At 49.2% G+C, this 986,669-nt stretch overlaps 364 protein-coding genes across 364 annotated transcripts; 189 read left to right on the forward strand and 175 right to left on the reverse strand.

Annotated features, from left to right (window-relative positions):
- Positions 1 to 2,023: 2,023 nt before the first annotated feature.
- Positions 2,024 to 3,250, forward strand: N7511_004671 (uncharacterized protein; the record flags this gene model as incomplete). Its single annotated transcript, XM_057127096.1, has 6 exons — positions 2,024 to 2,102; positions 2,148 to 2,599; positions 2,650 to 2,776; positions 2,833 to 2,904; positions 2,955 to 3,053; positions 3,120 to 3,250. The coding sequence occupies 6 exons, from the start codon at positions 2,024 to 2,026 to the stop codon at positions 3,248 to 3,250; spliced, it is 960 nt and encodes a 319-aa protein (XP_056985986.1).
- Positions 3,251 to 4,018: 768 nt separating this feature from the next.
- On the forward strand, positions 4,019 to 6,049 carry N7511_004672 (FAD-dependent oxidoreductase; the record flags this gene model as incomplete). Its single annotated transcript, XM_057127097.1, has 6 exons — positions 4,019 to 4,261; positions 4,331 to 4,869; positions 4,933 to 5,234; positions 5,311 to 5,549; positions 5,615 to 5,698; positions 5,759 to 6,049. The coding sequence occupies 6 exons, from the start codon at positions 4,019 to 4,021 to the stop codon at positions 6,047 to 6,049; spliced, it is 1,698 nt and encodes a 565-aa protein (XP_056985987.1).
- A 1,284-nt stretch (positions 6,050 to 7,333) lies between these two features.
- Positions 7,334 to 11,730, forward strand: N7511_004673 (uncharacterized protein; the record flags this gene model as incomplete). Its single annotated transcript, XM_057127098.1, has 3 exons — positions 7,334 to 7,591; positions 7,648 to 10,026; positions 10,093 to 11,730. The coding sequence occupies 3 exons, from the start codon at positions 7,334 to 7,336 to the stop codon at positions 11,728 to 11,730; spliced, it is 4,275 nt and encodes a 1,424-aa protein (XP_056985988.1).
- Positions 11,731 to 11,873: 143 nt separating this feature from the next.
- On the reverse strand, positions 11,874 to 20,343 carry N7511_004674 (type I polyketide synthase; the record flags this gene model as incomplete). The annotated part of the gene is made up of 15 exons (XM_057127099.1): positions 11,874 to 12,719; positions 12,779 to 13,099; positions 13,161 to 14,911; positions 14,963 to 15,045; positions 15,101 to 15,162; positions 15,217 to 15,549; positions 15,603 to 16,922; positions 16,978 to 17,992; positions 18,048 to 18,207; positions 18,263 to 18,383; positions 18,432 to 18,926; positions 18,983 to 19,139; positions 19,200 to 19,284; positions 19,354 to 19,705; positions 19,876 to 20,343. 15 exons carry the CDS (start codon positions 20,341 to 20,343, stop codon positions 11,874 to 11,876), a joined length of 7,569 nt encoding a protein of 2,522 aa, XP_056985989.1.
- Positions 20,344 to 23,631: 3,288 nt separating this feature from the next.
- N7511_004675 (uncharacterized protein) lies at positions 23,632 to 24,303 on the forward strand (the record flags this gene model as incomplete). The annotated part of the gene is made up of 1 exon (XM_057127100.1): positions 23,632 to 24,303. The coding sequence occupies one exon, from the start codon at positions 23,632 to 23,634 to the stop codon at positions 24,301 to 24,303; it is 672 nt and encodes a 223-aa protein (XP_056985990.1).
- Positions 24,304 to 25,977: 1,674 nt separating this feature from the next.
- Positions 25,978 to 27,275, forward strand: N7511_004676 (intradiol ring-cleavage dioxygenase; the record flags this gene model as incomplete). Its single annotated transcript, XM_057127101.1, has 3 exons — positions 25,978 to 26,227; positions 26,282 to 26,746; positions 26,812 to 27,275. 3 exons carry the CDS (start codon positions 25,978 to 25,980, stop codon positions 27,273 to 27,275), a joined length of 1,179 nt encoding a protein of 392 aa, XP_056985991.1.
- A 602-nt stretch (positions 27,276 to 27,877) lies between these two features.
- On the forward strand, positions 27,878 to 29,085 carry N7511_004677 (isopenicillin N synthase family dioxygenase; the record flags this gene model as incomplete). Its single annotated transcript, XM_057127102.1, has 4 exons — positions 27,878 to 27,917; positions 27,980 to 28,165; positions 28,242 to 28,616; positions 28,664 to 29,085. 4 exons carry the CDS (start codon positions 27,878 to 27,880, stop codon positions 29,083 to 29,085), a joined length of 1,023 nt encoding a protein of 340 aa, XP_056985992.1.
- Positions 29,086 to 29,373: 288 nt separating this feature from the next.
- On the reverse strand, positions 29,374 to 31,041 carry N7511_004678 (histidine phosphatase family protein; the record flags this gene model as incomplete). The annotated part of the gene is made up of 3 exons (XM_057127103.1): positions 29,374 to 30,256; positions 30,282 to 30,411; positions 30,462 to 31,041. 3 exons carry the CDS (start codon positions 31,039 to 31,041, stop codon positions 29,374 to 29,376), a joined length of 1,593 nt encoding a protein of 530 aa, XP_056985993.1.
- Positions 31,042 to 31,754: 713 nt separating this feature from the next.
- Positions 31,755 to 37,497, reverse strand: N7511_004679 (uncharacterized protein; the record flags this gene model as incomplete). Its single annotated transcript, XM_057127104.1, has 2 exons — positions 31,755 to 37,103; positions 37,153 to 37,497. The coding sequence occupies 2 exons, from the start codon at positions 37,495 to 37,497 to the stop codon at positions 31,755 to 31,757; spliced, it is 5,694 nt and encodes a 1,897-aa protein (XP_056985994.1).
- An 850-nt stretch (positions 37,498 to 38,347) lies between these two features.
- On the forward strand, positions 38,348 to 39,730 carry N7511_004680 (GNAT family N-acetyltransferase; the record flags this gene model as incomplete). Its single annotated transcript, XM_057127105.1, has 2 exons — positions 38,348 to 39,313; positions 39,368 to 39,730. 2 exons carry the CDS (start codon positions 38,348 to 38,350, stop codon positions 39,728 to 39,730), a joined length of 1,329 nt encoding a protein of 442 aa, XP_056985995.1.
- An 815-nt stretch (positions 39,731 to 40,545) lies between these two features.
- Positions 40,546 to 44,627, forward strand: N7511_004681 (ABC transporter ATP-binding protein; the record flags this gene model as incomplete). The annotated part of the gene is made up of 3 exons (XM_057127106.1): positions 40,546 to 40,578; positions 40,635 to 41,550; positions 41,611 to 44,627. The coding sequence occupies 3 exons, from the start codon at positions 40,546 to 40,548 to the stop codon at positions 44,625 to 44,627; spliced, it is 3,966 nt and encodes a 1,321-aa protein (XP_056985996.1).
- Positions 44,628 to 44,841: 214 nt separating this feature from the next.
- On the reverse strand, positions 44,842 to 46,246 carry N7511_004682 (uncharacterized protein; the record flags this gene model as incomplete). The annotated part of the gene is made up of 4 exons (XM_057127107.1): positions 44,842 to 44,882; positions 44,933 to 45,595; positions 45,650 to 46,000; positions 46,054 to 46,246. 4 exons carry the CDS (start codon positions 46,244 to 46,246, stop codon positions 44,842 to 44,844), a joined length of 1,248 nt encoding a protein of 415 aa, XP_056985997.1.
- A 307-nt stretch (positions 46,247 to 46,553) lies between these two features.
- Positions 46,554 to 47,296, forward strand: N7511_004683 (GNAT family N-acetyltransferase; the record flags this gene model as incomplete). Its single annotated transcript, XM_057127108.1, has 2 exons — positions 46,554 to 46,944; positions 46,995 to 47,296. 2 exons carry the CDS (start codon positions 46,554 to 46,556, stop codon positions 47,294 to 47,296), a joined length of 693 nt encoding a protein of 230 aa, XP_056985998.1.
- A 1,260-nt stretch (positions 47,297 to 48,556) lies between these two features.
- On the forward strand, positions 48,557 to 50,136 carry N7511_004684 (arylsulfotransferase family protein; the record flags this gene model as incomplete). The annotated part of the gene is made up of 2 exons (XM_057127109.1): positions 48,557 to 49,390; positions 49,453 to 50,136. The coding sequence occupies 2 exons, from the start codon at positions 48,557 to 48,559 to the stop codon at positions 50,134 to 50,136; spliced, it is 1,518 nt and encodes a 505-aa protein (XP_056985999.1).
- A 320-nt stretch (positions 50,137 to 50,456) lies between these two features.
- On the reverse strand, positions 50,457 to 52,316 carry N7511_004685 (uncharacterized protein; the record flags this gene model as incomplete). Its single annotated transcript, XM_057127110.1, has 3 exons — positions 50,457 to 51,708; positions 51,767 to 52,054; positions 52,114 to 52,316. 3 exons carry the CDS (start codon positions 52,314 to 52,316, stop codon positions 50,457 to 50,459), a joined length of 1,743 nt encoding a protein of 580 aa, XP_056986000.1.
- A 3,416-nt stretch (positions 52,317 to 55,732) lies between these two features.
- Positions 55,733 to 57,723, reverse strand: N7511_004686 (uncharacterized protein; the record flags this gene model as incomplete). The annotated part of the gene is made up of 4 exons (XM_057127111.1): positions 55,733 to 56,658; positions 56,721 to 57,066; positions 57,118 to 57,388; positions 57,446 to 57,723. The coding sequence occupies 4 exons, from the start codon at positions 57,721 to 57,723 to the stop codon at positions 55,733 to 55,735; spliced, it is 1,821 nt and encodes a 606-aa protein (XP_056986001.1).
- Positions 57,724 to 58,925: 1,202 nt separating this feature from the next.
- On the reverse strand, positions 58,926 to 59,753 carry N7511_004687 (uncharacterized protein; the record flags this gene model as incomplete). Its single annotated transcript, XM_057127112.1, has 1 exon — positions 58,926 to 59,753. The coding sequence occupies one exon, from the start codon at positions 59,751 to 59,753 to the stop codon at positions 58,926 to 58,928; it is 828 nt and encodes a 275-aa protein (XP_056986002.1).
- A 564-nt stretch (positions 59,754 to 60,317) lies between these two features.
- Positions 60,318 to 60,737, reverse strand: N7511_004688 (uncharacterized protein; the record flags this gene model as incomplete). The annotated part of the gene is made up of 1 exon (XM_057127113.1): positions 60,318 to 60,737. The coding sequence occupies one exon, from the start codon at positions 60,735 to 60,737 to the stop codon at positions 60,318 to 60,320; it is 420 nt and encodes a 139-aa protein (XP_056986003.1).
- Positions 60,738 to 60,905: 168 nt separating this feature from the next.
- Positions 60,906 to 62,663, forward strand: N7511_004689 (uncharacterized protein; the record flags this gene model as incomplete). The annotated part of the gene is made up of 1 exon (XM_057127114.1): positions 60,906 to 62,663. The coding sequence occupies one exon, from the start codon at positions 60,906 to 60,908 to the stop codon at positions 62,661 to 62,663; it is 1,758 nt and encodes a 585-aa protein (XP_056986004.1).
- Positions 62,664 to 63,331: 668 nt separating this feature from the next.
- N7511_004690 (uncharacterized protein) lies at positions 63,332 to 63,887 on the forward strand (the record flags this gene model as incomplete). The annotated part of the gene is made up of 2 exons (XM_057127115.1): positions 63,332 to 63,650; positions 63,742 to 63,887. 2 exons carry the CDS (start codon positions 63,332 to 63,334, stop codon positions 63,885 to 63,887), a joined length of 465 nt encoding a protein of 154 aa, XP_056986005.1.
- A 768-nt stretch (positions 63,888 to 64,655) lies between these two features.
- N7511_004691 (uncharacterized protein) lies at positions 64,656 to 65,477 on the reverse strand (the record flags this gene model as incomplete). The annotated part of the gene is made up of 2 exons (XM_057127116.1): positions 64,656 to 65,053; positions 65,105 to 65,477. The coding sequence occupies 2 exons, from the start codon at positions 65,475 to 65,477 to the stop codon at positions 64,656 to 64,658; spliced, it is 771 nt and encodes a 256-aa protein (XP_056986006.1).
- Positions 65,478 to 66,966: 1,489 nt separating this feature from the next.
- Positions 66,967 to 68,286, forward strand: N7511_004692 (NAD(P)/FAD-dependent oxidoreductase; the record flags this gene model as incomplete). The annotated part of the gene is made up of 2 exons (XM_057127117.1): positions 66,967 to 67,228; positions 67,298 to 68,286. 2 exons carry the CDS (start codon positions 66,967 to 66,969, stop codon positions 68,284 to 68,286), a joined length of 1,251 nt encoding a protein of 416 aa, XP_056986007.1.
- Positions 68,287 to 68,666: 380 nt separating this feature from the next.
- Positions 68,667 to 69,861, reverse strand: N7511_004693 (uncharacterized protein; the record flags this gene model as incomplete). Its single annotated transcript, XM_057127118.1, is given in 2 exon segments — positions 68,667 to 68,972; positions 68,992 to 69,861. 2 exon segments carry the CDS (start codon positions 69,859 to 69,861, stop codon positions 68,667 to 68,669), a joined length of 1,176 nt encoding a protein of 391 aa, XP_056986008.1.
- A 705-nt stretch (positions 69,862 to 70,566) lies between these two features.
- Positions 70,567 to 71,423, forward strand: N7511_004694 (uncharacterized protein; the record flags this gene model as incomplete). Its single annotated transcript, XM_057127119.1, has 4 exons — positions 70,567 to 70,714; positions 70,790 to 70,818; positions 70,868 to 71,005; positions 71,055 to 71,423. 4 exons carry the CDS (start codon positions 70,567 to 70,569, stop codon positions 71,421 to 71,423), a joined length of 684 nt encoding a protein of 227 aa, XP_056986009.1.
- Positions 71,424 to 71,962: 539 nt separating this feature from the next.
- N7511_004695 (uncharacterized protein) lies at positions 71,963 to 74,122 on the forward strand (the record flags this gene model as incomplete). The annotated part of the gene is made up of 2 exons (XM_057127120.1): positions 71,963 to 72,350; positions 72,411 to 74,122. The coding sequence occupies 2 exons, from the start codon at positions 71,963 to 71,965 to the stop codon at positions 74,120 to 74,122; spliced, it is 2,100 nt and encodes a 699-aa protein (XP_056986010.1).
- Positions 74,123 to 74,439: 317 nt separating this feature from the next.
- N7511_004696 (MFS transporter) lies at positions 74,440 to 75,661 on the reverse strand (the record flags this gene model as incomplete). Its single annotated transcript, XM_057127121.1, has 4 exons — positions 74,440 to 74,543; positions 74,603 to 75,166; positions 75,257 to 75,392; positions 75,470 to 75,661. The coding sequence occupies 4 exons, from the start codon at positions 75,659 to 75,661 to the stop codon at positions 74,440 to 74,442; spliced, it is 996 nt and encodes a 331-aa protein (XP_056986011.1).
- Positions 75,662 to 76,326: 665 nt separating this feature from the next.
- Positions 76,327 to 78,094, forward strand: N7511_004697 (uncharacterized protein; the record flags this gene model as incomplete). The annotated part of the gene is made up of 5 exons (XM_057127122.1): positions 76,327 to 76,494; positions 76,551 to 76,720; positions 76,776 to 77,259; positions 77,300 to 77,339; positions 77,364 to 78,094. The coding sequence occupies 5 exons, from the start codon at positions 76,327 to 76,329 to the stop codon at positions 78,092 to 78,094; spliced, it is 1,593 nt and encodes a 530-aa protein (XP_056986012.1).
- Positions 78,095 to 78,525: 431 nt separating this feature from the next.
- On the reverse strand, positions 78,526 to 79,315 carry N7511_004698 (cytochrome P450 oxidoreductase; the record flags this gene model as incomplete). Its single annotated transcript, XM_057127123.1, has 3 exons — positions 78,526 to 78,576; positions 78,635 to 79,117; positions 79,184 to 79,315. 3 exons carry the CDS (start codon positions 79,313 to 79,315, stop codon positions 78,526 to 78,528), a joined length of 666 nt encoding a protein of 221 aa, XP_056986013.1.
- A 2,003-nt stretch (positions 79,316 to 81,318) lies between these two features.
- Positions 81,319 to 83,832, forward strand: N7511_004699 (uncharacterized protein; the record flags this gene model as incomplete). Its single annotated transcript, XM_057127124.1, has 2 exons — positions 81,319 to 81,888; positions 81,982 to 83,832. The coding sequence occupies 2 exons, from the start codon at positions 81,319 to 81,321 to the stop codon at positions 83,830 to 83,832; spliced, it is 2,421 nt and encodes an 806-aa protein (XP_056986014.1).
- Positions 83,833 to 84,596: 764 nt separating this feature from the next.
- On the forward strand, positions 84,597 to 85,086 carry N7511_004700 (uncharacterized protein; the record flags this gene model as incomplete). The annotated part of the gene is made up of 2 exons (XM_057127125.1): positions 84,597 to 84,814; positions 84,954 to 85,086. 2 exons carry the CDS (start codon positions 84,597 to 84,599, stop codon positions 85,084 to 85,086), a joined length of 351 nt encoding a protein of 116 aa, XP_056986015.1.
- Positions 85,087 to 86,538: 1,452 nt separating this feature from the next.
- Positions 86,539 to 89,030, reverse strand: N7511_004701 (uncharacterized protein; the record flags this gene model as incomplete). The annotated part of the gene is made up of 7 exons (XM_057127126.1): positions 86,539 to 86,645; positions 86,703 to 86,892; positions 86,945 to 87,334; positions 87,386 to 87,750; positions 87,806 to 87,917; positions 87,965 to 88,479; positions 88,532 to 89,030. 7 exons carry the CDS (start codon positions 89,028 to 89,030, stop codon positions 86,539 to 86,541), a joined length of 2,178 nt encoding a protein of 725 aa, XP_056986016.1.
- An 899-nt stretch (positions 89,031 to 89,929) lies between these two features.
- Positions 89,930 to 92,190, reverse strand: N7511_004702 (DNA-directed DNA polymerase IV; the record flags this gene model as incomplete). The annotated part of the gene is made up of 4 exons (XM_057127127.1): positions 89,930 to 91,096; positions 91,152 to 91,523; positions 91,573 to 91,745; positions 91,800 to 92,190. 4 exons carry the CDS (start codon positions 92,188 to 92,190, stop codon positions 89,930 to 89,932), a joined length of 2,103 nt encoding a protein of 700 aa, XP_056986017.1.
- Positions 92,191 to 92,795: 605 nt separating this feature from the next.
- Positions 92,796 to 93,952, forward strand: N7511_004703 (mitochondrial ATPase complex subunit ATP10; the record flags this gene model as incomplete). Its single annotated transcript, XM_057127128.1, has 2 exons — positions 92,796 to 93,226; positions 93,316 to 93,952. The coding sequence occupies 2 exons, from the start codon at positions 92,796 to 92,798 to the stop codon at positions 93,950 to 93,952; spliced, it is 1,068 nt and encodes a 355-aa protein (XP_056986018.1).
- A 287-nt stretch (positions 93,953 to 94,239) lies between these two features.
- N7511_004704 (putative vesicle transport v-SNARE protein Gos1) lies at positions 94,240 to 95,045 on the reverse strand (the record flags this gene model as incomplete). Its single annotated transcript, XM_057127129.1, has 3 exons — positions 94,240 to 94,743; positions 94,813 to 94,926; positions 94,980 to 95,045. 3 exons carry the CDS (start codon positions 95,043 to 95,045, stop codon positions 94,240 to 94,242), a joined length of 684 nt encoding a protein of 227 aa, XP_056986019.1.
- A 340-nt stretch (positions 95,046 to 95,385) lies between these two features.
- Positions 95,386 to 96,178, forward strand: N7511_004705 (60S ribosomal protein uL29; the record flags this gene model as incomplete). Its single annotated transcript, XM_057127130.1, has 4 exons — positions 95,386 to 95,388; positions 95,448 to 95,587; positions 95,811 to 96,036; positions 96,173 to 96,178. 4 exons carry the CDS (start codon positions 95,386 to 95,388, stop codon positions 96,176 to 96,178), a joined length of 375 nt encoding a protein of 124 aa, XP_056986020.1.
- Positions 96,179 to 96,710: 532 nt separating this feature from the next.
- Positions 96,711 to 99,973, reverse strand: N7511_004706 (mediator of RNA polymerase II transcription subunit 16; the record flags this gene model as incomplete). The annotated part of the gene is made up of 10 exons (XM_057127131.1): positions 96,711 to 97,459; positions 97,516 to 97,647; positions 97,699 to 97,965; positions 98,023 to 98,133; positions 98,184 to 98,303; positions 98,355 to 98,574; positions 98,625 to 99,085; positions 99,135 to 99,378; positions 99,436 to 99,781; positions 99,831 to 99,973. 10 exons carry the CDS (start codon positions 99,971 to 99,973, stop codon positions 96,711 to 96,713), a joined length of 2,793 nt encoding a protein of 930 aa, XP_056986021.1.
- A 907-nt stretch (positions 99,974 to 100,880) lies between these two features.
- Positions 100,881 to 102,648, forward strand: N7511_004707 (putative SIR2 family histone deacetylase (Hst4); the record flags this gene model as incomplete). The annotated part of the gene is made up of 2 exons (XM_057127132.1): positions 100,881 to 101,202; positions 101,255 to 102,648. The coding sequence occupies 2 exons, from the start codon at positions 100,881 to 100,883 to the stop codon at positions 102,646 to 102,648; spliced, it is 1,716 nt and encodes a 571-aa protein (XP_056986022.1).
- Positions 102,649 to 103,489: 841 nt separating this feature from the next.
- cbfA (uncharacterized protein) lies at positions 103,490 to 104,653 on the reverse strand (the record flags this gene model as incomplete). The annotated part of the gene is made up of 3 exons (XM_057127133.1): positions 103,490 to 104,063; positions 104,259 to 104,392; positions 104,504 to 104,653. The coding sequence occupies 3 exons, from the start codon at positions 104,651 to 104,653 to the stop codon at positions 103,490 to 103,492; spliced, it is 858 nt and encodes a 285-aa protein (XP_056986023.1).
- A 451-nt stretch (positions 104,654 to 105,104) lies between these two features.
- Positions 105,105 to 106,835, reverse strand: N7511_004709 (GNL3/Grn1 family GTP-binding protein; the record flags this gene model as incomplete). The annotated part of the gene is made up of 3 exons (XM_057127134.1): positions 105,105 to 106,607; positions 106,668 to 106,762; positions 106,823 to 106,835. 3 exons carry the CDS (start codon positions 106,833 to 106,835, stop codon positions 105,105 to 105,107), a joined length of 1,611 nt encoding a protein of 536 aa, XP_056986024.1.
- A 393-nt stretch (positions 106,836 to 107,228) lies between these two features.
- Positions 107,229 to 108,139, forward strand: N7511_004710 (HAD family hydrolase; the record flags this gene model as incomplete). The annotated part of the gene is made up of 4 exons (XM_057127135.1): positions 107,229 to 107,328; positions 107,397 to 107,418; positions 107,482 to 107,591; positions 107,658 to 108,139. The coding sequence occupies 4 exons, from the start codon at positions 107,229 to 107,231 to the stop codon at positions 108,137 to 108,139; spliced, it is 714 nt and encodes a 237-aa protein (XP_056986025.1).
- A 5,072-nt stretch (positions 108,140 to 113,211) lies between these two features.
- Positions 113,212 to 115,366, forward strand: N7511_004711 (uncharacterized protein; the record flags this gene model as incomplete). Its single annotated transcript, XM_057127136.1, has 2 exons — positions 113,212 to 113,541; positions 113,594 to 115,366. The coding sequence occupies 2 exons, from the start codon at positions 113,212 to 113,214 to the stop codon at positions 115,364 to 115,366; spliced, it is 2,103 nt and encodes a 700-aa protein (XP_056986026.1).
- Positions 115,367 to 116,376: 1,010 nt separating this feature from the next.
- On the forward strand, positions 116,377 to 117,707 carry N7511_004712 (phosphoglycerate mutase family protein; the record flags this gene model as incomplete). Its single annotated transcript, XM_057127137.1, has 3 exons — positions 116,377 to 116,532; positions 116,665 to 116,883; positions 116,967 to 117,707. 3 exons carry the CDS (start codon positions 116,377 to 116,379, stop codon positions 117,705 to 117,707), a joined length of 1,116 nt encoding a protein of 371 aa, XP_056986027.1.
- A 4,975-nt stretch (positions 117,708 to 122,682) lies between these two features.
- On the reverse strand, positions 122,683 to 125,135 carry N7511_004713 (putative nuclear localization protein; the record flags this gene model as incomplete). Its single annotated transcript, XM_057127138.1, has 3 exons — positions 122,683 to 124,613; positions 124,749 to 124,862; positions 125,039 to 125,135. 3 exons carry the CDS (start codon positions 125,133 to 125,135, stop codon positions 122,683 to 122,685), a joined length of 2,142 nt encoding a protein of 713 aa, XP_056986028.1.
- Positions 125,136 to 132,665: 7,530 nt separating this feature from the next.
- N7511_004714 (uncharacterized protein) lies at positions 132,666 to 133,214 on the forward strand (the record flags this gene model as incomplete). The annotated part of the gene is made up of 1 exon (XM_057127139.1): positions 132,666 to 133,214. The coding sequence occupies one exon, from the start codon at positions 132,666 to 132,668 to the stop codon at positions 133,212 to 133,214; it is 549 nt and encodes a 182-aa protein (XP_056986029.1).
- A 955-nt stretch (positions 133,215 to 134,169) lies between these two features.
- N7511_004715 (D-alanine--D-alanine ligase family protein) lies at positions 134,170 to 135,342 on the reverse strand (the record flags this gene model as incomplete). Its single annotated transcript, XM_057127140.1, has 2 exons — positions 134,170 to 134,817; positions 134,977 to 135,342. 2 exons carry the CDS (start codon positions 135,340 to 135,342, stop codon positions 134,170 to 134,172), a joined length of 1,014 nt encoding a protein of 337 aa, XP_056986030.1.
- A 742-nt stretch (positions 135,343 to 136,084) lies between these two features.
- N7511_004716 (fungal specific transcription factor domain-containing protein) lies at positions 136,085 to 139,901 on the reverse strand (the record flags this gene model as incomplete). Its single annotated transcript, XM_057127141.1, has 7 exons — positions 136,085 to 136,786; positions 136,858 to 137,364; positions 137,412 to 138,078; positions 138,663 to 138,928; positions 138,989 to 139,183; positions 139,252 to 139,687; positions 139,759 to 139,901. The coding sequence occupies 7 exons, from the start codon at positions 139,899 to 139,901 to the stop codon at positions 136,085 to 136,087; spliced, it is 2,916 nt and encodes a 971-aa protein (XP_056986031.1).
- An 842-nt stretch (positions 139,902 to 140,743) lies between these two features.
- N7511_004717 (uncharacterized protein) lies at positions 140,744 to 143,924 on the reverse strand (the record flags this gene model as incomplete). The annotated part of the gene is made up of 3 exons (XM_057127142.1): positions 140,744 to 142,786; positions 142,843 to 143,622; positions 143,763 to 143,924. The coding sequence occupies 3 exons, from the start codon at positions 143,922 to 143,924 to the stop codon at positions 140,744 to 140,746; spliced, it is 2,985 nt and encodes a 994-aa protein (XP_056986032.1).
- Positions 143,925 to 144,678: 754 nt separating this feature from the next.
- Positions 144,679 to 145,971, reverse strand: N7511_004718 (S-adenosylmethionine synthetase; the record flags this gene model as incomplete). The annotated part of the gene is made up of 3 exons (XM_057127143.1): positions 144,679 to 145,679; positions 145,734 to 145,819; positions 145,886 to 145,971. The coding sequence occupies 3 exons, from the start codon at positions 145,969 to 145,971 to the stop codon at positions 144,679 to 144,681; spliced, it is 1,173 nt and encodes a 390-aa protein (XP_056986033.1).
- A 375-nt stretch (positions 145,972 to 146,346) lies between these two features.
- Positions 146,347 to 147,222, forward strand: N7511_004719 (putative signal sequence-binding GTPase GPN3; the record flags this gene model as incomplete). The annotated part of the gene is made up of 1 exon (XM_057127144.1): positions 146,347 to 147,222. The coding sequence occupies one exon, from the start codon at positions 146,347 to 146,349 to the stop codon at positions 147,220 to 147,222; it is 876 nt and encodes a 291-aa protein (XP_056986034.1).
- Positions 147,223 to 147,635: 413 nt separating this feature from the next.
- Positions 147,636 to 148,358, reverse strand: N7511_004720 (Apq12 family protein; the record flags this gene model as incomplete). Its single annotated transcript, XM_057127145.1, has 3 exons — positions 147,636 to 147,649; positions 147,824 to 148,255; positions 148,343 to 148,358. The coding sequence occupies 3 exons, from the start codon at positions 148,356 to 148,358 to the stop codon at positions 147,636 to 147,638; spliced, it is 462 nt and encodes a 153-aa protein (XP_056986035.1).
- Positions 148,359 to 149,268: 910 nt separating this feature from the next.
- On the reverse strand, positions 149,269 to 152,282 carry N7511_004721 (uncharacterized protein; the record flags this gene model as incomplete). The annotated part of the gene is made up of 4 exons (XM_057127146.1): positions 149,269 to 149,356; positions 149,428 to 150,872; positions 150,923 to 151,862; positions 152,038 to 152,282. 4 exons carry the CDS (start codon positions 152,280 to 152,282, stop codon positions 149,269 to 149,271), a joined length of 2,718 nt encoding a protein of 905 aa, XP_056986036.1.
- A 2,264-nt stretch (positions 152,283 to 154,546) lies between these two features.
- Positions 154,547 to 155,630, reverse strand: N7511_004722 (uncharacterized protein; the record flags this gene model as incomplete). Its single annotated transcript, XM_057127147.1, has 5 exons — positions 154,547 to 154,746; positions 154,835 to 154,936; positions 155,013 to 155,087; positions 155,148 to 155,435; positions 155,594 to 155,630. The coding sequence occupies 5 exons, from the start codon at positions 155,628 to 155,630 to the stop codon at positions 154,547 to 154,549; spliced, it is 702 nt and encodes a 233-aa protein (XP_056986037.1).
- An 874-nt stretch (positions 155,631 to 156,504) lies between these two features.
- N7511_004723 (uncharacterized protein) lies at positions 156,505 to 157,579 on the forward strand (the record flags this gene model as incomplete). Its single annotated transcript, XM_057127148.1, has 2 exons — positions 156,505 to 156,558; positions 156,623 to 157,579. The coding sequence occupies 2 exons, from the start codon at positions 156,505 to 156,507 to the stop codon at positions 157,577 to 157,579; spliced, it is 1,011 nt and encodes a 336-aa protein (XP_056986038.1).
- A 422-nt stretch (positions 157,580 to 158,001) lies between these two features.
- Positions 158,002 to 159,662, reverse strand: N7511_004724 (Zn(II)2Cys6 transcription factor; the record flags this gene model as incomplete). The annotated part of the gene is made up of 3 exons (XM_057127149.1): positions 158,002 to 158,033; positions 158,087 to 159,412; positions 159,467 to 159,662. 3 exons carry the CDS (start codon positions 159,660 to 159,662, stop codon positions 158,002 to 158,004), a joined length of 1,554 nt encoding a protein of 517 aa, XP_056986039.1.
- Positions 159,663 to 160,097: 435 nt separating this feature from the next.
- Positions 160,098 to 161,625, reverse strand: N7511_004725 (H(+)-transporting V1 sector ATPase subunit H; the record flags this gene model as incomplete). The annotated part of the gene is made up of 3 exons (XM_057127150.1): positions 160,098 to 160,710; positions 160,760 to 161,273; positions 161,331 to 161,625. The coding sequence occupies 3 exons, from the start codon at positions 161,623 to 161,625 to the stop codon at positions 160,098 to 160,100; spliced, it is 1,422 nt and encodes a 473-aa protein (XP_056986040.1).
- Positions 161,626 to 162,158: 533 nt separating this feature from the next.
- On the forward strand, positions 162,159 to 164,885 carry N7511_004726 (M protein repeat protein; the record flags this gene model as incomplete). The annotated part of the gene is made up of 3 exons (XM_057127151.1): positions 162,159 to 162,348; positions 162,404 to 163,887; positions 163,944 to 164,885. The coding sequence occupies 3 exons, from the start codon at positions 162,159 to 162,161 to the stop codon at positions 164,883 to 164,885; spliced, it is 2,616 nt and encodes an 871-aa protein (XP_056986041.1).
- Positions 164,886 to 165,715: 830 nt separating this feature from the next.
- On the forward strand, positions 165,716 to 167,535 carry N7511_004727 (MFS transporter; the record flags this gene model as incomplete). Its single annotated transcript, XM_057127152.1, has 2 exons — positions 165,716 to 166,544; positions 166,610 to 167,535. 2 exons carry the CDS (start codon positions 165,716 to 165,718, stop codon positions 167,533 to 167,535), a joined length of 1,755 nt encoding a protein of 584 aa, XP_056986042.1.
- A 1,006-nt stretch (positions 167,536 to 168,541) lies between these two features.
- On the forward strand, positions 168,542 to 170,295 carry N7511_004728 (uncharacterized protein; the record flags this gene model as incomplete). The annotated part of the gene is made up of 2 exons (XM_057127153.1): positions 168,542 to 168,967; positions 169,024 to 170,295. The coding sequence occupies 2 exons, from the start codon at positions 168,542 to 168,544 to the stop codon at positions 170,293 to 170,295; spliced, it is 1,698 nt and encodes a 565-aa protein (XP_056986043.1).
- A 408-nt stretch (positions 170,296 to 170,703) lies between these two features.
- On the reverse strand, positions 170,704 to 171,090 carry N7511_004729 (uncharacterized protein; the record flags this gene model as incomplete). Its single annotated transcript, XM_057127154.1, has 1 exon — positions 170,704 to 171,090. One exon carries the CDS (start codon positions 171,088 to 171,090, stop codon positions 170,704 to 170,706), a length of 387 nt encoding a protein of 128 aa, XP_056986044.1.
- Positions 171,091 to 172,136: 1,046 nt separating this feature from the next.
- On the forward strand, positions 172,137 to 172,865 carry N7511_004730 (uncharacterized protein; the record flags this gene model as incomplete). Its single annotated transcript, XM_057127155.1, has 3 exons — positions 172,137 to 172,274; positions 172,338 to 172,787; positions 172,851 to 172,865. The coding sequence occupies 3 exons, from the start codon at positions 172,137 to 172,139 to the stop codon at positions 172,863 to 172,865; spliced, it is 603 nt and encodes a 200-aa protein (XP_056986045.1).
- Positions 172,866 to 173,069: 204 nt separating this feature from the next.
- N7511_004731 (uncharacterized protein) lies at positions 173,070 to 175,477 on the reverse strand (the record flags this gene model as incomplete). The annotated part of the gene is made up of 5 exons (XM_057127156.1): positions 173,070 to 173,462; positions 173,520 to 173,808; positions 173,862 to 174,270; positions 174,327 to 175,057; positions 175,113 to 175,477. The coding sequence occupies 5 exons, from the start codon at positions 175,475 to 175,477 to the stop codon at positions 173,070 to 173,072; spliced, it is 2,187 nt and encodes a 728-aa protein (XP_056986046.1).
- Positions 175,478 to 176,070: 593 nt separating this feature from the next.
- On the forward strand, positions 176,071 to 176,801 carry N7511_004732 (prefoldin subunit 5; the record flags this gene model as incomplete). The annotated part of the gene is made up of 4 exons (XM_057127157.1): positions 176,071 to 176,119; positions 176,208 to 176,494; positions 176,559 to 176,676; positions 176,746 to 176,801. 4 exons carry the CDS (start codon positions 176,071 to 176,073, stop codon positions 176,799 to 176,801), a joined length of 510 nt encoding a protein of 169 aa, XP_056986047.1.
- A 352-nt stretch (positions 176,802 to 177,153) lies between these two features.
- N7511_004733 (uncharacterized protein) lies at positions 177,154 to 179,892 on the reverse strand (the record flags this gene model as incomplete). Its single annotated transcript, XM_057127158.1, has 9 exons — positions 177,154 to 177,697; positions 177,762 to 178,055; positions 178,110 to 178,699; positions 178,772 to 178,993; positions 179,108 to 179,213; positions 179,267 to 179,309; positions 179,358 to 179,741; positions 179,789 to 179,811; positions 179,864 to 179,892. 9 exons carry the CDS (start codon positions 179,890 to 179,892, stop codon positions 177,154 to 177,156), a joined length of 2,235 nt encoding a protein of 744 aa, XP_056986048.1.
- A 1,700-nt stretch (positions 179,893 to 181,592) lies between these two features.
- Positions 181,593 to 183,669, forward strand: N7511_004734 (fungal specific transcription factor domain-containing protein; the record flags this gene model as incomplete). Its single annotated transcript, XM_057127159.1, has 5 exons — positions 181,593 to 181,596; positions 181,698 to 182,286; positions 182,358 to 182,546; positions 182,604 to 182,869; positions 182,924 to 183,669. The coding sequence occupies 5 exons, from the start codon at positions 181,593 to 181,595 to the stop codon at positions 183,667 to 183,669; spliced, it is 1,794 nt and encodes a 597-aa protein (XP_056986049.1).
- A 345-nt stretch (positions 183,670 to 184,014) lies between these two features.
- Positions 184,015 to 184,731, reverse strand: N7511_004735 (DJ-1/PfpI family protein; the record flags this gene model as incomplete). Its single annotated transcript, XM_057127160.1, has 1 exon — positions 184,015 to 184,731. One exon carries the CDS (start codon positions 184,729 to 184,731, stop codon positions 184,015 to 184,017), a length of 717 nt encoding a protein of 238 aa, XP_056986050.1.
- A 3,426-nt stretch (positions 184,732 to 188,157) lies between these two features.
- N7511_004736 (4-hydroxybenzoate octaprenyltransferase) lies at positions 188,158 to 189,282 on the reverse strand (the record flags this gene model as incomplete). The annotated part of the gene is made up of 1 exon (XM_057127161.1): positions 188,158 to 189,282. The coding sequence occupies one exon, from the start codon at positions 189,280 to 189,282 to the stop codon at positions 188,158 to 188,160; it is 1,125 nt and encodes a 374-aa protein (XP_056986051.1).
- A 4,001-nt stretch (positions 189,283 to 193,283) lies between these two features.
- N7511_004737 (origin recognition complex subunit 1) lies at positions 193,284 to 195,754 on the forward strand (the record flags this gene model as incomplete). The annotated part of the gene is made up of 3 exons (XM_057127162.1): positions 193,284 to 194,054; positions 194,112 to 194,233; positions 194,284 to 195,754. The coding sequence occupies 3 exons, from the start codon at positions 193,284 to 193,286 to the stop codon at positions 195,752 to 195,754; spliced, it is 2,364 nt and encodes a 787-aa protein (XP_056986052.1).
- A 413-nt stretch (positions 195,755 to 196,167) lies between these two features.
- On the reverse strand, positions 196,168 to 197,520 carry N7511_004738 (WD40 repeat domain-containing protein; the record flags this gene model as incomplete). The annotated part of the gene is made up of 1 exon (XM_057127163.1): positions 196,168 to 197,520. The coding sequence occupies one exon, from the start codon at positions 197,518 to 197,520 to the stop codon at positions 196,168 to 196,170; it is 1,353 nt and encodes a 450-aa protein (XP_056986053.1).
- Positions 197,521 to 198,010: 490 nt separating this feature from the next.
- On the forward strand, positions 198,011 to 199,084 carry N7511_004739 (ankyrin repeat domain-containing protein; the record flags this gene model as incomplete). Its single annotated transcript, XM_057127164.1, has 5 exons — positions 198,011 to 198,059; positions 198,111 to 198,136; positions 198,234 to 198,362; positions 198,625 to 198,954; positions 199,031 to 199,084. The coding sequence occupies 5 exons, from the start codon at positions 198,011 to 198,013 to the stop codon at positions 199,082 to 199,084; spliced, it is 588 nt and encodes a 195-aa protein (XP_056986054.1).
- A 256-nt stretch (positions 199,085 to 199,340) lies between these two features.
- On the forward strand, positions 199,341 to 201,478 carry N7511_004740 (flavin-containing monooxygenase; the record flags this gene model as incomplete). The annotated part of the gene is made up of 3 exons (XM_057127165.1): positions 199,341 to 199,389; positions 200,311 to 200,949; positions 201,015 to 201,478. The coding sequence occupies 3 exons, from the start codon at positions 199,341 to 199,343 to the stop codon at positions 201,476 to 201,478; spliced, it is 1,152 nt and encodes a 383-aa protein (XP_056986055.1).
- A 169-nt stretch (positions 201,479 to 201,647) lies between these two features.
- Positions 201,648 to 203,368, reverse strand: N7511_004741 (histidine phosphatase family protein; the record flags this gene model as incomplete). Its single annotated transcript, XM_057127166.1, has 2 exons — positions 201,648 to 202,700; positions 202,751 to 203,368. 2 exons carry the CDS (start codon positions 203,366 to 203,368, stop codon positions 201,648 to 201,650), a joined length of 1,671 nt encoding a protein of 556 aa, XP_056986056.1.
- Positions 203,369 to 203,457: 89 nt separating this feature from the next.
- On the forward strand, positions 203,458 to 204,606 carry N7511_004742 (phosphatidylinositol-specific phospholipase C; the record flags this gene model as incomplete). Its single annotated transcript, XM_057127167.1, has 1 exon — positions 203,458 to 204,606. One exon carries the CDS (start codon positions 203,458 to 203,460, stop codon positions 204,604 to 204,606), a length of 1,149 nt encoding a protein of 382 aa, XP_056986057.1.
- Positions 204,607 to 205,239: 633 nt separating this feature from the next.
- On the forward strand, positions 205,240 to 206,648 carry N7511_004743 (uncharacterized protein; the record flags this gene model as incomplete). The annotated part of the gene is made up of 4 exons (XM_057127168.1): positions 205,240 to 205,597; positions 205,644 to 205,767; positions 205,818 to 206,254; positions 206,311 to 206,648. The coding sequence occupies 4 exons, from the start codon at positions 205,240 to 205,242 to the stop codon at positions 206,646 to 206,648; spliced, it is 1,257 nt and encodes a 418-aa protein (XP_056986058.1).
- A 1,046-nt stretch (positions 206,649 to 207,694) lies between these two features.
- N7511_004744 (putative proline--tRNA ligase AIM10) lies at positions 207,695 to 209,911 on the reverse strand (the record flags this gene model as incomplete). The annotated part of the gene is made up of 7 exons (XM_057127169.1): positions 207,695 to 209,073; positions 209,135 to 209,264; positions 209,316 to 209,395; positions 209,445 to 209,535; positions 209,587 to 209,630; positions 209,690 to 209,768; positions 209,825 to 209,911. The coding sequence occupies 7 exons, from the start codon at positions 209,909 to 209,911 to the stop codon at positions 207,695 to 207,697; spliced, it is 1,890 nt and encodes a 629-aa protein (XP_056986059.1).
- A 185-nt stretch (positions 209,912 to 210,096) lies between these two features.
- Positions 210,097 to 213,531, forward strand: N7511_004745 (RNA-binding ribosome biosynthesis protein MAK21; the record flags this gene model as incomplete). The annotated part of the gene is made up of 3 exons (XM_057127170.1): positions 210,097 to 210,825; positions 210,878 to 212,010; positions 212,061 to 213,531. The coding sequence occupies 3 exons, from the start codon at positions 210,097 to 210,099 to the stop codon at positions 213,529 to 213,531; spliced, it is 3,333 nt and encodes a 1,110-aa protein (XP_056986060.1).
- A 2,036-nt stretch (positions 213,532 to 215,567) lies between these two features.
- On the forward strand, positions 215,568 to 217,294 carry N7511_004746 (putative neutral amino acid permease; the record flags this gene model as incomplete). Its single annotated transcript, XM_057127171.1, has 4 exons — positions 215,568 to 215,825; positions 215,903 to 216,045; positions 216,105 to 217,155; positions 217,214 to 217,294. 4 exons carry the CDS (start codon positions 215,568 to 215,570, stop codon positions 217,292 to 217,294), a joined length of 1,533 nt encoding a protein of 510 aa, XP_056986061.1.
- An 808-nt stretch (positions 217,295 to 218,102) lies between these two features.
- On the forward strand, positions 218,103 to 219,617 carry N7511_004747 (glycine decarboxylase subunit T; the record flags this gene model as incomplete). The annotated part of the gene is made up of 2 exons (XM_057127172.1): positions 218,103 to 218,494; positions 218,558 to 219,617. The coding sequence occupies 2 exons, from the start codon at positions 218,103 to 218,105 to the stop codon at positions 219,615 to 219,617; spliced, it is 1,452 nt and encodes a 483-aa protein (XP_056986062.1).
- Positions 219,618 to 219,991: 374 nt separating this feature from the next.
- On the reverse strand, positions 219,992 to 222,849 carry N7511_004748 (glycoside hydrolase family 92 protein; the record flags this gene model as incomplete). Its single annotated transcript, XM_057127173.1, has 5 exons — positions 219,992 to 220,772; positions 220,845 to 221,588; positions 221,677 to 221,963; positions 222,017 to 222,654; positions 222,714 to 222,849. 5 exons carry the CDS (start codon positions 222,847 to 222,849, stop codon positions 219,992 to 219,994), a joined length of 2,586 nt encoding a protein of 861 aa, XP_056986063.1.
- A 1,551-nt stretch (positions 222,850 to 224,400) lies between these two features.
- Positions 224,401 to 226,364, forward strand: N7511_004749 (adenylyl-sulfate kinase; the record flags this gene model as incomplete). The annotated part of the gene is made up of 3 exons (XM_057127174.1): positions 224,401 to 224,533; positions 224,580 to 225,288; positions 225,740 to 226,364. The coding sequence occupies 3 exons, from the start codon at positions 224,401 to 224,403 to the stop codon at positions 226,362 to 226,364; spliced, it is 1,467 nt and encodes a 488-aa protein (XP_056986064.1).
- A 307-nt stretch (positions 226,365 to 226,671) lies between these two features.
- On the reverse strand, positions 226,672 to 228,175 carry N7511_004750 (H(+)-transporting V1 sector ATPase subunit C; the record flags this gene model as incomplete). The annotated part of the gene is made up of 5 exons (XM_057127175.1): positions 226,672 to 226,863; positions 226,963 to 227,455; positions 227,526 to 227,617; positions 227,686 to 227,780; positions 227,875 to 228,175. The coding sequence occupies 5 exons, from the start codon at positions 228,173 to 228,175 to the stop codon at positions 226,672 to 226,674; spliced, it is 1,173 nt and encodes a 390-aa protein (XP_056986065.1).
- Positions 228,176 to 228,908: 733 nt separating this feature from the next.
- On the reverse strand, positions 228,909 to 232,451 carry N7511_004751 (uncharacterized protein; the record flags this gene model as incomplete). Its single annotated transcript, XM_057127176.1, has 6 exons — positions 228,909 to 229,408; positions 229,461 to 229,556; positions 229,610 to 231,568; positions 231,723 to 232,247; positions 232,298 to 232,328; positions 232,380 to 232,451. 6 exons carry the CDS (start codon positions 232,449 to 232,451, stop codon positions 228,909 to 228,911), a joined length of 3,183 nt encoding a protein of 1,060 aa, XP_056986066.1.
- Positions 232,452 to 235,696: 3,245 nt separating this feature from the next.
- Positions 235,697 to 236,191, forward strand: N7511_004752 (uncharacterized protein; the record flags this gene model as incomplete). The annotated part of the gene is made up of 1 exon (XM_057127177.1): positions 235,697 to 236,191. The coding sequence occupies one exon, from the start codon at positions 235,697 to 235,699 to the stop codon at positions 236,189 to 236,191; it is 495 nt and encodes a 164-aa protein (XP_056986067.1).
- Positions 236,192 to 236,387: 196 nt separating this feature from the next.
- On the reverse strand, positions 236,388 to 237,323 carry N7511_004753 (uncharacterized protein; the record flags this gene model as incomplete). Its single annotated transcript, XM_057127178.1, has 2 exons — positions 236,388 to 236,841; positions 236,896 to 237,323. 2 exons carry the CDS (start codon positions 237,321 to 237,323, stop codon positions 236,388 to 236,390), a joined length of 882 nt encoding a protein of 293 aa, XP_056986068.1.
- Positions 237,324 to 238,834: 1,511 nt separating this feature from the next.
- On the reverse strand, positions 238,835 to 239,920 carry N7511_004754 (sugar phosphate isomerase/epimerase family protein; the record flags this gene model as incomplete). The annotated part of the gene is made up of 1 exon (XM_057127179.1): positions 238,835 to 239,920. The coding sequence occupies one exon, from the start codon at positions 239,918 to 239,920 to the stop codon at positions 238,835 to 238,837; it is 1,086 nt and encodes a 361-aa protein (XP_056986069.1).
- A 566-nt stretch (positions 239,921 to 240,486) lies between these two features.
- N7511_004755 (Gfo/Idh/MocA family protein) lies at positions 240,487 to 241,590 on the forward strand (the record flags this gene model as incomplete). The annotated part of the gene is made up of 1 exon (XM_057127180.1): positions 240,487 to 241,590. The coding sequence occupies one exon, from the start codon at positions 240,487 to 240,489 to the stop codon at positions 241,588 to 241,590; it is 1,104 nt and encodes a 367-aa protein (XP_056986070.1).
- A 335-nt stretch (positions 241,591 to 241,925) lies between these two features.
- On the reverse strand, positions 241,926 to 243,746 carry N7511_004756 (sugar porter family MFS transporter; the record flags this gene model as incomplete). The annotated part of the gene is made up of 4 exons (XM_057127181.1): positions 241,926 to 242,318; positions 242,380 to 242,688; positions 242,750 to 243,154; positions 243,210 to 243,746. 4 exons carry the CDS (start codon positions 243,744 to 243,746, stop codon positions 241,926 to 241,928), a joined length of 1,644 nt encoding a protein of 547 aa, XP_056986071.1.
- A 1,375-nt stretch (positions 243,747 to 245,121) lies between these two features.
- On the forward strand, positions 245,122 to 246,171 carry N7511_004757 (shikimate dehydrogenase family protein; the record flags this gene model as incomplete). Its single annotated transcript, XM_057127182.1, has 1 exon — positions 245,122 to 246,171. The coding sequence occupies one exon, from the start codon at positions 245,122 to 245,124 to the stop codon at positions 246,169 to 246,171; it is 1,050 nt and encodes a 349-aa protein (XP_056986072.1).
- Positions 246,172 to 246,367: 196 nt separating this feature from the next.
- N7511_004758 (inositol monophosphatase family protein) lies at positions 246,368 to 247,657 on the reverse strand (the record flags this gene model as incomplete). Its single annotated transcript, XM_057127183.1, has 6 exons — positions 246,368 to 246,476; positions 246,536 to 246,667; positions 246,727 to 247,162; positions 247,220 to 247,308; positions 247,364 to 247,415; positions 247,474 to 247,657. 6 exons carry the CDS (start codon positions 247,655 to 247,657, stop codon positions 246,368 to 246,370), a joined length of 1,002 nt encoding a protein of 333 aa, XP_056986073.1.
- An 842-nt stretch (positions 247,658 to 248,499) lies between these two features.
- Positions 248,500 to 248,970, forward strand: N7511_004759 (type II 3-dehydroquinate dehydratase; the record flags this gene model as incomplete). Its single annotated transcript, XM_057127184.1, has 1 exon — positions 248,500 to 248,970. The coding sequence occupies one exon, from the start codon at positions 248,500 to 248,502 to the stop codon at positions 248,968 to 248,970; it is 471 nt and encodes a 156-aa protein (XP_056986074.1).
- A 330-nt stretch (positions 248,971 to 249,300) lies between these two features.
- Positions 249,301 to 252,117, reverse strand: N7511_004760 (putative C6 transcription factor QutA; the record flags this gene model as incomplete). Its single annotated transcript, XM_057127185.1, has 2 exons — positions 249,301 to 249,496; positions 249,554 to 252,117. 2 exons carry the CDS (start codon positions 252,115 to 252,117, stop codon positions 249,301 to 249,303), a joined length of 2,760 nt encoding a protein of 919 aa, XP_056986075.1.
- A 699-nt stretch (positions 252,118 to 252,816) lies between these two features.
- Positions 252,817 to 255,591, forward strand: N7511_004761 (putative quinate pathway repressor protein QutR; the record flags this gene model as incomplete). Its single annotated transcript, XM_057127186.1, has 2 exons — positions 252,817 to 255,273; positions 255,337 to 255,591. 2 exons carry the CDS (start codon positions 252,817 to 252,819, stop codon positions 255,589 to 255,591), a joined length of 2,712 nt encoding a protein of 903 aa, XP_056986076.1.
- Positions 255,592 to 256,878: 1,287 nt separating this feature from the next.
- N7511_004762 (uncharacterized protein) lies at positions 256,879 to 258,917 on the forward strand (the record flags this gene model as incomplete). Its single annotated transcript, XM_057127187.1, has 4 exons — positions 256,879 to 257,144; positions 257,217 to 257,487; positions 257,569 to 257,911; positions 257,986 to 258,917. The coding sequence occupies 4 exons, from the start codon at positions 256,879 to 256,881 to the stop codon at positions 258,915 to 258,917; spliced, it is 1,812 nt and encodes a 603-aa protein (XP_056986077.1).
- A 534-nt stretch (positions 258,918 to 259,451) lies between these two features.
- N7511_004763 (Ras-GEF domain-containing protein) lies at positions 259,452 to 260,968 on the forward strand (the record flags this gene model as incomplete). The annotated part of the gene is made up of 3 exons (XM_057127188.1): positions 259,452 to 260,297; positions 260,356 to 260,572; positions 260,634 to 260,968. 3 exons carry the CDS (start codon positions 259,452 to 259,454, stop codon positions 260,966 to 260,968), a joined length of 1,398 nt encoding a protein of 465 aa, XP_056986078.1.
- Positions 260,969 to 261,864: 896 nt separating this feature from the next.
- N7511_004764 (uncharacterized protein) lies at positions 261,865 to 263,346 on the reverse strand (the record flags this gene model as incomplete). The annotated part of the gene is made up of 1 exon (XM_057127189.1): positions 261,865 to 263,346. One exon carries the CDS (start codon positions 263,344 to 263,346, stop codon positions 261,865 to 261,867), a length of 1,482 nt encoding a protein of 493 aa, XP_056986079.1.
- A 2,228-nt stretch (positions 263,347 to 265,574) lies between these two features.
- On the reverse strand, positions 265,575 to 266,249 carry N7511_004765 (uncharacterized protein; the record flags this gene model as incomplete). The annotated part of the gene is made up of 1 exon (XM_057127190.1): positions 265,575 to 266,249. The coding sequence occupies one exon, from the start codon at positions 266,247 to 266,249 to the stop codon at positions 265,575 to 265,577; it is 675 nt and encodes a 224-aa protein (XP_056986080.1).
- Positions 266,250 to 268,226: 1,977 nt separating this feature from the next.
- Positions 268,227 to 269,882, forward strand: N7511_004766 (uncharacterized protein; the record flags this gene model as incomplete). Its single annotated transcript, XM_057127191.1, has 1 exon — positions 268,227 to 269,882. One exon carries the CDS (start codon positions 268,227 to 268,229, stop codon positions 269,880 to 269,882), a length of 1,656 nt encoding a protein of 551 aa, XP_056986081.1.
- Positions 269,883 to 271,107: 1,225 nt separating this feature from the next.
- N7511_004767 (glycosyltransferase family 32 protein) lies at positions 271,108 to 272,330 on the forward strand (the record flags this gene model as incomplete). The annotated part of the gene is made up of 2 exons (XM_057127192.1): positions 271,108 to 271,536; positions 271,638 to 272,330. The coding sequence occupies 2 exons, from the start codon at positions 271,108 to 271,110 to the stop codon at positions 272,328 to 272,330; spliced, it is 1,122 nt and encodes a 373-aa protein (XP_056986082.1).
- A 1,414-nt stretch (positions 272,331 to 273,744) lies between these two features.
- Positions 273,745 to 275,228, reverse strand: N7511_004768 (acid phosphatase PHOa; the record flags this gene model as incomplete). Its single annotated transcript, XM_057127193.1, has 3 exons — positions 273,745 to 274,802; positions 274,861 to 275,005; positions 275,058 to 275,228. The coding sequence occupies 3 exons, from the start codon at positions 275,226 to 275,228 to the stop codon at positions 273,745 to 273,747; spliced, it is 1,374 nt and encodes a 457-aa protein (XP_056986083.1).
- A 761-nt stretch (positions 275,229 to 275,989) lies between these two features.
- N7511_004769 (purple acid phosphatase family protein) lies at positions 275,990 to 277,529 on the forward strand (the record flags this gene model as incomplete). Its single annotated transcript, XM_057127194.1, has 2 exons — positions 275,990 to 276,125; positions 276,193 to 277,529. 2 exons carry the CDS (start codon positions 275,990 to 275,992, stop codon positions 277,527 to 277,529), a joined length of 1,473 nt encoding a protein of 490 aa, XP_056986084.1.
- Positions 277,530 to 278,667: 1,138 nt separating this feature from the next.
- On the forward strand, positions 278,668 to 279,226 carry N7511_004770 (uncharacterized protein; the record flags this gene model as incomplete). The annotated part of the gene is made up of 3 exons (XM_057127195.1): positions 278,668 to 278,714; positions 278,778 to 278,825; positions 278,875 to 279,226. 3 exons carry the CDS (start codon positions 278,668 to 278,670, stop codon positions 279,224 to 279,226), a joined length of 447 nt encoding a protein of 148 aa, XP_056986085.1.
- A 356-nt stretch (positions 279,227 to 279,582) lies between these two features.
- Positions 279,583 to 281,258, reverse strand: N7511_004771 (UbiD family decarboxylase; the record flags this gene model as incomplete). The annotated part of the gene is given in 4 exon segments (XM_057127196.1): positions 279,583 to 280,122; positions 280,187 to 280,301; positions 280,367 to 280,848; positions 280,860 to 281,258. 4 exon segments carry the CDS (start codon positions 281,256 to 281,258, stop codon positions 279,583 to 279,585), a joined length of 1,536 nt encoding a protein of 511 aa, XP_056986086.1.
- A 2,537-nt stretch (positions 281,259 to 283,795) lies between these two features.
- Positions 283,796 to 284,218, reverse strand: N7511_004772 (uncharacterized protein; the record flags this gene model as incomplete). The annotated part of the gene is made up of 1 exon (XM_057127197.1): positions 283,796 to 284,218. The coding sequence occupies one exon, from the start codon at positions 284,216 to 284,218 to the stop codon at positions 283,796 to 283,798; it is 423 nt and encodes a 140-aa protein (XP_056986087.1).
- Positions 284,219 to 286,435: 2,217 nt separating this feature from the next.
- On the forward strand, positions 286,436 to 287,509 carry N7511_004773 (uncharacterized protein; the record flags this gene model as incomplete). The annotated part of the gene is made up of 1 exon (XM_057127198.1): positions 286,436 to 287,509. One exon carries the CDS (start codon positions 286,436 to 286,438, stop codon positions 287,507 to 287,509), a length of 1,074 nt encoding a protein of 357 aa, XP_056986088.1.
- A 1,057-nt stretch (positions 287,510 to 288,566) lies between these two features.
- On the reverse strand, positions 288,567 to 290,177 carry N7511_004774 (putative ethanolamine kinase; the record flags this gene model as incomplete). The annotated part of the gene is made up of 5 exons (XM_057127199.1): positions 288,567 to 288,741; positions 288,805 to 289,151; positions 289,252 to 289,673; positions 289,802 to 289,913; positions 289,998 to 290,177. 5 exons carry the CDS (start codon positions 290,175 to 290,177, stop codon positions 288,567 to 288,569), a joined length of 1,236 nt encoding a protein of 411 aa, XP_056986089.1.
- Positions 290,178 to 291,503: 1,326 nt separating this feature from the next.
- Positions 291,504 to 292,669, reverse strand: N7511_004775 (cysteine and histidine-rich domain-containing protein; the record flags this gene model as incomplete). Its single annotated transcript, XM_057127200.1, has 3 exons — positions 291,504 to 291,816; positions 291,912 to 292,428; positions 292,564 to 292,669. 3 exons carry the CDS (start codon positions 292,667 to 292,669, stop codon positions 291,504 to 291,506), a joined length of 936 nt encoding a protein of 311 aa, XP_056986090.1.
- Positions 292,670 to 292,875: 206 nt separating this feature from the next.
- Positions 292,876 to 293,202, forward strand: N7511_004776 (glutaredoxin family protein; the record flags this gene model as incomplete). The annotated part of the gene is made up of 1 exon (XM_057127201.1): positions 292,876 to 293,202. One exon carries the CDS (start codon positions 292,876 to 292,878, stop codon positions 293,200 to 293,202), a length of 327 nt encoding a protein of 108 aa, XP_056986091.1.
- Positions 293,203 to 294,530: 1,328 nt separating this feature from the next.
- Positions 294,531 to 297,443, forward strand: N7511_004777 (transcription factor domain-containing protein; the record flags this gene model as incomplete). Its single annotated transcript, XM_057127202.1, has 3 exons — positions 294,531 to 294,596; positions 294,714 to 294,846; positions 294,895 to 297,443. The coding sequence occupies 3 exons, from the start codon at positions 294,531 to 294,533 to the stop codon at positions 297,441 to 297,443; spliced, it is 2,748 nt and encodes a 915-aa protein (XP_056986092.1).
- Positions 297,444 to 297,662: 219 nt separating this feature from the next.
- N7511_004778 (arsenic resistance protein) lies at positions 297,663 to 299,012 on the reverse strand (the record flags this gene model as incomplete). Its single annotated transcript, XM_057127203.1, has 4 exons — positions 297,663 to 298,310; positions 298,389 to 298,475; positions 298,546 to 298,688; positions 298,748 to 299,012. The coding sequence occupies 4 exons, from the start codon at positions 299,010 to 299,012 to the stop codon at positions 297,663 to 297,665; spliced, it is 1,143 nt and encodes a 380-aa protein (XP_056986093.1).
- A 271-nt stretch (positions 299,013 to 299,283) lies between these two features.
- N7511_004779 (putative arsenate reductase (Arc2)) lies at positions 299,284 to 299,857 on the forward strand (the record flags this gene model as incomplete). Its single annotated transcript, XM_057127204.1, has 3 exons — positions 299,284 to 299,436; positions 299,493 to 299,577; positions 299,637 to 299,857. The coding sequence occupies 3 exons, from the start codon at positions 299,284 to 299,286 to the stop codon at positions 299,855 to 299,857; spliced, it is 459 nt and encodes a 152-aa protein (XP_056986094.1).
- Positions 299,858 to 300,880: 1,023 nt separating this feature from the next.
- Positions 300,881 to 301,797, forward strand: N7511_004780 (bZIP transcription factor; the record flags this gene model as incomplete). The annotated part of the gene is made up of 2 exons (XM_057127205.1): positions 300,881 to 300,989; positions 301,052 to 301,797. The coding sequence occupies 2 exons, from the start codon at positions 300,881 to 300,883 to the stop codon at positions 301,795 to 301,797; spliced, it is 855 nt and encodes a 284-aa protein (XP_056986095.1).
- Positions 301,798 to 302,538: 741 nt separating this feature from the next.
- Positions 302,539 to 303,512, reverse strand: N7511_004781 (uncharacterized protein; the record flags this gene model as incomplete). Its single annotated transcript, XM_057127206.1, has 2 exons — positions 302,539 to 303,311; positions 303,371 to 303,512. The coding sequence occupies 2 exons, from the start codon at positions 303,510 to 303,512 to the stop codon at positions 302,539 to 302,541; spliced, it is 915 nt and encodes a 304-aa protein (XP_056986096.1).
- Positions 303,513 to 305,779: 2,267 nt separating this feature from the next.
- N7511_004782 (endopolyphosphatase) lies at positions 305,780 to 307,727 on the forward strand (the record flags this gene model as incomplete). The annotated part of the gene is made up of 2 exons (XM_057127207.1): positions 305,780 to 305,927; positions 305,986 to 307,727. 2 exons carry the CDS (start codon positions 305,780 to 305,782, stop codon positions 307,725 to 307,727), a joined length of 1,890 nt encoding a protein of 629 aa, XP_056986097.1.
- Positions 307,728 to 309,928: 2,201 nt separating this feature from the next.
- On the forward strand, positions 309,929 to 310,999 carry erg27 (the record flags this gene model as incomplete). Its single annotated transcript, XM_057127208.1, has 1 exon — positions 309,929 to 310,999. The coding sequence occupies one exon, from the start codon at positions 309,929 to 309,931 to the stop codon at positions 310,997 to 310,999; it is 1,071 nt and encodes a 356-aa protein (XP_056986098.1).
- A 1,503-nt stretch (positions 311,000 to 312,502) lies between these two features.
- N7511_004784 (Gfo/Idh/MocA family protein) lies at positions 312,503 to 313,908 on the forward strand (the record flags this gene model as incomplete). The annotated part of the gene is made up of 3 exons (XM_057127209.1): positions 312,503 to 312,612; positions 312,667 to 312,800; positions 312,851 to 313,908. 3 exons carry the CDS (start codon positions 312,503 to 312,505, stop codon positions 313,906 to 313,908), a joined length of 1,302 nt encoding a protein of 433 aa, XP_056986099.1.
- Positions 313,909 to 314,128: 220 nt separating this feature from the next.
- N7511_004785 (uncharacterized protein) lies at positions 314,129 to 315,091 on the reverse strand (the record flags this gene model as incomplete). The annotated part of the gene is made up of 1 exon (XM_057127210.1): positions 314,129 to 315,091. The coding sequence occupies one exon, from the start codon at positions 315,089 to 315,091 to the stop codon at positions 314,129 to 314,131; it is 963 nt and encodes a 320-aa protein (XP_056986100.1).
- Positions 315,092 to 316,585: 1,494 nt separating this feature from the next.
- fpaI (putative methionine aminopeptidase, type I) lies at positions 316,586 to 318,000 on the reverse strand (the record flags this gene model as incomplete). Its single annotated transcript, XM_057127211.1, has 5 exons — positions 316,586 to 316,704; positions 316,769 to 317,315; positions 317,370 to 317,683; positions 317,731 to 317,764; positions 317,815 to 318,000. Coding segments are annotated over 5 exons (1,200 nt in total), but the record flags the coding sequence as incomplete, so codon positions are not given.
- Positions 318,001 to 321,260: 3,260 nt separating this feature from the next.
- Positions 321,261 to 323,411, forward strand: N7511_004787 (uncharacterized protein; the record flags this gene model as incomplete). Its single annotated transcript, XM_057127212.1, has 9 exons — positions 321,261 to 321,386; positions 321,444 to 321,513; positions 321,591 to 321,638; positions 321,692 to 321,794; positions 321,858 to 322,099; positions 322,168 to 322,488; positions 322,549 to 322,806; positions 322,866 to 323,205; positions 323,270 to 323,411. 9 exons carry the CDS (start codon positions 321,261 to 321,263, stop codon positions 323,409 to 323,411), a joined length of 1,650 nt encoding a protein of 549 aa, XP_056986102.1.
- A 502-nt stretch (positions 323,412 to 323,913) lies between these two features.
- Positions 323,914 to 325,974, forward strand: N7511_004788 (flavin-containing monooxygenase; the record flags this gene model as incomplete). The annotated part of the gene is made up of 7 exons (XM_057127213.1): positions 323,914 to 324,203; positions 324,257 to 324,270; positions 324,321 to 324,570; positions 324,625 to 324,693; positions 324,744 to 325,001; positions 325,059 to 325,598; positions 325,659 to 325,974. 7 exons carry the CDS (start codon positions 323,914 to 323,916, stop codon positions 325,972 to 325,974), a joined length of 1,737 nt encoding a protein of 578 aa, XP_056986103.1.
- Positions 325,975 to 326,052: 78 nt separating this feature from the next.
- Positions 326,053 to 327,438, reverse strand: N7511_004789 (uncharacterized protein; the record flags this gene model as incomplete). Its single annotated transcript, XM_057127214.1, has 4 exons — positions 326,053 to 326,452; positions 326,519 to 326,636; positions 326,706 to 327,081; positions 327,187 to 327,438. 4 exons carry the CDS (start codon positions 327,436 to 327,438, stop codon positions 326,053 to 326,055), a joined length of 1,146 nt encoding a protein of 381 aa, XP_056986104.1.
- Positions 327,439 to 328,387: 949 nt separating this feature from the next.
- On the reverse strand, positions 328,388 to 330,162 carry N7511_004790 (uncharacterized protein; the record flags this gene model as incomplete). Its single annotated transcript, XM_057127215.1, has 5 exons — positions 328,388 to 329,055; positions 329,120 to 329,418; positions 329,472 to 329,695; positions 329,758 to 329,811; positions 329,863 to 330,162. 5 exons carry the CDS (start codon positions 330,160 to 330,162, stop codon positions 328,388 to 328,390), a joined length of 1,545 nt encoding a protein of 514 aa, XP_056986105.1.
- Positions 330,163 to 330,725: 563 nt separating this feature from the next.
- On the forward strand, positions 330,726 to 333,802 carry N7511_004791 (glycoside hydrolase family 115 protein; the record flags this gene model as incomplete). Its single annotated transcript, XM_057127216.1, has 4 exons — positions 330,726 to 331,168; positions 331,224 to 331,986; positions 332,038 to 332,103; positions 332,162 to 333,802. 4 exons carry the CDS (start codon positions 330,726 to 330,728, stop codon positions 333,800 to 333,802), a joined length of 2,913 nt encoding a protein of 970 aa, XP_056986106.1.
- Positions 333,803 to 334,323: 521 nt separating this feature from the next.
- Positions 334,324 to 335,250, forward strand: N7511_004792 (pirin family protein; the record flags this gene model as incomplete). Its single annotated transcript, XM_057127217.1, has 2 exons — positions 334,324 to 334,672; positions 334,736 to 335,250. 2 exons carry the CDS (start codon positions 334,324 to 334,326, stop codon positions 335,248 to 335,250), a joined length of 864 nt encoding a protein of 287 aa, XP_056986107.1.
- Positions 335,251 to 336,689: 1,439 nt separating this feature from the next.
- Positions 336,690 to 337,464, forward strand: N7511_004793 (TNT domain-containing protein; the record flags this gene model as incomplete). The annotated part of the gene is made up of 2 exons (XM_057127218.1): positions 336,690 to 336,776; positions 336,844 to 337,464. 2 exons carry the CDS (start codon positions 336,690 to 336,692, stop codon positions 337,462 to 337,464), a joined length of 708 nt encoding a protein of 235 aa, XP_056986108.1.
- Positions 337,465 to 339,964: 2,500 nt separating this feature from the next.
- On the forward strand, positions 339,965 to 340,520 carry N7511_004794 (uncharacterized protein; the record flags this gene model as incomplete). Its single annotated transcript, XM_057127219.1, has 2 exons — positions 339,965 to 340,178; positions 340,237 to 340,520. 2 exons carry the CDS (start codon positions 339,965 to 339,967, stop codon positions 340,518 to 340,520), a joined length of 498 nt encoding a protein of 165 aa, XP_056986109.1.
- A 252-nt stretch (positions 340,521 to 340,772) lies between these two features.
- On the reverse strand, positions 340,773 to 341,760 carry N7511_004795 (phytanoyl-CoA dioxygenase family protein; the record flags this gene model as incomplete). Its single annotated transcript, XM_057127220.1, has 2 exons — positions 340,773 to 341,540; positions 341,590 to 341,760. 2 exons carry the CDS (start codon positions 341,758 to 341,760, stop codon positions 340,773 to 340,775), a joined length of 939 nt encoding a protein of 312 aa, XP_056986110.1.
- A 420-nt stretch (positions 341,761 to 342,180) lies between these two features.
- On the forward strand, positions 342,181 to 344,063 carry N7511_004796 (fungal specific transcription factor domain-containing protein; the record flags this gene model as incomplete). The annotated part of the gene is made up of 2 exons (XM_057127221.1): positions 342,181 to 342,837; positions 343,098 to 344,063. The coding sequence occupies 2 exons, from the start codon at positions 342,181 to 342,183 to the stop codon at positions 344,061 to 344,063; spliced, it is 1,623 nt and encodes a 540-aa protein (XP_056986111.1).
- A 73-nt stretch (positions 344,064 to 344,136) lies between these two features.
- N7511_004797 (uncharacterized protein) lies at positions 344,137 to 345,137 on the reverse strand (the record flags this gene model as incomplete). The annotated part of the gene is made up of 3 exons (XM_057127222.1): positions 344,137 to 344,214; positions 344,282 to 344,810; positions 344,899 to 345,137. 3 exons carry the CDS (start codon positions 345,135 to 345,137, stop codon positions 344,137 to 344,139), a joined length of 846 nt encoding a protein of 281 aa, XP_056986112.1.
- A 247-nt stretch (positions 345,138 to 345,384) lies between these two features.
- Positions 345,385 to 347,401, forward strand: N7511_004798 (uncharacterized protein; the record flags this gene model as incomplete). The annotated part of the gene is made up of 7 exons (XM_057127223.1): positions 345,385 to 345,549; positions 345,622 to 345,865; positions 345,925 to 346,014; positions 346,073 to 346,284; positions 346,335 to 346,809; positions 346,871 to 347,112; positions 347,168 to 347,401. 7 exons carry the CDS (start codon positions 345,385 to 345,387, stop codon positions 347,399 to 347,401), a joined length of 1,662 nt encoding a protein of 553 aa, XP_056986113.1.
- Positions 347,402 to 347,456: 55 nt separating this feature from the next.
- Positions 347,457 to 348,481, reverse strand: N7511_004799 (short-chain dehydrogenase/reductase-like protein SDR; the record flags this gene model as incomplete). Its single annotated transcript, XM_057127224.1, has 3 exons — positions 347,457 to 347,788; positions 347,859 to 348,371; positions 348,427 to 348,481. 3 exons carry the CDS (start codon positions 348,479 to 348,481, stop codon positions 347,457 to 347,459), a joined length of 900 nt encoding a protein of 299 aa, XP_056986114.1.
- Positions 348,482 to 349,278: 797 nt separating this feature from the next.
- On the forward strand, positions 349,279 to 349,782 carry N7511_004800 (uncharacterized protein; the record flags this gene model as incomplete). Its single annotated transcript, XM_057127225.1, has 1 exon — positions 349,279 to 349,782. One exon carries the CDS (start codon positions 349,279 to 349,281, stop codon positions 349,780 to 349,782), a length of 504 nt encoding a protein of 167 aa, XP_056986115.1.
- A 397-nt stretch (positions 349,783 to 350,179) lies between these two features.
- Positions 350,180 to 358,125, reverse strand: N7511_004801 (type I polyketide synthase; the record flags this gene model as incomplete). Its single annotated transcript, XM_057127226.1, has 6 exons — positions 350,180 to 351,076; positions 351,129 to 351,449; positions 351,504 to 356,161; positions 356,222 to 356,756; positions 356,811 to 357,336; positions 357,392 to 358,125. The coding sequence occupies 6 exons, from the start codon at positions 358,123 to 358,125 to the stop codon at positions 350,180 to 350,182; spliced, it is 7,671 nt and encodes a 2,556-aa protein (XP_056986116.1).
- A 628-nt stretch (positions 358,126 to 358,753) lies between these two features.
- On the forward strand, positions 358,754 to 359,614 carry N7511_004802 (uncharacterized protein; the record flags this gene model as incomplete). Its single annotated transcript, XM_057127227.1, has 3 exons — positions 358,754 to 358,795; positions 358,847 to 358,865; positions 358,935 to 359,614. The coding sequence occupies 3 exons, from the start codon at positions 358,754 to 358,756 to the stop codon at positions 359,612 to 359,614; spliced, it is 741 nt and encodes a 246-aa protein (XP_056986117.1).
- Positions 359,615 to 359,780: 166 nt separating this feature from the next.
- N7511_004803 (uncharacterized protein) lies at positions 359,781 to 360,767 on the reverse strand (the record flags this gene model as incomplete). Its single annotated transcript, XM_057127228.1, has 2 exons — positions 359,781 to 360,176; positions 360,633 to 360,767. The coding sequence occupies 2 exons, from the start codon at positions 360,765 to 360,767 to the stop codon at positions 359,781 to 359,783; spliced, it is 531 nt and encodes a 176-aa protein (XP_056986118.1).
- A 382-nt stretch (positions 360,768 to 361,149) lies between these two features.
- N7511_004804 (p24 family protein) lies at positions 361,150 to 362,128 on the reverse strand (the record flags this gene model as incomplete). The annotated part of the gene is made up of 4 exons (XM_057127229.1): positions 361,150 to 361,167; positions 361,237 to 361,424; positions 361,499 to 361,706; positions 361,931 to 362,128. The coding sequence occupies 4 exons, from the start codon at positions 362,126 to 362,128 to the stop codon at positions 361,150 to 361,152; spliced, it is 612 nt and encodes a 203-aa protein (XP_056986119.1).
- A 1,152-nt stretch (positions 362,129 to 363,280) lies between these two features.
- On the reverse strand, positions 363,281 to 369,940 carry N7511_004805 (putative myosin class II heavy chain (MHC); the record flags this gene model as incomplete). Its single annotated transcript, XM_057127230.1, has 1 exon — positions 363,281 to 369,940. The coding sequence occupies one exon, from the start codon at positions 369,938 to 369,940 to the stop codon at positions 363,281 to 363,283; it is 6,660 nt and encodes a 2,219-aa protein (XP_056986120.1).
- Positions 369,941 to 370,819: 879 nt separating this feature from the next.
- bgt1 (1,3-beta-glucanosyltransferase Bgt1) lies at positions 370,820 to 371,894 on the reverse strand (the record flags this gene model as incomplete). The annotated part of the gene is made up of 3 exons (XM_057127231.1): positions 370,820 to 371,213; positions 371,275 to 371,568; positions 371,638 to 371,894. 3 exons carry the CDS (start codon positions 371,892 to 371,894, stop codon positions 370,820 to 370,822), a joined length of 945 nt encoding a protein of 314 aa, XP_056986121.1.
- A 1,125-nt stretch (positions 371,895 to 373,019) lies between these two features.
- N7511_004807 (uncharacterized protein) lies at positions 373,020 to 373,569 on the reverse strand (the record flags this gene model as incomplete). Its single annotated transcript, XM_057127232.1, has 2 exons — positions 373,020 to 373,425; positions 373,478 to 373,569. The coding sequence occupies 2 exons, from the start codon at positions 373,567 to 373,569 to the stop codon at positions 373,020 to 373,022; spliced, it is 498 nt and encodes a 165-aa protein (XP_056986122.1).
- A 2,022-nt stretch (positions 373,570 to 375,591) lies between these two features.
- N7511_004808 (F-box protein) lies at positions 375,592 to 376,130 on the reverse strand (the record flags this gene model as incomplete). The annotated part of the gene is made up of 2 exons (XM_057127233.1): positions 375,592 to 375,635; positions 375,716 to 376,130. The coding sequence occupies 2 exons, from the start codon at positions 376,128 to 376,130 to the stop codon at positions 375,592 to 375,594; spliced, it is 459 nt and encodes a 152-aa protein (XP_056986123.1).
- Positions 376,131 to 377,136: 1,006 nt separating this feature from the next.
- Positions 377,137 to 378,777, reverse strand: N7511_004809 (putative RNA export mediator Gle1; the record flags this gene model as incomplete). Its single annotated transcript, XM_057127234.1, has 2 exons — positions 377,137 to 377,904; positions 377,962 to 378,777. The coding sequence occupies 2 exons, from the start codon at positions 378,775 to 378,777 to the stop codon at positions 377,137 to 377,139; spliced, it is 1,584 nt and encodes a 527-aa protein (XP_056986124.1).
- A 2,047-nt stretch (positions 378,778 to 380,824) lies between these two features.
- ssdA (mRNA-binding translational repressor SSD1) lies at positions 380,825 to 385,141 on the forward strand (the record flags this gene model as incomplete). The annotated part of the gene is made up of 5 exons (XM_057127235.1): positions 380,825 to 380,924; positions 380,977 to 383,582; positions 383,636 to 383,995; positions 384,048 to 385,045; positions 385,102 to 385,141. The coding sequence occupies 5 exons, from the start codon at positions 380,825 to 380,827 to the stop codon at positions 385,139 to 385,141; spliced, it is 4,104 nt and encodes a 1,367-aa protein (XP_056986125.1).
- A 1,134-nt stretch (positions 385,142 to 386,275) lies between these two features.
- N7511_004811 (glycerophosphodiester phosphodiesterase) lies at positions 386,276 to 387,428 on the reverse strand (the record flags this gene model as incomplete). Its single annotated transcript, XM_057127236.1, has 4 exons — positions 386,276 to 386,863; positions 386,915 to 387,094; positions 387,151 to 387,332; positions 387,389 to 387,428. The coding sequence occupies 4 exons, from the start codon at positions 387,426 to 387,428 to the stop codon at positions 386,276 to 386,278; spliced, it is 990 nt and encodes a 329-aa protein (XP_056986126.1).
- Positions 387,429 to 387,957: 529 nt separating this feature from the next.
- N7511_004812 (putative ubiquitin conjugating enzyme E2) lies at positions 387,958 to 389,981 on the reverse strand (the record flags this gene model as incomplete). The annotated part of the gene is made up of 4 exons (XM_057127237.1): positions 387,958 to 388,944; positions 389,013 to 389,330; positions 389,431 to 389,573; positions 389,873 to 389,981. 4 exons carry the CDS (start codon positions 389,979 to 389,981, stop codon positions 387,958 to 387,960), a joined length of 1,557 nt encoding a protein of 518 aa, XP_056986127.1.
- A 194-nt stretch (positions 389,982 to 390,175) lies between these two features.
- On the reverse strand, positions 390,176 to 390,757 carry N7511_004813 (uncharacterized protein; the record flags this gene model as incomplete). Its single annotated transcript, XM_057127238.1, has 2 exons — positions 390,176 to 390,604; positions 390,668 to 390,757. The coding sequence occupies 2 exons, from the start codon at positions 390,755 to 390,757 to the stop codon at positions 390,176 to 390,178; spliced, it is 519 nt and encodes a 172-aa protein (XP_056986128.1).
- A 2,370-nt stretch (positions 390,758 to 393,127) lies between these two features.
- On the forward strand, positions 393,128 to 394,273 carry N7511_004814 (cation diffusion facilitator family transporter; the record flags this gene model as incomplete). Its single annotated transcript, XM_057127239.1, has 2 exons — positions 393,128 to 394,181; positions 394,236 to 394,273. 2 exons carry the CDS (start codon positions 393,128 to 393,130, stop codon positions 394,271 to 394,273), a joined length of 1,092 nt encoding a protein of 363 aa, XP_056986129.1.
- Positions 394,274 to 394,727: 454 nt separating this feature from the next.
- Positions 394,728 to 395,306, reverse strand: N7511_004815 (membrane magnesium transporter family protein; the record flags this gene model as incomplete). Its single annotated transcript, XM_057127240.1, has 3 exons — positions 394,728 to 394,787; positions 394,937 to 395,177; positions 395,251 to 395,306. The coding sequence occupies 3 exons, from the start codon at positions 395,304 to 395,306 to the stop codon at positions 394,728 to 394,730; spliced, it is 357 nt and encodes a 118-aa protein (XP_056986130.1).
- Positions 395,307 to 396,187: 881 nt separating this feature from the next.
- Positions 396,188 to 398,500, forward strand: N7511_004816 (asparagine synthetase B family protein; the record flags this gene model as incomplete). The annotated part of the gene is made up of 6 exons (XM_057127241.1): positions 396,188 to 396,347; positions 396,407 to 396,864; positions 396,913 to 396,996; positions 397,056 to 397,320; positions 397,378 to 397,569; positions 397,626 to 398,500. 6 exons carry the CDS (start codon positions 396,188 to 396,190, stop codon positions 398,498 to 398,500), a joined length of 2,034 nt encoding a protein of 677 aa, XP_056986131.1.
- Positions 398,501 to 399,385: 885 nt separating this feature from the next.
- N7511_004817 (translation elongation factor 1 subunit beta) lies at positions 399,386 to 400,387 on the reverse strand (the record flags this gene model as incomplete). The annotated part of the gene is made up of 4 exons (XM_057127242.1): positions 399,386 to 399,615; positions 399,672 to 400,045; positions 400,248 to 400,287; positions 400,348 to 400,387. The coding sequence occupies 4 exons, from the start codon at positions 400,385 to 400,387 to the stop codon at positions 399,386 to 399,388; spliced, it is 684 nt and encodes a 227-aa protein (XP_056986132.1).
- Positions 400,388 to 400,671: 284 nt separating this feature from the next.
- Positions 400,672 to 403,041, forward strand: hsp78 (chaperone ATPase HSP78; the record flags this gene model as incomplete). Its single annotated transcript, XM_057127243.1, has 1 exon — positions 400,672 to 403,041. One exon carries the CDS (start codon positions 400,672 to 400,674, stop codon positions 403,039 to 403,041), a length of 2,370 nt encoding a protein of 789 aa, XP_056986133.1.
- Positions 403,042 to 403,427: 386 nt separating this feature from the next.
- N7511_004819 (MutS family protein MSH5) lies at positions 403,428 to 407,031 on the forward strand (the record flags this gene model as incomplete). The annotated part of the gene is made up of 15 exons (XM_057127244.1): positions 403,428 to 403,767; positions 403,824 to 404,755; positions 404,813 to 404,890; positions 404,942 to 405,001; positions 405,049 to 405,403; positions 405,468 to 405,564; positions 405,620 to 405,709; positions 405,759 to 405,930; positions 405,980 to 406,014; positions 406,064 to 406,145; positions 406,199 to 406,310; positions 406,359 to 406,560; positions 406,628 to 406,666; positions 406,736 to 406,874; positions 406,927 to 407,031. The coding sequence occupies 15 exons, from the start codon at positions 403,428 to 403,430 to the stop codon at positions 407,029 to 407,031; spliced, it is 2,838 nt and encodes a 945-aa protein (XP_056986134.1).
- Positions 407,032 to 407,825: 794 nt separating this feature from the next.
- N7511_004820 (something about silencing 10 family protein) lies at positions 407,826 to 409,782 on the reverse strand (the record flags this gene model as incomplete). Its single annotated transcript, XM_057127245.1, has 2 exons — positions 407,826 to 409,546; positions 409,602 to 409,782. 2 exons carry the CDS (start codon positions 409,780 to 409,782, stop codon positions 407,826 to 407,828), a joined length of 1,902 nt encoding a protein of 633 aa, XP_056986135.1.
- Positions 409,783 to 410,169: 387 nt separating this feature from the next.
- ksrA (3-dehydrosphinganine reductase) lies at positions 410,170 to 411,285 on the forward strand (the record flags this gene model as incomplete). Its single annotated transcript, XM_057127246.1, has 3 exons — positions 410,170 to 410,217; positions 410,268 to 410,399; positions 410,452 to 411,285. 3 exons carry the CDS (start codon positions 410,170 to 410,172, stop codon positions 411,283 to 411,285), a joined length of 1,014 nt encoding a protein of 337 aa, XP_056986136.1.
- Positions 411,286 to 411,883: 598 nt separating this feature from the next.
- On the forward strand, positions 411,884 to 412,945 carry N7511_004822 (sterol desaturase family protein; the record flags this gene model as incomplete). Its single annotated transcript, XM_057127247.1, has 1 exon — positions 411,884 to 412,945. The coding sequence occupies one exon, from the start codon at positions 411,884 to 411,886 to the stop codon at positions 412,943 to 412,945; it is 1,062 nt and encodes a 353-aa protein (XP_056986137.1).
- Positions 412,946 to 414,757: 1,812 nt separating this feature from the next.
- On the reverse strand, positions 414,758 to 415,699 carry N7511_004823 (60S ribosomal protein eL6; the record flags this gene model as incomplete). Its single annotated transcript, XM_057127248.1, has 3 exons — positions 414,758 to 414,910; positions 414,988 to 415,323; positions 415,595 to 415,699. The coding sequence occupies 3 exons, from the start codon at positions 415,697 to 415,699 to the stop codon at positions 414,758 to 414,760; spliced, it is 594 nt and encodes a 197-aa protein (XP_056986138.1).
- Positions 415,700 to 416,110: 411 nt separating this feature from the next.
- On the forward strand, positions 416,111 to 417,403 carry N7511_004824 (uncharacterized protein; the record flags this gene model as incomplete). Its single annotated transcript, XM_057127249.1, has 3 exons — positions 416,111 to 416,161; positions 416,248 to 416,789; positions 416,860 to 417,403. The coding sequence occupies 3 exons, from the start codon at positions 416,111 to 416,113 to the stop codon at positions 417,401 to 417,403; spliced, it is 1,137 nt and encodes a 378-aa protein (XP_056986139.1).
- Positions 417,404 to 417,860: 457 nt separating this feature from the next.
- On the forward strand, positions 417,861 to 424,276 carry cch1 (calcium channel protein CCH1; the record flags this gene model as incomplete). Its single annotated transcript, XM_057127250.1, has 2 exons — positions 417,861 to 419,456; positions 419,513 to 424,276. The coding sequence occupies 2 exons, from the start codon at positions 417,861 to 417,863 to the stop codon at positions 424,274 to 424,276; spliced, it is 6,360 nt and encodes a 2,119-aa protein (XP_056986140.1).
- Positions 424,277 to 425,098: 822 nt separating this feature from the next.
- On the forward strand, positions 425,099 to 425,635 carry N7511_004826 (uncharacterized protein; the record flags this gene model as incomplete). The annotated part of the gene is made up of 1 exon (XM_057127251.1): positions 425,099 to 425,635. The coding sequence occupies one exon, from the start codon at positions 425,099 to 425,101 to the stop codon at positions 425,633 to 425,635; it is 537 nt and encodes a 178-aa protein (XP_056986141.1).
- Positions 425,636 to 426,457: 822 nt separating this feature from the next.
- On the reverse strand, positions 426,458 to 428,270 carry clrD (uncharacterized protein; the record flags this gene model as incomplete). The annotated part of the gene is made up of 3 exons (XM_057127252.1): positions 426,458 to 426,981; positions 427,041 to 427,968; positions 428,178 to 428,270. 3 exons carry the CDS (start codon positions 428,268 to 428,270, stop codon positions 426,458 to 426,460), a joined length of 1,545 nt encoding a protein of 514 aa, XP_056986142.1.
- A 3,172-nt stretch (positions 428,271 to 431,442) lies between these two features.
- On the reverse strand, positions 431,443 to 434,698 carry kin1 (putative serine/threonine protein kinase Kin1; the record flags this gene model as incomplete). Its single annotated transcript, XM_057127253.1, has 3 exons — positions 431,443 to 433,388; positions 433,442 to 434,069; positions 434,129 to 434,698. The coding sequence occupies 3 exons, from the start codon at positions 434,696 to 434,698 to the stop codon at positions 431,443 to 431,445; spliced, it is 3,144 nt and encodes a 1,047-aa protein (XP_056986143.1).
- A 713-nt stretch (positions 434,699 to 435,411) lies between these two features.
- Positions 435,412 to 438,792, reverse strand: N7511_004829 (uncharacterized protein; the record flags this gene model as incomplete). Its single annotated transcript, XM_057127254.1, has 19 exons — positions 435,412 to 435,480; positions 435,534 to 435,756; positions 435,817 to 435,846; positions 435,896 to 436,046; positions 436,096 to 436,160; positions 436,214 to 436,344; positions 436,399 to 436,423; positions 436,475 to 436,577; positions 436,628 to 436,670; positions 436,725 to 436,768; positions 436,824 to 437,209; positions 437,256 to 437,378; positions 437,439 to 437,523; positions 437,577 to 437,626; positions 437,684 to 437,842; positions 437,895 to 438,068; positions 438,160 to 438,170; positions 438,226 to 438,388; positions 438,449 to 438,792. 19 exons carry the CDS (start codon positions 438,790 to 438,792, stop codon positions 435,412 to 435,414), a joined length of 2,379 nt encoding a protein of 792 aa, XP_056986144.1.
- Positions 438,793 to 439,187: 395 nt separating this feature from the next.
- On the forward strand, positions 439,188 to 440,876 carry N7511_004830 (uncharacterized protein; the record flags this gene model as incomplete). Its single annotated transcript, XM_057127255.1, has 1 exon — positions 439,188 to 440,876. The coding sequence occupies one exon, from the start codon at positions 439,188 to 439,190 to the stop codon at positions 440,874 to 440,876; it is 1,689 nt and encodes a 562-aa protein (XP_056986145.1).
- Positions 440,877 to 442,526: 1,650 nt separating this feature from the next.
- On the forward strand, positions 442,527 to 442,850 carry N7511_004831 (Glucose-repressible protein Grg1; the record flags this gene model as incomplete). Its single annotated transcript, XM_057127256.1, has 3 exons — positions 442,527 to 442,541; positions 442,592 to 442,775; positions 442,834 to 442,850. The coding sequence occupies 3 exons, from the start codon at positions 442,527 to 442,529 to the stop codon at positions 442,848 to 442,850; spliced, it is 216 nt and encodes a 71-aa protein (XP_056986146.1).
- A 653-nt stretch (positions 442,851 to 443,503) lies between these two features.
- On the reverse strand, positions 443,504 to 447,485 carry N7511_004832 (hybrid sensor histidine kinase/response regulator; the record flags this gene model as incomplete). Its single annotated transcript, XM_057127257.1, is given in 4 exon segments — positions 443,504 to 443,793; positions 443,810 to 445,411; positions 445,435 to 447,314; positions 447,412 to 447,485. 4 exon segments carry the CDS (start codon positions 447,483 to 447,485, stop codon positions 443,504 to 443,506), a joined length of 3,846 nt encoding a protein of 1,281 aa, XP_056986147.1.
- An 875-nt stretch (positions 447,486 to 448,360) lies between these two features.
- N7511_004833 (fungal specific transcription factor domain-containing protein) lies at positions 448,361 to 449,760 on the forward strand (the record flags this gene model as incomplete). Its single annotated transcript, XM_057127258.1, has 3 exons — positions 448,361 to 448,659; positions 448,711 to 448,842; positions 448,905 to 449,760. 3 exons carry the CDS (start codon positions 448,361 to 448,363, stop codon positions 449,758 to 449,760), a joined length of 1,287 nt encoding a protein of 428 aa, XP_056986148.1.
- Positions 449,761 to 449,893: 133 nt separating this feature from the next.
- Positions 449,894 to 452,641, reverse strand: N7511_004834 (beta-glucosidase; the record flags this gene model as incomplete). The annotated part of the gene is made up of 4 exons (XM_057127259.1): positions 449,894 to 450,460; positions 450,524 to 451,790; positions 451,856 to 452,462; positions 452,524 to 452,641. 4 exons carry the CDS (start codon positions 452,639 to 452,641, stop codon positions 449,894 to 449,896), a joined length of 2,559 nt encoding a protein of 852 aa, XP_056986149.1.
- Positions 452,642 to 453,292: 651 nt separating this feature from the next.
- Positions 453,293 to 454,927, forward strand: N7511_004835 (uncharacterized protein; the record flags this gene model as incomplete). The annotated part of the gene is made up of 2 exons (XM_057127260.1): positions 453,293 to 454,509; positions 454,567 to 454,927. 2 exons carry the CDS (start codon positions 453,293 to 453,295, stop codon positions 454,925 to 454,927), a joined length of 1,578 nt encoding a protein of 525 aa, XP_056986150.1.
- Positions 454,928 to 456,144: 1,217 nt separating this feature from the next.
- On the reverse strand, positions 456,145 to 456,997 carry N7511_004836 (LapA family protein; the record flags this gene model as incomplete). The annotated part of the gene is made up of 2 exons (XM_057127261.1): positions 456,145 to 456,668; positions 456,745 to 456,997. The coding sequence occupies 2 exons, from the start codon at positions 456,995 to 456,997 to the stop codon at positions 456,145 to 456,147; spliced, it is 777 nt and encodes a 258-aa protein (XP_056986151.1).
- Positions 456,998 to 458,776: 1,779 nt separating this feature from the next.
- Positions 458,777 to 459,475, reverse strand: N7511_004837 (uncharacterized protein; the record flags this gene model as incomplete). The annotated part of the gene is made up of 1 exon (XM_057127262.1): positions 458,777 to 459,475. The coding sequence occupies one exon, from the start codon at positions 459,473 to 459,475 to the stop codon at positions 458,777 to 458,779; it is 699 nt and encodes a 232-aa protein (XP_056986152.1).
- Positions 459,476 to 460,233: 758 nt separating this feature from the next.
- Positions 460,234 to 462,559, reverse strand: N7511_004838 (uncharacterized protein; the record flags this gene model as incomplete). The annotated part of the gene is made up of 2 exons (XM_057127263.1): positions 460,234 to 461,403; positions 461,456 to 462,559. The coding sequence occupies 2 exons, from the start codon at positions 462,557 to 462,559 to the stop codon at positions 460,234 to 460,236; spliced, it is 2,274 nt and encodes a 757-aa protein (XP_056986153.1).
- Positions 462,560 to 463,244: 685 nt separating this feature from the next.
- Positions 463,245 to 464,198, forward strand: N7511_004839 (uncharacterized protein; the record flags this gene model as incomplete). The annotated part of the gene is made up of 3 exons (XM_057127264.1): positions 463,245 to 463,346; positions 463,412 to 463,992; positions 464,081 to 464,198. The coding sequence occupies 3 exons, from the start codon at positions 463,245 to 463,247 to the stop codon at positions 464,196 to 464,198; spliced, it is 801 nt and encodes a 266-aa protein (XP_056986154.1).
- A 125-nt stretch (positions 464,199 to 464,323) lies between these two features.
- Positions 464,324 to 466,199, reverse strand: N7511_004840 (FAD-dependent oxidoreductase; the record flags this gene model as incomplete). Its single annotated transcript, XM_057127265.1, has 4 exons — positions 464,324 to 464,509; positions 464,566 to 465,628; positions 465,679 to 465,885; positions 465,934 to 466,199. The coding sequence occupies 4 exons, from the start codon at positions 466,197 to 466,199 to the stop codon at positions 464,324 to 464,326; spliced, it is 1,722 nt and encodes a 573-aa protein (XP_056986155.1).
- Positions 466,200 to 467,666: 1,467 nt separating this feature from the next.
- N7511_004841 (uncharacterized protein) lies at positions 467,667 to 467,993 on the reverse strand (the record flags this gene model as incomplete). Its single annotated transcript, XM_057127266.1, has 1 exon — positions 467,667 to 467,993. The coding sequence occupies one exon, from the start codon at positions 467,991 to 467,993 to the stop codon at positions 467,667 to 467,669; it is 327 nt and encodes a 108-aa protein (XP_056986156.1).
- An 887-nt stretch (positions 467,994 to 468,880) lies between these two features.
- On the forward strand, positions 468,881 to 469,702 carry N7511_004842 (fungal specific transcription factor domain-containing protein; the record flags this gene model as incomplete). Its single annotated transcript, XM_057127267.1, has 1 exon — positions 468,881 to 469,702. One exon carries the CDS (start codon positions 468,881 to 468,883, stop codon positions 469,700 to 469,702), a length of 822 nt encoding a protein of 273 aa, XP_056986157.1.
- Positions 469,703 to 471,494: 1,792 nt separating this feature from the next.
- On the forward strand, positions 471,495 to 472,576 carry N7511_004843 (carbon-nitrogen hydrolase family protein; the record flags this gene model as incomplete). Its single annotated transcript, XM_057127268.1, has 3 exons — positions 471,495 to 471,655; positions 471,714 to 471,891; positions 471,947 to 472,576. The coding sequence occupies 3 exons, from the start codon at positions 471,495 to 471,497 to the stop codon at positions 472,574 to 472,576; spliced, it is 969 nt and encodes a 322-aa protein (XP_056986158.1).
- Positions 472,577 to 473,518: 942 nt separating this feature from the next.
- N7511_004844 (phenylacetaldoxime dehydratase family protein) lies at positions 473,519 to 474,577 on the forward strand (the record flags this gene model as incomplete). The annotated part of the gene is made up of 1 exon (XM_057127269.1): positions 473,519 to 474,577. One exon carries the CDS (start codon positions 473,519 to 473,521, stop codon positions 474,575 to 474,577), a length of 1,059 nt encoding a protein of 352 aa, XP_056986159.1.
- Positions 474,578 to 476,489: 1,912 nt separating this feature from the next.
- N7511_004845 (uncharacterized protein) lies at positions 476,490 to 478,516 on the forward strand (the record flags this gene model as incomplete). Its single annotated transcript, XM_057127270.1, has 9 exons — positions 476,490 to 476,828; positions 476,892 to 476,922; positions 476,977 to 477,127; positions 477,184 to 477,230; positions 477,293 to 477,487; positions 477,537 to 477,604; positions 477,658 to 477,751; positions 477,811 to 478,362; positions 478,416 to 478,516. 9 exons carry the CDS (start codon positions 476,490 to 476,492, stop codon positions 478,514 to 478,516), a joined length of 1,578 nt encoding a protein of 525 aa, XP_056986160.1.
- A 1,759-nt stretch (positions 478,517 to 480,275) lies between these two features.
- On the reverse strand, positions 480,276 to 486,522 carry N7511_004846 (uncharacterized protein; the record flags this gene model as incomplete). Its single annotated transcript, XM_057127271.1, has 4 exons — positions 480,276 to 485,308; positions 485,364 to 485,636; positions 485,695 to 486,028; positions 486,085 to 486,522. The coding sequence occupies 4 exons, from the start codon at positions 486,520 to 486,522 to the stop codon at positions 480,276 to 480,278; spliced, it is 6,078 nt and encodes a 2,025-aa protein (XP_056986161.1).
- Positions 486,523 to 488,173: 1,651 nt separating this feature from the next.
- On the reverse strand, positions 488,174 to 488,788 carry N7511_004847 (uncharacterized protein; the record flags this gene model as incomplete). Its single annotated transcript, XM_057127272.1, is given in 3 exon segments — positions 488,174 to 488,367; positions 488,385 to 488,563; positions 488,592 to 488,788. 3 exon segments carry the CDS (start codon positions 488,786 to 488,788, stop codon positions 488,174 to 488,176), a joined length of 570 nt encoding a protein of 189 aa, XP_056986162.1.
- Positions 488,789 to 489,639: 851 nt separating this feature from the next.
- N7511_004848 (NmrA/HSCARG family protein) lies at positions 489,640 to 490,685 on the forward strand (the record flags this gene model as incomplete). The annotated part of the gene is made up of 3 exons (XM_057127273.1): positions 489,640 to 489,813; positions 489,880 to 490,291; positions 490,345 to 490,685. The coding sequence occupies 3 exons, from the start codon at positions 489,640 to 489,642 to the stop codon at positions 490,683 to 490,685; spliced, it is 927 nt and encodes a 308-aa protein (XP_056986163.1).
- Positions 490,686 to 490,881: 196 nt separating this feature from the next.
- On the reverse strand, positions 490,882 to 491,989 carry N7511_004849 (zinc-binding alcohol dehydrogenase family protein; the record flags this gene model as incomplete). The annotated part of the gene is made up of 2 exons (XM_057127274.1): positions 490,882 to 491,813; positions 491,878 to 491,989. 2 exons carry the CDS (start codon positions 491,987 to 491,989, stop codon positions 490,882 to 490,884), a joined length of 1,044 nt encoding a protein of 347 aa, XP_056986164.1.
- Positions 491,990 to 493,439: 1,450 nt separating this feature from the next.
- On the forward strand, positions 493,440 to 500,936 carry N7511_004850 (type I polyketide synthase; the record flags this gene model as incomplete). Its single annotated transcript, XM_057127275.1, has 8 exons — positions 493,440 to 493,649; positions 493,709 to 493,862; positions 493,921 to 494,189; positions 494,242 to 494,604; positions 494,665 to 495,592; positions 495,660 to 499,996; positions 500,057 to 500,729; positions 500,785 to 500,936. 8 exons carry the CDS (start codon positions 493,440 to 493,442, stop codon positions 500,934 to 500,936), a joined length of 7,086 nt encoding a protein of 2,361 aa, XP_056986165.1.
- Positions 500,937 to 502,350: 1,414 nt separating this feature from the next.
- Positions 502,351 to 503,946, forward strand: N7511_004851 (uncharacterized protein; the record flags this gene model as incomplete). Its single annotated transcript, XM_057127276.1, has 1 exon — positions 502,351 to 503,946. One exon carries the CDS (start codon positions 502,351 to 502,353, stop codon positions 503,944 to 503,946), a length of 1,596 nt encoding a protein of 531 aa, XP_056986166.1.
- Positions 503,947 to 505,708: 1,762 nt separating this feature from the next.
- Positions 505,709 to 506,383, forward strand: N7511_004852 (DUF3431 domain-containing protein; the record flags this gene model as incomplete). Its single annotated transcript, XM_057127277.1, has 1 exon — positions 505,709 to 506,383. One exon carries the CDS (start codon positions 505,709 to 505,711, stop codon positions 506,381 to 506,383), a length of 675 nt encoding a protein of 224 aa, XP_056986167.1.
- A 2,098-nt stretch (positions 506,384 to 508,481) lies between these two features.
- On the forward strand, positions 508,482 to 510,419 carry N7511_004853 (GMC family oxidoreductase; the record flags this gene model as incomplete). The annotated part of the gene is made up of 1 exon (XM_057127278.1): positions 508,482 to 510,419. One exon carries the CDS (start codon positions 508,482 to 508,484, stop codon positions 510,417 to 510,419), a length of 1,938 nt encoding a protein of 645 aa, XP_056986168.1.
- Positions 510,420 to 510,641: 222 nt separating this feature from the next.
- N7511_004854 (GNAT family N-acetyltransferase) lies at positions 510,642 to 511,320 on the reverse strand (the record flags this gene model as incomplete). Its single annotated transcript, XM_057127279.1, has 2 exons — positions 510,642 to 511,107; positions 511,169 to 511,320. 2 exons carry the CDS (start codon positions 511,318 to 511,320, stop codon positions 510,642 to 510,644), a joined length of 618 nt encoding a protein of 205 aa, XP_056986169.1.
- A 1,083-nt stretch (positions 511,321 to 512,403) lies between these two features.
- Positions 512,404 to 514,973, forward strand: N7511_004855 (transcription factor domain-containing protein; the record flags this gene model as incomplete). Its single annotated transcript, XM_057127280.1, has 6 exons — positions 512,404 to 512,438; positions 512,560 to 512,619; positions 512,665 to 512,909; positions 512,961 to 513,717; positions 513,778 to 513,948; positions 514,001 to 514,973. The coding sequence occupies 6 exons, from the start codon at positions 512,404 to 512,406 to the stop codon at positions 514,971 to 514,973; spliced, it is 2,241 nt and encodes a 746-aa protein (XP_056986170.1).
- Positions 514,974 to 515,082: 109 nt separating this feature from the next.
- Positions 515,083 to 515,805, reverse strand: N7511_004856 (putative 2-haloalkanoic acid dehalogenase; the record flags this gene model as incomplete). Its single annotated transcript, XM_057127281.1, has 1 exon — positions 515,083 to 515,805. One exon carries the CDS (start codon positions 515,803 to 515,805, stop codon positions 515,083 to 515,085), a length of 723 nt encoding a protein of 240 aa, XP_056986171.1.
- Positions 515,806 to 516,336: 531 nt separating this feature from the next.
- N7511_004857 (aromatic amino acid and leucine permease) lies at positions 516,337 to 518,007 on the reverse strand (the record flags this gene model as incomplete). The annotated part of the gene is made up of 1 exon (XM_057127282.1): positions 516,337 to 518,007. One exon carries the CDS (start codon positions 518,005 to 518,007, stop codon positions 516,337 to 516,339), a length of 1,671 nt encoding a protein of 556 aa, XP_056986172.1.
- Positions 518,008 to 518,433: 426 nt separating this feature from the next.
- On the forward strand, positions 518,434 to 519,905 carry N7511_004858 (NAD(P)/FAD-dependent oxidoreductase; the record flags this gene model as incomplete). The annotated part of the gene is made up of 2 exons (XM_057127283.1): positions 518,434 to 519,000; positions 519,057 to 519,905. The coding sequence occupies 2 exons, from the start codon at positions 518,434 to 518,436 to the stop codon at positions 519,903 to 519,905; spliced, it is 1,416 nt and encodes a 471-aa protein (XP_056986173.1).
- A 428-nt stretch (positions 519,906 to 520,333) lies between these two features.
- N7511_004859 (glycoside hydrolase family 28 protein) lies at positions 520,334 to 521,707 on the reverse strand (the record flags this gene model as incomplete). The annotated part of the gene is made up of 5 exons (XM_057127284.1): positions 520,334 to 520,586; positions 520,643 to 520,727; positions 520,783 to 520,912; positions 520,974 to 521,396; positions 521,456 to 521,707. 5 exons carry the CDS (start codon positions 521,705 to 521,707, stop codon positions 520,334 to 520,336), a joined length of 1,143 nt encoding a protein of 380 aa, XP_056986174.1.
- Positions 521,708 to 523,729: 2,022 nt separating this feature from the next.
- N7511_004860 (uncharacterized protein) lies at positions 523,730 to 524,958 on the forward strand (the record flags this gene model as incomplete). Its single annotated transcript, XM_057127285.1, has 2 exons — positions 523,730 to 524,604; positions 524,658 to 524,958. The coding sequence occupies 2 exons, from the start codon at positions 523,730 to 523,732 to the stop codon at positions 524,956 to 524,958; spliced, it is 1,176 nt and encodes a 391-aa protein (XP_056986175.1).
- Positions 524,959 to 526,337: 1,379 nt separating this feature from the next.
- Positions 526,338 to 527,291, forward strand: N7511_004861 (alpha/beta fold hydrolase; the record flags this gene model as incomplete). Its single annotated transcript, XM_057127286.1, has 1 exon — positions 526,338 to 527,291. One exon carries the CDS (start codon positions 526,338 to 526,340, stop codon positions 527,289 to 527,291), a length of 954 nt encoding a protein of 317 aa, XP_056986176.1.
- A 512-nt stretch (positions 527,292 to 527,803) lies between these two features.
- N7511_004862 (GMC family oxidoreductase) lies at positions 527,804 to 529,712 on the forward strand (the record flags this gene model as incomplete). Its single annotated transcript, XM_057127287.1, has 3 exons — positions 527,804 to 528,149; positions 528,217 to 529,431; positions 529,498 to 529,712. 3 exons carry the CDS (start codon positions 527,804 to 527,806, stop codon positions 529,710 to 529,712), a joined length of 1,776 nt encoding a protein of 591 aa, XP_056986177.1.
- Positions 529,713 to 530,708: 996 nt separating this feature from the next.
- On the forward strand, positions 530,709 to 531,896 carry N7511_004863 (Gfo/Idh/MocA family protein; the record flags this gene model as incomplete). Its single annotated transcript, XM_057127288.1, has 2 exons — positions 530,709 to 530,745; positions 530,839 to 531,896. The coding sequence occupies 2 exons, from the start codon at positions 530,709 to 530,711 to the stop codon at positions 531,894 to 531,896; spliced, it is 1,095 nt and encodes a 364-aa protein (XP_056986178.1).
- Positions 531,897 to 532,220: 324 nt separating this feature from the next.
- N7511_004864 (Zn(II)2Cys6 transcription factor domain-containing protein) lies at positions 532,221 to 533,708 on the forward strand (the record flags this gene model as incomplete). Its single annotated transcript, XM_057127289.1, has 1 exon — positions 532,221 to 533,708. The coding sequence occupies one exon, from the start codon at positions 532,221 to 532,223 to the stop codon at positions 533,706 to 533,708; it is 1,488 nt and encodes a 495-aa protein (XP_056986179.1).
- Positions 533,709 to 534,017: 309 nt separating this feature from the next.
- N7511_004865 (glycosyltransferase) lies at positions 534,018 to 535,244 on the forward strand (the record flags this gene model as incomplete). The annotated part of the gene is made up of 1 exon (XM_057127290.1): positions 534,018 to 535,244. One exon carries the CDS (start codon positions 534,018 to 534,020, stop codon positions 535,242 to 535,244), a length of 1,227 nt encoding a protein of 408 aa, XP_056986180.1.
- Positions 535,245 to 535,837: 593 nt separating this feature from the next.
- Positions 535,838 to 536,797, forward strand: N7511_004866 (uncharacterized protein; the record flags this gene model as incomplete). The annotated part of the gene is made up of 3 exons (XM_057127291.1): positions 535,838 to 535,869; positions 535,923 to 536,177; positions 536,236 to 536,797. The coding sequence occupies 3 exons, from the start codon at positions 535,838 to 535,840 to the stop codon at positions 536,795 to 536,797; spliced, it is 849 nt and encodes a 282-aa protein (XP_056986181.1).
- Positions 536,798 to 536,886: 89 nt separating this feature from the next.
- N7511_004867 (uncharacterized protein) lies at positions 536,887 to 538,225 on the reverse strand (the record flags this gene model as incomplete). The annotated part of the gene is made up of 3 exons (XM_057127292.1): positions 536,887 to 537,454; positions 537,518 to 538,099; positions 538,176 to 538,225. 3 exons carry the CDS (start codon positions 538,223 to 538,225, stop codon positions 536,887 to 536,889), a joined length of 1,200 nt encoding a protein of 399 aa, XP_056986182.1.
- A 1,050-nt stretch (positions 538,226 to 539,275) lies between these two features.
- Positions 539,276 to 539,836, reverse strand: N7511_004868 (uncharacterized protein; the record flags this gene model as incomplete). The annotated part of the gene is made up of 2 exons (XM_057127293.1): positions 539,276 to 539,335; positions 539,456 to 539,836. The coding sequence occupies 2 exons, from the start codon at positions 539,834 to 539,836 to the stop codon at positions 539,276 to 539,278; spliced, it is 441 nt and encodes a 146-aa protein (XP_056986183.1).
- A 636-nt stretch (positions 539,837 to 540,472) lies between these two features.
- Positions 540,473 to 541,333, forward strand: N7511_004869 (uncharacterized protein; the record flags this gene model as incomplete). Its single annotated transcript, XM_057127294.1, has 1 exon — positions 540,473 to 541,333. The coding sequence occupies one exon, from the start codon at positions 540,473 to 540,475 to the stop codon at positions 541,331 to 541,333; it is 861 nt and encodes a 286-aa protein (XP_056986184.1).
- Positions 541,334 to 542,052: 719 nt separating this feature from the next.
- N7511_004870 (DUF4246 domain-containing protein) lies at positions 542,053 to 544,164 on the forward strand (the record flags this gene model as incomplete). Its single annotated transcript, XM_057127295.1, has 1 exon — positions 542,053 to 544,164. The coding sequence occupies one exon, from the start codon at positions 542,053 to 542,055 to the stop codon at positions 544,162 to 544,164; it is 2,112 nt and encodes a 703-aa protein (XP_056986185.1).
- A 741-nt stretch (positions 544,165 to 544,905) lies between these two features.
- On the forward strand, positions 544,906 to 548,023 carry N7511_004871 (glycoside hydrolase family 71 protein; the record flags this gene model as incomplete). Its single annotated transcript, XM_057127296.1, has 2 exons — positions 544,906 to 544,944; positions 544,997 to 548,023. The coding sequence occupies 2 exons, from the start codon at positions 544,906 to 544,908 to the stop codon at positions 548,021 to 548,023; spliced, it is 3,066 nt and encodes a 1,021-aa protein (XP_056986186.1).
- A 12,808-nt stretch (positions 548,024 to 560,831) lies between these two features.
- On the forward strand, positions 560,832 to 565,362 carry N7511_004872 (uncharacterized protein; the record flags this gene model as incomplete). The annotated part of the gene is made up of 4 exons (XM_057127297.1): positions 560,832 to 560,888; positions 560,989 to 561,429; positions 561,488 to 564,641; positions 564,701 to 565,362. The coding sequence occupies 4 exons, from the start codon at positions 560,832 to 560,834 to the stop codon at positions 565,360 to 565,362; spliced, it is 4,314 nt and encodes a 1,437-aa protein (XP_056986187.1).
- A 1,817-nt stretch (positions 565,363 to 567,179) lies between these two features.
- N7511_004873 (uncharacterized protein) lies at positions 567,180 to 567,522 on the forward strand (the record flags this gene model as incomplete). The annotated part of the gene is made up of 2 exons (XM_057127298.1): positions 567,180 to 567,305; positions 567,355 to 567,522. The coding sequence occupies 2 exons, from the start codon at positions 567,180 to 567,182 to the stop codon at positions 567,520 to 567,522; spliced, it is 294 nt and encodes a 97-aa protein (XP_056986188.1).
- A 1,004-nt stretch (positions 567,523 to 568,526) lies between these two features.
- N7511_004874 (uncharacterized protein) lies at positions 568,527 to 571,957 on the reverse strand (the record flags this gene model as incomplete). Its single annotated transcript, XM_057127299.1, has 4 exons — positions 568,527 to 569,989; positions 570,063 to 570,447; positions 570,898 to 571,264; positions 571,335 to 571,957. 4 exons carry the CDS (start codon positions 571,955 to 571,957, stop codon positions 568,527 to 568,529), a joined length of 2,838 nt encoding a protein of 945 aa, XP_056986189.1.
- A 535-nt stretch (positions 571,958 to 572,492) lies between these two features.
- N7511_004875 (MFS transporter) lies at positions 572,493 to 574,366 on the reverse strand (the record flags this gene model as incomplete). The annotated part of the gene is made up of 2 exons (XM_057127300.1): positions 572,493 to 573,944; positions 574,001 to 574,366. 2 exons carry the CDS (start codon positions 574,364 to 574,366, stop codon positions 572,493 to 572,495), a joined length of 1,818 nt encoding a protein of 605 aa, XP_056986190.1.
- Positions 574,367 to 578,011: 3,645 nt separating this feature from the next.
- On the reverse strand, positions 578,012 to 578,702 carry hhtA (histone H3). Its single transcript, XM_057127301.1, has 3 exons — positions 578,640 to 578,702; positions 578,374 to 578,481; positions 578,012 to 578,321 (listed from the first exon to the last, which is right to left on the reverse strand). Exons 1-3 carry the CDS (start codon positions 578,662 to 578,664, stop codon positions 578,044 to 578,046), a joined length of 411 nt encoding a protein of 136 aa, XP_056986191.1. The 5' UTR covers positions 578,665 to 578,702; the 3' UTR covers positions 578,012 to 578,043.
- A 639-nt stretch (positions 578,703 to 579,341) lies between these two features.
- N7511_004877 (histone H4) lies at positions 579,342 to 579,985 on the forward strand (the record flags this gene model as incomplete). Its single annotated transcript, XM_057127302.1, has 3 exons — positions 579,342 to 579,351; positions 579,410 to 579,685; positions 579,741 to 579,985. 3 exons carry the CDS (start codon positions 579,342 to 579,344, stop codon positions 579,764 to 579,766), a joined length of 312 nt encoding a protein of 103 aa, XP_056986192.1. The 3' UTR covers positions 579,767 to 579,985.
- Positions 579,986 to 581,294: 1,309 nt separating this feature from the next.
- Positions 581,295 to 582,330, reverse strand: N7511_004878 (heme-dependent oxidative N-demethylase family protein; the record flags this gene model as incomplete). The annotated part of the gene is made up of 3 exons (XM_057127303.1): positions 581,295 to 582,060; positions 582,118 to 582,241; positions 582,294 to 582,330. The coding sequence occupies 3 exons, from the start codon at positions 582,328 to 582,330 to the stop codon at positions 581,295 to 581,297; spliced, it is 927 nt and encodes a 308-aa protein (XP_056986193.1).
- A 1,000-nt stretch (positions 582,331 to 583,330) lies between these two features.
- Positions 583,331 to 585,238, reverse strand: N7511_004879 (dolichyl-P-Man:Man(6)GlcNAc(2)-PP-dolichol alpha-1,2-mannosyltransferase; the record flags this gene model as incomplete). The annotated part of the gene is made up of 4 exons (XM_057127304.1): positions 583,331 to 583,582; positions 583,629 to 584,423; positions 584,474 to 585,146; positions 585,198 to 585,238. The coding sequence occupies 4 exons, from the start codon at positions 585,236 to 585,238 to the stop codon at positions 583,331 to 583,333; spliced, it is 1,761 nt and encodes a 586-aa protein (XP_056986194.1).
- A 178-nt stretch (positions 585,239 to 585,416) lies between these two features.
- N7511_004880 (RNA-binding snoRNP assembly protein NAF1) lies at positions 585,417 to 587,288 on the forward strand (the record flags this gene model as incomplete). The annotated part of the gene is made up of 1 exon (XM_057127305.1): positions 585,417 to 587,288. The coding sequence occupies one exon, from the start codon at positions 585,417 to 585,419 to the stop codon at positions 587,286 to 587,288; it is 1,872 nt and encodes a 623-aa protein (XP_056986195.1).
- A 289-nt stretch (positions 587,289 to 587,577) lies between these two features.
- N7511_004881 (U4/U6-U5 snRNP complex subunit PRP3) lies at positions 587,578 to 589,320 on the reverse strand (the record flags this gene model as incomplete). Its single annotated transcript, XM_057127306.1, has 1 exon — positions 587,578 to 589,320. The coding sequence occupies one exon, from the start codon at positions 589,318 to 589,320 to the stop codon at positions 587,578 to 587,580; it is 1,743 nt and encodes a 580-aa protein (XP_056986196.1).
- Positions 589,321 to 589,580: 260 nt separating this feature from the next.
- On the forward strand, positions 589,581 to 594,794 carry N7511_004882 (DNA-directed RNA polymerase I core subunit RPA190; the record flags this gene model as incomplete). The annotated part of the gene is made up of 4 exons (XM_057127307.1): positions 589,581 to 589,765; positions 589,834 to 590,322; positions 590,379 to 593,112; positions 593,175 to 594,794. 4 exons carry the CDS (start codon positions 589,581 to 589,583, stop codon positions 594,792 to 594,794), a joined length of 5,028 nt encoding a protein of 1,675 aa, XP_056986197.1.
- A 701-nt stretch (positions 594,795 to 595,495) lies between these two features.
- On the reverse strand, positions 595,496 to 598,036 carry N7511_004883 (TFIIH/NER complex ATP-dependent 5'-3' DNA helicase subunit RAD3; the record flags this gene model as incomplete). The annotated part of the gene is made up of 4 exons (XM_057127308.1): positions 595,496 to 597,289; positions 597,348 to 597,458; positions 597,507 to 597,963; positions 598,020 to 598,036. The coding sequence occupies 4 exons, from the start codon at positions 598,034 to 598,036 to the stop codon at positions 595,496 to 595,498; spliced, it is 2,379 nt and encodes a 792-aa protein (XP_056986198.1).
- Positions 598,037 to 598,357: 321 nt separating this feature from the next.
- Positions 598,358 to 603,604, forward strand: N7511_004884 (ubiquitin-protein ligase RKR1; the record flags this gene model as incomplete). Its single annotated transcript, XM_057127309.1, has 8 exons — positions 598,358 to 598,657; positions 598,714 to 599,107; positions 599,155 to 600,880; positions 600,935 to 601,773; positions 601,833 to 602,246; positions 602,302 to 602,675; positions 602,726 to 603,025; positions 603,083 to 603,604. The coding sequence occupies 8 exons, from the start codon at positions 598,358 to 598,360 to the stop codon at positions 603,602 to 603,604; spliced, it is 4,869 nt and encodes a 1,622-aa protein (XP_056986199.1).
- Positions 603,605 to 605,083: 1,479 nt separating this feature from the next.
- Positions 605,084 to 607,585, reverse strand: N7511_004885 (serine hydrolase domain-containing protein; the record flags this gene model as incomplete). Its single annotated transcript, XM_057127310.1, has 5 exons — positions 605,084 to 605,533; positions 605,702 to 606,467; positions 606,546 to 606,810; positions 606,862 to 606,972; positions 607,027 to 607,585. 5 exons carry the CDS (start codon positions 607,583 to 607,585, stop codon positions 605,084 to 605,086), a joined length of 2,151 nt encoding a protein of 716 aa, XP_056986200.1.
- Positions 607,586 to 607,912: 327 nt separating this feature from the next.
- On the reverse strand, positions 607,913 to 609,907 carry N7511_004886 (Zn(II)2Cys6 transcription factor; the record flags this gene model as incomplete). Its single annotated transcript, XM_057127311.1, has 6 exons — positions 607,913 to 608,535; positions 608,592 to 608,869; positions 608,918 to 609,139; positions 609,204 to 609,629; positions 609,693 to 609,764; positions 609,819 to 609,907. 6 exons carry the CDS (start codon positions 609,905 to 609,907, stop codon positions 607,913 to 607,915), a joined length of 1,710 nt encoding a protein of 569 aa, XP_056986201.1.
- A 2,331-nt stretch (positions 609,908 to 612,238) lies between these two features.
- N7511_004887 (SUN domain-containing protein) lies at positions 612,239 to 613,714 on the forward strand (the record flags this gene model as incomplete). Its single annotated transcript, XM_057127312.1, has 2 exons — positions 612,239 to 612,556; positions 612,608 to 613,714. 2 exons carry the CDS (start codon positions 612,239 to 612,241, stop codon positions 613,712 to 613,714), a joined length of 1,425 nt encoding a protein of 474 aa, XP_056986202.1.
- A 1,261-nt stretch (positions 613,715 to 614,975) lies between these two features.
- On the reverse strand, positions 614,976 to 615,302 carry N7511_004888 (uncharacterized protein; the record flags this gene model as incomplete). The annotated part of the gene is made up of 1 exon (XM_057127313.1): positions 614,976 to 615,302. One exon carries the CDS (start codon positions 615,300 to 615,302, stop codon positions 614,976 to 614,978), a length of 327 nt encoding a protein of 108 aa, XP_056986203.1.
- Positions 615,303 to 617,763: 2,461 nt separating this feature from the next.
- On the forward strand, positions 617,764 to 619,003 carry N7511_004889 (putative transsulfuration enzyme family protein; the record flags this gene model as incomplete). Its single annotated transcript, XM_057127314.1, has 2 exons — positions 617,764 to 617,919; positions 617,978 to 619,003. 2 exons carry the CDS (start codon positions 617,764 to 617,766, stop codon positions 619,001 to 619,003), a joined length of 1,182 nt encoding a protein of 393 aa, XP_056986204.1.
- A 25-nt stretch (positions 619,004 to 619,028) lies between these two features.
- N7511_004890 (Zn(II)2Cys6 transcription factor) lies at positions 619,029 to 620,645 on the reverse strand (the record flags this gene model as incomplete). The annotated part of the gene is made up of 2 exons (XM_057127315.1): positions 619,029 to 619,728; positions 619,789 to 620,645. 2 exons carry the CDS (start codon positions 620,643 to 620,645, stop codon positions 619,029 to 619,031), a joined length of 1,557 nt encoding a protein of 518 aa, XP_056986205.1.
- Positions 620,646 to 621,059: 414 nt separating this feature from the next.
- Positions 621,060 to 622,410, forward strand: N7511_004891 (IST1 family protein; the record flags this gene model as incomplete). The annotated part of the gene is made up of 2 exons (XM_057127316.1): positions 621,060 to 621,080; positions 621,271 to 622,410. 2 exons carry the CDS (start codon positions 621,060 to 621,062, stop codon positions 622,408 to 622,410), a joined length of 1,161 nt encoding a protein of 386 aa, XP_056986206.1.
- A 678-nt stretch (positions 622,411 to 623,088) lies between these two features.
- Positions 623,089 to 624,956, forward strand: N7511_004892 (AP-2 complex subunit sigma; the record flags this gene model as incomplete). Its single annotated transcript, XM_057127317.1, has 6 exons — positions 623,089 to 623,685; positions 624,095 to 624,267; positions 624,326 to 624,365; positions 624,431 to 624,460; positions 624,562 to 624,792; positions 624,855 to 624,956. The coding sequence occupies 6 exons, from the start codon at positions 623,089 to 623,091 to the stop codon at positions 624,954 to 624,956; spliced, it is 1,173 nt and encodes a 390-aa protein (XP_056986207.1).
- Positions 624,957 to 626,974: 2,018 nt separating this feature from the next.
- On the forward strand, positions 626,975 to 627,964 carry N7511_004893 (sulfotransferase family protein; the record flags this gene model as incomplete). Its single annotated transcript, XM_057127318.1, has 3 exons — positions 626,975 to 627,119; positions 627,200 to 627,476; positions 627,529 to 627,964. 3 exons carry the CDS (start codon positions 626,975 to 626,977, stop codon positions 627,962 to 627,964), a joined length of 858 nt encoding a protein of 285 aa, XP_056986208.1.
- A 2,441-nt stretch (positions 627,965 to 630,405) lies between these two features.
- Positions 630,406 to 632,673, forward strand: N7511_004894 (arylsulfotransferase family protein; the record flags this gene model as incomplete). The annotated part of the gene is made up of 4 exons (XM_057127319.1): positions 630,406 to 630,504; positions 630,559 to 630,687; positions 630,745 to 632,484; positions 632,662 to 632,673. 4 exons carry the CDS (start codon positions 630,406 to 630,408, stop codon positions 632,671 to 632,673), a joined length of 1,980 nt encoding a protein of 659 aa, XP_056986209.1.
- Positions 632,674 to 634,045: 1,372 nt separating this feature from the next.
- Positions 634,046 to 636,047, forward strand: N7511_004895 (putative MFS transporter; the record flags this gene model as incomplete). Its single annotated transcript, XM_057127320.1, has 2 exons — positions 634,046 to 634,847; positions 634,897 to 636,047. 2 exons carry the CDS (start codon positions 634,046 to 634,048, stop codon positions 636,045 to 636,047), a joined length of 1,953 nt encoding a protein of 650 aa, XP_056986210.1.
- A 426-nt stretch (positions 636,048 to 636,473) lies between these two features.
- On the reverse strand, positions 636,474 to 637,487 carry dph5 (diphthine synthase; the record flags this gene model as incomplete). The annotated part of the gene is made up of 3 exons (XM_057127321.1): positions 636,474 to 637,071; positions 637,150 to 637,274; positions 637,353 to 637,487. 3 exons carry the CDS (start codon positions 637,485 to 637,487, stop codon positions 636,474 to 636,476), a joined length of 858 nt encoding a protein of 285 aa, XP_056986211.1.
- Positions 637,488 to 637,851: 364 nt separating this feature from the next.
- On the forward strand, positions 637,852 to 639,947 carry N7511_004897 (transcriptional regulator SPT3; the record flags this gene model as incomplete). Its single annotated transcript, XM_057127322.1, has 3 exons — positions 637,852 to 637,893; positions 638,973 to 639,062; positions 639,114 to 639,947. The coding sequence occupies 3 exons, from the start codon at positions 637,852 to 637,854 to the stop codon at positions 639,945 to 639,947; spliced, it is 966 nt and encodes a 321-aa protein (XP_056986212.1).
- A 769-nt stretch (positions 639,948 to 640,716) lies between these two features.
- Positions 640,717 to 641,486, reverse strand: N7511_004898 (blue light-inducible protein Bli-3; the record flags this gene model as incomplete). The annotated part of the gene is made up of 3 exons (XM_057127323.1): positions 640,717 to 640,739; positions 640,799 to 641,207; positions 641,283 to 641,486. 3 exons carry the CDS (start codon positions 641,484 to 641,486, stop codon positions 640,717 to 640,719), a joined length of 636 nt encoding a protein of 211 aa, XP_056986213.1.
- Positions 641,487 to 643,590: 2,104 nt separating this feature from the next.
- N7511_004899 (uncharacterized protein) lies at positions 643,591 to 644,376 on the reverse strand (the record flags this gene model as incomplete). Its single annotated transcript, XM_057127324.1, has 1 exon — positions 643,591 to 644,376. The coding sequence occupies one exon, from the start codon at positions 644,374 to 644,376 to the stop codon at positions 643,591 to 643,593; it is 786 nt and encodes a 261-aa protein (XP_056986214.1).
- A 940-nt stretch (positions 644,377 to 645,316) lies between these two features.
- Positions 645,317 to 646,288, reverse strand: N7511_004900 (lytic polysaccharide monooxygenase; the record flags this gene model as incomplete). The annotated part of the gene is made up of 1 exon (XM_057127325.1): positions 645,317 to 646,288. One exon carries the CDS (start codon positions 646,286 to 646,288, stop codon positions 645,317 to 645,319), a length of 972 nt encoding a protein of 323 aa, XP_056986215.1.
- A 981-nt stretch (positions 646,289 to 647,269) lies between these two features.
- On the reverse strand, positions 647,270 to 648,304 carry N7511_004901 (NADP-dependent oxidoreductase; the record flags this gene model as incomplete). Its single annotated transcript, XM_057127326.1, has 1 exon — positions 647,270 to 648,304. The coding sequence occupies one exon, from the start codon at positions 648,302 to 648,304 to the stop codon at positions 647,270 to 647,272; it is 1,035 nt and encodes a 344-aa protein (XP_056986216.1).
- A 589-nt stretch (positions 648,305 to 648,893) lies between these two features.
- N7511_004902 (uncharacterized protein) lies at positions 648,894 to 650,458 on the reverse strand (the record flags this gene model as incomplete). Its single annotated transcript, XM_057127327.1, has 6 exons — positions 648,894 to 649,044; positions 649,114 to 649,676; positions 649,770 to 650,150; positions 650,214 to 650,252; positions 650,311 to 650,372; positions 650,422 to 650,458. The coding sequence occupies 6 exons, from the start codon at positions 650,456 to 650,458 to the stop codon at positions 648,894 to 648,896; spliced, it is 1,233 nt and encodes a 410-aa protein (XP_056986217.1).
- A 385-nt stretch (positions 650,459 to 650,843) lies between these two features.
- On the reverse strand, positions 650,844 to 651,551 carry N7511_004903 (putative haloalkanoic acid dehalogenase; the record flags this gene model as incomplete). Its single annotated transcript, XM_057127328.1, has 1 exon — positions 650,844 to 651,551. One exon carries the CDS (start codon positions 651,549 to 651,551, stop codon positions 650,844 to 650,846), a length of 708 nt encoding a protein of 235 aa, XP_056986218.1.
- A 617-nt stretch (positions 651,552 to 652,168) lies between these two features.
- On the reverse strand, positions 652,169 to 654,827 carry N7511_004904 (60S ribosomal uL22 domain-containing protein; the record flags this gene model as incomplete). The annotated part of the gene is made up of 10 exons (XM_057127329.1): positions 652,169 to 652,318; positions 652,375 to 652,562; positions 652,783 to 652,996; positions 653,175 to 653,304; positions 653,575 to 653,726; positions 653,784 to 654,065; positions 654,127 to 654,236; positions 654,306 to 654,537; positions 654,588 to 654,686; positions 654,744 to 654,827. The coding sequence occupies 10 exons, from the start codon at positions 654,825 to 654,827 to the stop codon at positions 652,169 to 652,171; spliced, it is 1,641 nt and encodes a 546-aa protein (XP_056986219.1).
- Positions 654,828 to 655,384: 557 nt separating this feature from the next.
- Positions 655,385 to 656,674, forward strand: N7511_004905 (NAD(P)-dependent alcohol dehydrogenase; the record flags this gene model as incomplete). Its single annotated transcript, XM_057127330.1, has 2 exons — positions 655,385 to 655,441; positions 655,499 to 656,674. The coding sequence occupies 2 exons, from the start codon at positions 655,385 to 655,387 to the stop codon at positions 656,672 to 656,674; spliced, it is 1,233 nt and encodes a 410-aa protein (XP_056986220.1).
- A 211-nt stretch (positions 656,675 to 656,885) lies between these two features.
- Positions 656,886 to 657,769, reverse strand: N7511_004906 (SDR family NAD(P)-dependent oxidoreductase; the record flags this gene model as incomplete). The annotated part of the gene is made up of 3 exons (XM_057127331.1): positions 656,886 to 657,151; positions 657,211 to 657,638; positions 657,714 to 657,769. 3 exons carry the CDS (start codon positions 657,767 to 657,769, stop codon positions 656,886 to 656,888), a joined length of 750 nt encoding a protein of 249 aa, XP_056986221.1.
- A 166-nt stretch (positions 657,770 to 657,935) lies between these two features.
- On the reverse strand, positions 657,936 to 660,285 carry N7511_004907 (uncharacterized protein; the record flags this gene model as incomplete). Its single annotated transcript, XM_057127332.1, has 3 exons — positions 657,936 to 658,750; positions 658,801 to 660,111; positions 660,192 to 660,285. 3 exons carry the CDS (start codon positions 660,283 to 660,285, stop codon positions 657,936 to 657,938), a joined length of 2,220 nt encoding a protein of 739 aa, XP_056986222.1.
- A 395-nt stretch (positions 660,286 to 660,680) lies between these two features.
- On the forward strand, positions 660,681 to 661,633 carry N7511_004908 (putative 2-deoxy-D-gluconate 3-dehydrogenase; the record flags this gene model as incomplete). The annotated part of the gene is made up of 3 exons (XM_057127333.1): positions 660,681 to 660,809; positions 660,872 to 661,084; positions 661,184 to 661,633. 3 exons carry the CDS (start codon positions 660,681 to 660,683, stop codon positions 661,631 to 661,633), a joined length of 792 nt encoding a protein of 263 aa, XP_056986223.1.
- A 950-nt stretch (positions 661,634 to 662,583) lies between these two features.
- Positions 662,584 to 664,522, forward strand: N7511_004909 (ferric reductase family protein; the record flags this gene model as incomplete). The annotated part of the gene is made up of 2 exons (XM_057127334.1): positions 662,584 to 663,675; positions 663,728 to 664,522. The coding sequence occupies 2 exons, from the start codon at positions 662,584 to 662,586 to the stop codon at positions 664,520 to 664,522; spliced, it is 1,887 nt and encodes a 628-aa protein (XP_056986224.1).
- A 768-nt stretch (positions 664,523 to 665,290) lies between these two features.
- N7511_004910 (pleiotropic drug resistance family ABC transporter) lies at positions 665,291 to 669,895 on the reverse strand (the record flags this gene model as incomplete). The annotated part of the gene is given in 3 exon segments (XM_057127335.1): positions 665,291 to 665,520; positions 665,532 to 668,046; positions 668,093 to 669,895. The coding sequence occupies 3 exon segments, from the start codon at positions 669,893 to 669,895 to the stop codon at positions 665,291 to 665,293; spliced, it is 4,548 nt and encodes a 1,515-aa protein (XP_056986225.1).
- A 1,043-nt stretch (positions 669,896 to 670,938) lies between these two features.
- On the reverse strand, positions 670,939 to 672,538 carry N7511_004911 (clathrin-mediated endocytosis regulator UBX3; the record flags this gene model as incomplete). Its single annotated transcript, XM_057127336.1, has 2 exons — positions 670,939 to 672,351; positions 672,407 to 672,538. The coding sequence occupies 2 exons, from the start codon at positions 672,536 to 672,538 to the stop codon at positions 670,939 to 670,941; spliced, it is 1,545 nt and encodes a 514-aa protein (XP_056986226.1).
- A 457-nt stretch (positions 672,539 to 672,995) lies between these two features.
- N7511_004912 (PAN-complex poly(A)-binding subunit PAN3) lies at positions 672,996 to 675,706 on the forward strand (the record flags this gene model as incomplete). The annotated part of the gene is made up of 9 exons (XM_057127337.1): positions 672,996 to 673,068; positions 673,189 to 673,254; positions 673,322 to 673,373; positions 673,441 to 673,580; positions 673,639 to 673,733; positions 674,050 to 674,232; positions 674,289 to 674,427; positions 674,473 to 674,628; positions 674,676 to 675,706. 9 exons carry the CDS (start codon positions 672,996 to 672,998, stop codon positions 675,704 to 675,706), a joined length of 1,935 nt encoding a protein of 644 aa, XP_056986227.1.
- Positions 675,707 to 676,251: 545 nt separating this feature from the next.
- On the reverse strand, positions 676,252 to 677,320 carry N7511_004913 (intradiol ring-cleavage dioxygenase; the record flags this gene model as incomplete). Its single annotated transcript, XM_057127338.1, has 2 exons — positions 676,252 to 676,522; positions 676,602 to 677,320. 2 exons carry the CDS (start codon positions 677,318 to 677,320, stop codon positions 676,252 to 676,254), a joined length of 990 nt encoding a protein of 329 aa, XP_056986228.1.
- A 646-nt stretch (positions 677,321 to 677,966) lies between these two features.
- N7511_004914 (Zn(II)2Cys6 transcription factor domain-containing protein) lies at positions 677,967 to 680,099 on the reverse strand (the record flags this gene model as incomplete). Its single annotated transcript, XM_057127339.1, has 3 exons — positions 677,967 to 679,132; positions 679,195 to 679,440; positions 679,493 to 680,099. 3 exons carry the CDS (start codon positions 680,097 to 680,099, stop codon positions 677,967 to 677,969), a joined length of 2,019 nt encoding a protein of 672 aa, XP_056986229.1.
- A 1,065-nt stretch (positions 680,100 to 681,164) lies between these two features.
- Positions 681,165 to 681,708, forward strand: N7511_004915 (U6 snRNA-associated Sm-like protein LSm7; the record flags this gene model as incomplete). Its single annotated transcript, XM_057127340.1, has 3 exons — positions 681,165 to 681,336; positions 681,446 to 681,517; positions 681,581 to 681,708. The coding sequence occupies 3 exons, from the start codon at positions 681,165 to 681,167 to the stop codon at positions 681,706 to 681,708; spliced, it is 372 nt and encodes a 123-aa protein (XP_056986230.1).
- A 434-nt stretch (positions 681,709 to 682,142) lies between these two features.
- Positions 682,143 to 685,977, reverse strand: N7511_004916 (uncharacterized protein; the record flags this gene model as incomplete). The annotated part of the gene is made up of 4 exons (XM_057127341.1): positions 682,143 to 683,072; positions 683,119 to 684,923; positions 684,965 to 685,759; positions 685,827 to 685,977. 4 exons carry the CDS (start codon positions 685,975 to 685,977, stop codon positions 682,143 to 682,145), a joined length of 3,681 nt encoding a protein of 1,226 aa, XP_056986231.1.
- Positions 685,978 to 686,556: 579 nt separating this feature from the next.
- Positions 686,557 to 688,877, forward strand: N7511_004917 (CCAAT displacement transcription factor COY1; the record flags this gene model as incomplete). The annotated part of the gene is made up of 2 exons (XM_057127342.1): positions 686,557 to 686,671; positions 686,737 to 688,877. 2 exons carry the CDS (start codon positions 686,557 to 686,559, stop codon positions 688,875 to 688,877), a joined length of 2,256 nt encoding a protein of 751 aa, XP_056986232.1.
- A 1,997-nt stretch (positions 688,878 to 690,874) lies between these two features.
- N7511_004918 (uncharacterized protein) lies at positions 690,875 to 691,686 on the forward strand (the record flags this gene model as incomplete). The annotated part of the gene is made up of 2 exons (XM_057127343.1): positions 690,875 to 691,138; positions 691,192 to 691,686. The coding sequence occupies 2 exons, from the start codon at positions 690,875 to 690,877 to the stop codon at positions 691,684 to 691,686; spliced, it is 759 nt and encodes a 252-aa protein (XP_056986233.1).
- A 559-nt stretch (positions 691,687 to 692,245) lies between these two features.
- On the forward strand, positions 692,246 to 693,416 carry N7511_004919 (rRNA 2'-O-methyltransferase fibrillarin family protein; the record flags this gene model as incomplete). The annotated part of the gene is made up of 3 exons (XM_057127344.1): positions 692,246 to 692,333; positions 692,470 to 692,633; positions 692,706 to 693,416. The coding sequence occupies 3 exons, from the start codon at positions 692,246 to 692,248 to the stop codon at positions 693,414 to 693,416; spliced, it is 963 nt and encodes a 320-aa protein (XP_056986234.1).
- Positions 693,417 to 694,691: 1,275 nt separating this feature from the next.
- On the forward strand, positions 694,692 to 695,660 carry N7511_004920 (SDR family oxidoreductase; the record flags this gene model as incomplete). The annotated part of the gene is made up of 1 exon (XM_057127345.1): positions 694,692 to 695,660. The coding sequence occupies one exon, from the start codon at positions 694,692 to 694,694 to the stop codon at positions 695,658 to 695,660; it is 969 nt and encodes a 322-aa protein (XP_056986235.1).
- A 361-nt stretch (positions 695,661 to 696,021) lies between these two features.
- Positions 696,022 to 697,670, forward strand: N7511_004921 (mitochondrial processing peptidase; the record flags this gene model as incomplete). The annotated part of the gene is made up of 5 exons (XM_057127346.1): positions 696,022 to 696,171; positions 696,222 to 696,347; positions 696,402 to 696,479; positions 696,535 to 697,229; positions 697,280 to 697,670. 5 exons carry the CDS (start codon positions 696,022 to 696,024, stop codon positions 697,668 to 697,670), a joined length of 1,440 nt encoding a protein of 479 aa, XP_056986236.1.
- A 640-nt stretch (positions 697,671 to 698,310) lies between these two features.
- On the forward strand, positions 698,311 to 701,079 carry N7511_004922 (tRNA (cytosine-C5-)-methyltransferase; the record flags this gene model as incomplete). The annotated part of the gene is made up of 4 exons (XM_057127347.1): positions 698,311 to 698,334; positions 698,387 to 698,583; positions 698,652 to 700,739; positions 700,794 to 701,079. 4 exons carry the CDS (start codon positions 698,311 to 698,313, stop codon positions 701,077 to 701,079), a joined length of 2,595 nt encoding a protein of 864 aa, XP_056986237.1.
- Positions 701,080 to 701,807: 728 nt separating this feature from the next.
- N7511_004923 (glycoside hydrolase family 35 protein) lies at positions 701,808 to 705,116 on the forward strand (the record flags this gene model as incomplete). The annotated part of the gene is made up of 6 exons (XM_057127348.1): positions 701,808 to 701,942; positions 702,001 to 702,077; positions 702,143 to 702,445; positions 702,496 to 703,012; positions 703,061 to 703,733; positions 703,786 to 705,116. 6 exons carry the CDS (start codon positions 701,808 to 701,810, stop codon positions 705,114 to 705,116), a joined length of 3,036 nt encoding a protein of 1,011 aa, XP_056986238.1.
- Positions 705,117 to 705,457: 341 nt separating this feature from the next.
- On the forward strand, positions 705,458 to 706,057 carry N7511_004924 (uncharacterized protein; the record flags this gene model as incomplete). Its single annotated transcript, XM_057127349.1, has 1 exon — positions 705,458 to 706,057. The coding sequence occupies one exon, from the start codon at positions 705,458 to 705,460 to the stop codon at positions 706,055 to 706,057; it is 600 nt and encodes a 199-aa protein (XP_056986239.1).
- Positions 706,058 to 706,605: 548 nt separating this feature from the next.
- N7511_004925 (uncharacterized protein) lies at positions 706,606 to 707,065 on the reverse strand (the record flags this gene model as incomplete). The annotated part of the gene is made up of 2 exons (XM_057127350.1): positions 706,606 to 706,977; positions 707,048 to 707,065. 2 exons carry the CDS (start codon positions 707,063 to 707,065, stop codon positions 706,606 to 706,608), a joined length of 390 nt encoding a protein of 129 aa, XP_056986240.1.
- Positions 707,066 to 707,532: 467 nt separating this feature from the next.
- bfr1 (putative nuclear segregation protein (Bfr1)) lies at positions 707,533 to 709,205 on the reverse strand (the record flags this gene model as incomplete). Its single annotated transcript, XM_057127351.1, has 3 exons — positions 707,533 to 707,742; positions 707,793 to 708,959; positions 709,098 to 709,205. 3 exons carry the CDS (start codon positions 709,203 to 709,205, stop codon positions 707,533 to 707,535), a joined length of 1,485 nt encoding a protein of 494 aa, XP_056986241.1.
- A 202-nt stretch (positions 709,206 to 709,407) lies between these two features.
- Positions 709,408 to 710,252, forward strand: N7511_004927 (DNA-directed RNA polymerase core subunit RPB5; the record flags this gene model as incomplete). The annotated part of the gene is made up of 3 exons (XM_057127352.1): positions 709,408 to 709,500; positions 709,555 to 709,637; positions 709,727 to 710,252. 3 exons carry the CDS (start codon positions 709,408 to 709,410, stop codon positions 710,250 to 710,252), a joined length of 702 nt encoding a protein of 233 aa, XP_056986242.1.
- Positions 710,253 to 711,406: 1,154 nt separating this feature from the next.
- On the reverse strand, positions 711,407 to 713,167 carry N7511_004928 (putative integral membrane protein Pth11-like; the record flags this gene model as incomplete). The annotated part of the gene is made up of 2 exons (XM_057127353.1): positions 711,407 to 712,754; positions 712,818 to 713,167. The coding sequence occupies 2 exons, from the start codon at positions 713,165 to 713,167 to the stop codon at positions 711,407 to 711,409; spliced, it is 1,698 nt and encodes a 565-aa protein (XP_056986243.1).
- A 758-nt stretch (positions 713,168 to 713,925) lies between these two features.
- N7511_004929 (histidinol-phosphate transaminase) lies at positions 713,926 to 715,278 on the reverse strand (the record flags this gene model as incomplete). Its single annotated transcript, XM_057127354.1, has 3 exons — positions 713,926 to 714,931; positions 714,982 to 715,152; positions 715,196 to 715,278. 3 exons carry the CDS (start codon positions 715,276 to 715,278, stop codon positions 713,926 to 713,928), a joined length of 1,260 nt encoding a protein of 419 aa, XP_056986244.1.
- A 367-nt stretch (positions 715,279 to 715,645) lies between these two features.
- On the reverse strand, positions 715,646 to 716,416 carry N7511_004930 (ThiJ/PfpI; the record flags this gene model as incomplete). Its single annotated transcript, XM_057127355.1, has 2 exons — positions 715,646 to 715,770; positions 715,828 to 716,416. 2 exons carry the CDS (start codon positions 716,414 to 716,416, stop codon positions 715,646 to 715,648), a joined length of 714 nt encoding a protein of 237 aa, XP_056986245.1.
- A 429-nt stretch (positions 716,417 to 716,845) lies between these two features.
- On the reverse strand, positions 716,846 to 718,480 carry N7511_004931 (fungal specific transcription factor domain-containing protein; the record flags this gene model as incomplete). Its single annotated transcript, XM_057127356.1, has 1 exon — positions 716,846 to 718,480. One exon carries the CDS (start codon positions 718,478 to 718,480, stop codon positions 716,846 to 716,848), a length of 1,635 nt encoding a protein of 544 aa, XP_056986246.1.
- A 1,170-nt stretch (positions 718,481 to 719,650) lies between these two features.
- Positions 719,651 to 720,133, reverse strand: N7511_004932 (uncharacterized protein; the record flags this gene model as incomplete). The annotated part of the gene is made up of 1 exon (XM_057127357.1): positions 719,651 to 720,133. The coding sequence occupies one exon, from the start codon at positions 720,131 to 720,133 to the stop codon at positions 719,651 to 719,653; it is 483 nt and encodes a 160-aa protein (XP_056986247.1).
- A 519-nt stretch (positions 720,134 to 720,652) lies between these two features.
- Positions 720,653 to 721,288, forward strand: N7511_004933 (U4/U6-U5 snRNP complex subunit SNU23; the record flags this gene model as incomplete). The annotated part of the gene is made up of 1 exon (XM_057127358.1): positions 720,653 to 721,288. One exon carries the CDS (start codon positions 720,653 to 720,655, stop codon positions 721,286 to 721,288), a length of 636 nt encoding a protein of 211 aa, XP_056986248.1.
- Positions 721,289 to 721,492: 204 nt separating this feature from the next.
- On the reverse strand, positions 721,493 to 724,183 carry N7511_004934 (baculoviral IAP repeat-containing protein; the record flags this gene model as incomplete). The annotated part of the gene is made up of 4 exons (XM_057127359.1): positions 721,493 to 723,482; positions 723,528 to 723,637; positions 723,686 to 723,982; positions 724,046 to 724,183. The coding sequence occupies 4 exons, from the start codon at positions 724,181 to 724,183 to the stop codon at positions 721,493 to 721,495; spliced, it is 2,535 nt and encodes an 844-aa protein (XP_056986249.1).
- Positions 724,184 to 724,501: 318 nt separating this feature from the next.
- N7511_004935 (phosphatidate cytidylyltransferase) lies at positions 724,502 to 726,071 on the forward strand (the record flags this gene model as incomplete). Its single annotated transcript, XM_057127360.1, has 2 exons — positions 724,502 to 724,516; positions 724,566 to 726,071. 2 exons carry the CDS (start codon positions 724,502 to 724,504, stop codon positions 726,069 to 726,071), a joined length of 1,521 nt encoding a protein of 506 aa, XP_056986250.1.
- Positions 726,072 to 728,747: 2,676 nt separating this feature from the next.
- N7511_004936 (uncharacterized protein) lies at positions 728,748 to 730,476 on the forward strand (the record flags this gene model as incomplete). The annotated part of the gene is made up of 4 exons (XM_057127361.1): positions 728,748 to 729,308; positions 729,356 to 729,555; positions 729,606 to 730,186; positions 730,244 to 730,476. The coding sequence occupies 4 exons, from the start codon at positions 728,748 to 728,750 to the stop codon at positions 730,474 to 730,476; spliced, it is 1,575 nt and encodes a 524-aa protein (XP_056986251.1).
- Positions 730,477 to 731,195: 719 nt separating this feature from the next.
- N7511_004937 (cation diffusion facilitator family transporter) lies at positions 731,196 to 732,635 on the forward strand (the record flags this gene model as incomplete). The annotated part of the gene is made up of 2 exons (XM_057127362.1): positions 731,196 to 732,333; positions 732,394 to 732,635. The coding sequence occupies 2 exons, from the start codon at positions 731,196 to 731,198 to the stop codon at positions 732,633 to 732,635; spliced, it is 1,380 nt and encodes a 459-aa protein (XP_056986252.1).
- A 1,233-nt stretch (positions 732,636 to 733,868) lies between these two features.
- Positions 733,869 to 736,886, reverse strand: N7511_004938 (uncharacterized protein; the record flags this gene model as incomplete). Its single annotated transcript, XM_057127363.1, has 2 exons — positions 733,869 to 736,576; positions 736,625 to 736,886. The coding sequence occupies 2 exons, from the start codon at positions 736,884 to 736,886 to the stop codon at positions 733,869 to 733,871; spliced, it is 2,970 nt and encodes a 989-aa protein (XP_056986253.1).
- A 1,693-nt stretch (positions 736,887 to 738,579) lies between these two features.
- On the reverse strand, positions 738,580 to 740,061 carry N7511_004939 (aminotransferase-like domain-containing protein; the record flags this gene model as incomplete). The annotated part of the gene is made up of 3 exons (XM_057127364.1): positions 738,580 to 739,021; positions 739,083 to 739,498; positions 739,591 to 740,061. 3 exons carry the CDS (start codon positions 740,059 to 740,061, stop codon positions 738,580 to 738,582), a joined length of 1,329 nt encoding a protein of 442 aa, XP_056986254.1.
- Positions 740,062 to 740,899: 838 nt separating this feature from the next.
- N7511_004940 (uncharacterized protein) lies at positions 740,900 to 743,588 on the forward strand (the record flags this gene model as incomplete). The annotated part of the gene is made up of 2 exons (XM_057127365.1): positions 740,900 to 741,433; positions 741,492 to 743,588. 2 exons carry the CDS (start codon positions 740,900 to 740,902, stop codon positions 743,586 to 743,588), a joined length of 2,631 nt encoding a protein of 876 aa, XP_056986255.1.
- Positions 743,589 to 744,839: 1,251 nt separating this feature from the next.
- Positions 744,840 to 748,187, forward strand: N7511_004941 (ankyrin repeat protein; the record flags this gene model as incomplete). Its single annotated transcript, XM_057127366.1, has 1 exon — positions 744,840 to 748,187. One exon carries the CDS (start codon positions 744,840 to 744,842, stop codon positions 748,185 to 748,187), a length of 3,348 nt encoding a protein of 1,115 aa, XP_056986256.1.
- A 271-nt stretch (positions 748,188 to 748,458) lies between these two features.
- Positions 748,459 to 749,787, reverse strand: N7511_004942 (Hsp20/alpha crystallin family protein; the record flags this gene model as incomplete). The annotated part of the gene is made up of 1 exon (XM_057127367.1): positions 748,459 to 749,787. The coding sequence occupies one exon, from the start codon at positions 749,785 to 749,787 to the stop codon at positions 748,459 to 748,461; it is 1,329 nt and encodes a 442-aa protein (XP_056986257.1).
- A 1,138-nt stretch (positions 749,788 to 750,925) lies between these two features.
- N7511_004943 (uncharacterized protein) lies at positions 750,926 to 752,338 on the forward strand (the record flags this gene model as incomplete). The annotated part of the gene is made up of 3 exons (XM_057127368.1): positions 750,926 to 751,078; positions 751,131 to 751,375; positions 751,429 to 752,338. The coding sequence occupies 3 exons, from the start codon at positions 750,926 to 750,928 to the stop codon at positions 752,336 to 752,338; spliced, it is 1,308 nt and encodes a 435-aa protein (XP_056986258.1).
- A 405-nt stretch (positions 752,339 to 752,743) lies between these two features.
- Positions 752,744 to 754,084, forward strand: N7511_004944 (uncharacterized protein; the record flags this gene model as incomplete). Its single annotated transcript, XM_057127369.1, has 1 exon — positions 752,744 to 754,084. The coding sequence occupies one exon, from the start codon at positions 752,744 to 752,746 to the stop codon at positions 754,082 to 754,084; it is 1,341 nt and encodes a 446-aa protein (XP_056986259.1).
- Positions 754,085 to 754,562: 478 nt separating this feature from the next.
- Positions 754,563 to 756,935, forward strand: N7511_004945 (uncharacterized protein; the record flags this gene model as incomplete). Its single annotated transcript, XM_057127370.1, has 2 exons — positions 754,563 to 755,778; positions 755,836 to 756,935. The coding sequence occupies 2 exons, from the start codon at positions 754,563 to 754,565 to the stop codon at positions 756,933 to 756,935; spliced, it is 2,316 nt and encodes a 771-aa protein (XP_056986260.1).
- A 1,482-nt stretch (positions 756,936 to 758,417) lies between these two features.
- Positions 758,418 to 761,169, forward strand: N7511_004946 (uncharacterized protein; the record flags this gene model as incomplete). Its single annotated transcript, XM_057127371.1, has 4 exons — positions 758,418 to 758,761; positions 758,845 to 758,956; positions 759,011 to 759,738; positions 759,795 to 761,169. The coding sequence occupies 4 exons, from the start codon at positions 758,418 to 758,420 to the stop codon at positions 761,167 to 761,169; spliced, it is 2,559 nt and encodes an 852-aa protein (XP_056986261.1).
- Positions 761,170 to 762,350: 1,181 nt separating this feature from the next.
- On the reverse strand, positions 762,351 to 764,000 carry N7511_004947 (TPR domain protein; the record flags this gene model as incomplete). The annotated part of the gene is made up of 1 exon (XM_057127372.1): positions 762,351 to 764,000. The coding sequence occupies one exon, from the start codon at positions 763,998 to 764,000 to the stop codon at positions 762,351 to 762,353; it is 1,650 nt and encodes a 549-aa protein (XP_056986262.1).
- Positions 764,001 to 764,804: 804 nt separating this feature from the next.
- On the forward strand, positions 764,805 to 765,384 carry N7511_004948 (uncharacterized protein; the record flags this gene model as incomplete). The annotated part of the gene is made up of 2 exons (XM_057127373.1): positions 764,805 to 765,082; positions 765,153 to 765,384. 2 exons carry the CDS (start codon positions 764,805 to 764,807, stop codon positions 765,382 to 765,384), a joined length of 510 nt encoding a protein of 169 aa, XP_056986263.1.
- A 181-nt stretch (positions 765,385 to 765,565) lies between these two features.
- On the reverse strand, positions 765,566 to 766,305 carry N7511_004949 (superoxide dismutase; the record flags this gene model as incomplete). Its single annotated transcript, XM_057127374.1, has 3 exons — positions 765,566 to 765,673; positions 765,728 to 766,204; positions 766,258 to 766,305. 3 exons carry the CDS (start codon positions 766,303 to 766,305, stop codon positions 765,566 to 765,568), a joined length of 633 nt encoding a protein of 210 aa, XP_056986264.1.
- A 784-nt stretch (positions 766,306 to 767,089) lies between these two features.
- On the forward strand, positions 767,090 to 768,058 carry N7511_004950 (oxidoreductase, short-chain dehydrogenase/reductase family; the record flags this gene model as incomplete). The annotated part of the gene is made up of 3 exons (XM_057127375.1): positions 767,090 to 767,205; positions 767,262 to 767,576; positions 767,644 to 768,058. 3 exons carry the CDS (start codon positions 767,090 to 767,092, stop codon positions 768,056 to 768,058), a joined length of 846 nt encoding a protein of 281 aa, XP_056986265.1.
- Positions 768,059 to 768,212: 154 nt separating this feature from the next.
- N7511_004951 (putative general amidase) lies at positions 768,213 to 770,088 on the reverse strand (the record flags this gene model as incomplete). Its single annotated transcript, XM_057127376.1, has 3 exons — positions 768,213 to 768,370; positions 768,429 to 769,719; positions 769,786 to 770,088. The coding sequence occupies 3 exons, from the start codon at positions 770,086 to 770,088 to the stop codon at positions 768,213 to 768,215; spliced, it is 1,752 nt and encodes a 583-aa protein (XP_056986266.1).
- A 2,047-nt stretch (positions 770,089 to 772,135) lies between these two features.
- N7511_004952 (uncharacterized protein) lies at positions 772,136 to 773,744 on the forward strand (the record flags this gene model as incomplete). Its single annotated transcript, XM_057127377.1, has 5 exons — positions 772,136 to 772,229; positions 772,280 to 772,388; positions 772,445 to 772,560; positions 772,617 to 772,859; positions 772,906 to 773,744. The coding sequence occupies 5 exons, from the start codon at positions 772,136 to 772,138 to the stop codon at positions 773,742 to 773,744; spliced, it is 1,401 nt and encodes a 466-aa protein (XP_056986267.1).
- Positions 773,745 to 774,236: 492 nt separating this feature from the next.
- N7511_004953 (uncharacterized protein) lies at positions 774,237 to 775,663 on the reverse strand (the record flags this gene model as incomplete). Its single annotated transcript, XM_057127378.1, has 6 exons — positions 774,237 to 774,594; positions 774,646 to 774,679; positions 774,734 to 775,153; positions 775,223 to 775,234; positions 775,289 to 775,424; positions 775,493 to 775,663. The coding sequence occupies 6 exons, from the start codon at positions 775,661 to 775,663 to the stop codon at positions 774,237 to 774,239; spliced, it is 1,131 nt and encodes a 376-aa protein (XP_056986268.1).
- A 372-nt stretch (positions 775,664 to 776,035) lies between these two features.
- N7511_004954 (uncharacterized protein) lies at positions 776,036 to 777,335 on the reverse strand (the record flags this gene model as incomplete). The annotated part of the gene is made up of 2 exons (XM_057127379.1): positions 776,036 to 777,073; positions 777,168 to 777,335. 2 exons carry the CDS (start codon positions 777,333 to 777,335, stop codon positions 776,036 to 776,038), a joined length of 1,206 nt encoding a protein of 401 aa, XP_056986269.1.
- A 1,344-nt stretch (positions 777,336 to 778,679) lies between these two features.
- Positions 778,680 to 781,205, reverse strand: N7511_004955 (transcription factor domain-containing protein; the record flags this gene model as incomplete). Its single annotated transcript, XM_057127380.1, has 4 exons — positions 778,680 to 779,461; positions 779,515 to 780,437; positions 780,485 to 780,763; positions 780,814 to 781,205. The coding sequence occupies 4 exons, from the start codon at positions 781,203 to 781,205 to the stop codon at positions 778,680 to 778,682; spliced, it is 2,376 nt and encodes a 791-aa protein (XP_056986270.1).
- Positions 781,206 to 781,583: 378 nt separating this feature from the next.
- N7511_004956 (uncharacterized protein) lies at positions 781,584 to 783,265 on the reverse strand (the record flags this gene model as incomplete). The annotated part of the gene is made up of 5 exons (XM_057127381.1): positions 781,584 to 782,422; positions 782,472 to 782,740; positions 782,799 to 782,970; positions 783,031 to 783,091; positions 783,143 to 783,265. The coding sequence occupies 5 exons, from the start codon at positions 783,263 to 783,265 to the stop codon at positions 781,584 to 781,586; spliced, it is 1,464 nt and encodes a 487-aa protein (XP_056986271.1).
- A 511-nt stretch (positions 783,266 to 783,776) lies between these two features.
- N7511_004957 (isocitrate lyase/PEP mutase family protein) lies at positions 783,777 to 784,888 on the forward strand (the record flags this gene model as incomplete). The annotated part of the gene is made up of 3 exons (XM_057127382.1): positions 783,777 to 784,260; positions 784,326 to 784,807; positions 784,859 to 784,888. 3 exons carry the CDS (start codon positions 783,777 to 783,779, stop codon positions 784,886 to 784,888), a joined length of 996 nt encoding a protein of 331 aa, XP_056986272.1.
- A 420-nt stretch (positions 784,889 to 785,308) lies between these two features.
- Positions 785,309 to 786,923, reverse strand: N7511_004958 (uncharacterized protein; the record flags this gene model as incomplete). Its single annotated transcript, XM_057127383.1, has 3 exons — positions 785,309 to 786,074; positions 786,130 to 786,625; positions 786,680 to 786,923. 3 exons carry the CDS (start codon positions 786,921 to 786,923, stop codon positions 785,309 to 785,311), a joined length of 1,506 nt encoding a protein of 501 aa, XP_056986273.1.
- A 1,469-nt stretch (positions 786,924 to 788,392) lies between these two features.
- Positions 788,393 to 790,071, reverse strand: N7511_004959 (uncharacterized protein; the record flags this gene model as incomplete). The annotated part of the gene is made up of 2 exons (XM_057127384.1): positions 788,393 to 789,252; positions 789,309 to 790,071. 2 exons carry the CDS (start codon positions 790,069 to 790,071, stop codon positions 788,393 to 788,395), a joined length of 1,623 nt encoding a protein of 540 aa, XP_056986274.1.
- A 901-nt stretch (positions 790,072 to 790,972) lies between these two features.
- On the reverse strand, positions 790,973 to 792,697 carry N7511_004960 (putative pyridine nucleotide-disulfide oxidoreductase; the record flags this gene model as incomplete). Its single annotated transcript, XM_057127385.1, has 1 exon — positions 790,973 to 792,697. One exon carries the CDS (start codon positions 792,695 to 792,697, stop codon positions 790,973 to 790,975), a length of 1,725 nt encoding a protein of 574 aa, XP_056986275.1.
- Positions 792,698 to 793,700: 1,003 nt separating this feature from the next.
- On the reverse strand, positions 793,701 to 794,840 carry N7511_004961 (uncharacterized protein; the record flags this gene model as incomplete). The annotated part of the gene is made up of 1 exon (XM_057127386.1): positions 793,701 to 794,840. The coding sequence occupies one exon, from the start codon at positions 794,838 to 794,840 to the stop codon at positions 793,701 to 793,703; it is 1,140 nt and encodes a 379-aa protein (XP_056986276.1).
- Positions 794,841 to 795,516: 676 nt separating this feature from the next.
- Positions 795,517 to 797,190, reverse strand: N7511_004962 (glycoside hydrolase family 47 protein; the record flags this gene model as incomplete). The annotated part of the gene is made up of 4 exons (XM_057127387.1): positions 795,517 to 795,602; positions 795,653 to 795,827; positions 795,876 to 796,923; positions 796,970 to 797,190. 4 exons carry the CDS (start codon positions 797,188 to 797,190, stop codon positions 795,517 to 795,519), a joined length of 1,530 nt encoding a protein of 509 aa, XP_056986277.1.
- Positions 797,191 to 799,724: 2,534 nt separating this feature from the next.
- On the forward strand, positions 799,725 to 802,432 carry N7511_004963 (histidine biosynthesis protein HIS4; the record flags this gene model as incomplete). Its single annotated transcript, XM_057127388.1, has 3 exons — positions 799,725 to 800,565; positions 800,619 to 802,181; positions 802,233 to 802,432. 3 exons carry the CDS (start codon positions 799,725 to 799,727, stop codon positions 802,430 to 802,432), a joined length of 2,604 nt encoding a protein of 867 aa, XP_056986278.1.
- Positions 802,433 to 803,004: 572 nt separating this feature from the next.
- Positions 803,005 to 804,035, reverse strand: N7511_004964 (uncharacterized protein; the record flags this gene model as incomplete). The annotated part of the gene is made up of 2 exons (XM_057127389.1): positions 803,005 to 803,312; positions 803,369 to 804,035. 2 exons carry the CDS (start codon positions 804,033 to 804,035, stop codon positions 803,005 to 803,007), a joined length of 975 nt encoding a protein of 324 aa, XP_056986279.1.
- Positions 804,036 to 805,922: 1,887 nt separating this feature from the next.
- On the reverse strand, positions 805,923 to 806,874 carry N7511_004965 (rRNA-processing protein UTP11; the record flags this gene model as incomplete). Its single annotated transcript, XM_057127390.1, has 2 exons — positions 805,923 to 806,690; positions 806,779 to 806,874. The coding sequence occupies 2 exons, from the start codon at positions 806,872 to 806,874 to the stop codon at positions 805,923 to 805,925; spliced, it is 864 nt and encodes a 287-aa protein (XP_056986280.1).
- A 434-nt stretch (positions 806,875 to 807,308) lies between these two features.
- N7511_004966 (uncharacterized protein) lies at positions 807,309 to 807,913 on the forward strand (the record flags this gene model as incomplete). Its single annotated transcript, XM_057127391.1, has 2 exons — positions 807,309 to 807,465; positions 807,654 to 807,913. 2 exons carry the CDS (start codon positions 807,309 to 807,311, stop codon positions 807,911 to 807,913), a joined length of 417 nt encoding a protein of 138 aa, XP_056986281.1.
- Positions 807,914 to 808,638: 725 nt separating this feature from the next.
- On the reverse strand, positions 808,639 to 809,517 carry N7511_004967 (putative transcription initiation factor TFIID, 31kD subunit; the record flags this gene model as incomplete). Its single annotated transcript, XM_057127392.1, has 1 exon — positions 808,639 to 809,517. One exon carries the CDS (start codon positions 809,515 to 809,517, stop codon positions 808,639 to 808,641), a length of 879 nt encoding a protein of 292 aa, XP_056986282.1.
- Positions 809,518 to 810,187: 670 nt separating this feature from the next.
- On the reverse strand, positions 810,188 to 812,584 carry N7511_004968 (putative lipin Smp2; the record flags this gene model as incomplete). The annotated part of the gene is made up of 3 exons (XM_057127393.1): positions 810,188 to 812,004; positions 812,057 to 812,422; positions 812,476 to 812,584. The coding sequence occupies 3 exons, from the start codon at positions 812,582 to 812,584 to the stop codon at positions 810,188 to 810,190; spliced, it is 2,292 nt and encodes a 763-aa protein (XP_056986283.1).
- A 489-nt stretch (positions 812,585 to 813,073) lies between these two features.
- On the forward strand, positions 813,074 to 816,417 carry N7511_004969 (Fibronectin type III domain protein; the record flags this gene model as incomplete). The annotated part of the gene is made up of 3 exons (XM_057127394.1): positions 813,074 to 813,189; positions 813,242 to 813,435; positions 813,491 to 816,417. 3 exons carry the CDS (start codon positions 813,074 to 813,076, stop codon positions 816,415 to 816,417), a joined length of 3,237 nt encoding a protein of 1,078 aa, XP_056986284.1.
- Positions 816,418 to 816,700: 283 nt separating this feature from the next.
- N7511_004970 (tRNA guanylyltransferase) lies at positions 816,701 to 818,106 on the forward strand (the record flags this gene model as incomplete). Its single annotated transcript, XM_057127395.1, has 8 exons — positions 816,701 to 816,714; positions 816,764 to 816,853; positions 817,006 to 817,137; positions 817,195 to 817,239; positions 817,318 to 817,493; positions 817,572 to 817,660; positions 817,732 to 817,836; positions 817,894 to 818,106. 8 exons carry the CDS (start codon positions 816,701 to 816,703, stop codon positions 818,104 to 818,106), a joined length of 864 nt encoding a protein of 287 aa, XP_056986285.1.
- A 254-nt stretch (positions 818,107 to 818,360) lies between these two features.
- N7511_004971 (uncharacterized protein) lies at positions 818,361 to 819,137 on the reverse strand (the record flags this gene model as incomplete). The annotated part of the gene is made up of 1 exon (XM_057127396.1): positions 818,361 to 819,137. One exon carries the CDS (start codon positions 819,135 to 819,137, stop codon positions 818,361 to 818,363), a length of 777 nt encoding a protein of 258 aa, XP_056986286.1.
- A 557-nt stretch (positions 819,138 to 819,694) lies between these two features.
- N7511_004972 (uncharacterized protein) lies at positions 819,695 to 821,384 on the reverse strand (the record flags this gene model as incomplete). The annotated part of the gene is made up of 6 exons (XM_057127397.1): positions 819,695 to 819,832; positions 820,004 to 820,130; positions 820,263 to 820,600; positions 820,684 to 820,750; positions 820,795 to 820,894; positions 821,084 to 821,384. 6 exons carry the CDS (start codon positions 821,382 to 821,384, stop codon positions 819,695 to 819,697), a joined length of 1,071 nt encoding a protein of 356 aa, XP_056986287.1.
- A 1,215-nt stretch (positions 821,385 to 822,599) lies between these two features.
- Positions 822,600 to 823,886, forward strand: N7511_004973 (uncharacterized protein; the record flags this gene model as incomplete). Its single annotated transcript, XM_057127398.1, has 2 exons — positions 822,600 to 822,925; positions 822,995 to 823,886. The coding sequence occupies 2 exons, from the start codon at positions 822,600 to 822,602 to the stop codon at positions 823,884 to 823,886; spliced, it is 1,218 nt and encodes a 405-aa protein (XP_056986288.1).
- A 1,151-nt stretch (positions 823,887 to 825,037) lies between these two features.
- Positions 825,038 to 826,686, reverse strand: N7511_004974 (Set1-mediated histone H3-K4 methylation subunit Swd1; the record flags this gene model as incomplete). Its single annotated transcript, XM_057127399.1, has 5 exons — positions 825,038 to 826,115; positions 826,171 to 826,311; positions 826,361 to 826,449; positions 826,504 to 826,565; positions 826,617 to 826,686. The coding sequence occupies 5 exons, from the start codon at positions 826,684 to 826,686 to the stop codon at positions 825,038 to 825,040; spliced, it is 1,440 nt and encodes a 479-aa protein (XP_056986289.1).
- Positions 826,687 to 827,484: 798 nt separating this feature from the next.
- On the forward strand, positions 827,485 to 832,882 carry N7511_004975 (DNA-directed RNA polymerase II subunit RPB1; the record flags this gene model as incomplete). The annotated part of the gene is made up of 4 exons (XM_057127400.1): positions 827,485 to 827,613; positions 827,701 to 827,857; positions 827,907 to 827,977; positions 828,041 to 832,882. The coding sequence occupies 4 exons, from the start codon at positions 827,485 to 827,487 to the stop codon at positions 832,880 to 832,882; spliced, it is 5,199 nt and encodes a 1,732-aa protein (XP_056986290.1).
- Positions 832,883 to 833,582: 700 nt separating this feature from the next.
- N7511_004976 (ubiquitin ligase complex subunit HRD3) lies at positions 833,583 to 836,277 on the forward strand (the record flags this gene model as incomplete). The annotated part of the gene is made up of 4 exons (XM_057127401.1): positions 833,583 to 833,613; positions 833,664 to 833,795; positions 833,881 to 835,809; positions 835,871 to 836,277. 4 exons carry the CDS (start codon positions 833,583 to 833,585, stop codon positions 836,275 to 836,277), a joined length of 2,499 nt encoding a protein of 832 aa, XP_056986291.1.
- A 106-nt stretch (positions 836,278 to 836,383) lies between these two features.
- N7511_004977 (putative DNA repair protein Dds20/Mei5) lies at positions 836,384 to 837,195 on the forward strand (the record flags this gene model as incomplete). The annotated part of the gene is made up of 2 exons (XM_057127402.1): positions 836,384 to 837,037; positions 837,103 to 837,195. 2 exons carry the CDS (start codon positions 836,384 to 836,386, stop codon positions 837,193 to 837,195), a joined length of 747 nt encoding a protein of 248 aa, XP_056986292.1.
- A 260-nt stretch (positions 837,196 to 837,455) lies between these two features.
- On the forward strand, positions 837,456 to 838,544 carry N7511_004978 (uncharacterized protein; the record flags this gene model as incomplete). Its single annotated transcript, XM_057127403.1, has 1 exon — positions 837,456 to 838,544. One exon carries the CDS (start codon positions 837,456 to 837,458, stop codon positions 838,542 to 838,544), a length of 1,089 nt encoding a protein of 362 aa, XP_056986293.1.
- Positions 838,545 to 838,700: 156 nt separating this feature from the next.
- Positions 838,701 to 839,383, forward strand: N7511_004979 (uncharacterized protein; the record flags this gene model as incomplete). Its single annotated transcript, XM_057127404.1, has 2 exons — positions 838,701 to 838,982; positions 839,036 to 839,383. 2 exons carry the CDS (start codon positions 838,701 to 838,703, stop codon positions 839,381 to 839,383), a joined length of 630 nt encoding a protein of 209 aa, XP_056986294.1.
- Positions 839,384 to 839,714: 331 nt separating this feature from the next.
- N7511_004980 (putative MFS allantoate transporter) lies at positions 839,715 to 841,423 on the forward strand (the record flags this gene model as incomplete). Its single annotated transcript, XM_057127405.1, has 4 exons — positions 839,715 to 839,888; positions 839,947 to 839,977; positions 840,037 to 840,321; positions 840,393 to 841,423. The coding sequence occupies 4 exons, from the start codon at positions 839,715 to 839,717 to the stop codon at positions 841,421 to 841,423; spliced, it is 1,521 nt and encodes a 506-aa protein (XP_056986295.1).
- Positions 841,424 to 841,614: 191 nt separating this feature from the next.
- N7511_004981 (uncharacterized protein) lies at positions 841,615 to 842,139 on the reverse strand (the record flags this gene model as incomplete). The annotated part of the gene is made up of 1 exon (XM_057127406.1): positions 841,615 to 842,139. One exon carries the CDS (start codon positions 842,137 to 842,139, stop codon positions 841,615 to 841,617), a length of 525 nt encoding a protein of 174 aa, XP_056986296.1.
- A 752-nt stretch (positions 842,140 to 842,891) lies between these two features.
- Positions 842,892 to 844,681, forward strand: N7511_004982 (Zn(II)2Cys6 transcription factor domain-containing protein; the record flags this gene model as incomplete). Its single annotated transcript, XM_057127407.1, has 2 exons — positions 842,892 to 842,968; positions 843,019 to 844,681. The coding sequence occupies 2 exons, from the start codon at positions 842,892 to 842,894 to the stop codon at positions 844,679 to 844,681; spliced, it is 1,740 nt and encodes a 579-aa protein (XP_056986297.1).
- Positions 844,682 to 844,918: 237 nt separating this feature from the next.
- N7511_004983 (uncharacterized protein) lies at positions 844,919 to 846,553 on the reverse strand (the record flags this gene model as incomplete). Its single annotated transcript, XM_057127408.1, has 4 exons — positions 844,919 to 845,057; positions 845,123 to 845,708; positions 845,762 to 846,234; positions 846,300 to 846,553. 4 exons carry the CDS (start codon positions 846,551 to 846,553, stop codon positions 844,919 to 844,921), a joined length of 1,452 nt encoding a protein of 483 aa, XP_056986298.1.
- Positions 846,554 to 846,822: 269 nt separating this feature from the next.
- N7511_004984 (Kelch motif domain protein) lies at positions 846,823 to 849,013 on the reverse strand (the record flags this gene model as incomplete). Its single annotated transcript, XM_057127409.1, has 3 exons — positions 846,823 to 848,633; positions 848,699 to 848,785; positions 848,839 to 849,013. The coding sequence occupies 3 exons, from the start codon at positions 849,011 to 849,013 to the stop codon at positions 846,823 to 846,825; spliced, it is 2,073 nt and encodes a 690-aa protein (XP_056986299.1).
- A 491-nt stretch (positions 849,014 to 849,504) lies between these two features.
- Positions 849,505 to 851,373, forward strand: N7511_004985 (WD40 repeat domain-containing protein; the record flags this gene model as incomplete). Its single annotated transcript, XM_057127410.1, has 1 exon — positions 849,505 to 851,373. The coding sequence occupies one exon, from the start codon at positions 849,505 to 849,507 to the stop codon at positions 851,371 to 851,373; it is 1,869 nt and encodes a 622-aa protein (XP_056986300.1).
- Positions 851,374 to 852,023: 650 nt separating this feature from the next.
- On the forward strand, positions 852,024 to 853,532 carry N7511_004986 (transcription initiation factor IIA large subunit; the record flags this gene model as incomplete). The annotated part of the gene is made up of 5 exons (XM_057127411.1): positions 852,024 to 852,041; positions 852,165 to 852,266; positions 852,480 to 852,779; positions 852,814 to 853,436; positions 853,486 to 853,532. The coding sequence occupies 5 exons, from the start codon at positions 852,024 to 852,026 to the stop codon at positions 853,523 to 853,525; spliced, it is 1,083 nt and encodes a 360-aa protein (XP_056986301.1). The 3' UTR covers positions 853,526 to 853,532.
- Positions 853,533 to 854,921: 1,389 nt separating this feature from the next.
- On the reverse strand, positions 854,922 to 856,796 carry N7511_004987 (zinc-coordinating transcription factor SFP1; the record flags this gene model as incomplete). The annotated part of the gene is made up of 3 exons (XM_057127412.1): positions 854,922 to 855,233; positions 855,288 to 856,350; positions 856,453 to 856,796. 3 exons carry the CDS (start codon positions 856,794 to 856,796, stop codon positions 854,922 to 854,924), a joined length of 1,719 nt encoding a protein of 572 aa, XP_056986302.1.
- A 176-nt stretch (positions 856,797 to 856,972) lies between these two features.
- On the forward strand, positions 856,973 to 857,158 carry N7511_004988 (uncharacterized protein; the record flags this gene model as incomplete). The annotated part of the gene is made up of 1 exon (XM_057127413.1): positions 856,973 to 857,158. The coding sequence occupies one exon, from the start codon at positions 856,973 to 856,975 to the stop codon at positions 857,156 to 857,158; it is 186 nt and encodes a 61-aa protein (XP_056986303.1).
- A 6,088-nt stretch (positions 857,159 to 863,246) lies between these two features.
- Positions 863,247 to 863,543, reverse strand: N7511_004989 (uncharacterized protein; the record flags this gene model as incomplete). The annotated part of the gene is made up of 1 exon (XM_057127414.1): positions 863,247 to 863,543. The coding sequence occupies one exon, from the start codon at positions 863,541 to 863,543 to the stop codon at positions 863,247 to 863,249; it is 297 nt and encodes a 98-aa protein (XP_056986304.1).
- Positions 863,544 to 868,399: 4,856 nt separating this feature from the next.
- mdm12 (ERMES complex subunit MDM12) lies at positions 868,400 to 869,725 on the forward strand (the record flags this gene model as incomplete). The annotated part of the gene is made up of 1 exon (XM_057127415.1): positions 868,400 to 869,725. The coding sequence occupies one exon, from the start codon at positions 868,400 to 868,402 to the stop codon at positions 869,723 to 869,725; it is 1,326 nt and encodes a 441-aa protein (XP_056986305.1).
- Positions 869,726 to 870,221: 496 nt separating this feature from the next.
- On the reverse strand, positions 870,222 to 871,139 carry N7511_004991 (putative BAP31 domain protein; the record flags this gene model as incomplete). The annotated part of the gene is made up of 4 exons (XM_057127416.1): positions 870,222 to 870,612; positions 870,660 to 870,763; positions 870,817 to 870,951; positions 871,119 to 871,139. The coding sequence occupies 4 exons, from the start codon at positions 871,137 to 871,139 to the stop codon at positions 870,222 to 870,224; spliced, it is 651 nt and encodes a 216-aa protein (XP_056986306.1).
- A 708-nt stretch (positions 871,140 to 871,847) lies between these two features.
- N7511_004992 (M24 family metallopeptidase) lies at positions 871,848 to 872,549 on the forward strand (the record flags this gene model as incomplete). Its single annotated transcript, XM_057127417.1, has 1 exon — positions 871,848 to 872,549. One exon carries the CDS (start codon positions 871,848 to 871,850, stop codon positions 872,547 to 872,549), a length of 702 nt encoding a protein of 233 aa, XP_056986307.1.
- Positions 872,550 to 872,798: 249 nt separating this feature from the next.
- dus3 (tRNA dihydrouridine synthase DUS3) lies at positions 872,799 to 875,178 on the reverse strand (the record flags this gene model as incomplete). Its single annotated transcript, XM_057127418.1, has 3 exons — positions 872,799 to 872,880; positions 872,933 to 874,948; positions 875,000 to 875,178. The coding sequence occupies 3 exons, from the start codon at positions 875,176 to 875,178 to the stop codon at positions 872,799 to 872,801; spliced, it is 2,277 nt and encodes a 758-aa protein (XP_056986308.1).
- A 1,800-nt stretch (positions 875,179 to 876,978) lies between these two features.
- N7511_004994 (senescence-associated domain-containing protein) lies at positions 876,979 to 878,510 on the forward strand (the record flags this gene model as incomplete). The annotated part of the gene is made up of 2 exons (XM_057127419.1): positions 876,979 to 877,594; positions 877,654 to 878,510. The coding sequence occupies 2 exons, from the start codon at positions 876,979 to 876,981 to the stop codon at positions 878,508 to 878,510; spliced, it is 1,473 nt and encodes a 490-aa protein (XP_056986309.1).
- Positions 878,511 to 879,598: 1,088 nt separating this feature from the next.
- N7511_004995 (uncharacterized protein) lies at positions 879,599 to 879,799 on the reverse strand (the record flags this gene model as incomplete). Its single annotated transcript, XM_057127420.1, has 1 exon — positions 879,599 to 879,799. One exon carries the CDS (start codon positions 879,797 to 879,799, stop codon positions 879,599 to 879,601), a length of 201 nt encoding a protein of 66 aa, XP_056986310.1.
- A 525-nt stretch (positions 879,800 to 880,324) lies between these two features.
- N7511_004996 (putative serine/threonine protein kinase (Kin4)) lies at positions 880,325 to 883,540 on the forward strand (the record flags this gene model as incomplete). Its single annotated transcript, XM_057127421.1, has 3 exons — positions 880,325 to 881,575; positions 881,623 to 881,917; positions 881,976 to 883,540. 3 exons carry the CDS (start codon positions 880,325 to 880,327, stop codon positions 883,538 to 883,540), a joined length of 3,111 nt encoding a protein of 1,036 aa, XP_056986311.1.
- A 791-nt stretch (positions 883,541 to 884,331) lies between these two features.
- Positions 884,332 to 885,399, reverse strand: N7511_004997 (Ldh family oxidoreductase; the record flags this gene model as incomplete). The annotated part of the gene is made up of 1 exon (XM_057127422.1): positions 884,332 to 885,399. One exon carries the CDS (start codon positions 885,397 to 885,399, stop codon positions 884,332 to 884,334), a length of 1,068 nt encoding a protein of 355 aa, XP_056986312.1.
- A 233-nt stretch (positions 885,400 to 885,632) lies between these two features.
- Positions 885,633 to 887,486, reverse strand: N7511_004998 (fungal specific transcription factor domain-containing protein; the record flags this gene model as incomplete). The annotated part of the gene is made up of 2 exons (XM_057127423.1): positions 885,633 to 887,304; positions 887,476 to 887,486. The coding sequence occupies 2 exons, from the start codon at positions 887,484 to 887,486 to the stop codon at positions 885,633 to 885,635; spliced, it is 1,683 nt and encodes a 560-aa protein (XP_056986313.1).
- A 600-nt stretch (positions 887,487 to 888,086) lies between these two features.
- N7511_004999 (N-acyl homoserine lactonase family protein) lies at positions 888,087 to 888,920 on the forward strand (the record flags this gene model as incomplete). The annotated part of the gene is made up of 1 exon (XM_057127424.1): positions 888,087 to 888,920. The coding sequence occupies one exon, from the start codon at positions 888,087 to 888,089 to the stop codon at positions 888,918 to 888,920; it is 834 nt and encodes a 277-aa protein (XP_056986314.1).
- Positions 888,921 to 889,149: 229 nt separating this feature from the next.
- On the forward strand, positions 889,150 to 890,209 carry N7511_005000 (uncharacterized protein; the record flags this gene model as incomplete). Its single annotated transcript, XM_057127425.1, has 2 exons — positions 889,150 to 889,794; positions 889,847 to 890,209. 2 exons carry the CDS (start codon positions 889,150 to 889,152, stop codon positions 890,207 to 890,209), a joined length of 1,008 nt encoding a protein of 335 aa, XP_056986315.1.
- Positions 890,210 to 890,442: 233 nt separating this feature from the next.
- N7511_005001 (SIMPL domain-containing protein) lies at positions 890,443 to 891,144 on the forward strand (the record flags this gene model as incomplete). The annotated part of the gene is made up of 1 exon (XM_057127426.1): positions 890,443 to 891,144. The coding sequence occupies one exon, from the start codon at positions 890,443 to 890,445 to the stop codon at positions 891,142 to 891,144; it is 702 nt and encodes a 233-aa protein (XP_056986316.1).
- Positions 891,145 to 891,303: 159 nt separating this feature from the next.
- Positions 891,304 to 891,760, reverse strand: N7511_005002 (Dabb family protein; the record flags this gene model as incomplete). Its single annotated transcript, XM_057127427.1, has 3 exons — positions 891,304 to 891,397; positions 891,451 to 891,679; positions 891,742 to 891,760. The coding sequence occupies 3 exons, from the start codon at positions 891,758 to 891,760 to the stop codon at positions 891,304 to 891,306; spliced, it is 342 nt and encodes a 113-aa protein (XP_056986317.1).
- Positions 891,761 to 891,998: 238 nt separating this feature from the next.
- On the forward strand, positions 891,999 to 894,202 carry N7511_005003 (Zn(II)2Cys6 transcription factor; the record flags this gene model as incomplete). The annotated part of the gene is made up of 3 exons (XM_057127428.1): positions 891,999 to 892,150; positions 892,201 to 893,203; positions 893,258 to 894,202. 3 exons carry the CDS (start codon positions 891,999 to 892,001, stop codon positions 894,200 to 894,202), a joined length of 2,100 nt encoding a protein of 699 aa, XP_056986318.1.
- A 353-nt stretch (positions 894,203 to 894,555) lies between these two features.
- On the reverse strand, positions 894,556 to 896,630 carry N7511_005004 (uncharacterized protein; the record flags this gene model as incomplete). Its single annotated transcript, XM_057127429.1, has 6 exons — positions 894,556 to 895,053; positions 895,114 to 895,462; positions 895,516 to 895,976; positions 896,043 to 896,153; positions 896,205 to 896,446; positions 896,498 to 896,630. The coding sequence occupies 6 exons, from the start codon at positions 896,628 to 896,630 to the stop codon at positions 894,556 to 894,558; spliced, it is 1,794 nt and encodes a 597-aa protein (XP_056986319.1).
- Positions 896,631 to 897,523: 893 nt separating this feature from the next.
- Positions 897,524 to 898,974, forward strand: N7511_005005 (acyl-CoA dehydrogenase; the record flags this gene model as incomplete). The annotated part of the gene is made up of 3 exons (XM_057127430.1): positions 897,524 to 897,621; positions 897,705 to 898,553; positions 898,608 to 898,974. The coding sequence occupies 3 exons, from the start codon at positions 897,524 to 897,526 to the stop codon at positions 898,972 to 898,974; spliced, it is 1,314 nt and encodes a 437-aa protein (XP_056986320.1).
- Positions 898,975 to 899,995: 1,021 nt separating this feature from the next.
- N7511_005006 (bZIP transcription factor) lies at positions 899,996 to 900,490 on the reverse strand (the record flags this gene model as incomplete). The annotated part of the gene is made up of 1 exon (XM_057127431.1): positions 899,996 to 900,490. One exon carries the CDS (start codon positions 900,488 to 900,490, stop codon positions 899,996 to 899,998), a length of 495 nt encoding a protein of 164 aa, XP_056986321.1.
- Positions 900,491 to 902,487: 1,997 nt separating this feature from the next.
- Positions 902,488 to 904,038, forward strand: gwt1 (putative GPI anchor biosynthesis protein Gwt1; the record flags this gene model as incomplete). The annotated part of the gene is made up of 2 exons (XM_057127432.1): positions 902,488 to 902,583; positions 902,644 to 904,038. 2 exons carry the CDS (start codon positions 902,488 to 902,490, stop codon positions 904,036 to 904,038), a joined length of 1,491 nt encoding a protein of 496 aa, XP_056986322.1.
- A 150-nt stretch (positions 904,039 to 904,188) lies between these two features.
- N7511_005008 (amidase) lies at positions 904,189 to 906,121 on the forward strand (the record flags this gene model as incomplete). Its single annotated transcript, XM_057127433.1, has 3 exons — positions 904,189 to 904,310; positions 904,373 to 904,947; positions 905,004 to 906,121. 3 exons carry the CDS (start codon positions 904,189 to 904,191, stop codon positions 906,119 to 906,121), a joined length of 1,815 nt encoding a protein of 604 aa, XP_056986323.1.
- Positions 906,122 to 906,915: 794 nt separating this feature from the next.
- On the reverse strand, positions 906,916 to 908,653 carry pdeA (3',5'-cyclic-nucleotide phosphodiesterase PDE1; the record flags this gene model as incomplete). Its single annotated transcript, XM_057127434.1, has 3 exons — positions 906,916 to 907,705; positions 907,763 to 908,448; positions 908,618 to 908,653. The coding sequence occupies 3 exons, from the start codon at positions 908,651 to 908,653 to the stop codon at positions 906,916 to 906,918; spliced, it is 1,512 nt and encodes a 503-aa protein (XP_056986324.1).
- A 776-nt stretch (positions 908,654 to 909,429) lies between these two features.
- Positions 909,430 to 911,079, reverse strand: N7511_005010 (SSH4 family protein; the record flags this gene model as incomplete). Its single annotated transcript, XM_057127435.1, has 3 exons — positions 909,430 to 910,232; positions 910,288 to 910,593; positions 910,647 to 911,079. 3 exons carry the CDS (start codon positions 911,077 to 911,079, stop codon positions 909,430 to 909,432), a joined length of 1,542 nt encoding a protein of 513 aa, XP_056986325.1.
- Positions 911,080 to 911,439: 360 nt separating this feature from the next.
- On the forward strand, positions 911,440 to 912,980 carry N7511_005011 (aminopeptidase P family protein; the record flags this gene model as incomplete). The annotated part of the gene is made up of 2 exons (XM_057127436.1): positions 911,440 to 911,560; positions 911,620 to 912,980. 2 exons carry the CDS (start codon positions 911,440 to 911,442, stop codon positions 912,978 to 912,980), a joined length of 1,482 nt encoding a protein of 493 aa, XP_056986326.1.
- Positions 912,981 to 913,980: 1,000 nt separating this feature from the next.
- N7511_005012 (uncharacterized protein) lies at positions 913,981 to 914,877 on the forward strand (the record flags this gene model as incomplete). Its single annotated transcript, XM_057127437.1, has 2 exons — positions 913,981 to 914,291; positions 914,355 to 914,877. The coding sequence occupies 2 exons, from the start codon at positions 913,981 to 913,983 to the stop codon at positions 914,875 to 914,877; spliced, it is 834 nt and encodes a 277-aa protein (XP_056986327.1).
- Positions 914,878 to 915,124: 247 nt separating this feature from the next.
- N7511_005013 (uncharacterized protein) lies at positions 915,125 to 916,419 on the reverse strand (the record flags this gene model as incomplete). Its single annotated transcript, XM_057127438.1, has 2 exons — positions 915,125 to 915,740; positions 915,797 to 916,419. The coding sequence occupies 2 exons, from the start codon at positions 916,417 to 916,419 to the stop codon at positions 915,125 to 915,127; spliced, it is 1,239 nt and encodes a 412-aa protein (XP_056986328.1).
- A 1,752-nt stretch (positions 916,420 to 918,171) lies between these two features.
- Positions 918,172 to 918,591, forward strand: N7511_005014 (uncharacterized protein; the record flags this gene model as incomplete). Its single annotated transcript, XM_057127439.1, has 2 exons — positions 918,172 to 918,503; positions 918,564 to 918,591. The coding sequence occupies 2 exons, from the start codon at positions 918,172 to 918,174 to the stop codon at positions 918,589 to 918,591; spliced, it is 360 nt and encodes a 119-aa protein (XP_056986329.1).
- A 979-nt stretch (positions 918,592 to 919,570) lies between these two features.
- Positions 919,571 to 921,956, forward strand: N7511_005015 (J domain-containing protein; the record flags this gene model as incomplete). The annotated part of the gene is made up of 6 exons (XM_057127440.1): positions 919,571 to 919,600; positions 919,667 to 919,751; positions 919,811 to 920,037; positions 920,102 to 920,759; positions 920,813 to 921,751; positions 921,805 to 921,956. The coding sequence occupies 6 exons, from the start codon at positions 919,571 to 919,573 to the stop codon at positions 921,954 to 921,956; spliced, it is 2,091 nt and encodes a 696-aa protein (XP_056986330.1).
- Positions 921,957 to 923,331: 1,375 nt separating this feature from the next.
- N7511_005016 (Zn(II)2Cys6 transcription factor domain-containing protein) lies at positions 923,332 to 924,554 on the reverse strand (the record flags this gene model as incomplete). The annotated part of the gene is made up of 3 exons (XM_057127441.1): positions 923,332 to 924,139; positions 924,203 to 924,300; positions 924,348 to 924,554. The coding sequence occupies 3 exons, from the start codon at positions 924,552 to 924,554 to the stop codon at positions 923,332 to 923,334; spliced, it is 1,113 nt and encodes a 370-aa protein (XP_056986331.1).
- A 1,657-nt stretch (positions 924,555 to 926,211) lies between these two features.
- N7511_005017 (D-arabinono-1,4-lactone oxidase) lies at positions 926,212 to 927,903 on the reverse strand (the record flags this gene model as incomplete). The annotated part of the gene is made up of 1 exon (XM_057127442.1): positions 926,212 to 927,903. The coding sequence occupies one exon, from the start codon at positions 927,901 to 927,903 to the stop codon at positions 926,212 to 926,214; it is 1,692 nt and encodes a 563-aa protein (XP_056986332.1).
- Positions 927,904 to 928,275: 372 nt separating this feature from the next.
- N7511_005018 (putative gelsolin repeat protein) lies at positions 928,276 to 934,444 on the reverse strand (the record flags this gene model as incomplete). The annotated part of the gene is made up of 3 exons (XM_057127443.1): positions 928,276 to 928,525; positions 928,579 to 934,189; positions 934,252 to 934,444. Coding segments are annotated over 3 exons (6,054 nt in total), but the record flags the coding sequence as incomplete, so codon positions are not given.
- A 548-nt stretch (positions 934,445 to 934,992) lies between these two features.
- Positions 934,993 to 935,779, reverse strand: N7511_005019 (uncharacterized protein; the record flags this gene model as incomplete). The annotated part of the gene is made up of 6 exons (XM_057127444.1): positions 934,993 to 935,124; positions 935,180 to 935,260; positions 935,308 to 935,453; positions 935,501 to 935,517; positions 935,564 to 935,674; positions 935,721 to 935,779. The coding sequence occupies 6 exons, from the start codon at positions 935,777 to 935,779 to the stop codon at positions 934,993 to 934,995; spliced, it is 546 nt and encodes a 181-aa protein (XP_056986334.1).
- An 878-nt stretch (positions 935,780 to 936,657) lies between these two features.
- N7511_005020 (uncharacterized protein) lies at positions 936,658 to 937,482 on the forward strand (the record flags this gene model as incomplete). The annotated part of the gene is made up of 1 exon (XM_057127445.1): positions 936,658 to 937,482. One exon carries the CDS (start codon positions 936,658 to 936,660, stop codon positions 937,480 to 937,482), a length of 825 nt encoding a protein of 274 aa, XP_056986335.1.
- A 584-nt stretch (positions 937,483 to 938,066) lies between these two features.
- Positions 938,067 to 943,399, forward strand: drs1 (putative ATP-dependent RNA helicase DRS1; the record flags this gene model as incomplete). Its single annotated transcript, XM_057127446.1, has 7 exons — positions 938,067 to 939,818; positions 939,870 to 940,500; positions 940,947 to 940,986; positions 941,157 to 941,541; positions 941,592 to 941,673; positions 941,727 to 942,513; positions 942,565 to 943,399. The coding sequence occupies 7 exons, from the start codon at positions 938,067 to 938,069 to the stop codon at positions 943,397 to 943,399; spliced, it is 4,512 nt and encodes a 1,503-aa protein (XP_056986336.1).
- A 198-nt stretch (positions 943,400 to 943,597) lies between these two features.
- N7511_005022 (uncharacterized protein) lies at positions 943,598 to 945,348 on the reverse strand (the record flags this gene model as incomplete). The annotated part of the gene is made up of 3 exons (XM_057127447.1): positions 943,598 to 944,254; positions 944,327 to 945,207; positions 945,279 to 945,348. 3 exons carry the CDS (start codon positions 945,346 to 945,348, stop codon positions 943,598 to 943,600), a joined length of 1,608 nt encoding a protein of 535 aa, XP_056986337.1.
- An 823-nt stretch (positions 945,349 to 946,171) lies between these two features.
- On the forward strand, positions 946,172 to 946,999 carry N7511_005023 (putative TIM barrel metal-dependent hydrolase; the record flags this gene model as incomplete). Its single annotated transcript, XM_057127448.1, has 1 exon — positions 946,172 to 946,999. One exon carries the CDS (start codon positions 946,172 to 946,174, stop codon positions 946,997 to 946,999), a length of 828 nt encoding a protein of 275 aa, XP_056986338.1.
- A 328-nt stretch (positions 947,000 to 947,327) lies between these two features.
- N7511_005024 (uncharacterized protein) lies at positions 947,328 to 947,738 on the reverse strand (the record flags this gene model as incomplete). The annotated part of the gene is made up of 3 exons (XM_057127449.1): positions 947,328 to 947,384; positions 947,451 to 947,515; positions 947,567 to 947,738. The coding sequence occupies 3 exons, from the start codon at positions 947,736 to 947,738 to the stop codon at positions 947,328 to 947,330; spliced, it is 294 nt and encodes a 97-aa protein (XP_056986339.1).
- A 2,167-nt stretch (positions 947,739 to 949,905) lies between these two features.
- glr1 (glutathione-disulfide reductase GLR1) lies at positions 949,906 to 951,665 on the forward strand (the record flags this gene model as incomplete). The annotated part of the gene is made up of 4 exons (XM_057127450.1): positions 949,906 to 950,279; positions 950,344 to 950,743; positions 950,800 to 951,178; positions 951,232 to 951,665. The coding sequence occupies 4 exons, from the start codon at positions 949,906 to 949,908 to the stop codon at positions 951,663 to 951,665; spliced, it is 1,587 nt and encodes a 528-aa protein (XP_056986340.1).
- Positions 951,666 to 951,986: 321 nt separating this feature from the next.
- N7511_005026 (cobalamin-independent methionine synthase II family protein) lies at positions 951,987 to 953,395 on the forward strand (the record flags this gene model as incomplete). Its single annotated transcript, XM_057127451.1, has 2 exons — positions 951,987 to 952,362; positions 952,428 to 953,395. 2 exons carry the CDS (start codon positions 951,987 to 951,989, stop codon positions 953,393 to 953,395), a joined length of 1,344 nt encoding a protein of 447 aa, XP_056986341.1.
- Positions 953,396 to 953,971: 576 nt separating this feature from the next.
- pbs2 (mitogen-activated protein kinase kinase PBS2) lies at positions 953,972 to 955,858 on the reverse strand (the record flags this gene model as incomplete). Its single annotated transcript, XM_057127452.1, has 2 exons — positions 953,972 to 954,361; positions 954,413 to 955,858. 2 exons carry the CDS (start codon positions 955,856 to 955,858, stop codon positions 953,972 to 953,974), a joined length of 1,836 nt encoding a protein of 611 aa, XP_056986342.1.
- A 2,124-nt stretch (positions 955,859 to 957,982) lies between these two features.
- On the forward strand, positions 957,983 to 959,788 carry N7511_005028 (putative MFS transporter; the record flags this gene model as incomplete). The annotated part of the gene is made up of 5 exons (XM_057127453.1): positions 957,983 to 958,522; positions 958,586 to 958,682; positions 958,752 to 959,087; positions 959,136 to 959,190; positions 959,266 to 959,788. The coding sequence occupies 5 exons, from the start codon at positions 957,983 to 957,985 to the stop codon at positions 959,786 to 959,788; spliced, it is 1,551 nt and encodes a 516-aa protein (XP_056986343.1).
- Positions 959,789 to 966,495: 6,707 nt separating this feature from the next.
- N7511_005029 (uncharacterized protein) lies at positions 966,496 to 967,252 on the forward strand (the record flags this gene model as incomplete). Its single annotated transcript, XM_057127454.1, has 2 exons — positions 966,496 to 966,728; positions 967,141 to 967,252. 2 exons carry the CDS (start codon positions 966,496 to 966,498, stop codon positions 967,250 to 967,252), a joined length of 345 nt encoding a protein of 114 aa, XP_056986344.1.
- A 1,080-nt stretch (positions 967,253 to 968,332) lies between these two features.
- Positions 968,333 to 969,325, forward strand: N7511_005030 (sugar phosphate isomerase/epimerase family protein; the record flags this gene model as incomplete). The annotated part of the gene is made up of 1 exon (XM_057127455.1): positions 968,333 to 969,325. The coding sequence occupies one exon, from the start codon at positions 968,333 to 968,335 to the stop codon at positions 969,323 to 969,325; it is 993 nt and encodes a 330-aa protein (XP_056986345.1).
- Positions 969,326 to 969,762: 437 nt separating this feature from the next.
- On the forward strand, positions 969,763 to 970,527 carry N7511_005031 (pathogenesis associated protein Pep2; the record flags this gene model as incomplete). The annotated part of the gene is made up of 2 exons (XM_057127456.1): positions 969,763 to 969,890; positions 969,948 to 970,527. 2 exons carry the CDS (start codon positions 969,763 to 969,765, stop codon positions 970,525 to 970,527), a joined length of 708 nt encoding a protein of 235 aa, XP_056986346.1.
- A 225-nt stretch (positions 970,528 to 970,752) lies between these two features.
- Positions 970,753 to 972,633, reverse strand: N7511_005032 (fungal specific transcription factor domain-containing protein; the record flags this gene model as incomplete). The annotated part of the gene is made up of 1 exon (XM_057127457.1): positions 970,753 to 972,633. The coding sequence occupies one exon, from the start codon at positions 972,631 to 972,633 to the stop codon at positions 970,753 to 970,755; it is 1,881 nt and encodes a 626-aa protein (XP_056986347.1).
- Positions 972,634 to 973,178: 545 nt separating this feature from the next.
- N7511_005033 (type I 3-dehydroquinase-domain-containing protein) lies at positions 973,179 to 975,363 on the forward strand (the record flags this gene model as incomplete). The annotated part of the gene is given in 2 exon segments (XM_057127458.1): positions 973,179 to 975,299; positions 975,316 to 975,363. 2 exon segments carry the CDS (start codon positions 973,179 to 973,181, stop codon positions 975,361 to 975,363), a joined length of 2,169 nt encoding a protein of 722 aa, XP_056986348.1.
- A 347-nt stretch (positions 975,364 to 975,710) lies between these two features.
- Positions 975,711 to 976,682, reverse strand: N7511_005034 (shikimate dehydrogenase family protein; the record flags this gene model as incomplete). Its single annotated transcript, XM_057127459.1, has 1 exon — positions 975,711 to 976,682. The coding sequence occupies one exon, from the start codon at positions 976,680 to 976,682 to the stop codon at positions 975,711 to 975,713; it is 972 nt and encodes a 323-aa protein (XP_056986349.1).
- Positions 976,683 to 986,669: the final 9,987 nt, after the last annotated feature.

Consider the following 986,669-nt stretch of genomic DNA (forward strand, 5'->3'; position numbering starts at 1 on the left):
TTAACTGGGCAACTTGTCGCGTGCCCCCTAATGGAGGCATCGAATCTGCCAAGATTAGTCGACTGCTCCTATTGGCCGCGTATCGCCAACTCTCCACAGTTCTATTCGGAGCCCCAAGCGGAATCGCTGCAAATTGTTCAAAGCAACCTTGTTATGCAACCAGATTTCATACAGTCTGTATCCTACTTGCAAATGGTACCTGGATAGTACTATGAATTATTGCGACGTGGTCTGTCCGTTGCGATTAGGGTCAATGCGGTCGCGTGACTCGGCTCTTATCCGACTTTTAAGTTAGGCACCCTCCAGACTGACCAATACCTTACAAACTTGCGATATAAGTTCTTCCGATGATGTGCGAATTACATTTGACTACAGGGTGTAATAAAATACGGGGCTTCGTCCACTCAGCCGTAGCCACATATTCCGTTCTCAATGTGTCCTTCGCAACTAAGCGACGCTTGAGGGTGAACGTAGTTGAGACCCAGTTTCCAGCTGCCTGATGCTCAAATCAAGTTTTCAACCCCCTAACGCCTAGCACCCGCCCCCGTCACTTCTCCTTCACCGCCTTACATTCTCGTTATCATCTCCCGGGGGCCAAGATTCAGATATTTTCTAATTTAAGCACGCTATAATTTAGCTCGTTGGAAGATGATATTAAATTATTCTCAATAATATGTAAAAAGGAGAAAAGTAAAGCAAAAATGTCCTGTTAAAGGCTACGCGCTCAGTATCTTATTCTTATCCTTAGGGGATTCGATAGTTTTACGTGACCCATCCGGCGAAAGAGACGTCACATTACCGATTTACCTCATCTAACTAAGAATAGATGGCTAAAAAGCCCAGTCTCCGATTCTCGATCTTCGGGACAGCCCAAATGCTTCACAAGGCCGACCAAAAAAAGCGAACAAGCTCCTCAGTGTCATCTTTGCTATCGGAATTCGACTTGAAGAGAAATTGAGCGTGGTAGGGGCCTTTCGTTTCGGATTACACGCAGAAAGCCATTTTGTTGTTATACTGTTTGAGAAAGTCTTCGTTGAGCATCAATTTGAGTACCCTCAAAGCCACTGCTATTGGGTAGGTAAGTGGTGCCTTATAGTGTAACTCTGGCCTTTACGGGCCAATTCGTTTCTCCGGAAAGTAACAATCGAGGGGAGCTGAATAAACGACCTAGCTCCCCACCAAGGTTGCATAAGGTGATAGCGCGTAATATAAAGTGAAGCCGAGCCCTATGAAGTGGTTGCCTCCCGGACGCGTGAAAGATGGGATCCGTTATTCTTATTAGATCTAATGAAACAGAGTTTGGGGCCTGAGGATACTAAGTTAGCTACGTTGTCCCAGCAATAACTCTATTGACCCGGCATGAAGGTGCAACCTACATCTAAGTCCGATGGGATGGGGTCTTGCGTCAGTGTGTTTTGAGAAAAGGCCCAAAGAAAGTGCATGCGCTGACTAGTATCATGAAGGGTATGAAACATTCTGTGCATGCCTTTGTCATCAATTTTGTTTTAAGGTAGAACGTTACGATCTACGGTGGTTTGCAGGGTATGTATCAAGTTTGATGCCTCAACTGTCACATGACACAATGATGGTCTGATAAGTACGATTTTTGGAGGTCGGCTACGCTGAATTTGAGAATAAAAAGCACAATTCATGGTAGAGCACACTTACTAGTCTATCAGGAGACATAATGCGATCCTCATAACTTCAAACATGAGAATCTCAGTGACTATGTCATCTGGTCACGTGGAACGGGTTTTCTGTGTATAGTTCTTTTTAGTCCAGACTCTGCTTCTTCATGCATTTCAAGTTCTTTCTTAAGGCCTTGGTCTATTCTTAGAATACGACCTCAATTATCGCGTTATCTTGATCTTGTATTTGTATACTTCTGGGTTTCTGATATATGTTTGGCGGAAGCGGTAAATCGTAGACGACATCACGATGACGACAGCATTAAAATCATCCTAAATAACACTTCGCCGGTCGACAGCAGCATGTTGAGCTCTTCTCATCTCAATAAGACACTATGAGCTATACATTCAATGATGACACTCACGGTTCCGACATCACTCATCTATTCCCCGAGCGGGTACAGGGAAAGACATGTATAAGCCCTCACTCACCAATCAGCCACTAACTAACAGACCAAGTCATCCTATCAGGTTTTAAAAAAAGAGACCTAGTCGCCGCAACAGCAGATGCCCTTGCGGCTGCAGGTGCAGGGATAATAATCTGCACTGGTCACTGCCAAACCGAAGCCCGACCTATCATCGACCACATCAACCGCAAATACAAGAAAGTAAACATGGTGTTCGTAACGGCAGACACAGGCAGTCTGGCCTCGGTACAGGAAGCGGGCCACGCGATTAAGAGGATGGGGTTACCGATCAATGGATTCGTAGGATTTCCTTCTGTGATGGCCGTCGAATGGGAAAAGACGAGGGATGGATTCGAGACGCATTTTCAACGGAATTATCTTTGTCTTTTCCTGCTTCTTAAGTTGGTCTCTGATTGTATGGCGCCTGGTTCGAGGGTTGTTCTTGTGACGTCCACTGTGCGTACTGACGTACGGGCGCCGACTTGGTTTGACGTTGGATTTTCGGTGAGTTACTTGTTTTCTCACCGAGCGTATTGTATCGCTGACTTGGACAGAATGGAAAGGACTATCATTGTCTGGATGGATACGCGCAATCTTCGACGGCGAACATCCTGTTCGCCAAAACTCTATCGAATATGTACCGGAATCGACCTATTGTGGCGTTCTCGGCAAATCCTGGAAGTGAGTCTAATTTCGCATCCGACTAAGATTTGATTGACTCTCCTCATTCTGCGCAGATACCAAAACCAATATCCAGACCTATGTCACAATGGATCAAGTAAATACATGGCTGGAGCGGAAGAAAATAGGTTCGTCGATCTAGATCTAGATCCAAAGACTCATCTGATCTTGATCATAGCGGGGGAGGAGATACCGAAATTTCGACAGCAAGCGCCGAAGTCGCTGTCTCAAGGTAGTGCGACGGTTTTACGGGGGTTACTTGACCCAGGCTTGGAAGGTGGGTGAAATATGTGTCAAAAACACATCTAATGGCGTCTTCATGCACTGAGATATGATATTGCAGACCAGCCTGGAGCGTTCCTGGATGCTTGTCAGCCGCACAATTTACCGCATCTTGATTTCCCCGCCGGCGAAGAAAGTGCCACGGCGCTGTGGAGGCGAAGCGAAGAATTCCTCGAGGCGTTTTTTGGTTAACAGTCTGTTTGAGCCGCAATAGGGAATGCATCTATTCGATATCTAGTGTGGCTTTAGGGTCACTTCACTACAGTACCTACAGTATTTCAACCCGATGCAAGACTTACCCTCCTGCATGTCTATTGAGTAACGTTCGCCGCGTCCCAAAAAGTTATCATTTGATTCAATGGAGGCCAAGGCTATGGAGACGGCGGTTAAGGGAAAGCGCAAGCCGCTGTGTACTGTATTGATTGCAGGATTGTTACCAGTAAGTTAAGTGAGGAACGACATGTTTGGAAATCTTTTGCTACGGTCAATATTTGCGACCAATTGCGCGGTACCCGCAACAGCACTGCACTACAGCTCTAACTTGAATGAGTTTCCTTGGGATTTGGGGTGTTCCCTTCCGTAATGGAAAGAAATCCACTTGGTTATCACTGGGATTTCATGTTGATCCGGCTTCCATATTACGCTTAAAAGGGGAACACCATATCGTTCCCTATTGGATTTCGCTTAGTTAGACGTCAATAAATAATTGCAGTTTGTGACTAGCGCTTAATTGCTTTTTTTCTTTTGCAAAACGCACCCTATGGAATTGTTCAAGACTCAAGACCCACAGAGAGGAAATTCGAAGACCCTAGGGATTGTTCCCCCAGGCAACGGCGCAGATCAACATGAGTTTGTCTTAGTATAATCTTTAAACTTTACTCCTTCAGAGATCCAAATGAAGCACCAGAAAGACTGAAAGGTCAGTTTAGTGCCAAAGTGCACTCGAGAATGAGATTCAATATGTATTTGTGCAAGGAAAAAATTCTCTACTCTTTAGCATATTCACTACCATTTTCTGCGCCAACCGTTTTAGCCCACCAACATCGTGATTATGATATCGTGGTGGTCGGAGGCACATCAGCAGGATACTCCGCCGCGATCCAGGCGGCACGGCTGAATCGGTCGGTCGCCCTGCTTGAGACCTCGAAGCATGTTGGAGGAATTGCAATCGAGGGTGCAGGCGGGACGGACATTGATTCTCAGGTAAAACCCGACAATCCAAGCACAGTACATTGCCCAAATTTTTTTCATATAGCTCATTTTACTGGACAGAGCTCTTTCCAAAATTCAGTGACTGTTGGTCCTCTCGCACATGAGTTTTACCGACGCGTCGCCGCCCGGTACAACAACACAGATGCCTTTGACGAGGCGTGGAAGAACCACACCAAGGATAAAGACTTATGGCGATTTGAATGTCATGTCGGACAGTCCGTAATTGAAGATTGGCTTGCCGAAGAAGAGAAACTAGATGTCTACCTAGAGACAGCTCTCAGGGGCGCTGGGAATGGAGATGGAGTAACAATGTCCGGCACAGCAATCAGTAAGATTGAGACAGAGGCGGGTGACACTTTCTCTGCCCGATATTTCATCGATGCGACGTATGAAGGAGATCTGCTTGCTGCATCAGGGGTGCCTTACACCATTGGCCGTGAATCCACTGTCCCCTACAATGAAAGTCTCGCAGGCATTCAGTACAACACAAGTTTCTCGCAACTTACCGTCAATGTCGATCCATATTTAATTTCTGGGAATGTGTCAAGTGGAATGATTCCGACCGTTCAAAACCAAGCTCTTGGAAAGGCCGGCGCTGGGTCTGTATCTTTTTCCCAAACAACGAGATGCTTTTGAAACTGATCTTTCATGCGCCATTGCAGAGATAGGAACATACAAGCCTACTCGTGGCGACTGTGTCTCACAAATCAGACTTCCAATATTGTGCCTTTCTCTCGGCCTAGCAACTATGATCCCAAGCAGTACGAAATATACAAACGATATGTTGCCGCTGGTGGGCAAATTTTCAAGCCAAGCGTCGTACTACCCAATGGTAAAACGGATATGATTGGCACTGCGACAGATGGACTTGGGTTTGATATGCCAGGACGCACTCTGAAATACCCGGAGGCAAGCCATTCAGAGAGAGCGAAGCTCTTTGATGACTTGGCACAGTGGCAAAAAGGTACATATATCTCCAGAGTTGAAGTCAGTTGTGGGTCAAAGGATATGGCATTAACTTGGAACGCTATCGAATGCAGGACTGTTATACTTCCTCGCCAACGATGAGTCAATGCCGAGTGCGACTCGAAGTGAATGGTCCACGTGGGGTTATGCAAAGGATGAGTTTTTAGACAATGATCATTTCCCACGGGCAATGTATGTTCGCGATGCCAGGCGAATGATCCGAGATGACATAGCTATCACGATGCATAATTCAGAATACGGTTATCCCGAAGCTACCGTTGAGGATCCAATTCTGACAAATCTGTGGCCTATTGTAAGGCAACAAATTTCTGCGAAGATAAAATCACTGGAGTCTTGCTGATCAATGGTTTAAATCAGGATATGCATTCTACTCGACGGATCGTGCGGAACGGGAGTATCTACGACGAAGGCTTTATCTGGAAGCAAGGGCCGGACTGGAAGGTCAGTTACAGCTTTCCTCGGTTGGAAACCTTCCACATCTAACCAGTGACCTTCAAATAGCCATGGGTGCTGTCTTATCAAGCCATTGTTCCCAAATCTCATCAATGCAGCAACCTATTTGTTCCTACTTCCCCCTCTAGCAGTCATCTGGGCTTCAGCTTACTGCGTATCGAACATACCTTCATGAGCATGGGACAAGTCAGTGCCTTTGCAGCAGATATTGCTATACTTACAGCGGCAACGAGCTCACAGGAAGTTGATTACATGCTACTGCGTAAGAAACTTGATGCTGCTGGTTTTTTGCTAGATCCCAATGCTGATGACCTTCCGGTTCGTGTTCGCAACTCTTGAGCAATTCACTTTCACTGAAACTTTCTATTGGGAAAGCCGTGTAATATCAGCCATGAGAAAATGGATATAATTTGCTCACATAAAAAGAAAGACAGATCTCCATCTCATGAGTTCCAAGCGAAAGCTATCACAGATATACGAGATTGATTCATGCGACATTACAAGGGCCTAAATCTTGAGATAATCATATAGAGAGCGATATTTAAAGTTGGTGTGAGCACATCTACTATGAAAAGACCTTTGGTAGCCCAAACTAAAGATTTTCGGACTACTTGTTATTGGTAAGTATGCGTAAAGCTATACCAGACATAACTTACAGCATTGCGTAGAATTGAAGAGGAAATGTATCTACACGACAGATGTGACCATCAAAAGGTGTGCTGAATCGCTCAACTATGAAAAATACGTGTGTTTAGACCATCCTAATGCGTTCAGCTGAGTCATAAAATTCACCAGTTGACTACCTGAAGGGCCTCACAAGGGGCTCGGCTACCGGCTCCGCTTAGCTATCAGTCGCTTTGCGACTCATGGAAGTCCTTGTTTCCGTTCATGATATAGCGAGAACTTCAAAATCTACAAGAGAACAGCCCTGCAGAGATCTATAAAGCTTGAAAGCTGGCAGCTTTGATAGGCGCCGTAATTTCTAGCGCCCGCCCGCATTCGAAATCCAACTGATGTGTGCCCATGTGGATACCTCGTAAAGCCTGCGGAATGAAGGGTCTAGCGAGTCAGCACTAGTTTGAAAATGAAGGGGACACAACTTACAGGGTAAAAGGTTAATCGCTGACAAAAGAGGCCCTTGATGCCCAATGGATACCTCTCATAACTTTTGTGGATGGCAAAATAGAGCCCTCAATTCTGCTTTTTAGAACGGAGTAGGGCCGAATCTGTCGCCGAATTACTCTCAACCGCCTACTAAATGTGATACTATTGAAAAAAAGACTTCTGTTCTGAAGAAAAAAGATGTGGCAGAAACAAGGGCCTTACCCACCAAAAATCAACTAGCGACACGGGATGAACGTGGCGCCCTATCACCAACAAAGCCGCCGCATGCCCCTCATATGGAGAGAAAATCTCAGCCGCAACTACGCCAAAAGAGGGTTTTCTGACATGATGGGTTTCGCGTTGCATTGTCAGCTGCGGAGTACAAGTCAGCTATGGAGTATAAGATTCCCATGAGCCCCCAACTGTATTTCGACAGAGGAAAATTAGCGAGTAACTCGCAAAGACAAATCTTCAGATCCTGGCTTATAATAATCCCCGGTACGACTGACAAGGTGCACCATGTCAGATCCAGTCGAGAACGACTACAACCTGCAGGAGGCGTGGGACAGGGCATGCACATCATTCGCACAGACAGCGAAGGTTGACCTCACCACTGCGCCGAAGTTTACTGTCGATCAAGTACTCGACCAGATCCGAACAAAGCAGGATGAAGATGACGAGAAAAACAACAAGTATAAGACGGCAAAGGATGTGATCGGCAAAACGTTGAACTTCGTTATGGTCTTAGGTGGCATAGCCGCCCAAGGTGCTAGTATGGTGGGTGATTATAAATCAGTTCGAAAACAATACAGTAGTTGATAATATTGTGATAGGTATTTGCACCGAGCAGTTTGTGCTTCAATGCGATTTCGTATCTCATTAGCACGGGAGCAAAGTACAAGCGCATTTTCAGCAGTCTCTCCGAGTTGTTTCGGCGCATTTCCGACGTGCTAGAACGCTGCAAGATCTACATGCGGCTTCCTGCTGACGCAGTTGACATTTCACTGCGTAAGATCATCAATGAGGAACTGGTGTGCTTTGTCGATATTTGTGCTTTGTCCATCAAAGTGTTGAAGGGTCACAAAGTCTTTACAGCACTGAAGGTCTTTGCATTTGACAGTGATGAGGGAGTGAGTGGCCAGCTAGGTCGCCTGCAAACACTGGTGGAGCGCGAGTCTCAGATGCGTGCAACTCTAGGATTTGAGTCCCAGAAGACGAGCGAGAGAAATATCATTGAAAACAAAGAAGGAACCAAAAAGATCAATACCACTGTGGACAAACTGCTCACTTTCGAGAAGAAGAAAGACGCAGACAATGTTGTTAAAAGGCTATTGAACAATATTGATTCAAGCCTTGATACCCCGAGTGAGACTTACAAGGCCTCACAAACAGTCTACAAGCGGCTCTTGAATGACCAGGTTCAGGGAAGTGGAGCGTGGCTTCAGACGGATCCTCAGTACACATCATGGGCGGGTCTTGAGGACGAATCCTTTTCAATACTTGGTATTTCTGGCGGCGAAGGATACGGCAAGTCGTTCCTTTTTGCGGCAATAGTCCAACATCTACAAGAGACTCCTTCACATGTCACCAATGATCTCAAGTGTATCTCTACTGCCTACCACATTTTCGAGCAGGAGAAGGGCGATGCCTCCTTAATCAAGGCCCTCAAGGTTCTCGCATGGCAGATCGCTAATACAGATGTTGTTTATCGCAAAGATTTAAGCTCTTCGAAATTCGGCAGCGTCAACCAGATAGATGACGTTTGGGAAGCGCTTTATGCGAAATCTTACAAATGCGACTCAACTTTCTTCCTTCTGCTTGATGGCGTTGACCAGATGAGCAAGAACCATCTCAAGGACTTCACACAGCTTTTATCAGGATTGAAAACTATATCTCAGACTTGGCCACGTTTTAAGCTTCGCATCCTTCTCTCTGGACGTGACAAAACGATGAGCAAAATCAAAACTCAGATTGGAGAAGGAATATCTATCATCGATGTGGCTTCGAAAAACAGCGACGACATGCAGAAGTTTGTCATTGATCGCATGAACAAGATGGAGATTTTGGGCGGTTCATCAGACCAAGTCCTTTCATTGCGACGCGAGATCTTGCAAGCCCTCACAACGCAGACACATGGTGATTTCGTCAACGTCGGCCTTATGCTACATGAGATCAGTGGCAAACAACGTCCAGGTGAAATCCGAGATATTCTGTCACGTTCAGGAGGCAACCGATCCGACACAATTGTGAGAAAGATGGAACTATTGAATGAGACACTCAGCGATGAAGATATCTCTGATCTCAACGATCTTCTTACCTGGGTAGTGTTTGCTTCGCGGCCACTCACTCTGGAAGAATTGGAAGCAGTTCTCTTCCTCAAGACCCGCGAGGCCTCTCTTCGTCCATTGGCAGAGAAGATCAGCGATCAATATTCGTCACTGTTCAAGGTCTTGGGTGATCCGAACCCCACAACTAAGATAATCCCGCCCACATCGAGAGTTTTGCTAGTCTCTGACTCCATAGAAGAGTTCTTGCGGACTACGCCTGAAAACGAAGCTGCTGAAAACGAGAAGGACGCGATAAATAGAGGTGATGTCAACGAGGTTGAAGTCAGAATCGTGAAGAGATTTCTTGAGTCAGTGTGTGACCCGAAACTGTTCAACAAATTCGGATTCGAAGATTTCTTCCAAAGGAAGCTGAAGGGAAAGACTGCTAGGGTAGGAGTCGATGTTGAAAGCGCACACCTCAAGATCGTCACATCTTGCCTGGATGTCCTTTGTTCTGAGCAATCGCCCGGTCTCACTCCCTTGCTTGATTATGCAATGAACTTTCTCCCTGTGCATCTACAGAGCGCAGATCCATCATTGACACAGCCTCAACAGAAGAGTGCTCTTGGGCCTCAACTTGTGAGCCTGTTTTACGATGAAGAAATTATCCAACGATGGTGGATAGCAGAGAATCCATGGTCAAGGCACGATTGGATCTACAGCGACGATTATGCTGACGTTGCGCTGAAATGGCTGCGGGACTCGGCTGTTACTAGAAACATCTCTGTGGAACAGACCAAGTGGGTGAAGAGTCTGAGTTCGAAGTCGGAACCCGATGCAGATATCATCGAGCACATCGGTCGGTTTTTGGCACGCAATTGGCTTCAAACCAGTGTGTTGGGCATCACAGAGGCTTTCGCAGCATTCAATGGATATGCCACAAAGGTCCGTCTAAAGGAATGAGGGCGAGGCAAAGGATAATTGATGACTCGGTAACTAATGGTGTTCTAGATTGAGAATCGCAAGAATCCGACGCTTTTGAGATCTACCAGTGACCCAAGCCTAGGTGATATCAGTGCCTCCCAGATCTTGGACACAGCAGAGTACGCTCGAAAGCATATTGGACTCGAAAATTTGGGTTACGAGGAGACGCGAAATCTAGCGCGTACCCTTCGAGAGTATCACCAGTACCCCGAGGCGATCGAAAAGTTCAAGCTAGCTTCCTCACTCGACGCATACAACTGGTTCTCGGAATGGGGCTTGGCAACCTGTTATGCATACAAGAAGGATTATACACTCGCAATTGAGATAGTGGAAGAAGCTAAGAAGGTCATCAGGGCTGGAAACAACGAAGAAGACCATGCAACCATCCCGGACTTGGATTGTGACCTCGCTGAATGGAATGGAAATGCCGGGAATATTGATCAAGCTGTTGCGATATACGAATCCCTCCTTCACGCTAATCCCGATGACTACAATACAGCACTTGCCCTGATGCTCCTGTTCCACAATGAAAAGAATCGTGAGGGTCTACTTCGTTTCTTAGACTCTCTCAAGGAGTCTATCGATGAAACAACCGGCCTAGATCGGCGGACGCAAGCATTCCACGCCCACTACGGTAGTGCAGAATACCACGCAACAATTTTTGCCGTTGGCTCAGAAGCCGACGCCTTTAATTTCATCTTCGAGAGCTACGAGACTGCCATAAACGCGGCTAAGGCACGACTCGTGGAGGCAAGGAAGACAGGTGACACCGGAGAAGAAGAGTTCAGCCGTGCATGCCAAGCAATGCTCATGCATCATCTTGCAAACCTTTGTTATGAGAATAGTACCGAAAAGCCCGAGCGCAAGGAGCTCGCAATCGATCAGTGGGTGCAGATCTTACAGATGGACGATTCGGCTGGTGACTACACGCTCACCAGCATCAAGCCATATGTCCGCTCCAAGCTTGCCAGTGTGTGTTTCATTGAAGCGCGCCGTGACATAGAAACATCGGGAAAGTACGTCGAGCAACTGGAGCAGCTTGTTGCGTTGAAAAGTGCTAGTGTGGCCGCTGACTGGTGTTATTCGACGTATCCGACGCGTTTGTTGGCGCGGCACTACGCGATACAAGGAGAGAAGGAAAAATTCAAAGATGCTCTACGCACATATGTCAAAGATCATCTTGAAATTCTCGTCGATGAGGATCCCCTCAATGACTGGCAAGGATACGCGGGGCTCTCAACTTATTTGATGTACGTGGGCGAGGATGACGACTGTCTTGCGGCCTGGTCACTGATTGTCCCGACGCCCGACACCGATTTGAATAGAGAGTCCCCAGAAGATAAGTCATCGGAAGAACTCAGGGGACCCTTGTATATTGTGTGTGATGGAAAATGCGGAACCAAGTGGTCATTTTCCAACGATATTTACGCTTGCAGACAATGCGATGACATCCAACTTGACCTGGCTTGCTTGAATAAGCTGAGAGACGGAACTTTGGAAGTCAATGGCTGTGGAAAAGACCATGAGATGATCCACGTCCCAGCCTATGATGCGGCTGAGTTAGAGGAAATCGGCGATGGGAATGTCAAGGTCGGAGAGCAAATAATGTCAGTTGAGGATTGGATCCAGAGGCTTAAAGAAAACTGGGGAATCAAATTGAGCTAGACAATTTTTATGAGATTCAATAACAATCCATTGAAGCTGCATGTTTAGTTGCTTCAGTACCTTGATACAACGCAGTTGATCATTGAAACCGACTCGTTTAACGGAATTTCAAAGACGGGCCACACAATCAAGTGGTCAACAGGTCACATCGATGCAATCCATCCCTTGGTTAATTTGCTCCGAATAGCCACCAAGGGCGCAATGGAAGTCACGGAAGCGCGTCCCATGATATCAAAAACAGCGATGTCTGCCTGCATTTCTTTCAGAAACCAAGCCCGCAATTCAACCGCCACTAGAGAGTCAACTCCATACTGATGCAGTGGCAGATTGATGTCAAGCTCATTCGCTCCGAGCAGAATGGCCTTGCAGAGTTTCTGTTTCAGCGCATCCGTGACCACTTCGATGACCTGTTCTAGGGATTTCGATGTTCGAAATGCAGTTGCAATGTCAAGCCCACCTATTTGATCAAGATGGGGGCCAGTAGAAATGTCATCCAAGTTCAGATGGTTGAACAATGGTCTGTCTAGCCAGTAGGCTGTCCCAGCGCCCCTCTCAGTGACCTCTGGATGAATACCGATAGAAGGCTGATGGTCTAGATCCATATCCCTGCATACCTGTGGATTGCAGTAGATGTCCAGCGCAGCGCAGAACTGCCCTTCAGTAACTGGACGAAGCGTGGAATTTTCCTCCGTTCTGTGCAGCAGCACTTCATTCTTCGCAACGACTCCAGCAAAGGTCATGACTCCCAGATCCAGCGAAGTTGCTTTTTCGCCGAGGCCCAGACGGTAATGGCACAATGCGTCTTGGAAAGTGTTTCCTGCAGCATAGTTTGACTGACCCTTTGTAGCTATAAGTCCACTGACGGAAGATAGCATGATGAAGAAATCCAATCCTGTGGGAAGGACTTCATGGAGATTCCAGGACCCTCGTGCCTTGGGATTGACTGCAGTTTGCCAACCCGAGAATTCCATGTCCTCAAAGGCAATATCCTTCAATCCGTCAGTGAAAATTCCATGTACTAGTTGTTCGACTAGACGTGTGAACTTACATGCCAGCCCGTCGCCGCTTGTATACACCCCTTGATAGGAGGCATCATTGAATGGCATTCATTGATTACCTCGCACAAAGAGTTTTTATCACAAAGGTCGCATGGTGGGGCCATAAGATTTACTCCTTGAATATGCAACTCAGCCATCATTGTTTCCGCATCGTTTCCCTTTGGTCCACTCCGAGACAGCACGAGGATATTGCGTACACCCCGACTGACCAGCCACCGGATGATAATCTGACCAAGTCCTCCGAAGCCACCTGCAACAACGTATGTTCCAGAATAATCAAAGGAGCTATGTCCTCTCGCTTGCAAAACCATCTGCAGAAATAGTTAACAAGCTATACAGGGTTATTGAATTATATTTTCAACTTGCAGTAACTTGATCATTTTCTCGCATCTCAATCACCATTTTCCCATGGTGATTCCCACCCTGCATGGCACGGAAGGCCTTTTCTATCTCACCCACTCCATAAACTCGAACCGGACTCGGGGGTTGTAGCCGTTGCTCTGTCATCAAGGACAAGATCAAGCTCAATGCCGAGGTGCAAATCTCCGGACGAGTTCGTGTTAATTCAGCTAAGTCGACTGCGCTGAAGGTACAATTCTTTGAAAACTGGGCCATGGGAAGATTGTTGTTAGACATGATGTCTCTTTTACCAATCTCAACAAAAGTCCCGAAAGCAGCCAGACATTCCCAAGACTTTACCAAGAGCTCTCCTGAAAGGGAGTTGAACACAACGTCCACTCCTTTTCCAAAAGTTCGATCCATGATAGCCTTGGCGAAAATTGATGACCTACTGGAAAATATATTTTCTTGCTTGACTCCATAAGCCTCAACGAGAAATGCCTTCTTGGCTTCAGATCCAACAGTCGCAAATATCTCAGCCCCAATATATTTCGCAATCTGGACTGCTGCTTGTCCCGTTCCTCCTGCCGCACAATGGATAAGCACTGTCTGACTCTCATGCAGGCCGGAAACATCCTTAAGTCCGATGTACGCTGTGAGAAAGTTGACTGGTATGGAAGCTGCTGAAGAAAGCGATAATTGTTTTGGGATCAGAACAGCAGGTTCTCCCTCTCGCACGCGAAGATGGCTCACACAGCAGTTAGGCGCAAGTCCGACGATGTGATCTCCAGGTTTGAACCTTTTGCAGGTAGCACCGACTCTTGTTACTATGCCACTGTACTCATGTCCAATACTGTCTTCATTGAGCTGCCCCAACGCAATAAGGACGTCTCGAAAGTTGACTCCAACACAAGCGATCTGAACTTCCATTTCGTTTCCAGCAAGAGGGCTCGGTTGAAATTCAACAAATTGGAATCCCTGAAGTAGGCTCGACCTCTGATTGTCCAATCTCACCGGGATACCACAGCCAAATTTGTGCTTGGTCGCGTTACCGGGTTCAGCCTGGGCAGAAATAGCAGTCTCGAGTTTTGAATGAGGTACCACACGTCCCACTTGCAACATCCCGTTCTCTTCCATGAATGATAAATCGTTGTACTGGTTTTTCGCAGATGAGAGAATGTGGCTGATGAGGCTCATCGCCAACCTGCTGTGGTGAGACACATTTGAGTCTAGTGTCTCAAGTGAAAGAATGTATCGGTTTTGCCGGTTATCTTCTTCGGCAAGTACTCTGAACAATCCATCGATGAGGTGATATTTCGGATGAGTAGAAACTCCACATCCCCCTTGGGTAATCCACAGAGTGGTGGTGGTTGACAAAAATAGAGATTGAAGAGTGTGGAATTGTTCACCATCCATGTCATACATCAAGGGGTCGCTGTATTCGAGCAGGAAAACTCTCAGAAATGAATGTGAGCTTTGAGCTGAAGAAAGCGAGCGATATTCCACTGAGTAGCCTGCTACCTCGCAACTTCTTCGCAGTTGGCTACCAAAATCCGTCTGGGCAGTATTATGTGGATCAAGGATAATTTCGATAGTTGCCTCGGAATGCGGTTTCTGCCGAATTTCTGCTGTGGCCGATGTGATTATGAAAGAACTTTCATGGCAAATTGCATCTTCGAAATCACGAAAAACAATATCACACCCCGAAAAGCCTGTTTGAAGTAAAAGTTCGTGCCACCGAGACTCATCAACACATGGCCCATCTTGACGATATGGCTCCGAGCCTATGGTTGTCAGCATGGAGTGCATGTATAAGAATAAAATTGATTGCTCACTCAGCCACCAACCCTCGAGTAGTCCAAATATCACAGAGGAACGAGCCGGGGCTGTCATTTCGCATATGATGAGCTTTCCACCACTGATAAATCTTAGCAATATTATCAAAGAAGCTAGGCACTGGTCTTTATTCTCACGGTCTTAACAGTTTGCGACAGTGGGTCAAAGATTTGGACAGATCTGGGGTTGCATGAAGCACCTGTAAGACCCGGGTTAGTATCATGCCAGGTTCGCATAGTCATAAATGTCTCACCAGAGATGCAACAACCATGTCATATCTTCCACACTCGAAGCCTTGCTGCTCAGGGTCTATTTCGATATTCAAGACCTTGAAGTTCATCCGGTTACCTTCCTCTTTGAATCGTTCCGCCGCGCCACCAAAGAAACCTGGTGAGATATCCGTATAATCCCACCGCCCATATCGTGAAGATACAGAGCCATCAGAACTGCGGCCTAAGGCATCAAGAAATATCTCAGTGGAAGATCCTGTGCCCGATCCAAGTTCCAAGATATTCATTTGGGGATTGAGATGCGCTTCAAGGTCCAAATACTTTTTCAACTGCATTGCACCAGGAGATCGATGTAGCTGAGCGAATAAGATTAACCATTCTGGCTCCAATATAGCAACGGAAAGCTTACCGCATTGTAGTAATTGCCAATGAGATCGTCTGTGTAGAGAAATTCGAGAGGGGCGAGTTCATTGGTCAGAAGCTGTGGTAGATTCTTGGCGACGGTGACCAGAAAACGGGCTTCATCATTCGCAGCCTCAAGTTGACTCTCCAACCGTTCAATGTATGCATGGTCAGTGAGGCGAATCTTCCAGGGGTTGGAAGAGAACATCGAATGGCCCTCATCCAATTGCCGTTTCTTTTGGAGCGACCATTCGAGATATTTGATTTGATGATATTTTGCTGCTTTGTAGCCCTTCCGTGATACCGCATCAAGACCGCGAAGCAGATTAACAAGCAAAACAAAATCAGCCTGGATATAAAGTTCCTCCGGGCTCACAAAATCATCTTCCAATTCACACAGCTTTTTGGCGACTTCATTATCAAGTAGCCTGAGATCAGGCTTCCACTCGATTCTATGGCAAAGTTTGCCCTTGCTAGACGCTTTTGTCTCACTGGATGAAACAACACTTACCGATGTACACTCGAGGCCGTCTAAAACCACTACAGGATTTCCCGATGTTTCATTCCAAGCCGTAATTCTGGACAAATATTTGCCATTGCGCGATGGTCCAGTTTCGGTGTGGACTTCAAGAACATCACTGCGGGCTTGAGGGGTTTCAGCTGAGATCCAGATGCTTTTCAAAAATGTAGGAACCGATGTGGGTACAACTTTGTCACCGAACTGCGTTGCAGGCCATAGGGCAGTTTGAATAATTGCATCAAGCGAGGTTGGGTGAATGGTCTCATTCCGAGAAAAATGAGGGTTTCGCACATCACAAACCACAACATTCTGATTTTTTGGAATCATACCAACACTGGTGACGTTTTGGAAAGCCTGACCGTAGCCATAGCCACACTTTCTCAAGTGAGAATAAAATGATTCAGCGTTGGCTGTCATAACACACTTTTTCCTTGTCTGCAAATAAGAGTCCTGTTGTCTCTTTTGTAGTTCTAGCTCAACTTGAGAACCGAATGCAGGCTTGAATTCTTTATCATGGTACAAGACTTGAATAGATCCTGAGCAGTTGAGTGCCCATGATTTGTTCGAAAGGCTGTAAATTCGGAATTGAAACCAGTCAGCATCTTTGGAAGTCATTTGCTCGACGCGGTGCATGTGAAGACTCGTTTCGCATTCTTCCACTACATCTGATATTTGAATTGCAGCGTGCAAGACTAAATCATTGAGGTTGAACCCAGATGTTTTGCGTCCTTCTTTCGATATCTGTTTTGCACCCTCGATGACCATCACAATCATTCCTGCGCCAGGGTAGATTATAGACCCATTGATCTGAGACAAGTCAGCATCAGTGAACGTTTTTCGAGACATTAAAAATTCGTCCTACCCGATGATCTTTTACCCAGGGTAGATGAGAAGCTCTGATTATGTTCCGCCATTGAGGTTCCAGTGGATTCCAATTGGGATGTTGCGCTCCCAACAATTCGTTCGGCGCAAACTGAGGTAGCCTTGTGTTGCGGCTCATCTGACTTTCGTGCCAGTAAGATCTGCTATGATTGAATGGATACTCCGGCAAATCTGACAATGCTTTTAGAGTTCTATCGCTTCCCCGGAGAGAATGAAACGCATTGACCAGTGAGAGGTCAATAGCATAGCCTGCAACGAAAAGTCGACCAGCGACATTCAAGACCGTGTCAATGGCAGATACGCCTCTGACCAACATGGTTTCATATTGGACGGATTGCTTGCCACAGTTGTTAAGCACGTCTTTACATGGCCCCTGGAGTGCTGAATGGGGCCCGACCTCCAGAATATGATCAATCTTAAAGGCCCGTCGATGGCTTCCATCGATTTTCCTCTTTCGGGTCTCGGTTTCTCCAGAGAGAAGAGTTGTTAAAGCGTCCGAGAAATTGACTGGAGATATCATATTTCCAACCCAGTAGCTTGCCTGCACAAGAAAATCATGCGCGATCCATGTTCCCGTCACTGAGGATATCATCTGAGGGCGACCTCTTTGTTCCACGCCTTTCTCCAGGGCACCCATAGCCACCTCGTATTGAGTGGCTATCTCTTTCATTTGAAAGGAGTGGTATGCAACTTTTACCTGGAGTTTCCTGCAGAATATATGATCTCGGTCAAAATGGGCTTTCAAAGTTTCAATCTGATTTGCTTCGCCGGACAATGTGATACTCTTGGGGCTGTTGATACAAGCAACAATCACCTTCAAAGTTTCGAACTCGTTGTCCAGCCGCTTGATGAATGGTTTTACTTCTTGTGAAGAGAGTCCAACCGCCAGCATTGACCCTTGGAACAGACTGTTTCTTTCCACCATCGCGCTCCAAGTGCCTCTGTAATATGCAATTTTCCAGGCCGACTGTCGACTTATTGCACCGGCGCAGTAGCTTTTAGATGTGAGAAAGGTAATCGACGAGAATCATGAGTTTGGAAGAGTCTTACGCAGCCGCAATCTCCCCAGAAGAATGCCCAACAACGAACTTGGGCATGACGTTGAAGTGATGGAGAAGATCTACCAAAGCGACTTGAAGGGCCGTGCAAAGCGTTTGGCTGTACTCCGTTTGGTTCACATTGCTGTCATTCTCTGACCTTCCGAGCTCCTCTATGTTTTTTTCAGTTCGTATTCCCGAAGTTGATTGGATAGAAAGGTTACTCACCAAAAAGGTCCCATTCACAATTTAATGACTTCAAGAAAGTGTTTGCATCCCTGATTCCATCCCTAAAGACGGAATATGCGTCGATGAGCTCTCGTCCCATAGCATACCATTGTGCCCCTTGCTACAAGATGTCAGAATTTGCGATGCGAAAAATATCCCAGTCACTTACGCCAGAGAAAAGAAAAGCAACATTTGCTGACGGATTGGAGTTGGTTGGTTTAGAGATTCGATTAATGACTTCAGTACAGCTTCCCGAGGATGGAATGACTGCAAACGTTCTCCAAGCCAAATGGCTTCTCCTGGCTGCAAGTGTGTATGCAAGATTTTCAAGGTATATTTCCTTGTCTTTTCCAAACAGCTGAAGTGAGGCCAAGTGGGATTTCCATGTCGCTTGGATACGTGAAATCCCATTCTCATCTGACGTGGACCAGACAAGCAATCGTGGTGTCTCACGGTCTTTATTGATTTCAGTCGTTTCAAGAAAAGTGTCGCGAGACTCTCTCGGACGATGAACGACATTATGGTTCCCATTTTGGTAATGGCATCGAAGATAACCGAGTGCATCGTCCAATACGATATGGTTATTTGATCCTCCAAACCCGAAAGAGCTGACTGATGCTCGTCGCAAGCCATCTGCTGACCATGGAACTGCTTCGTTCGGGATCTGTGGAAGACAAGTCAGAAGATATTTATCCCGCCCATACGTTGTTTGCAGCAAACCTTGATATTCAGAAAATCACCATCAATTCTGGGATTGAGTTGGTTCAAGTCCGCAGTGGCTGGGATCACTCCCTTTTCCAACATGAGGATGGTTTTAATCACTCCAGCAAGGCCACTGGCGCCTTCCAAATGACCAACGGAGGATTTCACAGACCCTCTTCATGATGTTAGAAACCAATTGTACAACTAGTATTCAAGGTACAGAGACTAGACTCACATGTATAAGGGGTCCTCAAGTGTGCGATACTTGCGGAATATACTTCCGATGGCACGCGCCTCGGTTGGGTCTCCGACAGCAGTTCCTGCATTGCATAGTAAATATTCCGGGAAATTCAAAATTTATCAGAGGATAACTTGTGACCTAGACATACCGGTTCCATGCGCCTCGACATATCGGGTCATCCCTAAATCCAGACCAGCCTTTTGATAGGTTTCCCGAATCAACTGAGCTTGCATTTCCATACTAGGCTCCATAATTCCAGGAGTCTTCCCGTCTTGATTTGCTCCGGAGGATCGGATCACTGCTCTTATGGTATCTCCATGACGCAAAGCATCCTCTAATGGTCGAATGAAAAGAGCTGCGACCCCTTCGCCGCGACCATATCCATTTGCCCGTTCATCAAAACTATGCGATTGACCATCCTTTGACAATAACCCGAGATTGTCAAGACAAAGCATAGAATCAAGAGCTAACAATATATTGCTGCCGACTGCAAGTCCCTGCTGGAAATATTAGCTGTTGGTCTTGTGCCAAGTTGGGACAAGCCTATACATGCCATTGATGACTCTCCACTCCAAATAGATTGACAGGTCAGATGTACAGCCATCAAGCTACTAGAACAAGCGGTGTCAACAGTGGAACTTGGCCCCTGCAGGTTAAAAAACCAGCTGACTTTGTTGGAAAGCATGTTCATTGACGTTCCCGTCGCACAAGTCTTAGGCAACTGCATTGGATCTTTCGTCAACATGACATGGTAGTCATGACTAAATGACCCTGCAAAGACGCATGTCTTTGTCCCGGTAATCTGATCGATGGGATACCCAGCATTCTCCAACGCCCGATACACAGTCTCGAGGATGATACGCTGTTGCGGATCCATTGCTTCTGCCTCGGCGGCATTCATATTGAAAAATGCAGCGTCAAATAAACTAAGGTCTTCTTTCATAAAATATCCACCCTTCAAGGATAAACGATCAAGTCTTGTTCGATCCTCATGGTAATGTGCACCGGCATTCAGACGATCCTCAGGAAACTCACTTGCAGCAGACCTTCCTTGAGCCAGCATATTCCAGAACTCGTCTGGAGTGTCCGCATTCCCGGGGAATTTTAGCGAAAGGCCTACAACTGCCAAAGGTGGCATTTCAGGCTTCATACCACAAGACGTAACCATAATTCTGTTGACTCAACACTTGCAAAGAAGTCTTTGCACTACTGTTATTGAAGAGCCACTCCGATTTATATCAATGAAAATGTGTCCATCGTATGCGCACCACATGCGATCGCCATTGTGGTCAGTGAACTTACTAGTGAGATTTAGTTAGATCGGGCTGCGCGTATTCCCCTCTACCCAGTGCCGTCGGCCTCTTTCACACCGATCTACTCCACTTTCCGGGGCTTTCTTGGAGATGCCCGGCTTAGATCCAAGCAGAATGATCCAATCGCCTATGAGATCTAAGCATCGTGTGGGGCGATGGATTGCCCTTTCAGCCGCTTCTTCCCTGCCCAGCCAGTAGCCATCGAGGCTCTCTGTTGGTCTACATAAGTTGAACTCTAATACGGGCTCTATGCCATGCTTGCATTAAATAGTAGCAGCTCGGGTGATCAAATTTGCACACGGGGCATAATCTGTTTGGTCGGTGCGTATGAGCAAGAGGTATCGAAAAAATGGAGGACTATGTCTGTCGTTAGCGAGGGGCCTTAAGATGCATTATGTATGGATGGAGCATGGGGCCAGATCAAATAGTAACCCTTGTCCACGTAATTCTATTCCTAGTGGATGGGTACAAATGCATTCCTGTTCCTGATGCCGCAAGAGCCTCTCAGTCTAAAAATACCCCGCCTTCTATAATTGCTGGTTACGAGGCTTTCCCCAAGTCCCAGACTTATTACAGGCAAAAGACTTTGAGTAGACTTATGCCCTACTCAAAATGCGCTTTCTATGGTAAAGTACCATGCGTTGTACGATTAAATTTGTCGCGGACTAACCGAGCTCGCATAGTCTACACGGGGTAGGAAGTAACTCCAATGTAAGGACCCATGTTGAGTTTTAAAACCGAAACAAATTCTAAGGCCTCGATTCTTTCCAGATTTTTGAAACTCAAACCGGTACCGCTTACAATGCAATGAGTTCAATCAAGCCCAGACAACTAACAAAGCTTTCAGCCGCGGTGCGATATGAATTGGGTAGCCATCACACTTATGATTTTGTCGAAGGAACAGTTCCTGCAGAAGCCTGTGAGTGCTCTCTAGCTTGAATGGAGCAATATCACTGATGAACATAAAGCCACCCATGAGTTTATCAATCCAACTGACGAAACGTTTGCTTGGTGTGATCCCCTGGTACCCGAATCATGTCTGCGACTTGACACATACATTGACCGGTATATCGAAGAAGAAGGCCCTTACGATGGAATTATAGGATTTAGTTCCGGATCACTGGTCATATTGTCCTGGCTCATTGAGAAGTATCGCCGCGGCAAAGCAAACCGGTTGCCGATAAAACTAGCAATCTTTTTTTCCACTTCCTATGAGCCTTGGGATATTGATGCACTACGGCACGGTCGCATTTCTCATTTGGACTGTAGTTCAGTTAGTGAGATCTTGGACTTGCCCACAGTACATATCTGGGGTTCGATGGATGACTTGCAGGAGCATGCATGCAAAGCCCTTGGATTTTGTAACAAGAAGAAGATGTCGAGCTTCGTACATGACAAAGGCCATGAGGTACCAGTTTCAACAAAGGATGTTGTATACATGGCTCGAGCGATAAATCGTGCTATTGAGCAGGTCTAACACTGCAAATGAATTTTGCCTTGTCGGTGTTACTTCTTTGTCGCCATGCCTACAGCCCTACAGCAATGTTTCAATTTTATAACCACCTATGCAATGAGCTAATCAATATCTCACTGCATTAACACACAAGTAAGTCCCCGAGCATTGGATATAGATTTCAATGTGAATGCAACTAGGGAAAAACTTTAGAGAATGAAAAAGCATCCACACCTATTCTGCTCTGCTTGGGTCCTCCAGTGTCGTGGGCAAGGCTCCTGACAAAGGTTAATCAGCAATATTCATGCCCGAGGTATCAGTTAATCACGTTAGCTCACTATACCAACTTTGGAACCTTCCGAATATGCGCTTTTTTAGATTTATATTCCTGTCAACTTTGCTCATTGTTATTATAAACCTTGAAATGCATTTCAATCGGTCTAAAAGATCGAGTTGTCATTGAAGGTGTGGGCGTGCATTGAAATTGAGACTATGTGATATGAAATTGATAGCCTGAAATTACCACGGAGCAAGTTCACTCCTACAAAGTATCAAACTTAGCAAAGAAGATTACTCTTTGTTGAACCAAGGCAGATCCAATTGGCGAAAATTTATAAAGTGCAACCAAGGGGATCACCTCTAGCTCGGCGTGCTGAATGTCTTCTGAAAGCCTTTTGAATCTCTAATTTCGCTGAAGTTCAAATAACTACCCAGTAGTGTCCTCACTGCTATCAGGATTGGCTGAACTCGACATTATCCCATTTCTGAATCTTCGATCACTTTAATCTCAGGGTCAAAACACCTCATTCGAGATTGACGTAGTGAGATTCGATCAAGGCTGAAAATGTGAAGTCAGTCATCAAATGTAATGGTCACACTGAAGGTCCCGAGGGCGTGCCAGTGAAAGTCCGAGACAATCATTGCCGGACGCTATTGATAGTCTACTTCTCTCGACTTGCACAATAGCAAAGAATGACATTTTTGTTTATGCTCAGTTACTGAGAACAATGAGGTTGCCCTATTGATATGATTCACCGCTTTGGTTGTTTGGGTAAACATGAACGCGGCAGCTGGCAGGCACCTGACTCTTCAGATTAGTTATTACTTGAATCTCGTTTCTCCCTTCCCATCATAACCATCGCTATTGCTGTATCTTGAATCCCTCACGTCTGCCGTATTGAGCATCACTGGCTATCAGACGAACGCGTCGAAAATGGCGTCAGCCATATGTCGAAGCATGCTCGCGAATTTCCTTTCGCGGGTACTCAACATCCTTTTGAGTCCCAGTGGATCAGGCAATATGCTGAGCCAAACAGATGGTGCTTTGCTTACGAAGAAGGCCCCAGAGGACTTTGGCTACCTTTGGCTTTTAGTCTTCACCATTCATCTAGCTTTTTCTACCATGGTATTGTTTCGGTCTTTTCTTGGCTTTGAATGGTTTGGATCAAGCAAGCAATCCCTGACTGATATTCATTAGACGCGTTATTACTTAGGCAATGTGGCAGGCAGGCTTTTGATTCTCGAGATTTCCCACGCAGATGCAGCTCAGAAAGAAGAAGAGTGTCACAGGAACAAACGAACTCCAATCTTCCGAAATGGCAGACAAGCGATTCCGCTCATTTATCGTGCGCAGACGTGGAGGAACTCATCCAACGCCCTCATGCTGTCAATACTCTACAACATCATCCACTTGTTAGTCCGAACTTGCATCCAGACGTTCATATTCACACACAGTGCTCTACAACCCTTGGCGTACGCCATCTCATCTGTGCTTCTGTGTGACATGCACTTCTTGAAGACAGGTGCCGCAATCGCAGCTAGCTTCCCACTTTCATCATTGATGACGACCGATGACCCAAACAGATTACAATACCTCGCTGGCCCAGCTTTTGCTTTGGGCATGGCGAAAGCATTGACAAATGCAGCGGAGAAAATAGTCCAACACCTACTGATCTCTCCTCCCGAGCAGAGTGAGACAGAAACAAATACGCGGGTTGGAATGCATATTTTGGTAGTGATCCTCGCGATTACCTTTTGTGTGGTAGCTATGATACCAGGAACCATAGTTTTGACAGTAACTGAAGCAAGTCTCTTGCCTCCTGGATTGGAGACATTGATTCCGTCTGCGACCAAAGGCCGTGGGATGTTGGTGAGCGAGCTGCTTGGTGGATGCGAAATACCTTCTGGCTTTGCCGGATGGGTTACTATCATGAAGCCGTACCGTGTGGCTCAAATCATATGGCTTATTGGACTCCACCTCCAAAAGTGCCATTTGCATGTCCTGGTTGAGCTGGTCACCTCCTTCATTCTTCTAGCCGTGATTGCAGGGTAGATGGATGACTATGAATGAGACAAAGGTTTATCTTCTGCGTGATTGAAGTTCCGTGAAGCACTTCGGTTCCGTCTAAGGTACCTAGGTGTATGATCAGCCGTGACCTCTGACCCTAAGCATAACATACTCTTCGAGCTGCTTTCATCAACAGTCAAACTTGTTTAGGAATCCGCGACAGGAAACTTGTAGAAAAGATGCAATGTAGGCCTCTCTGCGCGAACTTAAACCTCAGAGTGTAGGCGGCACAGTAAAAAAGTCTCTACGTTACCGTTGTACGTCACCGGAGGTTCTTGATATTGAGGCCGCTGAATAATGGTTTTAGGTTCGGCATGGCGTCGGAGCCCTGGATGTGGTGTTGCCCCGATTGGGTTATCGTCCTTGTCGATCACTTCAACTTTGCTCCGGCCACTGTCTTGGCCAAAAAGAACTTGAGTGATTCATAGTGTGGCGGAGAAAGACACGCATATTCAAACATTGCCCCGTAGTTCCCCTGTCTCAGGAAAAGTGCACAGGATATATCCTGCAGCTTTCTAGAATGTTCGCAGAAACAAAGAGCTTCCTCTCCTCCGCAATTCCGCAATACGAAGCAATGCCAAGACATCCAGGTGCTTATGTAAATACCCTGTGTTTCCAGCCCTGGAGGTTTGGTGGTCTCTAGATAATTTCGGAGGACTCCGATATTCTGCACCTTACAGGGTCTATTGCACCGTCTTTTTTCCCCTATGTGATCTAGTTCAACTATAACGTCGCTTAATCCCTTTTGTAGGGTCTTGCCGGGGTCTTCCGCAGGGCCCTACGGGGCCGCCAAGAAAGAGTACGTACGCTGACTACGTTAGAACCTTGAATTTCCTCAGCTTGGTCACCGTGTGGCTGAGATACATTGAGCGCAGCAAAGTAGCAAAGAGTGCATTTAATTGCAATTTATATGCCGTGTTTGCCTACCATGACCAAACTGACACGGAGGCAATTGTGGACTGTTTGATAGTTCACTTGCCCGAGCGAGACACCTCGACTCTATATCCCACCAATACGAGGGACCGAATTAACAATGGGGCATCTCCAATGCAGCATTTGTGCCTGGTTAAGAAGCCTCGGAATGCAGGACGCCTCATCATCTCTGCAGATCAGTCGGATCATCCTCCACCTACCGAACTTCTTATGCTAAAATTGAAGTTCTTGGCATACTAGCCCCAGGCTCATGGAGAACCTGCAACAGACTACTTGCTTAGCCTAACTTGGCAACAATATAGTGTCTGTTTCGCCGGCGGACCCACCGGATTTCCTTACTGCCAAGATTGCTCTGGAACGGTAGCTACTCCTTCGATCACTACCCACTTCCAATCGGAGGCCGTTCAATCAATGACCCTGTATCTTAGCCTGTCTGCACCATGCCTAGTAGGCTGTGGACCTCTGTAGCGGGTCTGATGGGCCATTGCGCGCCCTTTGGTCGCTGAGAAACGATGTGATTCTTATTCGTGGAGTTTTGATGGAGCATATCACGCTTTTCGTCAGCTGTGTCTTGGAAGGAGTATACGCATTGATCCTTGGAATGGCCCTGGAATGAATATAAAAGCTGGGAGATCAACTGTTGAAGGTCCTCTTTTCTTCATCCACGTCAGTTCAACTCAATCTTGTCTTTCTCTTCGTCTAATACCTTGAAGATATATCAATACAATGGTTCAACTTGCTTCTGCCCTCGCCGTCGGCCTTCTTGGTCTGACTGCTGCTGTGTCCGCTCATCCCGGCCATGATGTTCGTGCTGAAGCCGCCGAGCGTGCTTCCTTCCTGAAGAATGCCAAGGTTCACCAGCGCAGTCTCGCGCAGTGTGCCTCCAAGCTCAAGGCTCGTGGCCACGAGAACGCCAACGTTGCTCGCCGTGCCAACCGTGTCAAGGCCATCCGCCAGAAGCGTGGCCTCCAGCACAGTGAGTTTCAATTCGTCTAATTACCATCACGCAGAAACTGATCGTATTACATAGGTGCCCATTTCCACAAAGCCCGCTCTCTTACCAGCATCCTTAACACCGATCACAACTCTACTCTAGTTGGTGTCAGCCCTTCTACCGACCCCAGCGTTCTATTTGGATCCGAGTCTACTTGCATCCTCGGCCCCGATGTCACCCAGGGACCTTACTACGTCACTGGCGAGCTCATCCGTGAGAACATCGTTGAGGACCAGGAGGGTGTCCCTCTCTATATGGACATCCAATTGATCAACACCAACACCTGCGAGCCCATCCCCGATATCTACACCGATCTGTGGCACTGCAACTCCACCGGAGTCTATTCCGGTATCGTTGCCAGCGGTAACGGTGAATCCTCCGATGAGGCCAACATTGACACCACCTGGCTCCGCGGTATCCAGCCTAGTGACAAGAATGGTGTTGTCTATATGGAGTCCATCTTCCCCGGCCACTACACCAGCCGCGCCACCCACATCCACGGTAAGGAGAAACTCCATTACGCGTAATCCTGAACTTGAAGCCTCAAATAACTGACACCGGACCAGTTCTCACCCACCCTGTCAACGAGACCACCGTTAATGCCAATGGTACCATCTCGGGTCTGTATAGCTCGTCGTCTTCGCACGTTGGCCAGATCTTCTTCGACCAGGACCTGATCACTGAAGTCGAGAAGACCGCCCCTTACAACACCAACACTCAAGATGTGACCACCAACGCCAATGACTCCATCCTCTCCGAAGAAGCTGACACCATTGACCCTTTCATGGAGTATGTCTACCTCGGTGACTCCGTTTCTGACGGTATTTTCGCTTGGATCTCCATGGGAATGGACCCCACTGTGGACACTACCGTTACCCCCGCTGCTTATTACACCGAGGATGGCGGTGTTGAGAACGAGAGCTCGGGCTCCGGTATGGGTGGCGGTGGTGGTATGGGTGGAGGCTCTCCTCCTGGCCAATCTGGTTCTTCTACCACTACCGCTGCCGCTGGTCGTCGCACCACTGTTTAGATGAAGCATATCGTTTTCATTTAGAGGAGACTACATCGCAGCAACGGTAATCCATTTGATGGCTTTATTGTCGCCTTTTATGTACTTCCTTGTATACTTGTCTTTGTTCAAGTTCAGTTCTGCGACCGCTGAATGCTAGCCAGGAGGCTTGGTCGCTCTATTTTTTATATTGAGACACTCCTTCCCGTGGATTCATATGCGACTTAGCTTATCCGCCATCTTTGGAAGTGAGTCATTCAGTATATACTTGTGATAATTATCATTTCCTGTCTTTCCCGACTTGTTCAAGCGATAAATTTACCCCCTGAAACATATACGGCATCACGTAGCTTGTCTGCCATTTCTCCATTAGCAGATTCGGATACTATGGCGAGTATGGTAACTCATTAGTGCAATGCAATAACGTTATAGTGATGCACAACAATCATCACTGGCCCCAATCTGTCTATCTGCGGGGAACTCGCATGATAAGAACGTGCCATGAACTTCGTAAGTTACCCCGCGTATTCGGGACATATCCCAATCCTATAAATCTACTCAGTTACGCTATTTTGCACTTCAGTTTCATCAAACGCAGGCATTCTCCAGTATAAATTGTAATTATGACCACAGAAGTGACCCCCCCAACCATTGACATTTCGGGTAGGAGACCATCACATCTAGATGGCGTAATATTCTTGCTAATGAAAACACGTTTTTTCCAGCATTTTATGGCAACGACAATGCCGCAAATCAGATTCTCATAGAACAAGTCCGCTTAGCTTGTAAAACATTTGGCTTCTTTCAGATTGTCAACCATAACGTTCCGAACTCCCTGCAAGAGGATATCCTGAAGGAATCAGAAGACTTCTTCAATCTGCCTGTGGAAATCAAAGAGAGATACGACAAAGGTGTGATGGCTTCCTTGAATCGTTACGATACCCAAAGTCATTGCGCGTTACAACATCTAATATGCTGATTGCACAGATATTGGCGGCCGCCACCTTGGATATGAGCGTCTTCGCGCCCAGAATTTCGAAAAAAAGACCGAAGGCGACTTGAAAGAGGGATATTACTTTGGCACGGATCTACCACTTGATCACCCCTATGTCGTCGCTGGTAAGCTCAATTTTGGACCGAACAAGTATCCCGAAGAAGTATCTAGCCCGAAACAATTCAAGTCGACAGTAAAGTTATATTTTGCACACTTGGAGGGTTTGGCCCATGATATCCTGCGCATATTGGCTGCCACGCTGTACTTGGACGAGAATCTTTTCGACGATTTGAACGATACGCCTATTGCCACATTGCGTCTGCTACATTATCCCCCACAGCCACCTACTGCATCTCCCGACGAGCGAGGTAAGATATTAATCTATGCGCGCCCCGTAATCTGATCTTTATGCAAGTTAAACAAAAACGAACGCATCCTAACTCAGAACAACCTCCAGGAATCGGTGCACACACAGACTTTGGCGGAATAACAATCCTCCTCCAAGATATGATCGGTGGTCTGCAAGTCATGAATCAAGCTACCGACCAATGGGTGGATGTACAACCAAGAAAAGGCGCCCTCGTCGTCAATTTAGGAAATTTGTTCATGCGCTGGACTAATGACACGTATATGTCCAACTTGCATCGCGTTATCAATAAGACTGGCAAGGAGCGCTACTCTGTTCCGTTCTTCTTTTCTGGGAATCCGGACTATCTTGTTAAATGCTTGCCCAGCTGTGAGGGCGCAGAGGGCGCGAAGTATTTGCCTATTTCGGTTGAGGAATGGATTGCTGGGAGATATGCTGACACATACGGCTCGACTGATGTTTTGACATAGACTGGGACTTGCAGAAGTGGATAATACGGATAGGGTGCACTTAAGCACGTGTTTCTACCAGTAAAAACAAAGATGCAGTCAAGTAACAACCATAATTAGTGTGCTATCCTTGATAACATATCCTCAAAAGGCCCCAGCTCATAATTATGCCTATGTTTACGAAGAGAGATAAGGAGCGAATCTAGTGCAGGTTTGCCATCTATATGCTTCTATGAACTGGCCTATACCGTATAGTCATAAATACAAAACGAAAGCGAAAGGCAATCCGCGAGAGTTCGTTCCCTTGATTTATGAAGAGGGAGCCCCATCTCCAACTTGGCTGCCCTTGGGATAATCACCGAAGCATGCCTTCTGATAGTTGGCGGCATGCTCCAGAGTGGGAATGCCATGCAAGAATCGATCAACAGAGCAGAAGCCATTGGTGGCTCCCTCACAGCCGACAACACCCTCAACAGGCAATGGGGCATTGTTGAGGACGAAACGGATATACTGTGTGGTTTCGTCTGTAGAGTTCAGAGCAAGGTTCTCGTAAAGCACCGGGTCCAAGTCATTGAACGAGTGGTTACGAGGGCAAGTCCAAATCTCAGACATGAAGCGAGCACCAAAGGGAGTCATCTCACTTAGAGAGAAATTGCGCTTCGGGGCATGGTCAAGGTCGCCTGGCAAGCCATGAGGACCGTACTTGAAGTAGTTAACACCAAGGGCGTTGATAACCGACAGAATGATATCGTCATGGGACATATCCATGTAGAAAAGCTGACCGAAGGGGAATTGAGCTTCGTTATTGTCATATGTATAATTAACGCTTGTGTCACTGGAGGTGATTAGCTTCTGTTGAAGCCGAGCTGCGAGTTCGAGGACGTAGCCAATTCCCTGAGCACGGCCTGTTGGAGATCCCCAGGCATAGTCTCCGTAGTACTGCACGTCGACATTGTACTCAAAGTCCTTCCACTCCTGTTCGGTGAACAACGAACAAAAGGAGGACCCCGCGAGACTGGTGTACTCGTAAACGCACAGATTCTGCATGGCAAGAACGTCATATGCGGTTAGATTGAAGTCGCTTGGAAAAAATTTCGAAAGACGAGAACGAGCGGCCTTCGTGTACCGAGGGATGAACTTTTCCGCAGAATTATCACTGAAGTATCCAGTCAATATGTTTTCCACCGAAAGGCTAACATGGAGGTATGTCGACTTACCCTTCAACATAATCACCATCGCACGTTTCGTATGAAGCAAGAGTGTTGTTGAAGCCAGATTTCTCGGGAATTATAACAAGGTCATATTCACTGTAGGAGCTGTTGGCACCATTATTACCAAAGAATCCACCTGTTCCGCAAAGTCAGTACTTTGTCATAGCGAAAAGAAGTTCAACTCACTGAGCCACCAACGGGCACTCTCTAGGATGCGACCTTGAGATGTGGTGCGGAAAACAGGCTTAGGTCGATCAGTGCCGTTTGGATAGACATTCAGAGAAGAATTCCAAGCCGCCATAGTGTCGCGATCAGCACGATACAGTAGTCTACCGTATTTGGTCCAGAAGTTGGCTCCTGATGTCGCCTCGGTGGCTGCACCAGTTTCCATCAGGGCGTCCGAGCCAAGGACATATTTCCAAGTATTCAGGAAAGTCAGCGGACCTGAGCCCACCTTTTTCTTTGGGTGGGACTTGGTATAGTTGGCTAACTTGGTGGCGAAATCTTGCATGCCTTCACCGTCCAGAGGATAATCCGTCGGGTACCGCTCTGCGTGACGATGCAGGACATGGACCTGAGACAATTCGCAGCCCTGCGGCACGCCCTTGGGAACGCCAAAGCTTTCGGCGTCCTTGTAGGGGCTTAGATTGGCCCAGCTCTTCTTCATGTCGAAGCCAGACACATAACTGGCCCCAGTTGGCTCTGGAGCTGAACATGACGCTGTAGCCGCAAAAGCGACCAATGTGATTGCAGCGACGTTCTTCATGGTCGACCCTCGGAGAGCGGAGAGCGGAGGTTGGACGCCAAGACGATGTTCACTCTTGTTCCTGGAGGGCTTCTGGCACCCAATTAACTCAGTCCCTGCCCAAAATCTCGATCTGCAACCAGAATACAGCTAAATTGGCGAAAAACGGTCTTTGGCAGTGAATTTCCACTCGGAAACCTTGAAGTTACCTTGGGGAAGTCTGTTGTCGGCGCTTTGTTTCTCCGATCTGGTTTCAGTACGTGATCGTCGTTCATCTCCCCGGAGTATCTCCGGCTCCTTCACAACTCTTCGAAGGATTCCGCCGTTCTCGCGATAAGACCCCTAAAACAGGAAATGAAACCCGAATCTTCCTGGTCTTTATCAGATGAAGCTGTTCCGATCTTTATCTAGCATGTCTCAGGGGTGCAGGCGTGCCGTTCAGGGGTTGAATCGAGGCACGTGACCTCTAAATATTGACGATTGCTAAAAGATGGCATGGGTTCTTATTGATAATATAAGAGTTCTGAAAGCAATTGAATTCATCCGAGGGGAAAATGGGGGGTCGGGGGGTGGACTTCTTGAAACTCCCGACGACATTGAGAAATCCTTGCTCTAGTAGGCTGATATTGGTTATGAAGAGGACTAAGTTAACTAGCAGTAGGAAGGGAGCTGCTGTGAAGGTCATTATAAGCACAGAAGAAGCTAAACTAGAGAGTTTGAAGTAGGTACAAGTCTCACAGAATCTTGTCATTAACCCGGTTGACTAATTCATCAACAGTAGCAACAACGTCATCCAGCAACTTGACAGCGAAGTCAGACCACGACTGTACAGTGACAATCTCAATGCAAAGAGTATCACCCTTGGGGAACGCCTGCACCTTAATCTCCCGCAAGGGCTCAAAATGTGGGTAGACAGTCTGCATGCGACTACTGGCAGTCATGAAAGACAGATCTTCAACGTGCTCAACGTCCTGGTGGACAACAGAATCGAACCAGTCAACTGTCTCCGGCCAGTCGGTACATTGCTGGGCAATCTCCTTCAATCCCATACCCTCGTATTGCGCGCTTTCAAGATGTTGCCGCTGGATAAATCGCAGGAGATCCATTGCAGTCCATCCCTTTGCAAAATTTACGCGCACAGGTGCATATTGCCATGATGGTCCAACAACTGCATCGGCATTGGGAAGGCCAATGTTCCGGCCACTGACTACCTCACCGAAAGTCACGTCATCAAGGGAGAGACGGCGCGCAAGACATAGTGCCCAAGCTGCAGTAGGCAGAGTAGCGACTGTGATGTCTCTCGGTCGTGCGGCGATGCTGACATCCTTGGAGATGGCGAAGTGGGCGCCAGAAACAATAGGGATGTCTGGTTGGATCTTTGTCATGCATGAGCCTTGCAGGAGATTTTGCCAGTACGGAATGCTGACCGCCATGTTGGCGCGAAGGACGTGGTCAACATATGAGGAAAATGGCAGGGCTTTAGGCACTGGTCTTCCCTCGTAAAGAGCTGAGAGCTGTTGCAACAAAATAGGCAGACAGATCTCATCATACTGAGCATGCGAAATGCGCATAAGCAGGCTGCTCTGTCCGTCCACATGTTGAACGAAAATGAACTTCACGAAGGGAGATCCACGCTGTATGCGCGATTGAACGTCTACCTCGCAGACCTTTTGGCTGAAGGCCTCGATGTCAGTGTCGATCTCGTATTCGACGATTGGACATTCGATTTCTTCCACCACCACGCCCAGGGATGTTCCATCATGCTCGACGAACATCGTTCGAAGAATCTCATTACGAGAAACAAGCTCCTGACAGCTTTTGAAAAGCTGGTCACGGTCCACCGCGATGTCCATATAGAAAATTTCGTATCGCACGGAATAGCGAGGAAGTTGAACGGTACCCTGGACAGCAATCTCCTGGAGTGGTCGGCTTGGATACGCGTCGATGACCTTCCACTCGGGCTTGGCCAGCTTAGGATGAATATTGGCGATGAATGATTTGATGTCGGTGCATGCTAGAGTACTGAATGGTACGTATTCATGGGCAACCATCTCCGCCGGCTGAGCCTCAACAGCATGTTCAGCCATGTCAGACAGAGTCCGGTGGTCAAAGATGGTAGTCACAGTCAGCTGCAGACTTTCAGCTCGTGCCTCGGAGACTAACTTCATGGCACGGATGGAGTCACCTCCCAGGTCAAAGAAGTCATCATCCAAAAGAATATTCTCGAAGGGGACCTCCAGAATTTGCCCCCAGAGTCGTTGGAGCTTTTGCTGAGGGACGGTCGCCACAGCGGTGCCACTGTCGTGTCTCTTGACGCGAGGTCTGCTTAGTCCGATTTGGGCATCTTTGGCACGAACAATGATGACTGAACCTTCACTGGTGTACTTCGCCAGTTGGTTGGTAGAGCAGAGCTTCGCAGAATGGCCAAGCCAAGTTGGCGTGGTAACAAGGTCGCCCACATCTGACTTGCCCTCCCGCTCAACGACAAGTTCTCCAACTCCGCCAACAGGAACCAGGCATTCATGGTCGTTGGGATCTACAATCCAAGTTGCCTTTGCATCAGGATAGATATCCTTGGCGGAAAGACTTTTTGGACCTATTTCGGATAGACGACGTTGTTCCGTCATATCAACCTGTCCGGTGGAATCATAGATGCTTTGAATGCGCTGGCTTGGGTTGTCGATGAGCTTCTGGATCAGTTCGTCAAATTGCTCCAACACTCGCTTCATCTGAGGGATATCAATTGTCTTGGAATCAAAGCTGGCCATGATAAGAAATCCCTTATGATCGACTGTGAAGACCAGCATGTTGGAATACGAGTTGAATTTGAGTGCTTCACGGGCGGCCTCGGCTTCGCTTGTGGGAACGAATGCGGTTGCAGGGTTTTTCTCCAAATTAACAGCAGTCTCCTCAGCGGTTGGATGGATGACAATGCCAGTGCGCAACTCGCACGCCTCCCGTGCATCGGCGTTCAGGCGTCGGATGTGCTGCAGACCCATGTGCTCGTGCGGAATGCGGTGCAAGGCTTGATCATGAATGCTTTGAAGATAATCCGATACCCGAGCGTTGCGGTCGACACAGACGCGAACAGGGACAGTGGTAATCATTGGACCCTCAATCTCTTCTACAGCTGCGACAGGCGCCGTTCGGCCGGTCATCGTCTCTCCAAAGACAATGTCATCTGATGATGTGTACTGCGAGGCAAGAAGAGCCCAGGCGCCTCGAATAGCGGTGGCGATGCTAGTTGTTGAGCTTGATGATGGACGAGGCAGCTTGACATAGTGCTCCAGTAAAGAGTCGGCGCGAGGTTGGTATCCCACGCATGGGATGACAGGGAACTGAATGGACGTAGCACCTTGCAGTTGCTGAGTCCAATAAGACTTGGATGACCTTCTATCAGTATCCAGAAGCCACTTGATGAAGCTCTTGAAGGGGGCTGGACTGCCCACACTCTCACCGCGATATGAGCGGTTCACCCGATCCACGATCAACGGCATGGACCAGCCATCATATAGTGCGTGGTGAATGCTGAGAACAATACTACTCTTGTTCGTTGTATCATCTTTGACTATGGCAAAACGCGCAAGCTCTGTGCCCAGACCCATTCCTTTCAATGTGTCTTGGTTCAGGTATTCGGCAAGATTAGAGCTCTCGGTCCAGGGAGAGCTTGTCCGCACGACTGTTTGCATTAAACCGCGACGGGGTACCTGCACAATCCTGGTGCGTAAGATTCCAGAGTCTGCAGATACACCCTCGAAGGCAGATCTCAGCTGCTCGGCTGCACTGGCATCAGGAAGTTCTATCACTCGCTGTGCGACATATGCATCTGAATATTTGGCCGAAAGAGCCATGAGTGCTTCTTGGAGAGGAGTGCAGGGATAAACATCCTCTACTTCAGCGGGATCCAAATTGCAAAGATGTGCAACCTCCATCTGGGCTTCCTGAGGCTCCCAGCCCTCTGGGATGAGCGAGTAGGGAGGAATATCTGGCGTTTCCGTGCTCTTGATTTCCACCACATGTAGGGCTAGCTTCTCGATGGTTGGATGTTGAAAGATGTCGGTGACTTGAACGGCGAGAAGTTGCTCGCGTGCAGCAGCTACCATTCTCATGGCTTTTAGTGAGTCACCTCCAAGACTGAAGAAATGATCGTGGACGCCAATTTCAGTATCATCTCCAAATAGCTTCATCCATAGAACTTGAAGTCTGTGCTCCATCTCTGTGCGAGGTTCTACCTTCGCTGCTGTGGAGATCTTCAACTCGGCAATGTGTCGTCTTGTTAGCTCGCTCGCCAAAGCACGGAGCTGTTTCCGGTCTGTCTTTAGAGAAACCAAGAGTGGCATCTGGTCAAGTGGAATATATGCGGCAGGGATCATGTATCGTGGGAGATTAGTCGCAAGAGCCTCGTCAATATCGGACAGAAGCCTTTGGAATGCAGTCGAGAACGAAGTGATCTCTCCAGGAACACCCGTCTTCTCGCTCTTTTCCTCTGCCACGAAGACTACCAGTGTGGCATCCGATTTCTTTCCACCCGGAAAGACCACTTCCGCAGCGACGCTTGCTCCGACAGGAAGGTAGTTTCGGACGTGGTATTCAACTTCACCGAGCTCCACTCGTTGACCTCGAAGCTTCACCTGCGAGTCTGCACGTCCGATGAACACAATACTACCAGATGCATCGGGGTCATACCGGACCAGATCACCTGTTTTGTAGAGACGACCCTTGCGACCTGGGTAATTTCCGCCACCTGCAATCAACCAGGCAGGGTCCTCGATGAAGACCTCTGCCGTCTTCTCTGGGTTGTTGAGGTAGCCATCACCAACAACTGGGCCTTCGATGAGCAGCTCTCCGACAGCACCGATCGGAACCAACTGGTCCTCGTTGGATGGGTTCACTACCCACGTCGTTCCTCCAACGCCCTGTCCTATACTGGTGTACGACCTATCGAGAGGAATGGAGTTGTTGATCGTACAGCCAACCGTACATTCAGATGGCCCGTAAGCAATGACAATGTGCGTCTTTCGGCCCCAGTCCGCAGCGTCACTAGCAGTGATCGCTTCACCACCGAGACCCAGAATCTCCAACGAGGGCATGATATCGGGAGCTAGAACACGCGCAACTGATGGTGTCATATGTGCCATGTTCACGCTCATGCTACGAATAGCACCGCTGAGATCGTTGACTCTTTGATCCTCTGATGGCACACAGATACACCCACCATTAGCTAGAGTGCACAGCATACAGTCTACACTGACATCGAAAGCATATGATGGGAAATCCAGCACGCGCGAGTGCTCTCCATATCCAACAGCTGCGGCACGAGGCACCGCTCCACTGGTGTAGTTCGAATGAGAGATGACCACTCCCTTTGGCTTGCCCGTACTCCCGGAAGTGAATTGGATGTATAGGGCCGATGATGCGGGTACGATCGGTAAGATGACAGACGGAAGCTCAGGTTGAGTTTTAAATAGAGTTGGCCCAACAACAATCTGCGTTCCATCAGGGACGATACGAGAGCCAAGACCTGTCTGCAACTCCGACGTCAGAATAAATTCCGCATTCACCTCGGTGGCAATTGTGCTAAGTCGTCCCTCTGGCTGACTAGGATCCATAAGGACCAATGCGCCACCTGCTTTCATAACTGCCAATACACCAACAATGGTCCACATTGACTTCTCGAAGCACAAAGGCACAGCTCGACCGATTCGCAGGCCCAATTGGACCAGATGTTTGGCTAGCCATGTTGACCGCTCCTCGAGTTGTGCATAGGTCATTTCCCCGTCCCACGAGACAACAGAGGGACGTTCAAGCTGGCTTTGTGCCTTCTCGCTGATCATATCCTGGATACAGCGGTCGATTGTTTGTGGCATTGGACCATTCCATTTCCATATTTGTGCGAGTTCCTGATTTTTGATCTGGATAGCCTCGCAAACAGGCTGTTCCAGACCTGCAACAATGAAGGAAATAACATCCGCGAAAACATGGGGTAGAATGGCGTTGACGGGTTGGGTTGCGGTGGGAGCTTTCGAAATTCCACGAATATAGAGTTTTCCCTGCGAGTATTTTGCTTCCAAATCAAATGCGGACTGACTTAGTTAGCAGTTGAAGAGTTTCAGGAAATACGGAAGTACTTACATCTGTGGTTTTGCCAGAATCCTTCAAAGCCATTATGTCTTCGGCTTCGGAAAAGTCACCCAAGGTTCGGATGACTTGCAAGGCCGACCCTAACGTGGTGGCATCCCCCTCAATTACATCCTTGATGAGGGCTCCTTGAACCTTTCCGCTTTTCTCCCAGGAAAACCCTGCATCTTGACTTTGTACAGTCCCGCGATGAAGCAGAAGCACCCAAGCCAGAACGAGGATCGGCTCTTTATCAGTCTCAGGAAGAACTGCCGCACAATTCAACCAAATTGAGTCATCATGCTCGGGAGAAACATCGGGAGCCAAAGAGGCAGCACCGGGCTCAATGTACTCGCCCATGTTTACTGACAGTAACTCTGAAGGAAAAGACTTGCCAAGAAAATCACCCGCATTGCAGAAACAGACAGGTTAAGTATCGTTGATCACCAGGAACAAAATGCCGCAAGCCGCGCTACACTCATGGAACCATAACGGACAAGGTCTAACCGATTTACGCCGAGCCTTGCAAGACATGAAGCCAAGGCGTATACTCCAAATATACCAAAGTGGAGCACTGTATTGTTATTTTACACAATACGTAACATTCGGTAAATTACAGATACAGACCCTGCCAAGAATGCCGAGATGCACTGCCTCGTAAGCTTGGAAGCTCCGCAGTAATCAATCAGCAGGGTCCAGTGGAGATCGTTGATGATCAAGGCCTTGACAGGCATCCTGGTGCGGTCGGTTCCGTAATCGACCTCAGTATACACTGTATACAGCTATACGTGCCCGCACGCTTGCTCAGTTCTGTTTGTTCGCTGGGTCTAGTGCGAGCACATTTCTGCGACATCGGATCCTTGAGAGATGGATCACGATGATCATTTTCCAAAACAATCATGAATTGTTTTCAACGTCGTATCATGGTCTGCTTCGGGCAATTTGGTTGAAATAGCCATCTGCAAGTATGGGAAACCATGTATCGTACATGTTGCCTGTGATGATAGCCAAGGACTCGGCTTTCGGAATAGCTGGCAACTACACACCAAAAAAAGCTAGACAAGGATTATCAATTTTCTATGCACATGGAAATCTCCGATCCGAGCATCCTCGGACGACGCTGCCCCCAAATCTCGCGTGCTGATCGACCTGTTATTTAGTCCCTGTGGTTCCTCTTCATAGCTTGTCGGCGTTGGTATCATCCTCTATCATGACCATGAACAGTCTCCCCTTAGTGCGTCTTCCAGAGCCCTGGAAGACTACCTATGAGCTGGACGTCACTTCTACTGAGCACTCTGTACGCCGATTCCAGCTGCGCAGAGCTCCCCGTGCCGACGATGGTGTGCCACCCCCGAAGCCACTTCACCATGCCTCGTTGAGTTTTACAGACCTGGCCCAGCCTGATCCTTCTTCCACGCCTGGTGATGGAAATAACTCTCTCTGGGCTCGCGCCCAACGAAGTCCCGTCACGCATATCACATGGTCCGGCTCAGAAACACCCACTGTGGGCCAGATTTGGAATATAATCTATGCAATTGAGACATTGCACAGCGAGTTTGAGATATTTCGTGCTGTGCTTTCCGGCGAAGGCAGTGAGCTACTCTCATGTGAGCTGCGAAGCGTTGGTCTGGCCATCGCACACCCTGGGCCTTCTGCGCCACCGGGGAAGCCCATCCCGGTTTCCACAAACCACATTGGCCAGCTAGTCTTTTCCCGCAGCAACTTCTGGCAAGGAGCTGGGTCGCCCTTTGGCACCCGTCCTGCATGGGTATCGGACCCGGGAGTTTACAGCTTCATGCGCAAACCCTTGAACGAGTACCCTACCCGTCCTCGCCAATACACTGTTACCACCGGATTTCCTGAGCGCCGCGTTCATGCCCACCACCCTGTGCGTTCACCAAAGCCGGCCCCGGGATCCCGTATATACAGTCGTTATATCCCACACCTGAACGAATTCTTTTCGGTCTTTGCACTGGACTACAGAAATGATGAGCATCTCCGGCTCTTCAACACTTGGCAAAATGACCCCCGGGTAGCGCAAGGTTGGAATGAAACTGGAACTTTGGACCAGCATCGCCAATATCTGAAGACCATTCAGGAGGACCCGCATCAAATTGCCGTGCTTGCCAAATTCAATGATACCTTCTTCTCCTACCACGAGCTTTACTGGACAAAGGTATCTTTCCACCGCCATTATCATTCGCAAGAACGTCTGCTCACCATATTCTAGGAGGACCACCTGGGCGCATACTACCAGGCAGGTGATTGGGACCGAGGCCGCCACTCTCTTGTCGGTAACGAAAGGTTCCGTGGCGCACACCGCACAATGGTGTGGTGGTCTAGTTTGATGCACTACATTTTTCTAGACGAGCCCCGAACCGACTTTGTCACCGGGGAGCCGAAATACTCCAACCTAGCCCCCCTGACGTACGACCACGCCACAGGAATGAACCTGGACAAATTGGTGGATCTCCCTCACAAGCGCTCTGCGCTAATTCTTGGAAGTCGGGAAAAGTTCTTCCATGTAGCACCCCTGCGGTTTGATGGGTCCGACATGTTGGACCGTAACCCGTTCCGTTCTTTGAAGCTATGATGTACATAGAACTTACAAATATAAAAATGTAACATGTTTGAAATCATGAACACGGCACGAACGAACTATCCATAACGAATGAATCAGCCGAAGGATGAGATATATCCGCTTAACCCCGACGACGTTTGTCAGCGTATTGCCGTAAACGTTACTTTTTACTTTTAATGTCTCAATTTTGCCAAGCAAAGCCAAGTGAAGTCAATTCTAGGCGAAAACGCGTCAGCACCATCTAATCTGATTCGGGATGAAATCCAGATACTACATGGCCGGGTCATCCCGGCATTCCTTCGTAGCCAAGTTGCCCCATTTTGCAATAGTGAGATTTGGAGAACATGCGCCATATTTAAAACGCCAAGACATTTTGGAGAAAGAGTTCATGTGTCAGTTGCTCCTTAGAAAGTATTGATCATCAGTGTCCCACGCATTGTATAAGCGACGTATACTGTGGCAGCAATCGCTCCAGCAGTGTTAGTGCCGCATGGAACGATCAACAGTGCTCGGGATCGGATTCGACTTCCCCTTACTGCTCTTGAGGAGACGATCCCCCAGTCCGATACTTAGTGGAGATCCTCAGTTCTCGGCAAACAATTTCGGTGTTACTAGCGTGGATGTCGATCTGATAAGGGTCCAAACTTACGATACATTGAAACATACGAAATTTGCAAAGTTACGCAAAATTACATGGTTACACGGTATATTACAATACGCCGTTCTCTTGGTATTCCAGCGGGGCGTGCATTTTTGTCAAGGTTTCTTAAAAAGTTGAACACGGTGATGTTTCTTCTTCATCCCTCCTTAGAGAGAAATCATTCAACATGGGTGAACCAAATGCAGCACCCAAGCGCACCGTAAGTAGCACAGTATCGTTATCATTGACTGCAGAAGCTGATCGAATCTGCACCAGTGGAGAGACAGGGCTGTCTTCTTCAGATTGTTTGTCTATGGCGAGCCTAGCAAGTCAGACATCGCTCTACTGGTTCTGGCAGTTGTCTCAGCAATCGCCTCGGGAGTCCCATTCCCAATCATGTCAATCGTCTTCGGTCAATTGGTGGATGAGATGAACTCGACAACCTGCAACGCGAACAGCTCGAATGGTGCATCCTATCAAGCGGCAATCAACTCCAGAGTCCTGATGATTGTCTATATTGGAATCGCCTACCTTTTCCTGGTCTACATCTATGTTTTCACGTGGAACATTACGGGCGAAAGACTTGCTCAGCGTCTCCGTGAAAAGTATTTCAAGGCTTTGCTCCGGCAGGATGCGGCTTTCTTCGACAACCTTCCTGCTGGAGAGGCCTCCTCCAGAATTTCGGGCGATATCACCACCGTGCAGCAGGGTACATCTGAGAAGGTAGGCATCATGATGAACTCTATTGCCTTTTTTGTGACCGCCTATATTGTTGCCTTCATCAAGGATGCAAAGCTGGCTGGTATGCTGGTCTCATTGACTCCAGCATATCTGATTATGTCCCTGCTGGGAGGATACTTCGTTCAAAAATACTTTGGACGCGCACTGGATAGTATGACCAAGGCATCTTCAGTGGCGTTGGAGGCATTCTCGAATACCATGGTTGTTCATGCTTTCTCGGCGAATGTCAGACTGGAGGAGAAGTTTATTGAACTTTTGAATCCCGGCCGAGTTGCCGGCATTCGGAAATCTATTGCAGCTGCTAGTCAGGCTGGTTTGCTTTATTTTATTGCATTCTCGGCCAATGCTTTGGCATTCTGGCAGGGTTCGAGGCAGATCGCCGATTCGGTCGAGAATGGTGGAAGTATGACCGTTGGAGCCACATATACTGTCATTTTCATTCTGGTGGATGGTAAGTTTCTGCTAAGTTGTTCTCAAGTTAAAAATAATATTCTGACCTTGTTGAAATTAGCCTCCTTGATTCTCAGTCAAGTTGCACCGTTCATCCAAAGCTTCGACGCCGCTTCGGTCGCATTCACCAAGCTACGTGCCGATATCGATCACTCCTCCCTCATCGACGGAACCGACGAGAATTTTGGTGAAGTCTTGTCGGAAGTCAAGGGTGACATTGAATTGCGCAATGTCTCGTTCGCGTTTCCCTCTCGCAAGGATAAGCCAGTGCTCCAGGATCTATCTTTCTCTTGCCCTGCTGGCCAGCAAACTGCTATCGTTGGCTTGTCTGGGAGTGGAAAATCTACTGTCGCTGGAATGGTGACTCGGTTCTATGATGCAATCGAGGGATCTGTATTGTTGGACGGAGTTGATGTGAAAACTTTGAATGTTCGTGCTTTGAGAAGCAATATCAGCCTGGTGCAGCAGGAACCATGCCTGCTTGACCGATCCATTTTTGAAAACATTGCCTTAGGATTGATCAACTCCCCTACCCATAGCCATCTCAAACCAATCCTGACAAGCACAACGTTAGCTGAGATCGCACAGGCTGTAAGGGATGGTCAAGGGATTGTGCCCGCATCTCTGGAACATGGTGACCTTGCTCGCAAGATCGTGGACTTGGTTGAAAATGCCGCTTTGCTGGCTGATGCCAATGGATTTATCGAAAAGCTACAGGAAGGATATGGTACAATGGTCGGTTCCAGTGGCAACTTGATCAGCGGTGGGCAGAAGCAGCGTATTTCTCTGGCGCGTGCTTTAGTCAAGGATCCCCGAATTCTCATTCTCGATGAAGCCACTGCTTCCTTGGATTCTGCAACCGAAATGCGCATCCAACGAGCCATTGAGACTGTTGCTGTCGGTCGCACTGTTATCACTATCGCCCACCGTTTATCAACAATCAAGAATGCCGATAATATTATCGTCATGAGGCAGGGAAAGCTCGTTGAGCAAGGTAGTCACTCTGACCTTTTGGCTCGCAATGGTGCCTATGCAGAGCTTGTCCGTCTACAGAATCTCAATGTTCACGGCGCGGGAGAAGGGTCTTCGACTCGGTCTGTTTCGCCAGTTGATCAAATCAACGAAAAGACTCAAGAAACAGATATCTCGGCTGTTGATGATCTTCCTGACAATAACGAGAAGGCCGTTGTGGCCGAAGGCAAAGACTCCAAGCCTAAGGAGAAGGCCGGCGCCGTTTCAACTACTCGATCGTTCTCTGCCACAGTCGGATCTTTGGGCTCGATGTTCCGTCCATACACTTTTGTTCTGATTCTCGCCGTAACAGGTGCTGTGGTCATCGGAGGTACATACTGTGGATCGGCTGTGATCTTTGGTAATGTTGTCGGAAAGCTCAGTGGATGTGAAGACCCGCAGAACATCCGTGATGCAGGTGAATTCTTTGGTCTCATGTTCTTTGTCCTGGCTATTATCGAATTCTTTGCAAACTTCCTCAGTTGGTCTCTGTTCGGATGGATGGCAGAGAACATCATCTACAAAGTCCGAGTTCTCTCACTACGCTCCATCCTTGAGCAAAATCTTGCATGGCACGAGTCTAATGACCGCAACCCATCACTTCTGCTTTCTTTGATCACGACTGATAGTAATGCCCTCGGAGGTTTGACTGGCTCAGTTGTCTGCACAATCCTCTCAATTTGTGTCAACCTGGTCGCTGCGATCATCATGACACACATCATTGCATGGCGTATCGCTTTGGTTTGTCTCGCTGTCATTCCTTTAGTACTTGGAGCTGGATGGATGCGAGTCACCTCTCTCGCTTCATTCCAAGAAAAGCATCTGGAGGCCTTCGCCCGTTCCGTCGGTATCACTGTCGAAGCGGTGAATTCTATTAAAACTGTCATGTCTCTTTCACTTGAGCACGAAATCATGGGTACATACCGTCGTTCACTAGCAGCTCCCATGAAAGAGATGACCCGTCAGAGTGCCTGGGTTAACCTCTGGCTCGCTATTGGGTACGGCATGAGCAACTTCCTTTATGGTCTTGCATACTGGTGGGGAGCGAAAAACATCATTGAGGGTCGCTATACACAGACCCAATTTTTCATCGTCCAACTGGCTCTCCTCGTCAGCTCCCAGCTATGGGGTCAAGTATTTGCTCTTGCACCAGATGTTGCGCGCGCCTTCCAGGCCACTCGCCGGCTACTGAATCTACTGGATCTGGGATCCACAAAGAACCTATCAAACCCTATTGAAGGTCTCCAAAGGCTGCTTGGGAGTTCAACAGCTGATATTGAGGCTGCAGCCACTATGCGCGAGAAGATCGATGACACCCGCAGCGGAACTAGCGTCTCATTTAAGCACGTTCGCTTCACTTACCCTGCCAGACCCGATACTCGTGTCCTCCATGGACTAGACTTGAACATCAAACCTGGTCAATTTGCTGCATTGGTTGGACCCAGTGGTGCCGGCAAGTCTACTATCATTTCCCTCGTTGAACGACTCTACACCCCCGAGTCAGGTATCATTGAAGTCGACGGAAAGGATATCGCCCACGGAGACATCTCATTCCGTGATTCGATTGCCTATGTTCCACAACAGAGTGTGATGTTCGAAGGAAGCATTCGTTTCAATCTCGCACTTGGCGCCCGGCCAGGTCACGACATCTCACAAAGCGACATGGAAGAAGCATGCCGATTGGCCAACATCCATGAGACAATCATGGAACTACCAGAAAGATACGATACGCCTTGCGGTCCCAACGGTGATCGTCTCTCAGGTGGTCAGAAACAACGACTTGCGATTGCCCGCGCATTGATTCGCAAGCCTAAATTGCTCTTGCTTGATGAATCGACGAGTGCCCTAGATGCAGAGTCTGAGCGTCTTTTGCAGGATGGCTTGGAAAAAGCTACCAAGAATATGACGGTCATTGCGATCGCGCATCGCCTGTACACGATTCGCAAAGCTGACGTGATTTTCTTGATTGAAGATGGGCGCTGTGTTGAGCAGGGTACACATGCTCAGCTGGTTGAGCGCAGTGAGTCTTACCGGGTCAATGCCTTGAACCAGGCTGTTGATGGATAGAGTTTGGGGTGTTTATAAAAGTAAAGATACCGCTTCTTTGATATCTAGATTTATATATTTTAATTGTATAGAGTTGATCGTTTGAACCCAACCACTTTCCAGTTATCAAAAATTGTTACTTGCAAGATGCCCAGGGGAAAAAAAAATGATTCATTCTATTTCTATATTCAGACTGTTCCGCTTTTGTTCCGTGGCTACGCCCAACATTCATCGTCTAGGCTGTTGCTTCTCCGAGGCGCATCCATTTCCAGCAAACTAACCCAATTAGTCAAACCCAATCACTGTATCAAGGGGTAGATACTTACTTTGATATCCAAGATCCTCATTGAAGAACATGTTCCGTACCTCATCTCCTGAAGAAATGCCGGTCATAGGGAAGTATCCAACAGCAGTAGCTCCAAGAGCCAAAGCCATCATAGGCTTGACCTCAGCCAGCTCGACAAATGTAGGCTCGGACTTATATTTCTCTGCCATCATTTTCTGATGAATATTGACAACAGCAAAGTGACCCTGGTGCATAGCAGCTCCACCACGCTTGACACCAGACCAGCAAGCAATATCCCCTGCAGCATAGTGGTACTCCCTGTTAGAGACGTCACCAGCAAACTCAAGACCGGGTGTGATGCGAATATAACCTTCGGAGTTACAGGCTTCCTTTGGTAGGTAAGATGATGTGGGTGTGAACTTGGAGACAGCATTGATGACATGATCCGCGTGTATTTCCTCGCCATTGGAGAGCCTGAGTTTGTACTTGGGCGGCGTAGGTCCGTTGGCTGGAATTGTTTCCTGGACTCGTGTGCCCAAAATCAACTCCACATTGGATTCTTTGAGGAGCTCCAGTGCCTTTGCACTGAATTCTTCGGGGAGTGGTTCGGAGGAGAGTAGGGCTTGGCGGGAGTGAATCAGAGTTACCGTGCTCTGTGGGCGAAGCATCTTGAGTTCTGCTGCGATTTCAATACCAACAGCACCTAGTAGAGATTAATATTGGTAATAATGAGAGCAAAGTATGGGATAGTACTCACCACCACCAACGACTACAACACCTTGCGCGGCATTTTCAATAGTCTCAACTGAGTCTGCCATTTCGGCAAGATACGCTTCACGACTCAACGACTTGGGTGCGCTTGGCCATTCTCTCCTTAGACCAGTTGTAGCGATCATGTAATCGTAATTCTCCTCCAGAATCCTGTGGCCATCGCTTGCTGTGGTCTGGTTAATCCGTGCGACGCGCGATTTACAGTCCACGGATTCTACACTTCCCTGGATGATCTTGATATCCGGGGACTGGAGGGCAGGGATGTCTTCATATTTCTTCCAGAAATTACTAGCATCTTGGTTGGAACCAAGTGCAAGAGGGACACCGATCAAGTGGTCTAAGGTATGCGCCATTAGCAGTGTGTCACGGTTGGTGGGAACTACAACATACAATACCCATCGCGCTCATCCACAATGGTGACTTGAACAGGAATCTTTCTCTGGGGCGCAACTGCGCTGGGATCCAAGTTGAAGCGACATTTCCGGCCATGACACAGATCGATCAGGTTCAAAGTCGCGGCCAAACCAGCGTAGGAACCTCCGACAACCAGGACCTTGTATACTTGCTCTTCAATTTCAGGCATTTTGTGCGTGTATTTAGAAGATTTGTTGATGAATTTTCACTTGTTGTTCAAAGAAAGAAAGAAGAATAAGACGAGGAAAAAAAAAACATTCCGACAACGGCTCTACATCGGACATCGGATCTTGTCAATTTAATGTCACATCATACCAATACCATACCGTACCACACTTTTTATCAGATCCGGTCTCGGGGTAACTTGGCGCCAAGACTTCAACTATACAAACTGTTAAAATATTTGGATTTCTGAAGATTTTCCCTTCAAATTGCTTACCCCTCCATCTGATAATTCTGAAGCCCCCTACTCCAAAATGGGATTTGTCGTTGTTCCTGCCACCCTTCCTGACATCCGGGCCATCTACGATGCCTGGTTCGCCGCCTTCAAAGGCCAAGTGATTCTCGATCTCATCTACCCTGGCAGTGATGTCGATGATGAATCTTTCCGTAAAGTACATGCCGAGGGTACTTTGGGATATTGGCAAGGCTTGAGCATGGAGCATACCTTCCAATGCATTGATACCGACACTGGTCGCGTCGCTGGCATGGCGACCTGGCAGGTCTACTGGCGCGAGCGGACTGATGCTGAACGAATCAAGCCTTGGATTGGGTGGCTTGAGGGAGACCAGCGCAAGCGTGCTGAAGGGTTTCTGGAGCAGCTTTGGGAGAAGAGAGAAAAATATGTGGGACCAAAGAAGCATGTTTGTAAGTGAAAAGGTCAGCCTTACAAGCATCGGTAAGCTAACCGGTTATAGATTGCCATACAGTTGCAGTACATCCAGACTATCAGGGTCGTGGAGTTGGAAAGCAGCTTATGCAATGGGGTCTCGAAGCATCAGACAAGTTGAATGTTCCAATCTATCTGGAATCTACCGTGGAAGGTGTTCCTTTGTATAACAAGCTTGGCTTCCAGACGTTGGCGGAACCCATTATCTTCAAGCCGGAAATTACTGGACGTGAAAAAGAAATTCAAGCGCCATTGATGGTGAAGATGCCCAAGGGTGCGGGCAACGCAACATTTGAGCAATGGGCCGAGGGCGAATCCTCCACGGCGTGAATGTGCTCCACGCAAGGATCACACAAAACTTAGATAAATATCGATTTCAGAATGGACTGTGTATTAGATCTGTATTCAATATGTGTACATGTTGAATTTCTGCAATAGCCAAGAAATGAACTATACTATTTCTTAGCGTCTTGATACAAGCCACTTTGCATCGGTGACCCTTGTTGGCTGTTTCAGGGGTAAAAGACACCCGACAAACGAATACGGCTTTGCATGATATTCCTCATTTCGGAGTCATACCATAATCTCCGACAACGCATCCTTCAGGTGAAGAACTATTCCCGGTAGAATGCCAAATCCCATAGATGATACCTACCAGTAAGATAAAATGCCCCATAGCTGTCGGCAGTTTCTGTCGGACTCGAAGACCCAGCATTACTTGAGGGTCCAAGCGAACAGAGACTTCATGCCAACTCTTGGCATATTCTAGGCAAGACGATCTTACCATAAATGACTATCAATCAGGCAGATGCCTTTGATCAATCTGTTAATATGAGCCAAACTTGAAGATGACTCAGGTATCACGGATCCAAGGCCCGCAAAAACAAAGTGCTCACCTTGACGGCAGTGGCTTGGCCACACCCGGCGGAACCATTGACTGGTCAACGCTTACAAGTATTGACTTCCCCTAGCGACGCCATTGACTGCGTGACCCATGGTATGTACTGTATGCTCGGGTATACAAATTACTGTGGAGAAAGGGAAAACGATGAACAGCTCTCTGTCTTTTCGAGTTTTAGACGGTCGGCCACGAGGTCGGTTGTAGTTCCGGCCCACCATCAGCTCATCAGCGCACCAGCTTGGCAGTGCCGATCAGTGACTGGAGTCGACCGAAGGCAGCTAACCGAGTGTGCCGCTTGCAACGGGGGGATGTAAGCTGCTGTATTTCATGTGAAATACAAATACAAGATTGTATACAATGTCAATACGATTGGTGTACCTGGTATCGTGCGTGAAATACAAGTGGGGCCGCAGATCTTATCTGATCCTGTGTTATCAGATTGTCGGCTTGCGCCGCCTACGCAAGCTGGTATACTGACTGTACAGTAGGATGAGTCTTCAACCCTAGCCGAGGACGATCACAATAGGTCTTGGCGATAATCATTCACAGGGGCATGTAAGTATGATCCGACATCGGCCAGAGTCAGGCATTTTCTCAAGCCCCCTGTCGAGTATATTTGTTTTGTAGCCAGTCGGTGAAACACAAGCTGTCTGTTATTGTGCCTGATTCCCACGCAAGTTCGACCCAAAATGCGTGCTACCTCCATTGTCTCCATTATATCCGGGCTACACGCTACTTTGTGCCTGGCAACAGACGACAGCTGGCCATGGCAAACCTATAAGTCCAGCTCTTTTGAGCCTCCCAACCTCAACATCAAAAAGTCCGGACCAACCGCCCCTGGCTACCTGTTCTTTGATCAATCATGGGATGCCCATCAGTACAGTGTGTTCATGATGTCGGATGAGAATGACCTAATTTGGCAGAGCCCGGCTGGCGATGTGAAGGACTTCCGCGTACAGGTGCTAGACGGAGAGCCGGTCTTGACCTACTTCAATGGAATTGGTATCCCTGAGCCCTTTGGTTGGGGGTACGGTATCATTCAGATTTTGGACCAATCTTACCAGAGCATCTACAATGTTTCGCTTCTTCACGATAACTTCACTGCCGTTGGTACTGTTGACAGCTCGAGTTTCGTTTCTTGGCTTGATATCCACGAAAGCACTATGACCTCGGACAACACTATGCTATTGACCGGTTATAATGTCACCAGGGCTGACTTGAGCTCCGTTGGTGGGCCCAAGGATGGCTGGATTGCTGACTCGCTCTTTTATGAGATCGATGTTAAGACCAACGACATCTTGTTCCGCTGGAGTGCTAAAGACCACCTTGATCAAATCACCTTGGAGGCTGTCCAGCCTTTCTACCCTATCCGTGACTGGGGACATAACAGCAGTGCTCCGTACGGCTACTTCCACATCAACTCGGTTGAGAAGTTCAAGGACGGTACTTTCCTCATTTCGTCTCGCTACTATTGCTCCTTGTTCAAGATTTCCAAAGATGGAACCGTCGATTGGTCTATCGAGGTGAGACACCAATGCTTTCTGCTCTGTGCTATTTCGACCTTGAGCTAATTTATCTATCAAAGGGCCAAACTGGCGGCGACTTCCTCCTGGACGGAGTCAATTTCGCTTACCAACACGACGCACGCATCCAAAAAGAGACCACAAACGAATTGATCGTCAGCATCTTTGACAACGCCAATTCTGACGTTGAGAATGGTACTGACCATACCGAGGGTATCTTCATGAATGTCAACCTGGATACGAAGAAGGTCACTCCACTTCGTCTCCTGGATGACCCGAACGATGAGATATTCTCTGTATCCATGGGAGCCGTGCAAGCCTTGCCAGGAGACCACGTTCTGATGGGATATGGGTCCAACCCGACTTTCAAGGAGTACAATGCGGATGGGTCCCCTGTTATGACCGTTCAGTTCGGGGAAGATGGTGTGGTGTCTAGCTACCGGGCCTATCGTCACCCCTGGGTTGGCATTCCAAACACTTCTCCTGATACATTCGCCTGTCACGACGCCTCCCATAACACGACAAATGTTTACATGAGCTGGAATGGCGCTACCGAGGTTAAGCAGTGGAAGGTTTTTGGGGGCGTTACTCAAAGTGGCCTTTTCCCGGTCGGTGTGGTGCCAAAGACAGGGTTCGAAACAAGGGCGTCTGTCAAGGGTGGTCTCAAGCATGTCCGTGTTGAAGCTCATGGTCGTGGCATTAAAACGGGAGTCTCGAAAACTGTCCATGTTCAGCCTCGGTGCTAAGCAGGTCTGGGCTTCAAATATTGTGTACTTTTACCTCACTAGGTTCATATGGATAGACGTATGATAATACTGAGCTAGATAAATAGAATTCAATATCGTGTTGTACGACGGTCCAGTTTGATTGCAGGGTACGGATTACAATCATAGCTCATTTGAATATTTTTTACCTGAACGCCACAGACCTGGATATATAGTCGAGACTTACTTTCATAATTGATCTGGAAATTTCATTGACAATATTCTCATTTCTGGCCCTTTTTAAATCAAAACTAAATTATTAACATACTGGTATATAGGTGCGTAGCACCCAGGTTCTTCATTCAAAACACAGTTCCCTTCACCTGCTTGAAGTCCTTGACCTTGATATCGCGCCATAACGCAGTACAGCCCCAGGCGAGAGCCAGCATGCACACACTAGTTATAAGCATGTAACGCTGCGCATCTCCGTATGCATGAGCGATCGCATTTCTTTCCAGGCTTCCGAAGGGATACGATAGCTGAACGTTGATGTTTGAGTAGACGGACGCCACGTTGACTTCTGATGGCAAATACTTTGCCAAAGCTTTAGGGAACTGGCTCGTCCAGATAGCTGCGGAAACGGTACCTCCGATCGCACTTCCAATACTACTGAAAAGATTCAGAATAGCAAGCACAACAGCAATGTGCTGGTGGTCAGAAGGTGCCATCATGGCAAGTTCACCACAGATAACGGTAGTACCACCCGCAAATGCGACGAAAATTTGAGTCATGCAAATATAACCAATACCTGCATCAGGTTGGCGGAACTTGATCATCAGCCCCACTCCGAGAATCATCAGGGGGAAAGAGAAATAAACTGCTAGCCACTTGAAGCGGCCTGTCCAACGGATCAGATATCCGACAAACAGGCACCACAGGCACGATCCAACTCGGTAAATGGCTGAGACATAACTGGCTTCCGTGACATCCAGACCCCAGACGACCTGGAGCATGGAGCCAAAGTAACTACCCCAAACCATGGAGTTAAAGAACTCGAACACAAACATCAATCCGCCAAAGAAGACAGTTCGGTCCATCAGGAGTTTGAAGGGGATGAAGGTCACCGGAGCCCAGAATCTCTCATAGACAGCAAACAAAATGATCAGAGCTCCTCCGAAGATGATCATGCATATAATCATAGCAGAGCGCCACTGGTCCTTTTGATAAGACCACAGACTAAACGGCAAAAGGAACAGTGCCATACCGCCAGCAAGAAGAATAATTCCGAGCATGTCGACCTCGATTAGATACTTCTTGACTGATTGTAAGGTCAGAGGACTGCGGTTATATTGGATCAGTCCCATCTTCTTGGCCTTTTGGTGGTTCCAGAAGAATAGAATGCATAGCGGCGAGACCACGACCGGGACGATGATGGTAAATATTCCGAATCCCCATCGCCAGCCAGGGCCTTCCAGCACACTCTGCGAGATGGGACCTCCAATCCATGTTGTGATGATATAAGGGGAAGTTGCAAATGACAACATCAGGGCTCGATTCTTCAGGGTTGAGGTGTCGGCAATGAAGACAGTCAGGCAATAACTGACTCCTTGGGATCTATATAAGGTAAAGTTAGTTGAAGGCATTAGAATGGTGTTTTTGTTTCATCACTGACCCCACGGAAGAGAAAACTTGTGCAGCAGCGTAAGTTTGCACGTTGTTGCAAGCAGCCATCATGATAAAGCCCACGACCCATATTATCAATGTCAAACTGATACCCTGAGGCCGACCCCATGTGTCCAGAATTTTTGCCAACGGAATTTTACTCAACCCGCCAATTATGTTGGCCATAATACTTGTGGCCGCAGTGAGAGAGTGCAGTGAGAAAGCACTAGTCACATAAGGGTTCAAGGATCGTATAACAACCTCCTGAATGGATGTGACGAAGTAAATGAACCAAATGCTTTATGGAAACAATGAATTAGCCAAATTTATAGCAACGTTAGTAAAATTTGAACTCACATCGCATATGCCAAGATAAGATGCCCCTTGGTCCACACCTTTGTAGCCGCCTGGATTCCCCTGACACCAGCCTGAGCCTCCTGGTCAAGGGAATCCTGATCTGATGCATCACTGTCGGAGACATGAGTAACTCCTTCAGTTTTCTGTGTGGTATGAATCTGTTCATCTCGCTTCTCGGATACTTGAACAGGGTCGGCTGCCATCTTGCTGTCCATCCACTGGTCCTTAAGTTGAGTGCAGAGGTATTCAGATGTCCGAACACTAATGTAGCCAAAGTGCGACGATCAGACTTATATAGTCTAAGTGTTGAATCAGCCGATATCGGGTGAACAGAGTCTTCAAGAAAAACTAAGCGAAAAGTATACTAATGAAGCCAAGACAGGGCTGGGCTGAAGGTGAAAATTCTCCCGTTTGGCAAGGGTGGCACGAGGTACGACTTGGCGCATCTGGCGCAACTCGCCGAGCTCTTTTTCGTGTGCCTAGACACTCGTAGAAGCAAGGTTTTCTCTTTCTTTTGATGTAACTTAGCTCCCACCCTCGGGCTTGTCCGGTGGGTTCCTTGGACAGAGCGGAGCTTTGATTCCGTTCCGAGTGGCATATCTGATCGGGCTATACTCAAGGTCACATTATTTGTCTTCTTATTGAGACAAGCTCCTTGGCATAACGAGTCTAGCCTTCTTCCCAAATTAAGTCAGTGTTGCGCGACTTTCTTTGTTCAAGCGCCGCTCAACGCATATTCGAGTATTGCAAAAACGCCGGTACCGTACTGTGACAGCCGGGGCTCCGATGTTTTTGGCGGAACTGCCAAAAATACGCCTACAACGTTACTTGGGCTGGTCGAAGGAAACATAGCCCAATACGATTCAAAAATTTTCTTCATACTAGCCCATGCAGCTTGTCTAATGTATATGTATATCCGGGTTTGGCCAAGACAGATATCCGTGGATCACATGTCAATATTTGTGCAAATGGCAGACAACTTCTAGCGACCTTCTGTACACAATGTTTTACTGCTGTGGCCAGTAACATTAAAAGTTTGCCTCTGTGCTGGAACGGTAGTCCAGTCTGGCTATTATTATCTGCTCTATCAACAAGAAACAATGATAACAATACAGTCCATGGAGGCCCTTGTTTTCTATGTTCTCTTAGTCAAGGATTGTCTTCTTTATCTTTGCCAAAACTATTGTTAACACCGCAGTGATAAATAAGTGGTCAGATTCTTTCGAAATATGAAAGAGTAGTTATCTTTCAGAAATTATCTGATCGTGGCAATCTTGCATTTACAGTTCACTGGTAATTCACCATCAAGAGCAACATGTATGAAACCGCGAGATATATTAAGGAGTGTGCTAACTTTAAGAATCAATTGCAGACCCAGCTTGTCAACATTGAAAGATTTCCACATACAGGAGCTGAAGGGCTGGTTGCATTCACGCGAATTCAGAATGAGCTTATCACAAAAGCGGAAGTTCTTAGCCGATATAGTGATCCATTAGACCTGCGTGTTCGAGTAGACGCACGTGTCCAAGAAAAATACGGAGAGATGCAATTCAAGCAGATTTGCCGTGTGATCAGACTTGAGCTGGTTGAACTGAGAGACGTAAACGTGTTAGACAATGTCCACACTGCACAACGACGGAAACTCGCTAGGGCTATGGAGGACATTTTGGCTACCTTACCTTTTTAAATTTGCTTTCCTGATATTTGCCGTTTCCATGCCAGACTTACTGAAACGAAGTCCATTAGATAGTTTTTAGAATAATACAACAGTTTCCTTATACTTTAAAATCCACAGAATCTCGCAATAAGATCGCGATATTCTGTAATAGTCGGTCTACTATATCTGTAAAAAAACAAGAATTTTGTAAAGATCCTGTAGAATACAGCCAAAGTGACTATTTCCCTGAAATAGCACCATCTCGAGGACTCATAGTAATATTCATTCAGTAGTAGACACAAGTGGTTGTTCTTCTCACTTGTGCACATGTCATCCTCTACGTATGCTGGTCGATTGCAGCTAAGTGCGGTATGCATCTTGATTCCTCACTGAAGCAAGTTCAGACTTAGACATCCTAGGTATATTCCTATCTTCAATTGCAGTGTTTGGCGAACTTGTTGATACCAGTAGCGAAACATGCTCCGTTACAGCATTGAGTACCCAGAGTGCAAGCGTTGCCAGCTGAAACAACAACCAGGTCAGTACATGTATCTCTTTATTTGTGACCAGATTCATAAAGTTTGTTGAATCCCAGGGTACCCTACTGGCTTTGCATCGCTTTTCAATGATGTTGTCTGCCAAAGCAGCTTCTGAGTTGGCAACGGCGGCAGCGTTAGCGAAAGCTGCGAAAGCTGCGATGAAAATGATGTTGAAAATCTTCATTATGATTGAAAATAAGACAGTAGAATGAAATTGAGTTTGGAAGTAGTGATGATGATTTCATATTCGTGCAGAGAATCGTGGTCCTATTTATACATCCCAGGGCAGTCCTTTGGCCTTCAAAATCGGAAAGTTCACCCGAGGTTGGCTGGCCATTGCTTGTCAGCATGCTTATGAGATTTATCTGATCGTACTATCCACTCGTTTAGATGAATTGTGGCCCGGAGACATTAGTATCAAGGGCCTGGCTGCCATAAGCTGCATCAAGCTTGGCAAGCCACTAATCGTAAGGTCTGAGGACCAACGAAGTGAGACATCGTTGGGGGCCAAAGTCAATCAATCGTAGTCTCCGGCTTGTGTTCCTTCCGATGGCCGAGCAAATTCAGCAGTAATTAGCGAGAACAATCGACTGATCGAGCTATTATAGAGGTAGAGACCTTAGAAAAGGTGGCCGCCAGCGGGACTGTTGATTTTTGTATAGAAAGTAGTGGATTTCATCAATTTGCCACGCAAAGTGCGCGTCGGAATATGAAAGCATTGGAAATGGCCTTCATCAAACCGAAGACGAAGTCAAACAATCATGAAGCTTAGCGGTATTTCTTCTATCGTTAGAAAAGAGGAAAAGTAAGAAGCAAGAGATGCAATGCAGTCGCATTATTCGGAACGGCATTGTGATCTATAAATCTCTTACAGTGGAGATCAATCCTGTTGCGCATGGCCCGCACCTAGGCGCACTATTGCATTGATTTACATGCATTGCTATAATCAAGTGAAATCCGAAAGGATAAACACAAACAGACAATTAACAAGGGAAAGTGTGTAGCCAGTCAACTTACTGAGTACGTATGTATAATTAATGATATGTAGATGGAATGAAGCTTTTGGACAGAAAGACCAAATAAGGAGATTCTGTGTATTTAGAAAAAGCCAAATAAGAGATCAATTATTCATCTTGACAGGCCGTTCTTCTACCCAAAAAGCTAGATCAAGGGAGTAGAGCGATCCACGAAGGAACAAAATGGTTAATTTAAAAGGCACAGAACCCATTCAAAACTCAATACAAGCAAAGCAGAAAAGCAAATGAGCATTCTTGCAATTGATATCAAACGTCTTCAGAAATTCAAGCAATGGCATGACGCGTGACACTAGTCTTCAATATGTAGTCAACAGACGATGCAAAGTATAACTTGAAGTGAAGATGAAGATGGTCTTCAGTTCGGTTCCGCGAAGAAAATTGATATTCTAGAACACGACACCCTTAACCTGGGCAACCTTCTTCAGGTCGATGTTCTTGATCATGATGGTCCACGCAAAGGCGAGAACCATAACGCCCAGGCCAGCTGAAAGCATTCTCACTTGAGAGTAACCATAGGATTGTTGAATAGCATCTCTCATGGCAGTGCCGGGCGCATAGCTTAGCTGCGTGTCAACATCTTCGTAAATTGCCTCCAGATTACTCAAGTCAGGAAGGTTTCTGATGAGTGCCTTCTTGAAGGTGTTGTTCCAAATCGTAGTCGAAATAGTAAGACCAGCGGAGTCACCAATGGTACCAACAACGTTGAGCAAAGCAAGTGCTGTGGCAACGTGCTGGTGGTCCACAGCGGCGAGAATAGCCAGCTGCTCGACAATGATGAAGATGGATCCACCAATCGAGATGAAAATCTGGCACATAACTTGGTATCCAACACTCTGACCGGGGTGACGGAAGTAGATCATCAATCCCTGGGCAAAGATGTAGAGAGGAACAGAGATATAGAGAAGCCACTTGAAGCGACCAGTCTTACGAATAGCTGCTCCAACACCAAACAACAGTACACCGGAGACGACGTCGAATGTGTTAACAACGTATCCAGATTCGGCAATGCTCAAGTCATTGACTACTTGGAGGTAGTTCTGGAAATAGTTGTTCCAGCAGTAGTTCGAAAGCTGGTAAGTTGCATCCAATAGACATGCGCCGATAACAGTACGGTTGGTAAGGAAGCCCCAGTTAAGAAGAGGAACTGGGGCGATCCACTTCTCGTAAAATCCGAAGAAGAACAACATGGAGAAACCAACCACAATCATGGCGATGATATAGTCGGTTCCCCAACCGTTAGGGGCCTCGCTTGCAATATCGAATGGAAGCTCAAACAGGATCAGACCGGCAGTGAAAATAAACACTCCGAACACTAAGTAAGGTTAGTATTTCTCTTCTCCGCGGGAATCAAATTTCAGTTGCGATAATACTCACAGTCGAATTCGATTATCCAGTACCAAACACTTTGGAAGAAGCTGCGGCCACTACTCTCCTTCTCGGTCACAAGGCCTGCTTTATGAGCTTTGTGAAGGTTAAACTTCAAAACAAAGTATAGAGGCGCAGCGATAATGGGGAAAATGATAGCCCAAGTGCCGTATGCCCAGCGCCAGCTGACGTGGTCGTAGAACTGCTCTGCAACCTTGGGTCCCGCAAATGCCGTGATAATGTACGGCGAGGAAGTGAAAGCGTAAGCTAGGGCTCGATTCTTCAGCTGGGTAACATCGGCGGTCACAACGTCTACGGCGAATTCCATGCCACTAAAGCCGAGGTAATAAAAGACCTAATTCTTGATTTAGCACGTCCTTTTCCTTTCAGCTGCGTTGCGGCTTACATTGGCGGCACAATAAATAGGGAAACTGTCACAAGAAGCCATGAGGACCAGCCCGACGGTAGCACAAGTAACCATAAGCGCAAAGCCTTCCGCACGACCCCAGGTATCCATCATTTTGGCGACGGGAAGGAAGACGGCAGCGGAAAATGCATCGGCCATCGCAGTAGGGAGACCAGAAAGGGAGTGTTGTTGGAATGAACTGGCGACATAAGTACTCAAACTGCCATTCACTGATGAGACGAATGCATAGACGAAGTAAAGGAACCAAATACTATAGGATTGACACGTCAGCTTAGATGAGACAGATCAAGTGAGTTGATTGACATACTTGATCAAAACAGCGATCAGTGCAGGCTTGGACCAGGTTTGAGCAATGGCCTCGGCGTCTTTAACACCATGCTGAAGCTCTTCAAACGGAACACCGGGCACTTCCGCGCCATTGTTTGGAAGGGCTTCGTCTGCCACGGGGTATGTTTGATCAGCCTTTGGCTGATTGACGTTGCTAGTATCAACATCGATCGAACTACTCGCCGCAGCCTCCTCGCGGTCGAGTTTCGTCCGATGAAAGACCGCCCGGGCCCTTTTGATCAAAGGGCGAAGTGTCATAATGAACAGTTCGCCTCAAAGGGAGGTCTGTCCAGCGATTCGAGGTAAAATGTTCTGGAAACCTTCTTCTGTTCCTCCAGGGAAGGGATGATCGGAGTCAAAATAAGTAAGAAAGGAATGCGGGAAAAGATCAGATAAAACAACCGAACTCGGGCGCCTTCGAAAACTCAACAAGAGACAGCACCACCATGGTTGTGGAGCACTGGAGCCAAACAAGAATTCTGTTCTTTCTGTTGCTTGTTATTAGTCCATTGCCGTGGGCCCTAACTCCACCAGGGGTCAGCGACAACCGGCGTCGGCCGGTGGCGAGATCTAATCAGATCACCGCATGAGCTTGTCCAACGAGATCTTTACCTCATAGAGGGCAAATGCCCGTGGCGTCGCCTTTAGCCGCTCGAAGCTTCGCTTGGCGTCTTGGTAGGAAATTAACAGTGGGACCCTTGGGCATTCAAAGCCAACAAGATTCCACTGCGCCAAGAGCCGAAAAACGCGCAAAGTTCCGATAGTTATCAGATCTGCCAAGAGGTGGTGGTGAACGCAGCTGTTTCATCTCTACACGGACATGCAAGTCCCTCTATATGATCAAATTGGTGACGGAGGGGAACTTTTAGCGGGGCTTTGGTGTCGAGATATCTCTTCTGCTGTTCCAATTCACCACTAGGTCGCATTCTTCCATTAAATGAAATGGAGCCCCTTCAAGGGCGCCTAACTACCAAACTCTCCCAGCAGATGCCCCGGGGTTTTCTCGGGTGACGCGCATTTTCACCTGTCTCTCCTTCGTTATTGGGTTAATTTAGTGCTGGACATGGGCCTCTCGGGTTTATGAGGCCGGTCTCGGCGGTCTATCATAATTGGCAAGTTGAATGACGATCGGCGACAATTGCGGCAAGGAGAAAAGTATGTCGCAGAGGATCAATGCCATTTGCACACGAAGGTAAATTTTGCTTATAATAAGCATTCACCAAGCTTTGCTCTTTGAAGCACTTTCGGCCTTGGTATGCCTTGGTATGCCTTGGTGCTTTCTGGTCCTTCCGTTGTTTTCCGTATGTTCCACCTCAGCCCTCGACCAATTATATTACATTTAGACAGAAAGTACGAGGATTCGGGTTCGGGATTGATGGAGCTAGAATCAATTGTTCAGATTCAAACTCGAACACATCAGATGATCCATATTTCCTTGGGGGCTGAACTATATCTATTCCCTAGTATGCCCTAGCGGAGATGCCGTCGAAATAGTCAAAGTCTTTCAGGAGAGGTGAGACAATATTATCGAATACGGACTCATCAAAGTGGGGGTTCTCAAAGCCATCGCCTTGACTTTGGGACCAGTACAAACAGTCCTTGACGACGTCACCGTAGCTCGAGCCGCTCTCACAGTACACATCGCGCAGCAATCTTGCTGCTGTGTTGAACTGAGAGCTCTCCTCGGAGGCATCTGCATCTCCAGGCCGAACCAAGGTACAGATAGCTCTTCCCAGCGATAGTTCAATTAGCGCAAGTGCCAACGGGAAGAGAATGTGATTACTGATCTGGCGCCGTCTCGAGTCCGAGTCTACATCGGGCGACAACCCGTTGAGGCCCGTCTCAGATGATCCCCGAACTCTTTGTACTAGATATGGACGTTCAAATTGAGGAAAGCCGGATTGCGTGGGGCGGACAAAAAGAACATCAGATGTTCCCCATTTCTGCTGGAGCCATGTTCCGTGGAGTTGGAAGACACTGAACGCGAGAAGGGTGGCAAGATGGAGCCTGTCGCGACGACTCAGTTCATTGGTTCTTTGAATCGGAGAACCCGGCGAAGAAGGTGATCCAATCAGTGTCTCTTGTAAAGAATGAACATGCATCTCATGCTGAATGCTACGCACTAGGCTTATGCCGTACTGGCATCCGAGTTTGGCCTGCTCGCTGCTGATGTATCCAATAGAATCCAAGTTCGTCGGACTCGTTGCGTCGACCTGATCAAGGGTAGAGCATAGATCAGCAATTGGTGAACCCAGATCGAGCATGGGCACTGTGTGAACATTCTCCATGCAAACTGTTGCTGGTGAAATGGAAGTAAATTGCACTTTTCGTGCGGGTGCCTTGAGCAATTGAGGTTCTTGTGGAAGGGAACAGGGCTGAGTCTCCTGCCTCGCTACCACTCTGACCTCGTGCCAGCGTCCTTGGTATGAAGTACTACTTCTCTTGGGTGGTGGAAGGATTAAGTGAAAGTTTGGGGTCCCGATTGCATCAGTTGATCCCTTCGCCGCATTTAAGACATTCTGATCAAGCTGGAACCCAACGGAATGTTCATCATGACATGATGAGCTCCAGCATTGACCACTTTGAACCAAAATTATATAGAGTGCCTTTGCATGCCGTCTGTTTTCTCGATAACGATTCAGGTATCGTCTCCTTCGAGCCGGACCACCACGAGATTTGTCCCGTTGCTGAGACTGTTCGCTCAGAGTCTTCAGTATTTGATTGGTCTTTTCAATTTTGTCCAGAATATCCTGATAAATTGCAGCAGAAAATATCTTGCGAAATTTTAGAGCGTTCAGGGACTTGATCGATATAGACTGCGCGAGTAAAATGTATCAGCTTCGCTCTCATTTTTACCAAGTAGTACGACTTGCTGTTGTATAGTCCCCAGTCTCCAATCCAAGTTTTCGAGACAGGTCTTCTAGAAGGTCGCACAGCCCTTTCACGGTCCGAGTAAAAGGGACATAGTTGCGATCCAGCTTTTTGATCAATCTTTGTTGAAATTCGATCTCACTCCAGCCAGGACCCTTCGGATTGCTGATCAATTCTGATCTTTTGTCATGATCGTCGACAACATCTTCGAGAGATAATTCCAACGTATTTAGTAAAATGGCATACTGCGCACTCAGGCCGGTAGAGTAGTCCTCCAACTGCCATTTATACCGTCGAAATGCCTTGATCTTTTCTAAGCCGCGCGCGTAGTTGTCCAGTTGGTTCACCAGCAAGGGGAGAACTGCCAATATGACACCGGTAGTTTCTATTCCTGTCACCATTGTCGAAGCAACTAAGATAAGTGTCAAAGCCAGAAAAGAGAACGAAGATAGTGAAAGGGTGAGATTCGTTGAGCCCTTTACCCCGCAGCCCCAGCCTCACTTCTATCTTCGCCTTTCTCACTTCCTAGAGGGATCATATCCTCATCGACAGCCATTCTAGGTGCAGAAATGGCTACGATTGCCGTCATTCTCAATGACTGCTTGAGAGAGTTCACGGATCTAACGGCCTCTGGGGTACTCGCGGGATTTGACGATGAAGTCACCGAACGCCGGTGGTTGGACGAGTTAGGAAGACTTCGAGTCTGGGCTGCCAATATTGGTGCGCATCAAACAGGACAGTCGTCGCTAGATTATCGGCTCCGAGATGCGTCTCATTTGAAGAGTGAAACGACAAAAATCTTACAGCGAACGCTGCAAGTCTTACGAAACTTGCAAGAGGTTACTAAGGAAGACCAACACGAGTCATCCGAAGAGACTTTCAGTGATGACAATGAATTCGAAGTTGAAGTCGAGGAAAATGAATTGACCGACATTCAAGTACTCTATCAAAGCCTGCGCAACAATATAAATCTTCTATTCCAAATCTCTATGGCTATTCGCAAACCCGCTGATCACGATCGACTTGTTGGAATGAACCTCAAACACGCTTCATTCTTCAAGCCCTGGGCGCAGCAACATATTTCACACAAATTCCCCGACGCTGAGGCGAGCACAATTCTCCGTTTGAGCGCTGCCATGGCGAGACAAAAAGCGGTTCTCAAATATTTCGAGCGGCACAGTGCCAAACTAGGCAAAGGTTTATTGGACCACGATGATGCAGAATCACATCTCCTCTCTGATACAGTTGCTACCGAGATGACACTGGCCACCGAAATGGATCATCTTCACTTTCTTGAAACAAACTCGGTGGCTGGTTTGTCGCAAACCTCGTACGCTTCTAGCATATTCACCGGAAATGATTCTCTTTCAATCCCAAGTGCTCCAAAAGAGTCAGCAGATAGAACACCATTCGAATGTCCGTATTGCCGCCTCGTGATAGTCGTTAAAAACACCAAGGATTGGGCCCGCCATGTTTTCAGGGACTTGATGCCATATGTTTGTTTGTCTCACGACTGCATCACGCCATCAAAACTATATGAAAGTCGTCGACAGTGGTATCGTCACATGTGCGAAGCACATTCACTGTCAGATGGGCATCAGAATCTATCGAGCTGTCCTCTATGTCAAGTCAATATTGAACCACCTTTGAGCTTTGAAAAGCATGTTGGCCATCACTTGGAACAGCTGGCTCTCTTTATACTACCTCGAACGGATACGGAAGACGAACAGTCATTGAATGACTCGCCCAAAACGGCATCTGTGAGGGGTTCTCGGGATCCCAGTGTTGCTGGTATATCGGAGACAGGAGTGGAACGAGAGTCTTCTGGCGAGATACAACGCAAATGGGAGTCTCCTGAAGAATTTCTGATGCGGTTAGGTAAGCTTGATGAAGATGAGTTTCAAAAGACCGCTAGGCAAGCTCGCTTTGAAGTTGATATTATTGGTTCAGCTCGAGAGGCTGCGTATTTGCCGCCATCGAGTGACCCAGGATTTCAGGATTCCAGTGCTTCTAGTGCGCCGGAGGCAGAACGAAAATTGAAAGTGAATGAGCAGTTTCTCATGCGGTCAAATAATCTTAGTGAGGATGACTCTGACAAAGCTGTCAGCCAATCTTCGCCGCAGATGATGGCTCATGAGCAGAGTTATGTACTTGATCCTGATGATCACGAGACAAAAAGAAAATCGGGAAATCTCTCTGAGTCTGCTACGGCCTTTCTGCGCACTTGGTTCCATGATCACCTAGATGATCCATTCCCTAGTGAGATGGACAAGCAGGCTTTTGTGACGATAACTGGGTTGTCGATTGGTCAAGTCAGATCCACTTGAACTATGCAAACGTTTTGTTAGAGACTAATGTTTGAGAATAGATTAATAATTGGTTTATCAATGTTCGGCGGCGACGGCTGCCTATTCGACGAGATCAGATGCGCAGTGATGATTTTGACTCCTCTCGAATACCGTTAAGTCACGCCGAGGGCTCTGCATACCGTGAGCAGATCAAAGAAACACTCGCTCCGCAAGCAGTTATTCGGGACCAAGAAGACCAGCCAACCAAGGCACCCTTGGTCCGGCCTACTCAATCCACAACGGTAGATCGTTTGAGAAGAAAATCGCCAAGCCTAGAACAAATTATACACCCGTCTCCTAGGCTCACTCGGCGAAGCCAGTATGATCGCACATTGAGAGACAATTACTCACATACCAAAGCCACATGTAGATCGGGATCTCCCGTATTTACGGCCGACATTGATCAAAACGCCCAATCTTCAAGTTTGGTAGATGATGCATTCTCCTATACAACGCCCCGAGAAATTTTTGATCTAGACTATCCGATTATACATCGTTCTGCTGGAAAAGTCTCAGGCGTGGAATCCCGAAGAGATCGAGCTGAAAAAGATGGCATCCGCAATGATCCTACAGCAGACTATTTATTTTCAGACACAGTGTTCTTTAGTTCAGAGCCCCAAAGACCTCCAAAGAGCAAAGATGACCCCATGGAACCAACTTCTCCGCCTCCTCATCCTACCACAGTGCCTGAAAATCCGCGAAAGGGGATTCTCAGGCGTCCAAAACCCTCTTTCCCAGAAGATCTGAACTTCATTCAAGAAGGCGTTGCGCCAATCAAAGATGCAACAAAACCCGGTATTCCTCCAGGGGCACGGTGGACAAAGATTGATAGAAGACTTGTTAATCCGGAAGCTCTAGAAGCTGGAAGAGAGCGTTTTGAAGAACGCTCAGATTATGTCATTGTTTTGCGTGTTCTCTCAAAAGAGGAGATTCAAAATTACGCGGTCAAGACGCAAGAAATTCGAGGTGAGCAACAGTGAATTCCCCATTTTTATCAATCCCTCGCAGACTCATATTTGGTGGATATTCTTCCGACAAACTGACACGAGCTCCTTAGACGGGCGCCAGAGACAGGTCCAAGAAAAAGGGAAGGAACGGCATAAACTCAATAAAAAACAGGTGCAGGACACATCCGACGCAGGTGCGCAATCTGACACCGTTGAAACTAAAAACAGCGGTTCACTCCTGACGCTCATCACGTGACATATAGAAATAAAGGGAGAAAGAGATATCCGGGAAACAGGATCCTGATATAACATATAAACTAAGATAAACAAGACAAAATACATGAACTCTTCTCCTCAAAAGTCCAACATTTCAACAATATTTCAATAGACACTTCATAGCAAGCAGGCTAATTTCATTCCTCATTGCAAAATATATAGGCTGTCGCATTACTTGCCTTTAGATTTGCCGACTCTATGTTCTTGTCTGTCAGCCCTTACATATTCCAGTTGCTATCTCCGGTTTTCTTCAATATAGGTGATGGGTAAGGCAGACACTACAAGAGGGGCTGTAGGGTCTCATGCAGCAGTATTCGCAATACATGAATAAATCTTCTTCAGCATACGTCTACTTTGCTTTATATCATGAAAGAATGGGAGACCTATGAATGACTCGCCCTCACCCCGCGTATATTACCACGTTGAAAGGTGGACTGGCCTTCAGGTCTCCAGAGTGGAAGAAAGACACGCCAAAGTGTCGACTACCGAAATAGGCACTATACTTGGATCTAATACCCACTAGGCAGTCAGACCTTCCCATTATCTGGTGATGAAAGTAGCAGCAATGTACATGGGCCGTACATTTGGTGATCTTTTTATATTAATATTTTGTACCAGAGTTTGTTTCGATCGCATCGGAAAGTTTGGAGACGCTCGTTGAGCATCATCACATGAACACTCAATATTATGAGAAAATTCAACTCCCTTCCATAGGCACACACAAAAAGAGTAAAAGAAAATGATTAGTTCAATTATAGGAAGGTAATTCGTGACGCTCGTGGAATGCATCATCCCCAGCAGCCAGCTCGGACTTTGATGCCTGGCCGTCTAACTCTCTGGCGTGCATACCCTTTCCAGGCTGAGTGCCATTTGAAAACACAGACTGTGTATCATGATACTGTGTCTGTTGCTGTGGCTGCTTTCGGTTTCGAGATCGAAGTAGGAAGAAGAGCAGAGCAGAAATTGCGGCAACCCCAACGACACCGCCCACCACGCCACCAGCTATGGCTCCTGTGTTCGTGTGTGACGATTCAGTAGATTTATTGGAACCGGTCGTGGATGATGGAGTTGATGCTGTAGTCGATGCTAATGAGGAGGCTGAGGATGTTGAAGATGAGGTGGCAGTTGAGGATGCAACAGGAGTTCCTATCGAGCATGGTTAGTAGTCTACCATATTGGCTGCCATTGTCAACTAACCAACTGAACTAGGGTCCAGGGCTATATATTTACTCCCGCCGGAAAAGCCAGGATCCGCACACCCAACCCAAACAGTACCATCCACGTTGAATGCACTTTGATCTTCTTCGCAGCAGAAATACCCGGTCGAGTTAAACAAATTCCAGCTTTTGTCTGCACATGTGGGCTCAGTGGCAATAGATGCCGTGCAGTTCAAGGTATCTTCACAGCATATAAAGTTGGCCTGGGAAGCCTGTGAGTCGAAACAGAATGAATTTCCGGGGCAGCAGGCCTGCCAATCATCCCATGTTGCATTGGGGGTACATTTCTTTTCGGTATCACCGCACGTGTTGTTTCGACGAAGCGCATATCCCTCGACCATGTCTGTAGTCATTTTGCGGGGTCACTTGTCAAAGAATTTCGTGATACCAAGCTTTCCTGAGCAAAGAAGGGGGAATATGAGGAGAAAGTCTCGTGCAAAGGTTTTCCGGGAGGCTGCGCTGATCGCTGGGGCGCAATGACATTTGCCAATCATGAAGCACACTAAATGAGATGAGTGCGGGCCACAATGGGGGCCAAACCGGGGCACAATTGGGGCAGGTTTGGAGGTTAAGCCTCTTGAAACCCGTGTTTTGTGGGGCGGGTTTCCAATTTTATACTAGTTCTCATACTAGCAAGTCGATGGATGCAGATGCGAAACTTGACCCTGAAGATATTTTGATCCTGGCTTCATCCAACGGGATGTCGTGTGTTGCATCACAATGAGGGATGGCATCTCCATTGCGACCAGGCCTTGGGAAAACGACTGTGTCTCCAAGCAGGGCCATGTTTCAATTAGGCTGGTTTGCCCATTTGAGAAACGTGAGGATTTTGCGTGGCAATAAGTGATTGATTTTTTGTCAATAACTAGCATCTCATGGATATGGCTTCACAGAATTCACATCAAGTGGTTAGGCTTTAATATCAGAAGCGACCGGACTACGATGCGCAATAGTCTCGCAACTGCTCTGGTGGAGAGTCCCACACGTGACTCCCTCTTTCCGCCTGGGCAGAATATGGGGCACGGGCCTTTAGGGCTGATGGCAACAGTCAACTACTGTAAGTTTGCTCATGGCCAAATTGCAACCTGAAGCCATACCAGGTTCATATACAAAATTGGGATTGTCTTCCTAGAAATTGTTGTGTGTTCGTCACTTACCTGCAATATGGCATAATGGTGCTCGATCTTACTCATTCTCTCGTACTCAAATCGTGTCACCAGCGCTTTATCCCTCAGAAAACAATATAGGCCTCATTCGTGGTCCTTCGAATCAAATGATCAATCCTTTTCCACCTGTCGAAATCTTTCAATGCTTATACATGAGTAATTGCACAGACGTCAGAAATAGTCAAATTTTTAGCATTCGTTGCATCAAGCATGGTCAATCTTCAATTGAGAAAATATACGAGGAACGTCTCGGGTTTTTCCTTCTTTTTGCTACTTGGCATCCCAAGTACCCGGAGAATAATCACGAGTCTAGTCTGTTAATCACGCAAAATGGTGATTTTTCCTGCACGTCGACTTACACTACACCAAATCAACCCCTCAAAGTGGAGAGGCGGCGTAGCCCGCCCCAATCAGCTTGAAATTTGTATCGCCAGCTCGGTATGTAGTCCGAAGCTTTCGGCACGAGAAGCTTCCAAGCTGAGTCTTATCTTTGAATCTTCGAGTGACTACATGTTCAGTCGCGTACTTAGTTTACTGACATCATTTGGCGTACTTTCCGTCCGACAGTACCACACTGTCAACAAGTTCTTCTCAAAACCATCGCACCTACTTATTAAACCGCGCAACAACTGTTAAGACTTCAATTCAAGCTCTCAATCTCATTTTAGCACTTACAATGGAGCCGTCACTTCCATTTCCCTCAGCCTGTCTCTCACTCTGGCACCGGGGAACGCGTTCATTTCCCCACCTGAATGCCAATCATGAAGAAGCCGTTCCGGCTTCTAGCAAATACGTGATAATCGGCTCTGGAATCTCCGGCGCCTTGACAGCCTGGAAACTGATCGAGGACGGCGTCAATGGCCAAGATATTCTGATCCTCGAAGCTCGAGAAGCCGTATCTGGCGCTAGTGGAAGGAACGCTGGACATATTCGACCAGGTAGATACCTCGCATAGCGTTTCGCAAATCCCATTGATCGGACCTGAGAGACATACTTACACCGCACAGATGCATTTCGAGGCTTTCTGCATTATTCTTCTCTCCATGGCCCAGAACAAGCCCAAAAAATTCTTGAAAACGAGCAGGCCGTGCTGAGAAATATCCGCCAATTTGTCAAGGAGCATGACATCAACAACGACTTCACTGATCTGACCACGTTCGAGACCTGTCTTACACAAGACGCTGCAGATTACACAGCTAAAGCCTTCATCGCATACAAAGCTGCCGGCGGCGATGTCTCACAAGTTCAAGTACACGAAGGGGACGAAGCAAGAGCTAAGACTCGTGTTCCGACTGCCATCAGCGCATACGAATGGCCTGCAGCATCCAACAACCCGGCCAAGCTAGTACAATGGATCTTGGCTGATTTCATTTCGAAGGGTGGTCAGCTGTGGACGCATTGTCCAGCTACGAAGATAACAAAGTATGCGGGTTCAACCCCAAGTGCAAGATGGAATATTCATACGCCACGCGGCACAGTCGCAGCTGAAACAGTCATTCACTGCACGAATGCATATGCTGCTTTCCTTTTACCCAACCTGTCGGATTTCATCACGCCCCGTCGCTCACAAGTCAACTCGTTCATCCCGTGCCAGTCATTATCAGGGGCCGAGACCCTGAAGAAAACAATGGCACTTCGATATAGTTCGAGCCATTTCTTCTCGGTTAACCCTCTGCGCGATGGGACGATCAATTTCGGGGGTTCGGGGACGAGAGATGGGTCTGATACCGAGGTAGAGAATTGGAAGGCGCTGCTTACATTCGATGATAGGTGCTTTCACAGCACGCTCGTGAAGAACAGCCAGGTTGAATTTGAGAATCTCGCTTCTGCGTCTATTAATGACCCGTTGAGGCTTGGAGAGGGCTTTGATTATGCTTGGACTGGGATTCAGGGGATCACACCTGATAATGTGCCTTTGGTTGGGCCCGTTGGGGGCTTAGAGGGGCAGTGGATTTGTGCTGGATTTAATGGACATGGTGAGTTGGCCATTTTTTAATTTTCTGCTTAAGAAGGGGACTGATTTGGTTAGGAATGGCGACCATCTTTACTTGTGCTCCTGGGTTGGTAAAATTGATGTCTGGGCGGGTGTGAGAGGAGACGGGGTTGCCGGAATGTTTCCAGGCTGGAAGAGTCAACATGAAGCAGAGAAGTGTGTTGTAGAACTCTTCTTAATGTATCCCTCTACGTAGGACCAAGGCGAATAGTCCAAAAAAATGGTGTTTTTTTTTGCAGTAAGAATACTCCAATAATGATATTCAACGATCCACGCGGGCAATGGTCAACAGACAACTTTCTGCAATTGTATGCAACCGAAAGATCACACCTTTGATCATGAGCAAAAGAATTCATATAAGCAAATTTAGACATGAAATCTCCCTACAGAGCAAGATCACAAATAATACTACTTTTCGACCCCATCAGCATGGCCATCCACACCCCCGGGCATCGGCGTACACAGGAAGTCACCCCCTTTGGCCCTTTTGCCACAGTACCCAGTACAGCATTCCAAATGCCGACAACAGAAATGGCCATGTTCCAAACATTCTCGGTGTCGACCCATCTTCTCAAAGCACCGATATCCGTACCGGCCATATTTGCAATGATATCCATCCGGGCAGTCATCGGTACTGTCGCAGCCCCGAACGCATGTGGCATCGAGACATCTATAGCCAAAGGGACATTCTGTGTTTGTTTCACAAACTCTTGCGTATGGTGGAGGAAGACCCTCTTCTTTCTTGTCTCGGGGCGCCATGTCCCCGAATAGTTCGGGGTAAAGGTCGCTCCCAGTCGGGCTTTCATCTTCGAGACTGATTTCCTTGGTGGTTTCTCGTGGAATAGGCTCTCTATATTCCTGCATTTGAACGCTGCGTTTTTCTGGATTGTTTTCTTCCAAAATGGCATCCGTCACCGGTAGATCTGGGAAATTGACTACTGTTAAGCCCCCGATGAAGTCATGGCGTGCAATAGTGGAAGGTACGGGATACTTGTGGGCATTTTCGGTGCCAGTAAAAATGCCTTTATACCATGCAAGAGCAGGATCCGTATCCTTGTACATCGCTGGGTCGGAAGAAGACGGCTTGAAGAATTTTGAGATCATAGGAAACAGAGTTATAATGAGCAAGGCAGTCAAAAGCAAAGAAACGCAGGCGATCAGAAGCTGTAAATATAGAAGACGCGGTGCTCGCACTGGCTCCTCGGTGGCTGGGAAAGGTTGCGATACTGGCAGGTCTTCACGTACTGGCAGCGCGTCGGAAACTGGGAGCTCTTGCGACCATGACTGTATCTGAGATGATAGCACATCTATGTCGATGGAGGATTCATCGGCTTCTGAGGATTCTTCGACTTCTGGCGACTCTTCGACTTCTGATGGTTCTTCAACATCTGATGATTCTTCGACTTCTGGCGACTCTTCGACTTCTGACGACTCTTCGACTTCTGATGGTTCTTCAAAATCTGATGGTTCTTCCACTTCGAACAATTCTTCGTAGAGTGGTGGATGCTCATATGCTGGAGGCGGATAATATGCTGACATTTCGTGTCCAAATTCCAACTCCTGTAGCTGGTGGGACATGACGAAGTTGATGTTGAGTTGTGATGTAGATTTGTTTACGGAGGTTCAGGCTAGGAAACCGCCTCGATGGATAAAAAGTAGTTGGTGCAATCTTCTTAACTTTACGCGCCAGTGTCTCAGGCTTCGATGAAAATATTAGCTTGGTTAGTTTGAGTTTTTGTTTTCCCCTATGATGAAGGTGTTACTTCTTGATGTGATGAAAATTGAGACTTTGGCTTCTGATGGGGGGGGGGGGGGGGGGGGGGATGAAAGGAGAGAGATAGATTCATTAGAAGGGATGTTAAATTTTGACTCATTTCATCTATGAGGGCTATGTTTTCTATAGCCCATGGAATCGTTCGATGTCGAACTTAAGTTATAACGTTAACTCGGAAGTAACAGGAAGCGTTAGTTAGGGCAAAGGTGAAGTATATCGATCTGTGCCCGGGATCCCCCGGAAAGTAGCCCTGGCTGCGAATAGAGTCATTGCCGTAGGATATAAAATACCACCAATCAGACTAGAATTCCAGGAACGGGATCAGGGCATTGTAAAGTATGCTGAGACTCGGAAAGTGAAGTAATTGGCTGTTGCAGCCTCAACCTGCCAAGACATCGCCCCATTCCATGGATGACGTCGCACGATTCTGGGGTTTCGTTGGAACTTCTTCTCCACTGACTTTGATTCCTTACCTTTCCCTTCCTTTTCCACACCCCCCAACTCTCAATATGCCTCCTTTTCGCAATTTTCTCGGTCGGAAGACACAGCCCAGTGAACCCGCGGGCTTTGACGACAACTATCTCTCTCCAAATCCCCCCGCGCCGATACCAAGCCGCAACAGCCAGGATGGGGAGCCCACCGAATATCAATTGAGTGGTATGGCCCCGTAGCTTGTGTCGCAGAGAGATCAAACCCTGATGTATAGATTTATACTTACGTCGATATCTGCAGTGGTCAATGACGGTGGTGTATATCTACCAGTATGGGCCGATCCCCTCATGCGCCGGACGATCTCTAACTGGAACACAGCCTTCTCCTCCCGAGAGATCAAGCTTCTGGCGCCGATACCCTGGCTCCAACAAGTCGTCCAATCACCGCGACCTAGTGGATGAGAATGAGCCATTCTCTATATCTCGGGAGTCCTTCGACTCCTACCGCCGATCATTTGTATGTCCCCGCAAATTGAAATATCGTATCGCCAATACTGAGCTTTTAGGACATCTCCGCCCGTTCCCCTATCATCCACCCCGATGCCGGTCCCTCTCGGACATCACTCGATTCCCGCTTCTCCCGGTTAAACTCGTCGTCGGGGGCCCAATCAAACTGCTTCGCCAAGTCCGACACCATGGAGGAGGAAGCCTTTGAGGATGTGGGCTTGACTGACGAGACAAAGCCCAAGAAGAAAGGATTTCTTGCCAGATTTGGTGATTCGGGTGATGCCCAACAATCCACGGGAAACAAGTCTGGCACATCGACCTTCGGGTTTCACATTTCAGGCAGGAAGCGCGGCCAAAGTGGTGTCGGCTCTGAGTTAGGCTCTATGAAAGCTCCTGCTGCTATTACTGTAAATGAAGAGACCAAATGATTGGTCATGATTGACGACTTCTGTTTAGTGCGGTGATTTATCTAGGGATATCCCCTATGGCGTTCTGGGTGGTGGATTGATGCAGCCACACTCGTTTGGAGGGTTTATATCCGACTTTGTCGGTTTCGATATTGGCGGGATTCCTGGACAAAGCCTGGGCGCCTTTTGTTACTTATTAGCATTCTGTACATCTGTTTTATCTGCCTGTCAAGGTGTGACTGGTATGGTCGCAACTGGCATGGTCGCACGTTTTGGACAGTATTTTTTTGGGAATATTGAATCAGCACATAGAGCTGAGATTAATAGAGCTACTTTACATGACATTTAACTTAACCTCGTTGGCTGAGAACTTCCACTGAACTTGCTTGAAGTTATTCACTGCGCTATCAACCTTATCAATGCAAACATTACAAACACCGGCAAAAAAACTTCCTCCGCCTCCAAAAAAAATTATCCACCAGCACGATCAGTCTCCGCTCGAACTACTCCATTACTTTTTGTTTCAGTCATTACACAGCCTACTGAAATTATCTTTCATAATGGCTGGATTAAAGCGTGCTGTCGACGGCAGCGAGGAGCGCAATGGCAAACGGAGCAAGACCAAGGAAGTCTCCGCCTCCAAGTCCAAGTCTGCGCCCGTGAAGAAGTCCAGCTCCGGATCCAAGAAGGACTCGAAGAAGGAGTCCAAGTCCAGCAAGGGCGACAAGAAGAAGCCCTCGAAGAAGGTCCAGAAGGAAGAAAGCGAGTCCGAGGACGACTTCGACATTGACGACGTTTCCGACGAGGACCTCGATGCCCTTGATGCTATCTCCGAGGAGGATGTTGAGATGGATGATGTGAGCGAGGAGGAGGAAGAGAAGCCTTCCAAGCCTTCCAAGTCCGAGAAGGAGGGAGAGCAGGAGGATGCGCCACACAAGAACCCAAACAGTAAGTCGTCTTCCGGCCTTTTTTCACCATCATGTAGTTAATCGCTCTTGACTTTTTCAGGCAATGCCTCTCGCGAATCCCATGCCAAGCAAAAGGTGCTCCAGCAAGAACGCAAGGCCGCTAAGCCCAACGCCGATACCATCGCCCGCTCCATGAAGTTGTGGGAGCAGCTGCGTCGCAAGTCACACGTGCCGCTTGAGCAGCGGAAGAAGCTTATCAAGGAGCTTTTCGAGATCATCACCAACCGCGTCCGCGACTTTGTGTTCAAGCACGATTCCGTTCGTGTCATTCAGACCGCTCTCAAGTACGGAAACCTCGAGCAGCGCAAGCAGATTGCGCATGAGTTGAAGGGCAGCTACAAGGAATTGGCTCAGAGCAGATATGCTAAGTTCCTGGTCGGAAAGTTGATTGTTCATGGCGATACCGAGACCCGCGACTTGATCATTCCAGAGTTCTACGGCCACGTCAAGCGTCTCATCCGTCACCCCGAGGGTTCATGGATTCTCGACGATATCTACCGCACAGTTGCTTCCAAGGCGCAAAAGAACAGACTCCTCCGTGAGTGGTACGGACCCGAGTTCGTAATCTTCCAGGATGAGAACGACACCACCGCCGATCTGCCCAAGATTCTCGAAGCCCACCCCGAGAAGCGTGGACCCATCATGAACTACTTGCGCGAGCTCATCAACCACTTGGTGCAGAAGAAGAGCACCGGTTTCACCATGCTTCACGATGCCATGTTGCAATACTTCCTCAGCACAAAGCCCGGCAGTAACGAAGCCAACGAATTCATCGAAATGCTGAAGAGCGACGAAGAGGGTGACCTGGTCAAGAACTTGGCTTTCACCACTTCCGGCTCGCGCGTCATGTGCCTCACCTTCGCATACGCCAACGCCAAGGACCGCAAGCTCCTTCTCCGATTCTACCGTGACACCGTCAAGACCATGGCTGGCGACTTGAACGGCCACCAAGTCATCCTCGCCGCTTACGAGGTTATCGACGACACAAAGCTCAGCTCCAAGTCCTTCTTCCCCGAGCTACTGAACCAGAACGACGGAGCCGAGGCCCGCAACGAGGAACTTTGCTTCCAGGTCAACGACCTGACCGCCCGTATCCCCATCCTCTACCCCTTCGCTGGTGAGCGCGTCAAGTGGCTCCTACCAGAAGTCACCCAGAAGGTTCTCGAGGAAGTTCGCGAAGTTCGGAAGGAAACCTCCAAGAAAGACCCGGCCGTCCGCCGCGAGGAGCTCGTCAAGGCCGCCTCGCCCACCCTCCTCGAGTTCATCGCCGCCCGCGCAGAAACTCTCCTAGAGACAACCTTCGGCTGCCAATTCCTCTCGGAAGTCCTTTTCGAAGCCGACGGCGACAAGACCGCCGCTCTTGAAGCCGTCGCCTCCGCCGCCAAGTCACACACCGAAGCTCGGGATACAGCCCACGCCGGCCGTCTCCTCAAGTCGCTCGTTCAGGGTGGCCGCTTCAACCCCGTCACCAAGTCTGTGGAGAAGGTTGAGCCCGCACTGAACTTCCACGGCCTGTTGTACGCTCAGATCAAGGATGAAGTGATGGACTGGGCCACGGGTGCTAATCCCTTCGTCGTTGTCGCTTTGACTGAGTCAGACGACTTCGAGAAGAAGGCTGAGCTCCTGAAGACTTTGAAGAAGAACAAGAAGGCGCTGGAGCAGGCCTCGGCGTCTGGAAAGGAGGATAAGGATGGAAAGAAGAAGCCCAGTCCTACTAGCAGTGGTGCTAAGCTGCTACTTGAGAAGATTTGATTGTGATTCCATATTATAGCCTGTGTAATTTACGTCTCCAAAAAAGCATATTTTGATGATACTATTTACCATTTCAGTTAACTTATATCCTGTTCCAAAAAGTACCTGCTTGATTATTCGTAATCGTGCTTGGATTGTATCTATGTTCCTCTCGCTAGTCTTTCCCCTGGCCAACGTGGTGACTGCGTTCTTAACACGAGTAGCATCAGTCCAATACCAACCAGGTTCAAGATCCCCAGCCCTAAGAAGCAATACCCCCACCCCATCTTGTGCACCAGAGGCACAATGATAGCGGCTGCAACGGCTGCACCAGGATTTCATAACATATTTCCCAGAGCAAAAGCACCAGCAGCCTGCTGAGCAACACAAGACGTCAAAAAGACATTAGAAGCAACGAACATCCAAGACATCCCAAACCCAACTGGAACATATCAGCATACTTCAAAATCCATAATCAAGAATTCAGAGTTGGTAACATACCAAAAAAGGTAGCGAGCAACACCACCCCAGGATGAATCCCATACTGAACTAGAAACCCAAAGTCCCCTAACCCAACACACGCAACAACCAAGCCCCAGCCCAAATCATCCAATCTCTCCTCCGAAGAAACATTCTCCACCCCATAAGCCTTCATAGCCATCTTCCTTTTCCAGTCCGAGAAACGCCCCGAAATAATAGACCCAATAACCATGGTAAACCCAGCAACAAGGTACCCAGCCCCAACAGCAGTACTCGACCAATGATATACACGACCGAGGGCAGTAGGAAGTTGAACAGCCATACAGAAGTAGGATGAGTAAAGGACCGCCGTATTGATACACGAAATCCCAATTGGAGGGCAACGGAAGAGACGCCAGTATCCTCCCAAAGTCGGTTTGGGCGGCGGAGGGCCCCTTTCTGATTCAGGGACTGGCTTTGCAGTCAATGCTATTGGAAAAAGGAGGTACGGTTTATCGCTGTACAAGTTTCCGTTTCCGACGCGCGCACGTAGGGTTTCGGGGAGGGTAAGGAGTAGGATGAGATAGAGGATTGTGCTTGATATCGCTGGAGTACACCCATTAGTATGAATATCGATATCGAGGCTGCCATTGTATACTGGGTTTGATCGTTCCGGGGTATGGAATTGGTACTAACCGAGGAATCCAAAAATCCATCGCCAGGATGTCCTGTCGACGATTGCACCGCCGATTAATGGGCCTAGGATTGGGCCGCATTGGGGTCCGAACATGAAGTAGGACATTGCGCGTGCTCGTTTGCTTGGCTCTATGAGCTGTTTTGAATTAGTTAGTCCTTTTGTTTTATCTCTTACCTTTGGGAGAGATGGGTTGAAGGGTTTTCTTTTCTCACATCTGCTACCGTTCCAGCTCCCAATGAGACAACAGCGGAAGATCCGAATGCCTGCACTATGCGCAGGACAGTAAGAGCCCCATAGTTGGCTGGTACAACTGCAAGGAGGATATTTGCCACGATGTAGACTGATAGTGAGATGATGTATAATGGTCTGCGACCTTTCCAGTCTGCGAAACTGGACCAGAACATTGGCTGTGAGGGATTTTGGTTAGATTGAGCATTCTCCAATTCAGGATCGTCGATGAACTCCTACTCCAAAGGCAAATACTAGCATAAAGACATTGACTGTTACGTTTATCTCAGCTTCTGTTCTGTGGAATTGTCGCGCCAGGATTGGTAGGGCAGGCAGGTAGATATTTGCTGAGAGAGGACCAAAGATTCCTGCAATTGTTATTATTGTAAGGATTAGTATGCAATTTGCGCGAGTGAATGCTGTGTATGGCTGGGGTAGTTCGGCATAGGGTTGCGAGCAATCCTGGGGTCCCTCTGCTGCTTTGGCGATGGTGAGGGCGTGGGATGTTCGTATCACATGTGGCTCGGCTTCCTGGTTGGACTTTTGTGGATTGGACATCATTCCGGTTGCTATTGAAGAGATATGGTATGTGGTTGAGTACTGAACATTCAATCGTGAGAGGTGAGAGAGGGGAGAGGAGAGTTAGGGTTTGTTGACGCACGGGAGCGATCTTTGACGGAAAGCGCTCAAATCAACTCAGATTCTTTGCTTAAGCTCCGGTGAAGTGGTAATCCGGCGTCAATTCTGGCAATTTGCATCACTTCCCACCCTTCAACGACTCAAGTTTCTTTCTGCTTTACTTCGTTTATCCAACAGTCGTGACATGCAGAACAATAACAACATGCAGGTTAATCACCACAAGAAGACACCGGAGCAGTCTGTCGAAGAGACAGACGTCCAAGCAGTACAGACCACTGACCATAATTATGATGACCTAGAGCAGGCTGGGTCCAAGGCAGCTTTCAATTCGAAGAGAGCCTTGTGGGCATTTCTAGTTCTATGCTACTCGGTAAGTTGTTTCAATACACTCTTGCTCTAGCATCGGATTCATTGCCCGCATTGCAGACAGGTCCAACGTTCTCCATGGTCTCGAACTATGTCACTGTCGCAATCCTATCAGCAACCAATTACTTGGGACACCAGAGAGGATCTACTAAGCCATGCCCTCGACACGGCACAAATATCAACTGTCTGGTGGCATTCGGCGGAGGGGAAATTGACTACAACAGCTATCCGTGAGCTTGACGCGTTTAATTTATTCCCTGGTAACTGATGACTGACAAATCAAAGGTTGTATCTCCGAGCAATCAGTCGCGCAACAGAAGGCGTGGTCGCTATCCTTACGGCTGGATTGGCAGACTTTTCTTGTGCGTATACCCCATCAAGTTGTTTGGTCGCCAGGGCTAATTCGTATGAAGACTACCGCAAGACGATGATGATTTCCTCCATATTGTTGCTTGGTGCCCTGGCCTTGCCTTTCGCTGGTTTAAAAGGCCGATCATACAGTCATCTCACTGCCTTGTCGGTACTGTATTGCCTTTTGACAACTGTCGGAGGCGTCTACACAGTCATTGAAGGATCATACATTCCGATCTTCATGCGATCGACTGGCTACCTCCGGGACTCGTCCGCCTCAACAACCGGAAATGAGAGAACAACGTGGAACAAGGGTGTCTCAGTCAGTGTTCTTGCCTTGGTCTCCAGCAATCTCGGAGGCTTGACGGCCTTGATTATTGGAGTGATTCTTGTCTATGGACGCGGATCATTTGTGAAGGTTGGCTACTTCAACTATCTCCTTGCAATAACCATCGCAGGCTGCATCACGAGCAAGTCGAATGAATATCCGCAAACTAGGTGCACATTCACTAACTATAATAGTAATTTTCGCTCTCCTTGGTCAATATCTCCTGCCATCGGTGCGCGGCAAAGAAATCGACAGCGCGAAAGACAACACCCCTTTACTGCTGGCGTTCAGGAATTGGTTGATATTGCTCAAAAATGCACCGCGCTACTCAGAAGCCTTCAAATTCTGCATTGGCTGGGTTCTTTGGAACACAGGGTACGCCAACCACCTTCAGCTCATGGGAGCACTCTTCCTTCAAGTCACCGGCTTCAACCGAGGCTCGGGTGTGTACTCAGTATGGTCCTTTACCAGCGTGATATTCGCTTGTCTGGGCTGTCTATCCTTCATGTATCTCTACTCCCGACTCCGAGTCTCATGTTCGGTGAAATCATATGCATACGCATTTCTCACGGTGAACATCCTCTGTGTTCTGTGGGGCTGTATCGGAATCAGTAATGTTTCCATCGGCTACAAACATCAAACAGAGTTCTGGGTTGAGCAAGTGCTGTTTATGTCCACTGGCAGTGCGCTCCGGGCGTATAACCGTGCTATCTTTGCTTCTATGATTCCGGAGAATTCGGAGGCACTGTTCTTTGGTCTGGAGATTACGCTCGATCTTGCTACCGGATGGATCAATCCTCTTGTCACGGGTATTATTCAGAATCGGACGCATAATCTTCGCTTTCCTATGATTCCTAACTTATTGCTTATGGCTGTGGGATTGGGGTTCTATTTGACGGTCGATGTTTCTAAGGGGATTGAATAAGCTAAAGTGGCGTTGACATATTAGTGCGGTTTTGGTTTTCAAAGAGGATAAAAAGATGGAGTAGCCAATGGTGTATTATTATTTGGCTATAGCTTTTGTTATGATAGGAATGTCATGCTTACAATATCATTAATCGGAAATGAATTTCTAGTGTATACTGAACTATTAGTTGATGTTAGACCTTCCGCTCGATTCTAGCCAAAAAAAACCCCTAAATAAAGTATGTATGGTTGCCCAGATATATCGCGCAAATTTGCTCAGATTGACTTGGTGCTCTCAAGAACGAGGTAGGGAGCGACAAAGCCTTTCATATTAAATTAACTCCAGCAATCGGATATGTATGGAAACAGAACTTCAATACGAGCAGGCCTCAAGGAAACAAGACAAAACCACAGCAACGCGAAATTTAGCACCTAAATATCAAATACAGGTCATACTCTCCTGAAATGAAGCCGAACATCTCGTGGATGCAGGCGCCCAGCCTGTGAAACAATCGAATATTCAGGAGTGCATCAAGGCAGCCAAGATTCAGAAACATACCGAAGTCATCCGATCCTCCCATGCTGAATCCAACTTCCACCGAAGAGTGTTGGTCAGAACGAGAAGTGTAACTCGCACTTCCAACAGAGCAAACTTCTCGCCCAAACATGCCCGAGAGCCACCATGAAAAGAAACAAATTCAGCACGAGCCTTGGCTCGGCGATAATTTCGAGAAATCTGCTCACTGTTGATACCCCACCGCTCTGGTCGAAATTCATCGGCATCTGATCCCCAGGCTTCTGGATCCCTGTTTGTGGAGTATGCATTGTACCCAACGTATGTGCCTTGCGGCAGGTAAATGCGGTCTGCAAGCCAAGCAGGCTCGGATACGCGTCGGTTAACGAGTTGTGATATGGGTGGTAATAGTCTTAAACACTCCAATATTGTTGCGGTTAGATATGGCAGGTTTTGTAGATCGTATGGAGGGCGCAGGATATTCTTGAGGGTAGAGGTATTGATTTCATTGCGAAGCTTTTCTTGTATCTTCTATCATTTTTTCGATATCAGAGGGGCATCGTTTAAACAACGAATTAAAAAGAATAAACTAACCGGATACTTCGCAAGCAGGTATAAAGATGAAATAATCAGCAATTGGGAGTTCTCTTGACCGGCGACGAAAAGCACATTGAGATTATCGCGAAGTTGCTTCGTGGTGAGGGCTCCATCATACCATGAAGCCATCATTCGATCTCTAAGACATGTTGATTGCTCATCTTTTTGTTGACCTGGCAAGTAACTCTTCGATATTTCCCATTGCAATGCGGTGGAAATGTCGTGTACCAGCTTGCGATGATCCAAGACCGGAAAATTCAGAAATATAGGATGAAACAGGTGTTTTTTGAGGTTTCGTTGTGAGGAATGCAGTGGGACTTCGTTTTTCATGTTCATCATTTGAGACTCATGACTAAATCCGCTTAGCGATTCCCAAAAAGATGAAGTTAATATACTGACGCTCAATCACTTTCTCAATACAAGAATCCAACCCCAGACTGAATTTTGTCGGCAAGCAATGATCTTATCTTGCCAGCCCAATAGACAATTCTTACGGACATTGATTCAAGAGCAAGATCCATCCACAATATCTCTTTACCGTGGATTTTCACGCTTTATGCTAGAGGATCTAGCCTCCCATGCTAGCTCAAGATCCACTTCACGGTCTCAAAGAAAGAAAACGACGGAGAGCATTTCCTTTCAGATGTTATTGCGCAACCAGGCATACTCCAATTTGGTTGAACTTTTTTTTCCCGATCATATCAGGCTGTCAATTCACGCGCATGCCAACTCGGGTCCCAAATTCGGCATTTCCTTATTTGACCGGAGTCAGACTCGCGTGGTCGATGATTTGGACGATCTCTCAAGTGTTGCTAGAACATCTCATGACTTCTTGCATATTCCCACTCCATGGCATAATTGTGTTTTTCAAATCGGGGGAAGGGATTTTACGTATGTCACCAAGTCTCGGGTCATTCAAGATGCTCTGAGGTCGAATCGAGTCACTGGATGCTGGGTGCCAGGAGATTTTGACCGTGGTTTTGGTGGGTATTTTCACATCGATGATTATGGGACCATGCGATGGCCAATGGAATCGACGCAGTGAACAATCTGTCGAGCCCAGATCGGGGGATATCAAGCACCATAGATGCTCTCAATATTGTGACTCCTAAATGACATTGTCATTTTTGAGACTGCTTCACTATGAGATCGCGAATTATGCTTGCGATATTGTCAAATTCACATGTCGTATTCCAAGTTTTGGGAAGAGAGCATGGTTGGTATTCAAGAGGATAGCGACGCTAATTTGGATGTTTCATGGCTCTTCATGGTGTCTGGTATAGTGTGCCAATGCTCTCAGCCAGTACTGGTCTACAGTATGCAGCTAGAATCATTGACGCTAAAAACCTTAAACCCCAATTTTATATGCTTGTTGTGACGTTGCGTCGTAGGGGTCGTGGTGGGCGAGATCTATATCATTCAGACCATAAAGGCACGAGGATGACCATGCCTACATCGGCGACACCTTGACCCCGAGATAGAATTGTCTAGAGCCTGCATAATTACATTTGCCCAAAAATAAGTCTGAAACCGAAATTAAATTCTCCACAGTGGACATTTCCAGGGATCGTCGATCTCAGGGGTTCGTCCAGTGGTTTGTTTACGAGATTCCTCAAGGGGAAGTGTATGAGTCTGTAGGCGTCACCCAGTCCAAGTAGATATCTGCTTGGTCCTTACATGGTGCAAGGTCCAGTACAAGTTGAATACTGTAGTTTATCCCTATACGAAGCCGAGCTAATTAAACGGCTGGGCTTGGCGGGCTATACTCGAAGGGTCATTGGCGTCGGCAGACATGATACGTTAACTGATAGCTATGAAACATGAAACCAGAAACCGGAGGATCCAAGTATAAGGTCAGATCTGTAGGGTCAAGCATAGACGATGTGTCACATACTGACACAGCACTATTGGCAACTGTAAATCATAGTGTGAGCCTAAATCCCATGCGAATATCTTCAAAAACTTCAGCCTCCAAAAAAGGAAATGATCAGGGCGCTAGACTCAGCCCGTTAGGGGCCCAGGGTGACTTGACTTTGTTGGCTTGGGATTTCTTCTCTTTCTTCCATTTCCACCCCCTCTAATTTGTGAATACCTCCAGGCCCCAGGGCCTGAGAGAAAGAAAGAGAGAAGCAATGCCCTCACTCACGCTGCATGACCCGGACATGATCCTCCCATACGAAGGCGAACGCGAGTCCCAAACCCCGTCTCCACCGCAAATCGCCTACTTGTCGCATCTCAACTCCCGCAACTACGACCCCAATGCCCCCATGGCCGTGGGCTCACGACAGAAGAAAAATTTTTCCCGCTCGGCCTGGACACACGAGGATGTAAATGTCAGTCGTCGCTTGTCGGACATCGGCGAAGAGCTGTCCCCAGCCAGGTCGGATAATTTCGAGACGGGGGACTCTCACGAGTCGAGCTCCCCTGATGAGCACGAGGCCGAGTCGAGTTCCAGCTCGACCGTGAGCGCGGGAAGTCGACGCGCTTCGGAAACGAGGCCAGTGGATCGTGATCTAGCGGCTGCTCAGGCGGAGGTCGTGAAAGCGCAGGCGAGTGTGGTGGGAGCCAGTCCGACCCTGGCGGCCAGCAACTCCGTCGCGTCGGCTGCGGCCGAGGGCAAAGGGCCCGGGGAGGAGTTTTCGTCGGCGATACTGAGCAGTGAGGCGGAGAGGATTCTGGAGAATGCGAAGAAACGCTTGAATGTACGTGATCCTGGCCTTGTGCGCCTTCCATTAGTCTCACCCCCGGGGGGAATGAGAATCGGAATGAGAATGGGAATGCTAACATCTCGTTAGCTTATGGAAGGGAATCTGACTCGCGCTCGCTCGACTACGCGTATGACGCCCTCGCCCTCGCCCTCTACGCCGGGGAATATCCCAATGGGCATGCACCACCCCGTCGGGGGACTGTATCGATCAATATCCCGCACCGATCCCAAGAACTCGTCGCTACGTCGGCAGTCGCTCATTTCCAATCAGGATTCATCGAATAATCGACACTCGAGGGTTCATTCGGAGACGAACATCCCGTCCGAGTCGAGCATGTCGAATGATAAGAAGGGCATGTCTCGCTCAGTCAGCGCCATGGGCGCGAGTACTTCGTCCAGTCTTCATACGGATGATCGGTCGTTCCAGTACGAGCCGACGAGGGCCTATCTGACGCATCGGGCGTCCATATCTTCTATAAGACCTCCGGTGCAAATCCAAGAGCAACCAGCCGAGCCCGAGACTACGCCGTCGCCTATCTCGGATGGAAACAGCTTGGCAGATTCACCGCAGAGCTTGGGCATCTCTGATGAAGAGTCAAAGTCTAGCCCCGACAGTTTCAGTCCTGTGTACAGTTCATTTGGACCGCCTAGTCGTGCGCAGTCGCAGTTACAAGTGCGCGATCTGCAGTATCAGATGAAGGGTCTGCATATCAAGATCTCTTCGCTCAAGGTGAAGACTCAGGAGGATAATCTTCGCAGGCGCAGTCTGCAAAGTTTGCGTACGCCCAGTCCCCTGACGGCTGCTGATCACTGGTATGCCAATGCGCTGGAGCTCAAAGATGGCCGCAGCAGCCGTGGATCCAACCCCAGACGTGATACAAGCTCTGAGTATGCCCGGCGTGTCTCAAATGCTGGTTTGCAAAACGACCGGCGTGCCTCGGGGGATAGTCCTGTGGAGCACCAAGCTGAGAATGCATCGACGAATGCTGGCAATTGGCAAGATAATGGGCCCGAATACGATGACAACCAATCTGTCGCGGAGACCATGTATGAAGACGCTGAAGAGGGCGACTATGACGAGATCGACCGGGAAGCTCTGGATGAGATTCTCCGTGAACCGCTTGACGATGACCTGGAGGGACCAATTCATATCGATACTACGCCTCACGAGATGCGCGAGGATGCCTTTGACTACGAGCATTTCATCTTGCACAGCGCGCTGGGCAATTTCGCGCGACCACTCCGCCGTGCGAGCACCAGCTCCAATGGCTCCATTGAAACCACGCGTCCAACCTACACCGCAAAGCACTCGCGCACCAACAGCGCCATGTCCGACTCGACGGTGGCAACCTTTGCAACCGCAACCGAAGGCCGCCGAGATGATGAAGATGACATTGACAGCGTGATGTACTGGGACCGACGGTTCAATCACGGTCCGTTTCCACTTCCACAGCCCCCTACTGAGGTCCGAACTAATCCCCCGACAGAACTCCGACATGGCCACGGACATGGACATGCCCACACTCACTCTCATTCCCACCACGGCCCCAGTCCCATTCAAGAAGCCCAAGAACCCGACCGATCAGAAACCCCCCGTGGATCCCGTGCCAATGGGGATAATACTCTCACCCCTGTCGACGAGGTCCTCACCCCACAGAAACAAACCGGCCGCTCCTCAACTGCCGGCACCGCAACACCAAACTCCCTCGTCTCATCCCTCGTCTCGACTGTGCGCGCTGCATCCAGCACCCCCGTCGCCGGCGGCATCAACGACGATGACACGCAGATGCTGGAAACTCTCTTTGCCAGCCTGGGTAATGTCTGCATGGATCTGCAGGCCATCACGACCTCTCCAGAGCCCGATCACAACGCCGCACGTGTATTACGGCGCCGGCTGGATGCGGCGCGGAGAGTGTTGGAGGGCGAACTCGACGCTTAATGCTTAATCTCTTTGTCTTTTCCTATATCTATTCCATCTCTGCATTGCGATGATACCACGATTTATCGCGAGAGCGAGATTTACTCTCTTTTCGACTCTTTTTTCTTCTATTTGGCTGTTTCATATTTCTTTGTTTGGATTATTGTGATACCCAGTGTTTTTGAGGTTTACTTTCTCTTTTCTTTCTGTTTCTTGTCTTGTCTTGCGCATTAACGGTCGAACTGGTCTCTATATCTACCGGAGACGTCAGAGATCGAATCGTATTATTTGTTAATACGTACTAAGCGCATTGTATATGCTTTGCATTGTAGAACCTATCTTTGTTCACATCCAACCCTATATATGTAGACTTTTGTTTCCCTGTCATAGTCTCGTCAGATTCTCCTCTTCATCTTCAGCTCACATTCCCCGGATCTCTTAAATCTGGTCTTTGACATCTGTGTTCTGCCTCTCTCCCCCCCTTTCTGCCCCGCGCAGATCCCACTTCACAACATCCCACCACGCGAATCATACATAGTCAGTCCAGGCAATCCCATTCCAAGCTGATCTTAGACCTGAAAACTAACTAAATCCTCAGAACCTCCCGAGAAAGTTGTCTCCACCCAACACAAATCACAAACCCTCAAGAAAAAAAAAACAGAAAAAAAACAGCCAAACTGAACTCATCTCCAAGAAAAAGAAGGCCAACCCCTGACCTTCGCAAAACCCTCTTAAAATCTCTCTTCATTCAAAAAGCTCCAGAGCCAAAGCCCTCAGAGCCCAACATGCCCCCAACCCAACATCCCCCCACCTCACGCCGCCTGCTCATCTTCCAGGAGACGCGCAACCCGCAAAACACAGCCGAGATAGTCTATCTGCCCGTCAACAAACTGGGGCTGCCCATTTGCGGCGATGGACCCGAACTGCCCTCGATTCTGGAACTGCCGTTGCGCATTTTGAGGGTTTTCACGGACATTTTTAATCAGCCGAAGTATAAGGGGTGGTAAGTTCGTGTTTTTTTCTTTGCTTTTTCTGCTTATTTTGCTCTTTTTCCCTTTTTTTTCCTGTCTCTTTTTCCCCCAACTTCCACCTGGACGTGACTATTCAATGTGCTTGAAACTGACTGGAGTGTTCTGCAACAGGGCTGTTCTTTCTGCTGGGCCGTATCATGATACCTCGGAAGAAGGGAAGTTTTATGCAGTTGTCTTGGAGCAGATGCAGCTGGTTCCTGGGCAGAGCGGGCAGGTTGATAATATGATTCAGAGTACGCCTTGATCTTGGTTTGGGCATGGGGTTGGGGTTGCGGTTTTCTTATTTCCATATTGTTTTCTGTTTGTCTTCGTGTGTATATTGTAAGTTATAACTGAAGTGAAGGGACTCGTTGCTAGTGTTAACGTGATATTACGACCAGCTTCCGACCGCACTTCATCGCGTGCAATTAATCATGTATCTCGTGTCATTACATCGATTCTGACAGGGCAGCTCCCCTGAGACTTCTATCAAACATGGTCATCGAGAGGGGCTGTCCCCGATGCACTCAGATGGTCTTCAGAGATGTTGGCCTGGAATGAAGGTTGCCCTTGGCTATCTGCCAGCTGCAAGGAATCTTCCTGCGGGTTGTACATCACTATAGTCGAATTTCCGGAGTTCGATACTGCATATGTCAAAGAGACGTCTGGGTGCTTATAGTCATCAGAGATGCAGACCTGCCTCTATAGGAAGCGAGAGATATCGAGGGTCGATCTCGGTATCTTGTATTGATACGCTCTCCTCAGTAACAGAAAAGTTCTTTTTAAAGATGAATACTGTCCAAAATAAGCGACAAATGTTTTGGGCGCTCTTGTCAGTAAGCTTCTCATACGTGAATTCGCGGTGGTACCCTAGAGTTTGATAGTAATTTGTTGCAGCGGTAGATATAAGATTGTAGTATAAGAACGGCTTAGCCTCTCCTTGAGCTTTAATTGCCTGTATCATAGCAAATTGGTTCGTTTTTCGCGTTTTGACTGAACCAAGGAGCCACTTACACCCATTGTCAGGGCGAATCATGCCTTGCGTATCTTGCATCTTTCACGCTACACAGATCGTCAGCCCTAAGTTACTATCTATCAACGTCTCTGAAGACCATCACCGTATCATGGTTGCCCAAGATGTTTAGTAGCAGTTCCATTATTGCACAGAATCATTCTACCTAGGCTGACTGGGTCTTGTTTGACCTAGACTAGTTGGCAAGGGAGATGGGGGCTGAGGATATAGTTTACAATGAATGAGTACACCAAGAGCATCGATTAAATAAAGGATAGCATTTCCGCTCGATACAAAATTGACGTGATAAAAGCCTCGGCTACAAATAACCAAATCAGACACCGCAACCAATCCGTTGGCAACACCTACTAACACCCCCGAGAAAGAAAAGAAAAGGGAAAAAAAGGCTGGGAAACTGTGACAACAGAAGATATCCTCCGTGGTCATTTCTTCGCTTGAAAAAGATAAAATGGTTCTACCCCTACAAGATAATTCAACTCCGTTAAGCAAATCAGACAAGATGCCCGCGTCCGCTGGGAATGGGAAACGGGGGATGTACTCGAAAAGATTCGTTGCATGCGTGTTTTGCTGTCGCTATCATATCGTAATGGATGACTGATGATCGCCAGTATGTGGTCCTCTTAGCAAATAGTGCGACTTGAATATTTGTTTTGCTTTGTTTTGTATTTTGGTTGTTCTGAGGGATCAAGTGGCATTGTTGGGCTCGAGGAGGTTGGCACTGTGGTGACAATCCAGGGAACGTGAGTCGGACGGGTCGAAGACGGCGTTCTTGCGCTCTTCGATGTAGTAGGCTGTGGAAAAAGAGTCAGGGAGAACTTTTGCGTGGACGGGGTCATTTAGTAACTTACGTGTAAGTTGAATCATGTCGAACCAGCGGACGGCCCACTCATCGCTGCCGTCCACGGCCTTGAGAATGCCGTTCTCGGGACGGAAAGTGGCCTTGGGAGGGATGTGGCGCATGCGCAGAAGCATCTCCAGGATGTCGGAGAAACGGTCAGACTGGTTGAAGTAATAGGGAGGGCGCTTGTCCAGGGGCCACTATAACACCTGTCAGTAAGGGTGCAATGAGATGTCGATGGTAACAACTTACGCGGCCAGAGAAGTTTTCGTTGTCCCATGAGCGGAAGAGCCAGCAGGTGCGTTCCACGCAGTTCAGAAGAATAATAGCAGTAATGAAGGTATCGAACCAGCCACACTTCTGGCGCTGAAGAAGGCGACGCTCGAGGTCGTTGATGACAAACTTGCTCAAGGCCATGGCACGCTTTTCCATGGCGGAACGCAGCTGGCTGCAGAGAAGACCGTAGGACTCGGGGTCGGACACTTCCTCAATAGGCAGACGACCCTCGTCCGAGGGCTGAGAAAGAGAATGCAGTGAGTTAGGAGGGAGAGTCGGGTTGTAGTAGGTCTTCCAGGTAAGTTCGGTGTCAACAAGGATGTGAGTAGCAACCCAGAGCTCCAGCACACGCTCAAGAAGAATATCCTGTTTATTATCAGTAGAGTTCCTATACATCGACAGATCAAGTAAATATACCTTCTTCTGCTGGTTAATCTCGGCAGCGAGCATCAGGGTGGGCTTCATAAAAGGCGAGGTCTCTCGCTCATAGAAAAGATGTGCGTTCTTCTTGATGTACAACTCAAGCTTGCTGGGAATGTCATCGGCATCGGCATCCAAGAGGTAAACCTCTTGGGTGGGGCTAGAGAACTGGTCATCTCCAAGGCCCTGAAGCTGGGGGTCGAGAGCAGACACCGAAGCACGATGGCCCTGCAATCCACTGAATGTCATGTAGGAGTTACTCTCTTCAAAGTGGGTGACCTCGATGCGGCCTGAATAGTGCTCGAACTTGACCTGGTTTTTGATGCTATTGGTGTCATGGTAGGCAAGTGTTGAGTTCAAGTCTTGAGTGTTGTCAGTTTACTGCAAAACAATAACAATAACAGGTGAGCAACTTACTGGCATTGTAAAGTTCGAACTCGTCGGAAAGACGAGTGCGCAGGCACGGATGCTTCCACAGGCGAGCGCTCTCCACACTAGCGCAAGTGGTGCAAGGGGTATCGCCAGAACACTATCAACGTCAGTCAGTTTTCAACCAATTCAGAATGTCATTCTTACGGGTTTCTTCAGCATTCGGCAACGAAGACAGGCGCCCTTCTTCCGTACATCCTGGACCTCACGGCGTCGCTCAGCAGTGAATCGGCCGCGAACCTTCGGCTTCATGGGCTTCGTCGAGTTGCCAAATTCATTCACAAATCCCTTTGCCTGGGTATTCGGGTTCATAGCAATGGGCCGGGGATAGGAAGCAGCACGCTGGGTTGCAGCGGTCAAAGATGGGTCATGCTCATGCAAGCTGTCGAAAAGCAATTGCTCGTGTGTTGACAACTGTCCACCCCACTGACCAAGCTTCAATCCATCAGAGCTAATGTTATCGCCATCAATTGACAGTCCCTGTGGGACCATTTCGTTGGCAGAAGCCGCGATCATCGACAGTTGCGATTGGCGCGCATTGGAGGTCGACTCCGGCGACATGGAGGCATCACCCAGGGGTGGAGACATGGAAGCCGGGTGTTCACCCGGGGTGTGGCTTGGAAGGGCAGGAATACTAGGAGCGTTGGACGATTGAGGAGTTCCTGAGACACGTTAGCGAGCTGTAGGACTGCGACGTCGGAGGTGGAAACAAACCTTCATTTCCGGTACCTTCGATCTTGCCCTCAGATCCTTGCGATTGTCCCTGGAAGCCCTCGGCCTCCAGTGCAGGGTCGACAATGACTGTCTTTCCTCCCGCAGTCACAGACTGAGTGTATCCGGGGCCACGCTTATTGACATCCGAGGCACCAACTTGTCGCGACGCTTCGGCAAGCACATTGAGACCATCGAAGTTGGGTCGGTTGGGGAATCCGCCTTCACCCGACTTTCCTTGTTTCCCAGATGGTGAATCCTTGTTCGAGTCGCCGTCGGTGAGGTCGGGGAGTTCGTGGAGTCGCAACAAGACGCGTTGACGGTCGCGGAGGGGGATGGCCTGGCATTTCTTGACCAGGTGGTTGGTGAGGCTGTCAATGCGACCTTTGGGAAATATCTCCCCGCAGGCTTTGCATGTGTGTTGGTAGCGATTGCTCGCGTCTTCCAGCTTAGGACCTCGGTGGAAGAACTCGAGGATGAGTTGGTTGGGCTTGCGACCCATTTTGCAAGGTGCTGTGGGCGTGTTTTAGGATAGATTCACGTGTAAATCAAATAATCAGCAAACGTGAACAAAAGAGTATCAATGTCTTTTCCAAGCAAAGCACTGGATCCCACCAAGTTGGGGTTGGTGTATTGAGCAGGAAAGACGGAGGGGTGGAGGAGGATCGTGCAAAAAAACACGTGCACAGTCACTGGGGACTGGGAGGCCCAGTCCGTGAACCTCGAAATACAAGCCTCAAAGAAGAGACTCGAGACTGAACAATAGCAATATCTCGACGATTCAAACGAAGATGTGCGGGCAAAACCTGGGCAGTAGAGGGCGGTCTGGCAATCGCAAGGGGAGGAACACGCGATGGAGGCTTCACCGCACGAAAGGCGGTGATGCTGCAGGGCGGTCACGGAAAGGCGGTGATCAAGATCAAGGAATATCAACTCTGGAACTATGAGGAGTTTCAGGTCGAACGTTGGTGATGTTGTTGATGGGAAGAGTAGTTGGGGAAGAAGGAAGTCTTGGTCACTTGTGCCACTGTGACTGCTACACTTGTCTCTCCAGAATGTATGCGAAAAACTCTATGTACAGCTGTATGCAGCTCGTTTATTTCTTTTTCTGGTTTTTATTCGTATCGGTAATGTCAAGGCAGCTTCCAGTGTAGCTTGCTTTGTATTTGATTCTCTATGGAAGTTGATCCTGAGTGGTTTCTTTGGTGTTGCTGTCGCCGGTGCGATTATATATCTCATCATCGCTTACCGTGAGGTGGCGATTTACGAATGTACCAACCCATTCACGAATGAAGCCAATTTGAGCCACTAGGATATAGTGGCCGTGTTTATATAATCCCAAAGCTACTGTATAGATAATAATAAATAATATCCTGTCTCAGTTGCCAGCTGTTGGCACGCTCAACAGATCCGGTGCTCGGGAGGCCGCCAGGGTACACCAAGCACTTCAAATATTCGACGCTCATTGCGACTCTCAATCAATCTACCTGCATTTAGTTTGGCTTGCTGCGTGCGAAGGACATCGGCAAATAGTCCCTTTTGATTCAAGCACATGCCCTTTTTCCGTGCCAATAACCTCATACTTCGGTTGAAGATATCATTGCCAGTGAAGTACAGCAACGCCGCCCCGATCTCAGAATCAGGAACGAACAACAGATCTATTCGACGCCACAAGTTGCTGCCAGGTATTTTCGACGCACCATGCCATTTAGACCCATCATTTTGCGACGACAGGGCAAGGCTGGCCTGCAGGAATCCACAGCGGAACAACTTGGGAACGACGAGTCCAAGCATGACTGAGCGGATCTGGTCCAGCGTGGTCCCAGGCTTGGTTATCAGACAGTCAATGTCCCCGCAGGTTGCTGCCCCGCGGCGGTAAGAGCCCGAGATGATCACCTGCATATCCCTGTCCTCGGTTTGCACCGCCTTTCGCACAATTGCGCCATGAGCTTCCACCTCCTTGCGAGGGATGCGTTGAGAAAAGTCATGATATCGCTCTACCCCGATGCGTTGCTGTTTGCTCAAAGGGGCCCTCTCGAGCAGATCAGCTAAAGACATATAGCCCTGCGCCACCCATTTGGACGCCTGGGTGAGACCAGCACCATAGACGCCGAGGAATTTCTGGATGAGCCGGTCTTCCGGAGTTTCGTTTGTGTTTTCCAAGCGACGAAGACGGTTGGTCAAGACAATTTCTTCAATCTTGTCCGCTAGTCGCTCGCCAATTCCAGGGAGGGCTCGCGCTTGTGTTCGCGTGGAAATCTTCTTTGGTTGCTTTCTCAAAGCAATGATTGCTTTACGGTAGCCGAGACTTCGCCAATGATCTGCTGTTTGGGTATAGTAGTCCAGCATCTGCTGAAGTACTTCAATGGTCCGGTGATTTGGATTGTCGAGCTTCCCACCGGGGTCATACTTCTGCATACATGAGAAGTTCTTTGTCCAGTCTGATTTGTCCTTTCCCTGAGACTCTTTTGGTGACTGTAGTTCGTGGTCTGAATCTGTACCACTTGAGGTTTCATCACTCGATGTGGTAGTATGATTATCGTCCAGAAATTCTAGCGGGTCCAAGGGCTAGACATGAAGATTAGTTGCTTGAAATCTCAAAAAAACGGATGATACGATTTACCAGATGACTAGTTGCTTTTGCCTCGTCGATAATGTCATCCAAGGCGTCACGCTCCCGGAGATTCCTGATATGCATCTCTTCGCCAGCAGGTTCTTCAACAGAACTGGCTGTCACTGCTTGTATACTTTCCTCGAATCGAGGCTGAGACGATTCCGGATATAGGGCTTGTTCCCGGCGCGAGGGCTTCAACGGTAGATCAATCGCTGAAACTGACTCCCTCACAACATGTGACTGCTTCTGTCCCTGTCTTTTCTCCTCTATGGTAAGCTTCGGGACTCCATTGACCCTGAAACGCAGCTGCAACGGATTCAATACTGAGCGAAACTGGATGCAGTCTGAAGGATAGGATTCATTCACAAGGACCACCGTTGTCTGCGACCTAGTTAGCACTGAGATCGGAATTTTTAGTGGGTGTACTAACTGGTAAAGCATCGAGCTTAATAGAGCCTAAAAGGTCAGTAAGAAGCAGTTCTTTGTCGACAATCACATGTGTCACGGCTTTCCCCCATGCTCGACTCCATGTGGCTCCGTATTCTTGGGCTCGTTGAATACGGAGTCTTCGCACTGGGGAGACATCATTGTTTGGGAAAAAGTCTGATCTCGAAAGGTAAGTGAGAAATAATAGAGAAAAGATCATGAAAAACCCACAAAAGACCAAGTCTTTGAAGATCTGCTGATCTTCCGGTATAAACTTTGCGTTGTTATTCCTCCTCTTCTTCAGGGGAGGACCCCCAGACTTAGTGGCAGGCATGCAGCCAGTAGTTTGATGTCTGATCAGAGCAGCAGGTTTCGAGTCATTTGGCAACGTGCTGTCTTTATATTGATGAGTGCTGGGGGAAGGTTGAGGATCCGACTTTGCTCGAGGAAGTGAGATTCTTTTTGCAACCGGAGCAGGCACAACCGAAGCTGATTCCTTGTATTTTGGATGGAAAAGAAGCTCGTAATTTTCGTCTTGCTGGTCTTGATCGTCTGATTTATCCTGTTCATCCAGCTGCTCCAGAGACTCGAAGAAGCTCTCCTTGCTGTGAGTGCCCGCCATTTTAGTCCGGTGCCCAACCGAGAATCGCAAGACTAGACCAAACAAAAATCATGATAAAATCATGACACAAGTCTCTAGGCACACAAGGTTGCGAATGGTTACCAGTGGACGCGGTTGACTTGCGCGAAAGCGGCGCCAGGTCACGGGATCGGTCACTACCTCAATCTTTCATCATTCACAGCGAGGCGCCTCTGCTGCCTAATTTTGAGGTTCTTGGCGTTGAGAAGAGTTTGGGTCTCGGATGTTGCTGTGGTCACGGTAGCGATGTCGTCGGGTTTGCGCCAATGTCTCTAGAAGTATAGAACAAGCCACTCTGGGCAATATATCTGGGCGTATACTGAAGAAAAGGCTAGCACTTGAAAGTCTCATCCGATATTGTATATCCCATACCTAAAGGATTTTATTCTTTTCGAGTTCATCCAGTCCAAATGCAAACACACGGGAAAATGCACATTCGATGACTTCCATTCCCAAAAGGGTAATATTGCTTCACGTGATCGTGGATTTTCGGAGACGGAGATATTATTGCATGAAAGCTAGACAACCCAATATCTCTACACTCTTACAGTCCACTTTTCTCAGCCCATTGACTGGGAACAATCATTATGTGGAAATCTTCTCTTCCAAACTTTCTGGTCACTGACCTCCCGCTCCTCCAAAGCAGCCGCTGTATAAGCTGCCAATTCCGCAACCCAGCTAGACTCGCCCAGCTCCGACCGAAGCCCTTCTCCGCGCGCCATTATGCTACAGCCAAGGAGGCTACCAAGAAAGTTGCTCCAGTGAAGCGCGATTTAAAGAGCGAGACTCAATCTCTCGCAAGGCAACGCCTGACCAGCTCCATCGAATTTCAACAGAACCAAAAGGATGGCCCTCAGCCAGGCGACTCAGACTTTGCTCCCCCGAGACTGGATCGACCCATCGGAAGCCCAGTGCTACCATTAGAGGGACAGAATACAGGAATTGACACCCGTTCCATGTCCCAGCGGCGCGACGACTTCACCAACTATGACCGACACATCAAGCGGCGCCAGGAATTGTACGAACGCGCATTCTTTCTGCCTCTGGCAATCAACCAGTGGGCAACAAAAATTAAACACCATGCTAATCTGTAATTGCAACTCACAGGACAAAACAAGTCGCCAAACCCTACTTCCGCGAATGGTCTAACCTCCGCCACCACGAAGGCAAGACCTTTGTCTCAAACCCACGACTCTTCAAAGCCGACAGATCCCTTTACTTCCCCAACATGCGTGGCATAACCCTCGCAACACCCAAGGATGCCCAGAACACAACAACCCAGCTGCGTGGTAGCATTTCCGTCGTGAATCTGTTTTCGAGCGTCTGGGCCGAGGGCCAAGTCGCGACATTCACAGGCCCGAAACAGAACCCAGGGCTTGCGGAAGCGCTAGCTAGCGGCGGAAAACATGTGCAGCGGATTGATATCAACCTTGAAGAGAATCGCATGAAGGCGTGGTTGATCAAGACGTTTATGTGGCGTATGCGGCAGAAGTTGCCGAAGGAGCAGCATTCACGGTATTTCTTGGTGCAGAAGGGCTTTGACCAGGCCCTCAAGGAGACTGTTGGTATGATGAACTCTAAGGTTGGGTATGTATATCTTGTTGATGAGGAGTGTCGGATTCGCTGGGCCGGAAGTGGGCCGGCGGATGCGGAAGAGTTGGAGGGACTCAATGCTGGTTTGAGGAAGTTGATTGAGGAGAAGAAGGCTCTTTCTGAACTGTCGGGCTCGACTCGGAAGAATTAGAGAGTTTGTGGCGAGTGTACCAATACCGGACCGAGATTTGTATATGATGTGATTTCCCTCTCATTTAAAATTTGTACATACAATAGAGAATGTGTATAATATAAAGTATCAAGAATACCCGCCGGTTGACGTGCAAGAATTATCATCGTATCCCTCGTCAAGTGGGACACATAGCAATGCCCAAACCTGAACGCCTTGGTAACAAAAGTCCACTCGCTGGATAGCAGCAATCGACGCAAGAACAATAAGACGAGACAGCGTAACCCCCGCAATAACAGTTGAATATATCACCGGAAGAACAGTAACATCAAGAAGCAGAATCCGATAAAGCATCCAAGGATAATAGCATCTCGCCTCTTCTTGTTTCCAATCTTGCCAATGAGATAGTTCATGCCGGGTACATTACTAGCAGCACCGACAATCCGTCGGTTTATATTGGCAATTGTCTCACGCTGGACACCGAAGTTCTCATTAATGGCATATGCCTGGCTCAACACCCCGTCCATCATATTGTGGCTGTTGTCGACTCGCCCCCGCTCCTCGAGCATGTACTCAGCCTCGGCGGCGGCGGGGTTGGATGCGCGGTAGGAGTCAATGTCAGATCGGACATTGGAGAGAAGGTTTGCGCGGTCGCGCGATTCAGCGATGGCGGAGGTTAGTCGTGTAAGCTCGCGGCGATGGTCTTGGAGTACTTCACGATGGCGGGAGACATTGTTCTGTTTCAAAGCGGAGGATGTGAGGGTTGCTTCTGAGTCGAGGAGTCGGGATAGTTGAGCAATGAGAGATTCACGCTGTGCGGTACATAGTTAGCTGTCGCAATTCTTTCTTGGTAGACTTGTTACTCGCGGCTGCTAGCTTACTCTTTCGAGGAGGTCTTTCAATTGTGACTCGAGGCGCAGCTCTTCCTCGGTAGGTGTCTGTGGAGGTTTGGTGAGGGAGGCGAATTGTGAGTAGGTGTGGAAGAGATTCTCGGTCTATTGGTGGCGTCAGTAACATTCTATAGGGAGGTTCCTGAATATATTGGTACCTGAGTCTCGAGTGACCGGGCTTGTTGCCGGAGTTGTGTCCACCCAGAACCAGTAGATGAGGCCATGGCTGGTAAAGTAGAAGTAGAATGGAGGAGAGAAATTCACAGGGGGGTAACAACTGTTCAGAATTAATCTCCAGACCGTGCAAGGGCCGAGGTGCGACACTACGTAAGTTGGCCATGACGGGGTAGAACAGTCTAACCGGATGTGACATAGTGACACCCGATATCTCAGGCATTAACATCAGGCACCAGTCTCAGGCACCAAGGCACAAAATGCCACACACATCACGTGCCCGCTTAGTGTCGCAGAGTTCGCTTAGCCCTAGTCCCACAACCAGTCGCAATTTGACCCTCGGACATCTTCAATTCTCAACGTCGACAACCCACACAAATCGCCGCCATCATGGTACGTGCTGCCAGACAGAACCTCTGAATGCATGCTGATGAACCTCTCTTTTTTTACAGTCGTCCAAGGTCAAGGCCGGTCAGCTCTGGGGCAAGAACAAGGATGAGCTCGCCAAGCAGCTCGAGGAGTTGAAGCTCGAGCTTAACCAGCTCCGCGTTCAGAAGATCTCCAGCGGCGCTTCCACGAAGACTCAGAAGATGTGCGTATCCGACACCCCCGACTTTCCTTTTTTTGTGCGAATGGATTCGAGATTTGCGGGATGGAAACAATCGAACCCCCGATCGGGACAACGAAACAAAAGGATTACACCAGCAAATCACCCATGGGATCGATGAGGAAGAGACGGATATCACGATGGCATTGAGCCGAGACGGAGTTTCTCAAAAGTCATCAAAAATTGATGCTGACTTTTTTTTTTTTAGCGGCGAGGTTCGCAAGTCGATCGCTCGTGTCCTCACCGTCATCAACGCCAACCAGCGCGCCCAGCTGCGTCTGTTCTACAAGAACAAGAAGTACCTTCCCCTCGACCTCCGCCCCAAGCTCACTCGTGAGATCCGTCGCCGTCTCACCAAGCACGAGGCTACCCGCACCACCGAGCGTCAGCAGAAGCGCGCCGTCCACTTCCCCCAGCGGAAGTACGCTGTTAAGGTATGATCATCTCGATCAGTCCTTGGTTATGAATTGGTGGAATAGTGATCGGATGTTACATCTTGTTATCTGCCACTTTTTTCCAAGGACTTCGCCACCATTCGAACCGAACCCAATACTGATTGATTTCCTGCAGGCTTAAACGCAGAACTTGTTCGGATAAGGAGTTTTGTGGGAAGACGTTGCTGGCCTTGGACACAAGCAGGACGTGAACAGTGTCGACCCGAGCGCTTGTGGAGGGGTCGGTTTTTTCTCTTTTTTACATCCAAAAAATGGAATTTGATTATGTATCTAAATAGGATGCAAATCGACTCTTGACATGACATGACTTAGACATTTCTTGCTTTTTCAGGGTTGGGTGAGGAACTCGTCAATTAACACGACTCCGTACTCAGAGATGTGTTCCCACATCAGTCGTCCAGATTTCTATATCGACAAGGCCGATTGAATCGAGAACATGTCTGGATCTATGTATTCTGTCTAAATAAACCCGCCTAGTGGGCAATCTACCCACATAACCCTATTGATCCCCAGTATCTACTTGGACCTTTTACATCCCAACCGTATTTGCTCCCCAGAACATATCGCACAAATTTTCTCTTCTCTTGTCAACTGTTGAGATGGATTTCACCACAACGAATCTTAATACAAATCACTCAAGCAAACTACAAACCCTAACTTCTGTGCCCATGTCCATGCCCACTTCCATTCCCATTCCCACTCCCCCCGTCCCCAGAATCAACCTCAAGAATCCACATCCCCCCACAAAGACAAGACCTCAGCACTCCCAACTTCGCAGTCATCTTAAAGGAAAGCATAGACCTAGGCAAACTCGTATCCCCAGAAACCTCACAACACCTTGCACACCGTCTCTTCTTAAGGGGCGCAACCCTTCCCTCACCACCCAACAAAAGTGGCGGCCTCAGCGCACACTTCTTAAGAATATCAACATCCCGCTGTTTTCGATAAACCGCAGTCCGAGTATCATTCCCAAAGCCCAACCAGGAATAATCACCCAGATAGATCGCCATGCGATTAATCTCCAGTTTCAGCGTCGGCACAGTCTGCCGCAGCAGCGTCGCCACGGCTGATATTAGAACTGGTGGAATGCGTGCGTTGACGAGTAGTTCTTTCTCTGGACCTGGACGTTCAGCATCGCCGAAGCCTGCGCCTTGATAGGCGTGTTTCACGGCTGAGTCGACTCCTGCGAGGAATTTCTCGTAGACGTCTATCCGCACCGGTGAGGTTTCGAGCGTTTGGCAGATTTCTGTGTAGTAGATTCTGCTGTCTCCGAAGAGAGAGGCCGGGTTTGCACTTGCAAATCCTGCGTGTACGCCTCGGAGACCGCGGCAGATGAAGCGGAGGAAGGCTCTTGACATGCTTGAGAGGAGGATCAGGAGGGGGAGGGAAGAAGTCGTTTTCACTAGGTTTGTTAGCCTTCAGCTAGGGAGTGAATGGGAAAATAGTGGCTGGGCGTACGCTTTTGGGTGAATGCCTCCTGGTCGTTGAAGACACTTTCAAATTCGTCGGCCATGTCGAAGACTTCGTTTAGGAGCCAGTGGGAGAAGTCCAGCGTCCATTTTGTGTTGCCCAATACCAAGCGTAGAACATCTTCGGTCTTTAGTAATTGATTATGGGGATGAAGACGTGGGTGTGGCTTACCTGGATCGTGTGTTTCCGGCTGTACACCTTTATTATACTGGAAGAAGTATGCAAACAGAACCGAGGAATGGCGTAGTTGCAGAATCGCCCATGGTACAGAGGAAGCAAGGTTTCGGCGCTTAAGCCTTCCTCTGTAGCCCAATGCAGCTTGCAAACTAAGACAGCGAGGGATGTACGGGTGGCTCATGAGCTTCTCTTGATCGGCAGTAAAGTTGCAGTTGACCGGTAGTGCACGATAAACCTCACTAGTAAATGTTGTTTGGGCCTCTTTGTGATTGTCAGCGGGATTCGTCGATCTAAATGCCGGCAAGATCATGCACTTACCTGGTGACAACTGCCGAAGAGCAGCCATAAGAACATCGTCTGTGTTACATTCGCTTCCACAGCCTCGGCAGAATGCCACTGTCAGTGCAGCAACGGCAGCGGAGAATTTTGCTATGCATTGATCAGCTTTGTCGTTTTGACGGGCTCAAGGCGACACATACTCTCGTCATATAGTCCCTCGCTTGATCCAAATGAATGCTCTATCACTCTGAGTTGCATCTGTCCATCACTATCTAGCGTAGCAACAACACAAGAATTAGGCGAAAAAGCGAGGTAGAGACCTAAATATGTCAGTTCGCGCAATCTGAAGCAGAATATACCAAATCACATACCAGATGGTTCTATTGGATACTGGAATCCCGCCTGGGCCAGACAAGTGACAGTGTTCGAGTCATCCATCCCATTAAACATCGCCATTGTCCTTGTATCATAACATGCGATGGAACTGTCGTCGTGTGTGACGGCTAATACTGTCCCATGCTCGATCAGATCGACAGAGACAACGTATTTATCACAATAAATATCATCCAGTCGGCGCAACTCTAATTTTGGCTATATAAAAGTCAGCATCTGTACAACAAATAGTAATCTATCCTACGTACCTTTGTTTGGGTATTGCTCTTCTTTGATGCCACCTCATCAAACTTGGGATGAAGTGTCTGCGGTGCAGATTCCAAATGCCACCTGAGCATCACAGTCGGTGGACCTTGTTGCTCTTGGTAGTCTGGCATGGCATGGAGAGGCTTTGAGAAAACAGCGAGGATCCACGGATTGGCTGTGGATCCTTGGGGGCTGTCAGACTGCGCTGGCATGATTTCCAGCCGTGTCAATGAGTAAACAGAGTTCATAAATGGGACAGACTGATCTGAATGGTCTGGGCCGCGGTTCACATTGAGTATGTTGCCTGGCATATCCACCTTGCAGTGGATCAATCGGAAACTGGGGACCGGTGGAGGCTGCTGTTTTCCCTGAGTGGGCTCCCACTGCGGTGGATTCCAAGTAATATGAACTCTGTACAGGCACATCTTCTGGCATGCAGAGTAAGTGGCAAGGAGTATCCCGGCTGCATCGATGTCAGTACTGCAAAATAAGTCTCCGCTAGGATGCGCTACCTTGTGTGGCGACCATCGAGGCATGTGTTAATAACCTGTCCGAGTACCCTGTATTTTTCAATTCGGCGGGAAGCTCCGCCCATGTGCTATTAGGGTTTTGGTATATGAGTTTGATCTGGCCGGCTCTGGTCACGCAGAGTAAGGCACCTTTGTTGGCTGGGTGGAAAGGCCCAATTGGGCGTCTGCGGAAAGGAGTATAAGCCCATCTCCCATTCACCTTGGCCGCTTGATGGAATGCGTGTATCTTGAGTGTAGTGTCAGAATTTGTTGGCTGGAATTTTCAGATGGAAATGGGACATACAAAACGTTGGGAGTTCAACCACATCAAACCAACGACCTGGCTGTTATCATCGCCGGATTCAAAAGACGCTTGGCGCAGAATTGAGAGGCTGTTCAGAGCAATAGAGATAGAATAGATGGATATGCGACCAGAGCAGTCCACAACGGCCAATTCCGACCCGGTTTCATTCCACGATAAATGGGCTAGTTGGTTCCCGTGATAGGCCTCTATTGATGTCGTAAGAGGTGTTTCTTTGCCTAGGTTCCATTTTCCATCCAAAGTACTGCACTGGAGATGGCGGATATTGACACTGAGTCCATCTTGAGAGATCGACGCAATGCAACCCATCCGGGACCAGGCTATCTTGCTTTCCGGTTGTTAGTTACCCTCGCATACCTCTAGAATGTTCAACTCACTGGCAGCATCCCAATAGGCGCATTTCGTCCAGACATTGTGCGAGTCCTTTGGTAGGAGAGGCGGCTGGCAAGCCCAATTCCAGGGAGTTGGACTCGCCAAAGAGATCGTCCACATTGATACCCGTATCCATCATCAAGGGCATAGCTTCTGACAGACTATATTCAATACTTTTCAAACGGGGAATCGATGTAGTAGACCCAGCATAGCTCTATAGAGTTCCCCAGCGTATTGAATATCAAACGGGCTTTATTATTTGGCCGGGAGGCGGTCAGGGTCCTTGAACACAGCGTTTCTTCCCTTTGCAAGACACTTCACTCTTGATCATGAAAACACAAGCCCCGAATAGATCAGCCAGAGTGGCAATGTTCCTATAGATCTGAACTAAAGATGCCGTTTCGTCCTGGCAGGAGTCAACCCGAGGTGCTGAGTCAGCACGTAGCCCTGCCAACGCGATCGGGCCAATCAGCTGACATCAGGTGACCCGCTATCAAATCCAGCGAATCACTTCCACCTCAACGGTTCAATATCGAAAGGCAGCAAAACACTGTGATGCTGCAAGTGTGAAAAAAAGGCCTGGGTCCACAGGTTCGTACGTGAGCAATTGTCTATATCTGCTTGATTTCATCCCTCGAGTCCGCAGATCGCAATTCCTAGTTCCCCCTCCGTCTCTACCACACAACCACATTCCTTCACAGGGAATCTAAGCTCGCTTCGGGCCAAAACAAACGTGTGAGGAGCGGGCCAGGTCTTTTTTTCCTCTATTCGTTTCATTAAACGCTCCCCCTCCAACCCTGACCTCATCGTCCCCTTCTGCACACCTCTACTCCCACACATATCCCTCTCCTCTTCTTTTCTCCCTTGACACATATTTATGGTCGACTGTTCTATCCATGATTCATCCATTCTCCTTTTTCTTTGGTCTTTAACATACCTCTGAGCTTTCTATTCGGTTTTTCTGCCCGAATATCTCTCCTTGGGGGAGTGACATCCTTCTGACGCTCCCTGTTACGTGACCATATTTCTCCTTGCCAGCTTCCTCAGCTTCCATCATGGGCTACGATTTCGATGAGGTCTCCGAATGCTCGGACTTAAGTTCTCTCCCCTCTTCTCGGGCATGCTCACCAGAACCTGCGGAACGCTACCCGACCCCGTCATCCCAAGCTGAATCTGGCGCTGAGGGTTCTGCGCGCCAAGCCGGTCCCGCGAAGAGGAGACGCAACCCCCTACCGAAGGAACGGACCACCCAATACCTCGACCTGTCCAAATGTCTCTATGAACAGAATGACCAGCACAATTTGCTCGTCCAGACCCTTCGCCACCAAAAGGATATCGTCGTCATCGCTGGTGCAGGCATTTCCACCGCCGCCGGTAGTAAGTTTCTGCTGATATTCTGCCGCATGAGCCGCGCCTAATATATGTATAGTCCCGGACTTCCGTTCCACAGATGGTCTGTTCAAATCTTTACAAAAGAAGCACAACCTAAAGGCTTCTGGCAAGCTTCTCTTTGATGCCGCTGTCTACCAAGATGACGCATTGACCCTGCCCTTCCACGAAATGGTCCGGTCGCTGTCCGAGGAAGCTGCCAAGACCAAACCCACCGCCTTCCACGAGATGCTCGCCCGTCTAGGAACTGAGTCTCGCCTTAAACGACTGTACACCCAGAATATCGATGGCATTGAAACCTCTATGGGACCCTTGGCCACCGAGGTCCCGCTCAACGTCAAGGGCCAATGGCCCGTGACTATTCAATTGCACGGCAGTATCGAGAAGATGGTTTGCCAGAAGTGTTGCTTCCTCTGTGACTTCAACGGCGACATGTTCACAGAAGCTGATCCGCCCCCTTGCGCAAAATGCGAAGAGAACGACACGGTTCGTCTCATTGGAGGCTACCGGAGCCATGGGATTGGACGTATGCGCCCTCGCATCGTTCTCTACAACGAACACAACCCCGACGAAGAAGCTATTACATCTGTCATGAACTCGGACATCAAATCTCGCCCTCGTGTTCTCATTGTTGCTGGTACGAGCTTAAAGATTCCCGGGGTTCGTCGCCTTGTCAAGAGCATGTGCGCGATGATCCGTAGTCGGAAGGACGGCGTTACAATGTTTATCAATAACGAACCGCCAAGTGGAAAGGAGTTTGATGACTGCTTTGACTTGGTCGTTCAGGGATCCTGCGATGAAGTGGCACGCCAGGCAAACCTGAAATCGTGGACCTCTGAGGATATCAGCGAGTGTGTCTACGAATCCTCCCCAGAGCCGATAGCCGTACTCCCCAGTTCACTGCGTGCGCCAACTGTTGGATCTTTCGCAGTTGTTGTCACGCCCAAAAAGCGACCACGTACCGACTCTGGTCTTATTACACCTTCATCCGACCAGGACGAGAAACCTGCCAAGAGGGCGGCCACCAAGGCTTCTAAGGTCACAAACCCCGCCAGCAAGGGTCGCAGCATCACAGAGCTTCTCAAGTCGCAAAGGGCGGTTCCAGCGAAGAGTGCAGCGAAGAATGCACTCAAGCCTGCGCCAAAGGCTGCCCCGAAAGCTGCTCCCAAACCCAAACCGAAGGCCGGAACCGCTGCTCCAAAGAAAGGAGCCAAGGCACCTGCCAAACCCAACGCTGCCATCACTTCGTTCACCCGTGTCACGAAGACTTCAATCAAGGCCGGAGCAACCGATGTCAAGACTGGCAAAGCGATGCTCCCCGTCCCTGCTGGTGCGCCAAAGAACAACGGTCCTATCACCAAAGTTACAAGACAATCTGGCAAAGCAGGCCAACTCGATACCGAATCTCGTCCTCCGCCTGTGGCGTCCTCCTAAAGTTCTTAACACTCTCATGACCTCTTTGCTTTTCTACCGACCGCATGTCATGACTTGATGCATGGTTATGGAGTACTGGTTTCATTCTTATTCTCTTCTGATTTTCTATTTTCTATTTTCTGGGACTCATTGGTCAGATTCCCTTCTTTGCTGTCGGCACGTGGTATATCATTCTACCACTTCTTCCGTCTTTTTTTTCTTCTCCTTCTGGACTGTATTCTTATTTGCATCCCCTGCGTTTTCCCTCTGGGATAATGTTTGCTGTCCTTTTTCGAAAGATACCATTGATAGATAAGGGCTTTTCTGCATGGTTTCGGCGTTTTTTGGAGCCTGGTTTTTCCCGGCATATGATGGGGTTCATCATTTCGTTCCTAATTGATTTTTCTTCGTCTTCTTCTTATACCTTTGCTTTCTTTCCCATGTTGATTATACCCTGCTTGGGTATTCTTGTGGATTTTTTGGTCAGGATCCGTGGCTTGAGATGTCTTTTATACCTCTGGTGTTGTATCATTAATATATTTCCTCGATTTCCCTGGATATGTTTTACTCATGAACATTGTCACAATACCCGTAGATTACTATTTGGTTTCATTTCGTAGTCTACTTGGTTGCCCAGTCTGAGCATTCCTGATATACATCAAGATACGCCAGTTAACGTTCAAGTCAGCAACATCTTCGTCAACAGTAAAACACATAACTCGCAACATGAAACCCATTGATCATTCATTATATATATAGTACAGCACTAATATTTCTGTTTCTTTTCCCAACCCCTCTAGCCCATTTTGTCGCATCAAAAACGAAGCCCCATCCAGAATAATATTGAAACCCGAAATACAATTTAGCCAAGCCCAAGATTATCCCGCAACTGACTACCAGGTCCATCCTCGTCCTCATCCGTATCCTCGGCGTCAGGGTCAAAAGGCCCCTTCCTAGCTCCAGGCTCACGATCAAGATCCTCAACAACCTCAAGATCATCCTCGGGCCTAGGACGCGCCTCGCCCTCCCCTTCCTCCTCTTCCTCCTCCTCATCTTCCTCGTCCTCTTCATCTTCCTCTTCAAGCTCCTCCTCCTGCGTCTCGTCCCCTGCATCTGCGCCAGTACCAGCACCCGCGTCAACTCCAGGTGCAGCACCCCCTTCCTCATCACGCTTCATCCTCTTAGCGGGGTTATCAGTCATCTCCACATCGCCATCACCATCACCATCGCCAACGGCAATCCCAGAGACATCAGCTTCGCTACCCGGTACAGCGCCATTCTCAGTCTTCTTAGGCTTGCGTTTGCCAGCTTTGATATCAGTGTAGGCTTCTAATTCCTGCTCGAGACGGCCGCGGAAGGAATCGAGTTCTAGCTCCGAGAGGGCGTTGAAGACATCTGACGGGGCGATCGTTCGCTTGAGGGTTGCGTCGTTGGCGCTGGTATCGTGTCAGTTTTTGTTTCTTGTAGGGCATGTACTGGGGATGTGTAGTAGTTTTATCCTGGGCTTCTCGGGGTAGCAGTATAGCATGGAATATCGGGATGTGAAGTGGATTGGTGCTCGACAAAGTAAAGACATGAAATCGGATGGGATATATCGAAAGGGCAAGAAAGCAACGAAATGGAAACCATACTGTGAGGACAGATACGAAACAAAGACCGTTGCCGCCTTTTGCATTGCTAGTACGGCATCTTTCTGGATGGTCGTGTTGGGCGGGAGGACGGCCTTTGCGAGACGGATTGTCAATGATCGTGGGAGGAGGTAATCCTATAGGACGCAGATGAAGGACTGTGTTAGCTATGCCATGCCAGAAGTTATATCCAGAGCCATGTCCACAGGCAATGCATGTGTATACTTCATTTGGGCGACTAGGCTTACCTCAACGCTGACACCAGCCTCCGCCCGCGCCTTCAACTGCTGCTCCGTCGCGAAGATGGGTTTATCTGTTTGCTGTGCTGGCGGTGACTGGAGAAGGGAGTCATCTGGGTCGGCTGGCGTCACTGAGGAGGTCGATTTCCGTGGTGGCATTTTTGGTGGTTGGGTGTTGCGGATGAGGTGTGGTGAGTTTTGGAGATCGCAAAGGATCAAGGATGGAGTAGTCGTGCCCCTCTCGTATATTGGATCACTTCTCGAGGAGTTATGTGGTAGGCTCTTTGTTCTGTTTGGGGTTGGGCTTGGGTAATCGTGGATTTCCAAGGGGGCGCGCGAACGCGTTGGGTTTCTCGGGATGCGCGAGTGTGGAGGCTTGGCGGTTTTATACTTCCGACTTCACCTTCTTCACGCCTTTACGTTTGATTCGAGCAGGGATTACGCTGAGAGTTCTCTGGAATTCATTTTTATTGGTGGTTTTGCACCTCATATTTCAAGTCAAATCTAGGAAACGATGGAATGCCGACATAAAACGCCCACTTTTTGGTATCCAGAAAGTATAATCAAATGAGATAACGACTTCGTAACACGAGAAAGAAGATGATGGCCTTTACTCGGCCATCTCCTCATCCTCACCCTCGCCGTTGCCCCACAGGCCCTCGATCTTGAACTCCTTGGCCCACTCCGTGACGACCTGGGCAGTGTCAGCACCAGGCTCGGCAGCAGCAGCGGCCGGAGCATCCGTCGAGGCAACGACGGACAGAGCGGGTGCGTTGGCCCAGCCCTGAATGCGACCGTCTCTCCAGTCATTGATGACTGTCATGGCGGCACTCTCGATGTTGGGGACACCGCCCTTTCCAAGACGGCCGCGCTTGCGGGCAACCTGGACAAGGAAGTCGGTGGTCTTGTCACCGTTGCTGGGGAAGAGAGCCTGGATACCGTAGAGGTCGAGCATCTTTTGGATGAGGTTCTCTGAGCTGGATAGACGCTTCATCAGGAGGTTGACTGCGGGAATGGGGTCCTCGATCTGCTTGGGAGGAATGGCGTTGAGAAGGATAAGGCGAGCCTGCTCTTCAACCTTCTTGCTCTTCTTGTTGGTCTTGTCGCTGGCGGTGGGGAAGACGATTCCGGGGGAGTCAATCAGCTTGAGCTTGTTGTCCAGCTTGACCTCACGGAGGTTGGTGGTGACACCGGCCTCGGCGCCGGTAGGGCAAGCATTGCTTGAGCCCTTGTTCAGGCGTGCGGTGAGGGCGTTGATCACAGAAGACTTGCCGACGTTGGGGTATCCAATGACACCGACGGAGATGGAGCGCTTCAGCTGCTTGCTGCCAGCATACGACTTGAGAGCGCGGAAGAGCGTATCGGAGGTGCCCTTGACGGTCAACTGCTTATGGTCAAAGCTGTGTGCGGTCCCTGAGCCACTGGTGGCCTTGAGAGGGAGAGTGGGGAAGTAACGGCGCAAGTGGATCAACCAAGCCTTGAGAACTGGGGGAGGAACCAGGTCAATCTTGTTCAAGATGAGGATCAAACGCTTGGAGCCACCATCGGCAGCCATGATCTCGCGCTCGATGTCCTTGGACCGAGTTCCCTCGGGGTCACGGGCATCAAGCACGTACAACACGACATCAGCGTTGTCAGTGACCTGCTTGAAGACCTTATCGAATTGGCGCCGTGAACTCTCCTTGGAGAATGACTTTGCTGTGATCAGAGGAGGGGCATCGTCGATCACGGCACCGCCCTCATCATCCTCATCCATCTCATCGTCGTCGTCCTCATCCTCATCCTCCTCCATATCCTCATCGTCGCTCTCGTTCTCGTCGTATTCCGCAGCACGAGCCCGTGCTGAGGCGAGGAGGGCAGCCATGGGGTTTGAGTCATCGCCATTGCCTTCCATATCGTCATCCAGCATATCGTCCTCGTTGATTTCAACACCGTGGTTGTCCTTAACGGGGAGGCCTTCAGCCTTGCGGGCGCGAGCCTCATCACGGATGCGCTGTTGTTCCTCTGCCTTCATGCGCTTCCGCTCTTCCATGTCATGGAGGAGCTTGTCCTTGTGAGGGAAGAGGTTAGGAATGCCGGGGTCCTTCTTGATCTTAGACCGCCATTCTGGGTTCTGCAAAAGAAGAGTCAGAAACTGTCAATGAATCTGTATAAGAGTCCATGTAAAAAGTACCTTCTTTGCGAGCTTTCTCTGCTTCTTCGCCTTGGCAACTGAAGCCTTTTCAATCTTGTGCCTGAGGCGGACGGGCGTCCGCTTGGAATGCTTGCCTGTAGACCATTAGTTTTGGATCAAAACTTCATAGCCATATCCCAGCAAGTGGAACTCACCGAGCTTGACCATTTTGAATGCACGTCTTTGTATATCGCAAAAAAGTGCACAGCAAACCTTCAAAGTCCGTCTGCTACGGGGAATAGAAAAAGTTGAGCGCCAAGATTTCCACAGCCGATAAGCGGATTATGTGTTGGGCCGATCTCCGAGTATGGGCTGACTCAGCAGTAGGATGACTCGGCTGCGGGTCGATTGCCAAATTGGGTAAGAAGCCGGAGTCAGCGAACGAACATACGACACTTCCAAGGTTGCCAATGACCTGTTCTTGACATATCAGTGGCGAGATCATTGACGGGTTTAAAACACTCTTGAGTCGACTTCAGGGCAAAGACAATTCTATCTCCTCATTCCGTCTCATCCACCTTTCGCGCATATCAACACTCCCCGCATCACCCCTCTCTCACCATGTCATACCCATGTGGATCTTTCTCTGCGCCTGCGCAGATTCATGAGTTCGATGGCATCCTCTCCGACTTTGATGGCACGATTATCGATTCCACAGATGGTATGTAGTCTTTACCCCAAGCTCGTGCGAAGCAGTTGAACCGAATGCTAACCATCCGTTCATAACAGCAATTGTAAAGCATTGGCACGAGTCAGTGACAATCAAACCCTATACATACTCGAAAGACACCTGCTAAGACTTGTTCCTCTTCAGAATCGGCGCCGAGCTGGGCGTGGACCCCAAGACTATCCTGGCGACCTCCCATGGCCGCCGCAGCATTGACACAATGGCACTTTACGACCAGACCAAGGCCAACTGGGATTGTAAGTTAACCTCACACACATATCTACCTCTACAATTCCACTCCGTAAACAGCTAACAACCCCCAGATGTAAACTACATCGAAGGCCAAATCCCCAAGAAGTACGGTTCCGACGCCGTCGAAATCCCCGGCGGCCGCGCCCTCCTCTCAGCCCTAGAAGATAACAAGGCACGCTGGGGCGTCGTCACCTCTGGCACCCGCGCCCTGGTCGACGGCTGGCTCGAAGTCCTCGGTCTCACACACCCCGAGATGCTCGTAGTGGCCGAGGATGTGCCACTCGGCAAGCCAGACCCGCGCTGCTACCTCCTCGGTGCGAAGAAGCTCGGTCTCGAAGAGTCCAAGTCGATTGTCGTGCTTGAGGACGCGCCATCGGGTATCAAGGCCGGCAAGGCTGCTGGGTATAAGGTTATTGCGCTCAGCACCACGCATTCGCTGGAGAAGCTACACGAGGCTGGTGCGGATTGGATCATTCAGGATCTGACGAGTTTGCGCGTTGTTTCTGTTGAGGGAGGCAAGATCAAGCTTGAGATTCGGGGTGCATTGCAATAGGCATGGGCGTTGCTTTGGCCTCGACTTTCGTCATATTTCTTTCTTTTTCGAGTTTTCGAGGTTGAGGACTGCAGTTGGTGTCGGCTGCATAGTGACAGGGGTTGTGCAGGCTGCGTCTCAACGGGTTCTTTGGGTCGGAGTTGGATTACACGGCATAGATAGAACAGGTTTAATCTAGATAAACGTGCACCACATACTGGGCTGTCACTGGCTACATTTCCGTTTCTCAGATGTGACTCTTGTGCACAACGTCACATGTCCCATCGCAGGTTCTCTACGCCTGCTTTGTCTGGATATCCAGGCCGGCGCATGAACACCTGGACAAGAACATGAACCCCCTCTCGTTCGTGTGGCGCACCCAGAACCAGGATGCCTCGGCTCTATTTCCAACCTCCATTTGCATATCCACCTAGACGTACTTTGTGGTGGCGAGGGAACCACCAAGAAACCTAGATAAGCCCGGCTATAGAGCCCAAGCTCTGTCTTGTCTCGGGGAATGATTGACACCACCACGACGCCGATTGGGTCGGGACTCTTCTAGACAGGGCTAGATGGTTCCCGGCCGGAGCTCTCAGGCGTTCCTGAAACAGGACACGGCGTTGACAAAGTGCAGTACGTCCGTTCAGTAAACAAAGTTTGCTGGTGGCTTATCTGTGTGGTATATGACTGGTGGTTGGTGATGGGATCAAGGTAAGGTGCAACCAGGTACAGGACAGCACAGGACAGGGCAGAGCACATGTACATTTACAGGACGGGACAATACGGGCCGGGTCTTCTACGGCATAGGGTATTGTACATACCATGTGCAGACTTGCTTCCTCGGATCCTAGAACCTTGTAGAGCAGACAGGAATTCGGCCGTAACCATCAAGCAGGAAACAGCCTGCACGATGAGCATGGACGGGCAACAAGCTAGAGCACAGCGGCGTCACCGTGCAACGCCGGGTACAGAGACGCTTATTCTCTTCCGTGGTCTACATAACAGCCTACTGTATACGATGACAAAATGAGGCAAGAAATGATGTCTTCCAGTCCAGATAGAAAGATGGGGAGCTGAATAGCTGTGCTTGAGTAGGTTACATGCATGCACAAAGCTCATCGTCCAAGTTCCAGCTCCTAGCCCACAGCTCCCAGCTATAAAACAAGAGCTGATCGGCAGTGAAGCTTGAACGGGTGCATGAGGATGGCGTGGGTGGCGGGTCGGGACTCGCTGTACTTTTATAGAATACCATCAGTCTCGCCACGACATCGATGCTTAGTGTGCAGTACTGTACGGTATATCCAGCAGTACGGAACGTAAACCGGAGACGGTAAATGGTAAAGTACAAAGACCCAACCATCTGCGGCAAAAGCATCCTTGCAGGGGACGGGCGGGACGTCCCAAAGCCGGGTCTGATCGGGCAGTCTGGTTTACAGTGGACACACGGCTGGACTGCATGTAGGGTGTAGTCCTGCAATGCGCTGCACTGCACGGCGAGTGCATTGTACAGCACGGGAGGTGCTCCAGAACCAATCAGTCTAACAAGGCTGCGAACGACGGTTCATGCACGCTTGAGCCTTAGATGGGTCTTGAATTGGACTGTGCAAGTCGGAAACTGTCGCCGTGGGTTGAGATGGTTTGGGTAGGAGGTTGAGCGTGGGTTGGTTGGGTTTGAGATGGTACATACTGTACTGTATCTCGATATGTAGGGTACAGGGAAGCTGAGACAAGACGAAGCCAAACGCTCGAGCTCACGAGGATGGGTATCTGTGTCGGTGTACATGTACAGTACCTTGTTCCCGATGTGCATGACGAGAGTCTCACTGTCATTGGTGAACCTGGAGTGGGTTTAGTATTGATCGTTGTGTTTCGCGGAGCGAACTCATCATTCCGGCAGGGGAAGGGCAAGGGAAGCTCGGGACGGGATCATTTTTTGCTTTGTACGCCCAATGAACGGGCAGCGGTGAGAGATGCTGTAGAGAGTGAGAGGTTCCAGTATGCAAGGGAGTGCAGGCGGCGCACGGGTCCAAGAGTGCAGTCAAATCAAGCCCAGTTACATTGCACAATGAGCTCAGGGTTCACCAAAATGCCACTGTGAGTACGGAGTACTTCGTACAGTAGTCCAACTGTGAGCAGACAATCTCATCACATGTGTAACAGGTTCTCTTCCGATCTGGGCTGCAGGAGAATCGAAATGCACCCGGGGGGAGACTTGACGACAGACAAGGGACTCGGACACCGCCACTCAGGTGCGCCACAAGGGGGGGCAAGTTGATCTGTCACAGAGCTCTATAGTACCAGTCTTCATCCTCACCGAAATACTCCGAAACAGCAGGCTAGGCAACAGGGGGGCATAGTTAATTGGAGATCAGATTGGTAAGTCGATCATTCTGAGACAATCTTCGGGGATGTGTCGTCGATCAAAACTAGTCCAAATGAAGCAGTGGTAACTGTCGGGAATTTCTTTTCTTTTTCTCCTTTTTCACACTCACAGGATTTGAGATTTCCAGCGCAACGGTTCACCTCAGATCCAATAGTCCAATGGAGTCAAGGGGTCAGTGCGAACTGCATGATCTACCCAGGGGGTAGATCCTCTGAGATCTCCATTGTTACGGTGCTGGACATGTACATGGCTCGGGACTTCTCGGTCGAGCTCGATATCAAACTGGTCCACATCCCCTTGGTTGCTTGGACCTGGTGCCCAATGAAGTATGCGACTATACTACAAACACGACATTACAGTACTGACACAATGGGACAAAGTACAGCTGATGGGACAGAACCGGGATATCAACTTTGGAACGCCACAGCATTGACGCTTTCTTCCGCACGCTCGTTCTCGGAAATAGAAAGTGACGATCAATCCTGAGAGGCGCCGTGCAGCACCTTGAATCCGAGCTGTGATGGTCGCCGTCACACGGCATTTGACGCTGCGGAGACTTGCCCAGCACGCTATTAGGGCGAACAAAGTTTGTGATGAGCTCAAGGCCACGTTTTGTGCTCTGATCGACGTGGACCCCCCCCCCCCTCCTCGTCTCCAAGGTCTCCACGACGGACTTGAGTGTTTCTCCGGGGAGGAGAGAGGGTGTTTTGGGTGTTCATTCTGGTCCTAGACCTGGCCCTAGCACCTCCACTGTCACTCCCGATTTGTATTGGCTGATCAGCCTTGGAACGTTGGCAGTTCGGGCCCGATCATTGTCCGTAGAAAAAAGGAGGTCGATCACTAGGGAGGGGTAACTCCGTTGGACCGGGTCATTGTTGGATATCTTGAAAGTGGTTCTACCCAATGTGCCGAAGCAGGGATGAGGCATTAGGCTCTACAGTACAATCTCGCCTCCCGTATCATCGTGGTGAGCTCATTCACCTGCTGACTCCATCGATTTGACTTTGGTGCCTATCTTGAACGTTTTGCTGTCAATAGTTCTCAGGGGATTGGATATGTTCCATGGTAGTCTGTCAGCCGAGCCGCGTTTGTCCCCCGCCCCGTGTAGTCTAATCAGCGGCAACATCGTATAATAGTTATAACCGTATGCTGTGACGGAACTTCAGCTGTCCACCGTACGTTACCCCAGTGGTCACTGCACACGGAGTACAGGCTCCTGTACGTCCGGGTTCCCGGAACGAGTGCAGCGATCTCCTTTTAGTGCATGTTAAGGGGGCAAAGTTCAGACCCCTCGTGACTTGCTTGCATGGAGCCTCTAATTCCAGGACGTTTAGCGCTGGACAGGGGCCAACCGGGGAGTCGGGAATCACCAAGCCTGTCGATGCCTGAATCTGGGCTGAAATTAAAAAATAATAATAAAAAAAGGTGAAAAGCTCGGCAGATCCTTGAAGTGATCGACGGGGATCTGTCGACTATTGATGTTTAGTGAGTCTTGGCTGACTGCCATGCGCCCTCACTAGGTTCAATTCGTGCTAGCGGAAAGGGGAATGTTCAGACACGGGGAAATCAGGACATCGGGACTTGGTCATCTGGAGATAGCTTCACATCCGTGTGTTTCCACAATCAATAGTGGGCAAGTGTGTCGGTTCCGTTCGATCCCAGTCGTGGAAGGAGAATCTGGGAGTGTCTCCTGTATGGGTTTGTGTGGCATCGCCACTTAGCCGAGCCCTCACATGGTCACTTCACAGATAATAATATACCTGAGACGACTACCGGGTACCATACACTGCCCCCGATACACTAATGCAGGAACTCGGAATACGGCCCTGCAGATATGACGCCAGAGTCTGATAGGTGAATCTGTGAATGTGTGAATTGTGTGAATCTTGGGAACTCTGGAAATCGTCGGTTCCGCGGGTTTGTTCCCGAGTCTCCGCAGTCAACCTTGGATCGTTTGTTTACTCGACTTTGATATCAGATCGTAGAAGAAGGTGCTGTTGTCACGTCTGTACGGTATACACTGTATAGAACGAGCATGGACTTTGTCAATGTGACCTACCGCCCCCTACTCCGCTTCGACTGGGTCGATTGCCCCATTGGGGCATTTCAGATCTGAGAATTCGGATCTCTCTGGCTTTTCGTTTGTGGATTTAATTTGATTTTCACAAGATCCTATTAAATCATTGGCATCCCAGAATTCGCCAATATTCGGATTCTTATTATAACCCTACTGTACAGTACACATCGGTTCACAGACCTTGGACCTTTCTTACCACCCGTTACCGGACAATACCCGTTCCTCGCCCAATTAAACATCGGGATCAGACGTCACTGTACCGCCCCTTACCAGATCCCCCCCCCCAGGCTCTCTCCATCTTCTTTTCCTCTCTCTCATCTCTACTCTACTCTACTCTACTCTCTCTCTCTTTCTTTGCTTTTTTGTTCTCTTTTTGTCACCGACCCCAAGTCTCTCCTTAAACACCGGGTATCATCACAGTCTTTCTTTTCTTTTTCGTGTGATTCCCCTACTGTCACTCCTTTACCTGCAGAGGGTTCTTTTCTTCCCTCCCCTCCCCCCAATATCGCATTCCCGCATTCCGATCTTCCACTTCATGATATAGACCTCTATCCCAAATCACCTGCCACTTTCTCGTGCGCGACCTTTAGTACACTTTCTCTCTCCCAATCTCTCTTACCGTTCTACCTCACCATGAGTTACATTCATCCCTCATGGAACTATCAGGGCCATCAGGCTATCCCGATGGACCAACACATGGCATATGATCCGTCCATGGTACCTCCCCCGATGATGCACCCGATGGATGGGTACATGTACCCTCACCCACCAATGGAGATGATGGACTACTACCACCAACCGATCATGGACTACGACGAATACACAGAAAACCTGTCGCGACCACGGTTGACCAAGGAACAAGTCGAGACGCTCGAGGCACAATTTCAGGCTCACCCCAAGCCGAGCAGCAATGTGAAGCGTCAACTGGCAGCTCAGACAAATTTGAGCCTGCCGCGTGTGGCAGTATGTAGTGGAATCCCCCGTGGAGTCGCAGTGAAATCTAACGTCGTCGCAGAACTGGTTTCAAAATCGTCGCGCCAAAGCCAAGCAACAGAAACGTCAGGAAGAATTCGAAAAAATGACCAAGGCTAAGGCTGAGGCCGAGGAGGCGGCCCGTCGGAAGTCAGAAACCTTGGAACAGCTATCAGAGTCTCGTAAAGGATCGATCGTCCAGGAGGAAGACAAGGCTGCTACTCCCAAACCGACATCTGCATCAAGCCACGCCAAGACAGATTCCACTTCCAGCCGCTCTAAGCACCACAAGACAAAGAGCGAGTCAGCGCGAGAGGCAACCTTTGCGTCCCTGCAGCGGGCGCTGAATGCCGCCTGTGCCGCCCGGGATCGATTTGGTCGCCGGATCAACCCCCGGGGGAAGAACGAGCCTGGTGTCGAGGAAGAACCGGTGTCGCCTGGTTCCATGCCACCACCAAAGTCGGCTTCCCCTCACAGTGGTCTTGCCAGCGTCAACTCTTCGTTTAATGGCTGGTCTGATATCAAGGAAGAGCCAGTATGGGAATCCAGAGAGCATGATCAAAACATCGGATACACGTCGGCAGAGCAGAGCTCGTATTCCGCCCCCCAACCAATGGCCGAGATTCCAGGGTCGTCCCATGCAGTGCAACATAATGTGGACACCTACTCAAGTCACCTGCCGCCTCATACGGAAGAATGGTCTGAGGACAGGGATGGATCTGACCCTAACCTGATCTACAGTAACATGCAGTACCCAATGTCCATGCAAACCCCAGATATCTCCGTGACCCGCCGCGAGTCTTCTGATGCGCTGAGCACGTCGTTGGAGGGTATCGGGATCTGCACTGGTCAAGCCGGAATGCCTGAGTCTGTCAATCGGGTTGAGGGATGGAAGGAGCCGGGCAAGGAGTTGGATATCGCTGCTCGACGCAAGCGTCCCCGTCCTGCTGCCATTGGCACTTCGGGCACTCGTGGTCTTGCCAACTCAACTTCCATGTCTGCGCTTTCACCTGGTGCCCGCATCCCTAGCTCCGGTGCCGGCAACTCAATGAGACACTCCAAGTCCACTCAGAGCCTCAACTCACGATACGCCGGTGTTAGAAAGGTCTCTGCTGCCCAGCGATCCCCTCTGAACTTTACATTTGCCGAGTCTGGGTCTCTCAAGAAGGCCGAGCAGATGCTGCGTCCCTCGGTCTCGACGACCACCTTGGCTCCTCCGACTCCCTTGACTCCTCAAGATCTCCAGCACTTCATGCCCGCCTCTCCCACCGACAGCAATTATTGCATGTCAGCCCACTCCACCACTCAGTTCTTCCCTACCTCTCAACCCATGCAAGTGAACATCGCCTCCCCGCCCACCACCCCGCTGGACATCTACTCTCCCTTTCCCTACCAAAACGTGGCTCCCCCGATGTCGGCCCCCGCCCACGTCTCCTCCTTTCCCGAGTATGTTACCTGCGGTGAGCCGGTTCCCATGACAGCCCGCAGCTGGGCCGACACCGCCTCCATTTCCTCGCCCGAGTACCCAGCCGGTCTCCAAGTTCCCCATTCGAGCACCGTCTCCCCGATGGGCTACGACGCGACCACCGACCACACCGGGCATTTCGGCATGGAGCCCGTTTCCGGCTCCCCACCCTTGATCTACTCGATTGATGCCGACATGCCCACCTCGGGCGAGCTCGCTCAGAAGCGGGCTGATTTTATGATGCACGAATACCCGGAGCATGATGGCCACTTCAATGGTCATTTGCCGATGCAAAAGCCCAAGGCCTTCACCTTTGCCAACAACACGACGCCAAGTAACTACCCATCCTAGTCTCTTGACCTCTGATGGATGTATGAGAAATGTGCGAACTGGTGTTTGGCCCGGGACGAGTTCACTACGCATAAAATCCCCTCCCCCTTCTGTTTATTCCACCTTCATTTTTCCACACTCTACGGAGTAGCACTGTCACTTTACGTCCCTTATATACTTATTCTCTTTTCGTGTTTCTTTTTTTGAGGGTGGTCCCACCGGAATTTGTTTACATATTTGAAGCTTTCCTTGCATGTTGTTTATTGGCCTGGGATTATACTTACTGTTATGGTTTGGTGTCTGATACTGTACGACCTTTTAATTTCGCCGAGTTTTCCAGTGATCCATTGGAACTCGAGACTTCATTTCGTTTATTTTTTTTACCTGATTATCTGGGTTTTGTTGCCCGGAATTGGTGGGCTTTGGGCTTTTTGGAATTGGAATTGGATTTGCATATGGCAGCACTTGGTTATTTATTTCGTCTTTGATACATACACATACCACTGTCCCGTCTCTATACTATCACCTTGGTCTCCAATTCTTCATGTAACGTTGAAAAATTCAAATGATGTTAAAAAGGGGCCGAGTTAACCATTTACCCGCCAAATCCCCGAGATCCCAGGAAATAACGATCTTCCAGCACACGGCTGGGGCTTTACCGCGATTGGTGGAGTCTGGTGGTTTTCATACAACACTAAGACATGAGACAGTTAGCAGATGTTAACCAAATCACACTAAACAATAGCCTCACTACCGAAGAACACTGACGCAGCACTAACGGAGACGCACGTGTTGGCGACCATAGGATATCCGCGCCGGGGAATGCGCCACAGCAACGTCTGCCATTCCCCATTTTCTTCCATCGCAACGTCCACCCGGAACACGTGGGAAGGAAGCTTGAAAAGTATAAAGAATCAACATTCCGCCGATCTAATCCTGTTTATGAATGCCTTCTGGACTATTCTCGACCATTGAATTGCATATCCCCGCGTACTCCGTGATCCTCGGCTTTTGGTCCTCCCAACTCTAGTATGAAACTCTCCACTCTCGGCTCAGCCCTTGTGGGCCTGACTGCTGGTGTGGTTCACGCGTCGGCCGTTTCGACTGCTGCGACTGTGGAATATACGACTGTCACTGGGTATTTCCTTCAGGATGAGGATGCGACGGATGCGAGTACTTTTGATTATGTGAGTTGATGTTACTGTCCTAGCTTCCTCGATAATTATCTGAGAGCAGATCGAGGCACAATGGGGTTGATCTATGTGATGTGCTTTAATGTATAACTTATATGTTATATACATTGACTAACACTGTCACAGACAGCAGTAAACTTCGGTCTGATCAATCAGACCTATCCCGCCGATTCAAAGCTCAAGAACGCGGCCTCCTTGTCTCAATGGGAGCGTTTCTACCATCAGGTCCTCAAGCTCAACCAGGAAGCCGGTGATAAGGTCGAGTACAAGGTCCTCTTCCTCGGCAGACATGGCGAGGGATGGCACAATGCCGCTCAAACATACTATGGAACCCCAGCATGGAACGTAAGTCTCACAATCCACCCAGAACATCCCGCCCCCCGACGTCCAACCCAACATCCAAACTAACAAAACACCACCAACAACAGTGCTACTGGGCCGAACTAGACGGCAACAGCACAGCCAGCTGGGCCGATGCAACCCTAACAGAAAACGGCATCGACCAAGCCCTCGTAGCCCACAACTTCTGGGCCTCCCAAATCAAAACCCAGAACATCCACACCCCAGACGTATACTACGTCTCCCCGCTCACACGCACCCTCCAAACAGCAAACTACACCTTCAATAACCTCGCCCTGCCAAAAGGAGCAACTCCCTTCAAGCCCACCATCAAAGAACTCTTCCGCGAAGGAATCAGCATCCACACCTGCGACCACCGCCGCAGCGCCACCTACATCAAGTCGCTCTTCCCCTCGTGGCCCCTCGAGTCCGGCTTCGTCGAGGAAGACCCGTACTGGAACGGCGTGGAGGGCGAGACGAGCGGTGCGCAGGATGTGCGCAGCACCATTGCCCTCAACGAGGTGTTCTTCGGCACCAAGGGCAAGGTGCAGCACGAGCAGCCGTTTGTGTCGGTCACATCGCACTCTGGTGAGATTTCCTCCATCCTTCGTGTTGTGGGCCATCGCACGTTCAGCTTGAATACCGGTGCTGTTATTCCGGTTCTGGTTAAGGCGGAGAAGATTGGGAAGGGCGCTATTGCTGCTCCTACCACTACTGTTGCCTGGGAGGTTAGTCCCCATTGTACCGAGCCGCCGGTTACTTCGGTTTCTGCTTGTGTTTGTCCTTCCAGTGCGGCTCCTGTAACTACCGCCCTTGCTACTGGGTTTTAGATAGTCCTGGTGGCTTTGTTTGAGTATGGTGGTGGTGTCTTATTGGGGTTGTTGCTATGTACTAAGATTTATTTTGCTCGTTTTGTTTGTTTAATATGATATTGTTAGACATGTATGTCAATACTCTTATCATCTTTTTGCTTGTCGTTTGCCGGTATCTAATTAGTCTGCCTTCTCGGATCCATTATTCTCATCAATCGTTTCTTTTCTTCTTCTTCTTCTTCTTCTTCTTCTTCTCCCTATCGAAGAACTATGTTTCTAAAAAGTGACTATATTAAAGAACACGGACTGGTGTACGAAGTAGAACTCATACCCAGTCTCACTAAGACAATCACACTTCATCCAAATTAACAACTCTCTCCTTATATAACGTTATATTACAATCTTTGAGAATAAAATATCTCATTCATCACAACTCCTTTCTTTTCTGTATATATATCGAATAAATTCAACTAAATCCACGAAGAGGTTCTACCCTCCACACCACGCACAACCAACGTACAAAAATCAACTCAACCGCGCAAATGATCCACAAGAGATCACAGTCAGTAAATAATCTCCAAAAACAAAAAAGAAGCGTCCCCGGGAAGGCTCGAACTTCCAACCTCCTGATTAACAGTCAGACGCGCTAACCAATTGCGCCACGGAGACTTGCTTGTGGCAAAATCAGCGGCTGTGTGTGCTATGAGTGGAGACACGTTGGCGCTGGAAGCATCGATTTGCTGTGGGTCCATTGTGTGTGGGCGATTATTTGGGACATTGGGAGAGTAAAGATGTTGAATCCTTTGTGTTTGGTTTTCTTTCGGTGGGTTGGTATCAATCTGAAAGTCATGTTGAATATCTTTCTAGTTGGTGGACTAGATATCCCAGTGGTGATATTGACCAGGCGTGGCTTTTTCTTTTGTTTGCCATACCTTTTGTTGTATAAGAGCTTTTCTGAGGCTGTTACAATGGGCAGATTTGATCTCTGTTGAGCCGTACAAGGAGTCTAGTCTAGTCTAGCGGTGGGTATAGATCGCGAGAGAGGGGAGAGGGAATGGAGAAAACATACTTGGTGGTTCAATTTTGGTTTGAAGAAAAAAATCCGAAACTAGTCATGTTTCGGCTCTTGGGGCAATGAGGTTCGACAGACTTAGGGCAAAACTTCAATGAACACTTTATGTTATTCAAGCCTTGGTCTTCAGTACTCTTCCAGGAAACCCCAGCTTTCTCATATATCACACTTAGCCTGAATTCAGGACTCCCTCCATCTCCTAGACATCCATGGATCTTGCACTATATCCCTATACTACATAAGATATTTACAATACCTTTCTCTGAGACAGGAGGCAGTCATTATCTTTAGAAGATAGACCGCTCAATTGAGCTCAATTGGCCTACTGTCGCTTAACTCATTATTGACTGTACCGGCTACCAATTTTTATGTATAACCGACGAACAGCTATGTGACGTAAAGCTTGAGATTAGACGAGTGAAACTTATACAACATTATCAATTATTCGATTCTATTTTTCTCCAACACAATAACCTTATAAAGGTAATTGCTCGAAGGAAAATGCTCCTACGGGCTCGTTCTATTTGCAACCCAACTGCTAAACAACACAGACGAATCAGTGCAAGGATATACGTACCAGTGGTAATAGATTGGATTTATGCGCCTGGAACTACTACGCAGATATCTGCGAATAAAGGTCAATAAAGACCTGGACATGTACAATTTCCAAGTTGGAGCAAGGCCTGACCCCAGCAAACCAGTATATTTTCTCTTGTCTTATATATCACCAAAATCCGCAGATCTTCAACAAGCACGTCTCCGTGGCGCAATTGGTTAGCGCGTCTGACTGTTAATCAGGAGGTTGGAAGTTCGAGCCTTCCCGGGGACGTTCATTTTTTGTTTTTGTCTTATTATTCAATGGATGATTTAATTTTTTTGGGGGGAATGCCATGAGCATTATTTGTTTCTGGATTTTTTTTTTTTCTTTTCTTAAATTTGAGAAAGTCAGATTTGTTTGGTAAACTCAATCTGTAACCTCCCGGCATTTTCCAGTGTCGTGGGTTGCCGACAGAAAAGCAGGTTAGTCATGAACATCAGCTAGGGTTTTGAGTAATGCACTGATACTATTATTGTATTAACTATAGTGATACTCTGGGTTTATGTGGAAGATTGTTTCTACTTTGGATGAGGCTGCATGTTGAAGCTGCTCCCAGATAGCTCTTATGGAAAAGCTTTTGCATGTGCTTTTCGTGCTTTCTGTTTAGACTTCATGTCGTCTGTTTCCGGTGGAAATATTGGAATCCCATTGAAGGACTACTGCATCGATTACTTTACTGATCTACTCGGTTTTGACTTGCTCGGGCTAAATATACCTTGCCTATAAGCGAGGAGGAAGAGATACCCGCATGGCGCTGCTACTTAGTGACTTCGCGTGCTATAGTCTTGGGCTCATGTGACCCTCCTCGATGGAACAACATTAAGTCTCTGTGTTGTTTGATTATACGTACCCTTCAGTGCAGTGCTATGTATGCTTTGTCGTCTATGATGCTCCCGCTGTGAAGGACCACCGGGAAGTAACCGGGTACTCTCTATATGCACCTAGTAAAAAAAGAAAATAGCCTATATCTTGACTAAAACCCATCGCAAATGCAGTCTTATGCTGGATTCATCCAATCTTGTTAGTGTACCATTCATTTATTCGCCATTTGTGGATTGCTGGGTGATCAACTCAAGTTGTGGCTGGATCATGGCTAGGCAGGTTATACTGTAAGGTTCGTGGTATCTAGGCAGTCGGAGCCTATACATGGGACTTTAGGCTCGTCTTGCCTTGTTTGCAGGGGATTTGATTGTGTGTGGTGTTCTGTCGGTCTTGATTTTTTCTTTGTCGACCTCGTATTGTGGTCTACTTTGGTTGGTCGAAGTATAAGGGCTGGTTGTGATTACCCTTTCGCGTATTAGTATTAAAATTGGCTTTTGGGCCATCTCAGTAATTCAGCCTATGTGAATAGACTCTGTTATATGTACTGGTCTGTTGTTTGGTCCACGTCGTGGGCTAGTTCATCGGCCTATGTCATTCTGCGGTTTGTCGCATGGTAATGTCTACTGGGCGTATAGAAACCACAGCTAGCCGATATTCTATTCCTATTTATAATGGGGCTTGGTTTGATATGAATTATGCTGACGGTGGTGAGTATCTGCTTGATTTTCAGGGGAATTTGCGTGTAGTCGTGACAGTATATTGGTGCTATACATATTGAAATGGGATAGCGCGATGGCAGTCTGGTCAAAGCAGACGGGTCGACAATAGCAGTAGGAGCATAGGCAAGCCCAACAAGAGGTAGGGCTATAGGAAAGGAGAGCACATAGGGATGGTCTGAAGAGAAGAATGTGTCTGTCTTGTTCTACGTAGAGTAGAGAGGTCTTAAATACATCATGAGTGCTGAATCATCCATAGACCGCTACTTCATGCAGTAAGCAATTCCCCCACTACAATATATATATTCTGTTATGAGCCCTTGATGTCACATTCGATAAGTTATGCCTTTTTATGTCAATTTTTTTGGACCCTTCTTTTGGTATAAGAAGAACTTCTCAATATAAAGCTCAATATTAGTTACTAAGAAGATGGACTAGATATCCCAGGAAACTAGGGTAAGTGTTTGCAGCTTTTTTGGTACATTGATTTGAAATTCTTTTATATTACAAACACACCTCGAGTTTTTCATCAAGCAAGTCTCCGTGGCGCAATTGGTTAGCGCGTCTGACTGTTAATCAGGAGGTTGGAAGTTCGAGCCTTCCCGGGGACGCTTCTTTTTTGTTTTATTTTTTGTGGTACCCGTTCGCACTTGTCTATGACTGGGACACACGCCACACAATAACAATGGAAGTGCTGTATTCCTCTCAAATATTTCTTAGGTGCCCCAAAGCCCCAATATAAAAGAGAACTGCCCCCATCTATCAAAACCTAGGAAACCAACTGGGCTAGTATGCAGAGTATCATAATAGTCAAAAGTCCTGGGGTTTAAAGAGCGTCTTTTAAGCAAAGATCAAATCAAACAAATATCGGTCTTTTGCAGAGTAACCTGACCCCAACCGTTGCAATACTAGGAGACCAGACAATGAGCCATAGAGTAGATAGGTCATATATCTACTACCAGTTACCATCAACCTGGAACTAGACCACCTAGGCCAAGGAAAAAAGACAGAATATAAGACGAGAAAGCATCTCGGATGCCAATTTGATGCGAGAAGTAAGAGTAGACTGCAGAAGTGGACTCCAGAGAGGTAGGAACAAACACACCATGCAGAGGTAATGCAAGATAGAAAGAGCAGCCGAAGATGAAATGAAGAAGGCGAAACCACGAGTCTCGATCGAGACGGTAATACACAGATAATAAGATAGCACACAGAAAAACAGAACGAGTTAGAAACCAATACACAGTGGAGATGCAAGTGAACACTGAACACAGACTTCTCCGAACAGTCAAGAGATAATCAGACGTCTCGGTCAAGGTACAAGGACAAAGAAACTAGACCAAATTTTCAACGACCATACACACACTTCTATCGACCATGTATAGGGCTGAAATAGAAACGCACAAACTCATAATCTTGTAACACTCTGTCCAGATAGTAGCATCAACGCCAAATTGATCAAAAATCAAAAGAGAGAGCAAAAATAAAAACGCCACTCAAGACACTCCAGGTAAAATAACAACCAGGTAGGTACCTTGATCACGTACAACTCAACAAAGGGTATAGGAAGATTGGCCCAGATAAACATTAACCGAAGATCCTTCACACCATAGGATGCAGTGAAGAATGCAGAGGAACACTGGAACATCAGAAAAAAGGGGAGTAAGTCAGATACGGAAGAGAAACGCAGAGGACGAAAGCATGGCAAGAAAATGGTGTCATAGACGATGCTGTAAAAGCCAAGGGGGGAAGAAAAACACCAATCTAAACAACGCTGATTGCAACCTAGTAACCCCATCCGCTGCCACCAAGTGGGCTACCAGACTGGCCTGGCTGAGGCTGTCCGGCTTGTTGTTGCATCGGCCCACCAGGTCCAACCCATCCAGGCATACCGGCGCCTCCCATGCCCATTGCAAGACCCGCCTGTTGGGGGTTTCCAGTCATGTAGGGCTGACCACCAGGAGCCTGATTCGAAGGGTACATAGGTCGCTGTTGCATGCCTGCATAACCGGCTGGTGTGCCTCCAGGATAGCCGCCCATGCCTTGCATACCCTGAGGCTGGGCCTGCTGTGCGTGTTGCATCTGAGGGAATGACTGTGGCATTTGCGGTATTGACTGACGCTGCTGGTTCCGAGGAGACTGGTGGTGCTGTTGCTGCTGTTGTTGCTGCTGTTGCTGTGCATGGAGAGGAGAGGGTGATTGCTGGGGAACCCCGGCCATTTGTTGACCATACTGAGGCATACCGACGCCCTGATGACCAGAAGAGGGCAACGGAGAGGGCTGTGGTTGGGGCGGTGGCTGTCCCCACATTTGCTGCTGCTGAGATGGATACCCGTAAGGTGGAGGCTGAGCCATACCGGTAGACATAGACGGGTTCGATCGTTGATGCATCATACCGGGTTGCATACCCGGAGGCATCCTGAGAGGAGATTGTCCAACGGCTTGGTGAGGCTGCGAGTAGCCTGGTTGGCCGCCCATCATAGCATTTTGGTGCATCGAGGCTTGCATCGAAGGCTGTTGAGCCATTACATGCTGAACATGCGAAGGGTTTTGCATGCCACCAGGGGGCATATGGGATACCTGGACTGGCTGGGATACAGACAAGCCCGAATCAAGAGCGGTACTCGATTGAGGCTCAGTTTCAGGGGCCTCTCGGGGCCTCGAGTAAAATTCATCAAGACCCTTCTGGCGGAAGCTGCGCTGCGAGCTCAAAATCTTGTTGAAATCAGCAGTATGCGAGGCTTGGTTTAGAAGCTCTGCTGCCGAGCTAGTTTGCGTCCGGTCATGGTACGGTTGTCCGGTCATTTCTTGACGGGAGCGAGGCATGACATTGTAATCACGCAATCTAGGGTCATCCGTTGTTGCCATCTGAATCATCGGGAGAGACGATAAGGAAACAGAAGCGTCACTGGCACCAAGCGAAAGACCAGGAGGCAACGGCTCGATAGTACTGCTGTAAACAACATCGTTATGGGGAAGCGCCGGTAACAGGTTAGTAGTAGGTTCCGTAGTTGTGCCATCCCTAGTCTTGGCCGCGCCAGGGCGCTTCTCGCCTGCCAGGTCATCCTCCGTGAAACCCTGCTTTCTTGCCTTGCTCTCCCAGTAATCATCCCGAACCCGACGGCCATTCACGATCACCCGGCTTCCGAATTGTCGGAACATGGATCTGGCGGAAACGATGGCAATTTGACGGGACCGGTAAGAATAAGGGAGAATATCTTGCTGGATGAGGTCGTCCTTCTCGATCTGAGATGCTATGATCTTATGTAAGGACCGATTTTTGTTGAACAAAAGATATGAATCGCGATAGTTCAGCACCCTCGCGCATTCGGTCGCAAGCATGAACAACTTGTCACCACGGAGGGGAACACGGAATGTCCGGCATTTGTATTCGCGACCACCCTGTGGGTATCCCATAGGGTCTGCCTTTGTCTCTCCTGCTTCATCGAATTCCTTTGGAATATACTCATCGCCCTCTGGATTCAGTTGGTCGGACGTATGATCCCTCACGGTAGGTAACGCTTTGATCTGCGACTTTGACGGGGTAGTCTTATTTTCCGGGGGTGAAGCAAGAGAAGGTGACCCGGCGGTTGCTTGCGGAAGTGGACGAGCTTGCATTTGGGGTGTTTGTGTGGGTGTGTTGGCGACAGGTTGTTCGCTGGAACCTGCGCGAGGAGTCTTTGGGGGACGACCGCGCTTTCGGCGACTTTGCTCATCTAGAGATATATAAGTTAGTACAAATCACGAGAGACCCCAGAAGCTGTGTGATAGAACAAATAGGCAGGGATTGCCAAGCTAAAGAAAAGTATGAATGGAGCGTATTGATAACGTCTCCCCCGCCGCGCACATACCATCATCCAGATCTCCTTCGACATGTCCATTTCCACTGTGTTCTGGAGTGCGACTACGCTTGACACCACGGGGACTTGTAATGGGATGGGATTTTGCTGGTAAGACAACAGATACTAGTAGGGTATCAGTTTGAAAGCAGCGACGGGGGAGTGATACAAAATAAATGGGCCGACAGCGAATGCGATTCACAGAGGTCAGGAACAGGGCGCGGATGTGAGATACGATCGCGAGGTGAATGGAGAAAACAACCAAGGCGCGCAAAGGGCAGGGTAGCATAGACAACACATACCAGAGTTGCTCAAGTTCGCGGGATCGATAGTCCCCGAGCCATCAATGGAATCCTCCAAACCATTCATTGTAGATAGGGAGTGAGCTGTGCCATACATGGTTCAAATCGCCCGTCGCAAATGGCGCGTCGGGATGAACGCGCAACGAGGCCCTGAAGAGGGAGTGGCGCAAGAGAGGACTTTTGGCCTGAGATCAGCGGATAGGTCGAGTGCAAGGAGCTTTGGGGCTGGGTTCGTTCGGATGAACTTGGGAGGGGAAGGACTTGAGGCGGTGAGCGTGGGTGGCCTGAGAACTCAGGGGTCAACGGCAAGATATACACTAGAAGTCAAGGCTTCTACTGCACTTTGCACTTTCTTGTCTTTATCGGGGAGGAATCCAGTCGCAAGGGGAAACAAAGGGTGTGACTATCTTGTGATTGGTCTCGAGAAGCAGAAGAATGAGACTTAATGTCTTCTGCGAGAAGCCAAAGTGGCGCCGAATCAGAAAAAAGACCTATTTCTGCACGCAGATGCCCCGTGCTCTTGGGAAGCACCGAAAGCAAGTATTTGGATATCAAATCCAGCAAAATATACACAGCCCAGATTGGGGTTCTGGGTTGTTGACGAAGATTGGTACTTTCGGGCCCCCGGGGCAATAGGATCGCAATAGAAGCGGATATGGATCACCCCTTCCAGATCTGGAGAGGAAACAAGAATCTTTTTGTGATTCTCTAGGCGCGGATACGGCGCCAGGGTTTGAACAGGGCCAGGACAAGTGAGATCATCCACGGTGGAACCCGACTGCAGCCTAAGCCTCAGAATGCCTTTCTTTTGCTCTTTTGACTCCGACTTTTGACTTCGGGATTCAAGACGGACGATGTTCCGAGGTGGCACAGTGATCGAATCCTCAATATGGGTTGAGCAGCACGGAGGACCCTGCGTCTGGGCAACAAAGAGAGGGGTCTACAGCAGGAGGCAACCGAGAGAAACAGAATAGAATAACTAAAAAAGAGGTGCAACGGTAGCACAAGAACACAAGGCTTTTTCAAATCTCCAAGTCACTTTAGGGCCAATCACGAGATCGATCACACCTGAGGTATTGGTATTGTCCGTGTATTTGTATATTCGGAATTTGATATTTCCATGCTGATCGTTGGAGAAGGGCGGCTTAGGTACGGATATAAAGCTAAAGAACCCCCTCGATCAGGGTTTAATTATCTCGCCTTTCTAGTTCAATCCTGAGACTCCCTCATCATAGCAAGGGCCAAAGCCTAGTCACTGTGATAGGCCTCTGATAAGGCCATGATCGTGTCTATTTAATCTGGATTCCAGCACAGTGTAACTCCAGGCGTCCCCCAAAATGCCAGCCCGATGAGGTTATGAAAAAAGTAGGAAATGCGAGTGAAGAGAATGGCAAATCGAGCTCAAAAATGCAGATGACCTTATAGAAGCGAACAGAGACGAATCTCATGCCAGGAAATATGCATGTCTGCGTCGGCTAATGCAACATGCAGGTGCGGAAGGTCCAATCCGGAGTAGAGCAACAGAGATATGCGCGGTCGGATTATATCGGGTTGGATACTAGGGGTTCCTAAACCATAAGAACAAAGGACGCTATCATATTGTCTGAGTCGTTCTGGCAGTTCAAGCTCTCCAAGTCTTTCCTGCCTTTGTGTCGATTTTTGATAGTTCGGGCAACGATTCCCCGGACAAGACAACGAGGGGCCATAAATTAAAATAAGAAAAGGGACCGAGGGGACTGAGCTCCGGCTGCACCTTGTCAGATTAGCAGGACCTCGGAGCCAACGACCATTTAGAACTAGTGCTTTATGGGTGAAGATAGGCGGGGATATGTTCGTAGAAGACTTGATTTGGCCCGAAACTTTCAGTTTCATTTAGATATCATGCAGTGCATAAGTTATCTCGTAGTTTCAGGAAAATGAGAAGCAAGCCGTGGTTAAATTGAAAGAAGATAGCCCTATACGTCCCATAGTATAGATACCATGTCTCTCGTTCATGTCGTAAAACTAGTGCCTTTTCAGACCAGACCAGGAGTTATGCAAGCCAGGGGATCAACCTGTGATTTGTTCAAAACCTAGCAGATGACCAAAAGAGAGGCTATTGACGGGAAGAAAAGGTCACTTGAGCGGGAACTAGGGAGTCGATCAACGGTCCATGCGCGAAATAGAATACCCTATACTGGGCCAATCAGCATTAATCGAACTTCCATACGACGGTATTGACTATGTCGACGCTGTCGCCGAGCTCGGAATTAAGTATTGTTATACTCGGGGACCGCAACATCCGCAACGGCTGTACGAGGTAGAGCAAGATGTAGGTGGCACAATAACGCCCGTCTTGACATAGGCAGACTGCACCGCAAATATGTGACTGTACAAGGTCCAAACTGGAAATCAGTCAAAACAATATAGAAATATACACCCTGGTCCGGGTTTCACAACAGCCGGCCTTGCATCGCTGCCCTTTCCATGCTCGGCGCCGGCTTTTCTCCCAGTTACACAGATGACAACAAACGCTGCTGCTCTAATAGAGTACAATGGGACTCTACAGTTCAGAATTAGAGACTAGATCTCTTATTGATCACGGAGACTCAATTTAGACCTTGCAGGAATCGATATATGCATTTTAATTGAATATCCAATGTAGTCCACAGTGCCGGATGCAACATGCAGTCATGATTACGACCTCAAATAACGAATCGATGTTTAGTTCATGAGTTATTGACACTGCTATCCAGGCGTTTGTATTGTTTACGCTACGTAAGGCTACATTTTCGCTAATTTGGGCTCTGGCAGAGCACTCAATAATTTCCATTAACCAAGGCCACGCCCTACAAATAGGTACCACATAGACTCAAATTACAAAAACGGAGTAATTAAAATCCCAACGCTACATATGACTACTACATTACCGCCACTTAGCTAAATACAAGTCTGGTTCACAATGCGTAGAAGATCATCGCTTCTTTTGTATCCCTTCATTCTCGGGGAACTATGTTTCGACACACGCGGAGCCATTTTCTTGAGACAGACTTTAGATGCTAACAATGATAGCCGGCCGTAACCACGAGTCATTGTAAATGTCAAAGATCAAATGTCCAGCAGCGTTTTTTGCCTTTTACCTACTGCAATATCCGGGTCAAAGTTCAAGAAGTTTCTTTCTGGATGCAACAGCGACACCAAATCTTTAGCAGCACATTTATGCGCATATTCCAGCCGTAAAATCTAGTTCTGACCGGGAGTTTGTACCAGGATGTCTACCCCGGAGATCAACAAACCCCACTGGTTGACAGGCCTTGGAACGGCGGCAGCCTGCGATGGAACGGGCGGCACAGATCCTGACCTATCCTGGAGAATCTTATATCCGTTCATGGGAGTCTCTGGGACAGCCAGTCAGCCATGATTTGCGGGGAAATGTCAAGCAAGCGCTGAAATATAAAGTAAAGTACGCAGGCAATGTCATCACGCGTCACAAACAAGACAGAACGCCAGGGGCCATGGTCAACCTTTTTCCTTATTCGGTATTCCTGAGATGACCCGAAGCGTTGTGCGTCAGGGCCTATGTGTTGTACAGACTCACATATGAACTGTTATCTCCTAGCTTTTGATCTGTCACAGTACACAGACCTTTAGCATGGCTTGGAAGAGGTTCAATGACCGACAGTCCGCTTAAGATTTGATTTTGATTTGATTTTACAAATATACAGGGATGAAGAGTGTCTGTAATTCATTCTGTATATAGCTGGAGGCATAAATTTAGTCAAGGTGTCCTAAGTATGTGTCATTTTAGACGCACAACCCCAAATCAAGTACACCGACTATGATATAATTGGCGCCAGGATTTTGCCTCGGAATCCGAGTGACTCAGGCTGAATTCATAGATCATACGTATATACTAGGCGCGTGGAAAGGCTTATGACCCCTGTTTCAATATTGCATACAGATCTGAGCGGTTGATGAACCCGGGTAACCAAGTTGCCCACCGAGTGGCAAACGAAATACTCATTGGATCCAATAGAGGTGATTAGAGAATGAAGCCAGGGGTTTTGTTGTAAAAGTTGCCTGATGTCAAGTCATAATTCCACAGATACGAGATCTCGGAACGACGGCAGTGGCGCCCACCGACTCCATGTCCTCTGACATCTACTGTATGGCGCAACGGTTCTAGTAAGCCCAGCAATTACATTAGCTGCAGCTGTACGTCTGAATCTGGGAAAATCAACCCTGACACGGCAATGATTGTCACGTTCAAACCCCGGCTTCGTTTAGGCAGTAGCGTGAACGAGGAATGTTTCAGACCGCACCAGGAGCCGGTAGGCGAGGTGCAGTGTGCATGGGGTAAAAATCCCATGACCCAAAGTTTGAGCAGGATCGGCAAAGTGTAAAGTTCTTGAATCTGTAGATGCTCTGGAGCTGGGGAAGTCGTCTGATACGGTGCAGTAGTTGTCGCTGGGGCTTGACGAATCAAAGAAGATTGAAAGGGACTAGCGGGACTAAGAAAGATCTTGAGTCTCTTTCTATTGGGCTAAATGGCCTTTGGCTTTGGTTATACGAGATAGAATAATGGACAACAATCTGGTGAAGGATAGGCACTTATCACATGGTGCAGACGCTAACATACTACAATGTTGGATTGCGCGGTCATCTGACCAAGAACCAAATCATGAATGACAACGCATTCTAGGAGGTCATGGCCAAGACGCTTGAATGTAGGTCTGTGCCTTGAGACGAATGGAAGACAAAGTAGAGATTCTAGAGACCTGAATGATTATGGTGATATTCATCAGAGTGCGCTAAGCAAGATCACTTCTAACGATACATTTGAGTTATCTACTTTATTGAATCTCAGGCTTACATGATCTGAGTTGATTCTACATGTAGGGTCACTAGAATAAAGACAAAATTACTCTATAGAGACCAGAATACCCCCCGAAAAGCTACACAATTATTTCACGGGCTGAGTAACTCGAATCTTATATGATTCATCACGAGCAACATGGATCATTCATGGATTCTTCAAGCCCTACCAAATCTGATTTTTGTTTGTATCAAATGCGACCGCAAGATGTCCAACTCAGTATAAAGATCTCGGCGGGACGGCCGGGCCGAGTCCGAACCACGGTAGGGCGAATTTATGTCAATATAGAATGCTACATCGACAATGGGATTGTGAGACTGTATCAAAATTGGAGACATTGTTTTAACAAAAAAAAACTAGTTATTGTAAAACTGGATTGAGCGTTTGCCCCTTTTCCAATAAAGGAAAGTAGCGTGGAATTTTTGCTGACACGATCCCAAGCAAAAAAAAAACAAAATAAGTTAACGTCAAAAAAAAATAAACCTTCACTAATCAATTGAAATTAGTGCAGTCTGGATATAAGTTACATCGCGAGAGTGACCCAATTCAAGTATTATTGAAAAATATTATAATGGGCTTCAAGCCATTTTTCATGTGATCCCTTAATGACCCTAAAGCCCAGTGAAACAAGAAGCCCAAATTGAGACATCGGGTAAATAACGTCATAAATCTTTCTGTTTCAATGTCAGATAAGGCCCTCAACTTTATTGACGGTCGCTCGTGGTTCTCATAGAAACCGCGGTACGGCACGGACAACATCCGTTGAACTTTCAAGCCTCGAAATGTCGGGCGCCCGCCGCTAGAGTGTATCCATCCCAAAGTAAGATGGCGGTTGCATGGAACCGACCAGACAAAGCAGATATAAATCTGCAGCAGGACGCGAGCAAATCACAATCTGAAACCCAACGCCTCGTTCATAAACGTTTATTAGCTCAACACATGTGAGAGAACTAGTTCGAGCTAGAAGCTGTGGTGGGCCCAGCTACGACGGCTAGCGTGAGAGAGGAACCTGCTTTCCACTGTCCAGCCCTTGGGAGGACATTCTAGACTGGGTTCTTCGGCTTAGTGGCTGCAATAGCCTTGACCAGCACATTGGAAACAGTGGGGTTCATTACTGCAGCGGATCTGGCCATATCTTGATTCTGGCCTCTGGCCGCAGTCGGCTTCGTCAACGGTGTTGCGTCTTGCGCTGCAATTTATGACTGCCTGACTTGTTCTGGATTTCTCTTTGGGTCTGGGCTTTGGGGTTTGAGGTACATGTACTTGTAATCCGTCCCCGGGTTGCTGTGCCGCCCAGCTTACTACAAAGTGTATATCTAGTCAGCCTTTAATAATTGGGGGATAATGGCTGACAAATTTTTCCAGTCGGAGCCATCGGAAAACACCATATTTGCCATTGCCATATTGCCGTCTTTTGAGCGCCAAATCATGGACTAGTGGACTCCATATTAAAGCGCCACCATTTGATTTGTTTGGTTGGTCTCGGCGGAAGGGCTGGGTACAGTCGATTTACAGTAAAGAGGGGTCTGGAGCTTAGCCACAGTCGCACGGGCGGCGGATATTATAACCAGGCGACTCTGGGACTACTGGCCGTCTTCGGCGGATGGACACCTGGCGCTCGAAAGATCGTCAGGAGGGGGAATATGAGTGGGACACCAGTGTGTGGAATGCTAGGAGGGGTCGGTGTACCTGTACACATGTACACACAAGACCATTCACCACATTAGCCGGGGGAAGAGGGTGGTCGGGGAATGTCCAGCAGTGGACCTCTAGGGTTGTCAAAGGATTGAATGCGCGAAGTTAGGGTTTGCTGAGTCACCCTCGCCTTCTGGGCATCCACAACAGAAGCGATGGTTAGAGAAGACGGTGGGAGATCAGGGTAGTTTTAGAGAGAAAGTTGAATTCTATTTCTGTTTGCAGTTGATTCAAGGAAAATAACAACATAGACACGCCTGGTCATTGTCAGTATTATCGTTCGCATCGTGAGACTGAAAACGTTGCCACGGGGGGGGGATGAGGGGGTTCGGATTTCCAGGGAAGGTAATCCGTGGGGATCGTGAGTTTCCCCATGCAACGTTTCTATTTTTCCCTCCCATTTTTTTTGTCTTTTCTCTCTTTTCGCTACAGTGCAGTACTATACAGTAGGGATCCTCACGGATAACGCAAGATAAGCTCCGCAGAAGGGTCCCCACCGAAAAATTTTCGAAGCATCAACTGATCAGAAAACTGGGTCTCTCCACCTGGAGGGTCCGAATATGCCCACCGAGTACAGAGAATTTTCACACCCCCTTTCCACTGTCCCAACTTCCCTCAGAATCTTTCAATTTTTTTTCACGGAAGAATTACAATGGGAACTAAATAGAACACTGATGGTCAATACGGGGTAAAGTTCACGTAACCACAGTTCAACCACGATGTTAGGGTTTCTAATGAATCATATACAACAAGCCACCAAAAGCCAAGGGTTGGCGGAAAAAAAAGGGATCTGGGCCTGACACATCACAGGCCTAGAACCGGTTTCGTGATCTGGTGACACGGCAGAGCGCTTGGACCAGGTTCCCCATTGCACGATCTGCACGTATAAGAATTGCTCCTCTCTTAAAGCCTTTCTCCCGCCTTCTCCTGGGCTCTCTAATAGTTCTCTGTTCCTAAAACTGTGACCTACTCATTCTTCCTCTCTACACTCGACACTCATACACTCAACACCCTTAAACCCCAACCTTTCCATACATACATGGTTGCAATTTTAAAATCGACTCCCCAGCCTCAATCATGAACGCTGGTACCACACAAAGAACACCCAAGACACCAAAGCCCACTGCCTCTGTGCCAATTCCACAAAAGAAACGCTGGCCCCCCATGGCAAACCGCAATGCCCTCCCATACAAGCTCACACATCTCTCCAAGGAGAAGCTTGCCCGTGAAGCCACGGCTCCCGATCCCGACCTGCGCCGCTGCGTGGCTCACTTTCGCCTACACTGTGGCTCCGTGATGTGGACCGAGAACGATATGAAGTCTCGCATCAGCTCATTCGACTTTGAGGACACCGATGAGGAAGATGATCTGGAGGAGATGAAGAACGCCGACCTGCCTATGCCGAAGATCCGCGCCCCGGCCAATGAGCCTCAGATTGAAATCACCAACCAACAAGTCTCCATCAGCACCGAACCGGTCGCTGTTCCTCCTCCCACCGCCTCCCCACCTTCTCCCGAACACTCCAGCGAAAATGGTTTTTTGGAAAAGGGCCGTAACTGTCTGGAGGCAACATCAAAACACCTCTGGACAGGAGGATCATGCATGGTTTCGCCCATCTCGGGTTAAACTGGCGCGATTCTGACGATGCCCTTACTCTACTATTCTCCCCACCTTCACACCTTCATCCTTTGACCTCCGAGCATTTCCTGAACCATTTTTTGCGACCTACGATACCATGACTTGACGACTTTGATGAACAACCAAAACGAGCACTGTACATACTACTCAATTATCATTCAGACACTATGTCTTGATTAATCTACAAGAAACCTTTTTTTTTGCTGGGCAAATATCTTTCTCCCCAAACATCTTAAAATAAAACCTTCCATAGTAACATCCGTTTCCTACCATTTCGCCTCCACCTCCACAATCCACCGATCTATTCTTGACTTCCCAAAGTGGCAGGTTTGGCGGATGGCGAACATGACTCATCCAAGCCGCGTACCCGGTCACCTGATATCCTCCCAAAACGGCGACGTCCCATCGTGACGATCTGTTGCCCCGGAGTCATGGTCTGGAGAACTAACGCAGGCCCCAAAAGTATGACTGGGGGCTGTGGACCCGGTGGAATAGGAAAAGAAGTCGATCATGGATTATGTATGGGCCTGAGTCAGGACCAGTGGCGAGGTACCCGCCGATCGGGTCAGCTTTCATCATAGAGATGTCACATCCTCCATTGTGCTGGAGCCCGCTTCAATGCGCTCCGAAGTATATGCTCAAACAAGGTTTGAAAAGACATGCCGTTGTGGGCAGCGATTACAGGCAACTGAGACCACTCAGGCTTCAAACCCGCCAATGAGTTGATCTATATCACAGACAACCGTTAGTATACAGTACACGATACACAGGACACGATCAGAGTTGACGTCAATATGACAATCCATCATGCCAGCCCTGAAGGAACAAGGAAGATAAGCAAACAAGAGTACACGACACAGCATCAGGATATCCGCTCAATCAAGCAATTGAGGTCATCGACATCTCGGCCCGATGGCCCGATGGCATGACCCTCTCTACAGAATCAGTCGTCACATACCTCGAGAACATTAGCCACCCCGGCCGAACTATCGAAGCGGATATCAACCCTCCCCCCATCACGACAGCCGATGGTTCTCCAGGCCCGCAGCGCGACCGTGCATGCGCGCTCGACCAACGGATCTGCCCGATTGGCTGGGATCTCATCCGCGATGCCATCCCAGTTCTCACTCGTCTTGGATTTCTCAGTTGCAAACTGCACAGCATCCACGTCAACATCAACGTCGGAAGTCCTGTTCCCGTTGAGCTGATCCTTCCACACGATCTCGTCGACCCCTAAGACCCATGCGTCATCGCCTGTGCCTAGGATCCCCACTGTGAACTCGCGACCCGCCAGGAACTTCTCGACTAGGATTGCTTGGATGGCACGTGTGCTGGAGCGCAGCTCTTCGGCAGCTTGGCAGAGCTGATTGACGTTATGGATGACGCTGGACTGCCTGATTCCCTTCAAGGTGTTATCTGCAAGAGGCTTTGCGAAGAGCGGGTATGACGCCGGGTCCAGGAGTGACGATGCATGTCTGGACCCTTTGGTCAGGGAGTTAATGACGTTTGGTGTTATGGGTTTGTCGGGGTATCGGTCTAGATTGATGATCGCGAAGGGGGAAGTCGGGATGCCGTAGTGCTCAAGAACCATCTGCCATTGCCTGGTTAGTCACCATTGCATAGGGCTGGCTCTTTTCTAACATCTAGACAGCGGACCAAGTTCGGATACAGTTCGGTCTGTCGTCTCCTCTCCCCCTTCCGCCTGGAATCATCACGGTATGCATAAACCAAATAAATCAGTGCACCCCACCTTCGTCTTCCCCTTGTCCAAACATAGCGCCATAGTCGCTGTATCCGAAAACGTAAACGGAACCCCAAAGGCCTCTAGCATCGCAGGCACCTGCGCTTCCCTTGCAGCTCCATACACCCCCGCTGCGAGATTCACCGCTAGATCCCACTGCCCCCCTTCCCCGGCACCAAGCTTTCGAGCCAGCGTTTGCACGTCCGGGATAGGAACGACCCTGTGACCTAGCCGGTGGAGAGTGACAATCACATCCTCGGCCGGGGTGCAGATATCTAAATGGGAGATGTGGGAAGCCGGATATCCAAGGTCGCGGTATATCTGCGGGTCCTCGTAGATGAGCGCAATGAGAAGGTTAGATTTAGACCGGGTCATTCTGGAACGGCGGTGTAGAATGGAGATCTTCCGTAGATGATTGTTTTAGGGATGGGGGCTATCATTTATCTACTTTTCGAGGTGACTGCATGGCTGCCCAGATGCTCGAAAATGGTCGTCTTGTTCATCGCCCCTCTTTTGGGCTGGTTGTTGAATATGCACGACGTGGTAAGTCCTCGTCGGTCAAGTTTAGCGCAGTCTCAGGCTCTTTATGCAGTGTGAAGTGGCCGGGTTGTTTTGGCCAGATCGAGTTTCGTTTGGTCTCATTTATGTTAAGCACGCTAAGATCTTGTTTTTCTGAACGCTGGTTTGACGCCTTGAATCCTAAGTTATATTTTGCAATTATTAGGTAAAATTGACAGAATGTCCGAGGGAAACGTGTCCAATTTTTAAATGATATACTGTGTGATATACGCGACCCATCTTCTAAACAATGACCAACACAGAACGATTAACCATGCTCAAGATAAGCAGAAGTAATATAGCCTGAGTGCATGTATGATTTGATCTTGCCAGATAAAGCTATTCAAAATTGTCCGGCCTGAAGATGCAAAATAATAATAAATAAGGCTTTGCTGATGCCATACAATGAACGAGGTGTCTGCCTATTCTGGATATGGTATACGGCTAACTTCAAATTCGCCGACGCCACCTACATGCCATATGGCCCACTTTCAACGGTTAAAATCGACGTAGCTTGTCTGGCTATCAAATAAAAGCATGCTTTATATGTAAATGTACATTAATCAGAGGACCTTGAAAAGGCAAGATCGAAGTCGTTGAAGGTCTCCACTGGATCAAGGAGGCCAAAGTCCAAATGAGATTGCGTCAAGAAATCCAGCATAGTAGGTTGGTGAAGAGCCATTTCTGTAGTTAGAAAGGGCACGTTGGATTCGGAGAGCTGGGTGTTCAGATCATCCAAGTACGGGGAGGTATGGGGATGATCGGAGAATCGGCGGGGTCGTGAAGACGTAGGGAGTAGTTCATCGTCCATTGGTGATGGGTTAATGGGCTCATTCTCATAATGATCAAGCACTAAACTAGGATAAACAGGATGCTTATTAGCACACATTTGTACCCGTATCAGGTGGTCATAAAGATCTCTAGACGCAAGATTGCCGGATAAGCTGAGGTTCTTGAGTATCTCCAAGGCAGTCTCCGGAGCTGTGAGATCGGCTGGAATCCCGAGAGGCAGAAGACGTGCCACGATTAGGACGAGTGCAGCTGAGAATAGGTATGCAGGGAAGGCATAACCGTATATTGCGAAGGATCCTTCGGTCCATTCGTCCAAACATAAGGCGAATGAATGCCTTGCTGAATGAATGCATGCTTCACTCAAAGTGACCAGAACTGGTGAGATTGTATCGTTGAACTGGTGGGAACGGCCTTTTTTGGTCAACTTCAAGACATGTAAGAGGACTGGTCTGATGGCCAGGATAACACACTAAAGAGGTCAGTGAAAATTGTCCCCCACAAAAAGCAAAAGCAAAAGCAAAAGCCAAGCTGAAAACTTACAAAATTGAATTGAAGATGCATCTGAATCACATCTTTGGGGTTGGATGTATTTGGATGAAGCTTCATTTGTTCAGGGAGAGATTGAACCAATTGTTTCAATTGAGTCAAAAGTTTCTGTTCGGAATGCAAGAAGCTTTCAACGGATTGCTTCTGGCAATAGATATAACCAGTCGTGTTGCCGGTAATTTTGGCAAGTTCGATAGCTGTTATTGGGAATGCACTGTCTGCAAACTGATCCGGGTATGTTTCAGAGGCCAAACTTGAGGGAAGATCGACGTGAATCCACTCATCGTGAATTTGAACAGGAAAGCCGGATTTCGAGCCCCAGAAGCGATCAAGTGTATAGATACACCACCAAATTCGAATTCGATGTTCTCGCGCTACTAGATGTAGATTTTGACTCTGCGGGACGTTATAGTTCAAGCCCATGCTCAGCGCCAGCCGCAATGCATTTCCAATGAAGAGATAGGCTGAATGGAAGCGATTCAGAAACTGGCAGAAGAATGCCTGAAAAGATGTTAGCAGAGGAAAAAACCCGTTAAGAAACCACATACAAGCAAGAGTAGACTCTCTATATGAATCATGGTTGGTCTTTCGGGAATGACCTGCACAAGACTCAATGCCTTTGCAAAATAATCCAGCCCGGGTACATGCGGTTCATCAAAAGACCCGTTCACAGTCGAATAAACTTGCCCAATTGCAAAGAGAGCAAAGAACTTGCACTTGATACTTTCGTTCTCGAAGTTCTGTGTCTGATAAACGTTCTGGAGCATATCCATAGTATCTTTTTTCAAAACAAAATGAAAACTAGACATGATATGACCAAGGGCAGTTTTGACCAATAACTGCGCACACACAAGGCTAGGCCATCCTGTCCATTCATTGAGGAGAGATGTAATTGTAGACTCGTCAGTGTAATGCGATCTTGGAAAATGCGGCATTGGCGTCTTCGTATTCTGAAAAAACTGGCATAGACGAGTGGCAAAGGCAGTACAAGTTGCTTCACTGATGTAGAGAGGAAGCATTGAGGCATCGTGGGATTGAAACCACGGCTTGTTCCTTATGAGATGACTTTGTGCTATCGAGCCAGCATTCTCCTCGGCAGTATCGGGACTTGACCTAGAGTCAGAGGTTTGCTCTGATCTATCTAATCGCATTTCTTTCAGATTACGATTTCGGTCATGTAGCTCTTCGCTATCCCTCAAGAGTTGCTCGAGGTAGCTGCAGTGTGTTAGCAATGGTGTTGATCCACTCAACTGTATTCGAAAAAGCCTACCTTTCATCCACTCGTATTTTACGATCCCGAGTCGCATACCTGCATTGAGCCTCGTAGCCCGCAGATCGACATTTTGAGCATGGCTTCTCTCCGGAGCATTTAATCTTCTGCGCGTGGCACCGGTGACAACTTGGAGACTATCAGCGGAACGTCTTTGTTGCACTAACAGACACTTACGCGACAGCCCTTTTCTTGGGCCTTGCAGGGGTTCTAGGAAGATTTTGCTGACTATGACGTGAAGACATGTAAGAATCCGCGCTCATACCGAGTGGAATGCGCTAAAGATGAGAGAAGGGAGAAAACGTGGCGGGGAGATGTCGGCAACTTTTAATTTCGCCGCTTCCGTCACGCTTCAACGTTAAATCTTCTTCGTCTTCTCTTGACTGTGCAAATGTACATCTTCAGATAGTTTCGTTCCAATTAGATATTGGGAATAGTTGGTGTCAATATATACATCACAAGATAAGAAAAGAAATAATGCAAAAGAACGTAGTAGGGGCCATTCCCGTCTCTCTAATGCAACAAAAACCGCGAAGGAATGTCTTGAGCCTGAAGCTCCAATGAGACTGAACCTTTTCGTCGCTTTGGAGGAGTCATAACGTGAACTTTCAAGCCTTTGTTGAAATTCAAAATACACAAAACAGAGATGACGAGCGTGACTCCCATTAAAAACAATGATATGGAGGAAAATAGTGTCAGGGAGACCCGGACTGAGGCGAATTGCTGGCTTTGGCTGCGCAGGTGCATTCGATAAAGCGTCAGGCCGAAAATTCCCATGATAACGAGCATGAAAAACTAGAGCAATTGTGAGTTTGCGGTTCGCTTCTCATATAGGAGCCTTGGATTGACGCTTACCATCATAGTAATGAGAGACTTTTTCTTCTCACGCTTGCAGAATTGAGCAGCCCCAACCAATGTCGCTATCGTAATCGGAATCAATGAAGCGTTAAGAATGAAATCAGAGTCCGTATATTTGAGGACGACAAGAATAATTTGAAGTTGACTTCCGAACACGAAGAAGAAGTCAAATTTCAACAGCGCGATATAAACCTATTGAATGTCAGCTTCCCAAATATTCTCTCCCAAAAAGAAACAACCAAACAATCAAAGTAACGAACCTGATAAGTGAGATACCTCCTCTTCATCTGTAGATCGGCACTTATATTCTTATAAATTGACCACGAGAACTCCGCGCGCAATTTCCACGTAAAGAAGGTCATAGCAATAGTGCACACGCCCAAGATAATAGGAACAAGCACAATCTCAATGCGAAAAGTATGCAGCAACTGATCGCTGACAGCTTGATCGTTCAGCGCAGTCCTAACCGTACTCTTAATCTCCTGCATCTGTAAAAAGCCATAGGTCAACAGGCCCAAATTACAAATACAGAGCCCGACCAGTTGGATTGTATTCTTTCGGCGCAGGGCATCGTACGAGAGAGCGAGTTCGTATAGTAAAGCGAAGATGTACAGGCCAAGGAAGGACTGAAGGCGCATATTTGCATTATCTTTGCCGTCGTCATCGAGGTGGTGGCGGAGGCTTATGAGGATCCAGCTGGTATATGGCACTGAGTTGAGTTTCGGGTTGGAGCTTGGATTTAGATTTCAGGGAGATCGAGCGCATACCTTTCAATTGCGCATGTGGCGACTGTTTCAGCGATCACTGTTATCGAAAATGCGCGTGTCCATAGTGTGTTTGGGACGTATAGTCGTGGTTGTCCCTTGTGTGGTACCGTGTGCTTCAGGTGGTGAAGCTCACGTTCACTCATGATAAGACTCAATGGCACGCCCGGGCAAAGGACGCGACAGTCAATTGATTTGGTCTTTAAGGCAGACTTTTTGGCCGCGCATTGAGGTTTGAGGGGGATTGTTTCAGGTATATGATAGGCCTGGATGTGTGCGATTCTTTGCCCGAGGTCGGGGTTGCATGGGCCAATTGATGGAGTAGACTTCCATATCCTCAGAGAGAGAAGAGAAGAGGAGGGAGAAAGCTCTCTCCAGGAGGAAAGATTATTGAAAACGAATACGGCCTTGACTTGAAGGTGGGGCCACGCGTAAGGCTTCTGAATGGCGATCTAGTCGTATCACTAACGGGGCACTAATAGGGGTATCGGGGGCTGCTAGTGGACTTAGTGCGTGGATAGATTTGGTGATAGCTGTGAAGATCAACACTTAATTTAGTTGCTTGGGTTGCAATTCAACTGCCTGTTCGCCCTGTGGCTTGACTCTGATCGCTCAGAGCTTCTCGAAATAGTTCTATAGCCAAGACCTACTGCGATATTAAAGCGTAGTCTAGATCTTACTAAATCGACTAATGAATGTCTCGCAATAAAATGAATGTCTTGCATGTAAACGCTGAAGTAACGTGGGAAAAATATAAAGCCCTAATGCCAGAGCTGAGCCTCAATCCACGCATTGCTAAGCCAGTGCTTTAACCATGCTTTAACCTGAAGCTTGAACTCCACAGCCCAGGGGTAATAACCCGAACACCAATAAAATCAGAGTGAAAAAAAATAAAACACATAACAAAATCATGAGTATCAGCAAACTCCGCGTATAATGCATGATAAATGACCACGCTATGGATTCAGACATGCTTATGTAGTGAACGTTAAAAGTCCATTTCATCATCCCAGCCAAGTTGCTCGTATATCGACTTCGACTGCGATTTGTCGGGTGTCACTGGTACAGCCGCAGGTCCTTTGACTGGCGTGCCCATGACAGCGGGCGGAGAGTGAGCCCGAGGAGGATCGACAACCATGGCGTCGGGAGATTTTGGGAATAGTATAGAGGGGGTAGTGGGTGTCTCTTGCAGTGCACGCTTTTTGGGGGGCGTTTCCATGATCGCCGAAGATCGCGCATTGGTCAGAGACCAACTGAGCTGTTGAGATGAGGACATTGTCTCCGTCGATGTGGAAATAGTCTTGTGGCGCGAATGGACAGGTGTACCTGGCACCATTGATTCGTTGATAGAGCGGGGAGCAGGGAGGTGAGGTACCCGGAAGAGACCTTTTCCAGAAGAGGAAGACGGTCGACAGGCAGTTATGGAGTCCCCGAGTCCACTTTTACTCTGGAAGATTGTGGAAGAGGGCCTTGTGGGAGTTTCATGCACAGCCCCGTCGGGCTGACTGGATCGCGGACCTCGTCCATTGAGACCGTCATGCGGGTTGAAAGGATCGGAATCCGCGCCAGAGAAGGATATCGCCCGTCGACTTGAAGAGGGAACCATGAGCGGAGACTCACCGAGAGGAGAGTTCTCCACACCGGCGAATGATCGCGACGGGGCCAGACTGCGAGGCAGCGGCGGTAGACCTACCATCTCTTTCCTTCGATTGCCTCGTGGAGTTGCCATGACCTGTACACCTTCACCGAACGGATTGCGAACAGGGTTCCTTGACTTCCTTGAACTGCCTCCACTGGTTGTGACGCGCTTGACTGCATCGTCTGCGATATCCTTGGAAACGAGCTCTCGGTTTGGTTTCCGCAGCGCGTGAATAGCAGCATCTAGCTCCTTCTTCTGGTCGACCAGCATCTGGACCTTTCTCAACTTGGTCTCATGCTGTCGCGCCACAGCATTCAGGTCAACCTCTCGGTTTTCCGTACGCTTCGCTTTGTGAATGCCACCTCGGACACTGCCGCTCAGAACAGTAGGCAGCAAAGGTTCCGCTATATCGCGCTTCATATTATGCTGTGACGGGGCGGTATTAGAACGACTTAGTCCCGGATGCCGGACATGGGACGCTGCCGCTTTCTCATCCGTAAGCACACGCTGTAATGTCCGCCGAGGCTTCTGTGCTGGCTGCTGTCGCTTGACTTCGGCACCAGGTTCCACTCGATGCGCTTTGCTTGATTGCGTTTTCTTCGAGACAGGGGAGATGCCGCCAGATACACCGAATTTGCGTGTGATCAGTTTGCACTTGTCAGGGACACGCGCAGCATAGAATGGAATGATAACTTCCGTGCAAAAGTCGCGCACTGCATCACTTTCGACTTTCTTGCCTGACATATGGCTGGTACTGAAAGAGGAAGCCTTTGCCGTGTCGGCGGCAGATGTATCTTCCATGCTCACAGCATGCCAAATGCACATTCGATCGAGGTGAAGTTCGAGAAGCACGTTCAAATCCTGAGATTTCTTGGCCTTGGATTTCTTCGGTGTTTGCTTCTCGCCTTCTGGTTCTTTTTCCTTGTCGGCGTTGTTCTTCTCTGCTGAGGCGATGCCCATTTCCAATACCATGACTTCCAGAATCAACAGAATCTGAAGCTGGGTCTCACGAAGCCTGAGATCAGAAATCTGCTTCTTGGACTCTGCTTCGCGTGACTCCAGGGCTGAAGACTCGTTCGTGAGTCTTTCCTTCCACCACCGATGGATGAACCCTTCCTCCTCAGGATATAGACCATTCTTACCGAGCTTCTTCTTCTTCTTGCTCTTCCGCTTCTTGGATTTCGCACCATCATCAGAGTCCGCTAGCACAGCGTCACGAACTGCTGATGGCACTGCCTCTCTGTATTTGAGATCCATTTTCTTGGCTGCAAGGATAGCCTCACGATAGAATTCAACAAGCTCCGCAGATCCATGTGATTGCTCCGTAACCCGCGCCTGGAAAGCATTTCGACAGCGCGTCAAAGGGCCCTTAGCAAAGTATGCCACAGAAGTCTAAGAACAATTAGCCATACACCCCCCAAAGTCTCAATACTCGCGAATGAAAGCACCTTTGAAACATAAAGAGCCTGCAAATAATGATCCCGCATCCCATCCAAAAGCTCCTCAGGCGATTGCTGCATATCAACGACATGAGACTCAACCCCATCAACGTCCATAGCCTCCCCGCCATCCGCAACGCCATTGGATTCAGTAACGAACGGATCACCATCAGCAGCATCAAAGCTCCTTGACGGCGCAAGCGAATGACTTCGATGTTCAAAAACCCCAACAAACGAACCCCCAGAAACACCGACATTAGCCTCAGTCGAACCAAAGACAAGCGCAATGTCCAGCGCAGGCTTGTACCCAGGTCCCACATTCATATCAATGCTACAAATTGGATCGTCAATCTGAGCTGCTTGCCACCAGTCAAACCCATCCGGCAGGACAGTAGATTCGTCAACGATTCCATGCCTAACAACTTCCTTCTTGACATCCATATCTGTATCCATGCCCTCAATCTCAGCCCAACCCTTCCCCGCAACGACAATATCACCCTCATGAACCCATCGCGCGAGTTTCGAGAGCGAGTACATACCCCTCTTTACACGCTCGACAATGTAAAGAGTGCCATTGGCAAGTAAACGGACTGCAAGAACAGTGGGTATAGCTTTGGCACCTAGGTCAACTTCCAGCGTCGGGATATCCGCTGTGAAGAGGCCGCCTGGTTCATCGTCTGAGCGGGAGGATGGTGTATCGTCTAACCAGGAGAGGGGGAGGCGGAAGCGGGGGAGGGTAGTTATTGGCTCAAGGATTAAAGGTTGATCTGATAGAGAGGCTGCGTGGGCCTGGTTGATTTGTTTGTTAGTTACCAAGTTCAAGTCAGGTCAGGTTAGGTCAGGTCGAGGAAGGGAATGGGTGTTGGTAAGAGGTTGAGGGTGGTTTGGAGGAGGTTGGGTAGGCTTGGTATGCTCTGGAGTAAACTCACTCTGATGACAATTGAAGGGGTCGCAAGCTGGCCAGCAAAATTGTTGATCTCATCATCGTCGCTTCTCTTGCGCTTCAGTGTTGGAGGGGTTGGTTCGTGCAGTTTGTTCAGCGCGGATGAGGTGAGGGGATCCAGGATGTTCGGTACTATACGCGAGGACATGGTCGCGTTTAGAGTGGCATCGTGTAACAACGCGACGAATGCAAACAAACTCTTGCAATTAAAGACGTTGAAGATGTTGAATATGTTGTCAAATCGCGTTCAAGGCGTAGTGGGTCGGGCGTCACGCGTCGGGACGTGCACTCCGCCTCGACTTTAATTGACAAAATCGGAGTATGAAACCGCAGAGAATGAGGAAAATGGAATCAGAATTATTACAGCTACCAAGTAAAAGTGAATCGGATAAAGTACGATGGGAACAATATTAGGTGTGATAGATGTGATAGATGTGAAGTTATGATTATTCTATCGCTAATGTTTAGATTAGCTTGTCCAGGACCTACGAAGAGCCTTGAACACTCTCACAGAGTGCTACGTAGACTGCATCGCATCGAGAGAGTATAGCCATGTGTGGAAGCAGGACCAACCAATTCTCGAAAGAGTACCGTGGACGGTGTTGAGGTATTGTGAGGTTGTTGAAGACTGTCGCTCCTGAAAAACGCCAAAAAACTTCCTTCCCAGCCGATGAAAAGTGGTATCATGTTGAATTTTGTCTTCGCCGAAAGGCCCGTCTTTTGCGCGACCATGCAGATAATGAAACAAGGAAGTTGACCTCAAGTGGAAGCCAACTTCTGGATTTTGTAGGGGTTTTTTTTTAAATTCTAATGCTCATCGTGCTTCGAGTTGTTGAAAACAAAGCAAACTCATCACGGTCGTCAAATTATGTCCAGCATTACTGGATCATAGTCAAGTCCGCTTAGAACTTGAGGGCCCGGGGGGACTCCCAGGAGAACTCCTGGTTGGTGAAGTGACCGTTCTTGGCAGTCTGGATGTAGATGGGCTTGGCCAAGTCAAGGTCCTTCACGATGACACCGGGACGGAGATCAAAGTTGTTACGGATGATCTCGACCAGCTCGTCGGAGGTCTTGGAAGAGGTGCCGTAGCTCTCAACGAAGATGGAGAGGGGTTCGGCGACACCAATGGCGTAGGAGAGCTGGACGAGGGCACGGCGGGCAAGCTTGGCATGGACCAGAGACTTGGCGATCCAGCGGGCAACGTAGGCGGCCGAGCGGTCGACCTTGGAGTAGTCCTTTCCGGAGAAAGCACCACCACCGTGGGCACCCCAGCCACCGTAGGTGTCAACGATGATCTTACGGCCAGTGAGACCGGCATCACCCTGAGGACCACCGATGACGAAGCGGCCAGAGGGCTGGATGTGGTAGACAGTGCGGTCGTCAAGGAGCTCAGCGGGGATGACCTTCTTGACAATCTTCTCCTTGATAACGGCACGGAGCTCCTCAGTGGAGACGTCGTCAGAGTGCTGAGCAGAGACGACGACGGTGTCAACGCGCAGAGGCTTGACGGCACCGTTGTCATGAGCGTACTCAATGGTGACCTGGGTCTTGGTATCGGGGAGCAACCAGGGGATGGAGCCGTCGTTACGAGCAGCCTTCATGGCAGCGTTGAGCTTGTGAGAGAGAAGGATGGTCAAGGGCAGGAGCTCAGGGGTCTCGTCGGTGGCATAGCCGAACATGATACCCTGGTCACCGGCACCGAGCTTCTCAAGAGCCTCCTCGTAGTGAAGACCCTGAGCGATATCGGGGGACTGCTGCTCAATGGCGACAAGAACGTTGCAGGTCTTGTAGTCGAAGCCCTTCTCGGAAGCATCGTAACCGATGTCCTTGATAGCGCCACGAATGATAGCCTGGTAGTCCAGACGAGCCTTGGTGGTAATCTCACCGAAGACCATGATCATACCTGAGAGAAATGTTAGATTCGAGGTCATATCTGGCCTGAAAGATCAGAACCTACCAGTCTTGGTGGCGGTCTCGCAAGCGACCTTGGAAAGGGGGTCCTCAGCCAGACAGGCATCGAGAATAGCATCGGAGACCTGATCGCTGTTTAACGTGTTAGTTTCGAAAGAATTGGGAGCGAATGTCAGACTCAAGAGGGGGCAAACTCACGCAATCTTATCAGGGTGACCCTCACCAACCGACTCGGAGGTGAAGAGGAAAGTGCCGGGCTGGGAGCCGTTTGCGAGAGAACCCATTGTGAATATGTGTAAAGGGGGGAATTGGAGGAAGAAGAAAAAGAGAGAAAGAAAGAGGGCGGTTGGGGAGGAGAAAAGGGAAGAGAAGGGGAGGGGAAAAATTGGTGGGGTTTTTTTTTTGCGAGTTACACCACGGGTACCAATAAATATGCAGTCCAAGTGGGGACCAACCAGGTACTGCCAATGTACCGATGTACGCCGTACTTTCTGTCCCCCGTGATGGCGCGATCACCAGGGCGGTGAGGCCTCGGAGAGCGGTGAGGCCGGGCAGATCCCGGCAGTGCAATTTTCTCCTTACCCGACGCGATAAGAGATAGACTGCTTTTCTTTTTTATATAGCAATCGCAAGCACTAGCACCAGCTTTACCCTACATCATGTCCAAGTTTGGTGTCCTGGTTATGGGCCCTGCAGGGGCAGGCAAGACCACCTTCAGCAATGCTATGATCCAACACCTGCAGTCGACTCGTCGCAGCTGTTTCTATGTCAACCTCGACCCCGCCGCCGAAACCTTTAGCTACGAACCAGACCTCGACATTCGCGATCTGATCACCTTAGAGGATGTGATGGAGGAGATGGGTCTGGGCCCCAATGGAGGCCTGATCTATTGCTTCGAGTTCTTGTTGCAGAATCTGGAATTCCTATCAGAGGCGCTGGAGCCACTGAGCGAGGAGTATCTGATTATCTTCGATATGCCGGGTCAGATCGAACTCTACACGCATATTCCACTCCTCCCATCCCTCACCACATTCCTCTCTCGTCAAGGTCCCCTGAACATCAACATGTGCGCCGCCTATCTCCTCGAGAGTACCTTCGTGATCGACAAGGCCAAATTCTTCGCCGGAACTCTCAGTGCCATGTCTGCCATGTTGATGTTGGAGATTCCCCACGTCAACATTCTCAGTAAGATGGATCAGGTCCGCGATATGGTCTCACGCAGGGAGTTGAGACGTTTTACCAATGTGGACGTGCAACTGCTGCAGGATAAGGAGGAGGACGATCTTACCGCTAGTGCCAACCCCATGGCAACGGATGCATTGATGAGCGGTGGATCCTTCAAGCAGTTGAATCGTGCCGTGGCTCAGCTGATCGACGACTTCAGCATGGTTTCATTCTTGCAGCTGGATGTCTCGGATGAGGACAGTGTGGGTGCGATCTTGAGCCATATCGATGATGCCATTCAGTACCACGAGGCCCAGGAACCAAGAGAACCCAAGGATGAGGTCGAGGTCGAGGCCAACTACGAGGACTGAATCCAATAATTGATACGCTGCATACGGAATGCAGCGAGCCCCGGCTCGTTCACGACCGATCACATCCGGAAATGCAGACATGTCACCTGCAGCTGCAATCCTGCTGCAGCCTACACCGATTTCTTTTAAAGCGAGAACATTCCACCCCCCCCGATACTCCTTGCACTGTGCATTGCTGAGCTGGCAGATTCGGATGATCTACGAAGCGGGTGTCCTTCCCGCCCCATGATACAAGGTGTATGACTTTTGAATCTTGAATCCGGTCGGAAATAAAAGTTGCCTGAGACAACGATGACAGGAGCCACCAGCCTGAAGGAAAATTCTCACATGGATATAACCAGATACCCCACATGATAGAACCGATAATGAAACCAAAAAGAATTTCATGCAATATACCATATCTAACCTCCAAGTCAACCAACACCCGCTAGACCAACCCAGCAAGCCGAAAAGAAAGTGCCCATACACAAAACGCTCTCAATTTTCCACTCACGCCGCATATCGCATTGCCATTGCCATTGCATTCATCGTTTACCCCAACGGCATATGAAAAAAGTCCCCAAAAAAGAATAGCCTGCAATAACTTGAATTAAAGACCTACTTCCCCCAACATAAGCAGCGGCTTTCCCCTGACTCTTCTCAACATAATCCCCCACAAACCCAGCAACAACACCAAACAGCCACCCGGCATCCCTCGCCGCATCCTCAACACCGACACGATACACATAATACCCAGCGCCGAACAACGAGCCCCAAAAGACAAGTCGGAACGCCAGCACCACCCAGAACATAATCATGCGGAATGCATAGTCGAGGATCTTCAGCGAGACCAGAATTATAATGGCTAGCAGGCAGATTGAGAGCAAATCCGGCATGGCGCCGGAGTAGCTTGTCAGGAGGGTTGATAGTGGTTCGATCAGGTATGGTTGTAGGATTGTTGTTCGGAGCTCCGTGAGGCGCGAGGTGAGATGGGCTTGGGTTGTTGATTGGAGGTAGGATACTGTTGGGTTTTGGAGGATTGTTTGTAGGTTCTCTGGTTGTGGTTATGGGTTATTAGTTTATGGTTGTTATGGGGGTGAGTGGTTTGGTTTGGGTGGGGGTGTGATGCGACAGTATGTACCTGGTAGGAAATCCATGGTCGCTGCTTGTTGGAGGTTGAGCTTGAGGTTCAGGTTGAGATTCAGATCTTGGATATTGGGTTGATGAGTTGGCGATAGGTGTTGTCGAGGCGAGAGGTGGAATATGATATGATAGAAATGCAAGGGTTCTTTATGTTATCGCCAGGCGCAGGTCTCTTTGACGGGGTAGCCGCTTGGAGTCTTTGTGATCGGCGACAATTGGTGTTCTCGAGAAAGCGAGTTTGAGACAGGGGTGAGAGTATCGCTTTCTTTTGTTGCGTTCCGGTTCGACGGTGTTTAAGGATTCGAGAGTCCTTTGTTCGTTGCGGACGGTGCTTCTGTGGTTTTAGATCGGTCGCGAGAAGGTATCGCAAGAGGAGGTTGCAAAGTGCGATCAGCTGGAGAGAACGCTGAGATACGACAGGGTATAATGTTATATGCCGATGCGATCAACAGTTGAGTATACTGAAGAAGTTGATATCCAAGTGACACCCGACAGGTGCAAAACAATCAAACATGGCATGTGAAAGGTCACGGCCCCGGGGATCAACAACTTATTGTCTCCCCCAAGTCAATCTCAACTAATTGGATACTTTCAAATGCTTAGGTTTCAACTTTATAACAGGTTATACTGTACATTCAATTAAATATTTACCACAATAAAGGCGGTTTTTATATACAAGCATGGTCGCAGTCCCCACCAATCCGGTCTGTAAAAAAGACCAACGCCAAAGCCAAAGTTTGGACACAGTCAGCGCGGTGCCACGCGCGTAAACTTCACATATAAAAGAAAGAGTCCAAAACAGGACTGCAGAAATACTCCAGGTAGAACTCCAGGACATCAGGGACTCGCGATCGCGGTGGATGGGAGTGTAGATGTGGATGCAGGTGTGGTATAATAAGAACAGGAAAAGACAATGCGCGAGATCTATAAGGCGTTCATGAGTGACCTCAGAGCGTCGCGCTCAGTCTGAATCTCGCTTTGGAGTTGACGGGTCAGGCGAAGAGCATCCTCTCTGTGTATTATGTTAGTGAAATGTCAAATGAAAACCCGGACACGGATAGTCAAGGAAAAGGGATTTCTTACCTGTCAGTTTGAAGCTGGGCGACATGGATCTGCGTGCGGTTCATGCGTCCAACCACTTGCTCCATCTCCATATCCGCATCGCGGAGGAGCTTCTCAAGATCCTTGACTCGTCGTTCGAGAACCTCGGCCTGGACAACATCGGTCAAGGGAACGCCGTCACCACTCGAGGTCTGATCCAGACGCGGCGAGCGGGCGTCGAAGGGCGTGCTCGGTGGCCGGGGTGAAAGACCAACGAGGCCGCGGCCTCCGTTCTTCATACGCGTAAGCTGGGCATTTTGGCTCTCTCTCAAGAGGCGAACCTCCTCCTCGTGCTTGCTCATCTCCTCTTCGGAAGTTTGCTGGGCCACCAAGAGGACATCCTCTAATTCCTTCAGGCGGTTCTGCAGAACATTGATTCGGTTGACTGAGATCTTCTGATCATTTTCACCCTTGTCAATAGCCTCTGCTAGCCGGGCGTGTAGAGAGGCATTGTTTCGAAGCTGGTACTGAATCTTGTTGGCCAGGGACTCTGTACGGTCAAGGGAAGAGGTAAGCTCTTCTGAATTAGCGACATTCGCCTCGGCCGCTGCCCTATCGGCCTGCAGATGTTGGTAGGCAGATTCCAAAGAGGAGGAAGTCGCCATGACTTCCGCAAAGTCCTCTGGGTTGGATTTCCATTCATCAGAAGCAGCAGTATCCTCCTGGAGAAGAGCGCGCAAGGAGCTGGTCTCTTGTTCAGCACGGTCCAAGTCCATCTTGAGACCAGCAAGGTTTTTCTCGGACTGCCATTTCCCGTCCATAGCATCTTCAGCGCGCATGCGCAGATGGTTGACTTCATCACGAAGACTATATACCTCCCGCTGGTAGCCCAGCCGCCGGGGCTGGCCCGATTGCTGGGCCCGAGCAAGCTCCATCTCAAGCATACGGGTCCGCTTCTCATATTCACGGGCCTGGTATGCTTGACGATCGAGCAGACTGCGCAGCGTTCTGTGAAGGACATCGCGTTGAACCTCGATGTCGTTGACCTTGTCATTCAACGACTCACGTGTTTCGGGTGATTTGCCCCCGTTGTTGGAAAGGGAGTTGGATCGAGATAGTGAACCCGAACGGGCGAGGCCGCTGGGCTTGCGAGCGAGGGAGTTCGATCGTGATAATCCAAATGCTGAATTCCTGGGTGAACTACCTTCCTCGGCGATCGAAGCGAATCGACCGCCTTGTAATTGGGCCAGTGAGGCATTTTCGATTTTAAGAGCTTCAATTTCTTCTGCAAGCTTATTATTATCCCGAAGCTCGTCTCGGTCGTTGCGCAACTGTTCAAGCTCGACTCGCATGGCGGTAAGCAAGTCTTCAAAATTGTCCTTGGACTGTCTCTCTTCAAGTAACTTGCGCTTGGTGTTTTCCAGAGCAGTCTCAAGTTCTTTGGTTTTAGACGACATATCAGACAAGTCGACTCTATCCCGTCGAAGCTATGACAATGTTAGGGGGTTCTGTTTGTCTAGGGCTGAAAGGACCTTACCTGTTGAACCTGACTCTCCAGAATTTGAACATGCGACTCAGACGCTGTTCGTTTGGAGCGTTCTTCTTGCAGCTTTTGGGATAATTCGACCTTGAGTTGAGCTCTTTCCTGTTCTGCAGCACGACGGATCTTCTCAATATCTTCTGACCGGCCAGCGTCTGAAGCATATCGAACAGAACTAGTCCCTGAATCCGAGAAATAGTCACTAGTCCGGCGGTTGGAATCCGGACCTTCTAATTGTAAACGTTCCACTAGATCCTCCAGATCCATCTCTCGGCGTATAGACCCTGCCAATTCAGAGCTTATCTCTCTTAATTCATTCTCCAGGTCCGAAATTTTAGACACAAATACATTCTCCTTCAAACTCCCAGATCCAACTGACGGAGTCCGTGCCGGGAGATTGTAGCCATTGCTCTTGGTATCATAGGGAGAAGGAGGTTTCATAGGAACGTTTGCTAACGGTGGCATCGGGGAAGGCATTGTAGAGCGACCCGAGTCGGATATCTCAGTGCTGGACGATTCAGCTCCAGGAGATGTTGTTATATTATTGTTGTTATTCGCCGCCTTCCAGCCAAAGAAGGAACTGATCTTATTGCCTGGTGTCTTGGGGAGTCTGGGGTCCGTCGAACTCATTGACATTGATCGCGAATCCACGTCGATATGTAGAGGGGGTCGGTTCATAGGGAGGTGCAATGCCATACTCGTTGCCCGTCGTGTTGGAGGAGGGGACTTGAGGACCGGGATGAATGGTTCGCTATCTAGTCGACTGTGTAAGGGGGTTGCGGTTCCATATGTGAACTGGTGTTCGTATTCTTCGTCAAAGTAGTCTGGCCCGTCGTCGTCGTCTTCGTCGAGTACCGATCTCAGGAATGCGGCAGAACCAGGCCGGGACGCCGCAGTATCCAGTTGGAGCGGCTTGGGGGGTGCTCGTCGGGAATATCTGATAGACAGGGGCACGGGATTAGTCTTCCAGTAGTTGGAGAAGCGGAGCGGCATGTATATGCCACATCCTTGTCAATCGACCAATAGTCAGAAGGAAAAGGAGGGTCTATCGAGGTCCGGGGGGAGGCGGAGGGGAGAAGAAGCCAAGATCTGGGGTCAGCGAGGTCGCATACCTGTTCGGGTTCTTTTGGACCGATATAAAAGAGTCTCCATCCGCCGTTGAAGGGGAGGGTGGTCTATCCACAGGAGCAGAGGGAATGAGAGTGGGTTTATCTCCCTCAATCGAAAGGGGAGAGGAGGGGTGAGTAGGTTCCGAGATCAGATCGACATTCTGTGGGACAGGTTTCCTTCGAAACTGAGTAGGGGCAGGATTAAGACTAAAGCTCTCTGACGGAGCGCCGAGAACAAGAGACGCCATGAAACACCCTGGACCGTATCAAAAAATAGCCATCGATCGACAATGCCGATTAACACGGAAAGTAGAAAAGCGCCGAAAAGGGAAAATATTATTCTCAGGAGATATCAAAGGTCAAGGAAGAAAAAGGAGAAAGGTAGGAAGAGGCTTAGGGCGATTGGCGCAAACCGCCCGTGGGTTCCAGACGCCATTCAGTAGCTCCGAGTCAGCGTGGAGCGCAGGGGGGGAGGTGGGTCTATCCTTTGCATTGATTCCATTGGCAATACAATGGAGATAGGCCTGGGGATCGACGAGGGGAGAAGCACATGGATCTTTGCTGTTGGAGGTTCAGGACTGCTCCGAGCATGCCTGAGTAGCCAGCCATGGAATCAAGACACTCCAGACCCAACTACCGCATTGAACAACGAAAGGCTTCAATAGTGAGCCGACCACCCCTTGAGTCGAGGAGGTTTGGAGAGGCTTGGCGATTCAGGGGTAGGACGCGGGTACTGCCCAGCTGGTTTGACCGCCTACGTTCTACTGTTCTACAGATTCCCAGGTTGAATGCCTCTCTTCGTCTTCATCTTATTCATCGACTCGGAGGTTGTTCGAAAGTTAATATTCAATAGATTAAGGGGTTCTCGACTGTACAACTTAACTCTATACTCTCTCCTCGGATCGTCGGTGGAGCTGCCCCCTTTTCCCCTTACGGAGTATATCTCCCTCAATTTTGTGATAGTCAGAGACGCCAACGAACGTGCGCAATCCTGGGATGCACGCTACACGAACCCTGCCGTGTACGCCACCAATCAGATCAATCTCTCCTCTGATCGACTCGGCGTCTCGCCAGCTCGGACCAGCGCGTGGCATGGATTTCTTCAGCTAAAGCGCTAAGGCTCTCACGGTCACATTGGATACAACTGGAGCCAATCTGATTGCACCAGGGCAGATTGTGATGCGCTGGCCTGAAGCTTCAGTATGTCACACAGGAAACTGCTCGGTTCTGATGACCCCCCCACTGGTCAAGCTGACACTGCAATTCTCATCCTTCGGGGCTGATTGGGCCCTCGGATAGGATGCTAAATCCGTAGACTTCATGGTCAATGGGTCTCAGACTCCCATGCATCAGTGAACCTGGACTCGGAAAATTCTGGTTGAGCGCTAAACTTCATTCATAAAGAACCGGCGTCTGGAAATAGGCATTGCTTGCGTCTCACCCTTTCACAGGGAGGTTTTGTCGGTCTTGGGTGGTGACCACCAGACTTAGCTCAAACCCTCGGTCGCGCTGAATGACGCATAAAAGCAGCTCTGCCCTGGTCCCAGGAATGTTTTTCAACCCTTTCATAGCGAAGTAAAAGAGCTAAATTTAGGTAGTGGCTTGATCTATTGTCACACCATTGAGTGATTGATGCCGGCGCCAGTGTATAGGGCTGCCCCGTCAGGGTCCACCTTGGCTGCCAGAGACAGATTGATCGCAAGCATCCGTTCGTTCTGGAATAATAGCTGTTTGTGGGATTAATTGTGAAATGTTTGATTGAACTCATTTAATACTATACTCCTATCATCGATAGTACTTTCGGAGTAATTCTGAAGTCCCCTTAATTTACTTCCAATTATATAGTCCCGCTGATTCCGACTCCAACAAAGGGATCAATAGCCCAGCCCGCCTACTTTGCCCACACAGACTAAAAGCCATACACAACACTCACCAGCTATCCCAGTTCATTCAGCTGTACGTCAAAAGAAAAGTGGCTTCTGCAACCCCGTTGACTCCACCCCCTTGGCGGTCTAGACCATAGACTGTCTCACCCCGAACATGTCACGCATTTAAGAATTGGATAGCTCGACTCCATAAAGGGTCGATCAATCAAGGATTCTGGATCCATAGTAAATTACCAGGAATAGCCGCCGGTTGGTTTCACCATGGGAAGCGTTTGCGGAACCCTGGACCCATCTGCGCGTCTACTCTGTCTCGCCAGTGTATCTAGACGTTTCAACCGAGGCTGTATTGTCTGATATTGGAGTTCTCGGACAAACCGACTGGATAAAAGAGAGCCGAGACATGAGTCCACTGCTGGAATACGCACTTCACACCAAGGGGCCCATACAATGGTGGACAGGTTATTGTTTGATCCTGTTCGAGATCTAATTTTGGCTTGAAGTGTATGGATGATAAACAAGAAGACGAATGCGCAGTCACAGAGTTCGCTCAAAATAATAAATTCAACATAATTACAGTAGTCGTATATAGTGTTCCATTAGCCCATGCCTCATGCCATATATTCATATCACGCGTGTATATCTCGGTGCCAATTAGGGTTATACCCCTCTGCAGTTCCAAACACATTTCGGACTGTGTAATTACCATTGTGACTTTCATAGTAGGTTGCTCCGGCAATGCAACCAAGGATTGTATGGAAGAAACCAGTGATCACGCCATATACAGCGCCAGCGGCAGCAGCGACATGGTAAGGACATATATCGTAGCCTGTTGTGAGTAGCCAGGGTGAGTAAATGCAAGTATAAGGTAGACGTGGACTCCAAGGGCATCGCGAAGACGAAGGCTTCTGACTGACCTAGATTATGGCACATCCGTGCAAACACATATCCTCCCAAGGCATCAAGCCCTATAACCATGATTTGGGACTGAGGTTTACCACCGTATAATCCTCCAGCCGCTGGAAAGATGAAGCAAGTATCAGCAAAACCTATCTTTTGGGGACCTGGATACATGACCAAGGATAAAGTACTTACACTGATATATACCAATACATTCACCAGCAAGTGGAATGGCAGCGACAACAGCAGCAATGAGCAACGCACTCGGTGCTGTTTACAGTCAAACCTAATCTCTGCCACTCGCACCAGACAGAGAGAACATGTACTCACCTTCTCCAAGCACCAAGTTGCTGACCTCCGCAGTGATCAACACACATATACCAAAACTACTAGCCATCAAAACGAGTAAAATCCATGCTGGCGTTGGCAAGCCAGCATATCCAACGAATTCAACAAAAGCCAACACTCCAGATTTAGTCACACCGGCGATCGCACCGATCTGCATAGCTCTAGCCGTCAACGGACTGCCATTGACGTGCGCGGCGGTCGCAACAGCTGCAGGTCCAGCTGCAGCATTGGCTGCAATGTCGAGAGCTGCAAGGGCGAAGAACGTCCATACTACAGTAGAGAGGCGGGTATGATCAGAAAAGAGACACGAAACGCGAAAGGATTGGTTCATCACTATGCATGTGGTTTTGCAAGGAGGATTAAGCAATTTGCTGCATGCGCCCTGCCTTTTTCAAAAACAAAGCAAAAGAGCCTAAGACATGACTTACTGTTGATAGCTGGAGATGCAACATTGTCCATATCCATGATGGGCGAATTATCACCAACAGGCAGTTGGATACAATACTGTAGTCAAAGCTGAAGATTGCAAAGAGAAGTAAAACAAAGGAAAAAGAGCAGAAACAATTTGACTTATCCTATCACAAGAATACGAGCAACATGGTGTCTTATAAGAAAGCCTCAAGCCCCAAAAGAAATCCCACGATACAGCAGCAAAAAGCCTCGCTCCGCCAGACCTGGGGCAAAAGTGGTAAACTACGCGGGAGGCTGAAAAAGACCCCTTCCCACATTGAGTGTTAATTCACGATGAAGGATACGAATGACTGCATCGCAAGATACAGTTGTACACCCTTCACCCAATCATGCGCCTCGATTGGCGAGACTAAATTTCTGGCGTCGACCGGAAGACCCTGTGAGCCCTCAGTTAGGCCTAGCGGTTCCTGCAGTAAGCACAATCCGTAAGCCACACGGGGAGGAATCCCCAGGCGACCCAATTGCAGCCCGACGAAGCCTGCAACCGCAACAACTATCACTTGCTTGGCAGGCTCAGCCTCTGCTTGTTGTGGTGTTTATGACGATCTCGGGGTCCCGAATGCGAGAATGCGAGCTGCAATTTGTGGCGCAATGAGCTTGCTGTGGCACTTTCGTGCCCGGGTGCCTCTTTTTTCATGACTCTTTCCTTGGCTGTCTTTTTTCTCTGTCGTGCAGATTGATCGGAACTTCGGACTTCGGGGCTTTTACGAGGCTTTCAGACAGGCTCGCACAAACGATGATATGGGAGGCTGACCCCGAGCTTGAGATATAACGTTAGGGCTATCCCCTTTCCCCCTCCATTTATGTCCTTGCTCGTATACTGCTCTAAAGGCTGCGACGCTATTACAGCGAACATATTTCACCCAAGATGAACTCAACAAGCTGTGTCATAGTGGCCAACTCCGATGTATCAGGAGTCGGAGTAAGTCCCATGCCAAACTATATCCTACCTGCGACTGTCCAACACCACACTGACATATCGGCAGATCCGCATATCTATCTACGCCCTCTGCCTCGGCGGCTCGATAGTCAGCTATCTCCTCCGCGTCTTCGCCGCAGGCAAAGACCAAGAAGAATTCTCGCGTGGTGTCTCCTCCGCTCTGGGAATGCAAGGCCTGGCAATCCTCTGCACGGCAATCTACCAAACCTTCCGGGGAGACCTGTCCCTGTTCCACGCGATCTGCGTAATCCATCTCCTAGCCGTACTAGGCATGGACCTAATTAGCAAAGGCCGGTACGCAGGCCTCGGTCCCTGGCGACTCTATTTCTTCGCTGCGATCCAAGTACTGGCGCTGGCTGCCTTCCTCGCGTTCAATGTCTATGTTTGGATTACAGCCCCGCACTTTGGCAGCCAGCCGGAATGTAATCAGGATACGGTTTATGTGATCTTTGGTATTAGTATCAAAGCTACCTCGCCTGTCTTCCGGTACATCATCCTCGGAACTTTGGGGGCCATTGTGGCTAGCTATGCCATTGTTTTTACTTGTATGCTGCCGTGTCTTTGTGGGTTTATTGCTCATCGGAGACGGAACCCTGGGAGTGAAAATCGGCTTGAGGGCCAAACGAAGAGGGGCTTTAATTGGTTTGTGGAGGTGAATCGTCCTGATTATCGGGTGACTGATCCCGATGAGACCCCGGAGAGCTTGCACGGGCAGGCGTTGCTTCGGTTTACGCTTAATAAAGCGGCTTACTGTGGGTTCTGCATTTACTTGATTGTTTCGTTGGAACAGACTATCCAGCGGAACGATCTTGATCCGGAGGAAAAGGGATGGACTTTCGGTCAGGTTATTGCTATCTTCTTATTGTTGGGTGTTGCCAATGAGCTGCTCAATGTGCTATTGGCCAGTTGGGATAGGAAGCTACAAAGCGCAAGCGCAAATTCTCAGCAGCTGGTGCAATATGCACCTGGTGCTGGGCAGTCTGTACATTCCGCCTCGTCGTGATATGGCTTGATCGTTTTGTTTATTTATGTTGAACGATAGTACAAAGATTTCTCATGCATATCACCTTGGCACAGACCCCGTTAGGATATAACATAGCTAAGCTAGCTTGTAGATAGTCTCTAAATATAATCACATGTTGTGCACTACTACCTCTGTACATCTCTTGCAGCAATACGAAAGAATAGAATGCAATTTATACAATAGCGTGAAGAGTATCTATCGCTAGCGACAGCTTCCAAACGCCAGGCTTGATATGTACTCCAAATGTTCAGTCACCAGAACTCACAAACAATACTATAATGACAAAACCGAGACAAGAACCAGGCCAAAGAAACGAAGCAAAGCCAAATATATCCAACCCAAAATCAAAAAGTGTGTATCATCGCACGTGAAAACATAAGTAAGCTCTTACCAACTTGACCCTAATAAGGGATGAAATCAAATTGCATTCGGTCTATGTGGAAAGTTAGCATATCATCACAAACATGAGAAACTTGAGGATCATACCAAGGAAATGACTCCAATCTTCTTCATCACCAAGCTTGTTAGCCCAGTATTGCTCTAAGAATTTCAAAGATTGGAGAACATTGGGAACACGAATAGTATCATGCAAGGAAGAGAGTAGTTGCCTGACAGTGTCTCGATCTTCCCCGCAAGCCTCACAGCCCGCAATGAATATCGGTGTGGTCAACATGACCCAAGGTGAGAGACCCGCCGACGGCCCGATCTGCGCTGTACATTCTAGGATGCGCCGGACCGACCGCTGCACTTCTGGCGATGCAGTGGGCGTCTTCCGAAGCCGCCGATGAATCTGGATGAGCGCACTGTGCTGGAAAGCCTCGTTACAGAGAAGAAGCTGTTGCGCATTTTCAGATGATAACCCTTGCGCAGCTCCGGGATAGAACGAGGGCTGTGAGCTCGACTCGCGATCCATGAGCTGCCAGATTGCGAATTCTAGAGATGCAGCATCATCTTCGACATTGCTGTCAATCTCTCCTGCGACAAAACCCGGAGTAACCTTCTCAGTCTCATTGACCCGCCAAGCAGCAGCGCCAATCTGCCGGAAAATAGCCGCAAGATCGACGGTGAACCCCCAATAGTCATCTAGGTAATCCGGAGATTGTCCATAGCCCATCAAATCCGAAGACGCAAAGTCCGAAATCTCTCCAATCGGCGGCCCGTTCCCAGTCAGAGCTGTCAGCGATACAATCGACCAATACCAGCGATCTAGATAGCGACGGAATCCGCTCGCAGACTGAAGCGAGTCCTCACCAGCGGCATCAGAAGCTCTCATCAAAGCCCTCGCCCCATCAATATGTGCCCTCCATGAATTCGGGTTGATCGCCCCGGAATGAATCTCAGCCAGACATAATGTCCGGGCCGTCGCCACCAGCGCCTCGGAGTCCTTCGACGACGGGTTCTGTAGCTCAGTACGGAAATGCTCCAGGCTGAGCGCCATCAACCGGGCAATATCCGGTGCAGTCTTCACAGTCTCCGATTGATTATGTAGGGCCTGAATATGGATCGCCGAGAGCGCAGTGGTGGCATAGAGCAACGAGGGAGTCTGGAGGGCCATAGGCACCAGCATTCGACAAATATCCTGCTGCATGCCGGAGTGGCACGCAGTTATCTGGGAAGCGTCATTGATGAAATGGTGCAGCAAAGCCTTTTGATCGGAGGAAAGGGACGAAAAAGGGTCGACGGGTTGCGACAGCGTGAGATCTGACCCGGTGCTGGCCGATGTTGATGCTGAGATCGATGTCGATCTCGTTGCTTGCGCCTGCGCTGCCTTCGCCGCTTTAGTCGTGTAGATGAACTCTCCTGGCGAATATTCTGATCCGGTTAGTGACGATCTGGGTCAAGGACTTCCTGGTAAAGTCCACATACCAAGTCTTTCCATTCCACCTGTGCCGACGCAGGCTCCGAAGCGCGATCGCGAGAATGCCCGTCCTCCCCACTGCAGCTGCATCGCATATTGGCATTGCTCGCCTGCTGTTTGGCAGCGACCGCAGTTTGGCCTCTGCTCGTCGCATTTTTGTCGCCGCGCCTTACATCTCTTGCAGCCTGTGAACGATCTCGACATGGGTGCTGTGGTCTGGTGGGATGTGCGGCGAAGAATTTCTGCGGGGAATGTAGAGATTCCCCAGTCCCGCGTGGCAAATGTTGCTTCTGGGGATTGGCCTTGAACAAACTAAGTAAATTGGTCTATTGAATTTGGGAATAAGAGAAGAACCAGGAGATTTAGAAGAAATCCAAGGGGCAATCAATCTTTGCCTGGAATTTGGACTATTGCGGTGCATCTTGGGGTTCTTTAGCGGTCGATCGAAGATCCACCGATTTACAGTCTGATATTCCCCCAATGAAACAAGATAGGACATATTGAGTCTTATTCTAGCAAATATTCCATGAGAAACGAGAAATCGAGGATGCGCTATGGCAGAAATACACAGTATAGACCAACCGGAGTATATGTTCATCATCGGGACAGCCATCAACACAACAAAACAGAACGAGGTGATCACCCTTCGAAGGTGTATCGAAGCCATTCGCCCACAGCATGCAAACTCTCCCATCGTACTGATTCGTCTTTATCAGCCATCAGTTCCATTACCCGAGTCTTCAATCCGAGTCGCTCCAACTGCGTGCGACGCTCCGGAACTTCCTTCACAAGGCTACCCACGTCGTTGCAAGCGATAGCCAGAACCTGCTTATCATTTTCCCAACTCTTAGACAGAATCTCAGCCAGCTTCTTAGGCAAAGCACCGTTTGACTCTTCAACAATCCGACGGGCGTTGTCTTTCCAGAAAGTGGGGTTCTTGTGGGGAGGCGACCAGCGCAGATGGCCCGACTGAACTTCGGCGGCGTATTGATCAAAGGTGGTTTGGGTCTTGGTGTATTCATCCAGCATGGAAGACAGAGCTGTGAGATCCTCGAGAAGGTCCGGGTCGGTCAAATGACGGCCGGCCAGGTTGGTGAGGAGGGCCGGAAGGCGAACGAACACAGCGACAGGTAGCAGGGTGGTCCGGTTGCTGGAGCAAAGATTGAGCAGGGTGGCAAGAAGAAGGCGGGTAGTCTTCTCCTTCGGCGAAAGGCGCAGGAGCTGGGTGTAGAGTTGAATAATTTCATAGTTCCTAAGCGGGGTTAGCAGGGGTAACTATCCGTCTAAGCAGATTCACTCACTCTTGGAGTTCTTCGCCGACAAGAGAGCCCTCGAAAGCAAGCTGCCAAACAACTAGAAGCACACGGTAAAGGAGTTGAAGGCCAACACCACCGGCGAGACCAGGCTCAATGCGGCTGGTACCTCCCAGTGAGCTAGCATTATCTTTGCCCCCAGCCGCAGACCGGAGAGTATCGATCAAGGGGTCTAGCGTTTCCTGCCTTTGTTTCCAGAATATCTCCCGTGCCTGAGTTGTTCTGAGCAAGTTTGAAAATCCTTGGACACCAATGTCCTGGAGTCCACTATCTTGGTTCTTGGTTAAAGTCGAAAGATAAGTGTATAGCTGCGGGAGGGCTTCATTGTCCCGAGGAGCGGGCTTCGAAGTAGCCACAAGACTATGCGAAACAAGAGCAGTGAGGAAAGTAGACGTGAGCAGAGGGATTGGGTCTTCGGCGTTTGTCGAGTGTTGCAGGAACGGGAGGAATGGCTTGTAGGGTTCAGGGTGAGAGATGAGGGAGTCGGCCAGAGAAGGAACGTCTAGAAGACCGTTGTCAATATGCTAACTTTCAAATGCATCCTCAACTTTGCGCTTACCTTGAATGAGGTCCGAGGCAAGCACCAGGATGTACTGCACGATATCGGTCCTCCTGGAGGCCGAGTCCAAAACACTTTTACCCTGCGCACCTCCGGCCAGCAGACCTGTGTATCCAGCAATATCCTGCTCTATTGTCTGGCGGCGCTGCTCCTTGCGCACCTTGTCCACCGCCTTGATCTTCTTCAGGTGGTCATCGGTGATGTTGCCCGCTCGGACAGCGCCCTCCCATGGAATTGGCCGAGCTCGAATATTGTTCTGCAAGGAGCTGAGGTAGGTGGGTGGCTCCAACGACATCATGAAAGTGTTGGAGAACTCGAGCCGGGAAAAAGAGCGTCGTGTCTGATAACTGGAGGTGTGTCCAGATGGACGGGGGAGCTTGGGATGACGGAAGCCTGCGCCAAGACATCCCAACTGGTCTGGTCCGAACTCGTCTTGACTTTCTACGTCTCTACATCTCTCCCTCTTTCTTGCTCATTCTGCGTTTGAGGAGTCGTTTTTGTGTATTCATAACGACACTTGCGCTCTTCACTCTATTGGCCAGCTTAATCTGCGCCCAGACTGCTGCCTACTCTAATTCGGGGTCCATCCCGCCAGTCTCTCGTTTCAGCCTCTCACCAGATCGTTGGCATTGCCGAGTACGGTTTCAATAATCTCGCCATTCGCATTGGTGACTGCAAATCGCATTACAAGTCATCCCCCCACGGTGATCGCGATCTCAAAGAGCCCACGTCCGAGCGCAGCCCCCACCGAATTCATGCGAGCGAAACACGAGGCCTTTGCTGCATACCAGTCGTTTGTTCGCATTGCCAACACTAAAGCCTATTAAAATGTCACAGAACTCACAGCCATCGAATAAAAAATGGGGAGTGGGATCCTTTTTCCAACAAGCAGTGGCGGGTGTTGAGTCTCGGCTTGACCACATCTTGATGGAAGAGGAGGCGTCGCAGAATAATTCAACAGCTAAGCCTTCTGATGCGCAGAGTGCGGAAGCGCCTATCAGCAAGATACCTGCTGCTCGTACGCCCTCATTGATGTGGATTACAATTAGGTGAAGTTGCTAACGTCTTTGTAGCTGTTTCCCGCAGTGCATCAACTGCGCGCAGGAATGACCGGCTTCAGGAGCGTCTAGCCCGCGCCATGGTGAAATCAAACGCTTCCAACCTTGCCTCGCAGTCTCCCCAAAGCCGAGTTTCATCGCCGCCTGCTAGTCCGGTACCTAGTAACGGGGCCCGTTCAAGTATGGATATCGATTCTAGCATTGCATCGAATGTGAACGTAGGGGATGACTCTAAGATTACCCCGCCCAATGAGCAGAACACTATCAGTGGACTGGATTCCCCGAGAATGAGCTACGACTCAGGGGTCTCGTCACACGTTTCTGCGGATGTCAGCGTACCGGACTCTGCACCCAGAGACTCTGTAGATGTGGTCCAGCCAGTAGTGGATTCGGAAAAGACCAGCCAAGACCTACATGAGTCCCAACGCAATGAGACACTCAGTGTTGGCGGTTTGAGTGACAGTCCTCGCGTTAGCCTTGACGTGCCCGCAGAGACACCAGATGAAGCCCAGAATCCGGATGTTGCTCGCCTGCAGGCTGATCATAAAGCTGCCGAGTCTCAATGGCAAGAAGAAATCCACGGCTATATTGAAAGGATCGACGCATTACAGTCAAAGCTTAAATATCTGGCCAAAGATGCTGCAGAATCTGCTAAGATTGCTGCAGCAAGCGCTACCCCTGGCAGTACCCAAAAGCAATTGTTGGAAAAGGACGAGAAGATTGCATTGCTTCTTGAAGAAGGGCAAAAACTTTCCAAGTCGGAGATGGATCATCGGACTGTGATCAAAAAGCTCCGTCAGCAACTCACCGACAACAACAAGTCTCAAGCAGAAATGAAGAAGAAGACAGAGAAGCTCGAGCGTGACCTAGTCAACTCTGAAGTCAGAGCTAAGCGGGCAGAGGCTGCAGAAAAAAAGGCAACTGAATCTTTGTCCTCTCAATCAAAATCAGCAAAGGACCTGGAAGCTCTCACGAATGAGCGCAATGCGCTTGTTCAGACTGTTCAAGATATCAAGTCACAACTAAACCGAGCCAACTCTCGCGCTGAAGCTGCTGAAACAAAAGCTAACTCTGACGCCTTGGAGCAAGAGAAGCATAGAGTTACCGAACTGGAAGAGGAATTATCTAGTTTGAGTATAGAGCGCGATATTGGCGAGGAAAAGTCCAAGAGAGAGATTGCCGAACTCAAAGAGAAGATGGAGCAGGAAAAAGAAAGAGCTCGCATGCTCGAAGCAGAGTTGAAGGGCGAGCAATCTGTTTTGGAGAGCAAGATGGAAAGTCTTCGTTCTCGCGCAGAAGAGGCTTCATCGGGTGCAACTGGGGAAACCCAGGCCAAACTTCTGCGCCAGATTGAGACTCTGCAAACCCAATACGCGGTCGCTAGTGAAAATTGGCATACCCTCGAGGGCTCTCTGCTTTCCCGGTTGGCAAACGTAGAGAAGGAGCGTGATGATACTGCCAGACGTGAGAGCGACCTGCGGAAGAAGATTCGGGAAATGGTAAGATCTCAAACACCTTCATTTGGTTACGCCAGCGCTATTAACACCGATACTAGAACCAAAAACTCAAGAAGTTCGAAGAAGAGTTGGATAGTGCTAAAGAAGTCGAGCATGACCTGGAGAGCAAACTCGATGAGCGCATGCAAGAGCTGCAGAAAATGCAACAGAAGCTCGAGAAATCGGCAGATGAGCTCACGTCAGCGCAAAAGGATTTGGTCGAACAAAAGAAGACATCAGAAGCCACCTTGACGCAGAAGCTTGACGACGAGCGAGCTAAGTGGAGGGACCAAATTCACTCGCCCTCACACCCCCGCGGAATATCCCCAGTTCCTTCTACACGGCGTTCAAGCACCCTCGACGCCATGAACACGGTTCTTCCCGACCTCCGACCTCCAAGTCGACGTTCGTCCAATTTCCCCTTCGCGTCCCCGGAGATTGGCACACCACCCCGTCAGAACTCCTATCCCGCCTCTATAACCCAGACGACTCTCTCGCCGCCGCACATCAATACCGGTTTGTCAATCTTGGAAGCACCTTCTATTAACTTCGAGCCGGATGAGTACTTTGCAGAGTCTGGTACTCCTGCCACTCCGTCAGCATATGGTGGGACTCAGATACCGCCGCGTGGAATCAACGACATCATCTCCGAGTCCACGACTGGTGCCGGTCCCTCCGTTCAGCTGGTTGAGCGCATGAGTGCCACCGTGCGCCGGCTGGAGAGTGAGCGTGCTGGCTCCAAAGATGAGTTGGCGCGCGTCACCACTCAGCGCGACGAAGCACGCCAACAAGTCGTGGATCTTATGCGTGAGCTTGAAGAAAAACAGATTTCCACTTCTCGCGTGGAAGAACTCGAAGCTCAACTTGACGACCTCGACCAACGATACCAGACAACACTCGAGATGCTAGGGGAAAAGAGCGAACAGGTCGAAGAGCTGAACGCTGATATCGCTGATCTGAAGAAGATCTACCGCGAGCTAGTCGACAGCACCATGAAATGATGGCAGACTAGTGTCATGCATGTCTGCTTATGAGAGATTGGGCTTGCTCGGTGTTGACCTGTTAGATTAGAGCGATTGCGCATGTAAATAGAATACGGAGTAATATATCCTGAATTGTACATCGACCTGCAGCCGTTTCAGCCCTGATCACATGTTTATTCATCTCTTGACCGCTATCGAGCTCGTGTTTGGCCCTTGGCCGACTTCACCACAATCAGACCCCGATCTATGAGTCAGATAGACTCTCGGGCATTAGGGTATGTTAGGCCCGCCACGGGGATAAGACGCTAATCGCCGGACTTGGCACTTGCGCAATCCATGGATCTGAAGATCTGAACCGTGGGAGGCCCGACTTGCTCGGTCAGCAGCTTAATCTGACGCGTTGACCCTAATGAGAGAATCTCACCTCATCCTTTCTGACCCGTAATTGCGGAGCCTCCCGAGTGCTTTTTTGTTGCGGGCATCTAGTCTTTGTTGGGCTCGGGGTCGGGTCAATTCATGTGTCTGTGTGGGAGCAGGCGCATATGCGCGAAGCTGATTGGCCGTTTGCAGCCAATACCCTGATTTCAAATAATAGGAATTATGATAGATAATCATATTTTGTAAGCATAAGATGGTAGCGACGGTGAAAGAAAACTGATTTCTAATGTTCGGATTTTAGTCGCGAGTCATGGACTCACCGCGAAGGCTCGGTGATAGCGGTATCATGCAAGGCTGAAAGTATATAGTCGGTCTGTGGTACCTCCCATAGTTGAGCGTCTGGATCTAGTCAATATTTCTCCCTTCACCTAGCTTTATAGCCATAGCCCTTTAGGCTATTTATTCATACCATGGAGGCTGTTATCCGAGAGGCCCCATTCGGGCAGCTTGTTCGTTACTTGACAAAGAACAAATACTTCCAATATCCCGAAGAGAAGGCCGACTTTAAGCTTCCCGACACATGGCTTCAATTGTTGAATGAATCCAATCCTTCCAACAACACCTTTGACGACAAGAGAACAGAAGCAGAAGCAGAAAACGGCCATTTTAGCCCGGGGAGCAGTGAGCTTATCAGCCGCACCTCTTCCACCACCATCCCATTCACAGAAGCTCGCCTCGAAGCCGATGAACAACATGAAATCGAAAAGATCAAGTCAATTCCCATTGCCCCCAAAAAGACAAAGGATGGTGCCATCCTCGTCGACTGGTACTATACCGATGATGCAGAGAATCCTCATAATTGGTCGAACAAGAAACGGGCTCTTATCACTACCCTAATTTGTCTCTATACTTTTGTTGTATACACCACTTCCGCCATCTATACATCTTCGACGCAGGGTATCATGAAGGATTTTGGTGTCGATACTGTGCTCGCTACGCTGGGCTTGTCATTGTATGTTCTCGGCTATGGCATTGGACCATTGGTCTTCTCTCCTCTCAGTGAGATTCCTGTCATTGGACGCAACCCGGTCTACATCATCACCATGTTCCTGTTCGTCATAATCTCGATCCCGACTGCCTTTGTTGGTAACTTCCCCGGTTTGATGGTTCTCCGATTCCTGCAAGGATTCTTCGGTTCGCCTTGTCTTGCATCTGGCGGTGCTTCCATTGGAGATTTGTACAGTCTGATGGCACTTCCATATGCCATGATGGCCTGGGTCTCTGCCGCATACTGTGGACGTAAGTGTCGATCCTCATCTTTCTCCCCCATCCTATCTAATTATGAAACTAACACAAATGTATAGCTGCCCTGGGTCCCCTTCTATCCGGCTTCGCCGTCCCAGTCAAAGGCTGGCGCTGGTCCCTCTTCGAATCAATCTGGGCCTCAGCCCCAGTATTCGTCCTCATGTTCATGTTCCTCCCAGAAACCAGCAGCGCAACCATTCTCCTCCGCCGCGCCAGACGCCTCCGCAAAATCCACAACAGCGAGCGGTTCTTATCACAGTCCGAAATCGACCAGCGCAACATGCGCGTCTCCGACGTCGCAGTCGACGCCTTGATCAAGCCTCTGGAAATCACAATCAAGGACCCAGCCGTCCTCTTCGTTCAGATCTACACAGCAATCATCTACGGTATCTACTATTCCTTCTTCGAGGTCTTCCCCCTTGTCTACCCAGTCGACTACGGCATGAATCTGGGCCAGATCGGCCTGGTCTTCCTGTGTATCATGGTTTCATGCATCCTCGGAATTCTACTTTATGTCGGCTACATCCACTACTGGATGAATCCTCGCATTAGGCGATTGGGCTTCCCGGCACAGGAGGAACGCCTCATTCCTGCGCTGCTGGCTTCCTTCGGACCGACGATCGGGTTGTTCGTCTTTGCTTGGACTGCTCGGGCGTCTATTCATTGGATTGTGCCGACAATCGGTATCACCATCTATGGTGCTACTGTGTTTATTGTCATGCAGTGTATCTTCGTGTACATCCCGCTGAGCTACCCCAAGTACGCGGCGAGCTTGTTTGCTGCCAATGATTTCTTCCGCAGTGCGCTTGCTTGTGGCAGTGTCTTGTTTGCTCATCCGCTCTTTGGCAACTTGGGCGTTGCGAGAGGTACCAGCTTACTTGGTGGATTGAGTGTTATTGGTATTATTGGCATTTGGTTGCTTTACTTCTATGGTGCCAGACTTCGTGCTCTGAGCAAATTCGCTCTCTCGGAAGAGGATGCCTAGTGATTGGATTGATATCTGCACATGTTGTGGATTACTTTCAGGGGAGTTGTTGAAAAGCAATATCGACTGCATCGGACAAAGGAAAGTTGAAGAAGGAAGAGGGACGCTTTATGAATAACTGTAAATTTCTAATTTATAATACAAATGTTTCGATATATCCATCTGTCCTGTAATGTAATTCAGCTATCAATCAATTCTTCGTTGTAATGAGGACAAAGTATTACACCGAGGAAGGGAGATTTGGACTCCGAGCGTGGGAAATATGTCGTACTGTAGCCCATCTCATATCCTACCTACAAATCTCTAAAAAGGCACAGGCTACAGCGTGATGCATATTACGAGTAAGCTTTTATCCCAACTAACCACGCTCCCGGGCATCCGCCACTCATCTCAACTACATTATCTTTCTGAGTAGCATGCTCATTGGACAAATTTTCAAAACATTTGTTTGACTTCTTTGGCTTAGAACCTTCGATATGGTACAAATAGTTCGTTATATAAAGATTTATCCGACTCAAGACTTCACGACGTTGAACCATTCTATGTCGACCTATTGGGTGATTAAGAATCGTACTATCTTACTGATGTACTTATACTATTCGCTATAACTTATAGAGTACACATAGAAAGAATGTAGCCTCTTCAGTATCGAGAGTATGTATCTGTCATCCTGGCTCAGCACTAACTGAAGACGGAGAATTCACCCCTGTTAAAACCCGAGCCATCGAGTCATGATATTGGGGGCTGTTTCAGTAACGCAAAGCCCGAACCTCAGAGCAGAAACAAACCAGAAATCTGAACAACATACATTCATAACTCTGCCTTTGACTACCATTCTAACCCAATCTGTCCTGCAAGTCTACTCAATTTTCTTTCCGTGAATTATATTACCAGTCCGTACTTTTGTTCTTTGATTGCTTACCGTAACGACTCCCAAGGCTCCCCCTATTGGACTTGTGTCGCTTCTTACCCTCACCCAAATTTGTGGCTTCGAAGCCAGTCTACCATGGTGACCGCAGTATTGACAAGGGTGGAAAGTATTGTGGTACAAGAGTCGATTCCTATGGAGGCTTTTTCAGCGCCAATACAGCAGAAACCCGAGAAACAAGACAAAAACTCAACACCTCTGAACTCAGCACAAGAAACCCAACACGGCGAAGCACCAGTAGCACACACAGAGGGTCTTGTTACCCCTGCCAAAAAGCCATGGCAGTTCTGGGCTGTGTTCCCAGCGCTGTGCATGACCACGTTTCTCTCGGCTCTCGACACGTCCATACTATCGACTGCCCTTCCGACTATCGCACTGGACATCAACGCCGGTGAATCGTATATGTGGATCACAAACTCCTACATTCTGTCGTCAACCGTAGTGCTCCCATTATTCGGCCAGACGGCCAATATATTCGGCCGTCGATGGCCCCTGATCCTTTCGGTCATAATCTTTGCAGTGGGAAGCGGTCTTGCCGGGGAGCAGACAATACGGTCCAGATCATTGCCGGACGAACCATTCAGGGCATCGGCGGGGGTGGTATCAACACACTCGTTGATACTGTCATCTGTGATCTCGTACCTCTTCGCCAGCGAGGGAAATATGTAGCTCTCATGGCAGCCGTATGGGCAGTAGGGACGGTAATTGGTCCTGTATTAGGCGGCGCCTTTGCTGAGTATACGTCGTGGCGCTGGGTTTTCTACATCAATCTTCCTCTTTGTGCTGTGTCATTGGTCTTATTGGTGCTGTTCCTTCGAGTTTCACATCCAAGTTCTGGTGGTACCTTATGGCAACAGCTACGCCGTGTCGACTATATTGGCAACGCCATTCTCACAGCCACGGTTGTCTCAGTCTTGCTGGCGCTCAGTTGGGCAGGGGTTGATTATCCGTGGTCTTCATGGCGGATCCTTGTGCCTCTGGTACTTGGGCTAGCGGGTTTGTTTCTCTTCTACGCTCATCAACGATCGCGGTTTTGCCAGGAGCCATCTATCCCAACTAAGCTATTCTCGAGTGGAACAGCCATCTGTGCGCTGTGGATTGCATTCATCCAATCAGTCTTGCTCTACTGGGTTGGTTATTTCCTGCCCATCTACTTCCAGGCGATTCGCAGCTCGACTGCTACCGAGTCCGGGCTGTTTGTACTCCCCATCACGGCGGCCATTGCTCCCCTCGGCATCATAACTGGTGTCTTGATTGCGTCCACCGGCAAGTATCGCCCGTACCACTTCCTGGGATACATATGCCTCACCACTGCCACCGGACTGTTTTCATTACTGAACGATCACTCGCCCGCTCGCGATTGGGCCGGCTTCCAGATTCTTTTCGGTGCGGGCTCGGGAATGATCTTTTCCAGTACCCTGCCTCCTATTCAGGCCTCCCTCCCTGAATCCGACATAGCTACTGCTACCGCTACCTGGGCATTTATGCGCAGCTTTGGTTGTATCTGGGGGATCGCGATTCCGACTACTGTCTTCAACGCGCGGGTTCAGGAATTACTCTATCGCATTAGCGATGTTTCTTTGCGTGAAAAACTTGCCAATGGGGGCGCGTATGCAATGGCTAGTGATGGGCTTGTGCGCACTTTAAAAGACACTCCACAGTTGATGGCGGAAGTACTAAGTGTGTATCAAGATAGCTTGCAATGGGTGTGGTGGATCGCTATTCCATTCGGTGGTGTCGGACTTCTTCTTTGCATACCTATCAGGCAACTGGTGCTAAGTGAGGAGTTGAACACCGAGTTTGGATTGCAGGCGGGAGAAAGAAGGGAATAAATCAACAGGTATGGAATATGTTGGTTTGCCATTGTTTGCAATGATCATATTGAATGCCGACTGATAGAAGTGATATTCGTTATTCGTGCGGACCTCAAAAGCCACTTAACTGGGTAGTTGAAAGCAAATAAGTTCACAGGCCGAAGAAGAACTACAAATGCAAACAGGCAAGATTCCTTTCGTCCACATCCCTAATTGGCTTGCCGATGAAGATTTGAGAAATTTCTTTCGTGGAAGAGACATAACGATATAGCAAAATCTGTGCATCGCATTTGCATAGGTATCCATCAGAGCACGTAACCAGCTCTACTGGATCATTTCTCACTTAAAAAACACAGGTTAAAATTACAAAACAAATTACCGCGGCCTTTCTTTCCATACAGGAAGGCCCGTTCCAGCAGCGACATTTTACATGCCCTCGCACTTGCACACCACATAGGCGGCGCAGAGGTCCTTAACGCCTCCACCGAAAGAGGCGTAAGTCTTCTCAGCATCGATGCTCACATCCAAACGTGGGCCTTCAGTAAATTCGCAGACTGTTGTCTGCTGGAACGAAGTAAGCATGGCACTTGAGGCGAAGACAAGACCTTCGCGTGCAACCGCGGTGTGGCCCCAGAGCTCCTGAACGGGGCGCTTGACGCCATCAACGGGAACAGCGACGTTGGCATTGGCACCTGACATTTCGTTGGCGAGCTGAATCGTGGCAGGCTTGACCCAAGGAGGAGGAGCAGCAGCAGCAAGGCCGGAGGAAGTGAGGAGGCCAAGGACCACAGCAGTGATGTTGGTGATTTGCATGGTCGGATATGTTGTTTTTGTTCTTTCAGAAGAGTTATAGTGGTCTTGTTTTGGAATTTTCAGATTCTTGGATTGATCTGACAAGGAGATATAGTTCTTGTAGTGATTTAGATTTCATGCTTGGTTAGATCGTGTTAATATATCCTTTGATGGTTGCTGGTTGCAAACCAATCCATTTCATCATTACATATCATCGTGTTGGAAACATCACAAATTTCCGTCTTCGTCGAGTCTTTATTGTTGGAATGTCCTGGATTGCCGTATTCGGTAGGGCCCGAGCATGTCTTGGCTGTCCGCCCTCGGCTCCAGTCATGTGCTTATTCTGCCGCAGGCTGATGACTAATTCGACCGTCACTTCCAAGGTTTCTATTTCTATTCTGGAATGGGAACGGAATAGAGCATGAAAACAACCGACCAAAAGATCAGGTAACGGGTATGGAATGACACTAAGGCTTACTGCTGGCGATTTGATCTGATATCATAAAATTCAGTGGAAGTTCAACATTTGCGAGACTGTTGTGGATGATACAGCTCCTTTATGATGATTTCTCTTATACCGCATCGATTGCCTTTGTCGGAATTATCCAACCGGAATCCGAGCTGTTTAATTTATTGACTGTAAGGTTTGGCGTTCCAAAGTTGAAATGAAATGCAATTGATTATCGGCGTTCCACGGCCACAACGCCAAGTTATTTCTTATAAAGTAACCACCAATCTCATGAAGTAGATACCTTGCCTTAGAAGGGCCTAATTTCCTGAAATAAGAAAGAGAATAGTGAAGCATACCAGTGCCAAAATGCAAAACCATCAATTACTGTACAGTAGACGCCCTTCAGTGACAGATCCACTTGGAGATGCCCCCACGCCGAATACTCCGAACACTCCGATATGACACAGCCATATATAGAGACGCATTGACTCACAGGATTTGGTTATAAGCCGCTTCTTTCGTTCTTCTCTTTTTTAATCTAACACTGTTCTAGTCCTCATTCCCGAGCCAATTACCTCAAACCACGCTTCAGTGCAGACCTCATCCTCACCCAACCATGACCCAAACCAATATCCACATTCCAAGCCTTGGAAACACCAATGTATTCACCCGGACATTGAGCATAGATGACCTGAAGAGCTGCGTAATCGTCGAAAGCGCATTTTCCGAGCAAGAGCGCTGCTCCGAGGAAAAGGTAAGCTCGCCAATCAAGCACCCCCGAAACAAAAGGATCCATAAGTTAATTGAACAATGCTAGTTCCGCTATCGCCTGAGCTCTTGTCCAGATCTCTGCCTGGGTCTATTTGTCAACAACGAAGATGAAAAGCCCCCCACACTGATTGGCCATGTCATTGCAATCCGCTCGCCATACGAGCTCGTGACAGATGGCTCGATGTCCATGCCGGAGAATTGGGAATCGTTGCCGAATGACGAGCCTGTCTTTGTAGATGGGGAGCTAATTGGGAATCACAAGTATGGTGATTCAATTGCTATTCATTCTGTTGCTATTTCACCTGATTATCAGGGAAAGAGGGTGGGTAGGGCGCTTGTTAGTGCCTATGCTCGGCATCTTGAAAATGGGTCATTTGGAGCGAGTAGAGCTGTGCTAATTGCTCATGATTATTTGGTGAACTTTTATGAGAGTGTTGGGTTTAAGAATTTGGGGTTGAGCAAGTCTAGCTTTGCCGGGGGTGTTTGGTATGACATGGTATGTTCTTCTTCTCAATTTTAGCTAGACGCGGTTGGATTTAGATACTGATATACTGTTTAGACATATGAGCTTTGAATGAACAGTGAGAAAGACGAGGATGCGAGTTCTGCTCTAAAATAGATGGGATTGGGTATGATAATGAAAATGTCTACGACCTTCTTATTTCCTTAAACGCGTTAAATGCAAAAGCTGAAGACAGAAGAACCAGTTTGCTTAGGTGTTGGTTTTTGAATTTGGTCACTAGTCAAAGACTGATATTTGAAGCACCAAAAAACAGCTCTAGATAGAGGGCAAAGTTGGATCTAGGGCTAACAAAGATGGATGATCCGCAAGATTTTCCCAAAAGTCAGTCTCAAAGTCACACAGATCCTGGCTGAAAAATGCAGCCCAGTCACCATTTTGTTCCGTCTGGGTAATTGGCTGGGTGGAGCTTTGTATTCCTTCTCGCTGCATTGAATCAAGGAAGCGCTCTATGGTTTGCGTTGCCTTGGATATTAATGCATAATTTGGATCACTAGGTCGAACAATGCTGCCAACTTGAACTTGTGCAACAAAAATACCGAGATTGAGCAAGGTTTTAGACCATGTTGAGCGGATCTCATTGATTGTAGAAGTTTGTTTCAGCATCGAAAGCAGGATTATGCCTGCTGCTGGGAGTCCGAAGTGGGCGATCTGTTTCAATTAGCACAATGATCAAAGAGCTAAAGTAGGTATTGGTATTATGAATACCTTCCAAATAAGCCCTGTTCCAGAATTGACAAGTTGGTCTCGTAAAAGGATTACTTCAACGACGAGGGCAAGCATTTGGTCTGACACATCGAGGATGGCAGGATCTGGCCTTGCTAGGGTATCATGGAACAGCAATCTCAGCAAAAAAAGGGTGTGAAGGTAGTCGAGTCGTAGGCCAGCTAGGAAATCACGCTCGAATGCATATCGCGAGCACTCTTTCAAGCTGGACTTGAGTCGAAAATTGGCAGGAAGATTATCCCACTCCGCTTCTGCCTTCGTCTGAATAAGACTGATTTGCTTAGTGAGAAGAAAATAGCCAAATGGGAGAAAACAGGAAGATACCTTGTTTTTGAGTTGAAATCTTCACGCTGCTTATCGCGGAGTAATTCCATAATATCTTCTTTCAAGGCGGCACATATAGTTGCCCATCGAATTCCTGCCCTATAACTGACTGGAGTGCCTAGTTCCGATGTAGGACTTTCACCCTGAATGTGCCGAGGATTTCCAATTCGCTCCGAGCCTTTCGGCGTCGAGGGCAACTGGAAATGACAGAAGCGTTTGCTCATTCGAGGCGGCCGACCAAGGAATAAAGCGATGTTTTTGTCTGCTGAGTACATTGTGGCCCAAGCCGTCTTTCGAAGTTCTGCTAGGAAGATTGGAATGGGTGGTTTGGTCTTTTCGACATCCTCGTGGTAGCCAATGGCAAACATGGAGGATATTACATCTCCAAGTCGACTCCATGAATGGTAACCTAAAAGTTTCGGTTAAAAATTAGTTGTGGAATAGCATAATGCAGCCAATACATACTTTGATCACCATCAACATGAGTGTGCATAATGAAGTTTTCATACTGTAAAACGATCTGTAGATCATTCAAGCAATCCAACGAAAGGGCAATATCCAAGGCCAGATCGCTAAGTCTTGTAGCCAGCTTTCTAAGCGCGAATTGGTCATTCTCCGTTTTGAATAATGGCGGAAAGAAAGATATGTCAATCGTAGCCCGACTGACAGCAGTAAGAAAGATGCCGAGACTCTCCCATCTGAATTTCTGATCAAGAAACTGAGCAGAGAACTCTGAAATATCGGATATGCCATAAAAGCTCAATGGCTTGCGGGAGTTTTCTGTCAGACGTTGTGCATACGCCAAGTGCCAATTATCTTCCTGCGAGAAAGTCGTGAACAACCGGGTCATATTTTCAGTGCACTTCTCGGTGAAAGGCTCTGCAAGTGCTAGATTTGTTCCTGTTGCAAGCCAGAACAAGACAAATTCCTTCATTGCAGCCAAAGGGAAGGTGTTAAGAAGTTGCCTGAGCACATCTGCGCCTTGGATCAGTAGCAGGTTCTCACCAGCAGACTGCGATTGCATCAACATTGCCACATCTGGCCCAGACGCACGGTACGTCTCAGAGGGATGATTATCTTGTGGGAAGATTTGATTGAAAATTGCGACATGGCTAGAAGATCCCATAAATCCAGGATTTGGATATGGATTGGCCCTCGGTGTGTAGGATGAAGAAGACTGGGCCGGTGATAGCCGACTGTAAAGTAGAATAAGCACATGAAATCAATGTAAGTAGGAGTTCTATAGCAGACCTCGGCGACTGCTGGGCCGACAAAGGTGACTCTTCGACTCTTTTTCTTTTGAACGGCGTGGTTCGATAGATGCAAATCCCCGCTCTTTCATTACTCTCACAACGAGAACATGCTGGTCTCTTATGATCGCAGGCAACCTTTGCCTTTCTGCAGGCTTCACATGCAGCTAATCTCGAGGCCATGATCAAGCTCGGGGTTGTGTACAAGAGAGAAGTGTGAACTGCGGAGAGTCCGGAGCGGAGAAATCGATCCGGAGTAATCGGGAACTTCTCCGCGATACCCCAATGACCCCGGACCTTGATGCATGTTTGGTGGACAACGTTCAATTCTGATAGTATTCGGTTATTGGCCAAAAGGACAGGCATTGATTATCTTTCATGATTGTCTTCCATGATCACCAGGCCAATCACGGGCCACAAGTAGGCCACAAAGAGAACATCCAGGCCGGATCTAGAAGTACTCCAACTTGGGTCTAGTATACTTCCGCTAGAGAATTTTGAATATCCAGATTGAGAGCATTATGCAGAAGCTGCATATAGTTTTTGTGAATTCTTGAGAGCAAGCATATGAACATCGGGACAGCAAGTAGGAGAGAAAGTAAAGGTATTATGAATCACAGCGGATAACCTAGCGTAATACCTGATTCAAGAAGACTTGTGAAAAATGACAATACCCCGTAGTGGAATTTGAGCTCAACTTCAAGCCAAAATAAGAAGCCAAAATAAGAAAGATAAACCCCAAACAAGGACAAAGAGGCTTTATAGTTGAAGCGTCTAGTGTTTATACAGCCCCGCCGTGGCGGTGAGCAAGTATTGCCAACCGTCACATTTCTGAAGCTCATCCCCCACTCTGAACTGCCCGCATAACTGAATACGACGCAATCAATAAACAGCAGAACACCAATTCTACTCCACAATTCACCCCTATTGATACACCTTCAGGGTTCTACAAGTCCACAATGGCCCCCAACGAGGCCCCCTCATCAGACGGAGCTCCCCCAGGCTCAAGTACGATCTCAACTCCCGATACATGCGACTCTGTTTTTCTAGCCGCCCTCACAACGAGCAATTCAAGCTAACCAGTCTCTGGAATCAGTCAACCTCGCCTCCCTCTCCGTCCCTCAGCTCCGTGCTCTCCAGACCCGCCTCACCTCCGAATTGGAACATCTGACCACCTCGCACTCGAAGCTGCGCGCTGCACAGGCCAAGTTCCGCGACTGTGTGCGCTCGATAAACGAAGGTGTCACCGGATCCGAGAAGAAGGGTACCGATGGCCGTGATGAGATCCTTGTTCCCCTGACCAGCTCGCTCTATGTCAAGGGCCGGTTGACGGATCGGGAGAAGGTGCTTGTTGATGTTGGAACTGGATTCTACGTTGAAAAGGTATGTGATAGGGTGATCTCTGGGGAGGTCAGATTTCGAGTTGGGCTCACATTTTGAGTTTTAGACTTCCGCCAAGGCAATTGAATTCTACGATGATAAGGTCAAGGGATTGGAGTCAAATCTGCAGGATTTGGAGAAGGTTGTACAGACTAAGAGCACGCAGTTGCGGGTTGTTGAAGAAAGTAAGTCTTGATCTTGATCTGCCGATCGGAATTAGAGGTGTTGGAAAGTCTTGCTAACACCCATCACAGCATTGAGACAGAAGATGCTTGCTGGAGAAGCTAACCCCACAGCTGGCGGTGGCTAAATTTAAGTCATGTGTTATGAGTAGGTTGAATACGACATATTCCAAAGGAATAAAATACATAAGTTGATGAACTACACTATTTCAACCTGAATCTTTTGCGATGCTATGAATGGCAATCACTTGATGATTGTTATATCTTGTGGCATAGGATAGATCTCCTTTTGGAAATACCAAGCACGAAACTCTAGCTCGACATTCTATTCTACAAGGCTAGGCATATAGAGGAGAGGAGAAATGCTTGAATAATATGTTAATGAAGCTAACCACTGACCAGTCGTCATGTCCCCTTCTGATTGTTCACGCAATGAAATACAATAGCAAATAGTTGACTGCCAGCAATGAGTTGCAACTCTCAAAACAAAGTCCCCACGTTCACATTGAGAACCTTGGTCACAGTAGATTCTGGAGACCCCAGCATATGTGCAATCTGATGCAGGGCACCCATGAACACACAAAGCTGAGCCTCCTCATCAATGTCTTCTCCCTGGGATGGTGGGAAAAACGTCGAGAGGCACGCCTCTTGTGCGAACCGACTGGGATCGAATTCGACATTTTCACCGAGCATCTCATCCCAATCCGGATCGAAAAGTGAACCTCCCCAAGTCACATCGGGGAACTTTAAAACCCGGCCATTGGCCACATTGTATCTCACAAAGCGAGCAAGCTCAAACACAAGGTTTGTACCCTTGACGCTGAATTCGATGGCAGACTTCTCGACAAAACAGGTCAGAGGCGAGCCAGGTGGGAACTTGGCCATTCTTTCCGGAACTGAGATGATGCTAAGCGCGCTCTCGTTCCATACGAAGCTTAACTTGCGCATGACATCCTCGACGTCGGGAGGTATGTCTTCCTCCTCGAGCATGTCCAGAGCTTTGATCTCCAATTGCCAGTCGGACCTATTTATGCAAAAGAAAAAGCCATTAACATATGCCATTGAAAACTGCGCAGGGATTAACTTACCGGTCGAAGTCAACCATGCTGATTTGCATGGGCAGTTCTGATTCTCCAGTTCCATCAGTCTTCCGTGGCTTGAAGCATCGTATTTGGTTGATTTCGAATTCTTCGCTGCCCCGTGGAAGCGTAAAGTTAGCTTCGATGCGTACGACTTCGTCACTGTTGATCTTGTACTCAAACGATGCAGAGAATCGTGGCTGAATATTCGGAAAGGAGCGAAGTGGGATATTGCCAGCAGGAATGAGTAGATTCCCCGCACTCATGACACGTTTAATTAGCTGATTCTGGGTAAGCCGGAGTCTAAAGTCCAGGTCAGTTTCTCGCACGTCATTTTCCGGTTAATATAATGCTAACCCAGGAAATAGTTGGCCTTTGGCAGGAGTGCTGATGAGCATGTCAAGGAATTCCAGATAGAGAAGTGGATCAGCTGTACCATTGGGCTTCTCATACTCTCTCAGAACGAGTGAACCGAATTTGACACGCATCTGTCTGTATCCGTGGAAACGAGGAACGAAGTGCAGTGCGCGCTCCAAGTGATCAACGATGGCGAGCTTGTTCTCCTGCTTGGCCTTCTCTCTTTTCCTCTCCCAAGGGGCAGCTTGATTGGCGGGCAGTTTCAATTCAGAGAGATATGGCTTGACCAAGTCTGAATAACTCTGCATGATAACGTCCTTACGCATGATTTCCGGGGGAGGTGGCTCGACGAGGAATACTCTGATCTCGGTCTCGTGTTGCAAAGACAGTGTCTTCCACAGCTCCTTGTAACTATTAACCACTTTCAAGAAATTGTGTTCGTCAGATCCAGACAAGTACAGCTTGTCCCATACTCCGGGCTTGGTATAAATATTGACACCATATTGAAGACGGATGGAATCAATAAGCTGACGACGTGATGCCAGGCACTGACCCAATGCTGGTCCATTTGGAGGCCACGAAAGACACATCTGTAGTACCGATACGCATTAGCCACAAGGTCCTCACTTTACAAGTGTGTGAGCTATAATCTTATCTCATACCGTGGTTTCAGGGACACTGTTTGAAGCGTTTCGCAATTTCTGCGAATGCACAGTCTGAATTTCTTTTGTCTCCGCGACACCGATTTTGAAAGTTGAGTGAGAGTTGATACGGGTCCAGTCCGGAGCTGTGCCATTTCTCTGCTGTGCGACCTGAATAATCAAGGTGTTAAGGAGAGTATAGGCTGCCAGAACCTGGCTTCCATCTCCCCAAATGAGAACAACCTGTTGATGGTGTTAGCTCAGAAGCAAAACAATGGGATCTAACAAAAATAAATCAAAAACTAAAGTTGCGACGAAAGGAGATACTGATATGTCACAAAAGAATACAAAACTCACCCGTTCACCACGATATCCTACGGTGAGATATGCACCTGTAGCGTCAACAATAAACGTACGAAAGTTCGTGATGGGTTGGCCAGTTTTCTTTGTGAATTGCGTGACACTGATAGCAAAGTCAGTGAGAGTAAATCGCATATTTAAGGTAGGTATACAGACATGTCTTGGAACTGGTTAATGGCCAACGGCAGGCGGACGTATCCTGCGCAATGGTTAGTAGTTGTAATTGAAGTCTGCCTAGTGATATTACCATCGGGACCTGCGCCAGATCGCCACTTTGCTTTGCCGATGGAGTCCTGTGGTGCAGATTCAACAGGTGCCTGAGTCATCCGAGGGGTGGAATTTGTGCCTACGTGTTGGGAAGGTTGACCAGTTGCACGCACCGGTGTCCTAGCAGCTCGTGGTTGAGCTTGCCGGAGTGGCGAGGATGCCGATATTCCAGGAGCTTGGTTGTTCACACCAGGTGAGAAAGACGCAGGGGCGACGGTGGAGTGTAGATTTGCGATATTAGACCCATCTTGAAGTGAACCCGAGCCTTCCTTGGCTCTTGCAGGGGATCTCAGAGCGAGAGAGGATTGATTGCAGTCATCTACACTAGTGACCACTCCGGTAATGCTGAAAGGGAGGGACCAAGCTGAGGTGGTTAGAATGTATATACAACTCAAAGCAAAAGACTCTTACCCGCTGCCTGCAGCTTCTCCCAACTGTCATAATCATTGGTATGAAATATAAGTCCACGGGGACAGATGTACTTACTCCTCGGCAGACTGATCTTCGTCGGCCATTCTGTTGGACTCAGCTTAGGTTGATGTTGGGTTTGTGTAAGGGAAAAGTTACAAAGATTGTCAAGAAAGCCTGGCTCTGTTGGGTGTTGTTAGAGCCGAGGATGTTGAGGTATAGGAGCTGAGAGTGAAACTAAAGAAAGAAGGTGGCAAAAGTTCAAGAACGAAGAAAATGGTGTAAGTGAGAATAATATGATGACCACTTTAGGGGGAAAGTGAGCCTTGGAGAGGGGCGACGTAGGCTTAAGATAGAAAGCGAAGTTCTAATGAGAAACAATAAAAGGGTCAGGGTTGCGTTGATAATGAACGATAAGAAGTAAATGCAGAGGAAAATATATCAAATATAGAACTCTCGGTGCATAGTGCTGTGCACTGAGTGAGATCGGATCAGGGTTGAATCGATAACGAAGAGACATGATGTAAACCCCGAAGAGAGTATATCAAATATAGCACTCTATCTGCAAAGTGTTCTTCACGGAATGGGATCGGATGCATTTTGAATGTGAGATTGACCATGAATAGCGAACATGAGTAGTTGCTATGCATCAGAAGTGTGGATATGACTGCGCGCCACTAACAACCTTGGAACAGACTGAAAAAGAAAGACCTCGGGGACTCCAGTTAAATTAAAAAACAATCTTCTCCTCAAGGCATGTGTGCATATCAAGGTGCGGATAAATCGATTTGAGGTCTGATGAAGTAACACCGTTACAGAAGTCAGAGAGGAAGTAATATAGAGTAGGTGACGGTAAATTGAGCGCCGAAAACGGCTACCTTCGATGCCAGTTTAAGCGTGCTGTTTACCAAAATCTTAGTCATTAAAGCATCATGTGCGTAACTTAATCACTATCTGCCCGCCATTGTTATCTGGTCACTGAGTGCCCAGAGAGCGCTCCCTAAGCACTTATAGTTGCTTAGGGATCAGCTCGGTCAACGCCATGCGACTTACAAGCTCCTACATCATGACAAAGAACCTCGGCTGGCCGCCATCTGGGAGAATGTGCAGTGAATTCTTGAAAATGCGATGGGAGTTCTTCATGATTGGCCACCAAAGCCCGCCGCCAGGCTCAGCGTCAGTCTCGATTTCATGGCACAAAAGATGGACTATGGGTTTTTCGATACAGTCTTTTTGAAACTCTTGGGCATGTGCTGAGTAGTGCTACCGCTGTGGATGCGGCCTTGACAAGTTGTGCTAATAACAGCTCTGTCTCTTCGCAAGCAAGATTTCATATCAAGTCTGCCAGCATACATTGGCAGGCTTTCAAGCGTGGATATGTCACATTTCATTTTGACCCGGAGCGATATCCCGAGTTCTTCCTGTAGATGAGTAGAAAGTAGAACAGTAGAACTGTTCTACTCGACGACTTGTCGACTGTTCTACTACTTGCATGATCACGTGGTTAGGCTGACGTAAATCTGATATTCTCATGGGGTAGAATATGTATTTGTGCTGAGGGGGCCGTAAGTGGAAACAACAGTGAGACCGCGAGAGTCATGGATGACTGAAAATGGATAACGCAATCCAAAGGGAGTCCTCTCGTCAGCGTAAAAATTCGACACTCGCGTGCGAAAAATGCCGGGTCCTCAAGGTGAAATGTATTCGGACTACGGAGGGAGAGCCTTGCACCAAGTACGCACCGCGGGCCTGACCGTATAATTTCAACTTGAGCTAATTTGAGTAGATGTACCAGATCAAACTCTCAATGCGTAATTCCTGAACCGAAACATAGTCCTCGAGGTTCACAACGAGCGAAACCGTACGTGACCCTGGAAGGCTCTATCTCTAACCGGATATTCTTTGCTGACAGGTAGGGGATGTAGGCGGCTGCTCGATCTTGAGTCCAAGCTCACCGATATCATCGGTCTTCTTTCGCGCTCGAATGCACCCCTTTCTGGGGTGGAAACGCCCGTCCACGCGGACTTCGGGCTGTCTGCGATTCTCGAATATCCTGGTGATAGTCCACACCGAGTGACTGAGTATCTGAGCGGGGAGTGCTTGGCTAATTCTGAGTCGAGTGACGGCCCAGCGTCGAGCGGAGAACAAAATACTACTGAATCTGTCCTGGAAAATTTGTCGAACTCATCTAGGGACACGAGTGCCGCATGGATCGCTGATTTGGGACTCGGTCCTGTCGTCCTCGAGCACCTTCTGGACAAATTCCGCGGAATGGCATCCTTTTTTCCTTTCGTGCGGCTCTCAAATGACTCTACTGCTGAATCAATGGTTAACGATCGACCATTTCTCTTGCTTGCAGCCGTTGCTGCTGCGTCCTCGAAGTATTGTCACCTTCAGGATGCTCTGATCGGAAAATTTAAGAAGTCCTTGAGCGAGCGGGTAATTATGGCTGGCGAGAAGGACCTAGATCTGCTACAGGGATTACTTGTTCATCTTGCCTGGTAAGATCTCGGATTAGGGACTACCTCCTAATTTACCGGCATCAGAACACCCGCAAGCTGACCAATGTAAGGTTCCAATACCACTTTGTTCCAGGAAGTCAACAAGCCTACCAGTACATACAAATCGCAATTAGCATGGTCATTGATCTCCGCCTTGAGCAGGAAGTTGCAGACCTGCTCGAGCAGGGAATCGAGCTTGGTGATTCGTATAACCTGGAAGCGTGTCGTGCGTATCTAGGTTGCTATTACCTGTCTGGCATGTACGATGCTCATTTCCGTCCAAATGAGCGATCTTAAGCCTGAACTGACCTCAACAGAATAGCAATGGCTTCCCAGAAGCCCAACAATCTTCCGTTCCACAGGGATATGCTCAAATGCGCAATGATGCTGCAACAAACCCCAGAATTTGACACAGACCTCTTGTTATGCCCAGCCACAAAGGTTTTGCAGTTCACCGAGGAAGCTTGTGAAACCTACCGGTTGGAAGGGATTCATGGTGCCCGGTTACACATTCATGCTGAACGATTAGAAACGTGGCTAGAGGATTGGTGGTCGTCCCTTTCGATGGATCTTCGCGACACAGGTAGGAAGCTCTCAGGTTTCGGGGGTCACTGTCAGCCAACTGACTATTTCATAGTGTTGCTAATCAACGGCTATTATGCTGCCAAAATACGCATTGAAGAAATGGGCTTGGTATACTGCTACGGACAGAGAAGACCGCCGTCCCCGAAGACGCAGGACGATTCCACCATACTATCTGCGCATCCGATGGTCATCAATAACTTGATAAAATGTGTCAGTTCGGCAAAGGAGTATCTTGATCTCTTCTGTGCTCTTCCCGCTGCAGAGCACAGGACCTTGCCGTTCTCTGCTTGGTATCAAGTTATTTTTACGGTATTTGTGCTCTACAGATTGTCTGTCGAGCTGCCAGAGGTACCTCAGTGGGATGTAGAGATTGCACAAAAGACTGTGGATCTACGAGATTACATTGATACATTGCTGTCTCACTTACAGGCAATTGAGCCATTGCAAGATACCCAGGTACCCACCCGGAGTCTCTTCACGAGGTTGCCCGAGATCATAGGAAGTGTACGGACTTCTTATGCATCGGCCAAAGAAAATCCCGCAGAGATTCGTGATAGCCGTCGTGCTCATTGCGAACTGATGGGTTCGAACAACACATCTTCATCTGTTCGACGGTTACACCGCTGCCCTGGAATGCGGTATTTGAGCGGTCACAGCGCTCGGGCTCAGCCTCAACCCGCGCTACAAAGTGCTATTGCTACGGAAGTACAGAACATAGAAGAGGAGACAGTTTGGGGTGATATTCTGTTTATGGACACATTCACTAGCATCACAGATCCATCATCTATACAGGTTTGACGTGTTATCTAGGTTTCCAGACCTCAACCCCACCGTTAAGGCCTTAGCGCAGATCATTAATTGAAAGATCCCCATTATCCGTGTCTCTGTCCACCCAAATCGCTACATAGCCGCTTTAGATGCGTCCACAATTTCCGTCACGTTTTCCCAGTTCTTCTCGTGGTTTAGGAACGCTAATGTATAACTATCTACAACGCCTGCGGAAACGGGAATTAGGGATTCAGTATTGTTAGGAGAGCCGCAATAGTAATAAGTGGACTAGAGAGGTCATAGGTCAGAGGATGGTGGTCTCCTCGCAATTTGGAATTTGTAGCTCATTATTGAGATTTGGTTGTAGTGAATACCTCAGAACTCGTCGGGGAAGATATGGGTGGAGATCTTGTTTCCAGTCGAATCATATCGCTGGGGCAGGACATTAAAAAGTCCATCGACATCCCGTGGCTCATAATCAAGCGACAATGCCGCCTGAATGAGAATGTCCAGGCCAAAGGTCTCTTTGATCCAGTGTGCAACCATATCCATCCCCGCCACAGCTCCACTACCAGTCCAAATGTTGCCATCAATAATCCACTTCTTCTCTTTCGTCCACTTGACAGTTGGGTATTTCTGCTTGACCCAGTTGTACTCCAGGTTGTTGACTGTCGCCCTCCTGCCGTCTAAAGCGCCAGTAGCTGCAACCACAGCGGACCCGGTACAAGTCGTGAAGAGTAGCTTTCCAGAAACAACATGGCGGCGGATGAGGTCCTGCAATTTTGGAGGAAGATTGGTACTCGCAGGGCTATCTCCACCAACAAGGAGGATATCCAATTCGGGGACGTCATCCACAGCGACCGTAGGCACCATTGTCACAGAACTTGTAAGCTGGTGCACTGGCTCCAGGGTCTCTCCAATATGGTGAAACACGAATTCGGGGGCCTTTCCCAGAATGGCCGGATCCACGGGAGTATAGCGGTTGATACCCTCCATCAGCATTCTGCTCGCGGAATTGAGCAGATCAAATGGTCCAATGACATCGATTGTCTGGTAATCGAAGACCAGAGCACCAACATGGATAGGGGCCATTTTGAAAGGAGAATTGAGAGAGAGAGATCTCAGATGCGATTTGTAAGTGTGTAAGTTGTTCTGGTATTTGCTGTAATTCTCAGCGTTTAAATACTTCCATTATCTGGATGCCATAATCGCGGAGCGGGCTGTATCTAAGCATCCGTCCTCCGTGGTCGACAGTCTTGGCAACGGGCAGTGAGATCAACTCATAATCCGTGTCCGCGGTTTCTAGATTTAGCCTCGGTGATGAATTTGAAGTAAGCCAAAATATGACACTAAGGACACTTTCTAGAAGCTGCAAACTCTCCGATAAGTTGCAAATTCATGTGCGATAAAGGAATATTCCTTCCAATGTATCTAGATTTCCAAATTTTAACATCATACCTTGAATGCCGCTTTTAGCCTCATTTTCTAGTTCGCAGCGTCGCCTGAAATGAGAGAAGATTGTGGTCCATTCTACGACGGGCTTAACGGATGTAACCTTGCATGTGGTAGCTTAAAGGAGGGGAAAGCGTGGCCGGTCCTACGATCTGGCTTGACAGCAGCCCTATCTGATATAGATCATGTCTCCCTCCTTCCAAGCTATCCCAGGCAGCGTTGGTGCTCTGGATACAATGTGTCCTGAGACGGGGAGTGGAAGGAAGGGAAGAAGGAAAAGAGCGGTCGAGAGGGCGAGGTCTAGTCTTTTATGTCAAGGCTACGGAGGGAGAGGTTACAAAACAGCGTATCGGGGCGCATGGCCGGGAACAGCAAAACTAGCCCGATGCAGTAAATCACAGTTCCCATTATTACTTAGGACATGCTTAGAGATTGACTACTATACAGTATTTCATCATTAGGATCAATTATATCTCAAAAAGGCCCAGCCTGTATAGGCCAGCTCGGCAACAGTACGGGTTGAATAACAAATCAAGAACTGAATCTACAGTATCTGAGAGGCAAAATCAATTTTTTGAGGTTATAGAAGTCGTGGTATATCTTGAGATAACGATTGTCCCCTGATCTTTTGATTTGTGAGATTACCAAGATAGACGAAAATTGTAGTGTTTCTCATGACGCCAATAGTCCGGCGGGGGCTTTGTTCATGGGAAGAGCACTGAATTGCGGAAGGATCGTGATATTTCTCACGATATTAATAGTCGTATGTCCTTGCGGTTCGCGAGAGGGTTAGAGCTCGCAGAAACCGTGGTTTTTCCCATGATATAGATAATCGGATGATCGTTTGGTTCGTAAGATACTAAAGCGTACGCAAACCGTGGTATTCCCTAGGATATACTTTGGTCAAGGATGTGTAGGCTCTCCCGAAGTTCCTAGATTATCAGGAAAATCCGTGGTTACTCCTATGATGGCAATAATCAGTCCTCACACTCCGATGTGTCATGGTGTCCCTCTTGCCTGCGGGCTTGAATCTCTATGGCCACGGCTTTCGCTGCCACGAGCCCAGCGATGTAAGACTTGTGCTCCCTCACAGCCAATGAGCCCTGTGATTGTATAAATGTGCTCCCTCGCTGCCCTGAGCCCCGCGAGTGTTAAAGGGTGCTTCCTCGCTGCCCTGAGCCCCGCGAGTGTAAAAAGGTGCTTCCTCGCTGCCCTGAGCCCCGCGGGCGTAATAGTGTGCTTCACAGGATACAGTACGTGTGCGTCAACAACAATCCTCGCAGGGGGGCGCTGCATTACCAAGTGAACTCCGCAGGGGAACGCTGTGATGACAAGTGAGGCCCGCAGGAGACCGCTGCGTTAACAAGTTCTCTGCAGGGACATCTGCGACACCAAGAGTCTCCGCAGGGACATCTGCGACAACAAGAGCCTCCGCAGGAGACCGCTGCGATACCAAGTTTTCCCTTACAGCCTTGAGCCCTGTGATTGTATAATCTTGAGCTTCCATGCAGCCTTAAGCCCTGCGTTATCAAATTTGTGCTTGTTTAGGTGGTCCGTGGCGCCGCGGTGCCAGTCCTGATCCTCTGACCATGTGTAGGCACCTCTTCGTGGTGTCAGAGACTAGTATTCGAATTTGTAACAGCATTCGATGAAGCCAAGACCTGCCTAACATCTTCATAATCTGTACCGTGTTGCAAAGCACCTTAGCATAGACAATCAATCACCAACTCAATCTAAGTTGGGATTCCTCTTTAGCGACCCGTATTCCCACTCTGTATATCTTTACTGTAGTGGATGATCCTTTTGCTGTAACGTAAAATCGCATGATTTGAGTGTAGCACACATAGCGATGTTGTGTTGTGATGCTGTTTCGGTAGGATGTTTATTATGCCAGTGAAGTGAAAGTAGACATTTCGAGCTTGTGTGTTGACGTGTTAACGTGTTGATGTTGATGTTGATGTCGGTGTGGTGAAGGGACTCGTGATCAACGCATATATAGGTTCCGCTTGTTCGAGAAAGCCACACTGGTGCGTAGGGCAACTTCGCAAGACGGACAACTCGGGCGATGAATCTATCCGTGTTAAGATTGTACAATCATATTGGAAGACTCCGTCGTTCAGTGTGCGAAGGCGGTGAGGTTTCTCATGAATGAACAGTTTATTAGTCACATCTTAATTGAGGCCTATTGGAACCTATCTCTACTATGTACTGTAAGTATTCGAAGCGAAATTGTAACACTGTGCATTCGCTTAAAATATACTATTTTGAGCTCTTATATATATCTTCTGGGCGTCCTTCTATGATGTATAGGCTACTAGTAAGGAGCTAAGGGCAGACGCGGATATATATCATGATGTCTTGCTAAGACTACGCATATATGACATGAACGTAGTTAACCAGCCTCGTCAATATTCATAGACATTGCCTTTGTTAAAAGGTTACGATGCAAGTAGGGATGATGACGGGTATGACCCTACAATATAGATAATCTAACAATAGATTACCGAGGTGTTTAAGTCTGGAGATTCTCATTTGTGCGAGAATCTCCTTATATACCAGAAAACTCTGCCTTCAGCTAGTCCTAATTAGATTTCCCAATCACTACGTTGCCGTCATGGCTCATTCATGGCATAAACCATGGCCGGCCACCATAAATCTCAACAGCCTTCGTGAGTATGTCAATGTCAAGTGTGTTGAGATTTATGGTAGCCGGCCATGGTTTATGCCATGAATGAGCCATGACGGCAACGTAGTGATTGGGAAATCTAATTAGGACTAGCTGAAGGCAGAGTTTTCTGGTATATAAGGAGATTCTCACACAAATGAGAATCTCCAGACTTAAACACCTCGGTAATCTATTGTTAGATTATCTATATTGTAGGGTCGTACCCGTCATCATTTCTACTTGCATCGTAACCTTTTAACAGATATAAATTCGAAGTGATCAACAGAATATGTTTTACTGATATACTGGCTTCGCAAACCTCTTTTCCCGCATGCATCGCAAGTGATGAAAAAAACACACGAAGAGCTGCAACTGTGCAAGGGTTTAAGAAGGGCTTAAGCTTAAGCAGATACCTTGACGCAGTATTCGGCCCCGAGTCCGGCCACAAACCCAGCGCCAACGGTCCAGAATTGATTGCAGAACCAGTAACCACAGCTCTCGGGGCTGCTAAGGTCTACGCTATAGATGAAGTATGCCATTGCTATGGTCACGCCGCCGACAGTTCCAATATAGTAGACGCCATCAAAGCCAGCCCACCATCCACACAGCGTAAGAAGCGCTACCTGACAGCTGACCAGCACCGACGTTAATAGCTTGGTGGTGGACTTGAACTTAACGGCCATGCCCTTGACGCCGGCTTTTTCGTCATCGCCGATATCTTGATGGGCATAGATGGTGTCATATGTGACGGTCCACAGACAATTGGCGGCAAAGAGGGCAAACGTGGACGGCAGGCGATACTGACCAAAGGGTTCCATGCCTAAGGCAGCAATGCAGAAGAAGATGGCCCATGCAAAGGGGAAGCCGAGGACGACCTGCGGGTAGTAGGTGACGCGCTTCATGATGGCGTATATTGAGAAAAGTACAATGATGATGAGCATTTGTGGCATGCAGGGCGCTGGAAGGCAGGCGATGATCGGGTATCCGGCGAGGATCAGGGCGACGGTAAAGACGTGCGTCTGGACGGTGGTAACGGCACCTCGAGCAACAGGACGATGGCGACAGCGCACAACCTGGCGATCAAACTCCTGATCAACGTTGTCATTCCAGGCACAGGCAGCGCCGCGGAGGAGCAGATTGTACGGAATCATGATGGCGGCCAGGGAGAGCAGCTTGGGTGGACTCGGGGTCTGGGGCGAAATACAGGCAGCGTAAAGGATGCCGATCACATAGGGCAAGTAAAAGGCGTAGAAGCCAGCGGGGCGGTCGAGGCGCATGAGCTGAGCGTAAGGAACCCATGAGGGAGGTAGCTTGGAGAGGACGCCCATGTTGGGATCTGTGTAGGGCGGAAGATGAGGAAAGTAGTTGACGTTGTCGACTGGCAGTCTGTGAACTAGAGGGATTTCGTGACCGGTCGTGGAATCAGCATCACGGCCAAAGTCGTTCTCTGCGCTATATCTTCTCTTAAATTTGATATTCTCTGCAGGGTCGCGCTGCGACAACCGTGCTTGGGGATATGTGGCCATGACCAAGATAAATTGCCAATTGGATAGAATCTTTGCTGGAAGATGCCTATCGTGAGTTGAAGATACTTAAATTTTTTAATCCCTTTGTACGTACTACCAAGAAGGCTGCAGAGCTTGGTGGGATGGAACTTTCGGTATGAGAATGGAGGTGGATCGACCGAGTTGAGATAGAGTCTATATTCTCGCAGCAAGAACAAAGATTTGATTTATATCTTTACTTACTACTTAGAAATTTCCATAAAAGAATGTCTATCATGCAATTACTATTGCTAAATCTGGTTTTACGCTATCGTTCCTCTTCGCTGCAGCCGGTCCAATCATCATCGAGGCGACTATGCTGACGACTGGATGTCTGATCGATATTGAGCTTTGCAGATTCATTTATCATTTATCATTTGCTTATGTGCATCGTTCGGCCAAGAAATAGAGGGGCATCTTGTTGTGCGCTTGCGATGCCTGTTTTTCTTCCGTAGTTGAGACCGGGTCTTTGTTATAGGCTGATGTTGTATGCCTAGAGTACAAAGCAGGACTTGTGATCCAGGCGTCGTTGGTGAGATAGTGACAGTCTCATATAGCAATTGGCTCCTTACATCGTGCCGATCGTCCCAATCCGAAGACACCCCAAGATTCAGCTTTCCAAAGCCGCCTCCACCATGAAATGGATGAGATCGGTTTTACCCACAAGCATTTATTCTGCGGTGTCCGAATACCACAGAGCATGAATTGCTATTCGCTCTGGCTCAGCCGTACCTATATGTACTAGCAAATTGATTAAAAAGATTAAAAAAACAGGTTGAATCATCAGATCATCCGGCCCAAAAAGGGAAAGTGTGGCAGATGCATGCAAATGCGTAGGACCATGGGGGACGGTGGTGCTGTCTAATCTGCTATTGAAGAAGAACAAAACCTCATAGTCCAGTCGCAATCTTCAGAACTGGGACCAGCACCGGACTATTCCCAAGCCTAGTGCTGCCCTTCTTCTTCTGCGTCTTCTCCTACAAACAAAGACAATCTTCTTCAAATAGAGACAATGATAGGCGATACGCAGACCCATAATAAAAACGTAAGCAAGCATTTCTTCTTTGCCTGTCAACAGCGGTCGGAGAGTAAGCGATTGAAATAGAGCAAAATGCTCAATAAATAGCATTAATTTAAAAAGTAAGGTAATTGTATAGAAGGAACATAGAGTTCAAAAGCAAGTAAAAGCTTCTGCATCCTACGATAAAGCAAAGTTACTTTCCTGGGGTTGTCGGTGGCAAGCTAGGGATATTCCAAAGGCCCAGACTTCGACATACATATCATGCAAAGTATGAAGCAGCAAAATATTCGTATATGCCCGCGACGCAATCACTGCCATTCAATAAACCCCGACTTTGAAAATTTGCCTGCTGTAATGAAGTCGTCAAGTAAACGCATTCAGGCGACTAACGTGAGTCAGGACTGCAATTGGCCCAAGGCCGTGAAAAGCCCCAAGGAATAAAATCCCAGAAGCATGATCCAAAACCATCCCGCATTGCCCCGATTGAGTTCTCCTGCATTTCAAATGATGAACGGCACAAACCTAGGTGTCTGCCGATGGTAATCCTCCCACTCTCTGCCGAAGCTCTCGTGGAGTATCTTCTCCTCCTTTGCAATCCGAGATGGAAGGGGAACTATCACTGCAAGAACCAGAAATACCCGATTTCCATAGACAATGCCGTTCAGAGGAGAACCACTAATGATACAGCCCAACACACCGTCCGTACGTAATATCAACCCTGAAAAGCAATAAATGAGCAAAACCACGCCAGTATATGAGGGATGCTGCATCCACGCATAGACCCCTGTCCGTATGAATTGCGACGGACGAGCTAGTCGGAATGTGAAATTTTCACGGAGCTGCGAGTATGCGACTAGTCGAAGATATCCTCCGAATAAAGACAATATGATGAGTACCGCTGTAAAAAGATTCCATGAAAAAAGCTCGCTGTTCAGGGAGGACGATACGCAAATATTGTTTGCGGTAAAAGGAAAAAGGGCAGCTAAGCCGTGGATAACACCAAGCCCAGCAGTCGTATAGCTATATACTGTGAGAAAATTAAGGTACTTTTTGTTGTGTTAGTGCAGTGTACACAAAACTCGAAAAGTCTTTCTTACCTTTGGATATGCCATAAGGTCTGCTTCAATTGCGTGGCTTGGATTAGCGTTCGGAGGATTAAGAGCACGTTTCATTAAATAGGAAGCTTGAAAAATAGACGTCGCGAAAAGCAAAGACATAATGGTCAAGCTTTTGGGAGGTTTGAAGGAACATAGGTCAAGACCGTTTTATGCTTAGGATTTTGGAGATTAGTTACACCCGCACCGCTATATAGTTCCCTGAGACCAAGATAGCTTATATAGATTGCTAATAAATTTCAACCGAAAGTCATGAAAATTTTTGAGTCAAGATATTATGCACAAAGAACTTGGTTTCGGATCAGTCCAGTGGCTTGTCGCATCGTAACATCCATTTAGCGGTGTGATGCTGGTAGATGTAACTTAAGTATTATTCTAATGTGATAAGTTTGAATCGTAAGCCGCGCGGGCTACTCGTCAAACTTATCAACCCCTTGCTTGGCTAGCTCCACTGCTCTACTTCCTTCTCCAACCTTGCTCATCACACTGAATTGAAACCTCACCGTACATTGAAGCCTTTACCCTCACTGTGATCAATCTCAAGGGATCTGCGAGGGGTACAGACTTAAATCAAGCGCTCGTCGGTCTCTGCTAACACCTGGGCGAGACCGCCATCTGGCTGTCGTAAATTAACAGCGATAGAATCGATTATAGTTATAGTTTCTAATGAGCATCCACGCGCCTTGATTATGGCTCCAGAACCGCACGGCAGTATACGACACAAAGATAGAATTAAATTTGCGGTGTCTCATAGAGTTTTGGATAATAGCCAGGCTAAACTCGAGAATAGCCGGTTCGAGGAGGTCATGGATAGTCTCGGTGTCCACCTCGTCGCCATCGGGATCTGTTTGACTGGTGAGCTCGCTCGCGGCCTCCGTCACCTCGCACCACGATTTGAGCTGTCGGCTTCTTGGCTGGAAGAGTGTTAACCGAAGATGGCCCTGCTCAAGGACTCGGTCCCAGTAGTAGACCGCTGCCAAATGTCGATATTTTTCCGGCGAGACTGCCGGTTTTTTAGTCCAGTAACGGGGTCCTGGGAGGTTCCTCTCCGCGTGAAAGTACTAAGTAGTTGGGCCTCTACTTTCTGGTCATGCACGAGTACAGTCATGGTTTTCTCTAGGACCCGTCCAATACTCTCACAGATCAGGAATAAAGACAGCTCGTCCTGTACCCCAGGGAAGTCATTGTTAGGGCCGAGTTCCTTACGCTCCAGCCCTAGGAGATGGATGTAAATGCCAGTACGCGTCATCTGTTAAATTCACGATGCAAGTAGGGGAGTGTTGACGACGTCGAAGGTACAATATAGATAATCTTTGAATTGACTACCGAGTTGTTTAAGTCTGAGGATTCTAAAGGTTACAACTGATACAATGACCAGAATTAGGGCACCAAATGCAACAAAGCGCTACTCTAGAGAGCCTGCAGCCAACATACTTAGTATATAGCTATTGACATATGCAACATGTTCTATTGTCAACAAGGAAGGTGTGTGGTCGGTCATTATTAGTAGGTGGACAGCTATACTTCGGACCGGAGTATTTCTATTCCCGAAGTCAGCCACAGTCGGAGATGCCTTACCATCGAGGCACCATAGCTTCTAAATGGCCTTGAATAGCACATTCATATTCAAGCGACCTCATTGATAGCACAATAGACAAAGGCAAGCATATTGAGCTAAGAAACTACGTCAACATGAAGAGAAAGTTATGTTTCACACCTCAAAGAACTCCAAGCACCTGATTGGGCCGAGCTTCCTGCTGAGCTAAACCCAATACGGAGTAAAGTGGACAACGCGTCCAGCGCGTTTTCTCCCTCTTCATACCTTCGGTCCGGCCACACCTGCAGCAATGAGCGACAGCGAAGCAAGCAATTCTCCCAAACAGAGCACTTCCGCCCGTGAGAGGGCTCAATGGATGACCAAGGGAGCCCTGGTCCGCGACGATTCCGACGACGAGCTGGGGGTCGAGGATCTCCCGTGGGAATGGATCTACGATGAAAATGAACCAAAGGAGGAAGAAGTAAAAGATGGCAGTCCACAAAAGCGAGGTCGGAGACGTTCATCACGACCTGGTCCCCAGCGCCGGAAGATTCTTGCGGCGCGGATGGGTCGATTCGAATGCAAAGTCGGCGAAGTGATCCTCTTGAAGTCTCCGGAGGCCGGAAAAGACTGGGTGGGCGTCATCACGGAGTTTGTGGAAGAGGAGGATGACGAGGAAGAGGATGAGACGGTCAAGTCCGCCAATATTATGTGGTTCGCTTCACCCGACGAATTCATGGGAACCCGAAACAAGCGCCGCACCGATGCGTTGCCCAACGAGCAGTACATCACTCTCGATTTCAATACCAACCCCTTGACATCCATCAGCGGGAAAGGTACCGTTATGTCACAGAATGCCTTCTACAGAAGATACCCGAACGGCCCTCCAAAGGATAAAAGCGAATTGGCGGAATACAACAAGTGCATTGTCTGTCGGCGAGGCGTGAACCAAGTTCAGGGACGGTACACAGATGAGTTCTTGTGGGAAGAGGTATACAAACAAGATAGCATCCATGGCCTGATCGATCTGGTCAAGGAGGGCTTGAAGGGTTCAAGGAAACGCAGGGCTGCAGACGATGAGGTGAGTTGCAATGGATGGCCTCCAAAAGAAACTGCTGTAATAACACTCGCTCAATAGTATGTCGACAACAAGGAGCCTGCTGCTCCCAGCACCCCAAGAAAGAGGCAACGACTGGCAACAGGGAATGCGACGCCGCAGTCACAGCGCAAAAAGGCCCTCACTACCCCAACCCACAAACGGTACGCCAAAATGTACGATAGGTGACCATGCAGCGCTGACAAGCTACTAGAATCGTGGTGAAGAAACCACTCGAGTTTACACCATTGGGTACACGAGTCCTCTCGCCTACACACTTTGCATCCCCATATCGTCAAGCCCGCAACCTGCTTCATGTCTCAACCGTTCCAGACTCGTTGCCGTGCCGAAAAACCGAGTTCAACACTGTATACAACCATCTCAGCGCTGCTATTATGGAGGGCACCGGTGCTTGTATCTATATCTCGGGTACTCCAGGCACAGGAAAGACAGCAACAGTGCGCGAAGTAGTTGCGCAGCTGAATGGCGCCGTCATGGAAGAAGAGATGGACGATTTCATCTTTGTTGAGATCAACGGCATGAAAGTCACAGATCCGCACCAGTCATACTCGCTACTGTGGGAAGCCCTGAAGGGTGATCGAGTATCTCCTTCACATGCACTTGATCTGCTTGAACGAGAATTCTCGGCCCCTTCTCCCCGTCGGGTATCTTGTGTGGTGCTTATGGACGAGTTGGATCAACTTGTTACAAAGAACCAGTCCGTCATGTACAACTTCTTCAATTGGCCTGCTCTCCGCCACTCCCGTTTAATTGTGTTGGCTGTCGCAAACACCATGGATCTCCCCGAGAGAACTCTCAGCAACAAGATCTCCAGTCGTCTCGGTCTAACCCGTATCACTTTCCCTGGGTACAGACACACAGATCTTATGGAGATCATCAGCACCCGTCTCGCGAACGTCCCCGGCAACATCGTCGACCCAGACGCCGTCCAATTCGCAAGTCGAAAAGTAGCAGCCGTCAGCGGTGACGCTCGCAGAGCTCTAGACATCTGCCGTCGCGCCGTCGAAATCGCCGAACAAGCAGCTGAAGCAGCCGCGGCAGAGGACGCACAAAAAGACGAGACAGAATCATTGCCTCCGACACCAAGCAAAACTCCCGCCCGACGCAACAAGGCATTAGCAGCAGTAGCCGCCAACGATCTACCAACCCCCAAAGCCGGACCAGCAAAAGGTCAACCTGGTCGAGTAACAATCGCCACAATCAAGCAAGCCATCCACGAAGCGACATCCACCCCCCTCCAACAATCCCTCCGCTGTCTCCCTCTATCAGGCAAGCTTTTCCTCGCTGCCCTCTTAGCGCGGGTGTCCCGAACAGGAGTCTCGGAATCGACCTTTGGCGACATTCTAGACGAAGCGCGCCGTATCGCCGACGCAGCTGTTGCCGTTGCTGGTGCCGCCGGTGCTGGCGTCAAGGATTTCCTGTTAGGTGGTGGTCCCAGCGCTCGAGTGCGTTCTATGGGATATGCGGCTATGGAGCTAATGAACTCTGGCATCCTTGCGCTGGAGCAAGGCACTGGGTCCAGGAGTGTGCTCGGTGGAACTACTATTCCAACTCGGGGTGACCGTAGCAGCAAAGTTCGGCTTAGAGTCGCAGCGGAGGATGTTAGGTCTGCATTCCGCGAGGATGTCGAGGCTAAAGGCTTTGGGTTGGGGACTGAGCTGTGATTGTCAGACGGAGTTTTAATGTTGGTCTCTTGAAATGTTACAGGACGCATCGGTTGGAGTCAGTGTGTTAACTTATCGCACTTTAGCTTGCATATGATACCCTTTCGGTCAATTGGACTTTTCAAATGTAGACTAACGTTCATGCTATGATGGGTAGGCTAGCGATTCGACATGTGTGCCTGGTAGAGCCTGGTTTGACTCGATTGAATTCCGTATAGTACAAAACATTTGGTTCTCTCTGAATACATGAACTTTCCAGGAAAAAAGCTCCTCAAACATATATCTGAGGGACGCAAACCCCAGTATTGACCACAGACCACGCTGAACTCCACATAGTGCCGATACAAGAACTTGATGGCGAAACAAAAAGAAGGGTATTAAGAAATCGGAACAGAGACCACAAGGTGATGTTTCTAGTACCGTTGTCTACCGAGAGTAGGAGCCCATTGAACGGGATGAGTCTCAGGCGTCGCATCCTCATCTTGCTTCCAGACCTTGATGGTCTTGTCAGCTTCACCGGTAATGAGACGCAGACCAGTGCGATCGAAAGTAGAAGCCATGATTCCAGCTTCGGCTTCGAGGGAACCGGGTTGGGCAGTGGTTTCAACAGACTGGAAACGGTGGCCGGTCTTCCAGTCCCAGAAGGACATAGAGCCGTTGTCGCCACCGGAGAAGAGGACATTCTCGTCGTTCACAGCGAGGGAGTTGATGACTGAGTTCTGGCCTTCGAAGTTCTGCATGAAGTCGCCCTTGGGACACATCCATTGCTTAATGCTTCCGGTACTGGCACTGGCGAATGTGAATTCAGATGGGTGAATGGCGATGTTGCGGACACCCTTCTTGTGGTGTGTAAGGACGCCCATGCTCTTTCCCGCAGCCAGATCCCACAGACGGACTGTGGAGTCCAGCGATCCAGAGATGATCTGAGGATCGGCTTCTTGACACTTGATGTCGGCGACAGTACCCTTGTGTCCGCCGAGGACGTGGACGTTGCTTCGTGTCCGCATATCCCAAACTCGACACACACCATCACGACCACCTGTAACAAGCAAATCAAGACGAGGGTGTAGAGCAAGGGTATAAACACCACTCAAATGACCATGATAGTGACGAATCACCTTGTTGGTCTCCAGATCCCAACACTTCACCATCTTATCCTCACCACACGAGAACAGGTACGGATGCCGAGGCGACACGGCCAATCCACGAACCGTGGAGATGTGACCAGTAAGCGTAAGACGCAAAGAGCCCGTTGCCAAATTCCAAATCTTAATCGTGCGATCTCCCGCTCCACTAGCAAACCACTGGTTATTCGGCTCGACAGCCAAAGCCCGCACCCAACCCAAGTGTCCTGAGATAACGCGCATCAGCTTCCATGGCGCGTGCCAGTCGGGCTTCTGCTGCTTTGTGGCCGAAGGCCTTGTGATCAGGCTCTTGGGCTGCTCTCCGGCCTCGGCTGCGCCTGCGCCAGCAGCTGGCCGCTTCACAAGTGACATCGAGGCACCGCTGCCATCTGCAGGTGTCTGTGACTGGATCTTTGGCCGTTTTGTTCGCCCGGCTGTGGCCTTGGCTTGCTTTTCTGCGAGTGCGCGTGGTAGTTCGGTGATGTCTTCGTATTCGACCTTTCGTCGGTAGGAAACGCCAATTGATCCGTCTGTCAGGGTTGAGGGTGTGACCATCAGGTATTCGGGGCCGAAGAGCTCTGCTGTGCGCTTTGCTGATGCGCGCACCGCATCTTCGGCGGACTGCGAAGGGGTGTAGTCCATTTTTCTGTGATTGAGAGGATGGGAAGGAGGTAGAGGCGTGTCTCAAGGGTAGAAGCTCCACAGAGCCGCGGGTTGATCGTGCGCGCGATGAAAACCCTGCGATGGCTCGGGTTTGAGAATCGGGGTTCCAAACAAAACCAGTGTATCAGGAGGTTGATGGCGATTTATCCCGAGGCGACACCGGGTAGGATTGCGAGGCAAGACAATGGTTGTGGGAGAGAAGAGGATGTGCATGAATCTTTGCCGGAGTTCGAGTGGGTCTGATGCCTGAGGCGGTCAACTGTATATCTTCGACGTGAACAACTGAATCACACGTCACAGCAAGTCCTTGCCCCAACAACCAGTCATACCTTCTCTGGTAGGTCTCTTTCAATCGTCAGCATCCAATTCAACCTTCCATTCTGTGAATCGCGAGCGTAAGTCCAGCTGACTCAGCCGGTGTCCTTATCGCAGCTCTTATCGTTTTCCTTCTACAAAGTCACCCAAAGTCATGGATTCCCAGAAGTTCGCCCTACATGAAGCTGCGAGAGAAGGCAGAGGTGAGTCTGTGATTCCCATTGACATACAACTTTGTTGACACCTTAATCCAGACCAGGTGGTCGAGTCGTTGCTCAACGTGAGTATCCCGATCTAAGTCGCCCCGCAACTAATGACATCTTACACTGCCACTTGCTTCACCCGCTTTCATGGAACACGACTAACAGTGGAATAAGGCCAATCCCAAGGCTGCCCTAGTCAAGGATGATGATGACCGCCTTCCGATTCATTGGGCTACAGCCTACAATCACGTCAGGGTTGTGGAGTTGTTGATGGGCGCCAAAGGATTCGACCCTGATGTGGAAGTGAGTCGTGATTATGCCATAGATCCCCCTGAAAGATCAAGATTGAAAGCCATCCAAGGATCTATACTAATGTTAGATAGGATGGTACAGGCTGGACCCCTCTCATGATTGCAGCCAGCCTGAAAGATGCTGCCGGCGATGCAATTATTGAAATACTGCTGCGGAAAGGAGCTGATGTTTCAATTAAAAGCAACTCAGGCCAGGTCAGCAATTCAAGAACCATATCATCATCAAACTTATATCGGAGCTAACAAGCCTGCAGAATGCTCTTCATTTTGCTAGCTCCAAGTCTAACACCTCAACTGTCCGCACATTGCTTGCCAATAAGTGCAGTGCCAGAGTCAAGGACAAGCGCGGTCAACTCCCTCTCCACAGAGCGGCAGCAGTGGGATCTGTTCCTATCTTGAAGGCCCTTTTGGAAGAAGGCAAAAGTCCCGTCAACGCAACGGATGGCGACGGATTTACGGCTCTTCACCATGCCATCTCGGAGGGACACGGAGATGCAGCAATTCTGTTATTGAAATCTGGAGCTGAGCCTGAGAAGCGAGACAGTGATGGGAAACTGGCAATCGAGCTGGTCCCCGATGAAAAAGTCAGTCCCCCAGGCTTCCGGTCTACAGCACCGCGTAATTGTGATGTGGCTATCTAACATTCAAGCGACTATTTAGGTGAGGCAGTACATTCTGCAGACCGCAGAGCGCGAAGGAATCGACCTCCCTTGATTGGATTCAGCGCACGCTAAAAACAACCCTGCAACTTTTCCACCTCGGGCTGTGCTTCCCCGCATCCCCCAATAGTTATGCAACCCAATTTGCCTGCTCTAGTCCCCTGGACATATTTTCATATTATTGAGTCCCATTGATCATTTCAGAACCAGTAGCTCAGGAGTCATATGTCTGGAAGTGAGTGGTGTAGATCATCGGGAGGTTGCTGCATACCCTGTGTGATATGGGCTGCATGTAGACAGCTGTCAACCAAATGAGGGGCCTCGGCAAATATTGTGAGCAAGTAGCAGCAATAACCGAAGGTCTGAATCAGCGGAGAAATAGTTATATGCAGTGTTATGCCCCGATTCTACAGTCTGGAACCCCTCCGAGCTGCATCCTGTCTATAATCACTATGCCTTCCCCAGTCAATACTCGTCTCCCGGTGGGAAACAAAGACTTTACTAATGCAACTGTTGTCATAATCGGTGCCGGCATATCTGGTATGCCCGACTGCGTAATAGTAAAGGATCAGAACTGACTCTATAGGTTTGTGCATGGCAATCGATTTGATCAAACGCAACAAATGTCACAATTTCGTTATACTTGAGAGAAGTAGCAGTGTTGGTGGAACATGGAACGATAATAAATATCCTGGATGCTGCTGTGATGGTGAGTTTGTCCCTGGAGCCATTCATGTCTTGCCAACTGACATATCTTGTCAACGTCTAGTTTGGAGCTCGCTCTACAGCTACTCATTTGAGCAGAATCCCGATTGGTCCCGGGAATATCCTGGGCAAGAGGAAATTCATGTGAGCTGTACTAGCCCTGGATATATTATAGACGATCGCTGACTCTCGTGAACAGGCCTACTTGATGAGCGTTGCGGAGAAATACGGCCTTTATAAGTATATTCGATTTAATTCCACGGTCGAAGAATCTCGATGGGATGACACTGAATTCAAATGGAAAACCAGTGTGATGGTCTCGGGGGCCAAAGACAGCGAATTCTCCAAATCCTACACTCTGAACTCCGACTTTCTGATTTCGGCCGTTGGCCAACTGAATCTACCTCGTGAACCAGACATTCCAGGACTGGAAGACTACCAAGGAAGAATGATGCACTCTGCCAGATGGGATTGGAGCTATGACATGACAAACAAACGAGTGGCAATCATTGGAAATGGCGAGTCTCACACTCAGCCCTTGTATATCGTCTAGCTGCCACTAACATATCGCTATAGGAGCTACCGCCGCCCAGATCACCCCAGAAGTAGCAAAAGTTGCCTCCCATCTAACAGTATATCAGCGAACCCCAAACTGGGTGATCCCCCGAATGGACGGCCCAGTATCACCCTTCCAAAGAGCGCTATTCAAATATGTCCCACCTCTCCATTGGCGCAAACGCGCCCTGCAAATGGACTTCCGCGAAGCCTTCCACGCAATCATCCGAGACGACAACTCAGATGTTGCCCACATGATTCGGAACATGTGTACCGGGAGTATGAAAGCCCAACTCGCAAGCAAACCTGAGCTATGGGAGAAGTTGACTCCGGACTATGCACCGGGCTGCAAGCGGATCATCATCACCGATGATTACTATCCCACTCTGGCGCGGGACAATGTCGAGTTGGAAACAAGGCAGATTACACATATCACTGAGACAGGGATTGAAGTTGAGGGCTTTGATGAGCAGGAATACGATGTTATCATTCTCGCTACGGGCTTTAGGACGGTGGAATTCATGCATCCGATTCAGATCCATGGTGCTAATGGGCGTTCATTGCAAGATATCTGGAAGGATGGGGCTGAGGCGTATAACGGGGTTACAGTTGAGGATTTGCCGAACTTTGGGATGTTTTATGGTCCTAATACCAATCTTGGTGAGTGTTGACGATCTCTTTCCTGGGAGGAGAGTTTTCGATTCGGATTTCTGACGGGACTTTAGGACATAACTCAATCATTCTAATGATAGAGGCGCAGTCTCGATATTTGAATGGGATGGTTGGGGAAGTGATTCGTGCTCGACACCAGGGTCAAACATTATCTTTGAAGCCAAAGCTAGCAGTACTGAAGAGTTTTAATGAAGAGCTTCAAACTGCTCTGCGAAGTACCAGCTTCGCAGATCCCAATTGCAGCAGTTGGTACAAGAGAGATGACGGTGTCATCACGAACAACTGGTCTGGAACTGTTGTCGACTATCAGGTTAATCTGTCAAAGGTGCAGTGGCAAGATTACGATGTCGACGGTACCGGAAAAAGTGGTGTTGAGCACAAGACTGCTACGAAACTTGGCCGTGTTCGAGAAGAAACTTTACTTGGTAATACTACATTGTTGATGGTAGGTACCGTGAGTGTTCTGTCCGCAGTTGGCTATTTACTCGCTCGATCAAAGCTGGTCAAAGCCCGCTGAAGATGACAACATCATGGAGACCCATTAGCTTTTTTCAAATGTTACTTGCATAGTGGCATAGGGGCTTGAAATTGAGCTAATAGTATGATTTAACATTGGTGTCTGCATGTTTTAACTCGCTGAGATAGCTTGTATTGTTTGCTAGGCTCTATCAACTTTGCCCTTTTTTTCATCCACAGAGAGAAACAATGTCCTCCGGAACATATGGTGTCAGAATACCAATGAGATCCGAAAGAGGAACCCAGTCAAGAATACCATGAATGCTTCTAACAGGTTGTCCACTGTACAAGACTCGGGCATAGAGAGTCTTTCTATCAGTTTCCCAAACCTCGAAAGCAATGTTAGATGCCATCGCAGGCCAGCGTAGAGCCTCGATTCCAAGGGAGCCCAGAATAGGACCAATGTCACCATCATGGATGAAGATATGACTGTAGTCAAGAGAAGACTTTCCGTCCTGAACAGCCTGCAGACGAGAAACAATTTCACCAATGAACAGACCCTCAACAACCTGGATGTACTTGACCACATCCGGATTCGTGCGCCAGTAGTAATTCCACTCCCAGTCACCGGCACGGAAAACCTCCTCGACCATCTCCTCTGTCACACAAGCAGACGAGTTCGAAACACTGCATGGAAGCTCATAGCCATTACAAAGCCGAGCCTGGAAGTTATCCGAGAAATGATCAAAAGTATTCTGCCACGAACTACTTGTCGCGCCGAGCATAGACCCAAGCGTGGAACGCAACTCTGCAGTGACAGTCAGATGCTCTTTCCACTGCGAAGTAGATTGCAGGGAAGAAAGCGTGGAGCTAATACCCGAGCAGGAATAACCCTCATTGACAGTGTCAACGGAAGTAACCATCTGATGCAGTGGCAGGGCACCTGTGTACTCGGGCCACACACCCCGCAAGACCGCACCAGCCGAAGCCTGCGTGAGAGCCGAGTCACTTGATCGGAACCAGACTCGGTTGTTAGGTTTCTTGGGAATCAGACCGAGCTTCTTGCCATAGACGGCCCACAGATCCTTGCCATGCTGGTATCCGTCTTGAATACCACCGATAGTGATCTGGGGGTACTGGCATGTTCCGTTCACGCCAGGCGTGAAGGGGTTGGAGGGGTCTTCGTATGTCTGCGCATACATTGGTACGGGTTGGATGCCGCTTGCGCTGTTAGGACCACCGTAGAGATACGGGCGTACATTATCGCATTCATAGGCTTGATTCTGGGTGTCATTAGCGCTGGAATTTTTTTTTCATGATCATTTTGACTCACTTCTCCCCCGGGCAGAATGTTGTATGGAGAGCGTCTCTGGTGACGCTGCAGATACTCCAAATAAACAAGCTTTCCTTTGGTGGACCCCTTGCTTAAAGCTGCAGGCAGAGCATATTCCTCCGAACGAGGATGCGGCATGGAGCAATAATCATAAGTGCCGTAGGGATCTGCAGTAGCCGGACCATTGGTCGAAGCTGTGTAGATACCGCCATACGTCCCAATAGTACTGTTGCTGATGTATGCAGTATCATTGAGGGTTGGAGGGTAAAAGGTGTCCGCAGGTGTCAGAGCCAGCACCGGGCTGGCTGCAGCAAGCAAAGTGAGACCGCGCATGTTGGACAGAGACTCAGGTAGCAAAGACCAAGTGTCGAGCAGACTCGTGAATATAAAGGCATTGTGCCATGCCACTACTGCCCAGCCGAGCAGAAACACGCTCCACACTCCGAATGCCAGTCGCGACCTGCCAAACAAAGCACGTGGGACTGACAGCTCCATCTGGCAATTTCCAACAGCCGAGTGGCGTCCACTATTGACAGTAGTCAACCATTCAGACACATTGTTGTGAGGGTTGACGTTGAGTTGAGTGATCTCATTCCCCTTGCCGAAATCGCTTGGCATTGCCGGGCCATGTCCAGGGGTTAATAGTTGAGGCATTCCCGCGCTACATCCAACATTTTCGGTTCCAATTCGGTTCCAACAATTAAGCTATGTGGAAAACCTCAGTTGTCATAGCCACGGTGGCCTTGTGCCCGTTAGTCTCTTCTTCATTGGCTGATTTCGCCCTTCAGAAGACGCTCAGCGATGCAACCCCGATATTTGGATCCTATGTCAAAGAGTCGGGCAAAAAGGCCGAATGGATGAAGGCATACCCGGATAACACTTTACTTGTTCACATGAACATCCCCGGTACTCACGATGCCGCAACGTGGAATTATACCCAAGCAACGCAAGATGCTCTGCGAGGGATCACAGACTTGAATCAAGTCACTGTTCCAGTGCCAGAGTCATTCCGCTGTCAAGAGTTGCCATTGATTGATATGCTCAATGAGGGTATTCGAGCCTTTGATCTGCGCTATGCTCTGGACCCAACCAACTCCAGTCTCATCTTCTACCACTCTCAAGCACTGCTCTCGGAGACAGCTACGATGGACGATGTGCTGTTTGGATTTTATAAGTGGCTGGATGATCACCCATCTGAGACAATATTTCTCTCGTTCCAGCATGAGGGCTCGACAGCTCGCTATGCATCCGACGATGCGGCATCGCAGCTGAAGATGTACAACGCTCTGACTTCTTCCGCCGCGCGTCATTATTTTGTTCAGACCAAAGACCAGTTGGGCACATTGGGTGATGCGCGAGGAAAAATTACCTTGATGCGCCGGTTCGATCTGGGCAACCTGCCGGATTCCTACACAGCCGCCCTTCCCGGTCTGCACTTCTCGCCTAGCGCGTGGACCGACAACGGACCGGATATCAGTCTGGTGTACAACTCGAAAAAGAATCTGACCGCGTATATTGAGGACTACTACCAGCCTCTTACGCCGATGGGATCGGATGCGATCGAGAATATCAAGTGGAAGTACAATGCTACCGTGGCAAACATTGACAAGGCCACCACCCAGCATCCAGATAGTCTCTTCTGGAGCTGGGCATCAAGCACAAACCTCGACAATAACCCGCCTGACTGGCCCCGCATCATGGCGCTCGGAAATGGCACCAAGTACACTCCAGATGGTGGGGTTAACCAGCTCCTTCTGTCATATCTGAAAGAACAAAAAGGCAAACGCGTGGGGATTGTGATGTTTGACTTCTTTGACCAACCCTCCACATTGATTGATACATTCTTGGACATTTGAGCGAAAGCTCCCTGTATTGAAACCGCACTGCTGACGACTATACACAATGTTGACACTGTCAATGTCAACACCAACCATCTAGACCATCATATAGAACCAATAAATATGCAAATATCTCACATAAGTTATACAAACCCATCATTAACCCCATCACTGTTCTTCAACCCGCATCAGCCGCGTCTGACGTGGAGATATCTGATTTCCCGCGATTGGCATTACATTACTCCATACAGGCACAGTGGAGACCAACAAAGTTCGGTCACCAAAGACTAGTCGCTTCTTGTTTTTCTTTTTTTTCCCGCGCATTTGCAGAAGGTTAAAGGATCGACATGGGGCTTCATGCGGTGGACCCTCCAACGTGCATGGAGTGGTTGAAGTAGGTACGCCGATGCCATATGCAGGTGTGCTTTTCACCTTATTCGCCCTTTGCAGCTGCTCCGTGTTTCGGGACAGCGAGATCGGAGAGGGACTGAGGCGACATGATGTGCGTCTCGTCATGGCACTCAGTCCACTTGATCCATAGTCGGATTGTTGTAGGGTGGCTATGGAGTATAAATGGGTGCTGGAGTCCCCTGGGTTTTTCGATCCTTTCAAGCTTGTTTCACTTCTTCTTCGGCAATCCTATACTTCAACATGGCTGCCGCTGATATCATCTCATTGACTGATCAGATTAAGCAGGAGGTCTCTTTTGAGTCTTCTACCTCTGGTCATAGTCATGCTCGTCTTCTTCGACTTGTGGACGAACTGAAGCTGGCTATTGAGACTCCCACTGAGACTGTTCTTCGGTTGATCTACCAGGTAATTGCTCTTGTTTTTCCAATCATAATTGGATCTATACTGACCAGCATGTCTATCAAGCCACCAGAGAATGCTGCCTTGCGTACTGTGGTGGACTTGGGTATCTTTCCAATTCTTGTAAAGGACGGACAGAAAAACGGTCTCTCCGCAGCAGATCTCGCTGTGTGCACTGGTGCCGACAAAGGATTAATTGGTATTTTGCTCATTCCCAACGCTGAAAATCTACTCACATAGGACAGTCCGTCTAATGCGAGTCATGACGGCTCTTGGCCTCTGTGCAAGCACCGAGGCAGAAGTATACCGGCCCACCGATAAATCTCTCTCGATGACCCAACCAATCGGCCAGGATGGCATTCCCTGCATGTAAGTATGAAACACGCATTCAACTATCATGACCCACTGACAACATGTAGCTATGATCTGACTGTCCCGACCCTAACGAAACTCCCCGAGTACCTCCGTGAACACAATTACAGTAATCCCGAAGAATACAGTTCATCGCCTATGAAATGGGCTGTGGGCCAAAGTCAATTTGAATGGCTCGCAAAAAACAAGAGACATCAAGCTCTTTTCAATTCATACATGTCCAGTCGACGCGAAGGCAAACCCAATTGGCTCGACGTCTATCCCCTAGAAAGACTAGTCGACGGCACAGCCTCACATCCCGACTCCGTATTCCTCGTGGATATTGGCGGTAACCAAGGCCATGACCTTGGTAGGCTCATGGCTCAACATAGGACCACACCGGGCCGAGTTATTCTACAGGATCTGCCCAAGATTGTCTCAACCGTCAACCGGCCAGGGATTGAGGCAATGGGGTATAGCTTCTTGGACCCACAGCCGATCAAGGGTAAGTCACCCTTTAGCTTGAGTTGATTAAATTGTTTCATACTGACAACCTTGAAGGGGCGCGAGCCTACTACTTCCGAGCCATCTTCCACGACTGGCCCGACCGTATTTGCCACAAGATTCTGTTGAACACTGCTTCTGCAATGGATCCTACCTATTCGCGCATCATTATTGTCGATTTCGTACTGCCTGACACGAATGCACCTCGCATGCAATCTGCCATGGACATCCAAATGATGAGCATTGGTGCCGGCGTCGAAAGATCCAAGCGCCAATGGACGGAGCTTCTAGCCAGTGCTGGTTTGAAGATTAACGGGATTTGGAATACAAGTCCAGGAATGGAATCGATCATCGAAGCTGTTCTAGACGTCGGTGGCCTGGAAGACTCGGAATGATGATGTAGGGGATATACTGTAGTACCGACTAGGGCGTTTTCAGAGGATTACTTTGATTTGGGCTTTTGAATATGAAATTCGATTTCTTGTTATATGTGAAGAAGCTTCCCATTCCGTAACAAAGTATGAATATAAATTCAATACCGAAAATACCATTCTAAATCATGCCATGCGCAATTCAAGTCTCCGAGCCGTGCAGGGACACCGTCAGAGGCGCCGATCCAAGCCCTTCACAGCCCTCGCACACTCCTGAGGGCCCACCACAGTCCACTGCAAAGCTTGTCTGAGCCGGTGCTGATCATCGATCAGATAAGATCGACTGCTGTCACCAATTGGCACTTTTCGCCCGTGTGGAACTGGCCTGTTACCTGTGCGTCTGGGACTGTCACTCGAATTGACCTGCAATGACCCGCGATCGAGGTGGCTGATTCCTTCTGAATGCCAAAATGATCGTCCCGAGTTCCTTTGTCGAGATTCCTTGCTGTGTTTATTGATCGCACAGGACTCGAGCTTTAAGAGAGAAACATGGAGCGTACAAAATGTCCTATGCCAAGATTTCCTGGTGGGTGAATTCGGTATAATCTCATGCGCTGAAACAGGCCCACGTTTCATATGGTAATCATTGATGTTTGTGTCAGATATACGTTATGTAGTTTCTACGCACGTCGGAGCACTAGACGAATTAGGTAGCGCTGTGGGCGATTTTGTGGCTCTTTTCATATCATAAGACCGTCCAAATACAGAATGCCATCTCTCTGTATGACAGCTGAAGATGGAGAGAATTTAGTCTCCGCAGAATCATTCATAGCTTTTAGATCGATCGATTTTCGACCTCAACTATGAGAGACACACTTGCCCGCTGAAGAAACGACCTATTTAGTTGTGATACATGACAAAGCGTGGAAAGTTTCGCCAGATTAGGAAATAAAATAGTAAGGGCCCAAACGCGTCCATCAACATGGATGAGATGAGATAATGTACAATTCAGAGATAAGGCTTGCTAATGTTACATGTTGCAGAGACCAATCGCCCCCATGCAACTGAATTCACAGCTGCATCAACAAAGATTCGACGAAAGTGCGTAGATTGTCCAGCGACACGTCTTCCTTAACGTTCAACCGGCGGCACTGCACCTCGAGGGTCTGCTGTTTCTTCCACCCATTACCAACAACCACGATGACAGGGTATCCAATCAGATCCGCGTCGCCAAGTTTCCATCCCATGCCTTTATCACGATCATCAAGGATGACATCGACAGGTGCCGCGGGGTCAGCGGTGAGGTGATCATATACCTGATCAGCAACACTTTCCATGCCCTTTCCTGGGACCACGACTACCTCGTAGGGAGCAATGACACGCGGCCAGTTGAGTCCCTTGGAGTCTGCGAGTCTGTTCGCAACGGCGGAGATCATGCGCGAGACGCCGATACCATGACATCCCATTTGCATGGGAACGATCTGCTCCTTGGCAGAAGGCTTCGCACCAGATTCGGCTGGTCCCTCGAGAAGAGATGAGTTAACCGACACGTTTGCATTGAGCACTTCGCTGTAGCGTGTTCCGAGGTGGAAGGTGTGTCCTAGCTCGACAGCAGAGTGACTAGTCAACGATCCATGCGCGCATTGTGAGCATTGATCTCCGTCATGGACTCGGACAAGACTGAGCTTGTTCGAGGTGTCTGGGAAACGGTCTAGCTTCGAATACTCAATTTCATCGGCCGTGCAGCTTGCTTGCTCAAGAAGGTCGCTCAGCGGTGGCCGTTGGTATACCCGAACCTGCGAATCATACAGATCCAACACACGTGGTTTGTTTGTGGAAGATTTGTTCTTTTTGACATGGGCTGTCCATTTCTGCAGTGGGTTCTCTACACTGAGGTCGAGGTTAATACCGGCGGCAGTGGCAATGGCCTTTACCGCATGGGAGTTGACATGACGTTCAACAGGCTCCGTGGCGCTATTTTGCATCGAGAACTTAGGGTACCAGCCCCGAACAATAGTGTTGCTGTCGTGAGAAATGGCCATCCACATGCCAGTTGAGACTGTCGATCCACCTTCAACTTCGTTGCCGGTCTGGAAGCCAGGTAACGTGCTCGGTTCCGTCTCTTCGAAGCTATGTGTCTTGCCATCGGCAAGCTCTTCATTGTACACATGGGCACAGTGCGAGCAACTGACCACATCGTCTTCGCCCTTGGGGCTGATGAAATGATATTCATGGCTTAATGAGCCGCCCATATTTCCGGAATCTGCAGCCGCAACCAGATAGGGGATTTTAAGCTCATCAAAAAGTCCCACATAGGCCTGTTTTACGGCGCTGTATGTCTTCAATGCTTCACTCACACTATAATCAAATGTGTAGAGATCTTTCATGATGAACTCCCGCCCGCGGAGTAGGCCTTGTCTCGGCCGAGCTTCATCTCTGTATTTTCGAGCTTGACAGATTAAGAAAGTCAGCATATCCGAAGATCTCAGTCCGGCAAAAATAAGTCTCACAAATCTGATAAACTCGCAATGGCAGGCTCTTGTATGATGTTGTCAGATGCCCAACAAGAGAGGTGATTTCCTCCTCGTGAGTAGGAGCCAGAAGGAACGGGGTATCTTTCCGATCCTTCAGACGAAATAGCTATATGTTTTGTCAGTAGAAGTTCTTTACTCCTATGGAAAGTGGACCTACTTCGGAGCCCTCGCTCAATCTGCCAGACCGTTCCCAAAGTTCCTCGGAGGACAATGAAGAAAGCGAGACCTTAGAGGCGCCTAATGTATATGAGTGACAATTACTGGATGTTATGGTGAAAGACCCTACCAAGGGTGCGCATATGCTTGTCAATTAGGCTTTCCAGCTTGTCCTGGACACGTAACCCCAGAGGAAGCATGTGAAATACCCCAGAGTATGCCTGTTTACAGTCAGCGATGGAGTTCAAAACAGAAAGCACAAAATTACACACCTGTCGAAGAAAACCGCCTCTAACAAGAAGCTCATTTGCATCCTCTTAAGAGATAATTAGCATGTGTTCATCGCAATTGACATCGTAGCTGCAGAAAGCGCACCGTTTTCACCGTCAACAGATTTCTTAGACATTCCACCTGTAGGAATCCAACAATTTGACACACGGCTCCGGCCATCAAACTAAGTCGAGTCAGTATACCAATTTTGTGCTATCCGGACAACATGGAAGGGCGTACGTGAAGATGACATTGCTGAACACGCAGGCTCAACGCCAGTCGGCGCGATGAGACGCGCGCAAGACTGGGTCGCAGCCCAGAAATCATCATGAACCCCTACACGAACAATCCCGAATTGCATAGGAAGCTGAAATGGAAATAGTCGAGCAACTCGAAGTCTCCCTGATGTTTCTTATCGGCCTGGTCCGAGCGCCCGATAAACCCGCCGCAAAAGATTTCTCCGTCCAATTTTCTTTTCTCCAACATCAGTCAATCCCACACCACCACACATCATGGTCAAAGGGAAAGGAAAGCCCTCTTCGGGCGCAAGCGATACTGTGCCCGATGCCAGTGTTTCGGCTCCCGATGCCCAACCTACGATCGTCATGCCAGACGAGAGCGCCTTCGCTGGCCTCCGACAGAAAATCGAACAACGTTTGCAAAAGCAGAACCAGAACTCCGGCAAAGGAAAAGGAAAGGGAAAAGATAACAAGCCCCAAGCGCCCACTGAAGATGCTTCTACAAAGAAAGGAAAGCAATCACCTGCCAAGCCCATCAAAAGCCAAGACGCGCATGGCAAGAAGCGGGATCGCAATGGCGAAGTAATTGCTCGGGAAGAGAAGAAAGGTGGAAAGAATCAACAAGAGAAGCCCAAGGGCTCCAAGAAGAGCAATGATGATGAGACCCTGCGCCAGGAGATCCTCGCTATGGGAGGTACCGAGGAGGACCTCGATCTTCTTGCTGGTGTCGACTCTGAATCCGAGGTCGAAGGCGATGATTTCAAGGGCAAGGGCGGTGACGAAGATCTCCGCAAGCAACTTTCCAGTATGCTGGAGGCTGCTGGCCACGTTGTGCCGGAAGACCTAGAGGATGATGAAGTTGAGGAAGAGAGCGACGAGGACGTTGAAGCTGAGGAAAGCGAGAATGACGCAGAGATCAGTGACCCAGAATCAGATATTGAGGAGACACCTGCCCCGAAAGACAAGGCCGAAATTCCTATCCCCAAAGAATTCGCCAAGCTGGTATGTCATAAACAACCCATCGGCACGAAATTGTGGCTAACTTTTATTATAGAACGTCGTTCCTCGGGCCGATTGGTACAACGCACCTCTTCCTCCCCTTCCCCCGACCACCAAGCAGATGAACGCCCTGCCCCGTCACATGATAGACCGTATCCACGAACTTGGAAACACCCTGCTCCAAGAAGAAAATGAGCAATATGCAGCTGCTCAGAGATCCAATGCTTCTTCGTCCCACAAGTTCTACTCGACCATCATGGCATCTGGTACCCTGAGTGATAAGATTTCTGCCTTGACTCTTAACGTTCAAGAATCGCCCCTTCATAACACTAAGGCATTGGAGAGCCTCATTGCCCTCGGAAAGAAGCGTAGTCGTGCGCAAGCAGTTGAGGTTTTGCGATCCCTGAAGGATATGTTCGCCCAGGGTACTTTACTTCCCGGCGATCGTCGTCTTCGTTCTTTTGCCAACCAGCCTGGTCTCGTTGCTGCTTTCCAGGGTGCTGGTGGTCGCTGGAACGACAAAGACCCTCTTCCCGGTGGCATTCAAAAGAGCCATCTTATTGTCTGGGCCTTTGAGAACATTGTCAAGGATCAGTTCTTCGAGGTTCTCAAGATTCTCGAGATTTGGTGTAACGATGAGATTGAGTTCTCGCGAACCCGCGCTGTCAGTTATGTCTACGAACTTCTCAAGGAGAAGCCCGAACAAGAGTCAAACCTGCTGCGTCTTTTGGTCAACAAACTAGGAGACCCGGGTAAGAAGATTGCTTCTCGTGCATCATACCTTTTGCTGCAGCTGGAGCAGGCACATCCTCTGATGAAGCCGACTATTATCAAGTCCGTCGAAGAAGTGCTGTTCCGTCCCGGCCAGAGTCAACACGCCAAGTACTATGCCATCATTACGCTCAACCAGACCATCCTGAGACAGAAAGAAGAGCAGGTTGCTACTCAACTACTTCACATCTACTTCGGACTTTTCCTCGTCCTTCTGAAGCGTGAGCCTAAGCACGAGGCTAAGGAGGCACCCAAGCCCAAGGGCAAGCACGGAAAGCCTCACCACAAGGGACCTAAGGGCAAGGAAGACCCTACTAAGGGAGCGGCTCAGGACGATGAGATGCGCGAGAAGCTCATCTCTGGTGTCTTGACCGGTGTCAACCGTGCCTATCCTTTCACGGACTCGAACAACGAGCGGTATGTACTTTTTTCCTATTGCCTTGAGCAAGATACTAATATTTTACTAGCATGTCGAAGCACCTTGACACCTTGTTCCGCATCACCCACTCTTCCAACTTCAACACCAGTATCCAGGCTCTGATGCTGATCCAACAGCTCACGGCATCTAACCAGGTCGCTGGCGATCGTTTCTACCGCACTCTGTACGAGTCCTTGCTCGACCCTCGTGTTGCTACATCTTCCAAGCAATCTCTCTACCTCAATCTCCTGTACAAAGCTCTTAAGAATGATCTCAACGTTCGACGAGTCAAGGCATTTGTCAAGCGTATTGTTCAAGTGCTTGGTCTGCATCAACCGGCTTTCATCTGTGGTATCTTCTTCCTGATCCGCGAGCTTGAGAAGACCTTCCCCGGCCTTTCAGCTTTGGTCGACCAGCCTGAGGACAATGAGGACGACGACGAAGAGATCTTCCGTGACGTTCTCGACGAAGATGACGAGCAGCCAGAGCCCACTGCCGTGGAGACCAAGCCCAAGGAATCCACCGTGTACGATCCTCGCAAACGTGACCCCGAGCACAGCAATGCCGACCGAAGCTGTCTCTGGGAATTACTGCCCTACACCACTCACTTCCACCCCTCCGTTTCTCTCAATGCTGCAAACCTCTTGGAGCACAACCCCATGAGCGGCAAGCCCGATCTCACCCTGCACACCCTCACTCACTTCCTCGACCGCTTTGTTTACCGCACACCCAAGGCCTCCGCCGCCTCTCGCGGTGCTTCCATCATGCAGCCCCTTGCTGGTGGTGAAGCCGCCGACCGCTTGGTCGAAGCCGGCAAGCAGGCACAGAACGAAATGCCTCTCAACACCGATGCATTCTGGAAGAAGAAGGCTGCCGACGTTGCCGCCGAAGATGTCTTCTTCCACGAATACTTCACCCGTGTCAACAAAGACAAGGAGAAGGTTCGCGCGAAGAAGGGCAAGGACGTCAACGCCGCCGCCCGCGACGGAGAGGACGATGTCGACGGCGCCAGCGACGACGAAGACGAGATCTGGAAGGCTCTCGTCGACTCCCGGCCCGACCTGGAGGCCGACGGAGACAGCGACGACGACCTGGACATGGACGACCTCGAGTCTGCCTACGGCTCCGACGACGAAGGCGAAGGCGAAGGCGAGGACTCGGACGGCGGTGTCATCTTCAACGACGAGTCCGACGTGCCCTCCGACGAGGAAATGGCCGAGTTCAGCGAACCCGAAGAAGCCGCTCCCGCCCCCAAGACCAAGAAGGGCAAGAAGGCCCAAGAAGAGGACGACGACTCAGACGACTTCGACATGGACGTCTCCGACGACGAAGCCTTTGTTGACAGCGACGAGGATCTTCCCTCGGACATCGAAATCGGCGGAATGGACACGGCTCCCGCAGATGTTCCTGCGCCTGCCGAGTCGGATCGCAAGAAGCGTCGCAAGCTCAAGCAGCTGCCTACTTTCGCTTCTGCGGACGACTATGCTGCCTTGTTGGCCGACGACGACGATGGCATGTAAAAAGCTCGTTCTGTATTTATTTTCCCCCCACCAAAAATTATGTTTTGCATCTGGAGTTGGGCTGTGCGTGCCTTTTCCAATTTCTTTGCTATATATTTTATTTGTTATTCGTTATCTATACATCGCGTATCTACCTCGACACATCTAGTATATTCACTCTGTTGTTGCTCTTATGACGATGCCAGAGTGAGAAATTTCCAGTCCTACAGTATACAATATCATTGCTTCCATCCTACGACAGCTCTTACGTATACTCCCAGTCGGACCTCAAGACTATAATATAGAGCTAGACCTCAGGCCAATGTCAATATCTTCGTAGCCACAGCATTAGCCCACTCCTTCCAAGCACTAGACAGCAGATGAGACAAAAGAAACCCATGCAGCAAGACCATTGCACGGCTCTGGGCGCCAACACATTCAAGCTTTCCAAGACTGCTTCACCCCTGTATATCTACATCTACTAGAGCGAACTCGGCGTAACACCTGCAAGTGATTTCAGAACCCTTAAGCGACTGCACCTTAGTGGATTTGAGAGAGCCAACGGAATACCCAAAGTAGCAGGAGGCATTGAAATAAACTATTTCGCTCCGGTGGCTCAACGCCCTTGCCGAGTGGACCATTTGCCATCGCTGCGGATTAGCACGCAAGAGGGCTAGAACGAGTATGGTATCGTATGGTATTGGTATGCGTGCTTTGGGGGTCTTGCGAATGGTTGAAGCATCAGGCAATGTCTATGTCATTCAGGGCGAATTCCACGGATGCCCTCTGATGGCATCATGAGAGGAGGCAAAGGGCCACCGCATCAACCCATGTCCTCCAGCCCTGGAGGGCTGTCGGGCGCCCCGGCACGGAGCTGACTCAGTACTGAGTCAGCACCAACCGGAGATTCAAGTTGATGCCTGAGGCGTCACAGGGGCATCGTCTCGTATCTGGCCAGGGACCACAGAGACTACAAATTACAAACTACAGACTACAGTATATACTGCCGTTACATATTCCTCGTGAGCCTGTAAGAACCTAGACCGCATACCATCCACACAGTCCATCACAGACATATCATCCCATCAGTGGTCCAAGTTCGAGGATCGGCCCCCACTGCATCCAGCGATAGAGATGATCGAATCAGGGCAAGGGAAAAAGTCTTACACTTGATACTGGAGATTCTCAAATACCAGATACCAGATACCAGAGACCAGAGCATCCATGTTTTCATTGCCCCGTGTGCATGGATTCTAATCCTAGGTCTCGGACAAGGGGGTCTTATTCGTTCGACCGTTGCCGCATGCGGGGCCTGTGGCATGGAGCTGATATGCGGGCGCAACCGACTTGACCCTCGTGGCCCCCTTGCTGCTAATACGAATGAGGTGTGGGAAAAGAGAAAAGCGCAAACTGAAGGGTGGAGAAAAAGAGAGGATAGCGAGGTATCAGAACAGGCAAAAGAAGTGAACTAGGACCCCCGGGGAGAGTCAGGATCCAGCTGCCGTTCCAGGTATCAACAGTCCCTTGGCGTTCAAGTGGCTTGCGCCTCCTGGACGCCCATTGCGGATGTCTCCACGTCATGAACTCAGCATGTGTACTCATCTGCGATCGACAGGTTTTTCTGGCCGGGATTGGTAGTGGAGCAATTGGAAATGACGGTAATTGTTCTACCCCGTATCTCTGCCTTTTTTTCTTTCTGGGATTTTTCTTGTTTTTAGTTGGGTTTCTTGGTTCTCCGAGTCTTTTCTTTACTTATTTCCTCTCTCTGTCTCCCACTCCTAGTGTGGTTCTCATTTTTTTGGAAATACTACCTGAAGTGGTATCCGAGCCCTAATCCGTCCACCACGCCTGTCCGACTGGTGTCACTACAGCGACTTCATCTGGCATTGGAACAAGGTAAATCGTGTTCGCGCATTTCAATAGAAACTCCACTGACACCGTCCCAGAATCCTATTGAATATATCCGAGAGAAATTACATGCATTCGCAGATCACCACCTCTCCTCCTAACTCCACCGAGTTTCGGCAAGCGCGACTCGTTCGCTCCTTAAGTTCAAAATGGCTGGGCCAAATCAATCAACTCCAACACCCGCGGTCGGCTGGGACCATGACCGGGATATCGACCGCAGTCCGGACCTCTCCGATAAGTCGGAGGAGCCTAAGCTGAAGGATTATGATCTGGAGAGCCATGGTCGGCGGCGCAGTTCGGGTCATGTTCATGCGATCGATTCCTCGTCCACGACGGAGAGTGTCGGACGCCAAATTGAGATGGAGTCGGAGAATACTATCAAGTACCGCACGTGTAGTTGGCAAAAGGTGCGTTTGATGCAAACTTGCATTGCAAGGAAATCCAAGAAATCAATGAGCCCTAATTGACTAATAATTGCTTATAGACCGCTGCTCTGCTTTTCTCGGAATACATCTGTCTGGCTATCATGTCCTTCCCCTGGTCTTATTCCATTCTGGGCCTTGTCCCAGGTTTGATTTTGACGGTGGTGATTGCCGGTATTGTTCTGTACACTTCGCTGATTACCTGGTATGGATAAATATCGCAAGATCTGCAACATTGTCGTTTATACTGATACTTTCTTACAGGAGATTCTGTCTGCGACACCCAGAAGTCCGCGATGTGTGTGACATTGGCCAGTACCTATTCTGGGACTCCAAGATCGCCTGGTGGGCCACAGCTGTGATGTTCCTGCTGAATAACACCTTCATCCAAGGTCTACACTGCGTCGTAGGCGCCGAGTACCTCAACACCATGTCGAACGGCGCCGTCTGCACAGTCGTTTTCTCCCTAATCGTGGCGATCATCTCATTCGTCTTCTCCCTCCCCCGAACATTTAGTACGCTATCTAAGGTAGCAACCCTGTCGGCATTCTTCACTTTCATCTCAGTCATTCTTGCCGCCGTCTTCTCTGGTGTTGAGGACCACCCGAAGGGATATACCCCAGCAGACGGCGCCCCAATCTTCTTGGCCCTCCCTCCCAAGGGAACTACCTTCGTCCAAGGCATGAACGCTTTCTTGAACATCAGCTATACATTTATCGGCCAAATCACTCTCCCCAGTTTCATCGCGGAAATGAAAGAACCCCGCGATTTCTGGAAGTCAGTCACCGCAGTCACAATCGCTGAAATCATCGTCTTCAGTCTCGTTGGCTCAATCACCTACGTCTACACAGGAACACAGTATATGACCGCTCCAGCCTTCGGTTCCCTCGGCAATGACTTGTACAAGAAAGTGTCATTCTCATTCATGATCCCAACAATGATCTTCCTAGGCGTTCTGTACGCCTCCGTCTCGGCTCGCTTCATCTTCTTCCGTTTGTTCGAGGGAACCCGTCACAAGGGCAATAACACAGTTGTCGGATGGGCTGCTTGGGCTGGAATCCTTGCTGCATTGTGGGTGATGGCTTGGATTATTGCTGAGGTTATTCCCTTCTTCTCGGACCTATTATCGATCATGAGTTCGCTTTTCGATTCGTTCTTCGGTTTTATTTTCTGGGGCACGGCTTATATTCGTATGCGTGCTGCGGATCACGGGCCGAGGTTCTTCATGGTCAGGGGAATCCGAGGCTGGTTGGGATTCATCTTCAATGTTTTCCTTATTCTTGTTGGGTTCTTCTTCTTAGGACCCGGTACTTATGTGAGTTTGTCGCATTCGCGTCTTGTGAATCGTACCCTGCTAACATCTCTCCTTCCAGGCTTCTGTTATGTCTGTCATAACCAGCTATAAAGAAGGTACCGTTGGTGGTGTCTTCACGTGTGCCAGTAATGCACTTTAAATCACCGCAGGGCGGTACCTTTTCTTTATTCTCTCTGGAGTGTCGTTAGATTTGACTCGACGCATCCGTCTCATTTTTTGCATATTGTTTCGATCTACCGGGGCTTCAACCCTGGGGACTTCATGACTGTGATGACCAAGAAGGTAAGGGGTGGTGAATGTTTGATTTGTGCATGATACCACCTCTTATGATAGCAGAAGGTTCTCTTTTTGGGCGAATCAATCACGCTCTGCGGCTCTGGTGGTATAATGCATTCCAAGCTGTAGAGCTGGTTCGGCAGGGCGCCTGGAGTTGGCTGTTGTACGCCTTTTTATAGTTATTGTATATTTCTCATCCCTGCATTCTCACAGATTGTCTCAATTGAATGTGGGCTATCGGCTTGGAGATTCCTCTGCTCTCCGATTTTGATTTGCCATTGCCGTGGCACTTGTCAGTTATCTTCCGTTCAACTGAGTTACGAATCTGTGTAGTAGGGTTCAAAATACTTTCCCGCCCCCGCCTTTATTTGATCTAATGCACTTCAATTCAAGTGAAAACGAGCTAGAAAAGACATGTCAACCCAGGGTAGATGTGACTATACTATTGACCAGTTAAAATGTCCCAATTCATAAGACAGGGTGGTTCCCGACGACATCAAACTGCCCGCCGCGATACAGCCCATCCCAATCGGGCAACCAGCTGCTCCGGGAACCGCCCTATCAACACGTGACTTTTCCGCTGTGCTTCCCCGAGGGTGGGCTGGGGACTTCTTGCGCGCCATTTCTTTCTCTTTTCTTTCTTCTCTTCAATTCCTCAGCATTGAATCACCATGTCTAGCATCCGTACTCTCAAGCGCGGTGTCGACCTCGTCGCCGCGAGGGCCGCTGCCCTCCACGCTCCCCGCGCCTCTATCGGCTCCACTATGCTGCGGAGGGAGCTCTCCTCCGCGGCCATCGTCCGCCCAACTGCTCCCCGACCATTGAGATCGAAGACTCCAGTTGCAGTTGCAGCTTCACGAGCTGCTAATCAGGCAGTGCGCTATGCCTCCAGCTCCAATGAGTCTCTTAGCAAGACTCAGCTCTATGATCTCCACATCCAGCGCGGGGCGAAGATGGTCCCTTTTGCCGGCTTTGATATGCCCCTCGTGTACTCCGACATGAGCCATGTCGAGAGCCACATGTGGACTCGTGAGAAGGCTAGTCTTTTCGACGTCAGTCACATGTAAGTTGGCCTTTTCCGAGAGAGATTGAACTTGCAATGGCTAATCCATTTTCCGTTGTGTAGGGTGCAGCACCACCTGAGTGGTCCCGGTGCCATTGACTTGTTGAAGAAGATTACACCCTCCTCGGTCGACAAGCTGGCCCCCAACACCTCCACCCTGTCTTGTCTCTTGGAAGATGGCACCGGTGGAATTGTCGACGACTGTGTCATCACCCGCCGCACCGAGGACAAGTTCTACTTCGTGACCAACGCCGGCCGCCGCACCGAGGATCTCGAGTACCTGACCGCCGAGATTGAAGCCTACCGCTCCCAGCACGGCGCCGACAGCATCAAGTGGGACATCCTCGAAGACCGCGCGCTGGTCGCGCTGCAAGGCCCCCTTGCCGCCTCCGTCCTTCAACCACTCATCAACTCAGCCAACGCCTCCGCCGCTGAGACCGACCTGAGCACCCTCTACTTCGGCAACTGCCGCGAGCTGCACCTCACCCTCCCGGACGGCACTCCCACCCCCAACCCCCTCCTCATCTCCCGCACGGGCTACACCGGCGAAGACGGCTTCGAGATCTCGATCCCAACAACCGGAGCCCCCCAGCTTGCCGAACAAGTCACCGAGCTCCTTCTTTCAGACAACAGCAAGTCCCGCCTAGCCGGTCTCGCCGCGCGTGACTCCCTCCGTCTGGAAGCCGGCATGTGTCTCTACGGTCACGACATCACCACGGCCCAGACACCCCCCGCCGCAGCTCTAGGCTGGATTGTCGGCCGTGATCGCCGTGACGCGGAAACAGCAACCTTCAACGGTGCCTCTAAGATCCTCGCCCAGATCGCCAGCCCGAAGAGCATCCCCCAGCGCCGCGTCGGTCTTACCGTCGAGAAGGGTCCCCCGGCCCGCGAGGGTGCTATCATCGTTGACATCGCCGACCCCGCCAACCCTGTTGAAGTCGGTATCGTCACTTCTGGTCTTCCTAGCCCTTCGCTTGGAGGTGCCAACATTGCTATGGTGTACGTCAACACTGGGTATCACAAGAAGGGTACCGAGCTTGGTGTTAAGGTCCGTAACAAGGTCCGCAAGGCCAAGGTTGTTGGTATGCCTTGGATTGAGAGCAAGTTCCACCGCCCTCAGTAGATGATTGGCTACGAGAGGGTATCTTGTGCTTTGTTTGTATTGGTTTGATTTTGATCCTGATATTAGGGGTCATGCGAAGACTAGCGCGTTGATGATTTTAACATTTCCTCCTTGTATATACGTTTTCCCCCTTTTTACGACCGTGGAGCTTAACCTCCCAAAAGACTTATTGATTTCGCACTATTTCATTTCATGTAGACTTGTAATGTAGTGAATTAGAATTGCCGTGGTTGATATGGGGGTTTCCCGATTAGGGCTAAATACCCAGCAGCATCAAAAGCCCTGGTCCTATTGATTTTACACACTCAGTCAACGGCATCGAACTAAATAATATAATAACTGGCGACAGCCAGTTCTCGCAACCCTAGCCAATCTCAAACCCCAAAACCCTTCCTCCCATGTCCACCCCCAAGGACACGACCATGCCTCTCAAAATGTAAATGCTTCCCAGAATCACCAACCTCCGAACCACCAAACAACCCATCCTCAACCACCCCCTCCCACCTCCTAACAGTCTCACCAACAACTCGATCCTCCCCCTGAACTGCAGGAGCCAAAGAAGGCGGCAAATCGCCCACCTTAGTCCCCCAACCCCCCTCCTCCGCCCCAAGAACAAGCACCAACTCCCTCCCTTCCGTGAAAAAGTCATGCCCAACCCAATTCCTCGTATAATCAACCCCATCAAGGGTAGCACTCTGAATAAACCCACTCCCACCCATGCCCCCACTCCCACTCGTCCCATTAACAGTATTAAACGCAGCCCAATTCACAACCTTAACCGTCGCCGTCTTCCCAGAAACCGGACTCACAATACTAACAGCCTCGAAGAATGGCACCGTGAGCAGATATACGCTCTGTCCAGGATTCGGGAATAGACCCATCATGGCCATTGCGACGAAGGAGCCCATTGCGCCGGAGTCGTCGTTGCCGGGGAGTCCGGCTGGAATGGGCGAGAAGTAGTCTGGGATGTAGGTTCGGACGCGCGAGGTTGACTTTGCGGGGCGGCCTGCGTAGTGGTATTGGAAGACTGTTAGGAAGGCTGGCTCGTTGCCTATGTATGTTATGTTTTTGTCGTGGAGGTAGTCGAGGCGGTTTGTGAAGGATTGGGGTCCGCCGAGGGTTGTGATTAGGGTTGACATGTCGTGCGGGACGAAGCTGGATGAGTTGTTAGGGTTTGGGGGTACTGGGATTGGGAGAGGGTTGGAAGGGATTGGTTGGTGTTCTTACAATTGATATTCCCAGATACTCGATTCAAAGGTCTCGCCAGCTGTGTTCTGCAATGAACATGCATGGTTACTTGTGTCGATGTTCGAGCATTCAAGCGGATCTTGATAGCCCCATGTCCCATTTGGATATTTTGGCTGGAAGAACCCCGTAAAGCCGGTGTCATTGCCTTTCCAGAGGGACTTCTGGTCCTTTTTAAAGAGGTTTTGCCAGTTGCGAGATCGCTTCTCGTACTTCTCTGCGTCGGCTGTCTTGTTCAGACTGCGTGCCATCTGGGCAATGGCGAAGTCATTGTATGCGTACTCGAGTGTGCGAGAGATACTGCGGGTCATTGTGCCAAATCCTTCATAGTCGAAGTCCTCTACTGGAATGTAGTGGAGATTCTTCCAGCTGCGTAACCCACCGCGGCCTTCGCTTGACCAGTCGTATGGTTCTTCTTCGGCGTCTTTTTGGACGGCTGCGTAGCCGGCTTCCCAGTCTATTCCGTCGCGGAGACCTTTCAGGTAGACGTCTGCTAGGATGTTGTCTGCATTTGAGCCGCCTTGGGTGAATCCTATATGTGCCTCGTTAGCTTGTACGCTTAATTTTGATGAGCTTGGGTGATTACCTTTGCAAAGAGACATACGACAGTCTGGTAGCCAGCCTAGATGACGCTGCGTATCGATCAGTGAACGGACCATTTTGATTACAGCGTTAGGATCGAAGATAGTCAAGAATGGAATTTGGGATCTGAATGAGTCCCATAGACTTAAATTATTATTAGCATGCTGTATGTAACATTAATAAGAGGTCGACTTGCCAGTAAAAGCTGTCGAAATAGGGCTCTGTACTAGACCAGAGCACATTCTCTCCAGTGTAATCCTGGGGGTTGACCATCGTGCGATATACGCCACTGAAGAAGTTTGTGAGAACCGAGTTATCAATTCCAGTCCGGGACACGCGAATGGGACGCATTTTCTCAGTCCACTGATCAATGGCTGTCTGGTGAGTGGAATTGAAGTTGAAATCCTTAATCTCAGACTCGGCATGCGAGCAAGCCTGCTGCGTGCTCACGAAGCTGACTCCAACTCGAGCTAGAATGGTATTATCTGGAGCTGTTTGGAAGCGGATGAATCCACCGCCCTGTTATCCATATGTCAGTCATCATCATGGTGGTAAGACTATATGCAGCTTACCGGAAGAGGATAACCATTAATAGACCTCGAAATCGTCAAATCATGAACATCAGCACTCGCGCGAGAATTGACAAAGATGCCACTATCCCGCTTCGAAGCCGGACTTTCAAAGTCCGCACAGAAGTGTAGCACGTAAGAACCACTTCCAAAACTAGGCGCAAATCGCGCATTGCCAGTCATTCGACCAGTAGATTCATTGACAGAAATACTCGCATTATCCTGCCTCGAATCCGACAAATCGGTAAGGTCAAGCAGGACTAACGGACTGCTTCCATTCGGAAACTGGAATCGGAACAAAGATGTATGCTGCGCAGCAGTCATATCAACACGAACCCCAGACGCAAGCTCAATAGCAAAATATCCCGGATGCGCCTGCACCGTATCGGGCTTGTACTTGACCTTGCGCTGCTTTTTAGGATACACACATCCATTCACATCATCGTCGGCACATTTTGCGTATGGGAACAGCGGGAAGTTTCCCAGCGAGGGACTGCCTCCAGTGCCCGAGTCATGCATGCTTGAGAATCCGGTCACATTGCCGCCTTCGAAGGCGAAGCCGCCTTGGTTGCTTTCTGAGTCTGTGTCCGCCACAGCTTTCGCCATGCCGTATGGCAATGTAGCGCCTGGAAAGACATTTCCTGTATAGATGCAGTGGTCAGAATTGGATTACATGCACCCGCGTAGTGTTTAAGCTTACCTCCGTTGGCAGTGCCGATCAAGGGGTCGACATATTGTAGGACATCGTAGTCCTCCACTGGAGAAGAGTCCGTCGCGCTGACCAAGATATGGCTGCTAGCGAGGGCTAGTGACAGTAAAAGCTGATATTGTGGCATGGTCACCACGTCGAATAAATTGGAAGACTGGGTCGCGTGCTGGGAAGAATAGTTTGGGGTTTAATTTGTTGCTGATCCCCTTTCATCCCTGCATCCCAGGGTGTGCTTGCCTCGCATGCCAGTACTTCCCCTGTCGATCCCCGCATTCCGATCTGCATGGTTGACTGGCATTTGTCTACCAAGTTGAAGGGTGGTGCAGACAGTGCAGAATTACAGGAAGTGGATGGTTGGACCGGGCTGGGATGGTTGGACCGGGCTGGGATGGTTGGACAGGGTTGGAGATGTGATTGAGAAACTGACCATGACAAGCACATTAAGTGCCAAGAACGAGATTGTTATGTGATATTGCCCTCGTTCTTGGAGTTTGTAGATTTGTCAATCAGAAATGGTTGTTCTCAAACTATATTTCTTGATGGCTTGAACTACGAGGGGTTCCTCATCTTGGCTTAGGGCTAATTGCACTGAACATTGTCGTTCTGTATACCACGAGATGCGCCGACTTGCACTCTTAGAAAACAAAATTCTATAAACCATGATAACAGGATTACTCCAAGCTTTTATGACAAATTATCCAAAACTTACTGTGTGAGTCGAATTAATTCATAGTGGGATTGTGCCACATCGCACTATGTCTATGTAAGGACTGTGAGACATGGTATGAGAATCCAATGAGCTCAAAGCAATAAACCCTGTATTTCGCAGTCATAGTATAGAGCATCGGATCCATTCCAGTGGGTTGAGCCTCTGGTCAATAGCCAGTACACAGTACAGTATACCATTCAATGCCACATGGAACAACAATGAAAACACCAGAAGCTCGCAGGGATGGATGATCTTTACAGGTAGATCAAAGCATAAATTTAGTCTACTTCCAAATTGGTCTAACTAGTGCCTCAACATTTATCCTTTTGTTCGGTGATCGTAGCGCAGAATTTTGAACCCCGAAATCCGACGGTGAGTCCGAGGGTGGAATGCAATGGATAAATTATGAATAACCTGGATATCTTGTGAGCTAGGCCAAAGCTGTTCCAGTGTCTTTCTATTGGACTGTATTGATTTTTGACTGAAGCCCCATCTAATCCACAGCATGAATCTAGAACTCGAGTGTGGAACTATATGTCTGCCTATGGGTGCGGGTCGATGCAAAGGGCACTGTGCTGTACATGATGGTAACGTTATATAGTTATATAGAGAAGTTGAGGGATAATCATCCAAGATAGACAATCACATAATCTATACTATACCTCCAATATCTCAATATCTGCAATATCTCCACTATCCAACCCTTCATCCGGGGTACATATTTAGTGTAGAATCAGTTACCTAGAGCTATTTTAGGCAATTCTGCACTACCCTTACGACCAAGAGCAAAAACGTGCCAGATAAGACAGAAAATCAAGCATCCGTGGCGTCTTCGCGAACAAAAATCCCAAGATGCAAATCGCTGACCTGCGAACTCCGAAGTCGAGATGCCGAGGTCTCTCGCACTCTCCACTCTCAACTCTCAACACTTCGCCTCTCTGATTTTTCCTGTGGTTTCGGGCTTTCGCCATGTTTCGTCCTTTCTCTTCTTCCCTTCGTTCCATTCACACTTTCCACACTTCTCCCCGACTGCTCATCCAGCGAGCCTATCCACATTCTTTGCCCGGTTCCCCGAAGCCTCACCTCCGCGCCCATTCAACAGGTAAGACATCTCCTACACCGCATCGTTCAACCCTAACGCACTACAGAAACAACCCAGGTCGTTCCTCCACCTTCACCCACTCCAGCCAAGCCCTCGCGTTTCCGTCGCTTCGCCGGCTTCACCACAATCGCAGTTTTCGCATTTACATTCGGCGTCATCTACCAAACCCAACGCACCGTATCGCGCCTCATGTCCGTCACAATCCCCACCAACGAGGAGACTCTCTCCCTCTACACCCCGGAGGACGCGACAGCGGAGGAAATCGAGACCACTCTCCGCACCCACCCCGTCGCCGAGTCCCTACGCGCTAACCCGGAATTCACCGAGGCGCGCCCACACCTCAAGATCCCCGAGGCCCTGCGCGCCCGCAGCCTGACCGGCGGCACCCTACGCGGACCGAACAAGATCGTCGTGCCACCCCTGGTCTTCAGCGAGCGCGATGGCAAGAGCATGGTCTCGTTGATGTACCTCGGCTCCGATGTCTGCGGGCACCCGGGTATTGTGCACGGCGGTCTGCTCGCGACGATTTTGGACGAGGGACTGGCGAATTGCTGTTTCCCCGCTTTGCCTAACAAGGTGGCTGTTACGGCCAATTTGAACATTGATTACCGGGCTCCGGCTATGGCGAATAACTATGTTGCTCTCCGGGCAGAGACTGTCAAGGTTGAGGGCCGCAAGGCTTGGGTTGAGGGTCGCATTGAGACTCTTCCCAGCGATGGCAAGGATCCTATTGTGTTGGTTGAAGCCAAGGCTTTGTTTATTGAGCCCAAGCAAGCTGCTGTAAGTGCATCTCTGAAATTTTCATTCTCTTGGATTTTTTCCCCTGGATTGGGTTGCTAATTCGCCACAGGCATTGTCGAGTCTTTACAAGGTGGCGTGAAATTGCTGTTCCTGGTTCCTGGCGTTGGGAGTTATAGATGTACATAGAGAATACAAGGATATACTACTGTCTCTGCATACAAATGTCCAGATCTCATCTCGAAATCTCGAAATCTAGATCGCGAGTCAGCTGATTTTATACAATTGCGCCATCCTTGACCGCCAAGATCTGCGAGCCCCGCGGATCCTCATTTCTTACGCGGCCCTGCCCCTCGTCATTGCTCTTCCTTCTTTCTTTCTTTCTTTCTTCATACAATTCTTCACAAAATGTCGACGTATGTTCCAAATCCAATCGCAATTCCATTGACTCAACTAATCATTCAAAAGCAACATCACCTTCCACGCCAGCGCCCTCACCCGCAATGAGCGCACCGAGCTGCGCAAGCAGAAAGGCCTCACAATCTGGCTGACTGGCCTCTCCGCCTCAGGCAAGTCCACCCTGGCCGTGGAACTCGAGCATCAGCTCGTCCGCGACCACGGCGTGCACGCCTACCGTCTGGACGGTGACAACATCCGCTTCGGACTGAACAAGGACCTGGGCTTCAGCGAAGCAGACCGCAACGAGAACATCCGCCGCATTGCCGAGGTGGCCAAGCTGTTCGCCGACTCCAACTCCATCGCCATCACCTCGTTCATCTCGCCCTACCGCAAAGACCGTGACACTGCCCGTCAGCTGCACGAGGTCGCCACTCCCGGCGAGGAGACCGGCTTGCCTTTCGTTGAGGTCTACGTGGATGTGCCTGTCGAGGTTGCTGAGCAGCGGGATCCTAAGGGTCTTTACAAGAAGGCCCGTGAGGGTGTCATCAAGGAGTTCACTGGTATCTCGGCTCCTTATGAGGCTCCTGCCAACCCTGAGGTTCACGTCAAGAACTATGAGCTTCCCGTCCAGGACGCTGTGAAGCAGATTATTGATTACCTTGTCTCCAAGGATTATCTGCCCAAGAAGAACTAAGCGAGTCCGGTTCGGATGTTGGCTACTGTATATAGAATATGCTAGATTAAAAGATGTCTTGTACAGCGGATTAGGTTTGGGTTTTGTTTCTGTTTTCGCTTCTTGATTCCCCCCGACTTGCTGTACATAACATACTGGACAATACATTCTCGATCTGAGGAAATCGACCATTTGGAGTGTAATCGTTGTATTGGAGGCTAAACAAAATATCCAAATGCTAGTTTGTGATGTACCAAGATGGTATATGTACGCAACGGCTATAACTGTGTCTTCCCCGACAAGCAATATCTCTGTACTCGACTCACACTCAGTGGAACTCGAATTCATAAAACACATACGGTGTGTACTCCGCACCACCCTCTCCACCAGCATGCATCTCACCAGGATCATCGCGCTGCACACGACCCTTCTTGTCACGCCCAAAGGCATTTCCAGCCAGATATGAGTACTTGTTCTCCAGGTTGGACTTGGCACGATCGGCCTGCTTAGAGGAAGGCGCCTTGAACAGAAACGGTCAGCAATTGTCCTGTCAAGCAAAGTCCCCAAATAAGCCAGTAAAAGGTCAAGGGAAAGGGAGGGGGGAAGGGCAGATACGTACTCGCACCAAAGCACAGATGAAATCCAACGGCAAGCCATACCGCAGGACCGTCTCGACAAACACCCTCAAAACCAAAATATGAATCCAAACCATGACAGCCTCACTCCAAGCCGTGCGACCAAGCCGCAATGTCTCGCCCCAGAGCTTGCGCTCATCACCACCAACCCGCTCGACCTCCTTGCGCTCCTCCTCTTTGCCACCCTCGACATACTTAAAGTCGCGCGGAATCCACTTCTGCTCACGGCATTTATGCACAAACTCGGCGCTGTGCTTCTTGAACGACGTCACGGCATACAGCGTGAACTCGCTGTCGGAGGCGACCAATTGCGCGGAGCGGGGAACCACCATCGGCGCGACAGTCTCGTAGGTCTTCAGGAAGTCTTTTACTAGTTGGGTTGGGACGGCGACCAGGTGGGTTTCGATGTATTCGGAGTCCTGGATGATGGACTTGGGGTCGATCACCGAGGCGAGGGACTTGGTTGAGAGGTTTCCTCTGTAGAGAGAGATGTGTTAGCTTGAGGTTTGGGCTATGTCGTGCTACTTATTCTTTTCCGGTCACGTACGTTTGTTTGCGTTGCAGCTGGGACAGGTTGTTCTTGACCTGGTTATATTGGGAGTACTTGAATCGGATATCGTTGTCGATACTGGCGGCTTCCTGTTGGAGACATGAACGGTCAGAACCAGAGTATGAGATGGGGTATGCGTGCGCAAATCATTGCTTACCTTGTGCAGCAAGTCGATCAGCTCGGCCAGCGGCTTATCAGCCCTGTATTTGACCTTGTTCCATTGGAAAGTCCGCAGGTATTGATCAACAGGCTCTGTAGAACACTCCAGTCAGCTCACCGACACGTCTCAAAACAAGCCAGTGTATAGCCAGCGCGGGCGAAATAAAAAAGCATGGAGGAAACATACTATCATTGACAACCTTCATGCTCTCAATCTGTGCCTCGTCGCCGTCGAGGATACTTTTCAAAGCATCGCCCACCTTTGCAACAACACCCTGGCATGAGGCCTCGAGCTTGGCCAGCTCATCTGCCTGTTGGACCAAGGCGTCTAGCGTGCCGATCTTGAACTCTGGGATCGGGAAGGAGGCCGCGGAGGCATTGTCCGGGGAGATGGTGGTTGAGATGGCTTGGAGGGCGTCGTCGCGGTGGTGCGAGGGAACGATAGAGTTCGGAAGGGAGAGGAGGAGGTATTGACTGGGTTTGGACATTGTTGCTAGATATTCATAGAGGGGTATCGGGGTATTGTATGTCAAGGGGCCCTCGTGGTGGCTTTGGTTTGGGGTTGAGAGCTCGGGTCGACGTAGGCGGTGGGTGCTTGGGCCACCTAACTATATTCAGCACTCCCTTGAGCTTCACTTGTGCTATGATTTATTTCTTGTCGGATCAATCTAGTTTATATGTGGAATGTGTATTCGTAATATCGTGGTGTCTTTGAAGTGCATGCACACATCTCATCTACTAAAGCATATCATTTGAACTGCCGGATCGAGATGCATAACGCTAGAAGACTAGCTAACGCTCGCTCAGGGTTGGAATAAACCAAAACACCAACATGGGAAAGGAGAGACATGAAGCACCCAAGGAAGAATAGAGAATTTTGAGTCCCGGAAGCAGCAAAGCTAATTGCGATGGGGTGTCGACTAACTTCGAACCTGCGGAATATGTAGGGAGAAAATGGAGGGGAAAAAAGGTAAGGGAAGAAAGGGATCACAGGGTATCTGTATCGAGCGTGCATTGCTGATCGTGAACCGAGTATGAAAAGAAAAGGGAACTGTAACGGTGGTATCTGTACAAAAAAGGCGAGCAGGCATTGAATCAAGGTAAAGCATGGGGATTTCGGAAAAGTTGTCAACACCGAACCACACCAAGGATTAAAATAAATCATAAGTGGCAGCGTGATCGTGAGAATAAAGGAAAACAATAGAGTAGAAGATAATGGCTTTAGCCTTGCATGCCCATGAAGATTTCCTGACAGTTCTCCACCAGGAACTTGAGGACATCGTTCTTCTTCTGGACATCAGTCATCTCGCGGGCAAGAGACTCAGGGCGCATGATGGTTGGCGCGAAGACCACAGCGACGTTCTGGCTGGTCATTAGGTTCTCCTCGTGACGCTCAACAACACGTCTAAGATGGAAGACGAGGAACTCCAGGACGTCACGGTGAACACGCGGCAACTCCAACAGACTCTTCTGCATAAGTTCAATGCGTCCCTGAGTGGAAGGGATCTCGACAGAGTCGATGATAAGTTCATACACGTCAAAGGTGACCAGCGGGTTAGGAAGCTTGCGGAAATACTGCTTCAAAGTAGAAGTGACAGCATGGATATCAAGGTCAGGGTCAGAGATATCGTAATCGAAGGGAGAGCGTTCAAAGCCTTCGCGAATAATTTGGATAGCGGAAGCGGCACCTGACTTGCGATAGATACCCTCCATGTCCATTCCTGATGAATTGGTTAGCTTTGATAGATCTACAAAGGTATAAACCAAGCATACCTCGGAGCTCAACTTCCTGAATACACCTGGTGACAATGGCGGGGATGATGCTTTTCTCGTGCTCCATGCGGGCCTCGAGCTCAACACCGAAGAGTGCTGGAGATTGTTAGCTGATACTATTAGGGCTGTCGAGGGCATTGGCAACATACCATCACTGGCAACTTCCGCCAACGCTGGCACACTGTCAGCTTGAGACATCTTTCCTCCCTGCTTGTGTCTCTGGTTTCCGAAAAATCCAAACCCTTGACGACTTGGATCTTGAGTCTGGGAACGTGGAAGACCACCGGCAGCTTCTCCTTCGGTACCCATGAGGGCTCCCTTGAGACCCTTCACACCCTTGGCAACATTCTGGCCACCCTTCTTCCAGTTGAACTTGCGGGGTTGTCCCTTACGAATACTAACAACCTGAGGGCCTGGAACGACTGTGGCGGTGGCAGGTTCGGATTCTTCTGCGATGTGCGCAGTTGAAATGGAGGGTTGGAGATCATTGTAGGCGGGCTTCAGAGCCTCAATGGAAGTTGTGGATTTCTCCTTGTTGTGAGAAATGCCTAGACCGTTGGATCGGGGTTGACCCTCGGTGGCCTTGTAGAGTTCTTGAATCTGATGAACAAGCTGGTTGTTGAGCTCAGCCAATTGTGCGTTCTTTGACGACAATTGCTCAAACTCCTGGAAGATCTTTTCTTTCTGACTGAGCATAGACTCAAGTTCCTCGGTGAGGTCATTGCGCTTCTGAATAAGTTCTTCGATCTGTGGGGAATAGGAATCCTTCAATTTTTGAATTGATTCGGCCAACTCCCGCAACACATGGTTTGAGAGTTTTCCAAGATCCAAAGGTCCACTACTTCCACCACGCTTTTCCGCTTCCATGTGATCGGTGAGGACAGTGAGCTCACGCAGGACAATCTCACGCTGGGCATCGAGGACTACCATAGTAGAGCGCTTCTCAGACAGCTCGGTGTTGACTTGCTTGACATTGGCCGTGGCACGAGTCGCTGCTTCCAACTCCGCGACGCGCTGGCGTTCCTTGCGCAATTCATTGCGGAGCCAGGAAATTTCCTCCGCCTGAGAACCTGCGGGACTCCCGATGCTGGCGCCAGCTTGGCTTCCATTGGCGGGAGACACGGGAGTCTTGATGTCTCTTGCTCCACGTAGACTCTTCTCGCTGTAACTACGACCATGGCGCACCGAGTTCGAAACACGACGCAAGAAGGATTCACTCTCTCGTCCAACAGGGTCATCGCCGCCAATGATTCGAGACAATTCTTCATCCATGGAGAAGTCACCACCGCTGTTGTAACGTAGCAAAGATGGCGAGCCCGCACCATCCAGTTGAGAGTGCGAATCGAGGGAAGATGTGTTCAATGGAGCGGGCTGAGGAGGTTGGAATGTATCACTCCGCAGCATTGGGGAGTCTCCATATTGCGACGAGGCAGGAGATGATCCGACCTCCTTTCTAGGAAGCTGATGGTGTCTGCCTTCAAGAGAATCACCCCGCTTGGGCAAATGGGGGAGATTGGAGGGCTGGGAGCGGGCAGAGTCCATAGAGCCATTATCGTGGAGACGTCGAAGTTCGTTCGATGGACGAGCCGGTGCTGAAGTGATGCTGTCTAAGGGAACCTGTCGTTTTGTCTCACTAGAGGCTTCCTTTGATCCGATACTACCGGGACTGGTGGCTTCGGAGAAGTTACTGATTTCTCTGAAGCTGATAGGGATGTCGGTGGAATTGCGCTTGGAGCTCGACCGTGCAGGCCGAGATGAATCAGCGGTCTGTGGAGGTCTGTCGTTGGAGACACTGTCACTTCGTTCCCAGCCCTTCTCCTGGTAGGCAATGTGAGGAGACGGGTTTTCGGAAGAGGCACGAGACTGAGGCTCTTGGAGATATTCACGTTCGTCGTGAGAGGCCCTATGCGATGATTCACCCGATCTGACTTGACTGAAATAGTCACGGGGAGGCTCTTGTCGTGTTTGCGAATGTCCACGAGAAGAACGACCTTCTGCAGAAGGATCAAAGGCGAGAGGGATCAGTAGTTCACCACCGTCTGCATCAGTATTCCGCACCATTGACTGCCGACTGCTTCGGTATGTGCTAGATGGGAGAATGAGATTATCTAGAGGCAAGATTAGTGAAGGTTCACATAACTGGTAGCTGTCCAATCAAGTCCAGTATTGCAAGCTATTCAAGGCCACAACTGAGCGGCGAATAGATGCAATGCTCAATAGCTCCCGGGAATTGAATAGCGGAATGAATATATTCTCGCTTACCATTGTCTGCTGCCAAGTTTGAAGCCGAGCTCTCCGGCCTCTCATTCGCATCCGGTGTTCCCACCATTCGGCCAGGATCCGGCGTCATTCCCTCCTGGTATTCACTCGGTGTTTCATCCATGATTGAGGCCTCCTCCATGCTTGGAGGCAAGGAGGGCAATGACTTATCCAACTTCACATTAGGCCCGGTTGGCTTCTTAGTAGTGGCGCCGGCTTTTCGTTTTCTTCGTCTCGCCATTAAAGACTCATGACAATCCATACAAAAGATTCCTTGTGAGGTACGCGCATAACGGAGGTTCTCAATCTTCTTCTTGCAGTTTCGACATCTGAAGCATTGAGCGCAGAAAGCCTGATCTCCAGTCAAGATGGCCAAATCTTCAATCTTGTTGTTGCAGGAGCTGCAGCTGTACGTGCAGTTGCTGCAGATAAGGGATCCATCGCCTAACAAGAGGAGGTGTGCGTCTGAGTCGAGGAGGGTGCTGCAGGTGCTGCAACGAAAACAATCGATATGCCACCTGTTTCCAGCTGTTACTAGTTAGCAGTCTGTAGATCAAACACCGCAATCCAATACTCACCAAGCTCAAAGGCTTTCCCCTCTTCTAGTGTCTACCGATCTTGTCAGCCAGGTCCTCATCCATCCTCACGTATATTGCTCACCTCTCCACAGCCCTTGCATGGGTAGGACTCATCCTGCTCCATGGGAGAGTCTGGATAGCTCTGGGTGTCCATCTTGAAACCCCTTGGTTAATTCACAGCAACTGTTGACAATCGTTCCCACGTTTCACAGCCAATTCCAACACTGGACACTCAATCACGTTCCACAGACGTGTAAACCGGCGATTCGTGGTCGCAACGGTGCATGTGCAGCTGCTCGATGCTTGCGAGCGCACGGCGATAGAGATATTGGGGATGGAAATTGGCGGCGCAGATTTGGAGGGGGGGACTCGACAGGGGGGGCTGAAAGAATGGGCAAGTGGCTGAATCTGCAGACTGCTGAGGCGTTAATCAAAACGTGATCCAGCTCTAGGCTTAAGCGTGAGACACCCGGTCTGGTCGAGGCAATAAGGCTGATGACACCTCGAGACCAGGGTCATAATGGCTCACGGGCCAGGGGTGTTTCGACGTACCTGGCTCTTGCAAGCCGTGCTACAGGGCCGTTTCAGATAGATAGGCGCGGGTGTTGCGCTTGTCGAGCAAGCGAATGCGGGCTGCCCCTCGCGGGCACTGGGAAGTAATTTGGAGATAACCGGACAAGCTCCCGAGACTAAAAGGAAATGAGATCCGAGAAAGGAATAAACGACAGAAAGACAGAAAGAGAGAAAACCCCAAGAAATGAAGTTGAGATGATAGGGGTGGGGGGGGGGGGGGGATTAAAGGAGGAAAGACCAAAAAGGGAAGAAGGTTGGCGGCAGAATCTACGGTCAATGTTCATGTCTTTCCTTTCCTCTCTCTCTTTTCTCCTCTCTTCTCTAGACTCTCCACTTGCTCCTGGGATTCTCTATCTTTTGCTTCCCCTTTGTGCCTGTCTGTACGTGTACCCAAATGCTCTATGTATACGTGTACAGTGGACGCCTAGAACGTGCGGGCCTTCAATCTCCTCCAGACAGCCAATGAGCGCTCCCTGGTCGTTTACAACTGATGTAACTGATTTGATTCCAAGGGGCATTGTGCTTGTCAAATACTCTAAAAGAAAGTACTTTTTGCCAACACATCAACGCCTCCATCCTGCAGGGGAAACCCCGAATCACAACAGTTCAGCTCTCCAGATCTACAGTGCACCCCTGGCCCCATCGCCTGTTCCACCTAAGCTCAACTCTTTCAAATTGCGTGTCACAGATCCCTGGGGCTGAATTCAATCTTGGGAGTTTATTAATATTCCCGGACTCCTTCATCTCAGCTTTGGCCCGCTGTTTCAGTATTGTGAAACGCCGGTATCACGTGGCCGTAGATCATATTGCAAGGGGCTTGTCTCTTATATTAGCCGGTAAGCAGGCCGTGTGGATGGTGAATGGACTGTAGACGGTTGAACAAACGACTACAGTATATTGTCTATAACCCTGCATTTCTTTTGCATTTCTTTATCCGCCCACTACATCACTATGCACTGACACCGACGTGGTCTCCCCCGATGTAGCCCATACTGAGCCTACGGGGCTCTTTGCCTATCTTGCACTCACAGACCACACTGCTCGGAACACCAAACTCTAAGGCTAATTTAGGAACTCTCGGGGTTTGCATCAAAAGGGGTCTATTTCAGGCTAGTTTCACACTATATCCAAATCATATCGGAGATTTGATCTGATCCAAGAGATGATACCATGTTAACCAGGAGAAGGGAACAGCCAAGATCGCAACGGAGAGAGAGAGGTAGGACTGGAGTGAAGATACGTTCATTGCACACCCTATCCTCATATCCAACCAACTATGTTAGCATAGACCAAGAATCGCATGCCACAATTTTGATCCATCCGGGATCCACCTGCAACTATCAATCTGGTGGATCAAGGGATGATCAATGGAGACACGAGCTATAAGTTCATGCAGAGTCTCCCATCTCCTCATTGCGGTAGCTAAGCAATAGGCCTGGTTCCCACTAGCTACTAAGTTATAGTGACTGTATTGTATAGTCGAGGCCAATATAACCACCTCTAGTTCATGCATTACCCCCTGTCCACACCGCCAAGGGTGGAGACTAACACGCGTGAGCCCATCAAATCGCTCGAGCTCCAAAGCTTCGTATCACGTCCATTCATCTATAGCCCCCTCTGTGGTCACCCGCGCCAATCGCCATGTCTGAGCAAAGGAAAAGGTCAAGCCACACAAAGAGCCGCTCGGGCTGTATGACATGCAGGTAAGTACAGTAACATAAGTTCCGTTTCTTCATGTCCCTTGCTACATGGCGAACAGGACCAATCCCCGGGGCATCTGCTGATACTCACCAATTGCGGAACAGAATCCGACACAAAAAATGCGACGAAACGAAGCCCAATTGTCGCCAATGTACCTCGACGGGAAGGATATGTGATGGATATGTTCAATTGCCCGATAAACGAACGCGAGCTTGGAGGGAGCAGACCATATGCCAAGCAGAGACTCTGGAACCCAAAGGAAAGGCTCTTTACCGACGCATAACACCTTCTGTATCTATTCTGGCTCCCCCGATCAAAGCTAGCCAGATAGGTCACACCTGGAGTGAACGTTGGTATTTGGAACTATTCGCCAAACTCACCGTGCACCAATGCTCGGAATATTTCGAAGACGTTTTCTGGTGCAATTTTATTCACCAAGTTCTTGAAACTCAGCCTGCAGCTCGATATGCAGCCATGTCCTTTGCAGTCCGGCATTGGCAATATCAGCTAGAAGGGCTCAGGCAGACCACTGATGACAAAAGCATCTTAGCTTTACAGTATTCGTCCAAGTCAATTTCGTATCTTCGAAACAGCTTGATTCGTGATACATCCGACCGTGCACATAGAGAGACAGTCCTTGTCACTTGTTTGATCTTGACCATGCTTGCACTATATGAGAACGATACAGTTGCTGCTAGCCGTCACTTTAATTCTGGATTTAAACTGTTCCGGTATTGGGAAGCTGTGGATTATGATAGTAACTCAAATGGTCGGGCTTTGAAGCAGGCATTTGTTCAGCTGCACTTGAACTATATGACTTCCAATAATCCTAGATTGTTCGTTGACAACCAACGCCTGGTTTCTCCTCAATCTGCCGATATCTCTGCCCATAGGCCTCCGAGAGACTATATAAAGATAAGAGCTGAGCAATTTTTGGGTGTCATTCCGCAAGTAGCCATGACATGTTATCCTCATGGTGGATTCTGTATTGGACCTGCGAGCTTGGCTCTTAGGCCTGGCACACCACCTCTTTTGTGCGTGCTTCGATTGTGGAGAAGTCAACTCAAGACTTTCTCGACGCAAAAAAGCGTTCTTTCGGAGTTTGATCATTATGTTCTCATTTTAATGGAATTATGGACTGTGACCATCAATGTCAAGTTGACTGTCTGTGATAGCTATGAATCACTTGAAGTGAGATATGATGATTATAATGAGCAGTTTCGGGCCGTGGTCGAAATGGCGAGATCACTGCTGCAAGAAAGCTCGAGCAAGGTCTTGCCGGCGACTATCATTCAATCCTCTCTTGTGCCTGCTCTTCTCTGGTGTGGAATGAAGTGCCGTGATTCTTTAATACGAGCCGACATTGTGCGGCTTATTGATGAAATCAAGGGGCAGAATACCACGATATCTGCATTTTTGATGGCATTAAAGAAGGTTATTCAATATGAATCGGGTGATGTGAAGCTGGGAGAACAAATCCCAGAGACAGCTCGTCTTGCTTCTGTGAAGCTCAACATTATACCGGGTCAAGAGAAGGTTGACCTGTGGTATCGCACATCTGCGTTGGACCCCCACCTAATTGATGATGATTTATGGCTATATAATAGCATATCCGTTTAGATGATCGAGATATGGAGTTATAGATGAGCCCGCCATACAGTAGAACCGAATCAAGAATCAAAGTGAAGAAAAGCGATGAGCATGCTTATATATTGAATATATTATACGACTTGAACAAGCTCAATATTTAGTTCCTCGGGCCCTATCTTTCATCGTACCATCAAAAGAAAATATTCAAAATACATTGGCGAGAAATTTAATAGAACAAAAAAGAAGCTCTGAGCCTCGAAGCGCCACTGGTGGCCGTAGCTGAAGTAGCCTCGGAGGCAGACCGGACCAGTGAAGCATTTGTCATCGCAGTAGTTGATGATGATGATGATGTCGTAGAGGCAGCCGCTTTGGTACTAATTGGACTGGTTGACATTGAAACCTCAACGATATCGGTCTTTGTCGAGCTTGTCGAACTTGTGCCAACAGAGCTCACATTGCTTCCACCATCACCGCATTGGACCACAGTTTCCCAGCCACCAGCAAAGGTCTCCTCCCAGTACGATGACTGATTACCCAGAGCAAAATAGGAGAAAAAGTATCCCGAGCCAGGCTGCTCGTGCGCATTCTGGAAAAACTTGACGGCACACTCGTCGCTACATGGGAAGTCGGTTCTGGCCCAATCCTCGCTGCTGGGATAGGTCAAGTAGCAGTAATCAGAGCTGCGAATGTATCAGCGCATGCACCCTGAGCATACCACCATTTATCGAACTCACCCGCTCGTGGCACAAGCTTGGCCGTATTTGTACTGGAAAACCTCGCCCGCGGTGGCTACGGCAGCCTCATAGATATATTTATTCCCGCTAGCAAGTCCGGCTCGATCGCCATCCTTGCTGCATGCAGTATTGACGTTCTTCAGATATTGAGATAATGAATCTTTGCATGTCGATGTGCACATAGCTTGCAAGTCCGACGATTGCGGGTCGAAATCGGGATCCATAGACGCCACAATCTTGAGGAGGGTATCATCACAGTCGATGTCAGCGCTGTAGGCGTCCTTGCAAGCCTGTGAAGTCGTGTCCGCCAAGTCCTTGGTTGTGTAGTCCCAACTAGGACCAGACGTATCGAGGCTGAAGGTAGCAGTCGCCTGGCCCAACGCAGCAGATAGCGCGAAGAGGCGCAAGATCGTCGTGGCGGAGGTCATTTCACTAAAAGGTCGAAAAAAACAAGAACAAATGGAGTAAAATTATAGTTATTCCTAATAAATGAGAAATGAGAGACGAGAGGTGGGAAGTGAAACAAGTTTTTTTGAAAGAACGAAAAGACTGCACAAGTTATTCAGGGTCAAACTTTAAGCTTTCAGGGAAACAAGGACTTATAAGCGAGGTTTTAGTCTAGATCTAGAGATATTTAATGGTCCCCAAATTTTCAGGGGTTTTCGGCCTTTAAGCCTCAAGATCCACAACGTGAAGAAATCCGATAGGTTCCTAGGGTCAACTTATTATGAAAGTGATTTGGTTCCTAGAAAAGAACATCAATTACACCGACTACCAAGAATTCAACAAATAAATTTCGGAGCCAGTTCAATGACCGCTGCTGCATAGGGGGCGTGAAAGCTTGAGCCCTGTTCGATTGCCGCTAACCAGCTCTATACTAGGCGTTTGCTCGGTGGCGGCTTTTGCAAACCCTGCAACCTCATGTTGGGTCAAGGGGCCGGAGCTTCCGATAGGACATCAAGGGCCGATAATTCCCAAGAACGTCCCGTGGAATGCTATTAGAAGCCGTCTGGTCTATAACTTACCTTAATAAAACACAATTAGTCAAGCGAAAATGTATCGCTGCTAGTTTCGAACTTGAACAGGGTCCTTGTCTCCAGGCTTACTCATGGAACCGTTTGTTTGTAGAAAGAGAAAGGATATAAGGAGTGATCGAAAACAAAATACTATAACAGGTGAATGGCTAGCACATCAAATCATTTTGGGATACCTTACTCTACTCAGCACGAAGCCTAGAAAGTCCAGGAAATAGAGGGTGAGATATTGCAGTGACGCTGTGAGCTATAGGTCTCCATAAGAGCACCGAAATAGATAAATAAAAAGCTGACAAGCCGGGAATCCTTAAAAGAGCTGCAGTAGCAAAATCGCCGTCTGTATGTGGTTCAAGACCTAAAAAGCGTCAATCCTTTGAACTTGGCACAATATGTATCTTGCCACTCAGCCATCCACACCCTACTACGCATGTTCAATTGGCGATCAAGAAGATCTTAATCTAGGTACTAACTACTTGACCAAAAAGCAACTTTACTTGATGAATTTAGGCTTATTTTTACAACCAAAAAGCTACGATAGCCTCGCGATAAACACGAAGGTGAAGCCTCACTGTGCTAAACATCATCCGATATATATCTCACCAACGCGTCGGTTTGAGGAATCGAGAATTCAGATGGAATATCTCGACTTTACTTTTTACTATCAAGGATGAGAGATAAAGTGAAAATGTGATTTGCATTGTTGTCAAATATTCGACAATAATTTCATATATAAACATAAATGCTCGCCAACATGATGCATATTCAAACATTTCCAGCTGGCCACTCGACACAACAGTGACCTAGCATGACAAAGCAAAAGAAAATCGTCAAAAGTCATGAAGATATGTACACACGCTACATGCTATACATTATACAGATGAGGTGGCATTTGCAGCAAATGCCATTTAGAGGCGGTGCTGAACAGGCGACTCAGGAGCCGGAATGGAGGCAGTAATCTTCTCAATGGGCTCATCCCACTGCAAGATACGAGCCATCTTGTTATATGAGTCAATACCACGGCGGGCGTGATCGGCAGGAACAAAGGGATCAGTTTCACCCAAGGTACGGCTAAATAGCTCGAGAGAAACCCAGCCACGGAAACCGAGATCTTCGAAGAAAACGCGTGCAACATCCAGAATAGGGAGATAGCCGCCGCGAGACTCCTCGAAGGGGAAGAGACGAGCGTTGCGAGACCAGTTCATACGCACGGGGTTGCCGGCAACGTAGAAGGGGTGCTTCTCATCCAGAGGAGCAGAGAGACGCTCACCATCAACGAGCTGAACGTAGAAGATCTTGGCGGGGTCAATGTTGGCAGTGCGGAGACGTTCCAAGGATGCAGCCAGATCAGCAGCCGCGTTGGGGGTACGACCAGTGGGACAAGCAGGGTCAGCGTAGACACGACCGGCAATGTTGAACGAGTCCAAGCAGAGACCAAAGTTAGGACGGTCAACATCACGGACAATCTCCCATGAAGCTTCCCAGGTATCAACATGATCACCCCAGCAGAGAGCCTCGTACACAAAGCGGAAGCCAGCACCAGCGCCCAGATCAGCCAGACGCTGGAGATCGCGAACAATGACGGCGCGGTCACCAGTTGTGCGTGCAGCTCCAGTCTGGGGATCCGGACCGAGGAAGTTGGAGGGGACTTGGATCATGTCTGTGCCCAGCGCCCGCGCCAGGGTGAACCACTTGGGAAGCTTCTCGTTCACGAGACGGTCTGACTCGGCCCGGTCGATGAGGCCTTCGTACATGGAGAACGGCTGCAGGCAGATGATGGTCATGCCGAGACGTTCGCACATCCGCCGTGTTGACTTGGCAGCTTCGAGGTGATCTCCGTTGAAAACGCGCTGGGCATAGCAGTCCAGGTCGTCAAAAAATAGTTCGATGCCTTCAAAGCCGTGGGCTGCGGCTTGCATCAGTTTGCCGGGAAGGTCGTGGACCCAGGGCCGGCCCAGGGACATAGAGGCAATGCCGGGACGGTTGAAAGCCATATTTTAAAGTAGTGTGAATGTGGTGAGACTGTGACAGGGTCTTTTTATAGATCGAAGTAGGCGAGGTCTGGGTGAATCTTCAGACTAGGTCAGGATGAGAGTAGATTTCGTAGAGGGGAAGTTACAAAAGGGAAGATATTAAGTTAAAGATAAATGAAGGATATTAGGGCTAAGAAGAAGAGATAACGAAACATTATCCCCTCGAATTGTTCTGCCTTTTCCCCCGTTGGAGGCGCGTAAGATCACAAGCGGCTAAGCGTTGTGCCCGGAACGTTTACCCGCTCAACGTTCCCCACTCGGAACTCCGCCATTCCCAGGCTGCGGATTTTTCTTTAGAAATGCAGAGTCGCTGGTCCCTGACATTACTATTACTGTATTTCCGTAGGCTCCGCCAAGTCAACTCCGAGGCCCCGAGTCGGACGCGGTTCAGGGTCCGCAATGTCCGGGGCAATGACACATTTTCCGGGGTACTCATGCACACAAAAACCCCCGGATTGAACTTCCACTTGACACCACCTTGCAAAAAAAATCGATTCGGCCAAGCTACTATATAATATCCGACCAGAATGTCCGTTAAAGTTGCAATCATTGGCGCTGGCCTCATCGGCCCCCGCCACGCGAAATCCGTCCTCTCAAACCCATCTACCGACCTTGCAGCCCTGGTGGACCCAATGCCAGCAGGCGAAGCAATCGCAAAAGAGCTCAACACAAACTACTATCCAACAGTGGCATCTTTACTCGCTTCTCCCAACCGCCCAGACGCAGCGATCGTCTGCACACCAAACCACACCCACGTCCCTGTCGCGAAAGAACTACTAGCAGGCGGCGTCCACGTTCTCCTCGAGAAGCCAGTAAGCGACACCTTGGAAACAGGCCGCTCGCTCCTGGAGTATGCCAGCGCCCCCGAGCGTGCGCACCTCAAACTCCTCGTCGGCCACCACCGACGCTTCAACCCCTACGTGCGAGCCACAAAGTCGATCCTAGACTCGGGCTCCCTAGGCCGCCCCATTGCCGTGAATGGACTCTGGACCCTCTACAAGCCAGATGCCTACTTTGCGCCCCCAACAGACTGGCGTGCCTCCAACGACCGCGGCGGCGGCGTAATCCCCATCAACCTCGTCCACGACATCGACCTCATGCACCACCTCTTCGGCCCAATCACCCGCGTCACGGCGGAAAAGACCCTCCCCCAACGCCCCAGTCCACCGCACAATGCCGACGAGGGCGCAGCCTTGACAATGCGCTTTGCATCTGGCGTTGTTGGCACATTCCTTATCTGCGACGCCACGCCCTCGCCGCACAATTTCGAAACCGGGACTGGTGAAAACCCTCTCATTCCTCGCTCGGTTACTGGTGGTGATTCGGACTTTTACCGTATCTTTGGATCGGAGGCTTCGCTTAGTGTGCCTGACATGACGCGTTGGAGTTATGATGGGCGGGCTGAGAAGAGTTGGAATCATGAGTTGACTGTTGATCACATTGAGCTGCCTGATGAAGCTTGGCCGTTTGATTTGCAGCTGGCGCATTTTGTTGATGTTATCCGTGGTACGGCTGAGCCTAGTTGCTCTGGTGAGGAGGGGTTGAGGGCTTTGATTGTTTGTGAGGCTGTTCAGAAGGCTATGCGGTCAGGTCAGCCTGTTGATATTAATGTGGATTTGCTTGCGAAATGAGATGGAATGGTAAAGTCATGCTTAAGGCGAGTTCTTTTTTCATTTTCTTCATCTATTCATTTTTGGTTGTTTGAAAAGTTTACAATGATTGATGTAAAGATAAAAAAAGGGTATATTCATTGAACAACATATACAACCAGGCGCTGGTTGCATCTTTGCACTCTTGTGCAGTGTATATATAAAACCAGGCGGCCCCAGAAGAAGGCACGCCCTATTCAACCAAGACATATCGAATCCAAGGACAGACACAGTCCGGTCCGACTCAAACGACCAAATCATACCAATCTACGCAAGACATCATCAAACATGAGAGTGAAAGAAAAGAATCATCAAGTTCAAGCAAACTTTGCCTGAGTCGCCTCAACCGAAGCATGCTCAACCTGCTCATCGGCAATCTTGCCAACAGAGATACCGGACTCCTCAACATCGTGACGGAAGCGAGCTTCGTCATCACGAAGTTGAGCAATCATTTGTCCGTGTGCGCGCCAGACAGGCTTGATATCGAAGAGCTGGTCCATGCTCTCAAGGGGAATACCCTTTGTCTCAGGGACGAGGAAGTACACAAAGACGATGGAACACATCATCAGCGACGCGAAGAAGAAGTACACGCCATATCCCATGGCTGTGAACATCTGCGGGGTGAAGCGCGAGATGAGGAAGTTCCACAACCAGTTTGAGGCGGCAGCGCAGGCTTGAGCGAGGGAACGCATGTTGGGGTCGAACATTTCCTGTTGGGGATGTTAGCTTATAGACAAGGTATGCTTGGGTAATATATCGTAGGATACTTACAGAGTTGAGGACCCAGGGGGTTCCGTTCCAGGTGGGGGTGTAGAAAACTGTCCACAGGTAGAAGAAGAACATGGCTGCGATACCGCCGCCGCTGAGAGTATCGCTGGCGTTTTCCTCTGGCTTGGCGATCTTGATGTAGGCACCGACGATCCAGAGACAGACGGAACCACCTGCGGCACCGACGAGGAGGAGGTTTCGGCGACCGACGTGGTCGATCAGCCAGAGGAGCCAGATAAAGGTGACGACAGTCTTGACAACACCGAAGATACCGGTGGTGAAGAGACTGGTGTTGGTACCACGGACACCGATCTAGAAAATTGTTAGCGCGATTCACTAAGAACATAAAAGCTATAAGATGAGATGAACTTACCGACTTGAAAACTGTTGGACTGTAGTAATTGATGGCGTTGATGCCAGAGCCATTCTGCCAGAAGAAGAGAGCGCTTCCGAGGAACAGGCGCCACATGACCTTCTTGTTAGTTCCAGCAGCCTTGAAAGGCTTCCAGAAACCGATACCGATGCTGCGGCGCTGCTCCTCTAGGGCCTGGTCAATGGCACCAATTTCCTCGATCATGTAGATGTCATCAGCAGGCAACTGGCGCACCCAGCAGAGGTTCTTAATAGCCTCCTCACGGCGACCACGACCAAATAGCCATCGGGGCGACTCGCGGATAAAGACAGCACCAATGATAAGCAGACCAGCAGGGATCAGTTGAACAGCGAAGGGGATGATCCACTGCTTATGAGAAGGAGCCAAAGTTTCGGAGACACCGAACTAGTAACACGATGTTAGTAGAGAACACAACCCATATAAGACAATGACAACTCACGTTAATCCAGAAACCAACAAGACCACCAACTTGCCAACCGAGCTCATAAACACCAACCAATCTACCACGAATAGCAGGCGGTGCTAATTCAGAAATATAGATAGGAGTGATGTTAGAGCCAGCTCCGACACCCAGACCAGCAAGGACACGACCCGCATAAAGCAGACCAAGACCACGATCACCATTGACACCAAGCATAAGACCAGCACCAAGAATGAAAATCAAACCAGCACACAACAAACCGATCCTGCGGCCCCAGAAGTGTCCGATCGGGTACGCGAGAAACGCGCCGAAGAAGGCACCGGCCTGGTAGCAGGAAACGATATTGGCACTGATGAGATTCTGGGTAGCCTTGGACATGCTTTCAAAAGCGAACTCGGTCTTGAACGACTCAAGGGCGAGGGTTGTGCCGATGAAGGCACTGTCGTAGCCGATCATGCATGATGTGCATGAGGCTACTGCTGCCAGGAGGTAGACTTTCCAGTTGTAGACTGCCTTTGGGGTTGGCCGATCTTCGACCAGCTTTAGGATAGACATGGTGGCGGGTCAATATGATATAATAGAATAGGAGAAAAGAATTGAGTGTGTGAATATTGCAAAAGGAGATCTTGATCTTAACCCAGTGCTAGATGCAGAGAGGTAGGAAGACCTTCGACCTGAGGGTAGGCGAACTACCACGTGTAAGGTGAGGGAAGTGATGTGCAGGGGGTGAGTGTGTGAAGTGAAGTGAGGAAGAAAGAAGAGGGAAGGAGGTTGAAATAAATAGACGAGCCCACGCCACGTTTTTTAGGACCCAACTAGCGACGATGGGCCACGAGCTAAATTAGCTTTAGCCCCGGATTGTCGATTTGCCCGTGGAAGAGAGAGAAAAGAGAAACCTGGGGTTGTGGGAAGGGGACAAAATCGTGGAGGTGTGGAGGCGGAGAAAGATATAGCGCAGATTAGCTTTGAGAAAAAGAGACTATTCGCCAAGGAGCGGCAAAACGAATACTCTTCAGTGAGGGAGAGCAGTACGAGGAAGATTTGGCTTTTTTTGCCTCTTGGCGTTGTGGCTTTTTGGCTTTTTTTTTTCATAGCAGAGACTAACTCTGACTCCCAAGGCTTGGATTTGGCACTAAGAGAAAATGCGCCGTTTGGTTGGACGATGTGGATCCGGGGAAGAGTCTCGTGACTTGTATAGTTCTGGCCGTCTGGGGCTCTCTGGGGTACCCCGGGGGCAATGCCAATGCACGTCCCAAGACTTGGGCCCAGATTGAGACCGAAATAGCGAAAATAGTACACATTTGATTGGCAGGTATGGAATGGAGCCATGTGCAAGCGAGGGTGGGAACGGCCAATGACTGTTTGAGGCAATGGAGTGGCGGGGAAAAGCGCTTCCCCGGTGGTTCTGGGCAGTGCTGGGCAGTCCTCGGCAGCCCCTGCGAACAATCTGTCACTGGCGTCTCACCCGGACACTTAATTTGGGTGCCGTGGCTAGTCCAACCTTTGTTGTAACTGTTGTTCTCTGATTGGCTTGATTGGACCTACTGCGAGTCATTGTTGACTCCCCATGGGGTGAGTGTATGAGGCTGGGGGAAAGCGTTCAGCCCTAGGGATGGATAGTGGCGCACGCATCAAGTATGTCTACAGTCAAGTCAATGCAAAGGAAAAACGAGGAGAATACATCTGAATGACACAACCCCTTCATGTAGAATACCAAACCCCGGTTAGTAATTCAAGAGTCCCCCGAGGCCGGGTGTCCAAGCGGGAGATCGGATACCGCAGCGGAGTGGGGAAGAAGTGGGAAGGAGCAAAATGTTTCTCCGCCCACGGCTCAATATTTTCCGACTTCATTTTGTGTTATAACATAACCCCTCCCCCTCTACACAGATCGACTGTACACACCGACAGATCTTTTCAAAATCAATCCATCATGTCCGTCGAAATCAACCAAACACCAGAGGAGCCCATCTCCATCCCATCCCACCTTGATGGCGTCGCCTACCTCTACGGTCACCCTCTCCTCAACTCCCTCTCTCCCCCTCTCCACCAAACAGTCTACAATGCCCTCGGCCTGAACTGGACTCAAATCCCCCTGTCCAGCGTGACAGGCACATCAGAGACCTACCCCCCACCCTACACGAAGTCACCCCCAATTGAGAAATACCTGGCCTCAATCAAATCCAACCCTAAATTCGTCGGTTCGTCCGTGACAATGCCCCACAAGGTCGCAATCATGCCTCACCTCGACGACCTGACCGAGCATGCCCGCCAAGCCGGCGCCTGCAACACCATCTTCCTGCGCAACGACCCTGTCACCGGTGAACGCCAGTACGTCGGCACTAACACCGACTGCGACGGTATTCGCGAAGCCCTCACTCAGAACGCGCCCGATGCCTCGCGCTTCCGCGGTCGTCCCGCTCTCATCATTGGAGGTGGCGGTACCGCCCGTACCGCTATCTACGTTATGCGCCGCTGGCTCGGCTCCAGCGCGATCTACATCGTCAACCGTGATGCCGATGAGGTCGCCGCCATCGTGGCCGAAGACCGCGCACGCAACCCGGACCCTAAGGCCCAGGCCCCGCTTATCCCTGTCACTGACGCTGCCGAGGCTGCCCGTCTCGAGGCTCCTGCTGCTATCGTCTCTGGTATCCCCAACTACCCTCCCAAGTCTCCCGAGGAGTTGAATGCCCGTGCGGTCGTTCAGGCTTTCCTTGGCACTGCTGCCAATGCGGAGAAGCAGCAGGGTGTTATCCTTGAGATGTGTTACCACCCTAACCCCTGGACTGAGATTGCTCAGTTGGCTTCTACTGGTGGTTGGAAGGTGATCCTTGGTTCCGAGGCTCTGATCTGGCAGGGTCTCGAGCAGGCACGCCTTTGGACTGGCAAGGATATTATTGGTACTCCTGGGCTTGTGCAGCAGGTTAAAGATATCGTTAACAAGTCTATCGCTGAGCGGTCGACTAACAAGTCCAGCCTTTGAGTGTGATGACTTTTAAGACTTTTGATATCCTTGTTTCTTTACTATTTATGACTGTATATAGCGTGAAATAGTTGCATGGGCTACACAGGTATATAGATGGCGTCAGTTCCGGAATATATGTCACTAGATCTATCATAAATTGTCTCATGCTTGGTATGTAATGTATCGTGTTATGCCAAAATAAAAACGTTCACGTTCACGCTCCCGGTCGTGAATAGTCCAGGTTGCGGACACGGCGCCAAACTTCACGTACTGTGCGCTCTTGTGTCTCGCGGCCTGTCTCGGTGGCGGAAGGACCAGCCGGTCTGGAGCTCGTTAGTCAATTTTCTGGAAGTGAAACGAGCTGGAATTATGGAAGACATACCTAATGGCCAGGTACAACCGACTTCCCAACTTAACATCCTCAATCGGACAGGTAGCCTCATTTTCGGGAGGATTAGCAGTAGTCATAAGACCACCAGCTTCCAAAAGAATCGCAACACCAGCAGCGATATCCCTAGAAAGCAATCAGTCAAACCAGAAAAGCCAACAAAGGGGGGGTGGAAATAAACTAACCACTCCCAACAGCCTCCCTCCCACCATATATCGAAAGACCCCATAGCAACATAAGCCAAATCAAGCGTCGCACTACCCAAGCTGCGCATGCCATGCACCATACCACCACGCCCATTCCGACTACCCAGCTCAGCAGCCATATTAACAAAACTTTCGATCTTGCGATGCATATTGCCATCAGGGATATCGCGGCGGTCCTTGCCCCACTCGCAGGAGAAGATACACTGCGAAGGCGCGTTGGCTGGCATGGGCGGGATTGGGTTATGCATTAAGGGCAGGCGCCGCGTCTCGTTTAGCCAGGCGCCCCGGCCGGGGCAGGCAGACCATAGTTGATCGGTGAAGGGGGCGTAGATCACGCCGATTGTTGGACGGTTGTTTACCACGAAGCCGATTGAGACACAGAACATTGGGAAAATGTGTGTGTAGTTTACCGTTCCTTTTTCCATTGTTAGATTTTTGGTTTTGGGGGTAAATTAAGATTGACCAAGTTTACCGTCTAATGGGTCGATGCACCATGTTGGATCGTTGTCGATTAGGTAGTCGCGCGACTGGCCTTTGGCGTATGTTTCTTCACCGAGGAATCTGAAGTTTATCAATATTGAATGCTTTTGTTTGATCTTGTTTCGCTAGAACTGACTTGTGAGTGGGGTATTTAGCTTGCAAAGCCGATCGAATAAATACTTCGACGTCTGGAGGGGGGTAGTTAGCTTTGTATCCCCCGGTCTTCCTGCCGACGTCTTGGAATACCTTCGTCTGTCTGTGTGACAATATCCACCGAGTTTTCTTTTTCCTCAAATGTTTGAGCGACTCCGTTTGCGTTGTCAATGCGCTGATCTACGCGGTCCATGAGCATCTTGCCGGCCTTACGGCCCAGGTCAATTGCGAAGGCGTAGATCTCGTCATACTCCTGTTGGGAGAAGATTACGGTCATGATGGGTGTTATGGCGTGTTGCTCAATTATCGACGTAGAATATGTGTATAAGAGGAGAAGTGAGAGGGGAAGCTACTTGAGTCACCCGGTGAAAATTGGAGGTCAGAGGAACCGCCACTAGCCGGGGCTTATCGAGAAGTATCCACTAAGGCTCCGGGCGGGCGGTTTGGAGTATAAACTGGCGAACTGGTTACTATTTACTACATGCCAACAGTATTCGATATTGACTGAGAGTCGATAAACGAATTGTGATGCATGGATGCACCTTTCATACTGGGCGACGTCTAAGTGGAATATCATATCCAAGGTATCCGCCACGTTCTCCCCGCAAATCGACCAGCCCAGAGTCCAACGGTCTTCTGATTTGTAACACGGCTAAAGATAGCTCAATCGCTTAGAGAAAACAAAAGAGGAATCTAAGCCTCAAACAAATCTCAGCCCCGGTCACGTTCATGCGTAGTGTGGGGGGATCCATCTGGGTACTCGGTCAGCCGGGGTATGGACAAGAGCTCCCACACTCGCACCCAAACTCCCCACAATCAGGATGGAATTCGAAAGAAAATGAGATCATCCGAATACAAGCCCCGACACTAACATTGCAATGTTACAATACTGTACAGTGTACGGAGTAGACCCCTCCAATTCTCCGAGTTCTCCACCAAAAGTCCGCGGCAGATTACTCACCCGAGGCAAAATGCGGAGGCAAAAGTCTATACCGAATAACGAAGCACATATTATACATTTGCAACATATCCCACTTCCATCACGACTGAATCCAATTCCCGTCCAACCCCCCCAAAATACCATACTCAACTACCATCTACCACCCACCAGCCACCAAAATGCCCAAATCAATCCTCCTCATCAACGGCCCAAACCTCAACCTCCTGGGCACTCGCGAGCCCCACATCTACGGCCACACGACTCTATCAGACGTTGAGAACAGCAGCCGCGATGTCGCAGCCAGCCACAACGCAAGTCTAGAGTCTTTCCAGTCAAACCACGAAGGCGCAATCGTGGATCGCATCCAAGCAGCGCGCGGCAAGGTCGACGGCATCATCATCAACCCAGGTGCCTACACGCATACATCCGTCGCGATCCGGGATGCGTTGCTGGGAATTGAGGTTCCTTTCATCGAGCTCCATGTGAGCAATGTTCATGCCCGTGAGCCGTTTAGACATCATTCCTACTTTAGTGATAAGGCTGCTGGCATTATTGTTGGACTTGGAGTCCATGGGTATAAGGTTGCTGTTGAGCATGTTTGTTTGAATTTCAAGGAGTTGGAGAAGGCTGGGCTTAAGTCTGCTCTTTGAGTTGGTTAAAGTTGGCGAGAACTGGCAAAATTGACTGTATATACTTGTTCGGTGATGGCTTTTATGAATAGATATGATTTGATCAAGTGATGTATTGATATTGGTACATACTTTGCTTAGCCACGCTGTTTGGGTAAGATACTATGTGTTCTGGTAAGAAAGGTGGTTCTGTCCATACCTTAGGACAGCTCCATCGAGTTCTATCAGGTGTGTGAAAAGTGCTTCAATGATTGACATGAACCACGACGTCGAGCTAATTAAGAGAGAGGCCGGCCAGCGGCACAGGTGGTCCCGTAATATCTCGACAATTGAGTGGTAGATTCGAGACAATCATCGTTTGGGCGTTCCGGACATGCCCAACGACTGCGACTCTCGCCGTACACCCGGTGGGGTTCCATTGCCTGGTATTTGCTGCGTCTGCGCAAGCAGGAACGGCTCAATCTGACCCGAGAAGGAGTAAAGCTCTGGGATCCCGGCATCTGAGACGAAGCCTAGGTTCTGCATGAACTCCGGCTGATTATCAGCTCTGTACGAAAGGTGTGTCAGCAATCATATGATGGAACGTTGAATAAGAACGACATACTTCTCGGCACCATCCAAGGATGCTAACTCGTCAAATAATGCATCGAGATCGGGGGCAATTCGCCTGCGTGGCGGGCCGTATCCATCCATGTCGACGAAAGGACCCAGACCCATTGATGGATCCTGATATGCTGCTGGGTGGTATTGTGTAGGGTATGGAGGAGAAAGATCAGGAAGCATGGCTGTGCCATTCTGAGGCTTGGGAGGAGCCGAGGTATGATGGCGAAGTCCGCTGGCGAGCGCTCCGTCCATATGTCCCTGTTGCGGAGGTACATCTGGACCACCACCGACAGTCGCTAATGAAGATGTAGATGTAGGAAGAAGTGATACATCTTCAATATGCTGTGTAGCCCGTAGCCAAGGCGTGGAGATGAATGAGTCGCTAGGAGCAGATGTAGGATGTGCGTTGGATGGAAGGGGAGGTCCGTCTGCAGGAGGCATGTGATGTGAAGGAGTGCCCACTGAGATGGAAGAAGGCATAGTGATATCCCCATTTACAGAAATTTCCATTTGTTGCGAAACAGCAGGAGATGCACCGCTGACCTGTGGTCTGTGTGGCATAGGCTGATTTGCCGCTTGTCGGTCAGATATGTTCCATAATACAGAAAGATGAGAGGAGAAAGTATGAATCTTGTTCCGCAAACCCATATCCAGATCAGAAGGAACCTCTCTAGACAGAGAGCGCGGAAGACCGAATCGAAGCATCATGCCAAAGGTTGGCGCAGTGGCCGCGAAACTGTAGGTATCCATGTAAAGCTGAAGCAGCTGGAGTAGCCGGTTCACACTCTCTGCCGCGCGAGCTTTGTGTGGTGGTTCCGCGATGTTCTGATCAGCTTCCCGAATGGCTATTTGAGAGCTTAACGCGATGACAACACTTTCATAAGTTATTTCCAGACTGAAGATATGTGGAGATGCCAGTTTGATAGGACGGCTCTGTAAGTCCACGCGATAGCTTTTAGGAACAGACGTTGTCCAACGATGCAAGTGCAGTTCCAGTGTTTCAAGCTGCGACCGAGAAATAGTCGGGTCATTTTTGCAACAGCAAAGATCATTAAGAATGGACACCAAACCGACAAGACGATTGAAAGTGCTGAGTGCATGAAGCGGTCCGCGCTGCATTGAAGCACGAGAGGCCTGGGGAGGCCGTAACCCAGTCTGATCTTCCCATGGATGCCATTCCTCGAGTCCATCCTCGTTGATGGATCCTACCCTTGCCAAGTCTGCCCTCCTCAATGAAGGACATTGTGAAGTTTGTTCAGCAATAAGAGTCTCAAGAACAAAGCAGCCCAGGAAGACGTGTTTAGCTCGGCCAAGCTGCTTGTCTTGGCCAGGTGCCCTTGAAGATGATGAATAGCAAGGCTGATCAAGACCTAGTGCGTGGGAGATTCGCACGGCTTGACCGACAAGCATCCATGACCCAGTCCATTCCTGTTGGCCAAATTTGACCAGACCCAGGATTAACAAGGCTTGAACATGACCGATCTCATGCGGACCACTTTCAGATGGGATGAGTTGTCGAGCAATGTTGTACATTTTTGAAGGGCTCATGTGGGAGTTGGTTTGTTCGTCGGCTTGTCGGGTCGCTGCGATCGAGGCATCCTGCAGCGATGCGAGGGTGAGAACAGCCCACAAGGCTGCATGCTCGCCAGATCCCGGGGCGAGACGTGACACGTATACATCACCTTCGGTATATTGAAAGGCAGTTCGTAAAATATCGTGTTTTTCTAATATGGGAAACCAACATTGCGTGTAAGAAAAGTAGATGTCGAAAAGGGGCCATGCGTTGTAAGGAAGTCGAAGTGGTGTTTTCATCAGCGATCGAGAGTCTTCGAGGGCAGAAGAGAGAGCGTAGGGCGGTGATAAATCTTCCGTCGAGATTGTTTGAACAGAAGAGTCGCGCATGGGACGGGCGCCGATGTTCTTCATCGATGGCATGCCAATTGCTGTCCGAGAGGGTGATACACCTGGTAATGGAGTCTCGCGTGCTTCCATTCCTTCTGGCATCTGCCATTCTTGAGCTTCAGCAGAGGCAAGAATTCCATCGACATCTAAAGGTGTTTCCCCCTCGCTGTAGGCTTGGAGGTTTCGCTCCCTTTCCTCTTCGGGTTGCTCAAGGACGACCAGTATTCGCTCAATGTCTCGGAGAACGGTGCTGTTTTTGAAGGAAGACAGTAACGTGTCGGAGCCCTCTGCTTCCTTGCCCATAGTGGCCAAGTGACTCGGAAGGTTGATTGATCGCATTAAAGCCCGCATCACATCCTCACTGCCTTGTATCCGTTGGAACACCAGCCCCCAGAGTAATTCGAGGGATCGAATGTACCCTGTGGGCAAGCCTCTTTTCTTCGGATTGGCTTTGTATGTACAAGGACGACAGAGCGATGCACAAGTCGAGCATATTGGCTGTATTCCGTCGCACTTGTCCTTTTTCGAGCGGCAGCTGTCACAGGCCCGGGAGACTCGCTGACGCTTCGGTTCGCCCATCGCCTTCCCATCTTCGTCGGGGTCAGTCGCTCGTCGTTTCGATTTGCCGCCCGCGCCAGTGGCTTGGCGCGTTTCGGCGCTCATGGTGATTGAAATCGCGATCCACCTATATGGTTCGGTCGCATGTTCCTGCAGCGTGATCGTATGACGAGATGAATCTTTTGCCGACGGCGGCAGCACGGACGAACCGGCCTCTACGCCATAAATCTAGCCCCACTAGCGTGATTTGAAGATAACCGAGGGCGTTGCAATGGCGTGCACGAGGTGAAGTTGTGAAGGTGAACAGTGCAGGCAAGTTTGTTCCGGGGAAAGATGGATACCCGGCTAGCGGTGAGCCAGTCAGTGCCCTGCAAAAGGTAATAGCGCACAGGCCGGAGGCGGCGTTCGACCACCACAACGAGTTTTTCGAAGATTAGCACGTTAAATGAACGCCCTCGAAGTTGCGACTAATTCAATAGACAACCGATGATTTTCCCGGGGCCGCATTTGCACGTTTTTCGCTTTGACCTGCAACTAAGCGTAAAGTACCGACCCCGCGGGGAAAGAAAAACCGCCGGCAGAAGGCTGAGCCGCCTTATGTAATGGTATCGAGTCGGTAATTTCTTCTCTTCTCCCCGCAAAAGTGGTCGCTTACCATATCCAGGGCCCTTCACTCCGCAATTTCTCCGATCCGATTTCGACTTCATATTCATCTGACCGTTGGACTTCCCCCTACTTTGTGGTAATGGGCATTCCTCGCTGTTCGTGAAATCTCTCCTGATCACGGGTCCACTTCTTTGCGCCATGTCTATTCTAGCACGCCCCCCGAAACGGAAACTGCACGAAGTCGAGCCGCTGGAGGATGGCCCTCGAAAGTACAGTTCCAGTGGGTTCGCATCCCCCGTCGTATCCATGTCCAGACCGTCCTCTCGTCGATCGAGCGAACACCGAGAAGTTTCCGACTCCCATTCGCTGCCGTCCTTGCGGGAACTTCACTCCAATCGCGGATCGCCCGTTATGTTCGAGAACAGTCACCTCCAGACCCATCGCACCTTCAGTCCAAAGGCATCCATTGTGTTGATCGGAATTCGTGGCACGGGCAAGTCGAGTCTCGCGGTTATTCTTGCCGCAACCTCCGGCCGGCGCTTGATCGATGCAGACCGCTACTTTCAACAGATTGTGGGATGTTCTCGTGCGGCATTTAAAAAAGAGAATGATGGCCTCGTATACCGACAGCAAGAGGCGCGTGTCATGGAGTCTATGCTGGCAGATAACCAGGAGGGATGCGTGATTGCTTGTGGGGCCGGATCGATGGAGCGCAACGGACAAAGACTTCTCAGGGAGTACGCCCAAACGCATCCAGTGATACACGTCATTCGGGACCCAGAAAGCATTCAGTCTTACCTCAAGGCTTGGGATACCCAGAAGGTCCGCCATTTTCTCGAGATATCTGGCCCGATCTACCGAGGTTGTTCAAATCTCGAGTTTTTCAATCTCTCGGAGACTAGAAGCGACAACACGGATAAAGACGACGCCAATACATCGCCAGCACATAAGATCGAACCACGATCACATACCCCCATCCCGTTCTTGACTTTGAAACGGGTGCAACGGGACTTCCTCCGCTTCATTGCATTTATCACTGGCGATATCGCCGAGCTGAACAGCCAACATGCATCCTTCCCACTCTCGCTGCTACCTGTGGAATCCAGGAATTATACTTCTGCGGTTACTGTTCCACTTTCCAAGCTAGGCGAGCAAGGTGTCGACATTGAAGAGCTGGAATTCACTGCCGATGCTTTCGAGCTGGCAATCGATGTTGCAGACCCTTCAGCCCAACCGGGAATCGATTCAAATATTGCAGACAGCATCAGTCAAGCCGTGGCGAACATTCGTCGTAACATTATCGTCCCCTTGATATACCACGTTGAAAGTTATACCACCCCTGGTGGCCCCTCATCGCCTACCCGCACTCCTGTTCGTTGTACCGACGAAACCTATCTGAATCTTGTTCGACATGGGCTGCGCCTCTCTACAGGCTTCCTCACTGTAGATCTTTCTCGTGATGACCACATCATATCCCAGATCATTTCAGCCAGTGGTCGGACTCGAATTATTGGCCACTTCGAAGCTTTCCAGCCATTGCCGGGAGGTTGGGATGGTGATGAATATATGAAAATTTATGAACGAGCCAAAAGACTCGGATGTGATGTTGTGCGATTATTTCAACCCGCGGAGTCCGCGGAGGACAATCTTGCAGTGCAACGATTCCGCCATCGAGTTCAAAGTCTCCCCGTTTCTGGACTTCCCTTGATTGCCTACAACACAGGCCCTCTCGGCCGCATGTCTCGCTGTTTCAATCCAATTCTTACCCCTGTCACACATCCATCCCTGGTCAATCAGCCGTCAACCCAACTACGCTCAGATATCACTGCCCGCGAAGCACAGCAAGCTCTCTACAGCTCCTTTACGTTGGATCCGATGCAGTTCTTCGTCTTTGGTGCAAACACTACATATAGTATGTCACCGGCCATGCACAACACGGCATTCAAAATATGTGGGTTGCCGCATAAGTATTCGATCCACCAGTCGCCCACTTTGCGTGGGTTGAACGATCTAGTCGAGAATCAATACTTCGGCGGATCCAGTGTCAGTCTTCCATATAAGACAGAGTGCATTCCTCTGCTTCATTCCATGTCTACACACGCTCGCGCCATCGGTGCTATTAACACCCTCATCCCTATCCGAAATTTCAGTGACACCAACAATCTCCTCCTGCAAGAATCCTCAGTCTTCCTTGAGAAGAGTCATGCAGGTCCTATCAAGGGTCTTCATGGTGACAACACCGATTGGATTGGTATCTGCAATTGTATTCGCCGAGGCTTGTCCCCTGCGAACGCGGTACGACCGTCATCTACCGGCCTTGTCATCGGTTCTGGTGGAATGGCTCGTGCTGCGATCTACTCCATGATCCATCTCGGCATACAGAACATCTTCGTTCACAACCGTACTCTTGCCAACGCAGAGAAGTTGGCACATCACTATAACCGACAAGACCTTCACATCAAAGAAGCCCTTGGATCCGGACGTCCCACGGTCCACATCATCGCTTCGCTATCCGACCCTTGGCCCGCCGATTTCAAACAACCCACCGTTGTAGTTTCCGGTATTCCAGCTCACAGTATCGGCGGTCAGCCAGCGCCGAACTTCCAAATGCCCACCCACTGGTTGGAAAGTCCAACAGGCGGTGTCGTCATCGACGTAAGTCATCATTCCCACAGCACCCTCAATCTCCCATGAGTTCCATCTAACCACCTGCTATAGCTGGCATACAAACCTCTGAACACCCCTCTGATGAAACAAACTCGCGCTCTATCCCATCGCGGGTGGGTCGCCTTGGACGGCCTCGACGTCCTCCCCGAGCAAGGTTTCGCTCAGTTCGAGTTATTCACCGGTCGTCGCGCGCCTCGGCGTGTCATGCGGAGTATCGTGCTCCAAGAGTACAAAGACGATGAAGGCAATGATGATCATGACGCAATACAGGATCGACTGCAACAGATGGACGGGCAACCCAGCTGAGGCCTTTCCCCGTTCCTTCAGGCTGCCATTGACCTCCTGTGGCATAATCTTACCCCGAGCTGAGCTCTTACACCATAACAAAAGTGCTATAGCGTAGTGTGCAAGCACTAGGGAGGGATCACTTGACCTTTCTGTGGCATTGAAGCCCATGTGCATTGTTGCGCTTGTGAAATGAGTGATATGTTTATATATATGTCTTAACGATACCAATACGAATGTGCATTGCACTGATTTCTGTTACTCGCATCCCTAATAGAGCCGAATGTTGCAGTCTTCGCTTGCGTCAATAACTTGGCAACCATGGTGGACTTCACGTTCCTCCTCAGTCAACCATTGAAGCATCGCCAGAGGAGGGATCGAAACCCCAAACACTGTCGCTGTATCTTTGATGGCTTGGAATTGAAAAGGAAGTCAACGGCGAGATCTAGGCCAACTCATCACATCCCTATGTGATGCCAGGTGGGGGAACTGGACGAAAGGTGAGCCCACAGATCCGCAGAAATAGACCAACAATACCACCAACACACAGAATGGAAGGTTGACCCCCAACAAAACATGATAGCTGTGCATAATGTTAGAACTCAGAGGAGATATCTTTGAAGAAATCCTGTCATCTCATGGGAGCAGGTCAGCTGTGTCATGTGGGATGCTATGCTCAATCATGAAACACATGACCTGCAGACGCTTGAAAAGTGGCACGATTCGCGACAGGCCAAAGCCGTGCGAGTCGGAGATTAGCGATTATCTGATTGATAACCGGGATCCAGCTGCGCTAGTGAACTAGCGTGAACGTTGGGCTCCGCTTCAACCTTGGGAGTTTCCCGTGTGAGCTTGAATAGTTAACTTGGACTACCAAATTCGACACTGTAACCTGGGAATTGCTGTCGCGATGGATTGCACAGAGTTGGGTTGGATTGGGATATATGTGTGGGTTAACGCGTCTCGGGCAAGCCCCGAATGCGCCAGGGCTGACCCACCACAACAAGGATTATCGCTTAAGTCTGCCAGCTGGAGGAGGGTCCGAGGACGTCGCGCAGAAGCCCCCGCTAAGAAGGCTGTTCCTCATTTGCGCTCGGCGAATCAAGCCATGGCGACGGAAGCCAAGACGAGCACAACCGCCGCAGCCACCCGAGTTCGTTCTCGGAGTGCTCTCTTTGCTTTTTGTTAAGCATCCGACTTCGGGCCAGGTGGTCGAGATGGGTAATGATCTGCCTTGTCTCGTGCGAGCTTGAATATTTAGTGTTGGTGACGTCTGGGTCTGTTGGGATTTCTCTACTGCCAGCCACGATGCACGTTCACCCTCTAATACGCCGAGCGCGAACGGTATATCGGCGCATGCCAAATGGAGCAGCTCGAGAGAACACTGAGACAGGAACAGTACTCAAAAGCAAAGCACAGGTAAATCCCGAAGGCCAGGATGATCTCACGTTGAGCTACACCACTTCCGAGCCCCGCGACCACATACCAGATGAACATGCCCAGCGGGGTGTTCAAGATGTTGAGGCTGTGGCATTGACCTGGTCAAAAGGCTACCTGATTGCAGTCTTCATCAAGTATGTATCTGGTCACACGGCACATTGCCACAATGCATGTGCCATCAGGTCCTAACCGCACGAAATCCCTAGTATTTGGTGCTTATATTTCGTTAATGCATTCCAAGCAACAATGAACACCAGTCTCAATCCCTATGTGACGAGCAGCTTCCAATCACATTCGCTCTCTGGGGTTCCCACTGCGCTCGGCGATGCCTTTGCGGCTGCCACATACCTTCCAATGGCGAAGTTGATGGACGTTTGGGGCCGCGCCGAGGGGTTTTTATTTATGATAATATGTCTTACGATCGGATTGATTCTCATGGCGACCTGTCAAACATTTGAAACATACTGTGCCGCCAATGTAAGTCTTCAGATGCTAATTAAAACTAGTGGATATGCGTTGGTTGTGAATTGGACTCAATGCTGACACTGCACTCTCCAGGTTTTCTGGTACATTGGTTTCTACGGCACAGAGTATGCAATCGATGTTGTCACTGCCGATGCTTCGACCCTTCAGAACCGTGCCTTTGCATATGCGTTTACATCCTCCCCATACATTATCACCGCTTTTGCTGGACCAAAAGTGGCAGAGCAATTTTACTATGAGATTTCCTGGAGATGGGGGTTTGGCGCCTGGGCAATCATCACGCCTATCGTCGCTACACCTCTATACGTTATGTTGAGGTACAATCTTTATAAAGCTGAAAAGGAGGGATATAGGATCAAGAGACCAAGTGGTCGTACCATGTTGGAGAGTATCTGGCATTGGACCGTACAGTTTGATTGTGAGTTTTCAGTATCGTCACCTGGTTTTATCTGACCCAACCCCGATATTATGAGTTCTAACTTAAAGTGATAGTGTTTGGTGTCTTGATCTTTACTTTCGGGCTGGTCCTTTTCGAGCTTCCATTCGATATTGCTGCTTATGCTCCCGATGGCTGGGCCTCGGGGTATATCATTGCGATGCTTGTCGTCGGGTTCTCGATGCTATTCTTTTTTGCAATTTGGGAGAAATTCCTGGCCCCCGTGCCCGTGCTCGAGTGGCGTTTGCTCACGAATCGTACCATCATCGGTGCGATTCTCCTGGATGCAACCTATCAGCTTTCTAACTATTGCTGGAGCTATTACTATACCTCCTGGTTACAGGTGAATAATGATCTCACTATCACCACCTCCAATTACATTAGCAATATCTTTGACATGGTCTCGGGTGTGCTTCTGCTTCTTCTCGGATGGTTTATACGCATGGTTGGTCGTTTCAAATGGACCTTGTACATTGCAGTTCCACTTTACATTTTTGCTCAGGGACTGATGATTCACTTCCGCACTCCAAACGGCAACGTGGGCTACCAGGTGATGTGCCAGATTTTCCTGGCTATCGGAGGCTCGGTCTTCATTCTGGTTGAGCAGCTTGCAATTTTAGCTGCTGTGGATCACCAACACGTTGCCACCGCCCTCGCTCTACTGAATGTGGCTGGGACCATCGGAGATAGTGCAGGAATAACCATCAGTACAATCATTTGGCAGGAGACGTACCGAAAAGCTCTTCATCGATACCTTCCTGCATCGGCGTTGCCAGATCTTAATAGCATTTACGAGGATCTCACAACTCAAACGAGTTATCCTATTGGGACCCCAGTCAGGCTGGCGATTCAGAAGGCCTACGCTTATGCCGAACTCAGACTGCTTGCTGTCGGGTGTGGTATCATGGTTCTAGCAATTCCTTGGACTATTTTGATCAAGGATATGGATCTTAAGAAGAAACCACAGGTCCGGGGAACGGTCTTCTAGTTACGATTCATTACTTTGCAACTAATGCCGGTTGCCTTTTTCATTAGGCTGTTCAAATTCAAAAGTGTGCTGCTCCTCTTGGGCTAACCATGAAGAAAATTCGCCTAGTTGCCAAAATTATTAGTGTCAAATGGGCCACACGCGTCGATCTCGTGGGGCCAAAAAAGTGGGTGCGAAGGCGGGTCGTCGGGCACCAAAGTACTGATTTAAGTGATCATACCGTAGTTTAGCTTACGAGTAGTGACGAGTTTAAATAAGAGAAGCAAGTGTAGATCCAAGGTGTTGATAAAACCGAACCCGATATCGGATGGGACTCGAAACGCTCTAAGCGCGTGGGGCTAGGGCCGAGGGCGTTGGCAGTGAGCATCCCACTAGCATCAATGTTGCATCACCGACCTTGGTCTCTGTGCTCACCCTGCCATAGCCTTAAGCTATTCACGGTCCTGTCCTTGGCCGTCGCAATACCCGTATGACGACCACGACCGACCAGTCAAAACAGCTGGAGCTACACAACCTGCTATCGTGGATCTTACCATGTGCCACGAAGGTAAAACGCAACAGATGGACTTCGGGTTCTCTAGATCTGACGAGATTGAGGAAATAAAAGATCTGAGCGAACTCGTTTGCGAAAATAACGGAGCGGTTGAAATTGTCAAGGCGGGAAATCTCACAGCACTCGTCCAACACTTGACTCGCCATGACAGGCTTGACGCGTCTTTCAATCGGATATTTCTCACCACATACGAATATTTCACATCAACTCCAGAGCTGATCGATCTCCTTGTCCAACGGTTTGCCTGCCCACCACCTATCGCTCTTGACTCAACTCAAGCAACAGAATGGTCAAACCAGACAAAGCCTTTGGTTCAAGTGCGCGTGATCAATATTCTAAGACAATGGCTTGAACATTTTTGGCCTGGACCAGACGGACATGATGATTCTAATTTACTGAAGCTACAGTCTTTTGCGAGAAGTGCTGTCAAGGAGACAACTGCGGCGCAACAACTGCATGAGCTTGTTCAACGTCGACTTGCGGGCCTGGAACTGAAAAGATCTCATCCATCCACTCCAAAACCCCCGAAACCGATTCTCCCCCGAAAGCTGAAAAAATTTGAGTTCATCAAACTTGACGCTAAAGAGATCGCTCGTCAATTAACAATCATGGAAGCGTGCATGTTCAGCAAACTGCAGACGTGCGAATTGTTACATAAAACCTGGCAAAAGAAAGAAAACATTGATACTTTTCATCCAGCGCACAATTCCAAAGCGTTGATTCGATACTTCAATCAGCTTTCGAATTGGGTTGGCGCCCTTATAATTGCAGAATCGGAACTGAAAAAGCGAACGCAATGTATAGGACATCTGGTCAATGTGGCCACCGTATGATATAATCCCCCCTATTCAAAAATATGGATACAGCCTAAGACTAAAGCAACAGGAATGCTATAATCTGCAAAATTATTCTGCCGTGATATCTATTTTATCGGGACTAGAAAGCGCCCCAGTTTACCGACTTGCTCGGACATGGGCAATGGTTACCCAGCGAAGCTGCGATGCACTAAGACCCTTACAATCCATGGTCTCAAGTGCACAAAATTATAATGCCTATCGTGAAAAGATCCGAATGGCAATCCCACCTTGTATCCCGTTCCTTGGTAAGTCCGATTGGAAATTTATTGTCAAATCCCCACCACTAACGAATGATATCATGAGCAGGCCTTTTCTTGAAAGACCTGACCTTCATTGAAGATGGAAACCCATCCATTACGCCAGAAGGCCTCATCAATTTCCACAAATGTTCCATGCTAGCTTCAAGTGTTCATGATATTCGGCGATTCCAACAAACATCCTATTGTCTACAAATTGTTCCAGAGATCCAGGAGTACCTTGTTACTCAATTACAATCCGCCCCTGATGTACATGATATGTATGAAAGAAGCTGCATGCTGGAGCCTCGGGGTCGTGGCGAACACAGGCACAGGGATTCTTATACCCCCACCGGGGGTATGACAACCTCCATGGTGATAGCTTGTATGATTTTAGATGATTAATGTTTGTATCACAGAAAGACTAAACACACTGTACTTATTCGGTAACGATAGCTGGTAGTAATATTGAACCATTTCATCAAACGCTGGTCAGAATAATCGTCAGAAGGTCGAAATGGTAGTAAATTTCGAAAGTAGAATGGTTCTATGGTGGGCTAATTTTAGCGCCATGAAGCTCCGATTTGATAGTATATTGCAAATCATGGAGATGTCAACTATGCGCGCTAACGGCGCCCCGGTTATCACGGCATATAATTCAAGCTCTTTAGTGAATTATTTGTCTTAATCGGAATATCGGCATGTCTGTGGTTACAGCTGCTCCATTTCCGAGCCACCGAGGCCCCGAGATCCCGAGAGACCCGGCCCGAATCCTCAAGTTGGCATCGATCATTCGGGAGTCCGGCCCGAGTGACAAAAGCTTAGTGCAGTCTTATCCATGTACAAAGTTTTTTTGATATTTTTAATTGCTAAAACATCTTTTTAAAGTAAGAAGACAAACGGGAAGTAGGGTGTTAGGATGATTGTTATCACGAGCCAAGAGGATTCTACTTTGATCAAGAGATGCAGTATAGGGAAATTTGTAAGCTAAGAAGAAGAATCTATGATTAGTATATCTGAGGAGAAAAACACATTGTAGTCATCTTAACAAACAGGTCTGATTGAGATGGCACAAACAGACTCTGATTGCCTAACAGATATCAAATAATTCTCCATGCTTGCCCAGATCCCCACGCTAGGCATAGGGAAAAAGGTGCCTCGTACAATCAAATTTGCCCACTGCGTAAACAACCGTGGCATATGTAAATAGTAGTATCACATATTGCTCCCACCAAAAAACCAAGATACCGAAGATGATCTAGTATCGCGATAATTGTCAAATTGGACGAAGGACAAGCATCTTAGACAGAAAGAATCTCACGGTCAACAGTTTTGACATGCTTCATGAAAGAGAGCAGTCGCTGTCTTCGGTTGTAGATGTTCCTCAAGTCGATGCGAGCCTTGGCCTCGGCATCGTTCTGTCCGGTGACCAAGATGAGCATGAAAAACGTCTCAATGATACTGGGGGGCACATTGGAGATCAACTGTCCAGTGAGGCTCCAGTGCATGGCACTCGATGTAATGATACAGCCGATGGTTAGCAGAAAGCCAGCCACAACCATGAGTAGGTTTGAGCTGATTGCATCCATGTAGCGAGACGCACGTTGACTCAGAGATGGCGCTTTGGATTCTTCGACCGAGGGGATCGGCAGGGATAGCCCGTCGAAAAGTACATTGTCATCCTCAACTAGCCCATCGACTTGGGTTTCAAAGTACTGGTGAACCTTTCCTTGAATGTTGCGAAGAACGAAACTGTCGAACAAACCCACAAGTCCGGCATAGGTACCGATGAGAAGCCACCAGGTGTTGTTGAACTTGAAGACGGGTCCAACAGATGCCCAGGTGATAATGACCAATAGGAGAATGATGAGTCCCGCCAATGTACCAATGACGTCGGCATAGTAGAAGACGACAATTTGGAGGTAGCTCTCCTTCGGCGGCATGATTATCTCGCTAGTATTAGGCCGATCGTCCTGGCTGAGACGACGGAGTTGTTTCTCAAGCGCCGAGTCGAGTCGGAAGATTGCTTCGACACAGTTGTGGGTGTATGCTGCATAGCATTCACGAAGGCAAGCCAAGAATGCGAATACAAAAACCATCAGTGCAGAAGTGGCATCGTTGATGTACAACTGCCACCGATTTGACCAGCCACAGTAATGACCAAAACCTAGCCAGACAAAAATACCGACCCAGTACAGACCAACCGTTATGATATGTCCAAGCAACTTAGCAGAAAGGATGATGGACCGGGCAAAGAGGCTTTTCGTCCGGAGTCCATGATCCAGAGAAAGCAGAGGCTCATCCTGGCACTTCTCTGCGATGCGGCGAATAGTGTCAGGATCCATCTTTGCCTTCAGTTTGACGAGCATTCGGCGGTGGCTGCTGCAACGAGATTTCATCTCAGCCATAGCGGATCGCTGCTCCGAGTACTCTCGAAGTAGTTGGCGCATCAGGAACGAGTCGAAGACGTAGCACATAATAGCTTGAACATCGGATATCATGGCGACCCAGACGACGGATTGACCAAAGCGGATACCCATGAGAGCCCAAGTAAGGAGGCCTCCAAGAATTAGCAGGAAGACAGGAGACGAGCCAGCAATACACACGACAGCATCCAGCCAACGGTCCACCAGACGCGGGCTTGCCTTGACCTTGTAGCCCGAGGTATTCTCCTCCGTGACGACGACATCAAAACCAGTGTCCGAATCCTTTTCCAACACGACACTCTGCGTCTCCGCAACTCCCTCAACCTCGCACCGGAAGACAGGCGTGTAGAACTGCATTGCGACAGAACATGTGATTACTGTATGGGCGCAATTTTGAATAGTTCCAACGCGTGATACGATCACAGCCGGGGTTTCTAAGGCGAAAGAGTACCTCGGGAGATGCGCCAATGACTGCGGGCCCAGTCAGTGTGTCCGTGATCGGAAGATCGACGAAGACAGAGAGGTTCATAGAGTAGAGAATAGCCATTCAGAAGTGGAAGCAGGACACAGGATGTGTCTTGGTGCGATTGGAATCGATTGTGGAAAGAGAAGACCCTGGGAAGAGGAAGAGAAAGAAGATGGGAAAGGGAAGAGAGAAGAGGGAAGAGGGAAGAGGAAAAACTCGCAGTGAGAGCTTTAAATACCTCAATTCGCGCAACTCACTTCTTCTAAACTAAAAGCGTTGTTTACTTCTCCACTGACTGAACTTGGCGGATTCACGGTGCGCGTTTTGTTTTCACTGGCCACATACCCACGATGCAATCCAGCCCTCAAGCTATTGAAGATTGATGATAAGCATTCTTGTCACAGGTAGCGGTTTGCCATGAGCCCGGAGCAACCCAGAAAGGAGTGGAAGAGTAAGGTTTGCGATGGTTTGCCGGAAGGAGAATTTACGAACCCGAGGAAAACTCAATCCAGCACATATGAAACGGTCAAGCCTGTTAAAACTTACGATGAACATCCAGAGTGGTTGATTCATATGGTTTGGTCTCTACTAACAGATTTTCGGACCCCGGAAATAAGAGTCTTCCTGTGGTATTCAGCCTGATTCTGTTCATCTGTTCTCCTGGTGCATGATATGTATAGCGAGTCTTAAGAGAGGCACGAATAACATAGCAGGACAATTAATCTCCGCTATCTTTTACTGATTATATGCGTGTCGTCTGGATCTTTTTCCTCGCTGATTTTATTTTACAACTTAGCAAGCGATTAGCTTCTAATTAAGCACGTGCTGTGGGTAGAAAGAGGTTTTGCCTCATAACTTTAGTCCGAATTCAGCCATCAGTCCTACAGTATGCCAACAGCTTCCCTGCGGGGCCTTGCAGAGGTCTGACCGAGTTACTTTGCCTCTAGTCACCTTGAGTGACGAGAGGACTGGAATTCAAGATCGACACTGAACAGTACCAATGACTAGATTCACCGTGACCCCTACACTAGGGGGAACTCAATACATTACTACGGTGCCCAGGCGCTGTACTCACTGAACCTTTGCCTGTTTCGGTCCACAAGATCCCAATCGTTGAAAGTCGTATCTTGCAAAGTCAGTACAAGCAGACTTTTCAATGGAGCAGTCCAAGGGTTTGGTCCAATAGATAGCACAATCCAGACTGTATCCTCGTGTTATCTGTTTCACAGGGAGAATTGGTGTCAGATCCAAGTTTTCAAGCATAAGCAAATGGTGTTGCCTAAATTTCCACCCGTGTTGGGTCTTCGGACCGGCTGCAGAGGTAAGCAGACGGACCTAAAAAGCCTCATACTTAGGAGAATTGCTCCCCGTAGACATTGTAAAATTACTTTAAAATACATTTCACCGCTGTTGAAATCCTCATTCATTAAATTGCATTCCATTTATTGTACCAAAAAGCTATTGGAGTAAGAAAATAACCTCATGAAGTCTATGGGAACCGTTCGGGCACTGCGTTCTGTTCATGAAAGACAGTGCGGCTGTAAGTGACGTGATACTCTTCAACGCTTTTACACAAACTGAAATGATTGCACATGAGATTCCTGTCAATAAATTGATATGAGACTTGACAGTCAAGAACGATTTGATATTGCCAATATACCAATTCCAATATCACGACTGACCAAGGATAGTTTGAGGGATCACAGATGGGCTTCATGTCTCAAGTTGCTGATGTTTTGTGTATACTCAATTCATCAGGTGGATGATACTGACTCCATTTATCTTGGAACTTGTTCAGAAAACATTAAGGACTGCGATAACAACGTATGCTGAGCCGAAGGCTCTGGATCCGAGGAGGTGGCAAGGGACCAGCTGCAAAGGATATAGAAACCCAAAGACCACAATCTCGCCGTGTTCTCTGAGTGCGTTATTTGCTCTCTCGGCTTTGCTGGATATGCTTTGACACTACTTCTGATCGGTAGGATTGCTTAGCATGTCCCACGGCGCTGTGGTTTTGAGGCCTGTTGCTCAACAGTCTTGAAATCGTGTGCATAGTAAACCATTGAGCATCTAGTCAAGCAAACTACGCATTGGCTAGCGGTCTTGCTCACTGATTTGCTCAAAATCTTTCTTTGAATCCATCGGCTGTGACGCTATCTACGCCTTCTCGAAGAAGAATGCGCAAAACGTAGTTCTGTAGTTTGCGCGACCAGGTGGGTGTGTTCCAGTATCGGAGTTTGAGGCCGTGCTCATGGGCCATGTGTACCTGGTTCCGCACAATTGAGAGCTGATGCTCTGTGAATCCGTTGAAGCCCACTACCCCGACTGCCGTGGTGAAATCAGCAGAGGTATAGTAGCTGTTCTCAGCAGTATAGTTGTGGTTCTGAAAGTGAGATCCCGAATGCAAAAGCGAAAGCTCGGAGAGAGGTGCATCGTAAAAAATGTCTCTAAAGGTACCACTCTCCAATATCCGATGGAATGGCGCGTTGCCGGTAGCGACGATTGTAATCGGCCCTTGCACGATAGATGATCCGTTGAAATAAGTCAAGAATCCGTCCTCTCGAAGGGATTGAAGTTGGTGAACAAGTAGAGACCAGATGCGTTCCGGGTCCACGTCAAAATGGATCAGCAACACCAGGGTCTGTGTGGGATTATTGGCAAATGCACCTAGGAAGTTGTCTTCCTCCCAGTTTTCCCCAAATTGTAGCGTTTCCAACTCCGTGCTTTCCTCGCGAAGTACCCTCAGAAGAGGACCCAGATAAAGGCTTCGTAGATTCAGTCGTCGTGATAGCATTTCAGGATTGGTTCCAACCAAAAGCTCATTCCCAGATGGATACACAGTTATTTCAATGCCGGCACAGCCCGCAGAAATTGCTGATTGAAATTGCAGTTGGTGTCCATGAACGCTGTGTGAGTTACAGACCACGGGAACTTCTTCGCGGGCAGTCCAATGTGAAAAGAAGGAGGATGGGCCATTGAAAAAACCGAAACCTTCATCATAAGAGCAAGTATTATATCTGATGAAAAGGCCATCACTTTGTGAAGCTAAGCAGAGAAGTTTGAGGATACCGCTGGTTTGAAAAGAAAAACAGATTAGCTATGTTTGACCAATCAATCTCGTGGGTATATTCATAAACAGTGTGTAGATTCTTACAGAATAGTCAACAGTCCCCAACAACAGCGCTGTGTCGTTCGTCTCGAAACTGCATGTTTTGACAGTAGAAATGAGTTCCAGAATTCAGTCCTGTAAAGAAAAACATTCCGCGAATTCCTCCTGGGTATAGTTCCAGGTGGGGGAAGTTCCCAAGGCTCCTCCGATACGCAAGTATTTGAAGACATAGTTGTTCCCTTATTCGAAAATGAAGCCAAGAGGTGTCACTCAGGATAAAGATACAGTCATGTAAGCTTCTTTAATTTCCCTAGAGCCCCTGATTGAATCATTTACGCGGGAATATTTCATGACGGACCCTGTCCACATCGAAAATCCGTCTGCCTAGACGCTCTGACCAACCCTTGTGCAGTGAGTGGTGTTTTTCCATGGGTCTCGGCGACGAATTAGGCTAAGCTTGATGGACACAGGGTGCTAAATTTCACTAGGTGGAGTTTTCCGGAAAGCTTGATATCGGGAACCAATCCAGTAATGCAAGTGACATTATCATTTCACCCTTTCGGATAAACCAATGTGACTGTGCGGAAGTAGAAATGGGATTCTACCGCCAAGAAGGCTTGGCTAACTAGAATTGAGCTTAGCACCGAGGCATAGCCTCTCTGGACTTTCTGGCATCCGTAATTCCTTTGATTGTGTGTCCTAGACCAGCTGGTTGGGTCGATAGATAGGGTTTGGGGATCACTCGCTGGCAAAACCCTGGTCGCTCTCGTATCAAATCTTTATCTGAAGGCAACACGTGCGGATGGTTAGCCAGTGGGATTTGGGGGCCGCGTGTTTAGATCGAATTTGCTTTTTCTTCTTCCGGTCCAGGACCTCACTCATGCTTCAGCTAGCCCATCTCTACTGTATACTTACGTAGTTTCTACCGTCCAAAATAACCTAGTATACTAAGCCATAAGGATACTCCTGTTCTATTAACTTTGCATGATGAGCAAATTCAACGCAGCAAATAATGGGAAGGGAAAACTTTATTGAGTCAAGCAACTATGTTGCTGCTAGCCAGAGTTGGCTCACGTCACAACTTCAGAGTGCCTAGGCATCTACTGCCACTGACTTATTAAAAATCAGACTTTAAATTGATCCTTGATTTACGATCTTGTCAATTGATTGGGAATTCAATCATGCCTGAGATTCGTACATGTGGAAGCCCAGAAATTACTGCGATTGGCGTTCCATCTTTTCTATGTTCTGGAAACATTCATTGGAACTCATGACTTACGCGCAATGTAAGAAGAAGAGGTAATGCGAGGCTGAATGATATTTCGTGGATTGAGTACTGCCAATGAAACCTTTACTGCGGTTGAATAGATCATCAACCAAGCTTCGCGACAAAGACGCGTCTGTCTGTCGTCATCCCATCGCCGCTCTTCCATGGCTTTGGTAAGAGATGTAGGGCTATTTACCTTTCTTGTCATTCACAGCATCTGAAGTTTGGGGCTAACATAATTCCGAGGGGAGTTGTATCACCCCCTCTGAAAGTCTTGCCGAACTACTCTAAATCGCTTGATTACTTATAGCCTACAACGTTTCATTATTTCATTCTGTTGACAATTGATCAACTACCCGCTCTTAACAAGGTCATTAGTCGAGTAAACCGGCATGATGCCCCATTCCCCATCGCCAAATCTTGAGGCAACCTCTCCGATCACCAGTAACCCCTTCGTCGACCCAATTGCAGACCCACCAAAGTTCGACATAGCTAATGCAGCGGCTGTTGAGAATCAGCGACGACGAAACGGTCGCAGGGGGATTGATTCTGCCAAAGTTGTGGTACCTCAACCGAAGAAAAGGCTGTTCTTCAATGAAATTGGTGATACTCTAGCGGACCAACTCTCTGTGGACCCTGATCAAGACAAGAACCAAGGTTTCCTGGGCTTCTCTACTCTCAAACGTGTACACGGTAGCCTCACCATGACACCAATTGCCTCACCATGCGTTTCCTCCGGGGATAGCAACAGTCGCATGCTAACAGGATATTACGACACACCACTCAAAAGTTGGGACAATCTCACTCATGAATATGAGATTACCATTTCACCTCCCTTGACAAAAGCTGACTCTGAGTGCCATCGTGGAGGTTCTCCTCATATTCGGTCCAAGCCCCAGTCGCACTTGAGCGTGTTTAGCTTGGATAACTTCTTTGCGATGACAGCAATTGAACAACTGACAGAGTGCTACGGAAAGGTCGCTCATATGGGTATCTTGGATCCCAGCTACCGTTTCTTTGTAAATGAAACGCGTACCGCAGCACTGTCCTTTAAAGTGCAAAACGGGATCGCAATCGTCGGTGGAGATCCGCTGTGTGAACCGAGTATGATTCCGGCTCTTCTAGCAGACTTTGCAATTTATAGACGACGGCATAGCTGGGGAATAGCGTTTCTGGGAGTCAGCGAACCATTTGCACGACACTACGCCAAAGCACACGGGTGGACGACAATGAAATTCGGAAGATCGCGCGTCCTCAATCCGCAAACAAACGATGTACTTCTCGAGCGCAGTGGAAAGCGAATCCTAACACAGACCAGACAGCTATTGGACCGTCGCAAGGGAGGGATTGCACTTGGTGTTTACGCACCTGCAACACACGGGGTAGATCGCCAGCTGCAAATGGAGCTATTGGCCATATACGAAGCCTGGCGCACAGATCGCAACATCTCCGGCATCCAGCAAGCTTTTATAACTGTATATGATCTCTTCGCGCTACCAGCGATGATGACCTTTGTTTACACCCGGGACCCTGACGGCCGCCCCAACGGCTTCGCTGCCTTACGCCGCCTCGGAACAGTTGGCTATCACCTCGATCCCTGCATCGCGATGCCAGGAAGTCCCAAAGGCATAAGCGATCTTCTTGTCGTCGCCTGCATGGCCCTTCTTCATCATGCCGATGTTTCATATTTAGGCCTCAGCTTCGAACCCCTTGATTCCATCTCTCGGGGAGATATCGCCGGCGTACCACCTCTAGTCTCTCATCTAATTTGTGGCTTGTACCGCCATGTAGTTCATCGCCTTCCTTTGCGCGGCAAAAAAGCTTACCACGATAAATTCCGACCGGATTCGTCCCAGGACTCTGAAATTTATCTTGTGTTCCCAAGATGCATGACATCTCCGCGCAACTTACTAGCAATGGCACATATGGCGAACATCAGTTTGTGCAACGTCTTCTGGGAAGATATTCGGAAATGGGCTTCTAAGTGCAGGAAAAAGTCTTCGTCAGAAATGCCGTCAGATAAAAGGCGCAGCACCAAGGAGAATGTGTAATGTCTTGGACAGAGTGATGAAAGAATACAACGTGGCATTGAAGCACGCTGTACTTGAGATGGATTGAAAGTCATGCTATAAAATGACAAGACAATTATCATAAATGTGACTTAGTCTTGAGCTAGCACAATGATTATTGGTTGAGATCTGAAATAATTTCCTAATGATGCTCCATTGGACTCACCGTGTGGCTATTTCCGTCTTCCAGATGTTACCATGCGCACGAAGATCGCTGCCATACCATGAATTCTTCTTTTCGTCTCATTTCCTGAAATTCAAGTGGCATGGCTTTCTCCATGTCATAGATCCAGTTTGCTAAAGAATATTTTGATTTTTCATCATCTAGTTGATCTTTTTGTAGGTCTAAAAAGTGGGAATGGATTGAACTATCTAACAAAGGAAGCCTTCATCGCTTCAAGGGTTCGAAATGCCTGACTTCGTACGCGTTATTTTATCTTTTGGCTGGATTTCACTTCCTGTACCATAGCTGGCAAGCGCCTCGACGCCTCTCACTTGTGGCAATGACACATCGTTTCGGCAGCCTCTTGCAACAAATCTGATCCCATGCACCAAAAGGTGGCAGTGCGCAAATCGCCTGCATTTACCTGCCTTATTACACTTGGAGTCTGGGAACAGTCTAGACTAATCACCAGAAGAGTTAAAGGTGAGATCGAGACAATGGACTTGATTTCGTATTTCAATGACGATTTGCCATAGAAGTGAGGCGTGGCTACCACGTTACAGAGAGCTACAATGATATTAAATTTACATGAACATCAATATTTGGGTGAAAGAAATACGATATACGCTTCGTTTTCGTTCGAATAATAATACTGGAATAAGTTGGGTTCCAAGGGTCACACTGGCCGGATTTGGTCAAACAGGCAGTGGTACCCACTCATAGTGGTCGGGTGTCATACAATAGTATGAGCTGACCAGGGGCAGCCTTCCGGAAACGGGGAATGTGGGTATTTCGTCACCGTTGCGCGTCTAGATATAAGCAAAGCCCCAGAATTTGCAATTGGACTATGGTAAGTTAAGCTTTCGCAGATAATCATATCCCTTGCATAGATGTCAAATTCTATGCCCGCGAACACAACATCACGCGAGCTTTCTACGTTTGATACAAAGCAATGCTCGACCATAATCTGTCATACTTTATAAAGTTGATGGGATAGCGTGCAAGATAGTTTCTAAGTCCCTAGGGCATATACTACTCACCATAATGATGAGCTTCTGGCGACACTTACACCGCGGGGCTTTTAGAGCCTTCTACGCCAACAAAAGCACAACACATGATGAAGAGAATCTTGGTTGTGGATCTGAATTGTTGAGATGCACACGAAAAAATCGACAACGGATACCAAGGCCGAAAAAGTCTACCTGGCTTATTATTCTAATAGATCTGGTGGTCGTTTGCCTGCTGCTTCAGACTTTCGAGCCCCTCATTATTCTGCTACGCAGAAATGAAGAGCTCTTTGGATCGCGGGTAGCTCTGCATACTACTTACACGCCTGATGCCGAGCATCAAAGAGCCTCTTCGTGGGAGATACCGCGAATCCTACACCAAACCAGTGCCACTGAAACGATACCAGACAAGTGGATTCAGTCGCAGCAGAGTTGCAAAGAAGCCTATTCGGACTTTGATTACAAGGTAGGCATTATCCACATTTTGCGAAAAGTGCCATCAACCAACCCATCGAGGCTGAGTGTCACGCGGAATGAATGAGTGGACTTTACTGATTGATTATCTAGCTATGGACCGACGAGTCGGCGCGAAACTTCCTTTCTATCGAATACCCTTGGTTTGTCGATACCTGGGACAAATACAACTTCCCAATCCAGCGTGCAGATGCTCTACGCTATTTTGTTTTGTATCATTTCGGTGGTGTCTACCTCGACATGGATACCTGGTGCAACCAAACATTACCCATTCACGAGATTGAATCTGACACATCGACACAGTACGCCTTGTTCAAATCAACAGTGCCGACCGGCGTGACCAACGACTTCATGGTAACCACTGCAAGACATCCAGTTTATGCGGCAGCAATTGCCAAGTTACCCATCTTCCATGCGATAACTCGCCCCTGGGCTCAATGGCAGCCATACTGTGCCATTATGATATCCGCCGGGCCCATGTTCCTCACTCTTGTGATCAAGGAATACTTGATTCAACAGCCTTCACTACCCTCGCCGATAGTAGGGGTTATCAATGCAACGCAGTTAGCGCCGTACACTACCGATCTGGAGAGCGGTACTTGGCATAAATCCGATGCACGTGTGCTCATGTGGATTGGACATAGGCCATGGACTTGGTTCTTGATGGGAGCCGTCGGATTAGCGATTGGTCTATCGATCTTTCATCGTGTGCTCATGATGATCTTTGGTGTACTTCGCAGGGTCAAGTCCGACTCCTGCAAACCGAAATTGGCCAAGGCATCATAACAAAAATAGTATAAAAGAATTGAACTTCAACGGGTATTAACTAATTGTAATTATGTACATGATTCATCCATCCAGCGAGAGTGTTGGGTCAAAGAATAGTTTCATATGTATGACAGGACTTGGAGCCACGATCAGAGTCATTGCAGTAGGTTGCTTGCACAACTTTCTCTAATCTCAACAGTGAGGTCCCCTAGAATACCTTCAAAGGGAGGGGTAGACACTGTCACGATGTAATTTTCGTCGTCCACATTGGCCAGATGAAATTCGTTTCCAAATCTTTTCCAAGGCCCGTTCCAATACAGAGAGGCGATCAGACTCGTTTCGTCGCAGTAGAGATCAATCATGCCCTCGATACCGTGGCCTAGAACTGCACTTCCGCAGATCGATACCACAGTAGTTTTACCATGTGGAATTGAGATCTTGTTGACATCTTCAGGGGAAATGATTGTGAAAGAGTCGCCCTTATTGTAGGGCTGGCCACTAGTAGTACTATTAGTCGAAGAACAAGCAAGTCATCATTCAGGTTCACGATCATACCGGACGCAAATGAGATTCCTTAGAGAAATGGGGTTTCGGGCCAGATGGTTTTCTATGGTCAAAGAAATATGTTGTGTGGCGTGATAATTCATCAGATCTGACTGGGAGTAAAATGAAACTTTCTGATAAACTGGGCAGTTCTTCGAACTCATATACTTTTGCGCTGATGCTCTGATAGGCTAAAATCATCAGTCATTCAAGATAAAGAAGCCTCCCATTTCGGCTTTGGGTTTTAGGCCGACGATAAGGTCTCAGCATGGATTGAGATGTCACCCGATTGAATGGATCAGGAGACGCGTAACCCATCACTATTCAAGAACCGCATACATGGATAACCAAACCCTAGTTATCCATGGCAGTGATGTCACCCGAGACACACTTCGGCCGATGCGTGGGGCGATTGTCGGCATCGACGATTCTGCGTCGTAAACTTTGGGTCTTTGCCGTTCGTTATCGTACCCAACATCAGACTATAATGATTTTCAGGTGCAAATCATGGCTAATCCGATTTGGAAGCATATGATCTCTTGTAGTGGGCGAGAAATGTTGGTCACGCTGAGGCTGAAAAATAGGATCCTCGAAATCCGCTTGACCAATCCGCGCCGAAAGACTCGTTTTCTGTTGCTGCCAAGACCTTACCACGCATAAAATATTGAGCAAGCCGTGGAAAACAGATAACGTGGAGATCCCGATAAAGTGCAGTAATTTTATTCGGAATATGGGAATTAAGGGAAGCTCGATTTGATTCGACTCCGTGGAATTCAGCCGTTGTCAGAAGTCTCTTCTTGACTACATTTGGCTTCCTAAAAAGCGTGGTAGGGACAACTATAGTCTGGCCTCTCTGCTATACATAGAAAATCTTCATTCGGTAGCTCAATTACGTGCAGAAAATGAAAGCAGATAACGCAACGGCTAGAGAAAAGCAAGAACCAGTGCCTGCCAGACTGCTCCCAAGCCCCAAAGTTTTGACAGCGGCATTAGTTGACTTGGAGCTTACGGTGCTCGAACCTTGTGCAATAGCACCAGTAGTATTGACACCAGACATGTAGGTCGTGCCACTGCGAGAATAGGTAACACCGAGGTTGAGGTTTGCTGAGGTATCATATGCAAAGGGTGCGGTGTAGTTATAGGTTGGCTCACGGCCTTTATAAGTGTCAATCACAGACTGCAAAATGCCGTTGTTGGCGGAACAAGATTCGTTTGTGGATGGCACCGGCCAAGTTGACCGAAATTTCGAGTAGCCCAATGCCTCCAGTGGGCCAGGGAGAGACTCGTTGAGATATAAATTAGTTGTATCCACCTTCCAGTTAGTGTAGTTGACTTTGTCAGCCACAGGGCCGAATATGTTTGCGCCGCAGTCCCAACGACCGAGCGAGGGAAGCCCCCAGTTTGCTGAGACAGTAGATATAGTAGAGTAATGGGTGTACATAGTGTGGTCGCTGGTGCCAACAAGGTCCTTTGGAATTGCGCCTCCAATGAGGATCGAGAATACACGGTTGGGCACGGTATATGTCTCGGTCTCGTCGAATGTGAGCAGCATCAAGGTGTTGTTCCAAAAGTACTCGTTGTCCATCAGTCCAGATATAAACCCGCGTGCCCATTTTGCACCATAAGCAAGGCTCGTGTCATGGCCATCGTTGGTCATGTTCGGTGTGAAGAAAGCCCACTGGGGTAAGGTTCGAGCCTTTAAGTCATCTTCAAAGCTTGAGAAGCCCTTGATCAATTCCAGCGCAGTGGCATTGTTCGTGATTTTATCAAATAGAACCAGTGGGTTGTGCTTTCGAACGTAGGCCAGCTCCTTTTGCTGGTTTGAGAAGCTCTCGCCCTGGAAGCCAGTGGCTGGAATGTCTTCCTGGTATTCGGCCCAGGAGATACCTTTCGTGTTCAGAAGATCAACCACTGTTGACACATTGCTAGGTATTTGGTGAAAGTTGTCTATATCTTGTCAGTCGCGCTCTTTCTTGGACAATGACTCCGCCAAGCCATATTTTACCATTATCCATTCCGTAACTATCGCCCGAAGCAGCTGCACAATAGTTAGGCTCACTGGTGTGGCCGGTCGCAAAATAGTTGGTCAAAGTGATCCCCATGGTAGCCAACCACTTCAAATCAGAGTTGTTGGCACCATCGGTATAGTCCTGTCATTTTGTAAGCGATTGTACTATATTGTGCAGATTGAATGGAAATCACTATGTTTTCCAACCAGATCTGGTAGAACCGGTCGAAATAAACGCCTGGAACATTGGAAGTCGACGCACGAGGCGCGACATACTTCTTAGATATACCAGAGTCGCGGCTAGCGACGGATGCAGCAGTTGACAGAGCGCCGAATGTTGATAGAATGAGAAGACAGGTCATCATGAAGTGAGAGGTGGAGGGGGAACCAGGAGACATGAAACTGACGGCAAGCCATTGGCACTGCGGCTGCCTTTTCAGCAACATGTTCAACTCCTGACACTGTGCTTGCTGATCTAGGGAGCAAATTCTAAGAATTTCTTGAGAATGAATGTGTGGGGAAGATGCCTGGGGGTCCTCTCTAGCGTCAGGGTCGAAGCTAACCCCGGAAATAGAATACGGATACGGGCTTACAAGGAAAATTACCGGGACGCGTCACCTCAGATACGGTTGTTACCGAACACAAACTAGACCACTGTACTATAAGAGACAAGGGTTCATGAACATGGAATAAAGTGGAAGATAACTGGGACAAACTTCTTGGATATGACGACGATGATTATGTGTGCTATATCCTATCCGTTCTTCTCGGTAGTCGGGGTGTTTTTTAATAACGAGACGAGAGCCTAGAGGTGGGCGACGGTGCCAGCGAATTGGCTGGGCTGCTAATTAAGTTCAAGCTGACTTCAATTCAAAAAGCAAAGATGACGAATAAAATACTGAAATACATCTTTTGAAGAATGGGTTGGCCACCGTCAGGTATTCATTCCAATGACTTCGGTTGGTACTTCTATCTGGACCCTGGCGATGAAGTATTATCGTCATTCTTGTGATTGCGGAAAGGTGCGGGAGACCCTAACTTAATATCGAACTGACCAGACTCGATCATTTAAATATCCCATCGTATCCGTCCTTTCTTTCTTTCAAACGAGTTGTTTTTCGTCAAAATGATCAAACCTGCTATCTCTGCCAAAATCCTGCTCTTCTTAGCAGCACCTGTCTTTGCCAGTATTAATTATCCGCCCATTCCGAAGGACTTGACAACACCTTTTCAGGTACGCTTGGCGGTTAATGGACACTATGGTAAGAAGTAGCAGCTATTCCATGAACATGGCTTGGAACCAGGCCACTAATAATACCTGTCATCCAGCCGTCGCCGTTGGATGGAATACATATGCATCATTAAACGAGAGCTGCGTGGCGTATGGAACCTCACCAAACAACTTGAGCTCTATCTCATGCTCGTCCTCTTCGGTGACCTACAGCACCTCCCGCACATGGTCTAACGCAGTAGAGTTGACCGGCTTAGACCCAGCCAAGCTGTACTATTACAAGATCGCCTCGGCGAACTCGAGTGTGGAATCTTTCCTCAGCCCTCGCATTCCTGGAGATATGACCCCTTTCAATATGAATGTCATATCAGACTTGGGGATTTACGGAAAAGAAGGATTCACAATTTCGCAAAGAGACTCCATTCTCTACGTCCAGCCTGAACTGGACCACACCACTATTGGCCGTCTTGCTAAAACAACAGAGGATTACGAAGTCATCATCCATCCCGGTGACTTTGCATACGCCGATGATTGGTACCTCAAGCTGCCAAATGAGAAAGAGGGTCAAAAGGCCTATCAGTCGATTTTAGAAGGGTTTTACGAGCAACTTTCACCAATTACTAGGCATAAACTCTATATGGTCGGCCCGGGTAATCATGATGCGGACTGCAGTGAAGTTCGGCGGCTCCTCAAACAGTGCCCCGAGGGCCAGGAGAACTTTACCGATTTCAAGCACCACTTTGGAAAAACCATGCCGCAACCATTCACTTCGACTTCATCCGACAAGTCCGCTCACTCCCAGTCCGACAAAGCACGCAGCCTCGCCAAGCCACCTTTTTGGTATTCTTTTGAATACGGAATGGCGCACGTTGTGATGTTTAACACGGAAACTGATTTCCCTGATGCACCGGACGTCAAGCTGGAAAGTGGGCCATTTGGCAAACCGGGCGAACAGCTAGAATTTCTGGAGGCCGATTTGTCCAGCGTGGACCGAAGGGTAACCCCATGGCTCATTGTGGCTGGCCATCGTCCGTGGTACAGTACTGACACTGTGCATCGCTGTGAATCGTGTCAAGACGCCTTCGAAAAGCTGTTCTATAAGTTCGGTGTCGATCTAGCCATATTTGGACATGTGCACAACTCGCAGAGATTGCTGCCGATTTTCAATGGGGTTGCCGATCAAGAAGGCATGCACAACCCTAAAGCCCCTATGTATATCATTTGCGGTGGTGCGGGTAACGTTGAGGGTCTGATTCATATTCATCATAAGCCCCACTATACCAAATTTGCTTACGATAAGGAGTACAGCTACAGCACGGTGAAGTTCTTGGATGACAAGCACCTCCAAGTTGAGTTCATTCGCTCCTCAGACGGTCACGTTTTAGACTCCAGCACCTTATACAAAAATCATTCCAATCCTTTCGTCACTCAGTGAGTTGGGCTGCGGTACTGATCTAGTATGTTCCCATGCATCACAATTTCTATGTATTTCCCTGCGGCACTATTTTGAAATGTACAGATTTGAGCTTTCAAGATGAATTCTCTTTTTCTTCCTCAACGCGGTTTGAGGGCCTAATTCAATATATGTCAACAGTCTTTCAAAAGCGGTATGATGTATGTTTTCACAACTTTCGTGGTGTTTGTATGTCATGCAGGGTAGGAGAAGTAAGAGTCATTGAGGATTCTTACCTGAAACGACGATCTTTCCTCACCTTGCTAAATCAAAGATCAAATCGAGCTCTCCACTTTCATTTCTAGGACAACAATCATGTCTTTGCAGATGACTGAATCAGCTCGATAAATCATTGAGCTATATAGAAAAACTCTAAGCTTACTTTATTCTAGGAATAGAAGCTGACTTGAGGCTGAATGTTCATATCACGCCAATGCAAACAAAAGCCGACTATCCCGATCCAGTAATATCCCCCGTGCCAAGCCTAAGTGGCAAGCAAACATGAGAAGAAACGCAAGAACAATTTAATATGAAAGGAGAATTGAATCAAATGCTTGGTTGCCGGCTTTGCTTGGAACTATTTTTAACTTGGCGGAAGTCAATGCTATACTCACTCTTTCAGGGGCGAGTGTAAGCCGTTGCACGTATTCTCGGCACCACTAGAACCGACTAACTTGAGAGAGTAAGACACATGCTAACTCAGCATGCTAGATTATCCACCCCGCTGTGTAGAACCGGGCACAGCTGCTTGCTGCGATCTCGATAAAGTCGATGCGCCCACATTGTCAAGTTGCGCTTGTCGGGGATTGTTCCAGCGGCGATGATTCTTTACACATCCGGCGGAAAAGGTTCCATGCGTTATGTTTTCATCCATGGGAACCATGAAATCGGTCCTTTCTCGGATCAAGTGACTGTGGATGCCAATATTGTGATTTTCAATGGGCAAGGCAACATGTACGTCGTAAATGATTCTTTCCACGGGTAGCATTGACAAAGTAGTGTATATGGCAACAACACCGACAATTTCTTCTCAAAATATTCTTTCCGCAATGGAGTATGCACTAAGTTGGATGGGCAGCCAAATAAGTTTGTTCCTGCTCAAAATTTCACTGAACGACTTATGAAAAATGTTTCCATTCCCACCCTTATCATGGGGGAAGTTCCGGTGTGAGTCAATTTGCTGCGACTTGACGGTGGAAGATCGGCTAACATGGTCTGCTCCTTCTATAGTGATCAAATTGGTCTTTCCTCGAAACCTCACGATGAATTTCTTTATCTGTATGATTTGTTCCGTTCTTTAATTTCCCCTCCACTGATTGTCTCTCAGAGCAGTACTGGTATATGGCCGGGATGACCGTGCACCTTGCAGTCTCGATGACAGAATCTACCTTGCCAAAACAATGCGAAGCTTTGTGCCGTACTTTGTTCAGTCAATGTCTATCAGAAGTGACAGTTATCTTCCAGGCGATGCACAGAATTTGTGCAAAGAAATCACTTACTATCTGAAGCTGAAAGCGAACGAAGAGGACTTGAATGATTTTATCGAAGTATACCGGAGCCATTATTTCCGCAATGCTTCAGTGCCGAAGGAGGCTATTCTTGAATCATGCTTGCTTCACATTCTCAAGATGCCTTTCGACCTCAATTCTTCTATTATACATGGTCTTATAAAGCAATAACAATTCTGCCGGTTTCTTTGAATGGCTGCCTAGGCACCGCGTACATATTTTACACGAATTATATTGTCGCATCAAAATGGGCCATCTAATTCAAAGCCGGTCAGAAATTTCTAGACAACCTTTTGTTTCAAGTTCATCACATTTTGGAAATGTCAGGTGTGTTGCGCATCTAATGACTTGAACGTGGTAATGAAAAAAGCATATCTCAAATTCAAGATTCTTCTTCATCTCCCCCTTCTAAATCTATATTTTCTAAATATTGCACAATCTATTGCAAACAAAATGACTTATAAAACAAATGGACTCATTCCCTCAATATTCCAAGAGCACCGTTTGTTCTTCCGTTCAACCAAGACTTATTCAGATGCCTTGAAACCCATTTCAGTCCAGTTGGCATTCACCTTGGACTTGATTGCCTCGGGGTAGGAGTTCTTGAAGTCAGCTGCCTCCCAATCGGCACCAGTGGTATATTCAGTGGGCATCAGCGCGTCGGAGACAACCTTGCCACCCTGGACTGGGGATCCGTTTCCATGAGACATGTATGGGATGAGAGGGAAGCCGCGGACGTCGTCAAAGAAATACTCATCGTAGCTAGGGCGGCATCTTGTGCAGAATGCCCAAATCACGTCCTTGAAGTCGTAGACATCAATATCCTCGCCAACTAGAACAAGGCGATGGATGGTATATCCGGCTTTGTGATTGAAAACCAAATCACCAACCTTCCGGCAGAATTCTTCAGAGGTAGTCTTCATCTCACGGAGCTTCGCAGTATCTATTTGAAGCGCTACCCAGGTGACTTGAGACTCGAAGGGAGACATAGCCTCCTTAACTGGGAGACCGGCATCCTTGCAGAGCTGGTGGATTTCAGCTGCAGCGAGAGGACCAATCATAGTGTGCTAAGAATAGTGTCAGCCAGATGTTGATATGTATAAATATCTTCGTTGAAGGACAGAAGCTTACTGTCTCATCCGTGAGGCGACCGCAGTTTGAGACTGGCAAAATGGCATTGTTGCGGTAGGTAATCTTGTTGACCTTGTAAAGAGGGCAGGAATGAGTATCGCCGGGGAACACGTATCTAAAAGGTTTTAGTCAAGAGTTTTCATCAAGAGTGTTCGCAATAGGAATAGGGCTCAAGCTTACCCGTGCATCTCTCCGAATGGTCCCTCGGGTCCGGTCTCAGTGATTGACATAGTTCCTTCTAGGACAATTTCGGCATTGGCGGGAACGTAAAGATCGTTAGTCTCACATTTGACCACGTCGATAGCATGGCCCGTCATAGCTCCGATATAACCGGCCTCAGTGCATCCATCGGGAAGAGGCATACTAGAGGCCATGATAGCGGCAGGAGGAACTCCAAAGGCAAGAGCCCAGGGAACGTCCTTGCCGATAGCCTTCCACTTCTGCTGCATCTGCCACACATGCTGGGGAGGAATAACGAGACCAGCCAGGTGGTCCTTGTCGTAGACCATGGCTCGGGCAATAGACCAGTTGGTCCAGCTGTTATCAGGAGATGAGATTACATGCATGCCGTAGGTCTGAATATATTTTCCTCCGTCGGATTGGTGGAGGAGGGGAACAGGAAGCTTTGTCAAGTCAAATTCTCCAGCGTTCAAAACGTTCTCCTTGCAAGGACCGGACTCGACAATTCGGGGGGAATAGGTGTCGAGTTCTTTGCTGAAAGCATCTTGTCTAAGATCTCTTTCATTCCAGCGGTGGGCGGCAGTGCGAGGTGGCGTGCGAGTCTTCCATATCTAGACTTAGGATCGGATCGAAGAGAGTTAGGAGCTCCCAAAATGCGGAAAAGGCCGTCGTGGGCACCGGTCAGGTTGTTGAACAGAGGCGCCTTGTCATCGGTCTCGCAAACCTTGCGAATGATGGCACCAGCCTCGAGATTGGGATCAATCTCTCGGTCGATCTCCACCAAGTCATTATCCGCTCTGAGGGCTTCGACATAGGAACGGAAATTCATGTGAGGAAGATCCTGGACAGCAGTCTCGCTGTTGATATGGTGGGTTCCATGGTGAGGAGACATGATTGAAAGTGTAGGATGAGCGATCGATACGATGTTCTGGTAGTTAAAAATCAAATGCTGGACCAAGTCACCCTTTTATATTACCAGAGCACAAAGTTGATTAAAACCCTAACCGCTGGTTGTGGAGTCATGATTGTCTATTCGTGGCGTGAACAATATCGATCGGAGTATAGATGCCGGGAGATCCAAGCCCTTCGGGGGCTCGGAATCCTCGGATGTTCGGACTTCTCGGATTGCTCGGACTGTCTCGGGTGGGAAATGAGTTTGGGTGTTTGTTTCATAGAGCAGCTCCCGTTTGGATGCAATACTTTGTTATGTTTGTAATGGGACTTCATGTTATGCCCAGTAATATTCTGATGATCAAAATCAAATAAAGAGTATCTATGTGTTGAGGAATATGGTGAATCGTTGACTTCCCGTCAATAATAAGGCAGGAAGATCTGTGCGGTATTCTTTAATGAATGTACCGAAAAGCTCGATCTGGAGTGTGTCAATTGAAGCATCTCGGAGAAAACGATAAGCCTGTTCGACAGAATGCTGCACAATTCTAAACTCGACTCACCTTCGATGCCAGTGATAATTCGCAACTATTCATTAGATATGACAGATGTAGAAGCATTGTTCTCTATGAGCCGTTGAACTTCCTGCTAGAGATGTTTACTGATGCCCTGACAAGATTTGCTCCTGCTGTAGATCCAATCTCCGCATCATCCAGTTCTCAACCCAAGGTAGCACTCCAAGCACCAAACGCCTCTCATCACGGCATCGGTGCCAGAAATTACTAATTCTGATGCGAATAGATTTAAGAGCAAACGAAGATGGTGATATCCCTGAGTCTTAGAGGGAATAAATCCCAAGATCAAAAAGGATTTGCAAAGAAGTCTGAAAGGGCCGAGCATCAAAGAACGCAGAATTGTGGCTTTCAATCCCATCAGATCTACAGCAGCGCACTGCCGCATTGTATGGTGTACTGTACTGCCTTTCCAAATTGCAGCTTCATGCAAATACACCCAGATTGATCGTCTCTCTTCTTAATTTTGTTCTCGCTGTTTATCCTTCGCTCCCTCGTACTTTACCCGAGTTTCTCTCTGTCTTAATTTTGGGGCTCCATGCCCGCTTAGCCGTACTGAGGCTTTAGGCTGGTAGTTTGGTGGTCAGATGGGTGATTACTAGAGTAGTATGGAGTATCTCTCAGGTTAGGGGCTTCCTCTAGACGATGTGGCATTCACCAACTCGCTCAATATCTTTCTTTTCTCTTTGAAAGGCCCACTGCTTTTCATTGCCTTTTTCTTTGATTTACCCAGAGTTGAGTATATCCGGTGATTGTACCGGGGTTGATCGAGCTTATCGGGTATTGAACTGAACAACCCCTGACTTGTGCGCCTCTCTTGCAAGATACAATGACTATTCCAAAGATTTGGAGATAGACCTTTTTCATGTCTCCGGCATGCACTGGCTCCAAATAGCATCACGATGGGGTGTTCCTGAGGCCGCCCGCGTGGAGTTTTTGATCAGCCCAGACGGCTCAGTGAGCTGGATTGGGATTGAGATCGAGCCCGCGATGTTGGAAAAGAAAGAAAAGATATGGTGGAAACATATATCATAGCTATAATATTTGATAAATAGCCCTTGAAACATCGCTAAATCGGTGCTAATGTTACTTCAAAACTCATACGTTTTTAAATTGATTTATCAATCAATCAATGTTCAACTAACCTTTTATAGTCTAAATAGTATCGTAATGGCTATACAGGGGCATCATCCAGTTGAAGCAAGAATTTGCTCGTACGTCTGATTAAAATAAAAGAGAAAATGAGCTGGCTCCCGTGGCGAGAGAAGGGTGTTATCTCGATATATAAACCAAATCATGTACCCAAAACAAAAGAAAACCCTGGTGGCGGAGGCAACCAGGTATGAAAAGAAAACGCGCAGAGCACCATCCGCCACTCCACATTGTAAGCTTCTCTCCCCCAGAGCTCCTGCATTAACATCAGGCTCTGTTCACTATTCCCGTTTTTAGCCTCAATGGCTGATCAACGTTTTTCCTTCCCTAATGGCGCAAGACAAATGAAGGACCATATATTCGAGTAGCAAATTAAGGGCCATGATCTCTCCACCCTCAGCCGTGTCAGAAAGCAGTAGTGAGTACGCAGCGTCTTCAGGGCTCTGCTCCATGGCCTCAAGTTCGAGGTCTTCTGGTTCATCATCGACGTCAAACTCAGAATGTTGAAACTGAGTAAGGAGGCCGTTTCTATGCAAGAATTGGCAACGTAGCAGGATGCCAGCGGGTCAAAAACGATCAAATCGTGGTCAGTTGCTTTAACTACAGCTCCGAGGAGCTAGGTAGAAGGTCGTTTGCGCACACGCAACTCCCGGAAGAACTCCAAATACAGACCGGTTTGCCTTGGCACAAGGAACAGGAAAGGCGACGCGTGCTCCGAGTAAGAGACATGTTCTTCCTCGCACCTACGTACAGACGCACGTAGAGCTGGGGCAGTGTGTGTAGTTGGTCAGCGGCGCTTCCCGAGGCGGCAAGGTTAACCCCGGGGGCCTTCAACATTATTACAAACAATGAAAGGAAACGCTGAGCAAATAGTAGTCTGAAGAGGCTTTCGTTCCACCAGCTTTTTGGTCTTGGTGTCAAAAGTATCCTCCCCCGTAACAACTTCAAACCTCATCTGATGTTGGACAACAATTGCTTTTTTTGCTTCCATATGAAAGCCCTGGTCAGATGGGCTATATGGTGGAGGGCTCACATCGTCCGCAGTATCAATTTCATAACAACCCAGGTCAACGTCATCGATCACAGCTGCAACTTTAGGACAATTAAACAGAATTTTGATGGGGACAATCCAGTTGTTTTCTTCGTCTTGTGAGATGATATCCTCTTTCTTGACGTAGGGATTCCGGTCAGACCCCCAATACCCTTTCACAGTTCCCTCGCACAGCTTTCTTGTCATATGACCCTTACACAGAGTGTATTTTTGGGTTGAGCCATCTGGGGGCTGGCTCATCACCTTGACTACTTCCTCCGCATACCATCTCAGTTCCCGTATCACGAGATGCTTATTTTCTGTAGGTCGTCGACTCGGAGATGCTTGCCAGCGAGGGAAGATAGTAGCCGTAAAAGAAAAGGATGATTCGGATATTAAATGTGATTGTTGTATGAGACTTATTCTCTTTATCAATTTTGAGAGAGGAAATTGTAATGCCGCTCGGATCAGGTGGGTATTTTCGGAGGTCACTTGGCGGCAGATTGTAACACATTGACTCTTTGTGACAGACTCGTGACGATCAGCCGTAAATGAGGCAATTATCTGATATGTAACAGCTCCCAATGGTGTCTCGGTGGTTGTGGGTATAGTTGCTGGAACGTCCAACGAAAAAGAGTATTGGCAAAGGGACCGCTCTGGATGATCCTCAATCTTTTCCAATTTGCAAATCATTGACGATATTTCGACAGTGTGTTCCTCTCTAGTCAGGTTTTCGGGAGGTTTCACTATCGGTCTGAAAAAGGAAGGGCAAAAAAGGCGCGATTTTTCAATCGAAAACCGTCGACTGGCCTTCGTGCAGCAGTTCTTGTCGGAGGTAGTTTTCACGGTTTGAATGAGGCGAGCATAGACCGTTTGGGTCCGTGTCAATAATGAATCTGAGTCTGCCGATATCGTAACCTGGCCTGAAAGTGTCGCGACATTGCCCTTTTCGTCCCCTCGAGTCTTGATATTATGCGTAGAAGGAGCAACCAGCTCCAGCGTGAAGAGATCCATTCATGCAAATGGAAGAGGGGGGAATGAGATTCTGTGCGGCCAGCTCATGGCCTGAGTGTAGTATTATAAGGGTTACGTGGGCTTAGAAATCCTCCTTCGTCATGCCTACATGAACTTATCCCATTCACTACATTGTTTGCGATGGGCGATCCATACCCAATGAGGAAGCCAAGAGGTGCTGTTAGAGTTCTAAGTGGGTCCGCTAGACCCTTTGGGGACAGAAGCTGCAGTTTGTTCATTGAGGGTGATGCATGGGTTCAGTTAAGTATTGACGCTACACGTTGGTCGAGTTCAATCTGAAGTCGATGCAACAGTAAATTCTCGGTTTGTGACGTTCAGGTTGTGCATCACAATATCACAGCATTGTCCCTTGATCCCTGTGGCATGCGATGAACCTCAGTGAAAATATTGTATGTATCATCAGTTCATACACATCTGACCATTGCTGGCCCTTGTGATACTGTACTCCCCATCTTACTTGCAGAATCAGTCCTGATTGTGTGCGATTCGAAGGTAGTGAAACAACTGGCTGGAGCAGGAAGCTATACCGGTGACTGTGACTTTGACTTTTGGATCCAATATTGCATTCGTCTGACGACACACGTCTCCAAGTGAGAAACCAACCGGTTTTGGCTGCAGTAGCTGGATTTCCAGTTGCTTCACTCAGAAGAGACCGTTGATCTATAAACCGCCTTTCCGCTCGGGGTGGAGCGGCTTAGTCCGCCGTACTCCGCCACATGTCAAAATCTCAATCAAACAACCTGATCAGGTTTAGCGGCTCGCCAACTTCCGAGTATCAAATCGCAAAGACTTTCATTGGCACCTGGTCTTGCTGTACCTGAACCCACTCCGACTTTGTTATCGCTGCTTTGCTTAGCTTAATGGACAAATGTCCGAGCGTTCGACGAAACAACTGCCCCCAAAAGGTACCAATCCTCCTCTCAGTCCCGGCACGCTTCTAACTTTACAGATTGCCCAACGTGCCAAAGGCGACGAATCAAGTGTGACCGGGGGCTTCCTGGGTGTTACAAATGCAGTAAACGTAATTTCGAATGTCCAGGGTATGGGCTGAAGCTCAAATGGATCGAAGGGGTCGCCAGTCGTGGGAATCTGCGGGGCAGATCGATTCCTTCTGCAAACACACCTAACGCTGCATCAAAACCCTCACATCATTGGCCACAATTAAGTACAAGCCAAAATGACCCGAATTCCCAAAACATCTCAATCGCCAATTGGTATACCTCATCAACTCCATGGCCTGCCTCGCCCCCTCACTTCCCACCCTCGCCTCTGTCGGAACGTTGCCTAGCACAGCCTCGCCCACTTCACGTGTCGCGGCTGATTTCTTGGTTCAATGAACGGGTTGCGCCTCGACTTGCGTGGGTGCCTCACCAAAATGCATGGCAACATATGATTTTACCTATGGCTGAAAGTTCCGAGACCGTTCTCTCTTCGATTCTCGCTATTGCTGCTCACGATCTGGCATCGGAGTACCAGCCGAACGATGTCGGGTTTCAAGCATACCACCAGATGTCGAGAACGTACCAAAATAAATCTCTCGCTCTCCTAGCGAAGGAGTTGAACTCTCTTTCCGCTTCGTCCTCCTTCGGGTCGGATGTGAGCACATCATCTGCCTTCACTCTTGCATCCGTGATCATTCTTTGCAACAATGAATTCATGCAACCGCAGGGAGCTGGATGGCGGGTCCATCTCGCAGCTGCAAGGGAGATCATCATGGCAGCAAAAAGCAGATCACACACTTACAAACCATTGGCCAGCATTGAAGAGTTCCTCATGATTGAATTCTACGAAGCCTCTGTTTGGGCCAATCTGACGACTTTCGATGACTCCAACGAAGACGTCAAGCCTTTTCCCCATAGCAACGAGACTGCAGTCTTTACCGATTTTGTCCGTGTTATCGATGAAATCACTCAAATGGAGCGCCATAAGTTTCGGTCCCAATCACAAGGCCTACCTCATCATTCCGGACCAACGCCGGCTATCCTCATGCAAATCAATTCTGCTCGAGATAGCATGCTTCACCTTGCTGATACTATCAACTTTCACGTCGAGGAAGATCGAAAAACCTTCAAGTTGGTGGTATTAATGTACTACCACGCAACTCTCATCTACAGCTGTCAAGCCCTGGGAGAATTGCCTACCCGAGACTTCGATGCCCACAGTTCTCGCGACGAGATTCTCCAATATTTGCAATCCCTTTCCGGCATGCGGATTGACCTCTTTGCTCAAGATCTTGTTTGGCCACTATTTATGGCAGGAACCGAAATCCGAAGCAACCCAGACGCGCACAACGTCATTCGCGCTGGTTTTCATTCGGTGATGCAGTTCAGTCGCACTTTGGACAGAGCGCGTGTCTTGTCATTCCTGGAGTCTTGGTGGCAAAGCCCTGTTACTTACGTGTCTTGGATCGATCTGGCGCGGAAGCAATATCGTGCTTCACATTGTGATTTTCTCGTGGTTTGATAACTCCATGCAACCTATTAACAATATAATATTATACTAGAGATAGTGATTGGCCTTGGTGGATACTCTATCTAACATCTATGACAGTTCATCTAGAAATCGCGGTCCTGTACGTATGTTTGCATAGTTATGCCAAGGTTTTGGACATTTGCTATACAAAGACTTTAAACGCTATTGCACCCAAGTAGGAACTTATCAGTCCCATCTTCTCGAGAAGAGCATTGAATTCAGCATTTTATAAGTTTCTATCCGAATCAAAGTGTGAGAAGGCAGCCTGTCACCGAGACCAAGTACGACATGTGGATCAAAAGGATGTTCGATAGCAAGACTTGTCTGAATCTTTGGTCGTTCTTCGAAGATATCGTTGCTTCGCTGAGGAATTTGCCGTGCAACGTCTTTTGAATCCAGAAAGACCCTCGGATGGCCGAGTACATCGAGTCCTCCCTAAGGGGTGAGATTTAAGTGCCGAACAGAGCCTCACCGGCCCACACGTCATGAATCAAAAGCTTAAGTCCACGTCGGCAGAGTGGAAGTTTTACTGAAAACATATCTAGAAATAATGAATAACTTGAATAAACGTGATCAAGTCAGCCTGAAACACCCTAGCTATGACGTTGTTGAAGACAACACTTTAAGAGCAGCAAAAATGGCCACCACAATGCAAAGAAATGAACCACCGTTCTATCCACGGATATATCTCAACTTTTGGGGGTTTCTCGCTGGTATTCACATAAGAATACAGTGTTCCACGTCCATTCCGACATCCACACACGCACGCCCAACAAATAAGTTCGTTTTTCTCGTCTATGAACCCAGGATCATGGATTTTTTGGTTTCCGTCAGTGCATTTTGGTCGGGGTGTTTGTTGATCGACTCTGAAAATATTGTTGAAATTCTCGAGTTGCCAGTAAAAATATCTTTTGTGTAAATTTTGACGGTCAAGATCTTGGGAGGGTGGGAATCCTGACAGAATCTGGCAGGAGGCGCACGTATGTTGATGACCGGCGTAGTTCCCTGGGGTGAAACCAATCTGGATAGCGCTCGAGTGGGAAGGGCTTTACGCCTCTTGGGCCCAGCGGGCTTCGCGCAGGGGCATTTCCTCGCCGGCCTGCTTGCGGCTTCCGTCGATCTCGCGCTTCCATGCAAAGTACTCGCCAAGGCGGGTCTCGGCGTAGCCGGCGTAGTCAAAGTCAATCTGGGAAATTTGAGCTTGAATGAGAGCCCACACACCCCTATTGATAGGCATTAGTATTGGTTATTATCTAGGTTGTTCTCGTCGTCTTGTCCAAACTCACCAGTAGAGACCAGGGATACCACGGAACCGGTCAACGTCCTCGTACAACCGATCAACAATCTCAGCCTGTGCGGAAGCGTCGATACCACGCTGCTGACAGTAACTCTTGGTATACTCGGTAAGGAACTGACGACGCACTGATTTGGTGGGCATCATGTTGTAGTCGCAGTCATAACCACCCCACTCAGCAAGGTGGTTGGAGATATCAAAGGCAGCAGGAGCAGGAACCGCGTATTCGTAGTCAATAAAGTTAACCGGTGCGATACCGTCTTCGGGGATGGGCGCACTGTTCTCACTAGGAAGAACAATAACGTTGGCGCAAAGTAGATCGCAGTGCGAGAAAACAAGCTGGAGATCTCAAATATTAGCCATAATCCACACAGCCGCAACCACAATTACAATTGCAATCGCAATTGTCGTCACACATCCAAGGAGCGAGTTCACATACCCCGTCTTCACCAATTCCCTTGCCATCATCTAGGACTTCAACGACCCACTGCAACTCCTTCTGCAGGCTTAATCGGCGCGCAGCCTGCTCAGGGGTGGTAACTGGCAGAGCCAGCACCCACTTCTGCAAAACAGCCCACATAGATGGACCACCACGACGGGGTTGGATTACAGTGATTTCATCATCCGACTGCGCGATTTCCGCATCAATGTCCTTAACTGAGGCCGCGCCGCTACTAGGGAGGACAGCGTGCCACTGCGCCAGACGGCGAGCAATGCCGCGCCAAATAGGTGGGGAGGCTATATCCAGGTGGCCGCAGGGCTTGCCGCGGATGAAGCGGTACAGCAGACCGTTCTTGAATCGGGCGAGGAGGGGTGGGGCCAGACCGCGACTGGCTAAGAGGGCGTGCGACTTGGTTTCTCCTAAGGAATGAATTCTACTTCAGCAAATGTCGCAATGGGCAATGTGTGTGGATGAGGCGCAATGGGGCTTGTTTTGGAGGGAGTTGGACTGTGGTGGTCCGGCGGGTTGGGGGTTTTTTTGCTCGTACTTTCGCGGTCTATGAGGATCTCTGTTCCGTTTCCGTATGCCCTCATCAGTACTGCCTCATTGTCTATTTGTTCCTCTGTCAGGCCTGCTTTGTTGTTGATGATTTTGAGGAGCTGGGAATGTTAGTTTGGTTGTTCGATTTTTTTTTTGGAGGTTCAGGTTTGGTCTGCTGGACGTGACACGGGGGGGAAACGCACAGTATTCGTAATGCCGTCGGTGAAGCGCACGAATTGGATGTTGTTGCCAGGTCCTTCCCAGTCGGGGTTGAGGGTCAGGATCAAGCGCAGGGCTGAAGCCTGGGAGTCGGCATGGCTGTAGGAGAGGGGAATGTAGCGGAAATCCGGCGCGAGATCTGTCTGAGTCTCTGTCGAGCCCATGATGGCGAAGCGGAGAGCGGGGTGGGAAAGGGGTAGAAAATGGGGTGGAATTTCAGGATACTGAGAGGTGTGAAGTGTTCAATCTGCGAACAGCGTTGTGGCGCCTTGAAAATCAGTGACACTTTTGCTGTGGGTAAGGGTGCAACAATTGCAGGACCAAAGGGGTTGGAGAGTAGGAGGTAGCGTGGATTATGTATTAGAGTATTAATAAAAAGTCAGGGGTGATATGAAAGAACGCTATGTCGATGGCGGGGAGGTTAATGAGACACGGAGGGGAGGTCTCGTGCTCCCGACCCATGATTGGAAGATGACCGCCTACTGGGGCCTTGGGGCCTAAGGTACTTCATTCTTGCTGGGTAAATGTACTGCCTGGCTGCAATATTGAGTTTGGAATACTTGGTGGTGGCGAAAAAAATACCATTTCCAACTCAGTACACATCTATCTAACTATAATCCCTGACCCCTCGACGTCAGCCTGCACCTGTAGAGCCCTATCAATGTTTGTTGACCAGGTACCAAATCCTCTGTCACATGAAAGATGGCGGCGCACGTGCAGGTAGTCAGCCCTATGCCCTGGTTCCCCCTTTTGGTCAGGCCCACAGTATTTGTCACAGAATCGGAAAAACGTTTCTGCTACCCGACACCGAGACCCAATCAGCACTAGCGCCAAATGATCCGAACTGCATAAATAGGACCTGCTCGCCCGCGCCATTTGTCTTTTTTCTTTTCTCTCCATCATCAGTAGTGGTTTACTATATCTATAGTAAATTACAACGGGGCTCCATAAATATGGCTTGCTGAGGGTTATCCAATGGTTTCGGCCAACGTGGGTTTTCTTCCGTTCCCGGCCCTGGAGAGTAAAGGCGTCTCTCTTTTTCCCAATCACTTTATGGCTATGCTAGGGTTTCCTTCGGGAATGCTCCATGGGTTTTAGCTGTGGAGAGGACGTTACATATCTTTTTCGACTTGAAATTCTGTCTTGGACAGGTAGTAGTTGGCAATTGAAGCTACCTCGGTAGCACGGAGTAGACGGTGCATGCTCTTGCGTGTTACTTCCTAGCTTAAGTCTTGTGGCTGATAAGCTCTGAATGCCGTCTGGCGCAGAATCATCCGTATTGGTTTCTTGCAACGATCTCCACGGTTCGTCCACAGAGCCTCATAAGCTCTTGAACTTTTGGATGGTCTTGTGTATGTTCCGCTACAGTTCATAACGTGCTAGCTACATACTACGGCCTACGGCCTACACGTACACGGTTAAGGACCTCGTTGTCATCACCATCAATCCGTTTAGTTTTGATCATAAAATGGCGTCTCATGCGAGTTCACTCATGCCCGACCAGCATTTCCAATCTGGATACGCTGCCCGGTCCACTTGTCATCACTGCGCAACACAGGCCAGCTAGTACCATCAGCCTTGACCAAGGTCAACTCCAACTTAGTGCCCAACACGCGGAAGCTCGACTGCTCGGGGTCAATGGCCGCAAAGAGGCTGTATGTATCCTGGAAGCGCTTGTTGTCGGTGGTAGGAAGGTCGAAGACAATCGAATCGGATGAAAAATCGACACGGGCACGCTCCTTGTCAATCTTCTTGAAGTAGAGGGAAACGTTGACAGCTGCGGGGGTCTGATAGAAATCGTTCCTGTAGATGGAGACATCGCGTCAGTTTTATGCTGGCCGGATAAGTGAAGCCATCATCATATGGCCTAGTCGGTTGGTCTGTATGGATGTACGCACCTAACATTTTCCACCTTCTCTTCGCCAGGGCCCTTGGCCTTGCCCACGAACATGTGTCTTGTCTTCTCTGTGCAGCCGGGGATCCTCAGGAACTCGTCGAACTCGAGAACGCGGCGCTTGCAACAGGACCAACCCTTGCTGCCCTCATGGAAGACCGGCTGGCCGGGATGATGGGTGCACTTCTCTTCATCGCGCGCAGTCGAGCCAGTGTAGGTGGCACCACAGCCTCTGCGACGACATGTCGCGTTAGCCGGGATCTCAACATCAGGATCATCCGACTCAGGTTCTTCGATGACCGGCTTAGCGGGGGGCGACGCGGGGACGGTAGCGGGGACAACAATGGGCGGACGCTCGTTCTTTTTCTCGACAGCGACGACGGGAGGGGGAGTGGCAGCTTCCTCAGGCTTGGGCTCGGGCGCCGGGGTATCGTCGACGGTGGAATGCTTGCCGGTTGTGCAAGGTGGGATGGCGAGGAACTCCTCAAAGGTGAGGACGCGGGGCTTGCAGCATTTCCAGCCTAAGGAATTAGCAAATGTCAGGTGGCGCGTAAGGGTGCAGGATCGCAGAGTGCGCAGGTGTAATGACCCGTAATGAGCATCTCAAATGAAGCGAGGGGCACCGATCTAAAGCTTCTCCAAGGTACTTAACTTACCTTTCTGCCCCTCGTGGAACACCGGGGGTCCAGGATGGTACACGCACTCCTCCTCGGGGTCGGAGAAGGTCTTCCCACACGCTTTGTGAACACACTTGCCAGCCATGATGTATGAGCGAAGAATGTCAAAGACAGAGATTGTGGTGATGGCGCAGGTTGCCTAACGGGGTTTAGCGGGGAAGCTCGAATGTTCCATCGCGGAGAACGCCTGACCGCCGTCGCGACACGCCTCGCTTTCGACTGCTTTGTGCTTTTGTCTCGTTTTCTCTCGCTTGTCGCTTGTCGCTTGTGGCTCGGAGCTTTGCTTCCATTATGTTTCCTACACGCTCCCTCCTTGGCTCGGCTCGCCTGACGTTGTTCACCCGCGCAGGCTGTGGCCTATGCGACACCGCCAAAAACACCGTTCTTCAGCTTCAGAAACGTCGATCCTTCGAGTACGTCGAGCAGGATATCATGGAACCGGCAAATAAGCAATGGAAAGATGTATACGAGTTCGATGTGCCCGTGCTCCATGTCCAGTCTGTGAACAATGGCTTACCCAAGGCGGCTGCCCTGTCGGACGCTAAGAAACTATTTCATCGGTGGACCGAGCAAGAGGTCGAGCGGTCTGTTGAGGAGGTGGAGAAGCAGGAGTCCTGATTGCAGTGGTGCAGCCATCATGACATTGAAAATTGCATCGCATCGTCATTTTGCCATCAACATCGCTGGGAAGTGCGTAGCCGGAATAGTCGCACCTTGCTCGAATTCTCTGATGTACCATTTCTGCTTATGGCTCCTGGTGAGCCCATGTACTATTATAATATAGATATATCTTTGTTGAACATCAACTCTCTCGATGTTATGCATATATCCCTACAAAGCTAGGTCGAATCTAGGTACGCCCTGATGGCTCCGTTGAGAACATAGAGCTTTTTCAATCATCTTTTCTGCCTTGACCAAAAATCTAAATGGAGTTCAAATTGTCTCGCTCATTGGCTCATAGAGTTTTATTCAACTTTCCATCAAGAATGACTCTGTTAGATATGTGACATCAATTATCTCTAACATCTTGGTGTAACTATATATCCAACTCATTAGGATGTGTATTTGGCAAAATTCCTAAGTTAATTTTTTTTTGGTGCGGGTATCATTTGAGTCTGGGAGAGACATAATCAATAAATGTAAGAAGATATTAATCAATGCAAAAAGAGAGACTAAAGAGACTGATCAACTGTACAGACCCAAGGCGTGTACCTCAGGTATCACGGATGAAGACATAACATGACCAGATCGGGAGGCGGTAAGGCAACGACGACAGCATCTCTCATCTCTCCAATTCCCTCGAGATCCGGATGTCACCAGCTCAAAGCAGGTTGCGGAGTAGAAGTCGAGATGTTGGCTTTGGTTTTGAATATTAGCGATCCCAACTTCTGACGATCGCCACTCGGTTTCTTTCAACATCATCCGACCACCGCCCGCCCACGATCATTGCCTTCTTATTTCAAGTCGGCCAAGCGATCAAAGATCGAGGATACCTAATCCTCAGACATTCCGGTGAGATGAAAAAAAGATTTCAATTAGGGATCCACGCGAAATGGCGCCATTTTGGCGTTGCAGTCAACCACGCGCAGCACGCGTCAAGCTCCCGAGAGCCGGCCACTGTACATAGCTGACAATCATGCAGCCAGATGACAGAGACTCCTGAAATATCAAGTTGAGTCTAAAGTACTTACGGTAATTGCAATACTTTCTTTGGGCAATTATATTGCTGAAAATGTGATCGTCTGTTGCGTTATGGTTAAAGGAGACTGTCGCGACATGGGCACGCACCAGAAATAAACCACACTACTAATATGACAACCAGACGTTACAAATTATGACCGAACCCCAAGGCGTGACCCTGGGAATGGTAGAAACACCGCTGGCGAGTGTTGAGCCAACAACACCATCATCGGTCGTGTCGTCAAATAGATCAATCCTCGCGATAAATGACCTTGGACCCGCGTGCCACCAATGCAGAAATAAGCACACCCGCTGTGATCGATCAAAACCAGGTAAATGCTACATACTATGCGAAATAACTAGTTTTTAACGTGTCCTGCAGTATGTGGAGCATGCTCGACATTAGCATGTCCTTGCAAATATTTTCCTAAGTGATTCATGTCTCCAAGATTGATGAATATCCATTGACTAGTGACTCTAGTCAAACTGGCACACCGGAGCATGTCCCCCGACAGCAAAAAATACCATCGCGTGATTCACCGTTCTTGATAAGCTCTACCTTCTCTGAGCCCAAGACTACGGGTAAGCATCGGCGGGAGGAGAGCAGTGATGCCACTCAACATGATATAGAGAGCTCATTTTTGAAGCCTTCCAAACCAACCAAGTCTTCTCACAAACCGGCTGCCAAACGGGCGAAGTTGACTGCAGACAATGAAACAGAAGTCCGGTGTCAACTGATCAACGATATCAACATCCAGAGATCAAATCATCGCAATATTACCTCCAATGATTTAAGAGACATCATCGCACTTCTGATTCAAGCCAAGAAGAGCCGAAACCCTATTTCCCTTAGTGACGAAGAAAAGGAACAGTGGCTGGAGCAAGATGAACTTATGAAACTTGCCGCCGACAAGATGGAAAGGGGTGGTCGATGCTCACGCGCTGCCTTGAGTCGCTGGGAGCTATTTCTAACTGCTCCTATGGTTGAGGAAGAAGACAAGAAAGACCTCGAGCGGATCATTGCGGTTGAAGAATCTCACTCAGCCATGTCGGTGAGCACGGGATATAATTTTTTGCACATTCGCCGCCTGCAGCGGATCTTTCAAGACCCTGTTGCCTATGGCGTGAAAGTTGATGCATCCAGAAGAACTGAATTGACGAGAATAGTCAAGGATGCCATTGAGAACAAGTGCGCATTGACTCGGGCCACACACAAGACGATTTTGGAATTGCTTGATCCAGATAAAAAGCTTGTGAAACATGACCAGCCTTCAAAATCATCCGGAGAAGAACGAGGTACATCTAAGCCCAAAACGAAGGCCGCGCCTTCTTCCAATATCTCCCAACAATCTACGCCTTTACGTGCCCATTCCACCCAATTTCATGAAGAGCTTGCAGATGTTTTGGATTCACCACCCACTCCGTCTGTTTTCAATTCGAAAGATTTTCTGTCTACTCCCACTCTCAATATGCCTAAACCCAAAAATTCACCTGGAAATATGCCCTCCAGGCCCTCCTCACTCCAACCACAACAACCCCAGCGACCCCAGAAACCAACGGAAATACAGAAAACCCAACAAGCTTCCACCCAAATGAAGCCCGACACTCCAAAAAAGCTAATAAATGTATTTGTGGAGCAAGTCGCTCCACTAATGCCAATCTTTGACCTCGATGATCTGGACCGATTGCTACGAATGACCTCACTGCATGGTAGCTTCGCGTTCCGTGAGGTCGATCCAACACTGAGTCTTTGCTTTGCGCTGGCTGCCCTGCAATCTCGAGACCGTGCTCACTGGAACTCTCAGGAATGGTACAAGTGTGCTGAAGCTGAAATGAAGTTGAACGAAAGCAGCGAGAGCTCCATTCTAGCCATTCAACGACGAACACTTCAAGTGCTGTATCTGCAGATGACGGGAGATCTCAGCAGAGCCTGGAGTATTTTGTCTCTGGCTCTTGGCCTCGCAGAGGCAAGCGGAATTCAAACAGTGACCGGCGGTCCTTTCGCTGTAGACAAAATCTCCCAGCAGCGCAACCGAGTCCTATGGCACTCCCTTTGGTTGATTAGACTGAGCCTAGCTTCGCAGATGGGCATGAACTGGCAATCCTTAGAGACACGTTACTCGGCGCCACTGCCAACTAATATTCCATTGGGGTCGAAGATAAGCCGAACACAGCATACTGCGATATCTTCTTTCTTCAATGCTTCTGTTTCTCTTTACAAGCATATGGAAGATATCTTATCCAATGACGAGCATCTGCGCTTGCGCATTGACGTGTGTCCTTTTCGATCCTTATTTACGGCAGACCTCTGTGATTTTTTCGAGCTTGACGGCAAACTTTTGGAGTGGAAGGAAGTTCTGCCTTCTGTTCTACATTGGGACGGAACAAACATCGGCTTGTTAATGGAAAATGATGCTGTCATTCGCCGTGTTCGTGTTCTAATGCGTCTGCGATATCTGTCCATCCGACTTCGCGTCTTCCGCCCTTTCCTGATCTTCTGTTTACGCCTCTCCCATACATGCTCATGTGCATCCGGCCCGCATATTCTGACGGGCAAAGAAGCTGAATCTGTTGACTCTCCTGCTATTCTCGGTATTGTCCGCGATTCGACCTTGAAATGTCTTGCCGCAGCACAAGATATCATCAAAATTCTGACCGTTGTTCATGGCAAAGGTGCAGGCAAGGGCAACGATGATACATTGAGGATTACTACCTCTTCATACGAATGTTTGGATTACATCTTCACCTCAGCCCTGATTTTGATTGCCTGCCGTGCGATCCCTTTCATCGCAAAGGGGGCCGGTGCGAACAAGTATATTTCCAGCATGAACGAGCAAATACGCCACGCTGATGTCCTCCTTCGCAACTACGAGGAGTCCTCTCAGCAGACGGACCAGCTTACCAACCGAATCCAACGATGCCGCGAAGTCCTTGACTTGTTGAAGGGTCAGATTGAGAGTGGGCTTGGGGTGCAGAATCCGACCGTTTTCTCAGATGCGAGGGTTTCCGTTGGCCAGCATGTCTGGAAGAGGCTATACGACCGACTGGGGCTCCAAGAAGAAATTTCGTTCCAAGAAGCTTCGTCCAGCCATAGTACCACGGGACGAAAGAACTATTTTGCTTGGGTAGAAAGTCTACCTACCGACTTGGACGGTTGGGACCCAGTCAAAGCACGATAAGTGATCTATGGCTCATTTGATGACTTGGTCATGATTTGCTGAACAGATATCTTTCATCATCTGTGACATGTCATTGTCAGTCCACTTTGAGCTGTGTTCTATCATTTTATGTATGCACTTTATTTTTTAAACCTACATCCGACGTGATTTAACTGGAAAATGAAGATATTTCATCTAAAATTACGCGCCGGAAGCATTAACCGACACCTCGACACAAGCTTAATCCTTCCAACCAGCTCGTTTGGCAATAAGCTTAACAGCATAAACCAAGCCCAACAGAACCGGCACCTCAATGAGAGGTCCAACAGTCGCAGCAAGAGCTTGATTACTATCAGCCCCAAACACCGCGACCGCAACAGCAATGGCCAACTCGAAATTATTACTCGCAGCTGTAAAGCTCTGCACGGTCGAAAGCCGATACCCAAACCCAAGCCGATAAGTAACAAAAAGGGTCGCAAAAAATATGATAAGGAAATAAACAATCAGAGGAGCAGCAACACGTACAACAGAAACGATCTGATGCACAACATGCCGACCCTGCGACGCAAACAGCACCAAAATAGTAAACAACAGTCCAATCAACGACCAGGGACTAAGCCACTTCAAAAATGTATTGTCGTACCAAGTTGCCGAGATTCGGCGGAGCGTGAAGCGTGTTAGGATCGCTGCGCCGAGAGGGATGCCGAGAAAGACGGCGACACTTTCGGCTGCGGTTGAGTATTCGAATGTCACTGGGTCGCCGCTTATCACGCTGATGAAGAATAGGCCCATCGGGGCGAAGAGGACCATTTGCAGGATTGAGTTTAGGGCTACTAGAATGGCGCAGTATTCGTTATCGCCGCCTGCTAGCCCGGTCCAGACTAGGACCTGTAGGTTGTGGGTTAGCAATGAGCAAGGATCTTGTTACAGCATGGCTGATTTTGAGAATGGACTTGAGATACGGACCATTGCAATGCATCGTGCTAGACCGACTATAATCAGGCCTTCTCGTAGTTCTGGTTCGTCGGGTAGAAAGGCCCAGGCTAGGGCTAGCTGGAACAAGAGAAAAGAATGAGGATTAGCGAGGGATTGATTGTGACCGTGATATGAGGAATGGACAAACCATGAGAAATGGCGCAATGATCCAGTTGAGGACAAGACTAAAGGCCATCTGGATCCAGATATCCTTCTCTCGGAATACATGGTGCAAAGATTCAAAGCGGACTTTGCAGAGGATGGGATACATCATGACGAGGAGACCGACCGCTAGACGGAATAATATGAGTTTGGAGAGTCAATCAGTGGTAGATGGAGATATAACGCACCGATGGGAATCGAAACTCCCACAAAGGTTCCCTTTTGAAGGGCTGGCCCTGTATTTGGGACAAAATTGCCCAAAATTATGCCGATTGCCATGGCAAGAAAAATCCATAGTGCAAGGAATTGATCTAGTAGACCGAGGCTTGAGAATGCGGATTTCTTTCCCTGGGACTCATTTGGACAGAGGACTTCATGCTGTTTCTCGATATCGCAGGTTTTAGGCTGGTTGACCTCTGGGGCCAGATGGGCTGTATTTTGTAGGGAAGCCATACTGAAAGTTGAAATTTCACATATAGAGGAAGCAGGGTAATATGATGAATGGACGAGAACAGTGTTTCTACACCGGCCTGGTCCTTGCAAGTATAAAATTCTCCAAGTTATCTGAATGTCACCCGTGGCTGTTGATTGGTCGACTTTCTCTGGGGATTTGATCCCCAAAATTTGTGTCTGCCAATCAGAAGCGAGAAGAATATTTGGACTTGGCGGGGTATTGAACTCGAGCTTCATTTGATTTCAATAAGTCTCAACATCTCATCACACAATGTCAAACAAAGCACCCTGGCACGCGGCATTCCCTGCCCCTAAGACTGTTGCGCCCTCTTTATCCCGAGAGGAGTTCCTGCAATGGATTCAAGAGGGTAAAGAAGCTGGCAAGGACTTTGTGCTTGTTGACTTACGGCGAACTGACTATGAGGTACTCATTAAAGGGGGAAAAATCTGATACTGTCTTGATTATTGACCAATGTATAGGGCGGCACAATTCAAGGATCATTGAACCTGCCTGCTCAGAGCCTATACCCGACGATTCCGACTTTATACTCCCTTGTATCGAATAGTAAAGCCAAGTTTGTGATTTGGTATTGTGGTGAGATCCTAATTCTTCCGGCTCTTCAGCCTCCATCATGAGCGATGGACTAAACAGTATATTCCATGTAGGATCTTCTGCAGGCCGGGGTACCCGCGCAGCTGGTTGGTTTGCTGATTATCTTGATGACAAGAATGATCAAGAGATCAAAAGTCTGGTACTTGCTGGAGGAATTAAAGGGTGGACAGCAGCTGGACCAGAATATACAGCCTTGATGGATGGGTATGATGCGTCGGTCTGGGTAAAGTAGTCATCTCTTTCGATTGATGATTTAAGGCTTTGGGCACAAGTCAACCCAGGCCAATCTCATTGGATAGCTTCGGAATGTCTGAACAGGTATAATCCACAATCCAACCAAAGGTGGCAAATTCTATCGAACAGCAATGTTAAAGATGAACGGCGAGTTCCTACTAATGTAAAGTTCGCCGGAAGAGAGAACCAAAAAACGGTCTGGAGAATTCCTAAAGTATAGTAGCTTATTACATGTAGAGAGTGTCCTTGTCTTTGCAGACGACACCCTGGATACCACCGAGACTCGATATCGTAAAGAGCTACATCATACAACGGTTAACATAATATCAAGACGATGAGAAGAACCGACCAACCAAATAAAATTTCATGTAACATTTGAAATCAGTTATTGGAAAGCTGAGGCCTCGAGTGCGTTTTCGCAAGGTTGCTGTTGAGAGACTCGCCTCCTGCATCGTCCTGACGCCGGACTGGACACGGGGCAGCAACTTCACTCAAGTTGGCGTAAGAGCTTTCGGTCATTTGCTCCGTTCTAGTATCTTCATGTGCTTTGGGTTGTTTAGTCCCGGAATCCGATTGCGATTTTTGTTTCTTCCTACAGCCGCAGGTGAGCACCTGTCGGATGCTACCATGCCTCATAGCTTCTTGGAGAAAACGATAAATGTAATGAGTGTACAACAAGATGACCTTCAAAAAAGTGCTTGACATGAGATGATGTGTTGCATGCAGGCAGAAGGGATCTCGTATTCAATGAGATGGCCACTATAGCTACGTCACCGGTATGAATGGGCGATTGTATCGACCGGCCACCATCCCGGTTGGGCCTCCTTATCAGATCCGAGAACTAGGCCGGTATAGTTATTATTGAAAGCAAAATGGCTGTTAGCGTTCTAGAAGAAAAAATACACTTATAGATGCGATCTGCGGGCGGACTTTGCTTAACTCCGAAGCCTGAACTCAACTTCGAACCATTTTCTCACAGTATGCTCTTGTTCTCCCTTGTTCACCCTTGCCATACCCCAATATGTCTGCATCCCATAGTCAAGACGAGAACATGTCTGCAGGTGTTCTGGAGAGTCTGGACCCTGCAGCCCGTCGCAGAATCCAGAACCGCCTCAATCAACGCGCAAGCAGTAAGCCCGTCGCCACATCATATCGCTGACTATCAACTCTCAGACTGACGATGCTTCATCAGGGAAAAGACGCGCTGCTCAGTTCAAAACGTCAGGACATCCAGACATGAAATGGATCATCTATACCGACCATGCAAACACCTCGAAACCCATCAGCCAACCCGCCAAGTCAGAACATTACCCCTCAAGCCATGAAGGCACCCCGACAACAACCCAGGTCACACAACATGAGCCGAAGCCCTTCAGTCAAAATGAATCAGTAAATCGATATAAACAATTAGACGACATCCAAAGAACTGCCATGCAAAGCCTAGCACAGAGAATAACTTCCCCACGGGCAGTCCTCTGCGTATCACAATACAACATTCTCACCGCAATCTTCGCCAACGCCAAAATAATCGGCCTCACAATGGACCTACTCAACGAAGACATTGCATCCCAATTCAACATTGTCGGCATGCCAACATTCCATCTCCCAGCAAGCCTTCTCCCATCCGAATCACAAAAGGCAATTGTCCACCACCCGTGGATCGACATAATCCCAATATTATCATTACGAGAGGCTCTTTTGATCCGGGAGGATATCTGCGAGGGAGACGAGTTCTGTGGTGATATGTGTGGGATGTGCGCCCCTACAGACGAAGTCGGGCTTCGGGTTTGGGGGGAGCCGTGGGATCCGCGCGCTTATGAGGCTTCGGAATATTTGCTGAGAAAGTGGAGTTGGATGATTGAGGAGTGTCCGGATCTTGTTCGGTCTACGAATTACTGGAGGAGGAAGCGTGGGGAGAAAGCTCTCTCATTCCCATGAGATGGGAGGATACTTGATTGCCCGTGGATACCCATATGTACGTCTCGAGGATGAAAGGCATGCGGGCGCCTTGCTGAGCTCCCCGAGACGGGAAACGACGTTCACGTCAATGACGTGATAATGCAGCGAATCATTGTATATGTACTCATTGAATAGCATAATTTAGTAAAATTGTCGAAGGAGCGACAGGGTGATATCGAGATATTGCAGGCATACTTCTTTCTGGCCAATGAGAGTGCTTCGGACCCCCCCACTCTGCCGAGCCCCTGCCGGGCCGACTAAGACTGACATTGAGAACATTCTAGTTGCTGTCTAGTTGCTGTCTAGGTGCATACCCTGCAGCCTGCTATCTCACTGACAACATTTGCTTGTGTCACAAATAGGTTCGTCCGCGAAAGGGTTTCGTTGCAATACATGGTCATAAAATCTCGCATCAAGGTAGTATTCTAGCTGGACTACCCGCTTGCCGAATCCGTACATATGAATTCATTTGAATGATGCGAGCATTATTGAATGAACCGGATAATACCAATTGAATCCTACAATACGTACAATGAGGCTATCAATATTGAGTAGATGAAATGGTAAATTCAATTATTAGAATCCAACCGGCGGCTAAACCAGAGCCACTAACCAGGTGTATATCTAGAAGTATACGCCAATCCCAACAAGAAAGAGAAAAGATCATCACACATATCAAGGGACATAGATGAGCACAGCGGGGGCCCAAAAAGTCTCGTTCTAGAACCACATGATGCCCGCCACCAGGCCAATCACCACAGCCATACAGCTCCCGTGGAGCTCCTGCGAGTGCCGACCAGCAGCAGCATCGGTGGCTTCCTCAGCACCAACATTCTGTTGAGCCGGGACGGGAGGTGAACTTTTTTGGTCTTCGTCTGGGACGGGAGGGGACTTGAGGTGAGGTATTAATGTTGTTTGGACGTCTTGTTGGTCGTCTGTGAAAAATATGGATTTGGCATATGTTGCCCCGGAAAGCGCCAATCGCTTTCCAAAACCAATGGTGGCATGGCAGGCCTGCTGGCACACCTTCTGGAAGGATTCAGGGAGCTGCAGCCCTGTTTCGTGAATGTCGTGGGAGGAATGATAAGATGAGGATGTCGTGGTTTTATGGTCTATATCGGGGGTCGGAAGAGTGGATTCATCCACAGTGATGGTGGGGTATGCATCGGTGGAAACTGTCACGGAGCGGTTCGAGAACGGGGTGAGGAATGGATAGTCTTCTAGTTGTTGGATGAAATAAGTTCTGAATGCGTGGGCCCTTCGGGTAAATGAGAAGGATGATTCGCGGGCGACGGACGAAATTCGACTTTTATTCGCGACGGTGGTCGTCTCGCTGGCTGGAATTGCAGCGGCCCCTCCAATGCGCGACGTGCGCGATTGGAGGTTCACACGCGATCGCCGGGGGCCTGTGAGAAGCCATGGGTTCCTGGGGTCGTTCACGGGGTGTGCGTTCGGGGGTATTTCGGCAGATCCATCTTGAATCAGGGGAACCTCTGGGGAACTAGCATGAGCAAAATTCGACCATATGTGTTGGGACGGAACAACAACTTACGGCGTGATGTACCGGGGTAGAAGCTAAAGTCGGCGAGCTTCAAATTATAAATATTCGATAGCGATGGCACCAATGTGAGTAGTGAAAACACAACCAAGGCGAGGAGTGGAAGCGCGCCAGGTTTATCCAAGCCGGACCGCATCTTCCCCGCTCTGGATTTAATCTGAAATCTTGGAGAAGAGGTTCAAATTTCGCGAGCGACAGGGTGCGTGAAGTCCATGGGAGAATCGGGGGTTTCGCGTCTCCAATACAGCACGATTCACGAGTCGCCGAGTCCACAGAGCGCCTGCGCGCGAGGGAGGGGGAGAGGAGGAGAGAATAGGAGGAGAGGAGGACACTGAGGTGAAAGTCGAAGGTAAAGGGAAGAAAGAAGTAAGAGAGCCAGAAATTGAAGATCCCCCGTTAGACGATAAGCCGTGTCTGCATTTCTTGGCACAGAGACTGCAGATGACGTCGACCAACTATATGTAACCCCGAATGCGTCGATGCTCTTTTCTCTTTTCTTTTTTCCCTAAGGACTTGGAGGCTTTGAGCTGCTATCTCGGAATTATCTGTCAGAGTGAAGAATGTTCCATTATGGTTTTTTTTTTCTCTTCCAAGAATGCTGCCTCAGGCTCCGGCCGATCTGCACATCTTCAAACAGGATTTGCCCATTCACGTTTTGTTTTTGACCCCTCCATGTGGCCTGCTGTCGGTGATGTGGGCCAAGTTTCCATCGCTCGAGGCAACCGGATAATATGGGACATTTATAGCCGATCGGCGCAACTGCTCAGAAGCATCCAACGCCCTACGGGGTTGATACTGAGCGCTCGACCCTTGGCGCTCGTCAGCGGAGCTCTGCCGAGTGAATGATTGGGCGTTACCATGCACTAACATGTTGGTTGTTGCTATTTACAAGGCTTTCCGCTAGGATCTACCTCGAGAAAAGCAAGAATCGGCGTCAGCCAGATCCTGCGCTCGATACCAGGCTTGGAACACCCAATAGCCAGCTTCCCTTTCTCAGCTGGTTGTCCTCGAGCCCCGACATTTACCCATTTGGGCATTCAGTATTTCATGTAGACCTTTGGCGTCATCCATGCATATGATTGGCACTCGAGTGTGGCACCTGAAAGATCAGCGAAAACAAGCTCGTGAAAGAGATGGTATAGAATGGTTACTAGGCCCTAGAGAAGATTGCATGACGATCGACGAGATAAGCGGCATCGTAAGATACATTAAAAGGTATTGAGGTAGGCATTTGTTGATTCTAAACTTGTTTGTTTACATTGGCCAAAATGACCAAAGTTCCAAATGCACCTGGCAATGAGCCAGCTGCATGCATGGTCGATACCCTGTCGGGCTGCTTACATGTACCTTTCCTGCAAACAGATGTTCAATAATTGGAGCTGCATTGCAACCACAACCGATCACTCCATGTCTTCTAGCGAATCATTATTCTCTACCCCACTACGTACCTAGTAAGCTCAAGCATCGGCCATTCTCAATGTTACTCTTTCTCCTTATGAAGTAAGATGTGGTTAGTCAAAGCCTTAAGGAATCTCCGTTCTAACAGTATTAGTAGTGGATGTATTCATGGAAAGACGAAAGAACCAAGGAGATGTTGAAGTTGTAACTTAATAGTCAATAAATGCACCAGATACGTAGCCCGTCATCTTGCATATTGTCCGGGTGTGATGAACAGCTATCTGAGGGGGAATACGGACTATTTAGAGGAGCATGTTTCTTTGAGGCCAAATCTGCCATCTGAATCTCAACCCCCAGAAACAACTTGAAGAACAGTCAAGATGATACGAGAGCCACATGACGGGCTGTCAATATGGAACTTGAATTGATAATACACAAGATAAGCTTACTATACCGAATCAATTCTTCCTACCTTAGTACACTTCTTCCGTGGGAGATGTTTCTACAATACAGTTATGATTCATTCTCAATCCTTGCTCCATGCAACTCATGTCACTGCTAGAAACTTTCTATTGAGTCAGCGTACAGATAATGACATAGCCTGACTTTATATCATCGGAAGAAACAGTGTCGGAGTCACATACTTCGCACGGGATGTCAGTAAAGTTTGAGGCTGCAAAGGTCCCCAGTCTTGGCGCACGTGCGCCGTTCATTGGTGAGAAAGGGAGAGAGAGAGAGTAGACGCGTGACAAGGTCGATCTGGGGAATTCGAGCTAACTGGATTCAGAGGAGTATAAATATTCTTCCTCTTCAACAACCTCAACTGTGGTACATATGTGCTATACTGAAGTAGCAAAACTCGATCGGGTTTACTAAGCGCATTCTCTGCTCTGATTGGCTGCGCGTACCTGATCGGCTGCCGCACCCGCCAAGTGACGTGACCCAACTCTGCCCAAGAAATTCTCCCACTTCCATGCAACGCCTTGAGGTACAGAGGACGCACTCATGCAGTCAATTTGCTTGCTGCTGGGCCTCGCAGCCCTCATATCTGCTACTCCGCTAGGTCAGCAGTTGGTACTGGGTGAAACAGAGCCTGCCGGACAGGTGCTGGCGTCGCGCAAACCATTGAGTGGTCGATTCTTGCATATAACAGGTACGTCGGTGTCGCATACACTTCTTCTGGTGTGACCAGCTCCGCTAATACCGAGCAGATTTTCATCCCGACCGCCTCTACAAGCCCGGCACCTCGATCGATCGCTCGTGCCACCATGGTGATGGACCCTCAGGATACTTTGGAGCCGAAGGCACCGAGTGCGATTCACCCCTATCCCTGGTCAACGAAACTTTCCGCTGGATTGAGGATAATCTGAAGGATGATATCGATTTTGTGATTTGGACCGGCGATTCTGCCCGACACGATAATGACGAGAAATTGCCTCGCTCGGCCGAGGAGATTGTACAGCTGAACAGATTTCTGACACAAAAATGGGTGGACTTGTTTAGCCAGGAACAAGACAAGGATACCGCCGGTGCCGTCTCGAAGTTATCTGTCCCTGTGATTCCGACCTTCGGCAACAACGATATCATGCCCCACAACATTTTTAACGAAGGCCCGAATAAGTGGACGAAGCGCTTTGCCGATGTGTGGAAGGAGTTCATCCCAGAGGACCAGCGTCATACCTTTGTGGAGGGTGGCTGGTTCACAGCTGAGGTGGTCCCCGGTCGGCTGGCGGTGATCAGTCTGAACACGATGTACTTTTTTGAATCCAACAGCGCGGTCGATGGATGCAAGGCCAAGTCAGAACCGGGATACGAGCACATGGAATGGTTACGCGTCCAGTTGAAAATCCTCCGGAGCCGAAACATGAAGGCTATCCTGATGGGCCACGTTCCCCCAGCGCGCTCCAGCGAGAAGAAGAACTGGGATGAGACTTGTTGGCAGAAATATACTCTTTGGATGCATCAGTATCGCGATGTTGTTGTCGGCAGTCTTTACGGTCATATGAACATTGATCACTTTATGCTCCAGGACAGCAACAAGGTCAAGATCGCTGATGCTGACGGGAAGGTGTCTGTCCGCTCCAAATCCAACTACCTCGAATCACTCCGAGACCAGTGGTCTTCTTTGCCTTCTCCTCCGACTAATGCCTTTGAGGAGCTTGAGGAGATCATGTCAGACAACGATGATTCTGACGTGACTGTCGCGAAGAAGAACAAAAAGCACAACAAAAAAGACAAGAAGAAGCGCAAGTTCCTCGAAAAGATTGGAGGTCCGTGGGCAGAGCGATACAGTGTATCATTGGTCGCACCCAGTTTGGTCCCAAACTATTTTCCAAGTCTCCGTGTGATTGAATACAATATCACCGATCTCGACAATGTTGCACTTGGCGTTGATTTGACCTCTTATGAGACTCAGTCTATCTCCGATGATGTTGACGACACGGCACATGAAACAATCGAGCATGAAACATTCGAATCCAACCCGTCTACCACAGACCCAGAGATTCAAAAGAAAAAGAAAAAAGACAAGAAGAAGAAGCCCAACTTCAAAGTTCCCGAACCCCCATCTTCAACCGCTCCCCCAGGTCCCGCGTACTCCAACCAGGCGCTTTCGTGGCTGAGCTACACCCAATACTTCGCCAATCTAACACAGATCAACCACGAGATCGCAACAGGCCAGCAAGGCGACGATCCTCGTATCAACTTCGAAGTCGAGTACCGCACAGATGATGACGTGTACCAGATGAAGGACCTCACAGTGCGCAGCTACTTCCAACTCGCAGCCAGAATTGCCGAGGAGGATCAAGCCGACGCAGACAGCCACAGCGGCTCTCATAGCCTGACGACTGATTGGTCTGCCACCAATAAAAAGAAGCCCATCAACACAGCCTGGCGCACTTTCCTGACGCGAGCATTTGTTGGCTATGAAGATATTGATGATTTGCTTGACTAGGGCCATGTCCTTTACGTTTTCTTTTCTTTTTCTCGTTTCCTTTTCTTTTTTTTTGCATACATACATAATTTGCATTTGGGGGCCAAGAAACTTGTGCATGATGAGGTGTTACTATAGGTTCCTTGTGGTGGTACATTGGCAAAAAATCCCGGTTCAGTGGATAAAGAGATAAATTTGGACATTGAACGTTATTTAGTTGTTGAACATCATACAATATGACATAACTTATTTGACGGCCATTCTAAGTTTCGCTTCTTGAATCGCATTGTGATCTACATTGCTATTCTGGCGGTGTAGACTAGGATCTTCACTAACTGATTGCCTGCACCGGCTATGATTATAGTCCATGCATCGGTGATCATAGCAGTGATTTACCTGCCAGTGATGCAATCTCTAGACCATCACGCATTATCACTTTCCATCGCAATCTATCTACATAGGTCAGTTGCGAACCCGACTGCACCTTTTCCGAGGTTAAGGCATGTCCGAGCTTACAGCCACTGCCAACGTGGCAGTCCGAGCTAGCAAGGTTCAGGCTTTTTTATATTGCATTGCCCGGCGTCTTGGGCAGCGACTTAACCGGTTTTTGTCTACATATTGGCCGTAAAGTCTCTGATGAGTAACCCCGTGCTCCCAGTAAGTTATGGTCAATTGTGCTATCTTCTTGCTGGGTTATCACGACCCACCCTGGGGCATTGTAGGTTCCCACTTGCCTGTAAGTAGGGCCAGTTATGGAGACCTTGGACCAAGTACGACAGTTTAAGAGCCTGCCGAAATCTCCGATTTCTAATTAGAAATGGGGCCCATCTTTATGGCAGTGGGCCTCCTTAAGACCTAATCAGCTCTCGGCGATAGCCCTAAAGTACAACATCCCTCATACAATATCTGAGTTCCTCGTTCTGGGACGAACAACAGCAACGTTACTCCGACAAAGATTGAGCAGCAAATTCCCACACACAGTTTACTACTGGCAAGATCTCAAGCTCGATATGTGCATGTTCTGCAAAGCTACTCAATTGCAACCCACATCACGTGATGAGGTTCCTCTGCGTAGCCATGAGAGCGGCAGCGAAGAAGCTAATTGACTTGCAATTTGATCCCCATCAGGTTGATCAGGTTAACGAGAGCACCAAGTTGCCAGCGTGGCCGAGTAAGACTTGGCTTCCTTAGCCCGACTTGGGCACTTAGCTGCTATTCTACCCGAAGTGCTGGTCGCTTACTAGCCAATCCCTGTTTATAGATCCCGGCCCTTTGAGCCGCCACGTAGACCATGAACCCGTCCAGCGTGCCGGAATTGGCTTCACGATGTGACTAGTGCATGGACAACACAGAAGCCCTTGCCACTCAGGCGAGTGTCCTTTAGGCACTGATAGTATATTTAGTTCACGGTGGGCCTCCAATTCCGAGTCCAGCCCCCCGCTCCATGCGTCATATCAGGGGAAACCTCCGTGCAGCGTGCATATGTTCTCTTTAAATCTCTTCCCTGTGGGTTTGGCCTACTGTGAATATTAACAATTACACAATCGTCACCGGAGTGAACTGCTTCAGCTCGACCAGCTTCCCACCCGAGACACTTCCTTCCCCGCACAGTGCGTTGGCACCGAAATTCCTCACTCCCACCCCCCCCCCCTGCTTTACCGCACGATGCGTCGAGTCTCGCAACTCCTCCGTTTCCTGTCCTTGCGTTGCTAGGGATATTTTGTGTGTCCAGCCTCTCGCCACGGGGAGATCCGGCGCCTGCTAGACCGAAACAGGCAATATTGGTTTGGATTGATCGCAAGCACGCTGCGCGCTGTGTCGATTCTCTCCCAGTATACCCTGATTTGGATGAATTGGGCCCGGTAATTATTGGATGGTCCATACTTTGGGGATCCGCCTTTGTCGAACTTCACTGGATAGCTCGATTCCCAGCGGTTCTGCTTCATTGGAGGTTGGTTCTCGATCTAGTGCATATCTTGGACCTAGGAGTGATCGTCAAGATCAGTTGGCTTGACGCGTCTCGGAGCATGGTGCAGGCGCTTCGTTTGCGTTCCATTTCAAGCCTGTTTGTCGCGCGCTTGAAGGTAAATTATTGTCTCGTGTGATGCGCCTTTCTTGCAGATGTCTCGAGCTCTCACCGTGTTTCTTTTTTTCTTTCGCTGCATTTCTTTACCCCTGTCTTATCTGACTCCCAATTTGCTGCATTGAGATCCAGGAACAAAATGACTGACTTGTCTAGTTCCAATTCCCCCGTCACCGCGACTTGCGCTTTATGGATGGCCTCCTCCGAAGTTGACCAGAAGGCCCTGGGCAATTTTGCGGCCGCCATGAGCCATGAAAGCCCATATCTCTCGACAATGCTATACAAAGTACTCGGGGTGTCGGTCATGTTATCGAAAAAGCTGCTTCGGGCCCGCAAGCTTCGGCGGCTAGATACAACACGCGAAACAAGATCCCTCCAGCTGTACCACCACATCTTATGGCTCTCCCGCGAGGGCCTGCTAATATTAGAAGGTGCAATTCTACCAAAAGTGGACATGTCGGTGGAGCTGAAAGTCCTCTCCTACAAACTGCGCGCCTCATTTTACCACATTTTCGTATTATTCCACAATCGCCCCGTCGTCCAAAATGATACCGAGCCTCCAGCTCGCTTCAAGCATGACTCAATATACGGCCCAGACTCTCTCACAGCTCTGGGCGCAGCCGACCCTCTCCATCCCAAATCTCTCTTCACCTCTCGGCCCCCAGGCCTATCGCCTGTTCAGCCCGTCCAGCCACCTCAACCAGCCTCCTCCTTTCTCCTCCCTCCCCTGGACTACACTGCCACAGCAACCGCCTGCTTCAACCATGCCGCAGCTCTCTCCGACAAGCTTCTCCCGGGCTCCCATCCCCTCCGCCTATCCGTCAAGCTCGAATACGCCGCCTTCCTCTACGACTGCCTGCAAGACCCGATAGCCTGTCGCCGCCTGGCCAAGCAAGCAATCGCAGATGTCTACAATGCCCAAGAAGGCATGGACGACGAAGCCTTTGAAGACGCAGCCGAGATCGTCGGCGTACTAGGCAAGATGGTCAAGCGCGGCGGCAAACCGGGCAGCAGTACCGCCGCCAGCAGCGTATCACGCGGTGGTCAGTCTCGGAGTCAAAGTAGAAGCAGTCGCAGTCCCAGTCATCTCGATACGAGTGTGCCTACCACAGTTTCTCCCGTTCCAGTTACGAAATCCACGCCTGCTCCTCCCTCGGTCTCGGGAATGGAGCCCGCAGTTCCCAATGCGAACATGATGAATCCGATTTAATGTCTCGGTGATGCTTAACGATTAAGATGAGCGCATATGCCTTTTGAGTTTAGCCTCTACGGAGGCCGTCTTTGGACTTGGAATTCCGTGCTTGTGTATATAGCCGCGCTTTTCGTTTGCTGTATCTAGATATGCGTTGTCATTTGAGTTCAGTCTCTGAAATAATTCATTATCATTTGATATCTCCCGTAAAGGAAAGAGCTTTTGTATCGATCAGTCTCGACCAAAGTCCCAATTTGGCCATAGCCAGGTCTTATGCCTGAAAGCGAGCTGGTTTCAAAGGTACTAAGCGTCTGTTGAAGCCATCTATTGAGATTGCTCGTAGCGATGCTGAGACTGCGATGGTCACCGAGTGGTCGGTGTGGATAATTGTTGTATGCTCCAATGATTCAATGAGATATCTGATCAGCCTGAGCTTTCAGAAGATGCATGAAACTTCGAGTTCTGTAGCCCAATGCTTGTGCTCTGCCTTGTCCTTCTCAATGTCCTTGACATGAACATGATTGAAGTCGTCTTTAGATGCATCGAGAACGATTTCAAGTGGTTTTTTTTGGTTTGCAAGCGGATTAGGACATTTTGCTTCGCGATCAATTCCTTTTGGCGATAGAAAGATTGTCCTTTAGATTCCGGAGCATGGTGCGGTTTCTTCTAGTGAATGCTAGACCAGGATTATGATTCATCCAATTCATTACAATGCTAAAAGTTTGATGCAATGTTAGGGGTAAATCTGGATGTAAAGTTAAATACTCCAAAGCGCTAGAATGTTACTGATTTACAAGTGGCATCAAATTGTCTATTCTTTAGATAAACAAGCTGTATTGAGATAGACGGAATTATTGACAGTATAATTAAGAAGAGCGTTTCTACTCTGCCCAGCAAAGGCGATAGTGGTGCCCCCAGTCTGCACAGTCGCCAGTTTAGTAAATAAGTACCGTAGCTTTCAGATGTAGTCACCGAGCTCCCAGGAACTCTGTCATCCCCAGCGAAACTTAGGGTTTGGTGTATATATTACTGCATTGGCAATTAGACATCGGTTCTGATTGTCTTCATGATCTTGTTGCCCTAGTTGGTAAATCCCGTCTATGACCTAGCAAGTGTGAAGCACCTGGGCAGTAAATCACCCATTTGCCTGACTCGGAATAAGATGATGAACCTGTGTTAGTACCTATATATCCTATAAAATTTACTGTTAACATCTGTTGGACATTGGGTATAGACCGGCGCCGGGAAATTGACAATCCGTGCTCCGAGCTTAGCGCCACCGACGACCATTGAACCCCTGCTGATACGCATCATTGATCTGGTTAACTTGCTGTCTAACTTGAAAACTTGGATACAATATATAATACTGCATGCACCATTTCAGATTCAACGCCATCTGGACCTTGACCTGAACAGTGATACCGCTGGCCGATACGCAGGGGATGAGATAACCCAACCCGTCTGTTCAATAATATCTGGAACGAAAGAGACGCAGACCGAGCCCTTTATATCAGGGCCATCATGGTTTTCGCTGCGCTTTATCGCGTCTACGCGGGCTTCGTTCATCCCCCACAAGCTCGAAAACAGGATGATGCCATTCGATTCGGACTTCTCGGAGCATCCAATATCGCGTAAGTAAAGATGACCAAACTGGTGTGACTTATCATTCATTATGCGTTATTTAGCCCCGCCGCTTTAATCACACCGGCAAAGTCCCATCCAGAAGTCATCGTCGCAGCCGTTGCAGCTCGGGATCGCAACCGCGCAGAGGCTTATGCCAAGAAGCACGGTATTCCAATTGTACATTCCTCCTACGAAGGTAGATCTCCCAACCGTATCCGAAATACATCAAGCATACTAATATCCCAGATCTGCTGAATGACCCCAGCATTGATGCCGTCTACATTGCTCTTCCCAACAGCTTGCATTTTGAATGGGCTTTACGCGCAATCAAAGCCCGGAAGCACGTTCTTCTAGAGAAACCATCGTGCTCAAATGGAGAAGAGGCAAAGGCGCTTTTCAATCACCCCTTGGTCAAGGCGCATAATGCTCCCGTTCTCCTGGAAGCATTTCATTACCTCTTTCATCCGGCATGGCAGATGTTCATGTCGCTCATCCACGATGATGCTTTGGCCGGGCCGGTGAAACATGCACATGCACAGCAATATCTTTTTAAAGGGGTCATTCCGGCTGATGATATCCGCTGGCGGTATGATCTTGCAGGTGGTGCGATGATGGACTTTGGGACGTATACGGTGAGCTGTTTGCGGCAGATTATGCGCGAGGAACCCAGCGAGGTGGTTGAGACGCATTGGAGGGCTGTTCCACAGTCGCAGTCTGATCGGGATGATGGGCAGCAGATTGATCAAGCTATGAATGCGACGTATAGGACTAGCAATGGTGCCACTGGGACTATTATTGCTGACTTGGTCACATCTGGGAATTGGCCGTTGCTGCCTGCGTCTTGGACGAAGAGTCTGCCAAGTATTGGCTGGCCGAAATGCGAGGCTGAACTTGGTGAGAAGGAGGTAGAATCATTTGGGAGTGCTGACAATGAGAAGCATTTTGTCAAGCGGAAGGTGACGTTGTGGAATCATCTTGCGCCGAGTGTGTATCACCGGATTGATGTGGAGGATACTCACAGTATCCGTCGGGATGGGGCTTTGCTGAGGACATGGACAGAGTCACGAAAGTTGAAGTCGTACTCCTGGCCTTCTGATGATAAGCAAAAGCCAGCCGGTGAAGACTGGTGGTCAACTTATCACTGTCAGTTGCACGAGTTCGTGAACAGGATCAAGGGGCGTGAGGGCTCTGGAGTCTGGGTTGATGGCGATGACAGTATCAAACAGATGGAGGTCATAGATCGAACATACGAAAAGGCCGGTATGAAGAAACGGCCAACAAGCAATTTTGAGCTGTTGGTTTGATGTACTTCCGGGCTGTACTTAGCCCCAAGTGTTAGGCTAGCTAGGTAGGCAGAGCCATGCGCAACACTCCAAAATCGAACGTTCAACCAGCAGAGCCGCAGTATGACTGTAGCAAAGACAGAGAAATAGCCACGAAGAAAATGCTTTCATTGGGAAGATGCTCTAAAGACGTCTAGTTAATTCGCAAGCCTGGGAAATTAATAAATAATATACAAATGATTCAAACGGATTCATGATTAACTTTGCAAGACGCCCGTGATCTTTGTTTTGAAAGATTTGAATCTCGAGATGTGGTTCGTTGGTAGTTTTGATCATTCTCATTTATGCCAATGCCCAAGGGTGCGACGTTTTCCGAACCATTGCCACTCCATCGGGGCTCTAGGCGTAGATCATCATCCTCTTGCAGCATCTGAACATCCTCAATAGTAGATGGATTTGTACGGATAACAACAAGCAAACTGTTGAGTACCGTGAACTCCAATAATGACTTGATGCTGTAAACGACCGGTTTGTATGTTGTCTGGACGTCAAAATGATTCGTGTATTCCGTTGTCAAAAGTGAGGCGTCTAGCAAGACGGAAAGGGCGTTGACGATGATGAGATTCCAGATGACTCTCCGTCCGCGGCTCCCTTTCATAGCCAGAACAGGCCTCAGGTTGGTCATGGTTTCCCAGACATAGAGACCGCTGATAATGGTTTCTTGAACAGCGAACCCAGCCAATTGAACACGCTCGTAGATATCGAATGGTTCCACAAAGCTGTCAACGCCGCGGTTGATACCCAGAAAAAGTATAGTGGTGGGGATGTGTAAGGCGCAAAAGTTGAAGATGATCATCCCCAGCACCCAGCGAGAGTAGCGATCGACGCATGTCACCAAGTGGAGACGAGAGTATAATACCACAGACTGTCCGGTGACCATAGCGTACCAGCCGATGCAGATCAAAACACACATAGGAAAATTAGGGGCGAGGGCGAAATAGCGGAGGAAGGATGTGACCGCGTGTAGGAGAATCCCTAGTGTCGAGACGAACATGCTCCAGAAGTAGAGACCACGGTAGCGTCGGAAGGTCATGAAGATCGCAACCATGATTTGAAGAACATTCCAACATGCCACGCCAAAGAGCGCTGCAATCACCATGGCAAGAGCCCGAGAAATCTCGAGAGGCCCGGTTTCGCCCGCCATGATGGTGAAGGGATGAGAAGCTCAAGTCGATTGGCTTTGCTGAATGGTGTAGGAGGTTAGGCAGCCCATTGTAACTGAATAGACATGGTGAGAATGCGCTCCGACTGGAAGCTGGGAGCTGGGAGCTGGGAGCAGTGAACAAAATGGGGGAAAGCAGGGGGAAGGAGGCTAAATTTCAAGGGTCTTCACACATTTGAGCAGACTGAGTTTCTTGGCAGGCTCGATCGGGTGGATTGGCGCATTTAGAGTTGAACGAAAATGACGGGGGTTGGGCAGTCACTTTCCCCAGTACGGAGTACTTAGGGCACAACTTTTGAACCTTTTGACTGCAGACCTCATTTTTTTGTGCCAGATACCTTTGGATATCGAAGATTTAATCCTTTCATACTTACAATCATGTTGATCAACGAGTATCGATAATAGTCATACCATCCGTTTTCAGTCCAGATGCTCAATCAATCTGACGTATACCCGCCCGGCCATACTTCGGTACAATATGGGGCAAATCGCCCTCCCGAACCGGGGTTGGACGTACCCGGACACTCGTGACGTAGTTCTTGGATTCTAGAATTCATGTCCACGACTTTTGATTTTTGGAATGGAACACTATTGGCTGTTTTAGTATCAAAGTTGTAGATACGCCTGAGGGAACTGGGTCATTGACGAATGGCTGCATAGGAACCACCAGGGCCTCACGTCTTGGCAAAATCCAGAACAGACGAGTTCACGGCGGAAAAGAGCAGATCCATAACCAACGCCATGTGGGCTGCTAGTGTCGATCCCACATGGCCAACGTGAGGACATTTTTTTACCTTCCGCATCGAGACACGTTTGGCGCTCGGATGAAGCTGAAGTTCCGGCCGAAATGGGTTTGCGCAGGAACTGAACCCCTGTCCGCCAAGGTGGTCATCAACGCACTAGACGAATATTGCTATTGTACTAACGCAAGCCATTGATTTATGTTTGGGGCACTTTTAAAAGGCTAGACCCTAATAGGCAGCTGGCAGCTTTCACTAACCCTGAAGTAGTATTCCCTCTGAAGATTCACCGGCATCTTCCGAATATAAGATAACCACTAAAGATCCCGCTAGCTTAGTGGTGCTACTTTGGCAGTCTCTCAGGGGCATAGCTCAACTACTATTAGTTCTAGACCAGTGACAGCGATCTGCTCTGAAACATTGACCAAGCCTCAATAGCCACGTTGCTCGTCTGGCTGCAGGTAAAATTGCTAGTCATTTCAAGTATGCCCCCTTAGTGAGAATCCATTTCAACTTCGGGCGATTGGTGCCGCGCTTTTATTATCATGGCCGTCGTCCACTCGAAGATCCTGACCTTGAATTGCGTGTTACCTATTGGATGCCATCCGCAGCTATAAACACTGCGGTCGAAATAACGATGTAATACTACTGAGATCAGATAGGGGGAGATAACCAAACGCGTGGCTTCATAGACAAAAGGACGTAGATATTAACGGGATTTCTCCACTAGTGGATTTCATTGCTTCTTTGCTACATCGATTACAACCTCCGGAATAGGGATCGGCCCTCCTGGGGAGTTCTCAAGTCGCGCCGTCAAAACTTCGACGCCTGTTTCTGTGACAAGCATGGTATGCTCTATTGAATTCCAGGTTAGCGCCCATCGGCTCAAACTGGCCCTTGAAAAGAAGGAAATACGAACCGAATTGTGCTGTTCGTTTACCGTCCATCGTGACATTTGTCCAATCATCTGGCCAGTTCATTTCACGGTTCGTACCCAGAGTCAAGATAGGTTCAATGGTGAACGTCATCCCAGGTTTACATGTTCCGACAGCCTTGTTCTTCGCGTAATGGGGAATCCAAGGAGGAGGGTGGAACTCGGAGTTGATTCCGTGGCCACCCCAAGTCTTGACGACGGCCAGGCCCCTGGAGACCGCGTGCTTCTCGATAATCTTACCAAACTCTCGAATCGGTGTACCTGGCTTGACTGTAGCTATGGCCATGTCCAAGGCCTCTCGTGTCGTTTCAATGACTCTGATCGAGTCCGGGTCCGCTTTAGCCTTGTCGCCAACGTAGTAGGTCTCATTCACGTCGGCATGATATCCACCATGATACAAAGAAATATCGAGATTGAGGATGTCACCGTCAAGAAGGATTCGCTGATCGGGGATGCCGTGGCACACAACCTCATTGGGTGATGTGCACAATGACTTTGGGAAATGGTTGTAGTTGAGTGGAGAAGGATATGACTGTCTCATCATTCAGCAGCTTAACATGTCTTTTGTAGGATTAGGATTACTTACCTGCCGCTCCACACAGGCCTGGTGACAGATTTCATCGAGATAGTCTGTGGTCACGCCGGGCTTAATCGCCGCAGCGGTGATATCAAGTACTTCTCGGGCCAGCCTGCACACCTTGCGCATAGCCTCCTGACCCGCTGTATCCAAGAGATCCCATTTGGAGCGGCTCAAGCGCATCTCCCGCTTGGGGATGCCATCCTTGGCCCAGTCTGGATGCTTTATTGTCTTTGGCACCGGTCGTCGCGGGGAGAGTGGGTACACTGCTCTGACAGACCCTGAGTATGGATATGTCGGGAAAGGGTTGTGAAGCCCGCTAGCTGTACTCATTTTAGAACGTCCAGTCACTGGTATTCTAAGCACTCACCATTTTGTGTCTTGTGAATCGCCTTGTGGGTGATCTAATATTATCGGTGTCAGATTCCCACTCCCAAAAAGAGAGGTAACGTACCCAGTTCCTTTTGAAACAGTCTTGATTACAGAAGAAGCTGCTCTTGTTACCCAGCTCCAGGCATGTTGGGCATTGTAAGCTACCAGCGTCATTTTCGCAATCAGCCCCAGAGCACTTCGGCGCGGGATCGGACATGGTGGCGAATTGAGCTTGACTCTTGAGTGGGCAGAGGATATCGAATGAAATGGCTGCTTATCAAACTGTTAATTTCCTACTACTAACGTTTCCTCGTGAAAATGCACAGTAGCAAACCCCTTTTTTGCATCAAAATCGGGCGATCTTAAGCGGCCCCTCACCAGTCTAACTGCCTTGGGAAAGGTGCACGATGTCTCCGAACAATAGACTGTCCAAGTAAAAACTATCATCAGGACAATGACTACTCTCACGTGAATGCTGGCTTTTGTCTTATGAATGTAGGTAAACGATAAGAAAAGAAGCAAGGAACTGGACCTCAGTAAAGAATTAAAACACCATTCAACGAGTCAATTTAGCGAGATTTTAAAATTGACCCGTGTGCTACTGGAATACACCCAAAGCTATGTAACCCACTCCAAAATTTGCAAGTATTGCTTTTCCAGCTCAAAAGATAGGATACTTGCCTTCAAAGTAAATAAATATTGATCATTGAAGTAATCGGATGAAACGATGTTCCGGCCACGACAGCGACGGTTTGTTTGGAAGCAAGAAGCAACTTTCTATGCCATTGTTTAACTAAGCCCTTAATTCAAGCATTGTGCTCTTCCAAAATACCGTACTTACTGGACAGGCTCTAGTCGAAAGAGTTCCCAATATAAGCCAAGCGATCAGGTGAAGCGTCTATCGGTCTGAAATTGAAAAATTGCCTCATAGGTGGACCGGCGAGTGAGAAGAAAACTCATAAAAGGATTACATATACCTTATCAGCCCATAATTATCATGAATTAAATTTGATCTCTTATAGAGCGATATAGATATTCAAGTGGTGGGTGTAATGTTCTTCCAATAGAGGTACAACTACCGAACGACATGTCCGTCGGATGAACTATATATTTTAGTGGATAATCCTACGATATATCAGATGTCTGCTGGTTGTCTGAGGTAGAAAGTCATGTTTTAAAACAAAGCTTTTATCTGTCCGGAATCTTCGTTATCTCTCAAGAAAACTTCATAGTAAATGGCCCCTTGGGATTGATGATAAAACATAGATCATTCGTAGTAAGTTAGGTCTTATTGTTAATGTTACCCATATATGCCTATTACCTAGTATTTACTAGGCTTCTTATATACTATCTCTATTTGGCATCGACCTATCTGTTATATCAAACTGCCATCGCGCCGTTCCTTTCAATGCATGCATTAAAGGCTCGTCCATACTAGGACTCTTTAGTCTCGAGCATATCCGACCCGGAAAGTCTCAGTAATGAGTCAAGCTGAGTCATTTATTGGAAGATACAGGCCAAGGAATCTGAATTTGGAATAGCCGATCCTGGACTTGGTTGGAGCTTGGTGTCAGCTTACTAGTCCTGTCACTTGTCGCCGCCAGCGAGAATGTCACACGTACAGACTGACCACTATTAGAAAGGAAGGGCCAATCACATGGCTAATCTAAATGAGTAAAATCGAACAAATTGGGTCTAGTGAGAGCCTCTAGCCTCGGTGATATGGTCGTACCCCGAGCCATTTTATTTCATAGCCGGCTAACATGGCATCGTTCCCGAACCATAACCTCGGTATGCTTTTTTTCTTTTCTTTGTTTGAGAAAATTCTCCTTTATTCTAGGTAATAGTACAATGAAATTTCATCATGAGGTAGTATACTCGCACCTGTGAAAAACTTGTCTTACAGCTGTTACTGAAGCTCGCCGATCCCGAGAAGGCTCGGGATCAGCCAGTAGACCGTAAGCCCATCGGGTGGGCAGACACTTATCTCGGCAAAGTGGCGAGTAATTCATGTATACCTTGACAACTTCGTTGTAGGGTGCTTCGACATCTGTAGAGTTTCAAAAGAGACTGAGTAGATGCGGTATGCGACCTCACATACATTCTTCAATCCCGAGCTGGACATGTATGTCTTTGGATCGTTAGACCAAGAGACTCAAGCTTCCATGACACGAAATTCAAAGTCCTCCAACCCGTAAATACCATCCAGTGGCTGGGGAATAGCCAGACATATGTTGATCGTATAAAGGATCCCTCTCCGCGGGGAACATTCCAGCCTCCGTTCCACAAAGAATGCCTCCCACTATTTTCCAGATCGGCCCGGTTCCTTGGGCTCGTTTTCGGTCCAACCTCCGTCGGAATAGTGAGCTGTCACGCGAGATTTGATCTGATCTGCGAATAGGCGTTCATGCGAACCCAACGTAGCGCACGGTCAGTCCCCCATAGTTAGAGTCGTATAGGGGAACACGTTCTATTAGACGCTGGCAGCCCCGGACCGAAGTTTGCTCAAGCGACTGATCCCAAAGGATCGCATGTCGCTGCAGTATACTAAAGAGCACGCCTGAGTTAAAATGACTTGTCTCCTATAAGAGGTTAGCGTATTGTGGGGGAGGAGCCGTGAAGGATGCAACACGGAGAAACCTCCGCGCACCCAATGGCTCCTTTTGCGGCGTTCGGTTTTCCCCTGTAAGACAAAGGATTCGAAGATGAGTTTCTGGAGAACCTTGCAAATGGATCGCTTTGACCAGGAGGCGCAATATAACGAGATGGCGACAGAGAATAATTTGATTTGGGAGGCGAAGCCCCCAAGATGCCACATTGCCACTCAGCTGAGTAGAGACCAGGGCGTAGCGAGTAAATTAAGTAGTTCACTCTCCCTCATGTGATTTTGGAGGCAGTTGCCTTGTAGTACTCTGGCATCAGTTATTCCACCATTCAATGGACCTTGAGGTATTAGGGCCGAAAATCTAGACTTGCCAGGTTCATGCAGCGTGAAATTGTCTGCGTTGAATCTAGCCAATTATTAGATGAGAAGGGGGAATGCAGCCCCAACTGCTAGACCGCGTTTTCTCTTGCCTCCTGACGGGATGCAGGGCCGATTCTCCAGGAATCAGACCCTGGATTCGCTTGAGTATCAAAATGAAAATAAAGTAATGACTTTGGGGTCGAGTGGTATGATTGGGGAATGTCCCGGTTCCAATCAGGATACGGAATACGGAGCTCTTCGTGCACGCCACTAACTAGACGTGTTTATTGCTAGCGAGAGCAGGGGTTGAGGGTCACAAGGTAATTAGTCTGGGGAACCGGAGACTTGACCAGTCTTTCCGAAAAAGGATTCTAGTCATTCTCTCGAACCGATTTGCTAGGAGATCTGACCGGCTGAGATCTTGCATTATAAGAACCTCACGGCCTCTCGTGGTCTCTCATCTTCTTGGAGATCCACGGTTTGTCGCGTCTATCCCGCCCATCGCCCATCGGATCAAATATCGCATCTATCACTTCGTATAGCCGCGCGGGAAGGATACAATCATGTCGGACGTTAAAGCTAGTGAGGAGGTGCATGGCATCTCCACTGCTATCGAAGACTCTCATGTCATTGCTGGATATGGACAGACTACCAAGCGAGAGGGGGCCAAGACAAAGGAAGTCCACAACGTGAGTTTTGTCGTGAACCGGATCTTCTATTCAATGCAAACTGACGCTTCAAATTAGGCGGATCTGTTTGCTGCCATCGAGGAGACAAAAATTGAAAGATGGAGCAAGGAGTCCATCCACTTGTACTGTATGTTTGACCTGGATACGATCTCCCAACTGGGAGAAGCTGGTGCACACTTACTGACGTCTTTGCGACTTTTATAGTCTGTATCTTCATCGCATTCTGCTGCGCATGTGCCAACGGCTACGATGGTAAGCTCCTTCGAGCCAAATTCCATACGAGCGACAGCTAACATGACTCCTAGGATCCCTGATGGGATCCGTCCTGGCCATGGACCATTATCAGGATGTGTTCAAAACTGGCATGGATGGACCTAAGGTCTCTGTGGTCACTTCCCTGTACACTGTGTAAGAGATCCTCTTCAATTCCTTCATTGAGATTAGCAACTAATGTTCCCTTTTCCCCACCAGTGGATCTATTATCGCTACACCATTCAGTGCTACCATTTCGGACAAACTCGGTCGTCGCAAGTGTATGTTTGTTGGGGCTTGGGTTATCATCATTGGATCAGTCATCATCGCGAGTGGTATGACTCTCGCACAGTTCGTTGTTGGCCGTTTCGTTCTTGGTGTCGGCATTCAGATCATGATCGTCTCAGCTCCTGCTTATGCCGTGGAGATTGCTCCACCCCACTGGCGTGGTCGTGCTGTCGGTGAGTACCGAGAAGCCCCAGATTCCTTGAAGTATATGCGATGGAGAGTTTGCTGATATTCGGAACAGGCTTCTATAACTGTGGCTGGTTCGGTGGTTCCATCCCCGCCGCTGCAATCACTTACGGAACCAACTTCATTGGCAACAACTACCAGTGGCGCATTCCCTTCATCTGCCAATGCTTCGCTTGTCTGATCGTTATTGTCTCCGTTTGGTTCATTCCCGAGTCACCTAGATGGCTCATGACCCAAGGCCGGAATGAGGAGGCTATCGCTTTCCTGGTCAAGTATCACGGCAATGGAGACCCTAATGCCCGTCTGGTTCGCCTTGAAATTGAGGAGATGAAGGAGGGTATTCGTGTCGATGGTATTGACAAGAGATGGTGGGATTGTAAGTTGAAGAACATTCATCGAACCATCGCAGATTGTTGAAACTAATCGAATCTCCCAGACCGTCCCTTCATTACTACCCACAGCGGCCGCTGGCGTTTCGCCCAAGTTATCATGATTTCAGTCTTTGGACAATGGTCCGGCAACGGTCTCGGTTACTTCAATGCCACCATCTTCAAGACTATTGGATATACTTCAAGCTCCATGCAGCTGTTGCTCAATCTCGTCAACTCGATCGTGTCCGCTGTCGGCGCTCTGATTGCTGTCAACTTGACTGACAAGATGCCCCGTCGTCCCGTGCTGGTCTTTGGTACTCTTGGTGGGTTTCCCTCTTTATTTCTTGATTCCATCGACTGTTCCCAGCTAACTGATATCTAGCTTGTGCCATTACACTGGCCATCAATGCAGGTATCCTCCAGGAGGTCGCAAACAAAGGTCACATTAGCAAGAGCAAGGGCCAGGCTGCTCTTGCATTCTACTATCTCTTCAACGTCGTTTTCTCCTTCACTTACACCCCACTCCAGGGTGTCATCCCAGCCGAGGCACTTGAAACCACTACTCGTGCCAAGGGCTTGGCTCTGTCTGGCTTCATGGTTAGCAGCATCAGTTTCATCAGCCAGTTCGCCACCCCCATTGGTCTCCAGAATATTTCCACCAACTACTTCTGGATCTTTGTCGGCTGGGATGTGGTTGAGTCCGTATTCTGGTACTTCTTCTGGTAAGTTCCACTCTCTACGCTTCCCCTGTCGACATCAATTTGTGAGCTAACCCATTTGGTGTAGCGTCGAATCTCAGGGTCGGACCCTCGAGGAGTTGGAGTGGGTTTATCAGCAGCCCAACCCAGTCAAGGCTTCCCAGAATCTCGACAAGATTGTCGTGCAGAGCGATGGTACCGTTACTGAGAAAATCGAGGAAGACGCTTAGGCTTGAAGCTAAGCCTTGCACGGGTGGGTGGACAATGTTCAACAATGGTGAGACGAAGTGTGGGACTACAACGTTGCGGCTGCAGTGTATACCCATACACTTTCAGCCGGCTGCATAAAGTTGATGTGAAGTGTTTTAATCTAGTAGGTGGATATTTATTTGTATTGAGCAATTTAATGAGATACCAGTGGTTTCAGTCGCAAGTTGCAAGTCTACTTGACCTTTTTATTCCACTAAAAGTATACTTAGTTTGAGCAATGTCATCCGTCTCAATATCATAAAAGTTAGCCAGACCATCAAACATCTTATCTCGACGGAGAGTTGCGGAAGCATCCCCGTCCCGCACCTTAACCGAGCCTTCCCCGGCCCCCATGGACGAAGTGGAGCTTAAAACTCCTGGAATGAGGGGCGATCGTGATTCCACAGATTGTAACCAGGAGAAATTTGAATGCTGCGGAGTCAATTTGTTTCTGCCGAGAATTATCCAAACATATCCAGCTCAATGACCATCGTTCACACGCAAAAAGACACTGGCAGTGCCCCAGTCAGTGCCGCGGCCCGTGTGGCTCAGGGGCAGACGCCACCGAATTGGGTCGACATCCAGGAAGAACCAGCCTATACCCCGAGAAAGATCAAAATTATCTGCGTCGGGGCCGGGTGCTCTGGGATTACTCTCGCACACAAAATCAAGCATGAATTTCATCTAGCAGACTTCATTGACTACACGATCTACGACAAAAACGCGGAAGTTGGTGGAGTCTGGGTTGAGAATCGATATCCCGGTGTTGCTTGGTGAGAATATCCCGGTGCTATTTGTTGTTGGCAACATCTAATCTTTGTTTCAGTGACATAGCTGCTCGTAGGAGCCATACATTCCTCTGTTGAACTGCTAAATGACTGATTCTTTAGATGCATATACATTCCGTTTCGAGCCTAACCCAAACTGGTCTCATTTCTATGTCTCTGGCCCGGAGATTCGTGAATATATTCACAACACGGTCCGGAAGTGGGGGCTTGATGAGCATGTTGAACTGAACTCTAGAGTGATAGAGTCGGTGTGGGACGATGAGCTAGGGAAATGGAGGGTCAAGATTGAACAGAATGGAAAGATTAAGGAGGATGAAGCTGATATTTTCGTGAACGCATCGGGCATATTGAAGTGAGACTGATATCTCTCTCTGTGTGTCTTGCAATTGCTAACTCGGCCTATCAGCAACTGGAAAATGCCAGATATCAAAGGCCTCGCTGACTTCCGAGGAAAGTTGGTTCACACTGCGGATTGGTAAGGAAAGACGAGGCTATGAAATTTCTACCACACTAACTATTAGACAGGGATGATAAGTATGAGTGGAAGAACAAGCGCGTGGCAGTCATTGGCAACGGTGCATCTGGGATACAGTGTGTTGCTGCCATGCACTCTCACGTATCCAAACTGGTCAATTATGTTCGCAGTCCTACATGGATTACCCCCAACATCAATGCGGAAATGACAAAGACTGGGGATAACTTCGCATATACACCTGAAGAGCAAAAGCAATTCAGGGACGACCCTAAAGCATTCTTTGAATTCCGCAAAGAGGTCGAGAACCAGTAAGTACAGGCCGGACATTTACCGTCGAACAAGCAACTCTGACACGTTGGATTTAGTGTCAATGGAGGGGCATACGCAACTCTCAAGGATCATCCCCTTCAGCACTGGCTGAGGGGAGAAACATTAAAGCAGATGGAGGGGAAATTGAAAGCACTGGACCCATCAATTGCATCTCATATCATCCCTCAATTTGCACCCGGCTGTCGTCGCCTTACGCCTGGGAGTGGATATCTTGAAGCCTTCTCAGCCGGAAATACTGAGATGAGGTGGAAGGATATTGAGCTCATCACTGAAACTGGAATCCGCACAGTTGACGGAGATGAAGAAGAATTCGATCTTATTGTCTGCGCAACAGGCTTCGACACATCTATCATTCCACGCTGGAAGCAGATCGGGAAAGACGGGGTTGATTTGAGAGAACATTGGAAGGATGACCCGGAGGCTTTTTTCAGTGTTCATGTTGATCAGATGCCGAATTATTTCATGATCGGGGGACCGAACTTCCCTGTATCCCACGGAACTGTGACGACTGGGTTCGCTATTGTGTGTGACTATATCTTGAAATGGACAACGAAGATTGCCACAGAGGGTATCAAGTAAGTCTCGGGGGAGTCATCAAAAAAGCTACAATTAGCACAAGCTGACGCTAGTTGCAGATCGATCGACGTGAGAAAAGAATCGTTGGACGATTATAATGTTTGGACTCAGGAGTATCTCAAACGTACAGCCTTTTCGGAAAATTGTCGCAGCTGGTACAAGAACGGAAAGTCTTCTGGGCTAATCACAGGCACCTACGCTGGAACTACGAGTCATTTCCAAAAGTCACTAGAGCGACTCGGTGGCGAGCATTTTAACATACGATACAATTCTGTCAATCGCTTCTCATGCCTGGGAAATGGTCAAATGGAAGAAGAAAAAAACGGAGACGGCGAATTGGCAAGTTACTTTGTTCAGGGAGTCTGGGGCCCTTGAACTGTATGTCGATTTTGGGGACATTGACGATCGTATTATCATTGGCTGATGTGATATTGACTCATTAAACAAATGTTTCTACACGTAGACATGTATCGACTTCTTGGAAGTCGCTGGCTCATCCACTCGGTCGCTGTCCGTTGCATCCCAACCCAAAATGTCATCTTCGCTAGCATTACCGTCTGAGATACGCATCATGCCTTTCCCCGGGGCGGTAGGTGTCAGTCTCCTGGATCTAGGTCCAGAACTTCCTCCATGAGGAGACCCTAATTCATAAGTACTGCGTCCTGTCCCAGTTGTCTGTCGTCCAAATGATCTCAGAAGAGAACGAATGCAAGGAATTGACGCTGTGATAATGACTAGGTATGTTTCAATGTATAGCCAGCGATCGAGGTTGATGGTTGCCGTTGTCGGGTCGTTGACTGCGTGAGCGAGGACTCGGGTTTGCACAGTTTTGATGATGGAGGCGACCATTGCACTATTAGAGAACAACCAGTTAGTCGGATCCTTCGTACATAAAGACTCAAAAAGACTGATGACTTACAAAAGACCTAGTCCCAGAAGTGTGACTAGACCCAACTTGACTTGTAACTTCAAGTTCAAATTCCAGAAGATGTAGGTTGAGAACACAGCAAGATATAGGTCGGTAGCTGAATTGAAGGCTGTCATATACAAGAGTTAGTGATATGTTCCTGTTGAGCGAAGTGTAATAGAAAGAAAGAACAACATACCACCTTGGTAGTATCCGTAGTAGGCTTGAACTCGAACATCCCAGCATTTCCCATTTCCATCTTGTGTCCAAATTGCTGAAGCATGTCCAGGACACTGAACAAAGAGTATGACAATGAACATCACATTTGTCACGATCTGCAGCCCAGCTAGAACCCACAGAACCATTCTGTAGGCCTTTTTAGTTCCGAGAAGCCCAACGACGAAGACGATGAAGGCGATTCTACCCAATGTACCCCCGCAAATGCCAAATGTCTGCGTCAGATAGTCATACATTATGACTGTAGCTCTATTATCGGGGTTGATATCCCACACATGGCGGCCAAACCCCCACTGGACGCCCATGGTGACCATGACTGATCCGACTATAGCTAAACACTAGAGGACAAAGAAGTCAATTTTGGCCTCAAATCTCGAATGAAAACAAAATAATCTCGATATGATATTGATCAGATAACTAGAACAGGGAGAGAAAGTGCTAACCAATGCCGAAACCATCAAGATATCATCCAGTCCGAATTTTCGAATTCGTATCTTCGCAGCTACTCTCAAGACGATGATGAAAACAGCGACCCCAGTGAGCGCCCAGACTTCTCTGAGAAGTCGGGGACCCACATTGTAGAGCACCTCTCGTGGTAAAACATTCATGGTAATTGCTCCAGATGCTGGCACTTTTCGCAGCATGAGCGACGGGAACGACAAGAGAGAGTCATATCCATACCAGACAATGATCATGGACTGTGGGAGTTATATTCAATATTTTGAACAGCCGTTTATCAAGTGAAGCGTTATCACGCCTCATCGGAGATTTCCATGGTCCTAGGTTCTGGGTGGCTGAACCGGAAGTATGACTACTTTAACATGTTCATGTTGTGTGGGAGGGCCGTCGGCGGTCTCCGCTGGAAGTCCGGACACGCGACGATAAGCAGGCGTGAAATATGCGCAGTTCGTATGAAGCTTAATTGCTGGGATCAGGGCAGGGCGTTGTGTTGATAATGACTCGCTTGTTGATTGGCTCCCCGCGAAGGATGCGATCGGATCTCCTCGGGTATCGTGCTTGTACTTCGTAGGCTGAAATGGTTATTTGGCGCTGATGCAGTCCAATAGATCATGCGTGTTTAATCTGTAGTCAGGGGTCATCAGGGGTCTCTCGGACTGTCAACCCTCTATCGTTTAGCTAAATAAATTCGCTGTGCGCCGCATAAAACTAGGGCCAAAAAGCTCGGACATCGAACACATATCGAAGTAACTCCGAAATGTTACAAGAGCTTTTTTCATGGGAATGTGCCGTGGTTGGACACAGACAATAGATACAGTTGGTAGAAGGGTACAGCCGTGGGTGCAAGGAACCGGAGAAAAGATGGAGGCACTGCTCTCGTCACATAAGCCGGATCACTCATGATGACTATCAGTGATAACGTTATAGCAGTGCTAATGCTCACAGAGGAACGCAAAATGTTCCTCTCGTTGACACCTTGTTTATCATATCCCCTGCGAACCTGGAGATCTCTATAAGCTTATTTGTCTCTTTTGTTCTCACTAACTTGTAACCTGAAACAATCTACGCCGCATATCACTAGTCGAAATTTTGTGGAGAATCTAGAAGCCCGGAAAGAAGTTGTGTAAGCCAAACAAATCCCTGGATTTTCCTATCTCTAAAAAAAGCAAAATGACACGCGACCACCTAGTAAACATATCGGAAATGAGGGTTCGCTCGATCGGTGATATCCTCAAATGCGTGAGTATAGTTAACATCAGCAATAACCTCGCCCGACGCAATCCTAGCATCCCGCTTCCGGTTTTGAAGACTATACCAGACTCTCAAAGCGAGAAGAATGAGGATGACCAGACCAAAGCACCCCAATAAAATCGAAAAAGCGAGATAGTACCGCGGCGCATCTTTATCGCGGAACACTTGAGGACCGATTGAATTACCCGCAGCCCAGAACACGAAGTTACAGGCAATGATGAAAGATTTCTTGGTTTGGCCAGCGACATTTCGAGAGAGGAGAGCGAGAGAGAGAGACGAGACCGCAAAGAAGGAATAGAAGATCCAGTATGCGATGAGCATGCCGACTCTCTTGCTTGGGGTGAATGGGATCCCAAGAAGAACTGAGGATCCCAGGATAGAAGGGATGACAGATGCAATCATAATCCAGATAGTCTGGTGGAATTTGCGATCTAGGTAAGCCGAGACAACCATGGTGATTGTTGTTACCGCCCCGATGACCATGGAGAGGAGTTGACTTTCCCAAGTGGTAAAATCGAATGATTTAAGGATGATGTTGGCATAGGCGCCGATTCCGCCCGATGGGATAGATGTCAGAAGCTGGATGAGCGCGAATGCGTACACTGTGAGTCCGTCAGTAGGTGCAACCAATTATTCTCAAAGGGAAGTTCATGTGAATAGACATACATTGGGGGTCAGTCAATGCATCCCAGACCTGTTCCTTTCTAAAGTTTCGGTTCTGCAGACCAGTCTGATTCTGACGCACTCGCTCTACCATCAATTGCTTGTCTTCTTCGGACCAGCATTTTGCTCTCATAGGAGAGTCCGGCATCCAGAAATAGACAAATACCGCCCATATCACAGTGATCAACCCGTAAGTCATGAACATTGCTTCCCACGACTTGAGCGGAGACCAGGAAGGCACGAAGGAAAATCCGAAAGCCAGAATACCGCCGACAATATTTTGGAGTCCATTCATCATGTACCTATCAGGGAACTGTCAGCGGCACTAAACAGGGTCAATGAGATCTCAACGTACCAGTAGTTGATGACACTTCCTTGCTCTTCTCGCTGGTACCATGTGGCAGACAGAATAACAAAGGTCGGCTGGCATGCGGCTTCAAAGGCACCCATGAGCGCTCTAAGTATAACCAATCCGGTAAAGCTCTTCATCGCGGAAATGAGTGTGATGCAAATACCCCACAACAAGATGTTCGCAGAAAGCCATTTTCCAATTGGCACCCGTTGAATGATCCAGTTTTCCTGTAGTTTTCGTCAGCAATCAGCAATCAGAGTATATAAAATGGTTGTATAGGCTAAAGTACCGGATACTCAACGACCAAAATAGTGAGATAAACGACGGTCGTCAGCCATTGATACTACAATTTATCAGTAAGGCTACCCAAACTCAAACTTCAGCAATAACTGACCTGGTTGTCTGCTAAATGCGCATCCTCCATAATACCCATTATTGAAGCAAAAGACATCGCCCCCTTGTCCAACGTCTGAATCAAATATGTGAACATCATCACCACCAATATTCGCTTATCGATCATTCGTCGTAGTCGTTTGTTGGTCGCCTCATCAATATGTATAGCTGTTTCGGTCGCATATTTGGCAACCTCCTTGTCGACTAGCTTGTAATCAGTGTGATTCTTTTCCGGGCCTTCATCGTGGAAACTAGAGGTCCCCTCTATGTCCCCGTTCTCATTCTTATTCGTAGTAGTCATTATGGCGTTGGCGGACAAGCATTTGAATATTCTAGCAACAAGAGAACAAGGAATTGGAGTCTATTAAAATGCAGAGAAGGCCCACGACAAGCCATTCCCAGTCCGGGGGATGCGGGGGTGGAGGCCTGGGGTCGCCAGCTTCGGTAGAACATCGTCCCCCATGGGGATGCCAGCGGAGATATGCCCCCACGTTGCATGACATGCCGAATGTCCGTTGGTCGGAATTCAAGTCGCGCTAGGGATTAAATACTTCAGAGCCTGGCGGGGGAATGCCGATCATTGTCTCGGCTCTCTGTTAATACCCTCGTCGGCAACGGAGGTGGCCGTATTAGCCCTAGTCGTGCTCCACCGATGGGAGTGGCTGCTCGGTGCAACAACAACCCGAACAAGTCAATCCCACTTCACGAGTGGAGAAGAGAAAGTCGCTCGGGGAATCGTCACAGGCTTGTGAGGGAGATTAGTCTGACCATCAGCCGAGTCCACTGCCCCAGAGGTTTGGGTCTGGTTTGCTTTCAGATACACTCTTACCCTTCATGCTGTAGCGTTTGTCTAACGTCGATATCATGTCAAACAAGCCTTTTGTGGCTTTCAGCCATTCACTAGATCACCTTGATCTTATTGGTGCTCCGATTCTAGTAGACAAGCATGACTTCATCGGTGTTCACCATGCCGCTCGAACACTCACCGAGGATTTTGGTCGGGTGACAAAGGGCGATGCCAGTCCTTTCGAAACAGTAACAAATGATCAATCAATATTTTCCATCGATTTGCCTCAAAAGAGCGCCATTATCATTGGATGTATCGACTCTTGCTGGATGCTCAACCATCTAGAGCGATCAGAAAAGATTGACACTCGCTCTATTCGAGGAAAATGGGAGTCATTCCTCACTGCTGTTGTGAAAAATCCTTTTGAGGGATGTGAAAATGCATTAATTATTGCTGGCAGTGATAAAAGAGGTGCTATCTTCGGCGCTTACACGCTCTCTAGTCAAATAGGCGTTTCTCCGTATGCAATCCTAACCGCTCCAATTCCACCCAACGGTTTCAACTAACACTCCAAGATGGTATTGGTGGGCGGATGTCCCAGCCAAATATCACCCCAAAGTCTACGCCCTACCTATAACGACCACCCACGGCGAGCCAAGCATTCAATACCGTGGCATCTTCATCAACGACGAGGCGCCCGCACTCACAGGATGGGTACTAGAGAAGTTTGGCGGATACAACAGTCAGTTCTATACAAAGGTGTATGAACTTTTGTTGCGTCTGAAGGCAAATTTCATGTGGCCAGCGATGTGGCCCGGATATCCCAACCCGGGAGCAGTTTTTTTTACAGATGATCCCGAGAACCAGCGGATCGCCGACGAGTACGGGATTTGCATCTCAACCTCGCACCACGAACCTATGCAACGCGCGACGACGGAGTGGTTTGAAGAAGGACACGAGGATGGTACCTGGGACTGGACAACACATCGTGACGCGATAATCGACTTCTTTCGTGACGGTGTGGTTCGAGCAAAAGGTCTCGAGTCGTACTTCACGTTGGGTATTCGTGGTGAATATGATCGTCAGATGGCAACTGATGATCCTGGCAAAGTTGTGCGTGACGTGCTTAAGCAGCAGAGAGCACTGTTCAAGGAAGTTCTTGGACGTGAAGATGCTGTTCCACAGGTCATGGCCTTGTACAAGGAGATACAGGATCTCTACCAGGCTGGAGAATTTACAGTGCCTGATGATGTGACATTGTTGTTTGCAGATGACAACTTCGGTTCTTTGCGGCGCCTGCCTTCTGGGTCTGAGATGAATCGAAAGGGAGGCGCTGGAGTATGCTATTCACATATCCTGCTTTCATGATAGCTACTAACTGTATCGTAGATTTACTACCATTTTGAATATGTTGGGGCTCCTCGGAGCTACAAGTGGATCAATTCCAACTCATTGGTTTGTCTCTCTTGTTCAAATCTAGAGATCCAACCAAAAAGTACTCACACGTTGATAGGGCAAGATATATCATCAGCTCTTCATGGCACACTGTCGCAATGCTCGCAAGATCTGGGTCTTTAATATCGGAGATATCAAGCCGATCGAGGTCCCATTGACTTTTGCAATGCAGCTAGCATGGGATATTAACTCCATAACTGCAGACAATATCCCTGACTTCTTGAAGGACATTGCATCCAGCTATTTCAGTGATGACTTGAGAACAGATACGAGCGCCATTTGGCATGAGTATGATCGTCTGGTCCGCATTCGCAAACACGAGCACATTGACCCTGATAGCTTTTCATTGCTTCACCATAATGAAGCAGATGAGATTGTAGCCCGATGGCAGGCATTGGATTCCGCTGTCGATGTTCTTTACAGTCGAGTCCCCACTGACCAGAAAGTCGCATTTTGGGAGCTCGTTGTACACCCAGTGAAAGCCAGCACAGTATTCACACGTCTTCGAGTCGCCCAAGGTCGGAACCAGCTCTATGCACGTCAACGACGCAACACAGCCAACAGACTGTTGCGTGAAATTTTGGACTTGTTTGATGCGGACTTCAAACTGTCGCAGGAGTTCCACTCCTTGGCTGGAGGTAAATGGAATCACATGCTATGTCAGCCACATCTGGGCTACGGCGATACATGGCATGCTCCATCGAGGGATGCGATCTTTGGATTAGCCTATGTCCAGAGACATCAGAATAGCAATTTGATTGTTGGGCAAATGGGGATCGCCGTTGAAGGCCACGAAGGCATTCGGGCAGGACGTATCAATGAGGAAAGTGAACGAACACATCCAAGTCGACGCGACTTGATTCCCGGCCTGACTCTCGGTCCCATGAGTCGGTACGGCCCAACCAAGCGCTGGTTTGATATTTTCACCAGAGGGACACACGCTATACATTGGTGGACATCAGTTCCATATTCATGGATGCAGCTTTCTGTCACGAAAGGCGTTCTAGACCCTGATGGAGACGACGCTCGTGTTTGGATCTCGGTATTCTGGCACCAAATTCCAGTCGACTTCAATGAGGAAGTTCTGATCACCATCTCATCGGAAGAAGGGGATTTTGAGCACGTCCATCTCCCCATCCATAGCCAGAGTGTCCCAGATTCCTTCCATGGCTTCGTTGAAGCAGATGGCTGTGTTTCTGTCCCTGCATATGGAATGGGTGTCAAACCTCCCTATCGTCATCACCCAGAGCTCGGTCGCGGAAGTGAAGGTGCCGTCACGCTCGGAAGTTCTGACGTCTTGAACGGGAACGATACCCCATTCCTGGAATACCCTGTCTATGTATTCTCACATTCCAATACCTGCACCGTTCGTCTGTATTTCAACATGACTTTGGACATTGATCCAGCCCAACCAATGTCCTACGACATTGGGATCAACGATCAACTAGTCGAATTTCACAATCTTCTGGCAGACTCGGGGCCAAACAGAGACAAATTTCCAACACTGGGCTGGCCAGATGCTGTCATGAACTGTGTTTGGGAAAGAACTCATCCCATCGATGGCTTAGGTGCCGGTGCTCACACCATCAAAGTCAGATTGAACCACCCGAATGTCATCTTAGAAAAGATTGTGTTGGACTTTGGTGATGTCCATGAAAGCTATCTTGGGCCCCCTAAGAGTTTCTGTGTGTCGGATTGATCATCGCTGGTGTAAAGCAACAACCCATATAGTAAAATAGAGCTTGGAAATCTTCTCCAATTCTCAACATTCAGTGGCGGGCTTGTCCACAGCGGTTCCTCACAGAATTCCACAGAGAACTCTCGGCTGATCTAGCATTATCTAAATCCAGTCAATGCCAAGTTCGTAATAAGCAAGGCTTATGCATGGCGAGGACACGATTAGACCCGGCTGACTGATGGCATTTAGCCGAGCCCCCCTCCGTCGACCAATCAGAGGACGTGAAATCCCTTCAAATGAACTGTCAGCAATAAATCAGCATTAGATCATGCACTAAGCCCCCTTCTGGCCTAGTGTCCTTATTGATGCTCGATAATGCTTCCATAATCCTTGAGTCAAGCCCTGGAGCTTGCTGGAGCTTGCTGGATAATGTGAATCCCTATATAAACCCCAATACCCCTCCAAATATTTTGCTATTCATCAGAAAAAAAACCCCTCTCTTCTTTCCCTCATCACAGTATATGAGCAATTCATCTCAAATAATGTCCAACCCACTCTCACACGCCAAGATTGTCCTCCGCCGCTCCAGTGAGCGCGGATATGCGGAGCATGGCGGCTGGCTCAAGTCATTCCACACCTTCAGCTTCGCCAATTACTACGATCACCACTTCCAGAGCTTCGGCAGCCTAAGAGTCCTGAACGAGGACCGCGTCTCTGCCCGCAATGGATTCCCCACACACCCCCACCGCGATGCGGAGATCTTCAGCTATATCCTCAACGGCGAGCTCACACATCGTGACAGTATGCTCAAGAAGGGCGCTGAGGGTGACCAAGGAAAGCAATTCTTCCGCATGAAGCGCGGAGATGTCCAGTTCACCACTGGTGGAACAGGTAAGCACCTCAAGTCTTGGCCTTGAAACTATAACTTAAGGAACCCATGCTGACGTGAGACAGGTATCGCCCACTCCGAATTTAACGAGTCCAACAAGCAGGTGCACTTCTTACAAATTTGGGCCCTACCCTGGAAGCACGGCCTGAAGCCCAACTATCACACTCAGACCTTCTCCGAGGCAGATAAGCGCAAGGCGTTTGTTCCCATCTTGTCGCCTCTCGCTGCTGGCCCCGAGGCTACCATTGCACAGGAAGAGGCCGCTGTTCCCAAGATCCCGGGCACTATTCCCATCCATGCGGACTTTGTCATGGGTGCTGGTATCATTGAGCCCAAATCTTCTTTCAAGTGGAATGTTGGCGCGGGCGAGATTGTTGAGTCGAAGAGAAAGCGCAACGTCTACATTCATGTCCCCATGACCAAGCAGGGAATGTCTAAGATCATGCTCGATGGCCGTGAAGATGCCGTGCTCGAAGAGGGTGATGGTGCCTTTATCACATTGGTCAATGCTGGAGATTCGCTTCGGGTCGAGAGCATCGGAGAAGTCGAAGCGGAAGTTATCGTTTTGGACAGCAACTAAGCTATAATGTATATAATGAGTTCTTTACCTGCTTTTGACTCCTTTTGAAGATAAATTAATGATTATTCCATTTGTCAAACTCATTACCATAAGACTTCCTGTAGTCAAGGAACGGCTCTTGTGTATCATCTTCCTGGAGGCCTTTGTCCTCATGAGCGGTACCAAGGCAAATGGGCTAGTATATGCAGTCATTCATCGGAATCGCTCAAGTTGAGATCCAACTACTTTTTAAATAACTTGAAGCAAGGTACGGCGGCAGAAGATTACCAAAGCAGGCACTTGATCTGAGGCAAAATTTGAAAACAAAATGGCAGAAAACTGAGAAAAGTAAATAATGGCATCATTTGGAGACCAATAAAGCCAATAAGACCTCATCACAAAGCCAAGTGGTGACGACTCAAGGCTCAAGCTGCCTCCAAGATAGAACCATCTCTGTTCGTTTTAAATATGCAACAGTGTTTATGAGAAGAGTTTCAAGCGCCCTGGGCCTCTTCAGTTTCTTTCCCCTTTCAGTTCAATTTAAACGAAAGAATGTAATGAGAATGTGATACCAAGGTATTGGTAGGAGTTTTAGTAAAGCATGTTGTGTTGTAGGGAAGTTTTGAGCAAAGTTCCAAAGATATACGTAAGCATTTTTCACCCTTTTACCTCAAGAATTTGAAATTAGGCATTTGCTATCACTAATGGCCTTTAAGCTTGCCCTCGATGCTGGCTGGACACTACTTGGTGGCTTGAGAATGAAAATCTGTTGGCGGGTATTGTCTCCGGACATTAGCACTTCACGCCACAGATATTTCACAACATGTCAAACCACGATATGTGACTTCAAGAAATTAAAAATAAGGTTAAGGCCCTGTCAAGTAATTCTCCATTTCTCCGATGAAGCTTAGGTTCATTACATCCACATTGGTGTGCGCACCACTCATCCTCGTGTGTTGCCGCTTTGAGATAAGTCATCATAATCTCTCCAAGCGGTTTGAAGTTTCAATTATCTCATTTAATGCACATATGCCTTCAGAAAAAGCCAGCACGTTTGGGGCCCGGTCCGATTTGGGACTCCGTGACTCCGTGGAATGTAGGGGCATACATCAATTGCTTCTTTCTCCTGTATAACGGGAGCCCATTCTTTTAGTGTTCCGACCTATCGCTTACTCCAAAATGTACCGCTGTCACTTTCTGTGTTATTTTTCAAAGCTGGCTCTGGAATTTTGCCGACAGCAATGGTTTATTGAGCCAATTATGTTAATAGAAAGTAGTATTGTCACATTACTGCCGCCTCAAGCCCCAGGAATATGTATAGTTGCGACAAAGGAAGAGCTGAAGTGTAGTAGACCCTTAATATAAGTACCAACCAGGGGCGTGTCCAAGAAGTGAAAGGTTTCAACTGTTCAATTGTCCTCGTTCAGACACGTACTATTTGCAGTACCATCTACGTGAACATGCATGCGCTTCAGCCTCTCTTCCTGTTCAGTGCAGTCTTCACGACCGCTCAAGCGTGGTCAAAATTTGACAATGGGGAAGTAAAGGTAAATCACATATAAAACGGAGACGTTTGGTATAAAGTGCAAGAAATCTAATTTAAGTCTTATGCAGGAGCCCGCTTATCCTGCGCGATGCCAGGCGGACCCATGTGCCAACATCACCTTCACCAACGCAACATATGTTTGCGGTGATAGCCGTCTAGGTCCTGTCAAGCTTCCTAAAAGCTTTCCCCTGTCGACGGAACTTGCGACGTACGCGCGATTCGGTGATCTCTGCCCTTACGAGTTTATTGAGAAATGGACATGGCCCAACGGGTCATACCACTATCCTTCCAATGATGGATTCGTTCTGAACGATGCGGGAGAGCCAATTGAAGGCCAAACTACACTCCCGGTTGGCCGGAAGATTGACCGTTTCGGTGGTGAATATGGCACTTACTTTAGCCCCTTGGGTGCGCCTTACATCGAGCGAGCTTTGCCCCCTTCGAATTTGGATACATTCGATGGCGATTATCCATACAACTACTATGTTTATGAGGTGATCAAAGAGCTTAATGTTACTCTTGGGCCAATTGCGCCATGGTTTGAACAGCCAGGATTGGGCACTCAGTTTATCACACCCTACAATGCCTCAGACCTCGTGGATCTGAAATATATTCGGCGTCTGACCAAGTCGGAGTATGACGAGAAATCAGAGTTTTCAGACAACTACACACCGGGACCAAATTCTTAAACACGCCGAGGTGACTGGATTTAGCCGGGCGACGTGGCGTTTTGCAGTTGATGGCGATCATGGAGCTATATGGAAAGATGAGTTGAATGATGAGTAAACAGACAGAACTTGAATGGAGCAGCTATAATACGTGTCTAGCTATTAATAAGATTGCAGTCCTTTTCCTATTTTACTTGAATATCGCACGCAATAAAAAAAGCGTAACTAACATAAGATTCGATATTACTATTCATGCCACTTTCAACGAATTATGGAAAGAAGAAGTTGGCGCGCAGATTATCGATGCGATTTGCAAATGTCGCTTCTTATCTTTATACGGTAACTCTGGCCAACGTAGTTGCTGCATTAGTCTAGTATTACCTCAGTATGGAAGCCATAATGATGTTCCTCTTTTATCGCACTATGAGCCCTCACGACTGCACCATCAGATTAATAGACATTCCGAGCACTCAGTTCCCACTCATAATAACTTTCTCGCCGACAGATGACATTGTATAGATTATAAGTTATATGATTAAAAATTATGGAAAGTAAATGTAAATATATGGTGCATTTACATGGGAGAAAGATTAAGCTAAAATCGGTGTGTTGCCATTTCTGGCAACACCCACAGAGCACTGATAGGTTCTCACAACCCTTGCTTCTTAGTATCTTGAAAGAATAAATCTGCGGATTCAGGATCAATGGTCGATCATGCTATACAAAGAGACCATACGCTATCTGCGCCAAAAGCGATCCAAATGTGGGATATCCGAGAAAGCCGAGAATCAACAAAGAAAAGCTGCTGCCGAATCATGTTATCGCAGACTAAAGTATCTACTAGAGTCGATCGAGAAGACTTTGGCGATCATGGGTTCGTCTCTTTTATGAAATTGCTCGAATCCGGGTCTGAATACCTTGAATGGTCCAAGCTTGATATCTTTCGGCGTTTCCCTTTGTCCCTGGTATGTACGGAATCGATTAAAAAAGGACTTACTTTGAAGATCTTTGTATAAGTGGTTTAATTCAGTGTGCATTAGGAATGCCTTCTGTGCCTCGCAATATACACCTTCTGTATGCGCATCCCATTTTCTCTGATTTCGGCTGGATGCAATTACAAGTGTTGTCTTTCAGAGAAAGCTTCGGGGATCAACTTTAGTGTCTGTATATGTATTTTCGAAGTTTGTTCAATCATAAAAACAACAGACAATAATTCAAGAACTTGATCGCCACTATCTTTTTGATTGGACCTCGGTGGAGCGGAGCTTACGACCTACATATCAAGGTTGCATACTACCATCCCTGCCGTATAAAAACATAACTAGCAATTCTAATATACCACTAGCCAAGTACTTGAGCTTGAAGAGCTTTTTAATATCATCCTCTGAAGGTGGTTTCTTGATTTCCTGAGGCCAGCATGGTGTTCAATGCCCCAATTGTAGCAAACTCTCGGCCGAACTTATAAAAATATTCAGGATCTCTGATGTGGCGTTAAAGAGGTCTGGGCGTTGCATAAGTACGGATCAGTACTCTATGTGGCTTCCTCCAGGATACCAGGTCTGACCTACTGTAGCCCTCAAAGGAATGAGTACGATCCGTGGGTCCGATCAGGTCTATAGAGTATCCCCAGAAATTATTCAATGGAAAGTGGCAATTCAGGCCATACTAACAGGTAGATATAAACCTTTTCTTAGCCTCAGAGCAGAGTTAGTACATTTTCACAGTCCACTGCCAAATAACTTGGCTCCCACTCTACTTATATCTCTAGAGAAATGGCTGATTCAGATGGATCTGAATCTCCAAAGAACAGAGTACCTCAGCCAGTTTTTCTTGTGAGTTCTAGATCTGAGATTTCAAAAGGTGGATTGTTACTGACTCGCATCCTCTATAGGGTCTGTTATGGACTCTCACGGGTTTATCGTTTATTTTCGATTCCTTCCGCATAGCAGTCCATATCCACTCATTCCGTCGCCTTTGGATAGATGATGCTCTTTCCATAATTTCCTGGATCATTATGCTCGCGGCAGCAGTTATGTGGCAGGTTGAAGGAGGGATTCTGTATCAGATATACGCGGTCAGCGACGGATTGGAAGAATTCTCTCTGGATTTTGCCGAGAAATACGTCTACTTCTTACGCTTTACTACTCCATATCAGATGCTTCTCTTCACTGGTCTGTGGTGCATCAAGTTTGGATTCATGATTTTCTTCTATCGGCTCAGATCGAAAGTACGAACGCACCAGATACGGTACTGGGTTGTGCTTTTTTTCACCGTGGTCGTCTATATCTTGTGCATGGGGCTCATCGAGTACAAATGCAGCTTTTCAGGGGCGGATTACATTCTAAGTGAGTATTTTAGGGTCTGCCAAGGTACGCATACTAACGCCGTTGCACAGACGAATGCCCGAAGATAAATCATATTCATTACGAGCAACGCACTTTCTATGTTATGTGTGCTGGGGATGTTGTCACAGGTCTAATGAGTAAGTCGACTGAACCTATTTGACTCAGAACTTTTTCTAATGGTACTTTTCACTTTAGTTCTTTCTGTCCCGATCGTTACTTTATGGAACACACGAATCTCACGCCGAGATAAGATGGTCCTGTTTAGCATTTTCTCAGCCACTTTACTGGTCATGATTATCTCTATCCTCCGTGTATCGGTGAACACTTCTCTGAACACTCCGGTCGATCCGGGCTGGCTTATATTTTGGAGTTTCATTGAGATCAATACAGGTATAGTGTCAATAATCTATGTTGCCGAGATTTTTCCTTTCTGATGTTTTATCCACAGCTATCATAATTTCATGCGCCGTTTCTCTTCGACAAATATTTGTCAAATCGAAGCAGCAAAGCCCTCGACCGTCAGCCGGTTCGTCCAACTTGACACCAAGAAAATCATATCCTAAGGTTCATCAACGGTCTATTGGAGATCTTGAATCACACGATAATGAGGATATTCTGTTGTCGTCAATGAGTGATGTGCATGTCCGACATGAGTTTGAAGTGGTCAGTACTTCTGCAGCGGAGAGTGCCGACGACCAGACGTTGAGTCCACAAAAGAAGAGCTTTGCCTAGTTTCTTGGACTTTGTGGGTACGCGAGTCTAATCTGTTGCCTCTTTGTCTGTCATCTCGATGTTGTATGTTGTCATTCGAATATCTGACTCTACATATCATCACCATATATGAAATAATGTGAGGCAATCAATAAATTTTAGCATGAAATACATTGATACTGAGATTCCACGGCTTTGATCAAGGCAAATGCATATACTACTATATAAATGTTTCAATGTGGTTATAGAGCGATCTCGCGCGTAAACTCAGCCTCAAGCCGATACAGCCTCCTTTGACTTTCTCTCCTGTGAGAGATCAAAATCCCCAAACGACTCAACCCCTGCTCCACGCAAGTAGTCCAAAGGGGGCTGAAAGCCGACAAATCCGATGTTAGGGCTAGACAGCTCATAGCCCATGGCCTTTTGGGCCTCAGGTGACCAAGATAAAACTTCATCTGCAGAGTTTGCGAGGTAAGTATTCTCTTCTTGCCGATGGAACCCACGCGTAAAGAACATTCCATGCAATTTCCGCCGTTCTGTCGCTGTCATATTTGCCCCTCCTGCGTGATAAAGTCCACCCAACATAACCCAGCAATCAGTCACATCCATCTGGGCCGCACCCGCCTCATGCATCATTGGGGCACGATCGGAGCCCCAGAGATGACTTCCTGGGATGGCCAAAGTGGCCCCGTTCTCCACGGTGGTCTGTACTCCTGGGACCATGAACGCCATCATCACGTCTGAGCCGACTCGATAGCCCGTTGCTGTTTGGTCCTGATGATCTACATGAAAGTTTTTGTCATCTCGATGTAGTCGTTGAGCTTTGGCGCCTGGGCCGATGTCGAATGTCATGGCAATGGAGCACACTGCTTCACTGGTGTAGGTGTGCTTGGTCTCGCCGTAGAAGTTGGATGTTGTTTTATCCACAAATTTGGCCGTCAAGGTTCGGATCAGGCTGTCCACTAGCCATGTTTCTCTGGCTGTCTTACTGCGACCAGCGAGATTGGAACATCTTCGAGTTTCTTCGGGGAAGAGATCGCCCTGTCGGAAATGAGAAGCAACTCCTGAGAGACTGGGGGTCTTTACTTACCTTCCATGGCTTATCTTGGTCAAGGTAAGGCTGAACTTCGGCATTCACCTGATTCACGGTCTCGGTATCTGTGAAATTCTTGATAACACAACAGCCATCCTCGATGAGGGCTTGAATAATTGCAGCCTCGTCCCCGCGATCGATACGTTGGATCGTTTGTTTGACAGCCATATTTGGTGAATCCGAATCTGATACCAGGTGCGAACTACAGCTAAATAGCCTGCGAGTCTTGATAACATGGCCATATCCGACGAATGAAGGGCATTCTATACTGGCAGGTGGAGCCGTAGCGCGGAGATAATCAACTGCCAATGGCTGCGCCTTTTTTTTACCTATCGCATCCCCCACTTTCTGAGGATGTCAACCCCGACACGCTCCTGTTTGAGCTGCCGCTTTCGAAAAGTGCGATGTGACCGAGCATCTCCTCAGTGTTCTCCGTGCAAGAAGCGGGGGCTGCAGTGTGAGATCCCCGATCCTCCGCCTAGACTGCTTTGGCTGCGACCACTAACTGGGGTCGGCGAAGAGCCAGAGGAGACCCATGCAAGGCGAGAGCTTCTTTTTGGGAGTATGGAATAATCTCTCCTCTCAAAGATGGCACTGACTTCTTGCAATGCAGCTCATGACCAAGCACAGAATTCAGCCGATTTGGTCTCGTCAACTGGCGAGAACTCCATCGTGTCAATCTTAGAAGAGCTTGACCAGCAAAGCGATAGCATTTGCCTGAATGAGATCTTATGCAATGGTCCATTCCACGTGTTTCAACATGAGGAAGTGCAACCTACCCAGCTCGATACTCTATCCGAGATTCTCGGTCCAGGGTACTGGGATACTTCAATCGCCGATATCGATCATTTAGTTTTGGCTCATGATAGTTCACTTCAGCTTGCCAACCTGGACAATCCGGAGCTTATCAACTTTGATGCAGAGCTGCTTACTTCCTCGCGGGACCTATCTGCATTTAGCGCGTTGGCTTTTTCTGGCGCCAACACGCCTGCGCCACCAATTTCATTGTCTGTTTCTTGCGGGGAGTCCCCAGCAGATCTTATTGACTTTACTCTGTCGACCGCTAAGATGTTACTTGGCCATTATCGAGACACTATGGTATCATTCTTTACCCCTGCACGGGTCGCGGCGCAGTCCCCGTGGGAAACAATGTACATTCCCAGTGTATTCTGCACTGTGGGCGAAATTCAACTATCAGGAACCAGCAGCAACGCCAAATTATCTCTGCTGTTTGCAATCTTTGCGGTCAGCGCGTTCAGCTTGGATGGGCTTAATCGCGTAACAGACGCGCCAAAGCGCCAAGACTGGCGTGCACTCGGTGAGATGTATCGTGAAAGGGCCAACAGGCGATTAAAGAGATCGCTATATGACCTGTCATCTCGGATCAGTAGGAAGAAGGATAAGTATAAAGATATTCTAATGGCTTTGCTAAGCATGGTGACAATTTGTGTGGGTTTTGGAACCCCTGTCGAATCCCCTTTTAATTATGCTGACCAGTCCAATAGGTGGTGAGTGGGAATATGAAACATGCAGCATACTATTTGAGAGATATTGAGGAGATCATCAATTTGTATGGTATGCGCAAAGTTGCTCGCTCATCCAAAGTGCGCATGCTTCATGGTATCTACCTCTATCTCAGAGTATTAACCGAGCGTGCTTGCGCCGATGACCAACGGCCGAACGCAGGCGTTGGGGACCGCCACATAGCCTTGTCAGGCGAAGCTTCATATCCACAGCTTGCAAAATGGGATCAAATCCTTGGATTCACTTCATCCGGGTCACATTCTGACCTCTCGGCAATTCATAACATCCCAAGCCATCTACCTTACAAATCAGCATTCGAAGAAATATACTCTGTCCCGCAATCACTGTTTAAACTTATCCTTCAAACAACGCAACTGATGAGACGCGTTCAAAAAATGCAGAATTTTGGCAGATCAATGGCCACTGATCACGATGCACTTGCGGTAACGGTCAAGGAGTTGGAGACCAACATTTGCGATTGGGAAAGTCAGACTCGTGATGATATTGAATCTCATCGCGCAGCAAGTACCCCTCAGAAAGAAGAATTTCCGTATCATCTCGTTCAAGCAGTCCAAAAAGCCCTGCTCATCTACTTTTATCGATGTATCAGAGACGTCAACCCGGCCACCTTACAGCTTTACGTGCAGCAGACCATCTATCATCTGCTTGAATACGATAAGCAAAAGAAGAATCACAAAGACCAGTCCGCCAATACTTGCTGGCCAGGGTTCATCGCGGGATGCGAGGCACAGGATCCCCATCTCCGAGATGAGATTGCCAACTGGCTTGATCGATCGGGTCAGTCTACTGGTATTCGCATGTTCACTGTAGCTCGTGAGGCAATCCAGAAGGTTTGGCAGGCTCGGAGCTGTCCTGGTATGGAAAGCGTTCCTTGGAATCAGGTGCTAGACAAATATAGTGACCTCAGGGTTTTAGTGTTAAGCTAATATTGCATTGGACTCTAATGGTCGACCATCACATCCTCTTCTTAAAGAACTTCATTTTTCCTCCCTTGATACTTCACAGAGATTTGTATCCATCATGCGATATAGCAGATTCATACTGCAGATACACCTGGAATTCAGCGAAAAGGCTCTCCTGCATCACAATTAACAAACTGGATCACGTACTACAAACATCTCAAAACCCTCGGAAAAAGACTTACCGGGTCACTTGTGTTCTCAAACGTAAACCGCGCAGCCTCATCATCAATAAGAACCTTTCGACGACCAGCAGCAACAGCAGCGTCGGCAGCAAGCTGAACCTGACAACTCTTCTCCATCAAAAGGAAAAGATAAGCGGCTTCGTCCACGGTTCCTCCAACAGTCAACAGGCCATGATTTCTCAAGATCATCCCCTTACCATTCCCAAGACTCTTCGCCAGCGCGTCCGACTCCTCTTCTTTGAGTACCACTCCCCCAAAATCCCCATACACGCTCTGCGCATCACCGTAGAAGATAGCAACATCTTGGTTTAGCATCTCAAGCGGCTCAGCAAAAGCCGACCATGCTTTACCATACGTCGAATGGAAATGACAGGCTGCGTGGACATCAGGTCTGTTCTTGTGAATGGCACTGTGTATCAGGAAGCCTGCTGCATTTGCCGGTCTAGAAGTATTGCCTCCCACGGCGGTCCCTGATTCGTCGACGAGGATCAGGTCGGAGGGGGTTATCAGTCCGAAGTGAAGGCCCAGTCTGCAGCCATACGTCATTTATTAGCCTCGTCTCGCGGTTTAGTACTTTGCCGGAATCGTAGTACTCGGAATTAACCCTCAGTACCTACGGATTTGTCCAGAATCGATCGGGGAATTCGGGGTCTCGCAATGAGATGTGTCCTGCCATGCCCTCCACGAAGCCATGTCTAGCAAAGACTCGGAAGGCGCCTGCCATATGATTGAGCATGTAGGCCCGTTGCTTATCGAGATTGCTGAATTCGGGGATCCCTGGTAGCGTCGTTCCCTGAGACAGGGCCTCCAAGCCCTTGCTCTTAGTTGGGACGGTATCAGCCACTGAGGGAGCCATCTTTCATGTTCGGATATCAGATAAGAGGAGAGAATAAAAGAAAAGAGTTGGGGAAATTTTTGAAGGCGGCGCTTTCGACTCTCTTATCAATGCGGGGAAATTGGACTAGGAAGGCGAGGCCGAACTTGTTCAATGGAGAGATTTGAGACATTCTTGGCTCTTTTATAGACTGATTATGATGTATATATGTAGGGAGGGGGTAGTGAGATCTTTTGTTTAGATCTCAACTGCATCTTCAACTACAAAAATGGACTCAAAACTTCCTACTGGAAGTCTCGACGGCGCAGCAGATTTACCCAAGAAAAGGGAACCGGGCCTCCATGCCGTTCACTCTTTTGGAGAAGGCCAGATTCAAGAGGATGTTGAGAAATCAGGCAATCTGCATCGGACATTGACACCTCGTTTGATTCATGTAAGTGCAGTACCAAGAGCGAAAGGATCTACCATCTCCAACCGAGCTAACGATCATTCCTGCACAATGTAGGTCATTTCCCTGGGCTCCAATGTTGGCAGTGGCCTTTTTATTGCTACAGGTAAAGCCCTGGCACAAGGAGGTCCAGGAAATATGGTGATTGGCTATCTCATTGTTTGTATCGGCGTATGGGCCAATCTTCAAACCCTAACGGAAATGACAATCGCATTTCCTACATCCGGCAACTATATCGACTATGCCGATCGTTGGGTTGATCCTGCATTGGCATTTGGGGCGGGATTGGCTGAATGGCTAGGTGAGTGTGGACTGTCCGACTACACCTGAGGTGATGAATGTGCTGATGCTGTTTGGTAGGGTGGACGTCGGTTTTCGCATCCGAGGCTACATTTTTCGTGGTTCTGGTCAATTTCTGGGCTAAAGGGGTTATTCCAGAGGCTGCTCTTCGTAAGTCCTATATTCCAACCTCGGAGCTGCATTTTGTCTCTTTCTCACCTCCAGTCAGTGACAATCTTTCTGGTTATCTGTCTTGCTGTCTTTCTGGTGCCAAACAAATACTTTGGTTGGTTGGAGTATTTCGGATCCCTTGTGAAGGTTTTTCTCTTTATCTTCATTACACTCATCTCCCTTGCAATCATTGGCGGTGCTGGTCCGTCAGGTTATGTCAGAGATGGAAGCACTTGGACCGACTTGCCAGTCTTCAAGAATGGTTTCGGAGTAAGTCTAGCTCCTGTTATCCCCTGGTCTTGGTCTCACATTCTGTTCAGGGCTTTGCAAATGCCGCTCTACTTGCAATCTGGGCTACTGGAGATCAAGTCTTCATCGGAGTAATGGGCGGCGAAGCGGAATCACCGCGATATTCCATGGCGCACTCAGCAAATCTAGTCCCCTGGCGAGTAGGAGTCTTCTATCTCCTCTCCGTCGTACTTGTTTCTTTAATTGTGCCGTCAGATGATTCGCGTCTACTGGGAAGTTCGAGTTCTGCTGCCTCTCCATTCGTCATTGCGGTGCAAAATGCAGGACTCAAGGGCGTTCCCGACTTGATCAACGCCTGCATGATCATTGGAATTACAGCAATTGCACTGGAGAGCATCTTCCTTCCGTCTCGGGTCCTTCGCACAATGGCACTTCAAAAGCTCATACCCTCCTTTTTGGCAAAGACGGATGAAATGGGAAGACCAAGATGGGCTCTCTCTATTACGGCCATTGTGGCAATTATCTTGACTTATATGAGTTTAAGTGGTAAGTATTGACCGTTCTGCCTTTTCCTAATTCAACTTTCTAACCAAATTTGATTCTATAGCGGGCGGATTAGAAGTCCTGAATTGGCTCATCTCTATCACAAGCACATCTTTCTTCATAAACTGGGCGATTATCGCCTTTACATCTTTTCGATTCCGCGCTGCGGTCAAAGCTCAGAAAAGCCAGATCTTTAACGGACCTTATGGCTGGAAATCTGCTTATTGGCCTCTTGCTCCGACAACGGTGTTGGTTATTTCTACCTTTCTCCTGGTCTGTGTGCTGTATTTGAGCATCGACGGCGTGGTATGTCAGTCATCTTCCTTGCTTCGAATCAAATAATAACAACTATTGGATACAGGCCCAGACCGGTTTCACTGTTTACAGTTTCTTCTCCTACAACATTGGCCTTGTCTTGATTGTTGTCTCAATGATCTTGTACAAACTCATTTTACGCACACCCTGGCGTGATCCAGCGATGGCTGATCTGGTGACTGCTCACCGCATACTATCAGCGAGTGAGATACAAGAACTAGATGCCTATTATCAGCGACCGAGCTGGCGACGAGTGGGTACATATTTACGGATGTGGTAGTTATCAGCTGTGTTATAGTTCAACTAAACAGAATGTAACTTATACACCAACTCAATCAAAGCTGTTCCCCCATGGCACTAATATCTTTCACGGCATCAAAGTCCTCCAACAATGCCTGGAACTTCGACTTGGACATTTTCCAAGACACTGCTCCCAGAGGCAACCGAAGCGGAACACGCTCCTCGCGGCTCGCAATTTTAAACAAGGTCTCGGCAATAGCAGAAGGCTCCATTCCCATGCCAAGTTTCAATCCCTGGCGCACATAGCCCTCCAGCTTTCTTGCTGGCATATCAGGACCTGCATAGGCGGGATGAGGCGTGATATGTGCCTTGCTATGACCTTCAAAACTAGTTTTGACACCGCTAGGCTCGACAATACAGAAGTTGACTATGAAGCGTCAGCGGCCACGTTCATCGCTGAAGAGTCCGGAAATGCAAAGAAAGAATAAATAACTCACTGTTCCAGTCTGGATGCATCTCCCTGGCGACCGATTCCGAGAATCCCTCCACGGCAAACTTGCTAGCATGGTAAAAGGCATGACCGGGAAACGCGCACAGCCCCGCCAATGAGGACATTTGGAAAATCAACCCCCCGCGACGATCTTTGGCCTGTCTCATTACCTCGATACTGCGGGTTGTCACACGCACAGTCCCGAAGAACAAGGTCTCCATCTCCTGGTGCATTTCCTCTTCCGTTGCAGCCTCGGTATCACCCGAAAGGGAGTACCCGGCGTTGTTCACCACCACATCTAGGTGGAAAGATTCCCCAAAATGCTGTGCTGCTGCAGTAAATGCGTTGTTCACGGATTCGACCGAGGTCACGTCCAGGGCAAGCTTCAGAATATTGATGTTGTCGTCTGGGAGGTAAGATAGATCGGCTGGATTGCGCGCTGTTGCGATAATGCGCTGGTTTGGCTTGCTTGCGATCAAAGTGGCAATTGCGCGACCTATACCTGATGAGCATCCGGTGACTGTGGCTTTGGTTAGCATACTCCTTCGCTATGCTCACGTTGCGCATTGCATTACCTAGCCAGGTGGCACCATTTGGTAGCTTGTAAGGCTCAGTATTGACAGGATTCATTGCATTCAGGTCTCTGGGACTTTTCAATTGATAATACTTCTTTGGTCATTTGAGATGAGCCAGCTGTTTAAATACCCTCGTGCCTACGCCGTTCTCGGATCTATAGAACCCATTTCCTCCTCGGCTGTGATTGGCTGGGAGATTCGGCGACCAGAAGCAGCTTAGCGTGCAGTTGATACTTGGCTTCTTAACAAAGTCCCTGCAATCGGCGTCCAAAAGAAGTTTGGTCTATCAGTCTTGGATATAGGTTGGTGATGTCTGAGCGCATTGGGGTAGAGAGTAAGGGGAGTAGTCATATGCCGCAAAATAACGCACTAAAAGCAATTGTCTTTGGGACACAATTCATCATTAATCTGTTCCAATGTCTTTCTGATCGCATAGAAACAATCGTAAAACAGTAGAACGAAGGGGAAATGGCTAACATTTATACCGTGACTGTGACAAGGACATCGAAACTCGACCAAAAATAGGATCGGCTGACATGGCAGAGGATCTCCAGGATATTCAAAATCCGGGGAAACCGACCCTTTCAACATGAATAAAGTATGTCCATATTCTTTTTCAGTTGAACAGTTATTCGTCGCCATCGTTTGCAAGAGTCCGTAACAGGGACCCCTAAGCGCGGCTATCCACCCCGATTCGGACGAAGCCCTACCCGTTACATCATGTTGACTCCCTCGAGCCCATTTAGGGGGAAACTCACTCTGCAAGTCAATCCCCGCAATATACGAGCTGGAACTCATATAAGGTCTCATCCCCCATGTAGAAAGAAGTATGCCCTCTTCGCCATTAACAAAATGGTCCAGCTCACCCCTTCCGCCTCGATGCTTCTCACAACCTTGACAGCCATGAGCGCCGCAATGGGTGTCTCCGCAGCAACAGTGACCAGCAGTCTCCTACTAGCCTCAATTGCCGACCAGCTATCAATCCCAGCATCGACCTGGTCGGCCAACGGCACGCACACCGCAAAAGGATTCACCAGTCAATCGGCCGACACGGCCGACATCGACGGCCTGAAGCAGGATTGCGATAATATCAATCTGAACAAGAAGCTCGCGACTGATTTCCGCAGTGATGTGCTTGGTGCGGGTGTCATCGGCTTCTTTTACAAGTGCGAGAAGATCAGTGATGATACCAATAAGTACTGGTTTACTATCAGTGCTGGGGACAAGGCCCAGATTGATCGGCTTTGTGATCAGGATACTACCTATCCTATTGTTTACGATCAACAGCATGATACGTGGTTTATTGATGAGCCGTTTGATTGTACGCGTCGGTCTAATCCATCCGACTTTTATTGAGGTGGGACATTGTTTGCGTTGGTGAGTTTGTGACTTGCTGGACATGTTGATTGTATGATGCTGACAGTGCTTTGAAGTGGACATGAGGCAGAAATGGGTCATCGCGCTTGAAATCAACCTTGGAAGGAAGATTCATCAACATTGAAGGATGGCAATACTCAAGAGTTGGAACTACTTTTGCTTCTGTTGAGTCTTCTTGTATTATGTGACCCCAATGCAATACTAAACTTGGAAATTCGATTGGAGATGTCAAAAAGCAATCTTTGTTCTGAAAAATAATAATGACAAACAAAAAGGAAAATGGTGTAGAGTACAAGACATTGCCAAAGTAAAGCAAGGAGTTAAACATCAAAGAAATAACACAGGAAAAGACCGTAGAAAAGAGAGCAAAAAATTACTATTGATCCGTCCGGGCCTCAGGGGCATCAAGCCCCCACTCAGTCTTCAGATCAGGAGTGGGGATACCCGATTTCTTGAGAATAGTCTCAGCAAGAGCAGGTATCGAATTACTCGTAAGAATTTCCAGAATTTGCAAATTAGCCTCCAACTCGCGGGTGATCCAGTTTCGGATCTCAATGGCAACCAATGAATCCAGACCATAAACCGAAATTGGAGCAGCGGGGTCAAACTCTTCAACAGGGCGCATGAGAATAGTCGAGATCTTCTGGATGACAGCAGCGCCGATGGCTGCCTCGGCACCATCACGGTTCTTGGATTGACGGATAGCAGTGGCTGGGGAAATTTCGGTGCCGCTCTGCGCGGACTCGGCCAGTGCGCCTGCGCCAGCGAGGGTAGATAGGCGCAAGAGGTGTGAGAGCTTCGTGTCGTTTACCCAGAATGGTTGTTCCGTGATTGGTGTTGTTTTGACGGCTTCGAAGCCTGCGACGCAATGTCCTTCGCAGGTTGTGTCGAAGTCTTGACGGATGGCGGCAGTGACGAGGCCACGAATGTCTGTTGCATCAACGGATTCAGTGCCCAGCTGCTTTGTGATTGCCTCGCGCTTTTGGTCGTCTGAGAGGTATCCGACTCCGCGGACGACGGGCAGATCGATTGTTGAGCAGCGCATCTTGGCAGACTCGGGGTATTGGGCCAGTGCCGCCATGAAGGTTCCGCTTGCTGCGTATGGGGATTGACCCATGTTGCCGACGAAGCTGGCGGCGGATGAGAGGTTCACGAAGAAATCGACACTGCCATTGTTGGTGGTGATTGCGTTCTGGATATTCCAGATACCGTGAACTCGGGGCATCATAACGGTCTGATAGTCCTCGAAGCTGAGCTTCTCAAATAGTGTATCCTGAGATTTCTGTTAGCGGCAGTTTTGATTGAAACCAGGATGAATAGCTTACACGAAGGACCATGGCTCCGAACACAACACCGCGAGCAGGAGACATGCGAGTGAGAACGGGGACGAGGTTCTGTTCAACACTAGCCTTGTCTGCAACATCGCAGCGACAGACCTCGACATTGACACCTTGGCGAGTAATCTCTTCGATCGTCTGCTTTGCCTTTTCAGTCGAGGCACCGCTCCTCGAAACCAGGATAAGACTTTTGACTCCTTTCTCTGGCAACCAGCTGGCAATTTCAAGGCCAATTCCCCCAGTTCCGCCGACGATAATGTATGAGGCATCAGGGTTGAGGAGATTCTCATCTCTTCTTGCGGGATGAACCTGGATTGTTGTTCAGTAGACGTCTAAACGTTATTGTAAACAGGGGAAACATACCTTGACCATGGAGTCATTTGTAATCTGAACAACCATTTTACCAATGACCTGCCCACCTTGCAGAGCCCGGAACCCAGTTTCAACCTGGGAAATTGGTAGGGTGGTGATCGGCCATCTGGCCTGGGCATCAGAATCGATAAACAGTTTGAAAGCATCACGAAGCAGTCGCTTGGTCAATTGCGGGCGTTTCTCCCGAACCATGCCCAAATCAACCGAGGCGAAGGACAAGTTCTTGTTGAAGTGAGCCATCTCCAATCTGGAATTCTGCGTAATGTCGCGCTTGCCAAGCTCGATGAACCGTCCGAAAGGCGCAACACATTCAAATGTTGCTTGCAAAGCATCACCACTGAGGGAATTAAGCGCGACATCAACACCTTCGCCACCAGTGGCTTGCTTGATGCCCTGGGCAAAGGAAATGTCGCGACTGAAGAAGATTTGCTCCTCCTCGAGCTGGTATGTCTCCATCAGGAAGTTCTTCTTTTCGATGCTGCCGACCGTTGCAAAGATCCTGGCTCCAATGCTTTGAGCAATAATGATTGCAGCTTGACCAACTCCTCCAGCGGCGGCATGGATCAGCACACTCTCATCTTGGGTCAGTCGACCTAGATCAATAAGTGAGTAATATGCCGTACAGAACACGGCAGGAATTGAAGCTGCAATCTCAAAGGATATGTTATCTGGAATAACCCAAACACCGGATGAGGGGCATCGGGTGAAAGTAGACAGAGAGCCAGGCGACATTGCACAGACACGATCTCCAACCTTGAAATCGGATACTGCAGAGCCAATTTGAGTAACAATACCACTGCATTCCTGGCCTAGTCTGTCACCCTTGAGTTGACCCATGGCCATCAAAACATCTCGGAAGTTGAGGCCAGTGCTGTACACTTGGATTTCAACGTGATCATCCGGCAACGCTGTGTTGCGAGAGACATCGTCTGTGAAGTAGAGTTCATCCAAGCCTCTGCCCTCGCCAGCAGCAAGCTTCAACGCCCGGTTTTGCTTAAAAGGCTGGAGCTGGGCAGGCGCATTCGGTGTCTCTTGTTGAACACTAAGGTTCAATGCATGGTTGTCGACCAGTCGGGGAACACAGACATTACCATTGCGGACAACGAACTCCCAGTCATTGTGCATCAACTGCGAACGCTGGCAGAAGACACCTTTGAAGACATTTAACATGTGATGGACAGCTTCGGCGTCCGGCATAGTCTCGCGTTCACCTAGGTCCAACGTGGCAAACTGGAGACCAGTCTCTGATCGGACTGTTCGGGCAAGGCCAATTGCCATGTTTGCACCAAGGGACTCCAGATCATTCTTGCTGTGACGAACGACCCACAGTAGACCACGAGCGCGGCTCAGCAGACGTTGAAGTGCCTGGAATTTCTCCTGTGTGAGATGAGACAGGATGGATTTATCCATACCACCGAGGAAAATACACCATTTTCCGGTGACATCGATCTCATCGGAATTCAAAGCAGTAGTGGGCAAGGCGCCGGTTACTCGTTGAAGACCGGACTCCAAGCTGAGCAAAGAAAGACTGCCGATTGACTCAGGACCGACGATGACAACATCACCATGGTTCATAGGTCCGACAGCCGGGCTGTTGGCAGTAGTTGTCATCAGACAACCGGACTGGAAGGATTGTCCTGGATACTCCTCAACGCAAAGATCAATACCGCTGAAGTCGTTTGCCTTCATAACATTGCTCCATCCCTCAACAGTAAGAAGGGGCCCGTCGTTACGGAAGTCGTCATTGGCCAGCCACCATCCGGAGAGAAGAGCAAAGGGGAAATGACGAGCCTTGGGCACAGTCTCCTCAATCAACATGATTTTACCGCCAGGCTTGAGGAGGGCTCGAATGTTGGCCATGGTCTCATTAATGTTAGATGTGGCATGTAGGACGTTGCAAGCAACAACAACATCATAAGACCCAGTATTGAAGCCCTGCGCAGTGGGATCAGCAGAGATGTCCAGAGTCTGATAGGTCATTAGATGGCACCAGTTCTCGAACTTGGTTTTGGCCTTCTCAAAGAAACCGGGGGAGATATCGGTGTAAGTGTAGTGCCCGAACCGAGGAGTAGACCCAGCTTCGCCGCCGCCCATGCTTTGGAGAATGGGCATCGTGGCACCACCCGTACCAGCTCCGATCTCGATGATGTTCAGCTCAGGATTTTGATGGGCCATCTTGTCTATCACAACAGAGACATTGGCATAGGCCTCGTGAAGGGCATCGAGGTCAGTGTAATATCCGCCGATTCCATCGTCTTCGAGGAGAACAGTCAAGGCGTCGACCTTGCCACGAAGGATCTGAGGTAAGAGCTCTCCGACCTTGAATGTCAATTCGCCGGCTCCGTTGACTGTTCGATTCTGTTCTAAAATATCAAGGGTTGGAGCCTCTGCTGGGTCAGCCTTTTCACAGGTGTTCTGAGCCCAGCGGTAAAACTTCTGATGCTGGGGCTCAAAGGTAGAGACTTCGTCTTCCGACACAGACTTCAGCATTTTTCGCAAGTAGTACTCCGCAACGGATTCGAGCTGCTGCATGCGCTTTACACCTTGTGCTGTGTCTGTCTCTGGGCGTGCAAGCTGGCGGTAATCGTCCCCGGAGAGGAAGTCAAAGCAAGGCTCATATTGCAACTTGTAGCAGATCTGGTCAGGGGCATTGTCCTTGGATCCCTTGAGCTCGTTTGATACGGGTACTAGAGTGATACCGTTGATGTCAATCAAAAGATTGGCAGAGTTGCTGGGATCGGTGGCAAAGATGCGGTTGTTCTCCGGGTCAGCAGCTGATTCAGTGCCTGATTGCTGGCCGTATAGTTGAAGTTTGGTGCCAGCAGTAATCTCTTGACTCAATGAAACCGATATACTCTTGACATGAGAAGGAACATGAGTAATCTGAGCACCGGGCTCGCCATAACCACGGAGAACCCACATAACCTGGCTGCACAGATCAAGTGTGACTGGGTGAACGATACAGGGGGTCTCGTAACCGAAGGGCATGGCTGCCTTGGTATCCGGAACACAAATGGTAGCCATGGCCCGACGGTCTTTGTCCACCGAGATATCAGTCAACCGTTGGAAAAGCGGACCATAGTGGACACCACCGCCGGAGATATTCTTGTAGAGCATCTCGTGATCAATCGGTACGTTACAAGCATGGCGCATTTCCAGTGCCTCTTGTGCAAAGCGAGCTGTCGTCTCAAGCTGCTGTCGCGAACCATCGACAGGATTCACATCCTTAGCTTCTTGAACCATGATGAAGCCATTGCAGTGCTGATCCCAGCCACGACCTTCGGCCCATGAGAAAATCTTGAACTCGTGCCAGCCGAGGACGGATTTACTAGGGGCCTCGGTGCGGGTTGGTCGCAAGCTGAGCATGGTCTCTACAGAGGCGTTGTCCGGGACGGTGAGAACGCGGTTGATGAAAATGTCGCGCAAGTCAATCTTGCCCGGCGTGATGTGGTGGATTTGGGCGTGCTGAGAGATGGCTTCCATGGCCATGGCGAGGAATCCTGTCATGGGGTACACATTGCTGTCGTGCACCCTGTGTTCACGAATCCACGGGTGGTCGTCGGCACGAATAGTGTTTCTCCAACGGGGCTCGAAGTCCACATTCTCGATGGTAAGTGAGCCAAGGATATCACTACGAGGGAATTGGCGATGGAAGTGATTGTCTCCTAGTCGCGAGCTAAACCAGTACCGTTCAGTGTGGTTCCAGGGATACTTCGGTAGGTTGGTCACCACAGAGAGCTTCCTGCCCGAGCTGCTCAGGTTAGGGAAGTTGATGGCCTGGAAGTTGAGATTCATTCCATTCATGAACAAGGAGCCAGCCAAATTCTGAACAGCCTCAATGGCGTCAACCTTCCGCTTCAAAGTATGGAAGTACTGCACATTACTCTTCGGGGCGTGCATCTGAGCAATCTCCTTGACAGGTGTTTGCAGAGCAGGATGAGGGCCGATCTCCACCAATGTTGTGACAGGTGAGACAGCCTTTTCATCTGTTAAAAGACTCTTCACGCCCAGGACGAATTCAACGCGGGAAACCAGGTTGTCAACCCAGTACGACGCATCTAAGGTGCTTCCCGGAACCAATTTGCCGTGCACGGTTGAGTGGAATGGAATAACAGAATCTTGAGGCGCAATTTTCCCCAGTAACGACCGATATTGTTGGGACACAATCTTCATATGGTGAGAGTGATAGGCAACATCGACTTGCAGTCTGCGCGTGAAAATTCCTTCCTTATCAAGAGCGTTTTGGAGAACGGTAATCACTTCAGCATCTCCGGACAAGGTGACACTAGACTCGCTGTTGACACAAGCAATGACAGCCTTGTTTCCGCGCATAGCATCCAGAATTTGCTGGATGTCGGAAGCGCTAGCTCCAACAGCCAACATGCCACCCTTGATGGATTTGTCGTTCGCGACCATGTTTGCTGCAACACCACGGGAATATGCAACACGGACACATTCCTCCAATGACAATATTCCGGCTGCATAAGCCGCTGCAATCTCTCCACTGGAGTGACCAACCACTGCCTTCGGGCGAATACCCCATGATGAGAGCAGGTCCACCAAGGCCAATTGCACTGCAGTACAAGCGGGCTGGCTCATATATGCTGCCGAGATTGAACTAGTGTCGGAGTCGGTTAAGAGCAATTCATCTTCGGAATTGTTAGCGTTTGCGAGTTATGCAAGGAACATTTTGTGAGAACTAGACGTACCAATGATTGAGAAGGAGGCACCGAGTGACTTCAGAGAATCATCCACGGACTTCATGGTCTGCTTGAAGATCGGATATGTACTCAAGAGCTCCTTGCCCATACCGTGCCATTGTGCACCCTGTCCAGTGAAGACGAAGCCGACAGTTGGCTCTTTGGAAGAGCGGACAGGCTCAGTGCTCAACAGAGCGGTATTCAACTCTGTAGTCACCTTCGAAGAGACAGCAGATCTCCACGGAAGGAAGCTTCGACGCTGGCCTAGCGTATAGACCATGTTATCGAGCAGACTGTCATTAAATACCGGCGGGTAAAGATCTAAATATCCTCCGAGCGCTTTGCCCATCTGAATGGCTGCTTGCTTGTCATATCCAGAAAGAACATACAGTTTGCGCGTTAAAGGATCTGCGTATGCCGCACCTTCGCCTTCATGGCGGGTTCCACGCGCGAGAATAACGTGGGCGTTGGTCCCGCCAAAGCCGAAGTTGTTCACGCTAGCGTAGGGCTTTCCACGGGGCCATGGCATCAGTTTCTTGGGTACCTATTGAGCTCTAGTCAGTAAGTGGCTCGTCTCTGCTGGCCAGTCCTGTCTTACTTTCATATTCCACTTTTCCATGGGAATCTCTTCATTGGCTTTTTCAAAGTTGCAGTTGGGAGGGACAAAGCCTCGCTCAAGTGCCAAAGCAGCCTTGATGACAGACACCACTCCACTGGTTCCCTCCAAGTGTCCAATGTTCGACTTGACAGATCCAATGAGCAACGGCTGTCGGGGAGATCGACCCTCTCCAAATACAGCATTTAGTGCCGTTGCCTCGAGCGGATCGCCAACTTTGGTGCCAGTGCCGTGCGCTTCCACGAATCCGACCAATTTCGGATCAATGCGTGCTTCTTTATACACTTGGCGAATCAATGCTTCCTGGGCTTCCCCGTTTGGCATTGCGATACCTCTAGTGCGTCCGTCTTGATTGAGACCACTGTTAACAACAACAGAACGAATCGCGTCTCCAGCAGCCTCTGCGTCCTCGAGGGATTTCAATATAATACATCCAGCACCTTCACCACGACCAAACCCAGTTGCTCGATGATCAAATGCATATGAGCGGCCGGTGTCGGAAAGCAATCTTGTTGGGTAACTTGTTAGTTTCGGAGGAGAAACAGTTCGGCTGTTGTGCTTACCTGGAACGGGTCATAGACACAAAGGCCTCGGGAATAATATTCAAATGACAGCCTCCTACAATGGCGAGCGAACATTCACCATTTCGAATGCTTTGCGAAGCTAAATGCAGAGCAGACAAACTGGAAGAACAAGCAGTATCGACAGAAACACTGGGGCCATTCAAGTCGAAATAATAAGAGACGCGGTTTGCCTGCAATGCCATAGCCGTTCCCGTGGCAGCATACATGGGGATGCCGTCGATATCTCTCGTGTTGTTGATCTCATAGTCCGGAAAAGAGCCACCAGCGAAAACACCCACTTTCTTTCCAACGATATCTTGCTGTGGAATCCCGGCATTTTCGAGAGCTTCATACACACATTCCAGCATAATGCGCTGTTGCGGATCCATGGAACGGGCTTCTTGGAGAGTGATATTGAAGAAAGGCGCATCGAACAAGCCAAGATCCTCTTTCAAAAAATGCGCTCCTTTAGGGTTGAATGATCCAGGACGATCCTGGTGCGGGTGGTAAAACGAATCGGCGTTGAATCTACTCTTTGGAATTGGCGACCAGGCACTGCGGCCTCGGGAGCAGAGATCCCAAAATTCATCGAGTGTCGAAACATCGCCGGGGAGGCGGCAGGACATGCCAATGATGGCCATGCGCTTTGGAGCATCGCCAGTCATTTCGGGCTCGGCAATGGTGGCGTGCTCGGTCACTGGTGTGCCAGTCCCGGAGGGTTGTTGGAGACGCATGTTGGATAGATCGGGTCTTGTCTAGTGAATTTGGTCAAATTATGTACCTGGCACTGTCATCACCAAAATCAAGCAAGAGTCCAGAGAAACGAGTGTCAGATGTTGAGAAGAAACGGAATATATGGAACAATAGGATCACGAAGGAACGAAATGGGCAATCGATTGAGGTCCTTGGGAGAGGAAACGAAGGGTGATATCAATTGTTATGGACATCAATCCCTTGCATGATCACACAAGCGCGTGCTGATCTTTGGCTTGCACTTCCCCGATTGAAGGGGAAGGCGAATCGGACCAGGGTATTTGGCGTTGAGGTCCAAGCCTTCTTCCTTGATGACGCAAACCAGTGGCAGGTGCCTCGCGGGATCTTACAGACACATGCGCATATCCCTCTCCACTCGTTAGTCTCTTCCAGGGCTGTAGATCAGAAGTAGATCGGATCGTGTCTTGGGATGTTTTGACCAATGTTGTGGGGCCCTTGCTAAGGCGAGGGTGCATTCCAACAAAGGGGCAAAATCCCCGACCCTGGCAGATTCTTGGTGGCATCATTTGTCCCTGGCGTGACTCTTATACACTCTGACTGATATATCCGTTCTGCTCGTGGACCGTTGGAACCGGAGCCGAAGCAACCATGAAGTTCCTCTGTTTGCCGGGAGGCTATTGCAACATCACGGTATGTTGTAGTTCACTATCTTTCGAACCAAGATATTAACTCATACACTAGTCCCTCACAACTCAATTAGGTGAGAAACCACCATGGATGCTCAATGTCGAAGGTGGACGTTGAAAGAGAGTATCTAACGTGGGTCCAGGGCCATTTGCCGACGCGCTCCGCACTCTTGCCGACGCCGAGTTCTTCTACATTCAAGGCGAGTTCAAAGTAGAAGTTCCAGAGGAACATGCTGGCTTCTTCGGTCCTCCTCCAAACTGGACGTTCGCATGTCCCGATGGACCCGAAAAGATGCTCATCAACATGAGCGACTTTCCCAGGCGCGACACGCCAGAGGAGGCGATGAATGTGGCGAACGATCTGGCTGGCAATCCCACGTTCTCGTGCATGCCTACAGTCATGGATCGTCTGATCAAGATCATTGATAGCGAAGGCGATATTGAGGGAGTAATTGGCTACTCCGAGGGTGCCCAGGTGGCCGCCTCACTCTGTCTGGAGGAAAAGAGAAGACAGGAAGCATATGGTCGGCCTCCTAGCCTGAAGTGTGCAGTCTTCTTCTGTGGATGGCCTCCTATTCACCCGCACACGGGGAAACTCGTTCTGGCTTCGGATTATGAGGAAGAGCCAATTACCATTCCTACCTGCCACGTCATCGGCGGCGCTGATCCGTTCGTTGATGGCTCGATGGCGCTGTACAATATGTGTGAAACGGACACTGCTGATCTCTTTGACCACGGAGGGGGTCATATCGTTCCAAGAGGGAAAAAGATGATCGACGAGCTGGCCCCAATTGTAAGCGAAATGATTTTCTCTGTGCTTTAAATCCGGTGGTGCAGTTGGCATTTCAATTCAAAAAAAAACAATGGACAGATTTTATATCTCAGGCGTTCCACCTATCACTCGAGTAGCCCTAATTCATCACTTCATTCACCTCCACGGCTATAGATCCAGCCACTAGAATCATGCTAAGTATCAACGAGAAAGACGACTACGCCAACAACGGCCTCGTCTCCGCGTCACTCCCATCCTCAATCTCCATCAGACGACCCTTTCCAGGAAACAAAGCAAGGAAAGTGCCAATCCCCAGAACACCAGAATACCCTCCATGACTATTCTCCCCATCACTCACCCGATCAGACTCTGTCTCCTTCCAATGCCGTCTTACACGCTGCACAAGCCAAACAACCCCAAGAACAACCCCTCCAACCGCCCCCGTGCCCAGTATGGCAATCAACACGGACAAAACAGTCAACGTGCTCGCATGACAACCCAATGGAAGCGCTCTAAGTTCCCATCTCTCCTTCGAACCAAGCGGACAAATCGTCTCCGAGCCGATGGGCGCCAATATCGGTATCCGTGCTGTATTGGGGACACAGGTCGACGACTATAATGCATCAATCCAGGATTAGTCAGCCTCGTTTTGGTCTCCCAAGTCTCTCTTTCTCTAGTATCAATAGCAGCACCAGCACTAGTACAATACGGGGAAGAGGCAGATCCTGCCGATCGGGTATGGATCTGGAATTGCAGTGTTCTGTGCACAAGTGGCTTTTCTGAAACCCCTCTCTCTCTCTCTTTCCCCCTCTTGCCATCCCCCATTCCGGAGGCTGGGAAGCAAGGGAGAATGTGAAACAGTAGTGGGGAATCTGGATTGGACTAGATAGAATGTGAACGAAAAAGGGAGAAGGTGAAAAAAATCAATTCAAAGTCAAATCATTGACGGGCGGATGTCTGTACATGTAGCAGGGGATCAGTGCAGTGTTGGGTTGTTCATGGTTGTGCACTGTAGATGAAGAGAGAGAGGGGGAGAGAGAGAGACATCATGCAGTAAAGAATAACCTACTATCGCACACCAGCTGCATGGAACATCTCCTGCTAGACAATTCAGACAAGATTGTCGGCGCCAGCAGACGTGGAAGAGGGCATCGTCAGCGGTGGTCAGGGGGCTGCTGCTGTTTACTAGGAGTTCGGGGTCCATGACTGGGACAGGGACACATGTAAGGTATTTGATAGCGAGAAGCTCTATGCCCGAGATCAATTGTGCTCCCTTGCAGTGGTGAAGGGGAAGAGGAAGTTGGACTGAAGTTGGGGCTTCTTTGTTTGCGGGGTTGGTATACTCGTCACTGTGAGCCAAACCCGGACTTTGGAACTTGCATTGCATATCAAGTTACCGGGGATATGCTCGATGAAGTCCTGGAACAAATACAGTCTACAAGATCCCCATTCTGGCCAAGTGGTAGTACAGTTCATATTAGACTAAGAAAGCATGAGACCATAACATGAAAACGTGACTGGGGAGTCCAAATCCACCTCTTCGTCCAACATCAGATATTTCAATCCAAGGCAAATACTGGTCCAACTCAGACCACACGTTTGACCTATCAAACGATATGTTAGCATCCCTCCTCGGGGTTCAAGGCTAACCTCAATGGAAGAACCAAACATACCTCGAAGAATCTCTTGAGCCACCACACTTGGAACACACCCTCACCAATAACAACCGCCAGCTGGAACATACTCCACCACTTCACACGGCCGTTAGTGCTCTCGGCTGTATTCCGGTGTACCCGCTCGCGCACCACAATGTACGACTGCTCGTCCTTGACCTGTGTCAACGCCTCGGAGAGTTTGCGAACTAGATATTTCAAATGATCAGCCCGGAGCCCTTTCTGCCAATTTTCCTCCTCCCAGGGTCATGGTGGCGCTTACCTTCAGTCTCGAGGGGATCCTGCGACATCTCGGATTCGGGCACGTAGACAATTCCATGAACGTTGAAGGAAACCTCCTTGGAGTTGGAGGTCCAACCCTCATTGCTGAAACAGTAGTTGTATTTTCCATCGGCCTGCGCGGTGAACGAATAGTCCTCGGAGGAAACGGCTTGCTTGAAGTACTGGCGGTTCCTCAGGGGATCCTCGACCTAAAGTGCGGCGAGCAGTAGTTAGCATCTGATCCAGGGAAAAGGTTCGCTGAGCCGAATTGGATCCATCCTCCATCGCTTGGTCTTGTTTTGAATGGTATATCCTCCCGCTTTGTTTTTGTTTCCATCTCCATCTCCGTTCACTTCGGGCACTCCGCCAGATCCACCATTCAGAACAATCAAGCGACTGAATTGAGGAACCCAAGGCTAGGGATTTGCCGTACCCAGAAATCAATCTCCAGGTTCCCGCTTCCTCCAAACTCCCGGTCTCCGACCTGGAAAGTCACGGTCATCACATCATCGCGGTGCAGGGACTCGTGGAAGCATTCCCGTGAGTGGGCCTTGAGCTGGATGGTGTGCGCGGTGGCAGCGCTGATGTATCCCAGCGCAGTGACTAGGAGGGTAGTTGCTGAGAAGCGCATTGTGACGGTGTGGTGTGAATGTGAATGTGAATGTGAATCTTGTCAACACGCAAGGTGTCAATTCGTGACGCTCGGACCATCTCGAATAAACAGCGACTCCGCCTTTGCTTATATGCGGAAGTGCAAGGCGTTGGGTTTGTTTGATGTTTAGTGGGATTTAGGGACTTTCATTTGACGTAAAAATAACTGAGTATATCGCGATAGAAATATTAAAATACCTTACTAGGTGATTTCATGCTAAATGTGGGAATATATCCTGTGTTGCTCCTCGCTATGAGTGTCTTATACATCACGACATGGCTTTGCAACCGTAGATTAATCAAGTTCCAAGAGTAATTTATTAATAATTCTAAAGACTTATTCCCACTGGATAATAGAAACCCAGAGAATAAGTCAAGTACATAAAGGTTGACGATAACTATACCGATGGCAGAATGTAGGTCCACACACAATAGCCAACAAGGATAAGCAGTGAACAAGAACCAACAGAGACAATGTGGCAAGATTACTACTCATTCAGAAATCATAACTCTATAATTCTAATAAAGCCTTCATCGAACAAGAACCTACAACAATCAATTACAAGGACAGCAATTCAAAAAAATAAATCCCACAAGAAGTCCACGTATAAGGGCCCCAAGTTAGAAATCAAGTAACTTAATATAGTAACAGGAAGAATATGTAAAAAGAGCGACATGACTATTAGTATGCATAAAAGAGGGAAAGTGAACGATAGGACAGGAGAAGAATAAGGGCTGGAGTGTAGGCAAGTGTAAGTGGAAATCAAGAGAGATATTCAATGTACAAGTTTTGGCGAAGCAATAAACGAGAAAAAAAAAACGAAAAAAATCCAAACCAAAAACGGGGTGGTATCAAATCCGAAAACACGCAAACATCGATCAACACGGGGATAAAGCCGAAAGATATGATATGTATGCCGAGAAGGGGGAATATGGTCGATTTAATGAGAGGAGAGAAATGAGGGATGGGAAATGGAATTGGAGGGTTGGGGTGAGAGAGGCGCACTGCAAGTAACGAAGAACGCAGGAAGTAATAGGTCAGATGGGATCAGAACAAAGGAAACAAGAGCGATCTGTCTGGAGAAGATCAGGATCACCAGCCAAAGCGTTGCCGTAAGTGATAGTCTTACTATCACTCCTGCTCAGCAGGACTTGGACTCAGCTCGTCTTCGCCTGGGCCTTCAACTTCCGACTCGGCCTCATCATCTTCATCTTCACCTTCAACCTCATCAATCTGAGGCCCAAAAGGACCATCATCGGCACCCTTCGGCGAAGCAGAGACCATGCCATCGACAGTACTCTCATTCTCATCAAAGTGGCCCTCCTCATAATTTGCCGGCTCGGCATCATGATCATAGCTTGAGCGACGAAGCAGAGGCGGGGTTCTGGGCGGTTCGGGGATAGGGATATCCTTACGAACTGAGCCGCGTCTCGGGGTAGAGGTGAATCCCCTCAAGGGCCGTGTCTCAGCGAAACGCGCAGCAGCGCTAGTCTGCGGGGCATTCTGGCGAACGTGGGAGCTTGGTGGTGTTAGGAGACCCGAGAGGAAGGCACCCGCGTTACTTGGTTTTGATGGAGTCTGATCGGATGAGCCTGCATTGTTGTCGCGGGCTTTGCGCCAGTTTCCCCAGGCTGCGGCTGCGGCGAGGGGAAACGAACGGGGCGAGGCGGCGAGATCTGAGAGGGATGGGAGGGCGCTGGCACCCGAGCCCATGCGTTCCTTTTCTTGCTGTTGCATTTGGAGGTTGGCCTTCAGGCGGATGGCTGCGTCGCGGACGGCGTGTTGGTTGAAATTGGGCTGTGAGACAGTCTTGATGATGTCCTGGAGATCGTCGATACGAACGCCTAGAAGCTCGCGCAACCAGGTGATTTCGGTATCTCGCTCCTTGATCTTGCTTGGGGCATCCTTGTCTATCGCGGAAACCTCTTGCTCAAGCTCCTCAATGCGGGTCTCGCGCTGCTGGAGTTGGTCCTGGAGAACGAAGATAGATTCGCGCAGAGCCTGAGGAGAGATACGTTCGGGCTCGCCAGATCCCTTGCTGTAGGACATGGAAGGCGTGGACCGAGAGTGGGAGGGTGCTGGAGTTGGGGCCGGTGATGAGACGTCGTTTGCCTTGGCACTGTGAGCTGCCTCAGCAGCTGCACGAGCAGCAGACTGAGCAATCTCAAGCTTCTCCTCGAGATGTTGCACTCGCTCCTGGTAGTGCCTGGCCTTGTCCTCCGCTAGAGCAACACGTTCGTTGGTAGTGTTCTCGCCGCGCTGGCGATCTTCAGACGAATTGTGCAGAGCGCGAGCGTGGCGCTCACGCAGGTCATTGAGGACCCGCTCGTGCATCTTGCGAGTCTCATCGATGGCAAGATCCTTAGCTGCCAAAGCAGTTACCTTCGAGTCTCTAGCCTCCTCCAAGAGGAGCTCATAACGCTCCCGGGCGGTATCAGTATCCATGCGGTTGTTGTCAAGCTGACTCTGCAGGCGAATAATCTGAGCCTCAAGCTCAGCGCGAACAATGTTGACCTGGCTGTTGGAAGCCTCCAAGTCTGCCTCCAGCGAGGTACGGGTACGCTGGATTTCAACCCGGCTGCTCTCACGAGCTTCAGAGAACTCGCGCTCGAAGCGACCAGCCTTCAGCTGCAGATCGTGGTTCTCAGTCCGTAGACTGGTGATCAGATCCTCCAGTCTACCATTCTCCTGCTGGCCTTGTTCATAGAGGAACTTGATCTTAGCAGATTCCCGCTCCTGCTTCTCGAGCTGACGAATGTCCTCCTCGAGCTTCTCACGAATCGCAAGCTCGCGGGCGTGAGAGGCGCGCAGTTCGTTGTTCTTGGCGATTTGATCCTCCTCCTTCCTGCGCCAGGAAGACTGGTCACGGGTAACATCAGCAGTCAGGCTGATCATGTCATCCTGAAGACGATCGAACTTCTCAGTGAGGTTCTGGCGAGAGACCATACTATCTTCAATCCGAGTCCGTAGGTGATCGATAGTCTCATGGAGAGACTTGTTCTCACCCTTGGTGACATCGAGCTGACGACGGAAGTTATCGCTAGAAACGCGGTACTCATCCAGAGTTCCCTCCAGGGCAATGTTCTTGGTAGATAGCTCAGCGATAGTAACCTTGAGGGTCTCGGTCTCCTCAGAAAGAGACACAGCGCGGAACTGCATTTTCTCGAAGTGGGGAATTTTTTCTTCCTTGAACTGGAGGAGACGAGACTCGGCATCTTCAGCGGCGGCACTGTGACGGGCCGCGTCTTCCTCGGCGTACTTCAAGAGTCGCTGGAGCTCAGTCATAGAGTCCTGAGCCTGGCGGCGATCCTTATACTCCTGGTCAGCGCGCTCGTCAGCGAGACGAAGCATGCTCTTCAATCCCTCAATCTGAAGCATCAGACTATCAGCACCGATCTCCTCGGCCTCAGACAGGCGAGGCGTCAACTGGGCTTGGTGGGCCAATTGCTTGGCCATCATTTCCTCGACAATTTCACGCATATCGCCAACAGGGTCCTGAGCAAGCTTCTTGATAGTCAAAGCTTGCAGCTCAGCAATACTCTCCTTGAGCTGAGACATCTCACTGTGGCTTGAGTGTGGCGCCACACGCTGAGGAATATCATGGGTGACGAGCGCTTCCATGACGACGTTCTTGAGCATCTCCAGCTTGCGCTCTCTGAGGTTGTGGGGTGACCGATCTCTAACAGAGGCGGTCTCATGCTCGGTATCATCCTCGTCATCGGCGTCGCTATCCTCCATTTCGGCGGAGGTGCTACGGAAAACGCGACGGCTTGAAGCACCAGTGGCAATAGAAGCAACAGATTGCTGGATGACAGCGAGGGCCCGCTCCATTGGACCCAGGCGGTCATCAATGGCAGAGCCAACAAGATCGTTGATGCGACGGTCAAAGAAGCGGTTGCGGTTCATAAACTTCTCATCTTCACCCTCAGAGATCATGTCGTCCCAGTCGCTGACGTGATCATTTTCAGTAACAAGCTGGCGAACAGGGGACTGAAGACGGGAGATAAGACTTTTCTGAGGAGAGAAGGTAGCATTGCTGTTGGCATCGATGTCCGAGCCAAGCTTGGGGATGCTGAGCTTGTAGGTCTTGGGGACACCACCAGGGCTAGGACTGGGGGCTTCGCTACGGGCCTCTGCAGAACCAAACGGCTGTTCTTTTGTGGGACCTCCCATCGACTCTGTGAGGTGTTCCTGTCGGTTTTGGAAGGGAGTCATGTGCGCGGGAGTCGTGTAGGCCGGAGTCATGCGTCTTTCGATGCCAACGTCCGAGTCATCGTTGAGCTGCTCCATGATTGCGTTCAACTCTTCATCATCGGGCGAGTCGTTCTCAGAGTCCCAGTGGAATCCCAGACCCTTAGGCTCGCGAGTGATGATTTGGGGCTCTGGCTTCTCAGTAGATTCCGTATCCATATTCTTGGGTGGACTAGCAGCAAAGCGGGAAGCCATGATGCCGGCTTGAGGCTTGGCAGCAGGCTTCTTCACAGGTGTTTCAAGAGGCTTCTGCTCAGAGAAGCTATCAGGCTGGACTGAGGTGGGTACAAACTCCGAAACAGCAGGTTTGAACTCGAATGCAGGAGCAGTGGGCGAAAGAATGGTGCTCTTGATGGAATTCTTGGATCCATGAGCGGCATGGTTAGGACCCTTTGCAGCAGCAGTTTCATCCAAAGTAGCCTGCTTAGGTTCACGCTCTTCGATGACAATATTCTTGGATTCTCCAGTAGGCTCCGCCTGGACAGGCGAGGCACCATTGGACCTATTCTCGGCCTCGGCCTTGGCATCGAAGAGAGTCCAAGTATCAGCCTCGCTGGTAGGGGTGCCTCTGCGTTCGACAGGGTTCCTCTCATCAGGCATGGCGTTCTCCTTGCCCTCGGCAACAGACTGGAGGGTGCTCGAGGACTGCGCGTTGCCGGCCTCTCCCAGAGGGTGGGTCGAAATGCTATATCTAGCTTCGCCTTCAGCGTGGCCCACACCACGGCGAGCACGCTTGTGACGATCAGAAGGAACAGGTCGGCCATCTCCGTTATCCTCCATATTTTGCTCTTCTTCTTCTTCTTTGTTTTCTTGTTCGATTTCATCTGGACGCACGATGGGGATAGCCTTGGATTGCTTGGATGGCTTGGAGATCTCGTCGATGTCAATATCGCCGAAGATCTTGGTGCGGTTAGGCGAGGGTTGGTCGACGCTGGCAGTCGACTGAATGCTGGCAGATGGGTTGAATACGGGAGCATCCACGTTGAATGATGCAGCAGAGAATTTGAAGCCGCTGTTGCTTTGTGGCTCAGATTCAACCGGACCATTCATGCTGCTGTCAGGCTCAAAGGCATGAGGAGCAAAGCCGAATCCTTGCTGACCCATGCCGCCAAACTGGAACGCATCATTGTTGAAAGGCACAGGCTGAGCACCGAAAGATGTCGAAGGATCGAATGCCTTGGCCTCCACATTGAGAGAGGAAACGGAGAGCTGTGAGCGGTGGCCATGATAAGAATTTCCGCTGGGCTGGGCCTCATGCCACGGAACTTGGTTGGGCATGACACCACGAGTTTGTGGGGTTCCGGAAACACTGGGGTTGGTATCGAGATCGGAACCTTCGTGCCCGTGGTGCTGGTGGTACTCATCGTAGAATTGGTTGGGGTGCTGGGAGAAAGAGTGAGATGCTTGACGAGAGCCATCTTGAGGATGCTGCTGGTCGTGGGGCAATGCCCAACGTGACTTGAGCATGCTGGCATTAAGACCTGCGTGGTTGACATCGTGATAGTCATCTTCCAATTGACGATCAATTGAGTCTTCCAAGTGATAGTCGGTATGCTGCATCTGGTCTAGTCCTCTCTGTAGGTTTTCGCTGAGATTATGGCCATGTCCACGAGGCGTAGGGTGGGCGATTTCAACATTTGAGGCGTGGAAGTGATCCGGGTGCCCATTAACAGGGGTCTGAGGAGTCTGGTATGGTAGGCCCGCTTGGTGCATATCCGAATGCATACCATGGCCGAATTGATCATCGAAGACACCCTTATCATTAAAGCCAGCATGGAAAGAGCCCTGATCGTGCATTGGTGAGACTGGTGAGAGCATGGATGCAAACTGGCCCATGGCACCTGGACCCCCAGAAGCACTAGCCTGTCGGGCATTGATGAAGCCTTGAGGAGTCATAGAGCCCTGGGCAGGAGGTGTGGGCTGGAACTGGAAGGGATATCCTCCCATCATATTCTGTTCCACGCCCATATACGGAGTCTGGATCAACGGCGACGCCATGGAGCCCAGACCAGGCGTAGGAATTGATGGTTGACCGAATGGAGAAAACGTGTGAAGTTGACCCAGAGGATTACTGGCTGCTGATCCAGTGGGAATGGGCGGCGATGCGACGAGACCTGGGAAAGGAGTGTTGCTCTGGTTGACAGAGTAATCAGGCGAAATGGAAGGCTCGGGCTCGGGATCACCAAATGATACTCCGAGAGCCCGGAGCTTCTCTTCTTGAAGATTGGCGACATAAGCATCCCAAACAGCCCTATCGGGGAAGTTGACAACGAGCTGCTGAACCTTTGATTCCTCGTGGAGCTCATATGGCTCGGGGTACAGGGGTCGGCTCAAACCTCCCAGAGCCGTGGTTTCTGAGGGATCCTCAGAATCACCAATGGTGAATCCGCGGATATCGTATCCTTCATCCTCCCATCCCTGCATCCGCTGCTTGACGTCCTCAGGAGTCATGAGACTGACGCCAGATTCCTCTGACCCTCTCGTATCCTCCAATGGCAATTCAATGATGCAAGCCTTTCCACGCCAAATCTTCTTCTTCCGTCGAGGAGTTTGAGTGGCCGACCTACTAATCTCAGAAAATTGTGTTTTTAGAGGAGCCAGGTCGGTATGTGCTGCGTTTGTCGACGGGTCGTCATTCGCATCTGTTGGCGGCGGAGGAAGCGGTTTTTCTACCGGCGAAACCGCCTCTATGGTAGGTTGGGTGTCTGACATATTGTTCTGTGGGGGATCTTTGTCGTAAGCAAAACCCCAGAAATCTTCCTGGCGCAAAGTATCCGCGCGTTTGTGGACCGTCTTCTTGACCTTCGCACGAGCCGCAGCTTTCCTTCCAACAAAGTCAGAAAGCGTAGGTGTTTTCAGGAGATCGTCGTGGCGGATATCTTCCTCCAGACCAAGCCAGTCGTCTGAAGCGTCGTCTGCAAAGGTATTCTGCGCCGTAAAGAAGGAAGGCGCTTCACTGCCAGAGTCGTCACTGAGCCAATTACTTCGCTCCGTCCTCGGCTGACCCGTTAGATATTGATTAATCCAATCCTGGGTAAAATCCCGAATGGACTTTCCTTCGTTCTGGCCGGCAATTTCCCGCTCCGCGGTCTCAAGCGTATCGTTCGTGGTACTCGATCTCCGGAACTCGGTGTAATTGGTTACCGATTGAACGGGGGAGCTTTCTCCAGGTGGGTTATCGACCCCGGTGAGTTGGCTTTGGGTCAGTGAGAGTCTGCGTGTACTCGGTGCCGCATATGGGGACCCCCAAGCGGTGGTGTAGTAGATGCTGCTTTCTGGCCTCCGATTGACCGGTGACGATGTCAGAGAATCTCCGTTGCGGTAGAGGAATGGCAGCGGCGGGGGCTCGAGTGAGATGCTCTGCGGTGAGGTTTGTTGACTAGGGGAACCGACGGTCGATGGGCTCGAGTCTCCTGACGGAGAGGACAAGAGTAAGGCCGGAGCCAGGCGCGGTTGATCGCGTTCAGGGCGCGTATCTCGTTGAAACAGTGGGGAAGAGGCTGAAATGGAGACGGAGGGATCTAGATCTGTAGAATCCATCCAACGCGATTAGATTGGCATATTTGGAGGGGTGATTGGCAAGGGGAAGAATGATGTTGAAATCGCGTGGGAGAAGACTCCGTAGGGGCATTCCGTCGGAGCCTCGGGGGGAAATTAGACATTGGACACTAAACACTCACCTTCCGTGTCGACTCCTGCAGCAAGCACTTGCTTGCCGCTCCGCTTATTGTCCAGAATGTTGACGCATGGAAATTCTACAAAGCAGGGAGTAGGACGACAAGGGCAGAACGTTGAAAGTTTGGAACGTTGGAACTTTGGAAGAAGGGAAAAATTGGCCTCAACGTTGGTGGACCGGTAGTTGGTACCTACTAGAGGGTGGATAACACCTGCTAATGCGGTGTATAGGGTACTTTGAGTCCAGTGGATGATCTCTTCCTTCAACAATGAGGCCGTTGAAGCCCCAATTGCAGTCCTCCACGCTACGCCAATTAGGCCCCAAACTTTGACCCTTACTGCAGATCAAGGGGTTGACCGCCGCAGATGTGTCTCTTCTTGCTTTCTACGAGTCCCTTACTGGGTGAAGCACACATGAGACCAAGAGATCCAGCGATCCAGTGATCCGGTGGCTCAGAGATCCAGACGTACAGACAGCTCGATACTCAGACAGGAGGATTTAGTTCCAAGTAAACAAAGATTCAGGGGTAAGAGAACCGTGGATGCAGGTCCACGTGATATGGTCCACTTGATACAATCACGTGTCAAGACGTGAAAAGCCACAGTAACTGAGGCGGATGTGGCTGATGATGGTTTTTTTTTTTAAATGTTTACAATAACTTGAATTAAACGATATGTCATAGTTTCAAATGCATACATCAGAAAGTAACTATCTACCAACGACAACTCCCCATGTTCCCCAATTTAAGGACAGGCGGTATCGAACTTGGTCTTGCGGTCGGCAGTGAAGAGACCCCAGTGCTGCTCATCCATGAGCTGACCGTTGTCACCCTTGGAGTCAGGCTTCCAGGACTCATCAAAGGCCTCGAAGTAGAAGAGATCAACACCCCAGTCCAGCATACCGCAGACACCAGTCTTCCAGAAGGTCTCTGCATTCTTGGTGCCAGCCTTGGCAGCATCATAGTCCGAGCCACCATCGGTAGGCCAGCCGGTCTCACCGTTGACAATGTTGATCTTGTCAGCGTTTGCACCAGCGACCTTCTGGATGTGCTCCATGGCACCGGACATGTCGTCGAAGTAAGTCTCGTGAGCCTTGTCGGCAGCAGTGCCCTGCCAGTACGCAAAGGCATTGGCCAAACTATGACATACTCAGGTCAGCACCGGTCATTGTGAGGGAGAAGGGGAGGATGTTCACTTACACATAGGTCACAATGGGCTCCTGAGTGAACAGGTCGTCGGCAGTACCGTCGGCAAGCTTGTTCCAGCTGTCGGCAGTACCAACCTGGACGCCCTTGGGGACACCGTCCATGACATGCTTGATGTAGGTATGGAGCTGGGGTCCGGTCAGGTCACCGCGGTAGAGAGTCTCGGAGCCAACGGTGATGGCGTGGATGACGTCCTCGTTACCAGGGATGGCCTTCTGGATGGCGGCCCAGTCCTTGGCGAAAGAGGGCTCGGAAAGTAAATTGCTGGTATCGGTGGGCTTGCCAACCCTAGACAGGACGAAGAATGTGTCAAACACGTCTCAATGCGGTGGGGAGGTAGAATCATCGAACACTTACCACATGCCCAAAACAACCTTGAATCCCTTGTTCTTCGCAGCAGGCAGGATGTTCTGGGGGGTGTCACATTCGGTACCAGAATAGGTACGGACAAGAGTGGACAGGTCCTTCAAAGCATCAAAGTCGGCTTCATAATCGCTGGTGGACTTGCAAGTACCATCGGCGTTCTTGTCACCGAGAGAGAAGCCCAGAGTCCCCTTGGCGGAAACGAGAGCTGGGGCAGCAGCCAGCAGGAGAGAAAGGATACCAGCGCGCATGATGAAAAGAAAGTAAAAGACAGAGAATGTAAGAGAAGAATGCCAGGAATTGAAAATGAGCGTGGAGGCAAGATCTTTTTAAAGTCCGTCAAGAAAAATGGAGAACGGTGAACGGAGGACGGGGGAGTTTGGGGGGAAATTCAGGGTTTGGGACCCTGAAAGGGTCTTGCAGTGGACCTGCATAGGGGGTTTGGAGATTCGGAGGTCTGGACTACGCGTCAACTTGGAATAATGTGACTGCCTTTGTTATAAGTGAACTTATAGATAAGTTAACTTAACATTAAAATTCACAGTTCTTGTTCATGTCTATCACGATCAAACTTCCTCTTGTTGTTCCCCCGTCTTCTTCCCTCCCCCATTGTCCCTCCCCTACAATTCACCTTACCACTACACAATGCCAATAAAGTCGTGATGTCACCCTCAACCCCAACTCGAGATCAACCTTGGAAAAGGGTCTTCTACGGTGGAGAACGGAGAGCTCGGGGCAAACAATAGCCATCGTGCTACTCACCGCTCACGGCTGCCCCGATCCGATATGCCTCGGAGAAGAGAACCGCAGCGAGAGGGATTCTGGATGTCAATTTCTTTGGTTCGCATGTTGGCCAATTGGGGTCTCCTTCCATTGGCTTCTCTCTGCTCGCCGCTTCCAATACGCTGATCCGGATCACGAAATGGTCCGATCCTCTGTCCCTTGCGGCCGAACGAGATACATCGTTCAAGGGGTTGGCAATGAGCAAATCATTGTCATCAGTCTGGTTCCAGAACTTCCGCAGAGAGTTTCGTAATGTTCCAGACTGATTTCAGAAGGATTGCCCTCCGGTCAGCATAGTTGCTATGATGTCTACCTAGCTACTGTGGTATCCTCGGCCTCACTCTCTTACGGCACATCTTGCTTTTTGGAACCTTTTCTCTTACGAAAAGCAAATTCTCTGATTCTCAGCTGATCATCTTCAGCAAACTTCAAGTCATAACGTTAATTCATACTATATACATATAACTAAGAATAGCTCGAAAATGTAGTTGATCGACCAAAGACAAAACACCTGAATCCTGCCCTATGATCTACAACTAACTAATAACTAATAACTCAATATACCAATCCACCCTCAAATCCAGTCAAGCCACCTACTTTGCACCATAACTATCCCGCCAACTCCCACTTCCTCCACCCTTGCCCTTGCCGTTCCCAGTATACCAAACCCAAACCCCCCGGCCCCAGAACAAAACCTCAACAACCCCAACAGCCCCCAAGAAAATAATCAAAAACACCCTAACCTTCCTCCCAATCCCATTCCCAAGATCCAAAAAGTCCACCACCGGTGGTTCCGTCTCAACCGCCCCGACATGTCCCGGCGACGGTCTAGATCCGGACCCGGTATTGAGAGCGGAATGGGACAGGGAGTCGGCATCGGCGATAGAATTGCCCACTGAGGATGGCGATGCCGATGCCGATGGCGAGGGAGGGGTCCGGTGGGAAAGTACATGGGCAGCCTGCACTGCCTGTGTGGAGAAAGCATATCCATATCCGGATCTGCGTCGTCCAACGTGCCCATGTCCATGTCCATGTCCATGTTCATGCAGACATGACATCGGTGCTGGCGTTGGCCAGACCGGTGTGATCCGCTGGGAGCTGTGGCGGGGTGGGGAGGGTGGGTTGCTTGTCCGTGGTACGCATGCTTGGATGTGGGTATGGAGTGACTGGGACTGGGCCCGGGGGCGGAGAGCTTTCATTGCTTGGTTGGGGTGGAGTTTTGGCATCTTGTATTGTAATATATCATATATCATACAACATATTATATTAGGTGCAGAATGTAGTGTGAGTGTACTGAGAAGATTGAGATTTGATGCAGTTTCGCTACGTGCATGGCTTGACACGTGCCGTATGGCAGATGTGTCCAGCTGACTACTCGCGCTGCAACTGATATTTCCAAGGTTCCCCGCATGGAGTGTGATTCAACGGCATTTGGGGGCGGTGAATGGCTTGGAATAGTTGACATGAACTGCTATAAAGTCTCCCCCAAGTACTAGGCCGAGTCTCTTGATATCTTCTAGCTTCAATAGAGACGTTATAGCCCGAGAGTCTAAGAGAGGTAAGATAAAATGGAATATTTCTAGGATAAGTAAGACTTTACCATAGGATTGTGGTAAATAAAGGAGAAAATCCACAAAGAGAAAGACATGCAATTTCTGTAATCTGATATTAATTGAATTGAATGCAGTGTCAAGACTGCTATAATTTAGCTCAAGTATTTGCAAAGCTATTGAGATAAATGCAAACTGACTATCTCCTAATATCGGTGGCATCCAAACGGACATCCCCAGAGCGGCTTCTTTTTCCTGATACAGTCACAGTCCAATCTGTTAAATGAGCCGCTGTCCTTTCCTATCATTTTGTCGAACCAATCTTCTATTTCTAGATTCCATCAGTAACCGCAGGGACTAAATAGTGAGGTACTACTAACCTTCGTCTGCCTTACGGTCTAGAACTCGATTGGCCGGACAGCAAGCAATTGGCCTCAAACCAGAAATCCACTCTTTCAACGAAAGATTAGCTTTGCGAACGTCAAAATCCACTTGGCCGCTTTTTTTGTTTCCACTGTTGACTTTTTCGAAATAATAATAATTGCCGTCACACATAATATCTTCCAGTGAGAGTGTTTCTAGAGATAACTCGTTCTGTAAAATGTCCAAAAAGCTAGACACACAAGTCATCTTTTGTTCGTTGCGCTCCCATGCCATTCGGGTTTCCAAGGTCGGACAGACTGAACCTAGAGCATATTCAAGTGGAGAACATGGGTGATAAGTAAAAAACCACCTTGTGCTTGGATATTCTCCTGTCGACGATTCAGAGGATTCGGAAGTCGAGGAATGCAGTGGTGATTGGGATGCACTTTCTTCCCATGCTGTTTCAGATGCTGGTAGGACTGGTAGGGGGGCTGGTCCATATTCCGGCAGGCCTACGGTTGGTGTGTACGATGATAATGTTGGAAATGATGGCAGTGTTGATTGAAATGATGGTGATATTGGATTGAACCCCAGTGAAGTGAGCTGAGACGCTGTCGATGTATATCGGATAGATCTTTCATTTTCCTGGCGGCTAGGAGACTCGCTATGTTGCGTTCTAGGATTTTCTGTGGCTCTCGACTCCTCACTGCGCATTGTTACCCGTTTAAGTGTAAGAATGACCAGACCTTTCTTTACACTGAGCAATAGTGATCTCAAAGAACTGAAATTGAAATCAAGCTCGTGAATATGAAGCTCCCGGAGTCGAGTGAAGCTAATGTCATGGAACATGTTTCCAACGTAGCTTTTTGCCGGATAGGCAGGCATCTCATCTTGAACAAGATAAAAAGGCATATGATCTTCCGATAAGATCAGTCGTTTCAGTTGAGGTGCAAGCTTCCTGAAGAATTTCAGCCAAGCCGCCTCATTGAGATCAATGCATAAATGAAGATCCTCCAGGCCTTTTAAAGTAGACAGTAGAGAATCGAATTGTGCTTCGTCTTCGGGGAGGGCAATCCTGGGGCCGATATTACCACAGGACTTAGAATCGCAGGTGTGCAGCTTTCGGGGTCTGCAGCTTGAGCCACATAACGCAAGAAAAAGCCTTGATAATGCCAAGGAGTTCAGTTTCCGTACCTGGCTATTCTTCCGAGTTTGCGTAGACTCTCGCAGGCTGTAAACATCGAATCGAAAATCAATCCGGTTCATCATCTGTCGCCTTCCGAGGAATGGAACTGTCTGCTGCCGGGGATCAAGCAAAAACTCCGTTCTGTAATGTGCGAGTCCTATTGTTTGGAGGTTCTTGAATCGATCCATACATTCCCGAAGTCGAATACTGAACGCTTCTGATCCCAGTAGGTTGAGATTATCCGCAAGCATGGCTTTATGGACAGCATGTCGACTTTCTAGCTCATCGCCATTGACCTGCCGGCAGCTTTTTGATGATATAGAGATCATGCCGAGGGTCTGTTCAGTACCATTGAATACAATAGGGATCATCCATAGCTCTTGGACGTGCTCGCGGAGACCATTTGACTTGGATAGTTCTTCTAGTTCGTGGAGACTTTCGCTTGTCACAATGAAACGGATTTTTCGGTAATAGGTCCCCGCAAAATTCTGCAGTGAGCTTTTGTACAATTCGCGGCATGATAACCTCAGAGCGACCAATTGCTGGAAATCCAAATAGTCACATATCTTTGAGATCAATTCCACGGGCAGGGCTCCAATGGACATTTTGGCTGCGCGTGCCGCGTTTCAAGGTTGAGAACAATGATAACAAAAGACTCGGTGTGTTATCCGCAGCAATGAGTCTTAATCGGGGAAAATTGCTTTTTGGTTATCAAGTTCCGAAATTCACGAAGAATATGGAGTTCAGTAACCAGGAATGACGGACAATGGTGTCTGCCAGAATCTGCGGGAGGTAGAAAGCATTCCAAAGTGGAGCAAGTAGTAGGCACAGGCCAATTCAGTTCGCGTAAGACAGCAAGGTCGTGTCTGAGAGTCAAACTTCGTGCAAAATCTGTCCAGAGTACATAGGTGGCTATAAATTAACTTAATGGTTTCTTCAAGTCTAAGCTACCTACATACTTTTTCAAGATCCATTACCCTCAAGTTTATGACATTAGGGGCAGTGCATCCGGCTGAGTCAATGCATCGAAGGTCAGTGGGGGCGAAAAGAAAGGAGACCGGGTGGGCAAGAAGTGAAAGTGCGTGGGAGACTAGTGGAGAGGGCAAGTGGTCGTTTATAGAGGAACCAACGGAGCGATAACAGCGGCCACTGCGGCACTAAGCCCAGTCGGGTGGCCGCAGCAGGGCCAGTGGATTGAAAAGGAGGGAGGCATAGGATTTCATCGACGGTGAGGGGAAAAGATTCTTCTTTGATAATATGCCTAGTGATACTCCTTGGGGAGTGGTAAATTTTCACTATGGGCGAAATTCATATTGAGCTGACTCAATGCCTTAACAAACTGCTGTACGTACAGAGGACAGACATGGATACAGCCGCAATATCAACGATCATACGTACACCCGCTAATCTTAACAAGAATAACATCATCAAACAGTACACGGAAAATAGGCCCCGCATGATATGCAGGGGCTCAGTGACCATGATTTAGACAAGAGCACAGTAAGACAAGAATCAAACTCCTGTGGCCTTTTATAAGAAACAAATATGTAGATGGATATTACCAGTCTTTCCGCAAACTTGCCCTCCCCGGAACGCCAACCAGCCCAAAGATCATAGTAAGATATTCTTCTCCCGGCGTAGCGTCTCTTTCAGTGCCGTCAGTTGGATGACTGCGACTGTTTGCTTGGGAACAGCTGCAGGGAGTTCGACCAAAGCTTTGCGCATGAGGACGAGGCCGATTTGGCCAAAGAATCCCAGAATGCGTTCGGGGGAGGAGCGGAGGAGAGAGCCCAGGAGAATAATTTGGGTCTCCTGTATTTCTGAAGGTGGAATAGCCAGGATTTTGGTGATGGAGTCCCAGAACATGGTGTTGGGGAAGGGGTTTTTGCGAGCTGTTTTACCGAAGTTACGCAGGGTGATGGCCGCGTATCCGGATCCCAGAGCAGTCATCCGATCCAGGTGTGCTTGCTCGGAGATGAACGGACCGTCGGCTTCTTCACGCCACCAGCCCAGGGCACGCCGTCCAGAATCGGTTTTGTCGTTGCCAGTGAAGCCCCAGAGGGCAGGGCACACTACCCGGAACTTGGCCATCAAAACGTCTGAAAGGGGCATGCCCTGGTACATAAAGGCCTCCTGGGAGAATATCTGTGCTGCCATGATGCCAAGTGGCTCGGCATGGCCTGGGTTGAGAGCTGCTTCGGTGAGGAGGGCAGATATCAATGCCTTTGCGTAGATATTCAAAGCATAAAGAAGCATGGCGGAAATCTTGTGTTTTTCCAAAGCCATATTAGCGGGTGGAAAGGCCATGAATCGTTGCACATCAACCGAGGGTTCGGGAATCGCAGCGGCCTTTTCAAGCTCGGACTTAATTTGGGCAAGCTGTTTGCAGGATGATCAGTATACTGACTTGGGATAGAATAAAGCGTATCAACTCACTTGAGCTGCGTTAGCACCCTTGCCGGCACGAAGTTGACCAACGGACTTCCTGATCGTCCGACGTAGATCTCCGACATATTTCTTCATCTCGGGATTCTTCTTGCTCTCGCCAACCAGCCACGCACGAAACTCTTTAAGAACTTTATGAAGCTCAACATAGCGCTTCTGGGTCGCGAGTTCCTTTTCAGAGAGACGTCCAGCCCCGAGCTTTTGCTGCTGCTGACTGCGAGCTCGCTCTTCAGCTTCCTCCTTGGCTTTTTGAGCATCTTGCTCTTGCTTGCGCTGTTGAGCCTCAGCTGCCTCGCGCTCTTTGCGCTGGCTCTCCTGTATCGCTGCGTTGCGTGCGCTTTCAGCCTCCTGGGCTTTACGTGCTTCCTCTGCCTTGGCCTTCTCCTTGGCCTGTTCTTTGGCCAGGCGTTCGGCCTCCACACGCGCGGCTTCTTCCTGCTCACGACGGAGTTTTTCGGCTCTTTCCTTCTCGATCCGCTCTTTCTCCTTGCGGGCGGCTTCTTCTCGTTGTCGCTGTGCCTCCTCTTCTGCGCGAACGTGCGCTCTGAGGGTAGCCTCGGCCTCTTCGCGTAATTGTGTATGATGTGCTGCTGCCTCATCTAGAGCGGCATTATGGATCGCTTCTACTTCACGATCCTTTCGGTCGAGCTCATTCTCGTAGGCAGTGCGCTCATATTCATGGACCTTCTTCAAGTCAGCATTGAAGATTTTGACGCTCTCAAGACCTTGAATGAGCTCTTGCATGATCTGCCGCGAAGGGCTGTCCATCGTGGAATTGTCCAACGGTGGCACATATCGGACTGTCATTGTGGTGTGAAATGTGTAGAACGAGGGGATATTGAGGTTGGGATTCGACGACGAATGGGTCGCCTCAGTTGCGTGGGGATGTAGGCTAAGAGGATATCGGAACAAAGCAGGAGTCTGGGTATCGGTGGGAGCCTCGAGGTAGCCGAAAGTTGTGAAGGATAAATTGGGTGAAGATTGAATCACAATAACGAATATGGAGAGGTCAGGTTGTGCAGTCCCATTTCTAGTGCTGCTACTCCAGGTGTTATTGTTGGCTATGCCAAACTCCAGGCGACGACTTTTTATTTGTACTCGGTAGGGTCAACCACGAAGTCGAGTGCTTCGAGGTACGGATCCAATCAAAGCGCAACCGAGACAAAGACGTGCTGTACGCGTCCTATAATTAGAGGAATCGAGTCACGATCAATGGATCAGTCCCGGCATAAATAGCGCACCTAGCACGAATCAGTTTAACGCGTCGCGAAACCCATTGGGCTCGTTGATAGCTTACCTGCGTACCTGCACGGAGTTTCAGAGCCGTTGAAGCCCAAGTGCAAAATAAATTACCTTAGTCAGCACAGGGTTCCCTTGGTTCGCAGGTTGCATCACCATTTACATCATCCAGAGCTCTTCTTTTTTTTCGTCGGAACAGGAGTCTAGGCTGGATCATTGAGCTCGACTATTGAATATCATCGTAGGGGATGGTAGTGACCTGTCCAAGGGCACTCGCTTTAAATGCCCTAAGATCCGCATCTGACTAGTACAATATACAACAATCCAGATCATCCCTGGATTCATACAAGAAACTCCTAGGAGACCCCCCAGAGGTGTCAAACATCCAATCCCCAGTCACTCCAAAGTCCATCAAGTCAACTTGACTTTTCGATGCCATCACCATCCACCACCATCCGGTAGCAACGGCGATCATACGGTGTATAGGGGATACACGTACTGGTATTACCATCTATCCTTCGTCATGTCTCACATTAATATCCCCTTTAATCTATGATCAGAAGTGTAATTATTCGGTTAGGTAATTTCGAAACCAGGCCTTTCTTTTCCGTACCACCCCACACCCTCTTTGTATCTCATCATAACCTCTTCCTCTCTCTCTCTCTCCTTTCTCTCCCCTCCTCCCCTCCATCTTCCTCCATCCTTCTCTTTGCCTCCCCCCATTCCTTGAATTAGTCGATGCTCTTTATCGTCTATTCTATCCTTCTCTCCATTCACAGTCTTTGCTGTCATTCTCTAAGATAGCCCCCTTCGGTATTCTGGGACAAGCTCAGCTTTGTTCTCTAGAAGTCTCAATCTCTTCGATTTCTTGAGCTTCTAATTTCGACTTCTCACCATCTCCGTCGGTTGACTCGCTCGTGCTTGTCAGTGTGATAGCTTAAACTACGATACTCGGTCCTTGCATCCTCGAATCGAGCTCCCTTTACTTTGTGATCGCTGGTCACATTTGGCGTGCAATTGATTCGACTGTCATTTTCGATTGACCGCCTGTCTCCCCTCACCGCTTGGCTGGCGAGCAAAGAAGATCATTTCACTTTGGACCTTGCAGACGTCATTTTGGAATGCTAGGGCTCAGAAGCCGTCATTAGTTTCTCAGGTAAGACAACTACTATGTCCCCGCAGACATCTTTTGAAGGATACCCGTTCTGTAACCTTTGGTATATTTCTCATACTTGCATCATCGAGTGATCTTGCTATTTGACTTCTTTCCCCTGAGGGGAAAGCGCTTATCGCGGCTTCCGTCTTGAACGCGCTTCCCTCAGAAATGCCACTTCTCTCCTACCTTGTTTGCCAACTTTTTCTCACTTTCTCTTTTTCCCATCATGCGCTGTATCGTGCCTTGACTGATCCATTCTTTCCTTCCTGCAGTACAGTTCACGCGTTGGAGCTTCACTTCACTTCGCACATACAAACTTCTCTTTTTCGGTTTGTGATCCATATCACTTGGTTCGACTGCCTCCTGGCATAGTACCAGTCTTTCCTGTCATCGGATCAAACCCGTCACCACACATATTACACACTCTACAGTGATAGTCATCTTCTGTCATCTGGGATCATGGATCAACAGCAGAGTCAATCCGGGCCCCAGGGTCCTGGTGGACGCAAGTTCCATATCGCTCACCGGAGAAGTCCGTCTGAGCTTACCCCACTGATGTGTATGTGATATTGAACCGCTCATCTTCTATCAGTTGGCTGACTTGACAACAGTGGAGAACCTAGCCATTCAGCAACAAATTGAGTTGCTTCAGCAACAGCAACAACAGATTGCTGCCACACACCAGCAATATGTTAACATGGGCTTGCTGCAACCCCAACAATTGGGCCAAGTGCCCTCCTTCCAACCAGGTGCCTCCATGGGTGGTGTTAACCAACAGGTCAACGCATTCCAGTTTCCCCAGCAGGGTCAGCAACAGCTTGGAGTTCCCATGAACCAACAAAACCAACACTCGCACCGTCGCAACCAATCTGCTCTTCCAGGCTTGCCGATGGGCGGCCCGCCCCCCGCTCCCTCTTCCGGCGCGTCAGGATATGCCGATTACAACCAGCAGGGCCAGAATAACAACCACAAGAATGAAAATGCCGGCCATGGCCGTGGTCGTGGAGGCCCTCCAGGCGGCGGTCACCAACGTCGCCACTCCCTTGCTCTTCCCGAGGCCAAGAAGGCCGCAGAGCTGGCCCAGCAGAAGCGAACAGCCTCTGGATTCCAATTCCCGGCTCCTGCCCCTGGTGCAAGCGGCGACGGCCAGCCATCTTCTGATGATAAGCCTGCCGCTAGCACTTCCCCTGCTCCCCAGGGACTTGGATTCCAACGTGCCGGCAACATTCGCGCTGGTGGCCATGGCCGAAGCCAATCGATGGCTATTGGCGGTAACCGTGGTTCCATTTCTGGACGTGGAGCGGGTGGTTTCCAATTTCCCCAAGCCCCCGAGCCCACGCCCTCAACCGGTCAACCCGACAACCAGCGGCGAGGAAGTCAGGCCGGCCACGCTCGGTCATCTTCGCGCAACTTCGAAGGTAACTGGCGCCAGCCGAACAACCAGAGCCAGGGTCAAGATCAGCAGAGACCCATGGGTCAGCAGCAGCAAGGTGGCTTCCAGCCTGGTCACCGCTCGCGTGGCTCGGTGAACCAGTCGATGGGCTCTATTGGACAGTTCCAGTACCCCCCTCAGCAGCAGCCCCAGCTTATCCAGTTGCCTCAGGGTCAAGTCATGATGGCACCTCAGATGTTTGGTAACCAGCAACTCAACCCTCTTCAGCTGGCACAACTTCAGGCTATTCAGCAACAGAACGGCCAAGGTATGGGTCTCCAGGCCAGCCAGCACGCTCCACCCCAGATGTCTGTTCAGCAGCAACAACAGCAGCAACAGCGGAAGACTCTTTTCACTCCCTACCTACCCCAGGCAAACCTACCCGCACTCCTTAGCAATGGACAGTTGGTCGCTGGTGTTCTGCGTGTCAACAAGAAGAACCGCTCGGACGCGTACGTGACCACTGATGACCTCGATGCCGACATCTTCATTTGTGGTAGCAAGGACCGCAACCGTGCCCTTGAGGGTGACTTTGTCGCCATCGAGCTGTTGGACGTTGACGAGGTGTGGTCCCAGAAGAAAGAGAAGGAGGAGAAGAAGAAGCGCAAGGACATCACCGACGCTCGTTCCAACAGCACTGCTGGAAACGACAAGCTCGGTCGCGCCGACTCCACTGGTGAAAGACAGGAAGTCGGTCCAGATGGAAGCATCCGTCGCCGCGGCAGTCTTCGCCAGCGTCCTACCCAAAAGAAGAATGACGATGTCGAAGTCGAGGGTCAGAGCCTCCTCCTGTGTGAAGAAGATGAGATCAGTGATGAGCAGAAGCCTCTGTATGCCGGTCACGTCGTTGCTGTCATTGAGCGTGTTGCGGGCCAGATGTTCTCCGGTACTCTGGGTCTCTTGCGTCCCAGCAGCCAGGCTACAAAGGAGAAGCAGGAAGCCGAGAGGCAGGCCAGAGATGGCGCCCACGGTCGTTCCCATCATGACCGTCACCAGGACAAGCCCAAGATTGTTTGGTTCAAGCCTACCGACAAGCGCGTTCCTCTTATTGCTATCCCCACCGAGCAGGCACCCCGTGACTTCGTTGAGAAGCACCAGGATTACGCCAACAGGATCTTTGTTGCTTCCATCAAGAGATGGCCCATCACCTCCCTTCATCCCTTCGGAACACTTGTTGAGCAACTTGGAGAGATGGGTGACCTGCGCGTCGAGACAGACGCCCTGCTCCGTGATAACAATTTCGGATCCGATGACTTCTCGGATGCCGTGTTGAAGAGCATCGGTTGGGAAGACTGGTCTATTTCCAACGAGGATTCTCTGGCTTCGCGCCGCGACTTCCGTGAAGAGACCATCTTCACGATTGATCCCGTCGACAGCAAGGCTCTTGAGGATGCGTTCCATATCAAGAAACTTGCTGATGGCAAGGTCGAGATCGGTGTCCACGTTGCTGATATTGCTCACTTTGTCAAGGGTAACTCCCTTGTTGACCGTGAGGCCAAGAAACGTGGTACCGCTGTCTACTTGGTTGACCGCATCATGAACATGCTGCCGACCCGTGTTTCCACCGAGCTTTGCTCTCTGGTCCCCGGAGAGGACCGCCTTACAGTCAGTGTTGTTTTCACGGCCAACACTACTACAGGCGTCGTCGATGAGGATGTTTGGATTGGCAAGGGTATCATCAAGAGCGCTGGTCGACTTGACTACGACCAAGTCAATGCCATTGTCAAGGGCAAGTCCAATGAGAGTGCCAGCGGTATCTCCGCTGGTAACATTCGTTTGTTGAATGTGAGTATTTTTCTTTGCTGATCATTGTTTACTTGTGCTCACAATATATACAGGACACTGCTGGCAAGTTCCGCGAGGCTCGCTTCGGTAACCGGGTGTCCAATGTTCCTGTTCAGCGTCTGCTTCAGCAGCTCGATGATGAGAATGTTCCCGTTGAATATAACATTTTCGAATCTACTGCCGCTCACGAACTGGTTGAGGAGCTCAGCCACCAGGCTAACTCCTTTGTTGCCCGTAAGCTCGCCAGCGCCATGCCTGACAAGGCATTCTTGCGCCGTCAGTTCTCGCCCAACCCTCGTCGCCTGACTCTGTTCGTTGAGAGAATGAACCGACTCGGCTTTGAAATCGACGCCAGCAGCAGTGGCAGCCTCCAGAGCTCCCTGTGCAAGGTGCAAGACGTGGATCTCCGCAAGGTAAGTACCTCATGATTTATCGTGAATCAGTGCATGTATTGACTTGATCCAGGGTATGGAAACTCTTCTTGCCAAGGCCATGCAACGCGCCAAGTACTGCGTTGGTGGTGCTTCTGATGAGATGCGCCAACATTACTTGCTCAACGTCCCAGTCTACACCCACTTCACCAACCCCTCTCGGCGCTACACTGATATTCTCGTTCATCGTCAATTGGAGGCTGTCCTCTCCGAGGGCGCTATCGAGTTCACAGACGATGTCGAATCTCTCAACAAGACCGCCGACCTTTGTAACAACAAGAAGGACTCAGCACTCAACGCCCAGGAGCAGAGTGTTCACATTGAAGCCTGCCGCAACATGGACCGCAAGAGCCGTGAGATTGGCGGTGACCTTATCAGCGAGGGTATTGTTCTCTGCGTGTACGAGTCTGCCTTTGATGTTCTCATTCCCGAATACGGCTTTGAGAAGCGTGTGCACTGTGATCAGCTGCCGCTGAAGAAGGCTGAGTACCGCAAGGACTCCCGTGTGCTTGAGCTCTACTGGGAGAAGGGCGTACCATCCTCTGCATACATTCCCGAGGACGAGCGTCCGAAACCTGGCAACTCTCGCGCTGCCCAAGCTGCTGCCGCAGCTCGTGAGGCTGAGGCTGCCCGGGAGCGTGCCAGAGAGCGCGACGAGGCTATGCGCAAGCAGACTGAGACCGGTACCATGTCTGCTGATGATGTCGATGCCCTCTTCGATGATGATGAAGACGTGGATGATGTCACTGAGATGGCGGCTGGTGTGTCGCTCAACTCGGCTGACCGCTCCACTCAAAGCATGCCACCATCGCCCACCCGCAATGGCCACCACCAGCAGGGACCTCACCGTACCCGCTCTGACCCTAAGATTGCCTCTGGTGCCAATGATGCTCCAGAGAACAAATTGACCAACAAGGAGAAGTATTTGAGCCTATTCAAGCTGAGAGAGGTGGATGGAGACTTTATCCAGGATGTCACTGAGATGACCCGTGTTCCTATCATCCTGAAGACTGACCTGAGCAAGAGTCCTCCGTATGTATCCCCAGTTCCTTCGCTTTATAGTGGTCATTCGCTAACCTCGCATTTAGATGCCTCACTGTTCGCTCTGTGAACCCATACGCTCTGTAGAACTTGGAACTCCGGTTTCTTTTCTTTTTCTCTTTCACGGGACATATTCTTGCATGCGTACCTTGCAGATTCTTTGGTCGTACGAAGCGCTTGTCTCGTGCGCACCTTTACGGACATAATCCAATCCCGACATGCGGATCGAACATATCTTTATCAAGTTCCCGATTCTTGATATCGCTTTTTCTTCTTGGTGGCTTTATCCGACGCATTCTACCCACCATCTTTCCGACGTGTCCTGGGATTCTTATACTTATCCTATTATATGTGCCAAGCGGTTGTTTGTCTTTTTGAGCATTTTAGTTGTTTCTGGAGAGAAAGTCATGAGTGCTGGTGTTTGCCGCCTTTCTGGCCTGTCTTCTGCAGTCTCATGTCCTGGATTGTTGGCAATTGCGGGAGCAGATTGATTGCAGCTCGATAGTCCCAGAAAGTTCTTCCATTAATTTATGGGTTTCTAATATTTTGGCTGAGTAGTTGTCATCGCCTTTCTGTACAAGTGCTTAACCTCTTTGCACGAGGGTCGTTATGTATGATATTTGGGTGAGCTAACTAAGATCCGGGCACGAGATAGAATCCTCCTTATGCATATTGTTGCAAAAGTCCCCACACTGATCCTTTAGTCACTCATATGCTTTAGATCATCAAATTAGGCTCTAGCATCAATACTTGTAGACGGCATGTATCCCACACAGGAATGCATCCACATTAGTGTTGTATATACTTTCTTTTATTCTTCCCCTCTCGACCAAAAGATAGGCTTCAAATCTAGCCTCAGCCCTCCTCTTTGTGGATTGCCAGGGACCATCTTCTATGTCGGTACTCAACGGAGACAGATCAGTAGTGCTGTGGGCAATTGCCGGGGCTTGGCTTTCGAGATTTCGACGAAAGAGTTCCATCTGGTGAAGCCTCTTGGGTCCCATTGTTGTTGTACTGTGAGAGTAAAGAACAATTGAGGAAGAAAAGAGCGAGTCAAATCCACAATCCATCTTGTCTCCTTCTGGACAGGTCTCTACGACACAACATCAAGAGAGAGCATCTCGTACTCCATTGAAGTCTAGCCACGTCTGTATAGTTAGCCCGAAGCCATCAAAGTCATTTATATCATTACAGTGAACGCCAGAGACCGCCAGCGCAGGACTATCCCAGCTTGCGCGCTTCCAAATCCACCCGCTCAATAGGACTGAGATACCGGCGACGGTGGTACCAGCCAAAGCACTTGATGTAAATCGCAATGGCGAGGACCTGCATGCGCTGCTTGAATGAGATCCGAGTCTTCCGAGGAACGAATTTCAGATCCTCATGCTCGCTCTCCCACTCCTCACAGACGTCATGGAACCGACCAGGCTCATTGGAAACCACGCCGTCGACCTCGTGCTCAATCGACCACCGCATCAGATTCGGCTCATCGACCGTCCAAACATAGACCTGTCGTCTGGCGGCGCGGGCTTCCTCGATGAACCCCTTGCCTAGCGGGCCCATCAGGACCTTCTGATTGATGTTGAAGCCGACGCGGGGTACGTCGAGGAACTGGCGCGCGTACGTCGGGTCTGCGCAGATGAGCGACAGTGCGTAGCCGGGAAGATGCTCTGAGGCGGCGGAAATGAAGCGGCCGTTCCAGGTACCCGCTACAATGCGACGGTGCCAGTCGGATCCGATGGCAGCGATGGGGACGGATGCGGTGGCTTGCGCGATTCCTTTCATGATGGCGTCGGGATCTTGAGTGAGCTGGGATAGGATTAGAGAGCTGTATGATGTAGGGTATAGCGGGGGTAATACCTTGATGTCAAGCAGAATCCAGTAATGTTCTCGGCCCGGTTGTCTGAGGTATTCCAATACATCGATGAACCGGGGCATGGGCTGTGGAGGGGCCTGCACGGTTCGCAGGGTTTTCAGATACTCCCAGTCACAGTCTCCGACATTCTTCTTGACACCGTAGCATCGTTCGAGGCTTGGGTCCTTTGGTTGGTGAGGGTCAGCGTGGCCCTTAACTAACGGCAGGGATGGGCACTTACGTGTGAAAGTACCACGACTCCATCGCGCGAGATGTGAAGGTCAATTTCGATTGCGTGGGCGCCTACTTCGATTCCCTTTTCGATTGCCAGTATCGTGTTCTCGGGGTATTGACCGTTGAACCCTCGATGGGCGATGTTCTGGGGTAACCGGACATCCTGATCGACCGGGTGGAGAAAGTGGGCTTGGGATGATGCATTAGTATGACGACGGTGGTTGTGAGAGGACAACACAACGTACCTGGCACCTTTTCCGAGAGTATAGGTGATGTGTCGGTCATATTGAAAGTATTGAAAGTATTGAAAGGAAGAAGAATGTCAGGGCAGAACTGCAGGAGACATACAATAGACCCCCGCTTGGAGTTCGCTTTCGCTTAGACATGCAGATCCCTGCGCATCCAGACATGATCGGCTGATCTTCCTTGATATTCGCCTGTTTGGGGAATTGTGACGTTTCGCCATGGCCGCATTTACTTGAGTCGAGCTTTCGAGCTCTTGAGCTCCCTCGAAATCAAGGTCTAGAGCCCTTGAGGCCTTGGGAGCACCTCCACGATTACTCAGCTTCTCCAATTTTATGATTCCATGCAATTCGCATATTTTATGATATTTCGAACGAGCCAAGGGTATCAAAAGCCATGGAAGTAGATCAAGGCGTAGATGGGAAAGGCATCAAACCAAGTAAGATTCAAAACCAAAGCCCAAGCCATCAAGACAAAAGAGAGTCGAGCCAAACCAACCGAAACGCCGAGGACCGAAATGCAAAGCTAAATCATATCATGATCATATGAGGATAAGATCCAAACCGACAACTCATAGCCGACGTACACCAAGACGGGGCTTCGCCTTCATAGCAGTTGTTTTGCGCAGACCACCGATACTCTTCTTGCTCTTGCTGATCTTCGAAACGGGGATGGAGGAAGACAGCGATGGGGTAGGTGTGTGCTGGAGGGATGTTGGTAAGTGAGGATTACTGTTGAGCGCCTTGCAGTGATGCAGGTCCCGTTTTTCCTTGAGACCGCGAATAGTCGCGGAACCGCGGTTTTCTTTTCCGTCGCCGCTCAGCCGGCGGGAGGGGTCGGCCATTGATAGAGAAGGGAAATCCTCAAAAATAGGCATTGTATCGTGAAGTCGGCCAGAGGCGTTGATGCCTCTGCTTAGGAGAGAGAGTTTCGGGGTTTTGCGTAGTGGAGAGGATGTGCGGGAGCGAAGGTTTGCGGTTATGTTTTGTTCGTTTGAAGACAGGGTTGGTGAGTCGGTGTCAGAGTCTTGGTCAACTAGCATCATGTCTGCTTCGTCTTCCGGGTAGGGTATTGAGAGGACTGAGAGGGGACGTTTGCCCAGGGCGGTTTTGCGGGGTGACGGGGGTGCCAGGTTAACTGGGGAGGGGGAGAGTGATGGATCGTTTTCTTTGCTTGCGTTGGCTTCATTTTCGCCATCGGTATTTTCGTCGTCAGACATTGATTGGGAGCCCTGGGCGAAGGGGTGTGAGTGTGCAAGGGTGTCGATTGGTGTGGTTCGGCGCATGGGCTTCTTTGTTGCTGCGGTGTGGGTTCGTCGCTGTCTGCGAGCTCGTTGGAGGGATATCTCTTGGTGTCCCTCGATCACGGCTGTTGTATCATCGCCTCGAAGCTTTGCATCGTTCACTGCATCTTTAAGATTGAACGGTATTGGGGCGTGAATTGAGGCCATTAGTTTGGCTTGGTGAGCAAAGGCGGCATAATTCTCTTGCAAGAGGGCGCCGGCAGAGGAATTCAGCGCAGAGTCAGGATTCGGGTAGATGAGAAGACATGAGATCGTCTTTTGCATAAGTAAAGTTGTTAGCCAAGGTGCTGGATCTATGAGCTGGGGGTGTCAATATCACTTACCACCAGTACATCGCGCAGCGTCAGGTTCGGTTGCCAATCCCGCTTAAGGGTATCGACACAGACAGCACCGGTAAGCTCCTCCACATTGGGGTGCCAGATTTTTGTCTTGAATGTCGCCTTGGGTGGGCTCTGAGGATAGTCGACCGGCATCTTGAGGTCAAGCCTCCACAATCCTTCCGAAAAAGGTGTGCCTGGCGGACCGGTGAGAAAGATGTTCAACTGTGATAAGTCGTCATCCTCCGATGGCTTCAAGTAGTACGGCGGGAGATCGTTGTGTAAGGCGGCATGATCGGCAGCGAGCCGGCGCAGGTTGGACGGCTAAATCCCAATGTCAGATACTGAGCAGTGTTTTGGCCCACCGCTACTGGTTGCTGCGGGACAACCCATGCAGATAGCAATTCAGAGCAGGATAGCTTACCATACTGAAGTTGACAGGTTCTCTCAGATAAGTAAGCAGAACAATGCCTTGGAGCTTCGCAAAGTACGAAGTACTGGGTGTAGAGGGACTGGGATCAGAGCAACAATCGATAAGACGTTGCTTTGTTGTGGTTCGTTGTGCCGCTAACCTGTTTGGGCGCGTGTCAGTCAGGTGACTGACGCGTCACTTGCGCGTCACTAATATTACCTCTTTGGGACAACATCCCATGGGATAGTCACAGCCTTACAGCTGTTATCCCTTCTCGATATCACCTCGTTCTCCCTTGCACCCTTCCTTGTCCTACCAAATTTAAGACAATATCTCACTGTTCTCACCCTTGATGGCGTCAATTCCAATGGACCAGTGCTTACAACTGCTTACAATTGAATGCTGTCAGACGAAAACGTCAGTTTGTATTTACCCAAGTACTGAAGCTAATCACAAGCAGAGAAGAGAAGAAGTGAGAAATCAGGTGCGCCAAGAAAGATGCGTTTCATATCGCTGTTGGAACGCAAAATGGGGTCCTGTCCCTCAAAGATTACAAAGCCCATTATTATTAATGACATGGAAAGCAAATCGCAAAAGAAAAAAGTTACAATGCTCGCGTTTTCATATCTCTCATTCCCGCTGACCCTGCTACCGGGTCAACATTCCATATTCCCATGTACAGACTGGATCACTTGCGCCTGGGACAATCACAGTGCAGCAGGCAATCCGAGTCATGAGCCATAGTAGCTCAGCTCCTTTACAGGAAAGCAACCAGAGCAGCAGCGGCCATGCCGAGGCCAACGGGGCCGGCAGTGGCGATGGCAGCACCACCGGTGGAGACAGAGCTGGAGCTGGCGCTGGCACTGGCACTGGCGCTGGAGTCAGATGACGAAGAGTCGGAGGAAGAGGAAGAGTCCGAGGAGCTGGTGGAAGTGGAGGTGCCGGTGGCCTTGGAAGAGTCGGCGCTGCTGGTGGTCGAGCCGCTGCGGGTAGCAGTGGACAGAGTGCTGCTAACACCAGCGACGGGAGAGGTGAGACCGGCCGGGATAGAGGCGGCGGGCTGCTGCGAGGTCACGACGGCGGGCTGGCTGGTGACCACGGAGGCCTGGCTGGTGACAGCCACGGGCTGGCCGGTGACAACACCAAGGGAGTTAGTCTCGGTGAGGTACTTGGTGGCCGGGTTCTCCTGTTGAATCTCTTAGTTTCGATTGTCAAGGTGTCAAAGACACTGGAACTCGGCGTTGCTTACCACAACGGTCTCAGAAGCGGACGAGGAAGTGCTCTGAGCCTGGACCAGGGCGATGGCCGAGAGGGTGGTGAAGACAATCGAGAAACGCATTGTGCAGGTGTTGAATTAGTGATACGGTGGAGAGAATTAAAGTAGAGTAGATGGAGTTGTGGAGAGGAGAGAGGAAGAGAAAGAGGCAAACAATGGGCTTTTATTGTCAGGGAAACACACGTCCTATATCCGGTACTTTCGTCTCAGCCCTTGGAAATGGATGCGCCAGTCATCGGACAGAGTCTGGATCTAGCGTCCCTTGGGATCTGCAAGGTCTTGTAAATTCTATTTTAGTCTCTCACCAGGTGTAAGCTCTACAGTCGACAGGAGGCATTCGCCTCTGCTCAATGTAACAGTCACGCCACTTAGCCTAGGAATCCTCAGGGATTCCTCAATCCCTTCACAAATCACTCCATCCAAGATCCCAAATCCTGAATCCCAAATCTCAAAGCCAAAAAATCCAGACTTGCTCAACCTTGGCAATATGCGCCAAACACTAGTGGGCCTCGGTCCTAGTGTCTGAGCACGCTTCGTATAAAAATAATAATACCATAACAACGACTCACAACAACGACCAGTCACATCGACTCAGGTGCAACCATCTCGGCCAGCTGCCCGAAAAGCTTACTCCCTTGCCTCTCTTAAGTCCCTGTCCGCGTGGCAACATACGAATCCCGTCCAAGTCAGTCTAAATCCTGGCCTAAACTGCCTAACTCTGGAACTAAGGGCACAACAAACAGGCTCAAATGGCGCCATGTCCTGCTGCTAAAACCTTTGGGGGCGAGCTAAGATCGGCTAAGTGAGACATCAACTTTCTGCACCCACCCAATCAGCGATCTATACCCTTTCCTCTGACTTTTGCTTTTTGATTACTTCCCCTTTTACCCCAGAGCCTGATCTAATTATGATATGCTATACTGCAAGGGTACTGAATACAATAACGTCCTGTACAGCCCTGCATCGCCACAATTATTGATTCCTTTGACGGGCAACGATTCTGCAATTCCGATCGCAGTGGGTCTGTTTCCCCTCAAACGGGAACGCCGTCGGTTTACTCCATCCAGTAAGGACCGACTCTATATTTGTAGGGAGAAACAGAACTCTTCTTGGGTCTCCAGGTTTCCACCAGACTCAAATTCGGGGTAAACTTGCCAGTCCCATTCTCTGTAAGCAGACAGTGGAAACTTGCTGCCTGGACTTTGGTACCGAAGAGACAATGGTTCACACCAGATACTGCTGAAAATCAGGGTTGTACTGGATGCTCTTCAGATGCGTGCATTGTGCGACCTGGACAGAGCTTGTGAGCTACAGTATGTCTGCTCAAAGATGAACCGATCACAAGGGGCTAGAAACTCATCCGTATCACTTGTTTCAAATATACAGTCATTTGCATCCCTTGTTTGCAATTTTTCGCTATTTCCAATTCTGTGCGTCTCAAGCCAAGGCCACAATCTGTACATGTAGGATCCCCGATGGTGATCGACAATATGCATTAATACGCCTTATGACCCCTACGCGGCTATCAGCTTCAGCAATAGGGGGCACTTCTGGGCTCACCTCGGATGTGAGTTGGGCGTCCTCATGAAGAGAAATACTACGGAGTACTAGACGGTGCAAAATGAAGATAGAAAGTTCACGTTTCGTATGATTGCATACTGGTCTCCTAGGTGATATTGGTAGAAAACTATACCGAACTTGGATGTGTGCGGAGAACTACCAAAGAGGAAAACGGGGAATGACCAGCCTTGCCAGCACGTCTTATTCTCCACTTGGTCTCGAAATTGTCTTTTCACTCAATATTCTAAAAGTCTTCTTTCATCCTTCAATGAAAAACTTGGAAATCTCTCTTAGCAGATCAATTGATGCATTATCCCGTAACTTGACAGCCACAGTTTTGCTTTGATATATATATACAGTCTTCAACATCTTAGTTTGATCCGATGCATTGCGGGTGGATAAAGAAGAAGCATCTATTTGCGCTCGCGCCTATGCATACTGTATATATACCTCTGATGGACCAGAATCACCACCGAGTGAGAATAGTCCACGTGCAATAGTCAACTGGTGTACATTGAAGTCCATGATGGGTGGCCTAAGTTACGCTAATACATTGAGAAACAAAGCCCGCTTTCACTTAGATATTCACTAGAATTCAGCTTGTCTACTTGTAATACATCTAGCAAGTTCAAAGGTACAATATCGACAAAAAAATAACCAGTGAATGGTTAATAGCCACAGTTCTACTGGATCATTGTCGGACCCACTTAAAAGGTTATGCACGTATAAAGTTCACAACCCTGACTAATCCACACAATTTCCATGGATAATAGATGTTCCTACCGGGTTGCCTATTCTGTAACGTTATCCAAAGCTCTCCAGTACGGGCGGTTATAGTCAATTCACCGGGTACTCAACACGAACACACTTAATATGAACAGTGACATAGAGCTTGAGCGACTGCGGGGATCTCTCGTCAACCAGCCTGACACCCCAGCGTGGAAAAACCAGCTTCATCGAAGGATTCGCCGCGCAAATGCCTACCATACATTGCAAAACTCACACATTAATCGACTCATCCAAGTGGCAGAAGACCCCACTGCAGCGCGGCTGTTAGATGATGAACCAAGCACCTCAGCTTTCCACATCAAAGCCGCCATCTACACATCCATCTATGGCACTATTGCAGTCGCGGCGCTGCAGATCTACGCCGCGGCGACAACACGTTCATTATCACTCTTTGTTACCATGGCAGAAAGCTGTTGCGAGTCTATCAGCAATATTGGCCTCGATTACCTGCACAGGAAATCCAAGAAACTCAGCCATTCAACCAAGTGGCCCGCGGGCGCAGCGCGACTCTGCAATGCCGGCAACATCTGCTTCGCTTTTGCCCTGATGGCTGTTTCACTCGTGCTGGTCGTCGAGTCGATCCGTGCCCTGGCCAGCACCCAGCATGAGCTTGGGAAATTCCACGTGGCAGCTATTATCGCTGCTGCGTGCGGATTCGGCATTAAGCTTTTCTTGGCCATCTATTGCTTCATGTTCCGAAAACACAGTAGTCAACTGCAAATGCTTTGGGAAGACAACCGCAATGACTGCTTCGAGTATGGCTTCGCCATCTTCACCTCGGCAGCGGGTGCCAAGCTGAAATGGTGGGTTGACCCGGCCGGCGCCATGTTCATCGCCTGTGTCATCATCTTCACTTGGATCGGCACGGTTCGTTCGGAGTTTCTGGATCTCTGTGGACGAGGAGCCTCGCCCGAGTTGGTGCAGGAAATCGTCTTCCTGACTCTTCGTCATTCTGATTTGATTTTGAAAGTCGACACTGTCCATGCGTATCACTGGGGTGAGGACTTGTTCGTCGAGGTTGATATCGTCATGGCGCCTGAGCGCAGCCTTCGCGAAGTCCATGATGTGTCGCAAGAGCTCCAGGATAAGCTCGAAATGGTCGAAGGCTTCGGTCGAGCGTTCGTCCACGTGGACTATGGTAGGTTTTCTGTATCGTTTTGTAGCTCGTGTACAGTTCCACTAACAATTTTAGAAACGTCGCATATGCCCGAGCACCGCAAAACCCGCTGATGGAACTAACAGTGGCGACAAATGTTTCCTTCTATTTCAAAATCATTTGTCACTCTAACCTTGCTATATCAGCCCAAGGCTCGGTGATAAGCTCTATATCCTTGAAACCGCTCAGGACAAGCGATAATGGAGATATAGATATCCCCATATAAGTTAATAGTGGATGTATAACATTAGCGTTAGGATTAGCGCAAAGTTTTTTATTCCTTCATGTCCTGGCTGCGCCTCATTTGGCTCACTTGGCAATAGCACCTCAACTCGATGCAGCCTACCTTTGCATCTCCAAAGTGCGGCAATAGGATACTTTCACAATAGCAAATCAAGATCAAGCAGGCGTAAATAGATAGCAGCAATGAGGCTCGTGTGGAGCATATCAATTCGACATGACACTCTCGTCGCTATGAATACTATACAACTTCCAGCAACAAACTATCCCAACTTCAGATTTCCACATTTACTCTTTAATCGGCACATCCTGGCCACGAACCCAGTTCGCAAACTCCTTTCGCTTGGCCTATAATTCCAAATATTAGTCTCTGTAACCTACTTCGCTCACTGAGTATGATCAACATCCACTGGTAGATCAGACACGACATGACCTAACACGGCGCATAGACGCACAAAGCAAAGCCACCACCAAATATCACAAATCAATGAACTCACCCGGATATCCCAGAACGCATAACGCTCCTCCAAACTCAGGAACGGGTTGCGCGCCCCGCCATCCCGCTCGATAGCGCCCGCCCAGTCGCGCCAGCTGACGGGCTTCAACTTCTCGGCACCGAGAACGAGGCCAATTGATACAATGAGGACGGAGACGAGGGTTTCAGCGATGATGTCGTGGGGAAGGACGGTGGAGGAAATGTTGCTGTAGAGGACAGTGTGTTCGTGGGCGGAATAGCCTCTGCAGAAGGGGCTGTCAGCTTATTCCTTGGTAGCATAGAGTTGACAGGTCTGTCATTTCAGTGGTAACGTACGCATGTCCGAGAAGTACGAGCCCGAAAAGCGTGACCAGGCGCGCGAGGAAGCTCATGGTGGGTGGTGAGGGAGGTTTGGGGGGTTGCGGAATTGGGGTCGGTGATCGGGTCTTGTCAATGCAACTAGATTTGTCCGTATGTGAGGGGTGTTGTTGTAGTCCACAGTAGAAGAATCAGAATAAAAAGCCCAAGGCCCTGAGCTTGTGAACTGCTTGACGTAGGAACTTTGAGGTGTAGTCCGCCCGGCGGGCCATCCCACGGTTTACATAATCACTGCCTGGGACATCTGGAGCCCTGGAGGACTACAGGACTCTGTCTATATCGCTCTGATCTTCCTTTTGTTGATTACTTTTGCTATCATCGTGCAAGGAATATGTGCCATGTTGATACACTACCAGTCATGATATAATGATTCGGTTTTGCAGTCATGATTGCCTGTCACTTGGCTCCTGCAGACTAACACAATCTAACCAACAATATAACCACAGTGATATTTGTATTGGCTGCTTTGATCGATGAAACTTTGCAGGGTATGCCAATGAGTAACTCACCAAATAGCGTGCTACCTATAGCGGCCTTGTATTACTGGGCAGCTCTTGATGAATGGTCAGTATACTGTACATCCCGATCAGTGATTCTCCCTCGGTATACAGAGTCTGCCCTCCGGCTTCCCGCTACTGTACATGGCTCCATCCCAAATATACTTGCATGTATCCTTCCTAGGCGGTCAAATGAGCCAGAGCTGTCGTTTTAGCTGATTCAGCCTGCCTGACGCTATGACAACAGAATATCTTAACCCAAAGGGCAGCCCCCAACTTGACCGCCTCGTTGACGTCGGTCACCTCCTTGCTTCGTAAACGGTCAATTGGACATCCGCGTATATATAGCCTGCCTTGGGTCTCTATCCCTCTCCAGGATTTGTCACGAGTAATCTACAATGTGCGGAATCAGCGCTGCCCTTTCACTGGCAGGGTACCCCGCGCAATCGAACGGGGATCGCCTGTCATCTCTTGAGCAACTCAGCAAGAGTCTAGATCTTGTTCAGCATCGCGGTCCAGATGCGCGTGGGGAATGGGCCAACGAGGAAAGCAATGTTTGTATGTGCCTGGCTTGACTCTTCGCCTTTCAATCCATTCAAATTACTGAGCCCTCTTAGATTTGGGACACGTTCGACTCTCTATAGTCGACCTGAGCCCACAAGCAAATCAGCCCTTTCATGATACTGCGAATGATGTTCACGCAGTCGTGAATGGTGAGTTGTACAATGACGAATACTACCGAGAGCTCTTGGGTAGTGAATATGACTTTCACAGCAAAAGCGATTGTGAAATTGTGTTGGCTTTGTATAAACACTACGGGCTGTCCTTTGTGTCTCACCTCCGAGGCGAGTTTGCTTTGATCCTGTGGGATGCCCGCAGAAAGGTGTTCATTGGCGCGAGGGACCGCTTTGGCGTCAAGTCTCTATACTACACTGTTGTTAACAACCGACTTCTCGTGGCAACTGAGATGAAGTGCTTTATTCCCTTTGGATGGAAGCCAGAGTGGGATGTTCAAGGTATTCGAGAGTGTGGCTGGATGTTTGGCGCCGGGACTATCTTCAAGGGAGTCAAATCAGTACGTGTGATTTTTCTTGGACTACTGGGTATTGCTGATCCAAATTAGGTTTCCCCGGGGCATTATATCATTAGCAAAGGGTTTGGCCCTATTCAAGATGCAGTCTACTGGGATGCTGAGTATCCAGACAAGGTGATTGGAAGCCCATGCTCTCCCTTATCACTCAGAATCCAACGCTAAACTTAGAACAGAGGACACCGGAAATTCGATCAGAAGCAGAGATGATAGAGGGCGTGCGGAACCGCCTGATGGAAGCCATCAAAATTCGCCTTCGTGCCGATGTGCCTTTGGGAATCTACCTGAGCGGTGGAATTGATTCATCGGCGGTGGCTGGCATGGTAGCCCATCTCGTCAAGGAAGAGGGGGCCAGACTCGGCAATGATGAAAGCCATCTTCTTTCAAGAATCAAATGTTTCACTGTGCAATTTGACAAGGATAGTGGAGCTGACGAGTCCGGTACGAGCCTCACCATACATTACTCACTTCCAATACCGGGACACTAAGCATTACTAGATATCGCGCAGCGTACCGCTGAATGGCTGGGGGTAGACTATCACCCAGTATCCGTCAACGAAGACACTTTTGCTACAATGTTGGCGGATACTGTTTGGCATAGTGAAACCCCTGTGCCAGATACGAATGGCATAGGAAGACTCGCCATGGCTGAGGCTGCCAAATCACAAGGGATTAAAGTGATATTGACAGGTAACTCTTCCTTTCAGTATTCCTAATTGACCTCGATCTAACATTCAAGTCAACAGGAGAGGGATCCGACGAGCATTTTGGAGGATACAAAGATCTATCGAGTGATTTCCTGCTCGAAAACGATCCCTCATGGCACTCTGCGCCATCCAAAGAGGAGATTGCCGAACTAGCAAAACGAGTCAAACTCCTCTATGCGAGCATGGCCAAGGACATACCTTTCAGTAGAAATAGGGCACCCGAGTCAACACGCCGAATGCTGAACAATACCTCAATCTTGACCTTCCTCTCGTTGGTTGGCTGCATGCCATTCGCTCAATGGACCGACATATATACGGTCACGTCTCCCGAGACTGCACAAGCAGAAACTTTGGATGGACGCGTTCGAGACGCGTTCGCCAACCGGTGGCATCCACTCCATACAGCAGAGTATCTATTCACGAAAGGCTTCTTCAGCAACTTGCTACTTCGGTATCTTGGTGATAACATCGACATGGTGCACAGTGTCGAGACTAGACCTCCGTTCCTAGACCATCATTTGACCGAATATGCCAACAACCTCCCACCAAGTCTGAAGATCAAAGTGTCGACGTCAGACGGGTCACTTAAGGAGAAGTACATTTTGCGAGAGGCGGTTCGTCCCTTCGTCACAGATGAAATCTATACCCGACAGAAGAAGCCATATGTTGGACCTACCAATTTCCAGGAAAATGGGCCACTTCATAAATTGTTCGTCCGCCTGATTACTCGGGAAAATGTAGATGCTCTTGGGTTTGTGGACTATGAAGCAACACTGGAAAATGTGCGCAAGGCATTCCAAGATAAGGACCAGTGGGCTTTGCGAGCTGCGTTCTCTGTTTGCCAATTTGTGGTGCTTTCGCAAAGATTTGGGGTAGCCAGAGCTACGGCTCCATCCCTGTGTCATACTTGCTAAATAAGTTACTTCTGTTTGATGTGAAGGCTTTCGGCTGTCCCTCTTCACCTTCCGTAGATGCTGAGAAACTTACACAGTATCAAGACCGTGAAGTTGAAGATGAATATGATCATCCTTGGTGGAGCTGATGGCCACAATCGCACTTCGCCGTAAGTCTGATTAAAATATCGATCAAGTCTTCTGAAATGTGGTATTTAGGAAGATTGGCCTCCATTCTCTTCTGAAAAAAATAGCCTCCCGGATAGCATCTCCAAGGGCTTGACCCAATGCCCGAAGAGACTAGAAACCGGTAGTGTAACTGGTAAGTCATGACCAGATGTTGACCTCAGACAGGTTTATGGCAGTCAAAAAGGTAAAGTGTCGACTGGCCCAAGCTTGCATACAAAGAAACAGTTCATTGGGGTAGGATTCGGACTAATATGAAGCGTGGATTGTTTTCTAACGCTATAAGTTATCAATTTCTAAGCCCAAACAACAATCTTGAATTCCACACTGCGTACTCTTAAGTTAAGGCAATTCGGTTGTCATTGATTGCCTTGAACAAGTCAAGTCCTTACTTCAAATTGTGTATTTCAACAGATCTAACCTCAGCCTGGCCTCGATGCCCAATGACACCGGTGCCCAACATCTAAGCGGGGTCCATTGGCCTACACTGAATTAAAAAGATCTTCATGGGAATTGACAACAGTCGAACCAATTGCCTCACTCGCTTGGTCGTTTGCTATGGCTACAAAATTTACTCAAAACGTATTTGGTCGTGAAATTTTTGTTTTTTTCATCAATGACCGGTCATGTCCGGACCAGCTTTCTAGTTGGTTTCGTAAAAGACTTCCTTGACATCACACATTTGCATCACATCCTACTTCGTAAATGGACATCGCAAATTTACAGCTTCTGCATGGCAGCGATATCGGTGGACTGGACGTGGTCCTCGAACTCCTCAATCTGGCCCTGGAGCTCATCGGTGGAGACCTTGTCGTCCTCAACGACCAGGTTGATCTGGAGCTTCTTAATACCGAAACCGACGGGAACCCACTTGGAGGCACCCCAGACGAGGCCGTCCTGCTCAATGGAGCGGACGTGAGCCTCCATCTCCTCAAGGTTGGTCTCGTCATCTGCAAAAAATATTGTTAGAACATTGATCAAACAAAGCAAAAGATAGTGAACATACCCCAGGGCTTAACCTCCATGGTGACAAGGGACTTGGCAGCGGGCTTGGTCTTCAGGGCCTTCTTGGCCTTGTAGTCCTCGAGACGCTTGTTGCGCTCGGCAACAACGGCGGCGTCCTCCTCCTCAGAGTCGGAGCCGAAGAGGTCCTCATCGTCATCCTCCTCCTCGGGCTTGTCCTTGGGGTTGGAAGCAAGCTCAGTGGTCTCGGGTCCGTAGGCGGTGAAAGCCTTGGAGGAGTCACCGGGGAGAGCGGAGAATTCGCTCTCGTAAGAGGCGATGTGCTTGTACCAGCGGGCGGCGTGGGGGTACTTCTCAGCGTCGGGGGCGGCGCTGAAGGCCTTGAAGGTCACGACATCGGCCTGGCTGGGGGAGGAGCTGTTTGACTGTCAGTGATGTTGTCATACATCGAGTGAAAAATCAACATTGTTGCATAGTAGCAAGATCAGAGATGGGATTGCTCCCTGGTTCTGTAGTCATACAGCGGGGTCTTAAATCCGCCTCATAAACACGGACCAATGTTTCTCATCATGAAAGTAGGGGGTAAAAAAGCACAACAACATAAACAGGGAGAGCTTACCCAACAACGTAAGAACGAGTGGACAGGAAGTGGTTGGCCACTGAGGGGCACAGTCAGTCACCAATTGATTCGAACCAAAGAAAATCTCAGGGGCGCCTACGAGTCAGGCCGGCATCAGAGACAAAGTCGGTGAAACCCATTGTGAAGAGAATTGAAGTGGTATCTGGGGGAAAAAAAGGAGAAGAATGAAACTGGAAGAAATCGAGGGGTTAAAAAGGGAGGATTTTTTTTCATCGGATAATCTTCGCCGGAAAAACGTGGGACACGGGTCAGGTGACTGGTGACGGTGGTGGTCCAAGCTTCACAGCTCCTCCGCCACTCAACTGGGACGCGGTGGAGCATTCGAGAAGCATCGCGATACACGACGTCCGAGTATTAAAGCGATGTGATCACGACAACTACCCCTCGTCGCGCAATTCTCATCATGGCTGCAAGATTGTCTCTTACTGCTCGTAGAGGACTCCTACGAGCTTCTAACCTACCTTCAGCCCGTCTACTTACCCCAATTGCTCGTTCGAACCTCCTCCGTACCACATCTCTCGTCCTTCCAGCTACCCATGTCACTCCGATCTCTGTCCGCCAATATGCAAAGGGACGCCCTCACCCTCCAGGCGGTACCCATCGCATGGACATGAGTGGAGGCGAAGAGAAATCCGCTCTCGAACAATATGGTGTTGACCTTACCGATAAGGCGAAAGCTGGCAAGCTTGACCCAGTAATTGGTCGAGACTCGGAGATTCATCGCACGATTCAGATTCTATCTAGACGAACCAAGAACAACCCGGTGCTCATCGGTGCAGCTGGTACCGGCAAAACTGCCGTTCTCGAAGGCCTGGCCCAGCGAATTGTACAAGGCGATGTTCCGGAAAGCATCAAGAACAAACGGGTGGTCTCACTAGACTTGGGATCGTTGATTGCGGGTGCTAAATTTCGTGGTGACTTCGAAGAACGCCTCAAAGCCGTACTCAAGGAAGTAGAAGATGCCCATGGAGGAGTCATTCTCTTCATCGATGAGCTTCACACCTTACTAGGCTTGGGTAAAGCCGAAGGCAGCATTGATGCTAGCAACCTGCTCAAACCTGCACTTTCACGAGGCGATCTCCAATGCTGCGGTGCTACTACCCTGAATGAATATCGATTGATCGAAAAGGATGTAGCTCTCGCTCGACGGTTCCAGCCTATCTTGGTTGGTGAACCGTCGGTTCCCTCAACCATCTCCATTCTGCGTGGTATCAAAAATAAATATGAAGTGCACCACGGTGTCAGAATTACGGACGGTGCGTTAGTTGCTGCCGCCACCTACAGCAACCGCTACATAACCGATCGATTCTTGCCTGACAAAGCAATTGACCTTGTTGATGAAGCTGCATCAGCACTGCGCTTGCAGCAAGAGTCAAAGCCAGACTCCATCCGGGAGCTGGAGCGTGACATAACCACTATTCAAATTGAGCTCGAGTCTCTTCGTAAGGAGACTGATGTTAGTAGTCGCGAACGACGAGACAAGCTTAAAGAAGAACTCAAGATCAAGCAAGACGAGGTCGGTGAATTGACAAAGGCCTGGGAGAAGGAGAAGTCTGAAATCGACGCCATCAAACGTACCAAGGAAGATCTGGAACGTGCCCGATTCGAATTAGAGCAAGCTCAGCGGGAAGGAAATTTCGCAAAAGCCGGAGAGCTGAGATACTCCACCATCCCCGAGCTCGAAGGCAAGCTCCCCAAAGATGGTGCTGAGCAAGACGCTGGGCCACAGACTTTAATTCATGACTCGGTGACTGCAGATGACATTGGCAACGTTGTTTCTCGAACTACAGGCATTCCTGTCAGCAAGCTCATGGCGGGAGAAGTCGAAAAGTTGATTCATATGGAGGACACTCTTCGAAAGTCAGTTCGTGGACAAGATGAAGCTCTTTCTGCGGTCGCGAACGCTGTTCGTATGCAACGAGCTGGTCTCAGTGGCGAGAATCGTCCCCTGGCATCCTTCATGTTCCTTGGTCCTACTGGTGTTGGAAAGACGGAACTTTGCAAGAAAATGGCCGAGTTCCTCTTCTCCACCGAAACTGCAGTTGTGCGCTTTGACATGAGTGAATTCCAAGAGAAGCACACAATCAGCCGCCTGATTGGTTCTCCTGCCGGATATGTTGGGTATGACGATGCCGGTCAGCTTACCGAGGCCGTCAGACGCAAGCCTTACGCCGTTTTGCTATTTGACGAATTTGAGAAGGCGCATCGGGATATCTCTGCACTATTGCTGCAGGTTCTCGATGAGGGATTCCTGACTGATGCTCAGGGCCACAAGGTCGATTTTAGAAACACCTTAATTGTTCTGACTTCGAACCTTGGTGCCGACATTTTGGTTGGAGCAGACCCCATCCACTCTCACAAGGACTTTGGAGACGCCGAGCTGTCTTCCGACATCAAATCAGCCGTCATGGATGTGGTTCAGGGAGCATACGCACCCGAATTCCTAAACCGTATCGACGAATTTATTATCTTCAAGCGCCTGTCCCGCGAGGCTCTACGTGATATCGTCGATATCCGTCTCAAGGAGCTGCAGGCCAGACTTGATGACCGTCGCATGACTCTACAAGTTGATGATGAGATCAAGGACTGGCTCTGCCAGAGAGGCTATGATCCCAGATTTGGTGCTCGGCCTTTGAACCGTCTAATTTCCAAGGAAATTGGAAATCGATTAGCTGATAAGATCATCCGCGGTGAAATTGTTTCTGGTCAAACTGCCCGCGTTTCTCTTGATGACGCCAAGTCTGGACTTGTAGTCACCACCCAGGAGGAGTAAATTATTTCATGACTGGCGTTTTCTTTTTTTTGCATATTCCAGCCATTTGGACTTTTTCTATTGATTCTTTGGCTATTGCATGTCCTTCCTCGCATATTGCGACTCTGTATACCATCACTCTACTCATGCAATTTGTACATTAATTTAAATTTATCTCATTCATTATGCATTCTACGTAAAGAAGAGTCCGTTAATCCTCTCGCGCACCCGCCTTCATTTAAACAAGTTGGATAGCAATTGCTGAATGTTTTGCAACCAGATTCATGGGCCCATCTATAGTAAATAAACCTGAAGAACGTGACCAGGCACGGGATGGGAGCCCACCATCCATTCCATCTTGGATTCCATCTCAGATCATCCAAGCCAATCCTTCTCATCGAGCCAAAATGCCTTCATTTAAGAGAAAATGGAAGTCCTCTCATGCTCCAATTGCATCTCATACGTCCGGGCCACGAGGTATAGGCCTCTCTAGTCGAGCAACGAGTGTTTCCAATCGCCCTTCTCAAACTCCAGTTCCATCCGTGCGATCACCTGGGACTACCAATACCAAGATTGAGACAGATCGTTCAATTGGAGTAACTGACAATGAGTTCGATGACCATGTCATTGCAGCCGTTGATATGAAGGATGACACTACCGTCGGATGCGCCTACTATTCAGCCGAAGAAGAGAAAATGTACTTACTCGGTGACAGCCGCTCCGGAGGCTTAGAGACAATCGAGACTTGTAAGTATTTCCATTCTGCAATTCTTCATTTACCTTACTGATTGGGTCATCTCCAGTGCTGCTCCAGATCAAACCAACAGTCGTTCTAATGCCTCCTCGTGTTGATCTGGATGTACAGAACCAAAACCAAAACCTTGCGCAAGAAGATGGTATCTCTATCTTGCCCTCGCTCGACTTCCTCATTTTTATTTGTATGCTGATAATGTGGGCTCTAGTTTCGTCGGCCTATCTTCCTTACCAGATAGACGTTCGTCCAACATCAGAGTTCAGCTACTCAAATGCCGAAAGCAGACTCCTTGGGCTGGAAATCTCATCTAATCACGAAGAACGAATTCGGTTTTTCGTGCCCCAGAACGGTCTTGAAGGCCCCGAAGAGGTTAATCCAGAAGAGATGGGGTTCACACTTCAAGAAGGAAGACTGCTGCACATTTCTAGCTCTATCGACATGGACAATCCGGTGACCATTGGCTGTGCAGGAGCCGTACTTCAATGCCTCCAGCGGCGAAAATCATCAGCGCCGACACCTCTCGAAGGTGGAAACTATTATCAAGTTCGAGCGCTGCAGATGTTCAACATTCGGAATACGATGTGGATTAACAACAACACATTCACTTCTCTGCAAATCATCCAACCGGAATCGCATCCGAATATGTTCAATCAAGGCCCGGGCAAAAAATCAGCTTCGGGGAAAGAGGGTCTTTCTGTTTATGGTCTCTTTCATCGTTTTGCGTACACACCTCAAGGTAGGGCAAGACTCAGGCAGATCTTCTTTCGGCCCAGTCTAGATTTGAACATCATTCGAGAACGCCATGACTTCATCGATGTTTTTTCTCGACCTGATAATCTTGCGGTGCTGGAGAAAACGACCAAGGCTTTGAAGCATGTCAAGAACTTGAGGCTTGTTATGGTCAATCTTCGAAAAGGAGTTAGTACTGGCAGTGGAAAAATCACCGGGTTCAAGACTACGGTTTGGGCTTGTCTGCTTGCTGTATGCTTTCGGCTCCGTGTTTTATCTGGCGTTTTCCGGTGCTAACTACATGGTCAGTTTGCATTTTACACCATTGATATCCTAGATGCACTACAGGAGGTCTCTGGGGCAGAGGCCTTAGTCCTCCGAACCAAGGTCGATACCATCATCTTCATTTTGTTTCTCTTTCTTTTCTAACTTCCACAGGCTCTTCGCGTATTTGAAGCAGCACAGCTCTACAGAGTGGGCCGCATGATCCAAGAAATTGTATGGACATCCCAATTGCACTTCGGTGACCTATCTAATATACACAGGTCGATATCGACAATTCTGAAGATCAAGGAAGAACGGTAGTAAAACAAGGAGTTGATAGAGAGCTCGACAGAATCAAGGACAGATATGATGGACTCAGCAGTCTTCTCAAGCATGTTGCCCTTGACATCGCAGCGACTATCCCTGAAGTCCTCGATCTTGATGTAAACGTGATCTACTTCCCTCAGCTTGGGTTCAATATCACCATTCCACTGGATGATCATGGCGTGGCACTCTACAGTGGCGCCAATAACGAGTGGGAGTTGATGTTCATCACGGAGAACAGGGGGTATTTCAAAGACTATCGTATGCGAGAGATGGATGAGACTCTAGGAGATATCTATGGTATTATCTGCGGTAGATTTGCTTCATCTTTTTTATTGGGGGTCTTTATGAGATACTGATGGGTGTGTCATTGCAGAGAAAGAAATTGAGATTGTATACGATTTGGCTCAGAGGGTGCTTCAATATGAGAACGTGCTTGTCGATGCATCTGATGTCTGTGGAGAAATTGATAGGTAGGTGTTTCTGAGATGCGGCTTGAACTTCACTGATATCGCTTCACAATTACAGTCTTCTTGCTCTTGCGCAGGGCGCCAGTTTCTATAAGCTGGCTCGTCCCCGAATGGTTTCAGAGAATTGCATCAAGATCAAGGGTGGAAGGTGAAATCTTGAAATTCAGAAGACTCTCGATCTTTCTGACGATATTCAGACACATGCTCCAAGAAATGACAGTGCCATCGTATGTGCCGAACGATACATTGCTCGTTGGTGGAGATGGGGAAGTTAATAGCAATGATGCACCTCCTTCTTCGGATCACAACCCAAGTATGTTGATTTTGACTGGGCCGAACTATTCAGGCAAAAGTGTTTATATGAAGCAGGTGAGTAAGTGTCTGTCATAAAACAGACGACTATCTTACAGTGCTCTAGGTGGCTCTCATTGTTTTCCTGGCACAAATTGGAAGGTAATAACTGTCACAGTCACGCATGGTTATAGTTTAACTCCCATTACAGCTTTGTTCCTGCAGTGAGCGCCGAGCTGGGAATCACTGACAAGATCTTGACCAAGATCAACACCCAAGAGAGTGTCTCCAAGGTTGGTCAGAGTCATCGTGTACTACGAGATGCACTGTAATTAACAATCCTTAGATCCAAAGCACTTTCATGAATGACCTACAGCAAATCTCACTATGTTTGAAGGAAGTCACGAGCCGCAGTCTGATTTTAGTTGATGAATTTGGCAAAGGAACCAACGAGGGCGGTTAGTTCGCCTTCATATTAACTTTATCTTCGTCTCTAACTCTTACAGATGGCATAGGGCTTGCCTGTGGAGTCCTTGAGTATTTACTAAATCTTGAAACTGCTTCCAAGATCATCGCAGCAACCCATTTTCATGAGATCTTCGAGAATGATTTTCTTGCACTACGACCACGGTTACAACTCGGACACATGGAGGTCCAGGTTGATCAACAAGTTCAACAAGTTGCGGATCAAGTCACATATCTTTACAAGTATGTAAATGCCACTACTTTCTTTTGCTATTGAATATTAGGCAAAAGATGTTAACAGGTCGAATAGCTTTCGTCTTGGACGAAGTAACAAGAGCTTCGGCACGATGTACGTTTCCTGGTTTTTTTGCCCTTGGGGCTTTCACAATCTAGCATTGGTCTGATTTGCTTGATACAGCTGCGCGGCTATCAATGGCATCGACTCAGCCATCGTTTGTCGTGCAAACGAGATCGCCCGCCTCCTGGCTCGGGGCGAGAACATTGTCGCTGCATGTGCGGTGTTATCTCCGAGAGAGATGGAAGAGCTTGAAGAAGCGGTAAGAGGACGCTTTGAAGCATAGAAAGTGACTAACTTGGCCCTCTCTCAAGGACTTACTCGCGAGAAAATTCCTGGAACTTGACTTTTCGCATGGAGCCTCAAACCGCAGCACGAATGAGGTTTTTGAAGGCTTATTTGACGCTTCGGGACAATGATGGGATCAAGTGCATCGAGGCGCGATATGCATGGATTCTGTATACCTTACACTAAGGCAAGGCATCATTAATTGGCCCAATACGCGTCGTCGATCTTTAGTCTTACCAGAACGATGACACTAACTCACCCAATCTATACAATAATCTTTAATTCCGTCAACGGAAAATAGGCTTTATCGAATTGAACTCTGCTTACCTCGTCTATGTGTACTTGTGGCGACTGAATTTGTTTGCTTAATCGATATGAGGCTCCCAATTACCTTCAGCCAAGTCTTCATCTTACACATTCTCAATACGATAACAATCACTAGTGATTCTTACCTACTCGTAGCTTCTATATGAAGATGCTATTCATGAAAATGAAGCACAGTAGGTTACCTTCCAGCTCCTCAAGAGTAGAAGTAATCTAAAGCCGCATGCTTGCTCAATTTACTTTCACTACGACCCAGGAGTAGTTTGGGCTGCGTTTACATCATTAGTTATGAATAACTCTGCGGAACGTTAAGATTTAGGCTCCTCTTCTTCAATTTTGTAGAGGTATTGTCCATGTTTCCGATACGTCCTGAAGAAAAGGCCAAAAGCGTTTTGTGCCTTGTTCGCTTGTTATATGTCGATAATCATCATCTAAGTTTATAGCATGAACAAAGAGATAAGAATAATGAATAGAACAGTTTTGATCTTCGAGTTAGCAGAGATGAAAATAGGGGTTATATACACATCGAATGCCTGAGACTGCCCGCAGCAAACGCCATAAAAACATACACAAGACCATGAATTTTATGATCAAACAGCATTCACAGCTTGACACTCTTGACCAGGTTCTTCTTAATACCCGTAAGCTCACCAGCATAACCACCGCGGCCTTCACCACCCTTGTACAACTGCTTGGTACTACCAAGCTTCTTCTTCTTCTCCTCGTACTTCTTTCTCTTCTTGACACGCGGATTACGCGAGTCCTTGCTGCGCTTAGCCATGAGACCCTTGTTCTTCGCGATCTGGTATGTGATGGCACGCTTGCCATCAGGCCCGACCTCCGCCTGTTCGTACACCTGTCCGCCGAGGCGAGCAGCCTCGGCGTGAGCATCAGCACGCGCCTGCTTGTCGCCCTTGCGTTGCTTAGAGCGAGCTGCCACCATGTCGTAGTACTCGTCGTCGTCGGTGCCGGACTTGTTGCCGTCCTTGCGGAGCTCCTTGGCGACACGGTGATCTTCTTCATCGCTGTCACCGCCAAGTTCCTGGTTGGCGTCAAGTTGCTTGCGACCACGCTTCTCGGCCTCCGCGTTGAGACGTGCCTGGCGATCGCGCAGACGTTCGCGGTAGGGAAGATCGGCATCTCCGCCGGCATCACGGCCTGCGGCATTACGCTTGTTGGCCTTCTGTGCGAGCTGAGAGGTGTAGAAGCGGAGGGAGCGCTTCTGCTTAGCCTTCTCCTCTGCCTCGCGGGCTGTGAGGGCGTCCTCGTCGCCAAAGTCGGAGTCGTCGTCCTTGGCGGCTGCTTTGGCTTTCTGGGACTTGCGTTTCCGGGTAGGCTCAGTGACCAGATCGTCGAGATCCGCGAGACCGGCTTCGGTCTTGCGAATACGTTCGGCGCGCAATGCTTCGGCTTCGGCCTGCGCTGCCTGGGTCTTGCTGAGCTTCTTCGACTTCGAGTTCTTGATTTGTTGAGTCTTGGGTTGCTTCTGGACTTTGCTAGGCTTTGTCTCGATTTCTTGAATTGACTCCTCGTCGGATTCAATGTCTGATTCTTCGACGGCCTGGAGGTCCTTCACTGTATTCCAGAGCTTTCGGAACTTAACGAGCGAGCCCATCACTGGGTGTTGTCGAAGCTCGGCAGGGGTCATGGGGACATGTTCGTTGATGGCGTCAGGGGAGGGGGAGGAAAGAAGCATGAAGTACATGCTGATGGTGCCAAGATAGGCAGACAACGCACGGTACTTCACTACCTCGACTGGAGAGGGTTGCGGCTCGTCTGTGGATTCGTCTTCTGTGGGTGCGGCGTTCGAGGCGGCACCTTGGAGTTCCTTGTAGGTGGACTGAAGGTCGATGAAATCCCTCGCCAATGGCTCAAACTCAGGGTATCTCGACTTCAGAATCTTCATCTTTTCTTCAGTATCCATATCATCGGTGATCTCAACCTGTGGTAGCACTTCAGTGACCACGCCAGTGTCTTCCTCGTCCTCAGCACCCTTGCCAGATTCCGCCCATTCAGACTCGTCGAATCCGAAATCGGCTTCATTCATAGCCTCCAGCTGCTTCTTTTGTAGTCGTTTAGCTTCTTGCTCTTCTTCCAAAGCATCGACCTCGGTTTCGATCTGGTCAGCATTATAGAGGTCCTTCTTCGATGATCCCCAGGCGGCAATGCCTTCTTCTTCTTCGTCGGATTCGGCACCATCTTTCTTCTTGGGCTCTCCCATTTCATCGTAGTCGTCCTCTTCTTCCTCTTCCGAATCATCCTCGTCCGAGTCCGCCTCATTGTAGCCTAGAATTTCTTCGTCGGAAGGCTCGAACATTTCCTCTATATAATAGTCAGACGCTGGTTCCCCATAACGGCAAATCAAATATTCACAAACCTTGCTCGGCAACTCTGCGCCGTCTCTTTGCCTCAGGGCCTTCTTCCAATAGAATGTGGTCCCGGCCAGTTTGGAACTCATCTTCAGAGTCATCAAAGCGCTCTTCAATGTCAAACTTGGTAGGCTCAGGAGCAGACTTCTGCTGGGCCGGACGGCCGGCCTTTCTCTTCTTGCTACCCATTGTGAGAATGTAGCGACAGTAACGATGTTCTATCGCGATAACCTGCGGACCTGAGATAAAATTATTTTTTGAGCCTTCACCGCCCTGCGCTAGGCTCAAGTGGGGGTGTTTGCTCTGTTTGTGAAGTCTGAATTCTCAATACCAGTAATGTTACAAAACACACCACAAAATGTCAATACCATTTCGAAATTTTGTATTTCTATTTCAAGCACCTCGCATCGCGCGCTTGCCTGTCTCCAACGCAACTGCCCATTCGTGATGGATATTCGCACGTTCACTTCTCAGATGTCTCGTCTACCCTTTCTAGAACCCTTTTATAATACATCTACCTCGGTCTTGGGGGTTTCCACCCTCGTTTGTACCATTATTGCTTTTACTATTGCTAAGATGTTTGGTTTTGGGTCTTCAAAGAACGAGTTCATCGTTGAGGGCAAGGTATGTGTAATGAGCTCGTCGAATTGAATTGTGCTGACTGTGTTTTTTAGACTGTCGTTATCACCGGTGGCTCTGATGGCATGGGCAAAGCTGTCGCAATCGAGCTGGCCGAAAAAGGCGCCAACGTGATTGTGGTTGCTCGCACAATTTCAAAGCTTTTGACTGCCGTCGATGAGATGAAGGTAAGAGGAGCATCCCTGGTCATCCGGTCATGAATGCTCACTTGTTATTCAGGCTGCTGCTGGCAACAAGTTCACCCAGAGATTCCACTATATCAGTGCTGATCTCACTGATCCCTCCGAATGCGAACGAGTTATCGCAGAGGCTACAGCATGGAATTCTGGTGCTGCTCCAGATGTTGTTTGGTGCTGCGCAGGCTTCTCTCGCCCCGGATACTTCATTGATGTGCCCATTGAAGATCATCGCAAACAAATGGACACGATTTATTGGACAGCCGCCAACACAGCCCATGCCACGCTTCGCAACTGGCTAGCTCCCGTTGCCCCAAGCGGGCAAATGAAGACCCCCAGGAGACACCTTATCTTTACCTGTTCTACTCTGGCATTCGTGCCCATTGCTGGCTATTCGCCATACTCGCCTGCCAAAGCAGCCATCCGTTCATTATCTGATACTCTGAGTCAGGAAATTGAAATGTACAATGGTGCTTTTACTCAACGCCACCGCACCGATGCTCCTGCTGCCGATGTCAAGATCCACACCATCTTCCCCATGGGCATTCTCAGTCCCGGGTTCGACAACGAACAAAAGACTAAGCCGGAGTTGACAAAGCAGCTTGAAGAGGCCGATAAGCCCCAAACACCAAAAGATGTTGCGCGTATCTCGATCAGTGCTCTGGAGCGTGGTGAGTACCTCATCACCACCATGTTCGTTGGTGCCATCATGAAGGGAACTGCTCTCGGACCCAGTCCACGAAACAGCATCTTGGGAGATACCTTGCTGGGTTGGCTCAGCAATGTGGTATTCCTACAAGTCATTCCAGATCTTCGCAACAAAGCTTTCAATTGGGGAAAGAAGAATGGACTTCCCAAAAGTGCACCGGCGTCATAAGGGCTGGATGTTTTCTTACTTTGTCGGGGACTGGCACTTTCATATATTAAACCCCACACTCTATATTTATCCAGCGCATCCCTTGTCCGGTCTTGCTAGCACCTAAATTTTCTTCTATTGTGCGCTATCACCCTTGGTCGCAAAACCTTAGCATACTGTACAAAGAACTGACTATCTTTATTGTTTGCTTGTCTTTTTTTTTTTTTTTTGTAACAAGTATCAGCGTTTTTGTATGGCTGCAGGTGAAGATATATCGTTATTTTTCTCAACTTCGAATATATCTACGTACTGTATGCCATTGAGTCCAATAAAGGGCATTTGTAGAGTCTTGGGCGCCACTCGGAATACTTGCGGAATGCGGTGACGTAGACAAGGAAGCTTCCTGCCACCTCAATTTTGCCATCTTCTTTGACCACAAATTTCTTTGTCTGACATACATTTCCTCGACATTGAACATGCTCTGCTGTTAATAGATACTGGAGCGATCGCCGGCGCGAAGAAAACCGCCCCCCACATACTCGGCGATAGCGATTGTCTTCGATACAGCTTCACTCTACAGAACCTCAGCTCTGGGCAGTTGTCCAACCAACACGCCAAAATGGAAGCCCTCTTTTCAATTCCGATGCTATCACTATTCCTCGTTCCTGTCTTGTCCTCTTACAGCACCAGTCTCAACATAATCTTCTTCTACATGACATGGACGACTCTGGTGTTGTCGCATTCCCCACTACGAGTGGAATTATTTGGCACAGCCGCCGTGCGCATACTATTCTATGCGTTGCCATCCGTGATCTTCTTTCTATTCGACGTTCTGACTCCATCAGCGGCGGTTGTTCTCAAGGCGCAAGGCGAAATTGGACTACCCAGTGGAAGGAAGAATGGTAGGATTCGAGCCCGAGAATTCAAGGTTGCCGGATGGGCGCTGTTAAATCTATGCTTGAGCATTGCTGGACAGGCAGCCATCGAGTCGCTGCTTGTGAAGGGCTTGGGCATGCGCAGTGCGATCAAGGTGTCGCTGAAGCTTCCTATGCCCTATGAAATGTTCAAGGATATGATCCGGGGCATGCTGGGACGAGAGGTGAGTTCTCTTTTGTCTGATTCTTGCTCGCGATGCGGTCTATCTCAGTCCGGTTTGCTAACATTCCTGCTATCTCAGATTCTGAGCTATATTCTTCATCGCTATGTCCTCCACTCGAACAACTCATACCTCGCCAAATATCACCAGACGTGGTACCATGCGCTGAGGGCCCCATTTCCCTTGACTGCGCACTATGATCACCCGCTCACGTACATGGTATCCAGCTTCATCCCGACATACCTACCTGCCATGCTCTTCCGCTTCCATATGCTTACTTATCTCTTGTATCTATCTATTGTCTCCATAGAGGAGACCTTTGTCTATTCTGGATATACTATCATGCCGACCAGTTTCTTTTTGGGTGGCATTGCCCGCCGCACGGATCTGCATCTGTTGCTGCGTGCTGAGGGTAATTTTGGACCATGGGGCATTTTGGACTGGGTTTTTGGAACTACAGTTGGCGACACCGATGTTGAGGATGACATTATGGGTGAAATTGAGGAACACGACGTGGAGGATAAGATGAGGCGAGCTGTTCAAACTTCGAAGAGGAAGGTTAGAGGTGCCGGGAGAAAGAGATGATGCGATGTTTAACGAGTATATGGACAATCTTTGTTTTAGCAATGTTAGATGTATCTTTTTTGAATTCAAGTTTGTATTGGTTTGATTTTTTTTTTTTTCCCTCTTAGATTTTGAAGTTGTTCAATATACATAAACACAGACGGCGGTCCCCATGACGACCAAGTATATAACCACCAGTGAACTGATATGATGTTGGAAAAATGATTACTATGCGCAGCATATTAGCTGCTACATAATTTTACATCAATTGAAAACATATATGACCCACCGGCCAGTGAATTGAGTGATCAATCGATTCATTAACTGGTAGACGATGAAGGCTGCGTGGTGGCGATAAAACAACAATGCAACAATTGCTCTCAAAGAGAACAAGCACTCCAAATCCACGACTAGCTGATGGTGTCATTCGGCAACGCAAAGCTAGGGTTTTCGTGCTCTTCATCGAGGAACTTTTGTACGGCAAAGCGCAGATCTAGCCCACGGTGTAGTTCGCAGGGTCTGACATGTACAACAACCAGAAAAAAAAAAAAAGGGGGAGAAGGGTTGTAGCGACAAGACAGAGAAAGAGGGAAACCGTCGCCAACTCTTGTTGAGATAATTGGGGCTGAAAACCGGCCTTTAAGCTGGCGAATGTGGTAGTGTAGGGAGACTTTTGCAACGGTATGTATATACTAGATAGATAAACTGTAGATAAATATTATAGAAAATTAGTTAAAAATTAGTATATGCGTTTTTTGTTGACCATGTGGCAAAATATATAATGTAAACTGTCCCACCACACTACGATCTTTTGTTTACGTTTTCCTTCCTACCTTTGCGAATTTTCTTTTCTCCAGAACCCTTCTCATATCCTCCATTTATAGGACCTACGTACGATAAATATAGGGGAAGAAATAGATACTTGTTTAACTGACTATACGACCGTAGGGGACACTGAGCGCCGAGCATTGCTCAGTGATCAATGGCTTACCTACGCACACGTAATGATGCGACGACGAAGGGCTTGGTAAAAACGGAGCTTAAACTGGCGTCCAGTGTAGACATTTTCGGCAGCCGATTTACCGTCAATTAGCATTGTGGTGTAATAAGGACAGGAAGATGATCATAATTATCACAATGGCTACAAGTCATCACTGGGACGGAATAGCCACGAACGATCCTTTCAGGCTTCAAAGATCTCGGAAGTGAGCGGCTTGTCCCACAATAATATTGATCAAACAGACCGATAACAAAGAGCTAGACTACTTTGGCTGTCACAGAAGAAGATTGTTAAGGTGACGACAGAGGAAATTGCATGTAGGCCTAGATTCTAAGATCTATGTATCAGTTCCACAAAGATATCCGATCTAAGGAAGAACCTTATATTTGGCGTTTACAGATTAGAGCAAATACAAGTATACAAGTCGAAGAATTGCCCAATTTTAGATCGCCACCTGAACCTGGAATGGAAATTGGAGACGTAGGTCATACTGAACATAAAGAAAATCCAGCCCGCCTGCTGGAACGAGGAGATTTTTTAATCTTTTTTTTTGCTTGAAGTCTTTCTTCATAATGCGGCTTCATGCAAATCGGCCACACAAAAAAGGGAGCATGTTTCTTGGAGACATGAGAAGAACAACCGGATATCCGTATTAACCGCAGATCCTAAGAAAAAATGAAGCCCGTTTTTTGACGGATCCCGTAGGAGTACATGACATGGTTCATGAAACCGCCCCCCTGAAAGTCGTGCAAGGATGCCGATCTGCAATCGTGCCGCCCCTCGTTGGAAATGGTCCTCCCCAACTATCTACCGAACCCGCGGCTGCAACACATTTACCACTTCATCTCGTGGGGCTTGTCGCCGTTGCGGAGGGAGAAAGTGGTAGCGAGGTAAGAGCCGAGGAAGTCCTCCTTCTTGATGGAGGCAAGGATAGACTGGTCGATGGCCTTCTGGTCGCTGGCGCGGGCGCTGGCGACAACCTTCTTCTATTATAACGAAAAGAACAAATTAGCATTCCATTTTTGATCTGTTGTGGTTTTCCCAGGTAGATGTCGGTACGTACCTGGGGCTTCTCGCCCTGCTTGAAGAAGGCCTCCTCGGTCTTCTGCTCGGCCTTCTTGTCCTTGGTGAAGTATCCGGGAGCGGAGGTCTTCTCAATGGTCTTGGCGTCGACACCGCTGATGTCGACCTTCTTGGAGGTGGCGATGACGTAGCGGGAGTTCACGCGGCGGAGGGGAACACCGTTGATCTTGAAAGGTCCGGTGACAAGGAGGACACCCTGGTCGAGGGACTTGAGAAGGATGACACGCTTGCCACGGAAACGGCCAGCGAGGAGGATCAGGATGGTGCCGGGAACGAGGGTCTCGCGGACCTTAGCGGGACGCAGAGTCTTGCGAACCTGTTGATGGAACGAGTCAGTATCTCATGCAACACAGATAATTCAATTGAACGATGCCAATTGCCATGGCTAGATCTTCCCCGGATGATATGCGGTTCACACAAGAATTGAAGATTGACTTGACGGTGGGTTCTCTGACCGCACATTCTCCGTAATTCAATGTGCATCTTCAAAAAAATGCGCATGGTGGTCGCAATCATCCAGGCAAGTCTTTGCCAGTCGTATATCCTCCTCTTTTTCCTTGGTGTGTTTGTTCATAGGGTGTACTGACTTTCTTGGGCTGCGACTGATCATCCACGGGGTACCACTTCTGGGCCTTGTCGGCGGGCACGACCCTCTGGCTCTTCCCGAACTGCTTCGTCTGGCCGTCCGACATGATGGCTGCTGGCGAAGGATGAATGGTTGTCGGGTTGGTTGTTGGAGATTGGAGGTGAGGACTTGGACTGCTAGCGGAGACGGCTCCAGTGCGGGAATTCTTCGAGGGTTGTGCGGACAAAGCCCTATCACGTGTTTAACCGAAGAACCCTAGCGCCACTTCTGGAAGGTGACTCAGCCATGGACACCTTAGGCCTTAGGCCCCCAAAATAGGGCTGAGTGTACATACCATGTGCGCAGAACCACGGCTAGTCACAAACAACTGACGTATCCCGCTCAAAGCTTCTGTCTGTTTCTGTATTGGCTATCTCCCTCATCCCTCCACTTCTCTATCCATCCACCTGGAGTGGCTCAATTGTGTCAATACATTTCTTTCAATCGCTAGAATATCACCCAGCCACAAGTTTCCGCCATGTCGATAGCTCCCATCATCACCTTCAAAGCAGGTATCTGCGACCTGGATGTACGTGAGCTTGTTACTTGACGATCAACCCATCATATGGGTCCATCTATGTGTGTATTGAAAATATACTGATTAACCTGGTACAGACCACTACCGGCGCTGTGAAGCCCAAGCCTACCCCAGGCTACCTCTACCTTTACTCCGAAGATGATCTTGTGCACTTCTGCTGGCGCCCACGCAGCGCCTCCCTCGACGACCCCGAGCTCGATCTTGTTATGATTCCCTCAGATGGCAGCTTCACACCCTTCAAGCCCTCTGGAAAGGATGCCACAAATGGCCGTATCTTTGTATTGAAGTTCTCTTCCAGTTCCCAGCGATATTTGTTCTGGATGCAGTCCCAGTCTCAACACGAGAACGGTGACCTTAGCTGGTTCAGCCCCCGTGACCTGAAGCTTGGAGAAATCGTCGATGTCCTGCTGCAGGGTGAGGATGTCGACGTGGAGCACGAGATCGCCAACCTGCCTCGCCGATCTTCGGGCGACGACGACGAGACTATGGAGGACGTGGATGAACATGAGCAACCCCACCACGGTGCTGGTAGCGGTGGTGCTGGACCGGATGCCACTGGAGGTGATGTTCGCGAAGAGGGTCAGGAATCACGCGAGGGTGGTGCCGATGGTGGACGAGCGTAGGTACATATCTCTCACAATCTTCATTGGGGCCATTGAAGCTAACATTTGTTCTTAATCCATCTACAGTGCACCCACAGACTCCAATCCATCATCGGTAGTCCAGGACTTCTTGAAGTCCCTGGGCGGCCAGAGCCAGAGCCAATCCCAAGATCCTGAACGACCATCTACGACACTCCAAGACTTACTTCCTCCCTCGACTACACTACAATTCATCGATTCTGCTGATACCACCACTGCTGATCATCTACTGAGCTTCCTACCTCCCGCGCTGCTACTGCTGGCCCAGGGCAATGCCGAGGCTTCTGAAGCTGACACGGACCCCGAACTTGCCCAAGCTGCTCTCCTCTCCCTTGAACTCCCCCAGAAGAAAGACATTCTCCGCAAAGTGCTTCGTTCCCCCCAATTCACGCAAAGCTTGGCTAGCCTTACCGTGGCTCTCCGCGATGGTGGATTGCCCAGTATCAGCGAGGCCTTGCAGATCCCCGTTGCCAATGGAGGATTTATGCGGAGAGGCGGAGTACCCCTTGGTGGTGGCGATGCGGTAGACGCGTTCCTAGATGGCGTCCGGCAACATGTTAAAGATAAGGATTCTCAGATGGACACCGACTGAATCATAATGCATCTGTTTGTGTTTCACTTGTTTTAGTTTGTAGAACTATTTTTGGAAGAACCCCACCAGGCTACTTTTTTTTCCGTAAGGCGTCGTCAGCTGAACAATCATAGGTGTGAATAACCAGCGCAGTGGGAAGAAACCAAAAGTCAAGTCTTGTAGTGTATAGCGGAGAGATTCGTGTATAGATGTAAGGCGGGCATTCCGGGGGGGGGTTGAAGCGCATGCCGACGTCTCTTAGTGCAATCGCGATCCCGACATTGGCCTAATTCATCAGCCCCAGGGGTCTTATCCTACACTTCTTCTCATCCTTGTATTTCCAGTGTTGTCTTCTTCTCTGCACATTGTACAATTCACCCTGCCCTCGCCTTCAACACGAACCCGTGTCGCGACCGTGTCTGACAACCCGCCCAGCCTGCGATGTCTGCGATTCGGTAATATTTAATCTTGCCTGACGATGGCGCCAAGTAACCAGAGCCCTGGCAATGAAGAGAACGCTCCGCCCAATCAGATTCCCCTTCAAGATCTCTCGAAACCAGGAGATGCAGCCTACGACCGGGGGCGAAGCCCGCGCGGCAGCCTCTTCTCGCGACCATCGATGATGGGAAGGGGATCGCGGAGGACATATGAAAGTGTCGCTGAGGAGTCTCCTATTGATTCGGCTGGACCGAGCAGGAATCCCTTCCGACCAACACAAGGCCATGCGGAGATTGCCTCGCCGCTCGACGACGTGGGCGGATTCGCGCAAGCCATGTCCTCGGTTGGCCTGAACTTCGATGGACCACAATCAAGAGCTTCAATGTCCGGTCCCTCGGGAAGTCGTGGGTTTGACGACTCTGCTTCCGATCTCGATGTTGTGCCTCTAGACCCTTACGACCCCCACGATCCCCACGAATACCATATACCCGCGGACAATGATGATGATAGGGCTGGCCTGACAGATCCTCGATATCTGCAGCCGATCAGCGGAGCCGCGGGCACGGAGGGACGGCGGAGCAGCGACACTGGTGGTCACTCTCTTCAGTTCGGCGGTTCCCGGCTAGGTGACGATCTGCCTCACCTGGAGGACGGGTTGGGAAGTCGTCGTGGCAGCAGTGTTCGTGACCGGTCACGCTCGCTGTCTCCTTCTGCATCTGGAGGAGCTTTGCAGCGCGCTAGCTCCATGGTGAAGTCCATGTCGCAGCGTGTGGTCAACTTGAGTAATGAGCCGGAAGTTGTACAGCAATCAATTGAGAGGGAAGAACTCAATAAGAATGCCCGAATGGATGGGCCTCCGGTTCTGCCTGCAATGGTAGACTTTGAAGACGTTCTTCCAGAGGAGACAACTCAATCCACCACAGAGAAGCGTGCCTCAAGCAGACTATGGAAAAATCGCAATAATCCGTTCAGAGGCAGGTCACTCGGACTATTCGGACCAGACCATCCCCTTCGACTCTGGCTGTGTGATATCCTTGTTCATTCGTTCATGGAGCCCTTCATTTTGATTGTCATCGTTATCCAGACCATCTTGTTGACCGTTGAAGACGCGCTTCCCAATTACCCCGATTCAGTGAGATGGGGAAGCAGCAAACTTGATTACGTTTTCCTTGTCATTTTCATCATATATACCTTTGAGATAGTCGCCAAAATTCTGGTGTCTGGACTTATCTTCAACCCCGTCGAGTACAGTACATTGAATCGCACTCTCGGCGTCAGGAAAGCCATAGCGGAGAAGGGCAAGAACCTGATCACTCCGCATCGACAGGCTACTACTAAGAAAGCATCCATGCTACCGGTCGAACCGCAAACCTCGATTCTGCGATCATTCACCGGAATGAATGGACTAGATCCTGAAGTCTACGATGACCCATTACATAAACGCCGCGTTAGGCTTGCCCATCGTGCGTTTCTCCGACACTCTTTTAATCGCCTGGATTTTGTAGCAGTGATTGCTTTTTGGACTTCTTTTATCCTCGCTCTTTCTGGCGTGGAGAAAACTCGTCAACTGTACATTTTCCGCATGCTTAGCTGCCTTCGTATCTTACGTTTACTTGCCATGACCAATGGTACTTCGGTAAGTCTTCTTATTGAGGAACGGTGACATATGAAATACTGACTATCGCCCTATAGGTTATTCTTCGAAGTCTCAAGAGAGCAGCTCCTCTGCTTGTACACGTTGCCTTTTTGATTGGCTTTTTCTGGCTTCTATTTGCCATCATTGGCATACAGAGCTTCAAATCTAGCTTCCGGAGAACTTGTGTTTGGATCGACCCCGAAGGAAAAAATAATTTCACATTAAATAATGCATGGGATACACTACAATTCTGCGGTGGATACATCAGCAACACGACTGGAGAAAAGATGCCGTGGCTTGACTCAACCGGATTGAACTCAGGATTCAGCCCCAAAGGATACCTTTGTCCACCGGGGTCTTTATGCATAGAAGGCGACAATCCGTACAAGGGAACATTTGGCTTCGACAACATCCTTCACTCATTGGAAATGGTATTTGTTATCATGAGTTCCAATACATTCACTGATCTGCTGTACTACACCACCGACAGTGACTACCTCGCGGCAGCTCTATTTTTTGCATGCGGTCTTGTCATTTTGAGTCTATGGCTGGTGAATTTGCTTGTCGCTGTTATTACTCACTCGTTCCAGGTGATCCGAGAAGAGAGCAAGCGCAGTGCCTTTGCTGTTCAACAAATTGATGCTGTCGAGGAAGATGAGACAGTAACTCGAAAAATCAGCCCTCTCAAGCGAATCTATGACCAAACCGAATGGATCTGGGTCTTGTTCATCATTTTGGACCTCATTTCACAAGCGCTGAGAAGTTCGACCATGTCCGCCCGCCGTGCGCAGGTCATCGATACCACTGAGACTGTGGTCACTCTGCTTTTCCTGGTCGAGATTATCCTACGTTTTGCCTCAGATTGGCGAGTATTTCATCACAGGCGCCGCAATTTGACAGATCTTCTCCTTGTCATAATAACCTGCATCATTCAATTGCCGCCTATTCACAACTCAGGCCGCGCATATACAGTTCTTACTCTATTTCAGATATTACGGGTCTACCGGGTTGTCCTGGCATTTCCTGTGACAAGAAAGCTGATCATGGTTGTCTTTCGTAACACCGTCGGTCTGCTTAACCTTATCTTGTTCCTCTTCTTGATGACTTTTCTCGCTGCAATCTTCGCAACCCAGCTGTTCCGAAGCCAGATACCATCCGAAGATGAAGGCGGTAACACGATCATGATCACATTTGGAAACATTTACAACTCGTTTTTGGGAATGTACCAAATCCTCTCAAGTGAGAATTGGACAACCATCCTCTATAACGCCACTGCATACACGACCGACTTCAATACAGCATGGATTTCAGCGGCGTTTATCATCTTGTGGTTCATCGTTGCGAATTTCATTGTCCTAAACATGTTCATTGCTGTCATTCAAGAGAGTTTCGACGTGTCAGAGGATGAGAAACGGCTGCACCAGGTCAGAGCATTCCTGGAACAGAAACAAGTTCACGGAGCACCCCAAGGAACCTTGGCTCTTTCAAAGATCTTCCGCTTCGGTCGAGATTCAGCCCGGTATAAGGATCCACTTGATCACGGTCCCGCGGCGTTGGAAATGTTACTCAAGGATGCTGTGGTGCAGGAGTTTTTGGACGAAGAGGAAGGCAAGCAAGACGAACAACCAAAAGGCACACGAAGGGATAGCACATTGCACGACAACCGGGCTCAGGATACTGTTCAACCCGGTTGGATCTCACTTATGTGGACCAAGGCCTCCACCCTCGTTATGCGTCGAGAGCCGAACCCTTTCTATTCAAAGTTGAAGTTCTCCAGGGCCTATGAGGAGCTGGACCCAAGAACCATGGCAAGAGAAGTCGTCACTGCGGCGGAACAGAGAAAGCGGGACCAGCGCGAGTTTTTAGTCAAGCATCCCAACTACAACAAATCGCTCTTCCTTTTCTCTCCGAACCATCCTGTTCGGAAGTTGTGCCAACGCATTGTTGGCCCCGGACGTGGTCACCAACGAGTGGAGGGCGTCGATCCTTACAAACCGTTGTGGTATGCCTTTTCGGCATTCATCTACGCAGCAATTGTCGCAATGGTTCTTCTTGCTTGCATCACAACGCCACTATACCAGCGGGAGTACTTCCGCACTAATCGCAATTGGTTCGTCTATACAGATTTAGGCTTTGCCGTTGTGTTTTCTGTCGAAGCGACAATCAAGGTCGTGGCCGATGGCTTCTTCTGGACGCCGAACGCATTTTTCCGAAGCTCATGGGGCTTTATTGATGGAATTGTGTTGATCACCCTTTGGGTCAGTGTTGGCGGATCGCTCAGAGATGACTGGAGTGTCTCCAGAGCGATTGGTGCCTTCAAAGCACTGAGGGCTCTGCGTCTATTGAATGTCAGTGACAGTGCCAAGGACACTTTTCACTCGGTCATTATTGTTGGTGGATGGAAGGTTGTGTCTGCTGCGGCCGTCTCCATGAGTTTCTTGATTCCATTTGCCATCTATGGTATCAACCTCTTCAACGGGCAGATGATGAGCTGCAGTGACGGTGATTTCGCTGGAAACCTGACCAATTGTGTTGGTGAGTTTGCCAACTCGCCCTACAACTGGGATGTTCTCTCCCCACGCTCTGTAGACAACGCATTCTACGACTTTGACAATTTTGGCGACTCTCTCTTCATCTTGTTCCAGATTGTATCTCAAGAGGGCTGGATCGATGTGCAGGAAAGCGCTATGGGAATTACTGGAAAGATGATGCAACCGCAAGATATGATCGCACCAGAGAACGGATTGTTCTTCGTTGTATTCAACTTGCTTGGAGCTGTGTTTGTTTTGACGCTGTTTGTGTCTGTGTTCATGCGCAACTACACAGAACAGACTGGCGTTGCGTTCTTGACTGCCGAACAACGTTCCTGGTTGGAATTGCGCAAGCTCTTGCGACAGGTATCTCCCTCGAAACGCTCATTCGACGACGAGAGCAAGAAACTGCGGCTCTGGTGCTATCGAATTGCAGTCAAAAAGCATGGCCGATGGGCGACATTTGTGACTTTGATTCTTTGCGTCCACTTGCTTTTGCTAGTGCTGGAGTATTATCCCGAGCCTGCTTGGTGGGAACTGGTTCGCAGTATTATATTCTTTGCGTTCATGTTTGTTTACGCAGGAAATGTGATTATTCGGCTGATTGGCTTTGGTTGGCATCGGTTCAGTCGAAGCTCATGGGATCTTTATTCTCTCCTGGCTGTTCCCGGCGCTTTCAGCACTTCTATCATGACCATTGCATACAATAAAAGCCATGTGGTAGTTGAGCTCAACAAGCTCTTCCTCGTGTCGGTTGCTTTGCTGCTTATACCACGAAATAACCAGCTTGATCAGCTCTTCAAGACAGCTGCAGCCAGTCTGTCTGTGATTGGCAATCTTCTAGCTACCTGGTTCGTTTTGTTCTTGGTCTATGGCATTGCGATGAATCAAGCCTTTGGGCTTACCAAATTCGGCGAAAACGAAGACCACAATATCAACTTCCGCGATGTACCCAAGTCTCTGATCCTGCTATTCCGAGCCAGTTGCGGAGAGGGTTGGAACCAACTCATGGAGGACTTTGCTACTATGGTCCCACCATTTTGCACATACAATTCAAACTTCCTCGACGATGACTGTGGAAGTCCGGGATGGGCCCGATCCCTCTTCATCTCGTGGAACTTGATCAGTATGTATATCTTTGTCTCATTGTTTGTGTCTCTTATCTTTGAGAGTTTTTCCTATGTCTACCAACGGAGTAGCGGGCTGTATGCTATCAGTCGCGAGGAAATCCGCCGATTTAAGCAGGCCTGGGCCACGTACGACCCAGATGGAACCGGGTTTATCACCAAGGAGCAATTCCCTCGCCTTCTAGGAGAATTGTCAGGTGTCTTTGCGACACGCATCTACGAGGGCGAGTTCTCGGTTGGAAGAATTCTTGACCGGTGCCGAGTCGAGCCTCACAGGAACTCAATGGTTTCATTGCATGAGCCACGGCCGCCTGTTCAACCGACCTCCCGTGTTGCGTCCGGTGTGAATCTCGACGAGCTCTCTCGAATCATATCACAAATCCCTGTGCAAACCATTCGAGCGAGACGTGAGCGGCTGAATACTTTCTACGAAGAAGTTTTGGTGTCCGCAGATCCTGATCGCGGCATCTCCTTCCACCAGTGCCTGATGATTCTCGCCCATCACAATGTCATCAGCGACAGCAAGAGCTTGCGTTTGGAGGAATTCTTGCGACGCCGGGCACGCTTACAGCGCGTGGAGGAGGCTGTCCGCCGGAACACCGTCGTCGGCTTCTTCGATACCCTCTACTGGTCTCGCCAATTCCGCCGCCAAGTGGAACGCAAGAAGTCTGGCCGGATGAGCGTCATCCCGACATTCACCGTGCCCGAGATCTTTGTCGATGACCCAGTTGACGACTCTGATGAGCACGATGAGCCCGGTTCTGGAGCCATGACTCCACAAACTCAACCAGAATTTGATTCTGTTTTCGCACCCATGCTCTCGCCGGTCTCCCTTCACCGACGAGCAGAGTCCAGCCCAGCTGCTCGCCACGATACCTTGCCTCGGATTGACACCAATCTGATTGGGCGGGCGTCTGGGGCCAGCACGCCGACAAGGGAATGGTCAAGTATCAGTCCCTCCCGTACTCCGCAACACATGTATGGGGATCGCACCTCCTTCGAAACCCATGCATCGCTCGAGGCTTCTTCTGCCACGCGTTCTCGTCAGAATAGCATCATGAATGTACAGGGAGTCATGAATTCGTTGGACAACTCCGCCTGGGGTGAGAGTCTGCGACGAAGTTTCACGCAACGGCGACCGGGCGACCGATCGTCTGATTAGAATGTGAATGTTGGGTATGATGATCTATGGGGAATGTTGATCTTTTCACGACATGAGTAGAATGGAGCGGTATAGATGCATTGGAGGGGTTTGGTCTGCACATTCTCTTTTTTTTTTCCTTTTTGGCATGCCTTTGGATATATACACTAGGGCTGCTCTCTTATGTGGCGCTTTTTCTTTGGTTCGACTCAGTTTACTGTATACTACTCTCTTTGAGAGATTCTTGCATAGCAACGGCGTGGGATGCCATGCTTTTATGAAGCCATCGAACTATACTATTGACAATGATTCACTATAATCTATAAGCTCTAACTTTACAGAGATTTGAACTGGGCACATCAACTATAAAAAGGACTTGCATGGCTGAGTCAAGTGGGTCGAACTAGTGAATATTGGATATCGCCGAAAGAGGAAATTAGTTGGATGAACATCATTTCGACGGCTACATCATCTCTCTTTCTGGGACAATTGCATTCATAGATGGACCCAGAGATCATGAGGAGTTCCCTATGGACACCGACCTGGAAATCACCCCGTCTGGTTCCTGTTTGCAGGGACAATTACATTCATCCGCATGCGTCGACCGCGCCCAATCCGTGTCTCAACTCTCCCTGCAGCACAGTCCTTGCAGTGAATTTCGACTTGACATTCATATATTCCAACTGATTCCCTACTTCAACTCACCTTCAACCCTACTTAACCTCTTCCACATCACCTCTCATCTATTATGACAACAACCACATAACCACATCACACCACTATACCACCATACCACCATAAAATACCCGAAAAGCCTCACATCACCCGAAACCAATACGCAAGATGCACCACCTACCATCGCCCTTCCTCTCACTGAGCACATCCTTCCGCCGCTCGCGCAACTCCAAATCACCCAGCGAAGCCTCAAGCCCGCCCAGCTCAACAACAACATCGCCACCCTCCTCACCCACCTCACGGCACTCGCCACCACATGGCTCCCCCCACCACCTCTTCAATCTCACCTTCCACCCCTCCAGAATCCACTCGCGCACCTCGCGCGATCAGCAGGAGAGTTTTGCACCCCACACCTCTCATCCCCACCCCGACCTCCCGCTCCACGATGCAGCCCGCAACACCGTCAGTGTCCTGCCCTGCGCCGTCTTGCGAGGTCGCTCGTCGATGATGGTTGTCCGCCGCAGACCGTCCGCCATCGATATGGCGCTCAGTGAGGAGCAGTCGCGCTGTGACGGGAATTCCATTGAGCGGCAGGGGTTGGGTTTGATGGAGCCAAGACCGGTGGATCTGCAGGGGCGGGTCGGGGAGGTGCAGCCCCGTTTTGTCATGGGCGGCATCTTTGAGGTTATGGAAGGTCGTGCTTGATGGTTACTTTTTCTTGCCTTTGCTTTTCTTTTTAGATCTTTTTGAAGCTGTGATACTCATTGCTGCTGGACTTTTATTGTTCTTAATTTCTTGGTTTGGTTCTTGCGCGAGTGAATATGCATTTTGCCTGGAGTTGGGGTTTCCGCTTGCGGACAAGAATGTGAGATACGTTGTTGTATAGTTGTTTGTTACTGGAAATATATGACACAGACTGTACTTTTGCCTCGGATCATACCAGGGTTTTGGACCCTTGCTGCCAATTTCTGCCGAATGTACCTTTATTTAATGGAGTTTCTGCTCGAACCCTAATCTCGTGGCTATAGATATATAAGTTATACCTTGCCTACTGCCTAACCGATAGGCCAGCAATAGTGAGACAACCATGAGATAGCTTGCCCAACTACAAATCTTGTTTCTGTGGATTAGTACAGTCGTAAATTTGTTTGATAACTGGTTCATCTCGTGGTGCATCCCGCTTCACTATTATTAAGTTAAATTACGTGAAGCTAACTAAACTAACTTATCACAAAAGCCCAAGTTCTCGGATACACCGCTCATTAATAAAAAATATGGATCTTGATATTGACAATTCTAACAACAAAGATTCAATACAGATAAGGTATTAGCGTAAAAAAAGCGCCGGGATGAACATTTCAAGGCGAAACGAAATCCAAGACGCCCATAGACAAGCAATGCTATTCATACAATATGGTGATCATCAAAGTCATGCAATGTTGTGTATCATGAAAAAAAGAGAAACAAACTCGCTGAGTGCTGAACGCTGTGAATGCAGATATGGTAAGTCAAGAGATATCATATCTCCTAAGATTTGGTGTGTTGGCCTTTGCGTTGGTTAGGCCAGAGCTGTCCGCGGCAGTTGGATTCTCCGCAGAGGCATCGGACCGCTGCTGGATCCAGCTTACGTCGTCCCTTGTGGTCTTTGGGCTCGTAGTCACTGTCGTCGCTTTCGTCGCTGTCTTGAGTGGCCGGGTTGTAGTCAAAGGTCAACTCAGTGCCAGCGGGAATATTGCGAAGAGCAAAGAAGGCAAGGGTGTAGACTTTGGTATCGGCATGGGAGGTCGTCTGCACCGGAACGATCTTGCAGTTAGGGTTGCAAGAGTGGTTGATAAAGCGAGTGACGGATCCAAACTTGCGTCCATCGATGACATTCATTTGTTCTTCGCTATCGTCGTCATCGACATACCAGTCTAGGGAGAAGAGGTATGACTGATTGTGAGATCCTTCGATAAGGCTCTCGCGGTCATCGGCCTCGTTTTTGGTAATGACTTCGCCGAGATAGCGATCAATGAACTGCCCGGTGACTATTGGGTCAGGGGAACGGAGACCTAACCCCATTATCATTAGTATTGATATATGAAACAAGGCCAAACAAGATAGGTCTTACCAAAGCCTCGTGCTCCAGCATCGAAAATTTGGAGCCGAACAGTTCTTCCCTTCTGAACAACATGGTTCCAGCAATTGTCAAGGCAACTGCAGAGCGAGTTGCATTCCATGATCAAAGCCTTTCGAGCAAGGAACTCACGGGATGCCACGATGAAACCGGGTCTATCATTAGATTCTCCGTACGTGACGATTCGGTCTTCGCTGTCCTTTTCTTGGTCTAAACAGTCGCACGAGAGAATGGAACATTTGCCATCATCACAAGAACAGCCAAAGTTGTATTCCTCCTGAACGCGAAAGACGCCCGGGCGGTCAATGTAGTCATTGATGAATTCGAAATTGTCGGCTAGCTGGGCGAGAAGCTTGGGGTCCTGGACAGCAGTGGTAACGGGAGGACCGTTGATTTGGCTGAGCTTCTTCTCAAGGTTGGCACGAATGGCAACCAAGTGCTGTTTCGAGGTCACAGGCGAGAGATTAAGAGGCTTGTCTGATTTGCAGCTAAAAGATAATGGGTAAGAGCGGCGGTCGACAGGTGCCCGCGACTTAGGGTATGCTGCGCTAGCTATTCTCTTTTCCTCATCGTTTGTTGGAAAGAACTGCTCATTGATTCCTTGAATTGATTTTTTCCGGGCGATATCAATTAGTCGCTTTTGACCAGATGTTGGTGAAGGAATCACCACACTGAATTGCGACTTTGGTGGGAGCGTAGGTGAAGGAGTGGGTGTTGTGGGATGAGCATGGGAAATACGGCGTGCAAGCTTGTGTGGAACATCACTGTCTGATGTATCAGATTGGCTTGAACTTGCTGCGCTCTTTCTCTTTGTCGAGTCCACTCCATCCATTAGTCTCTGGTAGGTGATGCTAGGACCAAAAAGGGCTTTGGTGATAGTAGTATGAGGCTGTTTGGACCGCTTAGTAGCATTTGTGCCAGGCTAGAGACAGAGGGTTAGCACACAAAAAAAAACTAGAGGTAAGGTGGAAAGGTTCAAGAAAAATTAAACAAAGAGCCCTATACGCCACACGTGGAGGGTCTTTGTTTTGATAGTCGAGGTCAAAAGAAAGAACCCTTGGCAATGAAATGTGTGGGGCAGAGACAAAGGAAAGGAAAGGGGTTAAGGGCACAAAAAAGACAAGCACTCACTTCGATGTTTTCGATCTCTATTTCGCTGTCCCCAGTCAAATCAATGAGCATTTGGTGATTGGCCGGTTGGCCAAGCGGCACGCGAGGCGACATCCCGATCCCTCAAGGGCTCCTGAGGCAAGGGACGTGATGACAGGCCGAAAAAAACCCCGACGACGCGTCGCGTGAAGCCGGGAGTAGCTTGACGGTAGGCTCCTCGAGGCAACCAATGGTGCCGAGCAATTCAAGAAGCGAAGGTCACAAGCCTACCTAGACTTCGAAGGCGGGAAGTCCTAGGCCTAGGCTAATGATTAAATCGATAGGGGTGAAAAAACGTCCAGGGACGCGAGAAAATTAGCACAGTAGAAACTTCACAACCTTCCGGTCAAAATAAAGCAAATTCGAAAGAAATAGGTCGTTGTGGTGGAATAGGAGAGAGGAAAGAAGTTTGATGAGTTGAGGTGGTCAAGGTAAAAAGTTGATGGTAGTTGCGGATTGATATTGCCGCTAAGGGGTGACCCACCCACCTGACTCAGCATTTCATTCTAGCCTAGCTACTTGAATGTCTATAGTACCCTAGTACACTCGATCTTTGATTTAGTTAAACAACTTTTACGTAGCTAACTTTCAAGTTGGTTTATCAAGCATATGGTCTAAAGAGTGTTCTCTAATTCCGAGTTGGTTAGGCCAGAAGCGACCGATGGTGGTTAGTCGTGTAGGATCACGTGACAGATGTCAACCAATAGCCGTTGAGATATATCCATTACTCATCATTTTAAATCTACTTTTTTCGGCGCTAACTTACGATCATAATATTTAGGTTGTCCTTAATTTTTGAAACCCGATTTCTAACATCCGACAGCCGCCAAAATGGCGGTTTAAATCACAAAGAAGATATATCGTAAGTGGTAACACGTGACATCGTAGGCGGGCTATCAGTATTCCCGATAAAACGATGTCATATTTAAGTAAGGGGCGATGCGTTTTCCACGAGCTATATAACAGGCCCGGCCCACCCCATTTATACCGAAGGTTCCAAACCTGAAAGTATTTAGGCAACGCCAGTCATTCGAGACCCGCGTAGAAAACACATCAGGTATCCTCTATCAAAATGACAGATCGGTATCAAATTACTAATAAAATAATTCATTAGCCATATTTTCATAGATAGGATAATAATCAGCTTCTATCCGGCTTGAGTGTCCTCATTACCTCATACATACTGTTACGGACATACCAGGCACCAATCAGTATGGGGCCGCAACTTGTTGATGGGCGGTCATGGACCAGTCGATCAACCGACCCACCAGGATCACGTGACGAGCAGTCAGGAAGATTACACCACAACGCTAGGTGCCGGTAAAGCCACTTACGGCCCCCTCAGCACAAACACATATTCTCCCCCATAAGAATATCGGAATTACGTCAGCCTAACCACGTGACCATGCAGGTAGTAGATGGGTATGATGGTATACGGGTAGATCCTGCCAAGGCGCATCTACCAGTCTACCATCTACCATTCTACCAGGAAAGAACTAGGGATATATAGGACCTCATGTATCTAGTTTAGTTCTTCGTGTTCAATCATCCATTGTTACTTGTGTCTACTGTTCAGAAACCTTTGTGACTCGTATAACTTGATTATAACTTGACAACACCACGGGAAGGCCTATATCTCGGTATAGACTAACTCGGCGCTCTACTTGGCATCGCTCCTCGATACCCTCAAAAGGACTTAGCCCGTATAAGACCTGCTAGGCAGCGGTACGGTTGAGAGACAGATCGTTGAGGTTGGGAGTCGGCACGACAGGCAAGTATAACCTAAGGAATCTTCTAACATAGCGACGACCCGGAAGCAAGTGCGTAACACATACCATATTATCACGGACTAGCTACTTTTTTTATATTCGCTCAAATAAGTATAAGCTCTATATCTTCGTATGACGTCATTATCGCGTACTTCGTATAAAAGGCCAGCTGTTTAGAAAAGCATCACGTCCATCTTGAGAACTAGACCCAGAAGAAGAGTATCAATAGCACTATTCATTCCTAACTGCCTAAGATTTCCATTCCTCTATCTGCTTGACAGGAAGTCTACCGGCAAAAGACAAGTCAACCGTTTAATCCAAGCTCGAATACCCAAAGCCTTGTCGGAACCAGTCAACTGGTGGGTGCCAAAATTGGCCAGGAGGGCCCCACCGGGCGGTGTTCACACCCCAACTCTGGCGCCGCCCCGGTGGCAGTAGCGGTAATCACCTCATAACCCCGGGGGGCCCTGCCCCTAGCCGCTGACCCCCAAGGGTATCGCCCCAAGGGCGAACCTAGCATTGTGTCTTGGGACCCCTGACGGGTAGGTATCCCCACGCCCGAACGCAGCGGGTTTGCCCCTGTAATCCAGCAGCTCTCGGGCCAGTTTTCAGATTGAGATTTTCTTTCGACCTCGGACTTTACCCGAGTTTATTTTTTATTTTTTATTATTATTGGTCATGATGCCTAGTCAACAAAACAGTATTTGGACCTATATCCGCCTAGGATGATTTCTCTTGAGTGATTGAGTGGGAAGTTATTTATGATAATTTTATATCAAAATTCGAAAAGCCTGGTTGGTACGTACATTTTGTAGTGCCTTCCAGGCCAAATCTTGTCCAACCTAGAGCTTACTAGTTAACTATCTTTTCCATATGATCCTCGCCCGGGGCACAGAGGGTGAAAAGCTTGCTACTTTTTCTTGAGAAGTACGCTTTTCTTTACAGAAAATACGAGAAAGCTTCAAAGCAATAAGATATGATGTATGCAGCCATTTGTACCTGGAGCGACGACATAAAGTTCATGATAATGTTCAAGAAAAAGGCACAACACCATCCCCCGAGGCCTGACAACAACCCGCAACAAACAACCAACAGATGGCGTGCATGAACAAGAAAAAAACGCTAGCATTCACAAATTCTTTTTGACTCATGTCTTATATCCACCGTGTAGACCGAAGAGCAAATCTAGGGTAACACATATCGAAATAGGCGAGTAGCAAGTGCATAAACGCAAAACATAACACAAAAACTCAAACGGGGCTAATAAAGACAAATGACTTCTTCGTTAAAAAGATAGGGAAACGAGAAGGGGAAATCTGGACATGCAATGATAACGGGACAAAGCTAATGGATGCTCGTGCGGATGCGTCGTGGGTAGATGTAACTAAAACAAATGGACAAGGGGGCGCTAGAAAGCACAGCTACAGTCTTGTCAAGCAATGCGATATTCGGCCAAGTTCTATACCAGATAGAACCGGCTACAGTCGTAACGCATCGAGGATCTTCTTCGCCATCTCGCGGTACTGCCACATGCCACCAGAAACCTTCTTGAACTGAATACCATGCAAGGAGAAGAGAGGAACCTTGACGATCAGAATTTCAAAGCGGAGGACAAGGTTCTCTCCGGTGTCGCTCTGCACACGTGTAGTGGTTTCGCCAACGACCCGTTCGCCGGCCTGCTGGTTATCTCGTGCAACATATTCATCGGAGGCGTCCGAATTCGTGGTGAAGCTGCGATCCGGTGCTGCTTGAGCGCGGCGAAGTTTGGAGGACGCTGTGCGGGCGTCGCTCTGGCTTTCGTCATGACCCAGCAGTCCACCGAAGCTGATGCGCCGGCGGTGTCCGGAGACTGGACCCTGCCTGTCTGGACTGGGCGGGGCTACATCGATTACCTTGTCGAGATCAATGCTTGGGGCGTGTCGGCAGCTAAAGCCGCCCTTGATCTCGACATATTCAACGGCCAGCTGTCTCAAGACACGAATAATATCGGACCGAATGAGGGGTAATGGTTTGCTGCTAGTGGTCGAAACACTGAAAAGACCCTTGAGGAACACGGGCTTGGACAGATCTTCGCCTTCGTTGGCGCTCTCCAGCGCAGTACCTGCACCAGAGATGTCTGCATCGGTCTCTTCGGGGACATTAGCCTCGCGGGTAGCTTCCCGTCGAGCCCGACGTGCCTGAATACTTTCCCGGCGGGCATGACCAAGGGACATTGTGCGTGCCGTGTGTGTGCGTCCACCGGTCCTACCAGTAGGAACAACGTCCTTCTGGTCATTTGGCGCAACTTGATCAGAGCCACTGGTCGAAGGAGGCTGGCGGTCAGCCGGAACGTCAATGGCATCGGCATCGCTACTCCGTGCAGCCCTTCGGGTTCGGTAGTCAGCTGAGTTAACACTGGTTGATCTCTCCAAGAATTTGTTGGACCTGGCGGTACGATCCACCGAGTTGGGAGCCGTCAAAAGGTCCTGTTGTGGTTGACTGCTATTTGAAGAGACGCCACCCGGGGAAGGCTCCGCTCGCCGAGTCCTTCGAACACTGAAGCCACGATTGATTGGAGATGCCGAATCGGCTGGTGGTTGGACGCTGAGGGTAGGAGTGTTGGGGGTGCTTGTACGTTCACGTTCCATATCACGGCTGCGGTCTTTGGTTCTGCGAGTACTGAAGCGTCTCAAGAGACCGGCGGCGGCGCTTTCCTTCTTTGCTGGTGTGTCGTGTTGCGATATTTGGACTGCATGTGCCGATGGAGACGAGGAATGGAGAGTCTTCATTCCCTCTGACACCTCGTCCTCGCCATGGGTGCGGGCCCGTGGGCGGGATCTTCTTCCTGTATCCTTGTCTCCGGGCAGGTGGTACTGATTTGTGTGAGCGGCCTCCGGGGCCTGCAAATCAGGCACTTGAACATCACCAGGAGTCTGACGAAGACCAAGGGCTCCAGGCCGGGCTTCAGTGCGCTCACGGTCAAGCTTCTCCTTGACTAGATGGTATGTGGAGACAAGAGGACTATAAGCGTTCAACGGGTCATTTCCTAGCTGCACTGCCTCAGCCGAAGGCGCGGAGAGAGTATCGCGACTGGCCGCAGAGTTTCGCCGTTTATAGAAATCGAATACTCCGCGCTTGCGCTCTGCCTGGTTGAGTGCGGGTTGTTGTTCACGGAAGTTGAGTCTAATAGCGTGTTGATAGTCCTCTGACTCCAAGACCTTGGTTAACTGAGATGTAATGTATTCGGGAGGACCGAAATCGAAGCCAGTCATCTTCTCGATAACCTCTTGGTCCAGAGGCAATTGCAGAGGCTCGCGATGGGGAAGGTAGTTTTCCGGAGGAGAGCTGAAGCCCTTGTTCATCCATGGATGGGTCATGATTTCAGCCAAGCTGGCACGTTGCTTTGGGTCAGTGACCAACATGCGAGAGATGATGTGGCGGCACTCTGCGAAGGAGTCAGTGATGAGTACAAGCGGAGGAGTATCTAGCTGAACTAACCTGTAGAGAGCCCCGGTGGATATTCAACGACACCTTTCTTGATTTTGGCATGCAACTGGGGCATGCTTTGATCGTCGAAAGGCACCTTTCCACAAACCAAGACATAAAGTACAATGCCAAAACTCCAGACATCCACCTCAGGGCCGGTATATTGTCTAGCCTGAAGCAACTCTGGGGCGGCGAAATACAGACTGCCACAGAACGTCTTCAAGAGACTGCGTGGAGAGAAGAGGTTGCTCAGACCGAAATCAATAATTTTGATATCACCAGTCTTGCTGATCAGAATATTCTCGATCTTCAAATCGCGATGCACGATACTGTTGCGGTGACAATAATCCAATGCGCTGGCGATCTGACGGGCAAACTTGCGCGCCTGCTTCTCCTTCAACTTGCCGTGGGAAATAATGTAATCCAGCATCTGACCACCATTGACATATTCAAAGAGCATATACCAGTGGTATGATGTTCGAACGACGTCGCGCATTCCGCAGATGTAAGGGTGGTTCACCAGGCTGACGATGGCGGCCTCTCGAGCAGTTCGGATTTCCTTGGAGCGATCAGCTCTTTCTGTTTCCCGGCTAGTGCGATGTTCCTCGGTTGAGAGTCGTGGGACGATCTTGATGGCAACCTGCGACCGATGTCAGTACTGCGTTCATTATTCAAATGCGTCGACATCACTGCGCATACCTGTTCTCCAGTTTCGGTGTTTTTTGCTAATTTGACCTTGCCCATACTTCCTGCGCCGATCGTCTTACCGAGAGCCCACTGCCCTGTTGGGGTTGTGATTGTGGTCCGACGTCGAGGCGCCGCGGCAGCTGCGGGGGCACTTGTTCCGGTCGCAGACTGCGCCGGTTCCTGGGTGGCAGAAGTGGACGCCATATCGAAGCTCTCTCTTTGCCGCTGCGATGAAGGTTGTCTCTGGTGCCTTCGGGTAGTTTCGGTGCGGGCAGTTGAGGGGCGTTCCTGAGACCGGTCAGAAGACGCTTCCCGGCGAGAAGGCATCCGCGCGACATTGGAAGCCTCAAAGTCACGACGAGCTACACTCTCTAGTGCAGCATGATTCGAAGGCGGACGTCGATCATGGGAGGCAGTTTTCGAGTGCGAATACTGGGTTTGTGGAGGGGGCTGGGATGTGTTGGATGGACGGACCGCCACACTCCGTGTCCGATGGGGAAGATCAGACGGCGCTCGCGATGGGCGAGACGAGGTTGAATGGCTTCGGACCACCGTCGGTACTTTGGGTGTCGGAGCAGACATACTCAAAACAGAGTAGTTGGAAGCGGTCAAAAGAATGAACAGGAGGGGAGCAACGAGAATCGCAGCCAGGCCTTGGGGGGGCCCAGGCACAAGAACAACTTCAAGTGTACAACCCAAAGTAGGAATGCAAACACGAAGATGAAAACGAGGAAGGAAAAGAGAAGAAACGAAGATGGAGAATTGGGGGGAGAGGGGGGGGAGGAAGAGGGCTGGATTGCGGAGATGGGCCTTCGGTAACGTAACTAAGCTCTCGCGTTGATACCCAAATTATGTTTGAGGCTGGATTTCACGGGAAATTCACCCCTTTTTTTATGTGACGTTGGGTATGATTGTTTTTTGACTTAGTTCTCAAGGCTTAGGCTACTGTCTACTGTACATTAAGCCAAGTGAGCCAGAGTCCACGTAACAGCTTATTTATGGGGAGCCCCAGACCGTTAGTCACCCGCACGTGACGTCAACTATAAATATCCGAGATCTATAGCTTTTACACTACACTTAACTGGTGCTTCAAGAATGTACAGTGTTTGGCACGGTAAAAAAATAGCCTCAACAGAAGGTTCAATTGCATGTCATCAATCAGCGGTCAAAGTATGTTAATGTTAGGCTTTCTCCGTGGCAGTGTGAGAAGCAAGAGATATCTATTAATCACAAAAGAGATCTCCGTTAGAAGCCCTCATTTCATCTTATATCGGACTTCCTACTACATGATCAAATCACCACTCAGCTGGCCCAAACGTCGTCCCCGATGCAACTGTCTTCCGGATCGCCGTGTACAAACTATCCTGTTTTTCGTTAGGACCCACTTCCCCAACGGTCTTTCTGTCGGTTCACTCACCGTGGTCTCAAAGGGAGCCGTATTCCCCCACCATTGAGGAACAGTGACATTCGGCAGAGTGATGGCAAAGAAGATAAGAATGGTAGATAGAACCAGACCAGAGTCAAGTCCAGCAGCGGTGACATAGTTGTAAGTATGCCACCAGCCGCCCCACCGGTGCCGAACCCAGTAGTTGAAGATGAGGCCGAACATGACCCATGAGAAAAAGCTGATAGGCGTTGCTCTGTATAGTTTTAGTAAATGGGAAGCATAGAACAAGCGCCGTGGAGATCGATAGTCTTACGGAGGTAACCACGCCATAGCACCTAGCATTCTGTAGTGATCATGAGCACGTTTCTTTAGAATAAGGTGATATGACTTACACTGGGGCATTGAGAAATCTGAGTTTAGAGCGAGGGAATGCTCGGATCAACAGATAGAAGGCAACAGGAAGGAGAGCCCCGAGGAGCCAGAACCACTGCATCTGTGAGTAGATTGCCCCGGGGCCAAACATACGCGTGGGCCCAATGACTCCTATGAGAGAGATCAGCAAATGGATAGAATCGAAACCGGATTTAATTACCCCAGACAATGCTAGACGAGAAAAATGTCCGTCCGTTTGGGCAGGTGAAATGGGCTGCTTGTGTACTATTGCTCATCGTTAATTAGTGTCATCTCGTGTTGAATAGCAGAAGACTTACGAGCTGCAAACTCCTTCAATATTCCCCAGAGTCCAGTTCATGACCGCAATTTGCACAATACTTGCCCAAATTGTGGCAATGACTTGACACATGAAGGTAACGCGAGGTGGAATTTTCATGTAGTGGGCCATCTATTATCGAACAGGGTCAAAGATGATCGTTTATGTTGGAATAGAGCGGCGTACCTTGAGATCACCGCAATATGTTTGTCTGTTCAACAGTTAGCACAAAACTCAGCTGAAATTATTTCTCTGGTCTTACGCTTGTCCCAGGGTGATGGTACTGAAAACCTTGAAAATCATGACTCCGATGGGTTTTCCCGGAATCATGAATCCAGCTAGAAAGGGCGACAAGACATTGAGGGCTATACAGGTTAGTTCTATGCAGTTAAGATAAGCTAGAGCCAGAACTCACACAACATAATGCTCGTGATAGCGAGAATCATACAGGTCGGAATCTATCTGCAATCAGCAAAAACAAAATACCCAGGCGGTCATTGTGCAAGACATACAATGAAAACAACGGCGAGGATGATCGAGACGAAAAACGCCCACCCTGTTATCCTTGTGAGTATAGATATTTAGACAGTGGTCCACACAGGTATACATACACGGGAGCTGAGTATCATATGCCAGAACTCCAGCCAGCCCTAATGCGATAGAGGCTAGGAACAATGACACGTACCACCAGTCGGGAGCCTCCCGATATTTCTTCATCAATGTGAAATGGATATCTGCTTCTTGTTCCCGAGAGGCTTTAAATTGGTACCAAAGCTCTTTTCGATGGAAGAGAATGGCGTGCACGATCGCTGCTGTAAGCGCAGCAAAAGAAAGACCATAGTTCAACGCAAATGTTGGAGCCAAGAACATGGGCGAGTAAGCTTTGTATTTTTCTTCGTCGAATGAGAAGCCAGGCCCAAGAATTCTGGTCACATTGTAAGAATTCTGAGTGTTGTCATAAGTCGTGGAAGTGTTGATTGGAAGATAGGCAGAGTATCTACCATGGTCAGTAATGGATTGGATCCCGTCAGAGTATGTCTTACAAGGACCCAGAGTAGGATATCCCAATCGTGGTGATAATCACGAACACCACTAGTCCGATCAGAGTATTGACATGAGCGTGAACTGGCGCCAGTAGGGGGTCTTGAAGATAGGCCGAAACATAGCTGATCAGAATTAGCTTTCCACCGTGCTATTAAATCGATGCCAGCCATAAAAAGACCCACGTCCAATCAAAGGTGATGGGTATCAATGAAAGACCAGTCATTCCACCGAACAACTGATTCAAAACCACATTGTTGGGTCGGATCCCTGAAGATAAACTGGGTTAGTATGGCCAAATCTAAATATTCGCGGGCCCTTACAGGTAACAAACGCAAAGACAGACAGTCCTTGCCAGAGAACTCCAGGTACCCTATGAACTTGTCAAAACCCGAACCTAGATATTCATATACTGATGGGAGTACCCTACCAATACCAGATAAACGAAGCAGCCATCACATAGATGAAGTATCGATAACGTGAGATACTCCATCCATGTGCCTCAGAGGACTCGGATTTACTGTGGTCATGAAGCGCATTTAAGAGCGAGGTATTCGAAAATTGATTGGGCCACACCATCGCAGCAGGCCTTGAATAGTTAGTTTCGTAATCTTAATGAGGAACAAAATGCCGGGACTTACCAGACAAGAAACCGACGGAACACGCCTGCAAGTGACATACCGACTAGTTGACTGCTCAAAGTAAACAGAATCTGGAATCCCCAGGTCATTTTGAGATTGTAGAGTGCTGTTAGAAAGTGTGAGTAGATAGAGATATGTAGCAGATAGGAGCACACTTGCGCTTTGCCTGTAGTGCTAAGAGAGCATCGGTGGAATAAGCGTAAGAAATCGATACACTGAATAGTGGTTAATGCTGCCTTTCCGCAGATGGAATCCTCATTCTTACTTTGACATGATCTAAAGACGAATGTTAGCCCTATCATTACCACAGAAGTATCGCATTTCATATTACCGTGATGACTGCATGTTCCTTGATGTTGAAAGGTCCAGGGTTGAGCGTCCATTGCAACCCGAACGTATTGAAAACTTTAGTCGGCATCGTCTTCGCCCAGAAACAACCGATTGGATAGACTAGCAGCATCACCACAATAGCCGGAAATGAGATGGCAGGGCTCCTAATTTCAGATCAGAAAATGCTGAATTGCTTGTGAGTCAATACCACAGTCGGATCTTACCTCATGCTCAGGAACATGTTGAGGCCACTTCCGATAGTCACAAATATCATTCCTAGAATCCATGCGCGAACCGTGTTTGCGACCTCTCCGCCATCTGTGTTGCGCACTGCTGCACGAACCGACTCATACTGAGAGTCCTGTGCGATATCTTTCTCGAACTCGACGGCTTTTTCTTTGTCGGTCGTCTCGTGCACCTCATGGATTGCCCCCAGCTTTTCCTGGGAGAGATTCGGATCCCATTGATGGATAGGATCAATCATGTTTACCTTTTGAATGGACTCATTCTTGGAGATTCCGGGTTCTGGGGGTTCTATTCCCTTCATGATAGAGGTGATGGGAGACATGATCAATCGGCAGATGAGAATTAGGTTTGTCGCAGATAAGCTTAAACCCAAGACCAAGAAAAACCACCCACTATAAATAGTCAAGATGCGAATCCCTACATTCCCTACATTCTTCCCGTTGATAACAAAGTACCCCCTATTCGGTATAAACGCGGAGTAGGGCCACGCAGCACCCTAAGCTAGACTAGTGTGACAGATATGAACACCAGTCGGCTTGACCAGCGACAGATATACCCGATGAGGCATCTCTAGACCTCTTTATCAGTCGTAAACCCCCGCTTTGACCGGACTCCGCGTTTTTACCTATTAGACTCTCGTTTAAACCTAAGCGAACATCGGATCATCTGACTCTGTCTACTCTCAACCAGAACAAACAATCGCCAGATATCGTCAATATGGTTTCTGTCACGTCACCCAGGGGAATCGCCATCCAGCGGGCTCAGAGTAGCACCATACGCGACAGAATAGAGCGCATAACCGAGGATCTGAAGGACATCAAGAATTTTTATCCCATCGATATCTCCCCTAGGAGGACAGAAAAGTTAAACCGGTACCTCACGTCTGAGCTCGAGTTTTTGCGCGACCTTCCATTTGATCATTATGACCAAGATGGAAAGGTAGATTACTTGCTTGTGAAGAACTACCTCGAAAGACAAGTCCGGCAGCTAGTACTCGAATCCAAGCAAGACGAAAAGGCTGCACCACTTTTACCCTTTTCGGCCACTCTGATTGATTTATGCGAGGCTCGCGCTTTTGTGAAACCGCTAGATCCAAAGGAGGCTGCCCAGAAGCTCTTTCAATCACAGGTTCAGATCGCGGCCTTGCTTGACAAGATTAAGAACAACACCAGTGAATTCCAAATTGAGAAGACAGTTGCCTTCCGAGCAGTGAAAACCACAGATGCGCTTCGAAAATGTCTCAAAGAATGGTTCGAGTTCTATAAAGGATATGACCCCCTTTTTGACTGGTGGGTGACGAACCCGTATATGATGGTGGACAAGAGGCTGGAAGATGTTTCACTTGGTATACAAGAGGAACTGGTCGGCATCCAGCCAGGAAATGACGAGGCGATAGTGGGCGACCCTATTGGACGCGAGGGATTGGTCAGTGAGCTGACGGCTGAAATGATTGCATACACGCCCGAGGAAATCGTCTCGATCGGCGAAAAAGAGTTCCAATGGTGTGTCCATGAGCTCAAAAAGGCATCGCGCGAAATGGGACATGAGGACAACTGGAAAGCGGCCCTTGAAGAAGTCAAGCATGACTTCGTGGAACCAGGGAAACAAACAGATCTCGTACGAGACCTGACACGCGAGGCAATCTCGTTTGTCGAGGAACACCAGCTTGTCACCGTGCCGCCCATTGCAAAGGAAACCTGGCAGATGTTTATGATGTCGTCTGAGCGCCAAAAGGTGAACCCCTTCTTCCTCGGCGGCGAATGCATTATCGTGTCGTATCCAACCGATGAAATGGATCATGAAGACAAGCTGATGAGCATGCGTGGGAATAACATTCACTTCTCGCGTGCCACCGTCTTCCATGAGATGATCCCCGGTCATCACTTGCAGATGCACATGATTTCCCGATTCAAACCGTATCGGCGTCTATTTGACACACCTTTCTGGATTGAAGGATGGGCCTTGTACTGGGAGTTTGTTCTGTGGAATGATGCTCGATTCAAGAAAACCCCTCAGAATCGAATTGGAATGTTATTCTGGCGGCTGCACCGGTGCGCCCGGATCATATTTTCTATGAAGTTCCACCTGGGCCAGATGAGTCCTCAAGACTGTATTGATTTACTTGTCGAGAAAGTGGGCCACGAGCGTGCTACCGCCGAAGGGGAGGTGAGAAGATCGCTGAATGGTGATTACTCGCCCTTGTATCAGGCTGGGTACATGCTAGGAGCGTTACAGATCTATGCTCTTCGAAAGGAAACAGTGGAAGCGGGTCATATGGAAGAAAAGGACTTCCATGATCGTTTTCTGCAGGGAAACTGCATGCCAATCGAGTTGGTACGTGCCTCGATGCAAGATCAGCCATTGTCACGCGAAAAAACCCCAAATTGGAAGTTTTATTCGCTTTGAACTTATCCAGAGCTCGTACATAGATCGAGTTTGACGATGGGAAATGTCCAAGTTTCTGATGTTTCGATTCACTTCGGGTTATGAAACCATTGTAGTTGTAGTCCTACAAATGCACCACGTTCTAGACCAAGGTGTCTGTTGTTGTGCTCGAACCTCGTTTGATGTAGAATCGATTAGTCTGTCTCGTTTTGATTGCTATGCAAACCCACAGATCACATGTCTCATATTTCATGCAACGTCGCCGAGCACGTTCCCATTTTCTTGCTCAACTGGAACTCTAAATTCAAGTTGGGCATGTTTTCACGCCATTACAGTAGAAGGTCCCATTCCCGTCCCACTAGTGCTCATCTACAGTAGCCGACGTGCTTCCAAATCCCGGGCCATCAGATCTAGATATGATCCAAGAGAAGATCGGGGAAGCACTTGGACCATAGAGGGGCAAATAGATGATACTACTAGAAGAGAGGAAAGCAAGTTGCTGAATTGATAAATTTCTAAATCCTGGTATTATTGAACTAGTGAGAATGTAAAACTCCTAAGAAAGGTCGCATCGGCCTCCCATACTGTGTTGTACAGTTGGAGAGTAGAGACGGGGGGGGGGGGCTGGACCTCGGCGTAAGTGGTGCCTACGTCATACCCCCCCCACCAGACTGTGGCGCCCGAAGTGAATGACCTGCAGAGATCTGGACGGGCCTATGTCTGCCTTTCTTGAAAGCAGGATTCACTCCCACAATACAGGCTTGGATCTGGCTAATTACACAGCCACATCGCCTTAGGTCACTAGTGGCTTTTTTTCCTGCTTCCTGGTTGGGGGGTTCAGGGGCCGGCAGCGATTCTTGATCTTTTGGCTATGAAGATGGCTATGGAATCTCTAAGAATTGATCGTTAGAACAGTCAAGTTATTCGGAATAAGGAGGACTATCTATTGGATAGGGAGATAGTAGTGAATAAAATAGTTGAATATCATTGTGCGAAGAAACATTAGGGTAGTATTGAACATGTGGCACTTGGTTTGCCTCCTAGATTCTACCATATTCCTTGACGGCAATGACCGCATAGCTCGTCCATGGAAATCCATGAGTCTATTCGCAACCGACTTGAGGAACTTGGCCGATTTTGCACTGTCCCTCACAGACGTCATACTACGGGTTTGTGGGTCTGGGGATACCTTTGAAAGTGAACTCCATAATCTGGGGGGGGGGGGGTCTCGATTAGGTCGACGCAAAGAAGACATACCCGCACCTACAGTACAGTAATTCGCGAAGCTCCAGTGAGTTCAATGGAGCGTAGATCTAATACGGTAGAGAACAATCGAATCTTCGATGTACCCTACTGCTGGGATCGAAGCCACCAATCAAAAAGGATGTGCAAGGGGTACAGATGATTCTCTAGTGATGTCAGGAAGCTTGAAGCCGGCGGATTTTGAAGAAGCAGCCACCTCTCTCGTATAGTTCCAGGGTTGAAGGGCCAAACTGGGCGGAAACTGGGATGATCCGTTGTCCGATGACGTAATGACATCATCGCTCTATGCCAGCTTCAACATAAATAGCCCTTGTCTGTCGCCTCTTACTCTTCTTCTTCATCCAAGTCAATCTCCAATATTTCACTCTACCAACCAACCAACCAACCAACCAACCCAACTCTTTCATAATGGAGACCGTCAAGGTTTGTGGCTCTCACCTCGCATCACTCTTCATCTACTAACGACGATACAGAACGCCGCCAACTATGTCGCTGAGACCGTCCAGGGTACTGGCGCCGAGGCTTCCAAGGAGGCCAACAAGAACGTCGCCAAGAGCGACGAGGCCAAGATCTCCACCCGTGCCAGTGCCGCCAAGGACGCCCTTGTTGACAAGAAGGACGAGGTCTCCCACAACACCAAGGCCGATGTCCACAAGGGTTAGTGAACTTTGCATGACACCCCTATATCCTTGCATCATAACTAACACCATTGCAGAGGCCGCTAAGCAGTAAATGTTTCGCGATCAATACCCTTGATACCAATCGACCATTTCCTAATGTGGCGAGCTACTTGTGCCACCATGGCTTGCTCTTATGATTCTATGTAAATAGCGAAATAATACCACATAACGTCGCCTTGACATTGAAACTGTTTATTTCTCATCGTAACATTACGTATATCAACACCATATCAACACAAAACAACTGCAACACTGAGAAGTTGAAAACACATATTGCCATCAATATACATGTCCTGTTGTCACACAGTTGACTATTTTAACGTAGAGCAAAGTGCTAGGTCATGTAGTCACGGCTCTATATCACCATGTTGTCCCGTGAGTAAGTCGAGGAAGGTATAACTTAATTGTTCTTAGACGAGCTAAGTTACCTATACATAATGGGATCCCACAACACCATGATAATAAACATTTGCACTTATCCGGTAACAAGCTTATCTCCGAAAGAAATTTACATCATGTATTTTGTGCATGCAGTAATCGTTTGTGCCCACATGAGAAGTAATATATAGTTATGTACAAGTGCAAACGCAAAAACAGAATTACCGAGGCCTAAAAGAGGCGACATGAAATAGCCGTCAATGATAAAATAAGCATTGGCGTCAAGATAATTCGGACGAATATTAGAAGTGGAGCTGCAAGGCGACATCAACTCTGACTATCCCATATGGGGTGTGTTTGGGGTAATATATCCTTGAAAATAGGCACAAGACTATCCAATCGCACGGGCTTGGTTAAAAACGAATTCATGCCGGACCCAGTAGCATCGCGTTGCACGTCGGCTTGCGCAAGGCCAGTCAGGGCGACGATAGTTACTCGGTCATTGGTCGCTAATGTCTTTTCGAACTCGCGGATTCGCCTTGTGGCCACGAGGCCGTCCATGACTGGCATGGAAATATCTATTGGGTTTGTTGGCACCTGGAAAATTGCTGTATGACCTGAGTGACGACTTACCCATGATGATAATGCTGATATTGGAGGCATTGGCCTTGAAGAAGTCTAGAGCTTCTTGTCCGTTTTGTGCAAGTGCGTAGTCGCATTTTAACCTTTTCATGAACGCCATCAAGAGCCGTAGGTTGATATCATTGTCATCCACGAGTAGGACAGTCATGGGAGGTACAGGTTGAGATTCGGCTACTGGATCGAGATCCTTCGCTGGAATTGAGTGTTCATCCGAATCAATAAGAGAGAGATGTGAGCCATCCCCATGATCTGATAGTTTTGGGGGCCCAGACAAAGCCCCGAGAAGCTGACTGGGATTAGTTGTTGAATCTTCTGGGTTGTCAACCTTGATCACTTCACTGTAACCACTGATAGGAGTATTGAGAGACAAATTCTTTTCGGAATCATCATCGGTGGCTAAGTTTTCGATGGGCCTTGGTCTTTGTTCTTGCTTGACATTGGATGAATCAAGGCGTTGCTGTTGACGCTTCATGCACAATTCCAAAGTATTTGCCAGCTTGTGAGGCCCGCATGGCTGACTAATGAATTCGAAGACGTCTGTATCCCCTCTTATTTGAGCGTGTGTGGACATCGAGAGCGCAATCCTTGGGGTCGAGCATATGACAATAACAGGCGAAGTGAATTTGGTATTTGGGCCAGGGGCAATAGACTTGATTTCCAAGTTCCCGAGATCTAGGAATTCATGGGGTGAGATGTAAACATCACAATGGTCGAACTGCATCTGCGACGGCGCTACCAAAGAAACGCTCATGCCAAGCCAATCTCGGCATAGCTTTTGCAAGGATTCACAGCATGCAGTATCCAGTTCCGAGGTCCCTAGACCTAAGATTCCAATAGTTTTACCTTGAACAAGTGTTTTCGTCATTGAAACAGAGACGCGAGTATCCAGGCCGTCCGGAGTATCGAGCTCGGAGGCGTGATCAAGAGTCACGACAGTAATGACCTCAGTGCCGACATGTTGCTCGGAGTTGACGTGAACAACACCACCAAGCGATGATACGATTCGACGCGTGATGTTAAGCCCAAGACCATTGCCGGTTGTCATGCTGTCTTCTTGAGAGAACGCAGTGAACAATCCATTCCTAAGATAGTCCGGGTCAATGCCACATCCAGTGTCTTTGACTGCCACCGTGACCTCGGACCGCGAGACCTCACCACTCAATCTATGTTCGACTGGGGTTGCCTTCAAAGAGACATGGATATATCCGGCTTGGGTAAACTTGAGAGCATTTCCAAGGATATTACTAAGAATCACATGCCAAGCTCCAGGTCGAGTTGAGAACTTCCAGCTCTTAGCGCACTCAATGTCGAGAATCACTTTCACTCCCGTCTGGGTGATGACTGGTTTTTTTGGTAACGTAAATCCAGAAATGCCACGGAGCGGAGAGCGTGAGTTATCAAAGAAAGTGAAGCCCGAGAAGACTGATTCTATCACATCTTCTACGGCAGAATCGAGTTCGAAATAAGAGTCAACATCGACCTTTCCATAGGATGGACGCTCCTTGGTGGGATTGGGCTCTGTAAAGGACTTTATCTGGCCTCCGCCAGGTGTTTCGCGACGGAGTTCGGCCGAACGTCGTTTATGCTGGCATACTCGAGAAGTTGATTGATTGAACCCAGAAGCGTGAATGCACAGGCCCCAATGGTATGAACGAACCCACGTTGTAGCGCATCGGTCATAGTATCGCTCAGGAGCTCTGTAGTACCGAAAATTCCATGCAGAGGAGACCTCAGCTCATGACTGAGACCTGCAAGGAGGTCCGACTTTGCCCGCTCGGAGAAGTGGGCACCCAGTCGATGGACTTCAGCCATGACACTATTTCCCAATGCCGATAGAAAAGACAGTTCATCGTTATTTGTAAACACACGATAGGGCGATCGTGTCCAGGTAAGACTTCCCGAGTACCATCTCCCTTTATGTGAATCCCACAAGGGCGAGAAAACGATGCTTCGGGAATCTGGGGCGAGTTGAAGAAGTGCTTTGGCATCCTGGCGCACTAGAGCGTTTTGTGTTCTTTTGTACTTCTTGCCTCCAGTACGTCGGACGAACTTTTTGGAGTGCCCATCACTGGTGTCATCTGACGATATTACGCCGTTTTCGCCATAGTTGAAAATCTTTCCTCGCGGATAACGGCCCAGAAGTCCCCCAAGGAATGACTCGGACAATGAAATATCATTGTTCTGGTTTGATTCCTGGCTGACACTGGAAGCACTTGACGTTGAGAATCCAAGTATCTGACAGGGATCCAACGTGCCTTTGCCCGCAGAATTATTTTCCAAGTATGGCACACCCTGCTGTTCAAGGCCTTCTCGAGGAATGGCCTCGTCATCGGTTGAAGAATAAGAGGCACTCTCGACACCACTGCTGTCATTGTCGGACTTGACATCGTTGACCAAAGACTCCTGAGAGCGGAACTTGGCATCAAAGAAGACCACCGCTTCGACTTCAATGCTCTCACGAATGAGGTTGGCTGCGCGCGAGAATGTCTCTTTCACTTTGGCAGTATAAGTTTCCCGCGGTGATTGTCGCTCATCAGCATGTGTGATGGCTTCCCGGGTTGTCTGGTCAAAGTTGGCTTGGGCTTTAGTATCTCGTTTACTGAAATCTGCATTGGCCATCGGTTCAGCTTTCTTTTTGTCGAGTTGAGGGGTCTGATTCCGGGGAATATGAAGATTGTACGGATGGAAAGGCAAGTGACTGATAGGGCCTTTTTGTGCCATGGCCAAATGCATGTCGTGAGAAACTTGCTTATCCTGTTGTTCTTGGTTTACATGACCTTCTGACATGTCGTTGTTGTCACTCTGAAGGCAAGGGCCTTCGTTTTCATTAAGCCACGAGTTGCGCAAACTCCCCTTCCCTTCCAGAAAGCTCCCAAGTCCAACAACCATTCGCTCACTACGGGCATGCAGGCTTCTCGCTCGGCTTGTTTCCAAATAATTCATGACTGTGGTCCCCACATCAACCAGGAATTTCAACAGATCCGCATCCAGAGGATCGTGCGGTTTATCGTCAAGAATTGTATAAGCCCCTATCACAATGCCCTTCGGACTGATGATAGGGGCAGAGGCAATAAACCGAAGATTGGGAAAAGAGGTGACATCCGGGTGGTCCTTGAACTCATCATCTTGCGTAAGGTCGGGCACCACGAAGACTCGTTCAGAAGGAGTTTGTGTATTTGCAACGGGCTTCAAGACAAATTTGCAGAGACTCCGCTCATATGAAACCGAGCAGCTCCCAAGCCAAAGCTCATCCCGACAATTATGATCTGTGTCATCCTGTAGGCTCAGAGTTCGGGTGGCTTCCGTGAGAACGTGCTGCTCGTTTCGATTGAATAGCGATATCAAGGTTCGTTGGGCATCCAGTCGCAAAGTACCCAGTTGAGCGAAGGCTGTTAAAACAGGATCCACCGACGATCGTGCGACAAATTCTTTCGACGGGGTAATGCGACCGACATGGCGAAGGGCGCGCGCTTTCAAGTGGTACGACGGTAAGTACCTGCGGAAGCAAGTCGTATCGTTAGCCTATGGCGTTTGGCAGCGGTTGATTGCCTAGTTGAGAAGGATCTTGAGACAACCATCACTGGTAGAATTACTTATAGAATTCACGCTCGCTTGATGTCCCAAAGCTGGGGTACTGAGCGTTTCGTAACGAGGTCGGGCGTGACATTGCGCCATAGAGTTCGAGACGATCATGCGCGTGCAGTACAAGTGCTATACACGGACGTGTTGCCTTTCCATGGAGCCCTTGCAGAATAGCAAGTAGGGCACAGGTTGCGAAAGGATCGAAGACTTCCAAAATTCGGAGGAATGAGAGCGGGGTGCGGACGGAGAAAGCTTCCAGGGCTTAGATAAGTGGTGGCTTGCAGCCCACCTGAATGACCAGGAGAATGCTGATCATTGGTCCGATCAACGCCTACATTGGGAAGAATTTCGATTTCTCTGGTATGTTTCACCTCTGTAGCATTCTGATAGAGTAGAGAAAGAAGATCTCGTACTCCTATCTTCCATATTCTCCCTTGACTCCTACCATCCAAGAGGATTGCAGCATTTCTATACTTCGCCAACTTTTTTAAGGCGGCAGAATCAGGCCGATCTTTACCTAATCAAACTTTTTTCCTGCATATTCCACTTAGGGAAGGCGGTGGCGGGTGCTGGTCTGGGCAACGTATAGACACGATAGACTTGGAGATGTTGGGTTGCGCCATGTTGCCTGGATCTCAACCTTCGATTCGTGCCGATTTATCATCGCAGGCGTGTGATATTTGCAGAAAACGCAAATCGAAATGCAAAATCTCCCCACGGTCGGCTCATATACGATGCGGAAGATGTGAACGACTGGATCTATCATGCACATTTGTGCTACCCTCCAAGACAAGAGGTCCCAAACGGCGGTATGGAAGTCCCAAGGATCTCAACCGAGGGAAGAATATGTTCTCATGTCTATCAAGGTCTTCGGTCGGAGTGCGGTCTCAGATGCAACATAATCCCACAGTTTCATATCGAACCGACAGTATTTGTGACCGAGTCCTCTTCAAGTCTATCATGCAAGACTACCTCGATTATATCTATCCTATGGTCCCAGTAGTACACCGACCCTCATTCAGAAAGGCCTTGCGAGAGGACCAAGACTCGGAGAATGATTCGTGCTTTGCACTCATGGTATCCATTGCGGCCTTGGTCGTTGCAACAATGCCCAGCAGGTTTCAAGCCTACCAATCTGAGATTTTATCCTCCAGGTTTTCTTCCCGGAAAGAGTTTGTGCATTTTTGCTACGCCAAATGCGTGGGAATGCGGACATCTTCCTACTTCGACGAGCTTGGCTTTCAAAAGTTTGCCGTTTCGTATGTTTTCTTTGCGGCATTTTTGCAACTAGGAGACTACAACTGGTCCAGAATGTTAAGTGTGGAGGCAATGCAAATCGCTCGCCTTTTGAATCTTCATCGAATATCCGAGTATGAAGGCCTGAATTTAATTGAGACACAATTACGCAAAAAGGGCTTCTGGCTTATGTTTTACAGCTTTGTGTGTGTATTCTCAAAAACTTCAGCCGTTGCCCCTGAACACTAATAAAATCTATTTTCATCAGTCACGCTCATCTACAGAACCTCCTCGGAGAGCGGCTGACATACTTAGACCCAACTTTACTCTGTTCAATCAACCCCGAGGATCTCATGCCCCTGGATGTTGAGGATGAGTTCATATTTGAGTACGAGGTACTGACACCTACATCAAACAAGCCATGTCTCGTTACGGGCTTTATCCTCCATTCACGGGTGTTTTGGGCTGCCATTAGAAGCTTACGCCCAGACCCAACAATGGATGAGCCATGTCCTTGTGTCAGAGCCAAAAATCCCGACATGGAAGTCGTATATTACCAGAATCGCTTCCACGGTCTAAAATCCGTGATCGAGAATATTCCACCATCTCTACAACAAGCATGGACTCCAAACGATGAGGAAATAAACAGTGGTGATACAAGCGATGCAGAAGGAAGCATGAGTCCATTGCAATTCTCATCCATTCGGGCCAATCTGCATGTCACTCATCTTTGGCTCCAAAGTCTAATCTTGGATCAACTGGACGCCGCGCAGTCCCATCGGCAGAGACAGTTTGCAGCAGGTGGTTTGGATCAAGAGACAGCAGACCTAGACCAAAGAGCTCTTTGGATGGAGAGAGAAAATATCTGCCGGCAGCTTTTCTTCATTCTTTTCAACTTTCCACCTCTGAGCTTGGATGCCAACGGTCTACATCTAGTCAACAAAGTGCGTGATATCACAGCCAGCCTTCTCGCATGTCCATTCCACCCCGCCGATCCATTATCCAAGCAAGCGGCTCAGTATATCCAGCATTCAACTGAGATACTATCCAGGTTGGACCGCAGCGAGGGTATGAATACCATGCATCTCCAAACATGGGTCGACACAGATCGGCTGTGGAGATGATTACGAATTCGGGAAAAGCTGTATACCCGTGCAGGCAATATAATTTAGAATACCATATTTGCCATGAAATCCATTACATTAATTCAACCTCCGCCACTTTGTACTATGGAACAGATACATTGAACAGAGAAGCTCAAGTGGGCACCTCCCAGCTGCCAGACCAGAACACTGTTTCCTCCAGCTCCAAAATTTCCTCCAAAAAGGTTCCACGGCTGCTTGTTCCAACCATGATTTTATAAGCGCCACCGTGACTGCACCAGCTCCCGCTCTTCTCATCCCAGAAGCTAGTGGCACGAACTAAGTCGAGTGGAATTGTCACAACTTCTTCGGTGGAATTTGCAAGCCAACACTTGCGGAACTCCTTCAACTCTTTCACTGGTCGCCTGATCGGAGGAGATACTGGGGCGACATATACTTGAACCACTTCTGCACCAGCCGTATGACCAACGTTCCGAAGCTTACACTGAATTTGGAGAACGTTTTCAGAAGTTCTGATCAAGTTCAGATCTGAAAGCTTGAACTTGGTATATGAAAGGCCGTGTCCGAACGGGAAAAGTGTCTCCATATCCAATCCATCATAATATCGGTATCCCACGTATACATCTTCGCCATACAGGACTCTCCCACCCTCAGAGCGGTAGTTGAAATACGTGGGATTATCTTTCAGGTGCCGAGGGAATGTGAGGGGAAGCTTGCCGGACTGTTCAAAGAGAGCGATCATGTTAGCTTGGGATATCATCGAAGTAATCAGGGGCGCACTTACGGGATTCACATCTCCGAAGAGAACATCAGCAATACCATTGCCCGTCTCATTGCCTCCGTACCACGCATGCAACACAGCCTTGGCTTTATGGATCCAAGGCATCTCCACTGGGGTTCCGCTTTGAATGACAATAGCAGTGTTTGGGTTCGCATCCAGGACTTGCGAGATCAGCTCATCCGTATGGGGAGGCAGGCTCATATTTGACCTGTCTTCACCCTCTGACTCCCATTCGGCACTTAGTCCATCCACTAGGACTACTTGGTCCACATTTGAAGCCACTCGTACGGCCTCTGCAATGCCCTCCTGTGGTGAGAGTCGCTTGCAGGCACCAAACCGGAACCCTCCGTGCCCGAAGTCTACCACGCCGGGTACTCGGAATGTGCTAGTCTTGCCACAGCCCCATTGAGCATGAATTTTGTACGTTTTGCCAGCCTCAAGTTGTAGAGGTTCTGTCTCTTCAATGGTACCGCTGCCGAAGAAGCTTGTTCCTGCTGTCTGAACATCTGCGTTGTTGATAAGAAGCTTGTCGTCAACGTAGAGCTTTCCGGTTCCGTGGACAGTGAGACCAAAGTCATAGAGTCCTGATTCTTCGGGTACGAAGTAGCCCTCTGCATCGGCGTACCAAATTTTCTCCAACTCTGGGTGATTATAGTCCATGAAGATAATCATCGAATCAGTTTCATGTCGTGTCTCAAGTGGTCTCCTGTTCGACATCGCAGGCGGATCATTGAATGTTTTTAATGTGAATCCTGCGTCACCTGCATCGGTATGCAGGCGCTTGCCGAGCAATGGCAGCATCTGGTGTCCATACACTCCCTGTGCGAATTCAACTTCCCCCAAGGCAGAATTTGAGATACCTTCGAATGGAGTAACGGTATAATAGGGATTCAATGCCGCACTACCACCTCCGCAGTAGGTGGCAATCTTGGAGTTGGGGCCAATGATTGCGACCTTTTTGCTCTTGTTCAACGGAAGGACCTCATCTTCGTTCTTCAGCAGTACAATCGCCTCCGATGCGATCTTCCTTAGCAGCCTCCGGTCTTCCTCCCGGTTCAGTTGTGTCTCAGGTGCTCCCTCGGGGACACCCGATTTGCTAGCTTTCTGGACTAGCTTCAAAACGGCTCGCACTCGCTCATTTAATGTTGCGAGAGGGACTTTGTTTGAATTTATCGCGTGCGTCAAAGCAGAACCACGCCATCTTGGGGGACCGGGCATCTCGAGATCGAGGCCTGCATTCACGGCCTCGGACGTACTGTATGTTCCAAACCTTCGAAACGGTTGCAATTTTGTCAGTGGTTTTATACTTCGGGTTTTGAAAATCCTGACACTCACCAGTCACTCATGACCAGCCCATCCCAGCCCCATTCACCACGAAGGATATCTTGTAACAAGAACGAGCTCTCGGCTGCATGTACCCCGTTCACTTTGTTGTACGCCGTCATGATAGCATCAGGCTCTCCTAACGCGATAGCAATCTGGAATGGCAACAAATATATCTCTCTCATTGCTCGATCGGTGACGATCGAATTGACCGCCATGCGCTCATGCTCCTGATCATTGCAAACGAAATGCTTCAGTGTGGCACTGATATTCTTCTCCTTCAGACCTTTGCAGTAATGACCAGCAAGAATACCCGACAGGATCGGATCTTCAGAATACGATTCAAATCCACGACCTCCCAATGGACCCCGGGGGATGTTGATGGTTGGACCTAGTATAACGTGTGCGCCTTTCGCTTTTGCCTCTGCGGCAAGCACATGACCGATGTTTACGGCGAGATCTCGATCAAATGTGGCTCCAATCGCTGTGCCGCATGGCAGACATGCTGCTGGGATGCTACTGAAGAAGCGAGTCCCGCGCACTCCATTGGGTCCATCGGATACTCGAATCGAGGGAATCCCTAGTCGCGGGATAGGAACGGTGTGCCAAAAGTCCTCGCCTGTACATCGCCCAAGGATTAGTGGTATTACTCATATTCTAGTTGACGGAGTCTATCTTACCAGTCAATAGAGCGACCTTTTCATCTTGTGTCAGTTGTTTGATGAGCGTCTCAATGTCTGCATCGGCAATTTTCGCAAAAGCGCTGTCCACCTTGACGGGAGTTTCAACGGACGGCATTCTGTCGCCTTAGGGGTAGGATATGAAGAAGAAGCAGAATAGGAAATTTTCAACAGAACTACATCATATCAGACCATCCTTTGTTCCGAGAAATCCCGTGCAGTTCCATTTTCCCCATCTTGTCGCATATGATGTCGAACCCAGAGAGACAAGCGTCAACATCCAACCGTGGAGAGTATTCCCATAGATCTGCGCCTCCAATTGGACGCCAACTGTGGATTTCTCCTTTTCTCCTGTTCTTCCTTTTCTCCGTTTCTCCGTCTCCGTCCCAGCCGATGCCGACCCCAGTCCCCAGTCCTCCACGTTTTCATCCCGCAACTTCGTTGCCGGTGGGGAATCGCGAGGTGTTCAGGTGAATGGGGTTTGGAATGTAGGATCGATGATGGTTGTTACTTGCAAGCTATTGGTTCATGCCTTCTATCCCCGCCAATCTTCGTCAGTTTATGCCATGTTAGGGCTCGGAGGAACAGACGCCACGACAAAGACAAAAATCAGGACCCCGACTTCTCTATGAGCCCATCGGGAAATAGCGGTATCTGGGGTTGTCTCGGGTTCGAGTGATAAAAGTCTCTCTTGACCCCGAGGATTTTTAGTAGCAATTGTTCTCTTTCCCACTACAATCTGTGTTCTATTTTCCTGCAAGTTCACACTATGGGTTCTGAGCAGGGTGCCAATACTAGTGCACCTGCGATAGTTGACCAACTGGCATCCGTCACTCCCTCAGCTGCAATTCCATGGTGGAAGCAACGACACCTTCTTCGTCTTAATCTCACCATTCTATCTTTAGTCTTGTTCTCATCTGCCAATGGCTTTGATGGATCATTGATGAATGGTCTTGAAGCCTTGGACCAATGGAAAGAGTTCATGGATCATCCGTCAGGCTCATGGCTTGGTTGGATCAATGCCATCTACTGGCTGGGATGTGGTGTCGGATACCCCACGGCCTCCTGGATTGCCAACCGCTACGGACGCAAGCCGGGAGTGTTCGTAGGCTACTTCTTTTTGGCCCTTGGCTGTGCTCTACAAACAGCAGCGCCCAATGATACCGCCTTTCTGCTTGCCCGTTTCTTCCTGGGCATTGCCTCTGCTCTCTTTGGAAACGCTGTCCCCCTTCTCATCAATGAAATTGCCTACCCGGCTCATCGTGGCATCCTTAACTCACTCTTCATGTCAGGATGGTATGTTGGTGGAACAGTTGCTGCTTGGGTTGTGTTTGCATCGCGCACATATTCGTCTTCATGGTCCTGGAGACTTCCATCCCTCCTTCAGGCCCTGGTCCCGTTACTCGGTCTGCCAGGTTTCTTGCTTGCCCCTGAGAGCCCTCGCTGGCTGGTTTCAGTTGACCGAGAAGAGGAAGCTCGTGCTATTCTCGTAAAGCACCATGCTGCAGGTGACTCCTCATCGCCCCTTGTCAACCAAGAATTTCAAGAGATCTTGTTGACAATTCGGGCAGAGAAGGAGGCCAGCAGTGGAGGATCATACGCCGAAATGTTCAAGACTCCCGGAAACCGCCGTCGCTTAATGATCTCTATCACGTTGGGCATGTTTGCTCAGTGGGTTGGGAATGGAGTCATCTCATACTACCTGTCCCTGATTTTGACCTCGGTCGGAGTCACTGAAGTTCGAGATCAAACCCTCATCTCGGCCTGCTTACAGATGTGGGATCTGGTATTCGCCGCCCTTGGTGCATTCTTGATCGATAGATTGGGACGCCGGCCCCTATTCATGGCATCGGCTTCTATCATGTTCGTTAGCTATGTGCTTGTTACGGCTCTTTCAGGATCTTTCGCGGTTACTGGAGATACCGCGACCGGCGGTGCTGTCATTCCATTCCTGTTCATCTTCTTTGCAGGATACTGTATTGCTCTGTAAGTCTTTCACATTTATCAGACTTTTGCTCCCATACTGATAACTGCTTTTCTTAGGACACCTTTCCTCACCTCTTATCCCTGCGAGATCTGGCCATTCCGTCTCCGCTCCCGCGGCCTCACAGTGACATGGATTGCTACCATTGTCGGCATGTTCTTCAACACGTTTGTCAACCCCATTGCATTGGGTGCGATTGCATGGAAGTACTACATTGTGTTTGTTGTTGTTCTGTTGGCCTTCGGTGTCACCGCCTACTTCTTCTACCCTGAGACTAAAGGGTACTCATTGGAGCAAATTGCTGTCATATTTGATGGTCCAGATGCTCTCGTTGGAACAGGTCCAGAGGAGAAGCTTGGTATTGATGCCGCCGATGATGCTAAATCTGGCTCATCGGCCGTTCACAATGAAATGGCATGATGGACTCAACAGGAATTCAGTATGTAGAACAATAGTATTTCATTTGCTTTTGTGATCCAACTTCCTGTTCGGTTTTTTTCCAAGGTTGCCTCCTACATTCAGCAGTGCCAAGCGTCAATGGATGTTCTCGTTCTGTCGTTGCTCTATAGATACGCAGAGCTTATACTACGGATGACGACTGACATGAGTGATCTATAACTGCCAATGTCCTAGCAAGGTTAAAAGTATAGCTGTCATCATCAAATTTCCAACACAAAGCAAGCTGCTTCTGTCTTACACTTCTGGAATTGTTGCTTTGTACTCCAATACAGCTGGAGACTTCACGGCTCCAACTGAAAGCCCATAAAATCTGGCAGAAGGGGCTATGATGGATTGATAAGGAATCGCAGATCCCTTCCGTGAACATCATCAATAGCAAGAGAGCTCAAGATTTTAGTATGAATCTCGAAGCTTGAAGTGGTTATGGTCGTGAATTTCTGTCTATAAAATACAACTATTCTACCTACTTAGAACTGCTTATTGGAGATTCCAAATACAGTATCGGATATTCTGCATTAGTGGTACTATCTCTTTATTTTCACTTTAGTATTTTCAGCCGCATCTGGTTCAACTTGTCAAACAAGGTGGCGAAGCACCCGGGGTGTGTGGGTATAACAGGCGCTAGTCCGGGATTGCGATCATCGCAACTCCATAAGTCTTGGCTTTAGCTTATAATTTCTTTAAATGATTTCAAATAGACCTCGTTGGCTACGTTTCCAAAAAGAAATTACAGTGTGCATTCAGGAAACTGTTGCTTATGGACCCAAGCAGACCATCCAAACATGGGCGCGAAGCTGACCGCACAAGCCCCAACGGGTAACAGACTGCAGGGATGTTTGAACTGTGGACCCCTAAGCAGGGGCCAAAGTCTACTGTGCTGTGCATGGGCAAAGAGGGGGTCTGTTCTGCCTGCTGCCTCCGATTTCTACCCAGATATCAGTCCTGGTTTCAAGTCTTGCGGTGTTTCTGATTTACCATTCTCGTGCCCTTGACCTGTTCAGCACACAAAATCTAGAGGCAGTAAGCCATTTTGACAGCATTGGCACAATGCAAGGGCAGTCTCATAGCCACACTTAAGTTCCCAAATCTCCAATCCGCGTATTAATGGGGAAATAGTATCTTCATTATTTGTAATTCACTACCAAATTGTCGCATAAATACACATTATATAGTCAGTTTTAGCTTAGTTCCGACCGAACTTTCGCCCAATTCTCATCTCCAGCATCTAGCTCGCGGGGATAGACCGGTGGAGCAGACTGTTGAACACCTCTGTTCATATTCAGTTGCTGCTGCAAAGCTTCCATCTGGCGTCGTGTTCGCAAGTAGAACCACAAGATTGTCACGCATGCAATCAAAAGCGGCAACCCAACTCCAAGCCCAATGCCGAGTTCGGCCCCCAGGGGACTGTCACATTTCTCTGACGAGTCCAAGGCCAGAGCTGTTGAGCTTGATGATACCGCAGTCGAAGTATCGGTTGATGCAGAAGCCGATGAAGAAGTCGCGGTAGTTGCAGTTGATTGACTGGCTGTGGATGACGAGGTGGAAATTCCCAACTGTGCCACGGTGACATTACTATCGACCCAAGTATAGTTGCCCAACTGGGCTTCGCAGACGGCAGAGGCCCATCCCGCGGCTCCGCAGGTGAAGACCTCATTTTCGTTCGTGGGGCAAGGATACAGATTTGCCCATCCATGGTCAATCTCTGCAATTTTCAAATCATGTTAGTCTCTGCAGATAACGCGCATGGGCCGGGTTGAATCCCAGAGAGGACGATTTACCTTCGTAGCAGATTCGAGGGCATTCTGATATAGGCCACGACTTATCTGAACATGCTCCTCGATAGACTGTCATGTATTTCCCAGCCATGCAAAGGTTGTTGGAAAGACATGCTTCACCAGTAGCACAACAATGTTTTGAACCGGGGCATGGTATCCAATTTGCAGTCGCAGCGTCGCCATTAGGCCAATAGCAGGTGTCGGCAAACGTTGAGTGGTAGATGTAAAAAAGGAACAGGAGCGACAAGCGTTTCATTTTGTGAAATGGATTCAACCCTCCTCTTTGAGGACTGTCAGAAGTGACTGGCGAACTTGGCCAGTTTTGCGGGGGATGAAGAAATAAGAAAGGATCAGCGGGGCGAAGGGTATTAGTTATTGCAGCAAAAGAACTAATAGGTGGCAAGCTGAACGAAAGAAAAGGCAAATTGAGAGGAAGGGGATGGTTCCAGTATCTGATTTAAATCGGAAATCCATCTCCTGCAACAGTGACAGCTAAGCCGTTAGGTACAGAAGCCGGCCCCGTTCATTCCAATGGCCTGACCACTGAATTCCAATGTAGACAAGTTGATGTGGAAACAACGAAGGCGCTAAATCAAGAATAGCTAAGATCCCCAAATGGCCCCCAAGTCTGCCGCTCACATAAATACGCCGGGCGCTAATTGGAAACAGGATTGACAAGGGTTAGGGCACGGGCCGATTGAAAACTACCTTAGGGGAACCAAACGTGGAGTGAGGTCGGCGGCTAAGTTTGATTTCATATTTGGATCGCCAGCACATCTCTGGCCTGTAAATAGCCCGACTCAGGAGATGCCATTCATGGTCGCCCTTGAACGGAAATCTCCATCTAATAGCTTTAATCAAAGTCAGCCATTGGTTTATAGTAATGCCCCACATCGCGTCCAGGGTCAAGTCGAGCGCGTAACGGGCCAACCTTAAAAACTGTCAGAAACTCTCCTACTGCGAGTAATATTACTCAACGGAATTGGCAGTCAATAGTCAACCTGTCAATAAAAGTAGATAGGGCTAGGTATTGAACGAGTGTAATGATAATGAAAACTACAGTAGGGGCGAAAACAAATCCTGGGAATAGACAAACACATCATTCTAATACCGACAGAGTCCACTGGTTGTTCCAAGCCCTCCTTGGCGTAATATCGTTGACGCTGAGAAACACGGACTATCACATGCCTATAATAAACTCGAGAATAATCAAAACAGCCAACGCTCCTGTATTTTGCGAAACTGTGTGACTCATTGAACTGGGTTTGGCAGTCGACCGTCATAAGGTATTCATAGTATTCATCGTAGTGTATATTATACTTGCACTGTCAATTTGATAGCAATATACCAAATTTCTTCCTGGCCTTCCACTCTCCGTGCATATCTCCGAATAATACGTCTAGATGGGATTTCCGAGCCTTCTTTCGAAACTTCATTCAAGAAGTTACGACTTTAGATCCCCAACACGGGTAAGGACCTTCAGACACAAAGTCGCTTCAGCCAGAACATGTATCTCCACAGCGGGCTTCCAGCAGGTGATCGCTATCCAAGACCCAATTCGAGAAGCTCTTCACCATATTTGCTGATGTAGCTAGGGCAGTCGTTCGAATATAATTTAGATAGCAAAAGAAGGCTACGGCTTACTATTTCCAGCCAAGAAACAGCAGCTGGTAATAGATAAAAGACCTGAAACTGCTTATTATCTTGGTTGAGGTCTTCCTCGTCTATATCTTGACCAGTGCGAAGTTCACCTTCCTGGACTTTTCTTACAGTAGACAGCAACGTACTGTACTGTAGGGCCTGACGCTTATATTGCTTCTTTCTTATAATTCCCTTATTGTATTTGGTCAGTTCTTGATATCGCCAACTCAACTTGACGTTATTTTATTAGAACATATGATAATTTGTCAAAGGCCTAGAGCAGCGAATTGATGAACAAAATCAAACCACTTAGTTTGAATCTGTAGAAATCCCGACAACAAAGAACTCTTCGAATGACCCAATAATATCCTCCCCAGAAACTTGGGAGAAACGCTCACACATCCTCAATATCAAATCGCAGATGGAGTTCACGTCGAGCACTCTGAGTGTGGAAAGTAATAATTCTCACAACACACTTAATGCCCTGACCATATGCACCGAGAATAAAATATGAGACCATCTTTCCCAGCCGTGAGCCAAGCAGCGCATGAAACTCGGCTGAAGGAGCCGTCCAGGTAAACGGGCTATTATTCAAAGACCCAAGAGGTTGGCAGGCATCAAACACAGACCGAGCAGCTTGGTCCGTGTCAGGGTTCACAACGTTAAAGAAAAAGATGTAGCGGAGGCTACTGAGTGGGAAATTATTCTCGTAGACGGCTTTCGTGAGATCCGAGATCCAGGGACCTGGTGCGCTTCTTTGATGGTAGATATCTTCGATGAAAATCACACCAGGCGCTGTTCGGCCAAGCCAGAGAGTGCGTGAGCTTTCGGAACTCCGAATTGCGTACAAGTTGCAATGGGATAATGGGATAACACTTGCGAATTCTTCGAGCGGTAGGTCGAGAGGACCGATCCAGGCTCGGTATAAAAGTGGCAGGGTGGTAACTTTGTAGATATTTTGCCATATTTGAGAGTCGAGACTAGCCAACGTCAAGGTTGTTCGGGGAATGGGACATCCGGTAGCGTTTGGATCACTTGTCCATCTTTGTAAGGCTCGGCCTTGTGGTTCCCAAGCCGAGTACCTCGAAATCATCCTGTCGTTTGTTGACGGTCTCGTTTGTCGGGTCGTGCAGAGGGAAGGTGATGTTCGCTCGAGGACTCAGACCAAGACAAAATCGAACAGCAATTGAGGCTGAAGTAATGACAAGAGCAAGGCCTGATCTTGCTGCGGCAGGATTTGGAGAGAAGCGCCTGCAAATCCATTTCGATTCCAGTTAGGCTGCAACTGGTTCATTGAACTTTGGTCGATCGATCGGTTGATTGATGAAAGTATCAACAACGTAAAGATGGATCAGTTTTACTTCCAAAGTATTCCAGCAAGCATGTCAAGAATTAACTAAAGATTGAACTTTGTTTACATTATGATAAAGTGGCTTACTGGAAATAATAAAAGTGAACTATGTAGCCGCAATGCACAGACTAATAAATATGATATAGCAGCAGAGATATGAGAAGTTTCATAGCAAGGAAACTAGTAATTGTGAATTTGCGCCATTCATAAACGAAAAAGGTCTAAGCGCTAGTTGATTGCGGCATGAAAGCCAATGGCTTGATTTTGAATCATGTCGATACCAAAAACGTTCTGTCGACAATAGTCTTGGGCTATCGACGTAGAAACAAACTCTAAATCTAGTTGTTTTGCGTTCGGTTCATGAACGTATAGAAATGTATAGCATGGTTGTAACATCATATATGTATGAAAATAGGAGACGAAGGCCTAGGGTGTGAAGAGAACGAAAACTTATGTACAAAATGACAGAAATAGGTAGTCAAGCGTGAATCACTCCCAAGTTAACATGGTGTCACAATAGAAACTCCATCGATATATGCCGACGCAATCGTTGACGTAGTCAACTTGACGGAAAACGTAGTGGATGAAGATGAAGCCACGAAAGTGCCTTGGAAAACTTTCCAGGTGCTCTTAACTGCGGATCCAATACTGATGCTGTAGATGTTTGAGTTGGCGTTGTCGAATGAAAATTGTAGAACTGAGGCGGTGTTTCCATTCAATAATAAGTGGTAAAGTGAAATGGTGTATGTCTTTCCCACGACGGTGGGAATCACCTGCTTGAGCATTGATGTGCTTGTGCCGACAGTGTTTGTGTACAGATCGACTGCGTAAGCAGTGTTGACACCAGCGACATACATGTACTTTCCGCTACCTGTGAAAGAGTATGTCCAAGGAGAGAGGGACGTGCCACCGGAAGCTGTGTCTTCGAAACCTGGATTCGAGACGACGTTTACACCACAGGTTGGGGAGCTGGTGACGGTTGAGGTAACGGTGGTGGTTGTGGTTGATGAGACTGTTTGAGTGACAGTCACGTCAATAATTGACGTAGTAAAGGCAGTGCTGGTGACATCGATTGTGTTGGCAATCGTGCTTTGAAGAGTGATAGGTACTGTGGTAGTGACTGTGAATGACGATGTTGAGGTGATCGTTGCTACCTCGGTAACGTCAACAGTTGTTGTTGAGGTCTCTGTGACTGTCAAAGATGCTGTTTCAGTGGCGGTAACATCGGCAGTTGTGGTAGTTGTCTGGCTTGTTGTGATATCGACGGTGTCTGTATTGGTTTGAATAGTTGTGATATCGGTTGTGGCAGTGGCTACCACATCTTGAGTAACATTCTCAGTCACAGAGGCAGTCTCCTGGGCTGTTACGTCCACGGTTGTCAAGGTTGTCACGTCGCTGGTCACTGTGGCAGTCACAACATCGGTTTCCGTGGTAGGGCTATCAACGGTCACTGTCACTGTGGAAATATCGGTGGCAGTGGTTGTCGAAGAGGCAGTGACAGTTGAGGTTTCCATAATGGTCACGGTCTTTGTGACATCGGTGGTAACAGTGTCGGTCTTGACGGTAGTCAACACGGGTGCCCTCTTTGTAACAAATTCAGTTGTAAATTTGGTGATGTAAACAGTGTGTACCCCGGGAGCCACGGTATGGGTTGTAACCGCCTTAGTAATCTAACAGTCTGATCAGTATCTGAGGTTCAAGAATGAATATGTATACACTTACTGTTGGTGTAGCAACAGTCTTGGTGCTATACACCGTCGAGCCTCGATCCTCATCAAAGAGGAGCGAACATGCGCGCGAGAGATGAGTGGCATGAATACCCTTCAGGAGTGATGGAGTGATTAACACACCACGCTCGTTGATCACATCTCTCTTGGCGGGAGCTACTGTAGCCACGGTAGTTGTCGTTACAGTGACACCATCCGTCTGGACGGAAGTGATGGTCGCGGTTGTATAATCTGTGGCTGTCACGGGGATCGTGTTAGTTGTCGTCACGAAATCGGTCTGGATAGTTGTGTCGAATTGGGTGTTTGTTGCAGTCACATCGACCTCTTGCGTATTGGTGGATAAGATAGTTTCGGTGGCCGTTGTGGTGGCAGTATCAGTAAACGAAAGAGTCACAGTGTCGGTATGGAAGTTGGTGACAGTAGCAGTAGCAACATTTGTATTAAGGTTGGTGACATATTCGTTTGCAAGGTTGGTAATGAATGCTGTGACGTAGGCTGTCGAGTAGTCGGTAATAGTATTCGTGAAAGTTTCAGTGGTGGTATCCGTAAAGGACTCAGTGATTGTGGCAGCAGCATAATCAGTGATTTCGTTGGTGACTGTGTTTGTTATGAAACTAGTCACAGGTACTGTGATTGTTTCATAGTCGGGCTCGGTCAAGAAGAAAGTGAAAATTTCAGTAGTTGTCAGGGTGGACAAGTCAGTGGCCGTCAAAGGCACAGTGTGAGTCAAAGTTGAAGTAGTATGAAGCGTAGTCGTGCTAGTGGGCGGTTTCACAATTGTCGAAGTAATGAAATTGGTGGAAGTCTTTGTCACTTGGTGAGGATGGTCGGTAATAGTCTCCGTGATATGGACAGTCTTTGGTGCTGGAGTCACCGTCTTGATTTTGGTGACAACCTCACATTTTTCATGAATGAGATCACCACAGAAAGAACGGCCTTCCTCACATTTTCTGATCAAGCGAACCAGATCGCCAATGTTGTCTTCGGCCTCATTCACCGGGCACGAATCGCCCTGGTTGAGGTGATCTGCGGGTTGTGATGGTAGGGCCGAAGTGGTGGCTACGCACGATAATGCCAGCAACAGCGAAGCCTTCCACATGATTGATTGCAAAGGCACAAATAGAAGCGGGAACAATTCAAAGTTTGGAAAATTATGGGATTGTGATTTCATATATAAGACCTCCTCGATCCTGAGACATCAAGATCAAAGCTGACGGAGGGCATTTTGAAGCGATCTGGGGTAGATTTCCATAGGTCCTGATCAAGGCATTAAGCGGACACTCTGATGCTTTGCCATCAGCTAAACTGTTCAGGGGAAAGCTTGAACCTATCCATCCCCAAAGCAGCCACAAGACGCGATGGGCCAGCACGCTAGTGAAGTGGCGCAGGGGAGACCTTGGCCCAGGTTCCCTTTGGAACCAGTTCCATGCGGCTCACAAGCCTATTCTCCGGTCGGCTTCTGTGGCCGAGAATCATAGGTGAGTTGGGCATTTTCGGCGTCCCCGAAAGAGCTTAGGCACGCCTCTCGGCTATATTCTCCTGTGCCTAATGTTATTTTGGGAAACCTCTTTCCACCTGATATTCAGAACTCCAGATCATAATATGTAAACGAGGCTGTAGTTGATTGTTTTCCAAGGAGAAGAAGTCTGGAATTACTTTGAGGTCTAGAAGTTGTCCAAAGATGGAAATCAGATGATGTCACCACGTGCCTATTTTGACGCTAGTGAAACTCGTCTTGACACTCATCTTCAACATATTTTTTGCCTGCCCAGGTGCACTACACAATGTCTGAGAAGGTTCGAGATGCGGTAGTAGCTGAAGCTCAAACAGCTCGTGCTGTCATTCAAGATGTCATCATGTCTGGGGCGTATCTGTACCCCTTGAAGGTGAGGAGATAGCCCAACAACCATCAATGTGCTCCCTTTAGGCCTCTAACGACGGAGATTTCTAGGGTATCATATTCTTCGGAACACACAAGGACCTATGGGGCCCCTTCATCTCCCGCGCCGGACGGACCATCACCCTCGGATTCGGTGTTACCAGCGTGATGTTTTTCTTCACATACGTGCCCCAGATGACGATCATGGCCTTCACAAGTGGACCACTCGCTGCCATTTCCGCCGCGATCCTCGTTCTGAGCGAAAGCTCCGCCATCACAAATGTTCTATCCCGCTCTTTCCTTATCGAGGACGCCCTTATTGATACCTTCGACGGCACTCTTGTTGCCCGCGACCAGGAGCCTCTTGTTGCGCAAGGACGCCAAATCAAGCCTCGGTCGGGAGGAATGGATGCGATGGCGAGACTAGGGAAGATGTTCACCCGGCCGCTTGCACGACTGAGTCCACGGGCGCTACTGCGGTCTTTGCTTTACTTGCCGTTGAACTTGATTCCTGTGGTCGGCACGATGCTGTATATTTTCGTTCAGGGAAAGAGGGTCGGGCCTAGTTTCCATGCCAGGTATTTCCAACTCAAGGGTTGGAACTCTCAACAGCGTGAGGAGTGGGTGGCAAGCAATCGGGGAGCATACACAGGGTAAGTGGCTTTTTCTTTTATATCTGTCCCCTCTTGGGGGGTACCCTATTCTTGACGTTGTGAACGGAGATACTAATCCATGATTTAGGCTTGGGATCGCCTCGTTTGTATTGGAAATGGTGCCATTCGCCTCCATGGTGTTTTCTTTCACCAATACTGTTGGTGCGGCCTTGTGGGCAGCCGATCTGGAAAAGGCAACCAAGTAATCGGTTGGTATGTACAGTGTAATGAATATTGACGACAGTTAACTCACTTAGCAAATAATTAATAATGTTTGGCTTATCTCTTTTCCCTTGATGCGCAACCCTATTTGAGCTGGATTCCAACGAATCTATAAAGATTTAACACCATTTACTCGACACATCCGCCCATTATCCGACACAGTCCAATCATCAGATCCAACGGCAGTCAAGCCATAGAACACATCGTGGGGGTCATATTTCGCCTTCACCTGACGGAGCGCATTATAATTTGTCCCATAAAATGATTTTTGAAAATCCGGCTGGCGAAAGTCGGCCTGTAAAGAATGTTTAACTTGATCCATACCGAAAACTTATACAGAATAGAGCTTACCTCATTTAAATAAGCCCCAGACTCGGGGGCTAGCTTTTGCAACCGAGGGACATAATCAGTAGTCATCTTCTCCTGTACATCACGCATCTTGTCGGGTTGGTTGAACTCCCATGTCGTTGAGACTTTTCCGTGGAAGATTGCTTCACGCCATGCGGGCAGAACAGAGTTATAAACATTGCCGCTGACTTTGTGAGAAACATTGAGCGCGAAGGTTGCAAACTTCGCGCCATCTTCAGCAATATATCGAGCTGCTTCGATAAGATCATCATTCTTGTTTTGGACAACCGATCGAGGAATGAGCCAGCTGCCATATTGGGCGGTACCGATATGCGCATCTTTCATCATATTTTCGAACTCATCCAGATAAGAATCGAATTGGCCGGCATAGAAAGTATAGTTGATTGCCATATTATCGAGCCTGTTGCGGAATGGTTGAACCAGAGACTCCAAGTCCTTCGCTGAGATATTCGGGCCTGTCATGGGAGCAATGGAGAAGGAGGTATTAGTGAGGTATGCAAGGCTCATGATACCCATGTCAACTATCCCCGGAAGCATGGAGTAGTAAAGTTTGGCAGCCTCGTAGTAAGTATCTTTGGAAACCCCCTCACTCGTGAAAGTGAGGTTTAAGCCCGATGCTGGAGTACTCGTGTATGCTTTCGAAGTCATAGACCAAACAACACCATAGGTCCCTCCTCCACCACCACTCAATGCCCAGTAAAGATCCCTATTTTGCTCGCGGCTGGCGACAAGGAATCGACCTGTACCATCGATCACCTCCCATTCGATGACTTGATCGGCTGCAAGTCCATGGCGAGAAGAAAGAGCAGAGTGGCCTCCTCCTTGACTGTATCCACCAGCAATGCCGACGCTCGCGCATTCTCCGCCGACTATTTCTAGTCCCTGAGCAGTGGCTGCAGTATAGGCTTCTGTGCCTTGAACACCTGCGCCGAATTTGGCGACTTTGCCTGTGTAGTGCATGTCATGATAATCCTTGAACTCAATTCCTTTGATGTTCTGCATCCACAAGCCTAAAGCACCGGCGCCTGTGGACTTCCCATTGTAGCTAGTGAGGTCAGAAATCATGCCTCCAAGATGAGGATTTGGAAAGCATACTCATGTCCGGTATTTCGAACAACCAGTCTAATATTGTGCGTGGTAGCAAATTTCAACGTCTTAGATACATGCTCCGGTCGTGAGACATTGACTGCATAATGAATCAAGTTGCCCAAAGTACATTTCTTCGAAACTGGATGGTATGGGTCACATGTCCCGTTCGTGAAGAACGGGGCCATGATCGATGATGAAGAATCATAACTTGCTCTTGTCAATGGCTTATTAACCAAGTCAATCTAGACATTGTACACTTACTGCTGGTCGGGCAAAAGCCAATCTTCTTTTAATTTGGAACATTCTTGTGCATTATAGGATGGTGCGTGGCAAGATGAAGCCAATGGGTTAGTTTCAATAAGACGTCCATCAATTGATGTATTGAAAGCGCTCCAAAGCAATGGTGAAGGCCAGCATTCATCCCTTGGAAAGCATCGGCAATCATATTGAGTGGCACCGACTGCAAGGGTGAGGGCCAGAAAGCCTACAAAAAGTCCATAGGGTAGAATCTGAGCTGAGAATAGCATTGTTCAAGCTATTTGAATGGAAGAAAAGGACTGAGGTGAACGCGAAGGGAAAAAAAGGGTACACAGGCACGAAGATGCGACCCTCTTGTGTGGTGCTGAGGTCTCATTTTTGCGACCAAGATCCTCTAGAATTAGTGCCACGCCATGCAGATCTATGCAGCTAGCATTGGAAATTCTGGTTGCGGAAATGATTTTCATCCCTCCCTCGACTAAGTGAGTAAATAAAGATAGAGGCGTATGCCGTCATAACTTGACTATCTTAATGGCTCAGTGGTCTCGACACTAAGCCAGAATCAAAACTGCAGATAACATTACGATCGTAAGACTTCTCCTCAAAAAAGGGGGCAGATGTCAATTCGACTATTAACGAGGATCACTATTCTTCTCGGGCACTATTCTGCTTTATAGATCGGGGAACGGCGCTGCACAAAGCAGCTAGACTCGGCAAAGTTGGTGTAGTTCGTTACATGGTCGGTGAAGTAGCCAAGGACGCCGTCGGCTGTGCCTTGAGTGATAGCCATTCAAGCAATTTGGCTCGTCGAGAGGCATAATTGACTAATGTCTCACTTTCCCTAGCATCCCTGGACGCGCACAAGGCGTTCGACTGCGCGACTTTTGCCTTAGTGATCTTTGGCTTCGTGGTCTCTGGCTTAGTGGGTTTGGCGTCGGTAGATGAAGGCATTCATTTCCAGCAGTTCCACATGAAATATCGCACGCTCCAGCCAGCTTCGGGGAAATTCCGCACCTTAGTATCAGTTTTTTCCCCTTCTGACTTAGCATGGAGGCTAGGAGAATATTTGTATTGGGGCAATCTTCTCCTTCAAACGTTATGGGAGAGAGAAAGTATATTGGTATTCACTGCAATGTTCGCTTTATCAATTGATTTTCTTTCTTGTTGATGTCAGCGCAAAAACACCACAACGTCTATCACTAAGGCAGTCAAGATAATGTTTCTTCCAGGTAATATTCATAACTTTATTCTGAAATGGAACTCATTCATCATCCTCATATCCTCCGCCGCCCATTGTAAACAGGAACCTTTGCTAGACCGAAAACTGACGGACAAATTTCATACATAGAGAAGTAAGTGAGCTGACGAGCCGCCAGATCATAAAGACTATCAATCTACACTCTCATAAATCCTCGATATAGGTTGTTGCAATAGCTATTACTCTCCGAATAGCTAGGATCGATTATTCCTACGAACCGTATCTTACTAACTATACCCATCGTACTCCCACCCCTCTAATTCTCAGGGTTATCGTAAGCCCGCATAATCGATTATAAGTCAATGACAAGATATACCGTAAATCGGGGTACGTTATCCCCGACTTCAGCACCTAGTGATTCTAAATGTGGGTTGAAATCTGCACGGATCTAGTCCCATAACACCCTATCCTAGCGCTCTCGATCTTCAAGAATGACGCTCTTATATATCTCCTTGATAATGGTTTCTAGGAAAGGGTCTTAGCTATCGTACCGCTTTCCATCGATGTGATCGATTTCCCAATAGATATAACGGGTAATCTTGTCGAGACAAGAGGTCCACACTTCATCTGATTCCGGAGTATAGACAGTGCGATAAATAATAAAACCCCAAGGCCACTTAAAGTTAGCTATGAAGTTTACCGATGTACGATCATTGTCTTTCCACCATGGCTCTTGAATCCAACGTGCTCGGCGTTCATCATGAGAAACCATAAACTCCGAATCAGTCCAGCGTTCAGGCCAAGAAGGGTGGTGGAATGACTCGTCGTCCGACTCATCCGTTGTGGAAATATCTGGTTGAGACATGGTGATAATCGGGCAATAAGGAATTAAAGTGAAGTGAGGCAAATACTTTGGAGCTAGATGTGTAGAATTTTTGGAAATCCAGCTACATACGGATTATGTGCTGTACGAGAAATGGGTTCTAAACATGGATTGATGAGGTAATGAAAGAAGCGGCCTCAGGGGCCCCAACGAGGATCATTATCTTTCTCTGACTAACCAAGCGTGATCTGAACTCTACCTAGGCACGTTCCACTAGATCGATATGATTCTCCTATCATGTGACCCCGCCAAGACCACAGAAACTAGATAATCGATCACGCACCAACGCAAATGGTGGATCTTGCAGATAAGGACCACATATTTCACTTTTGTGAGAGCATATGGGATAGTGAAATCGGACAGGCGAATGAGAGCTGGTCATCTACATCGCTTCATTACTTCAAAATTCTTGGCGCCCCTATCAATTACAGAAGACCCCCGCTCGCTCCAAATCCTTCCGTCACTTGAACTTGCTCAACTTGCTCAGAGAGCTAGATACTTTTCCAGGCTATTGGGTTCTAAAGTTACATCTGAATTGTTACGCTCTTCACTCCAATTCCGCTCCGATGAAGGGTCGTAAGCGGATCACCCTTGCGTGTAACGGTTGTCGATCAAAAAGAACCAAGGTAAGGCATGGACAATGGGTGTCAAGAATTTCATTTGTCTAAATCTGAGATGGTCTATTGCTAACATCACTTTCAACAGTGCGATGGTATTCAACCAAAGTGCAGCGCATGCAGTTATCGAGAAGATGACTGTCATTATACTGATACAGAGAGTAAGCGAAAGTAGGCCGAAGTTCCACTAGCCAGTGGTCTATTTTCAAATTCATCTGACAAGGACTCAGGCGACCTAGTAACGCATATATTATGGCCTTAGAAGCGCGCGTGGAGTCTCTTGAATGTCGACTGGAAGCTGCTCTCGCAAATTCAACCAAAAGCTCTACCAAGGGACCCCGAGAAGACCCAAGCTCAACGACTTTCCCTGAATCCGTAAATGAGACTGAAAACCCAGTGGATGATTTGACTCAGGCATTTGGGTGTTTTACGTTAGGAGATACCGGAGAACTTCGGTTCTTCGGTGCATCCAGTAACTTTAGCATTATCCAGAATCCCTCGCTCAAAGTCGCTTCATCCCTTGAGGCGCGAAACCTGGGTATCACAGCAGCTCAGCAAAGCCCTGGATATTTTAAGCCCTCAGAGGAGCTACAAGATCATTTATTAAGCTTGTTCTGGCGGTGGCAAAACTCTTGGCAGTATATTGTATCGCGGGAGTCCTTCGTTCATGATCTTTATGTCGAAAAGAGCGGCCGCTACTGCACACCACTCCTCTTGACAGCTATCATGGCGCTTTCTTCTCGATACTCGTCCAGAATTGAACTTCGTATGGACTTCACTGATCCAAACACTGCGGGTGCAATATTCGCCAGACAAGCCAAAACAATGCTGGACTGCGAATATGAAGCTCCCACAACATCAACGGTCCAAGCGACTGCGATTTTAGGTCTATACTGGGCCTCAATCGATAACGAAGGCCTCGGATTCATGTATATTGGGATGGCATCACGAATGGCCATGAACCTGGGGCTACATTCGGACTGCTCCCATTACGTGACTAAAGGCTTGATTGCCCCGAAAGATGTGGAAGAGCGCAGTATCGCCTTTTGGGGGATATATGTGTTAGACAAGTAAGTCTACTCCTTCTCCCAGTTTCTAGGATCTTCATTCACATGAAATCCTCACTTAACAGATTGTATTGCCTTGGTATGGGGCGTCCTGCAAGCATCCAAGAGTGCAATATCACGACAACAAAACCAACGTTGAAACGTTACTCGTATCCAGATTTGCCAGAAGTGAACCGACAAATTTCTACTCCTTTCGATACCGCTCACATCACCGAGAATTGCGTACAAACTTGCGAGCTGCTCATGTTTACTTCGGAAGTAATTGACAAACTGTACACTTGCTCCTCCCCCGTTTTTTCAATAGCTGCTTGCGTGATCTGATATGAAATCTAGGTATGCACAGCGCTCGGAATGGACAGACCAAGAAAGAGAAGACCGAGCGATGCAAGTTCATCTACAAGCCACAAGATTCATCGATCGTCTCCCGAAGAGTCTGAAGATTTCAGAATCAAGTTCAAAGCCTTCTCCTCCTTATGTCTATCAACTCCAGTAAGATCACTGTGCGTCGAAAATCCTCAATCTGCTAACAGCCTATCTCATTGTGACAATCTAGTCTACAGTATCACCATTCAATCATTTTACTTCATCGTCCATTTCTAAGCCATTTTTCAACATCTCGTCGACCGACAGAATATGATCCCAATGGAAGTGATATTCATTCAAGGTCATGCAGGTTAGCCGCAAGGAAAATATGTGGTATCCTGAGAATATACGGGAACAATTTTAGTAACGTACGGGACACCGCTTCAATATCCGGCTTGACGATATGTTGACTTACAGGTTTTTTTTTATTTCTTGGATTTAGCGCTGCTTTCCAGTTTCCGCCGTTCATCCCGCTTTCACAGCCGCAATAATCCTTCTACTTGACAAATCGATGCGAAAGGAGAGCGATTCTAAGGAAACTACAAATTGCCTCCTAATCTGCCTCAGGGCTCTCTATGGAATGAACATCAACTGGAACTGGGCGAACAGATCCATTCGAGCTATTTATTCATTAGCAGCGCAGTGGAAAGTGGATTTATCGAAACTTCTTCTGGAACATGATATTCCAGAAGAGAACTTGGATCACTACAATCGATATTCTTCGGAATGTACGGGGGTCTAGCGTGAGGCCCATGTAAGAATACCAAGTTGGTTGGCCCACAGTAGTGGAGATGATGCTAAAATCATATCCATAAGAAATGCTCCCAAGACAGAGGGGGATGACCATCTGATTTCAAATAAGTTTCTCGCCATTAAGATCAAAAGTATGCAGCAAGACTTACTGCCAGGTGGGCGAGCGTAAACTTTGCTTGTCCCATGTTTGCGACTGAGACTTCGTAGTGGCGTGTCGTGCATTGCCATTGAAATATCGGCTTTCATATCTTAAATACCGAGACTCATTTTTCAATGTTCTACTGATAGTGTGCTACGGCTTCGTCGATAAGTTCAAGCACAGAGCAGTCGATTGATCTACCGGATGCTAAATAACCGGATATCGCGACGTTGTCTGAAATCCAATTTGAACTTTGATAAGAGTATTTTCAGCTATATCCTACACATTTTAACTTTACAGAATATCAAATCCACGAACAGGATCGACAATCTGGATAATAATCTCCCGGTTTCCTCGTGTTTGAGCTCGAGTAGTTGTTATCCGGATACAGGGAGCGGATACTAAGTATCCGAACATTTAATGGGCAGATAGTGTATGATACAAATAGTCAAGCCTTAACTCACTTCGCTGTACAACTTCTTTCTTTCACTTTATCATCTCTCTCATAGCTTCACTGGGGCTTTCGAATTAAATCTACCCGAACATGTCTGCCAAGACCGTCAAAGTTGCCGCCATCCAGGCTGAGCCTGTATGGAACGATCTCGAAGGGGGAGTGAACAAGGCAATTGCTTATATCGAAGAGGCTGCTTCCAATGGAGCTAACGTCTTGGGATTCCCCGAGGTGTTCATTCCCGGCTATCCATGGTAACTTGTGTTTACCCTTCCATTTTAAATGTGCATCATGGCTAAGTAAGATTCAAAGGAGCATGTGGGCCAATTCGCCGGTGGATAATGCAGCTTTCATGGATGAGTATTTCCGCAACTCACTCCCCAAAGAGTCGGAGCAGATGGACCGAATTTGTGCTGCGGTGAGAGAAGCTGGAATGTTTGTTGTTCTCGGGTATAGTGAGCGCTACAGAGGATCACTTTACATCGCGCAGGTACAAAAGAATTCAACCTTACTTCTTCCTTTGCAAAGAAACTAACCGGGTGAAGTCTTTCATCGACCCCGCTGGGACTATCGTGCACCATCGCCGCAAGATTAAGCCGACTCACGTGGAACGCGCTTTCTGGGGTGATGGCCAAGCTGAGTCCCTCCAAACCGTTGTTTCGTCGCCTTTCGGAAATATCGGCGGGCTTAATTGCTGGGAGCATACTCAAACTCTTCTTCGTTACTACGAGTACTCGCAAGATGTCGACATCCATGTTGCTAGCTGGCCTCTCATCTGGGACATGCCGCTCCAGGAAAAGATGCCATGGACATACCAAATTACTCCAACTCTCAATTCTAGTCTCTCTCAAATCATGGCTTTTGAGGGCGCTTGCTTTGTTCTCGTTTGCACTCAAATTTTGACCGAAAAGAATCGCGAAAAGTGTCGCCTGAAAGACTTCGAATATGCCACTGCACCCGGTGGTGGGTTCTCCATGATCTACGGACCCGAGGGAACTCCTCTGGTTAAGCAACCAGCCCCTGGTGAGGAAATTATCCTGTATGCCGATGTGGATCTCCATGACAAGGCGGTCGCAAAGCACAATCTGGATCTTGTTGGCCATTACTCCCGGCCGGATCTGCTCAGCCTTCGAGTCACAACCGAGGCGGGAAAGCCAGTCCATTTTAAAGAGTGAGGCTGAGATACTTCTTCATTGAACAGCTTTCAAGATGATGGAAATAAGAAGTGTTCTATTCTTGATTACTCTATTCTTCATTCGTCACACGAGTCTGTTTTTTCTCCAGTAGTTTGCAGATTGGAATATATAGTGTTGATCTCATGATGGTGAGATGGATTGGGCTTTTGCCATGTCAATAAACGCGACTTCCTTCACTGCCCACAATAGAATGTCTCACGATGAATTAGTCGAATTAGAACACGTGCAAGGTAATGAGAAGGCAATCCATAATCGAGCAAAAACTAGTAAACCAACTTTCGAGATCATAAACACACATCCCGATGTAATTCCCCGAATTTGAATAATCATTCGCGTTTGTAGTTGAATCGCATATACGTACATAATGGAACGAGCAATTTTGTGCAGTGGTGATTAGACTTCCGCAGAACCCAACTTAACGTGAACCCCAGACCTAACCTGGATTAGGTTTGGTTTTCAGTCATCACCTTCGACCCAGTATTAGCATAAGCGCATAAGAATAAAAACAGTTCAGATTAAAGTCGAATACGAATAAGTAAAATCCGTATTCGTGTGTAGCCCTAGTTTTTAACTTATCTGCATAAGAATGATTAATCATACAGAATATGACTGTTCTGATTGGTCTTTTCCGGCGATTATGGAGTTCCTCAGAAAGGGTACTTGATATCCGGATACGCCACTATATTGGTCAACAAATTGTCTTTCACAGTAGCTAGTACACCAATGCCAATCTGCGGAAGCGGGTATCAGCTACCCGGATAGGTAACAGAAACCAAATCTAAATCAACAATCTCCTACATATAGATGAAACATAACTTGGCCTCACTGGACGATATTTTGATCTATTGGTTCCGTCTTCCCGTTTTGATCTCAATCAAATTTGCCACACAAATTACTACAGAAATTGTCCCTTGACACACGATGCTAGCCGGCAAATTTTCCCATTCATCTTTCTTCGTCCAGTGCCTTTTTGGGTGTCAGCATCATGGGCAAATCCTGGATGAGGAGAGGACAGCCTTAATCGAACAGTTTCTGATTTTGTTGCAAAGTTCTGCTACTCATACCGACAAACTAGAGCAGGAAGACTCAAGAACCCCCGGATTCTCAAGCACCATCTTCGTGGCCTATTGGCAGCAAGAGACGGAATACCGAAAGTGGTGGAGAAGCGAACCAGTCAAGCAATTCTGGAATTCTCTCCCAGACAATGCAGGCTTCTGGCGAGAAAAATTGGCATTCCCCGCCTCGAGAGTTTTGGCCGAGACCAATCACCACATCAAGAATGGCTTTTCCCATGTCGCAGACTTTGAGCCACTAGTTGAAAAAACCGGGTACTGGGGCTCATATCGTGATCGTATTGAAGAATCGACCTCAGATGACAAACTCTCCTCCCCGTTTGAACTTGCTGTCCCTACCGAAGAGCACCGGCCTCGGATTAGTTTGGGACGTACCATGATCGAAAAATTCCCAGACAATATTTGCTTTGTTGTTGAGGGTCAGGACTATGGCTCCATGGATTCTACGGAACAGGACTACTGGTTTGAGAACTTGGAGAATCTTTGCGATGATTGGGTCATGACCACGATCACCACGGGCCATAAAGACGGCATATTGTCTGCTCGGCTATGTCACGAGACTGCAAGCGGCCCAATAAAGCCTACTGCCACAAAAAATACAGTACTGAAGCCGAAAGCGTTGACATTGAATCGACGTGTACAATACTTCTACTTTCTCGACATGTCCTACATGGAGCGAATTGGTCGCAAGTACAAAACACATGTCACACTTCGACGCAAGTTTATGGAGGTATACGGGCCAGGTGGTCCAATGGAAGGTGGGAAACTGATTTTGTGGGTAGATCTGGGAATCCTGAAAGGCCATAATATGGAGGCTGAGTATGTTGGATGTTTTGAGGGAACTGGGTTCCTGGCTTATAGGGATCACCCTGGGTTTACCACCAAGGTAGACTTTGAGGAAGTGTAGGAGAATGGATGGAGTTTTTCTGTTATCAAGCATCCATGGGGGCTTTCGTGCTTTGCTCGCCTGCTCCTCTTAGTCTCTTTCGAGAAATCCGACTAGAGATCTTTGCAGGGGCCAACTTGACCAACTCGGCAGTAGCCCTTCACATAGATTCCTTATAAAGGCTATAGAAATCGTCCTAAAGCCTGGGGATAAACTTAAGTTTAACCTACTAAAGGCGTCAAGTAATTATGTTTTACAGGTACATACATAATAGGTCTTGAAATGGGATAGCGCGATGGCAGTCTGGTCAAAGCAGACGGGTCGACAATAGCAGTAGGAGCATAGGCAAACCCAACAAGAGGTAGGGCTATAGGAAAGGAGAGCACATAGGGATGGTCTGAAGAGAAGAATGTGTCTGTCTTGTTCTACGTAGAGTAGAGAGGTCTTAAATACATCATGAGTGCTGAATCATCCATAGACCGCTACTTCATGCAGTAAGCAGTTCCCCCACTACAGTCTTTAATAATAATGCCGTCACCTTATCAGTTAATAGGGATATTATTATCTAACCTAGTGATTATCGTTACTCTATAATATAGAACATATAACGTATAGACTTCGTCACATCCATGATTCAGGAACTGTTCGCTCTTGTGTCATTGTGATCCATGGAACCTTATGATCATAATGGTATCTTTCAAGTCACGGTGTTGATCATATCCGATTCGTTCAAGATTATCCTCATCCAATTTTACGTAAAAGAGACAATGTTTTACTTGATGCTGTTTCCCTCTTCAAGAACTAGTCTTAGACTAAGAATACTATTATTGCTTTTGCTCTTCTTCCTAGTATCTATTCTTAATCACCTAGCAGGCTGTCTACCTAACAACAGACGAAGTTATCTTCTACACTCTATCTACTTATCTTAATGATAGCTCGTTAACTATAATTAGAAAATTCATAGAGCCTAGTTTAAGACAGTCCTCATATTTTTCGACTATAGCGAGTGCTCATCCTCTATAGTATATAATATTTCCTTCTTTTTTACGCTCGGTCTTATACTCGTAAGTGAGGCTACGTGATACGCCACGTTTGATACGCTTATTAAGAGCCCTCCAGAGATCTTCAGGAAATATTATCTTATGAAAAAAAATTAAAACAAACAGGAATCCAAACCGTAGTCGGGTATTTATCACCAAGGTTTAGGAAAATATGCGAAGGGACATTCATCATCTTATCATCACCCCTTCTCGGCCCGTTCTCGCATCTATCACCTTGATCTCTAGGATTCACACATCTCGCCCGTACTCGTTCATGCTATTTACAGAGTTATTGAGAGCAAGAGGCGCTGCTTCCTTCGCTCCCTATGCATGTCATCCGTAGTCAATTACGGGCTAGCTTTGCCGTCTCCACCTGAGTACAACACAGCTCGGTCCCGTGTTCGCAATATACACTGAATTCGTACTAGTTGAGATTGTAAAGCTGGGATACAAGGCTCTACTGCAGTGGTTTGGGGCCGTGATTTGGAACTTACTTGGCCCCTAGCCAACCAGAAATAAGAAAGGGCGAAGGGACATCAGCACAGCCCCACAATGTTGTTCCTAGCTCGGGGGCTAATCTCAGAAGAACCGCTACCTACTTATGAATGGGGGCGGCAGAAGTTGTGAAGATCGACATCTGTATCGAATAAGAAGGCCTCATGTAGTGGGTCGGGATTAAATTAGATTCCACAAGTTCCCTCACATGGATTCGTAGCGGTCACTATGTCAACTCGGGTGCAGACACTTTTAGTCTTAAGCGACTTGAAAACATATTTATATGGAAGCTCGACCAGCCCCGAAACTAGAATAAAATACCATCCTCTTTCCAATTTCCAATTGATTGTTCTTTCCATCTGTCGTCACAGAGGTTGATCAAAAAGCTCTCAGCCACCATGCGTCTTTCAACGCTGCTTCTCTGGGCCAACGCGATCATTATTGGAGCTTCACCGCTCCAGTCTAGGTCGCAGAAATCCAATATCGACAGCATTGAAAAGGAATTCCCCGGCATCTATTGGAAATTAGCTGCTGACACCTGCACTGATGACCAATTTGATACTCTTTACAGAGCTACCAAAATGAGCTCGACTATTTTGCAAGGAGCGGCACCCAGCAATTTTGGCTCTAAGTCGACCGATGGTGGCTTCACCGAGATATACGACACCGCGGCCTGGAATCGGTATTTTTTGTCTCCTGAAAAAGTACACTCGCGTGACCCGTCATACTCTTGGGCTGTACGTTGAATTGCAAAACATCCATAATGTCTACTAGTATACTGACATGATTGAAATCATTAGCTCAATCCTACGGCTTATCAGACCGTCATACGTGAGTTCAACTCCTCTGTTTTCCTGATTGCGCTGCGTACTGACAATAAGACAGACAACATGCAGCAGGCAGCCTTTTACCCAACCCAAGGAGGTTTCGGCAAAAGCGGCGAGACTCTTCAGGGTAAACAGGTGACATATACATGCAAAGATATTCTTAACAACTGTGCAAAAGAAGCAAATAAGCTCAAGACATGGACAGGCCCGTAAGTATTTGAAACCTTATATATGGTCTGAATATCCACTTATCCTATGTCTCTAGGTCTGCAACAACTATACAGCCAGAACATGGCGAAAATCAAGTCGGTGGTTAGTCCAACTCGGAACATACTGACAGTTTCAGTATGAAAGATTAATTCTGTGAGATTTAGGAATTTTGGTCCAATTTTGTCCACGTTTCTTCAGTGACGAGGTGGAACACATTGACGACGTTGTTAAGGGCTTTAAAACGGCCAACAGGAGAATGAGTTGGAACGGAATTGCCAATCTTAAGATACATGAGCATACCATATTGCACGAGTGGATGCATTGCAATATCTTTGGATATTCTCCATACAACCCAGACAGTATGACTGCACAGACTGATTTTGATACCTGTGCTAATATGGATATTAGCATTCAAGACTGAAGCAATTATTCCGGACATTAAGAAGTCCGGCCTGCCAGGTTTTGCTGATGGGGTGGTTCGTTCAATCCTGTTCATTGACTTGTTCGTTATTCTAACCACGGTCTCTAGGTTATGTATGGAGACGACTATGCGTATAAGTTTGCACGAAAATACAACGCAAATTCTAAGTTCGGAGCAGCCAACTTGGAGACTGCAAGAAATGGTAAGTTCCATTGTTCTTGCCTAAGTGAAGCCCTGTTAACGTTGATATACTTCATATAGCCGACAGCTATGCTTTGTTTTACGTCTACAGTTATTTGAACAGCGAATTCGATTGGAGCACAGATGGGTCAGAGACCGTTGAGAAACGCGACAGCGGCGCCAGCGAGACCGTGGTTGTAGATGATGACAACTATGGAAACGCCCGGGATCTATCAGACCTGGACGAGATGACCGATCCAGACAACTGTTCCTTTGATGGAACCAATAGTACCCTCAGTGTCGCCTGTGTATTTGAAGCCAACTATGCCGACCTTGCACTGTCAAACAACACTGACTACGAATGTGATACTACTCGGACTTCAAGCGTGCCTGCTGAGATCTTCGGAGGCATGTACAGTAAGTTCTGCGCCAAGGTTGATGAGAAATCAATGTTGAGCTGGTTGGTGAACTATGAGGGGAATGAAAAGTTCCAGCTCCAAAAGCGTACCCCCCCAGCGAACCCTTCAGACTACAAGGGGGTGATCGGTTATTTGAGCTTCCAGAAGAAAGATGGTGACACAAAGTGCTCAAAGAGCTGCTCAGAAGCGTTCGAGTATCTCAAAGCGTGCCCCTGTGAGTAAACATGTGTAATGCAGTCAGCAGACGACCACTAACATTTGTTATAGGTGGAACGACCGGACAAGGGATGTACAGTATGGCAACGGAGGGATCTCTTGATGTGGGTTGCGGAATCTATCAGTTCAGTGGTCTTGAAAACAGTCAATGAGTGGTCAATCCCAGTGATGGGACAAAAGAGTTGCAACATAGATGGGGAAGGGGTCCAGGGTTCCTGGATGGCTATGAAGTCGTCGAGCTTCCTATGAGTGTGAAGTGACGCCCATGAATTCTCAGAAGTAGTCTTGTTGTAATTAATATTATTGTTCTTCTTCTTCTTCTTCTTCTTCTTCTTCTTCTTCTTCTTATCATTATTGTTGTTGTTGATTTTAAACATTGAAATCATTCATAGTGATTTGCACCAAGGTGGAAAAATTCCCACTCGACCAACCATATATTCAAGGTATGTAGTTTTGCATCCCATTAAATCTTTGCCTATCAGAATTCTCCAAAGCAACTTTTGCATTTCAGTTTCGGCTCCTCGGGTGCAGGGCTAAAAGGGCACCCCCCTAAGGCTGCGAGTCGCGCAAGACAAAATTGTGGGCCAGGATAACCTTGGAAAGTTGAGGGCGCTCGACCACCGACATACAGACCTATCTGTCTGGACTTTCAATGGGTTGGCAAAGCCGGGGGAGACAAAAAAAATGCATTCGGTTTCACATTTATCATGAAAGGAATGCAATGCATATAAAAAAATTTAAGAACTGCTCACGCACCGACTTGAACGATGGACCTCGGCATTACTAGTGCCGCGCTCTACCAACTGAGCTACGCGAGCTGAATTATAATGGATTCAGAAACTGAAGTTATAAGACCTTCAAATATCTATACTTGTATGTTTTAACGAGCAACTTTTGGAGGCGTGAAAACGCTTTGTCTCTCCCTATACAAGCTATATTTTGTACTTTGAACATCATTAAATGCACAACAGTTCATTCCTGGCCCCCTTTAACGGTATTCTACTATCGAATACAACGATTTCGTCATGTTAATATCATGATTGCCCACTGTAGTTCTATAAAAATATATCTCACAGGGGAGGAAGCTGTCGAGATCATCAAACCAGTGAGAGAACAAAAAAGGCAGCAAAACTGCAAACGGGATCAATATTATCTTCTTATTTTCGTAATTCAAGTTCAAGTCAGCTTCTGATAAAACATGTGTCGCCTAGCTTCATTATCCATTCTTAGGAAGTAGTGGTCTTTAAGGTCTCTCCGTAGCTAGCCAAGGTCTTTGTGTGTCTTGGCGTTGAGAACATCTTTTTCATGGGGATCCGCTTTTGCCTGGAGGCCCTTCACGGCCTCCGTGAGAGTTATAAGGGACTTGAGCACAGTGCTTTCTTGATGCTTCTTCCGGGCTTGATGCACATCCTCGAAAATCACCGGGTCGGGTGATGAAATGTGCAGAAACCGACTCTTGGCTTTCCATACCTGACAAGGTGTAATTAGCCAACCCCTAGTCTGGGCAGCGAAAGAAATTCTGTTCATCACAGTAGAGACATACGTACTTCTGATGGCGGGGCTTGCTGTGTCACCTCGTTGAGATGTGGGATCCATCCGGTTCATCAAAATGCCAACAATCTGATGTAAATGTTAGGGGTCTTTTAGCAATTCACAGAAGATACTGTCGGAATGCCACGGATTTGATGCAATTTTAGGGGCAATTTTAGATGCAAAATTACATGTAAATATAATAGTAATAAAGCTAGCATTATGCTTATTTATTAGTGACATCATTTGTTGGGGGTTATTCAGCAATTAACGAAAGGTACTTTGGGAAGCTACAGTGAAACAGGCTGACAAAAGTAGACAAACAGAAGCAGAACAAAAAGGTAAAATACACCAGACTTTTGAATATGAATCAACCTGGACTCAAATAGCAATCGCAAGATGCTCACGATGAAAGGAGACCAAATCATCGCTAGCCTCAGCCTGCCCAGAGCCGAACGACTTCAAATTCCATTTGTCCACACTTTCAACCCCTTCCAAGTCATGTCCAAATAGACTGAAGAGGTCTTGACTAAGCCGTTCATATTCGGAGTATTCCTTGGGCCAATCCCCAAGACGCTCGACGGCCAACTTGAGCATGTGCAAGTGTTGCCGAACGTGTTTCCCTTCTTCCATTTCTCCCGGACTGCCGGGGGACGAGGGGGATGACATTCCAGAGATAACCTCCATGTCGACATCGCTTGAAGAAGAGGACGGGTCAATGAAGACACGTAGAGCATTTTCATGTAGCGCTGCCGCCTTTCGATAGTATCGATAAGCCAGCTCCTGACGACCCTTTTGGTCTTGATAGCCTTGCGCCATGCTAGTGTACATCTGCGACAGGAGAACGGTAATCTCAATGGTACTAGGGTGGCGAGGCCCATGAACACGAGCGCAGTTGTATACAAGTTCTTCTGCGAGGCGGACTGAAGCTGCGTAGTCCCCAACGAGGTAGCGCGTGATGACGAGCATACGCCCGAGAGCAAGTGTGTATGCATGCTGGGGCTGTGACAGGGCATACGCATCCCGACTGTTCCAGAGGGAGGTGAGGACCCAGGCCAGGGTATGGTAGTCGTGTTGCTCATCGAGAACCTTGATCAAGCTATTGACATTTGCCACGTCCAGCTGCGTGAGCTCGATGTTGTGCTTTCTGAAATAGTTGAGCGTATCACTTAGAATTGTGGCCGACACGCCTAGCATCTGCTTCTGGACAGACGCTGTTAGTGATGTATTGATTTCTCGGCCAGCGATAGCTAAGCCCAACTTGAACACCAATTTGCTTGTGGCCTGATCCGAGTAGCCGTTGTGTGCTACAACGTATTTCGTCGCCGCGGACGCGAGATTGCAGGCGGACTGGTAATTTCCCAAGTCGAGCTGCTGAACAACACCATTGAAGCTAGCGATGGCAACTGAACGGAGGAAGTTGCGCGAGGTATGAGAACTGAGATACTCAATAATCGTTTCAACGAAAACTTTCACCTGGCTGGGATCGAGACTTAGACTGGATCCCTCGGATGCCAAGAAAAAGCTGATGTACTGGTCCAAGACCTGAGCAGCAGCCGAAAGACGACCCCTACTGAGCAGGAAAGCGTGCAGGCGGGCAACCGTAGCGGCAGTGTGCTGCAACTTGCCATCTTTTGAGCTGAGGATAATTCGGAACTGCTCAAAGTACAGATACTCCGTGGTCAAGGCAGCGTAAACTTCGTTGAACGTGGTTGAGTTGTTTGCGGATTCCCTGATGATGTGTTCGAATTGAGCCAAGAAAATTAGGCTCAAACGGCGGCTTGTAGACTGCTTCTCCTTCTTCATCATAACCTGGAAATAAATATTGTCTGAGAGGTCCCGGGCTTCCTGGAGTTGACCAGCTGCGATGTAGCCAGATGCAATGCTCTTGGCCGCAGCAGTCAGCTTGGTGGAGGATGTTTCGGTAGACAAAATTTTGAAAGTTGCTTCATGCAACAGGGTAGTAGCGACTGGCGCTTTCTTTTGTTTCGTATAGAGTGAAACAAGCTCCTCCATCTGACTCAATGCTTCCTCATGTGCCCATCCATAACTGGAGCGAATGAACGTCAAACGTTGGTTGCGAATAGACTCAACCTTCTGTAGCTCTTTTGAGGACATGTTCTCTACCTTCGAGGCGGTCAAGGATGCATTTTGCTGCTCATAGATGGCCCCAAGAATGGCGCGGATGTCTTGATGGTCGATTTCAACTTCACTTGACTGTATCTGCAAGAGACCTTCATAGAGCTGAGTCGCTTCAGTGTCATATCTTTTGGACTGCTGACAGATGTTTGCCAATGTCTTTGTCGCTTGAATGGTGATTGTCGCGTTCGCACCGAACAGGCTGGTGCACGAATTACGGTACTGTACCGTTACATCGTGGATGACAGTAATGTCCGTTCGAGCCTCGCGTAGGCAGTACACATAGTGCTCATATATATTTTGAACAATTCCTTGATCTTGAAATTTTGGGCTGATTGTGGGGGTCTGTTGTAGAGTAGTGAACAACACCCGGTAGGGCTTCAGCGCATCCGCGTACCGCCCTTGTTTGAACAATTCGGTTGTCACAAACAAGAGTGGCTCAAATGCTTCAGGGTGGCAAGTATTTGAGTCTTTATTAAGTGATTGTATGATCTGAAGGTAGTAATCCATTGCGATGGGTTGCGGGCGCGTCAGTGTGGCCAGGGTCCAAAGCTTTTGGATCACAATAGGATGCTCTGTGCCAAATCGCTTAGTGTAATCAAGCAGAAGGTCCTGATGAATATTTATGACCTTGTCAACTTGAGAGGTACGCTCATACAAACGAAGAAGGTTCATGGTGATTCGCTCCAAGGTTTCATATCCACATGCTGGGCGATCGCGTCGAGCTGCATGATAAAGCCGAGTGCGAATATCATCTTCTTTGGTCGAGCGACGGCGGGAGCGATAGCAGTCAGCGAGACGCTCTGCAATTCCAATGCAATATTTGACTTGGGTCGATGGAAGGGTGACTTCTTCGAGCGACGGCGCAAACAACGATGGCCACACACTTCGAAGCACTCGTTTCAACATACTTGTGGCGTCATGCCACCGGTGTTGAGACAGGTACCTTTCTATCAGTGATGTGGTTGCTGCTGTAGAAAGTTCCTCGGCACTAGTTGCGCTGAATACTGTTTCCTTGAGGGTGGATTCTGTCATCAAGGATTCTGAGCGCATCACTTCCCGGGAGGTGGAGTGAATATGCTTTTCAACATTTTTGTACGTAGCACTTTGGCTGCTTGTACTTTGTGCGCAATGTTTGAAGACTTCAATGGCCATCACTGACAGCCCGACGGACTTCATTATCTGAGCAAGATCCAGTAAAGGTGGCACCAAGACTTCAGGGCTGGAGGTAGTCTTCTCGTATTGTTCCCAAAATCCGGCAACGATCGAGGCTGTTTCATCGGTCCTCTTCAGGCCTTCAAGAAAATGAGAATATTCTAGAACAGCTTGTAACATGACCAGCTTGTGCTCAGTAGAGTGACTAAGCCGATACTCCTGGCTTGCCTGCTGCCAAAGTTCCACGTATGTTTGTTCGGCTTCTGTAACCAAATTTTCTGATTTCTGTCGCTCAGCTTGGGCCAAGTGAGATTTGAGATCAAAAGAAAACTTGATTGCCTCATCCTGTTCGATCCCATCCAAAGCCAGGGTGGTACTTGTGTCTGTCGCTGCTTCTTTCCGGCCGTGAAGGTGAACCAGTAAAGAATCGTCTGCCTGTCTGGATCCTTTCCGTTGGGGTGTGTTATCTTCGAAAGATCCCTCCAAGTGGATTGTAACCTCCTGGGCTTTGCTGTGCTCTTGGATGAAAGTATAATGCTCTGACAACTGTGTCAGGGTGGAGGTGACCATGACGCTTGTCGTCCCGTAATGAACCTTGTAACATTCAATGATAAGTTGCAGCATCTCAATACGTTGAGTCATAATCGCCGTTTTAGACTCTGTGATTTGACTAGCTGTGCTCTCCAAGAAGTACTGTGCCATCTGCATAGTAATGAGATGTCGGACAGACAGTGTCTTGCGACAGATCATCGCCGCTTCGTAGAAAATGTAACTGCTCTCGACAGGCGTAACTGTGTGGATTTGTCTGTGGAACAGCGCCTGGGTCAATTTAGCTTGCAGAGTGGCTGGGTGGTCACAGGTCAAGATCTCGCGGTACAGTGCTGTTTGGATACCGTGAACGGTTCGGAGTGACGGTGTCAACTTACTCGCCCACACCGTCATCTCAAGAAGAGGTACAGTAGGGCTAGTAGGGAAGACGTATCGCAAGTTTTTTCCCGCTCTAGTGACCTCCTCGTCACTTGTGCACCCAAACGCGTTCTTGACATGGGTCGGCCAGTACCGAAGCGCAAAATCCAACAGAGGATGTTTCTCCAATAGATATTCCGTCACCCGTCTGTTGAGAGAATCCAAAGAGGGTTCGTGGCTGTCTGTCACATGGTGCTTTGCGTAAAGTAGAAGTCGCTGCGCAAAGTCCACATTGCGATCCCTGATCGCGGGCAGGAACTTGCCCTTTGAGAAAATGTCCAAAACCGCGGCACGCACTTGAGCATGCCTAAGATAGACCAAGTTATTTTGAAAGAAGACAAGCGAGGCTACCGGTTTCAATAGCTGATGAAGATCAATGTCATACTTCTCGGTGACATCAGGCTTGTTGGGTTGCAATGACAGGAGAGCCCCAAGTTCTTCATGGGAGAGAGGGCGGCTTGCGGTGGCCAGCCACACAAGAATTTTCTTCGTGTTCTCGTCCAGCTTGGGTTGTAGTGTATGCAGAACAAGATCGGGGATTTTGTATCCTGCTTTCACGATGCTTCCAACAGACTTGGAAAGCGCAGATTCACTGGCCGGATTCTCATCGCGCAGCCGCTTCGTAGCCAATTTTGCCCAGAGAAAAGAGCCATCAGAAGTTTCTGTGATACGGGAAACCGTAAGCTCTTGCTCATCTTCAGACATGGTGTTAAACGTCGGAATTTGATGAATAATGCTGCGGGTGACTGCGGCCACATCATCAAAGGTGAGCCCTAATGTGGCTCGCACTGCAGTCTGTGAGACAGCTGACTCGACTTCCTGAGACCCGAGTGTGATCAGCTTTATGGAAGAGTTTTTCAACGCTGTCTCGTGGATTCGATGCAGTAGAGCCTTCTCCGCGCAGGTTGATTCATCGACACCATCGACAATCAAAACCAGCTCTCTTGTGCCCGATAGACTGGCACCGACGGAATTCGTCAAAGCATTCCAAAGCAAATCCTCAAGGGCGGTTTCGTCTACTGTAAGCTGGCTCTGGTTATAAGCATCCGCCAAGACCTGATACAACTGTACATTTCCCAAATGTTTGCTGAAAAGCTGAGACAGGATTGACTTTATGAGGGCACTTGGAGTTGTCGAGGCATGAATTCGACCATCTGCAAAGGCTAGTCAGAGCCACATAGGCTTAGGTGGAAGGACAGCGATACTTACTTATAGGTGCTAGGATGGCCGTATATTTCATTCCTCCGACGGGATGTTGAAGATAATCGTTGATAACAGTCGACAAGACTGTTTTTCCGGAGCCTGGCTTGCCAACGATAGAGAGCGCTTGCTTTTCGCCTTTCAAGAACCGCGTCAGATACGGCTTGACCCACATACAGGTACCCTCTTCGCGTTCTTGGGCGGAGGGAATCATCTCTGTAACATGAGCGAGTGTCGGGTCTTCAGGCTGCAGCCAGTCCTTGAGCGTATTTATGCCAACATCTGTGTCAACATGGTTAGAGTGACCAAGATCACCTTTGACGCTCTGTAATGACTATACCTTGATCACCGCCAAGACCCTCTCGCACTAATTGATGACGCCACATCAGTTCTGCAGCATGCTCACAGCGACCACGAAAACTGTCAATCGGACTGGGAAAGGTGCTGTAGATATCAACGGAGACTGATTCAGAGGAAACTAGCAATCGGTGGAAATGTCTGGCCACACAAACAACGAGAGTCACCAAGTCTGCCAACGCAAGGATAAGCTGATCTTTGATATCAGAAGAGACAACAAAGAGCTCTGCGCGATCTAGCAGGTTACCAAGCCCGGCAGAGCAGCGGTAAAAGAAGCCAAAAAGGTCCATGAGAGCAGAGGCATTTGACTCGCCCAGCTATACACTCGCGATTAGTAAAATGATAATTCAGGCTGGAGTTCCATCTAATGTACCTCAAGAAGGCTCGCACAATATCCATAAGACATTTGAGCAGCGAGATGACTGTCGCCCGCAAACTGCTCAATTCCTGAATCGAATGAATGGACACGCTCGACAAACAAGGCCGCCCATACCAGGGCCTTGTCATAACTACTTCCCTCGGGCGGGAGCTTCTTCATTCTCTCGCATCGAATCCATCCCAACAGGCTGGCATAGTCAGTATCGGAGACCCGCGATGCTGCAAGGTCGTCGCTTCCCCGACGTGCAAGTAAATTAACTACTTCGACGAGTGTGGTCCCTTCGCCACTGGACTTCATACTACTGATGTCGTGTTGGCTGAGGCGCATCTCTCTAGTTGGGGTTGCGTGTTGCTGCAGTGGTTCGGATGTCCGCTGCAATCCAAGAAGAGAAGTGGATGCGAGCGGAGGTACGCTCTGTGGTAATGAAGCCATGGCTGGCTTTGTTTCTTTGCCGTAATATCAAATTATTGAATATCATGAAAGTATTTTTTTTTCGTTTTCCATGGACAATGTTAAGCACTCTCTTTATACCTCTACACTTTGCACTTTACTCACTATCATATTCTCTTTATCATTTGAGAAGTCCTCGACGTCAGTATGAGGCAGGTGGAACTGTACGCAGGTAAGGCGTGAGCTACTGTACGTCCAAGGAAATGATATGTCTTCCCACTTCTGTTGGTGTTCCAAATCCGTACTTCTCAGAGCCTTTGAATCGATTAGGTCATAATTGTGACGAGCTGGGGCAAACAGAGGACGAATGTCTCAATGTAGGTATTTGGCCGAACATCCTTGACAGCCTTCTCCGCACAAAGTGAAGTGCCCGAGTCAGCCTATATTGGCAAATCGGAATCTGGCAGTGAGCTGCACTGAGTTTGGACCACAGTTCTAGAAAGCTGGAAGACTGACGTCGTGAGAACAAGGACAAAGGATGAGCGAGTCTGGATCGGTACGGGGAAGCTCCCGAGGTCACAACCCATATTTGATTGCAGATCCACGTCGGTTCCAGAGTAAGAAGTTCAAGTCTCTAATGTACCCATGGTTCAGTATTTGGAATGATCGACGCTAGAAAAAGAGGCTATATGGAACTGCCCGTCTTCGAGCGGCCGGTGACATAGCCAACCACCGACCACTCTGTACTATGGTTTATCCAATTTATTAAAAGGTTAAGAATTCGATGCAATATTAGAAGTAAATTTTTATCTACATATTATTACTCAAAAAGCGCTCAAATGTAACCAACTTAGTAGCGGCATCGAATTGTGTGTGGGCGTGGCTTTTTAGCAATTGACTCTGTTTCATGGTTCAGGGTAGCACCACGTCCAAAGGAAATTGAGGGATGGTACTATACAATGGACCTCAAAGGCCCCAAGGGAGATGAAATAGATGCATCCATACAGTGCTGAGAAAAGGAAAAAAGTTCATATATCGGAATTGGCCGACATGCGAGCTGGCGAAGTGAATTTTGTTGATTCATAATGAAGACAGCGATTCTTTGGTTGACATCCGCTTACGAGTTATGTCGCCTCCAGAATGAACACATCACACATTATCTTTGTGCCATTTCTCTACTTCTTGTTTTCGGTTGTTCAATGATTGATACAGTATGCTCAATTGTCTGCCTTATTTCTAATGTAATGCATTGGGATACTAGAGGAATTAGCACTGAATTCAAATCTGTATTTGTGTTAGACAGTGCCCCAGCGTCCCGACCCTTCGGTCATAACATCATTCGAAACCCACATGGACGCAACCGGCATGCCACATGGACTGATAATTCACGGCACAAATAGAAAATCTTGATTCTTAAACAAATTACACTGACTAACTTTCTATGGATATGCAAAGATCTTGAGCTGTGGAAACAAAGGTCTCAACAACACTGTATGCAGTGGCGGTTAACGTCATGACAGAAACGGAATATAGGCGAATGTAGAAGACTATCAGGGTCAAACGATATCAAATCCAGAAATTTGATTCTTTTTCCTTGGAAATTTTGAGGTCTTACGGAAGTTCCGACCGCAATTTAACCCAACTGGGTGACGCCTAGAATTGCCATGATTCGTTCAATTGTTATATTTAGACATTAGATACGTAGAGTCATTTCATCACGAGCGTTGCATTTCCTCATAGTGACCCAATGCAATTCTATCATTTGGGTTCTAGCATTGGGGAGTGTAATTTCTCGGGAGTGGATGTTTGTCCATGGAGTCGTGTGAAGTCGTCCAAATATCCCTTGGTGGCTTGGATGACATGGGGGAGAATCCCTTAGATGGATCACTATGACCGTCGAAAACAATTTTCGGTTCGAGCGCTGCTACCCATCGCGATCCGGCCTCTTGGCACTTCATTCTCCAAGGTACGGATGGGTGTTGTTGTAGACTGCGTCTCCCGCAACAACCAAGCTAATTGCAGGCACCCATAAAGACGTTGTATCATCTGTGTCTGTATGGCCCAGTCTACCCATTTACAATCACTTGTCTTCTAATATGAAGTGGTCTTACTCAAGGGGAGCGGCCATCACGAGCTTTTCCGGGATCTGCCAGGGAAAATATTTCTCGAAAAAGCGACCATGCCTTCGGGAGACATGGCCTCGGTCATTCGAGAGACGGTCTCCGACGTAACCACGACATTCGCCTCTGGAAATTTTCGAGGATGGTACCGGTACTATAGGAATTATTGGCGTGGGCCTGCAAGACATTAATCGTCTTGAAGTTTTTCACAATGGCTACCACTTAGTTTAATAACTCTTTGGCAGCAGCTTAACTAAGTATCGACCAGCACCGCATCTCCTATCATCTCCTATCAAGTCGAGGTAGTCGGCACCCACTTGAGGTGATCATGACCGGCTGGTGTGAACTGATTTACGCCGGAAAGTTTTCTGGGGAATTCTTTGTAGTCGAGACACATGTTGTAGAAAATTGAAGTTGAATCTAATTTGATGGAAGAAAAAAGGGTTGACACACATAAATGGGAAACTTGTTCTTGGGTCTCTATTTAAATGTTGGGTATACGTAGCTGAATGGAACTTGCATCCAAACATCGGCGAAGAAGTTAGGTTGCGATGGGTAATAATAAATCAGTAAGCTGGACTCACTTGAAGGCAACCCAGCATCTATGATCCTTCATAAGTTACTTAGTGAGATAAGTGATCCTATGGGATGAAGTGTTGACATGCTCTGAGAGTACTCATTTCGAGGCTTATTGGGCCAAACTCACGACCCTGGGGATGTGAGTCATTTGCTTAGGGCTCACTTTAACCAGTAACAAAAACACCGCATGACTCACTGGCTTAAGCCTGAATACTGACAGAACAGCCATCGATAGAAGCGGGGGCGAGGATTGGTTCAGAGACAAATTGAAGAATTGAACTAATTCAGTCGAGGCTCCGGGATCCGAATCGGAGTCGGGGCAATTGTTCGCCCTGCCGGGCATACAACCATCCGACCAACAATATATGTCCAAGAGTATTATACGTTTGAATAAAACAGTAAGCTGATTTACAGTGCAACACATAATCTTGTCAATACTCATCCCGCCGTTCGCATCGCAATGTCAAAATTGATAACCGTGTTTGGGGCCACTGGAAATCAGGGTGGCTCAGTGATTCGAACTATTCTGAATGACCCTGTGTTGTCTCAGGAATTCCGAATCCGCGCCGTGACACGAGATTTGACTAAACCCGGAGCGAAAGCTCTAGCTACGGAAAATGTGGACGTTGTGCAAGTAAGTGAGGAGTGTCATTTGCTCAACGGCTATACAATTATCCTCTATACTAACAGGAATCAACAGGGAGATATGAGTTCTGCTGAGGATGTCGCTAGATTAGTTCATGAAGCGCACACCGTTTTTCTCGTTACCAACTTTTGGGAATCGATGTCTGCAGAACCGGAAATCCTTCAAGGCAAGATGGTCACAGACGCTTGTAAGAAAGCGGATGTCAAGCATCTCATATTTTCTTCCCTTATCGATGCGTCAATCGCATCCAATGGTCGTCTGGTGAATATTACTCACTTTGATGGGAAGGCCTCCGTGGAACGATATATCCGCGAAAGTGGTCTCACAGCCAGCTTCGTCATGCTAGGTATTTTTATGACTGAAATGCATACCATGATTCAGAAGCAAGAAGATGGCAGCTTCATTTTGCCGATACCAGTATCATCAAGTGCAGTTGCTCCCTTCATTGATGCTGGAACAGACACCGGTATGCCTCGCGAAGTTCATCCTATTCATAAATATGACTGCTAACATTAGAAGGCAACTTTGTACGTGCTGCTCTCAACAATCCGCCACAGACCAATTCTCAAGTTATCTACGCAGCCAGCGACTATTATAGTTTTGATGATCTCGCGCGGGACTTTGAAAGCGTGATTGGTGCACCACTGTCGATTATAACAGTTCCCAGTGAGACATTCAAGGCTACGCTTTCCACATTCTTGCCACCAAACATGGCTGAAGAGATATTCGAGAACTTGATCCTGCTCGAGGATCCGGGATATTATGCAGGTGCCAGTCTGGCCTCAAGTCTCAGTCTATTATCGGATAAGCCTGTGAGCTTAGTGGACTTCCTTACGCAAAACAAGTCCAAGTGGTGTTAGTAAAAGCCGTGGCAAAAAACGTGGACAGGCGAGCGTTAGCCTCAATCGTCGCATTCCGTGCGACAAATCCATATATCTGCCTTAGTATAACTTGCTGACAGTGCATTACTTTATAATCCTCTTTGCGCGACCCTTGTTCTTAATATGTGATCACATAAACCAATTAAAATTTCTCATGAGGTATCAATCTGACTGATTAATTTAGCAGATAAACCAGCTTTGATGCGCGAACTTTGCCTTCACGTAGCATCTGAAGACCACTCAAAGCTCCAGTCAAGCCTCCTGACTTCACCTGATACGGATGAGGAAGAATGCGGCGCTCTTCAAGAAGCTTCTGCGCTGTAGCCCACCACTTAATTCCGAATTCAAAGTTGCTGGCATCTGGTGATACGTCCTGTGCTCCCATGCGATAGGATTCTCCCAACACATCGTAAGCCATTGAGACATGTGAGTCAACATCATCTCGCGCTGATCGAACATCAAGCAAAGCATTGTAGCAGCCTCCTGCGGAAGAGATGGCAGCGCTGCAGATAGCGGCTGATTGGGGAGTAGAAATTGTGTCGAGAACAAACTCCAGGGCATCATCAGTATCCTCCCTGATTTGATCACCAACCTGGGAATCATGGTAATCGAAGACAGCATCTGCCCCCAACTCGAACATCAGCCCGCGGTTGGCTTCGGAGCATGTCGTAACCACTCGTAGTCCGGAAAGCTTTGCTAACTGAATAGCAAGAGTACCGGTGGCCGTTGCGCCTCCGTAAATTAAAATATTGGCGCCCTCTAACTCGTCCGAATTCTCTCCAGGGAAGGGCAACTCCATGATCTGATAGAGGTTCTGACCAACGGTTGTCAAACCAACGCCGAAGGTAGCAGCGGCCTCAAAACTCATAGACTCTGGGATGTGAATCTGAATATCGCCCTTGGCAATCACATATTCGGCAAATGCCCCGCCGTTGGGACGCACTGCATTGCTGCCATGAACGAATCCGGCCACGCGATCGTCTTTCTTGAAGGCCTTTTTAACCTGTGGACCAACAGCTTCTACTATTCCAGCATAGTCGCAGCCCACAATCGCCCCATTACATGACACAAAGTCAATATGACGCCAATCTGTGGGATTCAAAGCCACTGGGTGGTATCTTAGTTTCTGTGGATAGAAGAAGGGCATGGGTCCAAGCCAGAGATGAAATACCAGCTTTTGTTTTGATTAGAATAAAATCGTCAGGGAGCTCAGGGAGCGGGACATCTTGATTCAGTATCGCGCGGCCTGGTTCTTGAACGATAATGGCACTCTGAGTAGTCATGTTTAACGGGTGTTGTGATGTGAGAAATAACGGTGAGAGATGCTACGGAAGAATCTCGTATCTATCTGCCAAGATAAATGAGACACTCCACTGGTAATATACAGGGTAGATTTTCTGTCTTTGATAGGGTGCTGTGTTGACCCAGACATTCCAGTCTATCGAAATGCTAATGCCAGTACCCACCTCCGATGGGGCGAAATCGAACCATTGACTTTTGCGCGGTGGGGTGTCTGTCTGGTTATTGTGAGTTCCCATTTGAGTAAGATAGTCGACTTGTGCGTGCATGCACAGTCCATAGGCCGTGCGGATGTGGGTGATCGCTGTGGGGAGGAAGGGGAGCAAGCCCTCCCCGGGTTGTTCTAGAGTCACGTAATAGCATGAAATGGATTCATAGGAAATTCTAGAAAGCCAGATTCTATCGTCATAGCTATTCCCTGCATGATAGCCAGATTAGCAACGACACCACGTTCAGCCCGCGGCCCGTCGCAAGGGGTTAAGAGCGGCCCGGGGGTCCTTAGGGCCGAAACTTTGTCTAAGTCAGGGAAGACAAAGAAGGGAAGAAAAAGGACAAAAAGGACAAAAAGAGATAAACCAAGGCAAAGTCCCAATTTTCTTCCTTAGCACGAGGGAAAACAAGTATCTAGGGAGTGGGATCGGTCTCAATCAGGGGGGCTGGAAAGTGATCGTTCCCCACTGCGGAATGAGAATTTAGGATCTCACCAACAAAAATTCCTGCATGAGTGATCGTCGGCTATGACAGCGCGGATTGGCTCGGCGTACTCCAGATTATGAGTGTGGATCTATAGCTGGAGCGTGTATGCCATGAAAATCATTACCCCAAACCTATATTACGGGGATCTTGAAATACAGTGACCGAGACTGGTACAGCTCTGGTCTCAATACGGAGAGCTTCTCTATCAACACGTATTGTAAAGCGCACTCTTGCCCTCCAGGTGCTCCCGCATTGGCGATCCAGTTCGTCACTTTCTCTCCACTTGGTAACTTGTTATGGGTTCAGCCTCAGCCGCACTTTCCGGTGGATCAAGGAGTCGAATGGGATTTCTATTATGTCCCTCCTCATAGTGATCAAGATCACGATCAATTGAATGAAGACTATCTCTCAGGGTTGAATGATCTATAGCTTAATGCTTAATGTCTGGAGTGCATAGATAGAACCTCACCGACCTGAGCTCACAAAGTATGTAACACTATCTCGAGAGTTTGGAAGCTCCACAACAATTTCTCCGCTTGGTAAATAGCCACTAAACCACTAAAACATGCATGTGAACTGCGAGGCTTCCCGCACTTGTCACTAGCTTCTACAGCATTCATGATCTGAAAGAAAGGGTTGCCGAGGCCAGGTAGCTCAGCTCATCAAGTATAATACCCCACAGCCTCCCAACTCTCCGACTTCAACAACCTTATCTTTAATTCATTTGACATTTGCAAGATGCCCGGCCGACCGACCGCAACCTCGCCCCACCCAGAAATGGAGGGAATTGCAGTCATCGGAATCGGGTGTCGCTTTTCTGGGGGTGCAACTTCTCCTGAGGATTTCTGGCAGATGCTATGTGAGGGACGTACTGGACACGGAAAGATTCCTCCAAGCCGATATGAAGCTTCTGCCTGGCATCATCCTAGTCATGATCGCAAAGGCGCGGTAAGTATTCCTGAATCGACTCGCATGGTCAGTACTTTCTCAAGTACCTGAGCTGACAGGATGATAAGATCAACCATGACAGTGGATTCTTCTTGGAAGAAGATCCTTCCCGCTTTGATGCACCATTTTTCTCTATTACTGCAAAGGAGGCAGCAGGAATGGACCCAGCACAGCGTTTGCTGCTAGAGGTTGCATATGAAACGTTTGAAAATGGTCCGTCAAACCTGTATCCCAAACCAGCGGAAGAGCACAAGCGCTAATACTTGTTCAGGTGGTATTCCAATCGACTCACTTCCAGGTAGTAACACAGCCGTGTACTCCGGGTCGATGACCAATGATTATGAGCTATTATCGACCAGAGATATCTATGATATGCCTCATAACTCAGCAACTGGAAATGGAAGGACCATGCTAGCAAATCGTTTGTCATGGTTCTTCGATCTCCAGGGCCCCAGTATCATGATGGACACTGCGTGTTCCTCAAGTTTGACTGCAGTGCATCTTGCAGCTCAATCCCTGCGTTCTGGCGAGTGCGGAATGGTAAGCTCTTAGCCTTTTAGCGGTTTGACTTGAGTTTAACCCTAGACTATAGGCACTTGTCACTGGAGCCAGCTTAATCTTGCACCCTAATTTCACACAAAGGCTGTCCTACATGCATATGATGAGTGCAGATGGAACAAGTCACTCATTTGATGAGTCGGCAAATGGGTACGGCCGAGGAGAAGGCATTGGTGCAGTCCTTCTAAAGCCTCTCAGCGCTGCTTTGGCCGATGGAGACAATATTCGAGCCGTTATCCGCGGCACGGGCATCAACCAGGATGGTCGCACTCCTGGAATCACCTTGCCAAGTCCCACATCACAAGCAAACTTGATTCGCTCGACATATGAGCGACACGGAATTTCAATGAGAGACACTGCATACTTCGAAGCACATGGAACTGGAACGCCAGTCGGAGTGAGTGAACCATGATTCACAAGTCTTTCTGGAGGTTTCAACATCTAACTTGATAATCAGGATCCTATAGAGCTGTCTGCCGTTGGAATGACCTTAGGTGAGGCACGTCTAGCCACCGATGAGCCGATATATGTAGGCTCCGTGAAAACAAACCTCGGTCATACCGAAGGAGCTGCAGGTGTGGCTAGTTTGATCAAGGTCATTCTCTGTCTGGAAAAGGCCACATTAGTACCAAATGCTGGCTTTAAGAATATTAACCCCAAGATTCGCCTGGACGATTGGCGGTTGCGCTTGAGCAACAAAACGATACCCTGGCCAGATCATCTGCCACAACGAGCCAGCATCAACTCATTTGGATTTGGTGGATCCAATGCTCATATAATCATTGAGAGCACCAAAGAAGCCTTGAGAGGAAACGATGAAGATAGGGAACCTCCTTCGCGTGTTGTGGTCTTTTCTACCTTTGACCAAGCTGGTATTGAACGACTGGGTCAAAGTTGGAGTACCTTCCTTCAACGTCAGCGAAAAGCAGAGAAAGAAATCTCGATCAAAGATCTTGCCCATACGATGCTGAATCGCCGGTCTCAATTGGGATTCCGCAGCTTCGCAGTTGCCAATACGGGCGATCAACTTGGGGAGATCCTGGAGAAGGGACTGCCTAAGTTTGCTCGAGCTAGTCGCCAAGTCCACACACGGATCGCCTTTGTTTTCACTGGTCAGGGTGGACAGTGGGCCGGTATGGGCAGGGAACTTCTGAGGATGGCAGTTTTCAGAGAAAGCATGGCGCATTCGCAACAGATCCTCTCTGCCATGGGATGTGCCTTTGATATTGTTGAGGAAATCCGTCTTGACGCAAAGGAAAGCAATATTAATCGACCTGATCGCAGCCAACCTATAACGTGTGCCTTGCAAATCGCTTTGGTTGATCTTTTGGCTAGCTGGTCTGTCCATCCTAATGCGGTCGTTGGTCATTCCAGTGGTGAAATTGGTATGTGAACTTCCCATCTAACTTCATTATTGTCAGTGCAATCAACTAAAACAAATTACTTGAATAGCTGCCGCCTATGCTGCTGGGTATCTTTCTCATGCAGATGCTTTGCGAGTGGCATGGTTCCGCGGTTTCTTCTCGCAGCAGATTGCGGAGAGTGACAAGCGTGGAGGTATGCTCGCTACTGGAATCTCGGCGGAGGATGCAAAGAAGTATCTTGATGAGCTTCCACCGAGATCGGTCGTTGTGGCTTGCGTTAATAGTCCGTCGAGTACAACACTTTCAGGTGACGTAGATCTGATTGATCAGCTCGAAATTAGGCTACAGAAAGACGGCCACTTCGCTCGAAAGCTCCGCATTGATACCGCCTATCACTCCCCTCATATGGAAGAGCTAGTCGAGGTGGTCGGAAACGCCATAGAGTGCATCAATCCGGAAGATCGCCATCACGATTCGATTCCTATGCTTTCATCTGTCACAAAAGAGCGTGTTTACTCTGCCGAGCTTGGTGGATCTTACTGGGTACGAAATATGGTCAGCTCAGTTGAGTTTACCGCCGCAATGTCGCAACTCGCAACTCTAAGTGAATCTACCAAGGCTCGTCGTCGACCTGTTCCTATTAAATGGACATCGCTCGTTGAGATTGGCCCTCACGCAGTGCTGAAAGGACCAGTCACTCAGATATTGAAAGCTGTCAACACTAGCATGGCAACTCTGCCGTATCACTCCTTGGTGGCGCGTAACCAACACGCTTTGAAAACCGCGCTTGAAACTGCAGGGTCTCTTTGGAGTACGGGACATGGTGTTGACCTTGCAGCGGTCAATAGTAGTGTCGATGGCACGACTCCATCGGTGGTTTCTGATCTGCCTTCTTATCCCTGGAATCACCAAACATCATTTTGGCATGAGCCGCTGGAGACAGCTCAGCTCAGACAGCGCAAGCATCCACGCCATGACATTCTGGGTTCTCCTCTAGACTACCAAAATGCCTTGGAACCTCGGTGGAGAAATTTCCTCCGTCTGCCAGAAAATCCTTGGATGGCTGATCATGTTGTGGCTGGATCAATCGTTTTCCCAGCTGCGGGTATGCTTGTGATGGCTATTGAGGCGGCCCGGCAGCTCGCCGGTGATCAGGACAAGGTGAAAGGAATTGAGTTCCAGGATGTTCGATTTATGCGTGGAGTTGTAATTCCCGAGGAGGACCGGGGCCTGGAAACAGTTCTTCAGGTCTCCCCACATCCCGGGATCCCCGGATGGTATCAGTTTGGTATCTTCTCTCTTCCTTCCGGGGGATCCTGGATTCAGCACGCAAAGGGTGCATTCACCATGCAGTATGAGAACCGAGAAGATGACGAGCTTACCGCGAACTGGGACGCAGCCGTGGACCGTATCAAAAATACTCAGTCAACTGCACAAAAGGCTGATATTGGGGAGACATATCAATGGCTGTCTCATACGGGAGGACTGACAGTTGGACCAGCTTTCAAAACCATCACAGATGTATCTTTCTGTGAATCAGAGCCCCGTTTATGGCTTTCTGGTGTTGTCACAGACACGAAGCAAGCAATGCCTCACGAAATTGAGACGCCCAGTTTTATTCACCCCACAACTCTTGATTGTCTCTTCCAGTCTGCCCTTCTGTCTTGTTCCGAGGCTCTGTCAAGCAAAAACGCCAACATCCCCGTTGGTGTGGACCATATCTATATTGCCGATGCCTTCCAGCCAAAATCTGGTGATCAATTTGCTGTTCACACTGAAAGTCAGTGGCGAGATGGCAAGTCCCTATCGAGATGTATTGCGTCGGATCCCTCCTGGACAAGGCCCTGGATCACATTCGAAGGTGTTCACTTGGGACGCCTTCCATTCAATCCCAATTCGCAAAAGAAGGAGGAAACAACTTCTGATAGCAGATACTCCTCTATTATTTGGGACGAACACTTGGAGTCCTCAATTGTTACTGGCCAGAACCCCTCTGACGGCAGCAAAGGCGCGGTTGTTGAAACTAGCGACTTGCAGCTGGGAGACTGGATCAAGCGTATTTGTCATACAAATGGAGATGCTCAGGCTTTGATAGCCACCTCAAACACAAATTACTCCTGGGTTGAAGACCTAGAGATGGCACCTGGTGCCGGAAAGCGACCATGTTTAGGAAAGCTCACCGTCGCTTTGTGTAGTTCCAAGGACGAAGAGAAGAGTGATTCCCAGAAGAACCTCGTGGGAACCCAAATCGTGACCCTGAATGCACTTGGTGAACTTCCGTCTTCTTCTCTTGCAGAGCAGTTGTTTGACCTTGTCGTCATTGACGATGTCAGTTTATGGGATGGTAAATCACCACAAGCAATTGTTTCGCTTCTTCCCACCATTCTTGGGCCTGGTGGCTTCGCGGCAATGCGCATCTCGGATGAAAATATCGCATCTGCAGTAGATACCTTGCAGAAATTCAATGGTCTTGACATTCACAGCATGACCGAGGATCGCAACTTTATCATTACTCGCAAGAAGCCGGTCCAATGGACCACAGATTCCGAGATCTATATTTTGAGTCCAACAGACAAGTCCAACTCGTTCCCTGTCTTCGACCACCTTGAGAAGATCTTTGCCACCCATAACGTTCACCTGGTCTCAGTTGGATTAGACCAGGTATCAGCACTGGAAAACAAGACTGTGATCTCATTGCTCGATTTGGCGGGTCCTTGGGTATCTGAATGGACAGCTGATGATCTCAAACATCTTCAACAGTTAGTCCGTGCAAAATACGTTCTTTGGATCTCCCCATTCTGGGCCCAAGGAGGTGTCGAAAACGTCGGATCAGGTGCCACCGGGGGTCTTCTGCGTACTCTTCGTAACGAGCATTGGAATACTAGTATCCCACAGTTGCTCGTCGATGCCGAAGACTTACAGGATCAATTTGGACTAGCCTGTGGGATTCTGCAGGTTATGCAGCTCACGACACAGGAAGGTTCCCGCCGTCATGACCTGGAGTACCGTCTGTCGAATGGCCGTCTTTTGATTCCTCGTGTCCTCGAAACCCCTGCAGTCGATGAGGCTATGCAAACACTGGTCAATGGTCCCAAGCCGGTTTTAGCAGATCTCACGCAAGACCCGAGACCCCTTGCGCTGAACATCGAGGACACTAACCGTGCTCACTGGGTAGAGGAGAAACTTTGCGAAGGAGAACTCCCACCAGACCATGTCGAGCTCAAGGTGGAGATGGCCTCGGTCTTTGACCTCAACGGAGAGCTAGGCAAGAGCCCCGAAACTGTCCTCCCAATGACTGAAGTCTCCGGAAAGATCACCCGGATTGGATCAGAAGTGAACGATCTCAACATTGGTGACAAGGTTTTGACGCTATTCTCTGCAAAGTCGGGACTTTCTACCTCTCTTCGCGTGCCGGAGAGTGACACTATCAGGATACCGGCAAACACGAGTCCTGCACAGGCAATCTCAACTCCTCTTGCGTATCTCAATGCCTATCAGATCCTCACCGAAGTCGGTCGCCTGCGCGCGAATTCATCTGTTCTCTTGGTTGGATCAATCAGCCAGACTCTTCGAGCTATGATTGATTATGCTCTCGCAATGGACATGCATGTTATCGTGGCTACTGATTCTCAGGATACTTCTGATCTTCTCTCCACACGCTACCCAGATCTACACGATCGTATCCTTGGTATCCACGGCAGTCTGGAAGCAAGTGTATCGAGATTAACCAATGGAAGTGGAGTTGACACCGCCATTGGTTTCCTGGGTGGATATTCGGGTCGCGTTGCGGCTAGATGCTTGGTTCAAGGCGGCCAGTACATCAACTTGTCCAGCGATATGAAGTTGAGTGCTTTGCCTGAGAGCTTCATTGACAGTGGTTGCACTTTCTCTTCCCCAAAACTGCAAAGAACATTCTCGGAAAAGCCTGGTAGCCTCCATGCCTCGGTTCGTCATGTCATTGACTTCATGAAAAAGCACAGAATGCTGGAGCGCGTGGAACCCTATGCTACATTCCCTGTCGCCGAGGTACAGGCAGCTCTGAGGTATTGCAAGGAGACTGATACCCGAGCTATAGTGAACCTTCAGGCTCCGGGTCAAGTTCCAATCGTGCTTCCGCTCCCAGAGCTTGCTACTTTGCCTGTAGATCAGACTTACATCCTAGCCGGTGGACTAGGAAACCTTGGCCTTGCGCTTGCTGAAACTTTGGTACAGTCTGGAGCCCGCCATTTGGTTTTCCTGGGCCGATCGGGCGGTGTTCAGCATGATCAGAAGCTCACGCTTGATTTGCTCCGTGACCGCGGATGCATCATTGACGTCGTACGCTGTGATATCTCTCGCCAGGGAGATATTGATCATCTTGAATCCAAGATTCGAAACAAGAAGTGGACGGTCGGAGGTGTAATTCAATGCACGACGGTTCTTAAGGTAACTCACTCTATTCATTTAGTTGACCAAGCGCAGTAGCTAACGTGTTTCCATTTACAGGACACAATGTTTGAGAAGATGTCGTTTGATGATTGGACCCAATCAACCGAGTCCAAAATTCGTGGGACATTGAACTTGCACCACCTTTTCTCCAAGCAAGAAAGCTTGAACTTTTTCGTGGCTCTATCCTCCGTGGCGAGTATCATTGGAAACATGGGTCAAGCTAATTACTCTGCTGGAAACGGTTTCATTGATGCGCTCATGGAATGGCGTCGAGGCAATGGCTTGCCCGGTCACTCCATCAACATTGGTCTTGTCCCCGATGCCAGTGGACTGAGTGATATCAACGAAGATCAAGAGCAGCGCCGACGCCGCTACAAGCATCTTGAAGGTACAGAGATCATGACCCATGAGCTTCAGACCTTGCTGCGCGTGATCATCAACAGCAAGCTTTCTTTGCCTTCCCAGATTGTAGCTGGTATGACCGACTCCCTGTCACGCAAGAATGCGCCCTCTGCATGGCTTTTCGACCGCAAGTTTGATCACCGACTGGCTCTTGCTGTTGAACAAACCGAGACCACAGAAATCCTCACTAGTACTTTGCTGAAGGAGTCTGGCTCTGTTGATGCAGCAACCCAGATTGTTGTCGACGCTCTTTCCGAGTATCTGGCCCATGCGATGGCTACAACAGCTGATTCTATCGATCCGGATCTACCATTGTCTGCCTTGGGTGGTATGTCTCCATGATTCCTTCCCCCTGATCTTGCTGTACTAACTACGCTCACTAGTGGATTCCCTCAAAGCCACAGATGTACAGAATTGGGTTTCGCGCGAACTCGGGGCCGAATTGACCTCTTTCGAGTTCCTCGGATCCCAACCGACCAAAGCATTGGCGAGGAAGATTGCCTCAGCCAGCACCTTCGTCTCGGAATCGAGCTGAAGCAATAGCGCGGTCTAGCCTTGATGATCGGAGATTTTTTTTTAATAATGATAGACTTTGATTCGTATTTTCAAACATAATTTAATACTCTTGAGACTTAATTGACTTTATCTCGTGTGTGACTTTCCTTTCCATGTCTTAGCCCCTGTCTCTTGGGGTCAAATGGATCGATGTCGGATCTGTAATACCGTGTATATTACTTACAATACCCTGTCACGGCATATTAGATTCAAGTGCCCCAATAGTTCGTGAAATCATCCACGAGGGTCCACAGTCACGGCCTATAATCGACTTCCATGTTGGCACTGGTGGGTCTCGGGCGCTGCCCGTCACTCATTTGGTAGCCTCGTACGGAGTCCTGCGTGCCAGTCGGGATCCCGTTCAGCCTCAGCGAACTTAGGGCCATGTAGATACAGATGCAGCGGATGTGGATCTGCAATGGAGCTTGGTAAGGGGAATGTGGAAGGGGAAGACGTGGTTGGCGGTGAGGAGGGACAATCCTTCTCCACCAAACTAACTCTCCGTCATTGACAGCAGCCTCGCTCGTCGGGAACTGGATCGGCACTCTGAATCGGGGCGATCGGTTCATCAGAGTAACCGAGCTCATCTCACCGGTGTCATTTCCTGCCATTGGGCCGTCGGTGGCGGGGCAATACAGTGTATGGGATGTGGCCCCTGAAGGATTCTCAAGATCCTTCGACGCAAATGAGGCGAATGGGAAAGCGGACCGCGTCGCACGGGAAGCTTTGTATACAGTACTTTACCGGCACGGCTTCAGTCATGTCTCCCCCTAGAATGATCTCCCTTGCCGATGCTAGATGCATCTAACCCAGGGATATGGATATTGGCCACGGATTGCTACATGGCAGGTACTGTACAACTGACTGGGCGCTTCATTCTTGGTTCCTTTCATGCGAAACACTCGGCACATGAATCTCGCCGAATGAGAGCAGGAGCCGGAAATGTCCAATCTATCAAAGTACTGTGCAGCGGACCCGAGGTTCTCCGAATTTGTCAAAATTCAGCGCAAACCCAACAAGACATGCGGCGGGTCAAGATCTACAATGAGGGGAAGATTGTTGATCTGTTGGCTGGACCGTGGTCAATGGACCCGGCTGGCGCTATGATCAGCGGGAAAGTAACTACTGCAGGTAAGGCTATTGGTACCAGGGCCGTGTCTCCTGGAGACTACATGTTTCTAGGGCCATGCGTATCCACATCGTGGACCCATCTCAGCCATGAAATACGGGAACTATGGGTTGGCGCGAGGAACTTTCCGAGGTTCTGATCTCGCTACAGTATGGTATTGACGCATGACCTTCCCTGATCTCCCATAAAAACATTGCTCTTTTTGTGCATTCAATTTCACACACACCTCCCCCTCCCCCTTCTTCTTTTCTCATTGCCTCCAGTCATGGCAGATCCAGAGAAGAACGGTGTGCCCATGCCCACACACCCGACGAGGGTCGTCCACAACAACTCCAATTCCGTGGGAACCATTTTCTCAGACCACGGAAAGCTTGTGGACGACTACTCTGCTAAGGAACTTCGGAGTCGTCATACTTCTGCCGCTTTAAGTGACCTTGAGGGTCAGAAGCCTGCCGAACCTCGACGGAAACGTTTTTCGCATTTCAGATATAACGTCTTCACTGTCTATAGACGGCTATTTACGATTACCATATGCGTGAATCTGGCATGCTTCATCTATGTGATGGTCTCCAATCGGCAGCTTGTGGCACTTGTGGATGCAACCGCTGTGAACTTGGTAGCGTGCGGTCTCGCTCGGCACCCAATGGTGATCAACGGCATTTACAGGGTCGTGTGTTCGCTGCCTAGGTCGGCGCCGCTGTGTATGCGTCGTGTGGCAGCTAAAGCAGCCCACTACGGTGGTGTTCACAGTGGCTGTGGTGTTGCATCATTAATCTGGTATATCGGATTTGTTTCTATGGTTTCTAAGATATACTGGACATCATCTCCTATCAGTCCATTGTCGGATGTGATGTTCACAGCTGCGCCAATTGCCATCGCCTACATTATCCTTTTCCTGTTGTTCGTGATGGTGGTTGTGGCGTATCCGACATTCCGCAGAAAGATGCACGACTACTTTGAGCTCACCCACCGCTTCACTTCATGGACTATTTTGGCCCTTTTCGTTGCCCTGCTCATGCTATTTGCCCGTGAGGTTAGTAGGGCACAGAAAGAGACCATGGGGTACTTCCTCATCACTTTGCCCGCATTTTGGCTATTGATTGCTGCCATTGTGGCTGTTGTCCACCCATGGCTTCTACTGCGGAAGGTCCCCGTGGAACCCGAGCCTCTCTCTTCACATGCTGTGCGATTGTCGTTCAACCACACGCCGATTAGTTTTGCGAAGGGTATTCAAGTCACAAAGAATCCCCTGCGCGACTGGCACAGTTTCGCTGGATTCCCAGACCCTCTTCCAGAGCCTGTGGAGGAGCCTACACCGGATCCAGCTGCAGAGCCCACTTCGGAGCCCGCTACTGGTCGCCAATCGGCTCAATTCAAAAAGGGCCACCGGAGGAGTTTCTCTATCGTGGTATCAAAGGCCGGAGACTGGACAGCCGATACTATCGAGAACCCACCCAAGGAGCTCTGGAAGCGCGGGTCACTGATGCGTGGCGTTGGCTACGGTCTTCGTCTCTTCAACCGTATTATCATTGTGACCACAGGATCCGGCATTGGACCTTGCCTTGGATTCCTGGGCGATGAGAACCGACCTGCCATCAAGGTCATCTGGCAGACACGTACGCCGGAGAAGACATATGGCCAAGATGTGATTGATCTGGTTCACAAGATGGGCCCCGATCCTATTATTTGGGACACCTCTATAATGGGTCGTATTGATATGATCCCCATGGTGCGCCAGCAATACAAGGAGTTCAACGCGGAGGCAGTCTTCGTGATTAGCAATCCTTCGATGACCCAAAAAATCGTTTACGACTTCGAATCTCAAGGGATCCCAGCATATGGCCCGATTTTCGATTCATGATATGTTTTTACGCTTTGATTTTCTTTTCGGGTGCTCTACGATGTTTCCGTTCAGGCAATGTTTAAATGAACTCCATCTACAGCTCTGTTAGATTAAAACACTTGCCCGAGTGATGAATTTATTTTAATGAATTTTCTTTTTTTACCATCGTTTTACACAAAATAAAGATTATCAAGAGAGTTGTATCAGACTGCCTCGCAAGATGCGTGATGGCGACCGGGTGTTACAATCGCTTCTCAACGGATCAAATGTTTAGCTATCTGTTGGAAGCTGTCAGAGTCCCTCAATCAATCCCTTGAGCACGCTTGCTGTGTCCACTTCTATCCTGGAAATGTAGCGATTGGTTCGAGAATAGCAGCCGATAATATCGAGATGTACACGCAATTTGAAGATCTTGTGTCACGAAGTCCACATTGGCTAGCAACCACTTCAACCCCGCCTGATCTTCGTAGCAGATCCGTATGCTCTGTAGAATACGGCGGCAACCTTATTCTGACAGACAACTCTTCCTATACAAAAAGAGGCCCTCCATCCACTATGGCCCATGCGCATTGACAGGCTGTTCAGCCGCATGGGCGCGGGCCGTTCCGTGGAGAAAACACAAACAAGCAGCCCGGAGTAGCTTCAAAGGGGCTAAAGTAGCCCTTGTCGCGGGCGTTCTTGGGCTGGCGTCCGATGGCTCAATGTGGCAATACCCTGCATCTTAGTTCTTCATGGTTGGACTTGGCGCTGACAAACACAAAACCTCAGTCCATCCTTGAGCCCGAGTACAGACATTAACTTATCAGGTAAGTAATAGACGTGCGACAAGCTTAATTCATCCGTAATCACCTATTGCCTTTTGTAAGTTCAGAGCTGTCAATACGGAATATTGAATTTGGCAGGCCACTGTCACAAGTCAAAAAAAAAAAAAGAGGCTCTTAGCGCATTCCATACACCAATCAGATCCGGCGTCGCCTGAGACACGCAGACTCGCTTGACCGTAATTCCGGAACACACAATGTTTCGTTTTGCAGACTTGTTCATGGCGCTTTGTAGTCCACGTCAATTGCAGATCATCGTGTACACTATAGTTGAATCCCCACACATTGAAGACAACTCAATGCTTGGCTGAGCCACATATACAAAAATAGTGTAGGGCATCCGTCAAGAGACTGGTAAATTTTGGCCCCCTAAGCTAGTCAGAATCATCATAATCCGGATTCAAGCCTCGGAAGATGCCTAGAAACTCCTATTCATCCCATTGGATGATGACGCGAGCTAGCCTGCGCTGATAACATGCGTCTGCCTTCAGCTAGTTATTAATGGAAGCTGCCAAAGACAAGTCAGAAATGATTTTTTTTTCTTTGTCCTGATTCTTCCCTCCATTCGGCCTGTTGTGCTAGAAATGTTCAACATGAAATGTGGAATTTTCGATCGAAACAGAGACAGGGCTCGAGGTCATGAATTTCGGAGGCCTATCGGGCAATCTTTAGCCTCAAGGGTTAGGCACCAGCCTTATACAACGGCATGCCTACTTCTTGTGATCGTGTTTCTCTTAATAGTAGGCTTTCGCCACCATTCCACTGGTTTGTCCCCCGCGGTAGCTGTTTCAAGATTGCTGCGAAGTAATGTATAGGACGCTGATCAGGATACTAGAATCGGCCGATGACGTAGAGCTAAGGAAAGCGCAATTCGAGCTGGTCCAGAGCACCAAGAACTATAACGCCCATTCTACGACTGTGGGTGTAGTTATACCAAAAATTCGCTCAGACGATGTGAGATGGCTTTGGAGCTATCTCCAGGAACAGTACGCAACAACCATGACTCGTTCCTGAATAACGCTGACAAGAATATGATTGTCAGCAACGACACCACTGCATTTATGTATTCCATGGACAAAAAGCCCGAGCTGGACCTCCATCTTGCACATTCTCATCGCGGTCGCGAAGTCTCCGCGTACCTCTCCTACGTGATCGACTATTATGACAACCTACCCCCATATTCAATTTTCATCCACGCAGGCGCGCAACAACGACACAATGATTTATTCGGGCCTGATACAAGTGTCATACTGCAAAACTTACGCCATGAAGCTATAGAAGCTAAGGGATATTTGAATCTGCGTTGCATGCACAGCCCAGGTTGTCCGACGCATGTTGCGCCAAACCATCCCTCCCAAGCCGATATCGAAGCTGGCGATGCCCGTGCACACTTTGCGCAAATATATCGGGAGCTCTTTGGAATGAAAGTCGTAGTTCCGGATTATATTGGAGCTCCGTGTTGTGCCCAGTTCGCGGTCAGTCGCAAACAGATCCAGCAACGGCCGAAGAGCGAGTATGTTCATATGATGAACTGGGTGGACGGGGCAAGTGCGCAGTTGATAGATAGTTATGCCGTTGGATGGGTTTTTGAAAGCTTATGGCATGTGGTCTTTGGCATGGATGCAATTGAGTAAGTGGTTCTTCTTCCAGGAGCCCAGGCGGGAGATCAATGGTATACTAATCACTTTCAGATGTCCTGCTTACGAACAATGTCGTTGCGATCACTACGGATGGTGTGGTCCTCTGGCTTCTGGGAATGTTTTGACTCCGATCAGACTGGAAAGCACGAATCATACGAACATTGGACTGTGATCGCCTCTATTTTAACTGATAGTCTTGATTTACGCTCTTTTTCTTTGCAGATTTTAGGCGCAAGGATCTTTCATAGATGTGTTCCTCTGGGGTTTGAGTACCATTTCAAGGCGTTATTTTGTTTTCGTGGGACTTATTGCATGCCATCCAAAATTTCAAAGAACAGGAGTTATGTGTTCGATAGATTAGAAATTGATCGATTAGTTGTGAGCTGTCATGATATTTAACTTTGACAGGTATAGCAGAGGTCAGTGGCTGAGACGTGTCAAATCTTATGTCTATAATATGAGAATCTAGGGAATTGACGCCGAAAAGAACCGCTTTCAACGCTAGAAACAACTTTTCCATCCTTGGTGAGGTAGCTTTCAGCAAACCATTCGACAGCCAATTTGAAGTTCATACTGTGTAACTCCATATGATAAACGACCATTTACTCTTATCTTGCGTTATTGATGAAATACCACTGCAATATTTTTGGAAGATGCTCTCTAGAATTTCGCCCGTACCCTGGACGCACCGACTAATGAAGAGCTGAAACAACCTCAAACGAGTCCGTGGCGAGTGTGAGATTCAAAATCAACAACCGGTCTGATAAACCAGATGTTCAGAAAAGCCTTGTAGAGGCCATTGTTCCACATAGTGGGTCTAAACTCACTGGGCAGGAGATTAATTCAGAGGCGTTTGCCGTTCTGTGTTTTCTATGGAGATCGGAAGGTATGGCTAAACAGCTCCTAAGGTAGCAGGATCCCATTCCACGTCGGGGACACTCATTCTTCTCTTTTGGCACCTTGTCCAGAACCCTGGGTCGATGGATCGTGTGTATAAGGAAATCCACACAGTACTAGGCCCTATGCGTCTTAGCTGCTTGATCTTTCATTCAACTTCTGCATTCTTTTTGTCTGTATTGTCGCGTGCACACCGTTAGTTGTTATAGAATGCCATCGTTGATATTAGCAGACAAGCGTGGAAGTATTCAATATTATTATCTGCAACCAAACGTGCAACCCCTGTCTCCAGTTGTTGGGATTTGAATGATGTGCTTGCTATGAGCCTACTATGAGCCCACTCGGAGAAACTAGAACAAAAGGGTTGTTGAAGGCACCATGGCCAACTTTTAATCTCTCTATGACGATAGCGTACCTAATATCTCGCAGGAAATCAGGCTGCTAGGCGAGGATTGATGATTTATTCGATTTAATAAAACAAACCAGATTTGATACTATGTGAAGGGTAAAATGGGATGTAAAATACAATACTCGAAAGCGCTAAAATCTGACTAGTGGCCACAGAGGCAACAAAACAGCGTGTCAGGGCACTCAACCAACAAAAGCAACTGCCTCGATACGCCAATTCACAGGCCGTTTACACGCTCAATGTCCACTGCAAGATCGAATTTTCCATGTGATCTGAATAACCACAACTAGTATAAGTCTTGCTTCCATACCATGTCCAATTTTCACGCGGGATTCTGGAAGAGATTTTAGCGCTATGATCCACTCATCCTCGTATCCATGCTATGACCCCGCGAATAGTTTTCAATAATTCCCTTGTTCCGGTAATTTCAAGCCGATCCCTGTTGAAGTTTCTCACAGCCATTAAATTATCGATTCCCACGTGTCTCAAAATGGTGCGATCGCCAGGTTTGCAATGTCATTATTCGAACACCTCGGTTCCTGCATACATTGCGCAGTGGGGCTTGCTCGAAGCTACCAATAAGACTTCCAAAGAGCATTCCGACCGTCGAAACTCAATCTCGCTTCGGATTCTTCAGGTCAGGTTTGAGCATGGATCTGCAGTGAGCTAATCATGCGCCCCTGATGCAGATGCTGCGAGTTATATACAGCAGACAAGCTCCAGGTGGAGAAAGGGCCAAGTGAGATCTTCGGTTTTTCAACTCTCTACTCCAGGATCTCATAAGTCATGTATATCAATCGACTGCTTGGACTGGCGGCAGCCTCTATAGGTCTCGTCAAGGCTGTCGAGCTGACAGGCTACGAATATATCGTCGTCGGCTCAGGGGCCGGCGGAGGCCCGCTGGCAGCTCGACTTGCGCTTGCCGGTCACAAGACGCTATTGATTGAAGCTGGTGATGACCAGGGTACCAACGTGAATTACACAGTGCCAGCCTTCTCTGCCAAGGCATCGGAAGATGAAGCCATGGCGTGGAACTTCTTTGTGCGGCACTATGCAGACGACGATCGACAAGCTTTGGACTACAAGACCACATATGAGACTCCTGATGGCGGCGAGTATACCGGACTGAATCCGCCAGAGGGATCAATCATGAAGGGGACATTATATCCTCGTACGGGCACTCTTGGAGGCTGCACTGCCCACAATGCGATGGTCACCGTCTATCCGCATGAATCCGACTTCGAATACCTCGCCACACTTACCGGGGATAGTTCATGGTCTCCTGATAACATGCGCAAATATTTCGAGCGCATGGAGAAGAACAAGTATCTTCTGCCGTTGGCGAAGGGCCACGGCTATGACGGATGGTTAGGAACTGAAACTGCACCTCTGAGTATTGTATTGGAAGATCCCGAGCTTCTGAGCCTGCTACTAGGAGGAGCGTTCTCTTTGGGCAATGTGACAAACACCGTTTTCAACTTAGGTACACTGCTTCTCGGTGATGCAAACGCCGACTCTAAGCTGCGTGACACTCTTCCTGGATACTATCAAATTCCGATTTCCTCCGATGGCAATTCTCGCAATGGTCCGCGCGAGTTCATCACTGCGGTTCGTGATGCCACTAATAGAGACGGGTCTCAGAGATACCCCCTCGATGTTCGCACCAACTGCTACGTTACCAAGGTAACTTTTGACGAGTCTGTTAGTCCGCCACGGGCCTCGGGTGTGGAATTCCTGGACGGTAAATACCTATATCGGGCTAGTCCGCGCTCTAACAGTGCTGGAAGCGGTACTGCAGGCTCTGTCAAAGCCTCACGCGAAGTCATCGTTGCTGGCGGCACCTACAACTCCCCTCAGATTCTGAAGCTTAGTGGCGTGGGACCGGCAGACGAACTTCGCAAATTTGGAATCAAAGTGATCTCCGACCTTCCTGGTGTCGGTACCAATCTCCAGGATCACTATGAGACTGCTGTACAGGGTCATATTCCCAACAACTGGACCGCACTTAATGGCTGCACCTTTGATCAGGGCAGTGATCCATGTCTAGAGCGCTGGGAAAAGGACGGACTAGGTGGTCGTGGCGTCTATTCGTCCGACGGATTCGCAGCCGCGATGTTCTACAAGAGCTCTGTCACGGCCGACGACAGCTACGACGTCTTCGTGTTCGGCGGACCAGTCAACTTCCGCGGCTATTTCCCAGGGTATAGCATTAACATTACTGAGCGTCACGATTGGTTCTCTTGGGCCGTTCTCAAGGCACACCCTCGCAACCAAGCCGGCTCCGTGACTCTGCGCTCGGCTGACCCCCTTGATATGCCTGAAATCGTCTTCAACTCGTTCGATACCGGAAGTGGAGATTATGAAAAGGACTTGCAGGCAATCACTGAGGCTATCGGCGTTGCTCGCGGTGCCTTTGATCGTCAACTGGTCGAGGTGTCTGAGGTTCTTCCTGGTGACGATGTTCAGACTGATGAGGAAATTCATGACTACATCAAGAACACCGCGTGGGGTCACCATGCGTCGTGTACATGTCCGATCGGAACGGACAGTGACCCTATGGCTGTTCTTGATTCGAACTTCAACGTGCGGGGTGTCACCGGACTTCGGGTTGTCGATGCATCAGTGTATCCTCGTATTCCAGGAACTTTCACCGCTGTATCAACTTACATGGTGGCCGAAAAGGCAGCCGATGTGATTCTGGATGCAGTCAAGGCAAGCGTGTAAGCGTATCATGCTCGCGCTAGAAATCGAGGATGGTAGATAGAAAGAGAGGGATGAATCTTGGACTTTAATGCAGAATGTCATCGTATAATATGTACAAATGCTAATGACCTTTATCAACAATAAAGAACATTTTTCCCAGTTGGCAAATTTATCACGTAGCGGGACTTGGATATTTTTAGGCATCGTCGCTCATCTTATTATCAAATTTATTCTGGCTTAGTTTCAATTTGAAATCGAAGGCTTTTCCAACCCCCAAACAATAAGTTCATCCTGTTCATGTCGATAATCACTGATGAACTTGAACCCACACTTTTTCAGCACCCCGGAGCTTCCAACATTCTGCACTTCGCAAAGAGCGAAAACCTTTTCCTTCTCCCCTGGTGGCTGACTTCCTTCAATGGTTCTCCTTGGAAGATCCCACCACATTTTCAACAACAAGTTCAGTGCTTCTGTCATATAGCCCTTTCCCCAAGCCTCAGGGAGCAGCGCATATCCAATCTCAGGGAATGGATATACGGCATTGATACTCACAGAGCCAATGACTTGCTCCTGTGACTCTGGGATAGATTTATCCAGAATAGCATAGTTGAATGAGCGGCCAAGCACATCAGATGGACCCTCCGTGAAGACTTTCGTTGACATCCATTCACGAGTTTCTTCGACGGATTTGAAAGGTATTTTAGGATGGCTACTTGGGTCAGTATGAAGTTTTCTATTAAATTGAGGTCTCAGATATAACGAGGACATACTTCATCTGCGCAACTTCCCACCGGGAGCGAACTGCATATAGCGCAGGGGCATCAGCATCAGTGACTGGCCGAAGGCGGAGTCGATCGCTTTCAATTGAGGGTCCCTGTGAAGGGACAATTGCGTAGACTGGTTGTTCGGGGAGCGTATCCATGTTGAAAATGTCTTGGATGAATCAATTGAAGAGATGAAAAAAAAAGAGAAGGGGAAAACATGCGAAGGCGAAGATGTAGTCGAGGAAGCGGATACCAGGATGAAGCGGAAGGTTCTGATTGGTCGGAATACTTTGCTAACCCCGTCTCGGAGCCCGACTGACTCATTGCGAGATGACTTCAAGTTGGATGATTCGAGGTTGATTGCGAAACAAGTAGATGGTCAATGGTATAGTTTAAAGATACTAAAACTGAGGGTTGGCTGGGGAGAACAGCAAAAATCAAGGATCTCGGGCGCAATAAAGCACTCCCACAACCCTGATATTTCCATAAGTCTTGTATCTATTTACCTACGCCTTGATGGCTCGAAATAGCTCCTCGAATGACTCACTCAGTTTCACGACATTATAGAATCTCGGACACAATTATCAAGCCCCTGAAATGTTCCAATGCCGGGCAATTGGCCTTTTGCGCAATGCCACAAGTTGGCACGCCTGGATCATAACGTATGTCAGAATTGAGCTCTTTGAAATCATGGCTGGCCTTGGACTACGATAAATTCCATTCAATCGGATTGAGACCTTTACAGAGAACAAGGTAGCTTATCAATTCGTTATACATGTTGCTTATCTAGCAACCGGGTCTAACCAGTGAGCTATCGGCTGGTTCGTTGGTGTCAAGCTAACACTCACAAGCTTTGCATATAACTTAAGCCTTGAGTGCTACTAGGAGCATAAATAGACTACCAATACTTTTATCTGATGTACTAGTAATGTGAACCACTCGGCTATCGGACCCTTCCGACAGGTCCACGGGTAGTATCAGTATCGCCTTGTATTTAGTTCCTAGTGTGATGATTGCCCATTGTCCAGACTTTCTAAGGTCTGCCAGTCTCTCCTACGGGAACGTCTCCTTGTTATCAACCTGTTTGCCTATCCCCCCTCAGTATTATATCCGCGGCGTTGATTGGCTGCTTTCTTATCTTCTCCGCGTCACGGGGTTGACCCCACAGTTGATGTAGTCTGCATTTCACACCTGCTTCCGAGGTTCTTTGTTATTTTGGTTTCTTGCGTAAAAAGCTCGATATGCCAACAGAAAACCGCAAGCGTGCAGCACGAGCGTAAGTGATGCATATCTCGTTAATGGGCCTGTCTGACATATCACAGGTGCGATGAGTGTCGAAGACTAAAGGAGAAGTGTGAAGGTGGAGCCCCTTGCAGGAGATGTTCTCATTTTCAGAGAGTATGTGCATTCAAAGGCTTAGTGCCGAGGAATCGAGAGTTCCGTCCTTACATTCCGAGGTAAGAAGCCAGCTCCTGCTACGAGCGGGCCTATCTAACATGCAGAAGAGACAAAGTGGTCAGATCTGATTTCCCGGAATTGATTGAGCGCACAAAGTACATGGAACGTATTTTAAAACGCGTGATAGAAGGAATATCCTTGGATACCAAGAGTCTGGGGAAATTGGCGGACGCACTCGACGCCGATTACCATGATAAAGGTGGAAATCCCTCTGATCCCCAAGATGATGAGGGTCTGAGAATGGACGACGAGGCTTGTACAATGGAGCCGGTGGGGGATAACACAACTCGTTCGTTCTTCAATTTTAATCTAAGCCTGGACGCAGACTAATGATCGTCAGACTTTTCCGGAGAATTCTCATATTGGAATTTCTCGATGCGCATCAAAAGTCATATACAAAGCCAAATCAGAGAACCAGATACGCGAGTATGTATTACCATTACAGTCAACATGCAAGTTGCTAGGCTAACAAAGATCAAACTACAGGATCCTGATCATTCTTCGGACTTTCCACGCGCCCATCACTTACGTCCATCAAATAGCCATCTATCAGCGGCAATCGCATCTTGTCCTCCTCGACACATTGCCAATTTTCTAGTGAAAATATTCTTCAAGTACTCAGAAACCCACTACTTCTTGGTACAGCAGTCATGGATTCTTTCAAAACTCGACCTACTATACAATAACCCAGAAAACTTTTCTCATAAGGGTGCGGAAGTCACAGTGGCAATTATTTTATCGGTGCTTGCAATTGGAACACAATACGCTCATCTTGAATCTCTCAGCCAAGCGCCAACAAGCGCATCAGGTTCAACATTCTCGGAGGATGATGTTGGCACCACGTTCTATCAACAGGCAATCCGTCTGCTACCGGAAATCATCGAAATAGCCTCACTCGAAAGTGTACAGGCTTGTTTATTGTTTGGCTATTATGCACTTCCCATCGACGCTTCTGGGCTTGGGTTCATATACATTAACCTTGCCATGCGTCTTGGAATGCAGAACGGTATGCATCGGAAATGCAAGAATGAGGCCTTTTCGCGCTCCATGATTGAAACTCGAAATCGGGTCTGGTGGACAGCCTATGTACTAGAGAGGTATTTGATTTAATTTTAGCATTGATATCATATTCATGGCTTTGGCTCATATTCATGCAGGAAGATATCTCTCTTTCATGGAAGACCTCTTTCGGTACTTCGATCGGATGTGGATGCCAACATTCCTCTCTATCAAGCAAGTGTTCAGCCACAAGATTGTCCAGGAAGCATAACACGAGCAGAGATCTCAATTCAACTGGTTCATTTCCTCGAAGACACCTTCCATGAAATGTGAGCTATTCATCGCCATTTCCTTCAAGCACTTCGTTACTAATAGCAACAGCAACCTCCTACGGAATTGCCAAAAGCAGGAGATATCAAAGATTGTCTCACGCCTGTTAACAACAAAAGACGCTCTGACAAACTGGTGGGATTCCCTTCCGAATGAGGTCGTGGCCGTCCAAGCGCAGCAGCCCGAACATATTCGCTCAGCAATGCACCTAAAGCTGGAGTATTGTCTAGTGCGAATGTTTTTCGGTAGACCATTCCTCCTCAAACAAGAAACCACACACTCCAACACAAACTCACCCGCCCACTCGGAGGCATTCGACGGTCAATCCCGGTTGACCGATGGATCCCAGAATTCCACACTAGGTCGAAATGATCTGATCACTGACTGCATTCGAGCAGCAACCGAAGCTCTTGATATCTGTAGGGTACTGCGAGATAGCGGGCTCGGTCTGGCACGAGCCTCGTACATCGAGTACAGTTCGTGCCGGGCCTCGCTTCTCGTGTTGATTGCCTACTCAATTCAGAACTTTTCGGAACAATTCCGTAAGTCCTTATATGAAGGCTTGGATATGATCCGAGAAATGTCTGCTGCTGGCGAATCTGCTCGGTCGGAGGTTTCGTTAATCGAGTCGCTTGAGCGTGCTCTCGCCCGGCTGCATACTGGAGCGCAAAAAGTGCGCCCGAGCGAGCCCCAGCGAGATTCAATGTCCGATTACGAAGCTTTCAAGAGCTGGGGTGCATATCTGGCAGAGAAAGGAAAAATTGGTTGCTCTGGATCGGCTCCGAATGCTTCAACTAGTCATGCATCAGCGGCAGCCTTGCCAACTGGCGATGTTGCTGCTTTTGGAAATCAACTGGACTGCATGCCTGAAGCGAGCAGTGACCTGTTCAATTCCTTTGATCCTATGATTGAGATGTCGATATTCGGCACCGAAAATCTATCACCATCGGTTGGATGGCCGACTTACACCGAGGCTCAGGTCTTGGAGCATTTTCTAACGAATCCGCACTACGGCGCAGGTTGAGAGGCAAGAAGCGAAAGAGAACATGCCCTCATGAAGTGTCACAACTATGTCGATTATGCAACCCTATATCCTACTTGAAATCATATGTACAATGTTCAATTACATACAATCAACTAGAAGCAGCCACAATCCCGTCCGCCATATCAGGTAACGTATTCGACATCACCTCCATCTTCGTATCAAAGATCTCCTCGCAAGACTCTTGCTCATAAATCGTACAATACGCGCCCCGGAACCCAACCTTGACCGCAGCCGACACATCCCACATATGCGCAGCCGCGAACCACTTCACGTCATCCTCTGCAAACTTCGCCAGAGCAGGTCGGTAGGCCGCCAATGCAGGCTTCGCCAATCCCTGTGTATCACAGCTAATAAAGTTCTCCAGGGGCATATCAACACCCGCACGTTCAAAGTAGCCCCGAACGCGCTTTGTATCCCCGGTCGTCAGACACCAGACTGTGAACCCAGCAGCTCTCAGCTTAGCAAAGCACTCGCTGGTGCCAGGTCGGAGTTCTAGTTCGGAATATCCTTGCACGCACTGGTCGCGTTCTGCGTCTGTCGCAAAAGTCCTCGGAGACTCAATCCCGCACATGTATAGAGATCGGTAGAAGAGCGCAGTAATGATTTCTTTGTAGGGGCGGTAGCGCTCCGAGATTGAGAGGAAGGTGAATTCCAATTCGGCGGCTGTCATCCAGGCGAAGCCGAAGGAGTGGGCGGTGATGTTCTTCGCGAGCAGTTTTTCGCCGATGACGCGGTTAATGCAATTGTAGAATGCGTCAAATGAGACGCATGTACCGACCACGTCGAATACGACATGCTTCTGGTTCGTCATTGTGGTTGGATTCAATTGGGGGTGCTTTGTTCGGAGCTTGATATTGATGTCAAGGGATTGCAATCTTGCAAGGAGTACGAATTGGCTTCGAGGGGAAGATAGTGACTCTCAACCCGATAAATCTCGTGATATTTCCCTATCGAACCTTGACAAGCGCAATCGCAACTCCCCGCACCGGCGTTCCATGGCTCGTACTATTCCCCTTCGGGTAGGCCCGGCCCGGTGATTCCTCATTGGTCAATTAGAGATGTTTCCTGATAGGCAACTTATGTGTCTTGCCGGCTTTACATTTAGCACGATATCCTATCTTGACGTCCGTTTTAAAGTCACTGGCTTTACTCGATAGGAACTGTAGAGATAGACAGGATAAGCTTCTCGTGACTAAAACTCATGACTAAAACTCATGCGTCCTACTAGGCAGTGAAATAGAGAAGATCATTTACACTACGTAGTAGATCAATGTAAAAGGTTTTGGAAGTGGGCAGAAGAATATCGATTCGCTAGATATCAGAACGCTAAGAACGCAGCAATTCAAGACCACAAAATATTAAGCTTATTGATGCCACGCTTCGGCTTGGGCTCCGGCTCGGGGTTATTCTGGTAACTTTCAATGAAAGGCCGAATAGGAATGTCCGCCAGCGGAATGATCTTGGTCTTCATCCAGAACTTGTAGGCGAAATAGACTATCATGATAAAAGGAAGGTTGAAGTAGGAGGAGATAAAGGTTTCGGTGCTCCAACGGCCATTCATGAAGGTAGTGAATCCTCCGGTGAAGAAGAGAAGAATGAACACGATCAAAGAGACCCAAGTCGTGTAGGGTTGGAAGGGTGCAGCCCACGGAAGCTCAGTATGGCGATCGATGCCTTGCTTCTTGCAACCGTAGAGGAATCGCAGGTAGACAACACAGATGCAGATCCAATTGACCAGAGTGGAAATCGAAACGAGGTCTTGCAGCCAGGTAAAGACAACGCTGGCTGAGCTGGATAGAGTCATATATCCAAGAGCCATGAAGACACCGTAAATAGAGATGGCGACGTAGGGGATTCCGAAGCGGTTGAGGGGCTTGAATACGGCAGGGGCATGGCCTTGAGTTGCCATTCCGTAGAGAATACGAGATCCACCCAGCATGTTCGAGTTACCCGAAGACCATGCCGAAGTGAGAACGACTGCGTTGATGATTGACGGCACAACTTTGATACCGGCGTCACGGGCAGCAATCACAAACGGTGACTGGGCAGCAGTGCCAGTTGAGCCGAGCAGAGCGTCATCAGTCGATGCAACGACCAGGCCGACCATGAAGATGGTGATCACGTAGAAGAGCAAGATCCGGATAAAGATCCGTCGAGCGGCCATCGGAATCGCCTGGCGAGGATTGCGAGTCTCAGCGGCTGCGACGGTGATGTTTTCAATTCCAGAATAGGCGTAGAGGGCGTTGTCAAATGTTTTCCAGAATCCCAGAAATCTTCCCAGAGCACCTGGTAGCCCTAAGTACTGCACCATAGGTCCATAAGGGGCCTTCCAGTACTCGAACCCAATGGACTTGTGACTGGGACCTCCACCACATGTAATGACCAAGGCCATGATGTTGATTCCAATCACGAGCATGATTTTCAAAATTGAAAATCCGAACTCCAGTTCTCCATATACGCGAACGAACAGCAGGGCAGTAATAAGCATCAACAGACCGAAGACTGTGATCCAAATGGCGTTGTTGATGGTGGTCCAGAACTCGATAATAACGGCGGCAGCGACAATTTCGGAGGGTATTGAGACTATGTAAGAATAGACTTGATTCCATCCATTGGCGAATGCTAGAGCCGGATCGCAGAAGATCTCTGCATATCGAATCACACCACCATTGAGAGGGGCCAAGGCACCCATTTCTCCAACACCCCAAACGACACTCGAGACTGTGAGACCAATGATGGAGTATGCAAGGAATGCACCCAGCGGGCCAGCGTTGACAATTGCTCGTCCTGAACTGAGGAAGAGACCCGTCCCAACTGTGCCAGCGAGAGCAATCATCTGAATATGGCGTTGGTGCAGACCCTGCCTGAACTCTTTGATTTCCTCCAACTGGCCAGCAGCATTCTCCACATCGTGTGATTTTGTCATTTCGGTCTCGTGGAGTTTCTTTTCGGAGGGCGTTAAGGCATTGATGCCATTGTCATTCCCCGGCGTATGAATCGTGAAAGTTGGCATACTTGACGAACAGAAACCAAGTCGAAGAAAAATCCAATACTCAATGTTTAGACCACCACGTCAATTTTGTACTTTTAGGCATGCTTCTCTTTCTGTCGGGCACAGACCCCAAACTATAACAGCTTATCGATAGCTTATTGCAAATTGGCGGGTTATCGTTGGTGGACGGAACCGGATCCATCCCGGCATGATCGATAATGAAGTTTTAGCCCCAAAACGAGCATGAAAAAACGTAAAAAAAAGCATTTCAGGCGCTGAGGGCGCGTATGGTCCTCAATTGCGGAGGCGGCCAGTGGACCCCCGGTGAGTTTCCCTTTCGGGAAATCTCGGCCCGGTCTTATCTTATCAGACCTGCAAGTCCGATCACGGGCATAAACTCTATCTTCTATAAGAAACAGCCAGAGCTTCTTGCATCGTCCACTAACCATGGCTATCTCAAACGGAATGACCGCTCCCACTGCTGGTACATCCAAGTGCCTGCCCACTCACACGCCCGGCGAATGTTTCTGGCAAACAACTCGACATGAACTCAGTGACCACCGATCGACCGAACAGCTCCCCGAACACAGTGATATCGTAATCATCGGGGCAGGATATGCAGGTGTCAGCACAGCATACCATCTTGTCCAAGATGGAGGCGCGTCCAAGTCGATCGCGATCTTGGAAGCTCGAGGTGCGTGTTCGGGGGCAACTGGCCGCAACGGTGGCCACTGCAGACCGGATTTCTATGGCCACATCCCCACATATATGGACCGCGCGGGGGATAGAGCTGGAGCAGAAATTGCCGAGTTTGAAATTGCCAACCTTCGTGCCTTGAAAAAAGTCATCGAGCAGGAAAAGATCGATTGTGATTTTACGCTTGCGCGGTCTGTCGATGTGTGGTGTAACGAGGAGTCTGCCAAGAAAGCCAAGGCCGTCTATGATAGGATAGTCGCTGCGAACTTTGAGTACATGGATGATGCAGTTTTCTATACTGGCGAACAAGTCGAAGGGGTATGTGATTTCTGCCCATAGCTCAAAAATGTCACCGCAAACTAACACCCCCCTAGATCTGCGGTGTCAAGGGCGCCAAGGCCTGTGCAAGCTTCACTGCCGGCACCATGTGGCCTTTCAAATTCATTATGCACCTTATCAAAGATCTCCTTGTAGCAGGAGTCAACTTACAAACACATACCCCGGTCACCTCTATAACCTCGGACCCACAAGGTGGCTTCATTGTGGAGACACCTAGAGGCAAGATGCATGCGGGCAATGTGATCCACGCCAATAACGCCTATGTTTCAGGACTGCTCCCAGAGTACGCTAAGAGCATCGTCCCCTGCAAGGGCATTTGCTGTCGCATCACCGTCCCCGAGGGAACCACTGCGCCCCTCCTCAATAACTCCTATATCAACCGAACGGAAGACAACACGCTTTCGTATTTCGTCCCTCGAGCAGATGGCAGCATCATCGTAGGTGGTGCTGCTAGTGTATTCCGTCCACACAAGAGCCAATGGTATGATAATGTGGACGACAGTGTCCTGATTGACTCCGCGAAAGACTACTACGACAATTATATGCAGCGCACGTATCGCGGATGGGAGGATACTGGCGCTAAGGTTGACAAGATCTGGACCGGTGTCATGGGCTACTCATATGACTCAAACCCTCATATTGGACATGTTCCTCAGAAGGATGGTCAGTTTATTCTGGCTGGTTTCAACGGTCATGGTATGCCGGTGATTTGGTTGGCGGCAAAGGAACTTGCCAAAATGGTTTCCAAGGGAGTTTCCTTTGAGGATACCTCTATGCCTCGCCTGTTCCAGACCAGCCAGTTCCGTATTAATCGTGCTCAATCTGGAAAGGAGGAAGATGGTGATATTATTGGCACTGGTAGCTTTGCTGCGACTAGGCCTTGAGATGTGAAACCGCGACCATGTAATTAATGACACACTTAGGACTATTTTCTGACTTACATTTGTCTTATCCTAGAGGATCTTGAAGTTCAGCTTATCGTTAAAGTTATGTTGAGAATCCAAAGATACTTTGAAAAAGGAATTCGCATCGTTCGTACGCCTCGTGATTGCTGATTTCAATTAACGAGATAATGCTATCTCATGAATTTATTTTTAAAGAACTAGCATGATACAGACCTGATAAAATTCAAAATGATTAATATTCCCTATGGAATCTCAACTAAAAGTGACCTATGATATACAACGTACTATTCTGAGAATTTAATCCAAACTGGATTGACTCTCAGTTACTCGAACTTCAAGTCGCCACAATCCAGAACACGATGTCATCGTCTTAACTGGAATCAAGAAAAGTACTCAAGGTCCTAAAATTAAGAGCAGCTAGCACCACTGGGAACGTTCTCGCAGCTGTAGGTCTTGCCACCGGTAACAGCAACATCGGACCAGGTCCAGTCAGAGCAAGATCCATCACCGCAGGCGATGACAATGTTGTATCCATCAGAGTCAACAGCGTCAGTTCCGGTGATGTTCTCAATGGTGAGATCAGTGATGGGGATTCCAGTGGAGGGAGTGCCACCGTCGAGGTCACCGCCATCGTAGTTCTGCTCGATGAGGATTCCGTAGCTACAAGGTATTCATTAGCTTCTGGGAATATAATCATGACAGCCTGCACAACTTACTCAGAGATTGACTCCAGGGTGATGTCCTTGTAGGTCACGCCCTTGATTGTGCCGGTATCACCTTCCGAAGCCTTGATGCGAATACCTGATTTGAAGCGTTAGTCCTGGCTCTGACTTTCATTTTGATTGATTTTCTTTACCATTAACGGAGCTCTTGACAGTGGAACCCGAGAAGGTAATAGTCTCGACGGTGTTGTCAGATCTTCCACCAACAGATCCGATGGAAAGACCGTGGCCGCCGGAGCAAATACCGTTCTCGAAAGTGATTCCCTAGAGAGAATGTTAGCTCCAGTACTAACCACCATTTTCTAGAGTTTCTTTGGGTACGTACGGTACCAGAGTTGATGGCAACGCAGTCGTCCTGGTTGTAGACGGTAGCACCAGTGATGATAACATCGCTGCTACTTCCAATATCGAAGCCATCAGTGTTGTGACCACCAGCCGAGTCACCAGCCTCGTTGTTGATGGTCATATCAGTGATGGTCAATCCATCACATCCGTTGATGCTGACAGCCTGAACAGGGGTGTTCTCGATGTAGAGATCGGTGATGGTGGACGAGGTGAGGTCGTGGGCATAGAAGAACTTGGGCTTAGTGACACCACCGTTAGATCCCTCGCCATCCCACCAGCGGGCTCCGTCTGGGTTGAGCTTAGCACCACTGGCACCCTTGATGGTGATTCCAGTGCCCTCGATCTGGAGGAGAGGGCCATCCCACTCTTCGTATCCCCAGGTGGTCTCACCCTCAAAGATGACCTATTATATGCGAATTAAAATCAAGTACAAAGTAAACATGTGTAGATAGTCAGTCTTACAGTGGTATCATCCTCGAGATCACTGAGATCGAGAGTTGTTCCGGAAGGCACAGCAACAGCCGACAGGACAATGGTTGAGCATGACTTCTGAGACTTGCTTGCACTTGCAGCACCACTGGATCCAGAGAAGGTGCAGCTGGTGGCTCTCTTAGCCAGACTGGGGGCCTCAGTAATAGCGGGCTCAGCGACTGGGGATGCGATCGCAGACACTGCCAGCGTAGCCAGCGCCAGGGAACCAAGAATTCGGGACATTGTGGTAATTGGATACTTTTCCAGAAAGTATTGCGATCTTTAGTTCTTGGATGTCTGTCCTGGTATGTGGATTTCGGTGACTTTATAGCAGATCCTTTATGACTAGTCACCGGTCTAGACTATTCCCCAGCTAATAACACGACGTGTTTGAGAATAAGCAGCTGCATCTGTTTTATCCTCCAATTGCCGGTCCCATCTCCTCTCTGTATGTGTTTTTATTGGCTGTTAATAATATAGTATGAGCTTAGGACAATTCCAAGCTTCAGGGGCGTCATATTTTAGCCTGTTCGGAGGATCTTGGTGAATAAATCAACCAGGAAGAACCAATAGGAGGAATGTCTCCGCTGGGGGTCAAACAATCAATGTTTCTTGTCTTGTGGCCAAGCAGTGCCACAATGCTTCAACATATGCGGGCGCTTCTAATTCGCTGAACTATTTACTTCCGTGAACTCCTCACTTGGCCGGACCTACTGCAGGGGTATGTTGTGCACACAGTGGCATGAAATTTTGAAGAATCTCTACATCATAACCTCAATTCGAGTGTCTTTTTTTTTACATTGCTTTCACTCTATTCTAGTACTATTCCTGTTTTTTTTTTTGTTTACGTTTGGTTGCCCATTTAAAAATCTGAGGTGGATCACAGGGATCAAGGGTAGGTATGAAAAGACCAAGAGCCCTGTCATTTTGGCGTGCATAAAGAAAAAGACCCCGGCATATATTTTTCCTTCAAGTCTTTTAGCACAGTCCTGATCATAGACTGAAATGACCACATAGTCTAGCGCCACGTTTCGACCCTAGCTAATAGCACTATTCACCCCGCATGAACGCGTCACGCAAGCCCCTGCCTCCTTAACGGTTTAGTATTCTGCCGCGTCATACGTCCACATTGATTCTAGAAAACTATACGGTAGAGTATCTAACTCGAAATCACTTAGAATCATAAACTTGTGACCCGCAAAACACGAATGTACGTTTGTCCACGGCTTGTCAATACTTCGAACCCGTAACAAGACAGCAAGAGAACTTCTCTCCTGACAAAAAGCCACAGCAGATAGCTTTATTGCCAATCGGTGAGTTAATTAACTCGCGCGAGGCATGTTGAAATGGCGCGTAACTTCAATGAGTCGTTACTTTCAAGTAGCAGACTTCAGACACGGATCTCTCGAAGCCGGATGTTCCCACGTGTGAAACAGGATCCTTTGACGGAGATTATCCGCATAGTACTTGTAGACAATCCTAGTTCATCTGATAAGTTCAATGGCTTCCTTTACTTCATACGGAAAGATTTTCTTGATTTGATGCCTGGCGTTTCAGGCCTCATTTCTCAACGGGTGTACAGTAAGTTAGATGATGCTCCTCGGAAAATTTCTTCGTCTCGGTTCAAAAATCTACAAAGCCTGCCGTGTTGAATACCTCAAGCAGGGAACTTACAGGGTCCATGTGGTTGATCTCTTACCATAAGCAAAGCCACTCGGGCGAACTCCGGCCTATCTCCCGCCAGGGGAAGGGAGTGGCACGATAGAATTCATTGCCTCTCCCAGTCTCAACTAAATTCGATCCTGGATTCAGCATTATTCTTGCTGATCCCCGCGGGCGCTTATTCAGATAGGCAAAGCGTTGAACTCAGCCCGTGGTGAATGCTCCGACAACCCTTCCGCTCCGACAATTCCTCCTCCCTCGGTTCTCGTATAGAGGTCCGTTATACGGTGTTTCGGAAATCAAGTCTTCGGGTTCGAGCTCGGTCTTCTCCTCTACAGTAAGCATAAGAGCGATCTTAACCGACCCATCAACATGAAACCGCGACAGCCCCGTAGACTACTCCAGTGTAATTAAACGCGTCGATCAATTGCAGATTCGAGAACTTACTCCATACACCGTTGTCTCACAGTTTATGGCACCTGCATACAGTAGAGGTACTGTAGACACAGGACAAGAAATCAATGCAGGCGATTCCTAGAGTAATCATCTTATCTCGCTTTGTGCATTTGACAGGTCCGCTATTTTAATTCACCGTTATTCAATATGCGTCCTATTTTTTTGACACTTTCTCTATCCACTGCTGTGGCTGCGGCCTTTGTTCACCCAGGTGCGCTGCATACTACCGAGGATTTCGAGCGTATTCGGAGCCATGTCGTTAAGGGGGATGAGCCTTGGAATACAACATGGACCCTTTTGACTTCTAGCTCCTATGCACAATCATCCTACCTCCCAACACCAAAAGAGACTGTCTACCGCGGGTACAATGGTGTCGACTCTGAGAATTATCCGTCTCTCTATCGGGATACCGCAGCCGCATACCAACTTGCGATTCGCTGGCTAGTATCCAATGATGCGAGCTATGCAGATGCTGCAGTGAACATTCTCAGCTCATGGGCCGCATCACTAACAGATATTGAAGGTACCAGTGATAAGTTTTTGGCTTCGGGGCTATACGGATATCAAATGGCCAATGCAGCTGAGCTGATGCGTGATTATTCCGGCTGGTCGAGCGACAACAAAACCCTGACAGGGACCATGTTGACCAATGTATTTGCCTCGATGAATACTCGGTTCTTGGAAGAGCACAATGGGCAGGATTATTATCACTACTATGCCAACTGGGACCTGTGCAACTTGGCATCCCTGGTCGCCATTGGGATCTTCACTGATAATCAAACAATGTTCGACTATGCTGTAGATTATGTGCGCACCGGGCCTTCCAATGGTGCTCTACCTGTGTTTTCTATCGCCAATTACACCGAGGCGGACACCGGCAAAGCTCTGGTTCAGGGTCAGGAAGCTGGTCGGGACCAGGGTCATGCTACACTGGATATGGTTCTTCTGGGTGTGGTCGCCCAACAGACGTATAACCAGGGCATCGATCTTTTTGCTGAATATGAGAACGAGATTCTGAATTCGTGGGTATACCTCTACCTGTCCTATCATGCCTTTTTCTAACTAAATTTCCCAGTGCCGAATATACCGCCAAATACAATGTCGGGTCCGATGTTCCCTACACACTGTACCAGAGCTACCAGGGAAATCAGACTGTTATCTCGAACAATTCGCGTGGAGACATTCGCCCTGGATTTGAGCTCCTCTCGGCTCATTATGGACAGTTGAAAGGACTCAACTCTTCGTGGATTGATGCCTATCGCGATATGGTGAATGCAAATTCTACGAGTGGTGTTGAGGGTGGTGGTGGAAACTATGGCCCAAACTCGGGGGGTTTCGATGGCCTTGGCTTCGGATCTCTTCTTTATCGACTTTAAAATGCGAGGCTCTGTATTTTAGGCGTGGTTGATTCCCTAGGCTTTTTTTTTCTCGGTGTTCAAATCTGTCTCCTACTGGCTGTTGGTTGTGTCATATCATTCTGTTTCCATCATGGTGTTTAGTGTATGTCTCAGGGTCCTGGCCCAGGTCTAGAGTTGACGGGTAAAGTCTTGTCTAGTAACAGGCACGGTAAATAAAGAAACTTATATCTGATGACCGTCTTTAGTCAATTCATCGCGCATGCAGGTGGCGTCTAATCCGAGAACGAGCATTTCTCCTGGAAAAAAACGAGAACCACGAGTTGGAATACCAATGACTGTAGAAAGGATGTCTGATTGTACATAATCAGGTTCGCGATTTGCAATTTTTGAACACATGCTTGATCTAAATAGGCATACGTAGAGGCTTTGGCTTACACTTGATTTTCATGAATTCAAAGTTGTGCTTGGCCTGGATGTATATATTTCGACCAACGTTATTAGCCACTGGTAAGTGAGTACACTCTTTTTTATCTACGTACAACTCCTTTTCATTAGAGCAAAGGGAATGTTTAAAACAATTATTCCCATGCCTTAGGACGCCGAGAATGACCACTTAATACACTGGAAATCTTGGAACGTACATTGGAAAAAAGTCTAGCATATTCGTTCAATCATGGTTATGAATGCTAAAATGTGAGCCCTCACAACAACCATCCGGCGGTCGTCTAGTTGGTTTATGGCGTCAGACTGTAATTGACCATTGTAATCTGAATGTCGCCGGTTCGACTCCGGCCCACCGGAATTTTTTTGGTTTCTTTTTTTTTTTCAACTTTCCAATTTCTGGCAGATTTGATTGGTAGATGCCCCACACTCATGTGCTTTTGAACCAGCGTCCTCAAGGACACACAAACACAGAGGAATGCAAGTTTCAAGTGGCTGATAGACACGGCTATTTTGACCGAACACAGCGATCCCAAGGGGGAGGTGTTATCCCTTGCAACCAGTAGCTGCGTGGATGGGATTTATTTATTTGAAACCTCAACCTCGGGGGATTTCAAAGCCATACACTAGATCTCAAATTCCAGATCCGTAGAGAGAGTATCTCCAGTGGCGAGATCGACTCTTTCTTGTGAATCGGAAATGCTAAAGGTCAAGATGTGAGGCTCCGTGAATATGCTTGAGCATGTCGTTTATATCCAGTGAGACGAACAGTGCGCCAGCTTGAGCTACACCAAGAGCAGGGATGGCACAGACTCCAAGGACTAACTGGGGGCCACTTTGGTTTATCCCAAGGCGTTAACACATTGGCTCTTCTCACCACCCTACTGAGCCAGAACTGGCTCATTATTCCCTCACACATATTCAAAGCCGACCAAAGCACCATCTGTATCGTGATCATGGCTGAAAATCGCAATTGGGAGCAGTGCGAGGCACGAGAGGGCATTGTCGAAAGACCCGATGGAGCGGGGTTGTTCGTAGTCACCAGAGGGGCACCAAGACAGTCCAAACAGCCAGTCGTCGTCTTCGAGCCTGGACTTGGAGTCAGTGGCTCTTGCTGGGCAGCAGTGCAACGCATGCTAGATCCTCGCATCCGAAGCTACGCCTATGATCGTGCCGGACATGGACAAAGCCCAGAGTCTCAAACACCGCGCAGTGCAGCAAACATGGCCGTCGAACTTCTCAACACCCTCAAAGCTGCGGAGGTTAACGCCCCATACATCCTGGTCGCCCACTCCTATGGAGGTATCATCATGCGTGAGTTCTTAGCTGCCGCGGGCTCAGATGCGATAGCTGGAATGGTCTTGGTCGATGCCAATCAGGAAAATACACACCCGAAGCTTCAAATCCCGTTTCCTTCCATCCAAGCACTATGTGGTGAGCGAAACTATTTTGACATCATTGGGCTTCTGCAAGAGAATGCCCTCACGCCGGAGGAGATGGGTCGGATCGGAACGGACGCAGGACTCCCATTGACGGCGCGTGCGTCTCAGCAAGAAGGAGCGTTCTTGCTTGAGAGCTCTGCTGCTTTAGGAGAAAAGGGCCAGTTTGATGCATGCCCGCTGGGAACACGCCCTGTCACCGTGATTCGGGGGGAGTCACGTCGCGACTTTGATCGCCTGCTGGTGGCAGCCAAAGAAAGTGGCAGTGGCAGTCAAGAGGATTTGGATCAAATGGTGGACTTCCTTACCAATCGGTTTGACGTTTTCGATCGGGATTTGCAGAGGCAGCAGATGCGCTTGTCGGAGAACAGCCGGTTTGTTCAGTCCACCAACAGTGGACACGCAGTGATGGCTACCGAGCCAAAGTTGGTCGCTAATGAGATTCTGGCAATCTGGGAAGCGAGCGTTTGAGTACAGATCACTATAGGATCTGTTCACTTTTTAAGGTTGGAGGCGGGGGGCAGGGGGGTGCTTTGGCACGAACAAGAGCTTGTCGGTCGATATGGTGTGTGTTCACTAACAGCATCCGAACAAGCGAAGCAGTACACCACGAAGCTAGGAAGATCCGCAGCAAGGGGAACCTCGGAAAAAGGAACGTGCAAGGTGGAAGCTTCTGTCAGATATTTTAAGTCAATCGAGGCGGTCGCGTAGACAATAGCATTTTTTTGGATTCGAATGTGATTTATCCCACTCATGTGTTTGGAATCCAACATCCTTCAGCAATCGTATCGTATCGCTAAAGATGTCAGATTTTACGGAGGTTTCCCAGGCATGAGGCCCGCATTCCAAACAACATGACGGCAGCTGAATAATTGACTCCGGTCTGGTATGTTGGTTTCCACGTTGATATTTGTTGACAACAGATCCCTCTTTTGCAAGGCGTTGATCAATTCTTCTTTTCTCCACTCTTGATCTTCATCAAAATGCATATTCCCACCCTTGCTCTGGTGTCTCTTTTACTAGGTGCAGCGAAAGCGAGAAATCAAGATGGATCACCGACACGATACGATTTTGTTATTGTTGGCGGCGGCACAAGTGGACTGGTTGTTGCGAACAGATTATCTGAGATGACAGGCTACACGGTGGCGGTTATCGAAGCTGGTGATTCCGTCCTGAATAATGCTAATGTTACTGACGTGTCTGGTTACGGTAGGAGCTTCGGAACGAATATCGACTGGGCCTATGTGACCGAGAACCAGACATACGCCGGCGGCAAGAAGCAAATTATGCGGGCTGGGAAAGCGATTGGTGGAACAAGTGTTATTAACGGTACGTGATGGTCCTCTTCCGGGGAATAGCATCATCAATTCATACTGATGTATACATGGTTGTCCAGGAATGTCGTATACCCGAGCCGAAACAGTACAAATCGATTTATGGGAAAAGGTTGGAAATAAGGGTTGGAATTGGAATTCTCTTTTCCCATACTACAAGAAATCAGAAGGTTTCCAGGTGCCGACTCCAGACCAAGTCGCTGCTGGCGCCGACTATTACATCAGTTATCATGGGGAGAAAGGCCCATTGAAAGTTGGTTGGCCCAGGATGATGACCAACGGGAGCGTGCTACCCGTACTCGATGAAACATTATCACAGCTGGGTGTTCCTTACAACCGCGACATCAATGGGGGCAATATGGTGGGAGTCACATCTCATCCCAATACCGTCGACAGTGAGGCCAACATCCGGGAAGATGCAGCTCGAGCTTATTTCTGGCCGTTTGAAAACCGCTCCAACCTCAAGATTATTACCAATACCCGAGCAAACAAAATAATCTGGGGTGAGGACTCGGATGGCCTGGCTGTTGCGACTGGAGTAGTCGTTACGGGTCCCCATGGCGATGAAACGATATATGCTTCCAAGGAGGTCATCCTCTCCGCTGGCTCTTTGAAATCCTCGGCATTGCTGGAGTTGTCAGGCATCGGAAATCCGGATATCCTCACAAAATATGACATTCCTATCAAGGTCAACATCTCCACAGTTGGCGAGAACCTGCAAGATCAAACAAACAATGGTCTTTCATACGCCGGCAGGGAATTTTGGATTGGTGGACCAACCTTCTCTGCGCTCCCTTCAGCTGAACAAATATACGGAGGTCGTGTTTCTGGACTCGCCTCATCGATCAAGGACAGCCTTGAAGACTACGCAAAGGCTGTCGCTAACTCGTCAAATGGTGCGGTTCAAGAAGAGAATGTCTTGGAAGCATTCCAACTTCAGTACGACCTGATCTTCAAATCACGAGTTCCATACGCAGAGATAGTTTTTCTTCCCATTGGACACAGATTCTCGGCTGAATACTGGCCGCTCCTTCCTTTCTCCAGAGGGAGTGTCCATATTCAGTCTGCAGACAGCTCTCAGCCACCTGCCATCAACCCAAACTATTTCATGTTTGAGCAGGATCTGGATGTCCAAGCCAATGTCGCCAAGTTCATTCGCAAGGCCTTTGAAACCGACCCCCTCAGTGATCTTGTCGCCGATGAGTTCTCTCCAGGATTAGAGCGTGTTCCTTCGAATGCATCCGACCCTACATGGCGTGACTGGGCCAAGTCAACTTGTAAGCATCCATTCATTCCATGACAGACAGGCTCATCGAGTAGACAATAAACTAACACTTCTTCAGATCGATCAAACTTCCACCCTGTCGGCACAGCTAGCATGCTTCCAAGAGACAAAGGAGGAGTGGTCAATTCTGAGCTCAAAGTCTACGGGACCAGGAACGTCCGTGTCATTGATGCTTCCGTTTTACCATTCCAAATTTGTGGCCACTTGACAAGCACCCTCTACGCTGTTGCTGAAATGGCGTCGGATCTGATCAAGAGGAGATACATCTTCTAGCGAGGCTCATGGCTCAAAATTTACACGAGGAAATGACTGGGATATGCGAGGGGAGATTCCCCTGGTGTATGGTGTATATATGGACGGTTCCGGGATATACGCATGCTATGGTTGTTATGAGGTACGACTCGAGAAGGAAGGAATTTCACGGCAGCATTTACGACTTTGTACTAGATTTTTTGTTGATGTGGACTCAATCAAATAAGTTTCATACCAACTGTTCTCATGTCAGTAACCTTAATGAACTGGGTCGAGATACCTGTTTCTAAATCTATTCACGAATAATTTTGATATCCACTTCGACTCTTCTCCACCTGAATATGTACTGCGATATACAGCAGAGTAATTCTAGGACGCTGATTCTTGTTCCCGAGGGGTTTCGGGTATGTAACTACCGATTTTGTCGTGAGAGAGTTTGTGGCTAATGCCATTGACGCGGCAGTGCTGAGCGAGTTTGAGAGCAAGATCTAGAAGATGACCATGCCTAGGATCACGGCGACGGAGACTACCATCACCAACTGAGATTCCCTAGACTAGACACACTGTATATATTGAAGCCTAAATAGCCATCAAATCTTTTGCAGCCAAAAGATTAGGGTCCCGCAGTGAAGAGGGCCGCAAGGACCGAACGTTCTGGGGCCGGGCTTACTAAAAATGAACCCCCCCCCCGGGAGGCCACTAGCCGCTTGGCTGCGCATGGATTGAATCCAGTCTTAATAGATTCTGGTAAAAAGAACGCTTAAAATGGCGTCGAAGGGAGCCGTTTTCAGCGCTCATTTTACCGTCACCTAGCGTTGTGGTGTAAATCAGCCTTCCTTTCGAGCGGACTAAGAGGCTTCGGGACCTTGTTTCCGGAGTATGTCCCATTTATAATTGATCTATACCCGTCTCTTTCTGGGTATTGGGACTTGATCAACACTTAAAAATCTTCAGTCGCACATTGTCAGACAATCTGTACTCGCCACTTGTTAAGCGAACAGACCAAGTTTAGCCAGAATGTCTAACCTTCCCACAGTCCGCTGGGGTATCATCAGTAAGTCTCCATCTAGTCGACACCAGAGCCAAATATATTCTCTTTTGGGTTAGTCGCAATAATTATAGCTTGGAAACTAACAGATTTATCAAGCGACCGGCTTGATTGCCTCGTGGTTCGTTGAGGACCTCCTTCTCTCAAGAGAAGATGCTAAAGTGGAACACGTCGTCCAAGCCATCGGCACATCCAACGCCGAAAGAGGACAGGAATTTGTGAAAACACACTGTCAAGGACAAATTCCACGGGTATATAGTACATACGAGGAAGTTTACAATGATCCCACTGTGGACATTGTCTACATTGGAACCCCCCACGGATTTCATTTCCGGGATTGTCTGCAAGCCATTTCCGCGGGCAAGAACGTTTTGTGTGAGAAATCATTCACATTGAATGCGAAGGAGTCGAGAGAGATCTTTGCAGCCGCCCGCGAAAAGAATGTCTATGTCGCCGAAGCCATGTGGCTCCGTCATCGACCAATTTTCACGGAGCTTCAGCGACTGCTCCACGAAGAAAAGATCATTGGAAATGTCTTCCGCGTATTTTCGGACTTTGCCTCGGGTGTGGACATTGCCTCGCTTCCTAGCACCTCCCGATATCGTGATCTCGCCCTCGGTGCGGGGTCTTTGTTGGATATTGGTGTCTATTCGCTGACCTGGGCGAGGATGGCTCTGGGGAGTACCCCTGGTCAATCGGAACTGCCACGAATCTTGGCTGCTCAGACTCATGAAGAAGGCATTGAAGTTACCACCAGTACCATCTTGCAGTATAATTCAACGGGACGGCAGGGTATTGTTACTTCGACGACCAAAGCCCTTGGTGCCCCGGGTGAAGTCTTTGCGGTTGTGCATGGCACCCATGGATATGTTGAGATCGAGGGTAGAACGCCTTCTGCCCCGGAATCTTTCACTGTATGGTCTAAGCAAGAGGGCAATCCGGATCGTGCCTTTTTCCCGAGGGAGGCTTGTCACGGGAAGAAGTATGAGTTTGCAACCGTGGGCCGGGGCTTTGTTTACGAAGCGGAAAACACCGCTCTGGACATTCTTGAAGGGCGCAAAGAGAGCCGAGTCATGCCATGGGCGGAGACTCTCTATATGATGGATATTATGGACGAGATCCGACGCCAGGGCAACACCGTATACCCGCGGGAATGAGATGTGATGTAGATGGGGGTTTTTAGGTTATGGAATGGATATACCAGCCAGTTGAACATAATAGAACATCGTATACCAGTACAACAAAGCATGAAATGGATAGAATGCATAGAATGTATGAAACAACTCAACATCGCCAAAGCCATCGACGTCAACCCCTAGAAGCGACGCCCAGAATGGAAAGTCCAGGCGTCGATCGTTCCTCGGTCAACTCTGGGGAAAGCGGGGAAAATCAACCATTCCTTCTTCATCTCTTCTTCTCCAGATCTACAACTGTCGATCGACTTGGGATTACACTTTGTTGAACGGTTAGCGCCCGAGACCATGGTGGTGAAGGCCTGCGACCGCTGCCGCTCGAGTAAGGAGAAATGCGCCATTGCGACTGATAACCCGGCCTGCACCAGATGCATTCGCCTGAAGTTACCATGCTCTATTTTGCGTCGCAACAAGCGCGTGAGCCGTCGCCTCTCTCCAAAGACTCCGGTGAGTGACACGCAGGTCGCCGTCTCCAGCGTCGAGCTCGTGGCAACCAACAACCAGGCCTCATACACCGTGTCGAGTCGACGACCGGCGTCGTCAGCTTCGACCTCACCAAGAGATCGGACGGAATCATCATGGACACCCGAATGTACAGGGCCTGTGGTGATAGCACCGGAAAAATTGCTCGCCTCAACCCTCAATCTCCAAACCACATCAGACGCGTTGCGCACCGTGCTAGATGTGGAACAATTCTCCGTCATACATTTACCTTTTATGCTGGGCGCCAGCTTCATTCCCGAGTCTCAAAAGACCGTCTACGCCATCTTATGTCTTTCGGCCCCCACTCTGACAGATGGCTACTTGGCATTTCTGGGCCTGATGACCAGCTACCAGAAATCACTTGTCATGCGTCGCAGCGAGCCCGATATGTTCAAAGCAGCAATGGGCTTGCAACGATTGCGAAGTGTAAAGATCTCCCACGATTATGATGCGGCTTGTGCGCTTTTTCTGGGCCAGACCATGTATTTGTTCAACGTGCTTACCGCACCATATTCCAATACTGCCCATTCAATTGTCCGGAGCGCGCTCATGTCCACGAAAAAATGGGTCCCGCGGCTATTACAATTTCCTATCATGGACACAGTAACCATGACACCCATTCTGATTGACACGGTGGAATGCCTTGTTCATCGTGAAATCCCTATTATACGGCTCCATCCTCAACAGCGCGTCATTGTCGACCGATATGCCGGCCTGTGTGCGACTCTTCTGCCTCACCTCTATGACATCTGCGAATGCAGCCACACGATGAAGAGGAATGTGTTTGAGGCTGGTTCCGAATCACATCCTGCTATCTATGATCGACTGGATAAAATTGAGGAGATAGTTCAATATTGGCGGCCTAAAACACCCGCTCATATTTTCGAGAATTACGGCCAGCATGCCGTTCTTGCAATGGTGACACAGGCGAATGTTTATCGCTTGGCGGCTCTCTTGCTCATTCACCGTTTGCGGCATCCTCTCGGTGTCGAAGATGCAGGAGCGCAAAAGCTGGCAAATAATATTTTTGCCGAGTTGGCATTCTTTGCTAAATCGTCGGTTAAGGAGACTACCGCTTTACCGGTAGTGTTTCCGTTGACGATGGCCATGTTTGAGATCAAAGGTCCCGGAGAAGATCTCTTGGAACGATTGGCCTCGTTCACAGTTCAAAGTACAAGTGCTTCTCGGCTTCAGGAATTCGTGAGGCTGGTCCGGTCTTCGCGGGAATCTGGATTTGAGGGCACTTTGTTCGATTTGGTGGAGTCACATCTCCATGTTGCGATGCCACCTTAACTCCATACATAACAAAAAAATGTAATGCATTTCGTGTATCATTCTGCAACGTCTTCAATGCATAATGCCAAAATATCAATTTGCTCTCGCTTTCCCTGCGGAGTCGTTATCATGCGTTGTGGATACAAGCCGGCGGGTCGGGCCGATCATGATTTGACTCACCATGGCTCACATCCGGTCATCAGTATCGTGATGGGCGAATCTGCTCTACAAAAGACAACATTATGCCGTATTTTGTGAGATTCAAATTACGACATGCTTGCATCTCACAGAACCTCAATTATCTCTACTTCGACCTCTATCTCTACTATGGAAAATCTTCTCCCATCTGGGATGCACATCATCCCCCCTGATCTTCTAGATCTACGTCCGGACGCCAGCATCGACTTTGATCTACTTCATCCCCAGCCAGTTAATGGAGTCAAAAACATATGGTTTTTCTGGCATTCAGGATACGCAAACATGCACCCGTACACGCAGCGCACAGTGCGCGCATGGTACCGCCGATTCACAAAACAAGGATGGACGGTACGGGTGATAGATCGGCAACCGCAGTCAAAAAGCAATATCGCCGAGTTCTTGGATGTGGCCGACCCGGCCATTTTCCCACGCGCTTTCACAGAGGAGACCATCGCTGGCCCTTACGCGCTGCAGCATACTTCAGATCTTGTTCGCTGGCCCCTGCTCCTGCGGTATGGAGGCGTCTACGCGGATGTGGGTATGATGCAATTTGGTGATCTGGATACACTGTGGAATGAAACAATCGCAAATCCTGACTCCCCTTACGAGGTTCTATCTTATACCCCTAGTGATCAGAACCATTACAGCCTTTGTAATTATTTCCTCGCTGCATTGCCAAACAATGCACTCTTCCACCGCTGTCATCGTCTGCTTCTTGCTCTTTGGGGCACAGATGGCGGTAAGACAAGCACAGACGGGATGTACGCAAGCCCGTTGCTTCAAGGTGTTCCTCTGATGGGTGGGGAGTTTACTATCACCGAAAATGATGGAAGTTTCATTGGCCCCGTCGAGACCAGTCGCCTGTTGACCGACTATATTATTCAAGGTCAGGTGGCCACCGCAGTGATGGGACTGGTCGACACCGAAGAGGGCTGGGATGGTCCAGCCTATTGTGTAGCCCATTTCTATGCAATCGATTTCATGGAAGGGTCACAGCTGATCAACGAATTGACTGCCTGGAACGGGCAGGAGGCATTCGATTTGTTGTCTCTCAACATGCCGCTGGAGGGGGAAACCGAATCAGACAAGCAAAAACAGGCTCGTGAGATCGTCGAGGCATGTTTGTCTCGCAGCTTTGGATTCAAACTTGCCCATGGCTTCATTCTGCGTGTCAACAAGGTTACTCTCGGCTCGCTGTGGCGGGACAATCTAGGGTCCGATATCAAATCTGGCACGTATGCGGCTTGGCTTCGACATGGGGCTGCCTACTGGAATCAAAACAGCGTTCCCAGCCGGGTGGCGCTTCCTTTGATTCGTCCTACCAAGGTTGGGAGGCTACTTGCACCACTAAACTAAACTTCTATGCTACCTGCCCTACTGGCTCCTTAGTTAGAACATCTACCTGGTTCTACAAAAGGCCAAACTACCACTTGCCCCTTCCCTTTTTCAACGGTGTAGTCGCGCGGTTTCGGTGATTCTTACCCGGCGAGAGCGTACTTTTGACCCCATTGTTACTCTATATATTCTCCTTTAATAGTAAAGCAAGTACATACAACCACAGGGTGTGGAGAACAGGGTTTCCCGTCCGCTCAGCCGTACTTAAGCCCCTAGATTCTGCACGGTCAATAATCAATGCGCCTTTAGCACCTAAGCAGCCACTAGGGTGAGTGTAGGTGATATAGGTGAGAAGTCCATGGGTAGAAGCTGGAATGTTACCATTAGTCCTTATGAAATTTTCGATGGCGTAGAGAGGAGCGTATTCACAGACAGATGGTTTATAGAACATAGCAGCATCGCCATAGGAGGGAGCATACCTAAGGTATAGAGGTACCTGAAGTACGTACTGGGGTTTAATAAGTCTGGTATGAATGGACCGCCGCTGCCTTTCATCCTTCTCTTCCTACTCCTCCTCCTCCCAACCCCCAGCAGACCGACCAACTTGACAGAAGATGGCTCTTATCATCCCAGACTGGCTGCGAGTGTGCGTCCTAACGACCCTCTCTATCTCAGACAAGAGACTGACTCCGATATCAGAATCCTCATCCTGTTCAGCGGGGCCTCCTACCTGCCCCAACTGCATCGCCTCTGGGTGCGCGGGAACTGCGAGGGCATGTCGCTCGGCTATCTTCTGTTCAGCCTCATCAGCGCGACCGAACAATTCACCATCGGGTTCTTCTTCATGGTGAACAACACGGGCGGATCGGATTTCTTCGTCGAAACTCCGCTGACGACCGGCGACTGGCTGAACCTAGCCCAGCTCACCCTGGTTTGGCTTTTACAACTCCTCCTGTGAGTCTCTCAGGCGTCCGTATTAGAATCGCATCGATAAAATTTCTGACATGTCCAGCTTCATCCTGTGCCTTTGGCTTCCCTCTTATAATGGCATAGGTCACAAACTGGGGGCGCTGACGGTGTACATCTTCTTTACCCTCATCTCGATCGTGCCTCTTTTCATTGACGCTCTCGACCACGACATCTTTGGTCCCCGCGGCAGCTCTGACCGCAATTGGGCCGAAGCCCTCTACAGCGGCGGGCACCTGCTGTTCCTGAACCCGATTGTCACGATTGTGGCGATCGGCGCGTTTTTCTACCAAGCGCGGGCTATTCGTGCCCCGCCCATCGGGGATCTGCAAGCCGTCAGTATCGAGGGGCTCCTGACCCAGGGTGTCGTGTTTGCCGTGGTGGCGATCTCGTGGACGATGCGGGTGAAGTTCCTAGACCTGTCGCTTGGGGATATCATTGCGCACGGGGGATTGTTTAGCTGGTACGAGCTGGTCGGATGGGCCGCGGTCGATAATGCGGTGTTTGCTATAGTGCAGATCTCGCTGTTCTGTCTTGCGCGGAAATACGGAGGGGTGAAGATGAATGATGCCGAGAGGGAGCCTCTCTTGGGGGCTGCGCGCGACTAGGACTGCCGCATTGTTTACTGTCTAGCAGGAACTACAAGAACATGAACCAAAGTTCGTTGTCCGGCGGGGATGACCAAGATGGAAACTTCTCATTTCGAATCAGCTAAGGTGAATTCGGCGAGATTCGACGCCGGAACGACCAGCCGCGGTCTTCCCTCATTATCGGCCGGGTCAACCACCCGTCCATTTAGATGACAGGGTAGCGTCACCCTGGTGTTGGCATGGTCCTCCTTCCCGCCCCAAGCCCACCAGTCGACAGTCCCACCATTGTACCGCACGCAGAAGGTCTCGCCTACGTGCGCATCGCGGGGAATACTCGTCCAGCTCTGTCCCTGGACATGCCGCGAAAATGTCCACAATCCCCCCGGTCGGAGGGAAGTAAAATCTTTGTGCGCGGTGACGTTGATGAGCACGTCCGGATCATCGTAGATAGCGTATCCGTCTATGGGCGACTCGGTGTCGATAAATTCAAGATCGGTGCCTTTGCGCCGATAGAGGCAAAAATCGTCTTTCAAAATCCAGGTATGAAATATGATGGCCTTGGCCTCCGATGAGATGGGGCGGTGGTAGTGGACCTTTCCAGTGATCTGGAATGGACCCTGACGATCGATCGTGGGAGGACATTGCAGTTCCACGCTGAGAATTGGGGCTCCAGGCCTACAGCCCCCTCTGGTTAGATCTCACCACAAGTGAAACATGCCAGAAAGTGAGAGAACATACACACAATCTCCGCCTCCAACAGGCTCTGGAGACACCTTGGGCGCCGGAAAAGAGGGCACACTGTCCACCGAGAGGAGAGTCCGCGCTCCTCCTGGTAATACGACGAGATCCCTTCCAGACTCTAAACAAGGCCTCAGCTCCTCCTCGAGATGCTGCTTTATCGTACCCCATTCCCACAGCCCAATCGTTCCCCCCGGCCAAAGCAGTTCATATGTCGTTCCCGGCCGGAGCTGCCGTTCCCAATGATCAGGCAAGCTAGTCCGAAAGGACACCGAACCTCCGGTCTTCAACTCCCAGAGTCCCGAAGTCCATGGGGAAATCTGGACCGAACTGGATTGGACCAGGGCCGGGTTGTATACAGGATCTGGTGCGATCTCGACCCTCTGCAGCGTGATCCTCTCATCAGCAGATCGGACGTGGCAGAGCAGGATAAATCCACCAGGCACGAACCCATCCCCAACGGGGCTCCACTTGAATAGACACGATCTTCTATCAGAGTCCCTTTGAGTCGGAAGTCGCCGGATGGTGCAGAGGATGCGTGGAGCGTTGTGGATATCCAGCTGCAGACAAGGGGTATCTAGCCTGGCGATGGTTAATTCGCAAAACGCTCATTTTTGGGATTTTTGATCGAAAGGAATCCAACGTCGGGAAAACTCACGACCGGTTGGCCCCAGTAATTGTAACATAGGGGCAGATTTGGTCGTCCATACTGTGGGACGTGGAGGAATCTGTCTCCTAGCGTAGGAGGGTAATGACAATGACAGATTCTGAGCCGGATAAGACGGAGTACATCTACTTTATACAGTACATAGACTGCCTGGAGAGATGGCTGAAAAATGAAGATCAGGAGCATCAGCACTATATAGGCTTCTCTATCCGTAGGTACGCTACTACTATAGGCCTACCGCATATAGGCTAAATCCACCTTCGCTTATTTTATGGTATTTTCCTCTATTCAAATATCGGTTTCCAATACTAACATAACAATTCCTCCGGGTAGCATTAAGTTAAGCCTGGGAGGGGGTATATAATAAGTAAGAGTTTCGGGTACCTTACAATAATGTATGTAAGTAACACAGCCGTCCTAGTATTTAAATAATCTGTTCTTAGAAAATTATTTTTACACGGTTATCTATATACTGAAATGGGAACGGCGCGAGAGCAGTCTGGTCAAAATAGACGGGTCGACAAATGGCGACAAAAACCTAACAATAGGTTAGGTTAGAGAGCTCTAGACAAATGACGCCTACTAGGGATAACTAGATACTATATTAAGGAGTAGAATGATCATAAATCGTGAATCAGAAAATAAGTGGCATTGTTGTATCTATCTGCTCTTCTCTACAGTCGTAGATTGCCTATATCACTTACTTCCTCGAGAAAGTAGTGCCTGAGGCACTAATAATATATGTCACGTGGTTTCACCACTACACCACCTAATTCTAAATTATTATACAATTAATCGAAATCCTAGTACCCGTATATACCGTCGTTTAAATAAGAGTTTAGGGTTAAGATCTAACAGGGAAAAAAGGCAAGGGTTCAGGTACAATGGGGTTATGGATTGTTCCTAATTTATGTGTATAGTCAGACTAATCTATACAGATCAGTAGTAAAATTTTGACCACGAGATTAATTGAAAGCAAGTGAAGACTATCACTAAAGGATAACAATCATTTTGATGGACTATTTTAGGGCCACCTCACTTAGTCCTCTTATTTCTTCACTTATTATAATCTCTTCGAAGTGATCATAGTGTCAATAAGCGCGCCTATGGCTGCGTTTCAGGTGTCTTTTCAGATGACCATTGACGGTGCTCTATCATGTAGGAAGTTGTTAGCAGTTGTACCTCCAAGACATTGACGTCACTTGGCCAAACTTGCTTGTCTTTCATCACAGCAATTCTTGGGTTCAATATAAGAGAAATAGGCCACTCACCGGACTAGCAGAAGGGGAATTTGTGTCCGCGGAATGTAGATGATGGGAGAGAGTCGGTGATGGTACGGCAGGAACAAATGACTGGATATCAATTCCACAGCCTCCGTAGATAAAATTCGGGTTCGATGTAGTAGTCACAGCTGAGTCACGAAACAGCTCGCAACGACCACCCTTGTTAAACAACCAAGCTCTACACCCGCTCAGGATCTGGCATTTCGAAGCACAGGCCGTGGTATCAGTGATGTTGTAGCTGAAAGTCATCGGCGCACTGCTGAAAAAGGCGATGGTACCGTGAGACGTCGAGTCATGACAGCGGTCATCGACAACATTAGCAGCTGTGCTGGCCAGCAATGCTAGAAAAGAAGCAATGAAGAGGCGCATAATGTCTCTCTCTTGTTGTTTTCACTTCTATGCAAGGTCAGGCAGAAAATTAGAAAGAAAGGGGCTCTCAAGCATACTCTGTACAGGAATTGGGATAGGAATTGATCGGACAGTGGCGATGATCAATTTCAAAGAAAAAAAAATAGAATAATTATATTACTGAAAGGATTGCATTCGGGAAATTTTGCAGTCTTCTATCCAATTGTCACAGTCCGCAAGAGGTGGTAATACCTTCGTTTTGGTACTGAAATTACCCTAATTGTCTCATCTAAGACATCTGAGTGTGCTAAACTCGCTCTAATCCTCTCCTTGTAACGGGAAAAGCGGGAACATCATGTACAAAAAAATCTCTACAGGTACTATTGACAGTCCGGTGTTTCTGAGCCACTGTTACGCACAATTGAAGCTTTAGAAGTATGCATGTAATCTTGGCATTCCGATCAATGTTTTTTTCCGATTAATTTGTATTTTGCCAAAAAGTGAAATACGCAGGAAACCCAGGACGCATTAGTATAAAAATTAAAATATAAGAGACCTCATTTTTCATTTCTCCCTACTGATTCATCTCTTCTGGTTCAATTTACTGTTGATGCTGTTGGTCTCTTTCGACATTGTTCTGTGAACAAATCAGATAAAATGCGTTTATCAGTTGTTCTCATGGGCCTTTTCGCCTCAATACAAACAGTCCAGTGCGGCAAGCTCGCTAATCCCTATGAGATGCTGTTCCTCTACTATGCCTATCAAATTGACGAGGCGGCCAAAGCTTCAGCAGTGGCTTCCGGCGTCGATTGGGACGAAATCATATCACCCGCATGCCAGGGCAAAGACTGCACATTCGGGACATTTGTGAAGTCCACCTTGACCAAGAAGGGCGCCAAAGCTCTCACGCCCACTGCACTTGGCGACAGCCGCTCGCCTGAACTTTACGAAACGGCGCAAGACATGGTCAAAAACTGGAAATATGACTTTCACACCCTGGTTCTCGACAAAGTTATCTCCGGGGCGAAAAACAACATGCGCGAGATGATTGCAGTAGCCACTCTTCAGGTCCAGGGCGCTCGAGGCGTGAAGCCATCCAGTCCTCTGGTAGAGAAAGCATGGACCGCTCTACGCTACGCCCAGGCAGAGCGGCTGACTGACATGATTCAAAATGTTTATGCTAAGAATTTGAAAGGATTCAAAGCCGTAGCCTTCAAGGCACAATACCCTGATATCAAACTGGAATCTACGAAACGAGTCCTCGGCCAAGATACGACTGCCGCCGTAACTCGAGACATCATGTTCACAGATCTTGACTACGTCAAGATGGCCGGAAATTATAAAGGAACAGATGCTGCAAAGCTTGAGGAGTATCAAACGACGCTCAAAGATTATCTGGCTTGGGCTGAAGGCCCAATGGACACTGTTTCCGGTTTGAAATCACACAATGCCCATGCAAGATTGTATGGCGAATTTTCAACTTTTTTGTCGACGGGGTGCGGTTTGCAATTGGAATAGAAAAAAAAATCAAATATTGTTTGTCATTTGATAGTCATTCGCTTAGATTATTGCAAATTTAAATCGCAATGACTTTCATAATCTAGCGACATCCCCAAACCTGCCTAGAGACTATTTCCAGGGGCCTTTTCAACGAGCTTGTCTATTGCACTTGTATTTACGACCCAAGAATTGAATTCTTCCATATAATTACCCCACTCGCCTTAGCGTAGATTGTGGAATCCACCCTTAGGGCCTTGAGATGAATATTTTCGAAAGGATCTTTCCCCTAACCGATGGCTGATAAAATTTCGAAGGTTTTCGAACACTGACTGGGGCGAAACTTGAGCTAATCACTGAGCTAAGAAAAGTTTTCACCGGATTGGTAGCACTAGTTTCGGACACAGGATCGAGTACGGATCAAGTACGCTAAGCTAGGGCATTTTTACAGGGTCTAAAGATCTTGGCACACCCAACAGCATTAGCACACTCGTAATATATTCTTTGGATTAGATTCATCTCCGATGCCAAGAATATCAAGTGGTATTAAAAAATTTGCACTGGCCCCAAACGTTCAAATTACGACGGGGAAGGCGGAAAAAGTTGAAAGCGATGGTCAAAACGGACGAGACCTTTCTGCCTGAGGAACAAGGTGACATTGTACACATCAGATGAGACATCCAGAGTAGCTTCTTTTCCATCTCTCCTTTCTCCAGACTTTTACTTACCAGAGCCCAGAAATGGATACCAAAATGGACAATTCTGGTGACTTTCTCCTTCAGGTGCCTGGGTTCAACGCCATACCTGTGGATTATGAGCTAGACGTCAATGAGTGCTTTGCCCATGGGGCAACCGATCATCGCGCTCTGCGTCTCACGAAGACTGAAATCTTGATGTTGCGTCTGATGGAACATGTCACCGATAAGAAAAACTGGGAACACGACATTTTCGATCAAAAAGTTGTCGCTCAATGGTACACGGACGCCGCATTAGACTCGAATATTGGAAGCGACTTGAATTACGAATGGGACATCAATTTCGACATAGACCTGATCTCGAATATGACATGGAACTGGTGCATTCAGGAGCTACGTGATAAAGCCCTCATGTTCACACAGAAGGGTTATATTCTCACCTTCAATGCCGATTCTGGCGTCTGCAAATCCGACCTGATGGTTACAAGCGACTTACAAAAAATGTTCCAAGACTCGTTTGATCAATTGTTTAATCAAGATTTGAGACATTCCGACGAATCAACGATAGACCTGGTCGACCCGTCGCTTTTCATGTTGGCCTATGGTCAGACAGCTGTTCTCAGTCAAGGTGGCCGTGTCGATATAACCAAAGAAAGTATCTCAGTCCCAACAACGGGCCTCAATGTCCATGTCCCGCCAAATCCAGAGACCTTCCAAGAGATTGACGACCCATCGCCTTGGTCAGAAAAGTATCAGTGGCTGCCTTGTGAAGTCAAGTTTCTAAGTCACGAGGGCACAGACGTACGAATCACCTCCTACATCAACAATTTGGACCCTCAACATAGTCAAGCCTATGCTGCAATTGAAAAGCTCATTGGTTTGAGCTTAAAGCCATGGAATGATGTTCTTAAGAAGGGGACGTTGAGCAGATACCCGCTACGTATCAAAACATTCGGATTTGAAGCTATCGATCCCGACAAGATATGGGGTACATTTCAACCTAGAAACTGGAAAAAGAAGTCGCTAAGTCAAACTTGGACACAAGATACGTGGGCAGATTATTGCATGAAGGCAAAGGAGTACCTGGCCTTGCCGGAGCTTGACCAGAAATACCGTGTCCGACACCAGGAGCCAGATGAACCTGAAGAACCAGACGACATACTTGGCTCTGTTCAACCATGGATATGTGAAGACTGGAAATGGGAGGATTTCTGGGTGAAACCAGTTGAATGGAAGTGGGAACGACTCAATACATTCAAGTACCCAGAGGCTGGGATTTCCTACACTTACGAGGACTGGAAGAAAGGGAAAACGACTAAGCCTGTTATCGGCAAAAGGAAAGACTGCAGTAGCTGTTTGGACGTCGACCATGTGTACCAGTCTATCTCGTTACAAGATGATTTCCGCGAGAAGGGATTACAGGTGATTATTCGTGTTTCTAGCATCGATCTCACACCTGCGAAACCATCATTCGAGGGGGACAAGGATTTTCATGTGGAAGGTCTCCTCAACGAGCATATTGTCGCCGTAGCGAGATACTACTACGATGTTGAGAATATTTCCGACGCACGCATTTCCTTCCAGCAAAAAGATGATCTCGATCCATACGAGTGCAGGGTTGGTCCGGATGCTATGCACAAGATATTTGGACTCCCACCATTTGACAGAAATGAATACGGCCCAGAAAAGCTTCAGATCCTTGGCTCGGTGGCCACACAGCATGGTCGATTTCTTGCCTGGTCTAACACCCTTCGTCACAAAACCAGACCATTTACGCTGAAAGACATGAATCGCCCCGGTCACCAACGCTTCGTGTCTCTTTTCCTGGTAGACCCCCATTACCGCATTTGCTCGACCCGAAATGTACCCGCACAGCAGCATGATGGGTGGCGAGATACTGTCTACGATGAGCTAGGAACTTCAGCCCGGCTGCCACAGGAGGTTGCAGATGTGATAATGGAGCAGATAGGAGACTGGCCTATCAGTTTAGCCGAGGCAAAAAGATGGAAGGAAGAGTCGGAAGAGGAGCGGTATCCTGCCGAAGTGGATCCCTGGGAGCAGGAACGGTACGACTTCGGAGCTCTGATTGAGGATATGGAAGAAGATATCGTAGTTAGCCCTTCTGGAGAGCGCACACTTCATGGTAGACCAGTATAACCTGGGAGTGCCTATTGAAGTGCCTTTTGTACCCTAAAAAGTTCAATTCACGATGAACTCCTAAAATACAGAGATTCTGAGCTTATTTTTGATTCTATGCTTGAAATAAATCAATTTGAAAACATTGCCATATTAATATCGAGATTTCAAGTGGAGCGACGAGAAAGCTGGTAACCGGATGTTACGAGCCTCGGCCTATATCAGCTACTATAGCGCTTCGAGCTAAATGGTTAGCTTCGGCGTTAGAAAGTGGCGATTAGAGACAACGGGGCCCGAACTATTAGAGATGAGACATGAAAACCCTTTCTGTAAGCTTTTTGGCCCCCGTATTTTAGTATTGTCGACTTGGAAATACGGTATTACTAGTGTATCGAACTATATGTATTTGAAGCAGAACAATTTGCTCCATTTGTCTAGGTTGGACAGCACAAGAATACAGAGCAAAGAATTCTTAAAGATTAGACGAAGAAACTAGTATATAGGGGGTTTGATTTCTCCTAGCTTCTCCTGATCGATGAAGTCTGCAGTGCTCCCTTGCTAGCTCCCAGGTGCCAACACTTTCTTTTACAACACTTTTCTCAACTACTTTCCAACTACATCTGTTCTTTACTTTTCGGTTCACAACTCCTTTTTTTCTTCTTTTTTTTGGCTTTTTCTCGTTTTTTTTTTTCTGGTCGCTGTATCGTGCCCGAGGTCATGCATGGGCTTTTACACATCTTACTAGCAGCATGGCTGTCAGCAATGCAGGCCCAAGCAAGGGCAGTTTTTGCCCACTTCATGGTTAGTATGATATCAGCATAAATGAGAGCTTTTTTTAATAAAATTCTTGCAGGTCTCTAACACTCTCCATTACACAGTTGGCGACTGGGAAAATGAAATGGCATTGGCTCACGAAGCCAAAATTGATGCCTTTGCTCTCAACATGGCTGCTGGAGAGACTACAAATGGGGGCTCAGTTGGCAACGCATTTCTTGCAGCCGAGAACTATGGGTTCCAGCTCTTTTTCTCATTTGATTATGCCGGAAATGGCCCTTGGGCTGAAAGTGATGTTATCAGTATGATCACGACCTACGCCAGCGAGCTCGTTTATTTCCACCGCAATGGCCAACCCCTGGTCAGCACCTTTGAGGGACCAGGAAATGCTGCCGACTGGATCAACATTAAGAAGCAAACCGGGTGTTTCTTTATTCCGGACTGGTCCTCTGTTGGCGCTCAAGCTGCAGCAGGCCTCGCGAACGGTGTGGCGGATGGTCTCTTTAATTGGGCGGCTTGGCCAACGGGAAACACTGATATGAACACCTATGTCGACGCCTCTTATATTGATTTCCTTGAGGGAAAGCCATATATGATGCCAATCTCTCCCTGGTTCTTTACCAACATGCCAGGCTTCGACAAAAATTGGGTGTGGCGTGGTGATGATCTCTGGTTCGATCGTTGGGAGCAAGCCATGTATCTTGCCCCAGAATTCATCGAAATCATTTCCTGGAATGATTTTGGCGAGTCTCATTATATTGGTCCGATTCCATCATCGGATTCCTCCTTGGCGGACTCCATATACACTGCCTTTGATACTGGTCAAGCCCCATACAACTACGTCGAAAACATGCCCCACGATGGCTGGCGGGCTTTCCTACCCTGGTTGATTGATACATACAAAAACAATGTCTCGAATATTGAGCAAGAGGGTGTACAAACTTGGTACCGCCTCAACATAATCGGTGGATGTTCGGACGACGGTGGAACTACTGGCAACACTGTCAGTCAGCTTCAGCTTGAGTATTATCCTTACCAGGTCTTGCAGAACAAGGTCTTTTTCTCTGCCCTTCTTATTTCAGCCGCCGACGTCTCCGTTTCAATTGGTGGAAATAACCTAGGCGGCCAGTGGGATAGCATCCCAAGCGACGGAGCTGGTATTTATCACGGATCTGTTACTTTCGCATCTGAAGAAGGGCCTGTTGTCGTGAAAGTTACTCGAGGTGGTGCTGAAGTCGCCAGTGTTACTGGTCAGAGCATTGTATTTTCATGCGCAACCACCAAAGCTGAAAATTATAATGCCTGGGTAGGCAGCGCTATGGCTTCCACAACCGTTGACATAACACCGAAGTATTCACTCTCAAATGAGGTCTGCGTCGAAGGCTGGGGTATCGGAAACTTTGACGGACTTTGTTCATTTACTTGCAGTCTTGGCTACTGTCCCGTTGGCGCCTGTCTTTGTAAGAAGATGGGACCCCAGCCAAAGCTCCCCAAGAGCCAAGGGGTCGTTGGGTACCCCATTGCCAGTATGACCGGCGACTACATTGGATTGTGTGCCTTTGCATGCAATTATGGCTACTGTCCCAGCTCTGCTTGTGGCACAACCGAGGTTCCTTTGACCGTCAGCACTGTCTCTGCATTCACCCCAGATACTTGCACTGGAGGTGAGGGCGATGGTGATCTAGCAGGTCTATGTAGCTACGCCTGTAACTTTGGATACTGCCCGATTCAAAACTGCACTTGCACCTCTACTGGGCAATTAAACGTACCTCCTGCTGCCGACTCCAGTCTTTTTGGTTTCTACTCGGGAAGCGGCTCGGATAATGGACTCTGTGATTTTGCCTGTGAGCGAGGCTACTGTCCGTCACCCACCTGTATCCAGAGCACCGGCAGTTCTGGCAGTGATGATGATGAAGACGAGGATACAGTTTGCGATGATGACGACACTAGAGCAGAATGTGCCGATGACTACTCGGATGACACGACTGGCTGTGACTACAGCCTCTCCTTCAAGAGCTTCAGTGACCTCAACGCTGCATCAAACAGCTACACTAAGTTCTGCAAAAACTACTACTCTCTGGGTGTCCTTTCTGAAATGCTAGACGCATCTCTTGCCAATTACTCCAGCATGAGTGGGGGCTATGATAGCGAATTTAACGAATACGTCAAATATGTGAAGGAAGAAGTCCCCCTCACTTTGGAAAGTTTGATGGATGGCGGCGGCGCTGGAAACGCATTCTTTCAATGCACCGAAGGCGCTGGTATCAAAAACATTTCTACCACCACCTGTCCATATCATATCAGCTTGAACCACGACTACGATGCCAACGGCAAGATCTACTACGACCTGCTCAACGCCACAGACTGGTGGGATACATTGTTATCCAAATATGGTCTGCAAAAGAGCTGGGTACAATTGGGTGACCGTGTCATCAAGAATCACTGTGGCCCCAAATTGAACCCGGACGGGTCTGTCTGTCACGAACAGACCTGGACATGGGTTGGTTTTCCCCTGGCAGCCGATAACATCGTGGTTGACAATCCAGCCACCCTTGTTGAGAAATCGCTCCCCAAGATCCACAATCTGATTGAAACCATTACTATGACTCGAATTCTGATTGTCACCGGTGCCTGGGGTGGTGCTATTGACGACGTTGTGGTCAGCTTCTCTACCACAGTCTTCACGCTCGTCCAGGCTGTGGCTAACATGGCCAAGATCGAGAAAACCGCGGAAAAATATGATTCAGAAAAGAAGAAGAAACTTGCGGAAGAGATTGTCATGGCTTTCCTACTCGTTGTTCCCTTCATAGGCGAGCTCGACTTTATCGTTGGAGAAATGGATGTCCTAGCTGACGTCATCACGATGGTTAGTGATGTAGGTATGCTGGCTGATAGCATCTACAATGTTGTCACAGCAAAAGATACTGGATCTGCTATTCTTGCGATATTCGGCGTGTTACTCGCAGGGGGAATTCCCACGTTTAGGGAGTTCAAAGAAATGTCCGGAGCCAGACGGGCCATGAGTGATGACGATATATCCAAGATTGGAGCTGAGTGGAAAGAGGCTGATGATCAGATGAACAAGTTGATTGACGTATGCTACTAATGAACATCGTGGGGGTGCCGTGTGGCGTTTTCATCAGGAGAAGAATGGTTGAAGAATCAATGTCTCTTCTTCAGCTTGGACATTAAAACATTCCATATAGATTCAAGTCAAGCTGAGCCCTAATGCAGTCTTTATTCCCTTTAGTTCTGATAACCGAAGCATACACTGGTTCCTACCTAGGTATACATGTCTAGACTTCCGCAGAACTCAACTCGACCCGGGCACAACCCAGGCTAGGTTGGGTTTTGAGTCGGACCCCCGACCTAGCACTAGGCCAGGTAAAACGGGAAAATTTCTAGTACGGGTACAAGATGCAATCAAACAGAAGTTCGGTCAAACGGCGTCTGAGTTGGTGGGACATAGCAGCTCTCCAATTCAGGATTAGCCCTAAAACTAGGATGACAAGAATACAGAGCTTACTGTGCAGAATGCCTGCACTTCCTTCACGGTCTTGAACTTGCCCTCTGTCATTGCCGAGACGAGTGTTCGTCATGTTTCTTTGTGATTTCGAGCTCGTTGATGAGAGAAGCCCATATTTGCGGAAAATCTCTATCATATTGACTCTACTATATTGCTTCGGACTTTTAGTGATGGATTCGGCCAGTGTGAGCATCCCCGGGGGAATAAATTGTGCCCGCAATTTCAATTGTGCAAGAATAGCGGCATTCAATTTAGCCTGCTTGACCGCCCTCGCCCTTCTCACCCCTAGTCGGGCTATAGTATCACTTTAACCCATATACTTGTTCTATGTATTTCGTTTTAATACCAAAACAAGTACATACGACCACAGGGTGTGGAGAACAGGGCTTCCCGTCCGCTCAGCCGTACTTAAGCCCATTATTCTGCACAGTCAATAGTTAAAGCACCCTTAGCACCTAAGCGGCACTCTAGGGTGAGTATAGGTGATATGGGTGAGAAGTCTCGATACTGGGGTGACAGAGGTGAGAACGGGTGACAACTCTCACCCTTGGGGTGATAGGGCCCAACTCATTCTAAACATATGCCCGTTCCCAAAAAAAAAGACATAAATACAAGTCCCAAGGCTCTTCTCTTGCTCTGTCATGATTCTCTTTGATTTTCTTCGCCATTGAAAATATGTTCTCCGGAAAGAATAACCAGAAAGCACTCCAGGAGCGTATCGCACGTGCCGTATCACGTGGTTTTACACGTGAATATTAAAACGAGAAAGAACATGAGGATAATACGATCTGTCACTGTGAGCTAGCGCCTACGACGCTAGAGAAATACGACTATGCAGTTGTCAACTGGGCCCTGTAAGCTTGACTCGTATTTCGTCGATCTTATACCCTGATTATAAGTAGATAGAGGTAGACTGCGACATTGTACGCCCACGGGCACTAACTTAGGACCCAAGGCCCGTCCATAGTGGGCATTGTAGGAACGCCTAAAAATGCATAAGGTCGCCCAAAACGGATGGATAAATCGCTGACTTAGCAGAATAAAAAACTGTAACGTGATTCACTACCGAGCTGCGCACCCCACCTAAAAACGCGTCATTTAATTAGACCTCTCTGTTACGGACATACCAGGCACCAATCAGTATGGGACCGCAACTTGTTGATGGGCGGTCATGGACCAGTCGATCAACCAACCCACCAGGATCACGTGACGAACAGTCAGGAAGGTTACACCACAACGCTAGGTGCCGATAGGGCCACTTACGGCCCCCTCAGCACAAACACATATTCTCCCCCATAAGAATATTGGAATTACGTCAGCCTAACCACGTGATCATGCAAGTAGTAGATGGGTATGGTGGTTTACGAGTAGATCCTGCCGAGGCGCATCTACCAGTCTACCATCTACCATTCTACCAAGGAAGAACTAGGGATATATAGGACCTCATGTATCTAGTTTAGTTCTTCGTGTTCAATCATCCATTGTTACTTGTGTCTACCTTTGGAAACCTTCGTGACTCGTACAACTTAGTTATCACTTGACAACACTACGATCTAAGCCAATACTTCGGTATAGACTTGATCGGCGCTCTACTTGGCATCGCTCCTCGATACCCTCAAAAGGACTTAGCCCGTATAAGGCCTGTTAGGCAACGGTACGGTTGAGAGACAGATCGTTGAGGTTGGAAGTCAGCAACCAGGCAAGTATAATCCAGCAAGTCTTCTAACATAGCGACGACCCGGAAGCAAGTGCGTAACACATTGAACACCGTCTCGAACTAAGTTTCGAGTCACCCACCTTCGACATGGCTAGCAACCCGGCCACCAGCAGCAGTGCATCTAACCGAAGCACTACTACCAGCGGTAATGCACCAGCCAGTGCACAGCAATTGTTTGAAATAGTCCAACAGTTGCAGGAACAAATCATGACCCTGGAGGCGCAACGCACCATCGCCACGGTCAAGATTCCGCAACCTAAGTTCTTCGATGGAACGCGATCTAAGCTTCGTTCGTTCCTTACTCAGCTGGACACCAACCTACGTATCAACAGCTCCAAGTTACCCTTAGAGGCTGACAAGGTCATCTACGCTTCAACCTTCCTTCGGGGACCTACGTTCGATTGGTTCGAACCATTCCTTAGGGAATACCAAGAAGAGGAAGACCATGAAGTGTGGAGCGATCTCACCTAGGAAGTCTTCAACAGTTACAGTCAGTTCAAAGAAAGACTGAAGACTACCTTTGGGGATGTCGACGCAAAACGAACGGCTGAACGACGCCTTCGTCGCCTGCGACAGACCACGTCGGTGAGCGCGTACGCTGCCGAGTTTCAACAAATCATCTCACACCTCAGTTAGGATGAGGATCATTTTGTCGCGATCTTTGAGGACGGACTCAAGGACAATATCAAAGACGAACTAGCTAGGAACGACCGACTAGACACCCTCGACAAGATCATCACTATCTCCGTCAAGATTGACAATCGTCTGCATGACAGAGAGATGCAACGACGAGAGACACGTTAGTGGAGGTCCTACGGACAGAGACCTACCACACAATATCGTCAGAACGATGGACGACCAAGACAACCACCTCGTTAAACACGACCTGTGGATCTATATAGACCAATGCCAATGGAGCTAGATGCCACGCGTGAAGAATAAGACGAACGAAAGAAGAAGAACCTCTGCTTCAATTGCGGGAAACCAGGACACCGCGCTAGAGAGTGCAAGTAGAAGCGGCCGTAGGACAAGCGACCACAGCTACGGGCAACACGCGAAGAAATGCGTGCGACCTAGGAATCCTAAGACAGCTGGGATCTGAGCACGAAGCTCTAGGAATATCTCTTAGAGATCTAGGAACCAACGACGGAGTTCCTAGGAGAGATCGAGTTCCTAGAAATAGACCTTGACAGTGTTGAAAGTCAAGGGTGGACACAGCACATGTCCTGGGAATAACAACAAAGGGTCCTAGAGACAGTCCACGATTCCTAGGAGTGGGGCATAGGGAACCCAGGAGCTAGTCAGGCGCTCCTAGGAACGGCCTGTGACCCAGGAACCGGATCCACACTCCTAGGAACGGGCCACGAGAGCCTAGGAACGGAACACACGATTCTAGAGACACCTACCGAAAGCCCTCGGAGCGCGTACCGTCAGCCAGAAAATGACGAAGAAGCAGATAAGCTTATAGCCGATCTCTTATGCGAGATCCGGGCCGAGAACCTGGACCAGCACCTCATTAGCGCTATTGAGGAAGGCGAAGACCTAGAAGGATGCCTATGCGAGAGTTCCACTTACGCGTGCAGCGGATATGCACGACACCCGAAACATGGCAAAATGGCCACAGTGGCATATTACGACGAAACGTGCACCACCCACGGGTCCGATAAGTTAGACTATGGCATCGAACCAAGACCACTACGGTGGATGAAGAAGCCGAAATAGAGAACCGAGTACCAAGGAGTTTGGTACAACGGCAGACAAATCTACGATTACCAGAATCGGGGGATTGAGCAACTAGCTGCAACCACTAGATTCCACCTCAAAGTTGAAGTTATCTTTCCCATGGGGAAGGCCTGGACACTCATTGATTCCGGAGCCACTAATAACTTCATAAATCCACGGTTTGTACAGGCCAATGGGATAAGCACTATTCCATTGACCCACCCTATACCAGTATCCGGTCTAGACGGCAACACGCTGGGCTAAGGGATTACACATAGCACTTGCACTATGCCTATGTCCATTTACGGACACCCTGAGTTAATTCGATTCAGTATTGTCGAATTAGGGAACTACGATGTGGTTCTAGGCATTCCATGGTTACAAAAGCACAACCTAAGCATCAACTGGCAGACTGAACGAATGACCTTTAGCAGATGCGCGTGCAAACGAGAATACGAGTTATTCGAACAACGTCGTAAGGGACTAGGCGGAAAGGCAGCCAGCATCCCGAGCGCTTAGCAGAAGGACAGTAAGACTGAGAAGGGCCCACAGAGACCCCAAGGTGTGGTCGACAGGCAGATTAAGACGATCGCCCCAGATGTTACAGAATAATCTCCGGACATAACTAATAACGAATTGTCTTAGTATATGATTGTTAAATATGAAAAGCTGTATGCAACCAGCAATGAACCACGGATTCCAGACGAATACCGCGAGTTCTAGGATGTGTTCACCGCACCCAAGGATAGAGTGCTACCGGAGCATGGACCCTTTGACCACGAGATCAACACGATAGAAGGTACTGAACCTACTTTTAAACCTATCTATTAGTTATCGGAAAAAGAGTCGTAGACGCTCAAGGAATATATCGACGAGAACCTAAAGAAAGGTTATATCCGGGCTTCAAAATCATTAGCCGGATACCCGATCATCTTCGTACCAAAGAAGGATAGGAGTCTTCGACTTTATGTGGACTACCGACATTTAAACTCGATCACTAACAAAGATCGACACCCACTACCTTTGATCTACGAGATATAGGATCGGATTGGCGGTGCCAAGTTCTTCTCGAAATACGATATCACCAATGCGTATCATCGAATCAGGATTAAACTAGGCTATAAATAGAAAACGGCATTTAGAACTAAGTTCGGACACTACGAATACAAGGTTATGCCTTTCGGCCTCACTAACGCACCAGCCACGTTTCAACGTTTTATATTTAAGGTACTAGAGGAGTATCTTGACATCTTCGTTATTGCGTATTTAGACGACATCTTAGTATTCTCTAAAACACTCGAAGACTATATAAAACATAACAAATTGGTACTACAGAAGCTACGAGAAGCAGCAGTCACCTTGAAACTTAAGAAATACGAGTTTCACGTCTAGGAAACGAGTTTCCTAGGATATCGTATCAGTCCCGACGGACTCGGGATAGAAGAAGATAAAGTTAAGAGTATCCAAGAATGGCCGACACCTAGGAGTGTTAAGGAAGTCTAGCAGTTTCTTAGATTGGCGAATTACTATCGAAAGATCATCGATAGCTACGCCGGAGTCGCATTAGGACTCTACAGGCTCACTAAGAAAGATCAGAAGTTCCAGTGGGATGACGCAGCAGAGAAGTCATTCAAGGATTTAAAAAACCTTTTCAGTCAAGGAACGATTGTCGCAACCTTTGATTACGACAAACCAATCATTATAGAAACCGATGCCTCAGACTACGCTCTTAGAGCTAGACTAACGTAACCAGGATCGGACGGGAAATATAGACTAGTAGGGTTCTAGTCTAGGAAAATGATCCCCGCCGAGCTCAACTACGATATGCACGATAAGGAACTATTGGCTATAGTGTCAGCATTCCAAACTTAGAGAGCATATCTGGAAGGAGCGAAACATACCGTGACAGTCAAGAGTGACCATAAGAACCTCACGTTCTTCACGATAACGAAGGTTCTTACACGACGACAAGCGCGATAGGCTGAGACTCTTACACAATACGATTTTAGAATCGAACACTGCAAAGGAACAGAAAACAGCTAAGCGGACGCGCTAAGCAGAAGACCAGATTACGAGATTGGTACTAAGACAGCCGAACCTACTATGCTAAAGCAAAACGAAGACGGAACCATCTCGTACAATAAATAGATTCTGGCAGCCACTAGTGAACTCTAAGACGATGAGTTCATCGAGCAACTGAAAAAAGCAATCAAAGAAGATCAGTTGATTCAGGAAATCCGGAAACGTCCGGACGACAATAGGGTCATTAATAAAGAAAACGGACTTATGTATACACACGGACTGTTATATATTCCAACAGCAGCATTAAGGACGGAAATCATTCGAAGACATCACGATATGCTAACACATAGGCATATAGGTATTGAAAAGACTATAGAGCAGATCACTAGAAACTACTATTTTCCCAATATATTGAGAAAAGTACGATTCTACATTCAACAGTGTGATATATATTAACGGAACAAACCAAGTCGACACTTACCCTACGGAGAGATACAACTATCGGAGACGCTATCCCAGCCGTGGGATTGGATCACCATTGACTTCATCACAAAACTGCCGGAGTTAGATAATTACGATATGATTATGGTTGTCGTTGAGAGGGTCACTAAATACTCATATATGATCCCAACGTCTGAAACCATCACAGCCGAGCAGATAGCAAGCCTGCTCATTCAATATATGTTCTCGAACCACGGAACACCCAGCAAGATTACGTCCGACCGGGATAAACTGTTTACATCAAATATATGGTAGTCATTTACGGATCAAATAGGAATAGAGCTCAGACTCTCAACAGCCTACTATCCACAAACCAACGGACAAACAGAGAGAGTGAACTAGACCATCAAACAGTATTTGAGGTGCTATATGAATTATCAATAGGATAATTGGGCATCACTGTTACCAATGGCCCAACTAGCGTACAATAACGCAGTTCACTCAACGACCGGTGAGACGCCGTTTTTTGCGAATTACGGGTACCACCCAAGGATCATAGGAGATCCTATTAGCAAACGACTAACGGCAGAATCATCGAGGATTCTAGCCGGAGGGCTCAAACAACTGCATCTGCAGTTAGCCAGAGACATCGAATTCCTAGGATTACGGATAAAAATGTACTACGACCGACAATATAAGGAGGGACCTAACCTAAAGGAGGGGGAAAAGGTTTATCTTTTACGCCGCAACATCAAAACCAAGCGACCTAGCAACAAATTGGATCACCTACGACTAGGACTATTTACAATCGAAGAAAAATTGGGACTAGTCAACTACCGCTTAAAGTTGCCAGGAAGCATGAAAAGACTCTATCTAGTGTTTCATATTTCGCTACTCGAACTAGCACCACAAAACGCCAAAACCGCTACAAACGTGCAAATCGAAACAGAAAGTGAAGACGAATATGAGGTCGAGGAAATCCTAGACGGACAAAAGATCAGTGGGAAACCCCACTACCTAGTGAAATGGAAGGGATACGATACCTCGGAAAATACATAGGAACCTATCGAGAACCTAAGGGACTGCCCCCAGATGGTTCAACAATACGAGGATCAAGTGAAGGCAACCCGCCAACAGTACTTCCAGAAGAACCGGTTGTATCGGCAGACACACCGTCCTAGAAGGATGCAGGAAGACCGGCTATCTCCGCCAACATCTGATCAAAATTCGGATTCTCGGCAGTAGCAGCAAGCTACTCGAGATCAAGAGCAGAAGGAGTAGCCTGCTCTGGGGACGTATGCTTCTCATCGAGTATTTAAAGCAGTTCGGCGTCATGCTCGGACATTTTGAAACCCTTTTGTTTTAGGAAGGCCATCTGTTTCCGGAGGCGACGCTGCCGAATCATGGCTTCCTAGTACTGTTTTTGTTTATTCAACACTTGTTGATGCAACTCGGCAAGACGAGTCTGCAGACTGTTTAACTCAGGCTCCAACAAATCGAGTTCACCCTCATTTTTATCAATGTCGGAGGAAAGTTTGTCCTCGGCACGTTTCAACAGATCCCATTCATTCCCTGTGTGGAAATCACGCTTACACGCACGACCTACGCGAGTGCACGACGCACATTTAGAATACCGGCGTGAACGATCCATCAGACAATCTATCCCCGCAGCAAGACAACAGTCACAGGAAATCGAGGGAGAGAAGCTGTTAACCTCAATATAATCGGCCTGACGACGATGGGCTTCGGTCGAATCGCGAGGAAGTCTAGGAAAAGGATCAGAAGGAAGGTCAGCCTTACGTTTAGGCATGACGGATACGCATTAACGAAGGAAAGAGAAAAACTCACCACTCAACCGGGGGGACCGCAGATTTATGAGTCTCGGGACGAAACTCCTAGGGAGGGGGAGGTGATGTTACGGACATACCAGGCACCAATCAGTATGGGACCGCAACTTGTTGATGGGCGGTCATGGACCAGTCGATCAACCAACCCACCAGGATCACGTGACGAACAGTCAGGAAGGTTACACCACAACGCTAGGTGCCGATAGGGCCACTTACGGCCCCCTCAGCACAAACACATATTCTCCCCCATAAGAATATTGGAATTACGTCAGCCTAACCACGTGATCATGCAAGTAGTAGATGGGTATGGTGGTTTACGAGTAGATCCTGCCAAGGCGCATCTACCAGTCTACCATCTACCATTCTACCAAGGAAGAACTAGGGATATATAGGACCTCATGTATCTAGTTTAGTTCTTCGTGTTCAATCATCCATTGTTACTTGTGTCTACCTTTAGAAACCTTCGTGACTCGTACAACTTAGTTATCACTTGACAACACTACGATCTAAGCCAATACTTCGGTATAGACTTGATCGGCGCTCTACTTGGCATCGCTCCTCGATACCCTCAAAAGGACTTAGCCCGTATAAGGCCTGTTAGGCAACGGTACGGTTGAGAGACAGATCGTTGAGGTTGGAAGTCAGCAACCAGGCAAGTATAATCCAGCAAGTCTTCTAACATAGCGACGACCCGGAAGCAAGTGCGTAACAAATCCCTCTTAACCCTTCTCGGGTGATCTCGAAGGTCAATATTCTCACGCGTACGCCGACCCCCCTTAAGCCGGGGTAGCGAGTGGGAGCCAAAAACGCCCTCGAATTATATCCAATTACAAAAACAGGCTTCCTCGATAAAAGCATTGTTAAAAGAGCGATCAAAAAGCCCTCCAAGTCCGCTAAATTCGGCGATAAATCAGGTTTTAAAAGCCTGTCAAATCACAATGCTATCAGCAGCTATTCTTAAGAAAGAAGTAAGCGATTTACGCGCTGAGAACGAGAAGAAGAAGCGAAAGAAGGCTAGATCTACAACGCAGATCTACTCTTAAGAAGGCCTTACAGTTTCAGAGGTATTATTCTTGATAAAACAGCTAGTACAGGCTAGTTTAGGGCAGATATCTGATAGGGAATTCAGGCTATATCACCTTCCCAGCCGTATACAAGGGCACCCCCTAGGTGTTCTGATTGTAGGGAACTAGGTCATCGAAGAAATGCCTGTCATAATAAACCTCGTTTTTAGTTTAATTAATTTAATGGCGTTTTGGTTGAGATAAATCCACTTAAAATGATCAAGTTAGGTGGGGTGCGCAGCTCGGTTGTGTGCGCAGCTCGGTAGTGAATCACGTTAATTTACTCCTGTAATAATAAGCCTCTGAAAGATAATGGTTTTAATCCCTAGTAATATTGAAATTTTTTGAAATGTCTAAGGATATTTGATCATTTGCGCTTTATAATATGAAATTAAGAGTAACTTGTAGCAATTCTGGTGGTTAGTGTTACGGACATACCAGGCACCAATCAGTATGGGGCCGCAACTTGTTGATAGGCGGTCATAGACCAGTCAATCGACCGACCTATCAGGATCACGTGACAAACAATCAGAGAGACACGATTGGACGAACAAGGTAGGCGCCTTTTTCGGCCCTTGATTTACTATCACCTAGAATACACTATAACACTAGGTGACGGTAAGGCCACTTCCGGCCTCCGATTCGCCGTCTTAGTGATTACTACAATTAATTATCACACGGCAACCACGTGATCATGTAAGCGGTAGAAAGGTCGAAGGTAGAACGATAGATCTTACTAAGGCTTATCTACTACTCTACTATCTACTATACTACTAACGAAGGACTTAGGATATATAAGGGTATTATATATTGTAGTGGGGAAATCACGACACTTGTATGATTACTGCCTCAGGCAGTGATATCCTCGAGGAAGGGTTATGGGCAACCTACGACTGTAGAGAAGGATAGACAGTTATAACAATGCCACTCATTTCCTGATTCAAGATTTATGATCATTATGCTCCTTGATATAGCATCTGATTATCCCTGATAGGCATCATCTGTCTAGAGCTCACAGACCTGACTTGTTGTTGGGTTTTCTTGCCACCATTTGTCGACCCGTCTGTTTTGACCAGACTGCCATCGAGCATCTCCCATTTCAATATCTAGTTTAGTTCTTCGTGTTTAATTATCTATTGTTACTTATGTCTACTATTTAGAAACCTTTACAACTCGTATACTTAATTATAACTTGATAAATACCACGGGAAGGCCTATACCTCTAGATAGACTAACTCGGCGCTCTACTTGGCATTATCAATATTAAACAAAACAAGATTTAACAAAAGAACAAGAACATGAAGAAACACATAAAGAAAACTTAGAACAAACATAAGTACAATATGACACAAGCAAGAACTTGAACACAAGTTCGAACAGAAAAACAATACATGCAAACACCATACTTAAGAATTCCATGAAGACTCCAAAACAAGCAAACATACAAAAAGGAACAAGACAACAGAAGATATGGAACAGTAATCATACAAATGTCGTGATTTCCCACTACACTATCTATTTTCACTCGTTGTGCTTAGTGCCCTTGCTGCCTTACTCTCCAATCCCTTCGGCCTTTTTTGTCTAAACCCCCTGAACAGAATTTGCTCAAAAAGTACGCACAGTTTTAGCACTGTATGCTTGTATTTTTTCCTCGAAAATCATAGATAACATCGAATTAATAGAACCCGGATCATCACCAAGGTCTGCTCTTCTTCCTCCCCACAGTCTTATTTACTCAGTTTTAAGACTATCATTTTCAATTTAAAAGTACCTTCTAACTAAAATTGTTCTGTCGCGCAATATCGCTTTCCATATAACCAAGCCCCTCCTAAATTGTCGGCATATCCTAATTTCTACCCTCTTCACAACCAAAGCCGTCCGAGTTCAGTATTAAGCTCGCCGATCATTGATTTGGTTATGTACACTATTTTGTTCCTACACATCTAAGTAGGCTTAGAAGACATTATTATATAGGAATAGTTTGTCTATAAGTTAATATCTAGTAGTTTGCGTTTCCTAATTCAGCAAAGTTATAGGAGTGGCTAATTTAGAAAAATAGTTAAGCCCTAGCCAGGACTTCTCTCTGCTTCACTCCGCAAGCTTACAGTTTATCAAAAGGGGCTTTGCTCTGACATACACCTGCAGGCCCTCAAATTTCTCCCACCAGCCTTACTTTAGATACTCAGCCTTGTTACTTTTGCTACAGCAGAGTCCGATCAACCCCATAGTTTCGGGTACTTCATGGGAGAGCGGGAACGGTCTTTCTAGGGGAAAGTGTGATGAATTGGAAGGCGCAACTGTAGGTGCCTAGTTGTTCACCGTATGCGAATTGAAGCGGGGAGACAGCTACAGTGTATGTACATATGTAGGTGTATCGTCATAGTCTCCACTGCAGTGGCGCGAACTGACCGGCTGAATCACCTGGGAAATGAATTTCAGCCGATCTTTGACGGGACGAGCGGAGATCGCATTTCTCCACTTTTGTTTTCTTGGGATGAAACTCGCGGCTCGTTGGCTAACCTTTATTCGGAGCAAATGGTTGTCGATTGAGCTGACAATTCCCTTGGTCACAGGTGAGCAGTAAAGGCATGCTTTAGATTGGCATCTAGGGTGATTTGGACTAAAGAGTGGTGTGAGACGGCATTGGGATCCGTGGACGAGAATAACTGTAGTCCACATTTCTCCATCACGATAGGATACTGCCAATTCCGACGGTTCGGGAAGCCCCGTCTCTGTTCTGCACGGCGATAGAAGGGGTATTTGGACCCCACATCCTCAGCCGATCGGGTCGGGGAGGTGGACTTACTTGTACGGCAGATTTGATCTATTTTTAATGGCTCTCAAGTTGTGAGGTGACTGTACTGTGTTCTTTAGATTGATCCATTGCTGGTTGAATCTCGATATCCATCAAAGATTAATCGGTTGTAGCCAGTCTGGTGTATACTTCTGAAAGATGTCTATTCAAGTTTGATAGCTGTTGGTAAGGATGACGGTCCCCGCTCTTAGCATCGAAAGTGTCACATTATACATTATGGTGATCTATAATTTTCTTTCCCTTCGTGGGTTAGAGAATATTTAAGTAAATGGTGGATAAGGTGACTTGTGAGTGTGGTATGTGAATTTCTTCCGTTTGTCGCTTGCGGGAAGATTCAGCCGAAAAATCTTCGTGCGCTAGGTACACACTATTGTAGTAAAGGGGAGCTGTGGGGGCGCTGAACAGCCTGTGGAGCACTCTTTCATTTAGGCGTACAGTATATTCATTTAATAAGGTCTGAGTGGGTGTTTGGGTCCACTACTAGATCTCGGTAACCTGTTGATTCTGGCATATGCAGATACGAGTGGATCTATTGCCATAATTCCTGCATAAACCCACTTCATTTGCTCGGAATCGGTTCTCTATTGTACATGAAATAAGGGACAAAATTACCCCTCTTACTCGGCTCTATTTTATCTCCCTAGTGTCAGAAGTTTTCAGTTTGACGCTCTGAATGGAGGGTTAGATTATCAAGAGAATAATTCTTGTCTCGGCTCATTCACGCTTCCTCTTAGCAATATCCAAAGCCACCGAATGCAATATGTTCGAAAAACTGAAGAACAAGCTTCACCGCCACAAGCACGATGAACGAGAGGATGTGAGTGTCATCCCACATTTGCCGAGAAGTTGGCTTAAAATCTTCATTTCCGGGAACAATCTTCACTGCCATGGACAATACTAACGCCTGGAGTCCCTAGCCCAAGCCTCGTGTGAATCAAAAAGTCAACGAAGCCCCAAAACCTCCACCGAGCGCACCGGCAGATCAAAAGCCCGTCGCAGCGCTGAAAGCGGAACAGCCAAAGAAACAACCAGATGCCCCAAAGGACCTATGGCTGGAGGCACTCAAATCCCTGCCTCCCTCTAAGCAGGAGCAATTGAGTAAAATGGGATTTGACCAGTCTAGTGCCAAGAGTGCGTCCGTCGAAGGCAGTATTGATGAGCTGGTGAAGGCGGTTGACGAAAGACAGAAGGAATGCGAGAAGAAGTTTTGGAAAGTTAAGGTCGGCGACCAGGACATCGTCCTCCGAGACTACACCAACAACATTGTGGACTGGCTAGAAAAGGCTGGTGACATTGCTATCCAGTTTGCACCGCCACAGGCCGCTCTCCCGTGGTCGGCAATCAAATCTCTCATGCAGGTACGTTACCCGCTTTGCGTGCATGCGACTTTACGGATCAGCTAACAGCCAGTGCTAGGTACCCGTCATTGAGGGTGAACAAATGGCTGCTCTGCTCGCAACTACCGAGAAGATTGTTAGTGTGATCAGTCGCGGCCAGGTGTATGAATCTGTATACCTGAAGAACACCGCAGCATCGTCTACCGATAACCTATCCAAGCATCTTGAATCTTCATTGACCAAGATTTACAAGACATCGCTTGATCTGCTCTCTGAATCCGGAACGCTCTTTAGTAAGAGCACAGCCACCCGCACCCTACAGGCTCTCCTCAACCCAGGAAAGGTCTCCGGTGGCCTTACCGACATTGGTAGCCAGGAAGATGACCTTCTGCGTGATGTCTCGGCATGTGAGGTCAGGCGAAGTGCAGACGCCGATGATAGTATGGTTGAAATGCTCGGAGCTTTGAACGCCCCGATGAAACGGGTCGATAAAGGCATTCAGCATCTGCTCCAGCAGGTGGACGAGAAGGAGCACACCGAGATGTTGGAATGGATTTCAACCATTCCGTTCGGTGAAAATCACAACAACATCAGGGAGCAGAGAACGCCGGGAACAGGCAAGTGGCTACTACAGAACAAGAGCTTCAACGAGTGGGAGAAAGTCAAATCCTCTATCTTCTGGCTTCAGGGTTCTCCCGGTACTGGAAAAACTTATCTGACATCGACTATTATCGATGATATCAAGGATCAACTCCAAGATACCCGCAACAGCGAGGGCTTTGCATTCTTTTACTGTGATAAGAACGAGCGGTCCCGGTCAGAGCCACAGTCTATTCTTCAAAGTATTGTGCGCCAACTCTCAACCACAGTGAACAGTCCTGAATCTGCGCAAACTCAACTCCATGAGCTTTATAAACAGTGTCGCAAGGAGGGCTCGACCTTCTCCCTAAGTCAGTGCAAACAGCAAATTCAATTGTCGATCGATATCTTCGACAGAACGACAATTGTGATTGATGCGATGGACGAATGTGACGCAGACTCAAGGGATGTTCTTATCGATGCATTGAAAGCTTTCATTGCCCAATCAGAGAATTCTGTTAGGATCTTCATTTCCAGCAGACCTGATCCTGATATTGAGAATCAGATGGAGAACACTCCCAACCTTCCCATCAACGCCAGCGATAACAAGAGTGATATCCATAAGTATCTGATTGCGGAATTGGAAAGAATTACGAAGAAGAAGCGCTTCGTTCAGAATATGAAAGAGGACATCATCAATGCATTGCTCGATCGTTGTCAAGGAATGTTCCAATTGGCAGCTCTGCAAACCCATCAGATTTCAAGGTGCAACAGTCCACTGAGTGTGGAGAAGCAGCTTGCTAGCCTCCCAGACACTCTTCAAAAGGCGTACGATGAAGCATGGAGTCAGATCGAAGATTTGGAGGAGACGGAGCAGATGCTAGCTAAGCGGGCAATCTTGTGGGTTATGGCCGCGGAGCAGCCCTTGAATACGTCTCAGATCCTATGCGCCATTCGCGTAAACACAAACGGCGAGGAGCCTGCTTTGGCCGAGGAGATCGATGAGCAGGGACTGATGTCTTCATGTAACAACCTCCTTGCTCTTGACTCGCAGCTCAAGGTCTGGCGTTTTGCGCATCTGTCGGTCCGCGACTATCTTGAATCCAACAGAAAGTGGTCCCTTCCGGGAGCCCACTTACATGCCGCAACTGCCTGTCTGTCATGGCTGAACACCAAATACGAGGGCGAGGATGGCGAAATCAACTTCAAAGATTGGGATATAAATGTGCAGCCAACTGATATCTTCAATTTCATGCATCCGTTCCATGTTTACATGAGACACTGGTGGATAAAGCACGTTCAGGCTGCACGTGATGACGAAAAAGGCACCCTTGCAACTCTTTTGAAGACTTTCTTCGGATCGCCCTCTGAAGGCAGCAAACAATACCAAAGGTGGTTTGAGGTGATTGCAGGAGATGATGACAAGATAGTGGCGATAGGCTATGGAAGCAGTGTCCCGGGTAGCTACCGTCTGTATGCAGCCGCAGCTGGTCAGGGCGATAAAGGTGTCGACCTGTGCGGCTTCAATCAAGCACCCTCGCCTTATCATGATGCATGGCAAACCGACTTGGAGGCAGATGCTCCTATTTTCGCAATTTGTCACTTCGCCCTCTATGACATCCTGTCAGACTGGTGGCAAGATGCCGAATTCGATGCCTCGCTGGTAAACAACAGGGGTCACACCTTGCTTACAGTCGCCGCTCAAGGTGGCTCTGCACAGATATGCAGGGCGCTTATTGAGCGGGGTGCAAATGTGAGCCCAGAGATGAAGGGTCGGGCTTATATCAGTGCACTGGAGCCTGCAGTCCGCAAAGGACACTTCGACACCGTCAAGTATCTGGTCGAGGTGGGTGCAAATGTGAACACGGCAGCGGAAGATAGAAAGCATCCAACTGCCTTGGCTGCAGCAATTTCTGCAGGACACATTGAGATCGCCAAGTACCTCATCACAGAGGGACATGCGGATGTGAACCAATCATACCTTGAAGTGGAGCAATTTGGCTGGACTGATATCAGGACGCCGATTGCGCTGGCTGTCAAACTCAAGAATCTTGAGCTGCTGAAGACTTTCGTCGGTGCTCAGGTCAACGTCAACATAGCTGACCCGTCTGGACATCCTCTCTTCGCGGCAATGAATTGTGGCTACATTGAGGGTGCCAAATACCTCATTCAAGAAGGAAATATGGACGTCAACCTGGTCATATCGAGCGGAATGACTCCGGACGAATCCACTACTCTTCTCCAGAAAGCCACTTCCGTCGTTGGGACGTTTGAAATCGTGAAGGCTTTGGTGGGGGCCGGTGCCAACTTGAACCCCCCTGTCAAAGGCATTGAAAAGACTCCTCTTGAACTGGTTATCTGCCAGCAAAAGCCAGGTGAAAGCAAAATGGAGGTTGTCAAGTATCTCGTTGAAGCCGGAGCAGATATCCATCGGGAGCAGCTTGGCAAATACGCGCTGTACAGCAAAGACTTCGAAGTGGTCCAATACCTGGTCGATGCAGGAGGAATTTCCGATCTGACTGACAGAATTGAGGAGGCCACTCGGGGCGGTCTGTTCGAAGCTGTGAAGTACATCATTGAGAGGGGGCGAATCCAAATAAGAAGCCTTCGTTTGAAGGCTATGGTACTATCCTCGAAATCGCCGCAGAAGAAAAGTACTTGGAAGTGGCCCAGTGTCTGATTCAAGCCGGAGCAAATGTGAATCTTCTATCAGAGCAAGGAAACTTCGGCACTGCTCTCATCGCAGCCGCATCAGTGCCCGATAATATTGAGATGCTCCGATGTCTGGTTGAAGCTGGAGCAGATGTCAATGCATTGCCAGAGCAAGGCGAATGGGGCAGCGCGCTTGCTACCGCAGCATATCACGCAAGGGATGATTATACCAAATTTCTTCTTGGAAAGGGTGCAGATGTCAACGCCCTTCTGAAAGGAGGTGAATACAGCACTGCTTTGATAGCAGCAGCGGCAGCAACTGATCAAAATATTGAGGTCCTTGAGACCCTGATCGAAGCTGGTGCTGATGTGAAATCTACAGCCGAGGATAGATATCACGAAAACGCTCTCGATGCTGCCGTTGGCTCTGGACATCGTGTCGACACCGTGAAGTTGCTGGTGAAATCTGGATGCTCATTGAACGAACCGTTCAAATATGGGGACTTTGGAAGCCCTCTGGCGATGGCGGCATACAATACCGATGTGGAAATGGTGGAATTTCTTATTGAACAAGGAGCAGACGTCAATATGTCACTCGAGAACGGCAAATACAGAAATGCTCTTGCTGCAGCAAAGGACGCTTCGAGTGGGAAGGGACTTTTCGATGAAGATAACAGTGACGAGGTAATTGAATTACTCCGGCAACATGGAGCAACAGATTGATCGTCTGTTGGCCAATGTTGAAATATCATCTGGAATTCCTTTTGTCCAACGTTTTTTTGGGAGTGGTGTTGGATCCAATTGTATTTTTGGTGTGCAGGACTATTTTGAAATCATTTGTCCACTATGACATAAATAAAGAAATCTATTTATCCCTATCTCATAGGGTAAATTGAATTGATCTGTTACAGACCTACTGGACGCCAATCAGCGTGGGGAACGTAACTTGACAATATGTCATCAAACGCCAATCAATCCTACTACGTTAGCCATAGTCATATACTTATAGGGTACTTAAATCAAATTATATGATCCGATATATCCTACGATAGGATATATAGTGTGTATCTTTAGACATAAAGAGCTAGATATATAAAGATATTTATTTTGTAAATCTAGTTCCTCGGTTTCAATTATATATTGTTATTTATAATTACCTATCCCATGGGCTAAAGGAAATGAACCCTTATTGCAATTAGTGGATATACAATAGGCAGGACTTTCGCAAAACCCAGTCGGACCCAACCCAGTTTTCTATAACGCACTCACCCTTGTCACCCCCGGTCGCGCGACCGTAAAGCGGCGCTCACCCACTTCTCACCCGGGCGACACCCACCGGACTACTGACCGCACATAAGCCACACGCCGGTAAGTTAGTAGTTAGGTGGGTGACCACTAGCGAATCCTTACTGTTGTATGTTTTTTTTTTTGCAATTCTGATATTATAAATGATGTTCATAGCCTCGTGGGAGATGCCTGGGCACTACTTTGAGCAACCAGCCGTAAGTTCTATCCTCCCAACCTCTGGTGCCATTGTAATGCGCCGTGCCTCAGGACGCTTGTAGATACTTCTGCTTGATAGAGCTAATTCGGAACGAGCTTTCTAGAAACTAAACAGTCGTGGGTTGCCTCATCTACCTGATTGGTCAAGAGGGCTGGGCTTTAAGATACCCGGCTTTTCACTTTCAGGCAAAAAGAACCTCCAATACATGGATATTGCTCAAGTGTCTTTAATATGACATGGTCATTTTTTCAGGGGTTCGTAATATTAAATTCTGCAGAGAAACAACCATTTAATTAGAAAATTAAAAAGACAAATGAGCCAGAAGAAACCATGATAGACCTAAGATAAGGCACGTGTGTGAGTAGAAAACCCAAAGGATCATATTTGATGTATCACAATCCTCGAGTCAAATGTCTTACTCTAATATATGTTTAGGTTTAGGTATAGTAGGGCCCTGATCCTTTTCTAGAGTTGACATGCTCGCGGTCGATCGCCGGGGAACAATAACAGTCCGGCCCGCAACCGAGCATGAAACGCCTTTCTTGGCTTCCTTGGCCTTGACCTTATTCTTTTTGGTAAGAAGTCATCATCAATTCTACCTTGAGATTGAAAAATATCAGTCAAAGTTATAATAGTCAACCCTGAGACAAAAAAAATACGTAGAACTTGAGAGCCAAGTAAGGAACCAATGTATCTACTACGCTGGTGTTCACCCGAAAGAGACCCAAAATTGAGTACCTGCGTAAGTCAAATTAGCTAGTCAAACTTTACCCTGCTAGCCAATTGATCTGCACGAACGTCTCTTGTTCAGTCAGGTCGACGCTGTCATCCATGGACCTAACTTATACTCACATGTGATTCAATTTGGGTGACTCTCTCTCTTGGAGAAATCTCGGAGAAAAGTGCATCGCTATACACTTCGGCATAGAGCCTGTAAGTGATAAATAGAGCAAAATTACCTCGATATACATTCCAGTAGAATAAACCATCCCCTCCAAATTTCACACATATCCTCCACCAAGCCTCAATTACCACAATGAAGGTTCTCAGCATGTTGATAATGCTTTCCGCCGCCGGATCTAGCTTGGCAGCCACCTGCTCAGGCTCAAAACAGTGCCAATGTCTGTTCTCCGATGGCTCACACTGCTGTCTCTACGGATCTGTATGTCTTTCGATCGTTGAATCAGTCTGCGAACTAACATAGGTCAAAGAATGCAATGACTGGCGACGACTATGACTGCACAAGACTCTGTTCGGGCGCTAGTCGTCTACTCCAAGGGAGCGAAAATACCCCAGCGAAGTGCAATGCCGGCGGTTCTTTCTCCTGTGCTTCTCTCATCACTGCGCAGGGTCGCACTCCATGCTATAACAACGCCTAGGTATCTTGTCCCGAGATAGACCCGCGAAAGTGATTTCTGACGCTCGTTGAGAGATCGGATTAAGGGGTTGGGGATCTCAGTGATATGTCTCTCATGCCAATATAACTGTTCCCGGAAATATGAAGGTGTCTGACAATTTTCTCGAGGAGGATATTATGGTTTGGTTGTTGAATATCTATGACTTAATACCAGCTGGGTGATATATAGCGCCTGGGAGATCCTTCATCTTGACTGTACATATTGCACTTGGTATGATGCCGTACAAAAATAAACAGACAACTGATTGGATTGTTGATACTCTATTTGGACAGTACTAATCACGGTTCGGATTGGTCCCATGGATGTTTGTTAGTATGTAAATACCCTAGATCACAATCTTTCACAACTTTTCAAACCTAGATATATGAAGTCCAGTAGGAAAAGCATGACCCCTATATCACTCGATTATTTGACAAAGACGTTCTGTCTTGTATTCTCAGTCTGTAGATACTTTAATGTCTTGAGGATGATGGTCGCGAGACGCTTTTGTGGTGATACTCATCATATCTGGGGCGGCTGGCCTAATGGTAAGGCGCTTGTTTTCGGCGATAGAATCTGAAAAGATCTTCTATGGAATACACAAGAGATTGCAGGTTCGATCCCTGCGTCGCTCATTCTTTTTTTATTTTTGATTCTTCTTCTTAGTTTTATTCCTTTACCAATAAACATACAATAATGGTAAATAATCTTTTTATTGTTCATTACAATAAAGACATACATACATCTTCGGCAACTGCATCATGAACGATGGATGGGTTATTTTACTTGCAAGATCACAAGCGTACAATCAAACATATATTTCCACACTCTCTCATTATGTATTTTAAGAAGGTCCAACCTATCTGGACAATTATATGCTAAGACAATACAGTAATTATTCGCGTAAACAATCAACTCCACAGTTATGCAATCGCTAAACATAGACAAAAGAGCCCCAAACCAAGTCTACAGCATACAGCACCAGATCAAATATCGGCCGAAGCACTAGTCCTCCTCCTTCCGCCTCGTCTAGCATAAGCCAGCTCGCGCTCCTGACGCCACTCACATTCATTGCGGAATTCACAGATTCGACACTTCCACGCATCCATTACCTCCACACCACGGGGATCACGCTCACCACGCCACCAGGTCATCTGGTCGGAGAGATACGACGTCATGGTTGTAGGATCGTAGAGGAAGGATCGACTTCCTAGGTGGCGGGAATCGGAATCCACGTCTACGGCGGAGGACAGGTATCGGGCTGTTAGGACGGGGGAGAGGAGGGTTTGGTATTCCTCCAAAAGATCTGGTTGGGTTGTTGAGGGGATAGATGGGGCAATGGATGTGAGGGTTGTTTCTGGGAGAAATGTGAGGCGGAGTTGGTCTTTCATGAAGTCCCAGAGGCGGGAGAGAGTATTGTGTGTCATGAGGATGCTGGTTGAGTCTTGGCTGGCTGGTGGGCTTGATGCTGGGTTCTTTGCGTTTGGTGTTGGACTTGCTTCGCGTTCCTGGGAAGAAAGGGCATCAAAGAATTCATCGTTTAGTCCGCCGACTTCTGAGACGAATGCATTCGTGAATGAACTCTCCGGGTTGAAGTTATACCGAGCGGCGAGGACGTCGATCGTCACATCGTCGGTTGTAACGAGACGGCTGAGCATATGATAGTAGAGCTGCAACTGGAGGAGAGTAGGCCGGAACCCAGTACTCTTAACAGTCGGTATAGACCGGCTAGCCTTGGTCTTGACATCCGTCAAATAAACCCGAGGTAGACCGTAAACCTCCGACGGCAATTCCTGCTCCATCTCGTCCAGGCCAGTCACTTTCTCACCACCACTCTGTCCCCATTCCGAAAGACTCCTCCCGCCCTGCGCAGAGGAAAGTAGATAATCAGACAAAGACATCTGATACTCAGGCAAAGCAGCTTTGGAAGCAGCAAGATCAGCATAAAACCCAGCAGCCGTCCCCTCGAGCCCAGGATCAGGACACTCATAAGTCAACTGATCAATCACCCCATTGACAATCTCCCCATCAACAAGCCCCCAAACCTCCATCTCACGCGTAACCCCATACTCACGCAGCATGCGCAGTCCCTGGATGATATTCCAAATCCGAAGACCCCACGCATCCTCCTTCGTCGTAATATCCACAGGAACAGTGGTATATATCTCATCTTCAAGTGTCTTATGCACAGTACTACCCCGAAGCATAGCAGGCGTGCGCTTCTTGCGCCCATGCTTGGTGAGCGTATACCAATACTGCAGCTCACACCAAGCAGGCGAAACAAGATCCGTAACAGAAAACGCTTTATTGGGTGCTCTGCGGAACCGCTCGACGGGGGGCCGCGTATCGAGTGCTTTCACAGCTGGGTCCTGCTGGATCCAGTCTTGCTCGCGAGCTGCGCTACGTTCGCGCTCTATTGTCCTGCCCTCTGTTGAATCGGTGTGCTCGACTAATCGCTTCGGCAAATGGTGTTAGTTTGATTCGACCATGCCATAGACCGCAAGGGAATGGGTAAAGCATACCAAACGCGCTGGCCCTGTTGCTGTTGCCAGCGCGTGGACTTGCGCTTGCGCGTGGGCTGGTGCTCGCCATCCTGCCAAACCCGCCCACACGCCACGGTGACAGGGGCCCTTCTCGGCCCAGCACCTTAGGTAGGCGTGCGCCTGTAGGTGTGCCCGGTTGCGCAATGCCAGCGCCATCCTCAATATCGGCAACAAGGGCTGCGATTGCCGCAGGCGAAAGAGATTTCAAGTTCGGGTCGGGAGTTCCAGATCCTGTAAATGCCTGTGCCGGAGCAGTCCGTGTCGAGGGCGTGGTCAAGGTCGGGATAGTTGAAATTGGGGTTGGAGTGGCGGGCTGGACGGTCGCGTGTTCCGAGGCGGCTTGGAGGAGGTCGTCTAGTAACTCCTCTTCGTCTGTATTGAAGTCAGAGCCGTAGTTTGATTCTTGATCAGTTCCGTACATGTCGGAAGGTCATTTTGGGGGTGGAAGTGAAGTGGTGTTCAGGCGAGGGGAATTGGAGATCCGTCATTGTCATTTATGAATCCTGCGATTGTGAGTGGCCGACTCTACTACCTCGACGAATAGCTATCTACAGCTGGTAATTCTACTGATACTTGTAAATGGTTGATTATATAGCTTGTTATGATTGAAATTATCATTCAACTCAAGAAAACGAACGAAATCCATTGATCTAACGTGGTATCAAATGCAACGCTAACCAAAACGCAAATCTATAAATCTGAATCTATACAGAAAACCCTCACTCTCGTCTTGATTCAATATCCAAGTCCGAGTCCAGCATCACACAGCCCCAGCAAGCAGCCCAGCACCTCCCAGTCCAGCCAAACCCCTGACCCTCTCCTCCTCCGCAATTTCAGCCAACAAAACCTCCTTCGCAGCCTTCTGATTCAACCAAGACAAATAAGTCTGCCACCCAACAGCAATGACACCGGAGAACACATTTCGGAACTGCGCAGGCACATACATGAAGCTAAAGGCCGTAACAGCCGGCCAGAGCTTCACACTGTTCGTGATAGAAACAGGCAAGGCCTTCTTCAGGCGCTCATATGTCTCTTCCATTGTTGCGCCACCGAGGAGGGAGTGCACACTGAAGAAGTATGTGTTGAAGATGGGTGTGAAGCACGTCTGTTGGACAACTACTTTTGTCAAGATCGAGAGGATTTTGCTAGGGTAGTTGAAGTGGTTGCCGAGAAAGAGGAACCTATTGAGATCAACATCCATCCGCAGTCTTGGTTGTGTTTTGGGCGTATATGAAGGGTGTTTCAACTTACCAGTTATAAGAAGGAATACTCGAACCAGCCCCAACTACCAAATGCCGCATTGTTCTATACGGATCATACCCAGCATACTGGGGCTCTTCGTCCTCCCCATCTCTATCCGTGGCTTGTGCTTGTGTCTGACCAGCAGCGCCTTGATCGCCCTTCTCAGGCAAGATCTCAGCAGGGAAAAGCATCTGTGCACTCAGATCTCCACAGAGATAAATAACAATCGAACTCCAAAACTGGGTTGTATATGGCCTTTCATTTTGCACGCGCGCATACCACCGTCCCAATTTCCCCGCTGGACCAGCCTTGATCGAGTCGCGAATGCGAACGCCGAAGGTGCGGGTGTGTTGTATGGGTGGTGTTGCTGCGCCTGCTGCTGCGGCGGGTGTATTTATTGGTGGCTGTGAGGTATGGGGAGTTGAGGTTGGGTGCGAGTGTGACGGGGTAGTATGCGATCCCGCATTTGTGTTCGCATGGGCATTTGAATTTGGAGGTGTAGTATTCTTCGACGCTGAATCGGACTTGTAGCGCTGACAGCGAGTTCGGCGCAAAGGGTGGAATCCGGGGGTTATCGGTCGCGGTCGGAGGAATGTTGATCTTGGACCGAGGGATTTGGAGAGCGGTATCATTTTTGGGGCGTTAGTTTGGACATCTATTTGCAAGAGAGAGTGTATGTGAAAGAAAGAAAAAAACCCCAAAGAAAAGGAGTGAGAAGGGATCGGGGAGAAGTTCGAGATCTGATCTTGTGGCGGGAAAGCCGAATGTCGGATGAATGCAGTGCCGGGAGAGGATTCCGATTGGTGCTTATGTTATCTTAGGGTTTCTTGTTCTATTGAATAGAGCATTGTTATTGTTATTGTTATTGTTATTGATATTGAATAAGTTATATATGGATGTTGAATTATTTAGACATAACGCCAGATCTAGGTAGATGCAAGACCATGAACACATAAGCGGTCATTCCCAGAGTGAGAATGGGATCCCATCGGGTATCAAAACAAAAGCAGGCGCAGACGCAGATGCAGACGTAGCAGGTGCAAAACAGGCAAGGTATTTTTGGGGTATGAATGGGTAGGGTAGGGCAATAAGAACTAAGATTAAAGCGACTTCGTCAAGCATAAATGACAAAGGGCAATGTAAAACCAGGAGCCGTACAGTAACAGCCTAGTTTTTGAAAGACTCGCGAGTATTGACGCGGTCAATGTCGTAGGGGTTGCCCTCATAGGTGACAGTGCGATGCAGCGAGCCAGCAGTACGAGTTGAAGCAACAGAATGGGCACGACTGCGAATGCGCTGCGCAGAAGGAAGCTGGTCAACACCATCCTCCGACTCACTGGAGACAGAGCCCGCGGGAACAGGTGCCTCGGTGCGGTCATATTCAACCTTTTCGTCTTCAACAGGAGCAGTGTCGACTTGTTCCTGGACCTTGCGCATGAATGCCTCGGATTGGGCGGCGAACTTGCAGCGGGTGCGGATTGCAGGGCCGTACTTGTAGAAGAGGAAGGGGAATGGCACACAGGCAAGAGCGAGGAAGGCTGGCACAGAGGATGCCCAGTGGATACCGAGGTTCTTGTACATGTATGTGGTGAAGAGGGGGAATGCGGCACCGAATAGGGAGCGTAGCACGGAGTTCGCGGCTAGTACCGAGGCTGCGAAGATGGTGTATGCGTCGATCAGGTAATTCATGATTCCGAGGAAGACAAGGACCATGCCGAAGCCGAAGGGGACGCCTGCGGCGATACTAGCCATGAAATGGATGGAAGTGTAGTTCGTCCAGGCGAACCAGAAGAGACCGACTGGGATGGCGATAGAAGCGATTAGACAAGGGGGAAGGCGGGCTTCGGGGGGTGCGAAGCCGTTGTGGTTGTCCGAGGTTCTGACGTAGCGCTTATTATCCCATAGGGTGTAGACCACAGCGATCAACATGCCGACCATGATTCCGAGGAAAGCAAGGCCACTAACGCCCTGGTTCCAACCCCGCGATTGTTGGTAGACGATAGGGAAGGCTGCGAACATCATGTATAGAGTACCGTAGACGATAGCCATATAGAGAGATAGGAGAAAGACGATAGGCTCGCGGAACAGCAAGATCCAAGGACGAGAAAGCGACACCTTGAAGGAGTTCTTCAGAGAGACCGGGCCTTGATCAATATCAATCTTGCTGCGATAGACCTGTCCAGATAGTTTGGAAAGTCTCTCAGCACGGCGGCGCAACAGGACGGGTGCATAGGTCTCAGGGATCAGCAGCGAACCCATGATCCAGACAGCTCCTGAGAAAGCAGCCAAGAATCCAAGAACCCATCTGAAACCAGCGTTCATACCAAGGAAACCTCCAATAATCGGGCCCAAGACTGGACCCAAGAAGGGCGCAGCTGCGAAGAGGGACATGGCGACACCACGCTGCTTAGCGGGGAACATATCGGCAATGACACCACCGGCATTTGTCAAAGGCGAAGAGCCAAAGGAACCAGCAAAGAATCTCAGGATAATGAGAGTCCAGCTATTCTGGGCACCGGCAGCACCAGCATTGAAGGCTGTCAGAGCGGCGTACGTAGTAACGAACAGGACCTGGCGACCAAATAGCTCACTAAGTGGAGCCCAAAGCAGAGGACCAATCTACAAACGAAACATATTAGCTGTGAGGTCAGAGCAATTCTAGGAGCATTACATACCGCAAAGCCCAAGACGAAAAGCGACACACCCAAAGTAGCCAGCTCTTGTCCAATACCGAAATCAGCCATGATTTCTTCAATACCGCCAGTATAAGCCGATGAAACCAAGGCAACCGCCAGCGTAGCAATCGCCACAAGCATCGTAAACGACCACTTCTTGGTCTCGCTGAAGTTCATGGGATTGCGAGGGTCATTGGGAATCCATGTTACGGCGAAGGGATCGTCCTCTGTTCCTGCGCCGGGGTATGGGTGGTCGATGATCTCTTGTGTGACGACACCCTGGTCAAAGACCAAGCGCCAGTATGGGATTTTGGTTGGGGCGGTCGTCTCGATCTTGTCGAGTTTCGGTTCCGTGTCGACTGCCATGGTGGCAGATGTGAAGAGTTGATGCTCTGGTTTATGTTTGATGGACGTGGTAGCCAGACTGGATTGAAGTGGGGAGGTGAGAGGTGTTTTGTTGTGGGTAGAGACCCTGAAACCGTTTGCGGGGTGGACGATGGTCTTGATTAGGTACTATGTGTCCGTCCTGCCCTGGTGTCCTGGTGTCCTGGTGAACGGGGACCAATGTGAAAATGTAGGTATTAGATTTAAGATGAAAACTCGGATTGCAGACTAGCTTGATTATATAGACAAGCTGTTCTTGAAGGATTACCCCGTGGCGCATTTTCCAAGCTAAACAAAATGTATTTTTTCTCTTTGGCGCATCTGGTTATGAAGTTATGCAGAGTGGAGATAGAGCCGAATGCGGTCTGTTATCTCCGGGGCTGGACGTATAGCTCTGTAATGTAAGTGACTAGCAAGTTATATGCTGTTTGTTATTCGATGTACAATTATATATCAATTCCTCATAGCTCTATACCAGTACTTGAAGCCATCATTGTCGATACGGTAGATCGACAGCATACTATGTTGGACATGCATCAAACCCTCCGATGCGCGACCACGTTTTGCCCACGTGACTTGTGCACAAATGCCAAGCTGCCACTCGGGTATGCGGCATCTCGGTGATTGGCCGCAGCCTGCTCTGGCCCGTGGTTTCAACCTGGAAAACCCTGAAACATGCGATGTTCTCGCATATTCCGACCTTGTGCAATCGCGGCTTTCAAATCTTACACATCTGTGTACCGTTTGGGTATCTGCCCTAATGCATCGGGATCGGGTTAAGAATAGATAAAGGTTGTCGGGTGTCACCACATGGCCGGAGATAATCCACCGCCCGTCCTCTCCACGCTTATCACTGGAGTTTGGCCTTATATCCGCTACGGTATTCTTACCCTGTGCTTGCTAAGCGTCCTCGAACGGGGGGCCAAAGCTTGAACTCCGGTTTTGTGCTGCGCGGAAGCCCGATCTGCATAAAGTCAACTAACTCGCCGATGTCTGACTCATATCTGATTGACCGCAACCTGGCAATCCACAACATGATGGTGGGAGATTGCGCGTCCCTAGTTTCATCGTATTATACTTTTGAGACATCTCCATGGGAAGGTACAGTGGCTATACTCATGTGTTTAAACGCCTCGTATAACTTGCCTTGCATTCTGGAGACTACGGGAATACCGAGCGCGGTTATCCGCAGTGCAAGCCCCGAATAGGAGCTATTCCAAAGAACAGCGAGGACCTTGGATGCGTGTACAGTGCATAATCCACACAAATTTGAGCCAACGCAATGGCCAAGCATATATCCACGTTGACAGCAAAGAAATGTACTCGGAAGAACCCGAGTTGCAGGTCAGACCACAAATTCCAAAAGCCTAAGACCCAATTGCGAACATCAAAAGAAGGTAGTTAACCCGACCCGAGGCTCGGGGATGCCGCAGCCACCAGTGTGGAAATAGGGGTAAGGCTTGCAGGCAAAGAAAGAGACGTTCTAGCGTGTAAGCTAGAATGTTCGATTGTGATCACGTGGATAGATTGCCTCAGGACTCTATGTTTAGGCGGAGTTCCCAATTAGTGGCCTCAGGCTTATTCTGTCAGGCTAAGCTCGTCGCTTTGGATTTGGACTTGGACCCACAGCACGGTACTTGAGATGGAAAATGATCTTGGCTTGATCTTGATGCTCCTGTCATAATATTCTTTCAAAATAGTATGGCATATTGAGCATACAAACTTGTATCTCTTTTCGAAATTTAATCTTGATACAGCTGTTATAGCAAGAAAGATCACAAGTCCAAAACGTACATACAAGTCACTTCGCCCCACATCAGATGCGAAAGCACAGGTAATCGACACCTGGTTTATAAGGCAAGACATTTCTCAGATTCAACGTCTCCTTAGTCCACCCTCGGTCCAAATCGAAAGTTACTGTACAGTACACAAAGCAGTAAAGTAGTCTAGGCCATCGTCCATGTAATTCATTGCCAGAGATACTCTTTTCATCAGATCCCTCGTATCTTCATCGCCACTAGGGAACATCATTCCATTACGGGAATCGTACTATCTTTGTCTAACTCGGCCACTACGTTGGCCACCATGTACAAAGTCCAAGTCCCGTCATGACACCTGAGAATATGGTCTTTTTGTTCAGGCACTGTAGTCATGAGACCTCGACCACATGACATGGTCGTCGATAGATTCTCGATCATTCACTTCTAGGCAGCAAGATACAGGGATAGGTACGGATACTGTAGAAGTAAGCCATGACTCATTCTGATATAGCCATTTGCAAGACATCAACGCAGCCCTTTCCAGAATTCCTGTCTACTTCCAGTACATATCCCGTCGGTGTGGAAGTCATGACGTTATGAGCTCATCGTGACTCTTGGCCGATTCGTCCTCGTTCTGCAGGCGCTGAAGTTGGACTGGGTTGAGGCTGCTGGGGCTCGGGCGAGGACCTGGAGATCTTTTTCTCCTGGTCTAGTTCCTGGTCTACTGTATCTGGTTCGATGTCATATCTTTGACTGGCGGCTATTTGTGCGAACTTTCTTGGGTAGTAACTTGATGGGCGGGTCGTACTGTACGTTCACAGCCAGTCTTTGATTCAAGCTGTCACGGTATGGGCTATCCGGCTGCAGGTGAACAGAATTTCAACGGCAGAGTCATGACCCGTAGATTCTGAATAAGAGCCCTGGAGGGCACTAAAGGACTCAACCCGGCATACGGCAATAGCCTTAACGCTGAGGTGAGCTCAAGAACTTCTATCGTGCAAGTAACGAACGAAGACGATCGATCTACTGTCTTTATCTACTGTTCTCTGTCATTTCCATTGCTACAGTACGTGTCAGTACAATGAGCGGGTTGAGTCCTGGCTGGTGAGCCTTTGGGAAGATCGTGGGCTCAAGTCTTGCTCTTGTTGCTTGGATTTTTATTGATTGCATCTCTTTCTTTTAACAACGCATAGTGCTCTTTGTGTCAAATGATTGTTTCACGGCTGTGCCCCTGCATTTGATGATCGAGGGATATGGAGGCGGACGTTCTGGTGGTATGACACGGGGTGTAGACGTCGCGATGACGTCGTTGGGATAAGGGATCAAACTAATTGTGGGGAGGGTATGGCACTTGGATCTTCGGACACGGGCTCGGTCGCTTCGTTCGTTGGCATGGGAGGTTCGTGGTTCACTGAGTTACGAGACTGGACTCCAGGGACGGAATGCAAAACACAGATGCTTCACTTCGGGGCGCGACCGTTGCCTGTCGACGGACCATACCAGACTGAGAATGGACCAGGTCAGAGTGAAAGACACGCTAAGTGGGGATGGGTGCCCTTTGCTTTTACGCGTCAATTTCACAACAAGCTACGCGTCGTAGGAAATGGAATAGTAGTAATTGGAAGAATCATAGATATCGCATTTCGCGTCTATGCCATGAGCTGATGCGCGCTAAGGCATCAAGTTAAGAGAGATCCCTTTTAATGTACATGCCCATGACCGATTCATTCCGGACAGTAGCATTGATCCCAGGGAGAAAACAGCAAAATCAGAGAAACCCAGTTCCCGAACCCATTGATATTGGAAAGCAAACCCATCATGTATCGCCAGTCATGATAAAAGATAAAAACAAAACCCCATGATCGCCTTGAAATTCAACTCATATTAGAGATGAAGAAATTACGAGCGCTCGCCACGGAGACGGCGGGCCAGCTGGATGTCCTTGGACTGGATGGTGACACGCTTGGCGTGGATGGCGCAGAGGTTGGTGTCCTCGAACAGGGAGACGAGGTATGCCTCAACGGACTCCTGGAGAGCACCGATAGCGGAGGACTGGAAGCGGAGATCGGACTTGAAGTCCTGGGCGATCTCACGGACCAGACGCTGGAAGGGGAGCTTGCGGATCAAGAGCTCAGTGGACTTCTGGTAGCGACGGATCTCACGGAGAGCGACGGTACCTGGGGAAGTTAGCAGGTGAAGACATTGACTGTGACAGCAGTGGATACATACCGGGCTTGTAGCGGTGAGGCTTCTTGACACCTCCGGTAGAAGGTGCGGCCTTGCGGGCAGCCTTGGAGGCGAGCTGCTTACGGGGAGCCTTGCCACCAGTGGACTTACCTATTTCGGTTGTTAGCAGTTGGTCTCGAAGCGCGTCACACCCAGTCACGTCTTTCCGAACTCGCCTCCCTGAAGGGGGATCATGTGATCCCCGCCCCAAAGGAGGAAGTGCGAAATAAGTGACGATAGGAAGTGAAGGAAATATGCGGAATACTCACGGGCAGTCTGCTTGGTACGAGCCATAGTGATTTGATGGATAGTTTTGATGAAAAAACTGGTTGTCGAGAGATGGATGAGGAAGGGAAGTGAAAGGTGGGTGGGGGAAGAGTATTTGTAGGAACGGGGGAGGGGGGAATGATCTGAGAGAACCGGCAGGCGAATCACATTGGCTGCCAGGCAGATCAGAATCAAAGCACGGAAATCAGTCACCGCCAAAGCCTGATTTGCAGTGGCTGTTGATTGGTCAGTTGTAATGCCTGCGCTGGTACACTAAGCGAGATTTCGGCCAATCAGAGCTCAGGATCACGGAGTATAGAATGCTTCACCCTGGAATTCCTGATCTCAAGCTCAAAGTGGGCTGGGAAGGAAACTCAGCAATTCGAAGCTACTTGGAATGCCTTGGAATGTATCTTCCCTTGATTACTACGCGTGAATTCCATTGTTGGTGGTGAAACGAAGCAGGATCAGAGATTACTACTGCCAAAGTTGGGATTGCCAGATTGAGAGGATCCCGGGAGATCAGTCCTGCCCCCGGGATCCTCCACTCCCATTGGCTGATCCTCTGGCTAGCGTGTGATTTCCCAACGCGCCCTCCTTCTCGTCTGATACAAATACCCTCTGCCCCATACTCTTCTTCTCCCCAATCTCGACAACTTCAACAACAACTTTTCCCCCTTTTAACTCTTTTTCTATCATACAATATGTCTGGCCGTAAGTGATCCACTTCTTCATCTCTCGTCTCTGAACGCGTCTAACGCGTCTTCTATAGGTGGCAAAGGTGGCAAGGGTCTTGGAAAGGGTGGCGCCAAGCGTCACCGCAAGATTTTGCGTGACAACATTCAGGGAATCACCAAGCCCGCTATCCGTCGTCTCGCTCGTCGTGGTGGTGTCAAGCGTATCTCCGCCATGATCTACGAGGAGACCCGCGGTGTCCTCAAGACCTTCCTCGAGGGTGTCATCCGTGATGCCGTCACCTACACTGAGCACGCCAAGCGCAAGACCGTCACATCTCTCGACGTTGTCTACGCTCTTAAGCGCCAGGGCCGTAAGTTCTTCTGTCGTCTGTTCTCCTCTCGATGATTGCTAACCCACATCTTCAGGTACCCTCTACGGTTTCGGTGGCTAAATCATTTGTGCTTTTCTTTTCCGGGCTGGTTCTACGGTACGATGGGACGTTGGGGTGTTCTCTGATTTATTTTACTACAATCGTCATGGGTCTCTGGGTTTGCTTTTACACTCGATTACCACTATTGCGCGTCCACTACGGGTCTGCTAGTGTTCGCTTCTGAGCTTTTTTGTATCATAGCGGCCTTCTTCATTACGGCTGGCACCTTCACGGTGGGATCAGCACATGGTGCGATCCGATACGAATACAATCAAAACTTCAAATAATAATTTTCGTGTAACTGTACTTGTAACTTGTATGGCGTGGTTGTGTATATTTGACGCGTTGTGTATTGCTGGTGGGGGTGTTCTGCGCGTACTTGGTCCGACGCGTTGTTGTGATGGCCTGAGGCTATATCCTCAGCCATGTCGATTATTGTAAATATTTACCACCTTCAGTTCAACCTTGGGTCAGTTATTCCACTTGAGATTTATTCTATGGCTTTTCTGTACTATGTCTTGGTGGTTGTTGTAGTTGTGTCCGGTAAGTCTTCTATGTAGTAAACCAACTCGACTTGCGAAAGTCTACAAGGTTAATTGAGTATACTACTATCTAAAACAATTGATTTGAAAATGTATTTCTGTCTACTCTTGTTGATATCGGGTTTCTGAGTTCGGTTAGAAATAAATGAAATGCGTAATCTTGTCAACATTCAATGAGTTGGGTACATGTAAGGTGGTGGATAGAATATATATCAGAGCATTGAGACCTAACAATTGATCAACAGCGACCCACAACATTTGTTTCTGACTACCTGAATGCCACGACAACTATAAAAGTATAAAGAGCTACCAAGGTAAGATTTGATTCATGAAATGAAGGAGTTGTGGCGTGGTAATCTACACTACCAAAGTTGCCATATAGTTCGAGTTGAACCCCCTTTTTGGGGGGGTTCAACTGGCCTTGGCATTGCGACCGGGAGGTACAAACAGCCAACTCAACCAACACCACACGAAAACGCAGTTCAAAACACAGCGAGAAAGGCAAAAGAGTGCGAGAGACTCAAGAAAAACAGGAGATCAATAGCTTCATGGCTGATATTGAGGTCGTCGCTGGATGGGTCGATATACAACTACGAATGACACTTGTTAAATTAGTACCACACCGAGAACCAGAAATATAGCCACACTCAAGAAGTCTGCTATAAAGCGGCTCGACTAACTACACACAGGTATGCGTACATGTGCAGATTAAAAAAGACGAGCAAAAAAAGTAATGAGCGACGCAGGGATCGAACCTGCAATCTCTTGTGTATTCCATAGAAGATCTTTTTAGATTCTATCGCCGAAAACAAGCGCCTTACCATTAGGCCAGCCGCCCCAGATATGAAAAGTCTCCACTATTTATCAAATATAACCAAACCATTTTATTCCTGATTCATGACCTATACTATCATAAAACACACGAGTATCAAGCAAACGAACACAGGACAGTACGAGGAGGAAACATAACGATGAAATTTGACACCAAGCCCAGGGGAAAATGAAAATCAAAAAGGATAGCTCCTAACGTCATCCTCCTTCTCAACCTCCAAACCTCCCCTAACCTGCTCAGCATGCTTCCGATCCAAAAACTCCAACAAAACCTCCTGATACTTCTCCCGGCCCTTATACCGACTAACATCATCCCCCCAGCTCCTCACAGCATCAGCCAACCTCCCAGGAACATACGGCTCCCCAGCAATACCAGTAATAGGCTCAAAATAAGTCCGAATAGTAAAAACAACCGCACCAGACTTTGGCAACCGTCTCAAACTCTGCCGCTCAGATCGGAAATAATGGCACTCGATAGCGCGGTTCTTTTCCGCTGTATTCCATGACACCGTCTCTGCATCCTCGGGTCCAATACTATGCGACCAAGCCAGGCTATCATCCACCTGGATGAAATAGTTGTTCCGAATAACCGGATCCTCGGGTTTGAGCCGCCGGAAGAAATTCATCATTCCCTTTTCGAGTTTTGACTTGTAGCCTGGGACATCGCCTGAAGTGTGGATTTCGGAGAGTCGCATGCCGAGTTTGTCTGTGAGACGCCAGAAGCCGGCTAGGAGGATTGCTCCTGCGAGTAGGTAATATTCGCCGTCGGGGCGTTCGATCATCAGGGCTAGGTCATCTTGTACTAGGCGAGCGGCTGTAGCCATTGGGTCCTCTGGGAGAGGGCGTTGGGTTATGTTGAAGGTTTCGTTGGTGATTGTATTGGTTATTCCTGTTGGGGTCTTCTGGAACATTGTTGGGTATCGTTCTGGGAGGTAGGCGCATCTAGTGGATTGTTTAGAGGGGCGATCGGCTGAGAAGGATGTCGGCTGCTGGACGTACAGTTCTTCCAAGAGCTCGATTGCTCCGTCCATTGCTTCTGGGTCTGTGTAGCAGCATTTGCTTCCTCGTTCTTCAATGCGGCGGGCTTTGTCGGCGTGGTATTTGAGATAGTGGTTGTCCAGTTCTGTATTCATGTGAGGCTAGTTATTTATGTCTCTGGGGCTTTTGCCACTTACCGATCCATTCGTCCCATTTCATACTCCGCAGGCCCATTGTGATGAAATATTTACTGGAAAACTGGCTTAGAGATAGCCAGTAAATAAGAATTCGGTATGTATGACTTACGGGCCATATCGAAAAGGTCGATAAGGGATTGGCTTGGTTGCATGGATGTCCCAGTCTAGGTATGGAGCTGCGGTTGGCCTTTTGAAACCGGATGGTATCCATTCTATGCTTGCGTTAACGAGGTTCACGACGTGGAATGCGATTTCTTACCTCCAAGTGGCCTGGTCACCTTCCCGCGAATACTGCTAGCTGGTTTCTCTAAATCAGGACTTGAGGCCTTGACTGTCTGATTTGAATTCAGTGACCATCTCTTGGACAAAAAAACGACGATATAGGCACAGATATTTAGAGCGAGAAAGACTCCGATGAGATCTTTGGTTGGGGCATTTGACAGTATAGTCTCCTGTAAAGACTCAAGCGCCAACATGACTATGGGATTTGCCCGAAGTCCAGATAGAATTTGTGAGCAGGCTGCAGGTATTTCAAGCCCACATAGCCAAAGATAGTATAGAGTTGTGGAGAGACATTTAGGTAAGTGAGTCTATTAGTAGATGAGCGCAGAGGGGGCCCCGAGCGCCCTTATCAAATCCATGCACTTCAAATGGCCATCTCTTGCGAGCTGCCTTTCCTGTTAATGCGATGCGAGATAGGCGTTTGTCTCTCTAACGTGTGACTGGAACAAGGTTGACCTCATATAGCGGGGAAGAGGGGAGATCTTTCCACCACGTCCCTTTTGAGCCCTTGGATCCGGGGCTGCATACGGCAGTAAAACCAAGTACACACTTGCAAGAGATGCCTCGTGTAAGGAGACTTTATTACAGTTGAGAGCTTATCATTCGCTGTTACCTTAGGGATATTTTGTCCCGATTAGGTATGGTGGCTTTTGTACTCGATAGCCGTATGCTCAGTGTAAATTCAAGTCATTCTATGTGGTCGATTTTACATGTAGCTTCTAAACAGAACGTTAGAAAACGCCCACCGACCCATATTATACATTAGCTGTGCTGCGCTGGAGAAGACAGTACTGTCCCCATTTCCGTCGGAAGCGATCAGGGATGAAAGGGAAATCAGGAATCCAGATCAATCGCCCCAGGAGTCCGGTATGGGCTGCATCAAGGAAGCTTGAGCATGACAGAGTTTCCCAGTTAACTTTATCCAGAATATAGTTGGGTTCAAGCTCAGTCGTGGCGTGGCCAGGGAAATAGGAGTCAACTAGGAAAGAGCATTGAGAGATATCAACCTAAATTAAGTCAGTGAGAATCATCACGGCTAGTCGTTCAACTTACATATTTGCTGGGATCCTCAATATTGAGATCATTCATGCCGGATGGGATCTGCGAAGCCCCATTCAAACGGCCAAGGTAGCTCGGTGCATCCGGGAACTCACCGGGGAGAAGTCCTCGGAATTCACTTCGGACGAACTTCGCTCGCATGTTGTGGGGAAGGAAGTATGAAGAGGGAAAGCGATACCACTCCTTGCCGAAACATACCGAGTCGCCTGTCTGCGCTACATTCACCTGTTGAAGTGGCTCGAAAACCTTGATCGGGGCACCGTATGCTGTAACCATACCCAGGGTACGCAGCATACCGGCATTTATAGCGACCAGGACAACAGACACAGCTGCGACGAGCTTGAGTTTGGCCGGAACACGTCGGATCAGCCAATTTGAGTCAGTAGACCCAAGCCAGGTCAGGATGGTATGGAACGTTAGAGCTGCACTGAGTGCCAGGAATGGATATGCAGGGTACATGAATCGCTCTTCCTTGTGAGGCTGGGCCGAGAAAATTACGAACCACATGTAGAAAGGAGCGACCAGGGCCATGGAACGTAGCAATGTCTTTACAGAAGTACCTTTGGCTCGGCAGACGGTCTGTAGGAACATAATTGGCGCGGATAGCATGGCAAACAGGAACCATACATTGAAGTTGAGCAGGAGATTTCGAATATAAAAGGTCCAGGGCTCCGTGCCGAAAATGTCTGGACCCTTGCCCTCACCACCCAAGATATTGTATGCGACAATATTCCATGGCACAAGAACAAGCTTCTGAAAGAAGGCATAATCGACTGCTACCTCAACAGTCTGTAACATGTTAGCTCGGAAATCTCGGAAATCAAGTCAAAAATTCTTACCCCAATGAACAAACAAAGGACAGCACCATCGGAGAGAGACCAGAAAAGTGAGGCAAAGGATCTGGAAGAAATGCCAAGAACGACCTCCTCAATCAAAAGAGGAACAATCAAAGCACCAGCAAATGGCCATCCGACAATGGCACCCAGACCAAACCACATTATTCCTTGCGCTGTCTTCTGTCCATTTTGCCGATCCAAGAAAGAGGAAAAGCCAAGCATGGACATATACATGGTAAATGTTGATGGCAAAAAGGCTGTTGAAGCATGGAACATGCCCGGGCTGAGCGTAACAATCATCACAAACAAGAGACCTATTCGGGGGCTCAGATTGCGACAGACGGCAGAATATAATCGAGTCTGACAGGCCGCACACACAAATGCAAGAGTCAAACGGATCATGTAGAATTCAGCTGTCTTGCTGTGTACCAGCATGGACCCCAGTTTCCCTACTGCGGCATGTAATGACACATAAAGCCAGCTCCGAATAGAATAGACTGGCGAGTATTCCCATGTTTGAAGACCATATCCATGTTGCAAGTAATGAGTAGGCTCCCAGAAGTTAAACACTTCATCGCAATCTTGGATTGGGGAGAATAGCGCTGCAAGGCCATTGGCCACTAAGCATAAGTAAAGGGTTATGTTAAGTGGGATGTAAAATGGAGGTGGTGGGAGACTATCAAGACAATGTTAGCAACAAACTCCACCTTATCAAGCCACGACATACCGCTGCTTCGTCTTAGGCCCATGAGCCGATGCCGTCGCCATTTTGTTGTACAAGTTCAAGTTGGCATGAAGAGGAGGAGCTACGATAACCGATAAGGCTGATCCGACCGCCCTGGCAAATCCGGCAAAATAAAAAAAAGTTCCCGTTAGCTTTTTTTCTTGATCTTCATATTAACCCAATATTGTTGCTTATTTTTAATATCTTGTCCTTTGTTGGAAGATGAGTGATAGCCAGAACCCTCCAGTGGAGACTGCAAGTGTCAAAGACGACACTACCTCGAAGACACCCAGTATGGCCGATATGCCGCCTATTGCGGGCACTCCAGACAACGGCAGCGATTTCTACAACACACCTTTGACAGGAGGAACCCCGGTTCCGAATACCAGCAACACGGCACCTGAGAGTCAAATGAAGCAGGAGGAACCTGAATCAAAGCCTCAAGCAACCCTTCCCGGATTGAACCTCGCCGAAAATCCCCAACAGGAGCCTGGCACGATGCTCACCAAGGAAGAGCCCGCTGCCAATGATGATACCATGGAGGTTGAGCAGACAGATAAAAAATTAAAGGAGGAGGATACGAAAGAGGAGGAGCACCCAGAGTGGGAGGTCGACTCTTCGCCATACGAGTCATCTTCTGACAGCTCCGACTCCTCGGACTCCGATGATAGCGACGACGAAGATTATCCTATTCTGACTGCCGAAGAGCAGGCGCGCATTCTCATGCAGGCTGAGGCTGGGGAAGATGATGACGGAGACAAGGGAAAGTCTGGTGGACAACTTCGGACCGCCAACGAGATTGAGCAGGAGGTTCTACCAATCCCCGATGTTAAGATCACACCCGAGACAAAGATCGTGTTCCTCGGCAAGGTTCAAGCTGCCATCGACAATGCTGTCCTTATTGAAGCCAACACCTCTGGAGAATACCAAGTCCTCGAATCGGGCTCCTTGCTCTGCTCTGCTGAGCGCAACGTTGTTGGTGTTGTGACGGAAACACTAGGCAGAGTTGAGAACCCAATGTACACAGTCATGTACCCTACTGCATCCGAAGTCCAGGAGAGGGGCTTGGTCAAGGGTATCGATATCTATTACGTGGAAGAACACTCTACTTTCATTTTCACTCAGCCACTGAAGGGTATGAAGGGAAGTGACGCCTCGAACTTCCACGATGAGGAGGTTGGTGATGAAGAGATGGAGTTCTCTGACGACGAAGCGGAGATGGAATACAAACGGAAGATCAAGCAGAAGCGTCAGGAGCGCAAGGAAGCCCGAGACGGTCCCCGCGCAAAGAAGAATGCACCAGGCCCTTCGAAATTGAACCAAACTGAGCTTAACTACGACGATGCTGCAGGCGAGGAGGGATACACCCCTCTTGCACGTCCCACAAACCTTCACGAGATGATGGGTGCTCGCGAAGCCCCAGTCGAAGGCACTGAGCGCGGCGGTTTCCGTGGTGGACGAGGCCGTGGACGTGGTGACCGCGGTCGTGGAGCACGCGGTAGAGGCGGAGCTGGTCGCGGAGGAAGGGAGATGGAGGACCGTCGTCCTCACCAGCAGGACAGCTCAAGCTACGAGTCCCAGCCTCAACCCCAACCCCAGACTCAGCCCACACCCTATGGTCAGCCCATGTACCAGCAGCCTCAGGCTAGCTATGGGATGCCTCAGATGCCCCAGATGCCCCAGCATTATGCCGCATATGCACAATTTGCCCAGCAGCAAGCCCAGAACCCACAATTCGCACAACAGCAGCAGCCCCAATTCGGACAGGGTGGAGCACCGGCTCAGTTCCCCTTCCAGTTCCCCTTCCAGCAGGGTTACCAAATGCCTGGTAACTTCCAGGGTGCCCATATCAACCCTGCTTTCCTGGCTGCTCTGCAACAACAGCAACAGTTCCAGCAGCAGCAGCAGCAGCAATACCAACAACCTCAACAGCCCCAACAACAGCAACAGCAATTCCAGCAGCCTCAGCAGCAGCAGTATCCCCAGCAACAGGCCCAACCCCCTGCTATGAACTTTGACCAGGTCAAAGCTCAGCTGGATCTGCTGCGGAACCTCAACAACGGAAACCAGGGTCACCAGGGTCCTCCTTCCTGATCTATTTGATGTTTGTCTTTTTACATGTTCTTCAGTGATATCCTGGCATCGGAACATTTGCATACGGAACGGGGTTATGTGGTTAGGGAATTTCTTTGTTTAAGTAAAAGTTGATCATGGCATTTTTTCTAGTGGCAGACATGCGGTGAAATTGTCAATAGTACATATCTAAGGCACCATGTGCATGAGCTGAAATGACAATGGCTAAGAATGAAGAGCAAGCTCGCTTTCTAAATAAAATACATAGAACTGGACCCGAGTGGGCTTTTTATTGAGAGAAACAGGCCAACTAGAACTCAGCAGGCTTGGCGCTCTTTGCCAGGGTCCAGAAGTTTTCCATCTTGGCTCGGGAAAGGGCATCTTTGGCTGCTGAGTCTGTTTCACAAACTCGCGCTCCAAACCACCTCTTGAACGACCGGTTCTTAGTCTGTCCTTCCCAGAGTAGAGTGCATGTGTTATCGCTGAAATCCCTCGGCTGTCCTTTGTCATCCTCTGTTGATAACCATGAAACCTGGGCCTCAGGGCTGTCTGCGGACATACGGTCCGAGCCTGGGTTCTCAGTCCAGTCGATACGGTTCATCATCAACTTTCGGTAACTGTTGACGGAGTGCTTTCCGCCCTCAACGATTACCAAGTTAAGTTTCGGGTGCATAACACACATGCCGGTTAGATTATTTTGCTCTGCGTTCTTGCCAATCTTGAAGCGGTTCCTGCCACTTGCAAGACTGTCGATTCGGTATACAGTTTGGTAGACGCCCAACGAGACATCCTTCTCCTGCTGAGCTGCAAGTTTCTCGCGCCGTTGCTCTTTGGTCAGCTTTCGCTCCTCGTTTGCGACCTCGTGCTGGTCTTTTCGGTCAGCGATCTCTCTGGTCACACGAGCTTCGACAGCCGTGGGATCCTTGACGGCTTGTTCGCCTAGAACTCGCATGAGGTTTGATTTCTTCACTTTGGGAGCGGGTGCTGGCTCAAGACCCAGTCTGATCTTGGCCTGCTGCTCCTTCAGATCTGCCATACGTCGCTGTCGACGAATCTTGGCTTGTTCTTTCGGAGTGAGGAACATGGGCTTTTGAGCAGGCACATGTTTCTCTTGCGGGGGTTCAATAAGAATAGGATGTTGAACATATCGCGTAATAATCGAATCCGGGGTATCAACTTTGATATTTTGTTGATCGTCAATTGCAGAGTAGTTGCTGCCATTGACCAAGCCTTCGTCCCACCATTCCAGATCTGGTGGAGCGGGGACAAGATATGATTTCTCCACGTCCATTTCCTCATCAAGGCCAGCCTGTCGTGCTCGGGCTGCAATGCTCTTTTTCATTGCCTCCAACTGTGCTTGCCTTCGCAGGGCCGCCGCCTGCTGAATGTATTTGCCCTTCTGGTTGAAAAGAAGTTGCCGAGTTTGACGTGGCTTGGCCACTGTCGCTTTAGGCGCAAGCGTAGGATCGAAATAAGGATTGTTCTTGATTTCCTCCACGGATGGACCAGAGAGGTCAAGCTGTGCCTTGCCATCACGTTGATTTGTTCCCTTGCCCTGCCGTCCCTTTCCACTTCGGAACTCTGGCTTAGCATCAGAGAGTAGTGCTGGATGAAGACCAACATCCAGACCACCTCGAGCCTTGGAGTTTCCTTCATCGTCGCGAACAGGAGGCTGATAAGATGGAGTGGGCGCATGAGGCCGTTGCGGAGGGGCGCTGGCTTTTGCTGTAGCTGCAGCAACCCGAGCTTTCATTTGTTCCAATCTCGACATTGCAGGACTGGGCGCAGGTGATGGTGCTGGCGGAGTAGGACTTGAGGAATCGGGTGTAGGTGCCGTTGGTATCGCGCCACCGCGTGCAGCTTGTAGACGAGCGCGTACAGCTTCTGCCTTTGCCCTGGCCTCAGCCACCATCTTTTCAATATCAACCTTTCCCTTCACAGGCGCTGCTTGTCCGGATACTGGGGATCCATTGTTGGAGCGGGTCCTTTTGGCGTTGTTGTCTTCATCCTGAGGATGAGGGCGCTTGAGCGCATTACCCGACGCGTCCGCCATAGTGTGAATAAATATCAATCGCTGTGAGCTGGCAACTGAGCTACACAACAGATTGAATAAGTGCAGATAGACAAGCAAGAAGAGTGTCAGACAACGAGCGTGGCCCGCAGAAACCTCAAAAGGGTAAGGCGGTGGACCCTGGCAAAAAAAGTTGCTCCTCCGGAAAAAAAGTTCGCTCCAGAACTACACTTGGAGACAAATCCGAGCACTTTGATTTCGTGCGCCAGCGTTTTCTGTTGCTCCAGGAGCTGCAGGCTACCATGGCAACTTTCGCGCGCCCGGTCGCCTCGACCATTAATGGGGTCGACTTCAATGTCTACTCCGAGCAAGAGATTAAAGCTCTCTCGGTGAAAAGAATTCACAATACTCCGACTCTGGATTCATTTAACAACCCTGTACCTGGTGGTCTTCAGGACCCTGCTATGGGCGCATGGGGAGATCATGTGTAAGTCATTGATGTGTCTTACTCTGGATGGACAATTTCTAACGAGAGATTTTTTTCTTCATTTACAGTTGCACCACATGTCGTCAGAATGCTTTTACCTGTACCGGACACCCCGGACATATCGAGCTTCCAGTCCCGCTCTATAACGTTACTTTCTTCGATCATATCTACCGCCTTCTCCGAGCACAATGTGTGTACTGTCTTCGCCTGCAGATGGGCCGCAGCCAGGTCAACATGTACATCTGCAAGTTGCGCCTTCTGCAATACGGGTTGATCGACGAGGTTGCTATTGTTGATTCTATGGGATCTGCAAAGGGCGCTAAAAAGGCAAAGAGCAAGGAAGAAGAATCTGACGACGAAGAAGATGACGATGTCGATTATATGCGCAAGAGAACTGAGTTTGTCAGTCGGCGCATCCGGGAAGCCAAGGCTGAGGGCAAGCTCGATGGCTTGATGGCTGGTGGACAGAACCCCATCGCTGCGGAGGCCAGAAGAGAGTTGATCAAGACTTTCCTGAAGGAGATCAACTCTTTCAACAAGTGTGCTAACTGTAGCGGGTATGTTGTGCAATATATCTTGATATTTGCTTGTACATCAGCTAATATTTTGGCAGAGTTTCCCCCTCATACCGAAAGGACCGTTATAACAAGATCTTCCGAAAGCAATTACCTGAGAAGTCAAAGCTTGCAATGATCACCGGTGGATTCCAGGCACCAAACACCATGGTCCTTCTCGACCAGGAAAGGAAAACCCAAGCCAAGCAAAATGGTACTCAGACAAATGGCGCTGAGGCTCATGGAGCCGAAGAAGAAATCCTTCGTGGCGCGGCTGTGGTGCAAGCGACACAGAGCACCACAGGTCAAGAGTTCATGTCTTCCTCCGAAGTTTATGGAGCTCTTCGTCTTCTTTTCACAAAGGACAGCGATGTCTTGCAGCTGGTTTACAACTCTCGGCCTGTGCCTAAGGGAGTCAAGGTTGTGTCGGCAGACATGTTCTTCATCAAGAACTTGATGGTACCGCCGAACAAGTACCGTCCTGCTGTTCAGCAGGGTGCTGGAACTGTCATGGAAGCCCAGCAAAACACCTCTTTCAACGCAATCCTGAAGGGCTGTGATACTATCAACCAGATCAGCAAGGAGATTCAGAATGAGGAAGAGAAGACTATGTCTCGGGCACGGAACTACAGTGACCTCCTTCAGGCTATTGTTCAGCTCCAAGATCAGGTCAATGGTCTTATTGATCGCGATCGTACTTCAGCCACTGGCGCAGCTGCCCTGGCCCAGCCTAACGGCATCAAGCAAATTCTTGAGAAGAAGGAGGGTCTGTTCCGTAAGAACATGATGGGTAAGCGTGTCAACTTTGCTGCTCGAAGTGTTATCTCGCCTGATCCCAACATCGAACCTAATGAAATTGGTGTCCCTCTTGTCTTTGCGAAGAAGTTGACTTTCCCCGAGCCCGTGACAAACCACAACTTTTGGGAATTGAAGGAGGCTGTTATCAACGGTCCTGACAAGTACCCCGGTGCCTCTTCCATTGAAAATGAGAACGGGCAAGTGATCAACCTCAAGTTCAAGAACCTGGAAGAGCGTACAGCACTTGCCAATCAGCTGCTTGCTCCTTCAAACTGGCGAATGAAGGGCTCGCGCAACAAGAAGGTCTACCGTCACCTTACCACCGGTGATTACGTCTTGATGAACCGTCAGCCTACCCTTCACAAGCCTTCCATCATGGGTCACAAGGCTCGTGTTCTTCCCAACGAGCGTGTCATTCGCATGCACTACGCCAACTGTAACACCTACAACGCCGATTTCGATGGTGACGAAATGAACATGCATTTCCCTCAGAACGAGCTTGCTCAGGCAGAAGCCAGGATGCTGGCTGATGCTGACCACCAGTACCTTGTCGCCACCTCAGGCAAGCCGCTGAGAGGTCTGATTCAAGATCATATTTCCATGGGAACCTGGGTCACTTGTCGTGATAGCTTCTACGATGAGGAAGATTACCACCAGCTGCTATACAGCTGTTTGAGACCAGAGCACTCACACATTGTCACCGATCGTATTCAACTGGTCGAGCCTGCTTTCCAGAAGCCCAAGTGTCTTTGGACCGGAAAACAGATCATCACCACAATCCTTAAGAACATTCAACCTCCTGGGCGCGGAGGTCTTACCCTGAAGAGTAAGTCCTCGACCCCCAGTAACCGCTGGGGTACAAACAACGAGGAAGGAGATGTCATCTTCCAGGACGGTGAATATCTGTGTGGTATTCTTGACAAGAAGCAGCTTGGTCCGACTGCCGGCGGTCTCATCGATGCTATTCACGAGGTCTACGGACACAGCATCGCTGGAAAGCTGATTGGTGTTCTTGGAAGATTGCTCACGCGTGTTCTGAACATGCGCGCCTTTTCTTGTGGTATTGATGATCTTCGCTTGACCAAGGAAGGTGACCGTATCCGTAAAGAGAAGTTGAGCACTGCAGCAGAGATGGGTCGCGAGATTGCTCTCAAGTATGTCACACTGGACAAGGCTCCTGGTGACCAGACTGCGGAGTTGAACCGACGACTCGAGGAGGTTCTTCGTGATGATGATAAGCAAAGTGGTCTGGATAGCGTCTCCAACGCTCGCTCTGCTCAGCTTTCCTCCGAGATCACCAAGGGATGTCTGCCCGAAGGTCTCGCGAAGCCTTTCCCTTGGAACCAGATGCAGTCTATGACAATTTCAGGAGCCAAGGGATCTGGTGTCAACGCCAATCTGATTTCTTGTAACTTGGGCCAACAAGTTTTGGAAGGTCGCCGTGTACCGCTCATGATCAGTGGAAAGACCCTTCCATCTTTCAAGGCTTTCGAAACACATCCCATGGCTGGTGGTTACGTCTCTGGTCGTTTCTTGACTGGTATTAAGCCCCAGGAATACTACTTCCACGCCATGGCCGGTCGTGAGGGTTTGATTGATACTGCTGTCAAAACTTCCAGATCCGGTTACTTGCAGCGTTGTTTGATCAAGGGTATGGAAGGCCTGAAGGCTGAGTACGATTCATCTGTCCGTGAAACCTCTGATGGCTCCATTGTGCAATTCTTGTACGGAGAGGATGGTCTTGATATCACTAAGCAAGTCCATCTCAACGACTTCGACTTCCTCGCCCAGAACCACGTCTCCATCTCTAAGCAGGTCTCTGCCGACGACTTCCACACTCTGGCTAAGGAGAATGTGACTACTTGGCAGAAGGATGCCATGAAGGCCGTTCGCAAGACCGGAAAGATTGATGCTATGGACCCCGTCTTGTCTCACTTCCCCCCTGGTGGAAACTTAGGCAGTACGTCTGAGGCGTTCTCCCAGGAATTGAAGAAGGTATGTATCTATCTCACTCTGCCAGATCTGTCAAAATGTACATTGCTAACCAAGTTGAACAGTACACGGATGCCAACAAGAACCAGCTCATCAAGGACAAGAAGAAGAACATTGAGGGCAAGGTCTCTAAGAAGACCTTCGAAGCCTTGATGAACATGAAGTACATGAAGTCTATCATTGACCCTGGTGAAGCCGTCGGTATTATGGCTGGTCAGTCCGTTGGAGAGCCATCTACTCAAATGACACTGAACACTTTCCATTTGGCTGGTCACTCCGCAAAGAACGTGACGCTGGGTATCCCCCGTCTCCGTGAAATCGTTATGACTGCCAGTGCTAATATTATGACGCCTACGATGACACTGCTTCTGAATGAGGAGATCTCAAAGGAGGATTCTGAGAGATTTGCCAAAGCCATCAGCAAGCTGAGCATTGCTGATATTGTTGACAAAGTACAAGTCAAGGAGCGCATTGGCTCCGGTATTGGCCACTCCAAGGCTAAGATCTACGACATTGACATCACTTTCTTCCCATCTGAGGAGTACATCGAGGAATATGCCATCCAGACTCAGGATGTCCAGATGGCTCTTCTGACCAAGTTCATTCCCCGTCTGGTCAGACTCACCAAGATGGAACTCAAGAAGCGAAACGAGGAGAAGAAGGGTACCAAGTCTTCGACTGCTCAGCCAGATATTGGTGTCTCTGTCGGTAGAATTGCCGAGGCACCACGAGGAAGTGACGCCGAGGCTCAGCCAGCCGATGATGATGATGAAGATGACGAGGATGATGCCAAGCGGGCTTCCGGTGCTCAGAACAGGAGTAACCAGGTTTCATACGAAGCCCCTGACGATGACGAGAGGGATATCCAGCGACGCCAAGATAGCTCAGATGACGAGGACGATGAAGAAGTTGAGACTAGCAAGCCCGCCAAGGGCTCTCGTGATGTTGAGATGAAAGATCGTTCCTCATCTGACTCTGACTCCGATTCCGACTCCGACTCTGAAACCGAAGAAAACAAGGCCCATGAGGACGACGTTGTCGGCAAGTTCGAGGAAATCACCAAGTTCAAGTTCGACCCTAAGAAGGGCAACACCTGCACTATCCAATTGCAGTACGACATCGAGACCCCCAAGCTTCTGCTCCTTCCCCTGGTCGAGAAGGTTCTCCACCTTGCTGTCATTCAATCCATCCCCGGCATGGGTAACTGTGTCTTTGTTGAGGCCGATGAGAACAGTGGTGATCCCGCCAACGTCCTCACTGAGGGTGTCAACTTGCTCGCCATGCGCGACTACCAGGACATCATCAAGCCTCACTCGATGTACACCAACTCCATCCACGACATGCTTCACCTGTACGGTGTTGAGGCTGCACGTGCCACCATCGTCCGTGAAATGGACTCCGTTTTCAAGGGTCACAGTATCTCCGTCGACAACCGTCACTTGAACTTGATTGGTGATGTGATGACGCAGTCTGGTGGCTTCAAGGCCTTCAGCCGTAATGGTCTGGTTAAGGATGCCTCCTCTGCTTTCGCGCGTGCCAGTTTCGAGACTACTGTTGGTGCCCTGAAGGACGTTGTGCTCGAGAGAGGCGTCGATAACCTCAAGAGCCCTAGTAGCAGAATTGTTGTTGGTCGTGTCGGTACCGTTGGTACTGGTTCCTTCGATATTCTTGCTCCTGTAGCATAGTCGCCTCTCTGACTGGACGGAGTTTGAAATGTGTATGGTCATCTTGTCATTTCTCATGTGTATATTGTGTTCTTGCGAAGCTTTTTGGTTTCAATGTTTTGTATTGTTTTCTGTCGCTTCATCTTTGATGTGTCGATGATCTGGAGTTTGTCTTCTTGCAGCGGAACCAAAAAGTGTCTGTCCCTGTTCATATTAGCATCTTATTTAGTCCAATAAATAGATCTTTTCGAAGTCACTTGCCGTCCAGCTGCCTTTCATTGGTAAAAGCTAATCGTGTTCTAGATTGGGCGCGTGTCAACCCTGCCTTGAAGGATATTTTGCTACTATTCTTCAGGACCTGAAGGGGTCACTGCAATACTCAAGTGCAGCACCAGGACTATGGTGGCTCTCACAAATCCAACTAATCAGTAACCATTTGTCTTTAATACTTGAAAGGCTATAGCAGAATGGGGCAACTATTTTCACTTATATTACTACTTATATACTATCGCTTACTACAAGTAGATACTCATTAAACGGCTTGGAGGACTTGAAGTTGAGAATGGTTTTCAATGTTTTAGTTCAATTACAAGAGACAGACGAGACTTGTCTCCAAACACCGCCCATGCGAAATGGCATCCTTGCCAAATGATAACGCCCAAGAGTTCATGCCCAAAGCACCACTATATACGCCCGGTCCCAGTATGAAGAACACGATTATTTTATTGGGCATCCATCATCATGAGGTCTTCGTCAATGTCATCATCGAATTCGTCCTCCACAATCCGAGATGCAGACGGGACGAGACCCTCCATGTGTCCATTGTTGATTTCCTCTCTCATCATTCGCTCTTCCTCGGTCTTCCGCTTGGCCTCGTGGCGTTCAATATCAGCCAAGCCCCAAGTGGAAATACCTTCCTGATCCTTGGATTTGAAAGGCTGGGCCATGGTCCGTAAGAAGTTCTTGGCGTTTGAGACGGCCATATCTGTGCTGAGATTTGTCTCACTGTCCAGCATTGCCTGATTGATCCATTTGGGGAGTTGTGGACGTTTTCGCTCGAACCGGCGATCTGCCAACACCATGACTCCGTAGTCATCCTTGCCGCGCAGGACACGACCCAGACATTGAGCAGCGTGTCGAATCGCATCGAAAGACAAGAAGTCGTTCTCTTTGATGCGGTAGTTCTCACGCAGAAACTCGAGACGGGCTTTCAGGATTCGAGATTCAGTGTATTGGAAAGGAACACCAATGCAAAGCACTGCACGGCCATAGTGATGGTCGAAATCGATACCTTCGGAAACCTTGCCTCGAGCGACACAAAACAAGATCGCACCACGTCCGTTACAGCACGCTGTTCGGTACGTCTCCAAAGCAAGTGAAGATTCCTGTGCATCGGGTGTTTCGACGAGAATCAATTTATAGTTCCAGATCTGATCCAAAATGCCCATTCCTTGCCACATACTGATAATGGATTCCATGTAGAGATAAGACGGGAAGAAGACCACGACACCATCCGGTGTAATGCGAGAAAATTCAGTGACTAGACTTCCATAGTTCCGCACAACACCAGGGTCATTACGGATTCCAAAGGAAGATGAGACTTGTGCTTGATCTGAACCTCGGGTGACGATCATAGGCAGGAATGATCGTCGCGCGAGTGTCATGCTGTATGACTCCTGCATAACGGCAGTGAAGCCAAGCATCTTTGGATACATTTCCAGGGGTGACAAAGTTCCCGAAGTAATGATCACGGAGCTGAAGCGGTCGAATACAGGTTTGATAGCAATAGCGGCATCCAGGCAAGTGAAGTGTAGGATTGGGTTTGGTACAGTGGCTGCTTCTGATTCAAATGGCTCAAGGATGAGAACGAACCCTTTGTCGTAAGTTGCGACAAGAGTTGCAAAGGTAGCCACTTCTTGCAGGGGTTGGTAATCCTCAATGTTGACCAGCTCCAGTGTTCGCACAAGTGACGTTAGACGCTCAGCGCAGAATCTTAAAGGTTTCCGCTCGATATATGTCAGATCTTTCAGGTGAGTTAAAAATGAAGGGGGTGTTTCGGATATGGTATGAGTGACCTTCATCCGAGTCTTGAGGTATTCAATAAACCGTTTCAAGAAAGAGACGAAATGCTCGGCTCGACGGATGTTTCCAGGAACAGCTTCCTTCAACAAGTCATCAGGCAAAACCGGGTTTGAGATGAACTGGTCTTCCTCGCGAGCTTGCTCTGCTTCTCGCAGTCCTTCCACCAGCTTTGAATATTCATTTTTGAGCTTCTCCTCATCCGAACTCTTCATTTCTTCGATTTTGCGTTCTAGATTAGTCGCACCTCGAGTTGCTTTTCGTAGGGAGTCCTCGCTCAAATCTATACTCAGTGATTCGATGCAGACGTTATCAATGTTATGCGCCTCGTCGAAGACCACGATGCAATCTTTCGAAAGCTCTCGCGATACTCGCTCCGCAATCTTCGGGTCTAGCAGATAGTGGTATGAATAGATGATGATGTTACACCACGGCATCTAGTGATCTTGTTAAATCTGAAAGTCACACATGCTCCCGTTCAATATCTTACCATACGCCGAGCAGAGAAGTAAGGGCACTGCTTGTGTTCTTCTCCATATCTTGATAGTCCGTCGAGGGTGAAGACGCCGGGGGGACGAGGTTATGCGGTTCGAGTAGGTCAAGGTTCTATACCAATTAGATCATCCAACGCGTTATTGAAAGATGTAGACCTACCTCGTGATATACACAGAGGTCGACATCTTCTCCACGCTCTTTCTTCTCCTTGACGAATCCCGCGGTCAAGCTTCTGCACCGAGCGTCAACCACCGTACCGCTTTTCTCTCGCTTCACGGAAGGGTGAAGACAAAGGTTCTTTCGACTGGTCAGACCAAGCGCACGGAACTCCTCTTCATGGCCCAGTTCCTTTGCGCGGTGTTCCATCAACGCCTTCAGCTCGGCCAGAGCTTTCTCGATCTCCGACATCGTTCGGGAGCAGTAGATGAGCTTGCGGTGCTCCGGATAATGCTGCTGGTAGGCGACGATCAATGACAGTAGCGAAACTGTCTTGCCGGTTCCTGAGGGCATTTCCAGCACACAGTGACCCCCTGCGTCGAGGGTCTTCTTGAGATCACACATGTAGGCATATTGTTCGGGATAGATGCGAGGGTACGGAAACAGCACCGGAAGATCACTGTTGAAAACGGTGAGAGTCAGCTTAGAGGCAAAGTAGGATATATCAAAACATACTCAATGAAGAACTTCATCTTGGCTGGGCTCCAATACAGACCGCAGGAGAGCGAAAGACAAGATGAGCGCGAGCTCTCATCTTTCGCGCACCGACGCTTTTCCTGTTTGGGACAGCGATGACACCGAATCACGTGATTGCTATCATGTCCCGCAGATTGTTGGAGATCGGGTCGACTTGCAGCTTCACACACTAGATCGAAGTCGATTTTAGCGTTCCGATCACTTAGCTGATCCTATCGTCAAATCCTGCAGCCATTCACTTTTGCTGCAATCCTCCAATCCCCCGATTTCGACCTCGTCCCCCACTACTTCCTTATCCCGCTGACCTCATACCCCACATGAGCAAAAAGTTCAAATCTCAGGCCTCCAGCAGTCGCGCTGCTGCTGGTGCCTTGGGCTCTTTTGGAGGCTTCTCTGGTGGACTCTCTGGTCAAGGAAAAGAGCCGTCTGCTCTCACCTATATTGCAGCGCCGCCGGATCTTTCTCGCATTGCAGACCAACAACTAGTCATTGCATTCAAGAATTTGCTGAAAAAAGATGATATCACACGCACAAAGGCACTGGAAGAGTTGAAGGATCATATTTCGAAGGTTGAAGCGAACAGCGGCACCCTAGATGACGGTTTTCTGGACGCTTGGGTATGTATAGACTGGTTCATCTTTATACAGTTCACTAATATGACTTCGTGATTTAGGTCAAAATTTACCCTCGCCTCTCAATTGATCTTTCGCGCCGAGTTCGACAAATTGCACACCCGATACAAGGTACAATTTCCGGCCTTGTGGGAAAGCGCATTGTTCCCAATTTACCTAAAGTCATTGGAGCATGGCTTGCCGGCGTTTACGACAACGATCGACCTGTGCAACGAACCGCCCTCGAATCTTTTACCAGAGTCTTCTCGTCGGAAGAAAAGAGAAACAATGTGTGGAAGATCTACCAAGGCTCCATTTTGGACTTTGTAGATGATGTCATTCTTCACCAAACATCCCTGACGCTGAGTGATGAAAGGACAGTCAAGAGAGACGATGCTGAAGGAAAATACGCTCGCGTTGTTGGGGCCGCAATCATGCTTTTCAACCGGGTACTAGGTATGCTGGACACTTCCGCCCTAAAGTTCGCAACTAACAATTGGCAGGGAACTCGGCCGATGAAGATCTGCAAAAGAACCTACCGGAGATTGAGACTTTATTAGGAAGCAAGTCCCTTTGGTCTCTCTGTCACCACGACGATCCCTATGTTCGTCGATCTATATACATTCTGCTTCGGTCTGCAGTTTCTAGGGAGCCTGGGTGGCTTGACTGGAAGACCCTCAGCTCAGCCGTCATTGGAAAGGCTTTGTCTCTTCAACAAATTGGATCAGGCTCCGAATTGTCTGAGTCTCTTCTTTTATTGACATCATTGAGACCTCAAGTTTGGACTGACGATTATACCGGAAAGTCATCTGCTTCGAAAAAGTTGCGCCAGTATATGCAAAAAGGATCCCAAGGGGGGCATGGTAACTATTGGTCGAATCTTGATCAATTACTTCGGATCATACCCCAAGAGGTACTCGCAGGTGCTGACAAGGCAACCTCTGGTGACGAAATTACATCCACAAGTGCGATTGCCATAACAGAGGCGTTGCAGGAAGGCCTTAACTCAAGAGAAGAGCCACGTCAAAATTTGGCTCTTGGATGGAAATCTTACATTCAAATCGGAACGTGGCTTGCAAGCTTGCTACCCGATGATCAAAGGTCCGATTTTATTGAAAAAAGACTCTCTCCCTTGGTGGTCAACTACGTGCAAGTCAACCCAGAGCTGTCTCAGTGGTCTCTTCCTGTCCAATCAGCCGAAGGAACTTGCATCAGTTATCTCTCCACATTGGCTTCTACGGAACAGCAACCGGCATTGCAATCATTGTGTACAGCCCTTTCCGACGGCCTCTTAGAAGCCGTGAGGTTGTCATCGCCAGAACAATCAAAAGACTTCCGCACTTCACAAGACTCTATATGTGCCCAATCAAAAAGGCTATTGGCTCTGCAGTCTGCCGTCATGTCCCGGACTGCAGAGACTGAAGTCGAGGCTCAAGTCTCACAGGTCTTCGAAAAATCAACTGTAGCCCTTCTTGAGGGGTGTTTGCAGGTTTTGCGCACTCGCAATGGCAAGCCATACGGTGCTGCAGCTGCAGTTGAAGAGTGTGTTCGCAGTATGCCATCTGTTACCAAGAAATCTTCAGATCTTCTGAAGTTTGTACAAAACGATGCACCAGAGCTTTTGGTCTCGCCATCTGCTGACCGTTTAATTGCCATCATTCTTGCATGTCGGGAGTGGGACGGCTATGCGTCCAGTTTCGAGAACATTGTTGAGCAGGCTCTGGCTCTGGAGCCTGAGCAGTCAAATGTCCATGTCCTTCAAAGCTTGCTCTCTTCTCTCGACTTCAACGAGGTTGGTCACAAAGAAAAGCTCAACTCGCTCGTCGTACGTGCTCTTGATAAGGCTTGCCGGGGCAGCCATGCCCATTGGCCCATCATCACCGCTGTTCTCCAGAACAAGTCATCTCATGGTGAATTGATGCAACAAATCTTCTTGTCACTGATTGACGCCTTGTCTTCAGATGACAGAGTCTTCGATGCTTTACACGGGCTTTCACATATTGGAAAAACTGCACCGTCATCACTTCGCGAGTTCCAGGCTGGTCCTCACGGTTCGAAGTTAGCGGGCAAGCTTCTCTTCCTTGCAGAATCACCCGAGGAGGAAGTATCAAGTGTAGCGGAGTCATTGCTGAGATCCTTGAAGGCAACTGCTGTTGGCGATACGAGTGCCAAGTCAAGCATCGAAATTCTTCAACGTGGTTTCAGTAATGTGAACGAAGAATCATTATCGTGAGTGTTGATCTTGAGCATCTACCAGGGCGCATACTAATCAATCACTCGCAGGATCGAATCACTTCTTGCCATAGCAGACGAATTGCTACCAAGTCTTACAGCCGAAGGTGCCACTGGCAAAATTAAGAACATTTTGCCCACTCGTCGCACATGGGAAGAAGCTTTGAGCCCCTTCCTTCAGCTTCCACCGCGCTCCTCTATTGCAATCACGAGTCCTCTTGGTGGTATTGTCCATCTGGTCGACCGCGAGCTATCTGACTCTTTCAAGGCCTTGTGGCCTACCATTCCCCGTGACTCGGATCATTGCTCTTCTGCTTTCCGTTTGGCAACCTTCACTATCAGTATCCTTTCAAGCTCAGAAGTTGTAAAGTATCTTGAGCAGGAAGATCTGGAGACCTTGTTCCAATTCCTCCCATTGGCTGTTCAACTCATTGATGATGATCTGAGTATCGAAAACTCCAATGGTATCTCTGGTCTCGAATTGGCTGATCAGCGCGAGGAGTACATGGAAACTGTATTCAGCGGTCGAAAGGTGATTGGGGGTTGGATCCGTTCGGACTCTCCGGTTGCCTCCGCGTCCGATCTGACGGTTTCAGCCTTGTTCACTAAGTCTTGGGAGGCCCGATTGGAAGATCTTAAGGGCACATCGCCCACAGACTATCGGGTTGGCGAAGCCTTTGTGAAACTCATGACAACTGTTGATTCGTCAAAATCTTCAGATGATGTTGCAACAATTTGCAGAGAGGCCCGGACTGCCAATGCTATTCGTTCAGCGTCCTGGTTTTCCGTGTTGCGAGGCCCTATCCTTTCAAACCCCATCGGAAATCGAATTTGTAACGAACTGGTTGCGGATTCTACTGGACTGAAACCTCAGGACACTTCTCTAGGTGGTAAGTTGACCGAAGTGAACCTTGACAGATCTATTGACTAACCGTTCCACCATCTTTAGGCCTGCGCAAGCTTTCATTGCTCAATATTCTCCTATCTGGGGAGGAAGAGGTCGTCTCCACCATTCCCACGCAGCGACTGGTTTTCCTGACCAAGCACTTGATCGAGTGTTTCCAATCTGAATCGGTGCCTCTTGGTCTGAGGGCTGAGATTATCAAAACTCTTTCCTTTGTTCTTCCGGCTTTGAGTGAAATTTATGGATCTCACTGGGAAGAAACCATGGACATTCTGAGCTCTGTGTTCCGAGAGACTCGTGGGGGTGAAGAGGCTTTGCCGCTACTCGTATCATCATTCAGGCTGTTCTCGAAGTTGAAGACCATCTCGGAGGATGACAGCAATGATGATGTCCAGGACGCTTGGTCAGACCGCAAGACTCAATTGTTTAATGATGTGGCTTCTACCATTGACAAATTTGGTAAGCGTTCGAAGATTTCTCGACCTAGTTATCATTGTTTTCTAACCCGATATAGACTCGTCTACCACATTCCATCAACCTCGCGACGTTGCCGTTGAACTACTGCAACGCCTGATCACTACCATCCCTGTTGACAAACTGGATGATGTCAGTGAGACCTTCCATCTTCTGACTGCACACAGCCGGGCGGTTCAACGCACTGCTTACACAATCCTTCATCGCTATATCCCCCATTGTCAGGAGCAAGTGTCTTTTGATGTTGCCCTGTCAAAGACTGCTGTTAGTCTCCCTGATGAGCTTATTTCTCTGCTGATGGAGCCACCAACGGTGCAAATGATCTCTTCTGGTTATGGAGATGATAAGATGTGGACCACCATGCGCTCATACCTGCTAGCCTGGCTGGTGGTATATGACCACTTCACAAACGCAGTATGTAGTGTATCCCTACGATCGATTCAATTTGGCTAACAACATTGTAGTCGCTTCCTGTTCAGGAGTATTACACGGGAAATATTAAGGAGAACAATGTCCTTATTCCCCTACTGGAATTCACATTCGATTTCCTTCAAAAGTCCCACGGAAAAATGATCGATGCTTCCAAGCTCGACATTCGGTCCTTCAAGCCAGATCAATCTGAGTCCGCTGAGAAGGAAACACAGTGGCTCTTGGTTCATCTGTACTACCAGTGCCTGAGATATTCCGCCAACATGACCAAGAACTGGTGGATCGACACCAAGAAGCGTATCAAGGGCCCAGTGGAATCATGGACAGAGAAATACGTATGTTCACCTGAATCCCACTCTGCATATTGCCCGATCACAGTTAACAGCATCTAGATTTCCCCTCTCGTGGTCGAGGATGCCCTGAAGGGCGTAACCGATTGGGTCGCAACTCAAGATCCAAATGAAGAGCGAGCCTTGGATGTGAAAATCTCCGCCAAGACAGGAGAAATCATCGCATCCATCCCCGTCGACGAAGAATCCCCTCCAGTAGCCATCTCCATCTCCCTCCCCCCCGCATACCCCCTCCAACCCGCCTTGGTCGTTGGTCGCAGTCGCGTGCTCGTTGACGAGAAGAAGTGGAAGAGCTGGCTGCTCACGATCCAGGGTGTTATCATGTTCGCCAACGGCAATCTGGTTGATGGCCTGCTGGCCTTCCGACGGAACGTCCAGGGTGCCCTCAAGGGCCAGAGCGAATGCGCTATCTGTTACTCTGTTATTTCGACGGACATGCAGACGCCTAACAAGCGCTGTGCTACTTGCAAGAACACTTTCCACTCGGTTTGTTTGTTCCGCTGGTTCAAGAGCAGTAACCAGAGTACCTGTCCTCTGTGCCGAAACAACTTTGTTTATGTATAAAAGGTGCTAGCGATACATTGTCAGCGAATACATTACTGTCGTAGGACAGCATTGGTCCGCATTGGTTGAGTATATCTGTGAAGATTTGGACAGTAGACCTCATGGCTTTCCTCTTTGCATTTTAGTATAGAGGTGTACAAAAATGGCCATGTTTTCGTGTTGAGGTGTCCAGCACTAGAGATATATAAGTTACTGGGTAGACCCGTCTAGTCTCACCCAACTTTCCATATAACATTTTGAGTCGTTCGGCCCTGGATTCATCCTTAAAAAAGATTAATAAGGGCAACATAAAGGTATATATAGCAAATATAAAAAAAAACATGCATGCTGCACACATTGTCTTCTCCAAAACTGCCGGATAAAAAAAAAGGAAACCAAAAAAATTCCGGTGGGCCGGAGTCGAACCGGCGACATTCAGATTACAATGGTCAATTACAGTCTGACGCCATAAACCAACTAGACGACCGCCGGATGGTTGTTGAAAGCCGCTCAGTTTTAATAAATATAAGGGAAAAGAAGTCATTGAGCCTCAGCTTCATTTTTCATAGCACGTGCCACATTCCACGCATGGCTACTGTGTCTTGCATTCAAACATTGAATATTAAGATGATGACCCTGAGGGTCATATTGCAATAATTATAAGAAGAACAATCGCATGACTCCCTTGGAGATGATATATGCATCGGGCAGTCATATACAGTCATCGACCACCCCCACCATGCAAGTCCAAGCTCCATTCCTCCACTCCTCATGGCCGCATCCCACATTCCAAATCTGAACACACTACGAAGAGGCCGAGGTCGTGGCCGAGGCGGTCGCGCAGATTCAATCCCATCTAGCAAAGACCGCATCGTGCAAGGAACCGACAATGACGCAAGCGTGTCCCGCCTCAGCGCTGTCGAACTGGGATACCTCGACGACGCATATGCAACGGCATTGACACCCCCAGGGTCCGCGACCCGACGGCTCCCAATCATTAACAGAGGTAAGACACCCCCCAGCGTTAGCTGAAGCTCCCACCATAGAATCAATGGCTGACTCGCATGTCCTCGCGCAATAGGAACCTACGTTCGCACAACAGCTATCGACCAGCTCGTAGCTCGTTTCCTCGGTCCATACACACCAGCAGGACGGAAACACAAGAAACAGATCATCTCATTAGGGGCTGGTTCCGACACGCGTGTCTTCCGGCTTCTATCCTCACGACAACAACCGGACTTTGTCTACCATGAGATTGATTTCGCAGTTAACACGATTGCGAAGATCCGCGCGATCCGCTCGGCGCCGATGATGCAGCGCGCGTTGGAAACGGACTCGGAGAAGACCGGAAATCACTCGGTCACGATATCTGAAGTTGGAGATGCGCTTCACTCACCTATTTATCATGTCCACCCTGTTGATCTGCGATCGCTGGCTGGGAGCAGTGATCCTGGGGCAATCTTACCGGGCGTCGATACGAGTTTGCCGACTCTTTTGATTTCAGAGTGCTGTCTCATCTACCTGTCGCCAATTGAGGCGGAGGAGGTAGTTTCTTTTTTTACGACGCGTCTCTTTGGTGCTGTAGATCCCAAAGAAAGATCCCCCCTGGGACTCATTCTCTATGAGCCTATTCGGCCAAATGATTCGTTCGGCCAGGTCATGGTTTCGAATCTTGCGGCGCGCGGTATCCAGCTCCAGACGCTGCATCGGTATGCATCGCTCGAAGCGCAGCGCGGTCGGTTCCGAGAGCACGGATTTGAGAACGGCCAGGCGGCGGCTGATATTGAATTTATCTGGAAGCAGTGGATTAGTGAGCAGGAGAAGGAGAGGGTTGCCGGCTTGGAGATGCTGGATGAGATGGAGGAATGGCAGCTCCTTGCTAGGCATTATTGTATTGCCTGGGGCTGGAGAGACCGTAATGACATTGCAGCCTTTGCTGGGTGGAAGGGTCTAGAAGCCCAGCACAGTGAATAGTCTCAAATTGCTCATGAATAGTTGACGATGATATGGCTTGGATTTATGACAGAACATTTGATACACCCTCCGACAACGCAAATCAACCAAGTCAGATTAACTCCGTTCAAGTGTGATCTGCAAAGCAGGGATCTCAACACTGACAGCCCTCTTCTTGAGATCCAACTCAAACACAAACTCATCCAATGCCCTCCCACCATACCGCAACTTGTCCAAGTTCAACCAAGACACACAAGTAGGAGTCCCAGCATCCGCCAACTCAGTCACATCCTGAAAAACAGCCCTAAGCTCCATTCTAGACCCAGACCTAGACCCCTCAACCAGCTGCACAGGATACAACCTGATACTCAAATCAGCGGGAGAGGCAAAACCCAGAATACCAGCCAATGTAGCCCTAAAATCAGTACCATTACTGACAAAGCTCCGGATGAACAATCCAGGCAATTCATCCACACCAAGCACAATCGAAGAATTGAGCGCAGCACTGGAATCCACATACAAGCCGCCAAAATTAGTCAAGGCTTGCTCGGCAGAAACCTCCATCAAAGCCTCCAAAACGACATCCCCAATCAGATCTGCATGAGCATTCAAATCGGCTGGTTTCTCGGTATCAGCGGATAAAATGGCAAACCCAACGCCGAGACTGGGCACGAGACCTAGGTAAGAGCTGTAGAGACTTTCCTTGGGATCTTCGTTACTCAGAACGGTATAGATATCTACCATTGAGGTATTAGGGTAGTTCCCAGCGCTGTAAATTATCCACGGGTTACCGAGGGAGTTTGCTGGGTTTGAGGTGTGCGAGACTGGCTTTAGCCAGGTGTTTGTGTTTGGGGCTGGGAGCAGAGTCGAGGATAGGATTGCTCTTGCGGCTTTTGAGAGGTCCTTTGGGGTTGTGAAGAGGGCTGTTGATCTTTGGTTTGGAAGTTTGTGTTAGTATTGTGTTCTATTGAGGTGGCTTGATTGTATTTTCTTCGGAGAGGTGACTTACGCTTCCTTGCTGCTTCCGTGGGTTGACCAGCCACTGGCTTGTTTGTTTATGGGTATAATCCCCTCAGATGAATTATTTGGTGCAAATATGGTGGTTGAAGTCATGTTGAGTGGTGTCAAAATGCTTTGTTGCAGGGCCTCGCTGTATGAATTCCCTGTCTGCCTTTCTATAATATAGCCTAGCAGTTGGAATGCCATGTTAGAATAGCTGGGTGTTACCCCTGCTTGGGCGACGGGTGTTTGGGCGGCTATGTGCCGTATGAAATCTATACATTTGTTAACATGCGGATTGCGAAGAAAGGTCGTGAGATTCATACCGCTGGTACTACATTTGGTGGAATCATCACAGCAAGACTTATGAGTAGCCTGAAGCAGAGGCAGACCTAAGCCAAGTGGAGCTGCCTGTAGAGTCACATCACTCGAGCAATCTGTTCATTGTTAATAAGATATCGCTAGGATGATAGTCCAATTCAAACACTTACAGTCACGAGCAATGCCAGACATATGACTAGCAAGCTGGCCAATAGTGACATCTCCCCATCGAACGTGCTCAATTGAGTCTTGATCACTTGTTGCATCAAGTAGCTCTGGAAGATACTTTGTGACTGGATCATTAAAGATCCGACCTCCATCTTCAGCAATAAGAAGACACCACACGGTGAACACCTCTGTCAGACCACCTATCCGATAGATGCTATTCTGATATGCAGTCTGGGATTCATGTGAAGATTCTTGCAAGGCAGGTGCTGTGTGGTGATACTGCCAGAAGAATGGCTCATCTTTGGCGTTCCCATTGTCGGACGAGAATAAAGTGATACTGAATGTTGTATTTGGCGAGATATCCCCATGAGTGCCCGTTGTAGTGTTGACCAAAGTATCAAACCCCCGAGTGAGCTTTTTCAGTGCTGCTGAGATTGTGCTATCGGTTGTATTTAAAGTGAATGAGGGGAATGCTGGACCGAGGAGTGGACAGGATGTGAAGCAGAGTATTGGGGAGATGAACGAAATGAAAAATGAGATCAAGAGGATTGAAAGAGTCATTTTCAATATTTGTCAGTCATGATCCAGACATTTCTTGGACGATACCTTGCTTTTATGTCACAAATCGGGTCGGGGATATAGATCGTCTTGGCGCGTACGTGTATACGTCGGCTCGGTGATAACTTAACACCAGACATATAATCCACATGGCTGTTAGATCTCTTCAAATATTGCATAATTTGATTTTCGACTTTCACATGTTTATAATATTCCAGAGAGCCTGGTACTCGATCACAAAACGAGCTGTCTCAGTTAACGTTAGCTGAGATACATGAGCAAGATAGAATGGATCCTCGATTTGTTTTGCTACTAGGCACCCATAACCCCCTAGAAGGACGAAAAATAATGATCCTGAAAGCTCTGCCATTCATCCACAAAAGGAGAGAAGAAGTCCCCAAGAGGATCACCGACGTCTCCCATGTCTTCCATGATACGCTCAAACTGAGCAGCCTCGGGATTTGACATAGTGTTGAGATCTTCAAAAATGCGAAGGCCCTCATCATCTGCGGTGCTTGACTCCTCCTTGCTACTATTGCCCAACCAGCTCTCAATCCGAACCACACGGCTTCTAAAATGAAAGAAAACATCTCGAGCACCTTTCAAGTCTACACGTGGAGTAGATAGTGCTCCTAACCTCAATTGAATCTGTGACAAAGTATGAACAAAGGCAGACTTTTGCTCTGGTTTGGAATCAATCGCAGAATATCGGTATGAAACCAGCAAAGCAAACGCCATCTGTACCCACTGCGTATTGTTAAATCCAAGTTCCTCGCCTGGAGGAAGAAGGATGTATTGGGCCAGAATCGCATTGGCTGAGATCTGCGCTGCAAGACTCATATCAATGCGCCAGGTAGGAGATGCATAGTCAGGCCGGAGGGTTTGTTTTGCGTTGGTGAGACACACTTGGTATAGACTTAGTCCGGTTGCATGGTATTGGGTAGCCAGAAGAGCTATAATGAGCTTAGCATTGTGCCTGTTTCTTGTATATGGAATTGCTTAAACGCACAGTTTTCATCGACATTGAAAGGAAGTTGACGATAAAACCCCTCTAGTTCTGATTTGAGATTCATGATATAGAGCTCTGACCCCGAGCCAGGATGATCTAACTCAATCCCATGCTTTGCAGAGAAAGAGTCGATCTTTTCTGCGATGAACTGCAGCCGAATGATATAACTAATATATTCGTCATGCTGATACTCGTTACCTTGGGAGAGAGACCTGCAACACTCTTCCAGATATGGCATATGTGCAAAAGTCGAATGTTTCTGCACAAGTACTGCGATCCTTAAGAAACATCAGCCAAATCCGAAGAAACAACCAAGTCAAACTCACGATGATGATAGATAATAACAGCCCAGAACAGCTCTCTGCTCATCACTCCCCCAGTGAGGACGGTCCAACAACTGCTCATCCATATTGTACTTCAGCCCAAAGCGCAAACCTGTCTTCCACACTCTCGTTTGTGGCGGTCGATCCAACCGCAGATCAACAATGAGGCTAAGAGCCAACTGGAGAAATTGTGTATAACGGTGTGGACGCGAGTAATAATGCGACCTGTCAGATAATGTCAGACGCATCTCCCCCACAAATTAAATCTCTTGGTCAAGTGGAGACTCACCAGGCGAGAAAGACTAGTAACCCTTGCAGCAAGTCAAAAGAGACTTTGCCGTTTAATAGCATGCGTGAAGCAATGAACTTCTTGATTTCTTCCCCTAGCGCCCGTTGTAAGGGCATGTTATCATATGCAGCTGACGCAAGGATTGTCAGGCATAGGAATGGCTTTTCTTGGTGGAGTTGCATGATAGATATTGAAGGGGCCACCACGACGAATGGAAAGTTCGGGGTCATTTTGGTCTTGAAATTTTGTAGATAGCTCTCGGCTGTCTCTATTGTCAAGATACCTCCTCCGATGATGTCTTCAGCTGTAATATTGCCATCTGTTGCTATTGTGCTGAGGATGTGTAAGTTGGTCTCATTCTCTACTACTGGCGCGGTGCGATCGGCCATCAATTCGGTTATCTTTGATTCGAGCGCCTTGATCTTGCTAAAATGAAAAAAAAAGGGAATGAGTGATGCTGTCGTCGATTATCATATAAAAGCTGCTCACCGATCCTTTTGGAAGCCATTGAATCGACGACCGGTTTGGCGAAAGAGACATTCTCGACCCAGGCGGAGACATCTAGCATTGACATATAAGTCTTGGTGTTTTTCTCATAAGATTTCTGCGTCGTACCGGTTACATGCGCCCGTTGCGTTCACAGTGCGGACACATCGCACCTTGGAATCTGCGCAGCTCTGGCAGGTTTTGGACATTGGAGGCATGGCTTATGGCCTCCACTTTGTGAGACCGAGCGTAGTTATAGAGACAATTCTTGAGAGTTCATGCTTATCTTAGACTCAAGTGCGAATCTCTGATGGGGCCGCGTCGGGCAGGTTGATCAGGCGGATCGTTTTCGGCAGGTAGCATTTATTCTCCTGCTTCAATTGATACTCGTAGCTTTGTTTTGGTTTTGGCCCCCAATTTTTGTATTCAGCTGCCTGCTTAGCCTGGGGCTGAGCTGTGCTGATTAATTATCTGAGAATTTGACAGTGTGAACAAATTGCATACCCCTTTAAGAAAACGATGATGATATTCAGAAAGATGAACGTTTAGATAATCCACATTTAATCATAACTAATTAAACTTAGATTAATATCAAAGTCGACCCGGGGAAATGCCAAGACTCCACGGCGGAAAATGACTGGCAGCCCTTGGCGTCAAACCCTTGGCTGGCGGTGGAAGAAGCGGAATTGAAAGGTGTCTCTAGGGATCTGCCTGTGAGATTTGGCTATGACGAAGAATCATCATTTAAGGTAAATCATGGAACAGAAAATTTTGTTTCCAGTTTAGAGCTAGGATGAACTTCATATCCTGGTGCTTGTCATCATTCCTTTGAACGGCTATTCTTGAAATCTCCAAGGTCCCTGGGTAGCAAAACACAACGAGAAGTACATAAAGAGGAAGTGCCCACACACGTTAGCCTCGAAGCATTCAAGCATCCAAATAACAACTCATTGATCAAGAATGTCCAGAATACCATGTGCTCGAGACCGTAGAACTATGGTTTAGGTCTAGGAAATGCTGCCTTCTTGAACCCTATCCACTTTGACTCTGGGACTCACACAAAGCACCTGATCTGCTCACCTACCTCAAATTGTTCACCTCCACAGTGAAAACAATTTGTTTCAAAAAAGAAAAGCAGGGCTCAAATTCAATTCTCTTACCTTGTGCACGTTACGCACAGCATTCAATTTTTCACATGATAAGTCATTGAAGAGGTTCAAATGACTAAACCTCATGCATTAGTCGAAAAGCAACTTTAATGTTATTTGATCACCCACATGAAGCTAAACCAATTAGAGATTGGATGTCCAGCTCAGTGTATATCCCTTATCATCGGTACTAGAAAGTCAACATTCCAAACGCTTTGCTGCCACATCAAAATCAAGCCTCGTAGAACCATGCAGTGACCCCCACAATAGCATGTTGGCATTCAGAGATCGTCATCCAACGGTCGAATCTCTTGGCCATATGGTCCCGCGCTTGTCAAAGAAAGACTCCGAGATCCCCCTATAAACGGTGCCATTGGCTGGGTTCAACAAGAAAGCAGGATTGTAATTTGATCAACCGGTCCAGACCAGAACAGCATGGTGAATTTGATTGGGATTGACAGTTGATCAGCTTAGCCGTCCCGTGGACAATTTTAGGGCTAATGACTTCCCCTGTGCAGTAACTCAATTTATGTGGAGTCGCTCCTTTTGCTTGCTCTGCCGGGAGTTGCCCGTGGTTATGACTGCAATCCGCTCCATTAAGTGGTTTTTCTCTCTCCGTTTGTCGCGACAGTCAAGGTAGTCCAATTTTGTGTTTCCCACAATTACAGTCCAGTTTTCGGGTTTGTGATGTCATGTGATTTGAAACAATTGATCTCAACTCCTATCATGTCTCTCCTTGCCTCTTTCTTCAACTCCAGGACCACACCGTTGAAAGAGTTCGCTAGATAACACGCCGTGGGTCCTCATTTACACCAAGCTTATTGGCTTCTCTCCACTTGCCAAGCAGGAACCATCGGGGTATAATTCTCTATCATTGGCTGCAATCTGGCGCCGCCCCTGACGCTAAACACCTAGCGGCCCCATATGGCTGACCACTAGTGGAGTTTGCTCAGGGGCACAGCACTTTGGGGGTCCAAGGCACCGCGCATGAGTCCTGTTTGGGGCAAGCAATTATGGGCAATTATGGGTTCAATCCGCAAGTTCGCGACACCAGGGCCACTCAGGGTCTGTTCCGTCCAAAGTGAAGAAGTTAGCTTTCTGACTGTACCGGAAATGCGTGCATATCATTCCAGATCTATCACTCTTTGAGGTTAGCACCGTCACTCATGGTCTTGGTCGTCTGAGTAGCCGGCCGGGGTCCTTTTCCAAGCTTGCACAGGCCGTGTCCCTTTTCTTGGTGCTCCTCCCCCATACACTTTCCTTTCCCTTGACCATCATCTCTGCGAGCATTGTTGTCCCTTGGCCCGTCGGCCGTATATTCTGTCACTCGTTTGACTTAGCCATTCGCTTTATACACTCTTTTATTTGATCGATTCAAATCCAGTCTTTCCCCCTGACACAATGAAGTTCGAGGTCACATCTTCCCGCGCCGCCGCGCTCATCGCTCTCATCGCGAGCGCTGAAGCTGCCAAACATGGCCATGGTCACAGCCATGCCCATAGCCGTGATGTTACCCTGGAAAAGAAGAGCGGAAAGTGTCAGTTTCCCACTGATGCTGGCCTGATTTCTGTCACCCCGAATGAGCAGAATGCCGGTTGGGCTATGAGCCCTAACCAACCCTGCAAGCCTGGAAACTACTGCCCCTATGCCTGCCCCCCTGGTCAGGTTTCTATGCAGTGGGATCCCAAGGCTACCTCCTACTCCTACCCCATGTCAATGGTAAATATCAATTGCTGCCTCGGTAATGAAGCCATAGCTAACCGGACTTAGAATGGTGGTCTGTACTGTGACGAGAGCGGAGAGATTCAGAAGCCATTCCCTGAGCGTGACTACTGTGAGGATTCCAAGGGAGCTGTGAAAGCTCACAACAAGGCTGGCAAGGCCGTGTCTTTCTGTCAGACTGTGTTGCCCGGAAACGAAGCCATGCTTATCCCGACCATGGTTGAAGAGCTCGAAGATCTGGCTGTGCCTGGCATGTCCTACTGGTGCTCTACTGCTGCCCAATACTATATCAACGCCCCCGGTGTCTCTGCCGAGGAGGGTTGCATCTGGGGTACTTCCGCGAACCCCGTCGGCAACTGGTCTCCGTATACCGCTGGTGCCAACACTGATGCCTCCGGTAACACTTACTTGAAGATCGGCTGGAACCCCATTTATCTGGAGCCCACTACTCCCTTCCGCGACGTCAAGCCTGACTTCGGTATCGAGATTGTGTGCGAGGGTGATGGTTGCAACGGCCTGCCCTGCAAGATCGACCCCGCTGTCAACTCCGTCAATGAGATGATCGGTACTCCCTTCACCGGCGCCGGCGGCGCTACCGGCTGTGTTGTTACCGTCCCCAAGGGCGAGACCGCCCACATCGTCGTCTTCGAGAAGGAGGGTAGCGGTAGCAGCGCTAGCACTGAGTCCGAAACCATCTCGGTTCCCACCAGCACCGCCACTCCTACTAGCACCAGCACTTCTACCCCTACTCCCACCCCGACTAGCACCAGCACCAGCATCAGCACCAGCTCCTCGACCGAGACTCCTACCAGCACTCCTACCCCCACCTCTACCCCTACTCCCACTCCCTCGTCGACCGAGACTCCGACCTCCACCCCCACTTCTAGCTCCACATCAACCGTCAGTGCTAGCTCCACAATGACCCCCATGTCTAGCGCCGCCTCCAGCACTAGCCTGCCTAAGTCGACCGGCTCTCTGAGCTACACCTACCAGCCCCACGTTCTCACTGGCTCTGCTGAAATTGCCATGGCCTCCTCGACCACCGCTGCCGCCGCTGCATCCTCTTCCGCTGGTGCCAATGGTGCCGCCAGTGCTGCTGTCTCGGTTCTGACCCTGGCCTTTGGTACTGTCGCTGCCTTGGCCGTGAACTTCTAAATCAGCCTCAACTGGCTGCTTTAGTTGCATTTGCTGTACATGATCACCAATCCGTGTACAAGAGTGTGTACAGAAAACACCCCAGGGCATCCTTTCAGCAATTTTGTCTGCTGCGGTGATCAGCCCGGTCACTACATCGGCATTTTCTTCATTTCTCATCACATTTTTTTTTAATTTCGCTTCTACATAATCCTCCCCCTTTTACGGTTCTTTACATCCCCTGGATGCCCTTTCTTGACGACGCTCAACGTTGGCCTTTTTTACTTCCCGCTTCATGACTTATATATCCCTTGGCTCTCCAGCACTGTTATTATTTTCTTTCCTCTTGGATATCCCTTTTTCTGCTTCTGATATGCATTGGGGTTTTGTTTTCACAGTTGGTGGCCTGTCTCGGTCAAGCTGGTGGATAATGTTTGTTGAATATAAGAAAAAACAGCTTCTTTTCCCCGTGAAACCTTGTGATTTTCGCTGCTAGGACTTGGATTCTAAATCCTTGTATATTATACATCGCTCTTTCACTGATTACCTTCTCTTCTACTTGGGCCAGCAGTTCGCTGCCTCTAATTGAACAATCAATCAAATCTTGTCCTTCGAATGGTTTATTAAATAAAGCATTTACAGTGACCGTGGACTATTCTGTACATTTTTAACATTTTATATCCTAATTCTGCCTATGCCTTAACATCATGCCTAGTGCGTTCGGCAAAGTATATACGAGTCAATATCACGATAAGAAGGAAGGCAAAGAAAGACTTGAAATAGAAAAGATAGAATGGCCGGGAATGTCAAAGAAATGTTCGTTTGAGACTTTTTTTCCAGGCCAATGATTGTTTCATTCATTATGAGTATAGGATCGAGTCTCAACAGCATTGATTTTGCGTCGTGATCCTGAGATCAACTCAGGGGTATAGGAAATAAGCGAAACGTTGTGATCTTGACCGCGCACCATGATCCTGACTAGATAGCATGATCTTGATTGGACATTATCATCATTATGACTATAGTAAAAGTCATGCTTCTGACTGTTATATGCATGATATAATGCGCTAGGCGTGAGGCTGATGCATGAGCCTCGTTAAAGTGTACAGTACAGTAGAGCGACAGTAATAACATACTGTTTATGTATAATGTTAATTCTCGGAGCTAGCTAACCAACTAGCCATCTTGTATACAATCCATAAAGCCATAAGATAACGCCCAGATCAATGCAAAATTCCCCCAAAGTAGTGCATCATATTTCCGTTCCCAGTCAAATCCCAAATTACCAATTCATCTGATCAATCGGAATAATCATTTCAGGCCTCCTAGCCTCAACAGCCAAAGCATTCAAATTACGCTGTCGGGACTCGCGCATGTATTTCTTTTGCTCAAAGGGTACATCTTTGAATGCATTGGTATCATCTAGTCCGTGGTACATAGTCCACACGCTGAAGCCGATGAGACCACCCACGATGCAGCCGATGATAATGAGGAACACCCAGAGGGGGTACTTGGAGGGATCGCTGAGAGAGCCACGCTTTAGGAGTGATGTTGTAACGTCTAACGTGGTTGCTGATGTGGTATCCATTGTTGGTGGGATAGCAGGCATATTGGTGGTTTGAGGAGATAGAGATAGATCTGTAGAAGATAGGCTTTTGTTAGTGATTGCCCAGAGCAAAGAAGTAGTGTAAGACTGGAATAGAGAGATATGCAGGTCCAGTTATGGATCCAGTATCAAAGTCTTTTCTTACCTCGGATATAGATGAATGCCAAAAAAGAAAGAAAAGAAGCCAAGGCGATTGGTAAAGACAGTGATGATATACAACAGACCATGAAAGAGCGAACCCAGCCCTCTAAATAGAGGGACAGAAGAAGGATAAGACACCCGCTACATATTCCCCTACAACAACCACAGATACTGAAACGCATCGCAAATACTAAAATGAACCATACAGTTGACTTTATTCCCAAATAGGCATGGCGGCACCGAAATCTCACGCCTATGATATCATAAACCGAGCAGACCAATGAGAATGCGCAATTGACAGTGGGTCGGCCGCTTAGGGTTGACCTAAATGTTCTAAATATACTAATGTGACTGCTGAGTCTCAATTTCTTTTCTGTTTGGACCACTCTTCGGCTCAAGTGCCAGATCTGGTGGGATACATGAACTGCTTCCTTATTGGTCTGCTCGGGTTCTTTTGGTTCTCATTGGATGTGTGTTTTTTTGCTCTGGGTCTTGGGCCCTTGTTGTAGACACTAAATCTAGGATTGATCCGTGCATGTCAGCTTATTCGCTCGGCTTTGTTTTTGTCTCATCTGACTCGGGGTTTGTATGGTCTTGAATCAATGGTACTCGTCTTCTTCATGCCGAGATGACCCACTGCCGCCGTTTGGGACCTCGCTACCATGAACGTTTTGGTGTGCTCTGCAGTAGGACTCAGGGCTGCAAGTCTCGCCATTGAATGCTCATTTGTCGGACTTATATGCTTACTGCATTAAATTTACTGCCAGTGAGAATAGATTCTACAGTGGAAGACTCAACCCACAGATCAGTCGGTATCTCCAAGCTGAGATTGACAGACCTGCGGATTTAGCTTCTCAATTTATGAAATTGAGATAATTTACTTGTATATAAAATCATGTAAACATGGCTTGGATGGGATCTAGAACCTCTGTTAATGGTCTGACCATTTCTGGATTCGGTATACACCAAGAAGCTACCTGTTGCAAGCATGCCGTAACTACTTATATGAAATAGGCACAGGAAATATTGTACGGAGATTGTCTTTTATAAACTAACTACTTATATATTATTCCTACACAGTACAGATGGCCACTGGTATACAAGGGACACCCACGAGAGGAGAGAGGAACGTATAAATACACAGAGAGAAGGAGAAGAGGCGAGGAGGGAGAGAGAGGAGGGAGAGAGAGGAGGGAGAGAGAGGAAGATATCCGAGTAGACTGAACAGTCAGCCTCCTCTGGACCGAGACAGGGCAAACAAAGGGCCTGAACTCCGAGGCAAGCACGGCACTGAAGAGGCAGGAACACACGTGGCCACGACAAACCAGGCAAATACCTTAAATCCTTATCAATCACTTGGACGCGTCTTCCAAGTCCCAACACGCGTGTCTTAGTCAAAACCTTATTTTCTCCCACCAAGAAATGAGAAAACGTCGCGAAATTGACACGTCCACCCAAACGGGCAGTCCAGGGGGGCAAACAACTCCACTGATTTAGCATCTAATCCATCTTTTTGATCTAATCTCAATCTACCTTTCTTGAACTTGCCATAGCCCTTCCTCCTAGCTCCTGACTGAGACTGGAACACCCCTCACAACCCATACGGTTAACCCAGCCCAGATTCGATATCCTCTTCTCGTCCTTCCCCAAACAGTCCCAACTTCATCAGAGAGGATACTCGCTTTCCACAACCACTTACTGATTGAAGTCCTCCTGCTAGCTTCCCAACCCATGTCTACCGCTGCTGCGAAAAACGAACGTCTGCCTTGGATGGTACAGTCTGCCACAACTCCTTTAACGCCTCTAGCATGCATGACTGACAAATTTGACCCCCAATTACCAGCAATAGAATTAACATACACTCGAATTAGTAAAATGGGCAAAATGGGCAAAATGGGCAAAAATAGGCAAAAATGAGCGAATACGGATCAGAGGTCAAAACAATGCATAATCGGTATACTTGCTGGAATATTTTCATGACGAGATTATCAATACCTCACCAGGGCCCTGGATACGCCACTACCAGCCTTTTTCTACTCTTCCTTTGACAAAACACATTATATTTGATACAGAAAATGGCAAATTAGAAAAAGAGGATGACATGTCGTCCTCTATACACCTAAGCCTTTCCTGTTCCGGAAGTTGACGGGAGTGGGGCTCTGGCTTGCCACCATTCAGCATCAAAGCCAACTTCGTTGTAAGTCTAATTGGACGCCCTTTTGGGAACTTGATAGAGGTGGAGAAAGAATCTCTGTCAAAAGAATATAAAAGCAGAGATTTAAAACTTCTTCACCCTTCTCGATATCTCCCCAAGACAGACAAAATGGCACCGATGCATAACAGCCACCCTTCAACCAGAGCATTGCATGCAGACGATGCCTTGAATCTAGTAACAGATGTTGCACCTCCGATCCATCTGTCAACAATCTTCAGATATCCCAATGACCCAGACCAATTCATTCCCTCCGAAGACCCAGTGGTACGCATCAAAGACATCACCATCAACCAGTCAACCCAAATGAAACTGACAATCTCAGGACGAATTCAACGGCAAAAACTTCGTCTATTCCCGCGAATTTGCCCCTAACTCAACCCGCTTCGAAGCGATCCTTACATCGCTATTAGGAGGTCAAGCAATAAGCTACTCGACAGGTCTAGCAGCCCTCCACGCAGCTCTGACCCTCCTAAACCCACGCCGGATCTCAGTGGGTGATGGTTACCACGGCAGCCATGAAGTGATATCTGTGATATCCCGTCTATCAGGACTCCAGAAGCTCCCACTGGATTGCTCCGCCGAGGATCTCTCCGCCGGCGACGTCATCCTCCTCGAGACGCCGGTGAACCCGCTCGGCACGGCGTTCAGTATCGAAGCCTATGCACAGAAAGCGCATGGTCGTGGCGCGTTCCTCGTTGTTGATAGTACTTTTGCCCCGCCTGGTTTGCAGGATCCGTTCCTTTGGGGCGCGGATGTTGTTATGCATTCTGGGTCGAAGTATTTTGGAGGCCATAGTGATTTGCTTTGTGGGGTTCTTGCTGTTAGGCGGGGTGATTGGGCGAAGAGGTTGTTTGAGGATCGTATTGCGCTGGGCTCGGTTATGGGGAGTATGGAGAGTTGGCTTGGGACGAGAAGTTTGAGGACGTTGGAGGTGCGTGTGCAGCGGGCGAGTGCTAATTCTGCGAAGTTGATTTCGTGGATGAATGGTGCTATGTCGATGCAGTCTCCCGCTGAAGGTAGTGAGGAGGCGGTTGTTCAGTCGGTTGTCAAGACGGTTTATCACGCTAGTTTGCAGGATGGAGAGTGGTTGCAGAGGCAGATGCCTAATGGGTTCGGACCTGTGTTCTCGATTGTTTTGCATCGGGAGGAGTTTGCGAAGGTTTTGCCGACTAGGCTGTGTTTCTTTCAGCATGCTACTAGTCTGGGGGGTGTTGAGTCTTTGATTGAGTGGAGGGCTTTGTCGGATTCAAAGGTTGATCGGAAGTTATTGAGGATCAGTGTTGGCTTGGAGAACTGGGAGGACTTGAAGGAGGATTTGCTGAAAGCATTCAAGTCGCTTTTGACATGATTATGCCATTGGCATGTTTACAAAGTTATATCAGAAGCCAGTCCCGACCTAACCGTCCAATGTCGAAGATCCACCGCGAAGAAACCTCCAATTTATCCTCTTGCTGCCAGTAATCCCGTAAGATATTCGCCGCATTAACGACATTCAAACAACTAGTCGCCACCCAAAACTTCTCTAAACATTCAACAAGGAAATCCCTTTGTGCTTGAGTGCGACATTCCAGACCCGCGACGAAGATAGCCCATAGAATACACTTGAAGAGGGCCTCGTCCTCTTTCAATGCATCAATAAGACCCAATAGCTCCGACAACAAGTCATCTTGTAAGGTGACATCGTCTGTGAGGGCATCCAGGACTCGTCTACCATATATCGAAGCCCCGATCTTGTATGCTTGCGATAGGGTGCAGAGGTTGCTTATTTTGTTTGGGGTTGATTGGCTGGAAGTTTGAAGGCTTGAGACCCAAGCGTAACAGTCAAAATTCTGGATAAGAGACAGCATGGCTGTTGTATCTTGAATATGTGTTTGGATGGCGGCTTGATCGAGCTTCGATGCTGCGATAGTATCTCGTTCATTCGAGAGGAATTGTATCGCTTTCAACAAGTATTCCGGGCACCCAAGAAAAGATTTCTCGATGGCTTCTTGGGACTGGGCGTCTTCTTCGTCAGCGGAAATGAATTCGGATAGTAGCTTGGGTCGTAGGAAGGTTGCTCCCAGAGTCTCAATCCTGTATTCAGTCAGTCACACTTCAGCCAGCAGTGAACATCAAGTATGAAGGAAACCCCACAGGTGTATTTGCTTAGCAATAAAACCTCGAATCTCTTGAATGGTCTGACCAGGCCCATCGTTGATACCAGTGTCCCCCATCAATCGCCGAGAAGAAATCAAGCTCTTAGCACCCTCGAGATGAAAGTTCCAGCCATCACTCCCAGACTCCAAAAGATCCAAAAATATGAGCAGAAAGATACTAGCAACAGTAGTATCCTTTTTGGATGAGTCTGAATTTGCATTGCCTAGGGCCCGGGATAGAGCTTCCATAGCTTGATGCTTGAAAAGCAGTGCGTCTCGATTAGCATTGATGAGATCAGGAGAGGTCGGCGCTTGAAGTTGATGAAACGGCTGCCCTGAGTTGACGTGGTGCCGCGCCGCCAGAGCAAGAATGGCCTTTTGTAAGATTGGCTCTTTCATTCCGTAAGGGATCAGACTCCGGAGTGGGTTTTTGTCGCTGTCGTAGACAATGAATAACTTGCATATTCGTTCGTTATCTGACATCTTGTCAGTATGCTTGTTCTCTTGCGCTTCGCATCTAGACTCACAATAATCTATGTAATACTTTGAAACGTGATCTAAGTGCGATGTAGATGGGTCTTGTAATGCACTATGCAGGGTTTCGCCACTGACCGGCGTGCGAGGTTTCTTGACTGGTGACCGTACAGGCTTCAAAGCAGAAGACGAGTCTCCTGCTTTACCCTCAAATGAGCGGCCTTGCATCTTGCCGCGAATTGCCACACCTTTCACCCATCTGAACGGGCGTTTATCGAAGCATTCTAGTCCCGCTTTCTCGCACTTGGCGCATGGTGTGCCGGACTGGTCGCATTGAATGCGCCGGTTGCGACATGTCCAGCATGGGTCGCATACCTCCATTTGGATGTGACATGAGGGAGAAGCGCATACGAGTTGCCCAAGTGTGGTTGGAGCTGGAGATAACGGGTTGCTGACTGAGCGGGCGGGGCAATTCATATTTACTTATGAAGGCCAGCATGAAGGCCAACATCCTTTACCGGACATTTCGATCGCTTGATGGGTTGGAATAATAAGACAATGACAGTTGACTTGAAGATCAGGTGGGCTGCGAAAGTAACAAGACCACTTCCATTGGCTGTAGTTGAGTGCAGATACCGATACAATAACCAATCTCACAAGTGAAGAGTACAATCCAGAGAAGCAAAGGGGAAAAAGCGAGATTCGACTTGGACTTGGCTGTATAAAAGAGAGTGGGTAACGTTAACCCCAACCTTGGAGACTCTCCCCGCTTGACTTCCCTCTTCAACACACACCATGCCTCCCTCAGCGCAAACGGTAAGCTCTTCAGCTCTGAATACTCTGACTCTGTCTTGCCTTGCATCTGCCCTCTCTGATCTCGATGATACTTCCCAAACCTCGCTGCCTAAAGCTTCAAGACTACCCCGCATCACCGCATCACCGCATCACCATAACATGTCCTCACCTTGCACCCAAACATACCAGAAACACAATTAATATGGAACAGACTAGATTAGTATCCACCCTCCGTCTCCTCATCCCCCGCCTCCGCCTTGTTCAAAAGAAAGACACGGCCTCATCAGTCGTCCAACGTCGCGAACTCTCCCAACTCCTCAGCGAAGGCCGTGAAGCCTCCGCGCGCATCCGCGTCGAGAATGTCATCGCAACAGACGTCGCCGTGGAGGTAATGGAGATGGTCGAGCTATACTGCGAGCTCCTGCTGGCACGCGCGAACGTCCTCGACCAGCTAGCCTTCGGCGACCAAGGCAACCGCTCCCGCATCCGCGCGAAAGAGCTGCTCAAGCAGCGCACTCAGGCTCAGACCGGTACCGCGCCGGCGGCTAAGAGCGAGAGCTCTGGCTCGCGCTTTGGATTTGGATGGTTGGGCGGTGGTGCTCAGAAGAAGGAGGCTGAGCGGTCGGGCACGCCGATCACGGCGGCAGGGGCTGCAGAAGACTCTGGTGATGCTTCTGCCACGGATGAGGAGATTCCTTATATGGACACTGCACTTGATGAGGCCGCTGTTGTCATCTTTTATGCTTGGCATCGGTTCCCTCATGAGTTGCGTGAGCTTACTATGCTTCGCACCATGTTGGGTGAGCGTTACGGAAAAGAATTCATGACTCTGGCGCAGGATAACAAGATTGATACCGTCAAGGTACCTGATCGCCTACTTAAGGGATTGCGTGTTCGTCCGCCTGGTCAGGAGCTTGTTGAGCTTTATTTGAGAGAGATTGCAAAGGCATATGGGGTTGAATGGGGTGGTAATGAGCTTGGGGACGCGCCGGAGTTTGTGGACGATGTTAGGGGAGACGACGGCGATGAAATCGAAATCCCGCAAACTTCCAGCAAGCAGGATGACTCAAGGCCAAATTCTGAAACGAGACGAGCTTCTGATGCTAGTGAATTGACCAAAGCTACACCCCCGCGTGGGCTTGCTGCAGGTCGGAGTCCTGTTAGTGTTGCGCCGCCGGCTCCCAGAACGGACAACCCCAATCCTCGAGTCAAAGTACCCGGGACAGAAGGGAAAGATTCAGGCGTCTCGAAAGAAGGCAATGGGGCTGCCTCCAAGAGCAAGAGTAACAACGGGATACCAGAGCTCGATGAATTGACTCGGAGATTTGCTGATTTGAAACGACGGCCTTGAGTTGGGTCTGTCAATTAAGCTATTCCATGAATAGTGGGCTTGACACAAAGATCGTCTGGCTGTTGCGGCTATTGTCAAATCCTCTTCAGGGGGAATTTGTGATCTGGATTGAATTGGTCACTGCTCGCATGATAGATCACATTTATGAATTGACGGTTCAAATTTATCTGTTGCTAATTGTAAACTGGCCTGATTCTCCGTACCACTCTGTATATAGTACTGTATGAACGAACACCTGGCTAGTAAAGCAACTGTAAGCGTCGGGTGATGCACCTTGCTATGCAGCCAACCTATAGATCGAGATATAGCGATCAACTCCCGATTACCCCAAAGCAAGATCTAAGTTACCCCAAATGAGGAACTTGCAGACAAGGTATATGCACCAAGTCCCCACGTGATGGAAGCAGTCGCTTGCATACTGTAGACTCTAATAATAAAACCTTGACAAGGAAAAAAAAACCCCCCTACCAAAGTGTCAAAACGCCGAACGGGGACCGTTGAAACGGGAACGGGAAACCCCAGCAAAAACGATCGATCACCGCCCTCCACAATATGAACCGACACCTCAACTTACCAAGACGCGACCTAACTTAGGCACTCTGCCACGCGCAAGCCATTCCAACCCCCCAAGATCTCACCAAAAAAAAGTCCGCAGGAGAGAGAGAGAGCAAACCCACCATGCCAGTATACATGCTCCACGGCTTCCGCTGGCCACGCGCAGGCTTCACTGGAATACGAGTCTACATCGTCCTCCACAACCTAGAAGAAGCAGCCGCAGAATACATCCAACAACCCCTTACAACATCTCTCATCGTGGAATCTTTCAACAAAACGAACCCAGATATCCTGCCCCGCCTGCCCGAGCTGCAATTTATCGAGCAGTACGATCCAGCCGACGAGACAAGCGGGACTGTCAGTCAAGATTATGCGTATGTCGGTGCGCGCGTGCTGACGATTCCCGACGGCGGGGATGGAGCCACTTCGACCGGTGGACAGAATATCGAGGATGTTGTCGAGCAGGGGTCTGGTCTTACGGATGAGGAGACTGCTGCGCTGGAGACCTTGAGGGATCGGCTTGCGCCTGGTGAGAAGATTGGGTGGTATTTGGTTTACAACGGGGATCCGGAGAGGTGGTTTCCGGAGTCGGAGAGTGAAGATGAGGATTATGAGGACGAGGATGAGGATGATGAAGGAGATGGGCGTGGCAACGGGAATGGGAACGGGCATGGGCATGGGGAGAATCCCACGGAGCCTTCTAGTCCGCAGAGTGTGACGGTATGTTGAAATCCGAGTCTGGATTGATTTTTGTTGTCTATGCGTGGGCATGTCTGGAATGTGTGTTCTCGTGCTAACGTTGTCTATAGGCTCGATTGACGAGATTCTTCAACCGAATGAGCTCTGGGTAGTGAGTGCGCCTTTTGAGCCTCGGGGAACACCACTAAATCATCTCTCATCCATCCTCATGCCTACCTGCAAGGCTGTGCCTCGGGATTGGAGCTTAACGAATTCTACGCCTTATGTCTGATACTCTTATCTTGTGAAAATACTGTATTAGCCACTTTCTATTCCATATATTTGAACCTGTCCATCCAATTGAATAACAAATCCACATGTTAAATAAATCAGCGAATTCCGACTCTCCACTTCCTTAGTAGAGTGCTCGAGGATAAGATCAAATCTGTAGGCGGTGAAGAATGGCAATATGGGGTTGAGGGGAGCTTCGATAACGGGAGCAGCGGAGAAACCACCAAAGCTTGTCGCAGCACTCTCCCCGAGTGGTTTTACGAATGCAGACCAGGTAACACCCTGGCTTAACACCAAAATGGTTCTCTCATTTATCCTGGTTCAGAATCGCCAGTGAGTGGCTGTCCCGCAGGTCTCATTTTAATGATTCAATGTGCTGATGATGGTATAGGGGGAAAACGCGCCTGGCGAAGTGGTATGCCCCATACAGTGTGAGTGATGCCAGAACATAACAGCAATTGAGAGAGAAAGTGAACTTGGCTAATACTCGTTGCAGGATGAGGAGAAAGTCAAGTTGAAAGGCGAGGTTCGTTCCGTCCATCACCATCACCATCACCACCACCACCACCCGCATTGCGCATCGCAGTCTGTTGGGCCTTTCAGCTAAACAACACTCATCACCATTAGGTTCATCGCCTTGTCGCCCCCCGAGACCAGAAGTATCAGTCGAATTTCGTCGAATTCCGACGAAGTACAAAGGTTGTCTACCGCCGATATGCTGGATTGTTCTTCTGTGTCTGTGTCGATGCCAATGACAATGAACTCGCCTATCTCGAGGCTATCCATTTCTTTGTCGAAGTGCTAGATCAATTCTTTGGCAATGTCTGCGAGCTGGATTTGGTGTTCAATTTCTACAAGGTGTGTGTGAAGATGGCGTGTCGAATGTGGAGTGCAGGGAGCCGAGCTAATTTCGTTGACAGGTCTACGCTATCCTGGACGAAGTCTTTCTCGCAGGCGAGATCGAAGAAACGAGCAAGCAGGTCGTGCTTACGAGGCTGGAGCATCTTGATAAATTGGAGTAGTGAACGGGGACTGTGGCCGACATCGAGATCACTCGGACTCGAATTGGCTTGATGGCACCAACAACACTACAGGCTGCGGTTGACAGCACCGTCATTTGCATGGAGTTTCAGGGGTATTGTGGCTTTCACTGGACAACATTATTACTCGAGTTCATATTCACGTTCACTTTCACCAAGGGTTAGTTCAGGGGATATGGGATATCGAAATCAAACATCACATCGTCATTCCGCCACTTTGGCCCCAATGTCGAAATCACGGACCAATCTATAGCTCATTCTATGGTCATGCCAAGCTTTCCACTCGTATTCTCTCTCTGTCTTTTCTCGTCGGGATATGTCCTGTGTTGACCCCCCCTCAGACGCAACTTCAACTGCCGATAAACACTGCCGTTGCATGGCGAAGATCCCCATGGACCAAGCAGCGTTTAAGCTTAGATTAGATGTAATGTTTATCATATGGAGTTCGGCTGAGGCTCTTCCTAATCGGTTAAGGCTTGGTGAGGTGATCGTTGACATCGATTGCGACGATGGTGGTGTGCTACTATGAGGTCTTGGCACTGGACATTTAACCTGTGCCCCTGCCACCCTGGAGGGTTTCCCTTTGCTTGGCCATTTTTTTCACCCTACTGCTTAATGCGCTCATGATTTCTATGATATACTCAGCATGAATCAATGCATCAAGTGATGCTGAACGTTACTGTACATGTCCCCGTACATGTACAGTACCATGAATGACTCTGTTACTGACTGTATTCGGACCAGCGCCATCCGATATAGTCTTATCACAACACAGCCTACGAACATCAACTCACGCCAAACCTTCGGTCCGTCAGAACTTGTTCGAGAATAACGACCCTGGCATAGATCATCCGGCCCACGAGCAGCCATCCCCGAATGGAAAAATCTCTCACACGGGACGATCATTCAGCTCACCGTACTGTGTACATGGGTATTGGACCAGCACAATCTAACGCTGACCATTGAGGATCACTGAGCACCACTGGACACCGACAAGGATACTGTACAGTACATGTCCCAGGACTAAAAAAGCAGACACAATTTCCGACACCAGTCAACGTCTGCCACTCAACCCTCTTGAAACATGGGGGTTCCCCTCGAGACGACACATCCGCATGCGTGCAAGTCTTGCCCGAGATAGGTGGTGCGCGGCCGATCCAGGAGAGGCGGACTCCATTTGCACCGCAGCATCGGTGTCTTTTACCTTTTTTCCAGTGTTGATCCGTTGTATATTGGATGCGGCTTGGCAAGGTGGAGCCCGCCTGGAAATTGTTACTGAGTCTCGACCATGTTATCGACGCCACTTGCCGAGCCACGCCCAAGTTCCCAGGTTTCCAAGTCTCCGAGCCCCTGAGCAATCTGGTTGCAGTGGAGCTCGGCAGATTGGTTTCTCTGTCTTAGATGTATACTTTGGGTGTGTGCTTTGATTGACGATATGTGTATGTGCCGATGTGCAGATGTGCATATAGAGGTGTATGGCAACTGATACTTCTGAATGTGATGCAACACCTTCAATGTCCAGTGCAATCAAAGTGGCACAGTTCCACAGTGTATACGCGTTGCCCTTAAGCCCTGCGCCAATGAGGATTGGCTCATGCACGGATCGTCAAAGGCAGTTCCGGAGGCCAACGGCAGAACGTCTTCGTATACGTGGATCACAGGCTTGGCAGGGCGGTATTGTTCATTACATACCAACTCCACATTCCCCTGACAATCCTGGACATCCCTGTGCGTCAGCCTGTGACGTCGCTTCTTACAATACGTGCATTACGTGGGGAGTGTTCGGAGTAAGAGACGCCACTTTTGACAGAACATCAACATGCTGAATGTGGATATCTTTTATTTCTTTATTTCTTTTTTTTCGATTCTGTTGATGATTTTCCCCCTTATCTATCTTTCTTAAAGACCCCCTTCCTTCTAGACTTTTCCAGTCTGTCCCTTCTTTATCTTTCTGCTCTTGCTTCTCCATACTTCGATATATTGCAATTGAGCTATTCACCATGTCTCTCGCGCTCTCCGATAACTTGGCTCCTCAGCCTATGACTGATGTCTTTACCGATGACACAAACATTGATCGCCGGAAGTGCCACCGTACAGTGCCCATGAAGGTGCTAGCTCTGGGTGTTGGCCGAACTGGAACTGCCTGTGAGTATGAGCATCAGTACCAGTACCAGTATTCATCTGGTATTGGTATACATCCGGGAACCAGACTGACTCCGATACAGCTCTGCGCAAAGCCTTCGAACGTCTGGGCTATGGCAAGTGCTACCACATGATGTGCGCCAGTGTTGAGAACCCGCCGGATTGCCTCATGTGGCACGATGCCCTGAACGCAAAGTACAAGGGTGAAGGCGAGTTCGGCCGCAAGGAATGGGACCAGCTGCTGGGTGACTGCCAGGCCGTCTGTGACTGGCCTGCCTGCGCCTTTGCAAAGGAGCTCATTGAGGCATACCCTAATGCCAAGGTCATCCTGACCACCCGCGACGTTGACCCATGGCACGCGTATGTTCCCCTATACACCTTTCAACCCGAGCCAAGACTGACAATCAAACAGATCCGTTATGAAGACCGTCTACTGGCGTGTCTCAGACCCAGAGCACAAGTTTGTGTCAAACTTCAGCTGGGCCGCAGGAATGTACTACCCCATGCTCAACAAGTTCTTCGAGACTTTCTTCCGCGGCGACTTCCCCGGAAAGGGCAAGCAAGTCTACGAAGACCACGTCGCCGAAGTGCGCAGCATGGTTCCCCCCGAGCGTCTGCTCGAATACAACATTAACGACGGCTGGGCTCCTCTGTGCGAGTTCCTCGAGGAGGAGATGCCCGATACGCCTTTCCCCCGCGGCAACGACATGGCCGATTTCTACAAGCGTTGCAGCACCCGTAACCGTCACCAGATGATGAACGCTGCCTTGCAGGCGGTTACCATTGGTGGTTCATTGCTTGCCGCCGGCTTTGCTGCAACTGTTGCTTTCAAGCGGTTTTCGAGGTAATGCATTTGCATGATCCTTCGTTAGTCGTTACTTGTTTTCTATCTGTGCTGGCTGCTAGTGTGCGCGGGCGTTCGCTGGTTCGTCGGGTTTTATGTGATTTTTGTCTTCTTTTCCAAAAGAGCAGATCACTGTTTATCAACGTCTCTAATACCCACATCTCCGGCATCTCATCTATATTTTTGGAGGGAGAGCACAGGGAGCCAAATTGGTAATTTTTTGGTACATATTGTCTTACTTCACATTTCTTTTTCTTGAACTCTTTGATCTTGCATCCTCTCTACCTGGGCACTGCTCAGGGGTTGCATTCCTCTCCCTACGCTTGACATTGTGGGACAATCCACCCCCGACTTTTGAACTGAGGGATGATCTTTACATTGCTGTTACGCAAGGGGTTGGAGAACCCCTCACCTCTGGACTAAACTGGTTTGAATGGATGTGGCAAGAACTGGGTTTCTTTACCAGGCAAGGCATGGCGCATTGGAGTTAAAATGGCATTTCAAACTAAAATATCACTTGTCTCATAAATGTTTTATAAATCATTCTATTCCCGAACCTTTACAATTGACTGTAGATCTGTGATAGAATTCAATCAGGTTCCACTCAACGTTAGTACGTGGAGTACTGTAAGTAAATAATCGATTTTAGAAAACTTTCATTACATGTCCTTCACTATCCCCGAATCTCAACGGAGCTCGCTACGCGGATTGATTCGTACTCGTACTGTACGAACCAGTGGTTCATTTTATTGGAGGGAGATTCGGGTCTCTTGGCTAATTAGTGTCTTGGCGAGCTCGGATTGAACGTATTACCATACTGTACACTGATACCCTCGCATGTACTGTATGTAACACCGATACTAGAATATGTCCCAGATTTGAGTCTACATTTCTTTCCACTACCCTGTTCTCAATTGATAAAGAGTAAATAAACGTTGCATATCAATACAGCTACACTACTTAATACTGAATACCACGATATGCTACGGGGACTGTATCCAGACTTAAAATAGATTCGCGCTTTGTTCCCTGTGATCATCGGAGATGGCGGCTACGGTCCAGACTGATTTGTGTCTGCTGGATTATGCGCCTTGGTCTATTCTTCATTTTGCTGTGACATACGTACTGTTGTGCATGTGTACATGTACATATGCATGTGTGCGTATGTGATGACGGCTTGGAAGTGGGTGCATACTTGCAATCTAGCCAAGACTTTCATTGCTTGGGTATGTCCAATCGTGTGGACATGTGTTCGCCACGCGTGGTGGAGGGGTGGGATCTTATCTTTTGCGGTTGATTTGCTTGTTTTTCTTTGATTGTTTGGCAATATTATGATTATTGGTAACTAGCTTGTAGATTGATTATCTTACATGCACCTATCCTCTCATCGATTTACATGGAAGGATGCAAGTAAGTAAATACGTATTTGGCCTCGGAAACTATTCTTGGTTTGTTGCTCAACATCCGAAGTAATCCGATAATACATACGCATCAGCTGTAAAGTAATGGCAGCTCAATTGCTCGTCAATAATTGAATATCGGCTCAACCCTTCAATGTAAGACCCATAACGTACACCCTGACAAAACTCACATGCACGCAGACAAAGCCTAAGCCACCAGATCTGTGGCATACGCAAGAGGTGATGCTTCTTCTCAGCCACATGCACGTGGCTAGACTCTATCGGGCGCATTGCAACAGCATCAGTTTCTACATTTAGGGTGCCACTAGACGGAAAAGAAACTTTGCGTCCGTATTGAGTAATTGCTACGGAGGGTATCCGTCTCCATATCCGGTCTTGGCTGACTAGTGGGGTCATCGTTCGTCCGCTAGGTTACGGAACTCTTTATTTGGGAGTGTTTGGGAGTGTTTGGGAGTGTCTGAGGCGTTTGAGGCTGTTGACGGTATGGATCCCGATCTCACGATGGGGTACGTATGCCTCGGAGTTAAGGTGTTCGGGGCTGGTTTAGCGTGTTGGACTAGTTGGACATGACGTGGCCTGTGAGTCGGGACATGGGTTGTATTATGTTTTGGTAATACGCGGATGAACAGAGAGTGGGAGTTGATCGACAGATATTGACGGAAAGAAACAATTGCAGAGCTAAGTTCAGCAGGAGAACTCATAGCACCGAACAAAACAATAGCAGGAACTACCGAGCCCCGCAAGTTAGTTGGACATCTTGGCGTTGACTCGCGTTGGCTGAAGGGCCCCCTGACTAAGCACTTTCCATCAGCTTTAAACTGCTATCGGCCAATCAGGCTGGAGTTCTTACTGTCCACAGTCTGCAGGCATTGTGGAGTGGGATTCGTACACTCTTTGTGCTTGGACTTGGGACATTCAGCTTTTATGTTTTATCTTCCCCTCCTTGCATGAACATTCTTGCCACTTTGCTCTCGTTTTTGTCTCTAATTTGTCCGGGGGATGAGGATTTATGGTCGCCTCTATCATGTCCTCTATGAGGGCTCCCCCCTCGCTGCTCCTGCTCCTGCTCCTGTGGTTATGCGCTGACCGCGTGGTTGGAGAAGAAACCTCCTTTTACAAATCCGTGAGTTGCCCCCTGACTGCCACGTTCGGGTCATGTGCTAAAAACTCAACACAGAGACCCGATATCTACCCTCCAGTCTTCAACGTGGAAAAGTCCGAGTCGGATAAACTAAGCTCAGGTTATATCTTCATCACACCATATGAGCTGTCAAATCCCGGTCCTTATATTTTTGACACCACAGGGGTAGGTCCTGAATTGCGGAGACAGATGCAGATCACTGAGCTGACTCATGCGACATAGGAGTTGGTATGGAGTGGCTGGGGAATTTCAGGGCCCGGCAATGCGCACGGCATCCATGTGTGCCAGTACAATGGCGCCGATCATCTATGTTTCTTCCAGGGAAACCAGCAGAAAGGATATTGTCGGGGCCATGGTATCATTATGGATAATCAGTACCGGGTCGTACGATCTGTGCAACCCGGCGGAGGAATGGCTTCGAGTGACATGCACGAATTCCGTCCGATCAATGATGGCAAGACTGCTTTGATGACTATTTACCAGCAACGCCAATTTGATATGACTCCATGGAACGTCAAGACCGGCGTCGGATGGGTGATGGAGAGTGTGTTCCAGGAAGTGGATATCGAGACTAATAAGGTCTTGTTTGAATGGCGCTCGCTCGATCATGTTGATCCTTCAATGAGTTATACTTGGCCTTCGCACACGGATACCTCCGGCACTGGACTGAATGTGCACGAGCCGTGGGATTACTTCCATATCAACTCGGTTGATAAGAACGCCGATGGTGACTATTTGATCTCGTCGAGACATACCTGTGCCATTTACAAGATCTCTGGAAAAGACGGATCGGTTCTTTGGAGGCTTCATGGTGCACAGCCGACATTTAAGAACATCAACTTCAGTTTCTCGCAGCAACACGATGCGCGATGGTTATTCGAAAATGCAACACACTCTGTTGTCTCGCTTTACAACAATGGTTACAATGGATACAACCAGACTCATGCTCATTCGGCTGGTATGATTATTTTAATCGACCATGTGGAAAACACGGCTCTTCAGCTGCGTGATTATGCGCCCATTCGAAATGACCTGGTGAGCTCAAGTCAAGGAAACCTACAAATGCTACCAAACAGAAATGTATTCATTGGATGGGGCAACAATCCATTTGTTTCCGAGCATGACGAGGCAGGCAATCTGTTGTTTTGGGGTGCCTTCGCCAAAGATACTGTCATGAACTACCGCGCCACGAAGTTCGAATGGGACGGTATGCCAACCGACTCACCGGCTCTCTGGTCCTATTCCCGCACCGCCGAACCCATCTCCCCAACAAGCTTCTACGTCAGCTGGAATGGCGCAACCCTCGTCAAGACATGGCGATTTTACGGAGCAATGAACATTACTGGACCGTGGACCTTGCTAGACGAGGTCAACAAAACCGGCTTCGAAACCGAATATACCAATGCCAGCTTCTACCTCTGGTCCAAGGTTGAAGGCATAGATAGCGAAGGCAAAATCCTGGGCAAATCCGAAACAAAATACACCTTTGTTCCCTCCTCCGAACTACGTGAATTCTGCGCCGACTCGACCTGTCTCGATGCCCCCGGCTACGGATTCCCAGGCGAAGAAGCCGCCCGACCATTCATACCCCCTGTTGGCGTCAACACAGTCCCCTGGATCGACCCCGACAACCCCGGATCCAATATCTGGACATACCCCTCCAACTACCCACACTCATCAGGTACAATGACTTACTCGAACCGGTGGAATTTTGGACGATTACTCGCCTGGGGCAGTGTCTGTCTCGTGGCGATCCCCTTCTTTGCGGGTATCTACTTTGCATATCGCTATTACCATAAACGTCAACTCGACCACCTGCGGGACCAGGAGTCTTCTGAGCCATTGAATGGCATGGCTGAGCGGAAAGAACCTCCCATCCGCGCCACTGATCTTCCCTGGTGGAATTGGCGCAGGTGGACCGCCGAGGGTGAACCTTCTCGCTATTTCCCGCTCCGGGGGGGGGTTCGCAGAGGAGGGCGGACTGACCTCAGTATTCCTGATTCCGCTGTTAAACTTTTTCATTCCCTTTTTTTTTCAGTTACGTTATCACTTGCATCTATACCTGGGTCTCGGTTGGTTTTCAAACATGTACATACATATATCCAAGACAATACAAGTCACTAAATTATTTTCTATCAGATTTACCAGTAAATTTGCCAACACGTTAATTCGACACGGTCGATCCCAGCATGTGAATCCACATGGAACACGAAGGTAGGTATACAGTAGTCTGAAGCCCACGCGGCGCCACGCAAAGAAGCCACCCACGGGGCCCATTCTCCTTACCCGTTCCCTCATACACAATACATTACGAGACCCTAAATCCGAGAATAAACACAAAGCCGACAGCCGACCCTTACGCAGTGTGTATACGTAATTCCGAGGCGGAGTGCAGATATTTTCTTCCCTACTATTTCCGTCTTGGTTACTTGTTAGAGAAGTCTACAGTAGTTCTATTTCTAGTTCCTTGTTTTGGGCTCCAGATAATTGTGTTAGATCGATAAAATGATACCAATCTTGTATCAGTTACAACCCTGGAGTGGATAATGTACTGTAATCAATTATTGATCGCCGCAACCTGTACCCCGTAACAAAGATACAAAGTACACGTATCATTTACAGTACCCATCAACTTTCTCGATAAATCACTATTGGTCATTTTAATGTATTTGGATCCCCTCCTAGGCTGTCGCAGGATTCAATTAGATTGCATTCATGTTTTGTATTGTACTAGGCATATGCATTACTCATCTCTTGGCGAGCCTTGTAGGGTTAAGACATGGAGAAATGTCCGGGCGCTAATGTACATTATACAGTATAGAAGTAATGCCGGTATATGCCAATGTATTCGGGAAATGTGACTGTGACTGTGTACAGTGGATCGGGACTGAAACGCTAACAGTATTAGCGCGGACTTTGCCGCTCTAGACTACCGTTTGGAAGTCGAAGGAGTTGAGATTGTTGGTGTATTGTTTGGTATTTGTTTCAAGTTTCGAGCTTATTTGCTGTGGGTGTTGCAGATAAAGTTGGAAATTTCAATTTTACCCGTTTCTTGTAAGTTCAGGGGTATTTTGGTATTTGGGCTGTCAAAAGTGCCAAGACTTCCGTCGTCAGACGGGCGAGACTCTGACGAGTCACCGGTCAGGGGAACGGTGGGCTCGTTTGTTGTGGAGATGTCGTCGCAAGCTGTCTACACAGTGTATGATCTAGGTATACTGTACGGAGTACAATAGATTTGAATACGAAATGTGGACTCATGAACAGAAGGGTGAACAATTGATTAATTATCCCAATCTTAAAGAAAGAAAACCGAAGTCGTATTGCTGTACTTCGTATAGAGACAGATGTCAATAGAAGCGAATATCCATATCCCTGTGGGCCTTCAACGGACGTCATCAGGAGTAAATTACCGATCAGCCCTGGAGTTCACAGTTAACTAGGCTAAACTCCCTTCTTCACGGTTTCTACTTCTCCAAAAATACAAGGGGCCCAGCTTTACTCCGGCTTACATACACATTCCTCCATGGCCAGGAACCATAAGACGAATGCCCGCCACGCGCGTACGACGTCCTGGTCGAGTGGCTACCATCTGACCCAAGTCCCCGGCGAATTCTCCGAGAATCCGCAACGCCGCCGCCGCGAGTCCAACCACTCCCTCGCCAGCGTTGAAGAAGGCCCCTCCTCCCCCGACTCCGATCCCGCCGATGATACAATGCTCAGGAACACCTCGATGGATATGGGTGGTGACCGCAAAGCCCAGCATGTGCGCAGTCGTTCAATCAGCCAGGGCGCCGTGCTGGCCCTCCAGGAAGCCGAAATACCCGCTGTGCCTATCAAGCCGACGCCTGTGACGTGGATGTCGCTGCCGCACAAGGGTCAATTGGCGCTGCTGGGACTCTGTCGGGTCTTTGATTTCTTGCAGATTGCCTCGTTGCAGGCCTATATGTTTTATCAGCTCAAGTCTTTTGACGAGAATCTCTCCGACTCCGATGTTGCGACTCAGGCGGGCATTCTCCAGGGTGCGTTTACCGCCGCCCAGTTTGCGACGGCTATTCCCTGGGGCCGGGTTGCTGATGCCGAATGGGGTGGTCGGAAATTTGTCTTGCTTGTTGGTCTGGTTGGTACTGCTGTGTCATGTTTGGGTGTTGCCTATTCGACGTCGTTCGCGCAGGCTGTGTTCTGGCGCTCGTTTGGTGGTGCTATCAACGGTACGGTTGGTATCATTCGGACGATGATTGCCGAGAACGTCAAGGAGAAGAAGTACCACTCGCGCGCTTTCTTGATCCTGCCCATCGGTTTCAATGTGGCTTCGTTGTTTGGCCCAGGTGAGTCTCTTGATCGGTACAACTTGCGAGGTGGTGCTAACTGGTGCAGTCATGGGCGGTATGCTCGCCGATCCCGTCAAGAGCTACCCCCGTCTCTTCGGTCCCAATTCATCTTTTGGAGGTGAGAATGGTGTGCAGTGGCTTGAGAAGTACCCCTACGCGCTTCCCATGTTCGCCAACTTCTGCTTCCTCTCCTGCACGGCTGTCCTCGTGGCATATGGACTGGAAGAGACCCTCCTATCCTGCAAGGGCAAGCCTGGTCTGGGCTCCTTTGCCATGAAGCTCTTTGCGCGCAGTGTAAAGACGGTCGTTCCCTCTTCTTCGACCTTGTACACACGGCTTCCGTTCCGCGACTATGACGAGGACGGGCCTCTATTGAGCCGCGGATTGGAGCGCGCCGAAAGCTACGAGCTCGAAGAAAAGGCACACAAGCCTGTGCGCCTCCAACGCGTCCTGCCCTTCCGTCGAATTTGGACTAAGAATGTCTTGTGCACACTTGGAGCACAGGCTTTCTTCGACTTCCAAATGGGCGCCTTCAACAACCTTTGGCTCCTATTCCTGTCCACTCCTCGGTACGATGCCAATGACCCTGCTAGCCCCGTCCGCAGCCTGCCTTTCATTTTCACTGGTGGACTCGGTATGCTGCCGCAGAGTGTCGGATTCGCGACCGCCATTCTGGGTGTGATTGGCATGTTCCTCCAGTTCACCATCTACCCTTCCATCAACGGCCGCTTGGGCACGGCCAAGAGCTACCAATACTTCCTGTCTCTTTTCCCGGTTGCATATTTCATTGCGCCATACATATCACTAGCTCCCTCCTCTATCCCTCCTCCGGGCCAAGCCAACGGTCCCTGGGTTTGGTTCTGGATTATCATTGTCCTCTTCTTCCAGGTCACCGCCCGAACATTCACCCTCCCAACCTCTATCATCCTGCTGAACAACTGCTCGCCCCATCCCTCGGTCCTCGGCACAATCCACGGCATTGGCCAGTCTGTTTCCTCCGCCTTCCGAACCATTGGCCCTATTTTCTCGGGTGCCTGGTACGGTTATGGTCTGGATATCGGCATGGTCGGCTTTGCTTGGTGGTTGATTGCCTTGGTCTCCGTGTTTGGCTGCGTGGCTGCCATCTTCGTCTACGAAGGCTCTGGACATGAACTTCTTCTTCCGGGCGAGGAAGATGAAGTCGAACATGCCCATTAGCGATGTGATACGATCAGCGTGTCTTTTGTTCTAAAGTTGGATTGTACATTGCTTTGACATTTGCATATACTCGGTGGTGTTGGTTGGCTTTGGTTTGTCTTTTTTGGTGTTCTACCGGTGCAGGTCCTTTTACATCTCTTCCAATCTTCAATGACCTCTTCTTTACCTGCACCGGTGGACATTGATGTCCTCGCATATTTGCTTGCATATTTCCTTGTTTTTTGCTTCCCGTCTTTTGGATACCATTTCTTGCATTTCTTACTCTGTCATATAAGGATAGAGGCTACCAGGCAGTCTATATCTGGTCAGTCATCCAATCTAGATCTGATTAACTGTGAACAACATATCATCCACAATTTGCAAACATCTAAATCATAAAAAGAGACCTTTATTTATAGCTAGCATTATACTCCTCAATCACACCACTCACAAGCTAGCCCCGTATCCCTTAGCATAACTAGCATCGAAAGTCTCCTTATCAACAGCATACTCCCGAATGTAATCCCGTTCAAGATCATGCGTCCTCCGACCAAGGAGAACGAGACTATGCAACGGCGCCCCCATCTCAACACTAGCCAGCTCCTTGAGCGTACCAGAAACAAGCTGCTGATTAGCAGCTCCAACCCGCGCAGCGCCCACAGCAAGACTGTCAGGCCCATAAACACCCTCCTTCCTCTCTTCCTCAGTCTCAAGCATCTGCGCAGCACATTGCGCAACAGTCATATAACGAGGCGGCTCGAAGATCCGTCGGCCGCGAGCCATGTTCTCAATCGATTGCTCTTTCACTTTGATGTCTAGCAATACGAGCGTGTGCAGGCCCGTCTGGATGTTCTCCTTTACCCGGTCATAGTAGGAGCTGGGCTTCCAGGTCTCTGTGAAGAATACCATGCTTACTGTTTGGCCGAAGTTGTACAGTTGCAGTCCTGTGCATCCGATTCCGGACATGATTGAAGCGTTGGGGACGACTTTTGTTTCGATGTTCAGTTCGCGTGCACGGAGAACGAGATCTGTGTGGGTTGTTGCGCTGTAATTCTGGTTAGTGGGGTGTTCTGGGTCTAGACTTGTGGTTATGGTTATAGATGGGGTGTTGGGGGTCTCTTACCCGAATGGATCGCCGACTACGAGGAAGACGATGTCAACTTTGTCGGCGCCGGCGAGGATGTCATCACTGCCGGTTTCCACAAGTTCTCTGTCGGCTTCAATGACGGGGCGGCCGTAAAAAGCTTCCTGTTTAGTTCGTGGTGGGTGAGTCACAAATTCAATGAAATCACAATGACCATTGAGACTAGGATTGAACCAACTCACCAGCTTAGACTTGTCAACAAGAAGAATACTCGTATATGCCTCCAGGTAGACTCGCTCGGCCTTCTTCACGATCTCCAAACCGCGGACAGTGATATCAGTCTCATCGGCGAGACCGAGGCCAACAAGGTGCAGCATATTGACTGTATGATAGGCTGTTGAGCAAACTAGTAAATCTGGATTTCAATTGAATAATTGAACAAGCTCTAAACAAGACAATGCAGTATGTCCATAGAAATAAAAAAGTGAGCCATGCCCCGCGAAACCGGCAGAATACCAACACCGCCGGATAAAGATATCGCCGTTATCGGTGCTATCGCTATCGGATCTCCAACTGAGCCTCCGCATCTTCCTTGCATCCTCGCTGCATCCTTTGCATCCTCGGAGTTGCAACTGCGATTCCTCTTCTTTCCAGCTCGTCTTACCCTAATATCAGCCTCTCCTTTCGTCTCTCGCACCCATTTCAACTCAATTCCCCTCAGAAGGGCTTCCATCCCTCATCATGTCCGACCGAAACCCCAAGTACCGTCAGGAGATTCAGCAGGTGAGTCCATTCCCTGGATAGCTCCGTTCACTCCTTGTATCCTGGTTTCTGGGTAAGCTTTCTGGTTGTTGAATATGAGTTCTGGCGTGGAAGAGGTGCAAGTCACGACTCTTGACTTTGCGATGGCTGCGATGGCTGCGCGTGGCATGCAATTCATGTCCATACGCGACTCATGCGCCGAACACCTAGACAGATGTTACGTATATCATCTCGCCTGTCTATTTCGCTTCATAATACGACGCTATCTTTACTCCAACGGTATCTCGACTTCTCTTCGTTACACCCACTGCTTTCGGTCTTGCTTCGCTTTGGTACGCGGTATACCATTGCACAAGGTCGTGATGAGCATTGCTCTTTCGGTGGACATACCATATCAAATATTGGCTCGTCTCATGTATGGGATGATCATTCGTGCATGTCCAATGCGGCTTTCCTATGCCAATTGGCTTCATTGTCGAAACATGTCCTCTGCATGACTTTGCAATTGTCTCGATATGCATTATCATACTGCCTGGATATCGAGCATTGCCTCGGCACAGACTGAAAATCTGTGCTCCACTAGATTATGCTCCAGTCCCATGTTGTGGATACAATTCAGCGGGGGTTGATTGCAACAAGTCTGATCTGCTGAATGTCTTGTATTCGTGGACATCCTAGTTGCTCTGGGAGAATTCAATGCGTGGTGGCTCAGCTTGATGTCAATATACCCTCTCTGTACAAGCAAGATCATAGCTTCGCCTCTTGCAAGGCTGGCTCAAAGACATCAGTCGAGGTTGAAGCGTTATGGTCGATTAGTCCTTTGTTATCGTCATTGAAGAAATTTCGAGCATATCTTTGGACACGAGCCGCAGCTTGGATGAACCTGTCATCGAACTTACTCAATTTGAGCCATCTCGTACTGTGGGCAATAGCTAATTTGCAGTCATTGTTGCTGGCTCCCATTCATGTCTCATTATGAGCAACGGCCTTGCATTACCGCCAGCGTCAGAATCAACACCAGCACCGCCAACAACCAGGAGGGAACCTTCTGGAAACCAAATCTCAATACTGGACATGAAATGCTAATTCTTATTGTAAAGATGATGTTTGTCTCTGGAGAGACTGCTGAACCATCCAGTGAGACCACAACTTTGATTGAAGAAATCACTCGCCAGCAAGTCCTTGAAATTGTCAGTACTTAAAAGCTTATATCTGACACGTGGTCACTAACACTGCTCTAGCTCTCTCGCAGCACCGCTGCTGCAACTCGCCGCGGAGTGCGCTCCATTTCAACTGATGACTTGATCTTCTTGATCCGCCATGACAAGGCCAAGGTCTCTCGCCTCCGAACTTTTCTTTCGTGGAAGGACGTCCGCAAGAACGTCAAGGACTCCGACGACAAAGGTGGCGGTGACGCCGCCGATTTTGCCGCCGCCGACGATGCAGCTGGTGTTGTTGCAGGCCCCCAAGATGTAGCCTCAAAACCCAAGAACAAAAAGGCCAAGGTCGGACTCGCCTGGGACGTCAACAGCTTCTACTCGATCCAGATTCCAGAGCGCGAGGACGAAGAGGACGAAGAAGAGGAGGAGCAAAACTACGCTACCCTCCAGCGCCTGGCCGCCGCCGACGAGCGCACCCGCCACATGACCAAGGAAGAGTACGTGTTCTGGTCCGAGTGCCGCCAGGCATCCTTCACCTACCGCAAGAGCAAGCGGTTCCGCGAGTGGGCCGGATTCGGAGTCGTGACAGAGTCCAAGCCCAACGACGATATTGTTGACATCCTCGGCTTCCTCACTTTCGAGATCGTCCAAACCTTGACTGAGCAGGCTCTGCGCGTGAAGGAGCGCGAGGACAACGAGAAAAACCGCCGCGGCGGCGCTGATGCGGGCGAAGACGTCAAGAAGCGCAAGCGCGAGACCGGCCTATTCGACCCCCCCGAGGAGGGCCGCACCCCCATTGAACCCCGCCATGTGCGCGAGGCCTACCGCAAACTGCAGGCTACTCCTCGGGCCCGTACTGCTATGCTCATGCACAATGGCAGACTGCCTGTCAGCTTCCCTTTGGTCCTTATCTGAGGACTGGCTGCCTCACTCGGGCGTCGCTGGACGCCATCTCATGATTTACGGTAGCGGGAGTTTTGCGCCTAAGGAAATACCCAGGTTTGCTTGGTTTTGGATCATTGTTTGTTTTCATGGCGGAAAGTCAGAATTCGTTCTCTTATTTACCTATGTCGAGGCTTTGGTTAGTTTTCATATCATCACGGATCTATCGCATCGAACCTAGAAATATACAGAAGGCTTAGCATTGGCCTTTATAAACTCTGAACGAGCTTATTGTCTATAACAAATCTTTTTCTTTGGGATACTAATGGTAGACCTTACATCCCTGACACTCTCCAACGCTGAGGCAGCACAATGGTATCAAACCTTGGAGGAATCAGACTGAGCTGGAAAGGAACCTTGAAGTCGACCTCATTAATGTATTACACTTGTAGCGTGCAGTTCTGGGTCACTTCTGATAGATACGACGGGCTGTAAGTTGGGTCTACATTACGCCCAAGGCTACTACTGTATGTCACATTAAGTCAGACTACAGATCATGCAGTCGCCAGTTTTCTCTGCAATATACAATTGCGGGAGATCGTGAAAGAAACGCAACTACCACGTAGGACATGTTTAGTTTAAGTTATAGTTCCTGCAGCAACTGTGTGCTCCAGCTAGAAAGTGGTAATCTTATGACAGCCGAAGCAGTCACGTCCTAGATAGATTGATAGTAGATATATCATAAGTCATGAAATAAACATCAGGCCAAGCCACAGGCGGATATATCAAAGAGATAAACCCCCTAAGCTTGATGAGTGCGGCGCCCTAAATTCATCAAGTTAGCCAACCATGGTCCAAACCCAGCCCAACGGGGAAAAACATACACTCAGCCAACTCCTGCTCTGTCAACTCCCGAATGCCATTAATATGGGGCACGCTGCCCTGCACAGCACCCTTGACAGTATCGTAGGCACGGCCGATGACACCCTTCTGGGGAACAACATGCGTGGCAAGCTTCGCTTCCAACTTGATAACGCCAATGCGAGGGTCGGACGGGCCGCCGTCATGCACGCCGTCGCCCATATCGCCAATCCAGGCCTTGAGCATGGGGGAGTAGTATTTTTCTACGACTGCGGCGTCGCTGATGATGGATGCTGTTCCTGAGATTGAGGCCCAGGCGCCGCTGACTGCGTCGAGGAAGGACATGTTTACTTCCTTGGGGTGGACGGTGAGGTCCATTGTTTTGCCGGAGAAGAGGTTTGTGTGGAAGATGAGGTCAATGCCGCCGTTTTCCTGTTGGGGTTGACTTTGTTAGTTTGGTTTGTGGCTTGGAGGCGTCCGGGTGGTTGCGCGTTGGTGGGATCGTACCTGTGCGGCGAGGGCCATGCATCGTGAAGCTAGGTAGTCACCCTCTGATTGGTGGGTGGTCAACATGCCGAACTTGACAACGGAAATGAACTTGGCGAGTTCTTCGATCTTTTGGGGGAGAGGAGGGTCTTCGAAGTTCTGGGTCTTGTAGGGGTCCACAGAGTGGTTGCCCGTGGAGGTGTTGATGGAAGCGTCGGCAGACATGTTGAATTGAGAGAGAGATGGAAAATATGAGTATATGTTGAACTGCAGGACCATATGATATAGTTATATAGGCAGAGCTCTGCAACTTTTCTTGGAACTATACATCGTCAATGTGACGTCAGGGATAAGATCAGGATTAAGGGTGCATCCGCTCTCCACTTCAATGGGGAACGGGTCCTCACCAGTATAGCTCAAATCCATGATTTATCGAGATTATCGTGAGTGACTATCACAAAATTGAAGGGCTGGAATGGAGGTACTCTGTCCGCTGCGGGCTGTATAGTCAATATCATAATAGCGTTTGACATGATGGATTGAGATGAGATGAGATGAAAAGACGATGAGATGAAGGGGGGAAAGAGCTTGGATTGGATTGGGAGCATGCATGGAACTATTCAGATTGCTGTCTCCGTGACTGTTGGAGTGTTGGGGTGTGCTTGACTGTAGTCTTATTGAGCAGTGCTCTGGCTAGACGGCTGTTGACTTGGGACGGGTTGATATTGAGAATTTGCCTTGTAGTTGATATTGTAGTCTGTGAAGATAGAGGGATGTAAGTCTAGTTGTCTATTCTGTCTGTTCTTGTTATTACAAGACCATCCAGGTTGTTTGTGTTGGGCTTCGTGTCGGCGTTCTGGGTTGAGTTTCTCTTCCTTCGGGGAGAGGCCGACTGTTCTGCAGGTTTTTGACCTCTTGAGTTGCTGTGGGTTGCTGTGGGCTGCTTTGTTCTCAAAGGGGGAGCTTTGATGACATCGTCAGAGACGAAGTTGGAATAGTTTATCATGGTTCGGTCTTCACTTGGCCGTGGTGTGGCTAATCGTTCAGCACTGGCTTGCTGAATTGGTGGCTGGTGGGTGATCTGGTTTCTCTACTCCTTTCTCTGAGCAATTCAGCTGGAAAGTGGCCTAGACACAGACTTGAACAGCTATCAGTCAACACTGAGGGTGGCTAGTGCCATGGTTTGATACAAGTAATTTTTGATTGTTGGGGATGGCTACATAAACTCACGGGTGGGAAGGAACATCAAGCAAGAGAGGAGAATGAGAATGGTTTTATTTATATCAAAGAAGAGGTGGAATGGCAATGTGGTCAACAGAGACCCAAAGTCAAGTTATAAAGGGACCGACGTGGGAGGAAAGCATCAGTTGTCACATGGGTTGAGATGGGTGGATGGGAAGGGGGGAAGCAGAAAGACAAGACAACAGGAAGGAACAGGAAGTGGGAATAGCTTCATGCGTGGTGTGGACAGGCAAGTGAAAGGAAATCCAGCCAGAGTGTGATGGGGAATGTCCATGTTGGGACAGGCAGGAACCAGCAGACCTGGGAAACACCACACCTCCCACGAGACCAGCACAAGGCAGCAAGAGCCAGGTGGGAATAGCATCATCCAAGACAGAAAGAGCCAAAAAAATCCCATGAACCCGGTCCTTTCCCGGGCACGCACGTCAATACATGGGGGAGTCCGCAGACAAGCCCCAATCTAGGACGCCCCAATCCTCAACCCCCCTACCTCAGATCAACTTACTAGTTACGGCACGCTCATTGAGACGGCGGAATAGGGGGCCACTTCAACTGAGTTAGCGCCTATGTGCAACGTTGGGTATCACCTCGATAGAGGAGCCTCAGACCGGCAGTGAGGCAATTTGACCATCTATCCTCGCTACCCCGCAGGACGAAGACGGGCCATGACAACCACCTGGACCACTGGTGTGGGTTGGTTAAAATGTGCATCTTAATGTGATCTATATAGGGGGTGGACGGCAGCAGGAGGTCGAGGGGACGAGCAAGACGCGCTCTATCGGGGCCTGGAGACATCGGGGAGACTTCAAATTGCGGGAGCAGTAGCTGCCAATATCTATTATCATGATGTCCAATACAGAAGTCCTTCAAATGTCCTTGTGGCGAGCAATGGGGAGAAAGAATCGGTTGAGATACCTCCATCCCAAGGCCGAGATGAAGCCATTTGCACATTTTCTGTCTTGTTGTCAGGTCAGACTCTCTCCATACAAAATCCCAAACAGGGAATTCCATCTGGGGAAACTCAGGGATCGAATCCGCGCAAGGTCAAACATTCGTTTTTTATTTCCCAGTCCGGTCCCCAGCTCTCTCATTTCACAGCAACAATAAACAGGCGAGGATATTTCAACAAGACCTTCCCATCAACAGAAACAGGATACGCCTTCTTGATCTTCGCCAAATAAGACTCCAAAAAGGCCGCCTTCTCCCCATCCTCCAGCGGATCAATATACGGCTTCAACCCTGCTCCTTTCACCCACTCCACCACAGCCTCCGGTCCCTCAACCGAATGGTAATAACTCGTCTCCCAGATCTGAACATCCGTACAGAATGGCTTCAGTCGATCATACATCACCTGCACAGACTCCAGCTCAACCCGCTGCACGCCAGCCAACTTCCCGGCCCACGGCCCCTCAACCGCCGTCTCCCGCATCAACACATGCAGCGGTTCATTCAGGTTATTCGGCACCTGAATCGCAAATGCAGAGCCAGGACTCTGCGGCTCCAACAACCGCTTGATCACCGCAATGCGGTCGTCAGCCGTCAGCCAATGGAACATGGCGTTCGAGAAGAACAGGTCGACCGCATCGCCGGTCTCTGGCTGGTACGTCGTCAGATCCGCGACGAAAAAGTCCCGCTCTGGGAGCGCTGTCTGCGCCTTCTGAATCATATCAGGGGAAGAGTCCATCCCGGTGATCGTGGCATCGGGGAACCGCCGTACCAGGACTTCGGTCGAATTCCCCGGCCCGCAGCCCAGATCGATGATCCTCTTTGGCGAGGAGATCGGTACCCGGTCGAGCAGATTGCGGGCCGGGAGACTGCGTTCATTCTCGAACTTGAGGTATTGCCTGGCGTTCCAGTCTTTGCTGTTGGCCATTGTGGTGTATGTGCGTGGGTTGATTCTTTTGAGTATGGATAGTGTGGGGCGGATTGCCATTGCTGTTAGTTTGATGCTCTATTTTACATGGTCTGGATGATATGGGCCTGGGTATTAATAGTGACTGTAGGGATGAGGTTGCCCTGCGAGGTTGCGATTATCGGAGATTTGGTCAGCATTTGCCGATCCCGAGGTCGTTGGATTGCTTATTTCCGGAGGGAGGATTCACATTTCTAGTATTTCTAGTATGGATGCTATAGGGTATCTATCTCGTACGATCTGTGCATGGTTCCTGTAAGCCACAAATGTGTGACGTCCGTGGCATCTCAAGGTGAGGCCTGACTATAGGCAGAAGGTCGGAACTACTTAAATAACAAAACATAACTAACTACAACCATGTTAACTTTATACCAGTCATATTTGCAACTACTTCAATCTATATTTCGGACCCGTTTGTTTCAAAGCAGGAATTCATAAAATACACAGAATCTCCAATGGGAAGTAGAAATGCTTCTACAATTAGCCCTGCTCTGTAAGCGCTTAGGTTATTTCATACCCGCAGAAATGTAATCCGCACCACCTGGTTGGCTCCCAGCGGAAGAACTGTGACTGTGAATTCACTGCTGAAATGATTAAAATAATATATTCAAATCAAGCCTTTTCTAAATCTCACGTCATTCAATGACGGCACCGGGGCAAATTGTAAATCACTCATTCTACAATCCAGCGTATACCGATCAAGGTGATCTGCCGATATCGCAAAAACAAACCCAACGTTACATCACAATTAGCGAAGAAAGGAAGAAATGAGCCAGGTAAGATCCAAGATAGATTGATAAATAATTCTAGCCAAACAAGCAACCTGAATTGAACAGAAACGGCATGACGGACATATCCCAGGGGGAGTCAAGGGAGTCCAGTGGGTCATAACACTCTACATTTAGTTGTTGCCAACCAGGTTGCCGAGCAGGGACTCGATCCAGCTCAAGACATCTGAGGCACTGTCGGTGGGGAAAGGCAGAGCCGAACCAGCAGCGCTGGGGGTCGAGACGACCGAGGTGGGAGCCTCGGAGGCGGAGGCTGCCTGACGGGTGCTAGTGGCAAAGGTAGTCTGGGCAGCGACAGGGACTGAGATGGAGGTCTCGATGGCGATAGCAGCAGAGGTAGTGGTAGCAGGAGTCTCGGTCGAGGTAGAGGCTTCAGTGGAGGTAGAGGCCTCGGCTGAGGTAGAGGTGGAAGAAGTGGAAACGGCGGCAGCAGTGGTAGTAGCAGCAGCAGAGCTGACCACCGCGCTGGAGCTGGAACCGCTGGAGCTGGAGCTGGAGGAGTCACCACCGAGAGTGAAATCGACACACGACTCGTAGGTCTGGTCAATGGACTGGGCGTACCAGTACCATTGCAGAACACAGTCACCGGCGGTTCCACACTGGCTGCCGAGGTCATCAGGGATGGTCACGGAGAAGCTGGTCTCGTTGGCAGTGACGCCGGTGGCCGTGGAGGCATAGACATCCCAGGAGATGAGGGGGCTGCCGATGACCGAGTTGGAAGAGGTGTCGACGACGGAGACGTTGGCAACACCGGTATGGGGAGCGCGAATGTCGACAGTGAAGGCAACCTTCTCGCCGGCCGTGTAGGACTGGACGTTGGCCTTGTTGTCGGCGAACTTGTAGCCCTTGCAGAGCCAAATGTCACACTCGGCGGCGTTGTAGTCGCTCTGGCTGGCGGCGACCTGGAGCTCACCCTGGATGTTGCCGTAGTTGTCGGACTCCTGGTTGACCTGCACTTGGTTGCCGCAGGCGGCGGCCATGGCAGAGCCGGGCATACGGGCTTGAGGGCTGGTGACAAAGCCGTGGGCGTTGACCATGGAGATCATGCTGGCGAAAGCCAGGACGGGGGTGAATTGCTTCATCATTTTGAATATGAAATTGAAGAGAATGGAAGTGAACGGTAAACCGGTACCGATGAATGTCTTAACGAATGAAATCTACACGGTCACAGACCGGAGTGAAAGAATGTGAATGAGAGAAAAAAAAAAGAATCAAGGACTGGCCAGCATACTCAACTGGGCTGTGGATTTGGTTGTTATATAGCCATTTGGACTACCGTGAAGCCCGCTAATCAACCACAAACAAGACTCCACCGTGATCATATCAGAGGGCTACAGTCCCTTGAAACACGATATAATTCCAGAGCGGCAAGTCCATCTCCAACTTGACCGAATGTTCCGAGACAAGCCCGACGTTCTGGAGCTAGGGCTTGCCAAGCATGGCCCACGCGCCGAACTGGGATGAACGTTTCAGGTTGACAGGCACCGAACTGGGGACATTCTGCGTGATTAAGCTTGTGGAGTGGGAAAAAATGAGGCTGGGTCTCGGACGTTTCCTCAATTTGACTCTCCTCCCGACCTATAGTCGCCCTGCATCTGCCAGGGGTTTGTGAAACTCACTAGCCATACGGGGAGCCTCTATGGTTTCATATTAAAGAGTGGATCGATATCCTGGGAGAATGACCTGTCAAATCCACTCTAATGATGGAAAATATAGCTCCGGGCACCGTTATGATGCCCGGTGATCTACATTTCGAGATCTACGACAGAAGTCAACCCGCCATACGGAATAACATGCTCCTAATCACATCTTGTTCGCTCACCACAGACTTGAATTCAATCTATGACTAGCTCTGTTGTCTCGGTCAACTACCGACAGACTAGAAAGTATGGATCATCCAGGCATGAATTCGGAGTCCGTACTTCCACAATCCACATACTCCATGCTGAATACGAGATCACCTGGATCCTCAACGACCAGTTTATAACAAGACTGATACTGCGTGAGAGCAGTGAAGTGCCTTGCAACTGTATCCAAGAGTCGCAACGCAAATCGAAGAATCCAGATCACCGATTCAGCTCCAGATCAAAAACAATCTTCCCCTTCGCATGACCCCCATCCAGTCGCTTGAAGGCCTCCCCAAACTGCTCCAGCGGCCAAACACTATCAACCATACCCCGACACAACCCAGCCTCAACCAACTTCGTAATCTCCTCCAACTGCCTACTAACAGGCTGCATCACAAAGAACACATCCTTCACCTCCGACCCCCTGAACTCAGCAGGACAAACATCCCGGGGTGGCTGATAGATACTCAAAACAACACCCCCATCCTGAACAGTCCACCAAGCATCAGCCAGAGACTGTCTCCCAACACAATCAACCACAACATCAACAGCATTCCCCTTCTTCCCAGCCCACTCTCTCAGATCAACGGCCCGATAATCAAGCACCTCCGACGCCCCAAGCCCCCTCACAAGCTCGACATTCCCACTCCCACACGTCCCAATCACCACCGCCCCAAGCATCCTCGCCAATTGCACAACCCACATCCCAACACCCCCCGAAGCCGCAGTAACAAGAACCCTCTTTCCGGCCCAAACAGCCCTGGCCTGTTCCATTCCCATTCCCTCTCCCTCTCCCTCAACCCCAGACCCAGACCCAAAAACATGAACAAAAATAATCTGCCACGCAGTCATAGCAGAAAGCGGCACCGAAACAGCCTGCACGAACCCCAAGCCCTTCGGCATAAACGCCAACTCATCCGTAACAGCAATAGAATAGTCCCTGGCGTTTCCAGGCCTCGTGTAATTTGTGCGCGTGTACACCTCCGCGCCGGGCTGGAAGGGGGAGTCTGCTGGGGCGGAGATGACGATGCCGGCCATGTCGGGGCAGGGGATGAGGGGGCGCGGGGTGGGTGGGGGGAAGTTCTTTGGCCAGAGGAGTTCGCCGGCGCAGGGTGAGCAGGCTTTGACTTGGATGAGGTGTTCTGGGCTGTTTGGGGCTGGGTTGCGGGTTGGGAGTGGTGTTTGGGTTAGGGTTAGGGTTGGTGAGTGGGCGGTTGGTTGGAGGAGGGTACGGATTGTTTTTGGGAGGGGCATTTTGGTTTTGATTGATATTCTGGCTGGTATTGGATATTGGATATTGAATATTGGATATTGGATACTTGTTCTTTGAGATTGGTTCTTGTTTGGTTGATCGTATGGGGTTTTTATACTTCCTGAGATGACGTTCCGCGATCCCAGATAGCCTATTCATCATAGCCTAACCGGAACATGGGACGTTCAGCCACGAGTCCAGAAACGGAATGTGGTGAACCAGCTCGTATTCCTGTGGTTCTCTGCGAATCATATGTTATAACCGTGCTTGGGATTTCGGAGATGCGAGCTGCGAGGTGTAATAATTGAAGACGCGACTTGTGGCTAGAACAGTCTTTCATTTGACAGGATCTACCTAAATACGCGAAATGAAGAACACGATATTGGCATGACCTCACTCTCTGTAAGCTGTATAGAAAGCTGCTGAATTGCACATGAACGGAAAATCTGCAAAGCAATGTTCAAGGTATCATAACGAATGAAGGACAAAGACAAGGGAATAGCTGTGCGCAAGCAATATAAACAAGACGAAACGCAAAAGTCCAAACGTGTTGGAAGAATCAAGACGTGTCACTCTCGCCCAAGGTTGGGATCAACGCTCCTGCTCGCTAGGCTGGAAATGCACTCGATCTCTCTGAGACTGATGCGTCTGGTTCCTCCCATCAGAATCCTCCGCGTAATCATCAGCGAAGGGATTCTGAACTTGGAAATCCTCAGACCTGTATTCGTACCGGCCCGTATTACTAGCAGAAGTAGCAGTAGCGGAAGGACCAGCAGTAACAGTAGGAGCAGCAGTAGCAGTGGCGCTCGACGTTCTACCGCCAGTCATAACAGGAGAAGGCAACTCCGCAGCAACAGGCACCGCAGTCCCAGTCCCAGCCCCAGAAGCAAAAGGCAAAGGTTGAGACGTCGACTCGGGCGAAGTGACATTCGAAGAACTGGGCGATGAAGACCCGCGAACCTTCCGCGCCTTCAACATAGCCCGCTGCTGCTGTGACAAAGCAACAGAAATCTCATCATTCGTCTCAATAAGCGTCAACAACGTATCCTCATCAGGCCCAGGATTCGTCGAATGAATATATCCCTGAATCAGCCTCGAACCCGTGCGACACCGATCCACAAACTCCTTCACCAGATCATTCTCCTCCAACTCCACCGCCGGTGTCGACTGCACGAACTGCGTCAACAGCTTGGCCGAGTTCCGTGCTTCTTCAATGCGCGCCGCTAATTCTTCCGCATTGGGTAGTGCATTTGAGGGCGATCGGGCAACGTCCGGCGCGCGCGCACCGGCATACGCATTCCGATGCGGATTCGCTGTCGACGTCGGATGAGGGGGGAGGGGCGGTGCGCCTGAAGCCATGGGGAAGCGATCAATCTGAGACCCAACCGCCGAAATTAGTCTCGCTCGTTTTGCTTGGTCTCTGCACGTTCATTGCTGACATGGAGATCTAGATCAATTCGGGCTCACCAGTCCGCGCTGCGGCTTCGACTTTTCCTTCGCCCACATCTGCAGCAGGAGTTTCAGATCCTCGTCCCAGCTGCGCTGTTGCTCCAGTGTGTCCAGGTACTGGCGGAGATAGCTTTGCACGTGCCAGTCGCGACCAGCGCGGAGTAGCTCCTTGATTGTGGAAACGAATTTCGCGTCGAAGTTGCGCGTGAAGGTGTGGCCTGGGTTGTCGACTAGGATGCGGGTTATCATGAGCGCATTGTATTGGACGTTGTTTGGGGTTCCCGCTGGGTCGGCGAGGTATTTGCGGATTCGGTAGGCGGCTTCTTTGGCGGCATTGGGGCTTGATTCGGCTGTTTCGACTATTTGGGGGAGGTGGACGAATTCGTTTCCTTGTTGGTTCTGGAAATTTGTTAGGGGAGTGTTTGCTGAGGCGTGGATTCCATGGTCCAGGGAAGTGCGTACCGTGTCGTGCGAGGAAGTGTTTGATTCGCAGAATGCAGTCTGATTTGGTCGTTAGAGAAGGTTAATTTGGTTGATCTGGTTGATCTGCAGGACGGACCAATTCTCTTGCGATTATGGCTTCTGGTGAGTCGTTGCGGTGGTCTACACTGTCGCTTGAGCCTGGATTGGTTAATGAAGATGCGGGGAGGCGTGGAGACGAGGAACTCACTCGAACGCCTACTCAAAGAACCCAGAAAGCGCTTCATGGTGTTGTCTGTGGACTGTGGTTTTCTCAGGGGAATTTGGAGGAAGAAGAGCAGTCACAAAAATAACTCCGGGGCTAAATGGGGGCGGCTCCTGCAAACTAGTGACGAACGAGAACCCTACACCCGAGGCAGCAAAGGGGATATATATTCTCAGTGGCAAATGGCAAATCACATATCCACGTCAATCGTCCACGAAGCCATTCAAGCGCCAAGACGCCTCCAGGCTCCAAAATATCTACACAGCCACGTGCCATGTACCGGGTACACGTCCACCACAGCGTCGATCACCCAAATGCCAAGTACTCAGTACCTGCGATCGAGCATCTCACCCTCACATCTACTCCTTGACCCTCGAACAAGAACAGTATCCAGGATCTGAACAACATCAAACTCCCTCTAGAGCATCGGCCATCTCCCCAAGAGTCCCAAACCGCCAATCAAAAATCGGTTCCCCCAGATTCCCCATCGTAGCCCCGGGCCTCTCAATCCAAACCGAGCGAATCCCCACCCTCCTTGCAGGCTGATGATCATGGAACTGACTCTGGGCAGTCTGCAACACTTCTGCGGGACGAATTCCAAACTCTTTTTCCACGGCCGCGAGCATATACTCGAAGTTGCGTAGATCGGGCTTGTAACTGCCGATATCTTGTGCCGTGATCACCATGTCAAATGGTACACCCTGTAAACTCCCGCGATTGGATTCAGCAAACGAGGCCCGGTCGACGTTGGAGAGGACGACAAGCTTGTAATGCTTAGATAGACGGTGCAGGGCGTCTACGGTGTCTGGGAAGGCGGGCCATGTTCCCACCGTGTCGCCGAAGTGTTGGCTTTCTTCTTGGCTTGGGGGGTTGAGTCCGAGGCGGGTGGCAAGGAGTGGGTGGACGGTTGCTAGGAGCGTTGAGTAGGGCATTTCGGGGGTTGCTTTTTGCTGGGTACTTTCTAACTCGTGGAAGACTGTCAAGAGGTGTTCCCGGGTGAATTGGGCCGTTGCGTTGGACAGGAGTGGTTGGAGAGCAGTAAGGATGCCGCCTTCCCAGTCTATTAGAGTGCCGTAGACATCGAAGCAGAGAAGGCGATAATCTTTGAGGGACATTTTGTAGAGTGTAAAGAGAAAGATATACTATGCTGGTGGGGTGAGAGTCCAAGAAAGAGTTGGAATTGTAAGGCTTCTTGTACAAATGGCCCCGCATATAGATCTACTGCAATCATCCTTGGCGTATGCATTCCATAGATAGCAGCTGTCGGGGGCCCGAAGTGGTCTAGTCAATCGGGCTATCACCTCCAGGGCTAAGGGAAATAAGTAAATATCAAATAGATACCAGGTAGATACCAACCTTGAAGTGGTATAATCAGAACAGTGTCAAGATAACCAACTGTCTCAGCTACAGCCCTATACAGTCATCCGCGGTCTACACTAGATACCAAGTCGGTAGTAAAAAAAAAAACAATGAATATCACGGAGAAAGAACCACGTTTGTATCATGAGGGATCGAGAAGTACAGAATCCTATTCCATCAACCCAGGGCCATTCGTTTAAACTTTTTATTTGGTTCTCCTCCGAAAGTTGGCGCCATGACCTTAAAAATCTTGTATGATCCGGTATCGAATTCCGTTCCAACATACACAGCTGATGCCGTAGAACTCCGAACCTTCCCGTCCACCGCAAAAATCTTTTCAACACGTCCCCTCACACCTTCTTATGCGATCCGTTTATGCCTCGATGAGAGCACGGCGGATCTGGGTGCCACGCTGGCGGGAAGAGAGGCGGACCTTCTTGTCCTCGGAAGCCTTCTTGACCTCCTCGTTAGCCTCAGTGAGGATGAGCTCAATGTGGCAGGGGTTGGTCATGTAAGGGTTGATCTAAAAGAATAATCAGCATCAATCAGATGAAAGCAATGGGGTTGATGAAAACGTACACGACCGTGGGCACGGTAAGTACGGCGGCGACCCTTGGGGGCCTGGTTGACCTGGATGCGCTTGACAACCAGGGCGCTGGTGTCGAGACCCTTGCCATCGGCGTTGGCCTCGGCGTTCTTGAGCAGATCAAGGATGTGCTCAGCGGACTTGACGGGCCAGCGGGCCTTGGAGACACCGAACTGCTTGCCTGGTGAAGAGTCAGCCCTTGTTCCATCAAATTCACACGAAATTTCCTCCAGATCGAAAATTTTCCATAACAGCGCCAATCCGATAACCACATCTCCTCTGGATCTTCCTCGTTCTGTTCATTGTCCATGGCGTCGTATATTGGCGATGCTATTTTCCATTCCCACAATCTTCCATCTGGGTCCGAAATTCGAAACTGGGAAATTTTCAAGGGTACTCACCCTGGGCGGTGCGACCGGTGGAGCCAGCGTAGCGGCGCATGGGAACGGCCATGGTCTTGGTGGTGACGTTCTCGAGGAAAGTAACGGCCTTGGACAGCTTCATACCGTTGATGGCCTGGGCGGTCTCGCGGGTGTTCTTGAAGCTGACACGGAGGTAAGAGCCCCGGGCGCGGGCGCTCTTGCCGTTTTCGATCTCCTGGGCGGCGTAACGGACCTGAAGAGAGCATTGCTCGTTAGCAATGCTGAAGATTGAAGGTTGAAATTGACGACAGCGAGGTCGACCCGATGATCGGACATTGAATATGATATTGAATGTGCCGTCACACGGGTGGCATGTCGTAGATAATGGGATTTCGATTCATTTGTCGATCAAGGGGACAGGCAGCACTCACCATCTTGAAGGAGTTGGCGAGGGGGGTGTGATGGTCCTCGGTGATGAATTGTTGTCGCTTTTCGTCGTCGGCCGGCGGTCGCTTGAGCCACCAGGTTTGGTGCGGTTTTTTCGCTCTTGGCGCTCTGGCCCTAAGCGAGCCCTAACGCTAGCCCATTTTGGCTAGCCTGTAATTACTGAGTAAATGCTGAGTCATTCTAAGGGCCAGTCTTGGCAGCCTTGTGGATCAGGTGTCAGTCCAACTTTGAATTCTCTAACTAACTTATAGTCTCTAAGTCAAATGTAGAGTACACTACGGCGTAGATGATGCTAAACCCAATCCCAGTGCATGATTATATACATCTATCTATTTCTTCTGCTCAGGCACTTGTGTAATTAATTCCCCCTTCTCAACAGCTGACCGCAAGTTATCCAACACAAGAATCTCCATCTCCTTCTGCGTCTCGTAGGTCATGGTACCAATATGAGGTAACAGCATAACCCGAGGGTTACTCACAAGACCAGGTTCAATCTCGGGCTCACATTCATAGACATCCAAGCCAGCAGAGCGCACCTGATCACCGTTAGTCAGATGGACCCTCAAGAACAAAGATCACTTCAAAACACATACCTTGCCAGACTCAAGTGCCGCAACGAGCGCCTTCTCATCGATCAGGGCTCCACGAGCAGTGTTGACGATCACCACGCCATCTTTCATCTTTTCAAACTCCGTGGCGCCAATAATATGGCGAGTTGAAGCGTTTAGTGCCAAGTTCAAGCTCAGTACATCTGCATTGGCGAGTAACTCGTCAAAGGAGACATATGTTGCGCCCGCCTCCAGTTCTGCTGGGAGTCGGGAGCGATTATGGTATTGAATCTTCATTCCGAATGCCTTGGCGCGGATGGCCATTTCCTGCACGTGGACATCATCGTTAGCCAGTCTCTCGGACACTAAATTCTATGTATGCACTTACCCGTCCGATGCCACCCATGCCCAGAATACCAAGGATCTTGCCCTTGGGATCATGGCCGAGTGTGGCTCGCTCTTGCTTTCCGTTAGCGGTGATAGGGCCCTGCCATTTGCCTAAATAGTGGTCGCGTGGTCAGATACTAGATCGAATATCGTGTATTGTTCCTCTGGGCTTGGACTTACCCTCCCGCAGTGTCATGATTGGTACCTGGGCCTGGCGCAGCGCTCCGATCATCAAAAAGATGCCCACATCGGCCGTTGCGTTATTGACCGCGACCGGCGTACTTGACACCGCAATGCTCCGCTCTGAGCACGCAGCGACATCGATGTTGTCGTATCCGGCACCATTGTGACAAATATACTTCAGCGACTTGGGCAGAACGGCCACCATCTCCGCATTGAAGGGGCCGGTGTACTAGAAGTAATTAACCAGGGGCATTCACATGAATTGCGAGGGAAACGTACCTTTGTAGAAGTATTAGACCGGTAGAGAGCCACTACATCATCGTACTGGCCCGCCTTGCAGTTTGCGATAAACTCCTCTCGTGTTCCACTGGGAAATTCCTGTCTTATATTAGAAGATGATCCCAATGTGCCTTTTTAGCTGGAGAGCTAGACTACCTTTAATGTCAAGTTTGAGGAAAGACTCTCCCACTCCTTGCGCGCGTGTGAGATTTCTCCGATGAGGAGAGCTGATTGCGACATGGTAATTGATTTGGAGACTACGGCAGCAATGTTAGAAGCGCGCAATAATCTCTGGGATAGACTGGGACACACCTTGGAAGATGATCAATGTAGTGAATAAGGGAGATTAAAAGAAGAGAAATGCCATTGCGCGAGAAATTGAGAAACCGAGAGACCGAGAAACCATAGCTCTTCGCCCCCGCTATCGCACCCCCATGCCGCGATGTCATAGCCCCACCCACGAAGAAGTGAAGCTGTTGACTTGCAGTAGAGTACACATTCACGTTATAACATACAATGTAGTTGTGAGCAAGGCAGATATAGTAGTAGAAGCACCTTGTATAATGGACATTCTCTATGCTATCCCATCCATTTCTGATCTACAACATCGACCTTATCACTACGGACTCAACAACCCCCCACGTCGGGAAATGAAGTTACTCTGCCAGTCAATACCCGACGGAGTTACTCCGGCTCTCCAAATGCCGCGGGGTCGGGAATCGGTTTACTCTTGCACTTATATTCCTGACTCTGCAAGTACCACTACTGTCTTTGACACAGCACTCACACTCGCAAGTATGACAGAAACATCCACAACCGCACTTGTCCTCCACGGCGCAAAGGACCTCCGCGTCGTAAGCCCATATCTAGATATCGTCAACTCAATCCCCAAACCCTAACCATGACCTCAGGAGCAACGCACAATCGCCGCACCAGCACCCAATGAAGTCCAAGTCACAATCCGCGCCACAGGCCTCTGCGGCTCAGACCTCCACTACTACAGCCACGGCCGCAACGGCGACTTCGTCGTAAAAGAGCCAATGTGTCTCGGCCATGAATCCTCCGGCACAGTAACAGCAACAGGAAGCAGCGTCGCAACCCTCAAAGCCGGCGACAGAGTCGCGCTGGAAGTCGGCCTCCCCTGCCGGAAATGCGCGCTGTGCAAACAAGGCCGCTACAACATCTGCAAGGACATGCGCTTCCGGAGCAGTGCAAAGACCTACCCCCATCTCGACGGCACTCTCATGGATCGCACCAACCATCCCGCGGACATGTGCCACGCGCTCCCGGACTCCGTGAGCGATGCCGCCGGCGCGCTGGTCGAGCCGCTCGCGGTCTGTCTGCATGCCGTGCGGCGCTCGCACCCGCCCACGAAAGACGAAGTCGCGCTGAATACTGCGGCTGGAGAGGAGACTGCGGCGTTGGTCTTTGGTGCTGGCGCTATTGGGCTGTTGATTGCGGGTGCGCTGGCTGCGAGTGAGAACTTTACTTCTATTCTCGTGGCGGATATTGATGAGCGTCGGCTGGACATTGCGAAGAGTTTGGGGCTGGGTTTGAAGACTGCTTTGATTCCTCGTGGGGATCCGGCGAATCCTCCTCCGGCTAAGGATGCCCCGCATGCTGAGCAGACGGCTTATGCGCTGGCTACGGCGCAGTCGGTCGCTGCGGCTCTTGCTGCGGCTGCATCTTCTGAGTCTGGGTTGAGCATGCCCGGCTTTAGCCGTGTCTATGATTGCACTGGGGTTCCGGCTTGTGTCCAGGCTGGAATCTATGCCTCGGCTCCTGGTGGAGTGTTGGTTCAGATTGGTATGGGAAACCCGGTTCAGACTGTTCCTGTTGGCGCGGCGGCCTTGCGAGAGGTGGACATTATTGGTGTGTTTAGGTATGATGGGGCTGCGTATCCGGCTGCTATTTCTTTGCTTGCTAGTGGGAAGATGAGGAGTGTTGAGGAGAAGGTTGTTACGCATCGCGTGAAGCTTGAGGACGGGGCTAGGGCTTTCCAGCTTGCTGGCGCGGGTGTTGATGAGGAAGGGAAACCGGTTGTTAAGGTTATTATTGAGAATCCTGGGAGAGGTGCTTCGTTGTAAGCGCTGGGTTTGATGTTGATGATGGTTTGCTTTATACCCTTGGTGTGGTGTTGAACTAGGGCGATTTGTTTGGGATGGTGAGGGTATATAAATTCAGTCTACGAATCCATATAACGTTATTGCATATACAGCTACACTTGCATTGAATCCAATTGAATATCAATCAAATCATTCACAGTACTTCATAGATACACAGCAAAAATACATCATTTCAACCCCCAGCCAATAACAAACTCTGACCAGTCATATAGCCAGTCTTAACCAGCATAGTGACAACATTCGCCGTTTCCTCTGGTGTTCCCAGCCTGCCGATTGGAATACCAGCCGCAACCTCCGGAATAGCAGCAGCATTAGGAATCATCCCTGTATCACCAATCATGGCCGGCGCAACATCGTTCACACTGATATTAAACTCGGCCAGGCGGGTTGAAAGGTTTTTCATCATTCCTGTTAGGCCGCCCTTTGAGGCTGCGTAGTCTATACCAAGATAATTATTAGCCGGATCCAGTACATCATAGTCAAGGGCGAATACATACGACATCCATTAATACCACCGCCCTGCGCGGCAATAGAAGACATGAATACAATACGTCCCCAGCGCTGACTCTTCATTCGCTCAACAACCCCCTTGACAAGCATGAATGATGCGCGCAAGTTCACTTGAATTGTGTAATCGAATTCCTCGAGTGTACAGTCCCAAACGTTAGGTACGCGCTTGCCATACCCGGCGTTTGAAACGAGGATATCGGGTCGGTGGCCGTGTTGCTGGTCAATGTCTTGGAACATGCGGTCGATATCGGAGGAGGAGCCGACATCTACTTTGTGGATTGAGATTTGGAGGGAGTTGTTGGATTTGGTTTGGAGGTCTTTTACTAGGTTTTCCACTGCCGTTAGGTTTGTGGCATATGTAAGAGCTAAGTTGATGCCCTGTTCAGCGAGCTGGTGGGCGCATGCTGCTCCGATTCTGTGATTGTGAGCTTTGTAAGTTGTCTATTTGGAGATTGGAGGTGATATTTGGGGTAGATGAGTGAGAACTTACCCCCCTGAAGCGCCGGTGATGAGGGCGAGACGTCCTTGAAGCTCGTTGAGAGACATGATTCCAATGCCACTGAACTGGTCTGATTTGGAGAAGAAGTTGGAAGGGAGGAAATGGAAGAACAAAACCCCCCGTCGGCTACCCGGGCGATCTCCGATCCCCCGCAGCCCCGCATCATTAGCCGTCGGAGAAGAATCCGCTGTCGAGAGCCAGTCGGGCAGTAGACTAGAACAGAAGATTACTGCTCATGTCACCCATCCAAGCAGAAGACTGCCATGTCTGTGATCGATCCTGGCCTTGATACATGTCAGATCCATTCTGGAACGCATCGAGACCCAATAACCCGCCCGATATCTGGTCTCCAGAGACATAGTCTCCAACGGCTTCCAGATCGAGCCAGGAGAAATCGTTCGCGGGGCTGAATTGCATGTAGCCCGGGTCTGCTACTGGGTTCTGTAAGGCTTGTATTGAGAAATCGGGGTTTGGGGTTTCGGGCGGATTGGGATTGGGGTTTGCTTTGGGTTTCCAAAGGAGTTCGAGAAGGCGGGCGTAGCGGGAGCCGACGTCGTCTGTGCCGGCGCTGGCTTGTTTGAGGACTTCTGTTGTTCGTGCCACAAGGCCTTGGACTTTGGCTTCTTCTGATGGGAGCATCATGCCGAATGATCGGGCCTGGTTTGTCAGATGATTCATGTGATTTGTGAGCGCTGAGAGTTGACTAACTTTGTATAAGAATACGGCCGAGTAGATTCCATATAGATAGAAACGGAGGGGCATGAAATGGAGATGCTTCTCTGGATCTACCGAGTCCACAAGGATCGTCAAGTAAGATTTTGCCGCATCGACGGATTCATAGATGAATCGCGAGTCTTGCATCGAGGCCACATTTCTGAAGGTGGAGCGCAATTGTTCTCGTTGGCCTTGCCCATCGGTCTTCGGCTGAACGAGCGATTGAGAGATGGCAGCTTGAAATGCAAACGCCGTTGTGTATAATCGCAGATACTCATATGATAACTGCAGAGTTGCGCGCATAGGTGGTGAGCCTATTATATCATGTCAGTTCCATATTAAACGTCGGAGGAGGAAAACTCACAGTCCAAAGACCCCCAAAGCGATTTCCACCGCAATATAGCAAGCCGGAAATCATCCACATACTTCACATAATCTCCCATCAACATCATCTGGTTACTAGCCCGCATTCCAGAATACAAAACCTCGTGAACATTCCCATAAAGCTGTGTGAGATCCAACATAGCTTGCCAAATCTTCGAATAATCCTCATCGCCCTCCTTAACAGGCTGCAACGAGGGGAAATCTTGGCTAACAAGGCCAGTCATGGGCCCAGGACCCCGCGACCAGAACGCACGCCCAATACGCACGGAAATCAGCCGATCAGAAACATAACAGCTAGCCCACGCTAGCCGACGCCGGGCTTCACTTTCTTGATCACCATATGGATCACCCCGGAAGGACGTACGGTCCATACCGATGAAGTATCCCGAGCGCAAAGCTAGCCCGACATGCATCCAAGCAGCGCGGTCTTCCTCGCCTCGTCCAACGCGCTCGATCTTAGGTCGCAGACCTTGCGGCTCCCATTCTGCCAGCAGTAATAGCGCCTCCACGGCTTCAACATCACACTCGGCACCAGCCGCAATGCCAGAGATCAACTCGTGCATATATTTCGAGCAGTACTCATGAATCTCCGGCTGATCAACCAAGTCCTTGGATGCAATTGTCAGAACCGCAGTCAGAAGATGCTTTTCGTTCTCAGAAAAGTCATCGAGTGCATTGCGCGCAAAATACTTCCGCGGGACCAGCGGGAGGTACGGATGAAAGTTGTCCGCATAACGAGAAATCAACTGCCACACCGTCTCCGGATCCAGCGAGCGCGATTGAACAAGTCTATACGCCCTGATTCCCGTGTTGGGCGTGGCGAATTCGGACACCACACCGCCGCGCAGGCCATTATATGTTGGGAAACTAGTCGACTCGGAACGAACACGGGCTTGGCGCGGTTCAGCGGTTCCCGTGCCTTGTCCTTGTGTCGCGATTCCCGTTAAACATTGCCACGCGTCAGATGGGTTGCGTGGGACAGAATTGATAGAGGCATCGTCTTCTTCTACGGAGACGGAGGCCGGGGCTGGCGGGTTAGGAGGTAAGAAGACGACCGGCCCGGGATAAGAAGACTGATGCCGGTGTGATTGCGCGGGGCGATTCTCTGACGCGGCTGGGCTTGATGTGTCGGAATCTTTGCTTGGGGAGGGATTTGGATTTGGATTTGAATTTGGATTGGTCGGAGTGAAGTTTTTGATCTTGTTTTTGCGGATTCGACGGCCTCCACGGTTGGAGCCACCAAGGATGCACTCGCGGTTTTCGCGGACGCAGCGTTGACACGGTGGTTTCCCTGGATTCCCATTGCTGTCTCTATTTCCGAGTCAGTGAGCTGTCGATCTGATCTGAAATCCGGGGGTTCTTACAGATCACATCGAGACTTGCGTTGTCTGCAGTGGAGGCAGGCTCTTGATACCCTTTTGGCGATGTCACGCCTTGAGGCTTCTGTTGGGGATTCGTCTTCCATACTAAGACATTGTGCAGCTGTGACGCCGTGAAGTTGTGAAGCTGTGAAGCTGCGAAGGTTGAAATGCGAAGATGCGAAAAGTAGAACCCCCGCAGATGGAGACTGTGGGGAAACGCAACTCTACATCTACGGCTCTCTCGTCTACAACTACTGCGTATCGCTCGATATTTCTCGTCCAGCTACGGCGAGATGAGTTTCTCTTCCTCTCTGCTCCATTTACACCAACACTTCATCTTTGGGGGAAATGGTCGATTGCCGACGGCTATTGAGCCGGCTATAGAAATTGCCGTAGCGGGAAACCCCGCGTCATTGGAGTCGAGGTGAAGTTGTTAAACTGTTCGCTTCTTCTCTTCTGTTCTTCTTCTCTTCGCAATTGATTCGCATATACCCCAAAAATGACTGACGTTCTATCCCTTTTCTCCCTCAGTGGGAAAACTGCCCTGGTCACCGGTGGCACACGAGGCATTGGCCAAGCCATGGCTCTCGCCTTGGCCGAGGCCGGCGCCGACATTATCCTGGTTCAGGTACGAAACCCCGAAAGGAGGGGTCATATATCGAGTGAGGGATGAATACTCACTATTTATAGAGAGACAACACCAACACATCCACCAAAGACCAAATCACCAGCCTCGGCCGTCAAGCCTGGATCCATGTCGCAGAACTAGGAGATCGGCAAGCCGTCAAAAACATCATTCCCGCTGTCACCAGCCAAGGCCTCAAACCCGAGATTCTAGTGAACTGCGCCGGCATTCAACGGCGACACCCGAGCGAACAGTTCCCAGACTCGGACTGGGACGAGGTAAGCCCCGCCCAATCTATTCATGACACACCCCCTGCCCCTTTCAATATCCTGTCCGTGATCTCGTCAATAGGCCATGTCTCATTTGTGGAATAACAGGTCCTCGAAGTGAATCTCTCCTCGGTCTTCGCACTCTGCCGAGAATTCGGCGCGTACCTGCTTGCCCGTGATGCCTCCGAGTTCCCCTCTGGCCGTCGGGGCTCGATCATCAACGTCGCATCGTTGCTCACCTTCCAGGGTGGCATCACGGTGCCAGCCTATGCAGCATCCAAGGGCGGTATTGGGCAGTTGACTAAGGCGTTGTCTAATGAGTGGATTGCCAAGGGCATCAATGTCAACGCCATTGCTCCTGGGTATATTGCCACCGATATGAACACTGCTCTTATCAACGATGCCGACCGCAACGCCGGGATCATGGCGCGTATTCCTGCTGGTCGATGGGGCAATCCCGAGGACTTCAAGGGAGCGGTGGTGTACTTGGCCAGTCGCGCTAGCAGTTATGTGTCGGGGGATATTCTCACCGTGGACGGTGGCTGGATGGGGCGGTGAGCGCACGTTGATTTTACATAAATATATACAACAGTTTAACATAAGTTATACACTCTTCTTCACCTTCTGCATATGACATACTCTCTATCTTCCCTATGAACCTCATGGAATCCAACGCCACCGTTTCAGTTCGGTTGACAGCTCCGATCTGAAACCACTAAACAAAGCCTCTGTCAGACCACCCAGGGGTCCGGACATCAGGAAGTCTCTTGCGCTCTTAATTTATCATGTCTCTTTGGCTCTGGGCGTGACGCCGAGCCCTCTCATGCTGAACAGCAAATCACATTTGATAGGTGGAGCGTCCCTGGCAGATCTCGAAACACCGGCGTATTAAAATGGAGTTCGTCCGATAGGATCAGAGTTAACGCCTGAGAGGCGTTCACGGGCTTTTTAAGGAGTTGCAGAGGTTTACATGAATAGCCCAGTCCCTTTGGTTTTCCTCCTTGAGTTGTATTGCATTGTAGACGTTCTTTGTTTCTTGTCCTTCTTTTGGCCGGTGATCTCTGATCTATGCTATTATTGCTATTGCTATTGCTATTACTATTGCTCTTGCTCTTGCTATTGCTCTTCCTGATCGGCTAATTCTCCGATCTATACTCATCTCCTATTGTCTGCCCCCCTTGCATCTCTGCATTCCAGTCAGTCTCCCCTCTCAACTCGATTCTTGGTGACGCTAACCTCGAATGCCACAGGTTCTTTGTTGACGACAATTCTCATTGTGACAATGCTTCTATGACACTGCGTCTTTGTTCGATCCATCTATATCGAAGCGCTTTCCACTTCAATCTGTCATTTCTCTTTCGAAGCCTCAAGCGCTCAGTCCAAATTCAAACCTGCTGTTGACCGGCAGCATACATTAATCTGCAACATCTGCAACTTCTACATCGGATACATCAATTACTTCTAATCATCCACAAGCGGCACATTTCAATCTCCCACTGGGCTCTTCAATGGCAGCACCCTTTCCGCACATCGCGGCTCGAAGCTACAGTGCAAATACAACATACGTATATGAGTACTCCAGGGGACTGGGCGGCGTGGATGTCCCCCGCGATGTGATCATCACGCGAATCATCTACGCATCGCTCGCCATCCTCGCTGTCGCATTGTTTTGTGGCCGAATCGCCCAGATCAGCCATGCCTACCTGCGTCAAATCACCGCCTCGGGGACCACGAAACGGGAACAGACCTTCTGGGCACAGGAGAGCTCCTCATGGTGGCCCAACCTCAAGAAACACTTCTTGTATGCCCCATTAGGCAAGAAGCGACACAACCGAGAGATGCAGCTGTCGTCGGCTCTCAACGTCGGCACTCTCCCCTCCCGGCTGCAAGCCATCCTGGTCGTTCTCTACTTCATCAGTCAGGTTGTCTACTGCGTCTACCTGGACTACAGGGTCAATGAAAAGAAAGCCCTGATCGCGGAGCTTCGTGGTCGCTCCGGCACGCTGGCCGTCCTCAACATGGTTCCTCTCTTCCTCCTCGCAGGCCGAAACAACCCTCTCATCTCAATCCTGCACATCAGCTTTGACACCTACAATCTGCTCCACCGCTGGCTGGGCCGCATGGTGGTCCTCGAATCCGTCGTGCACACGGCAGCATGGGCTGTCAATGCCTGTGACGAGCAAGACTTCAACCACATGCTGGCCCGAGTCCGTGACACTCCCTTCTTCGCCTGGGGTCTCGTTGGCACCGTCTCCATGATCTTTCTCTGTCTGCACTCGCCCTCCCCAATCCGCCACGCCTTCTACGAGACTTTCCTCCACCTCCACCAGCTCGCAGCAGTCTTCGCCTTCCTCGGCGTCTACCTCCACCTCCAGATAGACAGTCTTCCCCAGCGCAGCTGGTCCCAGGTGATCGCAGCCATCTGGCTGCTGGAACGAAGCGCCCGCCTCCTCCGTCTCCTCCACTTGAACGTCTCAACATCCGGCACAACTTCAATGACAGTAACAGCCCTCCCAGGCGAAGCCTGCCGAGTCACCTTCCATCTCCCAAAACAAATCCCCATCCAACCGGGCTGCCACGTCTTCGCCTACATCCCAGCCGTCAGCTGGTGGATGTCCCACCCATTCTCAATCGCCTGGTCCGAATCAACAGACAGTCCCTACGCCTTTGCGTCCCCTCACACCCCAGCCCACGCCCACTCCTCCTCTCTCTCCCACTCCCTCTCAATATCAAAACACAACCCCAAATCCTCAATCTCAAACCCAATCCCCCTCACCCCTTCCTCCCTCGAAAAACAATCCTTCCAATTCCCCTTACCCCCCACACACCACCTCCTCCCCAAAAACCCAAGTCACCCTCATCATCTCTGCCCGCGCAGGCATGACCCGCCGCCTCTACAACCTCGCCAACAACGCCCCCCAAAAGTCCCTCTCCCTCCCAGGCTTCATAGAAGGCCCCTACGGAAGCCACCCCTCAAACCCATCCAGCTACGGCACCGCAGTCCTCTTCAGTGCCGGCGCCGGTATCACTCACCACCTCCTGTACACGAGATCCCTCCTCCAAGCCGCCGCAGAGGGCACATGCGCCACCAAGAAGATCTACCTCGTCTGGTCCGTCCGCTCGACCGATCACCTGAGCTGGGTTTCGCAGTTCATGGATCAGATCCTGCGTCTCCCCGGTCGACGCGATATCCTCGTCGTCAAGCTGTTCGTCTCGAAGCCGCGTCGGGCTGCGGATATCGTTAGCCCCTCTGCCACGGTGCTCATGCATGGTGGGAGGTGTAGACCGGAGGTGGTTCTTGATGAGGTTTTGCCGGGGCGGACTGGCGCCGCGCTTGTGAGTGTTTGTGGGCCTGGCGCTTTTGCAGATGAGGTTAGGTCTGCGGCTCGGGGATGGATTGGGAGAGGGGCGGTTGTGGATTTTGTCGAGGAGGCTTTTACTTGGTGATTTCTTTTTTGTATCTGTTTTCTTTTCTTTTTGTCTATTTGCGTGCATTTCTCTTATCATCTATGGATGGTGTAAGCGTCGTTCTTGTCTTTTGTTTCCTTTCCGGGCATTATTCTTAACATTGAGATATTATACTTGTCTTGAATTGACTTGACCATTCAACATTCATATCATATAAATCCTCTACCCGTATTAAACAAACCCTTATGGAGTACAGCAGGGACAAGTAGATACAAGAATCAGAACAGTCAAACGAGGCTTAATAAATTCGACTATCTATGGCTATCCTACTTTCAGTATAAAAGACCCGATCAAAGATCCAATGCAAGCAACAGACACAATCGCATGCAAGACAAAAACAAAAAGAAGCACACTTTGTACAAAAATTCAAACATGAAAGGGGGGAACTGTACAAAGAGAGCCAAAAGTAAATCCAAGGGCAAAAGCAATGCAGGCGCAGATCAGAATCAATGTCAAAGTATCAGTATCAGTATCAGTATCGAAAAAGGCAATTCCACGGAATCATGTCATGCATGAGAGATCTAAGCGGAGTCTTTTGGCTTTTGAAGTTTGTATTTGGGAGGAATAGTAGCCCACAGGAAGAAGCCTGTCCAATATCAAATGAGATGAAAGAGAGATAGAAATGAAATGAAATGTGAGATGAAATGAGAGATAGAGAGAGAGAGTAGAGAAAGAAAAAAGAATGGACCAAAATCCATCAGGCAAGACCATGAGATCATAGATACAAGAGGGGATAGGAAGATTATCTCAGGACTTGTTGCGCGAGCCCTTGGGCACACGAGCAAGCCAGTAGATGGCCACCGCACCGAAGATGTTAAAGATGATGTAGATCCACATGAAACCAAAGTTGCGCCAGGCATCCTTGTAGTAACTGGACACGCTCATGAGGAAAGTGTCCGTGTCACCGATAGCACAGTAGGAGCAGGAATCAGTGGCGGTGGGGTCGATGAGGTATCCACCGAAGCCTTGCATGTAGGCTTGCATGTACTCCTTGCAGGTCTGGCCTGAGGGGGAGAGAAGTGCAGCAGCTCGACGTTCTCGCAGGTCACTGCGGCGCCGGAAGTACCGGTTGACAGCATTGCTGAGACGAGGTAGGTGAAGGGGGAGACGCGGTACATGAAGATCCAGAAACCGGGCATTTGTTGTGGGGTTGCGAGGACACCACAGAAAATCAGACACAGGGAGAAGACCAGGTTGGCAATGTTTCCTCCTGTCTCGGCCAGGTCGATACCGGCGATGACCATGTGCGAGAAGGTCGAGGTGAAGAGGAGGAAGGTCAGGATGAGCAGCCACATCAGAGCGCCGCGCTCGTGGACTGAGTCTGTAGCTTCGGCATTGCGGTAGAGACCAATTGGGTAGTACCAGCAGACGAAGATAAGGACAGACATGAGCGTGTTCCAGGGCAATTCGACGAGGATGTTGGCTGTCATGAATGCTTGCCAGGAGTAGGACTTGGAGGGACGCTCACGCACTTCGTAGAGGGAGCGCTGGGTGACAAAGTGGGGCATGATTTGTTGGACCAAGTTACCGAAGATGGTCATCAGCATGAAGATACTGAACATCTGGTTCTGAAGACCCTGTTGACTGTTCTCGGCGTGGAAGAAAGAGAAGCCAATGTAGAGAGAAGTCAAGACGCAAAGAGCAATCTTAGAGTAGATGTAGACGGGGGTTCTCCAATACTGACTGAAGACACGGGCAAGACATTCCCACAGTTGAAGAGAGAAGGGAGCAGCGAATTCTTGGAAGCCGGAGGGGTCGTTGGTATTGGTCTCCACGGGCTTCAGGGAGAGGTCCGATTTGAGAGTTGCAAGATGGTTCTGGACTTCAACGCGCTCTGGGCTCTCGCGCCAAACCGCAGGCCAATCAATATCACTGTGAGATCCGGGGGCTGCTCCAATGACCTCAAGCATCCATTCAGCAGGGTTGGCATCGGCAGATAGCTTCGGGGCACCGTTCTTCTCGAAGTAGTTAGACAGAGTGCGGGATTGTTCACCAATTTCACCAAAGTAGACGGTTCTACCACCACGGGCGAGGAAGAGCAGACGATCGAAACGCTGGAAAAGCATGGCAGAGGGCTGGTGAATGGTACAGAGAATAGCCTGACCGTGCTTGGTGAGGGTGTCGATCAGATCGAGAATGGACCAAGAAGTTTGACTGTCAAGACCAGAAGTAGGCTCATCAAGGAACAGAAGGAGTTGAGGCTTAGCAGCGAGCTCGACACCAATAGTGAGACGCTTACGCTGCTCAACGTTAAGACCTTCACCGGGGACACCGACGATGGCATCAGCGTAGTGCTCCATTTCGAGAAGCTTAATGACCTCCTCGACGTAATCGAGTTTCTCTTGGCGGCTGACGTGGGCAGGTTGACGGAGGACAGCACTGAAACGAAGAGCTTCGCGAACAGTAGTAGTGTGGAGGTGAAGATCCTGCTGCTGAACGTAGCCAGTCTTACGCTGGAAAGACTGGTCGCGAGGACGACCGTCGACCAACATTTCACCGGTGACAACACCCATAGTCACACGAGTAGCAAGAACATCCAAGAGAGTAGTCTTACCGGCCCCAGAAACACCCATAAGAGCAGTGCAGGTACCAGGCTTGACCCAACCGTCAACGTGATCGAGAATACGGCGCTCCTCATTCTTGATCTTGATATCGTAACAAACATCTTGCCACTGGAAGATAGCGGTCTGTCTCTGGATAGCAGCAGCTTCACCGGACTCAGAGCCATCCTTCTTCTCTGCAGAGGAAACTTCGGTCATTTCAATCTCTTCATCAACGCCACCAGTGCGCTTGGGGGTTTGACCTCGACGGAAAAGCAGAACCTCGCCCTTGGACTTGGACTCGGAGATGTACTCAGTGCCGAAAAGGTAGGTGGCCATGAAGAAGACCATGAAGGCAAACATGATGCCCAAGTTTCTCCACTTGTGGTCGTGAGCGTACTGGAAGCTGTCCACGTAGTAATCAGTACCGGAGACGTAGTCCAAGCCAGCCTTGGCTCCCTTTGTCGAGCACGCCCTGTTCATACCCGAGGCATTTTCATAACTAGGGACAAATGACGCGCAGCCGAACTCGCGGCCGTGGAACTCGTTCACAATCAAAGACTCGAAACCGTAAGCGATAGGATCGATGTAGTTCATCCAGCGAGACCAGCCAAGCATGTTACGGGTGGGGATGGTGAAACCAGTGTAGATCACCAAGCCGAGAATCAAGATGGCAGCTGGCACCAAAGCCTGTGATAGCGTACGCGAGTAAGAAGCGATAGTACGGAAGATCATGGACATGGTGAAGGTGGTGACGGTAGAGAAGAGGAGGAAGGTGAAGAAGGCTCCTGGGGTTTGGCGAAGGCGAGTCATGAAGTAGAGCGGTACGTTGAAAGTGATAGCATTAAGGAGCTTGTAGGGCGTATCACACAACATAGAAGAGATAGCCTCGGCGAAAGGATGGTACATGGCGTAGCGGGCCTGCTTTTCGACAATTGGACGTTGCGCATAGAGAGTCAAGATCTAGATGGGGTTAGTAGGGCTTATATAAGGGTGGATATTCACTTACCTCAAGAGCACTGGAGAAGGCATTCAGCAAGACAGCAAAGAACAAAAGGGCACCACGAGAATAGAAACTGGATGTGTCGTCGGGAAGTTGATAGAAGACGGAACCGATAATCAAGGCCATGATAAAGTTTCCAATAAGAGCAGAGATGGTCAAACTGAAATCACCCTTCAGGCGCTGGAATCCACGAGACACACAAAGCTGGATCTGTTCTACGACAGACATAGTGTAAGGCGACTTAACCCGTGTGTTCTTGGACTGCATGGCCTTGCGAGATGCGGTGAACTTCTGCAGAGCCTCGCCTCCGACAGGGAACTCGGCATCAAACTCGGCAATCTCGGTCATGAGGGCCTGGTAAGCATCACTGTTCTTCCAGGCGGCGGCGAAGTCATCGGGGGTACGAGGAACCATGTTCTCGAATCCAGGCTTCACAACACGCTCAGCAGGGCTGGTAAGCGAGGTCAGGAAATCGGCGGTCGTTTGGCGGTCGGGGCACTCGAAGCCCATGTTGGTAAAGAAGTCTCTGGCCTCGTTGGTGCGACCGAAGTAGATCTGGCGACCTTCGTACAGAACAGTTACCTTGTCGAAGACATCATAGGCACTCTGAGAAGCCTGGTAGATGGCAACGGCACAGGTGGTACCAGAGTACTTGGCCATTAGGTTTAGTGTCTTACAGAACTCCAAAGCATTGGCACTGTCGAGACCACGGGTACTGTTATCCCAGCACTGAAGAGGGCTACCACAGAGGGTGGCCTCCGCGATACTGACACGCTTGCGCTCACCACCGGAGACACCACGGATGAAATCGTTACCAACCTGAGTGTTGATGGTGTGTGACAAGCCCAGCATGGCCATGACAACATCACGCATGTGCGTTGCATATTGCTCACGGCTGACGCCGGGCAGACGGTTGCGCGGTGCGCGCGAGAGCGCAGCGAACTTGAGAGTATCTCCCACTGAGAGCTGGGGGAAATGCACATCGGTCTCGGCTGTGTAAATCGCCTCACCACGGAATTGGCTCTGCATCTGCTTGTCGGAGATACCCTGGTAGTTCATGTACGAGTTCTCGTCCTTGTGAATACCGTTCATCTCGCCAGCGATGGTCTTCAAGAAGGTCGAACAGCCAGATCCAGGACGTCCCAGAACGACGAGCATCTCGCCGCTCTTGACCAGACCATCGAAGCTGCGTAGAATCTGAATCTTTTGTTTGCCGGTGCCGGCGATGCTTCGGACCAAAGCCCCAATCTGCAGCACGGAGTTGGCAACATCCTTTTGGTAATCCGTGGGACTGCCAAAGCCGTGTACACTGAGGTTCTTGAACCCAAGACCTGCCTGGCGCTTGGGGTATCGTTCTTCATCACGGGACTGAATTGCGAGGAAGTTCTTCATCCAATTCTTGGCCTTGAAGTTCTCGCTATGGGGGTTGAGGGTCGAGTCCTCTTGCGTCTCGAGGAATGTGTTCTCGGCGGTGTTGCCCGCGACGGAGAAGCGCGTCGATTGACGAGTCAGTTCACGAGCCAGGTAGGTTACCTGAGCTTCCATCTGGGCCTCATTGTCATCCTCGACACTGCGCTTGCTGTTGCCGGCCTTGCCTGGTTTCTCGGACTTGTCGCTCTTCCCGGCCTGCACCGACTCGTGGTAACTGGCATTTTCCGGAACAATGGTCTCCTCACTGAAGACACTCGGCGTCACACTAGCCCGCGGGTCGTGTCTGCGGGCCTCTGTCGTCGCAATGTGCGTTTCGTCCATCTCAGAGCTGGTGGCATTGGAGCTGAAAGCTCCTGTCCCTAGCATCGACATATCCATTGTGGCTTGACCACCTGTTTGTTGCCAGGGGTTCAATTATGTGGGGACTCAAAAAAAGGGATATCAGGGATTAAAGGATCACCATAGAACGAAGGGGGTGATCCGGGAATTAGAATATTAAAAATATGGTCAACGAACGAGGGAAATGGTTAGGCGACCATCGGGAGTTTTAAAGAGAGTGGAAAAGGATGCAAGATCTGAACAGCACACAAACCGATCGGGAGCGGGAAAGATGCATGCCTCGCATCCGGGATAGAAAAATGGGGGCCGTCTATCCAAATCTGCCCGGGGCGGAGCTTCGATCTTACCGAACATATCAGAGGGCTTCTAGTGGGTGATCGACTCGCACGAACAGGTTTCTTTGTTGATTCCTTGACGCAACAGTGGCTCATTGTTTTCTGGTTGTTCATCTCGTGGATTGTTCTAGTGTATGTTTCTACACTTTTGTTCTCATTACTTTTTTTCCCCCTCGAGCTCGATGCACGGTGGGAAGCATGGAATATGCAAGTATACCAGGGGCAAAACCTCCGGGACGAGCGCCCTCCGAACCAAATCTCCGTGTGGCGTTTTTGAGACGCGTCGGATGTGGCCACTCCCTGGATCCGAGCTGACTCAGCTGACTCAGCTATGCTGAGTCTGTTCAGGGGAAGAAACGGACCAGATTTGGTCCATGGGGGAGCTTATCCACTGCATAACCTTATCGGTTCCTTTCTCTTCCAGGGTCCACTACTTAACTTACTGTACGGTCGCCTTGCTACTGGACGGTGGCTGGTGGGGAGGCGAGGGTCTCGGGTTCGGGTTCGGTTTCAAGCATGGTACGGCCTTTCTGGCCTGACTTTTCAGGCCACACGGTCATCATACGGATCCCCGGATATTGCGAACACCCATGCACATATTGTGAATTCGGACTCTGATGTCAGACGGGAATATTCGGGAGAATAATCTAAACAGAACAGACCCTGAAGCGGTGTGGGTTGCATACGCCGTACATGTGGACAGTCAGAGTTAAGTTACATAGCATGTACACAGGTACAGTAGAGTCACTAGGACATATCAGATGCCCCATCCTCGTCTTCATCCTCCTCAATAGGCTCCACCAGCAGATTCCCACCACGGCCGATCTTCTCTCCGATGGAACCGCCTTCCTCCACGGGGTACACTGTCCGGGGCATCGGGGAAACCAATTGGAATGCGTAATGATGCTCGAACCCCACCGGCTCGGTTGCCTGGGGTTGGTCTGCATCCTGTAAAACCTCGTAGCACTCCACGACCGCATAGAGCTCGTCCATGTCCGCATCCGGGGCGAACTTGCGCATGATCCGTTCACCGGAAGGGAGCCGCACACTGATCCGCACCGCATCCTTGACATCGGGTCCAGGCTCGGCGCGAAGGGACTGTGCGCGCCAAACCTTCCACTGAGCGAGGTCACGGCGCCGCCGCTCCTCTGCCGCCTGGCGGCCGGCGGCTTCCTGTTCTTCACGGTGACGCGCTGCCTCGGCCTCCCGTCGCTGACGCGCTCGCTCTCGGTCGATCGCCAGCGACCGCTCATAGGCCGAGTCTTGTTCTTCCCGAAGGCTGCGCGACGCTTGCTGTTCAGCGCGAGAGGAGCGCAGCCGTTCAATTGGTTCTTGGTGGGAGGTAGCGACAGCCCGGAGCTTGTTCACGACCTCGGAGGACGAAGTGATTCCTGCGATTCTGCCCACAACTGACATAGCGGTGGATGAGACATTCGGGGTGTGGACGACAACGGCTGCGAACGGGAATTTCGTCACGCGCAACGAGTTGGCTACCTGGTAGGCCTCGGAGTCCTGGACGTTACCTCCCCATACTAACATGTTGTTCTGAGGGTCATTGATGAACTCCAACACTTCTGGTGCCAGCAGAGTATCACGGACCCAGCTATTCGTATCATCGTGCTCTGGGGCCAGAAGAACGACCAGGAGGAACTTCAAGTCGCGGTGGGCCTTCTCCAGCGCCATATTGTATCCGTTCTCGAGAAACGGGATCGGGTGGGAGTCATACTCCTCTTCGAATTCGCGAATGAATCGAGCGGCTGTATCTTTGGGGGCCAGAGTCCGGCGGCCAGTGGTATTACGGCGGGCACCTTGCAGTGCGGGGTTCGCAGTGGCATTGAATAAGCGTGGCAGGAATGGGAATAACGTGCCGAAGAGGCGGAACGAGCTGCACAGGAGTCGGTAGACTAAATTGAACGGAGTGAAGAGTAGGGCGAGGATGAATGGCGGGCGGTAAACGGGTTGATCCCCAGATTGCGTGTCAACTCGTGGGGCGGGGTCTGTAGCACGTGTTTGTGAGAATCGAGACAGCTGTTCCGTCAAATCTTCTGTCATGAGATTCTGGGTTCGGCGGTTCGGCTGCGGCGGCGGCGTCTGAAGAGCTGAACGCGCCTCTTCAAGCGGATCGGGGCCTTCGCCATCGAAGAACTTGGATATAGCGATCTAGTTTAGAGTCAGTCAAGAGGTCAATATCTCATAGCAATGTGTGAAAACTTACTTGAACGTTCCATTGTGACCGACGCAGTAGAGGGATTGCTTCTGAGGGTTCTTGACTTGTCACGGCCATGTACATCTCTAGCGCAGTTCTCTCGCTCTCAGAGAGCTGGTCCAGATCGAGGTCCGAGGACATGGCGACAAAGGGATTTCCATGCAAACGCAAAGAAGATCATACATCCATGAAGAAAAAAGAGCTGGAGGGGAAACTAGAAGAGTCGCAATGACGAAGCTGGCCTGAAGCTCATTGACGTCCTGACCGCCTGGTCTGTGCGCATCCCCCTTCACTCGAGTTCGTCCCTCGCCCCGCGTCTCTATCTCCATCCAAACCGTCGCTCTCAATCATTCTCTGGGATGAGAGAGAGCTTTTGACTTATCTTTATCGATTCATGCCGATAGTTCTCAGTTGAGTTCCCGACCTCCGTGGGTGATCCCGGAATTGACCCGCCGTCAATCGCCAAACGCGCTCGATATCAGATCGACGGGGAATGCGGTTTCCTCTCGATAATATCCTTTGCTCCACATCGAGTCCGGTTTCAATGGGGATCTTCTTGCGCTGATCCGCACTGTCTCGTGGACATCCGTCATACACCATGGCATCCGCCGGAAAGCCTCCTTTGGAGGACGCACGTCGAACGACTGGTTCGCCGAAAATGAAGAGCCGAGGTGAGAACAAAGCCACCAAAGGTCCGCTCAGTTCTTCGTGAGATTCCTTCAAGCGAGGTGTTCTGAGCCGTCCGGAGGGACATACCGGCTTTGTGATGGCGCTGACAGATAGCGTTCCAGAGAATGCGAAAGAGACTCTATGTCGCAACGTGACCATTTACGGTCGATGCCGTTATGAAGACAAAGGTAAGATCACTCCCGGTTACGCGCCACGGGTATCGTGGATGTTGAAGCTGATCTGGATTGCTCCAAGGCTGCGCTTTCAACCATGACCCAACAAAGCTAAACGCCAACCAATCGGACAGGTGAATATGGCGATGCAATATCGGTCATTTCGTGGATGAAGCTGACATGACGCGGTGTTTTTAACAGCAAGAAACGCTTTAACGTAGACTCACCCAGCTTCACACCATCTTTACTCTCTGGGAATGGTGTAACCGGCCCCAAGAAGTCGACTGCCATATCTCCCAAAGCTGCAAGTGCAGCTCCCTTTCAGCCGCGAGGTGCCTCACGTATGTGGTCAAAGGATAGATATCAGAGACATCAGAGATATGGACTGACATAAAAAAGGATCGAATACAAGTACGCCTGGAGTGCGGGCAGAAGCAGGAGACTGGGCAGTTGCAGATATTCAAGAATTTGTGCCCCAGGGCTTTGAGCACGTGGTAAGTTTGAAGTCGCAACTACGAAGTCGCTGTTGCCTCGTCTTTCCCTTTTGGAATTTGGTTCTTGGTCCTTGTTGATTTCCTCGCGTTCTCGGTCATTTTCCCATTTTCAACCTCTTTCCTTCCTCTACATATCTTAGGCGAGTCGATCAAGATGTACGGAGGCTTCCCCAATACGTCTATGTCGAACATGAATGCTCTGGTCGAGGATTTCGATCCAGTCCCAGAGCATTACCGTCCTGAATACGTTCGGACAAGCCTCAATCCGAACTTCCACTTTCTGAGCTTAAATTCTTCTGCTAATTACCACATACAGACCTCTCTTCCAGGCAATGGCAATGGCACTATTACGTCTCCCAGTGCCTTTGATCCCTTCGTGGCTGCTCCATCCCCTATGACCCCCGGTGCAGTCGGCCCCGTCTCGGCCAATCCTTATGCCCATGACCCTACTACCATGGGAGGCGCATTCTTTGCAAGCCAAGCCGGTTTTCAGCAGCCGGTAAGCCTGTATGACCCTTCTGTAGATTTCAGATGCTTATGCTGCTGCAGGTCCAGTACCATCTTTATGCCCCCATCGGTCCTCATAACCAGAACACTCTCGGATATCAGCGCAATGTTCATGATTTGTTCCTTCCAAACGATACTCGTGAAGATTTGCAAAAGAAATCTGCTGCTGCTCTACAGACCCTTCCTAGTATGTCAAAATGTTCTTACATTCCGAATCAGACTAACGGTTTAGACACCAACCTTCCTGCTCAGGTTGACTACTTCCACTCTCTTGTCCCGCTGGACACTACTCACCAGAAGAATGCTGCTACCTTTGGCTATCCCACCTGGATCTACAAGGCACAGTCTAGCAAAGACGGTGACTTCTATGCCCTTCGTCGTCTTGAAGGTAAGAGAATCTCACAATATTAGATTTGATCTTAACTAACCAATAAGGCTTCCGCTTGACCAATGAGAAGGCTATCCGGTCGGTTCAGGCCTGGAAGCGTGTTTGCAGTGGAAGTGTGGTGACTGTCCATGATGCTTTCACCAGCCGAAGCTTCCAAGACAGCTCTTTGATTCTTGTCACCGATTATCACCCCCTCTCCAAGACTCTTGCAGAGCAGCACCTGGGCGCTGGAAACCGCTTCCCAAACCGCGGCCAAACCGTTCCTGTCCCAGAGCAGGTGCTCTGGGGCTACATGACTCAAATCGCGAATGCACTCAAGGCTATTCACTCGCAGGGTCTTGCTGCCAGAGTTCTTGAGCCAGGCAAGGTCTTGCTCACCAGCAAGAACCGCCTTCGTCTGAATGGTTCTGCACTCCTGGATGTGGTGCAGTTCGACACTCAGCGCACCGTGGAAGACCTGCAGCGTCAGGATCTCGTCAACTTCGGACAACTGATTGTCACCCTGGGTGCCAACACTCCTGCTCTCATGCACAACCCTACCAAGTCCCTGGATCATTTCACCCGCGCTTACACCCCCCAGATGAAGAACTCTGTCTTCTGGCTGTTGAATGGATTGCAGAAAGATCAGGACCGAACGATCGATACTTTTATTACCGGAATCGCATCTCAGCTGATGTCGACTTTTGACTCCGCTCTACACATGGATGATCAACTCACCTTTGACCTCAGCCGCGAGCTGGAAAATGGACGACTTGTGCGTTTGATGGCCAAGCTCAACTTTGTCAACGAACGCCCTGAATACGAACTGGACCGACAGTGGTCTGAGACTGGAGAACGTTACTTCCTGAAGATGTTCCGCGACTATGTTTTCCATCAGGTGGACGCCAATGGCGACGCTGTGGTTGACCTGGGACATGTCTTGATGTCTCTGAACAAGCTTGATGCCGGAACTGATGAGAGGATCAATTTGATCAGCCGTGACGAGCAGAACATGTTCATTGTCACCTACAAGGAGCTCAAGAAGAGTCTTGAGTCCTCCTTCCAGGCTCTCATGAAGTCAGGCAGACGGATGCATTAGGGAACTCCATACCTTTGGCGGTCTTCGGACACGCCACACTACGATTGCGATTTGCTTGTTTTTTTGCTCCAGACCTTTGTCATACCACCCCTGTTTTGCAGAAGCGGTGGATTGCTGTCTAGGACCCAGATCTTGTTACATGTTTCATTTTGCAACCAAGTTGCCATTGATGTAATGAGATAACAACCACATAAGAATGAAGAAATTCAAATAGTCACAGCTTCTGGGAGATTATCGACCTTGTAGTTGAGCTTAACCCACGACCCAGAACATCAACTGATCCAATCCTCGTCATCACCGCGCCACTATCACCGTCGAGGTTCAAATATGCGCGCATCCAGATACTCACACTTGGTTCATACCAATATCCCAAGTAGATATAACTTAGATCGTGAGGTTGTCATTGAGACCTACACAAATGGCCTCGATATTGCAGCAATCTAGCCCAACGGATCCAAAATCTCTAGTTAAATGCACAACATCCAAATCGAGCGTTGGAAGAAATAACCATTGGGAATTCATACAAGAAACATATGCAAGTCTTTCTAATCTAAATCCGGCACCGGCAAACCATTGATGATCTTCACCTTCCGACCCAACTGGTCCAGCGCAACCTTGGAATTATGAGCCCGCAGCTGACTAGTCTCCTCGTCGGTGACCAGCACGAAGTCATACGTGAGCAAAGCCTGGCCCTCCGGAACGCCGTACTTCTTGGACAGCTCGGGTCCAACCTTTCCGGTATCAACCAACAGAGAATCCTTCACACCAAAGACAGCATCGGAAGTCTCATACGGATCATTGCGGAGATAGAGAGCACTGTCCAGGTCATTAGCAGCCGTTCTTAAACCACAACCCAGCAAGATCAAATCAAGCACAGAACACAGAGAACACTCACGTAATCAAATGATCATAACCCTCCTTCTCAAACATGAAATGCATATGCGAAGGCCGGTACGGATGGCGATGCAACTTCGTCAACAACTTGCCCACCGGCCCATCGTGCGGAATGGGATACGGCACGGGTGTAATCGCCTTATACCAGAAGACACCGTCGGCATCGGAGCGCATAATGCACCGGCCATCGGGGCCCTCACGGCCAGCATACTGAACATCATAGTGGCCCGACGAATCCGTCTCCCAGATATCGATCTTGACATCCTCGACCGGGTTCCCGGCCATATCCTTGATGGTGCACACGCAGAGTAATTGCTCGCCGTTGGGGTCGTGGGACATGCTCTGGCCGGGGGCCATCTCTTCGGCATCGTGGGTGTGGAAGGGGCCCAGGACGGTTCCTTCGGTTGAGCCGGGGGGTTTGGGGTGGTCGATTGAGTCGACTAGGATTGAGAGACCGAGCACGTCGGACAGGAGGATGAATTCTTGTCGGACGTCGGTGGTGATTTGGCCAACTTCTGTTAGGAAGCGGAGGCCTGTCATCCATTCGTCGCTGCTGAGGCGGGTTTCGCGCGCGAAATCGTGCAGGTGGGTGACTAGTCTCTCGAGGATGTATTTCATGCGGGGGTCTTCGCAGAGACTGTTGATTTTAATGACATTCTCGGTGATGTTGTCCACCGTGAGGTTCTTCATCGGAGGGATTTTGACCTGGGAGGGATCCATGGTGGCGTTAGGGTCAATTGGGGAGGTTAATGGAAAGTGAGAGAGAATACAAAGAGAAGAGAAAAGCAAAGGAGAGCATGAGTAGTTATATCATGACTTGGACTCTAGTTCGGATTTATGCGCAAAAAGCTGAGTTCCGAGCAATCAGAAAGCAACGAAAAACAATCACCCCGCACCCCACTCGCATTCCCCACCAAATTCATGGAGCGGCGGAAGTCGAATAGGTTCAGCCATCGCAGGGGGATATCGTAGTTGGGATGCTAGTGGATGGCTAGTCGCGATGCTGGAATTAACTCTCTACACGTAATCAGAAGTCAGCCGTTTGCATCGCCGAGAGAAGAAAGTTCGGATATGGCTGAGCTTATATCCGGCGAGTCCACCTTGGCACAGTTGGTCAGCTCTCACTAAGCAACATGCGGGGGAGGTTAGGGTTCGGGGGTAATGCTTAGGCTTAGGGTATCGATAGGGTTTAGGGGTAGCTGTTAATGCTTAGGGTATGCATGGTCAAAGAAATCAGTTAACGCTAATGAGAGGGATATATGACACAGTACACAAACACCGCTGCCCACCAAGTGCGCCAAACACAACTATATGAAACAAAGAAGGTTAAATATGCACAATAAACTTCGAGTCAGGCAGACACAATTTATGCCTGAACCATTCGACGGTCGCGGTCGCGGTCGCGGTCACGATCATGGTCGTGATCCGCTTCCACTCGTGGTTGAGAATGGGAATGAGAATAGACAGGGCTGGGGTTAGGAACAGGGCCGGGGCCAACGCCAGCGCCAGCGCCGGGAGCAGCAAGAGGAGCAGCGAGGGGAGCAGAAACCGGTGCAGGACCACCAACACCCGGGGTGACGATGGCATGGGCGTTCGCAATCTGATTCGAGCTCTGAGTCTGACTCTCGGCACGCTCAGCACCACGCTCCTTCTCCTGAACAGCAGCAGCAACACGAGTGTGATGATCGACAGTATCAAGAATTGCCTGCATCAAACGCTGATTGGCATCGGGATCTTCATCCTCGGCCCGATGGACACGAGCAGCCGACGGAACGCGACGATCATGCTGATCCCACCCTCGACCTTCTGTCTCGCTGGCCGCACGACGAGGCGAGTTGTCCGTGGAGGGTAATTCCATGGGAACTGTGGAAGCAGGAACGGGGTTTGGCGCGGAAGGCGCGGACTCGCGACGACCGTAGTAAGACTTATTAGCGTCAGCGACGGAGTCGAAGGGATGTTCGCGGATGCGTTCACGTTCCGCCGAAATGGGAGGTAGAGGGCCGAGACCGAACCCGAATTGAGTCGGTGTGAGGTTTGCACTGGAACGGTCTGTGTCCATGCGATCGTGGGAGACCGAGGCGGTCACGGCTGATGCGCGCATGGTGGCGACTTCGTCTTCTTTGACGTCGCGCCAGGAACACTTGGCGTGTTTCTTGGTGCAGCCTACGCAAGCGGTTAAATTCTTGAGGCAGTCCATGTGAAGGCGGCGGCAGCGGTCGCAGGGTGGGATGATGCGCTCGCCGCGTTGGAGCTCTTCCATGCGAGCGATCATTTCGAGCTTGAAGGGGCCACCGTCATCTTTTTCTGGTTGAGTTGCTTTTGGTGGGGGAAGGAGAGAGGAGGGCGTACTGGGGATTGCGACTGGGGTTGCGGTGGCACCGGTATAGGGACTGAAGTCGGCCGGGTCGGAAATGCGAGGACGGGGTTGGGGGTTCGCTGGGGGTGCGCCGGTGTCGTCGTAACCGCGGGCTTGACGATCTGCTGTTGTGAAGAACTTCTTCATCAGGTCTGCGCGTGTAGTGGGAGAGGCGCCTTTGATCGACGTCCCATTGATCATAGTTACATTGTCCGTATTGGAATGGGAGAACATGAACTGCGACGAGAGAGGGGGTTCTCTTCGTGCTCGCCTTCAGGACGGTGGGCATTGACGGCGAGAAAACCAGCTGGGGAGGCATGAGAGGAGGTGCCACCATTGACTGGAGCATAGCCGTTGGGATCACGCCAGATGTCAGCGCTAGGTTGGGTTGACGCATGTAGAGTGGCATCGTTCTCTCGGCGGGTGACAATCGCGGTACGGCGATTCTTCAGGCGATGGTTAAGCTGTCTAGCTCGAGCAGACACTAGACGGAAATTGTCAGTATCCATCTTGACTCATGGCAAAAAAACACCTACCCTGATCAGCCATCTGAGTGATATGCTGCAAGTTCTTCTCAAGAATCTCCAGCGCACCCAACTCCTTCTCCTCATCCTCGATGATAGGCTGGGGCGGAATCATTTTCTGAGGCATGCCAGAAGCAATCAAGACAAAATCCTCTTCGCTGATCTCCACGCGACACTGCTTGGTGTAGAATTGACACACTCGTACACCATTGCGCGACTTCTCCAGATTGAATTGCTCTGGCTTGTTCTTCGCAAACTCAACCACATCCAGCCAAGTAACGGTGGGACCATCCTTGCCATGCGACTTCAAGACCTGCGGCGGGCCGTCGAAAAGACGCTCGAATCGCTTGATCAAGATCGGGCCCAGCGGACATGCGCCAAGATTGCCGGCGATACTTTCATGGCGATGAAGCACGCCATCATATTCACTGAGCAGGTGGATGATTGCGGGCATGGTATCGTCAACAGACACCAGCGGGAGATTATCAGGGTATTGGCGCGCGAGGTAGTTGATCTGCAGGTGGCTCGAGAGGGTTTTTTGGATTTTGGACGAAACGGCATGATCGGTAGTTGGAGACCGAGGCCGTTTGTTAGACGGCTCCAGGGCGTGAGAATCCATCAGCGGATTGGGAGTGGGTGTGGAAACCTGAAAGTGGAGGGTTTATCTCGGGGGTGGAAGGAATGGGGGGAATGGGGGAAGTAGGGAGGAAAGCGACAGCGGAGTGGATATGAGACCGCGGATAGTATTGAGCGCGCGGAAGAAAACCGCGGAGTCAAGTTGGATCCGAGACTACATTCATGGAGGGTTCAAGGAAAGAGAAAGGAGGAAAGAAAGAAGTGAGGAAACGGCTATCTCGACGGAACAGCGCACGGGAGTGGAGAGGAAAAACGTGATCTTGGGCTGCCCCAATGCTTTGGCCCCCGGAACTGATATGAATTTGCTCGATTTTGTTCAAATCTGGTGGACTAGACAAATTGTGGGAAATCGGCACTTCCTGTTGCATTCACAGCTGGACAGAATCGTACAATAGGCCCATAGGTACCTGGTACAGTCCCAGCGGAGTCCCGCCGGAGGGTTCCGCTGAGATGCAATACGCTATAACTTTACCTGCCCTCAGCCTTGCTTGGCCACTACTCGATGTACAGCTCAAAGTAATCACTTTCTACCCAATTAATATCTTACTCCATATTCAATAGGTCCGTTCACATGCGCCGATCTTCAAAATCAAGCCTTGAGCCTTGTGGAGGTGTCCCCATCAGTGGTTTCGCTGATGCCTGGTCCCTCACAGTCACTGAAACATTACGCGCGGTTCGGAACCTCGGAGAGAATTATGACGGGCCAAATATATCTGTGTGACCTGAACAATGGCAATGTAACTGATCATCTCCAGGTATTGATACTTGAACCAGTGAGAAAGAGAGGATGGTGGAATGTGTCGTCCTTTATGTTGTAACGGAAGTGTAAAATACCTCCGGGCGGGATCCCTCACGCGGGTGAAACAGTCAATACACGGTAATCTCCGTAAGGCGGGCAACGTCGCCCTTCCCTGGTAAAATCCCTCATACACGCAACCCACCTGACCTACACACCTCACCTCTCAGCCATACAATCGGGACGACTCCTTTTTGTCTCGCGTAATCTGATTGGTTTTTTCTGTCCTTCTTTTCTCTTCCTTTTCTAGCCATGTCCGAGCGAGGCTCATTCCGCGGGGGTCGTGGTCGTGGTCGTGGCGGCCAGGCCCAGCAGAAAAGTGGCGGTGGTGGCGCACAGGAGAAGCCCAAGAAGGAAAACATCTTGGACCTCAACAAGTACATGGACAAGGAGGTTCAGGTCAAGTTCAATGGAGGTCGTGAGGGTATGTTTCAGTCTTTTCTCTACTTGTTTCTTGTCTTTATACTTTTCTTTTATCTTCTTTTCTTGTTCTATCACTCTCATACTTGATCTATATCTAACGTCACTGTCAGTCTCCGGTACCCTCAAGGGCTACGACCAATTGATGAACCTGGTCCTCGATGACGTGAAGGAGACTATGCGTGGTAAGTTTCACCACCTGAAATGCAAATCTCTACCTCTAAAACAGATATGCTAACTCCCACCAGACGACGAAGGCAACAAAACCACGCGCTCACTAGGCCTGATCGTCGCCAGAGGCACACTGATCGTACTGATCTCACCTGCCGATGGTAGTGAGGAGATCCCCAACCCCTTCTTGCAAGCAGAGGAATAAACAGGCTCCATCTGTTACTCACTCTGTCTGGAACAAGTCCGGGGCTCAAAACTGGAGTCTCCCTAATGTCAATGCCAACCCTGACTTTCGGCGTGCGGCCGGATCTTGACGCTCATCAGTAGCTACGAAGGGAACGAACACAATTTATGGGTCTTTTTTTTACTTTTTATCCACCCCTTTTCTTTTATTTTTGCCTTGGAATGTGTATGTTCATGTGTATGGTAATATTGTTGGCATGGGATGAAATCCACAACCCCAAGCAAGGATACAAATATAGGAAAAGAAAAGAAAAAAGAGGAAAATCGTAATCAAAATCAACACGCACTTCCAAGCAAGCGGCATAGGTATCATAGATTGAAACGCACCCAAAGCAAACTATACAAAGGCCCGCTCGCTCTCTCGGGCATATAGATCAGCACTAAGATCTAAAGTAATTACTGTCCCACTTCTTCAGGCCCCACTGTCTCCCCGAAATCATCAGAGTCATGGTCAGCATCATCAGCACTGTCAGTCTGCAAAGCCTCATTCTGCTGAGCATCCTTCAACCGTCTCACCCCCTCGTTCTCTTCAACCCAAGGCCCAGCCTTCTCCATGCCATCGATGTACTCAGCGCCAATACGCAGGTTCAGACCAGCACTGAGGGCACGCTCGATGCGCGACTCTCTCGACTGCGAAACGAGGGCTCGGAAGACGTGCACGAAGAAGCCGCCGAGAATGTCGACGCTCCAATCTTCCGGAACGAGCTCGAGGACTTCACGAACATCAAACCAAGCCGCGAAGCGAGCGAGGAGATCACTTGTGCGCTCGATGCGGTCTGATAGATCTTTGATTTGGAGGAATTCGTCTAGGAGATGGCGGAAGAGGGAGGATTGCAGAGTGTGTTCTGCTAGGTCTGGCGGTGTTCCAGTTGAAGAGGAGGAGCTGCGCGGGCCGCCGAAGAGGCAGTAGCGGATTGCGGAGTCGTAGTCGCCTAGACCGTGGGTCAGAAGACGGAGGGCGGCGCGGTGGTGGCCTTGAAGGCCGTCTAGGATAATGCATTCTGAGACGAGCTCGTTTTGAAATGGTTCGATGCGGGTAAGCACCGCTGGGATTGAGTAGCTTATTCCTATGGGCAGTGGTTTTGATGAGAATTGGGAGCTGGATATTCCGCCTAAGAGTTGGAGGAGGCGGAGGCGGGACTGCCACCACGGTTCTGCGGGTGTGTTTTCAGTGATGAAGTTTAGGTACGTTGGTTTCGGGGCACGAAGGGCCCGGTAGGTTGAGTAAGAATCGGCTAAAGATTCGCGTGCTTCTGGCGATGACTCGAGTACGGCAATCACTGTGTCCAGGTAGTATGAGATCAAGTCGTCGGCATATTGTGTGTACTAGGTCAGGTTAGTTGTGTTTATAAGAACAGCGAGGGAATCTCACATTTTTGGCAAACACCAGGTGCTCAAGGTAGGCCTGGACAGCATTGGGAGCCCGTTCTTTGAGTAAAGAAACAACATCTGCTGGCTCCAGTCTGACCCGGCTGGCATTGTCCGCGAATACTTGGATACCTAGGGCAGGATCTCGCCCAGCTAGCCAAGCGCCATATTCCTCGACCAGTTGTGCATCCTTGATTTTCACCAAGTACCTACGCATCTGCGTTTCCACGCCAGATGCGGAAACCTCTCCACCGGCGTCTGTCTCCCCGTCCACAATCCTCCGCCAGGTCTTGAGCACATTCCGAGACATCTTTTGGCTCTGATACAAACGGCTCAGCACATATAGCCGCTTATATGTCTCGAGTAGCATCACTGCTCGATCAAAGTTGCCCTTCCAGTTGTCAACCAACTTGTTCAACTCAGAGCGAAGTGGTGACGCTGCCCGCTGATCGGGTGTCAGGTAGGCATCTTGTTCCAGGGTCAAATGCAGTAGCGCAGCATCCGTGCTATCCAATACATATGATTCATCGGTAATACTGCCGTATCCTCGCTTTTGCTGCCAAGACAGAAGGAAGCGCTTTACCATGTTCAGAACTGGACTGCGGGAAGCATCTAGCCCAGATGTTTCGACACCTGTCTTTCCGACTTGCTGAGTGTACTTCACCGCCATTGAAGTCAGTCCGGCATGTATCCATATGCCCTGCGGGCCTTGTAGCACCTCGCATCGAAGCAGGGGAATAAGCAGCAAGGCCAGACGAGGGTCGAGGTTACCTGCCACCAGTGCTTGTTCGGTCTGCTTGATTGCTGACTCACTACGGTCGTTTGGCTGCATAGATAGAAGGTCTCCGTAGAGCAAAAGACACGCCTTTTGCTTCACGTAGCTGAGCCCAATGAACTCAGCTTCAGTCTTTGGCTCCGTGTCCTGAATTGAGAGTAGTAAGTCCAAAACAACATCTCTCTGCAGCACTGTTTGGTCGCTTTCATTTGTCTCTTGGGCCTTTTGCAGAGTATCCTCAAGTTGGACTACCAAAGGATTCTGTAGAAGACGCCATATCTGTGAGCCAGACCACAAAATGAGGCTGCTTTGGGCCTTGCCCAGACCATATGCGAACTTTGCTTCTTCGGCGTTTCTTTCTTTTTCCCAGGTTTGCTCTGGTGAGCCCTCGCCTTTCTTGGGTCCCTCGGAATCAGTCAAATCTTGTGGATCAAACAGTTCCTTTTCCTTTTGGAGCTGCTCAATGGATGCGTGTGTTCTTGGGTCTGCGACCGGAACATGAGGTGATAAAAGAGGAGTTTTGAGGCGGACCATTTGTAACAGCTTACCAATCTCATTGAGCTCGAGATGGCTGGGGCTCAGCGTGTGCTTGAGGCCAACTTCGGGAGTTTTGTCTTCTCCAGGAGGCGGGAGATCTATCCATCTCCTATTCCGCTCAATCTCGCCTGGGTCATCATCCCAACGTTGGATTTCAAGTCGAGTACGTGATTGTCCTTCTTCATCGTCTTCGATGACAGCAAGGATGAACTCTTCTTTGGCATCTTCACTTGGTTGGAAGATTTGATCGCTTTCACCGGTATCAATTACAACTGACTTGGGGAATCGGTGAAAGTTGATCGTGCCCCGGACCACTTCGCCGTCCATGTCCACGAACATTCCAACACCCGGCTCTGTTGCTTCAGTTCCTGTGACTAGTAAGAACTCTGAGGGTGTCGGAGACACTACATGAGGCTGCAGACGCTTCGAGCTTTGCTTTGATGGTGGCGGCACAGGTGGTAATGGCTTGGAGATATCGTGGCTTGGAGAGTGGTTCTCTGATTCTTGGTCTTCAGGCTTGGGGGAACTCCCCCTTCACGCTCTTCCGAGCTCGATCTTCGAAGGGTGCCACTGGATGTGAAAGGGTCCGGTGTCCCTGACGGTGATCTGTCTATCTGAGAGCCTTGTGCATGTGGTGAGAGCATCCCCACAAACGTATTTGTACTGCTACTTCGACCATGCCCACGGGGATCAACAGGCGGCGAGTTAGGATATGAAGAAGAGGGTGAGCGCTTAAGCGGGGTTGGCGGCGCTGGGTTCATATCTTCGACATGTCCCGACTCGAAGACCTCACTTGAGGAGGAGATAGGGAAGAGAGGTATCTTCTGCTGGTGCGCCACCTCAAGCAATGAATACGAATGTGCGTCAGCAGCACATGCAATGGTTCCTCGTCGTGCCGCAACCAAGCAACCGGGGAACTCGATCTTCTTGATCCGACGTGCCTCGTCTCCGATTTGGACCAACATCATCCTGTTCTGGACGGCGATCATCACTGTAGGATCTTCATGTTCCTCTGAATCCCGATTGAGATCTAGACCACCGATCCAGCGACACTGATTAACCTTTGTTGTTCCAAAGGCCGGGCTGAGCTCCGGCAGCATATAGAAAGTAACGGTGCCATTGCAGAGAACACATGCTTTGCCCACTGAGGATAAGATAACTATCTGCCGAACGCCTTGTTGATCACTTCCCGCTGGGGGGCTTTGGGCGAATATGATAGGCAATCGGGACGCCAGTATGAAGGTGGGTTCGCTTGACTCGTCCGGGGAAGCTGGCGGAAGGCATACAAAGTGTAGGATCTCAGCTGCAGAGGTACCGATATATAGGTTTTCATCTGCATTGGTGTCAGCGGACATTCATTCACAGTTCAGCCTGCACGGTTCTAGATGGGTAGTGCTTACTCCAATATTCAACGCAAGTGATGTAGACATCGGAGCTATGCTCGGTTGCCAACGGGACATCCTCGAAGAGGGATCGTAGCACATAAGGCGCAGTCCCTGGAGGACTGGTCCTCCGCCTCTTGCGGGGACCAATTCCAAGGTCCGAAGCCATCATGAGGCTGTAGTTAACATCTCTCCCCGCGCGATTGGAGAGTGAACAGCTTAGGCGGTCACATTGGGGCCAAAGCTCAAGGGGCTCAGTACTGGCAGAATATAACGGCCAAGGTACTATTGGCTGTGTACTATCCAAGCAGCATTGAGATTGAATTTTGAAAGCTGTCAAAACTTCCATATGCCTACTTAATTCAATCCTAGTCATATTAAGCGTAGTTCTACCCTGTTTTCCGCTTGATAGCAATTTACGACGAGTTCATGGATCCATAGATGTAGGGCGGTGACCACTACCTATCTAATGTCCGATCTGGCCGTTATCGCCCACCCAAGTGTCCACGGATGCCTCGGGACAACGGCTGTCATCTTAAAGGGTCTGAAGTAAACATACTGCACACATTCTCACACTCTTTTTTTAAAATCCAGCTCTCATCCAACCCTCGGATCTTCACCACGAGTGACCATAGCATAGTGTATATTTCGGAACAACATCGGCCCGTGCGCCGCGTGTCCTGTTCGCGATAACAGATCTCCAACTTTCCCCTTGGCTATTTGATGTGGGGTGTGCAGACTGGGGACAATGGATTCTTTTGCCATTACAGAGGGCTTGGTCTCCCAAGACCAACCTGATGCACCATCCAGCAAATTGACTGAAGAGACCAACAAGTTTCAACGCGCCATCGCAGCCTGGAGATGTAAGTTGCCAGATCAACAAACTACGTTTGATTTGGTGGACTAGACTAATCTGAAAATACCGCAGGTATTGATTTGACCAACACAATTGCAAACCTCGACACAACAGCTACCGATATTGTTGAGCAGCAGCGTGATGCACTCGTACAGAGAAAGGACCTCGCCCAGAAGACAAAGGACTATAAGAAACTTGATGATGAGGCGAAGCTCAACGAGTTTAAAGGTCTACTCAAGGCGTATCAGTCTTTTATTGATCACTTGACCAATCAAGGCAAAACTTCGTCGTCCTCGTTCTTGCAGCTATACTCGTCACTATCCGAGGCCCCAGATCCCTACCCACTCCTCGAGGCTTCCGTTGACTCTCTCGTTCTATCCGAAGATACAGTTCCGAAGCTGACATCAGAGCGGGATCAATTACAAAAGTCGGTGGATCGCCTTACCAAGCAACAAGAGGATACCGAGAAACGCCTGCAGGAGGAACGCGCCGCCCGGAAAACACTGGAAGAGAACCAAGAATCAAGAGCCAAGGAAATTGAGACATCATGGGAAGCTGTCTTGACCGAAAAGACGAACAACTGGGCCGCCAAAGAAAAGAGCTTGGAGGAGAAGGTGGAGAATCAGGACCGCTTAATCAAAGAGCTCAAGGCAAGCTATGAAGTCTCGCAGCGCCTGGGAGAGGGCGAAGGCGACGAGATTGATGGTTCACGAAGTGGTGCCTCGGCAGCTGAGCTTGAGCTTGTTTCTGCCGACCTGGAGAAGACAAGCTTGAGGCTAGCTGATGTGGAAGCCCGCAATGAACAAATGCGTATCGAGCTAGCCCAGGCCGCCTCCCACTCACATTCTGCCGTAGCTTCTGTCGAGGATGACCCTGAATACCTTCGTCTCCAATCGGAAAATTCCTCTTTGTTGCGGAAGTTGGATGCTACACGCTTTGACAAAGACTCCGAAAGACACACTTGGGAAGCTAAGTTGCTTCAATCGGAGAGAACTTTGTCCAAGGCAACGACCGAGAAAGAGGAGCTGCGCTCACGGTTGGCTAAGGTCGCAGATTACGATGAGATCCGCCGAGAGTTAGAAATGATCCGATCCGTTGAGTTCGCAACCGGCGACGATGATGACGTTGGTGAGGGAGTTGAAGGCACAACGACTGAGACTAATGGCGAGGCAACCAAATCCAAGGAGAAAAACTCTCTGGAGCAGCTCCTCATGGCCCGGAACAAGAAGTTGACAGACGACCTCACTCTTCTGCGTGTGTCCCATCGTGATATTCAAGGTCAGCTTGAAACCTTGCGGAACGAACTTTCCACCTCAAAGGGAGAGCTGGAAAAATCTCGAACCCTATCAAGTACTCTTGAGAACGATCTTCTTCGCGTACAAGAGGAGGCTACAAACACGTTCCCATCAGGGGCAATGTCTGTTGCAGGAACATACACCTCCAGATATCCTCACTCTGCCCGTCGCGGTGCATCATCTCCCACCTCGTCTATCATATCTGGCTTTGACCAGGGTGCTGCATCCGCGAACACCATGGATGCAATTCGCGCAGGGGAAGCCGTAGGTGGCGGGTCAGGGCTTCTTCCGATGATCCAAGCCCAACGAGATCGGTTCAAGAAGAAGAATGCCGAACTTGAGGAGGAGCTGTCAAAGCTGTACACCACCGTCAAATCCCTCCGACAAGAAGTTGCATCCCTCCAAAAGGACAACTTGGGCCTGTATGAAAAGACAAGATATGTCTCAACCTACAGCCGAGGACAGGGTGCATCTACATCAGCATCATCATATGCAAATACCCCCAGCTCCACCTCAGTGTACACATCTGCAGACACTCCATCAGGATTGTCCCTCGACCGCTATCAGAACGCCTACGAAGCCCGGATCTCACCCTTCGCGGCCTTCCGGGGCCGAGAATCGACTCGTGCATACAAACGTATGAGCCTACCAGAGCGTATCGTTTTCTCTCTCACGCGTGTTATTCTCGCAAACCGGACTAGTCGCAACCTGTTCGCTGGCTACTGCTTTGCACTCCACATTCTCCTTTTCGTGGTCCTCTACATGATGAGCACCACGGAGATTGAGAAGCATAGCGCTATGAGCGCCGTCGGTAGTGCGGCCGCTGCTGCTTACGGTGGAGGTGGGGTTGGTAGTGGAAGTGGTAGTGGCACGGGGCAGCTGCACGGCGATGACTGGCAGCAGGAAGGATTCAACTAATGTTCTATTTCTTGTTATCACAGCGAGGGTATCGGAGTTTCTTTTTTTACCGTGTTTCTTTATGGATCATCTTGTGGCGTTTGGGATTGAGTGTTCTCTCGCGCTCTCTCTATTCTTGGATGTGGGTCTAGCTGCATCCTGTGTAAATTTGAGTTCTGGCAAATATATCTATCTGTATGTCTGTGACTAGGTTGCATCATAAAACTGTATGGCTCTGCATGGTGACGCATGAGGCAGGTCATTCCTGGTCATTTCGAGGATGTAGTGAAGTGTTGTGCATGGAAGATCTTGTGACATGATCATCTCTGGTCGATCAAGCTATCAATTGGACTCCCCTTCGATTGAATATAGACGATTGTACTTTTACCATCGCTTGTGTGTGTGTTTTTTTTTTCTTTATTTAGATCCGATTTAGATCCAATTGCCAATAACTACCATGGGTGTTTTTGGAACTCCATGTGCTCGGATCTATAAATCCACCCACCACCTCTGCTAGCATAGCACATTTGGTTAACTTTACCGATAACGGCAATAAATAGACAAATAAAGGTTAAATAAAGACCAAGGACAAAAAGGTAGACTAATAAAAAGTAGCTACTAGTCCACATTCAGGGTAGTACTGTAAGTAGTGTAGGTAAGAATCTGAAGAGGCAAAAAAAGATTGAAGGCCCGAGCCGCGGATTGAACGCGGGACCTCGCGCATTTAAGCTTAGGTGTTTTAATACCCTAAGCGCGAATCATACCACTAGACCACCCGGGCTTCATGGAGAAAAAGCTGAATTGTTAGGATTCTTGAGCTGACATCTGAAGTAGATAGCGTGTATAGATCCCAAGATTGTTTTCGAATATCAGACAGATTTCACTTTTAGACCCCGCAGTATATATGGATACCACTAGAGTGGCGAGATAAGCGTGGATCCGGTCAATTTCCTCCGATGTGGTTAGGGTACCATGCATGCAAGTATATATATCGTGACCATGGTCGGTTAGGTGAGCCGGGTCGGAAAAGGCCAGTTGACCAAAGCAGGAACACAGAAACAGGTTGAAAGCTAGGTCGCAACAGGCTAATTAAAGCGGAATGGCGGATCAGGAGTCGGTGTAAAAATGGCGTTTTCTACGCGCCGGGGTGTCGTACCGAGTGAGCCCAACCCCTCTTCCCCCTCAACCAGCCACCGAGCCCTAAGGACAAGAACAAAGGCAGAATGGGCAGAATTGGTAGCTCAATCATGGTCCACCCAGGTTGCTGGCAGAGTCAAAGAATTCGGTTTGATATACAAAAGTACTACTATCAATCCATGTACAATGCCTGCAGCAATTCCCCAAGTCCTGCACAAAGGCCCTAGGGCCATGACCTAGCAATATCTCCGCAGCTCTGCAGACTAGCCCACAGTAGAATGAAGTCTGCACATCTTAATGCCGAGCATACACGCATTTCTCTTCAGTCAGATTTATAAATAGCCCGGGGAATTAATAGAGTCCTCCATCTTGGCCCTACCGTGCTGGGAGCTCTGCCGAACCGCCTTTGGGAACCCCGTTGTTTTGCTTAGCGCGTTGCTATCCTGATTAATCCAAAGTCCTTTATGACCGAGGACAAATCAGAGGGAGGTAAGGCTGGAGGAAGCAGCCCGGGGCGCGTCGATCTACCAATAAGAATCCGTGGTCGAGCCCTAATCCTTGCTAGTACCTGCAGGTTGCATTGATCACTCCGTTTATAGATTCAGCATTGTTTCGAGTCAGACGGGTGTTACTATCTTTGATGCATGCTTGAATTAGACGATACTGCAAGTAACCACGCCTCTATATGTATCTCTGTTCTGACCCGAATGAATTCATGCCAATCCCTCCCTCTCCTGTCATTCCTTTCTTCACCACGCTCTAGCCCGTTCCTTCACATTTGACCGAGAGCTACCCAAGGCTTGCTGGACAACCTTTAATCCTATTCAATAATCCGCCGCGGTGAACGACCCTTCTCCTCCGTTATCAACCAGGCGACAGCAATGCGTCTCATCTCTCTTCTCACCTGCCTGGCAGCAGTCTCACTCGCTGCCCCAACAAGCTTTCTGGATGATGCATACGGTTGGTCAGATGAGCTAGCTGATTTCTACGGAAAGGTCAGCCAGTTCATCAGCACCGCAAAGCACAATATCCGATCCCCAGACGCTTGCGATATCTCTAAGATTGCTCTTCCTTCGTATGCCTCAGGCCTGCCTGGACCCACTGGCTTAAAGCCAGTCTATGTTGCACTTGGACGTGGTACTCAGGTATGCAAGCATATGATTTCACAATCGGATATTATAGCTCACTATTTATACAGAACTACACCTGTGCCGACTCTTCATCCAACACCACGCCAGTAGCAGCAGGAGCCGTTGCCCGGCTCTACAATGCCACATGCCTCGCAGCCAACTACCCGAGTATCATAGAGAAACTTCCTAGCATTGCCTACACGATTACTCTCCCGACCAACGAACTGGCCTCTTTCCCCCCTGCCAACATCGACCTCATGGGACATCATTTCTTCTTCGATGCGACCACTCCAGAGTTCAATCTCAATACTTCACCAGAAAAACAGGATGGAATTGTCATGACTAAGAAGCAGGATCAGATTTCTGCGCCTTCTGGTGCTACCTCTGGGAAGTATGGTGCCGTTGCCTGGCTCTACCTTACTTCCACTGACGGCACCATTGGTAACTACAAGAGTGTCTATCGAGTTGACACTGCTGCTGGATCACCCCCAAAGACCTGTAAGGGACAGCCCAAGGCATTTGAGATGCAATATTCTGCAAACTACTACTTCTTCGGAGAATGATTGGAATGTTCTTGATTTGTACATAAAAACCTCGAGGGAGGTTACCACTTTGAGTTTCGCGGGCCGGTCTTTGTCTTACTTCTTACTACTCCTTATTTCCAATGCCCACGGTCATCCTGTGGCATTATGCACAGAATATAACTATATTTTCACTTTCCATTATTCTTCAAGCAGGGTTAAGACGGACCACGTGATCTCGCTATCGGGGTGTTCCATCACGTGATGATTCCACACGGAAGCAGAGCGCTAGCACAAAAGAAGCCTAGCGCCGTTCTGATTTTCTGAAAGATCCCAAAGCGCAAAAAAATCTCGACCGCATCAACGAGCAGCAACGGTATCGACCCGCACCCGACAAACAGTCAGCGGCTAATTCTGTTCTATCTGCTTGATCCAGTAAACTCGGATCTACACTCAATCTTTTTCTACTCCTTCATCGACTCTCTTGGGACCGTTTCTTCCCAGTTTCAAATACACCGGTCTGAGCCTTCGGAAACGACAGCTCAACCTCCTACTCCCCCTTAACTCTTCCCAACCGAGTTTTTTTCTCAAACCCTTTACAATGGCTTTCGTTCCCCGTGGCCGTGGTGGTCCCCCTCGTGGACGTGGTGGATTTGGTGGTGGTGACCGTGGACGTGGCGGTGGTCGAGGTTTGTTCAGTCCATCCGTTTGAAGCCGCAAGCCTGCGCATCATCAGTGTCGCTGGTTCTACCAGCCTGACACTCAGATTCTGCACATCGACCTGCTGGTCTAATCTGGTTCACGTTGCTGATTCAATTTCTTCAGGTGGTGGCCGTGGTGGTTTCGGCGGCGGTGACCGCGGTGGCCGCGGTGGCTTCGGTGGCCGTGGTGGTGGCCGTGGTGCCCCTCGTGGTGGTCGCGGTGCTCCCCGTGGCCGTGGTGCTCCCCGCGGTGGCGGTGGTGCTCGCGGTGGTGCTAAGGTTATCATTGTAAGTTTCAGAGAAAAAAAATTTCGGGGACATGGAGAACATCAGCTAACCGGGACTTTTTTTCTTCAACAGGAGCCTCACCGTCACTCCGGTGTCTTCGTCGCTCGTGGTGGCAAGGAGGATCTGCTCGTCACCAAGAACTTGACCCCTGGTGAGGCCGTTTACGGTGAGAAGCGTATCTCCGTCGAGGGCCCTGCCAGCGAGGATGGTGCTGTCACCAAGATTGAGTACCGTGTGTGGAACCCCTTCCGTTCCAAGATGGCTGCTGGTATTCTCGGTGGTCTCGATGAGATCTACATGAAGCCCGGTGCCAAGGTTCTCTACCTCGGTGGTGCCAGTGGTACCTCCGTCTCTCACATTGCTGATATCGTCGGTCCTACCGGTAACGTCTACGCTGTTGAGTTCTCTCACCGCTCTGGCCGTGATCTGATTGGCATGGCTACCCACCGTACCAACGTCATCCCCATTGTCGAGGATGCCCGTCACCCCCTCCGCTACCGCATGCTCGTGCCCATGGTTGATGTCATCTTCGCCGATGTTGCCCAGCCCGATCAGGCCCGTATTGTCGGTCTCAACGCCCACATGTTCCTCAAGGATGAGGGTGGTGTCATTGTCTCCGTCAAGGCCAACTGTATCGATTCCACCGCCAAGCCCGAGGTTGTCTTCGCCCGTGAGGTCCAGAAGATGCGTGAGGAGAAGATTAAGCCCAAGGAGCAGCTGACCCTTGAGCCTTTCGAGCGTGACCACTGTATCGTCGCTGGTCTCTACAAGCGCTCCGCATAAAGGTGATTTTTAATCTCTGGTCATGTCCATTCCCTTTTGATGTTCTCCTCGGCGTCTCGTGTTGTGATGTATCGAATTGTTTCCCCGTTTCTTGTGACAGGTTTTTACTGCCCATGTACTTTTGGCTGCGTCTCAAAATTTAGTTTCCATTTTCGAATTGTACACGCTGGAATGTGTCACTCTGTCTTGATCTGAGGTGATGAGATGGCTCTGGATGAAGTATAATATCCGCAGTAATTAGTGACCAATTTCAAGTGATTCCCAGCCTGCTAGCCATTCCTTGCTTTCACGGTGCATCTGTAGCTTGATAACGTCCATGTCTCAATCATTCCACCACTTTGGGAATCTTTTTGATTTCACTATTCGACTATAAGACCCAGCATTGGGGGAGACTTTCCTTATAGGCATCGATCACTGGAAACATACCAAACACCTAACGTTATTGACAACCTTGGAACACTATTCACGATCACTCAACCGGTCAAGTCCCCGCCTAGTTGCATGTCGCAGCTATATCCCTTATCATAAGTTGGTCTACAAGTTAATCCTACAATTTTCCAAGCAGCCGGAAATAAACGTCATTCGACTAGTTGAGGTTGATTATTACTCGAGAGATGTCTCTGACGAGACCCAACTCATTGATATTGACAGCATGAGCACTTCATGCCATGTCCCACCTGTTTCTTCAAACGAGTCACAGAAGATGAACTACTTTTGAGTCCACTCAGAATTGTGGTGTGTGCTAAGAAGAGAGCTTTCTCTTTCCAGTGATATCTATCTTCCATAGTATCTTGTATCTTTACCTTCAAGGTTCTAGCGTACACTGGTCAAACTTGGACTTATTCTGTTATTCTGTTCTTCTGTCATTCTTAATGACCCCAAGAAATTAAAAAAAAGCTTACATTGGAAGCTATATGCTACCTGGCACAGAGTCTTGGAAGTCGTCAGGGCTAAAGGTTGATCATGAAGTCATCTCGGACTTGCGCCGGGCCCGGCAATCGGATATCTCACCGAGAATCACACAAAATGGCTCGGAATTGATGCGTGGAACTTGGCTCAAGTGACCAACTGAATATAGCACAGTCGTATCATTGGTGGAGAGACAAAATCTTCAAGTTAAAGCGTGGGGGAAGATATGAACTCCGCTGTAACCCCGCAGAGCGTGGGCGACTGTATAAAGAATGAATGGATGCCTGGTTTCTGGTTCTACATAACCTACTTCTCTGTACTAATATCTTTACCTTCAACGTATAATCAATCGAACTTACCTTCAGAATGTCCATTCTTATCACTGGAGCTGGTGGTTACGTCGGCCAGGAATTGGCCGCGGGCCTGTTAGCAAGCACACCAGCTACCACAACAGTGACCATCACCGATATGGTCGAGCCCGAGATTCCAGAGTCAGCTGCACAGAATGCAAGCCGCCTGAGCACAGTCAAGGCAGATCTCACTTCACCCAAAGAAGTCGACGAATTGATCAATGATTCCCGGCCCTACGAAACAGTGTACATCCTGCACGGCATCATGTCCGGTGGCTCAGAAGCCAATTTCGAGCTGGGAGTCAGAGTCAATCTGGACTCGGTCCGATACATTCTCGACCGGCTACGCAAGACCATGCCCGGAACGAAAGTCGTCTTCACATCCTCACTAGCAGTCTACGGCCCTGCAGCCCCAGGATTCGTCATTGACGAGACAAATTTCCCGCCTGTGCCCTCATCTTCATATGGGTCACAGAAACTGATCGTCGAAACACTATTGAATGACTACTCGCGCCGGGGATTCCTAGACGGTCGATGCGTGCGTCTTCCCACAGTCACAGTCAGAGCCGGCAAGCCTACACAGGCTGCTAGCAGCTTCGCGAGTGATATCATCCGTGAGCCATTTCATGGCAAGAAAGCCATTCTTCCCGTGGCCAAAGAGACAGAAATGTGGATTTGCTCGCCGCACACTGTGATCAAGAACTTGATCCATGCCCGCACTATTCCCAAGGAGGCATTTGGGGAGTCTAGATCGGTTAATCTGCCTGGATTGAAAGTGAGCGTCCAACAGATGCTGGATGCGTTATTAGAGGTCGGTGGCAAGGAGCGTCGGGCTCTTGTTGAGGAGAAATATGATGCTGCTACCGACAAGATTGTGCAGTCATGGACTCCCCAGTTTGACACTGCGCGGGCCTTCAAGTTGGGGTTCTCGGCTGACATTTCAATGAAGGAGAACATTCGACAGTTTGCCAGTCGATTTGTGTAAGCAGGCTTTAACTAATGCTCTGTACTCCATATGACATAGCCAATCAATAGACGTGAATTTGAATCGAGGTACATGGGTGATACTGGGGAGATGAAGTTATAGAAGTAATATCATGTAATCCGCACACCCAACCAATGATAAACCCAAGCCATTGAGATCATTAACACTGTCTTTGCTCCATAATGACAGCGCAAGGAAGTATTCGGGATGGGAAGGGCGGTTTGGAAAAGCGGGTCATGTGATTGGCTGGCAAAGGCGAACAATTTCAGACTTCCGAACTTCAACCTCAGGGCGTCTCCATCAGCTCTTTTCTCCATCTCTCCCCCTTTCCCCTCCCTCCTACCCACAAAAGTCGTTCCCAATGGCTTCTCGGCGCCTAGCTTTCAACCTGAACCAGGCTCTCCGCAGCCGTGCGGCTCTTAAGTCCATCCAGCCCGTGAAGCGTGGCTTTGCGTCCCCGGTTGCGCTGCCTTCCACCACCCAGTCCACTACCCTCTCCAACGGATTCACGGTACGCCCAATCTCATCAATCCCATGATCGACTCGCTAATATCATTCTAGATCGCCACTGATCACTCGCCATGGGCACAAACCTCCACGGTCGGCGTCTGGATCGATGCCGGTAGCCGGGCAGAGACTGACAAGACCAACGGAACCGCGCACTTCCTCGAGCACCTCGCCTTCAAGGTCCGACACCTCCACCCTTAATCCTCGAAGCGGTCTTCTGATGAATATATTTAGGGCACCAACAAGCGCTCCCAGCACCAATTGGAGCTTGAGATTGAGAACATGGGCGCTCACCTCAACGCCTACACTTCGGTACGACCGGAAACCATCCATCAACCTATCGGATCAATACTAATCGCAACTACAGCGTGAAAACACCGTCTACTACGCCAAGGCCTTCAACAACGATGTCCCCAAGGCCGTCGACATCCTCGCCGATATCCTCCAGAACTCCAAGCTCGAGGCCGGTGCTATTGAGCGTGAGCGTGACGTGATCCTGCGCGAGCAGGAGGAGGTTGACAAGCAGCTCGAGGAGGTCGTCTTCGACCACCTGCACGCCACCGCTTACCAGGCCCAGCCCCTTGGCCGTACCATCCTCGGCCCCAAGGAGAACATCCAGACCATCACCCGTGACAACCTGACCGACTACATCAAGACCAACTACACTGCTGACCGCATGGTCCTGGTCGGTGCTGGTGGTATTCCCCACGAGCAGCTCGTCCGCCTCGCCGAGGAGCACTTCGGTGCTCTCCCCAGCAAGGCCCCTACTTCCGCTGCCCTTGCCCTCACTGCCGAGCAGAAGCGCACCCCCGAGTTCATTGGTTCCGAGGTCCGTCTCCGTGACGACACCATCCCCTCCGCTCACATCGCTCTCGCCGTTGAGGGTGTCAGCTGGAAGGACGATGACTACTTCACCGCTCTCGTCACCCAGGCCATCGTCGGTAACTGGGACCGCGCCATGGGCCAGTCTCCCTTCCTCGGTAGCAAGCTCAGCTCCCACGTCAGCCACCACAACCTCGCCAACAGCTTCATGAGCTTCTCCACCAGCTACAGCGACACCGGGTAAGTCAAGTTGAAATCCACTCAAACAGTATGACGCTAACTTGATATAGTCTCTGGGGTATCTACCTCGTCAGCGAGAACCTCACTCAGCTCGATGACCTGATTCACTTCACTCTCCGCGAGTGGTCTCGCCTTTGCAACAACGTCACATCCGCCGAGGTTGAGCGTGCCAAGGCCCAGCTCAAGGCTTCCATTCTCCTGTCCCTCGACGGCACCACCGCTGTTGCCGAGGACATCGGCCGCCAGATCATCACCACCGGCCGCCGTCTCAGCGCCGAGGATATCGAGCGTACCGTCAGCCAGATCACCGAGAAGGACGTCATGGACTTCGCCACCCGCAAGCTGTGGGATCAGGACCTCGCCATGAGCGCCGTCGGCAGCATCGAGGGTATCCTCGACTACCAGCGCATTCGTGGAGATATGTCTCGCATGATCTCCTAATCTTGTTTAGAGTATGATCGCGTTGTGAAAGATGGCTACTGAATATCCCGTCGTGGATATCTTGGTAGTTTTGGTTTGAATGTACTATCAATCATTTGCCTTGGGCTGTTAGATCCCAAATTCTGTGTGTGAAATAGCAATTAATGGTTTGCCATAGTAGACTATATAGTTTGTTGCCGAGGCTGCAAACGCACCAATTATCTCCTTTGTTTGTTCTAATTTGGCCTTCTCTAACTATGTAATTGTATAGCTGTATAAATTGCTAAAGTAGTGTAATTACAGCATGTATGTATTGACAACAGATGGGTGCACTATCAAACATCGTGTTTCCTAATCCTTGCTCAAAATCGCTCACTAGTAGTTTTGCCTGAATAACCACCCATAGTGAAGGGACTCTACAGCACCAAGGAACTGATGAGGAAATAAAATCGATAAAGGGATCTATATCTGGTACATATATCCCAAGACTATCTAAACCCCAATGCAAACATGTCAAAATGAAGTAAGTTGACTGTCGACATTTGAATTTATCCCGCTCTAGATTGCCCAGTTCGGTGATGACTAAGCATGATACCGGGGAGATTTTTTTGGCGGCAATTTCGATCAGAGTAAACGTCTTAAATCCCATCACATCTGAACAATGGGCAAAAGAGGAGGCAAGAAGGTATGTTCTGTTATATGCTACAATTGGGGGACTTGACTGACCTTACATACAGTCCGGCAGAGGTCGTGGCGGCGGCGGCGGTGCCAGTGGCCGCACGCGCTCTATCTGGCAGGATATCAGCAGAGAAAACGAGAAGTTCGAGCGCTATTACAATGAGCCCGAATTCCTTCCGGAGGAGGAGAGAGAGATCTTCTGGGCCACCATGAAGAAGGACCTTCCCAACAGCTTCCGTTTCACAGGGTCCCGAGGGTAGGTCATCACTAACCTTTTTGCGCCTGGCGGGGATTAAGCAATACTGACAATTGCGCACGATACAGACACGCATTGGCTGTCCAGCAACGCCTGAAAGACCACCACATTCCCGAGATCACCTCCATCAAGTATGAGGATCAATTCGTTGAGCCTCCCACCCCGGTCTCGTGGTACCCGGATCAGCTCGCCTGGTCCATGACCACCCCCAAGAACATCATTCGACGATTCCCTCCTTTCGCCTCGTTCCAGAAGTTCCTTGTTGCCGAGACTGATGTCGGAAATATCAGTCGTCAGGAGATTGTCAGCATGATCCCTCCTCTTCTCATTGATGCTAGACCTGGAATGACCGTGCTGGACATGTGCGCCGCACCGGGCAGCAAGTCTGCGCAGCTCATGGAGCTTCTTCACGCAGGCGAAGAAGACTCCACTGCGCAGGTTGCTGAGCAGGTCAAGAAGGGCGATGTTGGACCTGAGCCCCTCGGCCCTGAGGGACTGAATGATGACGGCCGTAGCACTGGCCTGTTGATTGCCAACGACAGCGATTACAAGCGTGCCCACATGCTGATTCACCAGATGAAGCGCTTGAGCTCGCCTAACCTGATTGTGACGAACCACGATGCCACCATGTTCCCCTCCATCAAGTTGCCTCCCACTACCAACGCCGAGGGAAAGATGCAGAACAGATATCTGAAGTTTGACCGCATTTTGGCCGACGTTCCTTGCTCTGGTGATGGTACTGCTCGTAAGAACTACGGTGTCTGGAAGGAATGGATCCCTGGCAATGCTTTGGGACTCTACTCTATCCAGGCCCGCATTTTGGTTCGTGCTCTGCAGATGCTGAAGGTAGGTGGACGTGTTGTCTACTCCACTTGCAGTCTGAACCCCGTGGAGAACGAGGCTGTTGTTGCCAGCGCCATTGAGCGCTGCGGTGGCGCCGCCAACGTCAAGATTATCGATTGCAGCGCCGAACTACCCGGCCTCAAGAGAGCTTCTGGCTTGCGCAATTGGAAGGTGATGGACCGTGAGGGTCGTCTCTGGCAGAGCTGGAAAGAGGTTGAGGAGCACCGCGACCAAGAGGGCATCAACGGTCTTGCCAGACTTGCCGAGGGCATGTTCGCTCCCACCGGCGAGGGTGCCGATTTGCCCCTCGACCGTTGCATGCGTGTCTACCCTCACCAACAGGACACTGGTGGTTTCTTCATCACTGTCCTCGAGAAGACCTCAGAGATCCGCGCCAAGCCCGAGAACACCAACGCTATCCCCAAGGCTTCCGTTGCTGCTCTGGCCGCTGAGCTGGACAAGAAGGGTGAGGATGGCAAGCCTCTGGAGAAGCTTGACGCTCTGGATGACCTGGTCGCTCCCGATCCCGAGGCTGAGGAGGAAGCCGCAAAGAACGCTAGTGTTGCCGAGGCCACTCACCAGCTGCCTTACTCTGCTACTCTTGACGAGGAAACTACTCTCCCTGCCACCAAGCGGGATGCGGATGACCTTGAGGATGAGCTTCCCGCCAAGCGCACCAAGCTTGATGATGGCAGCGAGGTTCTCATTGGCGACCGTCCAGTCCACCGTCCCGCGCCCTCCGTGGGAACTGGAATCCCCGATGCTGGCGACAGCACCCCTACGTCCGCTGCTCCCGAGCAGTTGAAGAAGAAGGGACCCCGCCAAGAGGAACCTTTCAAGTACCTTGATCCCAACCACGAAGAGCTTGTTCCTGTCTACGACTTCTACAAGCTTTCTGAGCGTTTCCCCCGTGATCGCTTCATGGTCCGCAATGCCGAGGGTCTTCCCACCCGGACCGTTTACTATACCAGCGCTTTGGCCCGTGATATCCTTGTCTCCAATGAAGGCCAGGGCATGAAGTTTGTCCACTGCGGTGTGAAGATGTTCGTTAAGCAGGACGCACAGCGCGAGAACGTCTGCAGGTGGCGCATGCAAACGGATGGTCTTAAGATTGCCGAGCCTTGGTTGGGCCCTGAGCGCACCGTCACTCTAACCAAGAAGGAGACTCTACGTCGTCTTCTTGTGGAGATGTTCCCCAAGGTCAACGATGACGCTTGGAAGCAGCTTGGCGAGATTGGAGAGCGCGTCAAGGACATTGAAATGGGATGCAGTATTCTGCGCATTGAGCCAACCGGCGAGGAAGACGGTTTGACGTAAGTTTTTTGAACCTTTGATGTCTAGTTGTGCATTGACTAACAGAATTACAGTGAACGGATGGTCCTGCCCCTGTGGCGCTCTCTTCATTCTTTGAATCTCATGCTTCCCAAGGAAGACCGCCGCGCCATGTTGCTGCGTATCTTCAATGACACCACTCCTCTCATCAACACCACCCAGAAGAAGACTGGCAACAGCACCCCTACCGCTGGAGCTGAGGATGAAGCTATGAAGAGCGAGAATGTCCAGTTGGGAGAAGATGAACAGGAACAGGTGGACACACGCGAGACATACACCAAGGACGGCGATGAGGAGGACCGTTTCAATACCACCGTCTAATAGATTCTTATTTATCTTTCCCTGCAACTTGGAATACATGCAATGTACTAAAAGCCAATGTCATGATTTTTCTTCACTTTTTCTCTCCCTGTCTTTTCTCTCACAAACACACACACCCTTTTTCTCCACTCTAATGCAGGGACGTAAGATCCGGAGAATCATCGGCAGCAATAATTAGTGCATCAATAGAGCACCGGTTAAATACTTCTTCCCCGCAGCCTTTCCTGTCCGAAATCCGAAGTCGACGGAAGAATGAGCAGGGCCATATTGACCAGGAGATCCGTGCGGCAGTATACTAACCAAACCTCACTCCCCACAACCCTCACCAACCATAACCCCCAGACAAAAGTCCAACCATACGATATACGGAAAAATCGCGGCGGTGCCCCTCTTTCCCCTTGCAACAAGCTTAAGGATCTTCGGTCCGGTTGCCCCTGTGAGGCTGGTCCCTCTCCACAACATGCAAGTATCCCAGTATGCAACGCTGCAACCCCTCAATGTTAAGACCCCTGCAAATGACGAAAGGGGACAGAGCTCTGGAGAACAGCACCGATCGGTCGTAGAATCGTTGGTATATGGCATGGTCGACAGATCTCGGTTATTGATCTCGGCCAATGATGCCCCGACTGCCTGCTTCTATATATGAATGTCTGTCTGCCCCTGGATTGGGGATTCCTCTCTCTGCTTCACGCTTTGTTTACCCCGCGTGAATTGTCAATCAAGGGACCATGAAGCTCTCGTCCACTTGGGCCATTGCCTGCTTGGCGGCCCAGGCTGCTGGTGCTGCTATAAGCTATCAATTGAATGGGTTGACAATTACTGAGCATCCGGATCCTGCTAAGCGGGCTTTGCTTCAGAAATATGTATGCTTGGCCCTGTTTCCTAATGGGTTTGAATTGCCGTGCTGACTGCTTGGGGTAGGTGACATGGGACGAGAATTCTTTATTCGTCAACGGTGAGAGGATTATGTTGTTCAGTGGTGAAATCCACCCGTTCCGGTGAGTGAGACACGCTTCAATTGAATTGCTCTGTCAAGGGATCCCTGTTGACTCGGTTTATACAGTCTGCCTGTCCCATCTCTGTGGATTGATGTCTTTGAAAAGGTCAAGGCTTTGGGATTCAACTGTGTTTCTTTCTATGTTGACTGGAGCTTGTTGGAAGGCAAGCCCGGGCACTATTCTGCTGAAGGAATCTTTGCCCTGGAGCCTTTCTTTGATGCCGCCAAAGAGGCTGGTATCTATCTCCTTGCTCGCCCTGGTCCCTACATCAACGCCGAAGCATCAGGCGGTGGTTTCCCTGGTTGGCTTCAGCGTGTAAATGGAACATTGCGAACCAGTGATGAGGCTTACCTCAAGTCAACTGATAAGTATGTGATAAATTATGATGCTGGGCTTCGTGATACTGACATCTGTCTAGCTACATTGCTAAAGTTGCCGCAACAATCGCCAAAGGCCAAATCACCAATGGCGGTCCAATCATTTTGTATCAACCCGAGAACGAGTACAGCGGTGCTTGCTGCGGATACAATGATTTCCCAGACGGAGCATACATGCAGTATGTCGAAGATCAAGCACGCAATGCTGGTGTCGTCGTACCTCTGATTAGCAATGATGCCTGGGCTGGTGATCACAATGCACCTGGCAGTGGCGCGGGTGCGGTTGATATCTACGGTCATGACAGCTACCCTCTTGGCTTTGACTGTGCCAACCCTTCTACGTGGCCATCTGGTAACCTGCCCACTGGGTGGTATCAGACGCACATGGATCAAAGCCCTTCAACCCCTTACTCTCTGGTTGAATTCCAAGGTGGAGCATTTGATCCCTGGGGAGGCGTCGGGTTCACGAAGTGTGCTGATCTTCTGAACCACGAGTTTGAGCGAGTGTTTTACAAGAACAATCTCAGTTTCAAGGTTGCTTTCCTGAATCTGTACATGGTATGTTGCCAACCCCTGCAGCCATTGAATATGAAGTAACGCCTATAGATCTTTGGTGGTACCAACTGGGGTAATCTTGGTCACCCCGGTGGCTATACTTCCTATGACTATGGCTCCCCCATCACTGAGTCTCGCAATATTACCCGCGAGAAGTACAGCGAGCTCAAGTTGATTGGAAACTTTGTCAAAGTGTCACCGGCGTACCTGCTTACAACACCAGGAGCCTTGACAACTTCCAAGTACACCACGTCATCTGATATTGCCGTGACGCCCCTGCTCGGCGGTAACAGCACAGCTTCTTCCTTCTTCGTGGTCCGTCACAATGACTACTCAAGCCAGGCTTCAGTTGATTACCAGCTCAAGGTTTCTACCAGCGCCGGCTCAGTCACAATTCCCCAGCTTGGCGGAAGCTTGACTCTCAGCGGTCGTGATTCCAAGATCCATGTTGTTGACTATGATGTCGCGGGTACCAACATTCTCTACTCTTCTGCTGAAGTGTTCACCTGGAACAAGGTTGGTACCTCCAAGGTGCTTGTACTGTACGGAGGCCCTGGTGAACATCACGAGCTGGCAGTCGTATCTACCTCCAAGCCATCTGTTGTTGAGGGCTCCTCGTCAGGAATTACCACCAAGCAAGTTGGAAAGGCCGTTGTGATCGGCTGGGATGTGTCCACCACTCGTCGTATTGTCAAAGTGGGTGACTTGAAGATTTTGCTTATTGGTAAGTTATCTTTTGCCTCGTATTCATGCTATAGTCCACTAACATAATTCAGACCGCAACTCTGCCTACAACTACTGGGCTCCTCAGGTCCCAGCCTCAGGTACTAGCCCTGGCTATAGCACCCAAAAGGCTGCCGCCTCAGCTGTCATTGTTAAGGCCGGCTACCTCGTGCGAACTGCCTATCTGGATGGCAGCGACCTCCACCTCACAGCTGACTTCAACGCCACCACGCCAATTGAGGTGATTGGTGCCCCATCCAAGGCCAAGAATCTGGTTATCAATGGCAAGAAGGCTCAAGTCAAGGTCGACAAGAACGGCATCTGGTCAAGCAGCGTTGCATACAGTGCACCCAAGATCAAGCTCCCGACACTGAAGAGCCTGACGTGGAAGGCAATTGACACTCTCCCTGAGATTCAAAACTCCTATGATGACTCCAAGTGGGTTGCTGCCGACCTCGCCAAGACTGCAAACAATGTCCACCCACTGCAGACCCCGACCTCCCTTTACTCATCTGATTACGGTTTCCACACAGGAACCCTCGTTTACAGAGGTCACTTTACCGCCACGGGAGATGAAAAGACCTTCTTTGTGCATACTCAGGGCGGTACAGCGTTTGGCAGCTCTGTCTGGCTAAACTCAACACATGTCGGATCCTGGGCCGGAAATTCCGTTTCCAGCGACTACAACGCAACATACACCCTCCCAACTCTGAAAAAGGGCAAGTCCTACGTGTTCACCGTAGTAGTGGACAACATGGGTCTCAACGAAGACTGGACTGTCGGCTCGGAAGAGATGAAACTGCCTCGCGGTATACTCAACTACCAACTCTCCGGCCAATCCGCCGACGCGATTACATGGAAACTAACCGGCAACCTTGGCGGCGAGGACTACATCGACACGGTCCGTGGCCCTCTCAATGAGGGCGGCCTCTACGCCGAACGCCAAGGCTTCCACCAGCCTTCTGCTCCAACCAAAGACTGGAAATCAGGCAGTCCCTTCAGCGGCCTCTCAGCACCCGGTATCAAATTCTACAGCACGAGCTTCGATCTCAATATCGAGAAGGGCTGGGATGTACCCCTCTACTTCAATTTCGGAAATAGTACCGCGCCGCCTGCTGCCTATCGTGCCCAGCTGTATGTCAATGGCTACCAGTATGGTAAGTATGTGAACAATATTGGGCCGCAGACTAGTTATCCTGTTCCTGAAGGTATTTTGAACTACCACGGGAGCAACTATGTTGCTTTGAGTCTGTGGGCCCAGGGAGAAAATGGTGCCAAGGTAGAGGGTTTCGAGTTGGTTTCTACTACTCCTGTATTGACTGCGCTTGATGGGATTGAGGCGGCTGCGCAGCCGAAGTATTCGCAACGAAAGGGAGCTTATTAGAGATTGGAATAGTGTAGTGAAGTTATGAGTTTCGACTCCAGAAATCAGAATTAAGGGCCAATGGAAGTCCAGTATGAAGTCCAGTATAAAGTGTATCGTAGATCGCTCCACTACTCCGCAGATCCCAGCCCCCCCAACCTCTTCACTCTTTCGATTTCGATTCTCTCCTGTTTCCTTTTCTTCCTTTTACAACTACTTCAGACGCAAGATCACTCACTCTTTCTATCCTTCTGGATCCCCCCACTACCGACATCTATGACCTTATCCCTTCAAGTGCCCATCTCACACCGACTTACCACTCACTCGAATCTCCAACCCTCCAGTCCAACCAAACAAACAAAATGACCTCCAATTCAACATATACAATCAACCCAAACGACCTCCCATCCCACCTCCTGACCTCCCACCAAAAACGCTACACAACAATCTCCATCCCATCAACCTACGGCCGCCTCCACAACAGCCCAGCAGCAGGAACAGTCGTAGGCATAGTCCTCGGCTGCACAGCAGGCTTCATCCTGCTAATGTACGCGCTCTTCCTAGCCGTGAACCCAGGCGGAATAGCGCGCGGCACCAGCGGCACCATTGCACCAACAGTCTCCTCCTCCCTCTCAATGGACGAAGAGGAGATTGTGGAGGTGCGAGCTCGGCGACCCTCTAGACGTCGTCAGAGTGATCATACTATCGAAGTTATGGAGGAGCGGGAAAATTTCCGCGACAGTTATCGGCGCAGGCCTTCATCTAGGCATGATCGCATTGTTGTTGAGGAGTCACTGGCTACTTCCACTTCTGGGGGTGGGGATGTTGTTGAGGTGCTCGAGGAGGAGAGTTCTGTTCCTTCGGATCTTTCGCCGAGGCCCCCGCGACGATCTAGGAGGGGTGTGAGCCATGTTGATCCGTTGGCTTATGGGGGTGGGAGTGAGTATAGTCGTAGGTCTTGATTGGGGTGTGTGCTTGGTTTGTTTTGATACCCTTATGTTTATGGACTTACTGTAATGTTTGATGAGATAATATATTGTTTCTTTTTTTTTTTTTTTCGCATTGACTTTTAGCATCTGGTTGTCTTGATAGGTTGGTCTTGATAGCTGCATACCGCAAACGGAAGCTCTGGATGCGCTACCGTGGAACGAATCCCACAACGGAAAATGGAGAAATTTGACAGCCTGTGAGAAAAGAATGACCATAAAATTGAATAGTACAATAAAGAATAGGAGAAAACCAAGCCCAAAACACCGTATCCTGTCTGGCGCCACCGATAGCCCAAAGCCAAGGATATATAGAACACAAAACCAAAAGCCAAAGACTGAAGAACAAAGAAAATCCAAACCCAACCTCAATCTAGGGAAGTCCATTCCCCCTCAAGCTCAAGAAACAGGAGCCAGAGCAAGAGCAAGAATGGGAGCAAGAGTAAGAGTATATACACCATGGAAAACCAATACTAATACCAACACCAACATCAAATCAACATCAAGATAACCCGCTCTCTCCCTTAGAACAAGATATCCAAACAGCAACAGCAAGCAAAGGCAGCCATGATGCCGGCACAAATTCCCCCGGCACCGCTACCACCACCCCGGTTACCGCGATCATTAGCATAGTAACCCTGCTGAGGCGGATAACCCTGCTGCTGCTGCGGCGGGTAATACATCGGCTGCTGCCCCTGGTTGTAATACCCCTGCTGTTGCTGCTGTTGCTGCGGGTATCCGTACCCCTGTTGCTGCTGTTGCTGTTGCGGGTAATAGCCCTGCTGCTGGGGTCCGCCGCCGCCGCCGTAGTAGTCTTGCGCGGCGCCTGGGCTGGGGCCTTGCGGTGGGGGAGAGGCGTGGTTGTAGGGCCCTGCGTAGGAGGGTGGGGGACTTGTCTGTGTTGAATGGGGTCAATTGGGGGCTCTTTCAAGAGATATTTGGGGGTCAGCCGGGCTTGCGACGTACAGGTTTATTGTAGGACATTTTTGGGTGGGTGTGGAGTTCGCGTTTATAGAGGTGGAGGGTTTAGCGCCGATCTGGACGGTATCTTTGATCTGGGGTGCAGGTGCGGACGTGGGAATGGGTCCGGATTTAGTGGGGGTTGCTTGTCTGAGTGGTTTAGAACTGGATCTGAAGGAGATGTAAGGTGTAATATGAGAGAATTCGAGTGACTCGAGAGGAGAAAGTAGAAGAAGTTCGTTGCGAAGTGGCGCAGTTCCGGGGGTCGGCACGCTTAGTCACTTCCAAGCTGGCCGGACATTTCCAAGGTTGCCTAAAGGTCGAGGGCGTGTTTTATTTTGGTTTGAGTCTTGTTTCATGAGAAAAATCGATTATGACTTTTGTAGACCATTTATAAACACAATGCATATGCAAGAGCCAAAATGAGAAAAAAGAAATGCTAGGCAAACGCTAGACTGTACGTAGACGCATATATGGGAAAACTCCCCTCTCTATGCCTTCTCCTCGATCGAGACCTTCTTAAGTTCGTCGGCGGCGTCGGCGGCGCCATCCTGCTCCTGGGCAAGCTCGGCTTCCGCTGTCGGAGCACCGTTCTCTTGGGCGGGCTTCTTGGCAGCATCGGTGGCCCGGCCGTTGGACTGGGAGATGTTGGCCTCCTCCTCCTCGAGACGGGTGATCTCCTCCTGGGCCTTCTTGATGTTCTACAATTGGTTAGCATTTCATATTAGTCATTTTCAGATTGAAAACTCACCTCCTCGGTCTTGCTGGCCTGGTTCTTCTTCCACTCGGAAATCTTGGCGGCCAGCTTCTCCACAGCAGCAGGGACATCAGATTGGTTCATGGGAGGGTCGATCTTGACCTTGGAGAACTCCTCGATGATACCAACGTTCATGTTGAACTTGGTGCTCTCAGCAGCAGGGGCAGCACCCTTCTTGCCTCCCTTCTTGCCCTTCTTACCACCGGTACCAACGAAGTAGTCCTCCTCGTCGTCCTTACGCACGACCTTCATACCCTTAATCTCAGCAGCCTCAACAGTCCGGCCAACTCCGGCGCGGAAGTTGTTGCCGAGGTCCTTCTTCTCGTCCAGACCGAGAGCGGCAAAGTTATAAGCAGGGTCGAAATGACGGATAAGACCCTGAGCGGTCAGGATCTCATCGTGGTAAGCGAGCTGCGAGGCCTCCTCGAGCTTCTTGTCAGCGACCTTCTTGCGCTTCTCGCGCTCAAAGGCCTCGCGCTCAGTCTTCTGACGCTCACGGCGCACGCGCCAGGCCTCATCCTCGTACTCCTTGTAAGCACGGCGAGCCTTGTAAAAGGTGTCCTTAATAGTGCGGATGGCAGTGTACTTCTCCTGCTGGTCGTTGCGCAGCTTGGTGCGCTCATCGCGCAGGGAGTTCAGGTTCTTGAAAACACTGTCCTGCTCGGCCTTGATGGTGTCGAGCTCCTTCTGGATCTCGTTATACTGGTCACTCAGGGCCTTGGCCTCGGGGTTGTCGAGGGTCTTGCGCAATTCGGCGATCTGAGCCTTGAGCTCATCAATACCCTTCTGGGCCTCGTCCAGACCGGCGAAGCTCTTGCGCTGTTTGCGCAGGTTCGAGACATCGCTCAGGGCCTTGCGCTCGTCGACCAGACGGAGGGTGCCGGAGTCAACCTGCTTCTCAAGGCGGGCAATCTCGCGGTCAACCTCATCGACGTTCTTGAATGAAAGACGGCCGCGGGAGTTGTTCTGCTCCGCAATGCGGGCCTTGAGGTTCGAGTCCAGAGAGTTAATCTTCTCCTGGGTGCTGGAACGACTGGACTTGAAGCCGGATTGCTTCTGGCGGATGGAGGAAAGTTGAGCGCGGAGTTCCTGCTGCTTCTTGGCGGTAGGCGAGTCCTTGTTGCTGGGCTGAGCGTTGTCAAGTTTGGCCTTGATTTGGTTCTGCGCGGGTCAGTCAGAGGGCGGGACACAACAACGGGGCAACGGGCACAACGGGGGTGGGGTGAAGATCATCGCAATGCTCTCAATTCCAATGCGAAAAGTGAGGATCAAGAACCAGGAATGTAGGATAACCCATACCAACTTCTCTTGAGCAGCAGTGTGCTCCTTCTCAGCCTCGGCCAGACTGGCCTTGTAGGCAGCCTCATCGGGCTTGGTGGGCTTAACCCGCTCCTCAGTAGAAGACATTCTCAAATGAAACGAAGAATGAAAGGACAAAGAAAAAGAAGAGAAGGAAAGACTTGAATACACCAAAAGGGGAGTAGAAAAGGGGAATTAATTTGGTTCGGTCAGTTTCTCCGCTTCGGTCGTTGGCAGAAAGTTCCCGCCGATTTTTCGACTTCACTTTCTCAGCTTCCCCCGATTTTCACCTCGTTGCATTACCGCAGTCATGGATGGCGATACACACTCCGGCGAGGCCGAGCAGGAGATGACCCGGCTCTGGCGCACATTTAAGACCGTTTATGAATTGCTTGCGGACCGGGTAGGCACGCTCTGATTCCCTTGGTCCTGACCCCCATGCTAATCCATCGCAAAGGGCTACGAAGTTTCCGAGGACGAGCTGGCCCTCGATCTGAATGAATTCCGCTCAAAATATTCCGACCCTCTGGGCTACCCTGAGTATGCGAAAATCCTGCCCTCGCCGAAGCGCGAGAAATCGCCAATTGAAAAAAAATCCCCGAGCAAACTAACAAACCGTCTCCCAACAGCCGCACCAAGATGAAAATCCAAGCCCGTCCTACAGAAACCATGAAGATGAAGTACACACCGCTGCCCAGCAAAGCAAACCCAAACCCGCAACCGGACTGCGGCACAATCTACGTTGATTTCTGCCCAGACGCCTCAGGCGTCGGAACCAAGCAAGTTCGCACCTTCAACCACCTCGTCGACGAGAACAACTTCCACACCGGAATCTTCATCACGCAAACCCCGATCTCGCCCTCGGCCGTGCGCCTGCTGAGCGGAGTTCCCGGCCGCATCTGCGAGCACTTCCAAGAGCAGGATCTGCTGGTCAACATCACCCGCCACGAGCTGGTACCCAAGCATGTCCTGCTCAGCCCGGAGGAGAAGGCCCGTCTGCTCGAGCGCTACCGTCTGAAGGAGTCGCAATTGCCTCGTATACAGGTTTCCGATCCTGTCGCGCGCTACCTTGGTCTGCGCCGTGGCCAGGTTGTTAAGATTATTCGCAAGAGTGAGACTGCCGGTCGGTATGCCAGTTATCGCTGGGTCATCTAAGCCTTTTCTCTCTTCTTTCATGGAGAATGAGAATGGATTGGCTGTAAAACGGGATTGGAAGAATGATACACAGCTGCACCGATTTAATATGGACCGATGCAGGCCTTTCTTTTTTAAAAGTACCTTTCTTCATTTCCCTTGACTCTTTTTTTTTCCTTTGGGGGGTGTTTCGCGTCCGAGGAACTCGCTTCTTCCAAGCTCAGTTTCCTCTGGAGCTACCTCCATATCGCATCCGGTCCACTTCCACTTCCACCCAACTGAGCCGCTCCATGCATGCCGTGCAAGAAAAGAGCAACATAGGATCGAGACAGTACCAGAAGTGGACACAAGGGAGTTCTTTTTTCTTTCCTTTTCTTTTTCTTTTTTTTTCTTTGGTCCAATTTATGCCCACCTACACAAAGATACAGTACTCGATACTCGATACTCAGAAGAAAAAAAAGTTCGGTCCAGCTACATCCCCCTTGTATTATGGGCAGCATGGCGTACAGGCGCGCAACGTTTCTCTATCTCTAGCTTTGGCTTTGGGTGGTTGCGGTTGGTGGGGGTTACCTGTTTTACATAGTTAGGCATAAGGTTCCCCTTTTGTCGTCTAGATAAATTTGATCTATCATGAAAGAGTTGTGAATCTCAAGATAAATGAGATGTGAAGTTACAGCACATATTTAGATCTAGAGCTGTTGTATTCGATCTGTCAGGGTTATCCAGCATCATGTGATCAAAGAATGAAGAATATCTGACGAATGTTCATTTCATTTCAGTTCATCGCATGTCTCAAATCTCGATGTATGTAGGTGGTACAGATATTAACAACCCAAGACTATCAAGTCGAGGGTACATGTGTTGCAGTTGTAAAAGAAAGGAAAGTAACACCAATACCAGATTGATATCCAACGCCACGCTAAGCAACGCAGACGCAGACGCAGCAGGGGGAATACAGCAGAGACCAAGATATACACACAGTTCAAAACAAAGCAAACAAACCAAAGAAGCCAAAAAAAAAAAACACCACATGTAGTGGAAACAGAAAAAGCCAAAACCGAACATGGGCATGGATGGGTATGTACCGAAACTCCTCCACTCCTTCATAACAGAAATCAAAAGCGAGCAAAATTCATCAAGGGAAGGCATTATGTCGTTTCATAGATAGCATGGTATCAACAAATATCATGGCCACGGCCATGGTTCTGATGTTGTGTTGAGAGTAGCCCACCAACATCCTGTAACTCGACGTCTTCATCGAGAGTGATATCCGACGAAGAGCGATATGCAGGGAGGGTATGGGTATGAGTATTAGTATGAGTCCGAGTCAGATTGTGAGAGTAAGACTGAGAGTGAGAGTGTAAGGAAGGCCGAGGCTGAGGATGAGGCAATGCCTGAGATCTACCCAGACCAGCGCCCCTCGAAGAAAAGGGCGTAACAATACCCAAATCTTCCAGGAAACCCCGACTCCCACTCCTACGCTGGGAAGCCTCCGCAGGAGGCGCAGGACGAGCAGAAGCAGGATTCGAGTTCTCCCTCGAGTTCTCGGAGCGAGCAAGAGAATCACCAGGCAGCGCCCTGGTCAACAGCCCGCCCACATCAGAGAACGAAACTCGTCTCGGGTGAGCTATCGACTCCCTCGGCGACGTATTCGTGCGCAAATACTCCCGCGGACTAATCTTGATATCGAGACTATCCGTAGCCGAAGCATGGTCATCGTCAGAACGGGTCGTAGTAAACGACCAAGAAGGGTCAATCGACCCAGTGCGTGCCACTGCGAGCGGCATATGAGGTGGCAGTGCGACTGGTGGAGCGGGACGCGGAATGAGGGAGCCGTCGGCTGTTGTCGTGGGGCTGATAACCATGTCTGGATCGAGTCGGATGCATAATCCTGTTGCGAGGTCGGAGTCGCTGCCCCATTGGTTCTGCATGACAGTGTTTCTTCTGACGAAGGATTTGTCCATGCTTTCTGAAACCGAGGCGGAGCCTTGATCACGCTTGTACTTTAATTTTTTGACGCCCCGGTCTCGGACGAATGAGCCGATGACGACGGCGTTTGAGACAGCTGTCGCGGCTAGGATTTCCAAACTTGCTAGGAGGGAACGGTATTGTTGGGAGCCTTTGTGGCCGATGACCGAGGGCACGCGGTAGCAGGTGATGGCGACTAGGAAGAGAGAGAGGCAGAAGAGGATGATTAGGGCTAGTTTGCGCTTTAGGGGCATTTGGGCTAGCATGATGATTGGCACGGGGAAGGCGATGAGAAGAAGGTCGGTGATGACATCGCAGGTTCCCATTGTTATTAGGTTCACGTAACCTGTTCGACAGGTTGGGCCTGGGTCTGGAACGACCTGCCAGTAGTGGTCGAAGGGTTGGCATTCTGCTAGCGTGGCGATGACCACTGCGACCAGGGTGGAGATCAGGAAGAAGTTGATGAAGCGGAGGAAGAGGGCCACTGAGCGGCGCCAGACGAGACCTGTGACTCTTTTGAGGAATTCGCAGACTGTGACTTTGGCTGTCCAGATGCTGATTTGGGTCTGAAATTAGCTGTGTCCACTCCATCCACGAGATCGCAGGGTATGAGCTCACAAGATCGCGTAAAATATGCGCGCCGCCAGCACGAGCTTACTCCCCAGCTCCCGATTTCTGATATCCTGCTCGGTCAAGCTGCCCGTCGTGGTATTGTTGGTCCCCAGCACTAGCACGAAATGGACCAGCACCATGCGAATCACCAGCGGGATCACACTAATCATGACGACCTTATCTTCGGGAAAGAAGCGCTCAATCCGAATATAGCGACCACACAACCGGACGATGATGATGGCCAGCGAAAAGCCCGTCGCCCACCAGCTCATCATCAGAGTTGGATTGATCTGGTCTCTGGTCTGCATCGCCGGTGGATGATCGGAATACATGCCACGCGCCCACAAGGAGGCCATGGCAATCCGGGGGCTCGCAGAGACACGCGAGTTCAGGTGTAAGGTGATGTTTTACATGGTCTGCACGTGCCGTAGATATAAGTTATGTGGGGGGAAACGGGTCAAAGAGAAGCTATGGGCGATCACAGTGGATATGATCGTTGGATATGATCGTTGGATATGTTTTGAGAAGATCCAAGAGTCCAGTGAGCCAAAGAGGGGGAAAATGGACAAGAGATAAGCCCCAAACCCAGTCAAAACAGCCAGCCAACAGTCAACAGCCAACTCCCAGCCAACTACCAGCCGCCAGTGATATTGTTCTCGCTAATCTCGCCCATTTCCTCGGATCCCTGACGCCTCACCCTGTCAGATTTCCAGGTTTCGGGGGGAATCTAGTTGACAAAGGATAACAATGGACAAAGAAATAGGCTCTCACCGACCCCGTGAAAGGAGCTCGTCCTACGGAATCCGGAGTTGAGCCTTTTTGGGAGCGGAAAGGATCGGCCTTGGCTGGAAAGTGTAATAGATTATGAGCAGTCGACGTTAGTTCACTTAGTGGCCAGTTATTCCGTAAAGTAGAGAAGGGTTAGAGGCAGCCTAGGCAGTGCTGGAGATAAAGGGGGGGGGGGATTACACGTGAACTATTGCCTAGATAAGCCAGTCAGTGATGCAGACATGTGATAGGTGAATGGACTCGTATATCTATTGTATCTCGACTGTATATCACCGCCCCCAAATCAATTTCCCCCTATGGTATCCTGCGCTTATCAGGTTAATGATCAAACAGACTCAATGGCACCCCCAGCACGTAACCCCCCAAGCACAGTTTGCAACTCCTGCAAAAACTTCGAAACTTCCGCCTCAGTACCGACCGTAATACGCAAACAACCCTCACACCCAAGCTCCTTGCCACGGAACCGGACAACAACACCACGCTTCTCGGCCATGGCCTCATATGCCGCCACCGCCGTCGTGTTACTCGGTTGACCGGAAGCATCTAAAATCTGCACAAGCAAGAAATTGGCATCATACCCACCAAGGAACTGACCCACACCGGGGATAGAGGGTAACTCGCGCAGCAGACGGTCGCGCTGAGCAATGATCTGCTCCCGGTAGCCGCGCATGACGGCCATATTGGGCCCGGTCAGGGCCGCCGATGCGAGTGCACTGGTCGGGCTGGAGATGTTATAGGGCGCCTTGAGGCTGTTGAGAAGACGGGCGATCTCGGGACTGGAATAAGCCACGCCGAGACGGATACCGGCCAGACCAAAGGCTTTGCTGAGGGTTTGCATGACAACGAGGTTGGGCCATTCGGTGACCCATTCGGCAAGACTGGAGCCCTCGGGGGCAAAGTCGATGTAGGCTTCGTCGACAACCACCACGCCGTTCCAGGTGGGGTGCTCCAGGACCTTGCGGATGTCTTCTTTGCGGATGAGGTTGGCGGTTGGGTTGCCGGGTGAGCAAATGTAGGCTACTTTGATGGAGGGGTCGGCCGCGAGGGCGGCATTGATCTTCTCAGGTTGGAGGTGGAAGTGGTTCGAGGCGTCCAGAGGGACCTTGACGATCTCCACATCGTTCACTTGGGCACTGACGCTGTACATGCCGTAGGTTGGGGGACAGGTCAGGATCTTGTCTTGGCCTGGGACACAGAAGCATCGTAGGAGGGCGTCAATGGCTTCGTCGGATCCGACGCCGCAGAACATGTGCTCGGGGAGGAGCGTTTTGGAGGTGTGGTGGTGGGTGTTTCGGAGGTTGCAGAACAACTGCTTGAGTTCAATTTGGTGACTGGCCATATTAGATGGATCCTGGCGTTCGTTTGCGACGGGTGCACTCACGGATCGGGGTAGCGGTTCAAGCCCAGGAAGTCGATCTCAGGCTTTGAGGCACCTGTCGCATCGCCAGTCTGGGAGGCCTGCAAGGCACCCTCGCTGTTCAGCGCAAGACCGGGCCCAAAGGCGTTCTCATTGGCGTCGAGCAGTACGTTCGTTCCGTCATCTTTGTAGTCACTGACTCATTAGCTGGGCTTGGTACGATATCGGGTCGACGTACTCTCGGGCGCATCGATATGGCTGCAATGCAAGGATATTAGGGCGGGCACAGGTAGCCAGGTTGAAAGGCGACGTTGAAGCCATTGTGTGTGAAGGATGTACAGTGAAGAATGTAGGAGGTGGGGTGGCGGGCAATTTATCGGATCGGAGATGAGGGCGGGAACTCTGGTATGAGTCAAGGCCGCATCTATACACTGCAAGGTACCCATGATAGATTGAAGATATTGCACCGCGATCTCTTGGTCTTATATATCCAATTGAGTGAGTATGTCATACTTGCATTCTACAATGTATTTTGTATTTACCCTGAAGTTATTCTTAGAACTAGCAATGAAGATAGCGGGCATATTAAGCAATGTTCGGCAACACATAACGATATAGCATAAATTCAACAACATAAATAGCGTAACTAAACGCCTCAGCAAATTTCTAAAATATAATAATAGCTCATCTAAAGCGTCTCAAAGACCTCAATGGCAGCCTTAGCAGTAGAAGTGGCACTAGCAGGGTTCTGGCCAGTAACAAGACGACCATCGACGACATGGAAGTCATCCCAAATACCGGCCGAGCGCTCATCTAGCAAGCAAAGTCAGTAAACATCCCAAATATCTCAATGCATAGAGAGAAACTCACACTTGGCACCAAGACGAGCAGCAAGCTCTTCACAGAGCTCAACATTCCAACTCCTTAAATCACCCATGATGCCCATAGTGTTCTCCGCCTCAGTAGTGAAACCAGTCAGACGACGACCTTGAATAACAGGCTTTCCGGTCTCCTGATCGATGATATTGGCAAAGATAGCCGGACCATGACAAACAGAGGCAACAACACCACCGCTAGCCCAGACTTGCTCAGCGATCTTTTGCAGTGAAGTCGCGGTCGGGTAATCAATCAGAGCGGCGTGGCCAGCCGAGGCATAGAAGAGCCCGTACTTGGATGGGTCAAGGTCAGCAGCTTTGGGCATGCTGTCCAGCTTCTTCCGGAAATCGCTGTTGACGTCGTTCCAGATGGTCAGGTCGTCGCCGTTGAGGAAGTCTGGTGTCTGGGAGAGCCAGTCGGCGGTGTATGAGCCGGTTTCCGAGGCCAAATCGACCTCGAACCCGGCGGCTACGAGAGCATTGTAGGGGTGCAGGGCTTCAGTGATGAAGAGACCGGTTGTTTCCTTATTCAAGGCGGCTTTGGCCGAGGTGATGGCAATGAGGGCTTTGCGAGCGGGAGACATTTGGAAGATTGTTGGGGGAGTGTGGTGGAACTTGGTAATAGACTGGAATTGTTCTGGATGGATGCTGATAATAATTCTGGGACTGGCAGATCCTCTGGTATTTATATTCGTCGACTTGCACCGACTTGCTTCGACTCGCATAGTTCGGCGGGCGAACCCCGCAACTCCGCAACTCCACCGTTTTCCACCTCCGCGACTCCGTCAGCCCGGGATCAGTGGCTGTTTCAAGATTGAATGATTAGTGTAGAGCCAGTTAGTAGACGCAGTTGATCAGAGATGACCCGAGCCCCGCATTCTGTTCTCAGAGCTACGTGGTCATCTATTTGAAACTCCGCAACTCCGAGTCATCCATGGCTTCAGCCTCATAGTCATGAGTTGTCAGTGTAGTATTGGTCATTAAGTTATGTATTCCAACGAACAATTAGATATTCAAATTTCCGATCGATATTGAGACAAATTGTCAGCTTCGGGATAGAGGGCATCCAGACTGTTCCAGAAATCCAGATCAACCGCCATGTCAAACAATGTTAAATCCGGTGCAAGATCATTTGTGTATGAGTTCCAATCTCTCATTGATGAAATCGAAGAAGAATCAAGTGATAGGTCTTCCGTGATGCTCATAGGATCGTCCATAAAGATGGTTTGGAGGCCATTCAAAGGATCGCGCTGGGACTGATTATGCTTTACCAGCAAGTCAACCTTGACGCAAAGATCTCGCATAATAGTGGCCGCATTTGCAGCAACAGAGAATTTTGCCCCGAAGTTATCAAATACATCAACTGCTAGGTCGATTGCACTCCTGGCTTCGGCAGTCAAGGGTGCATTCCGGTACACTATGACAAAGCCGATCAGGGTCATAGCTGCGTTCCATTGGCAGTGGAAGGCCTCATGCCATCCATCAAGGATTGAGGTGTCCGCAAGAGCCTGTTGCGTAATCTTCGATAGCATAATAGCATGGGAAGCACAACGCATCGCGATTTCCTCCGCTGGAGAGCCTGGTGATGGCTTGGAAGAGAAGGAAATTAGTGGTCGGTATAGATTGATGCTGAGATGATGGTATGAGTGTTCGAGAAGAACACGTTGCCGCTGAAGCCAGAGTGGAGCAAACTGCTCGAGTAATAGTCGTGTGCCGTCTGTGGAAAGAGGTCTGCCGCTATTGTGACGCTTTAACTTGAGAGCATCTGGTACGTTGTTGCTCCATTCTTTCAAAATCTGGATATGTGGGAACAGAGCCTCCGCACTAGCTTCGAGGGCATGACGATCATCCCAGATCGTGTGGCCATCCCGCAAGTGGAGTTCCTGGTCATAGTAGCCCGTGTAGGCAGCTCGTACTTTGATATATAGCTGCGTCTGTTGAATGTTGTAACTCAGCCAAGTAGAATCGTCGCCAATGGGCGCAAAAGCGGATCCCGACATTCTTGCAGCGTTGAAGCTGTCGCTAGGTAAACATGGCATGACATGAGAATCACGCAGCATGAAGGGACGGCCGAGTTTCATTCCGACTTTGCTATCCATCAGATAGACTGCCCACCACAAACATCTGCGCATCTCGCGGTCTTTTTCAGACATGTTCGGCGAGGGGTCCAAATGAAGACCCAGAGCGTAGGCGGTGCGCACGGCTTGACCGATTGAATTGTCTAACATATTGTGGAAAGATCCACCACACAGATAGACAGAGCAAAGTAGATGGCATTGCAGAGTTGAAAGAGAGGGGCTTTCCAGTTCGTATGTGAGCAGTGTCTGCCCACGCCAGAAGTGCCACCGACCGGCAACCAAGGCATCTTTTCCTTCTACCAGAAACCCTTGGGTGTCTGACGGAAGGGCCGAAATACCATGCTGCATGCACATAGCAATGATGATATCCACGAGGGCTGATGGCTTTCGATCTTTGCCACCAGAAACCCATAGAGACTGGTAATGCTGCTTGAATTGAGTTTCATCCAGTATTGGGAATAATGAAGTGTGATATGTTTGCCAGAAAAAGTTGATGAAATACTCCTCTTGTATCGGACTTAGATATACACCAGCGTTAGAAAGGTTTCCTGTTGAGACTAGCCGACGCATTGAGTCGGTGTCCGGGCCCTCTGGTCTATCCAGCAATTTATTGTCGCTTGCTGAGATGGGAAATAAATTATTTGTAGAATGTGTTTGTCGAAGATTGAGACTCAAATAAACACTGAGGCGTTGAATAAAATAATGCAGTGATGACGGGCCAAGCCATGTGTCATTGGTTGACCGCGCAGGGCGAAGCTGTATGCCATTCCAGTACTTTTTCAGATTGCTCGAGTCTGCTATATCGGAGCCTCTCAATGAGAAGACGTGAGGTGGCGATGATGAAGACCCTGTTGGCGTGGGAAGATGATTGCCCGCGTTGGACCGCTGTTCGAGTTCCGCTTCTAGCTGCTGAACTCTCTCTTTCAGCCACTCAATCTCCTCAGAGGCTTGAGTGAGCGTGGATACCTTTGGCGCTCCACTGTTACTGCATATTCGGCCCTTTGCTGTACAGTTTGAACAAGGAACTTTATTGTCGCATTTCCTGCGTCGGAGTCGGCATTCATCGCATGCCCTAGCCACCTGGACCCGCTTCTGGCGCCGGGATGCCACTTGATGCCCCGGGAGCCCAGGTACCGAAATGCTCGATCGTGTAGTCATGGAATATCACTGGATCAGGTGGGAGACTGATACAGATGTTGACGAGGTGTATAGTCTGGGAATAAGCAGACACTCGGTTCCAAGGTTGCTCTAATCAATGCGGGCACGTGACAGGCTATCCACTACCCTTCCTGATCGGGAAACCTGACTATGAATTAGCTTCATCTAGTCATTGGTGTAGATCTACAGGAATATGTGCCCCCCGACAAAGATTAATCTGAGAAACAAAGTCCTATCCATGTATAATGCAACCACGTAGGAGTATGTCCCGTGCGCCTGAGCATATGCTACTAGCATTTCAACATCAATCAATTATCATTACATTATTTGACCTCCGTATTGTGTAAGGAGAAAGGTCATAAAGATATACAGTAGTGGTATAGACTGGGAACCAAGTCCATATCGAAACAGAAGCCTGTGGATCAACAGACAATCTACATACCCCTGAATCCCATCATACTGTAGTATAAGATATATTTTATATCAAGATACGTGATCACCCTCGACAAAAATGCCACACCAAATTCAACAAAAAAGCCATAGCTCCAATGAAAAAAGCTACAAATATAATCAAATCAGCCATCAAACCGAACGAGAAGCGGCATCAAGAAGAGACAAACCTTCCTTTCCCAAAGTTCCGGTCAACCTCATAACCCTCCTCTTCCCCTGCATCTTAAACCAAGCAGGCATCAAATCTGTCCGACAAGTCTCCCCATCAATAACAACACAGCCACCCCTAGCCCGGCGACACTCAAGGTGCCCACGACGGCGCTCCATGATGCGACGAACACGCCCATTGCAAAAGGACTCATCGGTGCGGAACGAGCATTTCTCCATGGGACATTCGAGTTTGCGCTCGAAACGCTCAAGCAGCCAGTCTACTTTCAGATGTACGCCAGTATAGACTATTGAGTAGAAATGGCGACTGCTGTGTTTTAAGGCCAGGGCGTCTGGGTAGGAGAGGTATGTGCTTATCTGGATATGGAGTTCTGATGGGAGGGTCATCAGGTTTGGTCTGTTGAACTGAAGAGCTGCCGTTTGAATTGGAGATTCGAATGTTGCCATGGTTGTTGCTTGTTTGATTGTGTCGCTTGTTAGTGTATGTTGAGGGTGTGCCGTGGTTATAGAGCTTGAGGAGGCTGGGATTCGAATAAGCGGGTGCCTAATTCTGCATATTCCACCCTGGCTGTCTGAAAGCAATTGAGGTGATACTGCTATCCCTTATTCCCGACTCGCAATTGGAATAGTTGACTGGATGAAGTTGATGTAGCTGCCTGTTGTGCTTATGCCGTGTTCGTGTGGATCCTGCTTACCGTGTAGCCTAACGCCTAAGGCTTCACAAGGATTAATTAGCCTATCAGCAGAGATCATTATTGCAGAAATTATTGGCCGAATCACTAGTTAAACAAGTCAAAAGCTCTGTCTGAGTCTCGTCTGGATTTACACTGGATCCATGATCTGTCGTATTATGTAATCATCACTATCAACCTCAAGCTTCAACTCCAACTTTGATATCGCCACTCATCCAAACCTCCACCTCCAAATCCTAATCAAAAACCCATCAATCCACAAAGAACAACCGCAATGTCCAACCCGAACGCGTACGGCACTCCGGTGTCCGACACAGCTTTTCGCAAAACATGGGACCGAGAAGAATACACGAAAAAAGCCGCCGACGACGAAGCCAAGCGCAAAGCCGAAGGCAAAGCACGTTACGAAGCCAAGCTACTAGGCAAAAAGTACCATGCGCCCGTCGACCTCAGTACGCTCGAAGCGACGACAGCGCGAAACCAGCGGCTAGATGTGGCCTCGATGGTGGGCAAGACGACCATTGTCCCAGCCGGCGCGTCAATGGGCAAGCGCGGAGCCGGTGCCGGATTCTACTGCAAGGATTGTGATCTTACATTCAAAGATAATCTGCAGCTTGTGGAGCATCTCAATAGCAAACAGCATTTGATTGCGACGGGACAGAGCGGGGAGGTGAAGCGGGCTACAGTCGAAGAGGTGCGGATGCGGTTACGGGCATTGGCACATCGGAAGAGGGTTCGCGATGAAGAGGAGCGGAAGGCTTGGCAGCTTGATCTTGGGGTTCGGCTGAAGGAGCGGGAGGAGCAGGATGCTAAGGAGCGGGAGGAGAAGAGGCGCAAGCGGACGGAGAAGCGGAGGAAAGTTAAGCAGGAGGATGATAGCTGGGAAGGACGGTTGGGCATTATTTCTTAAGAGGCCCATATACTCGGGGCTACGTTCTACATTTGATACCCATAGTGCTTTAGCATGTTTTCTTCTTCTTCTTTTTGGTAGCATGTTCTTCGATGTGCAGTAACACTGCATCATAAAATTGAGACCGAAAGCTTTCACAATGATTCCTAAAACGCCTAACATGCAAATTCATATCATCCAAAACAATGTGGTATCACTCATAAGTTAGTCGATGCACTCGATCGCTTCTATCCGTTGCATGGCTCGGTCACCTTCCCTCTCAAATTGGCCGACAAGTCGCTCACATTCTCTTTTCAGTCGTTCTTCACCATTCTTTGCATTCCATGCGATCCATTCCTGGACCGTCATCTTTTTCTCCGGGCTGGTCAGTCCGCCCTTGACGCCCTTGAACAGGCTAGCCAGGTCGGCATTCTCCTTGTCACTGTTGTCACCGAACAGAGCTTCGTCAATATCAATCGGAGTCCACGGGTGACCTGAGGGCCCAAATCCAGCATTCGCATTAATCTTAGATGGTGATGGTGTACTCGCTGTGAGAGCGGCCTGGAACTTGGGCTCCTTAGGTGTTGATTGATCAAGTAGACGAGATGCCGAAGGCCGTGACGATGGTGGCCGGTTCTCTGCATCTGATGACTGCGGAGACATTGAGGGCGTGCTCCGGTGAGTCGATGGAAGTGGAGAGACTGCACGGTTAGATCGTTGAGAGTTGCGCAGCGTATCATGAGGGGAAGAATGAGCGATAGTTTCTGCGAGATGTTCCTCCTGAGGGATATCACTATATCTTTTGGCAGTCTTGGGTGGCAAGTTTGATGTTGCCCGATGCGATCGTTGCTGCTGTGGTGAAGGCTCTTGAGGGGGTTGAACTAGTTCAAGTTCATCAGGCAAATCATCTGCTGTCTCAAATCCATCATCCAATTCATCAACATATGGCTCGACATCAGGCTCAGCGATTGGGGATTCGGGAGGTGGAGTTGGCTCTTTCTTTTCAGCTTTCTTGGACTTCTTCTCTTTGGGTGCTGATACATCTTTCTTCTTGGGGGCTTTCTTCTTCGGCTTAACAACAGATTCTTCAAGTTTGGGTGAAAGTTCGCGCTCTTTGCTGACGATTTCCACAGAGATAGAAGATTCATGGCGTTCCGACTCATGACTATCATCGGCAACGATAGGCTCCAAAGATTTCCGGGGTTCTGGTGACTCTGCTTTTGGCTCTTCAACCTTAGCCTTCTTCGTTCCCTTCTTCTTGGATCCTTTAGCCGCCTTGGTCTTGGGAGCGGGCGGCTCAGATACTTCAGTGGGGGCTGCTTCAGTCTGAGGTTCAACATGATCGTAATCAGTAGCATCGTCTATTTGATCCTGTGAGGTGGACTCGGGCGATTTGAACGATTTGGTTGATTTGGCCTTCGTAAAGGCATGTGGCTGCTCAGGCTCAGACTCCCGTTCAGGCTCTGGTTCTGGTTGGGCCTGGAGAGGCTCGGGATCAGCATCGAGGCCTGCTTCAATTTCTGCTTCAATCTCCGAGTCCCGAGGAGCACGAGCCTTAAACGCAGGCTTGGATGTAATAGAGACATCAGAGACCTTGCGGGCCTTAGAAGCTCTTTTCTTGGTGGGTTTGCGGCCTCGCTTGGTTTCTTCCTCCGACGCGCTATCGTCCACTGTGTCTGCATCTGGCATCGCTGAGTCACTGCGTTCATAGTTGTAGTTGCGAGAAATGCTGCTGCTTCGTGTTCTCGTTGCCCGTCTCTTGGCAGGGGGCTCTTCAACCGAATGTGTCTGTTCTGGTTCCTCCGAGGCAATTGGCTCACGTTCTTCCTTAGTGATATCCTCACTGGCCCTCTTCTTTCCCCGGCCGGTACGTTTGGCCTTGACAGGCTCTGGTTCGGCAACATCTGCACTTTCGTCTTCTAATTCGACCTCCGCTGGTTCTTCTTTCTTGCTTTTAGCTCCCTTGGCCTTGCTCTTAATTGCTTTCTTTGTAGACTTCGATTTCGTGGTGGATTGGGACATCATGCTCTGGTCCATTGAGTCGTCTATGTCTATCTCGGGTGTTTCGGAGGCAACTGTGCCAACTGATTGCGTTGAAAGCCGAGAGGATGACTTAGAAACGCGAGGTTTCTTAGCACGTCCTTTGCCTTTCTTTCCTGGGGGCTGAGCGAACACGAAGAATGAACAATCAGAGGAGCGGCGGTAGTGTTCCTCACTGAATACATTAGCAAGAGTTATCCGGAAAGAGCGATGGACTTACAAAGGATCATCCTTGGGCTCCCATCCGTCCAGAGACAGCTTGCAATAAGCGCAACTGGCCAGGTCGTTGCTCTCCTCTGTTGGACAGAAATACCATCCACCCTCAACCATCTGTACCATTGTGAGCTAAGAAACAAGCGGTATGATCTGGCACAATACCTTCTCCGACTGGCAGACCCAGCCTCGCTTGCCGTCATGGGGCCAGGTTGACCCGAATGTCGACGTTCGTGCTTGCGTGATACGCTCGTTTGTGGGATCCTCAATAGACGAGGGATTGGAACTGTTTTGCTGAATGTCCATCATAATAGCCCACCCACAGTCAGGCGCATGCTTGAGATGTTCGGTGATGGGATTATCTTCCTCCTCCCAGCCATCTAGCGCCCTGTGACATTCGAAACATGTTGTGTTGTCAGGGTTCGTCTCGTAGGGTTTGTAAAAGAATCCCGCGTGCGCCAACTACAATTTCGTCAGTCGATCATCTCAGAGATGGTATAAATAGTTTCTCCGGATTATGCGCACCTCAGCTGGTGAAGGCCGTTGATGCGGCCAGGTAATCGCCTTTGGTGTTTTTGCGCCGGAAGATCTGCGTTTCTCAGGCTTCAACACTAGATCGAAGCTGGCCAGGCGAGCGGCGAAAGTGTCCATTTCGGAGCTCATGGCGAGACGTTGAGCGGCTTAGAGCAAGTATCCCCAATATCTGACATGCAAGGACGGCTTGGTGGGGAACTTAGGCGTTGGTTGTCGAAAGTGCGTTGTTGATTCTCCGCGTCTGTCTGTTTACTCCGTTGTTATGGCGCGCGCAGTCACATGATCCATTACTCAGCGCCGAAGTGGAAGTCAGGACGGGGTACGTCAGACCCGGAAATGTTGACGACCTCAATCCTTTTACCTCTCTCTCTTTTTGGGATATCAATGCTCTGATCTGTTTTGAAATCTGCGCTCTGCGCTCCGTTCTCTTCCACTCCACTCACAACTATGCCGGGAGTAACAGTACGTCCGATCTCGCTCGGCCCGAGGATCTCACTAACTCATCGGCTAGATGGTTGCTTCTCGGAAAGCAAGCCCCAGCTCTCTCTGGTGCTCTCGTACCCTCCTTTCATCTCCGTCGCTCGTTCCTGTATCAACTCGCTATCTGTCGATCAATTGTCGCCCGACCAATCAGTACCTTGGCCGACTTCCGGCTAATCGCAATCCATCCACCTCGCATTTGTTATGCAAGACTGCCACTAGCCACTCAACCGCTTCCTTCTCGTCCTCTTCCTCAACTTTTCTGCCTGACACGGACTGGGACCATAATCCGAACTTAGCAATCTCCAACTTTTCGGAACTTCCCTCTAAGGATTTCGGAGTTAACCAGCACATGATTATAAACCAGGAATTCAAGGAAGCATTGCGACAGATCCTTTGGCAATTTAAAGCGCCAATTCGATATGCATTTGCCTATGGGTCGGGTGTATTCCCGCAGAATGGAAGTTCGGCTCCGGCCAGCTCGTTACATCCTTCGGCACCTACGGCCATCTCAAATATGCAACAAGGCTCCGGAAAGATGATTGACTTCATTTTCGGAGTTTCATACTCACAACATTGGCATGACCTGAACTTGCACCAGCATCGGGATCATTACTCTGGCATGGGCTCTCTTGGCTCGTATATGGTTTCGCAAGTGCAAGACAAGCTCGGCGCTGGCGTCTACTTCCATCCCTATATCACAGTAAATGGCACAATGATCAAGTACGGAGTGGTTAACTTGGATACTTTATGTCGGGACCTTACCCAGTGGGATACGCTGTATCTTGCTGGTCGGCTTCACAAGCCCGTGAAGATCTTACGGGACCACCCGAAGGTGCGATTGGCAAACCAGATGAATCTGCTTTCCGCCCTTCGAGTCGCTCTTCTCTTGCTCCCTGAGCGATTCAGCGAGTTTGAGCTTTACAGCACAATTGCCGGAATGAGCTACATGGGAGACTTGCGAATGGCACTTCCAGCCGAAGACCCCGGCAAGGTGCGCAACATTGTCTCCGGGCAGATGGCGCACTTCCGTCGGCTGTACGCGCCTCTCATTGAAAATCTTCCCAATGTCACATTCCAGGACCCCCGCTGCAGTAGTGACGATTGGATCGATGACCCGAACGCCATTCTCGCCATGGCACAGGATATGGATCCAGTGAAGCGTGGCAACATGGTTCGTCGCTTACCCGAATCATTCCGCCAAAAGCTGTATTTCCAGTACCAGTCTCGCTTCCAGATCCCACGGGTGGACTTCGACAAAATGATGAAAGAGAACAATGATGCTCAAGATATTATTCGCCGACCCCAGGGAGGTCCTTTCGAACAGCGGATTGCCGGAGATGACTCCCTCCAGACGGAAGTCTCCACGTCCATCGAGAAGACTATCCGGTGGCCGAGTACTGTACAGACCATCAAAGCGCCCCTGACTGCAGGTCTCAGCAAGAGCTGGACCTACATGAAGGAGAAGCGAGACAAGCACAAGAAGGCCCAGGCCAAGGTGGCTTCTAGTGAGAAATCAGAGAGCAAAAAAGAATAAGGTTTCAACGCATATCTTATGAATAGCCCTGCTTGAGGCATATGGGGGCGTTGTGAACTTTTTGTGAGCTATGTATCAAAATCATCAATGCATCGGCAGGAACATCTTACCCAATACATACAGACTACACAATTTTCAATTCACTTTGTCAAATAACATGGGCTGGCATTTAGAACTTTTGCCTTACTTGTCTAGACGTGACTCATATTCGTTTAGAAACCCAGTTTACTGAAATCTTGTCATCTGAAAAGGTATATTGTAAATTGAGACCTCAGCTTTGACTTGTCTGAGATCGGCAAACAATGGACCCACATGGCGCGACAACTTTAATTTTAGTGCTTCTAGGCGTGGGTACATTATATTCTGTGTGTGAATGTCTCCGTGAGCTTGCTGAGGTATCACTCTATCAAGAGAGGGAAAATCTGTGTGCAATATGTAGAGTGACGGTACGAAACCCCATCTACTTGGAGGCCGGTAATTGTATTTCTGCGTTGAAACTACGCATGCCCGCTTTAAAGGCCAGAACCCAACAGAGCCATACATTTCAGAAGACGGCTCCTCGCACATCACGCTATCATATTTAACTTGCAGCCTGATTTTCATCTCGTACGTGCCGTGAATAATTAATATTGCGGGGCAGTGCTCACATACTGGTATCGAGAATAGAGATACCTAATTAGACAAGAACGCAGAGCTGTACACACAAAATCCCGGGAAGCCACTAGCATGGCAATGTGAATTCAGACACAGTGCTTTTCGACAAATTGCAGCCAATTTCAGAGTCGTGCCAGGCTTGGCGAAAGTAGCTAGTCCCGTTTTGTTAAGGTTATTTCCACTAAGTGTTATGCTCTCAGTGAGTATAGGCACGGGTTTCCCCCTGAATACCTAAGAGCTGGCTGCGACCCTGTTTCAAGGGCTATATATCTATCCTTTAGGAGGCACATGACGGGGCAACTCTCGCACCTTCACATGGGTGCCTCACATCTTTAGAAGAGTAGCGATCTTCCTTGTATCGCCCAACTCAGCAGTCGTGGACTAACTTGTCTCATGATATTGATCTTTGGTCTCGCAATAACATCGGTACCTAGAGTAGGAAGCACACAATTAGAGCTCCCTCACAACTATCTGACTTATGTCAGGTCTGGAAATCCACTGATGCAGGGTAGAATTCGGGAACGACGTAATGGCAGCCACGTTTTATCCACGTGGGGTGTGTAACGCTTGTATGGAAGCAGAAAATATCCTTAGACTTCCTAAGATGAAAGCGTTCTCTTATATTTACTTCTATACTCGATTGAATAATGTTAAGAATGAGACTCAGCACCCTCGACTTATCATTTCCGAAAGATACATCCCGATTCTGACTGCGAACATAGTAGACAATTGTTATGTCACACTAGGTTACTGCTGCGGAGCTTCAGACAACACAAGAATTCAGCTTAACCTCACGAAAAAGTTTCTAGGTCGAAGACTGCAATGTTTCGAGTTTGAAACATTCGCTAAGGCCAAACCGTTACATGATATAGTCATCACCGACCAAAAATTAGAAACTATATCGTACTAGTTCAAATTTCAGTGTATATCATCCCAGAAGACCAGTCAGACTGGGAATACGGGAGTTTAAAGATGTCGCAAGTCTATTGAGATGCATTTTGACTAAGTGTACTTCAAGGAGGCATATGCCTGACTGGACTAGTTTCTTGGACCGGTCGTCTTCAAAACCTCTAGATAACATAACCTTCTATTCTGCTGAGGACTTCTGTTGGACACTGCCGCTGCCCGACCACGAGTGCGACTCTCGCGGTTAGTATCATGCAGTGATAGCCTATACTTCCAAGAGATTTAATCCCGAGTATCATTGGATTAGGGCAAAAGAATATCTCAGTCTAAGCCACCCTCGGTGTCACGGAATGATTGCCACTAGAGAATCTATAGCATCATCACTTTTGCTTCAGATATCCCCATGACTGTCTTTTATCTTGGAGAAAGTTTCGAATCCTCCTTTTAGGGTTTGAGGGAGCCCAATCGGAGAGGACTGGAGTGTCTGGCTTTGGGAGTGCCATGATATCACCCGTGGACGTTACTAAGGCTTTTCGTTTAGCCGGAAGAGGTTGCCTAATTCGGTTATTGCGCCCCGGTGGGTCAGAGTTTGACGGGCCCAGTCGATGCCAAGCCGAACAGCCTTGGGAACACTCGGGTCTGGGGGAATGAAGGCGATATAAGGAAGGTGAACAACACAGTCGGGTCGGGGGGTTCTACCTGCACATTCTAGTCAAGATAAGCAGTACACTCTCCTATGCATATCAGTGATCAATTCGGTAAAACCTCGCGTGAGAGATTTATCTGTAGTGGACCCGGATGAAACCGGTTTCAACCTAAACCGTTAATAAGCGCCAATTGGCTTGGGCTTTCTGCGTTAAGTCACGCAGCGCCACGTTTGCCCACGTTTATTTTTTTGGGTAACTTTTTTTTTTTTTTCCTTTCGCAACTATCGACGCCTCAGCGCCACCCATCGACGCCATAACGTTAGACAACGCCCTCCCGCAACGTTAGAACAACGCCCAGCTGCTCCCTCATACTATACTCCCATGCGCTAGTATATTTCAAAGTCCCTCACTCCCAAGCGCCCATTGCAGCCCTTTGATTCTCCAAAGCGACAACCCCCCAGCGACCATCATGGAAGTCTCAAAACCCGACGCGCCCACGGCAGATTCTAACCTCGAAGCCCTGGGTTATACAGCTGAACTGTCCCGCAACCGATCAACATGGCAGGTCGTGTTCATGTGCTTCATTCTGGCCTCAGTACCATATGGTCTGTCCACCACCATGTCATATGCCTTGATTGGTGGTGGCTCGGCCAATATGATCTGGGGTTGGATCGTGGTTTCATTGATCATGATGTGTGTAGGCGTGTCTCTAGCGGAAATCACCTCGGTATATCCCACTGCGGGTGGTGTCTATTACCAAACTTTTGCCCTCGCACCCGCCTGGTGCCGTCGCTCCGCGGCCTGGGTGTGTGGTTGGTCGTTTGTCGCTGGTAATATCACCATCACCCTGGCTGTGAACTTTGCGACCGCGCTGTTCTTCATTGAATGTTTGAATGTCTTCAAAGATTCAGCCGGTGATGGCATTGCAGCCGGTCTGGGAACCTGGCAAACGTATCTCATTTTCGTTGCTATCACTCTGTTCTGCCACGCTATTCCCACGTTCGGAAATAGGTGGCTCACTCATATCGAGGTATGTGGTCTGCTTGCTCTCGGTCTTCGCGTGCTAACCTTGAATAGACCTTTGCAATCTTCTGGACTATCGTGGGTGTAGCTGCGATTCTGATCACCATTTTGGTTGTTGCGCACAGTGGACGCCGATCTGCGGAATTCGTCTTCACCGCGTTTGAGCCTCAGTCCAATTGGCCAGATGGGTGGTCATTCTGTATCGGTTTGCTCCAGGCTGCATATGGTCTTTCGGCTACTGGCATGGTCACCTCGTGAGTGCTTCACACCCTGTCTCATGTTTTCTCTATACTGACCGGAATAGCATGTGCGAAGAGGTCCGTCAACCCGCCATCCAGGTCCCCCGCGCTATCGTCGGTGGTGTTGCTCTCAACGCCCTCGCCGGTTTCATTTTCCTCATTCCCATCGCATTTGTGCTTCCGGATGTTTCCATGCTCGCAGCTCTCGCCTCGGGCCAGCCTGTTCCGACCATTGTGTTGTCTGCGACGGGCAACTCCGCAGGTGCATTCTGTCTTTTGATTCCATTGATTGTCCTTGGACTCATTTGTGGAATTGGATGTGTCACTGCTACATCTCGGATCACTTGGGCGTTCGCTCGTGACGGTGCCATTCCCGGCTCGGGATGGTGGAAAAGCGTGAACGACCGTTTCCAAGTCCCTCTGAACTCGTTGCTGTTGGGCATGGGTATTGAATTGATTCTTGGATTGATCTACTTCGGTTCAAGTGCTGCTTTCAATGCGTTCTCCGGTGTCGGTGTCATTTTCCTCACCCTGAGCTATGCCTGCCCCGTTGCCGTCTCTTTGATTCTCCGTAAACGTCAGGACCTGAAGCGTGGTTCTTACAATCTTGGAGCTCTTGGCGCTTTCTGCAACGTGGTTTGCATTGGTGAGTCACTATCTTCCGATCCTTGAATCACTGTTTGCTAACAACCGTTTCTTTTAGCTTGGTGCCTTCTCGCTATCCCACTTTTCTCCATGCCCACGAGTCTTCCCGTTAGCAAGGACACAATGAACTATGCGTGCGTTGTGTTTGTCGGTTTCGTGGTCATCTCAGGTGTCTGGTATGCTGCTTGGGGTAAGAAGAACTACATCGGTCCTGCTCTCGAAGAGATTGATGGTCAGTCCGACTCCCAAGCCGGTGACCACTCCGACATCGACATTGCCTTGCACAAGTGATCGCTCCCCAGGCGACCAATTGCAACGGGAAACCGACCAAAGTTGCCGTTTGGCGATAGAATTTTGCTGAAACCCTCCAAAAATTTGGAGTACATCGTGATACCCAGCTCTTGTTTGGCACCATGAGCAACTACCAAAGTGGTATGAAATTGGGCAGCCTGGCAGCTGGCTCTTGCTCAGGTTCATGCATGCATAGCCCGATTCTGGCTACTTCCGCCTCAAAAAGAGGCGCGCTAAACAGGTCTTCAGTATCAGGCTGGTACTCGAAGAACGAAAAGGTGTAGTATATATGTACATAATTGTTTTACCGCAGAAGTATATAGCACTAGGATTAGATCTGAGCATTATACCCAATTTTTCTTTTGAATATCTGTTTTCTAAACATAGCCAAGCAACTTCAAAATCGTCCGTTGAAGTCTTTGGTTGCATATGTAGACCCACTGTGAGCTGGACTCTGGAGATATATACAGCATATTTGGGAATGTTTCGCTTTGCAGTATCTGTATCTGTCAAAGTACTGCAAATTGCAATCTAATAAAAAACCGAATTGAAGCATCTGCCAAGTCCAAGATTGCAATGCAAATCATAGCTGCATACAGTAACCAGCTTAAAGTGTGCAGCGGTGTATGATCGACGCGATAAGAGATAAGCACTGCCACATCCTCAATAATTTCTTTCATCCCTTACATTGTCTCCTTCCCTTTGTTCATTCCACAGCCATGGAGGAACATATTCGCCAGAGTCTTTCCAACCACCCGAATGTCTTTCAGGGGTTACATCACACCAGTAGCTCGCCATCTCAGCGCGACAGGATGGCCCACTCCAACGAAGCGACTTCTACCGCTCTAGAGCACGAGCTGACAGTGCTGCAACACCACCGCAGTGGCAGTGCAAGCGACGAAGAAGGCCAACCCCCGCCGCGCTATACCCCGGAGAACGATCCCTTCCAGCTAGCATCGAAGCTAAAGACCGACGAGGAAATCCAACAGATCCAGGCCAACACCTCCAGGAAACGTGATTCCGCTAATGCGTCCAAAGGCCGGAAGGTTGCGGCTCTGGTGAAAGACACTGGTCGTCTTGGCAGACAAGCTTTCGTCACCAAGAAGCTGCGGGGCTTCTACGAATCTCAGAATGAGAATATCGAGCGCATGCTGAAGCCCGTTGAGGAGCACCGCCGTGCCGCTCGCGAATTGAACGTCGATAATCGTCTGAAATATCGCATTGCTGTGTACGGCAGTTTTGCCGCCAATGTCATCCTCTCTGTCGTCCAGGTCTACGGTGCCGTTTCCTCCGGGTCGCTGTCTCTCTTCACAACTATGGCTGATGCCGTCTTCGATCCTATGTCCAACCTTACCCTTCTCCTTTGCAACAAGGCTGTCAACCGCGTCGATCCGCGCAAGTTCCCGGCTGGAAAAGCGCGTATCGAAACCGCTGGCAATATCTGTTTCTGCTTCCTCATGACCGCTGTCTCATTTATTCTGATTGCATTCTCAATCCGTGAACTGGTAGTTGGCTCCGAGGAAGAAACGCAGTCTTTCCATCTGCCCTCCATCATTGCCGTTGCCGTTGCCTTTGCCACAAAACTTACCTTGTTCCTGTACTGCTGGGCTCTACGGAATCAGGTTTCGCAGATTCGCATTCTGTGGGAAGACCACCGCAACGATCTGTTCATCAACGGCTTCGGTATCTTGACCTCCGTTGGCGGCAGTAAGCTGCGCTGGTGGGTCGACCCAATGGGTGCTATTATTTTGTCCACCTTGGTTAGTGTTCTGTGGTTGCACTCTGCCTACGGCGAATTCCAGCTACTGGTTGGTGTCACTGCCGACACCAAGATGCAGCAGCTCATTACTTATATCTGTACGTCAACCTTGTCCACAATTTCTTTCAATATACCTTATTCTAACACTGTCTTCACAGCAATGACCCATTCTCCTCTCATCACCGCCATCGACACCGTCCGCGCCTACACTTCTGGGCCCCGTCTTCTCGTCGAAGTCGACGTTGTCATGGAACCCAACGAGTCCCTGCGCGCTACCCACGATGTCGCCGAGGAACTACAGATCAAGCTTGAGTCCCTCCCCGACGTGGAACGTGCTTATGTACACGTTGATTATGAAACCACACACAAGCCAGAGCATTTCCTGAAGAAAGAGCTTTGAGTAATATTTTACTTGTCTCTAGTGACAATTGCTATCTCCCAACTTCTCGATGGACCGAAGAAAAAAGCACCCAGAGCACGCTGCTGTCAAGACTCCACCCCGAGAACTGCCATGTTAGAAACCAAACGCGCCCTGCAGCGGCCCAGCCTCCTAGCGTCAGACCTAAATCTAGTTCTTGGTCTGAAGCCTGCCTGCATTGGAGAGACCTTTTACAGGTAGCTCACTGCGCTTCTTGGTCTTTTCTCTCTCATTTCTTACATGATTAATCTCTCAGAATTGCTGAGAACTTACCTTGAACAATTCATTTGTGTTGCCGCGCATATGCAAACAAAGTATTCTCGTCTCGGAGCTGTGAATGGAATTATTTATTTGTTCCCACATTGGCTAGTGCCACATTGGCTAGTGCCACATTGGCTAGTGCACAGGGTATGTGTAGATACTTCTGCTTCAGGAGTGGGTATTACATCTGCTTATTCCCTCTATCCATTGAACCCGACTTATTACTCTTTTTTTCTCGTTCACTCTTACAAACCTCACTCCTAAGTTTGGGTGAGACGCATACATAATATGTAAGCCTCACTCTGGATGCACCAGAGTCGTTCTCCTGGTTAACCACGTGATCTACTAAACCCTTGAAACAGAACGACGATCGACTCGTTTCCATGTCTTGATGCTTCGCGGACTGGCTGCCAAACAAGAGTGTGAACTTCGTGCCGCTCATACACTGCGTATTATTTTTCCAATTCAATTGAGCTTGGCACTATCAAATTAGTGTTCTTTCACACAAGACATCTTTAAACTATCGTCTACTTGTAGAAATATACAATTCATCAAGGTGGCCACAGCCAGAGAGTCTGATAATCATAAGTAATTGGCATTGCTTTGTATATCATCGCCCAGAGAAGGGTAAAAGATAAAAAGTGAAAAGTAAAAAAAATAAAAGAAGAGCGACAAAATCTATTAATGATCTCCTAAACTGAAGCCGGGTTGGTATCAAAAAGAAAACTGCTACTTGAAACCCGTTGAGCAAGCGCTGAGCTTAGAACAATTTATGGGAAGGAGGGTGGGAGGAGGACATGAGTGTGAGAAGGAAAATATTGGATATTGATTTGTGACCGCACTATTGTGTGGATTCAAAGGGGAACCTGTGAGAAAGAAAATGGTGTGACAGACGTGAGAGGTAGGCTGGTAGAGAAATGGGAGGAAGGGAGAGTGAAAGACGGAAGGTATATTCTAGACAGTCTGCTGGAAAAGAGCAATGGTCGAGCAGTAGTTGCTCTGGTTTGGCTTGTTGGGGACCATGCTCTTGCCCTGCGAGGAGGTGACCATGTTGACAGCTGCCTTGGTGCTGAGACCGTACAGGTGAATGTCCGAGCAGTCAACCTCGACCATGTTCTCCTGGCAATCCTCGGTGTTGAGGCAGGATTGGGCGTAGTTCTCGAAGAAGCTATAGAGACCAGCGCCGTAGACGAAGACGTCAGACGACTGCCGAACACGCAGACCCCAGGACTTGCGGCACGAGTTGGTGGTGCAGTTGGAGAAGTCGGGGTCATTCCAGGAATGCTGGGGGGTGAAGGGGACCAGGGCGGTAGGGTTAGACTGGTAGTAAGGAGTCTCAGACTGAATGAGACCCATGAAGACCTCCTTGGCACCTGACACCTGGTAGTTGTACAGTTGGTGGTGCTCGGAGGAGGTACCCCACAGCCAGACTGGGTTCTTGGACTCAATGAGAACACCACGACCGGTGTAAACGTTGATCTGGTTGTGGTCCTCGAGATCAAGCTCGTGGTCGGCGGTCCAGAACCAGCAGTTTTCAACATAGGCACTGGCCTTGGAGGTGACGTGCAGAAGCATGAAGGCGGCCATGCACTCTTTCTTGGGGGTGGTCTTCTCCTTCGGGGTCTTGGGGCAAGTGTCGCTCTGGAGCTCAGTGCCAGCAGCACCACCAATGCGGAAGTGAACATCCCACATACCGGCGGAGCCCTGGGAAGCGGCAGCAAGGTTCCACTCCATGAGAATGGCGCCAGGGGCAGCACCCTTGGTGGTGATGATCAGATCGCTCATCTCGACGGAGCCGGATTCGCCCTTCTGGCCAACCTGGAAGAGAGGTACAGGGTTCTCCTGGTCGGCAAAGGTCTTGCCGTGTGCCATCAGCATGGGCCAGATCTCACCGGTGATCTTAATATCCTTGGGGATCTTGATGGTCGAGGTGATAACATATGCACCGTGATCAAAGTAGATAACCTGACCGTCCTTGTAACTGTTGAAGATCTTCTGGATAGCCTCGGTATCATCGGTGGTTCCATCACCCTTGGCACCGGCAGACTTTACGCTAACAAAGTTGGAGGCCTCAACGTCCTCATACAGTGGCTTGGAGCGTTCGAAGACGGCACCATCTTTCAGGAGACTGGCGGGCTTGGTGGCAACCTTCATGGTGGTTTGGGTGCGTGCAGAAGAGACGGCCTGTTGAGCACCACAAGTGCCAGTGCCACTGCTGCTGTCGCTTCCAGACTCAGAGGTAGATCCAGAGCCACTGTTGGAGGTCTGAGAGGTACCAGTGGAAGTAGGAGTAGCGGTGGCAACGGGGGCAGAGTGTACAACGCTTCCAGCAGGTTGCTGAACGATGGCACTGGAAGCAGAAGAGACAATAGGAGACTGGGAAACAACAGGAACCTGAGAAGCAACAGGAGCCTGGCTGGTAGCAGGAGCGGCAGGGACAGCCTCAGTAGTCTCGGGGGTATCGGAGGATCCACCAAGAATGGAGTTCAAAGTGTCCAAGATTGGAAGGCCGGCGGTGGAGGAATCAACAACGGACCTTCCGGCCTCACCAGTGGTAAGAGGAAGGTTGGCGACGTTGCTGCTGACAGCGGGAGCAGGCGAAGGAGCAGCAGCAGTACCAACTGAGGCAGTCTTAGCAGGAGCGGGAGCGCTCTCACTAGCACTGGCCAATCCATGGGATGCGGGGCAGGCAAGAACAGTGTGCACCACGGTCTGGACGACAGTGACAACCTCAGGCTCGGCCTCGGTGGCGCGCTTGACAGTTTTGGAGGGAGTGTAAGTGTTACCTTGAACCCAGTTGTCGACGACGGAGCCACCAGCCAGAATCTCGTTACCATCAACGCCAGCGACCGCAATCTTGGAGCCAGAGAAGTCCACGTTGTCCAAGATGAGGTCACCACCACCGACGGGGATGCTATCCTTAGTCCAGGCAGTCACAATACCAGTCGGGGTGTTTGTCAACTTGCTGTCGAGCAGCATGACGGAGCCGACAGTCTGGTTGGAAGGCGAAGTAGACATGTTCAATCCAACCTCACAGTTGTTGATTTGGACAGACTTGAAGGTCCACGCCCAGTTCCAGTTCATGAAGATACCAGTCTGGCAGCCGTTGAAAGTCAAGTTGCGGGTGGTGAACTGCTGGTTACCGAGGAACATGCCGTAGTTACCACCGTTAAAGGTGAGGTCGGACATGAAACCACCGGATCCGTTATCCATAAAGATACCCTGCTGCTTGTTTGCGACACCACCACCCTTGACCATCTCGAAGCGGATGTTTTGCAAGCTGGTGGCCTGGCCAACCTGCCAGTGGATACCAGCACCAGAACCCTGGGGAACACTAGTCAAATCGATGACCAGGTTGCGAATGGCACGGAAGAAATTGTTCTGGTTAGTAAACCAGTTGGAGCCATCGTCTTCGTATGGATCGGCGTCGATTACGGCCATACCGGCGAACTTGGCTGATGCCTTGATAACCGGGAGGTTGACAGCATCACCGACGATCTGGGTGTAGTAGTATTGCACAATGGGCTTGGAGACAACGTAAGTACCGGGTGGGAAGTAGATGATAGCCGGCGTGGTGGTAGACGAGTCGCAGCCCTTACCACAGCGACCACCGGAGGAGATGGCCTTGTTGATAGCGGCGGTGTCATCGGTCGAACCATCACCTATTGTTCCATTAGTATCAATATGAACATGAAGGCAATTTTCCTTACCGGTAGCACCAAAGTCCATGACATTTCGGAAGATTTGATAGTCGGCACTCTTAACGAAAGGCACGGTACCCTGACGCTTCACATTGGCAACCCAGTAAGAGGACGCAGCAGATGTTCTTTGATTCGTCGCAACTTGAAGAACGTTTTTCACAGGTGTAACAGGAACTGTCACCGGGACAGCACCAACCAAAGCTGCGGGAAGACCAAGCAGAAGGAAAATATGGGCGACAAAGATCGCGATGGAAGTTTGAAGAACGGCCATGTTGAAGAATATCGCTGAACCAGCAGCGGGAAAATAAGTATATCAGAAATGAATACCTAATGAAAGATAGTTCAGTAACCAGTACTGATTCAAAAATCGAGTCGCAGACCAGCAGCGAGCAGAAGATGCAAATTCAGGAAAGAAAAAAAGGAGAGATGAATGAAGGAAGTATAGGAGACGGCTCCTTCCAAATGAATGTATAGTGAAATCCGAACAATAGAAATCACCCAGCAATGAATAGAAACGAACAAAGAGAGAAAAAAACAATAAGAAAACTCACTCTATAAATCGAACTTCCAAACTTCCCCTTTTCACCCTATCACACGCGCCAACTCCCCCGCCAATCAGAGGCTGGAGTGGGTATAGCGGAGACGAAGCTTGAAACGCGAGACTTCGGGGTGAAACGCTTCAGGGTGGTGATCCCAGAGCCCAGTGTTGCAGGTTAACCAATATAGGAATCGCGTGGGAAAAAGTAGCGCTGATATGAAGCGATCGGGTTTCACGGCAAGCCACTCAGTGCTGAATCGGCTCCACTGCTTATTTGACCCCAAAATTAGGAGCAAAGAAAATAGGAGAAGAGGCAGAGGTCTCAAAATAAAAGTGCCGTGATTGGGGCATCTACGCGCTATATAACTAAAGGGCCATGATCATCCATTCCGGTGGTTGTTTATCGTCGCATGGGAGAAGGGGGTTTCTGGTCCGACCTTTCATGGCCAAGGGCGAGCATTGTTCCATGCCTTGGTGGAGCCCCTTCACACCAGATAATCTCCCCTGATCAGTTATTTGCCGATTGATCAAAAAGGTCCGGTGTGGCAATTGCGCTTTTTCGGCAATTGATGTACTGTATACTCACCCTCGTCGTCCCAACCATTGTCATGTCTTCGCCCATCAACAAGGCGGACCGTGTCCGGTCTGCTATGCACGCGCGTCGAAGATACCGATCCTAGATACGCGCAGCTGTGTCGACAGTAGGCGACATCTGCCCCGCGGAGCTGGTGGATCTGGGTTGTCAGGGGGGTTGTTATGTGGTCACATTCCGGCACCGCGTGAGATTCCTGATGACGGGGGCTCACCAGGCAGCGGGACAAAACAGGGACTGGAATTGGAATTCGACTAATACAGGCCGAAGGCTTGGAGCCTTGGAGATTTTAGATCTGAGGCCGTGTCCTTGTACGACAACGCAGAGGACTGCATGCGGGAACGTGATGATAGCCAAGCTTTTGATCTCCTGAGACATGGTGGATCCGCTAATTTCTGGCGTCGTGGACATGGATTGATAGAGACTGGCCGCAGCATACCGTATTCATCTTGAACGGGCTGTCTTTCAACAACAGCATGAACCTGACATGACATAGAGGAGAAGAGGTGTTCCGTCAACAATGCAAGGTTGGAAGGTTTGAAAGTTCCAAGGTTGACCTCAGCGCTTCCATGACTAATCAGGGCCGAAAATAGAATCTGACTATATCCCGACATCGGGTACCTGCAAAGATAATGCAGTAATGCACAACAGGTCTATGGCAAGATATGCGCTATGTTGATGTGGGATGCTTTCTGCTGAGATGGAGTTCCTACTTATAGAATCATATAGGATCGAAATTTTCCCAATATGTGCATAAGCCACGCGTCCAGTGGGAACCGGTACGGACCGGCTATCCAAAGTGGCTAGGCGTGGAGTCGTCACGAACTGTACAACCTACGAAATAATACGCTTCAAGACGCGCGCTAGTCTACGCACACCTTCGTCTAGGTGGCGCAACTCTTCCCACGCAAAGCAGAGACGCAGACGGTCTGAGAAAGTACCAGCCTGAGGATCACCGGGAATCTGAAACAGATCGCCTGCGGCTAGGCGTAGTTGTTCCTCGGTTTGCGCTCGTTCCACGACATCTGAGGCGCGTACGCCTCTTGGTAAAGTGATCCAGATGAAGTATCCTCCAGCTGCGGCGGTTGGTGGGGGAACTGTCACACCTAGTGGCTCGAGGTGCTCCTTGATTGCTGACAGTAATCGGTCGTACCGCAAGGAATATTGCGGCTGAAGAACGTCGTAGATATGCTTCTGAAGTATCTCTGTGGGGAACATTTGGTCTATTATGGCGGCGCAAAGATGTGAAGGTGCGCCACCCGATCGAGACGAACCACTAGTAATATCAAGTTAGTCCATAACTGTCAAGGGATCGACAACGCCATGCAGTTCCATACGTTTGTGATAGTCCATAGGCAATCTTTTCAGACGCCTCAGCCCAGCCTGTGCGGGCCCCGGGGCCGATCAGCTTACTGAAGCTGCCGTTACTCATTGAGTGTCCCCAGTCATCGACCGGGCCTCCATCTAGGTAACGGTCTACGTCGACGAGCCTCGGCATGTATGCGTGTTCAGACAACTGCGCCTCGGGCTTCGTTGCCCGCTCGAAGAAGTCCACGTCGGCCGGGGTAATCGACCACTGAAGGAAGTCATAGACATCGTCTGTAACAATCAACGCATCGTATTGGCGGGCTAGACGAACCAGCGCCTCCCGTCTGCGCAACGACATGATCATCCCCGAGGGATTCGCAAACGTTGGTACCGCATAGATGACGTGCTTGTAAATCTTGCGCCAGGGCCGCGGTGGTTTCAGCTTCTGCGGGGAAAGGAGGGGCATGTCAGTCCAGAATCTGACAATGGATGGCACAGTGGTGTCTGGTCAATGTGCCTGCGTGGGACTTGCCATACCGGCTCTGTATTTCCAGCTTGGAGGGCACTTTCTTCTGCGGCGCGTAGCTCCCGTGCCAGGAAGTCTAGGTCAATTCCCTCGTCATCCTCGGGCACCCCGCGTAGGCGCCCCGCGAATCCAGCATCATCCATGATTCGGGCTGCCAGGAAATAGGTTGGTGCAACCATCCACACATTGCGCGTGTAGACTGGGTCTGTGAAGACTTGCAGTACGCATGCGAGGTTCTGACTTGCCCCGCCGGTGATGCAAATACGCTGGGAGGAGATGGGCTCCCGGGGCTGATAGAATGCGTTCAGCCATGAGGCTATGTGAATGCGCAGTGGTTCATACCCTTCATCAGGGCCATAGAGCAGGGCTGGGTTGGCAATTGAGGGATCAGATAGAACCGTCGAGGCGGAGTGGCGGAGATCCTTAGCGGGGAGGAGCGCGGGGTTGGGCCAACCACACAAGAGGTCAATTGGGGCGACCATGATGAGATGACTGCTATTGAATAGGATACCGCGATGAATGGAGGAGGAGAGTGTGGATCTGATAGCACATCCATGGAAATGTCCTCCGTCCAGGCTGACTACTCAGATCATCGGGTCCGAGATCGGGTGGGACAATATCCAGGGGCAGGAACAAGCCATAAGAGTCGAGCACGACTGACCTGGACTTCACTTCTCACTACCTTCGCTGATCACTGAGCTTCCTCCCTTTGCAGGTGTTCACGTCGAACCCGTAGAGTTGATGTGTCACTATACTAGTTGCATACATCCGTTAATCCCGGATCCCGGCATTATATGCATCAGATCGACCTACTATACGCCAGATGCGACCTCAAGGTCCCATGGAGATATATCCTCTGCCTGACCCAAGGTCAGTTCAGCTCGCATCTCACATACCACAGTCTCGCTAGGCATCGCTCTGGATCACTGATCCCACTTCCAGTGCTATACTGTAGACATAAGGCTCCCATCTTTCTCCGTATATGAGTAGGCCCACATCCAAGACATGCACAGCCAACTCCATCTATTATTGGCAAAAGGAACCCGATCGAATTTTTTTTTTCTCCATAAAATCATAAAATCATAATAGACAAAAGTGATCATTACATGACCTGCTTCTCTCCCCCCCCCCATTCCCTGTCCCATTCTTCCCACTCCTGCCGATCCATTCTTATCCCCTTTCCTCACCCCTCTGGCACTTTTGGCACTTTTGGCACTTCTGGTACCTCTCTCCCATTCCATGTGCCTCACTTCTAATTGCGCCTGAGTCGCTCCTTTCTCCTACACACACCCACACACTAAACTACACCCACCCGGCAAGATGTTGTCGGCTCCCGTTAAGTCGGCGAAGCGCATCTCTTCCCTATTCTCGCTGGGTTCCAGAGATCGAGACTCACAGAACTCGCCTGTTGCGTCAGGATCCCAAGAAAACACCAGACCGAGAAGCAGTTCGCGGCCCACTCGTCATGTCTCGACTCCAAATGCTGTGTTCTCCTCGGAACCCCGGACGATGCCAGATCCGCTGGACCTAGAAAATCTTCCGCCACCGCCTTCCCTCCTGGCGGTAAACCAAGACCTGGCGAGCAGCGCCCCGAGCTCACCGTCCGATGCACGCCCAGGCAGCAGAGGTCGGGATTTAAGCCGACCCTCTAGCTCGATGGGACTCGCAATTCCGGGATCAACCCCAGACTCCAGACCCAGCACACCGTCGAAACGGAGAAGTTGGATGCCAGGTAGGTCGCGCGCCAGCTCGATCGACAAAAGACCGCTAGCTCCTTCATTACCGGGTGCCTGGATTGCTGGGCTCGATCAAAAGGTCGTCTACGATCTCTCACCGTTGTCTCGGGGAGAACAGGTAAGAAAGGCCCAACCTAGTGCGAATCAAGGTGCATGGGGAATCTAACTTTCCTCAGATACCCGAACTGTGGAACGAACAGGGCGACACTTACGTGTACCTGTTCCCGCAGAACACCGGCCGCTCCCCGTCATTCAAGGTCGATTCCACCATCTTCGCTGAATCTCCCTCCCTCACATACCTCGCCCGCGGAAGCGATGCCAAGAATGATCTCGAGCAACCAACACGCACATTATCGCTCAACCCTACGTCGCCCCCGTTGACGCCGCTGGACCATCTGAACGACGACGACAACGACAGTGCCGGAAGTCAGAGAATGGCCTTTGGTGATGATACACCGGAGGAAGTCCAGGAGATCCACCTCTACCTGCCCATTCCCTTGAACTGCGACGTTTCCAACCCACAGGCCCGTCTGCAACAAGATGATACCGAGACCCTCCTCTTGTTCCGCAACTTGTTCGCCTTCCTGCTTGGACAGTCCTTGATTGCCTCCCCCAAGTCCGCAACATTGTTCTCGATCTTCATGGATGTGGCGGTTTTGTTGGCCCGCTTCGAATTTTCCAACTTGGACGGTTCCAACTTTGGTGAAACCGCGACTTCCAGCTTCAGCAACTACTGCGAGGAATTGCGATTGGCAGATGTCCGCCGCAGCCGGGAGAAGACCATCGAGGCCATTGTGTTGGGTGAGCGCCTACGCTATTATCCGCTCTATATTGAAGGTTTCGTGCACGGTGTTGGAAAATTGGACGAGTTGAAGCAGCTCAGGAGCCCGAAGTATACCTTCATTCACCCCATCACGCAAAAGCGGATGGAGCGAGCATTTATTGATCTCGACAACCGTCTCCGTGGTCTCTATGGCAAACTCGCCGACTTCGACTTCCCCTCGGTCTTCTCCGGTTCCGCTAACTCGAACACTTCCGAGGAAAGTAAAGTGGTCCGCTTCAAGAACTGGAAAGCCAGCTTCCACGAGTTCCGCCGCTTCACCATTCAGTATTATAGACAGAAGTACGGCTCGTGGCCACCCAAGGCGCGCTCGAAGAAGAACGAGTTTGAAGAAAATGGTCTCAACCGTCTCCTCCTGCTCGATCTCTTCCACGATTTTACCGATCTATACGACCTTTTGGTTGACCGGACCGCCCTGACCACCCGTTCAATCGATGTATCAGGCACAGGTGAAGCATCTGCTACCTCTGAACCCAAGGAGATGGCAGTGCGCGCCCTGCGTCATATTCTCAGCGAATACGATCGCAGTACTCCCCCCGTGCTGCCTCCCATTCCATTCGACATTCCACAGTTCCCCTCGTTGCAGCCGTTGCACCGCAAACCCATGGACGCCAAGAAGGAAGCCAAGCAAAGTACCAAGAAGCTCAAGAACTCCGACGTCAATGCTGTATTGATGGGCTCCTACACCCGGGAGAGCATGCGGCCCACCCCTTTCATTGAGAGCTTCATGCAATTCGAACGTCGTTGTGCCCAGGGCAAGAACATCAATGACATCACTGATCTCCGCTGTGGTCAGTGGATTTTCCTATACTGCGTCATCCAGGCCCTGCCCATGCTCGTCGTGGATGTCCCCGACGTGCACTTCAGCGAAGGCGTCGAGTACTTCCTCTGCATTGCCCCTCGTGGTGGTGCTCCTTGGATCCACAACGACACCAAGACTGCTCGCAGCTGGTTTGGAGTTGCTGGCGGTGCTGGTGTCGTCAGCCTACCCACTGACGTTGTCATCAACGGCGTCGAAGGTGTTTACCGCCGTAGTCACTGTTGGCAGGTCGCTCAGCAATGGGCTGAGATTGGTTCTTTGATTGACCCTCCCATGATGGAAGATGCCACCTACGAGGACGCTGAATCTTCCATCTCATCCCCCTACCAAGGTCATCACTCCTCCGCCGAATCCTCTTCCGAGCCCAACGCCATGATGCACCCCGGAGGTGGTCTCACCCCTCCCCCTCCTGCCATCCCGCGCCAGCGTTCCCCCGGCGCTGGCGCCCGGACGGAGCACCGCCACTCGATCTACCCCGGACTGGAAGCCCTGCCTCTTCCCGCCGGCATTGCTCCCATCGAACCCCCTGCGCGTCCCATGAGTCGATTCAACCCCAACATGAGCTTCGACGATATCCTGAAGGAGGTGCCCAAGAAGGGAAAGAAGAACTAAATAACGCCGGTCAGATGTTGATTTCCACCATATCTTGTTTCCCTTTTTCTCTGTTGATAGGCGCATTTTGTCACTTGGGCGTGCACAGGGAAAGCGAAAAAGCAAGACATTTTAATTTTCGGAGCATGGAGAGTCCTAATTACCAGCGTATCAGCATCAGCATCTCCTCGATTCCCCTGTAATTCGATATAGACTTAATATCTACTTTCTTTCTTCGGTGAATGTTGTACGAAATATGGTAATTCTCTAGTCACATTAAATTCCACTCGCTACTCTATATATCTCGTTCACAGCTAGTTCAAAATAACCAGTCAATATAATGGATTTGCCTACGGACTATGAGTTAACTTGAAGCAAGTTCATAGCATCCAGTTTGTTTAGTTGTGTACTACAACCTGCTACTACGGCAGGCCGTTGGTGCCATCAGGCTTGAAAGTCGACCACATGTACCGGATAATGCTTGGGACTTTTCCCTCTCCATTTCAGTGCTGACCTCTGACTGGTTTTTGTCGAGGGTGATCTGATTCATTATAATATCAAGTATTTGATGCATTCTCGTAAGTAAAATATAATAATGAAAATGCGCTCATTCTCACGCTAATGTTATACATCCACTATTATATACAGAGGGCGTTTTGATCCATGTAGGATGTGGTTCTAACATGACCCAAAGTCTCCAGCAGTATACTTAGTTAACGTAACTTAAGTCCATACCCGTAGACAAGTTCGCAGACAATACCGCTCCAATCAATTGCACGACCGACATCGTATTTCTATATTTTACGGTAATCAAAAGGCCATACCGCCGCGATTATGCCGCGGAACTTCTGCAGAGTCTCGATTCACGCAACAGGAGAGTAGAAAACAAAGGACCGTGCCCCCTGAAGCGAGCGTACTATTTCGTATCATTGGATTATATCTCACGAATTCGGGTTCATACGAAACTGTGTAAAAGACTGACAATGTACCAGCTATGCGAAAGGAAGAAACAGACTTTTGGACAGGCAAACTGTGCACTACCCCACACCCAATACGAGACAACCTCGAATCTGACGCATAAAAAGGGGCCAAACGCTGCTTTTCTCTGATCTGAACTAGTGTGGGCCCATTCCATGTTAAGCTTGGTTCGATTCTTAGCTTCGCATCTGCCAAAAAGTGTTCACTCGGATCTTGTTCATATGGATAATCCATGCCAATCCCCGTCTCAACATATAGAAGAATCCACACACTCTTTCACCACTAAATCCTGAAATGCCTCCCTCCCGCTCAAGTCTAACAAGCGACCACGAACGACTAGAGCCGCGGCTCCTCCGCGCCGCAGAAACAAACGACCCCGAAGCCCTGGCCCACACCATCACCCTTGCGCGCGAAACCAACCAACTCAATGATCAGTTCCTGCGCATCGGGCTCATGCGCAGCGCGGAACGCGCCAACGCCGCCGCGACTAAATACTTGCTTTCGATCGGCGCGAAGACGGATGTCACGTCGAATAAACTCTCCCCGCTTCACCGCGCCGTGGAGCGGAATCATTATGACATTGTAGAGTTGTTGCTTGATGCTGGGGCGTCGGCGGATTGTGTGGATAAAGAGGGGCGCACGCCGCTTATGATGGCGGCGTGGAGGAATCACGCCCGCATTTTGGGGCTGTTACTGACCCGTGGGGCCGATGTTAATAAAAGGGATTTGCGCCGGAGGAATGCGTTGCACAATCTTGCTGCGGACAAAGATTGTCGGTGGGGTTGGGGAGAGGAGGTGGTGCTGTTGTTGCTGGGGACTGAAGTTGCCGTGGCAGGAGAGAAGAGTGTGGATGAGCTGGGACGGACGCCGTTGCATTGGGCGTGTGCCAGTGGGAATTGGAGGTTCGTGGAGTTGCTACTGGCGAAGAGCACTGGGAAGGGGATGGAGATTGATGCGGTGGAGTTGAGAGGAAAGACGGCATTACATGTTGCGACTGCGCATGATCGCGTGGATATTGTGCTCTTATTGCTGGAGCATGGGGCTTCGGTGAATGCTGCCAGTGATGGTGGGTGGACGCCGTTGCATAATGCTTGTGATAAGGGATGCGAGGGCATTGTGAGGATTCTGTTGAAGGCTGGGGCCCTGCTGAATGCGCAGTTGTTGAATGGAGTGACACCTTTGCATCTGGCGGCGCAGAGCGGACACCGAGAAGTGGTCGAGTGTTTGCTGGAGAGAGATGATTTGAAGAGGAGGGTCAGAGATAACTTTGGGAGTACGCCGTTTCTCAGGGCGGCGCAGTTCAAGCGCAAGGATATTGTGTTGCTGTTGGCGCCGTTCAACAATGTTGAGTCGCTGTCGGATGATATCAAGGATGCCTGTGCTGCGTTCGATGCGACGGTTGTGGATTTTGGCAACTTTCACAATGAGAATCGGGTCAAGCGCATGTCTGTTTTTGATCTGCTTTACGGCAGAGACCGGGAGAATCCTCGCAAGCAGGCTGTGTCAACTATTCCGACTGACAGTCGTGCGACGGACTTCCGCTGGATTCATTTACCGGCTAACAATATGGCCTGGGTGGAAGCTTTGCTGACCAAGTCATTCATTGAGGAGGGAGCTCACGATGTGGACGGGTTCAAGGGCCTGGAGAAATCGTTCAACTATCAACACCGGGGTCAGCGGACTCACTCCCATTTCATGCGTCCATTGTGTCAGAATACACCGCGGACGATGATGCGGCGACACGAGGAAAAGAACGAGGAAGAGAAAGAGAAAGAGGAGGAATCGTCAGAAGGACAAGCCAAAGCAGAGTATTCATCTCGCAAAGTAAAAGGCGGCAAGACGGAGCGAGTCGATTCATGGTCTCAGGATGAGCCAGCGAAGAAAGGCAAAGGCAATCAGAACCAGAACCAGAACCAAAGCCAGAACCAGAAGCGTGGCAAGTCGGGCAGCGCGCCAGGAACCCCCAAAAACGAGAAAGGAAAATCCCCTTGGGGACTCAGCGAGAAACAGGCTCGATCGTCGCCTCTATCATCGTCAATGTGCAAAGACCCCCATTCTCTTCTATCCGCTTGCAACATCTGTGTCTTCATGCCATATCTTCACTTCGAGACAACAGAGCGAAGACAAAAGATGCAGGATGCGATCCAACGCGCCGAAACGCTGGAATTTCTTCCAGGAGGAATGAAGAGAATGCGTACAAGAGACGAAATGCTCATTGATGCACATCTCTCATCTTCAACAACCTCCCTACACGTCCGCAGAACACTTGACCAATTCTTCTACCCGAACATCGATACTAAGAGCCGTGACCAAGACCAAGTAGTATACCGTTACCAGACTAAAAGCCCGGGAATGGGCCACGACCCCAAGATCTTCATGGTTGACCAGCTGTGGATGTGGATTCTCGGCACGAACCTGATCGTCACAGGTTTCCCACAGAGATGGGACCAGCCCAAGAACGACCCGCTCAACGTGCTAGATGGGATCATCGAGGATATCAACTCCAAGACTCGTGACCCGGTCAAATCAGTATATGACTTGGCAATCATCATCACGAACCGTTGCTCGGGAGTCTTCGATCGCCACCGGCTAGGCGACGAGGAGTACCAATTCCTGGATATGTTCGAATCCTCCATTGGTATCGCAACGGACAAGGAAACACTGCTCTTCAACCAATTCAACCACGCCTCGGTGCAAGCATCCGACTGGCTTAAAAGCCACCGCAAGCTCAACGGATCATTCTCCAAGTCTGTAGATGAAGATGGCCTGACGAGCGATTACTGCGACGAAGACGGTCAACCACTCTTTGTCGACCGACTCCTAGATATCGGACAAGAAACAGATCTCTTAGCCGAAACAAAAGACATCCGTGATGAACTAAACATGATTCGCACAGTACTGGAACATCAAAAATACGTCCTTATCGATTTCCAAGACGTTATTTGCGAGACATATCAAGGCCAGCATCGTTCACAGGTCGAAGTCAAAAAACGGTTCAAGGACCAGCAGCGTGTGATCGATATGCACCTCAAAGATATCGATCGCATGGATAAACAGGCTGAACGTATCTACCACTCCATCACTGACCTGCTTGATCTCAAACAGAAACATGCCAATGCGTTTGAGGCTCGCTTTGCGCGCGATCAGGCGGCTGGTACTACACGCCAGAGTAAGACGATTATGGTCTTCACCATTGTCACGATTGTCTTCTTACCGCTGTCGTTTATCACGTCCATTTTCACGATCAATCTGAAAGAATTTAATAATTTGAATCTTGGCTATGTGGCCAAGTATACTTTTGGCATTGGCTTTGCGATCTCCATCCCGCTTGTCTGGGTTGCCCTAACCGTTGACGACATTGGTGGTTTCTTCCGTGTGGGTAGCCGGCGCTGGCGGGCTGGGCGGAAGAAGGCTGCTGCGCCGGTTGAACGAGAAGGTGTGCTACAGACGTTGGAGATGGAGAAGATTATCAGCTTGTCGCGGATGCGTCGCAGCGTGGATGTTGAATATGGGGGGAATTTACTGCCTGTCTCGACACGCGGCTCTGTCGTGTCTCGGGGACCAGCTTCATATGCGAATGGATTGGGCAATGGGAGGAAAAATTATGATGCTCGATCTAGTAATGACTACAGATCACGATGATACGATGATGACTCTAATGATGTTTTACTGATTTTGTTGGCCTTGACCATTCTCTGCAAAAGTTGATTATACCCGTCAAGAAGTTAAAGCGCTAAATATGATCGAATATCTATCTAGATTTGTGTCTACAAGCTTCTAGGGAACTCAAATAGTATTTATTCACCCGAATTCGAGTGGTTGCTCATTCTTAATTGCAAGTTTCAACTTATTATAACTGAATATTCAGACCCAAACGCCATTAAACATCAAACATCAAACAGAAACAACTGATTCACAGCACTGGAACCTTGACATAGTCCCTGGCCTCACCATCCTCGAGGTCACTAACTTCCGACTCATCGGGAGTGAAATTTCCACGGACCTTCTCATCCATAACCCCCTTCTCATTAAGGTCATCATCAATCTCAACCAGGACCTTCTTCTTCTGAACCTCAGGCTCAGGAACCACCTTCGGCAGAACAACATTCAAAACACCATCCTCCAACTTTGCCGAAATCCCCTCGACAATAACAGAAGCTGGCGCAGCCCTAGTCCCAAATCGGACCTCACGTTCGAAGACGCCAATCTCCCGTCCACGCTCTTCCATAACAAGGCCCTGATACATAGCTTCATCAATACCAGGACGGTGCACAACACCCGCCAACCGCAGAACGGATTCTTCGGCGTCATAGTCGATGCTCAGATCACTCTTCTTCGCGCCAGGGAGTGAAACGTGCACAATGTACTTGGCTGGGGTATCAAAGACGTCGACAGTAGGCGTGAAATCCACGCCTTCGGATGCGGGCTCGTTCATGGGGATTCCGAGGTTGCGGAGGATATTGTATGCAAAGCCTTGACCGAATGGGGGTCCGCCGTGGGGCCTGCCATGTCCGCCTCTGTGGTGAGGGCCTCGCCCGCGGCCACCGAATATTCCTGCGTGGCCGTGGGGATGGTTGTGGTGACCCCATGGCCCTGCGCGGGGACCGTGGCCGTGAGGGCCTGGGTGACCATAAGGACCAGCTGGGCCATGGCCGTGTTTGCATTTGCCGCCCTTTCCTCGGAAAGGACCTGGGCCTCCGTGGCCCTTGTTCTTGCATTTTCTGCCGGAGCCGTGGTTGTCTTGTGTGTCGGTGTCGGTCACTGGGTTCTCGTTGGTCTCAGTGTTCAGGTCTTTTTCGCCCTGCTCTTGAGCTGCTTCGGTGTCCTTCGGGCTGCTTTCATCCAGATAGTCAAAGGGGTTAGGGCCGTGGTGGTGGCCGTGTCCATGCTTTCCCCTGCCTCCTCTTCCGCCAAATGGACCAGGTCCATGGCCGGGGCCTCCTCTGCCTTTGCCTTTGCCCTTGCCGCAGTGATTACAACGGCCACCGTGGTTCTCTGGGGAGTCGGAGTCGGATACTGGGCCGTCGTTCTTCATCTCTCCGTTTGAGTCTTCGTGAAGCCCTTCAGTGCTCCGTGGGAGATTCTCATTCTGTTGGGGATTTCCCCATCCATGACGGTGGCCGTGACGTCCACGTCTTTCATGGTGACCTCCAGGAGCAAAGAAAGGATGGTTCTCCAAGTTTCCGTTGAGGAAATCCCAGAAGGGATTTGGCGGTTGGTTGAGTTGATAGATGGAAGCCATCTTGAGGGTATCGATCGATGATATAGATACGTCTGATCTTAGCTGACGATGAAAGTTGATATACTAAAAGGTATAAAAAGTGGAAGGAAGAAAAGAAAAGTGAATGACACTGAATCTGATTCCAAAGCCAGTCCACAGCAGCCACCAACGGGTATTTATATACACATCTACTTGTCTACCCAGGCAGCCAAGTTCGTCGTACTCATTATAGTGGTGTACGTATTCAAGCCTGCCTAGACCACACCATCTCCAATCATATTCGCCAGCATCCTCGGGGCCGAGTGTCATTTCCCCCATATGGCCAAATCCTCGGTGATGACAACGCACAACTCGATGGTTCTCGAATCCACTAAACCCTAAACTCCCGGGGAGGCGAAACCAGATGTCTCGATGGATCTAACAACATCGATCAATGGCTCAATCGGGTAGTCTGCGCCTATCTCCGAGAGCTGACTCATGGGCCTTGCGCCACACCGAGGACAAACGCCACATATCACGTGCAGGGATGAGGCGAAGTCCGCACATCATCACGTGGAACACCATCTACCACTGTGGCCTGAGGCAGCAATGATGATTCGCCCCTTGTGGATCACTACCAAAGTTAGCCCAACTCATACTTGAGATCGGCACTTTGAACCCCGCTGATAGGCTGAACGTCTTCCGGATTGACATGATGCAAGCAGCTCAATGGGTTGAGCCTTTTGAAACACCAGAGGTTGGTGATGTTCAGGGCAGTTTTCGACCTTTCTGATAGGCTTCTAGCGGCTCTCACGTGAGATCCGCGTCCAATTGGAATTCTACCCTAGAAGAATGCACGATGACAGACTCCACATTGCGGTCCTTGGGAAACTGATATCTATCCTTGATATCTTCACTTACATCAACAAGCCAACTTGATTCTCGGCGATGACGTATCCTCTTATGCTTATATCAAGCTTAACTCGCCCTAGATAATGAAGCCAATTTTGTATTGATACCAGCCTTTTAATCCAATTCTTATCGTACGATGGTACCCATATCTACAGATTATCTCCGCACCTGTGCAGTGCCAGAAAATCTGAAAACAGTGAAGCCTGATACTTCCAAAACTGAAAAGCACACGAAGAAGCCAATCGCCCCTCAGATGGCTGAGCCAAAGATGCCTTCCTACCCTGGACTGGGGCGTTGGACTCTCCTTGAAACAATGGGCAAGGGTGGATTTAGTACTGTCTACCGTGCCAAAGACTCAACTTCTGAATATGGAGAGGTTGCCATCAAGGTACAGAGAAAATACGAAATGAATAATCAGCAGGTATGATATTTGAATCGTTCGGGTTTCTTCCATCCGCTAACAAATTCAACAGATAGACAATATGATCAAGGAGATTCACATTCTCGAAGAAGCAGAACACCCAAACATTGTACAATTCATCGATTCGTTCGAGACGCGCCAATTTTGTTATATCATCATGGAGCTCTGCACTGGTGGCGAGCTCTTCGACAAGGTCATTAAATTAACATACTTCAGCGAAGATCTCAGCAGACATGTCATTCATCAAGTTGCCAAAGCGGTGGAATATTTGCATGGTACTCTAGGCGTTGTTCACCGGTTGGTTCCATAACCACTCACCTTTGGGGGATAATGCTGACTTTGTATCATAGTGATATAAAACCGGAGAACATCTTCTTCTATTCCATACCATGGACACAACACAACAAAATTAGCACCCACCTCGACGAAGAAAAGGCCGACGAAGGCGAGTTTGTGCCCGATATTGGGTGCGGTGGAATAGGAAAGATCAAGCTTGGAGACTTCGGTCTATCCAAGTTGATTCATGGATATGGCAATCAAACCATGACGCCTTGTGGAACAATGGGATATGCGGCACCTGAGCTCATTTCCGATCAAGGGTATTCCATGGGAGTCGATATGTGGGCTCTTGGATGTGTATTGTTCACGCTGCTCGTTGGCTTCCCTCCATTCTATGACCCCAACCTCTCCATTTTGAAGAGACGAGTCACCCGCGGAGAATATACCTTCCAGTCTCCGTGGTGGGATCCTATCTCGCAAGATGCAAAAGACCTCGTTTCAAACCTTCTTACGGTCGATCCCGGGAACCGGTTTACTATCAAGGAGTTCATGGCCCATCCTTGGATCAAACAAGCATCAAGTGAAACCAAATCTGCATCTGCAACTGCAACTCCAACCCCGGTCCAGACCACTTCTCCTGCCAAAGACTACACATCGGATCTTGTGCCTCCCAATCTGACTGCTGGACACCAGATTGGTTCTCGCACCCCCGATACTATGAATGTTCGCGAAATCTTCGACGTTGCATTTGGCGTCCATCAACAAGAAGAAGAAAGGAAGCGAAACGAAAGAATCGCTGCCGAAGGCCGTGCCACACCTATAGAACCTCCTGTTGCATTCCGGAATCGGACAAACCAGGATTCATACACACCGACACAACTGCGACAACCAAATCAATCGAATATATCGTCTCCGCAGTCATTGTTTCAACTTAGCTTGCAAAACAGTTGCTTGCTTGAGAAACGCAGACGAAAATCATAGGATGGTGTTTTGCATAGCAAATCGCACTGCAACTTGTATAATAAATAAAAATAAGAAGTAACTTGCAAAGAATATCTAAAAAATGGCTTGTAAAGTTCTTTCTTGGAGTACCGTTGATACTAAATAGAGGCCTCTACACATTGACTAGTTTGTCCGCGACAAGTCTCACATACCCATTGTAAATCATTGCGCACTTGTATGTGCTCCAATTATCAATGCGTAAGCTGATTCCTTGCCCCAACTGTGGATTATATTAGACTACGATATTTGCGTATAGAGCTGAATCGTGCATATTCTCGTGTTCAATGGGGTAAGCGAGGCTCAGCTGTGGCCCAAGCGCTGTAGTGTGCTTCCCCCACTACTTTAACTGAAGCTCGTCACATCTTGATCTTCTCCATACCCAATATGGACGAAGCAGCCTCGAGTTTCCGCGAACAGTGGGTGAATCCATCCGATTTATTCTCCATCCTGTTAATTATCGGCGGGGATGTCATTCGCCTCGCTTTGGCAGCCGTAACCGGCGGCCATATTGCTCCCGTCACCTTTTCCTTTGGATGGGTGTCATATGCTATTTCAGCGTTACTCACTGTCCTAAGTGAGGATCGACTGATGCCTCCGTGCCCGGACTCTTCGCTCCGGGTAATCAATCTAGGGTCGGGGTATACACGGTTCAACCGGTCCTGGACTTTAGGGCGGGTGTTTCAAAATTACGAATTTTGGATGCCTGTAGAAGTCAAAGAAAGACTGCAAAGCCACCCGGTCTTATATAAGGACGAGGAAGCTTGCGTCGCGGACACAGATATGCCAAAGAAGGCCACGGCAACGACAGAAATACCCTTCAATTCTCGCAAATTCGTGAGCCCCCACCAGGCGCGCCTTTGTGTTGGTGTTTACGAGTGGGCACTGAATGGAAACCATCGTGTGGCAAAACCTCATGCCGATTGGGTTTATTGGCTGGGAATTGCCGTGACAGTGGTTCAGCTCGGCGTCAGTGCGATACCGTTTGGCCTGTACCGAGACTGGAGCATCTTTTTGGTTACGGTGGCCGGTACAATTCTGGCATACGCATCTGGCGCGCTGCCGCAATGGCGGAAAGAGAAATGGGCATGTCGAACCTTGGAAAAGCGCAAAGACATTGCGTTGACACTTGGCAATGGCACGCAGCATGTGATTGTCGTGCTAGGAGCGAACGGTGGATTGGATTTGGAAGACATGGCTGGGGGTCAGTTGTCCCACGATGAGAATGAAGGGTGGACTCGTAGAGGTCGACTGATGCAATTGATGAGTCCCGGCAATACTACACGCCTGATGACGTTCCTGCTAGCGGTGCTTTGGCTTCTACTTCTCCTCAGCAGCACGGGAATCAAACAGCATTCATGGTATCTACTTGCCGTGGGAGGGATTGGCATGTTGCAAAATCTCATCACAGCTGGGGCGCCACGTAAACCGGCAATGTTAGGGGTACCGCTTCAACTGGCCATGCGTTTGGATACGAGAAACGAGGCAAACGCGACGCCAATGGTTTTCGCCGAATTCAAGGTCATGCATACCCTGATGAAGCTCGAGTTAGAAATAAAGGGGGCTGGGCGAGCTCTACTACCAGAGTATTTCCCTGGGGGTGGTTCCCTCCAGTCGTGGGAAGAAGAATGGTGGTCCAGCGATAAGCCGGAGACCCGACGAAAGTTACTTCAGACCGCGCAAGGGAAAGAATTTGATAAACAGATGCGCAGCACGCAGTCTCACTGATATGAATGTATGATCTCGCAGTCAAAAGCAGGTTTCCACCAGTTTCTAATCCACAGCTGGTTGCAGTTCCTTATGTTGTCGTATACTGATTTGGTACTTCTCTGCTTTATCTAAGAAAACAAACAGACTGCCCAGGTCTTAGAAGACTACAAAATAGCAAGTAAACTATATCAACTTCATCAACCTAGAGACAGAGGACTTAATATTCCAATCACAAAGCAATGCTGGTGGACGGTTTCAGCCCTGGACGCTTAAATCCCAACAAAAAAGGAGACTTGCATCTTCTCTGACATTGCCGCGAAACATATAACTTACATCGAGGCAACAGATATCAAATACGAAGAGATCCCTTATTGGCATGGAAAAATAACCAATCAGCACGGGGACAGCGTGTTAGGACACGCTAAGTCTCTAAGCTGACGTGGGGCTTCATCTGACTGAAAAAAGTTCGATTCTCCAATCCCCTCAGACAACTTCAATGGCAGAGCATTTGTTCTTTCCTGGCGAGCCTCCAAACCCGCTTTGGATCGAGTACAACGGTCCGCTATATGATGGAGGGAATTGGGACCAGTTCCCAACTCGCTATGGCTGGAAATTGGACACAGGGGCCGACAAGTTCAGCTCACGTGCAATCCCGGAGAGTCTTCATTCTGGAATAGAGTGCTGGCTCTATTTCGGAATGCTTCACTATGTGTTCGGTGACAAGCTGGACCAGTCTGATTTTCTTCTGCGCAGGGAAGAAGAGGCTCAGCAATGCATAACAACAAAGCTAATTCATAAATATATCGACAACGCCAAAGAATGGAAGAAGAGAAAACTGGGGGAGCGAGCGGTTGAGATTGTCAAGAAAGTCTGTGAAAAGCTTTCTGAATATGGTCATGACTATATACGGGATGAAATGGCATTGGCTATTCGGCTGGTATGTTATCTTCTCTGGCATCTGGCTGTCAAGCGAGATGGCCCTCAGATCCAGACACCTCGTGTTCAGCAATGGATTCTCAGCAGAGAATTCGAGTCGAAGAGAATGGTTGCCGAAGGGTGGTGCCCCCTGGAGGTCGAGAAATGTCGCATGACCGGCGGGGGAGTAGAAACCCCGGTGTTTCTGCTTCAATTAATGCGTGTCAAGGCCAGTTGGAATACAAAAACGCACGAGTCCTGCAAGAAGGGAGAATGTGTGGCAAACAACGTCGATGAGAGCGACTATGTCACGCGACATGTGCAAGAAGAGTGCACCTGTTCGCATCTCCAGGCAAATGTCGAGCAGTTGCAAACAATTCTCCGAGATGGAGGAGTTCCCTTATTGATGATCACGCCTGGCGAGGACGAGCTCGGCAACGAGAATGTCAAGGTTGAGATTGTGAGAAAGCGCGTTGGCAAGCAATACTTGGCCATCTCACATGTTTGGTCCGATGGACTGGGCAACACAGAGGGTAACAGTCTCCCAAACTGTCAATTAAAGCTTCTGTATGATCAGGCAAGATGTGTTCTCACCGGTGGTGAATATGTCCCGCGCTACGAGGGCGGTCCGTTTGGTCCCCTGCACACTGGTGCTGCTCGACTTGCTCATTTCGCGGGCAATCAAGTATTACGCAAAGACGATTCAGTACTGTTGTGGATTGATACCTTGTGTATACCGCATCAGCCGGACGTCCGCAGCCTGGCAATTCAACGCATTCGGGAAGTATATGTAGATGGTCAGTGATATTAGCACACGACTACACGCCCTTGAATCAAAGTCTGACAGATTGCAGCTTACCGGACCATGATTCTCGATTCAGAGATGAGGCATGTGAGCGCCAGCTCGACCAGTCGCCTGGAACTTCTCCTAAGGGTGCTATACTGCTCGGGGTGGATGCGCCGGCTATGGACACTTCAAGAAGGACTAGCCGCTAAAAGCCGGCTGTACGTGCTGTTCTCTGACAAGGCAGTCAATATTTCAACTATTGCGAACGAGCTCCTAACCAAGCTTGATCGAGGCAAACTCCCCATCACACAGGAGAGAACCACCACTTTTGCCATTGGTGTTTGGTTCTCTTATTTCCAACACACGGTTGAATATGCATCCAAATTTATCCGTTTCGTCGACTTTGTCGCTAGCCCCTTTGAAAAACGCGACCTTACTCAAGATCGACTCATTGCATCAAATTGGTTTCATGTAGCCACGCGAACCACCAGCAAGGCAAGCGATCGTCCAATTATTCTAGCAGGCATTCTCAATCTCGACTTGAAAGAAATCCTCGCTGCGAAGGGCTCCGACGAACGCATGCGGAAGTTCTACGGCCTGCTTGAAGATTTCCCCCAAGATGTGCTATTCCAGCCCGGGCCACGGTTCGAAGAAGATGGGATGCGCTGGGCGATGAAAGTGTGTCAATATACCGAGGACCTTGGCTTTTTGTCAAGCGGAGCCGGGAAGATCACACCTAGAGGGCTCCAGATCACTCTGTTTTCGTCATGGTTGGTCCAATCACGAATAGTGTTCGATCTCAGCCTCTTTGACCTTGACGAGGGGCAATTGGCCTGGGAGCGATGGCTCGAAGAGCACAACCTTGAAAATGCAAGCAGTACGTCTCCTGTTTGTCTCCTACAGACTAGCGCACCAGTTACTTTGGAACCAAATGCGAAGTATGGGATCATTGTACGCGGATCAAAAGTTTCTCAGCCTGGATCGAGGATATCGTGTGCAGTGGTATTACTACATACAACGGAAGATGGAGTCCAATATGCACAATATGTCTGCCGGGGGACAATCATATCTATTGTCAGCGCTAACTTTGGAGGGTTGCCCGAGAAAGGATATTTGGTGCCAGTCGACTGGGATGATCAACAAAACCGGGAATGGATTGTTGGTTAGCTGCATGACAGTCAATTTGAGTATGGCAATGTTGTTTACTCAATCACGAGCAAGTAGTATTCTGCAATGGCAAATTTCAAGTTCAGATCCATTGAAATGAGGTCTATAGGCACAGTTCATGTATCGCCATTTTCTACGGATTTCTTTTTATACGCTTGATTATGGCCGGATTCATCATTAAGTATTTCTCTGTGAGCTAATATAAGAGAACTGCTAGACTTCTCGAATAGTGTTATATAGCAAGAAGTAGGCCTTCACAACAAAATTTTCAGCCTCATGCTCCCCTGCGGTTGGCGTTCCGCCAATGATATGCCTTTGGGTCTCAACCCGCCAATGAGAAGCTCGGCATGCCATACCAGATCTATGAAATTACCGACCCCCTTCAATTTTATGTTCTGTTCGGCCTGTGTTTGCCTTCAATCTCAAGACCTGTCCGATGATCACGCAATTGCTGCCCGATCCAGCCTTTGCTACGGACGACATCTTTACCGACTTTTGTTCTCAACTTTCAGCTCGTGAATAGTCTGCAGGGAGAACACTTTTTGCGCTCATCAAATCAGTACGTATGTTAGGGTCCCAAGGGAAGTGATCAATCCAACGACTGGAGTTCTGCAGGCTTTGGAAGGTCGGATAGGCCGATTTTGTCGTCGGGCAAGCTATTCTTACATCATGAGCGCGTGAGCAGGGTTGATCTCAAAGTAGACCAGATTGAAGACCGATGACACGGCTCAGTTGCCCTCGGAAGTACAGCCGCTTATGGACTCTTGATCACAGCGAAGTGACTGACCTCGCGACATTTGGAATCAAAAGTAAACGATACATCGTATCATCTCCCAGGCCAATGCCTCGACACATCCGTTTCTGTTATCTAGAATATCAATGCCTTTTTCAGATGAACGTATGGAAAGTATCTATACTTTTAATTCTTTTTAGGATTGTATAGCTTTTCTGGGGAACTACCAGCATATACCAGATGGTTCATTTACATTCCAAGCTTTCTCGAGCCTACATGTTCGACCCGAAGCACTCGAAGATAGGCAAAGAAGCGGTGAAACTGAAAGAAACCCAACCCAGACAGAAGTACTTGAAAAATTGAGTGCATCCTTATTGATACTCTGGCAGACCGCATGCATATTTTTGAGCTTGCATCGGGTGCACACGAGATCCTGGTGGCACATACGCTCGCTAAACATCTCTGCTAACCCTAGAATCCCGAATCTATGGATACGACCTGCCGTCAAGGTTTCGGCATAGATCAAATCAAGGGGGGATGGCATTTCTACCTCCGTCAACTTTAGGGCTTGCGTTTCCACATGTTTCCGGTTCTGGAAATGCGGGCTTCTGATTGGCGGTATCTCAGACCGAAGCAATAGTGTCGCACCTGGCAACCTATTGGCCGCCTATTTTCTGGGTGAATTAAGCTAGCTATTCTCCTGGCAAAAGAGTTTAGAGAGATTCTCTGTTTAATATATGTTCTCCAGCATGAAGAACGGGAATGGGCAAGAAACAGAGCCCTCTGAGCCCTCCGAGCCCTCCGAGCCACAAAGTGCCCCTGCAATTTTAAGTGGACCCTCGACCGATTTAGCTTCCGCGGGGAGGACGAATAGAGCTCAAACAACGGTCGGAGATGCTCAACTGGCCAAAATTGCAATTCCGCGCCAGAATACAGACGCAATCCCGCGATACAGTCGCAGGGTGCCCCGGGCATGTGAGGCTTGTCGACGCCGGAAGTCGAAATGCAGTGGTGACACACCTCTCTGCCGCCAATGCCGAGAACTGGGGCTCATTTGTTATTATCCGGTGGGATGGCGAGAAAAAATGACAAGGTGAGCCCTGGAATATACTAGGCTGGAAGAAACAAACACAAGAAAACAAAACAACTCAAGTCTTATCTATGGAAACACAACAGGGAGATTCAAAGACTCTCAGCAGCAGTGCAAGAATATGAGAGCTTGCTACACGACTTGCGGAATGCCACCGAGTCTCGCACCAGTGGCTGGGTGAAGGCTTTATTGGATAAGGTGAATATGTGAAGACCAGACCCCCGGAGGAACTGTCGCTAATACTGGGATCAGCATGGCCAGAATACAACCCCCTTCGAATACCCGCAGTCTCTTTTATCGACATCACAGAATACGGTTGAATCCGACAAACCATCCTCACCACTGTCCATCGGGTCCCTGGAAGCCATTGATCGAGTGGATGAGGACTTAAACCGGACGACTCGCACTCGCGCAACCGGCTTTATTGGAAAATCCTCGGAAATTTCATGGATGAAGAGGCTTCAGAAGGAAATCAACCGACGATCTGGAAGAAGTCGAACAGATGCCTCGGGCCCTGGCAAAAAGGAACCGACAAAGGATCGAGTCTCTCTTCATACCCTGAACTACCGCCTCGATGACCTCGATATTTGTGTGCCGGAGGCGATACAGCTCTACACCCTACCGTCTAAGCCGCTTGCCAATCAGCTCCTTGACGACTACCTAGAAACGGTTCACCCTTTCTTTCCCATCATCAGCAAGTCCATCTTTCGTCTCCAGTACGAAGGGTTGTTCGATCACTCGAACCGGCCGAATGATAAGTGGCTTGCGATCCTGAATATAATATTTGCAATATCCGCCAGGCATGCGCATCTGATTAAGGCCCCGTGGCGTGGCGATGAGAATGATCATTTGGTATACCTGACCCGGGGTCGCCGGTTAAGTATGAACGGCGAAATCTTGTTCAGCCACCCTGATCTGCAGCAAGTTCAAGTTGAGGGCTTAATTGCTTTCTATCTAGCTGCGTCAGATCAAATCAATCGGTGAGTATCCAAGTGCAGCTTCCACAGACCAGAATTGACCAACTGATTTGGAATAGTGCGTGGCGAATCCAAGCTTTGGCTCTGCGTTCGGCCATCACACTCGGCCTCAATCTCAGAGCCGCAAACCCGAAAAACTCCAGCATTGCTAAAGAAACACGTTATAGAGTATGGTGGTCTTTGTACACTTTTGAGCATTTGTTGGGCGTGATGACCGGTCGGGCAATCTATACTCTCGACGGCGGTTACTCTACTCCTCTCCCGCTCCCCTTTGAAGAGCACCAATTACAAGATGATCCAACGGCCATAGAGGTTCTCAATAACGATACATTGAGGGAAGAGCGAATCAGTGAGGTGATGGCGAGCTCATGGATCAGCGCTCTAGACGAAACCCAGAAATCCCGGCCACGGGATCAAACTTGGTTGAAAGGCTTGCCGGCGAATATGGGGCTATGTTATCTCTACTACTGTGATCTGGCAGTAGTCACGCAAGAAATTGTGAACAAGGTCTATTCAACCAACGCTGTGGCGCTTGCGTGGCCGGAGATTGAAAGCCGGCTTGATGAACTCAGAGCTCGAATCAATATCTGGAAATCGGGCCTGCCCGCCGCATTTGACTTTGAAAAAGAGCCGACTGACGACAGCCCTGAGCAGCTTCGATGCAGATTAGTTCTGGCGTTTCACTACTATAGCGCGCGGATGATCCTCGGCCGCCCTTGCTTTTGTCGGCGGGATGCACGCCAGAGTGACTCTCCTTGGACATATGGTTATACGATGGCCATTTTCACTTTGGAATCAGCTACCTGCATGCTTGATCTGATTCCGAATGATCCAAACGTCTTTCAGCTTTACCACTTATGTCCGTGGTGGGGTGTACTGCGCTATCTCATGCAGGCCGCCACCATCATTCTCCTTGAGCTTTCATTTGGCTGCGTCCACGCGCCGGAAGACGAGGACAACCTCGTTAGACTATCAAAGAAATCCATCCGCTGGCTTTTTGCAATGGCGGACCGCAGTGTTGGCTCGCGTCGGGCATGGCAACTGTGCAACTCCAGCTTCCGAAACCTGGCCAACAAATTGAACTATAACACCGACGATATACCTTTTTCGTCACCCCAACCTGAAAACTTGGTGACCGACGCGACGTCTGGATTTCATTCCAGGTCCGACCAAGTGGCTTCATATGCCCCCAGCGACTATCATGACCCGCGGTCGGAAGACTTGATGGATTCCTTTCGACCGGATACTTTTGGACCAGTCCCAGAAACTGGTTTTTACACGACATACCTCAATTTCCCGACTCCTGATTTGACGACTTCACTGCAACTCCCATCTGAAACAGATGATTCATATTTTCCTTATGATTCCCTCAGCGAAGAACTTATGCGCTCTTTCTTGCCTTCCTTCGATGGGGACGGTAGGGAACGAGGCTGATATAAGAAAAAAACCGTATATATTGGCCAAGAACACATGGAAATGACGCACACGAATTCATTTTCCAATATTGTTTCTATGGATACTCCGAATCTCTCTACTCTATATCTCATACGTAACATGAAATCTGGGAAGAAAAGGCAAAGCTTGTTTCAATATATCATCGCCATCAAAGGAAGCAAGCCTTGCAGCTGGCCTGAAGATAAGTTTCAATAAAGATAAAAACTTACTAACCCAGCGCCATCTATTCTCGAAGGCTACCAGCAATCTAAATGTCTCGATCACTCGAAGACAGCATCTTGGTACCGGCCCGAGCCGAACCTTTCTAGTATCCTAACCATCCAACAAGTTTATACCCTCGAACAATGCAGAATCATTCTGTCTTCTTGAGAATAACCCTCATAATTCTCCTTGTAGAGATTTATCCCTTTACTGTAAGCAATCGCCAGGTAACCATTATTAGATATCTTTACAAGATAGCGTTGGCAAAGCAAAGGGCAAATGACCTGATACCAGACAAATCCCAAGCGTATACCAAACTAGTGCCAGTGCCTGGCAAGAGTCAAGCACATTCAAGGGGAGCATAATCGACAGATGGATGTTGACATCGGTTGCGAGCAAAATACCGGTCTCCTGGGGCATGCAACTTGGCTTGGAAAGGAGATCAATGAATTCTTATGCGAAAACGGAGAAAACTCATTCCTCGGCCCTCCGCACAATATGGCGAGGCCGGATTCTGGAACAAAGAAATATGCACTGGTTCCTGATTACCACTTCTCCCCTGTTACCTTATGTTGATTTGTGGGTTACGAGTTTGAGTAGAACTTTGGCGATCACTTGTCGGATAGTATTTGCCTTCCTCGCACAAGCGCTGGGATTGAGCGGACTACTGAGCGTCTCCAGGCTCTCAATTCCGACCGGTCGTTTATGTCATTCTTGAGAAATTGGGTGGGATGTAGCTGGAGTTGGGGGCCCGAGGGATAATGATGGTGGTCTATTTATATCCTTGTGCGCTGTGTGGGAAGCTGCTTCGTAGGAGATTGGAGTAGACTGGTGATTTTTAACTTCTCCAGATTCAAGTCCGTTTTGAAGGGAGGTTCGCAAGGCATATTCTGGACAGGCGTATAGGCCTAACAACCCTGGGGTATCGCGCCAGAAGTAACCAGAGCAAAGAAACAGTATCAATCAGTCTCAAGCCGACAAAAGCAAGAAGACTTGATAGGCACATCGGCCCGAGCCAAACAATATTTCAACTGAGACGCAAAAGCCCTCGCCTCAGCTTTCCGACCCAACTTGACCAGACACTCATGATACCCATGCGAAGCCCAAACATTCATCGGATGACGGAGCGCCCGAGGCAACGTGGGTTCCATGCCTAAATCCGCAGCGTAGACCATGAACGCCTCTTCTACTCTCCCCTGTTCAAGTAACAACGCCCCAAGCGCATGCCTAGTCGGCTGCATCCAGCCCCAGGGCTCATCATACGGCAGCGAATCATCTCTATCAACGGCTGCGCGCAGGTGGCTGAATGCTGTCTCATACTCGCCGCGTCGATACGCGATCTCGCCATCCAGCATTGCCTCTCCGACGCCTAGGATATCAATGCAGCGGTTGTTAAAGAGCATGCGTGAGTCAGGCACCGCTTGCCTTGAGTGCTGAAATAGTTCGCGCTCTTCTTCTGCTTCTGTGACTTTCCCTGTGGCCGCAAATGCAACACCCTTAGCGTAGTGCATCATGGCTGTAGTCACACAGTAGAGCGTTTGATCAGCCGGTAACTCTAGAGCAATGATATCGTTCCAGCGACCGAAACGAATCAGCCCATGCATTTGCATCGCCACGAATCCTTCCAACCAGTCAGCCATGGGCGGCAGTTCAACACGCAGAATCGACTCTGTCAGAACCCGCGCTAGCTCAGCGCCGGTCTCGAGGGCCATCTTCGACCGCCCACTCAACATAGCAGCATACATCCTAAAATGGTAATCATGTGCCCGATAGAGATTATAGAAATGACTTGTTGGCTGCCTCGCAAGGTATTTCTCATCAGCACGGATGGCCGAAGTATTTGACGCGATCGCCTGTCGATAATCACCACACAAGATATCAATATGGGAAGGCATATGTTCCAAATGGCCAGCATCAGGAACAAGCCCCCGCAAACAATTGGCTTTTGGCAAGGCAATCTCCGGCGTGCCACACATCTCCATGAGATGGATATACAAATGCAACAAACCCGGATGACAGAGCGCATCATCTTGATCCAGAACACGATCCAGCGCCTTCTTTACTTGCATCGTCTTCGCGCCAGGGGTCGGGTCGCCCGTTTTCAAATCCCACAAACTCCACGGCGTCAGATTCATCAGCGCGTCGCAGTACAACGCCGTAACATCATGGTCATCGGGATACTCCTCGTAAACCAATGTGATCGCGTCGGCATACGCCGCATTCCACACGGAGCAATCCCCAACCGGCAATTCCTGCGGATACCGACAAAGCAACGCATCAATCAGCGCGCCCTCCAAAGCCGACGCCGCGGGAGCATATTTCTTCGCGTCGAGGACAGCGCGATGCGCGCGCGTTGTCGTCGCCGCCAGGTCGTCCCCGTCGAAGAGCTGCCACGGCTTGTTGTAATTCGGTCCTAGCGCGAAGGCTAGACCCCAGTACCCCATTGCGCATGTTGGGTCGGCCGCGATGACATTCTCGAAGCAGCGAACGGATTCTTCGTGGTTAAAGGCATAGGCCCAGATTAGGCCCCGGCTGAACCAGATTTGGGCATCGCTGTTGTCAGTTGTTACCTGGCGACGGTAGTCTCCCAGGTCGTAGTAGTCGGACATGGTGTGGTGGAGGGAGAGTGGGGTTGAGGTGCGGCATGGATGTCGGCCATTCTGGCGATAAGAGGATAAGCAATAGAGTGTGTGTTTAGTGTACAGTTGAGATTTTCTTGGCGTATTTCAGATGTTTACCCCAAAGAATTAATTTAGTTCTAAGTATACGCTAATCAGGTAGCAGACGGCAAACGGGCTTCTAGAAACGGCCATTCTAGACCGTCGACCCGCACAGAAAGGGGTTGGAATATCTCGACACAATTTTGAGTTTGCAGAGGCCTGGAGAAAGGCCAACAGTATTCAAATTGACTGCCAATGAGGATACTAGCCTTAGTATCTACGCTCAGAAGCCTCGAGTTTCAAGTTTCTAAGCTCGGCCGCTTTACCGATTGGGGGGCGGTCAAGGGCATCAAAACGGGCCAATGAGAGTGGTTGGGGGATCACCGTCTGATACAGTAGAATTCTCAAGAGATATCTGGTGATGATACTTTGCTCGTGTGAGGCGTAGGAAATATAATAATCCAAGTGTGCTGTCTTATTCTCTTGTGTATGAGTTAGTTCATGGGGAATCGACTGAAAATGATTCTGGATGCCTCAGGCTCCACCGCAAATGTGCTCAGTTGTGCTCGATCCCGCTCATCGTCACCTTGGTGGCCAACCTTGGGGATTTATACCTCTCTTCTGGCCATTGGGTTTCGCTTCTCTTTTCTCTTTCACTTATTCTTGACTCTGAACATATTCACTATCTACAACACAGCTACTTATACCTCTTTCACCTCTTCCACCCCTTCCATCTAATCTCCACTCTATACAATGTGTGGAGAAAGCACCCGTCCAACCATGGGAGGCACCATCGCCGTTCTTTTCCCCGAGAATCGCACTAGCCCAAGTCCATCAGAGGGATCCCGACCCTCATCACCAGAATCAATCTCGTCATTTACATCTACATCTTCAACAAGTTCAATCTCCTCATACTCTCTCTTCTTCCGCGACACAGACCCATCCCAGAAAACAAAAGCGATCTTCCGAATGGATGACACCGAGACATACCATGCGCTTCGCGAGTGTGGACGTGTCGATGTGCGGATCGAGTAAGACCTTCCTCTTCTCCTTTTGAATGGAACGCATCTTCCGAAAGACAAAGCCTTAACCATTCAGCAGGAAATATGGCGATATCTCAAACACTTCATTGGAGAATACTCCACTTCATCAATTCCGATTGGAAATGACGAAAGATCGAAACTCCAGATCGGCAAGTCATACTGAGATGGTGTTTGACTTGCCTCAACGGTTAGACTTGGGTGTTTCGGAGAAGGGGATTATTGGTCGACAGGTCACGGTCAGAGAGGAGGGTGGTTCAATTCTGGGGATCGGAATTGTGGGATACAATTAGATCATCTGGTTTTTGGGATCTTGTACATACGTATTTCATGGGTATCATTGGAATGGAGTTTTATTACTTGTTTATAATATCTGCGTGGAAGCCTAACTGTGTCTGTGATACCAGTGTATTGGAACTATTTTGACTAGAATGTAGGAATAGTTAATCGTGCAACTTTAGTCAACTATTCAAATTAGAGCTTCAAAAGGTTCTCCACGCCAGCAGTGTAACGCTTTTCAGCTTCAGCCCAATTAATGATCTTCCAGATACCCTCGACATACCCAGCCTTATTGTTCAGATACTAAGATAACAGTCAGCAAAGTCCACATCGCAGTAGCGAAAGAATGAAACCGACCTGCAGGTAATAAGCATGTTCCCACATATCAACACCGAAAACAGGAACATCAGGCCCAGTAACAGGATCCTGATCCTTAGTCGTAGTAATTTCGAGCCGTCCCTTCGGACCTCCCTTACTGACGAGCCAACCCCATCCACTCCCCTGCAAGCCAAGAAGCTCAGCACCGAACGCCTTGACGAAAGCCTCGTGCGAACCCCAGCGGGAAACAATAGCTTCCCGGAGGGCGGGGGCACCGGCAATATCATTACCGAGGGTACCGGGGGGAGTGAGATTCTTCCAGAAGAGGGAGTGGTTAATGTGACCACCGCCATTGAAGCGGATCTTCTGTTGCAGGGCGATAAGGGAAGGGACGTCATTTGACTGGGTGGCTGTGACTTGGGCTGTGAGTGCGGCGTTGAGGTTGTTCACATAGGTTTGATGGTGCTTTTGATGATGGAGCTCCATGATCTGCTTTGAGATGATGGGTTCCAAGGCCTGAGTGGTGTTAACATGTTGAGACCTGGGTTTGGAGATCTGGGGTGTCTTACATCGTAGCCGTAAGGCAAAGGAGGGAGGGTGTGGGTTTGCGAGGCCATGATTGTAGGGAGATGTTGTGAATAGAATCAAAAGAGAGAACATAAAGGAGAAGACGGAGGATCAAGAGCCACAAGGTCCTCCAAGCACGTCAGTTGAGGCCACCAAGGTGTTTCCCAATTGAGTGGGATTGAGCACATTTGCTCCGGTTTACTTTGATTGGCAGGGTCCAGTGGAACCTTTTGGCATTAAACAGAGGCCATAGAGAGACCGTATATAGGGCATATATCAGGTTCATTCTTGTGATTTCCGATGCTTGGATGCTGTTGATGGCATTGTATACATCTTTGTATCAAAGTGGGAGGAGAAGCTCCAGGTCCCGACCAAGTGATATATTGAGCCTCTCTGATATATAAGAGCATCTTGATCAAAGAGGGTCAAAGAGGGCCAAAGACTGAAGAGCTGAATATAAGTTTTTGAGAAACCCTTTGGTCTTGGGAATTCTGTGAACTGGCGAAAGACATCAGTGCTTATCCGTGAACTTGAATGTACTGCAAGAGAGTGCGTTATGACTGGCGATACCTGGCCCCCATCCCAACATCTGCCTCCCATTGATATCTGCAAACCTCACAATAGATATCTCAATCAATTCCATACTAACATGAAGTTACCATTTGCACCATTAATGATTTGACCTTTGACCCTTGCTGCAGATTACTAATCCCCCAGGTTCCCAACCTTGAAGGGTTGCGGGGTCAGCCGCGAGCCTCGGTCAAATCGGCGCAAGCTAACCGGCAAACTATTTGAAGCTCCAAACCTCCCTCCAATTGACCTCCAACAACCAAAATGTCTGCCGAAGATCAAGTCAAGCTGAGCAATTTCTCCGACATCTTCTCTCTCGAGGGGAAAGTCGCCGTCGTAACAGGCGGATCCAGAGGCCTAGGACTACACGCAGCATCAGGGTAAGCCATTGACCAAGAACAAGCCAAAGCAACCCAGAAACTAAGATCAATAATAGTTTGCTCCAAGCCGGCTGCTCAAAAGTCTATATCACCTCTCGCAAGAAGGAAGCCTGCGATGAAGCCGTCGCAGCCCTGAACGCATTGCCAAACAAGCGACCAGGCGCAAAGGCCATCTCCGTCCCAGCCGACAGCGCAAAGATGGAGGAATTGGACCGCCTAGTCGCAGAGGTGAGCAAAACAACCGACCACGTCGACATCCTGTTCGCCAACGCCGGTGCAACATGGGGTGAGAAGTTCGACACACACCCGGAGAAGATGTTCTCCAAGGTAATGGATTTGAACGTGAAGAGTGTTTTCTATACGATTCAGAAGTAAGCTCAATAATAATCCCATCCACTCCGCGAAAGAAAACTGAAACAAAACTAACATACCACCCAGATTCACACCTCTCCTCACCAAAACCGCTACCCTACTCAACCCCTCACGGGTAATTATAACCGCCTCGGTAGCCGGAATTGGAATTGGCACCGTCGGCGAGAATGCTACGCCTTCCTACTCAGCGTCGAAAGCAGCCGCAATCCACATTGCCAAGAACCTAGCCGTCGAACTGGGTCCGAGACATGTTTTGACAAACGCTATCGCACCGGGCTTTTATCCCTCCAAGATGGCCAGTGGACTGATCGAGGCGAAGGGCGGGATGAAGGAGATGGAGGAGTACTCGCCTAATGGGAGACTTGGCAAGCCGGAAGATATTGCGGGACTTGTTGTTTTCTTGGCGTCTAGGGCTTCGAGTCATTTGAATGGCGCTGTTATCGCTACGGATGGTGGAGCCGTTCTTAAAGGTAGACTTTAGTTTTGGAGCTGGGAGAGTCTTGAAGTTGATTCCTTGTATTCCATGACTTATATGGACTTGAATGGAATTACTGTGTACCTTTGTTAAGATGCCCATTAGTGATTTCTGTCGTAATGGTTGATCTATTATTGCCATTTAAGTTTCAGGTCACTTATTAGAGCTTTGCAGTGGCTGGTCCTGCTTGGCCCTGTATAGCTCGGTCGATGACTTCCATTGCTTGGAAGAGCTCATAATCATGCTGTTTGGGGGTCACGACTTGAACACTGAGGGGTGAGCCCAGGTATACACGACGGTCGGTTGTCTTTTCGTTCCCTGTATATAGAACATTAGCAATTCCAGCCCCAGAAGCCAATTATTGGTGTGAACTTACAGAGTTGCCGGTTAGCTTTGTCCCAACTGCCCAGCACAGGGGCGTCCATATGCCGTCCAGTCTCCAGATCCGATTCTGCAAAAGAACGAACAGGGACTACACCTGCTGGATAGTCCAGTAGTACAAACGTAGATGTATAACCAACGGCATTGTAGCGATCAAGCTGCGGCACCGGGTGTGGGGCTACCGGGCAGATGATAGCGTCGACGCGTCTAGCTTTAGACGAGCCACTTGATAGAGTCCACATCTTCAACATCTCCTTTTCAAATTCTGCACGCTGGGCTTGTAGTGCTGCAAGCTGAGGAATGGTGAGATCCTTGCCACGCTTCATACGGCCTTGCAACCAAGGGGTGAGTTCTTCATCCATGCTTTCGATCAGATCAAGCATGTGAGAGCCATCATCAATACCCATGAGTCGGCCCGCTAGGGCTTGACACTTGGGCAGGACCGAAGGAAGAGGGATGTCGATAACTGCAACGCCGGGAGTATGGCGGAGTGTCTCGGCGACTTCATCCAGAATACGGGTGATAGGAGGAAGGGGGGTAACGAGACCATCTGTTTTCAGCACACCGATAGTGAGACCCCGAGGGGGAGAGAGGGATTTTGGCACAGAGTGTGAAGACCATGAGCCTGGAATCCCATCCTCCCCGAACAATTCAGCGCGTGGGACAATCTCGGCCATGATGGCATTGATATCAGCAACAGAGCGAGCCAACGGTCCTGCTACAGCTTGCAACCCAATCCGACCCTTTCCTTCAATCTGGCCATTTTCCTGACCTCCAAATGGAACACGTCCGGAACTGGGTTTAAAGCCATATATACCTTGGCACATGGCCGGGACACGAATACTACCACCGATATCCGTACCAAAGCCAACCATCGAGCCACGCATGGCGATCAACGCACCCTCTCCACCCGTACTACCACCGGCAGTCCATTGTCGGTTAAGAGGATTCAAAGTGCGCCCGAACAGGTGGTTACAGCTATCCAGTGTTGCGAGTGTCTGGGGGATGTTGGTCTTGGCGATGATCACCGCGCCGAGGGATTCAAGCAGCTCGATTAACGGGGCATTCTCTTTAGCGGGCTTGAATGCCAATGCAGCTAATCCAATGCTCGAGTCTACTCCTTGCACATTGAATGTATCCTTCACTGAGACAGGCAGGCCGTGAAGAGGGCCGAACGGGGTGCCCGTGCGCTGGAGATGGGCATCTAGCACTTGGGCTCGTTTCAATGCGCGGTCAAACAGGGGCTCCGTGATGCAGCGAGTTAGCTGGTGCGCGATAGCCGCTCTCTGTGGTAGTTGTTAGTCGGTGAGCGCGACCAAAAGCAAGGAGGTCGTAGATGCGCGTGTCCCTACCTTGCAAAACCCATGTACTACATCTTCCGCCTTCAATCGTCCATCAGACATCTCGGCGACCAGCCTCCGAATATTATAGTTCTCCGTTATATCCAGCTCTTCGGCCGACAGCAGACCACATGTCCGTGGGATCTCCATGACGCTCAAGCGCTCATATTTCTTGGGGCCCTCGGTAATGGACTCGGCGATAGAGAGCATACCCTCCGGAATGGCGTGAGCGGGTAGACGCCATTCAGCAGGGATAGCAGCATCAAGCGCTTCCTGTTTGCGCTGGGCAATCGCGAAATATCTTTGGGAAGACATGGTATGTGAAGAAGAGAAGTGGAGTGGAGGCGGGTTTTGATGCGGGGAGTGCGGAGACAGCCGAGGCCCGGTTACCGAACTACTCGGGTCCAGTAGACTGAGGTGTGGTTTCTCGACCAAGTATGCTTCGACCTCCACGTATGCCATGTCATGATTGCCGAACAATCTGTGTTAATACTGAGATCTTGCTGCTGAAAAGGAAATGAGTGGCCTTCCCAAGGTTGTCCCCCGCATCGCCGCATCATGACCATAGAGCCTTAAATTGCCAGTGGTCTCGATGCAATTATTAGGTTAAATATGAGATCAAATATGAGGTTAAATATGAGGTGAAGCATGAGATGAAATATGAGGCGAAATATGAGGTCAAACATAATACTGAAATGCGCTAATCCTAACGTGAATGTTTTGCATCCATTATTATATAGGAAGGAGTGTGCTTTTAGCATTTCCCTTTATCAAACGACTCCAGGAAGAGAGACGTGGATCCAAACCTCTCATGAATGAAGAAACCGAAGAATTCCGGCAGTGTCCGTTAGTATCAGGAAAGGTATCGACAATACAAGCACTGATATACCCCAGCTGCTTGGCCCAACCGCCTTCGTTCAAAGTCCCCTCACGCATGTTGCAGTGGGCATGCAGTTTCAGACCTCAACACCTCCATCAATTGCACTACAGATATAGTGCTTCCATGCTTCACACTTGAGGTCAAGGGGGAGAAAAGTGGGCTGGACGCTCGGAACCAGAATCGGCACAACGCTGCGATTCTGCTTCAGAATCTCCGCAAAGTCTCCGTCTACACACAAAAAGAAGAGGAGCCAATAATGGGGTTGGCGGCGTCCCGCGCATTATTTCAGCAACGACGATGCAGACAGCGAAAATATCATGTTGAAAAGCCCTTTGCTCAAGTCTTTTGATCTCTCACAAGGCGTAACCGCAAGCACAGAACGCAGCTCTACGGCAGCGCAGTCCACGCACTCAGCCGCCGCCGCAAGTGTGGCAGTAGTGAACCCCAGAGGCATGCTTTGCCAGCCTACGGCAGTACAGACAGCCGTGTGCGGTGAAACTACGCTCTAGTTCATGGATCGCATCGACGCCCTCGCTACACAGGTAGCAATGCTACCGGCCCGATTCAAAAGGCAATGGCCGAGAGAACTGCGACAAGGCTACTATATATGGACAGGGAAATGTGTCGAGGACACCACGCATGGGCGCACATCAACCAATCAATCAATTTAACTCCGATACTGGTTTAAACCCCAACGTCGTGTTGTGAAAATTGACAACCTTCCGCATAATCCTGAATATTGCTTCTTTGAAACACTACATACATATCACATGGTTCTTGTACCCCAATTGTGCTTCATGAGTTTACTTTTCTGAATTGTCACAGTGTTCGAGGACGAATACAGGGCTTTGATTGAAGATGGATGTGAGCCGTGTATATATCCATGGATGTTACCTACCTAGATAAGTCGTCAGCTGCTTAGTTAGTCAGCAGCCAGTCCGCACCAATTGACGCGCGCCGCTTACCCCGGCGCGTGATGGCTCCGAATTACCATCTTCTTCCTCGCTCTAGGTCCTGACTAGATAGGGTCTAACCAGGGGTCTTGGTTCAGGGGCATGACGTGATTCGTTACCATGATCGAGGCTTAAATGATTTTCACCATCTCGCACCCGTTGGATCAGTTGGCATAGCAGTTTAAAGGATCCAATACCCAATCTTCCCGAGTAAGAGGATGATGCCAAGACATCCCCTTCGCTGGACGCTAATTCTTATTCGGCTAAGCCTTGAAACCTTGACGAATGCGCCAATCACAGCCAAGTCAGCCGAGCCAAGGCCGCGGTCAGACTGCCGGCGACACCGATAACTGATACGCGATTAGACCAATTATGGCGCCATCGCGGTGACTTGCACGCGAACTCGGTTTAGTGGCTGATGCAATGGACGCCAGAGGCAGAAAAAAACACAGAGAAGGCAAAATCCACGTGCATTTAAATACTGCAGGGATTGCCGATCTCATCTTTTTTTCCCCCATAGTCCCTCACCATGAATGACCTCGAGAAGAAACAGCCCGGCTATGCGCTGGGCGATGTCGATGGCTCGGATTCCTGCGATACAATCACTGCCCTGGTGGCGGAAGGTATGCTGGTGGTGCTTGCAGGTCTCGCAGGATGGCGCTGACAGAACTAGATCACCAGCATGAGATCAAGCTTCGGACCATGTCGTGGCACAAGACGGCTTGCTTGCTCGCCGGAGAGCAGGTCTGCCTGGCAATCATGGCCCAATCGTGGTCCCTCTCGTGAGTGATTCTGTACACTAGGCACTAGGTCAATGGGAAACTGACCAACAGGGAAGTGTGCTGGGATGGGTACCTGGTATCATCACCATGGTTCTGTGTGCCTTGATCTTCTGGTATACCTCGATGACAATGCACAAGTACATCATGAAGTACCCTCAAATCAAAGATATCTGTGAGTGGACACAATGTGAACGGGCTATGGGCTCGGTGCTAACACTCGAAGCGCAGGTGACTTCGGATACTACATCTTTGGGAAAAGCAAGGCCGCGTGGTACTTCTCGGCTTTCATGTTGCTCGCCAACAACATCCTACTCATCGGATTCCACATCTTGACCGGCGCCAAAGTGTTGAATACTCTGTCCGATCATTCGCTATGCACAGCGGTGTTCTCGGTGATTACTACAATCATGGGAGTCATCATGTCCATGCCACGGACATTGCACCATGTCAGCTTCATGTCGATGTTCTCATGTATGTGATGCCCCTCAGCAATCTGACCTCCGCTAATCATCCACAGCCGCATGTATGGGAATCGCCATCCTCCTGTTCCTCATCTTTGCAGGCATTGAGTCTGCACCGCTCTACGGCTACAATGGCAACTTTCCAACCGACGGTCTGGTCACGACCTACGCATTCCCCCGCCCGGGAACGACCTGGGTGGCATGCATGAACGCCGTGCTGAACATTACCTTCATCTGGGTCCCGCAGATTCTCTTCCCGACCTTCATTTCCGAAATGGAGAAGCCCCAAGACTTCCCCAAGGCCCTGGCCGTTCTCACTGGAATCTCCTGCATCCTGTTCATTGTGCCGCCTGCCATCGGATTCCGCTATCTGGGTCAATATTCCACAGCCCCGGCATTCGGAAGTCTGGGCTCAGTCGTCTACAAGAAAGCATCCTTCGGCTTTGTCATTGTACCCACCCTGATCATCGGCGTGATCTATGCCAATGTCACTGCAAAACTGGTCTACACAAAGATCATGGGTACATCCCGACACGCACACAGCAATACCTTCATTGGCTGGGGAGCTTGGGGATTGGTTATGGTCGGAGTGTGGCTGCTCGGATTTGTGTTTGCAGAGGTCATCCCAAGTATGGGCGACTTCCTGTCTCTGCTCAGCGCTGCATTTGACTCCTTCTTTGGGTTCATTTACTTTGCCATCGCGTACTGGCAGCTCAATCGGGGATCACTGTTTGCAGGCCTGGGAAGGACAACATTGACCCTGCTCAATGTTTTCATTTTCGCTGTCGGGCTGTTCATTCTGGGTCCTGGATTGTATGCAGCCGTGGAGGCTATCATTGCCGATTACTCGGCAGCCGTGAGCCCTGCTTTTACGTGTGCTAACATGGCTATCTAATATTTTCTTCATTAGCTTAATTGGAATAAATGATAATGCTTTATGATCCTGCTGGCCTGCCAAGAACGTTATATTCCAATTACTCTATTATATGTAGCTGCCCGATTTACTCAATCGTTTGTGTCGTTTCACAATGTGGAGGCTCATATTTAGACATTCTGTTGTTAGCTAAAGATAATGCAGATGGATTGATAAGGGTCAGCCTGGAGCTCCCCATACTTGGCAACTTCTCTAGTCCACGTTCTGGAAGATCTGAGGCAAAATAAAGTTACAGACAGACTAATCAACAAACGGTATAGTCATGTTGGGTCCTCTTAGTCGCATTTCAACTGACCAGTGGAGGTATCATATTCCCCATGCGCAAGGAAGAGTTGTATACAATGAAACGCGATCTACATTCTACGATCTACATTCTATCGAAATTTGACATGTTCAGAATAAACACCATAAATATCGTGCCTACACCGACTGGGATTGCGCGTTTCTATTGTTTTATTTTGAAATGCGCAGATTCGCCGGTACCACCTCTTGATAGTGTCTGCGTTCACCACCCTCCAAGTCTGTCTCCTCATCGCTTTCCACAGAGATCTCCTGTGTTTGCCAGATACCCTGCTGACTACTGTTGCTCTCCGAATCAAATGCCTGCTGCTTTGGCTTTCCAAGCGGAATCTCAGATTCCGAACCGATGGGCTTGGTTGCGCCGTGTGAAGGGTGAGATGAAAGTTTGAAGCCTAACCCTGAACTTGAGTTTGCCGTTCCCGAATGCGAGGCTTTTGACTCAAAGGTCTTGCGGAAAAATGGACGGAGGGTGGGAATACAGGCTGCGACAATGACGACGTTTTGCTCTACTCTAGTAGAAAGTCAGTTGAGATATCACCAAAATAGGCAGACGGATACTCACAGTCCCCAAAGCACCAATGGAACCACCTTGAACACTATCCCGGGATCAGTACACATTGAAGTCAGTGCAACGGCAAAAAAAAACTCACGAGGATCTGTCCGATCAGTGAAGAGATGCAAATAAGTGGCCTTGACCACAGTGACGATAGCGGATAATAGAGTCAGTCCCATCATAATGCAAACTCCCAGCTTGGTCGAGGACCGCATTTGCAGATTCCAAAAAGCCCGAATAGGCACCACGGCCAGAACAATGTCCGTTACTGTTGTATATGCGCTGACCCAATATGAATAGTCATTGAAGACTTTCGTACTCCAACATTTTCCCTTCACAGAGGGATCCCAGAGGGCGGCTGTGGGTGTACATTGGAAGAAGATGACGAAGATCGAAATCAGAGCGAGCACCACTTGAAGGATTGTCATTGCATAGAGGCATCCTGTGCGTAACGGGTTTCGGTCCAACAGTTTGCTGATCAGAATTGCGATGGAAATGTTTGGGAAGCTGAAGGATCCTAGATTGGCCAGAATGGTTAGCATTGGAGTTGTTATTTGCCTCTTTCACTCAGTAAGACTGGACCGACCAATGTTGAACGCTGATTGTACATGTTAGCCTTCAATCGCTTGAATCTTAGTGAGACCTCACTTACGATAACCCAGAATCTGCCAATAAGCCGTTAAAGCAAGCCTCTCGGGGCCATGTTCCGCAATGACAGCAGCAGTATGACGCCCTAATCCCAATGTAACCGAGTAAGAGACGAACGCTGCAGCAATGACACTTAAACCCTGTTCATAACAAAAGGCACCGTTAGCTACTACCCTTGCCCACTTTCAGCCCAATCAATGCCTCTTACCAGCGAAAGGAAAATAAAAAAGTCATCCCAACCCAGCTTTTTAACCTGGGCCCGAGTGGTCAGTTTTAAAGCGACCGTTCCAATTGCAATCCCCGTGAACACCCAAGCGCAGACATTAATTTCTGTGGCTCTCGTTTCATTGAAATCCACGTCGGTGAGGATAGTGCTCATTGTGGATTGCTCCCATACAACAAAGAACGTATGGGGCTGGCGTTCCCCCTCCCCTTAGCAAAGGCCCACGTTTGGAGCTTGGACTGGGGCAGGGCAATATATAGAAGAAATCAAGCGACGTGACATTGGGATCATCTTGAGAAAATGACCGGAAAATAAGAGAATCAAGCCACAAAAACAGGATCCCTGTCAATGGGATTATTGAAAGAGTGCCAAAGTACTCGTATTGAACTAGTATGGTCCCGCCTGAATCCTTCGAAGCGCAGCCCTAACTGAATTAGGCAAACATATCTGCCGAGTATCCGATGCATACCCTCGTGGTGAGACCCTGCCTGAAACTAATCTCTAATCCCTGCATTCAGCAGTAGAATACTAAATCAACTCGGCTTCGATCAGGCTCTCTGCAACACCAGGATACGTGTAAATCGCCACAACCTTCAACCCAGCTCGCTCCAAGATGCTTCTCCATTCGGCCTCAGTCCTCTCCCGCACAGCAAAGTGTGCCAGCATCATCATATCCATACTAGTAGCCGCGAGCGTAGGTTGCTCCTCACTGACGACAATCTCATTCAACAGAACCCGCGAATAGCCCTTCTTCAGCGCCGGAACGAGATTCTCCAGAATCCTCACTCCATCTTCGTCACTCCAGTCATGAAGAATAGAATGCAAAGAATAAGCCCGGGCACCAACCACAGGCTGGGGTGTGAAGAAATCATGAGCCTGAGCCTCAAACCCTAACTTCTCCACCGCACTACCAACTACACTCTCAATAACAGGCTCACGATCCTGCAGAATGACCTTCCCAACCTTCTCTTCAAGCCCCTCCACAAAGGCCGCAGCATCATGACCCCGACCTCCCCCAACATCAACAAGCAAGACACCACAGTCCCCACTCTTCTCAAACCCATCCACCAACCGCTCAGCAACAGGATAGAACCCCTCATCATACCAATTCTTCTTACCCGCTCGATAGGCCGACATGAAAGAATCAAAATGTCTCAAATGCGGCGGCGTGGCAACAAGCCACTCAAAGAAACTCAAGTCTGTCCCATGGGCATCCTGGAAAGGGCCATCCGTGCCCCCAAGCGTGGGCGCCCGATATCCATTCTCCTTGAAGTATGCCGGGAATCCATTGAACGACGGTCTGGCCGCGTCATAGCAGAACGAGATGCTATGCTGGTATCGCTCCTCGGCGAGTCCGTTGCTGAGCTCGGTGGCATGGAATGCGTCGTTGTGGAAGGTAAGCAGGTTCATCGCTACCAGGTGGCGGGTCAGGCGCTGGAGCAGGGATGTTTCAATTCCTGTACTTTGTGATAAGGTTGTGGCGTCCAGGCCGGCGGCACCTGCGTCGCGAAGGTGCTGGAAGAGGTTTGTGTCTACTGCTAGGCGGATAGTCGCAGATTGGGCGGGCTTTGGAGGAAGCGTGTTAGCACATATTTCTTTTTGGAACTTGAGAGGGCTATTGTGGTTGGATTGGGTATTTGAGAAATGCCATTCATCTCACCTCGGCCCAGAATGTCCTCTGGATAAATTCACTGGGAATTTCCAGGGCGGCGACAAGCGCGCGGCTGTGCGCGATCAGAGCCTCTCGTGAACCAGGCTCATCCTGCTTGAATGCTTGGCCTGCTTCGGCGAGCTGGCTCAGGATGGAAGAGGCTTGAGCGGAAGCCATTGGAGCTGATCAACTTTTGGGTATTGTACTTCTGCGGGCGTTGTGATAGATAGAGTATGAAGTAAGTTTTGCACAGTAGCCTCGACCAGAACAAGGATATCTTGAGGAGCAGGAGCCTTGTCTTTTTGGGGGCCATTTAGAACCCCGTGCCGTGTCGGCATTTCATCTTGACAGATTTACCCTCCGAGACTTGTAACCTGGGAGGTTAGGGCGTGCGCTAAGTTGATAGCTTTCACGCCGTTGAAGGTGGCACACTGTAGAACTATTGGCATTGGAAATTACACGGATTAGTAGGTAATGTATTTGCATTCGGATTGGCCTTATTGGCTCCACATAGCTTATGACTCGGTACATTTCGTACTTTTGACAGAGTCTCGGGCTCAGACCCTGTCGGAGACTATCATTTTGGCCCCCATGTCTCGTATTTGTTGCTGATTCGTATTTACCCCCTGGAACACTAGTCATGTCGCTGTATTATAAGCGCGCTTGTATCCGTGATTATGGACAGATTGAGGCAAGCTCCCTGTCAAACAACGCCACTAGCGCAAGCCTCACTAAAGCCGGTCATACACGTAGTTTACTGTACACCCCGAAGTTTACTTCTAGAATTGAACTAGGGGGAATTCTCCTGGAGACTGAGACATGATTTGTCAATGCTACAAGACTATGCCTGCCAATATCCCGGAGATCCTGCTGTACCACAACGCAGACTTTATCACCACCTTACAAACAGCGCAGCAAGAGCACTGACCCGAACTACCATCTAAGCTTACGGAAGTTTTGATGGAGGCTTTGGCGACGCCATCTCATTAGTCTTCAGCCCGCGTGATGACTAGTACTCAAAGTACGTGCAGCGGTAAGGGAAAATAAATGGTACTTGAGGAAGAGATGTATATCATCTAGCCAAAACTTATTGATCCCCTTAGAAAATAAAGGCGTTACCTGAGAATAATACTATACGCTTAGTCTCGGGGTTTAGATGAGTGAGCGAGATAGAACTTGACCCAGGGGTAGTTATTAACGTATACAATCATGATGATATTGTGGTAGGAAATAGACCGATGGTGGAGTCCTCCAATCAGCGGAGGATCTAGTCACTTGATGGCTGGCACTAGAACTCCATCTGGTTATGCGGAGCAAAATGAGTTGGTGTCTATAAGGCCGGAAATGGCGTTCTATTCGCCGTGCGATAGGTTATGGCAGTATATCAGAGTCGAAACATTTTGCTTCGTCCCTTGTCTTAGCGTTTTGCTGGAAGTAGTTGGGGGATCGCGAGAGCAGTAACTGTTGATACTGAATGAACTTATCAAGACGGATATCGTGTTTTTCATGAGCTTGGCTTGATTATGCGGGCAATTGCCAAAGAAACTCTAGATTCAAGTCAGAACCGTCTAGTCTCGCCCAATTATCCCCTTCATTTGGTCCGAATGGAACCATCGATGGCTCAAAGGGTAAAGATAGCCATTCATTGACATCAAAATCAAGTGGACCTTCTGGGTCAAGACCGGACAAGTTGGACAATCCTCCGTGATCATTATTGAGAGTCGGAGCCATGGACGGATACATTTCCAGCGATTGTAAGGACCCGTGAAGAAGGCCAGAATCAACTGTGGGAGCTTCAATCATTGGAATTGAGGACATGAGACTTCTCCGCAGTCGAGCAGCTTGCGTATTCAGCAGGGTAGCATATCGTAGGATCATGTGGTTGTCATCCTCGTTATTGCCTTGTAGGGACTCTATAGCTTGATCCAGAATTCGCAAGGCTTCCTGAAGCTTGCTATTGCGCACACCTAGAGCAAGAGCTTTCATTAAAAATATCGAAGAGCTTATTGTTCGGAAGAGCAATCTCATGGGAGAGAAATACAGTGAGCCTGCATTGCCGAGAGTAGCCACTTTCTCAAGTGTCTGACAGCAGCCATCAATTACTTCCTCAATGAACCCATACTCTCGAGCAGTCATGTTCAACTGCCGTGCTCTCTCTATGAATGAAGTATCGATTGTTGACTCCGCATACATGGTTTTCGACAGAACTCGTTGCACAACGACCTGCATTCCGATTGAATTGATGAGTACTCGGAGATGCTGATATTCGACAAAAAGTATATCAGTGTAAGATGACCCAGTGACTGCATATGTCAGTAAAGGCCGAAGAGACCAGGTTACATAGAATGATTCGTACCAGCGCTGCCAAAGTTCCTTTGCTGCCAGTTCGTCAACAAGGTCTGCTTTTGGTCTAAGATGGAGAAAAATGTATCCGCTGATCCAGTTGCCAAAGCCGTACCCATCAATGGAAATAATGTTTGCATGATTGACGAGGTAACTCTGCTCAATTCTCTCCATGTCTTCATGAATGACAACCACTCATTGCCCCTTTTGTCCAGTTGAAGCAATGCTAGATCTGGCGTTGTAAGGCCAACATCTGAAGGCATCGGTGATGTGCACCCGAGTCTAGATGATAATGCATTGATAAAAACAAAAAGTAGACTTGGAAGACGTTGCCTCCTTAGTTCAAGGTGTTGAAGATACATCTCAGCGTCGAACCCAATTAAGTTGTCAGCCTTTGGCAACCGAGCATTAGGGTCAAAGACACCTAGTTCATGGGCAAGCGCCAGAGCAAGACTCAAGACCATCCATGACATATGCTCGAAGCGTTTTGTTGGCTCGACAACATCTTGTTTCCATGTATCAGAGACGGTTATCTCTTCAACTGGCAAAGGAGGATCGTGTGCATCCAAGTTCGTCATGATAAAATCAGAGTCCCAGCCGTCCGTCTCGGGAGGGAACTGTAAGTGTCGAGGGAACCACTCAGACATCAACAGCAGAGCTTCAATACTTCCAATATTACGCGTCTTTGCTTTTGATATCTTCTCTTGACCAAGAGTCAGTCGCATCAATAGATGCTGGCAATGCTGCCACATGCGTTGGTGAATGAAAAATGCCCGAGAGCGACCCCCAACTCCAGGCAGGATATGATGCCTTGAAGATATCATGAGAATCGTACAGCATAGCATAGGTTCTTGGGTCACCAAATAGTACTGATTTTTATGTGAGGCGAAAAAATCCGTCAGAACCGGGGAGAGGGGGCTCATGTTCGCGAAGAATCTATCCCATTTAGAATCAAACACTTCCGGATCAATGAACAGACTTACTGGTCGACTAATGAGATAGCTTCGTGCGATAAGAACCAGCCCATTTTTACGAAGCGGCAAGCGTTCCAGACGCGAAGTGCGTCGGTCTCGTTTAAAGCTCGAGGAATACACAATGCCGAGTCGGCGGGCCGCTCCTCCACCGGATGTTGACCTTCCTCATGAAGTGCTGCCTCATAGAGGATATTCATAGCATCATGGTTACTCGAAACCACTTTCTGCAGCATGGATATAGGGAGACCCCCCTGTTTGCCTTCGGCCTGTCGAGACTCGCGTCGCGGCCTGATAGACTTGGTCAGGCCAAAATGAAACTTGAGAGATGGGGTGCAGACCTTTGTTGTATGCTCCCGGTACCAATGGTAGTCCTGTTCTGGCGAGCACTTGCACTCTGAGGTTCTCGCGACCAAGGCTTCTTCGTCGTAAAGGTGCATTCGAGTCGTTGTCTGCTGCATCGAGCACATTTATGGCCATCCACGAGTTGACATTTCACTTTTCGCCGTGAACATGGAATACACGCTTTAAACCCTCTTTGAAATTCATGCTCACGAAGCTCTCGACTTCGTGAGGGTCTCTTGTGCTCCGTCATGTTGAGTTGGTGAAGATGGAAGTTGAAAGACGGATATTTGGAAGCGGGGGTGCGGGTTTCGCGAAATATCCGCCGTCTTCCAACTTCCGAGGCAGACAAAATGGCCACTCGGTAGTCAAGAACAGCGGGGGCGGGCATTGAGCTTAGCCAGGTAGAGGAGGATCTCAATCAGAGTCAATTTATTCGGGTGAGTGGACTGCTACGAGCTTAGCATGGTTGTCATGGCTCAAAATATGGGTGCGGATATTTCTCTTCGATTGTTGTAGATCAACTGTCGAATCCAGTCTGGGTCATTTGGTCTCTCCATTCGAGTTCTGATTAGAAGAATACTTCAGAATACGTCAGAAGAATGGGTATTGACATCCGTTCTAAGCTTTAGGAGAGTGATTTCGAAGTTGGACGTCAATCAATCGACTTCCAGAGTAGATACAAGAAACAGCAAATGGACGAGATTGGTGCATTCGCAGTTGAAAAGGCTATATATCAGTATGTTTCAATCTCAACACTAGTCAGAATTCAAGTCAAATAACGGAAGCTAGGGTTCTGGTCTCCTCCTTCGGTCACATCTACTCGGTCATGCTCACTGACTTCTCCATATAATCGATCCCGTCTGCCGTTTTCCAATCTCAACGATACATGCAGTCCAATTGCTAAGATGGCAATCAAGCCAGTAAAGGCACAGCCAAGAGCACATCCAGTGGTATAGAATGGCGCATCCTTGTTGGGAAAGACCGAGCTGCTAATCAGACTCGAGCATTGTCCGAAAATGGCGAGCATGGCCATTCCGGCTCCTTTTTTGCTTTCGCCTCCCTGGTTGTTCAATAACCAGGTGATGTTGATTGCCAACGCAGGGAAGATTCCGCATGTTGCAAACCAGATTCCTGTATAGCGTGCCCCGGTCTTCGATTCGTCAGTGACACACGTTAGGATAATGTATCCAATGGTGCCTAGGATGGCGAAGAATGTGACCACAAAGCCACGGTTTCCCCAACGATCGGAGACTATCGCAGCAACGATGCAACAGATAAATGAAGCAAAGTAAGGGGGCGCTGCTAGGCCTTGAGCGTTGACTGAAGTATATCCCATAGTCTGCAAAATGGTCGGCAGAAAGTTAGATAGACCTGAGAAGGAGAAGTTGCAACAGAAATGGATCATCATGTGGACATAATTCTTATAGTCCTTCAGACCACTAGTCACTTGTTTCCATTGTAGTTTGTTTTTGGCGGTCCGGTCAATTGTTTGAAGACGTTCCACAGCCTCAGTCTGCTCAGTCTCATCGAGAAACTTCGCACTTCCCGGGGAATCAGGAAGAAATAGAAAGATCACGAGAGAATACAGAACCGTTGGTGCGCCCTCTGAAATCAGTCAGTACTAGAGTCGTGTAAGTAGAAGAAGTACACCTACCTATGATAAACAGATACCGCCATGGCTCGAGAGAACCCTTGATCTGAGTGATACCGTATGCAAGAGCCGAGGCAAAGCAATTGGCGACAGGCGACATTCCTAGAAGCAACGAAACTCTGAAGCCGAGCTCTTTTCTCTGATAGAAGAGCGAGAGAAAGTAAGGTGCTCCAGCGCCAAATATGGATTCAAAGATTCCAAGAAGACATCTACAGGCAAGAAGCTGTGAGAAGCGATTAACAGCACCAGTGCACATGGCAGCTGCACCCCAGCTATATTTCATGTTTCAGCAGATGATCAGATTCACACACTGGGGGTTGGTGTATTTACCAGATACACAGCACGGCGATGTAGATGTGTGCAGGGAAGATTTTCCAAAGTACCGTAGTCCATTCGAACAGAATGTAGCAAATGTAAAAAGAGTACAAAACCCAGGACCATTGATAGTCGCTCAAGTCGAGGTCTTTTTCGAGCCCAGCCGTCTTTGCATTACCAATATTGCCTTTTATGAATTCAGATCGTCAGTATGGTATCAAACCTTCGAAAATGATGATATACTTACTCCTGTCCAGATAAGACAAAACATAGAGTATACAGACAATAGGCAGAACTCTGCGATCGAACTAGCAGAAGTTATAATCCGTACAACATTCTATAAGCACTCGGAAGCCTACCTTCTTTCGAATCAGAGATTGTCGTTCCTCAGGGACATTCACTTGAAGCTCAGATTTGGAAGGCTCATCACCTTCAACGTGATGACTGCTTGGGGCCTGCTCCACGTCCTTGGATGCTGCCATGATGGCCAACTCAATAAATAGGGCCTCAAGTTGTGTAGAAGAAGGTATTGTTGGGTCAGGCTTTGGATCTCACCTCGATGGAAAGGGGGACTTGTTCTGGTACAAATAATCTCCCAGTTAAGGTTTACCTTGGACTAAAGCCCTAAAATCCTCGCATCAAGGATCGACCTGGTGAACCTGGGGCCCCGTGGGGTATCAAAATCCCGGACCCTGCAACTGCCGACATCCCCGCATCTAAATATCATAAACCTTGGCTGCTGTTGCAATATCAATTCGTTGATAGGCTAGTTTGGGAGCCTTCGGGGTGGCGCGAGGGGGAAATTTCCGCCATGGCTGTTGCCAATTATCCGCGACCAAATACCCGTGAGCGGGAAATTCATGGCTATATTCAATTCCAGACGAATTGAGGCCGATATCGCACGCCGGCTCACGATATAAAAGGTCAACAGGCCCTTCGAATACTCCAAGAGTTATCCTCGCAAGATAATTCAGCCTATAAACACCTATCGAAATGTCGGCCAACACGGTTCCCTACCCATTCCACTTCGACTCTGTCGCCCCCAGCGGGCCCCAAGATGGAACCATCGCCCAAATCGATATCAGTATCCAGAACACTCGCGGAAAGATTCCCTCTCTTCAGGCTGCAAGTCTTCGCACGATGATGCTGCAGGCGCGCGATGATCCCACCAAGATCTTGGCCCATGCATGCACATATGATGGTTTGTCTTCGCGCCTTGTGGAAGAGGCAGGGTTTCCTATGGTCTTCCTCGCAGGATATGCTGTGGCCAGCTCCTATGGTCTGCCAGATACTGGATATATTGCAATGGCAGAAATGTGTGACAAGATTCAGGAAACTGTTCGTCAAGTCTCGGTGCCTGTTATGGCGGATGGCGACACTGGATACGGAAGTCCGATGAATGTGAAGAGAACTGTTGAGAGCTTTGCTGCTGCAGGGGCCGCCGGTGTAATGATTGAAGACCAGCGCTGGCCGAAGAGTAAGATTTGATCCTGAACTTCCCATGCTACTCGATTGCAAAGAGACGACGGCTGACTTTGATAGGATGTGGGCACACCAAGGGCAAGGACGTTGTTTCCCGCGAGGAGGCCTATGCTCGAATCCAGGCTGCTGTCGATGCCCGCAATGAAGGAAGGGATATCTTTATTCTTGCTCGAACCGATGCACTGATGTACGGCTGGGATGAAGCTATGGCCCGGGTCAAGGAGTTTGTGCGCATTGGCGTGGATGCGATTTTTGTTGAGGCTCTACCCGATCGAGAAGCGATGAAGCGTTGTGTCGAAGAAATTAGCTGTCCTGTCTTCGCCAATATTATTGAAGGAGGCAAGACAGACAATCTTTCTGCGAAAGAGCTTGCTGAGCTCGGGTACAGCGCTGTGGCATACCCCTGGACATTGGTTGCTGCTCGCCTGAAGAGCGTTCGGGAGGCTTTGGACGGGTTGAAGAAGAGTATGACCGTAGGAGCACCGCCAATGATTTTGACCTATGACGAGGTCTGCGAAGGTGTCGGTTTCAACAAGTACTGGGTATGTATCGTTCAACATTCTTCGAAAAAATGCTAATTTCCCGATAAACAGGACCGAGAGGAGAAGTATAAATTCAACTAGATCCATGCCAGCTACGGATTTCAATATAAATATGGTAGAGATATGCTCTTCGTGCATCATTTGTATCTTCATAGCAAATACCACGTTATTCAAGATGATTCAATTACTATTATCAGTTAGCCATACAAATCATAATACCACAAAGCCTTCCCGAAAATAAGCAATTGGAACTTCGTGGCACTTTACTATGAGTATCAGTACCATGCGCTTGTTTCGGCAATAATTAGGAGTTCCAAATTTACTTGGGAAGGCCTTGCAATATTTTCCAAGTCTTGGTACATGAGCATTAACACGTGTAAACAGATCTTTCAAGCTTAATAGACATACCCTTCGTATATTTGTATGCCGAACTATTGTTCGAGTTAATAATTATAAAATACGCAACCGGTCATGGATGACTCTTCCGTATGTTTGAAGAGTCTAATCTCGGACAGGAATATCAAACACAGAGCCCCGGGCAATGTGGTCTTCAACAAGCGGCTGGTGACCATACTGCCGAGCTTCCTTCCATACGATCATACCCTCGATACCGCAAGGGGTTTCTAGCCATAAATAGGTATCCATAATGTGTAGAAACTTTTGCCAACTGCCGATGTTCAACTTTCTGAGCTCGAAATGCAATCGCTCCACGAACCACAAGCGATGCGGTGTATCGAGTGCTGCAATTCCCCCAAGAGTCAAAATCCATATCAATAGTGATGGCATTGATGCCCACTCCTCGTCAGGGACCAACTCCAGCTCGTCCTGGAGAAGACACGCCAAACTTTCATAAGGACTTGTTGTCAATGAAACAGGGAACACGACAAGAAGGCTGTAGATAATCAGCGCCAGTCGAAATGGCTCATAAATATATGAAACTGATTCGATTTCGACCGAAATTGCAGAGGAAATGGTCATTACGTGGTAGTGGATTAGATTTCGCAATTGAAGCGTATACCCCAGATCAAGTACGACAAGACGTCCATCGGCATATCCTTCGAGCAGAGCGCTGTATCCACGGAGGGAGTGAAATACCCAGATCATGGGTTGGGAGATCTTTGAGTAGAGAACGACATGTAAGTTGCGCGTTTCAACGTTGGAGTGTTCAAAGGAAGCCAAGAACGCAGCAGCACTGTCGAGCTCTAATCTCGTCTGCAGGGGCCAGAAGGGCCTTGTTAGTGTTTTGCTTGCTACAACAAGGTCCCAGCTGTGGGAATTTAGTAAATATACACACTTCAATAATGTTCTAAAAGGCTGCTTACCTCGACAAGCCCTCACGGAGCCCAGGCATCTGTAACTGTTCGAATCCACCTCTGGCCTGGACCAGATGGCGCAGCCCTCGAACGTGTCCATCAATTATCACGATGTCTGTGAATCGCGTTAAAAGTTGTAGGTTGGATAGAGGTGCCATTTTAGTCCGAGAGGGCTGGACTTTATCTCGCTCGTGTGGATGTAACGCAATAGCAAACGCAGCCATGACAATCTGGTCCGTAATCATTGTCGGGGAGCCATCATCGACAGCTTTTCTCAACCCTACGATGGCTTCTTGTCGCATCAGAAGTAATTCGTACTTGTCCTTCGGAGTAGACGTTTGGACGCCAGATGCCCTCTCTCGGATGATGATGTGCTCTGCACCTGAGTGGAGCCACGCACTAAACAAGGGAGGGCAGTTTAGGCAAGACTTCATCCACTCGTGGGTGAAGGTCTTTCCCTTATATTTCATGCCAGGGAAAAGTTTCGGCCACATTTCTCGAATGGCTGTGATGATGATCAGATAGGTCCTCGTGATTCACTCGCTTCGAGATAACCCACAGTAGTGAAGGATTCGAGTGATGGTCTCACGGCTCAGCCTAGATGGATAAGTGTGAAAGGGATCCAGGTAGCTGCGGGTATCGTGGTCGATGGTTAGCAGACTCTGTTTTCGTTTGGATACAAGGACTTCTTCTTGTCTAGCATCATCTTCGTGTTCCAGATCCGTGATTTCATCACAAGCGAAGGAGGCCAAATGGGCCGGATCTTCGAATGGCGAGCAAAGATACTTGCACACATTGCCCATTCTGTAATTCTTCGAGTCAGAGGAATACGACCTGATTCTTTGAGGCTAACTGACCGCGCACACCGCACACATGATGGTATGTCTCTGCTACACTTCCTTTTCCCCCGCGCTACACCTTGAACAGGCCAGGCGGGATTTGAATTCAATTGGCTGAGTTTGGATGACGCTAAAAAGGGAATCCACTGTGAGCCTCAAAGTATGTTTCGGTTAAGTTGACTTACTGAGAGACATACGTTGGTTTAAGGTTTGTTCCTTTTTCATACGGAAAGTCTTCCGATTGAGATTCGCTATAGTACCAACATTGCTGCTTTGCGCTGTACACATCAACTGTTATCAAGACAGGCCACGAACAGAGTAGATCGGACTGACTTTAGACATCTCGTGCAAACGGGAAAAATCTTATCACACTTCCGTTTCTTGGACCTACACGCCGCACATGCCAGTTTGGCATGTTCTATATCGGATTGGTCATTTGCCATGATAGGATCGGACCTAGTCAGGGTATCTTGAATACAGGTGCGGATGCACGTGCGGGGGAAAGATTGCTTTTATACCGAACCCTGAAGGGATAAGTACGCTAGCGGTCTAGTTGCAGGCTCATTCGGCTAAATAATCCCGTACACCCCTAAACCAGTGCGAGCTACCCTCAAGCTCGTTGTTGTCCATCGAGATGAGCTACCTGTTTCTAGAATAGCGTGTCTTGGCTTCAATTTTGTCGAACATCATTGGTGAATCACTGTGTGGTCATGCATTCTTCCTTACCATATCTAGCTATTCCTGTCCCGTGGCGTGTGTATTAAAGTAGCCTACTTTGATTTAATAGGCTCATTGGCCTTATCCTATTCCAAATTATCGCGGTGGATGTGAATATTTTAGCGCTGATCTTGGGGTTCTGTGATATAAGGCGTTTCCCACACATTGGAAAGTCTGGATTCTCACATCCTCTCCGATCTTGATGGAATGCTTCCAAGTGCAGTCATCCTCTTTCAGAATTTGAACAGCTAACAAGGTATAGCTAGTGTTCTTGGGAATAGAAAGATATGAAAATGCACACAAAGACATGAAAATGCACACAAAGACGATTGAACAGGTGTTGAAAAGGCCGAAGTGGGGACTCCCAGTGTTGGAGGGAGTACGGGAAGGAGATGGAAGCTGATTGGTAGAGATATCTCAGCGCCCAACACAGGCGCCTGATTGGAGTGGCCGTACTGTGCGGTATAGTAGAAACTTCTCAATTATTCTCGAGGAAGCATGAACATGAGAAGACTCTATGGTTGGCGATTCAAGTAGTTTCTCGTGGGCACCGACAGAACACTCGGAGACTAGATCTCTTCATAGGTCCGAGAAGGAAGAGAGATTGATATCTTATTTGATTATAATAGCAAGGGCGCATATATAGAAAACCTTAGCCAGACATGAAACCCGATAGATCTAGGGCAGACATAAGTTGATTCCATGAAGTCTCCTAATCAGACACAATCAAATGAGGAGGCATCATTTACATCCCCACCAATGTAGGTGAACACTTGCGGATAGGGACACAAGTACCCCGAACGAGTGGCGGAAGTATTCCCAACGGCCACAGCCAAACCTTCCAATCGATCTGGGACCGTACCATTCTCAACCCAAGCTCTCATAGTGTCAAATACCGTTTCAGCTGGATCGAACCCAGCCCCGAATCCGCAATGGGTCACCCCCGGTGCCAGGAAGAGACGGTAGTAGTCTGCAACGTTAGCATCGAGGTTTGTCACGCGCTCATAGTAGTCAACAGAGCCATTGGTTGGAACCAACTGGTCCGCCATGCCATGCCAAGCAAGCATTTTTGTTCCGTTCTTTCTCATCTTGGAAAGATCTGGATTTGAGGTGCCGATGACGGTGGTATACTGATTGACGGACTGACGGAAAATCGAGTCGTATCCTTGGTGAGTGAGGCCTTCGACACTAAACGAGGGTTTGCGGACAACAAAGGTATTTACCCAGTCCTCGGAGACACTGAAAGGGATTATTGTGCAGTTTTCGATTGAACTACAACTTGTTCCGATCATTGCCTCAAGACTAGAATCGTAGTCAAACCCGTACCATAGCGATCGACCATCCGTTGAGCGTGGCCCCTGCCACACAGCAGCAATCAAGTCCGCCATCTCCTTGGTTATGGTGACTGTTCCACTTGGATCAGTGCAGTTCACCTTTTGTCCAATGAGGGAAGATGCCTTGAAGTGGCATTGACCTGGGTATGCAATTATGCCATCGGTGACACCGTCGAGTTCGTCGCACTCGGCGATTGCAGCCTTTGTGAACGCTTCAACAACACACAATGGCGGCTGTGTATCTTGATATCACATAATGGTTAGCAATGAATGCAGGCAGCGCCCAGGTCCCACTCACCAAGAAGCTGTGCAAGAAAAGGCCCCCAAATACCCGCCGCTGCAAATCTATCCCAGTTGATTGCTGAGGCACCAGCAACAATTCCGTCAAATAGTTCAGGGTTCTCTTGGGCCATCGCATGTCCCTGGCGACCACCAGTAGAGCATCCATGCCAATAGGAATATTTGGCCTTGGTGCCATAGTATAATTTTGTCGCCATTTTCCCGAGGACTGCTGCTTCGGATATAGCAACGCTTGAAAAGTCACGAAGCGCTGGCCAGTTGATTTTTCCATGACCTGTAAGGCCCCAGTCTGCAGTAGAAGCGCTAGTTCCATGACCTCCGTCCGTAGAGGAAGATGCGTAGCCTAATAAAACTGGGGTGAGAATGCTGCTTTGCCCACCAGCATAGTATGCCCCTCCGCCATGCATCAGGAATCGTGAGTTCCAGCTATTCGCATTGAGAGGAAGACCAATGTATGTGTTTATGATATCGTGTTGTCCCGGGTGTGTGTAGGTTAAAGAGATCAGGCATATATCGACAGTGGGAGCCTCGACGTTCGGAAGGTCAGGAATTACACCCACTCCCCCAGTGGCATTACGACCACTGGTTGAAAAGCCATGATGTGCAGTAACATCGAATGACTCAATTTTGATATTTTCCAAAGATAGCGACTTGAAAGTTGCCGCAGAACAGGGCAGTGTGTGGTGTTCTTTAGTTGCGATGCTGCCCGGGAGTAGACTGAGTATTGCGGCCAGTAGAGGCACTGTGCGAAAGGGCATCATGCAGAAGAAGAAGTCTATCGTGAATAATCTTCAGAAAAGGACGACGGTATTTGGCTGCTGCATTTACTGGATGAATTGATATTTCTAGAGAGACATCCGATCTCTTTATAGTGATGAGCCATATCTCGTGTCTGAAGAGTTTTACGCTGTCTGGATATTAACGCACAGCCACTGCTAGGTAGCAAGAATCCAGATGATGGATCCGAGATTCCAAGGCTTTCGGGATCCAAGTTTGTTTGAGAGCTCGATCTGTCCACAAATGACATCGATGGGGTTCAGACCCAGTGGCAGTGTAGTACCTGAAGTCTGAATATCGGACAAACTGTGGAAGCATTTTGAAAACAATGGGTAGTAACCATTTCCGCGGAGCCATCTCGTATAGGCGGCTGATGCCAAGCTTATCTGACTGGGCCCTGACTGGAGGACTTTTGTGGCTTGGAAGACGTATGCGGGATAGCGGCATATTCCCGAAGTGGAATATGGTCGAAAAGTGATCTCAGATCTGTACCTGTGTGTTGCTTTTGCTGATCTGTACGTTCGATGGCCCGGATCACTGCTGGATATGCATCTCAACGCCCATGGACCCCGGGGCCGGCATCCCCGCCCACGTAAGCGGAAGCCTGCCTCCCGAGGTCGCAACCAAGCACCTAGCTGACTGAGTAGTAGCCCTGAGGGTAGCTAGTGCCTGTGCTCTCTGGTAGCTAAGCGGCGGAAGTTCGGAGCATGCTTTCGAGATATACATAACTGAGAAGAATTGAGCCATTGATTACAAGTGTGTTTGCCGGAAACCCGAACTGTAGTGTTTTCCGATTCTTTGTTTCTATGGTGTACCGAGGATTGAGGGAGCAAAAAGCATGTAATGGACGAGAGGTGGAAGGACAGCCATTCAGAGTGTTTGCGCTCAAAAGCGCGACACATCCCTTCCGAAAAGCCTGTTCAAAGTCCATCGGAACACGATACGCAACTTGTTGCGCCAGCTGATACTCATCGTGATGTAGGCCGCTTTCCAAATCAATGATGCAGTACGCCCTTTGATACCATTAGGCAGGAACTTGTTTTTGCTCCCGTCATCCTCATGAGGAATTTGCATCAAAGCCCTCTCGTTGCCGATATAAGCCATGGTGCCTAGATTCTTGAAGGAGAATGGTGGCGTCTGAGCCATGTCATCCTTGTTCAATCTCGATGCGAGCCACTTGGCTTCCTGGAAGGTGGCCTGTGCTGTGGCTGGCGGAGCGCCGGTCTCTGGCATGGCATTATCACCAAGTGCGAAGACGTCTCGAAGAACCGCCGTCTGACCAGATTCGCTTTCAAGCTGAACCCGAAGGTGGCCGTCAACCAGGAGTGGTCCCTTCTTGGGCGCTTTCTTGAATTTCCATGCTTGTGCCGCGCTGGCAGCAGTAGCGGAAGATCCTTCAATGGCTAGAATAGAGTCTTTGGGAAGAGGGTCAACCTCGTTAAGACACTGGGTAATGAACTTCGGCATAGCATTTCCAGTGGCCCAAACGCACATTCCTACACCTACTTCGCCCTCTTCTTCAGTGGTCAGAGTCAGACAGCGCTTGGGATCCATCTCGTATGGTGGTGGAGCACCCGGTGGGCCCCACCTCAAGCTTTTGACGTGGTGGGAGGTTTTGATATCAATTCCCTCACTCCTCATTGTCTCCATTGCATAGCGAGATAGGGACTCATCGAACATGGATAATACCTTGGGGGCAACATCATAGAGATTCAGCTTGGGGATCTCGTTGAGAGCCGGATACAGCGCCATCATATCCGCGTAGATGAAATCACGTAGAGAAGCCGCAAGTTCAATGCCCGTTGGACCGGCTCCCACAATGGCGAAGTTCAGAAGGGACTTCCGCATCTCTGGGGTCGTTGTCGGCAAGACTGCTAGCTCAAAGCATTCCCGCACGCGCCGCTTCACCCTCTTTGCGTCTCCGATATCCTTGAAGAACATTGCATTCTCTCGCACACCCGGCGTTCCAAACGTGCGGCTGACCGCGCCAACAGCAATGACAAGCTTGTCATAGGGAACCTCAAAAATTTCACCCTGCTCCCATTGGCGTTGGGCCTGCATCGGCTTCTTGTTTGTTGTCTCCGGGCCATCCTCATTCTGTCTTTCGTTTTCCTCTGTGCGCGGCGACTCTGTGACACCGCTCCTTACAACAGTGGCTTCGCATAGAATCGTTTTCTTGTTCAAGTCAACAGAACGTGCAGCTGCTTGGATGAAGTCGACTTTGGCGCGCGGATCACGCACAGGTTCGACGATGTTGGAGAAGTCCAGGGATCCGCTTGCTGCGTCGGTAAGCAGAGGTGTGAACACGAAGTAAGATCGAGGCGAGATGATTATGGGTGAATAGATCTTTGGGGAGAGCTTGCGCGAGAGGTTATACCCACCCCAGCCAGAACCGAGAATGACGACTCGTTCTTTTTGGTGATCGGATTGAGAGGCAGCGACTGTATGATCGACCCGTGTTGCTAGGCATCTTTGAATCGGCTTCTGGTGTGAAAGAGCACCACGACAAAATGTCCCCGTCGAATGGAGAGGAAGGTGAGGCACGGCTATTTGCAGTCGCAAGGCCTGCCGGCGGAAAGGGAGCATTCCGCTCAATGGCCGCGGTAGCATGTCAATGGAGTAGCGTTGTGGGTTAGTCAAGAGCAAGTCAGAGTTTCTAGCTCCAGGGCCATTTGTATAAGCCCGGAGTCAAGACTTCCGAGCTCATATTTCCGTATCCGCGGACAGCAACCCTCCGCTGACCCATCGATGATATCATGGTCGGTAGGGTAAGGAAAGGAGAGGCTCGGATCGGGATCTTCGACCCAAGCCTCTGGCCAGACCCACTTATGCTTCGAATGTTGTCGGATCCTCAAACTCCCGTACATATGTTAAGCTCTGGTCCTATCAAGCTCGTGGAGAAAGCCGGAACCCTTCGGAGCGATCGGTGAGTCGAACTGCCACGTGCCCCAGGAGATTGTCGGGGGATTTAGGCACAAGCTCACATGGCAGTGAAGAGTTTTAGTTATCAGTGCAATTGAGAAGGATTGAAGAGAGGAATACGAAGCAGATGGAGTTGAGGGGTGTTGATAGCATGTGACTCAAGAGATTATCACAGGATCGCCCCGGCCTGGTTTCCATTACTCAGCCAGCAATCGTTTCCCCAGGGTCTAGTCTAACATGACATTGGCCAGTCGGCCTCGGGACTTGGAAGTGAATCTCCCGTGCTAAGTAGATCAAGGGTGTTCCTCCACTCCACAATGCCTAACAGCACAATAGACGTAAAATCAGACACAACTACATCTTAGTTGAGCCGTGTCGCATGAAGACCGAAATGCTGGCAGAAAATGCAATGACAAACTCCTGTGCTTGTTAACTAGCCTTTCTTTTACTTCCTCGCGCTACGTCTGGTATCTAGAGTCGACTATCGATTTAACTGGTCGACCAATATTGACCCGAATCAGCAATAAATTAAACACAAGTTGAACCTGGCGAAACCTATTTAATAGAGATGTATCTCAAAATAAAGAAACCCAATATGATGTTTATCAAATATCAACAATGGCTTGACCAGACTAGATGCAGTCCTCAATGGTAGAATAAACGCGGTTTTAGGAACATATTATGCCTCCGGTCAAAAGCCAGACACACGAGTCCCAAGCTTTTTCCTTTCCGCCAAAGCCAAAATAGCATTGCCAGCAGCGAGATCTGTCGTACTGACACCGATGCTCTTATAGACTATCAACCCTTCCGCTAGCCATGCGCTCTGATCGTTTGTCAAATCTGAATTCCGTTTCAAATGAAGTATATTCCCGATTTCCAGCATCTCGGACATCTCCAAACCGCTTTGAACAATTTCGCCAGAATGAATTAGTGATGCTTCGGCGTCGTCCACAAGAACAGCTCCTGGGGTGTCACCAGGTACATTAAACCCGTTTGATTTGATGACACGTTGTAAAATAGCCGGATGAACCTCTATCATATCAGATTGCCACGAGCCAACGGCGGTGATCAGAGGGTATCTTCCACGTCGTGTCTCTAGTGCCAGGGATTGCAAAGAAAACAATGGGGTTTGCGAGGCAACAGTGCAAAATATCGCATCGGCATCTGCGAGACGCAACTGAATCTTCTCATCTGATTTCCCTTGGGATGAATTCAGAAATTCGAATTTGCCGGGGGACTTCCACCGCTCCTCGTTCTCTTCTCTCACTGTGCTGATGAGCTCTCGCGCTCGGGGCTCCGATCGATTCACAATCGTGATGAGGTTAATGTCTGCTCCCCGGAGTGCAAGAGCAAGTCGAGTATGCCATAATGCCTGCTTACCAGCACCAAACACTACTATTTTGCTAGTGTGCAATCTGGAAACAAATGGAACCATCGCGCTCAGGCTTGTACGGTAACCAGTGACCTCCGCGGCGTTTAAAAAGCCTGTGGGGAGTCCGTACTTGTTACAAAGGACCAAGGTGCCGTGAAGTGGTAATTGCTGCTTTGCTTCGTTGTCCAAAGAGGATCCAGAGTCTTTCGGAATGGGCGCGGGGTGCACAATGATCTTCGCTCCGACTGTTTCGGAGGAAGTGAAGGGCCTAAAGAGAACTTTTTGCCCATCAGGTCGATTTATAATTCCAGCTTTTGGCTGGTATTGACGCTCCTTTCCGCGGGAAAAGGTGATAAGACAATCTTCGAGCTCTTTCAAGAAGTATTCAATCTCGTCTTTGGAGAGATCAAGCAACAATGCTTTTATAACGGCATCGCCAAGAACAGTGAATTCGGCCATGGCTGATCTAGAGAGGCTTGGACGTGAAAATCAGGTCGTAGGCCCAAGTTAAATGCCCAGGTTCAGGTAAGTATGTTGCAGAAGTACCACTGACTTTCGACAGAATAGTGCTGGATTACCCGGTGTGATGTACAGTTGTCAAAATGTGCTTGAGCTGAACAGAAGACAAATCATCTAGAAGTAATAGATATCTTTTCTGGCAGAAGCAGTCCTTTTGGGTTTATGCAGCGTCGGGAACCAACCCGGTATGGTATTGCGTGGTACTTCACAAACATGTACAAGTCGGATGCTGTTCCCGAGGAAGATATTGGTGTATGAAATGCTTACCGAAGGCGCTAAAGAGGAGATTGCGCTTGCTTTGATCGCAGTATTTCGTGGGCTGATCAGGCCGAGGTAAGCATTAGTACAGCTAACGGGGATTCTTCGGTAAGAGAGAGCGTTCAAACGCGGCTGTTAACGTTCCAAAATGGAATAGTGTCTGTATCGTCATATGCGATGCATACCTCGCTTCATGAACATCTTCTCTGGAAATAAATCTCTGTGGGGGCTACAATCAACAAGGTATATCCATCTACACAGCTCTACAATTTCGATATTTCAATACCAGTGAGGAAAATGATAGTCTTAATACATGTGCTATCTACCACTGTAAGCAATGGGAGAAGCATGCAAGAACCTAGGTATGTGCGACACTCATAGGGTGTGCCTCGGTGTTGAACACAAAAGTGTTTTTGTTGCCCTTCTGAACTTGCCAGGGAGAATCTGCGAAGATCAGCATGGTTATTTACTTGGTAGCTAAATTAGGTACTCACCTTCTGCGTGCACGAGGTACGCATACTTCATGACCTCGGCGTAAAGGAAACTCTCTTGGTTATCGTACTTGGAACCACCACCTGAAGTGTTGATGTTGCTCACGGCAGCAAAGCCTGAATCAGTGCGGCAGGTGGCATTGATAGCCTTGAAGCCGTTCCAGACCCAGTCACGGTACTGTTGCCTTGTTAGCATAGCTTTGACTTTTCCATGGCCAGAACTTACCATCTCATTTCCAGTAACACGGTATGCGTAGTAGAAGCTCTCGATGACTTCGGGACGCAGGTCATATGAGCCGCTGTTGATGTAGAAGCCGGCGTTCTGGTAGAAATCTTTCTGGTCATTTGGTACCTTCTTCGGGTCCCAGCCCCATGAATCTGGTCCGATTCCAGTCAAGGTCTGGTTGTAGGTAGCCTCACAGCCATTCACAAGCTCTAGACCAAAGTCGATGAAGTCCTGTCGGTCCAAGACGGTGCCACCCAAGATGAAACTGCCGCCATCAAAGCAGGTTAGGTGCTGCGAGCTGAGATCGTATTGGCCGTTGTAGTATGACGCCAACCAGGTCAATTCTGGGCGGGTCGTAGGGTGTGATGTCAGGTGCTTGATGGTTGATTCGGCTGCCAAAACCCAACGGTCTTTGTATGACTCGAACCGCTTAGGGTCATACACGTACATCTTTATCAAGTATTCGTAGAACGAGTCGTCACCTCCGTTCCAGGAGACAGCGCCGTCAGTGAAATGACCGTTGGAAATGTTGATGCTACTTCCCACTAAACCTGGGAATGGCTCTCCACTCGATGGCTGGGGATTAATCAGATATGACTGAGCCTTTTGACTGAGCTTGGCATATTCATCGTCGCCGGTCAGATCAGACAATCGCGTCCACTCCAGAACCAGAGTTCCAGTCACTGCAAGACCATTGGTAGTTGAACCATCATTGCCCAGGGTAGCAATGTTGAGATTGTTGTATGGCACCCCAGACGGGGTATCAAACGCGTACTTGAGAACATCGCCCAATTTCTTTGACTGGGAGAGCAAGGCATTTACCTGGTCTGATGAAGAAGCGAGATTCGATGCAGGGCCTTTGAGCAAGTCATATCCAGACAGCATACCACCCAGATACCGGATGGTAGTCTCGAAAAGACTGACCTCACTGTCGGTCTTGGAAAAGTCGATGGTAGTGATATGATCCAAAATCTTGTTCACAGCATCTTTGTTTCCCATTACAATAGCAGTTGAAAGCGCATCAACGGCCGAAGCACCCCATCCATTTCTGTGTGTGTCAGTGATGCCCCGCGGTAGTCCCATATCAAACTCACCTGGAGTCACCATAACCATTGCTTACTGGGTGCAGCTCGTCGTGCGGGAAAGCATATTTCACATAACCATCCCAGGCATGTTGAAAGGCTTCCTTAACAGCATCGGCTTTGACTTGAATATCGGAGTCGCGACGCAGGATCGGCTCTGGTTCAGGATGAGGGTAGGCGGCAGCAGTACCCACAAGTAGGGTCAAAGGGAGTGACAGAGAGGGAATGCGCATGATTACGCGGTAGTGTTATGAAGATATACAACGTTGTAAGACTGAGAGCTGAAAAGAAATCGCGAACGAAGGGCCACCCAATGGGTCAATGCGATTAAGTATGTGAAATGCGAAGAGCAGAAGAGCGGAAGAGAAGAAGCGAAGACAGGAAGCGACAAAAGGGGAAGGAGAGTCACACGCGACTCCGTCGCATTCTACATAGTTGCATGTTTCTGTTGCGAGTATTGACGTCGATCTCGAACATTCAGGGGTGATCTGCAAGGGAGAGAATGTGCCCCTGGCCTGAACTATGACTTGTTTACCGATCATCTCACCCATCTCTTCTCCGATCTACCCCGGATTTCTCACGATAATCAAACCAGACGACCATTGAAGATGACTACGACACGTTCTGGCTATCTTTACGATCCTTTCAAATGCTGAAAGGCTCTATTCAGGACGTGGTGTCGATAGTTCGGGCTTGGCTTCATTTGCGCTAGGACTTGACTATGCAACACACCCCTCTTAATGTCACCGGATGAAACTATTACCAATATCACATTCGATGATTTACCTGGTGTTGTAACGCCCAGACCCTGTTCCGCTATCGATCCTGGATATACTCGTGGACGCGTCGCGTGCGCCTGTCAAATTCCAGATCGAGTAACTATTTTGGCTATCACAGAAGACTCATAGACCCCAGGAGCCCATTGACATAAAAGTCCGTTCTGATAAAGAGATTCAAATTCAACCTTTAATTTCGGCGTAATAGAAGCATTCGGGTTCAACAAGCGCGTATGCCTGTCGCGGAGTGTATAAAACAGCCAACAGCCACAGTTGCTAGAAATGTGTATTCAAGCCAAAGTATGACAGTCCCTGGATCTGTTCCTTTCCTGTTCCTGACTAGAATCCTCTTCGGCATATTTCTTTTTCAAGTCAACTGAGTGGTTGCAGTCTCTACGCGTCCTTGTTGTTCAGTCAAGTCGTGGAGCTAATGACGTCCCTTGTGCTTTCCTCAGGTCATCTGTAAATCTGGGGATTTGAAGAATATCACCAGACCGAACCCATTTAATATCGCTTGCACTGCTATTGTGACAGCAAACACATCTCTCATCATTTGTTTGCAAAGAAAAAAACAAAGAAAAAAACACTCCAAGCTAGTTAAAGAACACTGCTACATATACCCGGTACCGGCCAAGTACAAGTCCAAATATCGCATGTGACTAGGAGTCCAGGTGATATATTCAGATAGCTACATTAGACTGGATAGCTCAGGCTCACATATTGCAGTCTAATTATTTCAAGTCAGTGTCCTCGGGGGATTAGGGCAACACTCGGGTTCGATTTTATGGGAGAAGGCACCGAGCTTGTTAACCAAGTCACTCAACCTTGGAAGTGACCCAAGGTGACATCGGGGCTTTTTCAATCCGGTTAGATGAGCTTCAGTAAATTTTCCATTAGCATGGACGGATATCATTTTGAAATACTCTAACTGGTATAATGACGCTTGCTGTGGTACTTGGTGGCCGAGACCAAACCTATCGATGGGCAGGTACACACATACCCATTCCTAAATATTTCACCGTAGAGTTTTCTTACCGAGAATGAGACTATTAGGGGTCTCAAAAACACTGGTGGTCAAACGTCGCAAGACCTCAGACTTGGTGTCTCGTCTCTGTGTAAGTTACCTATCTTGGGGACCCTATCTAAAACTTGAGGGTATCCCGATACTTGAAGGTTTCGGTTCGTTGCGAGATGGCGCCTGATGTACGTGGGGTTCTAGATGGAAATAATGTCTTTGATCTATTTGCACTCTCTTAGGGTCAGCTAGTTCTTCCATTGGCACTAGTTGAGTATATTGGGTATCTTAGGCCGCCACCGCTGCATATGATCAACGATAGCCCTCTGGTCTCATATGTTGATGAACAGTGTGATGAGTGCACTAAGATCGTTCCATGGTCTGTCTATATACCCCTATGGCAGGCATTTGAATACTATTGCAGAGACTTATGCCTAAAACTGGAGACGATTGACTCTAGAAGCCATTTGACAATCGACTAAGTTGTGGTGGTTGGGCCTGTTCCATATAATTATGGTATTGCATATGCTCGATTCTACCGTATTTCCAGTGCTTCAAAAGAGACTGATCAATGAAGATCACTGACTATAAAAGTGGTCGTGAGTGGTGAATTGAGTTGGAGTATACTGAAAATGGCGGGAGTTCGTATATCCATAGCCCACAGAGGACATGAGGCCACACATACATCAGGTGTTGAGGAGCGGTGAGATTCAAGGATACTGCAACAGAGTATGTGTAAGTTGGCAAGATAGAGTAAATCAAAAAGAAAGAGAAAAAGAAAGAACCAAACACAAATTGCCAGAGCGGACTAGTAATCAGCGGAGAGGCGATTCGATGAATCAGCGAATGCCGAGAAAAAAAGGCGGGTTGGAATCAGACAAGAGTCATACTCGCATACTTCCCTTTTCTTCCCCCAACGGGTCTTCTTAGGGGAAAACATTAATTCTCCTGCATATCTGCACTCCCTCCAGTCATCATGGCGACTCCGTTGCTCATCTCGTTCGACCCCTCCAACCCCACCTCCGGACTCTCTCTCAAGCAGATCGCGTACTTCGGCCGCGCCCTGGTCAAGGTCTCAACTCTTGCCCAGGCAGAGCAATTCTTGCGCCAGAACTTCCGTACTCTGGATGTCTATGTCGACGCGACCGAGGTCTCCTCCGCCGGTGATCTCGTCGATATCCTCAACGCCGGTGCCGCCAAGATCCTGATCACCTTGGACCAATTGACCACCCTCACCGAAGAACAATCCGTTCCCTCCTCCCGTCTGCTCGTCTCCGCCACTTCAGAATCCCAGTTGGACACTCTTCAGCAATGGGTTGCTGCCAATGCCGAACGCAGCGAGGTTAGCGTTTGCACTGACCCCGCCAACATCCCCGCCGCCTCCGACAAATTGAAGATCAGCTCCGACTCCCCGCGCCTTTTCACTGCTGACGGGGGTGTGACTGAGGATGCTATCAAGCAGGCTACGAAGCAGGGTGCCATTTCCATCGTCTCCGCCGCGGCATTGACCGTTGAGCGGGATGTGTCTGACAAGATCTCTGCTGCGAGCCTTCTTGCGTCGTATGCCATCACTGACCAGGCCAATGGTCTCTATGCTACATCAGTCACTGACGAGCGTGGTGCCTGTCTCGGTTTCGTATGGAGCAGCGACGAGAGCATTGCCGAGGCCCTGCGTACTGGTACCGGTGTTTACCAGAGCCGCAAGCGCGGTCTTTGGTACAAGGGCCAGTCGAGTGGTGATGTTCAGGAATTGATCCGCATTGGATTCGACTGCGATGCTGACTGCTTGGTCTTTGTGGTCAAGCAAATTGGACGTGGTAAGGACCTTGTCCATCCTGATCATTATTGCTCTGTACTAACTCAATGATAGGCTTCTGCCACCTCGGTACTGAGACCTGTTTCGGCGCATCGGCCGGTCTGTCGCGCCTTCAGAAGACTCTGGATTCCCGCAAAGCCGATGCCCCCGCTGGATCGTACACCGCGCGTCTGTTCAACGACCCTAAGCTCGTGGGTGCTAAGATTATGGAGGAGGCTGATGAATTGTGCCGCGCCACCACCAAGGAGGAGATTGCTTTCGAGGCCGCCGATCTCTTCTACTTCGCTTTGACCAAGTGCACTGCTGCTGGTGTCAGCTTGGAGGACATCGAGCGCAACCTGGACCTGAAGAGCTTGAAGGTCAAGCGGAGAAAGGGTGACGCCAAGGGACCTTGGGCTGAGAAGGCTGGCCTTGCTCAGCCTGAGACCAAGGCTGCTCCCGCTCCTGCTCCTGCTCCTGCGCCAGTTGAGGACCGCGAATCTCGTATTGAGATGAAGCGTGTCATCACCTCCTCCACTACTCCCCAGGTTGTCTCCGATTACCTCAAGCGTCCCTCCCAGAAGTCCAATGAAGCCATTGTCAACTTGGTCAAGCCTATTATCCAGGATGTCCGTGAAGGTGGTGACGCCGCTGTCCTCAAGTACACTCACAAGTTCGAGAAGGCCACATCACTCACCTCCCCTGTCATTCGCGCACCCTTCCCTGCTGAGCTCATGAAGCTCACCCCCGACGTCCAGGAAGCCATTGACGTGAGTCTCGGTAATATTGAACGCTTCCACTCTGCCCAGAAGAGCAGCAACGATACTCTCCAGATGGAGACTATGCCCGGTGTTGTGTGCTCCCGCTTCTCTCGCGCCATCGAGCGTGTCGGTCTGTACATTCCCGGTGGTACCGCAGTTCTGCCTTCCACTGCCATGATGCTGGGCGTGCCCGCCCAGGTGGCAGGCTGTAGCAAGATCGTCCTGGCTTCCCCTCCCCGCTCCGACGGCAGTATCTCCCCCGAGATTGTTTACGTCGCCCACAAGGTCGGCGCCGAGAGCATCGTCCTCGCCGGTGGTGCCCAGGCCGTCGCTGCCATGGCCTACGGTACCGAGAGCATCAGCAAGGTCGACAAGATCCTGGGTCCTGGTAACCAGTTTGTGACTGCCGCCAAGATGTTCGTGTCCAACGACACTTCCGCCGGTGTGAGCATTGACATGCCTGCTGGTCCCAGTGAGGTCCTCGTCATCGCCGACAAGACCGCCAACCCGGCCTTCGTTGCCTCCGACCTGCTCAGCCAGGCTGAGCACGGTGTCGACTCCCAAGTTATCCTCATCGCCATCGACCTCTCCGAGGCTGAGCTGCGCGCTATCGAGGACGAGGTCGACGCCCAGGCTAAGGCTCTCCCCCGCATGGATATTGTCCGTGGCTCCCTGGCGCACTCTGTCACTTTCGTCGTGCGCGACATCAACGAGGCCATGGTCCTCAGCAACGACTACGCTCCCGAGCACCTGATCCTGCAAGTCCAGAACCCCGAGTCTGTTGTCGAGCAGGTTCAGAACGCTGGCAGTGTCTTCATTGGTCCCTGGACTCCCGAGAGTGTCGGCGACTACTCCGCCGGTGTCAACCACTCCCTGCGTAAGTCATCCTCTCTCAATTTCCATCTCCCCGAGCTAACCCTTTATCCAGCTACCTACGGCTACGCCAAGCAATACTCCGGTGTCAACCTCGGCTCTTTCCTGAAGCACATCACCAGCTCCAACCTCACTGCAGACGGCCTCCTCGGTCTCGCCAAGACCGTCGAGACTCTCGCTGCCGTGGAGGGTCTTGAGGCTCACAAGCGCGCTGTGAGCATTCGTGTTGCACAGATGAAGAAGGACCGGTCATAGGTCTTTGTCGTATCTCTTCCATTTAGATTTACCATTTTCTTGTCTGCGCTTTTTGTTTTTGTTTTTATCATGATGGGATGTGCCATGAAGAACCATAGCCAAAAGTAACTACGTCTTTTTCGGGGCTAAATATTCAAACGAGCATTGTACAGGTGTGTGTATGAGGGTTGTAAGTCCGATTATAGAAGAGTATAGAGGGGGATTGCCGATATCGTAGGGCAAGCGAAGATCATCACCCGCTTCCCTCTAGCGGCGGTGCCCAATGACGTTGAGATCCACTCGAGATTTTTTTTCCTTGAGCACGCAACATCTTTCCTGGGAGTTTGGAGAGGTTACAATGTATGAGTCATATAGAAGAAAAAAATAGTAAATGATATCTTAAGCGTAATGAAGGCCAGACTCCCCCCAACATAATTTTGTCCTCCAGAGCCATGGGTTGTTAGAAAGAAACCAAGAATCAAACCCCAAACTCCCAAATGCAAAACCCCCACTTCCGTTATCGCAAGGTACACCAAAATACTGAAATATCAGGCGCGACCATCGCCGCGTATGCAAGCCCACAAGATCGTAGACTAGAATTGGGCAATGTCATTCAAAATCTGGACCTCCTGGCCGGGCTTAAAGGCAGGAAGACCCATGTAGGGACATCCGTCGCAGCGGAATGCATCGCCAAGCGCACAGCTGCCACACGAGCCTGTCTTGCCCTCGACTGTGAAGTCTAGTTCGTTCAGGTCGCCTGTGTCCAGTTTCATCACATTCAATTCTTTGTCTGCGTTTGCGCGGCGCTCTTTATCTTCGGCTTCGAGGCGGTCTGCTAGACCGCAGGTACAGTCCTTGCAGGCGCGTCTGCGGCGGCCGGTTTTGGGTTGGCATTCTGGGGCTGTGGGAGTTGTTAGTGGTTGGATAAAAGGTGTGGGCTGGGTAGAGTGTGCGTACGAGGCATTATGGGTCTTGTTAAATCGTCCTCGGTAAGGAGGGTATCTTCATTAATGAGTTCGTCGTCATCGTCATCGCGGTCGTGGTCCATGCCCGGTCCGTCGAATCCAAATCCAGCGGGAAGAGTTGAGATTCCTATGGGGGCGGGTGTTGGTGCGGGTGCCGGAGCCACGGGTTGAGTCTTATTCTTCTTTTTCAAGCCGAACTTTAATGGGACTGCCACCGAGGGCTCGAAATTAGGCTTCTCGAAACCGTTGTCTGATTGAACTAAGCCGGCCAGAACGGCTTCCATTGCATCTGAGGCATTGAGGGCAGAATCTTGGGTTTGAAGCTTGGCACCGGGCTTCATGGCGGGGACCAGGGTAGTGTATACATCGCGGGTAAGAAGTTTCAGGGCCTCGGTACGTCGCGTGCCATCGGTGTCGGTGAGGATGAGAACGAGGTCGTAGGTGGATGCGGGAAGAGAGACGAAGCCAGCGGAGAGACGGTCAAGCATTTGTAGGTCAGTGGTGGAGCGGTCAAAGGTGGTGAAGAGGCCTCGGAGTTGATCCTCTTGGGTGGCGATGGAGGGGGGTGCGAGGAGGAGAGTGCGCTTCATATTTGACACTGGCTTTGAAGGTGCCAGGTCCATATCATTTGTGTCAATGGTCATAAAAGAGGGCGCCATTGTGAGAAGAGAAGTGAATCACAAGCTTGGGAGGGGGAAGAAGAAAACGAAGGTGAGGGGTGGCGATATAGAAAAGAGCGCCTTAGTAATCCCACCATTAATAAGCGGCGATCCTCTCCAGGTCCTATCAGCGACGATGTATTTGATCCGCGGAGAACGGGTTCTGACTCTACTTTTGGGTTGCTGTGAGCTACTAATGCCGCGGGGTCTGCGATCTCGGAGGGGTATGACTCTCCTTGGGCTTGATTGTCAATTGTGGCTCTATGAATGGCACATACTCTTGGACTGGCTATCGGGCCGGCTATTGGACTGGCCCTTACTCTGACTCCGCGTTCGCAGTACGCTAATGCGGCGGGTTACTTTGCTTGAATAGGTATTGTATTGTAAATGGCAGACCTGGGAATTACTGTATCTGGTTGGGTTTCCAAGGTTGCCCTCTTCAGTGCTCCCGACATAAAAGACCCGTTTTCTAAAAGTGGCTGTTTACTATGTAGCTGCATGTAGACCTAGATTGGCGAACCAGCCCCTATTAGCCAGCACACCGCTGTTCCTCTCGTCCTGCTTGTGTTTTGCTAAGTTGGATTCCTTCTTCCTCTTCTTCTTCTTCTTCTAACGGCCCTTCTACTAAACCTGCCCTATGTTCAACCATTTCGAATGCAATATCACAGCTACCAGCAATATGTATATGAATTACGAGGTTGAACAAGAGATTGCTGTATTCTTTGAGAAGACTATCGCTACTCGCTCAGCCTGTGAAAACTATGCAAGTGAGCATATTAGTGGAAATATCACTCCTGTCAAAGTATAAGGCGTGTGTAGCTACATCATAATTTTAATTCCTTCAACATATTAGTGGACGAAATGCCCTGCAATCTACTCGGCGTGATTAATTGGGCCGAAGCTGAGATTGCTCCATTCGGTATAAATCTCTACGCTCAAGATTGTTTAATAAGTAAGATTCACTTAAAGCATGGCTGGTCTAGGTATGATGATGATCATCTTTTAGATGAGATATTCTGCAGTACCTTCAGCCGAGAAACCGAAGTGGACAATGAAACGATCGAAACCATCAAAGCCGCATGAATTGGTGGAGTACTATCGTGGCTTGGATTCACAAGTCGTCTTCCGAATGAGCCGAAGCCGATCCCGATTTTTGATGATGATGAAAGGGGACCATATGGCATGCGTAATTTAGACGGGCTTTTGATTGATCCTACTACGAGGTTTACGGAATTGAAATGATGAAATCAATTTTAAGATGGGCTCATCAGCAACGGCAGGTTTTTCTGCATTATCGAAAAGCTCGTTGTAACTATAACACGTTAGCTTCGTGTATGGTATAACTTATGGCATGGGTTTCGTACAGAGCACAGCTTTTGGTAAAGTTCCGGACCTCCAGAGCCTTATCAAGTCTAGGAAGTGTAGGAGGTAAACCAACTGTAGTGTGCTGTCGTGCAACCGAGATGTTTCCAACAGAGGTAACGGTATAGTAAATGATCAAATTATTAGTGTAGCTGGACAATGCGGAAATGAAGGATTGAAAACATCAGTCTCTTTTTATATCCTGACTCGGAAAAGATTGCTTCATCCTTGTCGTACCTAATTGGTCGAGTGCGAGGGGAAATATCTCGCACATAAGTCGAGCATCAATACCAGCCTCTGGAGGACAGGAGGAAGACGAAAAGAGCTGGGCAGAATAGTTTTATAGGGCAGTGGGCAGTGGGCGGTCAAGGGCTGGACGTCCAAAGTGACGGTTCTGGCCTCAAAAGCGGTCATTTTGGCCAATCCCACTGGTCCTCATATTCTAACTGTAAATGTAGACTCCCTTGGTATCAATATGTACAAAAAAGAGGGCGAGTCATTACTCATAAACTCCGAAATATGAAATCAACGCTTGCGCTCACGGATCTTCCACTTGATGCCGTCCTTGTTGGTGCCTCCAACCGAGTTCTCCATCTTAGCTCGCTGCCAGTCAAGTTCTTGTTCGGCAGTCTGGATCTCTGCAAATTGCTTGTGGAGTGCTGTCAACTTGTTCTGACGAGCCTCTGTAGCACGTTTGCGAAGCTTGCGCGCCCGACGAGCTTCCACAAGTGCTTGTCGCTCGGCTTCGAGCTGCTTGGGAGTCTTGCGACCTTTGGTTGTTGTTTTCTCTTCTTCCTCGGAGTCAGACTCCTCCTTTTGTAGTCTCCGCTTTTTCAAAGCCAACTGGTCCTGTCGATCATCGGCAAATACAGTCTTGCGTGGCTTGGACTGAGACGGAGGGGCGCCAAAGTCAAAGTCATCGTCGTCGAATTCATCTTCGTCCATACTCTCATCATTTGTTCCCTCCTTCTTGCCCAGCGACTTGTCCATGCCTTCCTGCAACTCCACTTCCCGCTCGAGGCGCTCAATCTCGCGGCGTACTCGCTCTCCAACCGTCCGGAGATATCCCTTATCTTGTGTCTTGAGAAGTTTGATCGCATCGTGGCTGAGGCCTTGTGCAGCGGCAGAATCGCGAGCAGTTCCTACTCCACTTCCGTGTTTGCCCTGGGTGCGGTTCTTGCCTCCCATCATACCAAAGTTGAACTCATCGACATTGCGATCGCGCGCCTTCTCTTCGAGGCGCTTCAGCTTAGCCTTCTTGGCGTTGTAGTCTTTTGCGCGAAGCGAATAATCCTGTTACCGTTAGAACGTAATGCTCAAACTATGTAGGGACATGACTGAGGTCTTGAAATCTCTTTCAAGAAGCCCCGATAAAACCGACCTTGTGCTTTTCCAGGAGACCCCATTTCTCACGACCGGAGACCTGACCACGCTCTTTGTGGTTCCGCCGTTGAACGGCGTTACGCATGCTCGACATGCTGGGCTGTTGGACGGAGACTTTTGATAAAAAAGAATCAAATGTAAAGGAGACAAGATCAAGTTGTTTGTCTTATAAAATTCACAAGAACTCCAATCCGATCAAGTTGATGTAGACAGAGCAATCGTCCAAAGAGTTGGAGAACTTTTTTTTCTGCAGGTCATCTCCGCCCGAGGTCTGGCGGTCCGCCATCAACACTCCCACTCGGCTGATCTTCTCTGCAATCCAAGATTCAACGACGACACCGCGTTTAAATACGGGGCATTCTTCTCAATTCTCATCTCTCGGCCATATTTTACCTAGCAATTCTATCCATTGTCTCCTGACCGCTGGGATCGACCCCTCTCCACAGCAAACTCTCCGACGCATTGATCGTTCCATACTCTGCTCAAGCCGAATTGCCTCGATCTTTGAGATCAAGCTCCCTAGTCCCAATGGCCGAACCATCCACATCTCCAGATGCCTCCTCAGCACAGACACCCAAGAAATATAACCTGCGCAACCCGCTTCCACTGTCAGCCCCTCAAGAACAAGAAGTCAAACTGCTGTACTACAAGCGAGTTCGGGCCCATTGCGCCCCCGAGATTAAGGGTATGTACTCTACATGGCCTTTTTAGGGCGTACTCTCCTCATACGCAAGGATAATGTTGTAATCTTCAATTGCCAAATCTTAGACTGGGTCTGGCTGTCAAACTGAAGATCAACTCCGCCCTCGTGACCCCAATCCACTTTCCCTTCCACTTCTTTATCAATCAGTCCGCTAACCCACTCTCATCTAGCGTTCGCCGAGTGCGCCGTCAACCGCACTGTCACTGCTACATGGATCTGCCGCCAGCAGCGTCTCGCTATGAATTCATGCATGGTCGCCCACGCCAAGCCGGAAGAGGAGGATCGCGCGCGCGAGGAGTGGTTCGCTTCGTATGAAGAGCGCCGCCGTGTGCGTGATGACGAGCTTGCTCGCGTTGAGACGCGGCGTGCAGAAGTCATTAGCATGATGCGCAATGACGAAGCGCAGAGGAAACAGCGTGAGGGAAAATGATTGTTACTTTGGTGCCCATTATGGGTTCGAAATCTTCATTCCTCTCTTCATCTGTCTTTGTATTTCTTGTCTATATGGGTTTGGGCGTTCTGGGTCTTTCGCTTTTTGCCTTTCTCCGCGGAGTGAGAGCTTTCGCTTGGATAGGGGTTGGTTGCGGGGAAGAATCTTCAAATCGGACTTGGCTGGCTCCCTGGACTGTTGATAATATCCAGTCGGGTAGCACTGGAATGTGTTCAGTGACAGCGTCCCGAGATGAACTTTCCCTTTTACCTCCACTGGTCGATATCAGAGTCGTCCTGCCAGACGGTTGGCTCTGATATGGTCCACCCAAGCGCACTCGAGCTTACATCTTCTCTCCTCACGGCGCACAGGGCAGACAAGCAGGCGTTTCTGCTGGGCATCTCGATTACATTGCATGACCATCCCGAATGTGGAGCGATGGGATGGACTTGGATTATGTACAATATACACAGATCATTGCATATCTTGGTTCAATTGACCAGAAAGATGTCCTTTTAGTCTTTCTTGTAACCCGTCCTAATTTTCAGGACAGGGCAAGGCACTTTATTTGTAAGATACCCAGATGGTAGAAGAAATGAGTAAATCCTCTCCATGTAAACCCAGAACGCCACCCCTTCGGTTAAGATCAAAAGAATCAACCCCAAGCGCCAGAAATACCACACCACGGCCAACGCAAATGAAACCCCGTACCGGAATATATGCCCTTAAACATCAGTCATCTTGCGATCCTCATCCTCCGCTTCACCCATGGCTGTATCCTCGCCGAAGATATCCTCCATCTTCCCATCATCTTCCTCGTCTTCGCCGCCATCTTCGCCGTCCTCGGCGCCATCAGCACCACCAAATGCCTTTCCAGACCCCTGCTGCACCGCATCAGGCATTTCCTCCTCCTCGCCCTCACTATCCCACTCATCCTTCATATTCCATCCCATGCCTGTAAGACAGAAGCGCTCGGGAGGCAAGCGCATACCAGCCATCATGATACTCTGGTTGGCAGCACCAGTAGCGCCATTAGCAGCCCCAACAGCAGGATCAAAGCCCCTCGAAACACCAGGTAAAGCAATTCGGTTTCGTTCCGACGCGACATCCATAAGGAATTCTTTCGGCAGGCCGGTCTGGAATTGGAAATGTAGGCGCGAGGCGATACTCAGCCGCAATGCCGGCAGGGAAACACTGTTGACTTCCGAGCTCCCCTTTGCGCCCGAGCTGCTGTCTGTGGCGGCTGCGTAGCCTTCTGTCGCGAGATGTACGGAGTCTTGAAGCACGTTGGCTGTGTAGCGGTATGCGAAGTCGAGGAGTTGGAGCGGGACGCGGTCTTGATAGGAGGTCACGCCGAGTGAGGCCAGGAGCATATGCACTAGCCGTACATCACGTGGCCGGCGTGATTTGCCGCTATCTTGGGCTGATGTGCCTGGCACTTGTGGTGGTTGGGGGTTTGTTGCGGTTGTAGGGGGTCCTGATGAGGCATTGGCCTGAGATTGGGTCACGGTGGGTGCAGAGACTCCGTTAGTCGTGGAATCTGCCGGGGGCGAGACGGGTTGTGTTGGAGGCGCTGAGCCTTGTGTTTGGCTTGGGGATGCCATGTCTGATTTACAGATGGTGATCCGCGATCTTGAGGGTATTGCGGTGTCGCGAAAGTGAAGTCAAATCTTGGTGGTGACAATCAAGTCAGGGGTATATGCGCAATTTTCATTCCTATCCCAATTAGAAGTCCATAAGCCAGTATCAAGAAATGCGCGAGCGGCTGTGAATGTGGAGGTCGAAGCAGAAAGTGACGGCTTAAGTCAGGCCGAAAAGAAGCGTAGGAGCTCCGATATTACGCTAACCGCATCTGGTAATCGAGTTCCCCGACCTCCAGATGCTCCGTAGTTATCTGTCAGTTGAACCGAAGATTGTTTGAAATGGAGCTATTGTCCCAGGAACCATTGGTATTCAAGCTAAGTTGAGTGGATTTCTTCATTTCATACCATACGTCACAGACCTTCTTCCCAACTATATGCGCCATGAATGTACAAAACTAAAAACAGAAACGCCATTAATGCCCATGGATTAAAACAGTCGCCAAATATGGCCGTGTGTAATGCAGTCTCCAACTCCAGGTCTGCACGCGTGTGTTGAACATGGTATATCGCGGTCAGTGCAGTCTAATGCAGAATCTGACTTGGTAAAGTAATCGCAAGACGGGTATCAATGACGCAGAAACAATGCCCAAGAATCGATCACATCGTATCAAGGCACAGCGAGGGATTATGTTCAGGGAGTCTTGGGGGATTTGGAACGAATGGGAAGAGAAATGGCGGGGGAGTCAATAGGATCCTGGGCGTTTTCAATCATAGGAGTCAACTCCTCTTCGCCAATGGCCTCTTCTTCAACATCCAAATCACCCTCCACGGACTCCAGGATTGAGCCTGCTGGGTTAGACACGCCAATTGAATCTTGTGACATGTAGCTTGCACCGAGATCTTCTTCGGTGGCTTCAGCGTCATCGAGATATTCGCTGCCTTCCCCCTCGCTCAGGTCGTCGTCGTATTCCTCATCATCTCCATCTTCATCGTCTTCAGCAGCATCGTCATCATCATCTTCGTCTTCGCTATCGGTAGTAGAGAAGTCTTCAAGCTCTTGAGGTGTATTTCTCCAGTAGGTGAAATCCGTGTATTCTTCACCTCCAGAATGCACAAGAAGTGTGACTGGTGGGAAGAAATGGTCGAGCAGCTCTTGCATAGTCACGTAGCTGCTCTTATATTTGTTGAGGCTCAGTAAATCCAACGAAACCTCGGCATTGGAGTTGATGGTGAAGATCCGAGTGGATGGAATGTTGACAGAGCGATAACTCAATGCATCTGTCAATCGGTTTCCAAATCCAGCGTAGAAAGGGTTCTCCTTGCCACAAAACAAATTGAGAATGTCCCGCAGACATGCCATCTTGAAGACCTCGGGTTTTCTGAGATAAATTTCTCTCCGCAGGGCCGCCATTGTACGATCTGGGCTGCAGATCACTGGTCCTCTTGGAAGCTTATATCCATCTTGGTTGATGCCGTGCAAATAAGCCCGTGTAGTGTCTGTTTGACCAACAGATCGACTGGTGAGATACATTATATTGTACCCATTGTTCACTATGTCGGTGTATAGCTTAGCAACACCCGCATGGGTCCAGTCACGTCCAATCATGTTAAGAACATGGCCCAATGCATCAGACTTGGTGATGGTTCCATCAATATCCGAAATCACGATGGGAGTGTTGCCATTCCAAAGGTACATGTTTGCACTGCAAATTGCTCTGTTGACACTGAAAGACATTGTGTTGGGGCCTGCCTTCAGTTGCAAGGCTTTGAGTTGATCGCTCGTCAATCGGAGAGTCTTAGCGTAGTTCCGGGTTTCGACTGCGAAACCCTCATGCAACGGCGAGTCTGGGGGTGTGGGGAATCCAGGTTGAACATCCGACTTGGTTCTATGGTGGCGTGCTGTCAAAGATGGCTCTGGGATAGCGTGGTCGCCTTCGCTATGATATCCCGGATCAGACAGCGCATCGTCACTCAAAGCCGTCTCCGGCCGCATAGAATTGAGTGTGGCTCTGCGGTCAGCCAAGTCCTTGGCTTCTTCGCTGCTGTAGATCCACAGATTTCCGTGTTCATCGGCACCAATAAGAGCACCAATATCATAGCTTCCCTCCAGTTCCTCCGCGAGGATCTTGCGTGCAACAACCTCTGCACGAAGTGCATCTTCTTCGTTGCTCTTGTATCCAGTCATATCCAACATCAAGTCTCCTGTTTCAGTAACATGTGATGGGATATTGGAGCCAGAGAGCTTCTTTGAGAGCGAGATGGCACGAGATACTGCCTCCTGGGGAGACATGAGAGGAGGACTGCGAGAACGTCGCGTTGCTTCATCCTCATTCTCGTCCTCCTCAAGGCCGCTGCTCTCGGGCGGGGCGGTCAAAGAGTGCCGCGGTGAGCTTTTCGGAAGCACATTGTCGGAGGTTGTATGGTCAAGTGGTGGCTTGCCACTCAGCGAACCATTTCGTGAGTGAAGATCTGATTCGTCGGGTGATCGTGATAGCGGGGTTATTATCCCTAGTGAAGATTTAGCATCGATAAGCCAACGATAATTGCAAACTTGTCTTACCTAAATCTGTGTGGGCCCGCGCCTTGTTTGCAATGGGGATGGTAGGCGGAGTCTTTGCGCCTTCTGACAATGCATCTGCATTTGACTTGTCCAAGTCGAGGAACTCGGGTTCCTGCAGAGAGGGCGGTATATCCGGTTCGCTCTGGGCTCGAGGACTGGCTGCTGGAGAGACCAAAGGCGAAGTCTGCAACGATGCGGGGATGTCATCGGTCGTTTCGAAGACAAAGAATGCCTCGCCCCCTTCTCCCAGCTTCATAGCATAGTCTTGCTTGATTCCGTTGACCTTGAACTCAACTTTCTTCTCGAAGGGACGCAAGAGCGAGAACTTGCCAAAACGGACGTGAAAGGGCGAACAGGCGAGGGTGCCTTGAAGGACAACGTTAGTATTATTCAATAGTAAACCCATGTTCCATGCTCACCATCTTCTTGTTCTATAACAATAACATCAATAGCCCCACTAAGGGTAGCCGGGTTGATCGAATTCCATGTCTTGGAGACAGAACCACTGATGCTCCGAACGTACTGCATGCCGCCAAATGGTGTCAGGCACCTTTGACTGAAAATGTAAGAAATATTCAGTACAATGAGAGTACTGAAAATTCAAATGTAGAAGACAGTGGGTGATCAAAGGAGAGTGAGACAGGTGGGAGAGAACCGGAAGTGTTGTAAAGCCCGCCGCTTCCAAACGGCCGGCCCATGTGACGCTTCAATGAACAAGGAAAAACAGCCGCAGAATGCCCTCGAAATCAGTAAGGAGTAGGCCAGGGACCTCAAAGTAGTAGATGTAGAAGAGCAGATGGGTAAAAACAAACCACTTTGGGGTTTCATCAACAATTCAACCTCTACACAACTTCCCAACGCTTTGAGCGATGCCGAGGCCCCGGGCCGAGATCACGTGCTTAGCCGGGAACAGCGCTAGGCTCGATGTGGTAAGCGGCCGATCTTCATCACGTGGACCCGCTATCCCACTGGTTTGAGGTCTCTTTGCGTTGAACCCTCCTCTTCTCCATTGACGGGATGTATGAGCCGCTGTACTTTGCGTTTGACGCCTACCCTGCTGCGGTTCCCCGAGTCAGGGTCCGAGGCGTCATGGCTCTCTTCCTGGCGGGTTCAATCCTATGGGCGTTGATCTGGTGAGTTACGCCCACCCCCGTGATCGCTTTGTGCCTGGCTGACTGGCTCAAGGCTGCTTTACCGTGCATGGCAGGTCTGTCAGACTTCTAATGAGGTCTTGGTGGAAAAGCTGGGCCTTGATATTCCCCCACCGCCGGAGGTAACCCTGGAGGAAATCACAGCCCGAGAAATTCGTCTTGCATGGAAGCAACCAGACTTTCATAACTCAATACACAAGCATATCATTCAGGTGAACAATGTGAAAGGTATGGCGAACTGATTCTTGTCGCTAAATCAGATACTAATACTAATCCCTTCTAGTCGGAGAATCCAAGCGGGCGGAAACTGCGGTGGAAATCTCGAATCTCATACCTGGAAATATTTACCACATATGCGTTCTTTCTCTCAGCGCCGCGAACTTTCAAACCCCAAGTGCGATCCTTCATGTCCGAACGAAATCTCTTCCGCTATCCCAGGCCCAGCAAAATGGCAATGTCGGTGCTCCAATCATTCGCGCCTCCATTCCCAGGTCAACAGTCGGTCTACCCACACCATCGGCCCCTATCATGTCGCGCGAACATAGCGCAGGTCAACTTCCTGGCAAACGCCCATCCGCTGGGCGCAAAATCTCCCCCGCTGCTGGACTAGACACATCCCACGGCAATCTCGATGAAACGCAAAAGAGCAGAGCCAAAAGCCCCAAAGATGAATCGTTGGAACAACTAGCGGACCGCTTGAAGTCATTACAGCAAGAAAACGAGAATGTGGAGAAACAAGGGACTGAGGAGGAGGACGAGCATATCGCATTGCTGAAGGACCTTGAAAAGCAGCGCAGTGAACTGAGAAAGCGTGTTCGTGAGAAGGACGAGGCAAGCGGCGATTTGAAAAAGCATGTCTATAAGTTGGAAAGTGTCAATCGGACAGTGCAAGGCGAAAAGTCCAAGCGCTTAAGACTTCTTCAGCAGAAAGAGGCAGAGCGCAAGAAGCGCAAGAATGACATTCTGCGATGGCAGGAGAAAATTGCGCGCATGGAGACTGATGCCACCCAAGCCAAGGAGGATAAAGCTCGGATTGAAGAGGAGGCGGCTGCACGCGCAGAGGAGGTCCGAGCCAAGATTGCCAAAGAGCAGACCGAGATGAAGATGATCGATGATGAGATTCAAGACAAAGGAGGTCGAGTTAAGAAGCTCGAAGAAGAGAGAATGGGGCTTCAAGAGGGCGATAGTGAGGATGGCAAAGAGTTGGATCGCATCGACAACGAGCGAGCTCGTCAATGGGAGCACAAGTTGGGCAACCTACACGCTCGCTATACCACTCTGGTGAACCTCCACGCCCAAGCCCAGCAACAGTACCAGGAAGCTCAAGAGCGGTTGAAATGGCTCACAGCCCAGCGACCTGGCAGCTCAGGGCCCTTTTCCTTGCCGAGTCTCGATCTTGACATGTCAAATACTGCCACCATCCGTCCCCGTCGCCATCGCAGCTCACTTGTCAGCAATGTCTCTTCTCCTGTGAATTTTCCAGGCATTGAAACCTCGTTCCCAGGTGGCCTTGGCTACAACCCACCCGCCGGTCACTCACCTACCTTTGCCCCCAGCTCAGCATTTTTCAACATCAACAATGGCATGGCTCTTGCTGGTCTGTCCGATCCCCCAGAGATCATGCGCTCTGATGCGGAGGTAGCTTTCAATAATCCGCAAATGAGCCCCCGTGCAGATGCTCTGTTACCATCTGATCTCCTTGGCGACGAGGAATCGCCTGAATTTCCACGATCTATCACCCGTCCAAGATTCTCAACTCTTGAAACTCCCGGTCCTTCATTGGATGGCTTCGGCCATGGCCCGGTATCACCCGTCTCATCTGACAGTCGAGCAGGCAGTATCTTTGCCAGTCCACTGGAAAGTCAAACACGACAGGAATCCGAATCTCAAGGAGTGCATTTGTCTGCTGTTGGGGATGCTCCGAAAAGCGCATCCCGAAGGCTCTCTGGGCTATTTGGCTTTCATCGACCTCGTGGAAAAACTTTGGCAGATGAATCGCCTATGCTGGGCACATTGAAACCAGGTCAAAGCCAATCCTTCCCTCGCAACGTCGACGAGCTAGACCCAATTGGTTCACGGCGACGCAGATCTAGCTATACTGGAAACTGGGCAAACCCGATGTCATTATTCCCTCGGAGCAACACTACTGGCGTTACCATGGACAGTTCTTCTGATCATGCGCCTTCTCGACGAGCTGCTTTCTCCAGTATCTTCTCATCCAGCAAGTTTGGCTTCGGCGGTGCTGGCACCCGTGGGAACTCTGATCTCAGCACTGGCTATAACCAGTTCAGTCCTCGTCATGATCCCATCGATCCATCTTCGCTTTTGGGCAGTGTTAGACGGGGATCCTTATCCCCGCGGCCTTCGTCTGTTTCCTTCGACAATCAGAATCAGCTCCCTCATCCGTCTACTGACAACCGCCATTTCGGGTGGCCCTCAACCGAGAATGCCGGACACCGTAACAGCCCCCTTGGTTTCGACTGGGCTTCGCCAACAACCTGGTCTCGTGCTCCTTCCAGGCGCCCTTCAATTCAATATGGATCGTCAGGTCATCTTCCACTGGGTCTAACTGGTGAACCTGACTTTGTGGAAGACACCTTCGAGCGCCACCACCGACCACTTCAGGCGCCCATTGGCACTCGTCCTTCGTCATCTCATCGGCCACTCACGCCAAAGCTGAACCCCACAGCCCCAGCTTTCACTGCCGTATTCACGGGCGAGAGCCCCAATGATCAGGAAAAGCTCAAGGCTCCTGGCAGCCCATTCAGCTTCAACGAGTTTGATCGCTCTCCTTCCGAGCCTCGCACATCTCGCTCGCTCTCTCACTTTACTGGAGAATCATACGAGTCCTTGGAACGCATGCATTCGGGGGCTTCTGTCGATAACGGGTCTAAGGAGTCCTTCATCCGCAAGATCACGCGCAAAGGCAGCTCTAGCAAGTTCAGCTCATGGAAGGATCGCTCGGGATTCTTCTCCAAGAAGGCCGACTCTGCACAGGGTGACCTTGATGGAGACGCGGCTGCCGAGGCACAGCTTGGCAAGAGTATTGACAGCACTGCCTCGAGCATACCCTCTGGCGACCGCTCGACTCGCAGTAGTCTGGGCTTCTTTTCTCGCAAATCTCGCAGGTCTGACAAGGCTAGTGAGACTAGCGAACTTGCTAGTGAAACTGGCGATGAAGAGATTCCGGAGGAGGTCGAAGCATCGTGATTCAAGTTCTATGGACGTAGCGTCCTGTCCACTGTTCATTTCCTAGATTCTTAGTATTATACACCCAAACGGTTTTCCTTGGTTCATAGCCATGTCTATAATATTTCTTCCCGTAAATTTTGTAGCCGTCTTGTAATGTGAAAAATCAAGCAAACATCGTTTCAACAATTAAGTTACATGGGCAAGTAGGGCTATCCCAAGACGCTGATTTGGGCAGAGCGGGCGGGCAGAAATCCCACAAAATGACTCCGAACTTTCTATCCCAGACGTCACTCAATCAACCATGGCAAACTCAAGGTAAGGAACACGACTGCCGATCAGACATAAATACTAAAACATTTGGCAGATTTGAATACGTCAAATCCTTTGAGCAGCCGGACGTGCTGCTTCCAAATACATGGATTGTGGTCCGCATTGATGGACGAGGATTTCACAAGTGAGTCTTTCCGCACTCAATTTGTGTCTATACGTTCGATGCTTCATGTTTAGAAGCGATCAATTATTTGATTTCTTTAACATGCATGTATTGTGTCATGTCCGCTCGCTTTGGATATGTCTTCTCTGGGCAAAAAACCCTAACCTCGCCAGACTCTCCGATCACTATGGCTTCAAGAAACCAAATGACCGCCGCGCACTCGACCTGATGAACGCTGCAGCCGTCGAGGTCATGAAAGAACTCCCAGATCTATGTATTGGCTATGGAGTCAGTGATGAATTCAGGTATGTTACTCGCGGCAATGCTGCTACATCACGTACAATCTTTAATAAACCGCTTAGCTTCGTCTTCCATCCCAATTGTCAACTATTCGAACGACGAAATGGGTAAGCAGTCACTCTTCCCTCCATGACACCGACTCTCTAGTCTTGATGGCAGGACGTTTGCTAATCCCAACGCACCAGAAAACTGGTAACAACTATCGTCTCTACGTTCACTGCGCACTACATTTTCAAGTGGAGCGAGTATTTCCCTTCTACGCCTCTGCAGCCTTCGCTTTTACCCTCTTTTGATGGTCGTGCTGTTATATATCCGAATAGTCGGATTCTGCGCGATTATATGAGTTGGAGACAGGTTGATTGTGAGTCAACATCTCCCCTTGTTGAGATTGCGTGGCTTTTATTCCATGTGTATACTTGATTCTAATTTTGATGTTCAGGTCATATCAACAACCTCTACAATACCACCTTCTGGACAATGGTTCTCCAAGGTGAAATGAACAACACAGACGCGGAGTTGGAGTTGAAGGTACATCTACCTCGTCATTACTCTCGCTATCCCAGTTCTGTGCAGTTCTATACTGACTTGATATGCTTTAGGGCACTCTATCGGCGGATAAGAATGAAATCCTCTTCAAGCGTTTCGGAATGAACTACAATAATGAAGAAGAGATTTATAAAAAGGGCAGTGTTGTCTATCGCAAGGTATGAGCTTCCTTCCCAATCTCACACTTTATCATTCTCGTTAACATGTCATCTCAGTTCGAACTTGCAGAACCTACGTCTACTCAAACATCCGTGGACGATGAGTCCCCCCTCACAGTGCAGACACAGTCTCGGTCTCAGCAGGATAAGGTCAAGAAATTGCGGCGGAAGGCTGAAGTCGTCGTTGATCATGTTGATATCATCAAGGATGATTTTTGGGAGCGGAGGCCTTGGATTCTTTCGGGCAATCCTGGGAAGTTACCGGCTTAGATTATACTACGTATATGCGATGTAGATAACCTTGGAACCTAGATCGGTCTGAATGCAAAATTCGAATGCAGTGAATGAATTAAATGCAGGATTGCTTGTTTCTGGTCATGACTCGCCACTCGCCAAACAAAAGGGTATCTTGGTTTCTATATGGCGTAGAAAATAGCATGCGAATGTTTTATACATGGCCTTTGAATGCATGGACGCTGAGATGTGAGGTGAAATGATAGCCGGAGATATCCAGCATGCTCAGATCATGCCTTGGACTCCGACCTCTTCTTCTCCTTCTTTTCCTTTCTGTCCTTTTCGTCCTTTTTCGAGTCTTCGCTATCACTCTTGGTCTTCTTCTCCTTCTTGTCCTTGATCACAGTCTCCACGTCTGTCTTCTCGGATCCAGATCCCGATCCCGATCCGGAATCAATAGACATAGGCGTAGGATAATCCTCATCGCCAGCGACATCCTTCTCCTTCTTAGCCTTCTTAGCAGCCTTCTTCGCCTCTCTCTCTTTGCTTCTCTCAGCCCTAGCAAAAGCCCTCTTCTCTTTCCTCTCCTTCTTCGCATCACGCGCAACAGCCCTCTTCTCCTTCCTCTCCTTCTTCGCAGCCCTCCGAGTCCTCCTCTCCTCTTTCGTCTCTGTAGCCTTCACTTCCTCATCCCCTCTCTTCCTCTTCTCCCCAATCCCCGCCTCTGTTTTCTCCCCATCCTTCGGATTCAGTGTCCCAGCCAACGCAGTCCCCCTCACGAAATTGCGATAAAGTTCACTAGTGAGTGCGTTCCCTGCGCGCGCGGAAACACCCTCGTGGCTTTCATCGCCGACGCTCTTCAGTGCGTCTTCGAACCCCCGGAGCCACCATTGGTTGGTGGGATCTTTGGTTGTTTTCTTGCCTACGCCGTGGTTGTTGGCTTTGCGGGCTACTAGGATTGGCCGTGTGAGGCCTAGTCCGCCGTGTGGACCTGGCCTTGTGTTTGGTTGTAATGGGTTTCCGGGGCCTGACCAGCCATGGCGCATGAGATAAGCCTGGGCGTCCATTTTTTAGGGACTGGTGTTGTGAGGTGGTTGGATTTCCAGGGAGAGGTTTCGGAGGTTTCGGAGGTTTCGCGGAGAGATTATGCCAGCTCCTTTTATAGTTTTTTGGGTTTTCGAGTCTTGGATGATTGGTCGACCCGGGTATATGGCAGAAAGAGGGTGGTGGTGGAAGAAAGTCGTGTCTGGATGAAAAAAAAGTTGGATAAGAAAAGTTCGATAAGAATTCAGGCATCAAGGCCAATATCCCGGCTTCCTGTAGATTTCCATCAAGGCTACATACCGATTTTTCTTTCTTTTTTTTTTTTTTTTTTTCTTCTGTTTTCATTTGTTATTTTGGATTTGGTGTTGGAATTATGGGCTTGTGAGAAGTTGTATTCATCAAAGTGGTCAAATCTCGAAGAAAATGTCAACCCTCAACCCTCTTTCAACAATATATTGTGGTCTGTCAAGTACTCAATATCTTACACTGTGAGAAACATACTTTATTTTAATCGCTATTTTTACCCTCCAAACACCAGTAGGAGAACTAAAACCAGTGTTCTTATCCATTCAGTTGGTACCTAGTACGGCTTATAACGATCCTTCTTCTCTTTCTTCGGCCGAGACCTTGCAGACCCAGGCTGGACCGGAGCATCTTCTTCACCCAGCTTCCATGCTCGCACGAAACCATCTTCACCACAAGTGAAGACGGATTGGCTCTATGAGTGAGATAATTAGTGATTGTCTCAAATGAAAAACATGGAAGGTCTGTATGTGCATATATAAGAGGTGTATTGGTGAAGTAGATGGATTTGCACTGGGGACAGGGTTTGGGGGGTAGAATTGGGGTATAGAGTGAGACAGAGACAAATAAAAAGACAAAGACATACCTGTTCATCCAGACACACTGAACGCACAACTTCCTCGCCATGAGCACCGGGTAGACGCCACAGATTTTCCTGGTCGAGTTTCCACTCGGGACCGGAAACAAGTGGGACGAGATCGAGACGATGGTCCCTGTGGAAGGAGAAGTATTAGAAGAGAAACAAGGCAACACAGATATGAGCTGCTGTGCGAGGCTAGACGAGTCTGGGCTTTCGATCACCCAGACTCCGAACTGAAACCAGACCGGAATCATGCAATACATACATCTTGTTACCCGCAGCGATGAACGCTCCCTGACCTCCGATGCATAGCTGCGCAACATACTCACAGGCCAGTTTCTCACGCAAGTCCCCGAATTGCACCGGGTCGGGCATCTGCGCGTCATCGTCGGGGTCTGTGGCAGGGTGCACAGCGAAGAGCTCGTCGTGGCTCAGGGCGAAGATCTCGCGTTCCGAGAGGAAGCCTGCATGATGCACGGAGCCGTGGTTTATGACTTGCACGAGGGCTTCATCTTCATCGGTAATCGTTGTGTTGTAGATGTTTACCAGGCCATCGGTGCTGCCGGAGAGTAAGATGTTGGGACGTGTCGGGTGGTATTGGAGCTGTGGAACGTTAGTCCCAGGTCCTTGATTGAGTCGTCAGGCGGGTGGCCATCCAGACAGTGATGACTCTATGGATCTTCTACCTCGGTGATATCATCGTTGTGGCTTTCCACATACTGCAGGCTGAACTCCTTGGGAGATCGGATGTCCCTGTTAGCGTTAGTGATATTCCTTAGGTCGCGGATGCAGCATACCAGAAATTCACCACCGCCTGCGACGACACAAGTTCAGTCCCTGCAACCACCGTATTGGTCTCGGGATTGCAGGCCACTGACAGAACCGGGGATCGTTTCGCTAGACATGCATTAGTCACAATGCATCTGATCGAGCGCCCAAACTCAATTAGGACGGGAACAATCTTGCAGAAAGTTCTCCGAACCATCCAAGCAATACATTCAGAGGAGAAAGCGAGAGAGAGAGAGAGAGAGAGAGAGGTGCAAGCATCTACTAAGCATCTAACTGCCATCAAAACATAAGACTCACCGGTCTCCATCTCCACGACTGGCCCACCCGCCCGGACATCCCAGATCCTCACTTTCCCCTCTCGGCCCCCTGTCAACAGGAGCTGCGACTCGCCTGCATAGCTCCGCAGCGACGTCACTCCCTCATGGGCCTGGGATGCGACGACCGCCCCGCGGTTGAGATCGGCGGCATCAAATACCCGCAGTGAATCATCCGAGGCGATGGCAGCAAAGGTGGCTGGACCAGCAGCAGTGATGCCGTAGATGTAGCTATCCGCCGGCAGGGATAGCGACGATGAGGCCACCAGCTGCAGCGTATGCATTTTGCTGGACAGGATGTGGCTGATGCGAGGCGCAGGTTTTGGGTTGTGCGCCAAGAAATTATGGGGCTGGAGACTACCGGATTCAGTATTCTACTGTACAGTACTTGTACTCTGTGTGTTTGTATAAGTTAGTTGGAGTTATGTTTGTATGTTTGGGTTTCCGGGATTAGGCATTAGGCATTAGGGTTTAGGAGATTTGAAAGACAGGATTCGATGGATCACCTTCCAGCTAACAACCCTAACACCGCAGCCAAAATGACGAGTAACCGATCAGCATCAGCCCGGGCCTCAGGTGGAGTCCTGGGCGAGAGCCCCTTGGGAGACAACTGAGTAATCATACGCAGAGACCTGAGCATTTGGGCTTTGGAACCATTGTCCCGGGCTCCCGATGACTTTTCGTTTCCCGCTAACTTGGCGTGTGAGCAGTACTGTATAGCCTGGTAGCTCTACCGTGTAATAAATAGCATTATCTGGCAGCATTATATTATAGCATTATTTGATAGCATTCACTTATACTCTAGCAGTATATTACAGCAGTATATTACCGTAGAGCAGCGCAGTACACCTGATAACAGGGCATTCCCGATCGCCTGATCCAGTCTAGTTCACGCTAAGACGTGGAGTTGACCAGGCGGTCCGCGCCCGACCCAGAACCCGGCAAAAGTGTGTGTGGAAGTGGAATCCTGGTCCAACCCTGAGAACTGGGAATGGCCATCCCTGGGGCCCGACACTCTGGGTAACTTGCATTCTGCCACTGTAGTGGACTTGGGAACTGTACTTTTTCCCTTCTCTGCTCCTCTTTCCCTCTCCCTTCTTCATTTCCTGTCTTCCTGTCTTGGTTTTCCCCCCCCCCCCACCTCATCCCCCACCCCCCGGGGATCTTGCTTCACCGCGACCGCTCAACCGCTCAACCACTCGACCTCCCCAACCTCTCGCAGCCCCTCCCGGTTCTCCATTCCTGTGGATGGAACTTTCTCGACCGTTGCCGGAGAATTGCAATTCGACCATCGTGCGGTGCTGTAAAAATCCGACCCGAGCTCCAACTGTCTCTCGAGGCTCGACAAAGATCCCTCCCCAGCCGTATTGCAGGAGATGATCGCTCGTGATCTGCCACCTTTTCTGGATATCGTACGCGGTCAGTGATCGCAGGTATTAGCCATGGCCTACAGAAGAGACCCCCGGTTACTTCCCACCCCCGACCGCGACCCCAAAACCATGTATATGAACGGGGACGCCCACATGCGACACCTCCCGCCCATGATGACTTCGCCGCCACCGCCCAAGAGATACAAGTCGGATACTCCCAGCGACACGGGTCACGGTCGGTACTATTCGCACTCGGTCCCCAGTGAGCGAGCCCGATCACGGCAAACCTCGACCGCGATGGACCTGTACACCCTGGTCGATCGGGACCCGGTCGACAATGACCCGCGCAGGAACTTTCGCTTTACCAGCAATGGCTCGGTGGCCACGCAAGCGTCGGTCGCGTCCAACACGTCGCAACTGTCTCGTTCATCCCCGGTGGTGATTTCGAATCGCCTGTAGGTCTTTCGTGAATGGCGGTGTGAGGGTGGCTGGTGACTAGTGGCTGGTGACTGACCTCGTTACAGGATCCCGGAAAAGTACCCCTGCTACAAGGAGAACGGCCGAAGCTATCATGGCTACCGGAAAGGGATCTACCCGCTCCCCTGCGACGAGGAGGAACAAGACCGACTGGATATCGTGCACAAAGTGGTGACCGTGGCCCGAGCCTCGGATGGCTTGATCTACGCTCCGTTCCCTCCCAAGGCCAGGGTGCTGGACCTGGGCTGTGGCACGGGCATCTGGAGCATCGATGTGGCCAACAAGCACCCGGATTCATTTGTGGTTGGGGTCGACATTGCGCCCATGCAGCCCACGAATTTCCCCAAGAACTGCGATTTCTATGCCCCGTTCGACTTTGAGGCGCCCTGGACAATGGGGGAAGAGTCGTGGGATATCATTCACATGCAAATGGGATGTGGGAGCGTTGCGAGCTGGTCCAGTCTCTATAGAAGAGTATTCGACCACCTTCGAGCCGGGGCATGGTTTGAACAAGTCGAGATTGACTTCAAGCCACGCTGTGACGGTCCTTCCATCAGCGAGACTCACCTGGCGCACTGGTACAACAAGTTGAAGGAGGCCACCGAAGCCACACAGCGCCCTCTGGCACACAACTCGCAAGAGACCATCCGCAACCTGCAGGAAGCGGGGTTCACTGAGATCGACCACCAGCAGGTCGGGTTACCGTTGAATCCGTGGCATAACGATGAGCATGAGCAAAAGGTTGCGCGTTGGTATAACCTTGCCATCTCTGAAAGTGTACAGCCTCTCAGTTTGGCTCCTTTCAGTCGAGTTTTGGGCTATTCCAAGGAAAAGATCGATCATCTGGCTGCCAATGTCAAGCGAGACGCGTTTGACAAAAATATTCACAGCTACAATATATTGCACATTTACCAGGCGAGGAAACCAGCTACGCCTTAATCTGTGTTTGACATGGCAGACTTATCTTCGTGATAGTCGACGGCAAATGGTTGACTACCTGGACCCGCTTGGTGGTGTTGATTAAACCAACCGGCTCGAACTTTGGCTGGCCCAGAGTGTGCATACTCATGTTGCGTGTGGCTCTGTTGCAAGTGATGCAACTAAATTTTGCCCAGCCAGAACTCGCAGAATGGCTGACTGGAGATGTATAATTTCGGTTTATTACAGAGAAACACTCTGTCAAAATGTTAGCGTTATGGATCCAGCCGACAGAACTGGCTACGAAGATTTGATTTTGGCGTTGAGATGACCTCGCATTGTCTCAACATCCCCAGGCCTATTGGTGATTATTGACGAAACGATGTATGGGATTGCTTTCCCAGCCCGCAACCCGCAACCCATAACCCGACGGTTCCAGTCGAATCGGGCATAACCTTACACACTGAACTACTTGCTTGGCTCTTCCTTTCTTTCTTTGCATGCTGGACTTTGCATCTTTTGGCGTTTGGTGCTTGTCTGCCGAATGCCCTACCCTGCCTTTTTGCGCAGGGCAGGTTTGTTTTCGGCTTATGATATATACCCAGATAACCCTTTTACTTTCTGATGTTTCTGTTGGCTAGCCAGATGGGTCGTCTTACTTTCTACAATCGAATTTTCTTTCTTTTGTTCTGATCTTTCTACTAAGCTTTTCAAGCTCGACTGTCTCTGCTGTTCGGTATTTTTATTCTTCGCATTCCTTATCTGTGTCATACTTCCAGCGTTGCTGTGTCTATTGCAAATAAGGTGCAACTATTTTCACGGCGTTTATGTTCTGTCGATATATATAGCTTCAGGGTAGACCTATCCGAGTCTCAAAAACATTTTCTGTCTGCACTTGGTCACGAACTTCCCAAGTTTTATCATAAAACAGACATCCAATGCATGTGTGTATATATCATGACACAAAAAGGGCCGTATCATATTTTGTCCATATCATGCAGACATAAATAAAGTAAACAAATTCCTCTTACGCCAGGTAGCAGTAAAATCCAACCCAAGCATTCGCAACGCCTCCTATGCAAAAATCTAAACAAACCCAACCAAACCTCCATGCAAAGACAAAGGGAGAGAACACAAAAAGCAATAAACCATGAACATAACAGCAGGGGATATCATCGCCGCCGACTCCTAGCAACCCTCCCACTAGCACCCTCCTTTTCAACTTCCCCATTCGCAGCTCCATTCACGACCTCCCGCCCAGCACCAGGCGTCCGCCTCCTCATAGTCCCAGGCCCAACGGCAATGACATCCTCGCCACTATCACTGTCCTCAACATCAAGCAAGATAGGTACATTGAACGGCTCAACACCGTCTGCCTCGACATCATCCTTGACAGAATCGATCGTGACAACATCTGGCTCTTCATCCTCCTGATCGAGACGTCGCTGGTGCACCTGCTCGGCTGGGTGAACGTCAAATTCATCCTCCGCTTCCATGTATTCCACATTTTCTTCAACCTCGCCGAAATCAGGCGCTAAAGCGGACCATTTCTGAGGGGAGACGATCGACCATGTGTATATGCAGCCGGTTTCTAGACCGCAGGCTACGACCATTGGTCGTGAGGGGTGCCATTCCACGACGCCCAGTTCTTCGCGTGGTCCTTCGAGAATCTTGACGAGCGAGCCGTGGCTCCGTTCCCATACGTAGATGTCTGGATTCATGAATGTGGTTGCTGTGACAAATTCGCCCGTCGATGAGAATGTTACGTGGTTCCAGCTTAGGCGGTTGACCACGTCTTGGAATTTGTGTTCCACGTGTAATTTTATTGCGGATGCTTCGAGGCCGATTCCTAGCTGGGAGAGGTCGGGCATGAGAACTGTGCGAATAACTCGGTCTGAGCTGTTGACCAGCAGGTCGCGGCCATTGCTGGCGAGTCGGAGGAGAATGACTACGCCGTTGCAGAGGCGCATTGAGTGGATTGTTGTGCAGGTTTGTGTTTCGATGATGTTGATCCAGCCTTTCGAGGTTCCGGCTATGATGTGGTTGCCGAAGGCTGTGAAGATTGTCACGCAGGTTGAGTGCTTTGCGTCTTGGGCTGCTTGTTTGGCCGCTACTGCTGGGTCGACTTCTTCCCCGTTCGTTGGTTGGGGTCGGAGAGGGGCGCTGGGGAGGATACGCTTTATCGGTTTTGGGGAGGAGACATCGACTAGGACGGGTTGGTCTTCGAAGAGGGAGGCGACAAAGAGAAGACTGTCATCTTGTTAACTTTGGGTATAGTGATATGATGAGATTTGGCGAAGCGTACTGGTTGAATGGATGTAGTTGGGCGATGTAGACTGGTGCCTCAAACCGTACTGTGCGAACTCTTGAGCCATCCTGTAGATCCCAAAGGATACATTTCCAGTCTTGTGAGGAGGTGAGGAGGTATCGGCCATCGCGGGACCAGCTGGATTGGAGTTAGTCTTTGCTTATTCCACTGCAGTCTGTGAGCTTACCTGAGAGACTGAATCTGTCGCGTGTGACCTTGCAGCTTGCGCGCCACGCCATTGGTTTCAATGTCGAAGATCACGACTGTGCCGTCCACCTATAACATCATGTCTTAGCCCTCTTCTTGTATTCTTTGATTGTATCCACGAACTCGTCCCGAGGCAAGGTAGTCGCCTTTGTGGTTGAAGCTGAGACATGTCGCATGGCCGCTGCCTAATAGTGTGTATGTTAGTATTGTGCATCAAGTATCGCCAACACACATACTAAGCTTCTCGGTCAATGTATCTGGGTATTCTTGGGCCAGAACAAATGGATCCACGAGTGAAAGGTTCATTGTTGCGAGGGCATGAATAGCTGGATGGTTCTGAATAAGCCCAGGCCTGCAGATTAGGCCAGGCAATGTCAGATCATATGCAGAAAGCAAGTCAGTTTCCTAGATAATCTTCCCTTCTGCCGTCGATATCCTTAGAATCTGGAGGAACACAAGGCGGTGAACCCCCCTCTAAAAGTGAAGACGGAAGCTGCCTGAAAGGTGCCTGAGTAGGATGTCTTGCTGACTACTCGGTCTCACCGCTCTGACTTCCCCTATAACCAAAGGTACTTCCATTTTGCCTGTCTCAACTTGATAGGAGGAGGTACCCACTGTTCTGCCAAGGCGGTGAACTCGCTTTAGACAGCAGCCGCAGTGCAGGGAAAACTCGACCCCCATCACAGTGAGGCAACCTCCATCCGTCTCCCTTTCAACTTCCCGACACGCTATCCCCCCATCCCTCAACCACGCAGGAGATCGCGTCGTGCATCGCGATCCTTCTACTGGACTTCCATCTCACGCTCTTCACCGCCGCGCGCGCCCTTTTTCCCTCCTTTCCGGCTTCGTGACGTCCGGGACTCCCAGGTCGCCGGCGCCCTCGTGGCAAGGGCTGCCAAAGGCCTCAGCCGGCCAGCTGCTTCCACACGACCTTCGTTTCATCGTTGCTACGTGTAAAGTCGACTTTACGCCTTCGAGCTAGTCTGTCTCTTCAAAATTTGCGACGTCTGCGATAACAGCTTCGTTTTCGCCGATCCACGATCCATCCACCTGACCGGTTAACTCCGCGTTTTTCATCGGATTTTCCACAAAAACATCGCCAATATGTCGAACGTTTTCTTTCCATACTCCAAGGCGCCTCTGCGCACCATTAAGGAGATTCAGTTTGGTCTTTTCGCTCCCGAGGAGATCAAGCGCATGAGTGTGGTCCACATCGAGTACCCTGAGACTATGGTGAGTGATGATCTTTGTACTTTTCGTCGCATGCTTCGTTATCTGCTCAGTTTGCGATTCTTTTCATGATTGCTAATGACGCGATAGGATGAACAACGTCAACGGCCTCGGACCAAGGGTATCAACGACCCGCGTCTCGGCACGATCGATCGTCAATACAACTGTGAGACTTGTGAAGAAGGCCCCAAGGAATGTCCTGGACATTTCGGTCACATTGAGCTTGCGTCTCCAGTATTTCACATCGGTTTGTACACCTGATCGATATTCACCCTTCCCGACGCTGACTTTTCCAGGTTTTGTAACCAAAATTAAGAAGCTCTTAGAGACCGTTTGCCACAACTGCGGAAAAATCAAGGCCAACCAGGTTAGTCATCCCTTATGGGATGGCAAATCGCCATGGCAGACTTTACTGACATGATTACCACAGGCCGATTCTAAGTTCGCCGAAGCCCTCCGATTCCGTGACCCAAAGCGTCGATTCGATCACATTTGGCGACTTTCTAAGGATGTGCTTGTCTGTCAAGCGGATCCTCCTGCTGACGACGAAGAATTCTCGAAGGATCCCCAGCAGCACTCCCACGGTGGCTGCGGTAACGCCCAGCCTACTGTGCGAAAGGAAGGAATCACTCTTGTTGGAACATGGAAGCCCAGCAAGGCTATGATGGAAGATGAAATGGCACAGCCCGAGAAGAAGGTTATCACGCCTGCCATGGCCTTGAACATTTTCCGAAACATCTCCCACGAAGAGGTCCGCATCATGGGTCTCAGCAATGACTATGCTCGCCCCGAATGGATGATCCTTACCGTCCTTCCCGTCCCACCCCCGACTGTTCGTCCAAGTGTTGTTATGGGAGCCACGAGCAACGCTCGTGGTGAAGATGACTTGACATATAAGCTTGCTGAAATTGTTCGTGCCAACCAGAACGTACAACGTTGTGAGCAAGAAGGTGCCCCTGAGCACGTCATTCGCGAGTTCGAATCTCTGCTTCAGTACCACATTGCTACATACATGGATAACGATATTGCCGGTCAACCCAAGGCCATGCAAAAGGGAAACCGTCCCGTGAAGGCTCTGCGTAGTCGCCTGAAGGGTAAGGAAGGTCGTTTACGCCAGAACTTGATGGGCAAGCGTGTTGATTTCTCTGCCCGTACTGTCATCACTGGTGATCCCAATTTGTCTCTTGATGAAGTGGGTGTTCCATACTCGACAGCCCGAATCCTGACCTACCCAGAAGTTGTTACCCCTTACAACATTGAGAAGCTTCAAAAGTTGGTCTCAAACGGACCCAATATCCACCCTGGTGCCAGGTACATTGTTCGTGATAACGGTGAGCGCATTGACTTGCGTCACGCCAAGCGCGCTGGTACTCAGCAGCTTCTTTATGGTTGGAAGGTCGAGCGTCATTTGGACAACGGTGACTACATTCTTTTCAATCGTCAGCCTTCACTTCACAAGGAATCCATGATGGGTCACCGTGTCCGTGTCATGCCCTTCTCAACATTCCGAATGAATTTGTCTGTGACCAGTCCTTACAACGCCGATTTCGACGGTGACGAAATGAACTTGCACGTCCCCCAGGGCGAAGAAGCACGGGCTGAGCTTGCTGAATTGACTCTGGTTCCAAAGAACATTGTTTCGCCTCAGCGTAACGGTCCTTTGATGGGTATTGTGCAGGATACCCTTTGCGGAATCTACAAGATCTGTCGTCGTGATACCTTCCTCACTAAGGCTCAGGTCATGAACCTTATGATGTGGGTTCCCAATTGGGACGGTGTTATTCCTCCACCGGCTATTGTGAAGCCCCGTCCTCGATGGACCGGAAAACAGATGATCAGTATGGCTTTCCCCTCTGGTCTGAATCTGTTGCGTGTGGACAAGGATGGTGCTGCTTTGACTGAGAAATTCGCTCCTCTCAATGATGGCGGTCTTCTGATTCACGGTGGACAGTTGATGTATGGAATGCTTTCTAAGAAGACTGTTGGTGCTAGCGGTGGTGGTGTCATTCACACCATCTTCAATGAGTACGGCCCTGACACGGCTGTCAACTTCTTTAATGGTGCTCAAACCATTGTTGGCTACTGGCTCCTTCACAACGGTTTCAGCATCGGTATCGGTGACACCATTCCCGATCAGCTGACTATCCAGAAGATCGAGGAGGCTGTCCGTAATCGAAAGCAAGAAGTCGAGACTATCACAGCTAGCGCCACTGAAAACACTCTTGAGGCTCTACCTGGTATGAACGTCCGTGAGACATTCGAGAGTAAGGTCTCTCGCGCTCTGAACAACGCTCGTGATGAAGCTGGTGATGCCACCGAGAAGAGTTTGAAGGATTTGAACAACGGCATTCAAATGGCTCGCTCTGGTTCCAAGGGTTCCGCTATCAACATTTCACAAATGACTGCTCTTGTCGGCCAGCAATCCGTGGAAGGAAAGCGTATCCCATTCGGCTTCAAGTACCGTACTTTGCCTCATTTCACCAAGGATGATTACTCTCCCGAGTCCCGTGGATTCGTCGAGAATTCGTACTTGCGTGGTCTGACTCCCACCGAGTTCTTCTTCCACGCCATGGCTGGTCGTGAGGGTCTTATTGATACCGCTGTCAAGACTGCCGAAACTGGTTACATTCAGCGTAAGCTGGTCAAGGCTTTGGAAGAAGTCATGGTTAAGTACGATGGTACTGTCCGCAACTCTCTCGGCGATATCATCCAGTTCATTTACGGAGAAGACGGTCTTGATGGTGCGCACATTGAGAACCAGCGAGTCGACATCATCAAGTGCTCTGATGAGAAGCTCCGCGAACGTTTCCGTGTTGATGTTATGGATCCTGAGCGGACTCTCGGACCCGAGGTCTTGGAGCAGGCTAACGAAATCGCCGGTGATATGGAGGTGCAAAGATACTTCGATGAAGAGTGGGAGGCAATCCTTAAGGACCGCGACTTCCTGCGTACCGTGGCCAAGGGAGATGAGGAAATGATGCAACTTCCCATCAACATTCAGCGTATTCTCGAGATGGCTCGTACCACATTCCGCATTCGCGAGGGTACCATCAGTGATTTGCACCCTGCTGAAGTCATTCCTCAGGTCCAGGCCCTCCTGGATCGTTTGATGATCGTCCGTGGTAACGACGTTATCTCACTCGAGGCACAGGACAATGCAACATTATTGTTCAAGGCTCAGCTTCGCAGTCGTCTTGCTTTCCGTCGTCTCGTTACCGACTACTCTCTTAACAAGCTTGCATTCCAGCATGTGATCGGTGCCATTGAAATGCGCTTTGCCCGTGCGGCAGCCAACCCTGGTGAAATGGTTGGTGTCCTTGCAGCCCAGTCCATTGGTGAGCCCGCTACTCAGATGACTTTGAACACTTTCCACTTTGCTGGTGTGTCATCTAAGAACGTCACCCTGGGTGTACCCCGTCTGAAGGAAATTCTGAATGTTGCTACCAACATTAAGACTCCCTCAATGACTGTGTACCAGCAGGGCATGAAGACTCACAACAAAGAAGGTGCCAAGACACTGCGAAGTCTCGTCGAGCACACCAGTCTACGCTCCGTCACTGAGTCCACTGAGATCTACTATGACCCGGACATTCAATCCACTGTCATTGAGAACGATCGGGATATGGTTGAATCGTACTTTATCATTCCCGAAGATGTTGGCGATGATGCTGCCTCGCAGTCCAAGTGGCTGCTCCGTATCGTGCTCAGCCGGCCCTCCCTTCTTGACAAGGGTCTCACTGTTCAGGACGTTGCTACCAGGATTAAGCAGGCGTACCCCCGTGACATTGCAGTCATCTTCAGTGATAACAACGCCGATGAACAAGTTATCCGTATCCGTCAAGTTCAGGACTACAAGGACGACGATGATGAGGATGTCGAATATGATGTGACTTTGAAGAAGCTTGAGCAGCACCTGCTCGACACATTAACCCTGCGTGGTGTTCCCGGTGTTGATCGTGCGTTCATTAATGAGAAGAGCAAGGTTCGTGTCATCGAAGATGGCTCGCTTCACACAAGCAAGTCCGATCCCCTCTGCAAAGAATGGGTCCTCGAGACAAGTGGTTCTTCGCTGGCCGCGGTTCTCTCAATCCCCGGTGTCGACGCTTCTCGCACGTACTCCAACCAGTTTATCGAGATTTTCGAGGTGTTCGGTATTGAGGCTGCCCGTACCGCTGTCCTTCGTGAATTGACCCAGGTGCTTGCCTTTGACGGTTCCTACGTTAATCATCGTCACTTGGCTCTTCTGGTCGATGTGATGACTGTGCGTGGTTATCTGACCCCGGTCACTCGTCATGGTATCAACCGTGCCGACAATGGTGCACTCATGCGTTGTTCGTTCGAAGAGACTGTTGAGATTCTTTTGGAAGCCGCGGCCTTCGGAGAACTTGACGACTGCCGTGGTGTCTCAGAGAACTTGATCCTCGGACAAATGGCACCCGCTGGAACGGGAGAGTTTGACGTCTACTTGGATCAGTCTTTGCTCAACACGGTGGTGTCAAACAATGCACGCTTCGGCCTCATGGGCGCTGTCGGCGCCAAGGACGCCATCATTCCGGATGGCGCTGCGACTCAGTACGACACTGGATCTCCTATGGCAAGCTCGCCGCGGTACATGACCGATAGTGACCCTGATGCATCCTTCTCGCCTATGCACCAGATTGGCCAGGATGCCCCACCAGGCTTGACAGACTACCAGCCGTCTGGCTTTGGTTTATCGAGCATGAGCCCTGGTGGTCGCAGCCCCGGCGGTTACTCTCCCACCAGTCCATTCAATACCAGTCCCACGTCTCCTGGTTATTCCCCCAGCTCGAGTTACTCTCCAACATCGCCTAGCATGGGTATGACCAGCCCGCGCATGTCCTTCTCGCCTGGCTTCTCGCCCACAAGTCCGTCGATGAACCCAACGTCTCCGGCTTACTCGCCAACCTCGCCTGCCTATGGCCAAGTGTCCCCGACTTCACCGTCGTACTCTCCGACATCGCCTGGCTTCTCGCCTACGTCGCCAAGCTACAGTCCAACATCCCCCAGCTTCAGTCCCGCGTCGCCGGCGTTTAGTCCGACATCACCTACCTATAGTCCTACCAGTCCTGCCATTGCAGGCGTTGGTCGGCACCTGTCCCCCACTTCACCAACCTCCCCGAAGTTCTCTCCCACCAGCCCGCAGTCATACTCGCCTAGCTCTCCCAACTTCTCTGGCTCCCCAACCTCGCCTGGTGCCGGGGCTTACAGCCCGACTTCTCCGGCTTTCAGCCCTTCGTCGCCACGTCAATAAAGTTCGGACGGGCATGGCTTGGCTGTTTAAAGCTCGTGCTTACGTCTGTACTATCACCATTACAACATTCAAATAACCCAAAAGGATTTTCACGCGTTTAAAGTCTCAGAACTGATTGATAATTTTTTCCACGATATCGGGGCGTGTCACCCTTTCAATTGTATCTGTTCTTTACTTTTTTTTTACCCACGGACGGGCTCTCTGTTTCAGCCGTCTTTTTTTTTCGCGACTGCACACGCTTCTGTTCCCCCCGTTTCGCAGGTGGCAATGACATCTCACGACAACACAGACTTGCTGTTTTCAACGCCCAAGGCTTGAACTGGAGACTGAGGAATGGCGAGCTCTGATTGCCTTGGGAGTTTATGGCTTCCCACTTCCTATTGCATTGAGAGCGCCTTGGGGGATGTATTTTCTGATTTTTTTCTGATTTGTACACAGCACCTCGTGAGAGGATGAGTAGATTGAAAGAATGCTAATGACATTTTTGTCTGTTCACTTCCTTTTAAACCCGTAGACCATACAAGCAAAATATCACGGAGTATTGGAGTCTGATAAAGTACGGAAAAATGAAGCGCCGTCAAGCCAAACGTGGCCCGAACTACATCATATCGCAACAGCTCCGCACCCGACTCCTCCACATTGCTTGTTGTCAAGCCGCGATGTACTTCTCACCCTGTATATCCTCCAGAACACAGTCATTATGAGGACGCTATCTATTCTTTCGGCACTGCGTAAGTAATCTCCTCACACGCGGACCACACTGCAAGCTGACCCCTTCCAGTGTTATTACAGTCCTGCGCAGCTGGGCCAAGTCAACACTCTGCTGAGAAGGACCAAACTGCTCTCGGCGGCGATGCCGATAATAACGAACCCCCATTGTTCACCGGGGAACCACAACCCCGACCTATGACCCGTGAGTATCTATCTAACCACTGCGGAGCTACTGTCTCTGCATCCCGCCGATAGCCACACCAGGCTCACAATCCATCTATAAACAGAAAGAGTCGAAAAAGCTTGGAACACACTCCGCAACTCTAAACCCGCAATCCCGGCAACAGACAAGTCAACCGGCCTCCTTGGAACAGCTATATACTACGGCCGTCAAACATTCCGCCTCCTCTTCCTCAACGGTCCAGCAACCGATAAACCCCATCGGAAACTCGATGCAAATATCGCCAGCGCCGTAGCCGAGCTGCGCGCCGCAGCTGACGATGATCATGACCCAGACGCGATGTTCCTCCTCGCCGAGATGAACTTCTACGGCAACTTCTCCCACCCGCGTGACTTTAAAGAATCATTTCATTGGTACCACGATCTCGCTTGGCTGGATGGGAATAATACAGCTCAGAATATGGTTGGATTCATGTACGCTACGGGTGTTGGTGGTGCTGTTGAACGTGACCAAGCCAAGGCTCTTATGTATCATGAATTCGCTGCTGAGACAGGAAATACGCGCTCTGAGATGACACTCGCGTACCGGTATCATACTGGTATCGGCACACCGAAGGATTGTGACCATGCGCTTGTTTATTATAAGCGTGTTGCTGATAAGGCTATTGAGTTTTACCGTTCTGGTCCCCCTGGTGGTAATGCGCTCATCCGTGAGTCTTATCGCTGGGCCGAGGAGGACGGTGGGGTTTATGGTGCTGGCGCTAGTGTGTCGAGTTCTGGGCAGAATGCCCGTGATGCTGCTCAGGCGAGTCCTGAGGCCAGTGTCGAGGATATCCTTGAGTATTTGGATCTCATGTCGAGGAAGGGTGAGCTGAAGGCCACTTATACCCTTGGCAAGATGAACTTCGAGGGTGCCAGGGGATTGCCGCGCAATTTCCGCCGTGCTATCAAGTATTTTAAGGCTGTTACTAAGAAATATTGGAATAAGGATGGGACTGTTAACCAGAATGCTCCGGCTGGGCTTGATAAGCTGGCTTCGAAAGCTGCTGGGCATATTGGTCTAATGTACCTCCGTGGAGAAGGAGTTGAGCAGAACTACGGTACTGCTCTCACTTGGTTCCGCCGTGGTGTTGCGAACGGCGACTCTCTGTGTCAGCATTGGATGGGCCTGGTGTATCTCAATGGATACGGGGTTCCCCAGGATGGATTCAAAGCTGCGAGTTACTTTAAGGTTGCGGCAGACCAGGACCTCCCGGCGTCGGAGTCGCGATTGGGTGCATTGTTCCTCGATCAAGGCGATGTGGCTACTGCCACACGCTACTTCGAGCTCGCGGCCCGCTGGGGTTGGATGGAAGCGTACTACTACCTTGCAGAGATGGCGAACTTCGGCGTTGGCAGACAACGGCACTGTGGTGTGGCCGCCGCTTATTACAAGATGGTCGCTGAAAAGGCAGAGATCATTCACTCAGCCTTTATGGAGTCGAACTCTGCTTACGAGTCCGGTGACAAGGAGGGGGCTCTCATCCCGGCGATGATGGCCGCTGAGCAGGGCTACGAGAATGCCCAAGCAAATGTGGCTTACCTGCTTGATGAGCAGCGATCCTTGCTCTCGCTTAATTCCATTCTCCCATGGGCTGAAAAGACTCGGTCTTCATTACTACGCAATGCAGCTCTGGCTTTGATCTATTGGACTCGTTCATCGAAGCAGGCTAACATCGACTCGCTGGTTAAGATGGGTGACTACTACCTGTCCGGTACAGGTACCGTTGTCGACGCGGAGAAGGCCTCGGCTTGCTATCACAATGCTGCCGAGGCACACCACAGCGCACAGGGCTACTGGAATCTGGGCTGGATGCACGAGAACGGCGTGGCGGTGGATCAGGACTTCCACATGGCCAAGCGATACTATGACCTGGCTCTCGATGTGAGCCCTGAATCATATTTGCCGGTCAAGCTCAGTTTGCTCAAGCTCCGCGTCCGAGGATACTGGGATCGCATTACCAATGGAAATATTAATCCCATTCGCGATGAGGAGGGTGAGTCCACCATACCCGGGTTTGTCAACCTACTTTTGGTACCTTGCTCACAATTTTCCAGACTCGAGAACTCCCCGCACTTTCAAGGAGTGGATCACGACCTTCATTCGCAATGACGAGGAAAGTTATTACGATGATCTTTACGAACAGCGTGGGGAGGACGATGAATACCGTGGCCTTGATGCTGATAGTCACGAGGATGGCTACTATGACGATCTAGATCTCGACCTTGACGAAGGAATGCTAGAAGGGTTACTTATTGTCGGATTGGCCGCTACCCTGTTGGTGTTAGTGTATGTTCGTCAACAGCAGCAACAGCGTAACCGGCAGAACGAGAACGCCAATGCCAATGCCAATGGTCAAGTCAACGCCAACGGCAATGCCCCAGGGAATGGAGACCGTGGCTTTTTCCCACGTCCCGAAGATCCTGAATTTGGACAGTGGGTGGCAGGCGGAGTTGGGCATTGAGTCTGAGAATGTAAATCAAGATCCATCTTATCGATAAGCTTCTTTTCTCCGCATCTCCCACTTTCTCCCATCAACACACACCTCGATCAACTGTAATCATTGCAACATGGCCCAACCCCCAAGCAAGCGTCGTCGTGTCGATGCAGCCGCCACTCTATCCAAACCATTCAAGTCGCCAATGCGCAGGCCGGTCCCAACCGCAGCCACATCACCAGCTACACCCGTCGCGGCCAAGACCTTCAATGACACCCCAACACTAGCTTCGAGATTATCGATCTCCGATACACCTACCAACCCACCTTCTACAGAGAATAGACAATCTACCATCCGTCCGCTCTCAACTCCGACCCGCTTCCGTAGTTCCGACCCGGACATTCTCGCTCTCCAAAAACAACAACGCGTCATTCAATCGCGAATAGCCTCCCTCCGCACGAACCTCGATACTGCAGCTCAAGCCCTTCAACTCGAATCCTCAACCAAGGATACTGAACTCGAAGGTTTGATTGTCAAATGGCGGCGAATTAGCCAGGACGCGGCGGATGAGGCCTTCGTCGGTGCTCAGGCGCGGGTTAATAAAATGGGGGGTATGAAGGCTTGGAAGAGGCATTCCAAGCGGGATGCGACGCGATGGGAAGAAGACGAGGAGACACGGGAGATTGAACATGTTGACGAGGAAGAAGAGGAGTATCGTAATCTGGGCGGCTTGTCGGAGATGTTGGAAGGAAGGAAGATTATTGAGCGAGGCACGGAGAGCGATGAGGTGAGTCCTAATTATTGCTTTTTCTTTTTTTGCGACCGTTTTGAGTCGTTGCTCATTTTTACTAGGAATTCTGTATGGGATATATGCTCCAGACTTTGAATATTGACCCTAAACTGATTGGGTATGATGTGGTGGCTCAGCGATGGATCAAGGATTGATGCGATATCGAAAGGACTGGACTAGAATGACTAATGACTATGCACTATACCTGATATCCAACACGCAACATGCTATATACTACATCTAATGTTCTCCGTTCTCCCACTCTGCTCTCTTAGGCTCTTTTTATACTTCGACTGGAGGCCGCATACACCTTCCTATTCAGGATAATCCCCCCGCATGTCTGCTCGGCGGAACTCAACTCCATGCATTCACACCTCCGCACCTCCACATATTTCATACATGTCAATGCTTCTGCATGTCGCGCCCCAAACATAGAGACATAGCCTGTGCCCGCTGTTTCCGCCTCAAGCGGAAATGTGACCATGCAAAGCCCTCCTGTGGGGAATGTCGCCGCAAAGGCGCCGAGTGCTTGCCGGCCAGATCTCGAAAGTCGGGCGAGAACATTACCATCCCGCTGGAGTATTTGAGGCAGCTGGAAGAGCGGGTGGCTGAGATGGATCGTCGGTCTAGCACTACCGAAACTTATGTGGAGATGTGTGATGCTGGTGTTCAGACTGATATGGGGGATCTTCATACATCCAGTGATCCAACTTTCTTTTTGACTGGCCAGCATTTGAATGCAGAGGATGATGCGTCTCTGATGCTGTTGTCTGGATTACAGTCTCCATATCAACGATTCATTCGATCACCGTTATCTTGCTCGTCGGATCCATTGTCTTTTTTGACCAATGCAACATTCGACTTTCCGTGGATGGATACCGCACCCCCATTCTCATTGACTGATAGCTCGAACTGGTTAAAAGAGCAATACACTAATGTCTACTTTTCGGTCACACATCGCGAATGGCCCTTCCTAAACGAGACTGCTTGGAAGTCATGGCATAACGAAGTCATTATAGACGGTCAGCATGAATGGCGACAATTCTTTTTAAACATTGTCTATGCAATCGGCGCATCTCTTTGCAGCACAATTCAGCGAGACCCTTCACACTCAATCCGTTCGAAAGAGTTCTATGCGTCGGCAATGCGATATTACCCGCACGTCGTGGGGCATTCATCTATGGCTCTACAGATTCAGGCCTCGTTGCTCATGATTCTTTATGCATTACACTCTCCTTCTTCCGAGGAGATTACGACTAGTGTTGCTTCGATCGTCCCGTTCTGTACGGCTGCCATGGCAGAAATCCGAAAGCATGCGTCGATCTGCCGAGAAACCGGGTCGATAACTGAGGCTGATGAGGTTCTATCAGAGAAGATGTTCATCACATGCTACATGCTGAATGAAATTATTGTGTCTGGATGGGATCGACCTGTATCAGCTGCCTATAGAGTTGTCGACGATGATGTGAGTCATCCGGACCTTTGCATGCCCCTTTCCAATTAGTTGAATCGACTGACGATAGTATAGATGTGCATTCTAGGCGACACACTCCAGCCACTCCACGACATAAGCCCTGCTTTAAGCCATCTCTTCCGTCTCCGCAAGATTCAAGCAAGGATCAGAAGATCGAAAGAGCACTGGCCTCAAAGCCCACTTCTCATGCAGGACAAGAACCACATCTCTTCCTCCTCTTTTAAATCAGCACTCGACATCTGGCGACAGGATATTCCCCGATATGGATCCAATAATGTCCAATACGGCTATCTGCACCCTATGTGGATGCGAAAGCTGTACGATTACAGCCTCTTGATACTAATGGAAGGGAAAAGGAACTTTGTCGAGGATGGAGTAGAAGAATTCCTTGCTGCGATTGTCGATGTCTGTATCAACTTCCGAATACTACAGGAAGAGGGCCATGTCATGTGTTATACCTGGTCTGCGGTACGTATCAATGCCCATCTGTGGGGACTAGTGGCTAATCCTTGGATCCATAGCTCGTCTTCCAGTTCCGCGCCGGAATTATGCTTTTGTATGTTGCCTGGGCAACAAAGTCTATGGCTGATACCCGCAAAGCCATTGATGCTTGTGCGATGAACTTGGCTGGCTTTGTAGACCGTGGAACGGATGCGATGCCCTATATGCGGGTTTATGAGTTCCTTAGACAAAAGGTCCTGTGGACTGCTGGTGTAGATGAACCCGAGAACGATAATCTGCTGTTGTTGGAAGAGGCTGAAACCCATCTAGAGAAGTTAAAGAAGGGGTATTTACATCGAGCGGTGCTGAGGATGGTTGAAGATATTATGTATGCGGGAACTATCCAGCCATTTCCCGAGGAAGTCTAGCTATACAGCCATAGGCAATCGAGGCATAGCCATAGCCTCTCTAAATGCCGAGGACTTTTATACTTATCGCGGAGTATTGTCCGCTTGCCTATGAACCAATCATGCCCAGCTGCTCCATTCCCCTCAGTTGCATCTCCTATCACTTGTCTATCATGCTCGATTAGTTGATCCCCCGTTTCTGCAGCTTCATGCTTATCTACTTGGCAGCGATAACACCTGGAAAGTCGAGCCTTTTGCCAGGGCTTAAAAGCCCGGCATTGGAATGTAACTGTGGGATGTGTTTCAGTTCACTTTGACCCCAATCCCCAACCCCAATTGGCCCGATTCCATCATGGAGACAGATACCAAAGCGAACTATCCCACCGAGGAGAAAAATGTTGCGCTCGGTGAGACTCACGATATTGGTGCCAACTTGTTCCTCGAGGCTGAACAGCTCTCGGCCGAGGAGTTGGAGACTGAGGGTGCCGAAGTTCTCCGTATCCTCGACTGGCGCATTATGCCTATTGTCTGTTTACCCCGTGTTGAACAGGAGATTGATTGGTTTTAACATGTCCATGCTATAGCTCTATGTGACATACGTTATACAATTCCTTGGTGAGTCAACCTCAATCGAAACATTGACCCTGTTCGTCGAACTCACCGCTTGATATCAGACAAACTATCCCTCAACTATGCCTCGGCCTATTCGTTAATTCCAGATCTCGGCCTCGAAGGTCAGCGATACTCATGGGTCGCAGCAATCTTTAACTTCGGCTATCTATTCTGGGCCCTTCCAGCAAACCTCTTGATCCAACGATTACCCATCGCAAAGTATATGGGCGGTATGCTTCTCATCTGGAGTGTTCTGGTGATTGCACATATCGGCGCGAAGAACTATGCCGGAATCTTGGTATTGAGATTCTTACTGGGCATGGCTGAAGCGGGTGTCAGTCCTTGTAGTATGTGATGCTGTCTCCTTTACAACTCTACAGACTGGCAATGCCTTGACTAATACGCAGCTATCATCCAGTGATGAATCTCACGTCCATGTTCTACAAACGCTCCGAACAGCCTCTACGCATGGCTATCTGGCTCAGCGCAAATGGAATGGCCACAATGGTCGGCGCCTTGTTGGGCTTTGGCCTGGGTCATTCTGACAGTACCACTCTACGCAGCTGGCAGCTGATTTTCCTGACGATCGGGTTGATGAACTTCGTCACTGCCTGTGTTTTCCTCTGGCTTATGCCCGATTCGCCGAGTTCCGCGCGCTTCCTTTCGCACCGTCAACGTGTCATCGCCGTGCAGCGTGTCGCCGAGAATATGATTGGCGTCAAGACCAAAGAGATCAAACCCAGGCAGGCATTGGAGAATCTTTATGATGTCAAAGTTCTTTGCTGTGCCGGTATTGGTATTGCGTGTGGTGTGATCAACGGTGGTGTTTCAAACTTTGCCTCTGCTCTGATCAAGGGCTTTGGGTTTGATGGGATTTACGCGACGTTGCTTCAGTTGCCGACTGGTGCGTTTGAGGCGGCCATTGTTCCCATTTGTGGTATTGTGGCTACTTATGTTAAGGACTCACGGTGTATTGTTCTCGCTGTTGTGTGTCTCATTCCATTTGCTGGTCTTCTGGGAATCAGGTTTACTGATCTGGACCACCGCTGGACCCTGGTTGGGTGTACCTGGCTGCAGTATATTGTTGGTGCTCCGGTGATTGTCTGCTGGAATATTCTTGCTACCAATGTTGCTGGGCACACGAAACGTGCTGTAGCAAATGGTCTCTGGTTCATGTTGTATGCTGCCGGTAATGTCGCCGGTGCTAATATCTTCTTCGCTCGCGAGGCTCCACGATACTACTCGGCTCTTGCGGGGCTACTTATCTGCTATGCGGGTATTATTGTGCTATCCGCCATAGCTTATGTGTCTATGAGGTGGGAGAATACGCGAAGAGATGCAGCCATCGATCTGTCCACATCCGAGGGCGATGTTGCCTCCCAGGCAATCTTGGATGGATTCAAGGACATGACAGACAGGCAGTCGAAACATTTCCGGTATGCGCTTTGAAGCGATTTACACAGAAGTTTTAGTCTGAGAGGTTATACATAGTAATAAATTCAATTGCTTTCGATTCATGCATCATTACAAGAGGGTCAATTACATTTCCGTTTAGTGTCTATAGTATCACATTATCATCCCATACGAAAGGCATATGCATCGCTTTCTTCCAGCACACGTAAAATCCAGTTATGTTCGAATCAAGACGCTCTTCGAGCAACAACCGCAATTTCATAAGGCGTCAATCCAATATCATCCAAAACGCTCAAATCAGAGAAAGTAGAGTTGCTAAAGCAGGGTTCATAATCGGGCCAGTCTACCCTCGGCCCCAGCCATACGATCATTTGAACGGCTTTATCGCCGTATGAATCAATATATTTGGTGATTAACTTGGGGTCGCGTGGGTAGACGAACATCCACGCCTTGGCTTGTTGAGCGCTGGGATAGAGGCCCCACCCTCCACCAACGACGTTCATGTTTTCCTCGGCGATGTACCGGTTGATTGTTGAAGTCACTTCCACTCCCTGGACTGACACATTTTGATTGGAATATGTGAGGAGGCCTTCGAGGAGACCTGAGCCGCTGCCGATTGAGATGGTGAAATGGGGGCTCCTGGGAAGGATTGAGATCAGATGGGCGATCAATGTGCTGGATATTCCCAAACAGCAATCTGGAAACCTTTCTGGCACTGGCCCAAGCTGGTTTGATAACTGAGACAAGTCCATGTTGAATGTCTGGACACTGTTGAGCTGGGAGACAAAATTATATTCGGGGCGGATTTACTAAGGACCGGAGTATAGACTGACATGAAGCTCGAAGATGCAGTTTGCTGTCCTGCCTTGAGATATTCGGACCAAGCTAGATATCACAGGCCCCATAATATTCTTTAGAGAGGCTATGTCGTTGTCCTGGGACATTCGAAAGGGAGTTAAATGTATAAGAAAAGAAAAATGGATACTACAAAAATTTTCGACAACTAAAGTTGGTGTGACTGTAGAACGAAAAGAGCACCATGTCAGTATTCCATCTAGCCATAAGTCTCAAATGAATAGAATGTGGCAACTGACATGTCGAAGTAGTTCGATGTTGGTCCTTATTCTGGCTTGATGCCTGACATTCGAGGCTTCACAGTGCGGTCTTTACCGCCTTTCTTACCGCTTTCTGTGCCCTATACTCACGCTCAACGGCTGTTAGTGAAATTCTATTTTGTACTAAAATCATACCAAAAAGACGTCGAAAACGATTCAAATACTAGAAAGCAAATAGCAAAATCATAGTAAAAAGAACTGTCTACTATAAGAAACCCCTATCGCTAAACTGTGTAAGAGTAAGCTATTGACGGCAGAATACAGGGCTGTTTGAGCTGATGTCAACTGCCGTAGACAGGCCAAGGTGGGGATCTCGAGAATCCACAGCGCCCTGTCAGATCTCAAAGCCTCAACATGATCCAACTTCCAAGCTGAAATGGAGTCACACAATGAAAGCCAACCGGACAATACCACCCAGAGGCCGCATTGGCAGTTCCAAGTCCCGATTCGGCTGTAAAACCTGCAAGTAAGTCCAGTCCGGCCACTATATCTGACACAACCTAACCATTGTGACAGGATCCGACGTGTGAAATGCGGGGAAGAAAGGCCGAGTTGTTTCCGGTGCACGAGTACAGGCCGGAAATGTGACTTTGAGAGCAATGTGACTGGAACTAGCACGTCGCCTCCTACGCCGTCCACGTCTACTTCGCTCGTTCCATGTCCGGGTCACACCCTCTCCTCGTCGCCTGATTCAGGGTGGCGGGAACGGCGGGCTTTTGAGTATTACTTTCAACATGCTGCGCAGTATATGTCTGGTGGTCTGGGCATTGATTTCTGGACTGGTGTTGTTCCGCAGATTTGCCGTACTGAGCCGGCCGTGTGGGATGCTATTATTGCCATCAGTGCTTTGTTTGAATACCCAGAGCAGTGCCTGGACTTCACATTTTTGAGACATAAGCAGAAGGATGCTCACCTGCTCAAGCAATCCCAGAAAGAAGCTCTGTTGTGGTACTCGCGTTCTATCTCCAGCATCCACGCCCAGATCGAGCGTGGCGGTGCCGATCCTTACATTGCACTTATTAGCTGTGTACTGTTTATCTGCGTGGAAACCATTCAAGGACGTATGGAAGAGGCTTTACAGCTTCTCAGACAAGGATTGGGTCTAATATTAGATCTCCGTGCCAAAGCCTTTTCCGGGACAGTCTCTGCTACCAAAGCTGCACTTCTAGAGGACACAATCATCCCCCTGTTCTTGCGCCTGAACACCATTGCTCTGACCATATCAGGCACTCAGCCGAGCGAGCTATTTTCTTTTGAGACCAATAAGGATGATGGGTTCACAGCACTCGGGTCTGCTCGGCAGGCTATAACCTCCTTGGGCGCGGAGTGCATCCTCTTCAAACGAGATGCGGAAGTTCACCTCTCCGCCAATAGCTGTGATGTCTGTGTGAGCGATGACCTGTTTCTCAAACAACAATCCTTACAAGCCCGGCTAGCGCGCTGGAAGAGTTCATACACAAATCTCTGTCGAAGCCTTCGTCAGAAATCGCCAATCGCGCTCGAATATCCTGTACATACCGAGCCGACCCTGCTTACCTATCACGCCGCTGCATCGATATATGTTTCAGGTAGTCTGACAAAACATGAAAACATCTATGACAATTTTCTGGATGATTTCCTGGTAATTGTTGACCAATCTAGTCTTACGCTGGATTCCTTGGAGAAGCTGAATGGTGCACAGCCGCCATTTACCTTCGAGATGGGGGTTGGACTTCCATTGTTCGTGGCTGCTACCAAATGTCGCCATCCAGGATTGCGTCGAAGGGCCCTGCAATTGCTGAAACGGGCACCACCAGTGCAGGGCTTCTATAAATGCCCGCCTGTTACTGCTCTGGCTGAGCACCTTGTGCAGGTGGAAGAGGGTCACAGTATTGCGTTGAATCAAGCAGTTGGATGGGATGCTGCTGCTGAAATTGCTGCCATGATTGCGTCTTCACAGGAGCGGATCTCTAGTGAGGAAAGGACACCCCTTTCGCTACTCATTCCTGAGGAGGCTCGAATCTGTGACACTGGTGTTTTCCGACTCAGGGATGGCCTTCCTTATGATGTCTCTAAGGAGAATGTTATGAAATGGAATCCTGGTCCAGAGCAACTTTTCATGACACTCAGAAGACTTCGACGCAATCCTGCTACTGCTGCATGGGAGGTGATTTGTGATTGTATACCTATGAGATTTTGACAATGAACAGGGATCGAGCCATGTGCTTCTGTTGAACTGAAGAATGTGACGCCTACAAACCCAGCAGAATCAGAGTCTACCTACAAAAGATGGCTTGCATCACGATAGGATGAGCGCACTCTACAAAGCCCAATAAACAGAGATGAAACGTCAGATATATTCAAAATCCCTCGTCGCCATTCTAGTGCCATAGCTATCCCAGGCTGTCCCAGACAGCCCTTAAATCAAATTCGCCCATCAAGCCTTCTCAATCAGTTGCTCAAAGATCTGGCCAATAGCCTTGGCACTCTTCTTCGGCATTCTCTTCTGGTCATTCTCATAGTCGACAAAAGTCACACCAAAGCGAGTCTCGTAGCCCTCGGCCCATTCAAAGTTGCTGGAAGAAAATAAAGGTTAGCATCATATCATAGCACCATCGAATTCTATCAGAGATAAACATACTCCATAAGACTCCAAGCCATGTATGCTCGCACATTAACACCGTCGTGGGTATAAGCATCCGCCATGGCACCGATGTAATCTTTGAAGTATTGCACTCGGAACTCATCGTTGAGCAGCTCGTCAAGCGGCATGTCGTTCTCTCCAAGAACACTGGTACCGTTCTCGGTAACGTAGATCTTGGGATACCCATAGCGCTCACTGAGCCACTTGAGAAGCTTGCGGAAGCCCAACGCACATGGCCGCAGCCACGGGGATTGTGTGATGGGTCCAATGCTTTTACCGTTCTTATCTTCGAGGAGGAGCTCTAGATTACCAGCGACGTCGTCCAACTCTGGCTTGCCTGTCTTGGCGCGGATGTAGTTCGCACAGTAATGGTTCATACCGTAAAAGTCGTTGCTACCGTGCACTAGGGCAATATCTTCGGTGGTCCAGGTTGGTAGACGGTCGCCGAGCTGCTTGATCATACTGTCTGGGTACTTGCCGTGGTAGATTGGATCGGCGAACCATGAAATGGCAAATTCAATCTTGCGATCGCAGGCTTCGACGTCGGCAGGGTTCTCAGGGTCCCAAGGTTCAGCCCAGTCGCCTTTGATTTATGTTAGCAATGAAAGAGGCTGCGCTAGAGGGAGGAGTGTGTACCATTCAGCGTGATGCCAATCTCGCCGCCATCCCGCTCCTTGAATTCATCCCGGTATATCTTCACAGCAGCGCCATGAGCGACCAACAAACTATGACCAACAATCCACTGCTCAGTTGAGCTATCTCCCACTGGGCTCTTGGTACGGTCGCTTGTGTGACCAGGGGCGAAAGAACCATTGTTGTATCCAAGAACACTGCTGCACCAAGGCTCGTTGAAGGTAATCCAGTATTTGACCTTGGATCCGAATGCCTCAAACACCACACGAGCATAGTTTGCGAAGTCGGCAACAAACTCGTCCTTGTTTAGAAGTCCACCATAGCGTTTGTCCAGCGCATCCGGGAGATCCCAGTGGAACAGAGTTATCATCGGTGTGATTCCCGCCGCATGGAGGTCATCTACAAACTTGACGTAGAAGTCCAGGCCTTTCTGGTTGATGGGATCATTGCGACCGCCGAGGGGTATAATGCGGGACCTATTGTGGCGTCCAGCCGATATTAGTTGACAGGGGTTGGAGATAGAGGCTTAGGTACGGCGCACCATGATAGCGAGAATCGGTATGCCGAAGCACCACACTCTTTCAACAAGGCAATGTCCTCGTGTGTTCGATGGTACGAGTCGCATGCTACCTCTCCGGATCCCCCGCCCGCGATCTTACCGGGGATCTTACAAAACGTATCCCAAATCGAAGGGGCACGACCATCTTCATTGACAGCTCCTTCAATTTGGTAGGAGGCTGTCGCAAAGCCCCAGACAAAATCCGAGGGTAGGGTGGATTGCTCAACGGATCCCATGGTGTAAATGTAGACCGAGTGCTGGAAGATTGAGCGCACCCCAAGATATATGTAGCCTCATATTTGAAACAAAGCACTAAGCAAATAAAAAGCTTCCTTATTCGTGACAGGACTGATCTCCGCGACCCGGAGGAGACGCCGCGCCGAGAGCGTCGGGAGGCTCCACCCGGTTGGACGGGCCGTTCACCGCCAAACGTTTGATATTGAACCATCGACTATCTTCCCCCGACTCCGGACTAGCATGCGTGCCCCATTCGTGTTTCAGGGTTTCATAAAATCTCCATTTCTTCGTCGTCCGAGTCCATCTCAGACTCGTCGGCTGTCGAGCCAAGCCGTAAGAGTGAAGTCTTGGAAGGATCATGCGCTCCAATTGCGCTCACCACTTCTAGCTCAGACCCTGAGACGATACTAGCATCCGTGTCTACAATCTCACACAACTCAATCAAACTGCGGTGGCTGAGAGACTTGAACCCGTCGGTTCGAACCACACGACCCCAGTAGATCTGACAGAATCGCTCAGCGCGGCGTTTCAGCCAATGCTCATTGGTCCGCCCGGCACGCTCCCAGACAATAGCTGCGTTGTGCACATCAAGCTCGCGGCTCAATCGATTCACACAGAGCAGGCGCAGCTTCGGCATGTCATAAAGGTTGGCCATGACCAGCATACCTGCCACATCAATGGCACTGGATGGGTAGTCTGAGTGACCTGCAATACTGTCTGTGTACAAGTAGTAGAGGAAGGCCCGAACAACCGAGTAGGGTTCCGGGATATGCATTCGCTTAGTGTGGTACTCGGCCATCTGCGCAGAGTACAGCCGCTTGAAATGTGGCCATCGGAGTTGTAGAAAGAGTCGATGCACATGAATAGGCTCCGAAGTCGATGGATCAACTTCCACAAAGGTGGGTGCAGCGTTGGTTGGTGATTCAATCGGCTCATTTTCCAGTTCATCCGAGTTGGAACAGTCCCAATCATCACGGATTGCAGTAATGACAAAATCAGTACCACTGCCTGACTCGGGTGGATGATCAAACACAGCGGCGAGATCGGCACCAAGTCCGGAAACTTGGGAGCCCATTGGATCAGAAGGCCAGGGTGCATCCTGCTCGGGAGCATCCGCCGACAATCCGTTCCCTAGCAAGCCATACTTCTCCAAATCAATGGTGAGGACTTCACTCATCTGGTTCTCATCACTACTTCCGGGCACGCCCTCAATACTACACCCCAGCAGCCATGCCTTCGTTCCCGCCTCGTTTATCGTACAGTAGTGCCATCGGTAGCCGGGCCGAAAGATCTCTTGTCCGTCAGCCACTCGCTGCCAACGTAGTGAGTTAAGCTCCAGAGCGGATAGGTTGCAGTCATGCGACCGGACAGTCTCCGACGGTGTGATTAGATCGAGCAGCACACCGGACACAAAGGATTGGAAATGGGTTCCGGAGAAGAGAGATGGAACATGGGGGCCAGAGTTAAACCGGACACAGGAGATAGTACCTGGAGCAATAGGTTTACGGCGACCAAGGTTGCGAACCTGCACACTGCCTGAGTTTGCAGCATAGGATCGCGGAGACATCTGATGTAAAGGACTGCTTGGAATAGAGTCTGGGTAATGAGCAGTCGGAAGATTAAAGCCCAGGGAATTGACACTACCTTGGAGATTGGTGCTTCCGGTCAATGACGGGGATCCTTTGAGGTCGAGCCACCAAATGTCGGTCGTTCGCTCCATATCGGGTCCTAATCCACCAAATATCCAGAGTCGCGTTCCCCATACCCAGGCAATATGATCGAAACGGGCAGTAAAGCTCCAGGTTCGAGACCAGGTCCAAGTTTGAAGATCCAGATAAGTTAAGTCGTCTAGGATGAGGTTCTTCTCTCCTATTAATCCACCTGCAATGAATAGCTTTTCTCCATGAATCACGGCGGCATGCCTTGCCCGTCCACGCGGTGTGGGGCCACGGATTTCTGGAATTGACCAGGTGAAGGTATTCAAATCGAGAATGACGACGTCAGCGAGATACTTGCGGTGTTCATTTTCTCCTCCGAATACAATCAACTTGTCGCCTTGATACAAGGATGCAGTATGACCTGTTCAAAAGGGCGCGTATTAGAATGCCGAGTGTCAATACGGACGGACGAGACAATTAGCATACCCATGCGCACTCCGGGGATATCTCCATAATTGTCGACGAGCTCCCACTCCAAGGTCTCCAAGTCCAGCTTGAGCACATGGTTGTAGACTAGTAAAAATTAGTGCTTCAATATTGCGAGGTCATGCGACAGAAAAGTTGACCTTCATCGGTGTATTGATCAAACCCGCCAAAGGCATATATTCGGTCATTGCTGCAATACGTCACCGAGGCATTTACCAGACAGGCCGGGACATGACCGCGGGACTTCTTGATAGTCGGACGATAGTCAGTCTGGCGAGGTGCCGGGCTTACTGGCATCAAAAAAGCGTCCTGCATGTGTGCCAGAGTGCAGGAGATCAGATTAGAGATCCTCGAAGATCCCAGAGGAGGTCGTGCGAGTGGGTCTTGGTGGGACTGTCAAGCGTGCGGAGGTGTCTGCCGTCAAGGTGCAAATTGAAGCTCACCAACCTCGAGTGGCAATCGCCTCGACAAATGAGAAACTGAACGACGGGACATGAATCTCGTCTTTGTCGCGAGAAGATCAAATCAGCGATGTCATGTCCCAAAAGGGGAAGGCGTCACCTGGGTAACTCTGAGTCAGCAGAATACTGCCAAGGCGGAAAGTCAGGCGGAAGCCGTTGCTGAGCCAACCCAGCGAGGAAAAACAAAAGGAAGTATGAGCTTCTGCTGCTTCTCCCCTTCTCTTCCCTCACCACCATCGAAAAACCCTCGATTGTCTCTCCTATTCACTACTCCTAAAGTACTGCATTTCCTACTTGCATCTTGTATTGGGACTGGTCCCCATTGCATATACTTCATCTATCACTATGGCTTCTGTCACAGTGTCCACTCCGGTGAAGAGCCACCACGGACTCTTCTCCTCCAAGACTGCTGGCGGTCGTATTCCTCTGACCCCTTCGCCTAACCACCTGGCGAGCGGAACATCGTCTCCCTTCACTCCTCCTCACAAGGCCGAAGCTGGCCGTGGTCAAGCAAAGTCCGTCTACGGCGGCAACCTCTCTGCACACTTCGCCAAGTCCTCCGGCAAGTCTTCTGCGAAGGCCTCCGTTCAAAAGTCAAGCCGCTCCACATACCGTGAATCTCCCAAGTCGAACATTGCACGCATTCGCAAGTCGCCCAAGCACCTCGAGCTCGGTGTGTCCGACTGGACCTTGACCGGTGGTAGTGTCGCTGGCACCTCATCTCCTTCATCAAAGGAACGCCCTCGTCGGGAGATCCCAACCCGATCTCGCACAAACAAGACAACCGTTCGCATTTCTCACAACGCCGCTGACCGTTTCATCCCGAATCGGACTGCCAGTGAAGGTCTGGCTACCAGTGGTGCCGCCAAGCCCGAAGAGGGCCAGCGTCCCAAGAGCGGTGGTAGTGGTGGATCATCGGTCCTGTCTACAGCTGCTAGTGCGTTTGATATCGGTGCCCGTGGATCTGATGATGACTTGACTGCTGCTCTTGAGAATTTGGGCCTCGAAGACAATGAAGCCTCGACGTACTCTCGCCCGGCTCCAGATGCTGTTGCCTACAAGTCATCACTTGCTGATGCCTGTGGTGTGGGTCAGAACACTCGCATCCTAGCCTTCAAGCCTCCTCCCCCCGAGTCGTCAAAGCCCATTGATCTTCGTGCTCAGTACAACCGTCCTCTTCGTCCTGCCAAATCAAATGCTGCGCAGTTCCGCCGCCGTGTCCAAACTGCTCCTGAGCGCGTTCTTGATGCCCCTGGACTTTTGGATGACTATTATCTCAACTTGCTCGACTGGAGCTCTGGCAACCAGGTTGCCATTGGTCTCGAACGCAATGTCTATGTCTGGTCTGCTGAGTCTGGTTCGGTGAACTGTCTTTTGGAAACCTCTCCCGATACCTACATCAGCAGTGTGAAGTGGAGTGGTGATGGCGCTTACGTTGGTGTTGGCTTAGGTACCGGTGAAGTTCAGATCTGGGACGTTGAGGAGGGTACCAAGCTTCGCAGCATGTATGGCCACGACTCTCGTGTCGGTGTCATGGGTTGGAACAAGCACACTCTTTCCACTGGCGCTCGTAGTGGTCTTGTCTACAATCACGATGTCCGTATCGCTGACCACAAAGTTGCTGAGCTCGTCTCCCACACCTCTGAGGTCTGTGGTCTCGAATGGCGTGCCGACGGCGCTCAGCTTGCCACTGGTGGAAACGACAACCTCGTCAACATCTGGGATGCCCGCTCACTCAGCGCCCCCAAGTTCACCAAGACTAACCACCGTGCTGCTGTCAAGGCTCTTAGTTGGTGCCCTTGGCAATCAAACCTCCTCGCCACTGGCGGTGGATCGTACGATCGTCACATTCACTTCTGGAATACCACTACCGGTGCCCGTACCAACAGCATCGACACTGGTTCCCAGGTTACCTCTCTGCGCTGGAGCAACCACTACCGCGAGATCGTCAGCTCCAGCGGCTTCCCCGACAACTCCCTGAGCATTTGGAGCTACCCTACTCTGGTACGCAACGTTGAGATCCCGGCTCACGAGACCCGTGTTCTTCACAGTGCTATCAGCCCTGATGGTCAGATGCTGGCCACCACTGCCGCTGATGAGAGTCTCAAGTTCTGGAAGATCTTCGAGCGTAAAGCTGGTACCAGCGCCTCTGCTGCTCGTGAGGGTGGTGTTGGTAGCAAGGCCCAGATGACCAAGTCTATGACCATCCGCTAAGCGTCAGTTATTTCCTCTTTTTTTTTCTACTGCTCGATACCCCCGGTTCACGACCTAAGCATTGATGGGCTGGGACATTAATTTGGTGTAATGGTTCATTTCTGGCTTGGATTTTGGTGTTTGGTGTTCTTGTATTTATTTACTGTAAGCTGGTTGCACAAATACCATTTTGAAAGCTTCTTTTAAATCTCAGCTTTCTGCTTCTACTCTTCCAGAACCAAATGAATCTGACCTATCCAATCTCCCTTCTTTCTGGTTCATAGAGCGGGTGGTCATCGGATGACTAATCGTACGGGATACAGTGGGATTTCGACCGCAGAGCCGTGACTTTCACCTCTGCCAACCCATCGGCAAACTCACCATCTCGCTTTCCTGACCTTTGCGCCCTCGTTACGCATCTCCAAAGTCATTGTTTCTTGCCTTCTTTCCCGTGAGAACTGCAGACTTTGAGAACACTTGACATTGCGTCATTTCTAGGTGTGATCGACCAGCACTTCGGCAACTTCACTGTTGCGACAGCAAGCTTTACGGTCCGATCGAGCTATTGGTACCCTTTACATCTCGCCAGAAATCTTCTTGAGCTTCTGTCTCCCTCGGTGCTCTCCGATCAGACATCCACCAGCTTTCCGTCTTGCCCTTGCTCCGCAATCATGTCCAACCAGCAAGTTGTGAGTTTCCCGCCGCGAACACCTTGATCCTCAAGTCACATCCACCTCTCCTCTGAGATCATTCTCGTCAAGTTTTGACGTCTAAAGGTGAAATGTGAGTTGTAGCTGACATGAGCCTCATAGGGTGCGGTATTCGAGAAGGTAATCCAGGAGGTCTGTGATGCTTCTCAAGTCGACTTTGAAGAAAGCGGTGTCGACCAGCAGACTTTGCACGATCTTCGTGATGTAAGTCATGTTCTATTTCCTATCCCTTTCATGTTCGCGGTGGACGATGAGGGGGGCCAAAAGCGGGGGAGCCCGAAGAGGTGCGGGAAGCGGTGCTTATGGGGGAACACCGACTTATGAGATCCCCTTTATATGTGCCGCTGTTACCCGCTTGGGCGCTTTTAGACCGCCAAGACCAGCCCGCTGATCTCATTTGTCCTGACTTTTGTATAGGCCTGGCAAAAGAAGCTCTCTTCCGTGAACGTCGCTCACTTCCCCTGGGACCCGGCCCCGCCACAGCCTACTCAGAATGTTCTTCCGCCATCGGCCACTGTTCCTTCCAATGCTCCTCGACCACCTCCTCAACCTCAGTATGTTCCCACGCCGGTCTCCATGCCTCAATCAGCACCTATGTCTGTCCAAATGCCGCCTCATATGGGTGCTCCTCGCATCAAAACCGAGCCAGGCTCAAATGGCCAGCCCATGCCGCATATGGCCCCTCAAATGCCCCCCGCATCATATGAACAACCCTCAGTCAGCTCGCGACCGTGCTGCAAGTCATCTCCAGCAGAAATACGGTACTGCCGCCGCAAACTCGGTTAGTCAGATGCAGGCTCAAGCTCAGGCCGGGCAAGGGTACCCTCAGATGCACCCCGCTGCCCATGGACAGATGCCACCGATTAAGACGGAACATGGTTACCCACCCATGGGTCCTGGACAAACCGATGGCGCTGGTGATGAGGCTCTTGTTGACTGGAAGGCAGAGGTAGCTCGTCGTCGGGCAGCTGCCGCAGATGGACAGGGTGATCGCCTCCTGCGCGAACACCTCAAGCAGCGCATGAGCCAATTTGAAGGTGGTGGTCTACTACGGCCGCTGGATGAGCATGAGTCTTCGGCCAAGTTAGCCTACCGTGAAGCTCTTACTGCACCTCTGATGGAAAAGTCGGAGCCGACCTCATCTACTCCTAGGCTACCTGGTCAGTATGATGGTGCTGATGGGGATGTCAAGGAAGAGGATGAGGATGCTATCAACTCAGACCTGGATGATCCCGATGACCTTGTTGCCGATGACCATGATCAAGATGAGTCCGAAGGCCAGGTCATGCTTTGCACATACGATAAGGTCCAGCGGGTGAAGAATAAGTGGAAGTGCACCTTGAAGGACGGTATCCTGACCACTGGTGGCAAGGAGTAAGTCGTCTCCCTTGGATATTTCTATGCCATTTTCTAACCGAAGTAGATACGTCTTTCACAAGGGCCAAGGCGAGTTCGAATGGTAGTCTAACAAAACCACGCAACTGCCTTCCAACAACTTTCCCATACTCTTGACGACCGTTTTCCGTTCTGTACCATCGCCTTCTCCTTTTTTATATTATGTGCTTTCATGACACGAAAACAATTCCCATGTCCTCTTCAGTCACGCCTCGAAACAGGCTGTGCAAGCAATTATCATGATGACCACCTCTGACCCAGCACCCGACATCACCTACCGGGCTTTGAATTTGCGGGTTTCTTTCTAACTTTCAACGGCTTATGGCGCTTACACTTAAGGATGGGACATTGCTTTATTACTATTATCTCTTTTTTTGCCCATACCTTGTGTACTAGACTGAAAGGCATCCTTCCTGGGTTCAATAAAACATTTGAAGAACAAATAAAACATGTTTCGAGACAGTACATCCATGCCATCATATAATTCACTAGTCGGGTATTGAATATCGTTACACAGCGCTGGAGTGTGATGCATATCTCCGTAAGGTTCAGCCCTACGACTCGGTCTACAAACCTACATTCAAAATCTATAAATGTATAAGCGAATAGAGGAGAGTGATAAAGCATGAGCAGCGAGACATATCGCAAGAAAGATAAATAACAGTAGACAGAGAAGCCAGAGTGTATCAAAAAAAATCAATATCTACAATATCCGACGCCAGAGAACCACACTTTTTTGAAGATTTCCAGTTCCATTTCCATTTCCAGCTCCAATCCCGAACCCAGGCCGGAGAGAAAAGCGAACACCAATTGTGTTTAACATATTTTTGGGGTCGTTTCGAGGTGCTCGAGGTGGAACGATTGTCTGACTCGATTGTCGATGCTCTCGTGGGAGGCACTAGACCAGCGGAAACGGCGAATGAACAGAAGCGTGAACGCGTGAATCGCATACATAAAGCAAAAAGCCCACCGGTGCATGAACACGTAACAACAATAGATCTGGAATGGTCATCCCATTCCTTGGTCCGGCCTCCGTGAAAGCGCGAATTCCGTATGAAGAAGCAGAGCAGAAGAATGTATTAGCCAAGACAGCAGATTTCCTTCTAGAGAGCCTTTTGCTCAATGGTTGATTGCTCGGGTAGCTCCATTGCCAGGCCCACATAGATAGGAACTGGAAATGACAAGAGGGATATCGAAGCAGAAAGATCATGCCAAGAGGATATGTCCGGAGAGGCGGGACAAAGCAAAATATTCCCGTGAAATCCATGGCAGCAATTTCAAAAAGAGAAGAGAGAATCGTAACAGAACTCCAAAGTCACCGGAACCAAATCAAAGTCATGAGATCGTGTGTGGGCAGGAGTGCTCTGACCCCCGAGAGACCGTCGGCATCATTCGCGTCAATTATCCAGGAATTATGTAGACATGTGTGGACATATGGACATATTTGTTCATGCGTTCGTTTGCTCACAAAAGGCCTTCTTCGCCAATACCGGGGAGGCCAGCTCCAGCAACGTTGATGTTTTGTCCCTGCATGACTCCGCCGCCTAGGGCCATATTGCGACCTCCAAGCTGGAAATCAGGGTTACAGGGTGGTGAGTGCGACTTGTGATATTTGAGACCGTTCAAGTTCTTATACCGCTTGCCACACACCTCGCAGCGATATGGCTTTTCCTTTTCCATGCCCAGGGTACCTGGGTACGGCGCGGAGGTTTCGGGGTTGACGATTGAGAATGTGCCATCGGCGTTGTCATGAAGTTGCTGGTTATTGTGACCGTGCTAGAGGCGAAGGTTAGAGGAGTCATAAACCGATAGAGTTCAGGTCAAACTTACCGCCTTGTGATACTTGAGACCATTTTGGTTCTTGTAAGCTTTCTCGCAACCGATGACAGGGCACCGGAATGGCTTGGGCTCTTCGTTGGGGAGAATCGTGGTAGTGTCGGGTACCCCAGCCAGCAGTTGCTGTTCACGAATCCGTCGTGCAATATCGCTATTGGGGCCGTATTGAGCTCCGCTGAGCTTGAAGTGGGCATTGGGCGAACCTAGACCACCACTAGGGCTGAACAACCGCTTAGCCGGCTCATCGATACAGAGATCCACCATATCATTGTTATTTCCATTGAAGCGCCCAAACTGGTTCTGGTTTTGGCCCATGGTGTTGTTTTGCATGCTCAAATCGCCGAAGCCACCCATCATGCTCTCGTCCATCTCAGCAGGGGTTCCGGGTCCTGAAGAATCCGGAGTATTACGGAATTGCGAGTTCTGGAGCGGGTTCGCCATCAAGGTTGGGGTATTGACGGAAGAGACTGTTGGGTTGTTCTGTAGAGAAAGAGGTCGTCCAGATCCGATTGGAGTGCCCGGCTGTGAAGGGGTGCTAAATCCTTGGTGGCTCGGTAACATGCCCAGATTTAATTGGGAGCCCGAGTTCGAGTTGCCAAATCCGCCCTGGCCGTCATGTAATTGAGAGGAGAAGAGCTGGGAGGTAGAAGCATCTCCGTCGCCCAAGGCGTCGTCCAACTCCATATCGTCGATTGTGTCTAGATCGGCATGCTGTAATGGCGATGGGTTCTGGCCCAACTTGCGTTGCATGTCCAGGGTCCGATCGGGCTGTAGGCCACGTCCTTGGTTGCCATGCTGTTGGCTCTGTTGTTGTGCGATGGCTGCGGCGGCCATGGCAGCTCGATTCTCACCCTGGCTCGGTCGGTGGCCCTGGTTGGGCGACTTGGTCGCATGGGCTTCTTCGTAATGTTGTAATAGGTCATGGAGCGTCGGTAACGTCACACCGCAGCACGAAAAATCTTTCATAAAGTTCGCTTCCAGCTTCGGGAGATACGACGAGGAATGGAAAGAGGGCGACTGGAAAGAAGTAAATGGCGAGGTGCCAGTCATAATGATGCTGCATGGTAAAATTTCCTTGGTCAGTTCTGCAGTGCAACCAACAGCAGCAGCACAGGAAGGACATCCTCTGCTGCTTCGGCTCCGGCTAGGGCGCACTCACTCATCACGTATCCAGCTCCCGACAGACACACCACCCCAGCTCATGCCACCCACTAAGCTTCCAGCGAGGGACTCCCGGCGACCTTTGTCGCGGGCAGACCCCGACATGGAGATGGGTTTCGTCCCGTTCCCCCATTGTGCCGTTGCGGCGCCGATCGAATCTTTGCGCGGCGGTGGCGCCTTGAATACTCCGAGTCCTCCGGCGGCGTGATGCGAGAAGCTTCCGGTGCGGTCACCCGTACCCGCCCTCTGGAGGGCCGAGGTCAGATTGGATGCTTGTTGACCGGGGGGCGACACCGAGGTCGACTGGCGGGTCGAAATATCAATCGGAGCGACACCCGTCATGATGAGTAGCTGTTCTGGGAGAGGGGGATTTAAAAAAAAGTGCCGGAGAAATTCAATCCGATGAGATTTCCGAGGTCTGACGAAAGAATATCCTGGTTCCCTGTCCGGCCTGCGCGATGTCACGCTAAACCAAGGGAGTCTTTAGAGGGACAGGGGTTCTTTCGCCTTAAAGCGCGATGCTTGGAGGAAAAGAAGTTGAGAATGCGACTTTGAGACAGGTGCCCCTCGATGAGTGGACAGTGGACTGGGAGTGGATGGGCGGTATTTCAGGCGGGTTCACAGGAATCCACTCGGAGGAGTCCCGCACTGGCAGAAAGCGATCGAGTTCTTCAACACACAGAATCCACGAGTTGAATATCTAGAAGAGATTCGGAGCAGATGAGAGGCAGCAGATGGGCAATGGAAGACGGGGTATGAGATGGGCAAGCCTTCCGGTTCGGGACAGGCGCCGTTACGGCAATACACACGTGACCCGCGCGGATCTTGACCCCGAGATGTTGGAGTTTCTCTAGCAGTTGCAACTAGGCTGATCGGGGATTCAATAGTAGGAACCTAAGATCGAATCTATCGAGAGAATGGACAATGGTACCATATCGTCGCCTTGGCTACACCGCTTGCAGCTGGATCGGCAACGTCATAAATTACCGGAAACAACTAGTAAGTGACTAAGACAGTCGATGATGATGGGGAGATCATTTCCAGCACCAGAGACGAGTGAGATCGTGAGATGCCAATACAGTACACATTGTACATAGGGGGGGTTACGGTACTCGAGGAAATGGCATAGTATGATCCAAATGGAGAAGATCTTCATTCCTCCATGGCTACTGTCTATCGAGCGATCCCTCGGGGAATTCCTCCTAATATCGGCTCTTGCGCCATCACTTGTTCAGGCTATGAGATGGTGATCGCATATTCAAATTCAGTTATATTCGAGATATCACGGATCGAGATTGTGAAGAACTCCGATCCCCTGTCAAATCCGGGGTCATCTGCAAGGGGGGGAAGAGATCCGGGTGGCGGCATTGTCTTGTCCAAGTACACTATTCTGGAACCGTAACATGAACTGATCCCGTCGAGGACAGGAGACCTCCATAACCCCAAAGCAAGATACGGAGTAGTTGCTCTCATGAATGAGACCGATGATCCTACGATATCGGACTTCCAACGGTAGACCGTCCACGCCAATTACCGAAGTGTAATGTAACCACGCCCAAGTTTCAGTTGGAGGCGAAAGAGTCTTGGCTTCGGCGCTAGAAACGCGGCAGAAGCCATTCGGAAGCAATGAGGCAACTTAGCGCCCAACTAGTGACACACCGCCCCTCATATCCCTCGGCTCGGAGTCACTGGCGAAGGATTGGCTACGGTGGAGACTATTCATATGGGCGGCTTTATTTCGGCTTTATACAATACTGAAGAATGAATCACTGGAGATTAGACTGGACTCAATAATAGTACAGGTGGAAATAGATGCACTGTACATGTACTGTATGCATCTCGGGCAGATCTTACCCTATGGAGCACTACTCCCTGGTTACTCAATCAGAGACACTTGCAAGGACGATCCCCGACGCTTACACGTGTTGTTTATTCATCATGCATTCTACCTTACAGTAGTGTGTCCATTTGGACATGTCTCATAGCAGAGGGGCTTGATCCATGGGCATACCAGTTGCCTTAATGTGATCTATCCCGCGTTTTGGTACCAATCATCCCAGTTCGATGGCTGTGGTTTGGTGTCTCCTGGGGTAATTGAATCTCACAGATGATGCGTAGAATTTTAACCCTGGTCCGTGGGCCGAACACACATGATAGGTCAGAAACACAGCCAAGTCAAGGATCCTGTCAGGGTCAATGTTTTGCATCAGGATGAAGTCACCTACTGTATGGATGCGGAGTATAGATCGGCAGACTGATAAACCTTGTTGGATACATTGCACTATGCCAACCGGTTCCCGTCTGATCCACAGTCTTCGCGTTACTGCGGTAGATTCGTGCGGGGTGCGGAGGCAATTGGAGGAGGTTAGAACAGAAACTGGAATTGGATACTCCCATCATGTTATATGCGTGTGTATCACGTAATAAGAGGACTTGTCTTTAGATTTGGTTGACAGTAGCAGTTGATTTGGAATTGCCATCGCTGTTTGATATTGCGTCCATCTACACGGCTAGATTTATCGAGAAAGTCTATGCAAGTAAGTCATCTTTAACTTCACCCCTAAAAGTTCGTGCTGTGAACTCCTCGAGAGTAAAAAGCAGCGTTACGAGACAAGTAGAAATGGATTGTCGGTCCCTCAAACGCTATGGAATGCGTTCCTTTATGGGAGGCGGGTCTTGAAGTATTGAGAAAAGGCCCAGAAAAGTCAATGATTCTTGTATCAATCACTGTATCCAGTAAAAGATTTGGGGTTTAAAAAAACAATGTATGTTCCCGCTCCGATGAAAGATATGAGCGGTCTTTGCGGTCCAATACCATGGCATAGCTGATAGATATACAGTATTACCAAAAGCCCGTGGGCGAAGGAAATGCTGAGACTAGACTCAAGCTGTTCATAGTTCCGGGAGGATGATTATAGACACGTATACACCAAGTAATTACATACATGTATATTGGTAGGAAGAGGCTTAGAAAGAGGCTCAAATGTAAAGTATTGGCCTCCATTAATCGCGTTCTTGCCATGAGACGGAAGATTCAGCATTTCCTGTCAGTTTGTCGACTTGTTTAACAATAACTAATTTGATAAGACTTGCAGGATGAACGACTGCAAGACAAGCAAAAGATGCATCAAAAATATAGGAGATGCGTCTCTCCATTCACCATGATCGGGACACACGGTGGAAACCATGATCAAGGCCATTTAATGAATATTGATTTATAAAACTGTCACAGTAAATGTTGCTTCCAGGGACTCTTCTGGTTTCTCAGAAGTGAGTTTTACATATTTGAAGAATGATTCAGATAATCCTAAGAACAGGGACATGTTTTTCTTTTGTGGCTCCTAGTATGTTGAGATTTCTGCACGTTGATGGTGGGGGAAAAGCTTCCCACTGGAGCTTTGGGATTCTAACCAAAAGTCGTTGAACAACTCTCTCATGGTCTGGATTGGAAGCTTGTATCTGAATTCGTGCAAGTATTTCGGTCTTCTTTTGGACACCTCTCAGGAACTGGCTTCACGGCAATTGGCCGTGACCGAATACTGATCCATGGCATAACTTATATAACCTTGGAAGGTTCCACTACCTGAGCCCAACATTTTGACAACAATAAATATCAACGTCAGGGTTTTGTTCAATAATTATTGAGGACTAGCAGATCATTTGTACCCTTCACATCTCCGAAGATGTTGAAAATGTACCTGACCAACCTTCCCACAAGACACACATGGCTGAATATACCTTCACAAATCTTTCTCATGTTACGGAATGGTGACTCGACCGTGGATACGATTTGCTTTGCGTTGAGTTGTGAATTCACGCTTGCATTCTAGAATGTATATTGATTACCTCCGGCAACAGGGAGAGACGATGCCTGTTCCTCCCCAAGCAAGGTTCTTAGGCGTGAAAATCATCCCCTGGATAAGAATCTTCCTACTTCGTCAACTCCAAAATTCCCGTTAGAAAATTCGCGACCAATGCTGGATGCTTCCTCCTCGCTCTGTTTGGAATATCCAAACTTTCTGGAGACAGGGCCATAAGGTGTGGTCCTATGGCTACCACACTCTTGGCAGTCGGAAGTGCTATTTGCCATACGCTGGCGAATTTGATATGTATCCTTGTAGCAGCCTCAACATACACCACAAGCTAAAAGTGATCTAGAGCTCGTCTAATGTATGTGTGAATGAAAACACTGGAAATTGGATGAAGCAATTTTTCGTCGAATCCCAGAATCGCTTCGGCAGAATTAATGATTGGAAGGCCTGTCGATGTTATAGTTGGGATGTGAATGACGAAGGACCACTGGAAATGACCTTGAACCGCAATCTGGGGAAACGTGAATGGCCGAGCGAGGGCTGGAATCATAACCGTTACAAACCTCGACAGTAGTATTGGGTGCTTTTCTTTGTTCAAAATGACAGTTTTGCAGCCAAGGCGAAGTCGGTGCTGGATAGCCAATTGCTTATTAGGTCCCGCGTGAATAATGTCCACCTCGAGCTCTAAGACTTCAGTCAAATCAACTAGACAGTCAACCGTGTTGCTATATCTATGTGAGGAGCCAAACAATATCGCTTTGCGCATTCTAGTATAGCTTGATCATCTTGCTCGTTCGTGTCATATCTTTCAATGTAAACTAATATGCTTAAAGGTCTCGTGCATCATCAATTAATATCCAGGGGCCAATCCCTACCATGCCAAATATAAGTCTCTTGTGACACTACCTCTCGGAGTTGAGTGGCAAAATATCCTTTTGGAACTATCTATACCACTAGTAAACTTTGAAAATATTAAACCTACGATTTTCTTTCTATAAGTCGCCTCGTAAGCTAGTCCACTAAAGGCAAGAAGATTTAAGACGAGGCCATGCAATCTTATATAATGTATCGTTTAGAACTAGATTGCCGGCTCGAACTAAACAAACTACCGAGGGAATCAAAGAGAATGAGGAAATAGTTCATAGGTCTAAGAGCCTAGTTCTCCCTCGTGTTCCGAATCTTATCTTTTACCTCTGTGCTACATGTACAAAATCTGACTCTTAGAATCCTGAGATTGATCCGTCTGACTGCCTATCACTAGATAGATCTTATCATAGGAAATGCTAGCCGGGAGGGCTAATGACAAGCGCAAGGCATACTTGACTGCACATCTGAGCCCCCACTATTGTTCAAACCGTTGAGTATGTTCTCGTTTTCCAGGAGGGCACCTCCCAGGGGCGGGATAACAAGTGAAGCGCCAGAAAATGCCAGTGTTGCATCTGGCTGCGTTATCGCAACAATGACAGAAATTTGATTGGAGGTATTGCTAGTAGGAGGGCCGGTAGCGATAGGCTTTCATCTAGAGAGATTGGGTGCCGTTGTCACTCGATTATTAGCTTTTGATCTTGATTTCTCTTTGGAAACAACTCGTAATCCTAGGATTATGGGTCATCGTCAGGCGGAGGCGATGAGGGTGAAACTCAGTCTTTTTCGTCTCTCGTCCCTGATGACTTGTCAAAGGGGTGGAATGTGTTCGGGCTACAGTATATCTTAAACTTGCATATCTTATAATTGCCAAGGCTTCAAACTCAATGCATATCCCTTTTTTAAAAGGAAAAAATCAGGTGTCCTCATGCCCCCATGTGTACAATATCAACGGGTAATATTGCAGTGCAGCCGTGGAACAGGGAATAGTGCCCGGCGTTATGAGTTATAAATAGCGTTGTGTCGTACTGTGGTGTCCACGAGGCTTTCGACACGCAACATAGCACAGATCTTTCAAAGACCTAACTGTCGTATTTCCAATTTGGTCGGTGAGAACCTTAGTCCTAGTCCAAGCCATCGTTCCAAGCTAAGTCGGAAATCAATGGCCGACTTGGCATATTTCTCCTTTTACCCGAGACCCTTGTTATCTGGCGTGTGGGAAATCAGACCTCCTATTGGTGCAAAAAAAACCGGAATGATAGAGAGAATATGGAGAGATTGTGCGCATCATCGCCCCAGATCTTCACCGAAGAAACGTGCGGAGATGGGCGAGACCCATAGAGGGGCAGCCTCACCGAACAGTGTACAGGCCCAAGAATATGACATGTAACCTGATCCTTGAGCCAATCTGATCGATGGGGGAATCAACGTGCATTTCAAAGAAAAAGAAAAGAGAAAAAAACCAGCAAAACAAACCCGAGTGATAAGCAAGATTCGCAATAGGAGGCCTTGGCAGGGTTGGCAAACCAAAAGGAGGTGAGTAATTGTGCGCACAAAGGCACTGCCTGTGTGGAACATGATCCCCAGTCAATCCCTGTCCTCCCGGCCAAGGCGGGAGTATCAGATTGCACAAGGCTTGGCTGATAATCATCAGCTTGGCACGCCCCGCCAAGCATTCAGGGACCTCCCTTGCGTCCGGACGTCCGCCCGTTGATCAGGCGGACGATTCTACTATCGGTATGTGGCAAGAGTGGATTCAGTGGGGTGGAAGTTGTTCAGATTGGAAATCTTGTTCATTGATCGCTAGCTCTGTCCTGTACTGTGGGGCCTAAGTAAGCCTACTGCTCAAGGACAGCCATATGTAGGCCGACAAAAAAAATAGAATAAAAAGCGCCATAGAACTCCCCTGCTTTCCTGACCTGATGCCCAATTTAGGTGGTCCTGCATATCTCAAGTGTCAGTGGCTGCCTTGACTGAAGCACCAATAAAAACAAAACAAGAAAACACGATGATGAAATGGGCTTCATAATGAATCGGTCGCTGTAGAAGTGGTATATCATAAAGTATGAATGAGAAATGAAGACCAAAGGGTGTAGGCAAATCGTCCAGATGATGTCTAGTGCTTCTTGCCATGACCAAGGTAGAGGAACCCGTTGGGGAGAGTAGCAACGAGGTCATTGAGAGAGGATGTAGAGGAAGTTGAAAGAGAGCTGTTGGTACGAGCACGGCTGGGAGCTATCTCAGGGCTCTGCTCGGTTGAGCCGGTCTCAATCTGGAGCTGGTCTTCCCAGACGCGAGGGTCGGGGCCAGACTCAGTGGGGGACAGCACCAGGAACTTGTTACTGGGGTCGTATGGGCCAGATACAGTGGCAGAGAGGACTAGGAAGCGGTTGGTGGGAGTGATGGTGTACATTTTGAATGTTTGAATCTTGTTTTTGGACGTGGAAGTTGTATGCGGAGTAAAGCGGTTGAAGACGGGAACTTTTGTAGAGGATGAGATGGAGGCAGAATATGGTTGAATGGAACAGGAAGAGGGAGACTGGACCTCACTTATATAGTTATTCCCCAAATAAGCCAAGAAGAACCTTGGGGAAGGAGGGGCATGCTATCGATGATGTGCCCGAATCATGCCGATCTAGTGCATCATATCTGGGACTGGGGTGAAGTGGGCCGGTCATGCAGACAAGCCACTCCCCGCGATTATCGCCCATAAAGGCATAAAGGAGAAGCCCAAACATGAACTTCACATGTCTTGGCCGAAAAAAGGGGGGCAGCCAAGAGGCCGCTATTGGAATATCACCCTTTCTTTCGAAATGCTTCGACTTCGCCTTCCTTGGCTGTGGAATTTTGGTTGCACAAGTCGGTCTAGGCTGCTGACTGTCATTCCCCAGTGTTTTTTTTTTTTGACTTGGCAAGATAAGCGTAATTGGTAATTGCGCAATAATGTTTTTCCCGTTGCCAGCCGAGAGCCAACCTCGGAGGATCAGCGGCCAGGATGAGGGGCCAAGACAAGGGCTTTCACAGGCGTGAATAATCGTTTCGGGTGTACACCCGTAGACCAGCTCCGGTTTGTTTCGTGTGTGTTTTGGGGGACCAATCATTCTAGCAGGTGTGTAGGAGCTAGGGATATCGGGAATAACCTAGGAAGCTATGGGGGGTTTCAATCGCCCCGACTTTCCAGGGACCGGCGGAATAGACTGCTGTTTGGAGCGAAAACAAACGGGTATGACATCATCAAGAGATCCCCCCGATGAGAAGGGCGAGAATATGAAATTACCCGAGGTCGAGAATAGTCGGAGATCATGCATGAATTTACTGCGGTCTTCCATAGATGGGAAGGGTTGAGGTTGAATTTAAAGAATCGCATCTCCGGAACCATCACGTGTCGAACCATACATGCGACCAGTTCATACTTCTTCGATTCAATTACACTATTCCCGTTTCCATTTTATCATTTTCACATTACAACAGCGCCAAATCACTCTTCTCAGTGCTCAGCGACCGGTCTCGACCAGTTTTTTTTCTTGCCGCCCGTAGCCTCGGGCGTCTACTCGCACGGAGTTGATCTCCCTGGGCTGAGCAAAGCAAGAAGCCTTGCCCTAGAGCGCTACTGTGCAAATGAAGAGCTTCTTTTTCACCAGTCATTTTCGCCCTAGAACAAATTCATAGGTTCTCGTTAAATTTCCACTCTCTGGCCCCGCAGACGCATGATCGCGCTAAATCGGACAAAGCCGCCAATATCACATACAGCTAACATTGCTGACACTATACCGCATCAAGGGCCTGTCTTAATTGATGTCTCGATCTGCTATACTGATCGCCTAACCTTTTGACTAGAGACAAGAAAACGCCTCATCACGGCGCATTTTCCGGTTTACTACTGACGACTATCACCAACTGCGCCATGATTGTGGGCCTTATTCGTCCATAGACTCAAATCCAGACGTGTGTCAACGAAAAAAAAAAAAAAGTCTTTCTACGTCAACCTTGAGAGCCTTGACGTGAGAGAGTTTTGTCTATGGAAACCGTGTTGGTTTCGAGTCCATTCAATCAATCACAACGTCTGATCCGGCAGTGATGCCAATGCCACTCATTTGTTCTATTTTTCTAACTGGGTACCAATATTGATCTGCGCTTGAGACCAAAAAAGGTCTGTCTGGTTTGTTTTATCATCAAACTACAGTACTCAATATTCCAGACCAGAACAGTTGCCCGCGGCTCAGCTATATCAATCTCCTGCGCCGAGTAGGATATATTGCATCCGTCACGGACTTACCGTGCCAGGTGCCTTGTCTTGAAGCTACTCACCAAGATTTTTAATTGCAAAACTAGTCACAGTGTGCTAACTGCTCCGGCGCAGGCCCTATAAGAACCCATTCCAAGCGGGGTTATTGTTGGTGCCCACATTGTGCATAAGACGAGCCCCTTCAATGCCTGTGGTGCCTGACTATGATGTCAAAGACCCTTTACAGCTGCGGATACTCGCTATCAATCAAGTGCTCAGTTTGGTCAGCCCCTACTCATGCCATCGAACCCAGTTCATCGGTATGTCTACCCGGAGATGCCGCTGCCCTCTAATGATCCCCCAGCCCCCAACACTGGCTTCTGTTGGTCAATACTGACAGACTCTAAATGGCGCATGTCTACCTTGGTCGTACTCTCTGTTGCCTTTTTCTTGACTGCGCAAAAAGTGATCACAGAGTCGATTCGTGCATATAGCGTATCTGGACGAGTACACCTTGATGATTTACCGCGCTTAGGCAACGGGTAGAAGACTTGAGCTTCTGGTGATGGTGCCTACATGATGTTGAGCGGCGCAGCTATTTTACTGCTCTGGATGGAGTCATAACCTGCTATAAAGGTGGTCGCTGTTCCTTTCTTGTTCTCTACCACAGCGATCAATCCAAGATCACGCTCTGTCTGAACTCAGTCATTCGTCTTCATCCTCTATATTTTTTTCGCCCCCTCCAGCTCCAAATCCCAAAATGTGCTCCGTCTATATATTCCACTACGACTGCGGTTGTAAAAAACAGGAAGGCGGCGTGGTCCCTTGTGCTAAGAAAGGCACGCCCACTTGTCCTGGTGTGAAAGAGCAGGACCGTCACCGACCTGGCTACAAGTGCTCTCAGCACACATGATCTCCCCCCCAATGTCCGTCATCTTTCCTCCATCTTCCCTCGACAATATCTCGCTTGCATAGGGTTTGGCTAACATGAGACTACAGGGGCTGAACAGATTATCACAACATGAGGGGGCTGTTCACCACGAGCTCGGTTTCTATACGCTCGCTTATTCTCTCGCGCTTGACTGCCCCGCTCTGTTCAGGGTCTTTCGTTCTGTATCGTTATTCTGTTCTATTCGGAGGCACTTTTTCTTCTTTACCTTGCATCATCGGGCATTCCAAGCTCTGGGCGGTCTTTTGATTTGGCTTTCATTATCAAGCTTGAGCCGATCTTTATTTGTTCTTTATCCGTGCGGACAAGGCGAGGTGCTATCTAAAGAGCCATCGAGCCGCAGTCTTTAAGATACTTCCCCGTCAATTAGCTTCTGTTTCCTTCCCGTACAATATCAGAAACTTCCACATTCGATCGCCCTTGTCACCACATATTGTCACCACATGAATACTACATTTCTTAAGCTCTACGCATCGCAAGTACAGCAAGCAACTAGGCAACTCAGTTGCGCGGCCGGTAAGACTTGTCCAGTAATAGATATGTCGTTTATGTGAGAGGTAACCCAGTTTCCGATTACTATCAAACCACAGTCTTTGTCTAATACTGTCTCTCTTGTATACAAACCCTTTCTATGAGGTCTCAAATTTTCAGGTCTCATGATTTATTGGGCTTGCTTAATCCAGCAAATGGGGTTCGATTCTCGGGCCAATACAGTAGAATATCCTTGTTCGACAAGATGAATCTGGAACAAGGCCTTCTGCATACCACATACGGATGGAACTTGAGCAAAGAAGGTTCATCGCGAGTAGAGAGGAAATTTCTGCGGAGAACTTGGGCCCATCCGGGAGAGCGGGAAATCTTTCCACGAGCCGGCGGCTACAACGCGGGTTTCACTAGCTGGCTTTCCCCGAAGTCGGGCTCGGTAAGAGGCTGTTACGAAAATCTAGTGGGGCTTTGATGTGACTGTCGATCAAATTTGAACGTACGTGCACGTATTGACATGAATTGTGTTGGCTACTGTATATTACATGTTCGTGTATTGTCAGTCGGGTACCATCATTGATATCACGGAATCAAGACTTCACATCAATCGCCGCTCTCCTTGATGATGCCACCAGGGTTCATGGGGCATGGGATTCGTCTTTGTACTGTGAGGGAGATGTGCAAATACCAGCTAGGTCACGTACAGTATCCCCAAAGGGAATACTGGCGAAAGAGACGAGTGGTCATTGGTAATTGTTCTCGGACTGTGACAGCCACTCTAAGTCCAGAGAAACAGAATCGCCAGTCAGATAGACGCGATTGTGGCCCCTAGAGTCGATGATAGGTTACCAGCGGCAGGCAGACACCTCATCGGCTGCATTAGACCCGCATAAGGGTTGTATCAGCTGATCTGGGCTTCAATCGAGGAGCAACCATGGCGACGAGTCGCTCTAATGAGTATAAGATCACGGTTCAGGTCTTCTATCTGCTGATTAGTACACGTATTTGTCGATTCTCACATTCATACCAGCACGCTGACTGTCTCGTTTCAATATGTTGAGACTTGGGGGAACAGCTCAAGCCATATCTTTAGGTCAGGCCGCTAAGCAGGCGCTCACTCCACCCGGCGCAGATCCTATCGAAGTCGGTCTCTTGGCGATTTCAAACAACAGCTCTTTCTTTAAGCGAGCGTGATTCGATAATGATAGTTGACCCAGCAAGCAAGAAATACACCGGAAATGTCGAGTTTGTGTAAGCCCAAGCCCCCGGATTCTCAATGGACAGTCCCAAATATTAATTGTGGCATTGCATCTGACGCTAGAGCTGAGACTAAAGCATAACTTCGGCCGGAACCGAAAAGGGAGATCCCAGCCGCGAGATGCATCTAAACGCCAGGCATGAATATCAAGGCAGAAGCGACGTGTTGATCTTGTTGACTTGATGTAGAAGTAGAAAAGATCAAAATTGATAACTTTACTCGCTTTTGAGTTGTGATGACCCATGGTTCACGTCACCCGATAAGGATGTCATCGGTTGTCTCACGTGATCTTATCGGCATCCTGACCTCCGTCTTCTCGTCTCTACAAACATCAGCTATTGCAATGCACATGTGATGTCAATCGAAGTCGACTGGGCAGCCGCCACTTCTGGCCCGGATGGGGAAGCCCTGGCAGAGCGGATTCGGTCATTTGTACACGACAAGTTCCAGCAGGTAGCCCTACCACGCTTTATTCGCTCGGTCCAAGTCCACTCCTTCGACTTCGGAACCATAGGCCCAGATCTCGAGATTAAAGACTTCTGTGAACCGTTCTCCGATTTCTACGAAGAGGACGATGACGATGCTGATACCTCTGTCACATCCGAAGAGCTCATGTCCGAGCAATGGCCCGAGCTCAACGAATCCCCGTACGAGGACGAATTAGCTATGAACCCAGCGCATAGCCCTCACAATTTCAGTCATCATCCTTACCCCGGCGAAGGGTTTCAGCCTTCTGCGCTTCGCTCTCCTCTTGGTGATCACTTCAATCCGCATTTCATGCCCCGCGCTGGTACGCCTGGGATTCCGGGCGGTACTTCAACACTCGGATATCACATGAGGTCGCTCGGTGGTCTATCAGGTACTCAAACCCCCCTTGCAGCGGTGGCCGGTGGCACATCATTTGCGAGTGGCTGGTCAGACTCAGGGATGGGCCCTGGACCCAGGCCACATGTGCCTCGTCCTATCACCGCATCACGTCTTGCAGAGGCGGATCTCGACACCACGAACTCCGCATCCCGACCCTCAACCGCGAACACACTCCCCTCACATCCTTCACGCGGCCCTACAGGCAGTGGCGGATCAAATCGTAATAGCAGTGATCCTGCCGATGCACCGCAGCCGTCTATAGAAAACCCAGATGATGCAGCCCCCGGGGACGATTCTTTCCCCATGCCGCCGCGCATGCGCGAGCGTCGCCCGGAGGACTTCCAGATTCTTTGCCATGCCAAGTATGCGGGTGATGTCCGCATGTCCCTTACTGCAGAGATCCTGCTTGACTACCCGATGCCTAGCTTCGTGGGTCTGCCGTTGAAGTTGAACGTCACGGGTATCACATTTGACGGGGTTGCCGTTGTCGCATATATCCGCAAGCGTGTGCATTTCTGTTTCCTGTCCGCAGAGGACGCTGATGCTCTTCTTGGTTCAGAACAGTCTCAGGGAAGCCAGAATCCCAGTGATGATGGGCGGCCTCGGTCTGGAATTGACCAAAAGGAGAAGGACCAGAAGAGGCAGGGTGGTTTGTTGCAGGAGATTCGGGTAGAAAGTGAAATTGGTCGCAAGGAGGATGGGAAGCAGGTCTTGAAGAACGTTGGCAAGGTGGAACGATTTGTGCTTGCGCAGGTTCGCCGCATTTTCGAGGAGGAGCTAGTTTACCCTAGTTTCTGGACTTTCCTGGTTTGAATGGCATATAATGTTCAAATTTGGCCGAACCATACATGTATATTTACGAAACTTTTATGATTTGGCAAAACGACTGAATACTTCTAGACGTGAAGCAATTCTGTCTCCAAGCCAGGGCAATTGCCTAATTATGGTACGAGCAAGTCAATTGAGTTGCGAATGGTAAAGCAAATGAATAATAGATTTAATATGATAATCTCGTACAGAGTAAAACACTATCGACTCTCGAATCATGAGATCGTCTGTGGGGGAGAATAGCCCTTTAAATTGCATTGACAGCACAGACAATAGACCGAAATGCGTAGTTATGAACATGTTTCAATCAAGGATAGGGGTATTTGTTGCCGAGGGGATTTCAAGTGAGGCCGAAGCCTCCCGAGTCAATGCGAGCGCGAGACAGCGACAGACTGGAGCTTTCAAAGCTAAGTGACGGCATTAAGTCTGGCGGAGTACAGACGATGCAAATAACCCAGTAAGGCTCACAAATCGGGACATTTTACAGGTCCTTCTTCTCGTTGTCATCACCCTTTGAGGTGGAGACCTTATCGCCGAGGCTGTGGTATTCGCGGGTCAGACCCTCACACTGCTTCTTAAGGGTTTCAATGTCGCGGTCCTTGGCGGAAATGACCTCCTTCAGGCGGCCAATCTCGCCGACGGATCCGGCTTCGGCGATACGGGCAGAGTCCTTGCCGCCGGCCTTCTTATCGCCTTCCAGGAGTCTGACACGGTCTTCAAGGCGGAGAACCTCGAGAATCATGGTGTAGGTGCGGTTGAGGATCAAGGAAAGGAACAGGGTGAAACCACAAAGGTACATGTTGCGCTGGGAGTAGAACTTGCGGGCTTGGACTTCCATGCGGTCGGTCCCGAGGTGGGCAGCTCTGTAGGCACTTTTTGATTAGAACTTTGCATTTGATCGGAGAGCTTGGTTACATACCCAACGGCGGGGCCATCCTTGGTGAAAGCCGAAAGCTCCTGCTGCACGCGGTACACGCGGTTGACACTGTCAATGAACAGAATCAGAATGAAGATGAATGTGATCTTCAAAGTCAATTAGCAATTTGAGTACCTCCAAAAAGTCTCTGTTTAAATACCTTCAATCCGTATTGTAGCTTAGCAATAATCGGGCTCTCTGAGATGAAGGCAAAGAGCTTGCGCTTGATGGTGTGCGGCAGAGGGATGACGAGAGCGAGGAACACCGCCATCTCGAACACCAGGAGAAGAAACACCTGTGGGGCATGATGTTAGTATCTCATGACATTGAACGTTCATCTGACGTTGTAGGATTGACATCTTGGACGGAGCAGGTATTTTCGGGAACTAGGCTGCAGCGATCCTCGGTAGAAGCTCAACCGCGCGGTAAGGTAAATTCTGGCAAAGAACAAGTTGGACCTACGAGGCTGTAATAAAGAGTCATTGTGCCGAGTGATAGAAGGACAACGACACTTAAAGTTGAGTGGCCTAATCAAAAGGGGCGGGGTTTTGGGAGCTGAAGGATAGCTTTGAAAAGTAAACAAAGCAAGAGATGACAGTTTCTGGCAGTGAATGAGGCACAGGCACAGAACCTAGGCAAGAGATAATCTTGGCTGGGAGGGATTCGAGGTAATTGCGGGAGTCGAGTCGCGTGTTGGAGAGAAGTGAGGTGGTCTTATGGGGGGAAGTTTTCAAGGTCGAAGAACGACGTCATGGGACACGTGACGCTGTTCACCAATCAAGGATTCTGAGTTGCAAAAGGCTGCGAGATCGTGATGTATAGTGAGATGCTATGTCAATTGGCCTTGCTTGAGTCAATAGATTTATCCTAATTTCAACCACACCTTTTTGAAGCCATTTCCCCCGCATAAGGCCCAGTCCCACATTTTCACACAGTGCGTCATAGCCAGATCTAGATACCCGACGATTACGGGTGAATATCAACAAGAGAGCAGTTGACTCCATCTACGGTATAGTCTTTTCTCCAACCTCTCCAATCTCTCCAACCTCTTCAACTATGTCTGCTTATTCAGTGAGTCATTGCTGAGTGGGGAACTGTCGGCTCCGACACCCGCGAGGGGTACCAGGTCAACTTATATAGTTCGACTGCTCCCCGAGGCGCTTACTCTGCATCTTTTCATCCATGCACACAATGACAACCCATCTGACCACCGAGGAAATTGAAAGGGCTTCCCAGCTTCTAAGTGCCCAGGACAAAGCCGTCTTACTTTTTGAAGAGATCGAGCGGGACTTAGTCCGACATGGTGTCACCGAAAAGAAATTGAACGAGGAAATCTACCAATTAGGGTTGGATCGCTATGGCATCAAGACGCATTGGCATAAACGAGTCATCCGCAGCGGGCCAAATACTCTCAGCCCGTTCTCCGAGAACCCACCGGATCGTGTGATCCAGCCAGATGATATACTCGTCGTGGACTTGGGGCCTGTCTTTGAAGCCTGGGAGGCGGACTTTGGGCGTACCTTTGTCTTAGGAGACGATCCTTACAAGAAGAAGCTTCGTGATGCGCTAGAGCCGATCTGGAATACAGTCAAGGCTCGGTATCGCGAGAACCCGGACATGTCTGGAGAAGAATTGTATGACATTTCCTGTGAGATCGCCAAGCAGGAAGGCTGGGATTTTGGTGCGGATATAGCTGGCCATCTGGTGGGATCATTCCCTCATGAGCGAATTCCGCGGGATAGGACGTCTCTTTACATCACCAAGGGCAATCAGGAGTCAATGGGACTGTCTGGCCGTGATGGGTTCAAGCGTCATTGGATTTTGGAGATCCATCTTCATGATAAAGAGCGTGGGTTTGGGGGTTTCTATGAGCAGCTCTTGACCGTTGATTAGTTTTCGGAAGAATACGACGAGGGCCACAAATCTGTTTACGGTGCTATAACAAATTCGACAAGTGTGCTACGATGACATCTCCGGGTCGCAGAGTACTGTTGGCAAATAATAACTTGTCATGCAATCATAATAACGGCATTCCTAACAGGAAATTTCTCTAACGTTCAATCCAACACCTCGTGAGCATGCAGGCAAAGCTGTGAAGATTTTGTCATATGTACAGTCGTCGAGCACCAGGAATAGTGATCTTTAACCCTCGGCCTCGTAAGAGTTAGATTTGTGCTTAGGCTCAAACTTAAAGTCCTTGTGGGCAGGACCAAGGAACATTTCACTGTGACATGAGTTAGCCAACAATCCGAGATGATTTCGAGAAAAAAACTTACGTGATCTTGATCCAATCCTTGTAGTTTCCACTGCCCATGAGCGTTTCCATCTCATTACGACCGCGCCACGCAGGTGGTCTATCTTGAATATTGGGAGGGAGGTACTCCAGCAGTCCGATGGGAACATAGCGGTAAGCGAAGCTCAACCATTCAAGCATGAAACGACGAGTGGTTCCGACACCATGTTCATCAGATCCCCAAGCCTGGAGACCGTATTTGGCAAATTGCTCAATGTAAGCCAGACGTTCAGTGGCAGACTTGTCAAGGTACTGGCCGGTCTGAATCTCCTCAAAGATCCAAGGCTTAATCAAAGCTCCACGAGCAACCATCACACTATCCACGCCAGCATTGTTGACGTGATCGTCATAGTCGACATGGGAGTAGCAGTCACCGTTTCCGAGGAAGTAAGTCTTTCCGCCGTTTGGCATGAAACGGGCATCCGGTTCACGGATGGTATCAGTGAGGCTATCCTTTGTTTCATTCAAGCGCTTGATAAGTGCTGCTGTCTCTGAAATGTATCCCCAATCAGCCTGCCGGGTGTAGCGCTGTTGTCTACTCCGGCCATGCAGAGTAATAGCGGCGGCACCCGGGGGGCCGACATCCAAGAGACTAGACTCGTAGCCACCTAGAACAAGACGCTCAACCAGCTTCAAAGCGTTCGGCTGGTTGTCCTTGGTTCCCGTGCGGATCTTGACGGTGATTGGAATCTCCTGCGAGACTGTGTTCATACCGCGAATCATTTTCTCCAACTTGGAACCGTGGTCAAGCAGAGCAGACCCAGCGCCGTCACGGAAAACGAGCTCAATGGGGCATCCGCAGTTCAAATCAATAACGCGCAGGTTGGGGGTGAACTTTGACAGCACCTCGGTGGCCTTGTATGCTTGCCATGGCTTATTAGCCGCAATCTGTGCACCAAACTTAGAGTCCTTGGAGTTGTCATAGCCCTGGACGATATTATCCCCCGGAATGACAGTTGGGGGTGCTAATTCTGACTCGTGTGCCTTTAAAAGGGTCCATTCGGACTTCGCACCCTGAATCAGAGGCATGCTCATTGCCATCTCCGAATAGGTAAATTGCGCACCCAAGTCTTCACACAGTCTTCGGAATGGCATGTTACCTTGTGTCGTCAAAGGTGCGAGGGTGGGTGTCTCTGGGCCGAAGTAAATGCGTCGCTTCTCGGAAGGCAAGAAAGGAGGCTCAGTGAATTGAGCACGGTTGTCCTCCAATGCTTCCTTTTGTTCAGCCTTTTCTTCTACCTTGTCTTCCACTTTCTCTGTCGTCTCCTCATTTGCGCCCTCCTCCGTAGTCTTCTCCTTCGCCTCCTCTGCCTTCTTCTGATCCTCCTTTGTTGGAACAACAAGTTCTCCGTTCTCTCTAACGGTGTTTCTCTTGTGAAGTGTGTTCTCTAGCTCCGCAGAAACCTTGTTGACCCAAGTATTGTAAGCATCAGCGCGAGGAGTCTTTTCCTTCTTTCTCGTTAGGAGGACCCTGTCATTTGTAGCGATGATGTTGACGACTCCGTCCGATGTCGCACCAGACACACGAGGGCGAGCTTTCTCCACCAGCTCTGCATCTTCCAGCAAGATCAATTCCTTCCTCCCGTCTTCTGTTTCCCTTTCGGTTGAGTGGGAGCCAACCAATCGGCATCTCCAGCCGGCAGAGCATCTTCCCTGCGCTTCGTAAATAGGGCAGACCTTGAAGGTAGTAAGGTCCTCGCGTTTGTGCTCCTTCAGATAGCGACGCAAGTCATGCTCAAATCGGCAGGTATCGCCAAACTTGCATTCAGTAGCCGAGAATTCGTTGGCATTCATTCTGGTGGCGCAAAGGCCCTTTTCGTCCTGCGACTTGCCATAGGTTCGGTTGGTGTTTTGGCCAGAAAACTTCTTCTTCTTCTCCTTTTTGGACATCTTATTGTTATCACGATCATCGCGAGGGGCAGCTTCGGCAGCATCGTCAGGGCTGATTTCGTCTTTCGACTGTTCGTTCGGCTGTGGCCTCACAACTTCAATGCGATACCTGAGACACACATGTCAGTATACCAATTTTTGGATATCATAATCAACATACTCTGCTTTAATAGGCGCAACTGCTCTATCGCGCATGTCTATCTTCTCTGAGTTGGGGTTCTCGTCCAAGCGGGCTTTCTTAGCTGGAGGCTCTTCCACTGCGGCAGCATTGTCGTTCGCGTCGCGCTTCTGTACCTCAAAATCAGGCACAGAGTCCATATTAGTCGGTTCAGCTTCCATTTTGCCTAGCAAGTGACCAGGAAACTCTTGAGATCAAGAGCGAGGCAAGTAGTCCGCCAAAATTTCGCATCCAATGGCTGTTTGCACTGTTTTGTATGACTAAGCGGGGCTTAGCCATGGAATTTTCAAGTCTTGGCAACCTCGGGACTGGATCCTTGTCCCGAAATGGTTAGCCTCGAGCTGACATTGCCTTCGATCAGGTAGTTCAGCGCCATTTATACAGTTGTTTATCATTAACAGGATGTGTTTCTCTGATATAGAGAAGCAATATAGTATAGAAAGCTTTGAGTTTACGAAAGGGGTGTTTCAAAATATGAATATCAATGCTGGAATAGCTTTGGGCTACCCAACCGGGGAAATACAGTATTACTTTAGAATACTAAGCCAGGCTAAGTCAGCATCACAACTGGGCGCGTAACTCAGTGGTAGAGTGTTCGCTTTGCATGCGAAAAGTCCGGTGTTCGATCCACCGCCCGTCCATTTCTTTTTATTTTTTGATACCTTTTTCGGTCTCTTTCTTTTAATATGGCATCGAGTGTCTCTTTTGCCCCAATTGCTTTACACAGTACTGTGAAAATCCTACAGTGATTTCTTTATTCTTTATCTCCTTATGTACGTGCAGTTCATCAAGTCATGGTCATAGGTCGGCTCATGGTGCTATGAATAGTTAGACAATTTCGCTGTAACACAAGTGTGCATTGTATGAGCATTGATTTCAGCCTCTTTTCCCACTTCTTCTTTCCCTATTTTTAAGGGCCTTGAATGGGCCTCTTAACTATACAAGCATCACGGTGTAATAGAAGTTATAGCCCCTGTTGCAGGGCGAATGTTCTTGTATACGTATGTGTTAACGTTACCGACGACTCTTATAGCCATTTGAAAACGAGACTTCGGGGCACACGTTTGATTGATTTCTCTGTATGATTGACTATCAATTCATAGAGAAGCGTGCCAATTTATAGCGTTGGGTAGAATATAAACAGTTCAATATATAGTTCAACCCTAGTCACATTCTCTGTCTATCCCACCTGTTCAATTATAAAAAAACCCTTAACAGGACATCCAAGGTACGTGTGTAAAGAATGAGCCAGATAGATATCACTCGTCTACCAGTGAAATTCTGTGCCTGCGAAACACAATAGCTCCTGTAGCTGCTGACAGCCATTTTCCCAGCACTGTCTTCAGCATGGATATTATAATGTATCAGTTATGCCCAAATGCCCACGCTCTGTTGGGGTTTCGTCTACTCGCGACGAAAAGTGTACAGCCAAGGGTCGTTACTTCTGGGGAGAGATCATCTCGAGTCCTGTCCAGTAATTCAAACTCTTTTTGACTCTTTTGAGTCATCCTTCACCACTCCTATGACGCCCAACAGAGCAAGATGGGGAGCTGTTGGGAGCTTGTGAGTACGTCATAGGCCTCTACATGTACAAGATCTGAAATGGGGCCATGGAATGGAGATGGAATCCATCAGAACGCACCGAGTTGGAAGGGATCGAAAAGGGTGGAAACCCCCACAGTGTGTGGCGCACATGTGGCGCAGCACAGCCCTCCAATTTATCTAAGCGCCCAGACTTAAGGGTTCATAAGAAGCCCCTCGGTCGTGGATCTTGGATCTTCTTGATGTGAATTTCTTTGTTCAAGTTGCCCAGTTCACAAGTTGACCAAGTTGAATTATCCCTGAAAACCGAGATAACTCGCCACTGAGATAAAGCTGCGGGCATCACGACGTCATCCCCCCTCGTTATCAGCGGTCCCTGAAACCCCGTCCCTGGTTACTACAACTATCCGACTCTCACCATGGCAGCACACGACCCCCGCTTGCTCTACAGTGTCAACAATATTCGTGCTTTCCACCTACAAGATGGCGAAGAGCAGGATCTCACGCCGTCGGGCCCTCAGACCCTCTCCTTGCTAATGGTCCCAACGAGTACCACAGGTGGGGATTCTGGCACCGAGTCGCCAGAAGAGGACTTCTACCTTCATCTTTATCTCCCACCTGAGCTGGACCTTGCTCTACCGGCGACCACCCAGATCTTCCATCAGCCCCCAGACAGTTATCTTATCCCCCGATGGGATATGGGACCGGACGCTGGCGCCTTTATTCGGATCCAATTCCCGGGCATTGGCTCTGGATCTGGCAACGTAACGCAGGATGATATCGATACATTCGAAACTATTCTTGCGCAGTGCACTGCCTTCCTTGAACGAGCCCCTCCTCCCAAGTCGCAAGACTTTGCGGCTTATAACCCCGCAGACTACGGTCCTGGCCAGGGATACGTTGGGTCGGACTCGAAGAATGCAGATTCGCACGGAAGAATCGTATTGGTTGATGAAGAGGACGGCAGCGTCGTCGGAGAGCTGGGAGATGGTTATAACGTGGTGGAGGATTCGGATGTCAAGCCTGGTTCGAAGAGTAAGTCCATCGGTGTCTGTGATCGTGTTCAGATTCTCCGAAGCTCATCAGTTGCATAGGACCCGTAGGAATTGAGCTTCCCGCCGAGGGTGAAGGTAACCAAGTCAGTGTCAGCAATGTCTCTGAAGAATACCTGGCCATGGCCCGTCACCCCGCATACAAGAACTCGACCATTGTCCAAACATCTGCAACAGCATCGCGCTTGATTGTCACTGGATCATCCTATTTGGCAGGCGCCATCGCCAACGGCGCACAGAGCTTCCAACAGAGGACCAAGCCCAACCCCAAGCCTCTAACCTTCTCCGACTCTACTCACGCTCGCATGCGCAAGGTCGGCACCTTCTCCCATGGTGCTGCAGACTTGTCGGCTCGCACCGTGGGACAGGTTGGCAAGGTCGCCCAAAACCTCGGCGCGTCTTTGGCGCGTAAACAGGATTCCGGTCGGCGCAAAGGCTTCGACAAGAGCAACCCCCCGCCGGATTACAAGCCAGGTGTGATGAACAAGTCTATGATTGCGTTCTCGACCATTGCCGATGGTATCGAGCAGAGCGCCCGCAACATGCTTTTCTCCGGCGCATCTGCCGCGAGCTCCATGATTGATCACCGCTACGGAACCGAGGCCGGCAACGTCGCGACTAATCTCACGGGTGGGATCAAAAATGTCGGGTTGGTGTATATTGACGCTACGGGGGTCAGTCGGCGCGCGCTTCTGAAATCGGTGGCCAAGGGTATGGTGGTGGGTAAAATGCGCGACGGTCAGCAAGTCGTCGTTGGCGGAGGTGACGGCGGGCAAGTTCCAGTCGACGGTCCGTCTCGCCTGAGTGACCCCGTTCGCCCTGGCCCCACACCGCCTCCCGCCTACGGCGCATCGGGGACCATGTCCCTAGATGGAGCGAGCCCCCATGTTAGGGGCTAAGCGGTAAAACTCCGGGGCAAGGGTCCTTGGGATCTATCTCTTTTCTTTTTCTTGTTCCCCCTTCTGTCAATTTGTTTCTTTTTTCTTTTTTATTTTTTTTTTTGGGTTAGGCAAGCGATTCCCAGGGATGATTTGATAGGTAGAGAGAGCGTCGAATTAAGTTCCGACCACATATCAACATGCTTATATTACTATGTGATGTGATACTTCAGGTACGATTGAAGGCTATTTGGATTTCGACTAGGTGGCACAGCAGCCCCAAACCGACTCAGACCGTCTTTTTTTGTTTTTGTTGTTTTGGGGTGCCCTATTACGAAGTGATGAGAAACAGTAACGGCGGTGATACCCATTGGCTGAGAGCGGTAGATCTATGCACTATCGATTGGACGAGAATATAGATGGCGAAACCTGCCAGCGCATCAATTGACAGTTGTTCATGTGAGGAAATCAGTGCAGAGATTTGAAATGACGTGTAGAGTACGAGTATGTGGGGTGTTGTTGCAATGCGATCTCTGTCTGTGAAGTTGCAGTCGATGACTCTTGCAAGTGGAACAGAGGCACAGGGGCACCGAGATCCTCGATTGCACCTCTCTCACCCGATCCCACATCTCAGATGTGCATCTGAACCCATCTATAAATAATGCGCACAAAGGAAAACATCCAAGCTCGGAGGCTAATAATGACGATCGGCGGTGTCCACCGCAACCCCCTATTTCTCACCACTGCGAGGAGGTGAGCAAGGGATATCTATTGTATCGTCGTCTTGGACAGTTTTTGAGAGTTGGAGAGGAAATCAGTCTGACTCTCCCTGGTTAGCATGAGCAGCATTTCATATCCCAGCAGTGAATAGATCCCAGAACCAGTATTCACGTATAGCAACAAATTCAACTATTGTAGACCGAATGGCAGAACCGAATCCTCAAATCACAGCCCATATCCCATGGTAGAATTCAAGCAAGTGAAGATCCTATAAGTTATAACAATATCAGAGTCCAAGGGCTTGACCATACTGAGTATAGTTGAGAGCTCCCAGCGCTCTCCCGCCCCCCCCCCCAAACCAACCTCGTATCTCACCTCCTCTTTTCCCTTCACAACTCTCTGGGCTTCCCCTTCTCCCTTCCTTTTTTCTCTTCTTCTTCTCTTTTTCGTCCTTTCAGTTTTCGTTCTTTGAGGGTGCCCCCCTTTTGCAAGGGATCTCCGGTGTTTCCTTCCCCTCGCGGCTCCCCCTCCTGAATTCCAACCATGTTCAATTGAAATCGTTTGGACTCGGCTTTTCGCGTCTGAGACATTGGTGTTGTTTCTCCGATCTTTGACGGGCCGAATATCGTGCATTCGGAAACTGGAAATTAAAAAAATAAAAAAACCCAACTGCAGTGCAGCTATCTCGAAAACTTGGGGTGTGAGACGCGTCTTTACCCCTGGACATCATCGGTGGGTGAAGCTCCATTCAACGGCGCGATTGGTGGCGTCCCCTCCATTCTTCCGATCTGGCAGTTGTGCCCACTCTTCATTCCTCGAATCCATTTTGCCGATTGATAAGACTCTGGGGACTAACGGACACAGTTTGCGCGTTGAATTGAGTGCGACCGGTCGCCCCCCTCGACTTGCAACGTTGTGCTCCCTCGCGCCAATTCTACGAATCGACGTGCCTAATTTGAGCCCGAAGCTGCCTTGGGAGTCACACAGCCTCAGGCGTCGCGCATCTATCAGAAGGTAGGTGGCCGTGCTGCAGGACCCGGGGCGCATCCACGACTGGCTTGCTAATCCCATCCCCAGCCACTTCTTGAGGCCGGCCCCAAACAGCTTCGTCGGCTATGAGCGCTTCCCGTCAGCCGGCTGTGCTTTCCACCCATGCTTCCCCAGCTTCGACTAGCACCGCGTCGCCCTCCCAAAAGAATGCTCGCAACGCCTATCCCGACATGCTAGGTGCACCGCCGGTGCCTCCCCCGCGAACCTCGTCAACAAACCACAGCCGTCGGAGTCCGAACGGGACATCGGGAGAAAAACATAGTTCCCGTGGAAAGAGCAGGTCCGAGCACAAGGATCATCGTGAGCGCCCACGAGAGGATCGAAACGGCAAATCACGGAGACACCAGACAGAGGACAGTTCTCGTGAAGTGGAGCGAACAGCGCCACCGGTCCAACCCAAGATGGAGCCGGAGGGAAGTCTGGTGCAGGAGCCGAGTGCAGTGCTCAACGCTGTGCAGGTCAGCGACCCTGTGGTGGATTACGAGAGAGAACAGGTGCGGCAAGTGGGCGCATCTGCGGAGCAGGCATCCTCATCGGGCTTGGCACCTGGGTTTGATGGTGCAGAGGAGGCTCGCGGTCCTCGCAGTCGACATGATTATAACAATGGGAATGTCGTCAAGCGCAAGGAGACCACTTTCGGCTCATATATTCTTGGGCAGACTCTCGGCGAGGGTGAGTTCGGAAAGGTCAAGCTCGGCTGGAAGCGAGATGGAAGCATTCAGGTAGCTATCAAGCTTATTCGGAGGGATTCTCTGGGCACCAACCCCAGTAGACTGCCCAAGATCTATCGCGAGATCTCTATCCTACGCGACCTGGCACACCCTAATATTGTGCGCCTTCACGAAATGGTGGAAACCGACCGACACATTGGTATCATCATGGAGTACGCGTCTGGAGGTGAATTATTCGACTACATCTTGAACAACCGCTACTTGAAAGACAATTCTGCCCGCCGCCTGTTTGCGCAGCTGATTTCAGGAGTTGGCTATCTACACAAAAAGGGAATCGTCCACCGTGACCTGAAGCTGGAGAACTTGCTTCTTGACCGGAATCGCAACATTATCATCACGGATTTCGGATTCGCCAATACCTTCAACCCAACAGACCCGCTGGAAGAGGAGATCGAGTACAACTTGACCAACAAGGAATATGTCAAGCGAAAGCGCCTAGACAGGGTCAATGGAGATGGATTGCGTCGAGGCGATCTGATGCAGACTAGCTGTGGCAGTCCTTGTTATGCCGCGCCTGAACTCGTTGTGAGCGACTCCTTATACACAGGTCGGAAGGTAGATGTGTGGAGTTGCGGTGTCATCTTGGTAAGACTTTTGCTACATTCAACTTTTGCTCCACTAACACTCCCTAGTATGCCATGTTGGCTGGATACCTTCCCTTTGACGACGACCCCGCAAATCCTGACGGCGACAACATTAATCTTCTGTACAAATACATCGTCAGCACACCTCTCACTTTCCCCGAATATGTAACACCACACGCGCGCGATCTTTTGAGGAGGATACTGGTTCCCGACCCACGGAAGCGTGCGGATTTGTTTGAAGTTGCTCGACACAGCTGGCTAAGTGAATACTCACACGTTGTGTCTCACATTACAAGTAGCACAACGAATGTTGCAGACATTGCCAACACCACAATTCCTTCCGGTGAGATGACCTCCTGTCAAATGCTCATCTTCTTTTTCAAAAAGACTGACTGTTATAGAAACACAAAAAGAAGCACCCCCTCTCGCCCGAAGTGCCTCTGTGCGAGAACCACCTAAGACATCGCAAGGCAATGTTCAGGCTGTTGGTGGACTGAACCACCACGCGGGAGACATTTCACAGGATTCGCCATCTGAAAAGTCCAAAACCACCCGCGATGCCAAACGAAGAACAGTTCAAGTCGAGTACGTTGCGCCTCAGTCACAAACGACTAGAGGAGAACCTCCCGCGGAACCGACATCCTCCCGCCGAGCTCCCGCTCCAGCTCCAGCTCCATCACAAGCACCAATGGCGCAGGTGCAACCAACAGAACCAGTTCAGAAGAAGGGCACAGACGCGCCGGCGCTCAACCTCAACAAGCCCCTTCCAGGATATTTCCCGCGCTCGACCTCAGACAACGCAGCACTTACTGGATCGCAACACGTCGGGCTACCATCAGGAACTCGACCCGCCACTGGTGGCTCCATGGCTTCCTTCAATAACGCTGGTCGTTTGCCTTCTCGCGGGTCCTACGGACAGCCGGTGGCCCCTACTGTCACTGCAACTAATACCGAAGGCCGCCTGGCCCAGCCCAAGAGCAGACAATTTACTCTTCCTCAGGACCCGGAGCCATCTAGCCCATCGATTGGTCGTCCCAGCACCCAGGTGTTGCCCTCAACATTCAACACGACGCCTCGCCAAGAGCCGCCAAAAGGCCACAAGAGGTCAAACACTGTTTCCAGCCTTGGTGAGAAGCTCTTCGGACGTTCTGGCTCCATTATGGGTGGCCGTGGCTCTCAGGCCAACGCCCCTCGCGCAAAGCAGGACAAGCGTTATCCTCCAGTGAGTATGAAGGAACCGCTACCGAGAGAAAACTCTAGAATGTCCATGGATTCACGGCGTTCTATGCAATATCCCCATAACCGCAAGGCAAGCGAATCTGGTCTAGAGAATCGCCCTCGTCGGTTCTCCCTGCTCCCGCAATCCTTCTCATTTAGGGGCTTTTCCACCGGCCGAGCTCAAACACCCGATGAACAACCAGAAATATCTCGCCCTATCGAATCCCGGGGTCAACAACGACCAACTACAGGCCCTGCTGGTCCTGGAGAAGGTCGAGCTCGCTCGACCAGCTATGGCGCTCAAGATGCCATGGGAATGGTTAGTGAGGGACATGGCGAGGATGTCCAAACCGAAAGTGATCCACTCAGCTACGAAGCCCAAATTGATCGGCAATTCGCAGACTTGGGCAGTCAATTCGACCAGCAGCAGGATTCATTTGGTATGCCTTCAGCTGATCAGGTGTACCAAAACTCTCGGGACTACACTGGCAACAACCACGGTTACCAGTCTAAACCCAACTACTACGACGACTACAATGGCACCTATGACAGCTTGCCTCGTCAGTCAATGCAAGCTAGTCGTTCGAACCGTGGACCGAACGTTTTGCAAAAGAACCACCGTAAATTCGCCGATGCCTACGAATATGAGCGGGACGGATCCCACCATTCTGGCAGCTCCGGCGCGGCACGCAAAGTCATGGATTTCTTCCGCAGACGTGCCAAGTCTAGAGCCGGTGATGAACGCTGATCTCACCCTGGCTAGTCAATAACTGACAAGAGCCTCATCTTCAACCGGCCCGGCTCGTGAGACCGGACAGATCAAGCACTTCGAATTCAGGCTTTGATCTCACAAGGCAGATTCAAACCCCATCCTTCTAAGGCTCATTGAGTTGCTCACAAGAGCAGCGAGGTTGTTTGGATACTAAGTGATACCCTGCTTTTGTTCCCTTCTTATGCATGGAGCGATTCCTCATCATCCTTGGGATGTTTGATTAATTATCTAGCATGTTCATTATTTCCTTTGTCTGAATACATGTTCCTTTCCTAATGTCTTTTGCTTTTGTTGTTCTTTTCTTTCCTGATCCCCTGTGATTTGCCTTCCCTTCTTCTGTTACTATTATCTCTGGCTGTAAAGTGAGACATTGTCTGTGTTCTTTTTTTTCCGAGCATATTATTTATCCATTGAATATGTTTATTCTGGTTCTTCTTAGCTTTTCTTTCCTTCTATGGGAGGTCCTGTCGACGATAATTGAACTGTGACATTATTTCTACCTGTGAACTATCCCGTGTGGCTACTCTGACTTTCTTGGCTGGCACTCTGTGGCAAGTTGTTTGAGATTTGTGTTTTAAGGGCATCTCCAAGACCAGTAGTAGTGTGGTCCATCAAGCGTTATGCTTTGCTTGTACATCCGAAGGTTGATGCATCCAGATATTTCAACACAGAGACATGAGCGGCCCAGCTTCATCTCATTATACATGATGTCCCGTTGTAACGTAACTGTGACTGATAAAAGTCAATGTAAAGAATTGAACAAGGCTTCACATCTTCAAATGCTCAATCCCCGCTAAATCCGCCTCCTTATTCAACCCAGCTATTTCAGCCTCGGCGAAAGGGATACCCTCAGCCAACCTTCGCTCTTCAGTAATCATTTCAATCTCGCCAGGGAAATAGATGCGATCCACACCAGCCATCTTCTCCGACTCAACAACGCGCTGATACAGATAATCCATCCTCCCCTTGAATTCCTCAATAGTCATAAACAAGTCCGGCTTGATAGCAACCAAGAAATGTCCCACATCCGCCGGCTTGGACGGATCATACGGATTGGTGACTCCTCCCGCAAAAGCAGAGCCAGACAACACACCCGAGAACACATCCATCATCACAGATAACGCTGACCCCTTCGGCCCACCCATCGGTAGCATCACGCCCTGCAACGCACTCGCCGGATCATCCGTCTGCCTCCCTTCCCCATCAAGTGCCCAATCTGTAGGGATCTTCTCGCCTCGCCGGAGAGCCTTGTAGATCTTACCCCGGGCCGCAATTGAAGGTGCCATATCAAGGATAAAAGGCCGGCGGTCATTGCCGGATGGAGCTCCGCATGCAATAGGTGAAACACCCATGAGTTTCTCTTTCCCGCCCCAGACGGGTAGTGCGGGCGAACTGTTCGTGAATACCAGGGACATCATGTTTGATTCTAGGGCTTGCTGGACCAACCAGGCGGACATGCCGAAGTGGTTGGAGTGTTTGATGGAGACCATGCCTATTCCAAAGATTTCGGCCATTTCAATGGCGCGTTTCATGCCGGCATGTGCGGCTACGAAACCGAAGCCGTTGTGGGCGTCCACTTGCGCGACTGCTGGTGTCACTTGGTTGATGGTTGGTGTTGCGGCTGGGTTTAGGGCCTTTTGGCGGATTCGCTCCATGTATGATGGGATGCGATTGCTTCCGTGCGTGTCCACGCCTCGTAGGTCAGCTGCTACGAGGCATTTTGCAACGACCTCGGCGTCGCTGGATGATGTGCCATTTGCAATGAGGATTTGTTGTACGAAGCTTTTGAGATGTTCATATTGAATATGATGCATTTGATTCGTTGGGTCGGACATTTGTGGTGATATGAATGTAGTAGTTGCATTGGGAGGATTATCCAATGTAATGAGGTTCTTATATGGGGGTGGGCGGATGTGCTCCGAGAGACGGGACGTTGCCGACGGGCAAAACGGAGCTGTGGCGTAGGGCTTCTACACTTTGGATTGCTCTGATTATGGGTAAATTATCATGGGTTGCTTTCATTGGCACTATTCCACACGGCTAGTAACACATACAAAGAATGTCTCGACTAAAAGCTCATAAGACCATCATACAAAAAGAAAGACCAATCCACTGCTGGCCAATCCTGGGCATCATTGTTTGCGGGTACCGGGGAAAACGAACTCAGAGGATCATTCTCGCTTCTCTCCATTGACATGATGGAGTCAAGCATTGGACAAAAGGTCCCAGGAAAAGGTAACATTGTAATGATGTATGTCTTCTCATCTATTGATGGTGCTGGAAGGTCACTCCACATAGGGTCGAGTTGTGGAGGAAACATATTGATACCCAGGTTACCAAGGCTCTGAATCTTGCCTAGAACCATACCAGCGGATGGATGCTTGTCGCTCATCTTCTCCAGTACCTGCTGGCTGATTCTGACATCATCTACTCGGTATGGTTCGAAAATGTCCATGTCGCAGAATACCCGGGGAATTGCGGCAACAAGATGATTCCATGAATGAATCGGCAGTAGATATTGAATCTCCTCCCGGCAAAGGATTTCCTCGTACAGCCGGGAGATGCATGATGATGCGGCGATTGACAGGTATTTGAGCAGCGGGGTGTTGTCACGACGGCCGATGAAACAAGTAAGAACAATTGCCACCAGATAGAAGATGTGAAGTTCAACCACGGGGCGGTAGTAAGCCTGTCTCTTTTGACTGGAATCAAATAGTTGCACTTCGATAGGCAGGCCGTTTCGCCACTGACTGAGTTTGTCCATGGCCTGACATGCCTGCTCCCGAGTACCTTCATTATCCCTCCCCAGGTCCAAGATCTCCTTCAGAGCAAGACAGAGACGTGTTAGCTGACAGAAAACCTGTGCTGCCATGTCGGGGGTTTCAAAGTCACTAATGGTTGGCAATGGCACGGAAGTGTCTTTCAAAGGGAACATCCCTGGGCGCCCACAGCAAGCCATTTGTAAAGTGTCTGCGACGAAGAGGTACCACCACGTTCGTCGGATCAAGCCAGAATTTTGAAGTTGATTGTAGGATTCAGCTTTGTGGAGATGAAGTTGGATTCCCATTCGGATTGCCATACCAGTCCATTGCCATGGGCTGTCCAGCACAATTGCCACGGGCGAATATGGGAGCCAGGTACTCAAGATAGACAGAGCACTGAGAGTGTTGAATGGACATGGGTCCTGACGCACAAAAAGAAGCGTCTTAATTCGTCCGTAGATGGCAAAAGAAGACCAATCGCTTGACCCTCTTGGTTGACGCATGGTACTACCAGCAAAAGACAGACATTGCTGGATCAGTACCGACGAAGAGGCTCCAACTTTGTCCCCATCCATCACTGGCACAAATGGAAATAGTTCACGGAAATAAAAATCTGCCAATGCTTGAGCGATGACGGGGGGTGGGAGGCGACGGGCCTGACTTATGTCGACAATAAGCTCGCTCCCGTCGATGAAGTTGGGCTCTTTGGAATTGGCATTTCCTAGATCTGCGCAATGAACTGTGCGTTGTTCCAGGGCACTGTAAGAGGATGAGAGCGTAGAATCAAATAGTCGGATCTGCGCTGGAGTCTGTTCCTGCGTCTGAGTTGGAGTCTGTATCTGAGCTGGAGTCTGTATCTGAGCTGGAGGTTGTGTCTGTGCTGGAGTTAACAATGTCTGGTCTGGGGCCACAGGAGTCAAGTTGCTAGCCAGGGCAGAGCGTAGTGCTCGCCTTTGCTTACGAACTCCAACATGTATCCTGAACGGTCAGCCTCTGTTATTTTGCGAGATATAGCCCAACTTACTGGCATTGATGACCTGTTCGCTCGCATCGGCTACAAGTGCCACTCCGATCCTCGAGATCACAACGGACCTTTTGCATGGATCAGCACGTGTGCAATAACGTTGGCAATGGTATTTCAACACTCACTTTGCCGGCATGGCAGCGTATGCATACGGCGCGGGCTCGAGGTGATTCCCGTGCCATCTCGTGGGTTGTGTTCGGCAAAGGTTCAAAGGGGAAGAGGTTCGGTCCAAGTTTGCCGACTGCCGGCCAAAAGAACTCGGCAGTCACGCCAACATCTTCATTGAACAATGAACAGTAAATATTGATAGATAATTAGTTAAGTTATGTGTATTCAATGCTGTTCTTTTGTTTCTTGACTGCTTTACCCTATTTCACTGCCCGGAACAGACGTGGTAGAGCCGATCCCATCCTGTTCTAGTTGCGAGGCAAGAAACCCCATAGCCAGCTCTCTACAGACTATTCTCAAAATGTCCTGAAGTATTTTATTGAGAAACCGCCATTCATTGAAGTTATGAGTGCAATCGGCAAACAGCAATCCACGCTAAGTTCTCCCGCTCGGCTTACTCTGAACAGCCGACTGGTCTCAGCCTTTATGAAGCCACTGGTTTTTCCCTCTTTAAATCTTCAACCTTGACCATTCAACCTCCAACATGCAATCTTTGTCAGATAAACCTCTCAATGCACCCGTACAACTGGAGTTCCTGACTACCGGAACTGTCCGGATCAGACCATCCATGCGCTCACAACCAGTCGGCAACTTCACGATTCTCAGACGCCTCAAATCTTTGTTCGACAGAGGATGGACCGAGTCACTACCTGTTGGGGTATTTCTTATTCGACACCCTGAAGGGATCTTCCTCTTTGATACCGGGCAATCTCCTTGCTGCAACAACGCCGGATACTTCCCAAGAATTGCTTTTGCCAATGGCCTGTTAAGTCAATTCACGATTGAGCACCAAGACGGTATTCTGGCCCAGCTTCATGAGCGGGGCATCAAAGCCACCGACCTCAAAGGCGTTGTTTTGAGTCACCTCCACAACGACCATGCGGGGGGATTGGAGGACTTGGTTGCAGAGGCACCGGATTTACCCATCTACATCAGTCGGGAACATTGGAAAGCCTTTGGAGAACATCCGATCTTTGCCAGCATGGAGGGCGCTACCCCAAACCACTGGCCGAAAGATTTCACTCCGAGTATTGTTGATCTGCAAGACAAACCGGTTGGGCCGTGGACACAGTCGTTTCCTCTGACCGAAGATGGGAAGATTGTGATTGTAGACACTTCCGGTCATGTCCCTGGACATATTGGTCTGGTGGTCTATGGGGACGGCCCGGATCAGACTGAAGTCACATTCTTCCTGCCTGGAGACGCAACTTATGGCTTAGATCTGTTGGATAAAGAGGAACCGGACGGAATCAATGATGATCCTGTGCGCGCACAACAGACTCTGCGAACCATCAAAGATTTTGCCAGAGAAACTGACGTGGTTGTCTTGCCTAGCCATGATATTGATACACCTCGCTTGCTTGCTGAGCGCGTCGTCTATCGACCGAGTGATCCAAAATGAGGATTTGAATCGTCAAATGCTGCACTTCGTACCTGTATCTTGAATATCAGTAGAATATCAGTTAGTGTAATTTTATAATACATACGAATTCTCCTCTCAAGCCCCCAATATGCCGCTAAACTAGTGCCATGGCATGTCGGCTATTAATTAGCCGATGGACTGTTTAAGTAGTGTCCCCTTTCCATTCATGTCGCTGACTCGAATTCCCATCTTGAAATAATTTGATACCATGTCAGGCTCGGTCATTATCACAGGAGCAACCGGCTCTCTTGCTCTCGAGGCTGTACAGCAGCTTCTATCCCATCCGTCTCTCACCATTGTCGGCACTGTTCGAAATGCGGCGAGTTCTCCCAAAAGCGCACATCTGACTCGCCTGGAGCAAATCGCTGGTCAACATCCTGCCGGCAAGCTTCTGATCAAAAGTGTGGATTTGAATTCCCTTTCAGAAGTTCGGGCTTTCACAGAGGAGATCGCGGGCTTGATTGAATCAAAACAGCTTCCTCCAATTTGTGCAATCATCTGCAACGCATTCACCTGGTCTTTGGATGGTCAGCGCTTTTCGAACGATCAGTATGAATCTACATTTCAGGTCAACCATCTTGCACACTTCTCCCTCGTTCTCAGACTTCTTCGGAATGTGGATCGCGAATCGGGTCGAGTTGTCATGCTGAGCTCTGAGGTTCACGATCCCGAAGTTCGTATCCCACTCTCCAAGCTGGGTGCGGAGCTTCCTTCGGATGATAACCTCGAGCTATTGGTCAAGCCTGGTCCCGAAGAGACTGGGACCGAGCATGACATGGGCTGGCGCAGATACGCGAATAGCAAGCTGGCTAACGTCATGCTCATGCAGAGCTTGAATCAGCGACTCCAACAGGTGAGAAATGAGAGTTTTGATAGGAGAATCGTGCTGACATCAATTTATCTAGGATCCGATGCTTAACAGAATCACAGTGACCGCCATGGACCCAGGTGGTCTCGTCGACTCCCGAGCTCATACCTCTCAACGTGGAATTGTGCGAATCGCGTTCAAGCTGTTTGCGATCTCGCTTCCGATTATCAATATTTTTAGCTACAAGCTTCGCTCCAATGCAGACTCAGCCCGTGACCTCGTCGCGCTGGCTATCGACCCGAAATACTCTTTGGTGAGAGGCCACTTTGACGGACAGACGCCAAACGCTGCCGCTCGGATCAGTGAGAATGAGGAGAAACGCGAAGCTATATGGAATGCCTGCTGGGACTGGACTGGGATGAACGAAGACGAGACCTGTGTTCCAAAACGGTGCGCATGAGCAAGATAGACTCCTCTCTAGAATGTTTTATGGACTAAAATAGCTCACTAAACACTGTATTAGAACCATACTCATAGATGTATTGCCCAGGAAGTATGAAGTTGTGACTCACCAGTAAACATCAGTGGCAAATGACGTGGGGGCTGTGAGGCTGTAAGGCTGTGATACTCTGCTGCCTGTCCTCACTTCTGCTATTTAACTGAACCCATCTGCATATTTCTCCCACAACAAATATGTCTCCCCTCAAAATTACCGTGACCGGCGAATCCGCCGTGTTTGCCTATCCCGAACGAGGCGCACTCGCCTTTTCAGTGAGAGCCAATGGCTCGCGTAAAGAAGAGGTCGCCAAGGAAGTCACTTCAATTTCCAACGAGATTCAGCAATTCTTCAAACTGCTTTGTCCTCAAACCAAGGAAGCACATGCCGCTGCCGAGCATGCAGTGACCACGTTTGCGTCCACCAATATCAAAACATGGTCCCAACCCGAGGACAGCGAAGGAAACCCAGCACCCAACCCGCACCATGCCAGTATCTCGTTCCGATCGGTTTTTCGAGACTTTGCCAAACTAAGTGAGGTGATCGGCAAGCTTTTGAAATATCCCAAGGTCGAGGTTGACTCAATTGATTGGCGCCTGACTGATGAGACGGGAAGCGAACTGGCTTCCAAGGCTCGCAAAATGGCATTGCGGGATGCGATCAAGAAAGCCGAAGATTACGCGGAAGTGCTCCAGCGGAAAGTCGTTGCAGTCGAAGTCACCGACTATGCACAAGGCGGATACAGAAACGTCGCGATGGCCTCGATGCGCAAGCCCAAAAAGTGTAAACGATCATTTGCGAGCGATGACGACGAAGGAGATGCACTGGATCTGACGCCCCGAGAGATTGAGGTTACTGGGTCTGTGAATGTGATTTTTGAGACCGTGTCGGACACCTGAACATTCATCCCAGTGCCGTGATCAAACTAGTGAGAGATGCGATACCCCTCCAAAATGTCATTTGCAACATTTCCATCGTCACAGATACAACTGTTGTCATTCATCACTTCACAATTAGCCTCTATATACAAAGTATCCAATCCCAAAGGATCGAATGGATCAGAATCCAAGCAGCGCCTCATCGTCTTGACCAGTCTCAAAGTCAAAGCGAACCAGATCTTCCTTGTAAGGAATGAAGTAGGTACTAGTCACCCTATTCATAATGAGATTAGCAATATTCGAGGGCGAAGAGGAAGTGAGGCTCACCTCTCATGCTCATGGCTCGCTTGGTACTCGGCCAGAGCGGCCCGGTTCTCATGATAGCTCACCAGAGCATACTGAAAGCCCTTGCTCTTTTCAATCGGTGTAGTAATAGAAGGTCCTCCAACAACAAGTCTTTGACTTTTGACGCAAGGCAGATTCTTGAGAGTTTTGATCTGGGAGAGAAATTCCTGTCGGACTTTGTCTCCGACATCCGCGCGGAACTTGAACAGAACTATGAGAGTGTTAGTTGAAAATAAACTCAGATGAAACAGACAGATCAACAGATCAACAGACCAATGTGAACGAGTGTCATGATTGCGATTTCGTAAAAAGCACAACAAAAGTCGAGTTCGATCCGGTGGAATCTTGGACTTTATACGACGTGACGGGTGTCTTCCGTCCTCGGCGGAAGCGACCCGAGCCTCTCGACTTGCCTTTTCACACTCTCCACGCCACGACGAAATTGTTCCCTAAGCCCAAACCTCGTAGTCTTACTTTGGAATATCTCCCCAAATACGCAATACTGATCACAAGCTGACGATCGGGCGTGCATGGACTCTCCACGCAAGGCCCGGAACCGCGCCGCGTGTCGCCGTTGCCAGAGACGGAAGATCCGATGCGATGGAAAGCTTCCACAATGTTCGTCTTGTCGAAAGATCGGCGTCGACTGCATCAATGATGGAAAGCAGGAGGTTAACCGGACGTGAGATGTGTATCCCAAATTGTTAATGTGCACAGCTAATACCTGGCTAGCTACATCGCAAATCTACAAAAGCGCATACAGTGGCTGGAATCATTGATCAAGCAACAAGATCCCAGCATTCGACTTGAAGATGGCCCACAGCTCGATGAAGCAGATATTTCACTATTGAGCTCTGGCGATGGACCGACACAACTCGATCATGTTGTTCCTGAGGCCGTCCACAGCCAACGATCAGTAGCTTTGGCACAACAGGGGCAATCTCCAAAAGCGAACGATCCCCAGCCATCTGGCCCACAAGCAAGACCAGCGCATGAGATTGGTCTTGTATCTCTCTCTTCGGGAAGCGAGCCGAGATATATTGGTCCCTCCAGTGGGTACTTTTTGGCAAATCTCGTATTCTCAAGCGCGGGACGGCGAACCGCACCATCAGCAAACAATGGCAATCCCAACCAGCCAATATCGCTGTCAAGAGAGTTTTTCAACACTCCAGCACCCCTGCCATACCGTAAGCAAGATGCCATTGAACTTTCTTCAAAGTATTTTGCTTCTATACATCTGATCTACCCATTTCTCCACCAACCCTCACACATGGCACGTCTAGAGAAGCTGTATGCCAATGGAATAGAGACGTCTGATCCAGTGGATGTATTCCAAGTTTTCATGGTTCTCGCCATATCTGCGTCTGATCTTTCTAGGCGGTTCAGACTTCCCCTCCCTGCTGAAGGATATTACACAGCAGCCACTCAACATTTCGAGCGTGCATGTGCTGAAGGAACACTTGAAGGGTTACAGAGCCTGCTGCTGCTGATGGTGTATGGATTACACAATCCTTCCTGTGACATCAATGTTTGGAGCTTGAACTATCAATGCCTGGGTTCCCTCATTGATTTGGGCCTTCAGCGTGACATTCGCGCATCCTCGACATTTTCTATTTCTTTCCTGGAGCAGGAAATGAGGACTCGAATCTTCTGGGTGGTCTATAGCTTCGATCGCACTCTTGGAACCATGATGGGTCGACCGATTGGGGTGCGGGACGAGGCTTGTGAACTTCGGGTTCGTAATGATGTTTTGTCTTTCAATCTCTGAGCCCTACTAATGATTCCCCAGCTTCCCTTAGATATCTCAGACACGCAGCTTGCTGAGCAAATCACCCAAGAAAGGTCACACCAGGAACCGCCATCTCATATAACATTTTCCATTCACCTTTTCAGAATCACACGAATGAATTCCGAGATTAAATATGTCATGCATAGCATCTGCAGAGATGCTCCTCGATATGCCTATCCACCGGTTACTGATATTTATCTATGGCAAAAGGAGATGCTGGGCCGGCTTCAGTCATGGCGTGAAGAAATTCCCAGTGCACCTGGACTGGAAGCAATCCGCAGGATTTGCGAAACCAAGTACCATGAAATGATGATCTTGATTCTGAGACCCAGTCCCGGTATCCCGGAGCCAACGGAAGATATTCTCACGCAATGTTTCCGACATGCCGTGGATCTTCTCCGTGGATTGGGCGAGCTATACCGACAAGAGGCACTGTTGTACAGCAGGCTAATTGTTCACTCAATATTCTTGAGCACTCTAATCATGCTTCATTGTTTATGGAGACTTCCTACTGTCGCCTCCGACGTGCAAATTGATGAGCTCGTGGCTGATACAAGTACTAGCTTGAATATCCTCAGCAGCATCGGAGAATATTGGACCGAAGCTAAGAGAGCAAGAGACTGTATTCACGAGCTATCTGGAGCCACTTTCCAGAGACTACTAAAAGCACGAAGCTTAGAAGGCCCTTCTACCTCGCCTACACAAATCAGGGGCCGACGTTCCTCTGTGAGAGGACAACGATCTCAGAACAGCAATGAAACAATCCCATTGCCCGACACCGGCAGTGAAAATGTGTCAATCAACCCCTTCCTCGATGATTATGACATGACACTTGATTCCACAAACTGGTTGCATGACTCTGCCCCGGGGGGCTTCATGGACTTTACCGGTGCCCCGGACTTTGACTCGCTCATGTGGGAGGTTTTCAATGCCACCTCAGCATGATTCTATGCCAAAGAAGATAGAGTGTCGATTCACGTCGCTTCTGAATTAAACGCAGAGGGCTATCATGGGCACTCAACTGGAACAGAAGTTCACCAGGGTCATACCAATGAAATTGAAGATATTCTTTATGCTTCTTGTGATGGATATCTCAACACACGATGCATGAACTTCTCTTCCAAGAAAATCATTGCGGGCCATTATGACTATGATGGTTAATATTCATTTAAATAGCATAATTTTGACCTGAAGATCAACTCAGGGGTAATCATGATCTTGAATGGTAGAGTAGTCTGGCAAGTTCAATTTAGTATTCTAGTCTATTTGCTATCCCCCTACTATCATCTCCGACTGGGTCAGCGCCCAAGATGCCTGTTTAGTCCTGTGATAAGATCCTCTCCCGTGGAGCTATCGACTCTCATGAAGATATGCTGATCCGGGCGAACAAGTATGCCCTGGAAATTTAGCTCATCCGCAAATCGACTCTGCTTGATGATATCAAAATCCAGACCAGCGCGCCAGATATTCAATTTCAGCTTGATGGTATCGCAGTGCGCCTGGAATCGGGGAATTTGCGAGCTTTGTCCCTTTTGTCCCAGAATCAAAGTCCACGAATCCGGTGCACATAGATCCAAAGTGCTCCATTGGCACGCCTGGATTTGGTCCTGATCTAGTTCCCTGACATAGGAGACATCAATTGGCCCCCGAGGAAGGATTCCGATGTTTGCCTGTCTTTCTGGGAATTTGATCCAAGCATGAGGCAACCTTGCCCCGGGAACGAACTTGGGCGAATAGAATGAAGCATGAGCAGGAGGCTTTCTGGCTCCATAGACATAGCCAATTTGCAATTCTAGCTATGGGCAAGATGGTCAGAATATTGAGCAACACAATGTACTCCATGCTACGTCACTTACATTGTCAAAATGTTCTCGCTGTCCTTCAATTTCTTCGTCCACCTTTGCACGTTGCACTGGATCAGTCAATGCTGCCATCATATTTCTGCGAGCTTGAGTCATATCCTCCACGCCAGCAGTTTGGAGGCTTTGCAGCAACCGGAAGATTTCTTTGCCGTTTTTGACGCTCTGCTTTGAATAAGCATCTGCGACACTTCGTCGCTCAGTGGTATAACTCGAGAGTATCGTCGGGTTAGCTACTCCTTGATGAACAAGAGCAATCTTGTAAGCCAGATTGTGCACATCCGCAATTCCACAGTTCAGTCCCAAGCCACCAGTTGGTGGGAATGAATGAGCGGCATCCCCAGCCCTGAAAGAATCAGGTGTTAGCAAGTCCAGAAGATCGAATGAACGACAACCCACAGGAAAATATTCGTCTGTTGAAATGTGACCGCAACCTGGCGCCTAAAGACCCAAGGCCGGAAACTCAAGATGTCAAAAGGAACATCGTCTTTGCCGATGGCTCCACGGATCTTGGCTTTGCACAGCTCTTCAGTCCACGACTCGACCGGATATTGCTCTACGTCGACCTCGCTGATATGAACTTGGTTTCCATCCAGGTCATAGCCGATGATGAACCCAGCTGCTATTGGATCCATGATCCAGAAAAGCATACCAACACGATCGCCAACCACCAGCCGAAGGTCTGCGTTAAAATGGATAGTCATCATGGTTTGGTCTGAGTCTTCGCTTTCCGATGGAATGCCGAGCAGCTCGCGGACCTTGCTTCTGCGACCATCACACGCGATGAGGTGCCGGGATCTTATGTTGTGCTGAGTTCCCGTGGATCGTTCCGTGATAGTTGCAATGACTTCTTGGTCGGTCTACCACAGGCTTTGGTCAATGCCTGTTCTGTCATAACCGGGAGTCTTGGGACAGGATGGGCTTACCTGTTCTACTCCTTCAATGCTGAACCCTTTTAGCAGCGTGATGTTGGAATCTTGCTCAATGAACCGTGTCAACTCCTGTTCCAAGGCTGGCTGAGGTATGTTGTGAATCATCTATCTTCATTAACAAAGTTCTTAGCTTCATAATAAAATTTAGGAACATACCTCTGGCGTGTCCTCCAAGACGGCAGGGTCCATACGCTCATAGGGCAACCTCCCAACCACGTTGCCACTGAGGTTAGTGAGGAAATTAACCCACTGACTGTCCTCTCGCGATGTACCTATTTGGCGCACGCGCTTCTCCCCCAAGCCATATTGGCGCAGGATCTCTAGGGAGCGCGGATTGATCGCGTGAGCTTTGGGAGCCGCCAGCCGCTCCACATAGCGTTCGATGATCAATGATTGCACTTTGAAGGAGGTGTCAGTATCTTTTGACGGTCCCGTCCGTTGATACATACCTCCGAGGCGAGACAAGAGCAGGGATTGCAACAAGCCAGTTGGCCCTCCGCCAACAATGAGTACCGGTACCTCACTCGGCAGGCTGTGAGAGCATTCGGATCGGGTCGATGCGACATCTAGAGATGGTGTCATTCTGCTAATTGCGCTGCGATGGATTCTTTACAGGTCCAGGTTGACCGTCCTGAATTCATCCCATGTATACCCCCTCCTGCATGTCGGGTATCCCGAGTAGAGAGAAAATCCCACGATCGGACAGAATGTGTGATGCTGAACTTGTTCTGTCTTAATCCGGCGGGGTAAGGTCTGATCAAGGCCTGGGCAAGTGTTTCTTCTATTGTTCGCGCACTCGGACCGGAGCCATGGCGTGTTTCATGGAATTACGGACTTATGCAGCCCATCAGAAGCTACTAGATTGCCGAAACAGACAGACAGACGATGGACTTTCCCCCTACATTGAACAAAGGAAAGCTTCTTATACGCACTTTTCCTGGTATTACGACGGCCACTTGCATATCTCGACTTGCCCAGACTTATGATTGGCTCTAAATGACTGGGATTTCAACATGATCGAAGGCTCAAAGTCGAAAGTTCAATATTATCTGGTCGAGGCATCTATTTTGCTCCGTCATATACACATCTAACCCTATTTTCTGACCCCAACGTGGTAGCGACATAACATAGAATGCGGAAGATATAGACCGGACAGAGATCTATAGCTGCCGAGCTGCACATCACATGCCAAATCGCCTTCCACTCGACGAATACATGCACATGTCAGATCTGTTGCTCGAATCCCAGAGCAAATCCTCCGAATATCGCATAGCCCTAAAAGCCTGGATTACTTCTAATAAACATGCATTGCAACCTCCAAAAGGGCCTCCAACAGCCCCAAACAGGCCGAGAGAGCCCCACAAGTTGCGCTCCCCGCGAATCCTCAACCGCCGCCGATAGCCGAGGCTCTTTCATGACCTTCGACGCTTTCCTCTCTCTCTTTTTCTCTTCCTCTTCATATTCACCTCAACACAATGGCTTCTATTATTCGTGCTATGCGGCCTCTGTCGCGCTCCCTTCCCTCAGCTCGACTGACTGGTAGACGCCTGGCTGTTGCCCGGCCCGTACAGAGGTACCTAGCCGCAACCCCCCCCCCCCAAAATCCCATCACAGCTTCTGGAAACAAAACAACTGACGAATTCTCTCTGGATACAGTGCATATGCATTCTCGACTACCTCCCGCCGGCGGGAAGTCGACATGTCCGACCTGACCCCGACTCCCATCACCCATTTGTCCGAGACCGAATCCATGATGGCCGACACGGTTTCCAAGTTCGCGCAGGAGCAGATCGGCCCCAAGGTTCGGGATATGGATGAAGCCGAGACTATGGATCCCAAAATTGTGGAGCAGTTGTTCGAACAGGGCCTCATGAGTATCGAGGTGCCGGAAGAGTTTGGCGGCGCTGGCATGAATTTTACCTCGGCGATCGTTGCGATCGAGGAGTTGGCCCGCGTGGACCCGAGCGTCAGTGTGCTGGTCGATGTCCACAACACGCTGGTAAATACGGCGATCATGAAGTACGGTGACGCACAGTCCCAGCGCACTTGGTTGCCCAAGTTGGCGACCGGCACGGTGGGTTCGTTCTGTCTCTCCGAGCCGGCTTCTGGCTCCGACGCTTTTGCGTTGCAGACCAAGGCGGAGAAAACCGCCGATGGATATAAGATCAATGGATCGAAGATGTGGATTACCAACGCTATGGAGTCGGGTATCTTTATTGTTTTCGCCAACCTTGATCCGAGCAAGGGTTACAAGGGCATCACTGCTTTCATTGTGGAGAAGGACACTCCCGGCTTCTCGATTGCCAAGAAGGAGAAGAAGCTTGGAATTCGTGCTAGCAGCACCTGCGTGCTCAACTTTGACGACTGTGTCATCCCTAAGAGCAACCTGCTTGGCGAGGAGGGCCAGGGATACAAGTACGCCATCAGTGTGCTGAACGAGGGTCGCATCGGTATCGCTGCTCAGATGACCGGTCTGGCTCTTGGTGCCTGGGAGAATGCTGCACGGTAAGCTTTCCTTGACGTTCCCGAACTAAGAACTGCAGTAGTTGACCATCATAGATACGTCTGGAACGATCGTCGCCAATTTGGTGAGTTGATCGGTAACTTCCAGGGCATGCAGCACCAGATCGCACAAGCCTACACTGAAATTGCCGCTGCTCGAGCTCTGGTTTACAACGCCGCCCGTAAGAAGGAGGCTGGTCAGGACTTTGTCCAGGATGCCGCCATGGCCAAGCTTTATGCTTCCCAGGTTGCCGGTCGTGTGTCTGGCTCTGCGGTCGAGTGGATGGGTGGCATGGGCTTCGTCCGCGAGGGCATTGCTGAGAAGATGTTCCGTGACAGCAAGATCGGCGCCATCTACGAGGGTACCAGCAACATTCAGTTGCAGACGATTGCCAAGTTGCTCCAGAAGCAATACACTCAATAGTTGCTGTTGCGCAAGATCCAACTTGATCTTCATAACTTGTTTTATTTGTATTTTATTTTTTGAAATGGCACTTTGGGCGTGTTTCCTTTCCTATCTTTTTTTTTTCTCCTTTCGGGTATACATCTATCGCTATCCCTGTGGGATATACAGAACCTCGGGGTCATCATGGAGTGTGAATAGAATCATTCCGAGTGTTTTATACACGATGCATATTACACTTCAAAGAGGAAAGTGTGGAGTTCACAGCAATTCCCACTGAATGTGATCTGACACTGTCGACATTTGAAGGCGTTCTTCTTTTCAACTGGGCTTCAGGGTTGACAGAGGCTGAGGCCGTGGACCCTGGACATGGTGGAGACCGGAAAGTCTCCGCCTGAGATCGAGGATTAGCTCCGGTTGTAATTTCCGATCAGATATGCTTAAATGTAACCTCGGCTGTGGGTTTCCGAGTCTTGGTGGCAGCTGAAGCCTGTTTTCTAGTTCGAACCTGGTTCAAAAGAAACAGGAGCTTCTTTGTCCAACTTATCAAGACCTCGGCTATTGTAGGTTCCATTGTACCGCTGACTGATTTTACACCATGTTGCGTGGACGCTGCCACATTCCCTCTTCTGTAAGGAAATTGTTTTCTCGGGGTTTGGTGCCCTAACTTCATCTATCGAGTCATGACGGGGGTCCCCATGGATAGGGATATGAGGAGTCTCGTTGAGGCTGCATAGCTTGCGAGTACGGCGGCGCCGCGGTCTGATATCCCTGAGAAGGAACTGCTTGAGTCACAGGCGTGGCGTTCGACATGGAAAGCGATCGATTGCTGTAAGGAAATTGGGCAAACGAAGATTCGATTTGAGGCGGCGCGGAGGTTGCGCTAAACCCGATCTGAGGCGCTGAATCTGGGATTGAAGCGGGCAACATTCGGGACTCTTGGTGGACTTGGCCATCTATCACGTATGAATCCAGTTGAGTGGAAAATTCTTCCGACGATGCACCGAGGGAGGGGGATCTGGTGGATGGATATGGTTGCCAGTCATGCAGGTGAGATGCCCGACTTGACGATGAGAGAACGGAGGCTGTTCGAGGGTGAGGGTTTCTCTGTGAAATGCGGCGACAAGAGTATCCCAGTCGCAGGCATGGTAGGCGAAACACTGTTTGGGGCTTCCGCTACATTATGCCATCCACTTCGAGTCGGAGCATTTGGTTCACTGCCTGTAAGTCCAGGTCCAGTGAAAGAAGCCATTTGACGCTTCAATCGGTCCACTTCGCCTTCCAGCATCGTATTTTGTTGCATGACTTCGTCGTACGTCTCCGTCCGGAGTCTCATATCTTCCAGTTGCGACTGAAGGTGGGAAACCTGAGCCTCCAGTTGTTCTATATTTGTCTTGGTTCGTTGACGAATGGACCGTTGCGCCTCTCGATCGTTGGCACGCTTTCTCTCCAACTGTTCCGCCGACAGTGACGAGACCTTCCTTGTCCCGGAACGAGACTCGCGTCTCTTAAGCGACGGTGCCTCTTTCGAGCTCATGGTTTTCGGTCTTGAATAGTTCCAGTCCAGCACCAGCCGACGATCCCAAAGTGAGCACTGGATTCTCCAACTTTCGCTCTCAAAAGGTCCTCCCTCGATGATCATCCAGCCTAGGATAGATGCCTGGAGGGGCTGAACATGAGGGGAAGCGGTGGATTGCGCACAGAGTGGCAAGGCTATTTTCGACCCGAGCAGGGATTTAGAAAAGGTATCGCAAGCCCACGGCTGAGGGTGAATGGCTGGAGAAAATGGGAGAAAGGATTCGAGTGACTGCTGGCCTTGGGGAAAGTGACCAGGAGACTAAATGGCCTTAAGTCTGCTAAAGTCTGCTAAAGTCTGCTAAATATGGCCTGTATCTTAAGATCCCCAATCAAGCCAAGTCCATCTGCAATCCAATTCCGAAATCCCAGGATCCAATGAGCTCGAAGAAATAAACGAACTCGGTAGCCTCTAAGCTATGGATATACAGTAGCGTCTTGCGTCCGGCCACTACGGTGAGTTGGCCCCATGTCGCGGTCCGCTTTTTTTTTTTCTCTCTTGCGACTAGACTGGAGAAGAATGCGGTGATTCTGGTCACTGGCAAGGCTCTAATGTTGGCAATTTGGAAAGCCTTCGCACATAGCAGCGCTAGCCTCCGCCCTGTTCCTCCATAGATCGAAGCGAAAATCTTCCCAAGTGGGGAAGCTAAACCCCTTCAATTTGCAAGCCTTGCGGCTCGTCTAACCGAAGTGATCGACTCGGGATATGTGGTGGCTTCCCTTGATCGATGGGAATAATCTCTGCTCATTCCTGTCCGAATCGGGTGAACCGCCGATGATTCCACAGTTTAATGGGGTTCTCGCTATCAGACTATTGGGATCCCTACTTGCTAGCTATGTGAAAGGGGAGAAAAAAACTGACCTGTAAATCCGTAGACTTTTGCTTTTGTTCGGGGGCTAAGAAGAGCGAAAAGAAGGCCTTACCCTAAGCTTCGTAGAAACATCGGATGCGAATGACAATGACATGGTTCCATTTGATGCAGAGATCCTGACCGGGGCTTTCCTTGCCCTCTCATGCGCCGAATTCACATGGAAACGGCCCAACCCATCGCGTGAGCGGGCCCCAGCCCTAAGCCGCGCCTTGTTGCTTTCTCGGCCCATGAGAGGAGGCCTGCTTCGGTGAGATTCAGCGTGGAAATAAAACCTTCGCAAATACAAGAGAAGCCTGTACAGTAAACAAGGCAGAATCATCCTAAAGAAGTCGTTCAACATTTCCCCTCGGACTCCACGCACTGGAGAGGTCAAGATTGCGATCCCTACGGGTCAGGTTCTAGATTGAGGGCATGTGCCGGGATTCAACAACGGTTGACTGTGTTCCGCAGTGGGGAACTCAATGCAAAGGCAAAGACAGCCCGTCGTGCTAGACACGATTGGATATGTCCTCAATCTCCACATCCAGAAAGGGAGATATTAATAAACCCAGAGCCAAGTACCCTTAGAGGCCGACAATGCAAGGGAATCCAGCAAGCTGTATCATTTCAACCAGACCTGTACAGTGCTTATAACACCTTGCATCCCACCCAATGTCGTTGACTATACCTCGGGAAGGCCTGGCAGGGGATCGAATTCCACCAAATTTCCTTTCTCTTTGCATGTCGATCTGCGACATCGTAGCGATTCAACCTGTAGGTGTTAAATCCACTTCTGAATACCGCGTTCGTATTCTCCTCCGTACCATGATAGCATAGTTGCGGGAAGTTTCAGTCGTAGATTTCTTGATCAGGCTTGGTGGGGGACGTTTGCAGTACACTGCACTTATGTACGTGGCATCTCTTTGGTGGTAACGATACTCCCTCCACCACTGACTCATAGTTGACATGCAGTGTCCTGTTGACAGCCTGTCATGAGTGAAATTGACGAATGATGTTGGGGGTCAGGTGACCGCGGGTAAACAGCTGGAGCTTCTCCAACTTTCTTTCTTCTCACGCGATTCAACCATTGGGGATCAAACTGCTCAGTATGGATCCGAGCTACAAAGCTCGCAAGGAGGCATTCGTGTCAAACCTTGCGGGAAGCACAATTCTCGAAATCAATGCAGTCACTCTCGTTGCCTCGGTAAGAGATTCGGATCCCAATGGAGATGGCTATGTTACTGATCCGGTGTAATTCCTGTAGACATCTGTCCTTCTCTGGTCAGCACTTCAATCGAGATTGTCTTTCTTCACACCTTATGGCCCCGCGGCACTTGTAACGGATTTCCTCCTCAATGTTCTCGCCATCTTGTTCGCGACAACAGCATACTCCTCGGCACCGCTCCTGCTGAATATCTTCCTCATCTCCCCCGCCGTGCTTCTGTTCCTCACCAAGTCGGGCGCTCGCACTCCTCCCAAAGCCAAAGCACTCCGCAAATCCAAATCCAAACATGAAAGCTCCCAGGAAGAATCCCTGTCACTACCGGTTCACCCATTCTTGACGACATATCGCGCAGCCATGATGATTGTGACATGTGTTGCTATCTTGGCTGTCGACTTCCGCGCATTCCCCCGCCGCTTCGCCAAGGTGGAGAATTGGGGGACCTCCCTGATGGATTTGGGCGTTGGATCTTTCGTTTTCTCCGCCGGAGTGGTTTCTGCGCGAGCAGTTCTGAAGGGCCGCAATTCGAAATCCCCAAAGGTGGCTTTGTATAAGAGATTGATTGGTTCAGCTCGTCACTCCATTCCTTTACTTCTGCTGGGCCTCATCCGCCTGTGGAGCGTCAAGGGCTTGGACTATGCAGAACATGTGACGGAATATGGTGTCCACTGGAACTTCTTCTTCACACTTGGCTTTTTGCCTCCTTTTGTGGAGCTGTTCGATTCGTTGTTGACATTGATTCCATCGTACGAGGTGCTTGCACTTGGTACTGCTGTCCTTTATCAAGTTGCTTTAGAGTCGACCGATCTCAAGGGATACATCCTCGTGTCTCCTCGTGGACCAGATTTGCTCTCCAAGAACCGTGAGGGTGTCTTCTCTTTTATTGGGTACTTTGCAATCTTCCTCGCCGGACGTGCTGTAGGAATCCGCATTATTCCTCGTGGAACATCTGAAACCAAGTCGCCTCAGCAGGCACGGAGATCTATCCTGACAAGCTTGGTTCTGCAAGCTCTGTTCTGGGCAACCTTATTCTTCTTCAACTCTACATACGCCTTTGGCTATGGTGCCAATATCCCTGTGTCGCGTCGGCTTGCCAACATGCCTTATGTTCTCTGGGTTTCAGCATTCAACAGCGCGCAGCTGTTCCTCTTCTGTTTGACCGAGACCGTGTTCTTCCCAGCGGTCCACCGGGCCACTAACAAGGAAGGTGAAGCAGAGCAGACTTCCTTTGCGACCAGTCGTATTCTGCATGCCTTCAACCGAGGAGGCCTTGCCCTTTTCTTGATTGCGAACTTGCTCACTGGAGCTGTGAATTTGAGCGTTCCCACTCTGGATCTCAATACCCCACAGGCCATGGGAATTCTGATTGTCTATGCTGCAGTGCTCACTGGGGCTGCTTTAGGCATGGATAAATACAACATAAAGCTGAGTCTGTAAATTTACAACAAGATATATGGCATTCATGTACAATATTTGCACTTTGATACGTAGAGCATGTGACCTGGCTTGAGCCGCGGCATTGTCATCAGCTCCTCCACTTAAAGCTCCCAGCCTTGGCAGCTCTCGTGTTGACTTCAAACATCCATCATGAGCTCTCAGGCATTTCTCAATTATCCTCCGCCACGCGAAGGTCCCTCGGTGCCCTATAAGAATGAGGAACAGACCATTCCGGTCTTCCGCGGTACACCACTGGCCATCGGCGCAACATTGTAAGTCGCGCGGAGCTCCATTGAACCGTTGCAACAGACTAATTCAATATTGTTCAACCCAGAATTCACAATATCGGCTTTATCCAAAGTCATTTCTGGCGCAATGCTGGTTTTGGCGTCATTCGCGAGATCCCCCACCTCAGCCAATACGCAGGTCGCTACGATCCAACCGTGATTCCAATCGGCGACACTAGCCAAAACAATCCGAGAACGCCTGCTCCTGTGGCGCGAAGAAAAGGAGATAACGGATATTATACCTCTGCGGACTATCATGCGCTATACTCTGCCGGCGAACTGACTCCGATCGCCGTGGTTGAGACGTTACTCCCTCTGGTTCGACGCGATGTGCAGCCGGCTGGAAAGCACGCTATTGCCTTCCTTGAGTCGCAAGCCGATGCAATCCTTGCAGCGGCAGAAGCATCTACCGAACGATATAAGAAGGGCCAAGCACTGGGTCCGTTGGATGGAGTACCGGTCGCAGTGAAGGACGAGGTGCACATCACCGGATATAAGCGTACACTCGGAACCAAGCTAGATTTTAAGCATGGCACCGATGCAACTTCATGGTGCGTGAAGCAATGGCTGGATGCTGGAGCTATAGTGATTGGAAAGACTACCATGCACGAACTAGGACTTGGTGGGTACTGACCTATCGGACGTTTGGTATCCGACATGGCAGTTGACAATTTCCAGATACAAACAACAACAACCCAAATTACGGGACTCCAAAGAACCCCCACAATAAAGACTATTACTGTGGCGGCTCATCTGGTGGTTCCGGTTATGCTGTAGGAGCTGGACTGGTGCCGATTGCACTCGGTGCCGATGGTGGCGGCTCAATCAGGATTCCATCATCGTTCTGTGGCATCTGGGGACTGAAACCCTCACATGGCCGAGTATCCGGTGCACCATCTCTGAGTCTTGCGCCCACTGTCGGCGTCCTCGGGCCCATGGCAGCCAGCATAGATGATCTCGCTCTGGCCTACCGCATTATGGCCACACCCGCGCCAGCCTCAGAAGACGCAATCTCATCCCAGTTCCCCAATCCAGTACCGTCATCTACTGAAACGAAGAGGACCAAGACCATTGGTATCGTTCGCGACTGGATTGATCGCGCCGAGAGCTCAGTGCGCGCTACCCTGGATCGAGCGCTCGAATATTACCGCCAAGAAGGGTACAACGTTGTCGACATTTCAATTCCATACCTCCCAGAAGGCCAGCGAGCCCACGTTCTGACCATAATGGCAGAGATTGCATCCGGTGTCGATGCGAGCCAGATCCGAGAGCTCACGGCTCCGAACAAAGTGCTCGTATCCATGGGCATGTGGCAAATCACTGCCCAAGATTTGCTCGCCGCTCAGCGATTGCGCAACTTGCTGATGACCCATTTGGCCCATCTGTTCAAGGTTCACCCCGGGCTACTTATCGTGACCCCGACGACACCCATTCCCGGTTGGCACATTGATGGCGGTGAGGCAGATTTGTCTCGGGGCTTGTCGGATGGCAAATCGTCTGTCCGTAATATGGAGTACGTTTGGCTGGCCAACTTTACTGGTTGCCCTTCAATTAGTTGTCCCGCTGGCTACAGCTTGGATGGCGGCGTGCCCATCGGCGTGATGGCCATGGGCGAATGGGGTTCCGAGGAGGACCTTATTGTGTTTGCTCGGGATGGTGAAGCTATCTTGGATCTACCGGGTAGCCGGTTCCCACTCGAAGATGAGAACACATTGTCCACTATGAAGGGTCTCAGGATTCCTTCAAATCATAGCTCGGTCTGGGAAGATATTATTGGCCAAGCCAAGTCAAAATAAGTGAATCCAGGAAAAGAGTCTTGGGCTATTTTGCTTCGGCAGCTAGGTACATCAATCACCATTTTGAATCATGCTTTGCTGTCTGTGCCATGCCCTACCTGTAGCGAGACTAGCTATGTACTAACTTGCGAACACGACCGACGGATCATACATAGTCACGGACATGTAGTTTCCGATGCCGAATATATCACCATGTCGCAGTCATTGGCAGTTTGGCCAACCTCATGAACTAAAAAGCTAGTCCCAAGTGCTAAAATTCCACTAACAAACTAGTCATGTTTTACCGTGTTCTAAGTATCATATTTCACATCTAATTCTACCCCTAACATGAGATCAAATTCTTCACAAATGAACCAGCTGACCCTAAGGGAATCATCAATCCTCGACTAGCAGCCTACTCAGGGTGAGTCTGCTAGCGATTCCTTGTAAATCATGTACTCTGAATTTCCAAGTGTCAACCCTCCTAAGCCCAATGGTTGTTAAGAAGTTAGTTATGGCCGATTGTTGCACAACATAACTATGCTTGACTTTGAGCATGTTCACGACTGAGAGTTGAAGGCGATCCTTTCTGGGGATAACCTTTGAATCAATTACCGAGTTGTTCAAGTCTGGGGATTCTCATCTGTACTTTGAATTATCATCGCTGAATCAAACTTCTATCTTGGAAGGATGATATGTGGCTGCAGGGTATATTATCAAGATTTGAAGACCAGCTATTGTACACGGAAATATTGAATCAAGCGCTTCGAACCAATATAAAATCAGAATGCCCCCCAATCCATAATTTATGCTTCTCATATCCATATTGCTTCGAGGGGATTGGGGATGAAGAACTCACAGCCCAGATGTGCCGCCTTCGCATGAGCCTTCAGCTCATTGAGAATCAGATCACCAGGAGGCGGCCCATCAGAGAGATGCTCTTTAATATGGATGATGTAAACCTTCAGTCCTTCCAGCGGGAGGGGCTTGTTATCATCCCAAGGTGCAAGTTCCGGCTCTTCGATCATATCTGCATGATCACCACCGTCCCCCAAGTCCGGCACAGCAGCTGTGGGTACGTGAGGCAGCTCGAAGGATTCGCTTGGGTGTGAACGTGGTTCAACTAGCGGAACAGACGGCCGCTTGTCTTCGGCATAACTCTGGGTTCGTTTCGACCGAGGGCTCACTTGTTCACTGCGAGCTTCAGGAATGACCGGGATTTCAACTTCGCGTTTGCGCTTTTTCTCCGGCGAGTTCATTTCGCGTGCTTCCACTACTTTTGCGGCTAGCACGCTGAGCTCCGAGACCAAATGTCGCGGACACATGTGGCCATACAAGTACGAATCGTCGATGCTGTCGTTGTAGGAGCACTCGATAAAAATGGCTCGCAGGCTGCCTGAGGCAATTTTTGGTGCTGCTGCCTCCCATACTCGTTTGTTCAGGGACTCGAGAGACACAGAGTCGGGTTCGACATCACCAAACACAATGATCTCTGTTCCGGTACGATGATCACGCAGGAAGAATGCCGAACTCTCCACTGTTGCCAAAGGGCTTTCCTTGGGGTTAGTAGGGAACATACGAGGAGAGCGGGCAGGGGAATAGAAACTGCGCATGTTAGTGAATCAACTCATTAAACACATTCCAGGTATGAACTGAACTTACCTGCCATCGGTCTGGTCAACCGAGATTGCCCTTGAGGGAATCATCAACGAATGCTCTGCAAAGACAGTGCTTCCAGCGCGATGATGTAGACCACTTTCTGGATGATACCGTTGTTTGCACTTTCCATGACTGATACTAAGGCACTTTGTCAACAAGCCATTACATGCTCTGACATAGCCTCTGCTGTCCCCACGACCGAAGCGAGGGTTTCCACCTTCTACCAAGCGCTGGTACGTGAGTAAGCCGGCACCGCCATCCTCATCCGACAAATTTGGCCAAATGACATCGTTGAACATGTGGTTTTTGATAGCGGATAACACCGAGGGCAACGCAGCCACCGGCTTTGGACCAGCCCCCGCCTCCAAGATCGGAGTATTGATGGCTAAACCTGAGATATGATCCAAATGCGGATGGGTGATGAGTACCGCACCAATGATTTCCCGAAAGACATGCGCTCCATTTGCCTGTGCTGTTTGGTAAGGCAATTCGAGCCCCTGAAAGGGCCCGCCGGTCATCAATCCCTGATCATCCCTGCATTCGGGGAGATATCGCTCCAGCAATCGGATGATTCCAGCAAGAAGGGTACCTGCATCCACAGCTACTACAGAGTCTGTCGACCACTTTGTAAAGGTCGATCGGACAAGAATTCCGGTGACGCTGTCTTCACGGGGTCCTCCCGTTGGTCCCTGGGCAAGTTAGCATTCTGCAAAGGACGATGTAGATGTCGCAGGAAGAAGCTCCATGTCCCAGAGCCTCATCAAACAGGTGAGAAATAAGGTCCAATGACGGGGGCTGGGTATCAACTTCGACACATGGCTCTGCACGTGGAATCTGCACGAAACCAATCAAACTTACCAAGACAATGACTTGAAAGGCTGCTTTGTCGGCCATTGTTGCAGTCTCCGTGGAAATGTGAGACACGAACAATGAGCTGGCGACTGAACCCGACCCAGGCTAAGTGGGAGAGCTCCAATAGCGGTGTTTCAGCAGACTGTTTCACAGCTCCGATGGGTTGCGACTAAACAGGCAAAACGGCCAAAACCAGATGGATTAGTTTCCCCCAGTTCACTTCAACCGGTGATCTTGGGATCTGGGTTCGTGTCCAAGATGAAAATCCCAGCTGAAGACAAGTGATGTTCGAGAGAGAGGCGGAAGGGCGGGAGATCGGATCTCGTATTGAGTGGAGATGCCAATCGGAGGAGACAGTGGAGATCTGGTGGAGATGCGGGTGTGGCAATCCGGAGAGACTGTCTGAGATCTTGAAGACTGAAATATTGAGATCGTTACTGGATGCAGTAGAATGGATTGTTAAGAGAGAAAGAGAAAGAGAAAGAGAGAGAGTGTGTGTGTGAGGTAAACTCAGATCAAAGCCTCGAGTCTTGGCAGAGGATCTGAGCTCTGCCATTTTTATAGTCACTTGCAACTGGCTTTACTTGGTGCTGTCTACACTGGTAGGATGAGAAAGAAAACACACTGGACAACATCCTATACATCATTCATTGACTCCCGCACATTCCCATACCCCCAAAAATCAGCCCGAGTTGCTTGTAACGCCATCCTGTGAACCCGCTAAATAAAACAAAGAAATTGACAGGGGAGCTATGTTCATAAACAAAACAGAAAGAAGAAAAGAAAAAGACAAAGACAAAGACAAAAAGAACGCTGGATCAGGGGTCATTGCTCTCTATTGAGGGTTGGGGCCAGTCTCGGGCGACCACAGTCTGGTAACTGGGCAGATTGGACTCAAATTCCGTGGTATCATTGGGTGGGGAGTGAAATTCTTCGGAGCCTCGGGGGGGATATTCTAAGGATGCATCACTGCCCCTGCGACTACTGCTAGGGCTGGAGTACTCGGGTGGTGGCATCTCAGGCTCTTCATCATCTGGGTGAGGCTCTTCATCACCAGCAAAACGACTGGATCCCTCACCAGCATCTTCATTGGAAGGGATGTGGGCCAGCTGGGCGAGGGAAATGTCAGTGGGAGATCGAGCAGGGCCTGGGCTGGCCGCCGGAGGAATCCTAACACTTGAACCTGAGGCGGCGTAATTGGCGTTTTGATACACACGTTGGGAGATTTGAGCCGCGCTTTCACGGCCCGATTCGAGCAGGATGCTGCCTTGTTCACTGCCATAGGGTGGGGGCGGGGCCAGGCTGCCAGTCATGGGGGCCAATCCCCATTTCTTAACGTTGCCTTCGATAAAGACAAAGCCCATCTGGCCAAAGTTCACATGAATGGTACACGGTCCATTGGCGCCAATTGTGGGGAAGAGATTTTGTGAGCGATAGTTATGGGCGACATCTTCGAGTCTCTTGCCGTTGCGAGTAAAGAAGATGGTCCCTGATCGGGGGCGGTAGCCTACACCAACGACATCGCCTTGGAGAAGAGGCGGGCCGTATGGAGTGGGTGTGAATGGCTGGTTGAGCCGGCGGTGTCCAGTGGACTCGTAGGCAACAGAGGACTTGTGGAGGCCTGGAAGCTGTTAGTAAAGTGCCCATTCAACATTCAAATGATCTTCGAGACATACCAGGCATGCGGAACAAAGGATATGGTTTGGTACTGAGGCCGATGCCAATCATGGTCGAATCGGGCTTATCGTAGATCTTCGCTTCCCAGTAATAGACTTCATTTTGTTTCGGAATGGGTAGGTTGGTCTGTACACTACACTCGGAGTCGAAGAACTCGATTTCGGTGCGTGCTTCCACAAAGCAGTTTGCAATCTCCAACTCTGGCTGGAACTCCCAAGCGGATACGCCCTTCTCTTGAATGGCGAGGAATTGTGATAGCGATATATCGGTTTGTACGGACTCTGGCGGGTTTCCTTGAACGAAGGCTGCGCATCATTAGCAAGTCAATCAAGCGAATTTCGGACAGGCATTGTCATACCTTTGGCTCGCAAATATTCCGACCGCGCCAGATCATCCATCGACTCTAGCGCCCCCTCTTCCTCGCGCGCAAAGGCCTGCTCGTCGTCATATTCACCGGGCCGACCGATGCGATCCAGCATAATCCGCCCGCGGCGAGTATATTTAAAGAAAAAGAAGATCGCTAGCACGATAAAGGCGACAGCGGCGGAGCCAAATGCGGACAAGATCCCAATCAGGATGCCTTTGCCGGTCGAGCCGGTCGAGTTGCCACTGGCGACCACAACCTCAGGACGAAATTCCGACAGCGACGAGAGGACATTTTGGAGATTTGACTGAATTTGTTGCTGAGAGAGAGACGGGTCGGTCGGGGCGAGGAGCGGTGACGTCGGAGTGCCTATCACCGTTCTCAAAGTGGATGGCAGGAGCCCGGGGCTCGCCTCAGAACCCTGCATGGTTCATTGATTGCAATAAATTAAAACGAAGCACAACGGACAAATATCAGGGCACGAAACGTAGGAAGTCGACAGAAGGAAGTTGAGAGTTGAGAGTTGGGAAGTTGGAAAGTTGCAAGTGGAAAGTCGAGAGGAGAGCGGGAAGTTATCTAAGACGCTTTCGGGTTATCAACTCTCCAGGCTGACTTGTCTCTCTCTCCTCTCTCTCCTCTCTCTACTCAGTCTCTCCTTCTTGACTCTCCCTCTTGGCTTCCTGACTTGTTCTTCTCATTGACTGGTGACCTTGGATTCTCCTTTCTACTAACTCTCCCCCCTCGGCTTACTCTCCCCTCCTTGCTGCTAAAGTGACCCCTCTCATCCATGCGAGCAACTAGTTCAGCCCAGGGCTCTCGGGGCTCCTCCTTGGCTGAGATCATGATCAATTCGGTTGACTCCTACGACATTCGTCTGTCAACTCCTACCTCCTGCGATAAGTACCCAGGTTCGTCTCCTTCGACCTTGTCTTTCCCCCCCTCTGCCCTCTCCATTAACCCGCCCTAGCTAAGCATCACGCGCGCAATGTCGCTCGAAAGCTTAAGGCTTCAAGTGGCTTGATCTTCCTTTCTGGGCAGCCGACTATCAACCTTCGCGACTCGGACCAATCGCGTCCCTTCCGGCAACGGCGATACTTTTATTACTTGAGCGGAGTCAACGAACCCGATTGTTCGCTAACCTACGACATTCAGCAAGACCTGTTGACCCTGTATGTCCCCGACTTTGATCTCCACCGGGCTATCTGGATGGGACCGACCCTGTCAAGGGAGACGGCCTTGGATCAATATGATGTGGACCGAGTACATTATCAATCTGCACTGAGGGAAGGAATCCAATCATGGCTTCATGAGCGCAAGCAGGGCAGCGAATTGTATCTTGTTCATCAGTCGGAGAAGCCCGTTCCCCTCCCTGCGGATGCGCCGCTTGATTTGGAGAAGCTGATGCCTGCGATGGATGCAGCCCGAGGTATTAAGGATGAATATGAAATCCGAATGATTCGCCAAGCAAACAAGGTTTCGGGCCTTGCACACCGAGAAATCCTTAAACGCATCCAGACCTTTACAAATGAGTCGGAAATCGAAGGGTCATTCCTAGATACCTGCGTCTCCCATGGTGCCCGCAATCAGGCCTACCAGATCATCGCCGCATCAGGACCTAACGCCGCTGTCCTGCACTACGACCGCAATAATGAAACCCTCCATAAGAAGCCTCTAGTCTGTCTCGATGCGGGTGCGGAGTGGAATTGCTATGCAAGTGATGTGACACGGACTTTTCCTCTGTCTGGAGAGTGGCCGAGCGACTATGCTCGGGATATTTATAATCTCGTAGAGCGTATGCAGGAGGAGTGTATCCGGGGGATGCGCAAAGGAGTCCGCTATCTATCTCTCCACACTCTAGCCCATGACATTGCTATTGAGGGACTTCAAGCGCTTGGTGTACTCAAGACCGGCAGCATCTCGGAGATCCGTCAGTCTGGGGCTTCTAAAGTATTCCTCCCTCACGGACTGGGCCACCACGTCGGGTTGGAAGTTCACGATGTCTCCGAGAAATCTATCATGGCGTTTGGTTCCAGTCAAGCTCCCTGGGCCACTACTTGCCTTTCCCCTTGCACAGCATCTGCCCCGGTTCTGGAAGAAGGCATGGTCATCACCGTGGAACCTGGATTGTACTTTTCGCCTTTAGCTCTTGCCGATGCACGCAAGCAGCCCTTTGCCCGGTTCATTGACTTTGATGTTGCCGATCAGTACGTCCACATTGGCGGGGTGCGTATTGAGGATGATATTCTGGTGACGGCCACTGGATATGAGAACCTGACTACCGCGCCCAAGGGTGACGAAATGCTTGCTATTATTCGAGGATCTGCATAGGATATAGCATCTAGAACATAGTATATAGTATAATCACATCTTCCAGTTCTTCCTCCCGTTCTAGCCCCAGATGATGATTCAGCTCGGATACCGGCAGAGATCCACGTCCAACCTTGGAATCTTGAAGTCTGGTTCGGCTTAGGCATCAGAAGGCGATTCTGAGTCTTCGAAGGCTCGAATGACAAACCTCTTGCGCCTGTTGGCTCTATTCAACACTATATATATGACGGTCTTGTATCGGATTCAATGTCTCATATCCCATCTACCTTGGATCCCCATCTGATCCCACTTCCACTCCTCTCAACTTTCCAAACTATATCCACCAATGATGACCTGGCTGAATAACCTCTCTCGCCATATTCGTGAGACCTGGCACTCGCATCGAGAATCCATGGCTGCCAACGCCGACCAATGGGATGAATGAACATCTCCCCACTCTGCTGTGTTGCTCCTACATGCTGAAACGCCTTCCAAAGTGAGATGGAGGGCCAAGCCTTGTTGTTTCGGGTGGCTTGCTCCTTTGCATATATCGCATTTGACTGTTGATGTCTAATATTTCAAGTTGGGTGTGTTTATCTGTTGCTGATATTCCTGTACATGCGAACCGTATTATTTTAAGTGATCACTATCCTATTCAAATCAGTATTCTGCCTTTGACCATTATATTCAGTAAAGACCGAGTAAAAATAGAGTCCCCAGGGATGTATATATATATATATACAAGTAATACAAGATCCCAACCTTCAATGCAACTCTGGTGAAACAATCTCGGGTTCGTACTCGTATCGTCATCGCCGCCGATCAGTCTTGGAAGTGTCAGGAGTCCAATCATCTCCTGGGACCCGCGAGAATACTGGAGTTAGTCTCCAAATATTCATCTTTTATGCAGGGACGCCGGATACCGAGGCTGCCGTCCATCGTTAGCGTGTCACCCACAGGCACTTTATAACCCCGACTTCCCCATTCGAGAGATCGCAGTAGATCGACAATCACCGTCAATATGGGAGATCACGTAGAATATCAGACGAAGCACATTGAGACCGAACTGATGTTCTGGGGGATGTCGGGGGATGGCTATCGTGTCGACGCCGACTTCACCACCGGGAAGCCCGACGAGGCCATCAAGGCCATGCATCTTCATGATGACATGCGCCCAGTCACCGTGCATGACATCCGAGGCCAGGAGTCCAACTTCACGCTGGACCAACATGGCTTTACGTATGTGTCACATGATATCCCTGGGGAGGCCACCGATGAAGAACAGGTGAAGGACATTGTCATCCCGAAGACCGAGGAATTAGTTCGCCAAATGTCAGTCTGAACCCTCCCTGACTGGTATCTCTGTGTGTTCAATTTCACTAACCCAGATTGCAGAACTGGGGCAACCAAGACGGTCACCTTTGCACATCGAGTTCGGTGCCTCGCGACAGATGCCTCCTTGAATGCCGAGAATCGCGCACCGGCACATAGTGTGCATTCAGACTTCACCGCTGCAGGGTCATGGCACCACCTAGAGTCCATTATACCCGACGAAGAGGAACGGACACGTCTCCTCGCAGGTCGAGTCATGATCATCAATGTGTGGCGGCCGTTGAAAACTATCCAGCGTGACCCCCTTGCAGTGTGTGCCTGGAATTCGGTTCATCCACGCGACCTCATTCCCACGCGGCTGATCCTGCCTCATGGCTGGAATGAAATGGGCCGGTATGCCTTCAGTCCAGACCAGCAGTGGTACTATCTGGGCCTTCAGCAGCCGGACGAGCCTCTGATCTTTACGCAATTCGACAGTGACACCGGGGTCAGCGTTCCGCACTCTGCCCTTGTTGACCCTGAGTTTCAGGATGGGGCTGCCAGGGAGAGCATTGAAATCAAAATGTTTGCTTTTTGTTCCCAGTGATTTTCACCTCCGGAATGTGGCTTTGATTAGGGTTATAATTGGGGGGGGGGGGGTGTTGAAGCGAAATCGACAGGGGTCTTCTTTGAATGTATTTTTTTTTGTAATAAAAGTCGCAGCGTCCGGCTCTAGCATCACCCTCCTCAGAGATTCTTGAACCACTGATATCCATTGATCATATTTTGAATGCATTTATATTCCAACACCTAAACCCGAGGTCAAAGCTTGAATCAAAGAAAACCCGTTCGTATCATTCAACGACAGTAAACTCGACAAGATTAGATGACGGGACCATTATGGCCGGCCTTCCATCATTATCAGCGGGCTCGACGACACGACCATGCAGCCAACATGGTAATTTCACTACCGTCTTCGCATGCTCTTCGCAGTCCCCCCAATTCCACCAGTCAACGCGGCCACCACAGTACTGGTATCGATAGGTGTCGCCGACCACTGTATCAGGATGCAAGTCGAAAAATCCAAGGCGATTTTTTCTGACAAAAGATTCCCCTGGTTGAAGGCTGCGGAAAAACTCGGGATCCGTAACGTTGACCTCAACGTCGGGTTCATCTACAATCCTCCAACCCGGATTGTCTTCGTCGTCAAGATAAGTCTTCCACTGTGTAGAATCCGCGTTTGAATCTTTCGATGGATCGTAATCGGGGCAGCGGCGTTGCAGTCGAAAATGATCATCAGTAAAAGGGTAATCGTGTATGATAATCGGCTTCATATCATCATTGATAGCCTCGTGGTCATTATTCGTAGAACCATCATAGGTGATCTTCATTGTAATATGAAAAGGCTTTTCCGTTTTAGACATTTCTGATGGACCTTCTAGAAACACACTCATACAAGGGGCTCCAGGGCTATAAAAATGTATCGGTTAGGATAAAAACGGATATCAGGTTAGAGAATTTCTCACATTCGTTCGGATTTCTCTACCAGAGGGTCGTCGTACGGCTCAGGCTCCAAAGGTTCTTCCACCTCTACGCAGAGAAATGAACAGGAGGCTCCCCCCGGGATGACAACCAGGGGTAGCCCGGAGTTTACCCCAATTTCTTGCTCCCAATGCTCGCGTAAGGTGCCCCAAGCCCACAAGGCATATTCAGCCCCGAGCCAGACTAGCTCATATCTCTCACCAGTCACCATATGATCCCAAAAGGGATCCGGGGCGCCTATGTTTATTCTGAGAGTTTGTCCAGGAAGAAGTTCTTCTGTCCCTTCATATCCTGTAATCTTAAGAGTCTGAGGAGGTGGCAGCCTGGGCGTTCCTTCGACCCGTTTTAGACCATTTGGCGTATGCTGAAAGATTACGAAGCCAGAGGGACCCCATGCATCACACAAGTGGCTCCAGTGGAAGATACAGGGCTTGTCACAGTCATCCTCTGCCCGACGAATAGTGACGATAAACCCTCCTGTCGGGCTAGCTAAAGACATAACTGGGAGTGTCGGCTGAACCTCCATGGAAAGTCTGGGCGTGTTTAGACTAGGATATTTGTTAGTTTGGAACAATGGACAGGTAGGGGGAACCTCACGGTCTATCATGTTCAAAGAATCTAATAATTGATTTAAGCCCAGGATCCATGGCAACTTTAAAGAAAAGGTTGGGGGAGAATACAGAAAGTCAGAATAAACAGGGAAAGAAAAGGATGGCAGAAGAGAGAGAGAGAGAGAGACCCGTTGAACTAGTAGGTTGAACGAGTAGGTGGAGTGGCGGGCAGAATTCTTTTTCTCAGTAATTTTCAATTTCACAGGCACGTACGGGTAAAATATATCGATTATTTAGTATTCATGAATATCCATGAATGTTAAATAGCAGATCATACTTATTGATGGAAAATGGTAAAATATACGAAATTAACGATATCACAATAAAACACATCACTTAAAAGGGTCTAACTTATGGGATCCAAAACTAAAAGCCAAAATCATGATTTGGTATATTAACATAAGTATCACCCCAAAAGCGGCTGTCTTTCCCCTTTCTCCGCACGTCGAATCTGTCGCAAAGACAACCACAACAAACATCCTTGCCCCAGAGCGAAGAATGCATCGTCGACAGCGACAAAACCAACCATGTGGTACCATGCATCAAATCAGAATGATTGAGTGTCCACCATCTAGATATAAATCCCATGGAACAGAGACTCTTGGGACCCAGGAAATGGCTGAGAGCATGAAAGCCGCTGTCTGAAGCTTTATTCCAGTCAGACTTTAGGTTTATAACGGCATGCGGGCTTGTTTGAATATTCCTATGAGAAGTGGTATAGTCGTAAAAAATGGCAGAAGTATGACGGAGTGAAGGCCCTGGAAGAGAGCAATTGGATCTCGCTCAATCTCAGGGCAGTTCGGATGGTGTGGAGGACAGAATATATCAGAAACTGCATGTGCAATAACAGGGACTATGGATATAATGAGAAAGCCAAAATAAATGGCTACTGTCAAAGCCTTACGAAGGCGACTAGTGGGTCTGTAGTAGAGGTTGAGCCCCAATCTACTGTAGACATTTTGGACAGTCTCTGGTCGCTATATGATTACTAGGAGGTGCAATGTTTTGAGCTCACAGGATGTTCCACAATGCCCATACGCCTAGTACTTGAACAAAATTGACCCAGTCAAGTGCATTACGTGGATGGTGCGTCCAGTAACCTGACTCAACAGGGAGATTAATGGTATATTTATTTTAAGGGCTTATTTTCTTTTTCCATTATGAAATTCCTTTTTCTTTGACACGAATTGAATTAAATTTCGGTCCTTGCATTCGAATTCTTTCCTGTTCTTTGATGTTCGGAATGTGTCGAGTTCTAGAACCGCGACAAAGAAAGGGATGCAAGGTATGAAAACTCTGCTCGGAGTCAGACCATCGACTCCGTAGGGAAAAACCGGGTGTGGGTTGCCTGACGCGATCGCCAGTCGGGCCGGCACTAATGCAGGCATGGGGGCTTGTCGTCATGTGTTGAAATGGGATGGGAGTCATGGAAGAGTCACCATTTCGACCCTCAGTTAGGAATCTGGGTTGGATATGGCGAATCGAATCGATGCCGGAACTGCCCTAAAGGCGCCCAGGCAAACCCTAAGCCCAAATCCTGAACCCAAGCAGAGAAATGGCGTGCCAAACACAAAGCATGGGAGATCTGCCTGTGGGACCCGCGAGTGGGTCGTTTTATAGTGACTCACGCAACTTTTGCGACATATAAAGTCATCCCCCCCCTGGGAACGATTCTGGTCTACCTCATCTCGTCCTCAGGGGGTGATGGTCGCTCTAAAAGTCTTGACTTTCTCTTTTTGATCTCTAGAATGGGCCGGCATAACAGACGTCGCACTCGTCCTCGTTCCCGCAATCGATCTATAACTTTACAATCCTCGGCATCCTTTCAGACACCCCAGAACACCTTCTGTGAGCCGGTGTCTCTCGACAACTCTCCAGCCACCTCATGTGGCTCTCCAGCTGTAGCTCCCGCCCCAATATGGCACTTTGGATATACAGCATGGCAGACCCGTGAACGCCCAATGGGACTGGAAGCAGGCCAAGACGAACAATGTCGTCTGTTTGGCGGAGAACCGGGTGACGACATGAGTCTCTGTGATCGTATGCTCGAGTTCTTCGGCGGACTGGACTATATCAATTCGTGAGTATCACGCCCTCGAGGCCAGCCTTCGCCAGGACCAAGGAGTCTAACGTGACCCAGCACCAGTAGCCATGCCCTTGGAGATTGAACCAGTCGATATCCGGCCGGAGAACTTCCAGCGGTTTATTTTTCTTTCCACTTCTTTTCGGTCCACCAAAAAGCCAACAAAAAACCACCCACTACTTTGATGAATTTGCGACGTTATGATGATCCGCGTTCGACAAACCCAAAAAAATCACCACAGGCAACGCCCAGCGTCTGCCATCTCAAACGCGCCCAGCCACAACAACAAGAACACAGATCCCACGGATACCCGGGTCCCCGACTTGCAGCAATGAAGATGTCTCCGACATCGGATTGGTCCCCTATGAACCGGCCGTGACACTGGTCTGTTGATTCGGTCACACCAAAAAATGAGTCACTGTTGAGTCATCACCCTTGGCCCCCGGCCTGTTTGGTTGAGTTCGTGTCCGACCTTGAGTTGTTGACACTTGAGTTCCCTCTCGGGCAGGGTCAGATGATGAGAGTGAGAGGAGGAATATGTGTGTGATGTATCTGTTCTTGTTTCCCAAACCGAAGGGAGTGGTAATGGCAGCATTGAGCTTGGAATACTTCTCACGACTGTAGCTCTGAGTTTTGTATATAAGTAGCCATCAGAACAATTACATATGAAATACGATCCACGCCACTCTACAGTAAAGAATATCAGAGTCCAAGTCGGTGGTTGAGAGAGTGCAACCCTTAACTTAGTCACCAAACGGGATTCCCAGGTTAGTTGCTTATGTGTTCACCGCCACCATCTGCCCATCGAGCCCCCACTTCTGGCAGGCGGTGAGACCCTTGAGGACACGGTCATCACCAGATCAGGAAGTGCGATATTGTCTCTCCCTTCACTCCTTTGTTTCGGGCCATGCTTTGGAGCTGTCAATAAGCTCTTGCTGTTTCTTCTGAGCCCCCCAGTTGCAATCTTCTACCTACCTCCAGTGGCTATTGTCAACAGCCCTGTGCAACACGATCTTTAAATTCCGCGGACAGCGGCCACCGCTGTACCTTGAACGCGCCGCACGATGTCGTCAGACTACACATACGATGAGCAGGTGAGGAACCCAAATTAAGGAAACTATATCAGCAATTAGGAACAAGAGTATTGACTTGATGAGCAGGGACAATTCTTCCCCTTCTTCATCCTCACCTTGACCGGCCTGGTCACACTTCCTCTCACCTATAACCTCCTACGTCCTAGCAAAGGTGAGTCGTGACTGGTACAGGATGATTGACTCGGTCTAACAATTTTGCGCTACCTACAGAGCTTGAGAACACTGCTCCCCGCATCAAATCCGACTTCAAACCCGAACATGCCGACCTTATTGACGCGCAGAAGCGCAAGCGTCTGCGCAAAGAGCGCCGAATTAAGCGCATCATTACCGTAGTTGTCGGATATGCGGTTATGGCATGGATGGTCTACTTGATTGTCGTCACAGCACGGACCGTGGTGAAGGCATATGATCCTTACGATATTTTGGGTGTCTCGAGGGTGAGTTGTCCAATCCCAGCCGGGGCTTCTGGTACAAGAGCACTAACGATTCATTCACAAACAGAGTGCCGATGAGAAAGCTATTTCCAGACATTACAAGCGCATGTCGTTGATCTATCACCCCGATAAAATTCGCCCTGATCCTTCTAAGAATGAGACCATGGATATGCTCAATGAGCGCTTCGTCGAGCTGACCAAGGCCTACAAAGCTCTGACCGATGAAGAGATCCGCAACAACTACCTCCAATATGGCCACCCCGATGGCAAGCAGAGCTTCAGCATTGGCATTGCCCTTCCCCAGTTTATTGTCATGGAGGGCAATGGAAAGTACGTTTTAATGGTCTACGGTGCACTTTTGGGCGTTCTTCTGCCATACATTGTTGGGAAGTGGTGGTATGGATCCCAGCGCTACACTAAGGAGCGTGTCCTTGTTGCTAGCGCTGGAAACATTTTCCGCGAGTACAAGGAAGACATCTCCGAAGGCGGCATCATCAGTGCCCTGTCGGCTGGCGAGGAATTCAAGGACATGCTGAAGGGCGCTCAGGCCGAGTCCGGTCTGGCCAAGCTTGAGAAACGCGTCTTAGCAGATGACTCTACGTTCCTGTCGGCTAAGGACCGGGAGGCTTTGAAGCAGATGGACAACTCCTCTCGTCGCAAGGCATTGGCATTACTCTGGGCTTATCTGGGTCGCATCGATCTCGGTGACGCCTCTCTCGATGCCGGTAAGTTGCATAGAGACCGCTGGTTCATTTACTGTACTGACCGATTTCCGCAGAAAAATACGAGGCCGCTCCTGTCGCGCTCTCTCTCTCCGAAGCCTTCACTGCCATCTCTCTTGCCTTTGGTACCATTGGACCCATCATCGGCGCTTACAAAACCTCTCAGAACCTCATTCAGGCCGTTTCCCCGGGATCTTCGCCCCTCTTGCAGCTCCCCAACTTCAATGACGCCGTCGTCAAGTCCGTTGAAGGTGAAGATGTCAAGGAGCACCTTACCGTTCAAAAGTTCATGGCCATTCCCGAGACCGAACGACGCAGTCTGACTGTCGGCGCGGGTCTTCTGTCTGAGAAGCAATACGCCGATGCCATTTCCGTCGCCCAACAACTTCCTGTTCTCCAACCAGAGAAGATCTTCTTCAAGGTCATGGGCGAGAAGGTCATCACCCCCAGCAGTCTAGTACAGCTGGTTGTCAAGGCACGCTTCATCCCCCCTGGTAGCAAATCCGTGCCGGCAGTGAACCAAGCGGATCTGGAAGACATCGACCCTGACGAAGACGACCTCGAGGCCCTGATGGGACGCAAGCCCGCAAAGAACCGCGCTACCAAGCTTGTCGATGGCAAGCAAGTCGAGAACAAGCTTGAGACTATCCAGCCACCCCTCGCTCACGCCCCATACCTCGCCCGCGACCACTCCCCCCGCTGGAACATTTTCCTCGCGGATGCCAAGCAGGGCAAGATGGCCGTTCCGCCGTTCACATTCACCACATTCGACAAGCCGATCTTTGACGAGGCCGGCAAGCCTACCTTCAACGTCCAGACTCTCAAGATGCAGTTCCAGGCTCCTCCGCAGGTCGGCGATTTCACCTTCGTCCTCAACATGCTTTGTGACAGCTACCTCGGCCTCGACTACTCAACACAGATCACCCTGCACATTGAGGACCCAGCCAAGGCGGCTGCCTTGGAAGAAGATGACGATATCAGTGAACCTGACGAGGGTGAGTCTTCATCAAGCTCCTGGTCTTACTTTTCTTTGCTAATACTTCTCCAGACTCTATCGCCGGCCAAATGCAAGCTCTCAAGACGGGCCAACCACCCAAGAAGAAGACGCCCAAGGATTCCGACGACTCCAGCGAGAGTGACACCGATGGCGATGCAGGCGATACCAGCGATACCGACACGGAGACGGAGGACGAGGATTGATTCCCTTTCTCTTGCACTGATTGATCCATTGTACTTGAGACTAGTGTGACATGGACCTTTGCTTTTGTCTCTGAAACAGTCGAAATTTTTGTGTCTGTTTTTTTTTTCTTGTGGTCATTCTACTATTCATCGGGTAGCTTCGGGGTTTCTATTTGGTTTCTTCCTTTTCTTTTCTCCCCCCTGTGTGTATGTGCATCTATCATTTATTCCTGTTCGTTTAATAGACGTGAGGAATCGGCCCCAAAATCAAATTCAAATTCCAACTCAGATATTCACCCGATAAGAATAGTCCCAACCTGGAGGCTTATACTTGGTGTCGGTGAATGTTCCCCTATAGTTTCTTGCAGTGTTGTCTGGATGATACAACGTACATCGCCATGACTGTGATATCTACTAGGTATCATTGCACTGCAAGGTCATCAAGCCACTCACATATAGGGCCCAGTGTCACAGTCCCCCCACGCCGAGCTGATCCCAGTCCTAAACAAGGAATAGAGTGTACTATGATTCACCTAGATTTGAGCTGTTGAACTTGCTGGGTTGGTTTTTCTGGGTTAATGCCAGATCGATATGTGCGTGTGATGTGCTCTTCCTGTTCCAGATCTGATCTGTTGTTCTCTGCCGGGGCACAGTTTCGGTCCTCTGTCGAAGACCTACTTCGGGAGTTGCTCAAACCAGGCCATGTATCCTGATCCGGATACCCTTTGTTCTCCTTGACGCATCCTGAGATCGCAAAACAAGATTTCATAGAGTAGAATAGCTGATCCTGACTTTCTATGCTGCTATACAATGTATGTGGGTACGTAGACCCGTGTATCATACAAACCTCCAACTTCGAGCAAAACAAGGACCTTAGATCCTGAGCAACATAATCGGAACTCAATACTTAGAGACTCAAAGGCCAAGGACTAGTACCTTAATTGATAGGGGATGTCTCAAACTAGATACCTGATTTGAAAAGCCCGAGGGGGAAAAAGATATGACGATCCAAAGAAAGATCTGAGCCCGAGAGAAAAATGTGAAAGCGAATGATCAGGGCAAGATGAATGTGCCAGACATGTGTCCTGCCTCGTATCCCGGGTGTTCCTTGCTCCATGATCCGTGTTGAGAACGTTGAATTCAAGACCAACACCAATCTAAGGAATGGTTCTGATCTTGGCTTCGCATATGGATATGGGGGTATAGAGCGATCGATGGAACCGAAAATGAACAGGGAAAACAAAAGAAGAACAAAAAAAGATCGCCGATAAAGGGTCAAAGTATAGGTAAGAAGTGAAGTATAAGAAGTGAAGTATAAGAAGCCGCCCAGCAGCTTCTCCCGAGTCGGCGTGTACGAGAGAATAGTCAAGTCTTACTGCAGCAGATGAAATCAAATCTACCCAGAGGGGAAAGACCAGCCAGGTGTAAAGCCTTGATAGAACCCGGCATCAGGTGCCTGAAACTGAAATTCGTCGATCATTTGACCAGGCAAATCGCCCGCTAGAGGATTGGCATGCGGATGCGAGCGGGGATGCGGGTTCGAATGCAGGTGCGTATTCATCAGACTATGATGTCGAGTCATAACAGGTTTGACATCAGGCTGTCCAACCGCATGATCACAGCAGCCATCAAGAACATATGAAAATGAGGGGTTATGCTGGGGGTGAAGCGGGAGACTGGAAGGGCCGGCCGATAACTCAATGGGAGGCGAGACATCAGTACCCATATCTGATGCGTTCATGGATGACCGCTGCATGGTCATCAAGTCATGGTATCCCGCGTCAGGGTAGCTGTAGCTTGGTTGTTGGACCGGCTGAAGATCCCACTGCCAGTTTCCGGCGGCGCTGCTGCGACTCGGAATGGGTGTAGGGATAGGGCATGTTGAGTGTGATAAGGTGGTAGGCGAAGATTCTGGGGGAGTCGTTGGCTCAGGGGAGGGCTCGGCCGTGACACTGCATTCTGTCGACGTTGATAACAGGCGCAAGTATCGTAGATCTTCGGAGTCCTCATCTGGTTCGTCGGCGTTCTCCTCAGCTTGTTTGATTAGCCCCAGTCGATCAAGAATTGCGTGCGTTAGAGGGTGGCCGTCCGGTGCTTCAGCCAGTGGCTCGCCAGGGAAGCTTTCGTTGTTGATGCAGAACTTGTAGAGTTTCTGCAGAGCCTTGACTACCAGTGAGTGGTGGGATTCGAGCATTTCGACAAAGCTATAGATTCAGGCATGAATTAACTTCCGTCCACGCTTCGAATACTTGAAAGAAAGTATTTACCCTCGAGAGTATACTTTAGTCTGAGTAGCCTTTCGCTCGCGGAACAAACATGGGTGGTTGTATAGTGAGCAGCGATTGCAAGGCTGTTTCCCGTCGCACTGGGATTTGTTAGAAGATATCCACCGTCCCCGGACTGCCGACATACCTTGGTCTTTTTCACGCGACAGCGATCACACGCCTTTAAAACATGCTTGCGCTTGACCCGGAAGACACGCTGGTCGCGTTTGTCCTCGCCCGTCCTGGTCCGATGTTCCAATTCCGATAGTGAGGCCATTGCCGCAAAGTCGTCAATGCTATGGGGAAAGCCCTTGGGGCGAAGCTTTGGTTGCCATGACATACTCGACTGGATCATATCCTGCACAGCACCAAGGAGGAGGTCACAAGGACAGCAAAGGCCAGAGAGAAAACAAGGTTGTATTGAAGAAAGATATATAGATATCGGAAGAAATAGGAACAACTTTGGCCAGCAAAGAATTTAATGGGGAAAAAGAAAAGAAAAGAAAAGGGAGCAGGTGGGGGTGAACAGGAAGAGACCTTCATATCAACAGGCCCCGCATATAAGCAAGCACAGGGTATAGTTACTAGTGACGTGGAGAGTCTGTCAGACAAGCGCGACAGAGTCCAGGATGACGGGGACCATTTGGGCGCAGTTGAGCGCAGTTGAGCACGGTCCGAGCCGCAAGTTCTTCGGGCAGGATACAATGCATTGAGGGCTTTGCAACGTCTCGTCACACGTTAGCTTTCCCCCCTCTCAACACGTGTGATCCTGGCGGCTGAGGGAGATGAAATTGGAGGGGGCACCTATTGCACCAATCAAGGCCCCTGTCAAGCTGCACGAAGGGTGGTGGAGGGGTCAATGCCGCCTGAGAGGAAGAGGAAGAGAGACAGACAGAGAGAGAGAGGAAAGAGATGAAAAGGCGAAGGAGGGAAATGGGAGAGAAGTGCGAATTGGGAGGAAAGAGACAAACCAAACAAACCGAAGTATAAAACATCCCAGTCAACCAGCTGCACCGAAACGTGTCACGAATGCCCTTTGGTCTTTTGGTCTTTTTCTCTTTTTCTCTTTTTCTCTCTCTCTCTCCCTCTCTTTCTCTTCCGCTATCTCTCAGAGGATAGCGCCTGAGCCTGAAGCGGGGTCTGTTGGTCTGTTTCTCTTTGTGAAAGCCTTCTAAGTATAGCCCTGGCACAGCCTGCACAAGACAAACAGATATCCTGGACTTGGAGAGGCAGCCCTAATCTGAACAGTTGTCTAGGCTAGATCTTTGCATTGATATTCAGCTTGTTGGTATACTCCCAAATGTAGGGCAGAACGAGTTGCTGTGTATCACTCGGGTCGCATTGGACTTTACAGGTATGGTATTGAATGCTGAATCCCGGGTTTGCCACCGTGGCTAGATTTCTCTCTGGAAGGGATTTGTGTGCAAGCTGGATGTTTCTCAGTTTCTCAGCTGGGACAGGGGACAGGGGACAAGAGACAAAGGACAAGGGTAGACAGACCCTTTCCCCAATACCAGAAAAGAACACCTGTGTCATGCAATATACAGTAGATGGCCAAGGTACAATTATTGACTATTGATTTCATCCAGATGAACGGCCCTATGAAAGGACCCCGTAGCGAGGATCATGCATCAACAAACGCAAGTCTTTCTCACCGACACCAAACAGCATCAGACACCATGGGGTCAAATTCTGCCTTGGCGAGTAAGCCCCGGGGGAGGGAGAACACAAGAAATTCGTAACAACACGGGTAGCCAAATAAGGGGGAAGGGAAAGAATCAATAAGCCGTAAAAGCTCTTCAAAGTCCGTTTTGTTGGCGGACGCTAAGCCCGAACATACCGGATTGCCCGATCCAACCCCCCTAAGCGCAGACCGGAAACCAAAGAAGAAGGATTGTATGTCACAACAAGCACCGCAACCGAGCCAGTCAGGAGAGTCTGGGACGATCAGCAGGGCAGGGAAAGTCGGGGCTTGCACCCGACCAAACACCCCATATTGTTTGCTTGGGAGCCTAATTGCTCATCTCAGGCCCGGGGAGTAAGATGCTCGCTTCCCCCTTTGCAAGCAAATCAAAGCTTTCCTCGCTGGCAGGACTACCAGTAGAAGATTCGGGGAGATCATATGTCATCTCTGTCGGGTGGTCCGACTCAACCTGCCCCCGGCGATCGCCTACCCATTCGATACCATCACCGACGCCACTGATATTCAATTTGCGACGCTCCTGTTCACGCTCCAGGAGGGGCAACCGCTCGTCTGAGTCAGGTGCTTCATTCAGGGGCAGATTGCGGCGATGCCATTCGCCCAGAAACATGCCGTCCGGGTCGACTTCTTTCCGGACCTTCAACCACGAGTCCATGTCTTTGCCGTATGCTTTGCCCAGCTCGGAGGGGCCCAAAGTACGAAAGTTTTTCGCCCAGTGGGGTTTGGCGCCCATGTCCCGCATGAGCCATTCAAACGCTTCATAGTATCGTTCTCTGCAAGGGGGGTCGCGGAGGTAGGGCCGATAGAGAGTCGCGTTCAAGTACAGCGTGGGTCCATCGCGAGAAGTCGGGTCTAAAAAGGGTCGGGGTTTCGTGTTGAGCGAGGAGTCTGAGACCCGTACCTCTACTGGGCAGTGCACCCACAGTCCCTTGGGAGAGAATGGGATTTGCGCGGTTTTCAAGTCGCCGTGCAGCCAGGCTGAAAGGCGAAGAATGGCTTCAGGTCCTTTGTCCAGGGGGAGTGCCCACTCGTTGACAAACTGTGAGTATAGACAGTTCATCAACAGTCCTGAGCGTGCGGGCTCAATGGCCTCGGTGACGGTCGAGCCAGGACGAAACCCATACTGCATTCCAAAGACGAACCATTCGATCCAGGGCAAGATGCGTGGAATATAGGAAGAAAGGGCAAGCAGATTATGGTAAATGTGGTAGCCGATTGAATCTCCATAGAAGTTTTTCGGTGGTGCACGCAGGGGAAGGTCGGTCTTCTCAGCGCGCCAGACAATAGCACTCTTCTCATATGGCAACCACCATACACGCACAAACTCGTGACTTGTCCACAGCCCCTGGGTCCAGTCACTGAGAACGCGAGAGAGCGAATACCGCTCCTGGCGCCAGGCAATGTTGAATGTTCGCGTCGCCTTGAAGGTGACCTCGACAACGATTCCGAGGGCTCCGAGTGAGACCAGTCCGGCGCGGAACAGATCCGGGTTATTTGTCGGGCTACAACGGACCAGCTGGCCATTGGCAAGCACTAGGCCGAGTGATTCGATGCATTCCGATAGCAGTCCGTGGCGAAGGGAACTGCCATGTGTGCCTGTCGCAATGACACCCGCAATAGATTGGCTGTCAATGCTCCCCAAGTTGGGTAGCGTCAGGCCATGCTTCTCCAGCTGTGCGCCCAGTTCACTCAATCGGATGCCCGCTTCGACAGTGACCAAGCCGGTTTCGGAGTCAACGTTCAGGATACGGTTGAAGTCATCGAGGTTGACGAGCCATGAGGAGGTGCAGGTAAGATCGGAGGGCGAGTGGCCACTACCTACAGTGACAATTCGGCGACGACAGCGACGAGCGAGGGTCACAAGCTGTTGGACCTCGGGGATAGTCTGAGGTCGGATGTAGAGCTCCGGGCGCGAGAAGAAGGTCTTGGCCCACGTGTGATGCAGGTGATCAGTGGACGAGCGGAATGGCACCGCAGGGTCCTTTAAGCGTGAGGGATCCATGTTGAAGAGGAAGATTCACGGCATGTTGGAAGTGAGTTGGGGGAAGTCGGAGACGCTAAAAGATGGCGACATGGTCCGGTTTTTTTTTATCTCCGTGTGAGCCCATCCCTTGGCAATGGACGCTTCTACATCACATACTCACTGGAACTATACGCGCTTCACTTTTCCGTATATCCTGATAGCTTAATATATACCCTTCTATTCACTCGGATATGGTAACATGTTTAATAAAATAACATTCAATATCAACCGAGATGCCTTATTACACCTCAAATGCGTAAACCCTGTATCTACATCCCAAATGCTGAATGAAGATGGACTCCTCCCCCCTTGAAAGGCCGAAAATATGCATGGAAAATAAAATGCGTTTCACTACTCCCCGATAGCTCGCATGGCTTCAATCACCACATCTAATGGGAAGACAAATGGCGCATTGAGAGTGCGTGGGTTCCATTTGCGGAACGCGCTCTGGCAGCGGTCGGCGACACCTCCCAGCGTCACGTAGCTCTTAGGGATGAAAGGTCGGTCCTGAAGAGAGGTAGCCAGGAGGCCATACTCGTGCGCGAACACCACTGCGGAGGTGAAATCAGCCGACTTTTGGGTGGCTTGCTCGCCGATGATTCTATCAAGGAATTAGCATCAAGGTCACGCACATGAAAGGGAGTGTATACTTACACGTAGATCTCAAAGAACGTATCCAGAACGTAAATATCCTTGTCGTTGAGATCGCGGTAACAGAAAGGCTCGATTTCCTGAACGCAGTCATTGGGCCTCACCACAGGCGAGCCTGATCCAGGGCGGCGAAGATTCCAGAACCGAGTCGGTTGCCCTAGTTCATGGTCGACACGCAGAAGCCGTATACGGAACTGAGAATGCTTCGGTTTGAGCTGCCAATAGTTCTGACACATGTACGGAGCAGCTTCTCGAGGACCTGCGAAGACATCGAAGAAGTCTTCTGGTTCTTCGCCCTCGGCGACTTCTTCAAACTCGCCAGTCAAACCCAGGTCCATCCCGATAAGACGAGCAGCCCCTGTTTCTTCAGGCCCACTGCCCTTGCCCTTCCAGAGATAGAGCTTGCCAAAGGGAGCTGAAACAACGTACGGGAAACCGGAGCAGAGGTTGCGGAGCGAGTAGTCAATCTCATCAAAGGTCATCTGTCCCAGATGTTTCCGGCCGCAGAGCATGTAGAGGGCCGATGAGTTATGGCGAGAGCTAGATCCTCGACGGGTGATCATGATACCACCGAGAGCTTGAATGAAACGAACTGGTTCTTTGCCTTGTCGGATGACCTGAAGCTTGGAGCTATTTTCGCGCGCGACTTTGCGAGCAAACATCTGTTCACTGTCCACCGAGACATCAGGGACATCATCTCCACACCAGAGATAAACTTCCGAGTTATTGCTTCCCCGTGCCTCAAATACATGCACGCAAAGATACATGCTGCCTTGGTAGAGAATATACTCTTGATGAGAGGGAAGTTCCTGGCGTCTACCATCGCCCGTAAGCTCCCATATCTGCATCCTAAGAGTTCTGATTTTGGACTCCTCTGGCTTCTTCATCAACATCAACTGCGGGTCGATATCCATGCGGTCTCGAGGGGTGGGAAACGTCTTGAAAAATCCCGCAATGACCTCTCGTGCCTCGCTTGCTTGTGCAACCAGTGACGGCGCTGACATCTTGCGGGACAGTCGGCGCGGATCAACGGGCTTGCTAAGCATATAGTCATCTTGCTTTGGGGGCACAGGGGGCGAGGGTTGGTTTGTGGTGCGTTGGACATGTTCCTGTGTGGCGGATGCTGTAATACCGGGATCGTTCTTCTGCGGAGGAGTCGGGGGTGTGTCCATACGATTCTCTTTGTAGCTTGTTCTGAGAGGGGATGGAGACGACGACACAAACCGATCTTGCTGGCCTGAAAGTGATTTTGGCATTAAAGGCAATGGAGAGGTGGGTGGGCTAGACTTGGGCGGGACGGGCGGTCCGTCTGATGCATTCATGTTTTCGGGATTGTCAAGAGTATGGGGTAAAGTGTCAAGACTAGGGGAGGATCCAGGAGAAGGAAAGATGTCGAATTCCGTTGTCAAAGAACGAGTTTGAGGTTGTTGCTCAATATCCATGCTATTCTCTTTTTCGCTTGTTTCGAGAAGGTATGAAGACGATAACGCAACCCTGTCTTGCTGGCCCGAAAGTGATTTTGAAATTGAGGGCAATGGAGATGTGGGTGGGCTAGGATTTGGCAGGGCAGGCGGTCCGTCTGATACATTCATACCTTCGGGATTGTCAAGAGTATGGGGTAAAGTGTCAAGACTAGGGGAGGATCCAGGAGAAGGAAATATGTCGAATTCCGTCGTCAAAGAACGAATTTGAGGTTGTTGCTCAGGCTCTCCCACAAGGCTACTCTGCAATGGAATATTCACAGAAAATTGAGTAGTAACTGGACTGACTGAAGGGAGATGTTCGGTGTCAGACAGTAAATCTGAATCAGGCTGCGAGATGTGATCGAACACATCGTCAGAAGACTCAACAGGCATTGAAAGCGCAGGTTCGCTCTCGGGAATATCCGTATCCGGTAATGGAATGCTCACGAGAGGTTGAGTGGCGGGCGGACTAACCGAGCCAAGGTCTTCGACATCAGAAAGAGAACCTGAATCGGATTGGGAGAGGCGATTTGACGTATCGTCCGAAGACTCAACAGGGATTGAGGACGTTGGTTTGCTCTCGTCAAGATTTGTGTCCGGTGATGGAATGCTCACGGGAAATTGAGTGGCGAGCAGACTAACTGAGCGAGGGATTTCGGCGTCAGGAAGAGAAGCTGAATCAGGATGCAAAATGTGATCGAGCACATCGTCCGAAGACTCAACAGGCATTGAGAGCGCAGGTTCGCTCTCGGGAATATCAGTGTCCGGCAATGGGATGCTCACGGGAGGTTGAGTAGCGAGCGGACTAACTGAGCGAAGGTCTTCGGCATCAGGAAGAGAAGCGGAATCGGATTGGGAGAAGTGATTTGACGTATCGTCCAAAGACGCAGCAGAGATTGGAAGGGTGGGTTCGCGTTCGAGGGGTTCCTGCAAGGGACTATTCACAGGGAGTTCGGTGACCGGGCTGCCTGAACGAGGAAATTCGGTGTCAGGAATCAGATCTGAGTCAGGTTGCGAGAGGCGATCCGATGTGTCGTCCGAAGACTGAACAGGGATCGGAGGAGCCTCTGATGGGATGGCTTCGAAGTATGAAATAGCACCAACCTCAGAATCATCCCGGGGGGACGGGGTCGAAGCAGCCGCTGCCTGGGGAAGTCGTCTCTTTGGACCTCTGGCACGACCTTTCGTAACGTGGGTTAAAGGCGCAAAGGGCGACGCAGAGTCATTTTCAGTAGATACCGGAGTCGGGAGGTCCTTCTTCGGTCCTTCGGTCATGGGCGGGCCGCGAGACAGTAGGCCAGCCAGCGCGGGATTGATTCGGCCTGCTAGTCTGCCTTTTCCTACCGGGGCTGGGTTCACAGTGGCTTGCGCAACGGGGACCGGTGACAAGTTACGGACCGGGGGCATAGGCTCAGTGGGAGCATCCTGGGCCTTGCCGAAACTGGGTTCAATTTGATCCATCATCGCACGCTCTTGTCCTTGACTCATGGTTTCCAGCGTAGGTGTGCCATGGAGATGTTCAGTTGCCGTAGTCACCGTTTCGGTCTCTTTCGCGGAATCATCGATAGGGAACGACGGGGATGGCTGGACTTCCTGCAATGCAGGCGATACCCCAGTGTCTTTCAACGGCCATGCAGGGTCATCATTGGCAGGGGATAGTGGCCAAGGTGGTCGTTCCTGAGACGTTCTCGACGAACTGATATCTTTTGCGGGTGAAGTAGGAAACGGCGAGAACGATTGTCGACCCTGAGATGTCCGTGAGGAGCCGATGCTTTGGGAAGGAGAAATTGGTTCATCGGCAGAAATTCGTTTTATACTCTTAGGTCTTGTCATGCTTTGTCGAACGGCAATGGCTTCTGGAACGGCATCGGCTGGCTTTGGCGGCGCGTCCTTCTCACCGGCAGTGTTTCGTCTAATAGAGCCTCCACCGGCCTTCATTTCGTCTTTGCGTTTCACAAGGCTGTCCTTGAAATCATCAACTCGCTGGGTCTTCATTGGTCCTCCAGTAGAATTGAGAGCAGCTTTCCCACGAAGGATATTGCCCTTGAGTTCATCAGGTGCAACATAATTGCGGGTTTCGGTCTTCTTGAGCCGCCCGAATATGTTTTTGAATTCTGGTTCTTTCTCGGGTCCGCTATCTTTGACAACTTCTCGTTTCCGCAGATTGGCTCTGAAATCCACAACCGGAGATTGAGGCGGCTTAGGCTTGGGTGAAGTGGGCTCTCGAGTTGACGTAGAAATAGAGAAGTTTGGTCTAGGGCTTAAAGATGAGGGAGGAGGCCGGCGAGTAGGAGTCGATTCAGGCCTAGGGGCAGCTTCGGTTTCTGCAGAATCTGTCAATGCTTCCGTCTCCCATTCTTGCGGTTCGCTTCTTTCTTCGGTGAAAGCGACAGGCTTGAGTTGCTCGGCCGTCTCCTTGACAGGTGTGGCTGAGACTTTCTCGGCAGACGAAGGAGGCTCTGGGATTGCTTCCCTCGATTTGGTAGGTCCAGGGCTGTCAGCAGAAGGTGACCGAGGAGCCGTCTCGTTTACAATGCTGGTATCAGAGGTCTCGAGAACAGAGGCGGACTCTGGAACTTCGTCTGCTTTGGTCTCGAAAAATTCAAGTGGAGAAGGTGATTCTGGGATTGTCTCCTGCATTTTGCTGGCAACGGGAGTACTGAGAACAGATGGGGATTCGGGCGCAGTTTCTTTCGATTTGTTCCCGGGGCTTTCAGGCAGCGACAGACCAGATACGCTGGGCCTCTTGAACTGAAGTCCCGGAGGGGGTGTGCGCATCAAACCAATGGGAGTGACTTCCTTGAAATTGCTCACTCGTCCCATGTCCACACTGCCTCGAGACTGTCGGTCCCTGGCCCAGGAGGGCTGCGATGGGGGTCGGGTAGAGCGCGGCGACTCTGGTCGGTTGAGAGCACTCTCCAGCCAGGTAGCCTTGCTGGGGCTCCAGCGTCTGGGATCCATGGTGCGTGATACAAAAGCAGAATCGGTGCCGTCGGTGGTCACTGAACTGGCGGACCTGGAGTGAAGTGGACGATTTGGTCTGCTTGGGCTTCCCTCGGCGCGCACACCGTCTCTATCTGAAAATGCAGGTGAGGGACCAGAAGGTGTGGTTGGCCTCTCGGTTCTTTCGGTGGCTGCTTCGCTGTGACTGGACCCTGGTCGTTGATGAAAAGTGGCAGTCTCACGGCCAACTTCTCGAGTTGACGGAGGGACCATTTCACTCAAATTTGGACCTGCTACACTACTGCGATTCGAGACGATCGAGTTAGACCGACTGATTCCTTGCGGAATCTGAGCACTCCATCTTTTTGACACGCTGTCTGACCGTCTCATCATCGCACTTTGAACGAACCCCCCAAGACCTTTGGTTGGCGATGTTGATCGCGTTCGCTCTGGAGACATGCGCCGCTGAGTGGGGGACTCCGGCAAAGGCTCCTCGAGGGAAGAATCAGCCTGCGGCGGCTCAAGCTTTTGAGCCTCCGACAGATGCACTGGTGACCCCAGTCCGGAGACTGACGATACAGAGAAGCGATGGCCCGTGTTGCTATCCCGAGACACGGTTCTTGGAATAGACAGCGATCTCTCCAGCTCCGGCTTCTCAACCTCGGCATTTGGTTCATGATCCAAACTTGGTGGCAGCAATTGAGGAGCGCTCGGCTCTGTGACACTATCAGATCGTTCTTCTCTTCTACGATAGGGCGATCCAAGGCTTCGTTCCGGGCTTTGGGGAGACGAGTCTTTTGGGCGCGCGAATCCAAAGGAGCGGGACAGTCTGTTTTCATCTGATGCGGTGGACAAGTTTCTCAAATGACTCGCACGTGTCGGTGATCGGGTTGGGGAGGCTGTGGAAGACCCAAAATCCCGCGACGAGGGACGCTGCTGCCATGACAAGGTCCCTGCTCGACTACGAGACACCGGAGGCGCTGCTCGAGGTGAATCCAGAGGGTCTTGAATCGATCCATGCCGCTCTGTGGACTCGGTGGTCCCTGGCTTCTCTTCCACATCCGGTGTCAATGTCGGTGTCTCTTGTTGCGGCGTCGGCTCGAGGTGTTCCGGTGGGTTGATCGAGCTGGGGCTGATAGAGGAAGCGCTCAGTCGCGCGACATTAAGGGTTGGTGAGTCATCTGTGAGAGCAAGAGATCGTGCTCGCTCTGCCAGTGTCTGGTTAGCAGTCTACCACCACAACCACCGGGGGAGGGGGACAGGGGTGTACCAGCTCTCCGGGCCTGTCTTTCTTTCCGGCCCTGTAGAATCTCTTCCTCCAGTTTCTTCGTGCGCTCTTCGTCTTCCTTGTCGCGCCGCTCGCCTAGTTCCCGAATGCGCTCCAGGAAATCATTGACGTCGGAGCCTTCAGTCATGGTGGGAGTAGTGGCGGAGGGGAAGAGAGGAAGGCTGAGTTCTCCGCCCTGTTGAAATTAAATCGGGACTCGATCGGGCTCGATCGGCGCACATCAGTTGGGAGTTTGGACTTTCAGATTCGAACAAAAGAACGAGAAACGATGTGCCTTGAAAGTGATGTACCGAAACAGCTTTTCCATGCAGAGGTGGTTCCCCCTAGAGCGTGTTTAAGGGTTTGTTTACGTGTGGATCGCCCCGCCGTCATGGCCTTCTCCCGGCTTCTACGTGGATTTTTCTTGATTTTGATCCTTTGCGCTCTCTCTGCTCCCTTGGGTGTTGGTGAATTTGCTATAGTTGGGTCTGGGATGCTTGTTGTTTCACAGCTGGCTCCTTTCTCCTTAGTTTCAGGGGTGCAGAAGGGGAATGATATGTCACTTGGTGCCTTTGCTCTCTCTCTCTCTCTCTCGGAAGACAACTTCCCCGATCTGACACGTTTCCTTCCACCTATCGGGTGGAAAATGATTGTATAGTTGAACTGCAAGCCCGGAAAGAACTGGATCCAGCGAGGCCAGATGCCAATCCAACTGGTCCACCGGCGTAAACATAACGTTGAGACTCAGTAGAGGAATAACCGGTCTTTAGCATCCTGCACCACCCACTCTAAGCCATCAGTTAAGTTGGTGCCGGTCATTGCACTGCAGGACAGGATAGTCCATTTGTGGGTTTTGATGGAATCCAAATCCAGTCGCTGTAGAAGTTAGTCCGGGGCCATTTAGTCGATTGAGAAGGCTAAAAACACCTACCTCGCGAACCTCCTGCTCGTCCATGCAATGTTCCACATCTGTCTTGTTCAGAAAGACTAGCAAACTGGCCCCCATGAGTCGCTGTCGTCCAGTCAGTGAATATCCACTGATTGCGGGGATTGCCGAACCTCTTCAAGCAGCAGACCCAAAAGCTCGTCCCGACAATCGTTTGCGCGAAGGCGATCAGTGGCATCCACAACCCAGACAAGTGTGTCGGTCTTTTCAAAATAGTTCTTCCAATAGGATCGGAGAGTTTTTTGTCCTCCGACATCCCCTGTTGGCGTCAATCCCCGATTGCGGTCTCCTGCAGTTCGGACTCACAAATATTGAGCTTGTATCTGTGAGAGGTTAGCATTGGATCCTCCAAGATTGATGGGAACATACCCTAGAAAGTCAATGGTTTTAATGATGAAGCCCAGGGTTGGGCTGACTGTAGTGACGTCTTCGTTCATGATGCGTTTGACGATGGTCGTCTTGCCCGCATTGTCAAGACCCCTTGGAGAATTAGCGTGTGGTATCAATACTTGAACAGAAGGCCTACAGCATTAATATTCGCATCTCCTTGTCTTTTAAGCGTGCCTTGCGAAGTATGGATAACATGGTGGATGGGTGGCAAGAATGAAAAGTTGGGTGGCCGCAGATGTGTAGCTATGTGTGCGCGCTAAATATATAGACATCAATTTTACATACTCGGCCAACCTGAAGGATGGTCTTTTGTTACGATCTGTATGAACCAAAGATTATATCTAAATACCAGGTAATTCATTTGAGCCAAATCTTGAACCAAATAAGCGTGGGTATTATGCGGAAGAGGATATTATGTATCCAAAGAGACAGATACAGAGAGAGGCAAATAAGCAAATGCCTGAGAAACCGATGAAGACCATGAAAGATCACAATGAATAGGTCAAAGATCATACCCAGGGGTCATGCTGCACCTAAACCGGTGGAAGGTGCTGAAAAGGACCCGCAGAAACGGCGTACTTCGCGCCGGCGAGGTCGTTTTTCTCGCCAACTTTGGCGTCAAGTCACTCATTATTCCCTTCCCTCGCAATTTTCAACCTCTTCCCCACCTGGGATTCTTTTCCATCTGAAGCTCACCCCAATATTCCTCTTCCATCAACATTGATATCTTGATACGCTCAAGTATTCCAAGACGGAGCCGAGCCCTAAGACTGCAGCGTTGACGCAGATTGCAACGCTATCGTCAATACGGCAGAAGCACCAAAGCTTATGCCATAAGCTATAAAAGGTAAAAGCTCAGGGTAAGTGAACAGGTGGCCATCCTTGACAATTATTCTTGACGACAAGACAGAAATGCTGACGAGCTATTATGTCTGCAGCTTTCCTTCACTGGCAAAATCTAAGGCAAAGCTAACCCTAAACAAACAGATCACGGAAACTCAGGATACTAAACTGTGAGTCTCATGACCGCCACAAGTTGTGTAACTCATCTCACAGACCAGATAGATCCACTCATGGCGGAGGATGGTGATTTCCAGCCTCTGGGTGCTAACAACACTCCTCAATCCGAGGCCAGCGACAAATCAAAATCCAGAGCGCATTCAGCAGTCTCCAAGGAGTCCAGCACAAGTCCAGGACCCGTGAATTGTAATGAACCAAGCCACGGAGTTAGGAGGGAGTTGATCCGGGATATTGTGGATTTGATGTGGGAATACTTGGAGGAGGCTGAAATAAAACTCCTCAGGGGTACTTTCGATCAACAGCAGAATTTGCCTTGGAGTCCCGAGAAACTTTCCGTCGCAGGAGACGGTCCCGGAATTCCTAGGCCACGGTCTGTCCCTAAAAGTTCAAGCGAACCCTTAAGATCCATGGCCGATGAGAAGATTGACAACAATGATGCGGATGTCAACTGGGCAGAGGGCGATATCGATACGCCGGAGTATCGTGCTGGGTTCAATGCTCTACGTCAGCGTCAAGTGATGGCATATGAAAGCTCTTCCCGTCAGTTCCCTATCGTTGAGAATGGCGAGCTCACTCTCACATCACACCATAACGAGGCGATCTATACACCTTCTCCTTTCCCATTGAGCCACTGGAATCCTGAATTGGCAGTGAGGGAGAATCGGTGGTTTGAATTGAGAGTTTCCTCATCCACTATCCCTCGCAAGGATGCCAGGGAACAGTTCCAGCGCTGGTGGCACCAACTGCCGCCGGTCTTTCAAACAGTGGACATCTGTCATACTGCATTCTTCGACGGAACTGCGATTCCTGATGGAGAATCTTCAATGATTTTACCAAACTGGAAGCACCATTCAGCCCCAAGGACTTGTGAGGATTAAAGTCACACACCTTCACCGGCACGAGACTAGTGCTGAATTCATGTACAACCTTGGGCCTGGATACCAACAACAGAAGCACGAGGAAGCCGAAAAGATTCGCAATGCACAAGATCAAGCCTGGGATAGCCCGTGAGGCATCGGCGAAGTGGCGGAGGACGAGGCGAGATGGGGTGACATGGGAGTGGAGAGGAGCGGAACAAGGGTGTACCTACTGTACAGTAGGTCGATAGGAATGCAAGCCATAGAATGAAGGAAACGAGACTTAAAATCACTGAAACCAATGAATGCTTCGTAATAGTGTTGAATCCCATTGAGTGCTAAGTTACTGAGGTTCATCGTTTACTTCGGATTAACCTATTTGGGATGCCATTGTAGCCTTAATTACAAGGTGTCAAAGGGTTGCTTATGTGATCAATTGCCCGTCACCGCCCGGGGAACTTTTTTTTTTTGCATGTTGATCGATTTTCTCTGCGGGACTGGATTGCAGTGTTTCCAAGCTTTTCTTTTATCTTTGGGGATAGTTATCTTGTTGGGAATTTTCTCTCGTTCCTTGAGTCTCCCAGGTTTACGCCACAATCCTCAAGATGGCTCCCTCACGGAGTTCCAAAGACGACGATTTCGTCTTCACGCTCTCTGATAACGAAGACGCTCCCCGATTTGACGATGAAGAGGACAACGAAATGATGGGCGATGCCCCGATCGACAACAAGAAGCGCAAGCGCGAAGTAGAGGCCCCGAAGCCCAAGAACAAGAAGCAAAAGCAACAAGAAAAGCAGCAATTGAAGAACGCCAAGAAAAACAAGAAGAACGGCGCCCCCGAGCCTGAACTTGAGTCCGAGGAGGAGGCTGAGGACAGTGATGCTGCCGAAGATGCGACAGAAGATGATGGGGTTCTGAATCCCGAGTTCGAATTCGATGTCGGCGGCGCAGCCAATCGTGGTGTCACCGAAGGCTTCGATGGTTGGGGTGCTGCTGATCAAGAGAAGAAGTCCGGTGACAAAAAAGCAGTGGACATTGACGACATCATTGAGAGAAGGCAGGCCAAAAAGGAGGCAGCCTCTCAAAAGCAAAAGAAGAAGACACAGGACTCAACCGAAAGCGCCAGCGCATCCGATGACGACGACGCTGCATTAGAAGCTGATGCCCCTGTGGAATTTGACGACGATGAGCTCATGGCCGCTGATGGATTTGGTATGGGTGTGGATGGCGAGGAGGAGAGTGATGCAGAAGGTCCCGAAGTTGGCTCTGGACTTGAAGACAACGCCGAGGACAATTCCGAGGACGAGGACGAGGACGCAGATGAAGATGATGACGATGCTGCATCGGATAGTGACTCTGTTGCCACGCCTGTCGGTCACCCAGACGACATTGGGTTCGACGGAGGCTCCGATGCTGAAAGCGAAGTGGACGAAGAGGAAGCCGAGAAGCGTAAAGCATTCTTTGCCCCCGAAGAAAAGATCGACACCAAGGCCTCTATGGCTAAGATGACGTTCCAAGAATTTAACCTCTCTCGCCCTATCCTTCGAGGTCTGGCCTCCGTTGGATTCACTGATCCAACACCCATTCAGCGCAAGGCCATCCCCGTTGCTCTGCTTGGCAAAGATATTGTTGGTAGCGCCGTGACTGGTTCAGGAAAGACTGCAGCTTTTGTTGTTCCCATCCTGGAGCGTCTTCTCTTCCGTCCCCGGAAGGTTCCCACAAGTCGTGTTGTGATCCTGATGCCCACTCGTGAACTGGCGGTCCAGTGTTACAATGTCTCTGTCAAATTGGCTACTTTCACAGACGTCACGTTCTGTCAGTTGATCGGTGGTTTCAGTCTCCGCGAACAAGAAAATGTGCTTAAGAAGCGCCCTGATGTTATCATTGCCACACCCGGTCGTTTCATTGACCACATGCGCAACTCGCCAAGTTTCACAGTCGACACCTTGGAGATTATGGTTCTTGATGAAGCTGATCGTATGCTCGAAGACGGTTTTGCCGACGAGTTAAACGAGATTCTCACTACAATTCCCAAGTCGCGTCAAACTATGCTGTTCTCTGCCACAATGACAGACTCCGTCGACAAGCTTATCCGTGTTGGCATGAACCGCCCCATGCGATTGATGGTTGACGCCAAGAAGAACACTGTATCAACCCTTGTTCAAGAGTTTGTGCGTCTGCGTCCTGGTCGTGAGGAAAAGCGTCTCGGATATCTATTGCACCTATGCAAAGAAGTTTACACAAAGCGCGTTATTATTTTCTTCCGACAGAAGAAGGAAGCGCACCGTGTCCGTATCATTTTCGGACTACTAGGTTTGAAGGCTGGAGAGCTTCACGGTAGTTTGAGCCAAGACCAGGTATGTTCGACCCATTTTCCACCTTTTGTAAGATACTAACATTCGATACAGCGTATCAAATCCGTGGAAAATTTCAGAGACGGCAAGGTTGCATTCCTTCTCGCAACCGATGTCGCTTCCCGTGGTCTGGATATCAAGGGCGTCGAGACCGTTATCAACTACGAGGCTCCTCAGAGCCATGAGATCTACCTGCACCGTGTTGGTCGTACTGCCCGTGCCGGTCGATCCGGTCGCGCCTGCACCATTGCCGCCGAGCCCGATCGCAAGGTGGTTAAGCTGGCCGTCCGCGCCGGCAAGGCACAAGGCGCCAAGATCGCCAGTCGTGTGATTGAGCAAGCTGTTGCTGACAGCTGGGCTCAAAAGGCGGATGATCTGGCTGACGAAGTTCAAGAGGTCTTGCAAGAGGAGAAGACCGAGAAGCAGTTCGCTCAGGTCGAGATGCAAGTTAACAAGGGTGAGAACTTGATGAAGCATGGACATGAGATCATGTCGCGACCAAAGCGCACATGGTTCGAGACGGAGAAAGACAAGAAGGTTGCCCGCAAGCTTGGTGCGGTGGAACTGAACGGACCCAATGTCAAGAAGAGCAACGTGAAGCTGAGCAACAAGGACAAGAAACGTCTGGATGATGCCAACGAGCGACACGAGGGCAAGATTGGATGGAAGAAGGGCAAAAGTGACCGTGATGCACCCAAGACATCCAAGACAGGAAAAAGCAAGAAAGGCAAGAAATAAGGCTGTAATAGTATAAGTTAGGTTGCAAATATGAAGATATAGCGCGCAGTAGTCTCGTCCCTATACGGTGGAGCGCCAAGACCCACCACCATCTGCCAATAATTTCCTCTCCTGATTTCTCTAGCGGAGCCAATATCAGCTTCATTGGCTCTTGTTCTCCCCAACAGTCCCAATTTTGACTCCAAACTCTCCAAAAGCCCCTCCCAGAAAGACCAAGACAAGACGTCAACACTATCTCACGTTTCGCATTCCCCGCGATCACTGCCCCACGAGGAATTGGGGCCAAATTTTCTCGCTTGATTTTGTCATTTCTTCCGATGGAGGTCTCTCTTTTTGTTACCATTGAAGGTTTCCATCTGGAATGGCCGAGCCTCCCAAGACCACTCTCCCTAGGAAGAGCGCCTTCTCATGCGAGGCCTGTCGCAAACGAAAGGTTCGGATCGCTCGCACAAAGACCGAGAATGCCAAGCTGACTGGTTAGGTGAAATGCAACGGAGCTAGTCCGTCATGTTCGCGATGCGCCGCGCGAGGCGAGGCGTGCGTGTACAGTCTGTGGGTGTTCTGCTTTACTCATGCCATTGCCTTCTGCTGATGCTCCTAAAGAGCCCCGACTCTCTCCTATACGAAACAACTCGAAACTAGAGTCGCACAACTTGAGGATGCACTCTCCAAGGCTCGCGGGGATGGCGACGCGGAACTGCGAAAAGCAAGCTCACCTGTATCGGTAGCCGAGTCCAGCTCGAGCGGTCCTAAGATTAAGGCCGATCCCGATGCCCAAGATCTCGCACGAGAATTCGATGGCCTGAATGTGGAAAATGACGGTCGCATCTCCTTCCACGGCCCGACCAGTCTCTTTCAACTGCCCAGTGGCGCGGTCAACGAAACGGCATCAACTTCTCACTATGCTCAGGAGTTGGAAGCCCGCAAGGAGCGCCTGGTCAACAGCGCGTGGCGAGAGAGGGCGTTCGAGCAGATGGCTGCCATGCCGGTACTATTTCTTCGGGGTTGCGCAAAAGAATTTACTGATAGCTTCTGCAGGAACCTTTCCAATACCTCCTCGACTCCCACTGGTGCTGGATTCAGCCACTGTGGAACTTTGTGTACCGTCCTGCCTTCACACGTTTGTTCAACCTCCTCCTTTCCGACTGCGGCACTATTAACGCCAGGAAATAGGTGACATGAAAATCAATGGGCCCTACTACTCAGATATTCTGTTGAACGCCATTCTCTCCCATTCAGTGCGATGGTGCAAAGCGGAACCTCAGATCGGCCCCCTCCTCGAATCCTACGATGGAGGATCACAATTCTCTCATCGTGCATTGACTGGCGTATTTGACTCCCTGAAAAGTGGTTACGCAGGCATCCCTACAATTCAGACCTTGCTACTGCTCAGCGCTCAAGAGTGTGGCCGTGGAAATCGGACACAGGCTTGGTTATACAGTGGCATGGCCTTCCGGCTACTGGATGACTTGGGGATCTCCATTGACAGCCGAAAATACTCGGGTTCGGCTCAGTTGAGTGACGAGGACATCGAAATACGCAACCGACTCTTTTGGGGCTGTTATTTCTGGGACAAAGTGGTCTCCCTATACTTTGGCCGTGCCCCAACGATGCAGCACTCGCGTGTCAGTCCACCACGAATGATCCTCGATGATACCGCCGAGATTGAAACGTGGACTCCCCATGGCGTTACATTCCCGGATGGTGCTCACTATCCGCCCACACAGGCTCGTTCAACCTCATGTTTTATGAAGATGTGTAGCTTGGCCGAGATCCTGAATCAGATCTTGATTCATATCTACGACCCCAACCGCCAAAGTACAGCCTCGGAGTTCTATGATTGCGTCCAGGAGCAGAGCAAAAGCCTGGCTGATTGGTGGGAGGACCTCCCGGAGTATTTGAAGCTGTCGGCAGTGAATTTACTTCCATACTCTCCACCAAGCCATATTGTGATTCTCAAGTATGTGCCCCGGTCATAATTTTGCCTTGTTGATGCTCACTATTTTTCTAGCTGTTTCTACCATACCGTCAACATTCTCCTCCACCGCCCAATCCTTTGCTCGCGGGACCTACTCAAGCTCCGACAAGAAGCGTATGACTCGAGCCATTTGGTACAATGCATGGCTTCCGCAACAACCATTCTCTCCCTCTTCGATCTCTATCGTCGAACATTCGGCGACAGTCACGTCGTCCTCTCTCTTGCGTACAGCATCTACACAGCAGCATCCATCTTTTTGCTCGAGATCCAAGCTCTCAAGTACGCCGCACCGGGAACCCTCGACAAACTCAAGTTCTGCATCTTCGCCTTGGAGAGAGTCAAAGCTGCCAATCCTGTCATCGTGACTGCCCTCAATCTTATCTCCGCGGAACTCCAAAAAATGCAAATCAACATCCATGGCGCGATGCCTGGCCAACCCGAGTCAAGCCAAACCCACCACACTCAACATCAAACTTCGTCTTATACTCACACCCATCGGCCCCAGCATAGTCAGTCGCCGTCTCTTAATAGCAATCCTTCCCGCCATGTTTCTCCAGGGCAGCACCAATCTCAACCTCCCACCTCAATGGGCACACACACCCAAACGCCGGGACCTGAACCCTCCTTGATGCAAGGTTATAATACCTTCCACCACGCAGGGGCAAGATTCGACATGCGTGGGGGCGAAATGCCGCAAATGCCACCCACGCACCTGTTGGGCGGCATGCCAAATGCCGTTATGACGGTAGATGAACCCGGATCGTACGAGATCACACCCGAGGTTTTCGAGGCGTTCTCGTACGCCCAGCCTATCACCACCAATATGAGTCCTGGATTTGGACCGGGATGGGGAGGGCCCCCTCAATAACTTAGAAGAGTCTCTTCGTGAGGCTTGCTTGGATTTTTCATGATTCTCAACTATATACATGTCTAGCGTTGTGTTGTATCAGACTCGAAAAAAAGTTCCGTCAGGCATATCAAAGTAAAAATATCGCTCAATATGGGCTAAGTAAGGAAGGGGTATCAAATAAATTATCAAGTCGAAGACTGAGAGCCAAAGCCGCTGTCAAAGGAGCGATTCACACGACTTAGGGCACTTGTCCTTTGACGCAACCGTCTCCATCGCGGTGGGAGTCGACGGAACAGCAACACACTCTCGTGGCTTCGCCCGCCAGCGGCAATACCAAGGCCCGTCGAACAAGTCCCCCATGCGCTCAATTGGAACACCTTTTGTCTCGGGCATCCAGATGCCAAGAATGATAATCCCAAAAAAGCAGATAAGTGCCCAGAAGAGATACGCTCCCCAGACATCGAGCGACACAAACATTTGGCCGGTCACGCGGACGACAGCGAACTGGAAAACCCAGTGGAGCGCCATACTCGAGGCATAGCTGAGATTGCGGATGCGAGTGGGGAAAATCTCTGTGCCATAGAGGTAAGGTATAGTGCAGAGTCCAATTGACCAACCCACGGCGTACACGAAAACTGAGGCGATTGCTGCGTTGGAAGCGTTTTGGTTATGAGCTGATCCGGGGCGGAGACCCATATAAATGCCTGTGTAGATGTGTGCTAGTAATTGAAGAGTCAGTCCAGCGAGTGCGCAGCGTCTTCGACCGATGAGGTCAATCAGCCCCCATGAGAACGCCACAGTGAATACCAGTTTAGTTACCCCATAGGCACCGGAGGATATAAGGGATTCCGCAGTACCGGCGAGCCCGGCGTACTGGTAACATTGTCAGCGCCCGATCTCTCTATGTTGGACTACACGGCGACTTGCCCTGAATATACTGGTCACATAATACGTGATGCCATTCCCACCGGTCCACTGGGCGATGGTTTGCATTGTCATAAGCAGCCAGAACCGCTGCCGATAATTTGGGTTGCTTTGGGTCTCCTTGAAGATCGCCCAATGGGAGACAGATGCCAGGTCCGAGGCCTGCTCGCGCACCTGTGCATCAATAGTCTCAAACTCCTCTATGACACCTGGATCACCGGTGTCTTTCCCACGCAGGCGCGCCAACGCCTCCAATCCGGATTGGTAACGTTTTTTCGACGCGAGATATCGGGGACTTTCGGGGCAAAGGTAGGACAGGCCGAATGCGATACCGACGGGGACGAGAACGATGGCCTGAACGAGACGGTATTGGGTTCGCGTGACTGCCATGTGAACACTGGCGCCATAGTTGATAAAGAAACCTAGAGAAGCGGCCAGGTTAGAAGTGACAGGCACATTGCAACCGGGTCCGGACTCACCTAAGGCCAGAGAGGCCAGGAGCAGGACCATGTAGAGCCCAACCACCCGGCCCCGTGTCTTGCTGGGCGCGATCTCACTCAGATACAAGGGAGACGTCACCGTTAGACCCCCGGCGCCCAAGCCGCCCCAGATGCGGCTAAACAAGAGAAGCCCGTAGATACCGGACGAGAATATTTGTACCAATGTGCCAGAAGCCCACACCACACATGCTAAGCGCCACGCCACCAAGCGCCCTAGTCTGTCGTTCAGATCGAGGACTATGAGAGCCCCGAGCGCAGCGCCCAGCACATTGAAGGAGGTGATATTCGCTTTCCGGTTGGCTAGTCCCGAGGCATTACCGGCCCAGTCGGCTGGGACTAGATTAAAGTCGGCCTTGAACGAGGATAGGGTGATACTGCCACTGTAGCCACCCTCATCATAGCCTGGGAAACAGTGAGTCCGCGTTTCAACCCACCAATGGGGGACCAAATTGGGGGGGGGGGGGGGAACATACCCTTGGGTATGCCACCACAGGCAATAACCACAATGACTAGCGTGTAAAGAGGATTACACTCCCATCGCATAGTGGAGGAGAATCCGGGGTCGGCAAAAGGTGGGAAGGAGGAAAATTGGCTGGTCGGCATCCCGGCCAAACAGAACGAGCTTCGGTCAACGTCCGAGCTTCTGATATTTCCGAATTTGGGTCTTGACTCCATTTTGCTCCATTTGCTCCGTTTGTTCCTTTTGACTCCATCACGGCCTCGCTTCAACCACTCAAGCTATTGGCTATGGGGTTCAGTCGACTACAGTAAACCTACTCATCTCTTGACTATCTGCCTGATCTCCACTGGGCTCCGCTGGCTCGCTAAGCCCTGTTAATTTATAGCCTCCGGACGACTTCCGAGCCTTTTACCCTTGACACAAGCGCGAGTTGATCAGTGGGGAAAGTCCCTTGGGTTGCTATGACACAGTTAAAGGGTTCAGTTACATTGAAAAAAAATACCCCCCCTTCCCCCCCCCTAATATATGAAAAGGAACTAAAAAAACTTTGCTGGGGTTGTACATGCGTCGGACGTTGACCGCTGAAGCTGGCAATGGTATCTTTGAAGTGCCTGAGAGCCACTCCTCCTTGCTGGGCGCGAAATTGTGTCAGTACCCTCGTATAAACCCCCTGGGCTTCCTCTCACCCTTGTATTGATTCAAGGGATTCAACCTTGAGGGGATTTTGGTGCATCACTGGGAGATCTATGCGAAATGCTGACATCGGTTCAGCCAACACATAGACTTCAAGGCTCTGCATCCATTTCGCTTGCTCGCCCCATTTATTTAGAGCAACAGCGATGGAATCATGCTGCAGCGAGTGTATCTCCAAGACAAAGACTACCCCCTAGATCCTGGGATAGCCATATGCATGTCGTGGAACCAGACCGTTTCCCGGTCTCGCCAAACGCAGTATACAAGCCAAATCCGCATTCGCTGGCCGAAGCCTGGGCCTTCGAGTCTGCACTAGGCATCGAAAATGTGGTCTTTGTGCAGCCTTCCATTTATGGAACGGACAATTCATGTCTGCTAGATGCCCTACAAAAGACAGGTCCGTCTCGCGGCCGAGGCGTTGTGGTGGTTGATCCTGCCACCGTTCAGCCTGAGACCGTGGAACGGTGGCATTCCTTGGGGGTGCGTGGGCTGAGAGTCAATCTTCAGTCGGTAGGGAAGGTGATGGATAAAACGGAGTTGGAGGAAACATTGCTCCAGCATGCCAAAATTGCCCGACTTCAGGACTGGATTATTGAAATATATCTGCCCCTCAAGATGGTCTCAATAGTCGAATCGATTCTCCCAACACTGGGCGTGCGTATCTGCATTGATCATTTTGGCAGCCCAGAGCTTTCAGCGCCGAGTCACAATGCTTTGTCGTTCAACCCCTACGCCTTGGAGGGATTTTCATCATTGATCTCGCTCTTACGCGGCGGAAAGACCTATGTCAAGGTTTCCGCTCCGTATCGGCTCAGTCAAGATCATGAAATGCGCGATCTTCAGACGATGGCACACGAGTTTCTTTCGGTGGCCCCAGACCGGGTCATCTATGCCACGGATTGGCCACACACTCGTTTTTCTGGGGTTGATATCAGTCCCTTCACCGAATGTTGCCTGAACCTTTGTGCAGCTACACCGGGCTTAGCTGACCGGCTATTTCGCAAGAACACCGAGGAGATGATGGGGGTCACATCTCATTGAGAGTATTGTCCTTTGATGAGCTTATCTAGCATGTTTAGCATTTTGAGAAGGCGTTGGCGGGTTATTTAGGGACGCGTCTATTTAATTTGAGATATAATGATTATGATGCTCTTCAGTCTGCGGCCCAGTTACAAATGATTACAACATGGACACCGAGGAGGACGTTGGTGTGTACAATGTTTCCTCGAAATTCAATTTGGAGAAGCCAAATTCAAGAAGCACAGTATGATGTACATTTGCCCCGATCTCATAGCGACAGCTCAACGAGGACAAAAAGGGATCATCCCCCATTTCCACTTTACTATCCAAGGGATCTGACCTGAGGCGGTTAAACATCCTCTGCATCCATGAAGACAACGTGCGAGGTGCAAATCTTCTTTGGGCCCTGCAGCAAGTAAAAAACGCATGTCAGAACGGGCAGTACACCTCGACAATGGAGAAAAGAACTTACAATCGAGTAGCAGCAAGCCGGACGTGACTGATCTTCGCACAACTGGGGCTCTTTGAGGCTGTCACCTATACGAGGGTCATGAGCCGTGCCTTTCTTTCACGCTTCCAGATACATACAGTCCATTGCCTCATTCGCCTTTGAATTTCCTCGTGCTGGCGTCATATCACGGCAGCAGTAAGGTTCCTGAACCATGCCGGTGTGGTCCTCTGCAAACTTGCAGTGCATGTTGATCTGCTTGGCCGAAGCCAGAGACAAGACCGCAGCGAAGAACAGAGCAGAGACACGCATTATGATGATGGGGTAGTAAATGAGTGGAAGTGACCTCGAGGTGAACAAAGGGTAAACACGGCTAGAAGATCAGTGAATGTATAGTTAAGGGATTGTTTCCCAGGGCTACAGTACATCTTGGCTATCCGTCCAAGGGCAGAGCTATCTAGGAGACTTGAGCAGCTGGATACCTTGCGCCATTGGCTGGCAAGGCTGGATCCTATCCCCCCCCCCCGGTATGCTCGCTCATCATACTTGATTTGATTGGAGATTAGAAGTGTGGGAGAATTGCCCCTTGCATTCCCTTGTGAATGTGGAGTGTTTGGGGGGTGTTGTGTTCTCGACCCTACCAAGGGACCACATTGGAGGGAGGATGGGGAGTGAAGGTAGGGGCCAAAGTAGTGCTGATCGATGTTGAAGCCCCTCGTCCTCAAAATGAGGCCGAAACCCACTATATCATACGGTATGGGATTGATGTGAGTCTCTCGATAGAAGCGGCTTGGGCCCCCAGAATCATCACATAGCCGATGACATACACCAGGCCCTAAGTTTCGTTCTCTTCGACCTTTGACTGATCGACATTCTTCGAGGTACTCGAAATGAGCCAAACAGAGATTCCAAAAGGAATCCTCAGCCAGAGCGTAAACTACTGTAATGCATTTCCTCGCTTGTTCCTTTCTATCGCCATGGTCTCATGATTTGGATGACCCAGTGTCCCCTAAGGGTGACCCCTGGTGGTAGATGAACTTTAGTCTCATGTTCAGTCCAGTATCTCTTGTAGCTTCTGCCGTTCACTAGACATCTGCTCAGGACCTACATTGCGTGGTCTTGAATCTCCGAACTTCCTCCACATCTGGTGATTTTGTTGAGGCCCCAACGCGCTTACATCATCCAATACTGCCCCGCCCACCATACCGCCTCTCCCCACACTTCCCCCCTTCTATACACTCTTGGAGACGACACTTCAGGCGACACTTTATACTACACTCCAGACTACACTCCAGACTACACTGCAGACTACTCATCCCATCAGAAAATGAAGCACTCCCAGGCCGAAATGGAACGTTCGGTCTACATCCCCTTGTGCTTTTGCCTGATCTCCTTTGCCGTGATCGCCTACTCCCACTAGACCGCTGTTCTACCCTAGACACACAAGAAGATCCCCACTGGGCTCTGAACCTTGTTGTCTAAGAGTTCTATACCTCTCTTTTCCACTACATGATTCACTTTCATAGCATATCACCGCATATGCAAGCCAACCCACGTTGAAACCCCATCCTTCCCCATCCAGGATGTCCCGCCGTTGCAACCCACGATCCGGAATAGCAGTGCAAGAGAGTGTGCAAATTTCATTTCTTGCACTTCGTCACAGATCACGCATATCGGCAGTTGTTCCGACTTTCGAGTGGCTTCTACACTGGAGGCCACCCATCACTCTTTAGTCTCGACCTCTATTTCGTGAAATGAGAGACCGGAGGTGGGACACCAAGTCATAATTCAACCTTGTACTGCTTGCAATATCAGTGTGTGGTTAAAATCCTGTCGGACTTGCGACTCCTCTACGTCTCTCTCACACTGCCCTACAGGGCTCATGTTCATGTTCCCTATCATCTATATACCCCCAGTCCTTCACATTTGCTGGAAATGACCTTTCCTTTGTTGGATCTTTCTTTTTCTCGTATTTCTTGACTCGTGTTGCTCTGGTACTCAATCCGATCCAGAATTCTGGGTCTGGAGCTGCAAGCTTGATTGTCTCTTATATAATTGATTGTGCTGTGCTGGTCACTTGTCACTCTTTCCTGGATTTCCTACTTATCAAAATCATCCTACAATTTTAGCTACCAATATTATCCCAACTGAGTACTGAGTTTTCTGACCCTGCTGAGCAAGAGAGGTGAGCCGAGGTAGAATTCGTGGCTGACTGCTTCATAGCCTAGGTCAATCCCACCTGATTTGTGGGAGATGGTGAGATTGGGATGTTGTCAGAAAGCCACATCTTCCTATCAACTGCTGAGTGGCTTGCGATAGAACTAAAAAACCGAGGCCGGCCAACACCGGATACGGAAATCGTCACGCATCATTACTTGATCTAGATCCCCCACGTGACCGTCGCTGAGAAATCGACATCGTCACTCGATTGGATTTGTCGGTCCCCTCATTTCGTACATAACCTTGTCCTCCCCTCTCCATGCTCTCCCGCTCCCTCAGATCTTCTCGGATCAACTTTCGAGTCTCTCCATCCCTGAAGTTCTCTGGGACTTTTCGCCCTTTGACTGTGAATCGAGCTCTGGCGACCATTAACTCTCCCCGTCTTCTCTCCGCGGACTCAATTGTCCCCCAGTCTCGCCTTTCTACCATTTCTCGACACTTTTCCTCATCTTCCACCCAAAGCAGTCCGCAATCATCCACCATGGCTCCCGTGGAAACACAGCAGTATGACTACATCGTGCTAGGCGGTGGTAGCGGTGGTAGTGGAAGCGCTCGCCGTGCTGCCGGTTGGTATGGCAAGAAGACCTTGATTGTGGAAAGCGGACGGTCGGGAGGTACCTGTGTTAACGTTGGGTGAGTTGTACAGTCCAGGGATCTCTGTGTTACGGGGGACTGATCTGATTCCTCTCATGTATAGCTGCGTGCCCAAGAAAATGACCTGGAACTTCGCGACCATTAACGAGATGTTGCACATTGGCAAGAGTTATGGCTATGATATTCCTGATAACATCGCTATGGACTACACCCATTTCAAGAACACTCGTGACGCGGTCATCACCCGCCTGAACGGCGCCTACGAGCGCAACTGGAACCGGGAAGGAATTGATCTCGTCCAGGGTCGCGCTGGCTTTGTTGAGCCCCAGACTATTGAGGTCAAGCTGGCTGACGGCTCCGGTACCGCCCGCTACACTGCGCCGCACATCCTATTGGCTACTGGCGGCCGGCCCAACATTCCCTCCGTCCCCGGTGCTGAGCACGGTATCACCAGCGATGGATTCTTTGAGATGGAAGACCTTCCCCCAAGATTGCTGTCGTGGGTGCTGGCTACATTGCTGTCGAACTTGCTGGCGTCCTGAACGCTATCAACGTCGAGACCCACATGTTCATCCGCGGCGAACACTTCCTCCGCAAATTCGACCCTATGATTCAGAAGACCATGACCGATCGGTACGAGGCTTCCGGCGTCAAGCTTCACCGTAATCACACCGGCTTCAAGGAAGTGCAGCTCATCCGTGACGGCAAGGGCAAGGATAAGCTGATCAAGCTCATTGGTCACGACGGCTCCGAAATGGAAGTGAACGAGCTCCTTTGGGCCGTGGGTCGTGCCCCCGAGGTCGAGGATCTGAACCTTGAAATCCCCGGTGTGAAGCTGAATGCCGGCGGCCACGTTGTAGTCGACGAGTACCAGAACACCTCGGTCGAAGGTGTCTACGCTCTTGGCGACGTGACAGGCCAAGCCGAGCTGACCCCAGGTAAATCACACTCATATTTCTCCTCTGGAACTCCACAGACTAACCTCATATAGTTGCCATTGCCGCCGGTCGTCAACTTGGCAGCCGTCTTTTCGGTCCTCCGGAGCTCAAGTCATCCAAACTCTCGTACGAGAACATCCCCACCGTCGTCTTCTCCCACCCCGAGGTTGGCTGCGTTGGTCTCACGGAGCCCGAGGCCCGTGAGTGCTACGGTGACGACAAGATCAAGATCTACCACACCAAGTTCACGGCCATGTTCTACGACGTCATGCCCGCCGAGGAGAAGGCCAAGAACCCGACCGAGATGAAGATCATCTGCGCCGGTCCCCAGGAGAAGGTCGTCGGCCTTCACATCCTCGGTCTCGGTGTCGGTGAGATGCTTCAGGGCTTTGGTGTCGCTGTCAAGATGGGAGCCACCAAGCAGGACTTTGATAGCTGTGTTGCGATCCACCCCACTAGCGCCGAGGAGCTTGTGACGATGCGGTAATTCTACTGAGATAGACTCTATATTCATGCAAATAATTTAGAAGAGTTTATAAGACCCTAGTGGAAGTGTGAGAGACGTTCGTGTCGAGCAGCTCTCATGTGGGGCTCATACTAGACGATGCATATTCCGAGTCCTTCCGTACATATGTTATATTGAATACAGAATACTGAAAAGCACCAAGTGAATAGTGTCTCCTGTTCAAGTTAACACAAGTGATAGTGTGTGTCCTCGTGACTGTAAGATGCCTAAGCAAAGCTTGTCCAAGCTAAGCCCTAACCTTCCCCGTCTCCATCTTCGCTGCACCACATCCCACATCTCCACATGGAGACCATGGAGAACATGGAGACTATGGAGACTCTCCACATGATTTGGGGAAATTGTTCCTCTGAAACCTGTGCAGTCTTTGAATCTTATCAATTGTTCGAACTATCAACAATTTGCAATGGCCAACCTTCAGAGTGCTCCCCCTTCCGCGCCGAGCATATGGGCTCGCTGCTGCGTCCTGACAACTTACTCGAAATCCGTGAGAAGATTGCCACTACCGGTATTTCCGAGGAAGCCGCTGGCCTGCCCACCGTTGAGCAGGAAGCTATCCGCGATGTCGTCAAGATGCAGCAGGACCTTGGCTTCAAGGCTGTCAACTCGGGCGAGTTCAACCGTACTCGGTTTTGGGGATTGATGTGGGATGAGTTCGAGGGTAAGCTACACTTGGAGATATCCTTTCCCTTTCTATTTGTCAATTTGCTCTACTAACTCGAGCAGGAACAATTCGTCTGCAAGACGCCGAGGCATCGATGTTTAGACTTTACCATCCTGATGTCGTGAGTCTGATCGAGCAGGACCGCAAAGTGATGCCAGGTGACTCTGTCATTGCCGGGAAGAAGCTTTCTCACAGCATCGCCTCTTCTCAATCAAACCTACACGAGCTCAAGCTGGTGCAGCAGTCTCTGCCTGAGAGCGAGTGGGCGAACATCAAACTGACAATGATCACGCCTGCCTGGTTCCACATGCGCTACAAGCAAGGCCGGGCTTACACTCCCGAAGCATATGCCAATGATGCCGAGTACTTTGCTGACGTGGCGAAGGTGTACCAGGACGAATTGGCGTCTTTGTACAGGGCTGGTCTGCGCAACGTTCAGTTCGATGACCCCGGCATGGCCTACTTCTGTTCCAGCGCGTTCCGCAAGGGATGGGAGGAAGACAAGGACAACACCGGCTCCGTGGAGGACCTGCTTGATGCTTACATCAAGCTGTACAATGATTCTCTTCTTGGCCTGCCCGCCGACATGCACACTGGTATCCATCTTTGCCGTGGAAACTTCATTGGCGGTCGACACTTCTCCGAGGGATCGTATGATATCATCGCGAAGAAATTGTTCGAGAACTTGAACGTCAATACATTCTACCTCGAGTACGACACCGAGCGAGCTGGTGGCTTCGAGCCGCTCAAGTACTTGCCCAAGAACAAGAACGTGGTGATCGGTGCTATCAGCACCAAGCTGCGGGAACTTGAGGACAAGGAGGCCATGAAGGAACGCATCTACAAGGCGGCCGACTTTGTGGCTTTTGGCTCTGGAGAGACGCGCGAGGAGGCCCTGAAGAGGGTCTGTATTAGCCCACAGTGTGGTTTCAGTACTCACGAGAGCGGATATCCCCTTCTCGTTGAGCACCAAAAGAACAAGTTGAGCCTCGTCAGACAGATCGCCGATGAGGTCTGGGGCCAGGCGTGAGCTATTAAAGAGGTTTGTTTCATTTTTCAACAGCGATGATAACCAGGTCGTGGCGCAGTGGACCTTACGAATTCAACATGACTTTTGGCGATATGTATATGAGAAGCCTACGATTCCAATGAAATATTTTGTGATGGAAGAATTCGGACCAAAATGCTCGGGCTGTGGAAGATGGACTACCTAACGTACAGCTGGGTTAAGCACCGTAGAAATCATGTAGATCAAATCGTTGTATTCAGAGATATCGTGCAACATGTAGGTGTTAAATATGTTTGTTCCTTACGCCCAAAAGTACACGGGCATAGGTGTCGAAACCAAGTCCACTTCAAAATCCTGGTGCTCAGATACAGGGTGAGCAACAAGGCGAAAATTACACATACATGGCCGGTTGCGACAAAGTGGTCAAGCTCCTACAGATGCCAATGACCAGGCTAGTCGGAAGAGGAGGCATTCAACGCGTGGAGACGGCGCCCGCACCGTCAGGTGTGTGTGTATGTGTGTGTATGTGTGTGCGCGTGTGCCCCTCGGAGAAAGTAGGAGGGGAATGCAAGATTGTAAATCAAACCATAGACAAGTTTAGTCTGACTGGGGGATCGTGTTGGGGTCGTTCTCCGAGTTTGTGCCGACCTTGTCCAGCGCAACGGCATGCAGTGCTGGCTTCTCGGTGACACGGAGCAAGCCGTCTTCTCGGAGCTTGATTTGCCTTTTCACCCACTCAGCCACTTCCTTGTCTTCTGTCATAGAAGATGAACCGTTTTCGGAGTCGTCGGGTGTATCGGACGGGACCTCTTCATCAGCAGACTCGGTGGGTGGTTGCATAAGGGGTGCTAGCCAAGGGTGGCGAAGCAGCATGCTGTAGGCTGGTCGACTCTTGGGGTTCTTGTCGAGACAGGCTCGGACGAAGGCGTGGGCTTCCTCAGAGTAACCTTCGGCAGGCAATGTTGGAGGATCACCGTGGACGATAGCCTAAGGTCAGATTAGCAAGACGAGTAGTGAAAATTGGGGGAGACCACTCACATGTAACTGGCTGAAGATGTTGTTAAATGTCTCTGGTGGGTATGGATATCGGCCCATGGCGCATTCGATGATAGACAATCCCAAACTCCAAATATCGCTCTGCACACTATATGTGCCAGCGCTGGGCGCTCCAGACTGCTGCATGCCGCCTCCTGCGATTCTTTCGGGGGCCATGTAGCTCTGGCATCCAATGTTGGTCTTTGCGATACTAGAAACCAAGTTGCCGCTGACACCAAAATCACAGATCTTGATCTGACCCTTGCTGTTGACCAAGATGTTGGTTGGTTTCACGTCGCGATGGATGATATTATGATCATCCTTCAGCGACTTCAGTCCCATGATCGTCGAGAGAGTCACTTTGCGCAGGATGTTCTCCGGAACACCACCCTCATAGATTTTGTCGATCGAGCCACCATCCATGAACTCGACACACATGTACACCGCACCTTCTTGGAAGAAGGCCCCGTAAAAGTCAATGATAAAAGGAGAGAGACAACGGTGCAGAATGTCCAACTCCATGATGATTTGTGCAAACTTGGCCTCGTCCAGCTCCAAACGAATTTCCTTCATCGCCATAACCACACCGGAATATTGAGCCGATCCAGCGTCCGAATTTGTGTCGTCCTGATCCTGGGGCCGACTAACAATTCCACCTAGACCAAGCCCTGGTTTTCGTAGATGCGGCCGACTGTGCCGGACCTTGTATACCGTTCCATAGTTGCCCTTGCCTAGCTCTTCCAAACGATCGACCTCGTCGAGAGAGAGCTTGAAACTATGACCCGATGAAAATTCAACACCGCCCCCGTGTAAGACAGCCTTGTTTTTGAAATTCAGAGTTCCAGCTTTCGTGTCGATAAACTCGGCGTACTTGGTGAAGGCCGATTCTCCAGTTTGCTCGTTCGGCTTTGGTTCCGTCCCCGCGGCGGGAGTTGGCGGGCCAGTGACATCCGACAACTTGAGACCGGGCTTCATGCGCTTTGCCGCCAGTCCACCTGGTCGGGGAGATGCGGAGCCCGGAGAAGACGCGGGGACCGACGGCGAAGAGCTCCAGTTCGGAGGGTTGGGTCGTGGGTTCGAGGGAAGACGACCGGCCAGAGCGCCTCCTGTGCCCGACTGAACCTGGGGAACCGTTCCCGTAGATGCAGTATGTGGTAATGGGGCACCTTGTCGGGACAATGAAAAGGCTTTCATTTTGGCCATGATATCCTGATTCAATCCACCGGTCGCTTTCCCGCTCATCGACGGTTGAGGATGCGGCGAGGAGCCAGCTCCCCGCCGTGCAGCGTTGATCTGACCAAGGTGTGTTGAGGACGCCGATAATCCCTGAGCTGGCGGTTGAGGAGAGCATGGAGTCTCAGAGGCGGATGCCTGCTCCAAGGATTCGAGCTTCTGGGGAGTGTCTTCGTGCGCGACAGTTCCCTCGGCGAAATCCCGTGCATCAGCCATATCGCCGGACACGGAGAGCAGAGAGCAGAGAGCAGAGAAACAGAGAAGCAAAGAGGCAAGAGTCGAAGAGAGGAGGGAGAAGGTGAGGAAGAAGGAAACGTCAGAAAAGGAGGGGCATGAAGTCACCGATAACGTGTGGGGGGAACTTCACTTTGCCGACTTCACTTCATCCCTTCACGGAAGTCGAACACACAAACACACACACTCTCTCGATTTTGAGATCTGCTGGGTGGGAGATGTTTGTTCGGCTTGGAAATTCTCTTTTCGCACCTCTTGTTTATTCTTTACGGGGTGCCATACCAGCCAATCACGGACCTCGGTCCAAAGCAGGTTTTTGCTATGAACTCATGCATATACTGTCGACTGACCTGCTTCATATGTGGATGCCTAGTCTGGGGCGTTGATTCTGTACAGTAAAGGCTTCATGATGCATGGTGATGCTTGACTTCTTCCCACTGTCATACTTGCCAAAGGCTCATGGAGCAATTGAGTCCAGCTGGCATGTTCGACTGAGTTGGACTGATGTACACGCATGACAAATCCACTGATACTCATTCGTCCTCCCCGCAAAAACCGTGCTTGTTGGGCTCCTAGATGATTCAAGGCGAATGCCGCTTCCGTTGACCCATGATCGGGATCTATGATACCGCAGCAGTTCCTTCTGGGTGATATGTCTGACTATTATCGTGTAGGAGGGCTGTATCACAGCCTCAGGTCTTCTAGGCATGTTGTGATGCTTAGAATTCTGTCTTTCTGACTAGCGTTTATTGATCTCCGCTAAATATTATTCTAGACTTTATTAGGCCATTTCCACTGGCTATCACTCAAGGCTCGTGAGACTGTAATCTCTAGTGCCCGTCTAATTTTGATTAAGTCTTCTTTATCAGGATGCTCCTCGTGAAGCTTGGCAATTTCGTCTTCTATAAAAGATAACCTAAGCCATCCATTGACTGTCTTCTAGCTATGAGGAAGTTTACTATGGGTGATCTGATCAGGTTCACCACCATCACCTACTGTCACGCAACTCACCTTGCCAGTTTTCCCGATAAAGTCGCCTGGAGTGGTGAACCCAGCTCTTGGCAGGCTTTACAGCACCACGTAGCAGTATGGATTTGAAGCTACATCGCGCCCCGGAATTCATCATCAGCTTGGAATATCCCAAAATATCCGAGGGATTCTTCGGCTTCAGACCCCATATTGCATTCATGGCCAATCCTACCTAGGTAGCATGGAGATTAGCGAAGCGATTATGTTCGTGGGAAGTTTCTTCCAGATGCCCCCTTTTTTCGTTTTTCCACCGCAATAGTCATTTGGGTAATCCAACCACTGGACTAGTCGAGCAGGCCGGATTTTGCAGTGGTCTACCAGGCATCAACTGGCGGAGTCTACCCATATTGATTATAGTATCTGGTAATACTGGAGAACCTAGGTCGAAGCTAGTGTACGAATGGAGTCAACATCAACGAACAGTATATTGCTGCCCAGTTTCGAAGACCGTTGAGATCCCTCCTATTAATTGATTGGGTGGCGGTCGTCTCGTAGGCGACTTAAGGTTTTTTCTTCTTTCTTTTCAAAATGATCTCAAAGATTCGATGGTGAGTTGGAGAGTGCGTTAACTGACCCTTGGATTCCTCATCCACATGGTGAGATTGGCTGGAAAACTCCTTCGTATTTTGTCCACCAAATGGCTGCTTCCACTTTGTGATCATCTTTCCACTCGTTTCCCGGGTCGAGATCCCCAACTAATTCTGCCCCACATCTCTGCTGTCCCATAGGCCCAGACGGGCAAGGAAACGAATAAACCCGGAAGCTAATTCTTCCATTAACGAACCGCATTGGTCAGAATCGTTTTTCAGAGGAGACGCTTGATGATTCACATCTTGCTAAGCCTTACTCAGAGGGAATCGGAGGAATTTGCGGGGGAGAACCACATGGACCGTGCGTGACATATCAGGTGACGATGGAGTATAAAAATCATGGAGAGATCAGATTGTCCATTGTTCATTGCCTATTGTTCATTGCATATTGTTCATTGCCTATTTTTCATTGCCTATTGTTCATTGCCTATTGTTCATTGTCCATTTCCTCTTCTCCTCTTCCTCTCTGGTTTCCAAGGCATTTTCAATGGATCCTCCCTTCTCTCAGAAGAAAAGCGAGGCAGAGGAACTGCCCACTGCACGACATCTCAGTCTCGCCGCTCCAAACCAGGAACATGATCATGGTCAAGTAGTCGACGCAGAGAGTGTCTCGGGAGGATTTGAAAAATTAGCCAAAGATGGCCACACACTCCTCATTCCACAACCGAGCGCGGATCCCCAAGATCCTCTGAACTGGTCGTCGTTTAAAAAGCACCTGATTCTTCTCATCATCTCGTGGAGTGCGTTGCTAGCAGATCATGGCTCTGCGACGGGTGCAGTTACTCTAATTCCACAAGCGGAAGCGTGGAACATGAGCCCAGATACTGTCAACCATTCCCAGGTAGGGAATGTGTTCATGCTCGGAGCCGGTGGGATCTTCGTTGTCGCTGGATCGGCATATTTTGGTCGCCTCCCTGTTCTTTTCTGGTTCCTTGTCATGGCTTCTGCCACCGCGGCTTGGTGTGCCGCTGCAACGAATTTTGAAAGCTTCACGGCCGCGCGCATTCTAAATGGATTCTTCTCTACGGTATGCTCCATCTCTCAAGCTCTCCTCTGTCCCTGGGTTAATACAGTCGCTAATGCATAATAGGTCGCCCAAGGTGGAGGACTGATGTTCATCAAAGACATGTTCTTCTTCCATGAACAAGCAAGGAAGATTAATATATGGGCCGGCTTTATCATTCTCAGTAAGCTTGGGACTATCTCTCAAAGAGACTAACTACATGATTTCAACTGACGCACCCTGCTTTTCCCAGGCCCATATCTCGGTCCCCTCTTCTCGGCATTCATTATCACAACACAAAAGTGGAACGTGGCATTTTGGCTTTTTCTTGCTATGTGCAGTCTTGCTTTAATACTGTCTGTGTTGTTCGTTCCCGAGACATACTACAGCAGAAACGCCCTTGATGCTCCTTCTAATGGCTCACGGATTTTGACGCTTATCGGGTTTCACCAGCGCCGCGTGAATTTACTCAAGCCAAACACTTTTGTCGATGCTCTTCTCCTGCCAATTAAAGTGATTGGAAAGCTACCAATTGTGTTCATCTCATTCTATTACTTTCTTACTTTTGCGTGGGTTGTCGGGATCAATAGTAGGCTCTACTTTCTTTTCTCTGACTTGGAAACTGACCACTCTTCAGCGACGCTCTCGATTTTCTTGACTCCGCTCTACAATTTTGGACCAAAACAGATTGGGTATGTTTAACTTTGTTCCACTGCAGACTTTTGGTTCTGAATGGCAAACCACAGTATCTGACTTTGATTTTCTAGTTTTTTCTACTTTACCCCCATAGTTGCCGCCCTCCTGGGTGAAATCTGCGGTCACTACATCCACGATTTCCTCGCATCTCAATACATCAAGAAGCATCATGGCCATTTCGAACCGGAAGTCCGGCTTCGGGCTGCAATTTTAGCAACACCATTCATGATAACAGGCATCGTTCTGTTGGGATTTGCCCTGCAGTATGGGTATCACTATATGATTACTTCTCTAGGATGGGGTCTGTATGTTTTCGGTATAATGGTCACTACAGTTGCGGTGAACGCCTATGGACTGGATAGTTATTCAGAAGGAAGCGGCGAAGTTGCAGCTTGGTTAAATATGGCACGTACGACTGGTGGCTTCATTGTGAGTTACTTCCAGGTGAACTGGGCACATTCCATGGGCGTCAAGAATAGCTTTGGCGTACAAGCGGGGATCATTGCTAGGGCCTCTCTTATACCAATTGGATTGATGATTTGGGGCAGGGCGTTAAGAGAGCGCAGTGGGCCACTAGGGTTTAAAACGATATGAGGTTGAACAAATGACAGTCAATCGATATCTCTCACCAAGGACTAACTTATAGAGAGAACTTAGATTTCAAATCTTGTCGTTTTCTTTTACACTTGACAACACGGTGGCGCATAATTTCTAATCGCATAGGATATTTGTGTAGCTCTATCTACTGGAGCTTAGGCCGCGGCCACGACTTGACCGATTGGGGTGTCACTCATTGAGCCCTGAAGTGTTTCATAGAACAAGGTGATTACTCAGTGGTCAGTTTCTTCCACGATTTACCCAAAAATGCTTAGATGATACACAATTATGCCCAGCTTATGTTTAATAACGTTCAAGCAGGGTCTGGCTTCAAGGACACCCCAATTATCAGCTCTACTCCAGATTTTGCAGTGGTTTTTTATACGCAAACATTCTCGTCTCTAGCCTTTTCATTGAATTCATACCGCCTGCGCTGAATAACTCTAAAAAATTTCCGGATAGGTAATATCCACGGTCGTTCAAGTTCCTGCCACTCCGGAGTGGCACCGTATGTCAGGGTGAACTTTTGCTGTCGAGGCTGAGGATGGAACTGTAGTGTTTTGAAGTCACTTGCATGCAAGCAGCGACCGCAAATAAATAGACGGTCTTTTCGAAGACTAAAATTGGTTGCGATATGAGGCTGGCATCTGATTCACTGCGATCAAGCACTCTCTTTCACACATAGCTTTCCTAAGTCGACTATTTCACAGTATGCTCAACTTTGATCAAAAAATGGCTCTTTGGTGGCCTCTCCTAGTGAAAACAATACTGTTTCATCTTCATTGCGGTGTATCTAGATCGATGATCCGTCATCCAGTTTGGCTTTCCAACCCAGGTTGTGCCCTTCTTGAACGGCACACTGTAATCGGGCGCTGTTGGTAGGTCCGGTCATGTAAGCTGTGCAGTGCATTGAGGTATCGTTCCAAATCTCTCCCGGATCTTAGTGTTGCTACGCATTCCCTCAAAAAGGTGCGAAAATGTGAACATCTCAAATTCCAGTTCACGTTTACTAGTCCATCCACTCCGAGATATTTTGCACCATGTCAATATTCCGTTCGGAGTGGGGTATAACCGAGAACTATGTATTGTTCGTGATAATTTTGGTTAATGAGAGATAAATAGGGTCTACAGTAAACACACTTAGGTTGGTTGGTACAGAATTGTCCATCAATAAGCTGTGGCCCTATAACCATATGGCCAAAATAAGCGACTATGATTTTAGTAGTCATTAGTTACACTTCTTATTCCCTTCTTTTTTTTTTTTTCTTTTTCAAATTGTGGAAGTCCGATGAACTACCTTCATCTTAGGTAAGGTAAGCGCATAGTCAATTAGCTGTTTCTCCCTGGCGTAGCTAGTACCTATAGACAGATTACGGTACACCTTGCCTCTCGATCGTACCCTATCAAAAGATGTATGAAATTTCAACTACCCACCATAAAGCTGATATCGGCCTGATCTAGCCAGGGTATTCATACCTTATTGAAGACCTAGTTGAGTATAACTCCTAAAACTTTGAGACTGATCGGAGCCCTAGATAGCTAGTATGTGTAGAGCGCTGATACACTGTAGTAGTCAAAAAGTAACATAATTCAAGTACTTCATGAGAAGAAACGTCAAACACAAATAATTTATTAAATAAAAGGCAGTGAAATCTTGGTAACATAGCTTGGAGAAAAGCCTAACCTGTAATCTTTAAGATGTTGAATGGGAGAGAGTATGCTCTATAGTCTAGGAGGGTTTGAACCTGATCGGAGCTGACTAGAGCCTCCTAGTCTTATGGTATCGTGTGGCTGCATTCTTGCGTGTCTATATATTGAAATACCATAGTTTTAGAAAAGTGGATTAGAAGCGCCTGCGTAGCCATTACGATACTAGTTAAGCTGTAACACATCGATCAAGCTTGTACTAATTGATTGATTGACGGAGTCATTGAATACTGCCCACAATCTCCCTTCTTATACGGACCCCCACCTTTCATTCCCCTCCTTATTCATCTGAAGAGTCTAGTAAATTATAATATTAGCCGCTCGAACGATAAGGAAATCAAGCACGGCACAGTTATAAAGACAGGAACTCACTTTAGATCGGCCGAGCTTAAACTCCGGTAGAGAACTCCATACAACGATCAAAGCAGTTTTGACTCGTCTTAGTCGCCTACCAGACCCATATCAACAACAAAGCTAGTGCCGCCCGCTAAATTAGCATCGTGCCAGCAACTGAACGCCCTATTGATCAGACAGTGGGAACTCACCGCGAGTTTATCATTGACTGTACATCCAATGAAGCACGGGGTAGTGTCACAACATATTCCGTTGTCGTAATCCTTAGTCGCAGCATCAAGTTATTCATTTGTATATTGTTGTCTCTCTTGCAGGATGCCTGCCATTCCAAGTCCAGCTAAAATGGGCAAAAGGAAAATTGAAATTTTCATATTGGGTATCGGTAGGAGGGTGATTTAGAATACTGACGGGTGGGCAGGAGTGATATATGTTTGTGTTGGCCGTGATGTTGGTTCCTTTTTGCAGGAGAAGGGATATTCCAATTACTTTATACTCCTCAGGCTCGACTTTTCTATCCCTGTAAAAGCCTTGGTATGGCAGAGCAAAGGCATTGCGAGAGGTTCAAGTCAATCCAGCTTACTCCAGGTGCTTGCTTGCATTTCCTACTCATCTTGCTACACATGTGTTTCTACATCATTGGTTGGCCGCACTTGCGATACCACTGGTGATTGATGTGACATGTCTAACTAAGTTGTAGATCATCAATTGTGACGTAATAGTTTGCCAGATGACAATGTTTCCTTTTTGCTACAGCCAGTACCGAACAATAGTGCCAGAGCCCAAAGTCACACTCGCGGGTTATGATACCGAACATGCAATGTCTTGTGCCAATAAAAGGCAGCTATGACGGTGTGGTCTGCAGGTCAGGTTACAGTATAGGTACCGCCCATAGTCGATTCAATTGGATTTCATAGATCCTGCTCGCGCCCTGTAGTCTCTTGTCACTCGGCGGTTCCGAGCACTACAAGTGTTGTCGACACAAGCTGGTGCAGGCCCCCATGGCTTTTCAATTATATAGCGATACAACGACATGCTAAATCACATTGACCTTGGATTATAAGAATTTGATTCACAATATTCACCTGAAAAACCAGTACGAACTTGTTACAGTGGCTGGCTGATACGCTAATGCAAGTCCCACCCGTGGACGGTTCGCAAAACGAAAAGCATCATCTGTACAGTAGACATAAGTGCAGAACCTTGCAGAACCTCCCTTGCAGCCACAGCATGCGGTGGGACACCGAGGGTTTCCGAAGCTATCATAAAATGCCTTTGATGGGGAGGAGATCTACAGTATACTACAGTAATCCCGGCCCCTAAAGAGGTGCCGTTCAACGAAACCGCTGACTGCGGCGTAAGTACGAGGTACGCAGCACTGGGAAGAGCCAGTGCTGCGACAGAGGGGACGCGCAATCAGGGTGGATAAAACTACTATCTGTCTCGCGGCGGCAGTAAAGGGTACAGTTCGAGAGCGTATTTAGGAACGCTGGAAGAAGCAGTGGGAGTGCGAGAGAACTACTTAGCCTAATAAGCGTATGGCAGAATGGCTAAAAAGAGGTAAATGCGCTTTTACGAGTGTTTATCCAAATAAAGGTCTTCATACTGATTTAAATGCTGGAAGGCCTACGTACGTATAGACGTAGGGGCATCCCTGCAAATCACCAGCTCAGGATCACGAAGAGAAACACAATATTCTAGCATAGAAAAAACAAGTATGAAATGAAGGAGCAGCAAAGAAAACAATGGTTGATTGTCTTACTTCTGATTAGTTTATCTCTAATAAAACAGTCCTGATTCAGGACAACAGAAAGACAGAATAGAGGGAATCACTTGTGTAGACTGAGTAGACTTGTAAATCAGGTACAAATTGGCATCAAGAATGAGACAAATAACGCTGGTTAGACCCTTTTCGATCTTAGAGACAATCAGTACTTTCATCGACAAAATAGTTCTTCTCCGCCCTCATTGCATTGTTTCATCACCCTTGCTCAGAGAAGTTAACCTTTTTTTGAGCTTCCACCTAAAAAAGGCTTTCCATTCTACCCGCGTTGGACTGTCTCCTTGGGCGAGTAGAATACCGCCTGGTGACACCACTGGTCGTTATCTGAGTAGCCTCGTGGTATGCTTGCATGTACCACATCTGAGGACTGCGAAGCTGGATGACTTGGTCAATCGGCCATGGCCGCAATCGTCTACCAAGGAATTACAGGGAAGAAGATTGTGAACGAAAATTTCCTCAAGGTCCGAGCTACAGGCACTGTAATTTCACCGGCATAGGAGAATCGATAGCTAATACTGTATTCGAACACAGATCGAATTCAAAAATCAGGCAGCTCCGTGCCAAAAAATGGAAAAACCACTAAACCGCATTAGTCATGTGTTTAGCGATACCTTGATTGGATCTGAGAAGCCATCGGTCAAGCGCACTGTCCTGCTGGCGTTAGTTCCATCACGACAAGAAGTTAACCTTTGGCTTATTTTGGAGACGACCAAGTGAGTTCTCAAAATCTCTAAGAAGGCCTGGAAACCCTCTTATGTAAATTATTTTCACCAGGTTGCAATACTTTTTTTGCCCTCTTTCTCTCTACGGCAAGCTTGATATAACCATGGCTGGAAAGGTTCACAATCAATCGAAAAAGACTAGCGTGGAGAGAAAATTTATCCGACAAAAGCGTGACCGGCGCAAACTCAATCTTGAGAAGAAGTCGCACGAGTACAGCGAACTTTGCGGGGCCGATGTTTGCCTGGGTATCAGAATCCGAGATTCAGGGAGGTTTACATTTTCTCAGCAGACCACTCTGGATTTTGGTCGTTGCTTGGCCGTAAATTGGTATTTCACTCCGAAAGACTTCCCTGTCGCCATCGCATGGACTCACTCTACTAGAAATCTTACTATCCAGCCCCAATCCAAAGGAGTCAGAGAAACCTCTAGATGCTTTGATAGGGTTTCATTCATAGTTCCCGCGCGGTGTGGGTGGAAATAAACCAACTACATTCCCAGATCGTGTGAAGGAAGAGAATTGTCTAATGAAACTCATCTCTCATACCATGTTGAACTTCATTATTCGTATTGGTAGATATTTCGACATTTGATTCATCTAAGAGTTTTCTCAAAGTGCGCACCTGTACGACCTATCGAGATTTAAATAAATTCTCTACAATGATTGAGATATACCGTACAGTATAGGGACTAGATGCTTCCCATTCGTGTTGCCAAAGAATGCTCGAATGCCCGGAGCATGATCGGTCTGAGGCTTTCATCTATCACATGTAATATTTCATGGATGTTCAGTACTGTAAAGGCTGAGATCATAAAACAAAATTTAAATCTTCAAAATATATAATGTAGTGGGGGAATTGCTTACTGCATGAAGTAGCGGTCTATGGATGATTCAGCACTCATGATGTATTTAAGACCTCTCTACTCTACGTAGAACAAGACAGACACATTCTTCTCTTCAGACCATCCCTATGTGCTCTCCTTTCCTATAGCTCTACCTCTTGTTGGGTTTGCCTATGCTGCTACTGCTATTGTCGACCCGTCTGTTTTGACCAGACTGCCATCGCGCTATCCCATTTCAATAACTGTATCTTTTCAATCAAGAAATCAACATGAACCCCGATGCCTCGTGTGTGCCCAGGTACAAAGAGGCAGCACGACTAACCAATCGGTAAAGAGGACATCATAAATCTTGCTACGCCATCGCCACCCCAACACAAAGATTAAAGATAATCGATCCGTCCTGTGCTGCCGCGTCGTTGATTCTCTGAACTTCTGAGCAGGACAACCAGAAGTTCCATTGCTGCTTGACCCATGGTAAGCTTTCACAATGGAAAAATTGGTCTCGCTTCTTGCAAATGACCATCAATTGTTCCTCTGAAGTATACCACCCTTCATCATCAATACAGCGTTTACACAGGGTGTGGAGATTGATCCGACGCTTTGAAGGAAGGCGAAAAGACCACAATGCGACAATGAATGATCCAGGGTCGCGAGGAAGCATTTTGATGTTGATTCATTTCGTATCATGCTGGTGGCATGAGACACATGACCACGATATGACACCCCTCATGCTATAGAGAACATAAGTGAGTTTGTGATACCTGCATCTGATTGATGTACATATACTGACTCTAGATAAAGATTTATTGTTCAAATATAGCGATGTGTGGTCTTACACTGGAAGAACGTCTATGGAGGTAAATAATAGGTAATCTCTACTTATATGAGCAAGTGTGGGCTAGTGACCCTGCCGCCTCAAAACATCAGACAGGTTCGGAAATGGAACAGAAAACAGAAACAGAACAGAAAACAGAAACGGAACAGAAAACAGAAACGGAACAGGAAACAGAAACGGAACAGGAAACAAAACGGAAGAGGGTGCAGAAATTAAAATCAACTAAGCCAATTTAGAGCCCAAAAGTCCATCTAGTTTTGAGCCTGTTTGATTTTCTTTATTTAGTAGTCGCAAGTAACAGAGCCTTAGCATTTTTACGTGCCTGCAGCTCTGTTTATATGTCTACAGCAACTTCTTTATGTGGCAGCGAAACTTTTATGTGTCTACATCCTTTTATATGGGCTCGGTGCTCTCTTTTCAGATTCAGTACCCGACAGCAATCTCATGGGCTATCTCTATAAAAACATGACTCACTACATCCATGTCATTGGTAGACAACATGGTGTCTTTCCGAGTAAAATAGATGACCAAATCGAGCGTCTGGAGGAGACGATCAAGTTCGCACTACCAGAAGACTCTAAGTGGCACGGAATATACTATCGCCAAGGTCGCAAACGAGCCCACCCTTCCTGGTTGCGAAAAGAGCTCGTCTTTGAATTTATGGGTCGCAACGGTCTGAAGCGCTTGGATGAGATATGGTATCAAACTTGGGTACAGCAATATTCGAAATTAGCTTCCATGTTTCACGCAGAGAAACTATCTCGAACCCTAACGCTAAGGCGATGGTGAAACTACCTAGTCCCGATATAGTTAGGTTGCAGATCACCCCCGCACGTCAGGTGAAAACAGTAAAATAACTAACAAGGTTAATACGCCAATTTTACTGTAATCACGAGTTTCAATACAGTAATATTCGAGATTTACCTCTACACACTTAGACTTTCATTTCCTAACCCAATTTTGGATCATGCTAGTCTAATTTCAGCCATTCCCCCAGGAATCCCGGTTAGACTGTTTGATTCGATCGCAGCGCCGCCGGCTTCTGTTGTACTCTGCCTTGATCGAGGGTACCCCCTCCTTCTGTGATTACGAGCCCCGAGTGGATCCTAGCAAGCAGTACATGTGCAATCAAGGCAAGGGTGTTCTGGAAGATGTCAAGCTCATCTCGCGCTGGCCGCGTGTGCTACAGCAGGCTGCGATTGCGAAGGGCATCTCTGCGTGAAATGGCCTTCTTTCCAGTAGTGAGATAGCTGGGACGCGTTCGCAGTAGATGGATTGGCCCCATGCACAGTTTGATCTGATCTGATATGATCTCGGAAGACTGACTGCACAGAAGAAAGACAGCCGACATTGTTTTTCCATTGTCGCATTGATGACTTTGATTTTGACATGACCTGATTCATTTGCGCTTCGAGCATTTCCGCATGGCTTTTTTTTGCTTACTAATTCGTTGCTTTTGGGCATTTTGTTTTCCCTTTTTCTCTTCACATCATCTCATCAGCGAGGCGCTATACCCGGGAATTACAATTTCCTCTCCATGTTTATACAGTACCTTTTACATATAACCGCGACTTTGCATTTCCAGGTTTAAAATATCGTGTTTGCAAATCTGCGTGGCAAACACCTTTTTTGGTTGGTATTTATTACTTTTCGTTGTTTTTAGTGTCCCGGGTTGGGCTGCTCGCCCTGGTGAAATATGGGGAAGGGCCATGGAAATTGAAATTGATATTATGGATATTTTCAGTTCGAGATATTGAAAGTTTGAATCCTGTTTCGTACAATATGAAGAATGAATTTGCTTTTTTGTTGACCTTGTGAATCTGTCAGATCTGTACCGTGGAAGATCAAGAGATCGTTTCAATGGAGTACTTGCTTTTCAGACCTCTCATCTACTCCAAGCGGCTAGTTTTGCCGTTTTAGGGTTGGCCTCCCATTATATTGTCACGTAAACTCTCTCCATCGATGCAGACAGTTGAAAGATTAAGCTGGAATCCACTTGGGCATTTCTATTTGAGACCAATTCGAAGTAGCCTCATACTCCTGCACCTGCGGCAATGACTTTACGTCGTTGCTTTCCTAAAAAGGATGTATCTTTTTCCGTGCGACACTCTCGCCCCACCAGGGGAGATTTGATGCGTAAGAGACAACCTCTCTCAAAACAAGGAAGACAATTCTCGACGTGAAATAATACTGCAGCCCATCGAAATAAGTCTCTTTTCGAATCTTGCAGCTATAACGTTTTTCAAACATTGCATCGAGAATAACGCCTGGAATTATGCCCAACAAACTCGGAATCTCATCAATGTCCCTAGGCCGTGCCTGGGCAGGGCATACGATGGACGAAAAACTTGCGCAGGCCTCTGCACATGGATTCCTTGGTGTGGAAATCTTCTTTGAAGACCTAGAGCACATCGCAGAGTCACTGCCCAAGGGTACAACTACGGTTGAGCGTCAAATAGACGCTGCCTGGACAATTCGAGGACTCTGTGACAAATACGATCTGACAGTCGTCTGCCTTCAACCGTTCCTCTTCTACGAAGGATTAAAGGACCGAGCCGAGCATACGAGACGGATCGAAACACTCTCCCATTGGTTCGAGCTCGTGAATATTCTGGAAACAGATCTTATCCAAATCCCCGCAAACTTCTTGCCAGCTGAAGAAATCACCTCCGATACCAAGATTATTGTTCAGGACATGATCGAGCTCGCTGAAATGGGTCTTCAACAATCCCCTCCCATTCGTTTTGTCTACGAAAACCTCGCCTGGGGAACCTACATAGACACCTGGGAAGGCATGTGGGACATCGTCGAGAGGGTGAACCGCCCCAACTTCGGTTGCTGCCTCGACACATTCAACATTGCCGGTCGTATCTGGGCTGATCCGACTTCAGCACATGGGACCACACCCGACGCAGACGCTGTACTAAAAGCTTCCATGGACCGCCTCGTCAAGACGGTGGATGTGCGAAAGGTTTTCTATGTGCAGGTTGTCGATGCGGAGCGTCTTGGGCAGCCTTTAATCGAGGGCCACGAGTATCATGTTCCGGGTCAACCTGCCAGGATGAGTTGGAGTCGGAATTGCAGGCTTTTTGCCATGGAGGAGGATAGGGGTGGCTATTTGCCTATCATCAAGATTGCCCAGGCTATTTTCCATCAGCTTGGCTATGAGGGTTGGGTATCGCTAGAGCTATTCTCTAGATCAATGGCGGATACAGCGTCAGCTACGCCGATGGAGCACGCGAAAAGAGGAAGTGAATCATGGGAGAGGTTGAAGCATGCTTTAAGCTTGAAATGACGTTCTTTGTATCGCCACAAGTAATTATTAGAAACACCAAAATCTACGCGCTGAATAAAACTATTTGGGGTATAGATATCTGCGAATCAGCTTGCAAAACTGGCGATCATTACTATAAGATAAGGCCTTTTTGAAAAAGCGTCGTGCGACAAGTTTACATTGAATTAAAGCCGATAAAAGTAAAGCCCATACTTCATGAATGCAGTAAACCACAAAATCTTTTCATTTTGAGAGCTCGAAGCTGTGGGATTTCGATTTTCCGCTACACTTTCGTCATTCTTGACAAATGGGCAACAAAAGGAGGGGGCAACGGGCAACGGAAGCGGTCTTAGCCGGGGTGGCAAATGTCACTCGCGCGGAATGGACATAGTTATAACTGGGGAAGTGGTAAGGTTGACAGTTATTCTCCATTCAACTACTCTGTATCAACTTCCCTAATGCCTGATCTCCATACTCTCCCCGAGGGGACACGTCCCTCCAATGCTATTCGCAACAATGGCCCGGTAGATTTGGCGATTGAGCGCTACAAACTACGCGAGCTCGCCGAAGGTTGGCCTTGCTACCGGTAAGTACTGGTCCCTCCTAATCTAAATTGGACATGGAAATACTAACTTTGTCTCAGAGATGCCTGTGAATGGCAAAATCTGAAATCGATTTTCCACCAGGACGCATATATCTACACATCATGGACAGGCCGTACCCATTTCATGGATTTTATCGAGGCCTCTCAGAAGGGCATGGATAATGGTGCATTTATCATGCATCGTATTCACGGGTTGTCCACAGACATCAATCTGGCTGCTACCCTCGCAGTGACAAAGATGAAAGCGACCATAACTCAGAGATTCGATCTCAATGGTGCCGAGGCCGATGCCGAGTCTGACTGCCGATTTGTGTTCTTCTGGAGCAAGGATTCTCGCTCGAACGAGTGGAGAGCCAACTTTGTGCGACACTTTTATGAAAAGGACAAACTTATTCCGGTGAATCCAAACCGGGTTCCCGAGTTGGATATGGAGAAACTCAAGGAATTTCCTGTTGGCTATCGATATCTTGGATATTGTCAAGAAATGACGATGGGTGTTAAAGTCATCAAGGATCTGCCAGGTAATCGCAGGGAGATTGGTACTGCGAACCGGGAGAAACATGACATGTTGTATAGACAAATCAAGAGTTGGATGGACGGAGAGATGATTGAGGTGTAGAAGTATATGTCGCAAGGGTTCATGGTACATAGGGTGAATAATATCATGAGGTTGTAGAAGAGACTTGCTGAACCCCAATTATGTACCCGGTTCGCAAAATTCATAAAAGTCATTTACAGAAGAATCTGCCGTAAAGCCAAGATTGAGAAGACTTTCTTCCCATTGGTTTGTCCTGGAACAAGTCAGCAAGTTGTGGCTTTCACTCACTTAGAGTTATGGAAAGTCTTACCAATCAGACGTATCAATTGCCAGCAGTTCTTCAAAAAGATAATCACTATCCGTGGACGGCTCATGCTGCCGTGAATCTGCGTCAAAATGAGCAGTACTTCCTCCCGCCGGGTTATATCCCCCGGGCCTAGATTGTAGCATCCGATCTCGTTTGTCAGCCTCCCGGCTCGGTTGTTGCACAAATGATAGAGCTTGTTCCTCTTCAGCTTGGTTGCTTCTCAAGCAAGCATTATAAGTTAGTGGCCGAGGCGAAATCCTGTTCAAATCATTTGCAACAATGCTCTGCGATTTTGACAAGATGGCCCTAATGAGGGACCATGTTTGGGGGGCTGTATGAAGACCAAATTCATCCTTGAATCTATGCATGAGCGCCACAGCTTCGGCAGCACATACAGATCCTTTCGCAGCTTGATAAGATGGAATTGCAGTTGTTGTATTCAATCGCAGATCAACCTCAGAGACGGCAATGAGATAGAAAATTCGCAAGTGGTAATGATGAGGTAGCATTTTCGTTTCGGGTGAATTTTCCCTACCTGGGTCTTTGAACATGGTGACCCAGGGGTGTTTCGAGTTTTTCTTCTCAAGATCTGCCAGTGACTCATTTGCAGAAAATTTTGGTCCGTAAATCGATGCGAGTAGGGTCATGTGAATGATCTTACAGATACTCACAAGCCGATTAAAAGTGCTAAATGTAAAGAGCGGTAAACAACGATCGTGTAATACAGGCGCTGTATCGAAAGGATTTGACCAAATATCCCATTCATCAAGTCCATGTTCCTCGATCTCGCAAATTTGAAAAGAATCAGGTTGTTGGAGGTGCGGGAGTTGTGCCAAATGTGAAGAAACCAGGGTATCCAGCACAAAGCATCCCAGATAGGTCCGGCCATATCGTGCCATAATCTGTGGGTCAGACCCACTGGTTTGCAACATGGGTTTTAAATCCATGGCAATCTGGGCAGCCTTTCCAATCAGAATCCGAGCAGCGGACCACGAAGACTGATCGATTTTGATCAGGCTTAAGAGAAGCAGAGCCTGGACATGGTCAAGGTCAAATAGTTCTTCTTCGCAGGGTATGAGCCCCCGCGCCTTCGAGTAATATGACAAGACAAGGTCCTCTGATACTGTTTCCGTTCCAAGAAGCTCGGTAGAAGTGCCTAGCTTCAACAATCTGGAGCTTGACAATGCAACTATCGCCCATAGAAGAGCGAGCGAGCCACATTTAGGTTCCGTAATTGGATTTTTATTGATGAATTGATATGACGAACGCATAACCTCAGGTTTGTCCACAATAGGAAGCCAGCAGTGAGTCTGAAAGAAATAAAATTTCAGAAAGCTACTCCATTGAGCAGGTAGCTGGATACCTTTCGATATAGAATTGGACAATTGACCGGGTCGGAGTGCCGTGTTCGTCTCACGAAGAAGCTGATCCGGTACACCGTCTCCCTCTAGCAGCTCGTTTAATTGCGGGATGTCCAAATGGCCTTGAAAGCTTCCATCGTCGATAGACAGATGGTCGTCAATAGAAGTTGTGCGTCGTGGGGTCGACGTCAATAAACGAGCAGAATGCCGCCTCAGACTCTCTTCATCTTGGTTTTCCTCGAACTTTCGCTTGAGAGCAAGCGACTTGGGCGATGGTAAGTAGGGCAATAGTCTCTCCAACTCGGTTGACAGTTTGCTCTTCTTCCATACGTCAAGAAGTTCGTCGAAGTGAGAATGCCAGACAAATCGTTGCTCTTTATTTTCCCGCAATAATCGAGACAGAAGAAGCTCCTCAAAATTGTCGACATGACGAATGGCCAAGCTCGCCAGGAGCTCCATGCCGCGAACGTAGCCTTCCGGGAGACCGCGCCTTCTGATATGCGACTCATACAGGCACATTTGACCTGCCTGTATACATGTTGCGCAATCTGGTTTCTTTCCGTCGCATTTGAACTTCCGTTGACGGCATCGCTCGCAGGCCTGCGCCACACGTTTTCGTACTTTGCTTCCAGCCATACCAGCGCATCAAAAATATCCACGTTGAGACCCGGAGAGAGAGAAATCGAAAGCAGGAGGATTAGATCAAGTGATCTCCGAGCGCTGTCCTAATCTCGCTAGTTTTCTCGATTGGCTCAGTCGCTCTTGAAAATGTGGGTAAGACTCGCATTCGGTCCTAGTTGAGCCCGCTTCGGACTGGATCAATTAAAAAGGGATAAAATCCCTCGTCGGCATGATATGGTCGAAGGATGCAGCATGCTGGCAGTCCAGCAGGTGGCGGAGGTCGAAGACGGCCCGAAAGGAACGGAAATGGTCATACCCGTTCTGCTTACATCATCGTTTGGCCGACGGACAGAGGGCCAGCGTCAACTTATTTCTCAAGCCAGAGCGGACAAGCAGCTATTCTATGACATTAGAAATCGAACAGTGTTTTCAACCCCTTCTCCATGGAGGATGATCACGCAGCAAGCCCTTCCAGGTCTACCTCGACCCCATCAATTGTCTTGATCGGCTTACCAGGATGCGGCAAGAAGACCTTGGCATTTATTGGAGCTCTTCACTTAGGAAAGAGGCTTGTCACTGCAGAACGATACTTTGAGACTGCTACCGGCCTGTCACGAAACGAATTTCTCCAGAAAAATGGCAAAACGGCCCTGCAACAACAAACTATCTCACTGGTGTTGAAAATGCTTCGCGAAAATGAAACAGACTGCATCATCGAGTGCGGAACGAGCACGTTCAACCGAGATGTCAAGGAATTCCTAGTGAAATACAAAGAAACCCACCCAGTGATTCATATCAGGCGTGAGCATCACCAGAATAAGACGCTTTTACAAATGGGAGAAGCAGATGCAGGGCGACTTCAGGAATTTGATCATATGCACTCGACCTGCGCAAGCTTCCAATATTTCAACCTCGCAGACCCTGGATCTACCCCTGAGGTTACTGCTGCAGGGGCTTCTTGTTCCCCTCATCACCTCAAGGAAGTGAAAGCCGATTTTTGTCATTTCTTAGACCTTCTCACTGGTTCTAAGCTCAAACAAGTCGCCGGATTTCTAAGTCAACCGCAAATTTTGTCGAGCGCAGTTGAAAAACGCCATTACACCTATGCGCTTGTCGTAAAGCTCTCGGAATTTGTGGATGGAAACTTTGACCCTGCCTGGTTCGAATCCGGGGCTGATGCAATTCAGATGGTGATCGATATGAAAGACAGCCCCTCAACAGAATCGATTACCAAACAGATAGCTGTTATACGACGACTTACAAAGATACCGATCGTTTACGAAGTTGTTGAAGAATCGAAGTGGAACATTGATACTTCAAGATATAACTTGGATGGCGAATTATTGAGACTCATTTCTGATGGATTTCAGAACTGCGTTGAATATACGACTGTCAACATTGGCCAACTTTCACCTGAACTCTGCCGGGGCATAATTTCCTGGAAAAGGCGAACAAAGGTCATTGGTTGTTCTCATAACACGGCACATCATTATCTATGTGATAAGCATCAGGAAGCCGAGGCCATGGGATGTGACCTCGTAAGATTGACTGAAGATGCGACGGGGCGGGATGACGAGTACGTGCAAGTGGTTACTGGCACATTGCCTTCCGACCAAGTGGCTAGATGTCCCCTAATTTCCTACTATACGGGATCACTTGGCCGCCGCTCCCAAATATTCAACCAGATTTTGACTCCTGTATGGCCTGCGACATCGGCTAGAGCTACAGAAGATCATTACCTCACCGCAAAGCAAGCAATGGAAGGTCTTTTTGCGACTTTCGTGTACGATTCTCTCAAATTTTATCATTTCGGTGCCTCCGTGTCATGGAGCCCATACCCACCTGCCATGCACCAGGCCGCTTATCGCGAACTTGGTCTGAAGCACTCGTATCAAGTTTACGAAACCAACTCGCTTTTTGATATCGACACGGTAGCTTACTCCATAGATTTTGGAGGCGCAAGTATCAGCCTGCCGTTCAAATCTGCCATTACGTTTTCAAATAGAGATGTGAGAAGCCCCCATGCTACAGCCATTGGGGCTGTCAATACACTTCTTCCCCTGAGAAGTTCAGCCAAATTTGGTACATCGCTAGAATGGCAGGCATCTCAGCGAAATCGAGCAGGGAAGGTGACTGGCTGGTATGGCGACAACACGGACTGGCTCGGGATCTTGGAGTGTGTCAGCAAAAGCCTCTCCCCCAGAAATACAATCAAACCTTCGAAAACGACAGCGCTAGTTATTGGAGCCGGCGGAGCCGCCCGAGCAGCCATTTATGCCTTGATTCAAATGGGATGTCGCAGGATCTTTATATTCAATCGCACAGTACAGCATGCTGAGTCTGTGGCCGCCCACTTCAACTCTTGGATGAAACGGAATGAACCCCAAATTCCTGGTACGGTCAGTGTTATTCAATCCATCGGCGACCCCTGGCCAGCCGATATTCAACCAGCGACAATTATTATATCCTGCATCCCGGCGCACAGCATAGACGGCCAACTTCCGGCAAATCTTACGCTTCCAAACGAATGGCTTCGGAGCAAGTCTGGGGGAGTAGTAGCTGAGGTAAGCAAATCTTTAGTCCCCGTACATATCTTACAAAGGCTTTGCTAAATTCGTCGCCAATTAATCTTAGCTTGCATATCGCCCTCTCGAAACCCCGCTTCTGAAACAAGTTCGATGCCTAAGGGCACAATCCAATATTCCTTGGGTTACAGTGGATGGTTTGGAAATGCTGCTAATCCAAGCAATCCATCAATTCGAGCTGATGACAGGAAGAAAGGCCCCGCGAGGTGTGATGAAAAGTCAGATACATGGTTATGGTGCGAATACTTAGTGTATGACCAAAACCAAATCAGATAGCACTCTTCGGTCCTAATTTGAATTTAATATTGTCTAGGTTCAACAGATCCTATCTAAATAGCTTATATTTCCTGTTCTATTTATTCTGTCCCAACCAACACAAAATATCTCGAATTACCGATGAAGAGCTTCACGTATTGCTCGGTTCGCAAGATCCGAGGGTAGACTTTGGATAGGCTTCCCAGTCCACAAGACAGCTTGCTCAATAGCCTGATGCTCCATAACATCCAATCCATCAATCACTCCCCAGTCTGACTTCTGGGCCAAAGTGGCCAGCCATGTCATAGGGGTGGGATCGTAACACATTTCTAAAAAAAGCCGAGGAGAAATATGCTCCGGCTTGGCCTGAATCATGGTTGCAGCGATGTCGCGTGCGGTCTGCTCGAGGTCGGTCTTGGGTGCAAGATCGGGCACGGCACTGATAGCGACAATAGGGGAATTTGCGATAGACAGCGCCGCTTCCACATTTTCAAGGAAGTGAATTTCTTGTCGCAGCCCTTCCTGCTTCATTCCCCTGATAGCAGCCTTGGCTTCCTCCGGGTCACGATTGACCAAGTAAACCAACTTGGCCCCGAGTCCCTCTGTGAGAGCATATATCGCAGATCTGCAGGTTGCACCACCACCGATGACCAGGGCCGGGTGATTCTGGAGTCGAGTCCTGATTTCGGGATCCACATTGACAAGTGCCCGTTGTATTCCTATCCAGTCGGTGTTGGTTCCGATGAATCCGTGCGACTTCGTGCTCCCCACGCCAGAAGGCTGCACGTAGATCGTGTTGATGCAGCCAATCTTCCGCGCCTCTGGAGTCACGATATCGACAAGGTCCATGGCCTGGACCTTGTTGGGCATTGTCACAGCTGCGCCGATGAAATCGTCACGATGCATCAGCAAGAATAAATCCTCAGGGTCTTTCGAGTCGAGTCTTATGTAGCGCCATGGTAGACCAACATTTCGAAAGATGGTATTGTGGAAGAAAGGCGAGACAGAGTGAGCGATGGGCTGTCCAAATAGATAAACAGTCCGTTCCAGGGCAATCTCGTCTTTTGTCGGTCTCTTCCCACGAGAAGCTTGCGGTTCATCGGCCATGATCGATTCTCCTGGTGCGTGATGATGTACTGGAGAAGTGTGAGTTGAGGTTTTGCGGGACTCTGCTAAAGGGAAGGATCTGAAGCAGCTCCTATATTTTGCAGGTTCAATTTGAACTGAACGTCTTCACTTGTTCGACTTTCATCTTGTCCAGAGTGGACGGAAATGACTATTTCCAGCCAACCAGAGCTTCTACAGCAGCCCCACTAGCCCGTTAGACATGACGTCAGCGATGTCGAGGACCGTTCTACTAAGAGTATAATTTCGCGGTTTACGTATAATTCCGTTGAATCTGCATTCATGCTTGATGGGTCGTGTTTTTCAGTACATGTAATTTACAACTGGCGTAATGACGTTTTGAAAGAAACCTAACAGTGTAAGCTTGGCGGACTAGCCCCTGCGCCTGCACTAACTGTATCCAGTGTAGTGTGTTTCAATTTGGGGTTCCAGAATCAATTTCTCTGTGTATAATATGGAAGCCTATAACTATTCTACGTTGAACTACAGTGTAATTCTGAACCCCTCCATAGTTAAGAGAGCGGGAGCTAGGCTGAAAACCGACTAGCGTACACTGTTATTCAGGAAAACGGACACTGTTATTCAGAACTCTCCTCCTATCACTCACATACTATTTTTACTTTCTGAAGGCTGCATGGAAATCACAACAATCTTGATTCTAACTCTGCAAGTTTTGCAATCGCCGTATTCAAATTTGAGTGGTTTTATTCAAGACTGCTATTTCCGACTGTAGAATGTCTAGCCTTCCGACTATACTTACAACCACCCAACTCAAATATATTTCTGACCACAATCCAAGTAGAATACTAAGGAATTATATTAGTACCAAGTTAATACAGATTCAGGTCCTATCCTTTCTGAGTATATGATACCCTGTATTAAGCAGTTGTATACTATCACTACAGTGCCTTAATGTCTTACAATATCGGATTGCTCACATTTCTAACCAGTGTTATCACATTAATCCATAAACAGACTAGCGTACGGTGACATTCAGGGGAACCCATAATCATACTGATATCCACCATTCTACTTCTAATTAAATTTTATATATCCATACCATCTACTATTTTTACTAGATTCTACAATGTCACAATCTAATCACGATCATATAAATTCTGCCACGGAGCCTGAAATTAAGACTGATAACCCCTTGCCGTCGTATCTGCAAGTGCTACCGGAACTTAGGGTAGTCCTATGCATAACCCATGGTTCCTGCTACATTCGAACCAGTCTCTCTCGCCATCTTCGTGACAAACATCATGTTAAGAGTCAACAGCGGCAAACCATCGAGTCCGCACGAGAATTAGCTTGCGTGGCACAATACAGCACTGGAGTCATCCAGCCTCAAGATGGGATTTGTGAGATTCGCGGGTTGCCGACCGTGCTCGGGTTCATCTGCCACTTCCCCGATTGCGACGTTCGCTCTACCAGCAAGGACCGGATCCGCCAACATTATAATAAGCATCATCAGTGGCAGGTCGCGCAGCAGGGGGCGATTCCATGGCATGAGGCCTTTATGCAGACGCTCTTTCTCCAGAAACAAAGCCAACAGTACTTTGCTGTGGTTCTTGCCGACCAGATTCCGACCTCCAACCCTCAATATATATATCGGCATGCCAACGCTCCTACTTATGTACCACCATCTGGTTCCGAGACACCCCCTTCGTCAGCTCTCACCGGCGATACATGGAAACAGATCATGGGCCGATACCAGAAGAGTCTCTCTCAATCATCGCGGAAGTCCATCGCCGCAGCGCGCCATGTATCCGAGGTCACTCCCTTTATGAAGCGGGCCGGTATCCATATCCACCTTGAAGGGCTCGAGGTCAAAGATCTTGGTCCTAGCTATCGAACACCACGACAGGACCAGGAGGCTTTACTTTTTGTCATTTGCGAAAGCGTCCAACGTGTTCTCGAGGGAGCAATGGCGGTCTTGGTACATGACCAAGATACAGAGGTACGCCAGCTTAGTCGCCGTAACGCACGGCTTCTCAACACTTTTGCCCGGGGAGAAACATCCCAGGACCCCCTCTCCGATCTCCAGAATGAACGTACGCGACAGAGATACATCACTACCTGGCAGCAGCTGGTATGCTACTGGGAGCGCGTCGTAGAGCAGCAGCAACTCCGGGACAATCTCTTTCAAGCCAGTACGCGGCAGCTTGAGGTATGGGTCGAAGTAACCGAGATCGCAAGTCAGATTGTGGATCTTAGTGGGTCTGAGGTCGATAGTCCGCATGGGGAGGATCTGCGCGCCCGGCTAGATCATGCCGTACTTCAATTCAGCCTTGCTATCATCCAGCACCCGGTTTCTCGTCGAAAGTTTGATTCAGTCCTTGTTTCCTATGCCGTGGTTCGCTTCTGGAGCCCTACGCAAGGAGCATGGCTCGCGATTGGGAACTATACATCTATACTATCGCAGTTGATCTACGACTGTCAGATGGTCATCCTTGCGTCTGTGTTGGCAGAGACGGCAGAGGGTAAGGATGCGGAGATAAGTACTATGATCATTGCGATCCGGGACGAATGGTTGTTGAACGATACCGACGGTCCTCTGTCGGAGCTGCTCGAGAACCGACTGCTCGGGTTCCGCATCAGTCAGACCGAGGTCCCCCCGGCCCAGATCCGCTGGCATGCCGATGGTCAGACTCTGGTCTGGTCAGATGTGGTCTTTCACCTCTCCGATATCCGCGAGATCATCTTTCAGCGGATTGCAGAGGCCCGGCGGATTCTCGAGGTTGAGCTTTGTCTCAGTGGGCGCTCTAGCCCAGCATCGGAGATCCCGACCATCGCGTATGATGAGCTGGTCGATAATTGGGACGCCACTGCGCCAGGCCAGTCATTCATCACCGATTCGCGCAATACGTGCCATCTGGACCCGGTCAAGGACTGGCTGATCACTCGGGTTGGTAGGACGCCTGCCCTGTTCCACACATTCTGGTCGCAGAATGCCGAGGGTCATTGGGTTGTGTCCGCCGATGCGACTCAGCAGTACGAGAACGCTGTCCAGCAGTTTCTCCGGGTGGTTATGGTCCCGTTCTTTCTCGGTTCAGGGCAGCAAGGACGTCGTACTGAGTTCATTGGCCTTCGGTGGCGGAACACCACGTTGACCACGCGCGATCTCTTCCTCCACGATGGACAGATGCTTTTCATCCTTAGCTACTATAAGTCACGGAATCAGACCAACGCCTCCCGCTGGCCTGTCCGATTCCTACTGCCCGAGGTTGGGCAGCTTATCACGCAATATCTTGCCATCGTGAATCCCTTCCGAGAGTTCCTCCAGCAGGAGACCGGGGGACCCAAGCCGTCCGACTATCTCTGGTCTCAGGGCACTGACCCGTGGCCTGCTGATACCATGACCCGGGTCATTGTCGAGGCCGGTAAGCTAGTCCTGGGGAAGCATATCCATATCAAAGCTTGGCGGCAGATCACAGTCGGTATTGCACGGCGGAAATTCGCGGATATAGATGCAAATCTGCTGATCGAAGAAGCGGCCGGAGAGGATGGTGATGAGACGGATGCGGTCCAGGGGAGCATGTCCGATGCGCTTCACTGGCAGGCCAGCCATACGCCGCGTACGGGAAATCGGGCCTATGGAGGAACAGTGAACTTCCGTGGTGGGCTTACCGATGCTGGGCTGCAAGAGTTTCGGCACATTAGTCAAGTCTGGCATCGGTTCGTTCGTAACCCTATCAATTTCCAGCCGGCTTCCGCCACCCCGCAACGCTTCCAGGCCACGACCGCGTGGGAATGGGAGGTAGCTGAAGGGCCACGAAGCGAGCGCTGTCAGCCCAGCAATACCCCTAGTGGGAGTCGTCGGACTGCTGGCAGTGGATTTAGCACACCGTCTAAGAGACCCCGGGAGGTGGATACCGAGTCCCCGATCATCCAGCGTGTTGCACGGCGGAAGGCTCCCACCCGGAATCGACGAGTGTGGCGAATGGACGAGGCCCAAGAGATTCTTCAGCGGATGTACGGTGCGGATGCTGAGTACCGCTCCCCTAAACAACGACAGGCGATGGAACACATCTTGGCAGGTTCTGGCCAGGTACTAACGGTTCTGCGAACCAGCGAGGGAAAGAGCTTACTCTACCTGCTTCCTTGCCAGTTACCCACGGCCGGTACCACGATCCTTATTTTACCGCTTGTGGTGTTGAAGACGGAGATCCAACGGCGGTGCGCGGAGGCCGGGATCGAGGCTCATATCTGGGGTCCGGGATCTGTCCCTGGTCGATTACACTCCTGTCCCTTGATCGTGGCCTCGGTTGAACAGGCGGTTCGACCACGATTTCGAGAGTTTCTCCACCGATTGCATATTGCGAATGAACTGGACCGCGTCGTTTTCGATGAGTGCCATATGATCCTGACTGCCGTGGAATACCGACCTGCGATGGCCTTGCTCCCCAGGATCCGGGAGCTTGCGTGCCAGATGGTATTTCTTACCGGAACGATGCCACCTAGTAGGGTACCGGAGTTTGAAGAAGCCATGTTACTTCGCGGAGCACGTATGGTCCGGGGCCCGACGACGCGGCAAGACATATACTACCAAGTCAGCATGTGTCCCCCAAAGCAGGACTTGGTGCGAGAGTTTGCGGTGCCGGGGATTCAGCAGGGTATTGGGCTTCTCGGAAGTGGCGAGCGTATGATCATCTACTGCTGCGCTAAGGATATGGCCGAAGAGGTTGCCCAGCTCATCCGGGCGCGCGTCTATCATTCTGCTTCTGGTAGCACCGAGGACAAGGCGGCAGTCCTCCAGCAGTGGCGGGATGGCAAGCCGCCGTATATCGTGGCTACCTCTGCATTTGGGATGGGAATCGATTACCCCCGAGTGCGGTGGGTGGTTCACGTTGGGGTCCCATGGACGCTGATCGACTTTACGCAAGAGGTCGGCCGGGCTGGGCGCGATGGTCAAGGGGGGCGATCCGTCGTGCTCGTCCCGACTGGATGGAAACCTCGAAAGGACATACGGCCTATGAAGGCTGGGGATGGAGATCGCGCGCTCGACGGGTATATCGGCACTACGAGATGCCGGGCTTACGAACTGTCGCAGTATCTGGACGACGGGGGAATGGTATGTCGGCCTGGGGCAGCCATGTGCGATAATTGCAACCGGGCCGGGGAGCAACCCACCTCCCAAGTAATAGACGGGCGACACGATTGGGGTCGAGAGGAAGATGATCTCCAGGATCTCGAGTGTGGACGAGATTTACTCCGGGGCCAGATCCGGCAGCAGGCATGGGGGCTTGCTGACTACCAAAAGGGAATTGAGTTATGGCGGGGGGTATGTATGATTTGTTACCATCTCCCGCGGGTGGCATCCGGACAGGAGGGCCACACACGACACTCGATGGAGCAGTGTGGGAATGAGCAGCGGTATCGTTACTTTGATTCGAAGAAAAAGGCCAACAGGCACGGGAAGAGCCGCGGGGGGTGGTTCAGCGGATATAGCAGTTGCTATCAGTGCTTCCAGCCCCAAAGGATCTGCGACCAGCGGTGGCGAGGGGGATGCGAATTCCCTGATTTAGTATTACCGCTGTGTTGGGCAGTGTTTCAGAAGAATGGATGGGCTGCAGAATTCCTGGATGGACTTGGGGGGAGTGAAGTGAAGGGAGATGAGGTGGAATATATGCTATGGCTCGGGGGTGAGCGGCGGATGTTTGGGGAACGGAGTTCGAATGCAATTGCGGTGGTAGAGTGTATGCTACAGCAGATGAGCGGCGAAATGCCAAGGTAAAGGGGACTTATACTCCTCCATAAGTGAGTTTCGGTTATACTATTGTCGGGGATGATATTAGCGAATATAGTAGAGGAGTAATTCAATCTACCGTAGAGGCTTATATAACCCTTGTATAAGGGTGGGGTTCGAGGAAATGCAAGATAGGTAGTATATCTAGCACTGTATTCACAAACGCTATGTCAGTTCGAGGGTTCCTATAACTATTCTACGTTGAACTACAGTGTAATTCTGAACCCCTCCATAGTTAAGAGAGCGGGAGCTAGGCTGAAAACCGACTAGCGTACACTGTTATTCAGGAAAACGGACACTGTTATTCAGAACTCTCCTCCTATCACTCACATACTATTTTTACTTTCTGAAGGCTGCATGGAAATCACAACAATCTTAATTCTAACTCTGCAAGTTTTGCAATCGCCGTATTCAAATTTGAGTGGTTTTATTTAAGACTGCTATTTCCGACTGTAGAATGTCTAGCCTTCCGACTATACTTACAACCACCTAACTCAAATATATTTCTAACCACAATCCAAGTAGAATACTAAGGAATTATATTAGTACCAAGTTAATACAGATTTAGGTCCTATCCTTTCTAAGTATATAATACCCTATATTAAGCAGTTGTATACTATCACTACAGTACCTTAATATCTTACAATATCGGATTGCTCACATTTCTAACCAGTGTTATCATATTAATCCATAAACAGACTAGCGTACGGTGACATTTAGGGGAACCTATAATTATACTAATATCCACTATTCTACTTCTAATTAAATTTATATATCTATACCATCTACTATTTTTACTAGATTCTATAATGTCACAATCTAATCACGATCATATAAATTCTGCCACGGAGCCTAAAATTAAGACTAATAACCCCTTGCCGTCGTATCTATAAGTGCTACCGGAACTTAGGGTAGTCCTATATATAACCTATAGTTCCTACTATATTCGAACCAGTCTCTCTCGCTATCTTCGTAACAAATATTATATTAAGAGTCAATAGCGGCAAACCATCGAGTCCGCACGAGAATTAGCTTGCGTGGCACAATACAGCACTGGAGTCATCCAGCCTCAAGATGGGATTTGTGAGATTCGCGGGTTGCCGACCGTGCTCGGGTTCATCTGCCACTTCCCCGATTGCGACGTTCGCTCTACTAGTAAGGACCGGATCCGCCAATATTATAAAAAGTATTATTAGTGGTAGGTCGCGTAGTAGGGGGCGATTCTATGGTATAAGGCCTTTATATAGACGCTCTTTCTCTAGAAACAAAGCTAATAGTACTTTGCTATAGTTCTTACCGACTAGATTCCGACCTCCAACCCTTAATATATATATCGGCATACTAACGCTCCTACTTATATACCACCATCTAGTTCCGAGATACCCCCTTCGTCAGCTCTTACCGGCGATATATAGAAATAGATCATAGGCCGATACTAGAAGAGTCTCTCTCAATTATCGCGGAAGTCTATCGCCGCAGCGCGCTATATATCCGAGGTCACTCCCTTTATAAAGCGGGCCGGTATCTATATCTACCTTAAAGGGCTCGAGGTCAAAGATCTTAGTCCTAGCTATCGAATACCACGATAGGACTAGGAGGCTTTACTTTTTATTATTTGCGAAAGCGTCTAACGTATTCTCGAGGGAGCAATATGTTACGGACATACCAGGCACCAATCAGTATGGGACCGCAACTTGTTGATGGGCGGTCATGGACCAGTCGATCAACCAACCCACCAGGATCACGTGACGAACAGTCAGGAAGGTTACACCACAACGCTAGGTGCCGATAGGGCCACTTACGGCCCCCTCAGCACAAACACATATTCTCCCCCATAAGAATATTGGAATTACGTCAGCCTAACCACGTGATCATGCAAGTAGTAGATGGGTATGGTGGTTTACGAGTAGATCCTGCCAAGGCGCATCTACCAGTCTACCATCTACCATTCTACCAAGGAAGAACTAGGGATATATAGGACCTCATGTATCTAGTTTAGTTCTTCGTGTTCAATCATCCATTGTTACTTGTGTCTACCTTTGGAAACCTTCGTGACTCGTACAACTTAGTTATCACTTGACAACACTACGATCTAAGCCAATACTTCGGTATAGACTTGATCGGCGCTCTACTTGGCATCGCTCCTCGATACCCTCAAAAGGACTTAGCCCGTATAAGGCCTGTTAGGCAACGGTACGGTTGAGAGACAGATCGTTGAGGTTGGAAGTCAGCAACCAGGCAAGTATAATCCAGCAAGTCTTCTAACATAGCGACGACCCGGAAGCAAGTGCGTAACACAATAGCGGTCTTAGTATATGACTAAGATATAGAGGTACGCTAGCTTAGTCGCTGTAACGCACGGCTTCTCAACACTTTTGCCTAGGGAGAAATATCCTAGGACCCCCTCTCCGATCTCTAGAATAAACGTACTGTTACGCACTTGCTTCTAGGTCGTCGCTATGTTAGAAGATTCCCTAGGTTATACTTGCCTTGTCTTGCTGACTTCCAATCTCAACGATCTGTCTCTCAACCGTACCGTTGCCTAACAGGCCTTATACGGGCTAAGTCCTTTTGAGGGTATCGAGGAGCGATGCTAAGTAGGGCGCCGAGTTAGTCTATACCGAGATATAGGCCTTCCCGTGGTGTTGTCAAGTTATAATCAAGTTATACGAGTCACAAAGGTTTCTGAATAGTAGACACAAGTAACAATGTTGGATTGAACACGAAGAACTAAACTAGATATATGAGGTCCTATATATATCCTTAGTTCTTCCCTAGTAGAATGGTAGATGGTAGACTGGTAGATGTGCCTTGGTAGGATCTACCCGTATACCATCATACCCATCTACTACCTGCATGATCACGTGGTCAGGCTAACGTAATTCTAATATTCTTATGGGGGAGAATATGTGTTTGTGCTGAGGGGGCCGTAAGTGGCTCTACCGGTACCTAGCGTTGTGGTGTAATCTGACTGCGTGTTATATGATCCTGATGGGTCGGTTGATCGACTGGTCTACGACCGCCTATCAACAAGTTGCGGCCCTATACTGATTGGTGCCTGGTATGTCCGTAACATAGCGGTAGCGAGGGGGATACGAATTCCCTGATTTAGTATTACCGCTATGTTAGGCAGTGTTTTAGAAGAATGGATAGGCTGTAGAATTCCTGGATAGACTTGGGGGGAGTGAAGTGAAGGGAGATAAGGTGGAATATATGCTATGGCTCGGGGGTGAGCGGCGGATGTTTAGGGAACGGAGTTCGAATGCAATTGCGGTGGTAGAGTGTATACTACGGTAGATAAGCGGCGAAATGCCAAGGTAAAGGGGACTTATACTCCTCTATAAGTGAGTTTCGGTTATACTATTGTCGGGGATGATATTAGCGAATATAGTAGAGGAGTAATTCAATCTACCGTAGAGGCTTATATAACCCTTGTATAAGGGTGGGGTTCGAGGAAATGCAAGATAGGTAGTATATCTAGCACTATATTCACAAACGCTATATCAGTTCGAGGGTTCTATAAGAGATAGCAACCGTAGTTTTAAAACAGAGAGAGGAAATATAGAATTCTGACGTAGAGGGTGTAGATCTGGATAGTTTAAGTAAGCGGACTCCTCTTTATTAGTAGAGTAAAGGGTATACGGGTTAGATATAAAAGTATATAGTGTTATAGGAATAGAGAGAGGCTTAGGTAGTGGATAAGTAAGGATATCGAGATATCGGGAGAAGAATTGAGAGATATACGGAGGGGAAGAAGGGATAGTCTAAGGAGTCAACCCTAGGGAGGAAGCAATATATATCTGATCTCGACAATAAGGATAGTCTAGAGTAGGGGTTCTTAATATTGAAAGAGAGGAATGTTTGTAGAGAAGGACGCAAGCAGAGGGTCGGTAATGTTATAGGCTAGATCTATATCTCAGTATATAGCAGGGCGATATAGGCTTTTCCCTGCACACTTCCGTTCTGCCACCGCCTTATAGGTTACTCCTATTATTGTTCTGCTTCTTTTATTGTCTCTTCTCTCAGCTTTTTATAAGAAGGATATTAGGGGTTGTCTTCTCAAATAAATATTATTCTAGTAGCTCATATATCTAGAGTATAAATGTAAGTAGTGGTTATAGTAGGTTCGGTCGAGTAGTTCTTAAGTAGTTCTTAGGGCTTAGGGCTTAGGGCTTAGGGCTTAGGGTTTAGGGTTTAGGGCTTAGGGTTTAGGGCTTAGG

This window comes from Penicillium nucicola, assembly GCF_028828085.1.
Source record: "Penicillium nucicola strain IBT 29836 chromosome Unknown utg000003l, whole genome shotgun sequence".
NCBI lineage: Eukaryota > Fungi > Ascomycota > Eurotiomycetes > Eurotiales > Aspergillaceae > Penicillium > Penicillium nucicola.

Excerpts from the sequence above, each read along its gene's own strand:
- hhtA (XM_057127301.1), bottom strand. The coding sequence starts at position 578,664 with ATGGCTCGTACCAAGCAGACTGCCC. Across the intron at positions 578,482-578,639 it reads TCGTACCAAGCAGACTGCCC|GTAAGTCCACTGGTGGCAAG; the intron begins GTGAGTATTCCG and ends CAACCGAAATAG. Across the intron at positions 578,322-578,373 it reads GCCTCACCGCTACAAGCCCG|GTACCGTCGCTCTCCGTGAG; the intron begins GTATGTATCCAC and ends TAACTTCCCCAG.